The 1,153,433-nt window shown below is 44.2% G+C and overlaps 6 protein-coding genes and 2 pseudogenes across 11 annotated transcripts; 2 read left to right on the top strand and 6 right to left on the bottom strand.

Moving 5' to 3' along the window:
- Nucleotides 1–235,222: 235,222 nt before the first annotated feature.
- TMSB4X (thymosin beta 4 X-linked) lies at nucleotides 235,223–237,187 on the bottom strand. Its single transcript, XM_036016442.1, has 3 exons — nucleotides 237,135–237,187; nucleotides 235,988–236,101; nucleotides 235,223–235,580 (listed from the first exon to the last, which is right to left on the bottom strand). The coding sequence occupies exons 2-3, from the start codon at nucleotides 236,085–236,087 to the stop codon at nucleotides 235,546–235,548; spliced, it is 135 nt and encodes a 44-aa protein (XP_035872335.1). The 5' UTR covers nucleotides 236,088–236,101; nucleotides 237,135–237,187; the 3' UTR covers nucleotides 235,223–235,545.
- A 28,580-nt stretch (nucleotides 237,188–265,767) lies between these two features.
- Nucleotides 265,768–282,166, bottom strand: TLR8 (toll like receptor 8). 2 transcript variants are annotated; one of them, XM_028523489.2, is made up of 2 exons: nucleotides 282,027–282,166; nucleotides 265,768–271,186 (listed from the first exon to the last, which is right to left on the bottom strand). In XM_028523489.2, the coding sequence occupies exon 2, from the start codon at nucleotides 271,178–271,180 to the stop codon at nucleotides 268,058–268,060; it is 3,123 nt and encodes a 1,040-aa protein (XP_028379290.1). In that variant the 5' UTR covers nucleotides 271,181–271,186; nucleotides 282,027–282,166; the 3' UTR covers nucleotides 265,768–268,057. The 2 variants fall into 2 exon arrangements, with proteins under 2 accessions (XP_028379290.1, XP_035872353.1); XM_036016460.1 differs by lacking the exon at nucleotides 282,027–282,166 and adding an exon at nucleotides 276,121–276,172.
- A 21,918-nt stretch (nucleotides 282,167–304,084) lies between these two features.
- Nucleotides 304,085–334,842, bottom strand: TLR7 (toll like receptor 7). Of its 2 annotated transcripts, none has more exons than XM_036016978.1 (3): nucleotides 334,823–334,842; nucleotides 329,443–329,543; nucleotides 304,085–308,281 (listed from the first exon to the last, which is right to left on the bottom strand). In XM_036016978.1, the coding sequence occupies exons 2-3, from the start codon at nucleotides 329,443–329,445 to the stop codon at nucleotides 305,135–305,137; spliced, it is 3,150 nt and encodes a 1,049-aa protein (XP_035872871.1). In that variant the 5' UTR covers nucleotides 329,446–329,543; nucleotides 334,823–334,842; the 3' UTR covers nucleotides 304,085–305,134. The 2 variants fall into 2 exon arrangements, with proteins under 2 accessions (XP_035872871.1, XP_028378935.1); XM_028523134.2 differs by lacking the exon at nucleotides 334,823–334,842 and adding an exon at nucleotides 330,126–331,005 and having other exon boundaries at nucleotides 304,089–308,281.
- A 6,120-nt stretch (nucleotides 334,843–340,962) lies between these two features.
- On the bottom strand, nucleotides 340,963–371,824 carry PRPS2 (phosphoribosyl pyrophosphate synthetase 2). The gene is made up of 7 exons (XM_028523315.2): nucleotides 371,573–371,824; nucleotides 364,695–364,878; nucleotides 355,191–355,289; nucleotides 354,664–354,788; nucleotides 345,559–345,732; nucleotides 344,645–344,804; nucleotides 340,963–343,509 (listed from the first exon to the last, which is right to left on the bottom strand). The coding sequence occupies exons 1-7, from the start codon at nucleotides 371,692–371,694 to the stop codon at nucleotides 343,417–343,419; spliced, it is 957 nt and encodes a 318-aa protein (XP_028379116.1). The 5' UTR covers nucleotides 371,695–371,824; the 3' UTR covers nucleotides 340,963–343,416.
- Nucleotides 371,825–375,078: 3,254 nt separating this feature from the next.
- On the top strand, nucleotides 375,079–376,041 carry LOC114505565 (annotated as a pseudogene).
- Nucleotides 376,042–417,792: 41,751 nt separating this feature from the next.
- Nucleotides 417,793–1,064,526, bottom strand: FRMPD4 (FERM and PDZ domain containing 4). 2 transcript variants are annotated; one of them, XM_028523079.2, is made up of 18 exons: nucleotides 1,064,389–1,064,526; nucleotides 1,047,191–1,047,301; nucleotides 585,200–585,316; nucleotides 502,231–502,391; nucleotides 497,338–497,440; nucleotides 462,930–462,975; nucleotides 454,154–454,258; nucleotides 451,031–451,138; nucleotides 446,135–446,266; nucleotides 444,120–444,239; nucleotides 439,496–439,632; nucleotides 436,348–436,474; nucleotides 433,861–433,950; nucleotides 433,143–433,325; nucleotides 430,164–430,302; nucleotides 425,297–426,361; nucleotides 423,643–424,932; nucleotides 417,793–421,772 (listed from the first exon to the last, which is right to left on the bottom strand). In XM_028523079.2, the coding sequence occupies exons 2-18, from the start codon at nucleotides 1,047,280–1,047,282 to the stop codon at nucleotides 421,768–421,770; spliced, it is 4,020 nt and encodes a 1,339-aa protein (XP_028378880.1). In that variant the 5' UTR covers nucleotides 1,047,283–1,047,301; nucleotides 1,064,389–1,064,526; the 3' UTR covers nucleotides 417,793–421,767. The 2 variants fall into 2 exon arrangements, with proteins under 2 accessions (XP_028378880.1, XP_035872621.1); XM_036016728.1 differs by having other exon boundaries at nucleotides 417,793–421,767; nucleotides 1,064,389–1,064,510.
- On the top strand, nucleotides 814,492–815,023 carry LOC114504820 (annotated as a pseudogene).
- A 51,751-nt stretch (nucleotides 1,064,527–1,116,277) lies between the features above and the next one.
- MSL3 (MSL complex subunit 3) lies at nucleotides 1,116,278–1,131,477 on the bottom strand. Of its 3 annotated transcripts, none has more exons than XM_028522890.2 (13): nucleotides 1,131,289–1,131,477; nucleotides 1,129,911–1,129,993; nucleotides 1,129,208–1,129,303; nucleotides 1,128,782–1,128,879; nucleotides 1,128,119–1,128,204; nucleotides 1,126,930–1,127,052; nucleotides 1,126,169–1,126,329; nucleotides 1,125,263–1,125,421; nucleotides 1,123,781–1,124,043; nucleotides 1,123,072–1,123,181; nucleotides 1,120,757–1,120,856; nucleotides 1,120,297–1,120,381; nucleotides 1,116,278–1,117,071 (listed from the first exon to the last, which is right to left on the bottom strand). In XM_028522890.2, the coding sequence occupies exons 1-13, from the start codon at nucleotides 1,131,388–1,131,390 to the stop codon at nucleotides 1,116,972–1,116,974; spliced, it is 1,566 nt and encodes a 521-aa protein (XP_028378691.1). In that variant the 5' UTR covers nucleotides 1,131,391–1,131,477; the 3' UTR covers nucleotides 1,116,278–1,116,971. The 3 variants fall into 3 exon arrangements, with proteins under 3 accessions (XP_028378691.1, XP_035873096.1, XP_028378692.1); XM_036017203.1 differs by having other exon boundaries at nucleotides 1,128,782–1,128,876; nucleotides 1,131,289–1,131,473; XM_028522891.2 differs by lacking the exon at nucleotides 1,131,289–1,131,477 and adding an exon at nucleotides 1,130,877–1,131,030.
- Between the last annotated feature and the right edge of the window lie 21,956 nt (nucleotides 1,131,478–1,153,433).

Genomic DNA, 1,153,433 nt, shown 5'->3' with positions numbered 1-1,153,433 from the left:
TCTCCAGCTTTTCTGGTCGCCATCGTGGGTCTGGGCAGGTGTGACCCCATGTCATGGAGCCAATCTTCTCCCAGCTCCCACGCAGGCGCTGTAACTCAGGGGACCTGCCTCCCAGTCCCATCTTGGGGGGGAGGTCCCTTTCCATCCCCCTGGCCTAGAGCATGGCCACAGCTATTTAGCATATCTAAGTGACCAGCCAAAGGCTATAGGTATGCTAAATGACCATGCCATGGATTAGCTGCAAAGCTGCCCTGCATGTTCTTGCTCTGTGTGCCCCTTCCCCCAACTCACACCTGTGGGGGAAGGGGTGAAGACACCTTAAAATCTCCTGGACACCTTGAGTTCTGGACCCCATTTCAAATGCCCATTTGGGGTCTCCCCTCTTGGCTGCACTCTGTAACAGTATGTACATGCACAGTCCCCCCCTTAATGGTGAATGGCGTTTGCCTCAGGTGATAGGATTGGTGGGAAATTGGGATCTTGCATATTTTATTTTATAACAAGTAAATATTCCTGTGTAGAATCTTTCTCAGTCTGCCACATGGAGCCCAGCTGATGCAACTGCCGTAACGTCCATTTGTTCCTGATCAATGACAGGCAGCAGCAAGTGAGGAAAACCTCAGTGTCTGCTCAGGGCCGGAGCCGAGACTGCAGGCTTCTGGGAGAGGAGAAGTGTCTGGACACGTGGCCACATCCAGAGAGAAGCAATGCCCATGTGTTAGGGCCTCCCCAGAATCCAGCGTAAGACGGATTCTTTCTGGCCCTGGCCAGATTCCCTGCTCCGTGCCAAGGGGTGTGGAGACCAGACCCAGGGAGTCAGAAGTGTTTGCACAGGACGGGTTGTCTTCACAGGGAGCGCCCCAGCTGCCTAGAGAATCCAGACACAACACAAATGAAGTCCTCTAATCAGCTCCATGCTTTGCTGAACGAAGAACCCAAATAGGAGGCAGGATCGCTTTCAAATGGGAAAGAAAACCAGGCTCTCTCCACCACTCCGTTCGAGGAACACTGTTATTCAGCATGAGGGAACAAAAAGTATTAGTTGGAGATAATGTCATTGTTTATTGAGAAACTCCAAAATAACTGAAAAGGGGTTATCTTTATGGAAGTTTAATAAAATAACTGGTTAGCCCTGGTTGGCATAGCTCAGTGGATGGAGCGCAGGCTGCAAACCAAAGCATCACAGGTTCGACTCCCAGTCAGGGCACATGCCTGGGTTGCAGGCCACGGCCCCCAGCAACTGCACATGGATGTTTCTCTCTCTCTCTTTCTCCCTCCCTTCCCTGTCTAAAAATAAATAAAATCTTAAATAAAATAAAATAAAATAAAATGACTGGTTAAAGATAAGTGTACAAAAGTAACCTACTATCCTGACCTCCCCAAAGTAATGAACAAAAAATATATAAGGAGTTGAGGGAACAGCATTCCACCTTAAAATATCGAGATATAACCTGAATTCAAAAAATGAACCAATGTGAGGAAAGTTATAAAATTTACTGAAAGGGTTCAAAGAAAATACGAATACATAAAATGCAATGAGAAGACTGACTATTACAGAACTATCTTTTTCCAAATTAGCATATTCATTACAACTACAAGAGTAACTAATTGGTCTGCTCTTCTAGGTATTAAATCATAATATAAATTTTAAACACTCATGTCAGTGGATGCTGGTTTAACACTTACCCTAGAAAGAGAGGCATTATTTCAATGTTCTACTTTTTGTGTGTATGTGTACACAGACACATTTTAAAAACTACAAAATGGGGACATCAGAATTAAAAGGAATAAGCTCATCCGTCAATTTGGCATTGGAGGTCCTAGATAAGTCAAAGAAATAAAAGGTCTAAGAATTTTTTTTTAAAGATTTTATTTGCCTTGGCTGGCATAGTTCAGTGGATTGAGCGCGGGCTGCGAACCAAAGCATCGCAGGTTCAATTCCCAGTCAGGGCACATGCCTAGGTTGCAGGCCATGGCCCCTAGCAACTGCACATTAATGTTTCTCTCTCTCTTTCTCTCTCCCTTCCCTCTCTAAAAATAAAGTCTTGAAAAAAATTATAAAAAAGATTTTATCTATTTACTTTTAGAGAGGGGAAGGGAGAGAGAAAGAGAGAAACATCCATGTGTGGTTGCCTCTCACATGACCACCACTGAGGACCTGGCCTGCAACCCAGGCATGTGCCCTGACTGGGAATTGAACCTGCAATGCTTTGGTTCACAGCCTGTGCTCAATCCACTGAGCTACACCAGCCAGGGCAGGTCTAAGAATTTTTTTAAAGGAGATAAAACAGTTCTTACTTATAAACAAAATTTTTATCTCCATAGAAAATTCAAGAGAATCGAAAACAAATTTTAGAGTGATAAGAAAGTTTGGCAATGTGCTGATACAAAACCAACACACTAACATTTTTTGCATTCCTACTCAGAGTATAACTAATTAGAAAATCTTTTCGAATAAAGTTCTTATTTATCATAGCCACAAAAACTACAAAATTCCTAAGAATAAACTTACATAAGATGTCAAAAACCTTTCTTGGGGAAAATTACAAAATAGCACTGAAGGAGGTAAAAAAAACAAAACAAAACGATCTGATTGTATGCGGAGATGTAGCAGTTTCATGGAGAAAATAGACAAGATAGAGACCATGACACTTGTCCCCAAATTATCTATAAATGCAATGGAACTGAAATACAAATTCCCACAGGGACTCCATGGCATGTGATAAGCTGACTTTAACCTTTGTATAGGACAAAAAAGAGACCACAATGTTACAGAACACACAAGGGGGGCCTGGGACGATATACTATTATTAAAAGAAGGCCCCAGTCCGTCATGTCCGCCGCCATAGGAAAGACGTCTCTCAATGCCAGAGATTCATGAAAAGGAAAGAAAATGTTTATTTAATGCTATAATAACTTAAAGTAGTGACCTAATGTCTTTATCAAAAAAATCCTAAAGTCCCTAAAAACACCCACAAACACACAGTCCTTCCTTCCTTCCCCCTTTGCCCAGTCCAAAGTACCGTATCTCAGGAAAGGAAATAGAAGTCCATGGCTCAGGCAGTCCTCTGGTTCTTCCCAGTTAGAACTCTATCTCGACTGGGAGGCCTCCCTGGATTCCCGGCATCCTCGGCTGAGTCACCAGGATCTCTGCTAAAACCAAGTGGTGGTTCCCCCTTCTAAAGCTGTGGGGGTCCCCACTCTGCCAAAACTGCATGGTTCTCTCCTCCAGGGCTGCCGCGTGGTTCTCCCTCTCTCAGGGCTGCAGGAGTCTCCACTCCGTCAAGACCGCGTGGTTTCTCCCTCAATGGCTGCCGTGTCCCTGTTTAAATCCCCCGCGCCAATCTTCTTCTGCAGCCCCATTTCCGACTCCTCCTACAGTTGGGCACACTTGCCCTCAATCTGCTGTCTTCTCCAGCTTTTCTGGTCGCCATTGTGGGTCTGGGCAAGTGTCACCCCATGTCATGGAGCCAATCTTCTCCCAGCTCCCACGCAGGCGCTGTAACTCAGGGGACCTGCCTCCCAGGTCCCATCCTGGGGGGGAGGTCCCTTTCCGTCCCCCTGGCCTTGAGCATGGCCATAGCTATTTAGCATATCTAAGTGACCAGCCAAAGGCTATAGGTATGCTAAATGACCATGCCATGGATTAGCTGCAAAGCTGCCCTGCATGTTCTTGCTCTGTGTGCCCCTTCCCCCAACTCACACCTGTGGGGGAAGGGGTGAAGACACTTTAAAATCTCCTGGACACCTTGAGTTCTGGACCCCATTTCAAATGCCTATTTGGGGTCCCCCCTCTTGGCTGCACCCTGTAACAACAATAGTCAGGATTCTCTAGAGAAATAGAACCAATGGGATAGAAAAGATGATTTATTATGAGGAATTGGGAATTGGCTCACATGTTTATAGAAGCAGAGGGTCCCGTGGCCTGCCGTCTGCAAGCTGGAGACCCAGGAAAACTAGCGCTGTAATCCCAGTCCTCAGAACCAGGGGAGTTGATGGCAGAAACGCAAGTCCAAGAGCAGAAGCCTGAACAAATCCTCACTTCCTCTGCTTTTTGTTCTAGTGAGGCCCTCCGTGGATTAGGTGATACCCACACACAATGGGGAGGGCAATTTACCGCAACAAATTTGTCCATTCAAATGCTAATCACATCCAGAAACAACACCTCACAGACATGTTTCGAAATACTGTACTGTTTAATCTGGGCACCTTGCAGCCTAGTCAGGTTGACACATGAACTTAACTAGCACAGTAGCTAAGACAGCCAGAGAGATTGCTCTACCAGATATCAAGATTAAAAAGCTGTACAAATGCTGATGGCACAGTCTTTGGGTTGGACAAAACAGACCCAAGCATGTATAAATACTTGATGCAGGACAAATAATGCCCGCAAAAATCAGTGCAGAAATGATACACTAGCCCAACAAATGAGTCTGGGGAAAATTAGTTACCCTTTTGGAAAGAAAATTAAGTCACTATCTTGCACTTCCAAAAAATAAATTCAAAATAGACTAAATATCTCCATGTCGATAGAAACCATGAGCCCGGGCTGAGTACCTCAGCTGCTTGCAGTGTTGTGTAATACCCCAAGGTTGCATGTTCAATCCCCCGGTCAGGAAACATACAAGAATCAACCAATGAACACATCAATAAGTGGAACAACAAATTGATGTTTCTCTTTCTCTCTTTCTCAAATCAACACATTTTTTTAAAAAAAGGAAACCATGACAACTTCTGGAGAAAAATCTTTTATAATCTTGAATCTTCGGAGGATTCCATACACAAGCACAAGAAAACAAAACCCTTCATTAAGGAAAGAGTAGACAAATGTTACTAGACTAAAATTATAAACCTAAATGGAACAGCAAAACTCCTTAAAATTGGAAAGACAAGTCACAGACAGGAAGAAGATATTTGCAATGCATGCAATCAACATGTTAGTATCTAAAAATATGTAAAACTTTTATAATTCAGCAAAAAAAGACAAATACCACAAAATGGGCAAAATACGTCAAGAAACAAATTCACGGAAGAGGAAACCTGAATGCCAAATACATGAAAAGTTGCTCTATTTCCCTAGTTGTCAGGAAAATGCCACCTCAGAGCCATCAGATTAGCAAAATGAAGAGAAAATCACCTACGTGCATTGTTGGTGTAGATGTTACTTGGTAAATAATGATGGAATGGAATTTCTCACTCTACCTTTGTGGATCTATAAGCTAGAGAAATTCTCTGATGTGGACCCAGGGAGTAGCACACCAGATTATTCTCTGCAGTGTTGGAATGGGGGGAAATGGAAATAGCTTAACTATTTATCAGCAGAAGAACAGCTAAGTAGATTGTATTACACTCAGTAATGGGATATTATAGAGCAGTTCAACAGAGAGAGAGCTAGACAAACAAGGGTAAAAACGCATCAACACTAACAAAAAGGTAAGTTGCTGAATGACACTTAGCATGACATCATTTTCAAAACTACAGTCTTATCATGGATACACGCACATATGGTGGCAGTATGAAGTATACAGAAGACTGACACACCAGATAGCAGTAATCTCTACAGCGAGAGAAAAGCATTACATCAGAAAGAGAAGATGGAGAACGTCAAAATGTTAACATTGGAGTTTTGAGCATGTAGATGCCTGTTACATCACGCTCTGTGTTAATACATGTTTGAACCACTTTATAATAAAAATGGGAACAATGTCCCCCGGACTTCCTAAAGTTCCTTTAGCTGGTGGAACGTTGATGGCGGAAATATTCCTCCTAGGACATTTTTCCATTACCTTTGCTTCAAAGCGACAGCTATTCCTTTACTTCCCATTCAATGATACGAGCAAATGGTATTTTCTCAATCTTATGTACAGTAAAAAATAAAAACATCTTTAGAAAAGTATACTATTCTTTTTTTTTCGGCCTTCGTTATCATTCTTACTATCCAGAAGTCTGAGATATACATTCATTTGAATATTTAGCTTAAGTCATTCCATTAACCAGTACCACTAATAGTGAGAACGTATTTTTTCTTTTCTTTTCTTTTTTTAAATTTTTTAAATTTTATTTTAATCATTGTTCAAATACAGTTTTCTCCTTTTTACTCCCAATCCAGCCCCCCCTCCCACCCTCCCCACTTCCCTCCCATTACCACCCTCCCATTAGTTTATGACCATGTGTCCTTTAAGTTTGTTCCCGTGAACCCTTCCCACTGTCCCCTGAAATTCCCTCTACTCAGCAAAATATAACCAAAGACACTGAAATACAGGTCAGGCTGACAGTGCCCACAGAAGAGAGTAGAGGAAAAGTATACTATTCTTATTTACCGTAATATAAATTCTAAGCTAAATACTGTGAACTGGCCTCGCAAACACAGTTTCAATATGTATGCCTTCCTCTTCCCGGCCCCCAGCTCTAAACAAACTATAGCTTCTAGGTCTGTCCCGGATAGAAATTTGGGGCTGCCAGTGGGTGTAGCTTTCCAACCACCAAGGGAACGTAAGTGATTAGGCAACTCTGGGGTCGTCCTTCTCCATCAATGGCTAGAATTGTAACTGGATAAGTATGAGCTCCACAGTGTATGAAACAAAGCGATTTCTTTTATTCTGTGTATGTTGATGCATAAAACATCTTGGACATGGTTAATGTGTAGATTCCATCTGGCATTTTTCATATTATGTAAAATTGTTATGTCAGCAACAGATGGTAGAGCTAAGTGTTAGGAGATTTTACTTCTGCCCAAGTATCAGGTTTACAAATCTGAACATTAAACAGTTCACAGGTCTAGAGAAATGCATGAGGTGCTAGATTTTCTCCTGTTGAGCTGCCTTGCAAAGCATTAGTTTGTTGTCTGCTTCTCCTTCCCTTCTTCCTAACGAATCTTGATTTTATTCTCTTATTCCCACCTGAGCTCCGAGCTGACTCATTCACCATCAGTTTTTGGCACATGTTCTCAGTACATTGAAGGACTCACAATGCTGGTGCAAGTGAAGTGTTTATATCTTCTCTCTCTTGCTTGATGTGACCAAAGAAGGTGCTAGACGTGATTTTTTCCAGCAGCCACTTAGTGACCAAAAGGAAACCTCAGCTTTAGGAGGAAACAGGTGCTGAGGATAGTGACAAGGAGAGTCATAGAGAAGCTGAGTCTTTACCTATCAACTACCTGACCTCTGGACGTGGCGTTTCATCAGATGAAAGATACCCTTATTGTTCAAGCCTGTACAGCCGGGGTTTCTTTTACTTAGAGCCCAAAGCACCCTGACAAGAAATAGAGAAACTTTAATATTCATTAATTTAGAAGTCTCAGCCCTGGCTGGTGTAGCTCAGTGGATGGAGCGTGGGCTATGAACCAAAGTGTCGCAGGTTCGATTCCCAGCCAGGGTACATGCCTGGGTTGCAGGCCAACAGCCCCCAGCAACCGCACATTGATGTTTCTATCTCTCTCTCTATCTCCCTCCCTTCCCTCTCTAAACATAAAAGTGAATAAAATCTTAAAAAAAGAAGTCTCATATAAAATTCATAAAATACAATGGAAAGGAACCATAGATGTGGGTCAAGAGCATTTCTGCTTCCCCGCCTGGAGGTCACTCCATCCATTGTTATCCATCGATGAGTTGGGAGCTCTGAAATACAGCCTAGGATAGCACATTGATTTATCGGCCTCACCTTTGGTCAGCACCTTACAGTTTTTAAAATACTTCTATATCCACGATTGTCTCATCACATGTGTAAGATGAGCTGTGTAGAAAGTAGAGTTCAGTGACATTGACAAGGGCAAATAAACTACAAACAGGAACGCTGAATTTTCTACTGAGTCCTAATGGCTCTTTAAATATTGCATATAAATAAGTGTTTGCAGAAGAAATACCACATCAATACTTCATTATGTGACATGTGTTTTGTAAATTATAATGGTCAGGACATGATAGGTTATGCTGCAATAATAAATACCCCCACATCTTAGTAGATTACAACAGCCAAAGATTACTTCTCATCATTGGGAATGGTTTGGTTGGCAACACCTCTGCTCCACGTTGTCCTCACTCCAGGCCCCAGGCTGATGGAGCTCCCTATTGGCTGGTCATCAAGACAGAGGGAAATGCGCATTGAATGCCAGACACCGGCTCTAAAACCTCTGTGTAGAAGTCACATGAGTTGGATCTACTCTCATTTCATTGGCCAAAGCAAGTTATGTGGTAAAGCCTGACATTAATAAGGTGGAGAATGACCCTTCCCTAGAGAGTGCTAGTGACTATGAGTACAGAAGAATCCTCGTATTTCAGATGAACTTCTGTCCTAATTCTGCATCCCCGGACAGCCTTGACAATGAACAGTGCATGGGGCTGTGATATCACCCGTGACTGGATATAACCCATGACGGATGTAGGACGATGTTTCTCAAAGCCCACCCTCAAGAACACTAGTTGTGTGAACCGTCCCTGAAGAATGGCCTACGCAGTCTTAGTTAGGATTTGGGAAAATGCTGCATAGCAAATTCTGCCTTGTAATGTGGCAACAGACGGTAATACGTTCAAGTCTCTGAGAGGTCCTGCAAAATTCTGAGCTTTGCAAGGTTCAAAACTTTCCCAATCTGTTTTATCGTGGAGCTTTGACTTTTTTTCATAACTTTGTTTTATATGACAACAACTGGCATCCCGCAGCATTACTCTTCCCTGACCAGGTTGCTGCAGCGAAACTGGGCTTGGGGTCGGGTCTCCAGGGTTTTACCTCTGTGTCTTTCACCAAATGAACTTGGCCCATCATTCATAACGGTTTTAATTTCCACATTTTTTAAATGGAAATCATATTAGCTGTGAGCCCCTAATGAGATCATTAATATGAGGACACCTTGAGTGATACAGTGTTTTATGCATGCCAGGAAGTAGGCTCATGCAAACATTTCACGATGATCTGTCTTTACCAGAGTCCTGACTCTTCTCTTCGCACTGCACATAAGCCCATGCCTTCAGGCCTGTGTCAGAATTGAGATAAACAATTGTACTTGAACACCAATTTAAAAAATGTGAAAAAAAAAGATTTGGGATAAACCAGCAATGTGCTTATGTGAACTGCAGCTCATCTTTGTGGCTCGGCTGTAAGCATCGAGCCCTCCTTTCCTGAATGGTTCACAGACATGCAATATAGATGAGGGAATACATGGGAAATGACTTTGTAAACTGTGAAGGGGCATATAGACTCCTAATTAATGAATGATACATTCTCCCCCCTTATTATACATTAGCTCTTTTCAAGATTTTGTTAAACAGTAAGGTGCCTTTCAAAGGCCATATTTTTTATTTTTTTTTAATTTTATTTATTTATTTATTTTTACAGAGGGGAGGGAGGGAGAAAGAGAGAGAGAGAGAGAAACATCAATGTGCGGTTGCTGGGGGCCATGGACTGCAACCGAGGCATGTACCCTGACTGGGAATCGAACCTGCAATGCCTGGTTCACAGCCCGCGCTCAATCCACTGAGCTACGCCAGCCAGGGCCATATCTTTTAATTCAATAAGGAATTCTCTTTGATCGTTTTGAGAATACACATGCCCACACAACCCTGCACGTGTTCATTCATTCATTGTCACAGCAAAATGTATTGGTCAATTTCAATATATATATAACCTGGATTTATCTCGTCCTAAATTTGAAGTGAATTATAAATATCCACAAGATACAATAAAAGATAATGAAAAGGGGGAGAGAAAAGTTAGGAGTGGAAGAAATGAAACAAGTCCAGAAGCAATTCAGCTCCCCCAATAGATTCCATAAGGTCCTGCCCTGCTTATCCAGCTGCTGGACACAAACTTGACTTCAGGCTCTTAGGGTCAATGCAAAGACTAAAATACAGTCCATTACAGACTTTTTTCCAGGAAAAACTGAGAATGCAAATGATGATTTCCTATATTCTGAGTTTTAAGTGTTGATAACTAATTTAAATTTATTTTTAAGGGGTTTTTTTAGAGAGGGAAGGGAGGGAGAAAGAAAGAGAAACATCAATGTGCGGTTGCTGGGGGTCGTGGCCTGCAACCCAGGCATGTGCCCTGGCTGGGAATCGAACCTGTGATACTTTGGTTCGCAGCCCGCGCTCAATCCACTGAGCTATGCCAGCCAGGGCAAATATAAATTTATTTTTAAACTGTAGGCTAAATGATATCTACGTGAAAGCTGAATGTAGTCTATGGATGTCAAGTTTACAGTCTCAAATGCATGGGTTGGGGGAAGGTGGTTTTGTACTGTGAGTGGCATGGATGCTGGTGTCTATGCTATAAAATGAACACAACACAGAATCTGAAGGAGAGAGAACACTATGGACTAAATTGCGCTTCTCATAAATTCATATACTGAAGCCCTAATTCCCAACGTGGCTGTATTTGCAAATGGGGTTTTTAGGAGGTAATTAAGGTTAAATATGGTCACAAAGTACAGTCCTAATTCTAGGATTGGTGGTCTTATAAGGGGAAGAGCTCTCTCTGTGTGCATGCACTGAAGAAAGGCCACGTGCGGACAGAAAGAAGGAAGCATCTTGACTGCGGACAGAAAGAAGGAAGCATCTTGACTACAAGCCAGGAAGTGTGCTCTCACCAGAACCCGACCGTCCTGGTCCCCTGACCCAGGACTACCAGCTTTCAGAACTGTGAGAAAATCAATTTCTAGTGTTTGGGCCAGCCTATTGCATTTTGTTATGGCAGCTAGAGCAGATTAATGCAGGAAGCTTAGTAAAATTTTCAGGCCTCTGTTGGGAGGATGGCTTGCTAGGCTCCTCAAGACAACCATGCTCATGGCACGTTCACCTCTTCAGCATTCTGAAAATAGGTTTGGCAGGAAATGAAAATAAGGCAAAAAGGCTCAGGAGGAATCTTCTATTTGAAAGCTAGGATCTCAGATGAAGTGACACAAGGCTCCTCAAGAAGAGCAGCACTGAGTTACTGGATTCAAGAAGACACATGCGAGGGACTTCTGGTCAAGATGGAGGCATAGGTAAACATGCTTCGCCTCCGTGCACAACTACAGAAAAAAATGACAACTAGACTTCAAAACAAATATCACCCAGAACCGTTAGAAAATTGAGCTGTGTAGCAGTCCGACAACCAAGGACTTAAAGAAGCCACAATCATCCAGATGGGTAGGAGGGGCAGAGATATGGAGTCAGGCGGAGAGGCGGAGAGACACAGTGTGGCATGGAGAGGTGGTGGAACAGGTGGTCCCACATTTACGTATGGTAGATAAAATTGGGAGGCATACCTCAGGAACAAGGGATTCCAGCCCCAGGCCAGACCACACAGCCCAGGGTTCCAGCTCCAGGAAGATAAATCCCCATAACTTCTGGCTGTAAAAACCCATGGAGGTTGGGGCGGTGGAGGAAACAGCTGATTTTCAGGAGACTCCTCTTAAAGGACCCACACAGACCTAGGACATAGCAGACCCACCCTCTTTGGGATTCAGCACCAGGGCAAGAGCTGGAAAGGCACCAGTCTCATACAGGGAGAAAGTGAAGTGACTGGAAACAAGGTGAGTCCTGGGCAGACATCCAGAAGCCAGGCAGCAGCATTGTCTGCTCTCTGAGCCCTCCCCACAAACACAGTGCCACAAAGCAGTGAAGCAGGTTGCCCTGCCCTGGTGATTACCGAAGGCTCCACCCCCACACAATTTACAGGTGCCTTTTCTACAATAGGCCATGCTACTAAGACAGGGTGTCAAAGCAGCTCTACCTAATACATGGAAACAAACACAGGGAGGCTTCCAAATGGGGGAGACAAAGAAATACAGCCTGAATGAAAGAAAAGAACAAAACCCCAGAAAAAGAACTAAATGAAATGGAGATACCCAACCAATCAGATGCAGAGTTCAAAACACTGGTTATCAGGATGCTCAAAGAACTCATTGAGCCCTGGCTGGCATAGCTCAGTGGACTGAGCGTGGACTACAAACCAAAAGGTTGCCGGTTCGATTCCCAGTCAGGGTACATGCCAGGTTCCCAGTGGGGGCCATGTGAGAGGCAACCACACATTGATTCTCTCTCTTTCTCCCTCCCTTTCCCTCTCTAAAAATAAAATCTTAAAAAAAAACCAATTCACTGAGTACAGCAACAGCATAAAAAAGACCCAGGTATAAATGAAGCTTACATTAAGTGAAATAAAGAAAAATCTACAGGGAATCAACAGTGGAGGGGATGAAGCCAAGATTTAAATCAATAATTTGGAACGTAAGGAAAAAATAAGCATTCAATCAGAATAGCAAGAAGAAAAAAAAGAATTTAAACAGAAACCCTGAGGATAGTATAAGGAGTCTCTGGGACATCTCCAAACATACCAACATCTGAATCATGGGGATGCCAGAAGGAGAAGAGGAAGAGCAAGAAATTGAAAATGTATTTGAAAAAATAATGAAAGAAAACTTCCATAATGTGGTAAAGGAAATAGACATGCTGGTCTAGGAAGCACAGAGAGTCCCAAGGAAGTTGGACCCAAAGAGGACCACACCAAAACACATCATAATTAAAACGCCCAAGGTTAAAGATAAAGAGAGGATCTTAAAAGCAGCAAGAGAAATCAGAGAGTTACCTACAAAGGAGTTCCCATAAGATTATCAGCTGATTTCTCAAAGAAATTTGTTGGCCAGAAGGGACTGGCAAGAAGTATTCAAAGTGATAAAAAACAAGGACCTACAACCTAGATTACTCAATCCAGTAAAGTTATCATTTAGAATATACAGGCAGATAAAGTGCTTCCCAAACAAGGTAAAGCTAAAGGAGTTCATCACCATCCCTTAGTATATGAAATGTGAAAGGGACTTATTTAAGAATAAGAAGATCAAAACTATGAACATTAAAATGGCAACAAACTCACACCTGCCAACAACTCAATCTAAAACACAAACGAAGAAAACAAGCAGAATAGGACCAGAATCACAGAAATGGAGATCACATGGAGGGTTATCAGCAGGGAGAGGGCAGGGGAAGAGAGGGGGAAAAGTTGCAGGGAATAAGAAGCACAAATTGGTAGGTACAAAATAGACAGGGGGAGGTTAAGAACAGTATAGGAAATGGAGAAGCCAAAGAACTTATATGCATGACCCATGGACAGGAACTAAGGGGGGTATTGCTGAAGGGAATGGGGGTACCAGGTGGAGGGGGCAAAGGGGGAAAATGGGGACAACTGTAATAACATAATCAATAAAATACTTTTTTAAAAAAGAAGACACGTGACATTGAGGCTCTTTCCCCCAACACATGTGCTGCTAAAGGTGTACTTTGGAGTTGTATAAACTTTAAGAACCTTGGCAGCCTGCTGTTCTGGTTAATAGCCTTTCACAGCTCCATTTCCAGCCACATTGTCCTCAGGATTTTAGGCAAGCAAAGGCGATTTTGCAAGTGGTGTGTGTTAAAGCCAGACGAAAGCAGCAGCTCTGGCACTGCTTTGTGCTCCTGCCTTTCTCCTATTTGCATCCCCCAAGTGGGTATAAGGACAAGTGAACGCTTACGGCTGCTCTGCGAGGGAAACTGACTCCTTTTGTGAGGAACGCCACCTGATTCTTCAGCTACTTGGGGAACAGAATAGACTATCTGATCAGTTTGTGCATCGGGGACTAGGTCCTTTATAAGGCTGCTGAAAAATTGCTTTCAGATGAGTTCCACTGAGGAAATCATTAGTCTTTGATAAGGCATGAAAATTAGTCCCGCAAAATAAAGATACCACTCGGAAGGCTTCTAATGGATCTTCATGTTAGATGACTGGACTTTTTATACTGAAGTGAACTTACCCCAACCGACATTTGCACGTGACTCTCCTTCCTCTCTTCTCCCTTCAGTTTTGGCTATGGTCACGTGGCTCTTCAAATATAGCTGTAAAGATGACCAAATATGTTCTTAGTGGAGGCAGCATGTTATCATATTGTGGATTCAAAGCTCAGTTATGACAATTACTCATCACTTTGGGCAAGTTGCTCAATATCTTTGTGCTTTTATATCTCTTTACCTACAAGGTGGGGATGACATTAATAGTACTTACCTCATAGGGATGCTATGAAGTTAGAATGAAATAATATTTGTAAAACTTTTGGAACATTGCCTAGTACTACATGGGAAGCCCCGTGTGCTTATTGAATAAATGCCTCTATGTCTTTGTGCTTTTCTTCTCTCAGATGCTTATCTTCCATTTCGTCAGCCCCACTCCACTCCTATAACAGCCCTGGCTGGTGTGGCTCAATGGATTGAATGCCGGCCTGCAAACCAAGGGGTCGCCGGTTCGATTCCCAGTCAGGTCTCCGGTAGGGGGTATGGGAAAGGCAACCACACATTGATGTTTCTCCCCTTCTTTCTCCCTCCCTTCCTCTTTGTCTAAAAATAAAATAAATAAAATCTTTTTAAAAATTGTAAGAACACAGACTGCTGATGATAATGTTAGATAAAAAGGCAATGCCCTATAATCATATAGGCATAACATACAAGGAGAAGGATTCTAATATAAAAACGTTTCTCCAAAGAAGACATACAGATCATCACTATCATCAGGGAAATGCAAATCAAAATCACAATGACATACTACCTCACACCAGTCAGAATGGCTATTATCAAAAAATCGACAAATACCATGTATTGGTAAGGGTATGGAAAGAAGGGAACCCCTGTGCACTGTTGGCAAGACTGCAAATTGGTATACTCCCAAAGGAAAACAGTATGGAGAGTCCTCGAAAAAATAAAAATAGATATATTATACAACCCAGCAATTCCACTTCATGATATTTATCCAAAGAAAATGAGAACGCTAATTCAAAAACATAGACGCACCCCTATGTTCATTCAGCATTACTTACAATAGCCAAGATATGGAAGTGACCTGGGTGCCCATTGGCAGACGAATAAAGAAGATGTGGTCCATATAGCCAATGGGTTATTGTGCAGCAATAAAAAAACTAATAAAATCTTGTCATTTGCGACAACATGGATGGACCTAGAAAGCATTCTGCTAAGTAAGTCACCAGAAAAAGACAAATATGGTATGGTTTTATCTATATGTAGAGTCTAAAAACAAAACAAAAATAGACTCATACAAACGGAGACCAAAGGGATAGCCACCAGAAGGAAGAGGGTAGAGGGATGGGTGAAAAGTAGAAGGGAAATATATTCAATAATATTGTGATAACTTTACATGGTGACAGATGATGACTAGAATTAGTGGGATGATCACATTGTAAGACATAATAATGTCGAACATGGTACACCTGAAACTAATACATTCAATATAAGACTGTATACCATCTATATTTAAATTAAAAAATTAATTAATTCATTAATAGATGTAATCCCTTTGGCTTTCTTTTTAATGCTTTCATTATTTTCCAAATTTTTGACAATGAAAAGAGATAAAGCATTTATTTCCAAAATGTAATTAAGAATTATTTTAGTATTTTAAAGAATACTTTGTTTAAATATTACTTCGTGCACGAAGGCTTTGCCCTCTCCTCCAGGCAGAATCAATTACTTTACAGAAGGCAACATGGAATATATCGATGATTCTTGCCAAGGCAATGTTGCATAACGAATCAGTGCAAACCTCAACAGCTTATAAAGATAAGCCTTTGTGTTGTACTCTCCGGCCTGCAGGCTGGCTGGGTGCAGGGTATGGCGTCCTGCTGCAGACTGGGATTGACTGAGCTGTTCTCTTCATCCTTGGTTCACAATCTTCTCCCGACACGGCCTTCACCAGGAAGAGATGAGTACACTCATATGACACCTCTCAAAGCTGCGACTCGGAACTTGGCCCACAGTCTTTTATACCCACATTCCATGGCCAAGACGAGATGCACACCAAGGTCATGTCAACAGTCAGAGAACGATCCCTGCCATGTAGATTGGGGCGGCGGGAAACTAATTACTTACTGAACACTAAGTTAATCGACCGCGTTAGTGGAGACAAGGCACTGGCGTTGGGGTCTTTCGAATCTGACTTTGGAAGCTGGCTTGACCACTGAAGAGTCATGTGCTTTGGGGCAGTTTATGCAAGCCCAGTTTTCCCTTTAGTTAACTAGACATAATAAAAATCTTAGAAGAGGGGTTATGAGCTTTAGATGTGATAGGTACACTGTGAGCACAGAAGTGCACCAGTCAGAGCTCCCTCCGGAAACCTGCTGCCCGGAACATAAGTGGTTCCCAGCGTGGGCTCTGGCCCTCAGGATCCATTCCCCACCAGGTTTGAGCTGAGGTCACGCTTCCCTTATGCTGCAGGTGGCCAACCATGAAGCACAACAAACAAACTCATTCAGGCCTGTTACTGGTGGACGAGAGACTCCTCTAACAGGAGACAGGACCTAAGACTTCCCATGGATCGGGCCAAAACATTCTTAGAATGGCTCCACAGCCATCACCATTATCCATGGTTTCCAAAATGTCTTCATCACCCCAAACAGAGACTCGGTAATCATGAAGCGGTATCTTCCTGCTTCCCCTCCCCCAATTCCTGACCTCTCTTCTACCTCCTGTCTCAGACAGCTATTTTATTACTTACCTCCCCGCTTAACTGAACTCAAAGGCCAGAATTTTGGTCTAGCAGCCTTTGCATTTTAGATAGCATGTAAATGTTGACTGTAATGAAACAAGAAATCCAAACAGGGGTGGTTCCCCAGGTCTTTTTTAACTTGAATGTCATTTTGGTCGGCATTACCATCTATTTTTTCTTCAAAGCAAAATGTGTGAATGAGAAGAGATGTTCTGTGCTCATGTAGTTTATCTCTTTTATCTTTGCCTCTTACGCCCACTTTCTGCATTGTCTTTAGACTCTGACATGACTATTAAAGCAGAATGCCGGAAGTAGGTCGACAGAGGATTCTGTGACAGTGGGGCAGAGGAAGAACGCGAAGCCTCCCCTTTCTCAACCATCTCAGTACAGACAAGTTCACGTGAGCTGCTGCAGGGGTTTCGGCAGAGGGCTCTTCCCTTGATCTGGCACTTGACTTTGACCCTACTCAAATGAAATGCACTGGGCAATATATTTGGGTAGAAATGTGTGTGTGTCTCCCTAATGAAAAGGAGCCCGGATCATTCCAAAATAAAGGGATGGCTGTTTCCTTCTGAGAAAATCAACAGTGTAGCAGTTAGGAACATAACGTTGGACTGTGTACAGATTCGGTTCTCAGGCCCTAATAAAGGTATCCTAGAGCAAGCAGTAGGAAAGGCTACCATGCTGAACCTGGTTGGGGTTGTGGGTGGGGTGGCTTTGGGGTCAACCACATCAGTGGCATATCACTAAGTCCAACTGGATTTGGAAACACCTCTCTGACAAGGTAATGCTTTAGAGCAAGGTCCCCCCACCTTGTCACTGTGGGTATTCTGTAGATGGACCAGTCTTTTCGAGAGCGGCTGCCATGTGCATTTTAGGGTATTTCATAGCAGCATCCTTGACCTCCATAAACCAGATGCCAATATCACTCCACCTGCCCCACCCCCAGCTGTGACAACCAAAAATATCTCACCCCCAGATATTGTCAAATGTTCTCTGGGGCAGGGTTGGGTGTAAAAATTTCCCTTGACTGAGCCTCATTAATTTAGATGAAAATGGCCATGAATGAAGGTTGCCATCACATTATGCCTGTGTTTCTGCGTTTTGCCGTGGAAATATTGTTTTTCCAGGTGTTTCTTCTAAAGCTTTTGTTTGGATTTCTGCATCAGAATGAGGAAATGGAAAGAATGCTTTTGGGGATCTCCTGTTCTCTCATATCCTTCCTCCTTAATCACACCTGCTAGGGTCCCCCCCTCCGACTTCCTATTGAGAACTAAGTATTGTCTTAATGAATTGGTGTAGGTGTGCAGTTTATTCTATTTTCCCTTTGCACCACCTCAGTAGATACATCCTCTCATAACAATGAACAGAAAATACTTTTTGGCAGGTGGTCATTTCATAAAGCATTCTAAGGGGTTCCATTTTATGAAGCTTCACAAAAGACTTCATTTTCGGAGCATCACAGAAGTTCTAAAGGGACCTTAAGCTCTCCTTCCAGAAAAGAACTTAGGGGGAAGCCTGCAGGCTTTCAGTTTCCTTGACTTTCTGTGGCTTGAGGTAAAAACAGCAACTTTCTGCGTGAGCATTCTCTTGGTCTAAGCCCACCAGGGAGCTAGCAGCTTAATTAATGTTTGTAAAACATTTTTTTGAGATGCAAAACACCATTAGCTCAAACCACTGCTATGAAAAGTGTTATTTTCAGATCCTCACTGACACCTTAGCATCTGTCTTAACTAGTCCTGAGGCAAAGAAACGACGAGAAGCACCAAAGGGTGACAGAGGAGATGATGAAGGTCCTAACAGGATTCCTGGCGCCAGGGAAGGCAGCACTTGAGATAATGACAGATTAGGTGGCTGGCGCGCTGTGTATAGTCCTGCAGCCTCAAGCAACTAATTATTTCTGTGGGTGAATAATAGAAATGCTTCTATTTGTTTTATGCCCCGGATGTTGCTGAAAAAAAAAAGATCAACACAATCTCAAATCCACAGTGAAAACCAGGAGACACAACATGTGAGCTGGTAAGGGTGCATCTGCTAAGCGATTCAGACAGTAAGGGGACTCACTGGTATGACAAATGTCATTAAGGTCCCAAGAGGTTCTACCAGAACACGTGCTAATCAACAGATTCTCGACAAAGACACATATGCGACCTTCATACTTGAATCAATTCAACTCGATCTCTTTGTCGACAGACACCAGCCACCCTCACCTGTACTTGTGAAAAACCGTGAGTTGCAACTCACGTGGGAAATGTCTGACAATTCATAAGCGGACTATAAGACCCACACACAATGGCAAGCATTCCACGTGAGGTCCATCTGAAATACAAAAGTGAAAACTCATGGTTATTGCCTGAAACACTGCAACAAATTATGGCCACAGAATGTGTTAGGTGTCCCAGTAACGCGCACCTGTGTACATGAAGGTCAAGGGGTCAGTGCTGTGCTTAGGCCCACAGCAGCCCTTACCTGAGTTCAAGCAGTGTCCTCCAGTATGAAGGTGGCAAGAGAAGTGACAGGAGCATCACTGTCTCCTGACCTTGATTACCAGGACGTGTCCACTCTGGCCAGACCCACATTACCACATTCCCCGATTAGGTTCTTGTTCCCATAACCACCATTGTTCAGTCACTGTGATCTTAACAAGACCCTGAAAAAGCACATGGGACAAATGCCCTAAGGTCACAACTTGTTCTCCCAGGTAACCGGCTCATCATGCTTTTCAATAAAATCCTACATTCCCACCTTGATACTTGCATTGATTCAGTCAGCATTCCTCAGGGGACACAATCCCATTTTATCCATGCGCCTGAATCAACGTGATGCATACTACTAGAGGGAAGTCCCGGAGAACACCACGATATATGATGCTCAAATAAGCCTAAGTATGAAACATGATTCTCAGTAAAATGTTCCAAGTAAAACCTCGAGGTTATTTCTTAAACCCATGCAACAACATTATGGCAACTGAAAGTGTTCAGTGCTCACCTCTACCTCTGAAGGTCATTGGTTCTGGGCTGTGTCTCGATGCACGGCAGACCTTACCTTTGTAGCCCTAGTATCGTGCGCTAAAAACTTGGCAATAGAAGTGACATGCATCCCACGGTTACTAGCATGGATAAGCTCACTGCGATCTCGACGGGAATCTGAAAAACACATCTGAAAATTTTGTTTGGTGCCCGTCTTATTTTACGTCAAGCCTGCGAATTCCCTTGGTCCCTTCGATCATTTCATGGCCCCACAACTCGACCTGAATACTCGCAGACCGAAAAGAAATCTTGATCAGAAACAGTTTCCTCTTGTGAAGGAATACCTGCAAAATGTCATGGTCAATGTGATCAACCATCTGGATATCTGCATATCCATGTATTACTTTGAATATTAAATATACAATATCTCTAAATAAGACTACCGTCAAATCTCATGCTTATTACTAGTATTGTTAGAAACGAACTAATTCCTCAGTTGCATGCATGTCAAGAACAAAATTAATAAAAGATTCTTCCCTGGCTGGCAAAACTCAGTGGATTGAGCGCGGGCTGCGAACCAAAGTGTCGCAAGTTCGATTCCCAGCCAGGGCACATGCCTGGGTTGCAGGCCATGGCCGCCAGCAACCGCACATTGATGTTTCTCTCTCTCTCTCTTTCTCCCTCCCTTCCCTCTCTAAAAATAAATAAATAAATCTTCTTAAAAAAAGATTCTTGATGACATTATTAATTATCTAGATATCTGAAAATAAGGGGGTCTCTAATGAGTCAATATCATAAATATCATGTCATCTCATAGGTGCATACTAGCAAAGACCTACGTGGAATATCTATTTTTTAAAAAACATGATAACACTGTCTTAAGGACACCATCTTCAACTACCTAGACCAGCCATTGTCAACCACAGCACCACAAGAATTTTTAAAACATGTAATACCTGACTATTTAGTCAGGGGCACTGACCTCTTTTCTCTTAGGCTGTCAAAGAAAAAAAATGACAACAGCCAGCACAACAATAGCTGTCCAGTCCAGTGTGAATGAATCACAGTTATACCTATTTTTTGTCAGACCCTCAAAAATATATTTTTGGTTTACTGCAGAATTTTCACAACTTGTTTTTATGTGCCCGTGAGAGGAAAAAGGTTGAAAACTGGTGACCCAGACAACGGACATCAGATAGTCTATATTGTAGTAAGCCCACATTATCACTTACTTGGTTATTAGCAAGGTCCTTTTAATAACCATTGTTAGGTTTACTGTGATGTCTTGAGTAGAACCTGAAAAAACTCATGCAACAAACGTGTTGAAGAACACAACTTGGTCTATCAGAACACCTGCAAATAACCCTGATCAGTTCTATCACTGAGGTAACAATCAGCACTATCTTGATCTTGGCAGAACTTCAAGGTTAACAGTGTTGTTAACGATGTCATTATCTCTTGACTGAGCACCTGTGAAAAGTTCATGGTCAATACTGTGGTGTGGAATAAAAGCACAATTCACTTTGCATATCCCTCAGTCACTGTTTAGGTTAAACACACATTATATCTCAACTCTAAATTAACGAGGGCTAATGCTTACTAGCATTTGGTGGGAACATCATTTCTTTTTTTTTTTTCTTAAGATTTTATTTACTTATTTTTAGAGAGGGAAGGGAGGGAGAAAGAGAGAGAGAAACATCAATGTGTGGTTGCTGGGGGTCATGGCCTGCAACCCAGGCATGTGCCCTGACTGGGAATCGAACCTGCCATGCTTTGGTTCGCAGCCCGCGCTCAATCCATTGAGCTACGCCAGCCAGGGCGGAACATCATTTCTTATGTGAATACCTGAAAAAAAAAACGCAGGGTAATACAATTGTGAAGGCCGCCATCATCACTTACCTAGGTATTTGAAGATGGCATGATCTGTGATCTACTTAAGGCACACATCATTGTTACAGATCAAACAAGGGGGGCCTGGGACGATACACTATTACCAAAAGGAACCCCCAGGTCTGTTATGTCTGCCGTCTATAGGAAAGATGTCTCTCAATGCCAGAGATTCGTGAAAAGGAAAGGAAATGTTTATTTAATTCTATACAGACTTAAAGTAGTGACCTAATGTCTTCATCAAAATCCTCAAGTCCCTTAAAACACCCACAAACAGACACAGTCCCTCTTTCCCCCTTTGCCCAGTCTGGGGTACCATATCTCAGGAAAGGAAATAGAGGTCCGTGGCTCAGGCAGCCCCCAGTTCTTTCCAGTAATCCATCTCGGCTGGCAGGCCTCCCTCGGTTCCTGGCACCATCAGCTGTGTCGCCGGGATCTCTGCTAAAGCCGGGTGGTGGTTCCCCCTTCTAAAGCTGCGGGGGTCCCCACTCTGGCAAAGGCACGTGGTCCTCTCTCCCAGGATCACGGGAGTCCCCACTCAGCCAAAGCTGCATGCTTGTCCCCCCTCAGTGACTGCAAGGAGTGGGGATCGCCACTCTGCCAAAGCCAAGTGGCGGTTCTCTGCTTAAATCTCATGGTGATTCTCTTTCGCAGGGCTGCGGGAGTCTCCACTCTGCCAAAGCTGCGTGGTTTTCCCCCCAATGGCTGCCACGTCTGGGTTTAAATCCCCACGCCAGTCTTTTTCTGCAGTCCCATTTCTGACTCCTCCCACACTCGGCCTCACAGGCCAGAACTCACATCCTTCCAGCTTTACCGGGCTGCCATCATGAGTCTGGGCAGGTGTGATCCCATGTCATGGAGCCAATCTTCTCCAAGCTCCCACGCAGGCACTGTAACTTGGGGGACCTGCCCCCCAGTTACATCTTGGTGGGGAAGTTACTTCCATTCCCCTAGCTCAGAGCATGGCCACAGCCATTTAACATATCTGTGCAACCAGGTAAAGGTTATAGATGTGTTAAATGACCACGCCAGAGGTGAGCTGCAAAGCTGTTGCTATGCGAAACAGCTCTCAATGGCCCTGCTCCATGTGTCCCTTCCCGCAACCCATACTTGTGGGGGGGGGGGGCAGTGAGGACATCCAAAAATCTCCTGGACACCTTGAGTTCTGGACCCCATTTCAAATGCCCATTTGGGGTCCCCCCTCTTGGCTGCATCCTGTAACATCATCACCTACCTGGATACAAGCAACATCCCTGCTAATGATCATTACGAAGTCATCGTGTTCTCCTGAATGCAACCTCAAAAACACAATGTGACAAATACGTCTGTGAACATGCCCTTTCCACCTGGCACCTGCATATAACCTCCTTCACTGCCATCACCGAAGAACCCATCAACTCCACGTGGATACGTGCTGTACTCCAAGGTCTGCAGCATTGTAAGAGACACTGTCACATCTCGACAGCACAACTGCAAAAATCCCTCGGTTACTATTCTGCCATAGGACTCCGTGATAATAACCTACATATCTGAAAACTGCTCAACATTCTAAGTGTTAAAATTACATTTTTTTCTAAAATATAAAACAGTAGACATGCCTGGGTTGCAGGCCACGTGAGAGGCAACCACACATTGATGTTTCTCTCACTCTCTTTCTCCCATGTTTCTCTCCCTCTCTTTCTCCCACCCTTCTCCTCTTTCTAAAAATAAATAAATATTTATTTAAATTAATAGAAAGAGGAGAAGGGTAGGAGAAAGAGAGGGAGAGAAACATCAATGTGTCGTTGCCTCTCATGCATCCCCTACTGGGGACCTGGCCTGCAACCCAGGCACGTGCCCTGACTGGGAACTGAACCAGTGCTTCTTTGGTTCATAGACCAGTGCACAATCCACTGAGCCACACCAGCCAGGGCAATAAATAAAATCTTAAAAAAAATAAAATATAAAACATTAGGATAACATGGTTAGTAGAATTGATAAACTACTATCATTTCTTACCTGAACACCTGCAAGAAAAACCACATGGCAAAGCAAGCATACACAAACCAGCATCACCCACCTAGACAGGAGAATCCGATGGTCTGCAGTGCGGCTAAGGTGTACATGAACACTCACCTGGACGCATGGGAACACAAGCGTTGGAGTCTCAATCCTGATTTCCTGATAGCTGAATATTAGTTGGTCTGTAGTGTTGTACAACCTATATTATCACTTACTTGCGTACCTGGTGGAGGGATCAATATTCTGGTACCCTGAAGCTGCTTTGGGGATATTGATTTTAAGCTGTTTATTAAGAAACAAGACTCAGAAAGAACATTTCACCACCCTGCTTTCCTGCCCAAGAGATTTTGGACAGAGAAACCTGTTTCAGGAAGGAGACCTTAGGATGTGACCTCAACCTCATGTGAATTAAGGATGGTAAACAAGAGGGCTTCAGGCAGGTGCCTGTGACCTAGATACCCGCTGTGTCCCATTGTTTCTCAGTTGCCAACAAGGATTTGCCTGCCATGGGTGTTCTGAGCTTTCTCAACCGTCTATAAAATGCCCATGCTCGCTTACAAAATCTATACGCCCTTGCCCCCTTTGTCCCTTTGTCCGACATGTCATATAGATCCAACATTGCCTCATGCTCTTTGGAATTTCCACGGAATATCATGACTATGTGAATTCCCAATGCACATGTATTAAACTTTGACTTTCTCCTGTTAATCTGTCTCTGTTGATTTGGTTATTAGCACAGCCTAGAAGAATTTAGAAGGTGAGAAGAAAAGTATTCGTGTTTTTTTAGCCCCCACATTGGAAAGCTCCATTAATAAACACTCCTACATACGCCACAGTCTTCAGACTGGTATCTCAAGAAACACACATGGGAAGCGTGTTTAAGGATACAACTTGTTCTATCGGAATACTGGCAAATAATCTTGATCAGCTCCATCCTTAGGGAACCATCAGCACTAATTGGTTCCTGGCAGAATCACAAGGTCAACTGCATTCTTAGAGACACCATCATCACTCAACTGAGCCCCTCTAAAATTGTCATGGTTAATGTTGTGGTGAGAAAAAGTCGACTATCTTACCTAGATATATGCATATCCTTCAGTCATTGCTAAGGTTAACGAGACCTCATATCTAAATTCTAACATAATAAGAACTAATGCTTACTAGCATTGGTTGGGACGACATGATTCTTAACCGAATACCTACAAAACACATAGGAATACTAATGTTAGAAACACCATTGACACTTACCTAGATATCTGAAGATCAGATGGTCTACACTATGTTTAAGGTTCACATCAAGCCCTGGCTGGCATAGTTCAGTGGATTGAGCATGGGCTGCGAACCAAAGCATCGAAGGTTCGATTCCCAGTCAGGGCACATGCCTGGGTTGCAGGCCACGGCCCCCAGCAACCACACATTGATGTTTCTCTCTCTCTCTCTCTTTCTCCCTCCCTTCCCTCTCTAAAAATAAATAAATGAAATCTTTAATATATTTTTAAAAAGTTTCATATCATCACTTACCTGAATTCCATCATCTTCATTAGTACCTCTAAATTGGAGCCTGCAAAAACACAGAATGGCAGCTATGATTAGGAATGCATCTTTTTTTTGGACCTCAAAAAGTCCCACGATCACTAATATTGTTAGGGGAACCATGAACTCTACCTGGATCCTTCCGTTCTAAGGTGAACATTGTAGGTAGAGACGCCATCTGAGACCTGAAAAAACACATGGTGGCAACATGTTCTTCCACGAAGAATACATGTTCTTCCATGTAGATCCCTGCTAATTCCATCTGTCCATTCATTCCACTGGGGCAACCACTAACTCCACCTGAACACTTGGAGAACTCTAAGATCAACACTGTGGTTTCAGACACCATCACCTATCCACTGGACAGCCATAATTAGAGGCACACTATCTCTTACCAGGACACCGGATAAGCTCATTACCAAGGTCTAAGTCACCATTATTACTTAATGGATACTAAAGGGTAGCAGCATACGCCACCCTAAAATACGCTTAGTCTTTGGCTTGTGGATTATTTGGAGCTAGCTATTTTGAGGAACAGGAGAAGCTCTGAAAGCAGAGTAGAAACTGCCTTTTTGTAAGGGCCATTTACATTAGAATGGAGGGGTTGTACCAGGAAGACAGCCATTGCCAGAGACCCCTGTTTCCCCTGAGGGACTTTTCTGCCTATGAAGGCAAACTTTGTGTGCCACACATGTCCTCCTTACCTTCCTGAGAACTTCCTTCCTCCCCTTTGAAGTCTCAGACCTCTCTCCCTTTCTTTAGCTTGGGATGGTCCATCAGCCTCAATTGCCAGCCTGCCTTTTTGAGTCTCACATGTTTGTGGGGTTCCCTTATATACACAGGGTTGTGCTAATCAACACAATTAAAATGTCACAGAATTAAAATTTAATGTATTGACAATTGCTTCTTTTCCTCTTGTTAATCAGTCTTTTTTTTTCCCCCAAGGGTCTCAGCCAAGAGGCCACAATACCCCCACAATTCCATGTGCACTTCGGGTTCACCATCAGTGTTTCATTAGATACCTGCAAAGTACCTTGGTCACCGCAGTGGTTCATGGCACATCATCTTTACCTGGATATCTCCAGAAGCCTGTGGCCTCTACTAAGTTTAGTAAACATTATCCAGAGAAATGCCATGGTTAGGGACACATCATCTCTAACCTGAGTAACTATAAAACATGTTGCTACTACCATTGTTAGTTACACATCATTTCTTACCTAGTTACCTTCAAACTCCCTCTTGACCACTGTGGTTAGAATCACCATCATCTCTTGACCGTGTACCTGCAAGATCCCAACATCACTTTCATGGTTAAGAACAACCCTGTCTCTCTATCGGACCCCTGAAAAATCCCATGGTTGTTTTTGTGGTTAGGTTCACCGTCATTCCTAGAATACCCCAAAATGCCATGGTCACTAGTGTGGTAAGGGACACCATCAGCTTCTAACCTGCCGACCTGGGAAATCCCAATTTCAGTTCTGTAGTTAAGGCCACCATCACCTCTTAACTGGATATCAACAAAAATACCATGGTTAGACTGATCATCATTTCTTACCTGCATAACTTCAATATTCTATGTTTACTATCTAAGTATAAACATCCTCATTTCTCACCTGGATACCAAATCCCATGGAAAGAATCATGGTTAGGGTCTCTGTCATCTTTTCACTCTATATCTGCAAAATGCCATGGTCACTACCACAGTCTCTTAGGGACACCATCATCTCTTTTTTGGATTCCTCCAAAATTCCATGGTCACCACAATGGTGGGAGGCACTAGTCTCTCTTACCTGAACATGTGTCAAAATCTATGGTCACTCAACCTCTTGAATAGACATTCAGGGCTCTTCATGCTCTGACTCCTGCCTGTCTCAACAGCCTCAGTCCCTGCTGGCTCCTTTATAATGTGAACATTCTAAGCAGTTGGACTTCCCCGGACATTCTCTTGTCTCCTACTTACCGGCAGCAGAATGCTTTAGAATGCTCAATCCAGTCCTTGCCATCCACATGATAGGTGCTTATTGGTATCTCTTTGCAAGTCAATGTTTAGTGTCATTGAGATTGGCCATGATAGGAGTATTTGCACTATAGATATTGGCAAATGTTACACATCAGGGTTTTTCCTGTAGGCATTTACCAGAATGTGCTGATGAATAAAGTAATAAATGCACAGGGAGAGGCACTATTGAATAATGATACTCAGTCTGGCTTTTTTATGAATTCGATATGACTTTTGAGGATGAAGGAATGTGTCCGTTTGTTCTACATATGCCTTGAAATAGAATATGTTTTCAAATGTTTATACTTGATGAAAAAAATAAATACTTTGATTACAAATTACTTAATATAATATGAATACTGACCAGAGATTTACATAATTTTAATGTGTCCCAAGTTTCTGAATTTGCTTTTTAAAATTCTAATAATTAAATATTACTAGACCTAGCAAATATATATACACATGTTTATTGTATAAAAGAAAATCTTTTTAAAAAGGGAAAAAACAAATACTGTTATTCATCTCAGTACTAAAATGTAGCCTGATATATATTGAGGGACGAGTAAAGATAGTTTACACAGAACCTCCCCTTTTTTTATTCGTTTAATCCTCAGCAGCCTTCTAAGGTATGTCTGACAACCCAAGCTGTGCAGATAAAGAAAGTTAAAAGACTCAGCCCAATCACTCAGCTGGAGAGCCTCAGCGCTGCCCTAATCCGGTGAGAAAAGAGGGAGGACAAGGAATGTATACAATGCAGTCACTTTAACCAGGCTGCTAAAATGATGAACACGATGAAGGTTGAGGCATGAGGAGAGACTCCATTCTCACTCTAGCTGGCCTGGGGGCGCACACTGTGAACCTCCCGGCTCTGCATCAATGCCCGGATGTACACCTGCACCTGCAGGCGGCCCTCTGATGACCACTGATGACCTCACTACCCCGGCCACCTGGGAGCCCCCAAGGACTCACGCGCTCACCCACCTGACCTGCACTAGCCAGCCCACAGGACTGACCAGACCCCCTGGCGCCCGACACCTGACTGATGACCCTCCTGGACCAGTCCCAGGGCTAAGAGTGCAGGGCCCAGCCTTCCCAAAAACGCACTGTGCACAATACGATCTCTTAACTCCCCTTTCTTCTTGGGAACACTTCTGGGTTTGGGCCTAGCCGTGGTGCCAGTTTGCAAACTCCACGATCCTTGCCTAAGTCTCTCATTTATTCCTAGCAGAGCCTCCAGACTCTGTGAGTTTATTCGACAATATTAAAAGAAAGAAAATCTGTATCTTGATATTGAGGCAATACAAAAATTCAAAGGGAGAAAAATCCATACATATGAAGACATTTACAGCAGTTATTCATTTTTTTTCAGAAATAGCATTTGCATCCAATAGTAAGGAAATGAATAAGTAAGCATATAACGTATAAATACAGTGGGATGTAACAGTTAGTAAAAGTTTGCGATAAAAATGTAAAATATATACTTTAATGAACTTAGAAATAATATGTCCATATGGAGAAAAGTTTGAAAGAACACCAGCCAAATGAAAACCATTATGTTGTTGAGATACCGGAATGGTGCGTGCATTTTAAATGTCCTTCTCACATTTTAAGAGCATTTTAGTCACAAATAAAAGTTCCTGTAAACACTGTTTTTTAAAAATATATTTTATTGATTTATTTTTAGAGAGGGAGAGAAACATCCATGTGTGCTTGCCTCTCACACTCCCCCAACTGTGGATCTGACCCTCGGCCCAGGCACGTGTCCTGACTGGGGATCGAACCGGCAACTTTTCAGTCCACAGGCCAGTGCTCAATCCACTGAGCCACACCAGCCAGGGTTAAACACTGTCATCTTGGTAGCCAATCTCTTCCCTGTTTTTCCTGGGGTCCAGTTTCCCCCCCCCCCCTTGGCAGAGTAGGTAATCTAGATACTTAGCTGGGCAGTCCGCAAGAAGCTGTATTTGTAATAAGGACTTTTGGTAATGACATGTAATGTGTTTACACAGTCGCTCCCATTCTGTTTCGTGAATAAAAAGTACAATCATGTAACCACTGAGGGCTAGAGCCAATAAAGCAATCTTCCCGTCCTGTGCACAAGAATCTTGCTCTGACTTGCAGGAACCGGATACTTTCCAGGGAGCGCAGGGAAGGGTAAGAATGCAGCATCCTGGTCACTGGTAGCAAACCTCAGCATCTTTGGGAGGCTAGTACTTCTCTTGGCTCACCTGGTGCTACAGCTCTGCCAGAGTTCTAATTCCAGTCTGGGAATTAACTGGAATTTCCTGTTTAAAGCATGGGCAGCCCCGAAGAATGTGTGTCTTATTACATTATAGCATGGAAGAAATAGATCTGGGCACATTGATCACTGAATTTACATAGGTGATCTGCCTACGGAAACTCCAGCTATGAAAACCCAATACTCCAGCAGGCAAAACATGCATTTCAGGGCCAAGGGCTAACTCCCGCTTTCCCCACTTTTGCATCTCTCCCTCCATAAACCCACTCACACTGGCTTCGGCCCCAAGCACTGAATGGAAATGGCTCTGACAATGATGTTTTTCTCCCCACCACTTCTCTCCTCCCTTCCTCTTTCTCTAAAATCAATAAGCATATCCTTGTGGGAGAATTTCAATAAATAGTATCCTATTCACGGAGTGGCTACAAATCAAATATTTTCCTTTGCCTGTAGTCACATGGTCTTTACCACCTTTATCTAAAATCATTTCCTTCTGAATTAAGATCTCAAGGGGCAACCACTAAGCTACGTTATGAGACAATGGCCCTAGAATGGGCCATATGCTGATATTCTGAATTATATTATAAACTTATATATTATATGCCAGCTTGGGCCTCCTAGTGCTTCTCTCATCCTCTTGAGTATCCTTCAGAACATTCTGGCACTCTCTCAGGGGACTGGAATGTCCCCATGTGCCTGTTGACATGGCCCTTTTCCATTGCAGGGGTCAAGACAGCTCCGCCCCAGCCTCTGCTAGAGCCAGCCTTCCAAAATTCACTCTCTTATCATCAAGCATTTTTTGCAACATCAAACATTCTTTGTCTCTTAAAGTATTGTAATCCTGGCTCTATCCTTTTTAAGGATGCAGGAAATATTTCAGTACCTTTTGATTAAAGTATAACATGTCACAGGGAGAAAGAAAAATGTGCACAGTATGCGCAGACGCTTGATGAATCTTTACAAAGTGAGCATACCTGCGTCAACGGCACCCGGATGGAGAAAGTGAGTATTATCTACATTCCGGAAGCTCCCTACCCCCATAGGGAGCCCTTCCCATCACTATGTGCCCTGCCCCACCAAGGGTAGCCATGAAGCTGACTTCTGACAGCACAGATTCGCTTTGCCAGGGTTTTCACACTGTACAGAAATGAAAGCATCAAATACCGCGTTTGCATCTGGCTTCTTTCACTCAACACTGTGTGTGTGAGATTTGGGTTACTGGAAAGTTGTATACTCAAAGGTTCAATTCTTGTTTATCCTTTCTGAGAGTTGGTGTATGGTATAGAGAGAACAAAAATATTTCTTTTAGAAAAGTGAACTCTCAGGGGACCTAAGAATCCAGCCCTCCGAGTTTAGATAGCAACATTTTTTTTACTTGTTCTGTGTTTTCTTTTTCTTAGAAATTGGGCTCTGGTTACAATTCTGTTTCCTGTCAAGAGTTAGAGCTGAATTCAATAAAGCTGTGGGCTCGGGTATGCTGGATGCCTTGCAGAGAAATTGTATCTGAGCTCTTGAAAGCAATTATGCTTAGAAGTGAGACTTCAGCACTATTTAAAGCCACCCAGAACATCCTATCTGCACGTTTCAAGTAAACGCAGTTGTGTTAAATATATTGCTTGTTTACAATCTTTTGTTGCTGCTTTTTTGTGCTACATGCTTTGAAATGTAGCCAAGGAGAGTCAAGGTGGTACAGTGGGAAGAGGGCGGAATAAGGGGAAAAAGACTTTTTTTTAATAATGTGGGTCATATCTTTCATATCTTTACAGTTATTTATTTATTTATTTATTTTTAAAGATTTATTTATGTATTGTTAGAGAGGGAAGGGAGGGAGAAAGAGAGAGAGAGAGAAACATCAATGTGCGGTTGCTGGGGACCATGGCCTGCAACCCAGGCATGTACCCTGACTGGGAATCAAACCTGCGATGCTTTGGTTCGCAGCCCGAGCTCAATCCACTGAGCTACGCCAGCCAGGGCCAAGACTTTTTTTTGTTTGTCCCAAACACAGGCCCATAGAGCTGTGTTGCACAGATTCTCTGGGCCTCAGCTGTCCTCGGGGCTGGGTTTGAAGATCAAGGTGGGGTGACGGATGAGAAAGGTGTCACACGGTTGCAATTTCTCCCCACATCAGGCCTCTCTCGCATTCATGCTTATTCAGTCTGACTACTGCTTTTCTTTTTTTAAAAGACTTTATTTATTCATGTATGTTTAGAGAGGGCAAGGGAGGGAGATAGGGAGGGAGAGGAGAATCATTTGCAAGAGAAACATCCATGTGTGGTTGCATCTCGCACACCCCCATCTGGGGACCCAGCCCACAACCCAGGCATGTGCCCTGACTGGGAATTGAACCAGCGACCTTTCATTTCACAGGCTGGAGCTCAAGCCACTGAGCCACACCAGTCAGGCCTAAGAAGTCCTTTTTAAATAAACATTATAATCTTCCTCAGTCATATGAAAATCTGATATTTGATTGGGTGAAATTCATCCTGTTACTTCCTAATCACCAAAAAGAAGGTTGATAAGAAAATTTTTCAAGACATAGATTTATATGGACAGATGCTAGGAGCCGATGCCTAATTTCTCAGAAGCATCTTGCTCTGTCTGTTAAGTCTAGCAAACACCATAAAGTGATTCATTCATCTGTATCATGTGTGACTTAATGTCACCTTAGTTTAAAATGTTACTGTTCTAACCACGGAGCTGTGCTGCAATTTTAATGTTAATATACAAAAACGGCCCCACAGTGGATAATGTATTCTCAACCTGTTCAGTCAGTGAGATGCATGAGCATGGTCCCGAAGTTGTAGCAAACTGGCGGGAGCTCCAGGGTGTCAAGGCAGAGAGGTCAGGGCACCAGGCAGAATTCCTAAAGAGAAAGGTACCGCAAAGCAACCCAAGACCCTATGTAGTCCTTGCATGTTTTGAGACATTATGTACTCAAGTCTCAACAATATGCTTAAAGTCTTGCAGTAATTATATCGCTGGCAGAAAAATACATTCTTTTAAATAACCATATGAAGTTCATTTTTAAATAATCCATGTCTGTATAGAGAAAGCAAGCTGGTTTAGTGAAGTCAGAATAAGTTTCTCAAAAGCCTCAAGCAAGATTTAACCAAGATAGAATAAATTTGAACTTTTTACCTAGCCTCAAGCCAGATCTTTGGGGATTCATTATCTCGAGGTCACAAGGAAGGAGTGAGGTGAAGTGCACACGAGCATCTCTGCGGAGGTCGTATTAAGGATCATTGAACTATGCAAGTTCTAGCCGGGCCCTGATCCTTTGTTTTCTAACCAAGACAGAACTGGGAGCTGACCTACATACTGATCATTTATTTTCTTGATTTTCTTGAATTAAAAATAAACTCACTGTACAAAACGGGGGTCAAGGAAATGATACAAATGGTTTGCATTCAAGGGACCTCTGTAAACAATAAAAAGCCATTTTCTGGAACTGTAGAACTCAAAATAAATAAAGTATGTGGGGACTTTTGGTGGAAATCACAGGGGATTGAGATATCGAAGTCTGAACTCACAGTCCGTCAAAATGGGACATTATTTGGAAATGGGATCATTGCAGACATAATTAGTTTAAGATGAGGTCATGCTCAAAAACCTTTAACAAATACTAGCAGACTTAATTCAACAGAACATTAAAAGCATTATATACCATGACCAATGGGGATTTATTTCTGGAATGTGAGGGTGGTTCAACATGAAATGTAATCAATGTAATATAACACATTAACAGAATGCAAGACAGAAATCACATGATCATCTCAACTGATTCAGAAAAGCATTTCACAAGATTTAACACCTTTCTGATAAAAACAATCAACACACGAGGAAGAGAAGCAAACTATCTCCACATAATAAAAGCCATATAAAAAATCCCGCAGATAACATCATACTCCATAGTGAAAGACTTAAAGATTTTTCTGTAAGATCATGAATAAGTGTACCTGCTCTTACCACTTTCATTAAACATAGTATTAAAAGTCCTAGCCAGAGCAATTAGGTAAGAAAAAGAATGAAAGGCATCTGAATTATAAAGGAATAAGTTAAATTATCTCTATTTGCAGATGATATGATCTTATATGAAAAAACTCTAAAGATTCCACACACAATAATGTAGAACTATTTAAATAATTCAACAAAGTTGCAGGATATACAATCAACACACTAAAATCAATTGTGTTTCAATATATTGACAATGATCAATCTGAAAAGGAAATTAAGGGAAAAATTCTATTTACAATAGCATCAAAACTAATAAAATATGTAGGAATACACTTAACAATGGAGAAGGACATACAAGAAAACTTTAACAAATGCTGAAAGAAATTAAAGACACAAATAAATGGAAAGATGTTCTGTGTGCATGGATTAGAACAATTAATATAATTAATATATCAATACTGTCCAAAGTGATCTACAAATTCAATACAAGCCCCGCCAAAATCTCAATGGTACTTTTTTTTAAAAGATTTTTTATTTATTTACTTTTTAGAGAGAGAAGGGAGGGAGAAAGAGGGAGAGAGAGAGAGAAACATGAATGTGCGGTTGCTGGGGGCTGTGGCCTGCAACCCAGGCATGTGCCCTGGCTGGGAATCGAACCTGCAACATTTTGGTTCGCAGCTCACACTCAATCCACTGAGCTACGCCAGCCACGGGTGCAAGTGCTTTTTAAATGGTCGTAAGCACGGTTGTTTTATAGAGGTGAGACTATCACCACCATAAATAATCATCAAATATCAATAATCAAATATCAAAATTAGAACATGCAGAGGATTCGAGGAGATCACATCTGCCTGTGACCATTGAGGCTTGAGGGACCAAAACATTGTAAGCAATTGTGAATAATTGGCCAAGGTTGGCCTCCCATGCCCTAGCAGTATTTTCATTTTATGTTTGAGATATTCAGATTATACACTGCATTGCTCACTGGCATGGCATGCCCCAGATCACAGAACGTTGCTTCCCGTCATCACGATTTGGGAACATTGTATTTTACTGCAATTACAGTTTTCAAGAATGACAGCTGCTGAATAATTATAGAAAATTGCTTTAGTGCTCTTCCATAAAATTCACATGTTCTCCAACCTGGCATCTGTTGAGACTGCAAAGCCATGGCTTAAAGATATATAGGCCCATGTTAAAGATCAAAATAAATATGTTTTGTAGGATTTCCTTTGAATATTAGTCTTCTGTGAATTCTTTGCTTTACCAATTATTTTTAATTTGCCCATAATTGTCATTTAAAAATATATAGAATGTATAGATCCTCCCTAAATGAAAGGTTGGAATAGACGATAGAAAAAATTTAAGATGCATTTTATCTTTCAGGATAGAAGTGTCTCTAAGAAGTGATTCATGGCTCTCTGGGAAGGAGCCAACGCTCTCCTAAATCACGACAATGGAAAGCAGACTGACCCCAAGTAAGAAACAGGTCATCCTGACAGGACAGAATCAGACAGGTGGATTTTTCTCAGCAAAGATCAAAGGGGACCCTTGGGTAGAACCCTTGGTGTGCAGCCAATTCATGCAGGGGTCACAAAGGTACAATAGGAATGTGGGGTGGGGAGGGCTGGCAAAGGCAGGATACCAAAAGGGGGAGCCCCCTTTGGGGAACCACTTGAAACAAGCACAGAGATCCCACTGAGGGGGACAGTAACCTCTAGATAAGGTAGAAGGGGTCTTTCCAGGCTCCCTGCTATTGATACGTAGCACGTTTGAGGAATCAGAAGCTTAGCAGCTTACAGAGAAGGGTCTCTGTCAAGATGCAGTTGAAAAGGAAGGAAATGCATCAGTTATTTTAAGAGAGATTTCATACCCTCAGATACATAGGTATCAGATGACCGGAAGACGAAGAGAGAGACTGAGGTAGCCAGAAGGCGTCATTGCTACTAGAAGTAATGGCCAGTCCTACACCTGAGGAAAAAAACGGAAGAAGCTAGGGCTGTCATAACCTAGAAGCTATGAGCCAGACGCCTGCAGAGCTGGGCCCATACCCCTGAGGAGGCAGCTACTAGTTGTCTGGAGCTGGTACTTTTAAGGGGCTGTGCAATAATGCTGGAAATTGGAACCAGCTGTTACTGGAAGCAACTAGAAGCAAAAGGCAAGGAGACCTATCCTCCATCCTTCATGCCTCGACCTGCATCTAATACCCCTTACTGGTAGAGCCACACAAGGAGATGGATGGCAAAGGGCCAATGAGGTTTGCGGAGTTCCGGCCCAGCATCAGAGGGCAGAGTGCAGAAACCAGGGCTTGAACACAGACACTGTGGTTTAATCACTAGTCTAACGAGGCGATAAAAACAAGAGGGGGCTGTGGTCCTGAGTGAACCTAGGAGCAAAGGGCAGCAGGAAACTGTGGAATAGACTCTCACGTGAAAAATATTTCAGCCAGGGATCAGACGCATGAGGGCAGTGGAAGGTACAGGGGACCATGGACAGTAGGGCAAATGGCTCAGGCCTCAAGGCTGCGTTTGGATGGGGCTCAGTTTTAGCCATGGTTCAGTGGAAAGCTTTATAAGGGAGCAAGGTGGCCCTCATCTATGTACATGGGCCATTAAGAAAAAGAAGTTCCTGCATTTATATTTAGCTCAGAAAATAGCATAGAAACATGTAACTTGCAGACATCCAGTGGTGTTGACATTTTAGGGACTAAAACACAATGAAAAATAATGAAGAATTTCCTGACGTGTCCCTAGGTGAAACAGGAAGTTGATGGCCGCTGGTCATCTGGGCTTGAGCGAGTGGGGCCGGGCGAGTAGGAACAAACAGAACTTTTTTTTTAAATTTTTAAAACAGATTTTATTCATTTATTTTTAGAGAGGGAAGGGAGGGAGAAAGAGAGAGAAACATCAATGTGCGGTTGCTGGAGGCTGTGGCCTGCAACCCAGGCATGTGCCCTGGCTGGGAATCGAACCTGTGACACTTTGGTTTGCAGCCCATGCTCAATCCACTAAGCTATGCCAGCCAGGGCCACAAACAGAACTTTTGGCACAAATATTACACTTGTACTTGTATGGTAATGCACATTTACATACATTGGAAGAGAGTTGGTGAAGCAGTACTTCAATACTTCCTTCAAATTCCACCGCTTGGACCCTCCGTGGCCATGTCCAGTACACCCAAGTCCTTTTCCTCGTCTCTGATCGCTTGAAGCATTCTGAACCTTCCTAGTATGAGGTCCTAACACCCCACCCCACTCCCCTTACAGAAATAGCAAATTTGTTTCCACTCAGGGAAGGACATTCATCGCTGGGTTTCTAGTACAACCAAGACATCAAGCGACTCCCTGAATGGGTCTTCCCTCTTTCCCCTTGATTTTAAACCCTGGGAGGGGAAGGAAGATGCATTCAGAGAAATGTATGATTATTTTTCAGTATCATCGATTCTGCTGAAAGGTTTCAAAAGAAAACTACCCAGGTCCCTAACTAGTGTGGCTCAGTTGGTTGGGCGTCATCCCACAAAGAGAAGTTTGCCGGTTCAATTCCTGGTCAGGGCACATGCCTAGGTTGCGGGCTTGTCCCCATTTTGTGCGCATACAAGAGGAAACTGATCAATGTTTGTCTCTCACATTGTTTCTCTCCCTCTTTTTCCCTCCCTTCCTTCTCTTTAAAAATAAGTAAATAAAATCTTTTAGAGAAAGACAGAACTACCCAGAGCCACAGCTTCTGAGGAAGCAAGAGCTCTTGATGTCAAGCTGACCCAAAGCTGAGAAAAGAAGAAGCTGTTATGACCCACATAGGATGCGTCAGAAAGATACAACCACAGTTCCAAACATCGGATCAGAACTGGGATAAACTAATAACAATGAAATAATATTACAAAAGGTTCTCAATTGTGTCCTTGATTTTGTTTTGCTCAGCGGTGTCTTCTTCCAAGCTATCTGATCTGTTTATTCACATTTATGTTTTACAAAGTGTTCCTGTTTTTATGAAGTACTCACAGAAAACGATGTGGTCCTAGCAAAGCTCTCCTGGTGGCGGTGTACCTAATGTCAAGGCAAGTTCCTAAGAGAAAACAGCCTTTGAGCTTTGAGCTTGCAGGTGGAAAGTTGCAAAGCAATTACAGAAATGCACATAATAAGAGCATGTTGAGAAAATTGTTCCCTCTTTTACTCCTGGCTGTTTCCAAAGCAAGCCCTACTAGTAACCGTTCTACCCATAGTGAGGTTCACAGCTAGTTTCGTGCCACGTGTCCTCCTCAGACAAACCCAGGAAGTAATTATAAACTCTGTCACTTCTGAGTAATAAGGCTGGGCTCTGCTTCACCATAAAATCCAGCATTTATCATGTCCAGCGGATGTATAAACGTGCACTACAAAACAACTGTCACACCTGTGAATAAGCGTTTTCTTCCGCAACCTGTTGGATCGGGGCTGTTAACGGGAAGGCAGGATTAAGCTCGTTCGAATCGAATCCAAAAAAAAAAGACTGCAAACTATTTTCTAACAAGTTTTCCAGCTGGGGACTTGCCCTTTTGTTTAGATGTTCAAGTTCCTGAAAGCATTTCCATTTCAAGCTTTTTTACTTTTCCATTTGACCCTAGGTTTCTCCTGTGGGAAACCTGGCCAAGAGTCTTAGATGGATGGTGAGCAGCCATCACGGGTTCCTGGGACCCGGGACTTCAGTGCTAAAAGCAAACAAGTTCAGGCACAGCGGGACAAGTGGGTCACTTGACAGCCACATGGTTGCCTGGTAAAAAACTCTTCTGCAGGCTTCTTGGTTGCCCAGATTCAATGGCAGTGTAACAACGTGTGACAAACAACAGCTTTTAGCAGACCTGCTGTTGTGAGATAGAAGCGAGCAATTTTACCTCTGTGCAAATATACATTTTAGTTGTTTAAGACAGAGGTCAGCAAATCCTGACCATGACCAGTTTTTCCCATTTGTCAACGAGAGTTTGAAAAAGATTACGCAACACGGATTTCCTGTAGCCCATTCCCGAAAGCCGAAAAGATTTACTGTCTGCTCCTTTTCAGAAAAATTTGCTGATCTCCAGTCTGAGATATATTAAGCTATAGAAATATCTTACAGCCAAAACACCGAGCTCGTTTGTCTGATATGACGCAATGTAAGTCTTGATTACAAACTGCCAAAAGTTCCCTTATAATTTCGATATTATTTTACCACGCGGAGCTTTATAAGCTGCTGATTGAGAAACAAGGCTCGGAAAGAACCTTTGACCCTCCCCCCTTTCCTGTCCAAGATTCAGCCTGAGAAACCTGCCTCAGGAAGGAGTCCTCAGGATGTCGCAAAGTGGGTAAACAGGCCGGCTTCAGACAGGGGCCTGTTGCCTAGATACCCGCTGTGCCCCATTGTTTCGGAGTCACCTAGCGAGGATTTACCTGCTTGGTGCACCCCCTCTTCCTCTACTACCTATAAATCGCCCTTCTCCCTTCTGAAATCTAACACCCCCTTTCTCCTTTGTCCAAAATGTCATGCAGACCCAAAGTTGCGCCTCTGTCTTTGGAATTACGCTTATATGAATTCCCTATGCACACGTATTGACGTTTCCATTTTTCTCCTGCTACTCTGTCTCAGCTGGAAGAATTTAGAAAGTGAGAGGAAAAGGGTTTTTTTAGCCCCCCACAACCACGGAGGCACTGTAGAATCACCTGATGGGTGTTTGTGTGTGCGTGTGTGTTGTTTTGCCTTAATAAATATCATCCTCAGACATTCTGACCGGAGCCTAAGAAATGAGTTTGTGTTTAAGGCTCAATGGATTGTAACTGTGTTAGAATACAGGACGCTGTGTTTGACAAAAAGTAAAACTAGTTTTACAAATGGTGAAATATCTCCCCAGAAAACGGGCGGCGTCTGGGGTCTGACTGATTTCTAAACAATAGACAAATTTTCAGTGGGAACTTTAAAGGAAAAAAAACACTGTATATTTTGCAGACTATGTCATAAAACCATTGAGGCTGGATTAAGGCCATTCGATTTGGTCTCCATTTGATGCTGCTCTTTATTAACTTCATTTTAATCCTTGGCAATTTTCTTTCTGGCAGCTAACATCTACTTTGCCCTGCGAAGATGGCAGGTATTGTATACCAATGGCCATAAGAACCAATGATTAATAGTCTTTAGTATTTGGGATTTGGAGCGATTAGGTCAACATTTATCTACTGGCATAGAACAAGCATCTAAGGAAAACAATACATGTTTTTCTATATATCTATATCTATATGTGCAAATGTATATGTGTATTTATAGAATTATAAATATTCTGAGTTGTAAGTATTAAATTGAAAAAACCTTGATCCCGAAAAACATGTTCAATAACACAAACCTACTATAATATGTAATTTTAAATGCAAATTTGATTATGTATAAAACATATATATGTATGTTTGAATAATGTATGTTGTAACCCCATGTGTCATTTTCTAAGAGGTTATATATATTTCCCAGTGAGGAGGAAGAATTCTTCAATCAAATTTTGTGCCATTTGGAGTATACTTAAGACCCAGCTGAGCGTGAAGGAAAAGACATGTGGTTGGCCATAAGAAAGTCAAATTACTGCACGTAGGAAAATGTTCACTACTCCGTGCTCAAGAGAAAATTTCCTGAAATTTTACACCCGCTGCTTCCATCAAATCTTTCAATGATGCAGCCAAAGATGAAAATATCCTTCAGGCCTTGTTTCTTTGTCGCAGACTGTTCACTGCTCTAAATGAATATAGTGAGCACGGGGATGGATGACTCCCAACCCGTCCACCACTTTTCAATAGCAATTTGTCCTGGTAAGAACTTGTACATTATAATCACAATGAAGGCTGTGGAGCAGTTCCCCCGGCCTCAGCCTCGAGGCGCTATGGATACTTTCAGCCAAATGAGTCTCTGTGGCGAGAGAGGCCATGGGCCTTGTAGGATGTTCAGCAACCTCCCCGGCCTCGACCCACTGATGCCAGCAGCACATAATACCACTGAGTTGTGACAACCCAAAACTGCCTCTAGACATGGCCAATGTCCCTGGAGAGCGGCGGTGGGGAGGGAGCGGAATCACCCACAATTGAGAATCACTGCTATAAAGCATAGGAGTCTCAGAGAAGGGAAATCATTTAGGGCAGTGAGAAACTGAAGGAGAAACTGAAGTTCCTTCACTAAACTCTTCCCCCACTTTCTGCATAAAACAATAAGATGGCCGATGCCTCCGAAAAGGTGTTGTTGACCTAAACAGTAACTGGCAACTGACCCTACTATTTGTGATCAAATGATGTTTCCAGTAAAGGTTCCAAGTATAAAAAAAAAAAGGTAAATCCCTTCCGGTCGCCGTTAAAGTGAAAGCTGCCTCGGTCTTCATTCTAGCTGGACAGATGTTTTTGATTGGGACAGAACTCTTCCAGGAACTGTGCCTTTGGGGTGGGGGGCAGGGGGGAGCCGGGGTAGTGGGGGGGGGGCAGTCTTGAGTGCAGATCGAGTGGTTGGGGAGGGGGGGAGGAAGACATTGGTTACCCAAGAAAATATGTCAACATCTGTCCATCACTGCAGCGCTGGCCAGATTATCGGTTTTTTTCTGCTTCTGTAAGCACCAACCCGACAATGGAACTGAGCCGCGGCCTTTGTTAGCTGCGGCATTTCCCACCAGCGCACCACCTCTGATATGCTAATGAAGAACCTCAGGGTTTTGTGTGGCTGAAAAGGCTTTCAACAATCCCCACTTCTGCAGGGCGACTCGGCCTGGGGTGAGCAGCTCCTCTTTCCAGGGTCCTTCCTTGCACTTGTTGGGTGAGTGTGCACGCGCTTCAGAAAGGGCAATTAACCATCTGGCTGCTGGACAAATGGACAGAGGGTAACGCAGGATGAACCTGTACCTTGAAAACGGCTGAGTGGCCCACGATTGCCCCGTGCACTCTGGGGAGAAGCCATAAACATTAGGACCTGCATCTGAAAATGACCCCATAGCACTGGTTTGGAGTAAAACTTGGATGAAAGAAACCCGAGTGAGTTCTGATGCCACACTGCCTGGTTCTTCGTGTAAATCTCAGTGTGACCTCCAAGGCTTAAAAATACCTCATGTAGGGGCTCCGAACCATAAGGTCCTAGAGTCATGAAATGTTAACCGGCAGAATTATTTCTGTTTTCTCTTTCGGCACAGTTATTTGCTTATGTTAAGTCTGCAGTATTTATTCATTGCATTTAAATCAATAGGTTTAAATGCAATCTTGCATTTAAAAAGGAATCTTGCAAAGACCCTTTTTCTAGAATTGTCTCTACTTTCCGGAATTATCTAATGATCAGTGAATCTTGATTCAGGCCCAAACACCAATGTTATTTTTTTTTGCATCCAATGTAATTCATACACATGCATTTTCCCCCACTTTTCACTGCAAACCTTAAAAGTTTCTGCTGATACTATGAACCATGGGTAAGAAATACTGGTGTTCTCCAGTGAAATTTGGACTGCCTGCTGCCCACATTTTATTTATGTAACAAAGATTTACTGTGGTCCCAGACACGCTAAGAGGCTCCTCATATCGGAATACCCAAGACTGAAAAGTTATCCTGGTGATAACATGAAAGGAGGGGAGGAGGCTGCCTACCAGGAAGAAAAAAAAAAGACTCCATTACAGAGAGAATAATTCATCTGCTTTCTCTTTCAGAGACAGATCTTGGCCATGGGTTTGTGTATTCAGACATAGGCTATAAATAATATAAGGCCAATTTAGTCTGGAGAAACCCTGCCTAGGGGTGGTGGTTCTCAAAGTTGAATGCCCATTAGAATCACTTGGGAAACTTTGTAAAAAGTCTCTCTGCCCTGGGCCTTCCCCAGACCAACTAAATCAGAAACTGAAGGCGGGGCCCTGTCTGGGCATTGGAGCCTTTAGTCTCCCTGAAGGCTCTCCAAGGAAGTCTAGTGTGCTGCCAGAGTGGAGAACGAGCTGCTAGCAGAAGGACAGGATGCTGTCTTCCATCCACATCCTCCACTCTGCGAGTATCTGACTCCTGTGCGTGTGCCTTTGGCATCTCTCACCAAGTCTCCCACCAAAACTGCATCCCCATCCTCTCCCTGTGCCCCGCCTTTTTACTTAGTCCATTTCCCACTGAGGGATGGGTGGGGAGGCTCCTGAAACCTGTTGGCCAAAGATAGGTTTGGGCTTTTCCCATCCAGTCTCGGGGGATGACAGAGGGCTTCTCTGGTAAACCTCCGTACAGTGTTCCCCACCCATCAGGGGAAACTGGAGTTAAAAATGGTTAACAGGAAAGCTAGTTGAGGGAGATAATTAGCAACTATTAGCTCTTTGGCAGCTGTATTCATATTACATAGCATTACTCAGTAGCAGGAAAGGCCAGCTTTATATCAAGTCTGTTTAGTTCAACGAAGCGGAAAGGAACAGTTGTTTTTGCATATTTTTTTTAAGGAGGAAAAAACACATATTCTGAAGCTGCCCTTGTTAATTTGTGAAAATGTCATTGGAAAAGATGTTGCAACAGCAGAAAGAAACTTTCATCGTTTTGGTAAGAGATCAAAACACATTGCCTACATCATCCTTTAATGGCCAAGAGACAGCAAAGGGAACTTTCTTACCCTGGTTTCACTGAAAGCTAACAGCTTGGGGGGAAAAGAATCTCAGAGGCCTTTGTTCTCTGCAAATTCTCGGGGCAGACGCGTGTAGTCCAGTGGTTCACAGCTTTCATCGGGGCTCCCCTGGGATCTTTGGACAGACAAGCCTTCCGTGCACGCAGCTTCGGTTTTTAGTTGTTTTCTCCTTTACAAGGGATGAGATTTCCCCGGGGTTATGCAAACTCCAAGCACCCTAGTTATGCTTACTTGCTTGGGAGCAGCACACAAGGCTCTGGGCACAGCTTCTCTTTGCTGCATCTGTCTGTGCGAGGCGGCAGCTGGTCCTCCCTCGGGGCTGCTGAGTGAGGGCGTTCATTAAGGTGGAGGGGCGGCTGTTCAGCACAAGAACTTTCCAGCTTGAGCTGGGGGGCCCTGTCTCTGACTCATCTTCAACACTGTACGACTACTTACTTTTTAGCTCAGGGCCTCTCGGCCTATGTATGCATGGTTGCCATTTGGGGCTGCATGTTGCTAGGTTTTCGGCGGGCTGTCCTGTGCATCGCAAGGTATTTTAGCAGCCTCCCTGGGCTTGACCCACTAGATGCCAGGATTGCCTCCCTAGGGGTGACAACCTAAAATTCTCCAAACATCGCCCATGTCCTGTGGGGGGGCAAAATGACTTCCAGTTCAGAACCTCTGTTGCAGACTTATGAGCTTCTAGCCAGTAGTTCCAGCAGGGAACTGCTAGAGGGCTTTGACTATGTGAACATATAGGGGAAGAGGTGAGTGACGCGATCGGACTGTGGCTGTGAAGATGTCCTTCTGTCACTGTGTGGGGAGTGGGGAGAAAGAGCCAAGAGAAGATTCTAGACCAGCGAAGTCCAGCACAGTAGCCTAGGCAAGAGGGGGTGACGGTCAAGACAGGGATTCCAGCAGTTGGGAGGAAGAGAGGAGGATGGATTGGAGAAATGTTTAGCGAGACAGCCACAGGACCAGTGGATGGACGGGAAAGCAGGTGCGGGGGAGAAATCAGCACCCAAAACGGCTCTTAGGCTGTCAGCCCGCAGTGCCATGCACTGGGATGCAGGATGCTGGAGGAGAAACTGATGGAATTAAGGGAAGGTCAAAGGAAGGGAGTAGGTCAGGAGACCTGCTTTGCACAGTCAATTTGAGGTCCAGATAGACAGTCCAGTAGCAATGGTGAGAAAGCAACTGGGTCTCAGACTCTTAGAACTTGGGGGGGAGAGAAAGTGGGGGAATAAATTTGGTCGGAACAGACATGGGGACGCAGATATGGATGGAAAAGAATCAAGGACTCCTTACTCTTGGCAGCTCTGCAGTCTCAAGTTCTGTTTTCAATCCCCTCTCTCCCAACAGATCAGAGGCAGCAAATGAGAAGTGGGCAAAGGCTAACTTGGCCTTAGAGTATCCAGATGTAGCCAGAAGGTCAGTTCTATTTGAATTTCAGGTTAACGATGAATAGTTTTCACCAAAGTATATTTGGGCATATGTATTTCATCTGGCAACCCTAAATGGAGGCTGCCACACCAGAGAAAGAGGCCAAGGTTTGATGGCCATGATGTTTGCCTTGAGACAGAGCACGTGGCACAACGCTTGATACCTCCTTTATAGAAGAAGCTGCAGAATCATCTGGGAGGCTGAAAACACAGAATCTCAGGCCCCACGAAATCCACCGGGTCAGGATCTGCATTTTAATAGGAGCCGTAGGTGATTGGCACACACATCGAAGTTTGAGAAACCATACTATACGATCCTACCCAGAAAAGGGTCTCAGAAAACCCCAACATCTAGCAGTGTTCAAGATGGATAAGAATGTTGTATGCATGAAAACACAGGAGGCTATTACGGTAAGCGCCTCTTCCTTTGCAAAACGCTTTAGTGGTGAAAGTGTTTCTACATATACCAGCTCCACCGTAAGCAGGAAGGTTCTGCGCCATCATGTCATAATTATATTGGAACCTTTCATATACAAATGGGTCCAGGCTGCTGCTTAGCCCAAGGGTGTGTATCCCTCTCCGGGGTCTGGCAGAGCCATGCCAGAATGCGACAGATGACAAAGGGGCAGTTTCTGTAAGTTTGCTCCATGGAACACTTCTTCAGCAGCGCCCCTGGGAGGTCGTTAGCTAATGTGCCCTGTAGCACCACCACAAAGACAGTAGCTACTGACCCCTGAGTGCCCGCCACATAAAATGGGGACCATTCTTTTTATTTTTAGGATGATAAAACTCAAACTTAGACAGGTTTATCATTCATTTCCCCTTTAAATGCACACAGGAAATGACAGAGAGGCAAGTCACAAAGAGAAGCCTGCAGTTCGCTCTGTGCGTCAGAGGAGGGAAGTCGGGGCAATTCTCAGGCGGCTTATTGGGCAAATGAGCTGGATTAATCTGGTGGGCATTTTCTCAGCCCGACTAGTAAGTGGCAAAAAGTGGAACCCTGCCATAGCTGTGGGGCCTGCAAAGGTCCTGCCATCTCTCTTCATCAGTGACGCCCACCTGGGCTGCACAATGCATCATGGGGAAGCTTTTAACCCATCGCCAGGCCACGCCCCAGCCCAATGAGCAGAAGCTCTGGAGGACAACTCCAGAATTGAGAAGCGCCGCTGTACATTTTACCACCAGTCTGGTCCCCTAACCTAGGGCCACGGACATGGCTTTCTCCGCACAAATCTGCACTCGATATAAATGAACCAGCCAGGCTGGAGGAGGGCAACACTACAACTATTTTAAGTTTACGTCATAACCTTGCAATTTCACACGGAACAAAGAGACCAGCTTTTCCCCCGAACAGGCAAATCACACCCCTTTTTCAAGAGGCGAGAGAGGAATTTCGGCGTCTCTTTCTCGAGGGATCTCTGACCAGAACCCGCTGTTCCCGTGCGGCTGTCAGAATCCCATGTGTGCACTTCTATTTAAAAGTCGTCTCTCTCCAAATGCTCGAGGCAGCAGACAATCTGGTTTCTCCTTCGCCTGTAGTCAGTTTGCGCTGGAAATACATTTCCATATTTTATCTGACAAGTGGAGACGAGACCTTGCAGAAAGGCAGACTGGGAGAAGGAGACCCCTGGGAACACAGTCAATGCTGAGCTCACGTGCCCAAGTGCGTCTGACCGGATGGTTAAATATGCAGGTACAGAACTTCAGTGCCAGTTAGGGAATAAACACTGACCTGAGCAATCCCAGGGGCCCCGCCCTCCCTGTGTCACTGTGCCAGCCTCCCGTGACCCGGCTGGCATGGCCGAGCAGGGGCTGCAGGCCGGCTCAGCTCAAGGGCCGTCGTGTTGATCGCTGTCGCCTTGTGCAGCACAGTTGTTAAATCTCCTGCATATCATCCCTGGGTAAAGTTGACGCTTAGGAGTCAAATGACCTGGGTTCCACCTGGGTCAACTATTTATACACCTTGTCATGAGGTCTTCGTGTCCTCACCCACAAAACATGAAGTCTAAAGAAACTGTAAAGTGTTTTGCACCACGACCAACCAGTGGTCCTCTTGTTTTCGAGTTTTTGGCCCAGTTACGAATGACAGACTGCCACACCCCCGACTATCTCCCCCTCTTCCGTCAGCTACGGCTCTTTCGTGCCCATCAGACCTAGGAAGTTGTTCAGAAAAGCCAGCGACAGACAGTCTAGTCACCTCAGAGGGCTGGGAGGCCGAAGCTGCTGCTTTTGGAGTTATTGTGGTTGTGGTTGTTGTCAGGGATGTTCCACTTTCTCTCACACTTCACATTTTGGACATGCATCGTTAAACACGCTTCCTGTTTCCCCTGAGACCACAGTTGCCATTGTGTCCCATGAGTCCTTGGTGCTGCTCGAACCCGGATCTCTTTCTTCCCAGGGCCCTTTCCCCACCGTGCGACGGAGACGTCGCCTAATGCTCACATCTCCACTCTGGTTTTCTGCTTGCTTCTGCCCGCCCCTATTGGGCAGATTATTAATATTTGGGGACTTTTAGTTTTGTGGCCAGAAATGATGCACTTCCTGGGTCGATGTCACGAGGAGATTCTCTTTCATTTCTCAGCAGCCTTAAATTCTGCGTGTCGTGGTCAGTCAACTGTCTTCCTACCTCAGGGCCCTCGCTACCCATTAGGAGCTGGAGTTCAAGTTGAACTGTCTTGTCTTCCTAGCTGTGAGTTGCCACAGTTGATGACACAATATTATGGCATGGGGTAGAATGCTATCCCGTCACTTCTGCCACATTCGATTTGCCAACAGCAAGTCACTAGGTCCAGCCCTCACTGGAGGGGAAGGGACCACGCAGGGTGGAACGACCACAAAGCAGGGATCCTAAGTGCCATTTTGGAAGCTGCCAACCACAGTGCAATGGTGCAGCATGGCATGAAATTTGAAGTCACGTGGCTTTAGCAGCAAACTGTTTAGAGAGTATTGTTCTCTGCCATGTTATTCCCAAACATCAACATCACACAGAAAAATCAAAGAAATCTAGGGTAGAACCATAGGTAAGAGGTAACAAGTTCACCAAAATGCTTCAAGTGACCACTGTTTTCTGCAATAAGAAAGCTTTACCCCATACCTTGTAGGACTCCACTGAAAAATAAAAACAGAGTGAAAAGGGGATTATGCAATGAAGTATCATCATGTCCTACATTGGACACAGGCACTTTCACGCTAGGAAGGCTTTCATGGTGTGAGAACACAAAGAAAATGTTTGTTTTGGCTTTGGGTACCAAACATTGTTTTAAGTATAACTCACTTTCTTTTATTTTTTTTAAAGATTTTATTTTTTTTATTTATTTTTAGAGAGGGAAGGGAGGGAGAGAGGGAGAGAAACATCAATGTACAGTTGCTGGGGGCCGTGGCCTGCAACCCAGGCATGTGCCCTGACTGGGAATCGAACCTGCGACGCTTTGGTTCGCAGCCTGCGCTCAATCCACTGAGCTACACCAGCCAGGGCTAAGTGTAACTCACTTTCGTTTGACCTCCTAAATCACTGACCACACACCCACTTCTGCCATCTATAGTGTTTACATGGAGCAAGGCAACTTAGGGTCCCAGGTCCCTCCATTGAAGAGGAGGGATCCCTCACAGCTGCCCATTCATTGGCTCCTTACAAAGGAAGGATTGAGTCCGAGTTGCCTTACTAAGAACACCATTTCCCTTGATTTCCTTTCTGGGATGTAACACCTGGCTTGCGTTCCTTTCCCCTAGACATTTTTTTTTTCTACTTAAACTGAAGCATTTACATGCCTTCTGTGGGGTCTGTCTCATTTAGAGCAGTGACTCTCCACTGCGGTGATCTTGTCCCGTGGGATGTTTGGCCATATTTGGAGACATTTTTGATTTTCACAACTTGGCGGGGGAGGCGGTAAGGTGGAAGGTGCTATTGGCATTTAGTAGGTCAAGGCTAGAGACGCTGCTAAATAGTCCGCAGTGTCACAAGACAGCCCCCCACATTGAAGAACGATTCAATCCCAAATCTTATCGGTGCCAAGGTGGAGAGGCTCTGAGTTAGGGTCAGTAATGACTTCTGCTCCTCTTCAGGGGTAATTGGGCATCTTTGGTTTGGCAGGGAAGTACGTTCAATCTCAAGTAAACCTGGGTTCTTTCTTACCTTGCTCTTAACTCGCCCTGATTCTAATCACTGGAGTTCCTGTACTCGGGTCTCCACCTTGGTGTCCCAAGTATCTCGCACTCGCAACCCAGGTAGCTATCTTGCCCCTAGGTGGTTCTGGCTTGCCCAAGCCCTGCCAGAACTACCAACTCAGACGCTAAGCTCCGAGAGCTTGGACAAGGACCCCACCCCCTGATTTGCAAGCAGCTCGAGCCCAGGCTTATGTCTTTTTCTAGAAAACCTCTTCCTCATCTTCTGCTGACTCCTGCACATCACTTAACCCTTTCTGGCCGTCCTCACGCCCACCGTTCCCGACCCACCTCCATGCCATTTGCTCTGCTTTCTGATGCCACATGTCCGGTGTCTTCAGAAGTTCTACAGCCTAGCTCTATACACCGTCTAGCTCTCTGAACTTCCCTTCATACAGTTAAACCTGGTCTGAGTCCTGGCTGGCATAGCTCAGTGGATTGAGCGCGGGCTGCGAACCAAAGTGTCGCAGGTTCGATTCCCAGTCAGGGCACATGCCTGGGTTGGAGGCCACGGCCCCCAGCAACCGCACATTGATGTTTCTCTCTCTCTCTCTCTTTCTCCCTCCCTTCCATCTCTAAAAAATAAATAAAATCTTAAAAAAATATATGGTCTGGTTCAAACTTCAGTTCCTCCTCCGTCCGGAAGTGTAGTTTGTAAGAACTTGCTTCTCCTACTCTCATCATTCCTTTTGCTCAATGACCTCCTGTCCTGACCCGTGAGACAGATGCAGCTATATACTAAGTTATATCAGAAGCCAGTAAAATCACAGAACATAAATTCAGGAAAAGGATGATGACTGCTTTTCCCGTAGGTAAAAATCACAAGCAGGAGAGCCTTTTGGCTGAAGTTTTCAATTTTCCAAAGATTGTTGTTGTTGGGGTTTTTTGTTTCGTTTTTTTGTTTACTTGTTTTTTAAGCTATAGTGTCAGGGAAGAGAATGTGCCACCTCAAAATATGCCATTTTGGCATATGGATGATTCTGAGCTGAGGAAAATTGAGAAACAGCAGATGCTAAAACTAACTTTCTACTCTCCCTCCACCCATTTTCCTAAAAGCAGAACATAAAATTTCATTTGTAACCATGTCTCCCTCTTTCATACCAGGAAGAGGAGGATAATTCTTAAACTCTCAATCACTGAGGACAACCCTAAACCCTTCCCAGCCCAGAGATAGCACTAAGAGGGAACTAGATAACAAACTTTCCCAAATAACCATTATCTTCCATTCGTTTCCTCCCCTAGATTTACTTTCCCACAGCTTGACACCCCTTAAAGCCTTAACCCCCTTTCCTGTGCCTTGTTACTTCACTACAAATGTATTGTTCTTTGTTAAAATGCTCTATAAACTGCAACTTCTCGCCACGCTTCGAGTTTGTCAAGTTCCTCCTGCATATATGTGCTCTGCTTGTGTTAATAAACTCTGTTTTTCTCTTGTCAGCCTATCTTTTGACAGTTTAATTTCCAGGGCCCCAACTTCAAAACCTAGGAGAGCAGAAGAAAAGGGTTTTTTTTTCCTCCTCTACAATAGACACTATTGAAAAGTTGGCTCTAGGATGTTTAGGAAGGCTTATTAAGATTTCATTTTGAAGCTTATTGTCTCAGTCAATAAGGAGAGAGGTTCATTAAAAGCCAAGAAGGAAGACTAGGAGAAATGATTACTGGATGCAATGTGGTGTCCTGGATGGGATCCTGGAATAGAAAGAGGACATTAGTGGAGAAACTAATGAAATCCAAATAAAGTCTGCAGTTTGGTTAATTATAATGCACCGATACCAGTGTCTTTACTTTGACAAATATGCTACAGTAATGGAAGGTGTTAACTAGCCCTGGCTGGTGTGGCTTAGTGGATTAAGCACTGGCTTGTGAACCAAAGGGTCTCTGATTCGATTCCCGGTCCAGGCACGTGCCTCAGTTGTAGACCAGGTCCCCAGTAGGGGGTATGCAAGAGGCAACCACACATTGATGTTTCCCTCCCTCTCTCTCTCCCTCCCTTAATTATTTATTAAAAATAAATAAATAAAATCTTTTTTAAAAAAGAATTTCAAAAGAAAAAAAAGAAAGATGTTCAGTGAACCAGGGGCAAGCAGTGGCAGGGGTTAAAAAAGTGAACGCAAAGGGGAAATCTGGGGAATTTTTATGCTGGGAAGAAACCCTTTAAAAACGATAATGACGTGGGTTTTGTTTTCTTTTGTTTTTAAGGGGATGTGACTCCGAGGCCACTTCTGTTTTCTCTTCTGTCCAGACGCCATCTCTCAGGTCGAGACTGGGAGACGAGAGCGTTTTCCAAGAGAACAGTATGGTGGGGCCCCGTCTCCTTCTTAGTTCAGGATGGTTCGAAACGAATGTTTCCACGTGAAATCTCTTCCCATGCCGAGAAACTCACACCCGGCCTCGTGTGTATTTGTTCACATGTCCCATGTATATCTACCTTTCTAGGGTAACAACAGGGTTCAAAGGACAAGCAGAGGAAGTCCCAGCCTCAGTGGCCTCACAGAAGCATGCACTGTTATCAGCAAGGGTCGCCAGACCGCTCCAGGAAGAAAAGAGGCGAGTCTCACTTCACAATATTCCCACCCGAGGAGAGGTCAAGCATCGTTTCTCAGGGAGTAGACCTTCCAGGCAGTACACGATTCCGGAAGGTGTCACCCGAGGTGTTTCCTAGGGTAGCATGAGTATGCACCGTTCAGGGCGTTCTGAACATGTCATCCCTCTTGCAGGATAATGAGACTATTTCAGGATCTGCTTGCTGTTTTATGCAGCACGCGCACGCTGTCTTCGAGGAAGACTGTGACAGGCTTTTAAAATGGAAGATCTCATTTTTATTCAAGAGCACGCCTGTTGTAAATGCGCTTGTTTAACCAATATTAAAATATTATTAAGGAAAACGAAGCCAATCCATATAGCCCGTGTCTCTCTTGCAAGATAAAAGCACCAACCTTCTATAAAGAGATCAATAATAATCGATAAATGAACCTGGGTTCAGAAGGAAGTCACTGATGATACAACTATTGGTCCAAATAATTTGAAAGGATAAGTAAACATGATAAGAATAAGGTGCTTATTTCCTTCCTTTGTACATCATGTTGTTTTGATGTTGTTGATAGCTTCGTAGTTCTTTACCTGCTTGTCTCTGCCAGGCACAGCGGCGTGCGTGTGCCACAGCGCCGGACATGGGAGGGTTAACTTCCCTGTTACAGCTTCGTGATGTGTACACGCCCCAGGGCCTTATGGAATATAGTCTTGGTGGGATCAATAAGTTACAAGCTGAGCTCCTTGATTTCCCTACGGAGTTCCAGAACCCTTTCCTTGGGGCTGTTGCAGCATCGACATCACAAGCTACGGAGATCAAGAGAATGGCAACTGTCTCCATGAGAATGCCCACCAGAACTAGTTATTGGCATTTTCAATGATGTGATATCAATGGTGCCGTGTCATCCTGGCGTTCTCAGCCTTAGCACTATTGACATTTGGGGCTAGCTGAGCCTTTGTTATAGGAGCTGTCCCGTGTATTCTGGGATGTTTAACAGCATCCCCGTCTTCTGCCTGCTTTGATGCCATTAATACATCCCCAAGTCGTGACAACCAAGCTGTCCCCAGACACTGCTGAATGCCCTCTGGGAGTCACAACAACATCCCTCCCTTCTCCTCCCCCACCTTTGAGAACCACTGCTCGTAGTCAACAAGGCAGAAATAGTTGGCCCAGAGCCACCAGGGAAGAGGCTAAAAAGATACAATACAAAGAAGTGCTTCAGATTTAAAGGCTTTAAAAAGCCCAGATGTTACTGGCTTTCTAATACAAACAAGATGCTGAAAACGCAGGGAGCAGGGCAAGCCCATGGGATCTCTGCATAGAAACGGCCACACACGGAGCGTGAGTCTCGGCAGTGGCACCAAAGGGTACTCACAGTGATTGTGCACTTCACCACTACGCATGTGCAGGAAAAACAAATGCCAGAAAAACTGTTACTTTTAGTACATTTCAACCCTGGACCACAGCTCTTCTTAATTCTGTGTGACGAAATGAGAAGAGACTCTAAATCATTTCTGCTGCACACCAGTGTTCATCTAGTGTCTCAAGGAAAAGTACTCAGCGACCATCGAGGTACCAGTATTTGAGTCACCAGCTAAAATAGCTGCTGTTTCCGTGTAATACCATTTTAACTTGAAAGGGAAACTGACGACCACTGATTTCTTTCAGGCTTGGAGATTACACAGACAGTTTCTTGCAATGAACAAAGCGAGCCTGTCACTTTAAGGAAAACAGTTGGCATTATTTGTTGCCAAGAATAAAATTTGAAGTGGCAATTAAATTTTTAGAAAACTTGGATCTGCCCCCACGGGCCTCATAGCTTCCCCACACTTAAAGACATCTCTGATGAGATCAGTGGTATTATTCATGACTGTGGTTTTTTATATTGTATAAGAAAGATCTGAGTATCTCAATGAACAAATATCTCCCAAATGACCAACCCATGATGTTACAAAATCGTGCGTGAGTAAAATAGTCATGCAAAATGTAAAATAAACCAATAAATATTAATGTAGAGTATGAAAAGCTCATTATTATGTTTTCAAATCTCATACTATATCTTTTCACTAAGAAACTTGTCTCAATTTGACACAGCACCAAACAAGAATAATCACAACTATCTGGAAAAGCTGTTAATGACTCCTTCCATTTCCAACTACATGGCTGTCTCAGGCTGGGTTTTCTCAATATTTTTCAACCACAACAGTGTTTCACAATACATTGAATACAGGAGCAAATATGAAAATCCAGCTGTTTCTGTTCAGGCAGACATTGGAGATTGTAAAAACATATGCTAATGCCATTCTTCTCAATAAACTGATTTTTTTTATTTTAGAAAATATTTATTTTCATAACAATGGGTTATATTAACATGCAAAGTGTTCATTATTGGTATTTTTAATGAATAAATTAAATATTTAAATTGTTTTCACAGTTTTTATTTCTAATACAGTAGACCCGGATTGATAAGATCCACATAAACACAAGCTCTTTGAAGACCTCAATGATGCTTAAGATTCTAAATGTCTTCCAAGACCAAAATGTTTGAGGACTACTTACTTGCATTGTAAATAAAGATTTCTGTTTCAAAATTTGAAATTGCTGATAGTGCTATGAAGAATCTGAGGTTAATATCAAAAATATATAAGCAATTCGTTCAACTCAAGAGCAAAAAAAAAAAGATTATTCAATGGACAGAGGACCTGAATACATATTTTTCTAAATGAGACATACTAATGGCCAATAGGTACATGAGAAGATGCTCAACAGCCAATCAACAGGGAAATGTAAATCAAAACCACAATGAGATGTTGCCTCACACCAATTAGAATGAGTGTTATCAAAAGACAAGAAATAGCCCTGGCTGGTGTAGCTGAATGGATTGAGAGCGGGCCTGTGAACCAAAGGGTCACCAGTTCAGTTCCCAGTCATGGCACATGCCTGGGTTGCAGGCCATGTCCCCAGTAGGAGGCACATGAGGAGCAACCATACACTGATGTTTCTCTACCTCTATTTCTCCTTCCCTTCCCCTCTCTCTCTAAAAAATAAATAAAATATTTTTTAAAAAAAGACAAGAAATAACCAACACTGGAGAGGATGTGAGGAAAAGGGAGCCCTGGCTGGCATAGCTCAGTGGACTGAGCACGGGCTGCGAACCAAAGCATTACAGGTTCGATTCCCAGTCAGGGCACATGCCTGGGTTGCAGGCCATGACCCCCAGCAACCGCACATGGATGTTTCTCTCTCTCTCTCTCTTTCTCCCTCCCTTCCCTCTCTAAAAAATAAATAAATAAAATCTTTAAAAAATATATTTAAAAAAAAAGAAAAGGGAACATTTCTTCACTGTTGGTGGGAATGCAAATGGGCACAGCCACTATGGAAAACAGTATGGAGGTTCCACAACAAAATTAAAAATTGATCTACTATATGATCCAGCAACCCCACTTCCGGCAACCCCACTTCCGGCAACCCCACTTCCAGGTACATATCCAAAGGAAATGAAATCAGGATCTCAAAGAAGCATCTATACCCCATGTTCACTGCAGCCTGATTCACAATAGCCAAGACATAGAAACAACCCGTGTCCCTGGCTGTATGCAGGAATAAACAAGATGCATACACACCCAAAGGACTATGATTCAACCATGAGACAGAAGAAAATCCTGCAACTCTCTGCAACAACATGGATGGACCCTGAGGGTGTTATGCTAAGTGAGATAAGTCAGAGAGAAAAACAAATACCGTATGATGTCACTTATATGTGGAATCTAAAAAAGCCAAAGTCAGAAACAGAAAGTAGAATAGTGGACGCAAAAGGGTGGGGGAAATGGAGAGTTATCAGTCAACGTGTACAAACTTCCAGTTGTAAGATGAGTAAGTTCTGGGAATGCAATGTACAGCCTGGTGACCATAGATAACAATACTGTGTTGTATACTTGAAAGTTGCTAAGAGAGTAGATCTTAAATATTCTCATTGCAGCCACAGAAGGTAAGTATGCAAGCAGATGAAGGTGTTAACTAACCTTACTGTGCTAATCATTATGCAATACATTCATGTATCAAACCTTCATGTTGTATATCTTTTTTTTAAGATTTTATTTATTTATTTTCAGAGAGGGAAGGGAGGGAGAAAGAGAGAGAGAGAGAAACATCAATGTGCGGTTGCTGGGGGTTATAGCCTGCAACCCAGGCATGTACCCTGGCTGGGAATCGAACCTGCGACACTTTGGTTCGCAGCCGGCGCTCAATCCACTGAGCTACGCCAGCCAGGGTGTCATGTTGTATATCTTAAATTGACTCAATGCTTCATGTCAGTTGTAGCCCAATAAAGTTGAAATAATATAATTATAAAGAAGCCAGACTATAGACTCTATACAGATGGGAAGGCCGATATACCTCAATTATTTAAATAATAACTCTATTAAGTAAACAATGACTATATAAATTATAAACCACAAAAGCTGAGAGCAGTCACTCAGAGAAATATATACACCTGTTTAGGAAAATAGGGAGTAAAATCCAATTATCAATGTCATGTCCGAATGCCTATTTCCAAATACACATAACATAAAGGTGAGGGAAAAATCAAACAGGTAAGTACTAGTAGAAAGACAACTCTGATTCATTTGAACTATTTAGCGCTAATAATTTAACTACTAATCACAAAATTAAAACATTTTCAATCTTGAAAAAGAGGTAATCTGACAAGACTGAATCACGAAGGCACTGTTCTTTGTTATAGTATTCTCCATATTTTCTGTGCTTGAAATATTGGATGATAATAAAATGAAAAGAGCAAACAAGGTTGGTAAATTGGGGAACGAGAGTGCCATTCAAAGCGAAAACAGAAGGGTAAAGACTCCCAAACAGCCCTGGCTGGCGTAGCTCAGTAGATTGAGCACAGGCTGCAAACCAAAGCGTCGCAGGTTCGATTCCCAGTCAGGGCACATGCCTGGGTTGCAGGCCACGGCCCCCAGCAACTGCACATTGATGTTTCTCTCTCTTTCTCCCTCCCTTCCCTCTCTAAAAGTAAATAAAATCTTTTTAAAAAGATTTAAAAAAAAGACCCCCAAACAATACAGGTCTAATAAAATTCCATCCTTCTTGACCCACACGTTTTTATTCCTCTCCCCAAACCCATAATGTAATGGAATGAATGTATCTCGAACCAGGGCCTCTTCTCCTTCCTGAGTTTTTGGGCCCATTTCTATATTTACTTATGGGAAGACACCAGAGAGTCTGAGATGTGCAACTTCCACTTCCCTGCCCGGGGTCTCCAGGGAATTCCCCACAGCGCTCCTGCAAGGCCCCTGCTGCGCCACACTGCACACACTCACAACCCTAGCGACTATTTTTACATAAGGATTGGCTGCCAAAGGAAGCCTGCTCCGTTCAGGGGCAAAGATCTGGTTTCCTGGCAAACAAAGACAATTCCCCCAGAAAATACACCCTCTATTTTAGATACACGGGTTAGCTTCCGAGAACTTCTGCCTGCTCCCCTCTACAGAAGTAGGGAAAGACGTTTGTTATTTTGGTGGTTGGTCGGAGATGCTGACAGAGCTGATAAAATGCAACTTGAATACTTTTAGCCCTTTAACCCTGTTATTGTTCCAAATCTTTTTTTTTTTTTCAGGGAGTTTGTTTTATTCCACAGGGTTTTGTTTTAGGTAAGATTAACACAGAATGAAACAAATTTTTTTAAAGATTTTTATTTATTTATTTTTAGAGAGGGAAGGGAAGGAGAAAGAGAGAGAGAGAGAGAGAAACATCAATGTGTGGTTGCTGGGGGCCGTGGCCTGCAACCCAGGCATGTGCCCTGACTAGGAATCGAACCTGCGATGCTTTGGTTCACAGCCCGTGCTCAATCCACTGAGCTACGCCAGCCAGAGCGAATGAAACAAATTTCCATGCAGCATTCCATGAGTTCTGACAAATGCTTGTCGCACCAGCTACCCCCAATCCCTATGCAAACGAATCATTACTTGCACTCCAGAAAGTCCCCCTTGCCCCTTCCTCACCACACAAAATACCCTCTCCTCCTTATGCGCAATCACTGTTTGATTTCCCCGTCTTGTTGAATTTTGAAGTGTACCTGGGAATTGGGGAGGAAAGAGGCCAGTTTCGGAGAGTCCTTACTCATTAAATAAGTTGAGCTGTGGATTTATCCAAATGGGGCTCTGCCCAGTCTTGAACTGCAGACCAAAAGTCTCCCAAGGGGGCTTATGTGATGAAGGCTTACCTGAAATCCATTCACCTCCCAACCCCCCGAGGTTGCCACTGATTTCATGGACATAACCTCGGCGCTACAAGTGGGAGGCGTCAGTGTTCAAGGGCAGGGAGGAAGAAAATACAGTTAAGTAAGGAAATCAAGACTCAAAGTTGAAAATCTAGCTCTTAGTTGGCACTTATCATCTTTATGTCTATGTTGTATATCAAAAGGCTGCAGACTCGGGGTCTACGCTTCGAGCCTACCGCCAGCCTGGACTGTCTGTGACCTTGAATACATTACTTCCCACCCTTGAATGTCTTCCGGCTGTAAAGTGCACATCCCCGTATTGATTCCTACTGTAATGGGCAGTATAAATCTCACAGCCACAGTTTTGGGGAGGAGAGTTTATTTATGTGTGTCCTGTCTTCTTCAGCCTCAAGGAAATAACAAGTGGTTCTGGCCCGGGATGTCTCACGAAATGAAAGCGAACTCCTTCACAGCGTAAGAGGCTCTGAACAGCAAGTTCCATGACACAATGAGCCTTAAACGTATGGGCGCCTTCATGGGAGATGACAGGGCTGCCACAATTTGGTGCATGATCGAATACATCTAGCTGTTTTCTATTTCCCCTTAGATTATTGTTTCAGATGACAGTGTTCATAAATATGCAAAAAAAAAAAAAAAAAAAAAAAGCAATGCCGCCTTCCTGACTCTGCTGAAAAGTCACTTCTGTATTGTTTTGTTCATTAGAATTTGTTTGGGAAGGATTCATTTGCATTTGGTTCGTACAATAACATAGCTGCGAATGGTAATGACTCCCAAACAGCACTTTGTTCCCAGAGAATCACACACCAGAACATTGAGGGGGCTGACTTTGGTGGTGGGGACTCAGCTGTGCTGTTTGTTCGAACAGAAACCAGTTTTCCCAGGGAGCAAGTCTTTCTCCCAGGCAGCCGAGGTCTCTTTCTTTCCCTGTCGGAATCTCTATCCCCTACCCGGCCTTTCTTCCATCCTTTCTCTTTCCTGCCCCTCTGCTGCTCACGAGGATTCCAGTAGAACCTCAACGTGACTATCCAAAAAAGCAATCAAAAAGTCAAATAAGCAAATCCTAAGATTTAGAAACCTTTCTCTTCTCTCAGGCTGCATCCGTTTCTTGGTGAATCTGTGTTAGGAGGCAAGAGAATGCAGGGTTTGTGCATTTCCTGCCTCCTAGTACTCTCCAAGCCTGCAGAAGGGTTGTGGGGAGGGTCCAGACCCAAAATGAGGAATTGCACCCCGTGTGTGTGGCTAGAATTTGAGAGCGTGAGAACACTGATGAGTGATTTAGGAGCTCAAGTTTCCAGGGCCTGATCTGGGGCTAGAAAGCCCCCATGTCCGGAGCCTCGGTATCCTTGGCTGGACCTGGGAAACCAGGACCCACGTGCTTATAGAACTTCTCCTAGGCTTTCACATGCATAATTCTTATCTGAGGGTCTTGTGAAAATGCAGGTTCTGATCCCACAGGTCTTGGGGTGGGGGTGCCTAGAGAAGGCACTTCTCATAGCTCCCAGGGGCTTCTGATGGGGCTGACCTGAGGACCACAATTTAAAGAGCACATTCTGAGGCCAGACGGGGAGGAGGTGTTTGACTTTCAGAAATCTTTTTAAGTTCTGCCCTGACCCATGTGGCTCAGTTGGTTGGGCATCGTCCTGCAAAGCAAAAGGTCACATGGGTTGTGGGTTCATTCCCCAGGTGGGATGTATTCAGGAAGCAACGCATCGATCTTTCGCCCCCTCCCCTCTCTTTAAAAATAACTAAATAAAATCTCTCTAGAAAATCTCTTTCAATTCTCACAAAGTTCGATGAAGTTGCTATTGCTCCACGTACTATGGAAAGAAACTTGGGCTCAGAGATGTCAAGAGCGTGTCCTGTGTCACACAGCTCATGAGGGTCAGGGTTGTCATCCGAACACAGGAGCCTCTGGTCCCCTGCTGAGTGAGGGCAGCGAATTAAAGCAGCGCTTCTCCGAGTGCGGCTCCCAATCTAGCAGCATGAGCATCCCCTGGGAAAATGTTAGGAAAGCGTATTCTTGGGCCCCATCTCAGACCTACCCAGTCAGAAAGCCTGGGGGTGCGCCCTGCCGTCTAGTCTAACAGGTCATCCTGTCGGGTAATTCGGCTGCAGGTTCAATGTTGAGAGCCCCTGAATTAGATCATTGCTTCTCAGACGGTACTGGGCACACGAGTCCCCTGGGATCCTGTTAAAATGCAGATTGTGATTGTGCAAGCCCCTCTTCCACACTAAAATGGCTACACAGAAATTCACCAGTTTTCCTAAGTGTTTTTAAAAATGCACGCTGATATGACAGCTGTCACAGTACAGTCCAACAAAATTGTTTCCAATGAAGTTCAAGACAACTAAGTGCTACTCCACCTGTCATCTGGAAAAAAACAAAATGAACTTTTTGGCCAATCCAATAATATTCATATTCATATTAAAAAACGCTTAAGTTTGCATCTAAGAAATGATTGCAGAAATTTGCACCAGATCAGCAATTCACTTACCAACAGGGTTTTCCTATGTTCTACTTCCATTTGTGGTGATATTTTCAGTTATATAATCTGTCCCTAGAGAAAAGGGAATACTGTTGTGAATTAAATGCGTCAGATAAATAAAGGGATGGAGATCCTTCTCTTGATGTGAACACTTAATGTACATTTTTTTTTTCCAGGAGTCACCCTTGGTAGTTCCCGAATTAGGTTCTTGAAAGTTTTTTGTTTTAATCAGTTTTAGTGCTCCGTATTTAACTGTAACCTCAGCCTTATCTCCATTTTCTGAACGCCAGCAATTCTGATAATGAGAACGGTTCGTCTCATTCAAGTGTCAAAGCCTAGTGGCTGCTGTAAGAAGACAACAGAGGAACATCCAGTCTTCAGCTCAAGAAGGCCCCCTCCCCCACTCTCCTGTATGAATTAAACAGAGCGCTGCATGCATTTCCACATGTATCTGTGCCTTGCGGAATGGAAGCAAAATGTCACACCTCATTGGAAATCTGCCCACATTGTCTCACTGCAGTTTGACATCTGAAGGCTCATTCTGCTTCTAGCAGGGAGTAGTATATAGATCAGCTCCACAGAAGACCACCAAGGGCAAGCCCTCCTCCTTTTTTTTTCTTTGCAAGAAAGTCTAATTGCGTGAAACGCATGCAATCCATTTGATGGCGAATTGCTATTTCAGTCACAGAGGCTAGTTGGAAATCGCAAAGTAAGAAAATGTATATTTACGATTTTTGAAGCTCCGATAACTGTTTCATGTTGAATTTGCTGCATGAACTCGGAAAAAATATAAAAAATGTATGCTTTTTGCTCCTAGTACATTTCAATACCAGATTTTAGTGTGATAGCAAGTGATGGTTGCCATAGCAACAGGGCAATCCAGGGGCTGTGACTTCGCCTATCAGGAAGCTGGCAGGAAGAGCAAGCCGCGCTGGTCACGAATGACTGTCTTGTTCATTGGCACCTCGTTATTTCACCTTGTACATCTGTTATCTAGAGTTGGGCTCTTAAAATTGCTGATCAGCTATCTAAACGATAGGTTCCACGCTTTTCTCTTGGCAATTCCCAGAATCATCAAGTAGAAGATAACCAAAGAGCGTATGTGTCAGGTATCTCGGGTCTGAATGCCTTAAGGAATCAACATCATTGATGACATGGGGGAGCTGAAGTAAACCATATCATGAGCAAAAGGGGACCCCATGTACTTTTGAATTAAATCATATGATGATAGATAGTTATTTTTCCAAATGATAAGAGGATTGCTTTGGATTCAAACATCATACACATGGCCCAGTGTAAGAACTATTACCCTACCTTTCAACAAAATGGCTGACGGCATTCAATACATTGGCACATCAGTGTGGAAACTTGTCTTATTCTCTTAAATTATTAGCACATAATTCTGTAACATAACAATATCACACTCAAGCACACCATGTGACATTTTAGGTGAAATGTTCAAAGTAAAACTATCAATTATTACACCTATATTATTACCCAACCAACCACACTCAAGCAAACATTACTTCTGCTGGACCCTGTACTTTTATAAATTTGTGAAAGTAATATATCTCACCCACGATTAGTTAAGACTTCTGTCTTTTCCCATTATGACTTCCCTTCCTTGTATTGGGTAGCACTGGAGATAGCCATGACACTTAAAAAAAAATCTGACTAAAGTGAAGTTGAATTAGGGAAAAAAATGGGTTTAGCAGGATATATTTATATTTTATAGTTAAGTTATTACTAGACATCTTTTTTAAAGATTTTATTTATTTTTAGAGAGAGGGGAAGGGAGGGAGAAAGAGAGAGAGAGAGAGAAACATCCATGTGTGGTTGCCTCTCACGTGGCCCCCACTGGGGACCTGACCTGCAACCCAGGCACATGCCCTGACTGGGAATCAAACTGGTGACCCTTTGTTTTGCAGCCCGCGCTCAATCCACTTTACTAGACATCTTGATGTAGAGATGGCTTTCAGGAATACTTCTGCCATCTACTGGGATGGCTCGTGTGCAATCACGACAGTTAGGGCCAGAGGTGAAAAATATTAATATGCGCTGTCATACCAAGAAGCGCCAGCAGTGTGAGGTCTTGGGAAAGAAAGAAATACAGAAAGCCAGGATCTCATCTGTGCAAAATCTTCCAATCAAGAGATAAGTGCAATTGTAAGCAGAGGATTTCTTTTTCAATAATCTCAACTCAAAATGGAAGTTCTCTTTCATCAGGAATAGACTATGATATCCCAGTATATACAATTATAAACTCACTATAAAGCCAAATGATATATAAGTGAAATATATTTCATGACATTTTTTGAAAAATATGAAATATATTTTCATATGATATGTATTTCATTGCATATACTCCATGTATATCATTTTACTATAGGGGTGAAACATATATGCAATATATAATATACATGAATCAATAAAAATATGTATCATACTTATATATTTGAAATCAATAGAAGTAACACTGATATAGAGAAATGAATTATAATGGAAAGATTATTTTAGATCATAACAAATCAATAATACATGTAGAGAAAGAAATAAATTTTGGATACAAGTAATGAATAAGCTCTTGGATTGTTTGCTAGTGCAGTTAATGAAAAGGAGTGAATTATATAAACACATTTGAAGAAAATTACATCTCTTGACAATTTGACAAGAAATACTTTTTAAAAAAGATTTTATTTATTTTTAGGGAGAGGGAAAGAGAAGGAGAAAGAGAGAGAAACATCAATGTGTGGTTGCCTCTTGCACATCCCCTACTGGGGACCTGGCCTGCAACCCAGGCATGTGCCCTGACTGGGAACTGAACCAGCGATCCTCTGGTTCACAGGCCAGTGCTCAATCCACTGAGCCACACCAGCCAGGGCTTGGTAAGAAATACTAAGGCTAACAATTATTAACACAAAAATCATAACATGCCACTAAACAAAGACATCAAAGACAAATTGTTTAATGAGGGTCATCAGTTCAAAGACTGTTTATGATTAGTCACTGTATAAGGAAACTTGAAATGCCCAGAAATCTGAAAGCTCACACGTGCAAGAAATTTGATAGTTTTTCCAAACTTGACAACAGATTCTACAAATTCACATGACATTTTTGGCAATGAATGCCATTTCAATTTGAAAAAGAATTGAGGAGCTAAAAATCAATTTGTAACTTATCAATAATTTTTTTTTCAATTTCATCAATCATGCTAGAGGAAAGACTTTCAACTCCTGATACAGAAAACATTACAAAAGCATTAACATTTAAAGAGTTGATCAAAGAAAATGCAGCAAAAAAATGTAGGAAAAATCTTACTGAGGTGTATCAGAGAGTTCATTAATGAAGATATGTTGTTTCTCTAGATTTTGTGATGACTTTGCTATTTGCTACCTTTTTTATATTTGTAATTAATCATAAACTTTTTTCTCATTCTAAATACGTATTTCAACGTTTGTACCTAATTTTGAATTTATAATAGAGTGTGCTTTTTTCTTTAAAAGTACCCTCAAAATCATATAAATTTCAGGCTCCCAAAATCTGGACTCACCGCTGCCTGCCCACTAGGCACAAGTAGGCACAATTGCACACACGTGTGTTCACACGAATACATACTCTCTGACATCACCATGACTACTCCCCCACGTTTTTGGTGACAAGTTTTGTCACCCACTACCGATATTAGACCTCTGGGATGTCACCTGACCCCGAGGGAGCTCTGGTTCTTGGAGCCTTCAAAACAGGACTGGGGAAAACAGAAGAAGCTATTGCCACCCAGGAGAGACGCCTGTGAACACAGCTGGATTTGGCCCAAAGAATCTCTAGGGAAGCCTCCTTGTTTTCAATCATAGGCATCTCAGGAGTTCTGAGCCGTTGCTGTAGTGTCTCGGGTTAAGTTCGTTCAGCTCGAAAGGGCACCCTGGAGGATTCAGAATCCCCAGTGGCTCCTCTAACAAACTTCCCCTCCCAGCATCTTCGGGGCCTTTGAAGACAGCTCAAGTGCCCCGACTCCTCTGAATACCTGCAGGCCCCTGGCTCTGAAACCATCTCACACTGCAGAACAAGTAGCTGCTCAGTCCCTGAGGAACGCCCCTGGGGAGGAGCCCTCTACAGGTTCTCAGGGGATCAGGTTAGTGGTTGCCTTGCAACCGGCTGGCACAAATCTCAGGTAATCCAAGGCCCGGCTTCTAAGGTCGTCTTGTGTATGAAGTACAACTCGGGATAGTGAAATAGCTCTGTAAATACTTGCTATTCTGCAATGCACCCTGCAGTACATGAGGCCCAGGAGGTACCGCCGAAAGGGGAGATGGTGAGCAGTGTCGTAAATACACAGCTCAGTGGTGCTGGAGACTGAGCAAAGTTGAAGGCACATGGTAGGCACACTGCCCATGCAGACTAACCCTATTTTTTTCATTGATCTTTAGAGATCCAGAGAGGGAGAGAGATTTGTTTTTCCACTCATTGATGCATTTCATTCATTGGTTGCTTCTTGTATGTGCCCCAACTGGGAATTGAACCCACAACCATGGCTTATCAGGACGATGCTCTAACTCACTGAGCTAACAGGCCAGGGCATACTGACCGTATTTTGAAGGGGCGTGTGATTCAGATCTCAGCTCTCTCTTCCCAGCTACACAGGCTAGCCCAGTTTCAACTCCAAGTCAACTTTGACACAGATCTGGTCCCCATCGAATCCAGTCAAACATGGATAAGTTACAGTTTAGCCGAAGGTTGGGGAACCATTTCAGGAACCATTTCATCTATGGCACACTGAATGCCTTTGCAAACGGACTATAGATGTGTGTTTTCCTTCAGATGTCTTCTTCCAACCCCACCCTCTCCTTGCTCCCTCCCCCCGCAGCCTCAGACTGCTTGCTCCTCCCTCTTGGCCTCTAATAGGAAATCTGAGCACTGGCTCAACACACTCAGACCTGAGCACTTCCTGTTCTCCATAGAACCTTGTAAAGCTTTTTTCAATGTCTCAGCCAAGGTGGGTCTCTCCGCAGAGGAATTCTGGTACAGCTGCTAAAACGATAAGTATTTCTCCACATGACTACATAGATAAAATCGGAAAGAATGCTGCTATTTTACCACAGACATCATAATTGATGGTATCCTGCACGGGCAACATATATCATTATGATACTCTGAATGGGACCTTTATGTTTACAAAGCCACTTAAAACTTCATTTCAGTCTTTTCTCCACACAGGTCCCATTGAAGGAAATTTTGGAAACGGCATAACAGTTGACAGAAAAGGAAACTGAATCAGCATCCCTCCACCACTCACATTACTCATTATTCACATTTCGGTGAATTTCCTCCCAGATTTTATATCATTGAAGTGTTTTCCTTTCTTTGTTTCGCAGGCACAGTTTGACCCACCCTATATATACATGTTTCTATACTGCTTTTAAAATGTAGGTCCTAAAGACTTTCCAAGTTATCATCACACAGACTTCACACATGTCCCTTGAATGTCCGTATGACAGACACGGTTCATGTGGACTTCTACCTTAGTTTCCTTTTGCAGCTAGAACAAAGTGCTTCGAATTTAGCAGCTTAAAACAACACAGACTTATCTGACAGCTCTGGAGGTCAGAAGTCCAACGTGGGTCTCACGGGTCTGAAACCCAGGTGTGGGCAGAGCTGTGTTCTCTCTGGAGTCATTGAACTCACCTGCGTTCCTTGACTTGCGGCCCCTTCCTCCATTGTCAAAGTCAGCAACATTGTATCTCTCTGTGCCTTCCTTTTCTACTTATAAGGTCCTACGCGATTACAGCGGGCACACTCAAATAATCGGATTAGCAGTCTTCATTCTCTCTGCATCCTTACTCTCTCCCTTTGACATGTAAGATGACATGTTCCCAGCTTCCTGGAATTAGCATGGAGGCATCTTGGGGAGGCCATTATTCTGCCTACCGCACTCACCCATTTTTTATTCTTGGACTTTCAGGTTGTTTCTTATTTTTCACGGTGATGTATAACATTGTAATAAATGTCATTGTTCAATTGATGTGTCCCTTATTAGGTAAATCAATCTTCCCGAGCTGTAAATCTTTTCTCTTAAAAGGATAAATTATAGAGAAGCGATATTCTGGGTAGGTATCCTGGATGCTGCTGGCATTCAAGTAGTGTGATTTAGCAAAAATATTACCGACACGCTAGACCGTTCCCCACCAGCATTTGCTAGCTGAGCAATTTTAGGCAAGTCACATAATGCATCTGAAAGACTCCCCAATCTGCACAATGGGAAAATGACACTTACCCGGGCATTACAACAGGGTCGAATGAGATGATGTAAACTATGGAGCTGCTTTGTGATTAACGGTCCTGGAGGTGATTATCAGGATTATGATAAGAATCACTGTAATAATTGAAAGTAGATCAGATAGCATGGCCTTTTGTGTCCAATATTTCTAGCGATAACCTCCGGCACCTCAAATCACATATTTGTCTAGATGCAGAATGAGACACCAGGAATGTAATACGGGTAAGAATCAGGTTGGGGAAGAGTGCTGTTTTTTGACATTGGAATTATTATTCAAACTATGCTTTGTCGCCTCCCTTACTCCCTGTAGCCCTCCTGGCCTCCGTGTGGCTCTGCCATTGCACCAGACAGGCTGTCACTCATCTTCCAGGAATGCTCTCCTCCTAACATCCACTTGGCTCCCGTCTTCCCCTTCAGTTCTTTGCTCAAAATATCTCTGCACACACAACCTCTGTGGACCCACCTCAATAAAATTGCACTACCACCATGCCCCCTGGCATTCTCTACCTGTTTCCCTTGTTTCATTTTTTTCCTATCACCAGTAGAGTGTAAGTTTTATGACGGTGGATGTTTCTGTCTATTTTATTTGTGCCCAGTGCCTGGAATGGTATCTAGTATATATTATGGACTCAATAATTTTCTTAAATTGTTCAGTGCAGTCTGAGCACTTTCTCCACAGAATCATAAAAAAGAATTAACCAAGGGACTCTCTTTAGTAGGACTTTTCCCGGTAAGGCAGACTCTTCACACATACCGTACTTTGCTGTGTATAATGTGCACTTTTTTGCCCAAATTTTTGAGGGGAAAATAAGGATGCACATCATACATGGGTAGTACCTGCAATACCTTGTATCTGTTCTTGTGTTTTGTACTTATTTGTTCCATAAAATGTCTTGTACTATAATATGTTCAAAAAGAAATGCTAAAATTCCTTTGTAATACAAAAAAACAAGTATCTAAATATAAAAGAATAAAAAATTGAATTAAAAAATTAAAATGAAAGATTTTGCCCTGGCTGGCATAGCTCAGTGGATTGAGCACGGGCTGCGAACCAAAGCATCACAGGTTCGATTCCCAGTCAGAGCACATGCCTGGGTTGCAGGCCACGGCCCCCAGCAACTGCACATTGATGTTTCTCTCTCTCTCTTTCTCCCTCCCTTCCCTCTCTAAAAATAAATAAATAAAATCTTTAAAAAAAAAGACTGGAAAATGGGTCTAGTCTAAAAGACTTTTAAAAAAATGAAAGATACTTTTCCTGAAAGTTTGAGCCCAAAATATGGGTGCACATTATACACGGCAAAATACGGTAATTCAGACAGCAACAGTCCTGGGGCGGGGGAGCAAGCAAACACAAAGGAATATACACATTTATGAAGTCTACATTACAAAAACAAATGTCTGAGTGGACTGTTTCTTCTACTTGAATTTTAAATATTTAAGTATAAAGAGAGAGCCATGTTGCATAGTTGCCAGTGGCTGGGTGTGGATAAAGAGCCAAAGAAAGAAGGTGTAACTGAAGATCCGCATGCGGATGAATCCAGGCGGGTGCACCCCTCAGGCCTGCGGTCCTCAATCAGGAGCCGTCATCAGTAAGCATGCCTTGGTTCAGTGTTGAAAAACAAACAAAACAAATTGGCTTGTGGTCTGTCAGTGTAGTGAAAGTCCGTGGGGATGGAGAACTGGAGAACTGGTTAATTCAGCACGCTCTTCACACATGGTAGCAGGAAAAGCCTGCGTTCGAGATCAAAGCCATGCGCAGCGCATTAACTTTATTTATCCTTATGAACTTTTCCTGAACTGATTTGAATTGTCCTTTCCACACGGCACCATGGACCCACCATGGCCCCTGCCGCCCAGATCTGCTTTTGTTGCACGTTCGTGCGTTTGTAACTTGTCTACTTTTGTTCCCTCCCCGCTCAGAAAACTAGAACAGTTTGTCATCCCAGCTTCCTGGCTCTGCTCTCAGCCTCCCCTTCCTTCCTGTCCATCCACTTCAGGCACATGTCATTTCTCCGAAAGCAAGTTTTCAAAGCATCCAGATAGACCAAGTTCTGAGGACCATAACTCTTGTACACTCCCTAAGGAGAATTTTTTTTTTTTGGTCTTGGATCCTGTATTCCTAACAATGAAACTGTGCCAAGAATGTATTTCAGAAGGAAAGCCAAGATATATCCCTGTGTGGCTGGGAGCAGATAAACAGCTTTCAGTTGAATCCTAACAAGAATGAGCAAATGGACACCGATGCTTGGTTTACTATTTCACTACTGTCATCCCTTTCCCATGCAGTGACACTCTTTTGTGACTGAGTCTGTGACTGTGTCTGCGTGTGTCTGTGTTTGCGTCTGTGTGAGTATGTCTGCCTGTGAGTTTCTGTGCATTTATTCTCCTGGGACACAAGGCTCCAGTTCTGGCGATATTGAAGAACGATTAGAAAATCCATGTGAATGTTCAAGGGAAAGAAATCGCATGCTTATCTCGGGTGACAGCACATGAGCTCGGGATGATTTCCACGCACGAAGATCACCCCCTTCAACCAAAGTGGTACGACAACCGCCAGGACGATGTGGGAAGAATGGTTTTTTGAACGCTTTCAATGCAGTTTCACTGCACTCCCGTCCTGCGCACCGGCTCGGTCGTGGTTAAGCCTCTGTACCGGGGGTTAAGATGACAGTAGATCCAAAAGTCAACTGAAGTTCATTGGCAGCTCAGGACGTCCAGTTTGGGCCTGGGTTACTGGCTGGTGAGGATCAGTTGGCATTCTCAGAGAGTTCTAGGATTAACCATGGATCTGTATGTCAGACAGTTTATGTGCAGACCAGAATATGAAACTGGGAATCCTAGATGCGAGACTCCAGCAGATCGAATCCAAGGCTGGTGGACCAGGGACAATCCACGGGACGATTAGCTAATATTTCAGTTAGAGGATAAAATGCAAAAGGCTCATGACTCCAGGTATTTGGAAAATGGGTTTGATTTCTCTTCTCTCTGGATGATAAATTTAGCTTGAAGGGAAAATGAGTGAAAGTGAATGGTTCAAATAAATAGCAACAGTTTGCCAGCAAAGGGGACTTTGGGAAATGAGAGCCACAAATTACTGATGAATTACAGGAAATACTACAAAATTTATTTTATGTTGACAACCAAGGGAAAAACGTTTCTCAATTCAGGGCCTCCATCTCTTCCTGGGTTTCTGGTATGTGGGCAAAGCCGCGTGGTAGAAAACGGTTGGTTTTGGCAGGCAAGGATTCCCAGGAGGTAAAACTCGTCCCCACACATTCTGAGTGGAAGAACCGAGTTGGGAATCTTTCCAGTCAGCGAGGGCCACAGGGAGACCCAGGAATCTTGAAAGCTATGAAGAATGAGATACCATGAATCAGGAACATAAAGCAGATGAAGAATTGCTTTTCTCTTTCCAACTTTAGCCTGACTCCTGTTGGCCTCTCATTAGGCTGCAGCAAATCTTAGTAGTGTTTTCTGGAAGATGAACATTTAATTCATTAAATTCTTTTATGGTATCTAAAAGCCCCCGGGAAAGAAAAATGCCATACATTCATGAGCTGTATAATTAAGGATTTTCAGAAAGTCTGGGGAAAATATGTTCAGATCTCAGAGCTTCTGATAACAGTCCACTTTGATCTCAGACCGGCAGGGCTAGCACTGGTATGTACAGCAAAAAATGACAAGAGTTGTCTAATGGATGGGAATTTTGGAGAGATGGCATTCACCCAGCTTCTATTATTCTGAGCAAGCGTGGGTTGGATTGACTGCGAGGCGGTGCATAGGATGGTGCTAGAACAAAAATGCTGTCAGGAGACAGAATCTCTAAGGATGTGCCTCAGCCCTGCAAAGGGACAGGCCCATCGGTGGGAGAAATTGCTAGCAAAACAGAGTCTCTGCTGATCCAGATGGGTAGCCCTGGCCTAGGGCTTCAGACATCTTGTTGGCGCAAACACCATGTGCAATGATTAGCATGAGAGCTGTTGACTGGGTTTCCTCCAGCTGGTCTTTCTGGCTCCCAAACCAAGGGCTTCCTCCAACAGTTCAAACCCATCCAGTTTCATTTCTGGCTGGAAGGACCCTGATACAATGGAAGGTTCTTTTCATATTCCCCCTTTGTGCTTACCCCATGGCTTGGCATAGCACCTCAGTAAAAATAATTTTTTAAAAGATTTTTATTTATTTATTTTTAGAGAGGAAAAGGAGAGAGACAGAGAGAGAGAGGGAGAGAGAGAGAGAGAGAAACATCCATGTGCGGTTGCTGGGGGCCATGCCCTGCAACCCAAGCATGTGCCCTGACTGGGAATTGAACCCGTGGTGCCTGGTTCGCAGCCCATGCTCAATCCACTGAGCTATGCCAGCCAGGGCAGTAAAAATAATTTTTAAAAAATCTTTATTTATTCTTTTAAAAAATATTTTATGTATTTATTTTTAGAGAGGGAAGGGAGGGAGAAAGAGAGAGAGAGAAACATCAATGTGCGGTTGCTGGGGACCACGGCCTGCAACCCAGGTATGTGCCCTGACTGGGAATCGAACCTGTGACACTTTGGTTCGCAGCCCGCACTCAATCCACTGAGCTACGCCAGCCAGGGCAGTAAAAATAATTTTTTAAAAAACTAACTGAAAAAAAAACAAACAAACAAGCGAATTCTGACCTACGTCCTGCTGCATCTGCCCCAGGTAAGCAAGGGCTTGTGTCCCATCTCTTCCTGCAGGATGTCTGTCTGTCCTTCCATTTGAGGTTAGCCGTTTGCCCTGTGCCCTCTGCTGTCTGAGGGAGGCAAGGAAAATCTAGACTTGCAGTTGGACTGCCTGTTTGATACTGTCAGGATGGGAGCGACACTCTCTCTAGCCCCATGCATCTTCAAGAAGAAAGCGGAGACCCCTCCACGGGATCTAACAAAATGTCATGGTCTGTCTATGGGTAGACAAACCCAAGTAATGCAGGCCCAGAGCTGTGGCTCCTCCCTGGGATCCCCTGGTCTGGCCTGGTGCCAGGCACACAGTAGGTGCTCAGTGAAAGCCGCCTGCTACTTCCGCTGTGTTTGCATTTTAAGTACTTCTCTTCTCCCTTGCCTTCTGAAGAACCGCATCAGCAGTGTGACCTGGGAGCTTGTTAGAAACGCGCATTTTCTGGTCCCACTCCATGTACTGAACCGGAAGTCCTGGGGGCGGGATGGAGAGAAATAGGAGAAATACCATCGCTTCTTCCTGGCCTTTTGGAGACAATTGTGGGAGCTTCCACTGAGCAATAATGACACGGAGTCAGTGAGGAGGCTGCCCGGAGAGAGTTTTTGGGCAGACCTCGTACTTTCTCAGCTGCCTTGCCCTTGCCCATGTGCTTTCCCAAATCTTGCATCAGTAACCCCAAGTCTGCCTCCTTTCCCTTTAAGCAGAAAATTCAGTGCCGAGTCAACTTAAAAAAAAAAAAAAAAGGATAGACTTTTAAAATCGAACCCAGTGGTTTTCAACTTTGGCTGCAGCTTGGGATCACTGGAGAAGCTAAACAAATAAAAAATAAAAATAAAAAAGCAGCCGAAGAATTCAGACCAATTAAATCAGCATGTCCGGCACTGCTGTACTTTGTCATTTTTTGTTTGTATGTTTTTGTTTTAAGTTTTCCATGGAATCCCATGAGCCAAAAATCTAGTCGAGAATCAACACCCTTGGCCTTGGCCTGGTAAAAAGATTCTGCCCTCATTTTTTTTTTCATGAAATAAGCTTAACCCCAGTGATGTTTTGGGAGCAAGACATTTGTCCTCTGAGCACCCTCCTCCCGAAACCATGTGTGTGTGCCCTCTCCACGTGTGACAAGGAAGGCCAACCAGGGCCATGTGTCCGATCTGGACACAGAGACACGGAGTTGCCTGGGTGTACTGGGCAAAGGTCCGAAACAGCCCTAAAGTGGAGAGGGTCATCCAGCATTTTGTCTTTGGATTTCAAGAGCAAAGAAAACACACGTGCTCGGTAACTGCCGATGACCTTGAATTCCCTGTCATGGGAGGCGGTGAGAAAGTCTGACAAGTAAGGCGTTGTTGACTGGAGAATGACTTTTCACTTTGAATGAACATCTAGCCTTTTGTTTTGGCGTGCCAGCCAGCATGGGGGTAAAGTGAACGAGGTCGTTTATTCTGCTAAACGTTGCTTACCAAAGCAGCTCTCCTGTCAAAGGGCAGACTTGCGAACCTTTGCAGAAGCTGGGACCCATTAGCAAGGTGTCCACTCTTTCTGCCTGACAGCGCCCAGTGGGTGCACACAGAGAGAAACGTGGGACCAGGGTCAGCTCCGATGCAGCACAGGCACTGAAACTGCTAAGCATTCCACCCCACTTGCACAACAGCCTCTGTGCACGGCTCCGCTCAAGCATCGCCACCCAAACTTGCCCTTCCCGCCTCTATAGTTGAAGGCTGCAGCCTTATCTGCCACAGCCCCATACAGCTCCACCATCCGTGCATCCGCATCTACCCCCATCCTCTGGTGCCTTGCAACTTGATTACCTGGAGCCTCAGCCAGACCCATCACGGGGTCCCACCACACCTCTGCAGTCTGACCTCCCATGATTTCAGGTAGCTCTATCATCCGGTCCTAAAAGGCACTTTCCGTATCTACCTCCCATGGACTCCCCCACCACGCCCCACGCTCAGTGTTGCTGTTGAGCATCACAGGCAGAATCAACTGCATTCCTATTGGTTCCAGTAGGGCTTTACATATACATACATATAGATACTGGAACTTTTCTTATTTTATCTTCATTGCTTATGTATAATCCCTTCTCCTTCAAGAGACAATATATTCTTTGCAAACAATTTCTTATTCTTTGAAAATATATAGATTCTTGCAGGTTCGATTCCCAGTCAGAGCACATGCCTGGGTTGTGGGTCAGGTCCCCAGTCAGGTGGAGGGGGGTGCGAGAGGCAACCACACATTGATGTGTCTCTCCCTCTCTTTCTCCCTCCCTTCCCCTCTCTCTAAAAATAAATAAAATCTTTTATGTTATACACACACACACACACACACATACACACACACATTCTGTGCCTCAGAGTACCTGACACCAGTCACTGCCTAATGAACATTTAGTGGCTTCACCTAGACCCATGTCAAAATTGTCTTGCTTGGTCGTTTGACACTGGATGGAGAAGAGTGGTACCCCAACCGAGAGCATGACTAAGGCACGGCTGGGGGTACATTGCAGTTGGAAAGAGGCCATCGCGCGGAGTGGTGTGGCTTCCAAAGGCAGAGGGATATTGAGTAAAGGTGGCAGACACTGCCCAACAGGAACAGAATGCGAGCCACAAATGCAATTTTAAATGTCTGGTGGCCATGCTAAAAAAAAAAATTCTAAAAAGCCGAAAGAAACGGGCGAGGTTCATTTCAGTAACACATTTTATTGCACTCCCTATCTGCAAAATATTGTCATTCCAATGCACAAGCGATATAAGATTATTAAGGCATTTGATATTCTTTTGCTTATTTATTTGGCATCGGGTCTTTCCAATTTGGTATGAATTGCAGAAATACGGCACATCTCACTTCGGACTGGCCACGTTCCAAGGGCTCAATAACCTCAGTGTGGCTCCTGGCTGCCAGATGGGACGCACAGTCTAGAAGCTCAAGTAATGCAGCGGAAGGAGAAGGCTCACCCCTTCTCCCAGGCCTCCGGGCAGGGGGAGAGGGAGCCGGTCTCCCCTGACTGCCAGTCGGAAGGAACCTGGGGAGTGGGAGGCAGCTGTGGACCGGGGCAGGGGTGCCTCGGCAATCCCAGTTTCAAGACAGACGCAACAAAGAGAGCTATCCTAATGTGATTAGATGTTATTTCATCCCACTCGCTTTCATTACCTGTGTTATGGGGTCAGAACTTCCAGGTATCGCGGAGAAATGAACAGACCAGCAATTTATGAGAGGACATTAATCTTAGCCCCATGGCAGGGCTGAAGGGGAAAACAGACACGTTTCTCCTCTTCAATAAGTACACCCTTTACAAATCCAATTAGAAGCCGTAAATGGAGGTCTTCATGCGGTAGAACAAGTAATTTGAATGTCAGAAGCAGCTAGAAAGCCAGGGGAGAAAAGGCAGACCCCGAAGCTTTTATGTAGAAAAGAGTGTTCAGCTCCTTGAAGATGGAATTTTCTGGAAAATGCGAGAGAAAAGCCTGACCTAATACCTCCAAAAGGAAGCAGCAATTTTTTCAGGGAGATTTGCTCGATCCATTTCGTTGCAAAACAACAAGCATTACAGCCATTTAAGGAAACCGCTGTATATTTGGGTTCTCTGTTCCCTGACAAAGAGCATGCTACGTGGGAGGAGGGGAGGCCAGAGGAAGCTGGGAGAAAGCAGACTGTTTCGCCTGTCACCAGTTCAATTCTTAGACTGAGGCAACACGAAACATACACAAATTGGCCATTTAAGCTGTTTTGAATGTTTAAGAAAATTCATCCAACAATTATAAGGGCACTGCTCTGGGCCCCGGCTAATCCTTTTACAATTCTGCTAATAACTGCGAAGCAGCTTTGTTAACGAGTTCTCAAAATAGAGAATGAGTGGGTATTTTTTTAGCAAAGATTTTTCCAAAGAAAATAAGATTTTCATTTAATTTGTCACCTTAGTATTTAAAACCAAAACAAAATGAAAAAAAAAAAACCTCCATAATATTGGAAGTCTGCGTGATTTGAGTACCGGTCTTTACCTACCTAAGAGCCATTTTCTTGGTAGACAACAATACTTCATAGACAGCTAAGTATAAACCAGTGCATAAAATAGTGGCCCACTGTACAAATAGTAGCCCAAATGAAGAGACCAGCATGCCTCATAATAGCTTCAAAGAAGAAAATGCCTTTGAAATGAAAAAAAAAAGTGACTTCAATACATGCTAGGTGACTGGGCACACACGGTGAATGACAAAGACTTTTTTTGCCTATTAAGGAGCCAGACACAAGCAGACCAATTGACCCAGTAGGACTAATGACGACTTTTTAAATAAAAACATGAGAAGATCTTCGCCCTTGTTGAGTGAGGAAACACAAAAAGATTCCTTTGTATAAAACAGCCCGTGACAGGACTGTACCCAAGGCCCCAGCTGCTCAAATGCTTTATTGCCAATATATTTCATAAGCAAGTGTTCTCCCCTCCATGGAGGCTAAGGTTTCTCCTGGGTTTGCTGTTAGAACTCGCTGGATGTCTGGGCACGTCAGTGCCAGTTGACTTGCTTTATTGCTTGCTCTCTTAGCATTTTGCAAAAGCCGGTGACCTTTCCTACTGGGAACCCTGGGGAATGGTGGCCGGTGACACAGACACCCACTGAGTTCCAGGGCTGCTGGCGCTGGGTGCCACTTTATGTCTTGATCCCCAATTTCTTCCTCCCACCAGTACTTTCGCAGGTGGGAGGAGTCCACAGATATTATTTATATTTTCAGATTCCTCTTTTAATTAACGTTGTGGAAAAGCTTTTCCGGGTCTAGGGTTCCTGGAGGGAAGTTAATAACATACGTTGAAAACAGCTCCTCCAGGGAGAGTGGGGAGAGTGAAGGGAAGGAAAGACTGACGGACCCAAAGCTCTTCACTCACCACACCCGCCGTGGTGGGCTCCTACGCCGGCTCTTCCCACTCTTTTCAAAGCACGGTTTCCAAAAAGTGAAAACACGGCTCGTGTCGAAGGTTGTATCCAGTTCATTAATGATGGGATCAATGAGACCTTAAAGGGATTCCAAGGAGCATTGGAGGAACTGCGTGTTTGTAGGCATTGAAGAAGAAGAATGTTTGAATGAGATTTCCAGCTGCTAGATATGAAACTGCTTGGTATCGTACAGAACAATAAAACTGTAACCTTGGGGGTTATCTTTTCCACCCGTCAAGAAGTGATTTGTAGCCTTGGCTGGCGTAGCTCAGTGGATTGAGCGCGGGCTGGGAACCAAAGTATCACAGGTTCGATTCCCAGTCAGGGCACATGCCTGGGTTGCAGGCCACGGCCCCCAGCAACCGCACATGGATGTTTCTCTCTCTCTCTTTCTCCCTCCCTTCCCTCTCTAAAAATAAATAAATAAATAAAATCTTAAAAAAAAGAGAGAAGTGATTTGTGTTTCACCGAGACAAAAACTCAGAGCCTGGAATCTTATTTAATAAATAGTAAATAGCCAGTCAAACATAAGTAACTTTCTATAGCCCATTGGGGGGGGGGGGTGATGGGATCAGCCCGCCCTTGCCAGCAAGAGTATTATATCCATGAAATTAGTTACAATTGCTGGGGTATGGCGATAACAACAAGCAGGCCAACTCTTGGTGTCATTATTGTGTGGCAATAATTGGAGACCACGCAAAGAGAACAGGCGCAGTTTCTTTATTCAGAGCCGGGGACTCAGCCTCAGTCCTTTAGGTGGGCCTGTAGAGAATGTTCTAGGATGGCATCGAAAGGGCACACTGGGATCTCTCTGTGCTCCACGTGTTGGAAGTGTTTTCTTAACAGAAGCGGATTCAGTTGTGAAATAAGTTTTCAAATAACGACAACAATCACGTGGCTGATATTAACGGCCGGCTCCTTTCCAGGCGCTCTGCCGAGATCTCCAAGCCCTTTCCCCCTTTCCCCCCTCACCGCAGTGCTCCGGGATGATGACCTCCACTTTGGATGAGAAAATTAAGCCTCACATAGAATAAGTAGGTCCCCCAAGGTCACGCATCCAGCAAGAAGTATAGATGGGATTTGAACTTGTGGTTTCTTCCTTGGAAAGCTTCTGTATTTCATAGAGGGGGTTTCTAAAATGTCTTTGTGCCCACATTAGTGCCTTCTTAGATGTTACAGAGATGTGTTTCTGGTGAGTTGATGGAAAATTCAACCCATACAAGCAAAAAAAAAAAAAAAGAAGAAGAAAAGGGAAGTAATAATTTTAGAAGATCGTTTCTCTTGTGCTTCTGTACCGTTCCCTCTCTTCACCCAGACTCCTCGCCTCCCTTACATAAAGGTACACAAAGTCACACAATGATAGCGCGTCACAGACTGATACTCTGCGAATCAGGACCGAGCACAGATATAAATCATCACTATCACCAAGTACTGGCAGTGGAAACATACCGGCCCTTGTCACAGGGGTTAATTTTTAAATTCCACCATCGATTTAGACGAAAAGAACTGCATGTACAGCTATCGCTCCCTAGATCAATTGAGGAAGTTGAGTGAGCATGAACTTGAAAATTCTTTTTTGCACAGATGGAAGACCAGATAGCCTAAGCAAACACAAGGTCACCGAGCCAACCCTTAGAAGAATGCAGAAAAGAGAGCCAATTTTTTTTTTCACTTGAAACTTAGAACTTGAACTGTTGGACAATCTCTCCCAAAGTTGTTTTCTTCCATTTCAAGGCCTCATTTCTTAGGGAAAAAATGATGCCAAAAAGAGAGATGATTTTAAATGGGGGAGAGAAATTACTTCAGTAAAAAACATGTTGGGGCGGGACAAGTTTCTTGCTTTAAACAGTGAATGATTTTTGTATTTCTATGTGAGTGACCGCATTCGGCAAGACATATGGGCCAAATACCTGACATGTATCATATACTCCTAGCTAAAAACAAAGCCATGGAAATCCAGAGCCCATTTACATTCAGGTGCTAAAGATTTGTACATAGTAATCAAAATGATCCTGTCTAGATGTCCTTTCCCAAACACTATTCCCTTGGAGGGCTCCTTCTGGTTACACAGCGTGAGTGCGTGCAGGTGTTCCGTGTGAGCCAAATTGCCATTGTTGTCAAATTCGATCTTATCTTCAGGAGCACCGCGGTCATGAGCCAAAGGAACAATCTGAACCTTCCACGTCCTGGCTCCCGTCACTGGAACACCTGGGGTACGTCCCCACAGACAGCTTAGATTTATGACCCAGGACGGGCAATGACAAGCGTGAGGCTACTGCCACTTGTCCTTTATGTACAGAATCACAGGGCGTGTCTGCATTTGGAAAAAAAGCGTTGATACATAAGCATGAGCAAGAAAAAGGGAGGACAAAGGGTGAAGAGGATAAAGGAGTGCTGCAACAGTACCTTCTCCGTGGATCAGAGGGGATGGCTTTGTGGGTTGTGACGTCTGCCCCAACTCCCCAACTCCGCCCGTGTGTGCGAAACGCAGCCATAGATAATATATAAGTACATGGGCGTGGCTGGGCCCCAGCACCCCTTCATTTACAAAAAGATGCAGGCTGCACTCTGCCTGCGGGCTATCACTGGCTACTCCTAAATTAGAAGGATGGGCACCCCAAATGTGACTTTCTCTTGCGCTGGGACATTAGAATTGCAGATGTCACGTTCTGAACTGGGATCTTGCTTTCTCAATAGATCACAGAACGTGGGTGCTTTCAAAACCTTCTTGAGAGTCAGGCAGATTTCTGCAAACTGAACACATCCATGCCACAAGCACCGAGATGACAAAATAAAAGCGGACCACCCTCAACCCCCAGAAGCTCAGCATTGTCTGAGACAGATCTTTGTTGCTGGTGTAGTTGCAACTCATTCGATTCTATTATTGTGTAGGGCCCCATGGTGGGACAACGGCACCCCACAGCTCGGAGAGACCACCCCACAGGGGTTCCCTGCCTGGGCCCCCCCGCCCCCTGCAGCTCTCCTGGCCGGGAGGCCTGAGTGAGCCCCAGTCTCTGCCAGGCATCCCATCCTTTGGAAGCTCCTCCAGCCTCTACCCATTAAGCAGTCTGAAAGCCGCATTCACACTTTTAAGTATGTACTGCAGCAGTACCCCTACTTCTTGGCACTCACTTCTGTCTTAGTTCATGCTGCTATAATTGCATACCATACATTGGGAGGCCTCTAAACAACAGACATGCATTTTTCACAGTCTTAGAGGCCGGACAGTCTAAGATCAGGCACTGGTAGATTTGGTGTCTGGTGAAGAGGACCCCTTTACTGGTTCATAGACGGCTGTCTCCTCCCGATGTCCTCATACAGCAGAACGGGCCCTAGCGCTCTGTGGGGTCTCTTTTATAAGAGCACTAATCTCACTCATGAGGGCTTTATCCTCCAGACTTCACTTCCCAAGGGCCCCACCTCCAAATACTACCACACTGGACAATAGGTTTCAACACGTGAATTGGGTGGAGACGCAAACCTTCAATCTATAGTAACACGATTACTGGCCATTTCGATATTCTTTTTTGAGAAATGTCTCTTCGAGTTTTTTGTCCATTTTTCTGTGTGTCGTGTGTCCTTTTCGTATTGCTTTAAGGAGACCCCCCATGAATTCTAGTTGTATTGTTGTGTATCATGTTACTTAAAACTTACTACCTGCCCTGGCTGGCGTAGCTCAGTGGATTGAGCGCGGGCTGCGAACCAAAGCATCGCAGGTTCGATTCCCAGTCAGGGCACATGCCTGGGTTGCAGGCCATGACCCCCAGCAACCGCACATTGATGTTTCTCTCTCTCTCTTTCTCTCTCCCTTCCCTCTCTAAAAATAAATAAATAAAATCTTAAAAGAACTTATTACCTTAAAAGAATAATAAACATTTATTATCTCACATTTTCTATGGGGCAGGACTGGGACAGTTGACTAGACCATTTCTGCTTCAAGAACTCTTAGGGGACTGCCATTGGATGTCAGCTCTAGCTGCCATCAGCCAAAGCAGCGATTTTCAAATTTCTTCATTTCGCGGTACCCATACACGAATCACTAAAATTCCGTGGCATACCAAAAATATATTCTATGTTTTTGCCAGTCAGACAAGAAGCAGGTATCATTTTGATTCATTCACCCTGGACTGCTATTGTTGCGTTGGCTGTTGTCATTTTTTTTTATTTGACCATCTAAGGAAAAAGAGGTCAGTGCCCCTGACTAAATACTACTGCACGCTTTAACCATTCTTGCAGCACACGGGTGATCTAAAGGCTTGACTGGGGTTGAGAATCCACGTCCAACATGGTACACCCACACAGTTTGTAAGTTGGTGCTTGCTGCCCGTTGGGAGGAGGCCTCCATTTCTTTCCCACGTGGTCCTCTGCACAGGGCTGCCTGAGCATCCTCATGACCTGGCAGTCGGCTTCCCTAAGAATGAGCAGTCTGAGAGAGCGCACAGTGGTGGGCAGACTGCCCTTTGTGTGCTAGCCTGGGAAGTCACACACTTTCACCTCCATCACATGCCATGGTCAGCCAGAGCGGCTTTAATTCAATGTGGGGAACCGGGACTCACTACACATGAGCATGCATACCAGAAGAGGAGAATCTTTGGGGGCCAATCTTGGAGGCTGGCTACCACCTGAGTCCTTTGTCATATCGTCATTTTTGGAGAATTAAAAAAAAAAGGAACGAGGAATAGATCCTTTGGGGTGTGCCTTTCTTTGGTCGTGCTAGCATGCCTTCCCTTCTCATCTGACTACTTCGCCATTCTTTAAAGTGCAGCCGAAGTCTCCGGTGTATCAGTCTCTCTCTGGCTACCCGTTTCTGTGCTTGGACCTGCAGGGAGACATCAGCCACTGCCTGCCAACTGACAAAGGCACACCTAAGATCCCGTCTTCTTACATTAAGATTTTTATTCCCTTGAAGCGAGCATTTTTGGGAGGGTATAAAGTTATGATTTGCCATGAGTCATCGGTCCCTGAGGTATTCAAGTTATTAAAGGGTCATCCAAGAGGTGGTTTTCAGGTTAGCAAGAGGCACCAGGCACCTGTCCCGATAAGGAGATGAGGAATGTCTCTGCTAGATAAGGGGAACCCAGCAACAGAGCAGGGGCTAGGGAGAGAGTCCAGAGAGGTGCCTCAGAAGGAAAACTTAAGGAAGCACTTGCTCTCAGCGTCATGCTAGTACAGGGTCTGCACCTGAGAGTGAGTGCCTCCTTAAATGGTGCCTTACTAGCTTCACCATAGTCCTGCCTCTGGTGGAAGCTCCAGGTGACACGCAGTGCTGCGGCCATGGAACCTAGGCCTGGCCCACGTAGAAGCAATAATGGTAACCATTGCAGCAATGGCAACTTCAGGTGAAATGACATGTCACTGCCATTTTTCTCCCAGCATTCCACGTGGTTCGACCCAGTATCATGTACTCATTTGCTCACTGTCGGGCACTTTGCTCACATACTTATTAATCCTTATAACAACCTCTGCAAGATAGGCACCCTTCCCATTTGAGGGCTAAGGAAATTGAGGTTTATCCAATCTACAAAACTAGCCCAACTTCATCCAACGGGTAAGAGGTAGTGCCGGAATTCTAAAGTAGGTTGGCCTAAGGCACCCACCTCAGCTCATTTCCTCTGTCATGCTGGATGTTTTTACAGGAAGATAGAAATTGACAGCTCTGGGTGTGGTGTAACTTGAGGCCATTTGCGCAGCAGTTCACTCTATTATATTAGCAATGACCTGTAATGACCCGCATTATGCAAACCTATTAGTGCCATTTCTTAAGTGAAGCATAGACATTTAAGTGTTTGCAGAAGACGGCAGGGGAAGAGGGAGCTAAGAAAACATCCTCACAAATGACTAACTGCACTTGAGAGAGGTCTTATCGGTGGGGCAAGATGGACCTGTGTGTACAGAGAGCTGCAAAATCTTTTACTAGAAAATTCTGTCTCAAAGCCAATAGGGGCAATCTAGTCTTTGTTCATTTTCTGGGGAAAAGAAGGATGATGGTAGGAAAGAAAGTGATTTTTCTTGATAAACAGGGCCACTGTGAAATTCTGTTTTGAGCCCTGAAAGTCACGACAAGTTTTGGCCTACAAGAAAAAAAAATCCCATTTTCAGTGGAATCATTATCTCTTGCTTTTTAGAATGAACCATATGAATGTGTAGGTCAAAACCGCCCAATGTTGGCAATTGCATATGGTACAACCTAATACATAATTAAGAGCAGGTTCGGCAAACTTTTCCTGCAAAGGGCCAGACAATAAATATTTTAGGCTTTGCCAGCATAAGGTTTTCATCCCATTTTCAAATCTGCCACTGTTGAGAGCACGAAAACAGCCCCAGAAAACATGTATATGAATGGATGTGACCATGTTCTAATAAAACTTTATTTATAACAACAGATATCAGGCTGGATCTTGCACACAGGCCACAGTTTGCCAACCCCTGATCCAGAGGCAGAATTCACGCAATTTAGTACCTTTCTTTGCTCTTTAGTATTTTGAATTTTCTGTTTTGTGGTTCTGTTATTGTTCCTCGTTTCCATTTTTGTTTTGCACAATTCTTTTAATCCTAACATTAGGATGACCAAAAAGAAAAACCCAAAAAACAAAAAAACACAAAAAAATTCTAGCTAGTGCAAAACTTCTTTGAAAGGGAGAGAAACAGTTTGGCCATAGCGCCTGCATTTTAGGAGGCTGTTTTCACTCCGCATTGATCAATGGAAGAGCCATCTAGTCACACAAACTGTAAGCTTCAACTTGGTATTTCAAAAATAGAACTTGCTGCTGGAACATGTCTATCTATAAATATTTGGAGGGGATGCTAAATAAATGTCTGGGCCGAATACGTCACGGGTTCAAGGCTGCTATGAAGTGATAGATGAGAACCTTTGATTTATGTCTTTTAGTATTTAATCACGTGTGTGCAGATAAGAACACTGTGTGTAGGGAACAAGTGCTGAAGGAATAAATGAATGAATGGTACAGTTTTAACTGAATGTACTAGAGGGTATTGGTGTGTATACATTAATTCACATCTGCATTGTGATCACAGTCACAGGCCTGGACTCCAGACCCGGTTCCCCCATTGAACCTTGGGAGAACTGTTTGGCCAATCTCCTTCCTCTTCCCGCATGTATGCAATAGAGAGGTTGGATGAGATCTGAGAGTTGCAAACTGACATGACCCCAGGGGCCAGGCCTCCTCATAAGGAGGTAAGCACAATGTAGAATCACGGGTATTAAGGTAATTATACTCGAACCTTGCCGTTCCCCCACGCAAAGAGGTGACCGCCTTTCGGAAAGAAGGTTGCGGAAGTGACGCTGCCTATCTTCCAAGGCAAGGGAGAAAAAGGCAATAATAGCTTTTAAGATTCATTCTTATCGTGGGATATGCCTCCTTGGTACTCAGCCACCAGGTGGAGAGGCCAGGAGGAGGCGTTCTGACCACAGCCCCAGCTGATTTTGTCTTCCCATGTAACCGCCGGCGTTCACGTCCACACGTAGGAGTGCGCAACCCTTCAGATGTTTCCAGCCTCTAGGTGATTGGGTGGGATGTATGTGTGAGTGCAATAAGCATTCGCTGAAGAAAATTGGAGAAATCCGGAAGGGAAAAGAAAGAAAATGGAACTGATTCATAACCCTACTAATCAAAAATAAGCGTGATTAACATTTTTTGTCTCTTCAATTCTCTTGTCCTCCATATAGAAGTTTTAAAGTCCCATACCCTGCAACCGTGCGAATCTTTAAATGCGCCAGGACATACCTATTAGACATGTAGCGTTGTGCTCAGCTCTTTACAAAATAACCTGATGGTACCTGTTTTATGATCTCTGGAGTTTGAAGGTCATACTATCCTGTCCCAACTAGTCAACTCTTGTTACTATAATGGGGAAGTGGCCACAGACAATATATAAATCAATGAGTGTGGCTGCGTCCCTACGAGACTTTATTGACAAAAACAGGCACACTGGCGGATTTGCCGGCCCCTAATCTAAACAAAAGAAGCAGGTCCACATTCTAATGCCAACCAATCAGAGAAGTCTCCTACATGACTCTACCATCATTTTACTTGGTAAGGACTGAAGCGGAATAGTGGATTACCCTATAGAGACAGCATGAAAAGAGAACAGGAACAAATGTTGCTTGGAATCAAATCACATCCTCAAATGTTCTCACATCCACAGGAATATTTCCATATGTGCTAGGAAATGATGCCAGGACAATAAGCCAAGTAGGATGGTCTTAACGCTCACATTCATAGCTAGAACTAGAACTTGACTCAGGCATCCGCTAGTGAGGCCAGTGGAAGCTGTGTTGGGACGTATCTATGAGAGGAAGCCTCGCTTGACTAACATATTTCTTTCTGTGAAAGCTCAGAAAGGAGGACATCACTGAGGGCTGATGTGGCTGAAACTCCCTGATGTGACCTTGGTCACACAAAGTGGTCGCAGCCCTGGTTCTAGGGTGGTGAAGGCAAGTGGGAACTGCTTTGTGCATGCAATCAGTTCTGGAACTCCCTGGATGTTTGGCTTTTACTTGGAAGTAGGTCAGGGGAAGAGTGCTCTGGGACACTGCTATGCTCGTTACTGGACAACCGCTAACTGCAGGCACTGGGGTGGGGGCAGGTGGTCGCTGCACCTCCCTTCAAAGGGAAGAGGTGATTGCCACACGGCCTGATGTGTTGGTGAGCCTTCCTCTCCCCCAACAGGGTTGACTCTTGGGATATATTGCAGCCAAGGCATCCTAAGAGCTAGCTCAGTGCAACAAAAGAAGGTTGTGATAATGACTCGCCAGCGGTGGCACAAGCGTGACCGAGAATTTAGCCTGGGGCGCTCTAGGAGTGGAAGCTGAGGGGAGGCAAACTGCTGAGGCTTCTAGGAAGGGCACCCAGGAGAAGGTCTAGAATGAGCACCACCCAGGGCGAGACTAGCAACAGAGCTTGGAACTCATTCAAAAATGGCAGGCTGCGGAAACCAAGCAAGGCCTGAAGCTTAGAAAACCAGGATTGAGGGTTTGAAAATGAGCGGGAAAATCCAGATGGTCCATGAGTTTGTCCACACCCCTGAGGTGGAGGTAGCAGACGGGTTCTCAAAACTTCAAGGTGCGTAAGAATTATTTGAAGAGATCGAAATGCAAATGACTGTCCGTTTCTTTCAGGAATCCCAATTCAGGTAAAGCTAAAGCAGGGCTCAGTGCTTCACATTCAAGAAAAACCTTCCAGGTGACTGGACACACTGGTCCTTGACCTATGCTTTAGGAAGACTGGATATATAAAGAAAAAATGATGTCTTCCTTGCCGTCATACTTGCTGGTGCCACAGTGGTGGCTACGCACTGCACCACGATGTATATCCAGATCTTCTGAGCATAGAGTCAGTGCTTTTGCCCCATTACATCAGATGATTGTGCAAAAAAAAAAAAAAAAAAAGGGAAACTTATAGAACCTAGAAATCCTACGCACATCTCCTGGGTTTTTGAGGACCAGAATGACCCGGGACCAGATAGACTCCTCCCTGTTGTATACAGCAGCACAACCCTGGGCAGAGATGAAATCCTGAAAGGCAGGGTCCGTGCGGCTTGAGGAGAAAGTAAAAGGGACAAGAAGGCTCTACCGAAACGACCTGTGTTTGCAGAGAGCTGCAGGTCCAACTCATGGTCTAGGGTCAGAAAAGCTAGAGTCAGCAAGATTTGCACCCACAGGGAAGATCCAAGAAGGACCTGTAGCCAGCTTCAAGGGCAGCTTCAAGCAACCTGACAGGTGGTTTTCTTGTCCCTCTCCATCACCTAGGCCTGGGTTCTTCAGGTCTAAGTAGGAGGCTTTGGTATCAGCAGAAAAGGCTAGAACCTGATCTTCTGGGTAGATTTAAGGTAGAATCTGCCATCTCCTATGGGCCACTGTTTGGTTTGCCCTCCGAAGTTAGGAAGGGATTGACCTCAGTCTTCTAAATAGTTCCTCCTTCCTGGTTATCTTCCATGGAGAGGCAGAGGTCCTGGCAAATAAGATTCCCATAGCCACACATCTTACAGATACGTCAATGTAATGCCTTGATATTCAAAGCACGGTCCACAGTCCAGCAGCACTGGCAACACCAGGGAGCTTGTTAGCAATGCGGAGTCTCAGGCTCTGCCCTGGAACTACTGAATCTGAATCTGCATTTAACAAGACCCCTCCCCGCCCCCCTCCCCCCCGCCATGATCCATATGTGCATTACATCTGAGACTCTGAAGCAGACACTCTGGTTCCTAATTTGCATTCAAAATAATACATTGGGGAGATCAGCCTCCAGTATCAGGAGTGAGAGATCAATTTCCAGCAGTCTTAACTATTTCCAGACTATTTGCTTTGGTAGAGAGCAAGATGTACAAAAGGCTTAGGAACAAAGACTGCTAAAAGCTATTTCTTTCTAATAAATATTCTTTAACTCATAAAGCATGAATGTATACCCCCGCTCGCTTCCAAAACAATTTAAAATAGCGTCCCAATATGAGCAGTGGTGGCAAATTTTATTTCCCAAACACAGCCACGGCAATCTTTCTCATCCGTCCCAGAATCGGGCCATTCCCTCCTTCCCAGATGGAATCTATTTTTCTCCTTCAAGAAGGCCGATGCGACCACCCTTTCGGAAACATGAGGCAGAAGTGTTGCTGCCTGACTTCCAAGGCAAGGTCGGAAAAAGCAATAACAGCTTTTGAGATTCATCCTTATCTTGGGATGCATCCTATCTTGGTACTCGGCCACCACGTTGGCCATATGGAGAGGCGTTGCGAAGGTGTTCTGGCCATAGTCCCAGCTGTTTCTGCCTTCGCATCCAACAGCGGGCAATAACTTCCACACACGGGAGGGAGCAAACCTTCCGATGTTTCCAGCTGCCGGCCTTTGTGCAGCCTCAGCTGATGCCAAGCGGAACGGCGAGCAGCTGGCCCGTCGAACCCTGCCCAAAGTGGTCTCCGGGAGCAGAACAAATGTGGATGTGGTGTTAAGCCACTAAGTTTGGGGATGGTTTGGTGGTACACAGCACGACATAACCGAAACACTACTATCAACGCATGCCACACTCGTAACCGTGAGGTAAAATGAAAACAAGATTAGAAAAATAATAAGCTGAAGAGTAAGGAGAGTTGGGAGGGAACCAAGCTTTATTAGATTCTGAAATATGAATGTTTTGTTATTGTTTTTCCCTAAGCTTTCCGGCTAAAAGGAGTGTAGCTTAAGGCAGTGCTTCTCAAACGTTCAAGTGCATAAATCACCTGGGAATCTTGTTAAAATGCGGATTCTGATTCAATACTTCTGATTCTTCTTTTTTTTTTGGTATATTTTGGAGAGAGGGGAAGGGAGGGAGGAAGAGAGGGAAAGAAACATCTGTGTGAGAGAGAAACATTGACCAGTTGCTTCTCATGTGTGCCCCAACTGCGGACCAGGCCAGGCAACCCAGGCATGTGCCCTGACTGGGAATCGAACCGGTGACCTTTGACTTTGCAGGACGATGCTCAGTCCATTGAGTCACGCCAGCCAGGGCCTGATTCTCTATTTTTAACAAATTCTCAGGCAATGTCAAGACCACTGTTCATGGGACTACACTTTGAAACGTATGCGAAGCATCTTTGACAATATTTGTGCAACACATAAAAATGAATTTCATAAGACTGTTTCTTAGATGGGACTTTTGCTGTAGAATAAATCCCTAAGGCAGAAGGAAATTCACTGCGTGATTGACTCAGGGTCTAAGCAATGAAGGTCATGTATAAGGCCTGCTAACAGATTGGCTTGATCCAAGGGAAATTTTAGAGTACCTGAGGATGGACTTCATTTCTTTTAAGCAGTCCTCCAATAACACTATTTCTTTTTTTTTAAGATTTATTTATTTATTTTTAGAGAGGAAAGGGAGGGAGAAAGAGAGAGAGAGACAAACATCAATGTGCAGTTGCTAGGGGCCGTGGCCTGCAACCCAGGCATGTGCCCTGGCTAGGAATCGAACCTGCGACACTTTGGTTCGCAGCCCGCGCTCCATCCACTGAGCTACGCCAGCCAGGGCACACTATTTCTTGTCAATGTGCTTTCGGTGAGGTTTGCAGAGCAGATTGTTCTCGAATCTTAACTTCGCTGATGTGAACACGCTGCCAGACATTTTCAGATGCTAATTAAGGAACTATCTATATGTTTCAACCGTCACAAAAGAGGACAGAGTTTAGGTCATTTGGGGACACTTAAAATGCCAACTCAAGACAGATGTTTGGATGAATGTCCACTCAGCCATCATGTGGGGAAGACAAATGAAGAGCATGTCTGTGGAAAGGATCAATAGCTCCCTCAGCAAATGGCTCTGAACTATTCTATCCCACAGATCAATGGATGGCCAAACCCTCAGTTATGGACCACTTAGTGCTCAGAGCAACCCCACAAAGTCAGCGTTATCTGCTCTGTTCGGGGACAGTTTAGGCTGGGCTTGACCTTCAAAGTTAAATATGTGTATATATATATATATATATATGTTTTGCATGAGCAGTCAGTATACCTTAGCCCTTAATCGATTTCCATTCACAGAGGCAATGGCTGAGAAATAACCAAAAGAAGCTACAAACAACCTAGTATTCGTCTTTGCACATTTCTCTAAAAGTGTCAGGGTTACAACAACGGTCAGTTGCACACAGAAACTTCTAAAGCCTGCCTGTTCCTCCTGGAGAAGATTGAACTGAGAAGTCCATGCTTCCCACCCAAAGGAGGAAATAGGCAAAGGATGAAAAAGGGTTACGCAGTGAATCCACTGCGAATCTGGGGAGAAAAGAGAATTTCACTTTCTAAAATGAGAATGGACTATGGTCTTGGCCTAGGCACATGGCAATGTACTGAGAGCATAGACTGGATATAGTACTCTCAATGAAATTTACGTGAAAGTAATTCTAAATCCACAACTAGCTTCTAGATAACTCAAACACTGACAAGGATAGGGGTGACCGGGAGATAAAGAAAGTGGCAAAAGAGAGAGGACACCCAAAGAAGGGAGCAGACCGTGACCAGCTTTGTTTGTACAGATAGAATTTGTTTCTTAGCATTGAAAAGATTTTTTTACCTGTCATTATTTTATTTATTTTTTTTAAGATTGTATTTATTTCTTTTTAGAGAGAGGGGTAGGGAGAGAAACATCAATATGTGGTTGTCTCTTCTCATGCCCCCAACGGAGGACCGGCCCGCAACCCAGGCATGTGCCCTGACTGGGAATCGAACCGGTGACCTTCCAGTTCACAGGCCAGCACTCAATCTATTGAAGCACAACAGCCAGGGCATATCTGTCATTCTCTTAAACTCAGTGCTTCAGAAAACCTTGAAAATTCTTTAGAATAATGAAATGTGGTGTTCATTATCCAAAATGAGAGAGTGCCCATGTTTAGGCAATTAAAGAAAAACACAGTTTATCATTTTAATATAAGGATCAAAGCGATCAGTAAAGGAGTGGGCAGCTTTACTAAACAGCGAGATAACCATTGCGGGAAAAATTCAAGTCCGGATAGACATGCACTGCAGGGAAGAGTCCTGCACTGGGGAGGAATATGAAGTACATGACTAAGTGTCTCCGATTCTCTGGCATCTTCTGTGTGCCATCTGGCATCTGTTTATGTCCCTAAAGGAGAATTTTTATACTGAGGCAACTATGTGAGAAAGAACTCTCCACAGTTATGAAGCTTCAAGCAGAAAAGGTCCCAAAGACCCTTTCATTCATTCTCCTCCTTTTATGCTGAGGATACCAGGTCCAGTTTTACGCATGACGCCCCGCGACATATTGTAGTGGTGGGCAAAGCTGAGGTTAAGAGCTCACATTTCCCTGGCTGGCATAGCTCAGTGGATTGAGCACGGGCTGGGAACCAAAGCGTCGCAGGTTCGATTCCCAGTCAGGGTACATGCCTGGGTTGCAGGCCGTGACCCCCAGCAACCACACATTGATGTTTCTCTCTCTCTCTCTCTCTCTCCCCCGCTTCCCTCTCTAAAAATAAATAAATAAAATCTTAAAAAAAAAGAGCTCACATTTCAGTATTTCTAGTCCGTGTGTGTGTGTGTGTGTGTGCGCGCGCGTGCGCGCGCGGTTTTAGGCAATAAACATCTAATAACATTCTAGTTCCATATCATAGCCACTCCTTGCAAATCGAAACTTGACTGGTGAGCTTTTGTTAAATGTGGTTCTATTGAAACCCCAGCAAGAGACACAACTTTAATTAGGGGACATCTCAAAGACGTGCAAAAGTCGAGAGAACTGAACTTTCATGGAGGCTTCATCCAGATTCAACAATTATCAAATTTTGCCACACTTGCTTTTTCTGTCCCTTTTTGTCTTTGCTGAAGTGTTTTAAACAAATCCCAAATGTTGTATTACCTCGAAATAGTTCCACGTGCATCTGTAAAAAACACATTCTCTTATATATAACCACAGTGTCATTCAGGCCGAAGAAAATTAATACCCACTACATACTGAGTTTACAATCAAATTTTCCCCAATTGTCTTAAAAATCTCAAATCTCTCAATCTCTCTTGCAAAAATTAAAACCAAACAAATAAAAGAAGGTAATTAGTAACTCTAGAAAAATGATTATAGAAAGGAGATGCAATTATATCTATGAATAATATTTACATACGCATAAAAATATAAACGCTGAATACAGATGACTAAAAATTATCATGTAGTCATATTAGCAGGATGGGGGAGGAGTAAAGAATTTCCTTATTAAGAAATATACAGATATATGTGGAATCAGATGAATAAATTAAGGGAAAAAAACCCACATATATGTGTAACACATAGACACAGACAACAGTGTGGCAATAGCCAGAGGGAAAGGGGGTGGGGTAGGTGAGGATGGGCAAGGGGGGAGAATGGAGGCAAAAAGGGACTTTGTTTAGGGTGACGGGCACACGATAGTGTGTAGATGATGTTTTGTTGACTTGTACATTTGAACCCTATATACCCTATACGCTTTTGTGAACCAATGTCACACCAATGAAATCAGTTTAAAAATAAAAATAAGTTAACATTTTATAAAAGAACAAAATAAATGAACAAACCAAATTAAAACACACGCATAGGTACAGACAACAGATGGATGGCTATTAGAGGGGAAGGGGATTGGTGGTCTTGGTGGAAAAGTTGAAGGGATTAAGAAGTACAAATTGGGCCCTGGCTGGTGTGGCTCAGTGCATTGAGTGCCAGCCCGCAAACCAAAGGGTCACTGGTTCGATTCCCAGTCAGGGCACGTGCCTGGGTTGCAGGCCAGGTCCCCAGTAGGGGGCACGCAAGAGGCAAGCACACACTGATGTTTCTCTTCCTCTCTTTCTCCCTCCCTTCTCCTCTCTAAAAATAAATAAATAAATAAAAATGTTTTTAAAAAGAAGTACAAATTGGTAGTTAGAAAATAGTCATGCGGAGGTAAAGTACAGCACAGGGAATACAGTCAATAATATTGTAATAACTATGTACAGTGCCATGTGGGGACCGGAAACATCCAGGGGACACTGTGTCAGGTGTGTGATTGTCTAACCGCTCTGCTGTGCACCTAAAGCTAATACAAAATGATATTGAATGCAAGCTGTGATTGACAATCAAGTGGAAAAAAGAAACAAACAGATAACTAAAACTGAATAATTAAGAAACAGGAAAATAACCAGGGTTTTGCTTCTGTTTTGTTATTCTTGTTTTGTTCGCAGTGAAGACTTCGGTACAAGAAGAATCAGCTGAAAGATATGCAAATCTCTGGGAAGACCGAATCCGTAGGATGGGTGAGGACAGAGGCGTGATGTTTTTCATTAAACAGTGACATGGAGCTTTGTGCATATGTAACTTTGATAAAACCAAAAAGTAATTTTTTTTCTTATTTTGAAAAAAAAGTCAGTACAGCAGGGACATTTATTCCCTCTGCCTACTCAACAAAACAAAACATTTGAAAAGGAAAAAGAATACAGGTAGAACAATGAAGGGGAATTTTGGGAAGTGTCAGCATTGGAATTTAAAGCGGCACGGAACAAAAGATGGTAGTTTCTTGTGGGAGTATTTTATGCATTTTATTAAACTAGATTCTGAAAAAAATATAGTGTCTATTAACTCATTAATGATTCATTGACATTTGATGAAGAGCCCGGCACCAAGCAATGTCGTGGCATCACAAAGCCATGGAAACCCAGCCCCGCGGATGAGAGCCATATAGATCAACATTAAAGATGCATGAGCACCATTGTGCAGACCCGAACAAAGCTTTGCTGACACAGAGACACGAAATATTAGTTTTTCTGGGGCAGGAGTGGGTGGGGATGGCTTCAGAAAGTCTTCAGAAAATGACATTTGAAGTGAATCTTTTTACCAAAATCCCCTTGCCTTCTAGTGCTGCCTGTGAATGCACTGGAAATTAAAAAAAAAAAAAAACAGATTTGTTTGTTTTTCTTTTTCCTGGGTTTCGTTTTCTCTTACATTTTTTCACTTAGAAAAAAATGGAAATATATGAATTTTTTAAACATACTTCCAGACAGAGTAATGAGAGTTTAGGGAAAGATTTATTTCTTCACTCTGACTTGAAAATCTGCTGCTTACCCACAAGGAATTCAAAGTCTATCAATAGCAAAGAAGAGAGACTTGCGACAATAAATGAAACACTTTCATTTCACCTACCAGGCAAGTGGACTCGGATGACAAAAGGAAAGCTATTACAATTTTGGGAAGAGAGCCAATTTAATTTGCTAGGTTAGCCATAACAATATTGAAAAGTTATGTTAATTCTTCTAAGGTTTAGCATTGCTAGACTTTCCTGGTAAATTTAACTTTCTGAGGAAGAAATACGTTTGCTTGGTACAAGAACAAGAATGTGTGGGGTTTTTTTAATTCTTTATTTCTTAATATTTTTTCTTGCAATATTCTTTTTTTATTTACCCTTACACTCTAGTCCTCCCCCATAAGAATGTATAGTGCGCCCTGGCTGGCGTAGCTCAGTGGATTGAGCGGGGGCTGCGAACCAAAGTGTGGCAGGTTTGATTCCCAGTCAGGGCACATGCCTGGGTTGCAGGCCACGGCCCCCAGCAACCACACATTGATGTTTCTCTCTCTCTCGCTTTCTCCCTCCCTTCCCTCTCTAAAAAAATAAATAAAGTCTTTTTTAAAAAAAAAGACTTGGAAAATTTAAAAAAATGTATAGTTTTTACGTGACAGAAAGTTCCCGGCATTCCTGTTGGCCACCCCACACCCAGGTCCTACCTGGCATGGCCACCCCCAGGTAAATGCTGTTCTTTGTTTTATATGTGGTTTCCCCCCAGAATTTTAAGCGAACAAATATAAATGTTGATCCTTATTTCTCCTGTACTTAGAACTACTTCTCTGCCCCGTGTACTTTGGGCACAGCCATTTGCTTGACTTGCCTTGGTCAATGCAAGCAAGCAAATAATACGTAAGACACGTCTGAGCAAAAGCTTTCGTGAACTTCCGTGGCTCAGTTCTCTTCACTGTGCTTCAGTCCTTCACCCAGGAGAACGAAATTCCCCAGATGGTGTCTGCTTTTAAGCCTGCGGCCCAGACTTCAAAACCACATGGGGCCAAGCTCGGCAGAACCTAGCAGCACAACAGTCCTCATGGAACTTAGACCAAAACAAGCACTGTTGTGAGTATTTGAAATTCAGAGAGTGTTTGCGGCTGTAGCAATAGCTCACTAAGGCGAATACCAACATTTTTTGTAAGTTGGATAACAAATTGTGAAGTGGTAACGACACAAAGTGAATGTCTTATAGATCCATAGATGCAAATATCTAGAGATACTTACCTGTCAATGCTAAATCTATAGATGCGAATATCCAGAGATCCACCAACATGAAATTTAACTCAGCAGAAAATCACTCTGTATCCCATGGCTATCATGAAGCCCCGCCTCTTCTCACAAAACTCCTCATTTTTTTAAGACCTATTTATTTCTATTTATTTTTAGAGAGGGAAGGGAGGGAGAAAGAGAGAGAGAGAAACATCAATGTGCGGTTGCTGGGGGCCGTGGCCTGCAACCCAGGCATGTGCCCCAGCTGAGAATCGAACCTGCGATACTTTGGTTCTCAGCCAGCGCTCAATCCATTGAGCTATACCAGCCAGGGCTAAAATTCCTCATTAAAAAAAATATATTTTATTTATTTATTTTTAGAGAGAGGGAAAGGGAAAAAGAGAAGGAGAGAAACATTAATGTGTGGTTGCCTCTCGCGCACCCCCTACTGGGGACCTGGCCCGCAACCTAGGTATGTGCCCTGACTGGGAATCGAACTAGCACCCTTCGGTTTGCAGGCCTGTGTTCAATCCACTGGATCACACCAGCCAGGGCCAAAACTCCTAATTTTATATTGCATTGTCTAGCCCTAAATCTGAACCTACAACCAAGGAAGGCCTGCAACATGAAAAACAGAAACCAAAACACACACAAATAAAAGAACTTGTAGGAGACAAAAATATATTGGGAAGAAGAAAACAATTGTAATTAAAATTAATTTTTTCAGAACCTAAGGGGCAGTAAACATGAAATGAGATGATACATAAAACAACTTAGGATGACATGTTAAAGGGAACAGAAAAATGTTTTTATAGCCCAAATGAAAAAATTTGGTACAGGGTTTAGACAATAAAGTCAAGGTCATCTGTCTCGTTGAACAACCTCATGGAAAACCACTGATATTATCTAGTGCTCCATGAAGTTGTATAACTAAGTGCACCAACGGAAAACAAAATAGAAACAAATGAAAAATGTGAGAGAAAGGATAAGAAAAATCTGTCCAGCGGGTCCACTATCTAATAAATAGAAGTTCCAGAAATAGAGAACAGAGAAAGCAAAGGAGGAAAATCATAAAGTAATGTATGAATACATCCTAAAACAGAACAGTCTCCACATTAAAACTAACTTCCAGCAAAATCAATCAATCAATCAGTACAGCAAAAATGAATGAGAATCATGAGCAACATCTAGGCTTTGTGAAATTTCATATCACCAGGAATTTTTTGTAAACATAAAAGTATCTTGGTGGGAGGTCTGGATGTGGGCAAATAACACAGAGGATCAGAAATTGCTTGGACCTTAGTGTTCTTATTAGGGACATAGAGTCCTGGCTGGTGTGGTTCAGTGGATGGAGCACCAGTCTGTGAACTGTAAGGTCACCAGTTAGATTCCCAGTCACGGTACATGCCTGGGTTGTGGGCCAGGTCCCCATTTGGGGGCATGCAAGAGGCAACGCATTGATGTTTCTCTCCTTCCTTTCCCCTCTCTCTAAAAAGAAATAAATAAGCAAATAAATAAATGAAGTATTTTTTTTAAATAGGGACATTAGAATGCTAGAAGTTGAAGGAGCAATGTCTTAAAAGGTTAAATAAAAATCCTACACACAGCCCTGGCTGGTGTGGCTCAGTGGATTGAGTGCCCACCTGTGAACCAAAGGGTCACTGGTTCAATTCCCAGTCAGGGCACATGCCTGGGTTGCAGGCCAGGTCCCCAGTAGGGGGCACATGAGAGGCAACTGCACATTGATGTTTCTCTCCCTCTCTTTCTCCCTCCCTTCCCCTCTCTAAAACTAAATAAATAAAATCTTTTTAAAAAATCCTACACACAGCCAAAGTATCAATCAAATGAGTGGTTAAAATAGCATGAAAATTTACCTCCCGTATATTCTTTCTCAGAAAAACAATAACAGATATGCTACATCAAAACAAGAGAAGAAATAAGCAAGCAAATGTGATGAGTGGATGGATGGAAGGAAGGAAGCAAGCAAGCAAGGAAAGAAAAAGTGGTATGCTGGTTATATTTGTCTGTGAAACAAACCACCCAAATATGTAGTGGCATAAAACAATTATTACATGGTCTGCCATTGAAAAAGGGCATGGCAAGGAAGGCTCTCTTCTCCTCCGTGACATCTGAAGTCTCAGCTGGGATGCCTGGGAGTAAGTCAAACGGCTAAAGGCTGGAATCGTGGGAGCTATAGAGGCTCTCCTCCCAAGCTGGTCTCTTCATTCCCACGCCTGGCTCCTGGGCTGGAATGATTGGAGAGGCTCAGGTGGGAGCGTCTGCTGCAGCATCTATATGGATCCCTCCAGCAGTGGTCTCAGGGTGGTCAGACTCACTACACAGTGGCTCGGGACTCTCAGAGCACGTGTTCCCAGTGAGTGGCGCAGAGCCTGAAGGCTTTTTATGATCTAGCCTTAGAATCATAAGGCATCACTTCTGCCATTCTCTGTTGTATAAAGCTGTCATGAACCCACCTAGATTCAAGGGGAGGGGACACAGACACTAGCACTGACAGGAAGAGTGTCCAGCAACTTGCAGCCATGTTTTAAAACCACTACATATGGGATCAGGGAATCAGGCGATCCAACACAGAAGAGTAAGGAGGAAGACATTCTAGAAGGCAAGTCTAGAAAGCAACCAGTTCAGATTGAAGCGGGAAGACAAAAGATGCTAGGAAGCATGTCACCAAGGGGCAAAAATCAATGATAAACAAATAAATACATAAATCGGATATCTTGTATTATATTTTGACCATATGTATGTTAAAATGTGTAAAAAAAATGAGCAATAGCTACATAAAAACTAAGCAAATTAAAAATGCTATGATTTTGACCCTAGGGGGAAAATGCATAATTATTATATACTACTTAATTCAGTAGTGAATAATATACATAATATATTAATAATAAAGTACTGTTTTCATGAAAAACTGTGATACAGCTCTTGAGAGAATTGGGGCAGATATAATGAGAGATACAATGTAATTTTTAGACATATTATCCTGATTTTCTATTATGATAGATAAGGATTGAGCATTTGATGAAAGGTAGGCACAAGAGAAGAAATTGCCAAAGGAGTTGATTTGGGTAATTCTGGGGAATGGGGCTCAGAGCGCGGAAGTTATGAGAATAACATAAATTAGTCTTATAAGTTTTATAGTATTTGATTTTAAAATATGTTCACTTGATTTTTTTGTTTTCCAAATTCTGAGCTATAGATTCTGAGCTATTCCATTTAGATAAAAATGTGTAGCTATATCTGATCAACACACATAGAAAAAAACAGCCATCATTCGTTGTTTAATAGATAAAATTCAACATGGTCCTCAACAGCCAACCTTCTATATACATTGTGCTGAGGCCATTTCCAATCCTAGGCTTCCCTCTAAAATAGTCTGTTCTTCACAGTTCTGTTCCCTCGCATATGCTGTTCCCTCTGCAGCGAACTTTCTCACTCGTTTCCCTTCTGGCAAATCCTACTCATCCGCTATGTAGCCCAAATGCTTCCGCTGACTGCCCTGCGGAGTCATGGAAACAATCATGTCTTTCTCTATCCCCCTATACCGTGTAGTGCACATGCATAGAATATTTTACCTCATTTGCAAATACCGTATTTTGCCGTGTATAACACACATCCACATTTGGGCCCAAACTTTCAGGGAAAAAAATCTTGTTTTAATTTTTAATTCAATTTTTATTTATTTATACTTAAATACTTGGGTGTTTTTTGTATGATAAAGGAATTTCAGCACTTATTTTTGAACATATTATGGTACAAGAAGTTTTATGTAACAAATAATTACAAAACACGAGAACAGATGCAAGGTATTTCAGGTAGCACCCGTGTGTAATGTGCATCCTTACTTTTCCCTCAAAATCTTGGGCTAAAAAAGCATGCGTTATACACGGCAAAATATGGTACATGCCAAGAACAGTACACAGGGCTGGCTTAAAACCTTTCACTATAGAAGTATAGGCCTGGGACATGTAACTGCCCACCCTGAATGTCCAGTTAGGGATTTCTGATCAGATCTCCCTGTGAGGTTACTTTCCACAGAACTCCTTATTTTGGTCCACACAATCTTTATGGGAATAAGACCAGATTTCAGTCACTCGTTCATTGAATAATTACTGATTATTTCTCTATAATGTGCCAAACACTGTGTCTCATTCAACTTCAATTCCCTTATCATAAGAACAAAGTTCCTAGTGCATATTAGAGATAAAAACATGTCGAAAAATTTAAATATCTACCATTCCAATCTCCGAAACAAACAAAATGAAACACAATGCCATAAAATTTGCAGAAGTTCAAAAATGAAACGACCGTACATGCTTCTCAGAGATTCCTACAGCCCCCTTAAATGTTTCCAGAGCCCTAACATGAATTTTCCAGAACATGCTGGACAACGTATATTTTTCCTGGTAGAAGTAGCCTTCTTTGATCAGGGTTTAAAAATGAACTAGAGCCAAATGTCACTAACACCTTCATTTTCCTGTTTCCACAGAGTCTAGAGACAAAGCTTATGATTTCCTGAAGTTTTTAGCAGCTGAATATGTATCATATATTTTAGCCTGAAAAGTCTTACAGAGTTCAAACTCCTAAGAAAGTACTGTAAAGGAATTTTGCTAAGCGGTTGGTCAATAAGAGGTCAAACAGCGCCTATAGACACAGCTATTTTCTCAGGGCTAAGAGATTAAGATTTGGGTTTGGGCCAGCAGCTCTTTGCGATTCAAATTAGGTTTCTCGAGCGGTTTCAGTCTTCAGTCAGGGCCCTGACGTTAACCTGGAGGCTCTGTGTGAAGCTGGTAATCTTAAAGATGTTTTCACACTGGGTGAACTGAAGCTGTATCAAACCACAGAAGCGGGCCTCGCCTTGCGGAACCCGAAGGAAAATGAAACCGTGGGTTGGTCCTCACTCTAGCTCCAGTGAGTAGAAGCAGACAAAAGGATGAGGGGAAGGCTTAAGTCCAGGGACTTGGATGTTGGACTGTGCTCTGCGCTGCAGTAGGGGGCGGTTTCTTGAAACCTCCCTGAGGGCGAGGAAGGGGGGAATAGCGCCCCAGTGAAGGTAGAATTGCTGGGAAGCGCGGCTGGAAATTCCCAGGGGCTGGTGCTCGTCATGTCCATCAACCTTTTTACCAAATTGCATGTGTTCTTAGAGTTGCTGCTGTTGTTGTTTACTGATTATAAAGAAGTAAAATACAGAGAAGCAAAAGTCAGAAAATTCAAATGGCCTGCCACCCGGAGATCAAGTATAACACATCTTGTGGCTTATTTTCTTCTTTCTGCCTTCTTTCTCATCCACCCATGTATCCACCTATTCTTCCATCTAGTAGTCACCCACACAGGTCTTCTCATCTAGCTATTCGCCTATCCTTGTGTAGTTAAATGGCTCTGCTGCTTGTTACGTAAAGTTTGCCTTGTCACTGATGATCAGGTATCTTGACTCTTATCCCCTAAATGACCACACTGAATCCAGGGGCTCTCCTCTGACTTTGCTAGGCAGGGTGGCTCATGGGAATTTATGGCCTTTGAAAGTAGTCCCCACCCCTCATCTGTGGTTTCGTTTTCCACAGCTTTAGTCACCCACAGTCTGAAAATATTAAATGGGAATTTCCAGAAACAAACAGTTCATAAATGTTACATTGTGTGTCGTTCTGAGGGGCCTGATAGAATCTCACGCTGCCCTGCCCTTTGTCCAGCTTCTCCAAACTGTAGATACTCCTCCCCCATCAGTTACTCAGGAGCCACCGCGGTTATCAGAATGACTGACTATCCAGGTATAGTAGTTACTTGTGTTCAAGTCGCCCTTATTTTACTTAATAATGCCACATTCATATAACTTTTACTGCAGGATATTGTAATAGTTATTATGTTTTATTATTAGCTGTTAATGTCTCACTGTGCCTACTGCTGTTAATGTCTCACTGTGCCTAGTTTCTAAATTAGACTTTATTGTAGGTGTGTACAGGAAGAAACAGTATATATTAGCGTCCAGCCCTTCCTATGGTTTAAGGCATCCCCTGGGGTTCTTGGAATGTATCTCCTATGGATGAGGGGGTCCATTTTATTCTCTGTTAAAAAAAATTCCTTGCAATCAGGAATTTGGTGTTTTTCTTAGTTTAACCAAAAAAAAACCCCCCACCAAACTCAGAACTAGAGGGGTTTGCACTAGAGAGGTAAAACATTTTCAGCCTGCAAAATGATACCCCACAGCTTGCCCTTTGCTCACTGCCTCATGCCCCTGCAGATGGGGGCCGCTGCTGGCTCCTTGGGCCTCTGAGAGATGGTTTCTTTTCTTTTTTTTTAACGATGTTATTTATTTATTTTTAGAGAGAGAAGGGAGGGAGAAAGAGAGAGAGAAACATCAATGTGCAGTTGCTGGGGGCCGTGGCCTGCAACCCAGGCATGTGCCCTGACTGGGAATCGAACCTGTGACACTTTGGTTCACAGCCCGCAGTCAACCCACTGAGCTACGCCAACCAGGGCAAGAAAGATGGTTTCTTAGGGAAGGGTTAGACATGTCTCTGCCAAGGTCCCCATAGTGGCCTCTTGAAGGACAGGTCAGATATAATTGGTGACAATAAATAATGGTGGTTAACATCTTGATAGGTGTTACCGTTTTTTTCTATGAAGTTTTTCACATTTATAAACTCAGCTGGGACTGGTAGACACATGGTTGGGATTGTGAGTCAAGGTGCCTTGAATGTTATTCCAAGTTTTGTCTCAATAATCGACACCACTTCTCTGGGCTTAGTGGACCAGGTGCTTGCTAAGATGATTCCCACATCATCAGGTACAGGTATTATGAAGGTTTTGATGGCCCTATATTGGATGGACAATGAGGCATTATCTCCCCAACTCCCAGTCAACCACAACCTTGCCCCGGGCACACACTCAGAAGGAAGCGGGGTATCTACTAACATGGGTGGGGAGGGCGAATCCAGGGTGTGATTTCCCCTAGCAAAGTTATAAAGTCCACTAGTGTTCCTCTGTACCTCTCCTAGTCCCTCAGGGGAGACTAGCCTAGGGAGTAGGGGTGTGTGTGTGCAAAAAGATATGAAGGGTGATTTATTACGTACGGACTGCATGGAGCAACTGGCACCAGCCAGTACTTCCTGCATAGCTCCAGGAACAAATACAAGAGGGAGTGAGATTGGAGAGAGCAGACGCTGTGCTGAACCGGGGCCCACCAGGGCCTTCTGCAAGAGCTGTGGTGTTTGTTCCCGACGAGCAGAGTCTATGAGGACAATGTGTTTCCTGCTTTCCAGGGCCCAGGTTAGTGCTTGTGGCTCCAGGCCTGGGCACTCGGCCACAGCCTCAGGAGTGGGCGAGCCGGGCCATCATCCTGGGGCTGACTTCCTGATCCCCACTCCCGTCCTGAGTCTAAGAAAAGGAAAAAACAGTTTCGCCTACGACTCTCATGGAGGTGTTTTCCTGTAAGTTTCATTGTTATTGACAAGAGCCCCGGCTGCGGTGATGACTTAAGCAAATACTAGAGACTCAGGCGCTTTTGTGCTTCTAAAAGCAACTTCGAATCTACTCTCTATTTCCACATGCGTTATGGAAACAGAAGGCTGAAGTGATTTATCCAAGGCCCCTTGGCAAGCAAGCGGGTTCAGTCCATACGTCCCAAGCACACACAACTGGCCTGGCTGGATGCACAGTGCCGCGGTCCCTCTTCCCCCATTCTTACACAACTCCCCGTCTGCCCTCTGCAAGTGCCTGACATTTCCAGAGTGGAGAGTCATTTCTTACACAGTCTTAAAAGTCCCCCCTATTAAGATCCAAATCTTGGGGCAGAGAGAACATTTTGAACTTCCGTCAAACGTTTATCTTGGTAGAATATTCTTCCTCATTCCTCCTTCTGAAAGAGTTAGCTAGAAGCCAGGCCGCCCTGCAATAAAGGAGGAGTGAGACTCCTCACCGTGTTTGGGAGAAGGAAGGTGAAGACCGGAGGTGGGGACTTGTCAAAGACACACTTCTAGCAGTGGCTTGGTCCTTTGGTCCTGCAACCCAGTTGCTGCCCCGGGTTGCCACTTTATTAATTAATCTTCCTCTTGGGAGTGTGTTAAAATGCCAAGCAATAAACTAGTCTGGGAGGTAACCAGTTTAATTAAGTGGAGGTTGACGTCAACTTATCAACCTACCGTCCTCACTGAGTCTTCTCCCACCCTCTGCTCTCTAAACAGAAGCTACCCACGGACTGGCCCCAGCTCGCTTTTTTTCCTCTACCGTCTCTCAATTTAGATCACTCTCACTTTTTCGGTTTTCAGTACCAAATGTTTTTTTTCTGCAGAGGGCCAGAGAGTAAATATGTTAGATTTTACGGAACGTACAGTCTCTGTTGCAACTACTCAACTTTGTCTTCCCAGCGTTAAAAATAGCTACGGACAATATGGAAATGAATGGGTGGGGCCGTGTGCCGCTAAAACTTTACTTAGGCACCCTGTAATTTTCATTTGTAACACTTGTCACAAAATGTTATTCTTTACATTCCCCCCCCCCACACACACACACCATTTAAAAATGTAAAAACTATTCTTCTTGGGCCTTACAAAAGCAGACTGTGATCCAGATTTGGCCTGTGGGTCCAAGTTTGTCAATCCCTACTCTAACCAATACCTCTCTCAGGGCTCCAGTCCTTTCATTGCTCAAAACACTCTCAGACTTGACATTTATCATACAGAAATCACCCTGCTCTTTATCCACCCCACAAAATAAGAAATAGCTGCTTCTTCTTCTTCTTCTTCTTCTTCTTCTTCTTCTTCTTCTTCTTCTTCGACCAGAATTTCCCTGAGGACCCAGGCTGGAATTCTGGGGGTCATCTTGGTTCCCATTTTTCATCCCTTATGCAAAATGGGCATCCCGATTTCATTGCTGGCCCACATGCAACACGTCTGGCAGCTGTCCCTCTCTCCTGTGCAAGTGCTTTATGTCCAAAGTAATCATTCTCGCAGAGCAAGACTTTCAGCATAGAACTCATGTCTCTCCTGTCTCCTGCACACATTGACCCAGCCTGCGGGACCCTCCGCTAGTCTAGATGTACTTTCCCCTCTGATGGACTTGTCTAGTTTCATCCGTCTCCAGATCTTCGGTGCAGGCGTTCAGCGGGTGAACTCAACGTGCTGGGGGAGGGGGGTTCCTACCTCTTCGCCTTTGTTCCTGATCTCCCTCCCCTCCCCAATCGCGAAACCCTTTCGCGAGAGTTTAGGGAAACTCCTTTCCCTAAACCCATGGACCTGTCAAAAGGCTCATGGCCAACCACAATAAGATACCACTTCACACGCACTGAGGTGACTATCACAGAAACACTGATAATAACTAGTATCGGTGAGAACGTGGAGGAATTAGAACCCTCCGAGGGTGCTACTGGGAATGTAAAATGGGCAGACACTTTGGGAAGCCGTCTGAAAGTTCCTCAAAAGTTAAACATCGAGTTACCATGTGACCCACCAATTCCGTTCTTAGGTTTGTACCCAAGAGAAATGAAAACGTATGTCCACACAAAAGCCTGTACACAAATGTTCATAGCAGCCTTGTTCATAATAGCCAAGGCAGGGAAGCACACATGTCCACCAACCCATGAATGGATAAACACACAAGGTCACATATTGTATGATTCCACTTACATGAGATGTCCAGAATAGGCAAATCTATAGAGACAGGAAGTAGACGAGTGGTTGCCGGAAGCTGGGGTGAGATTGAAGGAATGAGGGGTCATGAGGGTGACTGCTCATGGGAACAAAGTTTCTTTCAGGATGATGAAAATGTTCCAAATTTGATTGTGGTGATTGTGGCACAATCCTGTGAATACACTCAAAACCAATGAACTGTATACTTTTAAATGGGTAAACTATATGGCATGTGAATTTTATCTCAGTAAAGCTGTTTTTTCTCGGCCAAATCAGATCATTACAATTTGGTTTTGCTTATGATGTGCCTTCCCCGTTCATAAAGCCAAAGTACATACTCTCTAAATTTCTGAATTCATAACCATTATGAACCTATTACATGTATAATGTTAGACTCAAAGACTATTTAAGCAAATTCAGTAAGTAATGAGTGACCATGCTGGTACAGCTGTCAGCTTTCTACATACTAAGCACATGGTACGCTACATTCCATTTGCTAACAATTTGGTTTTTTCTAAAAGTTTATACTTGCAGCTTGGTTTCTTAACAGATATCAGTTAATAGAATGTTCAGGTGTATGTCGTAGGTCAGCAAGTAATTAAGAATAGGGAAACAAATAGAATCCCACTCGTGTTTAGCATTCTCTGCGGAGGAACCACGATCCATTCCATAAATTATATCCAAGTAAATGCTCCCAACACAAGAGTGAAGGAACCTTAAGAGTATTCTGGGGTTCCAAAACAACTTCCTACCCTAGAATGCTATCCGTGAGATATTAAATTATTATAAGTTTTGATGTCAGGGACATGTCTTTTCAGGGAAGGTCAGAAGTCATTTGCCTCTCAAGCATGTCCATTTGAATGACTTAATTCTCAGCAATTGAAAATGCAAAGTGAACACTGTAGGCAAAGCAGGGTTCTTGAAAGGCCAACTTTCCACAGATTGCGCCTGGCAGTCTCATTTTCAAGATTACTCAGCCCCTTGGGGGCCACCTAGGACCTGGGCAACATTTCCAAAACCAGAGTTCCCACCCCGAGGTTTGGGGCCTTGGTCGCAGTTAATAAAAGCTTCATGTACTTGCTTGGAACATTCTCTGTATATTTCCTTGTAATGGTAGCACCCAAGGACTCAGGAGTTGGAATCCTAGCTAATCACACTTGCTTTAGCCTTAGAGACTATATTAGTTTCCTGTGGCTGCTATGACAAATTGCCACCAAATTAATGGCTTAAAGCAGCACAGATGTGATATTTTCTAGTTCTACATATTGAAAGTGTGACATGGCTTTTAGTGGGCTAAAATGAAGACATAAGCAAGCTTGGTTCTTTCTGGAGTGTCTAGGGAAAAATATATTCCTTGCCTTTTCCACTATGTAGAGATTACTGGCATTTGTCGGTTTGTGATCCTCTTTTTCTTCTTCAGAGTTTCACATCTTCTAATATCTCTCTACCTCCCTTGTGTAGGGACCCTTAGTATTCCATTGTGACCATCAGATTAATGCAGAATAATTTTCTAATCTTAAGATCCTTAACCAAGGTACACAATCCTTTTTGACACATAAGGTAACATACTTACAGGTCTCAGGGTTTAAGACATAGACATATTTGGGGGCCTTTCTTCTCCCACAGAAATGCTGCGAAGAGTAGACCTTGTTGAAATATCATCATCATCATCATCATCATCATCACTGCCCTTAAACACATGCAATAGCCCTGCCCAGGTAGCTCAGTTGGTTGGAAGGCCATCCTGTACACCAAAAGGTTGTGGGTTCAATTCCCTGTGAGGGCACATAGCTAGGTCACATGTTCAGTCCTGTTTGGGGCACATATGGGAGGCAATCGATTGATGTTTGTGTCACCTCTCTCTCTCTCTCTCTCTCTCTTCCTGCCCCGCTTGCCGTTCTTCCTGTCTCTCTCAAAAGAATTTGAAAAAACAAAACCCTAAAATTGTCTGGGTATGAGCAGTGAATACTCCATATGAATACTCTATATCCATCATTTCATGTCATTTTCAAACAACACTGGCATGTAGTATCGTTACACACGTTCCACCCGTGACAACACTGAAGCTCTGGGAGCCTTCACGACTTGTCAAGAGTTCCATGCGCCAGGCCCGGGGACCAAACCCGAAACCCAAGCATGTGCCCTGACCACCAATTGAACCAGCAATGCTTCACTCTGCGAGACAATGCCCAGCCAACGGAGCCACACTAGTCAGGGCAACAAATTGTACATTTTAAATGGATGCCAATTTATGGTATAGAAGTTATACTTCAATAAAGCTGATTTATAAGGAAACACACAGAGAGGACCCTTGGGGCCCTGTGGACTAGAGAAAGAAACCCTCGTCCATGGTGAAAGTGTGGAAGGAGACCAAGGAAGAGATGGTTTTACACCCATTCACAGATGAGGAGGGGAGGGCGGAGAGAAGCCATCATTTGCTTGAATGCTTCTCCAAAGCTCCCTGCTTCCGTGTCCTGGCCAAAGAGGCTACTTTGAATCTCCGCATTCACACAGATCACCACGAAGTCAAGTCACATCTGAAGTCTGGAGACTCCCACTGGCCTATCTTAACCCACAACAGGTGCTGCCCAGGTCAGATATTTGCAAAGTCTAACCTCCGCCTCACGTCTCTCAATTCAGCCCACCTTCAGCTTGGCGTTCCCGTCCCATAGAGCTCCCGCAAGCCTCAACGGGGAACCGGCTGTGAACCGAGTGGCGTTTTCTTTGATTTCTTCCAGGGCCACTTTAAGCTCTGGCAACTACAGAAGCCATAAGAGGGTGGGAGTGAAGGCTTAGTCAGAAAGCAGCAGGCTGGGAGGAGAGTCTGAAAGATAGGAACCCGCAATCACCTCCGCGGTTATCAGCTCCCTCACTGAACTACCACCGGAGTCTATCAGACAATATTTTTGCAATAATGAAGACAGAGCCATAGCAACCAGACTACAAAGAGATATTAGCGTTTCAGAGCTTCAATTTCTTTCTGTGTTTGTTTCCTTTCGGTAGCTACTGGAGATGCAGTGTTTTCTTTACACACCATCGAACTAGGGAAAGTTTGATTTCGCACAGCTGGGCGCGTGGGCCTCAGCCTGGAATTCTTTAGTTAAGTAGGAATATTCGTTTCAAACTGTTTTTCTCAGTCATTAAAAATATCCTCCTCAGAACTTGTTTGCTTAGCTGCTATCTCATGTCTGGTATGCTTTTATATTAAATAAGCTTTTTATTTTTCTGAAAAAACAGGAAGTTGTGATTAAGTAGAGAAACCAAAAAAAAAAAAAAAACCCTTCCCCTTGACACCACGCTCGCTAACTGAAAGTCGTGTAAGTTAAAAGCCAGCCAGGGTCCCACCCTTGGGTTACAAAAGATGAGTTGGGTAATACACCTTCTTCATTGTAGCCATTTGAGCTTTTGCAAAAGGATAATGATGTGGGGCCCAAGAGAGGACAAAGCAATGTGACCGTGCCTGTGAAGGTGAGCAGGGTACAAAGGGACCCAAGTGGGGCTCGCCTCTCTGGTGAAACAGGAGCCTGTAGTCCCCGATCACCTGCCAACACACCTATCCGCTCCACAGCTTAAAAATGGACAGACGACCAAGACAACAGAAAAGAGATGCTCAGATGCTTGTGCACGAGTGTTCGCACAGCACTCTTCACAATAGCTAAAAGGTGGAACCAACCCACGTGTCCATCAAGGAAGGAAAGGGTAAACGAAATGTGGTCTCTTCATTCAATAGAATACTATTCAGCCATAAGAAACAGTGTAGGACCAATACACGCTATGGCATAGATGAGCCTCCAAAAATTATGCTACATAAGAGAAGTCGGACACAAATGATTCCTTACTATAAGATTCATTTTCATATGAAAGGTCCAGAACAACCCTGGCTGGTGTAGTTCAGTGGATTGAGCGTGGGCTGCGAACCAAAGTGTCGCAGGTTCAATTCCCAGTCAGGGCACTTGCCTGGGTTGCAGGCCACGGCTCCCAACAACCGCACATGGATGTCTCTCTCTCTCTCTCTTTCTCCCTCCCTTCCCTTTCTAAAAATAAATAAATAAAATCTTAAAAAAGAAAAAGAAAGAAAGGCCCAGAATAGGCAAATCCATAGGGATAGCAAGGATGCTTACAGTTGTCAGAAGCAGGAGGTAAATGGAAATTGGGAGCGCCTGCTTTTTTCGTGCATAGTTTCCTTTTGGGGTGATGAAAGCATTCTGGAACTAGACTGAGGTGGTGGTTGCACAACAGGGAGACTGTACTAAGTGCCACTGGAAACACCCACTTTGAAGTGGTTCATTTTATGTCATACGAATTTTACTGCAAATTTCCAATTTTCAAATTGCAAGCTAGATTGTCATGACGTCCCATTAAAACCGTTTCAATACCAGTAACGCACTCAACAAGCAAATCCTAAAGAAAAAGAGACTGCTCCAAAGGCAGACTGGTGGGCAGATGTAAAGGAACTCCCCCATGCTGTGGCGAAGACAGCCGCGGGGGTGGCGGAAGTAGGGCGAGCTGGGAAAGCTATCTTTGCCCAAGGGGCCACCGTCCTGGTAGAAGACAAATATTGACGGCGTGCCTTGCACTGGGACGCCACACCCTGCCTCACTCAGCCTGAATCTCGCTGCGAAGTTTATTAGGAAGGTGAGGCAAAAGTTAGCCAGGAGCTCAAAAGTGATAAAGAGCATAGTCAATGTTTGCAGAGATTACGGAAGGCAAAGGTCTCTTAGGCGGGACTCCTCTCAGGATGACAGAGGGCAATGGAGGAAGCACACATTCTAAAAACCAGAAGTCAGGGCTTGAAGTTTCCAGCGGGGTCACTGAATGACCGTGAACGTGATCAAGCCGTGGAACTTGCTGGGTCTTGGTTTTCTTTGCTAAGGGCTTCCCAGACGAAGCTGACATCACAGGTGTCCATGGAACATTTATAACATGAAAGCTCCTTCAGGGCTGGAGAAAAGGCCCCTTAGAGATCAAACAGTGGTTCTCAGCCCTGAATCTCCCGGGGCTTGTTAATGTTCAGATTGCTGCTCCTAATTCCCCAGGGTCTCGCATCAAGCAGGTCTGGGGTGCAGACCAGAGATGTCCGCATCTCTAACAAGTGCTGCTGATACCTTGCAACATTTTGAGAACCAGCGATATAAACGGATCTAGTCGTTTCCAACCCTGGCTGGTCATCAGAATCACCCAGAAAATCTTTTTTTTATTTACTTATTTTTAGAGGGAGAGAAAGGGAGGGAGAAAGAGAGGGAGAAAAGCATCCATATGTGGTTGCCTCTCATGCACCCCCAACTGAGGACCTGGCCCGCAACCCAGGCATGTGCCCTGACTGGGAATCGAACCAGCAACCCTTTGGTTCACAGGCTGGCACTCAGTCCACTGAGCCACACCAGCCAGGGCACCCAGAACACCTTTTCATAAAAAAAAATACCAGGGCCTCATTCATAGGTATCATCTGCAATGTCAACCCTTCTGTCCAGCTCTAGATCTGGTGGTGCTTCTGAGAGGTAGCCTGGGCAGGGCTCTTTCAGTGGGTGGGACTGGGAATGGGAGAGAGAAGGACAAGGATTCGCACGAGCCACAGGCAGCAGTAATGAGCTCCAGGTCGGGCATCTGCAGCCTAGGATGGGAACCATATGCTAGCTCAGCTTAGACAAAATGTATTGACCACTCACACCATTTATTTAGCACCTAAAGAAGGGAGGAAGGGAGGGAGATGCAATCGAAAAAGAAGAGTGGCTTTTGCACGGAGACACTGGCATTCTTTTTCTTTTTCTCAGAATTAAGTCTAAATAATAAGAAGAGGTTTTCAAATAAAAATTGTAGCATACATTCTTAGGGAATGAAATCCAAGATAAGGACACCTCAGCGTAAGCTGTTCTGAGATACGCCATTTCATGGCGGACCTAGGAGATGATTTCTCATTGAACACTGAATTGGTGGAATGCAGGGAAGAAGCAGTCCTCTCCCCACAGTTTGCCCTTCCCAGCCCAGGCACCATACAAGACAGACAGGGACCTCCACGGCTAGTCTTACTTAGAGCGACTCTTGCCAACTATACACGACGTTTGACTCTGAGTTGCCTGTTGGGTCTTAAATTATCTGCTCGAACAAAACACCAGGTAGGAAGGTCCTCTTGCTTCCGAAGAAAACAGGATGCATTCCCAGACAGGCACATACAACATGGGTATAATGTGGTAAGCTTCTATGATGTATAATTTATAAATTCTTGACCCTCCTTGCCCTAACCTTGCAGTAAGATGAAACCTCCTAGCCCTGGCTGGCGTAGCTCAGTGGATTGAGCACGGGCTGCGAACCAAAGTGTCGCAGGTTTGATTCCCAGTCAGGGCACATGCCTGGGTTGCAGGCCATGGCCCCTAGCAACCGCACATGGATGTTTCTCTCTCTGTCTTTCTCTCTTTCTTCCTCCCTTCCCTCGCTAAAAATTAATAAATAAACTCTTAACAAAAAAGATGAAACCTCCCAAACTGTCTTCTCTACTGGTGTGACTGGTGTGATCATGCAGCTGGTGGCCTGGCTATTTGAGCAATCCTCCTCAAAAACTGCCATTATTTTATAAAACTTCTTTTTGAGAATAATTGCACGTCATGGCCTATTTGGGCAATTCTCCCTGATAACTACCCTTCTCTTATAAATCATCTCTTTTGAAGAACAATGTAAGCCTGGCTGGCATAGCTCAGTGGATTGAGCGTGGGCTGCGAACCAAAGTGTCACAGGTTCAATTCCCAGCCAGGGTACCATGCCTGGGTTGCAGGCCATAACCCCCAGCAACCGCACATTGATGTTTCTCTCTCTCTCTCTCCCTCCCTCCCTTCCATCTCTAAAAATAAATAAATAAAATCTTTAAAAAAAGAAGATTGTAAATTCCTCGAGGTCACAGAGTTACATGCTTTCGCCCCCAAAGCACTTAGCACAATGCCTTCATAATTTTCTTTGTGTTTCTTTTTTCCTCAAAGAAGTGCACTGCAGAACCCCTGGACGGTAGAACAGCTTCACTCACTAACCAGAAAATGCAGCCTTGAAGACACACCTGCACTGGTTCCCAGGCAGCTACAGTGTAAGTCCCCACCGCGGCATCGCTGGATAGTGCTCGGGACTCCAGTTCTTTTCAATCCACTTCATTGTACAGCCTCAGAATACAGCCATTCTATGTCTCCCTCGGGAATGTAGGCAACTGGGGGCGCTAGGAAGGCTGACCAGCAATCAGTTCTAGTTTGAGTCTCGCCTCAGTGTTGGGTAGCCATGCAACGCCAGGTGTTATCAGTTCAACTCTTGCAGCCTCCGTTTCTTTACTGGAAAGCATGCATAATCATTCCCAGCCTAGCCAGCATCTTCTCTCTCCAACTTGACTGTTAGCAACCTAAAAGCAAATGCAGGGTTTCCTCTCCCTCTGATCTGCACTCCATGTTGCCTGCTGAGCACCCCAACGAGCTAAGGAAACCCTTGCAGACCTGGTATTGGGAGAAGTAAAGGGACAAAAGGAGAAATGACTCCAGGGTTCAGGAAAAATGGAAAAGTCTTCATGATTTTCCCCCTATTTTCTTCTATTCATATGTATATTCTTGGCCCTAAGGACGAGGGATTGCAGCAATGTTTCTGAATGTCAGCAGGGAGGGTAATGTTTGTGCAAGCTGGTGAAACTCAGGAGAAGCTCAGAGAGAGATTTGGAAACCCGTTTGCCCGATAACCAGCAAGGGAAGCCTCTAGCTCCACAGCCTACACTGGCCATCTTTGAATACAGAAACACTTGCAGGTGAATTTTGTTTGCTGGGTATTAACACATCCTCAGAGGAATGATGCGACGTGCTAATGTGTCCGTTATGATCGTTGTGTTTATCCCAGGCCCCTGGAAGGTAATCATGGGAAGACGTCTATTAAATGCCACAGACTAGACCATTTTTCTGCCTGCCCCTGTCAACAGGTCCCATGTGATGGTTACTATGGGAAACACTCCCTATTGAAAAAATGGTCATGCCTGTAGCCGGGACGCTCCAGCAGCAACGCTATTATGCTCTGGGACAAGGTCCTCTGGGATTTCATCCAAACTGTAGAAAGACAGCCTGGTAGGGGGGAAAGAGCATTTAATAAAACAAAACCAAGAGAACAGGAAATTTGTTCATTGATGCTTTTGGCAAAAGAACCAATAAGGCCATGACTTAATTGGATCAGCAAAACCCACTAACTTTGAAGCTCCAATTTGCTCGGGAATACTTGTGTGTCATCTGTACAGAGTTTATTTTCGAGTCCTTCTTGGGGACTTTCAAGTCCTTCCTTTTGCATGAAAATCAGGCTGCAGTCAAGGTTCGGGTAACACAAGAAGTGCCAAGGGCACTGTGAAGAGCACCATTTTGTATAAAAATGAGTGTTTAACCGGGAGACTGATGACATACGGTTTTGGTACAGGAATCACAGAGCGCCTCGGAGACGAGAAGTGTCCTCTAACTCTTTGGGCTGAGATATCACTCTTGGACACATCTAAAGCGTCACATGGAAGAAAGATAAGAAGGCATAATGTCTTCAGTGGACTATCTAGAAGCGGACTGGCATTCAGGTGCATGGGAATTACTGAGGTTCTGCTTTCGGGACAAAAAGGGCAAAGGGAGCACAGTAGAGATGAGGAAGGAGCAAAGCAAGGACTCTACCTCAGCAAGGCTCCAGCCCGATCCCACTGGGAGCCCGGGAGCACGAAAAGCACCAAAGAGCAGCACCTTGAGACAACAGAGTCCGCCTTTGGAGTCCTCTTAGCGGTGGCCTGCAGGGGGCGGCTAAGGAGGTGCGTAACCTCCTAGGCAAGGTGACTCCCTTTGACCAGGCACAATTCTCTGGAGAGGGGGACAGCTGTGAGCATCGAGCAGCTGAAGGAGGGTGTATCAGCCCAAGGGCTGATACACGTGAGTGGGGCGCCACCAGTATCTACTCTAGTCGCTCACCCAAAGCTATGTACTAGTTAGTGGCACAGTCAGGACTGAAACTCATCTCTCAGCCTTGCCACTAGCTAGCTCATGAAGGCCACTTTTTAATGATGGCAATACCTACCACGATGACATTCTCTTTTTTTAAGATTTTATTTATTTATTTTTAGAGAGGGAAGGGAGGGGGAGAGAGAGAGAGAGAGAAACATCAATGTGCAGTTGCTGGGGGTTATGGCCTGCAACCCAGGCATGTGCCCTGACTGGGAATCGAACCTGCGATGCTTTGGTTCGCAGCCCACGCTCAATCCACTGAGCTACGCCAGCCAGGGCTGACATTCTTTAGAAAGCATTTTCAGGGCAATTATCTCCTTTCATGAGCACCATAATCCTAGGAGATTTACAAGGGCAGATGCGCATCTGCGTGCCCTCGACGTGAAGATTAAGAGAGTGAGCTGGCCCAAAGTTGTATGCATGGAAGTGACGTTTGAGACTAGAACCTTGTTCCATGGGGAGCCGCCACTTGTATAGGTCAAACGAAGTATCTCATAGGGAGTCACCATTGAGCCCTTTATGTGTGATGTTTACTGACCACAAGCTCATTGCCATTGCTTTGTTTTCGTCCTATGTCCCTCACGTGCTTGTCAGCCGTGCCCCTCAAACAAGGACCCCCCTTTGAGGAAGGCCTTGTCGTTCAAAGGAGTATTTATGTCCCCTGGCATGCATTGGCGGTTCTGGTGTGGGGTTTCTGTTTTCTATTTCTAATTTTTGATACCAACTCTCAGTAATAGAAAAATAGTCTATTTTTATAAAGTGACTCAGATGTCTCTGGAAACATTTACAATGCTTGGAATGTTTTGTTTTAATAATTTCCTGATCTGTATGCAGTAAGGCATTTTAATGTAATAACCAATATGAAATTCCTCACCAGTGTGGAATTTAAAGTTTGCTTTTATACTTTCCCCGCAGTTGAATTTAATCACAGGCCATTGTCATGTGAGCTGAATTTCTGATACCTTCCTCCGCCGTCTGCTTATTTATGGGGACCGATCTCTGCTTTTCATCTTACTTTCCTCCTCCATTTCCTTAAGCCTCAGAACCTTTTTTTTCATGATCTAATCGTTTCCTGCACTGGCGTCTGGATATTCCGAGCCTGCTCCAAAGTCTGCCATGGAATGTTCCTATCTTTGATGAAGTCACCTGCACAAGGACATTTGTTCCAGACCACAGACCACCTTGTGCTGACCTTGTGATCTTGCAGCAAAAAAAAAAAAAAAAAGAGCTCATGTACTTACCATTGTTCATATCCTTTGACCTAACAATTGCACTTCTTCTATCAGTTCTAGAGAAATAATTGTAGATATGCCCCAAGGTTGCATCCTAAGGCTGTTTATCACTGCAATTTTTACAAGAGAAAACATCGTTCAGGGAATGCTCAGCCTCCAAAAAAAGAGGAGCGGTAATTTAAAATATACCTTATATGATAAAATGAGGCACATCTCACACTTGAATGTATATCAGAATCCTCCAGAAAGCTTGTTAAATAAAACACGGTTTGCTATGCATCACCCTCAGAGTTTCCGTTTAAGTAAATCTAGGATGGGGTGTGGGGATTCGCATTTCTACCAGGTTTCGAGGTGATACTGCTGGTCCGCAGGCCGCACTTTGGGAACCATTGCTATCCAAGAATATGGAATGACATAGTAGTCTGAAGAGGCCATGTATGTGACAAAAAGTATTTTAAACCTAGTTTTGTAAATCACCACCAATATTTTAAAAATTGAATGGTGGTTAGCTTTGGCTTATCTTTGAGTGATCACACTGCAGTGGGGGGGAGGGGTGTTGGGATCTTGCCCCAACTCCTCGTGTTTTGCATTGACTCAGAACAGATAGGACTGGGTGTCAGCCCATCTCCAGCTGTCATCTGCTGTGTGATCTTGAGCAAATTAGCTGGGCCGCAACTTCCTCGCCTGTGAGCAGATGAAGACGCTTTAAAGACCTCAAGGAGATAGTTTGACTATGAAGGAAAATAACGCATGTGTACATACATTCATTAAACAAGGATCTGTGGGATTCCTGCTGTGTCCTGGGCACTGTGCTGGGCACAGAAGGTGAAATAGTGATGAAGGCTAAGTACCCTGACTTCACACTTTAAAAAGTGCATTGAAGGAAAAAACATTCAACACCCTCGTCTTTTCCCCTGTACAGATATCCTTCGGTAAAAGCATATCTTAAATTCAACTCGATGTTCCAAATGGCTGGTGTATGAGGCTCTGATGTTTTCCTTTTCAGAGGAATATACTTCTGGAGTCCTCTGATGACCCACACCCTCAAATATGACTTGATTTGAACAGATCTTTTCCGATGGAGCCTGCCCCGCGACGTGGGTCACTAAGCCTGCCGTGTGCTGGGCGTGTGAGGAGTGCCCCGCCTCCGCCGGCTTTACCGAGGGCTGGAGAGAACTGAAATGTCCTGACAGCGAGTCCCCAACCCCCCTCACGCAAAGTGGATCTGGGTCCTTACTGAACTCGCCGTGCACAGACCCAAAAGAGAGAAAAGTGCCCCCTCTCCCGCTCCGAGGACCTGGAAATAAACACTTCTTATTCCACCGGTGAAGTCACGTGAGGCAAACACCTCGCTCTGACCCCCTGTAAAGGGGTGTTTGCGATCCCGGAGGCACGCTGCCTGAAACCTGCACAGCACAGCGCGTGCGCAGACCTCCCATGACAGGTTTCACCCCAGAGATATTCTGCTGACAGTCACTGGAGCCGTGCTTGTGGAGAAACGGGGCCGCGTGCACAGTGGGAGAGGCCCCCCGGGAAGTGGTTCATGGCCGACAGAGCCTGGCCTTGCTCTCTTGGCCTCCGTCTTGGCCAAACCTCCAACTTTATCTCTTGATAATGCGACTTGTTTACTCAACCTGCCCTGTACCCGGGAGGGGATGTGTCTTACTGCCCTTAGTTCAGTCTTTGGGCCTCTCCCTATAGAAGAAAGAAAAAAGGAAGATGGGGAGGAAGCTGGGTCAAACCTTTCAAAGAACAAACCCCATCGAATTCCAAGAGTTAAGACCAACAAAGAAAAAAACAAGAAATAATTACTATATTTTAGGAAATATCACCATGAAAGGAAGGAAACACAACTCATGAGACAGGGGCGAATAAAAACCGGGGTTGTTTTAGAAATTCTATGGCATTTCCATTTAAAGGACTATTATTAATACCTAAGTGAAAGGTGTGGTAGAAAGGAACCCACGCCATGCAATTTTATAAAAGATAGAGTCGACTTTCTAAGTCCTCTAGCAAATCATTAAAAAGAGAACTAACCCAAGAATCCTTTCTTTTAAAAAATATTGACATGTAATTCACATGCCACAAAATTCACTCTTTATTTGGCAGTGATACATCAGACAAGGGCTTAATCTTCAAAATATATAAACAACTTAAACAACTCAATACCAGGAAGACAAACCATCCAATTAAAAAGTGGGCAAAGGACCTGAATAGACAGTTCTCCAAGGAGGACATACAGAGGGCCCAGAGACATATGAACAGATGCTCAGCATCACTAGCCATCAGAGAGATGCATAACTAAAACCACAATGAGATACCACCTCACACCGGTCAGAATGGCCATCATTAATAAATCAACAAACAAGTGCTAGCATGGCTGTGGAAAAACCCTAGTGCACTGTTGGTGGGAATGCAGACTGGGGCAGCCACTGTGGAAAACAGTATGGCATTTCCTCAAAAAATTAAAAATGGGACTGCCTTTGGACCCAGCAATTCCACTGCTGGGAATATACTCTAAGAATTTTGAAACACCAATTCAAAAGAACTTATGCACCTCAATGTCCATAGCAGCGCTACTTACAATAGCCAACTGCTGGAAACAGCGCAAGTGCCCATCAGTAGATGAGTGGATCAAAAAACTGTGGTACATTTACACAATGGAATACTACGCAGCAGAAAGAAAGAAGGGGCTCTTACCTTTTCCAACAGCACAGGTGGACCTGGAGATCACTACACTACATGAAATAAGCCACTCAGTGAAAAACAAATACCATAGGATCTCACCTGTAAGAGGAATCTAATGAACAAAATAAACGAACAAGCAAAATGGAAACAGGGGCGTAGAAACATGGAAGAGACTGAAAGTGACCAGAGGGGAGGGGGGAGGGGGATAAGGAGGAAAGGAAGGGGAAGGGACTAGTCAAACAACATGTATGAATGAACCACAGACATTGACAACAATGTGGAGATTGCCCGTGGGAGCGGGGGTGGGGGTGGTTAGAGGAGGGCAAAGGGGGAAAAATTGGGACAACTGTCATAGAACAACAATAAAAAATGAAGTCTACAATTCAGTGGTTTGTAGTATGTTTACAAAGTTGTGCAACTATCACCACTTTCTAATTACAGAACATTTCTATCACCCAAAAAAGAAACCTTGAACCCACTAACACTCACTTCCCATTCCCCTCCCCCTGAGCCCATAGCAATGACTAATCTGTCTTCTGTCTCTATGGGTTTGCCATTTGGGGTATGCAACCCTTCTGTGTCTCTGGGCACACTGGAAGGAGAAGAGTTGTCTTTGACCACATATGAAATACACAAACACTAACGAAAATTGATGAGCAAAAAAAAAAAGGGTTTTAAGTAAACAGATGATTTTGTGTCGGGTCGCATTCATAGCCATCCTGGGCTGCGTGCAGCCCACAGGCTGCAGGTTGTACACACCTGAGTGGGATCATACAATATGCATTCTTTGGTGTCTGGCTTCTTTCACTGAGCATGCAGTTTGCGAGGTTCACCCACATTATAATATGTATCAGTACTTCGTTGTTTTTTATGGCTGATAATATTCCATTGTATGGACAAACTACATTTTGTTTATCCAAGATGGGATAAGCCAGAAGTGGTTAATGATTCATTTGCCAGGTGATCGATGATATTTAACACTTAGTATAAAAAAGACTATATTGAGCTATATTTAAACAATATAGCCTGCTTTGGGCCAGACCTCCAGACACCCACCTCATCACTTAGTAAGTGCCCATTTGATCATTACAGTTGAAAGAATGTCCCTGATGGGAAAGTGTGTGATGCCCTGTATCCATGAAGCTCTGTGCTTTCAAATTAAGCAAATTGCTAAGCTACGAGGTCAACACAGCCAATTTTCAAGTGTCAAATGTCACTCAAGTATATGCAGATCTTGAGATAATCAGGGAATTGAATGGTAAATATTCCAGTACAACCGAAGAAGATTTACAGATGGCAAATGAGCGTATAAAAAGGTGCTCTACATCACGTCATTAGGAAATGCAAATTAAAACAACAAGAAGATACCGCTACACACCTATGAGGACGGCCAAAATCTGAAACACTGACAACACCAAATGCTGGCAAGGGTGTGGAGCAACGGAAACGCTCATCAATTTGCGGGGGGAATGCAAAAGGGTACAGCCAGGTTGCAAGACAGTCTACAGGTTCCTCACAAAAGTAAACATACTTTCACCAGATGATCCAGCAATTTGCACTCCTTGGCACTTGCCTAAAAGGGTTGAAAACTGATGCCCAAACAAAAACCCTGGACACAGATGTCTAAAGAAGCTTCATTCATAATTTCCAAAACTTAGAAGCACCCAGATGCCCTTCAATAGATAAATGGATACATTGTGGGACATCCAGACCATGGGATATTCTTCAACACTAAAAAGAAATAAACTATCGAGTCATGAAAAGACACAGAAGAACTTGAAATACCTATTGTTAAAATACATGAGCCGATCTGAAAAGGCTACAAAGTGTGAGATTTCAGCTATATGATATTCTGAAAAAGGCAAAGGTATGGGGATGGTGAAAAGATCAGCAGTGGACAGGGTTTTTGAGGGAGTGGGTAGGAAATGATTAACCAGGGGAACACAGAGGACGTTTAGGGCAGTGAAACTATACCACATGATTCCATAATGGTGGATAGATGTCACCATACCTTTGTCCAAATCCATAGAATGGTCAACGCCAAGAGTGAACCCCGATGTAAACCACGGACTCTGGATTTTAATGGTGAACCATACAGGTTCATCATTTGTGATAAACTCTGATGGGGGGTGTGACAGCAGGGGAGTCTGGGGAGGCGGGCAAGGGTGTACATGGGAAATAGCTCTACCTTCCCCTCCGTGTTGTGCTGAACCTAAAGCTGCTCCCAACATAAAGTCTATTTTTTAAAAAAATCTGCTACAATCTTCGCAGTAAGAATGTGCTTATCAATATCGGCTGATAACCAGGCCACTTTTCCCTCCAAGTGCTTGGTCTCCTCTCAGTAAGACTTTTCTTTCTTTCTTTTTTTTTTTAAATGCTGGGTCCACGTGTGAAGACTCTAATTGACAGTTTCGGGACCACTAGTTTTAACCCAGTGCCGTGGAATCAAGTTCTCATCTGCCCTTCAATCTCCTCATCAGAGAAGCAGGGCGTTGTCTTAGGTCCTCTCTGAGGTTCCTTGCTGTTCTACCAGTCTGTGAGCTGGTTGGGGGTGGAGGGGGGGTGTCTGACAAAAGGCACTATATAAGCTTGGCTCCAAAAATGTGACTCCTGCTTATCTTTTTCCACCCCAGGGGATATGTCAAAACCAGGAAGCATATTTTTTCAAAGAAACACGCAGGGCTTATTATCTAACAAAGGACTTCTTTATGTTTGAAGAGTTATCTAGGTTCCCCACTAGCACATATGCTCGAAATAGCAAATTGGGAAAGTTTAGAAATACATTTTTAAAAAATGCTTGTGGCTGCCCATTCAGGAAAACCACAAAGATATTTGGGTGGTTTTCCTTCCAATCTTTTTGAAATTGTTTGTTTCCAAGTCTATCTTCATCCCTAGACTGTGAAGGCTAGGGCTTTTTTTTTTTTCTTACTTATCTTCCCAAAGCCTGGAACTTAGTAGGTATTCATTAATATGTTTATTTAATGAATCAATTAAGTTTGCATGGTGAAATAGTTTTCATTCCATATTTCTATCATGTATGGGACTAACGGGGCAAAGGAATTGAAAACAGTTGTTCCCCATCAAGAATCAACCTTAGTCTGGGGTACTTATCACATGCTTATTTTCAAAGAGTTGTCTATTGAAGGTAATTTTTTAAAGATTTTATTTATTTATTTTTAGAGAGGGAAGGGAGAGAGAGACATCAATGTGTGGTTGCTGGGGGTCATGGCCTGCAACCCAGGCATGTGCCCTGGCTGGGAATCAAACCTGCGACGCTTTGGTTCGCAGCCCGTGCTCAATCCACTGAACTACACCAGCCAGGGCTACTGAAGGTAATTTTTAAAGATGGGAGCGGGCTGGAGAGTATTATAGAGGCCATTGTACTTTCGTAAGGAAAGCCATGCCTCAGAATTCACAGAGAAGGTGGCATTAGTTGAACGATCCAAGTCCTACAAACACAGCTTTTGTTTCCTTCTTTTTGACAGCTTTGATACTTTCAAACAGTTCTAGTTTCCATGACAAAATTGAGAGGAAGGTACAGAGATTTCCACTTACAACCTGCCCCTCACACAAGCATAGCCTCCCCCATCATCAACATCAGTCCTCAGAGTCACGTGTTATGACCAAGAATGAGCCGACGCTGACACATCATAATCACCCAAAGTCAAGTTTACCTTAGGAGACTCGGCTCTTGTGTCCTTTCATGTATATTGCATCCCTGAGTAGTAAGTATTCAGCTGCAACTGATGGAAAACCCTTATTTTCTCACAGAACAGGAAGTTTGAAGCTAGGCATTTTCAATGTTCAGATCCAAGAGCTCCACCCTGTCATGGCTGTGCCCGGGCCACCGGGGTTTGCTTGGTCTTTCCCTTACTTGCCACGTTCCCAGCGTCACTTCTGCATCCGACACAGGAATAAGATAGGAAAAGGGAAAGGCCACCCCAGCTGGCTCAGTCTCCTTTTAACAAGGGAACAAAAACTTCCCAGAGTTCATCCGAGTCCCGAGAAGACTTCTGCTTAAGGTCTTGCTGCCCAGAATCAGGTGACGTGATCAGCGACAGGAAGCAAGGTCTGGAGTCAGAGCTGTGTATACCGCTACTGCAAACAAATGGAGGTTATGTCCGCATGGTGAAGGGACAGACGGATCTTGGTATGCGAGTCTGCTCAGCCCCCACTGCGCAGATGAGAAAACCGGGACTCGGAGAAGCAGGCACAGGGGCATGGGTGTGGCGGACGCAGAATTTGAAACTCACTCTTGGGCCCCAAAGCCTGTGGCAAGAACCGTAATTCTCTTTCTCCCTGCTCAGTCAGCACTGGACATTGAACCTTTCTGAGGGTCACAGGACTTAACAATGGAGAAACGAACAGGGTCAACTCGAGTTGGGACCTTGTGGAAGATAGCAAGTCTGTGTGTGGTTTCCTCTGCCTGAGACGGCCTGTGGGCTTCTGCTTTTTGTCATTGTGGGTTGCTTTTTTAAATTTTATTTGTTGATTTGAGAGAGAGAGAGAGGTCCATTGGTTGCCTACTTGTTGATGCATTCATGGTTGACTCTTGCGTGTGCCCTGTCCAACCCACAATCCTGGCGCATCGGGAGGACACTCTAAACAATGGAGCTACCCAGCCAGGGTCGCTTCCAGTTTTCTTTGTTGCAATGCTCTAAAGGACTTTCTGGGGACAAGCTCCAGCGGAGGAGGTGTGGCCAGCTGTGGGCAGTCACACCTCTCAAACCTCAGATGACAGTAGAACGTCGACAACCAGTCCCACTGCAGACTGCTGGCCTAAAATGTGAGCTGCTGAGCAGAGAGGGGTGCATGGCAAACGCTCACTTTTAGAAGAAAAGTCCCTCAAGATCTCTTTTGTGAAACATCAGGGGTTTCCTTTGGTTGCTGTAACTTTTCAGGAAAGAGCTTTTTGGGGAGTTATAAGGGAATTGCAGCACTCAACACCCATAAGACCCCCTTTCACTGAACAGTAGACAGAACGCCTTGCGTGTGGCCCTGTGAAGAAAAGTTAAACAATGCTTGGACCTTTAAAAACATGGTGACCGCACGTCCTTTCAAAGTGACACTGAGCACTGTCTACTAAGCCAAGGGCACTGAATTCTCAATGGAAGTGTGCCTTTGATTTCCTGGTCACCATCAATTAGGGCCTGGGTTCTACCAAGTCAGATGCTCACACTCAGCTCGATACGTTACAAAGGATTTTTTTGTCTGCCAGCGGAGTTGCAAATGATATGTTTGGTCTATAAGAACAAAGGACAACCTCAAAGGTTATAGTTTTGTTGCCTTGTAGGACATTGAATGGATTTGTATTGACCTTGACCTTTCTTTAACACACTGAACATTCTTTTTTTTAATTATATTTATTTATTTTTAGAGAGGGAAGGGAGGGAGATAGAAAGGGGGAGAGAGAGAGAGAGAGAGACATCAATGCGCGGTTGCTGGGGGCCATGGCCTGCAACCCAGGCATGTACCCTGACTGGGAATCGAACCTGCGACACTTTGGTTCACAGCCTGCGCTCAATCCACTGAGCTATGCCAGCCAGGGCCTGAACATTCTTTTTAACCATATATATATATATGTCAGTCTCTCCTATATGCTTGTTTCCTCATTAAGGAATTAAATGTCTTTGATACATGCTCACCATATATTTGTATAAAGGTCGTATTTCTAACTTTCTGAAGCTTGGCTTGCCAGGGCCATGGTAGCAGTGTGACGATGATAAAGGGCAAAGACAAAAGCCGCTCCGGGAGCATCTGTGCTATTGAACCCGATCCTCGCCTTCAGCTCTTCATAAACACTGTCTGCAAGCTGCGCCTCCCAGGGTGTTGGGATTGGATTCCAAAACAAAATCAAAATAAACAAAACCATATAAAATGAGAAAGCCCGAGGCCAACAAACGCATGAACAGAGAAATGACGGTTTTAGAAATGAATTGAAATCTGGTGGTGGTGGTGCTTCCCAGATACCATGCTTTTGCTTCTCAAGTCTGTCTTTCTGCACTTACTTGCTTTCTGTCTAAGCCCAAGGCCTGTTTTCAAGGGCACGTGCATCGGATGGGATTTCTCATGCAAAGAGAAACAAGCCCCATCACGGCTATTTTTTCCGAATCTCCGCAGCCCTCTTTTGCTTCTCCAGGGGAGAGGGCACACACTGTGAGGCCCCAGAAGCCAGTGCCGTCTCGAATGGACACCAACTTCAAACAATCTTGTCCCAAACCCTGGCTGGTGTAGCTCAGTGGATTGACCGCGGGCTGCGAACCAAAGCATTACAGGTCAGGGCATATGCCTGGGTTGCAGGCCACAGCCCTCAGCAACCGCACATTGATGTTTCTCCCTCTCTCTCCCTCTCTCTCTCTCCCTCCCTTCCCTCTCTAAAAATAAATAAATAAAATCTTTAAAAAAAAACAATCTTGTCACATTTGACATTTGACGCCTCCAGTCTACTAATAGGGACTGGGTTCTAGGTTCTAGAAATCATCGCTTGGGATCTAATGATAAAGAATTGCAACTGTATTTATTTATTTTCATCATCTTGGTAGTAGAACCAACAGAGTCTGTGTATGGACAGAGAGGAGTATTTGAGAAATAGACAAATTATGTCCTGCTAATTCTCATCTATGTGCCTACAAAAGAGGGTACTTGTTTGAGGTGACCCTCTTAGTTCAGGCACTTCTCCTGACACTTTGTTGCAACAGAGCTAATTGAAGATGCCATCTGCTGTGTTGGTAAGTTTGTTATATAAATAGTAATCCCCTAAACCACATCATCACATGAGTTCCTGCAGTCCCTGACCGCGTGTCCCCACTGCTCGCACAGTTGCATGTGGGCAGGTTGGAAGGGGCAGAACAATTGGAGTAACTCCAGTAGCGATATTCCTCCCAGAAAAACACCTAACCCTGAGAATTCCACGGTGATTTCCACCAAATGCGCCACAGGAAAGAGCTCCAGGATAAGCCATAGCAGAGTTCTGTTATGTGTGCTTACATGCCATTTACAAATGCCTATAAATAGTAAACGCACATAACAATGTGGTCATTTATGTCTGCAGTCCATTTGTTGTCTCTGTCACATTGTAGGTCTTCAAACAATTCAGCTTTCACTCAAAGAAAAACAATATGAGCTATATACATAACAAGACATTTTTAGCATTGGTACTGCTTAATATAAATAAAATAATACTTTAGGGATTATGTTATATTCTTAGGTGCCAACTGGTAGGAAGTCACATACATATCAGAAAGTCTTTGAGCCCTGGCTGGGGTACCTTAGTGGACTGAGTGCCAGCCTGCAAACCAAAAAGTCTCTGGTTCGATTCTCAGTCAGGGCACATGCCTGGATCATGGGCCAGGTCCCCAGTTGGGGGTGTATGAGAGGCAGCCAATTGATGACTCTCTTGCACATTGATGTTTCTCTCCTTCTCTTTCACCCTCGGCTCCCCTCTCTCTCTACAAATAAGTAAGTAAAATCATAAACAAAGAAAGTGAATTATGTTTCTCTGAAGGCAAAGGATGAGTTGTCTTTTCCCTGATATTCTCCTATTGCTGTCCCACCAATGTAATAATTTTATTTTAAATAGATATTAGGAGCTCTGAAATCAAGCCTTCAGTATTCAGTTAGACTCTTTCTTAAAAATATATTTTATTTATTTATTTTTAGAGAGGGAAGGGAGGGAGAAAGAGGGGGGGGGGACATCAATGTGCGGTTGCTGGGGGCCGTGGCCTGCAACCCAGGCATGTGCCCTGACTGGGAATCGAACCTGCGACGCTTTGGTTTGCAGCCCACACTCAATCCATGGAGCTACGCCAGCCAGGGCCTTCAGTTAGACTCTTATTCATTAGTCAATGGTATTCAGAATTCAAATTCTGACCCTTAGTCTTTGGTGCTCCCTCCATTCTCCCCCTTAAAGGTGGGTTAGAGGGCTCAGGTTAAGTTTTCTCAGTGCCTTAAAATATCTCTTATCCTGCCCTCACTGGCATAGCTCAGTGGATTGAGCGCGGGCTGTGAACCAAAGCATCGCAGGTTTGATTCCCAGTCAGGGCACATGCCTGAGTTGCAGGCCATGACCCCCAGCAACCGCACATGGATGTTTCTCTCTCTCTCTCTCTTTCTCCCTCCCTTCCCTCTCTAAAAATAAATAAATAAAATCTTTAAAAATATCTCTTATCCCAATAAAGAGACTAAAAATATTTACAAATATTATCTTTCATATATTTGGGAAATATTTGGACCATTAAGCCACTTGCAAGGGTGTCAAATCATTCTCACAAAAACGTAAACTCTCACCTACCAGTTAAGGTAATGTTCCCATATATCTGTGGGACGCTTCCTCCTTTATCTAGAGACATAAAGTTTTCCAGTTTCTTAGGCTTCTTCATTGAAATGAGTACATTAGTTCTTTTGTTTGCTTTACTGATGTAGAATGTAATCATTGTTCCCAATATTTTTTTTTACAGTATTCTCTTTAACCGTTGATGGGTTAAGATAAGATAGTGTTGTGGTTTGTTACATATCCCCTGAGGTATAGCATTCTGCAAAATAAAAGTCTAGTTTCAAGAACAGCTTTTGGCTGTGTTTTTCTTTAAGTGGGAGAATTAATTACATAATAATCTTTGGCACAACCTGCGACTCCTTTTGCAATGTCATTCATTCTGTGACTCAATCAAGAAAAAGAATGGTCTGCATCCTTTTCCCATAGCCACCTCCCATGCAGAATAAAGTCACCAAGAACTATGAGATCAAAATGATCCAGGAAGCAGGCTTTGCAGAGACCTTCCCACTCGCCAGAATCTCCTAGCAGCCTTTCTCTCCTTGGGCTGCAAGGTGAAAAGGTACAAACAAAACACTTCATGTTACGATTGAAGACTTCTCTGCTCTAACTGAATGTGTACGGCAATAAATTCAAGTCTCCTTTATTCTAAAGATGCGTTAGAGCTTGGCATTGAACTTGGAAACCTGGAACAGGAGTCCTTTGTAAGTCTTCTCCCACATGAAAGGTTCCCTTGCCTTTCTGTCCATTTGGTTCCTCGGACTCCATACTCCTTAGGTGATTTGCTTTCATCCCCTAATGCTTTGGATCTATACAGATCCACGAATGGATTCTTTTACTGTGAAACTTCCACACAGTATCTGAGGTCTGTCCAGAAAGTCTTCAGCCATGTGCTATGACAAGTAGAGGCATCTATTTAAAAAGATACAAGAAACATGGTCCATGGGACAAGGACGCCTCAGTCCCCTTCAAAGCAGGCACCTTGGGACCTTACACAGTTCTCCCAGTCACCATCAGCTGTTCTGTCATATTTTCCTGAATCTCATGGATGGTCTGAAATCTCTTCCCTTTCAAAGGTGACTTTACTTTGGGGAAACATCAGAAGTCCCAGGATGCCAAATCTGGGCTGTACAGGGGCTGAGTCACCTGGGTGATTGGATGTTTTGCCAAAAAAAACTCTGCACCAGACATGATGCACGAGCAGGCGTGTTGTGGTGATGAAGCTGCCAATCACCAATTGCCCACAGCTGCGGCCTTCTGAGTCATCCAATAGTTTCCCCAGAGGAATGTTCAAGCTTAACACAGAATTCAAGGTAGATTCATTGCTCTACTTGCTCAGTCATTTTGAGTGCGACGGCCACACAGTGCACACGCTCACTCAACGGCGTCTACCACCCCCACCGACTAGTGTAATGAAGTTATCATTATTCATGTATGTGCATTCTAGTCCAAGCTCCTTGGTTGCCAGGTTACATTCATATCGGGCCAAGCATTCTCATTATGTTAACAATGGCTGGACTTTTTCTGGACAGACCTCGTATGTTTTGTTTTCTGTTTTCTCAAATGATCAAAGACACCGGCTACATTCAGAGTTGTATACTGGACCTACTTCTCTATGAGTTAGCTCCTCTCGTATTGTAACCTCCGAGAGGGCAGGGACTGCTTCTGTCTTGCTCCTGCTGTGTCCCTAATACATCGCGCAGTCCCTGGTATACACTAGTGCTCAATAAGCATTTGTTCAGATAATAACATCAATCCCTTTCCCTAAAGACGATGTATAAAGTATGAGCCACTCATCTGTTTAAAGCATGTCAAAGCGCAGCTCAACTTAGCTGGGCCAGGGTCCGTAGGCACAGGCTGGAGAATTTTTTGTGCCCTACATTCCCGCGGATACGCGCTGAGCGCCGGGTGCCTTCTGCTTGGGAAGGGCTTAAATGCTCACGTAAAAAGGGTCAGGGGACAATTCAGAGATCGGCTGATTCCCCCAAATCCCATCCATGAGATTTACATGAAGAGCCTCCTTTCTTAAAGGTCCACGAAGGATTATCTGTGAAGACGCATGCCAGGACTGAGGGCCAGCCCAGATCGGGGGCTGCCTGAGGGGTGGGAATGCGGGCACCCAAAGCACAGATCGGAAGGTCGCTGATGGCAGACTCCCAGCGAGCGCCGTGGGCAGACTGTGAAGAGCTGGGGTCGGAAAGTTGAAGACACTCTATGCAAGAAGAAAAAGTGGGGAGGTAAAGCTTATCTCAGCACAGAGACGTTCTTTCAAGCACGTACTGAGAGCAAGATTCTGGGGGTGGGCGGGCCCCGGAGTTAGGGGTGGTGTTTAAGAAGAGGAAACGGACCTGGCTGCCGTAGCTCAGTGGATTGAGCTCGGGCTGCGAACCAAAGTGTCTCAGGTTCGATTCCCAGTCAGGGCACATGCCTGGGTTGCAGGCCATGGCCCCCAGCAACCGCACATTGATGTTTCTCTCTCTCTCTTTCTCCTCTCTCTCTATCTCCCTCCCTTCCCTCTCTAAAAATAAATAAATAAAATCTTAAAAAAAAAAAAAAAGAGGAAAAGGAGAGCTGAAACTGAGCCAGGACTGAGGGGTCCCAAACCAAAGTGTCTGTTTTCCGGTTACCAAGGACAGTGAGTCCACAGCCCTAGACTTTAACTGCAGAGTAGATGGGAAAGAGAATTAGCAAGAAAAAAAGGAAATACAGTGGAACTCCTCACACCCTTATCGAACATCGACTTTGTTTGGCCCAGGCTAGGACCTAGGGGTATAGTAGTGACACGTCCCTTGTCGAACTTGTTCTAAACTTCCAAATCTGGGAAAAGAATAATGGGTGCTTCCAACTGAGACAAGCTAAAAGGCGTATTAGCTGTCTTGTCTAGCCCTCGATTCTCACACGAGCTACGGTGCTCAATCGGGAGCCATTTTGCCCATATCGGAAGACAATTTAAGCTGTCATAACTCGGGGGTAGGTGTTCCCCCTAGTGGGTAGAGACTAGGGACATTGCTAAGCATCCTATGTTGAACAAGACAGTCCCCCCACCCCCCATCAAAGAACGGTCCACCAAAAGGTCAATAATGCCGAGGCTGCTGTAAAGGGCTTGTGCACTGTCAACAGCTGACCACCCTTGTCTACCGCTTCCTGTTTGGATTGACACATCATGGGAATGTGTCGCTACCACAAGGAAAGCAAATGAGGAAAAGAAAAAGCCTGATTCCCCGGGCACAGTGTTTAGAGGAGGAATTCCACGCACTCCCCCATGCCCTGGTCATGGAAACTTACCCAGGTTGCAATGAATCAGATCGGAGATCTTTGGTGTTTGGGGTACATTTCATCAGAAGGTGTACTCAGGGGACACCAGCCCATTTCAAAGGAGTGTAAGCCAGGCACGATCAGACGATCAGAAGGGCCGATCTGGTACAACAGACATCATGTAACTCATCCTGAGGTCAACAGAACTGGCGGTCTCGTTGTGTCTGAGCCTACCTCCCCCTAGAAGCGCGGCGAAATGAGTAATCAGGGGCTCTCCGTGTTACCTCTGCCCAGGGGGACATTGAAGGGCAAAGCGAAAGGGCCTACAGTTCTGAACTGCAGTTCCTTACAGGCCAAACCTTCTCGTCTGTATTTGAAGACACAGTGTTTCTCTTTCAGTCAACTTTCTTCAAAGCCCTAAGTCGCTGAAAACAAGTCAAGATGTGCCAACGGTATGTACCTCCTTTGTTTCTTTGCAGGTTTATGAACTGGCCATTGAACAGACATTGAACAGTTTGGCCCTTATAACCTTGCAGATTTGCTCACTTAGAGCTCGTCTCGTCCCCCTTTTTTATTCTTTCGTCCAGGACACTGTGCTTTTATTGTTAGGCCACCCACGGACACCCTTGATCCTGCCGGGTGTTGTGACAGGAACTTGAATTCTTGGGAGCGCTACCCCACTTTCAGAGAAGGGCCGGGAAAAGGTCAGGGCCGAGGAGGAGGTGCAGATATCGGAGATCTGAACGCTGGTGGGAGCGCCTCAGCTGGGCCACAGCTGCTGCCGCCTTCACCCTCCCCGCCCCCTCCCGCCTTCTGACAAAGCCTTTGTGTCCCAAGGCCCTTTAAAGGCACCACAGAGCTAACCACACTCCTTCCTTCTATCAGGTGTGCAGGCGGAGTCTGCCGAGTTTCTTGCCAGGGGTGTGGACATCCTTCCGAATTCCGCGGCGTGCCACCCCGGTCCGGTTTCCCACCTCTGATCGGCACCGGGGATGGTTATGAGTCAGTGGTACTTCTGTGCAGTTCAAGGGCTGTTTCAGGAGAGATGGTGATTGAGATGTTTCTTACCGACCCATTCCCCAGATAAAAATCTTTTGGCAGAAATAGATGAAATGAATTGTATGGGGTCACAAGAAGATATGCCGGTTAATAAACACATCCTGTGTCTCCAGTCTGTCAGGCGGACAAGCAGGTCATGGTTTGCTGAAGCCACACAAGAATAAACCCAAGACAAAATCCTATGCATCTTGTTTTGAGTGCTACTAAGGGGAAGAATAAACAAATCAGGTGTTTGGAGAACATTCATTGTGTAACTTTAGAGAAACTCCTACAGCTGCGGCCATCGGGTTAATGGGCAGGTACGTATGTGGGGACAGTGGCAGGGAATCGATGCCGATGTGCCTGATGTGAACAGAAATATGCAACAGAAAAGTAAGCTTAGAATATCTACTGAAAAGAAGAATTATGCAGGACCAGAAAGTGTACATGCATTTTACATGTTACAAAGATACAGTCTACATTTAAAACAGCTTGTGGGGCTATGCACAGAATTCCTCCATGGGGAAAAAAAATCTAACTTGTAGCTATAATATATACAAACCAAAGGGCTAAAGATCCTTGCCACGAGCCTATATTACCGTCATTATTACTAGAATCAAAGCACATGCTTTAGGAGCGTTCAGTGAAATGAACCGGTCAGAATACATTCCTCTGAGAAAACAACTACTTGTGCTTCCAAACTCTTGCTATGAGTATGGTCAAGCTTCGGAGCTAAAATAAACAAATGCAAGATGAGGGGCCACTAAAGGATTTCAAATAAATAGGAAACTTAGCTACTTGAAATTGACACAGGAAGCTGATGGTTTCACATTCACAAACTAAACAACCTTAGGAAATGAGAATGAATTATAGACCGAAAGCTAACGTAAGAAAACATTTGGAGAACACTCAGAACAGTTCCCAGCGTGCAGCTTTGGTTTCCTTTAAAGCTGCCATCATAAACGCAGGAAATCTGGAAGTCTATTCTACATCTAAGTTTTAACATTACAATATATGAGAATGTTGCCTTTGGCTGGGGCTCCCATGACTTTAACACAGAGGTCAGCTAGCTCTGGCCGCTGACAGAAGTTCTGTCTGCCGCCTGGTTTTGTACAGAGATCTGAGAATGGGTTTTACTTTTTTTTTTAACGGTGAAAAGAGAAATCACAAGGAAAATATTTTGTGACCCGTGAACGTTCATTGAAATTCTAATTTCAGTGTCTGGAAACAAAGCCTGTTTGGAACGCAGCTCCACCCAGCTTTACAAACCGTCTGTGTCTGCCTTGGAGCTACAAGGGCAGAGCTGAGCCCTTTCCACAGAGACCCTATGGTCTGCAGAGTTGACAATATTTACCATCTAGCTCTTGACAGGAAACATTTGCCAACGCTTCGTCTACTCTGCAAAGATCAGCTTACTCTGAAAGTAAAAATACCAAAAAAAAAAAAAAAACCAAAAAACACCCCACTATGGAGGAAAAAAATGCCGCGTTCATGAGCTGATTTTTTTATGCTAGACTTGAACCTGTCCTGCATGCCCATCCCCATTTTCGTGACAACGCAGATGAAAGAGGGCCACCCTCCCCGCAAAAGCCTTGCCATTCTTTCCGCCCCGTAATCTGTGGAAAAGCTCAGGTGTGGTTTGAAATGCTATGGAAAAGTTGAAAGTGGTTCTTATTTTAGCTGGTTTGGGTTACCTAGGTTATGCAAGGCCTGCATTGTTGAAATATCTGTGCGAATGAAAAACAAATGTACATGGAAAGGGAGCCATCAGTTTTCAGGAGAAAGAGGAATGTTCTTTTCCGTAGAGCTCCCCTTTGGGGATGAGCTCCCTGGTGTTAGGTGGAGGGAACAAAATGGAGGGACTTTGGTGCTTCCTCCCAGTGGGACCTCCAATCGTGCAACAGAGTCAGAGCTGTGATTGATTGTGGGCTTTGGCAAGATTTAGGGCTGCGTGTGTGTGCTGCTACTGAGAAGATCAATGGGCATTTGGGTAATTGACTGCCATGTAACGGCACAGTGCTGAGAGAATGATAACTTCGAGGATTATCCCCATGATATGTTGTTCTGTGATTCTTCTGCGCACTAGTTTTTTTCTTGAATTCTGAGGAAAATGAGCACCAAAGGCATCAGAACTGCCAGAAGTTGATACAACCGGTCATCAAGCCTTGCTATTCCAAGCGGGAGCTCTATGGGCCAGCAGCATCGCAATCATCTGGGTACCCGTTAGCAATGCACACTCTCAGCCCGACCCCTCCCAGATCTGCTGAGTCAGAATCTGCATTTTCGCAGCATCCCCAGGTCGTCAGAATAGGCTTCAGTTCTGCAGAAGCACTAGCCCGGACATTGCCCAAGACCGAGGGTCTTAAAGACCCCGTTTCAGGTTCACCTGGTGCTAATTCACTGGAGACCTGGGGCAAACGCCTCACCATCCTTTTGCCTCGGTCATCTTCTCTCGAAATTGGGGCTAACCTCACTTTGCCGCGCTGTTTGAACAAAACTGTCACTGTCACACGAGATCATGCACATGAACGTGCTGGAAAGAGTATTAGACTCTTGTTTTCTTCTGAGACATTGTGAAGGGTAACCGCTGACATCTATTGAACCTTGACCATGTGCCCCGGTCTGGGCTGGCTTCTGAAGGCGAAGCTTTCGGTTCAGTCCCACAAAAACTGTCTGATGAGAGTAGAGATACCAGTCTTCCCTAAAAAAGAAGAAATAGACGCAGAAACCGAGCCATAGAGAAATCAAGGGCCTCGCACCACGTGGTGTTAGTCCCGGAAGTGGAATTTGAGCCTCTGGACTATATTTTTCCCCCCTGAACGATGCTGCCCCTAAAATACGATATTGAAAGTGGGAACGGATGAAATGATCACAGGCGACACTCTAAAAACCACTGCAACGTGAGAACAAAAGCATAACATCTCTCAAACTGTTTTTTTAACATACAAAAAGGGAAGAAAACTTTCAAAAGAGAAGTCCCCGGGAGATTAATGGCTTGAAGCCCCAGAGCACACAAACCAACTTAAGTGTATTCGCACAAATTAGGGGCCACCCGGCTCGGCCTGTCCTTCTGCTTCTAGTGGGTCACTGCGAACCTAATGGCTGGCCCACGCAGGACTGCCGTGAGATTTCCCAGGTTCCTATCTATCCAGACTCATCGCATCTCTTCCTTGCGCAAAGAAGTCGGCGGAGTCCCAAGGAAGGTCAAGTGTGAAGAGGACAAGTTTACACAGCTGACCCTCCCGCGACCACTGATTTCTAAAATGTTGGAGGCATACACATGGTTTGTACATTCTGATCCCTTTGGCAGCAGACACGAAAAGCTTTCAAATAGTTCTAAGCCCATGCGCTGTAATTCAGAGACCTCTTGAAAATTCCCCACCTCCTTGGCTTTGAGCTAATGGTTATAGCTTGCTTACTTTGTGTGGGAAACTATTCTGAGAGCTTTTCAAATGTGAACTCAGATACTAAGCCCCTCCCTAACCATTCTTGTCGGGTGTTATTATTATTCTAGATTATGAGCTAGAGTCATTCTATTCTTATTTCACTGAGGAGGCCCAGACAGGCTGATGCTCTTAAGATCACACAGACAGCATTGCGTAGAACTGGATACATCGAAGCAGTGGGTCCCTTAAAGAGGCTACAAGGAAACCTGCCTCCCGGGGTTCTCTTTTCTTTTTCCAACTTCGACTTGAGTGTGATTTAAAAATGTATTTTTTACCTGGCTGGCGTAGCTCACTGGATTGAGTGCGGGCTGCGAACCAAAGTGTCGCAGGTTCAATTCCCAGTCAGGGCACATGCCTGGGTTGCAGGCCATAACCCCCAGCAACCGCACATTGATGTTTCTCTCCCTCCCTCCCTCTCTCTCTCTCTCCCTCCCTTCCCTCTCTAAAAATAAATAAATAAAATCTTAAAATATATATATATTATATATAAAAATATTTATATATATTATATATATATAAATATATATATATTTTTTTTTTCACATAGAATGTGGAGGCTGCACTGGTAAAGCACCGGTCTTTCATCTAAAAAAACTAAAGAGCATTTTCATAGCTGTGGAGAATTCACGTGCTTAAAGGGCATGCGGACTGAAGTGTTGCACCCACATTTTTAGTCCTATTCTCTAGAGACATGCGCGATGCCCAGGGCAGCTCCGCCCCCCAAAATCATCTGGTTCCAAATGTCAGAAGAGCTGAGGTTGAGAAAGCCTGTTCTATGGCAATAACAGTCGATAGCATTTATTGAGTACTGGTTAAGAATATACACAACAGCCCTGGCTGGCGTAGCTCAGTGGATTGAGGGCGGGCTGCAAACCAAAACATCGCAGGTTCGATTCCCAGTCAGGGCACATGCCTGGGTTGCAGGCCACGGCCCCCAGCAACCACACATTGATGTTTCTCTCTCTCTCTCTTTCTCCCTCCCTTTCCTCTCTAAAAATAAATAAATAAAATCTTTAAAAAAAAAAAGAATATACACAACAAATCACAGACCAGAGGAGAGGGTGCTAGATGTTAGATGTGACAGACAAGAGGACAAATAGTCACAAAACCGTGAGGAACATGCTGGAATGAAGATTGTACAGGTGCTTAAAGATACATGGGAGGGACGAGTGCCAACACCTTCACAGTGACACCAGGGCTGAGGGCTTGGGTTTTGTTCTACTTTGCTGCTGGCTTCTAGGTACCTTTTTTTTTTTTTAACTCTGGCATGCCTTATGACCTGCCTTCTGCCACAACCTCTAAGGGATTCTCTTTCTCATCCTTAAGGAGACCCATGGAAACTTCTGGAAAACCCAATTGCAAGCTGCAGTGGAACTGTGAACTTGTCAACTGCCGAAAAGCTCCGTGCAAGGTAAAAGCCTCAGCAGGATGTGATCAAAAGCAAATGCACTGTCAGACTGTCGGATTCTAGATTAGGGAAGAGTGTTCTGACTCCATAAAGTGGCGGTTGATGTCAAAGCTCTGATTTATCTGGGGCCATTAAAAGCTTTGAGGGAGCAACACAGAGCGCGGAGGTGCAGCACTAAATGGTAATAACGGGAGAAGCATCTCCATTCTTCCAGTTAGTTTGAAGAGCAAATGGATGAAAAGATTATTGAATCCTCTGATGCTAACCGTTCTCCATTATTCAATTTGGTTTGCACCCTCCGAAGGGAAGAGGTGAAGCCGAAGGGGTTGAAAGGCCAAGCTGCAAATGGAACGCGGACAAGCACGTGGCTGACCCACCTGAGTGCTGCCGCTATGACCCGCTTTATTCACGGTTGCCAATACAGCATTCTCTTCGGCCCAAGTTTACATTTTCAAGCGGAAGTCTTGGGGTTCCAAGGTTCCTCACTGCGTGCAGAAACAGAGGAGAGGTCATTTGCCACATGGGTCTCCCTCAAACCGACATGATCTTTTGGAACCTGCCTTCCCGAAGTTTCCTTTCCAAGCTGGAACCGTGAAGGAGTGTGTCTCTCCGGGGCAAGGGGGGGGTGCCTGTTTGAGTCAAATTGAATTTGTCATTTTCATGAAACCCAGGCCCCCCCACACCCTGGGTTGAGTGCTCTTTTGAAGGTTGTGATGCAGGGGGTTGGTGAAGAGGCTGGGAGAGAGAAAGGCATCACCACCCGTTCTCCACATTGCCCCCACTGCCGGGAATTCGGGTCAATGTAGCTTATTTTCAGTTTGCACAAACCCAGCAGCTTGTGCAGATGGATTGCTGATGAATCGGTTTCACATTTAAGCAGCATTTCTGCATGGAAGACAGTTTCTTCTTTTGTGGGCAGGGAATGCATCGACCACATGCTTGAAAGCCCTTCTGCCTTCTCCTGGGATTAGTTCCGCATCTCTCCGAGAAAAAGTGGTGGGCTCCCGAGACCCACGGGACCGCTGCAAATAACGTGTCTTGAAAGCAGTGTCACAGGGCAACAGAAACCAGTTCAGGACATTACGTTATGTAAACTCATATTTAGAGCCTGTCTACTTTTAATTAAGGGGAATTTTGCTTCCAAGCATGAGGGAATGGCTTTAAAAGGAGACCTTTTATTACCAGAGATCTTTGCAAGTTCTTGGATTTGCTGGCAGTGAGGCAACGTGAAGGAAGACCAACCAAATAAACACGCTGGGACTCCTCTAAAGCGCTGCCAACGATCCGCTGTCCCAGGCTGGGAAAGACAGCGGCGAGCACAGAATAATCTGGACTCCCCGAGCACCCAGGCCCCAGGCCCCAGGTTTTCCTTGAACGTCTAAATAGAATAGCTCAGGGCTCAATCCCATGCCCCACAGGAAGCCTTGCACACGTTCTAAAATTTCTGAGAACTCCCAGTGAGTGACTACCCTTCGCTCCTGGCTCCCAGCTCTAGCCCCAGGCTCAGGTCCTGGTGGGGGGGGGGGGAGATCTTCCTCATCTGAGGTCATTTTTAGGCTTCTTGAAACCTGTGACAGGGCCAGCCACCATTCCCTTCACACAGAGACCTTTGTCCTAGCTCCTCGTTTTCTCGGAGTCCTAGAGTTCCCACATGCTTGCCTTTGCAACCAGGAGGGAAAAAACAGGAAATGACCTAAAGCTGTTAAGACCCAGGCAAGCTACTTCCTCGTCTCACCCCCTCCACCTGAGACCGTGCACGGGGCACCGTTTCCTCTATCTGGGGCCACACCTTTAGCCGCATGAAGTCTGGGTTACAATTCTGAAAGGACAGGTTTTCTTGAAGCACTTTATTTGTGCTCTGATCTTGATCACAGCCTTAAAGAAAGGAAAGACCGCCACACACACACACAAAAATAAATCCTTCCACCTCTTTTCAGATGAACCCCCAGGGATCAGCAATTAGACACTCAAAGAAATGAAAGGTTCGCTCAGTAATCAGTCAAACCCAATAGAATGGAAGTTTCCAAAAGATGGGAATGTCAGTCTGATCTGTTTAATGTTGTGTCCCCAGCACCTTGAAACATGACTGGTGTATCGTTGGGCTCAAAAAATATGTTAAGGGACTGACTGGATGAATAAATGACCGAAGAGTAGATTTCTAATTAATTTGTTTGAGGATAATCAATGGAGCTACTACTCTGTGCCAGGAACTGAGATGGAGACTTTACAAAAATGAAACAGACCTGACAACACTTGCCCCGGATGAGCTGTGGTTGAACAGAGAAGACACACACACACAAATTTCTTTAGTCAAAGAGACCTTGCAGGTTGCACGGCAGAAGCCTGGGCAAACCCTGGCCAATCTGGGTAGAACAGGTGAGGATGGAGGCTCTTAGGTTAGAACAGAAATCTATGGAATAGCCCTGGCTGGCGTGGCTCAGGGGATTGAGCACGGGCTGTGAACCAAAAGCATTGCAGGTTCGATTCCCAGTCAGGGCACATGCCTGGGCTGCAGGCCACGGCCCCCAGCAACCGCACATTGATGTTTCTCTCTCTCTTTCTCCCTCCCTTCCCTCTCTAAAAAATAAATAAATAAAATCTTTTAAAAAAATCTATGGAATAATCAGAATCCCTCTTACGACACAGGGATTTCTTCCACGTTATAAAGAAAACACTAATAATCCCTTTAGAGCCACATTTTCTAAGTCATTACTTAGCATTTGTACGAATGCTATATCCTTTAAAAGGTTCAGTGGATATTCGATGGCTGTCGATATTTTAACTATTGCTTTCCACATGAGAGCTTCAAAGATAAGCTGTGCTGTAGGAGTCCACCACATAAATAGTTTTCCCCAAAGCAAAAGGCAAACAGAAGAGTTCATAAGAAACGGAAAACGTCTTTAACAAATCTAACTTTCCACCCACACAGACGTAGCTTCTATAAGATCATAACCTTCCTTTTCTTGAGGTAAGGAGATTGTTCTGGTTCATCAGGTGAGGAAATGGATACTCCTCCTTATTGACTTGCTGAGCTGAGTTTAAGCAGCAAAGCACAATTCAGACAAGGGAGGCAGTAACCTCTGCTGCTAGACACTTGGGGGTCAGTAAAAGCCTCTGATCCCGCAGGCCTCTGGGAATCATTCATGGAACAGCTTCCTTCCTGTCGCAGTTGAGCTGCGATTGCAATTGGTCTTCATCTCTTTTTTTTTCCCAAGATTTTATTTTATTTATTTTTTTAAAGATTTTATTTATTTATTTTTAGAGAGAGAAGGGAGGGAGAAAGAGAGAGAGAGAGAGAGAAACATCAATGTGCGGTTGCTGGGGGCCATGGCCTGCAACCCAGGCATGTGCCCTGACTGGGAATCGAACCTGCGATGCTTTGGTTCGCAGCCCGCGCTCCATCCACTGAGCTACACCAGCCAGGGCTTCTTCATCTCTTAAAGGGGGTGAAAGGAGAGAGCTAGGGTTGCGTTGTAAGCAAACTACCAGCAAAAAGGGGGCAGTGCTCTTAAGAGTGGAGTCTGAGGTAAGGACTTCCGGTAAGTCCTTGTGAGTAAGCCCAGCTGAGAGGAGGCCATGTTTTCTCGACCATCAGATATTGCCTCGGACCAGTGGCTGCAAACTGGCTTTAAGCAAGACGAGCCAGTCCCCATCACATGGAAAGTTGTCCAAATGTACCTTCATTCCTTTTCTTTTTTCTTTTTTAGATTTTATTTATTTATTTATTTTTAGAGAGGGAAGGGAGGGAGAAAGAGAGAGAGAGAAACATCCATGTGCGGTTGCTGGGGCTCATGGCCTACAACCCAGGCATGTGCCCTGACTGGGAATCGAACCTGCGATGCTTTGGGTCGAAGCCCGTGCTCAATCCACTGAGCTACGCCAGCCAGGGCTACCCTTCATTCTTTTTCATATGGTTACAGCAGCTTAAGTTTCCATAGGCATTTTCAGAACATACAGATACACATGCAGGAGAAGAGAAAAATCCACTATAAATTCAACCCCATTGTAACCTGCACTGACTTTTAGGGTCTTTTCTTCCACTTTTCCTTCTGTGTGTGATTTTTTTTTCTTTTTACACAACCCAGACCATTTGGTACATATTGCTACTTAGTCTTTTCTTCCTTCAGTGGGTAACGCCACGAGCTGCAGCCTGAGGAGCCTGATGACGTATGAAGAAAAGGAAGAGAGCCGATGCGGGGGAAGAGAGCTCGGGGTGACCGTTGCCTGGCATCTCGGAGCCCCCCAGGAGAGCCCAACCTCAGGGGACACAAATAGATGGATCTGTGTCAGAGAAGTTTCAGCCACAAACACCCACCAGCCACGCCCCAGGCTCTCCTGCAACTGGCCTCCTGATTCGGGTTGCTTCCATGGAAGTCAGATCACGGCCAGGTCCTTCTCCCCTGAATGTCACGTGTAATTCACAGTCAGACCTTCTCAGAACCGTAAGAGGTATTCCTGGAAGAACCGCCCGAGTCACACTTGACATATTTATAACCTTTTCCGTAAGGACACACAGAGACATTTTCTGAAGTGGTGGAAATATCAGAAAGTTTATTTTTAAAGAACTAGAACTCACTGTTCTTGGGTCCCCGTCTTATCATTTAGAATTAATGGGAAATATGGGCTATCAACCAAATCTACTCAAACAAAGCCATGCACAAGCACACCCTTTTAATGTTTAATAACAGAATATGATTAATCAAAATATATTAAATGTTATGAATGCTGAAGTCCCTAAAAGCTTCAAAGGCCTCCAAAAGTCCACCCTCCCCTCCTTTTTTTTTTGCCAGTTGGTTATTTATTAAGCGTCACCTTACTGAGTATAGATTTGGAGACATTTTTCTTATGGTTTTTTTTTGCCCTATATAATGCAATAATATAGTTATTATATGGGGTGGGCAAAAGTAGGCTTACAGTTGTGAGTATACAAAACAGTTTATTCTTGTATTATTATTTGTTTATCACTGTACTATTTATGTTATTTGTCTTATTATTATTATTGCTATTATTTCACATCCTCACTTAGGATTTATCTTTCAGGTAATGGTGGCTAATAATTTAACATACTTCTGGCCACCCCTGCATGATAATTATGAGAAAGTATTTTATCCAAGTGCAACTGTTGGGAAGCAGAGAGGATGAAACAGAGCTGCAAGCACACGGAACTGAGCCGTCCTCAGTACATTTTTGTAAATAAGAAAGAGAGTTCCCCTGGCTGGCGCAGCTCAGTGGATTGAGCACGGGCTGCGAACCAAAGTGTCGCAGATTCCATTCCCAGTCAGGGCACATGCCTGGGTTGCAGGCCATGACCCCCCAGCAACCGCACATGGATGTTTCTCTCTCTATCTCTCTCCCTTCCCTCTCTAAAAATAAATAAATAAAAGCTTAAAAAAAGAGAGAGTTCAAGCAGTTGAATGCCTATCGTTCCCCAGGCAGTGTTCAAAGTTTTAACTCATTTAAGCCGTACAACATTATAAGATAGATCATATTGACATACCCAATTTAAAGATGGTAAGACCGAGGCACAGAAAGGTTAAGTAACTTACCCATCTTCACAAGTAGAAGGAGACAGAGCCGGGACCAAGACCCAGTACCCCAGTTCTATACCATCTGCTCCTAACCGCTCTGCTTTCCTTGCTGGGCTGCAAAAGACCTTGACAGGGTCCCTGCCTGCCCTATTCATCCAGCAAATACTCAGGTAACATTTATTAAACATGCATTGTGTGCCAAGAATTGTTGCTGGATCCTGGGGTCACGATGGTTAGTAAAATGAGATTCCTGCCCTCAAGTAGTACATTCTAGTGGAGGAGACAGAGAAGCTTCTCTCTCTTTTTTTAAGATTTTATTTATTTTTAGAGAGGGAAGGGAGGGAGGGAGAGAGAGAGAGAGAGAGAGAGAGAGAGAGATCAATATGTGGTTGCTGGGGACGTGGCCTGCAACCCAGGCATGTGCCCTGACTGGGAATCGAACCTGTAATGCTTTGGTTCACAGCCCGCGCTCAATCCACTGAGCTACGCCAGCCAGGGCTCTCTTCTTTTTTTTTTTTTTTTTTTTTTTTTTTTAAGATTTTATTTATTTTTAGAGACAGGGGAGGGAGGGAGAAAGAGAAGGAGAGAACCATCAATGTGCAGTTGTCTCCTGCTCGCTTCCAACTTGGGACCTGTCCTGCAACTCAGCCCAGTACTGACTGGGAAATGAACCGGCCGCTCTTTGGTTCGCAGGCTGGCACTCAATCCGCTGAGCCACACTAGCCAGGGAATTTTTCAAGAAGCAATTATAATATCACTTCATCTTTTTCAACAGAATCAAGTTCAAACAATTCCAGGTGTATCAGAATCACTACTATTTTTAAAACTTGAGGAATTACATATGCAAAGATATAGATGGTCCTCCATGAGGTCTAGCTGACTATGTGCCCATCATGAATTAATGAGCCCAGAACACAAGCCAAGTAAGTGCTCTAGGCCTTTACTGCTATAGGAAGGCTTGTGTGAAAACCACCTAGGATTTGGACCCTGGGGGTTAAGAGAGTGGAGAACCAAGGTGTCATAGAATTTCCACCCTGCAAAACTCAACTAAATCATGGACTGCGGGTGAGCCTGCCCTGTTATTTGTACCTTAAGCCTAAAACACACACACACACACACACACACACACACACACACACACACACCAATAACAACAACAACAACAACAATACACACATAACCCCCTCCCCACAAAAAAAAAATGGAAATCAGGGATGTGAACAGAAAACTATAAATCTTTTTCTCACCATCACTGAACACCTCCCTCCACTCTTCTTGCCCTACAAGAATCCTTCTACTGGCTGGCGTAGCTCAGTGGATTGAGCACGGGCTGCGAACCAAAGCATCGCAGGTTCGATTCCCAGTCAGGGTACATGCCTGGGTTGCAGGCCACGGCCCCCAGCAACCGCACATTCATGTTTCTCTCTCTTTCTCCCTTCCCTTCACTTTCTAAAAATTAATAAATGAAATCTTAAAAAAAAAAGAATCCTTCTGGTTTTGGTATCTAAGTTGGCTCCTCCTCATGTAGGTTACACGAGAAATTGCTGCCTGATGCCCAATTGTCCATTGCCATTTATGAGGTCTCTTTGAAACAGGCCCTGTAATGATACGATCTCATCACAGTGAGTCTGGTTGATTGGAAGGCCTCCGGGCATGACTGGCTGATCCCTCTCCTGGAGGATTCGTGTCCTAGGAGACTTACTCAATACCTACTTGTGGTAAACACAGCGGGGGGGGGGGGGGTAGCCAGCTCCTCTCCCCTGCCTCCTGTAGATTGTTTTCACTAAGGAAAGTTTTGGCAAAGGGTGTGCTCCGCAGCACCGCTTTCAAGACGTCACAGCTGAACCTGGGCCAGCGCCAGCGGATGGAGCAGATAAGGAGGCCCCGTGGGCTATTTGGCCAGTTCTGATTCCATCCTGAACTGAAAGCCTTTTTTGACCCTTATCTTAGGAAAAATCCAGATCCTCCTCTCCTTGCTTATGCTAGAAAGGGCAGGGCAGGGGTGAGGCTTATCAGTAACACATTTTTTGATTTTTCCTTGAGCCCACGAAGCCCAATCTGTCCTGTAAGCAAAAGATAACGAAAAGGCTTAGCAGCCCCTGCACAAGTATTCTGTGTTGTTTCAAGTTCATCTCCTGACACTGCATTCTGCTCTTGACTTTACCAGGCACCAGGCCCTTCCAACCGCAGAGAACATTGCTCAGATCTACTCCAAACCATAAGAACGAAAGCTTCCCCACTTTTTCTTGGACAGCCGAGGGAATGTGTTTGCTGTTTGTCGTTATTTGGGCTCTATTTCCTGCGATGGCTTTTTTGGAGTTCATTTCTCAGGCCAGCGATAGTAGACACAACAAAGTCATGTGTGGAATCTCTGTCTGGTTTGGGGCTCTTGTCTGTGTTTTTTAATACAATAGAGTTACTCCGTTACCAGTCTGTTTAGTAGCCAGCCAGCATTTTGGAGTTCTTCCACCTTGAGGGACAGACATATCTTTTTACATTCTCACTTTAGAATGTGACGTTTTGGGGACAGGATAGGTACAAGATAAAAATTATCAATGCTTCATAGAGACATCTATCTAGTTGACAAGCCCCAGTGCAAAACAAAATGTGGGGCCCCTTCATGAAAAATTATTAAGATTTTCATTCTGGCTGCTGTGGCTCAGTGTGGATTGAGGGCTGGACTGTGAAGCAAAGGGTTGCCAGTTCGATTCCCAGTCAGGGCACATGCCTGGGTTGCAGGCCAGGTCCCCAGTTTGGGGGTACCTAAGAAGCAGCCACGCATGGATGTTTCTCTCCCTTTCTTTCTCCTTCCCTTTCCTTCTCTCTAAAAATACATAAAATCTTTGAAAAATTCTTAAGATGTTCAAGACAAAGACAGAAGACCTTCCAACTAAGCATGTGGTCCTTCTGAGTGTGCGACCATGTGTGACTCAACAGGTCACACACCCAAGAGGCCAATCCCAGTTCTGCATTATTCATAGATCACTTGGAGGTTATCTGACTTCTGTATTTTCTATCATCCCCTTTCCTGCTTGCTGGCTTAGCGCAAATCTTTGGCCCTTCAGAAACCGCGGCATTAAGCTGTGGCCTGGGAAAATAAGTAACACAAAATCACCTTAACCGCTTTGGCTAAAGGCATGTGATGCAGAACAGGTGGAGATACTAAATAGGGACATACTTCTCCACTGCCTGCTTATTTCATTTCTCCATATCGCGGCATAGTGCGATACAACAGAGGAAGAGGAAAAGCACGAAAATGAAATTCAAATTCTCAAAAACTTAAACAAAGAATTGCCACGTGACCCAGCAATTTCACACCTAGGCATTATACGCAGAAGATCTGAAAATGGGCTCAAACCGATACACAACCACGCTCACGGCAGCACTGTTCACAATAGCCAAAGGGTGAAAGGAACCCGAGTGCCCGTCGATGGAAGAATGAATCAACTAACGGTGGCATGTGCATACAATGGAATACTACTCAGACATAAAAAGGAACGATGCACCGATACAGAGTACGACATGGATGAACCTCAGAACCATTATGCCAAGCAAAAAAGCCGAGCGCAAAAGGTCACAAATTGTATGATCCTATTTACATGAAATCTCCAGCATTGGAAAATGCAGAGACACAAAAGGCAGATTGGTGGCTGCCAGGGTCTGGGGGTGCGAAGCGATGAGGAATAAATGTTGACATGCACAGGGTTTCCCTTTGGGGTGATAAAATGTTTGCAGCTAGATCGATGTGATGTTTGCACAACACTGAGAATGTACTAAATGCCACTGAATTGTTCATTTAAAAAATGTTACATAGCCCTGGCAGGCGTAGCTCAGTGGATGGAGCGCGGGCTGCGAACCAAAGTGTCGCAGGTTCGATTCCCAGTCAGGGTACATGCCTGGGTTGCAGGCCAGGACCCCCAGCAACCACACATTGATGTTTCTCGCTCTCTCTATCTCCCTTCCTTCCCTGTCTAAAAATAAATAAATAAAATCTTTTTTAAAAAGTTACATTATGTGAAATTTAACTCAATTTCTCATCCTAACCTAGTAAACCAAAGGAATGCTCCTTCTCACCAGGGCCACGGATTGGATACCCCTGGATACATCTGGAGACATTACCTCACTACACCCACCAACAGGTCACCGGTTGGATTCCCAGTCAGGGCACATGCCTGGGTTGCGGGGCCAGGTCCCCAGTGGGGTCCACGTGAAAAACAACCACACATTGATGTTTCTCTCCCTCTCTTTCTCCTTCCCTTCCCCTCTCTCTAACAATAAATGAATAATTTTTTTTTAAATGTAAAAACCATTCTCAGCTCACACGCCATAGAAACACAGGCAGTGGGCTGGAGCTGGGCCATGGGCAGGACTTTGCTGACCCCCAGTCTACAAGGAAGGAAGGCAGTCAGCCCGGGGAGAATTTATAAGGAAAAGAGGTACAGCGTATATCCTACTCCAATCTGGAGTGGACGATGAGGGCGAGAGGAGCATGGACTTGCTGTATTAAGCTCCTCTTTGGGGTCTTGGACTTTGATGGGGGAACACTGTAGATTACCCTCTCCTGTGGGCTGATTACTAATACAGCAAAGGAGAACTCATCACCCAGCGGCAGTGCGGAATGCTTTGGAAGGTCCACACCCAGAGACGCTAAAGGGTTCGTGTAAACAAGCAAGATAATAGAAGTGAGCAATAGCATAAATGCCAGGGCAACAAGCAAGATTATCGAAGTGAGCAACAGTGTAAATACCCTGAATTTTTTTTCTCCCGAAGACACGATATAACTTGAACGAATCTAAAGGAGACTTGGTATTTCATCATCTATTAAAATGATGTGCCAAACAGCTCAACCACAAGGCGCTCAGTGATACTGTAGCTGCCAAACCACTCACTGCAAGGACTTCTAAGTCCTATTGACACGAACTGCAAGCCCACACTGCCGCGATGCTATATTTCCTCCATTGCCTTCTTGCTTTGCACCTCATGACAACCTGATGATAACTTCACGAGCTCATAAATGTTTCAGTAACCTTAATCTCTTTGTGTTTGTTTAAAAGATCTCCAGAACACTCTTCATTTGCCACTGCCATTTAAAAAACAAAAAAGCTAAGGCAGCTTGTTATTGGGGCTATTTCCGGTATAGGACATCCACAGAAATCTGAAGAGATACCACCGTCTCTGAAATCCTCCATCAAGAAAAGGAGTCCAGCCCTGGCTGGTGTAGCTCAGTGGATGGAGCGCGGGCTGTGAACCAAAGGGTCGCTGGTTTGATTCCCAGTCAGGGCACATATCTGGGTTGCAGGCCAGGTCCCCAGTTGGGGGTGCATGAGAGGCAATCACACGTTCATGTTTCTCTGCCTTTCTTTCTCCCTCCCTTCCCCCTCTCTAAAAAAATCATTAAAAACATATTTAGTAAGTAAACTATTTCAGTTTCTGAGGTGACTCCTTGAGGTACTAAAATATGAATGTAAATTTTCAAAATTATCAGATTGGAAACTCACATGTTCAGATATTTAAAAATCAGAAAAGATAACTTAAAATAAAATGACAGAATTAAGACCAAACATAGGTAAATGTATAATAATACAGGTAAGTGAAATAAATATTTTTTTTTTTCAAAAACCCCTCTCAGACTGAATTTAAAAATCAACATCCAGCTCTGTGTAAAAAATCAAAGTGACTCTGAAAGCAAAGATAAGCAAATAAACTTAGCACATGAAGAAAGAAGAGAGAGGAAGAGAACTGGAGACAATAAGCGGTAGGAAGGAAGGAAGAAAAGGAGGAAGAGAGGGAGGGAATGAGGGAGGGAGGAAGGAAGGAAAGAAGGGAGGGAGGAAGGAAGGAAGGGGGGAGGGAGGGAGAAAAGGAGGAAGAGAGGAAGGAAGGAGGAAGGGAGGGAGGGAGGGAGGAAGGGAGAAAAGGAGGAAGAGAGGAAGGAAGGAAGGGGGGAGGGAGGGAGAAAAGGAGGAAGAGAGGAAGGAAGGAGGAAGGGAGGGAGGGAGGAAGGGAAGACTCTTGGCGTTAAATATGTTCACAGTGTTGTGTAACCACCACTATTATCCATTCCAGAGCTTTTTCACCATCCACACAGACGGCCCGAGCCCAGAGTCAATGTTCTGTGACGTGCAGACACCCTTCAGCTGTCTTGTCTTCCCACACAGCTATGATCCTTGTTGGCCTAAGATATTCCCTCGCCCTCCCTCAGGCTGGGGAAACCCATCTCTTCTCATTCGGGAGCATCAGTTCCCATAACTCCTTCACAGTTTCAACCAGGAGGCCAAAACAATTCCTGGTAAACTGCTGAGATGCAATCAATGATCTGACATAACACGCAGGCAGGCTTTGGCCCACCCCGTCACAACCTCTGTTAGACTTGCGTCCACTTGCTCTGTCTCTTTAATGATTGAACCTGAGTCTGTGTGTGATATAAATATGCTATTGGACATTGATAAAAGAGCTTCATTCTCCCCGTGTGCCCTAGAGTTGTTTATTCCTAGCAGCAACAGAATATGTACAGTTAAAAAGTCAAAAGCTTACGTTATTACCGACACGATGGGCACTGCCATAGGGGCTATCACAGTAATCTCCTTCTGCCCTAACGATTCAAGAACAGAGAGCTATTTAAAATACAAGATGAGTCCTGGCTGGTGTAGCTCAGTGGATTGAGTGCGGGCCTGCAAAGCAAAGGGTCGCAGGTTCGATTCCCAGCCAGGGCACATGCCTTGGTTGCAGGCTGGATTCCCCCCAATGAGGGGGGCCCAAGAGGCAACCACACATTGATGTTTCCATCCTTCTCTTTCTCCCTCCCTGTCTGTCTAAAAATAAATAAAACCTTTAAAAATAATCATAATACAATATAATACAAGATGAACTATGTCACCATTGGGTTTTGTAGCCTTCAAAGACTTTCCATTGTCCTTGGAACGTAATAATCCCAAAGTGCCTATACTCACCCATTTCATCTGCGAGACCTCCCACGTGAAACTCTCGGAGATCCCCTCCCCGTCCCTAGCATACCTGGCCTTTCGTGCCTCAGGGTCTGTGTCTCTGTTCCCTCAACACACTTCCTCACTTTGCAGTTTCATTAACATATCATGGACATACACCACTGTGTGAGTCGGAGATGTACAGCGTGATCTGATACACACACATATTGCACAATGGTTAGCACAATGGTTATCATATCCATGACTTCACAGTTGCCTTTCCTTTTTGGGGGGGCGGTGAGAACACACTTCAGATCTACTCTCGTCACAAATCTGCAGCATGCAACACAATGTTACTCACTAGACGGACCATGCTGTACATTACATTCCCAGGACTCGTTCATCTCATAAGTGGAAGTCGGTATATTTTGACCAACAGTTCCCCACTTCTCCCCTCCCTTCAGCCCCCACTTTTCTGTTCTCCATTTCTATGACTTTGGCTTTTTTTAAGATTCCACGTAGAAGTCCGATCATACAGTATTTGTCTTTCTCTGGTTTATTTTACTCAGCACCGGCCATCGATTAAGATCTAATTCACAGACCATACAATTGACTCAGCCTTTTAAAGTGTGCAATTCAGTGGCTGTTAATATATTCACAGCAATGTAAAACTATCGTGACAGTCCATTTTAGGACATTTTCCTTACTCCAAAAAGAAACCTTATACCAATTAGTAGTCACCCCTCCTTCCCCCATACGCCAGCCTCTGACGACCACTCATCTACTCTTTGCCTCTGTGAATACGCCTATTCTAAACATCGTATGTAAATGGAATCATACAGTACATGGCCTTTTGTGACTGGCTTCTTTCACTCCACATTATGTGTTCGAGGTACATACATGTTCAGACATATAGCACGCATCAGAACATCATTCCTTTTGATGGCTGCTTAATCTATTGTGTGGGTAGACGACCTTTTGCTTATCTGTGCATTCATTGATAGATATTTGGGCTGTTTCCATCTCTTGGCTGTCCTCCATGACACTTCTATTGATATTTGTTTATAAGTTTTAGCGTAGACATATCTTTTCATTTAACTCTACGTTTAACATTGTGAGGACCCACCAAACTGATTTCCAGTGTGGCCGCGCCATCTCTCATTCCCACCAGCAGTGTATGAGGATTCCATTTTCTCCATGTTCCCACCAACACTTGTTATTGTCTGTCTTTTTTAGTATCACCACCCTCATGGGTGTGAAGTGGTATCTCACTGCGGTTTTGATTTGCATGCCCCTAATCCCTAATGATTTTGAGCATCTTTCCATTTGCATAGTCACATTTGAATAGCTTCTTTGGAGACAGGTCTGTTCAGACTCTCATCACTTTTTTTTTTAGATTTTTATTTATTTATTTTTAGAGAGGGAAGGGAGGGAGATAGAGAGAGACAGAGAAACATCCATGTGTGGTTGCTGGGGGCCGTGGCCTGCAACCCAGGCATGTGCCCTGACTGGGAATCGAACCTGCGACGCTTTGGTTGGCAGCCCGCGCTCAATCCACTGAGCCACGCCAGCCAGGGCCAGACTCTCATCACTCTTTACAACGTATTTGTTATCTACCTATGCAGAACAACTACCCTCCCTTTTATACCCCCTCCCCCCGCGTCAGTTGTGTAATTTCATATGCAGACATAAGAAAACCCTGTGGCCACGGTAAGCCATCAGTGCCGTGACCCCAGCAGAGAGGGGCAAGCCTACTCTGGTGCAGGGCTCCGCCCTTGTCCTGTGGTGTGTCCCTCCCCCCTTTGCTCCCCCGCCCCCGAGCCTGTCATCTACTGATCTGCTTGTGAGTAATCCTTTGCCCCGCTTCCCACCACACCCAATCCCAAATGAACATTCACTTCCTTGTCTTAGAGCTAATACTCTAATTACTAAGAACTGCTCTCTCCCTTTGCAGTAGGTCGAAGTTCATCCTGCAGAATATGAGTTCTGTATTTTGACCACCAGAGCTACATTTTTGTAAACTGTTCTACACCATAAATCACGCAGTTGGTGGAGTCCCCCTCTCCTGCCGCACAGCAAATGTGCCTGTTGCACGGGTCTGAAAACACCCTCTCCCCTAGGTAACTCAGCTGACTTTATGGACTTCCCTAGTTGTTACCATGAGAAAAGCAACTTGTAATCGCATTTTACCCAACAGAATCCTCCTCTAGGACTCTCCACCCTCCACCATCAGTCTTGTGAGGAAGTAAAGGTTTGAATTGATCTTCCCCGTTTAGAAGAGTGGACTATTAGCCCTGGCTGGCGTAGCTCAGTGGATTGAGCACGGGCTGCGAACCAAAGTGTCGCGGGTTTGACTCCCAGTCAGGGTACATGCCTGGGTTGCAGGCCACAGCTCCCAGCAACCGCACATTGATGTTTGTCTCTCTCTCTCTTTCTCCCTCCCTTCCCTCTCTAAAAATAAATAAATAAAATCTTGGACTATTAGAAGTAACCAAAGGGGGTGAGGCCAGAAGTTAAGAACTTGGACTCTGAAGCCAGACTATCTGGAGTTGAATCCCAGATAACAAGTTAATTAACCTCTCCTTAACTCAGTTCCTCATCTGTGAAACAAGAGTAGTCATACTACCTACTTCATGGGGATAGTGTTACAGTGTCTGAAACAGTACTGGGCACACAGCAAGTACTATATGCATTAGTTGTTAATATTGACAACTCTGCAGTGGAATAGAACACAGTATGGCTACTGAAATGGGTCGTGAAGAGGCATGTATCTTGGGATGCAAGGATCTTCACAACACAGCGCTAAAAAGTGTCAGGACAGCAGCCATTTGAAACATACATCAGTCATGAATATGTATGGCCCCATAGAACAATATACACTGATAGGCTAGCAGTAGTTTTTATTGAGTAGTCAGATTGTAATTGATTTTACTTATTGGTCATTTTCTTATTTTCTATTTTTTCCACATTAAGTATACATGACTTGAATAAAGGTTTTAGAATACAGAAAAGAAATGTCTGCTTCCTTGCGGAATCCTGTGGCCTCCTGGTTTCAGGTCCCTTTTGTGTTGGAAATGCATCCACATTCCTGTTGTTGGCACTGGCTTGCTTGCTTGCTTGCTTTGGGGGTGTGGCTTATATTCAGAGAGAGTGGTTAACTCCTTTGGTTTTAGTCTTTTTACAAAGTTATGTTTCCTTAAGTATCTACTCTTATGAAAGCTTTAGAAGGCACAGTTCAGCTCAAGCAAGCAGTAGGATCCGCATCTCTGGCATCCCCCCCTCCCCCCAATCCCTGCCTTCTTCCTACTTTACCGTCTTTGCTTAACAACTAGTGATCACTTATGTTTGCTAGGGCCTAAGGCGCCCTACTTAGGCTACAAGATGCATTAACTAGTTGTCATTTAGAGAAACAGTCCATCATAGAATTAAAACAACAGGCCTTTTAAATTATTTCACTGAGCCCTGGCTGGCGTAGCTTAGTGGACTGAGCGCAGGCTGCGAACCAAAGTGTCGAGGGTTCGATTCCCAGTCAGGGTACATGCCTGGGTTGCAGGCCATGGCCCCCAGCAACTGCACATTGATGTTTCTCTCTCTCTTTCTCCCTCCCTTCCCTCTCTAAAAAATAAATAAATAAAATCTAAAAAAATTTTATTTCACTGAGAGGTACCGACAAGTTTGAATGATAACATTTGATAATTAACACAGAGAATCAGGTCAGTCCCCATTGGTTTCTGTCTATAGATAAAACTGAACTCATGCTGGTTGTAATTATGCAATGTCCGAATAGTTTGTAGAATTCAGGGGAAACCTCAGATCGAATGGTTGTTCAGTATTACACTACCCAAACATCCAGGTGCCTGGGCGTTTTGTTGCTACTGCTTGTATTTCCTTTTTTGTTAAAAAAATAAAGGAGGGGGGAATTTATACTCCAATACTTCTCATACATTTGCTTGAAAATATGCAGTTTAGCCCTGGCTGGCGTAGCTCAGTGGATTGAGTGCAGGCTGCAAACCAAAGCATTGCAGGTTTGATTCCCAGCCAGGGCACATGCCTGGGTTGCAGGCCACGGCCCCCAGCAACTGCACATGGATGTTTCTCTCTCTCTCTTTCTCCCTCCCTTCCCTCTCTAAAATAAATAAATAAAATCTTTAAAAAAAAAAAGAAATAACAGTTATCTATGAGGTAGTGTGGCCAGAAATCAGGTCAATGAAACAAACGATCAGGACTGAAAAAGAAACATTATGTTGAAATTGTAAAATAAATATTTGAAAACTACAAAAAAAAAGGCAAACTAGATCAAGTAACAGGTGAGTCATTTTGTCCCGAAAATGACTATGTACACAGCAGGAGAGTGATGGAAAAATAAATGTTAAAAAAAAAAGAAGGACAATAAGAAAAGAAAAAAAAAAGATCTTGAATCACCCCATTGTTTTCGTTTCATGGTGTCAAATACGCAACCTGGTTGATTGACATCTCTTATTTGCTGACTCAGTCTGACCGTTTGGTGCCACACAGCATGGCCAGTTTCTTTCAAGGATGAGAAGAAAGGGACAAAGGCCCGTATGAGGATTTCAGGGCAACCAAGTAAATCATGAAACAATCAACTGATGCCAGTAGTGTCAGCTCAGATTTTGTAAGAAAGAACCAAGGAATGGATAGTTGCACTAAGCTGCCCTTCGGTGAACCATAAGCGCACCTCATGGGTAAAGACTCACTTTAACTAGCAAAAGAGGTGGGATGTTAGTTAATTTGAAAATGAACCTTGTGCATCAATAGAAAACTCAGGTGAAACACCTATTCGGGTGAAAGGAATTTGACTTATAATGAGTCATGGCTGTTTTAAAATCACCCGTGAGAAAGACACGCCTGTGCATCTTTGTTCTCTCCTTTGGCATCCACGTCTTAAATCTAAAGGGTTAGATTTGACCATACTACGGGGTCTGAAAATAGTTTCCCTGTGTCTAGCCACTTCTGCAAAGCTGTTGAGGATTTCTAGAATTCAGTGGCACTCAAGGAGGGAGCAGCTGGGCCTCAGGAATTCACTTCTGCAGGCAACTGGCAGCAGGGCCAGTGGGCAGGGCCCTGCGTGCCCAGGCCTCGGGAGGGACGAGCATTTGGCAGGGGAATCAGACTTCTTCAAATACCGAGAGCGGACTCCCCCGAAGGATCCAGTTGCCCCTGTTCTACATACTCCACATACTTCTTGCTGCCTGCAGTTGTCATTCAATCTGGGCCTCACTACAGAGCAAATATTCCCCTGAAAATATTTTCTTTCGCTGTGATCCTGTCGGTGTGAGCCCTGTGTTCAATCCCAATGCCAGAAAAACCAGCTTTGCCGATACAGGTTGGTGTGGACGTGTAGAAAATGATATGAGAACACGTTTATGTGGATGTGTCTGCCTTCTATCCCCAGAACGCACGGCCCTTCCACTTTCTCCACTGATGATTCAATTATCCATGTGTGAAGCACTCCATTTCCTTAAGAAATGACTATAATGGATCAGTTTGGGAAAAATAAGTGTGAAAAGGTAGTTGCTCCTTCATTTTTCTCTAAAATCTGTTTACTTGTATCTAAATCAAGAATCGTGGCCCTGGCTGGCGTAGCTCAGTGGACTGAGGGCGGGCTGAGAACCAAAGCATCGCAGGTTCGATTCCCAGCCAGGGTACATGCCTGGGTTGCAGGCCACGGCCCCCAGCAACCACACATTAATGTTTCTCTCTCTCCCTTCCCTCTTTAAAAATAAATAAAATCTTAAAAAAAAAGAATCGTGATAGTGATTTCTATAAAGGTAAGCACACACCTTCCCTATGGCCCAGCTATTTTATTCCTCAGTATGCAACCATGATGAATGGAAGCATGGGGCCGTGACACACGACACGGCTCGGAGCAGCTTTATTCACAATAGGGTCCAAAATGGAAACCATCCAAATGCTCATCAGTGGAAGAATGGGTAAACAAATTGTGGCATATCTTTACATTGCAATGATACACGGCAACAGTATTTTTTTTAGAGACTTTATGTATTTATTTTAGAGAGAGGGGAAAGGAAGAAGAGAGGGAGAGAAACATGTGCAAGAGAAACAGATCGGTTGCCTTTCGCATGCCCCCCAATCTGGAGACCTGGCCCACAACCCAGGCATGTGCCCTGACCAAGAATCGAACTGGTGACCTTTCAGTCTGCAAGCCAGAGCTCAATCCACTGAGCCACACCAGCTAGAGCCACAGTTTTCTTTGTTTTTTTTTGTTGTTGTTGTTCTTTTTTAAAGGTTTTATTTATTAATTTATTTTTTTAGAGAGGGAAGGGAGGGAGAAGGAGAAAGAGAGAGAAACATCCATGTGTGGTTGCTGGGGGCCTTGGCCTGCAACCCAGGCATATGCCCTGACTGGGAATCAAACCGGCGATGCTTTGGTTTGCAGCCCACACTCAATCCACTGAGCTACGCCAGCCAGGGCTGTTTCCTGCCTTTTATAGCTGCTGGTAGCTGCCCACATTCCTGGGCTTGTGGCCCCAATGCTCCAATCTCTACCTCCTTCATCTCATCACCTTCTTCGCTTTGCCTGTGTCACACATACTTCTATCCGCCTCCTTCTTATAACGATGCTTGGGACTGCGTTTCGGTTCCACCCAGATCATGCAGGACCATCTCCCCATCTCAAGATTTTCAGCCCAATCACACCTGCACAGACCATTCTTTTCTTCATGAAGGTAACATTTACGGGCTCCAGGGATTAGGGCCTGATATTTTCGGGGGCCATTATTCAGTTTTACTACAGAGGGCCAGGCTCTACCTTGGTCCCGAGGCCTGCAAACGGAGACAAACACTGACCCCTCTCTGCCAGCAGGAAAGATGCAGAAATTCACAGCCAAGCACAGAGTCCCACCTCCTCTCTGTACCCCGCTCTGCCGAGCTGTATGCGCTGTTGGCTTCCTGGTTCCAGAATGACTCTTTGAAGAAGTCCCAGACAGATCTTCCTCAGAGCTGCGGTGGAATGCACCCAAGCAAGACTCCAGAGCAGTTTCTCACTGTAGAACTAGTGACATTTGGGGCCACATCATTCTTGGTCGGGGGTGGAGGCGCGGGGGCAGGGGGGAGTGGCTGTCCCCGGCACTGTAGGATGTTGTGTAACGTCCCGGGTCTCTACGCACCAGATGCCGGTAGCACACTTCCCCCCAGCTGTGCCAACCAAAAATGGCTCCAAACATTGCCAAACAGCCCCTGGGGGGCCGAGTTGCCCCCAGCTGAGCACCGGCGCTCTGCAGGGCGGAGGTGGAGCGGCTCTGTAAGTCCCACCGGAGGCTGGGCTGCCTTGCCACTTCCCTCCTCTTCCTCTGTGCCTCCCCAGTGGGTTTTTTTAGGCCTCCCCGGTTCTGAGAACACGGAGCACGACGTGTTCTCAGTCCCATGGAGGAGGGCCCTGTGCAGCTCCATTTCCCGAGACTGGGGATCGCGGAGGCCCTGCGTGAGGGGCTCCGCTGGTGGGTCGTGGGCTCTTCTCAGACCCGACAGCTCTAGACATGGTTTCCTAGGGGGTCACTGCGAACTTGCCTGACCTCAGGCCCAAGGCAAGCTGAACGGCCTCTCAACTTTCTTCCTCTAGGGTCATGAGAGTCAGAAGAAGCTGATGTGTTAGAGATTGGGCTCCCTGAGTCATTCTGTGCGACTTCAGGGCTCTGTTCTTGCCCGTGAACACAGGAGAGCATCTGAGTGGACCAGAGTGACGCATGGTTGAGAGTGACGGGCTTTGGCATCTGACTGGGGTGGATTCCTAGCTAGCTCCACTCCTTAGAACAACCAATTTAAGCAAGTTATGGAACTTCTCTGCCTCAGTTTCTTCATCTGCAAAATGTGGGTAACAATAGGATCTCCTTGGTGGGATCATGGTGAGAACAAGAGAAATGGCACATGTAAAGAGGTCAATAAAGAGTCACTCAAAAAAGGAAGAATGAGGCTTATCATATATGCGTCCTCTCTTTCCACAAGACTTAATCATCCTAGCCCTGGCTGGCGTAGCTCAGTGGATTGAGCGCGGGCTGTAAATGAAAGTGTCGCAGGTTCGATTCCCAGTCAGGGCACATGCCTGGGTTGCAGGCCATGGCCCCCAGCAACCGCACATGGATGTTTCTCTCTCTCTCTCTTTCTCCCTCCCTTCCCTCTCTAAAAATAAATAAATAAAATCTTTAAAAAAAAAAAAAACTTAATCATCCTTTTCAAGCAATCCTTATGAAACTTCAATGGCTGCATCTATTTCCTGGAATCTGCACGTTGAATCTCCTGCACAGCACGCAGAAAATACGATACAACAATACACGTGTTATTCTTTCTTCGCTACCCCCATCATCTCGTAAACCACTTCTGGTTCTTCTTGTACAGCACAACACTAGTGGATTGTTTTCTATGCATCTTCATGCAAACAGTATAAAGCCAGAAGGTACAGTTCAAGCTCATTTTGTGTGTGTGTAAAAAATACATTTTCTATACCGGCTCCTTTCTTTGCTTGGAAGCTGTTCTATAAGCTCACAGGCAGGCCCCTATGCATAAAGATAAGACTTCTTTTTACCACGGGGAGAGAGAAACCCTTTCCAAAGCCTCGCTTTTCAAGCGCACATATTATAAATTTAGTTGAATGAAGCAAGAGCACAGCCAAATATGGGCAGAACATGCTGAGAAAACTGGATTGTGATTGGCTGTCCACTCCGCCTCAAAAAGAGAACATTGTGGTTTCAGTGTTGTCCCCAGGAAGTCTCGAAATCAACTGAGTGGTTTTTCAAACTCCTTCATCATTTAAACCAGAGCCCAGGTCCGCAGCTATTGGCTGCGGGTGGAGCCAAGCATTAAGTCTGGGCTGACATTTTCAACCCTTGTTTGACAGAACATAATTAGTGGAGAAGCCACACCCCGGTGTCCATGACATTTGAGTCTCAAGAGCTCTCAATCTGGGTGTTGAATTTCAGCGTTCTTGCTTGCCACGCTGCCAATTGGTACTGCCGTGAGCCGACCAGCTGAAACACTGAAAAGCCAGCTACAGTGCAGCTGGTTTGCAGAGCCCCATTGAAAGCCCAGCGCTTGTCGAAGGACGTGCATGGGGTGGCTTCAGCTGGGCCCTCTCAGCGATGGCCTGAGATGATAAAATGCTTTGAAGCTTCCATTCCCACCAAGTGTTTTCAAACACTGGTGTTTGTTGCCAGTCCTGTGTCATTCTGAGTTATCCACAACACAGGTGCTTCTTGCTCTTGCAACCAGGTCATGAGTCTCTCGCACAGCCACCCCAGGAACTCTGTAACGATGAAGACTTGTTAACGCAAGACCTCTGTCACTGTCCATCCAGCAGTCCAGGCCCCGACTACACTTCCCTCCCTGTCATTGTCACACACTGTCAGGTCCTGTCTTCCAAACCTTCGATAAACCACAATTCTGCCCCAAATATCCCTTGGGAAAGCCAATGTATGTTATTACCCCGGTGGAAGAGCAAACAGTGACGCAGTCAGTTCTGGGCAAAAGCAGAAGGGGAGCAGGATTGGTTCACCTCGAGTTGCCCATCGCCCAGTGTGCACCGAATGACCTCAAAGGTCAACTTACACATTCAATTTCTTTTTTGCAAGAGCTGATTACACAGGCATGCACCCTTGCTTACTGCAACCTCGAACCCTTATGGGCTACCTGTCATGAACCTTGACTTGGATAGAAGAGTGTGGGTTTGGGGGACATAAGGGAAATCTTAGATGAAGTAGATGCTTTTTTCATGTTTTAGTGGAGGACACCTTGAGCTAGCCTGTTTGGTAAGGGTCAATATCTGTACCAAAATGGTCCTCAAGAGATCATTTCCTTCTAGAATCACCCTGGAAAGCACCCTTACTTAGCTCCTCATCTGATCAGTTTTCCTCTGGGATCTTTAAATTGCAGGTACGGAGCTGGTCTATGCCTTTCACTCTCACTTAAGACAGTGCACAGCCAGTATCGATTCTCAGTCCCAAGGATCCTTGATAATAAAGAAAACTTGAGCGTGGGCTGCGAACCAAAGCGTCGCAGGTTCGATTCCCAGTCAGGGCACATGCCTGGGTTGCAGGCCACGGCCCCCAGCAACTACACATGGATGTTTCTCTCTCTCTCTCTCTCTTTCTCCCTCCCTTCCCTCTCTAAAAAACAAAAATAAATAAAATCTTTTAAGAAAAGAAAAGAAAACTTTATGTGACTATAAATTGGGATAGCAATTTTTGAAGGGCAGTTTGACAATGTGCATTAACAGCATTAAATGTATTTAGACCTCTTGATCATGAAGTTTTTACTTAAAGGATCCTACACTTGGTCAGTATTCAGAGACACAGTCAAATTTATGGGCAGAGATGTTTATTACAGTGTTATTTACATGAAGAAAAATTGTAGACCTCTCAAATGTCCTTCAACAGTAAATTTTAAATATGTAAGGTCTATCTGGGAAAAGGTGCAGCCATTGTTAATATAACAAGAACAGTTTGTGTGACAGCGATGTAACCTGACAGCCAAGGAGAGTGGACTGGAATGCGCATGCGTGAACAATAATGATTTCACTGTTCTAGTCAGTGGGGGTGGTAGACGCTGTTGAGTGAGCACATGTATTTTGTGGCTGTCACACTCAAAATGACTGAGCAAGTAGAGTAATGAATCTGCAACAAATTTTACGTTAAACTTGGACATGCCTCCACAGAAACTATTCATATGATTCAGAAGGCTGCAGCTATGGGCAACTGGTGATTGGCAGCTTCATCACAACAGCATACCCGCTCATGCATCACGTCTCATGCAGAGTTTTTTTGTGAAACATCAAATCACCCAGGCGACTCAGCCCCCCTACAGCCCAGATTTGGTGCCCTGCGACTTCTGGCTTTTCCCAAAACTGAAATCACCTATGAAAGGGAAGAGATTTCAGACCATGGATGAGATTCAGGACAATATGACGGGGCAGCTGATGGCGATTGGGAGAACTGTGTGAGGTCCCAAGGTGCCTCCTTTGAAGGGGACTGAGGCATCATTGCCCTGTGGACAATCTTTCTTGTATCTTGTGTCTTCTTCAGGAAATGCCTCTATTTTTCATTGTGCATGGCTGAATATTTTCTCATATATGGCAAGTTCTTACAAGGAACACAGCTATTAATAACCACGTTGTAGGCAAATGAGGATAATATGTCTAAAATACCACATGGTGTAAAAAAAGGATAGGAAACAAAACTGGCCCTCCAGAATGACCTAGGTTTGTAAAAGGAGGGACAAGTGTTCATGAAAATCCATATAGGTGGGCAAAGATAAAGCTAGAAGGAAATATATCAAAATATTAATAGCAACTTTGGCTAGCTCAGGATGGTGTCCATAAGGGTTTTTTTTTTTTTTTAAATCACTGTGCTTTTCTATATTGTTCAAATTCCCTACAGGTAGTAAGTATGGGGTTCACAATTAAAAATAAGAAAATGGCCCTGGCTGGTGTAGCTCAGTGGATTGAGTGCGGGCTGGGAACCAAAGTGTCCCAGGTTCGATTTCCAGCCGGGGTACATTCTTGGGTTGCAGGCCATGACCCCCGGCGACCGCACATTGATGTTTCTCTCTCTCTCTCTATCTCCCTCCCTTCCCTCTCTAAAGAATGGATAAATAAAATATTTAAAAAAAAATAAGAAAATGATATCCTTAATGAATTAATTAATAGCATGAAAATGGGAGCAAAGCGATTGTCCAGGCGACACGATGGAGGCTCTTCATTGTCACTCCTGATTCCAACCCCACTGTTCATCAAAGGGGCATTGTGGTGACACCCAGCATGCACTAAGAGAGGGTGAATACAGGCTCGTCCCCCCAGGCACGTGGAGGAGGAGGTGGCTGCTCTTGCGTGCTCATTTAGGGGCGATGTGCTGGGACCACTCTCCCCACTGAGGGAGAGACGGCAGGTATTCCGGAGCTGAGCGCCGGGGAGGGGCAGAGACAGGCTGAGACACACTTCTGCCTTCCTGAAGGAACAAAGGAAATGAGACTGCCTTTGTGGACCTTGGCCTTCTCAGAGTGTACTGACACACGTTCTGTTTAGAGTGCAAGGGCAGGGGGTCGCCTAGAGGACTCAGGGCATAGCCACGGAGCTCTCTTATCTTCAGGAAATCGCTCACCTTCTGATAAGAACTTAGAGCCCACTGGTCATTGGGTCCCCGGTGCTTGTCCTTAACGGCACTGTGTATGTGTGTCCCATGTGGTATGCAGGAAGAGAAGCCTAAGCCGTTCCTTAGGGGACATGCTAAGCTGACTTGTGACATCTGATTGGACCTTACCCAAGACCCCGTTTTCCTCTGAGCTCTCCTATGAGCCTTTGCGGGGCACTGGACTCAGACGGAGAGGCTGCGAGCCTTCTAGCCTCACAAACCAGCCGGCCCATGCACGTCATCTGCTCCGTCTTCAAGAACCATCCTGCCATCCGGCAGTCGAGTTCCTCTGTCTCAGCTTGATGCCTCCCCGGAAGTGCCCCTGCCAAGCTACACTGCCCTTGCCCTTAGCCTAGAGACAGCCCAGCTCCCCGCTGAGGCCCAGGTAAAGTGGCTAAGCCAGATTTGCACGGCCACCTCTCTGCTGTCTTGTACGATCTGCGTCCTCATGGACAGATGTATACATGTAAAGTATTCCTAAACACCTGAAAATGCAAAGTATAAAGTCTTCTCTCCCTAGCTTGGAAATAGCACAAGGGTGAAGAAAAGCTGTACCGCGTTGTGCAATCCTCCTCATGAGCTTCACGAAACAGGAAGCTTCTGGAGGGGGGGGGGTTCTTGCAAGCATGTGATATAGTTGTGGTTTCAGTGTGACAGTTAGGTAGATTTTGCAGGCAGGAACGTTCGCATAAGACACCCTTTACGCCTCCTGTACAACCCTAGAGACAGTTAGATGCGCTCCCTTTCACGCTTTGACAAAAGCCATTCCGTTTCTCACACTGCATTAATTTTTCTCATCGCCACGTCTGAAAGGACCACGCAAAGGACGCACACCGGCTCCAGCTGAGGAAAGGCCGGGGTGAACAGCCCTTTCGCAGCTGCTCTTAAATAAGGACCCAGATTGAGCCATTCGCCCTTGAGCAACAATCCGTCAAACTTCTAAAGAGGCCACTTAGAGAAAGAAGACCCTGCTCTACTAATGCAGCTGAGTGAGCCCTTGGGGGGAAAAGACTGCTACAAGAGAATAACTTTTAGCAGCCTTCTGTTATTGCTCCGATCTCAATGCCAATCAATGTTATTTACCACTACCCAACAAGCCTTAAGGGAGGGCCTGAGAGAGCCCTAAAATCCCTTCTAAGATGCTCAGGAACCACATCCCAGGGGCACCGGGTCCCGTTTTCTCCCTCCCCTGGTGGATGCAATCCACAATTTAGGACGTAGGCTCACAGGCTTTGCAAGCCGATTACACATGTGTTAGGAAGAAACAAAGAACACCGCTTACACCATTTATTTCGAATATAACCACACTGCAAGGCTGCAAGATGATGCATCTTGCACAAGGGCACTGCAGATAGAGGGGAAGGCTTTGTAAATATTTATATATTTCCCCATTGAGGGTTTTACTTTCTTTTTTTTTGTTTTGTTTTTAACTTTAGACAGAGTTAGCAAAGGAAAGGGAGCAGGTTCTCAAGATCTCAAATGGAAAATCGTTTGTCTTACCCTCTTTCCGTTTTTCTCCATTCCTCACTCTCAAAGCCCCACATCTTGATAAACAACCCAAGAGACATTTCTAAAGAGATAGTACTCAATTTTTAAGTTTCCCACTACAGCCAGGTCGAGGTACAGCCGCCGGCGTGGCCTGCCTTCTTAAAACTCACGAATGGCTTCCTAAGCCCACCTTCTTGTCTTCCTATGGACCTTTCTTGCTAAACTGTGGCTGAGATGACAATGAATACGCAAACGAATGAATAAAATGGTTTGGGATTCAACGCCCTTTGCTCTTCTGTCTCGTCTAAATTCAAGCTCAGGAAGAGAGAAAAAAGCAAGACGAGGCTGTGGGTGAAGCAAAGACTAGGACCATTCCCAAAATAACAGAAAGCAGCTGCGGAAGGAATAACCCAAAGAGACCAGGACCCTGGGTGGCAGGGTGTGGGCAGGGCAATAAAACTGGCTGAGAAACAAGCAAGCCCTGCCTTCCCCAGGGTCCTCTGGGTCCCCTGCGGGTAGCATCCTTCTCTGCAGGCTGTCTGTATGCTCTGTGGCATGGCTTCCGGCGAGAGACTTCCTGTGGAGGAAAAAATGTGTAGTGATTTCTGCACTGTGGCCCTGTGTATTCCCCTGTTTTGGGCTCTCAACAGCCTGTCAGAAAAGACACTAGACGCTAAAACACCACGCTGCTGGGCGATCTAGTTTGCATGCAGATTGACTTGGAAAATTCTAAATTAATGCACATGAACATTCAGGCTGATACTAAGATAGAGGTGCTATTGTGTGAGGGGGGTCTGCAAGGCACATTGGACACAGAAACAGTCTACAATCCTATAAATGCCCAATCCCAACGCTGCAGAGTAACAAATAGATTTGCATGCTGGAGAAATAATCAAGTCTCCATCATCGATTTCCTGGTTTCATTTATCCCATGAAGGAAGGAGGGTCTTAATTCATTACAATCCTTCTGCAGCAGATAGTTATGCTTTTGTCTATTGTACGAAGGAGCAAATCCACAGCTTCACGAGCTACCACTCGGCTACTTCCAAATTGGTAAAAAATGACTAAAGGGAGATAGTTTGTCAGCATAGCGGAAATCTCAAGGTCAGCCGGTACTATTCTTGTGCTGTTGTTTCTTGAGTTGAAAATGACCTTGGTGGTTATATATAACCCAGGGCCTTTGTCTTACAGAATGAGAACGCTGAAGAGGAAGGTCACGCAGGTAGGTGGTATTACCGATTGTCTTCAAAGCTCTAGCCTCCCAATTACCCCATGAAAGCTCTTTGCATAAAACTCTCCCAGCCGTGGGAAGGACTTGTCTGTATTAACATTCTCAAAGGATCTTGGGCTTCCTATTTCAATAACAATCAGTCAAGTTTCCTAACTAGGAAGCGCCAGTGAAGCTCCGCTTTCTCTTCTGATCAACGAATTCAAGGGCTGGCCCACTGAAGCAAGCAATGCTTTATTGGGGCTTATATATTTCTCTGTGTCACCTATTGTCCTGCATCTAAAGACAGTTTCAGGATAAATCCCAGTCTTTCTTTTTAAACTGCAGCCACAATCAAACAAGCTAGATTTTTTTTTAAAAAGTCTTTTATATTTCCCTCTGGCTTGTCATTTCAACGAGTTTAGACAAGAGATGCTAATCCAGTTAAGAAGTTTTACTACTACAGTGATTTCAATGATTTTCTTGGGAATATAATAGCCTCGGGCGAATGGCAGAAATTGCAGTGAAACATATTTAAGAAGATTGCTATCAGAGGGTTTTTTTTAAAGCTTGCTTACATGCATTGATTTTTCTGTGGGGCATGTATGAGAAAGGAGAAGCTACAGTATTACTAACTGGGTTTTGCTGGACTTTTTTTTTATGTTAACCAGCCTGGTTAATTCCACCAATTGAGGGATATTTCAAATGGGTTCATATTTAGGACACATGTTAGGATGAGGATTTCTCAGTCTTGGCACTAGTGACATTTTGGGTGCGGTTAGTATTCATTCTGGGGGCTGTCCTATTTGAGAGCACCCTGTCCTCTATTGCTTTGATGACAGTAGCAGTGTCTATTGCCCTGAATCATGAAAACCAAAAATGTTTCCAGATATTGCCAAATATGCCCCTGCGAATTTGGTCCTGGTTTAGACATCGGGTTGGGCAATGTTTGGAGTCCCTTAGGCAGGTTTCAGTATACATTCTAAGTGCTCTACGGAGAGTTGACTTCTTTGGACCTTTTTGGTTGGTTTATGCTCCAAGGACATATGAAAAATCCTAAATGACGAACTCTGGCCTCCCGCCATCACAGACTCTCCATTTAACTCTCTCTCTCTCTCTGTGAAAACATTAACATGTGCTATTATTTGAGGAGGGTGAAGTTAATCAAGGAAAGCTTTCTTATCACCTTGCCTTCCATCAACTAAGAAAAGTGATTCTTTTTTTCACCCTCAGACAAAATTCTGTTCTGGTTTCCAAGATGTGGTTAGTCTTTGCTGGTTCCCGAACGGGCCAGTTGTCCCTCAGAAATGCAGCATGTCTGACGTGGCTCTATGAACAGAGAGAGCACGCTGCAGCATGAGGCCATGCTATTTTTGCATTCTCTGAAATGGCAACACTTACCAAAAAAAAAAAAATCCCACCTTCCCTCTGCTTCTTGAGTTATTTCTTTCCTAAATTGAATCCATATGAATGGGGTGTCCATGTAGATGTCAGGACAATGGAATGTGGACTCTTTCATCGTTTCCCTAAGTCATGGGAGAATGGTAGCTGACGCGGAGAAATCCTCTCCGTGTCCAAAGCTGAAACCGTGCTCAGAGCTCTCCCGCCAGAATTCTGCATTCAGTCTTAGACACCTGAGAACTTCTGCTACTATGAGACTCAATTGCCTTATGCTGACTTTAACAAATGCCTCTCGAAAACATGTTGCAGCTTTCATGCCAACACTGAGGGAAGGCGGGTAGCGTTTCTCCTTCGCTTTTGCATCAGATCGCAATGAGATCCAAAGTAATGGAGACGCCCATCTGCAAAATGTCAGGGCTTCCAGCTCGCGATGCTATTTTCTAATCATAGATCTCCTCATGCAGGGTTTTTGTGTGCAAGAGTCTGCGGCCAGGCTTTCTGAGAGCAACTTCCTGCCCGTGTACAAAAATATTACAGCCTGAACTCTATTTCTACATCCTTGTCCTTTTTTCTGTTCCTTTTTCCCCCCTCTTTTCTTTCTCAGACTTTCACTCCCCTTGTGATTAAGTCCAGTTGTCTTCCTTTAAATCCTAATCTGTCTGTTCCTTAACCCTCCCACCATCACCATCAAGCACAGATGTGATAAATAATTGCAAGTGCAGAAGAGGTTTTTATGTCTCCCCTGTGCCCCCCGTAAAAGCTGTGACAACCCAAATCAACCCTGATAAGAGGGTAACAGTATCTGTTACAAAATAAAAAGGGGACGTCACCTTCACCCAGTAGAAAATGTTTTACAGGCGGCACCTTCTATCATGAATCACTTTCAACCCAAAGTATCTCCTTCAATGTCAAAACTCAAGTGACTTGTGATAAAGGAGAGAGGAGAATGGAGCAAGGGAGGAGTTTCTGAACTGAAAGTTCTGACTTCAGCCTAAATGCTTTTCTGCCTCCGTGAAGTATGATTATTGGCAGAGAGTGAAGAACTGTCGTGGTAGTTGACTATTAGATTTGATACTTCATTTGCTGTGGCTATTTCCTTCAGAATCCACTTCATCGAATCGGCTTAAATGTCTACTTCCTTATTATTTGATTCTGTGGACATGTTAAAAAAAACCAATGCTGATGGAGCCCGGCATGCAGAAACATACTAAAACTCTTTTCTTAGCAGAGCTATATTCTGCTGGTGGGGAGAAAGAGAACAGGCAATAGACAGGATACATCAGTAAAAGAACATCGTTTGTTCGACGGTACTAAGTACAGCAAAATAAACGGACTGACATTTGGGGCTGGTGTCATGGGAAACAGGGCGGTCAGGAGAGGCCTCCTTGAGAGGTGACATTAGAGCAAAGACATAAAGGAGGCGAGGGAGGGAGCCACATGGGTACCGGGGAGAAGTGTCTCCCAGGCAGAGGGACCAGCCAGGGCCACGGGGGGTGCGGGGTGGCGGCAGCATGTCTTGCATGTAAGAGACACAGCGCGCAGGGAGACCAGCGTGCCCAGGAAGGCAGTGGGGGAAGTAGGAGGGGACAAGGCCAGGAGGTAACAGGGCCAGATTCTATGGGGCTGGGCGGGCCTCTCCAAGGGTGTGGCTTCCCCAGGCACTGAGTACTTGCCTCTGGGCTCTGTTTGGTTTTCCTAGCTGCTTTGTGCCAGAGAAGAAAATGTCATTGTTATTTGCTCTCTGCCACCTAGCAAGGTCTGGCAGGTCATGGGCACTTGAATTATTTGGTGGAGGAGGGGATGTGAGCCTGAGTGATGAAAACTCTCTCTGAGTCTGAGTCAGGCACTGCCCTGCCCGCAGAGGCTCCGGGACACAGACGCTGTCCCTTTTCTATTTTGGGGACCCAGTCCAGGACTCCACGCTGCGTTAATCCACCTTAATGTTTAAGCAAAAATGATTTCCCGGGTTTGAAAGGAGCTTCCGGCCCCCTGCCACCCCATCCGCCAACCTGTTCTGAGTCACAGAAGTCGTTCTGCTTAGGAAAAGGAGAGGTGTTCCGGTGACGCCATCTCCCCCCTGTTATGCGCCTGGTCTGGGTGGAAAGGCAGCGGCAGGGGCCCCGCTGATCTCCAGACTAAAGGCCCAAACTGGAAGCACTTCCCTTCTCTGCAGGGAGCCTCTCAGATTTCCTCCCCAGGAAGCGCTGGAAAGCAGCACAGACTCTGTAATTGTCTGTGCCAGCAGTCTCTCCGCAAGTTCCAGAGGAGCAGCGTGTGTCTTTGTGATTCCTGGAACCGGCCGGGCAAGGGGAAGGAGGGACAGTGGAGGCAGAGAGAGAGCTTCCCCGGCATCTGTCCCCACTCGCAGCTGGGTTCAGATCTGCCAGGCCTGAGAAGAAAGTACACCGCTAAACGGCTTTGTGCCCTCTTGGCTGGCTGGAGGAAGGAGGGCGGGGTGAGGGATGAGACCACTGGCTAATGTAGACTTTAGGGCGTCGGAGTCTGCCATTCTGAGCACCCCATACCTGCCTTTCTCAGAAACTTTCTCATGCTGTATTCTAATATTACATCTCGACCACTAACATGGTACCTGGCAAGAAGAAAACTGGTATTCGGCAAGTGTCTTTTTGAAGAAATGAAGGAAGGGAGGAACGGATGGATAAATTAAGTTATAAGGCTCAAGTATCTTAACAGTTGGCAAAGTACATATTCCCTTACAGAATAGAGGTGGTAGATAATAGACACCTGATTAGGGTACATGATCACCCTCACAACAAATCATTTTATAACCATTTCACTGGGGTAAAAGCAGCTTCCCACCCATAAGTGACTTGCTCAAATCACAAACGATAAAGTCAAGTTCTAGTTCCTGCAGATATTACTATGTGTACGTTATGGTGTGGAGGAGCCCAGCTGGACGGTGTGCATTCAGCAGGTTTGTGTTATAGTTAAAGAACCCTGACCATAAGGAACCCAGATCTTTTCACATAGGCAGGGAGTGTGCCCTGACCTTTGCCCTGCAGAGAAACATTGTTTCTGTTACATTGTACTAGCTGTATTATACTGTATTGGTCTTGCTCTAGAGGAAGACCCTTGTTTGCTCTACAAACACCCTTGAGAAGAGAGGTCGGAATGAATGAAATTGGTGTCTGTAGTTCCAAGACTTGCAAAAAAAGGGAGAGACTTGTGGAGAATGATCACCCAACAATAGTACGTACGTTATTCTGACGTATGTCCTACTTCGACAAAAAGTTTTTTAAAAATGGCACCTGAAAACAAATGTTCTATGGGCAGGTACGTTTGGGAGAATCTGGGATAAAGGCTTTCCTTTGCCATCGGACATGCCAGAATCCTTCATATACGCTGTTGTGTATCGTTCGTCTTCCCAAGGGGGAAACAATTTGCAGTTGCTTCTCAACATTCGGTGCTTGTCCAACTCTTCCTACACTTACATAGGAATCACCTGGGGTCTAGTTAAATGCAGATTCTGACTCTGCATTTAGATCCGGGGTGGAGCCCCAGCCTCGGTGTTCCTAACAGCACAGCAGCTTCTGCATCACCACACTGAGTAGCAAGAGGCTGGGAAATTCTTTTCAAGGAACTTCTCACAAGACTGGATTCCACCAGAGACACAGTGAGAGCATAGTCTCGACCCTAGCTCTGCGATTGTATCCAATCTATTGATCATATGGCGGGGCGGGGGCGGGGGGACCACATAACATTCTTAAAAGCAAAATTGCAATGATTTATAATTCTAGTCACTCAAAGCTGGAGAAGAGTAAAATGCAAAAATACTAAAATGCTTAGGAGAGTTCTAAAATGACAGAGGCATTTGCCCTGGCTGGCGTAGCTCAGTGGATTGAGCGTGGGCTGCGAACCAAAGCATCGCAGGTTCGATTCCCAGTCAGGGCACATACCTGGGTTGCAGGCCATGGCCCCTAGCAACCGTACATTGATGTTTCTCTCTCTTTCTCTCTCTCTCCCTTTCTCTCTCTCTCTCCCTTCCCTCTCTAAAATAAAAATAAATAAAATCTTTAAAAAAAATAAATAAAATGACAGAAGCATTTCCTATGTTGCTAAAAACCACCAATGAGAATGAATGTAAATTGTAATTGAAAAATAAAATTCCAAAAAACTAATTTTGCCATAAATGATCATGTCAAACGCTACAATCAAGTTAATATACGATTTTGCACAATAGATGAGACCTAAGCTAATGAAGGCCTGAACTGACAGGGGTTGGAGACTGTTGACGTTGCCGGTGGAACTTTTCCTGAGCTTCCAATAAGATGGGTATGTGAGCCACCTTAATCCTGATTGGATATTCCCCATAGATGGGCGCCGTAGACAGAAAGCTGTTTCTATTGTGGTTTCCACACAGCCGTGGGCAACAGGACATCAGAAGTGAAGCAGAGCTCTGGCTGGTGTGGCTCAGTGGACTGAGCGCCGGCCTGCAAACCAAAGGGTGACCAGTTCGATTCCCGGTCAGGGCCCATGCCTGGGTTGCAGGCCACGTGTCCAGTAGGGGCATGCGAGAGGCAACTGTACAGTGATGTTTCTCTCCCTCTCTTTCTCCCTCCATCCCCCTCTCTCTAAAAATAAATAAATAAAATTGAAATAAATAAAGTACTTGAAGGCCAAGATATGTTTTCCTTAAAAAAAAAAAAAAGTGAAGCAGAAATGACTCAGCTGCACTTGGTCTCACGCTTATCTTAAAAAAACAAAACAAAACAAAAAACAGTCCTCTACTGTCGCTACGCATTAAAATCACCAGAAAAAACTTTGGAAACACGCCTGATTCTGGGCTGTTCCAGACAAGTAAACTAAGAATCCCCCAGGACAGGGCCACGCATCAGAAGCTGTAAAAAAAGTCCCCCCAGTGATTCTGATGGGAACGGTTACTGTTCAGCTTCTGACAAACTTCAGTGAAGGAAGTGAAAGCCGTAACAGAGTATAAACAAAGCATAAATCACCTCAGTACACCTGCCTTCCTCTCTTCCGCATCTCTGATTCTGCTACAGAGAACCACTGCATTTTGAGAAGAGAGATCAAAAAGGGCATGGTTCATTTCCTTCTAGAAATCACCACGGATCTCATCACCCTGTAGCTCAAGTCTGACACAAGTGATGGGTCTCATTTTGAGGGACTGTGAGCACAGAAAACTCCCTGTGTAGGCCTTGGTAGGTTTGTGGACCGGAGGGGAATTAACGAGAGCTCATATTCGTGTTTTCTGGACTTTACCCGCTCTGTGACCAAGGGGGTGATTTGTAGAGTTCATAGAGTTTTTCTTTTAAATGTATTTTTTAAAGATTTTATTTATTTATTTTTAGAGAGAGTAGGGAGGGAGACAGAGAGAGAGAGAGAAACCTCAATGTGCGGTTGCTGGGGGTCATGGCCTGCAACCCAGGCATGTACCCTGGCTGGGAATCGAACCTGCGACACTGTGGTTCGCAGCCCGTGCTCAATCCACTGAGCTATGCCAGCCAGGAAGTTCATAGAGTTGTGAGGGACTAGAATAGAAGGTCGTTCATGAAAAGGACTGTATACAATGTCCAGGGCATATATACCAGCTAGTTCTATTAGTTGATTATAAAACTGTTTATTACCCATCTCAATGAGATATATAAATTGAGAGTAAATGTTTAGAAAACTTGTCTACTAAGTTGACACAGAAATTATAAGTCTATCAAATCTAATAATCAACCTCTTGGGCTTACATTTCGTATATCTTTTATTTACTTTTTCTAACTCATTTTTATTTCCCTTTATAAAAAAGACTGGTCCACAGGCTTGTATTTTGCACCTTTCTTTTTTTATAATTTTTTAGATTAAATTTATTTATTTTTAGAGAAGGAAGGGAGGGAGATATATACAGAGAGAGAGAGAGAGAAACATCAATGTGCGGTTGCTGGGGGTCATGGCCTGCAACCCAGGCATGTGCCCTGACTGGGAATCGAACCTGCGACACTTGGGTTCACAGCCCGCGCTCAATCCACTGAGCTACGCCAGCCAGGGCTGTATTTTGCACCTTTCTATTTAATTTCTCTCATAAGTGTTGTTTTATTTGATGAAAGTACTTTTTCATGATAAATTGAATATTAGAGTCTCCACAGAAAGAGTTTGAGGATACCTGCGTTAAAGATAAATTGATGAATGCTGTGTCCCAGAAAGTAATGGGAAACCCATTGTATTTGTTTTCTATGCTATATAACAAACTACCCTAGGTTAAATGGCTCAAAGTAACACCTACTCATGTTTTCAATTTCCACGGGTCAGGAGTCTGACCATGGCATGGCTGGGTTCTCTGACGAGGTCTCCCAAGGCTGCAGTCAAGGTGTCAGCAGGGCTTTGATCTCTGTGACCTCTTAGAGCAAAGAAACCTCTTCCTGGAAGAAGTTTCTTGAAGCTATAGCACTGGGGTCCCTGTTCCCATACTAGCTGTCAGGCAGGGGCCACTCCCTCAGCTCCTAGAGGCCGCCCACAGTTCCTTACCACATGTCGCTCTCACAGGGCCTCTCTGTGTATAGCAGTATGCTTCTGCAAGGGCAGCAAGGGAGAGTGTCTCATTTCGGTCCATTAAGACAAAGTCTTATATGATGGAATCAAAGGAGAGCCATCCCATCACATTTGCCATATTCCGTTGGCTGAAATCACGACACTGGGTTGCCCTGGTGTTTAAAGGGAGAGGATTATATAAGAATGTGACTCACTGGGGGTCACTTTAGGGTGTATCCACCACACCCATCCACAGATAATCCTATTTTAATGGGTTGAGTCTTCCAATACACAGTAAGCAACCGTCACCATATCAACTAAACTTGGCAGCCAGAAGCATGCATCCGATTATGAAGAACAGATTAAAAGAATCATAGAGAAGTTGGATAATTTGACGCTCATATAACGCCAGATACAAATAAGCCAATCTATGGATCAGTCCTGCCAAACCACCATGGTATAATATTAAAATACACACAAGAAGCCCTGGCTGGTGTAGCTCAGGGGATTGAGCGCAGGCTGTGAACCAAAGTGTCATAGGTTCGATTCCCAGTCAGGGCACATGCCTGGGTTGTAGGCCACGGCCCCCAGCAACCACACATTGATGTTTCTCTCTCTCTCTCTCTCTCTCTCTCTCTATCTCTTTCTCTCTCTCTTCCCTCTCTAAAAATAAATAAATAAAATCTTTAAAAAAATACACACAAGAGAAATGTTACTTTCGATTTCCACCTTTTGTATTGCTGCTGCCTGTGAAAAACTGGTGTGTCTGACACATTTTGGGGCAATTATTTTCTGATGACTATAGAGTTTGACTTCACTGTGCCCTTGAAATGAGATATTTAATGATGTGAAAGCCAATGGCCATATTAATGGTGATTCCTAATAAAGATCTACTTATCCCCATAAACCCCCTGAAATGTAATGCTGTAGCTATGGAGATTGTTTACTAAACCTCTTTTAGCCTCAGAGGATTTTTGTATACTATGGGTTAATCTATAGAAACTTTTTTTAAAAGCCCAGCTCTCTACCTGAGTCTACTTGAAAAATTCCCAACTGTTGGGAATGCATCCCTTTGCTGGGACACGTGGCCAGAAATTATCCCATGGGAGAGCCTTACCATCTCGCTTCCTTTTTTTTTAAGATTTTATTTATTTATTTTTAGAGAGGGAAGGGAGAGAGAAAGAGAGAGAAACATCAATGTGTGGTTGCTGGGGGCCATGGCCTGCAACATAGGCATGTACCCTGACTGGGAATCGAACCTGTGATGCCTGGTTCCCAGCCCGCGCTCAATCCACTGAGCTATGCCAGCCAGGCCACCATCTCACTTCTAACAGGCTCATAGAGAGTTTGCCTTTTACTCTCCTGTGGGAAAGTTTTTAGAGCTCACATTCCATATAACTATGTGATGTCCCTAGGCTGAAGGGTTGTTAGCTTGGGGGACATTAAAAAAAAAAGAACAAGCATGAGCCACTTTAAGGCTCAGAGAGGTGTCTTGGGAAGGGCATGCTGGGTAGATTTTCTTTCATAGACACCTAGGTAGCAGCAAGCAGTGCCCAGGACTTGAGAAAGGCACAAGAAAAGGAGGTACCAAAGGCAAACGCACCCTGATTCTTCTATGCTTGCTCTGGTTCTTCGAGTCTCTAAGAAGAAATATTCTAGGGCTTCAAGGTTACCAGTCTATGGATCGGGGGCCCTGACAAGCTCATGAAAGGCTGGATTCAACTCTATAGAGAAGTGCTCTCCATGGACAATACAATGCGCGCCGCGAAAGTCAACCACATATGTAATTTTTAAATTTCCCATAACTACATGTTTAAAAAGTATAATGAAATAGGAGAATTAATAGATTCTGTTTAACTCAATATATCTCAAAGATTATAATTTCAACATGTAATCAACACAGAAATTACTGGGCAGTTTATATTCTTTTGTAGTAAATCTGCAAAATTGAGTATGTATATTACACTTGCAGAACTGTGAACTTGGATTTCATATTTCAGTTGCACAGTCGTCACATGTATATACTGTACAGAAAAGGGTAGCTATAGAGAGCAGCGTTCTAACAGATCCCCGGCTGGATGTAGAACATTCAAGACCACATGTGGCAAGGTTGCTGTCCCTGTAAAACACTGGAGAATAAATCTGGAACATTCCTCATAATCTTTTATGGGAAAACACAGGCATCAAGTAATGTATTCAAGAAGAAAACTGCCTAAAAGGAAATTAAATATATCATCAAAATATGAAGGTACATTTGTACATTCCTACATGGAATAATTTCTGGGCTCTTGGCCTAGAAATACCATATTAATTACAGCTATATGTATATGCACACACACACACACGCAATATTCAGATGTCCTTCATTTCACAAGCAATAATTAACATTAGAAAACTGAAGCAATACTCTTCATCATAGCCTCTGTGTAGTAACATGACAGTTACTAATGCTCTCGTTTTATAAGTGAAGAATTCGGCACTGTTTTCTCAGGGGCACATATGGTTTTAGCCTTTGCAGTGGACTGGATTTTGTCCAAAGTTCATAGGTTGAAGACGTAACCACAATGTGACTGTGTTTGGAGATAAGACTTTGGAAGTCAAGGTTAAATGAGGTCATAAGAATGGGGCCCTCATCTGATAGCATTGGTGGACTTATGAGGAGAGGAAGAGCTCTTGCTCTCTCTGTCCCCTCCCCTTCCCCTCCCCTCCTGTGAGGATAAAGCAAGAAGGTGGTCTTTGCTTTGGCAAGCCAAGACGAGCCCTCTCTCCAGGAACCAAATCAATTGGCATCTTGGTTTTGGACTTCCCAGACTCCTAATGTTTGAGAAAATAATTTTCTCCTGTTTAAGCCACTCAGCCTGCGGTATTTGTTATAGCAGCCCACACAGACTAATACTGCCTCTAATCTTTTTGGAATCAGAATTCAGCATCAGAAGTGGATTTTTTTTTAAAGATTTTATTTATTTTTCAGAGAGAAAAGAGGGAGAAAGAGAGAGAGAGAGAGAAACACCAATGTGCAATTGCTGGGGGTCATGGCCTGCAACCCAGGCATGTACTCTGACTGGGAATCGAACCTGTGACACTTTGGTTTGCAGCCCATGCTCAATCCAGTGAGCCATGCTCAATCCAGTGGCTCAATCTGAGCCAGCCAGGGCTCAGAAGTGGATTTTTTTAATCCTCACCTGAGGATATGTTTATTGATTTGAGAGAGGGAGAGAAACGTCGATGTGAGAAATATTGATTGGTTGCCTCCCATGTGCACCCGACCAGGGATTGAACCTGCAAACTATGTATATGCCCCGACCAGGAACCAAACCTGCAACATTTTGGTGCACAGGACTATGATCCAACCCACGGAGCCACCTGGCCAGGGCCACAACTGGATCTTAATGATGACTCTTTATAGATAAACTGAACACGCATCCCTAGAATTATTCTCTACAAACTTAATTGCTCAATCCCAAGTCATAGAGCTGAGTCATCATCAGGAAACTGAAGTCTACAAAGGCAACTTCATTCTCCAAAAAAGAAGTCTCCCTACCCCTCCCAGGTGATATTCCTTCCTGCTCTTCTTTTTAAAACCATTGACCATATTCAAGAGTCCTTCGGTGGAAAAGAACCAAAGTCTCTCAGAACGGTTTAAGAATAAATGAAGAACGAGTTGGAAACACCCATTCAAGCATTTCATGGACCACAGCGGGTTGCACACAAGGACCAGAACTAGAATCCCAACAGACTCCCGGGAGATACCTTGTATGCCACGGTTTCTCCACGTTCCCCCTCTCTGTGCCTGCTTCTTTCTTCTTTCCCTCTATAACCAATTATCTCTTTCCTTTTGCCCAGTACACAAAGGTGGCCACCCAAGTCACAAAGACTGACCAGGCCACTTTGTCCCCAAATGTACCTTCCTGGGAGGGGGGTATCAGATTGGCCTGCATGATAACACCTTCCTACAACAGAACAGTGTGTGATAATTAAACATATTCATAGCACTTTTGAAAAGGGGAGAAAATTCACGCCCTAACAGGGAGAAATGAAAAGTGCTAAAAATCAATTGTATTTCTGGTATGAAATGCTCTGAAAAAAAAAAGACACTAAGAAAATATTCTAAAGTATAATAGAGTGTTTTAGTTATTGCGTACTGCCTAATAACAAACTCTGTGACATTTACTCTCTTTTTTAAGATTGTATTTATTTATTTTTAGAGAGGGAAGGCAAAGAAAAAGAGAGAGAGACATCAATGTGCGGTTGCTGGGGGCCGTGGCCTGCAACCCAGGCATGTGCCCTGACTGGGAATCGAACCTGTGATGCTTTGGTTTGCAGCCCGTGCTCAATCCACTGAGCTACTCCAGCTAGGGCACATTTACTCTGATAAAACAATCATTATTTCTTATTTCTCATGATTCCGTGCTTAGGCTGGTCTTAGCTTGGTAGTTTTCTGCTCTGTGTGACATGGGCTGAGGTCACTAGTTCAAGAGTACTGAACCGGTGGCTAGACTAGTCTGCAAGCTCCAGGAAAGCTTTCCTCGGATGTCAGACCCCTTGGTTGTCCTCTGTGTGGCCTCTCCACATCAGCAGCTTGGGCTTCCTCCCAACAGAGAGTTGCTCCATAGACAGCCTTTCTTACATGGCAGCTGCTTTCCAGAGGGAAAGGGGAAGTCACCCAGCCCGTTGAAGTCCAGGCCGGGAGTTGGCATCATATCACTTCTGCAGACTTCTTGTGGTCGGAGCAGTTCAGGGCATCAGCGCAGATTCTAGTCCTCTGGGCTCCACCTCTAGAGCGGTGAAAGGCACCTATGCGTACAGACAGAGAAGGAACTCACGACAGACATCTTAGAAGACTATGGCTTCAGACAAAGCATCTCCGTGATTGGAATTTAGAGAAGGGAAATTTTTCCCTGCACCTTTCCATTCTTCCGGACTTCCAAATTTGTCAATGAACACCGTTTTAACAATAAGAATAATTTTCGAGTGGTGCTAAGTGTGTGACAATAATTGACGAAGCGGTGCCAAGTTGAAGGTCTGGAATAAGTAAATCAAAGAAAGATGTTTTATGCATTTTAAAATACGACACATGCTGGGAAATCATGTCAACAAGAACTTCTTGGCTTTGCCTCCCTCCAGGGTAATAAAACTTGCTACAATGGCAGCTCAAGTGCAAGGGGAAAATATATTTCATGCCGTTGACTAAAAATAACCTTCTGCCTCCTTAAGCACTCTGCTGCTTTGTTATTTGTCTGAGCACTACGGGGCCCGTCCTTGAGAATAGACTTGCCAGCCCACTGGCTGTGAGCTTTCTTCTACATGAGACCTGGCTTCTACACCATCCGTCTAGCAGCCAGTGAGGGACCAGGAGGCTCCCGAATGTTCTGTCTGTTGCTGCTGCTCAGGAGAAGCGCTGCCATCTCACCTGAAAGGCCTGAGAATTCACTCCCCGCACTGAGCCAGGCCTCAGTGTCCCCAACGGTCCTGCTGTTCGGAAACTCACAAGGGCAAGATCAGGGGAGTTCCTGTCCTCCGAGCGACTTCTGGGTGCAGGGGACATTGTGCCTTCACTCACATCCCCAGCTCCGTCTTCCACCAGCCACTGTGCCATGGACCCTCCGATCACATCCATCGTCTCTCTGTTCCTCCAGGGGATGCCCCTGCTTTGGCTCAAGCTGCTGCCCACAAGAGGATTACCCTTCCATCCCACCTGCCTCCCACCAGAACTGGTCTTGACCCCCTTTCTCTCAAAAGTTTCCCTTGATCTTCGGGGTCAAACTGATCTTCCCCACCCCTACTCCCCTGGGCTTTGCTCCACAGCTCTGCCCTCAGCACTCCCTGAAAATGGAAGGAGGATGAAATTCTAAATCCCTGCTCCTGGAGAGTGCTCAGCCCGGGGTAGACATGTGATACAATACAGGGATGGCTTCCACGGAGCTGTGTTTGGGGGCGTATCACTTCTAAGAATGGGGGGTTAAGTCCAGGACAGCATAGCAGCAAGAGGGCCCAGCAAAAGTGCCGGCACAAACTCAGGAAAGCATGTGGGACGTGAGGGGACAGCGCATGAATTTGTTTTTAGAGGCCACAGTCCCACCACTGGAGGTACCAGGTTAGAGGAGGGTGCATCAGTCATCCGTGCAGCGCTAGGGCCTCTGGGAGGCAGAGTGTCACCTTTGTGACCCCCGATCCACCCCAGGGCTAATGCTGAGAGGGAGTGATGTATGGTCCAAATGACAGCCAGAGTGAGCCCTGAGGGTTGCTGAAACCAAAGGGGTCATGTGCCTTGTTCTCTCTCATTCTCTTGCAAGCTACAGCGGAGTTTCCCAGAGGCTACAGGACAGATGTCACCAGATGCCACAGGGAACGTGAGTGAGCCCAGCTGTGTTCTGTTACATCAGTCATTAAAGACATTTGCAGCAATACAAACACATTGTCACTCTTCTGGTGACATGTTTTGGGTTTAGGAAAATACAGTATTTTTTAATAAAAAATAGATCATGTTAACACACAGTGATCTTATTGTTACATTGAAAGAAATTAAGAAGGACATATTTTCACATTTCTCAGGCTTCATTGCTACTCCAGTAAATTCTGAGAGATTCGGTCCACATAAAGAAAAGTCCTTTGAGCCCTGGCTGGCGTAGCTCAATGGATTGAGTGTGGGCTGTGAACCAAAGTGTCGCAGGTTCGATTCCCAGTCAGGGCATATGCCTGGGTTGCAGGCCATGGCCCCCAGCAACCGCACATTGATGTTTCCCTCTCTCTCTCTCTCTCTCTCTTTTTCTCCCTCCCTTCCCTCTCTAAAAATAAATAAATAAAATCTAAAAAAAAGAAAAGCCCTTTGAGTCCTTGATAAATTCTAAGAGCGCAAAGGGGACCTGAGACCAAAACTTGGGGAATTTCTAGAATGGGCATCCCTGGGGCCCGTTTCCCTTGGTTCAAATCCCGAATCCTCTAATGACTGGCTGTGTGGCCTCAGGTTAGGTTTCAAACTTCTCTGTACCTGTTTCCCCATCTGTAAAACCAGGTCACAGTAATAAGGGCCACCATGAGGATTAGCGAGTGGTCAACAAGCATCACATCACGTGACATGAACTCACATCCACAGAAGCACTCACGTGCACCAGACACTGTGCTAGCCTCCAGTGACGGAGGTGACCAGTTCCAAGTCACAGCCCTCAAGGGAGCCACAGCAGGGAACAAGAGCCCCAACGATACCAGTCATCTGTGTGCAGGCTTGGCCAGGTTCAGTGGGACTGTGGGGGTCAGGGCTTTCAGAAGAGGAATTTCAACAGTTCACTCCAGCCCGAAGCAGCTGAGACAAATCCCTTAGTGAGTGCACAATGTTCCCAACTGACATATTTGTGCAGAACGTTTATAGAGCTGCGACTTAATGAAAGCAAGGCTGGCTGGGAGTCCAGTGACCAGGGTCACTCCCTTTCTGCCGTTGTAGCTTTGCTTCAGCAACCTATTCAATAAACAGCAAACATCTGCTGTGTTCCTGGCGCTCTGCTAGGATAGGGCTTCACCGAGATGATTAAGATACAGCCGCTGCCTTGAATGGACGTTCCGGGACCAGGAGGAACACAATGTGACCATTATCATGCACCATGGAAAATACACGAAATGATGAGGTGAAGCCACTTAACCTCTCAGACCCATGCCCTCAAATGCTGACGGCACTGCGCAACCGGGGAAGTTTCTCGCTGATCTAAGACCCTAATACTTGATTCAGAAGTTGTCAGTCCTCGCAGAAATTGTATTTGAACGTTTGGGGTCACGTGTCATCATCATTAACCTTGGCGAGATGCTGTGCTATGGTGAGCAATAATATTCTCAGTTTAGCAAATGGACAATCTGCCATGTTGGGAAGGTTCGAATCTTGCCCATGGGGAGTACTGGCTCAAGAAATAGACCAACTCAAAGGTACAGACGTTTAGGGGCCTCTTCAGAGTTCGTCGATGTGAGATGAATCTTTCAACGTCCTACGGAGAATTTAAAATGTAAACTCACCTGGCTGGTTACTGCTAATAATTTCCCCAGCCCTTATACCACGTTTTTCTCCTTTGCATATTTTCCCTCGAGACTGAAATCACATAGATGCACTACACTATCTAACACAACGTTATTGCCTGAAGTATTTAGCTCATTTCCTTGGGTACCCACAAGCACTAAGTTTATTCTTTTAGCATAACCTCAAATATAAGGGTTACACAATTAAGTACAATAGCATTCAATTTCATTTAAGAATCTGGACTTTTCCATCATGCATCTTGTGATGGCATTGTTGCAATTGTTTGAAATCAGCTAACATTTACGGAACTATGGCAGAACTTGATTTCCTTTCTTCCCTACATGCAGAGAAACACCTGAGCTATCACTTCTACTTGTATAAAAAAAACATTGATTCTAATTACTTGAGTATCATATTTCCAGCTTCAATGCCCATACACTAGCAGGAAGCATTTTGCTAATGTAATGCTTTGGTCATTGGCCAACACTATAAGAAATTTAGGGCAATTGAAGTGAAAGAGAGAGGTGCATTGTAGGTTTCTGAGGCTGTCATTTTCCTTTTATGAAATAAAATCTATAAAATCAGGGAGACCACTTGGGGATCTTGTCCCAGCCCCCATATCATTACCGACTCTATTCTATGCCCTGTGTGAGGCCGTTTTACAATTCATCATCCCTACTTCTCCATCCCTAATACTCAACATTACACTTGATCACTAATGGCCTGCATTTTTTAATTACTAAAAGATTTTTAAGCCTTGGATGGCGTAGCTCAGTGGATTGAGCGCAGGCTGAGAACCAAGGCATCACAGGTTCGATTCCCAGTCAGGACACATGCCTGGGTTGCAGGCCATGACCCCCAGCAACCGCACATTGATGTTTCTCTCTCTCTCTCTCTATCTCCTTCCCTTCCCTCTCTAAAAAACTAAAATAAATAAAATCTTTAAAAAAAAGATTCTTAAAATCTTTAACTTGGGAGTACTCGATTTTTACAGGGGTTATTACGTTCCCACCTAAATTATATATATCATCATCCTGGAATAATGAGTTCTATATAATCCAATTTTCCAGAATTCTCAATTCTGTCTCTTTTTTATGTTGGCCTCTGTCACAGTGCCTGTGTCTGCATATTCCTGTTGTTCTTACAAATTGCTTCTAATCAGCTGCTTCTCATTTTCACTGGCCCAAGCAATCAGATAACACATCTTTTTGGAATTATGCATAAAACAAGAACGACCGAAGCCTGAGTCAGGCCTGAGCGGCCGTCAGCGTGAATGGAGGGCACACAGGCTGTGCTGTTCTCAGGGCTGATCCCTGCACACAGGTACATCATCAAAGGGACCAACATCACCGTGTTCCCATCAATAACTCATCTGTCTTATTCTGCAAATACTTACTGAACCAAGAGCGTGGGTCCGTCTAGCCAGACCCACAAGGTTGCTCAGGCCAGCAGAACTTTTCACGTTTTCCTTGCATGACTCATGCCACATTTTCTGTGTGAGGCTCAACATATACCCCTTGAACTTCACACACAAGTCATACAATCAGGCTTCCTAGAAGAGCAAACTGGATGACACCCTGCAGGGAGCCAGTCTGGGAAGGGAGCTGTGGTTGAGGTTGAAGATAAGGATGCTGGAGAATCTGCTGTGGGGGAGGGGCAGACTCTGGGTTTACAGTTGTGAGGCCACAGCTCCCCAACTTCAGTAGCCATCAAAACCCCTTGGGTGATCCCTGCCTGGTGTAGCTCAGTGGATTGAGCGTGGGCTGCGAACCAAAGCATCTCTGGTTCGATTCCCAGTCAGGGCACATGCCCAGGTTGCAGGCCACGGCCCCCAGCAACCGCACATGGATGCTTCTCTCTCTCTCTCTCTTTATCTCCCTCCCTTTAAAAATAAATAAATAAAATCTTTAAAAAAATAAAAAAAGAATGCCCCCCCAAATGCTGAGGTAGTAAGTCCTGTTTTAAAAGATAAAGACTTTTTAAAAACACAAATAAACATAATGCCATTATCATACCTGAAAATAATAATGACTATTACATTTTAATAAAGATTGAGGTGCCTAGAACAAGACTTGGGCCTGTCATGCTTAGGGTTTTTATTGTCCAAAGATCTCCAGGAGATTTGTATAAAGGTCTTAAAGTAGCTTATAACAATTAATTCACCAGGTGCCGGTGAACTCATCTATCCTCAGCTACTCCAACAAGATCAATTACGATTCTCATTTTCATATGAAGCCAGTGAGACAGGGAGTTTCATTTTGTAATGTTACCATGAGTCTCCTCCTCTGTCACTTCCCTCTTCTGTGTGTGGAATTTTTTAAATACATACAAGATGACTATCGAAGAAGGAATCAGAGATCATCTGGTCCAACAATTAGCTTTTCAGGTAAGGCCCAGAGATCTTCTCTACTTTTCCAAAAAGCACTGAGCTAGATGAATGTAAGTTTTTATAGAATTCACTAAAGTATTTTTATTCCATTTCAGGTTTTTCCACAAAAGACATGTGCAGCCCTGGCTAGTGTGGCTCAGTGGATTGAGTGTCAGCCTGCGAAACAGAAGGTGGCCAGTTCGATTCCCACTCAGGGCACATGCCTGGGTTGTGAGCCAGGTCCCCAGTGGGGAGCAAGCAAGATGCAACCCATTGATGTATCTCTTGCACATTGATGTTTCCAATGGTTCTCTCCCTGTCTTTCTCTCTCCCTTCCCTTCTCTCTTAAAAAAAAAAAAAAAAGTGCAAACTATAAAACTACAGAAAATAATCTGCTACTTGCACATTTCTGGAATACTAAGAAAATTAATACAAATATAGGTCTATTTTTTTCACTGAAAATTCAGGGCCTTATTTCCACGGAGGGCAATGAGTGATGGGTGCATGAAGACCCAGGGTTGAGCAGGAGGGACCCTGCTGGCCTGAGGAGTGATCTGCGGTGCTGGCAGCGACTTGATGGGCAGCAACCTCAAGGGGAAAAAAGCTCAGCCTTCATTCCAGTGATTAATATGGAACTCTTGAATGTTGCTGAGGAAGCAAGGGGGAATGGCGGGGTTACTATTTGGACAGGAAGGGGGTTAACAAAAAGATATGTCCAAAAAGGAAAACACGATGGGAGGAATCATTCCTACTACACAGAGATTCTTTTTTAAAAATTTTTTTTAAAGATTTTTTTATTTATTTGTAGAGCGGGAAGGGAGGGAGAAAGAGAGAGAGAAACATCAATGTGCAGTTGCTGGGGGTCATGGTCTGCAACCCAGGCATGTGCCCTGACTGGGAATCGAACCTGCGACACTTTGGTTCGCAGCCCGCACTCCATCCACTGAGCTACACCAGCCAGGTTGAGATTCTTTAATGAAATGCTACCCTATACGTGAAAGCATTCTGAAAGCCACAAGCACTAGGTGACTATGAAGCATCATTGCTGTTGCGGAGAATCATTAAAAACAGTAACAACAGCCAAGGAATGGGGGATAGATGAGATCAGATGGGATTACAAGGAGCTAACATGTTACTTTTAAGAAGGCATAATAATGATAACCATACATAAATTATAGTGTCATTCCAGAAACAGAAGTGGAAACTTCACAATTGTGATCAGTTCTCATTTCTCTCTCCCTCCCTCTCTCTCTCTCTCTTTCTCCCTCCCTTCCCTCTCTAAAAATAAATAAATAAATAAATAAAATCTTAAAAAATATATTTTATTTATTTAGCCCTGGCTGGTGTAGCTCAGTGGATTGAGCGCAGGCTGCAAACCAAAGCATCACAGGTTTGATTCCCAGCCAGGGCACATGCCTGGGTTGCAGGCCATGATCCCCAGCAACCGCACATTGATGTTTCTCTCCCTCTCTTTCTCCCTCCCTTCTCCTCTCTCTAAAAGTAAATAAATAAAATCTTTTAAATAAATACATAAAGAGAGTGTGGGAGATGTAGGAGGATGAGCAGGAAGGAGAGGGGAGGGGAAGCAGATTCCAGAACTGATGAGAAACACATTTTCATGTCCAAATGGAGCGAATGGGAGGAATTTGGATGCCAAGAAATCAAATCAGTACAAATATTTGTCCTTTCTCGAAACTATTGTTCCCCAATTTGTGCGGCCAATTGCAAACTCAAAAGATATCCCAGTGTTGCAAATTGCCTCTAATTTCTCTATAATTAGTTGCTGGGATCCACAAAGAGGAAATTGTGAATTTTAACTGAATTTGCGGCAGGAATCTTAATAGCCTAACAACAGCGACAACAAAAGAACAGGAGTGGGGAGTGGAGAGAGGAACACAATGGAGAGCGCGCTTTGACCCCCTCCGCGTCAAACAATACGGCGCACCGTGGCACCTTCTTGGAGCTGGTCTGGTTCTGGCAAACAGCCAGTTTCGTCTTTGAAGGGCTCGGTGACATTGTTGAAATACACCGTCAAAAACAGGAAACGGTGTGATTTTGATGGTCTGGCAACCTCCCCCTTTCTTGTGAACTGCCAACCTGACCGTAGGCTATTAACTTTGATTCTGATTCCCTCCACAGAATAGAGGCAGAAACAAAACGGTCTTCTTTTCACTGAAATCGCCACGCTTTCAGGGGTAGCTGTGAAGCGGAGTCCCTTCTGCTCATAAATGGATCCAATGAACCTTCCTGAAATGAGGCCCGTACAGGGGACAGAGGGACAGTCAGCTGGGTTAGGCTTGTAGCTTGGATGGGAGGCAGAGTCCACCCTGACGAGAGTAGAAATTCAGTGGGTGATGAAGGCTATCCCAGATCATTAGCCATGGCAGAAGGCTAATCACAGTTACCACAGCCCAGCACGACGGACATGAAGCCCGAGAATCTTCGAGGTGGCGTCTGTCCCGTGCACTGTAGAAGGATTAACATCCTCTGTGGTCTCCACACAGACGCCCCCATTCCCAGATGGGACAACCAAACCAGCCTGTAGACACGGCCAACTGTCCCCCGAAGGGCAAGATCAGCCCCCGTTGAGAACCATTGCCTTAGATAATACAGCTTCTGCCCTGGAGACCACCTGGTCACCTCTAATGTCCCAGTCCAGGTGTTCTCAGTGCTGCCTGCACATGTCTAGCGCCGGGGAGAGATTTCCGTGTCCCGAGGCCCTGGCCACCCACCTGCCAGCGCAGTCCAGCAGCCGCTCCGTGGGTAGGGCAGAGGCAGTGGAGTGCTTCGGGATTCCCCAGTGACTCCAGGGGATGGACGCCAGCCCTAGGGACCTGTGCTCTAGGCAGATGTACGAGCCTCAGGCCCAGGCAGGTTGACTTTGCTCTTTGAGGAGAAGGCCATAGCCTAGGTCTTAGTGTGTACACACAGCATTCATTCTCATGCAGACGAAGGCAGCATTTGTGGGCGGCAGCTGCAGCAGCAAGCGCTACAGAAACAAAACTGGCCCAGACTCTGTTTTGCCCTGCAGGGGATTATAATCTAGTTGTTGCCCTGCAGGGGATTATCATCTAGTTCTTGCCCTGCAGGGGATTATAATCTAGCTCTTCCCTTGCAGGGGATTATCATCTAGTTAGAGAGACTCCTGGAAACCCCACTGAGAAGGCCCCCCAATAGCATTTGCACAGAGAGCATCAAAGAAGGGCATGAGTGGGGGAGGGGGAGTAAAAGAGAGAGTGCTTTCTGAAAGCCATGAATGCTTGCATTTGTTCTTAAACAGCCAGAGCCGGAAATTTACTGCTGCCTTCGAGTGAAAACTTTGGCCAACGGTCTAAGAATTGGAGACAATTCTGAAATGTACATTAACATGAAGCACACAATGGTCTAGAGGAGCACTGGTAGGGAAACGTCCATTTCCTGCACTAGCGGCCCCCTCTGATAAATGAGCAAAGTTTGATTGGCCATCGGAACTGAACTCACTGATTTATTTAGGCGAGAGAGTGTGGATGGATATTCCCAGTCGTGTCAGCCCAATAGTCAATCTTAGGTTTCTAGACATTTTCAAAATGAGTGGTAGATTCTTCCTAGCGTTTTACTCTTAAAACATGCAGACATAATGCAAAGTGAAAAGAATGTTAGAAAATCACTCACGTTCCCACCGCTTAGATTTCACCATTGACATTTTGCTGTACTTGCTTATCCATCCTTTTGTCCCTCTGTTTGTTTCCTCATCCACGTGGTACATTTCTTTGAGGCAGTTCTCAGTGAGAGCAATGCAAGACCGAACGTGTAAAAAGCCATGCCAATATTTGTTAGGAAGCCTTAGCATTACTTGTGGGCCAGTTCACACAACGGGAGGGTGGCGTGCAGTGTGGGGGGTGGGAGGGGTCAGGCCTTCAGTCGTTAGAAACCAAGTATCTACATTTTTATATCTATTCTATGAACTCTTGAGACATAGCCTTTAAATTTACATAAACATTTCCTGTGGTCTTTGAAGATAACATCTCGTTGGAAAAAAAAAACTGAAGTGACCATATTCACCCTGAACGCTTTGGTTAGTTCACAAAACCTATGTGAAAAAATGCATTTTCAAGTCTTTCTGCTTCCTCCACACAGACTTGCCTCAAATAGACTTCCTCCCGTTACAAAGGCTTCAAGATTTGCATATGGAGTTGTTTCTTTCCGAGACAGCTCACAAATGCTCCAGCTGGGAAAAGAGATAAATGGCCCCATCTGAGAGTGGAGAAGCAGCCTTTCTTTAGAGTTTTGTAACGTGGACCGTTCGTGTTCATAAAAGAACGCCTCATACCTCTTTAGCCCTGCAAGCATCCTCCTTGGATTGTTTCTAGGTGGCTTTGCCCAAGTAGTTCTGCAATTCTCATTTGTCTCCACCTGACATCTCCTCCTGCTTGGGGACGGAGAATGATTCCTGGATGTGACATTCTTTTAAAGAGCAATGAGACAGCAGTGCATTTTTAGCCGAACGCTGCTACTCGGTGTGTGTGTGTGTTTTTCCGATTACAGAGCAGGCTTGGAACAGCACTGTCGGCTGAAACTCCTTGATGAGGCATTTATAAATTGCATTTATCCAGATGGGATACGAAGTAGTAAGGCTGGTTGCACAAAGCGCTCGAGATTTGTCTTCTTTCCTAACTGTTAACACAGTCGGAGCTTGAAATAGAGGGAAACCTGAGGCAATTATGGCTCAGAATCGTCCAAGATGTCTCATCTGCTAATTTGGGCACTGAGTGGATGGTGGGGAGATGGTGAAGAGATGGGGGCAGCTGGGGGTGTTCGGTGTCAGGAATTAGTGGTTCCCTTCCGGTTACTGAGGGCTCCCGAATATAAAGATGGGCTGATTCCTGCCTGACCGGTTCGGCTCAGTGTGTCGGGCATCGTCACGCAAAGCAGAAGGCCACCGGTTTGATTCCCACTCAGGGCACATGCCTGGGTTGTGGGTTCAGTCCCCAGGGAAGCAACACATCAACGTTTCTCTCTCCCATCAACATTTCTGTCCCTCTCTTCCTGCCTCCCTTCTCCACTCTCTAAAAATAAAGAAATAAAAGATGTTCAAAAATAACATAAAAATAAAGCCGGGCCGGCTTTGTTGAAAGAAGAGGGCTTCCAACCTGGCAAAGGAAATAAGTGGTCCTTTCAACATGGATCTTGACATACAGGTGTGGCCACTGAGCTTGAGGCTGGAGCAGCGCCTTGCAGGGAGCGCCTGTGTGTGTGCCTGAGGCTGGAGCCCACGGCGGAGTGGCGGGGCTTGTCCGAGAGGAGCAAGGGAGTGAAGAGCAGGAGGTGCCTGGAGCAAACCACAAGGAAGGAGGCCCAGGGGCCACCCTGGGTGCCCATGGGGAGCTGGAGACAGGGCTGCAGACGCGATCCTTCCTGATCTCCGAGGGATCTCTGCGCCCTCACGTTGGTGAGCCCACCATCTTGGACAGAGCCAGCCCTTTGCCCAGGTTGTTGAGTTTCCTAGCAAAGGAAATGGGCCTGTGGCTGTAGCTAAGGGACCTCGGGTTGTCTGCTTCCTGCATGATGCAAGACTTGGGGCAAGGGCAGCTGCCGGAGCCGCTTGGCTGTGCGCCCTGGGCTCCAGTGAACGGTGGACAAGGGGCCAGCACCCCTGTGGGGAGGAGCCTGCACAGTGGAAAAGCCAGAAAAAGAGCTAGGCGAAAGGAGACAGGCCACAAAGAGGGCGTGCTTTGGCTGCCCTCGGTCGTGGTTTCTCCTTTGTTTCTTCTGCAAGCAGTTGCGGTTCCTAGGACGGCGAACTCAGTCAGGGTGAAGCAAGCCCGAGTTGCAGGAAGACATAGGGCAGGTCTTCCGGAATATTCTACCTGCCTTAAGACCCTTCAAGCCATTTGTTAGACAAGCCTTCGAACTTTGTAGTTTCACTAGAGCCCCCTCCCTGGTATTCGAGCCCAACAAAATCTGGTCAATCGTTCCAAAAAGTAGACAGATTGCTAAAATGGAGAACTAATGTATCCTTCAAGATATCTTAAAGCAACCAGTCCCTGAGCCGGGTGATTATTTTCACTCATTCTACTGTCACTGTGAATACCCTTGGTCTTCGCAATATTTGGACTCCGATTTTGATGAATCTGAAAGTCTAGGAATTGTTGCCTGTGACATAGCTTAATCATGTGTCAAGAAAGCCACCTAACATGCAAAAACACCCCACAGAGAAACCTGGAGAAGAGAAAGGGTGAAGAAGGCGAAAGGGGAGAAAACAAATGAACGATGCTTGACAGAAACTGGGGAACTATTGAATAAGCATAATAGAATAACGGTCATCTCAAGAAGGGAAGTTCAAAAGTTGCTGAATTCATTCATTCCACAGGCTCTGTGCAGACTGTCAGGCACAGTTCTAAGAGTGGGCAAATAAAAAGATCCAGTGTCCAGGATGCCCACAATTGTAGTTGATGGAAACTAAAACTGTAGGAAGGATCTAAATACATCGGTCCTGACTGGCAAGTGTAAGCTCACCGAGGGAAAATTTGAAATCTTCACTTTAATATCACTTTTCACCGCAAGACCAAACTTCATCACGAATAGATTCATGAGGGACAAAACGAAATAGTATGTTGATCTTCTCAAGGAATACTATCAAAGAACATTTTCTGTCACCATCAAAGTTAAACAACTGCCCTGGCTGGCGTAGCTCAGTGGATTGAGCGTGGGCTGCGAACCAAAGTGTCCCAGGTTCGATTCCCAGTCAGGGCACATGCCTGGGTTGCAGGCCATGACCCCCAGCAACCGCACATTTATGTTTCTCTCTCTATCTCTATCTCTCTTCCTTCCCTCTCTAAAAAAATAAATAAAATCTTAAAAAAAATTTTTTTTAAAAGTTAAACAGCTGCATTGTCTCAATCTGTTGTCTTCCCGTATCCTAACTCCTCTCACGCACAGCATTTATATTTCGTGTTTATATGTTTACTCTGGACTTTAAGAAGGACAGCACCATTTATTGTGTCAGCTTATTGTTTAAGGAATGCTTGACAATAACCAATCCTTGGGCCCTGGAACCCAGCTATGAATCACTTAGGAGGTCGGGGTCCCACCTGATTTCATCCTGGGCGGATTTTCCAACTTGCTGGGATGTCTATTTCCTCTGTAAATCATTGGCGTGGGTTTTGCCCTGCATTTTCCTGGAGGATCTTGTCTTTTCTTTGGCTCACCTTCGGTTGCCCCTAAACATGGGGAGGTGGGGGAGTTTCCTCTGAATGTCATTAACACTTTGTAATTAGCCAAGAATACCAAATGTCCCTTTCCCGTAGGCCTGCCAGCCCTGCTTTGTTTTTGATCCTGAAGCCCGAGCAGGAACTGGTGTCCGCATTGAGGCCCCTCCGCTGAAGAGTGATTCATTTCACTGGGAAGTGAAATTTACACGGCACTACCAGAGGCTCTTGACCCTGGGGCTCCCAACTCCCCGAGCTTTTGTTTCCAGTCGCCTGGGTGAGTGGCCTGCGCCTCTCCAGGCCTCAGCTTCCTCCTCAAACACAAACCACAAGAGGACCACACCTTCACGGCAGTGACAATAATGCTACTAAGAGGCAAAGGACAGGAATGTCCACAGTCTGGAGTCAGACAGACTCGGGTTCAAGGGGAGGCTTGGGTCACAGACCCTGGGGTTTTTTGTTATTATTTGTTGTTTTAATCAGGTTACGAGGTATCACTTACATATAGTACAACTCACCGAGGTCTGGTATTTGGAATCCGACTTGTCTACATAATCTGGGGAAGAAATTATGCTACACAGAGTCAGGAAACCTGGACCCTGTTCCCATTCCCCTCCATCCCCCAGTCACTTAATAGCTCTGAACTCCTCCTGGCCTCTTCTGTAAAATATGAGTCAAGGTTATGGGTAAAGCCCCCTCTGGAATTGCAGAAGTTGATAGTTTTATGATTTCAATGACTCTGAGACTAGACAAAACACATTGTGTTCGCATAAGATTTTTGAAGAATCTCAGGGGTGAAGTTCGCCCCAGTTCTCAGGCAGCATAGGCAGTGGGACAGGAAATCGAGTTTCTCAGAAGTTCAGACTGCCTTGGACGGGTGCCAGACGGCCCTGCAGTACAAGTGCTGAAGGCAGGCCAAGCGGGTCCCCTTCCTCTCGTTACAGAAATTCTCCTTACGTTCCTCTCTAAACCCACCGAAGCTTAAATGCAAAAACATTTCTGAAGCTGGGGAAAGCGTCCAACATTCTTTGGCTGTGGACTCGGGACCCCATTTCATCCGTTTGTGAGCAAGGCATTTTAGCTTGGCCCCCAACTTTCAGTTTGCTCTGTCTGCATGGTTGTCTCTCCCCCACCCCACCCCTGCCCCCACCACCCCCAACACCCAATAAATGACTGCTTGGAATTAGCAACACACACGTTCCTCCATCCCGGTTTCAATCTGGAAATGAAATGCGACATTTAGCACCATCATGGGATGAGATTTGAGTTTTTGGAGAGTGTTCTCCCCATTTTAAAACTGGCTAACTTGATTCCTGACGTCGGGGGAGGAGACTGGGGTGGAAGGCTATGTGAATACAAAAGCTGCATACCAGAGGGGGAGGCCGGGCCAATGGAGACTGCACCTTGTTCTCTAACCCCTGGTATTTGTGGCAGCCCGCTTTTCTTAAGTCCTGTTGGAAGGTGACTTCAGTGAAATCTTGTTGGACTTAGAAAACCACCCCAAAGTTTACATTCAGTCCGATGTATGGGCATCTGTCTGAATATACGCTGCATCTTTAGGATGAAAGCTAATGGCCCTCTCCCCTGTACTATTATTTCCAAATAGCACATGTTAACTTCTAATATGCTATAAAATGTTTGCTTTTAATTGTAGTTATTGTCCAGTTTTTCCATGAGAGCTAGGATTGACGTCTTTTGTGTGTGTGTGTGTGTGTGTGTGTGTGTGACTGTATCCTCAGCACCTAGAAAGAACACTACCTGGGATCTAGTGTTTCATGAAACGAGAAGGCCATCCGATTGAGGTGGCTCTGACCGGAACTACAGTTTTGCCACCCCCAAAACTGCGCTTTTTGAGATCCTTGATTTTAAGCTGGTTATTCGGAAACAAAAGACTCCAAAAGAACCTTGGACCCTCCCCCTCTCTTGCCTCAGAGGTTCAGGGGGAGAGGCCTGCTCCTGGAAGGAGACCTTAGCGTGCTCACCTAATCTGAATTGCGCTTGGTGGATGGGAGGGCTCCAGGCAGGGAACTGGCGGCCGGCTCACCCGCTGTGCCCCATTGTGCCCCATTGTGTCCCATTGTGTTTCATTGTGTCAGGGTTGTCTGGCAGGAATTCGCCTGCCGAGTGCGTTCTGCTCTTCCTCAGTTACCTGCAAATCATCCATTCTCACGTTTGAAATCTAAAATCTCATTCTCCCCTTTTCTCCTTTGTCTAAATGACATACGTACCCAGGTTTGCCTCGCTGTGTCTGGGATTTTCTGGCGTGTGTGAATTCCCTCTACGCATGCATTCAACTTTCATTTTCTCCTGTTAATCTGTCTCTGTTAATTTGATTAGCAGCCCAGCTAGAAGAGTTTAGAAGGTGGCAGGAAATGTATTCTTTTGCAGCCCCCACAGCTCTAATGCGGCGGCAGCCTACATACGCAAACCATAATCTAAACCTGTAAATGCCTGTAGGTTGTGAAACAGATACCCGAGAACACCGAATCACAAACAGCCAGCCAGGCTTCAAGCTACAGCCAATCAATCATTACTGTCATTGCTCCCACCTTTTCTCGGTAGAAGTCCGGCCCCAGCTTTTGTCAGTGGAGTGCTCCCAACCACTCTGACTCACAGCTGCCCAGTTCCAATCAAGTTTTGCTCAGATAAACTCTTCATATTTTTGATATGCCTGAGTCTATCATTTAACACTAGCAAAGGCTCGATCAATCTTTGCTGAATGGTTGGAGGAATGAATGAATGAGTGAGCACTCATAGAATCCTCTTGAAGAGAAGTTTTTAAGCACATCCTTAAAGAAATTATTTATTGAGTCTATGACATGAGTCAAGCAACAACAACAGACTGAAATATAAGAAAGACAGTGACAATGTGTCCGCTGACTATCCAGGGAAGTAATAACTAAGCTTTACAAATGAAACTGTATGGAATACTACTTAGGAATAAAAAGAAATGAAATAGTAACACTTGAAACATGATGGTTTTCAAAGTCATTGCGCTGAATGAAACCAGGTAGCCTAAAACAAAGAGCATCTACTGCATGATTTCATTTATATAAAATTAGTCTATAAAATACAATTAACGGTAACAGAAAACAGTGGTTGCCTGGGTACTGAGATTGGACGGAGAGGGGCTACAAAGGGGCAGGGGGAGCTGTGTACAGATAGTGGTTATGTTCATTATCTTGATTGCGGAGATGGTTCCATAGGAGTGTGTAAATCAAAACGCATTGTACTGAGCATTTAAAACACATGCAATTTACTTTATGTCAATTACTCCCCAATAAAGCTGCGAAATGCAAAGAGTACATTTTACTGCACCATTCAAGAACTACCCTCTCAGCGCCCATAAGGTAGTTGACCTGCTCATTCCGGTTCTCATTTTCCTTTTCTCTGGCTCATCAGCATCTCAACAGAATGAATCAAATAGGCTCTCAATGAACTGGTGTCAGGCAATACATTTCTGCTTGTCATGATATCTTAGGCTTCTAGTTCAGAAGCAAAGGTAGCATAGTTATGATCCATAAACCTTTTGCTTTATAATCTGCTTCTCCATCTTTATCTTCCTTAGAACTACCGTGCATTTTTATTACTCCTCAAGTATTCATTGTACTGTTTTGCTTATAAATCCTTTTTCAACTTCATCTGATCTCTTTTGAATTCTCATGCTATCTTCCAAGCTGCAGGTAACTTACCTTCCTCTTCCCATCCTCCACTCTATAAGCTTATCTTAAAATCTAACGAACAGGATTTCTCTTCCAACCATTGATAAAATGAGGAAGACCCTGAGGACTGTGAAAGAAGGGGAGGAAGAATTTTTAAAGTTGTTTACGAAGACAGTAATCTTTGACTTGATTGCTAACGGTGGGGGGGGGGGGGTGGATACTGTGGCGGGAACACAAAAGCTGAATACCTGAGGGCGGAACCAATGGAAAGGAAACAGCACCTCATTCTCTAATTCCTGGTATCTTATTGAAACCCTGGAGATTTGTTCCAAGTTAGGGTCTCCTCGGGAGAGGCTCAATCTCAAGAGAATGTCCGTTCCCAACCGGCTTGCCTCCTGTTTTGCATTCAACCAGTAAAGTCAAGCCAACGCAGGGCAAAGGGATATGACATAAGTAGGAAAACTACTTCAAGGGAAAACGAACGTGAGATATTGATCCTTGCTTGACATAAAGCCGTGTCACTTTTCTGCTCGGCATTCCTTCTTGGTAGGCGCTCCCATTTTTCCAGATGGTGCCGCATTTCACATCCTGGTCTCATTTCATGACCTGGCGTGCCAATGAGCTGTCTGCCTTTTTAGATCCTCTTGGGCCACACTTCTACCCTCCCCCAGCCCCGTTCACTTTTTTAAAATGACACGTGAAATCATCTTTTTCTACGGAGGCTGCTTAAGCTGTAACTGGGAAGCAGACAACACATAGTCTCGGCTGTAGAGTCCCAGGTCCTGGGTGAGTGCTGGCGTTGCCATGTTTGAAACTTCAGGATTGCAGGTGACTTGCAGAGCCTCAGTGGCTGTATCAGTAAAACGGGGCTGATACTACTTAACTGGATTTCGTTGCAATACAAGGATTTGATGGCTACCAACCCATGTTTTCTTAAAGCATCAAGAATCAGTTGTGCCTGACATTGAGTGAACCCTGAGTACCGCATTTCTTTCGGTCTCGCTGGTAATGTGAAGTTCAGCTGTCTGCCTTCCGGAAACATCCTAGGTTCTTAATGGCATCAGCAGTTTAGTTGGTTTGTTTTTTGTTTGTGTTCTGGGGGTTTTCCCCTTTCCTTGCAACCTGGATATGCTGCTAAGCGAAGGGACCTTTGTGGGAGAGCAATCGAAATCTTAGTTGCTGCTGCTGCTGTCGGTCTCACACAAATGACCTCTGAGGCCTGTAGGGTATTTCATGAATTGTGTCAAATCTAAGACAGTAGGGAACTTGGGTGCTTTCCTTGGAAATACCCAAATTCAGAGATTTAGGTCATGGATATTTTGTACCTTTCGTACAGGGATCAAACATGTGTCAAAGCGGCTGAGGTGCTTGCGTTCAAGTCAGTACCTGCTTCTCTCTGATCACTTACCAGTAACCTAACGAGCACTTTCTGGCTGGGGTCCAGATGCAATGGCTTTGTAGATAAAATGGTTTTCTGTATTTATTCTCCTATCGGAGTCAATCTCTCTGTCTTACTGTCTCGTTTTTATGAAATGGTCTACATTCATCCTCTGTGGGAGGTGGTGAGGGTGATTTTCAGGACCTGCCATACAATGATCTCTGCATCTGTTTATTGTTCATTTAAAAAAGAAGAAGAAGAAGAAGATTTTTGAAGAGGCCATAGTGAGAAGGTGGAGCCAACTTCCTTACCTGCCAACCCCAGGTCTCTCTTAAATGTGGCAAATCAAGGGACAGAAGAAACTATCCTATTTTTCTGGTTCCCAGAGCCACTCCCAGCACCACGCTTTCATGTTAATAAAGTTTTCTTTTGAGAGAGAGAGAAAGAGAGAGAGAGAGAGGGAGAGGGAGAGAGGGATGGAGGGAGAGAGAGGGAGAGAGAGAGGGGGAGGGAGGGAGGGAGAGAGAGACGGGGAGGGAGAGAGAGGGAGAGAGAGAGAGAGATCTAAATTATTTTCAAAACCTAACGAAACCTTCATAAATGACCATCCACTTGTGAGTTCAGAAAGTCTCCTTTCACAGTGAAAGGAAGCATACTGACTACTTTCTATTTGCAAACACTCACCAGTGGACACAACAGCAGGCCCCCCGAGCTGAAGGGATGGAAAACTCATTAGTCGCCTATTGAATTCAAAGGAAAACCCGCACTTCCCTGACACGTGCAGGTCTGGGAGCTGGGTTCCTTTTCACGTGGCAGCACCAAACGGCCACGCTCATTGTAAGGCTGAAAACAGGCAGGGGGCATCCTCCTAGTCTCCCAAGGGGTGGAGGCAGGAGGAGCACAATTGGGATGAACCAGGAAGGAATGGAAAGGGAAGACCCTTACAGTGCACCAGAAGGGACCCCGTGCATCCCTGGAAGGTAACGCCCTACTTTGAGGATGTCGGCATGAAGCAGGGAACCTGCTGGCTTGGTAAGCTGTTGGGCAGTGCCCCTGAACTGGGTAGATTGGAGATTGGCTTTTGTCTAGGTACCCAGCACTGTTCAGTAAATCAGCGAGACCCACCGGGTATGGTGAGTCACTTGCTCATGGCGCTCACACCTTCCTTTTAGAGGGGACCCACAGGCCCTTCAGCGATGAGGTGAGGAAGCAGTTAGTTTGACAGACACACGCCAGACTCCCCTATCCTCCGATTGTCCGCAGTTCTAATATTTCAGACAGACTGTGGCTTGCAAGCAGCAAAACAGCAGTAACGAGTCCACAGAGCCACTGGAAGGAAAATAGGGGTTGTTGCAAAGACGAAAACGCTACCTTGGTGGGTTGACGCTCCGTGTATACAACAAAACAACTGGCCAGAAAGGGGAAACTTGCTTGCTCAATGAAAAGCATGCTAGTGTGTTTACTTGACACCAACCCCCTCCTTGAACTGGCTTCCCTGCCCTTCTAGTGAGCGATTATTTGACTGAATCGATCCGCCGTGGCTTTGTTGTAGAAACAGCTTCATAGCAGAATTGGTGTCATGGAAATCCGATGCAAAAACTCTCACGGAACCATGAGATGAGCGAGGGCTACAAGGGTTTGTAGAAGTTCTAAAGCAAAACTGCAAAGAATCGACGGAGAAGAGGAGTCGTCACTCCAGGCCAGCGCCTGAGTTCCAGTTTAGTGAATCCTGCTCTTACCCAAGTGAAAATGCAGATGGACCTCACAACGTTGAAATCCTTGGGAGCTGGCAAATCCTGTTTCAAGGAATTTTCCATTTCAGGTAAACAAGCTGTTATTCTCTGGGGGGGAAGGGGAGTGTTTCCTTTCAAGGTGCTCTCATTTTTTTTCCGTGGCCAAAGGGCAGAACAGGGGTGACCCCGAGAAAGCAAAGCAAACACGAGAGCTGAAATCCGCACGTGGCCCACCCTGTGGCCCTGGCCTACGGCCCCGCCCCTCTGGCTGCCCAATCGCTGCCCTCCCTGGCGAGTGCAACATCCCCACCTGCTCCTGGGTTGAGACTCCCGATCCATAGCTCCAGCCCAAGGCCTCTTTCCTAAACTCATTAGAAAGAGGATCTCTCAAACGCGATCATCATAGTTGTACTATAACTATGTTACATGATGACCATGTTATAACTCTGTTTTTATTACAGATGATCAGATCCCTTTACTTTCCTGCTTCAGACCTTTCGGCCGCTGCTCACTGCTGAAGGAGATCACAGCCACAAAAGGCCTGGGAGTTTTTTTCCCCATCCCTCGCACCCTGGGGCTACCTGGCAGCAGTCGGCTTGGTGGGTCTTCTCTCCCTCCCCACAGCGAGCGATTGCCCTGCACCCCCCGCCAGGGCCTTGGCACATAATTAAACATTTCCAACGAGCACCTCCACTCTGAGAAATATTATCACACAGAATTTCTTGTATAAGCACACACGATCTGGTACAAGGATGTTCACTGTAGCGTTATAAACTCTCCACAGTATTAAAATACCCTTCAGATACCTCATTTTAAGCCAACATTTGCCCTGGTTGGCGTAGCTCAGTGGATTGAGCGTGGGCTGTGAACCAAAGCATCGCAGGTTCAATTCTCAGCCAGGGCACATGCCTGGGTTGCAGGCCATGATCCCCAGCAACCACACATTGATGTTTCTCTCTCTCTCTCTCTCTTTCTCCCTCCCTTCCCTCTCTAAAAATAAATAAAGAAAATCTTTAAAAAAAGAATATATTAAAAAACCCCCAACACTTAATATCCCACTTTGTTATACTACCATGTATTGATTAATGTCCCTTCCTTGGCCATTCAGGTTATTTCAAATGTTCTTTTAGAACAGTCGGATACTGTGAAAATCCTCGTGGGGAATCTTTGTGTGGAATAGCCCCTCTGCTATTCCGAGAGAAGACTAGTGAGGAGTTGTACGTCTTGTGACAGAAGAAACACAACATCCTACAGAGTGAAGGGTCGGCAAACATCTAGTGAGCTCATTAAAACCCACGGCACGCTGCTGCAGATAACAGAGGGTAGCCCGGAGCAGTGAAAATCACTCAGGAAGAAAGGGACCGTCCTCAGATTGGCTGGGAGTCATTCCAGCCTCTGATCTGTCAGGGGCTGATTCTGTGGTGATTTATGGAGAGAAACATGGGCCCCCTAGCTCTGATTTTTAAACTACTCCGGGGATAAGCACATATGGAGAATTGACTGGGCAGAAAACCTCCTATGTTCTTTGTCCGGGGTACAGAAAAGGAAAGTGTAATTGGCGGGCGGGCGGGGAGAGGGAGGGAGGCTGCAGGAGCAGTTTGTCACACAATATCCCGACTTAAAGATTCTCGCGAGGCACATGGAAGGGAGCGTGGCAACATTAAACTGCCCTTTTCTTTCACAGAGTTCTGCACATTCTTGTGTGCCTCGGAATTAAATCCATGAGCAGACCTCAGTAATGGTGTTGCTGGGAACAGAACCACGTGCAGCAAAATACATGTGAAATTCACTTGAGAGCAGACTCATCCGTTGTAATTAGGGATGTTAAACTGTGAGTTACTTTCGGCGAGGGGGGACACGGGAAATGGGTCAATCATTCTGGCCTGTACTGTATCAATTGCTCCCTCACCATGCCACAGAGAACACGCTGACAGCACAGACTAGTTCAGTCAAATTGGCCAAGTCCGTTTATCAACTCATGCACTGGGTAGATATTTTATACCAATATCTCCGTACCAGTGTAGAGGTCAAGGGGAGCAGCAGAAAAGACTTTGAAACTCGGGGTCATTCTGCACGTCAAGCATAAAAATAACAAAAGCTCACACAGAATCTATATTGTACTGCCATTTGGGGCAGAAAGGAATTATAGCGGGTGGCTGGAAGAGAATCAGTTTCTCCTTTCTTTTCTCTTTTTGTTTGGTTGCCATGGGAGTCTGTGTTTGTAGGGAAATTCCTAGTGTTTTCGCTGCAAGGAGCTGCCCTGATTTCTTAGACCGATGCTATTCCAAGCAGCAATCGGTGGGAGGGGGTGGGCTTATTGGATGAGAGTTCAGCGAAAGCACGTTTCTTCAAATTTGATTCAATCAGGAAGATATTTATTGGAGGCGGGCTGAAAGCACTACGTAAGCACATCATGTGGGTTATTCCAATTCAGTTCCAGTGAGCCTCACCACTGCAAAGGCCAACTCAAGGCCCTGGCTGGTGTAGCTCAGTCGATTGAGCTCGGGCTGCCAACCAAAGTATCGCAGGTTCGATTCCCAGTCAGGGCACATGCCAGGGTGGCAGGCCACAGCCCCCAGCAACCACACATTCATGTTTCTCTCTCTCTTTCTCCCTCCCTTCCCTCTTTAAAAATAAATAAATAAATCTTTAAAAAAAAAAAAAAGAGAAGGCCAACTCAAGCCCTCTCATTTTGGAAAGTATGCAATGAATGACTTCCTGGTACACCCAGGGAGCTTAGAGGGAGATGAAAATAGTGTGGAAACTGTCATCAAAGGGCCCGAGATGTCTCAGAGAATTAAGTTATCCAGTCAACTGAGCGTCATATCTGAGCAGGGGCAAGATAAGCAATCTCTTTCACATTGTTGATCAGTCCAGATGGCGTGGCAAAAAGAAAAGAGCGTGGCTATTGAGTCAAAAGGCCTGGCTGGCCTCTCCTAACGTTATTTCATCTGTCTGAATCTCAGTTGCTTCATTACAATGAGAGACAAAAATGTCTGCCTTAAGGATGGCTGGAGGGGTTATGAGAAAGAGTGTGTGGCCAGTGCCAGCTCCATGGTAGCTGCTCAGTTACAGAGATCATCTCCTTTCTTTTTTTCTTTTTTTTCTTTTTTTAAAGATTTTATTTATTTATTTTTAGAGAGGGAAGGGAGGGAGAAAGAGAGAGAGAGAGAGAGAGGGAGAGAGAGAGAGAAACATTCATGTGCAGTTGCTGGGGTCCGTGGCCTGCAACCCAGGCATGTGCCCTGACTTGTGTCAGAATCGAACCTGCGATGCCTGGTTCGCAGCCCGTGCTCAATCCACTGAGCTACCCCAGCCAGGGCATCTTCATGTTTTAACATATCATCGTAAGGACATTCAACTCAATGGCCCTTGGAGACTGCCATTATCGTTCCACTTTTAGAGATGAGGAAACTGCGACTTGGCCGAGTGAACTCACTTCACTCCACATAGCCAGGAAGCAGGACTTTGGCGGCTGGAACCCCAAGCTGACACCAAATCCGACTTTCTTTCCCGTCTATGACACCACCCCCAAAGAAAGGCAATGCTGAGCACGTTCATGGATCCTGAGACTTGTTTGCCATCCGGCCCAACCTTCTCTTTCTCTAAGGTTATGGAAGGAAATAATACTTCTGGGCTAAGCCGGACAGTGGGACCTCATTTCATCGGTGGAAGGCCATGAATGATGGGGGAGAAGCATTCCAAGAAGGCCTAGCTACGGCTTTCCTCTTGGAAATGCTGAGAACTGCAGAGCAACAGTTCCAAGGGATCTGGACTGCGTTGCAGACTATTCAACATGAATGATCTGACCATGAGGCTGTGTTGGAGAGAAGGCCCCCAGAGGTGTAAATTCTAGGCTGTGAGGCCCGGCTGGGTGACTCAACTGGTTGGAGCGTCGTCCCGTGCACCAAAAGGTTGCAGGTTTGTTTCTCAATCAGGGCACATACCTAGGTTGAGGGTTCGATCCCTGGTTGGGTGTGTACAGGAGGCAACTGATTGAAGTTTCTCTCTCCCCGCTCCTCTCTCTCTCTAAAATCAATAAACATATATACTCGGGTGAGGATTAAAAAAAAATCCTAGGCTGTGAAAGGCCAGGATAATGTGCAATTGAGGCAATAGTGGGACCTTCAACAGAAGGATTACCTAAGTCTTCAGCAAGAACTTCGTCCAGGAGAAATGACGATGCAAGCAAATACCATGCCAATTGCCAGCACAAGTCCCTGAATCGCCCTTGCCAGGGCCCCGCACTCATCATAACAGGGGAGAATCCTGTCCTCTTCACATTTCCCAGGCAAGGTGCTCCAGGTTGAAAGTTTGAAACTGGCCTACCTTCCTCAGTAGGGGAACTTGGTCTCCAGGTTCCCTGGCAACTACAAAGGAGGCAATGTGGTATAATTGGTGGCCTCCCAGCCCTGCTCCAAACTCTGAAACCCACCAAACCTGAGAGTAAAGGGAACAAAGTAGGTCTGTTCTCTTTTTTTTTGGCCTTTTTTTACTTCCTTATACACTGTGTCCCAGCGTGAAAAACTAGCCTAAGGTTTCACTTCCAGTGCAGTCGATGACAAAATGCTAAGGACGGGGCTTTGTGATGGAACCGAAGTGTGTAGGAAAAACCCCAAAATGTCACCTGCTGGGATGACAACAGCCAGAATCCACTCTAGTCAGGGGCCACTCTTGCGATGGCTGCACCTGTCCACAGAGCCCGCTGTGAGGGAACACACCTGCCTTTTATAGATGCTCGCATTGGAAGGCAATGAGCCACATAATCACTGAGTCAATGCACATGTCAAATACTTGTAGTCAAGATTCTCAGCATGCCAACAGTTTGAGATTTGCATTTGAGACACAACCTTACGAGTGCAAGTTTTACATCAGATCCCTGCCGAACAGAGAGATAAGAAACCAACCCCTGTAGGTTAGAGGGGGAAAGAATACGGCAGCGCTAGAAGAGTAGTACCCCAAGAGTTAGTGTTGCCCAGCGGCTAGCAATTTCAAACCCTGGGATTTAGTCCACAGGCCACTTTTCCCAAATGCGGAGTTGAATTGAGATGGTCAAACCATACAACGTTTCTGGTCCAGCTTTGAAAATTGATAACATAAGCAAGATAGCTAACATTCCTGCCAATAATTAGATTTTTAGAATCCTTGTGACTTTTAGTAGTTTGGGCTTAAAGGAGGAAGATTTCAAGAAGAAACTGTTAGTAGAATGAATGGGCAGAGGTAAGGATGTGAGGGGAGAAAAAAATGCATGAGTCCAGGGAAGGAGATGGGCAAGGTCTAGAGACCCGTGTGGCTGCTGAAGAAGCTTCCTGAAGGATTATCGAGGGGAAGCAGGCTGGAAAAGAAGCTAGGCAGATGTGGTGGAGAGGCCTGAATGCTGGGTGCAAACAATACCACGAGTCGCTGGGTGGCATGCCCTGGGCCGCGAACTTTCCCTCTGTGTGCTGACTCGCCTGTTTGTGCACGTTGAGTCCTCTATTATGCCAGCACACTCATCCTGTCTACTCAACGTAGCGACACCGACGTAGCATTTTGTAGCACCAGACCTGCTCTGTGGGCTTCATATACTGCCTTCCTTAGTTCCCACAGCAACCATATGGCATGAGGTTTATTACTTGTCCCGTTAATACTGAGGCACAGAGATGTTAATTAACTTAGTGAAGGTGACACAGTTACTTAGTAAATGGTCCAACCGGAATTCAAACTCACGCAATGTGATGACAGAGCTGCACTTCTGTCCTCTAACCTGCATAATCCTTCTGCTGGCCTGGCTGGAGTAGCTCAGTGGATTGAGCACGGGCTGCGAACCAAAGCATCGCAGGTTCGATTCCCAGTCAGGGCACATGCCTGGGTTGCAGGCCATGGCCCCCAGCAACCGCACATTGATGTTTCTCTCTCTCTCTCTTTCTCCCTCCCTTCCCTCTCTAAAACTAACTAAATAAATAAACAATCTTTTAAAAAAATAAAAATAAAATGAAAATGTTAAAAAAAGATCCTTCTGCTGAAAAACCTACACTTTTGAGCTATCCAAGAAGTCTCTGTAGTTTTTCACTATATTTTTTATGTGTTAGCCAGCCCTGGTATAGGCAGGTTATAATGGTTCCCATCAGCTTCAAATCTTGTTTCCCAATTCCTTGGCTGAACTTCCACTCGGATCTGCTGCAAAACTGTTTGTACGGTGTTTGGAGCAAAGTTATGTGATAAGAAGGGCACGAATCTCATTTCTTTTCTCGCGGACCCAGCTGGCTTTTGCAAACCCTGACTGTGCAACTGACAACGAACACACGCCGTGGACCACCCTGGTGGGTGCTTATTTCGTTCAGCTCTTCTACATAGGAAAAGATACTCCTGCAGTTGGTGCAGGGAGAGCGGCATGCCGCCTGCAAGAGCAAGTACCAGCATCCCATTCTTCCTACGCTGATTTCACTGGGTGATCGAGGTCATTAACTTGTGTAATATGGAGGAACCAAGAGCGCTGCTTCCTCATTATGGCACCAGACGCTGCAGCCCCCAGCTGTTATGAAACAGCCTCCGGCTTCACAACAGGAAGTACAATCCATGGCCGGTAAATAAAGCCCTTCCTTCCCTTTTAGCAAGCCTTGGGACTTCCTTCTCCTCAGTTCCAAATCCTTTTGCAGATGTTTATTTAGAAGTTCGGATTTTCCTCTCCCTCTCTGAGATCATCTAAGGGGTCTGTGCGACCTGGATTTCTGTTGCGTCTCTCACATTTCACGTTGAAAGGAAGCGAAGGGAAAGCTGTGCCATGTGCATTGTTCCCAGGGCAACCTTGAAATCACAGGCCAAAAAGGGCACTTGGCCCTACCCGTCTTTCTTCTGTAAATATTTTCAATTGGAATGTATCAACACCGTTCTGCCCTTGAGTAGGAATTTCCTTTACCACCGACACACCCTGTTCAAAGTCAAACCAGGGGCCTGGATCAGGCAGGGCTAATTTTGTATATAAATCTTCGCACACATAATAGAAAGCATAGAAAGAGCTCTGTAAATAGCCGCTAGAGCTCAGCCACTGCGATTCATTCCAGACAAATGGGGAACAAGTACTAATTCACCTGTAATTGTACAGGAGAAGAATGAAGGATGTTCCTGAAAACTCTACAGCTAATAAGCATTTCATTCCTGTAGCCAAGAATGTGCCATTACTCTAGAAATTCGATTGACCGGTGCATTCGTTTTCTATTGCTGCTGTAACAAATCACCACAAACCCAGTGGCTTAAGACAACACAATTTTTTAATCTTACAGTTTTATAGATCAGAAGTCTGATGTGGATCTCACTGGGCTAAGATCGAGGTGTTGGAAAGGCTGTGTCCCTTTCTGGCAGCTCTTGGTGAGAATCTACTTCCTTGCATCTTTCAGCTTCTAGAACCTGCCCACATTCCTTGGCTCGTGGCCCCTCCAAGCTCACAATGCCTGGCTATGTCCTTCTCATACTGCCATCTCTCTGTTTTTCTCTTCCATAGTTATATCTTTTTTTTTCCCTTTTAAAGTTGCTGCGATTGCATTGGGCCCACCCAAATGCTCCAGGATAGTTTTCCCACCTTAAGGTCGTCTACTTAGCAGCCTTAATTCCACCTGCAACCCCAATTCCCCTTTGCCTCATAACAAAACATGTTCGCAGGTCCCAAAGTTTAGGACAGAGTAATGGTCCTTTGCAGAGCTATTATTCTCTCCACCACAACAGGCAAATACCTGTGGCAGGAAAAGAAACTGCTTTCTGTAACACTTGCAAGTTTTGTCGGGACAAAAGCTGAGTGAAAGTTATTTTTAGGTGAGGAGCCGGCGAGCAGAGTTGCTAAGTAACATTATCTCAAGGTCACTAACCTTGTCCCTGCTTCTGAATGCTTGCTTTCAGCACCTGGTCCCCCTCCCTTTCTGCCTGTGTAACTGGTATATAAAAAGGACCCCTAACCCAGCCTTTTTGGGTTCAGGGTTTGGAATTAACCCCTGAAGCCCCCCCGGGTAATAAAGTTTGTGCTTCGTTATCTCCCCGAGCGTGGATGGATTTTCCACAACACACCTATATATTTTTCTTACTAATATAAAGTATGGTCCCTTTTTATTGCAGTGAGATCCTCGTGTTCACTAGGAATTCAAATTCAGAAAAGTGCTCTTTTACAATACATACAATAATATGAACAATAGCCATCTTTTTCTGAGCACTGTTATACCAGGTGATGTATCACCTGTTTTTTGAATTCTTACTCGAGTCCTGCAAAATAGGACAGATGATGACAAAAATCTAATGTTCAGAAAGACTAAGGTCCCTTCAGCTATTGAAGTCATCCTGGCTTCAATTCAGCTGTGAAAGACACATTGGTTTCTGCCTTCTCTACCTCTGGGCCTTCACCCATGGAGGGCTATCTCTATGAGGTCTCACCCTCTTCTCTTGCTGTTAAATTTAAACCCACCCAACTGGTGAGTCCTTGAGCTAATCAGCTGGAATCATAACAGCCCCAGCCCCACCTCGACTCCTACATGCATTACCAAATTCTGGGTTTGCCGGTGAGCATCTGCATATTGGAATTTCACGAAGGACCAAAGTACAAGTGCATTGATGCTCCATCTTGGCTTTCTTTACATCAAGAAAGCAAATGTAGCCCTGGCTGGTGTAGCTCAGTGGATTGAGCATGGGCTGCGAACCAAAGTGTCGCAGGTTTGATTCCCAGTCAGGGTACATGCCTGGGTTGCAGGCCATGACCCCCAGCAACTGCACATTGATGTTTCTCTCTCTCTCTCTCTCTCTCTCTCCCTCCATTCCCTCTCTAAAAATAAATAAATAAAATCTTTTAAAAAAAGCAAACAAAAAAAAAAAGAAAGCGAATATTTGTGGAAGAACGGAAGTTAAGCTTTGCTATCGAAAGCCAAGTTGGAAACACTTTTGTTGAACCCTATCTGAAACCCTACAGGTCCACGTTGCCCGTTCCTTCTGACACAAATGGACACCCTGCTTTTGTTGAGCACTGATTTCAACAATATATTCAGTCTCCCTCCCCAGGACACCCCAGGATCTTCTCTGGGGACCTGGCTGAAGCTGTGTGTCAGTCAGGCGACCCCATTTCCCTGAAGCCAGTTGGTTTCAGTGGGGGAAATGGATATTCACTCCACTTCTGATGCCTCTGCTATGGTGAGAGTCAGCACCACTAGGGAGAACATAGAGCAGAGACGATCACCGCCACTGAAATAAAAAACCAACAGATTAAATGGATGATGTTCTATCTGGCCACTGGCCTGCGACAGGATTCGGAGGGTTTTCTTATGCTTTTAGCCTGGGAACAAAGGCACTCTTTTGTGAGTTCTCGGCTGCAAAATCAAATAGTTCAACCAGCTACAATATAGGTGGGGGGAAGATTGGTGGGATTTCTTCATAACGAGCCCCAATTGAAAATCATCCCCATACACACATGCACATGCACAGTTTTTCCAGTATTAGGGTACTGCCCTTCATTGCTTTTGGGGACCAGGATGTTTGCCGGTTCATAGTGTCTACATCTTGAATGATGGGCTCAGAGGCCCACAGTGTATTCCCTTTCCTATTGAAGTCAGATTGGGTATACAGCCCTGATTATCACCTCTCCAGACTTAAACTCCCAGCCCACCCTCTACCTGGGAACAACTTTGGATTCTCCCAGGCTCCTAGCAAATGTGTCCTCAGTAGGACACTGGCGTATTCATTCCCAGGCTCCATGATTCCGAGGCCCTGGTTGCAAACCCTTTGGCTGTGAGCCTCTTCGGGTGGTAGCTCTGCATCAGCTTCAACAACCAGACAGCAAACTGATTGAGGACCATTCATCTGTGTCTCCTAGAGTCAGTCTAGCCAAGGCCCTCCTCAGCTGAAGAGATCAGCTAGATGGGTCCAAGTGGAGGTTTGTTAGAAAAGAACGTATGACTACATACAACATTGTACCCTGCATTGGCTCCTGGAGCAGAGAAAGCACATTCATGGAAAAACATGGAGGACACCCAAATACAGTCTGGAGTTTGGTTCATAGTACTGCCCCAGTGTCGACTTCTTAGATTTGACACATGAACGGTGGAAATGTATGGTGTCAACATTAGGGGAGCTGGATGAGCAGTATGTGGGAGCTCTCTGTACTGTCCTTGCAACTTTTCTGAGAATTTAAGACTATTCTGAAGTAAAGCATTTATTTTAAAAAGAAAGCATGCTGTTTTGCTTTAAAGAAATTTAAATGTTTAAAGATTATCAGTGCATTAAAAAATGAATTGAACTTTTCTCTGCTCCACCTCCTTCCTGGGGCCTGGTTCACTCTGTAGAGCTATGGAGTGGCCTGATCAGTGGGTGTCCCCTTAAGTACCCCACATCTAAAAGTGTGGCCAATTAAAAGTACAAATGACTTAGCCATTCCAAGTGACAGTGAGAAGAGCCATTTGATATAAAAGGTGTTTTGTTCTGTTTTCCCCAAATCCCCCTTTAGGAACAGTTGGCAGTCGTCAAGGCAAGATCATAGTGTCACACAGAAACCCCAGGCCTGCCATAGCTGGGTTGTCCCAGAGCCTTCTCCTTGAGACACTGTGATGGATTGAGATTTGGTGGACAAGAAGGAGATGTTTGCCTGAGCCGTTCCCTTCCCCAAGGCTAGGAGGCTGTTATTGGCCGGGGAACTAGTCTTTGTTTCTCTGGACAGCTTACCTGGGTCATGGGAAAGCATTCTAGTAACCCATAAGAGAGGTCTACTTGCCCTGGCTGGTATAGCTCAGTGGATTGAGTGTGGGCTTGCAAACCAAAGGGTTGCCAGTTCGATTCGCAGTTAGGGCACATGCCTGAGTTGCAGGCCAGGTCCCCAGAAAGCAACCACACACTGATGTTTCTTTCCCTCTCTTTCTCCTTCCCTTCCCCTCTCTCTAAAAATAAATACATAAAGCCTTTAAAAAAGAGAGAGAGAGAGAGGTCTACTTCTCCTTGCCACCTCTCCAGTTCGACTTTGAACAAAGAGACCAGCAAAAACTCCCAGAGTGAAGTTCAACCTTCTAGGTCATTGGTTGGTAGTCCAGAGCGTTCTATTTGTCTTGCTGAGAACATTAAGGGACAGTCAACTGTTCCAAGGTAAATAACCATTTTCCTTAGTGGTGACGACCTTGATTATAGAAGGAGTCAGTCTAAAAGATTTTGGCAAGTGCCTAGATATTCAAGCCAGATATCTACCACATACTCACCACCCTATCCTCCCATTTCCGACTAGGTCTTAACTGAATACAGACCAAATGGTCCAGAGTCTTAAAATGAAATGAAGCCCCACAGAGCTGTGATAGCCTAGGCCCACCCGAACTGGTTTTGCCTCCATGAGAGCAATGGGAACTGTTCAGCCTCTATCCACTTAGAGATATCAATTCAATTGTTTCTTACTATCATTGCCACCATTTTCCCCTGAAAAAGAACTGAGTTTGCAGAAAGACTTAAGAAGCTCAGTTCTCCCAAGCTCAACCAGATCACAAGGAAGTTGGGGGGGCGGGGGGGCTGGCATTTCCTTCTTGAGCTGGCGGCTGAGTCCGCTGGACATGCGTTCACCCACACAGGGTCAGCCAAGGTTGCTGACAGAGACATTTCTGCAAGCAAGCAGATATATTCCAATGTAAAGAGCAATAAAATGCACATCACGCACGAAGCCTGCCTCGATAGACTGGTTCTGCAACCTGACCCAAACTAGGTCCTCACTTACGCCTCTTCCTCAAAGCCAAGGGCCAGCAGAGAAAAAAAAAGTCCCATCATGGCGCCACTCTGCTATTTATATTTCACAGCCAAGGAGGAAAGCTTTCATTCAGACACAGATTGAGTCACCCGTGCAGCCAAGATTACATGCAGGGATCTCAGCTTGCAATCAGGTGGGAAGGGGAAGCTTCCAACATTAGTTACGCAACGGAGACCCTTGTACATGTCTCACATCCCCGAGTTTCAGCTACATGGGCCCCCTTTGTCTCTTGCATAGGCCGTGTGGCCTCTTCAATCTAGTAACTTGATCATGTGGCCCCGGCGACAGGCTGAGCTAAGTCCTAGGCTGAGACATCTGTTTTTGGCCCAGATAATTACATGCCTAACATTATATTTCAGGCTTGGCACTGGTGTTTCGTAACATTTTCTTTTTTTAAGCTCGATTCTTCAAGGGTGGGGAGGAGGGCAATGGGGAGAGGAGGAAAGAAAAATACAAGCTTGAACTCTGAGGTTTCTTTCTCAGTTGTGCTGAGCAAACCCAGACCCTGGCCAATCAAAGCATGGTCTGCTGACTGGTAGCATCAGCGTCCCCTGGCAGCTGGCTGGACATGCCGAGTCTCAGACCCTGCCCCAAACCTAGTGCATCGGATTCTGCATTTTTGCTCAATTCCCAACTAGCTCCTGTGCATGTTAAAGTTGGAGAAGCAGTGCTCCACTCCTGAACGTGTCGTCATGGTGAAGAGTGCTGGGTGGTACCATGAGTGCTTATGAACACACAGTTGATCGGCTCAACTCTACACAAGTCCCAAGTCACCATTAGCATATTGGATCACCTAAATCTTAGGCCCTGCTACCGCTGGCATATGTTGGTATGGGAATAGTGTTAAGCAATTCATTCTGTACTCATAAGAGAATCGATATAAATAGATTGCAAAGGGAAGAAATACTAGACTTCAAAATCTGATAGCAGCCGCCCTGACCGGTGTGGCTTAGTTGGTTGGGCATTGTCCTGCAAAGTTAAAAGTCGCTGGTTTGATTCCCGGTTAGAGCGTATACCTGGGCGCTGGGTTCCACCTTGGTAGGGAACCAGGGGGTGGGACGTGAATGAGAGGCAACTGATTGATGTTTCTCTCACATCGATGTTTCTCTCCCTCTTTTTCTCTCTCCCTTCTCCTCTCTCTAAATATTAATAAATAAAATCTTCAATAAAAAAAATCTGATGACAGCCCTGGCTGGTGCGGCTCAGTGGATTGAGTGCGGGCTGCGAACCAAAGGGTCTCCAGTTGGATTCCCTGTCAGGGCACATGCCTGGGCCCTGGTCCCCAGTGGGAGGGTGCATGAGAGGCGACCACACATCGATATTTCTCCCTCTTCCTCCTTCCTTTCTCCTCTCTCTAAAAATAAATCAATAAAATCTTTAAAAAAATCTGACGGCAGCTGCTCATTTCCAACCATGAGCAAGTCTAGGATGGTGGTAAGAGGAAAGACTACGGTCTTGAACTTTATTCCCAATGGGCTACAACCCAGATGGGGCCTGCGGGTCATCTTTCGGTACTTCAGTTTCTTCATCTGTGCGGAGGAAGAATGGTGACTAGACTTAATGAACTTTATAATCATAATCTATGTAAAATAGTGTGGATCCCCACCCTCCCATGCTCTCTTCATCTCCTTTAACCTAGTTTACTTTCGGCCAGAGCATTCATTCATCAACATGCCTTGCTTATTACATGTTTGTTTCTTTGTCAGTGATCCCTCACTAGAATACAAGCTCCTTAGGGGCAGGCACTCAGTACATTTTAGACACTGTGTTCCTCTAAGACTTGGCACAGCCCCAGGAATGCAGAGGGCTGTCGCGGAGGAATCTGTCTTCCCCATCTCTAAGACTCCTTGGGAGAACCGTTAAGTATTTATTTTCAAATGCTTCCCCAACATTTCTGAGCCCAAGAGAAAACCCAGCATTACTTTCAATCCTGATGTATTTTATGATTCTCCAGCTACATCTCGTCAATCATCTCCATGCACGGCCTCGTTGTTATTTTCTCCATAAGGTCTGACTGCCCTTGAAATCTCCCCCACAAATCTTATGTCGTGTTTTCTTTAGGTACCTTCACAGAACGGATGAGATTTTGTAAATGTGTTGTATGCATACCTCCTTTCCTTATTTGTCACTCTCTGAGAAACAGATGTTCTCCAGGAGGCCCAGTATTTAAACAAAATACCTAATTTTCCCTCTTCCCTTCCCCCCCCCCCCCCCCCCCCCGCGAAAATTCAAGGAAATCTTGGAAAGGCACTCATGGGCAGATAAGTAATCACGACTTACTAAGAAAGCCAGTTACAAATGCTCTAGGCCCATAAGATGTTGTCTTTCATAAACTCTTCCTTTTTTTAAGACGTAAAAATACCAGAGGAATAGCTTGAGATGAATGGTTATCACTATGGAAATGGAGGAATGGCCAAAAAAGGAAAAATTCCAGTGTAGTGGTGTCAGATGTTTTTCCTCACTAATTCTTCCGACTTCAGTCCTTAGCGTCTCTCTGTCCTTTTTCCTCTCGACACTGCCAAGTAACCTTTTAGACCTCCGCTACTCTGATTGGTTCTTGTGTTTCCTTTAAGGGCTAGTATAGCAAAATTCAATGAAACATCATACAGATAAACATCTGTCTGGAACTCGTTGTCAGTCAGGACTCAAGTGAACTTAAGAGCAGTAAACATATCATTTGCAGGCAGTATGTTCAGACCCCTTCATAACCGGGATCTTCGCCTGAAGCAATGGTGATACAATGGTAGGTAGGATAGACAGCCATTATCTGGGAAAGAAAGCCTTTGGAAATGTGCTTTCATCCCAAGGCCTGAAAGGCTGAAAAGGGCACACAAGTGCCTAAAGGAAGAAGCCCATGAAAACTTTAGGATGTTCATGCCCCCCATCCTGGAAAGCTAGCACCACCTTTACCTGTCAATCAATATGTAACTTCTTTCCCCCTCACCCCTCCTCCTGCCAACTATATAAGTCCTCAGGACAAAGAATTCTGGGGTTTGGCATTCTTGCTCCTGCCATCCCCCTGCCCTTGCCTTTCTCCCCCACCTTAACTAGGCCCTTCTCTTCCATGAGAACCAATCACCAATAAACCCTGCTTGCACACTACTAGACTTGCTGATCTCTACTTCTTGATTGCACTGGCGAAAAGGACCAAGTTCTGGGAGCTTCTCCCGTAACAGCACCATCGTGCACCATTCTTGGTCCCAGCGTTATCGCACATCGCAACTCGAGTGTTATTCATTCCGTAGAGCTATGTGGAAGATGCTACAGCACATAGCATAAGTCTGAACAGTTCTCCCGCTCAGCACTGCCTTTTGTTTTTATTCCGTATAAAAGTCTTGAGACTGGGAGTAAAGTCCTCTGCCTTCAAAGGCTCAGTAAAAACCTCCATCCCAGAAACCATTCTGATACACGCAGGTGTGGCAGCATGAGAAGGACGCGGGTTAGCCACATGCCACCGCCATGTTCTTTCTCTCTCTGTTCAACAGCACCTCTCACGTGGTGTGGAGGGTTCTCTGTTTCCTTTTGCTCATTCTTCTTTTTTTTCCTTTTTTGGCTTCAAGAAGTGATATCTTTTGTTCCGAAAGCAAATTATCAATAGAAAGGGGTCGTGCCTTGCTCATCCAACCTCAGGACTCTCTTTTTGTAGGATTCTTCTGCCCACTCACTGCTTCGTATGCAAACGCATTTAAATTCCAAACTCACTAAGTCAGAACTGAAACTACATGGGTTTCAGGTCTCCTTTTCATTTGCCCTTTTGGAAAAACCAGGGAGCCCTATATGAACGTGTGTGTGTGCACACGTGCGCGCTCCAGGAATGCACCAGGCATTAGGGTGTTATGCTAGAACTCATGACCACATGGCTCACCTATTATTCATCATAGCCCTTTAGAGATGGAAAGGACCAGAAAGAGGCCTGGAAAGAACCCGATCCAATGATATCATTTTACCAGTGAAAAAAGCAAAAGCCAGAGAGAGTGACTTGCCGAAAGTCACGCGGCTAATTAGAAGCCAAAAGCAGACCCACACATCTTGGCTGCCGTTACCATTGTACGCCTCAACTTGAATCCCCAACAACATCAGAGAACCCTACAATTAAAAAAACCTAGAGCCACGCCCTGGCTGGCGTAGCTTAGTGGATTGAGCTCCGGCTATGAACCAAAGCATCACAGGTTCGATTCCCAGTCAGGGTACATGCCTAGGTTGCAGGCCACGGCCCCCAGCAACCACACATTGATGTTTCTCTCCCTCTCCCTCTCCCTCTCCCTCTCCCTCTCTCTCTCTCTCTCTCTCCCTCCTTTCCCTCTCTAAAAATAAATAAAATCTTAAAAAAAAACCTAGAGCCAATGACAAGTCCCTACACATTATTTACAATGAAAAAGCATTTCACTTATTTGCAGAGAAGTCAGCGTGTACCAGCTTCCAGACCCAATGAAGAGTTCTTAGTAGTTCTTAGGCAGAGAGACTCATGGGATTCCAAACCAGTTCTATGCAACCATGGTTAAGGTGATTTATGTTCCACATCCAGGAACCTAGAGAATTAAAAATGCGATAAGGTTTGGGAGTGAGTAAACTGGGAAATTTTTGTGGTGGAGTTAAGGATCTCAGGCCATTGCCAATGAGATAGAGAAGGCCCTTAAAACCAGCCAGAAGGAAGGTGACAGTGACTTTACTGGGTGAAGGTGTGTCCAGTGTCAGGAGTTTTAAAACAAGTTCATATGAATCATATGTTAAGAGCAAAGCCATAATTACAAAGGAATTCAAAGGTTATATCTCAGCCCTGGCTGGTGTAGCTCAGTGGATTGAGCGCGGGCTGCGAACCAAAGCATCGCAGGTTCGATTCCCAGTCAGGGCACATGCCTGGGTTGCAGGCCATGGCCTCCAGCAACCGCACATGGATGTTTCTCTCTCTCTCTCTCTCTCTACCTCCTTCTCTTCCCTCTCTAAAAATAAATAAATAAAATCTTTAAAAAAAGTTTATATCTTTGTGCAACTATTAATGGAGCTTTTTCAACAACTTTTAGGATAACTTGTTAACAAGATTATTGTAAAGACTATGATGAAAAGACATTAGAAACAAACCAAGACTAGCATATAGGTAGAAAACATGATTAATGGGCCATTTTTTTTCCACTGGACTATTCTAGCAGCCAACAGATCAGGCCTGGAACCTTTATCCATCCAGCTATGTGGCCCTGAGGTTCCTTTCCAGGGGGACTAGGTATTTGGGACCTTTATTCTCATCAGAAAACTTCTGAAAGGCCCTGCAATAAGCAAGAAGAGAAAGCAAAATGTCCTTTGTCCTTTGTCAAAGGACAAAGTCTGCAAAGATGGAAATGGTTAATGCATGGATATTTGGTCAGATTCTTACCAGATGGAGGTCAGAGGCCCTTCGCTTTACACTAAAATATAAAACGAGTTGCAGCAAGCAAAGATTTGTTTGAAAGGTCAGTACAGTGTCTCTTCCTAGGCAAAAGGAGAATCAGGAGAATGGACCAGGCCATGCATTAACCACTGGTCTCTGAAACAGTCCTATGTGGTCAGCCTGTGAGAGATAAAAAGATGGCCTAATTTCCATCCTCGAAAACTGAATGCGAAGAAGCAACGGGAAGACAAGGGAAGGAAGCACCAAAATGGCCCTGTGAAAATAACCAGAGATTCTTCACTGTGCATCTCAGACTCCTTCAGGCTTAGAATCATGGAGAAACTTCATTTCTTCAGTATGCCCTTTTCTTTTCTTTTTTTATTTAAAGATTTTATTTATTTATTTTTAGAGAGGGAAGGGAGGGAGAGAGAGAGAGAGAGAGATAGAGAGAGAGAGAGAGAGACATCAATGTGTGGTTGCTGGGGGTCATGGCCTGCAACCCAGGCATGTGGCCTGACTGGGAATCGAACCTGCGACACTTTGGTTCACAGCCCGTGCTCAATCCACTGAACTGTGCCAGCCAGGGCTCAGTATGCCCTTTTCTCCTTTCTTTCCTTTTGATCCAAACTGGACCCACCTGCCTCCTTCTCCCTTGCATGTACACTCCGTCCATCATTAAGCCCTCAGGACAATGAGGTTCTGATCAGCCTCACATAATCTTGGGAACAAAGCCCCAGGCCTGTTGACCACAGAGACAGGGTTTCAGTCCAACTGTAGATAACATCTAGGCCTCAGGTGTGTTTCAGCTCCAGGCCCAGAAAAGCTACCAGAGTTAATGCCCTGGCTGACATCAGGGCCCGATGCACTGATCAGCTACCCCTAGCACTGACCAGTCAGTAGAGACCATGACCCTGACTTTGACCCCGAGTCCCCTACACCATGATCAAGGATGTTTCTCCCAAATAACTCATCTTCTGCAAGCCCTCTGGAGGAGCCAGGTCTTGGAGCATGAGCTCACCTGTGACTCTGGGCGTGGGCCACTTCCTGAAAAGAAACCCTTAGTTTCTTTGCTGCGAGTTCCTGTTCCTGTCTCATTGGGCTCTGATGCACGCAGGCTAATGGATTCCTCCCATCCAGTGACAGGTCCACAGAGTTATAGAAGGGACGATAGATTCCATACCAAACCAGTCTTTTCCCAATCAAATGAGTGCAGTTCCTTAGCTAGAAGATTCTTCTCTTCCTAATCAATTTCAAAATTCTAAAAAATAACTATGGTAGCTCGGAGAAGGCCACAAAGAATTTAGGGTGTGAAAAGCAGCCGCTCTTTCTAAAAGTTCCGAATCGTTGATACAGCCATGTAAATGGAAAATTCAGACAAAGGGAGATGGAGTGATTTTCATAGAGAAGAAAGATCATGAAAGTCCTTGAAAAGAAGGATTTTCATTCTTTAGCTAATTTCTTTATGGTCTGCCCTGCTCACAAAGTTCGATGGTTCTATTGCTTTTATAACAGCAGTTTAGTTAGCAGAATTTGTGAATAAAGCTAAGGGTTGGAGAAAGAACCCTCAAAATCTCTGAAAAGGGGTTTTGTTTCCAACCCAAAGGGAAAAAAAATCTGATTTTTTTTTCTTTTTACTGTACTGAATGATTGATTCACGTACCACATACATATGCAGAATTCAGAACGAGAAATACCTTGGCAACTTCTGAGCTTTAATCTTCCAGTTCTGAAATGAGCAAAATATCGTCACATTCATCCCAGGGACAGAGAAATATAGTTTAATTAAATTAATCCTCACATGTTGTGAGGTTCTTTGAAACGCTTAGCTATAATAGGCCATAGAAATGCAAATGATGAACAGGAACTAAGAGAGAGGTAAGCCTGCCAAGCCCCCACAATAGCTGAAGGCTGATTTTTCTCAATAAATCTCCTGATGCATGGAAAACGGGGGTGGGGTGGGGATTTTACAGATATACGATGGACTAAACTTCTTTCTAATGTGACCCCAGCAAAAGCGATACTGACCCAGGAGCTTGTGATTTGAATGTATTATCCTAAACAGAAGAATTGGAAAAGGGTAAGGAGGCTGGAGGTTCTCGGATTCAACAAATGCTAATTGTTTCTGCTTGTCTGGGGCACAAAGGGAAGGAAAGTGCAGCTTCCTGCCCCTCAGAGCTCACACCTGACGTAAATGTTAACATCTTTAAGATTGCTCAGTAAAGGGAAAGGGAAAAAATACAGCTTCAAAATCAGGGAAAGGAAATCCAAAAGCAATTATATATTCTCATTTAATGCTAGATTCCCACCCCATCCCCCAGCCTTACTGAGATATAAATGCTAGATTTTTAACAATCATTCTATGTTGTGTTTTTTTAAAAAAATCACATGCCAGTATTAGTACAGAGAGAATTCTAATGATGGAACTTTGTGTAGTTAACCTCATATTCTACTAAAAAGCTAGAACAAACGGGTTTAAGTCAGCAATACTTGAGCTGAAGACTTGAAGTTCATTATCAATATGTCTGGAAACGATCTGGTTGCTCTCTGGGGTTCTTGATTTTTATTTGCATGTGTTTCTGCCCAGCTCGCTGCTGTAAAGGTCGGGAAGAGGAAACTACCGCCTGGCCCTAGTCCTTTCATTCTTGAGAAATGGCTGAGCTGGCTCAGGGGATGGGGCTCCTGCTCCTAGAATACTGCGGGCCTGTCAGGAGGAGTCAGCACACACGCGCTGTCTGCCCAGAGACAACGGCACTGCATTTCCAAACACCAAATTCTACATTGTCTCTTTGTTTTCATTTCCTAGCCAAAGAGCAGGCAGCAAAACAGAAACACTTGTCTGCTATTTTCAACCCTTTCTTTAGCAAACCCCGAGCAGAAGGCACGGGCAGGCGTTCCTGCTCTGTCTGCACAAACGGTGGTGCAGAAGGGGGTGACAGGGTTCACTTCCTTTTTAACCTTGATTGGAGCAGAAAAGAACAATTTGAACACGCTGTTGCTGGAGCCCGACAGTCACTTCCTGGCAGCCTTTGTCAAGAGAGACCCTGCCACAGGACACATCTCCAAATAGTGTAGAGAGCCACGGTTTACTATGCTTTTCATGGGAACACACATGTAATGAATGTGCAGCTTTGATTTTTCATCCTAGGCACACTTGTGGCCCAAAAGCCAGTACAGCTTTCGTTAAGATGTATCTCCCCGTAAGGTATTCAAAGGGTCCACCCGTGGGCCAGCTGCCTAAATGGCTCCAACAGTTCAGAAATAAAAGACTAACTGTGCCAGCGCCCACATGGATTATTCTTCTTAGCAATAATGCTGCCTGCTGGGGGTACGAATAATATATATATATTGTTTGTTGTTACTTTAAGAAAAAGGCCACAGACATGGGGAAGGAAAAGAAAAGGCACTCATAACATAGTAGTAGTCCAATTTGAGAAGATAGGAACAACATCTTTGCTTTCAGATTTTGTGAGTGTAACTTGCAATACCCACGGGTAATATGAACCCTGAGCACACCCACCAGCTCTTTCCTTTTGATACATGCACGGGCTGCCTCCGTTTTTGAAAAGAGAAATCTTAATGCTGAGCCTCACATCATCATAAAGGTGTTGTATCCTGCTGAAAAGTGGCAAAAGAGAAAGAAAGGGAGGTGAGTTCAGTGGGCCCGGGGGTGGGGGCGGGGGCGGGGATGGGGGGTGTACAGACAGCTGTGGAGCACGGATCAAGCAGAGCGCCCTGGAGGAAGTGTGTCTGCGACACCAAACCCTTGGCTCAGGGCAAACGCTGCACCTCCAGTCAGCTAGTGCTGGTTGCAATTTCCTGACAGCAGTTGGACCGGTTGGTTTTTCCTCCAGAAGACCCAGAAAAAGAGTGATACAGGCCCGAGGGCTGCCTTAGTCCTAGCAGCCTCCGGCTTGGCTGCTGGTACACCGCACATGGACTTCAGCACATTTGTTGAAAAGACCCGTCAATTCAGTCTCGCTCTTGCCCTTGCTTAGAATTGGGCAACCCGTTGAATGTTTTTGACCAGCTTTTCCGGAGGATGACCGAGGTGTACGGGTGTCAGTACAGCTCTGAACAGTGTTTATGCCAAGCCGTAGTGCCCGGGAGAGGACCGCAACACTCTTAAGGCCACAGTTCCTTTGTGATTCATCTGTGGCTTTCACAGGCTCCCCCTGGCAGGAAAGCTGCTTCCCAAGTGTGTGCTGAGTGAACGTCTGCTCACGGCTCACCTGCCCCACCCACCTCCTCCACGTTAATACATATAAGCAAACAAACAAATTCAAAGGACAGATAATGAGCCCACGTGAAGCTTTGACCACTTGTGTCTCTCTATTTCCACCGCGCCAGGCACCTGATGTCTGCAAACTTTTGGACATCCCTTTCCACTACTCTATTTTCCTCCAATTATTTAATGATAACAAAAAAATAGACCAATGATATCCAGAGATTCTGCAGTCATGTCGAAAATTATTTACCATGGCTAGAGTCGGTTTGTTCCTACTGCCCTCTAAAAAAAAATGCTTGCTTATGAGAAATTTAGCAGTATCCGAATCTGCCACTTAGGAGAGTTTGACAATGAGACTCAGAATGTTGTCGTTCTAGCTCATATATATTCATTCTCTCCCCCTCCCCTCCCCCCTCTCCTTTTCCATTAAAACTTCAGAATCCTTAGCGCTCTGATTCGCCCGCAAAGGAACTGGGAGCACCCAAAGCCCCAGCCATATCAGGAATCCCAGGCCGGCGGAGATACTGCGGCTACCAGCCCCTGCCCCCAGGAATTTTCCTCTCCAAGTCTCCCCAGAGCTGCCACCCACAGCCGCACCAGTCACTCTGGAGAGGGCTCCTCAGCAAGCAGCCCTCTCCCTGTCACCAGACCCGCAGCCATTCTGGGGAACAAGATGACAATATCATGAGAAGACAAAAGGCTGCACTGTGTTCGTTTCTGTCTGCCCATTGTTGTGAGCGCGAGGTCACTGCGGTCGTGTACTTTCTGCACACCAGGAAGTCTGTTAGCAAGGGAAACGGTTTCTTTTCATTTCCAAGGCCATGAGCGAATGTAGAGTGAGTGCTGTGTTTTGGGGAGCTTTCTCGTTTTGGGGGGGGGTGGTTATTTTTGTTCTTTTTCTCCTCCCCTTCAGAGAGGAAGCCCTTATAGTACAGGCTTTGAACTTGAGACTAGGAGGTAGATAAGAATGATTTCTCAACACAGAAACTATAGGCCCCGGGCTTGCTATTTGTATTTCTTGATTTCCACACACACTTTATCAAGATCTTTGACAAGTGTTCTTACACTTCGACTTTCTCTATTGGTTTCATATTAACAGACCTTACCTTAGATCTGGGAAGGAGGAGGAGCCATCTGGCAAATTAAATGTTTGGCGTGTTCAAATAGTTCTGTGGCTGACAGGAAAGGGAAAGAAACCAGTTGGTTACTCGAGTGATCTGACTTTCAGAAGAAGAGAATCACGTCCATTAATCCACTAGCAAGGATTAAGCATGTACTTCTGTCCCGATGTAAATTCAACTAGTACTTATTGGGCACAGGCCCTTTCACATGCAGTATCGTACTTTGTGCTACAGCACCATTTACTGAACTAGATTGTTCTTACCACCACCAGACAAAGCCCTTTCTATTGTAAACCAGGATTGATTGACATTCCTAAATTCCCTCCTCTTGTCTTGCTTTCTTAGGGATCCAATGAGGCACATTCTGTCAATGTCAGTATTATTTCATTACGTAAGTAATACATCTGGGTGGCTGAAAAGGAATATCTAAGGAAACACTCTGACACGTCACAACTTGCTGTTTACCACTCACTCTGCTAGAACCTTCCTAAGTATAATCTTACTTCACTCTGGCACCATCCCAAAGTAGTAGGTGCTGGAAATCTAAAATGAGGCCAGAATGATCTCCAGTTTACAGCTGAAAGCACTGAGGCAGGGAGAAGTGGAATTATTTGTGCAGTCGCACAGCTGGCCGGTGGGAGAGCTAAGGTTCTATGTTGGCTCCCTCTGCCTCTTGGAGCCACGCCTTTCTACCCTACAGCAGGCCGCCAAAAGTCTAACACGGTACCTATAATCTCAGCCCGCTGGTGTTATGCCACCCTTAGGTTACATTCCACGACAAAGGTGACGATGTCACTCCCTTGATGACGTTCTGTCACAGTGCAAGGTAGGAGGAATTTTGCAAAAGTAACTAAGCTCCCAAATGAGTTGACTTTAAGTAATCAAAAGAGGGATTGTTCTGGGTGGGCCTGCCTTAATCAGCTGGGCATCCTCTGAAAGGGAGCTTCGGCCTTCCCTGGGTCATAGAGACTCTCTCAGAAGCAAACCTCCAGGTACCATTAAGCCACCAAATGTGCAGGCTGTTTGATAACACAAATAAAACTATCAAGACAATACTAGAGCACAGAGATATAGTTAAAATGCATTATGTACTTATAAATTATATATCTGAACTACTGTGCCCAGAGATTATCCCCAAATACACGAGATACACACACATACACCGGAAGTTACAAAGGATCACCATTGTTCCCATGCATGTCCCCCTTCCACAGGGAGGCTGACAGCTGTCCTCCCTGTTGTTGCAGAAATTATAACAAGTGTTGAAGCCCTGGCTGGCGTAACTCAGTGGATTGAGCGCGGGCTGCGAACCAAAGCGTCGTAGGTTCGATTCCCAGTCAGGCTACATGCCTGGGTTGCAGGCCATGACCTCCAGCAACCGCACATTGATGTTTCTCTCTCTCTCTCTCCCCCTCCCTTCTCTCTCTAAAAATAAATAAATATTTTTTTTAAATTTAAAAAAAGAAATTATAACAAGTGTTGAAATGTTAGTCTTAGTTACTCCCTCCCAAATGCACTAGAATATGTCCAAAATGAGAGAGAGAGGCAGGCTTTCAGAGAACCTGACCACAGCATGTCTAGGAGGCAGCAATGGAAGGGTACATACTCAGCCTTTCCATGGGACCTCCAAACTATGTGTGCTTGGAGACCCTAGACATTCAAAGGTCACTGTCACCCTACCTACTCAGTCCAGAATCAAAGCTGGGTGTCCCCCATTCATGAGCCAATCAGCGAGGGTTAGTGATTGCCCAGGGCTGCACAGCTCTGCCTATAGGCAGGGTCCAAAAAGGACACATTTGAGCAACAGGTTAAAAATGCCTTCAATCCAAGCCCTGGCTGGCGTAGCTCAGTGGATTGAGCACGGGCTGGGAACCAAAGTGTCGCAGGTTCGATTCCCAGTCAGGGCACATGCCTGGATTGCAGGCCATGGCCCCCAGCAACCTCACATTGATGCCTCTCTCTCTCTCTCTCTCTCTCCCTCTCTCCCCCCCCCTCTAAAAAATAAATAAATAAATAAAATCTTTTAAAAAATATGCCTTCAATACTGTGCTCTAGCCTTTAACTTTCCTACCACACACACTTCAGGGTTTGGATTTTGACTTTTTCCTTTTATTTTTTTTATTGGATTATGTTATTATTTTTAAAGATTTTATTTATTATTTATTTTTAGAGAGGGAAGGGAGGGAGAAAGAGAGAGAGAGAGAGAAACATCAATGTGCAGTTGCTGGTGGGCTGTGGCCTGCAACCCAGGCATGTGCCCTGACTGGGAATCAAACCTGCGACCCTTTGGTTCGCAGCCCGTGCTCAATCCACTGAGCTACACCAGCCAGGGTGACTTTTTCCTTTTACCTGCTGTTTTTCTTTTCCCTGCTTGTGTGAGATGCTGCGCTAGAGATGATATCACATGAGAAGTTCGGTTTACATTCCATGCCAGTTTACTGTGGTCATGTTCATGGATCTGTCTACACATTTCACGCTGTGCCTCAGTTCACTCTCCGAAAATAGCTTTGTCTATATACAAAGCAAACTTTGTCTCAAAAAAGCAACCTTTTTCTTAAATGGGCTGCACAGTAAGTATTTTATGCTTTGCATAAAATATAGTCTCCATCATCACTACCCTACCCTGGCATTGAACGTGGAAGGGGCCATAGACAAGCCACAATGAATGAGTGTGCTGAACTTTATTTACAAACACCGAAATTTGAATTTCATATATTTCTTACATGCCAAGAAATGGCATTCTTCCTTTCATTTGTTTTTCATTTACAAATACAAATACCATTCTTGGTTCTCAGGCTGAGAAAAACGGGTAGCTGGTTATAATTGGCCCTCGGGCTGGAGTTCACTGACTCCCGTTAGTAGAGAGACATTAGCAGAGTTAATAAATTAATCACTGGAAAAGATTTTTCTCTCTTTTTTAACACTTTATTTATTTATTTTTAGAGAGGGAAGGGAGGGTGAAAGAGAGAGAGAGAGAGAAACATCAATGTGTGGTTGCTGGGGGCCGTGGCCTGCAACCTAGGCATGTGCCCCAACTGGGAATCGAACCTGCGACGCTTTGGTTCACAGCCCGTGCTCAATCCACTGAGCTACGCCAGCCAGGGCAGATTTTTCTCTTTTTTGAAATGAAAAATGTAGGGATAAGAAGAGTCATAAGTATATAGAAATATATTAAATTAGCAAAGATGTCTTTAGAGTGATCACACCAGATCTTCAAAGAAGGGGCTGATCTTACTTTTGCTACTGAGACTGATGTTGTATGTGCATTTCCTTCTACACAATAAACTCAGTAATCTGGGATCCACCTTGTAGTTTTTCCAGCTGAAGACCTCGGCCCACAGGTTAAAGTGACCATAGAAGCCTTTACCCTGTTTGACATACACACATCAGTATGTGTGAAAACCGGGCCGTGTGATGGCAGAATCCGTAGATGTGACTGGTGGCAACCCGCCAAGATCATCAAACCAGAAGTGACCCGGCCATATCCAGATCTCTGCCAACTTAAGATAATCATGGGTAAACTGCAATGTCTAGTTTTTTCCATAGCCTCATTCATCGCTTCGAACACGAAATATGCAGTGTTAGATTAAGATACAGCTGACTATAGCATCCTGCTGGCCTTCTGTTATAAAACAAATATCAACTTAAAAAGCATAAAAGACTGGATGATACTGTTTGCAGATTCTTAGGAAAGGCATCTTTTTAGCCAGTGGGAAACATGACAAGGGGCCATCTCATTTTCCAGAGTCCAAATTCTTTTTTAAGATTTTATTTATTTATTTTTAGAGAGGGAAGGGAGAGAGAGAGAGAGAGAGAGAGAGAGAGAAACATCAATGTACTGTTGCTGGGGGCTCATGGCCTGCAACCCAGGCATGTACCCTGACTGGGAATCGAACCTACGACACTTTTGTTTGCAGCCCCACACTCAATCCACTGAGCTACACCAGCCAGGGCCAGAGTCCAAATTCTTAAGCCCCAAATGACTATACCTGTAATTTTGCTTTTTACAAATGTCAGAAGGAGGAAGAAAGGAAGGAAGGAAGGAAGGAAGGAAGGGAGGGAGGGAGGGAGGGAGGGAGGCAAAGTGTAAATTAGTTGTCTAGAACTACATAGAAAACTATTCTTATGGTTTTGTGTTGTCCATTTGGGCTGTCAGAGATTGGCTTGGTGACACCATTTCTATGCTGGTATATCCACTACAGTGCAATATGTTGATAGGTAATGAAAGATCAGGGGTATCCACTTGGGCGGTCTGGCAAGAACTCAGTTCGAAGTAAATATAAGCTCTCTGGAGATGTCTACCATGAGGAATGTTCTTTTTAAAGCTCGCTGTTTGTTTTAATCCAATGGAAAAAGAAGAGATAAAAACTGAGGAGTAAGATCTGTAAAGAGAAAGTACAAATATTAAGACGGGCAAATGGAAAAACGGCAGGCAGGGAGTTGACTGGAGGCCAAGTTCAACTTTGAGACTGTCCTGGCAAAATTCTCATTGAAGTGAAGAATTCAGGCCCACCTGAGCACAATGCTTTAGTTTAATTCAGCAAATCTTAATGAAAAAGCTATAAGTGTATATCCTTACTGTGTTTTCAAATACAGCTTTTCTATTTAAATGACTATACACACACACACACACACACTCAGAAAACATAGACCAGTGCAAAGAAGATTACCCAAACAATTAAAAAACAAACCCACCACCTATTTAATTAACGCCTTCAGTGTTTAAGGAGAGCTTGCATGAGGAGGTTTATTACAATAAAACCTCCAAGCTTTTTGAACTAGAACAGTCAAGGTTAATAACCCAAAATCTAACTATAGAGCTAAGGCAACTCTCATCTAGAAAGGTCATGACCAAGACCACCCACATTCTCACATGTCCAATCAGGATAAGAAATCCGTCTTTTAACTCGCAGTTTAGTTCATACAGGGCAAGATATTTCAGGCAATCACTCTAGGCAAGAAGCAAAATGTGTCCTCAGCCCTGGAAGAGCTGTGATTTACAAAATACCAGCTTCCGCACACAATGAGACCTTGACGCCGAAAAGAATTCGTGTTCCTTAAGGTTCGGAGCACTCTAATTACAGAGAGGATCTTTAGACTTACCCCCAGAGGTTTTAATATTGTTACCTTAATTTATAGCTGTTCTTTAATTTTAATAGTCAAATGAAAGTTTTAATTAGCAGCAAGCAGGGCTTCGTATGGAAAGAGAGCACAGCTGGCTGGCTCACCTTTGAGAAAACGTACTTTCAGTTATTTTCTGGGGGGGGCGTGCAGGGCAGGGGGAACCGCAGTGAGTATTAATGCTCCTTGATTCAAACGGCCTATATTTGCACAAGATCTCTCTAGACAAAGCCGAGCCTGAGACTACCGCTACGGAATCCACAGAATTAACAACTCCACCTCAAATTGACAGTCTAACCCACCCCCCATTTGTAACATTTTATTTGGGCTTGTACATATCAATAAATTAACATTGAACTTTGGATATAGAAAAGTGTTTTGAAAACATAAACAGAAAAAAATTTAAAATGCAACATAGATATTGCCAGAAAAGTGTTAAACCTCAGTGAAATACATAAAAGACTTCTCTTTTGTCTATCGGAATGATAGGCACACGTTTGCGCGCATGTGCACACACATTGCTCAGTGCTGGTAAGAGTTCAGAGGAGCAGGCCCTCCCACCTACAGCTGGTGGGATGGAGAATTAGTGCACTCTCTTCCTTTGCTTATTTCATTTCTTTGTGTCTTTGTCCTGATGATTCTGGAGTTTAAGTATGAAGAGCAAGTAGAATCTCACTCAACTCTTTTACCACTAACCTTCCACTTGTAATTGTACTTTGTTCTAAATATTTATTTTGTTCCAAATTGATAGTCTTGATTTTAACCGCTTTATACACTGAACAGTCTGCCATGTACTAGTATAAATAGAAGACATGTCCTTATTATGTTAATAGTTGGTATGTTCAATCATCGGAAATGAGGAATATTGATTACAACACATCTATGTTGAATACCTGCTATCCAGTTAAAAGATGTTATCTTGTATTCTTTTGGTTTACTTTCTTTAAATAAGATTTGTATTGGAATATTTTATATTTGTAGAAATTTGCCAAAAATAGGACAAAATTCCCATCTACCCCTCACCCATTTTCTTCTAATGGTAACATCTTACATCAGCATGGGACAATTGTCACAACTAAGAAAGTTGCCCTGGCTGGTGTGGCTCAGTGGATTGAGCACAGGTCTGCAACCCAAAAGCTTTCAGGTTCAATTCCCAGTCAGGGCACATGCCTGAGTTGTGGGCCAGGTCCCCAGTGCAGGGCTCACAAGAGGCAACCACACATGGATGTTTCTCTCCCTCTCTTTCTCTTTCCCTTCCCCTCTCTCTAAAAATAAAATCTTTTAAATAAAGAAAAAGAAAGTAACGATGGTATTTCACAATGAACTAAACTCAAGACTTTATTCTACTTCCACCCATTTTTTTTCCTTTAAATGCCCCCTTTATGTCCCAAAATTCAGTCTAAAATACCACACTGCAGGCGGCCATCATGCGTGGCTACTCTGCTCTGGGCTCTACCAGCTCCTTCGTCTTCCCATAATTTGTCGTGACCTTGACAACTTTCAATAGTGCCAGCCAGGAATCTTACAGAGTGCCCCTCCATTTGGGGTTGCCTGACGTTTTTCTCATTAGACCTAGGTTATCTATACTTCTTTATTTTGTGGATAACAGGAAAAGCACCCTCGTCACAACATACTGGAGGTTACGTGAGAGTTGCGTAACATCCCTGGCGATGTTACCCTTCATTTCTTAGCTAAGGCATCTCTTAGTTAAAGCTCTTTAACATTACTGTTTTCCCCTTCCCGGCCTATACTCTGGTCTTTGGAAGGGAGGGACTAAATCTCACACACCTTCAAGTATCTCTATGGGTAAGGGGGAGCATTCATCTCCCTGATCTGGAGGAAAGCATCGTTTGGAATTATCCGTAAGGGTTTAAGGAAGATGTGCCTCTTCCCCTCAAGGTGTTACCTCTCAACGCCCAAAGCATGGTGACCGGGCAACTTTGCTTTCAGAGAAAACTTCTCTTGAAATTCAGCAATCCGTTAGGAACATTTTAACAGAAGTCAATTATTGCCAGGCACTGCGTGCTTTTAGGAAAATCTCACCTAGCCTTCTCGGTAAAGGCAGACATTTCGCTGTCTGATGAACAGTGAACTTGTCATAGAAAAAAATGGAAAAGAGTCAAGGCAAAGAGAAGTGAGGAGGATGAAAAGGAAAAGAAAAAAGAGGCCACATAAAGTGCCTACCTGCTGGTATAATTGGTTATCACCTGCCAAGAGACATTATGTCCACTCAGCAGGAAGGAACTACTCCCCCTCCACCCCGCAGTAGCTCGACAGGTCAACTACCTAGAGACGAGCTTTTAACTGGTTACTCGTCTACTAATCAATGGTCATTACGCTTTATGCATCTAAGTTCTCAGTTTTTAAAAACAGATTGTATTTATTTGTTCTTAGATAGAGGAGAAGGGAGGGAAAAGGAGAGGGACAGAAACGCTGATGCATAAGAAAAACATCAGTTGTTTGCCTTTCACATGCCCCCAGCTGGGGACCTGGCCTGCAACCCAGGCGTGTGTCCTGACTGGGAATCGAATGGGTGACCCCTCAGGTTGTAGGACGACACCCAACCTACTGAGCCACACCAGCCAGGGCTCATTTTCAGGTGTTGAGATTAGAATGGGGCCCAGTAGGGTTCCTGGGGTAGGTGGCAAAGTTCTTTCTTTTTCCTTTTTTTTAATTCTTACCAGAGAATGCTTATTGATTTTTTTTAGGTGACAGTGAGAGAGAAAGAAACATCCATGTGAGAGAGAAACATCCATCAGCTGCCCCCACAACGAAATAATTCAGTCAGAAAAAGACAAATACCATATGATCTCACTTATAGGTAGAACCTAATGAACCAAATAAACTGACAAAACAGAAACCGAGGTACGGACACACCAAACACACCGACAGCTGTCAGAGGGGAGGGTGGTTGGGGGCCCGGATGAAAAAGGCGAAGAGATTAATGGAAAAACAAACAGACACCAGTATGCTGACTACGGAAGAGACAGTGGGGTGGGGGAAAGTGGAACGGGGCAAAGGGGGGATACATGGGGACAGAAAGAGACTCGACTTTGGGTGGTGAGCGTACAGCGCAGTGGCAGATGACGTTTTCTTGAGTTGTACCCTTGAAACCTGTATAGTTTTATTCACCAATGTCGCCACAATAAATTCAATTAAAAAAGATAACTCAAAAAAAAGTTGAGGAACACTATATTAGAAAGATGACTTCGTCCTGGCTGGCGTAGCTCAGTGGATTGAGCGTGGGCTGCGAACCAAAGCATTGCAGGTTTGATTCCCAGCCAGTGCACATGCCTGGGTTGCAGGCCACGGCCCCCAGCAACCGCACATGGATGTTTCTCTCTCTCTCTTTCTCCCTCCCTTTCCCTCTCTAAAAATAAATAAATAAATAAATAAAATCTTAAAAAAAAAGGAAAGAAAGAAAGATGACTTAAATACCAGTTGTGTGACAAGAGGGAAGATAAATATATGTGCTTGTACATATATAGTGGAGGCAAACATGAATTAATAAAAGTGTCACCAAAGGGTACAAGGGAAACCAGTTGAATGAGAATATGCTTCTCATATTGTTTTACTATTTGACCCATATCAATGTATTGTGTGTTCAAAAAACTGAATAATTAAAAACACTTTTGCCCTGGCTGGCATAGCTCAGTGGATTGAGCGCAGGCTGCGAACCAAAGCATCGCAGGTTTGATTCTCAGTCAGGGCACATGCCTGGGTTACAGGCCATGGCCCCCAGTGACTGCACATTGATGTTTCTCTCTCTCTCTCTCTCTCTTTCTCCCTCCCTTCCCTCTTTAAAAATAAATAAATAACATCGTAAAAAAAGAAAGATATTTATCTTAAAAAAACCCCCAAAAAACAAAAAACACTTTTCCCTCTAATCTTGGCATGTCAGGACAACTCTCTAACCAACTGAGCTATGCAGCCAGGTTCAATTTGGTCAGGGCACATACAAGAATCAATGAATAATGCATAAATAAATGGAACAACAAATCTCTCTCTAGAAAAAAATCAATAAATAAAATTTTAAAAATTAAAAAAAATATATTTTTTTAAGATTTATTTATTTATTTATTTATTTTTAGAGAGGGAAGACAGGGGGAGAGAGAGAGAGAGAGAGAAACATCAATGTGCAGTTGCTGGGGGTTCTGGCCTGCAATCCTGGCTGCAGAGCTCAGTTGGTTAGAGGAATTTACCCTGGCTGGGAATCGAACCTGGGACACTTTGGTTCCCAGCCCACGCTCAATCCACTGAGCTACGCCAGCCAGGGCTTATAAAAATTAAAAAAAAAAATGTTAAAGGTCAACTGCTACATACTAGAGACTCTACCTCCTTTGAGGATATACACCCCCCATACCCCCCCATTGAAATCAGGCTTTTCCCTGGTTTCCACACAAATAGGGAGCCAGGGTATCTTTAAAGCGACTCCGGGGGTGAGTCATGGCTCAGGCATGCAGCTGCTTGCCTAAGCACTTGTCTCAAGCCTCAGATAGAATAGGGTACAGTGATGATAAGCAAACAGCAGTATTTGGATAAAGACATTTTTTCCACATAGAAAATGCGACAGAGCCAGACATCCTTGAAAGCTCTACCTTTTATCCCTCCCGTGTGCCGGTGCTGGGAAGCAGTGTTTGCCCAGTACAGCAGGTGATGTTTGTTCAAGTCTCGCTGAAACGCAGGCACCTGACTGCAGTCCAACTCGCAATTCTAAAGCCACTTCGTGGTTGTCAGAGAAAGGGCAGAAGCCTTCTTCCCGTTTTACAGTTACAGCGGTGCTGGTGCTAAAAGGCTCGCCCTGTCGTCCCAGTTCTGTCTGGTTGCCCTTTCCAAGGCAAACATCCTTTGTCCATCAGGGACCCGGCAAGGCTCTGCCTCTGCCCTCCCATCCCCTGCTGTAGCCACGCAGCAGTAATTATGAGCCATGTCTCTGTCAGATCCCAATAGTTGATCAAAATCGGTGTTCAAGTTCTAGTTGGAACTGAATGGGATGGACACATATGCATCAGTATTATTCTTGAAAATCACAGCCATAACAGGTGCCGATGTTCGGTGCTGCAAACAAGCCCTAAGCTGCTTCTCAAAGAGGAGATGACAGCAGAGGACTCTTATCGGCCACATCTTGAAAGGGCCTTTGAGAATATTTCTTGTAGCACGGCCTCTCCATAAGGGCGACTCAAGTCTAGCAGAACAAGCCCATGGGCCTACGTATATGCCTTTATTTTTTTTTAAAGATTTTATTTATTTTTTTAGAGAGGGAAGGGAGGGAGAAAGAGAGAGAGAAACATCAATGTGCGGTTGCTGGGGGCCGTGGCCTGCAACCCAGGCATGTGACCTGCCTGGGAATCGAACCTGCGATGCTTTGGTTCGCAGCCCACGCTCAATCCACTGAGCTACGCCAGCCAGGGCTAGATGCCTTTATTTTTAATACTGTCAGCATACAAATTCGGAAACTGCATTCATTGGCTTCTACGTATAAGGTGGAAGACAAAAACAAGTTACCTTAGAAGAAATGATAGAGTTAGAAGTTCACTTTTTTTATTTAAAGATGCTATTTATTTTTAGACAGGGAGAAAGAGAGAGAGACATCAATTGATCGGTTGTCTCTTGCACACCCCCAACCGGGGACCTGGTCCATAACCCAGGCATGTGCCCTGACTGGGAATTGAACTGGCAACCTTCTGGTTTATGGGATGGTGCCCAACCCACTGAGCCACACCAGCCAGGGCAGAAATTCACCTTTTTGCTGACATGACAGAAATAATCGATTCGGGCAAGAATCATCAACAAATGCCAAAACCATTTGGTGAAAGTATGGTGAGAAACAGGACACTTGAATCTCAAACTATCTCCCCACAGGTTCCTTATTAATTACACAGGGGAAAGCAATCGTTTTTTTAAGACTTTATTTATTTATTTTTAGAGAGGGAAAGGAGAGAGAAAGAGAAAGAGAGAGAGAAACATCCATGTGTGGTTGCTGGGGGCCATGGCCTGCAACCCAGGCATGTGCCCTGACTGGGAATGGAACCTGCAATGCTTTGGTTCACAGCCCGTGCTCAATGCACTGAGCTATGCCAGCCAGGGCCAAGTAATCGTTTTGCAGCACACATACCTGGTGGCAACCATGGAAACAAGGGATCAAAATCATCGTCGATGAATGGCACAAACTGACAGGAGGGGCCTCTTCCTATGGGGGGCCCCAGTAAGGGCTCACATCCCTTATGGGGTGTCCCTACAAGGAATTATCTGATTCTAATCACAAAATACCATCCGGCAAGCCCAGACTGAGAATTTCTACAAAGTACCCTTCAGAAAATATGAATGTCTTGCAAGTCGAAGAACAGTGGAGGGACTGTTTCAAATTAAAGAGACAGGGCAAGAAAATGCAGTTGTGTGATCTTGGAGTGCATCCCCGTGAGGAGGAAGAAAGCTGCCGTCAAAGACACTAATGGAACTGGTTACATTTAAATACAGAATTTATAGTAGATAATAGTAGTATTGTATCCATGCAAAGTTTCCTGAATGTGATCATTGTACAAGGGTTATGTAAGAGAATGTCATTGTAAAAGCTACCATCTATTGAGCGTGTAGAATGTTCCAGGTGTCCATACCCCTTCAGCCCTCACAAGACCCTGCGTTAGGACCACTCCCTCCCCACACTTTGCAGATGAGAAAAGTCAAACTCAGAGAAGTCATGAAGTGTATGCAAGGCTGCACAGCTACTAGGTTGCTGACCAGGAACAGGTGACAAGTTTAGTGGGTACAGCATGGAGGTATGTCATTCCATCTGTTAGCACGTGGGAGCCTGAATGAAGAAATGGAAACCAGGCTCTCGGAGTGGACTCGGGCCTGGGGCGTGCAAGACGCCATCAGCAGAGCACGAGGGGGAGGAGAGTGAGGGTCAATGCGAAGGGGTTAAGCATGGAAACCAGCCTGAGAAAAGAAAGGAAATGAGGTCATGGGCAGGCCAGAGGTGGGGAAATGGATGTCTTGACAATGTGACTGTGACTCACGCTGAGAAAAACAGTTTACCTCACGGGCCAGTCAACACATACACGCTCCCAAACAAATAACTGAAACAGAGGTTTGATTTAAACAATACTTACCCTAACCATGCAGGTGAGAGTCCGGTCATTCCTGTTCTGGTGCTCTTCAGGGATTTGTTTTGGCTTGTTCGGTTTTATTGTTTGGGTTTTTTTAAAGTTTTGTTTTGAATTCTGGCAAGAATCCACCAAATGGACCTCCTGTAACCCTGTGGTGGGGGGGGGGGGCACAGCCCGCAGTTTGAAAACCCCGCTCCGGGCTGCGGCACCCCAGCACGGTGCTTCCGAGGTAGAGAAGGAAAGGGCAGAATGGCATTCGGTTGACTGGTATGGAGCCTTCTCCCTTAGCCTGCCTTCCTTAGCTAAGCCTGCACCCCCCACAATTCTATTCGCCAGGTCCCAAGACCCAATGCCCTAACCACCCTCGCACCGTAATAAGATCCTAATGAGAATCACCTGTGTGCAAAGAGCGGCGTCGGGGACCCATCACACCTGACCTCTGCCAAGCCAAATGCCACCAAAATTCTGAACATACATAGACGTCAACATACATACGCGTTGTCTTCCAGGAGAGAAGAGAAAAATTGTAGCCGTTTCAAAAAAATATGGTCAGAAGTGCAGAGCAGCCTTCCTTGGGGCTGATGATCCTTAATGTCTGAGTTAGATGCAATTAACCTCACCTCTTTCTTATCCAAAGCATTAATTCTCTGCAACTCGGGGGGAACACCTAAATAGCTTTACTTTTTGGTATTCCTCTCTCCTGCTGGGAGACTTCATGACCTGTTTCAGAAAAGCAGCCCCGATTGGATGAAGGTTCGAGACCTTAGTGGCTACTATGTTTGTTCTTGGTACACATGTGTATTCATGCATCCCTGTTATAACATGGGGCTTTTACAGAGAAGGTTGTTGGAACTGAGGAACACCGTAGGCATTTACATGTAGGCATTTGCATGAACGTAGGTTCGCCCATATGAACTCATGGTGTTCTCATCGTCCCAGCTCCTGTGAACGGTAATTTTTGAAATGCCAAGTTCAAGGTTGTATACTGGAATCCTTTTCTTCCAATAATCCAGTTTCTCTTTCTTTTCTACTTTATATTCACTTTTTAATTTTCAGGCCAGGCCTCTCCAGCTACTTAGAATAGTATATATACTTACATTCCCAGATGGTATTTTTCACTCGCCTTGAGGACATTTCAAATTGCTACACCGGCATCATTCTTCTCTTCTGTGACCACCCGTGCTAGTCTTCTCTGTAATCACAGTAAACATATGACCGATCCCAAACCTTTGATGTTCCTTTCAGTCCATGCCCCTTTGTCTCTGCTTACTCACGGTTCCATGTTAATCTTTTTATCATGGAGTCACTTTCTGATTAGTTAAAAAAAAAGCAAACTGTAATCCCCTTTTCTCCCACAAACCCAGTAAGATATCCCCGCCTGCAGTACTGATTCTAGGGTCACCACTTCGACCACCACGGTGCAATGCCTCCACTAGAAGGCCTATCGGCCACCGTTCCTAGTAGGTCCAATCGTGGCCCCCCAGAAACGCTATCCATGTCAAATCCCTGTGTTACAGTACAAAAAGGGGGGGCCAAGGGCAGCCGAGGCAATATACTATTACCCAAAAGGAACCCCCCCAGGTCCTTCATGTTCGCTGCCAGAGGAAAGACATCTCTCAACGCCCGAAATTCGTGAAAAGCAAAGGGATTTATTATTCATTTGAAATAACACAAACTAAAGTTCCCCACCAATGCACACAGTCCTCCCAGCACCCTCCACGTGGCAAAAGGGAGCACTTCCAAAGCCTCGTGGTCCTGACTCTCACCCAAGCCACATGGTCCCGACTCTCACCCAAGCCACATGGTCCCAACCAAGACACCAACGCCATGTGCTCCTAAACAGACGTGTGGTCCCAAAAAGACAGACACCCGATGGCTACCGTGTCTCCGTTTAAATCCCAGCACCAGTCTTCCTCTGCAGCCCCATTTTCAGCTCCTCTCACAATTGGCCACAGCTGCCAGCATTCTGGGCCGGTGTGGCCCTGCAGTGTGGAGCCAATTATCCCCAAGCTCTTCTGGACCCTGTTACAAATCCCTATGTGGGGCTCCCCTCTTGGCTGCACCCTGTTACACTTGGAATGCGTGAATGCTAACTTATTTGGAAAAGTTTTCATGATGTTGTTAAGGATCACGAGATGAGATCATCCTGGACTACCCAGGTGGACCCTACAGCCGATGACCAGTGTCCTTAGACGAGAAAGAAGCGTAGAGGACACAGAGACGGGGAAGGGCACCCACAGACAAAGGTGGACATTGGGATTATGCAGGCACAAGCCAAGTAACTCCTGGGGCCACCAGCAGCTGGGAGAGGCAGGAAGGATCCTCTCCAGTGCCTTTGGAGGGAACACCGTTTGCCAATACCTTTTGCAGGGGGTAGGGAGTGGCTTTTTATTTTTATTTCTTAAAACATGTTTTGTTGCCCTGGCAGGTGTAGTTCAGTGGATTGAGCACGGGCTGAGAACCAAAGTGTCGCAGGTTCGATTCCCAGTCGGGGCACATGCCTGGGTTGCAAGCCATGGACCCTAGCAAGCACACATTGATGTTTCTCTCTCTCTCTCTTTCTCCCTCCCTTCCCTCTCTAAAAATAAATAAATAAAATCTTTAAAAAATGTTTTGTTGAATGTATTGGGGTGGCACTGGTTAATAAAATTATACAGGCTTCAGGTGCACAATTCTACAACACATCAACTGTAGATTGCATTGTGTGTTCACCACCCTTGGTCAAGTCTCTTTCCATCTCCATTTGTCGCCCTTTACCCTCCGCTACCTCCCTCCACCCCCCTTTCCATCTGGTAACCACCGACACCTTGACGCTGGACTTCCGGCCTCTGAAAATGTGAAAGAATGAACTTTTGTTGTTAACAGCAGCCTCCAGAAACTATACAGGATAGACAATTACTGTTTAATGAGCAAACTCTAGTGTAAGGCATTGTAAACCTCAGAGACCCCACCAAGACTTGTCATTTTAACTATTTCAAATATTTTAACCCCCGGTGCACACCATCATAAAAACCAGTAGCAAATGAACATGAGACGTGTTTACAATATGGAGGTGTCACAGCCTGTTGTACTGAAATGCACACTAGGCAATATAAAGAAATAAAAGTATGATTTATCATCATCTCTACTAGATTCATGTAACACTGATATTCTGCTTTTTCAATAACAAGTATGAACAGCTTCTTCTTTGCCCTTCCCCCAGTATAGGTATATTCTGCACAGCGAGCATCTACAAGCTGTCTCATGTGGGCTACATGATTTCACTTCTGATATCTCCAAATGGCCTAAAGGTGATTCTCAAATTCCTTAGCCGGGCATAGGGGCCCTTCACAGTCTGTGTTCACTTTCTCTTCCAACCCAAGGTAGAGCTCAGTGAATAGTTGTTGGGTAAAGGAATGGCAGGTCTACGGCTCACGGACTCACGCTGCCTACCACTAGGCACTTGCACAGGTCTGCCTCTCCCGTTGGGCCCTGGCTGACTCATCTTCCTTAGTCCCAGCAAATAGGAAAGAGCTGGGCACACAGGAGGTGCTCAGTAAAAGTTTATTGAGGAAATAAGAAATAATTCTTTACACCCTCCACGCAAGCCATTACTTCAAGTTGAAATAACCGGAGGGCACCCGATATACTGATCGTATAATACCCATTGCATCTTATGAAATCGTTTTGTTTCTAGACGGGGAAAACACTATCACGAAGTTATCTGTGTAGCCAAAGGGTATCGGCCACTTACAAGAGCTCAGTGTGGTAATGAGGAAAAACAGAATTTCCTGTGGTTTGACAATAAACGCGACAGGAATAGCTCCAACAGCTTTGAATAGATCATGAATGTCACTTGTCCCTCTCCATTGAAGCTCAAAGCTGTGGAATCCTACCAAACAAATGGCACCCAGCTGTCAGTCGGAGAGGCGCTATGCTTTATGGGTGTCCTCATGCGATCGTCATTCTGCTACATTTTGAGAAAATTTCAAAATTTGAGTGACCGCTTCTGCTCCCGACAATCTTAGAGTTGAATTGGAGAAAGGAGGCCGACAGGGGGAAGGTTAAAAATTGGCAATAAGAAATGTTTCTCTGGGAAGTCAGCATCGACATCATAAAACTCTAGAGAAAGATTTTAAAACAAGGCCCATCCAGTCCATTCCGAAATCTTGGGCCTGCCTCGTAACGGGTCATCAAAAGCAAACAGGCAAGGGTTATTAGGCCCCATCTTCCTGTGCTTTTATAATATTTCATTGTGCTGCAAAGAATCATTTGGTTTCCATCAAATTTCACTCTGCACTGAACTTTTGGAGGAATTTTAATGTGATCATTATAGATACCTTCGGAAAAAAAGTTCACACTGATGCAAAGAATACATCTTAACACTCACTTAAAACTTCAAAGCCAGCCCTGGCTGGCGTAGCTCAGTGGATTGAGCGCAGGCTGTGAACCAAAGTGTTGCAGGTTCGATTCCCAGTCAGGGCACATGCCTGGGTTGCAGGCCACGGCCCCCAGCAACCGCACATTGATGTTTCTCTCTCTCTCTTTCTCCCTCCCTTCCCTATCTAAAAATAAAGAAATAAAATCTTTAAAAAAAACTTCAAAGCCCTTAGCTTCAGCATTCACCCTAGAAATGCAAAATAATAATTTTTTAGCATTTCCCACTCAGATTCAGATGAAAAAAGGCATCTTTAACCAAGGGAAGACACACAAGGACAGGGACTGCGTCTTCTTATTTACGACTGTATCTCTGTGGCAAATCAAATCCCAGGCAGGTGCTGGGCAGTCCATAAATACTGGAGTAAAGCGGTGTCTTGGTGCCCTAACTCAATAATATGTAGCTGGCTATAAGCATTGATTCCAAATAAGCACAACCACGGACAGTGGCAGATTAGCATTCAAAACTCTTTACATGTTTGTAAAAATATGCGTGTTTAAAATGGTGCTGTCTCACATGCCATTCATGCAGTCAGTGGTGCCCCAAGACAAGCACGTCAAGTGAAGTCTCCACCAATGAAGAGGAGGAGAGTGTGTATCGAAGCCCTAAAGCGTGTCCATGACTATTGGGCCTAAGAGGCACTATTGAGCTTAAGAGAATATGCGAATGTGAGCATCGAGCGCACAGACCCTGCCCACGAAAGTCTCAGAAGCCAAGAGCAGGGATGGCCGCAGCAGCACAATGTGGCTAGAGAGAGAAAAGGGAAAAAATAAGCCAGGTTATAAATGCAGGTCTTAGAAACGTCTTCTCTCCGTTGCTTACTTCATGGCACATCTGTGTCTTAAATTTGTAAGTGAGCTTCTTCTCCTTACGTGCAAATACAGTCCAGTGGAACTTCAAATGGGTGTGTTTAGTTTGCTTAGATTGCAGTGCAAGCCACTCTTAGAAGTGAGAAACTTGGGGGTGAGGGACAGCGTAAGTTTTACATTTTCTTGCTAGGTGGGTGAAGGTGTTACTAGGATAAATCAAGCTTTGAGTGCTTTTGACGTTGTGCTTTCAATTTACATTCTTGAACTAAGAAAGGCTGAAGAGGTTTTTTTTGTTTTGGGGGTTCTTAAACTAAGAAATGCTAAAGAGGGTTTTTTTTGTTTGTTGGTTTGTTTTTTGGTTTGTTTGTGTATGTGTGTGGCCATAGTATTGGTTCCAAAATTCACTGTTATTTCTAGCAAGCGGAAAATGGGCCCCATCATTGAGAAAACATAGAAAATTCTTTTATTTTTGTGCCTTGTAGAGTTAGATGCGTGTTTAGGGACGTAAACAGATCATCCTGGTGCATTTAAAGGAGACCATAGCTAAGTCCCAGGGTGTGGGGTGGATGCCTGATGACCAGGGATTGAAGCAACCCTGGTCAGGGCAGAGGCTCCGAATTTACGGGGACTTCGCATGCCCTCTCCCCCCACACACTCAGTATTCCCCCCACCCCACACACTCGAGCCTTGCACACGTAGCCCAAGAGATGTGTTGCTCTTCGGGAAGAATAGATGTAAAATTCCACCCTTCAGAAGGCTGAAAACGTGGCTGCGGTGGGTGAGGAACCTGTGCGATTTAGAAATGAATGCGTCCGCCCCAAGAGCCTTTGGTGTGCCTCTTTTGACTTCCTCTATTTCGCTTCCTTCGGTCTGATCAACTCAAAATTTGCACAAGTCCCAGACAGGACCCTACGGCCTTTGGCTTTTAAGCTCCCCTGGCCTGTTTCCTCCTGGGGGGCGGGGAGGAAGTCAAGGAAGCGGGGGGGGGGGGGGGGGGTGCAGTGGCCCGATCCCCCATTCTAATGGTGAACCTCAGGTCCCCATCGTGTCTGCGAAAAAGACCGTCTTCTCCAAGCTCTATCTCCTAAATAGCAGCGTAAATTCCCAGACTGACTCAGAAATACCCCCAGCGCTTCTGGGAAGATTCTCCCCTGGGAAGAAAAAAGAACTCTTCCCCAAATCAAAAAAAAAAAAATGTAGTCTCTCCCACCCCCCATTCCCATGTGCAGTTTAGTGCGGTATGTGCGGAAGCTTCTGAATTTGCCCATCCCACACGCACCAAGCCGCCAACATTCAATTATTACCAGATTTTTCATTTCACTTTTTTTTTTTTTGGCTACGTTTTAGTTTTAACCTCCCAGGAGAGAAAGGCCTTCTCTTCCATAAGTTGATTTCATGAATCATCTTATTCCCCTTAAAGCTCATTTTTCTCTTTTAAACTGAGGAATCCTGGAGTTGTGCCGATTTAAAATCCTACTCTATCTTTGCATTATTTGAAAAATGCACACAGGAGAAACCTATAGAGCCTGGTCTGTGTGTGCCTTGGTCATTTTCATCCCCCCACACCCTTCCTTGCAGCAGGAAAAAAAAAAAAAGTGCAGGGCTGGAGGGCCCGCTCCCAGCCCGTGTGTTCACGTTTCTCCCGCCCGCGCTGGGGCAGGCGGGGGGCCCTTCAGGTTTTGTAGCCCAGGTACACTCCCTTCTCTTGCAACGCAGATGGTTTTTAGCTGCTGGTGCAGTTGACTAGCTAAACCACAGGTAAATGGTTTCCTGTGCATTTCTCAAAATAAGTGTTGAGCAAAGGAAATGAAATCGGCCATTTTAATAATGATCAACCATTTGTGCTCCCCATCTCTCCCTTCAGAGAGGATGTTTTCGCAAGTCAGTTTTGGGGTGGGGGGCGAGTTTCCCTTGGACACTTGTCTTGTGAACCTTCGAGATATTGGGTTATCTGTTCTTAAATGTTCCCCTTTAATAACTGACCCCCTAGAGCCATCTTTCTGCACATTAATGCCCTCAAATAGCCTGGCTTTTACCCAGTCACCCGTTAAAATAGGTGCTTCCAAGTGATAGAGAATGACTGAAAGCAAGCCCCCCAAAGAGCCAGTGAAACCCTAGTCCCGCTAGTATCCAAAGGCTATTATCCAAAGGATTTAATTGTTCAATTCTATTAATTACAAAAGCACTTATTTTATGGAAACAAATTTCCAATGTTGAATTCTAATTAGAGAACCAGCCCCTAAGAGGAAAATGTGTAGAATTTTCATAAAGCAGCTATTAAAAATATACCTTTCCTTATGTGCTATTACAAAGTTGGCAACTGGCTAAATAGCCCAGTCCAATTTGACACCGAAACACTTTTCTTGATCAGACACAATTCAGCATTGGGTGTGTCAAACTGCAAAATGCATGTTTTATCAATGTTTTCATGCAACTCAGGCTAGGCATTCATTCCACCAGCCTGAAGAAATGACCTCCCAATTACCCAGCTCGGAGAAGGTATTTCACATACCTGGGTGAAGCCCACTTTACCCGATGTTTATCCCTTCCCCACTCCCCAGTGAGACCACAAGTGGGGCCCTTTTCCAAAGGTTTCATCTGAGAATAAGCCGCTCTTTCCAGACACCAAACAGTCACACCAGCCAGGTTTTAAAACTTTTTATTTGCATATTAAAAAAATTGTGCATTCCAATAATTAAAATCATTTTAACAAAAAAAAAATGGCACTCTGATTAAACTGCATCTTACAGCCTGCAGGACACCTTGGACCAGCTTGGTTTTACTCTAGATTTCACTGTCGTCCCACCCAGCTTCTTCCTTCACCAACATGCAAGTTCTTTTCCTTCCCCGCCAGCTAGAGAGGCAGATGGGAGAGGCAGGTGCGGCCTTCATTGTCAGTAGTTCTGATGTGAAAAGGGGCAGCACAGTCATTTAAACTGATCCAACCTCTTTGCAGCTTACAAAGTTAAACAGCTAAAAGAAGTAAAATAAGAAGGCAATGCTTGTGGAATGTACAGTGCATATTGGCGGTGCGGGCCTCATTACGATTCGCCTGCTTGCTTCTCCTGTTCAATCGCTGTTGTCAGAAAAAAAAAAAGATGGAGGGGATCGGTTACACGGATTCAGTGTGGCCTAGTGTAAGATCATAGTATTCATTTAAAACACCTTTCCTAACTGTAAAAATCCTATGAGTATCAATAGCCATTTCATCACGAAGGCTTATATTAACTAGGAACAAATAGACAAAAGCATATACATATTTATACAGCATACTAATCATTGCACCAATTATTAAAGCCATGTTTGTTGGCTGCAGAAGCATTTTAAATTAAACTTTCCAGGCCACATTCATCAGGAACCGCGGGCTCTTCCCCCGCCCTCCCCCCACTCTTCTCCCGGCCCCTCCCATCCTCCGTCTCCCCACGCCCCCGACTCCCGCCCAGCCTTTTCCGGGGGGGGGGGGGGGCGGGGGCTTGAGCTTACTTTCTTTGGAAGGCAGTGGATTTTTCTCTTGCGTTTCTGTCTTCTTCAATTTCGACTTATCGAATTTCTCAATCTCGGCCATATCGGGTTTATCAGACATGGTTGCTGAGGAAGCTGCAATACAAAGCCAAGGAGGGAGTGTTGAGGGCTGAGCCACCCAGTCTCGTTTCTCCTGGCTTAGTGCGCTTTGGCCCTCGCATTCCCATCCTGAAACCCCACCTCCGCCTCCTTCCACCGTCATTCACGACTAAAATCCCCGTCTTTCTACAAAAGAAGTCCCCCAATCCCGTTGCAGTATTTCGAAACGTGGGGACCAGCCTGGGAAAATGGCTCTCGTATTCGGAGGCCAATTGAGTGCTGCGGTTAACTGCAACGTTTTACCATGAGAATCTGGCTAGGAGGAGAGAGCAGTGAGTTTGCGGGGGATAAAACCGAGTAAAAATTCTTAAAACAAAGGTAAGGTTGCACAAAAAAAGTGTTTCCATTTCCTGCTGGTGCTCTCTCCCTGCAAATGTGCGGCCAGTGCCGCTTTCCTTTGTGACAAAGGCGGCGCCTCCGACCACCGCCCTACGCGCTTCCTCCGCGGCGCGCAACAATGCAGCCAGCCGCACAAAGCTGCCCCCCGCCCCCAAATCATCCTCCTCCGCATCCAGGGTCAGTACGGAAGCCTCTGCACCCCGTCTCCTGCAAGGGCTTTTTATTCCCTTCCACCTCATTGGCCAGGAAGCGACCCGAGGCTTGAGAAATGTAATTCTTGCACCTCCGGGCTAGGATGGGTGTGAGTCGGAACAAAGAATCTTTCTGTTCCTGATTTATTGCCGCCCAGGAGGTAATGGAGAATGCCCTCCGAGGGGCGGGATGGAAAAAACGTTCCCTGAAAGCTGCTCAGCAAAACACCAGGTTATTTTTTTTTCCTCGTTTCTGTGGCTTTTTTCTTTAAATTTAATTACCCCGCTCCCGGCCCCTTAACCGGTATCTGCAAAGAATTCGGCATTCCCCAACTCCCCTAGGCAGCCCGTGTAGGGAGGGCCACGTGCGGTCCGCTTTAGCAGTGCCGCAATGGGGATGCGGGCGCCGCAGGGGGAGAGCGGGCGCCGAGAGGGAAGGAAGCTGGCTGTAGTCTAATGCAGGGGCCCCAGGGCTCACCCGACGGAGGCGCACAAACGAGAGAAGAGTCCAATCTGCTCCGAGATCGCCGCCGAGTGCCGGTCGGGGGCGGCGGGCACCACTATATGCGCGCCGCTATGTAAATGAGGTGATGTCACCGCCCGACCGCTTAACTCCTTCGCGCCGGGTCCCGGGCGGCGTCCCGGGTCAAGGGGGAAGGGGCGGCTACCTGGCGTTTGAGGCACCCTCCCGCGTCCACCAATGCACCCTAACTGCAAAAAAATAAAATGAAATAGGCATAAGCAAAATCCCAGTCTCCAACACGTCCTTCATCATGTCCTTTCCCCTATTTTGTCTGTTTTATCATAATGGATTTTTGCAACAGCCTCGCAAATCTGCTCGTGGGGAACGGAGCACGATATCTAAGGGCCTGAGTGATACGTAGAGGGACCGGCATTCCTTTACAGCAAATCTGGCTTTGTCTGATACAGCCATCTACAAGCTAGGGTGCGGTGTAACCTCGTAGGAGGGCCTCGGCCACGGCCACGGCCACTGCAGGGGTGCGATTCGTGTGACTCAGCTTTCAGGCCAGTGGAGGGCCTTCGCTCCACCCGGCCCTCTTTGTCTGGTCCTTAGTCTTCTTCCTGACTTGTGTGGGAGATAAGTCACCCTACGGTGCTTTTTAAAAATGCACTGTGACATGCATTTTTTTCATCGCTGTAATTTTGTGAAGAAATCCCAGATGAAATAACTGGAATATTTGCTTGTTTGAGGTTAATTTACCTGGCGTCTATAAAGTTCAACGCCTCTCTCTTAGGGAAATAAGTCAAGTTCAAGCTCTGGTATTGACTTACATCTTGACAGTGAGGAAGTTCTACTTTCCTGTTCCTTATTTTCCTAAATTATAAAAGTGATTGCTAAGGAGGGCTGCGGTGAATGCCAAGTACAAGCAATCCCTTTAGTTCTAAAATGTGAAGATGAAATTTAAAAATCGAATTCTATCTCGAAGGGAGACTTTTTCAGCACAAGACGTTTGCGAAGTACGCTTGTAAATTACCTCCGGAAATACGGAAAATTTAGGTAGCGAGAAGCAATTTTCAAAATGGCACCTGACTCTGTGTCAGTGACCCCCCCCCCTTGCTGCTGAAACTAGTTACAAATGCCACGCCCTGCCCCTGCAAATAAGCAAAGGGAAGGAAAAAGGCTTGCAGGTTGAAAAGGGCCTCCTTGAGATAGTTTTGAGATGCAAAACAGTACGGACAATACTTCTTTCCCTTTTCCGCGCCCCGAAGGAACGTTTCCACAAACCCCTTGCTAATCACGTTTCTAGCGGATGCTTTGTCTGAGGGGGATTAGAGTCGACTGTTTATAGACCCTTAAAATCCTGTGCCTGGGCAGCGCGGACTTCCCCATTTCTTTATGCACTTGACTTCTTCTTGGGGCACAAGGGAGGAGCAGACTCGATTGTCTGGTTCCCCAGTTCGCGCTCTGGTGGGTGACTGCCATTCTGCTCTGGACCTTCCCGTGCGGACACGGGATGCCACTTCTCTGGATACAGGACCCCCAACTCTCCCCTAATTGGCTGGCCCGAAGAGAGCCCACCTCGTTGTGACAACTCCGAAAAGATCACGCAAGGGTGCATTTCTGGCCCAGGTCAGCTGCCGGCTGCGGCATACCGACACCATTTCTGTAGTAGCTTCCGCGATTCCATTCCCCTTCACTCCGCGTCTGTCCAGAACCACTCCTTTCCTCCCCGTGCCTCCCATGACAAAGGAACCACTACCAGCTTGTTTCTTCTCCTCCAAGCTTTTGCCTTAGAAAGGCTCAGGCCTTGCCAAAGCAGTGTCTGGACAGGAGCTGGAGGCGTGGAAATGTGTAAACGTCTGGAGACTTTTTCTGGTTTGCTAGCAAGCAACCTTCCACTGCGTTGGGATACTGATAGGAACCGGGCAGGTGGGAAGAAAGAGGAAGGGCAAGGGAGGGAGGTGTCCTATACTGGGTTTGTCTCACCAACTTATCAGGAACCTAGAGACATGGAAAAGGAGACAAGGAGGCCGATGAAAGGAAATGCAAACTGAAAGGCGATTCTTAAGAGTTGTGGGACCCTGCCCGTGTTCATCAATATTTCTGCCCCTGATATTTCTCATTGGTCAAGGGGGATAATGTTAGTACCTCACAGGATTTTTTGGAGACCTAAATGCTTAGGACTTGTGCATGACAATAAATCATTGGTATTATTAGCAGACTAAAAAGGTTGAGAAAAGCCAAAATATTTTAGCGTCGGGCATTAAGGAAACCTTTAAGATGTTTTTGTATTAGCTAGTTCTCCTAAACTACTATTGAACATGAGATATTTTGCTAGCTTTTTTTAGCAACTAAAAAATTACTCCTGCACTGGCTGGTGTGGCTCCGTTGGTTGGGCATCGTTCCGCAAAGCGAAGGGTCACCGATTCCATTCCTTGTCAGGGCACCAGCCTGGGTTGCAGGTTTAGTCCCAAGAGTCAGGGCGTATGTGAAAGGCAATAGATACGTTTCTCTCCCTCTCCCTCTCCCTCCCCTCCTCCCTCTCTAAAACTACAAAACAAAACAAAAATTCCCATTGATTGATGTGCTTTGCATTTGTTTTGGCCTTTCCTGTGTTTACCACTCCAGAGGAGAGGTTTACAGATGGGGAAACTGATGCTTAGAGAACCATTGTTGTGATAACGTGACCCGTAGCTATTCTGTTATTTATGCTAAGGGGCTTCGCCTGCGCCTGCGTGCCCCTGAGAGAGGTTGTGTCTGAGAATCACCGGGAACAGTGATGCAGGCGGCTTTGTCTCTCACAGGGCCTGGTAGATAGTACAGAAGTTGCTTACTAAACAGTTAAGGTATTATATTTAACTGATTTGTTTAAACCAGGAAGTTGCTTGAGATCAGCTTCGCCCGACTCCGAACCTGTGGCCCTCGCCACCTTGTTTTCCTCTCCAGATAATTAAACCCTTTCAGTACTAATGTTTCAGATGACAGGGACAATTCCTGCTTCATGGAAGCTACCATTGAGAAGTGTTGAGCTTGTGCTGGACGCAGGCACCGTGGGGTGGGGCTTTCAGATCCCAATGGAAAAGACAGGCTCAGAGACTCAAAAGGACCTCGGGGTGCCAGGGCTCCCCGATGAGACATGAGTGAAGAGCCCACCCAACACCTGCCCTGCCTTCCTCTTGTGGGTGCCGGCACCCTGTGAAAAAACGTGCCTAGTGAGCCGCCTTGGAGGGTGGCCCCCCTGTAAACCTGTAGCCGGTGGAACCAGGAAACGGTATCAGGGCACGGAGCAGTTTATTTTGCTTCTAGTGTGCTCCTGGGACTGATTTGTAGCCATTTGCAATCCTGGGGCAACAACCACCAAAGTCTGAGTTCATGAATATTAGTCCTATTATTTTTAACCTATGACATTTTGTGCAGAGCACTGCCCAGGAGAGGAGGAACAGAGGGACAGTGACAGTAGGAAGGCTCCGACCTCTTTGCTTTCTCAAGCCCAGGTCCCTTTGTCTGCATTTCAAGGCCTCTTACCATCTGCCCCCACCTGCCTGTAACCCGCTTTCCCCTGTGGCCCCGCAATCTCCACCTGTTTATCTAAATCCCCTTAAAGACACAGGCTGAGTCCCCCCCCCTTCCCACTCCCCTAACAACAGGGAGAAGAAAGGGCAGGGGGCAGGAAAAGGCTATTTGTTTGGACAATCTGTATACAACATCTAATTCACTTCTCACCCCATTGTGTGTGGGGACTAAATCCTCCCTTGACTGCCGGAGAAACAGCTCTGGGAATTGAAGCATCTTGTCAGCGGTCAAGGCCCCGGGAGGATCTACCAATTGTGTGAATGCCCTGGTATTGCAGCCTAGCTCTGGGTTACATTCAGCCGAAATGTCTTCTCCAGGATTCCCCACCTGTGACGGCTCCACACTGGGCTGAGCGTGATGAAGAGGAGATCCCCTCAGCCAGTGTGCTGAAAATGAGTGCGGGGCTACAGGCAAGCAGAATCCAAAAACACCCTCGAGAGTCGAGAGTCGAGGGCTGTGCCCCTAAACGTCCTGTCGGCTTTGCAGATCGGCCGGAATCGTAGAGCCGAAAGGAACTTGCGAGGGGCTCTCGTTCAACCCAGTTCCCTTCTGTGGCTTCAGTTCGCCGTTCCAACATCCCCTCCAAGTGGTTACTCAGCTTATGCACAGCAAAGGCAACAGTGAGAAAGCAGAGAAACTCCGAGTACAGGCAGTAGCTTAGTTTGCCTGGGGCCCTGCACAGAATGAAAGGGACAGAAAGTAACGTTGAGAGGCCGGCAGGGGCAGAATTGTAGAAAAAAAGAAGAAGAACACCACCCGCCCGATCTTGACTCGAATAATGGCATTAATAGTGCTAAACACTTTTTGAATGCTTAATCTAGGCCAGGGAGCTGTCTTATATCCTGACATGATCCTAGGAGAGAGGCACTGTTTCTTTTCTCCGTGGCAGATGTGGGAATCCCGGGACCATAAAACAAATGAGGCAAAACCGCACAGCGAAAGCCAGAGGCAGGGTTTGAACTCAGACTGGCTGGCTCAGAGGCTGCCTCGTTTGAATACTGCACTTTTCTGGAATCCTCGGAGAAGAACTGTAGACTTTGTTCTAGAAATCACCCAATTTTTCCAACATTAAAATTTTTAAACGCATAGCTCAGTGGATGGAGCGCAGGCTGCGAACCAAAGCATCGCAGGTTCCATTCCCAGTCAGGGCACATGCCTGGGTTGCAGGCCACGGCCCCCAGCAACCGCACATTGATGTTTCTCTCCCTCTCTCTCTCTCTCTCTCTCTTTCTCTCTCTCTCTCTCTTTCTCCCTCCCTTCCCTCTCTAAAAATAAATAAATAAAATCTTTAAAAAATCTTTTAAACGTAGCTATTGTAGTCACAGATCGTCAAATTAAAAATATGCCTGCTCCCATTTTCAAATTATTTCACTACAGAATGCAATCCACTCTTTTTGCTTCCTCCTACATAGCCCAATGCACTCGCCATAAAGGGAACTCTTTATCTAGAACATTGCTAGTTTCACACAGCTATTCACTACTTTAATATTTTCCCCAGCAGTCATTCATATTACAGTGGTTTCTAAAATATTAGTAGGTCAAAAACATATTGAAAGGGGGGTATCACTACTCCCAGTAGCCTTCTGTGTGAAAAATGATACATTTTTATTCCATCCTGAAGTAGAAATATCACGGGCAAGCAATATGTGTTCATACATTTTAATGTGCTGCTTCTATGGATGTCCAAGCTTTTTTCTTTTTTTTTAAAGATTTTATTTATTTATTTTTAGAGAGGGAAGGGAGGGAGATAGAGATAGAGATAGAGAGAGAGAGAGAGAGAGAGAGAGAAACATCAATGTGTGGTTGCTGGGGGTCATGGCCTGCAACCCAGGCATGTGCCCTGGCTGGGAATCGAACCTGCGACACTTTGGTTTGCAGCCCGAGCAACCTTTTTTCTTAAAACAACAGAGTTCTCCTACCATCAGCAGAAGGTGGTCAGTGACTCAATGGGGAGGAAAATGAAGTGCAGGTGGGCAATAGACAAAAATCTCAAATTTGAGGGGATACATCCCATAAGCCAAAGTCCACCTTCATGACTAACCCCGATGGTCCCTCCTCTCCAAGTCTGGTTTCCTGGGCATGCGACCCGCAGAGCCGCTCGAGGCCCCACCCGCCCACAGGCCCCATGTGAGCCGTGGCCATCTTGGAATTCTTGAGTTGGAACAAAGAGCCCTGTGTTTTCATTTTACACTGTGTCCCCAAGTTATGAAGCCAGTTCTCCCCTCTTGCTTGCATTCCCTGTGTTCTGCCAATGCGCCCGGCTTTTCCTAGGACCCAGGAACGAGCCCACCTACTCAGGTGGCCCTGCATCTGCCTAGCTCTCTGATCATTCCCACGCACGCTGCCCAAGTGTGGCAAGGTGTGAGCGTGCGCACTGGATACTGCCACTTCTTCACTTTCTGCTAAACGTCAATCTGAGCCTCGTTGGCCTCGGAGCTGGTGACCTGGGGCAGTCACCACCTTTTCCTGGGGCCTGTGCCAGATGCACCCACCAGTTCTCTCTTTCCTACTTTTCTGTCAAATTACTTTTCCCCATTAGAAGGGGGTCTGCAGCTCTCAGCCTACTTGCACATCAGAACTAACTGGCAGGGACCAAGGCCAGTGAAGGAGCAAGCCCTTGCCAGCACCTCAGCCGACTCCCCCGGTTCTTTCTGATGCACGCACTCACAGGAGCCTTCCCAGGGGAAGAATTCCATAGACAGCATCTCCACAGAAAGCAAGAAGAGGGGGGGTGTCATCTTCTAACACGCAGGCCAAACACGGGGCAAATGAAAGCACCAGGAAGAGGATACTAGAGTTCCAGTTTCGTACTGTGCAGTATACAGCCAGGACCCTGTTGTCTGGGTCAGATGATGGACAGTTGCGATCCATAGACGCTACAATGACCAAATGTCACTTCAGTTAAATAGAGTCAACTGAAGATTTAGAAGTTCATCATATTCTTCAAAAAGTTAAACATTCAATTACCATATGACCCAGTAATTTCACTGCTGGGAATATATACCTGAAAGAACGGAAAGCAGCTATTCAAGCAGCCACTTGTCCTCTTCCTTCTTCGTAACAGCACTATTCCAGTAGCCCACATGTGGGAACAGCCCAAATGTCTACTAATGGCTGAACGGACAGATGAAGTGTGGTGCATCCATGGGATGGAAAAGTATTGAGCCATACAAAGGAAGGAAGTCCTGCTGCATGCTGGGACGTGAGAGGGCCTTCAAAACATGCTCAGGAAAGGAAGCCGGACCCAGAGGACCACCTATTGTATGATTCCATTTATAGGCAAAGTGCAGAGTGGACAAATCCATAGAGACAGAAGGTAGATAAGAGGTTTGTAGGGGCTGATGAGAGAGAGGAAAGGGGAGGATGAAAATGTTTGGGATCTAGGGAGAGGTGGTGGTTGTACAGCATTAAACAGAATTGTTTACTTTAAAATGGTTAATTTTCCCTGGCTGGCGTAGCTCAGTGGATTGAGCACGGGCTGTGAACCAAAGCGTCGCAGGTTCGATTCCCAGTCAGGGTACATGCCTGGGTTGCAGGCCATGGCCCCCAGCAACCACACATTGATGTTTCTCTCTCTCTCTCTTTCTCCCTCCCTTCCCTCTCCAGAAGTAAATAAATAAAATCTTAAAAAAAGTAAAATGGTTAATTTTGATATTATGCCAATTTTGCCTCATTAAAAATTGCAAAAAAAAAAAAAAAGAAAGTAAAGCAAGTCATGGTCCCATTTCCTGACACCTCAGGGTCTGTTTATGAGAAGGGAGGGGAGTGAGATCCCAGATTCTGAACTCCTTTTGGGCCGTGGCCATTGGATGAATCCTGTTGACCCTTTCTTGGAATTATGTAACTGCGTAAAATAAAAAACCCGCGATCACGAATGGAAGGAATGCTATTTCCATACAGTTCCCAAAAGGGTTTCGAACACTGAGATGTAGCAATATATCTGCTTCTCTGTGCAGTAAATAACACAATCTAGTGTCAGGTCTCATACCTGGTGATCAGTCTGTAGATGCCCGCAAAATGTTAACAGGTACAAACATATCTGTGACTTCTGGCGTTGATACAATTATAGGAAGTGTTAATATTACAGAGACTCCTTGTTGTCATGGACTGGACATTTGTCTAAATGAAGGAGGCTGTCTATACGTCGGAAAGGGGGTTCTCACCAGGGACACAATCTGCCAGCACCTTGAACTTGGACTTTCCAGCTTCCAGAACTGTGGGAAATAAATGTCTGTTGTTTAAGCCACCCCATGCATGGTATTTTGTTATAGCAGCCACAGCTGACTAAGACGCTTGCCTACATGCACAGCTGGAGAAAATGCTAATGATCACTGGAGGTGAATGAAAATAAAGATATCGTTTTTTTCCTTTCTAAGTTCATGGACTTTATGAATTTTCTCCAAAGATCTCTGGGATGTCTGTGGACCCAGTGTGTCTAAGAGAGGGGTTCTCAAACCACAGCAAGTCACCATCAGGGTTTCTGAGTGACAACGGAAGAGATGAATGGCGTGGCTGTCAGTGAACTGGATAAACTCCTAAATAACTCTGCTTTGGAAATTTCGTTTCCCATTTTCCCCTGCGTGTTCTCTACATAGCTTACATTCCACAGTTTCTGCCAGCAGATTACCTAAAAGGGTGGAGGCACCAGCTCCGAGGAACCAGTAAATTGGACAACAGGAGAGAGAGAGAGAGAGAGAGAGAGAGAGAGAGAGAGAGAGAACAAAGAAGTTAGTAAGTCCTTCTGTAATACAACTCTGGTGTTTGTCAATTTTGTCAATGCATTTTCTCATCTTTTGTGTCTTTTGACTCTTAAAGCACCCTTAAGCAGATAAGGGGCCAGGTATGGGTATCCATATTTCGCAGAGGATGACTCAGCACAGAGAGGTTAAGCGATCTACCCAAGGGTATTCAGCTGCTTAGCAGAGCCGAGACCACAAACTAAAACTCTTTCCTTTCCACTATGGGCCCAGAAGGTGACCAGCTTTGGTTTCTGGCTCACGGGAGGTAGCCTCTGAGCCGGTGGAATTTGCCAAGTGGTTGCAGTGTGGAGGTGTCTTTGTTATTTCTGGTGGACCCCTTAGATAACACCTGATTGCCTGTGGCTTAAAGGTGGCTTACAGAAAAACTGCAGCGCTGGCTGGCATGGCTCAGTGGGTTGAGCGCAGGTTGCAAACCAAAGCACCGCAGGTTCGATTCCCAGTCAGGGTAGATGCCTGGGTTGCAGGCCATAACCCCCAGCAACCACATATTGATGTTTCTCTCTCTCTCTCTTTCTCCCTTCCTTCTCTCTCTAAAAATAAATAAATAAAATCTTTAAAAAAAAAAGAAAAGCTGCAAAAATACATGAAGAATTCCTATATGCCCTTGACTGAGATTCCTACACGCCCTTCACTGAGATTCATCGGCTATGACTCTCTTGCCACATTTGCTTTATCATGATCTATCTTCTGTTTTCCTTTTCTAAAATTTCTATTTAAAGGTATTGGGGTGACACTGGTTAGCAAGATTATATAGGTTTCAAGTGCAGATTTCTATGATACATGATGCATCGCGTGCCCGCCACGCAAAGTCACATCTTCCGTCACCATCTGTTTGATGCGCTTTGCCCTCTCTACCACCCCCACTCCCTTCCCTCTGGTAACCACCACACTGTTGTTTGTGTATGTGAGTTTTTGTTTTGCTTGTGTGTTCATTTGTGGCTTTCAGTTTTATATGCCACCTATGAGTGAAACCATACGGTCCTTAACTTTTTCTGTCTAACTTATTTCACTTTGAGTGACATTCTCAAAATCCACCGACATTGTTACAAATGGCAGTATTTCATCTTTTCTTATAGCCGAGTAGTATTCCATTATATATACGTATCATATCTTCAATTTATATATCTTCTAAACCCTTTGAGCCCTGGCTGGTGTAGCTTAGTGGATTGAGTGCAGGCTGCGAACCAAAGCATCGCAGGTTCGATTCCCAGTCAGGGCACATTCCTGGGTTGTAGGCCATGGCCCCCCAGCAACCGCACATTGATGTCTCTCTCTCTCTCTATCTCTATCTCTCTTTCTCCCTCCCTTCCCTTTCTAAAAATAAATAAATAAAATCTTAAAAAATTAAATAAACCCTTTGAGAGTTAGTTGTGGCTATGACATCTTTTCACCCCCAAATGCTTGGTGTGCATTTACAAAGGACAAAGACATTCTCCAGCACAGCCACGGTATAATTATCAGTACCAGGAAATGTCACATTGCTACACTACTGTTATCTTATCTACACCCCTTATTGAAATGCTGCCTATTAGCCCAATAATGTCCTTATAGCACTGTTTCACTGACCTAGGTTCCAATCCAGGTTCATGCATCATATTTATTTGTCATGTCCCATCAGTGCCTTCTAATTTAGAACTTCCTCAGCCTCTCTTGTTCCTCAGTGACGCTGATATATTTTTTTAACACAGCAGGCCAGTTGTTCTGTGGAATTTCCCTTGATTTAGGTTTGACCGTTTCCTCATGATTAGATTTGGGCTTTGTCCTTTTGGCAGGAATACTGCACATGGGATGCTACCAACTCCTGGCTGCCTTGCATCAGGAGGTCCGAGATGTTGGTTTGTCCCGTTAGTGGGGGGATTGTTTGATCACCTGATTAAAATATTATCTGCCAGGTTTCTCCACTGTGAAGCTGTTATTATTTTTTTTTAATTCTTTCTTTTTAGAGAGAACGGAAGGGAAGGAGAAAAAGGGGGAGAGAAACAGCAATGTGTGGTTGCCTCTTACGTGCCCCCTACTGGGGACCTGGCCCACAATCCAGGCATGTGCCCTGACGGGGAATTGAACCAGTGACCCTTTGAATCTCAGGCCAGCACTCAATCCACTGAGTCACACCAGCCAGGGCTTGAAGCTGTTATTTTTGAGATGTGCTCTTCAATGTATCTGTATTCACTACATGATATGGATAGTTCAGCCATTGTCACAAAGAGCTCTTAGCTCAGTGATACCATAGACTGGAGGGCTTACAAACAGCTGAAATTTATTTCTCACAGTTCTGGAGGCTGGATGTCTGAGAGCAGGGTGCCGGCAGGGTCCGAAGAGGGCCCTCCTCCAGGTCATGTGGTGGAGGGGCAAGGGAGCTCTATGGGGTCTCTTATACAGGGGCACTAATCCCACTCAGGAAGGCTCTGCCCTCATGAACTATCCACTTCTCAAAGACCCCACCTCCTCATCCCATCACACCGGGGGTAGGATTTCAACATATGAATTTTGGGGGGGATACAAACATTCAGACCATAGCACTCAGTAGTGGTGGGAGTTTTTTTGAAAGTCCCTAAACAGCTGTATTAGCTTTTTAAGCAGCATAACAAAAATTAAAACTATACACAATTATTATCTCTCAGTTGCCATAATATAGGAGTTTGGGCACAGCACAATTGGGTCACCCAATTCTCTTCTGATGGTCTGACTGGGGAAGGACCCACTTCCGTAATACACCCGTTGAGGTTGTTGGAAGAATTTCCTTGTAGCTCTATTACTTATGGCATCTTGCTTCTTCAAAGCTAGCAGTGGAGAGAAAGAGAGAGAAAGGGAGGGAGAGAGAGGGAGAAAGAGAGGAAGAAGAAGAGAAAGAAAAACTAGTAAGAATTTCGAATAAGACAGAATTTTATAACATAAAATATAATCAAGAATGTCACATCCCCTCATATTTTCTAAGTTCTGTTGGGTTGACCAAAAAGTGCATTTGCTCTAATAAACCTTAGTTGTCTTTAACATCATGTGAAACAATTCTGTTAGACTGTACCGTGACAGCTGTCATATCAGCGTGCATTTAAACAAATTTATCACAATGGGTGAATTTTTGTGTCACCATTTTAATAGCGAAGATTGAAGAAAATAAGCAACATTTTCGGCCTATTATGCTTTATTATTTCAAGAAAGGTAAAAATGCAACTGGAACACAAAAAAAAGATTTGTGCAGTGTGTGGAGAAGGTGCTGCGACTGATCGAATGTGTCAAGAGTGGTTTGTGAGGTTTTGTGCTGGAGGTTTCTTAGAAGGAAGCTACAGGTCTCACTCACATTCCAACAGAGAGAAAAATACAAAGAATAGATAAAATCAACAAAATACAATTTGCATAGTGGCAAATTTAACTTCAATCATTTTTTTTAAAGATTTTATTTATTTACTTTTAGAGAGGGAAGGGAGGGAGGGGGAGAGAGAGAGAGAGAGAGATCAATGTGCAGTTGCTGGGGGTTATGGCCTGCAACCTAGGAATGTACCCTGGCTGGGAATCGAACCTGGGACACTTTGGTTCCCAGCCCACGCTCAATCCACTGAGCTACGCCAGCCAGGGCATCTTCAATCATTTCAATAAAATCTTAATAAATGTAAAGGATCTAATTAGTCCAATTAAAAGCCAAAATTGTCATCTTGGATTTAAAAAAATAATATGCAGGGGTAGGGGGCTGGGGGGAAAAGGGGCAAAGGGGAAAAAGTGGGACAACTGTAATAGCATAAACAATAAAATATAATAAAAATTAAAACATTAAAAACTGACACGCACTGCTTACAAGAAATTTACATTAAATACGAGCACATAATGGTTCGCAATAAAATGTGGGAGGGAGACAATTATATCATGCAAATACCAAAACAAAGCTGGACCAGCTATACAGATGTCAGAAAATGTGCACTTCAGCCCTGGCTGCTGTGGCTCAGCGGATTGAGTGCCAGCCTGCAAATCAAAGCATCGCTGGTTTGATTCCCAGTCAGGGCACATGCCTGGGCTGCAGGCCAGGTCCCCAGTGGAGGGGTGTGCAAAAGTCAACCACGCATTGATGCTTCTCTCCTTCTCTTTCTCCCTCCTTTCCCCTTTCTCTGAAAAAAAAAAAGTATACTTCAGAGGTAGAAATAATACCAGGGATAAAGAAGGATATTATATAATAATAAAAGAATCAATTCACAAAAGGTATAAAAACCCTTAATTTTTTTAAAGATTTTATTTATTAATTTATTTTTAGAGAGGGAAGGGAGGGAAAAAGAGAGAGAGAGAGAAACATCAATGTGCGCTTGCTGGGGGCCATGGCCTGCAACCCAGGCATGTGCCCTAACTGGGAATCGAACCTGCAATGCTTTGGTTTTCAGCCCGTGCTCAATCCACTGAGCTATGCCAGCCAGGATCAAAACCCTTAATTTTTTTATGCCACCACCAACTGGACTTCAAATGCATGAAAGAAAATCTGACAGACTGCAAAAAAGAAATAAACAAATCCAAAATTATAATTTGAGTTCTTAATACCCTCAGCAGCAGTGGGATTCAATGTGCCCTCAGTGGAGGTGAACTACTCTCCCTACCAGGTACAGACCCAAGTAAGTGACATCCTTGTGGCATCGAAGGACACACGGAGAAACAATGTGAGCATCATTCCCACTCGCAAGCAACACTATAGTACTCAGAATGCACCCTGCTTCCAAAGGAATACATTTAAAAAGAGAGAACGTGACAAGTATATTTTCACAAAGTAGACCCACGAGGGTCTTTTTGTAGTAAATGCTAGAGAGTGGGGGTAAAGGGGACTGTCTGTTCAGTCTGCGTGCTGAGCCATGCAGGATATGATTCTGTCTCAACAGGCAGATCGGAAAGTTGGAGGGCATCCTTCTGCCAGTACCCTATCAACATTGCAGTGTCCATGGTGTCAAAGCAGTTTTGACTAGCCTGGCACTTAGTAGGTATCTGAGAATCATCGGTTAGTTTAGAGGACTCTACTCCCCACCTGTCCTGCTGGGGGTGTGGGCTGAGCAGTTGGGGGGGATCCATGGCTAAAAACAACAGCAAGCATCATCCATGGAGTGTGTGTGAGAGGCAGGCACTGCTCTGCGTGCGTTTTAATTCCCCTAACGACCTGCTTGGGTAGACATACTGAATACCCCACCTTACGGAGGAGGAAACCGGGACTTGCTCAGCTAGTAAGATGACCATTTAATGTGACAGTTTAAGTTTTCGTTTCCAGCCTTTTATTTGCACTTTTGTCTCTCAAGTAGGGGCAGCAAGAAAGGAAAGGGGGAAATCTCAGATACTGTTAAGCCACCTTTGACTAGGTCAGTCAAAATTAGTATATATATATATATTTTTCTTTCTTGGGAAACATATGAACATTTGTAGCGCTAGCCACTTTGTACTGCTTTGTTGGATTCTCAGTAACCCCATGAACTCTGTCTCAGGATGCTCATTGTACAGAAGGAAAAACTGAGGCTCCAGAGACTACAATTGGCAAGTGGCTGAGTTGGGGGTGCATCCAGCTCTGTCTGGTCCCAATGTCTGGCCTCTAAGCTCCTCCCCCCTGACTCTGGACTCAGGCAGGGAGACATCCCGGACAGCAGGCTTTCACGTGCAAGCCGCACAAGGAGGCCCTCTGTGCCCCTTTCGGACTGACACAATGGGAAGGTTGAGTAATGTCTGAGGTTGGCCAGAATGCACGGAAAGAAGAATGAAGGCAGCTCTCACGTGCCCTTGTGGGAAGTGTACATTGGTACAGACTTTTCAGCGGTACCAGTGGTTCTCACAATTAAAACAGCATTTCCAGTTTGATCCAGTGGTTGTTCTGCTAGAATTTTTCTCTATGGCAATATTGGGCACTGTGGGGGAGGAAGAAACTTTCCTCCACCCTCCTAGGTTCTTTTCCACCGGCCCAATAATTAAATCTACACGAGACAGATTAACGAGAGAAAATAATCAAATTCAATTACATACACACACAGGGGAACCCTACGTACATGAGAGTCTGAGACCCCACCCACATGAGAAGTTCAGAGACAGACAGGGCAAACCAAGGTGTATATGGTGTTTTGAGCTAAGGCACCTGGGACTTCAAAGGTCATTGCGGAATGATAAGAAGAGCAGATGTTCAGTAACTAGACGTTTGTCCTGTCCTGTAGCTAGGTCATAAAACGTTATTTTTCAGCGATAACTGCTGTTACGGGCAAGGCCCCTAATTCACACTCTTTAAGGGAGAAGTAAACGTTTTCCATGAGCCCCCAAGGGCTCTGTTGCCTTCAGCTCAAAATAATTCACGTGCCAAGGTGGCAGATCAACACTTCCACAAAGATATGTGTCTACATTTACACTCACGTACATATATAGCTGTGTCCCCATAGCACTGGAAGTAAGAGGAAAAGTTAGAATCAACCAAACTGTATATTAAATGAGGAGATTCATTAAGAACATGATAGGATACCCAAACAATGGAAAATCATGCAGCTGTTAGAAAAAGATCAAGATCAAGGCAGATTTGTTAATGATGCCACGGGAGGATGTCCAAAGTATACTCTTAAGTGGGGAAAGGAGAACGTCATGAATATCAGATGATGCCCTCTGTGTAGTAGAAGGGTGGGGCGTATAGAGACCACTTCCAGGAGGGAATTTTAAGAACCGTTAATGGAGGTTTCCTCTGGGGAAAGAGGAATGGAGGATCTTCTACCATTTCCATTTAACCAGAAGCATGCATACCTTTGTATTTTAAATATCATTTTGTTTTGCTTTTATCCTTTATATATTTAGCAAAGATTGTATGTTGATAACGGGGGAGGCTGCGCATGTGTAGAGGAAGGGGGTATGTGGGAGATCTCTGCATCTTCCCCTCGATTTTGCCGTGAGCCTAAAACTACTTTAAAATGTAAAGCCTATTAAAAACTAAAATATGCATATATGATTTGTATATTTTCCTGCCCAAGTCATTTCATTAAACTAACACAAACACAGTTGAGTATGCCTTTAAAAAGAAATAGAAATAGGACTTGGGGTTTCTTTAGTAAGAATACACCTTTGAAAGGAAGTGAAACATACAGCCAAACAGTGGCACTTCCTGCTTGCCTGCAATTGAAGGAGCTTGCGTTCTTAAAGGGGCAGAGGAGGACCGTTATCGTCAAGACTACGCTTTTATAATTGTGAATCAGACTGATTATAGACAGGGCCACAGTAGGTCTCCTTTCTAAAATGCAACTGAAGCACACAGAATTTAGTCAGCCGGCCCACTGCAGGTCCAGTTAGGAGCCATTCTTAATGAGAGCAGCTATTCCTTGGGGGATTTTCCGTAAAATGTGAGCGCATTACATTTTGATAAATGGAATCGTATTTTCAGTGACACAGGGAAATGGCTTTTGGAATCATATCACGATGTGTGTATGGTTCTGAATATTCATATATTGGATTTCTTTAAGTAGAAGCACCTGTAGCAGGTTGAAGCACCATAAAAGTGTGCATTTGTACGGATGCTTCATTTGGAAATGTTGCCATTGTTTTGCATCTGCTCACTCATTCCTGCCTCCTGACAGCCCCATCAGGATGTGATAGGGCAGCTGGCGTCCCATCTGTAAGTCAAGAAATGAGACACATGGTAAAGGGCCTGCCCCTGGTCTCCGGGCAGGTAGGGAGGCCCAAAACAGGTCCCAAGCCTAGCAGGTTGGCTTCTGGCCTGGGGCCTCAGCAGGGGAGGAGCTGCGGTTTCCTGGGGTTTCATCAGCCTCCCATCCGTTTATTTGAAAGTAACTTTCCACTGACTTCTCCTCCGCCTACCTCGAGAACGAAGTAGCAGTGGAGCCCTGGGGTGGGGGTTCTGACAAGGGAGGGATGCAAGTGGGTAATGAGGGTCCCAGATGGGAAAAGCCTGGACAAACAGGTGAGGCTGGGGGTGGGGCGGGGCATGGCAGGAGGGGCATCTTGCCCCCCTCTCAGCCTATCTTGGCCACACCCTTGATCTCTGGTTACTCTCGGCTGGCTACCTGGTGCAGCCTCATAGCACCGGAGATGAGAAGGTGTCACCCAGAGGATGTGGGAGTGGGAGAAGGCGTGCCGCATAGGTTCACAGGCCCTGTTACCTTTTTCTGTCTGCTGACCGCTGGTTTCCTCTCGAGGACTGGCTAATCACACCTCCCTGGAAGCAGAGCGGAGGAGCCTCACATGCCCACCCTATAATCGCCATCGTTGCTGCCATTCCTGGCATCGATTCTGGTGTCCCTGGTGAAGTCTGGAGTAGCCCTAGCCATGCCTGTCCCCTGACAGTGCCATGCACCAGCTCACAGGGACACTGCGTCTCCTCCCCTCTCCCAGCGTTCCCCATCACACCCCAGTCAAAATGCACGGTGCCCAGTGACACTGGGATTTCAGGTAAAGAACAAATAGATTGCAGTATTAAGTTATCCCATGCAATATTTGAGACATGCTCATATTTTATAATTATCCACTATTTATCTGAAATTTCTATTCAACAGGGTGTCTTGTATTTTATCTACCTTGAAGGGGGAATCTTAGACCTTTCACACATCAATCAGTGCTTCAGCTGTCTGTCCAACCAGATCCACCCAAACACACACACACACACACACACACACACACACACACGCAGGCGTTCACAAGTCTCAGGTCTCTCATTTCTCCCCCTAGGGGCTCCTGCCAGCCGGCCCAGCTGGGCCCCCAGGCCCAGGAGACAGAGGGAGGGGGAAAGGGGAGGGGAACGGAGGAGGGGGAGCAGTTCAGTGTCAGGGGAGGTGGCTGACAGCTTGGCTTAGCAGAGACTGTAGACCACAAGTCCAAGAGAGGCGGGAGCCACCGACCTGATAAACAGGCCCGAGAAGCTGGGAGCCCATCAAGCCTGCGTTCAGAGCAGGAGAGCATGGGTCAAGACAAGTGAGCAAAAAGACTCCCCTGGACTCTGGAAACTCCCTCAGGCTCTCTTGGGCCCTTGAGGCTCCTTATGGTCACACAAAGGCAGGATGAAGAGCCAGGAGCTACGCAGGCTCCTGGGGACACATAAAGCATCTGCGTTCTCACCCCGCTGTACCCTCACGGTTTCGGTTTCCTTCAGCGGAGAATTACTGAGAGTCCGCTTAGTGCCACGGCAGTCTGCTACCCTGAAAACATGGCGCCCGCCCTGGTGCACGCTCTTTGCAATCACCGCGATTGATGTTTAATGTACATAAAATAAAATGCATTCATTTTAACTTACATTCCATGACTGTTGACAACCATGTACGCCAGGGTGACCACCATCCCAGTTGAGATACAGGATATTTCCATCACTCCGGAAAGTTCCTTGTCTCTCGGCTATTTTACAGATTGTACTTAAATGGTGGCCTATTGTGGGACGCTTTTGTTGACCTCCTCAGGCAGCATCCGGGCCTCACAGCCCCACGCCACAGAAAGCTTTTCTGTCTGTGACATGTGTCCCCGTAGTTCCCATATGTTTGTTCCCTGTCTTCTCTCCCAGACGGGGTCTCCTCAGTGTGGGCCTAGGCCTGACTTCTCTCTGTGTCTCCACTGCAGACCACGGGGGCCTTACATCAGCGATGCTGGCTGAGTTACTCACCCAAGGGCTATATACTGGGGCAGAAGGGTGCCAGCCCTGAGTTATGAAAAGTAAGGACACTCTTATTATTTTGGGGACTTCGTCTTCCAAAACAGGTGCATATGTGGCTCTGTGTCTCCTCTTTCCTCAGGCTTTGCTCAACTCAGCTTTCCCATCAGACAGACACTCTGCGTACCAGTGGGTCACGTGGAAGGAAGAGCCCGCAAGTCCTTCTTTCTAGACCTCCAGAACAGCAGTGAGGCTTAACCAACCTCGCCACCCTGGTGTCAGCAGATTCTATTCCAGGCGATCAGGCTGGAGGGGCCCCTTTCCTCGGGGCCCTTAGCAAGTTTGTGAGAAGAATCTGGGCGAGATATGGGAGATTCTTTTTCCTTTTCTCCTTTTGTTTCATTTTCAGCGCATAGTTGGTTTTCTCTGAAATTTTGCAATTATTATTATATGAGAGTAATGCAAGGACTATAGTCAAAGGACTCATTATAACTCTAAAAATTGGAAGTGAACATTTGGGGTGGGGGAAGACACAAACTGAGAAGTGACTGCGTTTAGAGCCAGTAACAGCTGGGGTTTTTTTTTTTTTTTTTTTTTTTTGAGATTAAATCATGTTTTTCTCTCAGAGAATTTCTACTTCCTGAAGACATGCATCCTGTTTGCTGCGGGCCCAAATGCACACTTTGTGATAACAACACAAGACAGGCCAGATGTCCCCCAAACAAAAGGCCAGGCCTCCGGGCATCAGAGGTCTTTCCTTTTCCTCCCTCCCCTACATCCAGGTTGTAACTCCGCCTCCTTTGGACTGACTTCGCAGTTGTCCACTTCTCCCCCTTTCCCCTGCCTCTGCTCCAGGAGCCCCTCATCGCTGCGCCCCTGTAGTGCCCCCTCTTCTAGCTGGTGGGCTTGCCCTCATCTGCCCTGCTCCACGCTGCCCCTGAGAGTCAGTTCCCTGGCCTGTTTCCTCATCACCTCGTGCTTCTAAACCTTCCCACTCTCCCTACCGGCAGCAGCAGAAAGTACAAGGGCCTCTGGGTGGCCTGCCCAGCACCACGGTTTGGAACCAGGTCTATCTAGCAGTGCACTTCTTCCTCCGAGTAACCAAAGCTGCAGCCACAAGGCTTAATCATTCTTTATGCATATTCCTCTCCATGCCTCTGCTTCCAGATCATTCCAGCTGTTCCCTCTGCTAAGAATGCAGTGGCCTCACTTGCAACCTCACGGCGATCTTAGGAGACAGACATCCTAGCACAGATCTTAAGATAGAAGGCTCTGGCGTCAGACTGCCCAGGACTGGCCTCAGGGATATGTAGCCTGTGTAGTTGCATAGGGGGCCAAGTTCAGGGGGGCCCAGTGTGTGTTTAATGCTCTGCTGCCACCACCTCGGAGTTCTAGTCTTTTTGCATTTTTTTAAAAAAGATTGTATTTATTTATTTTTAGAGAGAGGGGAAGGGAAGGAAAAAGAGAGGGTCAGAAACATCAATGTGTGGCTGCTTCTCACGTGCCCCCTACTGGGGACTTGGCCTGCAACCCAGGCATGTGCCCTGACTGGGAATCGAACTGGTAGCCCTTGGGTGGAATTCTAGTCTTTTTTTGAAGGAGAGCCCTGGGGTTGCAAATGCTGCAGCCAGTCCCAATTCTGACACTGACAAACTGTCTACCTGTAAAATGAGAATAACGGCGTAGGGCTTGCAAGGGGCCAGCCACGCTGGAAGTGATCAGTAAGTAGGAGGATTATTGTCCCTATCTCACACAGAGGAAACAGAGCCTCGGTAATTTTCTCAGGGCCCCACGGCTGTCACATGATAGAAAGTGACGCGGTTCACTTTCACTTCCCATGAGAATGTGAACTTTCTTCCTACGTAGCCCTTGCTCTTCTTACCACGTGGTCACATCTGCTCTCACTGTGTTAGCTACGTGACTGGAGTCCAGGCTCGTGCGTGCATCTTTTCTGCCTTTTTTTTCAGAAGCGTTGAAAGTAAGCAGAGCACAGAGCTAGGATTCCTTCCATTTGATAAATGAGGACAGAGTAACTAAGTGACTGGCCTAAAGGCCCAAATCCAATTATGAGCTTTGCTGAGACAAAGATGGCCGCGTCGGAGTCTGGGGCTCCTGCAACCCATTCATCACGCCTGTTTCTCTTCCGTCTGGAGCCAGAACTCTCCTTCCTCTGTGAAAGGGGCTGGTCTGGGGGAGAGGCTACTTCTGGGGGCTGGTGGTATGAAAGGCAGACTGCACTGCAGGAAGGGGGGCTGGGTAGCTCCAGCCTTCCAAGGCACGCTTTTCATCGTCCTGCAGCACTGACGGATTGCTCCTGTGGCTCAGCAGCACGGGTTCAGGCGGTGATGAGGGGCGGTGCTGTTGCTAATGTCAGAGGTCCAGCACTCGTTCCCTGGTTTATTCGTGCATCCTCAATCTAGTTATGATGCTTTGGTCTTGGGGAAGGACCCATGCTGGCAGAAAATGATGCAAAGGTGACGAAACACTACCTCGCCCTTAGGAAGGAGGGAGAAAAGTGGGCAGGAACGCCAAGAATGACAAGCATTAATAAGTAAAACCTGAAAGCCAGGTTTTATGGCAACTCAGGGCAGAAAGCAAAGGCCTAGAGAAAGGGCAAGAAAAAAAAAAAAGGCTCCCCCAGGAGGTGGAATTTGAGCTGAGACTTGAGGAATGAGGAGGCCCAACCTTGTAATTACTTTCCTATCCCTGCTGTAGCAATTACACAAATGTAGCAAATTAAGGGACATCAATATGATATCTTACAGTTTTGAGGGTCAGAAGTCTCGCACAGGTCTCACAGGGCCAAAATCAAAGTGGGGGAGGGCTGTGTTCCCTTCCGGTGGCTCTAGGGAAGGGTAGGCTTTCTTGCCTTTTGCTGTTTCTAGAAGCCTCTTGCGTTCCTCGCCTTGTCACTGCATCCGTAAAGCCAACAATGCTGCGTACATACATTTCCCTGTGGTTCTCCACTCTGCCTCTTTGACTTGTAAGGACCCTTGGGATTACATTGGTCCCACCTGAATGATTCAGTGCTCTACCTCTCATTGAGGTCATCTGACCAGCAGCCTTCATTCCCACTCTTCTGCTGTGTCAGCTACATACCTGCAGGTTTCAGGGGTAAGGATGTGGACATCTTTTTGGGGGCGGATTTTTCTGCTGATTACACCCATTTTATAGATCGCTCACTGCATGGCCTTGAGTAATTTGTTCCAGTCTCTCTGAGCCTTCGGCTTCTCACCTGTTAAACAGAAATAATACCCACCTGCCCATTTCAGTGTTGCCCCAGAAATGCAATGAGATCGTGTAGGTTAAATGCTTTAAAAATGGTAACCCCCCCACCCCCTGCCGTCAACATAAATGTTCCTACAGGGGGAAGGGACCATGTGAGTGTAATGTTTTGTGAGTATCTGCTACATTGTAGGGAGGGACTATCACTAGAAGATGTTGTTTCCCCAGGTGGTGCACATCTCTTCTCAGTGCCACAGTCAGTGACGCCATATTGGGATCAGCCATGGTGGGAGTATTTACACCACGGGAATTGGCAAACATTACAAATGGAGGCGTTCCCTCCCCCCAAAAAATCACACCCCAGTTGTTAAACATGTACCAGCACATCACACTTTTATCCTATTTACTTCAGAGAAAACACCTGAAATGGCAGTCACTCCTTTATAGTAGAGCTGAGCAACCTGAAGCCCAGAGACGGTGCTCAACATATCTAAGATGACACTACTGTGAGGGAGTGGTGAGGCCATCCTGTCACATAGGTTCCCAGGCTTGGGTCCTCCCACCACACCGTCACGACCATGCTCTGCCCCTGCAACTCTGCCTACCCTGAGAGCTGGGTCGTCTAACCGACTGTCCACAGGAACGATGGGACTTCTGGCATGTTCAAAACTGGAACCATCATCCTAAAGTGGTAGATGGCCATGTTTTGGCTGTGGAAATGAGGTTTCCTAGGGCTCCCTGAAGTCACTGCCTACGTTGGTGGCCCCGTTGTTTAGCCTTTCAACACACTTGACCTAAATTGTGTTGGAAGCCTTCCAGTCCAGAGGTTAGGCAGCGTAAGAAAACAGTCGATTCTCCACGGCCAACTACAGAGTAGTAAAGGGACCTGATGCCATAAGATTGCCAGGTCACTCAAAGTCAAAGTCCCACTCAGCTTCATTTTACACAACCCGGAAGTAGTTGGAGGTCAGCAAATCAGAATTGGCTTCATTCAGAAATGGGGAAAGTCAATAGCAGGCTGGGATTCTTTGGGAAAACGGAATGGTAGCAATTCAAAAGAGTGAGGAAAAACCCCTGTATTTGCTCTTTTAAAAAAGATTATATTTATTTATTTTTAGAGAGAGGGGAAGGGAGTGAGAGAGGGAGACAAACATTCGTGTGCAAAAGAAACAGCATTCTTTTGCCTCTCGTGTGCCTCCAATGCAGCCCCGGCTCACAACCTTGGGCCCTTTCTGCAAATCGAGCCAGCGACCTTTGTGTCTACAGGGCGACACCCCACCAACTGAGCCACACCAGCCAGAGCCTGACTTTGCTTTACGTTCCATTTTAATTAGGTTCCTAATCTTCTGACCCTGTGCTAAGGTTTTCTTACTGTTGGGTTTTGTTTTAAATTTGCTGAAGGCATAAGGAATCTAAACCTGAGGGTGGGTTCGGTTGTAGACAACTGGAATAAAGCAAGTATCGCAATAAAAGAAGCCGTAATGTTTTTGCTGGTGGGGAGAGTCGTGCCTTCAGTTTTTTTTTTTTTGGGGGGGGGGGGGAGCGGGGACCGCAATACCTGTGCAGTACAACATAGCGAGGTGCAATAAAACGAGGCGAGCCTGTACTTAGTGGGCGTGAGAATTGACTTAACACAGGGGCAAAGGCTGCGTTTCTAACAATGGTCCCCAGTCTTGGCAGCACGTTGGAATCGCGTGGGGATCTTTCAAAATCTCCAGCTGCCCCGGATGCCGTCCAAACCAGTGAATCAGAATCTCTGGGGTGGGGTCTGGCGTCTGTGTGTGTGTGCAGGTTGAAACTCTCAGGTGATTTCCGCCTGCAGCCAAGGTGAGAACCGCTGCTGCAGAGTTTATTGTCCTTGCGCCCACTTGGTGCTTCTCCTTGTTGGGGTGAGGGGTGGTTGTTTATAAAGAGTCTGTTTGGGAAAGGCTTAGTATCCGGTTACAGCCGGAGGCCCTGGCTCGGCCGGCCGGGGTGAAAGGCCCCAGGGCTTGTTTTCTAGAAGATGTTTCAGGGAATAAAGAAGCCCCACACAGCGAAAACCAGTTCTCCCAGCCTCGCGTGACATCACCAGGAGCCAATAAAAAACTTCCACTGGAGTTTACAGGTTCGTGTCTAAATGGATTAAACCTAGAAATGGCTGGACAAATCGCCTAGGGTTAGGTTCCCCTGCCCAAACTGCTTTTTTTTGTGTGTATGAGACAGAGCCCACTCTCTGATTTGCACTGGATTCGGCTTTTCATCAACTTGTAGTTTCCACACGTTTGCTCCGAGGCTGCTGCAGTGTCGGTGGGAGGAGGCTTTCAGTCCACTGGCCGGAGAGGCGCCAGGTTTCACAGCAAACAAAGGGGAAGCCTTCCCCCTCACCCCCGCCCTTCTGGTGGTTAAAACCAAAGCCTTAGGTAGACTGTTGCTGCCATCTACCTGCAGTAATTGGTGTTGACTCTTGAGAACGCGTTGTAAGCCCCCCCTGGTGGTGGTAAACCGCACCTGGACCCACCTCCTGCTGTTGCTCCCTATTACCCTAACAGTACTGGAGGCAGGAAGAATTTTCCCCTTAACATGATCAGATTGGGTAATGACAATAGGACGAGGTGCGCATCTAGTACTTTATCTTTGGACGAGTTCATGTGAGTCTTTAATGAGCCTTCCTTTTGCAATATTTCATATTCTGTGATCACAGAATGATGATCGTGTGTTCCGATGAGTCCAACTTTACACTTCTGGCCCCTGGCAGCCAGGAGGGTATGAGCAAAGCTGTCCCTAGGAGTTGGAGGAATGGCAAGTGGCCCAAGAGGCCAACCTGGTGCGGTTTAAGTGCCATTCAGCATATGTTTGTCCAGATGATATCCGCTCAACATTACTCCAACGGATGTCGTTAAGAAGACATTCATTTGGTCTTAACGTATTGCCATCAGTGAACAAACCATAGAAATCTCTAGAAAGGTTAATATGTGTGCTACTTACATAGCGAACATATTTCTTAGATCACTTTCTAGAATTTTATTGCACAAACATTTCCTAAGATGCACTGTGTTTGGCACTGTGAGGACTAGAGGCCAGAATGAATTGTGGCCCCTGCCATCAAGAAACTTACAATCTTGTTGGAGAGGGAGCTAAACCTACTAGGATCAAGACAGAGCAAAGAGCTCTGGCTGGTGTGACACAGTGGGTTGAGTGCTGGCCTGGGAACCGAAAGGTCACCCACTCAATTCCCAGCTAGGGTACAAACCTCCAAATGGCTCTCAACCAGCAACATCAGCATCACCTGGGAACTCATTAGCGATGCAAATTCTCAGGATTGTCCCCAGCTGTGTTTTAGTAAGCCCTTCAGGTGATGCACGCCAAAGTTGGAGAACCACTCACAGCCTAGAAATGTAGGCGTTTTATCATTGAAGGATTGGGGAAGGGCATTTATTCTACTCATCCCTTCCACTGGCATTGTGATTGATACCCTAATATCTGATTTGAACTTGACAACAGCAGGACATGAGACAGAGATGGGAGTGGAAAAGCAACTGCGAGTTGGGTACAGATCCTCACTATGACGCACAGCTCTGTCAGCAGGGGTGAGCACTTTAACCTTTCGGAACCCGCCCTCTCACCTGTAAATGGCCAAGTTCCCTCACTCAACGGCCTCCAAACTGTGGCTCTCTGCACTCCCCCAGCCTCGTTTCTTCTCTCGCCTGCACACTCGCCTGCTCGTTCTTCTCCGCTCTTTCCCACCACCCTACACAGCTCAAACCTGCTCACCTTTAGCAACTTTTTTAGCATATGTGCTGAATCAGGAGGAGATATGCCTCTTGGGGGATATTTAGGGTTTTGTCTTTTGCGTGTGTATTTTTTTTTATGATGAGGTGATGCTTTTTGGTGACTCTGCAATTATAAAATGGAGGGCAGAGAAATACTGAAACAAAAATAGAGAAATGGCTGCATCATGCTCTCATTTTCCTCCTTTTATTTTAAATTTTATCCACTGAGCTCTGGCTGGCGTAGCTCAGTGGATTGAGTGCAGGCTGTGAACCAGGCATCGCAGGTTTGATCCCCAGTCAGGGCACATGCATGGGTTGCAGACCACAGCCCCCAGCAACTGCACATTGATGTTTCTCTCCCTCCCTCCCTCTCTCTCTCTCTCTCTCTCTTTCTTTCTCCCTCCCTTCCCTCTCTAAAAATAAATAAAATCTTAAAAAAATAAATTTTATCCACTGAATTTATTAACGTCTATTCATTCAGTAATCGCCGTCTTTAACTATATATAGGTTCTTTGCCATGTATATGTGTACTTTAACCCTGCATACACACAGTTCATATTGGTTTCCAATGTAAACAGTATCTCAATAGTATACAACCTGGAATGGATCTGGTTTGCTGATTCAAAAGTGGAAATTCTTTTAAGATCAGAGACTAATTGCTTTAGTCAATTCCGCTGGATTTAACATCTTTGAAAGCACAGAAGGATGCTAGAGAGTTTATTCAGCCACAGCAAACGATAGCCCAATCAGCGGAAGTATGATGTCTGTTTCCAGTTTATGTCAAGTACTAAACATTTCCTTTACATGGATAACGATGCTTTAGAAATGAATATTAACCTCTTCACCCTATACCAAAGAAGCATCTATCATCTTTACAGTTTCATTATTTACTTCTTCTGGATTATAATCTGCTGTGTTGTCACTTCTCTCTTTAGAAGCAATAACGTGTCCTCTGGAGACCTAGGAGGACCCATTCAAGAAGCTAATCAGCTGGTTATAAAGGTCTCAGGGCACAAGGCCTGGATTATTTTTCTTTTCCGCTTTTAAAATAGAACAGTGCATATCAGAATAGTGACTGGCACCATGCACCTAAAAACATTTCCAGGGATTCGCCAGGCTGGGGGAATCTCTATCCAGCCTTCAAATCAGCATTCCCAAAGAGAAAGAGAAGGTGTCTTCCAAACAAAAAAAATCTGTGGTCAAATAAGTTTGGGCCACAGTGTAATATAGCTCCCTTTTGGAGATCACAATGCATATTAGAAACACTGCAATAACCAAGCAGTTCCTAAAGCTATTTGACCTCAGGAGCATGTTGGGTGGAGTACGTACTAACATGACATGGAAATTTTGCTTTGAGTGGTGCCATAGAACGCAGGGGTGTGCAACCTTTTGGTGTCTTTGCGCCACACTGGAAGAAGAGTTGTTTTGGGCCACATGCTAAATACATTGTGACACGTCATCACGAACAAATCTCATCATGTTTTAAGTAAATTTCCGATATTGTGTTGGGCCGAATTCACAGCCGTCCTGGGACACATGTGGTCCACGGGTCGCAGGTTGAACACCCATGCAAAAGTATCCAGTGCTAACCCAGCCAGGGACCGCATTCTGTGAGCCTGGATTCAGACTCCTGGCTATTATGTATTTGTTTCTGGACCATCCCATGATCTCTACACAGTAGTTCTCAACTGACTTCTATTTCATGACATCTTCTCTTCCCTTCTTCTTCGTTTGTGCCGCACTGGCTCAGAGACACAGGCCAACACTCAGATAAGAATGCGAATCATTCTTGCCCAGGCTTTGAATGGAATCCTCATGGAATCAGCACTGTGGCATCCAAGGTTATTGGTGTCGTACAGTATCCAAGAGACAATCGCATGCTTGCTACTAGGGGTGGAAAAGGGGACATTGTTTTTTCCAATGTACTAAGAAGAAAAAGACCCAGAAAAACGAACAATGTTGGGCAGAATTCTTAGTGTTTTGAATAGAAGTAAAACTCACATTTTATGTGGACCCTGGGATATATTTTGATACTCCTCCAATAATGGGTTTGGCATTGAACAGGAAATGGAACATATGAACAAGGCCAATCCAATCCATTTCAAAGCCATCAGATCCTTGAGGACAGGAAGTGTGTCTTCCATAAGTACTTCTTGCCATCGATGGAGGACAGGTGATAGAAAAAGTCCTGCCCCTATGCACAGGTGCTGCAGTGTGACATGTCGCAGTGTGCCCTCCTGTGTACACGGCATCTGTCTCAGCATGCAGCCGGAGTTGACCTGAACCTTCCTTCATTCACTTGAAAAGCATTTTTCAGAACGTTCATTGTGTACCTGGCATGGTAAAGAATATTGGGGACAGAGTGATGGACAAAAAAGTCACCTTCCCTCATTTCTGGAGCCTATAGTCTAATGGAAGACCCACGTGTTAATACCCCTCTGTCCATTTCTCTATCGCTTACCCAACGAAACTTGTGATGAATACTGAGATGACAAGGGAGCATCTAAGTAAGAGTTAGCAGTTAGGGGGAAGCCTCTCTAAATGACATTTAACCTCTCCCTGAAGGGTGAGCAGCAATTGACTAAGTCTGGAGGAAGAGGTGCCCTAGGGCAGAACCATGCATGTAGGCACCAAGGTTGAGTGTTTGGTAAGTTCTCAGCATGGACTAAAGGCTCTTACTGGGGGTGCTTAGAGTGGAGGCAAACAGGCAGGCAAATGGGAGGCTACCGAGGGCCTCAAGAGCCTAGTTCATGAGTTAAGATTTTAAACTGAATTCAGAAGGCACATCTTTTATAAGAATCACTCTGGCTGCTAGAACGGAATTGCGAAGGGACTGGAATGGATGCCAGGAAGCCAATGACAGATGCTGGTAGTTTGGGCAAGAGGTTCTGATCATGGAGATGGGGGATGGACGTGAGAGAAATGTAGAAGTCAAATCAAAAGTGCTTGCTGAGCCCTGGCCTGGCTGGTGGGGCTCAGTAGATTGACCTCCAGCCTGTGAACCAGAGGGTTACTGGTTCGATTCCCAGTCAGGGCAAATGCCTGGGTTGCAGGCCAGGTCCCCAGTGGGGGGGCGTGCAAGAGGCAACCATCCCTTCACCTCTCTGTAAAAATAAAAAATCTTTAAAAAAAAAGAGTGGTTGCTGAGTGGTTAGGAAGGAGATGGAAACATCAACAGCGAACCTGAGGATTCTGGAGCTTCTTGACAGCCCAGACATTACTGTCATCTCTGAGCTTCTGGTGTCGTCATTGCTGATAACTACAAAGTTATCCCTACAATAGTGCAGGTATAATGCCAAAGGGGAAGAAGACTGGGAAGAGAAAACAGAGGGGTCTTTTCTCCCTACTCCTAGAAATGTGTTTTTTCACCAGAAAATAAGACTCTGATAATCCACGGTGTCCCGATGGCAATGTTCTGCTATTCTAAGTGGGATTTTGTTTTTGTTCATATCTTAAGAATTTTACATCTAGTCTCCTCCCTTTGCACACTGGAGGGACATTTATAAAGATCATTTTCCATTTTGGGTGGCTGGCACAGGAAGTCCTGCGATGTCCCCTTCAGCTTTAAAACACAGCGATCCCTTGCCTTGTTCCTGCAAAACAACAGTGTGATTGCGGACACACAGGGCTCTACCAACTCCCCCGTGCCCTGAAACCACTCAAGGGCAGAAAGGAAGAGAACACAATTGTGTGATCTTCTTCTGTACTCACTGGAAATGATGGATATTATTATGGCTTTCAGTTCAAGGATAATGACAGCGGAAACCTGGCCACATGACTAGAACAGCTTTATTAATAGCTGAGAGGGAAATTGCCTTTATTTGTACAACAATCATAAGTGACTTTCCCATTCTCAAGGGCATTTTCAAGTTTCATGGAATTCTGAGTCATTTCTAAAGAAAAGCCATGGTTGTTGTCATGGGTTGAACTGCATGCTACCCTTGCCCCTGCTCCACCAAATTTTATGTGGAAGTTCTAACCTCCCGGTGTGATCTCATTTGCAAATAAGGCCGTTGCAGATGTACTTGGTTAAGATGAAGTCAGACTGGAGTTGGATGGACCCTGAACCCAATATGACTGGTGTCATTATAAGAAGGAGAGACACAGAGGCAGATGTTGCAGTGACGCGGCTACAGGCCCAAGCACACCAAGGATCGCCAGCGAACACCAGAAATCAGGAGAGGCAAGGAAGGATCCTCCTACAAGTTTCCGAGGGCTAGGAGCGCGGCAGACACTGTGATTTCAGACTTCCGACTTCCGGCCTCTAGAACTAGGACCATACACTTCTGTTGTTTTCAGCCACTGAGTTTGTGGTACTTTCTCATGGCAGCCCTAGGAAACTAATAGTTGTAATATTTGAAAATACCTTGGGAATCATTTAGTGCATTCTCCAAATGGGGAAGTATGCTCAGATAGGTGCAATGACTTGCCCAGAGTCACCCAGTTCCTTTGCCATGGCTGTAACTAGGCATTCTAATACCTGTAGTTTGGGGGAGGGGTTATTTTATTATTATTTTTAACAAGGGCCAACAGACAGAGACCAGCGCCAAACAGGGATTTGACAAATCTTGAACAGCTGCAGGAGAAAAGCAGAGGAGCAAAGTGAGCTGATAGAGAGCAGACTTCAAGAGCCTATGTACTTAAGGAAGGATGGTGCATTGGAGATTTGTTGTTCTTTTCATTCTGAAGGGACTTTAGTTTTCTTAAGCCTGGGTAATTTCCAGCTATTCTCAGGTAAATTTTATAAGGCGTCTCTCCAGATTCATACCTACGCTAGGGAGGATGCTGTGGACAGGAACCATGGGGATGGCGGAGACAGTAGGGAGTGCTGCAGTTGTTTCATTTGGGAGAAAAACCCAAAAGGGGCCAACAGACAGGCATTTCAGCTTTATGTCTTCTGAGTAGGGAGGGGGTCAAGTGAGAATTAATTTTTCTGTTAATAATGATCAGAAGGTACAAATTTCATGAACACTGTTCCCCCTTTGATTTCTACCAAAGATTGTTTAAGTGTTCTCACAAACCCCGGCATAGATGGCAATTTCTTTTAGATTCTAGAACTATTTCCCTATTGTATGTTTATCACATGCTCATCACGCAGAAGGAAGCATTTTTCATTTTTCAAGGGTCACGGTAATGATGATGAACAGATATTCCCAATGCTTCTCATTCAACTGCATGCTCTAAAAAAAAATGGTTAAGAAATAAAAAATAATAAACCACTTAAAAATGATCCACTTCAGCCTTTAAATGGCATCTAAACCTTAGAACTCAAATATTACAGTCGATATTTGTAAAAGTAACTCTAAAAGACTAAGATAATCACAGCATAATGAAATCGTGTAGCCATGGATGTATGATAAATCTAAACAGCAATTTAACATCAGAAAGAGTTGTGAGCTTCAAGAGTTCTTAGGTATGGAAAAGAAGGTGGAGTAGGCCGCTGCTTAGATGGCTCATAGGGATCCCACCTCCTGGTAGTCACAGTCTGTGACTGAGGCCATCATAGCCCCACCCATCCTGGTCACAGACTACTCTCCCTGGATAGAGGTGATCATTCCCACTGAACTGGTAGGACCTGCGACTTACTTCTAACAAACAGAATGTGGCCAAAGGCATGGGATATCACTCCCTGGATCAGATTACAGAAGCTCGTGACTTCTGTCTTGCCAGCAAACTCTTTCTTTGATGAGCAGACTGCCAGGTGTGAGAGGTCCCTGTGACGATAACTGAGAGCAGCCTTTAGCCAACAGTCCAGAATGAACCCAGTCTTGAAAATAACAACGTGAATGTGAGCTTGGGGTCTCTTAAAGACTGTGATCCTAACCCAAGAGATGCCTGTGGCCCTGGCTAATGCCTGGATTGCAGCCTTTGAGAGACCCCAAGCAGAGGACCTAGCTCAGCCATACTGGGCTCCCGGCCCACAGAGACTATGAGATAACCGATTGTGCCATTCAAAGCCACTAAGTTTTGGGGTAATGTGCTATATAGTAATAGATTACTAAAGCAGAAGGGTCATCACTTTGCCTTCGTATTATGTTGGGAAGCCGTGACTCAACATGAGCTAGTATTGCTTAATGGAATCAACATACAGATTGTTATACCGTGAATCATTTTCAGTTAAGACCACATTTTTCAGGCTTTGCCAAAACAAGCCTTCTGCCTTGGGGTTGTCGGGCCACTGGAGGATGGAACTCTTGCAGATTCTCTGCCGCAGCCTCAAATACTGAGAATGCTGTAACACTGGCTCTAGCAGAATAAACACGATCACATCCATGTTTTCATCCATTAGCCTCTGCAAGGCCAAGTAGAATGCGGTTTTAAAGCTCCAGCTTTTTGCATACTTTTTCGTTAAAACGAAGATTGTTTTCTTGCTCTGGTTGATGCTCTGCATGAGGTTATCGATGATGGCTAAGCCCGGGTCCCAATCCCGCTCCTCTAAACAGAGGAGCACGTTTTTGTCTTCACTCTCTTCAAGGTGGAAGCGCAGCTCATTGATCACCCAGTCGGTGACCAAGGTATCTTTGGTGTCATAAGAAACATAAGCGTCATAGAACGTTTGGGATGTGGAAAGAGACCGGTAGCCTTTTATCTTAGCTAAACACACTTGATAGATAAACCAGACATCCCAGTAAAACCAGTGATGAGCCAGGGCGGCCAATATAACTGCGATGGTGATGAAGGATGTGAAGACACACAGTATGGCTGCAGTGGTGTCTGAAACACACGTGGTTAGCTCTAGAGTCATAATACTCTTCCCTCTTTGATCCCCGGGACTGGCACAAATGACATCGGTCAGTCTAGGAATTGTGACATTCACATTGTTATCCAGCCACCTTCGAAAATCTCCCAGGTCACAGGTACAGTCAAAAGGGTTTCCATCTAGCTTCAAAAGGGTTAACGAGGTGTTCTTGTCCCTCCTTTCAAGTGTAGACCTGTTGACCATTTTCAGCAGGTTGGAACTTAAATCAAGGTGTACCAGACTGCTGTTTTCTGAAAGAAAGCCAGGGGGCAGGTAGGAAATCCTGTTTCCACTCAGTAGCAGCGTCGTAAGAGATTTTGCAAATTTCAATAGGTTATCATCTAAAAAATGTAGACGGTTTCTACTTAAGTCAAGTAGCTGGAGACAAGAAAAGTTCCGGAGTAATGTCCAGTTAAAGAAAGTTAACTTATTATCATTTATATATAGTTTAGTGAGACTCCTGGGCAAGTTAATAAATGCTTTATTTGGGATATGTACAAGGTTGTTAAAGGATAAATCAAGCTGTGTCAGATTCTTGAGATTTTTAAAAATGTACGTGTACCTCTTATCTTCACCATTCCACAAAACGTTAAGGCGGTTTCCACTGAAAACTAATTCTTTCAGGGACTCACTACTTAGGCTGTACTCTGTTAAGGTATAAATGTCATTGTGGCTCATATTTAAAATTTGCAGCTTTGTTAAATTTTTAATAAATCCTAGACGGTGCGTTACCCCTGCTATTCGGAAATAGTGTGCATTGTAGCTGAGATCTAGAACTTCTAACTCAGGCAATTCATTGAAAGCACTATCATAATCGAAGTCCAGTTTATTATTTGTAAAATCCAAATATTTGACATGAGGCAGAGCTGAAAATTCACTTCCGTTTAATGCTTGACCATTGCCATTTGAAGACAGATTTAAGCAGGAAATGTTAGGAAAAGCTTCAAATTGCTTTTTCCCAATGAAGAAAATATTGTTCAAGCTTAAATCTATGGCTGTGCCATAATGTGTACATTGCCGCTTCATTAAACGATGGGTGCTGTGATAAAAATTCGCGTGTGGGTCAAACTCACCATCTGCTGAGCGTCGTTTAAGGACATGACTTCGGACAGTGGAGAAACTTGCAGAACTTGACCTAATATCATCCACCAAGGGCGATATTCTGTTTGCTGACAAGTAAATGACTTTCACGTTGGGAGTATGCTGGAAGATGCTAAAATTAATTTGCTTAATGAAGTTAACGCCCAAGTCGATAGTTGTTAAATTTGGGAGGTTCATCAGGGGCCGGAAGTCTTCATAGACAAGTTCCTGGAACACATAACCTTTTAAGTGCAATGCCCGGAGAGATGTAAGATTAGAGAAGTTTGGGGAAAGATTAACTCGTTGTGGATACGCTGTCTTGACATAGTTGTAAGACAAGTCAAGTATTTCTAAGTTGGGCAGTTTCGTTAAAAACTCCCCAGAGGCTATTTCTTGGACCAAGTAGTTGAATTCAAGGTGCAGCTCCTTCAGATAAGGCATCCTGTCAAACCAGCTTGCAGGAACCTTCCGGAGGGAAGTACTAGAGAGGTTGAGGTATCTGAGTTTGGTCAAACTATCAAAAGCATTAGGAGGTATGTACATGGACGCATCTCCTGCACAAGGTGTGCAGGGAAATGGGGCGTTGAAACACCTTGGACAGTTCCCACTTAAATCTAGTACTGTTAAGTTTTCCAGTTTCTTGAAGTCTTCCTTGCTGATATTTTTGATATTCGTGTTGCTAAGATACAGTTCTGTTAAGGAGCTCGGCAGGTGGAGGGGCACCCGGGAAAGGTTACTAAAAGATAGTATTAACACCTTCAAATTTGTCATCTCTTCGAATGCTCCTTTTTCTATTTCAAAAGTTTTATTACAAACATTGTCATAATAGCAGTTCCAGCCCAAATTGAGATTTTCCAAATTCTTCAGTCCAGAAGTGTTGTTTTTTGTTACAGAGATGATGTTGTTTTCTATTAGACTAAGTCTTCTCAAAGACCCCGGCAAATCGGACGGTATTTTGTATAATTGGTTGTTTTCAAGTAGTAACACCACTAGGTTTCGCAAGCTGAGGAATGCCCCGTCTGTAATATTCATGCCTTTTTTATTTCTATAATAATTTTCCCAGTAGGGCTGTAGCATGGCGTTGCGGTTCAGATTGAGCTGAGTAAGCTTTTGCAGCCCTTGAAATGATTCATTTGTTATGTGTGTGATGGAATTGTCAGACAGGTCTAGCTCGGTGACATCTTGGCCCACAGTTTGGGGAACTTCTTGCAGTTGACGATTATTGCACTCTGCAATGACAGAGACACCTTGGGTTTTCTCATCACAAGGATAGCTTCTTCTGTAATAATCTGCTTCAGTGAGGAACTCCCAGGAATCAAGGATTAGCAGGAAAAGGCAGGTCAGAAGCAAAGCCTGAAGGGTCATATCTTCCTAAGGAAAATCAAACGGGTAGGCACAATATTAGAGTAGCAATATCTGCCAGGTAGTTCATGATGAAATCAACAGTGCTTCACTGTACTTTGTATGAGTTTAAGAGTGGGAGTTCACTTAAAAATTAAATACATTACACTGAATTACATTCCAAATGAATTTAAGTTTTCACTGTGTTCAGCTTCCTGGTGCTAAAAGAAGTTGAAGATGGAGCTTTGTAAGATTATGATGATGAGAAAACCCTGGAAGCTTTCACAGAAGCATTAATCGAGACGCCCCCACAATCATAATGTCTGGCTGCTGCTGCTGGACCATGATATGTTTCATAGATCTGTAGCACACAAGCTATAGTTTCAACCTATTAATATGACTTTTATTTTTCCTCTTTAGTCCTCACCAGAGAATATCTTTATTGATTTAGAAACAGAGGGGGAGAGGAGGAGAGGGGGAGAGGGAAGAGAGGGAGAGAGGGAGGGAGAGAGGGAGGGAGGGAGGGAGGGAGGGAGGGGGGGAGAGAGAGAGAGAGAGAGAGAGAGAGAGAGAGAGAGAGAGAGAGAGAGAGAGAGGACATCAGCTGTCTCCCACACAGTATCAAACCCATAACCTAGGTATGTGCCCTGAATGGGGATTGAACCTGCAACCTGTTTGGTGTATGGGACAATGCTCCAACCAACTGAACCACCTGGCCAGGGCAATAGAACTCTTGATGAAACTTTGGCTAGTCCCAAGGAGAGGTGAGATCCAGCTTCTATTACAGTATTATTCATGATCTCCAGGCAAGAGTTATCTCTACCTTATCTACACAGCCATATCTGCTTATTGGCATTTTTTCCCACAATTTTTCTACACCATCATGGTGGTACTATCAAGTTCTCTTACCTCCTTGTATGACAGGAAAATGGATACCTTCGGTTGATAATAGTAATAACAAAGTACCAGTTATTGCGCCAAACATTTTCTCACCCACACCAATGTTCACAATAACACAGCAAGATAGGTTCTATTATTATCTGCATCTTGTGAGTGAGGAAAGAAACAAACTCTGAGATTTAAGGAACTTTCAGAAGGGTGACACATTGTAGGGCTGGGACTTGAGCCAATCTGATTGTAACATCCTTTTTAAAAAAAAATTAAATTGATTGAAGTGACATTGGTTAATAAGATTATATAGGTTTCAGGTGTACAGTTCTATAACACATCATCTGCATATTGTATTGTGTTCACCACCCCAAGTCAAGTCTCCCTCCATCACCATTTATCCCCCCTCTACCCTCTCCTACCTACCCCTCCTCCCTTCCCTCTGGCCATCGCCATACTGTTATCTGTGTCTACCAGGGCTTTTTTTTTTTTCTTTTTTCCTCAATGTTTAATCCCTTCACCTGTTTCACCCAGCCCCCAACCCCTTTCCCCTCTGACAACTGTCAGTCTGTTCTCTGTTTCTATGAGTCTGTCTGTATTTTGTTTGTTCATTTATTTTGTTCATTGGGTTCCGATACAAATGAGATCATATGGTACTTGTCTTTCTCTCACTGCCTTATTTCACTTAGCATAATACTCTCCAGGTATATCCATGCTGTTTACAAAAGATAAGATTTCCTTCTCGTTTTTACAGCCAAGTACTATTCCATTGTGTAAATGTACCACAGCTTTTTAATTCACAGATCTTGGCTATTATAAATAATGCTTTGATGAACATAGGGGTGCACATATTCTTTCAAATTAGTGTTTTGGGTTTCTTTGGATATATTCCCAGCAGTGGAATCACTGTGTCATAAGGCAGTTCCAGTTTTAATTTTTTGAGGACAGTCCATACTGCTTTCCACAGTCACTGCACCAGTCTGCATTCCCACCAATAATGTATGAGGGTTCCTTTTGCTCCCCATGCTATACAATATCATTTTCAAATCTTCCTGCCAGCGCAATGCCTTATATGTAGATAGCACTTAAAAATTTTTTGTGGAACCTGACCAGTGTGGCTCAGTTGTTTGGGTGTCATCCCATAAAGCAAAAAGTTACATGTTCAAGCCCTGGCTGGCGTAGCTCAGTGGATTGAGCGCGGGCTGGGAACCAAAGTGTCCCAGGTTCGATTCCCAGCCAGGGTACATTCCTGGGTTGCAGGCCATAACCCCCAGCAACCGCACATTGATGTTTCTCTCTCTCTCTATCTCCCTCCCTTCCCTCTCTAAAAATAAATAAATAAAAAAAATATATAATAAAAAGTTACATGTTCAATTCCCGGCCAGGGTACATGCCTGGGTTGCAGGTTTGGTCCCCGGTTGGGGTGCATGCGAGAGGCAACTAATTGATCTTTCTGTCCCTCTCTTTCTCCCTTCCCCTCTTTCTAAAATTAAATCAAGCCCTAGCTGTGTAGCTCAGTAGATTGAGCATGGGCTGCGAACCAAAGGGTCACCAGTTCGATTCCTAGGCAGCACATGTCTGGGTTGTGGGCCAGGTCCCCAGTGGGGGCCACAGTGAGAGGCAACCACACATTGATGTTTCTCCCCCTCTCTTTTTCCCTCCCTTCCTCTCTCTCTAAAAAGAAATAAATGGTGACTTCCAGGTTCCTGGTCTGTGCAGCTGGATGGATAAGAGTGCCATTCACTGAGAACAAAAGATAGTTTGGGGCTGGGGAGAGGGGGAAGTGAATATTAATCATTAAATTTGACGTGATTGGGCCCTGGCTGGCGTAGCTCAGTGGATTGAGCGTGGGCTGTGAACCAAAGCATTGCAGGTTCGATTCCCAGTCAGGGCACATGCCTGAGTTGCAGGCCATGGACCCCAGCATCCGCACATTGATGTTTCTCTCTCTCTCTCTTTCTCCCTCCCTTCCCTCTCTAAAAGTAAATAAAATCTTTAAATTTGATGTGATCGGGAACTGTTTTCAAGAAGGGAATCCAGCCATGAACAGAACAGATTAGAATACCTGCCCCTCTGGAGCTCACATTGCTAGATGGTGTGTTAGAGGGTGGAAAGCACTATGGAGAAAAATAAAGATGACAAGGGGGATGATTATGTAGACTGTCCCTCAACTGGAATTGGTCTGATGCTTTCATCCTGATTAGTCTGGGGTGATGGGTTTCAGGGAGGAAGTCCACCCAGGTAAATTGTCATTGTAGTCACAGCACACTAAGGGCACATACTAGCAATGTGACTTCCACTGTTGATGGGCACACCTTGATCGCCTGGCCAAGGTAGTGCTTGTTAGGTGCCTATTTTAATTTCTAACTACAGATTAATCACACATTAAAAATTAATTTATAAAAAGGCCCATGGGGGAATAGATGGCAGCGTGAGGCCAGGCTGCAGACCCTTTGAATGGTAAACAGAGCACTGTCGTTAGATGAAACATGTTTAGGTTGTCACTCCGTCAAGTCCAGAGGACAGGGTGATCCTGTGTGGCCTCACTAGCCTCAAGTTAAGGTCTCAGTATCTAATTTCACATGGAACCGTCTCCAATACAGTGCTGAGCAATTGAGAACAGCCTCTAGGGGGCGCTAGAGACCAGGAGGGTAGCCTTTTGAAATTTGCTGTATTTCAGGATGACCGTGGCCTCCTGGGAAGTATGTGGCAATTTGTAGTAAATATTATGGTCCTGGCCGGGCAACTCAGTTGGTTAGAGCTTCATTCACATACACCAAGGTTGTGCGTTCCATCCCTAGTCAGGGCGCATACAAGAATCAACCAATGAATGCAGAAATAAGGGGAACAACCAATCGATGTTTCTTTCTCTCTTTCTCTCTCATCAGTAAATAAAAAAATTAAAGTAAATCTCGTGCCATGGAAGTGAGCAGAATATTCTGGAGGGGAGTTCTGAATGAAGAGTTTGAAATTCCCAACTCTACCCTCTGGAAAGCGTCCTGAGGTAAGAACTTGAGTGGACAAGTTCCAAATCATCTCACTTTGAAAAGAAATACATGGGTGGGAGGAATAGGAAGTGGCAAACAGGCAGCTATCAAAGACGTTGAGGAGAAAACCCTTACTGTTCAAGCCTCTTCATCCACATCAGGGTCTCGCAACAGTGGAACGGATGGCAAAGGCTCCTCACTCAGAGAGTGAGCCCTAACTCATATCATCCGGCTGGATCTGAGGACAGACGGAGAGAGAGAGCACAAAGCTCAAGGCCCCAGCAAGAACTGCATCTCCTCAGCCAAGTTCTTCCTGTTGGCCACACCCACGCCCCTGGGCTACCAAAAGTGATGGCTGCAAAATGACTTCAGAGGAAACCAGATCTCATAGCGAGAAGGGATCCAGGGAGAATTTACTCTCATTAAGATGTAAGCATCCAGCCTGGCACAAGAGAAATAGCAACTCTGCAAATAAATGAGAGAAATAACCGTGATGCAAAGGAGAGAGAGAGAGAGAGAGAGAGAGAGAGAGGGAGGGAGGGAGGGAACTGGCAACTCTACAAACAAAAATAGAGGGGAAAGGGTAATTATGCAAATAAGATAGAAAGTGGAACTAAGCAAATAAAACAGAACCTGACAAGGGGAGGAGGGAGAGAGAGGGAGAGAGAGGGAGAGAGAGGGAGAGAGAGGGGGAGAGGGAGAGAGAGAGAGAGAGAGAGAGAGAGAGAGAGAGAGAATATGCTTCTATTGTTTGAGCCTGACAGTTGAAGTTGCCCGATAAAGTGACAGGAAAGAACTAGGATCCTAACAAGAGCAGAGAAGGCCTAAGAGGAGACCTCAGCAGACAAAGAATGCAGAGAAAGTTGACGAAGATGCGCGTGTAGGTGGCTGAACATTAGGTGACACAGCAGAGATGCCTTAGGGTCAACCAGAGCCAAGTTCATTCCCATCAGGGAAGCCTGAAATACTCCGGAAGTGGAGGCAGCAGTCCTGGCAGGTGGCGTGCCCGGTGGGACCGCACACTGGACGGACTGAGTGAGAGTCTCTGGGAGAAGTCAGACTCCTCTCAGTGCCCTCCCTGAGACTTACTATCTTGAAGGTCAAATGGTTGAATCCAGAGCCTCGGGTTCAGGCCTCCAGGTGCAAGTGAAGGCCCAGGCAACTGCCAAAGAGAAAACACGAGGGTTAAAGAACAGCCTGTATCTGGTGCTCAGAACTCTAATCTCCGCCTGGCCCTGGCTCTGGGACCTCTGGCAGATGCGGGCTTATGAACAGCCCACTCCAGCACCCCGGCCGAGACACTGGAGGATCTCGCTGAGAAAACAGACAGGCACAGTAGCAGTGCTACAAGCACAAAATTTTTTTTCTAATATAATATTCCCTTTTCCACATTCTTTTTTAAAAAGATTTTATTTATTTATTTTAGAGAGGGAAGGCAGGGAGATAGAGAGAGAGAGAGACAGAGAGAGAGAGAGAGAGAGAAACATCAATGTGCGGTTGCTGGGGGTCGTGGCCTGCAACCCAGGCATGTGCCCTGGCTGGGAATCGAACCTGCGACACTTTGGTTTGCAGCCCACGCTCAATCCACTGAGCTACGCCAGCCAGGGCCACAGTACAAAATTTGAGGACACACCCAAAAACTTAGTCATCGAGATAAATACTGTTTAAAAAGATTTAAATCCCCGATGGACAAAAGATCCACATTTGAAACAAAGACAGACTCTGACCCTGGATTTGTCAGGCTTTGCTCCACTGGCCTTACTCCGCTCTGACTCAAAAAAAAAAAAAGTCAATTTACTAAAACAGGCAACCAGCCATCGATCCGATTTTGGCAGTTTGATTTTTTTAAAATATAACATTAACATATTCTTGATCTCGAATCCTGAGATGTTTGGCATCCACCCTCTCTTAAATTTTGCACCCGCAGCGGGTGGCTCACTTGCCCAACCCTACTCCTGGTCCGGCATCACAGAAGAGATCTTGGGGGACACCAGCAAACCCTAGCCAAGAGCCGACCATAGCCACTCAGCCTGTCCTTGCCATTGGAGCTTCTGATCAGCTCTTTGGTGCCCCTCTCAATAACGGCCAGCACCCGTCACCTGGAAAGTCACCCAGGATGACAGGGAAGTTACCTCGAGAAAACACCAAAAATCAGAGACGCAGCAGTTAGCAGCATCGGGGCCTCTGGCAGCCAGGATAGGGCTTTACGGTTTCCTTTATTCATTATTCATGCAGGCTCTGCCTTGCACAGGTTCATGACCCCCTCTCTGCATGAAATCCCCAAAGATCCGAGCCCCAGATTGTGTTTCATTTTTCACAACATCTTTGGCGATCTGAACGGACCCAAGGCTACTCTCGTCTCTAGTTGCCCACTTAGTGTGAACATCCCGGTTTCAGAGCAGAAACAGCCAGGAGCGTGACCTAGGACATTGGAAGTGTTTTGTAACATGGTCTATGGGGAATATATCATCTTGTTAAAATAGGAATTCTGAACTTGGACACAATTCTGGCCTGTGGGTCCCAGATAAGTGATTGTGGATCACTACTTAAATCCACTTCACTGGGGACATATGAGGCCACGCCTGAATCTTCCTTGGCATGTGTTGAATTGGGAAATAGAATGTGGTTGTCAATGAGGCCAAGTTGTGATATTCATGGGCCCAAGTCCCTTTGGCCTCCATGGGTCTCTTCCTCCATTAAAAAAAAAAAAAAAAAAAAAGGGACCTGGCTGGCGTAGCTCAGTGGATTGAGCGTGGGCTGAGAACCAAAGTGTCACAGGTTCGATTCCCAGTCAGGCCACATGCCTGGGTTGCAGGCCACGGCCCCCAGCAACCGCACATTGATGTTTCTTTCTCTCTCCCCCTCACTTCCCTCTCTAAAAAAAAAAAAAAAAAGGTAAAAATTGCCCTAGCCAAGTGGCTCAGTTGGTTGGAGCATCGTCCCGTACACAAAGGGTTGTGGGTTCAATCCCTGGTCAGGATACCACCTAGATTGCGGGTTTGATTTCTGGTCGGGATGCTTACAGGAGGCATCCAATCAATGTTTCTCTCTCTCTCTCTCTCTCTCACACACACACACACACACACACACACACACAAATCAATAAACATGTCCTTGGGTGAGGATTTTGAAAAAACAGTAAAAATTATATTTTATAATTCCATTGGTATTCAATATAAAAATGAATATAATATAGACTGGAATATATTCATTATTTTGCTGATTTCTTTTTAAGATTTTATTAATTTATTTTTAGAGAGAAGGGAAGGGAGGGAGAAAGAGAGGGAAAGAAACATCAATGTGTAGTTGCCTCTTATGTGTCCCCTACTGGGGACCTGGCCTGCAACCCAGGCATGTGCCCTGACTGGTGACCCTTTGGTTCGCAGGCCCGTGCTGCATCCACGGAGCCACACCAGCCAGGGCAGATGTCTGCTGTTCTGAGTCACCAAGTTTCTGGCGCTCTGTTATGGCAGCTGCAGGAAACAGAGAGTGAGAGCAGAGAGAGAGAGAGAGAGAGAGCAGGTCAGTAGGAGTTGTTCCATGGAAACTGCTTGTCAAGACAAGTCCAAGCTGCCAAATCGAAGCCCTTGGCCAGGACAGGCTGGTGAGCTTAGCGTGCAGAACACCCTGATGAGGAAGACCGCCGTCTGGGTGGTCTGGATGTTTCCCTGCACGTTGCCTCAGAACACACAGAGAAACTGATGACCCATTTCTTTTGAGAAAGCGTATGAATCACACACAGAAATCTGCCCAGCTTCCCCCTCCCTGCCAAAGACAGCTCTCCCTAGCTATTGAGGAAGTGATTTCACAAGTGTTTTCCTCTTTTCCACGCACAGTCAGTTCTTCAGCAGGATCAATGGCACACAGAAAGCCAGTCCTCCACTTTAGGTTCGGCAGGAGCTGAACAGTACAACGAATATGACCTGTCTCAGTCCTCGCCCAAACCTCCCTTCTCAACGTACACCCCAATGCGCACCAAAAACACAATTTTAAAGCACCAGTGCAAGTGCTCTGACTGAGGCGGCTCAGTGGGTTGGGCATTGTACCCCAAAGCAAAAGGTCACCGGTTCAATTCCCAGTCAGGGCATGTGCCTGGGTTGTGAGTTCAGTCCCCGGTTGGGACGCGTACAAGAGGCAACCGACGTTCCCATGTTTTTCTCCCTCTCTCCTTCCCCTCCCCTCTCTCTAAAAATAAATAAATAAAATCTAAGAGAAGAAAGAAAGAACACCAGTGCAGTCTGAAGAGCAGTCTGCCTTACCTGTGGAACCCTGAGAGTAAGAGTGAGCCAAGGGGCCCCCTGCAGGACCCAGCCCCAGTGGGCGGGGGGTGAAGGCTGCAGGCAGGGAAGAGTCTGGGTTCAAAAAGACTGATCCTGCCAGGCGAGGCTGAAATAAATCCTGCAGGTTTTCCCACACAGTCTAAGGCGAAGGTGGGGTGCCATGTGCCTAAAGCTGCCTTCCTGGACTAAAGGGCTTTATATCTTTTCACACCCATTTCCTAGCTTACAAACGGCCATTTTGCAACACTGCTTCCTTCCTTCTCTCTTTTCCAAGGTTTCCTTTACCAAGATGTGCTTTGCCTTAGCTCATCTCCCCCCCATTCTCAGGATGGGTCCCGCTCACGTCCCCTGACACTGCAGTGTCGCGAGAACCTATTGGTCAGAAGGTGTAATTCATTCCCCCTCAACTGAATTACTGAGCTGTTTGCACATGATGAGAAATTCAACTGGAACTGAATTTTTGCCAAACTGGATTTATTTCTCATTTTTCATGGGTGCTGATTCATTTGTAGTTGACTCTGTTGACCACTGACATATTATGAAAATAGATGAATGAAGAAATGGTTGTACAGATAGGATCTGTCACCTTAGCTGAAACTGACAATAATATTTGATTTTATCCAACAATAGATACCATGTTTTAGCCAAATTCCATGGACTCATGAACAGCTTGGGAGGTGAAAGAAACCACTACCACATTAAATGCACAAATCAATGAGCAGACGGAACTTGCTTTTCTATGAAAAGTTATGTTATTTGAATTTTGAGAAATATGGTGGGGAGCATTTGGTGAGACGGTAGGTGGCAGAGCTGAAACTGAGTCAACGTCTACCCGAGTAGTGAACCAATCGGTAGGGCAAGAATCAAGAGGGTAGTTAACACTGATCTGCCCTGGCTGGCGTGGCTCAGTGGATTGGGCTCGGGCTGCAAACCAAAGCATTGCAGGTTCGATTCCCAGCCAGGGCACATGCCTGGGTTGTAGGCCACAGCCCCCAGCAGCCGCACATAGATGTTTCTCTCTCTCTCTCTCTTCCCTCTCTAAAAATAAATAAATAAAATCTTAAAAATATATATTTTTAAGATTTTATTTATTTGTTAGAGAGAGGGAAACAGAGGGAGAAGGAAAGGGAGAGAAACATTGATTGCTGCCTCTTGCCTGCACCCCAACTGGGAACCAGCCCACAACCCAGGCATGTGCCCCTACCAGGAATCGAACCAGCAACCCTTTGGTTTTGCAGGCTGGTGTTCAACCCACTGAGCCACACCAGCCAGGGCAGCAATGATCTGGTTTTGATTCTCAGCAGAGATACCATAGCTATACCTGGCACTTTCAGGATTCAAATGCTGGGGTGGATTACCCACCTTGCCTTTCTGCACTGATCGGTTCATGATAGAGCACTCTGTAATCCCATAAAACAACTGGAAATGCACTGATTTCAGACATGCACACCAGCTAGCAGCTCTAACCATCCGAAAAGTCAACAGAGCCTCTTTGCGCATGCTGATCCAGAACCATGGGTTATGCATTTAAATATACTATGTCCTTGTAGCCCAATAGTCATAAATTGGCGATAATAGTTTAAAAATAACAAAATCCCCCAACTCCATGTAAAAACTCAGTTGAACTCAAATATATTCCATTGGGCTGATGTTCCCCTCAATAGAATGTTTTATGTTTTATTTTTAATCTTCACCTAAGGATATGGTTACTGATGCTAAAGCAAGAAGAAAGGAGAGAGAGAGAAAGAGCGTGAGAAGCATTGATGTGAGAGAGAAACATTGATTGGTTGGCTCTCATACACGCCCTCACCGGGGATCAAACCTGCCACCTAGGTATGTGCCCTGACTGGGGATGGAACCTGCAACTGTTTGGTATACAAAACGATGCTCTAGCCAACTGAGTCAGCCGGCCAGCACGTCCCTTCAATAGGTTCTGGAGGTAGCACTAAGACACACTTACAACTAACATCCAATAATGACATCCTCCCCCTTGAGACACAACCCAACACTCCCTAAGTCTGGCGTTCCCATGAGGTAGCCTCCTGTCTCATAAACCCACACTGTTTGGAGGTTATTACGTGAAAGGGGGAGCAGCAGTGATTGTAAGAGAGAATGAGCTTCAACTGCCCTCTCCGTGATCCGCAGCCTCAGCCGTTCAGCCAAGGCATACCCAGAGCTTTCATTGTATTTGCAGAAATCAAACCCAAAGGCTAATGAATAAGCTCCAGGTCTTCCCAGAGCTTTGGAATTGGCTTCCCCTTCTGTCCATACTATAAGACCAGTGCATATGATTTTTAGAATTTTCTGTATAGCAGGCCACTTGGCCTATATTTAGAGGTGTTTCAACGCTAAACCTTTTTCAGAAATTATTTATGTTAGAGAGAGTGCAGGGGAGGGAGAAAGAGAGGGAGACAGAAACATTGACGTGAGAGAGAAACACTGATCAGTTGGCTCCTGTCCATGCCCTGACTGGGACCAAAGCTGCAACCCAGGCATGCTTCCTGAACAGGAATAGAACCCATAACCTTTTGCTTTGTGGGAAGACACCCAACCCACTGAGCCACACCGGTCAGGGCTCCATCCTAAACCCTTTAATGCCTATTTGCTCATTCATCACTTTCTCTGTTCATACTCTTTGGCCACCAAACCATACTTCAGGGTCAGCAATCACATATCCTGTTGGAAAGCTTTGTTGAAGGAGTCGAAGGAGCTTACCGTTTTCCCGTTGTCAGCCCTGGTGAGTTCTCACTCCATGGCCAGCACGCGGCACTGCAGAGGGGTACCCTCTGTGCGGCAGGTACACGCGGAGAAGAGAAACTGACGGACTTCCTGAAAGTGTTGGCTTTAGCCTCAGTGAAACCCAGCATGTGGTTTGCAGAAGTTTATGTGCGAGGAAGGGAACTTGTGATTTCTTAACTGTTGCCAAATCATTTATGGACTGTGCTTTAAAATTTCAAAACTGAAAATTGGGGGGAGAGGGGAGTCATTTATAAAATGATTTAAATATAGCCCGAGCCAGACACATCCAGTGTATTTTTGTGAGTTTCTGTGTCTCTGTGTGGGGGTGGGGGAGGGGTAGTGGGGAGGGTTCTTGCCAAACTGTTAACACCGTTTAGTTCTGGAGGGCATGACTCGGGGGAAATGAGGAAGAGAGATGGAAAAAATTTTTCCTTTTACTTAGAAAACTCTAAGGTGTTTTTAAAAAGTTTGCCATAAATCCGTTATATGCCATCCTTCGTTATATGATTTACAGATGTAAATAACATTTGCCATTGCTTCATCTTCGTTGCACACATTTCCAGGACAGCACGAGCGAGGTGGGTGTGGTTCCCCACCAGGCTGTGGCCACAGAGAGGCCATCTTTCTTGTGGGTGTCCCTGCACTCAGCCAGCACGAGGCACATAGCATAATATGAGCTCCATAACTGTTCATTGAATGAATGAGTGAGTGCATGGATGAGCATGAGAATTCATTCATGAGGCCGGAAAATTTAATTTCCTGATTTGGCCCTGCTAAGTGCATTGGATTGTAAGCTCCGTCTCAGAGGCTGAACCTAGAACAGAGGTCAGCAAACTACAGCTTGTGAGCCAAGCCTGGCCCAGGGGTGAAGAACTTTCACACAGGAACATTTTCTATCGATCTGATGGTAAGCAACACTCACTTCAATGGTGAGAAAATGTTTCAAGGGAAACCAGGAGCCTGGGTGGTGGCAGCCAGATGAGGTCTTCGAGCTTATTGGTGAGCTGATGAAGCCACAGGCTATGTGACAGTATGGATGGACCTGGAAAGCATTATGCTCAGCGCAATAAGCCCATCAGAGAAAGGCAAATACCATATGATCTGATTCATATGTGGAATCTAATGAACAAACTGAACTAATGAGGAAAATAGAGACAGACTCATAGATACAGAACAGGCTGGCCAGTTGAGGGGAGTGAGGGGGTGGAGGGATTGAGGAAAAAGGACTCATGGACACGGACAACAGTGTGGGGATTGTGGATGGGGGTGGGGGGGGAGAGAAGTATAAAGGGACTAAATGGTAATGGGAAAATACAATAAAAATCAGAAAGTAAGTACAAATGATTGGCAGTCTGTGCTGAGGAAAACCCGTTCAGCTTGGAGCATTTGTCAGCCTTTCTAGAGAAGCCGGATACGCATGCCCTAGCTTCCGGGACACAATGTGCCATCCAAGTATAGGCCACTTAATTGGGATTTCATAAAACGTGGCACACAGTAGGGTTATACTTACAAACAGTCTACTGCCTATGCCTGGCATGCTCATCAAAATTAACTCGAGAGTCAAATCAAATGAGCCTTCCCAGGTTTTCCCACACAACCAGGAACCATAAAAGATGAAAATGAGCCCTGGCTGGTGTAGCTCAGTGGATTGAGTGTGGGCTGTGAACCAAAGCATCGCAGGTTCGATTCCCAGCCAGGGCACATGCCTGGGTTGCAGGCCACGACCCCCAGCAACCACACATGGATGTTTCTCTCTCTCTCTCTCTTTCTCCCTCCCTTCCCTCTCTAAAAATAAATAAATAAAATCTTTAAAAAAAAAGATGAAAATGAAAATGGAATGAACAGCAGGGCAGGGCAGGACAGTCACGGCAAACCAGGCGTTTAGTCCCCCAAGGAAAGTGACCAGGGCATCCAGCCCTCTGCCTGAGCCCAGAGCCCACGTCTGCTCTGCGAGTCCTGCCCCATGAGGGCACAAAGCTCCTGGGAGTCTCCTCTGTGTTCTTCCCCTTCCCATGCACACTGACACAGACCTTTATTTCACAATGCAGATGATCTGTCATTCAGTGCCCCTGCCAGGCAGGCCTACAGGGCCATGTGGATGGCACAGAGACACAGTCACCAGCTGCAGCAGATGAGCTTCTCTGAGTCCCAGTTGCCTCGTCTCCAATGGGAGACGATCCTCCTATGGTAGCTTTGAGGATCGCGTGTGCTCATGCGTGTGGAAGCCTCAGAACAGTCGCGGGCACAGAGTGAGCACTCCACAAGTAGGCCTAGGGTTATCGTTACTAGCAATATTGTTGCTGTGAGATTCATTCGTCTACTGGATGTCACCCATGGGAGGCCAGGAGAAGCACTCTCAGGACGCTGGCCACCACCCTTTGCTGTAGTGTTGATGGCACCAGAGCACTGAGGGGGCAGCAGATGGTCCTCCCCATCAAGGCTGTGAGTAAGTGCCACGTATGGAAATACCATGGAGCCCTGGAGATGCCTCAAGACCTAGGACAATACCGGATGCCAGGAACCAGTTGTTTATCCAAAAAAAAAAAAAAAAAAAGAACATTAAATATGGAAAAGGCTAAAGTAGAAGGAGTCCTGTAAAAGAAACATTTTTTGAAGATTTTACCTATTAATTTTTAGACAGAGAGGAAGAAGGGAGAGAGGAAGAGAGGGAAAGAAACATCAGTGTGTGGTTGCCTCTCAAGTGTCCCCTACTGGGGACCTGGCCCACAACCCAGGCTTGTGCCCTGACTGGGAATCGAACCAGTGACCCTTTGGTTTGCAGGCCAGCGCTCAATCCACTGAGCCACACCAGCCAGGGCAAAAAGAAACATTTTTTAAGCAAAGGATTTGGATGAACACTGGATGAAGAAATACATAAGAGGATTCCTTGCCACAAGGCTGGATCGGATGGGAGCTCACCTTGGTTTTTCAGTTGTGGTACAGAGCTCTTGAGGGGCCAGCCAACTGCCCTTCCCTGGTCAGCACAGACACAGGTGAGATGGGCTGCAGGATTCAGCCGCAGGTAGCAGGGATGGCCAGTCTCACGGTCCTCCTTCCCACCTGTCCCTTCCTCCGTCACTACTGGGCACCTTAACCCAGCCTTCCCCAACCCTCTCTGCCTTAGCGTTCACCCTGCCTCCCACCTACCCCATTGTGCTCATCGCCAGCTGCAACCGGTTCTTCTGCACTTGTCCTATTGTTTCTCATTTCACACAAAAGCTTCGAGTGCCCGCCTGCACGCACCACCTCAGTAGCTGTTGGAAGAATGGTGGCCCTCTGGTTGAACAAGTTCATTACAGGCACTCTTCCTGTGGGCTAAGTAGCCCCAAATCAGAGCACGAAGCTAGGTAAGAGAAGGGAGGGAGTGATGACAGCCTCCCTTGGCCATATGGCCAACTAACCTTCAGATGTAACCAGCCTGTGCAACTGTGCGTAGGGGCCCAGCTAAACCAAACAGGAGGCCATTTCTTTGTGATGGACGGGACAATTTCCTTCCATTGGCATGTCTAAGCACACAGATACAGGGAGAAGGCACATTTCCTGCAGTCCTCTGCAAATTCCCTTTTTGAGTCAGTCTCAAGTTGCAAGCAATTATGTCAAAACTTGGGTCTTTCCATCCGTTACAACCCATTCCTGTTTCCTGAAGTTGGTGTCTCCTACGTAATTAGCCAAGATACTACCCCTCCCCCCAAAAGACAGAAAAGCAGAGTACCGTAGAATGGGAAGTGCCCCGTAATTTCCTGGTTGAGGGAACTGAAGCCAGAGGTCAAGAGTGCAATGGTGGTAGAAGTAGTGGATGAGAGTACCAGAACTCTCACTGCTGCACTTCCGCTCTTGTGTTCTCTCAGCTTCTCCCTTCACCAATGCCCTAGGTGAAAAGCCAAATAGTATGGAGTATTTGATCAGCATTTTTTAAAAAGATTTTATTTATTTATTTTTAGAGAGGGAAGGGAGGGAGAAAAAGAGAGAGAGAGAAACATGAATGTGCGGTTGCTGGGGGCCATGGCCTGCAACCCAGGCATGTGCCCTGACTGGGAATCGAACCTGCGATGCTTTGGTTTGCAGCCCACGCTCAATCCACTGAGCTACGCCAGCCAAGGCAGGAATTCCCTTTGTCTGCAGGCTCCTTCCTCTTGGTCTGCTTGCATCTCTGGTCAGTGAGAGTTGCCTGTCAAGCAGTGCGTTCCAACCCCTGACTTCGCTTTGTTTGACCTTAGTTCATTTGTATCGTTCTCATGCCCCTCTCCTATATGAGAACTTTCAGGCAAAGAGGGCCAGAGACAGCAGCCCCGCTTTGCTCGGAGCCCCAGCATATGAGGGAGGGAAATGCTGCAGAGAAGACAGTGGAAACCGGCTATGACACACAGAGGGTTTCAGAGTCAGGTGGAGGGGACAGCGGATGGCAGTGTGAATTAACAGTCCACGGTTGAAGGAGTTGGTTGATAAAGCAAGACCATCCTGTGTGATTGTTCCATTGCGCCTACAGTCAGCTGGAAATGTTTTTTATAGTAGGTAAAGACCTGCGGGGAAGAGGAAGTCTTTATACAAGCACACAAGGGCTTGGTCAAACCTCAAGCTTATTCAAGGGGGAAGGCTAGAACAAACCATGTGACACTGTGTTGGAGTTGGAGATATCAGTATAAACCCGTATTTAGCTTCATGCAGATACCGATGGACAAATATAAAGCAATGTTGCTGCTAATAAGCACCCCTGATATGATGTGTCAAGAATGACATTCCACCTCTGTGGGTCTTGCTCTCACAACTCATAACCTCAGTCTCAGGATAATGAAATTATTTAAAAAAAACAAAACCAATAACCTCAAATGGAGAGGCATACTACAAGAGAGCTGACCAGCGCCCCTCAAACTGGCCAGGTCCTCAAAGGCAAGGACAATCTGAGCCACTGTCACAGCTATATTAGAACCTAAGGAGACGTGACAACTAAATGTAATGTGGTATTTGGAACAGTAATGGAAAACTAATGAAAATCGAATAAAGCATGGAGTTTAATAATAGTGCAGCTTTGTTGGTTTATCAGTTGTGACAAATGTATCACAGTAATATAAAGGGTTAATAGTAGGGGACACTGGGTGTGGGCTGTACAGGAACTCTGTTCTGTCGTGGCAACTTTTCTGCAACTCTAAAATGATTCTCAAATAAAAAAATTATTGAAAAATTAAAAATAAGCCCTGGATGGTGTACCGCAGTGGATGGAGCGCAGGCTGCGAACCAAAGCATCGCAGGTTTGATTCCCAGCCAGGGCACATGCCTGGGTTGCAGGCCACAGCCCCCAGCAACCGCACATTGATGTTTTTCTCTCTCTTTTTCCCACCCTTCCCTCTCTAAAAAGAAAATCTTTAAAAAATAAAAATTAAAAATAAAATAGATGAGTGTGTAAACCAAGAAAGGTTAAGACTCTCCCTATTTGCATCTCTTTGCATCTCTTTGCAAATGTATGTAAAATAACATGTGAATGATCTTCCTTAAAATAAAGAGAGATGAACGAAGCTCTCTCCTGGGAGGAGCAAAGGCAGAGGGCAGGAACATTTCTCAAGTGTTCTTGTAGCCAAGCCCCTCGTGATGTTAATGCCCTAGTGTTTTGGTGACTAGAATTAAGTCATTTAGTTCTTGACAAGGACATAGGGATAGGCTTTCACTGAATGTTTCCATTGCTGCGGCTGTCACATAGCTTACAGTCAAAGATTAAGGGAGTAGGTTCCTCGGGTTCTGTAAAGCGAGTTCCAGGAGACATGTTGAACAGTAAACTCTGCCTGACATGATAGAAAAATATAGCCAGTGAAGCACAAAAGAAGGATAGCTTAGTGATGATAGTCACAAAACTTCTAGTTTCTGTTTTGTGCTTTAAAAATAACATCATTGGTGCACAATTATGAGGTATTTTGCAGAATATTAGTCCTTCCGCCCAGCGCCCCTTGATCCCACAATAGAATTCTGCGTTGCTGATGGGCTGTTTCTTTGCCAGGCAGGAGATGACTCCAGGGCCACCAGGAGTCCCATTCAAAAAAGCCTTGGCTGTGACGAAAGAAACACAGCTGTCTGTCTCAGCTCCCTAGAACTCCCCCTCCTGACCCTGCAGCCACAAAAATTCCCTACGGTTGCTTTTTGAGAGACACAAATTGGAGAGTCTCACGCTCCCATCCCAATCAAATAAACCTTTCTCTGTCTCCAGGCACTGGTGTTTCAACGTTTTGGCCTCCTAGTGCATTACGTACATGAAGCTGAATTTTGCAAGGTGATTCCTTGCCCAGGGCCTGACCTATATAGTAGGGGCTCTGTGAAAATTCACTGTTGAATGACGATGATGGAAATGGAGCCGACAAAGGAGCCAGAGGTAGAGTAATCCGAGGAAGGGGCACATTGGGACTGAACAGTACATATGGCAAAGATTAGGGGGGAAAGCTGGTTTTTGTAGAATGTAGCTCTTAACACCTCACCACTGCCCCTCCCCCACCCCACACAACCCTTCACAAAAGTTCTTCAGAAGATTTTCCATGGCCTTCACAATAAAGTGTAACTTTCTTGGGATTACAAATAAGACACTTTCTCATGAGCTCTGTGTCCCTTCGCAGCTCTTCAACAACCAAGTCCCCTTTCTGACCCAACACTCCAGTCTTTCTTTTAAAGATTTTATTTATTTATTTTTAGAGAGGGAAGGGAGGGAGAAAGAGAGAGAGAGAGAGAGAAACATGAATGTGCGGTTGCTGGGGACTTGGCCTGCAACCCAGGCATATGCCCCAACTAGGAACTGAACCTGCGATGCTTTGGTTCGCAGCCCGCACTCCATCCACTGAGTTACGCCAGCTCAGGGCCACTCCAGTCTTTAAAAGCCGCTTGAATTTACCCTTCCATGTCCCACTCACATTGCCCCCATCTTTCCCCTCCACCAAAATGGGGCCGCCTTCTGCGATGCCTGCAGGCCTCAGTCTGGACGCCGTGAACTCTGAAATGCTGGGCCTGAACCAGCTTCCTCCCCTGGCTCAACTGGGCCCTGTGTTCGGCACTCTTAAAGGGCCAAGCCATCGTCTGGGTCCCTTTTTCAGAACTTGTTGTGACTACCCTGGGGTCCACTCTGGATTGCGTGCTCCCTGAGGGCCGGCATTCTATCATTTGATCTCCATGCTCCCAGCCCAGTGGCTGTGTGCTGGGGGAAGGTTGGTAAATGTTTCTGGAGTAAAGGGAAGGAGAGGTAGACAGAGGAGGAAGGAGAGCAGGAGAAGAACGGAAGCATTGCATGGCCACAGCTGATCCTTAAAACAGAACTAACTTACTCTGCCCCAGGTGTTTTCCTATATTAACTTATTTACCTCCCCCAGGAACCCTACGATGGAGGGACTAGGATAATTCCCATGTTTTTCAGGGAGCAAACTAAAGCACAAAGAAGTGAAAAGAAGCAGGTTACCCTGGCCCCAGAGCTGTATACTCTTTACCACTGTCCAGCATCCCAGCAACCAAAGGTCACAAGGACTGACCAAAAGTCCCTTCATTTGGCAAAGACGAGGTGACTGGTGACAATCAAGAGGGTCGTTTTGACAGTGTGACAGAACCAAAAGCTAGGTCATAAGAAGTTACATGGAAGTGGGGGATGAGCCTTGGCTGGTGTGGCTCAGTGGATTCAGTGCTGGCCTGCGAACCAAAGGGTGGCCAGTTCGATTCCCAGTCAGGGCACATGACTGGGTTGCAGGCCAGGTCCCTGGTGGGGGGCACATGAGAGGCAACCACACACTGATGTTTCTCTCCCTCTCTTTCTCCTTTTCCCTCTCTAAAAATAAATAAATAAAATCTTCTTAAAAAAAAATATATATATATATAAAAACCCTGTTTTGCTGTTGAGAGGAGGGGGATGATCTGAAACTGTGCCCGATTTCTTTATAGTGTAGCCGGTGAGGTTATGTATGGGCCAGGGTTGGGGGAGAACATCTGGTGGAGGGTGGGGTTGTCAATACCAGAGGCTGAAAATGTGCAGGAAGATTTGGGGGACACCCACTTAATTCAAGGACATGAGGGCACGCTGAAAGCATGAGGACACCCTCAGAGGGCTAGCACCCCAGGCTGGTCGCAGACTCTGTGAGGTCTTCATTTGATTCCCCACAATCCCAGGTGTCCCTCTGCCCTCCCCCGACCTCAACACACGATTCTTCTTTCCTTCTAAACCTCTCTTCCCCATCTCAGTTTCTCTCAGAATGGTGCTTTTAGAGTTGGAGAAAACCATGTTTGTCTCTTCCTTTCTGTGCCCGCACCACAAAGGACTTCACAAACGCCTTCTGACAAACTCCTTATGACCCTGGCTGAGTACCTCGGTTGTTTAGAGCGTCGTCCCGACATGCCGAGGTTGTCGGTTGCATGATCGGTTGGGCACATACAAGAATCAACCAAGGAATGCATAAATATGTGGAACAACAGATTGATGTTTCTCTGTCTCTCTAAAATCAATAATTTTTTTAAAAATGCCTTTAGGGTCACAAATTCCTTCTGGAAGATCCAGCCAACGGCAAAGGAGTCAATAACCATTCCACCACCTGGTGGCGCTCCCTATCCAGTATATGGGACTTTCTGAACAGGCAGACTGGTAATTGTGTGATAATGTAAAGGATAAAAATGAGCATAATATTTTAAATTGCTGTAAAAGTTCATAAGCTATACGCATGTATAAAAGTTTTGTTCCTGGTTTGCGGTCAGTTTCAATCAAGGCAACCCAAGTTTCCAAATAAAAACAGTTTTTCTCATTATTTGCCCCTATGGATCTCAAAGTATTTAGGATTTAAGGAAAGCATACCTCTTAAAACAATAGGGTTTTACTCCCCCATTTGCGAATAGATAATGTTAACTAAATAATGAGCTAGAGAAGGGCCAGTTTCATCAAATTATAAATAATATGAAATAAAGCTCAGACTTCCCAATGCATCTTCTAGATCCACGTACCAAGTTAGATTTTGAGAAAACAAAACAAAATCAGATGACATAAGAAATACAGCCAGGTGGGAAATGTTCAAATAACTGAACATGTATCTAATGTCCTTGGCATGGCCCTCAGTCTACCAACTGCAATGCCTTTGAGGTTTTCTCTTACCTGACTCTCCAGAAGCCTCACTCAGACCTTCAGGGAACGGGGGTCCTTGCCCACCATGGGCTGCGCGCAGGTTCCGGGTTTGATGTGCTGACCCACTGGGGCATTGCGCGCACACGCACGCATGCGCCATCGATTGCTTAATCATTTTCCACTTCCACTTGGTTGCTCCGTCTTTGCTCAGAACCAACAGGCCTCCCCAATCCTCCTATTAACCTTTCCTCCCTTCCCTCCTTGCTTTTCTCTCCAAAAGGGGTGGAGGAGTAGCTTTCTCCTTTCAGCTTTCTTGGAGATCCAGGTGACCTTCAGTAGCTTTAGCCCCATGCAGCCACACCCTGATCCCATTAAGGCTTTAGAAGACAGAATCCAGACAATTTACCCTGCACGTGTCCGCCGAAGCAACGTGTGCAGAGCTTGAGGTCAGTTTAAATGGGAGCAAAGGAAAAGGCAAAGAGATGCCATTCTCAAAGATTACTCTGCCTGCCAGCGTCAACTCAGCACCTAACATTGTTAACATTATAAACATACATTGTGTCTAGGGCAGGGTTTTGCAAAGGGTTTCCTTTAGATCACGTGCATGGGGATCATCTGGTCCACATTTAAAATGCAGCTGTCAGGCCTCAAATATATTGACCCCGGAGCTCAGGGCAGGGCCAATGCACCAATGAAGTCTGAGGACCACTCAGTGGAGCTCGAGTTCTCAACTTCGCCGGCACATTGGAAGTACCTGTGAGCTTTAAAATCCAAAAGCCCAGGTTACATATATCCTAGGCCAATCACGTTAGAATCTGCACAAGTGCGGCCCAGGCATGGGGATTTTTTAAAGCTCATCAGGTAATGACAAGGTGCAGCTAAGGTTAAGAAGCATGGTAACAGGTGTGGGAGTTGGTCTCTGAACCTCGGGGGCTCTCTCACAATAACTATATTCTCCCTTCTGGGATATCCTGGTATTAGCCACAGCCCGAGAACCTCTGTGGTTGCAACCCTTGGTATCGATGGGACAGGGGTTTCTCCCACTTGTGTGTTTGCATGGACTGAAGACTTAAATGTAGGACCTGAAACCATAGAACTCCCTGAAGAAAACAGGGGAACAGTTCCTTCATATTGGTCCTGGCAATGATTTTTTGGGGGGGTGGGGGGAATGATACCAAAAGCAAAAGCAACAAAAGCAAAAATAAACAAGTGGGACTACATCACACTAAAGAACCTTCTGCAGAGCAAAGGAAACCATCCACAAAATGTAAAGGTAACCCAGAGAGTGGGAAAAATTTTGCAAATCTTGTCTCTGATTAAGGGTTCATATCCAAAATATATAAGGAACTCACACAGCTCAATAGACCCCCCCCAAAAAGAAAGAAATTAAAAATGGGCATAAGGACTAAATAGACATTTTTCCAAAGAAGACATACCAATGGCCAACACATAGATGAAAAGGCACTAAACATTGCTAATCGTCAGAGAAATGCAACTCAAAACCACAATGAGACATTACTCATACCCATTAGGATGGCCATTATTAAAACGACAAGAGTGGCCCTGGCTGGTGTAGCTCAGTGCATTGAGCGCGGGCTGAGAACCAAAGTGTCGCAGGTTCGATTCCCAGCCAGGGTACATGCCTGGGTTGCAGGCCATGACCCCCAGCAACCGCACATTGATGTTTCTCTCTCTCTCTATCTCCCTCCCTTCCCTCTCTAAAAATGAATGAATGAATGAATGAATGAATGAATGAATAGCATTTAAAAAAGACAAGAGGTAACAAGTATAGGTGAGGGTGTGGAGCAGGAGGAATTCTCCTGCCTTGTTGGTGGGAATGTAAATTGGTACAGACATTAGGGAAGACAGTGCGGAGAGTTCTCAAAGAATTAAACATAGAACTACCATATGATCCAGCATTCTCACTACGAGTTATTTATCTAAAGAAATGAAATCAGTATCTCGTAGAGAGATCTGCACTCCTGGTTTACTGTACATTATTCACAATAGCCAAGGTATGTGAAAACGACCTAAGTGTTTATGAATGGATGAATGAATAAAGAAAATGTAGTATATATACAGTGGAATATTATCCAACCATAAAAAGGAAATCTTGCCATTTGCAACAGTATGGAGGAACTTGGAAGACATTACGTCTTGGAAGTGAGTGAAATAAGCCAGACCGAGAAAAGGAAATACTGTATGATGTCATTTACATGTGGAATCTAACAAAGTCAAACTCAGAGAAGCAGAGAGCAGAGTGGTGGTTACTAGGTACCGGGGAGAGGGGCTTGGGAAAATGGAGAGCTGTCAGTCAAAGGGTACAAACTTTCAGTTATAAGTGAGTAAATTCTGAGGATCTCATGTACAACTAAAACATGGTGATTATAGTTCATAATACTGTATTGTATACTTGAAATCTGCTAAGACAGTTCTTGCCACACCAAAAAATGTATGGTAACTGTGTTAGATGATGGATGTGTTAATGAACTTGACTGTGGTAATCATTTCACAATGTATACATATTGTATATCAAACCATCATGTTGTACGCCATAAATACATAACTTTTCTCAGTTATGCATCAACAAAGCTGCTGCGGTGATGAAAATCAGTAGCTGGGTAATATATGTCCACTGGCATAAAAACAATGAATATAAACAGTAAGATTCTGTTTTTCTGTTTACACTAAACTATACTAAATATTCTTTGTCTATGAAAGCCAATTAGTGGTAACACATTTTCATTTGCTCATGGGCACTAACTGCCTGGATAAAAGTATAAAGTAGCAGTTGTGTTTGAGACTTTAATAAAATTGTGAAATTTTGAATGTCCCAAGTGTCTTGAAAATAGGAGTGCAACCGAGTTCTGATTTTTGAGTTTATAAATTGCATGTTTTCCTGTTTAAGTATGCACAGTGTTCAACGATATGTGATTCTTTTAAATCTATTTATAGAAGGTAAATGTATTTAAGGCACTCGTGTGTAGCAAATCAGTTGTATATACAATTACACAATGTAAGTCCACTTCTCCACTACCAAACTGGTTTAAAGACTTACCTTCTAGCAATGTTTCTCAGATCTTAAAGTATGTAGAACTCACCTGGGAACGCAGGGCTCTTACATCAATGTAGATTGGAAGTCAGCAGATCTGGGGTAGGATTGAGATTCTGCTCTTTTATTTTCTTTAAAGAAAGACACTTTTAAGATTTTATTTATCAATTTTTAGAGAAGGGAAGGGAAGGAGAGAAACATCAACGTATGGTTGTCTCTCGAGCACCTCCCACTGGGGACCCAGGCTGCAACCCAGGCATGCGCCCTGACTGGCAATGGAACCCGTGACCCTTTGGTTCACAGGCTGGTGCTCAATTCATGGAGCCCCATCTCTAACAAGCTCCCAGAGCATGCCGATGCTGCTGATCTGTGGGCCACACAGAGTAACAAGAACTCTACACACTGTCTGGCTTTCTGCACGTCCCAATCTTCTCCAATCTGAATTGAGCCTTTCCCCTCTGCCAACAGACCTTATTCTCAGCTCACCAGTAACTTCCATGTTTAAAGCAAACAGGTACTTTGCAATCCTCATCTTCCTCTTCATCTCAGCAGCATGTGAGATGAAGGGTCCTCATCACCCTTGCTTCCTGGGTCTCTTAGACACTGCTCTCCAGGGTTTGCTTCCCTCCCTCTTTCTCCCTGTCATTTCCCTTTTCAGGCTCCTCTTCTACCAGCTCTAAAAGGTTGGAAGGATTCAAAGCTTAATTCCCATCATCTTTCCTTTCTATCCAGATCCTGCCCACAGGTCAATGGTTCTCATCTAGGAGGCCATGTATTTTGTCCACCAAGGGACATGTAGGATGTATTTTGGTTGTCACACTTTAGAGGGGAGGTTGCTCCTGGCATTTAGTGGTTAGAGGCCAGGGATGCAGCTAAACATCCTTGGATATACAGGACAGCTCTCTCCCCCGCCTTCCCACTCCCAGATCTGACAGAGAATTTTCTGCCCTCAAAAGTCAATAGCGCTGAGGTTGGGAAATTCTATTGTAGGGCAGTGCTTCTCAAATTGTAACATGCCTGGGAAACACCTGGGTCTCTTTCTAAATTTAGATTTTGATTTAGCAGGTATGAAGTGGGGCCCGAGATTGCCCATTTCTAATGAACTCCCAGGAGATGCCGATGTTACTGGTCCAGGGACAGCAGTTTGAGTAGGAAAGCCCTAGACTACATCATTTCTGCCTGAGGTGTCCATTATTGTCATTGCCACAGGAGGCTTAACTATGTCTCTCCCCAGCTTAGCTCTTTTCCTGGAGCTCCATAGACTAGGGCCAATTAGTCAGCATCTCCAATGTAGGTAGTGGAAACCTGCCAAATTGAATATGACTAAGCCACAGTCATGACCTCTCACCCATGAATATGGTCCTCTTTCACTGCCGTCTTATTCAGCTAACTCATTTTTCCCATATCAGCTCCAGTGGCCTTCCTTAGGCAGCCTACCTCTCCCCCTCCTCCATCGGACTCAGCTCCCTGAGTTGTAATGAGAGTTAGATAATCTTATAGGACGCTCTTCCTTTCTTCCTCAATGTGGTTATTTGAGTAATAGGTTTCTGAATAAGCTCTGGGAAGGACAACAGGAAAAATTTCTGTTTTCTTGACCAGTATCTTCTCAGCCCCTAGCACTGTGCCTGGTCCATGGTGGGCATTCAATAAATATGTACTGACTGACTGAATAAAGTGAATGAATGAATGAATGAATGAACGAAAGAAATTGATACCTTCTAAATACTATATCTACATAATGCAGAATACAAATTTTGTAACTACATTCTATACTATCTTACAAATTCTTCAAGAAGATTATGTAAACTAATCAATAATGATGAGTGTTAGAAATGATGTCTCTAGTGCCCTTAAAAATAAGGACCCTCTATCTTCTGTAAGGTAGATACATGAGGGTGGGAAATCTATAAGTTTTGTTTCTTAGGCTCGAAAAGGCAGAGTCACCCTCATATCAGGAACCCAAGCATGGCATGATGTTTTGCAGATGAATGTATCAGTATTTTAACTGAGATTGTATTCATTTATTGCTGATTCAGAATGGTAGTTTAGAGGGAGATTTCTCTTCTCCTTACAGTGTGACATCAACTCCTGAAATGGAGAAGAATAGGGACTTGTTCTTCTTTCCTTAAGGAAAGAAACCCTGCCCATCACATTCTCCGAAGAAAGCACTTTATACTCTTACATATAAACCTTGATGTGGTCTTTCTAAACAGAGCTTTTTAAATGAAGTTTTTATGAAAACAGGCTCTATTGAGAAAAGTGTAAACTCATGTGTGACCATGGAGACCAATTATACCCAGAGAAGTGGAAATATCAGGATAAAAGGAAAGAGATAAGCACAGGAAGAGCTGAATTCTGATTCTTACAGGCTAAGAACCATTACACAGTTTCATGAACACCAGCATTTGAAAATGTGACAGGACATAGCTGAGAAATACCTATTCTTAGGTAGGAGCTGACCAGCAGCCGTTCCCAGACAGCAGCCGTTCCCAGATAAGCAGTTATCTCAGGGTCGTACACTAACCCCCGTTTTAACAGCTGCACTCCTTCCCCTCCTCCTTCTGCCTGGGTAACAAGCATATAAGGAAGCCCCAGCTTAAGCTCAATGCCCAGAACTTGGATTTTTTTATCTCCTTTGGGTCCGCATGTGTGAATAAACCCCACTTCGCAAACTCCCAGGCCGTCTGAGTTGTCTTTTCCATAACAAAAATACTTCATACTTTTGGATTATCTTCTTCTTGCAGGATCATAGGAAAAAGCAGAACTGGGGATGCATGGGAACTTGGACCAACAAGAAGGGACTTCCCTCAGAAGTTTTAAGCAGGAAGTGGTCAGCATTGTCATGGTAGCAAGACGATGATTGAAAATAAAAAATGGTATTTTTTTTAAAAGCCTACAGAAATGAGCTCTGGGTATCTGAGACATTTCTGGAAGGTTTGATGGACTTAAATCCAAAGAAAACAAGAGTAGACCAAGCAGTGATTGAGACTGAATGGAAAAGCTAGCAAATTGAGTATGACCCTTTAAATAATTATTTTAGATATAATATATAAATATACCACACGAATGTTGAGCAAAAACTTTATACAAAGCAGAAATGCTTGGTAGAAGAAAATTTCCGCATACTATATACTAAAAGAAAAAGATGAAAAATATTCATTGTATGTGCACCGTTGTATATATACTTCCATATATAAAACAGCAATTAAGCGCTCCATCATCTGTGACTTGGTTAACTCTGTGGGAAGGGACCAGGAAACATGAAAGCATCATATGCACCAAACAACAGTTTTCATGAACTCACAGTGAGGTAGGATGAAAAAGACTGCTAACCCTCAAACTACCAAGTTACAGCAGGCTTTAAAGAGGCCATTTAAGGGCTGGAGTGGGAGAAGGGTGGTGGGAGAGAATGGTTATTGGTTAGATTATTCATAAATATGATAGAGACAGAGATGTGTGAGAGAGAGAGAGAGAGCGAGAGAGAGAGCGAGAGAGAGAGCGAGAGAGAGAGAGAGAGAGAGAGAGAGACTAAGAGAGATTCCATTGCTGCTTAAACCCATTTACTATTGGGGGCCATGTTGTATGAAAAGAGGAAACGTGTCATTACATCATGGGGGAAAAGGGGCTGCTCACTCGGTTAACTCAGGTTTTTCATCTACACCTGCCAGGCCAGCTCCCTCCAGAGACACCAAGCAAAAGCAATGGAAATGAGTGGTCGAAACAGGTTTGATAGTGTATGGTCTTCAACCTCTTTTTTTATATCGCCCTCTCATCAGTAAACAACATTTAACACACACCCCTATACATATCTGTATTAATCTATTGGGTGCATGGCAAAAGAGCCAAAATCACTCTTTTTAAAAGATGCGTATATCTGTTATATTTTCTTCTCACATCCCTCTTTGGTAGAGCCCCAGCCAAAGGTCTTGGTACCTGACCATCAACATCCATAACATTCCACTAGGTGGCACTATCCCCCCCACATAGAACAACAATCAGTGTCTAATTAAGTCAGACACTAGGAAAATGACACTCGAGACATCCTTTAAACCATAACTGTAAGGAGGCCTTATGGGGCTGTGAATCAGTTGGCCACCTGCCCCTGTCTCTACCTAAATCCGCCCAGTGTATTTGTCCAAGCTGTCTTTACCTCTCAGCCCTGAACAAAACTGCCAACTCTGTGTCATTAATTATATTCCTCCGAAACAAGTGCCAAGTGGGAAGCAATTTGAGTTGAAGTGCAGCTCCAATCCCTTGCAGTGAGTTGAGAGCACTGAGAGTCTAACACAGGAGAACAAGTTGAGCACCCCTGGGGGGCCCAGGCGTTCCGTGCTGGAGTGATCCCTGTATTGGCAGTCTCTGGTATCCCCAAGGAAGACGTGGTGCTGCCCAAACTGGGGTTGGTAGACCATCTGTTTCAGAAGCACCTAGGTTAGTTCCAGAAATGCAGATTCCAGGGCCCCCGAGACCCGGATGTCTTATGTGTGGTGCTGGAATCTGCATGGTTTCCAAGCACCCTAGGTGATTCTGGCTTCCAGTCAAATTGGAGAAGCAATTAGACTGGTTGGACAGAACAGGGGAGTTTTGGGTAGGGCTGTTTACTTCCTCTGTGACTTTGGGCATTTGACTTAACCCCTCTGATCCCACATTCAACTTTGTGTTGACCCATCATCTTTACAATGGCGCTCCTAATACCAGCCTCCTCACAGAGGTAACGTGAAGATTTAATGAAGTAAGTGAATTTAATTTGCATTCGCTGCTTAATAAATATGACTTCCTTACCTCCTTTTTCTCCACTATACACCGCTCTGTAACCTTGTCCAGGTACCAGTGACTTCATCTTACACCCTTCTTCCTAAGATCCTCCTCATTCTCCCCTTGCCCTGTCATTCCCTTTGGTGGCCTGCCCCCACGAGTAGGAGCCAAACACGTGATTATTTTAAAATCCACCCTCCCCATTCAGAACATGCTTCCTGGGTTCTGTCTACGTAGGGGGCTTGTTCTGCAGAGTTGATCATCCCACAGATTAATCCATCACGATGTGTTCATGGAAAAGACTAATGTGTTGAAACAATCCCCGGCAGGTCATAAATTAACTGAGTATTTCAATTATGATGCTTCAATCAAAAGGCAACACATCATGGGACGTGCAGACTTAGGGGAGAGAGAGAGAGGCCCTGTAAACTGTCTTTATTTAATGGCTAGCACCTGGTTACAAAGTCCTGCTGGGCCTCCATGTGGACCTGGCCCTGGAGTGTTACTCACTGTTCCAGGGTGACTGCAGGGCAGCACACTGGTTCTAACTTCCGAATCAACGGGCCTCACCTATGAGTCCACGGAGATGTCACTACAAAGTTCCGTTGCCCAAGATATCAACTCACACAATTCACTGTTAAGAAAGGCCCTGGAATCAATGATGCACTGCATCTCCTTGGCCCGTGAGGAATGAAGCAGTGACGTGGACCACACAAGACAAGTGTGGCATCCCAGTTGGCTGTTGCTGTCTGGCCTTAGGGGTTGCCGCAGACCAGGATAACACTGAGAGCCATTTACTGTGTATGGAAGCAACTGCTCATTGTCCCCTGCCCACTGGTGGGCTCTAGTGGTGTCTGAAAACTTCCACAAGGCCACTGTGACTTCCTTCTGCCCTCCAGATCCTACCAGACTATTTCTGAAGGGTGCTCATTGTGAGACACTGCAAATCCAACCTCTTTGGTTAGTTTCATTCTGGGCTCTTCCAAAAGATTTAATAATATAAATCACTAAGAGGGAGAAGGCAGGTACATGTAGATATAGCTATAGATTAGATATAGATATATACTTGTATGTAAAGAAATACCACCACCAAAATGTCATGGCAAACATATTAGAAATTAATTGCAACCTGAGATTAGGGTAATCTTTTTAAATATTTTATTGATTATGCTATTACAGTTGTCCCATTTCTCCCCTTTATTCCCCTCCACCTGCACACCCCCTCCCACCCACATTCCAACCCCCTTTAGTTCATGTCCATGGGTCATACATATGAGTTCTTTGGCTTCTACATTTCCTGTACTATTCTTACCCTCCCCCTGTCTATTTTCTACCTACCATCTATGCTACTGGTTCTCTGTACCTTTTCCCCCTCTCTCCTTCTCCCACTCCCCTGTTGCTAACCCTCCATGTGATCTCCATTTCTGTGATTCTGTTCCTGATCTAGTTGTTTTCTTAGTTTGTTTTCATTTTTGTTTTAGGTGTAGTTGTTAATAACTGTGAGTTTGTTGTCATTTTATGGTTCATATTTTTTTATCTTCTTTTTCTTAGATAAATCCCTTTAACATTTCATATAATAAGGACTTGGTGGTGATGAACTCCTTTCACTTGACCTTATCTGAGAAACACTTTATCTGCCCTTCCATTCTAAATGAAAGCTTTGCTGGACAGAGCAATCTGGGATGTAGGTCCTTGCTTTTCATGACTTGGAATACTTCTTTACAGCCCCTTCTTGCCTGCAAGGTCACTTTTGAGAAATCGGCTGACAGTCTTATGGACACCACTTTGTAGGTAACTGTCTCCTTTTCTCTTGCTGCTTTTAAGATTCTCTCCTTATCTTTAATCTTAGGTAATGTAAATATGATGTGCCTTGGTGTGTTCCTCCTTGGGTCCAAGTTCTTTGGGACTCTCTGAGCTTCCTGGACGTCCTGGAAGTCTATTTCCTTTGCCAGACTGGGAAAGTTCTCCTTCATTATTTGTTCAAATAAGCTTTCGATTTCTTGCTCTTGCTCTTCTCCTTCTGACACCCCTATGATTCAGATGTTGGAACATTTCAAGATGTTCTGGAGATTCCTAAGCCTGTCCTTGTTTTTTAAATTCTTGTTTCTTCATTCTGTTCTGGTTGAATGTTTCTTCCTTCCTTCTGGTCCAAACTGTTGATTGGAGTCCCAGTTTCCTTCCCTTCACTGTTGGTTCCCTGTACATTTTCCTTGATTTCCCTCAGCATAGCCTTCATTTTTTCATCTAATTTGCAACCGTATTCAACCAATTCTGTGAGCAACCTGATTACCAGTGTTTTGAACTGTGCATTAGGTAGGTTGGCTATCTCTTCATCACTTAGTTGTATTTTTTTCTGGAGCTTTGATCTGTTCTTTCATTTGGGCCATTTTTTTTTTTTTGTCTTGGAGTGCCTGAGCCATGAAAGGCGGATTCTGCTGGAAGGACTGATGTGCCCAACTGACTTGGAATGTGTAGGTAAAAATGCTGGAGTAACTCACCCCAGTGTAAAAAGTCTACCCACATCCACGCAACTACTGTTCCTTAGAGGAAAGTACATTCGATGGAAGGGATCACAGCTCTTTTCTTTCCAAATTTTCCCTAGAGTAATCTTAAAGGCAGCCCACCAAGTCTTATCCAGTTTCTTGACTCACCTGCTTAAAAGTTGAGATAAGTAGAAAGAGTATGAGTTTGAATGTGGTAGAGTCTGGCTGGAGCTACCCAGGGAAGTTTTCACTGGGCCAATTATAGAAGGTCATGCTCTTTGAAGCAGGTGGGGATTTACTCTGTGAGTGTGGGAAAGAGATCAGTTTTAAACCAAAATACATAGAAAACCACTGCTTCCAGACAGAAGAATCCACCTGCAATGACAGCTTTCTCTTCATTCTTGGGCATTAGAGGAGACTCATCATTGGTGCCTAAAGCGAAAAAGGAAACTGAGAAGGAGGGGGAGGCAAACCAAGATGGAAAAGATAAAAAACCTAAAACAATGTGAAACTGCCCCATTGTGATTTCATTGTCACCAGCACGGATGGCCTCTATGTCACCAGGCCTTTTTCCACATAGTCCCATCATGAGTTAGAGACCTTTCCCTCTCTTTTTAACCCTTCCCCTGTGTTAGTTGGTTGGCTGGTTGGCCTCACGTTTTCCTTCATTACATTAACTCAGTGAAATGGACTAATGGACTAACTTTTGGTCCAAAGCGCATGCCCTTCTGAGTTTCCTTCAGTCATGTCCATTGGTCATTTCCCTCCCACACTGGTATTTGTATTCAGAGGATATAGGTAGTTCTCAGTGTTCCTTAGGGCCCAGGGCTCAGTCTTCCAGTAGATACAACTGGCAGCGTGCCCCATTACTAACTATTCCTGAGGCCTGGCACCCCAAAGCTCCAAGGAGGGATGACCTCCCACAGTAAATCTACCCCATAGCCAGTGTTCTCAGCATGTGCAGAAGAGGTGGGGGACAAATGGAACCTTATCCCCATCCCCATTTAAAAATTCGGTCATAAATACCTTGCAGGATATGCAACCTGGTTTTAGGGTGAGAAGGAGGAGGTGAATAAGGAGCCTGTCTTATAGGGACTGGGGGAGAAGCCTCACAAAAATGAAAAGTGTGTATACTTGCTATCCCCATTAGAGTTTCTTTGGAGACTGGGGAACAAGATACCCAAGTTCTCAAGTCATGTACTCTATGTTCCCTGACTACATTTAAGAGATCATTCTACACCTAAGAGTGTTCAGACAGATAGAGCTGAAAGTAGATGTGAGGGTGGGGTCAAAGGAAACTGACTCAGCAACAGGGCTATGATCAGGTTCTTTTTCCCTCTCCTCTACAGACGGCAGACACGGGCTTTGCCACTTTACCAGCCATAACATTTGCCCTGCCCAATGCCTCTCTTGTCTTGGATCCTGAAAATGCCCACTTCTTGCTGAGGCACAGCATCTGTCTGTAAAAGGACACATCCTGGCCAGGTTCAGGGTTGAAAGGGGCTAGGGGCCAAGCCTTGATGGTGGTATGGGATTTATGGAGAATCAGGAGCCCCTTCCAGAGCACAGGCAACCAGAAGTGAGTCCATGGAGAAACAGGATATTCAGAGCTTTGCAGGCAACTTGCAGTCACACTGTCCCGGTAGCCTGTGTTGGTGGCTTTTGATTTGAGCCACTCTCTGAGTGCCTCCTGTCATACAGAGCTCCACAGAGTGCCCTCAGAAGGTGAAAAGAGTGACTTTTCAAGATTACAAAGGAATTAAAACTAAAACCATCTGTTCATGTGCTTTTGGTTGTTTCTTACAACAAACCACTGTACTTATAATCTCATGTCAAAATACACTGTGGCTTCTAAGTCATGTTATTTTCAGTTGCTCTTCCTCTTGATGCATTTCAGAAGACATTTAAGTTGTCTTCAAGTCCTTATGGTTTATAAGTTGCTAAAATAGTTAAACTTCATGTATTTATGTGTTTTAAAGGAAGAAGATTTATGATGGCCAAAAGCCAATTTTCTATGTCATTATCTTTGTTTTTGCTGAAGAAAGAAGGCATCTATAACTACAGAAATTGTCAAATGGTTGGCTCTGGCAACTTAACCATCTCTCTATTCATTCCAGAGATTAATTTGGAAATTCGTGACCCTTAGTAATTGATTGCACGTCCTTTGGAAATAATTCATACAGTATGTATTTACAGCCATACTTAAAGTTAAACCTTTGGCATTTCCATCTATGAGCAAAATACAGTATCTCCCACCTAATGAACTCATATGAATTTCAACCCAGTTGAAAGTATGTGTGCTTTTGAAATATCTTGGTCCTTTCTGTTGTTTTTGAGATGGAAAGCTGAAGTTCAAGACTGAAGCTTTCTCAGTATAAAGGTCTTTAAACATCAGTTTCCCTCCCCAACCCCCAATTTAAAGAAAGCCATATTGTTGTCATCCCTGCCTGATAACTATAAATAAAAACATACTCTTGGGTCCTCTTTTAAAGCTTACCACCAAAACCATCTAATGTTGATGGCTCAAGGTTGCAGTATTACTTATAAATATATAGCATTAGTTAACAAAGCAGTTTGAAAGATCACTGGATGAGGCAATTTTACTTTGGACAAAGTACTTTGCAATACAGATAAAGATATTTGTCTCAGTCAGCTCAGGCTGCTATAATAATACACCACAGACTGGGTGGCTTAAACAACAAACATTTATTTCTCACAGTTCTCGGGGGTGGAAGTCTGGGATCAGAGTGCCTTTGTGGTCTGGTTCTGGTGAAGACCATCTTCTGGATTGCAGACTCTGTTGAGTTCTGTTTGTATCTGCACATGGTAGGAAGATAGCGAGCTAGCTCTTTGGCTTCTTCTTATAACGGCACTCATCCCATCATGAAGACTCTACTTTCAGGACCTCATCAACTTCCAAAGGCCCTGACTCCAAACACCATCCTCTTGAAGGTTAGGGCCTCAACATATAAATTTTGAGGGGGAGCAAACAAAAAAGTCCATATAATATTTAAGCAGGTAAATTATTATCAACAGTGAATAGCATCACCCTGTATGAAAGCAGATGACTTTAATTTTTCCCCATGTGTAAATAGACTATGCTGAGCAATGGTAAAGATCTTTTTTACTATTTCCCCATAGAACCCAGTAACAGACCCAAGGGAGAAGAGTAAGTGGTATTTGAACAGGCAGCAACCTCCCGCTGTGTACCAACACTCGGTCTGCACAGAGCGGGAGCTAGATGACACTGAAGTCATCAGATGAAGAGTTCACTGGGTTTTTATTTCACGAAACTCACTCTGGTACATTTTGATGTCATGTAGACAGACCCTGAGCATTTCTAACCCTATTTATATACATACTAGTACTTCTCAAGGGTGGAAGTGTAGTTCTTAAGTTTCTGACTGTGTGAATATTTAATAATCACAATTACAAGGGAATCAGAGCCCTAACTCCTCTCCTTGCCCCACTTCTCACAATAGGATTTCCTAGAGGAGCAGAAGGGAGAGACTTAAGTGCCAAAGAAAGCACAGAGAGATAGGAAAGACAACTGAATGCATTATATAAATCCCATTTTTCCAATTCCTTTGTCATATATTGGGAAGCCTTTCTGATGCTGGCAATCCTAAGTACTGGACAACTTAAAACCACTCTTGGAGAGACATCTTTGAAAAAATCTAGGCGGCCAAGCTTCTCCTACATTAGTTAGGCAGTCCCATTTTTCGAAGAAGAGCTAGACTGTCTCTTTGAACACCTGGCTGTAGGTCACGTGATTGTCTGTAGCCAGAGCATTTCTTAGACACTGCCAGAAGTATGGATGAGCCTGTGGGTTTTTTGGCCACTCAAGGACAGAACTCCCACAGAGCCTCTTTCGGAGCTGGAGGAACTTGGACTTCTGAAGGGGCTTCTCAAGGAATATCAAGATAATTACATCCACTTTTTCATCCATGAGCCTCTGATGGGATAAGTAAAAGGCTATCTTAAAATTCTCAGTCTTTGCATACTTGTCTGTCATCACAAATACTGTCTTTTTGCTAAGCTGTATGCTTTGGGACAGGTTTTCCAGAACTGGCTGCCCTGGTAACCAGTCCCTTTCCTCGAGACATAAATTAAAATGTTTCTCTCTTGGGTCTTCCAATTTGGCCACCAGCTCATCCAAAACCCACTCTGTCACTGCGGGGTCTTTAGTGTCATACACAATAAAAGCATCATAGCAAGAGTCGGGGGATATCAGACGTTGATACCCCTTTATTCTGGCCTTGCAGAAATGGTAACTATACCACACATCCCAGAAATAGAGGTGGCTTGCTGTCATGACCACCATTAGAAAGAGAGCTGCTGACATGGAGAGAGAGAACAGAACCAAGTTAGTCAGATCTAACTCACAGGTGTACAGATCCAGAGAGACCACGCTTTGGCCCTTGTGTGCCCCTGGCCCCACACAAGTCACATCTGTGGCCAAGTTAGGAATAGTCACCTCTGTATTGTTAACCCACCAGACAAACCACACGGCATCACATGTGCACAAAAACCGATTATGATGCAAAAGCAACATCTCCAGATTGTTGAGGACGTTTTCGGGAAAGCTAGTCTTTTGGATAACCTGGATCTTATTTGAGCTGAGGTCCAGATATCGCAGCTGGAAAGCACCTTGTAGAAAATACTTTGGCAGATACCTAATTTGATTATTGTGAAGAATGAGTTTCTTGAGGCTGCTGGAAGAGTTGGATAATCTATCCGGGAGAAGATTCAGCTGGTTGTGGCTGAGGTCCAAAGTTTCTAGATGCTTCAGAGATGGGAGTTTCTCCCAATGGAAACACTTGAGCCCATTTTTGACCAAAACAAGAGTCTTTAGATATGGAGGCATACCATCAAAAACTCCAGGAGGCAAGAAACTAAGTGAATTTTCAGAGATGTCCAATTTCTGTAAGTTGGTCAGATTCTTGAAGAAATTGAAGTATCTGTCATCACCATCTCTCCATAAAATATCCAAATGATTTCCTCTGAATTCCAGAGTTATAAGAGATTTGCTCTCCATGGTCCTGCTAGTGGAGGTAGCGATATCATTGTTGTTCATCATCAGTTTCCTGAGAAACTTGAGGTTTTTGGTAAAGTTTAGCATGTGAGTAATTCCTTCTGATTGAAAATAATGGCCGTTACTACTTATATCTAGAACTTCCAGCTTGTGTAGCCCCTCAAATGCTGTTGAGTACAGTAAATCAAGCCGGTTGTTAGAGAAGTCCAGATACCTCAACTCCTTTAAAGGCTGAAGTTCACTGCCATTAAGAGCTTGGCCGACACTATTTCCTGACAAGTTTAGGCATTTAAGGAAAGAAAGGTGCTGAAAATCAGAGGACCTGATAAAAAATATACTATTTCTACTTAGGTCCAAGGTCTCCCCATAACGGTAACACTCTTCATTAAGATCCAAGACAGAAGGAGTTTCTTCATTTTTGAGTCTGCAACTCCTTGCATACTCATCATATCTGAAATAATGTAATGCTTCAAAGACCTGGAACCCATGAGCTCCTACAGAAGTTCTGGTGTTAGAACAGGAGCCAACTTCACTTGAATCTCCTGAAGGTGATATTTTATTCACTGAAAGATCTATCACTTTCAGTGTTTTAAATTTTTCAAATATGCTGAGGTTAGCAACTTTAATAAAGTTAGTGCCGAGATCAAGAACTTCAAGATTGGGAAGAAAAAGTAATGGGGAGAGGTTCAAGAATTCCAGCTCCTTAAAGACATATCCTTTGATCCGTAAAACTTTCAGGTTTTTCAGTGAAGAAAATGCATTTGATAGTTTCATCTGTGCACGATAGACCTGAAGTTCATAATTGAAAGACAGATCCAATTGAACAAGGTTGTGAAGATGATGCAAAAACGTGGCATTCTCAATTTCTCTAGCCAAGAAGTTTTGGGAAAGATCGAGTTCCTTAAGTTTGTTCAGGTTTTTAAACAATCTTTCGGGCACAGACTGAAGAGAGTTACTGTGTAGACGTAAAACTTGTAATTCTGTCAATGCATCAAAAGCATTTATATGGATCTGTAGGGGGGAATTGTTTTCACAGGGTGTACAAGGAAATGGGGCATTATAACAACGAGGGCAGTTTCCACTTAGGTCAAGAGTTTGCAGTTGATTGAGGTTATTAAAATCATCTTTTTGGATTTCTGCAATCATGTTGTTGTGAAGATAGAGTTCTGTTAAAGTAGGTGGCAAAACAGTGGGAACAGCTGTAATATTGTTATCTTTTAGGGAGAGCAGTTTTAAATTCAGCAGTTTTCGGAAAGCATCTTTTTCGATATAAAATGAAACATTACAGGGATTACGATAATAACAGTTTTGGCCCAGGTAGAGCTTTTCTATATTGGTCAGTTTTGTTAGATTATTTGTGTTGATGGAGAAGATACTGTTCGCTTCAAGGCTCAGCAGCTGCAAGCTAGAAGGAAGATCCTGTGGTATTTCTACAAGCTGATTTCCATCCAGGTAAAGGGATTTTAAATAAGCCAGTCTATGAAAGCTTCCGGGTTTAATCTGCAGGCTTTTGTTGCAAATTCTGTCTTTTGGCCCCAGTCGAATAGGTATACAGTTGCATCTGAAATCAATCTCTACCAGCTGGTCTAGCTGGTGGAACGAGGCTGGAGAGATGTCTGGTATGTGGTTGATGGTGAGAGTGAGGTTGGTGGTGTTGGTGGGAATACCTGCAGGAATCTCCGTCAAACGCTTGTCTGTGCAGTCTACGATCACTTGGTCATTTGTGTCATTCCGACTGACATCACAGGGCAGAGTTTTAGGAAACCATCTAGCACCAAGTTTGGAAATTAGGATCATGTTAAAAAGGAGAAGGAATGGTCTCTTTGATGTCCACATTGGAAACACCTAAAAGTTTAAGGAAGAACAAATCACCGTTCTAAAATAATAACAAGAATCAGAATTGAAAATCCCCTTTTGCTACCTCTCTTTTGCTACACTTTAAAATAAAAAAAAACTCAGCTACTTTCTCAATTGTTTACCCAGCACCCTCCACCCATGACTGTACTTGTCAATCTCTGAGGTTAATTATAATTTAGTTACATACTTAGCTTTTAGATTCTTAGCTTTTCAGTTACATAGCTTTTAAGGTGGTAGGAGGAGCATTTTCCTATTCATCATTATCTAAACGCTGTCAAAGTCTGACATCTGAAAGGTGAAGGAATGTTAAAATACAAATACAGCTGGGAAGAAAAACACGTGAAGACTTTAGTGCAACTAATGTTTGCTTGCTAAACCTGCTGTGATACACATTACGAGAGTCTTTCACAATATTCAAGTCTCCTAATATTTTAAGTAGAGAAACAAAGGAGATCCATTAGCCTCATTTTTTACAGATTAAGACACACATAGCTCAGTGACATTAGCTGCTTTGCCCAAGGCCACCCAACTCCCGCCATTTTGGCACTGCCATTCTGTATGCTGGCTTTCCTCTTGGATTTTTTTTGGGAATCATCTCCAAGGTGATTCTGGGATGAACATTTTCCTCACATACTGAGTTTACATTACATAAATTTGGAAAGTAGTAGAGAGTCAGGGCATTGCCTAGGTGATCCCTAACTGATTAAACAGGATGGATACTTATGTGAGTGAAAGCAGGGGGACCTGTTAATAATTATGCCAGCCCTAACTTGCATGGCTTAGTGGGTTGAGAGTAGTCTCACAAAGTGAAACGTTACTGGTTCGAATCCTGGTCAGGGCACATACTTGGTTTGCAGGCTTGGTCCACTATTGGGGAGCATACAAGAGGCAACCAATCAGTGTTTCTCTCACATCAATGTTTTGTTCCCTCTCTCCCTCCCTCCCTTCCCCTGTCTCTAAAAATAAATAAATAAATTCTTTTAAAAAATAATTATGCCAAAACTATAGGCATAAACTAAGACTTTCTCAGGAAAACTGGCATATATGGGAACCTACTAGCCTCAATGGTGTTTCTTGGGCATTCAGGTTTAACACGAGAGAACTTGGACCCTGGGGAGAAAGGCCTTAAAAAGGAATATGGGAGGCACAGCAGAACTTTACTAATCACCACAGTACCTTGAAGTTGCCCTGACTTAGAGAATGGTCGAACCATGGACTTGATCTGAAGTTTTAGGATTTCTATCAATATTTTACTCCAGAATATTGGTTTTAGTTTAACTGGTGCTTATTCATGGAGTGATCCAGTCTGTGTCTGCAACAGGGTTCTTGTTCAACAAATGTTTAGTTCCCCCAACAGAATGAATCAACCAATCATGTTGATGTCTAATAAACTGAACGCCTACTTCCCTTAATTCCTCTAATAAGAGGTAAATCAGTGAAATTTCCCTCAGCTTTCTTTTTCTCTAATGTAAGATGGTTTGAAAGGATCTCAAAGAACTTCTTCATATATCCATACATCCCTAAAGTTTGTTGGAATTAGAGATAAAATGTTCTGTGTTTTTTGTCTTTTACCACCCTCTTTCTCCCTGTCATTAAAACAATTAACTGAGTCCAATTGACCTTCACTTGCACTCTTTTTTAAGTATATTTCACTGATCATGTTATTACAGTTGTCCCAAATTTCCCCCCTTTTCCCCCTTCTGCCTGGCACTCCCCTTCCCTCCAGCAGTACCCCCCACCTTAGTTCCTGTCCATGGGTTGTACGTGTAAGTTGGTTGGTGTCTCAATTTCCTATACTATCCTTAACCTTCCCCTGTCTATTTTGTTCCTACCAATTATGCTTCTTAATCCCTGCACCCTTTCCCCCATTCTCCCCCTTTCCCCTCCCCACTAGTAACCTTCCATGTGATCTCCATTTCTGTGATTCTGTTCCTGTTCTAGTCATTTGCTTAGTTTGTTTTTATTTTTTAGATTCAGTTGTTGATAGTTGTGAGTTTGTTGTCATTTTACTGTTCATAGTTCTGATCTTCTTTTTCTGAGGTAAGCCCCTTTAATATTTCATGTAATAATGGCTTGGTGATGATGAACTCCTTTAACTTGACCATATCTGGGAAGCACTTTATCTGCCCTTTCATTCTAAATGAAAGCTTTGCTGGATAGAGCAATCTTGGATGTAGGTCCTTGTTTTTCATAACTTTGAATAATTCTTGCCAGTCCCTTCTTGCCTGCAAAGTTTCTTTTGAGAAATCAGCTGATAGTCTTATTGGAATGCTTTTGTAGGTAACACTGCATTTCTCTTGCTGCTTTTAAGATTCTCTGTTTATGGTCCTGGCTGGTGTGGCTCAGTGGATTGAGCACCAGACTGCAAAGCAAAGGGTCGCTGGTTCAATTCCCAGTCAGGGCACATGCCTGGGTTGTGGGCCAGGTCCCCAGTAGGGGGTGCACGATAGGCAACCACACATTGATGTTTCTCTCCCTCCTCTCTCTCCCTTCCCCTCTCTCTAAAAATAAATAAATAAAATCTTAAAAAAAGATTCTCCCTTTATCTTTAATCTTTGGCATTTTAATTATTATGTGCCTTGGTGTGCTCCTCTTTGGGTCCAACTTGTTTGGGACTCTCTGTGCTTCCTGGACTTGTATGTCTATTTCCTTCACCGAATTAGGGAAGTTTTCTTTCATTATCATTCAAATAAATTTTCAATTTCTTGCCCTTCGTCTTCTCCTGTTGGCACCCCTATGATTTAGATGTAGGTATATTTGAAGTTGTCCCAGAGGTTCCTAAACCTCTCCTTGTTTTTTTGAATTCTTGTTTTTTCTTTCTGTCCTGGTTAAATATTTATTTCTTACTTTTGTTCCAAATTATTGATTTGAATCCTGGCTTTCTTCCCTTCACTGTTAGTTCCCTGTATATTTTTCTTTATTTCACTTTGTGTATCCTTCATTTCTTCCTTTATTTTTTTGCCACACTCAATTAGTTCTCTGAGTATCCTTATCACCAGTGTTTTGAACTCTGCATCTGACAGGTTGGCCATCTCCACTTCATTTAGTTCTTTTTCTGGAGTTTTGGTCTGTTCTTTCATATTTGGGCTATATTTCTTTGTCTCCTCAATTTGGCAGCCTTCCTGTGGTTTGTTTCTGTGTGTTAGGTAGAGCTGCTTTTACTCCCTGTCTTAGTAGTGTGGCCTATGTAGCAAAGGCACCTGTCTGGATGAATGTGGCTTCTTTATATCCTTGGTTGTCAGATTCCAATAGAGCTCAATTTTTAGATGATTCTGGGTATTATTTGTTTTTGAGATCTGGTTCTAATTCTTACTATGGTTGCACAAGGAGGCAAAGTGTGTCTACCTATGTCTCTATCTTGACTGGAAGTCCTCACTGTCATCCTTGACGTCCTCCTTGCTTTGTTTTGCCATTTTAACTGCCACAATTTCAGCTGAGATGATTACAACCTTGGTCCACTCCAAAGCCTCATCCTTGTCTGCAGGCTCTTGCTCTTCTAATCTACCCCATTCATTGAGCTTCCCAAACATTAATCAGATTGCATTGCTTTCAAATCTTTAGTTTTTTGTGTGTGGTTTGTTTTTTTTTTTTTTTTTTTTTTTTTTTTACAAAATCAACCCTACTTTTTTATCATGGCATCCAAAGTCTTTCATAAGTTTCTCCCTATCAGTTTGTCTAGTCTTTCCTGATATAACTCCCCTACCAGCTCCTCTAATCACTATATCCAAACCCAGCCTGGTGTCCCTGGACTCACAGTATGGTGTCCCTGGACCCCTCCACTGGCAATACTGTTCTCTACCACTTATACCCACTCAAATTCTAGTTATCTTTTAAGACTATACTTCTCAATCTGGAGCTCTCAGGTCCCTGGGAAGATATGGCAATTGGCCAGAGGGTACAAGAAGCCCTTAGAAAATATGGCATATATTCCTTGAGCTTCAATCTTACTCAAAGATTTAGGAAACGTGTTCACCACTGAGGGAGGAAGGGTTAAGTCAAGAAAGGGGAAGGGTCGTGGCTGGTGTAGCTCAGTAGATTGAGCACCGGACTCAATCCCTTGAGCACCAATCCTTTGAACAAAGCAAAGGGTCGCTGGTTTGATTCCCAGTCAGGGCATGTGCCTGGGATGCAGGCCAGGTCTCCAGTGGGGGGCACTTGAGAGGCGACAACACTTTGATGTTTCTCTTTCTCCTTTCTTTCTCCTCTCTAAAAATAAATAAATATAATCTTTATAAAAAAGAAGGGGGGAGGGCTTTAGAAGAGGGAAAGGCTTTAGAAGAAAGAAAGGAGAGAAGTAGAGTAAGTTATTTGTATGGTCCCTGATGATAAGACCCCACACCAGCTATGCTTCTGTAAGAAGACAAAATGAGTTCATGAACTCCACCATCAGAAGGCAATAAGTAATGCTGCTAAGAGTGATATTCAGGATCAGGGGTGTGAGGTATTTACAGAGAGGACCAGATGGGTTAAAAAAAAAAAAGATGGACCAGATGCCTCTTCTGATCCCATCCTCATGAACCTTGATGACAGCCTGGGAAGAAGTGGGAAGATCCCTGAATTAACTGGATTACAAATGTGAAGTGATTGAGACAATGGTCATCAAACTGAGTTTTTCAAGATATGTCTAGTTCAAGTTTTTTTTGTGTGTGTGATTGGTGGAAAGAGAGACTCTAAGATGAAGAAAGTTGAGAGTTATAGAAAACAATAACAGTGGTGTGCTGGGAAGTGATTAACAAGCAGCTTTCTTCCTGCCCAACACCCAGTCTTTGATTTGTTAAGTTCTGATGTGTGGCACTTGCCAATTCCCATATTGTAAATACTCCCGCCATGGCCATTGCAAGCTCCCTGTGTGATGGTACTGAAAACAGAGTTGGGAAGAGATGTCCAGAATTGTTCTGGAAAGCCTGTGTGCCCTGGGGCCAGCAAATCACTGACAGTAACATATCTGAGACAAAGAATCTGGCATTTTTAGCCTCTACACATGGACACATTATAAATTAGAATGAAAATTAATTAGAGAGTGCTTTTTCTCCCTAGTTTCTACACTTTTAATTGCACCTGTCCAATTTTCTCCCTGTCTACTACCACCTCCCTATTCCAATTAGCCATTAGCTCTCACCTGGACTACCACACTAGACTCCAGACTGATCTGTTTCCCTGATTCCCCTTCTTCTCTATAATTCATTCATCAAACAGCATCAGAGCACTCTTTTTTTAAAAAAAAATATGTTGTTTTATTTTATTTTTAGAGGGGAAGGCAGGGAGCAAGAGAGGGAGAGAAACATCAATGTGTGGTTGCCTTTTGTGCACCCCCTACTGGGGACTTGGCCTGCAACCCAGGCATGTACTCTGACTGGGAATCAAACCAGTGACCCTTTGGCTCTCAGGCCAGGGATCAATCCACTGAGCCACACCAGCCAGGGCAGAACATTCTTTATAAACATGAATCAGATCAACTAAAGAGAATTCCTATTATACAGGGAATGAAATTCAGAGTCTCTACTGTAGCTTAAATTGTGAATGTCCTGACTCCAGCCTACCTCTGTGACTGTGAACTATCATTCTCCTTCTCTGACCATACACCAGACATCTGACCTGTTTTCTGTTCTGCATTTACGCCAGTCTTGGTACTTGCTGTTCTCCCTTCCTGAAATTATTATTCTCTTCCTCTTCCCACAGCCAGGTCATTCTCATCTTTTAGGTGTCTGCTTCAGTGACACATCCTCAGAGAGGCTTTCTTTGGCCAACTTATTGAAATCCTGCCTTCCCATGTAACAACAGTGATAATGACAGTAACAGTTGTTAACTTAGGGAGCACTTACTATATGCTGGGCACCATTTTTAGTGCTTTACATATGTAAACTAATTTAATCATCATGATAACCACAGGAGGTGGTACTAAAGGTCCTCAATCTGTATCCTGAAACTTCGGGGTTGGGAGTGTTATGGAATTCTGAAATTTTCAGATTTTAAGTAATATGATGTGTGTACCCCATATTATGTAATGGTCATGGGGCCTGGGGCAGCATTCCCTAATCAAACATACAACAATTGGTTCAGTGAAGCACAGGATTGCCACTTTAAGTGAGATTAAAGAAAACAAAGAAACACCTAGCTCATTCAGTTCAGGTGAAGATTCACCTTTAAATACATTCAGATCACGTCATGTTTGCATCAACTGAGTCAGGACACAGCTTTCAGTGTGAGGATTTTGGAACTGCAGACCTCCATCAACATCTCCGTTTTATAGACAAGACAACTGTACTTGACTTCCCTGCTTGATTTCCTGCATAGCCCTTAGCACAACCAGAAATGAACTTGTTGATAACTTGTGTGCTTATGATTTATGTGCTTATTTGTTTAATGTTCATTCTGCTTGAGAACAAAAATGTTGAAAAGAGCAGGGCCGGGCCTATCCTTGTGTGAAACAACACTTGGCAATTAATTAGTACTCCATTTTGTGTACTAAGGCCATGAATAAATAAATAGTGAAATAAAGCAACATACTTAAAAGAAAGTTCTCCTTGAAGTAGGTTCCTTTAGGCTATATACCCAGACTCCCTGGGGTCATGTTCTGCTTCTTCTATTTGCCCCAGGGATTCCTTGGAGGAAAGATTTAAGAAGATTTGCTTTCATATTGCCTAATTTAAACCTGTCTTCTTCAAGAAGCTTTCTGGGATCAGCCTAGACAGAGGTAATTGCACACTCCCCATCTTTTATTGCACTGATCATGCATGGGCTTGGGAAAAGAACTCTGGATTGAGGGTTGGAAAAAGAATTAGATCACTACCTTCACAGCCTTCTGAGGCAGGTCCTGTGCGCAGGAGAACAGTACTCCCGCAACACACACAAGAAAATGACTGACACAGAAACAACAATATGACATACACCAAGGACACAGACAACCCTTCTGGACCAGGACAATGGACCTGGACCAGAAAGTTCCCCAACAATTGTACCAAGTATTTGTGAGAAAGAATTTATTTTAAAAAATCAGAATTCTTATTTTTTCACTTGACAAACACTTATTAAATGCATGCTAGAGTCAGCAGACATAGTCTCTGCTCTTAAAGAGCTCAAAATCTAGTGGAGGAGAGAAAATACATACTGATTTAAAATACAATGTGGAAAGCCTGTTAATTCTTTCCAGACAGGATGCCAATACTTAAATGCATATAGCTTAACTGCATGTTGTTCTTATTCCATGGGGTATTTTCTGATACTTCCAATTAATTATTTTTATTATCCTCATAGAGTTCAGAGATTGTTATATATCTCCCAATATCTTTTACCCCTTTCTCTCTTCTCCTAGAGATAGTCACCATTTGTAGCTGGGACATGCCACTCTGAAAAAAAGATTATATTTCCTAGACTCCTTTGTAGCTAAGTGTGGCCATAAGACTAAGTTATAGCCAATGTGTAATGAGAGTAAGTGTAATTTCTGTCAATGTGTAATGAGAGAAATATGTCATTTCTGAGACACGTCCTTAAATAGTGGGTCTGTTCCTCTTGCTCCAGTCTATTTCCATCTAGCTTCTTATAATATGGATGTTGTAGCCAGTCACAAACAAATGAGGAAAACGTACTAGGGATGATAGGGTGACAAGGTAGATGGTTCAGAGTATCTGGATCCTTGCATGACCTCATAGAGCAAAGCAGAAGCAATGGCTGTGAACTGCTGACTTCCAGGAGATTACAAGAAATCACAAAATTGTTATGCTAAGCCTATGTTTATTGGATTTTCTATGTCATTTTCTGTTTCTATTTTTATTAGAAATTCTATTTCTATTGGATTTCAATGCAAACCCAATTCTAGCCAGTGTAGAATTTAGACCTGGGAAATAAATTGTTGCCATGAAAGAACCTAAAATATGTGACATTGAAGTCGCCAGTCTATGGGCAAGAAAGACTCAGATACTGCAGACTGCAGAAAGCTGGGGACCCCTGTTATACCATCCCAAAACCCTTGACACAAGTATCACCTATACCATCTTGGGAGGCAGAACACCTGCCAACTGTGACTTTTGTTTTTCCAGCTACCTTTAAGTAGAATTGACATCTAACATGGTGTTAGTTTGAGGCATACGACATGACTTGAGTGATGATTACCATAGTAAGTCTATTTAACATTGATCACATCAGGTAGTTACAATTTTTTTCTGGTGATGAGAACTTTTGAGATCGGCTCTCTTAGCAACTATAGTCACCACGCTATATGTGGCATCCCTAGAATACCAACTGTGACTTTACTCTTAGGGAAAATGGTTTGGCAACATGGTTGACCCTTAATAACATGAATTTGAAATGCAAGGTTGCATTTACATGTGGATTTTTTTAAATAACTATAGAGTTGGCCCTCCATACCCTCCAGTTTCACATCTGAGGATTCAACCAACCACAGATTGAAAACAGAATTTTCAGTCTGCTGCTAGGAAACCAGGTATACAGAGGGTAAACTATAGCTGTACATGGATTTTCAGCTGGACACATGGTCGGTGCACGTAAGCCCGCATTATTCTAGCGTCAACTCTATTCTTTATGATGATGCACGTTCACAGCTTCTCACTGTGTTTAGCAGTCTCATGAGAGAAATGAACTAAGGCTGCAGTTAGCCAGTCTGCAAGGAGGAATGGAAAAAAATACAGCTTTGCTAAGTGAGGTTTTCTCTGCCTGTAGCCTGAACTGTATAAAGTTGATTCAACTCCTTAATTTGGGGCCTTGCAGGGTTGAAAAAGGCAACTGCTTTACCCCAAACTAAAGCAGATGTAATGGATAGAGTCAAAGTCGCAGCCTTAAGATGGCATAAGCATATGCTCATATGTCCTTTTCAAGCTCTTTTTCTTTTTAGTATTTTTTTATTTTTAAACATTTTAAAAAAGATTTCATTTATTCTTAGAGAGAGGAGGAGGGAGAAAGACAGGGAGAGAAACATCCATGTGTGGTTGCCTCTCACACGCCCCCCCCCCCCATGGGGGACCTGGCCTGCAACCCAGGCATGTACCCTGACTGGGAATCAAACCGCCGACCCTTTGCTTTGCAGTCTGGTGCTCAATCCACTGAGCCACACCAGCCAGGGCTCAAGCACTTTCCATTAAGCATTTTTCTAGCAGACAATGGGAGCCAGTTTAGGACAGAGAATCTGATGAACTGTGCTGCCTTCACCTTGATTCATGCAACCTCTGAGGGGGTTGATTAAATTGAGAGATAGGAACATTGATAGAATACAGAATCTTTGGACTTAAAGTTGTCTATTGTTGCTCTGTCTCATATGAGCCAGAGCACACGGCTATTTGAATTAATTAAAATTAAATGCAATTTTAACATACACTGTCTTAGTTACACTAACCAAATTGTAAGTGGCCAAAAGCCACCCACATGAGGCTGGAGGCTGCAGTATTCAAACATGCAGATATGGAACATTTTTTACCATTCCAGAAAGTTCTAGTAGAGAGTGTTGGCCTAGACTGGGGGTTAGCAAACTTTTTCTGTCAAGGGCTGCATAGTTAACATTTTAGGCAAAATTGAGGATATTGTGTGAGTACTTAAATAACTTGTAGAATGTAACTAATTAAAGTTATAAAAAGAACCCAACTCCTAGCTCACCAGCCGTACAAAAGCAGGTGGCCAGACAAATTTTGCCAAATTTGGCCTCAAATTTAGACAAAATTGAGGATATTGTGTGAGTACTTAAATAACTTTTAGAATGTAACTAATTAAAGTTATTATATAAAAAAAAACAACAACTCCTAGCTCACAAGCCAGACAAAAGCAGGTGGCCGGACAAATTGGGCCCACCGGCTATAGTGTGAAGACCCCTAGCATGGACAAAAATCTCAGACTGTGTGAAACTTATCCATGGAATGAACTCTAAGCAAATTCAGTCCAAGGCTGCCAGATATTAGAAGAAATTCTATTACTTGCAAAGCCTGTAAGCCACGTTACATGCCACTAACTTCGACCAATAGCATTGGCCAAAGTATTTCATCCTCATCCCAGTTGTAAGGGGTAGGTTTATTTACAGTGAGGAAATGAACACAGAGGCCAAAGGTGAGACCCAGGTGGTTCAGAGACAGAGTTGCAGTCTCAGCCACGCTACTATACTATCTTTCCAGAAGTCTCCATGTCAAGCCTCCCATTTCTCCCTCTAGGTGGTGAACACTCCTAGATCCAGAACCCTGCTTGTCTTTACATGTACCCTATCATAATGTCTGCCACATAGCGAGCACAAGATGAATGTTTGCTGAATAAATCAAAACTTTGAACTCCCTTAAAGGCCCTGGAAGACTCACATTGAATGATCACAAATAGTCAAGTTCTTCCAATGATCAGCTTCTTGACCAAGGGACGAGGAGAAAGCAGCAGGGCTTGGGGCCTCTCAAAGAAGAGTCGACTTTGGAAAAGTGCCGCAGAAGGAAAGCAGGGATGTCAGAGGAAGGCCATGGGAAGTGGTGCTGCAGAAAGACTGCTATGTGATCAGCTTTCGCGGAAGAACTGTCCCCTTGAACCTGAAACCCCAATGAGAGTGTGGAGCGTAGAGCTCATTTGTCTCTCCTGAGAAACAGGCACAGCCAGAACGGGGACTGTCCCTCCCTGTCCTGTGCTCCCTAGTTGAGCCCCAGCCCAATTGGCCCTTGGAATGCTACATACCAGGCCAGATGTCTCCTGGCTTTCTGCCAGCTGCACCGGGGCAGCCTGGGCCTCGGAGACAAGAGCAAGTTTGCATTCCAATATCTGTGGCAAGAGGAAATTAACTATGGTGAGAGATGGCCAGGTTCTGATTAGGCAGGTGAGGGAAGAAAACTGACTCAACGAACGGAGCTTCTCTGAATGTGTTTAAAGAGAAACAATACTTTTGAGGCTTCCTAACTTAAAAGATGATGGAAAATTGAGAAATATTTCTTTATTCCAGTGGAAATTTTCTTAAGTGTGGAAATGTTCCCTTTCAAACCACTGGGAACTGCCTAAGTGTCAACCAATGCTATTGTTAAATGTAGGCATTCATTCAGCATTGAGCCAGGTCTAGTTTGTCATTGGATACAAATAGTCCATGTTATTTCATTTTTCTTGTTGTTTGGGGACAATGATTGCCTAAAGACATCCATCGTTCAAGACTGTGATGCATAAAATAGCATAATACACCATGACATAGGCCCAGCATTGGTAATGAATCATAGCTAATTACACATGCAAATCCACTGGGTAAATCTGGATGCTCAATTAGTCAGCTAATTATGGTAAAAGTGGGACGTTTTATTTTGTATGCACAGGTGTTCTATTCTTTCAGTAAATTATCTCGTTTTGTTCAAATGGAAAACGTTGCATTCACACTGAACACTCATCAGGCATTTATGTTTTGGGTTCTTTTATCAGAGCTGCCTTTTATCATGTACTTACTGTGTGCCAGGGGCTGAGGTAGACATGCTGTTTATATTCCATCACTGAGCCCTGGCAGTGAAATTACAGAACATATAAATATTTCCACTTTACTGATGAGGAAGCAGAGATTGGAGGGGCAATTTCAAACCAAGACTCAAACTCCTTTTGGACCAATCATCTTCAAGTTGTCTCAGTTACAGCCAATGTACTTGGTACAATGTATGTCTACGTCTTGGTTCATTTCCTTTGCAGCGAAAGGATTGTCGGCACTGTAATGTTTTGATATTGTGTTAGAGGTTTTTTTTTTTTTAATCTGGCTTTTTTAAAAAGATTTTATTTATTTATTTTTAGAGAGGGAAGGGAAGGAGATAGAGATAGAGAAAGAGAGAGAGAGAGAGAGAGAGAAACATCAATGTGCGGTTGCTGGGGGTCATGGACTGCAACCCAGGCATGTACCCTGAGTGGGAATCGAACCTTTGACACTTTGGTTCGCAGCCCGTGCTCAATCCACTGAGCTACACCAGCCAGGGTTGTGTTAGAGTTTTTATAAGAAAAGTTTCCAAATATTCAAAAATATATTTATGATTTGAGTGAGGAAAAGAGAAAGAGACTTTTTGGATGATATATATTTTTTTATAAATCACATCTGATGTCCAGCAATGCTATCTTAGGATAGTCTATGAATTTGCAAATTTAAAGGCATGCTGATCTTTACCTTCATAATAAAGAATCACATGCTCACACAGTCATTCAACAAACATTAGCTGGAACATACTCTACGCAAGGCACTGTGCTAGACAAACCAGGAGAACCATGAGGAGTCAGACACCAATCCTGCTCAGTTAGGCACGAAATGCCTCTGTGGCTACATCTCAGAAGCTGTGAGTATCTCCTGCACATGGGGCTCTCTGCTGTCAGGGAAATCCATGGCGGGTGGGGGAGAGGGGACCAAGAAGTTGCAGGACAAGGGCTACTCAGGCCTAAAGGTAATGTGCCTGCCTACCCTTGAAATAACCGCTTGAATACATACCCCTTCAAAACGGCCAAACGCGTCCCCTTGGCTGCATCCCTTTTGGGGCAGGACTTGAGCCTGTCTTCTGAAACGAACTGTCCTGATTTGAGATCCCGATTCGATTTCTACCAGAACATCTGTGGTTGTGGAGCCAGGATGACTAACAGGACATCGCATTCGGCAGAAAGTTGCTAACTTTGGGCTTTACAGATAGTATTTTTATCTTCGAGACTTGGCAAGTCTGTGCCAGATGCACAGATGCAATCTGAGGGCTCAGAAGGACAGATGGCAAGAGTGAGGAAGTGAGCTTAAGTGGGTTGCATCTTGCAGTGAGTTAGAGGAAGCCCAAGATTAGTCTGACTTCTCGTGTTTATTTTTTTCTGGGTGTCAGCAACCTGTGAACTGAAAGTCAGATCCTCTGTCTGATGCAGGGCCGCTGGCTGAATTCTCCTAAACCTTGGCTTTTTCATCCACAAACGGTGCAGGTTGAGGCAACTGACCTCAGTGCCCCTTCTCTATTGTGGTTTATTCTGTGTATGATTCTGAGGCTTGCCCTGGCATCCCTTGAAACTTATCTGCCAGGATCTGATCCCAGCTGGGGTTCTCCCAAGCTACCCAGAACCTGTCTGTGAATGTTTCAAAGTGCTCCAAGCAAAACCTCTCACCACCGCAAACCTTCTAAGGGTGTCACAGAGAGGGGAAACAAGAAAAACCTAGTGTTATCTTTTTATAATAGTAAACATGATATGTCTTCGGATAAAACTATTTTACTAGTTTTATTCAGCTCTCTGAGATAGTAAGAATGGAAAGAGCTGGATGATGATCCCTGAATTTGGGGAAGTGGTTAAAAATGAGAAACCACCAAGAGTGGAACATACCTTCAGAAAAGATGGTAGAGCTATAGACATTGACATGAAAAGCTATGCAAGGTACACTATGAGGTCGTAAAAAATTAAAATAATTTTTTAAAGGAGCATCACAAAATAACACATAGCACACTCCCTTTATGATTAATATAGACATATATTTGATTTGTATTAGCTGAGAAAAGTATGGAAGAACACATTAGAAACTTTTAACAGTGATTTCTATATCTGTCTCAATCTACTCTGAGTTTTTTTTTTTTTACAAAGACTATGTATGTTTTTTTAAAAAAAATTCTAGAAATTCTAGAGAAAGTACTAAAACCATCATAATAAATTGGAAATTGTGAAAAATGAAAAATGAAAAATTCAACAAATATTTATTAATAGTTACTATGTGCCGGGTATCTGCTTCTAAGTGCTGGGTCACGTTGGTAGACCAAACAGACAAGATTCCTCCTCTTCTGGAGCTGATGTTCTCCAAATAATAAACTCAAATATATATTACTGTAATAAATTCTACCAGATGTTAGTTGATAAGTGTTAAGGAAAGAGAAAAAGCAGGGCAAAGTCAAGGGGGTCAGGAACGTGAGACGGGCTGTGACTATAAACAGGGTGGTCTGGGTGGGCATCATGGAGAAATGGACATCTGAGCAAAGATCTCAAGGGAAGGAGGGCCTTGGCCATGCAGATCTATCCAGTGGAGAAGCATTTGAGGCAGAGCGACGAGCCTAATGCAAAGGCTCCAGGGTGAAGACATGCTGGAACATGCGTGAGCATGGCAACAAGGCCGGTGTGCCTTGAGCAGGGGAGAGAGAACAATGATAGGAGATGAAGCCAGAGAGGAAGGGCTGCCACACCCCTGCTGAGGATGTAGGGCCACGTGAGCCATCTCAAGGATGGTGGCTTTCCCTCGGAGTGGCATGAGGATCCATTGTAGGTTTTTGAGCTCAAGAGTGATGTGGCCTGACTTAGATTTTAGGAGGATTGTGCTGGTTGCTGTGTTGAGAAAAAAAAAAAACAATGAGAGGCAAGGGTGGAAGCCGGGAGACCATTTAAGAGACGATTGCAGTAGTTCCAGCAAAAGACCCAGCTGGAAGGGGCGGAGGTGGTGAGAACTTGCCAGATCCTGAATATATTTTAAGGTGAAGCCAAATAAAATATGACTTCAAAGTTCTTGAAAGAATGCGAGGAGAGGGATTAGGGACAGCAAACATTTCTGGGAAGTTTCCTTCAAAGGGGAACAAAGACACTGGCAGTCGTTTGCAGGGCCAGGAAGGTCAAGTAAATTTATTTTAGGATGGGACAAATAACAGCATGTCGTAATACTGGTAAGAATGACACACTTTGGGACATGCGAGCAAAATAATAATTATATGGACAGTAATAACGGTGATGCCGATGCTGTACAAAAGAAGGGGAAGAAGGCTGAGGCATGGACCCTAAGTAGGTGAGCAGGGAGGAGCCCCAGTGCACCAGCAGGAAGGTTGGCCATTGCCAGGGGCATACATATTTCACGCTTAGCTTAAGAGTCCATAGATTTGGTGACCATCGCCACCTTCCTTTGAATGTAAGCAGGTTTCTGTGAGTGTTTGATGAAGAGCAGAAGCAGCAGTAATGCTACAGGACTTCTAAGAAAGAAAAGGTGAGTGACATTCCATCTCATCTACCATTTTTCCTCTCTCTCTCTCTTTCTCTCTCGATCTCTATCTCTCTCTCTCTCCCCCCTTCCTCTCCCTCCCCCACCCCCATTGCTTTGGAGGCTGAGTCACCAGCCTTTTAAGAAATCTGGTTACACCATAGCCACCACATTGGACAGGCCCCACGCAGACACCTGAGCAGCCCCGGCCGCTCCAGCCCACAGCTGTTGAGGCTCCCAGTCCAGGCAGCAGACCTCAGAGAGTGAGTCTTCAGGCGAGTCCAGCCCAGGCACAGACTGCTTGAGGGACCCAGGGCCAGAGCCACCTAATTGAGCCCAGTCAACCCCTGGACCCACAACACGTAACAGTATATGGTGGTTGTTTTAAATCAATGAGTTTTGGGGCGGTCTGTTATGCAGTGATAGTTAACTGCCTAGGAAGCTGGCCAGGACGTACGGGTGAAGAAGTTGTAGGTAGGTGTACAAGAAGAGTGAAACAGGTGGGGAGCTCTTTCCAATTGTCGCAATGCTCCTGGTGAAGTAGGAAGCAAGGTTAGCAGCTAAGAGTGAGGAGACAGCAGGAGGTGCTGGGTGTTCAAAGAGAGGAGAAGGTGGAGAGAGTCCTCCTGCAGGGCCAGGGTGCTACTGGATGAGGAAGTTGAGGGTGATTACTTGGTTGCAGTAAGAAACTCCCCTCAAACCCCCACACCTTTCTACATTTAATTTGCATTCCCTTGAGCCAGTATCACCCCAATAAATTTAATACATTTAAATAATGATGATGATGATGATGATGATGATGATAATTTGCAGTCCCAGTCTTTATCATATACTCTTTGCATAGCCATTATCTGGTTCGATTTAATTCCTTTCTGCACAATTCTTTACGAGTGAAAATTCATCTTGAGATGTTATATTCAGTTAAGAGAGAAGTTGTTCTTCTCCTTCCTCCACGCATTCACCCAAACTACCATTCAGAAGGCCACTGGACATGCCTGTGAGCTACTCGGTGTCAGGCTTCAGGGGACAACAGCTCCTTGCACTCAGCTGCTTCTCTGGTTTATTTTCAAGATTGCAGAGAAAATAAAAACCAAGTTGCCTGAGTTGAAAAGGAAGTATTGGAATACCCATTTCTGGTGGAGAAAGTCACTTGAGCCAAACTGTGGAAGCAAGGATTTACGTCATGGTGAGGAGCCTGCAGATGGGTGGGTTGGAGTGAACTAGAGGCGATGGCTGGCTGGAGAATGAGACAGGGACAGGGAAGAGACAAGGAATAGGGGAACAATTCTTAGAAACCCTTCAACTTGAATGCACTATCCTTTAACCATATTGCTCTGGCCCTGAACAACTTGATGACTAGATGTGTGTTGTGGGTTTCCCCCTGGGGGATAAGTGAGCATTGTGAATAAGGGAAGTTACTTAAGTGCTATTTATTTTATAGACCAGACCTCCACTGGAAAATTTCCTAATAGATTTATGACTAAATATCTTATATCCTCTTTTTGCAAAATTTTGCAAATTTTGAAATGTTTCTAATTATAGGCTAATTTCTGTAAAGTGTAATGACCACAAATATCAATGTGTCTTTATATTAAAAAAAATTAAAGTACAAGAATAGTACCCACTTACTTTGAAAGCAAGAGGCTTTTTGTTATTTACTTCCTATCACTTTAGTCTAACAGACTTAATTTTCAAAATAAAAGTATAAAATGCAGTCTTACATAAATCAGGTACTCAACACTTATTATGCAACACAACAGGCATCAAAGACTAAGATTTTAAAACTTATTTGACCTTACACTTTATCCACTTGTTTTCCATAAACCATCAGTGGCACATACTTTTTCCTGTAAGGCCCAGTTAGTAAATATTTAACATTTCACAGGCAATTGCTCTCTGTCCCAACTACTCAACCCTTCTAGAATTTTACTGTTGTAGTACAAAAGCAGCTATAGACAATATATGAACCAATACGCAAATAATAAAACCATCTGTGGACACTAAAATTTGATTTTAATATAATTTTTACACTTCAAGAAATAGTATTCTTCCCTTAACATTTTCAATCATTTAAAAACATTAAAAAATATTTTTAGCTTGTGGGCTATAAGAAAACTGGTGGTAGGCTGGATGTGGCCCACAACCACCATATGCCAACCCCAGCCCTATACTTTCGAGGGATTCTAAGATATAAATTATCTCTTTGGGGGGTCCTAAGTGTTAAAAAGAAAACCACAGGCTCAAAACAGTGTCACTCATGCTAAAAGCCCATACTGAAGCTAGATTTCACACCTGATGTAATTATGGTTTCAATGTACCCCATAAACATCATCTTAATTAACCAGTATGGAATTTTCTGGTCAAGCACCAGTAAAGTAATCTGTCCTGTGGGCCCTCTCCATCCCTCATAGGAAGAAGAGGCAATCTGCATGATAAAAACCCTTCTGGTTCTCTTCCCCCAAACAAAGGATGTCTGGACACAAGAATAATCCTTTCTTTTCTTTTGTAAACTATATTTTATTGATTATGCTATTATAGTTGTTTCAATTTTCCTCCCTTTGTCCCCTTCCACCCAGCACCCCTCACTCCCTCAGGCTATCCCCACACCATTGTTCATATCCATGGGTCATGTGTATAAGTTCTTTGGCTACTCCATTTCCTATACTGTAATTTGCATGCCCATGGCTATTTTGTAACTACCTATTTGTACTTCTTAATCCTCTCCCCTCTTCACCCATTCCCCTACACCCTCTCCCATCTGGCAACCATCAAAACACTCTCCATATCCATGGTTCTGTCTCTGTTCTTCTTGTTTGCTTTGTTTGTTTTTTTAGATTCAATTGTCAGTAGATATGTATTTATTGCCCTTTTATTGTTCATTAAAATAACAAAGGTTAAAGATAAAGAGAGAATCTTGAAAGCAACAAGAGAAAAGCAGTTAGTCATCACAGGGGAGTTCCTATAAAACTATCAGCTGATTTCTCAAAAGAAACTTTGCAGGCTAGAAGGGACTGGAAAGAAATATCCAAAGTCATAAAAAAGCAGGGACCTACAGCCAAGATCACTACACAGCAAAGATATAATCTAGAATCGAAGGGCAGATAAAGAGATTTCCAGACAAAAAAAAACTAAAGGAGTTCATCATCATCAACCCATTATTATATGAAATGTTAAAGGGACATATATAAGAAAAAGAAGACCAAACTGTGAACATTTTGTTAATAGCTCCCTTGCCCCACCCTTGTTTCTATAAAACTTGCCATTTTGTACAACTCCTTGGAGTACCCTTCTAGTTGTTAGATAGGATGCTACTGATTCATGAATTGCTTAATAAAGCCAATTAGAGCTTCAAATTTACTCAGTTGAATTTTGTTTTTTAACCAAAGACACTGGTTGGTTAATCTGTAATGATCATTTGTAATTTCAGCAACATCTTACAATTTTTTAAAATAATCACATTTGATTAATTTGGTAAATGGATTCCTTAGTATTCCTTTGTTTAGCCATGAAGAAATTTGCTATAGTTAAGAGCAGAATAATGTTTTTATTTTGAAAATTGCTTAAGTACTATTACATTTTGGCATATTTCCTTCTGATACTAATCTCCCCGTTCCTATATTTCACACAGTAAGAAGCATTTTAGTACTAGCTGGGTCTTCATGAGTGGGAAGGTTTGATTTCAACATCAAATCGTATCAATTTCTTGCTTGATTTTTTTCATTTACCATTATATCATGCATATTTCCTTATATCATTCAATATTATTTTAAAAAATGATTTGATGGTTACATAAAATTCCATTTAACAGTGAAGCACAATGAATGAACCCCTGCCCAACATTGGACATGAGAGATTCTCTTTGCCATGCTGCACAGGCTATCTTTGTAAACAGTTTGCCACATTCCTGATCATTTGTTTAAGAAGAGTTTCTAGAAGTAGATTTTCCATATCAAAAGATGGGGCCTTTAATTAATAATAAGGTTGACTAATTTCCCTGCATTTTTGTCCTTTGTGTTTTTGCTCTGGAAAATTTTGTCCATGTCTTTTCTTATATGAGATATACCAACTCTTCTTCTTTTAAGTAGTAACATATCATTGAAGCCCACATACACTGTCTCCTGGGTAACAGTGTGTGCTGGCCTTGGTTTACACAGAGCAGAGGGGTCTCCAGCATGGCTTGTAGAGTCAGGTGCCCAGCCCCAGCTTCCTCATCAGTGCCTCAAAAGGCCACTTTGAAGTCAACATAGAATCATAGTCATCAAGCCCTCAGCATGATGCTTGATTTGTAGCAAATGGTCAACAAATGTGAGATCTCTTTACTATCAGTCCTATGTGCCACCCGTCAAGGGGTACAGACCAATGTGGGCATGGGTTTGCATAAAAATAGACATCTGAGTTTCTAGGAAATGAAACTATAAGCAGTTGTTTCCTCTGTAACATAATACACCCATGGTTAACTCTTCAGTAGACCTGAGACACAAAATGAGCCCTGGCACCAACATTCAGATCTAGCAGTCTGAAAGGGATCCTGGTACATGTGATCTATCGTGTCTATTTTGGGTGACAGAATAATTTCAGAAAAAGGCCACTGATGTACTTTTTGGATAATGTTTGGCATACCTAATAACTCATACTGCTTGCAAAAGGCTTAAACATATATTCTGTTATTTGAGGCTCACAATGGCCAAAAAAGGCAACTGGAGAGGTATTATAATGCTCATTTCATGGACAGAGGAACTGAGGTTCAGAGGGCTTGGGGGATAGTCCCAAGGTCCCCCAGGTAGTGACTGAGACAGCCAGCACTGACAAAGACTTGCTGCTTAACTAAACTTGAGTCAGGCTCCTCTGAGCCACTAGACCTTGACTTTGGGGCATCTGTATCCATCTGCCTAGTTTTCACAAGATTCCTGCCAAATCTGTTAGCAAGAATTCCTCATCCTGATACCTGATCACCCTTGATACCTGGTTCTATACCTCATCCCCTGCCACCTCCAGGCAACATCTGGCCTCCCTGTCCTGTTTTCAGCAATAAGTTTATCCCAAATTCCCCCAGCCCTGATGTTCCCTCCTGATAAGTTCCGCTCACTGACTCTCACTCTGCCCCATGCGTGTAAATCTCCACTTGTGCTTGCTGTATTAGGAAGTGAGCCCAATTCTATGCCCACTTCATTTTCCCCCTATTGCCACAGTTCTTGTAAAATGTTTCTACAGCTTTACTGCCCAGCTCTGGTTTTCTTTCTTTCTCTTTTTTTTTGTAATTTTTCAAATCCACTTTTATTTTCTGTTTTTCCTCTTGTCATACAGAACTTCTCTGCACACCATATTTTTTTTGCAGCTAAAACGTCACTTCATGTTGATCATATACCTTTTATCCCTAAAACTTTGCTGATATCAAAATAGTACAATTAAGCAGTGTTAAATCTATAAATTATTTCTACAGCACAGCACATTAAGCTTTCATACTTGGCAATTAAACCACATACCATTAGGACAAGACTTCCATTCTCCATGTTCAGAATCAGGGGTTCCCAGTCCCTATCTGATCACTGTACAGAAGACAGCAGTGGTGACAACAGGCAGTTAGTTCAGAGAAATCTGAACACTGTGACCTGGAAGGCCATTATGATGTTACCCCAGTGGCCTGTGTCACCCCACCTTTTTCTCTAAGTTGCTTTCATAATTCCAGAATGTCAGGTCTAGCTGATACCAAATGAACACAGACAACTCATCCTAAAAACTCATCAGGATCATCATGGTTTTTCAGGCTGGGTGATCCAACAGTCTCACACTTGACTGTTACTTCTTTTGGGGGTACTACCCAAGCCACAGCTCTGGTATTCTTACCACGCCAGCCCAGGTTTCCTACAGTCCTAGTCCTATGTGTTCCCCTGTCATATGCTCATTTGGATGACACTGTATCTGGAAAAGCACACAGTAACTTCAGTGATCTGTATGGCTTCAAAGCCAAAAACATAGGATGAAAAAAATTGAACCCATAGAAGCTATTTCCACAACTCAAACATCTGCTCCTCCTCACTATAGCACACATTGACTCTTGTATAAAACTGGACAGGACAAGTGTTGATTAATCTGAAATTATGAGATACCCCCATGATTAATATTGATTCTGAAATACCAAGAACTTTCCTATAGCAAATAAGCAAGTATAGATTCTTAAATGTTGCTCTTGCCAGCTGGTTTTGGTTCTTCCCCAAAAGAGTACAGCCCAAATTTTTAGGGATCTCTTAGCTGTCCTTACCATTTTTAGTCTTCTTCCAAAATGAAGTACAGAGGTCTGGTTGAAGAGCGTAGAGCGAGAGACGTGTCAAGGTCAGCCTGAGATGGGCCCCATGGTATCAACTAAGAGAAAGAGAACACACCAAACTGTACATTTTAAAAACAACAGTGCCCTGGCTGGTGCCGCTCAGTAGACTGAGTGCTGGCCTGTGAACCAAATGGTTGTTGGTTCAATTCCCAGTCAGGACACATGCCTGGGTTGTGGGCCAGGTCCCCAGTTGAGGATGTGCAAGAGGAAACCACACATGGATGTTTCTCTTCCTCTCTTTCTCCCTCCCTTCCCCTCTGTCTAAAAATAAATGAAATCTTAAAAAAAGAAGAAAGTTTTTAAAAATAATGGAAAATTACTGTCACTTCATAACATGCCAGGAACATTGCTTTCAAATGTGCTGTTGAGAACACCTATTAATGGTATTTACTTCCTCAGAGTTATATAGATTAGAGACATACTCCAGAAAACCATTTCTAATAGTATGAGAAGTCTGATTTTGTCTTTGAAGAATCAATATTTTAGACTACCAAAATTTTTCTTTAAGGTCTAAAAATAATCTTTTTTTTGCATATGATTTGGGTTCCCTCTCCTCCCTGCTCCCTCAGAGCAGCTCATCTATCTAGTTACTTAAATGATCCCAATGTTTACAATACCTTTCTTGGTTGCATGGAGTGATGCTATGTCTAGAGTCTTCTGAGATGAAGAGATGCAGGAGGTATGAACTCCAGCGCTGGACTTTCCAAGTGCAAAGACAAGGTTGGTGGGTAGGGGGAGGAGCATGCCTATTCAAGCCACCCCAGACATGAGGTTTGCAGAAATGCCAGGTTCCTCTTCTTTGTACCATCATAACTGGGGCAAGAAGTCTTGTCTAGATCCAACTGACCTGGTGGACTGATCTGTCTTCTCTCTTTGTCACAGGCGAGTTTCTCAACCTCAGCACTACTGGCATTTTCTGTGGGAGAATTCTTTGCTGCATTGTAAGATATCTAGCAGCATCCCTGACCCGTACCCACTAGATACCAGTAGCATAACCCCCTTCTAGTTGCAATAACCACAGATGTCCCCAAACATCACAAAATATCCCCTGGAGGGCAAAAGCACTCCAGGTTGAAAAACACTGTTCTATAAATATCTTAGAGCTAGGTTCAAACTGACCTTGTTCTGTCTTAGACCCATCTGAAAGGGAACTCTGGGTTTTCAGCAGTGGCCAGGCTTCTAGTTGGTTCACTCACCAATGAAAAAAGGTCAGCTGCACTTGCAATCTAGTGTGATAGAAAGCCTTGCTTCTCAAAGTGGGGTCCCCAAGAGAATTGTTCCCTTCCTAACTGATTTTCTGCGCCTTTTGTGGGGAGAGTCAAAATATCCAGTTATGTTTAAAAGTCTTCACCTAGTCGACCTGGAGAGAATTTGAGAATTTGGCATGGGAAATCAGCTGATAATGATCAGGTTTGATAAAGGGAATTAAAAAGCCAATGATGCCCCAGGTCAGCTGAAAAACTATTAGATACAGTAATAATAGGTGATCTTTCCTGTGGGTTTGTTATGAGCCAGGCAATGTTTTTAAATATCTATCTATCTATCTATCTATCTATCATCTATTTATTTTTAGAGACAGAAGAAGGGAAGGAGAAAGAGAGGGAGAGAAACATGGATATGAGAGAGAAACATCAATCGGTTGCCTCTCATGAGTGCCCTGTCCAGGGATTGAACCCTGTATCCCAGGAATGTGCCCTGACCAGGAATTGAACTGGTGACCTTTCAGTTTATGGGATGATGCCCAACCAACTAAGCCACACTAGTCAGGGCCAGACTAGTTTGAACTGCTTTATATGTATTGTTTCATTAAATACTGAAAAAAAAGTAAATATCTTATTATCCCCCCTTTTTTTCTTTTTGAAAACTAATGGAGTTGATGCAGAAAAAATAATTGACTTTGTCTAGGTCACATACTATGTAATATTCACACAGGCAGTAAAAAATCAAATGCCTTCTTACCGAACCACCTTGCTATGCTATGCAGACAATTTGTAAAAATCAATAGCTTTCTTATATATAAACAGAATTTGATCCAGATTGGTGATAGCAGGAAAGATCCCATTCAAAATACTAACAAAGCTATGAAATACTTGGGAAGAAAATTGACATGAAATGCTTGGGAACCAAGGAGGTGGTAGCAGGGCGGGAAGCTAGAATGAATGCTTTACCTTGCAGGCTCGTACTTGCCATTTCCCCTCCAGGTCCACTGTGCACACCTTCCCACCCCGCTCTGTGCCCCGACAGGCTGACCTGTAACAACTTCATCGACAGTTGCCAGGCTTTGGTTTGGGGTTGGCCAATGGAGAGAGGTCAGAGTACTTAATTCCTCGGCTCCCTCCCAGCTGCGCGAGGCTGTGGGCTGGCTGCAACCCTCTAATGAAACTCTCAGCAGGTGATACTCTCCTAATGACTGCTCGTCCCAAATTCCACGAATCGTTCCCTCCCCTCCTCGTCTCAGGTCCGGGGTTGTAAAAACTCCCCCCGTGAACTGCTGTACCACCCTTTCTGACATCCCTAAATCCTGTCCAAACTGTCATTAATAACCACTTTGCTAAACTTAACAATTTCTTACTTGCTTGTGCCACCTGTTTCCTGCCGGGGCCCTGGAGGATTCGAAGAAGATGTAGAGAAATGAAGAGAAATATATCATTATTAGGGCTACAGGGCACAACACTGTACAAGATGGAAATTCTGCTTAAACTGATTTGTAAATGCTGTGCAATCTCTATCAAAACCCAAACTATTTGTTATAAAAATGGGTCTGATTGGGTTAAGACCACATGTGAGAATAGTCAGGAAATTTCTGAAGAAAAAAATAACAAAGGCAGGATTTCTCCCCCACACCTCTAAAGGCGTTATAATGCTGCATTGACTACAATGGCAGAGTACCAGCACATCAGTGAAAGAGAGGAGCTATCACCCTGGCCAGGTGGCTCAGCTGGATGGAGTATTGTCCCCAAAACAGAAAGGTTGTGGGTTCGATCCCCAGTCCAGGCACGTATGGGAGTGAGGCTATCAGTCGATGTTTCTCTCTCTTCCTTCCTCTCTCTCTAAAAGCAATGAAAAAAATGTCCTCACATAAGGATAAAAAAGCCTTGTTTTTTAATAAACTCTTTTAAAAAGAGAGTGAGAGAAGATATCAAGTGAAAACATGCATGGCACATTAGTTTAAAGTCACATCAATGACAAAAGGAATTAAAATAATGTTGGGCAACTGGCTTAAAGTCCTACCTTATTTCAGACAGCAAAAATAATTTCATGTAATTCAAACATTTAAATGGAAGAGACCCAACATTAAAAGTACCAGAAGAAGCCATAGATGAATATTTTTATAACCTGAAGTAGGAAAGTCGTTCTAATTATGATAACAAGAAACCAACAGTGACAACCCAGAGTGTGAAAGAAAGCATTAAAATATGACTACATAAAGATAAATCTGTTACTAGACTTATTGTGGAGATCACTTCGTAAGGTATATAAATGTCTCGCCACTATGTTGTACATGTGAAACCAATATAATATCATATATGAGCTATACTTTAAACAATTTTTTAAATCTGCTTTCTCATCTGTAGAGTGAGGGATGAGGTTACGTGATCAGTAGAGACACAACCAGGTTTTCTATGGAGGTTACAAGAGTGTGCATTTAGCTTACTGATTATTCTTTCTTGTCATGTTATTTATCTTTGATTCATATCTTTTAGCTTTCCAATGATATTACAGGTCGCTTGAGTTATGAATACATTGTCCCCAGAATCTTGTCCATAGTAGGTGCTTAAAAAATCATTCTTTATGATGACAAAAATGAAAGTGACCAAGAAAATAAGAACAATTCAATCAATGAGGTCAAGTTTGAGAAGAAGGCATTATACAGGTTAATCATTATTAAAGTAACCAGTCATCTGGCTAGTTTCACCAGCTGTTTGAATTAACCAGGAATTTAGTCAAGCACAACATGTCTAGTCATCGAGCATAAATAAAGCCTTTTGTTTTCTTAATTCAAAAAGATTCTAAGTCCTTAAATCAATGTGGCAAATTCAATAGCAGAGTGGTTATTGATTTTCTAATAACTGATATTATATGTCATTCTTTTCTCCATTTACAAAAGCAAATATTTCTTTTTTCTTTTTTTAAATTTTATTTTAATCATTGTTCAAGTACATTTTTCTGTCCTTTACTCCCATTCCAGCCCACCCACCCACCCCTCCCCACCTCCCTCCCATTTCCACCCCCCCCCCACAGTTTTTGTCCATGTGTCCTTTAAATTTGTTCCTGTAAACCCTTCCCATTCTCCCCTGAAATTCCCTCCCCTCTCTCCTCTGGTCACTGTCATTCTATTTTAAGTTCAATTATACTAACAGCTTGTTTGTTTAAAAAATTCTTTTTTCTTAGCAACTTTATTTTGAAAAATTTCAGATATGTAGAAAACTTAAAAGAATTTTACAGTGCAACCTGTATGCCTGCTGCCTGAATGCAACGATTGTTTATAGCACATCGCGTCGCTTTTACCTCTTTGTATGTGGATATACACATGTATATGTTTTTCTAAGTCATTTGGAAATTGCAGACATGTTGCCCCAAGTTCTGAAGCTTATATATCCTCAAATAAGGATGACACTTAAGAGAATTAATAATACCACAGTATCACCTCATATCTATTTTATATTCCAATTTTCCCAATTTGTCCCCAAACCATCTTTTGCAGCCTTTTTCTCTGGTTCAGCAGTGCTCAGTGTCTCTGTAATCTCTTTACAATCTTTCTTTATGTAAAACCTGCTTTAATGTGTGACATCCACCCCTGCAAAGGTGACTTTAAGCTCTGTGACAAAAATGTTCTCCTAAATGGCAGACCTACATTTCCAGTTATGTGCTGGACTGTTCTATATGTACAAAGAGGGACATATTCTTCTAGAACAAAGCCCTAAGATTTTGAAAGATTCATGTGTAAAAGCTGAAAGATGTTTGAAGAAATTTAAAAAACTAACACTGCTATTTAAAAGCTATAAGAATTGTGTCTCCTTATAGATCAAGGCAGTGAAATTTGTTGCATTCTTGGTTCCTTTCATTTTTCTTCGCTCTCTCTGTTTCTATTTCGCTCTCTGAAAACACTTTGCATGGGGCTTTTAGTTAGGCAAATACAAGGCAAGGCAATGACCTTCTCACTTTTTCTTTAGTTTTAATAGAAAGTACCTAGTCATAAGTTAAGAACGTTTATGTATAGCAAATAGAAAAACAAGAACAAAAAAGAAATGAAGGCAGGGAGATAGATTGAAGGGGGTTTTACCTAGACATATAAAAAATAAAGGACTTTCACCTTGGCTGGATAGCTTAGTTGGTTGGAGCATCGTCCTGATGGGCCAAGGATGCAGATTTGATCCCTGGTCAGGGCACATCCAAGAAGCAACCGATGAGTATACAAATAAGTAGAACGATAAATTGATGTTTCTCTCTCTCTCTTTCTCTCCCTTCTTCTCTCTCCAAAGTCAACTTGAAAAGTAAAGGACTTTCATCTTGATTTTATTTTCATAGATGATGTATAATATATATTCATGTGGTACAGAAACATATATAATACATATGGAGAGAGAGAGAGGTGTGTGAGGGGTACCCAAAAGCATCCCTAGTTTAGTGACTCGCTAGGGGGACTTGCAAGACTCGGCCTAGTTTGCTCACAGCTGTGATCGATCATGACACAGAAAGGGTACAAACCAAAACCAGTACAGGGGAAGGTACAGGGCAATGACCGGAGGAAGCCAGGCACAAGCTCTGGACATGCTTACCCCCCCAGCAACCACTTGAGAAAACACATATGAAATGTTACCTGCCAGGGAAGCTCATCACAGACTCAGCACTCAGGGTTTTTAGTCGAGGCCTGTTACGTAGGCACCCTCTCCCTAGCACATACCAAAATTCCAGGAGGGAAGCAGGTGTTCAGTATAATGTATATTGTTCACAAACACAGTTTAGCCACAGGGAGCCACTCTTCCCAGTTCTGGGAATGGTGGGGACCCACTAGAAATTCAAGCTCCCAGCTGCCAGTCAAAGGCCAACCTTGAAAGCAGCCCCTTTCGAAGGACAGCAGCCCCACGCCTGCTCTGAACACTTGTCTGCTCAGATACACACATACACACATGCGCAGATGGACACACAGTAAACAAATCTCGTCATGTGCCATTTTTCCAATTTCACCCCTGCCCCACATAGACAAGAAACCATTGTTATCAGTTCCTTATTTCTCTTTCCAGAACTTCTTTTTTTATTTTATAAATTCTTTTTTAAAAAATTTTATTTCTTTATTTTTAGAGAGGGAAGGGAGGGGGAGAGGGAGAAGGAGAGAGAGAGAGAGAAACATCAATGTGGGGTTGCTGGGGGCCATGGCCTGCAACCCAGGCATGTACCCTGACTGGGAATCGAACCTGTGACACTTTGGTTCGCAGCTCACACTCTATCCACTGAGCTATGCCAGCCAGGATCTTTCCAGAATTTCTTTATCTCCTTATTCCCCTCCTATGTACCCTCTAGGTATATTTCGTTAGCATACACTTCGTTCCACACTTGCCTTTTTATGTGGAGTTCCTTCTATACTACAGCTTCGTAGAGGGGCATCCTCACTCTTTTCACGCAGCTAGAAAGCCTTCCTTGTCTGGATACTCCACAGTTTACTTAACTGTCCCTCTAATGATGGGCAGCTGGGTTGTTTCGGGACTTCGGTATTACAAGTAAATAGTGCAATGACTCACCTTGAACCTGTGGAAGACCTTCTGCTGAAGAGTTAGTTGTGGCCCCAGGGACAACCCAGTCAGAGTGATGACCCGGAAGATGGCCACATGGTCGGCCCAGTCTCCTGCAGGCTAGTATGCTCAAGAGCAATTATTGGATGAAGAAGTAGGAGGTGGGTTGCCTCATACTGGGTTTTCTAAGTTTCACTACATTTTGTCTTTTTCCTTTTGGCGGATCAGGAACCACCCTTGGTGGGGAGATAAGCTTTACTGTAGGGCTGCTAAATTTGGCAAATTGGACCATGCTTATACTAAAAAAAATATTGGCTGTTTATCTAAAATTCAAATTTACTTGGGTATCCCATATTTTATCTTGGTGGCCCTATTTCCTGTCATGTTAATCTACAGATTTAAACATTGAAGGATTCTTGGGATTTAACCTCTGAAATGAAAAGGAAGGCCAGACCGGAGCCAACATCCACAGCGGTGGTTGAACAAGTGCACAGCTGGGGACGGATGCCCAGGTTTGAGTCCCAGCTCTGCCATTTGACTCCAGCATAGACATCGGACAGGTTTGGTAGGCACATAGCATCATACATAGTCTCCTACAGCTGACAGGCACCTAAATAAATCCCTTGAGCAAATTGCTCCAGTCTACCCAATGCCACGTTCCCAGCATGGGGAAAAATAGGCCTTACTGTGTCTCTACGCAAGTTGCTTGGTTTGGGTGAACATGCGGTGAGTGAGAGGTAGGCATTAACCCCACTGCTTCCCCGATTCCTGCTGCCCGTTTCCACTCTTGGGCTCGGAAAGTCAGGGTTTGCTTGATGAAAAGGAGAGAGGACTTTCAGGGTATTTTTATCACAAGGCTGAACCCTTTCAGTTAGACACAACAATGAATCCTTTTGAAATCATATTCTGTACTAGAAATGTGCCGATACCACGAGCCTGCTCTTTGTCAGTGACACATGGAGACAGAACACAGGCCACACGGTTCCTTTGTATATGACATGTTTTCAGCATCACAAAGCCTCATGCCACCGTCACCCTTGTCTTTTGTGCCTCACCCCCGCTTTATGCTAAACTGTGAAGCACCTGTCTGCTCAGTCCTGTGAGTTTCATTTTACCTTGAAGTGAAAGTGTTCTGAAGAGGTCCTTGACAGGAAATGCACAGTCATGTGACAACACCCTTCTTTCCTGTTCGGGACGCGTCCTACCAGAAGAGTCCAAAGGGTCAGATGGTTTGAAAAAAGCCCCCGATGCAAATAACGAAGTAGATGACTTGGTTAAAAAGAGGAAAGGCTATTTATGGCTGTCATGGTCTCCAAGCGGGCTGCCTGCTGCCTTGAAGTATCAGAAGCACTTTTGAAATATCAGAAGCAGGTGGGCATTACAGAGAATCCATCTTGCCATCTGGTTTTTGTAGACCGGCTAAGTCAGTCCATTGGTAGTAAGGTAGAGTGGAAAGAATAGTCTCTTGTGTTCCAGAGACACGACTGCCTAATAAAAATGTTCCTCACACCTGTACATCCATTCCTTCACCTGACTAATGATTCCATTGCATTAGAACACAGGTGGCAAACACAAGGCCTGCAGCCCTTCCACCTTGTTTTATCTGGCCCAGCACCTTGTTTCTACCTGGTGGCAGCACCAAGCTCTCGCTTAATTGTTAAGGAGTAGTTACATTTATACAGCCCTAAAATGACATTCGGCCCTTTGAAGGCAACTTTGAGGCTGATGTGGCCCCTGGTGCAAATGAGTTTGACACTGTTATGTTAGAAGCACCGTCACTCACGAAGCCTAAAAATAAAACACCTGTGAGGTAGCTGGTGCTAAAGCCTGATCTGCCCACGTGGAAGCCGATACTCTAAGAAGTCATGTATCTAGTAATATGCAAAACTGGGTTACAGTTCATGTTGTTTTGACTCCACGGCCCATGCTCATCTCATCAGCCGGGTCCTCAGCCATTTAACCAGATTATAAGCCAAAAGGCCTGCTTGAGTTTATGATTCTAAAGATCTACTTTCTCTATTTGATGCGACTATGCACATTTGATGCTGTGGTGTTTCAATTTTACGTATTGGTGTGTGACAAACCATGCTGAAACTTCTTAGCTTAAAACAGCTACAATTTTATGTGTTCACTGCCCTGTGCATTGGTGGGACTTTGCTGGGCTGTCCTTCTGTTGGTCGCAGTTGGGGTCTCTCATGCGCTTGCAGTCAAAGGGCTTTGTTCACATGTCCGGTACCCCAGTGGGGAAGGTTGGGAGGCTGTGACCTCTTGCTTTTTTGCTTTCCATGTGGCTAGCTTGGGCTTCTTTTCACAGTGATTAGATACTAAGAGTGAGTATTCCAGTAGAGACAAGCCCGATGAGCAAGCACTAAGCCCTTGCTTGCATTATCCTTGCGAATGGCCTATGTATTGGCCAAGCCAAGAGTCAGTAAGGGAGGGCACTACGCATGAGCATGAAAATTGGGAGCCGTGGTTCGCTGGGAACCACCAAAGTAATAGTGTACCACTTGTGACATATAGAAGAGAAAGAAAGGTAAGGGGATTAGTATTTAAGCCAAGATCTGTTGCTTCCCATTTTTTCAAGGGTACTGGATTCAAAACCTATTACTTTAGATTACTACGCTGCCTCTGGAAGTCATGTATTAGAATATCGAATGACATGGAAAATGATAACTGTAAGAAATTTTTTTTTAAATTTTTAAACAAATTCTTGTTTGGTCATATGCTACACTTTTAGCCATTATTATTGCCAAGTAATTGGGAACAATTTTTTTAAAATTTCTTGCCCTTATATTTACCAAAATTTCTTCAATAGATATATATTATTTTATAATCAGTAATAAAGTGTTTATACAATTGAAGAAAAAGGAAAATATGACTGCAGTAATCAGTGATAGATGACATCTGCCCAAGGCCACACAGCTTGGCAGTAGCATACCAGGGACCAGCCTCTAGATCACCACACTCCCAGTTTAGGGCACTTTCCAACGCATTGCATTGTTTGCTTTGCCATTTTTATTGCTTTTCAAATGTGAAATTATTTTGGCTGGTTTTTCTTTTGATCACAGGACTCAGCCTTGAGGAGAGTGAGAGCTGCTCTTATCATTATACAGGGCATGGCTTTGGGTTCCATTTATACTGGGATGGTCACGCAAATCAGGTTGGTGTGAAGGGTTTCAATTGATCACCATCTGTATTATTGCACGGCATTCATTCCTGTCATTTCTACAGCCCGTTGGAAGTATGTTCAACGTGTATCTGTTTGTCACTACCTAACGCTACCCTTGATGGAGAGGGTCAGGACAATGAGCCTCTGGGTGAGGGGATTGAGTTGGGCCCTTTCAAGAACACAAAACAGAGCTTGGAGACTACAGTGAAGCCAACCAACCCAGAAGGTGGTCTTGGGAAGCAAGGGCAGGGAAATGACGGAGGGATGTGTTTCTAGGGTACAGGAGGTCAAGCAATAAGGTGAAGCTCTGTAGGGAAAAGGACCAATTCAACATGTTGACGTCTGCAGGCAACACACATGAAGGATATATGCTAGTATGTTTCAGTCCCTCATTTCCGTCTTCATTGGCTATCCTCGCTCAAACATACTACACACCAAACATCTTGGGCTGATCCTGCTTGAGCCCTTGCTGGAATACAGCCATCTGGTTCTGGAAAATTCTGCCATGAAGTACCACCAATAAGCCGTCCCTTCACAAAGCCCATTCGGATCACCCTAGCCTTACTCATCCTCTGAACCTCTATTTCATCTTTCCCTGACACGTAGCCTGTCTATCCTGTAGCTCAGCTGGATTTGGTAAGATCTGCCACATGAAATGAAGCGCCCCCACCCAGAGGTGTGACAGCATCATTAGATGGAATTGAAGTGTTCCCACCACTGCTTCATTACCCCCTCCCTTTGAGTACATTCCATCCCATTCTCTCATACAGATCATCTACAGTGGAGCTGAGTTTGGTTCTTTATATTCCATTGGGACTTCAAGACAAAAGGTTGCCACTCTGGGTTACCCACACTTGAAACCAGGGCATTACTGGGAGAGCATGAATATTATATAAATTTATCTTGTCCCTACGAGAGTAACTTAAAGCATCACTGAATAGAAGTTGTTTTGTGGGAACAGGAAATGCTTCTTGGCACTTCTGAAATCAAAGTACAAGAGAAACTTCTATGGGGCGTACATTTAAGTTTGGTCTGCCCAAACCTATGGCTACTGAACATTACTACTTTGCTGTGTAAACACTGTGCAATCTTCAGTTTTACAGGAAACATCTAGAATTATCAACTTGGATACCTTATATGGCACCACTATTACACTTTGGGATAAGGAGACTGCTAATCAGTCCTTCAGAAATACCTTCAAAATGGAGGACAGAGCCCTGGCCAGTGTGGCTCAGTTGGTCAGAGTGTCATTCTATAAACTGAAAGGTTGTGGGTTCAATTCCCAGTCAGGGCACATACACAGGTTGCAGGTTTGGTCCCCAGTCAGGACGTGTGCAAGAAGTCAATCAACAAACATCCCTGTCTCGCTATAAAAGCAATGAAAAAATGTCCTCGGGTGAGAGAATAAAAAAAGAAAAGAGCTGACCTCAAAAAACTGGCTTTTCTGTAATTTTATATGGTGGGCTATAGTCAGGGAAGTTGCGCGCATTTTCAGGTACCCCATAAAACATCGCTCAGGCAAAACACACAGCTCCACAATGATGATGCACGCTATGAAAGAAGTAGGACTTTATTGAAATGTTTTAGTACAGTGTTGAAAGATCTGAAAATGTTACAGTAAACCAATACAAGCACTGCAAACGATATATTCCTGAATCTAGTTGACATCTAACAAAACACAGTTACCCTAGGAATATCTGTAAGTTGGTTAATGTAAGTTAGAGGCTGAGCGATTTCGGTTATGTTCCCATTTCTCTGGCTCCCCTTTTTGGCTAGATACACAGCAAGTCAGCCTCCATCTGGCAGAGCTGACAGGACCAACATGTTTGGTGGTTTCACGGACATGCTTCCACACTGGCCGTGGGAAGAGTGCGAGTTCTGGGAGCTGTGGGAGGAAGCTGCTCGGAGGTCACCTTCCTCATCTTTGCTGAACGGAAACCAAATAGCTCAGGCCCACACTGCCACTCTGTATAGCTGAGTCTGGTCTAACTAGTTAGTTCATGTATTAGAAGTACTTTCCAAAAACACACTTGGTACTAAATCATGTAAGAAACAATCAGGTCTTAATTCAGAGGATTACAGTAGATTTTGTATCATTTTCCCCCCTTCGGATCTTATTTGAAAATCAACTCCCTATTCTACTACCAATTATAAATGTTAGAGGAAACGATGACCTTGAAAGCAACTGGGTTTAGTCATGTCATGTCAACAGGCTCACACTTATATGCCAAGCTGTCTACTTATGCATATTCATAACTACATTTGCATTTCTCTACGCATAGAAATTCCAAGAAATACAGATATCACTCGTTTATCCAAAAATTAAGATTACATAGCATCTAAATAAACTCTTTCCATATCTCAAGTCAACTCTTTCTAGACATTGTCACTCTGTATTGCATAGCTGGCTGTACCAGGCTACACCATTTCATCTCAAAAACCGTACCTCAAAATGCTCGTTTCTGCGGTGACAAAAATGACACTTTTTAACTTCGATTCCACCTCTGCTGTAGGGAAGTTGGAAAGCTTAACGACCTATTTGTGAGGGTTTCTAACAAACTTGTTAATGACTTCAGTAGATTTTCCTTTTCCACCTGCAGATTTTAAAGGATTTATTCTCTTCAAGTTTTAAGATTCAGCAGGAGGGAGGGACTGTTGTTTATTATTCTATGCAGGCAAACTGTCTTCTTTTGGTGACAAAGTATTCAGTTGGGTGCGCACCAATGTGCACATAATGAAACTCACAAGGAGGCAGGGCATCAGGCAGGCACCTGACACAGGAGGGGGTTATCAAGGGCCACCTCGGGGAGGAAGCAATCTTTCCCTCCACAATCACTCTTGGGCCCCTATTTGAATCTTATTTTAATGGAGGAACTAATGTTTACTTATTTGTACTTTTCTTGTAGGCCTTTCTTACCTACATTTTTCATGTAGTGGCTTTGGTTCCAATAATCAGTTGCCTAGACTTGCTACTTCTCATTACAAAAAGCTGATGAACATGAAAAGTCAAAACTAATGACACTTAAATATGCATTAAGTATAAAGCACAAAAAAATCCACCTTTTTATTTATGTGAAAGGCCAAATTATGATCAGATTAGTCAATCCGAGGGGACTTAGGAGTCTTTATTTAGTCTTTATTTAACAACATGAAATTATTGGAAAAAGGCTAACTCAAAGCTACAGCTGGAAACGTGCCCCTAAACGAGATGATGGGACAAATGGCGCCCAAAAAACAGTCTGTCTGGGGCAGACAGAGGCGGGCAGGAATGTGACAGTACAGAGACTATCTCAAAAACGGGTTCCAAAGCAGATCTATCACCGAACTCATTTTGGAATTTGAGAACACGACATTTCACGCAGGTGAGCGTTATAACACGTGTTTCAGAAGTGGTAATGAAAACAATTTGGAGCTAAATGGCCTCTGATAAGTCTAATATTTACTCAAAAATGTATCAGTGGCCATCTTCAAGTACAAAAAATTTGGTCCAAATCAAACACAATAACTAAAATGGTTTATTTGAAACCTGGCTACTAAAAAAAAAAATTCAAGGTAGTATATATTTTCTAAGGTTTTCTTAGAAGGGCTCATTCTATACAGGGTTTTACTCAAATGTCCACAGGCATTATGATTTTATATATACATAGAAGTCTTTATCCTAAAGTCACCTTGGGCAACCCTGAAATATATAAATTATGAATTTCCACTATGCAATTACATATGTAGAAGTTGCGGCCTCAAAACGGGGCAAAGGAAAAAGTCACCTATCAGAGCAAGTCAAGATGACAAAAATGCTTTTGATTTATGATAGTTCACAGATCAAATAACCACTGCCCTCCCTGCAAACCGGAAGTAAATGGTCTTGAGCTATAGAAGGGGACACAACGGGTCTTGGTGGATACAAAGATCTGGTTTAGTGGTCTAACTGCTGAGCCCTAAAGCTAACAAATTGGATGAAAACACACTTGTCAGAAACTGGCAGGTTTGCTCCGCGCCCCCGTCCCGGATTTACAGCGGGACGTGGCTGAACAGGTAAGACACGGATTCACCATTGTGGGTCCGGCGGATCGCCTCGGCCAAGATCATGGAGATGTCGATGACCTAGATGGCAACACACAGAAACAGGACAAGGGAAGTGAGGCATCTTAGTCACGTAGAATTAAAAACAGAAAAGCCAGAAAACCTACAATTTCTTTACCTGCGAGATATGCTATTGTCAAGACCTGTACCCATTTTCTTTTGGGAGGACAGACAGCTTTGGGTCAATCTTCAAATGACAGCCTGTTAAACCAAACCCCTAAGGCACAGGTGGCAAACACAAGGCCCGTGGGCCGAATCCGGCCCTCCACTTTGTTTTATCCGGCCCGGCACCTAGTTTCTACCCAGCGGTAGCACCAAGCTCTTGCTTAACTGTTAAGGAGCAGTTACATTTACATAGTCCTAAAATTACACTTGGCCCTTTGAAGGCAACCACAAGGCTGATGTGGCCCCTGGTGAAAATGAGTTGGACACCCCTGCCCTATGGGATCCTGGCAGGGAGATTTTCAGTGCAGATGCTCAAAGGCTTTTCAGGGTTGCTATTAACCAGAGACATCTTTGCCTTGGGCGTTTGTTGTTTTAAAATTAATTGTATTCAATTACATGGAAGGTTTCTTTCTCTCAGTTTCAGATAAATGTAGTGACTATATCATTTAAAAGTGCAACCATGATCGTTCTAACTCGGGGTTCAGCAAACTACTTTTTCTGTAAAGGGCTTGAGAACGAATAGTTTCTGCTTTGTAGGCCACACCTAACCCAGTTGTTGTTGTGTGAGAACAGGCATTGGCGATACACAAATTAATGGGCATGGCTGTGTTCTAATAAAACTTTATTTACAAAAGCACACGAAGGGCCGGACTGAGGCTGGATTGAGCCCGTGGGCCACAGCTCGCAGACTCTCACCTGCGGCTGATCAGGTGCACCTATTGGGTTGTAGGTTCATTCTGTTGAGTTTCAGCACAGCCTGTCTCTTCCTCTCTTTCTATCTACAGTAAGTGGTGTCATTCACTTACTATTTCTAACTTTGACCTCTGCTGGACAGACCCTTTCTCAGAGCTTGAACTGAGTCAGACCCCTACACGTGGGAAGCTGCACCCTCTGCTGACATTTGCCTTAGTAAGCAGTCACACACAGACGCTATTTTTCGGGATCCAAGGTAGGTGCCTCGCTTGGCTCTGCCTGCAGTAATGGACAGTACCTGGATCTTGGGGCAATGAATCATTTTGTCCTCTTGCGGAATTGTGTTTGTGACAACAACAGCCTCAAAGGAGGCGCTGTTTATTCTGGAGATAGCTGGTCCAGAGAAGATCCCATGGGTAAGGATGGCATAAACTTTGGTAGCTCCGGCCAAGACCAGCCTATAAAACAGAAGACCAAAAAAAAAAAAAAAAGTCTCCCCTTAGTGTGAATTTAAAAGGAAAGTGTTCCATAACGCAAACCACGAAACCAATTTCATTCACATTCAGTAGCCAGAAACAGGTTCTTAAAAGGTAATGTGCTGGCAACATGCTTTGTTATGCCATTAAATCTGGGACTATTGGCCTTGGCCTTGGGCCCAGAGAATCCTTTGCTGTGCTGAGCCCCTGGATTGCACTGTAGCCATTTCTCCCTCCCCTGGGCTGTAACAACCAAAAATGTCTCCAGACATTGTCAAGTGTCCCCCAGGAAACAAAACTGCCCTTGGTTGAGAGCCACTGGTTTAAACCCAAATAGCCTGAATACTATCCTTCTGACATATCAATATAAAATATCATTGGGAGATTTTATGTTCTTTGCTTTGCCCTGTCTTCGAGGGCTGGAGGGAGGGCCAGACCAAAGACAGTGAGAGCCCGAGGAAGCCTACAAGGGGTCTCTTTCTTTCTGAGCTCAGGTGCAGGGGGCACGCTCCTCGGACCCTTCCTAACCGCCCCCTTGAAAGTGGAAAGCAGGCCTTAAAGGACTGCGGTTTCCTTCCTACCAAGGGAAATACATGCGCCTAGAACCTCCCCTGGTTTGAAACGCCACTGCTAAGCAGGCGGCCGTGATTAGGAAAAGCAGGCCTAATTTTTCAAAGCTGACATCTTCCCCTTCTTCATGAGATAGCTTAACACGTCCCCAAGCTGTCCCCCGTACTTGTCCGCAGCGTGGCAGATTGTGCCACAAGTGTCAGCCATGTCATCCACGAGGATGGCCACTCGGTCCTTCACGTCGCCCACCAGGACCATCCCGTCCACCTCGTTCGCCTTCTTCCTCTCTTTGTGAATCAGCGCGAAGTCCACATTCAGCCTGTCCGCGATGGATGTGACCCTGTGCAGATGAAAAGGGCAGGTGAGAAACGGTCAATAAAACAATCTCGTGCTTTCAAGCTGTCTGTTAGGAATGTAGTCACTGGCCACACTCTAGACAATGGAACAATCAGGTCTCACTTGCAAGGCCAGTGATGTGGTTCTCATTTGTGGCAGCTGGGCATAAATGACAGGGCACGCTGCCCACTGGCTAAAGCTACTGGATAATAACTGATAGTTAATTTGGTAGTGCTGTGTGGTAGTTTTTGAAATCCCAGGCACAAACTCAAGCAAGTTACTCGGAAACTGCCATTTGCGCAGTGAGTGGTGCGGCCGTGGGGGACCAAGCCCTGGTGAAATGCAGCCACGGAACAGGCAGGCTTATGGAAACAGGCTCCAGGCCACTTGAGGCCTTGGGAGACTAAATCGTGAGTCCGGCTCCTCCACCTGTCAACTGTGAGTGCTCAAAAGCCATCAGCTCAGAAAGCGCTGAGCTGGCCCCAGAAAGAGGAGGTGACAGGCCTGGCATTTTTCCCACGAAAACTGGGCTTCAACGATGAAAAGTGACCACAAAAGAATGCCACAGACGCAACGCAACGTGCCCTGAAATGAGATTTCAGTCGTTACGATGACAATCAACCGCTATGCAATTCAGCTGAAGAAGTGACACTGAGGGTCCAATACACACACCGTCGCACACCGCGGTTTTGTGAGCAGTGAACGGAAAGTGTGACTTCCGTGCCTTTTCAGGATTCTGCTCCTGCTCACTGCATCATCCTCAGATGGCAGCCGGGAATGGCACTCGTGGGTGTTCCGACCAGAGAGAGAGCAGGCAGGCCTCCGCACCCCAGGTGTCCCTCACCCCCTTCTGAGAATGTTCAATGGCCGTATTTTTTAATTGTGGTAACGTGCATATAAAACAGAATTTATCGTTTCAACCAGTTTAAAGTACTCAATTCGGTGGCATTAAGTGCACGCACATCGTGTTGTACAAGCACCACCTCTAATTTCCAGAACATTTTCATCATGCCAAAGGGAAACCCAGTCACTCCCCATTGCCCCCAGGCCACGACGGCCATGAGCCTCTTCATGGAACCTCTTCTATGGATTTACCTCTTCTGACCTTTTCACATGAATGGAATCATACAATGTGTGGTCCTTTGTAGCTGGCTTCTTTCTCTTAGCATGTTTACCAGTTTTTTCAAAAAGATTTTATTTTGAGAGAGAGGGGAAGGGAGGGAGAAAGGGAGAGAAACACTGATGAGAGAGAGAAAAATCTATCGGTCACCTCTCCTATGCGCCCCCACTGGGGACCTGGCCCGCAACCCAGGCGGGTGCCCTGACCGGGAATCGAACAGGAGACCTTTTGGTCTACGGGATGACACCCAAGCCACTCTGCCACACCAGTCAGAACTGATGTTTACTTGGCTTGTCCATGCTATAGCACAGATCAGTATTTTATTCCTTGTTTTGGATAAATAAGTTGCATCATAAGGATACACAACAGCTCCTTCTGCTTATCATGTGCTGATGGACACGTGGGTTGTTTCAACGTTTTGGCTATTGTGCATTCTGCTGCTATAAACATTGGCGCAGAAGTATGTTTGTGTCCCTGCTTCCAAGTCCTTTAGGGACATACATGTGGGCAGAATGACTGTGTCCTATGGTAGCTCTGTGTATATAACTTCTTTGGCCAGTATTTTACCAGCTTCCAACTTGCTCAAAGACCACAGCCACCTTTCTCAGATCTTAATGGTTTCATTGAAATTAGCAGGGACATGTGTTACTCAGGCAAGGGCCATACATGAGAAGGAGGCCTAAGGCGAGGCTGCCTTGACGCCATGTAGGAAGATCTCCATTTCCAAATGACACTTTAGGGTTGCACTGTGGCACAGTAGGCCCCCGGGCACCCTTTCTGATGGAGACAGCTACAGTGCTAGATTGCGGAGGGAACTATCTTTACGAATGCATCGCTGAGCTGGAACGGTAGTAGGCGTCTTCAGAAGCAGAGGATGTAAAAGTAGTTATCCTAAGGAGCAGGCAGGCAGCTAAGTTCTTGCCCCCAGGGTTTCTAAGGAGGCTTCGATGGTCGTGAGCCTAATAGGAGACCCCGGAAAACACAGGGATGCTGGAGGCTATCCCTTCAGCATACTAAGTAAAAATTAACCTGCCGCCCAGGTGGGGACAGGAAGGACGTGTGGCTGTCTCAAACTCCATGCTAAGCGGAGGGCATTAGTTCTCTCTCGAGAGTGGCAAACTGCACGTAGGCACTCCGCGAGTGTCATTCATCCAAATTCCCACGTTGTGTATGTTAAAACCCACGAGTGGAGAATTTAACTCAAAATGACCCTTTGGGGTAACACTCCAAGGTAAAGAAAAGTGATAACAGATACACTGGGATATGGTGGCAGGGAGGGAGGGGTAAGCAAAGACATGAGTCAACATGTAGACAAATCTAAAGAAATGTTTTTTATCTAAAACTGCAATAATAATGTCTCATTTGTGGGAAGGAAAAGAACTACAATGGACACTAGCTTTAAAGTACAAAAGATGGTGGTCACGAATGAAAATGTCAGTAATTTCGGAAGAGAAAGGACCAGGCCCTGCTGGGTAGCTCACTGGTTACAGCAATGCCTGGATCCCCAGTCAGAGAACAATCAGCCAGTGAGTGCATAACTAAGTGGAAAAACCGGTTGATGTCTCATTCTCTCCCGTCAATCAACAAAACAGGGACCACACTTTCCACTTAAAGACAAAGGCTGTTAGATCAGCTAAGGGAAGACACCAGTTTCAGATCTCCAAAGTCCCTGAAGCAAAGGGAAGTGTAACTGTAATAAGGTCCATATTCTTCCCGCTATCCAACATGCATCCTTCCGTCTCAGACCGAAACCACATTGCTCTAGCTCACACCCTTCATTTCTGAATCTATTTACCACTGGTTTCCTAACACAAGGACTTCATTGGCAAACAAAATAATTACAATGCTGACAAAAATTGTGCCCCACAATCACCTTAAAACACTTACTACTACCTATACGCCAATTTCATAAAAGATAAGCCACAGAAACTCTAATTCAGGAAAGCTAGTTTCTCAGGAAACAAGACAGATTTTCCCAAGAAGAGACTCGTGAACACCTTATATGCGATGTGTGTGTCTACATTAGAGCGTTGGTTTATTTGTAAGGACCAGGAAGAACTCAGTAAGGCAGGGCCCTGGCCCACAGCCCACCACTGTTGTGGCCTAAGTTCTAAGCCTGTGGAGCTGTGAAGTCCAAGTACAACCTGCATGCACACCTCTGCCAGGTGATCCCACTCTGCTGCCCCACGGGCAAGCAGACCAGGGGGGCACCTGGCAGCAGGGTGAGAAACAAGCTGAGTTATGTGGCTTTAGGGGAGCGAGGGGTGAGCATGGAATGTGAGTGGGGAGACCCAGCCACTTAATATCCCTACTCCTGAATAGGCTACAACTCTTCGTTTGCAGGTGGACAACTGAGACTTAACACATAACCCTAACAAACAGTGTTGAGACAATACGTCACACAGAAATCCTAAGTAGGAAAAGCTAGAAGAAAAGTAATGCACAGTTTACTTTCCATTTCTTCTGCACACATGTTTACATTCTTTCCAAAACAGAAACAATCAAAATTAAACCTGAATACCTTAGTTTCACCAACTCCCTGTACCAGTTTTAGTTAATATCGATTATCACAGCCATGGCAGGTGTGTGTCCTTTTAAGGTTTATTTGCTCTTAGCTGTCAGCCCAATCAAGCGTCAAAAACTACCCGAGAGACCTCTGGTGGCGACATTAATTTTTTTTTTTTTTTTTTGACCAGGAGCGAGTCAAGCCACAAAGCTTTTTCTAAGGCAGAAAGTTCCAATTTCTGAGATAGGGATTTATTTTCTTTGGTGAAATAGGACTTTTTGTATCAAGCAAAGAAGTCATAGATAATGTAAACTGCAGGTATCACGTGTTAACCTGCGAGGCTGTTCTGTTGGCTGGGAAACAGCTGAGTTAGGAATGTGAGGCTGATAATGTATAGCAGAAACCGGGGAAGGGGGAAAGGAGGTGGCAAAAAAATAGGGGAACCTATCATAAAAGGCCATGTTTCAGCCCTGGCTAGCATAGCTCAGTGGACTGAGCAGGGGCTGCGAACCAAAGTGTCGTAGGTTCGATTCCCAGCCAGGGCACATGCCTGGGTTGCAGGCCATAACCCCCAGCAACCGCACATTGATGTTTCTCTCTCTATCTCCCTCCCTTCCATCTCTAAAAATAAATAAAATCTTTAAAAAAAGGCCATGTTTCTTGTATAAGGGAGAAATGGGTTATTTAATAAGCAGTTTTGGAACAAGTACATGGCTGGGAGGTGGGGGAAGAACTGGAATCTCATTTCACTCTTTATTCCAACACAATTTGCAGGTTAAAAAAATGGGGACATTAAAAAAGAAGAGAACAACCCTTAAACAAAATCATGGGAGAAGAAAAAGGTTGAGAGGGTGAACCCCTTATAAACCCAGACACCAAAAGCTGAAGAGGCAGATAGGACTACGTAAGAATGTTTGCAAAATCCTGCAGAGAATAAAAATACACAAAGAGAAGTAATGAAAAAAACTGGGGGGGGGGTGTATCTGAACACCCCCCCCACCCCTGCAAACACAAGAACCCAAAGTGTGACCTCTTGCCTGTGGGCATTCTTCAGAACAAAGGAAAAGGCCTCGGGCTGACAGAATAGGCCAAAGGTAAGAACAGACCTTCATGGAACATAAACATGCCTGGAAGGGTGCCTGACCTTACCCTCAGCAACCCAGCATGGAAAGGTTTTCATGAACAGAGAGGCCTCAAACATGTCTCCGAAAAAAGTGACACCTCCTCAAGAAGAGCCTCAGGCAGGTCCTTCGGGAGGTGTTCCTGAAGAAGGTACTGTTGTCATAGGAGACGAAGACCCTCTAGTGGGACAAGATGGGGAGGCAGAAGACAGTGAGTGACACTAGTGATCCTGACCCTGTGCCGGCCTAGGCTAATGTGTGTTTGTGTCTTAGTCTTTTTTTTTTTAAGATTTTATTTATTTATTTTTAGAGAGGGAAGGGAGGGAGATAGAGAGAGAGAAACATCAATGTGCAGTTGGTTGCTGGGGGCCATGGCCTGCAACCCAGGCATGTGCCCTGACTGGGAATCGAACCTGCGACGCTTTGGTTCGCAGCCCGCGCTCAATCCACTGAGCTATGCCAGCCAGGGCTGTGTGTCTTAGTCTTTAACAAGAGAATTTCAAAAGTAAAAAATCAATTTAAACATAGTAAAATCCACCCTGGCTGGTGTGGCTCAGTGGATTGAGTGTCAGCCTGTGAATCAAAGGGTCGCTGGTTCGATTCCCAGTCAGGGCACATGCCTGGATTGTGGGCCAGGTCCCTGGGTGGGGGGCACTCGAGAGGCAACCACACATTGATGTTTCTCTCCCTTTCTTTGCCTCTGGCTAAAAATAAATAAAATCTTTAAAAAAATAAAAATAGTAAAATCCCTATAGAATAAGGATATAAAATATTTTTGTACGCCTGTATAATGTGTCTGTTTTATGCTAAGTGTCATTACAAAGGAGTCAGGAAGCTAAAAAGAACTGTCAAGTTTATAAAGTAAAAAGCATCCCAGTACACTATGTTTAATTTACTACTGAAGACATTTTTAAAATAAATGTAAGTGGACAGTGGACTACAGTAGTGCACACGGGTGTCCTCAGCCTTCTTGGCACTAACCTCCCTCGCTGCCCCACCTGGAGCAGCTTCCGGTCCTGCAGGCCCCGTTCTTGCTAAGTACCTGTACAGGTGTATGGTTTTGTGTCTTTCATCCTGTATTCTTCCTGTACCTTTTCGATGTTTAAATACACACAGACTGACCGTTGTGTTACCACTGCCTGCAGCGTTCAGTGTAGTAACAAGCTGTGTAGGTTTGTAGCCTGGGAGCAACAGGCTATACCGGACAGCCCGGTGTGTAGGAGGCTGTACCGTCTAGGCGTGCATAAGCGCACTCTATTGTGTTCACACAATGATGCATCGCCTAATGATGCAACTCTCAGAACACGTTCCCGTCGTGAAGTGGCGCGTGACAGTACAAACAGTCTATGAATGAGGAATGGGAAAGTGGTTCAAAGAATCGTAACGTACAAATACAATGGAATATGACCCAGCTATAAAAAAAACAGTGGAGTAAAGTAAGTTTATATACATAAGGAGTATGTACAGCATATCACCACTTGTATGAAATAAAAAGGAGACAGATGTTTGAATATCGTAATTTGGACACTGGAAAGAATAGAGGTCATTAAGAAGGAAATGGGGGATGCTATCCTATTTGAAGGTTTGCTAAGAGCACTATATTTCCACACTATATATTAAAATATATGATTGGGATAGGAAAAGGCAACAAAAGTTTGTGGAATCTATTTTTTTTTTTTGGCTTATTACCTGCCAAAGTAATTTTTTTGTTTTTATTTTTTTAATTTTTTATATTTTTAAAAGATTTTATTTATTTTTAGAGAGGGGAAGGGAGGGAGAAAGAGAGGGAAGGAAACATCAGTGTGTGGTTGCCTCTCATGTGGCCCCCACTGAGGACCTGGCCTGCAACCCAGGCAGGTGCCCTGACTGGGAATCGAACCTGCGACCCTTTGGTTCGCAGCCCGCGCTCAATCCAGTGAGCTATGCCAGCCAGGGCTTTCTCTCTCTCTCTCTCTCTCTCTCTCTCTTTCTTTTTTTTTAAAAAGAACGAATACAACTGACACAAAGGCACATAATATTGTCTGATTACATTTATGTCAAATTTCCAGGCAGGCAACTCCACAGAGACAGAAAGCTGATGAGTGACCGTCAGGGGCTAGGAGGGAATGGGGAGCGAATGCTAATGGGTATGGCATTTCCTCTTGTGGGGGAGGGGTGATAAAAAATGTTCTAGAATTAGATGGATACACAAATTGTGACTAGACTGCAAACCACTGAACTGCGCACTTGAACTGTGCAAACTGAGGTATGTGAATTATTTGCCAATAAAGCGCTTATTAATCACAAGTTGCATGGCATGCTCATGTGCCTCTTGGCCCACTTGTTCACCTCTAACCTTCCATCAGGCCCGCGGACTTACCATATGGGATACGGATTCCACCGTGCGACCTAAGTAAGTTCCCATGCAAATGGCAAGCACTGCCACAAGGAATTACTCCAAAATGTTGGCCATAGTCCCGTCTGCTTAAGCAGACAACACTCACGCGGTGTCTTGCACCTGGAGGGCCTGGCTGCGGCACGTTTGCGAGCACCACACTCAGCGCTGGGCTCTGATATGGTACTTCTCCCCACCCTATCGCTGCCCAGCTGGGGTCTTTGCAAATGAACTCTCTGCTTCTGTCTCATAGATATTTGTGAGCTCCTTCAGTGGCCACTCCCTGCTGCTGTTAGAGACCCATCTCCAGCTGAGCCCTGTTATTCCTCCTCTTCTGTGCTGGGACCCTAAGCGCTAGCAACAGCAGCTTAGTGCACTAAGGGGCTCTTGTAAGATTCAGGACCTTCACTTTCTGGGCTATTCTGCAGCTTTTAAGTTTAATTCTAGGTCCCTAGCTGGGCCATAGGTGGATGAGGGAGCCAAAGGAGGGGTGGGCATTTACATTTTAAAGACGCCCTAAAGCCTGATGGTCACTGGTCTCTCACGGCACATTTAGCTCTTTGCTTTCTTACAGCGCGATTGGACAGAAAGATCTCTTTCACCTCTCCTATGAGCCATCTACCCAGGTGTTAAAACTCCATTCCACTTTTTCTTCCTTCCCAGAGGGCAGGCGCATAGTTCGACAAGGTCACTTTGAGTGAGTCACCATGCTTCACCTGCAGTACAGCGCTCTGTAGCTACTGCTCCTTAATCCCTCGAGTCTCTGCAAAGCGCCCCCGATTTGCTGCTCCTACAGTTTTCCTATGCCATTCAGTGTGCTCGCACTCTGATGCTATCAGCGCCACGTCAGTCTCTCTGTCTAACTTACGTTACGGCTAGTAACTGCTCTGTCACCCCGTGGTGCTGGCTCTCTGTGGCCCAGTGACCTGGATCAGCAGGCATGATTAGGTGGACTTCAGCAGGGAGTACCTCCTGAGCAGCTGGGCCTGTGGAAGTGTCCCTCTGCAGTGGCTTTGCAGCCTGGGACCGATTTTAATGGGAATCTTTTCAGCATAGGGGTTCCCGCCGCACGGGGACAGAGGCTAACCCACCGCACAGTGACACATGGCACAGGCCTTGCTCTGATGTCTCACAGGTGCCTGTGTTCTCCCCCCCCCCACCCCGCCCATTCAAAGACGCTGGTGAAACCTGGCTTTCCTTCTGTCTGCAGGGGAGAAGTTATTCTTTCACCCCCGTTCTCTCTGGAAGCACCTATGTGGGTACTAACACACCTGTCACCTTACTCTTTCTGGATTTGACACCTGACCCTCAGGCCACCCAAGTACAGCTTTCAGCCCTTCTTCATTTCTTAGACCTAGACAGCTCCCTTTCTCTCTTGAAGAAAGAGGAGCTATACTGGTGTTCTATGAATGTATATTTCTGTTTCTCAGATTCTATTTTGGCTATCATTTCCAAGTGCTTGTAGTAGGAAAGACCAGCTTAGTTGATCATGTTGCTAATTAAAAGCCTCATCTTCCAATTAGGCTTTTGCTTTTATAATCAGGAACAAAAATTACTTAAAAAACCTCAAAATATCCTCTTTGCTAAAAACAGATACTTGTGTGTGTATGAATTTTTTCTCTCTCTCGTGACTGATGAAATGTTGACAAAGACGACAGCACTCCGTTCTGGAGGCAAAGCCTGTCGGCTCCTTATTGGCTCATTTGCAAAATCAAGTATTAAGGAATTTCAAACATGTTTCCTTATCCAATACACGAGAAAGGGCCAAAGCGATCAGCAAATGCAGAAGTATGCCCGGTGTGGCCAGTGCCTACCTTTTGGCTCCACCCGCGTCCGGGGAAACAATGATACAGTTCCTCCAGTCGGTGATGTTCTCACGAATCCACTGCAGGACTGCGGGCTCCGCGTACAAATTATCCACAGGGATGTCAAAGAACCCCTGCAGGGAGAAATGAGTGTCACATGGCAGGGCTTTGGAAAAGATGATCTTTCGTTACATAAAATTTGAGGGGTTTTTTTTATTCAAAGGAAGCCTTTTCAACAGATTCCCTTTCCTTAATTTTAAAAGAATTTAATCAAAATATTTTAGTCCCATTTCTTATTGGTGGGGACTGCCCAGATGATATTCCCACCCCTCCAAAACTGACTGGAGATGAGGGGGTGGCAGAGACAGGCGATATCAACGTGAAATTGCATTTCCAAGTTCAGTCAAGGGGAAGAACCAACCCCAAGTCACATTACCTCCTCCTTCGAAAAATATGTCACTTCACAATGAACAGGATTTAAGCACCTGCACGGAGCCCCCAATCACAACCGAGGGCAAGAAAGAAAGTGCCAGAACCTGGATCTGAGAGGCATGCAGGTCCATGGTGATGATGTGATCCGCCCCGGCAACCGAGAGCATATTGGCCACGAGTTTCGCGGAAATCGGAGCACGACTCTGAAATATAAAGACATGGCTTTTATGACAGGGAAAGAGCTGGGAAGAGACAGGTACCTTCGGATTCCTCCCACCGAGGTTGACATGAAAAAGATAAATCACAGCTGATCTATAACATGTGAATAAAGAAAATGAACAATGACTCTACATTATTTAATTGGCAATAGTAAATTACATGTTTTTTTAAAAGATTTTATTTATTTTTAGAGAGGGAAGGAAGGGAGGGGGGGGAGAGAGAGAGAGAGAGAGAGAGAGAGAGAGAGAGAGAGAGAGAGGGAGAGAAACATCAATGTGCGGTTGCTGGGGGTCATGGCCTGCAACCCAGGCATGTGCCCTGACTGGGAATCGAACCTGAGACACTTTGGTTCACAGCCTGCGCTCAATCCACTGAGCTACGCTAGCCAGGGTGTAAATTACATGTTTTAACAACAATAAGTATTTGTTTCATTTTGTTCACCAAATATTTCCTATTTACATATACTATCGCAAGGCTCAGCACTGGGTATGGAGAACAAATGTCAAAGCAGCCAACAAACGGTTTACGTGTAATATCATGATCAGACTAATTCAAATCAGGACAAGCGTGTAGAAGAAGAGGTACTGAGAGAGACACTAGCATGGAGGACACGAAGTTTAAAGGGGCTTGTGGGCAGAGGCCATCTGAAGAAACCGCTGTGCAGGCTGGCAGAGGCAGGGAGACCAGTGCTCCAGAAAGAGCGGCACGTGTGACGTGGCCCGGGCTGAGATCACACCCAGGAACTGCACGAACGAAGTCCAGTTTGGTCACAGGTGGTGTTGCGGGGGAGAGTGTGAACACCGGACAGGGAGGCAGGGCCACCTCCTGCACAGCCCCGCCAGCCAAGGCCGGCTGTTTAAACAGGAGGCTGCATCCTGCAACTGGGAGCCAATGCTCAGTGTTAGAAATCACACAAAAACCAGATCGAAGAAAGAACACCTTACAGGGATGGAGAATTTCCTATTTACAAAAGTGGGTGCACTGTGATTTGCTGCCTTCGAGTGACCTAACTTCTCCACAGCTGCAGCTTCCGCATCATAAATTATGCACAATACCTCTGTCTGCATCAAAAAGAAAAACATCCAAGAGACTACACAGACATGATTAGACTTAGGAAAGAAGTTCAGCAATTTGCTGTGAACAATAGCATTCCTATATGCCAGCCACAAAGAAAAGAAAATATAAAATGTTTTTTATATTTTTCTTTTTATAAAATATAAAAAGAAAATGTTAAAACATTTCACTCAAACTTCCACAGCGTTATATGCTATTTATAGCTCAATAAAGGTGAAAAGAGAGTTCATTTGCAATAGTTAAAATCAATGATTCCTGTTAAATACACACACACACACACACAGAGTATATTCAGGTAAAAACACACAGAAAGGAATTACATTACGATGTTAACAGATAATTTGTATGCTAATATACCATTCTTTTTTTAAAAAAGGAAACATTACTTTAAGATAATATATATACATATGCAAATACACACACACACACACACACACACACACACACAAATTTCTTTTCAACACGCAAAGAATTAGAGGGAATGCCCCAAAATGTTAATAGGCAATGTTTCTAGATAGTGAGATTATGGGAAAATATTTCTCTCATTTTTTTAAAGATTTTATTTTAGTTCTTTTTAGAGAGGGAAGGGAGGGAGAAAGAGAGAGAGAAACATCAAGGTGTGGTTGCTGGAGATCATAGCCTGCAACCCAGGCATGTACCCTGACTGGGAATCGAACCTGCGACACTTTGGTTTGCAGCCTGTGCTCAATCCACTGAACTACGCCAGCCAGGGCTAATATTTCTCTCGTTTTTAAAAAAATTTTCAACCTTCTCAACTAACTACCTATGATCATGCACGTTTTCACCACTCACTCCCCTGTTCTGTTCCATGCTACCTTTGGGATAAAAAGCCCGCGGGCCAGTCTAGCTCTCGCTACTGAGAGCTGGCCCTCCTGCACATGTCCCTCTGCCACAAGGGTCCTCCCTGCAGTCTGTCCTGGGCTGCTCTGCCTCTTCTGGGGGACACTTCAAGTGCTGTCACAGCCATACACCTGCCGCCCCTGCATTTCACCCCGTCTCTGCTCAGCCAACTCGTTTGATCCTCCATAGCTGGTTCAGGTCTCCAAACTTGAAGGCACTCTGAGAACTCGAGAAAGAAAGGATCTGTCCCTTCTGAAGGGACATGGCACTGGCTCAGCATTGGGCCTCCCCACCATTTGGGACCATCTGCTGAAAGACTGATGTGAGGACATCATCTATATATATGGATGTCGGGGTTCACAACTAGACCCTCAGGGACAGAGAACTGGGTTTGGAGACTTTCCAGGTCATCTATAGCACACAGCTCTGTACCTTGCATGCGATGCTTATCTTTGATAATTATCTCCTAATAGAATCTCTGTTAACAGCAAGTTTCCAAGGCTTCATCATTAGCCTCACGGACTGTGAGACTTCCTTAGTTTACCAAAATTGCAGAATAGCTAAAAGAATCAATTGATTACTGGGACTTCTTTGTAATACAGTCTGACTCGCAACACTAGTCAACTCGGGACTCTCCCTACAAGTTTCTAGCCGGCAGGAAGATTCCTCTGGTTGGTCCTCGCTCTTACTACATCGAGCACGTTGTCCTTCTGAGATCCAAACCACAGGACCTTCTTCACATATTTGGTTTTAGCACTGTTTCATCCTTTGGCTCAAGGCCCAGCTGAATCTTGCATGAAAAATGATTTACAAGTTAGCTGACTTCACAGCCAATAAAAAGGAAAATGAACCTGACATTTCAACAAAGGTAGAGTCAAAGTACAGTAATCAAAAATAAAACGTTAGACTACCCTAATGAGACATGGATAAAGGTCAAAAGGTTTCGTGGGCCAGCCCAACTGTGACAAAGGCTCTCGGGCTATTTCAAGCCTCAAGCAGTGTATCAGATGCCACCCTGCTGAAAGTATACATTTGACAACCTTGAGAAATAGACAAGATTGGAGAAATTCGAATCAAAACAATGGTCCCCAATTTTCTTTCTTCAGTTAAGAAGTAAAAAAGAGTCCCTGGCTGGCATAGCTCAGTGGATTGAGCGCGGGCTGTGAACCCAAGTGTCGCCGGTTCGATTCCCAGTCAGGGTACATGCCTGGGTTGCAGGCCATGACCCCCAGCAACCGCATATTGATGTTTCTCTCTCTCTCTATCTCCCTCCCTTCCCTCTCTAAAAATAAATAAATAAAATCTTTAAAAAAAAGAAGTAAAAAGAAACAATTTCATTGAAAAGAGAACGGAACCTTGAAAATAGTTTGCGAAAAAGCTACAAGTCCTCTATCACCTCCGAAGTAATTCTTTGCAGTCTTGCCCCCATGTCCTATTACTTTTTAAATTTATTTATTTTTAAATTTTTGATTTTAGAGAGAGGGGAAGGGAGGAAGAGAGAGAGGGAGAGAAACATCAATGTGAGAGAGAAACATCTGATCAGCTGCCTCTCGCACGCACCCCAACCAGGGACCAAACCTGCAACCTAGGCACGTGCCCTGACCACAAATCAAAACGGTGACCTTTCACTTTGCCAGAAGATGCCCAACCAACTGAACCACACTGGCTGGGACATGTCATACTGCTTTTACTGGGAACAGAAACTAGCAATTACTGAGTGCCCCCTGGAGTGGGTATCAGCAAACAGAGCTCTGTGGGCCAGGCCTGGCCTGTGGTGTGGTTTCGTACAACCTGTGAGTTAAGAACGGAATTTATATTTTTAAGGGGCTGAGAAACAATCCAAAGAAGAAGAGTATATTGTGACATTTGAAGAGTACATGAAATTCATATTGCTATGCCCATAAAGGTTTAGTGGAACACAGCCACGCCCCTTCACTGACATGTGATATATGGCTGCTTTCATGTGAAAATGGTGGAGCCGAGCCATTTGTCTCTGCCCAGTGGTCTACAAAGCCTAAAAAACTTGACACCTGGCCCTGGCCAGTGTGGTTCAGTTGGTTGGAGCATCGTCTCCTGGACCGAGAGGTTGCAGGTTTGATTCCCAGTTGGAGCACATGGCCAGGTTGTAGATTTGGTCCCCAGTTGGGAGCATACAAGAGCATCAACATCCTGACTGATGTTTCTTTCTCACATCCATGTTTCTCTCCCTCTCTCTCCCCGCCCCCACTTCCCCTGACTCTGGAATCAATGAGCATGTTCTCAGGTGAGGCTAAAAAAAAAATGACACCTTTGTGTGTGTGGGGGGGGGGGGGATTCTGCTAAGTACTTTATAAATAGTAGCAAATATTATTCTGAATCTACGGATGAGGAAACTAAAGGCACAAGGAATTTAAGCTACTTTTATGAAGGATGAACCCAGAAAATAATGGCACTGAAATTCAGGCCCGAGTCCGCCCAATTCTGAAGGTGGCACCCCGGAGCTCAGACCACGCTGCACCACGAATTCTACAGTGAATACTGCAGTGTGACCGTTCTCTGTGGTAGTGTTGCATCGTGCTGAAGCATCCAATTTATGAGACCCTTCCTTCACTGTCGGAACTTGTCCCTGGTCTCTTGCACATATAAGCAAAACCAAAAATAAAATTTGCAGACATACAGGGCTTGCTTAAAAGGGACCAGTGAGGTCTGAGATGATGAAACAAGCTTTGGATATGGTTCAAAGGCTCCAGCTTTTTTGGGGCTCCGAAGCAGATCAATTACCTGTTACCCCACTTCAATACAGTTTCCCAATACAAAGGCAATCCACTGGACCTAGGAAATGGGTAGAACAATTATTAACAGCTATTAGCAGCCACTTCAAAAACAAAATACAATGGCACACCATACCTGAAATGCCAGCCAAAATGAGGGATTTCCCTTTTGACCAGTTTGGTGAAAGAATGGAACTGTCTCTGCAATTGTTTTAATACGAGGCGCACTGACTATACAGACTTGGCAGAAATAATAGTGCCAGAACAATCTATACGTCATGGCCAGCCCCAAGGGCAGTCCCAAAGCCAGACACCTGTAAAAGGGTGGCCATATGTCAGACACACCTGGGACGGCCAGGGTGGACACTTGTTTCCTGGCGTAATTACTCACGGAGCTCCTTTCCAGCTCTCAAATGCGCTGGCTTAGATGATAAATGATATAATAATGCCACTACCTCAAGCTTGAACTATCTTTAAAATGGCCATTTATCAACACGTTAATGACTTCCTTGAATGGGCCCTGCAGTGAGCTGAACGGTGGCCCCAGAGACATCAGGTCGTCATCCCTGGAACCTGGGTAACTGTTCCCTTACTTGGAAAGAAGGTCTCTGCAGGTGTGATGACGGGAAGAGTTCTGAGATCGGGCAATTATCCTGGAGGGCCAGGAGGCTACCACGTGTACCCTTCAAGAGAGAGATCTAGCCCTGGCTGGCGTAGCTCAGTGGATGGAGCGCGGGCTGCGAACCAAAGTGTCGCAGGTTCAATTCCCAGTCAGGGCACATGCCTGGGTTGCAGGCCATGGCCCCCAGCAACCACACATTGATGTTTCTCTCTCTCTCTTTCTCCCTCCTTTCCCTCTCTAAAAATAAATAAATAAATCTTAAAAAGACAGAGAGAGAGAGAGGTCTGACAGAGACAAGAGAAGGCCATGTGAACACGGAAGCAGAGGGTGGAGTGATGAGGCCTCAAGCCGGAGAAGCTGGAACAGGCCAGGAAGGAGCGCCCCCCAGAGCCCGTGGAGGGAGCGCCACCCCAGCCTGATTTCCCGCTTTTGGCCTCAGAAGTGTGAGGGAATATACTTCTGTTGTTTTAAGCTGCCCAGTTTGTGGCAATGCACTGTGGTGGCAACAGGCAATTCATACGGCCCCCCCACGATTCCTTCCTCAGTTTCTCTAATGTGAAACACACATGAGTACAGCACAGTGGTGAAGAAAGGGTCGGGGGGAGGGAAAGGAACACATGCTTGCAATGGCCCCAAATGGCAAACCTGTCTACACGTCCTGCGATGGGAAAACGAATAGAGCGCCAGTTAGATGACACAGATGCACGGAACAGCTAAACCCACTGGAGTTTTCAGAATTCTGTGGGGCTCTTTTTGACAATCCAGGGGCAAGGGGCACTGCTGGCCGTTGGAGGTCAGAGATCAGGAGCATGTCGCATCCCCTGTGCGGCAGGAGACCAGCCAGTGCTGGCTCCCCTATATAACCAAGAGTGCACTACGAATGCATAAGAAACAAAGCTTGAAAACGCAAGACCTTGGAAACAGTGGCAAATCAGATAGTTGCAAACCAAGAATGTGGGAGTCTCAGTGTTTTTATCAGTTACAGGGGATGTTAGTTTACAAATCTCAGTGGGAAAGGGCCCTGTAATGATAAAGGAATCTACGGAAGAAGTTATGATGATCAAATACCTTCGCCCCCAATACAAAAGCTACTAGAAGTGAAAGGAGAACCTGACTGCAAATTACAGAATAAACAGAATATACATTTCCCTAACCCTGTTGCTACCTGGCGAAGACAGAGCAGCAGAATATTAGTTCCTTTAGGACAGGGACAAGGACGAGATGCTACCCCATGCCATGGAAACAGACGAGAGGAACAGCTGAAACAACAGTTCACACGGCTGGGACAAAGTAAAAGACTGAAATTTAGCAGCTAAAAATGCACATAAAACTTGCAAATCAAGTTTAAATAAAAGAAGCTCCATAAATAACATGTGGGTGGTCATATGCTTCACAGCAGCAGATGTGACCTAACGTTTTGGTGGCCCTGAGCTAAAGCTAAGTCACGACATGATGGATGCGCACGCAAGCAACGGGTGCTATAATGCGGGGCGGGTCCGCACACTACGGCCCGCGGGCCAGATCAGGCCAGCCACTTGTCTTTGTATTGCTTGTGAGCTAATAATGGCTTTTACATGACCATGCAGCTGGAATAAAATCAAAAGAACACTTCAATGGCATGTGACCATTATACGAAATTCATATTGCAGTGTCCGTAAATACAAGTTTTGTTGGAATTCAGCCACGCCAGTCATTTACTTATTGTCTCTGTCTGATACACAGCCAGAGCTAGGTAGTTGCCACAGACACCACACAGCCTTTTACAGAAAAAGGTTGCTGACCCCTTCTAATCTGTATATTGTAAACCGTATGTCAAGTGCAGAACGGTGTCCCTGAGATCAAGATTTCAGGAACATAGCCCTGGCTGGCGTAGCTCAATGGATTGAGCGTGGCCTGTGAACCAAAGCGTCGCAGGTTCGATTCCCAGTCAGGGTACATGTCTGGGTTGCAGGCCATGACCCCGATGTTTCTATCTCTCTCTCTTTCTCCCTCCCTTCCCTCTCTAAAAATAAATAAATAAAATCTTAAAAAAACAAGATTTCAGGAACCAATGAACTAAGCTGTGTTCGGCACGGGCTCTGGAAACCACACCACCTTGGTATACGACTTCAAACTTATAAAGGCAATGTTTTCACACATGAGGGGATCTTGTGGCTGTTTTACAAACTTACGCTGTTTCAAAAAATGAACTATGAAGATAAAAGGAGGTGTGCCAGGGAAAAGCTTTCTCACAATCAGTCACCACATGACAGAATAGCAGGGTGTCTTATGAACTGGGAGGGTTCATGTGGAACCTGACGGAACGGCCATTCCTAAGATGTAGAGCAGAAAACAGCTTAAGAGTGGATCCCTGCGGTGGGCTGAATGGTACCTCGCACAGCTCATGTCCGCCCAGAACCTCAAAATGTGACCTCATTTGGAAACGGGGTCTTTGCAGATGATAACGAAGGGAAAGAGCAAGATGAGATCATTCTGGATTAGGGTGGGCCGTACATCCAATGACTGTCCATTTCTAAGACAGGCGAAGAGACACAGGGGAGAAGGCCACTCGGAGACAGAGGCAGAGATGGGAGTGATGCTTCCAGAAGCCAAGGATTGCCAGGAGCCATTGGAAACCACAAGAGGCAAGAAAGGCTCCCCGCTAACATCCTCAGAGCAGGCTCTGCCCACTGACATCTGGCCTCCAGAATGGGAAAACACAATACATTTCTGTTCTTTTATTTAAGCCACCCAGTTTGTGTTAATTCATTACGCCACCCTAGGAAACTAATACAATTCCCTTTAAAGTACCCCTCCACTCCAACTTGTCTGGGTTTTCCCCAAGGCCACTCCTATTGAACTAGTGTTACTAAAAGAATCATTCATAGACATTAGCTTCATTCTCTTGAAAGATTAAAAAGAGATAATGATAAGAAATGATGCATGTGTCCTTCAGCCAGTTTTTCCTCATGGTATACAGCATTTTGAAAAACTATAGTCCAGTATCCCAGCCAGGATACTGGCGCTGATACAGCCCAGTGACCTGCTTCTCACTCGCCCCCACCCTGGTTTTTGTGCTCACTGGGTGGGCGTGAGTGTGCGAGTGGGTACTTAGTTCTATCCACCAGCACAAAGATACGCAACCATTTCATCAGTATGGAACAGCGACTTTTAACCGGCATGCCGCAGAATTTGTACAACATGCAGTACCTGACTATTCAGTCAGGGGGCGCTGGCCGCTTTTCCCTTAGACTGTCAAATAAGAAAAAAAATGACAAGGGCCAACACAACAGCAGCCACCACTGTGAATGAACCAAAATTATACCTTTCTTTTGGCAAAAATGTATTTTTTGGTGTGCTGCAGCAAGTTTACAATTTGTTTAAGTGTACCATGAGGTGGAAAAGGTGGAAAATTGCTGCTGTCAGATGGAATGGTATTTTTTTAACGTTTTTTTTTTAAGATTTTATTTATTTATTTTTAGGGAGGGAAGGGGGGGAGAGAGAGAAAGAGAGAGAGAGAGAGGGAGAAAGAGAAGAGAAACATCAATGTGCGGTTGCTGGGGGTTATGGCCTGCAACCCAGGAATGTACCCTAGCTGGGAATCGAACCTGGGACACTTTGGTCCCAGCCCGTGCTCAATCCACTGAGCTATGCCAGCCAGGGCTTTTTTAACGTTTTTTAAAAAGATTTTATTTACTTATTTTTAGAGAGGGAAGGGAGGGAGAAAGAGAGAGAGAGAAACATCAATGTGCAGTTGCTGGGGGCTGTGGCCTGAAACCCAGGCATGTGCCCTGACTAGGAATTGAACCTGTGATGCTTTGGTTCACTGCCCGCACTCAATCCACTGAGCTATGCCAGCCAGGGCGGCAATGGTATTTTAAGACCTGCAAAAATATTATGCTTTCACTGGTCCTCTATCTGTCCATATTAACATGATGGCTGGCTCAAGACAACCCTTTGAAAAAGCCAAGGTGAAAAGGCATGGTTACTTGATCATTCAAATAGAAGGCAAACACTTTCTAGATATCCTAAGGTACCGTGAGAAAAAGAAGAGGTGACGGGAACCCAGAGCAGGGCCCTCCCACAGGACACGGCTCTCCTACCTTATCCTTCTTATCCTGGCGCGCGTACGGGAAACACGGGATCACGGCGGTCACCCTGGAGGACGACGCGATCTTGCAGGCATTGATCATGATCAGCAGCTCCATCAGGTTGTCGTTGATCTCGCCGCAGCCGCTCTGGATGATGTAGACATCTTCCCCTCTCACGCTCTCACCAATCTCCACACTTAGGGAAGAAAAAAACAGCAGCCGTGAATCCTCAAGCATATTTCTATTGTGTGGGGGCCCCTGGACCCCCCCAGGTTTGATGCCTGGCCAGGACGGAGCAGACAGGTGTATTCACGGGTGTGGTGTATTACAGCGAGAGGGTACAGAGCACAATGAGCCGGGGGCAAAGGCGCCCAGGGCAGATCCAGGTGCAAGCTCCTGAGGGTCGTCCCCAGTGGAGTCACACAGGTGGAGCTTAGGTCCCCCATAGCAATGAGCTGTGACGACGCATGTGAAGTGCTCGCTGTGTACCAAGGACGCTCACTAAGAGACTCGGGATTTGACTGGGGGGCTGGTCACGCAGGCACCATCTGCCTGGCACATACCAAAGTCCCAGATTCCCAGGCATTCAGCATTAACCACGCCGTTCACGCAGTGAACCCTTCCTATCAGGGAATGAATGGAGGCAACCCCAGCTGAAGCTAAGTTCCTAGAGGCCAGGCAAGGGCCACCTTCCAAGCAGGCCTTTCTCATGTGTGAGGCGACCTTATGTGCTTCTTAGAAATCTGTCTTGGTCCTGCTGTGTTAACTCTTTCCTGCGAAATATATTTAATTATTTATGTTTATGAAAGGCACATATGCACATTGCTTTAAAAATTCAAATCATTCTGTAAGGCTTAGAACCAACAGCCCAGAGGCGACCAATTTCGACACTTGGTAAAGTTTTTTTGACATTTATCTTCAAGTCTCCAGCTAATGTTTGTATGGCTTCCTCTTGATTTCCTACTCTAGCCACCATATAAGACTCCATACCATGAAAATAAGGATTTTTCTATTTCTCTATTTCCTCCCTGTCTCATCACCCACTTGGTACGCAGCCCCCCTGCCCCACCTCATCTGGCTATCACCCCAATATCGATCAATATTCTACCCAAATATGAGTGCTACATTTTTACTATAGAAATGCTGAGCAGAGCTGAGCCCGTCTAGTAAGCTTAAAGCAAAGTTTATACTATTTCCCTTTTATGCACAATGTTTTGGGGGGTTGTTTTCCCTAGAGGAAATTAATCTTCTCATCTGCTAAGTTTTTTAAGTGCTGAATCCCTAGAGGAAATTAATCTTCTCATCTGCAAAGTTTTTTAAGTGCTGAATACGAAATCCAGCCTAAACACGGGGCTAACAGAATCCCACAAGGTCAGAGACCTCAAGTGCTATCTCCACTTCATTATCCTGCCTCAACTTGCCCAGAGCCGTCTGACCTGGGCCCTTTTGGCGCCGTCTGCTGCCCCCAGGGATTCCCTCTGCCCCAAACCATTTCCCACTTTCTGTGCTCTTTCTTGGTGTACTTCCTTGTTTTGCTGACTGGCACCTTCCAGTAGCTTCTTGAGAAGAGTAAATAGGAGCTTTGAAAGTCTCTCAACATTGCATGCTGGGAAATTGCTGAATTTGGGGGACGGAAGCCTGCATGTTCAACCTGAGAGCCAACCTGCCCATGGCTGGCACGTCCGTTCCACGTGCTCAGGCTGGTCCTTCCGGGTGTTGCTGAGAATCGAGGACAGTGTCAGCTCTGCTTAAACGTTTGTTTTCAAAAAGGCCAAATTTTCCCTGGTCATTGATATATTAGAAACAATTTGAGCATAACAGGAATTCTGCATTTGCTTTCCCACGAGAACCCAGAAGATGAAGTGGAGACGCTAAGAAATAGTCCGCAGACACAGCCCCCTCTGGAGCACAACAGCCACACCCACCCACATCTGCTGTCACAACTTTGCCCAGCATTTTTCTTTTCTTTTTTTACATTTTACTTATTTTTAGAGAGAGAGGGGAAGGGAGGGAGAGAGGGAGAGAAACAGCAATGTGTGGTTGCCTCTCACGTGCCCCCTACTGGGGACCTGGCTGGCAACCCAGGTGTGTGCCCTGACTGGGAATTGAGCAGGTGACCTTTCAGTTTGCAGGTGGTGCTCAATCCACTGAGCCACACCTGCCAGGGCTCCCCAGCCTTTCTGGTCACCCCCGCTTTGAACTCCTCACAACTCAAGCTCCAACCCCTCCAAGAACCACTTTAGCAAGCAACCTGCAGGTCCTTTTCACCAGAAAGTACCATGTTTACTGTAGCATTTATGTATTTTTTGAACATGTAATACGTGTAAAAAGTGTTTTACCATTTTTATTATATTTCCATCTTTTTTAAAAAAATATGTCACAAAGGAAGTTTTTTAGTGTTGTGTCCCTAACTCCATTCTTCTCATAAGCCCTGTGGTTTTTACTGTACCATTTTGCATAGTGTGATGATTTTTAGAAATGCACTTGCCACCTTGCAGAAGTGACTGTAAATAAAAGGCACATCCCAAAAGCAAAGCCATTGAATCTTATTTTAAAATCGCAAGTAAGGCATGTATTTACTTTTATCCCGCCTCCTGCTACCAGAAGCCATGTATACTCAATGTTATTATTTTTTTAATATTTTTTATTTATTTATTTTTAGAGCAGGAAGGGAGGGAGGGAGGGAGAGAGAGAAACATCAATGTGGGGTTGCTGGGAGTTATGGCCTGCAATCCAGGCATATACCCTGACTGGGAATCGAACCTGCGACACTTTGGTTCGCAGCCCGAGCTCAATCCACTGAGCTACACCAGCCAGGGCTTCAATGTTATTATTAAAAGAGCCCATTTCTAAAGAAAATGTAAACACAAGGGACATTCGAGAGACCATATAGGAGCCTATCTGAATCAAGAGAAGCTTCTCCCCAACCTCAAGTAGATGAGAAGACAAACGTGAAGTTTTCCAAGTTGACACGACCTGGAAGTGAGTTTTGGTAAGAGCACGTTGGTCCTGTTCTTGCAGGTGCTCAACTAGGGATAAAAACAGTTCAGTGCCAACCTGTCAGGATGAGAGGGACAGACGGAATTCTATGCACTGCCTCCTGTCTTCGAGGGCGAAGGAGCTAAATGGGATTCCCTTGTGAACATCACGTCACCCCTGGGATGAAGTCCATTTGGAAGTCACGGCGCTACATAGCTTCATGGGCCAGCCATCTGCAGCCCCCGGGCTGAGAATGATGGGGTAGGCAGAACGATGGCCTCTTTAGCAACATTTTTGTCATCTGCTAAACCTTTGAAATCTGTTGGTTTGCATGGCAAGGTAGCAGCTGGAATGAAGGGCAGCTGGAATCAGCTGACCTTAAAATACGGAGACTATTCTGGATTGTTCTAGCCGACCAATGTCATCACGGGGTCTGTACAAATGGAAGAGGGAGACAGGAGAGGTCACAGAAAGATGTGAAGACTGAAGGGGGGGTCAGAGAGACACTTCACTGCTGGCTTTAAAGATGGAAGAAGGGGCTGAGAGTGAAGGACTGTGAGCAGCTTCTAAAACCTGGGAATGGCCGGGGAATGGACTCCCCCCACCCCCAGTGCCTCCAGAAAGAACGCAGTGACCCATGCTGCACTTCCAGCCTACAGAACGGTACGGTGCTAGAGAGACGACAGGGCCAGCAAACCCTAACCTATTCACTATCTGGACATAAAGTTTGCCAATTCCTGGTGTGATAACTGTTTATCACCGAACTTCAGCCTCTTTGGCCTAGTTTTCCCAAGGAACCCCAATCCTCATATGCCTAGAAGTCCAGGGGAGGACAGAAAATCCTATTACCATGGCAACTTTTTCCCAAAGCTATTCCTGCTTCTCCTCAAAAAAAAAAAAAAAAAGGATCACGGCTGATCTTTATTCTAGGACTTTGAAAAAACTGTGGCCAGAAGGCAGCATCCATGTGGCTCTTTAGCACAAAGGATCTTGACTGATCCCTAAATAAGAAGGCTGGTGAGTTTATCTGAGTCAACAATGAATGGATGTGGTCATTCAAAGATGGCCTCGGCCTCTTGAACACTTTCTCCATCAAGAAGATTCCTCTCAGCCCTGGCTGGCGTAGCTCCGTGGATTGAGTGCTGGCTGCTGCGAACCAGAGCATCGCAGGTTCGATTCCCAGTCGGGGCACATGCCTGGGTTGCAGGCCACGGCCCCCAGCAAGCGCACATTGATGTTTCTCTCTCTCTTTCTCTTTCTCTTTCTCCCTCCCTTCCCTCTCTAAAAATAAATAAATAAAATCTTAAAAAAAAAAGATTCCTCTCAGATCTGGGAGGACTCTGCCTGACAGTAGAATGTGACAGAAGTGATGATGCCCAGGCCTTAACACACTGGTAGCTCCCGCATCCTGTCTATTGGAATACTCATGCTTGGCACCTGGCTTCCAGGTGAGGAGGAGGCTCAAGCAGCCCAGGGGAGAGGTACTGAGGTTGCTAACCAACCTCCCAGGCATGCGCTCGTACCAACTTAACCAGCCACGTGAGTAAGCCATCTTAGAAGAGGGTCCTCTGGTGCCAGTTTATTGTCCTAGATGCCACCAGATGGGGCAGAAACAAGCCTTCCTTCCTGCACCGTGCCCAAACTGCAGATCTGAGAGTCAAATAAACAATTATTGTCTTAAGCCATGAAGTTCTGGGGGTGATATGTTACCCAACAAATGATAATCAGAACTTTGGGTTTTACAACACAGCTAAGAACTCCATGGGCAGGTTAACTGACCGGGATAAAACGTCACAATAGACATTCAGACACCATCCTCAGTGTTGTCCTAGGGTGTCATCATGGCATTTTGGTGGCTACAGTCAACGCTGGGGCAGGCACCTGCCTCAAATGTGAAATGCTTTAGAGATGGGAAGGTAAAATCAGGAGACTGGGGTCCAGTTCTGTAGTGTTTGAAAACTTGGGACTGGGAGCAGCGATGACCAGGAGACAGCAAACAAGATTTCCAGTCCTGGCTCCGTAAGAGATTCACGGAGGGACCCCTTACAGGAACTGAATCCGTACTCTCTTCCTTTCACCCTTCTGTTTCTGGTCTTAGGGGCACACAGTATAAAGTGGATGGCTAGCACAGTCCCTGGTACACAGAGGATTATTGATAAAAATCAGCCTCTGGACCTACACAGTTCATAGCCAAGTAAAGAAGTTAACCTTTTAGATATTCAAAACAAAGAATACAACTATATAAGCAATTCCAAGACTTTATATGGAATGGTTTTTGAGACCTTATGATTTCTAATTCAGCAAGTGGTAGTTATTAAACACTCAAAACCAAATGAAATTGCGTCTACTTTCCTACTTCATTGTCTGAGTGAGTTTGACCCAGCAGACATGAAACTCTGACTTCACAATGGACCTCTCATCTACATTAACCACATTCTTTAGCAGCCGAGGGATGGGCTACACGAGATAACACTGAAGAGTGACATAGTTGCTTTCAAAATGCACTTTATCCAGAAATTTCTCCTTCACGTCTATGATACCACCCCCTGAAGAACAACTATTATCCCATTCTCCTCGTGATCTGAACACGACTGAAACTTCTGTAGGGCTGGCAAAATATTGCAGCGTTCAAACGTAGCTATACTCTCTTTTTCCTGAGCCCTTGCCACCCCCCAGGTCTTTTGGATAAAACTATACAAAGAGGCCTTCTTTAGTCGAAGGACTCCGAGCATTAATACCACCTTCTACTCAGTCACAAATGTTTCTTCACCTATATTATCATCAGGGCCCTGTAATTATGATTTCCCACGGGGAAGAAGGCATTGACCTCTCCTAAAAAGCTGAAAATGACCACCACCTTCCCCATTAGGAGTACTATAACACCTCAGAATCTAACAAATGTTTTGCCTAACCCAAGGTCACCAAGCTTTTCCCTTTATGTTTTTTTCATCTAGAAATGTTCGGTTCTGGCTTTATATTGAGGTCTACATGATCTATTTCAAGCCTAATTTTTCCAATGGAGGGAATTACAGACGGAGGATTTCGTTTGTTTGTTTTGCAGGTGGCACCCATTGTTCCAGCACCACTTGTTGCAAGGGTTGAAGTGGGTCTTGGCCGGAGAGAAAAAAAATGATCAGCAACCGTGTGCAGCGCTAGATTTGTAAAGGGAGAGCGGGGAGAAACGACACCAACTTGAAACTGACACCAACGTGAAATGACCGCAGTTAAAAAGCTTTGAAGATTCAGGCAGGTGGAGAAAGGGGCCGCCACCTGCCTTCAATGAGCAGAGGCGGGCGCTCGTTGTGGACCTGAGACACGCGTGGCGCTTACACTCTAGCCACGACCTGGCTCCTGGACCCCGCCAAGTCCCAGAACTGCGAAGGAGCTGCAAGTGTATCCTTTTCTGAGGCAGAAAAATTAGAGGAAGCGTAAGGCAGCCCGACACGTGCGCCCCCGGAGTTCCCACGGTCTTTAAACCCTGGGCACCACCACACCCGCTGGTGAACGCAAAGGGTTGTGCCCCGGCTGCTCCGAACAGTCACCTGGTGGCTGTTACCACGCTGCTCCCCACACCGAGGGGTGGCGGCGGCGTGGGCGGAACCTTCCCGAGCACGCGGGGTTTGGGATCGGCCCGGTAGGGATACGAAACCGGGGCGAGCGCACCCAGGGCAGCCATGCCCGCCCGTCCCGCACCCCGGCGGTTCCCGCCCGCTGTGCCCCCCGCGCTCCAAGGCGCTGTGACCGCCCCCAGGTTGCCCTTCCGGGCTGGGGCCGCCCTCCTAGGCTTTCCGGGGCGCCGCGACGGTGGCGCGGAGGCCGCGTCGTGGCTGGCCCGCCCCGGAAGGGGGAGCGCCCTGCCCGGCCTCGCAGCCCAGCTCCCGGCGCCCTCCCCGGCCCGGCGGGGTCCCCACCTGGTCTCCTGGTTGCTGAACTTCTTGGTGATCACCTTGCCCAGCTCCAGGCCGAGGCGGTCGGCCACACGCTGGGACAGGTCCTGGTGCGAGCTGCCGCTGAAGAGCACGATGTTGGTCATCTTGAGGCTCGACGGGTGCGCGACCGAGGCGGAGGCGGCGGTGACACTAGTAGCGGCTGCACGAGCGGGAAAGCGCGGCTGCCGGGCGGACTGAGGAACCGGCGAAGAGTAGATATGGGAGGCGGAGCTGCGGGGGGCGGGGCTTCGGGGGGCGGGGCCGGGGGAGGAACTAGAAAGCGCAGCGGCTGGACCCGCTGGTGGAGCTCCAGTGGTGGGGAGGAGCTGCCTGTGAAGGGGGAGGAGCAGCCTGCGAAGGGGGAGGAGCAACCTGCGAATGGGGAGGAGCAACCTGCGAATGTGGAGGAGAAGCCCTAGGAGGGGGTGGAGGAGAAGCGCCCTAGGAGGGGGTGGGGGAGCAGCGCCCTAGGAGGGGGTGGGGGAGTAGCGCCCTAGGAGGGGGTGAAGGAGAAGCGCCCTAGGAGGGGGTGGGGGAGTAGCGCCCTAGGAGGGGGTGGGGGAGTAGCGCCCTAGGAGGGGGTGGGGGAGAAGCGCCCTAGGAGGGGGTGGGGGAGTAGCGCCCTTGGAGGGGGTGGGGGAGGAGCGCCCTAGGAGGGGGTGGGGGAGGAGCGCCCTTGGAGTGGGTGGGTGAGCAGCAGCGGAGGGAGATCCGGAGGGTGCTGGGAGGAAGTGGCTGACCACAGCCCCAGGGCTCTAGGTTTGGAATCTCTGGGTAGTCCTGAAACATTAAGGTGCCTCCTCCCTCGGACCCCTCCAGGCCACAAATCTTGCTTCTGGGGGGAAAGCTAATGAACCAGATGAACTGGGCACTTAGGGAGAGTGCTGCAAGAGGCGATGCACAAGTCTCGCAACCAGGAGTGACTCCCTCAACCCGCAATCCCCCCAAACTCTTTGCACACGACTGGTGTCCAACTACAAGGGTCTGCACACGGTGGCCCAAGGCCACATGCACAGCACTGCCTCTTCATCCCTGAGAGCTGTTGTTTTCACACGGGATCTTTTGCAATCCATATGATAATAGCTACACTACCTTTGCACTCCAATTAAGAGAAATATCCCCCTGTAGAAAGAACTCGTTTCTTCTCATAGGTGCGCACTGCAAAAAAAACAAACAAAAAAACTGTACTCAATTATTACTATTTTGGGTTTCGTCAATAAAAACATTGTGAACATTTGTTTTTTGTCATTATATAAGTACCAATATATTTCCCTCTCCCTTTTGCCTCTTGGCCCACAAAGCCTAAATTATTTACCATCCAGTCCCAAATCAAAACTTGCCAATGTATACTTTACACCTCCAGCACATCTCAATTTGGACTCCCCGTATTTCAAGTGCTCAACAGCCACCTGTCCCTAGGAGTTCCCATATTACAGGGAGAAGCTCTAGAACACTGGTCCCTAAGAGCAGTGCCAAGACACCTTGATTCATCCATTCTGTCTTGTGTTTTTATTAGCAATGTGACAACTAATTTACACCAAATTATAAAATGCGAAAGTTTAGCCCAGGCTGGGTAGCTCAGTTGGTTGGGTGTAGTCCCATACATCAAGAAGTCCTGGATTCCATCCTTGGTCAGGGCACATACCTGGGTTGTGGGTTCCATCCCTGGTGGCAGTGCCTATGAGAGGCAACTGATCAATGTTTCTCTCTCTCTGTCTCTCAAATCAATAAACATATCCTTGGGTGAGGATTAAATAAATAAATAGCCCTGGCTGGCGTAGCTCAGTGGATTGAGCGTGGGCTGCGAACCAAAGCATCACAGGTTTGCAGACTTATCAGAAAACATGACTTTTCTCTGCTGATTTGTTTTGTGCAGTTGGTTCATTAATAAATGTGAGGCCATTTCAACTGCTGTTGTATTCTGATCTGTGAGTATTCAATGATACAAATGTTCTCTAGCTGTGAAGTACTTCATTATGGCTAGTGTAAGGAACTGACTTTTTCAAAATTGTATTTAATTGTAATTATATAGTTCCACACAGCTAGTGGCTTTTATACCTCCTCTTCTGGGAAATGCTTTGTGTCATCCTCATGCCTGAGGGTAACACATTCTTCTGAAAATAAATAACATCTTTATGGGCTCTTCCTCAATATGAGTAGGAATCATCTGAACCAGAGGTGGACAAACTGGTCTGCTGCCTGTTTTTGTACAGCCTGTGAACTAAATTTCTGCATTTTTAAATGGTTGGAAAAAGCAAATGGATATTTTGATATTTAAATTAACGTTTACTGGATATTTTAAAAAATAGAGAGTGTAAAGAGCAACAACCATAAACCCATCACCTTCGACTCAGCAGCTGTCAAACTTTTGCCATATTTGATTCATCTATTTTTTCCTGAAGTATTTTAAATTATAGTCCACATATAGTCACACCTAAATTCTTTAGTCTGCATCTATAAAAATGATGTTATCACACCATATGCAAAAATTAATTCAAAGTGGACCAAAGACCTTAATGTAAGAGCTAAAACAAAAAACTCTCAAAAGAAAATATAGGTATAAATCTTCATGGCCTTGAATTAGACAATGATTTCTTTAATATGGCACCAAAAGCACAAGCAGCGACAACAAAAATCCACTGAACGTCAAAATTAAAAACTTATGTGTTTCAAAAGATACCAATGACAATGCAAAGCATGGGAGAAAATCTTTGCAATTCATATACTGATGAGGGACCTGTATTTAGAATGTATAAGAGTGACCACAACTCAAGAACGAGGGAGAGAGAGAATTTTTTTAAAGGTTGCCAGTTTTTTTAAAGATTTTATTTATTTATTTTTAGAGAGGGATGGGAGGGAGAAAGAGAGAGAGAGAGAGGGAGAAACATCCTTGTGTGGTTGCTGGGGGCCGTGGCCTGCAACCCAGGGATGTGCCCTGACTGCGAATCAAACCTGCAATGCTTTGGTTCACAGCCCGCACTTGGTCCACTGAGCTATGCCAGCCAGGGCAGCAGAGAGAGAATTTTTAAATGGGCAAGGTGCATGTAGATGTTTATGGCACCTTTCTTCATAATTGCCAAAATTGGAAGCAACCAAGATGTCTTTCAGTAGGTGAATGGATAAATAAACTGTGGTCCATCCAGACAATGGACTAGTTTTCAGTGCTAAAAAGAAATGAACTATAGAGCCATGAAAATGCACACAGGCACCTCAAATGCACCTTACGAAATGAAATACACCAATCTGAAAAGGCTACATAGTGTATGACTCCAGCCCTCTGACTTCTGGAAAAGGCAGAACTACTGAGACAGTAAAAAGATGAACGGTTACCAGGGGTTGTGAGAAAGGAGGGGTGAAGAGAGGAGCGCAGAGGATTTGTCTTGGATGATGCCATAATGGTGGATACATGTCGTTATACATTTGTCCAAACCCATGGAATGTACAACAGCAAGAATGAATCCTGATGTAAACTATGCACTTAGATCAATATGATGTGCCAGTTTTGGTTCATCAGTGGTAACAAATGTATCCTCGCTGGTACAGGATGTTGATAGTGGGGAAGGCTGTGTGGAGGCAGGGGGTCTGTGAGAACACTCTGTACATTCTACTCAACTTTGCTGAGAACCCAAAACAGCTCTAGAAAAATAAATTCTATTAAAAATGAAAAAAAATGGGCAAAGAACCTGAATAGAGATTTCTCCAAAGAAGATACCCAAATGGCTAATAAACACATGATGAGATGATCAGTATCGTTAGTCATCAGGGAAAGGCAAATGAAAACCACAAGGAGATACCACTTCACACTCACTTGGATAGCTAAAATTAAAGAGACATACCAACAAACGTTGGTGAGAATGTAGAGAAATTGGAACCTTCATAGACTGCCAGTGGGGATGTAAAATGGTGCAGCTGCTTTGGAAGACAGTCTGGAAGTTCCTCAAAGAGTTAAACAGCACAGAAATGGCATCAAGAAGCCCCAATCCCAAAGATATGAATCTCTCAAGGGGGTAGACCCCAGGTTCCTGAGGAACGTATGCGTTGCCAAGAAGCACAACAAGAAGGGCCCGAAGAAGATGCAGGCCAACAAACGCCAAGGCCATGTGAGCATGTGCTGAGGTTATCAAGGCCCTGGTCAAGTCCAAGGAGGTCAAGCCCAAGATCCCAAAGGGTGGCAGCCGCAAGCTTAGTCGACTTGCTTATATTGCTCACCCCAAGCTGGGGAAACAAGCTTGCTCATGCCTGCATCACCAAGGGTCTCCAGCTCTGCCAGCCAAAGGCCAAGGCCATGGCCCAAACCAAGTCCCAGGCTGCAAATGCGGCTGCGGCTCAGGGTCAGTTTCAGGCTCCCAAAGGTGCCCAGGCCCCTGTGAAGGCTCTGTAGTAGGGGCCTCTGTCTGCTGATGTGAGGACAGAAGGGTGGTGTGCCCCTGGGGCCGGGGCCTTCCTATGGTGTTTGTGCAAATAAACCTCAGGCAGGGTCAAACAAACAAACAAACAAACAGTTAAACATAGAATTAGCATATGACCCAGCAATTGCACTCCTAGGTGTAGAGAGGAAAGAACTGACAACAGGTACTCATATGAATAGTTTGCATAAATGTTCACAGTGGCACTCTGTGCACAACAGCGAAAAGACGTAAACAACCCTGATGTCCAACAACTGGTGGACGGATAAATAAAATGGGGTCTATCCATACATACAACAGAATATATTATAATTCATGTGGATGAACCCTGAGAACAGTATGCTAAGTGAAAGGAGCCAGTCACAAAGGACCGAGTATTGCATGATTCCAATATGCTCAGAAGGGGCAAATCTATAGACAGAAAGTAAGTTAGTGGTTGCCTGGGGCTGGGGGATGGGAGGATGGAGGGACGAGTGGGCGAAGGCTAAAGGATATGGGGTTTCTTTGGGGGTTAATGAAAATGTTCCAAAACTGATTGTGGAGGCAGGCGCACAGCTCTGGATATAGTAAAAGCCGTTGAATTTTACACTGTAAATGGCTGAATTGAATGGTATGTGAATTATATCCCCCAAAAGAGCTGTTTTAACAAAAAGTGAGGACATTTTTCTTTATGGATCCAATATCATGATCACATCTAAGATATTAACATGTCAGGGTCTCCTGCTGTTCGTGATATTGAGAGCACTCATTGATCTAAGGTGGTGATGGTCTGGTTCCTCTATTCTAAGAATGTCTCCTGCCCTTGCAAATGCTAATTTTCTAGTTCTATCATCCTTCCTGTCAACAAATAGTAGCCGAATTATCCAGTAAAGAACATCCCTTCATCTTCTGCAACTACTTGGTTACTCTAAAATACAGTTTGTACTGGGAATCAGAAGAAAAGTTTCATTTCCTTTCTTTTAATCGCTGGTGTGCCGAGGAAAGAGTTTGTTGTGTGAACGCCACCTCCCACTGAAAGTATCCTGGGCTCCTTGGCTGTGTGGGAGATTCAAGGTCTGGGGTGGGAAGGAGCAAGCAGAGCAAGGACATCTAGCACCTTGGCTGTATCTAAGGAAGGGCGGAGTGCGTAGGGAGGATACAGCAGCCAGCTTAAAGCGGCCACTACTTATCAAAAAAGTAGGACAGCGTGAACATCAACAATTCATGGAGTGATAATTGCCTGAAAGAGTGTAGCAAATGTATAAAAATCCGTGAATCCATAACGATACTCACTAAAAGGAAAAGCAGAACAAAAACAGGAACAAAAGTAAACTTCCTTGGACTCCAGGGAAGATGGATATTAAACTAACTCCTTTCCATGCAAATTGGTCATTAAAGAGCCAATTTCCTCGCAAGGCAAGGTGAAGGGGGAATTAACTGATTTCTTGGGTAATCAATCACCTAGATTCTGATACTGCCCAGGTCAATGTGCAATGCATAAGTCAGTCCTGGAAATCCGATCAAACATAGACTCTGGGGCACTCCGTGAGCTTAAGAGTTGGACACGTAATCCAAGCTGAGGAGTCAAGGCAAGACAAGTGGCCCAGGAATTCTCAACCAGGGTATAGATCGGAGCTTGAGGGAATTTTATAATGATGGACCCAGACGGTTCTTAAAAGGGACAGAGGGTCCGCATGGTTGTGAGAAGGAGCGGTAATGCTCTGACAAAAGGAGTCAGTGAAGTTGAACAGTTTCATTTTACCGTGAACCAAGCTTGAGAAGTGTAGGGTCTACATTAAGTCAGAGCCGGTAAGAGAGTTGCTTCCAATCCCTTCTAGAATAAGGTAGCCGTTGAGGGAAGGTATAATCATATTGCACATGCGTATAGCCCTTACCAACAATGCAATGAGGTCAGTCTTGTTACTCACATCGCCACTTCACAGGTGGAGAAACTGAGGAACAGAGAGGTTAGGAAACCTTCCCAAGGTTATGCAGCTGAATAGGGGAGCCAGGCAGGTTTTCCTACTGCATCTGCTGCCTCTGGCTTCACTCCACCATGTAAGTGGAGGAAGTTGAAGAAGGCTTTCCGTTTCACATTGATGTGGTGTATTACAAGATTTTCTTCTTCCTTATGATAGTGTTTCTCACTTCTAAATAATCCTTCAATTCTGATAAGGATTATCCTGCTCACCCAACATGTTGCTTGGAAGCCTCCAAGCCTCTTCGTGGGCTTTCTCGTCTTCTTTGTTCTTTTTACAAGCTCTTCCTTGCTGTCACCCAGGCCCGTGACCGAATCCTGATGACTTACCTGTGTATGTCTCCAGCTCAGACCTCTCTCCCACGGGCCAGTCGTGAAGATCAACTCTACGACAGAGGTTGGCAAACTAAACTAAGGCCAAATTCTGTTCACAGCATTTTGTAAATCAAGTTCTGCACAGTCACACACCCATTCATTTACACACCGTCTACAGCTGCTCGGGGTCACAGAGTTGAGGAGTTATGGCAGATAGCATGTGGCTTCAACGCCTAAATATTTAGTATTTGGTCATTTATGGAAAAAGCTGGGCCTCTCCATTAAACAGTCTGTCTTTTCTCCAGCTTTATTGAGATATAATTGACATATAACATTGTGTAAGTGTAAGGTGTGTAGAACGCATTAAATGGAATCACGCATATTGCGATACGATTTCCACCATAGCACGTTAGCTAGCACTCCATTACGTCATTTTTGCAGTAAGAACAATTAAGATCTACTCTCTGAGCAGCCTTCAAGTGTATAAGACAGTATTGTTAACTATAATCACGATGCTGTGTATTAGATCCCGAGAACTTGCTAATCTCATAACTGAAACTTTGTGCCCTCTGACTGACATCTCCCCATGCACCACCACTCCCCCCAGCCCCTGGCAACCTCCACTCTACTCTGTTTCTATGAGTTCGGCATTTTTAGATTCTGCACATGCGTGATCGTACAGTATTTGTCTTTCTCTGTCTGACTTATTTCACTTAGCATAATGCCCTCAAAGTTCATTCAAGTTATGGCAAACAACAGCATTTTCTTCTTTCTCATAGCTGAATAGTATCCTTGTGTGTGTGTGTGTGTGTGTGTGTGTGTGTGAGATTGTGTGTGTGTCTTTTTGTTTTCCCACAAACAGGGAGGCTGGTGAGATTTGGCCCATAGGCCATCAGTAGCTTGCCAGTCCCTCATTTAGCACACTGCTTGGCAGATTCCCACATTTTTTTCTTTCCTTTCCTTTTCATTTTAAATAAAGAAGACATGCAGGAAAGAATTTAAAAATGAGAAATGTTCTCCAGCCAATATTCTTTAAATTTGCATGCAGAGAGGGCACAACACGTGGTTAAATGCAAATACGATTATTTTGCAATTGACGTGGTCAGTGTAGACAGCAGCCCTAAGTCCCTTCATCATTGGGCATCTTTCTTAAGATCCGTTTCTCTTTATGCTGTGCAGACACAGCCACTCTGCTAAATACTCGGGTAACAACATAAGAACTAATATCAAATGACCACTAGAAACTTCATGGAGTGATGAGGAATAACTAACAAAGCCTGTCTTTCTGACCATTGTGTAGTAAGACACCCCTCACGGACCTTCCAGTTGGCTTTTTGTCCCTCTGGATTCTGAATTAGACCATCCTTTTCTTCTCTTTCTCCAGAATATTGACACACTTTTCCTTGGAGGAACTGGTCATGAACCTGAGACTAGCATCCAACTTAGTGGTGCATGTGCTTTTGGTTGTGGTCATTTTATTCTTTTTTTAATCTTTATTATATTATTTTCCCGTTCTCCTTCAGTCCCCTTACACTCTGTTCCCCCCAGCAATCACCACACTGTTGACTTAGTTCTGTAGGCCACCACTCTCTTTTCCTCCCACTATTCAGGGCCGTGGGCTGCAATGTTAACGTAACGTCTATTGATTCTCCCACGCTAAAGACCTTTTGTTCTTGACTCAGAGGTGCCAGTTAAAAGAATACAAATTCTTTATGCTGCCTCATTTAGCAAAGGTAGCAGGGAAATGATGCAATCAATATTTTCTGAGTATTTTTTTAAATTTTATTTTTTAAAATAACATATTTTAAAAAGATAAAATGAATATTTTTTTAAACTCTCTCCAACATAGAACTCCAAAGGAGGTAAAAAGAGCTCAGCATGTATTTTCAGAAGGTCTATCGTAAAGAAGAATCTGATTTACAAGCACAGCTTTGTAACAAAAAAAAGTTCATTTCTTTGAACGCCAGCTTATGATAACCACTATCTACATATCAGTTCTCTGAGTGTGATGTCATTTTCTTGATCTTTATAATAAGAATGTGACCTTATTCTGATTTGAAAAAGCCTCGGCTCAAGCGTCTTTGGGGAGGAAGCTGCACTTTGTAAATTATTAACTCCCTTGGCACTCTTTCAAGGTTACACTATCACAGGTAAGAGAAGAGCTGTAACAAGCCGCAATCAGGAATTTGAGCTCAAAACACTCTCCAGAGGACTATTGAGACCCTTGCATTCCCAATGCTTTAAATCAACACAATCAGATACATTTAATAAACATCTCTAATATGTGAAATACAACGCATTAAGCACAAATCATATCATTTTCGTATAGAAAAAGGTTTCTCGTGCATTCATTCATTCATGGGAAATGCAGAAGGGAATATGAGTCTCTCCCACGTGCCACAGTCTGCTTCATAGAGCCATGTTCAGTTTTCAAAGTGGCCACAGTGGCTCTGGCTCCAATAGCACAGATGAGAAAACTGAGGCTCTGAGAGAGTTTGTAAGGCATCCAAGTTAGTGCTGGGCAAGGATTTCAATTCTCTTCTCTGTTCTGTTTATACCTTTAAAAAAAATGTTGAAACAGAGAAAATAATTGCTCACTCTTCAATACTGGGTAGGGTGAGTTCTGATGATAGACCACCAGTGAAATAAATATATTTTACAACTACAATGGGAACATTATATATATATATATATGTGTGTGTGTGTGTGTGTGTGTGTGTGTAATTAAATATATAATTGTATACACACATTATATATATTATATATAATATAATATATATAATTATGCCCTAGCTGGTGTGGCTCAATGGATTGAGTTCCGGCCTGCAAACCACAGGCTCACTGGTTCGATTCCCAGTCAGGGCACATGCCTGGGTTTTTGACCAGGTCCTCAGTAGGGGGTGCATGAGAGGCAACCACACATTGCTGTTTCCTTGTCTTCTTTCCCCTCTCTCTAAAAATAAATAAATGAAATCTTTGAAAACAAGAAAAAGAAAGATATCTCTATATAATTATAAATGTGCTCCCCTTTATTCTCTAAATAAACTAAGCTACATCAATCCAAAACTGCTTACCAAGTAATCTAAGTGGTCGTATATTGCTCATTAAACATTCTGATAGTTTATAAAGCATTTTTGATTTTTAGAGACTGTTGGTGCGACCTTTTCTTTGACACAGCTATGACCAGCTCAGTGATGCCCCTGTCTGAGCCACGATCTCGCACAAGGAACCACGTCCGACTCAGCCAATGATTATGCTCCTTTTAATGGATGTCATTAGGCCCCTGTGTCAGCTCTCAGATTTGTTGTATCCTAGGGGCACCCAGGCTGGGTGCCCTGGATCCCAGCTGGCTGAGCCTGTGGAAACCACAGACTTGTGTATGCTGTGGACCAAGGGGCCAATGACACCCCCGCTCCAGCCTGCTGGGCAGCCCCTCCCTTCCAATGCCATTGCTAGATACCTAATACCAGCACTGTCCCCCACATCCCATGGCCTGTTTTGGGGGCTGCCAGAGGGCCATATTGTTGGGTGACTTCTTTTTTTAAAGATTTTATTTATTTATTTTTAGAGAGGGAAGGGAGAGAGAAAGAGAGAGAGAGAAACATCAATGTGTGGTTGCTGGGAGTCACGGCCTGCAACCCAGGCATGTATCCTGACTGGGAATCAAACCTTCAACACTTTGGTTCACAGCCCGCGCTCAGTCTACTGAGCTACGCCAGCCAGGTGTTGGGTGACTTCTTAACTAATCAGCAGAGAATATATGTTAAGAGCAATGATATTGTACTCAGCCCTGAAGTCACTTTTAGCTTCTGATAAACCCACACGCAATTAATGAAAACGTTTCCCAGCCACCATTTCTAGCTGGGATGTTAATATACTTCATATCTTATAATTTACTAAGTCACACGGCCATCATGGTCATTGGTTATCATGACATTTTATGACATGGCAATTACCTTGTACTGACAAGTTTATATGAGAATGCAAGTTATTCATTATTTTTACCACTAATAGCAGTTGTTGTTTTGCTCTTTACCAATTAGCACGGAGGTACAGCAATTTCAGGTTGAAACACATGAAATTGCTGATAGTGAATCGTTTTTGACTTATAAAACCAGCACTTTTGTATGGTTCCACCTGATACTTCTAACAACCTGAAGGGCAGTATAGGGGTGTACCTATGGAACATACCCCCTGATTTAGATACACATGCTTTTCTCTTGGCCAGTAGTTCTCAGGGCAGTTTTGCATCCCAGGTGACATGTGACAATGTCTGGACATACTTCTTTCTTTATTTTATTTTATTTTATTTTTTAAAGATTTTATTTATCCATTTTTAGAGAGGGAAGGGAGGGAGAAAGAGAGAGAGAGAGAGAGAGAGAAACATCAATGTGTGGTTGCTGGGGGCCATGGCCTGCAACCCAGGCATGTGCCCTGACTGGGAATCAAACCTGCGACACTTTGGTTCGCAGCCTGTGCTCAATCCACTGAGCTACGCCAGCCAGGAGAACTTCTTTCTTTTTTAAAAAAAAAAAAGATTTTATTTAGTTATTTTTAGAGACAGGGGAGCAGAGGGAGAAACAGAGGGAGAGAAACATTGATGTGCAAGAGAAGAAAACATGGATTGCTTGCCTCTCACACACCCCAGCTAAGGACCTGGCCTGTAACCCAGGCTTGAGTTCTGACTGGGAATGGAAGCAATAACCTTTCAGTTCTCAGGCCAGTGCCAGATCCTCTGAGCCACACCAGCCAGGGCTGGAGATATTTTTGTGTGTCACAACTTAGCAGCTACTACTGGCATCTAGTAAGAAAAGACCAGGGATGCTGCTAAACTTCTTGAAATGCACAGGGCAGCCCCACCATAAAGAGTGATCAAGACCAAAATGCCAATAGCACTGAGTCTGAGAAACCCTGCTATCAGTGAATTCATAGACTACAAGGCCATCTGTGTGCACGTGGTGCTGTGGCTTAGATTGCTATCTCTTTCCTCTCCTTCTGGACCTTTGTTTGTGCTTAATCTTCACTAGTGTACCTTGTATTTCATTAACGTGGTGAAGAAAAAAACAACTGAAAATCAGAAGCTAGGAAATCAGTAGACCTCCAGGTGAATAAAGAAGCCTTTACCGTGTTTAAAAAAATATGTAAGTAAAGAGAAAACACATGGATAACACCATTGTCTCCTGTGTCTAGAAGGAATTCAGGATAATAAGACTTTGCCCTCATTTTTTCACTGAACACCTCCCCGAACAGACCCTGGGACCCACCCACGTTGGTTTACCCAACTGACTTAAGGTATCTTGTTCTTTCTGGCATTTTTACTTTTGCCTCCACCCCATACCTGAACTCAGTTGTGGATTTGTCCTTATTTCCTCCTCACATGCTACACTGACCACGGTGATATTCTTGGACAACTTGCTTGTTCAATATGTGTTTGATGAATTTATTGACCAGGCACATTTATTTTTTAATGAAGTCTGTATTGCAGAACAACTTGAGATCCACCAAAAAGTTGCCAAGCTCCTACAGAAAGTTCCCACGCACCCTTCATTCAGTCTCCCCTCACATTCAGATCTTACAGAACCACCGTCCATTTGTCAACACGAAGAAACGAACATTGGTCCACTGCTATGAACTAAACTCTAGACTTGATTTGATCGTACTACTTTACCACTATGGATTTTGTGTGTGTGTGTGTGTGTGTGTGTGTGTGTGTGTGTGTATGGGGGGGGGGGGGGTGTTTGTTTGTTTGTGGTCCAGGCTGCAAGCCAGAATACCACATTGCATCTAGTGTGGGTTTTTTTTTCTTTAATGTTTCTTCTAGAGGAAAGTTTTGGCAAGAATAGCATTTGTCTCCATTTATATTTCAAGGGGAAATGCAGCCTATGAAAACTTCATATTCTAGGCTAGTGTTTGGAATCCAGTATCTTGCTTTCTGTTTCCTTTGGTCATTGTCGTGAGGTTGTTGGGTTGCTGCCTTTCGCTTACATGAGTTGCTAACTTTTAAAATACAGAAGACTTTTGCCCTGGCTGGGGTAGCTCAGTGGATTGAGCACAGGCTGTGAACCAAGGGGTTGCTAGTTCGATACCCAGTCAGGGCACATGCCTGGGTTGCAAGCCAGGTCCCCAGTGGGGGGGCCACAAGGGAGGCAACCACACACTGATCTTTTCTTCCCTCTTTCCCCATCCCTTCTCTTCTCTCAAAAAAAGAAATAAATAGAATCTTTAAAAAATTAAGAGGAAATTGTTTTAAAAAATAAAATAAAATATAGAAGATTCATATAAAAGCCAGATCTCTGACTTTTCTAGAAAAAAACCAGAAGATCTAGCGGCACTGGTCCTGCTCCTGTACACACACAATTGTTTGTCCCCCGAGTCAAGGCTGTTTCCTTTTGTGGGGGGGTGGGGGCAATGATCTCCCCTCTGCCATCTGCCCCAGTATTTTCTATTTTATTCCCAGAGGAGCCACATGTTGACTGTCATTTTTCATCATGATTGGGCTTCTGCTTGCTCTTATGCCACGTCCTAGTAACACATTTCCACTGCTGTCTCAGCTCTTGCAGGTGGCTGAGTGTGCTTGTCTACCTCTACGTCTTAGGGCCCATTTCCATTAGAGGGCAAATAGCTGTCTGCATCCAGTCATAAAAGCCAGGATGTGCATGCGCCTAGAAACATTTAATTACTCTCCTAGAGAGGAAGTGTGCTTTTACTGTTGAAGAAAAAAAAAAAAAAACGCCACCCAGCAACAACCAAGAGCATAGTGAACAGGTTCGTGTCAATGCTGCCTTAATATGGAGATGGCTCTTCAACACGTGAGTCTGCCCTCGCCTCACAGAGCCCCGCAGGCAGAGGTTATGGGCTGCTCATGGCGAAGGATCTGCACCCTGTCTCGCACTTTTCGAGAATTAAAAAAAAAGAGTTAATTTTCAAGTGACTAATGCATCCCTAAGACAACAGGTAACAGTGGACGTGTCTAAATTTAGATTTCTGTTTCAGATCCAAGTTAGCACTTTTGCTTTTCATTGGAATCGTATGCCTCTGTAGTGTCACATTTGCAGGTTTGGCTTAATTCCCCCACTAGGGCTTATTTTAGACATATGTGTCTATTTTAGTTCTCTTCCTGAGAAGGGCTTTTATTGCATCGTCCTTGTTTTGGTAATACTTTTAATTTTTATTGTGTGTTTTATATGCAATTTGAAAAAATTAGAATAGAAATGATATAGGTCTAATACTGAAGCTGGTATAAAGGAAGGAACTAGAATTCACTATTTGCAACTTTCGGCGAACTCGTTTTTCTACCAGTGAAGGGCATTTAAAACTTTTACTTTTTGGTTATTTTATTGACTTGTGCTGAGATCATTGTACCTGTTAATTTTTAAATTTGGGGGAAGACTCCAAAGGAATCGCATTTTCTTGTCTTGAATTCAAGATTACTGTGTGCAAATCAAACCTTTAACTGTCTTAATAAACTGATGTTGAGAACAGGTACCTTACAAAGGTATACAAATTTGGAGAAAACACGGGGGAAACTTCTGAAGACCGAAATAGTGTTTCTCCCAGAGGTTTTGTTCCCCGTATCTCCCACACCTTTTCATAAAGGAGGACCGTTTGAATTGTGCCTGTTATTTAGAACGGTGAGTAATAAATCAGTCAGCCACGCACTACGTATAATCCAGCTGTCTATGGGAAACAAAATGATAAAACTATACTTTTTGTCTTTGGCTGTGATACATATGAAGGCTATATGATGTAGTCTGTGCTAAGCACTGTGCTAAGTACTATGCTAAGCATTTGCATGTGTGATTGTAATTACTCCTCACGTAAGCTGAAGGGATATGAATGACTCTCCCAGTTTTCTAGATGAGTCAACTGAAGGGCAGAGAGAATAAGTGATGCGATGGATGCTGCATGGTGGAGCTGGGGTTTGAACTCATGGGGTATGTGATCTCCAGGGCCAGTCACCTCAACTACTGCACACACTGTCCCTGCTTACGGCTATGGCTGTATCTCCCATGATTCCTAGGTATTCAAAAGAGAGGGGAGCACACAAAGATTCTTGTCCCCAGCCACTCCAGCCATTACCATGAACAGGAACTGGGAGTTCAAGGGTCTTCTGGCCTCTGGTTTCCCAAGCACCTGCTTCCTGGCCACATCTCAAGGGCTCAGAGTTGGAAATGCATATGTCCAATTCATGTGTGTGTTTACTCTGTTCCCCTTTCCAAAGGGACTGGGGGCAGTTTGAAGAGGAAAAGCACAGAAATAATAAAACCAAACATATGAACCCAAGATTCCAAAGACCTAATGGATTCGGGAGAAACTCATTAGTAAGCCAAACTGAAAGAGGACATGTGAAACTCTCAAGAGCTCTGAGCTTCCAGGCTGCCAAGGGAGGCAAAGAAGGCAAAGTAGTGTATGAGATTCCTAGAGGAACACTGGATGCAGGAGGGGAGAGCCGCGGAGTCAGGACTTTGGGAGACAGCTTTTGGCATTTACTGAAGATCTGGATGCAGGAAGAAATGAAAGGACCGCTGGCCAGAGCCCAGGGAACTCGGCCCTAACACACCAATGGCAGGAGCTATTATACTGGAGCCCAGGTGACCCATGCCTGCCACAAAGGCCCCCCGTGTTTCCTCCCTGGACCTGTTTTGTGATGCCCAGCCGGGGGAGGCTGACACTCACCAGTAACGACATTTGGAGGGCCATTTGAAACACAAAACTGAAAAGAGGTCAGATGTGTATCTGAATGCAAAGGGAATCAGTATTTGCTCAGAAGAAGAAAGGGAAAATGACACTAAAGGTCAATAAGGGGGTCATGGTATATGATCTGTGGGGCAAACAAGACCCTTCTATTAGCTGAATTCTTTATGTGTAGAGCACAAGGCATAAAGTTCTCTTAAATACGGATGAGCTGGAACATACTTTTTTAAAAAAAAAAGGTGAAGGGATTGGGAAGTACAGATGGGCTGTTACAAAATAGTCACAGGATGTAAAATACAGCACAGGGAATAGAGTCAATAATATTGTGATAACTATGTATGGGGCCAGGTGGGTACTAGATTTATTGGGGTGATCACTTAATAAGTTATATGATGTCTAATCACTGGGGTATATCCCTAAAACCAATATAATATTGGATATCAGCTGTAATTTAAAAACAAAAAATATTTTATTTTATTTTTTAAGATTTTATTTATTTATTTTTAGAGAGGGAAGGGAGGAAGAGAGAGAGAGAAAGAGAGAGAGAGAAACATCAATGTGCGGTTGCTGGGGGCGGTGGCCTGCAACCCAGGCATGTGCCCTGACTGGGAATCGAACCTGCAATGCCTGGTTCGCAGCCCGCGCTCAGTCCACTGAGCTATGCCAGCCAGGGCAAAAAACAAAAAATATTTTAAACAAATAAGCAAAGCATAGAAAAGGAGTCAGTTATCTTAAGAACTCCTGGGGGTAATTTTTTTTTTCACAAAGAGAGGGTTTCACAAAGTAAATAATCATCTCATATGGTTAGAAACATTCGGATTGCCCACACTTCATTTGCTTAGGACGAAGGACTCTGAATGCACGCGCGTGCCCTGTGAGCCGAACGAAAGCGCACATGGCGCTTGCTGGTCGTTCCGACACTGCCACCCCCATGTCCTCCTCTACAGAAGCTCAAGAGCAGCCAAGGGGATGATTGTGCTGATTGCAGGTGGATTAGATGAGATAATCTATGCCCAAGTGCTCTCATAAATTGTGCGGTGCTTTGTGTGAGCCAATGCTGTACTGAAGTAAATACTCAATACCCACGGGCGAGTGGTTTCCATGTGCGTCTGCGCAGTAGAATCCTACCGGAGAGTGCAAAATTCCTAGAGGGTGAACAGTTCATCAGTCTGGGATGCCACCCCGGCTTTGGCATTTTTAAACACTCCCCAAGTGATGCTAATGTGCAGGCAAGTGACTTGGTCGGTGGCCCATTGTCCCACAAGCCAAAAGGTCACCATTTCCATTCCTGGTCAGTGCACATACCTGGGTTGCAGGTTTAGTCCCCAGCTGGAGCACGTATGAGAGGCGACAGAGCCATATTTCTCAGTCACATTGATGTGTCTCCCCCTCTCTTTCTCCCTCCCTTCCTCATTCTCTAAAAATGAATACATAAAATCTAAACCCCCCCCAAACCCCAAAACCCACTGCTGTAGTCCATGCCATCCCTCGCTTCAAACACACCTGTCCTTTGTCCCTTCCACATAGATGATGGTAACAATGGCAACGGTGCATAGATAATGCATGGTACTTGCCCTCCCAGGGCCTCTTAGGAGAGAGCCTGACCGGGTGGGAACACACGGACAGCAGAGCTCAGCATCCCTTTTGTCTCAGGTCTGTTTTCTTCCCTTCCCTCATGTGCGTCATATACCAGCTCTTGAAACTTTTAACTTCAAAACTACATTTTGCTTTCCCATCAACTGTTTTCAAACATATGCAGAAGGCATTTTCAAACAACTCACAGCTGAAGGATCAGATCACTGGATCTTGGGCAAGTATGGGCACGCTTAAAAGAAAAGGTGCGTTCTTAATTGTGCCACTAGATGGCAGGGATTGGTACACCGAAATGAACGGACACCTAATGCTCCCACTAAATCAAAGCATTCTGATGGCACAAATAAATGGCCCAGAGGTGATGACTGCATTGGCCTAGGTAGTCTTTTAAGGAAAGTGTAACTTATTTTTAGTGCTCCTAGAGCTTCTCTTTCTTCTCCCCACTAAACGTGTGCACTGGGCCCCCTCAAATCCTATGCCTTCCCCGAAATGTTGGGGTGGCCCTGTTCCCATCAGGTATGGCCGGCCCCCACCTTGGTGCATGCCTCCTTGTTCTGCTGCTCCCACTGCGAGCCCCTTCTCTGCGAGTGATCAGGAAGGGCTGGGAGAGAGTACTAAATGGCAGAGCATGTTTATGACACCAGTCCCAGACCAGTCTACGCAAGACCTAAATGGTGAGGTTTTTTTTAAATATTTTTTTTTTATTTTTAGAGAGAGAAGGGAGAGAGAGAGAGAGAGAGAGAGAGAGAGGGAGGGAGGGAGGGAGGGAGAGAGAGAGAGAGAAACATCGATGTGCGGTTGCTGGGGGCCATGGCCTGCAACCTAGGCATGTGCCCTGACTGGGAATCGAACCTGCGATGCCTGGTTCACAGCCCGCACTCCATCCACTGAGCTATGCCAGCCAGGGCTAAATGGTGAGTTTTTATCTTTTCCCAGTCTGTAGTTTCTTCCGGGCAGCAACACCCCTGGTAGAATGAGGGAGGAAACGTGGGTGCACTGCCACAGGATTTAGGACCCATGTTGGTCTGATGAGTGGAGGAAGCCACAGGCCTGTGGGACCCTCGTCTTGCGGTGCGCAGACTGGGGGGCCTTAGCCGGGCTTGTGGATTGCCTGTCTCTAGGTTGAAACTATGACAGGTATATAAGCTAAAGATATTTCGATCCATTCTACATTATTACTTGTTAGTGCTTGCAGGTGAATATGGCTTTTTCTGCTTCAGTGTTGTTCAGCCTCAGGTCAGGTAGGCCCTCCCCTGAAATCTGAGTCCTGGGGGGGGTCTCAACTAAAATCCCCACCCCTTAATTTTCAGCCATCAAATTATAGGCTGAAACTGATCTTCTGTAGCAATGTTTTTGATAGTCAGATGGGACAAAAGTCTGGAAGATACCTATGTGACTCATCCCACTTTCCAATGGAGAAAAGATGTAAGGGATAACAATGGGATGTTGCTTTATAAACATTTTTGGCTCCAAACCTCCTCTTTAGAGACAGGAATGCTGGAGGCCACCAACATCCACCTACCCTTTCCCGGGTCCATGGGCACACACATAGAAAGGCATTTGGAAGTTGGAAAACAGTTTGAGCATGTTCACTGAAAATGCATGGAAAGTATTGCTTTAAAATAAATTCACTGCATGTTTCCTGATTTTTCAGGTACCTGTAAGTTTCCCAGTTGCTTCTGCACTTAGATAGGGGCATGTGGCTGAGTTCCAGCCTGTGGAAAGCGACAGGAAACCTCACATACTCCTCCATGACCTTCTTCCCTCCCTGCCAGCTAGAAGGGCAGTGATAGAATGTGCCTGAAAGCCATGTTGAAAGATGGCAGAGCCGCCATTAGCCTGGGTCCCTGATTAGCATCCCCAATCGGCAAATACACATGGGCCGATGAAATAACTGACAAGCTAGAGTAACACTGTTAAATACAAAGCAATTGAAAATCACACCCAAGGCAACATTGTGGACTGAAATTCTTCTTGAAAAGTTTGGGCGTTTCGGCTCTGTGTGAGCTGTATAGTTCACGGGCTTCATTATAGAATGCTGAATTGGAAGTCTTTTTTTAAAAGAGAAGAGTATTGATCAGTTGCCTCTTACATGCCCCCCACCTGGGGACCTGGCCCACAACCCAGGCATGTGTCTTGTCGGAGAATTGAACCTGCAACCTTCTGGTTCTTAGTCGGGTCCTCAATCCACTGAGCCACACCAGTCAGGGCTGAATTGGAACACTTGGTGAGCCCTAGGAACATGCTGATTTAATTTGTGAATACCGTACTTTAGTGACTTTTGATGACTCACCTAATGGAAACTGTTGAAATACAGCACTAATTAGAGGGCTCTGGCAGCATGGCAGTGGGCACGGATCTGAGAGGGGAATCAATGGCTTGGAGAATATCCCCAATTTCCCATGACCTCTGGCCCTTGGACAAGCTAGTTCTCCCTGAACCTGTCTTCTCACCTGTAAATCAATGCAACTGCCAGTGATCTCTTCCAGCACTCACATCTTATGATTCTATAGTCACTAATGTGGGGGGTTTTACCTTTTTCATTTCTGTTTTTTGTTTATCAGTTAAACACTGATGGTTTAAAATAGGGGTTGACCAGCTGTTTCTGTAAAGGGCCAGCTAGTACATATTTAAGCCTTTTGTGGGCCACAGGGATTCTGTCCCAACTGCTTAACTCTGCCCTTGTTGTGGGAAAGTAGCCAGAAAACATGCCAATAAAACCTCCTTTACAAGAATAGGCAGCTGGCTCTGCTAACTCCTGCTTTAAAGGGCCACGGCTTTTCCTGCGAGGGCCTGCAATGGTTAGTCACAACAGTGTCCTGCACTGCACGCCCCTGCCCACAAATCCCTACCTCCTACGGCCCTAGTTCTTCCTCCCTAGGTACACCTTTCAACGCTTCCCCTTTTTCTTAATGAATCTCCACATCTCTCAATAACGTGATACAAACCAGCTTCTGTCCAGGAAGCTTGCACTGATTCAACACGCCCTTTCAGTGATTCACATATTCAAGTTTGAGACCTTGGCCCTGGCCAGTGTGACTCAGTGGGTTGGAATGTTGTCCTGTAACTGAGAGGTTGTGAGTTTGACCCCCAGTCTGGGCAGGTACGATCCCCAATCGGGATGCGTACAGGAGGCAACCAATCCATGCTTCTCTCTCGCTTCAATGTTTCCCTGTCGCCTGGATGTTTTGTCTCTCCCTTCCTCGCTCTCTAAAAAGCAATGAAAAATGTCCTCGTGTATGGATAAAAAATAATAAAGTTCAAGACCCTGGGTTCAGAGGATTTTCTCTGTTATTTAAAATATAAGAAGAATATGATTTAAAAATACATTTGCTTTGTCTAAAGCTCCATATTCCTGTTCCCAGCCTCACCTTTATCACTAGTTCAGAATTTTCCCGGAACCACATCTCTTTCTTTTCTTTTCTCTTTTTGGACTCACTCCCCTCATTGGTGGTGATGGGGGCAGGGCAGGGGGAGCTGTCTTCCAGTAGCTTCCTGAAAAATGGGGCATGTGACGTACATCTGTGTGGTTCCTCAAGTCTATAAATATCTTTCGCACACATTTACACTTAACTTCAACTTGGCTGGCTGGAGAATTCTGGATTGGAAATCGTTTTGTCTCAACGTTTGAAAGGCTTTGTTCTATATACGTCTAGCTTTTATTGTTCTGTTGAGACAGTCAAAGTATTTCGGTCCCTGCTCTTTTTGTATGAGCTTGTTTCTTCTCTGCTTTCCCTCTCTGGAAGTTTCTAGGGACTTCTCTTTGACCCTAGTAGGACAATTTCACATGCTTCAGATGGCATTTTTGCACTTAATTCAATCTGGCAAATCCATCAAAATGGTAGTCTTCATAAAGCTAGAATAGTCTTAGAAGCAACGCTGGGGTTCTTGTGTGGACTAAGCTATGAGAAGGAAACAGAGGTTTCAAATGATTTTTGGCCCAAATGGCATCTCTTCCATTCTGTTTGGAAGTAATGTCAGGGCCTTACATATTTTTAAAGATTCCAAGATCTTGGCCAAGAAAATTGCCACACCTCCTATGATGTGCCTCACACTATTTCCCATGAATTTTGTAAAGTGAATTAATATTCCTTGTAGCTGGAAATAAAGTGTGACTCTTTTTCTTTAATCCTCACCAAAGGACTTTTTTTTCATTGCTTTTAGATAGAGGAGAAGGGAAGGAGAATTAGTGATCGGTTGCCTTTTGTAGGCTCCCCAACCGGGGATCAAACCTGCAACCTGGGTATACGTGCCTTGACTGGGAATTGAACCTGTGATGTTTTGGTTTATGGGACCATGCTCCAACCAACTGAGCCACACCAGGTTGGGCAAAACCTGAGTCTTTTTTTTTTTTTAAGATTTTATTGATTTATTTTTAGAGAGAGGAAGGGAGGGAGAAAGAGAGAGAAACATCAGTGTGTGGTTGCCTCCCGTGCACCTCCCACTGGGGACCTGGCCTGCAACCCAGTCATGTGCCGGACTGGGGGGAATCAAACCTGTAACCCTTTGGTTCACAGGCCGGCGCTCAATCCACTGAGCCACAACCAGTCAGGGCTAAAACCTGAGTCTTAGCCTTCCTCAGATACATGTGCATTCTACTACTCCTTCCCCCTCAAATCTCACATCCAAAGCATGTAACAAACTGAAAACCATTTTACAATGCCTATCTATACAGTGACTCAGAGTAATGCCTCTCAAAGCGTGGGCCCTGGGCCAGCAGCAGCTTCCCTGGGGAAAGTATTAGAAATGCAAATTCCTGTGGCCCACCCAGACCCAGGGAATCAGAAACCCCGGGTATAGAGCCCAGAGTTTTAACAAGCTCTGCAGGACGTGGTGTTGCACACTCAAGTTTGAGAAGTACTGTCTGCAAGGACTCCAGAATAAATTGCTATTTTAGCAGCTGGTGCAGGTTCTGCCATATGGAAGATAATCCATTTTTCAGAGAAGGAACCTACGAAAGACTCATTTAAGACACATCATATTGGGAGAGACAGCCTAATGGTCATGGTCTATCTTTAATGTTTACAAAGGATCAATAGAAGAATCCATCATGCAGACAGCCAGCGACTCTTGCATAACTGTAGTTAAAGGTGTCACGTGGACTTTGTAACCAAGTGTCCTCTATTCATTACCCTGTTGTGATAAATGAACTTGCTTTCGGAAAAAGTGTGTGCCTGAAGAGAAGTGAACAAAAAAATACAGAAGCCAAGATTTGTGTATTTGGCTTCACTATCAGGAAGCTTAGAGCTATCATTTTCTTCTCCCTTTGTCCCCTGCCCACAGGCGTCTTTGTTCTCTAATGACCTCATTGTACCCTTTGTTCTGGTCAACGAAGCAGCCTCAGAGCTTTAGAAACAGGCAGGTATAGATTTTAGATAAGAAGGTGCTAGGAGGGCCGCACGTAGTAGCCCCATGTCAGGGGTCAGGGCCGGCTAGCCGAAGCCAGGCTAGAGAAGTGACCTTTGATCACTCAGCCTTGCAATAAACACAGACAAAAATGCAATGTGCAGGCTTCTTTTCAGTGGCTTGCACCTCAGAGCCGGACGGCTTGGGTAGGAGTCCAGAACATAGGGTAAGATAGGGGTGCAAACTAGAGAGTGTGAAAAACCCCCAGGGAATGGCGATCCTGAACTTCTGGGACATGTGATCAGCTGTGTGACTTGGGGGACTTTACAGGCTGGTGCAGCGCATCCGCCCCATTGGAAATGTGCCCGGGCTCCTTCCGTGGGTAGATTCCCCATGGATCTTTCATATCCTGTAGCTACATTGCAGAAACTTGTATCGTTGGCCTGGGATCTTTCCAGCCATTGTATCCTTGTCCTGTTGTGACGAGCAAGCAGGAGTTGAAAACAAAAGTGACTGAGATATGGCTTTAAAACATGCCTGGGAATTCTTTGCCTTGGCTCCCATCAAGAGCCATGGAGTAGAGGCGGACCTCTATCACTGGCTTCTCGTGAGAATGCAACAGGAGGTGACGCCTCATGATTTCCACAAGGCTAGGTCATAAAAGGTGGCACGACTTCTACCTGGCTCTCTGTCCTTGGATCTTGCACTTTTGGAAGGTGTCCCTGGTCAAGCTGCTATGAAGCAGCCACAGGGAGGAGACATTGTAGAAAGACCGCAGAAATAGAGAGGGATGCTTCCTCAGCTGCTGCAGGCTCCAGCATCCGCCTCTTCCCAGCGCCAGCGGCAGACAGGGGAGTGAGGAAGACTTTGAGGCAACTCCAGCTTCAGCCACTGGCTGACTGCAGTCACACAGGAAATCCTAAGCTAGGACCCCCCAGCGGAGCCCCGGCAGTCCCCCAAACCATGAGAGATTGTAATAATAAGTACGGGCTGACTGAGGGCACAAAGGTTGGGTGGTCCGTTATACAGAGCAAGTGTGACGTGAGTGGGACACTTTGTACCTTGGCTCCTGTGAGATCGGACTCCCCAGGTTCTCCTAGTCTGTGGCTCCTCTTCCAGACCCCTCCATGGGTGCTTCCTTCTCTGCCAGTCTCCCCACAGCTTGCCTCCTCACACTCCAGTCCCCTTCACTTTCTACTCTTTGCCTTTTCCTCCGGATAATTCCCATGACTCACATGACCTCCATTAGGGTACAGGGTGGTGTCAGGCTCTGCTAGATGCAACCCACCAGCCATCAGTGCTGCTGATACAACAGCGACCTGTTTGGGTTGCTGGGGGCAACCCTTGCTGTCCAGGAGGTGGGGCTCCTACCCCAGAACCAGGGGCTGAAAGTGATTAGTCTAAATCACATGGAGATCTTATTCCCTTGGCTTTGGCGGTACGCTTTTCTTCCAGTTCTGGCTAACGAGCGGAAAGGGGGAGTCTCCCTTTCCATATAAATAAATTACAAAAGCCTAAAAGCCTTAGTAGGGAACACCTTTTCAAAGGTCGTCACCCTTTCCCACTTCTTCCTGCTTGAAACCTGCCCATGGCGTCTGCAGGCTGAGTGGCATCTCAACCCCAAAAGCAAACAGCCAACATGCTAAGTATGGGGAAAGCCACCAAGTCCAGCAAGCCCTTTGTTTCTTGCTACCATTTATCACCCCTTGATCTCACTCTTGACACCGCTTCCCTGTCCTTTTTTTGCTGTGGGAGAAAAATAGACAACCTATGGATGCTTCCGGGCTGCCTAAATTTCCTTGGATACACTTGCCTGGTTCCAAGGGCTACTTCTCCCGTTTTGGTGCATGTGGCCTCTGACTCTTCACACCCCTGACCTCTTCTGGAGGTCTATGGTTCAGGCTACTGGAACCACAGCAGCTTCACCAAAAGAGACGTCCCAGCATATACACACCTCTCGGGCAGTCACAGCCAATGACCGACAGAAGCCGGAGTCTGAGGGCCCAGCTGCTATCCCTTAAAGTGGAACGAACTCCAAGGCGAAGTTCCTGCCCTGGAGCTCCCCCGAGATCACACAGCAGCTAAGTGACTAGAATGAGAGTTGGAGTTCAGGCAGCCTGCCTACCAAGTCGGCACTCTGTTCTCTCTGAACTCTTGATTACAGACAACATATTGAAATAACGGACGCCCAAGAATAAAATGACCTGTAGACTGGTCAAGACCAAATCCAGCCCTGGCTGGCGTAGCTCAGTGGATTGAGCGCGGGCTGCGAACCAAACTGTCGCAGGTTCGATTCCCAGTCAAGGTACATGCCTGGGTTGCAGACCACAACCCCCAGCAACTGCACATTGATGTTTCTCTCTCTCTCTCTATCTCCCTCCCTTCCCTCTCTGAAAATAAATAAATAAAATCTTTTAAAAAAGTGAAAAAAAGCCCTGGCTGGCGTAGCTCAGTGAATTGAGCGCAGGCTGGGAACCAAAGTGTCCCAGGTTTGATTCCCAGTAAGGGTACATGCCTGGGTTGCAGGCCATGACCCCCAGCAACTGCACATTGATGTTTCTCTCTCTCTCTCTTTCTCCCTCCCTTCCCTCTCAAAAAATAAATAAATAAAATCTTTAAAAAAAGTGAAAAAAAGAGACCAAATCCATGTGTTCATATGCCTTATCACCTTCTAGTTCTTCTCAATACGTACATGCAATTTTTATATATTTGCAATAAAATGCCTTATAGCGTTTTATGTTTCCTATACATCGTGTGCATTACAACATGCACGTTCTCCCATCTACTGGTCTTCTCCCACAATCCCCGACTCTGCAAAGCTTCCTTTTCCTGCCTTTCCTCTGCCTCTCACAGAGTTGACTCATTTTAGGAATGCTGGAATGCTGTGAGCCTGCGAACACCGGAATTTTAAGTTTGGCTCTGCTACTTCTGGGCTGTGTAATCTCAAGCAATTTACCTCATTCCTTTGTGCCTCAGTTTCCTCATCTGTAATAGTGGGGTCATCATAAAAGTGTTTACCTCATAGGGCTGTTGTGAGGCTGAAATGAGTGTTATCTGTACTGTTTATGCAAGAGGACCTGGAACGTAGGAAGTGCTCTGTACGCTTGCTATTTACATGTTATCTATGGCTGTGTGTATTTCACAGATATGTCAGTATCTGGGCTATTGGGTTCTTCAACTGTAGTTCTTTTCTTTTCTTTTTTTTTCCCACTTTCTTTATTTACTTGTAGAGAGAGGGGGAGGGAGGTGGAAAGAGAGGGAGAGAAACATCAATGTGTGCTTGCCTCTCACACGCCCCCTACTGGGGGCCTGGCCTGCAACCCAGGCATTTGCCCTGACTGGGAGTCAAACTGGTGATCTTTCTGTTCACAGGCCAGTGCTCAATCCACTGAGCCACACCAGCCAGGGCTCTTTTTTCTTTTCTTTCTTTTTCTTTTTTGTTGTTCTTTTCTATTACTGGTTTATGGATATTATTTCACTTCCTTCTAATTTTTAATGTTGTTTATGATAACTTTGATGCTTGTCTGATTCTTTGCCTTTGGAAGTAATGTGTTATTTCATGCTGTACAATGTTTATACAGTTTTCTCTATACCTCTGGAACTTAGAACGTCATCAATGTGTTGCTAAGCAAGGGCCTTTGATTTCTTATTAATCCTATCTGGACCCCAAGGGCCCTTTCAGTCTGCAGACTCGTCTTTCTTCAGACCAGGAAAATCATTCTTCTATTGTTTCTTTAATTATTCACCTTGCTTTTGTTCTTTTCCCCTTCTAGAACTCCTCTGATTTACAGATGAGGTTTCCCCAGTCTCTTGTCTTCATGTATCTTATCTTATTCCTCATAAGTTCTGCTTTGATATCTTTTTCCCAGAATGCTTTCATCATCCCAAAACTGAAACTCTATGCCCATTAAACAATCCGCTCCACTTCCCACCCCATTCTCCTTTCTGTCTCTATGGATTTGACTCCTCCTGCTACTTCTTCACATTAAGTGGAATCATAGAGCATTTGTCCTTTTGTGTCTGGCTTATTTCACTTAGTGTAATATCCTTAAGGTTCATCTGTGTTATAGCATCTGTCATATTTCCCTCCTTGTTTAGGCAGAACACTCCATCGTGTGGATAGAATGCACACACATTGCCCTTCCTAATATGGGTGGGCCCCATTCAATCAGATAACACCAGGTTGTCCATTCATTTGTCAATGAACAGCTGCATTGTTCCCACCATTGGGCTATTGTGAATAGCACTGCTTTGAACATTGGTGTACATATATGTTTGAGTCTCTGCCTTCATTTATTTTGACTACATACCCAGAGGTGCAATTGCTGGATCCTATGGTAGCTCTATGTTTAATTTTTTTGAGTATTGGGATTAGTGAATTAATCCTGATACTGTTTTCCACAGTAGCTGTACCAATTTATGTTCTCATCATCAATGCAGAATGATTCCAATTTCTCCTCATCCTCATCAATGCTTGATACCTTCTATTTTGCTTCATTTTTAATAATAGCCGTCATCCTCATGGGTGTGAAGTGGTATCTCATTGTGGTTTTGACTTTGGTTTCCTTAATTGCTTTAGTCCACTTTGAGGCCATTGAATTTTATTTATTCATTGGCTATTTGGGTAAATGTGTAATGAGCAGTGAACAGAACCTACACATTCTTTTAAAACTTGGAAGTCATTTGCTTTGTTTGATTTTCGTTTCAGAAAGGCTTTTCCTAATGCTGAAATGGAATTCCCTTAGGTCTTTTTCCATTGTCTTTTCCATTAGAGGTGGTATGTCGCTTCCACCTATTATGGTTCCCTAGAAGCTGCCTGTTTTAAGGCTTCTGTGTGGTTTCCCCCTCCCTGGTTACTGAGCTACATTCGCTGAGGGTTCCCCTTATGCAGTCAGGTCTCCACTCCCATGGGGTGAGGTTGACCCCTCAGGTAAGCTATGTGGGGAGAGAAAGCCATTGTGCTCTCAGTTCTCCGCAGTTGCAGCTGTTTGGTCTTTTTACTCATTGTTTCTTTGTTTCCCTCATCTCAGGCATAGGGCTAGCAGGCTCAGATGCACAGCTAGCACTGGTTGTGCCTTTGGGAGAAGAGCCAGAGGGCCTGCAAGGTTAATACACAGAAGCAGATTCATGTCCCAGCAACTTTGGAAGGTTTAGTTAGATTTACTGCCTCTGCATTCTTTGTTAGAACAGGTTGTCTGCATTCTGGTCCTGATAAAGAAAAGTTGCATGAAATATGGCCAAAAGCTTGCTCTAAAGTGAGCCAAAACCTTTAGGTGTTTCAAAACTTTAATCCGTTATTTATAGGTAAGTTCTCTTTAGTCTCACTTTTTAGTGAGAGGCAGCAGGACTTGAACTGTAGCCATTTGTGGGACCAAGAAAGGAGTAAAACTAACACTGGCAGGAGAAGCCATTAAAAATGGTGGTCACAGGAGTTTAAAGTGGGCACCTGGGAATGGAAGTGGTGTCACTGGAAGCAACTCTACTGGAAGGGCTCAGTACATACCTGTAGCATCGTATGATGGTTAATTTTATGTGTCAACCTGACTGGGACATGCGGTGCCCAGACGTTTGGTCAGACACTATTTTGGGTGTCTCTGTGCAGGTGTTTTGGGGGTGGCATTAACATTTAAGTGGGTGGATTGAGGAAAACAGATTTCTCTCCCTCGTGTGGGTGGGACTCAGTCAATCAGTTGAAAGCCTGAATAGAACAAAAGGCTGACCCGTCCCCAAGTCAAGAGAGAATTCTCCTTCCTGATGGTCTTCAAACTATTACATGGACTCTTTCTGCCTGCTGGCCTTTGAATTCGGACATTGGCTCTTCCTGATTCTACAGCATTAAAAATGTCATTTCAAATATAAATACAGAGAGGAAATGGAATGGGTGGAAACAGAGAGGAAACAGAGGACTCAAGGTCTCTGGTTGACAACATTGTCTTATCTCTTCATTAGACAATGGGTCTGAAATCTACCTGAAGCGAGAAGCTTGGGCTTGTGTTGTAGGTTTTTTTAAAAAATAGTTTTATAGGTGGTTCTGATGTTGAGTGACTTTGGAAAACTACTGGATCAGACTAGGCTGCTTTCTGTTGTCTTTTATGAATGATCACAGCTTCATAGGAATGAAAACGAAAGTGCACTATTTTCAGGAAGGTTAAAAATAAAACCAGGAACAAATGCTGGTCCGGGCCCAAAATGGTTCAAGCAAAAATAATTTCATGAAAAATACAGTTTTTCTTACATTGATTTTTCTTTTTCTTTGTTCTGGATTTAGTATCAAATAGCTCTTAAATTTTAGTGAGATCGAGCTTTTCATATGTTCCCAGCTGCTCAGGGAAGAGCTGACAATGAGTTCAATTTCACTGTTGCTCTTGAGCATGGCGGTGTGTGTGTGTGTATTCCAACTTTGAATATCTAGTCATTGCCACAAAAAAGCACCATTTCTATCCATAATTCATAAGGTAGATATAATTAATTTATATATTTATTGTGACAATTTCCTAGCAGACAATAATAGATTGTCTTGGCCTAAAAATAATTCCATACATTTCAGCAAATTTCCAACATATAAAGTATGTCCGGGAACAGGTAGCTTTTTCTAACTTGCACAGAGATGTCACATGGACTAATGGCCACCTTAGTGGCGACTGGGTTAATTAAGTGGTTGTGCTCCAGAGACTTCTGCTATCAGCCTCCTAGCTCTTGCCTCTTGATCATACCCCAAATACAGCACTCCCTCTAAGGAACGTAGAATGTGGTGACAAGTCCCATTCATTCATTTGACAACCACGTATTGAGGTTCTCCCAAGGAGCCAGCCCGCTGTTCTTCTGGGTTGGGCGTGCAGTCCATGGGAAGGCTGAGCTGAAACCCCCATCCCATGCCTTCCTTCCCCACAGTCATTGATTTCAAGGGAATAAAGCCAGCAGCCCCAATAACAAGGGTCCCAGGCTTACACGTGATTCCCTCATTCATTCGTCATGACAGTCCGGTCACATAGTCTTTATTATCTCCATTTTAAACCTCAGAATGGTTGAGGCTTAGAGTGGTAAAGCGGCTTCTTGAAAAATGGCATCACTGGTCCCTGGCTGGTGTGGTTCAGTGGGTTGAGTGCCAGGCTGAGAACCAAAGGTCGTCGGTTTGATTTCCGGTCAGGGCACGTGCCTGGGTTATGGGCCAGATCCCCAGTTGGGGCACATGCAAGAGGCAACTGATTGATGTTTCTCTCCCTTTCCTTCTCCCTCCCTTCCCCTCTCTCTAAAAATAAATAAGTAAAATCTTTAAAAAAGAAAGAAAAGAGAAAGAAAAATGGCATCGCTGGGATTTGAACCCAGGTCTCTCTGGCTCCCAGGACCACTGTTTCAAGGCCCTGACAAGGAACAACCAGCCCTTTACTAGCTTTGTCAAGTGAGGTATTCGGCTTCTTCTCGCAGTTGTAAAATGAGAAGAACTGGTGGTTTTAGCCTGGAATGACCATGCCCCCACAGCCTGTGAAAGCCTTGGAGGACTGAGGAAAACTTACTGACCCCTACATGGGAAAACAAAACTGCGAAGTCAAAATTAGTTCATTCGTAAATGTCCTAATGGATAGCTGTAAGATTTACTATGCCAGCTTTATACATTATTAAGTTTGGTAAACAAATTTGGCACTTCAAAATTCATAAAAATTCATGTATTTTGTAGAAATTCCTGTATATTTTGAAATAATTTATAAGTTATTTATAAGTTGAATTTTATAATTCACAAAGTTCCTGAGTGCTTATGTTCTAGCCAAAAGCTAGTTTAATGATTACTCATAGCTAAATAATTTCTAAAGAAAAATATTAAAAACATCATTTTAAATATAAATATATGTTTACTGTGGGATAGGGGTAATTTTTTAAAAATTTATTTTCCAACGTTTTAGTATGAAATTTTCAAATATAAAGGAAAGTTGAAAGTGCAATGACCACCATATACTTGTCATCTAGATTCAACAACTGAAAACAATTTATATTTGCTTTACCTATGTATTAAGCTACTTATCTATATTTTGTTGAATCTTTGGAAAGTTGCAGATGTTATAACACATCACTCCTATAACTTCTCAAAATAAGGACACATTTACATGTACATTTATACGTAGTCACAAGAACATGTATCACACTTCAGAAAATTCATAACTGCCTTGATATCATATATCTAGTCCATATGTGAATGACCATAATTGTTCCCTGTCTAAGTTATCCACTGCCCCCATAACAAACACTTGGAACCTTTATACAGCAGCTGTTTACTAGCTTGTGATTCCTTTTTTCTTTAATATGTTTCTTGATTTTAGAGAGAGAGGAAGGGGAAGAGAGAGAGAAAAACATGGATGTGAGAGAGAAACATTAATCAGTTGTCTCCCGTATGTGCCCTGACCAGGGGTCAAACACATAACCCCTTGGTGTACAGGGCGATGTTCCAATCAGCTGAGCCACCTGGCTGGGGCAGCTCCTGATTCCTTGGTCTGGCTCTCTAGGCTGAGCTTGGCTGGCCAGTTTTGCCTTCAGCTGGGTTCTCACGCAGCTTCGGTCAGAGACACGTTAGCTAGGGCTTTCTGTTTGTCCAGGCTGCCTGGTTATCAGCTGGGCTGTTAGGGGTGGCAGCTGAGTCCCGCGAGTCTCCTCACCTAGCAATGGCTTATCTGCAACGTCCCACATCCTAACAATTTAGCCTGCGGTCTCCTGGGCCTTCACGTCTGGTTTTCCATTAGCTTCCTTTCTTCTCCATTACCTCAATTACCCACCATGGCAACCCCTTACATCTGAAAAAGAGATCTGACTTGCTGGATAGAGCATTTTCAGGCAATCTGAGCTTCTGGCTGTTTTTTTTTTTTTTTTTTTTTTGTCTGCCTGTGCACTGTTGGCAACTGTGCCTGGCCTCAAGCCATGCAGCCACAGGGGGCAGTGTTCATATGACAGAGGCCAAGCCCAGCTAGGCTATAGCTTTGGCCAATGCCCCACCCTGCAGGCTATCAAGGCTGCCTACTTTCCTTTTTTTGTAGGGCTCAGACTGACTATTAGGGTAACTGAGACCCCCCCTTTAGTCCTTAGTTCCATTCTGCTCAGCCTAGCCCACTGACCTTCCCCTCCCCTCTCCTGATTTGCCTCTACCACGCAGCGAGCGAAGAGAACCACAGAGGAATATTCGGTGGATTCACATGATGGATACTTGGCAATATGTGAATTTGGACGTTGGAAAACAGATGTTTACATCCTTCCTATACTCTCCCGTTGTGACTTGTAGTGTAACGTGGGGTAGTTTGAGGATTTGAGCTTGCGACTCCGAGTCGAAGACCAGAGCCACGTTCTGCCTCCCACACTTTTTCAGAGGCCCCTGAGTAGGTCCTCCCACCAGACTTGTCAGAGGCCGTTTCCTCAGTGGGAATTGGGGAGAACAACAGAATTGTTTGGGGGGCGGATTCAAGGAGGACAATTGAGAATGCCCTTTGTGAATGAAGACACTTGTAGAAGTCTACGGAATCCTGTTTAAAAATTGTGGTAGGAGCCCTGGCTGCCGTAGCTCAGTGGATTGAGCGCGGGCTGTGAACCAAAGTGTCTGTCATAGGTTCGATTCCCAGTCAGGGTACATGCCTAGGTTGCAGGCCATGGCCCCCAGCAACCGCACATGGATGTTTCTCTCTCTCTCTCTCTTTCTCCCTCCCTTCCCTCTCTAAAAATAAATAAATAAAAAATTTAAAAATTTTTAAAAAATTGTGGTAGGAACACTTAACATGAGATGTATCCTCAACAAATTTTCCAGTGTCCTACAGTGCAGAGTTGTTAACTATAGGCGCAGCGTCGTGCAGCAGAGCTATAGACCTTACTCATCTAGCTCGACTGAAACTTCACACTTCTTGAACAACTTCCCCTTTCTCCCTCCCCTGAGCCTCTGGCAACCGCCAGTCCACGCTCTGCTTCTATGACTTTGACTATTTTAGACTCCTCGTACAAGTGGAGTCATATAATATTTGTCCTTCTGTGACTGGCTTATGTTACTTAGCCTAATGTTGTTCAGGCTCATTCATGTTGCTGCAAGTGGCAGGATTTCCTTCTTTTTATGACTGAATAATATTCTGTTATGTATGTATCTATATATTATTATATATCCACATATATGTATACACATTTTAGATCCACATCTAATACATCTATATATTATAGGTCCACATATATCTACCTGTATTATACTATATACTACATATCTATCATGTTTTCTCTTTTTAAAAGATTTTATTTATTTATTTTTTAGAGAGGGAAGGGAGGGAGAAAGAGAGAGAGAAACATTAATGTGCGGTTGCTGGGAGTCATGGCCTGCAACCCAGGCATGTACCCTGTCTGGGAATTGAACCTGCGACACGTTGGTTCGCAGCCCGCGCTCAATCCACTGAGCTACGCCAGCCAGGTCTATCATGTTTTCTTTATCCACTCATCCACTGATGGCTGTTTCCATATCTTGGCTACTGTGACCAGTGCTGTTATGAACAGGGAAGTCAGATGTAATGAATCATTAAGGCATGCAGAATTGGGAAAAAGAAGACCTGGAGAAGCACTCTGTTCTCTCTGCAGACATGAACAAAATGAGAGATTCCACTCACTGAATTATGCAGGGAACCCGTCTTTGTGTGTGCTCACGAGAGCTACCCAAAGCAGCCCCTTGTCTGGCCCGTGACCTGGGCAGGGGCCAACATCACCTCAGCCTATGGTTGGAAAGCTGGCACCTTCCTGCACACGCATTCATTTTACTCAGACTTCAAATAGTATTTGCTAATATTTATTAGGGCTGATTATATGTTCGATACTCTTCTAACACATCTATGAACTCACGTATTTCTTATGGAGACAGTAAGATGGGAACTGTTTTAACCCTATCTTACAGATGAGAAAACTGGGGTATGTAAACATTAGACACCTCACCTAAAGCCACTCACCAAAGTCACGGCCGGAATGTGGTCGAGCTGGACAAGGACGAAATCCTGAGACGTCCTAAATGACACCAGGTGGGAGGGTAGAAGAAGAGACAACCGTGGGGTAAAACCAACCAAAGACTGCTTGTGTTTCTGAAGGAGTCGAAACTTTGAATTAACCTCCGGGTGGCTATTTCCACAATTAGCTAAAGAAAAGAAGTGAGAAGCTGACCACCCGGCACCACTGACCACTGGCCATCACGGCTTCTTGCTTATGCTTGAACTTTCTGGACTCTTGCCCACACCAATGCTAAAGAGCAAACATTTCTTCCGTAGAGACTCCCAACCTATCCCAGAGCTAGCTCTGCTGCACCTCCTCCCACCCCCTTTGTCGATAGCCAATGTGAAGTCCATCAGCCGCCGGAAGGCGGCAGCCTCGTGCCTTCCCCACCTAATCCTGATGCTGGTGGCGGAGAAGGCAAGCCCACCACCTGGTCCCTTTCTGGATCGCATGGCTCAATAAAACCTTGTTTAGAAACGCTTTCAGCTGTGAAAGTTTTTTTTTGTTTAACAAGCTGAAAAAAAAGGAGAAATATGCATTTATGATTCTATTAACCAGGAAAGTGTGTCTAACCAAAATATAACTTTTAAGATCTAAAAAACACCAAAGCACAAGATTTCTTTTTTTAATGAACACTTTCACAGTAATAAAAGACCCAGTTTATTTATAAAAAGCAAGGCCCAATGGGAAAACTTGCCTTAGTATAGCTTGTGAAAATGAGTAGCAGTGAAAATACTTCCTACAAAAATAATTCTATGTATCATTAAGTCTGAAAATTAAAAAAAACACACACACATTTCTAGCTCAGCAGCCTCACCATGGATTTGTCTCTGGAGAGTTGTGTTAAGCAGTAAATTGTGTCTCTCATTCCCAGCACTACTTGCTGGGGAGTCCTCTCTAATACTTTAAAGCAGCTAGAATTAGAGAATTAGCATAAAGCCAGGTCCTAAAAAGCTATTTGGAGCCCAGGGCTTAGTATTTGTATTCATTCAATAATAAACATTTAGTGAGTACCTGCTCTTTGCCAGGGCTACCTCTTAGTTGCTTGAGAATACATGTGCATAAAATTCACCTTTGTTCTCGAGGAACTTGAGAACAGCTAAAGACATACCATTGTATTGCTCAAGAGCCAAGGGCAGATGTCCAGGGATATTGGCCTGGAGGAGCTGAGTCCAGAAGTCCGATGTGATGTTTCTGTGGATCAAAAACATTGCTGTCACCGGGGAACTTGTTCAAAATGCAGAGTCTCAGGCTTGCCCCAGACCTCCTAAACCGGGATCTATTCTACAGTTCTGTAATTTTAGGACTCTCTAAATGTAACTACTCCTTAACTGTTGCGGTGTTGAAATTACACTTGCCCCTTTGAAGGCAACCGCGAGGTTGATGCACACCCCTCCAACCCCGTGACAATGATTTTGAGACCTCTGCTCTAGTGTAACAAAAGCCCAGGTGATTCCTATGCAAATTAAAGTTGGAGAGGAGCTGAGCTAGAGAACATGCAGCGCAACATTCAAGTTGTATGATTCTGTGTTTGAATGTGGCCACAGATCAGATTGTATTCAAGTTGTAAAAAACACACCTCTTCCCCTCCCCACAACTGTTTTATCACTAGGTCAATGCATAAAGAAAGCCCTTCCCATTTCAGTTCCATTTAAAAAAAAAACCATGACATTTGTTTGCTGCTTGCTGTGTGCCAGGTATTGTTCTAGGCAAGGAGAACGTAAATATAAGAGGCAGGTACTTCCCTGAGCAGAATAGAGCTAAACACACAACCCCAAAATGAATACTATGTGAGAAATGCGGTAATGGAATTATTAACAAGACACAGGGGGGGCTGAGAAGAGGAAGTGTCGCTTTGGAGTGGGCTGGGAGGGGTGATAGTGGGCTGGCAGGCCGCCTGGTGTGGGGTGACCTGTGAGGTGCGATTTGAAAAATGACTAGACCTTCACTAGTTGGACAAAGCAGAGGAAGGGCTTCAAGATGGAGAGCTGTTTTCCTTCAAACAAGTCACCAGAAACTGTAATTCCAAATTCAAGTATTTATCAAAATCAGTTATTATACTCTTAATTTGTTCTATAGTCTTCGAGAGAGATAAAAGTGTCTCCCCGGACTGAGTTATTTTATTATGTATTTCTTAAAGATATGCTCAAGTGTGATTTAGTGATATTTTCACATGATTAGATGTTATAATGTCTTATTTCACAGCCATGCGCCTTTAACAGTATGATGGTGTGTAATAGAAAAATAATTCTAAAATATAGAGTAATCCTTCACTCATAACATGAATGGGTGATCTATACAGGCTTGGTTTCAAAAATAATTTTCTCTTTTCAACTGCAATTTACTCCCAGGAATGTAATTCTTATGTAATGAGCCTGGAAATAAAATGGTAGTTTTGAGACAGCCCAGCAGGCCAGGACGAGTGGAATAGGGAAACTGAGACAGGCAGCTGAACAAACTAGGTGAGCAATTTACAGCCAGGTGCAGAAGGTCATCTCCTGGGAGATAACATCCAGGCCTCCGTCGTATTTATGTTCTGGGCCTAGAAAAGCAGCAAAACCAGGGCCAACTGCAATGACTAAAGACCACCCCCACCCCCCGGCCCCCGCAGCCCCTCCACCCCACCCACGCACCACCCTGAGCTGTCCTGGCACTGACCAATCAGTGGAGACCATGACTCCGAAAGGGCACACCTGAAGGGCTGACGAAAATTCTGGTGCGATCCTCCCCTGACTCCTCCCCCAAGATTCCTGCCTGCAAGAGAAAGATAAAAGCCTTGAGACAAAAGCACTCTCTCACTGGGGAGCAGCCCTCAGTGTTCCCTTTCCCCTCTTCTTTCCTCACTCCCTCCCCCTCAGGCACACATCTCCTAAACTCACAGGGTCCCCCCAAAACTCGCAACCAGGGGAGCAATGTGCAGTGGCATCTCGTCCTGGGAAGACCCCCTGAGCCTGTCCCCAGGGCCCCATTTCTCTGACGTCCCAGTGAGCCAAAGCAGTCCAGCCTGGGCTCTCCTGTTGTTTCTTCTATGCTAAGCCCTTCCCTGTTTCCCTGTCCCCAGCTTTAATAAACGTACCCTCCCAGTCACCTGGACTTGTGTTGTGACATCTTTCCTGCACAAAGAACCCATACACTACAGCTGGCCCTAAGCAGCCCCGCTCAGGGCTGAGTCCTCTGTCCGGTAACAGTTTCACCCCATCACACAGAAGAGAATAAAATTTACATGCATGGGGTGGGCAAAAGGAAGCTTACAGTTGTTTGCATAGAAAATAATATGGTTAACTACTAAATAACAATACAAGAATAAACTCTGTTTCATATACTCACAGCCAGAAGCTGACTTTTGCCCCGCCTGTATTGTTCTATTTCCTCTGGCCTGTCAGCTGTGTAATTATAGAAGGGATCAGTTAGTAGAAATTTACCGTGGCTTGGCTGTTCTTGTGCCACCTAGTAATGTAGTACTTTTCTTTCCTGTCAATGTCTCACCAAGTGTTTCCTGCCACTTCTCCTTTTTTTTTAAAAAATGTTTTATTTATTTATCTTTTAGAGAGAGGGGGAGGGAGGGAGGAAGAGGGAGAAAAACATGCTTCTTGCATGCCCCCAACCAGGGACCTGGTTTCCAACCCATGCAAGTGCCCTGACTGGGAATCAAACTGGCGACTTTCCAGTTCTTGGGATAACGCCCAACCCACTGAGCCACAGCTGTCAGGGCCTGGGAGTTTGCAGGCATCCCCAAACCCCAGGCTGTGGACCGGCTGCAAGTAAAGCTTACTGCTGCTTATGGTATCTCACATGAGGTCACCAGTGGTTCTGCCCCAAACTCGGACATCCACCGTGTTTTTCTGTCTCAGTTCCTCCTTCCGGTGACCTACTCCTTCTAAACCGGTGGAGGGTACCTCAGCCTTTTCCCAGGCCACAGCACCACAGTGGACTCTGTGTCCCAGCCCAGGGCGTTCCCTCCCAAGAGTCCCAAGTGAATCAGAGGCAGACTGTGTGTAACATACAGGTGATACAAGTCACCCTCCCCAATCTCTCTACCCTTTGCCATCTACATCTCAATGTGCTGCTTGTCCCATAGGAGCTAATCAGACATTTGATGCGGAGGAAATTGTGTGCATCATGGAGGTAAAAAAAAGTGGATTCCTACCTGACTTCATATTTAAAAAAAGTGGATTTCAGATGTACTAAAGTCCTAAATATGAATGGTAACAGTATAAAGGCAATAGAAGAGAATGTGGGGAAATACATTTCTGTTGGGGACTGCCCTGCCTGGTCTCAGGAAGCTGTAACCCCCTGTGACTTAGGCTGAGTGAAAGACCTCCAGAGCAGGAGCCACTAAGGAGACAAAAACTTATTTCCCTGGCAGGAACACTGCCTTTTCTGTGCCGAAACCTCCTTGCTTAATCAGTTAGCCAATGACGGGTAAGATTTCCCATGGAGGGAATCGCCTAAGACAGGCATGATCATGTGGAGGCCTCTGGGAAGAGACTCGGGGCTGTGGAAATGAAGGGGTGATAGACATCAACCCCTGCCCCCTCGGCTTTGTCAAAGCCTGAGTCTTTGTTCTTAGATGTGAGAAATGCAAGTCTCCTGGCTGCCTCTGTCTCCTGCCCTTCTCAGGCCTGCGGGGGCGGTGCAGGCCAGACCAGAAATGGTGTGCCCTCAGGGTGATCAGGCCTGGGACATGGAATATGCAAGATCCTGTGAGATCTGTTTGCTGGAGGATGTTATTATCTTGGAATTTAAAAGCACAGGCAGGACACTTTTGGAACCTGTAGCTCTTTCATATGTTAAAGACCACAAACCTTCCCCAGAATCATAGCGGGAGTGCTGTCCCCACCTTTGCAAGTTGCCTACATCTTTTGATCTTTTCTGCCAGACTGTGAATCCACAAACTAAGTCTGTTTTCTCAATACAAATCTGCTTGGGTATGGACACAAGGCAGTCTCTTCACTTGAGAGAGGGTGGCCATTCTGTCCCTATTCCCCCACAGGACCTGGTTGTCTCTGTGTATGTTTTTCTTGTGTTTCGACGAACCATCCACAGCGCTCCGTGCTCACTGTAGGCAGGTGGGCACGAGTCACATTTCCCATAAAGAATAGACTACTGCAATTGAGGACATTTAAACCAAACCCTGAAGGCACAGTGCTGGAAAATGCACATTGTTGGTGGGACACAGGGACCAATGCCCTGCAGGTGGGTAGACGGGTGCTTCCTTCCATCTTGGCCACACCAGGTACACATGTGCCCTGTGATCTTGTACGTGTGTGTGTGTGTTGTTTTTGTTGTTACACAGGGGTGTGTGTGGGGACATTCATCTCAGCTTTGTCTGTAGAAGGAAGTTGAAGGTCATCTAGGCATCCATCCCTGGGGAAATGGATAAGTACATGCGGTGGATGTGCACGATGCAATATCGTATAGTGATGAGAAAGCAGGGTGTGACCAGAAAGCACAGAGAGCAACAGGGGAAAATCAAGACAAATATGATCATTAGAATGAGATGGGTAGTACAGTATCATTTATATTAAGCCATGATACATTTTTCTTTGATTTCTCCAGAAGACATGTTATTCAGGTGATGGGCCTCCTGAACTGGTCATTTCATTTCTTCCATTCCCTTTCCTTTCCCCACATTTGTCCCCCCTTCCTTCTCTCATCGCTTTGTCTGATTTATCCAGGTTTTGTCTATGAACAGACATTTACTACCAACATTTTCTACACTGTAGTCTTGTTGTGGAAGAGGAGCTGACGCTGTGGAAAGAAAATTCAGAGCAGCTTAGCCTGGACTGCTTTCCCTGCTCTTGCCATCAGCACAGATTGTTGGGCCTGCCCCAGGGAGGGGAGTCGCCACCCAGTAAAGCTGAAGAATGCCTAGTTCTCAGATGCCACACGTGGGCATACGTCCTAGAGAAAAATCACAACGGCTATGCACAAAAAGACAGGTACAAGAATGTTCATTGCAGCAGTGTTTTTAATAGCAAAAAAATTGTAAACAACCTAAATGTCCATTAACAGCAGAATCTAAATTCCAATATGCAATAGACTACTGCAAAGCAATGAAGGTAAATGAATGTAAACTATATCTATGAAAAGGTATAGTTCTTATAAAACTTATAGTAAATAACAAAATCGAAGTGTGGATGGATATGTACAGTAGGATAGCATTTACATCAAGTTCCAAAACATGCCAAACAATATCACACATGGTTAAGGACGTGTAATTATGTGGTCAGTATATGAAGAACTGCACGGGAATGATACAAAAGCAAAGGCAGGCCAATGATATCTGAGGAGGATGAGAGACGCATGGGACTGGGGAAGGTTATTCAGAGTATTCCGACCCTGTCTCTGATATTTATTTCCTTAAAACAAAGATCCAAACCAATATGGTAAGTTGCTAGGATCTGACACATCTAGGTGGTAGGTACATAGGAATTGACTTCATAAAATTACTGAGAATAAAGTTTGCTTTGAGTATACAACAATCACAATGTAAGTCAATTGGTGCTAAAGTAGCAGTCTAAACCAGGCTACCTGCACAGCTACTTACTCACACACAGATCGCGGCTGTGGCGGGAACACTACCATTCCTCCATGACCTCCACATACTCCATTTGCCCACATTGTAACTCAAATCATAAAAATGCCAAACCAGGGCTCTGTAGTGAACTAAAAAGGATTTTTATGAAAGCAATATACCTCTTGTCTCTGGACAAATATCTGTAACTGGTTTCCTCTTTTCACTGGACATTAGATAAAGGCCACAGAGAAAACAGAGGAAAAAATCAAGAATAGTAGGAAAATAACCTAGAATCGAAGAAAGGCATGAGCTCTCAGAAGGAGAAGATGCACGAAATTCCAGGCAGAAGGAATGAAATTCCAGGCAGGATGAGAAAAAAAAATTCTAGACGTAGACACACCCTGGTGAAATTCACAGCACAAGGAAATGAGGAAGCGGAAGAAACAGGTCTTTAGGTGAAATGGTGGGGAGGACCTTTAAAGGAACAAGAATAACATTTAGGAAACAGATGCAAAAAGATGACAGAGCAAGGACCTCCATGTTCTCAAGGAATGTCATTTGGAACCTGGGATCCCATATGCAGCCAAATAATCGATTGGGCACAAGGGCAAAATGAAGGCATTTTCAGACGCGCTCAGTTCAAACAGGTCACATTGCATGTCATCTTTATGCGAAGAATTTCTCTAGGCAATATAGGATACAAGAAACCGTGGAGTCCTTTCTAGGAATGCTGGGAAAGGGAAGTCCTAAGGTGGTGTTTACTAAGATAACGAACAGGTTTATACTAGAGAATGAGTCGAAAGGCTCTTAGGTCATCAGAATCACAGCATCTGCCTGCTTCTCTGAGAACACGTGCCTTTGAGATGCTCCGTTTTGGAGGCCAGCCCGATGTAAGAGGTGCTGCTATCCTGAGAATGTTATGTTATGAGAAGGCCAAGCCTGGTGGCGAGGTCCCATGTAAGACTGCTCCACAGCCTCAAGCCAGCCCCCCGGCCAAGTGCTAGCCACATGAGAAGTCATCTCGAAACCCTGCCAAGCCTCCTCTGTCGTCACCACCACCTCACTGCAACTGTGCAAGACCCTGCACGTGGGGACCACCCAGTGGAGCCCATTCCTAGAACCACGAGAGATAATAATAAATTGTTTAAGCTTCTACGCTTTGGCGTGATTTTGAATGCAGCAATAGATATTCAGAAGAACACATGTGCATTTTGTCAGTGAGAAAAAAGGAAAGCCTGTAGGAACTCCAGGAGAAAAAAAAATGTAAACCTAGAAAGTAAATACAAAGGGACCTAAATATGACATGATTTTGAAATACAAAGAGATCTAAGTATGGCAGGATTTTGAGAAATTGTGTTCGTCATTTAACACAATGATTCTCAAATTCGAGCTTGTGTTAGAATGACCGGAAAGGCTTGTTAAATCCCGGGTGTCTGAGCAGGTCTGGGGCAGAACACAGGAGTGTGCATGTCCAGCACCTTCCCGGATGATGTGATACTGCTGGTTCAGGGGTCACACTTTGAGAACCCCCGGTTTAAGATACAATGAAGTCACAGGGAAACTTTCTTCTCTCCTTCCACGTTTGTTTTAGCCTCTACAAGAGCTCTGGATAAGTTTGTTTTTTGAGAGAGCAATTGGCTGTTTTTTCCAGGCTGTGGGTACTTACAACATTTTCATCCCTAAACACTAGAAAATGCTGCTTTTAATAACAATGTAAATGATGGAACTAGGAAGGTGCTGATGACCTATGGTCAGAGAGAGAAGTAATGAAGTGGTGAGAAGAAGGAAAAACAGGCTGGGGGGAACACACAGCTTCATTCCACATGGATGAGGAGTCAAGAGAGATGGTCTAAAGATGATCGAACAAGAAGCAGAGTTGCAATGATACTATTCCAAGTTAAATACGTTACCAAGAATAGAACATAAGAGTCTCCCTATCAAACATCGGTTAGGGAGGTAGAGTGAAAGGTAAAGGGTAATATAAGAAAGTGAATTCCTTATTTTTAAAGAGGTAGTTGGTAGAAATCATCCAAAGTTGGTAAGTGAAAAAATGATATTATTTAGAATTAAGGGGAGAAACACCAGGAAAACTAAAAGCAGAAACTGGTGAAAGAGGTTGTCCCTTGGAATTGTAGGACAGGAGATGGTGGCTTTATGTTCTAAGTTCTTTGATGGAATTTACATTTTTTTAAAAAAAAAATGCTGGTATTTGTTAGATTAAAAGCAATGAAGCTATGAACTTGGCCCCAAACTGATAAACAAAATTGGAATGACTGAGTTCCAATTTTAATTCTGACTAGCATCTGTGATTTTGGGCAAGCTATTTGGAGTCCGTAAACTCAACTTCCTTTCTTAAAAAAGGGATGATGATAACAACAGTAAAATCTCATAGGTTGTTTTGGGAAATAGATGTGATAATTAGGCATAAAAATCATTTAGCATAGTACCTGGCATATTTGTGTGAATAAATGTTAGGCATCATAATGCCATTACAATCATACAGACTCGAGACCAAATTCTAGATGAACAACTTAGGAGCAACCGGCCTGAGTTGACTCATTCCCCTGCCCATAAATACTTGAGAACGGCATGGTCACACTGGTTAAAGTCCGGCATCTTTACTAATTCATCTCTCAGGCAAATTATTCAGTCTAACCTGATCTCGAAGTCATAACTTAACTTTATAATGAGTGCAATGAATAAAGTCATACTGCCCCTGAAAACTTACCTGTGCACTGAGCACTGATAAAATCATGGCCGGGACAGGCCAGTACATCATAATTATTGGTTTCCAGCTCCAGAGCAACTTGGCATAGCAACACAAAAATATATCTATAGAGTGAGCCTGGGCAAGGGCAGAGAGAACCAGAAGCTGCCCATGTGGACTTTGACGGTGTATGTCAGGGCTGAGGTCGGGGAAGTGTTTCAAGTCTGTGTTGCAAGTGTCATAGCAGGCAGACCCTTAGGTGGTCCCCACAGTTCCTGGCTCCTGGTGGTCATGCCCTGAACAGCCTTGTCCCCATGAGTGTGGGCAGGACCTGTGACATGGTTCTAACCAACAGAATATGGCCCCGGGGAAGGAATTTGGAAGATGTCTTTAAGGTCCCAAATCAGTGAATTTTGAGTTCATCAAAAGGGAGATTATCCTGGGTAGGCCTGGCTGGATCACATGAAATCCCATAAGAGGGGGAGGGACTGGGCCCTCTCTGAGGTTTAATAACAATGCAAACGGTGTACATGTGAAGGTGCCTGATAACACAGCAGCCCTGTGGGAGATGGCCCTGTGGCAGGATCTGTGGTCAGCCCTGATGACGTGAGGGCAGTCACATAACGTTTCATAGGAACAGAAGACCGGAAGAGGGAACTGGCCAGCCAGGATGAAAGTGGGGCAGAGAAACAAAGAGCAATAATACTGGAAGTGAAATGAAAATCCAACGGGAATGGAGTCCTAGCAAAAAGCTGACTGTGGACCTGCGGACACGGTCCTCCTCTGAGACGTGCCAGAGGGCAGGGAAGGCGAATGTAGTGACTTCAGTCAAGATGGTGGCTGTGAGGAAAAGGGTGAAGCTGTCCCAGAGGAGGTGACACTGATGTGGAAGGAACTCTGGGAGAGATTTCATGACATTGAAAGCACTCATGATAAAATGTTGGAGGCTTATCCAAATTTAGACAAGACTATGACAATTCGCCAAAACACAGACAAGATGCTCACTCCATGTTGTAAGTTATATGATGAATCAAAGAAGGTGAGCACTGTTCAAACGACTCTTTCCAAGGTTGCATTGTACAAAGAAGACCCACTTTAACTCTCTAAATTTCTGATGTGTTGAATTACTGTATCTTCAATAAACATTTGACTGTATTTTGTCATGTCCCTCTATGTTTGTAACTGAAGAGCAATGTTTTGAAATGTAGATCATGGCATAATTGTCATTTGTGTTCACTGATTATTAAGATTGCATGCAGTGTTGGCTGGCACAGTCATCTGTAGAGTCGTGTGCCACCACGCACAGGGAACTCAGCCCGTAAAGCCAACTCACTCCGAGCCCCTTCCTTGCTTCAATGACGCAGATCACCCATTCCAGAACGGGAGTGCCATGTTTAGCAGGACTGCGTCAGTTACATTTTCTATGGTACCCGGCCTCCAGCACCTAGCACAACGTTTGCCCGGATTAGGGAGTTGTTAATAGCTATTTGAATGAATGAAGAGACATATCCGTCCTCTTTAAGTGGAGGACGGAAAAGGATCATTTAGTGAAAGGGCAACATGTACAAAGGGTTTACTCATCAAACTGAAAACAGCAGAAACATGACTTGGTTGGATGTTACCAAGAAGGCTGGGCTTCCTGAATCCCAAAGCTAATTCTGCTAATTCATTCCTAACGTTGTGGATGACAAGGCCACAAATGGTGCAGAAGTGTGGTCCAAACCACAGAGTAGAAAATGAGAATTAACAGGTACAATGGGGAAAAAAAAACAACCCTCAATGCTTTGGAATGAGTGTGTAACAGAAAATTGAGATGCAATGATAAACGTGGAGGGAAGATTCGAACCAGTTCAGCTGAAGGCGGCAGGTTAATTTCAAGTTGAATGGTGAAATAAGCTACTTGGGAGAAGCTACTGGGGTATCTACTTCTCTCAGAGATGCGGGATTGAACTCATCCCATTATTCTGTGCGGCAGAAGTATTTGACAAAGACACGAATTGTTCTTCCATGGCTTTTCTATGTATAGAGTTTGAACGTAAAGACTGAGAGTGGTAGGCCAGGAAATAGGTGAAATAACTAAAAAGTATCCAACATCTGTGGTTCAGGCTGTTATGAAGGGGAATTCAGTTTAAAAGGGAAGATTTTGACTCTGATCTTTCCAAGCTGAGAAACTATTTCTGCAATCTGACTTTAAAGGAAGATTTGGAATTGTTATAAAGAGAAAGTTTTATCATCACTTTTGGACTGCCAGAGGGGTAAACTAGCCTGAAATTCCTAAAGCCAAACTGAAAACTAGTCTCACAGACAGACACACACAACTATCTATTCAAACACCTCCCCTACATGTCTCTGTACCCACACCTCTATACACCCAAACACACACACACACACACACACTCCTGCAAACCTGACCACTTTCCAGGCAGACACAAAATCAGGGCAGAGAGAAACAATGTGATATCCTTGCATTTGATCCCTGTGCAGATTTCTAAATGTTTGCAACTTCTAGGAATCACCTAAACATAGTTGACCATAGCTGATTTTGCTTTTTTTCCATTTTAAAGACAATTAATACAATGATAAATGGTGGTAACCAATGACAGACAGCAAACTTCTCCCAAATCCAGAATAATCCAGGTGGAATAGAGTGACATCCTGAGTGGTTCAGAATTGACATTGAGAAAAATAACTGGCATTTAGAAATGTATGTAACAGGCCCATAAACAAATGAAGAGTGTCTTTCCTAAGATAAGTCATAATGAAAGAGGAAATTCAGAGCAAAAGGAATTGATCCACTGTAGTGCTGCTGTAGCTGGGCATTTCGTTATTGTGTCTTTCTTTTCTGGAAAAATAATTTATTTTGTGATTAGACTAATTCCAGCTCTGCCTAGGAGTCTGCGTTTGTGTTAGTGTCTGAGGCAATTTCATTAGTTGTTGGAACGACTATAAGCCTAATGCTGTGGCGGCCGTTCATCTGAGCATTGTTTTTCTGCATGTCAATCATATTCCTTCTAGCCAATTCTCTTACATAAAATCTGGTGCAGCTGAGACTCCAACAGAAGGGCAAATGTGGTCAGAGCAACGTGCTAAGCCAAAAGTTCAAGTCATGAACACATACAATAGCTACATTAGTATAGATACAGTTGAAAGCAGACGCCCTAAATTGTTGATAACGACTATCTTTGGCCTTGGGTTTGTAGGAATTTCCACCTTGTTCATGATTTATTTCTGTATTATTTACTTGATAATATTAGGGAATTACGAAGTTTTAAAAGCGTGAAAACGGCATTGTGATTATGTTGAAAAGTTCTTGTCTCTAGGAAGTTCTTCCTGAAATACTCATGGCTTAGATGCTATGAGGTCTGAGGTTTGCTAATACACACAGTGTGGAAGGAGATGTGTAGAAAGAGAGAAAATGCTAGACATGAATTGGTATGTGATGAGTACATGTTGATTCAGTTCTATCATAGTGTCCATTTTTGTGCACACTTTTAAGTTTTATGATAGAAATAAAATAATTGAATAAAAATGTTAGGTGAGACGCTTGGAAAATTAGGTTGGGGAGTAAAGGTAAAGGACCTAGAGTACAAGGCATTTTTATTTTCTAGTTCAGTGGTCTCCAAACTTTAGTAAATAAAACCCTGCCTGCGACACTCTTTTTGCATACACGCACCAGGCATATGCTTGTTAATTAATTTATTTATTTAAAATGATGTACATATAGCACTGTACTATTATGCCATTATAAAACATACGCAAACATAAAAAAGGTCAGATAAAAATAAACACAAGTATCATTCTAATGTTCTTCCTAGACTCCAGTGGATGTGGGCCCCACTGAGGAACCCCACGTTTAGTGAATAGGCGGCCCTTCAGGTTTTCTAAGTAGCAAAGAGTTTGTTTATAAGAAACAGAAACTTATTGGAGCACCCATAATGGGACATTGATTAGAAAGACCCAGAAGTATTTCACTGAGGCCTCTTGAACTGAAATGGACAAAGAAGCTGTTCCAACCGGATGTGTGATTTGAACAAGGATCATCACTTCCTTGTACGTTTCTCTTATACATATGCAATACACATAATGTATTCTGCACATAGAGTCAGGATACAATATGCATATAAAACAAACATCCCCACATATTATCTTGGGCAATATAGTTAACACAATGATTAGGATGATAATAATATCTAACATTAATTACTTAATCTGCCAGGTGTTATAGTAAGAACTTTACATACATCATTTGACTTAGAACTCATGACAACCCTATGAGACACAGAAAAAAATCCACTGGCTTTCCCAAGACAAAAGCACTAGAAAATGGCAGAGTCCAAACTGAAATCAAGAGGTTTCTGACCTCGACCCCCATGTCCTCAATGACTAAACCATATTGCCTCCATAGGGAATTAACGGCAGTGTCCAAACCATAAGATTGTTGTGATGACTGAATGAGATCATAGATGAGATATGTTTTTAGCACATTGGCTGACATAGAACACACATCCTGTTAATGTTAGTATTTTAGTACAGAGAATATTTACCAAAAATGTCCACAGTAAACAGCATTAATAGTTCTCAATATCAAACACCAATATTTATCATTGTAATAAAATAATGTTTTATCATTTAAACATTATTTTTAATAACACATGTCTAAACGCCTTTTGTATGCTACCATCTACAACTACATGTGACTTTTGTTACGGAGTCTCTGTGGAATGACTGATGAGACATCGTGATTGTAGACTGCGTTATTCCTCCTGCCCAGCAGGCTACAAACATGGAAATATTTGTACTTGGCACACGGCTGTCATATTTTAAGGAGCCACGTACATTAATAGGAGTGCGTGTAGCCTGAGCACTAAATGACCCATGAAGTATATATGTACATGTCAATTTTATTTTACAATTGCAGAGTTCGAATTCTTTTTGCTTTGACACAAAGATACATTTTGAGAGAGACGACAGTTCTGAAAACTTCTTTGCATTCCATCAGTTTTACCTACAGTGGTCCCACTGACCACTTCCCTTTGTCCTCTTTTGGTTGTTGTTGTTTAGCTTTGCTATTTCTAGAAGCCAATTCAGATTAGATCATTTAAGAAACACTTAATTGTTTATTTAATCATGGCCTCTATATTAGAGGAGCCATCTCTCCCTGATTTTGCGAACATTGCAGATTTGAAAGTCTGTCCCAGCATTAGGCTGGAATTCCTAGTGGGGTTGGAAGCATTGGCCCCGGTAGAGAAGGTGCGGCATGAAGCTGTGTGACACTAAAGTGCTACGATCTGAGATGTGGCTCAGGCTGCTGTGCAGTCCGGTTGATGGGACTGGATCTGCACTTACTTTCAATGATCATCAAATGTTGTTGTTTTTTATAATTTTGCAATACTTTATTAAATGTTCTGTCACTCTTAAGAGAATTCTAAGTTTCATGGTCGAGTTGGGCGGGGGTGGATGATGTCTTTGGTTTACATATTTTGACATTGAGTCAAAGCAGATCTCTCTTGTCATTAAAAAATTTAATTTTGGTATGAATTCTTTCATTTTCTGTAATTAGATAATCTATAGCTAGGTATTACCCAGGGACCTGCCCATCCTTCCTTCTATCCTTCTACTTGGGAAGTATTCTAACTCTAGGAACATCATGAAGAGCATTTGCGCTGACACAATAGAATCCACCTCCACCCATTTTAACCCACATGGAATAAGCCAAAATGAAACATATGGGATTCTTGGAAGAAAGCATCAGATAACCAAACACTATGAGCAAAAAATTAATTTATTATATATATTCTCTAATAATTCATAGTAGGTTCTTGAATTTTAAATGTCTTTTTGCTAGTTCCAATACTTAAAAATCATAATTTTAAAACATAAGTATTATTTTATATACATTGTGATCTTTCTTTCTTTCTTTCTTTCTTTCTTTCTTTCTTTCTTTCTTTCTTTCTTTCTCCTCCTATATATGAATGATATGGTCTCCAAGTATCTGCTTGGGAGGATAGGGAATAGGATTCATTGTTTTGGTCTAACACGGTAAAATTTAAAATCTCACATCATATACCCCAAGTTTCGACTATATGAAAAATAGCCAAATGTCATCCCTTTCTTGTATATTTCTTTTACATGTATATACGTATAATATAAACAGAGTACATCTGATTAGTACATTTCAACATTTCACCAATGTGACTTTTATCTCCTATTTTATACAAAATAACAAAATATACAGGGAGAAGAAAGGAGACATCTGTTCATCGTACACAGAAAGTAAATAAAAGTTCATGTATGGCTTTGCAAAGGTAGATTATGACGTGACTTTCAGACTTTATTTATTTAAAAGCATCTTGAGAGAACGTGTTAGTGTGCTTACGAGAGCGGCCATGGTAGTTGACTGTCGCGTGGAGAGTCCAACACTGGGATCCCCAGTGGTCTTTCCAGTGGCTGCCTCGGCAGCTTTCAGGAGACAAATGTAGTTTATGACCACTTCATCAATCTTCGCTACAATCTCCTGCCGCTGTGTTTCTGAGTTCACGACTTTAACTAATCGCATGCAAGCTTCTGTTAGGCAACAGAGCACTTGAAAGCTAGAAGTCATAGCTAGGAGCATCTCCTCTGGGCTCTTCTCGGCCATCGCCATTTTCCTACAGGCACTTCCCAATTGTCTGGAGTCAATGGATAACAGTTGCTTGTACTGAGAGAGTGTAAGGTCATACGCTTCAGGGCGTGACTCCTCTCTCTTCCCCTTGGTTGCCCTGACGAGGCAGAGCAGCTCATTGGCATCATTTTGGGCTGCGAGGAACCCATCGGGCATTGCATACGTACTCTGCTTTAGGGCATTGATTCTTGCGATCCGGGCATCAAAAGCCAGGTTGCTGAAGTCCATGTCATCTGGACTACTCAGGTCTTCTGCCCAGACCTTCAGCACTGAAACTCTGGACAGTGCCACTCCTTGCCTCTGGATCCCAACAGTCAGGGGCAGGCTGGTTGGCTCAGGCATGGCTTCAGTCACCTTTGGTGGGAAGAGGCAAGAGATCCGACGAGTGGGCTCTCCTTCCTCTTCATCTTCCTCCTCATCTTCATCCTGCCCTCGGTTCAGAAAGCAGTAGCTGAAAGGTCCCCGGCATCTCCAATTGCTGCCCTCCAGCTTCCGCAAGGGTAATGTCTTATATAGCTTCGAGTCTTTGTGAGCCACCGGGGACCTTTTGTGGAACTTCCCGTCAGAGCTAAAGTGCATCGAGCTTTGGGAAAAACTTTTGGTGAGCTTCTTCCCCAGTGGGAGTTCTGCCCGCCTTTCTGAACTGGCCTCCTGTGCATCTGTGATACCCGGACACTTGAAGCTGACTGCAACCTTGCTTCTCTCTCGGAAGGTCTCCAAACCTACACATTCTGAGAGGATACTGCTGCTACGTCTCAGAGCCCTCTGGCTGGGGGCTGTCCCATGGCTCTCCCCTCTCAGATCCGGTGGCTGCCGGCTCACAGCCTCTCCGTAGGCCTGGTATGCTTGGGAGAAATCAGTGGGGTCTTGATTTGGAATTGGCACCTTTGATTCCGAGTGAATGTTTGATGGTAGCAGGATGGGATCAGCTTCAGGATATTGAGACCAAACTGAAGGCATGCTTCCTCGTCTCTCCTTCCCAGACTCTGTCAAAGCTACACTAGGGGTAGTAGAAAAACAGAGAGAACCATTAAACATCTCAGGGATGGGCAATTTCACTATATTTCTCTGTGATGTCTGTTGTTTCCCAAGGATGCATTCCAGAAGGGCTGCCATGTGTCAGGGTCACCCCACATTTGGAGGCACGGTCACCCTGTCTCCAAAGACTGCCTTCCTGAGATCACATGACAGATTTGTACTTCAGTACATCTCAAAAAATACTGTCATCTGTTATTTCTTAAACTGCTGATTCATTTGGAATTGTCTAGAAGTCCCCAATGTTGTCAGGGAGACAATGGAATTATGTGAATTGCCTTGCTCCCAAGCATTGGTCTGTCAAAGCTTAGACATATCAGTAGAAAACACACATCCTACATGTGGATTATTCAAACATATTTGTGACATTGAAGTTCTATTGCAAGGGAGTTAGGTTAATCCTGGTATCAGTTAATCTTTTTGTAAACAAGCAGCCTAATTTAATGAATGCTAAGCTACCTTGCCTTTAAAGAGGGCCCATAAAGTTTTCCAGGTATAGGGTGTGAGGTGGAGACACTGGACAAATGACTGAACTTTCCTCAGAAAAGCTGTCCTGTGAAGAAAATCTCCATTTCACAGAATTCTTCTGAGAAGCAAGAGGTAAATTAGGTGAAAGCTCCCTGTCAGCTGGGGAGGATCAAACAGTGTGCTGTAATTCGTTTAGAGGCAAAGATGCTTGGTGGGCTGATGAGTTATGTAGCATGTATAGGTGGGTTTCCCACAGCAGGTTAAGCCAGTGGTAGGTTTTGAGAAGGTAGACAATCTTAAAAGAATAGGAATAGGACCCTGGCTGGCATAGCTCAGTGGATTGAGTGCGGGCTGCGAACAAAAATGTCGCAGGTTCGATTCCCAGTCAGGGCACATACCTGGGTTGCAGGCCATGACCCCCAGCAACTGCATATTGATGTTTCTCTCTCTCTATCTCTATCTCCCTCCCTTCCCTCTCTAAAAATAAATGAATAAAATCTTAAAAAAAGAATAGGAATAGGAATTAACCAATGTAAGATCTCACTAACATCTATTTGTCTCTATGGAAAACACGGTACTGATGATATACTTTTAAACTGGAAAGTATGAGTGGAACATCAGCTGTTGTCACATGATGGCTGGCCAAGTGGATTGGTGAGACGAATAAGTGCCCACTGCGGGGCAGAATGGTGAAGCGGGCATGGAAGGTGGCTGCGTTCTTCTTTCTACATATGTCTATGTGTTACTATTTGGGGGAAAATATAGCAGCTCATCATGCACACCCCCAAAACTTTCCTGATGCTGAGGTATGCCAGACTCTTGCGAAGACTCCTCTAGCAGAGCCTTACAGAGTCAAGATGCATCTGTAAGTATTGCTGAAAGGCAAAGGATCTTCCCTAGCCCCTGCAATCTCCCTGAAACCCTGCTCTATGATCCTTCCCTGCCTCCCAAAAATGAAATGGCAAAATTAGAAATTTAATGCCTTAAAAAAGAAACCAAACCATTTTGTGACTCTAAGCAATACTATTTTGTAACTAAAAGTCACACTGGGTACTGCTAAAAGTCTACATTTAGAATTAAAAAGAAAACATTGCTCCATCAGATTCTAAAAGTAACAGGAGAGCAAGATTGTAAAGAGTAAACAACGTACATCTTCAGCATTGTCTGAGATCTGCAAACTTTGGTATGTTTTTAAACACTGAGGGATCAATGGTTGATACTTAGCCTGGCCACAGCCCTGCAGCATTTTTAAAGATTCTAAAACTTTTACTTTCCTTCCAGATTTTATATTTGTTTAGGTTTCCTGTGAATTTGCTTTACATGCTCCCGGTGTATAAGGCAAAGCACTAAATCCCTCATTGCTGTACCTGTGGTTTCCTTAATCTTGGGGAGTCGATGACATCCATCTCTCAAAGTGCCAAACAGGGGTTCGGCATTAATGGCTGTGTGCAGAGCAGGCACTGTCATCCGCGGACACACCCCTTCTGTCTGTGGATGTGATTCCTTGAAGGGGGCCCCGTGGTTGGGCAGCCCAGTGGCCCTCTCCTCTGAAGGAACGTAAGTCACGCCTTTTCCTGACGTCTCAGGAATCAGGTGCTTCCCCATGGAGGGACAGAGTGGGGACTCCACGGGCGTGACGCAGGTGCTGCTGCTGCTGCCTGTGCCACAGCCTGCGTCCACTGAAGAGCCCTGAGAGCTCTGCAGAGAAAAATGGCCCTCACTCTGTAATGATGACATCCGCTTGGCCAAGTGGTAGTCACAAAGATGGGCCACACTCTCTTCCGCCCCAGGAAGCTTGGAAGGATGGTCACAGGTAGATGGGTCAGCATCCTCTGGGTTATCTAAGTCTTTGGCTGAAGAGACACAGGTCACGTCAGTTAAGAAGTGGTCCCGTTGGCCAAGTCCTGAAACCTCATTGGCTTCCCCGCTGGGGGCCCCTTCATCCTTCCCTTCGGCCTCCCTTGTCCCCAGACCAGAAGCTCTTGGAAAGAGTATCCCTGTGGCTGCTTCCAATCCACTTTTTTCAGCCACCCCGCCCTCGGTGGCCACATACCATCTTTGGCTGTCCTTGCGAAAGGCAGTTCTCTCCAGGTTAAAAGTGCTTAGGTGTTGACTGTCCCTTGAAGACACGGTACCAAATTTACCTTTGGCATCCTCCTCTGCCTCAGCTGTTTTGGTTCCCTGCTGCTTTTTCCCTGGCACGTTCCCCACAGGGGGCGCTTTGCCCTCCCCATCGGCCAGCTTGCTTTTCCTTTTGCTGGTGCAGGAATACGCCACCGACCCCATGTGCAGTTTGCTAAAGTAGTCAGTGACCGACTTGGTCTCCATGGTTTCAGGCTCCATCTCCATGTGGTCTGAGTGAAGTATCTGCTTGGAAGGCACAACTTTGGGCGGGAGGTCAGTCACTGGACGGGTGGCCAGAGTGTGGGAGGACTTGGGGGGCAAGCCCCCAGCAGGGGTTTTGGAGGTGGAGAACTCTGTCTGCTCTTCTGCCAGGGGGTGGTAGCCTTCATGAGTGGCCAAGAACATGCGGGAGAGGTTTTCTGACTGCTTCTGTGCTGTGGCCAGTTCAGAACTCTCAGTCATTTCGGAAGAGTTAGTTTCATTGCCTGAGTCTGAGGAAGACTCGGGACTATAAGCCCTCAAGATGGCTACACCTGCGTGCCGTAAAAAACAAGAACTGATTAATGGATGCATCAGAGGCACTAAGGAGACACGTACGAAAATGGGACTCATTATTATTACTAACAACAGAGCAAAGCAAGGTTTTCCCTTTTCAGTAAGGACTCTGAGTTTATTGCATAGTTGCTCCAGAAATGAGGGGAAGACGTGCCACATGTTTAAAAAAAAACAAAGGAAACCACAGACACAAAAAAAGCCACGATGGTAGTTGCTGCACATTTATGAAATGGGACATGCGTGAAATGAGAGAACACAACATGATAGGACTCCAAGGGCAAATGGCTTGATGGGATGAGTGATATGGTTATCAGTGAATAAACGTAACAATGGTGAAAGAACCTGAATTGTTACTGGTCTGCTGTTCTTCTGACACGGACAGAGCTTCTAGAGCTTCCAGCGGGGAAACGACGGTGTTATCCAGCCCCTTGTCACACGTCCCCTCAGTGCTGGTGGGCACAGCGTCAATGAGGGACACGGGGATCTCGTCATTTTGCAGGTTGCCGCCTGGCTCCTTGTCCTCCAGGAAGGATGCTGCCTGGCTCTGAGAGTCCTCCTCATCTGAACTATCTCTGAAGCCAGGTGGGGGTGCGGCAATAGCCATGTTCAAGGAGCGCAGCAGGAAGTCATCCTCATTGTCGTCTCCTTCAGGAGGGGGCAGGGACGTGAGGTCAATGATGTCATCACTTGACCCGGAGAGGTTGAGGAGGGCTGGCTGGTTCATGTCTCCCACCATGAGGTCCTCCTCGCAGCTCACCTCATCCTCATCTTCTGCATCGTCGGTGTTTTCTGCGTAGCAAATATCACGCAGCAGGGGCTCCTCTATCCCCTGGGTGGCCTCGAAGGTCTTCACGTCACCTATGTTTGCATAAACAGAATGTTCCACAAATTGGATGTTGTCCGCATCTGGCGTGAGTTCCAGGCTCTTCATGTCATTGGCACTGCTCATGTAGACATGTGACTGCTTCTCCAGGAGCTCCGGACTCTCGTCCAGTAGCCTCTCATAGCTGAGAGTCGGGGGATTGATCCCATCATCCATGGCAAGATCTCCAAAAATAAAGGACACTTTAGCTCCTCTCGGAGACTCCTGTGCTTTCTTTAGAGTTTCTGGTCCCGAGAAGGTCAACAGGGACCGCTGAGCTAGACTTCTGTAGTCGGCCTCACATGCAGCATCTCCTGGCTGAGCCAGCGGTTGGTTGAGTTCATCCGAATTATAGGTGTTGGCCATGTACAAGTGCCGGTGGTCTTTTGGACACGAGGTGCCATCTGAAATCTCCACCGTCTTCTGTTTGGAGTCTATGTATGTTATCTGGGCTTCTTGTTCCCCTTCGCCAATAAAGGTGGTCATCTGGGGTACACAGTTCCAATCAGGGCCAAGGACATTGTGCTTTCCTTTATTTTCAGTCCCTAAAGAGAAAGAATCATGCAAAGACACATTACAGTGCTGTCTGGTTTTAGGGGGCACATCTCTGGTTCTTAATTTAATGGCCTGTAGCACCATGTTGGTCATAACGGGGTTATTCAGCTTTCCAAATGTGGTAGTGGTCAATTTAGGCTTCAGGTGTAAGGACTTCTTGGTCGGAAGAACTGACATTAACTGAATTACTATGGCAGAAAATGTAATTGCTATTTGATAAAATAGACGGTAATGCCATCTGAGAGCAGGGAACTGTAGCTTAACTCCATGTGACCCTTGATTCTATTATTAAAAGATTTCACATCTATGAATGTGAATATGAAACATGTCTTTTAAAATCCTTAAAGGTGGTAGTTCAACAGGCTCTTATTCCAGGATATAGATTGCCCTTTACTTTGTAAAGTGACATGTAACAATGCCCACTTTGTAGAGGAAGATGTGGGACTTTTTCTTCATTGAGTTAAGAGAAAGTCAAGGATCTACATATTTCTACGTTATTTTAGAAGATATTGTAATGATCATGTAGTAATGTAATAATGAAATATATCAATAAAATAGAATAATAAACATTGGGATGATAGCATGAATACCTTTATCTTCAGCTCTTTTATATCCTAGTGGATGTTCATATACACCCTTAGAGCCTTTGGAGGAAGCGTGGCCCTCCCAACACCTAGGTTTTGAACCTATAGCTTCCAAAACTGTGCGCGAATAAGTTTCTGTTATGTTAAGCCCCCAAGTTCATAGTAGTTTGTCACAGAGCCCTAAGAAACTAATACAATGTACATGGCTGAGTTCCAATCAAACTTTATTTACAAGAGTGAGATTTGGCCCATGGGCCATAGTTTGCCAACTCCAGGATTAAACCGACACAAAAACTGAATAGGTCAGCAGGCTACAAGCAAGTTAAGAGATACTCACTGAGACCCTCGTAAGACCCAGAGATGCATAAATATATGGATTTGGGGATTCTGAAAGTACTTTAGGTTAATTTTCAAGATATAGAAGAACAAATGTGGGCTTACTGTTCTTTGTTAGAAATCTTGACTAAGGTCTTTGATCGATTTGAGACAAGAAGAAAATACGCACTCAGTCTTGGCTTCCTTCCCCAAAGTGGACTGATTTGGCTTCTGGAATGATTTTGGAGACATGGCAGGATGTGGACTGGGAATTGGGATCTATACTATGATCCAGTCTCTTACAGAGCAGGAGGAGAAAATGCAGTAGGGATCAGCTGACCTAAACGGAACTCACTGTCTACAGTTCTTGAGTCTCAGGAGGTCTTTGGGGAGTTTCTACAGAGAAAAGAAGACTCTCCACCATGAGAGGATGCTAAGCCTTGGGTTGCTGCTCAGCTTGGGTCGACCAGTTGCTCATTGGAGTTCGCCATCTCTTTCCCTTGTCCCCCCTTCTTACACACACATGTACACACATGCTTGCTCTCTCTCACTCATTCTCGCTGTAGCCTGCTCTCTCCCACTCATTCTCGCTGTAGAACTGGGAGAAATTCATGAAAGGTTCAAGTTACATTCTTTCCCCATGGTGCTAATGCTCTTCAGAACTACGTTTTTGCCTCTTGAACTTTTATTAAATGTTATGTTGTGGGTCATTATAAAGAGGACAGAATCAGCCCTGGCTGGCATAGCTCAGTGGATTGAGTGCGGGCTGAGAACCAAAGTGTCGCAGGTTCGATTCCCAGTCAGGGTACATGCCTGGGTTGCAGGCCATAACCCCCAGCAACTGCACATTGACGTTTCTCTTGCTCTCTCTCTTTCTCCATCCCTTCCCTCTCTAAGAAATAAATAAAGAAAATCTTAAAAAAAAAGAGGACAGAATCTAGGCCCTTATCATGGTAACCATTTTTAGAGTGGTAGGTTTGGATGTCTTTATGCATCTACACCATCTCAACAGTCCATGGGGAAAAGGTTTTATGTACTAGATAAACTTTAAGGCTTGAAAATATAAAGCCAAAAACTGGTCTTCCAATGTTAAAGGAGTGTGTTAAATTGCTGAACTGGTGTTTGAAATTTCAGAGGTCAGCGTTAAATTGCTCCAAACCTCCTAGCTCAGTGAAAACGTGGTCATAAAAATGCTCACCACCCAGCCCAGCACATACTCACCAGGTTCTTTTCGTTTCTTCCCCTTTATTTGCCATCATTTGTGTCTTTCAGGGCCTTTCTTTGCCTTGTGTCTGTCTTCCACTCTTTTCTGTGTTTCTGTTACTTTCACTCTGAAGTGTTCCTATTTTTGTTTTCTTTTCCTACTACCAATTATGAGTAGAACTACTGGGCCTCATTTGAGGTGTGGTCCATCTATATTTTTTTCTAATTCTTACCTTGTAAGCTTGGTTTTTAATCATAATTCTATAGATAAAAAGCCCCACATTGAGAGAAATTTTTTTTCAAAAACAGGCATTTCCAGGTGGGGTTGGATTGAATACAGCTGAGGTTGCCTTCTGGCATACCTTGTCCATCTCTCCTTTTCTCTCTGGTTTCCCTTTATCCTATGACTATAATGGCTGCCATTTAACCAGCCATTACCATAAACGGTGTGTGAGTCTTTCTCTGTGTGTCTGTCCACACATCACAATATATCTCGGGAATAATTATTTATGTTTTTTTGCTAAGTTTAAAAGCAAGATTTCCCTCCCCTTCCTTTTCCTCACCCTCTTTTCTATCAGGAACAGCAACAGTGGAATTTGTTCATAAGATTTTCCCTTTCTTCTAAAAGAAACCCTTATTACGAAAGCCGTGATTAGACTTTTTCACGGGTCAGTAGCTTTGACTTCGGGAGCTGCGTCTGTCTCTCAGCCACATTTACAGAGTGTCCACTGTAGACAGAGACAATGCCAACATGAAGATGAAAGGTCTAAACAAATGGGAACCACCCACCCTGAGAGAAACTATCAACGCAGCCTTTGCAGCCCTCCTTGCCCTCACTTCCGGGCTATTTCATCCTGTCAAGTGGCTGGATCAAATTATTTGAAATCTAGCCCCGGCTGGTGTAGCTCAGTGGATTGAGCGCGGGCTGTGAACCAAAGCATTGCAGGTTCAATTCCCAGTCAGGCCACATGCTTGGGTTGCAGACCACAGCCCTCAGCAACTGCACATTGATATTTCTCTCTCTCTCTCTTTCCCCCTCCCTTCCCTCTCTAAAAATAAATAAAATCTTTTTCAAAAGAAAGAAAAAATCACATTAAAAAATCTAACTTTAAAAAAAAATTATTTGAAATCTTTTTTATCGCAAAGCTCCCCATACAGAGCTAAGATAGCTGCCACAGTCCCTTCTAAAGCCCCAAATCCGAGTGCTGGGCGCTACCCAAGTTGTCCTGTTGGGAGAGTTTCCAGATTGTGGAGGTAAGTCTGATGCAGGAGGAGGGCCCCAGGCAGCTGGACCTACGGCACCCTAAGGAGGGACCAGGCCTACAGCTTGGGGTTCACACTTCCTACGGAGCATTCCATTGTTCGCACTCTGCGTCCTGGCTGCTTTGTGGCGGGGACATTAAAACCCCGCCACAAAGACTGCTGCTCACTCCCGCACAGTCATTAAATCACTGCCTTTGAAGCACATACTCACTCCAGCATTTCCAAGTGAGGTATAACATGTGATGAAAAAAACCAGCATTTTCCTAGAACAAGTTAGACCACATCGGATATCTCTGAAGGCTTTTGTGTGAAATTGGAACAGTAGATTTTCCATGCATATCATTGTAACTTTTCAAGAAAGAGCCTTACTATTTTTTTCAGGTGAGGTTGGGGGAGGCAATGCTTCATGAATTTAGGAAGAGAGTACCTGTTTCCTGTGTCCCTGCATTTTTCTTGTTGGCCATGTTGAATATCGACCTCCTAGAGTCCACCAGGAGCCTGTAGTATCCAGCTGTTAGACAGGCCAGGTTCATGGCATCAGATGACTCCATAAGGAGCGTGATAGGCTACAGAAAACAGAACGTTTGGGTTAAAACCATCTCTCCTTAATACTGCGTTGGCCAAAGAGTCCATGTAGTTTTTTTTTCCACAAAATAAAAAAGATGTTTTACATTTTCACCAATAACTTCATCGACTTGGACATTTTGAGGATGTTGGCTATCTCCTATGTGGTAGAACATTGGCTGTTCTCAGTTAATGTCTTGATTTCATCGCTATCAACTTCCACTAGTCTACCTGACCGGGGAGCATTATCCAGTGAGAAATTACCGGCATGAAAGTTTGTAAACCGTGCTTGACACATTTGATCTGTCACAGCACCTTCTCCATACACTGCACAAATCTTTGTGTTTCAGTTGTGTTTTTACATTTCTTGAAATAAGAAAGCATAATATGCTGGAAATGTTGCATATTTTCTTCCATGTTATTATTCCATCTTTTGTGTGTGGCCATTTGATATTAAAATGGTGACATGAAAATTCACCCCTTTTCATAAGTTTTTTTTTAATGTGCGCTGATATGACAGCTGTCACAATGCAACCTAACAAAATTATTTTGAACGAAGTAGCGCTCTAAGCGCTACTAGAGCCATTGTATGGAAAAAAATCAAACAAACTTTTTGGCCAACTGAATGACTTCATTTGGGTGACAATGACTGTCTTTGTGCTTATGAAATGTAAACAATAGAAGTTATGGAGCAACCATTTCATCGGAGAGACATAAATGCAGAGAAGAGGTCAGGCATTTGGAATCTTTCCCAAGTCATAGAGGAATAAAAAGAAAGTCACATGGGTTTGGTTCCCAAATGGTTACCATTTTAAACAGTGATAGCTAGGGAGTTTGTTACCAGATATGAACCCATAGTTTGGAAGACCATGGGAAGATTAAGTTTGGGTTCATGACGAAAATTAGTGTTGAAGAGCAGTAAGAATTAAGTGGAAATGACTGCTAAGACTGAAAGAAAAGTGTCAAAGAAACCCAGGAATAGGAGGCTTCCAAGAAAAATTGTAAATTAACAGGAGGTCCCAGGCTGGCGTAGCTCAGTGGATTGAGCACGGGCTGCGAACCAAAGTGTCGCAGGTTTGATTCCCAGTCAGGGTATATGCCTGGGTTGCAGACCATGACCCCCAGCAACCCCACATGGATGTGTGTGTGTCTTTCTCTCTCTCTCTCCCCCCTCCCTCCCTTCCCTCTCTAAAAATAAATAAATAAAATATTTAAAAAAAATTAACAGGAGGTCAGAAGAGACATGGGGGTTGAGAAAAGACTTTCCTAAAACTTTCTGGGTTTCGGGCCAGGTCCCCAGTAGGGGGCGTGCGAGAGGCAACCACACATTGATGTTTCTCTCCCTCTCTCCCTCCTTTCCCCTCTCTCTAAAAAAATCAAATAGATAAAACCTTTTTAAAAACCTTTCTGGAAGCAATGAGGTTATTGTTTCATTAGACATGGATCTGGGCATATAGGGAAGGAAGTATTCAGTGTAAACAATTATTCTCATTGAGTTAGGAAGGGGGGCATGGCCAGTGGGCTCTTATTGAAAGAGAGATAAAGTGAGAGGGAAATAATGGAACAACGAAAAAGCAGACACCCAGAGAGAAACACAGAAACAGCGATAGGCATCTTGCTCTCCCTTTCGGGTGTGGGACACTGGCCAGGGTGGATGACCCCACTGGTGGAATCCAACTTCCCATCCAAAGCCTCTGTACTTCTTAATGAACTGCCTTTGCCTTCTATTTCAATTGAGATCTCCCCTCAAGCCGTCCCATAATTCCCTGATACAGGCAGGGTACCATGAATAGGGCCTTGCCATGCACTTCTGTTTGAGACAGATTACCCCTGGTTCGAAGGTCTGTGATGCCTGTATCCAGCTCATCCTTTTTCCATGACGGAGCTATTGTTTTCCACATCTTTGGTCACAGACTAGGGCAGGCATTCCAAGTCTCTTCTTGTGCCTGAAGTCAACCAGAGACCCCCTGGGTTTAGCCCATGGAATCCCACGGGCCACAGCCCACCTGGAGGAGCGCCACATTCTCATGGGCATCTCTTCCTGCCGCAGAGCACACCAGTGCTGTACGATTTGCTGTGTAGAAGCCCTTTCCCATCATCTGCTCCTCCCACACCACCCTAGTGGGAGGGGGTCCTCCTGCCTGTTCTCAGAGCACTTCCTATGGATCCCGGATACATCAACACTGCCCAGATCCAATGGCTCATCTATTACTGCAACAAGAAGGTGAAGGCAGGGAATCTGGGTTATTTCCTGACAAATTCTGTTTGGGGAGTCAAGTTTTCCCATTTGAGGATGATCTCAGATTGTTGTTTTAAATGGAATGGCCATGACGTTCACCGGAGCCAGATGTTCAGTCAGTACTAATTGCAACTGTCTGCAAAGACAGATTGACTGAAATACTCAGCTTTTCCAAAAGAATAAACACACCAGACCTGAGCTAACAAAACGTTAGTGGGAGTTCTACACAAAGCTGGTAAAAATCTCCCTGACTACAGGAGAGCCGTATATTCTAAAATGGTAAGTAGGGAAAAAATCTCTCCCACTGTATCTATGATTCATGTATTCCGGAGCCAAAGGGACCTTAGCAATGAACACCCTTGCTTTCTTATTATGGAGGATGAAATTGAGCCCAGAGAAGAGTAGTGACTTGTCCCCACATCCCACAGTTAGTGAGCGAGGACGGGAGTACTCAGGCCTGAGTTGGGTGGATGTTTTTCTGTGCCGCATCGTCCTTCGGATGCCCCGCACACACTGAAGTTTTGCCTGCTGTGGAAATCTCAGCAGTGTGTCACAAAGGAGCTGTTCCAATTGAGGCCATGGGGCCACATCCAGGAGACGTACCTTCACATCCAGCACATGCAACTCCACCCTCACCAGGTTTTCCTCCTCGGTAAACATCTCGATCCTGTTGACATGGCTGAAGTCGGCTAAAAGAGCCACCAGATTGGTTTTGGTGTTTATGACGTGGCTTATGCCGTATCGGGGCCCGACCAGGAGAGTCACTTCTGAGCGCTTTTCTGCCTGCTGAGAAAGGGACATTGACAAAATATAAAAAGACTAGACTTCTGAAGACCTCATGAAATGTTTTTGATAAAGTTGCATTTTCTTTAGAAAGTATTTCTGGGCTCTATGGTACTAAGTCACCCGTTAGAAGAACCAGAGAAGTGAGTGTCGAGGCTCTGATAAATCAAACACACGGTAGAAAGTAAATGTTATCCTAGTATGTAAGTTCATACTCACAAGAGACTTTTAGGAATGAGACATAAACATCTTTTTAATGTGAAAGCGACTTCTGGCCCCATGACTTACAGGGAGGCCATGGTCAGAATGTACCAGTTTCCCTTGGTTTTTCCCACTCCGTTTCTGAGGGCATTCTACATTGCCGTTTGCTAGTGGAACATTTCTTCAGACTGGGGTGCAGTCGCTGAGAAATGAGGGCTGCAAACTATTCACAGCAGATTGGTTTTTGTCATTGAAAGAAGCTCATTCAAGACAAGGGATGCAGTGACAGTTTGCAGGCCTCCATGACTTCCCGGAGAAAGCAAGCAAAACAAATTACCACTAATGTTGCCTTGAACACACGACCACCGTACAAACGAAGGTCGCTGAGGAACTTGAGATAATGGACCTTGGCTTGCAGCGCAGAGAGCTGTGGAGAGAGAAGAAACCTCGGGTGTGAACTCCATTGACAAGGGTGTGACTCTGTTCCATGTGGAGACCAGCTGCAAACAAGGGCAGACTGGAGGATGGCTCTACCTCCAACGGGCGGGTGTGACAAGGACTCTTTATGAGGAATGAAAAAAAACCCGCTCTGCCTTTGATTTGCTGATGAAGGGCCGCAACAGGATATTTGCATGCAAATCGTTTTATTTTGGGGGAACATATGAGGAGTTCATAAGCGTGGATACACCTGGCCAGTGAGGGCAAGATATTACATTTTTCCACTGAAACAAACTGCTGCCTGGGGAGATTTTGAGAGGCCAGAGGCACTCTCCAAGGGCAGTTAGAGACCAGGGCAGGCTGTGCACATTCTCCCATCACACAGGAGACTTAACCTGCGTGCAGAGCTTGCGGGAGCTGGCTTGAAAACACACCTGCAGCCTATACAAAGCCATTAAGCAGGCTCTACACGCCCAGCTCACGTTCCTTACATTCTTTGCAAGTTTTTAGGGAAAATGAACTTTCTGAGCTCCAATCACTGTGGGAATGTTACAACTTGCTCTATTCATTCAACTCCGAGAATCTATTGAGGCTCATGAATGATTGACAAAGGACATTTTAGCTAGATAAAATTTATCTTCATAAAGACTTAAATATATAGATTCCTACATCATTAAAAAGTCCTTGATTTTGCCCTGGCTGGCGTAGCTCAGTGGATTGAGTGCGGGCTGCGAACCAAAGCATCGCAGGTTTGATTCCCAGTCAGGGCACATGCCTGGGTTGCAGGCCACGGCCCCCAGCAACCACACATGGATGTTTCTCTCTCTCTCTCTTTCTCCCTCCCTTCTTCCCTCTCTAAAAATAAATAAATAAAAATCTTAAAAAAAAGTCCACAGTTCATTCTGAATGTGCCAGGGATGTTCGTTGGGGCTGATAATTTCCAACGAGGCATAGGCTCCAAGCAGCAATGACTGGAAATCTCTGTGTGCAATGGCAGATGACTTGGCAACTCATTTGTTTACTACACTTAAGTACCCTACCCCTTCGGTAACTGGTACGTGGGACTATTCATCCATCCAACTTCTTAAAAAAACCCAAAGCACTTCGCAAATCGATTTGAAAGCAAACCACTCCCCATCAGCTAGAAAGAATGACCTTTACAGACAGTGATAGATGGGTAGATCGATCTTAGAACAGGTATCCAAGTTATAAAACCAGTGGGCCAGGCTTAAAAAAAACTCCTACCAAGCCGATTGGAAAAAAATTAGCTTTGGGCAAATCAGAACTGAAATTTTAAAAAATCTTGATCCACGGCATCCTGCTATATATCTGTGAGCTGAATATTTACAGAAACTGGGAGAGAGCCCAAGGTGTTGATAGCGTTTGGAGCCCGATCATTTGTTTTGAAAAAGCCATGCAGTGAGGAGGGAATAGAAATAAGCATGCCTTAGCCTGTAAAAATGACTTAAAATCAGATCCGAAGACCAAAGAATTACCCACATAAACAGTGATTTGTGTTCCGGTCACACAAGTTTCTATGGCTAATATCCACTGGAAAATGTTCTTGCGTTTTTGGACTGCATCCAGTTTTATAGGACCAGTGTTTTAAAGTGCCTTCTGATTCCTGAAACCCTTTGCTTTATATTACCTATGAACACAGTCCTTTATTTTGACCAATAGTATATTTTAAAATAGGCTTTGTGTTTCTTCTACTTGATAGGAAAAAAAAGAGGCAGAGAGAGATTTTAACACTAATGATGGCGAATGACAGAAGGAATTTTATCTTCCCTCCAAAAGTAAGATTGAATTCAGTGGTTGTCAACCATGGTTGATTTCATTCCCCAGGGCACGTGTCTGGAGCCATTTCTGGTTGGGTAGAGGCCAGGGAAGCTGCTAAACCTCATACAATGCACAGGACAACCCCTCCCCCCACAACAAAGAATGATCTGGTCCCAAAGGTCAGTGGCACTGAGGTAGAGAATTCTGGTTTAATGAATGCAGTATCTGGTCTGCAGGGACCCTTACTGGCAGCTGCGGTTGAGCTGGTCTGAGTGGAAAGCAAGAGCCTGACAGAAATATAAAATGATCTTACAAGTCTGCCCTCTAATCAGAGGTCATGCCATGTTCTCCTGCATGCCCATGTGAACCCCCCATACAATAAACAGTCTACAGTTTGCAAGAAATAAATAGCTTTCCATAAGAATCCTTATTTTTCTTTGGTCTTAGAAACATGTTAATAGTTGTTTTTTTTAAAGGTTAGCATGTTACTGCTTCTGAAAATGTAGTGCTAAGTATTTTATCCATGGGCTAATTTTAAACATTACAAAAAGTGCATGCAAGCCTCTCTCTTTAAAATCCATTGTCTATTAAGATGCAAATGTGATACCTTTTTACCGGGTGGTACCAAGTTTTGATTTGCTTTGACAAGGTGTGAAAGTGCTTTCTTTATGTTCTTCTCCTTCATGCTTTGCAGCACAGCAGAGGGAAGAAAAGTCTCTAATCCCCACTCTTTTCTGCAATAAAGAGCATATTTTTAATTTCACATTCCTGTGATGATGAGTTATCTAAGACAAAATAGTGCCCTGATGTTTGGTGGAACAAATGAAATCTTGGCAAGGTAGAGAAAATAAGTTCCCAGTTAGGGAAGCAACTTTTCATTTGTGCTCAGGAAACACTATTGGCTCTTGAATCCATAAGTTTGCCTTTTAAAAGAAACACACTTGTTCACTCTCCAGAGAGAATGCAAACAGACATCTGGGAATCAGTGGAAATGGATGAGATCTCATCCAACCCACCTTGAGTCTCTTAGAATTCTGTCGCATATCTGAGTTTGCATTCCCAACACCAATTTCTCTCTGTCCCTTTGGTCATTCCCTTTGTCACTTATCCCTGTCTGTGCATATACTCTGTCTCTCTTCTCTGAGAAGGACAGATGCCACTCCTTCATGCCCCAAACCATTCTTCTCTCCCCCTCTCCCTCGTCAATGGCTACTTGCTTAGAAACACACAATTCTCCTTTTTCCCAGCCAGTTAGACTATCTCACTCCTTCCATCAACATTTCTTGCTTGCGGGGAGGGGGGTGGTGGTGCTGCTGCTGTGAAGTTGGAGTGGGATCTATGACCCTTAAATATGTCTGGTACTGATGAAAAGGTACAAACACCTCATAGGTGTGGAGATAAAAGAAAAACAAACAAATAAACAAATGGGACTGGGAAAATATATTTTTGCCAAGAAGCCATTTCCCTATGACTACAACCCTGCTCTAAGAAGGTTCCATATTTTGAGTTTTAGGAACTCCGTCCTGATGGATCATGTGCCTAAGCAGTGTCTTCTGAATTCTGGGAAGGACTCTGGGAAGGTCCTGGTTATTCCTCCTGCTCCAGATCCTCTCCAAAGAAGGGTAGGAAGATGGCCTGCTTCCACTTGACCATTTATGCTCTTCTTCACTAGTTCAGATGGTGCGGTTTTTCTAATCACCATTTTCCTCCTCCTCCTCCAGCTGTACTTATTATTTTTATCCATCACTTGGCATTCCTTAGGGGCTACCTTATCATTTTACTTTTCTTATTTGAAATCATTATTTTTCATATCTTCATGTCTTGTTTTTATAAGCAGATCACAAATGATGGATGGTTACGATGATAATTTGTACGTTAGACTTTCTACTGTTCCAGTATGAATACCATATAAAATGCTCCCTGAACATTTGTTGGGTGTGTGAATTAAATTAATGAGAGCATGATTGTACACGATGCAAGGTTCTTAGTCAAGCTAGTTCTCTCTGGAAGTTTTTGACTGCACCATGTTCAATCTGGTAAAGTGTGGGTCCTGAGAGTAGCAAGAGACATGCATTTAGGGTGTCTGAAAATCACCTCGATTTTTGCAGACCACCTTATCAAAGGGAAGCCATTTTCATCTGTGCCCAAGCACTTCCCAAAGGGGAGTGGATGAGGGTATGAACGTGTCCATCTGAATGTAAGACCTCTTTGTGGGCCAACTCTCTCAGGCTGCAGTCAGAGCATGCGTGGCAAGAGGGAGAGATAAATCATCTGTGAAAAGCAGTGGGCTGGGACCTGGCACTCTGGAATTGAGAATGGCTTTACAGGCAGCACATGGGATTGGAAGGTGGGATTTCAATGAGCTTGTATGCCTCTTGGAGGTAGCGATGGGGAGGACCCTAAAGCTTGTAGTGTTAGGTGGAGACATGCCTTCAGCCCTGCCATGAGCTTTGAAATATGTGTGTTCCTTTGTCTTAGCATTAGAGCTGCCGGGATTAAGAAGGTATGGCTGTTTTAGGGTATTGAATCACCTGCCAACAGGGGGCATACAGACTGGGCAACAGAGGTGCTCTTTTCAAAGATGACCCTTAAATAGACTCGCCAACTGACAGCAACACAAACTGCTATTTTTCTAAGAAGAGGGGATCTTCTCCAAAGAGGTAGCATACTGATGCTATAACTGAGTACTCAGCAAGATGAGACATTTGGTGCCCTGGCTGGCGGCTGGCATAGCTCAGTGGATTGAGCACGGGCTGCGAACCAAAGTGTCACAGGTTCAATTCCCAGTCAGGGTACATGCCTGGGTTGCAGGCCATGACCCTCAGCAACCGCCCATTGATGTTTCTCTCTCTCTCTCTTTCTCCCTCCCTTCCCTCTCTAAAAATAAATAAAATCTTTAACAAAAAAAGATGAGACATATGCATTCGCCAAACAACAGTTCTTTGCTACAAATACCATCCTTCCCAGTTGTGACTTAGAGCATTGCTTTTCATGTCGCATTTTCATCATCTAAAAGGAATCTCGGGCTATACAGACTGCTTTCTAAATACAGGGGCTTCCAGTGATCACACAAACTATAGTTCAACTCCCTGCCTGGGTTCGAATCCTGCCCCCTCTGATAAATAGCCAGTGTGACTTGGGTAAATTACTTACCCATTCTGTGCGTTGGTTGGCTCTTCTATAAAATGGAGTTAAAATCCTACTGCTCTCATAGGGATATTGTGAAAATTAAACAGTTTAACGTCTAAGCCCTGGCTAGCGTAGCTCAGTGGATTGAGCACGGGGTGCGAACCAAAGTGTCCCAGGTTCGATTCCCAGTCAGGGTACATGCCTGGGTTGCAGGCTATAACCCCCAGCAATCTCACATTGATATTTCTCTCTCTCTCTCTCTCTCTCTCTATCTCCCTCCCTTCCCACTCTAAAAATAAATAAATAAAATCTTTAAAAAACAGTTTAATGTTTAAAAAGCACTGAAACCAAAGCTTGGCTTGGAACCAGGTTGTTTAGGAGTTTAAAAATGTGTGTTTCATTTTAAACATGACCCTCATTTTAACCACAATTCTCTAACTGTGAATTGTATAAGAAATGGATCTCTTCCACCAAAAATGAACATGCTGTCCATATATTTTCCCTATGTGTAACAAACGGTCTGCCACAAAGATCAACTTTGGAAATCAAGATATAGATAAAAAATACAGTTGGTCGTTCCGGGGACAGCAACTTCGTCTCTGAAGTGGCTCCCAGCAAACACTTACTCGATGTACTTGAGGGAGATTTTCTGCGTTTGCTTGGTGGTAACGGTTGCAATGTACATTTGCAAGGCCGCCAGCCGCAGGGCTATGTCGTATTTCAGCTCCGGCCCAAATCGCTCCTGGACGACGTCGTTACAACTCTACGAAGAGACCAGCAGAGGGCGCAGCTAGTCAAAGAACGGGCCACACGGCGTTGCTTGGCGGAGCAGGTGACAGCACCGCCAACCGCCCCCACCCCGCCCCCTGCAAAGGCAAGGAGGCTAAATGCGGAAACAGTTGCACCGCGCTGCTTGGAACTGAGTCAATATTTAATTGCGCTCACCAACATAGAGACCACACAAAACATTTAACATCAATCGACAAGCAAGCTGCTATTTCAATATTTAGCTTTTTGTAAAAATAATTAAGAGTTAAGGTATGGAATTCCAAAACACAGGTGGTACGATGGAACACGTAGACCTGAGAGCAAGGTGGCTTCCAGAGTTAGGCTGCTGGGGTTGGAATCCTGGGTTCAAATCCTCTTCCTCCACTCCACAGGGGTGTGAGCTTGGACACGTCGCTTAATTGCCCTGTACCTCAGTTTCCCCTTCTGTAAAACAGGGTTAGTTCTGCTCCCTATTCACAGGGCTGTTGTCAGGGGGAAATGAGCTAGACGTGCAAAGCCCTTAGAACTCTACCTGTAAACTGAAAGCACCCATGCGTGCTAACAGTCATCGTCCTCTTCCTCTCTGCGTTATCATTTAGGGCAGCTTCCGGGAGGCAGAGCGGTTGGCAAGGTGACAGACTGCAGCCGCGCTGGACTTAGCCCACTTGCTTCAGGGTCCTAGCTCTGCCCCCGACTATCTGGGTACGCAACTCGGACCAGTTTATTTTCTCCCGCAGCCCCAGGCAGCTCATCTGTGTGATGGGGATGCACACTGTGCACCCGACAGTAGTGATAGTGGTTGAGCTGAGATGCCCAGCCCAGGCCTGCTCACAGTGCCCTGGTGCGCTCAGGAAAGGGGGCTATTGAAATCCTTAGTCCATCCTAGCAGTGACGGCCCCCGCTGTCACAGTGGCGGAGTCATCCAGTCTCTCGGTCTCAGTGTGTTCATTTGTAAAAGGGAGCCACCTACAAGGACTCCTGGGGATGTTCCGTCGCCAGGTTTGGAAGAGCATCATATTGAAGAGCGTCTGAGAGCGTATGGTCAAGTGCAACATCCTACATGACGGCATGAGATGGGTTGGAGGATGGCGTCCTCCTCGCTCGTTAGGAGCAAAGGCTGAGCCAAATGTCCACAGGAAGTGCAGCGCTGCCTAAACACATTCCGCAGGGGTGTTTATTCAGCTTTGTTCTTCGAAGCCAGACTTGGGGGCTGGAAGATATGACATGTAGCCTCTCTCTCCCTTTCTTATTCTTTACCTGGTCCCAAGATGATTTCAAGTGGAAAACTCCATCAGGATGTGTTTGCCTCCTTTCCAAATGTATTGACTTGACTAAATGGGAGCCCGTATCCCAGTATGGTTTTTGCACACAATGTTTACCCTTTAAATACTCATGCCCGATGCACCGGCGCTGAGCGATGCACTTCCTGTCCATATGCTCTGGGTGTGTGCCTGTCAGCCCATCTCTTCACCCCTAGGAGTGAGGTCATTCTTTCCCCCTTGCACCTCTCTGGTCTTCCAACTCTGCTTCCCTTTAAAACCTTCCATCTTTCATCTGTTTGCGCAGCACTGCCTGTTGGAGGTGGGTCTGACACGAGGTGGGAGGCAGGTCCTTCTGTGTGAGCACAGCCCCTGAGAGCAATTGCAGGCTGCCATTTGGTTTTGCTCGTCTTGGGTTTCACAGTTATTTCCAAGTGCCCAGGGTTGTCCATCATGGAGCACCACGGGGTTTAGGGCCCACCTAGGGTCATTTTGTCGAGTCTCATGGGGTTTGAGGGTGAGGGAGCCACTTAGCACAAGGCCAGACCGTAATAACAGGTCCTGGAGTCAGTTTTTTTTCATAAGTCACTCTCTTGTATGGCTCCTATTGCATAATGGATTTGAAACAGGACTTTAGCACAGTGTTTAGGGATAAAAGCTCGAGGTCTGATCCTTAGGATCTGTCAACCACTAATCAAATGGCCTTGGGCATGGCATTTTGTCTGTCTTTAGTCTCCTTTTTCTTATATGAAAAACGGGCTCAAATCAGTTAACTCATGGTTGCTGGGATACTTGGAAGGATGCGTCGTAAAATGTAATGTGGTGTATACAGGTGAGTTATCACTCTTATTTCTCCTAAGAGTTGCAACTACAACTGTTTTTTTCCCATCCCAATTATATCCCGTCTGTGTGTGTGTATGCGCATGTGTGTGTTCTATATTTTAACCAGACTGCTGGGTGAATTCTTTTCAAGGTCATTAGCCACTTAATTACATTATATATAATGGGACTGCACATAATCAGTTCACACTGCTCCTCGAGAATTAGTGTGAAGTCTGACTTACATATTTTGGTACTCATCATGCTTTTATTACCCCCAGGTACATTACTTACAATGTAGTTGCACAAACAAATGGTAATCATTGTTCTGCTTACTAAAGGTTCACAACAGACTCCACTTTAGTCCTGCAAAAAGTTCATTCATAAGGAATATCATTTTTTTCGGACTATAAGACGCCCCCCCCGGGATGAATAATGGTTAATGCTGCTGTTGAGTTCTGTTTACATTTACATTGGTGAAATGTTATGTTATTTATGTTATTCAATATTTTACCACATTCTTTGCTTCAAAAATTTTTTTCCCATTTTCCTCTAAAACCTAAGTGCATTTTATGGTTGGAAAAATACAGTATGTTAGATGTTAAAAAGGAAACTAACACTGCTAAAGTGTTTCAAAACATTCTGTGGTCCGAGGTATTGCCCTGTTTACTTCTGTGCTTTGCCGTGTATAATGCACACTTTTTTGTCCAAATATTTGAGGGGAAAGAAGGATACGCAGTATACACGGCCATAATAATCCTGTGTATAATGCGCACAAAAACGTGGTGTGCATTATACGTGACAGAAGACGGTAATTGGTGTAACAATCTTTTTCTTAATGGATACTGGACAGGTAAATGTCTGCATGGCTCATTATAATTATGAATTACAACAGTCTGGATTATTAGGGTTTATCATTATGGCACATGCCGAAATCTGGAAAATTCCTCAAAGTCCAGTAATGACTAGGAGACGGATAGATATTCTCACTGTTGAAACCTGTTTACCTTGTCACGGCCCATGTAGCCAATGGCTACCGTTCTCATGAGATGCCCAGTAGGTTGAATCGATTTTTGTCTTTGTAATGTGGTATATGTTGCTTCTGCTTACTCTTTTGTTTTCTAGGCTCATTTTATGGCATCTTTTTAGTACTTTGAAATCAACATGGGCCCATGGCACCATCTGCAGACTCACTGACTTCTGTTAGACAGATGCTACTTTAGACATACTGCACATTCTCTGCGATACGAGGCATTTGGAAGCAGAGGGTCTGAATGCAAGCCATTCTCATTTCCCATTCTCAGTGAGAGATGTATAAGATGATGGTAGCTTAATTTTAGTTTCTCTTACGGACCGCACATGGCTTTCCACTGCTCCTCTTCCCCCGCTACCCATTGAAGAGGTGGCTACTTTGCCACTCACGCAACACCCAAGCCTGCTTTTGGGGCTCGAACCCTGGGACAGGTTTTACTGTTCTCAGGATAATTCCAGGGTAGAGAAGATGTGTCTTTTATGTCAAGAATGAACTGTGTTACATTTGTGCAAACATACCTTCTCCTGAACCATGCTTAGCAATCCTCCTTAAGTAGTATGAGCAATACTACTTAAGAGGTCTCCCCTCTCCAAGACAACCATGAAAGGGACAAACTGACCTTATGGGCCTCCTGATATGATGCACTAAGGAGCGTACAAAGTCCCTCATGCTGCTCAGCTCAAAAGGCAGGAGAACCTCAATCTCATCAGGAAGAAACATCCGAGAAACCCAAATCGGACAAAGTAACTGATCAGTACTCTTCATAACATGTCACTTTCAGGAGACTAAAGTGATGTGACCATTAAGTGCAAAATGGGATCCTGGAGTGGATCCTGTTCTAGAAAAAAGACTGACGTCACAGACACTTCGGGAGACAAGTGGCAACATGTCCATATGGACTGCAGATCAGAGCATTGAAATGAACCAGTGTTGAATTTCCTGAGTTTGTTCATTGCACAATGATTACAAGAAAATGTCCTTGATCCTAGAAGATACAGACGGAAGCACTTAGGGCTAAATGAACCTGATTTTGGTCACTGACATTCATATGGTTCAGAAACAGTGTGTGTGTCAGGGAGAGGACACACACACAGACACTAAAGATAAAGTAAATGTGGTCAAATGCGAATAACGGGTGAATCGGGTTGCAGGGTATCAAAGAGCTCTTTTACTACGCTTGCAACTTTTTTATAACTATGAAATTATTTCAAAATCCAAAGTAAAACAAAAAAAACACACCATGGAATTATTTTAGAAAGCGTTGCCATTGGGGTGGGGGGACAGAGATCTCAAAATTAAACAGTTCAAGGAAAGAACCCTGCATTTAATTTACCCCAAACATTCTTATAACGTGGCCCCATTCTCACGTACCTGGACGTAGAGATACTCAAAAGCCACTGGATCTCTCCTTAACAGGTCGATGGGATCCTTGGGGACAAAGCTAATTCGGAAAAGACACCTCATCTTATGGGAGCTGGGCCGCTGTGTGACCTGGAAGAGCAGACCAATGATAAGAGTCCTCAGTGGTGACTGCAAGACGGTTGAGGCACGCAGAAGCCAAGGCAACCAACCTTCTTTGGGCATTGAGGAAAGAAATGGTTGAAGCTCTTTTAATATTTGCCATGCATACTCATCCCCTGAAAACCGCTCAGACCTGGTGGCTTAGGCTGAGTTCCCCGGAAGCAGACCCTGACAGCAGGGACTAAGGAACCGCTCCCAGGAGAAGCCAGCACGCAGGCGGGGCGAGCGGGGCTGGCAGGGGAGGATGCTGAGCATGTGCGTGGTACCCAGAGGGGCTTGGCCCACAGTCCATCCCTCCGGGGACTCTGCAGGGTAACCTACACCACAGAGCTGCGGGACCTGAGCCAAAGAAGCACAGACAGGTCCTTGGCTTCCAGCTGTCTCAGGGGGATGTGACTTTCCAGGACAGACAGAATGTGCACTCAGCGTCTGAGAGTGCTTCTGAGGGTGCTGGGCGTTGTTCAGCACACCAAAGCTGGGTGGGGGTGGGAGCTACACAAGGGGACAAAGTCTTGATACCATGACACTGCTCAAATCCGATGAAGTTGTGAAGAATACAATACAGATTGCTCAGGTTAAGTTAAGGGCCATGGTGCCAGCACAGCATGTGCTAATGACTAGGTGTTAGCTTCTTAACTCCTTTTGTAACAAAAGGTAATTAATCAATGAATAGTAGGTGCTTAGTACACAGTTGAATGAATGAAAACACACCAGACTCAGATAGTAGGTAAAACCTCTCTGATATCCCCAAAGAGGCCAACGCGATGAAATGCAGGCCACTGTAGCATGAGCCAGCGTGGCTGTCCTGCTTGTAGTTTTTGCATTTGTACGTACTTTTCAAGGCACAAATATGCAGTCTCGTGGACTTGTAACTGCTTTTATGCAGGGGACACATCTTGAAAAACAAAAATGCTTGTGAATTGCAATTGCGAAATTCAAAACAATTATAGCCCTAGTTTATCGCGCTCCATGGTGCGTGCATGTGCGTGCGTGTCTATGTGCTTGTAGTTTACATGGCTAACTTCATTGAGTAGAAGAATTTCAATGGGAGGACATACCCTGCTTTGAAAGGTACACTGGGCAGGGTTGCAAAGCAGCGAGCGTGGACCCATGAGACTGAGGGCTGTAGACTGCTCCACCACGGGCGATGGTGAAGGAAAGTGGGAAGGAGGACACAGGAACCCAATGGCCTTTTAAAGTCCTCTTGTCACTGACCTCTCCTACGTGAGAGGAACTGGTTGAGGTCCCTTAGACAGCCAACAAAGACTCTGCCATGTGGAATTACAAGGAAAGTCAGGGTGCAGTGCTGAATTCAACCGCCAAGTAGCCTGCTTGTCTCCCCAGAGAACGGATGGGGGTGGCATCTTGACCATCAGGACCTGGGACACATTGGTGGGTCCCATATTTCCAGGAGGCAGGATTGGGCCAGGGAGTTCAGGCTTCTGAAAGTGTCTGAGGTATATACCCAGAACTTCCCATGACTAATGTGATTTTCCCTTCATGTAAATAATCCTGGAAACCATTGCCTCTTAATGGTTTCCAGGGATCGATTATGAAAACAGGTGAACAACTCATTAGCATGACATAAAATATCCCTCTACAGAGCCACATTCTCGAGGAGTGGCTGCTGAGCCTTTGAATGATAAATCTGTTTCTGAGACCAACTGACAGTCTGTGAAAAATGGACAAAAAGGGAAACATCACCTTGAGGTGTAAAATCCATTATTAATGCCAGCGCTCCCTTTAGCAGGGCTACCCAGTGAGGCGGCGAGCACATTTAAAGAGTTTCAGGCTGGGGGGCATTCCAGGGCCGGGCGGCCTCTGCTCACGGCAGCAGCGCGAGCAATCAGGGTCATCTCACTCACCTGAGTCAGGGTCTCCTGTTCGTGCAGCAGCAGCAGCTTGGTTCCGGCCCCTTCTGTCCTCTGCTCCAGCATGAGGGAGAAGTGTTCGATGCCTTTGATGGAGAGCTTCTCTTGAAGAGTTAAGATGACATCCTTGGAGAGGAAACATTGTCAAGGTGGAATCAAAACCGAAGGAGCTCCCCTGGGGCGTCTACCATGACTGAGGAGTGTTGCCCACATAGACTTCAGATCTGTAGGTGTTACACTTTGATTGGTTCTGAAGCTCGATGCTCCAAAGATCCAAACAGATATAGGAACGAGGTCTTCTCTTTTACCCTTTTCCTGGCCTACCCAGGAAATCTCTTTGGGGTTCAGAAAGAGGCAACAAGGTGAATAATGGGGGGAGGTGCTTACCTATCAGCTAAGGTTTTAATGCAGAAAAGTTATTTTTTAAAAGATTTTACTTATTTATTTTTAGAGAGAGGGAAAGGGAGGGAGAAAGAGAGAGGGAGAGAAACATCAGTGTGTGGTTGCTTCTCAGGTGCCCCCAACCAGGGACCTGGCCCGCAACCCAGGTATGTGCCCTGACTGGGAATCGAACTAGCAATCCCTCGGTTCGCAGGCTGGCATTCAATCCACTGAGCCACACCAGCCAGGGTGCAGAAAGGTTATTAATAGATTGTGCAGTGTGGCCCATTCAGCTCTCCTATTTTCTACATAGGATGGTAATTAAACCACGTCTGGAAGTGGTCTACCCCAGGGGTCGGCAAAATGATGCCTGTGTGCCAAATCTGGCCCACCATCTGTTTGTGTGAATAAAGTTTTATTGGCACACAGTCACACGTATCCATTTATGTGTCATCTCTGGCTGCTTCCCCACTTTGGATCAGCTGAGTTGAGTAGTTACAAGAGACAGAGTGGCCTTTGAAATGTACGATTCTTGCTCTCTTCCCTTTACAGAAAAAGCTTGCCAACCCCTAGCCTACCACTTTGTAATGTGGTAATAAGGCATGTGTGGGCTCTGAAAACAGCCTGATTTCTAACCCCTGCTGTATCGCATATTAGCTGTGCAGCTTAGAGCAAGTTGTTTAACCTCTAAGTATCTTAGTGTCTCTATCTGTAGATTGGGGATAGTAATAATACTTGGCTCAGAATACATATAAGGACTCAACAAGTTCACACACAGAAAGTGTCTGTTTACAGCATAGTCCGGCACAGAGTTAGGGCACTCTAACAATATGCATACATTAGCTGTTCATTTAAATCTCTGGGGAAGATAGAATGAGCAAGCTTCATCAGCAAGCCTTGAAAGGACTAAACATCTGGGATCAGAAAGGCATTCCAGACACAAACATGTGTTCCCCAGAATGCAAAGCCGTAATGTCTTCTGCCATTACTTTTCTCATGTGCTTGAAAAGCGTCAATGATCTCTCTTCAAAATAATTTATACTCAAGTGGTAAACATCCCATAGAATGCTGAGTGATATTCAATCGGGGCAATTCCCCCCCCCCCGCCCCCCCCGCCGCCACAGCAACACTTGGCAACCTCTGGGGATAGTTTTGGTCGTCACAATGGCATTGAGGAGGCTGGGCATGGAGGGACGCTACTCAGTGTCTTGCCATGTACAAGACAACCCTGGCAACACAGAATTATCTGGTCCGAAGTATCAACAATGCCAAGATACAGAAACACTGCCGCACATTGAATTGTTTGTTCATTTTCTGATCTTTCCAAGGTTTTGACTGTTCACTGTGGACTTTTTTTCAATGCCTTCAGGCCCCTTTAAAACAAAGATCCCCACCCCTATCTACCCTCCAAATAATCATTCGCCAGAAATGCCTTGACTATATTGACTTTCATAAGCAGACTTTCTGTTGCATAATTTTTCGCTCAGGGCCCAGAAAAGAGAAAACAAGACTAATTTTTGTGTAAGAACACACACTTTCTAAAACCTCTTGAATCACCGGGCAAGACACTGGGCAATCCATAGCAACGCTTTGTTCCTATTGCGACTCTGTAGCGAGGTTTCTGGCAATTTTTATTAGACAGCGTCACATCCCTCTCATAACTATACCATTTCCACGTTATGCCTACCAGCCTGTGTCTGGTGTGATAATAAGGCTGTTAGGTACAAGATCACTGCAATTCCACGGGAACTTTTTGCATTGCTACCTGTCTTGTCATTGTCGTCTGCCATCTTCAGGGAAATGAAACCCAGTCTCGGGTGGGTTCCTGCCATAAAGAGGGCAGAGGGAATTGTACAACAGGAATCAGTGTCTGCGAAATTCAGATTTATTTCTGTTAAAAAAAAGCATCCAAGTCTTTACCGAGATCTTTGGGTGGGGGTGGGGTGCAATGACAAGAAGCTTTTCTGACCAGCTGATGTCACGGAATAAGGCCGTTGCATCTGAGAGATCTGGAATAATGCAGCTCTGTAGGCTACGTCAGGTGTCCACAAACCATGGCCTGTGGGTCAAATGTGGCCATGCCCATTCATTTATATAGTGTCTGTGCAGTAAACAAATCCATTCACCTACAGAAAGGTTTGTCTCGTTACTCTTGGCTCTTGGGAGGTAACTCCTATAACCGTGGGATGTTTTGCTTATTAGGAGCAGCTTGGTTTACTTGGGGAGCTGGGGCCATGCCAGAGAGTCCATGCTAACACTGTGGCTTATGCTGGGGATCTTGGGCTGTGTGGGGATCAGCTGCAGCTCCGGAGGGGCTGGATGCTGAGGTCAGCCACACAGGTGGTCAGCTGTGTCTGTGGAGCCAATGAGCAATGGAAACTGCAAGCCAAGGCTCGAGTGAGCTTCCCTGGGTTGGAGAGGGGGCCCTGTGCATGTTGTCACACATCAGAGCCGGGAGAAAACCCCGTATAACTCCACCGGGAGAGGATGCGTGCAAGCTCTATGCCCAATCTCTGCTGCCCTATACATGTTTTCCTATTGTTGATTTCAATGTGTATCCTTTTGCTGTAATAGACTGGAACTGTGAGCGTAACAATGCGCTGAGTTCTGCGAGGCCTCCAAGTGCACTATTGAACTTGAGAGTGGTGTTAAGGAGTCCCTGAACCCACCTTTCTGGGGCTACTGTCCCGGTACAGTAGGACAGATGGGTCGTGGCAACAGAGATCAAATGTCCCACAAAGGCCTAAAATATTTACTCTTGAGGCCTTTCCAGAGAAGGTTCGCCAACCCCTAGGTTAGGTGATCAATCATTGGAGTAACATCTCGTTCTCCATTGATTTTGAGTAGGAATAAAGGAAAAGGATGTTTTAAGTCATCGCCCTTTAAACTCAGCAATCTTGCCTGAGGGAAGTTCATATTTCATCTGGAACGATTTGAGGATGAGTTAAATGCTCTATCATCAATTTACTCTTATGGTCTGCTCTATTACCTGCTAAATCACGACCTATTTAAAGCAATGCAAAACAAGCTGCTTGCCGGCATCATGATAATAAGAACGCAGTGAGTAGACCTTGCACAAGCACTTCCACTCATAAGATTTATGCTGATTAATTAAAAAAACCTGAGAATTAGGGTTTGACTATTAATAGACATTTTAAACACACAGCTGATATTCTCCTGATACATTACTGTACAGAGCGTCACTGGGTACTTTTTTATTTTACCTCAATAAAATGGCATTTGAAGAAAGCCTCTTTTACGCTGATGGAGCGTTAGGGAGCAATCAATTTCTGAACGCGATTTTGTTCAATTAAAAAAAAAGAGTATAGTTTTTTTTTCCATAGGAAGGAAGTATGGCGAGAAAAACCGACATGTTTTGTTTTAATCCCCATTATGCAAACTCACCTGTGACTTTGAAATACAGTAGTTCCCCCTTATCTGCAGTTTTGCTTTCCGCGGTTTCAATTACCCGTGGTCAACTGCAGTCCAAACGTATTGAATGGAAAATTGCACAAATACGGAATTTATAAGTATTAAGCTGCATGCTGCTCTGAGTAGTGTGATGAAATCTCGCTCCATCCCACTCGGGATGTGACTCATCCCTTTGTCCGGGGTCTCTACACCGTACACACTCCAACTGTTAGTCACTTAGCAGCCGTCTCAGTTATCACATGGACTGAGGAGGTGTCGCAGTGCTTGTGTTCTGGCCACCCTTATTTGACTTCATAATGGCCGCAGAGCACAAGACTAGTGATCCTGGCACTGCAGAGAGGCCAAAGGGAAATCATGAAACGCTTCTTTTCAGTGCAAAGGTGTGCAAGTATAGGAAAAGACAGAGTACCTATTGGGTCTGTTACCATCTGCAGTTTCGGCATCCACTGGGGAGTCTTTGAAGGTATCCCCCATGGATAAGGGGAGGACTACTGTAATTGAATTGTTTTGTGACTCTTTGTTTTCACCTCTTCTCCTGACATGCGCGCCTCATTTCTGCCTGTTATGCATCACATCATTTCCATGAAAGTGGTTACAGGGATTGAAAGTAAATGTTATTTTTACATTACCCTACCCCTCGTTTTTGCTGGACACCACAGTAGCAGACATTCAATTAACAGCTAACATATTAATCTTCTGGGTGGCTAACATTGCTGAGACATCACGCTGGCTTTGGGCAGGGTGCCAAGTCTTCCTGGTGACGGTCAGGCTATTTTAATTAATCTGAAGTTGCATTAAAATGACACGCTCTAGTGCTTCTTCACTGATAGCATATTATATAGTTTTGTAACACACACACACACACACACACACACACACACACAGCAGAACCTTCTTAGTTTACCCTTTTTGTCTGGGTTTGCTTTTAAGTACTCGAACACTACCTATTGGGAAGCAACCGAAAACGATCTCAGAAATCAAGAGTTCTGAAAGGAGATCCTGTCCCACGAGATTCACAGTGCAGCGTTCCCTTCCACTCTGACAGGGTCAGGGACAGGGTTCACTGGGCCCTCTTACCTTTATGGAGGTGCTGGAGTCAAAGCGAAATGACTTGGTCTGCCCATTTTCCAGATAGACTTTCAAAACATTTGGCATAAAAAGAAGTGAGTTATCCTTAACAGTTTCCTGTTTGACAACAACAACAACAAAAAGAGGGAAGGGTTTTACGTCAGTAGGACTACAATTCTGCTCTTTGCAGTCGCCACACATATCTATAAGGTATTCTAACGCAACATCGAAAACAGAATTGAACTCTCTGAGGCCAGCCAAGGTGTCCCTTTGGTGAGATCCGAGTTCAGCTATTCACAGAGAAATTCTTCTTTTCCAGCTATAGATAAATCAGTTGATTCAAATCAAAGACCGACCTTTTCCCATCAGAAAGTCAATCAGATGAGTTTTTTAAAATTTATTTTTAGAGAGGGAAGGGAGGGAGAAAGAGAGAGAGAGAGAGAGAAACATCAATGTGCGGTTGCTGGGGGCCGTGGCCTGCAACCCAGGCAGGTGCCCTGACTGGGAATCGAACCTGCGACACTTTGGTTCACAGCCCGCGCTCAATCCACTGAACTACGCCAGCCAGGGCTGTGTTTTTTTTTTTAAATCAAGGTTTCCCATTGGAAAACACAGTTATGGAAGTGACCCCTTTGTGAAGAAGCCGCAGTGTTTGGGACCACACGCCTGCCCAGACCATAGCAGAGCAGAACAAGCACTGGCTATGGAGATGTTTGATGGGACGCCTGCCAGAGGTAATGACAGGGAATCACAAGTGTTACTCAGCTGCAAGAGTAAAATTATTTTGTGAAACGGTCCTTAGCTCATTAAGGAACATTCCCTAAACTTAAATAAAGGGGATGACATTTAAGGAATGGGTTCATGTACAGATGGAGTGAACACCAAATCCCTAGCGGACAGATCGTAATTTAAAAATAACTCAGAAAGAGGTGTCTGAAACACAACCCAAAATAAACAAAAGAAACCTACTTCTTGGAGTGTTTTCTCTAACTGGAAGTAGGGAGAGATAAAGGGGGAGAAAGAAGGCATGTGGGCCGAGTTCCACAATCCTTGCAATGCACTGCGTTGCTCACATGTACTTGGCCATGAAGTCATAGGCATCCAGGAGAACTCAGCCATCGTGTGACCGTAGTTCCTTGTTTCACAGACAAGGAAACTGAAGATGAGATGTTCAGAGACTTGCTAATGTCCTACAGGTAGTCCATGAGGATTCAATCCCTAACTATTTCTTTTTTAAAAATATTTTAAAAAAGATTTTATTTATTTATTCTTAGAGAGGGAAGGGAGGGAGGGAGGGGGAGAGAGAGAGAGAGAGAGAGAGAGAGGGGGGGGGGGGGAGAGAGGGAGAGAAACACCAATGTGCAGTTGCTGGGGGCCGTGGCCTGCAACCCAGGCATGTGCCCTACTGGGAATCGAACCTGCGACACTTTGGTTCGCAGCCCGCGCTCAATCCACTGAGCTACGCCAGCCAGGGCCAATCCCTAACTATTTCTGGAACAGGCTCTGCGCCTTTCATTTCCTATTTCTTTCTCTGAGATTCCTTCCTCTCCTTTCTATACTTCACACCTGACTTCTCGGCTACCTAATCCTGTGAGTTCATTTGGCTTCAAGTTGGGAAGACATAACACACAATGACCTGGAAGAGCAGACAGGAAATGAAGAGGGTCACAAAGCCTGAGGAGCAGACTTGTGACTTAATGTCCCTGCCACACACAGGGCCATTGTGAGGCCGCAGAGGCTGCACAAGATGATCCGCCCCCCCAGACCGCACCAGCTCCCTTACACACCAGCTGCCCAGAATGAGCCCTGTCCTATTCAGGAGCATGCTACAACTGCCATAGCAGCCTCTAGTGCCACAGTCTCTCTAGAGATGCATAAACTGATCGCCCAGTCTCATGCCTGGAAGCTTGACCAAAGATGAGGGAAGTTTCACATGGCCTGTGATACTGTGATTCCCTCTTGGCTGGAACCTTCCAGCCTTAAGCTGAATGACCTTGTTCTGAAATGATCGCGTACCGGCAACTCTGCATCCAGAGTGATGGGAACCCGCGGACTGAGCAGAACACACCATAGAGTGAAGCAAGGCAGAGGAGATGGGGAGATAGATGGGTGATTGGTAGGACAAGGCCACAGCTCAATGCTCACAGGGCAGCACGGTGACAGCCTTATGCCTCCTCTTCCCATGAGCATCCCAATAGTCTGAGAGATTGGCCAGCCAAGCCCCTGGGGTTCCAAGCAGGGCAGACCGAGGTCAGCAAGCTTAAACCAGAAGGTACTTGGACAATGAACGCCTTCCCAAATACATCAGGGCTTACATCTCCAAACTCAGATCCAGGACCACGCTCAGGAGAGAGCGCGCAAGCCATATCAAGCATGATGCACTGAGATTTCCCCCTTGTGAGCTTATTTAAACGGTACCAACAGCGCCCATAAAACCTCAACCAAAAGAAGCTGGCATTTCAACGGTCCAAAAAGTAATCGTGCCCTAGATGCCAGCTTTCTAAAAACTAAAAACATTCTGCTATATTTTTTTTGGAGAAAGTTGAACATAAAGTATCATATTAATGTTTGCACTATTGAAGTTGGAGATCGGTGATGTGTCTGAGCAATCATGATGTCCATCAAGACCTATTGGTGGAAATCCTGGCAGTAGTTTTTCACTTCTGGTTGGATATACGAAGGTTTTCCATCATTTGAACTTCCTCCCGTTTTGATTAGTTGAAAGGATAAAGACATTTTATTTTGGATAAGGAAAGACATTAGTGAAAACACAATACCTTTTTCAAAATACACAAGGGGCTGTCATGGAAGGATGCTTAGTTAGCAAAACAGGAAAAAAAAATAGGTGGGAGTTTCAAAGAGGCATATTTTATTCCAAATGGGGCAAAGATAGTGACCTCTGATCAAATGAACCCCTTGGCATAATAGTGAGGTCTATGACAGTGGGGGCATTCAGGGACATACTGGACTATTCCGGATTCTGCAACCATTAGAGGGAACATATCAGGCACGACCTGGTGACCGCTGAAGCCCTTTACAATCCCGAGGTTTGATGCCCCGCTGAAATCCACCACCGATTTCACATTGATCGGTTGACTCGCTCCGAGTCCCAAGCAGACGACTGTCACTCACCGACACCTGGCCGTTGATGATGACCTCCTCGGAGAAGCGCACTTTGACAGGATTGGACTTTAATCTGGCCTTTTTTGCAGCACTAATAAATGCTGATTTGGGCGACTAAAAAAAAAAGAAAGAAAACATGTGATCTGATTATGGGTCACACAACGCAAACCTTGTAACAGTTGTTTTCCGTCTTTATCCTTGCAGCTATATGATATTTTTGAGCGTTTGGTACATGGCCAAATCAAGGAGGAAATACGAACTATAGATGCGATCAAAACCCTGTCACGCACATACAGCGATAAGTTGGATTCAGTCACCAGACCGGAACTACAAACAGCATGTTCCACGTTCGTTTATTTATTTATTTATTTATTTATTTATTTATTTATTTCTAGAGAAGGAAGGAAGGGAGATAGAGAGAGAGAGAAACATCAATGTATGGTTGCTGGGGGTCATGGCCTCCAACCCAGGCATGTACCCTCACTGGGAATCGAACCTGTGACACTAACGTTCTTACTGAGCACATCTCCAAGGACCTTTTTGCACGACGGCTGTCTGAGTACTTAAATCCCAATTTTAATAGAGACTTGATGAGTACGTAGGAGGCGAAGTGGTGGCCAAATGTAATGCTGGGTTTATGATGAGTGGGTCACTAATTACCTTTTTGAATAAGGCAGAGAAGAGCCATGGATAGTTCTAAAATGATTGATCATCTCATTGTTATTCACATTAAGGGCACATGGCTATGTGAGCAGGCAAGGACACACACACACACCGGCCCATGCTTCATTGCGCCCAAAACTTGAATTTCAGCCTCTTGTTGGTAACCTGTGATCCCATGGTCATCCTGGGCAGGGTAGAGAGAATCCCTTGACTTAGAATTGCAAGTTGATCTCATATTCTGCCTTTTCGTACAGGCTTTTGGATTGTACTATCTTGTGTTGGAAAGAGGGCTGAGACTCAGTTCTTCTTCCTCGGAAAATGAAAAGGGAACTGCAATGGGAAATCTTGCTCAGAAGGGTGTTGTGATTCGGGGAGATCCCTCGCTGCGTGATCTTGATACATTTACTTCATCTGAGAATCATCCCTGTTGTAGAATTTTAATGAAGCCCGAGGGGAAGGAAATTCACCTCGAGTAGGTATCTGCACCACTTGTTTACTTTTGAAAAGAGCTGCATTCTCTATTGAACCTAATGGAGAGGTAAATATTTCGTTTGAATCATGCAATTGCTGTTTTAATAGATTAAAATGGTCAAATATTGGAAACTGCTTATGGTTCAATATAATGGTTTTCATACTGTGTTGTTGTAAAACATTGAGGATGTGGTGTGAAGAATTCCAGTGATTGACTCCAGAATCAACATAGAGGCTTGACCTTCTGTGTATTGCATTAATCTGAAGGCCAATTAGGGTGTCCCATACTTTGAATTGCAAGTAAAGTGGGGGGAAAAGGATTCTCATCTTTGCCAGTATTATATGACTTCATTCCATTTGTATGAAATATACAGAATAGGCAAATCCATAGAGAAAGAAGTATATCAGTGGTTGCCAGAGGCTACAGGAGGGGAGAATGAGGAGTGAATATTTAATGGGTCTGGGCTTTCCTTTTGGGGTGACGAAAATTTCTGCAGCCAGATAGTGGCAATGGTTACACAAGATTTTGCATGTACTTACATAATGCCACAGAATTGCACACTTTAAAATGCTTAAAATGGTGTATTTATGTTATGTGTATATACTAAATAATAAAATATTTTTACTATAATATAAACCACTATAATGAAGTAAAATTGTGGTGAAAACACAATAAAATATGTGTGGGTAGATTCCTGGGGGGAGTTTTGCTTTAATACCAGGGGAATCCTGTTATTTTTATCAAAGTTCTCCTCCACACCCATCTACCCTTCACTCTGAGCCATGTCAGAGAACTGGATGGATGGATGGTTTGACCTCCACAGCTTTAATTCCTCCACGTTTGCCAGATGTTTTAAGAGAATAACTTCCCTTCAAACAAAACAAAACAAGTACTCTGAATGGCTATTCCTCAAAAATAACAGCTTTGAACAAGCTCAACGTGACTTTCAAACTCCTACTTGCAGAGCTGAAGCGTTGCCATTGGTGTCCTCATCGGCATCTTGGTAATTATAGGCCAAGTCCAGGAACGATGAACAAACAAATCCTATAGTGGTGAGTTCATTTGCTTATGATGTACAATTTCTTAGCTGAAGGGGAAACATTATTCTCCCTTAATGGTTTTGAGCGGGTGATATTTACACTGGCACAATGAGTTTAGCACGAGTGAAGTGGCTATAATAAAGCTACCCCGAACAGACAGTGCTAATTAGTTGAGATGTCAGGATATGCACCGACACTCTACTTGTCTGGCATCGTTCGGGAACAAAGGATTGCATACGTGCTCAACGTGCCAGAGACTGGGGCTTATTACTCTATGTCTCTGAATTTTTGTAATGTAATGTCTTACCATATTTTTCTATTTTTAAAGATTTTATTTATTTATGTTTAGAGAGGGAAGGGAGGGAGAAAGAGAGAGAGAGAGAGAGAGAGAAACATCCATGTGTGGTTGCTTGGGGCTGTGGCCTGCAACCCAGGCATGTGCCTTGACTGGGAATCGAACCTGTGATACTTTGGTTCGCAGCCCACGCTCAATCCACTGAGCTACACCAGCCAAGGCAACCATATTTTTCTAAAATGTTCCACATCATTCCTTGCCTCCATAAAAACGTATATTTAATAGAGCTTAAATTTTTAGGCATATCATTTGATATGTAATCTTACAATGCAGTGATATTCCCATGGGAGTAGATAGGGTTATTTGCCTCTGGGTAAGTGGCCCCATGTAGCAGAACTTGTCAAGATGGGATGCCTCTGTCTTCTCTGTGTAGCCAGAGCATGCCCACTGCTTGTAGCCTCATCCTCACATTCATTCACCACGCCCTAAGCAGAAACCTGGTAATGTAGGAAAACCAGAAAGCAAACTAGATAGCTAAGGTCGTTAAGCAAATGTTATTACATATGAATTTTGAAGTCTAACTAAGAATCTATACTAGCGCCTTTTTCTTGTTCTGGATTTGGGACTATTTCGTATCATGGATGTGCATTTTAAAAATTATGTTCTCATAATGAAAACATCAGCTCTTCACGTCCAAAGGTTACTGAATTAGAAGCAACACAGTCGTGGCTTATCCCAGCAGCTGGAGCTACTTGCGGTCCATGGGAGATGTAAACAAGTCATACCTGCAGTTTTTACCTGCATCTCTCTTCGTGGCTCAAGAACTACACACCATGCCTACCACCAAAAGACCTGCTGAGGTCATTCTTAGCAATCTGCAGACCTGATCATAAGCACTTCATCACCTATGGTACAAAGGACAACTAACTACCATTTAGAATAATCAGATTCTCCTGCTGTTCATTAGTTTTAAGATAAGAAGGCCTCTAATCAACTCCTGAACCCCTTTCCAAATTTGCTTTTGCTAAGGTGGCCATGTTAAATGCGTGGCAAGCTCCCGATGATTTTAGGTGCTCTTAGAAGTCCCTAGAACATAGCTTGAAAACATTACATTAATAAAGATCACTTTCTGCCCTGGCTGGCGTAGCTCAGTGGATTGAGCACGGGCTGCGAACCAAAGCATCACAGGTTCAATTCCCAGTCAAGGCACATGCCTGGGTTGCAGGCCACAGCCCCAAGCAACCGCACATGGATGTTTCTCTCTCTCTCTCTTTCTCCGTCCCTTCCCTCTCTAAAAATAAATATAAATAAAATCTTTTAAAAAAACACAAAAAAATAAAGATCACTTTCTGAAAGTGAAGTGTAAGATCTTGAACTTGCAATCCCTGTAGCTTTACAGTGCTGCTTATATAGGAGGCATTGAGAAAATGCTCATTGATGAGTTAAGTAGCCCATAGTTACCCCTGGATAACTTAGTTTGGAGTCCCCCTAAAACAGCCCCTAACTCGAGGATTCACAAGCACGTAGCTGATTTGGGAGGTGCTAGCAGGAAGCACAGGTAGGTAAGTGGGGGAAAGGAGAAAGGTAAGTGGGGTAAGCAATACAGCCTTTATTGTTAAGTCAGGTGCCACTGTTAATGACTGAAACTCAACCCTCCTGGGAACCTTGGGAAACAAGGCAGACCACATGCCCCAGAGTTATATTGCCCGAGAAGAGGGGAAGCTGGGGCATTTATGCATCAGACCCTGGCAAGCAGTGATGGAATGGCTGCTCCCCTGGGAGGGGTCATTCTTCAAGAGCACTTCCAGTATGCCCCACGAGCATGCCCCTGTGGCCACAAGAAGCCCACAGGCAATGTATCACTGGTTCTCTCAGTTGGAAACTGGGCTGGCATGCTTGACGTGACACATGCGAAGGGAGTACGGTCCCAGTTCTCATAGCATCTGCTACACTGGGGCTTCCATGAGGAAGTCTGTAGCATCCCTCAGGTGCGTAGAACACACTGGAAGACAGGCAGGAAGTGAGAGGCAGGTAGACAGATCCCCTGGCTCTCTGGCCTAGAAGAAACCTGAAGGAATGTGACTCACGGTAGCTCAGGGACACCAGAACTGAACGCGACTTAGCCCAAGTCCCAGAGTTGGGGTTGTGTGAAGGTAGGTTACAGAGACTCTTTAAACACTCTCTGTCTCAGGTAGGGTTGAACTGGGAAGTTCTGGACTTGGGAACTGGGGAAAGGAAAGAAGAAAGAAACTGCACAAGAAAGATCTGTCATGAAACATAGCAACAGTACAAGGAAAGAAGAAATTACATCAGAACCAAAGAAATAAAATTCATGAGTAACTCGGAGATTCGCCTTCTAAAATTTCATCCTGAGGAAGTAGTACTAAATGCAGATTAGGATGTATACACAAAGATGTTCTTTGCAGAATTATTTATAATAGCAAAATGTTAAAGACATTATGAAGGGCTCAATGATAGGGAGTAGGTTAAGTGAATCTTGGCTCAATGTAATGTTTTACAGACATGTAGATGATGCTTATAAGCAGAATAAAATTGTACATATACTATGATTGCAGGTGTTGACAAGGCCTAGAGCAAAAGACTGAAGGAAATAGGCTAAAATGTTTACACTGGTGTCTCTGAGGAAAAGGTGTGCTGACACATATTTTTTGCTTCTGTATTTCCTTCTAGACGTACACAATTTTTTTTCTAAGAAATAAACATGGTGGAGAGAGCGAGCATGAACCCTCCATATTACTGAAAAGAGAGGGTAGCAACCTATTAAGAATTATTTCTCCTGGCTGGTTTAGCTCAGTGGATTGAGCACGGGCTGAGAACCAAAGTAGCGCAGATTCGATTCCCAGTCAGGGTACATGCCTGGGTTGCAGGCCACGGCCCCCAGCAACCGCACATTGATGTTTCTCTCTCTCTCTTTCTCCCTCCCTTCCTTCTCTAAAAATAAATAAATAAAATCTTTAAAAAAAGAATTATTTCTTCTCAAAGAATTTCAGGGATCCTAAGATCATCTTCCAGGTCCCCTTGACCTGGGCCTCATTGGAAATGGATTTTTGTGACTGGGTCATGTTGGAGTGCCCTGAGCCCAGGCAGAATACGGCAAGAGAGTGTAACTGTTGGCTCTCTCTCTTAACTGGACCTTATTATGCAGAGGGAATACAACATAAAAATGCTGTCCAGCAAATTGCAAAGAAATTAAAATGCTAATTTCTATTGTCCATCATAAAAATAAAATTTATGGATTTTCTTTCGGTTTAGTGCATCCTTTGTTTCTCTATGTCAATCCTGATTGCCAAGAGAATGTTTGGAAAATAAATAAAAATCAATTTAAAAAAGTAGCCCTGGCTGGTGTGGCTCAGTGGATTGAGTGCTGGCCCGAGAACCAAAGGGTCACTGGTTCGATTCCCAGTCAGGGCACATGACTGGGTTGTGGGCCAGGTCCCCAGGTGGGGGCATGCAAGAGGCAACCACACTGAAACATTGATGTTTCCCTCCCTGTCTTTCTCCCTCCCTTATACTCTCTAAAAACAATAAATACATAAATAAAATCTTAAAAAGAAACAATTTGCTTGTAGGAAAATCCAAACACAAAAATGGAATAAAAATTTGCAATTTGTTCTTCTCTCATCTGCTCTCCTCTCTACATGTAATGTATCTTTTAAATAACTCTGGGGTTTTAACTCCTTTACTTCAACTCCTACCATTCAGAGGAGAAAAGAGCCACCTTAGGCTAGGTCAGTGAGGGAAAACTTTAGGTGGGACAGTGGTTCCCAAGTGATGAAGATTTTGCATCCCAGGGGACATCTGGCAATGTCTGGAGACCTTTTTGGTTGTCACAACTAGGGGAGAGTTACTACTGCCATCTAGTGGGTGGAGGCCAGGGATGCTGCACAGCATCTTACAAAGCACAAGAGAGGCCCCACCACAGAGAATTCTCCAGCCCAAATGGGAACGGTGCCAACACGGAAAGACTCTAAGGTAGCATTTAGAATTTGTGCTGAGACTTGAAGGGTGAGGATTCAACTAGGCCGAGGAGGTTGTGGGGTTGAATATGTCATGGGCATTTCAGGAAGGAGGGCTGCTCAAAGGAAGTCAAAGCCGAGAATACTTCTAAATAGGTGGGAGGGGCCAGTGACTCTGAAGAGCAGAGGTACTGCTGTTGGCCGTGAGAACATGCAATACTGGCTCCTAAATGTTGTGGCTAAATGTTGACTTTCAATATAGCACAATAGCAAGCACCACCTGAAGTCTTAGAAAATTCCAGATCACCTGTTAAAAGGAAGTTCCATGACTCACCGAAGGTGATGGTGTTCATATGAATAACAAGTCAAACAGATTCAAATTGCAAACAGAGCAAGCAAAACAACAAGTCACAACCCTTAACTTAAATGCAAAACGTGCCTCTCTTTCTCTAAGTTGACTGCATGGACCAAAATGTTACCAAACACTGCCTAAATAACCTGGTTTGCAGTCCAATGGTTCTGATCTTGCATTGCCAATAGGTTAAAGTGGGGGGAGAGAACTCAAGCAAGGCAATGTAAACATGAAGTCCCCCCAGGAATTTATAACTGCTCAACCCCTTGCTTATTATCGACGTTTACATTGGCATAGCCAAAATGGATTTGTCCACGGCAAAGAAAAGCTGTCTGGATAGATTTGCAGTAAGTGTGAGTGAGATGTTGGTTAACTGAGACAATCTAAGAACAGACCACCTCTGCTCTCCAGGGAAGGCATCGTGGAAGCAGGACACGGTGGAGCAGGCAGAGAACTTACCCATCATATTGTTGGGAACTAGATCTCAAATCCTGGTTCTCATACCTCCTGTTGTCTCCTTAGTTTTCAAATCAAAAGGGGTGTGTATGTGCATGTGTGTGTAGTTTAATGAGAGAAATGGGACTAAAAGTAACACTCAATATTAAGCTGTTTTTTTTCTCCTCCGCGGTGTAATTTGTTGTCTTGGTTAATTCTATTCGTGCTCTGATCAGAATGCTGAGTACATGTCATTTCCTGCCTAAAATGCCTAGCCCATAAGTGCTTAGGGGGAAAAGTCTGAAGTGAGGAGATGAAGAATTTGGTTCGAAGATGGAGACCAGCAGACAGCAGAACATTTCATTGATGTGGCAACACTCCAACTCTACGGGGAAGACAACGGAGGCATAACCAGGTAGGAAGCTCTGCACTGAGTGTGGAGGCCCCACAGGTACCGACAGTCCACGTTTCAGGAAAAATATGAAGGAATTTGCTTCGGCGTTTTTTTCATCCAACTGACAAGGGATGAAATTCACAAGCGATGGCACATCTATAGACAGTAAACGAGCGGTGTCCTGGGTCTGAGGGTGGGAGGGCTTTCATTGTAAGTGGGAATGGGGCATCTCATTGGGGTGGCTGATGTGCTTTCAAACTGGATTGGGGTGAAGGCTGCGTACTTCAGCAAATTTTACAAAGGTCATTGAGTTGCACATTTTTCTCTTTTATTGAATTTATTGGGGTGATGTTGGTGAATACCATTATACAGGTTTCAGGTGTACAGTTCTATGACACATCATCTGTACACTGTATTGTGTGTTCACCACCCCAAGTCAAGTCTCCTTAGTGTATTTTTTAAAGGATTTATTAATTTATTTTTAGAGAGGGGAGGGAGAAAGAGAGAGAGAGAAACATCAATGTGCGGTTGCTGGGAGCCGTGGCCTGCAACCCAGGCATGTGCCCTGGCTGGGAATCGAATCTGCGCTACTTTGGTTCTCAGCCCGTGCTCAATCCACTGAGCTACACCAGCCAGGGAAAATTGTATTTTTTTTTAAATCACAGGAACTGAAGGTAGTATGATTTTAATTATTCCCCACCCTCGTGACCAAGGCAGCTGCATGAACTTTTCATACCATATTACCTCTAATATCCACCTTTTAAAGCACGTCTCACTGAAATATCTAGTTCTCTACCAAATTATTTAGATGAGAGTGAGAAAAACAATCATGCTTCAGCCTTCTAGAATTACACGTTCCCGTTAGACTAGCAATTCTTAAGCTGGAAACTTCAAGAAAGTCTTGAGCTTTGTGTGATTTCCAGGTGTCGGAGTTGCCCAGGGCTGAGGAGCTGATTTTTAGGATATTTAGGGAACGCGCTACTTTGTCTTCTCTCCAATGACTGGGTGTGCTGTCATGGAGTAGATACAAAATACAAAGAATCGGGATTTTTCCGTTGTGATGGCATGCTATGTTTTTCTCATGATGTCACTGGCCCAGGAGGAGGAGACAGGAGCCCGAGATCATATAATGGCACGTTTACTCACAAGACACTTACAGGGTAAGGCTGAATGACAGTCAGGAGTATCGACTCTTTGCAGCTTCTGTGAAAGAGAAGAACACAAACAGTTATGAAAAGCACAGGGCCAGAATTCCAACAGGGACAGCTGGAAACTGTCGGAAACGTTTCTTATGAAAACGAAATGTGTGAGCTGTTGAATGTCACTCGGGCTCAAAGGGCAAGGAATCCAGCAGCTCTGAAGGCGGCTTTCAGGGAAAACCAAAGTCAAGGTTGCAGCCCATGTAATGAACCGCCCGGCGAAAGCTTCCCGTGCGGTTTGCGCCGGGCTATATGCTATCTGCGATGTGGAACAGCAGGGTCCTAATGTAAAATTCGCCGAGGGGAGATGGGTTTCAGAAGCATCCACGCAGTCTTTTTATACTTTTCACTGCTCTCACAATTGTCTGCTTCGGATTTTCCTTCAGGTACTGAAACCTTTCAGCGTCATTTTCTGTAAGGGGGATAGGGTTTTGAAATCAATTCATTGAACACCATGTTCTCGGGGTCAGCAGCATGCAAGAAAATGTCACTGCAGGTTTTTATGTAAAAACAGCACAGCAGGAAATGACTTCCCACACTGTGTGGCTTACAGCGTGCGCGGGAACGACGCCGAGAACCTTGGGCTGATAAATATTTCAGACAGGCACTCACTGGGAAATATTTTTCACAATAGGGAACACTTTGTAGCTAAAAGCAGAACAGTGTAATATAATGGTTTATTTAATTTCCTCCGAGTAACCCAAACCTTTCAAATAACTCAAACCCTAGGGGGAAAATCATATTATGGGTTATAATAGTTTTTCTTCCTTCCTTCCTTCGTTCCTTTTTTATCATCAGCAGGAGAAAGGTCACTTGCCACTCGGTTGAGGAGGAGCTGATTTTTCCTGCTTTAGGTTGTAATGAATTCCCTGCTTTGGGGATTTATTGTCCAAAGAAATAAAGTGACAGGGATCTGCCACAGGGCTGTTCCCAGGCAGAGGCCACAAGGACGAATCACACTTCCAGCAGCAGCCGCCCCCTGGTTTGGCCCGCTCCCTGCCGGCAGGATTGGATCGCATTGCACTGTCTTCTGCAGCGGCGGTGGGAGTGGGCCCTGACGGTGGGAATGGGGAGCAGGAGGAGAGAAACCTGTGGACCAGGAACAGCAGGGCTACAGCTCAAGGGACTTCAGAAACTCCTAGAACACTCAGGGTGATGGTGATGGTAGGGAGGGAAGGTCACTCACTGGTGAGTGGCCCACCTGCTCCCATTGAGTTCCCTGTTGCCAAGCATTGGCAGAGAACCGCAGCAAATGGGATAGACAGCCAGTGGTCCTGTGGGATGGGGTCACAAAGGAGAAATATCAGTGGGTAAGATGCATTACCATGCGTTGCCGGCGAGTGTGTCAACACGTGTGTAGCTGCACATGAAACAGTAGGAAGTACATAACATAATGCCATTGACATGGGCTCAAAATGCCCGCACAAAACAGCAGCAATGTATTTGGAATAATGCAATAGAAATGACAGGATACACACTACACATGTCAGAATGGTTTCTTCTTAGGGCAGATGGCAGTGAGTGTGAGCATAAATAAAACCAGGGAGGGGCCTTGCACAGGTCCGCAATAATTGTTTATCCCATGAATTTATGAGTTTGATGAATTCAACTCTCTGTACCTGTGATTTCAAAAATACCATAACTTGAACAAAGATGAAATCGGGGGTAGTCACATGTCCGCAAACATATGAACGGTTTAAGGGGAGGTGGCTCTTGGGAGACCTCTAAGGTAATTCCTAATTGTTCACCGAGACAACGGGGAAGTAGCCTCCCAACTCTTCGGGGGCACCCCCTCACTGAACTACCTCTTTCTTGGTTGGTTGAACACAGCCCCTGGGCTCCCACCGCTTCCCAGGCAATTGGGAGGAACGAATGTGCAGAAAGCAACACGAACAGAAGCAAAATACTGCTTCAGAGCCTCCCTGAAGTTTACCATACTTGTGGGAAGCAAGAAACACCCAGCAGATAAGAAATGGTACCCAGCTCCACGGACTGGAGACTGCAGCAGCCGCGGTCGTGAGCCCATTCACCCCGCCTGCTCTCCTCCGCCTAAGGCTGTTCCCATAGCCCTCAGCGGCAGGCTGAAATGAAGAAATGCTGTATTTTTCCCCAAACATGATGATTTATAAACATTTCAGCTAATATTGTTTTAAGACTCCCCCAAGTGTATTCCCCTGTGCCCAAGTACACATCAAACCAGAAACACGTTGATCAGCAACACCTGCCAAGCAGGAAGTAGCTGAGGAGCTATTATGTTCTCAGTGATGACCACGTGCCGAACATCGTGCTGCATATGTTACTGGGGTCGCACAATTCAAGCCTCCGATAACCCAGTACAGAGGGCACTGTCGTGGCCACTTCAGAGATCAGGTCACTGAGGTTCAGAGAGATCAGTTACATGGCCCCAGTTCACATTCAGTAGCTGGCAGAAGCAGAACACGGACCTGTGCTTTCTGACTCCAAAGCCTGTGTCTGCGTCCTTAAGTTGTCCTGTAGAAATTCCAATATGGGTCTAAAAAGCACAGAATTTGCAAGACACTAGAGTGGCATTGTGGCAGCCCTGGTAACACTTCCAAGTGTAGTGAGCATTCTCAGTGCTTAAAAGGAGCTTCCAAAATAAAAAAAATAAAAATAAAAGGAGCTTCCGTTTCTCATTTACATTTGGGGCAAATGACATCACCCCACCGGGGTTCACCGTTCTCATCTAGAAGAAGGGGCTTGGACTCGATTAGTGGCTTTCAAACTGTGCTCCGCGCAACCCTCGTCAACCCTCTTGAGAGGGTGCCATGTGTCGCTGGGCTAGCCTGTGTCTTCTCAACCAGAAACCCTCCACTACTTTATGCACTGGGATTGTGGGTTAGGCTCCTACTGAAGAAAGAGATCTGTTGCTAACAGCCAATAGAAAAACCAATGGACAAAATCATTGTTGCTGGTTCATCAAATCCCAATAGGTCTCTGCCTGCGATTCTAAATCGCATTCTGAATTCCCACGAAGGTGGTCCAACAGTCTCTTCTAACCTAAACTTTTTCTCAGTGAAAAGCAAAGATAACAAAGTTTTATTGGATTTTGGTTGCTTTTTCATTCTTTATAAGAATGACAATAATATCACCTGCTATTTTATGTTGCAAACGTAGAGCATTTCTGTAACAATCACAACACCCTAGAGGTAGGTAATGCTATTGTATTATCCCACTTTTACAGATAAAGGAATAAGGCTCAGCTAGGTTACAGCACTTCTAATAAAGCTGCATGACTAGAAAGTGGCAGTTGTGACTTGCCTGACTGTGGACTTTGGCCTTGGCCAAGGACTTGCTTTGGCCAATGGAAGAGGTAGAGATCAGAGCCTCCTCTTCAAGAGGCTTTGCATGGTCTTGCTTGCCCACGCCTGCTCTGTACATGCATGTGCATATCATACCCTAGCTAGCACCCTCATCCAGAGAGGATGAGAGACCTGCACAGTGGATGTGGCCCTAACCTGCAGCTCTCGCGCTAGCCCAGCCAAGATCATCCCAGCCATCCCAACCAGTTCTCCGACACATGAGGAAGAAATGCTTATTTCCAGAGAAAAAGGGATCACTATTATATGATTTCACTTACATAAAATATCTGGAAAAGGCAGACTCATAGACACAGAAAGTAGATTAGAGGTTCCCAGAGACAGAGGGGACGATGGAACAGAGTTTTGTCTCTGGGGGGAGCTGGGTACAGAGGTGCTATTTGGGATGATGAAAAAGTTTTGGAAACAGGTAGTGGTAATGGTAGCACAACCCTGTGATTGTAACTAATGCCGTGAACCATACACTTAAAAGTGGATAAAATGGCAAATTGTATGTTATATATAGTTTACCGCCATAATGAAAAAAAGAAATGCTGGTTGTTATAAGCCACTGACACCTTATGGTTATTTGTTCTGAAGCAACAGCCGACTGATCCAGCCTCCGTCTAATCCAGGGAAGGTATTATACGGAGAGAAGAATGGGGATTTGATGGAACACCGGATGTGAGCGAGAGAAGAAGAAAGAGGGGACAATGTCACATTCAACACCTGGTCCGGTGAATAAAATCTTTCCAGGTGAAAAATAAATTAGGTAGCAGGTCAAGGAAGCGATTGTTGCAGCAATTAAAAGGGATCGTTTGCAAGTGGCTTATGCCATTTCAGGGTCATCGCCACCAAGGCACTGCTGTCAGGGGGCATGGGAGATGACTAGAGGAATTCAGTGAGCTGGAACCGTCTTTCAAACATGAAAACATCTGAAGCCGACACAAATATGGAGCCTGAAATACTGGAAGAGATTAGAAAGAGACAGGTAGTGTCATCTGCCAAGTTGAAGCTTTTAGAAAGAAGAGTTCATATGCCGAGTCAATTCTTTAAAAAAAAATCACATGCTTATGCAATTCAAATCAATTTGCCTTGACAGTTGCTTCCATCCCTTTCTTAGTTCAGAAGGTATTTATGTGGGATTCTGCTCCCTTTCAGCTCTTGCCTCAGCCCCTCTCACCGGTCCTGCAGTGCTCACAGTATAGGGATTGAATAGATTTTTTAAAAAGATTTTATTTTATTTATTTTTAGAGAGGGAAGGGAGGGAGAAAGAGAGAGAGAGAAAGAAACATCAATGTTCGGTTGCTGGGGGTCATGGCCTGCAACCCAGTCATGTACCCTGACTGGGAATCGAACCTGTGACACTTTGGTTCGCAGCCCACACTCAATCCACTGAGCTACGGCAGCCAGGTGAATAGATTTTTAAACAACAATATTCCACAGAGGGCCAGAGACTGTGGTGAAGCATGGGGCACATTCACACAGGAGAGCTGTTAGTTGAAGCCTTTTAAAACGTATTCTTAGGGGCTGACATTGTGCAAGAAACGAGATGTTTCAAAATCAGTTCCCGACAAAAATCAACTTGGTGTTTTCATATTTAGCATAGTTTTCCAGGCCCGAGGAGCCTTTCAACAAGGACTTGCCTATGTTCTGGTGATACCTGAGTAGGTACCTTAATTTTGGTTAGTTACAAATCCACTGGCCACACAGAAACATTTTGAATGACTTTCCTTTCCAAGTACAATTGTGGTAGAAAGATCTTGACCTTTGGAGTCAAAGAGGTGCTGAATTCTGTTTCTACCTCTCACTAAGACATGAGGTGAGTTATTAAACCTTCCTCATTTAACAGTAATTCAACGGATTACGGTGGCTACTGATACTTGGGATGCGTTAAAATGTTCTATATAAAGCCCTGGCTGGCGTAACTCAATGGATTGAGCGCGGGCTTGGAACCAAAGTGTTGCAGGTTCGATTCCCAGCCAGGGTACATGCCTGGGTTGCAGGCCCAGCAACCACACATTGATGTTTCTCTCTCTCTCTCTCTCTCTCCCTCTCTCTCTCCCTCCCTTCCCTCTCTAAAATAAAAGAATAAAATCTTTAAAAAAGATGCTTTCCCACTGTTTAAAACACTTAAAAAATGTTCTACATAATCACAGGGGCCTTAGAACCCAGCAATCTGGTTTCAAATTCCTGCTATGTGCTCACTCATTTTGGGAATTGGGGCAAGATACACAACCTTTCTAAGTTCCAGTTTCTTTGTCTGTAACAAGGAATTCATAGCAGTATTTCCGTTAAGTGAAATAATGTTTGTAAAAATGCTTCGTAGGATTCGTAAGATATAACAAGTGCCTAATACATGTTACTAATCTACAGGCAAATATCTTGGCATTCATAATCACATCACCAACAAAAATTAATAAAGCTTCTTTCGACACCCAAGGGGGAAAGAAAAGAAATGAGATGTTAGCTAAAGGTCTCAGCAGCAAGCGATGTGACTGCAAAATGGATATGATAATAGTGATAATAACAGCCCTGTTCAGAGAATTGTTGTGCGAACAAATTATAGATGGGTGAACTGCTTTTAGTATCTTGGAAGACAGATATTATGTAAACTCCAGTTCTTTTTCTTTTCATTATTTTTCCTTGAAGACTGCCAAAAAAAAAAAAAAAGAAAAGAAAAAAGATCCTAGTGGGTGGATGAAAACTAGGGGTTGACAGAGGAAAGGGAGAGGAAAGAATTCAAAGAGGCAAAAGATAGAGAGAAGGACTTTCTGGCCACCGCATTTGCTTGAATAAACATCCTCTACCTAGCTGCTCCGCCACGTGGGAGATGGAGTGAATGAGTGCTTTCCCCAGCCTCTCGGTCTCAGCCAGGAAATATCTCCATTTTACATCCCTTGTGCTCAGAGCATGCCACCTGCCTTGTGGACATAGCTGCTGCCTCCACCACCATAGCTTTGCTCTGCGTTTGCAGTCCCCACCAAGAATGTTCTCCTTGGGCAACTCTAATGCCCCGGCCCAAGGGCAGACAGACACTGATGTCACCGGCTCTGGGAACGTTAACATGCAAAGGCCAGTCCCTGCAACTGCGGGTGCTTTCTTCTTCATTTAGTTTACTGGGGTGACGTCGGTTAATAAAATTATACAGGTTTCAGGGATACAGTTCTATATCATCTGTATATATTGCACTGTGTGTTCACCACCCGAAGTCAAGCCTCCTTCCATCACCATTTATCCCCCTTTACCTTCTTCTACCTCCCAGCAGCACCACCCCCCCTCCCCCCGCTGGTAATCACCAGACTGCAACTGTTGTTTTAAACCGAGCAGTTCAGAAGGCGAGGCTGATAGGCATTTCATTGTTGCAATTTATAGTGAGAGAAGTTCAATTCCTGTCTCGGACTCCATGGACAAGCTCGACATTGTCAGCTGCAATGAGAAGGGGAAGTTATGGCTTTCAAGACAAGCAGTGCACTGCTTTTCAAATGAAGTCATCCAGTAACATAATTGGGGAAAATCACTTTGTAGCAGGAACTGGATTGCCTCCTGTCTCCTTTCTCTCCCGCCTGTTTGGAAGCAATTTGAAACATCTTTCTAAGGTATTCTGCCGAGCACGCTGAGTCCCTTCTCGAGATGCCCGTGATTTCTAACAGTGACGCAGATGGCAAGATTGTTCCTCGTCTCTCTCTCCCAATAGAGGACACTCTCAGTGGCTTCCCTGAGGTCTCCACTCACCCTTCAACTTTACAGACCACGAGAATTCACTCCACACAAGTTGGACGACCCCTACTATGCATTAAAGGCTGTTCTAGGTTATAAGGATACAGCAGTGAACACAACAGAACACGAGCCCTGGCCATCAGGGGCTGCCACTCTGCAGAATCATCTGGGCATTCAAGCAGAGGACGCCTTTGCCGGCTGGGAGGGGGCCTGAGCAGCCCCTTTGTCCATCCGCCACCCGCAATCTCATCCAGAAGATGCAGACACTAGGCAAGAACTCAGATGACAGGGTTCCCTCCTAGTGTTGATGAGTCCCCAACACGAATCAAGCTGGTTTGGTCAACATCGTTCCCCTCAAACTTCCTGCGACCTTTGTTTCAACAACCCTCCTTCTTCCCAACACCCTCCAGGAGTCACTCCTCTGAAGTGTTCCCACAGGACCCCCTCTGCCTCCAGGGCCACTGGTTTCCATGGCAACCTTTCCCCTGCAGGGACAGCTCCGCAGGGGCAGGTGGAGGGACCCTGCCACTCAAGGAAAAGAGGGAACAAATTAGGAAAAGTGAGGAGAAAACAGGCTGCTTGCCTACCTGGTGTCACACTTTAAAAAAAAAATCAGAAGGCTACTTTGCACAAGGTGTTAGTTAATACAAACAGGAGAGAGGGATCTGTGTGGGGCCGGCCAGCAGCATTCTCAGGGGAAATGCTGGTGGGACTGGTTACTCATTTCCCATCTGTACGCTGGGGACTGTGCAACGCCCTTCACACCCAATATTTTTCATGCACTCCTTCAAGTATGCTAGTAATTAGAGATGAAGATGCAGAGGTTCCGGAAATTAAAATATTTGAGACCAAGGGCCAGAAGTAGAAAAACACAATCCTCTTTCACCAAAGCAATCCCCTTCCTCGGGAGGAGAGTCCTTGCTACAGGCCCTGTTGCAGGCTCAACCCTGGGGCAGAATCCAGGTCCCAGTGGCAGGATTAAGCAGGATAAACATATGAGAGATGCATTGCATGCTGCTCTGACCCATAAAGCTTCATAAATTGGGGTGCCTGCTGTTATTGTCATTAAGCCACGGTTGTTTTTATTATTATGAATTCCTGTCTCTAGAGCCTTGAGGGAAGGCATTCCAGAACATACAGAAGAGAGTGGAGCCCAGTGATGGGAGCGGCTCATTTCCCTGCCGCAGAAAGGATGGCTGTCCCCTGACCACGCATGCTGCACATTCTAGGAGCTTCTGTCTCAGCTCACCGTCCCTGAAGTTCTGAGAAAAAACTCCTGCAGGAGCTAGTATGACGCTCTAGGAGGCTCTCAGGTGTGACTTCACAAACCCCGGGGGTGTGCTGGTTTGCAAAGCAGGATTCTAAACCAGGATCTCCACACTTGTTCAGGTGGGCAGCCTTCCAGAGTGGAATTCAGTCTCACTGGTCAGACAGCCATTCTCGCTCAGGCTGTCTCAAGTCACGAAACACTGTCTGTTGCCCCGGGGGCCTGTCCTGACCAGGACAGTCCACATGGGAGAGGAGACGAACACATCAGAAGCCGTTTGGGTTCCAGTCATCCGAGCTATGTCGGCTTCCGTTCCTATCCGTCACTGCCTGCACCGGCCCTGACCTGGCCTGTTTGATCCTAGTCACCTGTCGTCTTTCAAAGAACGCATGCCCGCTTTGCATGTGAGCAAACAGGCTCTCTTCAGAAGGTTAAGCATCTTGTCCAAGGCCACGGGGCTCATTCGAGGTGGAGCCAGGAATCCCACCCAGGCCACGTGCACCGACGGTCTCTCCTTCCGTCCTTGATAATAAAGCCATTGTCAGCATTCCGAGTGCTTGCACCCCAAAGTTTTGCCTCCCTCTGTTGGTTCACTAGGGCTGCCCAATAAAGATCCATTTTCACAGGCTCCAAAGCATGTTCCCATCTTGTTTCTTTCAATCTCCATAATGCTACTGACAGGCAAGTATCACCTTCTCCACTGGGTAGTTGACTAAACTGCGGTGCCAAGAGGCCCGGCAATTTGTCCACTTCAGCAGCGGGGCAGGAGGGTGCAGCAGCGGCAAAGCAGAGCTACTGCGGATGTCTTGGAACCACAGAATGGGAAAAGAGCAGCTCCCCCTGGTGGGAGATAGGAGGACGGTTGATGGAGAACCACCGAGAAGGCAGCTTTTGAGCTTGATCTTGACGGATGGGTAAGAGCTTCTTGACAAGGAAAAGTGGTTTCCAGGAGCAATGAGGTGAAAACAGTTCCCCAGGCAAGAATGGTTTGGACCTGGTTAGGGAGGAGTGCGTTTCCCGCCATAACTAAGTCGCAAGATCAGTGGGTGGCTCTTAAGAGAGGGAAGACTGGAAAGGAAGACGGGGTTGGGGGGAGCTGGGGAAGACCCCGTTGATGGAAAGAATCCTGGTGAGAACTCCACTTCAGTAGTGGACTCATGCCAGAGGACCAGGACGCCGTCAGTACATAACAGCCAGCAGGAATTCTCCTGTGCATTGAAAACCAACTGGAGTTACAGGCGAAACCTTACGTGTGTGAGTGCTGTTTGTGTTTCTCATGGGTGTCACACAGCCAGGCAACCTCTAGAATCCCTATGGTCACCATCAGCATGTAGAAGAAACTCATTATTTTTTCCAGAAGGAATAAAGGTTTTCAAAACCAGCCAGCTAAATCTGGATCTCATTGATTCATACATTCATTCAGTCATCTGTTTTTCATTCAACAAACACTTAGGTAGCTGAGACCATGCTAGGCTATAGGAATACTAAGAACATAGCAGGTTTTTTGTCCCCAAGAAGGCCACACTCTAGAGCGACAGACAAATATAACTATAATGCAGGGGCCATGTAGAAGCCTCTTTGGGTACATGGTCACGTGAAGGGGGGATGGGTCAACTTTTCCCACAGCACGTGTGAGGGAAGTTACATGCAGGGATGCCTTTGTAAAGTAGGAGATGCTCCGAATGGTCTGGAAGGATGGAGGGGGAGTTTACCAGGTGGGAAGAAAATGAAGGAGATTTCAGACAGTGGGAATAAGTCCAAAGAAAACAAGATGGAAGAGGAGGGACGGGGTCTGAGGCTGACCAGGAGCATGGCAATCACAGGGTCTTCACCTTGTGTAGGTGCACTGTGAACAGTATCTCGGATGACAGTGACCCCGAGTGGATCCTTTGAGCTGGGACGGATGCCATCAGTTTTATTCTTCAAAGTTCACCCAACCAACAGTGCAGACAAAGGTCTGGGGCCCGGGGTGCGGGGGGGAGATGACTCAGTGATGAGGCTATTGCCATATGCTAGGTGAAGATGGCTTAAACTAAGGTTGTAAAAATGGTGATGAAGAGAGCCCTGGCTTGTGTAGCTCAGTGGATTGAGCTCGGGCTGCGAACCAAAGCATCGCAGGTTCAATTCCCAGTCAGGGCACATGCCTGGGTTGCACGCCACGGCCCCCAGCAACCACACATTGATGTTTCTCTCTCTCTCTCTTTCTCCCTCCCTTCCCTCTCTCTAAAATTTTTTTTTAAAAAAGTTAAAAAACTGGTGATGAAGAGAAGGGAGCTATAAGAATGGTTCCAAGGCCTCACATCCTGAGGAGTGTCCAAAAATAAAAAAGCAAAAGGCACAGACGGAATTAGTGCAACAAAACCTACATATAATGTTGTTCTGGTGCCAAACTAGCGGGGGCTCCCAGATGTTGCTAGGGGTTCATGACCATAGCCACTGCCTCCCAATCTACATGTTTCAGAACCAGAACTGTGCAGAGCTCTGCTGGGACTGAACTTGTACTTGAATATTAATGATAAGGCAATGTTCAAGTCTTGGAGCTCTTGTTTCAGCTGAGAACTTTCACATGCACGTTAGGGGAGAGAGGCCAAATGTAAAATAGAAAAAGACTAGTTTTAATGTTGGCAAGCAGTAGCGATGCCATTGAAGAAGCCAGCTACAGCATACAATATACCCTCTTGCCAGGAAGAAAAAAGCAGGTTAAGAAAGACTAGGTACATGGCCCAAATACAGCTATCCTGAAACAACACCTCAAATCACGCAAAGCGTAGCAATGCCCTAATCCTCTTTGAAAGCTGACAGATTTTCAGTCAACCATAATAATATTTTCATGGATGGAAAGAGGCTGTGAGATTTCTATGAAATGCTTGAGGTGTGTTTTCCATGTTTGAATTGAGCTTCGACATAGGAAAACGACAAACCCATCAATGGTTATCATTTATCCGTGGCAAGGCAGAGAGGAATCCCATCCTCCCATCTATTGGAAATACCGCTTTGAACATGATCTTGAACTACACTCACCTTACAACTGAATGCTGAGACCTTTCTCCTTTGTATTCGCTGGCTTTACAGTCTGCCCTTGGGCTGACTATGAGTGTTTCACTCACAAAAGCTATTCAGTTGCTACATGCGGAGTCACATAAAGATTAGTTTTCAAAAGCAGATATCCATCGGGGTTAAAAAACAAAGGAAACCAAGCAAACAAGTGGAAGTAGTGAAATAACTTGCTTCCTACACAGCTGCGGAGTACAGCTCAGATCCTTTCCCTGTATGTCCCCTTACATAATAACAGATCTGAGGTTCAGCAGTGCCGCTGCCTTTGCTTCTTTCTACTCTCAAGGCTAGGAAAGCAAGGGAAAGTGGATGCTGGTGATTGCCATTTTAAATCACCGGATGTTTTTCACTCCAGCCACCAAATGGATGCTTAACCTCACGTCCAGAACCAGAGTGCGTTAAAAAGGATGCAAACCAAAATATAGGCAACAATCTTTACAAAAATGAATAAATGTGTGTCTCTTATACGAAGCATTTTTTTCTTGAGTTACAGTAATGTCCAAGGAGGACCAATATTCAACTGGGTGAGTCGAAAAGGGTCCTGATGGGTGGTGAGGGGCTAAGACGAGGAGAATCGAGAGCCTGAGTTAAAGCGAGTTTTTAGAATTGGCCAATGTGTAACATACAAAATACAATACACAGAAAAACAGTATGAACTAAAATATAATAAGGTCTGAATGGACCATTATGTGTTGGAAACAATAATTAGGAATGAAGAGAAAATATACAATAGGTAGGAGACTATTACTGTGTGAATATTATCTTGATAAGATGGTAAAGTCTTATGTTTCATGTTTGATGAACACTAGCAACACTAAAAATACCACAAGACATGATTACGCAAACATACATTAGGGATTCTTTTAAAAAATGCATTTTGTTTGGCCAAATGAGACAGTAATGGCTCCTTTGAAACTCACGTAATGTAGCATAGGAAGAATATTAAACATATATCCCATAAAACTGTTAGGAAAGTCTGACCAGAACAGGTGAAGTGGTCAATTTACATAGTTAATAACTCTTTTTACCGGCTTTGCTTTTATTTACATACAGTTCCTCCATGTAGATGAAGTGCTATTCATTTAAAGAAGTGGAAATAAAAGCCTTCTACAGAGATCCCCAGAAAACGATCAAATACAAGTGGCACTTTGATCATGAACTTGAAATGTGGCGAGTGGAGTCACCTTTCAATTTCCAAGTTGTGCCGGATTCCAACCTGGGCCAGTCCTGAGGCTTCTGAAAACTTGGGTGGGGGTGACCTGGGGCTTAAGATTCCATTCCGCCTGAGTGGAGCAGTGAGGCCACCACCAGGAGAAGCCCCTTGCTACTCCCTCAGCTACCTCAATGGGAAGCTGAACCAGATGTAGGGGTCCCGTTCAAGCTGGGGTCCCTACATGCCATGCCTGTCCAGCCTATGGCTAGGCACAGTTCTGGAACCTAATGAGTTTAAACCAGGACCTGAGAAATGTTGGTGGGGGAGTCCCCCAGAGTTGCCTGAGAAAAAAATAAATATTATGGTGACCACAGAGCCCCACAACTATTTTGAACCCTATACTGTATGTCCTCAAAGATGCTCCGTGCATAGCGCATATGGGTACATATCTAATTCACATCCGAAACATTTTAATCAACAGTGTGCAATTTTTGTTAAGTCTGAAGCTTGCAATGAGCTCATGCTTATGCATAATACTGATTATATATTAATTTGTCCAACGTAACAACAGGGCTACGCAATCACACACATATCTGCCTCAAAGATATCACGTTGACCATTTCTTGGCGGCCTGACTACGCAAGTGCTCCAAAAATTGGCAGTGAAAAGTTACGAATGGTGGTTGTGTGTCAAAGGCAATACTTCCATTGAGAGTTAAACCTCCGTGATGATTCCTATGGGAGGGTACACTGTCTGCTGACACATCATGATGTGGCCTCCGATGTAGACTCCGAGAGTCAGTACCAGAGAACTCTGAGCAACTTAAACTCACTACTCACCTACATGACTTCTGCCAACTTGTCTTGGCTCATCTCACTGACGCCATCATCCACCCAGAGCTCGAGGTAGATATTTGATGGAGTCTCTCAATCTCTGCATCCAATACACCACCGAGTTCTACTTATTCTTCATCTATGACACCCTTTTCTCTCTCCCCAGGACTTCATGGGTCCAGTCTTCCAGCTGTCATTTCTCATTGGGACTCTTTCAAGGACTTCTAATGGCTTCTCTGTTTCTGCATTTGCCTCTGCGATTCCATTCTCCATGTCGTGTAGCCAGAGTCATGTTTTTAACATGCAAGTCAGATTATTTTACTGTACTGCTTAAAACCCTCCGATGGTTCCTTCTCTTTCCTAGAATAAAATCCTGACTTCTTTCAGGGTCTTGACCAGGGGTCAGCATATTTTTTTCTGTTAATGGCCAGAAAGCAAACATTTTAGGCTTTGTGGACCAGATAGTCTCTTGCTAGTACTCTGTAACTCTGCAGCTGGAGCACAAAAGTAGCGATTGATAATATGTAAATGATTAGGCGTGGCTACGTCCCAATAAAATTTGATTTACAAAAACAGGTTGAGGGACAGATTGGGCCAGCGAGCCAGTTTCCCAGCTCCCTGCGACCCTAGGTGGCCCTGCATGCCCTAATTCCTGTTTGTTTCTCTAGTCTTTTCACATCACTTTCTCCTCTGCTGGCCAAGGATGGACAGACAGACACACAGCTTTTATTTCTCTCCCTCAAATACTATAAGCTTTTTGTCCAGTTGACATTTCCCATCCTCTCAGTCACCACTCAAATGTCACCTCCTCATCGAGAACTTCCCCGGGTCTCCCACTTCTATGCTGCCACTCTCCGTTATGGTGCCCTGTTCTCTTCCTTTGTGGCACTTAGCATAATTTGTCATTACCTATGTATTTGCTTGTCTCACCTCTTCCTGCCCAGCTTCTTCACTAGGTGAGATGCCCGAGGAGAGAAGGCACCAGGTCTGTGCTGTTCACTACTCTGTACCCAGCACCTACCACCACGCTGAGCATACGGCGGGTACCTGATACATATTTATTTTAGTTTTCATTCATTTCTTTAACAAGAGTTTGAGGGGGATCCAATTTTCATTTCATTTTTTAGTGAGCGGGGAAGACGGGGAGAAAGAGAGAGAAACACTGATCGGTTGTCTCTCAGAAGCCAGAACTGGGGACCGAACCCGCACCCAGGCATGTGCCCCGACTGGAATCTGAACTGGCAACTTTTGGTGGAACGATGCCGATCCCGCTGAGCCATGATGGCCAGGGCATACATGTTTATTGAATAAATACTTTTCATCTCCTTGGGCCTTTGTTTTCTCACCTGTACAATGGCCAGTGACAACACCTGCCTTAGAGGATTGCTGTGTTAAATACATCAGGCACCCAGGGAAGTGGGTATACTCAGACAATTTCCTTACATTTCGTTCTTACCTGAATAGATACAGTCTTTTTATTTTAAGGATTTTAAAAATGATTTTATTTATTTATTTTTAGAGAGGGAAGGGAGGGAGAAAGAGAGAAACATCAATGTGCAGTTGCTGGGGCCGTGGCCTGCAATCCAGGCATGTGCCCTGATTGGGAATCGAACCTGTGACACTTTGGTTCACAGCCTACACTCAATCCACTGAGCTACGCCAGCCAGGGCTAATAGATACAGTCTTAATGCATAGGAACACTTCTTTAAAAAGCTATGCAGTCTTTCAAATAGCATGCAAGTGATTTGTGATCTATCACCCCAGTCAGAACATTCAGACTGCTTTAGCTGCATATTTATAATCGGAGTTAAAGATTAGAAAAGCATGGTTTTCTTTGGAAAGCAGATACTTTCCCCCCGCTAAATTAATTCACCCTCAAGTCCTTATATAGAGATCATTGTCAGTGAATGTGGAACGTTAGGCTAGAAACAAATGTCGGATTAGGGACAGGTGGTCTCTGACAGTTGATGTGACGTGTTTCTAGAAATGCAACAGAACTTGAATGTCTTATGCACCTTCATCTGCTTAAGATGTCCTTGGTAGTTGTAAGATGTGTTGAGGGGAGCAGCAGGAATAAAGCAAGTGCAAGGAGCTGAGTGAAGGAACCGGAGTAAGCAGGTTACAGGGCCTATGCTCACCGCAGTGGCTTTCACTCACACCCAGTACTAGGCTGCTGAGTTGATCCCAGCCTGAAGGCACGGAGGGGGCCCAGTGAGCTAAAAGTCCATGGGAATTGACATTCCCTGGGGAGCAGTCCTTAGCCAGTGAGTGTCCTGTAATGGAGGACGAGTACTAATGCCCCATGTCCCTGCCTCCTATGGGACCAGCATCAGGTGTGACCCAGAAGATACCCAGAAGTCCCTCGTGGACTGCACTGAAGTTACCCACGTGGCACTTTGCTCGACGTGGCATTTTGTTTGGCCTTCTTTTCTTGCAGGCCCCACCTTCCCGCACTCCTAGTCAATTTTTCCTGGGAACTCTTTCTGTTAAGCCACTTGTACATGGATCTTCATCTCATGGTCAGGTTCTTGGAGCCCAACCTAAGTCAGCGAGCAAGTACCTAAGGAGGAAGTTTGGTATTCTCTCTATAATTTGTCATTTCAGGCACTGGTCATAGTCTGGATAGACTTTCGTGGAAGGTATACATAGGCAAGTCCAGCTTACTTGAAAACTTGAAGTAAATGCCATTCAACAATTTCTGAGCTTGCCCTGGCTGGCATAGCTCAGTGGATTGAGCACGGGCTGCGAACCAAAGTGTCGCAGGTTCAATTCCCAGCCAGGGTGCATGCTTGGGTTGCAGGCCATGACCCCCAGCAACTGCACACTGATGTTTCTCTCTGTCTCTCTATCTCCCTCCCTTCCCTCTCTAAAAATAAATAAATAAGATCTAAAAAAAAAGATCTTATAAAAAAGACAAAAAACAATTTCTGAGCTCGAAAGAGTAGGAGGCAAAAACCTGAAGTACTCGGAACTCACAAGTAAATAAGAAACAGACCAGATTAAAAGGAAAACCTGCTGCCCTAGCTGGTGTGGCTCAGTGGATTCAGTGCCGGCCTGTGAAGCAAATAGTTGCCGGTTCGATTCCCAGTTGAGGTACATGCCTGGGATGCAGGCCATGGCCCCAGCAGGGGGCATGTGAGAGGAAACCACACATTCATGTTTCTCTTTCTCCTCTCTCTAAAAATAAATAAATACAATTATTAAAAAAGAAATACAAGTCAACCCTTCAATGCCAAGACCACATTGGGAACATTTTTCCTTTATCAAAACATATTGAAACAACCATCATTAATAAGTCTCATTCTTTTAAAAAAGATGACTGGAAATGTTCTTGTAAAATGAAGAAATGCCAATCTGCATTAGTCTTACATAAAGATTCCTGCAAGCAAAGAGGTAATTACAGCCTGACAGATGCCTAAAATAACCTTGATTCTATGTTTCTTTTTCAATCCAGAGGTGGGCAGATACCACCCTGGTGCCTCTCTGAATTATAGCTTATAAAACGTGGAGAAAAAAAAAAGAGCTTTCGAACCATAATGTTTAGACTATATAAGCCCAGCAAGATTCTCCTTTCCCCCTCCTCTTTCCACTATCCTTGAAGCAAATGAAAAGTCAAAGTTTTTGTTTCCAGGGGGAACGGTAAGAGCCCCTTCTTGTGCTGACGCGCTGCTGCCTGGGTTCACCATGGTCCGCTACAGTGGTTCTCAGCCGCTGTTTCACCTGGCATTTAGGTTCTGCTCTGGGCTCTGCTATATCCTGGCTGCGAGACTCTGTGAAAATACTACAGTTTTTTGAGCTTCTATAACCTCATTTATAGAATCAAGAAAACTTTCCTGTCCGTCCACTAGTTTGTGAAGGTGATCGGGACCCTTTATTCACTATGGATTAATCATGGAGGAGCATATAGCATGAAAATAACAGTGACAGAGGCAATGCCTACAGTGGATCAGATATTCCTCACCCTGCATTATAAATACATACTCTGCTTTGCAGGAAGTCAACTTTTTAAATCTAGGCTTTGCTTGATGTCCACAAATGTAAAATTCTCAACATTTAAACTTCATAAAGCAGATGACATGCATCATAAAAGGTAGTCTACTATTCTCTTCCAAGGGAAAAGGGGAATGCTTTGTTTTGAACAGAATGGCTATGTTTTATTTGTCCATAATCTATGACTGTTTCTTCTTTATTAAAAAGAAGCAGGATTTCACCTGAGCCTGTCAGAATTATCATTTGTTGGTATTTGTCTGCTACAACTGCCTGAGAATTACTCAAATGAAAGCACTACATGACCATGAGAGATAAATGAACATTTATAAATAATTCTGCAAAATGAAACTTTTTGATAAACTCGGTGGCTACTAAGGGTTATGTAATTTAGGTAAAACAGTTGTTGAACAGCCTTGAGTTCTCCCATAACAAGAGAGAAACCAACTAGGACGGCAAAGTCAAAAACCCATGGACAACACCCTCAGCCAAACTAGGTGGTGACATATTCCCATGACTGCTTATGTAGGAGCTAGTAGAGACCAACCACCAGCAGCGTCTGTGTGGGAGGGAACGGAGGGGAGCGAAAGGGCATCTGATGACTCGGAGACCATTGTTACTAGGTCCACATCAAGAGGACTCAATACTTCCCTAGAATAGGCTCCCACTTAACAAAGATTAGACAGATTGAGCTTCAACAAGAACCATAATAACAATGGATTTACATCACCAAATATACTTAAACCGAGTTCATAAAGATACTTAGAAAAAGCTCTGAGTCTTGGGAATGCCAGTGAAACAACTCCTTATTTTGAAAACTGATTTTGAGAAGTAGTAAATAAAGGGTCAGAATCAAATATTTGTCCCGCTTCTTGTATGAACTGTTCCTCCGGGTAACCATATAGTTTCTCTTTGTATAGCCATTTAGCTAATAACTCAAGAAGAAATGATGGAATTAGAGTAAGACCTGTGTGTTATTGTTAAGGAACTGGTAGGTCTTGGCCAAGATGATCAACGGCTGCTCACACAACAGGTCTCAGGCACTTCTGGAAGATGAAAGCGCGTAGCATCGTCCACAGCAGAGCGGATGAGACTCTTATAGGAAATGCAGGAGGACAGATCATGTGACATGACATCCAGGGATGCAGGTCGCAAAATTTAGGCTCTGGGAATCCCTACAGGACAAATAACTTATTTCTTTAAATGCAGATAAGTTGCGTGAAAGACTGAAAAAAGATGGAAGGAGAAAATATAGATTAGAAGATTCTGACACGAATCACAGTATTTGGACTTTATAGGGATCTTTTTAAAAAAATAATTAATTAATTTTTTTAGAGAGGTAAGGGAGGGAGAAAAAGAGAGAGAGAGAGAAACATCAATGTGTGGTTGCTGGGGGTCGTGGCCTGCAACCCATGCATGTACCCTGACTGGGAATCGAACCTGCAACATTTTGGTTTGCAGCCCGCACTCAATCCACTGAGCTATGCCAGCCAGGTGGACTTTATAGGGATCTTGATTCAAATATACTGCAACAAGAAATGATAAGATCATGGAAGATATTTGAATACTGACTTAATATTTGATAATATTCAGAAAATATCCTTAATTTGTAAGGTGCTATAATGCTCTTGTGGAATTGTACTTTTTATACAGCTTGCTTATTCCTTAGAGATCTATACTGAATTATTATAGATGAAATGATGCAATGTCTGAGGTTTGCTTCAATGTCATCGAAGGCTGGGGAACTATCTTGGGGATGACTGGCCATGAGCTGATGAGTATTGAAGCTGGGTGATGGGAATGCAGGTTGACTATACTGTTCTCTCCATTCACGATCCTGTTCAAAATTTCCCATAGTGACATGGTTCCAAAACAACTTGTAGCCATGAACAAACAGTATAATAGTGGGCGTCTTCTTGGGTTGACCAATGGTTTAGTAATGGCCACCAGATTTCCTTTGCAGAATGAACTACCCCACTGTTCGATGCTGAAAATCCAGGTGGGGCTGATCCCATTTTTGTCACATGACCTATAACCTGGCATCCCACCCCAGTCCGCCCCCTGGGTGGCAGTGATTCATTTAGGAATGGACAGTCACTATACTGAGATCCACTGAAAGCCCCATCTGGGAAGTCTGGTTGGATTAAGTGGGAAATGGTGGTCTTTCACCCGCTTGGGTTGTTAAGCTAATTAGCATGCAAGTTCTGGTTTAGTGTCACAGGACTTGGAGAGAGCTCTCCTGAGGATGAAGTCCACACAGGAAAGTGGGCGGAGTCAAGGGGTGGAGGGCCAAGTATTCCTGGTACTGTCTGGTCTCAACACCCAACTCCCCTCCTGGGAAACAAGCTCCACCCACCTCCTTTTCAGTTCCGCCAACCACTACACTCATTTTGCTTAAGTCTGTTTGAATTATGGTTCACTTCTGCCTGAAAGGCTCTCACTAATCACAGCTATGTTACTTTTAACATATACTGTATATTTAAGGGCCCAGGGGAGGAACTCACTTTATGGAGAAAAGAGGCAAATTACAGTGGAAGGCTAATTTTACGGGCCTCCCACATATTGTATTACTTTGTCAAATAATGGAAACCAGTACCTCACTGTGCTTAGGACACATAATACACGCAGGAAATTAAAGGCTGAGAAATGTGCATGGATTTTTTTTTTTTGAAATCTTTGCACTTTTAGACATTTTCTCCAAACTTGGTATTTTTTATTATAAATCCCAAGAGAAGCTTCCTTTGCTATTTTGTTTGGCTATTCAATTTTGAAATGACCAAGCTTCAGGTTACCCAGACACCCTGAAGTGCTCTAGCAGAAAAAAACATTCCAAACGTTATTTCCAGAATTCACAGTGAGCTGATACTCTTGATTGGGTTCAATGAATAACAGTCTGTTCCACCTCTAATACCCTTGATTTAACATTACATATAAACGACAATACCCTGGGGTAGAGTTTCAGAGCGTATGATGAAAATTCAGCTCTGACACCCTTCTTGTAAGAATCCAAGAAAGCTCAACCCACAAAGCAATCCCATTTATTAGACAGAGATGTAGACTATTTTGTGCATAAAAATATAAATGGAACAGCAGCAAGGAGCTAAAAGGGAGAGAAGGATGTTTCACAGTGATAAGTACTCACATGGGGGAAAATAACAAATCTTTTATTTTCTGGGCCCTTTACTATTTGACCTAGAATCGGTAATGAATTTTGAAAATACTCAGAATACAAAAAAACCAGAGTTGAAATAAAAGTGAAATCATATTTTGAATAACAGTACATTACAATTGCTTCTGTCTGAATGACAAGAGCTGTAATTTTTTTTGTACTTTTCTGTCTAAACATGTGTACCACATGGAGGAACTGAATCTGTGTTTAATCTTTGAAGTTGTTATCAAATGACTTATTAACTGATTTTTAATATCTACCTTGTGGTGATATACAACTTGGCACACTTAATAAAGACATATAAAATGTGCTGAATATTAATCAGCAAAGATGTGGAAATAAAAGTGTAATTTTAGTTGGACCAAGACCATATTTGATAGCTATGCGCTCATATGTTTGCATGCGGAAGCAAAAGCTGAGAGTGGAGAAACGACACTAAAGAAAGTCCCCCTTTTCCTTGCTTCTGCATTTTGTGAATTTTAAAAAATAAGACCATGTTGTGTGTTCAAAATTTTTACTCCATAACACTAGTTCTAAGAAATAACTCATTTCTTTGTATTTCTAAAATGTATCTCTAGCCCTGGCTGGTGTTGTGGCCCAGTGGATTGAGCACCGGACTGAGAACCAAAGGATCGCCAGTTCGATTCCAAGTCAGGGCACATGCCTGGGTTGTGGGCCAGGTCCGCAGTAGGGGTGGTGCAAGAGGCAACTACACACTGATGTTTCTCTCCCTCTCTTTCTCTGAAAATAAGTAAAATCTTGAAAACAAAACCACGTATCTCTACTCGGAACTCTTGCCCAGTTGACTGGTGAGAAACACAGTCTCAGGTGTGTCTTGAGAGGTCTCCCCTTTTACGTAGGTCATGCAAAAGTTCTGAGGATGTTAGGCTGGCCCCCTCAGTGTCTAAGGGTCCCTTAGACATCAAGCGACAGCATGGTGTAAGAGAAAGTACATACCACAAGATGCACATCGGGTTGACTTCCTGGCTTCATCAAGTATTGTTCAACTGACCATGGCCATATTATGGAACTCACTATTTTAGTACAGAGCCATGAAATCTGTAATCCTGTTTGTTAACTATAAATGGGTGCAATTAACCCCAGTCACAGAGATGAGCTAGGATTTGATGTATGTGGCCCAAAGGAGAGCTTAGACAATGGTAGCTGCCTCCCTTTTCCTTTTTTCCTTTTGTTGAAATTAAATTGATCGAGAGTTCAAGGGCCTCTTCCAGAAGTTTCTGTTTGTATAAAAAACCCAGCAAAACAGTAGCGAGGAAGTACAAAATCTCTCTCTGCATCTTACTTGTTCAAAGAAACCCTTTCCGTCTCATTCTGCGAGATTTATAAGCCAATTTACTTTTATACATTCTATTTATAACTCAAATCCACTGTCTTATCATTTAGTTTATGCACACAGGGGTCTCTGCTACCACGCCATCTGGGTTCCCAGCAGGGAGAGGGCGGCTCTTGATAATTGCTACCTCCCTGCTCCCTGCTCTGTTGCTTGGGAACAGGGACAGAACTTGCTTCATTACCTCCCCCCTGTCTTCTCAACATCTCATGGATATTCTGCCATCTTCGAACATTCCCACCCACCGGGGAGCCATTCATCTGCAGATTTTAAAAATTGCACCCTCTTGAGAAAAAGGTGAGATGCACCTACTGCTTATCATAGTATGCTTAACCTGGACAGATTTTGTAACAATCATCTCCAGTGGGCGGCAATGGCCAGGGGGCATCCCGGATGATTAGGGGGTACCGCCAGGATTCAGTGGATGGGGTTCCAGGTGCTTAATGCCCTTCCATTCAAAGACAGACCTGAAAAATGAAGAATGGTCTCACACGGAATGCCTCTATCCCCGCATCCCAGCCTTTTGGGGGATGAGGACCCTACGGAGGGCCCATGTCCAACCTGACAAAGACACTTGGGAGATGCCATGTGGCTCCATGATCCTCTCTGCCCCAGATTCAGGTCTGTCACACTGTATGCCCCTCACCAACAAGAAGGGAACACAGGGAGAGGACAAAGCCCGGGTGCTGATCCGGTTAGCCAAGGGGGACGATGTTTTTTTTTGCAAGTTCACATGTCACCGATGTACTCGGGGCATACATACAGCCCCTAACCCACACAAAAGGGCAGTAAATACTGCCTTTATCCAGCGGAAAGACAGGTTATTGAATCTGATGTCAAAATAGACGTCCCCTTCAGTGTGGGCTTGAATGTAACCCTGGTTACGGTGGGTATACGATCTGACACTGCACGAAGGCGCAGGGGCAGGTTCATTCCAGAATACTGATGGCAACCACACGCCAAACACCGCATCGTAAATCTGTGAGTGGGTCGAAAGTGATGTGAAGAGGCTGGGAACTGTGAAGTCAGTAGAAGTGAAGCAGAGAGATAATACAGTGAATGATGCTGATGGAGTGATGGAGGTGCTTGGAAAGTCGGATGTGTCAAGGTTAAAATCAACCCATATGCAAATACAGGAGACAGGCAATGGACCTGCTTCTGGCACAATTGCCTGCAAAGGTTATCAACTCGTTTAGATTTGATTGAAAGAAGAAAATATGTTGTATGTCATCTTTTTAAGGGAAGGTAACATTACATTCACTTTTAGCGTTCTTTCTGCAAGCACTGATTTCCTTACAATTTCATGCTCAGCACGGCATCGGGCAGGAAGGCTGGCGAGATGAATAAAATAGGATCTGTGAGGAGACGGGCTGCGTGCTCTGCACACCTGCTCCCTCCACTGTCCAGGCACCCAGCTGGACTACATTCAGCTTCCTGTATAAGTGCATGCATTTATGCGGCCTGCTTCCTGCTAAAGGAAGGGGAGTGAAAGTGCCGTCTACGCCTTTGGGCCTGGCCTAGAAACCTTCTTCGTGCCTTTCCATCCTCTTCCCCTTCTGCAGTTGGACAGGGACAAACAGGAAGCTACGCGTTTAAATTGGCAGAGCTACAAAACAGGGAGGGTCTGGGGCGGGGGGTCCCTGGATCAGAGAGCTGGTCACCAAACAGGAGCAGCTATCATGACCTTGACATGATTGACAAACTCCTATTGTGACCGAACCTTTGTATAGCTTTGAGTTCATTACTGGAGCTGGTATGATCCTAATCCTGGTCCCTGTCATATGCAGACTTGTGACAAAGACAGACGAATTCACAAATAATGGTAACGTTATATGGTATAAATTACAATACAGACATATATACATTTCAGTGGGTCAAGATACGGGACTTACTCACGTTGGAGGTATATGGGGGGCGAGTCAGGGAAGGCAGCCACAAACATTTGTGCTGTTTATTGCATTGCCTTTTTTAACTCTCCACTTTTACGAAAGGATTTCAGGTGCTCAGAGTTCATAATATTTGCTTTATCTTTACTATTATGGCTAGCAAAAACGAACTCAGTGCCCTCTGCGTTGTTGCTCTGCCTCTATGTCCTATTGTGTTCAGGTCTCTAAGTTTCATCTGTTACGTCACAGGTGGCCGATGATAACCTGCAGGCTAGATCAAGTCCGTCCCCTCTCTCCGTAAATAACATTTGATTGGAACACAGCCAAGCCCGCTTACTGACATATTTTCTATGGCCATTTATATGCTTACAACGGCAGCACTGAGTTGTGCCAGAGGGCACACACAGGGCCTGCAAAACCTAGAATATCCACTATCTGGTCCTTTGTACAAAAAGGTTTCTGACCCTCGATTCGGGTCATTCCTCGCCCAAACTCAATGCCAGCAGGGCCACGCCCCCTTCACCCATGTGACAACACTGAAATCACTTTTGTTCCAGCCACCACTTTATCGTGCTGCTGCACGCCTGTGTGGGGCCCCACGTCAAGTTCACTGAGCAGCACTGCTGGGTCCTAGCACCCCCAGAGAGAGTCCTTTACAAATCCTGGCTTTTTAATCATTTCCCAAGTTATCTTGATCTTAAAATACTAGGTTTCTACCCAGCTTCCTCTCTGGGTTATTTTTTAATGAAATTTTATTTCTTTATTTTTAAAGATTTTATTTGCTTATTTTTAGCGAGAGGAAAAGGGAGGTAGAAAGAGAGGGAGAGAAACATCAACGTGTGGTTGTCTCTCACATGCCCCCCACTGGGGACCTGGCCTGCAACCCAGGCATGTGCCCTGGCTGGGAATCGAACCAGTGACCCTTTGGTTCGCAGGCCAGCACTCAATCCACTGAGCCACACCAGCCAGAGCCTTTCTCTCTGGTTTTGATGGAGTATCAAGGTTTGTGTTCCAGACCCTTACTCTGCAACTTTAAGAGGAATCATTGACGAAACAATGTAACTGATTAACAGTCATGTGCTCTCACACACATGATCTCATTTGAGCCTTAGACAATGGCTTAGAAGTGCAAATTCCTAGTTACAGTTATACACGAGGAGATCAAGACCCTGAGATTGAGGCAACTTGCTTGGCATGGTTCTATGGTGGTGATGATGTGAAGATGACCTCGATAAAGACGACATTAACTCACATTTATTAACAGCTTATCCTGGGCTCTTCCTCTGCTATGAGCTTTACTCACTGTGGTTTATCTCATTCTTGAAACAACTGTATGCGGTAGGTCTTCCCTGTAGAGGTCACGAAACTGAGATTATATAAATGAAGTCCTTGCCTAAGGTGACACACAGCTGACCACTGCAGAGGTTGGATGTGAATTCTGCCTTCGTTCCTCATTTCTATGCCATGCCTTTTCCTGGAGTAGCAGCATCCTATTTCGAAATATTCACTGATGTCCCCCCCAACCCCCCGTACCTCAATTTCCTTGCTCTGATTGAGCAGGTCTATTTTTCCCCCCATTTGTTCAGCCAGACCGCACAACATTCATCGCCGCAGGACAGGGTTGTTATAAAGGAGAGTAACAGCTAGGTTCCAGGAACAAAGGATAAAGAGTATAGGCTAGGAAGGATAGTCAATATATCAGGGCAAAGCTGCCTCCTCTCCAGAACAGGGACTTGTCAAGAGGATGGAGAGGTGCGATAAATCCCAGGGCAAGCAAAGAGCACCGACTAGTGCGAGCCTGGGAAAGAGCAGGCACGCCTCCCCGCTCTCTTTGCAAAAAGCGGATCCTCCACAAAGAGCCAACCGGGGACGGCTGAACATCTTTGTGGAATTCAAGAGCACAGCAAACCGGGCCTTCTTTCTGACTCAACATCCAGTGAAGGTGACAAGTTCCCGGGGGGAATCAGCCCTAGAAATGATCTCACATCCCAGTATGGCTCACAAAGGGCAAGGGCTCCCAAGATGCCAGAGGCTGACAGTGGTGAAGGAGGAATGGCACAAAGACCTCTCGGTGAATTCCAGAGAAATGCAAGATAGGGCCAGTGAGTAGGTACACCTCACCAGTGCCAATACTTCCTTCCACTGAACCAACAGCCCTAAATCTAGACTCAGCACTGCAGAAAGTGGGATGAAGCGACCCCACACTAGGATGGGCATTTGAAATGAGATAGGGACTATTGTATTTAACAGATAAATAATGACACAGTTCATGCACATGACTGTGTCACCTGAGATTCTTGCCCACCACACCTACCCACTGTGTCCTGTATAAAAGTTTGAGCTCCTGACTCCTTTCTACTGAGATCCCGAGGAAATAAGGCTTATACTTTAGACCTGGGCATGTTCTGAGCATGGGCTGAAAAAGATTTGGGTGGTTGGGGGGGTCTTGTCAGCTACTTATAGAAGGGGCATGGAATAACTTATAAATATGTAGTTCTAAAAAATTAATAGAATATGCAACAAGGGCAATAATTATCATCTTCCATTTTTTTTCTTAATACAAGTAAGATGTTAAGACATGCAGTAATGTCAATCATATGAGATCACTGAAAACTTGCCCTAGTTTAAAAATGTTCTTATGGTTCTTCAATTTTCAACATCCGTTTCCCGTACATGAGTTGCACACAGGCATCTCCAGGAACGGAGAGATGTGACGAGTGGGAGACGGTCAGTAACAACATCTAAGGGACACTGAATCATCTGGGGGAAGCCATCTTTCTTATTCATTTTCATCAATATGCAGGGTCCCGCGGAAGGAACGCCTGCCTGCTTGAGTGTGGTTTGTAGGGAGATAATATGGGTGTCATAATTTGAACATTTCACCTCAAATGTCATATGGTGTGCTTGAGTGTGATATCATTACATCACAGAATTACATACTTACGATTTTGTAATAAAAGAATTTGTAATACTAAGCTCTGGCTGGTGTAGCTCAGTGGATTGAGCGTGGGCTGCAAACCAAAGTGTCACAGGTTCGATTCCCAGCCAGGGCACATGCCAGGGTTGCAGGCCATGACCCCCAGCAACCACACATTGATGTTTCTCTCTCTCTCTTTCTCCCTCTCTTCCCTCTCTAAAACTAAATAAATAAATCTCTAAAAAATTATTTTGTAATAAAAAAGGGCGTTATTTGCGCTGGACCCTGTATGTCATTGTAGCCTTTATGAACAATGGACTCAAGTCCCTTTTTTCTAGTTTTTTCCCGGATTAGAATGATTTCCCACACATTCTATTTTGTGGAATGGCTGCCCCCTTTCTCCCTCAGCTCTGTCATGTGCAATTGTCAGGAAGTGTGCACAGCGCAAGTGTGCATCGGGTGACACAACAATGTGTAGCGTCGGCACACCAAGGGGCTGTTCTTTTGTGTTTGCACTGAAATTGCCTGCTGGTCCTACCATCCTAAGGCCTTATTATATCATATATCATCATGCATATTTCATGTGCCGAATGCTCAGTAGATGTTCTTTGCTTTGTTATTTTACTAAGCAGTCCCATCATGCATCTAAGCCTGCCTGCAAGTAGACAGAAAGGTGACCTTCCTAATTCTTCCACAGACACAGTAGCCCTGGAACACGATCTGAGCTGTCCTTCCATTATAATTCTGATAAGGAGGGGCTGATAAAAAGGCACACAGTGATCTAATTTTTAGATGGCCCCTCTACGTGGTTTATGTTGCTCCTGTTAAACTTGCCAATCTCCCCCCAACTGCAACAGGCAGGTAGTCCTGGGCACTTCCTACTAAAACCAAGGCAAGTGCTTGGTGAACCTGGGAGAGGAGACGGACTGTTGGTGTATAATCAAAACAGGGAATTATGGGGGTGTGGGTGCTGAAACCCAGGTTCTGTTGTTTGCTTGGCCCACCGAGTAAGGTCTTGATATGCCAAGTAGCGAGGCTTCTTGTCCCCTTTGGCCCAGCAGGTTTGGGTAATTTGGACCGGCTTCGTTCCACCACACACTGCATGGAAGCGCTCGGGTTGAACACATGTTTCAACCTCTCTCAACCTCAGTGTCCGCTCCACAATTTGTGTACAATGAAGAGTACTTGCTCCCGGGACTGGTGTGAGGAATACAGGTAATAAGCAGGTTGGGAGCGTTCACTCAGGAGCCTGACTGGGTTTCACTCCACCACGTCCTCGCTGTGCGATCTCAGGCATGTCCTTTTCTATTTCTGTAGCTCAGTTTCCCCATCTATAAATTAGAGGGCACCATCATACCCACTCACCACTGTGAGGATTGAAAGAGTTAACATACAGAAAGAATTCAGGACAGGCCAGAGTAAGCACCATGTAAGTGTTAACTTGTCCTAATACTAAGGAATGGAAGTGTTTAGCAGAAGGTTAGTGTATAATAAAGAGTTAATAGGCCTGGCTGGCATATCTCAGTGGATTGAGTGCAGCCTGCGAACCAAAGTGTCGCAGGTTCGATTCCCAGTCAGTGTACATGCCTGGGTTGCAGGCCACGGCCCCCAGCAACCGCACATTGATGTTCCTCTCTCTCTCTCTCTCCCTCCCTTCCCTCTCTAAAAATAAAATAAATAAAATCTTTAAAAAAAGAGTTAATACATGTTAATTCTCATCATCAGTATCAGTTGGGATATCATCAATAATAGTCGTTTTGTTTCTGAGTTATCAAAAAAGTGACCCTTAAAAGTTATACACAAAGCTTTGACCTTGACTGTGCCCGTGAGTTGGCTCATTTCCTTTGTAGGAGTTCTTGTGAGAATGGTTGGAATAATCTTTCTGGGTTTAAAGTAGAATTTGCATATTGCTTGGCATGGGATTATATGTAGTAGTTACTTAGGTAAAAGGAATGTTACTAACCATTAGTGGCTTTGTCCTTTGTGAATTAAAGGAATGATCAGCCATTCATCACCTATTCTTGTTATGGTTACTTTCTTATGAGAAGAACCCTACTGCTCCCCAGAGATGCTCTCCAATCCCGGTGAATAGGTAGAGAAGAGCTGGCGGATGTGGGCAGCCTCCTATAAATGTGGCCATAGCTATAGCACTGCTCATTAATTAGATCAGGAGGAATAATCGAGTTCGGTAATGAGAGAAGACAGCTGGGGTGGCAATTCGCTGCCCTAGTGCAGAGGAAGGAGTACTGGTTTCCAGTTCGAGCCTTGTGCTTTCTTACTGATGGGCGGGCTGGCCTCAGCGTCCACTGCCGTGATGGGCAGAATCACTCACATGGTTGGCTCTTCAGCGCTCCCTTCCGATGAGGACAAAGGGAGAGGAAGGGTGCCAGCGTTTTCAGAGTCAGCTGCCAGGGCTCTAAAACTGAGATTGGCATGGTGAGTGAGGGGTTCGTGAAGCATTCTGATATTCTATGCAAAACCGTGCCTTCGTGTGCATTTTTCTGGGTGGAGGAACAAGCCCATGGTATTTATCGGATTCTCAACTGGCTCTCTAACCCCTAAAGACAAATGCCTCCTGTCTAATGTGAGCCCGGAGATTTCTGTTGCCACCTTGAACAGGCCACTGAGGAAAAGCAAAAGGAAATGTTGAGGTTGTGGCTGGGGACAGACATCTGGGCGATGGATAAGATATCTGTATATCTGCAGGTTGGAAAGTGAGCATCCATTAGGAGAACCTGGGGTTTCCGGGGAAATGGGAGGATCTATTCCCCAAGCCTCTCTCCCTGCATAAACCTGCCCTTCCACTCAGGTTCAGCGGCTGCCCTCCACCACCACCTGTGCACCCCTTCACATCCGCTCCATCCCCAGCGAACATGGCTGCCGAACAATATCCCCCTGAGCCTTGCACAGTCATAAATATAGTGCAATTAATTAGAAGTCTCCTCCTTGAGTGCAGGATCCACGTTTTAGGTATTTATACGTCCCCCAGCGCCTTACATAACATTTCTTACCTAGTTACTGCTCAATAATTGCTGAAGTCAAATAAATTTAATTGGCTTGGCTAGCCTTGGGGAATGGGGCATGATTCAAAATGGCTATGAGCTAGACGGTGAGCTGCATGACAATTTGTTGGGGGAAGTTGAGGGGTGGAAGGACTGATAAAAAAGGAAAAGGGACTCATGGGCATGGACAACAGTGTGGTGAATGCAGGCGGAGGTCGGTATAAGGGGGATAAATGGTAATGAAAAAAATACAATACAAATTAAATTAAAAAAAAAGGAAAAAATGGCTACCAGCAATTATACCCCCTAGTTTTGAAAAATAAAATTTTGGAGACTGTCTTCAGTGAATTTGTCTCATTGTGCAAAGCCAAGGGAAATTACCCTTGGATACTTCTAAAGAAGAAGTCTACAGAAATTTGAAAAGGCCTAAACTCTTCAAAGATTCTGCTCCTCAACCATTGTAAAGTATGAGTGACAGTTAACTTACAAAATTAGGAGATGAACAGAACTTGTCTAATTTCAGTGTGGCAATTATAGAACTTTTTGAGGACACATGCAGAAACCCGAATGTGGTTACTATAGCAGTAAATTGGTCTTCAAGAAACTCTTTCATTTTCTCAAGAAAAAATTTCTATACGAGAGCACCCACATAAGAAAACGAATCCACAAAGAAACACAAATGTATCTGGAAACAAAAAAAAATGATCCACGAGCAAAGGAAAGGGGAGGAAAAAAAAAAGAACAAAACAAGATTAACCCACTTAGGCAAGTAAATGGAAATGCCAACTTTTACAGAGAGAATTTTACAGTGTTAGTCAAATGATGAGCTTTTTTTTTTTTTCAAATGTCCTTAGTCGCTGAGAAAATGGGATATTTTATTAAACAGAAAGAGAATTTATCTTGTGTAAGATATAGACATGAAAAACATATCGGCTGAGAAGCCCAATAAAAAAGAGATTAGTTTCTAACAGCAACGTTTCCAGGTTAGCACACATATGGCTGACTAATGGGAAGGCACACGGACTTTTTCTACTGCGTGAACGTTGCCATTAGTGAGAAATACATTCTTTCCAAAATCCAGGTTTAACGAGTTTGAAGGGGTCGGTGACAAGAAGAACTCCACAACCAGCCGCATTTCATCTCTGTGAAGTGTACCCTGTTTTTAGATTTATTTGCTTCAAATAAAGTGCCTTGTTGTTTTTATAAAGATACATTGGCTACCCTGAGATTAAAAGGGAGCATGTTTTGGAATTACACATTCACCACCCCAACAGCACCCAGGGTCTGTGTGTTTCTGTCACTGCTAAAACTCCTTTAAATCTGACAGTTCCCCCAAGTGTCCGGTATGAGGACCTGCCGGTCTTAAGGAGGTCCCACATGAATAGACATCACTATTCATAGTAACATAGACTGGAAGTCCCTGAAAGCTGGGCTTTGTCGCCCCCATCTCTGTGTATTGGGTGCCTAGCTGTGTGTCCTGTGTGCAGTAGGTGCCTAAGGCACGTACTCTGAGGCATGGATTCATGAGGTGACGTTCAAACTCGCAGAATTGAGAGCTAAAGGAGGGCTGGGGGAAACCACCTAAATCTATAGTTGTGGAAGACGGCTCTTCTGAGCCCACTCGCTCACTCAACACGTTGTCATTGAGTACCTCCTATGAGCCGGGCATTGGGGTCATAGGTCATGGGGACACGACAGGTGACAACACGCACAAGGTCTCTTTTCTCATGGAACTTAGAATCCAGGTCACCTGATTCTACAACAAGCTCCATTCCAGATTTAAATTGTGTCTTTGTCACCTGTCAGAGAGACACTGGCAAAGGGATGCTGAGACCCCATTCTAAAGTGGGCTGCAAACAACTGGGATCCCTGAGAACTTTCTAGAAGGAGGCACAATGTGATCAGCTGCTGCCAGCCACCACCTCCTCCTCGTTCCCTCTCCTCCCCCAGTCTATACAAGGCCAAAAAGGGTGGGAGAGAGAGACTGTGGCATTGTCAGAAGTGCTGTGATCTGGTGACAGCTTAGTTCCTCCCCTCTGTAATGAGGTCCTATGGACATCTTGAAGAGTAGCTGGTCTTACTGGCGCCTTACCCAAGAGGTGTGGTCAAGAACACCAGCAGCAAGAGGGCTAAGCCTGAGCCAGATCCCCCAAGGACGTCACTGTTCAGTGGGGTGGCTCCTCAGGGGGCCCTCCTCTCCTGCCACCAAAGAACTCACACATGAGCTTATAGGACAGCTAGCATGGAGGTACCGCTGACACAAAAGGGAGTTGACAGCTAGTGCTACTCAGAGGAGCAGCCATAGTTCACCAAGACAGTGGGGCGGTGGGGCGGGGGCACGGACTCTAAGTGCAGGGAGTGACTCAAGGAGCCCTTAGCCCTCTGCCCTCAAGACCTCCAGCCCACAGGGGCCAGGCCGTGAGAAGGGGAAGACAGTTGTATGTATGTTGTGCATGTTTTCCTTTTCAATCCATTTTGAACACCGAGGTCTCTTTATCAACTATGTGGAAATCCTGCCCTACATAAGCCTAGTGTGAGAGAACTCGTCTGTGCATATTATATGGGGTTTTAGACTCAATTAGGCTTTAATGAAAGAAAATGCAATTGGTTACCGTAATATCTCCTAAAGCAGGGCTTGGCGAACATTTGCTTGTAAAAGGGCTAGATATAACTAGTTCACGTTGCGCGGGCCACAGGTCTCTGCCATAGCTACTCACATCAGCTATCATAGAGGAAGCATTCTTAGACAAGATGTAAGTAAATTACTGGGTGTGGCTCTTTTCACACAAAACTTTATTTATGGACTCTGAAATCTGAATTTCATAGGATTTTCATGTGTCACGAAATAGCCTTCTTTCATTGCTTCCAACCGTTCAAAAATGGTGAAAACCATTCTTAGCTCGCGGGCTGTGCAAAAGCAGGTGGCAGGCTGGACGGACCGCGTGCAAGCTGTCGCTTGCCGCCTCTCTCCTAATTGGTTCATTTCCTCGACAAATATTCATTGAGCTCCAGTACACAGAAAGTCCTACGGAGACTTCTGTTGCCAGAGATGTCACTGGCTTCCCTAAAGCAGCAAAGCAGAAGGAAAAAACTGGTTTTTGGACAAAAGTCTTTCTAAAGGCTCCTGGCAGGATTCCTAGGAAATGATCACAGTGTAGATAGCTTTCACTCCATCTCTGTCCTGCAGCATGCAATTCAGTCGCAGCACACACAAACACAGATATGTTATTTCTTCTATCGTCCCCCAGGCTCAGAAATCAATAGAACGGATCACCGAGGAGGCGCGTGCCCGAGGGAAGACAAAATGACTATGTGACCTGTCATCAGCCCCAAACATGGCACTCCGTGATGCCAGCCCACCAGGCTGAGGGCCTGCTGGATGAGGTATATTCCCACTGATGACCACCCATAGCTCAAGAGGAAAGTCGTTCCAAACACTAATGGCGTGGCTCCCTGCCAGGGCTCGAAAGCATGAAGTCACTCCAGATTCCTATATCCCCTATCCGCAGGAAGGTTGGAGGCACTCCTAGGTCTGGCTCCCGATGCAGGACGCATCTGACATGAGCCTTGGGGACCACTCCAGGGCAGGAACACACTTAGAGACTTGGATGCCCCATCAGGACAGGGATGACCCTGCAGCTAGCTGTAAAGGTTTCCTTGTTAGGCCTGGGCTACAGTAGGGTGACTGACTTTGTGAGACCCAGAGGTTTCTAGGATGGGGCCCTTTCCTTGCTGAACCTGGGATGGTTGGTCGCCCTACAAGACAGCTTCCTCTATTGCTATGCATCTTCTTGCAAGCATACAGGACCACCCAATGCTTCTGTGTGAAACAGAAGCTGAATGAGGCTTGGGAAAGAAACCAGCTCTGGAAAAGCCCAGATACACTCCCCTTTATGCCTGTCCCAAAGCACAGATAGGCCTGTGGTTATAAGACAGCAGAAATGGTAGGAGATTCCTTTCTCAGTTTAAAGCATTTTGATGAGTACATCCCTAATGTAACAGGCACAGATTTGTTTGGAAAACGTCAAAAGGCCCCCTTTGCCCTAAATGCACTGAATAAGTGTAACTCCAGTAGGCTTTTAAGAAACTTCTTGACCAACATTTGAACATCGCATTAAATATATTTTCTAGTGCCCACTGACAATATCACATAACAAATTATTTACATCTCCAATAAAATGAAACCAATCAACCAAGCACATTTTTAAACTGTCCTAGCTTTGACCTAATTACCGTTTTGCCTAGGTTGATGACCTCAAAATTCAGTAATGAATTGCTTGGTCGAATATGAAAAATTGGTGAACTCTATGTTTTGGTCCCCACGGGATTATGTATATAAAATTAGCCTTCGTTTACCCTGAATGCAGGCATCGCACTTTGATCTCCTTGATTATGAAATAGCAGCGTGTTAGTCATTTGGAAGGAAAAAAAAACACACAACCTTTGGATATAGTGACAGGCATCGGACTCAAAACCCATGTTCGATGCAGTATATGCATTCGGAACGTTAACACGAAGTGAGCGATCTGTTGCCTTGTTTCTGTGGCGCATGTGTCTCAAGCTCGAGGTCAGCACTGTCAAGGCGAATGTGTAGGTCTGTGTTTCTGCCCTAAGCTGGCCCCCCAAGCAGCCCTCCCTTTGCTGGAGGAGGCCTCACAGCTGCGCGGCAGGCTCTTGGGCTGGGCTGGGCATGGCGATCAGAGTACCCACCTGACCAGATCGATGACCCGCTCCCTTGGTGCTGCGCTCACGGGCTCGTCATTGATCATTACTATCTGATCTCCCGGGATCAGCTTGCCTTCCGAGGGGCCGCCTGCAGACAAATGAGAGTGAAGTGCGGTGAGAAGATCATTGCTAATCAAGCCATCCAGAGTCTCCTCTTCCGATCGAGAATCACCGTGAGCAAATGATGCTATCAGCAGAAAGGGAAACCCAACCCCACCCAGGTGTCCTCTGCACCTGTCCTTCTCGACCGTGGCAGCGCAGTGGGAAGAACTGGGGCTCTCTGGATAAGCCCGAGGCCAGGCTGCACTCTGGCCAATTAAATCAGAATCTTTGCAGGTGGGACTCCAGCATCAACATTTCTCTAAAACATTCCAGGCGAGGTTGAGACTCCATGGCCCAGCGGCACTTCTGACACTTTAATGGGCCTAGAGTCACCTGGGGACCTTGTTAAGCCTGCAGACTGATTTAGCACACTGGGAGGCATGCGGGGGCCAGATCATGCATTTCTCACAAGCTCCCAGGTACTGCTCATGCTACTGGTCCACTGACCAAACGTTGAGTTTCAAGGCCCCTAGAAGACAGTACCCCCCAACAGGTAGCCAATCCGTTGTGTTGATGCCCTGCAGTCAAAGCTGCACCCCCCTGGGCACACTTGGAGTGGAACAGCATTGCATTTATTTACCCATTCCAACTAGGGGGCCCACACGCTGCAGGCAGTTGGAAGGCAGCCCAGTGAGAGGGTGGTAGGAAGGACTCTGCTCTAAGGATATTGGGGGATAATTCTATCTGAGCATCTTAAGAATTTTTTAAAAGATTTTATTTATTTACTTTTAGAGAGGGAAGGGAGGGAGGGAGGGAGAGAGAGAGAGAGAGAGAGAGAAACATCCATGTGCAGTTGCTGGGGGTCATGGCCTGCAACCCAGGCATGTGCCCTGACTAGGAATCGAACCTGCGACACTGGTTCGCAGCCTGCACTCAATCCACTGAGCTATGGCAGTCAGGGCTAAGAATTCTTGTCTGAAAGCTGGGAGGAAGGAGGCAGGCCTGAACCTGGGACTGGTTACAGGAGCAGCAGCCACTCATATCAGCTGGACGATGAGGCTGCTTGGTCGTTTTTTGTGGTGGGGACTGTGCTTGCATGCTTGTGCCTGTGCTCACGTGTGATGACGGGGGACTCTTATGTTAGTCCTGATCCATCCCAGTCACAGAGCGGCCTTGCCTGATGTTGATGTTAGCTGGCATCGTTCATGGTCAACAGGAGACCACCCAGGCTCGGCTGCAGGGGTCTGCAAGCTCTTGAGTCCAGGGGAAGCTTTTGAAAGGGGGAGGTAGGGAACTAGCATTCATTGAACACTTCTTATGCACCAGGCAATGGCCAAAATGCTGGGCCTGGTAACCTCACTGAATACTGGAATCCCTTCGGTATAATGAGATCATTAAGGCTAATGCAGTTAAAGCGCTGGCTGCTAGGACAGGCCTGGATCTCAGCTAAGGTCTGTGGGCTCTTTTCCAAGTTCGGAGTGGCCAACATCTCTTTTGAACTCGCTCCTACAATTCAAAAGTTGGCCGCCGCCAGGTCTCTTGACACATCAAGTTAAAACCATAGCTGCACGAAACACACATCCATATGAAATAAACCCTATACACAAATACTCCACTTAGTGGGCATATTCTCACACGTATAATGCAATTACATTCCACAGAATGATATGGTGCTAAAACGCTAGCTTTCTTCCCAGAGGTCCGTCCCTGGGTAACAGGAGCAGCAGAAGCATTACGCTTCCAATGCTGTCACTGCTACTTCGCGATTGAAGTGAACTTCACGCCCAGAACACGGGACTCAAAGCGGTGCAGCTGTTCTCCACCCACCCGGATGCTTGACTTATGTGTCACTCAAGCTGGAGCATAAACTTGATCTTCTCTCTGGGGAAGAAGCGGCGGGGAACTGTAACATGTCCCCACACGAGTGATGGAAAATATTCATTTCAAGACGTGGGAACTGAAAGTCCGTGTTTGTGTACACAGACAATTCTGGAAATCACTTGGGAGGCTTCTTCTAACTGTCGGAAAATGTGCTACGGGTCCCTCCAGTTCAGTCAAGCAAATGGTTAGAAATCAAATGCTAGTCAGATACAGAACACAGTCCAGAATAATTGTATGAACGACAGACTACCTAGTCTGATGCGAAAAGCACTTGCGGATGAATAGGACATACTTTTACATCGGACCTCTGTTTTTTTTTTTAAGATTTTATTCACTCATTTTTAGAGAGGGAAGGGAGGGAGAGAGAGAGAGAGAAACATCAATGTGCGGTTGCTAGGGGGTCATAGTCTGCAACCCAGGCATGTATCCTGACTGGGAATCGAACCTGCGACACTTTGGTTCGCAGCCCGCGCTCAATCCACTGAGCTACGCTAGCCAGGGCTTGGACCTCTGTTTTTGATTCAAATGAAATATTCTGTTTAATTAAGTGACTTGAATAAAAAATCCAGGAGCCAGCAACATATAGTTCCCTCAAAAAAATATGAAGGAGTGACCCGCATCAAAGAATCGTCGCCGGCCCACTAGCCTGAAGGCTGGGCTGCCTGGAATCGAAAATACGGTCACGTTCCGGAAATCACTTGGGACTTCAGGACAGTCATTCTGATGATAGACACAGTAGATTGGAGCAGCATTGACACTCGTAAAAATGACTGCAAACAAGACTCTTTGACCTCTGTTTTCACCCTTTTCTACTCTTCTCCAAATTATCTAACAGCAGGTGTTAGTGTCTGAAGCTAAAGCGAGATGAGGACGAGGAAGGGCTGAAGGAGCAGCCGGGCAATGCGAGAAACTGAAAAAGGAGACCTCAAATCTCCAGTCAGCTCTTGGGAGGATGCACGCCAGACAGAACCTTATAACCGGAGATGTTAGAATATCCCTCCATTATGAAACGGCATGCCACATGGAATCCCAGGTAGGAAAACGTGTGGCTATCTACACACATATAATATCACACGTATGTATATAATAGAAAATACATGTGTATGTGTGCACAGAACTGCGTACTGGACATATGTTCTCTGCATGCACATTAATGACGTCCGACTCTTGGCAGCAAGAGCTTAGGTGATTTCTTTTTCCATTTTCTCCTCTATACTACCTAGCACATTGTATTTTTTTAGAAACCCTGCGTGTGATTTCATCATAAAAAGTAACAGATCTTTTTTATTTTGAGGATAAAATTCTCAATTGGGTTAAGCGCAACAACCCCACACAGAGAATTGAAGTATGATCCACAGCTAATAAAATGAAAAGCTGGGCAGGCAGAGTAAGAAGGGATGAGGCCATGGTTGGAGTGAAAAAAAAAAAAACTGTATTCTCTGCACGAGCTGAAAGCGGTTCACTGTTCTGTGGTGCTTGTCCTGGGTTAGATCATGTCAAATTACAAACTATGAAAAATTAAATTCAACTTATAAAAAAATCTGTGCTAGCTCACTAGTTGGATTTCATTTCCCTTCACTGACAGACTCAGCTGGCCAAATATTCTACAGTACAGGAGTAGTAATCACTATGGAAAAAGTGGAAAAACTGGCCTTTCTCTAACATAGGTTCTCTCCCCAGCCCTGTAAGGGAGATGCTATGACAATCCTCATTATGCAGATGAGCTAGAGAACTTGCAGCAAACCGAAATGCTGGGGAGTGAACATGGGAGCCAAAGTAGCTCATGAGGGGCAGAGGCAGGATTCTCATCCATCACACCCAGACATTTTGACACCTGTGTCTGTGCTCTGTACGGAACTCCGTCACTTACTGGCAAAATCCCAGAAGCAGCATAGAAGATGGTTTCCACCAGTGGAAGTCCATTAACATAAATACATAAATAAGCATAACAAAGAAACACTTAAAGAGAGCACTGTCTCTAAAAGGGCAAAGGCAGCCCACCCCAGGCAACTGTATCATTATATTCAACTGAGTTGCTGGTGGAACATCTGTATACTCCAAGGAGAATGACTGAGGGAAGCACGTTAATGATCGGATCAGACCGTAGAATTTCAGAAATTTGCCATGCACACAGGATCAGCTGGTGTTTACTGTACGACAAACCACTCTACAGCTTAGCTGGATGTCCAATAATCATATCTTCTCATGCCTAGGGGTCTTGAGGATGGCCACAGTTACACTGATCCAATCCACAGTAGGCTGGGCACGTCTGTGTTGCACTGCAGGTTACGGTGTACTTCGTTCTAGGTGGCAGGCTGCCTGCCCGAGTGCTCGTTTTCGGGCTTAGGCAGAAGAGGTAGTAGCATCCACTTGAGCAAAATTCTTATGGTCAGGGCAGAAGCCAAAGAAAGAAGCTCAAGCATCTTTCAAGCCTTCGCCTATGTCATCTTTGCTTTCAGATGCTGTTGGCCACAGTCAGTCACCCGGTCTAGCTTACCAGCAATGGGGTAAGCAACTATCTTCTGCCCCTAGTGGGAAGGGAGGGTAGTGCATCTTTGTCAAATAAACCACCACCAATGACTGAATCCTACAGTCATTTAAATAAATACCACTTCTTGCCCCTTTTTTCACTGAGGAGTGCATCAAGAGCTTACTGAAACACAGTAAAGTACCTGCCTCTTATTATTTCTATTGACACATTAGGAAGTCGGTCGTTTCCAGGGTTACAAATTATGAATCAGTGTTTTCATAAAGAAAGCGATGTAATGGTTTTCTCCGTCTAAACCGTGTTTTCAGGACCATTTCTGTCCCTCTGGTGGTCGGCCTCTAGGCAGCTGGCTAGCCTTCACAGCCTTTAATGAAACATTATGAAACTTAGGAAAACGAACAGTGGTCCTTCCAGCAGACAAGTGATAGAAGTTCCCATGAGCCTGAGGCGTGGGCTGGAGTGCTTACCTGGCGTCACTGAGCGAACAACCACCGGCTTTTCACTCCCTGCCACGAAACCGAATCCCAGCACAGGGTCCCTCCTCATCTCCACCTTCCGAGGGGCCGGAGGGATGATTTGGCAGCTCTCGAACCGAGGGTCATCAAACGGGACTGCCTGAGTCATGTGACTGTGGGAAAAACACACACAAGACAAGCGAGGCATCAGTGGATGTTAGGCAATGGCCCGGTAATCTCATATCCCCCCATTTCAGAACCTTCTATTCTGTTTGGGAGAGAGTGTGAGTGATGTAGGGAGATCCATGGTCAGGTTTCTTGCAGCCTCCTTGGGCTTTGAAAACTCTATGCCCGCCTTTGCTTTAGGCCTCTGCACAGACTGTTCCCACAACCTGAAATGCTTGTCCTGCAGAGACCTGTATAGCTCCCCCTCACCTTTCCCAAATCTCTGCTCAGATGAGACCTCTTTAAAGAGATCTGTTCTGAGCCCTGGCTGGCATAGCTCAGTGGATTGAGCGTGATCTGCGAACCAAAGTGTCGCAGGTTCGATTCCCAGTCAGGCCACATACCTGGGTTGCAGGCCATGGCCCCCAGCAACCACACATGGATGTTTCTCTCTCTCTTTCTCCCACCCTTCCCTCTCTAAAAGTAAATAAATACAATCTTAAAAAAATAAAATAAATAAAATTGCAACCTTGTTCCTAACACCCAGCTCCCCTTACCCTCTTCTACTTTTTTCCCCATAGGACTAATCACTTGCTAATATGCTGGGCAATATACTCCTTTTCATTGTTTTGCTCTCCAGACGAGATTGTAAGCTCCATGATGGCAAGGAGCTTGGTTTTATTCATTGAGTTATCCCAGGCGCCAAGAACGGTGGCTGACATTAGTGGATTCTCAATACATAATGGAATGATAAAGTAGAAAGGTATGGTTTTTTTTTTTGTAGAAAATGACCCAGTTATAACTGACGTCTTGAGAAAGAACCTCAGTGACAAATGTGGTTCGGAATGGAAACGGAAGTGAAATGGTGAAACAGAAGTGATGGGGTTCATTTTGGTGGCACTAGGTTACCCTGGTGTCAGATACAGTCCTCCTTTCCAAAGAAGGTGAGAAAGGAATTCCTAGCATTTCTACACTGGAGAGATTTTTAAATGATTTCAATGAATGTTTTTGTCAACACCTAAACTTCTCAAGTCCTGTCAATAATCAAAATGTGCAATGTGTCTGGCATTCAAAAAGTTTCAAAATGCTTCCACAAATATCTCATTTGATGCACAAAACCACCATGAGAATGAGGGAGTGGAGAGGATAGTATTATCTGCATTTCCCAGCAGGGAAACTGAGACAAAAATAGTGGCTCGTAGTCACTCAGAGCTCATGGCTGGTATGTGAGAGTGTCAGGTCACGAACCTGCTCCCGTGACTCTTAATGAAGTCTTCACTCAAGCACATTACCCAAGGCAGACTTCTTTTCATGGTAGAGTTGTTACTTTGCATTCTAAAAATCTTCAAGTAAAGCAAACCACCATCATTTCAATGACGTGGACTTAATTCAATATTTTTTCTCTCTAATCTTCAACAACTAAAAGCAGATCATGTACAAATACCTTGAAAGATGCTACTTTGTATGGCATCTGAACAACATATTGTTCAAACGTAATCAAGACCAAGAAGGCTTCCCATTGTCCTTCTGTGTAATTAATATGAGTTAACAAAAATCAATGAAAACCCTCCCGGATTGGTCCTTTAGGCATATATCGCTGACTAGGAAAAATAGAGTTTAAAATCCCCTTGAAACTGAAATGTCTTTTGGATCCAGCAGCTTGTGATCTGGAACGCAAGGGAAAAGAGAAATGTTTGCTGAGAACTAACAAGTCGTGTCACGTGCCGACCCTCATCTGTTATCTTACTTCACTTTCAGAACTCCCCTTCCATGGAGCCAGTTGATTTGCCCTCCCCCCCCCCCTCTCTGCAAATGATGAGAGAGGAAGAATAACTCGGCCAAGGTCACACTCTGCTCAGGTGTAAGCCAGGTGCCATTCACACCATGTCTTCTGACTCCTCGTGCTCTGTGCTCAACCAGCTACATAATTTGCAATAACGGTGCAAAACGAAAACGCGGGGCCCCCCGTTAAAATACACTTAAGGATCTTAAAGAGCAGATCGGGAAACCCAGCCCAGGGTCCTGTGTGATGGCACTGGTCACACGCCCATGAGGGGGGCCCTGGTAGTGTGCTATCTTGAACGCCCCAAACGCCATTCTGGAAATTGCAGGGCTCAGAATGGTGGCATCACAGGATCAAAAGGGGAAGGGCTGTGTTATGTGAAATGGCAGGTGTTTGTCTGGCCTCGGAGATTAGACATGGTTACCATGGTGGCATACATGCTTGGGACGAAGGGAGGTGGGGGGACCTCAGGTGGGCAGGTCACATGGTGAAGTATGGCAGTCCGAAGGACAGAATTAGAGACCCTGATTAAACCAGCAAAACTAATGCTAAGTGAACCCTGGTGTCCAGCACAGGGGCCTCTGACAAGGCCCTGGGCAGGGAGGGACTGAGATACAGGGAACGGGTAGAGTAGTCAGGGCTGGGGAGCAGGACGCTGGGAGGACCTCTGATGTCCCTACAGCAGCCCCTCGGCGGGAGCTTGATCCCCTGACATCTATCCATCACAGGTCTGCAACAGGCATGGCTGTATGTGCCTAGGTGAGAATGGGGCCGCCCTGGGGGTGGTGGCCAATGATCCGACCTCATCCTTGTCTGCTCTGTAAGAAGGCTCCAGCTTAGAGCGACATTGGCAAATGAGTCTCCCCTTTTATCCCTGGAAGGAACGAAGGACAAAGGGGAGGGGAAACCCTGTTTTTACAGCCTGGCCCCCAAGCTCTGAGTTTGTGTCATAATCCACGGAAGACATACTCTGAATGGGGGTATAAGGGAAGGGATTCGCTAATGATCACATGTTGAAGAGCAGAGAAGTTTCATTGCAGACCAATCATATCAGAATAGCTGAGGATGGGAGGCAGGATCAATGTTTTAAAAAGATGCCTGCCCTGGCTGGTGTGGCTCAGTAGATTGAGTGCCGGCCTGTGAACCAAAGGCTCGCTGGTTCAATTCCCAGTCAGGACACATGCCTGGGTTGTGGGCCAGGTCCCCAGTAGGGGGCATGCAAGAGGCAACCACACATCAATTTTTCTCTCCCTCCCTTCCTCTCTCTCTAAAAATAAATAAATAAAATATTTAAAAATAACAAATGAAAAGATTCCCCAGGTGATTGCAAAGCTCAGCCAGGTTTGGGCACTATTCACCTGCCCAGGGCAGGGTGGGGTGTAGCACGTCTTCTAGATAAAAAAAAAAGGAGGGCATGGATGATGTCCAGATTACTTCCTCTAGCATGCATTATGTGTGTAAGTTAAAACATTGAAAGTATCTGTAGCTTGCTTATCCTCTTGCCAGTACACGATAAAGTAATAGTCTCCAATTTTTTAATACTTCCTTCATTTAATCACTATTATGTTATTTTATTAACACCTGGCATTTATTAAACACTCATTTCATGCTAACCATTTTTCGAACGCTTTCCATATGATAGTTCACTCGATTCTCCCAAACGGCTTCATAATGCATTCATTTCGTTAACAAATATTTATTGAATGCCCACTGGATGCTCAGTTCTGGGGATACAATAGGAACAAAAGCAGAATAATAAAATGAATTGTTCGCTTTAGTTTTCAAAGCCACAGAATAAACTAACAAATGAGTAAAATGTATGGCACATCAGCTCATTAAGAGCACAACAGAGAAGAATAATGCTGGGCGGGAGAAAAGCGAACTGCTGGAAGAGGGGACCACGGTGAGACACCAAGGAAGACGGAAATGCCCGGGAGAGACCACCAAGGACAAAGGTCCCGAGGCTTGCTGCACTGGCTGAGAGCATGTCTAAGGGACAGCCCAGATGCCAGTGCTGAGGGGAGGTTGAAGGCAGTGAGGGGAGCGGTAAAGAAGTACTAGGGGGACATGGAAGACCGCAGAAGCTCTTGGAAGGACTCTGTGTATTGTCCTGGCTGAAACAGAAGCCACGGCGAGGCTCCGAGTGGAGAAGTAAGGTGATAGCCCCTTGCACCAGACAGAAAGGGGCGCTGGTTGGAGCAGAGAGAGACCGCTTCTGGACCTGTTGCATGAATCCTAACAAATTACCACGGTGCTTTGCACCAGGGTGAGAATGGCAGAGACAAGAAACTGTTGGGTTTTTCACGTACTTAAAGGCCACTTTGCCCTGGCTGGTGTGGCTCAGTGGATTGAGTGCCAGCCTGTGAACCAAAGGGTCGCTGGCTGATTTCCAGTCAGGGCACATGCCTGGGTTGTGGGCCAGGTCCCCAGTGGGGGCCACGTGACAGGCAACCACACATGGATGTTTCTCTCCCTCTCTTTCTCCTTCCTTTCCCCTCTCTTTGAAAATAAATAAATAAAATCTTTAAAAAAGGCCACTCTGACAGAGCAGGGGTGCAGTTCCTACTCTGGAACCTTCTTCCTGTGCACACAGGGCGATCCAGTGAGGAGCGATCTACGAGCATGTTGTCTAATGCAAATCCTGTGTCCTGTTATAGCCAACTTTTGGGAGATGTTTTCTCTGCAAGGAGCTAATGCTTTTAGTTTGTGCAAGAAACACACACATGCCCACGTACAAGTGAACCTGAAGACTGAGATGGTGGTTCAGCCAGACTTTGGAGCCAGACTCCCTGGGTTCGAATCTTGGCCCCACCACTTTCTAGCATGCGATGTGTACACATTACTTCATCACTCTGTGCCTCAATTTCCTCATCTGGAAAATGGTGATAATAATTATAATAATCTCAGAAGAAAATTGTGGGAATTAGATGAATGAATAAGTGTAAAGCACTTAGCAAAATGTCCGGCACATAGTAAGCAGTCAAAAAGCAATGGTGGTTATTTTCATCTCTTGACATTAATGAATTAAAAGGAATAGGTTTTAGACATCATAAACTCTTTCAATCTTATTAAAATATGAACACAAACTCAATAATGTTTCAAACACCTACAGCCTGATTCTCTGTGAAATGACTCTCACATGCAATATAAACGCTGAGGACTTCAATTTGAAAAATCATATCAAACGCATTGACACAGTAAACACAAATTCAGATCGATATACATGAAGCAATATGTACCAGAATAAAGGAGAAAAGAAAGAAGAATAAATCCTTGGCTCTCGAGAGACTGAATCAGCTAGTTACATTTTCCTCAACCAGAGGAAAATGGTCAGTAAGTGAACGTTGGGTCACTAAGTGAATGTTGGTTGCATCCAGGGCTGGGGACTGAGCCTGGGTGACAGGGAAAATGAGACACAGGACTGATGTTGTCAGGGGTGGGACACAGGGTCAGGACCTTTCGCCCCAGACATTGCCATCCTCCGTGTCAACAGAGAATCTGACGGTCCCGATCATTTCATTGTCATTTCCCTACCGAAATAAGGTTTCAAAGTCCCAACTAAATGTTTATTCTGTGGTTGCTGCCTGTTCGATCATTTTCATTTTTTGTTTTTGTTTTTTTGGCTCTTTTTTTTTTTTGGTTTTGCTTGCACTTTGAAGGCAACCTTTTGATGGCAGCGTCATTTTCTCGCCCAACAGGTCACATTTCAGAATACATTATCTAAAAATAATCAGCCTCTGTCTCTTTTTCAGTAACAATGAATCCACAGAAAAATGTTTCCCCATGAAACATCATTTTGTTGTTTTGAGACAAGTACTTTTTGCAATGGTTTTTATAAAGATGCTCGAGCCCTTTTATAATGAGCTGAAAAAGCCACATTTTGTTTTTTTACCTGCTGAACACGCTTCAGTGCATTCAGCCGCTGGACAGAAGAACGTAACTGATGAGCTACGCACGCCTCTGGCCCCAGCCCCCCGCCTTCTCCTGCAAACACACAGAGAGGCCGGGAATCTATGACCTGAAAACACATTAATTGTGATGGAAAGTGTGTCCAGAAATGGAATGAGCAACCTTCCTGTTTCTGACAGGCTCGCTTGAAAAGGAATGATGGTCACCCTGCTGCCTAGCTTCCCCTCACAGGACAAAAGGGATTTCCTTGAACTCTTGCAGCCCTTCCTACTCAGCAGAAATAAAAGTGTGTGCATCCACTGTATCACCAAGAATCACTTTGACTAGTAGGCAGCACCCTGTAAGAAAGCCTAATTCTGCCCTGGCTGGTGTAGCTCAGTGGATTAAGCGTGGGCTGCGAACCAAAGCATCGCAGGTTCGATTCCCAGTCAGGGCACATGTCTGGGTTGCAGGCCACGTCCCCAATGGGGGCCACGTGAGAGGCAACCACACATTGATTCTCTCTCTCTTTCTCCCTCCCTTCCCCTCTCTAAAAATAAATAAATAAAATCTTAAAAAAAAGAAAACCTAATTCCAGTTTCCCTTGTCCTCATCAGAGCCCCGAGGGCCTTGTTGGGAGCATGTGCTGAGTGGAAAGGTTCTGGAAGGAAGGATATCACATTTAAGATATTGCCTTTGGAGTGGAGTTAAAGAATCTAGGAAGATGGTGGCCCGTGGGACCCCTTGGTAGTTAAGACTGGGATGAAAAAGAGTATACATGAACCTATACTTATGAGTGCCCGAGTCCCGCTTGAGGAAGTCACGGTTGGTGTTACCTTTCATGGAGGGCCCCTTCACTACCATGAGCGAGTCAAGTGACTGTATATCATATTCCCACCTTGAATGCCCCCTTATTTGTGCCCCAGGACATGCTTCGTCACTGCATGCCACATTGCTTTTCAGTGCCTTCCCACTGCCCATGGCACATATTTCTCCACCCTTTCACTCTGCTGACATCTCCCTGCCCAAAGTGTATTACACAGCTCACCCCAGACACGGGAAGCAAAGAACACTCGTGTAGTCGGACCTGTGCTCCTGCTTCTCCATCACCACACGGGGAAGCCCTTCTTAAGGCAGGTGCCGCCCCTTCACTGTGGGCTCCGGACTGGACGCATGTGGAACAGACCAGAACAGGTACCTTGGGGAGGCACCAAGGGGAGCCGAGCTGCCACGCCCTCCCCCAGCCTCAGCCAGCCAGCTGGATGAGGAGTAATGAATGACGATTGCATTTTGGGAATGTTTGTTACGCACACCATGCTCACTTAGACAATCTGTAAATAGTGCTTCAGATATTATTTGAAAACCCTCAAATTCCCCATCCCAAAAGGATTTGCTCTAACAACCACATTCCTGAGACCATTTGTGACTGAATATGTTATAATGGACAAATACTGGACACTTCCAAAAGAAACAACTCCCGTTATTGTCCCTGTTACCATGGCAGCCATGGGAACTCCACAGTCATTCCTAATGACATTCTCACATCCCTGACTGGACTTGGGTGGTGGCAGCTCCCAGCACAAGGGTCGACAATTTGTAAGCCTTACTGTGCCATGTGAGAGAGCCTATTGAAAAAAAACTCGGGCCCTGACCGGTGTGCCTTGTGGACTGGGCATCATTCCAGAAAGCAAAGGGTCACATATTGTATTCCCAGTCAGGGCAGATGCCTAGGTTGCAGGCCAGGTCCCTGTTTGGGGGTGAGCGAGAGGCAACTGATGGATGTTTCTCTACCTCTCTTTCTCCCTCCCTTCCCCTCTCTATAAAAATAAATTTAAAAAATATATTTTAAACAAAGTTAAAAAGAAAAGCTCTGAGCAAATCTGCTGAGTTAGGCAAACCATAGTTCCCTGGAACAAGAATGTAAGTAGGAAGGAAAAAGAAAGCCGAAGCAAGGATTGTTAAGGTCGCCAGGTTACAAGAGACAGGTCATGAGGTAGGTGAGACCTCATGACAGGTTTCCAGCAAGTCAACATTATGATGATGTGTTTTCCTCTCCCAGGTCTAATAAGGCAGACAGGCCACTGCAGTCCCTTGCTGCAGGGAGATGTACAATGTGCACTATTTTGTCCAAAATTTTCAGGGAAAAATATGGATGTGCACTATACACGGGTATAATGATTACACACCATGGGTATATTAATCCCATATATAATTCGCACAAAAACCACGGGTGCACATTATACACAGCAAAATACGGTACTGTGGCCCAGAGCAAAAGCGGATTACAGATAACTCTCTTTCCTGACTTTTGTTTCCTGAAAGCCTGAGCAACCTGCTGAGGAGGCAAGGGCAGGGACCCCTGTGAGGTGGCAGAAACTTCAGGAAAGAGAGCTTGGTGGTTCGTGCAGCAAGGCTCCAAGACCCGAAGGTTAAGCCTAAAGAAATGGCAGAGTCAGCGAACTTCAGGGGCTTGGACTAGGGCATCTTAGGAGCAGGTACCGTGGACTGAAGGCCATAAAGGGCCGCTCGAATTTCTGCTCCGCATAGATTTCTTCAGTATTCAGCAAGACTGTGTTTGAATGGACAATCTGCAAAAGTGTAACAGGATGACGCTCCCACACAAGTTGAGGGATAAGATTTATTTGTGCTGTGTTAGAAAACAGAGACTATGAGTGAACAAAACCTTCGAGGGAAAGGAAGAAGGGGACTGGGAAGAGAAGTGACAGAACGAGGAGAGAAACCATGTACTGTAGAGTGATGTCACACTAGGAGACCCAGGAACTCCTGCTAATAAGGACGCTAAAGGCCCTGCATGTGGAACTATCTCCCATTCCCAGGAGGCTCGGCGGCTCAGCCACTCTACATGCCCATTCTCCTATGTCCATGCAAGTCCATCTCTCTTAGGATATAGGCATTTTTTGGATGCTATAGGAAATGTTCTTTAAAAGATTTTCCTTATTTTTAGTTTTAGAAAATGGCAGGGAGAAAGAGAGGGAGAGAAACATCCATGTGTGGTTGCCTCTCCCGTGCCCCCTTCTACTGGGGACCTGGCCCGCAACCCAGGCATGTGCCCTGACTGGGAATCGAACCAGTGATCCCTTTGGTTTGCAGGCTGGCACTCAATCCACTGAGCCACACCAACCAAGGCAGTATGGGAATTTTCATACGAACTCCCATTTTGACTTGAGCAGATTTGGGTAAGCCTTGGTCCTTTGGAATCCAAAGAGTCTAACTACATCTTGACACTGGACATCAGTTAAATTTAATATAAACATAAATAACTGCACATAATATGCTTCTAGCTCACATAACAGGGAGGCTCATGCTTTTTTGCCTTCATGAATAGGCATATTGTGGGTTCAGCAGAACTTGACCTTGAGGAATCTTTTCCATAGGTCACGGTCAGTCCATTCTCAAAACACATCAGGAACATTTAAAGATTTAGTACTGTTTTAGTTAAGCTTGCAAACAGCCATAGTACTTGAAAAGCCAAAAGAATCCAGAATGCTTAAGCTTAGAAATCACAAAACGGAAAATTTTAGTAGTGTTTTAAATAAATGGAGCTTCTTCTTGATGGGTAGCCTAAATATGAAAATTTCAGGTCCCTTCAAATTAATTTATAGACTTAATGCCATCCAACAAAGATACATCAACAGTCCTTTATAAAGAATTCAATAATGAGAACTCTCAATTTCATATAATAACATAAAAACACTCTGAAGAAGAAAAATGCTCTGCTTGTCTAGCCCACCAAGATACCAGAACCTATTATAAAATAACAATTCCTAGGGTACTGTGAGAACGGTACAAATACAGCAAAGTACAAAACAATTGTGTATCCGCTTTGACTGGAACAAAACAAGGGTTTCAGGGTAAATTTAGAGACGGCTGCCCAAGAATTCAATGCAAGCTCTGGCACCAAAGAAACTGAAGTGCTTTAGAATGTCAACCAGATGGTTGTTTTGGAAGAGAAAAACCACTAAATTACAGTAGAGTGGCTATGAGCATCTTTTGTCCTACACAGGGGTTGTTGGCGACCTGGGGACAATGAACTAAAAGAGCTGTCTCTTTAGAGCAAAGGCAATATTATAATAATAAATGAGAAAGTACCTCATGTTTTAGATGCAACTTGGACAGTGGCCGGGATACAGGGAAAGAAATGCCGGGAAATGGTCCTGCCATTATGTGTTTGTTTTATCGAAGATTATGCAAATCTGTATCTGTGCAAACGGCAGCTTTTGAAAACTTGGGAATGGATTTGCCTAACCTGTTTTCTAATCTTCCTAACGAAGCATTTTAGTGAACTGCAAACTCATTTGTTCTGTATAATACATGCAACAACAGCTTCCATTCGGTTTGTGAGAACAATGGAGGCACATCAAGGAACACGGAACTTTTCCAGCTGGATTTCAACAAAATCCCTTGTGTACATGGGATTGAAAAAGCGTATTTCATGATCTACTGGACAAGCCGGTAAAACACTTCATCCATTTATTTCTTCATGTTCCTCTGGTTCCTTTTTTTCTCCCATGACAATGATTAAATGCAAGTAGAGAAATAAGGTAAATGTGCAAGCTTTTATGCAATAAAGTGGAAAACCAAGATGCTTGTCTCGTGTGCACGTATTAAATTATTTTTTCTCCTGTTAATCTAGTCCTCTGTCAGTTTTATGATTTCACTTCTAGACCAGCTGTGGGAATACAGGAGGTGGTAAGGGCTCAATTTGATGACTAAGGAAGTCTGATAGAAATGAAAAGGGGCTGGTAAGAAAGCCACAGCGTAGCGGTGTGAACCGACAGTTCCATTTTTATGAAGACCTTGTGATCTCTGAATCTTCTCTGCATTAAAAGAATTATTCTTAGCCCCTACCTAAAGCATTTAGTCTCCTTAGACATACAACTACATGACTGCCCAAAGATCACGCATTTTCTCTGTTTTGGTTTGGTTTGTGTGCTTGTGTTTCCCCTGCTTTAACCCCAGTACATGTGAACAGAACCTCACTACCCCAACCCCGTGCCTGGCTGCTTTCTGCCTGTTCCAAGGTCTGCAGATTGGCTCCTACGAGTGGCTTCCACTGAGTTCAACCAATGGGAGGTGCTGGCAGGACAAAGTGGGGTAAGGTAAGGAGGAGAGGGATCAGAGTATTTATTCCTACTGCCCCTCCTTACTTTGCTGAAGTTCCGGAGTGACTCCATCCACTGGGATTACCTTCCCTGTCATGGCAGTCCTCTTTCAGTGGGTCCAGAGCTCACGAGGCACTGTGCCAGGCCCCTCAAGGTTTAGCCTTGCACACAGGTCCCAGCTGCTGCAACACCGCTGGCTCCTCAACGGGACCCGTGGGCTTCCCCATGTGTGCCCACATGTGTCCATTTCGTACCAGGGCCTCGGAACCGCGCACCATGCCTCCCTCTTCCGGGAGGCCACCTTGGATGTCTCATGACACAAACCCTGCCTGCGGGTGGCCCTGATGGGGAGGCCACTTGTCGTGGCTTCCAGGGAAGAGCGCAATTCCAGCTTCTTGTTTGAGCCTCGGCTGACAGTGGGGAACATTTCTGCACTGAGAGCTACACTGAGATCAATTATTCAGCTAATATTTATTTATATCAACCATACTCATGTTTACACCCACAGTTCTCAAAAACAAGCAACGACAAAAAGCCCAAAATAAATGCCAAGGAAACAAACATTTCTTTCGGAATGAAACACATTTTCCACGCGTAAACCTTCAAATACAATGAAGACCTTGGGTTCATATGATGACCACTGTGGAATCCATTTTTGCTCGCCCACTTTAATTGAAATGCTATCGCTTTCTTTCTCAACCGAGGCATTCTCTCTCTGTTTCTCTCTCTGTCAAAGTGTTCATCATAAACTTACACATTTGGTCAACATTACCCACACAGCGAAACTTACAGACATAGAATAAAACCTATGAGAGAGGACACGTCATTGAATTGGATAGCTACACGAGACCTTGGATAATGCTTCCATGTTTTAGAAGAGTAGATTGCTCATTGGAAGATTTTACTTACCATGTTCTTTCCAGTTGGCAGAAATTAACTTGTCAAATTCAGTCAAAATCAGCCTCTTTTGTTCTTTATGGTGGATCGAATTTATCCACCGTTTATTCAACAGCTGATTAATAGGAATGTTCTCCGTGCCCAGAGCCCAGGATGTGGGCTGTGATTCAGACTGCCAAGCTTCTGTTCTGCTGCAGCCACCAGCAGACTATACCCCTAGGCCACATATGACCTCCACCTGCTTTTGTAAATAAAGTTTTATTGGAACACAGCCACACCCACTCATGCATTGTAGTTGCTTTCACACTACGGTGGCAGAGTTCCGTAGTTGTGACAGAGACTGAGCCACAGAGCCTGAAACACCTGGTCCTTTATAGAACAAGAAAACTATCCTTTTTTAAAAAATATATTTTATTGATTATGCTATTACAGTTGTCCCATTTCCCCCCTTCACTCCCCTCCACCCTGCACACCCTCTCCCACCTACATTGCCCCCCTTCAGTTCATGTCCATGTGTCATAAGTTCTTTAGCTTCTACATTTCTCATACTATTCTCACCTTCCCCTGTCTATTTTCTACCTACTATCTATGCTACTTATTCTCCGTACCTTTTCCCCCTCTCTCCGCCTCCCACTCCCCTGTTGCTAACCCTCCATGTGATCTCCATTTCTGTGGTTCTGTTCCTGTTCTAATTGTTTGCTTAGTTTCTTTTGGTTTTGTTTTAGCTGTGGTTGTTAATAATTGTGAGTCGGCTGTCATTTTACTATACATGTTTTTATTTATCTTCTTTTCTTAGATAAGTCCCTTTGACATTTTGTAAATCCTAGAAGCAGCAAGAGATAAGGAGACAGTCACCTACAAAGGAGTTCCCATCAGACTGTCAGCTGATTTCTCAAAAGAGACCTTACAGGCAAGAAAGGGCTGGAAAGAAGTATTCCAAGTCATGAAAGGCAAGGACTTACATCCAAGATTGCTCTATCCAGCAAAGCTTCCATTTAGAATGGAAGGGCAGATAAAGTGCTTCTCAGATAAGGTCAAGTTCAAGGAGTTCATCATCACCAAGCCCTTATTTAAGAAAACTATCCTTTACAGAACAAAAAAAAATTGCCATACCCTCCTGTAGTGGAAGAACTGAGACAATAAAAATCAAATAAACATAAACCTTATCACATATTATGAGAGGCTGATAGTTTTTATAAAGAAAAAGAGAGCAGGATGGAGAAGAGAAGAGGGGTGGATTGTGTTAACAAGATGGGCGTAGAGGCCTCTCTGAAGAGGTTACCCACGAGATCTGAATGAAGTGAGGGGTTGAGCTGGGAGGGCATCCATGAGAAAAAAAATCCAAGTGAGGGGTACAGATGTAAAAAAGGCCTGGAGAGAACAGTCTGAGGCCGTTTTTCACACCTGCATTCGTTTCTTTATTTAAGAACGTATTAGTGAGTGTCCATTTACGGTGGAGTTTTCCTGGGTTCCATGCCCTCAGAGAAATTCCCTGCCCTCAAGGAAATTCCAACCCTGTGGGAGCAGCCAGAGATATAAACGTCTACATATGAGGGACTGCTAGAGGCAAGTGTGATGGAAAAACCCACCCCATGCTGTGGGGCTGCAATCCAGGGGGGTGGGCAATGCAACCTGAGAGTCCTGAATGGGGACCAGGGAAGACTTCACAGAGTAGGCAAGCAGGAGATGAGTCTAGAGATGCAAGTTGGCAACTACCGTGTGGATCAGGAAGCAAGTTACATTCCAGTCCCAGAGAACAGCAAGTGAAGCGACAGAGGCATAGAAGGAACTGGTGTTTGGGACAACTGTAAGCACTGCTTGTTGGGGGAAGGGGAGAGAGCAGCACGGAGAAGAAATGAAATGAGAGGGGAAAAGCACAAGCCACGTTAGAATGCTATGCAGTGTCAACCAGATGCCCCTTCCTGGAAAGCTCACAGGCGCTGAGACCTATCACGTGATCAGGATCCCATAAGCAGCGGGTAGAGAAAATAAAATCCATGAATTTCTCTTTATATTCTAGGATACTAAAGTAGACTATTTTAGAAAATAAGGTTAACATGGATAAGTGTTAACTTGAATGCACACATTATTACATTTTTCAAAAAAGATTTTATTCATTTATTTTCAGAGAGAGGGGAAGGGAAGGAGAAAGAGAGGAAGAGAAATATCAGTGTGTGATTGCCCCTTGTGTATCCCCTATTGGGACCTGGTCCCAAACCCAGGCATATGCCCTGACTGGGAATTGAACCTGTGACTCTTTGATTCACAGGCTGGTGCTCAATCCATTGAGTCACACCAGCCATGGCTACATTTCTTTATGAATCAGAATATGCCCTGGTTGGTGTGCCTCAGTGGATTGAGCACAGGCCTACAAATCAAAGGGTCACTGGTTTGATTCCCAATCAGGGCACATGCCTGGGTTGTGGGCCAGGTTCTCAGTGGGGGGCACGTGAGAGGCAACCACACATTGATGTTTCTCTCCCTCTCTTTCTCCCTCCCTTCTCCTCTCTAAAAAGAAATAAATAAAATCTTTAAAAAAAGAAGATGTATTAAAAACCAGAATGTTACTCATTTTGAGGATTATAGTTCAAAGGAAGACAGAGCTTACACAGAAGCGAGACTGACACATTTTTCCAGTCATGCTTTCCACTTCAGCAAATGAGACACAATAAATCAAGGATCTATTAGGGCTTGTATAAATTAATGTCCAAAATAGGTTCCATTAATTCATGATCAAATTTATCCTTCAAGGATTCAGTTCTAGTTGTCAATACCACTACGGAAAACCATTTGAACAATTAGTCTATGATCAACAGCAAGTTCATCTACCCAGAGATTTTTGTCATCATGAAAGACGATGAATTCAGTACCCACAAAATGCTTATTGACTGTGTCTTGTGAATCTAATGGTAGGATTGAAAAGGGCAAAATGTTTGTCAGTTTCCCTAAAGCTGCAAAATCCCTACAGCTAGGCTGCTAATCAATTACAATAATTGAGTTCAGTTCAATGTGTTTAAGAGATGGCTTTTCTGCTAATGGCACTCTAATGTGTCAGAGGCAATAATAATCAAGGCACATTCTTGGATTGATTGAGATGTTGAGCAGAGCTGGTAACTCTCTAGTTGACCTTATACCATCAACCCCAGATATACATTACTCCTAAGGATCAAAATTTAAAAGACTGGGCCCTGGCTGGTGTGGCTCGGTGGATTGAGCGCCGGCCTGTGATCCAAAGGGTCACTGGTTTGATTCCCAGTCAGGGCACATGCCTAGGTTGGGGGCCAGGTCCCCAGTTGGGGAGCATGCGAGAGGCAACTACACACTGATGTTTCTCTCCCTCTCTTTCTCCTTCCCTTCCCCTCATTCTAGAATTACATAAATAAAATCTTTTAAAAATTTTAAAGACTGGTAATATAGGCAGGTAGCCACACAACAAATGCTCGGAATCACATGCTCTGTTTGGCTGTCACCAGTGTAAACAGTGTGGCATGTGGATGAGTGTACGTTAATGTGAACTGAAGTGGAGAAGAGGCCATAGAACACTTCAAACACCACTAGGAAAATCTACTCCTGCAGAACATACTGGCGTAATCACATTAGAAAACAATTGAGTAGTAAGCCCAAGCTTCTGTTCACACCCCTGACTTCTAAGCCATTGGGTAGGAGCCGGGGTGCAGGGATCTTTGGATCACGTCAGTGGTCCTTCCGGGATGCTTGGTGGGCAGTCCTGTGCTTTCAAGCATGCACTCCAGCTAGAAGTTAGGGGTGATGAGCAAGGTCAAGCTCAGGAAGGGGGGCTGGGAGGAAACCAGAGATTGGGTGTCCTGCGCCACTCAGGCAAGGCCTTCAATCTCAGGCGGGTGGAGAGACTAGTCACGGTGAGAACAGTGGTCACTATCTTCTTGCAAGATTAGGAATTTCCGATCACCTATCTATCTCCTTTTCAAAGTAGACACATTTAACTGCAAATAATTGAAGGAAGTGCCATGATGTTCTGATACGTTCCATGAGATCGACTTGGAGCTATTTGCTTAAATATATTTCATTTTTGAGACCCACCGTAGCAGACAACCTAAATCACACTTCCATTCTCCCCATTAACTCATTCAACGTTACCCAGGGCTCTGTGTTTAAAAGGCAGTCTGGGTGATTCTGGTGCAGGACCACACTTTGAAAAGCACTGGCTCAGTGGGAGACAGCCATGGAGAGAGCTCAAGGTATGAAAGAGCCAGCTTCCCCATATCTTGTACTTTGTAGTCACTCTCCCTGCACAGCCGCCTAGACTGCTGGCCTCTATTAGATCTTCTTACTTCCCCATGATTGGCTTGAGAATCTCAGTTGCCGGATGGAGAAGCATGGAGGGGAGGCAATAGCAATTCTTGATGATAAATGACTTTATGCCTTGAATTAACAATGGCCATTATATTAGCATGATTCCAGACCACTGTCAATGATTGAACAGCATGCATATTAGAGGCATGGCTTACTTTAATTTATTTTCCTGTGGCTACTGCAATGCAGACTGGAGCTGCTGAGAACTGCGAAGATTCCTACCTGAACATCTGAAGTCCAAATCCATTATTTTCTGCAATCATTAACATGTGTCAGCAGTATCCATTTTACTACATGCGGATTTTTTATGATCCAAATTGATGTTTCACAAAATATGAAATATAGGTCTTATATTTAGCAATTTCATGGATGTCTAATTAACTTGTCATAATAGTTTTCCTTTCATTCAATTTAAGGGCTGAAAACTACTTTCAACTTTCATTAGTGTGACACATTTTCTGGGCACACAAGCCATGAGGAAAACAAATTGAAGACGCGGGATAAAATGCTGGGACAGTTCACCCCAACACATGTACACTTTGAAAAAACAGCATGAAAACTTTAGGCCCTTTTCTCTTCCTTACGAGGGGTTTCCATTTCCTTTAATAATTTACATTCATGCATTGAAAACTTGTCATATATATTTTTAAATCAGGCACCGTGCTAAATGCTGAACAAACAAACCATTACCATAACAGCAGCAGGTGCTGCTAATTTCACTAAGCTTGCCAAGGACCATTCTTTTTATTTTTTAAGATTTTATTTATTTATTTTTAGAGAGACAAACATCAATGTGAGGTTGCTGGGGGTCATGGCCTGCAACCCAGGCATGTACCCTGGCTGGGAATCGAACCTGTGACACTTTGGTTCGCAGCCCGCGCTCAATCCACTGAGCTACACCAGCCAGGGCTTAAGCTGGTTATTTTTAAGGGAAAAAAAAAAACTCAGGAAGAACCTTTGAGCTTCCTCCTAACTGCCTACCAGAATTTAGATAGAAGACCTCCTGTAGAAAGGAAAATACTGTCATAGGTAACTATAGTTTAATATGAACTCAGTGTGATAGACAGGGACAAGCCGAGCACAGTGTATTTGTTCAAACTGCTCTCTGTGTCCCATTGTTAAAGGTGCTCCGGCAAACATCTATTTACCAAATATTTGCTTTCCTGTCTCCATGGGAATCGCCTTCTTGTCCTATGAAATCTCAAGCCAGAATTCCCCGTTCTCTTTAGTTCAACATGGCATATAAGCCTGAACTGCTAGACCTGTCCTGCAGTCACATATTCCTGTGGAAGCCCCGTATGTACATACGTCATCCATTTGGTCATTTTCTCTTGTTAATTTATCTCATGTTAAAATGATTATTAGCCCACCAAGAAGAATTTAGAAAGGTGGAGGAAAAATTGTTTTTACCCCACACCTGCAAACTCTAAAATATTTAACATCTGGCCCTTTGCAAAAAAATCTACCCAGCTCTGGCCAGGAAGCTCAGTTAGTTACAGCATAGGCCTGATGCACCAAGGTTGTGGGTTCAATCCCCCAACACGGCACACACAAGAATCAACCAATGAATGCATAAATAAATGGAACAACAAATCAGTGTTCCTCTCTGTCTCCGTATCACTTCCTCTTTCTCTCTAAAATCAATCAATAAAAAAACACTTCATAAAAGTATCTGCCACTCCTGATCTAAGTAATACACTTCAACTGGTATTTCTGGGACTACCAGTTTTGAACTTCTAATTAATGGATTGTTTACTCTGCCAGATGTAGCCTAGATGGTTGCACCTTTCCCCGCTTCCTTCTTGGACTCCTTTTCCAGTGTCGTTGTCAAACTCTAGAGCTATAAAACTGGTTGTGATTTTAAATAACAGGTTATACTTTTATTTCTGTTTCCTTCTCCTGCAAACAGTTTGTACTGATTCTAGTCATTTTCACTTACTAAGATGAAAATGTATAATAATTCATGCACCTTTCTTGCTCACTTCTTCTAACCCTTTCCTTTCCCACCTTTTGTCTTCCATATTTTGTCTTTACTGCTGCAAAAGCTGAAAGCATTTGTAATTGCTCTGTATCCATTACTGAGTCTTTTGTGCCTCAGCTATAAGCTGATTCTAAAATTTAAAACTGAATGGCTTATATTGAACAATTTTTATTTTTATTGCTACAAAAGTATTATTCAAAGCCCTGGCTGGCCTAGCTCAGTGGATTGAGCGCGGGCTGCGAACCAAAGTGTCGCAGGTTCAATTCCCAGTCAGGGTACATGCCTGGGTTGCAGGCCATGACCCCCAGCAACCACACATTGATATTCCTCTCTCTCTCTCTCTCTCCCTCCCTCTCTTCCCTCTCTAAAAATAAATAAAATCTTTAAAAACAGTATTATTCATAGTATAACTGATTATCACTGGTTATACTGGCACTATTTTAAACATTTTTGTTATTCTAGCAGTCTCTGTTTCTTAATTCCCCCCTTGCAAGTTCTGTCTTAAGAGCTCTGCTCTTCTCAAGAGTAGTGTCAAATCTGTGGAACCACCGTCTTTACCGGGCACCTCCCTTCTCAATTCTTCCTTTTGCTTTACGCTGAATGGATGACCTCCTTGGCTACTCCAAAACTGTCATCCTATGACTTTCCACCTCTCTTATCCCATGTTGGATCCATGGTTTCTTTGATCTCGTGCCTTTGTCTTGATATTTTTGGAGTACATCTTCAGATAACTTGCTTAGAAAATGTGTGTGGGAAGTACACTTTCTAATATTTGCATGACTCAATATGTCATCATTCTTCCCTCTCGCTTGACATAGAAATGTAGCTTGAAAATTATTTTTTCACAGAAAGTTTTAAGTCCAGCTACATTGCCTTCAGGCCTCCAGTTCCACAGTTAGATGATCTTTTTTTTTTTTTTTTTTACTTTTATCTTTAATGTATCTCTTCTCGCTATGGCTTTAAAGATCATTTCCGTATCTTTGGTGTATTCAAATCTCATTGTGATGCATTCAGGTGTGAAGGTGCTTTTCCTGTCAAGCTAAAGGCTCGGAGGCTAAATTTTCAGCTCATTCCATTCAGGGACTATTCAGATTCATTTATTTGATCATTCCTTTCTTCCTATTTTCTCTTTTCTATTTTAGAATTTCTTTTTTTTAAAGATTTTATTTATTTATTTTTAGAGAGGGAAATGAGGGAGAGAGAGAGAGAGAAACATCAATGTGCGGTTGCTGGGGACCATAGCCTGCAACCCAGGCATGTACCCTGACTGGGCATCAAACCTGCGACACTTTGGTTTGCAGCCTGCGCTCAATCCACTGAGCTAGGCCAGCCAGGGCAATATGCATCTTTATGTGTAGTCTCAGCCACAGTGTGTGCCACAGGGTGGCTGGGCAAGCAACGCTTGGAGAATAGAGATATAATATAGCTAACCTTATCTATTCAGTTTTTGAAGTTTAATTTAATAATATTCCATGAAGCTTCACAAAGAATCGCAGCAATGTTATCCCCCACTTGAAATTTTCAAACCCTTGTTTTAGTTTTAAACTTCATATAGTCAACTTTGCTTTCTCTAATTATAGAATAGAAAGACTATTAGTCAAGATTAGGAACTTTTGCAAGGCTCGTTTCAGGCTTTTGAAATACACGATGAATAACAGGCCTTTTGCACAGGTATTTGAAAAGCTAACATAAAAGCTTTTCACGATAGTTTAAAGGCAAAACTAGAAAAGTAATGTTGATAATTATCACTCATTAAAATCTGTGAGCAATATCTACTAACATTGAAGAGGCAATCTTATGAAAGCGTCCTGTTATTTTTCAATGGAGGGAATTGTCTTCTCTCCTGAAATGAAAACAACAACAACAACAACAACAGATTCCCGGAGGAACTTCAAGTCTGTTGGAAGTACACAGCTTGTTTGAATTCCCCCCACAAACAGCAGATGAAAGGTAAAGCACAGAAACCATTGTGGTTTCAGTTCACAGAAAGCCGAGTCTACACACTGCAGCATAAACTACATTTCATCGTTTCATTAGAGATAGTCTCATATGATGATTATGCAAAGTAGGCTTTCATGATGTCTCAAATTGAACCCTGAAAAGTGAATCTGGTAGGTGGAAGGAATCAGCTGAGGAGACTTTGCCAGGGAGCTCTGCACTGTTAATCACAACCATGAAATCGGAGCATAGGCTGAGGGAAAGGAAACGTTTGGTGGAAACATCTGGAAATAAATCTAACTCTCCTGCTATGAAAAGTGCTGCCTTTGAAATGTTATGCCTATAAGGGTTATTTTATGGGCATTATAAAACCATGCACAATTAAGAGGCAAATTAAGCCTAGAAAGGCCACAATTCACTTTTCACAGGCGGGTCTCATAAGTGTTTTAATATGGTGAAAGCATACAAAAATGAAGGTTGGGTAAACAAACAGTTTACACACATGTCCTCTGCTCCTCCTAAATTTAGGGATTATAGATATATTATTATATTATATTATGAATTATGTTATTAATTGCTAAGACTTTTTATCTAACTACTACATGAAAAGACTGTGTGTGTGTGTGACTGTTAATGCAAAACAGAGTCTAACACTTTATTCAATTTTTGATATGTTGTGACCAGAGACTTTTCACAGCTGTGAGCCTGGGTTCTCTCCTCCACAGGGTGTTCCCTGAATTCTGAGAATTTGTCAAGGAGCAGCTGAATGAACAGTGGTTTGATCCTCGGAAAATACAAGTGCATTGCTGCTTTCATAAATGTTATCATCGGAGAACAGAAATTTCAAATTAGACACCTGGTTTTGGCCTAAGGGGGGGAAAATCACATGACGCATTAGCTTAATTGAAAACACAGTGGATGAAATTTTTTCAAAGCTTTTAACATTCAAACCTATCAGGTATTAGTGAACCCAAACTGTCCATGTCTACATGATGAAATAATCTTTAAGTATGGGCCTGCAAACCAAAGTTGTACCGGTTCGATTTCCAGTCAGGGCACATGCCCAGATCCCCAGTAGGGGGCACGAGAGAGGCAACCACACACTGATGTTTCACTCCCCCTCTTTCTCCTTCCCTTCCCTTTTCTCTAAAAATAAATAAATAAAATCTTTAAAACAAGAAAATAATCTGACACGCTCAGAAAATAATCTATATTATTTCAATACGTCTTCAGTGAAATATGTGGATAATACTGACATGGGGAAAGTCTTTATGCTAGAAAAGCTGAAGATGAAGAATGATTCCCCAAACTGCACATACACACACACACACATATTCACAGACACACTTACAATATTGCTAAGGCATAAAAATGAATGACGAACTGATTCATGTGACAACAGAGATGAATGTCTAAAACACTATGTGAAATAAAAGAACCCAATCACAAAAGGCCACATATTGTGTACTTCAATTTATATGAAACATCCAGAACAGGCAATTCCATAAAAACAGAAAGTCGATTTGTGGCTGCTAGGGGTAGAGGGTGGTCCCTAAGCAACCAGCACCCTATTTTGGGGTGCTTCCCCAAGTCACCTCATTAACATAATAAAAGACCAACGGTTGGTGATTAGAGTTAGAATATTCAGTCCCAGCCTCTGGCCTTTGGGGACAGCAGAAGGACTGGAGTTTATTTGAATCAACCACCAATAACCAATGACTTAATCATTCATGCCTATGTAACCAAGTCCCCATAAAACCCCCAAAGGATGAGGTTTGGAGCACTTTTGGGGTACCGAACACGTGTAGATTTGGGGGGAGTGGCTTAGCTGTGCACTCTTTCCTCATCTCCTTTCCCTAAGCATCTCTTCAGTCTTGGCTGTTCCTGAGTTATATACTTTCTTTTTTTAAATTATTTATTTATTTTTAGAGAGGGAAGGGAGGGGGAGAGAGAGAGAGAGAGAGAGAGAGACATCAATGTGCAGTTGCTGGGGGTTGTGGCCTGCAACCCAGGCATGTACCTTGACTGGGAATCGAACCTGCGACACTTTGGTTTGCAGCCCACGCTCAATCCACTGAGCTATGCCAGACAGGGCTAAGTTATATACTTTCTAATAAACTGGTCCTCTAGTAATTCCAATGATTCTCTAGGAGTTCTGCGGGCTGCTGTAGTCAACCACTCAAATCCAAGGAGGGGTGTGTTGGAACCTCCGATCTATAGCCAGTGGGTCAGAAGTGTAGGAAACAACCTCGGGTTGGGACACACACATGTGAACTGTGCTTGGGGAGTGGCAGGCAGCAGTCTTGTAGGACCTTTGAGAACTGTGCTCTCTGCAGGTAGAAGGAATTGAGTTGAACTGTAGGACACCCAGCTGGTGTCAGAGAATTGCTTAATGGCGGGGGGGTGGGTAGGTGGGAAACTCCCACACCAGGGAAGCCGGCACAGAACCATAGCTGTAAACACTATTAAAGCACTCAATGTCACTAACGGTCTATTTTAGGTTCTGTGTATTGCACCACACTAAAAAATGCGTTAAAGTATTTTCTTTTGAAGGGCTAATTTTCTCCTTGAAAATCCCTCATTCCCTTCTATACCTCTATGGGGCACTGCCTGGGAGTAAGGGTAATATTAAAAAGAAATGCAAGCTCCCTTGTAGAGTATAAGTATTCAATTTCCTTAACCATTATTCATATGATCTTTTCCAAGGAAGTGAGTGTGGTGAAGGGGGAGGAAGGGCATCCATGAAGGAAGAACCTGAAACAAAGATAAAACGAATCCTCCCTGGTAGTGTTTGGAAGTGTTCTTGGACTGATACATCAAGTCTGTGCTTCTGAACAGGAGACTCATTGCTGCAGAATTAGCTGCCGGTCCCCATACTTCTGTGTATCCATGAGCAAACAAACGACAGCTAATGATTATGCCTGCATGGTCTGGTTAATAATTTCAAAAGGTAAATTAAACAAAGATAAGCCACTGATCCGAATCAAAGCTTTCAGTCAGCTACCAGCGATGATGAATGTTTACCTCTGCAATAAATAATAACTGCAGAGCAACCAAGACGCAAACATACGATACTCAAGATGTCGCTTTCTTTTTTCAAGAACTACAGGGTACGATGCTGGCACTGGATCAATACTTTCTGTGTTTCAGGATCGCAAAGAAGAAGCTTCCAGAGTGGATGAGACTGGAAGTTGACTGTCTTGGAACCAGCTGGTTGGCAGAGGTACTAAGTGCCTGGGCATAGCTTCCACGTGCATTTGCAGCTCTTTTCATATCTGGCCAAAGTGAGTTCTCCAGTATTTAATCATCTCTTGGCTCCGGCAACATGGAAGACTAGGAAGGTTACAGCATGCCGCGTAAGGGGAATTGGCTTTGTCACTAACTGGCAGCTGGTGTTCAGTTTCTCCTTCCATAATGCAGCAAGCATTTCTCGAATGCCTCTATTGTGTAAGGCACTGTAATAGGCTCTTCTGGAAGTACAAAGATATGCCAATATATCGACCGTCTATTTTGAGAGTCTTATATGGACCGTGCACTATACATATATTATTCCTAATCTTCCAACCTGGGTTTAGATAGTCTATCATTCCCAATTCACAGACTGTAGGGTATCTATTGAAATTTTACCCACTTGCCATGGGGCCGACTGTGACATTTGCAGCTATAAAAACTGGTAAACTTATCGCTTGCCATTCCAAGTGTCAAATCCCCTAGAAAATCTGCCTACTGTTTATTCATTCTTCAATGTCTTGTGACACGTTTTTAAATTTTACAAAATTTTGTCCAGACTTTACCATACTGAAGAGGATCAGTCTGGTAGGAGTTTCTTTGGACATACTGGAAGTAGAAACCCTTTTTTATTTTTTTTAAAGATTTCATTTATTTATTTTTAGAGAGGGAAGGGAGGGAGAAAGAGAGAGAGAAACATCAATGTGCGGTTGCTGGGGGTCATGGCCTGCAACCCAGGCATGTACCCTGACTGGGAATCGAACCTGCGACACTTTGGTTCGCAGCCCACGCTCAATCCACTGAGCTATGCCAGCCAGGGCTTAGAAACCCTTTTTCATTTTTAAACAAACCTATACATTGAACTTTTAACCTACCCACAAAGCTTTCATTCGAATGAAGTTTTAGTTTATCTTCCAAAGACATTTTCTCTCTTAGTTTCAACATCTTCCTTCTTTTCATCATTATGTATTTCTGAAACCTATAACAAGACAGCCTTTTGAGCTTTCTTCTGTTTACTGGAAATATTTTTTAACTGTAATGAAGCAATCATGAAGGAAACTGGATTCAACTTCTCTGTCCAATAAGAATTTGGAGCCCCGAGGGGTGTGGCTCAGTGGATTGAGTGCCAGCCTGCAAACTAAAGGGTCACCAGTTCAATTCGCAGTTGGGGCACATGACTAAGTTGCTGGCCCGGTCCTCAGTTGGGGGCATGCGAGAGGCAAGCACACGTTGATGTTTCTCTCCCTCCCTTTCTCCCTCTCTCAGAAAATAAATAAAATCTAAAAAAAAAAAAGAATTTGGAGAAGGCACTAACTCATTAGTCAGCTCTTGATAGATTCAAATGGATTTTTGTCTACAAAATCCACAATCTATTACCTATCTATCTATCTATCTCAAAAACATTATATAATGATGAAGATGCAGAGCTAACCATCAGCTGCCAGGTTGAACAGAGTATGCACAGTCCATGACTCATGATCACTGCAGGTGGGCTCCACGCGGCAGGGGGGGGACCACAAGGATTTGGCTACAATGTCAGAAAGAGGTTGCCCTACAGCAGAAATGACTCAAAACAACACATAATGAATCTACTGAAGTAACTGTCCTTGGTAAATGCCTGCGAAATATGTCCCCAATGAGACTAGATGCTTCACTCTAATCCAATTAAGAAAACGAAGATGGTTCCCAAGGACTATCAACCACTCAATGGCACTGTAACAAGTATGAGACAATTGCTGGCTTATTGCGCAATGGGAAGGGTGATCTGAAGGGTGCCCCCCGAAATATCCGGATGAAAAAATTGTATTTCGAGACTTCATTCAGCATCGTCAAAGAGAAATATTTCATCTATTATAGCGTTAGATATATTACTTCACTAAAATAAGGTTTTATGTTTTAGAGTGAGGAATAGTTCATCAGGTATTTCTACTTTGATTGAAATATGTCCACGACTCTCCAATGTATTTTCTTTTGACTCAATACTCTTGAAGCAGTTTTTCCCTCCTACTTAGTACTTTCAGTGTTCCTGGTAGTTGGATGAAAGATGGTAATATTTATGCACTCACAGTGGAAAGAGTAATTTTCCCAAGAAATGACTACATAACATCGGATTTGGGATTCTAACTCTTTTTTTGCAGTAATGTCATATATATATCATGATATCTATACATAATGTATTCTCCAATGGAGTGACATTACTTCCAGGAGGGTAAAAGTTGGTTCTGCGGGTGAGCAAAAATCTTACTCTTTTCAAATATAAAGCCTAGACATACATATAGTATATAACCTTACATGCAGTATAAGATTCTGTGGAATAGAAATTTTATGGAGGGGTAAGTAGAAAAAAAAACATCTAAAAAGGCTCCTTGTTTGAGGGGGTCAATAAAAGATCAAGCAGTGATATACACACACTGTATCTATCTATTTGAATAGACACGTATATTAGGTACCGACCCACAATTATACAGTAGATACAGATTTTATAACTATATACGTACATCAGTTTGGGGTTTTGTGCGTGTCTGTCGATTCGATAGGATGCTAATCCCCAAAAGTTGTGCCTTAACTTAGATCTGAGACTCACTGGCTTCACACAGCAGACAGAACCCACAGACGACTCGTCATGAAGGCACAGCCTGCGCAGACCTCAGTGCCGCCTCATCTCACTAGCAACACCGGACTCGGGTAGTCCACACTCGCATCACAGCAGCTCTTGTATGCTATGTCTGGTTTAAATAACTCCCTCTTCCTCGCCCAGTGTGGGACCTCTTCCGTGGCCAAATCTGTGGGTTTCGGGCTCCCCACACTCTCATCTCTGTCCACAAAGCCCTCTTGGGGTGGGATACCTCTCCCACCATCATCTGAAACAACTCCTGACCACCAACACTAAACGCAGAAAGGAGCCTCTTCCTCACAGCCTTCCTAAGCCTCACCGGGGAAAAAGCCCCACCTCTCTGCAAACCCCTTCACTTTCTCTCCAGTTTTGGTATCTCCCCTAACAGACTGTGCTCACCTGACAGTTGTCTGCGTAAGGCTCTTCCCTCTTCTCCCTAAGTGTAGCCATCTCCAGGAAACAGGTTGCTTTTTGGTATTTATTTTAGAAATCCAGAACATCTAACACAATGCCTGGGATGAATAAACAGCAGTGGATTAAATGGAAGTATCATCTCGCCCCAATAAACATTTGCTGAGCGCCCACTAGGCACAAGGGCTTTGCTTCTGGGACCGAAGGATGATGAGTACGCACGCTTCTTTTCTTCAAGGGGTTTAGAATTCACTAGCTGTCTTTAGCCAGATTCGTGGATTTACAATTGAACACGAATCAGAGGCTTAAAGTGAGAGCTATCATGACATTCTGGCCTCCCTGGCCCCTCTAAGACCCATGGCCAGTCCAGGTGACAGACACAGCTCATTAAACTGGTCTTAGAGTGAATGCCCCTCCTACTCATTTTCTTACTCCAGACCGGAAAGTGGTAAAACATTTAAGGTAAGTGATCCTAGTTTCCTTTTGGTTTCTAAACAATGTGCTAAAGATCATTTCAAAGCTTTTAGACCTGCCCCCTGTAGAGGTGGATTGCCAACTGGTAAGAAAGACCCAGCCCACCATTCCCTTCCATTTGTCCTGACGCTCAGCCCACCTCCTTGCAACAGGGACTAAGGATTTGTTTTTCATGCTTGAATTCCCACAGAGTGATTGGATGGCACTGTTGGGAAGTTAGGGGATGATAGCTTTCCAGTGTCACAAATTTAGCCTACAGCCCTTCAGCTCATGGTAAAGACAAATATCCCTGGACACACGGACTGCTTCCTATGTCCTCAGAGACCCAACGTGCCTCTGTATCTGCAATGACATGAGCTCTGTTCTGAGCGAGAGTCGTTTATTTCCCCTCCCCAATGTCAGCATGATGTCACGAGTCTGGACCGAACCTTTTCCTTATTTTGCTTTCATGAAAACAACACCCATCCAACAGGAACTCAAGACGCGTATTTTTATAGGACGCGACTATGACTGTAGCCCATTTTAACTCTGAACTTGGCTGTGAGAGAGACAGTGTTCTGGTGTTACAAAGAGCATCGGGGACTACAACTCAAGAGTTTGCGTTCTGCTGCCACCCATACTATGAGGTTTGGTCACATTATCATGGGGTCCTTCCCCTGGGGCCAGTCCTCCCTAGAATTGTGCATGGACTTGGGTATGTATGCATACATGTGCACTATTCACTCTGCTACTGCTGCTGCGACAGATTGCCATAAGCTTGGTAGCTTACAGCAACCGAGATTTATTATATGACAGCTCTGGAGGTCCGAAGTCTGAAATGGGTCTCTCTGGACTGAAATCAAGGAGTCCTCAGGGCTGGCTCTCTTCCAGAGGCTTAGCAGGGCATCTTTTTCCTTGTCTTCTCCAGCTTCTTGAGGCGCCTGCAGTCCTTGGCTCATAGCCTCCTTCCAGCTCCAATGCCAGCAACAAGCAGTCAAGTCTCTTCCATTCCATATCATGATGACGCTGCCCTCTTGTACATTTTAAGAGGGTCTTCTCATTACATCGGCTCCACTTGGATGATCCGGATTAATCCATCTCCCTATTTTAAGGTCAGCCGCTCAGTCACCCTGATTCCATCTGCTGCCTGAATTTCCCTTTGCCATTTTATGTAACATTTACAGGTTCCAGGGGGATGAGATAGGGCCGCAGTTGAGCTTTCCAAATGCATCTTCCTGGGGAGAATCGTTACTAGCTACCAACACATTCTCAAAGGGGAATTTACGAACCACCGGAGTCAATGCTAAAAGGTTTCTTGAAGCATTAACACAGCTTGATTCTACCAGGGTTTATTGACCTGCTGTGGGCTCCAGAGGAAAAGATTGAAGTTCATCCACCTGAGCCCCACTTTATCAGGGCGGAGAAATAGAGAAGGTCCCGGGAGAGACTAAGATATGGTCCAGAAAAAAAAAGGTCTTTCCTTGTAAACATTCACTGCTTTTAAAAAAAAAAGCCCACCAAGGAAGAGAGTTTCTTGGACAGGTGTTACAGCCTACTCAACAAATGAGGAAAAGGAGAGGATAGTTGACCTGCCAAATTCATACAATGACTGATGGTAAATTCTAATGAACCAGACTCTAAGGACGTTTCCGAATTCTGTTAGCGTTCACATACACATGCACAGGAATGAGCTCTTTACGAATAGCGTGACTGAGGGACCTCCTTGATCTGTCATTTCCAGTGGGGGAATAATGGATCTGGTGGGGAGGCCAGCCAGACAGCCGAGGGACCTGCAGTCCCTGTGGTGAAATCAGAGCCAGTCTTGATGAGTTAGCAGAAGGTGAGGACTGATACAGGAGCTGTCGGGAAGGGAGACACATCTTCATAGATTTTCCTGTTTAATGAGTCCCCTCAGGAGAGAGGAGAGGGCCAGGGGGCAGCCTCGTTTGTAATGTGGCTTTTTATTGGGTGGAAGATGTTAACGAATCGCAGCCTTGAGACTTCTCTCTCCCTTTCAATGTGTATTTCAAATGCTCCTCCGTGCTTCCGGAGCCGAGTGGAGCCTGCTCTTTACCTGCCCACAAACACCAAATAGAATGTTCTCAGGGTATAAGATGGTACTTCTTAAACTGTTGGTCTCCGAAGCCCGCTACCTGCTTAAAACTGTTGGGGACCTCACAGAGCTCTTGTTTATGCAGATTGTATTTGTTGATATTTACCATGTTGGAAATTAAAAAAAAAACTGAGACATTTAAAATACTCATTAAAATAATAAATGCTTCCCTGGCTGGCATAGCTCAGTGGATTGAGCATGAGCTGTGAACCAAAGTGTTGCAGGTTCGATTCCCAGTCAGGGCACGTGCCTGGGTTGCAGGTCATGACCCTCAGCAACCACACATTGATGTTTCTCTCTCTCTGTTTCTCCCTCTCTTCCCTCTCTAAAAATAAATAAAGAAAATCTTTAACAACAATAATAACAAATGCTTCCTATTGTAATATAAGCAACATATTTATGTTTTCTCAAATAAGAAAAATGAGAGAGAACTGGAGTGTTTTCCATTTCTGCAAATCTCTTTAATGCCTGGCTTACAAGAACAGGGAGGGGGGACCGTCATTTCTGCTTCTGCGTGAAATGTCTGGAGCTCACACACCCAGAAAATGCTGCTGTATACTGTGACACAGTGAGAGGGAAAAGGACAACGGACATCTTAGTTTCACTCTGCAAATAGTTTTGACATTGTGGACCCTGTGATGGGCCTTCTGTTCCCCCGGGCTCCCTAGATCGCAATTTGACAAGCGTGGCTCTAGTATGATTTTCATCATGGAGATAGTACTCCATGGATCCCTGATAAAAATGACACATAAACGTATGGGCTCCACAGAATGTGTGCTGCAGTGGAACTCAGGGAAAAAGTGTCATAAAAAGTGCACTTTGGTTCCACGACCTCCTGTGAGGACTGTACGTGAACTGAGCCTTTATAACTGGGAGATGCAGGAGGCGCTTGCAGGGACCTGCTCTCTCTGCTGGTCTCTGGTCGGCTGTGCTGCCCTCTTTTCCCTAAGATTCCTACTACGAACTCCTGGCTTCCTTTATTTTTTTTTTATTTAAAGATTTTATTTATTTATTTTTAGAGAGGAAGGGAGGGAGACAGAGAGAGAGAGAGAAACATCAGTGTGCAGTTGCTGGGGGTCATGGTCTGCAACCCAGGTATGTACCCTGACCGGGAATCGAACCTGCAACACTTTGGTTTGCAGCCCGCTCTCAATCCACTGAGCTATGCCAGCCAGGGCTTTCCTGGCTTCCTTTAGATCCTCCTTTTTCTTCTGAGAGCTTTCAAACGAGAAGCGTTGGGAAGCAGCGATTAACCAAGCAATTTCAAACCTTTCATTGGGTACCACTTTAAACACTAGACACTGCTGGGAGCGAGTCAAATTTTGAAGAACTTTTAATATTTCAAGTAGAAAATGAATTGTCCACAAGCTCTTAAGCAGGGGTCCTCAAAGGGGATGATGTTCTGGAGACGTTTTCAGTCCTCACAACTTGGAACAGGGGTGGCTTCTGGCACCTGTGAGTAGACACCGGGGACGCTGTGACACATCCCACAGTGCACAGGACAGGGACCCTGCGACAAAAGAAACTTCTGGCCTCAGATATACCCTAGTGCCAGAGCTGAGAAGCCGTGCTATAAAGAAAGGCTTGATTTTTAATTTCTTCTTAAGAACTCGGATATATCTCTTTCCAAAGGCAGCATTAATTCTGCTTGCTTAACTGGGACGTCAATCACCTCTCCTTCAACGATATTTTTAAGGTTTGCAGAACCCTAACATAATTACCTTAATATGTTTAGAATAAGATTTGAAAATGGTTGAATGCATTATAAGCTCAGTTTCACCTGTGTCATTTGACAACTGGGTCTCTTAGTCACCCAGGAGACAGTCGGTTAATTTAACATTGAAAAAAAGTAACAGTAAATCCAGCAGGGTTTCTGTTGTTGTTGCAAGCATCACCAGAAGGGTGAAAGGCCTGGAACACAGTGCAGGCCCCCCAGAGGGGTTTCTAATGACGGCCACTTGGGGGCATTTGGGATCAGGGAGCCGGCTCTGCAGGGTGCCTTCTGGCAGGAGTAGCTGAGGAACACACTTGGAGAAACTGTTTAACACGTTGTTTGCGGGTAGTTTTTGTCGTGCGCTCTACTACCAGTCAGCGTAAAATGTATACATACGTTTCCCGCATACAATGTGTTTTAAGACAAGGCAAGCCAGTTCCGAGTTTTCTATGTGTGATATGAGAACCCAATGCATCTGCCCTGGCTGGCGTAGCTCAGTGGATTGAGCTTGGGCTGAGAACCAAAGCGTCGTAGGTTCGATTCCCAGTCAGGGCACAGGCCTGGGTTGCAGGCCACGGCCCCCAGCAACCGCACATGGATGTTTCTCTCTCTCTCTTTCTTTCTCCCTCCCTTCCCTCTCTAAAAAATAAATAAAATCTTAAAAAAAAAAGAGAACCCAATGCATCTTACCAACTTTTTCTTGCTGTTTACTTCACTTTCGGAAATAACCCTTTGTTGAAAAGAAACAGAAATAAAATCACTATTATTTTATACCAACGGTCACTGTTGACCCCACACACAAAAAAGAACGCTTTCTGAAGCAAATTAAAGCTTCTGTGACCTCATGATGAACAGAGCAGAGGTTTACAGCTGGGCAATTTGCAATCAAGGGAACAACAGTAATTAGGCAACTCCTTGGCAAAGCCGTCCCAATCTGTGGCTCCGTATCACATTGTTTAACTATGGACACAGTCGTTCAGACGGAGATGAGTCAGGAATAGGTGCTTCGGTAGAAGCACAAGAAAGAGACGGCCAGGGTTCCTCTGATGGAACACTCCAGAAAAGCCAGAAGATGGCCAGATTATTGGCAATTACAGAGTGAATTAAAATTTATCATCTGCAATTACAGGACAGAATGACTGTTTGGAGCTGTTCTCTCCAATACTAAGAAACAGTTCATCAAGATCGAAAGCCCGAAATGGCTCCTATGCAGAAGTACAAACAGGCATGGACGGGGAGGGTGAAACCTCCCCTTGTTTAGTTCTCATGAAGCCACTGTCATGTTCAACGTCATCTAAATGCACACTTCCATAAACAAATTATACACAGCCTAGACTTCACTCTGTGTGCCAAATGTTTAAATTCTTAAAAACATTGCTGCCATAGCAATATCTATGAGCAAATAGCATGACAGTATTTTATATGTAAGGTAATAAGGGCTTTCTTACAATCCATTTGTGTCGTTTTCATTTAATTGTTTCGCAGGCATTCCTGGCTAAGGAGTGAATGATTCATTGTGGGAGAAGTGAGCCGAACAGTTCAATAAATTAAGGTCAGGCTTACGAGGTTTGGGTGCAGATGGTTGAGAGCAGGGGTGTCAAACTCATTTTCCCCGGGAACCCTATCAGCCTCGTGGTTGCCTTCAAAGGGACAAAATAACTTTAGGACTGTATAACCGTAACTACTCCTTAACTGTTAAGGAGTTGAAATTACATTCAGCCCTTTGAAAGCAAGCACGAGGCTGATGTGGCCCCGGGGGAAAATGGGTTTGACACCCCTGCTCTAGAGGGAAGGGCAGAGTATTCACTGGAGCAGCCCCCGCCCCCCCCCCCCCCCCCCCCCCCGCCCCAACTAAAGTCAAAGCCTTGCCTCAGGCCAGCAGCTTCGCTGCAGGCAACTCTTGGGAAATTTACATGTACCCAAATCAGAAAAAAATATAAAAGTCCTCGGCCAACTACAAATGCTACTGGATTTGAAAAACAGGGAGGATAAGTCCCCATTAGGTAATAGAAGCAATGGAAAAGTACTCGGTGCATCTTTGGTTGCACGTGTGAGTTCTTAAGGAAAAGGTTCACATCTCAGGCAGCTCGGAGAGGGAGCAATCGCACAGAACTACACAGGAGTGCTGGACTTCGATGAGGAAAAGAAAGGGTAGCAGGAAGGGAGATTATTTTAGTATTATTTTCTGCCTCAGCACAGGGAAAGGACCTTGGTGCATGCCCTCGGGGTCCTTTGCATCGGAGACAGGGGAGAGTCAGCTGCAAAGAGCAGTTCCAGGGAGGACCAGAGAGGTACTGGAGTCTCTGGCTGGATGAGAGCGCTGGGCAAGAGAGAGAGAGAGTGCTTCCGATGGGCCCTGCAAACAGTTCGAGGAGGCTTGCCAGGCCCAGGCCAGATGAGGAAAAAAATGTGCCAGGGGGACAGAGTTGGGAGGATTCAGAAACGCCACTGTACAAGCTGTGGAGAACTCTTAGGCATTCGGGGAGGTGGGATGGTACTACAGATGGGGTGGGAAGGAGACTCCTGCAGGGAAAAGCAGAGGCATCAAAATCACCCAAACCTGGATTGCCATCCCCACCACTGGCCATGCAAAGTTCCTTAACATGTCAGTAGCTCGGCTTCTCATCTGTACAATGAGGATAATACCGACCTCCCGGTGCTGTGATGAGGATACAGCTCGGGTAAATCAATGGGAAGCTCTGGAGACTAGCCCTAACACACAGAAGGCGCTCAGTAAATTGCACTGACTCCAGTTTGCGCAGTACTGCTGTGACAGGACATAGCTGAGCAATAGCCGTTCTTAGGTAGGAGCTGACCAGCAGCCGTTCCCAGATGGCAGCCGTTCTCAGATAAGCAGTTATCTCCAGGCCGTACACTAACCCCGTTCTAGCAGCTGCACTCCTTCCCCTCCTCCTTCTGCCTGTGTAACAAGCATATAAGGAAGCCCCAGCTTAAGCTCATTGCCCAGAACTTGGATTTTTTTTTATCTCCTCTGGGTCCGCATGCGTGAATAAACCCCATTTCACAAACTCCGAGGCCGCCTGAGTCGTCTTTTCCATAACACTGCTAATACAATACAATTTGGCAAGTCTTACCTCATTTTGTCCTTCCCCAAACATTGTCTTTCCACCATTAAAAATGGAACTATTTGCATTTGTCTTTCCCCAAATTTATTCAGCAACACGAGGATTGCAGTACGCTGGTAAGGTGGGGCAGCAGGGGCCTGGGGGTCGGGCTGTCACTTTCCCTGCATTACGGACTTGGATGGTCACTGGACGTCACTTAGGTGTCTTTGTTTTCTCAGCTGAGGTCCTCAGTGAGCTTGGAATGAGTGTAAGGACAATAAAATGCCAAATAGGTAGGCTCTTGGCACAGAGTAGTCCGTTAGGAAATGTTTTTCACCTCGTGCATTTCCAGGGAGTACATCATAGGTGGCTGTCCCCTGAACTGCCCTCTGATCCTTAATCAACCGACGGCAAACACAAAAGCCCAGCAGCAAGGGCAGACCCTGCTCAGACGTGTCAGGGAGTTTCTCCTTGGTTCCTCTGGGCAGCCTGGCTGCAGCCCCCTTTGGTCTGGCTTGTGTCTAAGCAGCCACTTTCTACCTTCTCATCTCATGGCAAACCAACTAATGACAAAAATTCGGTGGCACACCAAAAACATAATTGTTTTCCAATCTGACAAAAAAATAGGTATAAGTTTGTTTCCTTCACCGTGGACAGCCATTGTTGTGTTGACTGTGGTCACTTTTTTATTTAACGGTCTAAGGGAAAAGAGGTCAGGGCCCCTGACTAAAATAGTTAGCTACTGCACGTTGTAAAAATGCTCACGGTGCGTGGGTTGAAACGACTGTTCTAGATCAGTGAGAGTCAGGCTAGGGATGCAGGTGGGAAAATGCTTCCGTACAACTGCGCATTGCCCAGGGTTACCTCATCCTGACTCGGAGGGCTATCTTTGGCAACTCTGTAATTTGCACGTAACAGACAGCAATGAAAAATCAGTTTTCTCCATAAGCAGATGGGTGAAATGCATGCTGTTCTCTGATGGAGATTCTGTGATTTCTCGGCCCCACTAGGAAAGCAAACTGTCTCTTTTGCATGATCATTTCAGTATTTCTAGGGTGGGGGGAGGATTCCAAAATCCTATTTTTGGATTCTTCTCTAGAGTGGTTGTAACAAAGCAGTTTCCTCGTTAATGAGTTGCATAAAATCTGCTGTGGGTTGATGATTTTACCTTGTCCTGAAAGTTATTTTTAACAGGTATTCATTAAGGAACTACTGTATGCCTAGTGCTGTATAAGATATGGCTGCAGATACGTGAATATGTTTAGATTTCTTCTTGAACTTAAGGTATATAACTCCAGAAAGAACCATCCAAATTTTAGTGTCTAAAATCTCTCTGGTTTAAGTATATTCACTAGTGCTCAATTCGTTCTATTGACGCCTCTTTTAATTTAAAACCAAAATCCTATGCCACTAGATTACGAGAAAAAAACTAAAGTAAATGTTATTCTACAAACATAAACTATGAGTAACAGCTAACATAGCAAACAGAAACATAAGAATTAAAATTTTTTTTCAAGATTCCAGCTGAATATAGACTTTCTTATAGACTTTGAATAGTGGGCAAAAAATATTGCTTCCCCACTGATATGCTTGAATAGAATCGTTACCATTCTGCTGATTGATAAATTGAGCCACGGAGAAGAAACTATTTTAATGCCAAGAATCAAGAAATTTAAAACTCTGGGTCTCCTGCCCTGGCTGGGGTGGCTGAGTGGATTGAGTGTCTGCCCATGAACCAAAAGGTCACTGGTTCCAATCCAAGTCAGGGCACATGCCTGGGTTGCAGGCCAGGTCCACAGCAGGGGGCACATGAGAGGCAACCACACATTGATGTTTCTCTCCCTCTCTCCCTCCCTTCCTTTCTCTCTACTGAATCTAAAAATAAAATTAAAAAAAAACTTTGGGTCTCTTGACTTCCAGCTTAAAGGAATTTTAATACAATCCTGCATTAGCAAAACTAGTTTTCTTTTGCGTGATTCGCTTAAATTCTCCCTTGAAATCTTTTAAAATTTCAGTCACGAGTAACATCTTTGGTGTCTGAAATGTAGGTGAGATTTTGTAGACTGTGTCACTTTAAAAATGTCCATCATCCTTGCAGCCAAGCCCTTTTCAACAGTCCGTGTCTCAGACTAGGAATCAAGTGATTCTGTGCTTGTTACTGCTAATTTATAACCCTGGACCAGCTTTCTAAAAAGGATGGAAGTAAAACAGGTTTTAAGAGAAAAATTCAAATACTGCAGAAGACTGTTAAATGGAAAGTATGGATCTTGCCCAAGTTCTGCAAATCCCAGGCCTACTGCCCAAAACATATATTAACCATTTCTAGTGTATTCTTAAAGAAATCATCTAATGATATACAAAAATATATATTTAGGTATCATTTTAAAATCATTTAAAATTGCACACCACTGAAATTTTGCAGCATTTAAGAAGAATGAGAGAGGGACATGGAAAACATCAAGACGTATTAATGTAATAAAGAAAAGAAATTAGTAAAGTCTTTTTATCAATCATAATATATTGCAAACATTTTCCCAGTTGGCCTTTTAAATATGTTTTGGTATTGGAGCCTTAATCTATTTAAACTCGGGAATAATTGTTGTTAATTGCTGTAGTTAGTGCCAGCTAACGGTTTACAAAGCATGACAAGTCTTTCAGATAAATAAAGCGTGCTGGAAAACTATTTGAATTATGGAACTAAAAGTAAAAAAGGCTTTGAAATGCAAGGAATGACCAATACAATATAGTACCTTTCTGTGGTCTTTTGTCACCCTAGGTGCTACTGATGTGATTATCTTAAACATTTCCTATTGCTAAAATTTTCTTGCTAAACAACAAGGAAGTTATGCCTGCAGATTCACGGGTATTTTCTCAAAAGCACTGAGTCCTGGTAGCCTCTGGAGGGCAGCAAAGGGGCCTCTCCATTACATGGCTGTCTTTTTTTGTTTTTTTAGACAGTCTTCCCAGAAATGCTTCTCACTCTTTAAGTACACCAAAAAATTGGGTCATTTGTAAAACAGCCAAGGATGTGCAGATATTATTATAAACTGAGACGGTCTGTGAGACATTGCTCGTTAAAAATCTACGTTGGTTAACATGCCCTAGAGGAACATGGCCAGTGGCTTCTGTGTAGCAATGCAGGCTCTTCAGGACCTTCTTGGAACAATCCCGTCACTAGGATCCCAGGACACCAATCCCGGGGAATGCCAGTGGCTGTCCCAGGCCTGACCATCCAAGGCGATCCTTCTTCCCCCAAAGTCTATGTTTAACTACAGGGAGTAAACTCGTGCACAGCAGGTGTGTGTCATCCCACGTATTCAACCTTCTCCATGCTGCTCATCTCTCTAGGCCAACACCGGCCACATGTATTGCGATGACCCTCCATGTATTGCTTCCCTTTTGGAGAGCGTAACGACCTCAGTGTAGGACCCACAAGTTTGCTCATTTTTAAAAGTCCCACCAGTTAGCACATAGTACCCCCTAAGTGTTTAAGGAACAGAAGAGTGCATGCATGTGTGCATGAATGGTTAAAGAGAGCATGCGGGTTTAGGTTTTAGTTCCTTAGGGAAAAAAATCAATCTTGTGTCACAGAATCATTACAAAGGGACATAGATGTTTCACTGCAAATCAAATGCTTATCTCAAATCCGAATGGCTCTAGGACACACAGCAGTGGAAGGCTTCTGGGAAATGAATGGGATGCAAATCTCTCGCCCCTGAAGCCTGAGGTACTGGAAGTCCACCTCCCACAGGAACCCAGGGCAGGGAGAATACAGTTGCCATCGACTAGAGTAACTCTGACAACGGCCATCAGCGGCACTTCAGAACGCGGCTGTGCATGACAGCAACGAGCTGAGAGAATGTCGTGGAGGGGAAAAGACGTACTTGCTTTTAAAAATAGGACCAAGAGGAAAATGTCTAACGGCGTAGGTACCTTTGCAAGTAGAATCTAATGAAATGGAATGAAGCAAGTCAGCATTAATTCCTATATTTGCATATTTTCCCAGGGTTTTCAGAATCAGTGCAAATGACTTGTATGGAAGAGTCCTAGAGCAGCGATGTTCAACTGGTGTTCCATGGGAAGTTTTTTTTTTAACTGATTTTTTTAAAGATTTTATTTCTTTATTTTTAGAGAGGGAAGGGAGAGAGAAAGAGAGAGAGAGGAACATCAATGCGTGGTTGCTGGGGGTCATGGCCCGCAACCCAGGCATGTGGCCTGACTGGGAATCGAACCTGCGACACTTTGGTTCGCAGCCCGCACTCAATCCACTGAGCTACGCCAGCCTGGGCCCATGGGAAGTTTTAAGACATGCAACACTTCACTGTTCGGTCAGGGGAAGTGACCTCTTTCCCCTTAGACTGTCAAATAAAACCCGACAACAGCCAACACAACAAGAGCCGCCTGGTGTGAGGGAATCAAAATGATACCTACTGAGTTTGGTCAGGCTGGCAAAAACTATGTTTTTTTTTTTGGTGTACTGCAGAATTTTAATTATTACGTTTGTTTATGCTGTGAAATGAAACAATGCGAAAACACAGATGTGGAGAGTCTATTTTAATATGTGTATGTAATGTTTACATTAGGTGGCTGGTTGCCATGACTTCGACGCTCAAATCTCCCAGCTTTGGCCATTGGGTGTCCTTCCATGTTGGCTTCTGTGTCCATCTGCTATGTCCTCTGGTTTTTCTTTTTTTGTTTTTTTTTTTTTTTTTTAAAAACCATTTCCTTAATTTCTACCACTAGAATATGCTGTAGCCTACCCTTGTATTTTCCTTGATCTGGCCTCCAAGCCAGCCCTTTCTCCAAGGGGTGTTGGTTCCTTTTAATGGAGAATGTTATCGCTCTCTTAAGGGGCCTTCATAGAAGTCATGCGCCTTGACCTGAAAATTGATCTTTCTTAATGATTCCAAGTACGATTACTTACTGAGTATTAAATTAAGTATTATACTCCATAAGTACCTGCTTGGTAAAATTCGACTTTAAATTAGGAAAATGTAGGTTCTGCCCTGGCTGGCGTAGCTCAGTGGATTGAGCGCGGGATATGAACCAAAGCATCGCAGGTTCGATTCCCAGTAGGGGCACATGCCTGGGTTGCAGGCCATGGCCCCCAGCAACTGCACATTGATGTTTCTCTCTCTCTCTCTCTCTTTCTCCCTCGTCTCCCTCTCTAAAAATAAATAAAATCTAAAAAAAAGTTACTTAAAAAAAAGAAACTTTAGGTTCTAAGACTTATTATCTCTTGGGGAAAAACATTGCACATTCATACCATCAATACTTAGAACTCAATAGTGTCCCTACATAAACACATGGCTGAAGAATTCCTTTTGGCCAGACAGAATAAACTCTACCAGTCCACATTATATCAAGTCATTATTTTACAATAGAATATCAATTTGAGCCACTTAGATTTCAGGACACTATTATTCAATAAATCTCCAGTTCTGGCAAGGTTGACAGCAGTACACTTATTCCAACCAGGGAAGTCCATTCTGCGTAGGCCGAGTGTGATACTCCCACAACACAGTCTCATCGTCCAACGATCGTCTTGAAGATATGCTCTTATTACCCAACTGCCATGATGTGATGGGATCAGAAAGACTTGGGAAGCATCCAGACCAATCAGAATTTACAGGAAACATCACGTTCCTCAGGATTTCTGTGGGGCAGCCCCAGCTGGGTGTCAAGAAATACCGCTCCGTAAATATGTTCCTGTTTCTGCGTGGTCAGGGCTGCCTAAGAAAACAGCATGGAGTCCTGGCTGGTGTAGCTCAGTGGATTGAGTGCGGGCTGCGAACCAAAGCATCGCAGGTTCGATTCCCAGTCAGGGCACATGCCTGGGTTGCAGGCCATGACCCCCAGCAACCCCACATTGATGTTTCTCTCTCTCTTTCTCTCTCCCTTCCCTCTCTAAAAATAAAGAAATAAAATCTTTAAAAAAAAAAAAAAAAAAAAGAAAACAGCATGGGACCTGGGCTAGGGGGTGACTGAGTAGTAGAGACCGCAAAGACGGAGGCCTCCATCGTGACACACAGTCCTGCATCTCCCTGGAGTGCTGTGTTCTCATTCCACGGATGTGCAGTACAGACCTCGCTCACTATTACTGCAGAAGACCTGTTTACCTTTCATACCAATGGGGCTGCCGCTGTCCCTCTGCAAGGGAGGATGGGTGAATGTGCTAGCACTTGGCTATATAAGTCCTGGCTTTCATCATTCTAGACCACCTCATCTGAGGAGCAAAACCTGCAAACATAGGCAGATACACTTCACTCTTGCAGAATTTCCTGGGAAGGAATTGGGGTTTTGGAAAAAGCCCCTCTGTGGGCATACACACTGTCTCTGATCCAGAGGCCTGTGTGTGCACGTACAGACACTTCTGCATGTACAGCTACGACAGGCTGATTTGTTAGCCAGAAACCATGTTAGGTACTTTATAGTTTCAGAGTCAACATTGAGAGCCAATACTGCCAGGAAAACAGGGCTCTGTTTCCACAGGCACCCACTGGCTTGGTGATACCTGTGGTTCTGGCAGGAGTCCCTCCTCGTTTGTCTCTGCCCACACTGTGGGGAATGTTTCATCTGGGAAACCGTATCTTTCCCTTAGTGCATGCAACAGAAAATAGACCCAGGCTGACTTCTGCCTAGATAAACCTGTTGACAGATTTTAGCCAAGTTTGGGCTTTCGATGGTGTTTCACTCTGGGTCTCAGCATGCCACGCGCTTCACGGACCATCTGTTTATGTGAATTTTAAACTCCACTTCCTGTCTGTCAATTTCCTTTCCGCCTTCAACTAACACCATCTGAAAAGAATGAAGGACTTAATTGAATCAAATACTTCGCACTTCTTTTGCACAAGGTTTCATTCCAAGGAGATAAAGTGACTTCACACGGAGTTCCTCAAAGATGGAGAAAGAAGTGTCCAAGGCTGGCAGGCTGCAACTATTTTCACAAGTGTCCATATGAAGGAAAAGGGGCCACAGATACGTTGGCCATTGGCCAGTATGAGAAAGCAGAAGTCTGGGTCAATTTCCTGGATCGCACAACGGAGAACATTCAAGAGGGTTGACTACATCATTTCAGTTAAGCACTGCCCTTCTCTGTAAAACAGCAAGAGGAAATCTTCCCTAGAGGACAAAACCTTAGGAAAACACCATTTTCACGTTACGGGAAGAATGTGTTTTTAAAGCTCTCTGGGGAATGAATACTCAGCCCCCCGAACCCCCTATTCAAGTTCACGTAGGGCTAGTTTTTCAGCCTAAATCATGGCTATGAAATGAATGGACTATAACATGAAGTGGAATCCCCTGCACCAATTTCTGTGGCTTACAAAAAGAGGTGACTATTTGACCTACAGTTTGCATAGAAAGGACTGCAGGGAGAGAGAGGCACACTTGCTTTCAGCCCCAAAACTTGCCAGATATAGGCCCGAAGTTCCTGAGTCCTTAGGACAAGGCGGGAGGCCCTGGGTCTGCTCTACTCCTGAACATGCACCGCCAAGGCCACCTTGGTTCTCACACCAGTTGGAGTTGCAGTTTCTGTCACTTGCAAGCAGAAGAGTTGAGACTAATGAAACTATGTTTCAGGGTTGCTGGGAGGATGGAATTAACATGATGCCTTGAACAGATAAATATTAATTATTATAATGAATGATCCTTTCTTCAGACTCCTACACTTGGCCCATTTTCTGTACTTGGTAGGAGTCACATTGTCTAAGATTAATTTATGTTGATGATAAGTAGATGTTAAGCTTTTGGAGAACAAAGGTTATTTCAGATGATTTTATGGGACCTAGACGAGTGGCTTGCATAGGATGGATATATTCATAAATGTCAATATGATTGAGTTAAAAGGATCATGTGAATTGATTGCTCATTCACCAGCCTGCAGAAACATTTAATACAGATAATTGTGCTCACAATATATAATAGCACTTGACAGAGGCAGAAAGTCTCTATGGAATATACATCTAAGGGGAATATGGAATTCAGTGAGAAGCTATTTTAACCTATTTATATATTTATTAAGAGCTGTTTTGATCATGAATGATATATTGAATTCTTTCAGTCTTCCATTGATTGAAAAAGTAGAAATGTCCAGAGACTTTTCGACTTGGGCTTACTGATTTTCTCAAAGCCCAGGAAAAGGAAAAGTAGGTACATAATATACGCAAATTCCATTGAACTGAGAGTTAGGGTTAGAACCATCAAACCAGATCAGGAGGAATGAAAACACTAGAGAGAACTGCTCTCAGATGCTGAAAAGTGGCAAAAATATATGCACAGAGCCATTATTGTCGAGACACGTCATGCCAGGCACATAAAGATGCATCGAGACATGTTTGAGGATTCTTGGACGTGACAAACATATGCAGCTAAGGAAACAATGTCTTTTGCTCCAAAATTTTATTTTATGTCCCAATTTCGCTAGTAGTATTTTCCAAAAGGTCCACGGCTGTTTGAAAGATATCAAGCACTGTTGAGGTTTTTTTCTTAAAATCCATTCATTTGCCATGAAGTCAGATTACTGTGAAGTCTACTCAGAGTTTCCTCCTGTCAGTTTCCTGTCAGTTTCCCCAGGTGACTATGGGTTTTTGCAGTCCCTTCGGCATTTGCTCTGGACTACTCCCTTTTTTCTCCATCGGTCCAGGCTGGCCTTTTTGCATGTTGCTGGGTTCTCAAACTGTTGTACGTGATTTTGGAAACTCGAAGATGCATGAACATCACAAAAGAAAAGAGAAGTATATATTTGAATACAGGTTTTGCCAATGGAAAATATTATGGAATCTCACAACTTTATATTCAAAGGGAAATGATTCCTAGCTAGATGTATAATGCCTGATATTTCACTGTGAAAATTCAATCAATGGATTTTCGAAAATGTAGCATGGATTATTAATATATTAATCCTGTCAAAGCTATAATTGCAAAGTATTTGTAAAAGAAAACTCTTATATCCTGGACTGAATGCACCGAGGGCATACTGAAAGTAGAGTACATTTTTTAAAAAAGATTTTATTTATTTATTTTTAGAGAGGGAAAGGAGGGAGAAAGAGAGAGAAACATCAATGTGCGGTTGCTAGGGGCCGTGGACTGCAACCCAGGCATGTGCCCTGACTGGGAATCGAACCTGCGATGCTTTGGTTCACAGCCCACGCTCAATCCACTGAGCTACACCAGCCAGGACCTAAAGTAGAGTACATATTTTTATACATTAGAGCACAAAATCTACTTTGAAGGCACCATCTTTTCCTGTCCAAAATTTGTGTTAAATAATTGTCTGACCAAGCAAGTAACAAGTCCCTATAGAACACATGCATCTGTAACTAAATGTTTATTTGGGGGAAGTAGATTCTCTGTCAAGTAAGAGTTATATGAAGACTCCACCATAGTGTACAATCATGGCCTACATAGAAACTTCATTTGCCTCATTTCTAAGCCTCCCACGTGCGTGTTAACCCTTTCCTTTTTACCTAATCCTCTCCATACATAATTCCTTCCACTCCTCCAATATGTCTCTTTGGCATTTGTTTTCTTGAAGCCACTACTGATTTGCTCGAAGATATGGTTATTATTCAGTCAATTACCTAATAAAACATTTCTTGATTTCAATCTGTCAGCACATGGCTTGTGCAGATCAAAGGATGATTTTCTGCTTAAAAATCACCCTGGGTAATGATTAGGCAAATTCTGGCAGTTTCACAGTTGAAAATTCTGACATCTCAGTGATTCCTCCTGGTTCCTATTTGGATGTCAGTATCAGACTCAAGCCTAACACCAACACAATAGTAAATGCCCCGAAACTTACCGTTTACATTCTCTGAGGGTATTTGAATGTTTTCTTTATTTGAACAAGCCCATTGAGTATAACCACGGCTGCTGTTTCTAGAAGGACATTGCTTTTGCTTGGACTCCCATGTATAAGGAAAAAAATAATTCTGTCTTTTTTCTCTGCAATCACCTATTTACAACGAAATGACTTTTGAAACAGGTTGTCATCTAGGATGCTATAACGGAAATCATTTAGCAAAGACAGTTCATATTTTAACCGCAGGTTCCCTCCCTGAGGATATCGTAAGTTAAAAACGCAGAATGTCTGGTTTTCATTGTATCCTTCCAGTTGCAGACATAGATAATAAGCATTGCTATTGCTTCAGTGACAAAAGAACAACTCTGGACATCTAATGTCTGTAGGTCATATATTTTTTTATTGTTCTTATCAATGATCCAATTCTTTTTCACTTCTGAATAATGTACCTGTGAACTTTTGTGAGGAGAAAGCACGCGACAGTTTTGCATGAGCAATCAACCTTGTGCAGATCAAACAAAACCCACACAGGTTCACTGTGGCCCATAAAGGGACGGAGAAATGGTAGCTGTTAGTATCGCGCATGAATGACTTGGTCCCTTTGGGAAAGAATGTGTCCAGTCTGACAGGTTCTTCAATTCTGATGGCACATGATATGGTGGCAGCAAGACACAGGCTTGTTGGAATCTTCCACACAGCAGCAAATCTCGTTTGAACCATGGATGAACTATCTGACTTCAGCTGACTTCACATCTGTGTGTTGACATCTGTTGTCTCATTTCTACAAAAAGGGCCGGTGATGCTTAACCAGAAGAGGCTGATAAAATGAAGTGAGCTCACTATAGATGCCAGAACGAGATCCATAGAAGGCTAAGAGAATGTATTGTCTACTATTATTGGTCCAGCCCCCTTCTGAAAACACAAAACCCCGGGCTTGAGAGATTGAAGGCGTCAAATGAACTAAACAAGGGGGCAAGTAAACTGTGATGGCTCTAAGACCAAGGAGGCCTACATGAACAAACCCAAATGTAAGCCTGCAAAGGTCTCAAGGTAATGAGAGCCAAATGTTAAGGACGATCCATCACAGAGAGCCAACTGGGCTTGAACCTATAGCCAATGAACAATTTGAGCAAAATAAGTGAACAAACAAAATTGAAACAGACTCAGACACTGAGAACAGACTGATGGTTGCCAGGGGGAAAGGAGGTTGGAGAAGTGGGTAAAAAAGGCAAAGGGATTAAGAAGTGCAAATGGTAGTTACAGGATTGTCACAGATATGTAAATTACGGCATAGCCAGTATAGGCAGTAATACTGTAATAACTATGCCTGGGGCCAGGTGGGTAGTTGAAATACCGGGGGAACACTTTGTAGCTATATGAGTGTCTAACCACTATGTAAGACACCTGAAACTAATAGAAAACAACATAGACCAGAAACTATTATTGATGTATAAAATTAAGAAAAGACAATATAAAATATAATATATAATATATAAATAATATAAAAATATGAAATGAAGCCCTGGCTGGCGTAGCTCAGTGGATTGAGCACGGGCTGGGAACCAAAGTGTCCCAAGTTTGATTCCCAGCCAGGGTACATTCCTGGGTTGCAGGCCATAACCCCCAGCAACCGCACATTGATGTCCCTCTCCCTCTCCCTCCCTCCCTTCCCTCTCTAAAAATAAATAAAATCTTTAAAAAAATATGAAATGAAGAGTGGTCTACATGGAAAGCTCTGAAATCTTTTACTATACCTCTTAATATGTCTTTTGATTTACAAATATACAAATGCAAACATACACTGTAAACACAACACCCAAAGATAACTCCTGTTTTTTCCCCCTAAGACTTACACTATCAGGCAGGGATCGGCCTCCCATAAGGCCTATTTCCCTCTATAAACGGGCTGAACTCACTGTGTCTTGGGTCAGGGCACTCATTTCAAGAATCCCCTCAAAATGTCATCACTATAGAGAAATGCGCCTTACAAAATGCTGGAAAGCTGTAGTTAGAATCAGTTTTCAAGGGCACTGACGTTTATAAACATCCTCTAAAATGGAGTAACTCGGCGTATTTGCATATGTCCTTCCAAAATGCTGACAAAGCCTGGATACAAAACAGATGAAATGCCACAAGACTTAAGCTTCCCAAAGCTAGAATGATGTTATCTCTTAAAAAAACTATGTCCCCCATAATGTTAATGTAAAAATTAGTTGTAGAAGACAAGGAAAAAAACACAGCCATGTAGTTTTATGTACCTCTATTGAGTGGGTCATAAATTTGATACTAAACTTTCTAGAAGCAAATGCCAAGGGAAATCTAGCCATGCAACACAACTCATATTGCCTATAAGACAAACGCCGATCACTTATGAGAAGCACAGTTACATTTACTACTTCAATTACATAGAAGTGGCTCCTGAAATGCACCTTGCATGGAGAAGATAGGTGAGAAAATGGGCACAGCTAAAATGCCAGCTGTAAGGACAGCATGGCCTACATCTTTGTGGGGGACGAGAGGGGCCTGGCGACCAGGGTAAGAGGAAGCGGGGTGAAGGCTGTAGTGAAGAAAGGATGGAAGGAGGGGCAAAATGTGGTGGCCATACTACATGGAGTACATTGTACAGTTGAAAGCAGTGGTCTGGATGTCCATTTTAGAGTATGGATGGATCTCATGAAGTTAGTGTTTTATGGCATTATTTGTAGTAACACAAGGCAAGAATCAACACAAATGCCCACCAGTGTTCCCTGCAGCTGGAAGATGGAGGGAGCATTGCTCCTATACAGCCCTGGGAGCATTGCCAGAACACACTGTGAGTCAAACCACACGATAGAGCAAAGCATATTTCTTAGGCCATTGTTTACCACCCAACTGGGACGTATACACAGACAATGAATATGTATGCCTGTGTTTAAAACAAAGGGAGGGTAGAATAGAAACTAGAGAAAATATAATAGCTTTTATTACCTATAAGAACTTTCTCTACCTATGAGGGAGACTGAACAACATTCAAAGGACAGGGGTAAAATTTTGATGGGGTTGAATACATCTTATGTTGTAGATACCACTTTGGAATCAGGTAGTTATTTAAAATAGTTATTGAAGAAGATTAAATTTCAAAGCGATCTTTTAATTTAAAAACGCAAAATGAAAGAAAGGAACCTAAAGTGTGAATTGAATTGGTGATGCAAGTCTAAATGAAGAAAATATTTCATGACTTCCGGCCAAGATGGAGGCACAGTGTGTCTACACTGTGCCTCCTTGCACAACCAAGATAGGGACAACAACAATTTAGGAACAGAATAACAACCAGAACTGACAGAAAATTGAACTGTATGGAAGTCAGACAACCAAGAAGTTAAAATAGACCCATTCATCCAGACCGGTAGGAGGGGCGGAGCTGGGCAACTGGGTGCAGAGAGCAGAGAGCGTTGGGACCGGGTGCATTAGGCATCCGGGGCGTGCAAGACCACAGTGGGTGGACCCTAAGCACGCAAGCAGCAGCTGGCTGAGGGGTAGCAACCGGCAGACCCAGTGAGGCGGCAATTGTGAAGCAAGCCACTGCGAGCAACCCAGGATCCCAGTGTTGGGAAATAGAGCCTTGAGGCACTGATTGAAAACACCTGTGGGGGTTGAGGCTCAGGGAGAGACTCCCAGCCTCACAGGAGAGGACGTTGGAAAGTCCCATGGGGTGCACAAGCCCACTCACACAGGAATTGGCACCAGAGGGGTCCAGTTTGCTTGGGGCAAGCGGCGGAAGGGACTGAGGTCCGATGGAGAGCGGAGCTAGCGCAATTGTTCCTTCTCAGACCCCGCCCCCACAACTAGCGTCACAACCCAGCGACTGGGGTGCCCCGCCCTGGTGAACACCTAAGGCTCCGCCCCTAATACGTAACAGGCGCGACCGGACCAAAGCGGGGGAGGGATATGGCTCCAACCGAATTGTAAGCCCAAGAATCAGTACTTTTAAGCGACCAAGAGATTGCTTAGCCAACCTATCAGATGCACAGTTCAAAGCACTGGTGATCGGGATGCTCACAGAATTGGTTGATTTTGGTTGCAAATTAGATATAAAAAAATGAAGGTTACAATAAGTGAAATGAAGAAAAATGTACAGGGAACCAATAGTGATGGAATGAAAGCTGGGTCTCACACCAATGCAGTGGACCAGAAGGAAGAAAAAAACATACAACCAGAAAAGACTACAGAAATAAGAATTCAAAAAAATGAAGAGAGGCTTGGGAACCTCCAAGACATCTTTAAACGATCCAAAATCTGAATTATAGGGGTACCAGAAGGAGAAGAGGAAGAGCAACAAGTGGAAAACTTATCTGAACAAATAATAAAGGAGAACTTCCCCTTTCTGGCAAAGAAAATAGACTTCCAGGAAGTCCAGGAAGCTCAGAGAGTCCCAAAAAAGTTGGACCCATGAAGAAACACATCAAAGCACATCATAATTACATTAGCCGAGGTAAAAATGAAGGAGAGAATCCTAGAAGCAGCAAGAGATAAGGAGACAGTCACCTACAAAGGAGTTCCCATCAGACTGTCAGCTGATTTCTCAAAAGAGACCTTACAGGCAAGAAGGGGCTGGAAAGAAGTATTCCAAGTCAAGAAAGGCAAGGACCTACATCCAAGATTGCTCTATCCAGCAAAGCTTTCATTTAGAATGGAAGGGCAGATAAAGTGCTTCTCAGATAAGGTCAAGTTAAAGGAGTTCATTATCACCAAGTCCTTATTATATGAAATGTTAAAGGGACTTATCTAAGAAAAAGAAGATAAAAAACATGTATAGTAAAAGGACAGCCAACTCACAATTATTAACAACCACACCTAAAACAAAAACAAAAAGAAACTAAGCAAACAGCTAGAAGAGGAACAGAACCACAGAAATGGAGATCACATGGAGGGTTAGCAACAGGGGAGTGGGAGGAGGAGAGAGGGGGAAAAGGTATGGAGAATAAGTACCATAGATAGTAGGTAGAAAATAGACAGGGGGAGGGTGAGAATAGTATGGGAAATGTAGAAGCTAAAGAACTTATGACACATGGAGATGGACTAAAAAGGGGGGGAATGTGGGTGGGAGAGGGTGTGCAGGGTGGAGGGGAATGAAGGGGGGAAATGGGACAACTGTAATAGCATAATCAATAAAATATATTTTTTAAAAAAGAAAATGCTTCTGTATATTTGAACAAAAATTTGACTGAAAATCCCTATTGTTTCTCTAGGAGAAAGTGAATCCAAACATATGCATATATGCATAAAAGCATATGTATATAACATATATACACACAATATGTATTCTCTATATATTCATATATATTTATACTATTATGAAAGGCAACATATTACAATATTGAATCTATTGCAATATACATACCCCATTCATAAATATGTATATAAACTCTAAAGGAGAGAACATAGATGTACACACATGTATATGCGTGTATGTGTGTCAGAAGAGAGACTTATGTGGATCAAAAATGGTTAATGTTCTATGAATAGAAGAGCACATATTATTAAATCCATCTTCTGCACCCAAGGCCTCAAAGAAAAACAAGGGCTGTGTATACATAGAGAAGAAATTTTTTTTTTTTGCTACATCATTTGGCTCAGAAGATGAATACTTTTAAACAAATGGGTTGGAAAACTGCTTTCAGGGTAGAAGCTGCAAACACAGTACTTTGGTCCTTACACTTGGCATGCTATTCTGAAATATTCAATAGTATACCTCAGTGAATCCAAAATAAATCATTCCACCCCTGCTGGGGGAAAACCATCAGATATCATGCCTTGTTTGTTTTTTAAATATTCATAAGAGCTTTTTCTTCAAAGATGTTCACATTTGTAAGGCCATTATGAACCAGTTTAGTACAGGAAATTTTTTTAACACCTTTGCTTGGTTATTTTTCACACCTAACATAGAACTCTAGAGTCTTAATAGAACACACTGACCATCAATAGTATAGATTTTAATTATGGTTTGAAAGAGCCACAAATCTGAAGCTTCTGCTATATCCCTGCTACTTTCTAATTACTGCCCTGCTCCAAAAACATTTCCTAAAGTACCAAAGTGCTCTATTTAAGAAACACATGAATGCCATTTCTTTTCTTTTTAACTGAAATGGACCCTGCCACACATGTAAATAATTAAGCTAGGGTAACAAAATGATGGTTTCTCTGGTTAAGAGATATAAATCTCACTAATGTTATGCATTAGATGTATTAGTCCCCTCCATGATAACCCAACATTTTACAGTAAATAGCAGACCAGGGAGATAATAATGGTTACTAGTGATTTAAAAACAACAACGACGAAGAGTCCTAGAGTTCAAAGTATTTGGAAAATGCTAAGCTGGAGAGCGCTAATATGCTTCCTTCACTCAGAACGTATGATGCAAATGAGGATTGTGATTCTCAAAAAAAAAAAAAAAAAAAAGCAGAAAGTAAGGCAGAATTTTCCAAACTTCTGTTTCTCGGAACCATTTGCCTTCACAGAGTTGTTTGTTGGACTAGTGTTCAGTACAACACATTTTGGGAAATGCTGGTCTGTTGGTGTCTGGATACTGCCAACAATAGGTAATTAGAACCAGCAGCATGGAGCTCATTCAATTGTTTTGTAGCTCTGATTGAGAACTTCTATTTTCTGAACCAGATGCACATGCTCGCAAATTTAGAGAAAAAATGAAGTCCATCTACTTACATTCTGAGCTTCTGTATTACAGACACCTAATACAAAATGAGAAACTCATTTTCACAAGAAAAGGTACATTAATTTCAATGGTAGAATATAAATGAAAAGGACCTACAATTTGAGTAATCTCATTTTATAGGAAATTAGGCAGTCAATACTGATATAATAAATAGGGAGGTTTAAATCATGCACATTGTAGGAATAATCAGATCTGTGAAATAAATGACATTTTTATTTCCTCTCAAAAACGTAAACAGAACAAGAGGCAGCTTTGTAAGTACTTTGGAGCTGAACCAAGGGAGGAAGGCTCAAAAGTACATATGACCCCCACACCCACCCAAACTGATGGAATCCTTAGTCATACTGGTTAGAAATGATGGCTATTCTATCTAATAATCTGGGAAATCTTATGTGTGTGGTCTCTTCAGAAAAAAGTTTATTTTGCTAGTTGTAGCTCCATTCTCCCAATGCTTCATGTGAGACCCCTGAGGCCATGGGAGAGAACAGGATGTTTTTCAAATAGAATTTTGGGGGTAAAAACAACAAAAACACATTTACACTCACGGGAACTGTCCGTGGTGCTGAGACACCTCCAGGGGAAGCCTATGCCGAAGGGTCAAGCTTCTTAGCTGTGTGGCCCTTATTGGACTTTCTGCACCAGTCTAATTTTTGCCTCCCATTGTAGCCTTAGCAACATGTACCCTCTTCTCCAACCTATGCCTGGCCTGGCATGATTAAAGCCATCAACTTCTGCCTGACACAACCAGGCAAGACCTAAGCATGTCTACTTCCTCTTCAACTGTTGAAAGTCTGCCATGACCTAGACTACTGCCCAGTTGCCTATAATCTCGCAGTAAATTACTTATCATTCAAGCAGTCCAAGAATATTTTCAAGAAGGGGATGGCACTATTTAATGACATTCTTTATTGACAAGCAAGGTACAATAGAATGTAGAATTCTGTCTGGCCTACTGGACTTATATGGTATGGAATCATGTTGGAACGCTGCCCAACAATTGAGAAGCATATTGTCATAGAACAAGATACGATGCAAGATTTGCATTTCGCAGCTTCATGACTTGTGGAAACTAAAATTATCTAAGCTACAGATTTAAAAAGTGATTAAACCAACACATTGCAATAATTGAATGGCATAGGTTATGAAAGCTTAAAGTAGAGAACTGGATTTGTACAGTGGAATGAGAAAGCACTCTTTATAAGCCTTATGAGGGTTATACAATTTTTTCCATTTAATTTCTCCCCACCCTCCCACCTGCCATCCTACAATGCCAAAATTATCAATGAGATGTCTTCATTACTTACAATTTAGCAAAGCAATACCTTTAAGACATCTTGCATTTCATTAACAATGATGTAGACGGGCAGTATAACCCACAGGGCTGAATTTCATTTCATGATATCCACATTAAGAAACTAATTGAAGATGTGACAAACAGCATCTTAAGGCCTATGTTTCACTTATTTTAGAATTAATAAGAATATATGGAAAATAAAGAGGTAAAGAAATATATGAAATCATAATTATGATCATACCTTTTAAAATTCTTATAATGTCCCTTGACAATTTTTAAGCACTCAACAGTGATTTATATACAAGTCATTAAAGTGGACACAGTGTAGTCAGAAACTCTGATCCCAGAACCTTTCATTAAAGCTCCATTTATTCTTGTCATTTAGAATCCCCTCGATTCTTTGAAACATTCACCTATCTGGTTGCAACTTAATTTTTAAAATTGAATGTGTTATTGCAAATGTGATACCTGGTCAATGCAGAGAAAGAAGAAAATACAGATCTATTTCTCTGTTCAAACATTTTGTATTAATCATACTTGCTCCATACTTTTTTTTAATCCCTTACCATTATGGCATGAACATTGTCATAATCTTTAACATTCCTTTGAAGAATAACTTCAATGGTTGAAAAACAGCGAGCAATATTTATTATACAATATATTTAATGTTTATACTAAGATTGGAAATTAAGTTTGCTTTCAATTTCCTTTATTATTAAGAATATGCCAATAATTATTTTTATACATAAATTATTTTTACATTCCTGGTTGTATCCCAAGGATATGCTTTGAGGTACTACTACTACTGGGCCAAATGGGAGAGATTATTTTCTTTTTCTTTTATTTGAAGCACTTTATACATATTTTATTCATATCATATTAAAGCAGTAAATTTAGGCCACAAAATTTTGAAAACTCTTGATAATTGGCTTATAAATAAAAACTCTGTGTAAGTTCATTCATCCATTTACTTTGATTTTCATTTTTAAAAAAGTTTCTCTTTAGGCAGTTAGGGTAATTGCACTGACAGGTTTTTGGTTGAGAAAGGGCAGTCACCATTGGGCATGAAATTGTATTGTGCTGAAATTTAGTGGGAGCAAGCTTACATGTAGAAGTTGGGACCTAGGGAAATCCATCCGTGTGTGGGTCAGACCAGAGGCCCTGTGGATCTGAGCTAGCTCGCCATCACAGATGAACAGAGGAGAAGGGAAATGTCATCCCAAGCTCCAGCAGGAAGGTAGCAACTGCAGTTGACGGTCTAGCCAAGGTCCCTGGGCCTTCACGTTAAAAGACTAAGGTTTTCTGCCCGAATGTTTATGCTGGCAACAGGAGCAGCACAGCCTGAGTGCTGCACAGAGTGGTGTCCAAGTGTCAACGCTTCCGAGGACTTTTCCTTCCAATAATAATAAAAAACGGACTGGACCTCAGTCCCTCAGTTGTAACGACTGCAGGGCTCGTTCTACACTGGTGCCAGAGGGTGCCAGGGAGATGGAGCCTACCCCATAGGAGTCATGCAATGCACATTTGGCTGGCTCCCTTTCCTTCCCTATGCACACACGAGAGGGAGAGAGAGAGAGAGAGAGAGAAAGAGAGGGAGAGGGAGGGAGGGAGATCTCTTTAATAATGTATCAATTGACTAACTATTTGAAGAAGATAATGAAATGAGCCACATTTATGTATTTATTCTACTGTCCATCAACACTTTGGTTGTGCCCAGGTTTTTCCCATGGAAATGCTACTCTAAATAATTGTGTGCAATCTCCTACCTGACACGTGCAAAGCAGTTTTATCCGTTCATACCGTTTCTGCTACATGTTAAGTCCCTCAATTCTAGATACCTGATTCCTACAGCCACGGAGGGACCATCTGGTTAAGAATGTTAAGGTCCCCACCCTGGTTGGTGTAGCTCAGTGGATTGAGCACGGGCTGTGAACCAGTGTCGCAGGTTTGATTCCCAGTACATGCCTGGGTTGCAGGCCATGACCCCCCAGCAACCGTACATTGATGTTTCTCTCTCTCTCTCTTTCTCCCTTCCTTCCCTCTCTAAAAATAAATAAATAAAATCTTTCAAAAAAAAAGAATGTTAAGGTCCCCAAGTGTCCCTTGCTTCAGCAACTCCAAGACAGCTGGAATTACAGTGGGTACAGGGCCTGTCCCACCCGTTGCTTCCCACCAGAAGCGTCCACAAGATTTGGATGGACTACCAGGAGGTCCCACTCCCGATGTGCCGCTAGTGGATGCCTGGCAAACTGCTGCCACTCTGGCCTCCACATGCACAAGCGAAGCCTTCAGGCCAAAATCTTTGATAGAACCCTAACCTGAAAGTAGTATGTGTGCGCGTGGGGGGGGTGTCCTTACAAGCAGGTGATGTCACAGGGATCCTAGAATTGGGGGCTGGGCTGTCTCCAATCTTCTCAGTGAAAGGACCTTGACATTGAAGCAGAAACTCTGGACTCATAGCACCAGCTGCAGGTGAGGGGGAGATGAGTGTGTTTTTCCAAATGCCAACTCATTTGAGGATTTACAATAAGATTGACATTGAGCCCGAGATCCTTTTATGCACTGTAACAGATATTGGCAGATTTCCTGAAAAGGGCAAGACAGTGGTTTATACTTTATGAGTCTTAGGGTCACAACTACTCCGCCATTCTGCCCGAAAGAAATTATAGAGAATATGCAGAAGAATAGGTGTGTCTCTGTTCCCATCAACTTTATTCATGGATACTGGAATTTCAATTTCCTATTGTTTTTATATGTTGTAAACTATTGTTCTTCACCCACTCCTAACCATTGAAAGGTGGCAACACCATTCCTAGTTTGCACATCACGTAGTAACAGGAAGCAGGGTGTGGTTTGGTGACTTTCTGCATGATACAGACCAGGAACATGGCTCTTGATTCTGCCATTTGCAGGTTGTGTGATCGTGGCCAGGCAAGCTACTTGACATCTCCATGCTTAGGTTCCTCACACGAGAAAGGGGGCGTCAGCCACCCCCTGCCAGATGGGTACAGGGCTGATATAGTCAGTGAAGGACACATAACAAACATTTCATGGACATTCCATGTTTTTATTCTTGCTCTTGTTCCATTTCCATGGAAATTCCACCATGGTCAGACAAGTCAGGTGCAAGTGTTTTAGTAGAGGATGTTATTGGTGGCAGGGCATGGCTCAGCTGGACCTAGCTCCGGGGTGCCCGCTAGGGGGACTCATGGGCCACCTGTGCCTCTGGGGCAGCAGCATGAAAACTAATGGGTCATAATATATCGGTGCATTGGAACACGTGAAAAAAAGATCTCTATTCCCAGCTGAAGCTCAATTACATGTCAGCGAAGTATCTGTTGTAAGTTAGCCTGGAATTCTGCCACCACTCTTAACATTATGTCTATGGAAAAGCGCATTCTGTGTTCCAATTTCTGCCTTACAAACTAATAATCAGAAAACATTCCGGTGGTGAGCACAGACCGCAGCAGAGCTGCCTGTGGGCTGCAGAGAGAGCAGGAGTAAAGGCAGTTGGCAAGCAATCCAACTCTCGAAATTTGGAATACAATAGAGCTCACGGAGTGATGGCTGCCACACAACCACAATTCATTGGAAAATGATATGCCAAAATGGGGACAATTCTCTCAGTGACATATTGAAACAGGAGCTCATAGTGATAGCTTTAAATGATGCCTTTCTCTAGTCACCTTTTTTTTCCCCCCTTCCAGCTGTTACCAGCAGTGGTTTCCAGCACAACAGCTAACTGTTGCACAATTAAGATAAGACAAGCAGCTAACTGATCATTAAGGAGTTTTCTTCGCTTTCAAGATGTGCCTGTTTTTCAAATTTCCCTTAAACTATGGGGTTCTAAATTGGAAAGAATGCTTTACTACAGAGCTGGCCCACAGGCAGAAAGATTACTCTGAGCCCACCTCCCCTCCCCCTCCCGCCTGTCTCCTGCAGTTCACCATGAGAGGCAGATACCTTGTTCTTCCCAAAGTAAGCCACAGTGAGGGGGCCAATAGCATCCTCCACGGTCTTGTGGGCTCAGTAGAGAGACACAGAGCCCGTTGCTTCCGTGTCCCGCAACGCAAGCTACACCGTTTCCCAGGGAGGCCGGCCCATTCGCATTAATTTTGGAAATCTCAGGGGACCTCCTTTTCTGTATGTTGCTCACTGTGAGGCCCTAGGGCCCACATTTGGATTATCTGGTGACAGGAGACATAAATGAGAAAAGCGCTTACTGGGCAGCTGCTCCTTGGGCAATGGCTGCGTTTGGAGGCGCCCAGGACAACTCTGGAATCAACAAGATTCTGGGCTGCAGTGTGCTATATTACAAGGTATGGTGACAGTCTAGACAGCCAGGTAAAGGATCCAACAGGGTCAGATTGAAATATCCAAGGCCATGGTGGGTACCGAGAATATGAAAGAAGCGATATTTTGCCACGGGCAACAATCTTAAAATTACACAAATGGGACACTTAGACTGATATCGAAGCAGAACTATGCAAAATGTAATCGCGTGATTCACGTGGGTGGGGTTTATAGTATTTTCAGAGACGGAACATTAGGTATTCTAGATATATTTCAACTCTGGGAAGCTGGGCTGCCAATCCACACTCTGTAAAGCTGTGGGCTTCCCAACACCAGCTAGGCACATAGGCTTAGGACACGCCACTTAGGTTCCAGAGAAGGATACAGCGAGTTCCTGGCTGGAATGTCTAGTGGCAAAAATTCTGCAGCGCGATGGCAATACAACTCCCAGATTTGTTGAGATACAATGACAGCTGGGATGGGAACCATCCCTGCGGAAGACTACTCAAAGTTCCGACGCCAGTTGTAACTTCCGATCCAGTCATTTCTGTGACTGAGGCTGTGTTTGACTTCCCGAATGCAAGAGCGTCTCCCAACCCTATGAACTTTTAGGATGAAAAGGGGAATAACTAGCCCTGGCTGGCGTAGCTCAGTGGATTGAGGGCGGGCTCGAAACAAAGTGTTGCAGGTTTGATTCCCAGTCAGGGCACATGCCTGGGTTGCAGGCCACGGATCCCAGCAACCGCACATTGATGTTTCTCTCTCTCTCTCTCTCTCTCTCTCTCTCTCTCTCTCTCTCTCCCTCCCTTCCCTCTCTAAAAATAAATAAATAAATTTTTTTTTAAAAAGACAAAGGGAATAATTAAGAGACTCAAAAGCACCAAATAACTATTTCTTCGTTAATCTCTCTGCACAAATTTGCTGGGGTATGGTCAATAAGAGTAAAGGCAACTTGGCTCATTGAGATGGTAGTTGTAGCAACCAGATAAAGTACATAATTGAGTGGTTCATTTGCTCTTTTCATTTTTAGTTCAAACCTAAATAAATTTATTTGCGTATCAGAAATTTAAAAAACACATTTGTTTTATCATATTCATAATTTTGGTACTTTTAGCTTTCTAAGAGTTAGAACATGGGAAGGTTTTGCTAATTAATTCTGACAATGGATCTACTCAAAGAGTAAAGAATATGTCTATAACTAAAAATCTTGAAAGTTTTGAAGGTGTTTCAATGATAAAATGTACAAATTGGAACAAGAATGTTTAATGGCCACTGAAAACTGGTTGCTCATGTACTCAGTGCTCTACTTACAAAATGAACTTAAAAACCAGAAAAATTACTGCAGAATTTAAAGTTTAAAGCACTCAGTGATAATTATTTAAACAAAAACAATCCCCTGAAGAGGCTACTCTGTGAATAAAGCTGCCCTTAGAGGCACAAAGACGTCACATCAGCGACTGAAAGTTGAAAACAGACCTACTGGGGAACTCAGCCTGGACCATGAAATCCACTACATCTTTTTTTTAAAGATTTTATTCACTTGTTTTTAGAGAGGGAAGGGAGGGAGAAAGAGAGAGAGAGAAACATCAATGTGCGGTTACTGGGGGCCGTGGCCCGCAACCCAGGCATGTGCCCTGGCTGGGAATTGAACCTGAGACGCTTTGGTTCGCAGCCTGCGCTCAATCCACAGGGCTACGCCAGCCAGGGCTCTCTTCTGCTTTTGACATAAAATGAAGATATGAGGCTGCTTCAGCCTCTACATAATTAATTTTAATAGACCATAGAGATCATTCGAATTTAATGTACTATTTTACAGCTGACAGAGCTTTGGCCCGGGCGGGGTAAGGGTTGAGACTCGAGCTGCCTTGTTTCCAGCTAAGCCACCATCCCCTGGTGACCCATGACGACGGGGTTTCTCATTGGCTTTTGTTACACACATCACTGACCTCCCAAACACGGCAAAAATGATCAGCCCCGACATTTCCACTCGAAAAATGGACGTGACCTCTGACGTTTGAACCCTAATTGCTTGTGGGTGTTTAAAGACTTCAGGGAACAAGACAGAAAAGAATAAATCTAAGGACTGCAAAGCAAACATTAAGCCAAGAGGCGGTGAGGGACACCAGAGGGGAGTGACGAACGGGTCAGCTTTGACAGCTTCATTAGGGATCTGGAGGCGGGAAAAGACAACACTGGAGCTACCCTTCCATATGCTTATTCACTCGGAGGAACTGCAAGCAGCAGGGGAGAGATAGGTAATAAAAAACATTACCCAAAGAGACTATGAACACGGATGGGAGGCAAATGAAATTTTGGATGGACAGGTAGCTGACAACCTGACTGTGTCAACAACAATAGTCATGTCATCCGAGTCACTAATATTGAATGCCTTACCAGCCGCTCCTCTCAAAGTGCACACCATGGATGGGTGGCATCGGACTTACCTGCAAGTGGATTAGAAATGGAAACTTTGCAACCCGACCTCAGACTCCAAAATCAGAATTCGCATTTTAACTAGATCACCAGACAGTGCACTTTAAAGTTAGAGAAGCGCTGGTTCAAGAATTCTGATGTCCGAGAAACTTCAGAATTGCTCAGGAGTATGATGGTGGCATTGACAGAAAGTGAAAGGTAAGGTTAGTGTAGGACATAAAAGGAAGGAATTCTTCATGTGGGTGTTTGGAAAAATATTGCAATATTCCTAGGTCCCTCACTAGAACTGAAGACAAATTAAATGGATTCAGTGGCCAGACTCGTACTTGCTCTGCATAATAATGTTTTAAGTGCTGAGAAATGTAATAGGTTTCCAACAAGGTGATATGATTTGCACCAAGACTTCTGGTCTCTAGAGAAACTACTCTTTCATGAAATGTGTTGAAGCAGATGGAATGACAAATTACTGATAAAAACGAACAAAGCCATGGGTTACCATAAGGAACGAACATGGCTTAATTTGTTAGTTGCTCGCCTTTCGACTTTCACTTCAGCCATAGAAGGGTCTTTGAACCGTCTCCTACCCATTCTCTCCTCTGTCCTCAGAATGGGTTTCTCTCTTGCATTCTCTTGAATGTTACACGATGCAATCCACAGAGACACCCACCCATCCAGCCACTGTCTTTCCATCCCTCCACTCACCAGTCTACACATTGAGTGCCCACTGGCAAGTGCCAGGATCCCATAAAATACTGAGCTGCTGAAGTCAAAATAGATATGGTCCCTCTATTAAGGGACTTTTTTTTTCTATTCAAATAAAATTCCCAGAGAAATACTTGGCTCTTCCATAAGCCTCCCTCATTTCAAATAAGCCTTGTTTTTATTTTTTAAATTTATTGTTATATTTTCATTTAACTAAAGTGGAATACTATATTAGTTTTGGGTGTACAGCATAGTGAGTAGGCAACCACATACTTTATAAAGTGTTCCCCTGATATTTCCAGTCCCCACCTGGCACCGTACATAGTTACATTATTATTGACTGTAATCCCTATACTGTACTTTACAGAGACTATTTAGTAAGTGCCAATTTGTACTTCTTTTTTTTAAAAAAGATTTCACCCATTTATTTCTAGAGAGGGAAGGGAGGGACATAGAGAGAGAGAGAAACATCAATGTGCGGTTGCTGGGGGCCGTGGCCTGCAACCCAGGCATGTGCCCTGACTGGGAATCGAACCTGCGACACTGGTTCGCAGCCCACGCTCAATCCACTGAGCTATGCCAGCCAGCCAATTTGTACTTCTTAATCCCTTCACATTCTTCACCGAGCTCCACCCAAGCCCCTCCCCTCTGGCAACCATCACTTTGCTCTTTGTATCTATGAGTCTGTTTCTATTTGTTTGTTCATTTATTTTGTTGTCTAGATTTCACATGTAAGTAGCATCATATGATATTTGGCTCTATCTTATTTCACTGAGAATAATACCCTCCAGGTTGATTCATGAATTTGATAATCCTGTCAATTCCAGGTCTAAAACATCTTCTGAGTTTGAAGTTTACATCTTCATTTTCCCTTCTCTTATTTTACCTGATTATCAACACACCCTTGGGATATTATCTCCATCTTCTAGCTATTATCTTCAGATTCTCTATCCTGCTTCCATAGTTCCTTTCGCTGCATTATTTTACTGATTAGAACTGTTCAGGGACCCTCTGCTTCCACTATAGGAAGGACCGAGCTCCATAGTAGTTTTCAAGTTCCTTTTCCTAATGTGACCCCAATCCATCTTTCTAGACTCATTACTGGCCATAATGGTTCCCCATCTCTGATGCCATCTCCAACATCCTAGCTCTACTGTAGTTCCGTTGCTCCTGGAATGTGTCACACTGTATCATAGCTCTAGGCCTCTCGTTAAGCTGTCTTTTACCTGTACAAAGCCATTCCTCCCTACATTGCCTAAGAACTGTCTCAGATGTCACCTTTTTGGGAATATCATTGAGGAGAAACAGCAGTGTCAGGGGAAGGTCCACAGGAGAAGTGGCATTCTATTTCTTTGTAACTGTGAGAGAAAGCAACATCCATGTTTCCCATATCCTCATTGGATTTTTAAGGACACTCTCTGGGAAGATGTTCCATGTTGGAGTTCAAGGTAGATGTGCTCAGGTCCAGAAGACAACTGTCAGCACCTTGAGGACAAGAGCCACTTATGATCACAGTTGCACCCTAGTGACATGTGGGATGAGCGATAAAAGTTTGTGGAATAAAATAAATATTTATGCATCCAACTTCTAAGATGGTCCCCAATGATCCTTGCCTCCTGGTACCTCACTACCAGGATACCTTTTTCCCTTTGAGCAGTTCGCTTCCGATAGAATACATTAATGTTGAGCAGAGACCGGTTTTCTGATTAGGTGGGGAAAACTGTGATTTCCATCCCGCTTGCTGACTGTATCTATGCCCTTGTTGGATTGATGATTTGATGAAGTGAGCCGGTCTGCAAGGATCAGAGGGCAGCCTCGGGCCAACGGCGTGAGATGCAGTTCATCAAATCTGGAGGAAACGAATCCTTCCCCAGTCTATTTTCAAATGCAACAGCAACCCCGGCCAACCCACTGTCTGCACCTTTGTGAGAGATTCCGGGGCAGGGGACACACCTTAGTCATACCCAAATTTCTGACCCACAGATACTGTGATATAACATGTGCCACTAAGTTCTGGGGTAATTTGTTATTGCAGAAATAGAAAACTAATTAATACAACAAGAGGACCAACTTGGGTGGGTTGACAAATAATGACTTAAGAATAAATATGGATGATCTTGGATGTTACGTTCAAAATGAATATGAAAAAGACACTTTTTAAAGTGAGATTTATTTGCCTGGCTGGCGTAGCTCAGTGGATTGAGCGCGGGCTGAGAACCAAAGTGTCGCAGGTTCGATTCCCAGTCAGGGCACATGCCTGGGTTGCAGGCCATGACCCCCAGCAACCGCACATGGATGTTTCTCTTTCTATCTCCCTCCCTTCCCTCTCTAAAAATAAATGAATAAAAATTTTAAAAAGTGAGTTTTATTTAAGAACTCCTGGTGCTGGATTTCTATGCACAGTACATCTATGCTGTACAGAAAGCTCCCTTGGAAGAAAAGTTCAGACACTACACAGAGGACCATATCCCTTAGCGATGCCACCATCTTTCTTCTCACACTGACTGGTGTTGCAATATAAGGAAAGCAGTGCTGGGTGAGTCTGGTCATTGCAGACTGTGCAATCACATTAGGAGTGAAGGCAGCCACCAGGAGCCTGACTTTCTGTGAAGGAGACGTGTTACCTTAGCTGTGCCAGCTACTTCCTACTATAGATTTTGTCCTATCATTTCCAACTGGACAGCTCTTAGAGGTACTTGTTATGTTTATTTTGCCGCAAGTAGATGATGTGTCTGGCATACACTGATGTTTAGAAAGCATTAGTTGAATGAATGAATAAATAAGTGAATACATAAACTAATTTAAGCTCCTTGAAACTACCTCCACATTGTGCATTTTTCCAATTTCTCAAGGTACCTAATGCATCATTTGGCACGTGGCAATGGCCCAGTAAATTCCCATGGACTGATAGGTTGATGAGTGATAACACAAAGTTTTAGAACGCCAGAAAATAGAACATGAGAAAACATTCAGCCCTGGCTCCTATGACTCAGTGGTTGAGTGCCAGCCTGTGAACCAAAGGGTTGCTGGCTCGATTCCTAGTCAGGGCACATGCCTGGGTTGCAGGCCAGGCCCCCAGTAGGGGCCAGGCAAGAGGCAACAACACACTGATGTTTCTCTCCGTTACTTTCTCCCTCCCTTCCCCACTCTCTAAAAGTAAATCAATAAAAATCTTTTAAAAAAAGAAAGCATTCAATTTGCACACTAAGCTGAAGAGATTTCTTAATCTTTAAATTGTCATTGCAATGTACATTCGAGAAATGCCATCTAACACCTTAGAAAAAATTCCAATCATGTCATCCCAATTCCTTAACGAAAATTTTAATAGAATGAGTGAATATATCCCATGCATTGTGATGGTTGAGTTCCAGACAGCTAGAAACTAACCTTGAATTAGTCTTTTGCCTACCTCTGATTGGCATACAGGACATGGCTAAATGGCAGAAGCTCTCAGAAATGCAAAGCAAAATCAACCAGTCTAAGAACAACCAATAAAACACTCAGATTCCAAGACCATGGTGATTTCTTTGTGCTTCACACAGAAGGAAGACCAAAAACAAAAACAAAAACAAAAACAAAAACCCAAACAAGGAAACAAACAAAAAACCCCACTTATGTCAGAGATCTCTGCGTCTCTGAGATTGGGTAGGACCAATGAACATTTCAAGCCCTAAGCCCAAAGGATGAACAAGGATCATTGACAGTAAGGGAAGCAGTACCAATAAAATAAACAGAAATGCAAGTTAACAGAGGAAGAAATGAGGCTAAACACCCGGCAACATAAAGATACCACCAGCATGTCATTTTCCAGCAAGTGAAAAATCAGCAACAACTTTAATTAAGCACCAGGAGGTACGTGGGACCATCTTAGTTACTAAACCAATATTTATCCCTTAAGAAATACACTGATTATGTGTTTATAATTTAAAAGACAACATGATCAACTAAGAACATTATTTTCTTTCTCTCTCTCTCTCTTTCATTTTTAAGAGAGGGGAAAAAAGGAAGAAAGGGAAACATCCATGTGTGGTTGCCTTTCACACACCCACCACTGGGGACCTGGCCCGCAACCCAGACATGTGCCCTGACTGGGAACAGAACCAGTGAACCTTCGATTCACAGGCCAGCGCTGAATCCACTGAGCCACACCAGCCAGGCCTGTACATTATTTTCCTGAAGGATTGTTTGATTATTTTTTTCCAGGTTTCTAACATTTGATCTTGGTTATATGATAACGCATGAAGTTGAGTGGCTGTAGCAGATAAAGGCAGACTGTAGATAAGAGAAAACATTCGTCCTTACTTTTTGAAGTCTAGTTCTAGGAGTGACATTCCTGGGAATCTTAGGAGCAGCATTTACAACCAAACTGCCTGTGAAAGATGCAAACCTTACTAAGTGCCACCTGTGACTACTTCCTCTTGATGACACCCAAGCTGATCTACAAGACAACAATATTTATCAAAGCCTAAGAACTCTCTTTGCCTTAGTGGAACATCAGACGGTTCTAGCATATGAAAACTTTTGGAACTTTAAATCTTTCCCATTGTCACTCACAATCGACTCTCTCGAAAACACCAGGCGCATCATGATTACAATTTCCACAAGGGTGACAAAGACACCTTTAATGATCCTTTGAGCACCAAATCACTGTGGTTGATGCAAGAGGAAGATTTAGAAGATGTGTTATGCAGGTTGGCACTGGAAGGCGAAGGGAAGGCGACCTAGGGGAAGCTTCTGATGAGTGAACCTGATATTAAGATTGCTCTTGCCCTGGCTGGCGTAGCTCAGTGGATTGAGCGTGGGCTGTGAACCAAAGTGTCCCAGGTTCGATTCCCAGTCAGGGCACATGCCTGGGTTGCAGGCCATGACCCCCAGCAACCGCACATTGATGTTTCTCTCTCTCTCTATCTCCCTCCCTTCCCTCTCTAAAAATAAATAAATAAAATCTTTAAAAAAAAGAATAATACACCAAAAAAGGATCTCATTATAGGTTCCTGTCACTCGCTCCGGCTGCTCTAGATTTCATGCGCAAACATCAGGAACAAAGGTGTTTAAAATGAAAATTCAGGTCAGATGACAGCTAGGGCCAACCCGGGTCTCGCTGTGCACCCAGCTCTTGGTCTTGGCAGACGACACAAAGTGCCCTTTGATGGATTGGACATGCCAGGGGAATTAACCCACCAGGGGAGCCTGCAGAGGGCCGTGTGCTGCTGGGAATTGATCGTTGGTGCTGCTTCACTAGGGAGGCACTTGAAAGCCCTCAAACTTGAAATTACCTGCCCTGTAGCACTCTCAGGCTGAGGGAAAAAAGAATTATTACAAAATATTTCGGGAAATGAAATGATGTTTGGTCCAGAATACAAAAAGAACGCTTATTAATGAGAAGATAAAAGACCCCATTTAAACATGGGCAAACAATTTAAGAGGTATTTATCCAGAGAAAACATACAGATGGTTGAAAAGCATATGGAAAGACCTTGAATATCACTTGCCATTAGGGAAATTGAAATCTAAATCACAATGAGATAACACTTCATGCTCACTAGGATGGCTATAATCTACACGCGGATAATCACCAGTGTAGTGACGATGTAGAGAAATTGCTGGTGGGAATGTAACATAGGAAACGGTGTTTTTAAGAGTTAAAAAAACAGTCACCATATGAACCAACAATTCCACACCTTTTGATGCTATTGAAAAACGGAATTGTATTCATACTCCCATTGTAAAACAGTTCATTGTTAATATACAGAAATGCAACTGCTTTTTTGTATATTGATTTTGTGTCCCAGCATTATATTGAATTCATTTATTCTAACAGTTCTTTTGTGGGATCTTTAGGGTTTTCTATACATAAGATCTTGTCATCTAGCCCTGGCTGGCGTAGCTCAGTGGATTGAGTGCGGGCTGCAAACCACAGTGTCGCAGGTTCGATTCCCAGTCAGGGCACATGCCTGGGTTGCAGGCCACAGCTCCCAGCAACTGCACATGGATGTTTCTCCCTCTCTCTCTTTCTCCCTCCCTTTGCTCTCTAAAAATAAATAAATAAAATCTTTTAAAAAAGATCTTGTCATCTATAAACAGAGACAAATGAACTTCTTTCTTTCCCATTTGAATACTTATTTCTTTTTATTGCCTGCTTGATCTGCTCAGACTTTCCAGGACTCTGTGGGGTGGGAGTGGTGAGAGTGGGCACCCTGGTCTTGTTGTGGATCATCCGAGACAACTGTTAGCTTTCATCAGTGAATATGAGGTTAGCTACGGGTTTGTCACGTAAGCTTTTTATATCGAGATAGTTTTCATACTTAATTTCTTGAGTGTGTTTATCAGAAAGGCTGTTGAAAATGTCAAATCTTTTTCTCCATCTGTTGAGATGATATGATTTTTATTGTTCGTTGTGTCAATGTGGGATATCACATTTACTGACTTTTATATATTGAACTATTCTTACACCCAGGGATAAATGTCACTTAATCACCATGTGTGAGCTTTTTAATTTGCTTAACTAGGACTGTTTTGAAATTTTTTCAGATCGTTCAGTCTTAGTGGACAGAAATGCTACTGAGCATTCGCATCGATTTTGTTGCCTGATGTAATGTTGAATAAGATTTACCAGCTTTTGTTAAAGATTTGTGCATCTATGTTCTTCGGGGATATTGTCCTATAATTTTCTTTGCTTGTAGTGTCCCTGTGGTAAAATAAGTTTAAAAGTGTTCCCTCCATTACAATTTGGGGAAGAATTTAAGAAGTATTAGCGTTACTTCTTGAAACGTTTGGTAGAATTTACCCAAGAAGCCATCCGGTCCAGGGCTTTTCTCCTCATTACTGGTCTTTTCTTCATGATTTCCTCAACAGGAATCCATGTATCTCTTCCCCGTCATCCAAGATTTTGCCATATAAATGTTGATGGTAGACTTTTGTATCTCTGAGACATCACCCGCAATTTCCCATCTTCCACTTATAATTTAATTCATTCTTTTGTATCTGCTAGCCTAGTTGAAGGTACGCCCATTCTAGCTATCATTTTAAAACACCAGCTTCAAGCTTCATCAATCTTCTCTATTGTCTCTCTAGTCTGTTTCATTTCTCTCTGCTGTAACTTTATTATTTCCCTTCCTCTGCCAGCTTTGCTCCAGAACATTGTTCTTCTTCTAGTTCGTCATGGTACAAAGTTGGGTTGTCCGCTTCAAACCTATCATTCACTTAATCATTAAAGTTTTACTTAACATACAGGCACTGCCCTCTTAGAACTGCCCTTACTGCATCACACAGGTTCTGGCGTATTGTGTTTCCATGCCTGCCTGTCTCAAGATATTCTCCAATCTCTGTTGATTTGCTTGGAGCCAACACTTTATAATAAATCTCTACATCTGTCTTATATTCTACTAGACTTGTTGCTCCATTGGACCCTGTGATGGACCTGATCACCGCACTGCCGTACATAAAACCCTGTATCTTGAAAAGCAGCAGGTATCAGGAAAGGGAAGTACACATCTAACCACCCCGAGCACTAAATCTCAGGGTTGTTTATTTCATGAGAGCCCATGAGGCCTGACAGTGTGTTTCATGGTTATCAGCAGCCTTTAAACCTCATATTAAAAGAAGCCCTAGCTGGTGTGGCTCAGTGGGTGGAGTGCTGGCCTGTGAACGAAAAGGTTGCTGGTTCGATTCCCAATGAGGACACATGCCTGGGTTGTGGGCCAGGTCCCTAGTAGGGGGGCGTGTAAGAGGCAACCAATGGATATACCTCTCAAACATCAATGTTTTTCTCCCTATCTTCTCCCCCTCTTTCTAAAAAATGAATAAATAAAATCTTAAAAACATAAATATAAAAGTGATCAGGCAATAAGCTATTTTGGGAAGGGGCTGCTATTCGAAGGTTTGTTTAAAGCCCAAAGCTTTGTTAGCAGTTTTTCACAAAGTAGTTCACCAACTTATAAGATAAAAGAGACAAAAAGAAAAAACAGCGAAGTCCTTACAGAAAACAAAGAGGAAAAGGCTCAGCGAGCCACTCAGACAGAGGACCAATGTAACCCTCCTCTGCGTGAGTCTCATGGTGGCGCCGCAAGCGCACATAAAAAGGAGGCAATTACACACTAATAATTGGGAAATACTACCATGAAAGCAAGTTCTACAAAATCATACACTTTACAATTGTAATCGGTCAATATGAGGACAATTTAGTCTTGGGAAGAGCTAGACAAATGAGTTTATTTTGATCCATGTATTGGTGTCAACGCCGATGAATTTGGCCAGGTCCTACATATCCTTGTCCCCTAGATGGCCTTTTGACCCTCTCTGAGATGTTATCTGGGGCACAGCTATTCAAGGGCATTGCCACCTAATCAGTTGTCTTTGACCATGAACCACCTCAGAGATAGGCCACTGCCAGCGGTTGTGCAGGGGCCTTGTCTAAGAGCCCTGTCACACAGCTCTGAAATACTTGAAACACAGCGCAAAGATGCCACAGGGTGGGGCACAGTCACCCAAAGCGAGTGTCTGATGTATTTTGCTTTACCGTCCTGACACTCACCATCCATGCGAATACGCTGTGGCCCCGGCATTCTCAGAATCAGCCCCTGAGTTCTCGCTGATAGGATGGCGGGGGCCACACCCCCAGACTTGCAGAAATCACAGGTTACTTCAGGCTCAGACTCTTTTATTTCGAAGTAGGCAGTCATAAACAAACAGTGAACAAAAAAGTATTACACGTGCTAAATGTATTTGGACTACAATTCAAGAAGGCTGCCAAAATCCACTTGTCCAAATCACGCCACAGTTGCCCATTTTAGTTGGAAAACAGATCATTCTCCTCCTACAGAAGCATGCTATTCCAATGATCTTCACTTTCTCTCAAGCCTGTTTTCTTTTTCTAGCTTCTTCTTGAGAACCAGCCAAACGCTCTTTAAAAGGAATTTAATTTTCCTCCACTTGTTCCGTCTTCTGCTCCTCATTGTCCAACTCCACTTCCCATCCCTCTTTTCAGGTTTGCCCTCCGATCCTGAAGATCATTGAACCCACGTTGTGAAAACTTACTACTATCATATACATAATGGCACTCTGAGCAATGGCTGCAAAATAAAGCCTTTAAGAAACAGATCAGCCCTGGCTGGTGTGACTCAGTGGACTGAGCGCTGGACTGAGAACCAAAGGGTCACCGGTTCGATTCCCAGTCAGGGCACATGCCTGGGTTGCGGGCGAGATCCCCCGTAGAGGGTATTCGAGAGGCAACCACACACTGATGTTTCTCTTCCCCTCTTTCTCCCTCCCTTCTCCTCTCTAAAAATAAAAGAAATAAAATCTTTAAAAAAAAGATGTGGATCACTCGGAAGATGGTTCTACTCAACAAAATATTGACTGTGGAAAAAAAGGCACTGCTAAAAGTGAGCAAACAATAGGAGAGCATTCTCCTATGAGCAATCTCATTAAGAGATTCTAGGACCTATCATACCTTTCCCAATGTCTTCTCTGGGCTTGTGCATGTGCTTTTAGTCCTTTGAAATCCACTAAGCAGCTCAGACTCCTGCGACTCAGTTGTTTGTGCACAGATCCGAAAGGGGAAAGGTCGCCAGTTCAATTCCCGGTTAGGGCACATGCCTGGGTCGTGGCCCTAGTCCCAGGTCAGTGGGGGCACATGTAAGGGACAACCGACCAGTGTTTCTCTCACACATCAATGTGTCTCTCCCTCTCCTTTTTCTTTCCTTCCTCTCTAAGAATCAATAAATACAATTAAAAACTGTAGTTTAAAATCAACACATTAATTCACTGAGCAGCTTGTTCCTTCTGTTCACAAACCCACAATCTCTCGTCCTCCCTGGAATCCAACGGGGGAGCTACAGCTCTCACGTGCCACGGCAACCCCGTCTGTTTTTAGCAGGTGTGAATAAGGCCATCAGCTCTGTCACAGCTCCGATTCTGACAAAACAGACACACGCAGCAGCCCTGGCTGGCATAGCTCAGTGGATTGAGTGTGGGCTGCGAGCCAAAGTGTCGCAGGTTCGATTCCCAGTCAGGGTACATGCCTGGGTTGCAGGCCATGACCCCCAGCAACTGCACATGGATGTTTCTCTCTCTCTTTCTCCCTCCCTTCCCTCTCTAAACATAAATAAATAAAATCTAAAAAAAAAAAGAAAGAAAAGAAATCGGCTGACAGTCTTATGGGAACTCTTTAAAAAGAAAAAAACAAAAACAGACACACGCTCCTCAGACTAGCCAGAACACTGGATCCGTGACCCACTGTTTTGTTTCCGACTTGAGGAAACGTCCCCAGTGCAGAAGGTTCCCTTCTGGTTGTGCCGTGCTCGGTTACATAACGGAGGTGCATGAACAGACACAAAACAATGAGAATTTTCCTGCCCCTTTTGCGGGAATTTCTTCTTGGGTTTACATTGGTCTGGGTGCTGCAGCCAACTGATCCGGCGCTAGAATTTTCATAAAGGTACATTGGTCCAGGTATTAGTTTCTTTGTGGGAGAGTGAGGGTCTAAGGTGTCCTAGATCATGATCTTGCTGATGTCAATTTGCTTACTGTATCTTTTATTTGAAATACTTACTTGAGGCCACTTTTAGAATTACAAAAAATTATAAAGAGCACAGAGAGTTCCTCTACCCCCTACTGTTAACATTTCACATTAGCATGGTATATCTGTCATAATTAATGAACCACTTTTGATACTTACTAGGAGCTAAAGTCCAGTTCTTACCCAAATATCCTGAGATGTTACCTGATGTCCTGTATTTGTCCCAGAAAGTCATCTAGGATATCCTATCATATTTAGTTATCACTTACCCTTAGGCCCCTTTTACTTAGAACAGTTTTAACGATTATTTTTATGCATAAAAGGAAAGAAAACTTTTTTATTGCTTAAACTAAATTGGTTAACAATTTTCTGTTGCTTGTAAGCCACAAAACTAGCCAACTGATACATTTTTCTAGTGGAAACACATTATTTTATAAAGATTTTTTAAAGATTTTATTTATTTATTTTTAGAGAGGGAAGGGAGGGAGAAAGAGAGAGAGAGAGAGAAACATCCATGTGCGGTTGCTGGGGGTCGTGGCCTGCAACCCAGGCATGTGCCCTGACTGGGAATCGAACCTGCAACACTTTGGCTCGCAGCCCACTCTCAATCCACTGAGCTACGCCAGACAGGGCTCAGAAACACATTACTTTACAATGAGGTGAATGAGGACCATGGTGTCCAGATGGTTACCCACCATTCCACAACTGGTGCTTGCGGAGCCGAGAGCCTAGCTCAAGTATTCCGACTCACTACTTTTTGTGCATGAGGATCCCATGGCACTTGTTGGTGGGATATACTGCAATCATATTAGCTGGGAAAGATATCTTCATTATATGCTGAATTTTGGAGATATTATCAACAACCACACAGTACATAAATGAGTGATAAGGCATTAATGCAGTTTCAAAGTCTTATTAGAAGATACAGGCTTTATCTACGTAGTGAGACTCTTATAGTGAAATTTCTACATAAGCAAACAAAGGAGAGAGAATTTTCACTTACTGACTTGTGTACCAGCATTTATACTAAAAAATCTACTGAATATGGTGCTTCAGAAAAAGTCTATTCATCCATCCATTCATCCTCCCATCCACCTACTCATATACACATAACAACTACATTTTTACTGAGAAAATATATACTAATAGCCTGCTATTGCCCCAACAATATCCTGCACAGCACAAACCAACTCACGTTGAGGTCCTTCATTCCCTGTATTAGAACAGTCCCCAGGTGCCAGCAATGTTTGCATCTGAACTGAATGGTATCACCATGTTTCAATTCTTGAGCCCTGTTTCTTTGTTGAGGATTCTAAACAGAAATATATGCTTCCTTATGTGGGAAACTGAAGTTTAAATGCTGAGCTAAAAGAGAGGAACCAGCTGAGAAGACATAAGAAGGCAATGCCCGTGTGTTTGAAGCAAAGTGAGGAGGACGGTCGTCTGGTATAACAGCCTAATAGAGAACATCGCCGCACATGAATTGGGGACTTTTATCCGCAAGCCTGATAAATTTCCACAACGGTAATGAGCACAATTTCTTCCAAACACTATGGACAATTAACTTTTTGAAAGTACAATGAGGCTGTTTCTCTGTAGACCATTAGTAACAACATGTTGCTATGTAATTTTCACCTCTGTAATAATTATTTGCTTAATGCATTAGGCATCCCATTGTGACTGGGCTTTATGAAGCTATCATTTCCTGTCCCTTCACCCCTCCCATGCAGGGGCCGGTAAGAGGTAGGGAGCAGCTACGCATCCTGTCATCAGCAGCCACATCAGAAGGAAGAGGGGGGCGGTCATGACACTCTCGCATCACAAGTTCCACTTCTCAGGTGGATTTTGACGATGCTATTTCTAGAATTCCCTTTATTTTTTAATTTTTTAAAGATTTTATTTATTTATTTTTAGAGAGGGAAGGGAGGGAGAAAGAGAGAGAGAGAAACATCAATGTGCGGTTGCTGGGGGTCATGGCCTGCAACCCAGGCATGTGCCCTGGCTAGGAATCGAACCTTCGATGCTTTGGTTCACAGCCCACACTCAATCCACTGAGCTACACCAGCCAGGGCTAGAATTCCCTTTAGAGGTAGGTCACGGATGCCCAAGCTGTATAAGAACTGCTTCCTGACTGTAGATACAGCATAGAGCTTTCTGACAACAAGTGGGAAGCAATAGGGTTTGGGGGTCCATGTTCTGCTCTCTGCATGGCTCCTAATGGGAGCCCCGAAACATCACTTCACTGATGTGGGCCCAGGCTTCTTTCATATGCACAAGAAATGGCAGCTTCTCATTCAAGAGTGGGTTTAGAAAATTTATTTACTTTAAGAGAGAGAGAGGGGAAGGATGCCTGGGTTGTGGGCCAGGTCCCCGGTAGGGAGCATGCAAGAGAGGCAACCACACAGTGATGTTTCCCTTCCTCTTTCTCTCTCCCTTCTCCTCTCTAAAAATAAATGCAAAAAATAAAGAGAAGTATTCTTTTTCCTAACTTAGAATGGCATCAATCAGCAGAAAGGGATGTGAACCCTGAGAAAGAAGACTCCAAGTATGAAGGGGTGTTCCAGACTAACGGGGCTGAAATTTAAAAACACACTGAGCCCAGTGGCCATGTCTGCACAGAGACCTCTCACACGCACCATGCTTCAGGGACACACCTGCACTGATCTGCCTGCCTGCGTGGTGTTCCTACCATCTGAGCTGGTCCTCGTAAAGGAGTTCCTAGGATCTTACTTCAACTGTGGCAGGAAAAAAAAAAACCATGAAAAAAGTTTCTATGCTCTGTAGATAAGCAGTACTCTCTGTAACACTTGCAATATCACAGTGCCTTTGTTTTTGTATTACGAGGAGCTGACTAGGAGCCATCACCAAGGTAACAGTTATCTCAAGGCCACTGACCTTTGCTTCTGCTTCTGTATGCCTGCTTCTGCAGATGACTCACCCCCCTCCCTTTCTGCCTGTGTAACCAGCATATAAAGAAAACCCCAGTCCAGCCTTTTGGGGGCTCAGAATTTGGGATTCCCCTCTGAGCCCCCTGGGTAATAAAGTTTGTGCTTCGTCATCTCTCCGTGAGTGAGTGATTTTCCGCAACACAATGACTAGCACTGGTGATTCCCTATCCAATCAGTGCTATGCCAGTTCTGTTCTTACCAATCAGAACAGAGCCTCTCGGACCACCAATCAAACTTCAAGGATATAGAGTCCTCATTTACATGAGGATGCACCAATCAGGGACCAGGGACAGGGACTCCAGTGCATCTAAGCTAGCTCCCCTCGGACTCCGAGAGCACACTTCCCCTTTCCACCAAAGACTGAACACGGTGTCTCCCTGGCCGAGCTGAATCATGGAAGATGTCTCATCAGAGAGGAGTGGAGCAGAACTCTATAGCCACACAGGCGATGAGGCTTAAGGAACGACTCCCAGCTGTGCCATTTTCTCAGGCATGGTATAACACAACCGAGCTGTTTTGCACAGGATAAAATGTCCTTCTCCGCTACACCCCAGATTAGGGATTCCCGTTCGCATTGAATTGGAAGCAATGAACATAGGCAGACACTGCCTTTGAGTAACTTCATCAATACCTTTATCTGGCTTTAGAACAGGGGGCCTGCATTTTCCCTGTGCAGTGGGGCCTGCCAATCACGTAGGCAGCCCTGCAGACTTGGCAGCGTCCTTTAAGATCAAACCAGCCTGCTCTGAGTGCAGCCCGTGGCCTTTCCAATTTGAACTGCTATCTCCAAACCGCTGCTCCTGCAGCAGCTGAGTGGCACACTTCATGGAATAACTGCGTTACATGGCTTCGCTGAAATCAGGATGATCAGTGTCCGCTGGCACAGAAAGCACCGCGATCTCTCATCATCCTAGCAATTGAAGAGGCTCTTGCCCAGAAATTGGCTAACAAGGTTTGACTGAAGCTCCGAGAGGAGCTAGAGGACAAGGGCTTGGCAGGAAACTGCTATTTCCCACCCCCTGGTGGCCCACAGTAAAGCGCTCTATCACCGACCCTCCTCTGCTCTTAGGCAGCAGCGCGGGCAATAATGAAAAGACACCTGCCACAAAGGTGACTGTGTGTCCTCTTAAGTTCAGCCAATTTACTTGGCAGCAACGCCCCTGCCCCCCCACGTGGCATTTGGCACAGACCAGAATTTCCCGCCTGTGCCCCAGCTTTGGGCGATGACATCAAAATTGCTCTCCGCGAGGGTTGGCTCCATCCGGAAAGAAGAGATCCAAGGGCCGCTCCAGAGAAGCAAGGGGTGGTAAGCAGCCCCAAGCTAGCATTTCAATTACAGTCTGTGATGGAAACCTGGTCATCCAGGTGCCACTCCCTGGCACAGGTTGGCTGTCCCTGTGGGTCCGAATGGCCTCTCTGACCCACTTCATGGCCATCCCTAGGGGCTACATAAAAGCTTAGGAGCAGAAAGAGCCACTCTGTGTGCCAGCCAACCTGCTGTCCCCAGTTCCTCCCGAATGTGCATGTCCCAACCCTGCTGTCAAGTGGCCCAAGGAACCAAAGATAATCACCATGCCTTCAGAGACTTGGGTCTTAAAGACAAAAATAAGCCAAGCATACCAGGGACTTGTCCTCGGGTGTTGGGCAGATGAAGGAAAACAGCAAAGTTTCAAGAACAAGGACAATGAAAGAGCTGGGATATGTGACAATCTGGCCAGCACACAGCTCTGTGAGTCACATACTTAGTTGAATGTGAAGTGACACTGTCATTTCAAAGCCTTCCTGTTAGAAGTCCTTCCATCAACTCTGCACACTTACCTCTCAGCTAGGAACAGGGATGACTAACTTGGCAGATAGCGGCTTTGTTACATTCAAAGGAAAACCAATCTGCTTCAGTGAAGGAGATACACAGACACTAACATTCAGCTTGGGAGCCTTCGCACTGACACGACCTAATTACCTTTCATTTCATGTAATGATGCTATCACACTTAGTTTGTTCCTCCACTTCCAAAATGATAATAAACCTTCCTCCCTTTGACGGGATGCGCAGATCTTAAGGAACGCATTTAAGCAAATGGCATTTGCTCTTGCCATTAGGCAATTATTTGCACTTTATGGAGAATGTGAGGTGTACATTTGGAAGTGATATATTTAAGAATTCTTTCTAAAACCACAAAAGTGAGGTAAACTGCCTCTTCTCTAATATAATGCCGCTTCTAATAGATATAGACGTAGACATAGACATTGACATTGACATAGACATACATAGACATAGCCATAGCCAGTTGTTTGGTCTGGATATTTAGAACTGCATAAAATAAAAGAGCCACCCACCTCAAATAGATCTCTCTTATTTCCTTTATTGGCAAAACTGTTAATTTACACAAAGCTCTTCTGCATTTCATTACTGCAAACAAAGGGTAACAGCTTGCGAGATGTCTCCAATTCATTTGTGCCTTGTTCAATGTGTATTAAAAATGTAGGCTTGAGCCCTGGTTGGTGGGCTCAGTGGATTGAGCACAGGCCTTTAATGAAAGGGTCACTGGTTTGATTCCCAGTCAGGGTACATACATGTCTGGGTTGCCAGCCAGGTCCCCAGTAGCTGGTGCACAAAAGGTAACCACAGAGTGATGTTTTTCTCCCTCTCTTTCTCCCATCCTTCCCCTCTGAATAAAAGTAAATAAATTTTTTAAAAATGCAGGCTTGATAAATTAGGAAATTGTATCGTTTCAAATATGAAAATATTACAGAGTAGTGGGTAATAGTAGTAACCACCACAGAGTAACACATTCAGGAAATCTTCCACAGAATACCATTAAGATTTCTTATGACATTAATTTTGGGGCAAAAATCAAGGAAAATAGCCCTAGGAATGCCAAATAATGTTGAAAGATAATCAACATTCTTGCCTCTTTGGGACACTTGAATGAGACTAGGTAGAGTCGCCAGGGAATACTCGGAGGCTCACGAGTAATGATGACATAAGGCATTGCCATTTCTAATTTCTACAATGACAAAATCCGGTCACATTGACTTGACTTTCTTCTGCGGTGAATAATACAAGGGGAAGAGGGGCACACGAGCTGCTGGGATCTTTCTGGATAATTCTTTTCTGGAGATAGATGAGCCAAGAATACATTTCACACTAAGCACAGACTTGACTAGCAGGGCGGACTGGCTGATTTCTCCCAAGTTGGGCCAAATCCATACTGGAGAAGACAGTGGAAGTGCCCGTATCTCATGACTAATCGCCACTCTTCAGTTTCCAGAACTGAATTCCTCTGCATGACAAAGTAGCAACCCTGTTGAATTGCGCGCCATGGGAACTGCTGGTAGACCAATAGAATAGTGTGTCTTGTCCAATATGTTCGCACAGCTACTTTTGTTGACTGACAGAGGGAAGGTGGTCAGAGAAACAGCACAATGGAACAAATTAAAGTATATATGCCTCTAAAACTTTTAACTTGGAAAATCAGGGCATATAGTTTGGAAATGACCCTCCAGTCTCCCCCTACACCATTCCTATCCCCACACTCCACACTGCCTCTTAATAATCAATCTTACCAGCTAGTGTTTTAATATTTATTTTTCTTCTTTAAAGCTTTCCTTCACCCTGGCTGGCGTAGCTCAGTGGATTGAGCGTGGGCTGCGAACCAGGCATCGCAGGTTTGATTCCCAGTCAGGGCACATGCCTGGGTTGCAGGCCATGGCCCCCAGCAACCGCATATTGATGTTTCTCTCTCTCTCTCTTTCTCCCTCCTTTCCCTCTATAAAAATAAATAATAAATTAAAAAATCTTAAAAAAAGTTTTCCTTCAATCTACAAAAACCAAACCCCCAAATTTATGGAGTATATTTTTGCGTGCACTCTTCCTACCCCCATGAACAAACAAGCATGTTCTTATTCGATTTAACTCAAAACTGTAAAATGCTGTATTTTATTGTGTATAATGCATGCTTTTTTCCCCCACATTTTTGAGAGAAAAACAAGGGTGTGCATTATACATTGGTAGTACTAATTCAGTATCTATATAAATGTTTTTAATTCTTTTTAAAATTTCTTTTACCTTGTATGTATTCTTGTATTTGTAATTAATTGCTATGTAAAATTTCTTGTACCATAAGATAATCAAAATATACTATTTTGTGCTTTAAATAAAATATAATTTAAAAATGCTTCCATTCCTTTACCATAAAAACATCTAAATATAAATAAATAAATAAATAACTGAATTAAAAGAATAAAATGAAACATTTTTTTCCTGAAAGTGTGAGCCAGAAACATGGGCATGAATTACACACGGAAATATATGGTAAATAATAACACACGATGCCCCCTATTCACTGATTCTTACACATGTTCTGCATTGCTAAGGAGGGTAAGACCGACATTGCTTAGTCAAGAATGACAGTTGCTCTCTCAGTAGCAAGGCCCATGGCTACAGCCTGCATCTTCACCCAGCCATCACCCCGACTCCTGAGAGATTTCATTCATTCATTCCTCTGTGGGGGCTTCCATTGTATTTAAAGCATACGCTAGCATCTTACTTGTTACTTCCTCCACACTCTAAGATCCTTGAAGGGAAGCACTCATCTGACTCATAAATGGATATTGAGTATTTAGGGTACTCCATAAATGTTGTGTGAGACCAAGGAGAACCTTTGAAAGAAGTGCAGGAGCAGACAACCAGGTGGATCAGGCCCTTGCTAAGGACGCCACATGGGGAGGCTGTGGCAGGGACAGGTGGAGGGGAGCTGAGCCGAACACACGTGGAGAGGGCTGGCTAAGCCTACTGGTGGGGAGCCCCATAAAACAAGAGGGGGCTTAGTATGGACTAAACTCCACCTCAGTGTCTGAAGATGGGGTATAAGTACTGGGCTGACTAGCCTAAGGATGTGGAGAATCTGACCCTTCTGAATCTCAGCTCTTTCTGCAAAAAGGAGATTCCTCAATATACCTTAACTACCTTAAAAGACAGTTATCAAGATTAAATAAAATCGGCCATCTTGTGAGAATTCTCCAGTCTTTGGTAGGGTGATATTTAGTTACGTCATCTTGTATTATCCAAAGCAGAGCACTGTGATAGTAAATGGAGGTACCACCCATCGTCATGTCAGAAAAATACCCATCAACCAACACCTTCCTGGGCACACCCAGTTGTATGGTCTCACATGTGTACCTATGTCTATGTCATCCATATCTATAATCTATACCCATTTATACCTGCCTACAACTGTATCTGTGTATCTATAAACATTTCCATCAATTCCATCAATATCTTTCTTTATATCGACAACCACATATTCAAAAGCATTCACACCTTTACCCACGACCCACTATTTATTGATGCTGTTATTTTAACAACCATCTCAGAGAACTTTTGATGTTTCTGTTCATTCCTCTTTACATCCATGCCCTTCTTTTATCCATTTCTAACTAGGATGCTCTTTTTTCCTATGACTCTTTCATTACCTTGCACTTTCTTCTCTCATTACATGGGTCTCTGTCCCTTCCCTTCCTCTGCTTCTTCTCCTAAAAAATAAAGTGCCTACTTCTTATTTTGCATCTGTCATGTTTTCGAAGCAATGCTCTCTGTTCCTCCGAATACCAACAAAAGATGTTCTTTTTTTTTTGTAGATTTTATTTATTTATTTTTAGAGAGGGAAGGGAGGGAGAAAGAGAGAGAGAGAGAGAAACATCCATGTGTGGTTGCTGGGGGCCGTGGCCTGCAACCCAGGCATGTACCCTGACTGAGAATCAAACCTGCAACGCTTTGGTTTGCAGCCCGCACTCAATCCACTGAGCTACGCCAGCCAGGGCTAGATGCTCTTTCTTAATGGGGGATCTAGTATACTTGAAGAATCAATGGGTTGGGACTTGGTCCATGTGTATCACATTGGGAAGGCCATTTTATTAGTTTACACAGTTTTATCTTCTTGAAATTGTGATAATTATTCTGTATTATATTAAACGAGGTCTGGTAGAGAAAAGTGCATTACAACAGCAGCCATAGTTGTTCATCAGAATCACCTTGGAAGATTCTGAACCTCTCCGTTCCTAGGATCTCCCCCAGATCCAGTGCTATGGAATGACTTTGTGTTCTAAATCACTAATGCCCTGTGCAATGCTGTTGGTAGTCCGGGCCTTCTGGAGATGATTAGGTCATGCGGGTGGAGCCCAAACTATGGGATAAGCCTTCTCTATGCTCTCTCTATAAGAGAATACAGCAGGAAGACAGCTATCACCAAGCCAGAAAGAGTCCTTACAAAGAAGGCAACCAAGTTGGCACCCTGATTTGGACTTCCCAGTCTCCAGAACTGTGAGAAACAATTTTCTATATTTTAATCTCCCCAGTCTAGGCTGTTTTTGCATAGCAGTCCAATCCAACAAAACCACCCCCGAATGAAGATCTTTTACTGCACCTCAGGCTATTGCAATGTGCAGCCAAGGTTGACAACTACTAATGTGCAAACTGTTCAAGATTATAAAAATGTACATTAACACATGTGTGATGGCATTACAATGTTGTTAACTCTGTGGATTAGTAACTCTTTACAGAAAACATGTTATCCAGCCCTACTCTAAAGAGTTTGGAATGGGCCCTGGCTGGTATGACTCAGTGGACTGAGTGCTGGCCTGTGAACCAAAAGGTGGCCAGTTGGACTCCCAGTCTAGGGCACATGCCTGGGTTGTGGGCCAGGTCCCCAGTAGGGGGCGTGCAAGAGGCAACCACACACGGATGTTTCTCTCCCTCTCTCTCTCCTTCCCTTCTCCTCTCTAAAAAGAAATAAAATCTTTAAAAAATGTTGGGAATGGGAGAGGGAGGAAGAAATTGGAATCCATTTTGAACTATCCCGAACCACATTCTAAAAGACTCGCAATGATAAAATTACCCCCTTACTTAGCTCTGACGCTCTTTGAACACGTGAAGCCTGGTTCCTCTCTTCGCTTTGGCTAACACTTGCAAGCAGCTATACCTCCTTCAAAAATGGCACCCTGGTGGGGCTTATCATTTAGAACCTACTACAATATCAAAAGAGAAGACATCTAATCTCTTTCAAAGAGAAATTATGAAAGAGAGAGAACTGGAAAGGTGCTAATTGCTAACCGTGGCTTCATTTGCTAATTGTTCATTTAACTTCTAAAACTAATGATTAGGGATAGACTCCATTCTGCAAACGGGGACTCCCCAGAAACTCTGCTAATTAGGGAATCTTTTCATAATGGCCATTACTCAGTAGGTAAGGAAAAAATCGGAATGACTCTCGTTATTTGTAAAAGGCATTAGTGACAGGGACAGTGCAAACACTTTCCAAAGCAGTCCAGTTCCTCACATCTTTTTTTATAAGATTTTATTTATTTAGTTTTAGAGAGGGAAGGGAGGGAGAAAGAAAGAGAAAGAGAGAGAGAGAGAGAGAAACATCCATGTGCGGTTGCTGGGGTCATGGCCTGCAACCCAGGCATGTACCCTGGCTGGGAATCGAACCTGCGATGCTTTGGTTCGCAGCCCGTACTCAATCCACTGAGCTACGCCAGCCAGGGCTCCTCCCATCTTAAAAGAGAGTCTCTGAGGACTGTGGACAGACACCCCGGAGATTTGGAAAAGTGGCACTGTTCATTTGCTAATTTCCTCTTACACATGTCAACAACTGGCCTTAGGCCCTTGTAAATGTGAAGATGCCACCAAGGGTCACCCTCGCTCCTATCTATTGACCAAATAGCTTGGAAGGTACAGGGACCCAAACCTACCCAGGGAAGAAGGGAAACCCTTTGTACCTGGAGCAATCGGAGATGCACCTTCATGCATTCATAATGTACGCTTTTCTTGAACATTTCCATTTTGGGGCAGAGATGTTCCCTTTAAAATTGATTGATTGATTTAGAGAGGGGAAGTGAGGGAGGCGGAAATAGATGGAGACCAACATCGAAGTGAAAGAGAAGCATGAACAGATTGCCTCTACTCAGCGCCCCAACTGGGGACTGAACTTATAACCCAGGCATGCGCCCTGACTGGAAATCAAACCAGCGACCCATCACTATAGAATGAAAACAGATCACCTGAGCCACATCAGTCAGGGCAGTTTTTTTCTGTTTTGACGCAAAGCATCTATGATACCATAACTGGGTCAATGACATAAATTCATGACCATGTTCCCAAATACAGGGCACAATATAATATAGAAATATCTTTCTAGCAATGTGAGGGATCTAGGGAAATTAAATGAAATTAACTATTCAGAATGTGGGGTGTAAGCAAAAACAATTAATTAGCCTTTCTCGAAGACTTCAAGCTTTCTGAAAGATTCATCAATAAGTGCCACTTCTATGATAGTTTCTCTATGAACATGTCCTCAGGAAAGCCTTGGAGAGCCATAGGGCCACTTCTCATTGGCTCCCTGCACTGGGTGGACTTAAAGGGTAACTTGAATTTCCCAACAGGAACCCAGTAGGCAAGCCCCTGGGCCACTGCATGTACTCGGAAGCTGGGATTTCATTGTTTCCAGAGCAATTCTAGGAAGGGAAGAGATTTGAGCTACTGAGACTGTGAAACTGGCCACAATACTCATGGACTTGTTCCCCTATACTTTCAACAATCTTAAAATGGAGGTGCTAGGATATCCCCAATTTTGGCAGATATATTTTTTTAAATTATTTATTTATTTATTTGAGAGAGACAGAGAGAGAGATAGGGAGGCGGAGAGAGAGAAATTGATTTGTTGTTCCACTTATATATGCATCATTGGTTTATACCTGGATGTGCCCTTACCAGGGATCAAACCCACAACCTTGGAGTATCAGGATGATGCTCTGACCCACCGAGAAACCAGCCAGGTCTTCTTGGCAGATGTTTTAATTATAAAAATGATCCCCTACCTCATGGGGAGCCTATCTTTGCTGATCAGTACATAAAAGAATGCAGTCTGTGCAAAAGATATCTTTTCCTTTGGCCACCAATCTCTGCTCAATTATATTAGACTAGAGCAAATTGTCACTCTGAATTTCAAATCTATGTCACTCATTTCTCATAATCAAGAATTTCAGCCCTGGCTGGCGTAGCTCAGTGGATTGAGGGTGGGCTGCGAACCAAAGTGTCGCAGGTTCGATTCCCAGTCAGGGCACATGCCTGGGTTGCAGGCCACGGTCCCCAACAACCGCACATTGATGTTTCTCTCTCTCTCTTTCTCCCTCCCTTCCCTCTCTAAAAATAAATAAATTTTTAAAAATCTTAAAAATAAAAGAATTTCACTTAGGGTGGAGAAGAAAGCAGGGCTGACCCTTACTCTTTTGAGAGGTGTCATGTAAACATTCTTCTCATACAACTGCACAGCACCAGAGCACGGGGGAAAAGTTTGGTGGGTACTCAGAAACGTAAGCCCAGAAGTACCCTATGATCCAGCAAGTCCACTCCCAATTAGATGCCCAAGACAGTAGAAAACAAGGACACACACAGATGCTTGCACACCAATATTTACACAAGCACCATTCATAAAGCCCAAAGGTACAGGTAACCTCACTATCCATTGGCAGATGCATGGATAAATATATGTGGTATGCATCCACACAATGGAGTATTATCCAATTTGAAAAGGAATGAGATTTGGGTATGTGCTACACATGGATGAACCTTGAGGACATTATACTAAGTGAAACAAGTCCCATAGAAAAGGAAAATACTGCATGATTGAACTTCGGTGAGGTGCCTAGAATAGGTAGATTCATAATGCCAGAAAGTCGAACAGAGCTTACCAGCGAGCTGTGAACAGGGGGAAGAGGAAGTTCCTGTTGGGGGTGATGAAAAAGTTCTGGGAATGGGTAGTGGTGATGACTGTACCACACTGTGAAAATACTTAATGTCACTAAATTGTACAACTGAGAAGGAGTTAAAATGGGACATTTTCTGTTATATATATATCCACATTTTTTTAAAAAGCACCACTGCCCTGGCTGGTGTGGCTCAGTGGATTGAGTGCCAGCCTGTGAATCAAAGGGTCACTGGTTTGATTCTAGTCAGGGCACATGCCTGGGGTGCGGGCAAGGCCCCTGGTGGAGGGGCTCATGAGAGGCAACCACACATTGATGTTTCTCTCCCTCTCTTTCTCTCTCCCTGTCCTGCTCTGTCAAAAATAAGTAAAACACATCTTTAAAAAAAGCACCAGCAAAATCAAAACCTTAGTCAATGTCAGCGTGACAAATTTATGACACAATCCATAATGCACATTATCCCTTGAGCTGGTTTTTCTAGTTATAGGTGAGTTAGTAACATTTCTGTTTGGAGTATTTCTAGAAAGCATTGTGAGTGGTACTCCTCATGCCAAACTTTCATGTGAGCATCAGACAATGAGCACCCAGGGCTGCCTTGGGAACTGTCACTCTAAGAACATACCTGTCCAAGAACGAAGCGACCCCATGCCACAAGATTCAGTAAATACAGGAAATCAGTTTCATGGTGCCATGGCCTCCAGATGGTCATAGGTACACAATATACATATGTTAGTCCTCCTGGGTAGAGGGTCAACACAGAAACATCCCAAAACCCAAAGATTTGATGGTTCTGTCAGGCTCAACCTACCTGATGAAGCAGTCGCGGCCATCCCGGTTCGACGTCATCTCCCATCCATAGGGCGCAACCTGGTTCAAGCCCCAGGTTCCAGAGGGAGGTGGCCAGCCTGAAGACTTGGTCCTGTGGCTAGAAAAAAAATGAAACAAAAGCATCATTACACCAGACTCCCGAACATTTCTTCTGAGACGCACCAGAAGGGGCCCAGCACTTGCTCCTCTCCACGGTGGGCTGTATGTATCCTGAGCTGATGAAATGAATCGTTTGTGACAGGTGTAAGCTTGGAATTTTCCTTCGTAGTATTTGGCTTAGTGTTTACCAGATGCCCTATGAGGGAAATGTACTGACTCCATTTTGCGGATGAGGAAACAACGAATGCCCCAGAAAGATCTAGTTTCTTGAGGACACACAAGCCAGTTCTGAACAAAAGTTTTGCACACTTTCCATTAAGTACACATTCCTGAGACCAGACACTGAGATATCACACCACAATAGCAATACACATGTAAAAATAAACGACCTCATTGGGCCTTTGGGTCCAATACCCTGAACTATTCAGACCAAAGACAAAATTTCCACACGTACTAGCCATACTTCAACTCAAGGTAAGCCATAAAACCTTAGACAAACTTCCAGATGAATTTGGAACAAAAATGCACACCTTATCTGACTTGTCAGCAAAATGAAAGGATAGGTTATAGAGAAGTTTCTAGAAGAGTGCTTTCCCAAGATGAACAGGAAAGGGGAAGTGACTCCACATGACAAAATATTATGATGGACAGCGCTGCCCAGCCACAACCCCTAACCGTGGCTCCAGCCCAGTTTCAGCAACACTGCCAAGTACCAGTCAGTCCACTTCTCCCCGGGGCCTGTAGAATTTCCACTAGTCTGTGAATATCCAAGACTCCTTCCGAGATGAACAGTGGAAAAGAAACAAGCAATACCATGTATGATTCACCAACATTCCTCATTATTTCGCCTTCTGCTCCAGGTGAAGTTACTCACTAGAGAGTCTAGTCTGCAGGAGCCTGCGGACAATTCCCAACTGCAGTGTGGCACCAGAGAGTGTGGGCAATAGCAGGGATGGTATTTCAAGCACCTCACCATCAGCATCTCAGTAGTGCACGGACCCTGCCTCCTACAACAGGCACAGCATTCACAGCTTACACAGATATGCCTTGTAGATCTCATGTAGCCAACACCCAAACCAGGAGTGTCGACCTGGTTCTAAGGAGGGGAGACCTAATTCTCCATGGGGCAGGGGAACTCACTCCAAACCCCGCATCCAACTCATACATCTGCCAAGGACCCAAAACGTCCTCAGGAGACATAAGCCCATTTCCTGTAAGTTTTCCAGAGGGACTATTTGGCATAAATTTAACCACCTCCCACTCTGTTCTTCAACTTCCTTCCGGTTTTCACATGTCCGTCCTAAAGTACAGTGAACAAGTGTTCACACACTTAGTACAAGTCTGGCAAATTTTGAATGCTACCATAGGATTATTTCTTGTCTTTTGACGGTTCCAAAAACAAAGACGTGGCAAGAGTTTTTTTTTGTTCCTCTCCTTCCTGCAAAACTCGGTGGTAGCAATTTCCTCGGGTGGTTTTTTTAACAAAATGTGCTGCTTCCCCACAGGGAGAGAACACACGAGTTTCCACGCTGAGCTACCACCCCAAACCACCAATTTTGCGACACTCGCTGAGAGCCCACTGGGAACGCTTTCGAAGGTGGGACCAAAAAACCCCAGCCCTTAGAGATATGAATACAGTATATTCTGTTATTACAGCTTTGTGACACCATTAGTACAGTATGGGGTGACACGAAGAATACTCTTGAAAGAGAAAGGAGGCCTAGGTAGAGAACGCAACCACTGATTCCGCATTTACTAAATTACATGCTATATCAGAATATTAACCTTTTCCAGAGGGGGTAACTTCTTAAAAGCAAATACAGTACACTGCCTTTTCTCTTTTCTTTCCCTTTCTTCCATTGTTTCCCCCCGCCTGTGAAATCTAAAAATCACTGAAGGAAAGACACAGGCTTCCTTGTGTAATTGATGGGTAAAATACTGTAATTGTAATAATGAGCTCGAGGAAACCTGAATTTTATTGCGAATGACATTCTGTCCTGTACGGTATGTTCAGGAAGGAGGAAACAACAGTCCAGAACGTTGTTTTCTAATAAATCTTTTTTTAAATCCTCACTGGATGATATGTTTATTAATTTAGAGAGAGAGAGAGAGACAGGCAGAGAAACATCAATGTAAGACAGAAACATTGATCTGTTTCCTCCTGTGTGCACCTTGACCGGGGATCGAACTCAGAATTTAGACATGTGCCCTCACCAGGGATGGAACCTGCGAATGTTCCGTGGATGGGCCAACGCTCCAAGCAACTGAGCCAGCAGGCCAGGCTCCCATAAATTCTCTTGTCATAAAACACCAAGTGAAGAACTACACCTGGAAAAATCCTCAAACACTAATTGAGTTAATTTAGGTCAAAGGACATCACTAATTAAACTAAGACATGACTATGTATCTGTCTGTTCCTATGTTGACATAAAATGCACAGGTCACAAAGGCATGAGTAAAGAGTAGGGAATTAAAAGCGCAAGATGAAAGGTAAGTCTTTGCATACATCTATCCATAACAGTCTGGAGGAAAGTCAAGGATGCGGGTCATAATTGTGGAGGGATTTGGCTGCTGCCTCTGTGCCGTGTGGTTACTGGAAGTCCACCCCAACGATATCCAGCCTTGGGCACTGGTTGTTTATTCTCAACTGGGAAGATGTTTCAGGAGAACTGCTTTTCCGACTCCCACCTCTATGGCTGCACCAAACTCCCCACCACTCCCAAATACCTCCCATCCCGTCACTACTGAAACGGTTTTCTACCTGAAGGCAAACAAGTGTCCACTGTAAGAGCAGCCAAAGGGCCAGTGCATATAAAGGCAGACTCCCTGGCTGTTTGCCTTTAGAAGCCCCTCTAGTACAGAAGAGATGGCAGCAGCAGGGTGAGGCGGTACAGCACCACCTGGCTTCTGGAGCAGCAACTGCAGTCTCAGGACAACAACACACAGGAAGTTCTTAGAAATGCACATTACTAGGCAGCACCTAAGACTACTGAACCCTAAGCTCCAAAGTGAAGGGGCAACCAAGACACCGTGCCCCACGCGGGTGTCCACGCAACTCCTAGAAACACCGGCTTGCTGGGTTGGAATCCAACTCTCTTGGATCCAGGCTCTGCCGGTTCTTTTTCATCAGTTTGAGCAAGTTACTGAACCTCTCTAATCCACTCAGGCCCCAAACTCTTCTGTAAGATTGTGATCATAGGACCATGTCCTTGGGAGAATCTTACATGTGTTTTCAAAGTACTTAGTACGCTGCTGCCTGGCCCAGTGTAGCATGTGCTACCAAATCTCTGCTACACACATCTCTGCCTCCCCCTCGAGAGGACATGGGACTTTGGGTAGGAAAACGAGCCTAAATGGCTTTACCTGGGCTCAAACTAGAAAAGGGTGGAAGGATCAGGCATCTGTGTTTCCCCACTCTGGTAAGACAAGGGCCAGAAGGCGTTGCAGTGAGCCCCAGTTACACCAGAAGTTGAAGAGTTTCAGCTGGTCTCAAACAGAATAAAATATTAGATAGTTTTTCCCAGGAGCCGGGACTACCAGCTGTGCGTGTGCTCCCCGGTAGGCAGGGTCAACTTCTCCTCATCTCAGGCTGGGCCCTGAGATTCCTTGCGACTCTGATTGTTCCGTGACTTCAACCTGAGATCATGGCTGTGTGAACCGCATTCAAACACTTAGCTCAGCTTTAAAAATAGCGACCTACATTGGCAGCAGGACTATTTCAGTCCGTCCAGAAACTCCCCAGGATTCACTGAACTGATTTGTGACTTTGCGCTTCACCCATCTATTCTCTGCAACAGATGGAAACAGCCCTGGACATCAAATATCTTCCTAATGTGCAGGAAGTGGTAACAGCGGTGACTGGGACAGGCAAGGTTGCAGAGCTCTTTGTGCTGGGCCCACGGGCGGAAGTGACCCACGGTTTTTCTTTCCGTCGGTACACCGCAGGAACCTGAATACGATCTTCACAGAGAACCTGACCTAGGAACAGGTGGGCTCTTAGGAAACGAGCTGCAGGCTCTCTGGTGACCGGAGTTTCCTAGGATTCCGGATCACAAAAAGGGATACCGTGTGAGAAAGGGAAAACAAGGCCTGGTTCCGAAGTCCCAGGTCAGATTCAAACACTGTGAGCTTTGTGGCCCTGGACTCTGAACTCTTTCTGCCTTATTTTCATCATCTGTGAACTGGAATTAGTCTCACTCATTGATTCTCAGGCTGGGCTGGTTTTGCCCCAGGGCACCCTTGCCAATGACAATGTCTAGAGACATTGTTGGCTAACAACGGGGGACAGGAATTCTGTCATCTACTGGGTGGAGGAGGCCAGGGTTGCTGCTCACCAACCTTCAAGGCACACAACAGCCTGCAGAACACAGAGTCATCCAGAAAAACTGACAGTGGTGTCCCTCCTTAGCTCCTACAGTAATAAATGTATAGAATTCATAGCTCAGGGCTTAACCTATAGTTGGTGCTGAGTACACTTTAAAAAAAAAGCATTCTTGATGTTTCCACTTGAAGCCTAATTATGATAAGTAGATATCTTTACATCAGAAAGAATGACTTTAAATCCCAGGTTGGCCACTTAACAGATGCACGGCTTTGGGTGAAATCCTTAGTCTTCCCGGGTTTTAGCTTTTGCGTCAAATGGAAACCACACCCAGCTCACAGCAATGTTACGCCGATCAGTGAGATCTATAAAGCCAGGAGAACAGTGCTGGACTCCCACAGAATCATCCACAGACGGTATGCTGCACTACAAGTGGTTCTAATAGTATAACGTCTACTTTTCCATTTGACCTAACACTTGAAAGATCACGTCCACATGCAAGATTTCCTGGGTACTCACAAGTCTACCTCACCACACAACAGAATGCCGGTGAGGCATTAGTGAATGTATCGGAAAGATAAAGACACGGAGGCTCCACGTCCGATGGAGGCACCGGATTTCCTTCACTTGAGGGAAATAGGTCCAGCGATGTCGTTGGGAGCGAGATTCATGTTGCGGTGAGTACTATTTTATGTAGATCGTACTGGGGGGGTGGAAATGGGGGATGAGGAAGGTAGAGCCCACTCAGAGTCACCCTACGCAAAGCTCCTGCTGGCGGTTTGCACCTACTTAGAAGAGTGTCCAGGACAAAAGCACGCTATGTGCTACTCCAAATTACATGCCACGAACACTGCACCATAATGAAGTCTGACTTCAGCTTCTGAGCTTCCTTAAACACCCAGCAGTATTTACCACCAGGGGCCAGGATGAAGCTGTACCTCCGACACTGGTACTGAGAAGCTGATTATCATGTCCATTTCAGTTAAGCCACATCTATTCAGTTACTCATCCATGACACAGACGGACACCACAAAAATCCAACAGAATAAAATATGACCCCGAGTTCAATCATCCTTACTTCTTTGAACTCACAAAGACTGTTTTCAGAATAACCCAAGGCTGTATAGTGTTACAGATAGTGTTATAAAATGTAAAGTATTTTCTCATTTATTTTGCTCGAAATGGTGGCCGGATTATAGTACCCACAAGCTAGCAACACTCCTAATTTCAAACAATCTGCAAACAGATGACCCGGAAGGCCGACATGCAAGCGGATTAAGGCAACAGAAACAGAGAGGAAGTGAGGAAAAAAACCCAAAATGGTTCTGCATGAATTTAAAAAGCTCCAAGTTTGGTGGCAGCCTTTTTTTCTGTTACTGACCAACTTCGTGTGGTCATTAAGGATTGAGGGGTTCTCTCCTGCAAAGTTTCTTGTTCTAATGAGTCACTGACTAACCAACCTAGTCTTTTACTATATATGTATTAGTGGAAGAGAGAGACAGGGAAGGGAGAGGGAGGGAGAAAGGGAGAGACAGAGGAAGAGAAAGAGGAACACTGGGGTGAGAGAAACATCTCTTGTCTGCCTCCTGAACACGCCACAACCAGGGATCAAACCTAATACCTAGGGCCCTGGCTGGCGTAGCTCAGTGGATTGTGCACGGGCTGCGAACCAAAGCATTGCAGGTTCGATTCCCAGTCAGGGCACATGCTTGGGTTGCAGGCCATGGCCCCCAGCAACCGCATATTGATGTTTCTCTCTCTCTCTCTCTCCCTCCCTTCCCTCTCTAAAAATAAATAAATAAAATCTTTAAAAAAAGAATATATTAAAAAAATCAAAACAAAACCTAATACCTAGGTATGTGCCCTGACCGAGAATCGCACACACAACCTTTTGGTGTATGGGACAACTCTCCAACCAACTGAGCCACACTGGCCAGGGCCCAATGTAATCTTACGGTTCCAGTTAATCATGCCGTTGTTACCTAGACATGTTCTGAATTAGGTTGCATTCTGTTCTATCTTAGAATGTAACTCTGGTCATCCATTAAGGCTTTAGTAGAGCGGCCACAGTATTTCAGCCTAGTCAAACAGGTAAGTGTTCCATCCCATGGTCCCTTAGTAGCAGCTTTCAGCACAGGTGGCATGAGAAGAAAGCTACATTAATAGGAAGAAAATAACCTCAAAGCCATCCACCGAGAAGAAGCATCCTACCAACAATTTCTGAGATTTCACTTCTATTATGACAAGGATGACAGGACAACCTAGTCGAGGAAGAAAAGTAGGCAGTCAAGAACTGGTTTGAATATTAATGCCAAACCTCTTAAAAGCAGGCACTAAAAAATATATGCATAGCCAATTCATTTTAGTGGAGCTTAAATGAAGGATAAATCAAGAGTTTAACGATGGCGAAGGACATTTGGATGTATGTTATAATAACCAAAGTCAACCATTTTTTCTAATTATATTCAGCATCTTCACTGTGTGGTTCAGCAACCCACACAATAAAACTCATTGTGTGATTATACGTTCCGGAGTCTCAATACCAACTTCTTACCAGCCTACTGAATTCCTTGTTTCCTAACTGGTCATCTGGGAGAATCACTAGGAGAATTGACTCCAGGTTAAGTGGGTTTCTTTCATAAATGTGGACATAGCAACTTTAGCCTCCCTCTGTAAACAATCTTCAGACATCCTGCAAGATGGACAACATGTATCTAGTCGAGTCCCCAAACACTGCACACAGGGGTGTCCGTGCAAGTCCGATGCAGCTCTGCTTTGATTTAGACATTTGCTTTTTTGCAAAGTGCACTTGAATCCATTAGCACACTGGATTCTCCAACACAGTGGATCCGGAAGGACAATTATAATTAGCCCTGCATTGTACTGGAGGAAACAGATGTAGAAGGGCCAGGCTGGCCAAGGATGCCGTGAGAGGCACTCCAGGGCCAAAAGGGGGAACAGTCGGCCCCTCAATAATCGAGCCCCTTTCACTAGAATGCTGTTGTCGGCGCACACGATGCCAAGGCTGGCGTGCACTCTGTGAGGGCAAGGACCTTCATCACCTTTCTCTTCTTGCTCAGACTAGTGTCCAACGTGTAATAGAAGCTCAATATGAATGGAATTAATATAACAGTCCAAGGTACATGACGGCACTGGCGCTGAACCTTAGGCATTGCAATGGTAGCTCCCAGCCTTCTAGCCAGTAAGCGCGTGGGTCCGGGGAGGAGACAGGTAATACGTGTTCAGTCACTGCTATTAGGCAAGCCCCCTTCTAGGGATTTTCACAGGTTCTTCCATTTTAAATGTCACAACCCCTTCGCAAGAGAGGCTGGTTATCACCAGGACGACTGAGACAATGGATATAAAACAAATGAACAAAATTGGCTGCAGAAAGAGTGCACCCAGTATGATGTAGTTTTTACAATTTTCTGCATCCATAGGCATATGAAAACTTTCTGTTCCTGGTCAGGTAGCTCAGGTGGGTAGAGCATCACCCTGACACATCGAAGTTGTGGGTTCACTCCCCAGTCAGGACTAAGATGAGTGCCTTACTCTCCTGTATTTATAGGAAGCCACTGAGTACACCACTGAGGTAGCCTCTACCTTCTACAATTACCGTGTCAATCCATGTCTTCCTAGATTATAAGCTCCTGAGAGTTTATAACTTGAAAAAAACTCCACATTCCTCACATAGCTTATGCTCAATAAACACTGACTTGTTAATAATTTCCTGCCACTTGAACCTTTCTCATTTGCACTGTGACATTGAACTGGAATTATCTCTTTTTGTCTGTAATATCCCTCAGCCAATTACAATTTTTATAAGGACACCAGTGTCTTTCATCTTACATACCTAGAGTTCCCAGTACCTGGCAATAGTAGGTGTGCAATGCACCCTGTTTGTTCACTCAGCGGACACAGACGTGGTCCTGTGGTGCTCGCTTTTCCTAGCTACACAAAATTGCACCAAATAGAAATAGGATTACTTGCTTCTGGATGGGAGACCTAAATACATAGAAGCAATAACATAAGTCTTCCTATTACCTTCCACTGTTGAACAGCTGCCAGGTCTGTTCTTTCTGCATGATAAGAATGCATACATAGATGTGGCCATCACGGGACCCCTGAGTTCACCCACGGCCGATAAGCCTGTATCCTGCATTATTAGAACCTAAACTGCAACCACTTTTTCCATCAGCATTCAGTACAGCATCTGGCACGGAGGAACTGTTTTATAATACCATTTGTTTCAACAAACAAATGCATGAATAGCATTCACATGTGGCACATCCTTCCAAAGGAACCATATGACAAGGAGCAGGCGAGTGAAGGATTTCAAGAGAAGGATGCTATAGCCCACAATGTACTCCTATCTGCAACAGGAACTGGCTCCCGCAGCGGTCCTGGAAGCCTCCTGTTTTTCTAAAGACAAAATGAAACTCAAAGGCCTCATATTGAAATCAAAGGATTTACCTGGCTGGCGTAGCTTAGTGGATTGAGCGCGGGCTGCGAACCGAAGTGTCGCAGGTTCGATTCCCAGCCAGGGTACATTCCTGGGTTGCAGGCCATAACCCCCAGCAACCACACATTGATGTTTCTCTCTCTCTGTCTCTCTGTCTCTCTCTCTCTCTCTCCCTCCCTTCTCTCTCTAAAAATAAATAAATAAAAATCTTTTTAAAAAAACCAAAGGATTTAACTCTAAATCTTACTGATATGCTAACTTAAGCCTTGATCAGTATCCTTGATATAAAGTCATTTTCATTTCCCAGATGGAGGTTCGCTTACACGGCAAGGGCGGCTCCCCTCTGCTGGCAAGATTACCCCGCCCACCAAGATTGCTAGTTGCCCCAACTTCTCATTTTAAGGAATCTCCATTGTACAGAAAACTTGAAAGGAGTATATACAAACTAACCGTCCTTGCCCTGTTCACCTAGAGCAGCAGCTTTCAACATTTGACAAGGTCTGGGGACAGCTGGGGCTGGTGGAGTGCTCCTGGCTTCTAGGGGGTCGAGACCAGGGATGCTGCAACACGTTATACAGTGCGCTGCAGCCCCTGGACACAGAGACTGGCCCAAATGTTACAGTGTGGAGGTTGAAAAACAATGACCTAGGTTTCCCTATTGTTCCTATTTTGCAACATTTGTTTGTCCCGTCTCCCTATTCTCCTTCATCATCTCCCTCCCTCTGTATAAAACTTTTACTTGAATCATTTTGCAGTAACACACCAGGGCACTTCAGCCCAACATTCTTCAGCATCTGTCTCTTAAGAAAAACCAAATTATCTTTACAAACTACAAAACTGTATCACACTTAAAGTTTAATATCGGTACAGTATTATCGAATATATAGTCTGTATTCACATTTCTGCAATGCTTCCAGGAATATTCTTCTAGAGGTTTGTTGTTTCATTCAGTGACCAACCGAGCTTTATAACTTGTAGTCACTTCTCTTTATTCAATCATGTACAAAGGACGCAAAGTTGTCATACATTTAAGATTTGAGAAAGATGCCACCTTTTCCTTCCAAACCCAGCAATCATAGCCGACACTTGTAAATCACACCATAGAGTCCACTCAGCCACGACTTCCCTTCCGGAGCTCCCACAAGGCCTGGTCGGTAATGGTAGTTGTGGAACAGATACTGTTTGTTAACTGACCTCACACACAAGTCCTTAAAGCCTTTTACACAAGAGCGGTGGTAACTGTGGGCAGTTGGGACATAGCAGTAAAGGTCTCCAAAGAGTCCTTGGCTTTGCAGAAGAGAACACTTCAAAATGGGAACATAAATGAATAAATGTATCAGCAAAAACAGAAACAAAAAAAACAGAACAAAAAGTGTTTTATGGAAAAAAAAGTGTTTTATGATGAGGAACCGGTGAGTCCCGACTAAGAGTCGCCCAGGCCAGACAGGCGACAGTGCCACCTCACAACAGGCACCGGAACAAGGGTCTCTACGGGAAAGAACGTTTTGTCCCCCGGGAGAAAGCCCCCCCGCCAGATGGCTGGATGAGCCAGGACCCCCGAGCACAGCCACACAGACCATTCATTCGCATTTGCTGGGGAATGTCAGGCCTCTAGCCATCCCTTTTGTCCTTCCTCTTCCCAGAGAGGATCTGAGGTGGCAGACGAATCTCTTGAAAAGACACTAAAGAGTTCGGCTTAGCTGATGATGGGAGAAGATGGCCCAGTCTGGACTGAGAGAGGAAACGGAGTGAACACAGGACCTGCCTAGCCCCTACAGGGAGGCCTTCAATCACTGGGCACTGACTCCTTTGTGCAAGGTTCTATGGTCAGTGCTATGTATGACACAGAGACCCTATAATAGACAGTTCTGACTGTTGGCTATAATGCCGCCTAAGATCTATTTCTCTCTTCCTAGTACCTACTGGCCTCACGACAATACATTCATTCATTCAATCAAAACATTTTATCGAGGACTTTTGTGCCAGTCATTGTGCGGGACTAGGGCTTTGATGAGCAGATGGGTATGTTCCCTCGGGGAGTTGATACGATCACGGAGGAAGGCAAGCATCATAGTCTTCGGAGAGTAAGGCTATCCCCTGAAATATCATATACGCTCTGGCTGGTTCTCGGAACCCTGAGATCTCATTGAAACTCCTCAGGTACAAGTGCCCTGCTGGGCAATTCGGGCGGTACTCCTCTCCCATGATCCCACAGAGAGGACAGTCTCACCCACAGAGACCATTAAAGTGCTTTTTCCTACTTGATCTATGGCCCAGTCTTCCGCTCTTAGCTGTAATATGCAATGTGAATATACTCACAGGACCCACCAAATGTATCATGTCATTGAACTTGACAGCGATTATAGGATTAATGAAACCCAGAATTGGCTGAATCTACCAAATGGTCTAATCTCATTTTCGAAAGCCTTCTTAAAACATTTCTGCAAACACTCATCACCCTGCGAGGCAGCACTGAAGTTCACAGTTGTCTTTTGTTCAGAGGACTCATAGTATTTCTACTCAACAACTGAAGACAAATCCAATTGGCTTCCCATTCATTGAGCACTGTCATTAACTACACGTGAAAAATTTGAACATTTTCTGAGTTAGCTATCGATTGTAAAAGTTCTATTTTCACAGCTTGTTTGGGGCCACACACATATACATTCACCATTACTGATTCCCAAATGAAGTATTTGTTTGCCTGGACTATAATTTTTTAAATCTTCTTAGCCTTGCTTAATGACTTTTAGAATCTTATGTTTTAAAAGTCTATGTAACCCCTGGCTGGCACAGCCCAGTGGATTGAGCGTGGGCTGCGAACCAAAGTGTCGCAGGTTTGATTCCCAGTCAGGGCACATGCCTGGGTTGCAGGCCATGACCCCCAGCAACCGCACATTGATGTTTCTCCCTCTCTCTCTCCCTCCCTCTCTCTCTCTCCCTCCCTCCCTCCCTTCCCTCTCTAAAAAATAAATAAATAAAATCTTTTTTTTTTAAATAAACACTTTCAGCCTCAAGGTTCAAAGGGCCTCTGTTGCTTCTCCTCAACTCTACTGCTTGTATTTCTAGTAGACACAGACGATATGTAAACTGAAGGCTGTGGCAATGTTCCAATAAAATCAATTTGGTCATCTGGCCATAGTGTACTGACCGAGACGCATAGTGGCACCTTGCTGAAGTGATTTCTACTCCTGCCCCTCCGTTTTCTTATTCACAGAATGAAGGCGCTGGGCTACATGATATCTGAGGTCCCCTGAAACTCGAACATGTCACCTTAGTCAACTCAACAAATCCCATGCTCGAAGGCCATATTCTCTAACAGGATTCGAAGAGACCCGGATACACAGATTTCATAAAACTGCTTTTCTACCAAGATAACAGTGTACCTCTCAAGGAAAGTGAACAAGAGTCCTGGTTTCACAGCCGTTGACCCAAAGATAGAACATTATAGTTCACTCCCTCGCGTGCATGAATATTTATGGAAAGTTTTAAATCTCTAAACCATCGATAAGGTCTTGAATATGCAATACATACGCAGTCTATAACCAAAAGGGAAAACCTCTAGTGGTTGCTGCCCAATATTCAAATACAAATTTCTAGTTTGTACACACAGCATGTGAGATTATTTTAATATCAAGAAAGGTCATGCTTCATATTAATAACAGCCACCATTATTTTAGCCATGTTCACATTTTCTTAAATATCAAAGGCCATTAATGTCCCAAGCTAAAATGGTTCTATTGTCAACCAAAAGCATAGCAGAGTTGTATTAGCTGTGTCAGTGACTGCCCGAGACTTCTTTCTTTACTGCTGCCGTTAGGGTCCCTGAGAACAGCGTGTGTAGGCACCTGCCAACATCCTTAACAAGATGAGACAGAGAAGCATCACTCATTTTGGCCCGCCTAAACACACCGCCACACTAAAATGTACCAACTAGACTATATTTGTTTAATCTTTAACAGATTATTTATAATATAAAGAGAACACATCCAACTAGTATACCTTATTTTTATCTAATTGGAGAAAGATTTCTGGGGGCTTTTAATTTACAGCCATTTCATACGGATTCATGACCTTGTTCACCTGTTCTTTGACTAGAAGTTTCTTTCAATTCGTCATCACAACCCGGAATTGGTGGTACATATCTATAGCTTCTGTCTATTTCCCTGAAGTATTAATAGGAAAGCAGAAAATATGTGCATGAGGCTATGCGCAGAAATCAAGATTATTTTTAAGACGCCCTGCCAGAGTATCAAAAGGGAAAACATTATTTTACTAGATTGCTCGGTATGTGTACATCTTCAAGGGCATCCAAAATGTGTGGCTAGAAGGGTCCAGATAGCCTCATGGAAGATACAAACAGAGACACGAAAATAGGTATCTATCACCCACGGTCTTTCCACCACTTTTGATTGACCGATTGATTTGTCCTTGAAATAACTGGAAATCATAAGGAGAAAAGACACTCTAAGGATAATGTGGGAACTTTGTGGTGGTACTGGAAGTTAACTTACAGATGTTCCCCACCCAGTATTTTCCTCCAATGAATTATTTTTACTTTGTTCATTCAAAAACGCTTTTATTGTGTACCGTGTTATGGGTAGAATTGTGGCAGGGAAAGAAAGATGATAAGTCTCTAACTTCAAAGAACGATCAGTATAATCAGGAACAGAGAGGGGAGGGGAGGAGGCGATGTGGAGCCTGAATTCACAACCTCTTTGCTCCACACGGGAAAACAGACCGTGGTTCCTCTCTTCACAAAATCTCTAAGAGCTGGAGTCCTGCTCAAATTCTGCGGGTGAAAGAGAAAGCCTCCCTTCTTTGCTGATCTTCAGTTCCCCATTCTGGCCTCACATTTCCCTAACAATTTGGAGAACAATTACATTCACCATGAACAGCTGGATGAATACAAACTAGAGCAAAAGAAATGGTGGCACTAGCAACAACATTGGGGTTGCTCAGTGTTTGATCATCTTCCCCAGCTTCCACTGAGAGTTCATCAGGATTTCTCATTCGGTCTGCTCCCACAATAGGCCTGTTATCACTGAACACAGAGAAAGATCCAGAAATTAGTTGTCCTGGCTCCAGCAGGGCACCCAAGGAATCTCTGCTACCTTTGGATGTCCAAGCGTGATCATGTGCTAAATAGGACCACAAGCTACCACGTATTTCCACAAAACGGGTCACAGACGAGAAATGAGCTGAAAGGAGGAGGAAGACAGCAAGCTCAAGATATTTCTAAATGGTGCAGTAACGATTTCCACAGCAAGGAAGATGTTTACGAACGACGTGAGCTGACTTACAAATTGTGGGGAGGCGTTTTATTGAAAGCGTGTGTGACAAGCTAAGTTTTTCTTAAACAAGCTCTAAGCATCTTCTTCTCTAAATGACAATAATACGATATCCTATACACCCGTGAATATTTCCAGGAAAGAGGTTTTTATCAACTAGAGGATACATTCATTAGAAAGTGTGGAAGAGCCTTTCAAAGTGAAAAGTGCTCCTTACAAGCAAGGCTTTCTCCAATGTTAACACACTTTTACATCACGATTAGTTGAACGTCTGCTGAAAAGTGGGGTCTAGCTAAGGTGGAGCCACCTTTCTTTCTAATGAGTCCCCCATGCCGTGAGGATGCTGGTGACCAAAAGCGCGCACTTGGATCACCAGGCTGTCGCAAGGGGCGGCGAGAGGGTTTAATGGTTGCCTATGGGGCCACTGACACGGGCCTGGCAGGGATCTGCCAAGAGGGATGGCAGCACGCACGCTGCACCTGACCCTGACCTTGGGAGTCCCAGGCCAAGGCTAGAGAGTCCTTCAGAACTCATGTGAACACGGAAAACAACACAAAGTCTGTCTGCTGAACGATAGAGGCACTTCACATTCACGGTCATCTCAGGTTGCTAACCCACGAGCAGGGTAACCGCCCACTAAATGGAGCTGTAACTCATTTCCCTGCAACATTACCGGATAACCACCCTTATGGTGGGGAGTCAAAGGGCTCACTTGTCTGAGCAGGGTTCGGGGGTTCAGCCCCTATCTCAGGCTATCCCATTCACAAGCCAGAGAAGGTACACAAGACGCATAGTCCAATCTTTGGCTGTGGTTTTGGTTCTTTAGCAGAGCAGAGCTCAGAAGCTCTGGGACACTTTCTGGAAGCCCCAACCCTGCTCCTTTGCCACAGGACCTGTTGAGGGCATAGAGCCTCTTAGGAACTCATTTAAATTCTGTAACAACACAAAATGACCAATTGGCCCCATTCACACGGCACATGTACCAAAGCTGATGACGGGAAACTATCACAGATAAAATAATTTGAGAATAAACAGGTATTCCTACGGATGTATTACACACCCTGTGAGAACCATTTCTTGGGCTACCTCCTTTACAAGGGCCTGCCTCACACCTCCAGTAATGGTGTTTCCTCTCTAAAGGAAGAGGAAAGGGGGAAAGAAAAAGGGAGGAAGGCAGAGAAGGGAAGAGAGAGAGGGAGAGAGTGCGCGCAAGAGAGAGCGTGCGCGTGCTCGCTCTCCAGGGGCCACACAGTTGCACAACTCTAGGGGGCTCCATTTATAAGTGCCCCTCTATCCTTGTTCTTTTTTTAACCTTTTTAAAAAATATTTTATTTATTTATTTTTAGAGAGGGAAGGGAGGGAGAAAGAGAGAGAGAAAGAGAGAGAGAAACATCAATGTGCGGTTGCTGGGGGTCATGGCCTGCAACCCAGGCATGTGCCCTGACTGAGAATCGAACCTGCGACACTTATCCTTATTCTTTTATAAGTTCCAAGCACTATTATATCCAAGCCGTGGACCACCAGCATCGGGATGTGCCTGAGGATTGAGTTGAATGAATGCACTTGAAAAAAAAATGAACTCCAGAATGTTTCATCCACACAACTGAAGCCATGATATTGAGAGTGAAATTACCAACAGCAATAAGCAAGCATCTGATTATACCTGTAGCTAAATTAGCAGAGATGAAAAGATCCTTTTGGCATTGAAACAAATGAGGCTCTTACGCTCATTTTGCTTGACAGAGATTTGACAACAGGTTCCCTAATGAATTACAGCCATAAAGTACTTGGTTCAGTACTAGGATCCTGGGTGAGTGTTGACTTCCAAGCCCTAGCAGGGATCACAAGCACCCGTCTCGGCTCGTTCCAAAGCAAACGACCAGGAGGCGCGGAGACCATCTTGCTGGTGGAAGGGCTGGGTAATTCTCCTTCTGCTTGGCAGCCCCACGCATCTGGTATTTTACAGCCTTAGCTGGACTCCAAGGACAACGCAGCAGGGACAAGGCGCAGTAATTGCATTTTGTAAGCAATTAACTTTTTTCTTTCTTTTCAAATTTCCTCCTCCACGTTCATCAAATGTTAAGAACTCAATACAAATGTGCACCTCTGTCATTGCCTCTGGAAAAGAGACCAAGTCAAATGCTTCCCAAGTGAGCGGATTTATCCAGCCGTATGCTCGCAGGCTCAGCATTTCATTTGTTTCCTGTCATTGGAGCAGCCGGACGGAGTCCATACTTCTGCAGTTGTGAGCCCTGGAAGCCCACACCACTCCTACTGATCCCTAAGATGACAGAAGCAAGGAGTTCCCAAGATGTTGGTGAGCCTGGGGCTCTTTAAAATAAATTTAATCTTTATGAATATAGTATGGTATTTTGTTTTCAACTACTTAAAAAAACCCAAAATTGCCCTGGCTGGCGTAGCTCAGTGGATTGAGCGCGGGCTGCGAACCAAAGCGTCACAGGTTCGATTCCCAGTCAGGGCACATGCCTGGGTTGCAGGCCATGACCCCCAGCAACCGCACATTGATGTTTCTCCCTCTCTCTTTCTCCCTCCCTTCCCTCTCTAAAAATAAATAAATAAAATCTTTAAAAAACCCAAAACCTTAAACCTTACCCATAACCAAATTATGTATCAGACGTTTATACATGAATTTAGAGGATGAAAAAAACTTTGAAACAATTTAGATAAAAAGATTAATAACTATGATGCGTAGAATTAATTTACTCGGTTTAGGCATGGAGCAAAAATGCCACATCCAAAAATCATGCATTTCAGTGAAGGGTCTGCCCTAATAACAACTTAAAATGTATAAATTTCCCTCAACCCCACAGAATGGATCTTCATTTGATAAAGGATTAGAATATAAATATTCCAATTAAAGGTTTGTCCTCCTGGCTGGCATGGCTAAGTGGATTGAGCGCAGGCTGCGAACCAAAGTGTCCAAGGTTCGATTCCCAGTTAGGGCACATGCCTGGGTTGCAGGCCAGGGCCCCCAGCAACCGAACATTGATGTTTCTCTCTGCCTCTTTCTCCCTCCCTTCCCTCTCTAAAAATAAATAAAGAAAATCTTAAAAAAAAGGTTTGTCCTGCATTATCCAAATGACATTCTACCATAACGAGAAACCCTACCTTGTTTAAAGATAATGTTATATGAACACTACCTACAGGCTACATCGGTGGACATTAACTTTTGATTCCAACGATGCATTTGCCTGTGTCTGTTCCTCCATGTCAAATGGCAAAAACTGAGAACTGCCACCCAATGTGACCTCCACCTCCTGTAGGACACATGGCGTTGGCTATATCCATCTTGCAAAGGGCTGGTTTTCTCCTGCCTCCTAAATCCTCTGTACCCTAAGGTAGTCCATCCACACAGAGGCCCCTGAATTCCTGTAGTTCTTACCATCTCCCCCCTCCACAGGGTCCCATACAGGAAATTCAAACATCACACATCCAACACGGAACTCACTTCCGCTGCTTCCAACCAGCTCCTCTCCCTACTTTCCCCATCCCCATAAACGGCAGCCCCTGAACTACCAGAGGCTGCAATGAATTACATATATTTCGTGGGCACACCTGCCTGCACTGCCTTTGACAGCTTCAACTTGGTGGCCCAGCCTAGAAGCCTTCTCTATCTCCCCCATTCTCCATCCTGTTGACTGACTTCACCTTCTGGCTTCATGGTTCATCTTTCCAGGGACTTTTTCGCCACCCGCCGTGTCCAATATGGTAACTACTCAGAACACGTGGCTACTGAGTGATGGCAACGTGGCCACTCTGAACTGAGATGTGCTTGAAGTGTGAAACGCATGCCAAATTTTGAAGACATGATAGGAAAAAATAAAAAAGGTTTTGTTAATAAGTTTTTAGACATTGACTATGTTGACATGATATTATTTTAGGGAACTTATATATTTAAAGGATACTATTTTGGATATACTGAGTTGAGCAAAATATACTATTGAGGTTAATTTCAGCAATTTCTTTTTATTTTTTCTTTGTTCTTCGAATACAGTTGTTTCCATTTTCCTGCCGCCACTTTCCTTTGCCCGACCCACCCCCACCTCCTTCCCCTCTATGGCTTTGTCCAAGATTTCTTTTTATTTTTAAAATATATCTATCAGAAACATTGACACAACCCATTTTACTGACATTGTAATTTTACTGGATCACGCTGCCCTCGACCCTTCACAGAAGGTGGGGTTTCACCCAGATGTCTCCATATCCCCCATTCTGGTCATTTGCTTGGTGACTGGATAATCTGTTCTTGATCTGTTAGCGTCTTTAAGCAGGGCACTAGCAGTCTTGGTTCGGGAGTACCCCCGTAACAGACGCGGAGGAGGCGCTCACATAAGTTTGCCAAAGGAAAACAAGCACTATTTTCACAATTAAGACACAAGTGTTGTGGCCACCTTCTCTCCAGGGGCCACTGTTATTCCAGAGTGTAAATTCACTTTTCTCCACCAGTCCTTCAAGTTTCATTGACCGCAAATAACTAACATTGATGTTTAAATGAGTCTCTTCCTCCTCATTAGATTTTTACTTTAAAAAAAATGTCTAGCCCTGGCTGGCATAGCTCGGTGGATTAAGCGTGGGCTGTGAACCAAAGCATTGCAGGTTCAATTCCCAGTGAGGGAACATGCCTGGGTTGCAGGCCACGGCCCCCAACAACCGCACGTTGATGTTTCTCTCTCTCTCTCTCCTCCTCCCTTCCCTCTCTAAAAATAAACAAATAAAATCTTTTAAAAAATGTCCTAGTCTTTCCTTGTTATCTTTCATAGGACACAGTGAACACTATTACCTTAAAAGTCTTCATGAAATCAACAAGTAGCAAGCTCAAAATACATACTTGCTTACGCATTTTGACAAAGCAAGGCTGATATGGGAGAAGAAATATTCAACTATGTTGGAATCTTCTTAAATCATGTACAAATATGGAACCACCTTGTTAGGAGGGGACAGGCTGAGGGCAGGGGTTGGGGTACAGGCAGACCAGTGGGGACAGAAGGACAGCTGGCTACAGCAGGGTTGGTGACCTCCTTTAAAGGTAAATCCTCCAACTTGCCACACCACCAAGAAGCTCCCATAGAAACCAGTGCCCAAGAATGGCTGTTTCCAGGAAACACGCTCTCTCCTCTTCACGAGTCCAGACAGTAAGAAGCAAGCAAGGGGGACTGGCCCAAGGGTGTTGGGTATTACCCGAGGTGACCATCTCCCTCTGTAATAATGTCTCCAGACCCCAAATCACCTGTTCTCTGCATCAAGGCACTTCTCGGACAAAACCCGATCGTACTTTACTTGGATACTGCAGGAAGTGAGTGCACAACTAATCAACGCCTAAGTTTATTGAATGAAAGCCTCCACTCCAAAACATGTTTGTTCCTAGGCTTTTTAAAAAACTTAAACGGAAGCCCACTTGTCCAATTCATCATCATTTGCAGGCTGACTCTGTTAGCTCCACCACTGTGATGAATATTTCCGATGCACAAGCCTGAAACCATGAAGACCATTTGCTCTATGCACCGGAAAGGTGCCACCCGTCACTCATGATGCACAGGACTACCCAGTACAGGTCATTCTCCTTCTAGTGAAAAGAGGGAGCCAGCTGAACGGAGCTTTGTCTAGACCACAGCTAGATGACATGAAAAGAAAGAAGCTGCCCTGGCTGGCGTAGCTGAGTGGATTGAGTGCGGGCTGCGAACCGAAGTGTCTCAGGTTCGATTCCCAGTCAGGGCACATGCCTGGGTTGCAGGCCATGACCCCCAGCAACCGCACATGGATGTTTCTCTCTCTCTCTCCCTCCCTTCCCTCTCTAAAAATAAATAAATCTTAAAAAAAAAGAAAAGAAAAAGAAAGAAGCCGTGCCTATACTCCCCTCCCCCCAAAAACCCCGTAATAAAATTCTGTAATAGGCTATAAACCCCATAATTACTCTTTATAGCCCATTATATTGTGTATGCATTTCTCATATGGATAGCTAGTATCGTCCGCCTGAAAAATATTTTCTGGGCAATGGAGAAGTCAAAACGACAAAGGCTTGCGGAAAATGTCCGTTGCCCCGTTTCATTTCTTTTTTAGTATGGCCTACCTGAAGCTTCAGTCCTGGGAGCTCTGTGATCACCCCTGGAGCATTTGACATTCTACCTCTCAAAGGTTTGGATGTGTTTTTGTTCTTTCCCGCTGCCAGCCACACTGGCTTATGGGATCTTGGCCATGTGTCCTTGGGGCCAGTCTCTGTTTATATAATTGTTCTCATTTCTTTCTTGCAATTACTTTTTTTTTTTTATTTTGCCTATTTTTAAAGAGCTCAACCTTCCTTCCATCTCTTTTTCATCTCCTGCCCTAGGACGTTTCGCTCTGGCAGGCGTCCTCTTGTTGCGTTTGGCAGGGTTTCACAGACCTCCAGTCTCGAAGATCAGAATGTGCACTGGCAGAGGGAGCCTTGCCCAAGGAGATGAAGCCGCTCGGCGCAGACATTACCTCATCCATCTCTCCCAGGCGCTGCAAAGCAGGGACCCATTTCCCAGGAGAAAGGATGCAGATAGCTGTGTTTTCAGTGGGAAAAGAGTGAGCGGACTGTCATCATTTACATCACCATAGGTCCACTCTCTTACTTCTCCCATTCTTTCCTTGAGCCTCATCCTTGATTCTTACCCAGTACAACAGGGCCAATCACCACCTCCAGCTTCCTTTCTCTTCTCTCGTTGTACAGGCACCAAGAAGAAGAATCGCATTTCCTTAATGTTTCATTTCGATTTCCTCCTCTGTCTTATGGACCTGGTTTGGGTTCTTGGAGAGCTTCCCATCTGTTTCATTTTTTTCCCACTCTTATACTATTAATGACTTAGATTTCTTGTACAGATTTTGCTAACTTTGATTCTTAGACACTTGTTTATTTTTTGAGAGAGAGAGGAAGGGAAGGAGAAAGAGAGGGAGACAAATATTGATGTGCAACAGAAACATTGACGTGTTGTCTCTCGCACGTCCACAACTGAGGACCTGGCAGGCACACCCAGTGACCTGAAGGTTGACTGGAAGACTCCTGACCCACGGAATGACACCAGTCAGGACTGGATTTTTGGTAACTTTTTAAAAAAAGATTTTATTTATTTATTTTTAGAGAGGGAAGGGCGGGGGGGGAGAGAGAGAGAGAGAGAGAGAGAGAGAGAGAGAGAGAGAGAGAGAGAGAGAGAGAGAGAGAGAGAGAGGCATCAATGTGCAGTTGCTGGGGGCCGTGGCCTGCAACCCAGGCATGTGCCCTGACTGGGAATCAAACCTACGACACTTTGGTTCACAGCCCACACTCAATCCAATGAGCTATACCAGCCAGGGCTTGATTTTTGGTAATTTTTTATCTGAAAGGGCTACCAGCCACAGCAACTCTTCTCCCCCGCACCATTGTGATTCAACGGTGCAAATGATACGGAAAAAGTTACCTATGTGACTAAACCAGTTGAGTTTTCAAATTAGCTTTTGATCTTCACACTTCATTTTCCTTAAACACTTCATAACAATGTTTACATTTAATGATCTCAACAACCCTATACAGTCATTATTACTATGCCCATTTCACAGATAAGGAAACTGCTAGTATGTGGAGCCCACATTTCCACTTAGTCTTGTCTAAACCAAATCCTGAGTCTATGCGTTTTTTCTTAAACACCTTCTTTCTCAACACGCTCATAGAAAGGACTGCCACCCGCCCCGCCCCCCATGCCTCCTTCAGCCATGTTTCCAGGGCTTGAGGACCTTCACAAGCAACTGACCTTGGAATGCTCCCTTCCCTGCAAACAATCCCTGGGTTTCCTAAAGACTTTCTTTTTTCCTTTGAGCAGGAAATGTCAGCGCAGGGACATCCCACTCATATGATTTTGTTTTAAACTTTAAATACATGTCACCAGGAGGCAAGACACTGTTGCCAGCCCTGTGTCTCCTGGCCAAGTGTTGCCAAAGGCACTGGGAGGCCAACACCCAGGGGAGACGTTCCCACGCCCCCTGTCCCTATTTTGCCAAGGGCCGCTGGGCATTGCAAATGCATCGCTCTTGCATATCACGGAGCCCCGGGGGGAAAAAACAAAACAAACACTCCAAGTCCCTCAAGATCCTTTTGGTGCTTTTAATCTATAAACAAAATGCCCCCTTATGCACCCACATCAGTTCCTAGAACGATTATTCATTGTGCTGCTATAAATAATAGATGGGCAATAATTCTTAACCACAGTAAACAGGGAAAAGTGTAAATATGGAAAGTTTTCACATCACTTTTAACAGACAGTAAGAAAGAAGAAATCTTGCTTGCCACCCCTGGGATTCTCCGTGAGGGCCACAGTCCCTAAAAAATGCAATAGGTGTATAATTAGATATGGGCAGGTTCTTTACTACATGAAATTACGCGTCCCCCATCCCCCCACCCCGCTTTTTAAAGATTTTGTTTATTTTCTTGAGAGGGTAAGGGAGGGAGAGAGGGAGAGAAACATCAAATGTGTGGTTGCTTCTTGCATGCCCCCTACTGGGGACCTGGCCAGCAACCCAGGCATATGTCCTGCACTGGGAATCCAACTGGCGACCCTTTGGTTCGCAGGCCAGCGCTCAACCCACTGAGTGACACCAGCCAGGGTGAAATTAGGCCCTTTTAAAATGCATGTCATCTGCCAGCCCTCTGTGTGGTTATGATACTGTCAAAGGGAGCCGCAGCCCAAAGCTTTTGTGAATGTTATAACAAAGTAGATGAAACTGACACTAACACACATAGCATTGTTTTCCATTTGGCTCTGAGATGCGGCACATAGCAGATTCAGCCCTCGGAGACAGAAGTCCCATTACCCAGGCCTATGTTCTGAAGAAGAGGAATGGTCGTGTTCTATTTACCCCATGCTGATGCGAGGAAACACACTCAAGTGACAAGTTTAAGGAGATATTTACATATTAAAAATGTGCTTCTAACAACTGACAACCTTTATGGTGCACACCACATACTGAGTCGGCTGCCAGGGCCGCACCCGTCACTGGCGTGTGTGATTTGGGTGTGACCAGAATCACTGTACCAGACGTGTTGATTTCATTTCACTTCTGTCATCGTATCTGGCAAATCCTACGTAGCAGGAGTTGGGTTAGATTCCACTGGTGTGACTTTCTACAGTTGGGTCAACTACTATCCTTGTTATTTTGTTTCCATCTTTAAATATTTCACAAATAACCCTGGCTGGCGAAGCTCAGTGGATTGAGCGTGGGCTGTGAACCAAGGCATCGCAGTTTCGATTCCCAGTCAGGGCACATGCCTGGGTTACAGGCCACGGCCCCCAGCAACTGCACATTGATATCTCTCTCTCTCTCTCTCTCTCTCTCTAAAAATAAATAAATAAAATCTTTAAATAAAACAAATATTTCACAAGCTGATTTTTCAATTACCGCAAAAAATGCCATCAAAACCTCTACCGGACAATTACGTACCCATAATGATAAATAGGTATATACACCCAATGTGATCCGATGCTTCTACGTAACAAGTACTGCATAAATATTTGTCAACAAATGACGGCCTTACCAATTCATTTACTGCTGATGATGAGTTATGCTTCTTCACAGCCCCACTGTGCCTGACACATGGTCCCTATTCACAAGGAGCATTCCATATTCAGAATTTGTCTTCGCATTGAAAGAGACAGCTGGAAATGGCCCAGCTGCACAGACTGATGTGTGCCCAGTGGTTCTCCTCACACTCCCAGCATGAAGAGACTTTCACACAATTTATGGGTGGAGCTGCAGCATCTTAAATTGGATGTAGGACCTCAGGAGAGGCGTGCGCACGGATCTCTTCCACAACGCAAATTCTCAGGCTGTATGCTCACCTCACACAAGACATTTTGCCTGCAACTTGCAACAAGCCTTCCAAGTTGCAATCTTAGCTTACAGCCAAAAAGTAGGTGATTGTCCTACAACTTCAGAATTGCACAAACTGAGCTTTAACTCCCATTCCCACTATTTTCCAGGTTCTCTTTTGCACTTTGCAGCGTGGCTAAAAGTGGAAGAGAAGAAGGATCTACAAGGTAATCTTCAAAAACGCTTATAGTATTCTAGAGCAGTAATTTTCCACTAACGGTGGTTTGTCTTGTTCCTACACCCACTCTGACTCGGGGGCACTTGGCAAATCCTGGAGACATTCTTGGTTGTCAGAAACGGGCGAGTTCCAAGTGGCATCTAGTGAGCAGAGGCCAGAGCTGCTATGCTGCTAAACCTCTTACGGTGCACAGGACAGCAGCTGCCACCAAGAAAGATCCAGCCACCAATGCCGAGAACCCTGCCCTAGAGAGAGGGGATAGTTCTCTATGGAGAACTGTGGACAGAGGGGACTAGGAAGCCAGGAAGATGTGTGGTTGAGTCTGAGCTGTGCCTTTGAGGAGAAATTAAGGTTCAGTTTCTTTCTACATAATGAAAAATTCCTAGTTCTTTGGTTGTCGGTGAATTCAAAAAGATAATAAATGCCCACTATGGAGATTGGTGGTCTTCCCCCAACCTACTGGGCCAACCACATTGGAAGGCAAGAAGCAGAGCAGTGAGCAGTCTTCAACTGTGCACACTGCCATCTACAACCTGATATGTTTCTGGTGATTACAAACAAAGGATCATGGCTACTGTAATGATGATGTGCCTTGGTGTGTTCCTCCCTGGGTCCAACTTCTTTGGGACTCTCTGAGCTTCCTAGACTTCCTGGAAGTCTATTTTCTCTTCCAGATTGGGGAAGTTCTCCTTTATTATTTGTTCAAATAACTTTTCCAATATTAAAAGGAAGGAGAGAATCCTAGAAGCAGCAAGAGATAAGGAGACAGTCACCTACAAAGGAGTTCCCATCAGGCTGTCAGCTGATTTCTCAAAAGAGTCCTTGCAGACAAAAGGGGCTGGAAAGAAGTATTCCAAGTCATGAAAGGCAAGGACCTACATCCCAGATTGCTCTATCCAGCAAAGCTTTCATTTAGAATGGAAAGGCAGATAAGGTGCTTCTCAGATAAGGTCAAGTTCAAGGAGTTCATCATCACCAAGCCCTTATTTTATGAAATGTTAAAAGGACTTATCTAAGAAAAAGAAGATAAAAAACATGTACAGTAAAATGACAACAAACTCACAATGATTAAAAACCATACCTAAAACAAAAAGTAACTAAGCAAACAACTAGAACAGGAACAGAACCACAGAAATGGAGATCACATGGAGGGTTAGCAACAGGAGAGTGGGAGGGGGAGAGAAGGGAAAAGGTACGGAGAATAAGCAGTGTAGATGGTAGGTAGAAAATAGACAGGGGAAGGAAAGAATAGTATGGGAAATGTAGAAGCTAAAGAACTTACGATATATGGACATGAACTAAAGGGGGACAATGTGGGTGGGAGAGGGTGTGCAGGGTAGAGAGGAATGAAGGGGGAAAATGGGACAACTGTAATAGCATAATGAATAAAATATATTAAAAAATAAAAAAATTTAAAAAAAGAAACAAAGGATCAGTACTGTTCTTTTTGATGAAATTACAGTACCCAGAGGTGCAAACTCACCTTCCTAGAATCTCCTCGCTCCCTCGCCTGAGTACTTGCTTAGCAAACCCGCTGATCCTTTGTGCTTCGGACTTTGCTTACATTTTCATCTGTGCTGTAGGAAGTGCCAAGATCCAATAGGCCTTCTCCAGGATGACTCCAAACCCTACCTGGCTTAGCCCTCCCTGCAGAGCTTTCTGATGCGTCTCAACATCCAGTAACCCAACCTCACCACAGAACCCAGCCCGTGTGCTTTACTGCAGTTCTTTAAAACCCTATTAGTTTTACTTCAGATGTCTCTTGTGACTGTAATTTTGAGTTTCTCTTTGTATTTACCCTTGATCCATTAGTTATAAGCTCCTTAAACGCAGGCTTCTGTTTCTTCATTCTTGAGGAGCTTTCCTTAGGGGGAATGTGGTTTATTACAGACACTGGTTTCGAGTCAGGCATTGACAAGGCCACGGCTGCCAAGCTCCTGCCCTCATCGCCAGGAAGGTCAGGTTCACGTGGCTCCTGGAGTACCTAGTGGCCCACGGGAACGAGGGAAGGTACTATGAGAATGCTTGTGAGGGGCCATGTGCTATATTCAGAGAAGAACAGCTTCTTTAATGGTATGCACGTGAGAAAAGTGTTCGGATGTATTTCGCAGAAGACATTAGATGCCCCCCCAAAAAATATTGGTTGCTTTAATGAATAGACAGGTGGAAGAACACACATAGGAAAGGAGTAACCAATGAAGAGCTTAGAAGCCTAAAATTAGGTTTCTGACTTTGTTTACAGATACTGAAGAGTGAGATGAGGAAAAAGACCTATCCAGTGTATTAGATGTACAAGACACATTCAACATCTTCACACAGGGACATCTGAAAGGGAGACTCTATTAACGCAGCTTCTCCTTCTCCTACCAGGTCTCAGAAAAATCACCAATGATTACAACAATAAGAGCATTAAAATGGCCCTGGCTGGCGTAGCTCAGTGGATTGAGCGCAGGCTGCGAACTAAAGCATCGGAGGTTCGATTCCCAGTCAGGGCACATGCCTGAATTGCAGGCCATGGCCCCCAGCAACCACGCATTGATGTTTCTCTCTCTCTCTTTCTCTTTCTCCCTCCCTTCCCTCTCTAAAAATAAATAAATAAAATCTTGAAAAAGAAACTACAATATCATTCTTTAAAAAATAAAAAATATATTTAAAAAAAGAGAATTAAAATGACATCTTGATGATCATTCACTAGCATGATTAATTCATGTTTAGTATGTGTGAGCCGATCCACAAAGACTTCAGGCCATTCTATCTGTTTTGCTGGAAAAGACTCAACATTGTTATTATAGATAATCAACGATGTTAATGGATAATTCATGCTTTGCTATCCAAATGGAATTTAACAGATGGGATGATACAGAGGTAAAAACTGAATCTTAGGTACTCCAGAATGAGGGCTCATCATAAATTCAACAATTTTTTATGAAAAAAACCCCACAAACAAACAGCATATTGCTCATTAGTTAGTTGGTTATTACATCAAAAAGAAATAAAAAAAATATACATGTTACCATAATTTGAAATTGTGTTTAAACAGAAAGGCAACCTAAGAATCCTACCTGCTTAGAGATAATAACTTTTATTAGTCATTAATTGATTCTGGAGAGAGGGCTTTTTTTTTAAAACTGACACACTGGTTTTAATTGTGGTTCTATTGTGATGGGCTCTTAATCGGATTTTCCAACAAGGTTATCTTTGTATAAAGTACAACGATAGCATCCAGTATTTGTAAGACGGGCATCTTGCATCACAGGTTCCCTATAAAAGTGATTGAAACTTGCCATTTCATCTGATACTAACCATCAGCACAACAAGGGGAAATTATTAGCATTTCTGTTTCAGCGACGATGGACTGGCTGGTCCCAGGTAAAACGGCTGATAGTTTCTGTCCAAGTGCACAGTGCTCGTGATAGTCCCTATCAACTAAGAGAATACACTCCCAATGAGAGGTGAGACATTGGGGACAGTTTTACCTAATAGAGGACTTTCTATTTCTCTGCATAGGGTATTCAGTAATAAGACAACTGTGGATAATTTACTTGAAATCACTTCGAAGATTTTCTATTCCTCTTAATTATCCTCATTTTAAGGTTTCCTTTCAAATACTAGTCACCTTGAGTATTTACCTCTGCTTACCTTCCGAAAGGTAATTACAAAAGCCAGTCCACCTTACCCTGAAAAATCACGACTTCCGGGAAGAACACTTTTTGCTGGAGAGATATACTGCACAAAATGATTTTTAAAAAAGATTTTATGTATTTATTTTTAGAGAGGGAAGGGAGGGAGAGAGAGAGAGAAACATTAATGTGTGGTTGCTGGGGGCCATGGCCTGCAACCCAGGCATGTGCCCTGACTGGGAATCGAACCTGTGACACTTTGGTTCACAGCCCGTGCTCAATCCACTGACCAACAGCAGTCAGGGCTTACAAAATGATTTTTTAAAAAAAGAAAAGGAAGGAAGGAAGGAAGGAAGGAAGGAAGGAAGGAAGGAAGGAAGGAAGGAAGGAAGGAAGGAAGGAAGGAAGGAAAAGGAAAGAAAGAGAGAAAGAAAAAAAGAAAAGGAACAAAAACAAAATCTATGCTACTTCCAAATGTTCAAACTCTCCTTTCTCATTTCTGTCATGTGACTGAGATTTTAGGTCTGAAAAACTGTACTGAATGTCCAGGTCATTGCAAGCAAAAGACATGACTCAATTTAATTTTAACATAGAAACGAACCGTACTTTCAGAAAATCACTGGGAGAACTGACATTTTATTAAGGAATCAAGGCACACTGTCGCCCTCGCCACATCTCGGCTGCACTTTTTCCTCAGCACGCATCAGACAGAGGACTGAGATTCCATCAGGCCCACACCCAGTGTGCCCTAGTTAGACGGTGTGCAATGAGCAGAATCAAACACATTTATGTTGGCCCTTTCTTGGTAAGATCAGGGAGTGCATTCAAGACATTTCATCCTGTGTAAACGTCCCTCCAGAAATTTCTGGAAGACTGTCAGCGAAATAGAAAAGCAGATACCTGCCAGGTCCAGGGTGTCAAGGCGACTCAAGCTTGAGATCCCATAGTCAGAGGGTGACGGTGTGGGTAGAACATTCTCTGAGCACCCTTTGGGGCTCAACTGTCACTTGTAAACCTCAAGTCACATACACACCATGAGGAGGTAGTTCTGAAAGTTAAATAACTTCACCCAATGGGCCGTTTCCTTTCTGCAGGAACTTCCGTCGGCCTGATTCTACATCCGGCCTACGGGACCACACACAGACACACACACACACACACACACACACACAATAAGCTTTAGGCCTCGGGAGACTCAATTCTTACTTGAGGGCAGTCCAAATGATGGTAACATGCACTTGGGCTGTGACATCCCCTACACGTTCCTTTGTTAACTATCCATGCCATGCACTTAACTCTGCATTTCATGCACTGCCGCTGCTAGTTTTCACTGCATGCCTGCCCGACACCTTTTTGGATATTCAGTTCAAATATACTTCCTTTACAAAAGCATAGTTGTTTCTAGCATTTTCACAACATCTGAACTAGATACAGCTGGATGCCCTTTTTTTCACTGCTGTCAAAAAATGTACACGTTTGCTGAAAAGAAAGTGAGTCAAATGTTCTTTCCGTTCAGTCAACCCGCTGAGGTGAAATTCATACATATCTCAAAGGCAAACATGGTGTGTGTGTTGGGGGGGGGGTGTGGAGTGGTGGATAGTTCTAGCAGATGGAATTTCTGACTAATTCACCAAAATTCACTAATTCCACTCATTTTATTCTGGACTTTATTTTTTTAAAGACTTATTTTCTCTTTTTTCAAGATTTTATTTATTTACTTTTAGAGAGGGAAGAGAGGGAGAAAGAGAGAGAGAGAGAAACATCAATGTGCGGTTGCTGGGGGCTGTGGCTTGCGACCCAGGCATGTACCCTGACTGGGAATCGAACCTATGACACTTTGGTTCGCAGTCCATGCACAATCCACTGAGCTACGCCAGCCAGGGCTTCATCTTGGCCTTTAAATGAATGGGTCCAATTTGTCATTTGCTAACTCCACCCTCTACACAAAACGAACCTAGTCATGAAGAAATGGGAAAAACACAACAGCACTTTTTAATACATTAGCACCAAAGCAAATCCAAAATTGGTAACATGTGACTGTGATGCAAACTGGGGACTCATCTGTCCTATTTTTGATCTCATCTTTATGGTCATTCTGATTTACTGTCAATTTCAACCCTTCGCTCACCACAAAATCAAATCCCTCCACGAGACATTACCCACAGACAGGATCGTATGTGGAGGAGCAGGCGCGCTTTCCTTCCCCCTTGTTTTCATTACATTGGAACAGATTAACTTAATGTTGCATGAAAATAAGTGAAGTGTCATCTTAATTAAAAGATACTAGTGCCATATCTTTTGGCTAACTCTCAACAAGCACTTTGCATTACAGTTAAACAGATCATTTTTCCTGATGGCTCATGAATGAGAATTTTATCTTAATTCATTTTGATATGTCAGACCGGGCACGGCTATGCTGTGGATCACCGACATGACGGGAGAATGAAGGGATCACATTCTTGCAATTTCCTAGCACAGAGGTTTGTCCAACAGGGATGGGCAGGTAAAATGTCAATCACAACGGTCTTCTACTAAAAAGTGAAGGAACGACTGTCAGGACACGACCGCTGATTTAGCAGACACTACAAAAGGACTGTACTTTATCAAAAGGCTGTGAGTACCATTCTTTGAGCCTTTCAGCCCGAGGTAAAATGCAGTCTTCAGCCATAACAGAAACCACACTGGAAATTGATTAACAGGCACGGCTGCACAGAATATGTTGACCTGGTACAATGGAGCGGGTGTTGCAGGCAAAGCTGTCTTATACATCCTTCAATTGGCCAAGGTCTAGTGATGCAAACTGCCTTTAAAAAAAAAAGAAAGAAAAGAAAACAGAGCAGACCCATGCAAAGCCTAGGAGTCTGCCCACTGATATTTCCAACAACTGCCTTAGGGCTGGCTGCATAATTGGTATTTCTGAGCAAGCAATCGCGCATGTGCCTGTAGCAGGCACACGTAAAAGTTTCCATAGCCCTGGCTGGCGTAGCTCAGTGGATTGAGCACGGGCTGCAAACCAAAGTATCGCAGGTTCGATTCCCAGTCAGGGTACATGCCTGGGTTGCAGGCCATGACCCCCAGCAACCACACATTGATGTTTCTCTCTCTCTCTCTTTCTCCCCACCTGCCTTCTCTAAAAATAAATAAATAAAATCTTAAAAAAAAGGTTTCTATACCACTACTCATATTATGCACATGTATAATTCTCCCCATTTTTGGAGACAAATACAAGTGTAAGTGCAGGAACAGAGACAGAGAGAGGGTTCAAACATATCAACACAGAAAGACAATGCAATGTTCTTTAAATGTATCGTACCTTTCCCGACATGCACACCAGGTTACTGCGCATTCACCTCCAGCCATTCCTTTCCTGGAAATTTCTTTGGGAGGAAGCAAACAGCTCTGGCACTCGCTGCACACTCCCTTAAGCATGCCGTTCAGCTGGCTACAAATCTGTTTTCTCTGTGCTCCTGATGCACAAAAGACTGTAGGCGTATGTGCTAACAAAATCAATTTGTCTTTAGAGATCACAGGAAAGAAGAGCAACAACGAATAATAAGCAACATAAACTTCGGGGAGGGATGGAAATCCAAAAGGAAAATAGGAAAGCGTAGCCTAGTCCTGCTGTGTGAAGAGCACAGGTACGTTTATAGAAACAAGAGGGTCCCTTCATCACATGGGGTAAAAGTATGGTTCTTACCACTTTTTGTTTTTCACCGCAGGCACTTCGAAGGGGAACAAACAGCACTGAGAAATAGATTAGTTCTATTGGTTCCTGGCAAGACATCTTGTTGGCCTGTTTCATCTCTAAAGGCATTTCTGAGAATGCAAACCAAAAAGGCTAATTCTCAGAAAAAAAGGGTTCTAGTCCCACTTGTAATGCTTCACTTGTATTAATGAGATATATATCAATAAATTCAAAAATACTAAGGCTGGAAATATACTTTCACAGTTCTTCCTTCCCTTCCTGTCCCAGCTCTTCCAACGGGGGCCTCCTCCTCTTCCAGAAATAAAAGATCAAAAAGTCTCAAGTAGAATCAAATTTCGCAGTGTTCTCTAGGTGCCTCCAACTTTTGAGGAAAAAGCCCCAACTATATAGAGGGTCGTTCCCCCAGAGAAAGGCAGGTAGGTGTAGGGCGCGGGAGTCGATGGCTAAACCCAGGATTGAAACCTGTCTCCCAGGAAAAGACAGCCATACTTTCCGTCCTTCCTGTATTTCCAAATAGACATGCAAAGTATGACACTACTGTCAGAAGTTATTGTTTACACCAGATACGACTCTCACCCCCTTGGCTTGCTTGCAACAATGACAACCTGCAGTAACCCTGCATGTCAGGCTGTGCTGCGTTGATTACTCGGCCTTTCCCCTCATTTAGTCTTAAAGCTCATGGCTCCCCCAAGGCAATGGATATTTTCAACCCAGGTCTTCAAATATCAAAAGAACAGCATCAAAAATGATTCTCTTTAACTCGCAAAAACCTAACCTAAAAATCCCACAAAGCATTTGTTCGGAGGGACAAAGCTCAGTGAAGAGGCAGGGTTTTTCTAAGCTATGGCCTGGCCCATTTCGTTTCAGGGATTGGGAGGGCTTTCGCTGTAGACTGTTTCATAATAAAGTGCAGCCTCACCTCGTGTGGCACCCAGGCCTTCAGTCTTGGTGCTGCTGAGCTGGGAGCCGAAGGGCCACCAGGACACTCACCCATCAAGCAAAATATAATCAGGGACCATGATATTCACCAGATTCTTCCCTTCAATCATCGATTTTTTTAAATCCTTTTTAAAAAAAATTTAAAGATTTTATTTATTTATTTTTAGAGAGGGAAGTGAGGGGGAGAGAGAGAGAGAGAGAGAGAGAAACATCAATGTGTGGTTGCTGGGGGCCGTGGCCTGCAACCCAAGCATGTACCCTGACTGGGAATCGAACCTACAATGCTTTGGTTCGCAGCCCACGCTCAATCCACTGAGCTACACCAGCCAGGGCCAATCATCGATGTTAAGAATGCAAACACTTCCTCTTTTAGGATTATATCATTTCCCCCAAATCAATGGCGTGGTGTAACTCCCACGCAGGAGACCATGGGAACATGAGCAAAAAAAAAATCAGCACCTATTCCTCGTGGGCCTCACTCACTCATCACAGGAGGGGTGTGGACAGGCTTCTGGTCATAAAAGGCAAGTGAAATTGTGGGACACAGTCCTTCTACCCTTAGACTCTTCAGGATCTCTCTTCTCTTTTTCAGAAGCCATCGCATCAAGGAAGTGCTATCCATACGGACTGAAAATACTGTCCAGTACTGTGTGATTACCTACTGGGGAATGCAGTGCACAGGTGAGCGGCAGTAAACTTTGACGAGGCGGAACCGAAAGGAGGGAGGTTCATGTTCAGAATTTCACATCTCTCTTTTTTAAAAATTTTATTTATGTATTTTTAGAGAGGGAAGGGAGGGAGAAAGAGAGAGAGAGAGAGAGAAACATCCATGTGCGGTTGCTGGGGGCCGTGGCCCACAACCCAGGCATGTACCCTGACTGGGACTTGAACCTGCGACACTTTGGTTTGCAGCCCGCCCTCAATCCACTGAGCTACGCCAGCCAGGGCCAGAATTTCACGTCTCTTTTCATTTTGGCTCCATCGCTTCGCCTACTGGAAATGACGACCTTTATCTATTTCCAGTCCCAGTGAGGTACTTACTGCAGTACAAACCTTACCCGTCCATGTCATATAATGCAATGAGAAAATGATCTCTTAGTTAGATTATGGAAATCGTTACGATTGTGTACCTGCTTGCTGAAAATGAACATTTTGACAAAATGGCAAGTTTGCTTTCAGATGACATTCACCTCGGAGGATCTTGCCCTTGCCATCAAGTACATGATTTAGAAAGTGTGTGTGTGGGGGGGGGGGAGGTGCGTCCCTTCTGTCCTTCCCTCTGCAGCTATGAGTAGAGGTTCCACTTGGGTAAAATAGTTTACCTTATTTTGTAACAGGGCCTTCAAAGAAAACTTCCCAGGGCATACATACTGACATGTGTGCACACTCGTGGGCAACCCCTTCCAAATACTCAACACTGGGATATCTGGAGTAAAGAGCACTGTTGGAATTATGGCAAAGGAATAACGACAAAACCCTCTTCTTGATAAAAAAAAAAACCCATATCAGGGATGAAAAGAAGCTACCCCTTACAGGAAACGAGTATTATATAAGCTGCTTTTGCTGTCTCCTTATTGGCCAATGTGTGCTTGTCACGTACCTCCGGTGGACGGGTCCACGTGCACTGGCAGTCTAACACCGAGGGTCCTAGTTGCGTGGTCTCCTTGCACTTCTGTCTCAGTTTTATTTTTTAAAGATTGTATTTATTTATTTTTAGAGACAGAAGGGAGGGAAATAGAGAGAGAGAGAGAAACCTCAATGTGCGGTTGCCGGGGGTCGTGGCCTACAACACAGGCATGTGCCCTGACTGGGAATCGAACCTGCGATGCTTTGGTTCATAGCCCGCGCTCAATCCACTGAGCTACGCCAGCCAGTTTTCTTTTCAGTGGCTTAGATGCCGGCCAGGTGCTCCTGAGTTCAACACTAGCACTCTGGGAAGGAGTCAGTGAATTCTAAAATCAGTTCTACACCAGGGGTCAGGAAACTTTTTGAGGGATGAGCCATGCATTTGGGGGCACTGTTAGGTATTTTAGGCCATACGGTGTCTGTCACAAAGACACAGCTCGGCCGTTGTTGTAGCACAACAGGAGAGGCAATCCACGAAGAAATGGGCTGCGTGTCAATACGGTTCTATCTGGCCCGCAGGACACGGTGTGTTGACCTGTGTTCCACATCCTTTCTTAGAAACTCCCCGGTGGGGTCGAACTTGAGAAGCCCAGGTGTCTCATCTATACAATGTTGTTTTATTTTGTTTTGCTTGTCTTCCTTCACTCTCTCATTTTCCCCGCTTCCTCAGTCCTGCTTCCTGGAATCAGCCCCGAAATGAACTACCTGCCCTCACATCCTTATCAACTGTAGCAGCCACGCACGATCTGTTGACAGAAATGACAAAGGAAGCAGGACCCCAGTAAAATGTGATGAGTGAAGAGTGGCTTTGTTGCCTGGTACCAATGGATGGCTACTGGAAGATGATGATGAAGATAACACCACAACGTGAGGATCTGGGTTTCCTCGGGTTGTAAGAATACATTTCATCACCACTCTATATGTCTAAGAACTATTATTTATTTCGGGAAAATACGTATTGCACAGGAACACTTGTGCCTCATGCAGGGCTGCAAACCAGGAAAGACGGTGCTAGTAGGAAAATCAGTGTTGGTGAAATGGTGCCCGGGCTGACAGCGAGCCCCGTGGTTTTGAAGCTATCCTTCTGGAAGATTCTGCTAAGAGACGGTCTACACGCACTCTCAGGACTTAGTGACCAGTGACAAGATGAGGCATCCCTGCGGAAAACAAGAGAACCAGGAGATGGAAACTTCCCAGGCAGCCTCTTAATGCCTTCTCCGATCTTTTCCTCAGTTCATCATATTCTTTTTTTAAATTTTTAAAAAGATTTTATTTATTTATTTTTAGAGACAGAAGGGAAGGAAATAGAGAGAGAGAGAGAGAGAAACCTCAATGTGCGGTTGCCGGGGGCCGTGGCCTGTAACCCAGGCATGTGCCCTGGCTGGGAATCGAACCTGTGACACTTTGGTTTGCAGCCCGCGCTCCATCCACTGAGCTACGCCAGCCAGGGCTTAGAAGCATCTTATTTTCCATACATGCAGCCCATAATCCTTCTCTATTTAGGAAGGCAACAGCAATTCTTATTAGTCTTTCTCAAATGAGAAACAAGCGAACCCATTTGCCAGGATAATTTAATATTTCTTAGGCATATGCTAGTAATATTTTTTTGTTCCAGCCTAAGATTTCTTAACTCAATCAATGACAGAAACAATAACATTCGCAAGGACTAAAACTGCACTTAGTGGTTGAATTTGCCCAGTCCACATTGCACAGTTCAGCAATGTTTATTTAAAGGAAAAGGTGCTCATTAATTATATTGACGGTAGTGTTTCTGGCACAAGAATGAGGCAGTTTCTATGTTAATTCATTCCAATCCTGTGATCTTCTTAGTGGCCAGTAACATGAGTTGTAAGGAAGACATGTCTATTCTTCTCATCTCTAAATCCAGTTATGCTTGAAAGAAAGGACAAAGTTCTCATAAATGCATAGGTCATTTCATTTCTCAAAAACAGTGACTCTCAATTACTAAATTTGAAGAGAAGCTTCTTCTGTTTGGATATAACAGGAATCAGACATTGCATTCATCCCTAGCCGTACACAGCGAATGGAATCTCAAAAAGGTTTAAGCAAAATCTGTGTTGTGCAATTAGCTACCTTAGTCAAACAAGGCCAGTTACTGCCCACAACACCTAAATCCAAATTATGTTTGTGAGAAAATGTGGCGGTGCAGTTCTTGAGAGCATAGCTATATACTGTGAAAGCAGATATTTAATGGCGATAATACGACATTTAGTCTGATGAACTAAAAGAGAAAGGAAAAAGAGTGAAAATTCGGGAAATTTAGCAGAGGGAGGCTGCTTCTTCTTGTGTGTTTTGATAATAATTGCAAATGTGCAAGAGCCCCACGTGTCATGAATTGGCTCTGCTCCTCCAAAAAGGACTTTAGGAGGAACCTACGCAGGATGCAATTTCCATATTCATTCTATACGGAGGGCAGGAGAGCAGGGCCCTTGATCCATGAGGGAGTTCGGCTGTGAAATGATTACCGAACCACTGAAGACGCAGAGAAGCATGAGAAAAGTCGGAGAAGCATTACCCCACCACGCCATAAAATCCCATAAGATACTGATGCACTGGCGCCCCCCTGCCCGAACTCCATTTCCTCTTAGAGCAGAGATGGATTTGACTTTCATCCCCTTTTATACGTCCTGTTAAATTTTGTTGACGAAAGCAGTTCCCCACAGAAAGTGTAGAAAATGTGATTCAAGGGGAAAGAGACTAAGTTTTGCACAGGTCATACTTCATCGTGGTGATGCCTTCGGTGAGTCAGCCAAGGTGCAGGAGAGGACAGGCTGGTCCTGAGCACGCTGCCTGCTAATTTACGATTCTTACTTGAAATTCATTTAAAAAAAAGATTTTTTATAATCCTACCCGAGGACATTTCTTCATTGCTTTTGGATGGAACGAGAGGAAGGGAGAGAGAGGAATCATTGATGCAAGAGAGAAGCATGCATTGGTTGCCTATTTATACACCCAGGCCAGAGATCTGAGCTGGGGCAAGGGACCTCATGCAACTAGACAAGGGGCTCAAACCTGCAACCTAGGTATGTGTCCCCACCGGGAATTGAACCCACAACCCTTCAGTTACCAGACCATGCTCCGACAACTGAGTCACAAAAGCCAGGGCTTCTATTCATTTTGAAGTTGGCTGAGGACACTCTTCAGTACCTTATACCACTGGTTCTCAACCAGGGTGACTTTGCCCCAAGGGACACTGGTCATATCTGGAAAAGCATTTTCTAGTTGTCACAGCTAGAGAGTGGAGGGCAGTGCTACTGACATCTAGATTCAAGGCCATGGAGTCTGGAAAACATCCTACAACGCACAGGGCAGCTCCCCAGAACAAAAAATGATCTTGCCTGCCAATGTCAAGAGCACCAAGGCTGAGACATTCTGCCTTTCTCACCCATGCTGCTCCTCTCTTGGAATTCCTCTGTCATCGCTGATTTGTACCCCAGTTGTGAATTTAGTAATTTTAAACAACAGCAGCCTAGCCCAGGGAATCCTTCAGATCTAGTCTTTGGCCGTTTTCCCAGTTCCCGTGCCCCGAGGGATCAGGCCGTCTTGGTGGCCAAGAGCGACCCACCACACTTCTCCGCTGGAGCACTCTGCACTCACTGAGCAGGAGAAGCTCGGCAGTGACAGACGGCCCCATGCTCCTCCACGCAGATAGTGTCCCTGTCCTCCAACCACCGACACACCAGGAGTGCTCCCTGTCGTGGTGCCACCACATTAACCCTGCAGGCATCTGCAAATTCCCTGGAAAGGAGCAGAACTGCCCCTGGTGAGGAACCACCTGAACAACTGTTTTCCTACCAACCATGCTGAGGTGGAAAAGCTCCAACTAAGGGCTTTGGGAGGCAGAACTAACTCTTCCTTGTGAGTTTCAGCTTTGTTGACTTTTTATGCCTTATCCTGGGCACTCAAAGCACATCGCATCCCCTCAAAATGTGTCCTGTTGGCAATGTTTTGCAACATTTCCATAATGTCACCATTCATATATGTCCTGATATGTGTTGTACACGGTATGTCTAACTGTGGGTCTTGATCTAAAAACACTATAGCCACTGCCTAGGTCGGCCGTCTCCATCCTACACCTGAGAGTAACGGAGCTTATGATTTCTCTCTCACCCTTCAGGTCAAAGACCCAGGACATACTAATAGTAAAAAGCCCATTCACCTGGCTGGTGTAGCTCAGTGGATTGAGCGCGGGCTGCGAACCAAAGTGTCACAGGCTCGATTCCCAGTCGGGGCACATGCCTGGGTTGCAGGCCACGGCCCCAAGCAACCGCACATTGATGTTTCTCTCTTTCTCTCTCTCTTCCTCCCTCCCTTCCCTCTCTAAAAATAAATAAATAAAATCTTTTTTAAAAAAGCTCACTCTGTCGAAGAACTTGTAATAAGTCATTGTATTTCCAAAAAAAAAAAAGAGATGCCATTTAACACTGGAACATGTGTGATCTGACCATACTTGGCTCTCTGCGCTACAGTTTAAAATTGCTGAGGCGAACCCAACATATACCGCAGGAAGGGAGAGGAGGAAATGCAGTGCCAGACATCCCAACACTTCTCCTGAAAAAACAACAGATGCCAGTAACACTAATCACCGCTCTTTCAGCAAAAGCTCAATACCCACACCTCTCTGCTCCTCTAAGCTTTCTAAGCAAACAGACCTGACCTGACCGCCATTGTAATGCTGCCTCTTATCTGCTATTGATAAGGGACTCGCTTTGGAATAACAATTTCTTGGGCTCTAAAACAGAGATACAAATGCCTGTATGCAGCCAAGCTTGCCGATTTGTTAGGACGAGAGACAATGCATGTAAAAGGTATGGGAACAGCATCTGACATACCCAAGGCTTCCAAAACTGATTTCAAATTCCCACATTCACATTTCCATATCCTTTCTCTACTTCTGCTACTGGAACTTTGTTCAAGTGGAGATTTCCATTCTTCTCATTCCCATTTATTCTTCTTTTTATCGTCGTTCAAGTAAGGTTGTCTCCATTTTCCTTCCACCACTTTCTGCCACCCCAAGCACCACCCCCTCCCCCACCTTCCATCGTTCCTAGCTATTCTTAAAGTCCCTCAAATGCAGTAGCAAATATTTCCATCGTATCCAATGTGCTACACCAGCATTCTCAAATGCTGGCATGCATTCCAAACACCTGGAAGCCTCATTAAACCCTATTTTCTATCTCAATAGACCTGTGGAGGGGCTGCAAATTTGTCATTCCTACAAAGTTCCAGGTGATGCTGAGGATGCCCACCAAGGATCACTCGATGAGAACCACTGATCTACTTATTTTTTAACCAAAGGCAGCGGCCATAACAAGACCAACCAGCCAGCCCCACCTCGTCCACCATGAAGAGCTGGAACCAGCTGACCCCAATTCCGAGACAAGGATAAACAGAGGCCCCTGAAGGAGAGAAGACAGGAATCCTATTGTCATCACTTGCTTGAGTCTCGCATAGGTCTGGACAGTTGCTCCTAGAATGGGTGATACTGCTAGGAGAAAGAGCAACAGAATGAACCCCCTGTCCTCAAATCCAAAGAACTTCCCTGTCTAGTAGGTAAACAACAACAACAACAACAACAACCCCAAGCGTGGTGACTCTATTTTTGGTGTCAGTAGCAAAGTTTGGTCTTTCTTCATCTGCATACCGAAACGTCCTCACAGCTGTCGTCTACAGTCCTGTCTGTGTGACATTTGCCACCCCTTTGTTCCCAGCTGTCAACACAAATGCACACTCACCAAAACGAATGAGAGGCATACGTCTGCTTTGGGTCAGGCAATTTCCTTTCATAGGATCTTATTCTTCCTGTGCACAGATAAACCTCGGCATTAGGAAAGAGAGGAGCATATTCCCCACAGGTGAAGTTTTCTCCCTTTCTCTGCTGCACAAATAAACCCCAAGTTCACCCACAGGCTAAAGTAAATTCTATGTGCCTGAACTTAGGTGATCGGCAGGATGATCTACAAGGAGTTCAGGTGTAGCCTATCCATGCTGTTGAGATAGGAGGGCACCAAACCCGCCGGGTGGACAGTGAACTAGAACTTGAAAAATTGTGAGTTCTCCGTCAAGTTACAAGTGCCAAGATGAATATTAGGTTGAGTTTTAGAACATGGGGAGATGATGCAAATGCTAGCTAAGGTCAAGCTCAGGGAAAGCTAACCCGCTATATGGCTACAACACACGGACCTAGGAGACCGAAATCAGAATGGCGCAGGAGTTCAGTTAGTACCTACGGGTTTGCTCTGTTTCCTCCCAAAGCAAACACATGTGTGTCTCTCATTAATAGTTTAGAGAAAAATCTGATAACGCGAGATGGTTGAAACAAGCTGGCCCTAAGGATTATTAAAAGCCAACTAAATCATGCTGTCATGTGCTTCCATTTGTCTGAACCAATAGCCAGACTCACCCTTGCCCAAAATGGTAGCCACTGGTCCCAGGAAGCACGAGGCTTTGGGATGTGACGAGTCTGTACTGCCATGTTCTGTGAGTGCAAAATACACGGGGTTTCTAAGACCTTCATCCAGTAAGCAGAATGTAAAGCATTCATTTCAAAAATGTCGATGATGTAAAGATGATATTTTAGGTATATACAAGGTTAAAAGAATGTGATTAAAATTCTTGACATTTGCTTCTATTCAGCTATCTTCACGTGTGTGAGGAAACTTATAATTATTGAATATATATATATAGTTTGCAATATATATGCATTTAAGTTAAAAAAATACTGAAACACCACTGACACACCTTAAGGTTCCCCTGTTAAACTGTGTGACTCAGTGGTTCTCTCTACAGTAAGGGGGTTGTGTAACCACCATCCCTTTCTAGTTTTATAACATCATAATCACCACCAAATTGACACTGTACCTACTAGCTTCAACATTGTTATAAGCCTTCACCAGTACTTTGTTCTTTTCTAAAGCTAAATAGTACGCCTGGCTGGCATAGTTTAGTGGATTGAGCGCAGGCTGTGAACCAAAGTGTCGCAGGTTCGATTCCCAGTCAGGGCACATGCCTGGGTTGCAGGCCACGGCCCCCAGCAACTGCACATTGATGTTTCTCTCTCTCTCTCTCCTCCCTCCCACCCTTCCCTCTCTAAAAATAAATAAAATCTTTAAAAATAAATAAATACATCTCCCAAAATCTGTTTTCCTCTTCCTCCAGCGTCTCCATCTGCTCCTTTTCTCCTATGAATAATGCACGAGGCAGTTGCACAAAGCCCCGCCCCTCAGCCTATCAGTTTGCATCCTGGGAGTCTCCAGCGTGAGTGAGGGGGAGTGAGCGTGATCCAGAAGGCTCCTTTTATCGCTGAGTTATCACGTGAAGGAGAGAGAAGGGAGAAGAAACAAACTAAATACATAAAGGATGATTTCAATAGTTACTTTTCAGTTGTGTACGCAGCTATTTTTAATGTTCATGTTGAGAGTTTTCTTAGCCAAGCAGGGCCTACAGCGTCCTGGGGAGACTTGCTCTAAATTGCAGGGTTTGTCAGAGTACAATGTGGGCATCAGTTTAAGACCGTTCGCCTTCTCTCCAAGGCTTTCCTCCAGACAAAGGCCTGGAGCACTTCGCACCCACCCTGTAGCTCCCAGAAGAGACGCGGTGCAAGGATCTTGTATGTGTATCGTTCCCTCCAGCTGGGCTTTCAACAGCCCAGTAAGGAGAACACTGTCCCATAGGGGCTGTGTTCTCTCTGGGTCAGAGAGCCCACTTATCTCACAGATACATGCAGATGAAATGGAGGGAATACGACCCAATGTTCTAAACACATAGCAGGATCTAGGAAAGGACTGTTAGAAGAAATGACACGTCTTTTAGGGGAACGGGGCCTTCAATCTCTGTGGTTTCAGTTATGAACGGAATGTTTGGGCCACAGCCCCCATTCACTTGTGGAAATCCTACCTCCTAAAGTGATGGAATTAGGCCTTTGGGAGGTGCAGCCTCATAAATGGAATTAATGCTGTTATAAAAGAGTCCCCAGAGACCTTCTTTCTACCACATGAAGACACAGGGAGCGGAACGCTGCCTGTGCATCTGATAAGGGACTCAACAGTTGGAAAATTTTCAGTTTAAGGTGATATGCCTAATAGGTAATGCCTGTGTTAAAGCTATCGTTACAGGAACTACAGGTATGGCCCACCACTGCCAGGAGACACAGAGCACCTCCTGGGGCACAGCTGGAGACACACGAGCCATTGTGTTCCAGGGACAGACACATGCTCACTGACCGCCCCAGACAGCTAAGCGCCCAGGGCTAGAATACTGCAGGTTTTTAACCTAATTTCCCCTGAATTTCAAAACCCCTGACAGCACTTTGTTCTGCGTTATAAAAAGGCTGGCTGGAAACGAAATGTAAGATGGTCTTGTTAGGCTACGAACCCACACCCTTCTCAGGTCACCGGCCCCCTGAATAAAGCGCCCATAAAGATTCAATCCATCTCTCCGCTTACTGGGTTCTGCACGTGACAGGCGGCGGGAATGCTGGTCTTTGCCGGTTTCAGATCCAGACACCAAGTCTGCTGGAGTCTTGATCTTTAACTTACAGCCTCCAGAGCGAGGAGAAATTAATTTTTTGATGGTTTACACTCTTCCGTTCTATGCTTTTCTATTTCTGGAGCCTGAAGAAACTAAGAAAGTTTCTTAACTTCAAGTCTGGTCTCAATGGACTACTCATAGTATTCTACACGTTGGCACTCTTCCCAGGGTTCCTTAGGACTCCCCCCTCCTCCACCATTTGTTTCTCTCGCAATGATCTGCAGCTACAAATCTTTGGAGGGCTACCCTAGGGCCCTTGAAACGTCGTTGAAAATTACTACAGAAAGCCCTAAGTACCCCTTAGCCAAAGCTGAGAACTACAGGAATTTCAAAGCCTAGACTCCCAACACTACTTGAGACACATCTGCAGTGTTTCTCAATTTCCAGAGTGAATTTCAGCCACACAACAGTTTGGTAGGTCACCTGCTCACGGCATCCCCCTGAGATATTATTTATTTCCATTTTACAGAAGACCTAATTAACATGTGGATAAGTCTTGTGACTTTTCAAAGGTTACAGACCAGTTCTCAAGTTTTTCAACTCGCCTTTTTATTGTTTTTGTTTTGTATTGCCTTGTCTCATCTCTGCAGGACTCTGAACTTTGCAACAACATCCCTGTCAGGAAAGCAAAGTTAGGAAACTAATTCAAACTAAGGTTCCAAGAACCAAGTGTGTTGCACCATTCGGAATGCGGCGTATTGACAAAACAATGCCCGGGCAGGAAAATATGAGATTGTGCCCCGAGGAAATATCGCATCTGCCGACAGGTGACCTTCTCCTGACCATCCTGCAGTGGAAGTGACCTGCTTCCTTTGCTTTTAAATAAGGTTGGATATAATTTCAAGGGTTATAATAGAGAAGAAAATTAAATGAGCTCTGCACCTCATGAGTTCCGAATGTAATAATAACACAGTTCTAGTTATACTGCGGGCTCCTGCCAAGGTTAATTATGACCATCTCCATGGGAAAGAGTAGAGAGTGGAGGTTGCACGTTCTGGGTATGAAGCCCAGCGTGTGTGAGATGGCAGCCCAGTCTTCCCTGGCTAGATGGTGCCAGGCCTCGCTAAGCTTCATGAACACTGAAAGGTCTGACATTGCACCGTGTATGCGAGCTACCAGGTTGGTCTGTGATGTTTGCTTGCAGAAGACAGAGGAAAATAGAACTGATTAGTTACATCAATAACGACAGCGCTGGTACCAGTTCCAGAGGCCACATTCCCACATTCAAAGAGAGTCAACGGACACCTAAACACTACTAACAGGATGGACACCCCTAACTTAGGGAGCCCAGGTATTTCACAATGGACAGTGAACTTGTATGACCTTTGTCCTGGAGAGAGATTATTATCTTTAGAATGCGGGGCAACACACGAACGCACCTTTCTTGTGGATGGTGTCACCATCACTGTCTGTCACCCAAGTGGGTTCACTATACAAACATTCTTGTAAAGGCAGTTCTGGCCCTGGCTGGTGTGGCTCAGTGGATTGAGTGCAGGCTGCAAACCATAGGGTCGCCAGTTCGATTCCCAGTCAGGGCACATGCCTGGGCTGTGGGCCAGGTCCCCAGTGGGGGGGGTTGCAACAGGCAACCACACATTGATGTTTCTCTCCCTCCTTTCCCCTCTACAAAGATAAATAAAATCTTTAAAAAAAAGTTCGGAAAAAAGGTGGTATTTCCGCTCATCAAATACGTAGAAATGTGACAGGCCCGCAGAGAAATGTCTTGGTTTCCTCATACATAAAATAGCAAAAATAGTTCCTCCCTCACAAGAGTTTCTGTTTACCTCCAGTTTAGAAAAAAAAAATCCCGTGTTCTCAACAGTCCTGCTTCTTGCTCTCTGTACCATGCAGTACAAGTCTGAGTGACTAAAAGCAGTGGAAGTAGAAAGTGCTTTGCTTGTAGCACCAGAATCCGAACTTTTGCCATCTACTCACGAAGCAGATATGTACTGAGCTCCTACCACCCACATGGCTCTGTTCCGTGAGCCGGTGGGTTAGGCCCAAAATGTCTGCCACAATCTAACTTCTCTTCCTTGAAGGATCCTGAATCTCTGAGAGTTCCTTTCTCCAAAATTAAAAAAAAAACCCTGTATATTCTGCATATCATTATTAAGAATCATAAGCATATAACCCAATGGATCCAGTATTGCCCAAATTGTATTAACGGACTAGCACACTTTAATGACCAAGGAGGCAGAACATTTCATATGCAATCCCAAGCAGCATAAAGGGTGACAGGAAGAAGTAAGGTCACATCATTGATATACAGCTCTTACATTCCTAATTTCACAGAGTCTTTCTGTGCTGTGTCTGCTTAAATGGACTCTTTATTACTTTATACTAAGACAGTTGGAATGTTTCCCTAACAAGGTCATCTGAAAATGTTTTGTGGATTGGCTTGCTGATACCCTCAGTTATTAAATAATATCGCCGGATATAATCCAAAAAGCTTTTAATTCTTTTTAGGGATGGCAAATCATGAAAGAACAAATCTCGAAAGGCCATCCGCATCATCGACTTATCTGTTTCTCTTCATTTTCTCGATGAAGGTGAAAGATGGAAGTCCCCACGCGTTGTTTTTTTCACCAATAAATTTTGCTCCCTGATCTTGAACAGAACTCACAAAACACCATTTTATTCTATTTTTTAAAAAGGTTTAGCCCTGGCTTGCGTAGCTCAGTGGATTGAGTGCAGGCTGCGAACCAAAGCATCGCAGGTTTGATTCCCAGTCAGGGCACATGCCTGGGTTGCAGGCCACGGTCCCCAGCAACTGCACATTGATGTTTCTCTCTCTCTCTCCCTCTCTCTCCCCCTTCGTTCCCTCTCTAAAAAGTAAATAAATAAAATCTTTTTAATTATTTACTTTTAGAGAGAGGGGAGGGGAAAGAGGAAAAGAGAAACATCAGTGTGCTAGAGAAACCCATGGATTGCCTCCCAAATGCACCCAACTGGGAACCGGGCCCACAACCCAGGCAGGCACCCACACTGAGAATCAAACTGGTGACCTTTCAGTTTGTAAGACAACGCTCAGCCCACTGAGCAACACCAGCCAGGGCCATTCTACTTTATTCTGAAATTACAAGTAACCAAGGGAATTTGAATGTATAATATGACTGGTTTGTCAGTGAACCCTTGGAAAAAACTGAAGCAGATAAACTCACAGGAAAGATTCACTTCAGCCTCAGGTACTCCATAAGAAAAGTCCAGCGAACCTAGTATAATGGCAACATCACGAAAAGAAGAGTAGCAGCTGACAACCCTAGTCTCTAAGGTGTGCATGCTGGTTCCACACACAGTTCTAGGCAGGGGCAGGGGAAGATTCTGGAAGCACTGCCGTGGTGGACCATCTTCTCCAAGGGCAGTGAGGATCAACATAATTCAAAAGCAGTTACCTTGATTCTATAATGTGTTCCTCCCAAGACAAAAAACTTCACTTCCTAATCCCCTGAGAAATGGGGAACTTGGTCTTTTTTGAGACCTAGTTCTTGCCAAAATATGTGTCTAAGCACATGCATGTGCCTGAATGAGAACATCAAATGAAAAAGAACTCACTAAAGTTTTAAATGTCCTATTATAGTCAGTAAATCACAAACCCTTTAGAACATAAAAGTGACTCGTCACATAAAAGATCAAGTCCTCCCAAAGAATTCAATATCATTGCCAAAGAGAATATACACAATTATCCTTACTCTAATGGGAATTACATAGTTAATGTGCTTACACATCAAAATCATATAAAAGTCCAGTGAAATTTAAGGTTAAGGAGAGAGTAAAATAACCACGTGACCCAGGAAGAGTAGGCCCGGATTTCACAAGCATCACACTCCTGACATTTGGGATGGGGTAGTTCTTTATTGCAAGCAGCTGTGCTATGAGTTACAGAAAGTGCAGCAACATCCCTGACCTTGACCCACAGCATGCCAGGAGACCCCCTTGGCTCTGCCCCGCCATCCTGCAGCCATAGTTATGCAAACCAAAATGTCTCCAGGCATTGCCAAGTGTCCCGTTGGGGGCAAAACGGCCCCTCCTCCACTGAGAACTGTTTTAGGAGACAAAAGCACGTGTCCATTATTAATTTATGAGGACATTCCTAAGTTCCAGTTGAAAGTTTTAGAGAAGAAATTGACTTGGTATTTATAATGCGATGATGACAGATTCATTCAGTGGGGAACAAGGGAAAGGGATTACCAGGTCCAGAGCTCTAAGAAAACTAAAGAGTGTGTACCGTTTTACCTGTGGTTTTTATTCATTTTGTTTTCACTGATGATGAAGAGAGGAGAAAATACAACTTTGACTGACGGTCAATTTCTTATAATTTTGAAAATTGCTCTGACGAGTAGAGAGTAGAACACAATGGAATACAAATCAAAAGCCTACATAGATGGAAAGTGGCATTTCTGTGAAGAATGCATTCTCCCTAACGAAATAAAGGCATAGGAAAAAAACCAAGGATGAATAAAAGCTCAGTGGATGTGTCTGTCTAGCAAATGAATTAAGACTCTAGTTAACTTGTCTTCCCGAATGATAGCAGACCCGGTGACCGAGTGCCCAATTAGCCACAAAGGGAGGAACTCATTGTTAAAAAGAGGAACGTCACATATTCAACTTTAAAGAATAACCCTTTCTTGTCTTAACACAGCCTACTCTAAGGAACCACTGGGCACCTGAAACAACACACATTAATTCCTTACACCTGTGGGGGCTATCAGGTTCAAGATCAAGGTGTTGGGAGATTCACAACCTGGTGTGGAACCTCTTTCATGCTCTCAGATGGCTACCTTCCCATTGTGTCATCACATTTGGGGGTGGGGGAGGAGGGAGGAGAGAGAGGGAGGGAGGGACAGACAGACAGACAGACAGAGAAGGGGACCCTGGCCTCTCTAAATCTTCCAGAACACGAATCCCATTTCCAGGACTACTCTTTCAGGACCTACTTAGCTCCTGCTGGCTTGGAACCCAGTGCCATCACACGGGGGGGGGGGGGGGTACGTTTTCAAGCTATAAATTTGGGAGGGACACATTCAGTCAATAACACTTGGGGAGTGGTAATGGAGTTAGTGAGGAATTTGTTTTCAGACGACAGCCTGTCTTTGAGAAAGCGAAAGCGTTGTATAAGTAGCACTGGGTTTTTTGCTCCACTACCGAGGAATCTGAAATTATACTCTTCAGCTGTAATCAAGTCCCATTTGTAATCAGAGATGTTCAGAAAACATTCAGTGAATTGCCAAGCTGTGGAAAACATGCATACGTTATCATGGTATGACAAATTACATAATTATTTCCCAGATGGATACGCGGGGCACCCGGGGGCTGCGTACTCAGTTCCTGTGTAAGTAGTACTTCTGTCTGGGACTCTGAGTTTCCTGAAAAGCCTTGGGCCTTCTTGCTCAGAGTGTGGACCATGCATCGGAAGCATGAGCATCACCAGTGAGCTTGTGAGAAATGCAAATGCCCAGGCCCTGCCCCACTCCCATTTAATGAGAATCTGCATCTTAACGAGATCCCCAAGCAATAATTATGCTCATTAAAGTTTGAGAAGCACTACTCTGGAATGTCCAATTCTATCACTTAAGATTATATTGCATAGAATGTTTCGTGCTTACCCACCAGAAAGATTTTTTGACAATACTCTTTTTAGTACTTCTTAGAAAATAGTTTACACATCTTTAAAAACAAACCTCTGATATTCCCAGAATAGCATCTTATAGATAAAAAGTAACAAAAGAAAACAAAATAAGTAGAACTAGTATAAGAGTGATTGGGTTAAGCCTTTATTGTAGATGTCCTTCAGAGGAAAGGGATGTCTGGTTTGGTATTTAACATGGGGGCGGAGAAATCGACCTGAAAAGAAATGACAAGGGCCATGTGGCAAGCTCAAGGTCAAACCACTCCCTGACCATCACAGGACTCAAAGTGGCCTGCCTGTCATTTCCTTATGACGACATTTTTCCGTCCTTTCACAAGAACATACAAAACTTTATGGTAGCATTAACAAGTAATTCGCAAGCAATCAAATCCCTAAGATGGCTCCTTCAAACAAGAGGGCTTGATACATTTTATTATGAGAGTTTCTCTTCCTTCCTTAATTCCCCTCTTCCACTCTGACTCCTCTTGTTTGTCTCCTTACGCTTTCCTTTTTGCTGAAAACCTTGAGACTGGTAACACTTGTCAGCAAGTACTGACAAGCCTATGTGGTCTGGACTTCATGATTTGAGACTATGGAGACACAAAGTCTTGTAATCCCCTGACATCAACCCCATTGGTTAAAACTCCCCATCTTTTCCAATGGGGAGAAAAGTCCAGTGTGTGGGTTAAAGAGCATCAATAATTAGTAGGCGATGAGCTCTGTAAATAAGGGAAAACCATGTCCTGTTAAAAGGCAATTGTAAAACATCTTAAAAATATAATCAAAACAAAGCCAGTCACTAACTCTCAGAGAAAGACATTTCCGTTACATGGATGGAGTTATTTTGCCTCCGCAGCCTTTTTTCCCCTATACTCAGGCTAACAAAAACAGAGTACAGGAAAAAATATCAAAAAGGTGGGAGATTAGCAGCTTAAAGCCCACAATCCCCATGGCAGCGGCCAAAAATATAATTAAGGAAAAACACTCATTTAAGTTTTCCCTTCCCTTCAAACCTAATCTCACACTTTTTACAAAACCGTGGGGAGGAATAATAATTTGGGGTCAACCTTTGAAAAATGTTAGATTACTTCTGAATGGAAACCACGACCTTATTCCAAATGAAATCATGCACTAACAGATTTCAGGAGTCGAAAAAAAATATTTTTGAAAGGTGGTCTGCTCTCTCAAAGCCAGAAAAAAAATAATCCTTTCATATAAGGACGCTAAGGAACATTAGGTTATTGCCTCTAGACGTTCCTGTTGGACACCTACTGAGTTTCCACAGGCGGGATATGAAACCCCAGCTGTCAAGAAAACCCTTTCGCCTCAAAAGATCAGGTTGGTTGGAACAAACACAATGTACATACGTCCACCATCCAACCTCCCACCAGTAAACACGGAGGAGACCATCTTTCCCATTTCTGGATCAATGGTGCCTTTTGAAAGGTGCAAGCATTAAAAGAAAAGAAAAATCACCCCCCCCCGGCCCCCCGGCAAAATAACAAAGCCATTCAAAGATGTTGTTCAAGTCTCTGGGCAGCTGATCACCTTCACCAATCATCAATCAAAGCAATTAGCAAGAGTGCTACTTTGAAGCTGAAATTGGCCCAACTATATCCCACTTTTATAAAAATGTATGTCCTCCTGTGTTTCCCAGTATTGTAGATATTTTTCTTCTTACAAAAATGCAAGACGTCTGTCCAGCTCAGTCTGGAACCAGGGGCGGCGTCTTTCTCATCTTCTCTTATCTTGCTCATTCCTTCGGAAAGCTGTTATTTCTTTGGGCTCCTCTGGATTACCTGGCCCGAGCTACACACCGTATTTTGCATCATCTCAATGAATTCTCAAAACAGCTCTGAATGGGGCTATTGTTTGTTCCATTTTTCAACGGCAGAAACTGGGATTGAAGGCAGTAACAGTAACTAGAAGAAAAGGCCTCCGAATCGGGGACGACACCCCAAATGGCAAAGCCTGGAGTCCACCCCCGGCGTCCTCCCCACAGTCTTCCTGGAGACAGCCAGTAAGCATCTGTTGAATGGAAAGGACTTGCAGCCCAGAGTCTTCCTTGGCCATAAAGTGCACTGTGTCCTGTGAGGAAACTCACATGAGAGATACACGAGCTGGAAGTCCTGAGCGGCTTTCATTTCATAAGAAGCAAATCCCAGCCCTGGCTGGCGTAGCTCAGTGGATGGAGCACGGGCTGCGAACCAAAGCGTTGCAGGTTCAATTCCCAGTCAGGGCACATGCCTGGGTTGCAGGCCATAACCCCCAGCAACCACACATGGATGTTTCTCTCTCTCTCTCTATCTCCCTCCCTTCCCTCTCTAAAAAATAAATAAAATCTTTTAAAAAAAGATGCACTTCTTATGCAGAAAAAGGGAAGTCAGAGATTCTGGTGACAGAGCTAACAGATGCTTTGAAGAATCCAGGCCCATTTCAAGGCCAAGCCAAGCAAGCAGTTACATGCGTGGATGGACAAACGTCATCACAGGGCACAAACGGGGTGTTATACAGGCTCAGAAATGGGGCAAGAGCTGGGTGAGGTGGGACCTGGCGCGTAGGGAAGGCTACCCTTGGGGAAAAGACTAATCCAGAACAGAAACACCTCGAAGGAGTTACCAGCACAGCACCTGTTATAGATGGGGAAGGGTCAGGAATGGCGACCCGTGTCTGCATGGAAGACAACATTAATTCCATTAAATAAGTAATATCATTTTATAAGACGTAACCATATTTTTTTAAAACAAAAGCATTTGATGAGAAGAATAGCTCCTTTTTAAAAAGATTTTATTTATTTATTTTTAGAGAGAAAAGGGAGGGAGATGGAGAGAGAGAAAGAAACATCAATGTGCGGTTGCTGGGGGTCATGGCCCACAACCCAGGCATGTACCCTGACTGGGAATCGAACCTGCAACACTTTGGTTCACAGCCTGCGCTCAATCCACTGAGCTACGCCAGCCAGGGCAGAATAGCACCTTTTTACACATCTGAAGATAGATCTCTTCCATGTACAGCTTCACAGATGTCAATGAGACTCTCCTATCTGCTCCTGGATGAAATCTGTTGCAATATTATAGGAGTCAGGATGCAATCCAGAATGTGCCTTCACTGACGCAGGGAAGGGACTTGTCTTCCATTGGAGCAAAAGCAAGGCGGCAATGAGTACATTTGGGGACAGAAGGTGGAGGGACTTTTTCATCCAGGAGATTCTACATTTCCTGAATGATAGGATGACGATGCAGGAGGATGGAGGGGTCAAAAATGTTAAAAGCATAGAGACTATTTGAGCAGAAATAATCATCACCCTCTCTATTAAGAAATACAAGAAATGAAGTCTCCACTGAAAAACACACATGAAATATCAAGGAAAGTATCTGTGGTGTTAGGCATTGCAAGGTGTTCTGGGAAAGGGAAATTCACTCTTAAAAGGTCTAGAGGAAACAACAAATCAATGCAACATCTTTGGCCATCCCAGGCCAAAGTCACAGACTGGGGGCTATTTTCAGCTTTTGTAACCTAGCACTAATGGGATTATCATAGGATTCGGCAGTGGAATAACGCGATTATGTCTGATTCAACAGCAGTGTTGTTCTCCGAATATCTCAAAGTTGTCCCATAGAAACAAATACTATTTACAAATAGAAACAGGGATGGATGTGTGAATCCGTCAGTCATCAGCTGGACCTTGAACAGCCCACAACCTCCCAGTGTCTGTTCTTCCCTGCACCAGCCGGAAGTACACGAGCTGTTTCCATGCTGAGGACGATGAGAGGGTCAGTCCGGGACAAAGAAAGCTACTGAGGCAAAGGGGGTATGAACCCACCCTCTCGAATCTCTTTCCTGTGTCCTGGAACTGGGAAACGCGATACTCCAGCAGAGGCCTGTAATGCTTTCCATGCCATGAGCTGCTCTGACAGCCTGCTGAAATCCACCAACTCCATCTCAGAACAATGATTTTTTAAAAATATTTTATTTATTTATTTTTAGAGAGGGACGGGAGGGAGAAAGAGAGAGAGAGAAAGAAACATCAATGTGCAGTTACTGGGGGCCGAGGCCTGCAACCCAGGCATGTGCCCTGACTGGGAATCGAACCTGCGATGCTTTGGTTTGCAGCCCTCGCTCAATCCACTGAGCTACGCCAGACAGGGCTAATAGGCTTCTTAGTTAATACATTACATAGAAAGATCTAGTACTATTTTAAAATCTGCTATATCACTACATATGTCCAGTGCGCTGGTGACAGCTAGCAATATAAAAAAAATCCATAGCCTAATGAAAAGCAGACCAATAGAGAGATAAATGAATGAAACGGAAGAAATATTAGAGAATGCACTCATCGTACGGGATTCAGAAGAGAGTCTATTAGCATCAAAACAGGAGATCCTATCTGAGGGAAGGTTTCAAGTTGTGGAGATATTATCCTTGTTCATAAATTAAGCCAAAAGGTTACAATTAATTGGAGACACTTTGGGGATGATGAAGGAATGTGATGATGCAACAGGAGGGGGAAGTTTTCCGAAAATAAATTTCTGATGTTCCGAAATCAAAAGAGTTTTGAAGATAGATGAAACAGATGGTATTAGTGAAGTCCTTTGTAAAGCAGCTAAAGGAAAACTCCAACCCAGGAAGAACATACAGCATGTATATTTCCTTTCAAACATTTATCTTGACAGAACATCAACAACATGAAGGTAACAAGATCTTCAGTGAATCTAAGCTCAGGATCAATGCCACAAATTAGACAACGGTGCGGCTGAGACTGAGAAGTAGCACCCTGCGTCCAAAGGCTGCATCATGCAAGTTGTCTGCGTGCGTGTCACTGGCAACCGCGGTACAAGTGGTATGCGCAGGCCCCGAGGGGCGGCTGGGGCAGGATAGGCACTGTAACCCCAGCCGAGAACAAAACTTTCCCCCAAGGAGTTGACAGCGGACAGTCGTGCTGGCCTCACTCAGTCACATTTATATCCAGAAAAGGAAGAAAAAAATGAGGGAGAGAGGAAGGGGAGAGTGAAGGAGGGAGAGGCAAAAGGGAAGAAAGACAGACAGAATAAAAGAGAAAGAAAAAAGAAAACATTCACTTAAGTCCTGGCTGGTGTGGCTAAGTGGATTGAGCATCGGCCTGCGAATCAAGGACTTCCGGTTTGATTCCCAGTCACGGCACAAACCTGGGTTGTGGACAAGGTCCCCAGTACAGGGGCATGTGACAGGCAACCACACATGGATGTTTCTCTCCCTCTCTATTTCCCTCTGTTCCTCTGTGTCTAACAATAAATAAATGAAATCTTTGAAAAAAAAGAAGAAGAGTGCTCAGTAACTGTCATCATTTCCTAATAGCCTGCTTTTAGCACTGGAACATTTTAAAGCACACAGACTATTTCTTGTCTTTAAAAATTATACATGCTGCCAAAAGGTCTGTACCTTCTCTCATTTTTTATGAAGAATTCTAGATAATCAGCACATTTCCTTAAGGCTCAGCTTTTGTGGACAATTTCAAATAATGGCAATTCACCACCACCTTCAAACGATTGGAATCATGGGTAAATAGCAATTTTACAAATACTTCTCTCTCTTTAAAAATTATACATGCTGCCCAAAGGTCTGTGCACTTTCTCACATTTTCTATGAGGAATTCTAGATAACCAGCACATTTCCATAAAGCTCAGTTTCTGTGGACAATAATGCTATTATACTATGACCTTCAAATGACTGGAATCATAGGTAACCAGCAATGTTACAGAACACACTTCAAACTGAAGGACCAAAATATTTCCAGGAGATAATGACCTACATCAGGTTTTGCTAGTGAGCAATAAACCAGGAACACTTCGAATATACCAACATAAAATGCTAGGTGTTATACTCAAGCATGACATGGGAAAGATTGAATACCAAATATGTAATAATATATAATCATAATATATGAAAGGCAATTGGATGCGAGAAGCACGAGTTTTAGTAACGGCAGGAGCCTCAGCAATCAATCTTATTCCACTGCAATTGCAGTCAAAACTCAAATCAGGAAACAGTAAAGCCTAAAGTCACATTTCACCTATTTCATAATTTTGCTCGAATAGCCCAGCTAGTTTGATTTCATGTCAATTCCCAAGGGGAAAATGTGCAGCTATTATTGTCTGGTAGCCAATTATTCCCTCTGAGGGCACTGCTTATAAGCCGCTTTGTGCTGAACTCTCAGCGTTGATGGTCTATGCCAAGTGGAGAAGATTAAGTGCCAAATCCTCTTGTTAAAAACATCACCTGAAAATATCATTCAGGCCAAATAGAAAAATTGACCTGGTAAGGGTCAAAAGGGGTGTTAGGACAGGAATTCTGGTACCAAATCTTTTAATCAGATTTTCTCCAAACACATTGATTTAATGAGATTGTTTTGTTCGCACTAAGAAGTAAAGAAATGAGCGCTTTCCACTGGAGAGGAAAATAGAAGTCTGTATCCCACAGATCTCCACGCTGACACAAAATATTTTCAGAAGAAGATTATGACACGGAGAGAGATCAAATAACACAGCACAATGAATCAGCTGAGGCTAAGAAACAGCTTTTTCACTCCATGAAAGACTTTTAAAACAAGTCAAAGTAAGTCTTTGTCTCATATAACATCAAATTTCAAGCTGAATCAATGACAGAACTTTTGAACTATAGTCTGTCAGAAAGTAGACAACCGAAAGTTGAAAACAGACAGATAAAACTTACATCAGTAGGAATCTGTTAATTACGGCGCGTTGCTCAGGCAGCATTGCTGAGCGCCTATCTGATTCACCAGATGGGGATATTAAGATGGAAGGTAGAAGCCATGCATATTGAATTATCACTAAATGTTTTTGAAAGAAATCTTTATAGTAACATGTAATTCCTCTTCACTTAGCCAAGATATGTAAAATGACTGAAACTCTTATTGGGAATCACAAGGGGCAATGTTGGGTGGATAGGAAAAGCCGCCACGGCATAAACAGTAAGTCCATAGCAATATAGACTTGAATGGAAACACATTTGTCATTTGGACGCGAAATGAGTTTGAAGGGAAGAGAAGGCAAAAATACCAGCTTTTAGATGGCTGATGGTACTTGAGACTTAGGGACTGGAAGGGCCGAACATCCCCAAGGAGCACCACGGGCAAAAACCACCCAAAAGGTTTAACTGGTGAACGCAGCGGGTCCTCAAAGATGAGAGTGCCTGTTTTTTTTTTACGCTGCCACGAAATGTTGCAGGGACAAAATGGTGCGTGCGATATAGTCTGCGTAACACACTTCCCACATTTGCCCAGCCATTTTTGTTTTGGAAAAGTAATTAGATCTACAGACCACGAGGCAATTTTCTCTCTTCTTTCCTTAGCTCATGTGGAACTGATCTGGTGTAGCTACGCAGTGAGGGCTCTGGACCCAGACTCACTCTGCAGGTTTGAACCCCACCTCTCCTGGTTCCTTCACACCATTGTTTCAATTTCCTTGTCTGTGAAGTAAATGTGGTGATAGTCTAGAAGTCACAGAACTGATATTAGTATTCGTCTTAGTTTGGGATTCCCCAGACGCAGACCCCAGGACAAAGATTGAAGTACTACAGTGGGAAATCCACGTGGGAAAAGAAATCCCTCAGCCTGGCTGACATAGCTCAGTGGATGGAGCGCGGGCTGCGAACCAAAGTGTCACAGGTTCGATTCCCAGTCAGGACACATGCCTGGGTTGCAGGCCATGACCCCCAGCAACCGCACATTGATGTTTCTCTCTCTCTCTCTCTACCTCCCTCCCTTCTCTCTCTAAAAATAAATAAATAAAATTAAAAAAAAAAAAAGAAATCCCTCCATAAAGAATGGATCATCCAGCCCACACAGGTGTGGCTCCATTGGGAGCTGGCCTGCAAACCAAAAGGTCACAGATTCAGTCCCTGGTCAGGGCATGTATCAGAGGCAACCGATCCATGTTTCTCTCTCGCATCAGCATGCCTCTCCCTCTTTCTCCCTCCCGCCCTCTCTAAGACATGAATAAATACAATCTTTAAAAAAAGTGAAAGAAAGAATATGTTTTCCAGCTTTGTACCACGGTGGGTGTATGGAGTGTCATGCTGCCAGGAAGCTTTGAGGGTGGTGTAAAACTCACATTTCTGCACCGCCTCTTACAAGGGGCAAGGGACCTGGGGAATATACACATGAACACCTGTCAGTCATTTTTACATGGCTCCCAGACAAAGGTATAGCAGCACCAACTCTTCCAGAAATAGCTGTCGGCCACAGAGATGCCCATACTGGTCACCAGGAGTCTTCAAGTGCCCGATGGTGGGGTAGGATCCAAGGGGCAGGGACAAGCCTGAATGAATTAAAGTGTATCAAGTGAAATGTTGTTTACTCTATCAGTATTATTACTGTTACTCCCTATTGAGGCAGCGGCTGCTGCTACCAGGTATTTATGTCTATGTCCTGCTACAAGGACCTGTGTTGAGGCTACAAAGAGTAGCTATTCCGTGACATTTCATGATCAGCGTTAGTATGATTCAGACTCAATCACAAATGTTCAGCCAGAAAAATCGGAGATAATTGCCTTGGTACACTGAGTGGCTATGCGATAAAGTGCGAACTACCCCGAACACCAAACACAAATTCCTCTTCCGGGAACCCCTGGGTCTTTACTGTCCTAAAATCCACTGCCTCTCCCTTTATTAGGCCATTATTAGGTGTGATCGCGAGACTCTCATAACAGGTTGCAGCTATGGAAATGCCTGACCCAGACCTGATGCCCGCCCCCCAGAACATGGATTAAAAGTTTCCCAAAGGAGATTAGCAAACTAAACATTTCTTCTACCACCGTTGCTACATTTACAAAATTCCTTGTGAACACAGAGAGAGAACCTCAGACACCCAATCAGATGGAAGCAGCAATCACTTATCAAGAGCACAGAAGCACAGTGATATCAAATGCACACAGGGAGCGTGCGTAAGCTAACTCAGACGGTGGGCAGTGGGGTGGGTGGGGGGCTGGAGATGTGACTAAGATGAAAAGACATGGGTATGCCTCAAGGAATCTGCAGACGTCTTATGGAGAAGTAGCTTAGCCACATCAAATGCCAGCAATTACTTTTGACTCACGCATGTATAATGATAACAAAATGTTAAGATTTGTAACAAAGCAGTTACACATCAACTTGTCACAGGGTTAGGATTAGGCTGAAGTGGGCGGGGACTCAGGTAGCGAGAGAACTGAACCTTTCAAAAGGATGTGGTGAAGCGACCCCTATTTGATTACTCAGCATTCATTCTCTGCTCTCCTACCTACACCCAAATTTGTTCCCAGGGGACAAAGGCACCTGTGAAAAAGAGTGAAAGACTGTAAGCCCAGACAGCCCTCCTTCAAATTAGGAGTGTCTGGTGACTCGTAGCTACTTTGCCTTTCTGTGGATTTCACTTCCTCCCATCATGTCTGGACAGGATGGCTGGAGCTGCCTAGGTCACCTCGGACCCTGCAGTGACTTCCCCAATGAAATTTAGAGCTGAAGAGGCAAGAGCATAGAAAAGAAGGAACTCCAGACTCTGATGAATTATAAAGCCACCATATTAAATCTGGAGTAGCTAATTTTGAACTCATTCAAGATGCACATTTCCCACCTTTAAAATCCAGAGAAATGGCCCTGGCTGGTGGGGCTCAGTGGTTGAGTGCCGGCCTGTGAAGCAAAGGGTCAGCAGTTCAATTCCCAGTCAGGGGCCATGCCTGGGTTGCTGGCCAGGTTCCCCATGCGGGGCATGCTGGATACAACCACACATTAATGTTTCTCTCCCTGTCTTTCCCTCTCCCTTCCCCTCTCTACAAAATAAATAAAATCTTTAGAACCAAAAAATCCAGAGAAAGGCAAGTAACGTGCAATTTCAAACCTATGTGGAATCTAGTGAACAATATATCCTAACAAACAAAATAGAAACAGACATGTAGATACAGAGAACAAATTGACAACTTTCAGAAAGGGAAGGAAGGGGGTTGGGGGACTGAGTGAAAAAGGGGAAGGATTTAAGCAAAAAACAAACAAACAAACACACAAAAACCTCATAGACACAGACAACAGTATGGTGGGGGAGTCGGAAACGAATTAGGAAGGTTGACAAGGGTAATGGGATAAGTGGTGATGGATGGAAACTTGACTTGTGATGGTGAACACACAATACTATATTCAGATGATGTGTTATAGGATTGTACTCCTGAAACCTATATAATTTTATTAACCAGCATCACCCCAATACACTCAATGGAAAAAGACCTGAAGGTTGATAAAAGAGTTTTTTCTTCCCCTGGGATTAAAAAGAAGAGCAGTTTATGGGTTAGCAGGCAGGATCCATTCTGAGAGACCTGAAATGGACATTTTAGCTGCTACTCACAGCGAGTAACTTTTTCATTCATTATGCTTTTCGGACTCCATCATAAAGGGGGGAAAGGCAGAACTTCAAGGTACTGGTGGACAGTGGTTTTATCTCCAAAACCAAGTTTCCTGTACACCAAGGAGCATAAAGCAGCAGTCAGAAAAAATATATTCATAGCATCCAGAACAACCTGGATGGGTCTTAACATCTCGGGACTGCGAAAAACACACAAGGATACATATCACACAATCATATTGATGCCAATTGCAAAGAATGTATGCAAAACAGTAACACTCACTTGTAGAAACCACATAAATACAAAAGATTCACACTGAGCTCAGTAGAATACTTGGGTACGTAAATAGGAATGGCACAAGGTATAAAAGGAAATGAATGAATTCTTCATTCAAGCACAAGGAGACTAATTATCAGTGATGATCATGAATCAGAAACTTAAAAATATAATTAACTCAATCTCATGCTTCCCCCAACCAAGGGAAAAAGTTGCAGCTTAAACTGGATGTTCAAATTGCTACTGACATAAAGCTTCAACAAAATATTTTAAAGCCCGTTTTTCTAAAACTCGGGAGAGAAAAAAGAGAGGTGCTATTCCCATATCATGGAAATGTTACATAAAAAAAAGGGAGATAAAATATTTATGGCATACCAATGAGTTAATAACCACATTTTAGAATTCATGAAAATTTACCACTATTCAAAAGTGATACTACTCAGCACCTCCTCTCCAAAAAAATATAACCGAAGCATTATTTTAAGTGATTTTTACTAAATATGTTTTTTATTCGTGAAACTATTTCTTCAGGAAAAAATTGAAACTATAAAGCCAATGAGTTTTAATTGAATTTATTATCAAGTATTTTCCATTTGACCATTCATAATAGAGTGGATTTCATTGGCACGTGTTTAGAAGATTTTAATTTCTTCTGCTAATTTAATTTTCGCAAGTTAAATTCTGGGTCGCCTCATAAAGGTGACTTTTGCAAAGGATCCCTCATTCCCACTCTGAAAATGCCACCCTGTTCTAAGGTGAACTTCAGAACCCCCTCCAAGCTCCGCCTTCAGGAAATGGAAACATTCCAATACCCCGCATTTCCCAACAGGCTCAATTTCTAAAGCAGAGGGTTAGGGTCCACAAAGAGGAATCATGTAGCAACTGAAAAAAAAAAAAAGCACATTCACCTTCCACGGGAAAAAAAGGCTACACCAACGCTCCCTCACCTGTTTCACATTACACCTGAGTGTTTCCGCCTCAGCCCTACTGACATTATGGCTTGGATGAGACTTTGCTCAGGCTGCTGCGCTCTGCACGATGGGATGCTTAGCAGCATCCTTGGCCCCAACCCACCAAAGGCCAAAGCTGATCCCACAACGTGTAAAGCAGAGATGGCAAGGTCACCAGGTGGAGACATATTGACTGGTTTTACCAGCACTCAATAAAGGTTCATGGACCATAACTGGATTCACCATGTGCTGTGTCGCTTGTAACACAGGGAGTGCATACTTTTTTATGTGCATGAGAACATGTGTAGTAAGGATAATCATAACAAAAACAGCAATGCCAGCTGTGGATACCTTATTGCATTGCCTCATAGCCTCTTCACCTCCCTCACAGTAAGAGACTTCTAATGGTTTGCCCTGAACAGTCACAGTGAGGGTGTGGCTTGCCCGAGGACGTGCCTCACTGTCTCCTAGCCCAGGGGTGGATAGTCTGCCCCTAAGCAAAAGACACACAGAAAGGAAGGTAGAGGCCATTCATCCTCCTCAAGGACCCCTGGAAACCCTCCAGGTCCTGCTTCTAACACCCTGTAAGTTGCCTTCCTCCTTGTCCTTTGTTAAGTTATCTGCTCTGAATTATTTCAGCACTTCCAAATCTTTCCCAGCAGGCCCTGTGTTACCTAAATGAGTCTGGTTAGGCTTTGGCTGTCGGCAGTCAAAGGCTCCCTAGAAATTTGGACACCAGTGGACCGAGGTGGAGACCCAGAACCACCACCATGGTTTCTACCAGAGAAAGCTAGTGAACTCTTAGTGCGAACAAGGCCGCATCCTTGGGCACAGAACCTGAAATCAGAAGTGCCAAAATAAGGGGACTTAGGTTTTTAATGAAAAGAAAACTGAAAATCAGATGTCGTACCATGATCACTTCTTATTTTTTAAATACATTTTATTGATTATGCTATTACAGTTGTCTCGTTCCCCCCCTTCAGTCCCCTCCACCCTGCACACCCCCTCCCACCCACATTCCCCCCTTTAGTTCATGTCCTTGTGTCACACTTGTAAGTTCTTTAGCTTCTACATTTCCCATACTATTCTTGCCCTCCCCCTATCTATTTTCTCCCTACCATCTATGCTACTTATTCTCCGTACCTTTTCCCCCTCTCTCCTCCTCCCACTCCCCTGTTGCTAACCCTCCATGTGATCTCCATTTCTGTGGTTCTGTTCCTGTTCTAGTTGTTTGCTTAGTTTCTTTTGGTTTTGCTTTAGGTGTGGTTGTTAATAATTGTGACTTTGCTGTCCTTTTACTATACATGTTTTTTTATCTTCTTTTCTTAGATAAGTCCCTTTAACATTTCATAAAATAAGGGCTTGGTGGTGATGAAGTCCTTGAACTTGACCTTGTCTGAGAAGCACTTTATCTGCCCTTCCATGCTAAATGAAAGCTTTGCTGGATAGAGCAATCTTGGATGTAGGTCCTTGTCTTTCATGACTTGGAATACTTCCTTCCAGCTCCTTCTTGCCTGCAAGGTCTCTTTTGAGAAATCAGCTGACAGTCTGATGGGAACTCCTTTGTAGGTGACTGTCTCCTTATCTCTTGCTTTTTAAAAGTGGTGCACGGGAAGTCAGTATATGGCCAGGGCTGCGTCCCACTGTTCCAGAGTAAGGACTGGCCAAGTGGGACTCGGGCATACCAAACGCACTCCTTAGAAACACCAGAGGCACTCCCAACTGCCTTTAGAAATCAAGTTGTACTGGAAGGCAGCCACATCCATTCATTTACAGATTGTCTAGAGCTACTTCTGTTCCCCAGCAGAAGTCTAGTCGTTGTGACAGAGGTGGTCCGGTCAGCAAGGCACACATATTTGCTACGTAGATCTTTACAGAAAGCCTGCTGACCACTGAACACCGTGTCCAGTCCTCATGACAGCCGCAGCAGTGACAGCAGTAAGAGCTACTGCATACCCAGCAGCCATGACATGCCGGGTGCCCAGGTCACTGCCATAAGTACATTATTTCAGTCACTGCCCCCAACGATCACCCACCCAACCAAGGAGCGATGACTGGAATGCCCATTCTAGAGACAGGAAAAGAAGAAGTAACTTTCCCGTATCTGTGCAACTGATAGTTAGTGACGATAGTACCGAATACAGGTCCTTTGCCAGTGGAGCTCAAGGCCCATTGCCAGATGAATGTCCCCAGAGAGGTCCCCGCCCTAATCTTACAGATTGCAAATATGTTTCATTTCTTCCCGACAAAAGGGACATGGCAGGCGTAATGGACTGAGAGGCTAATGAGGTGGGGAGATATTCCTAGATCATCCCGGTGGGTCGGTCCAATGGCATCACGACAGACTGGGAATTGAAAGAGGAAGGGAGGAAAGAGAGCAGAGGAGGAAGTGCAGTGATGGGGGCAGAGGGGAGAGTGATTGGGGACTGCAGGCCCAGGAACGCAAGCAGCCGGAGGTTGGGGACAAAGTAAGAACAGAATGCTGGTGTGGAACCCACAGATGGCACCAGCCAGGACAGCACGGGCTTCTGAGGTCCAGAACTGTAAGATAATAAATGTATCTATTTTTAAGCCAGTGTAAGGCTGGGGTAATCATGTATTACAGCAGCGATAAGAAACTCATTCTGAGGCCCTATTTTACTCACTTGGGCCACATATTCATGCCTACAAAATGTCAGCAACACAGGGACTTATTCAAAGTCCAGTTCGTAGCGGAAGCTTCCCAGAGCACAAGAGTGAACAGCGAGGTAGGGGTTGAGCGAAGACAGAGGCTCTGAGCTAAGGAACTACCTGGAAACGTGAGAGGAGGAATTGGAAGACTGATCGCCGATATGGATAGCACTGGGTTCAGCGTAGACCATCCCTGAAGGCAGATAATAACCTCCACAGCTTGGAAAGGGAGAGGGAGAGAGAGGGAGGGTGCCTGGGAGATAGGGACAGATGAGAAGGGAGAGAGTGACAGAGGGAAAGCCAGAATGGGCTTCCACGCCACAGCTATATCGCCCCCAGGGCCAGACACTGTAATAAGTATTTTCTTTTTTTATCTGAGTAGGCCTCCCTCTAATCTGATTTCTCTCTCTGTGGCATCCCAAAGCTAATTTGGAGATTTGCAAAGTTTGTTAATGCCCTCGCCCTCTCCTTTGTTAAGACCCATCATCGGCTTCCATAGTATTAAACATGGGACCTATGGGAATAATTATGTAAGTACACCTTGAAATACCAGACGGAAGTTTTCCTGAAAAGCTGAGTGTGTCTAAATACATCAGCATCATCAGGGGATTCTCAGTCTCAGCTCTTGACATTTGCCGCCAGATAATTCCTTGGGGTGGGGGGGCGGTGCTGTGGATTATATGACATTTAAGAGCATCGCTGGACCCCAACCCACTGGTTGCCAGTATCACCCTGTCCCACAGCTGTGATTTTAAAAATGTCCCCATGCATTGCCAAATGTCCTCTGCCAGGCCAAATGGCCCCTGGATGAGAAGTGGTAGCGGGCTCAAAGAGAAACCTTATGTTTCAGTTTTAGTTCCATCACGCTGTTCTTCACGACCACTCGTCCTCACTGGCCAGAATGCCCCGCGCCCATCAACATGAAGAGAGTGAAAGAGCCAGGGGCACTGGGGAAACCAGGTGGAGACAAGGCATTCGGGGCGAGCACACAGACCCCGCGCCACCGCCTCTGCCTTGTTCCCTACATCTCAGCATTTCATTTTCTGCTCCTTCAAAAACACTGCGACTTCAGTAAATATCATTTTTCATTTGCCTTGAGTCCCTGATATATTAATTCCAGAAGTGTAAGATAATGACAACATGCAAATGAACAAAGACTGCTGAGTACAAGGTTTAATTCTTCATTACACTCCTGACTTCACAGTAATGAGGGAGACAGGACTTTGCAGAAATGTGGCCACAGATGGCTAGTGCCTCTGCACACATCAAAGGCTGTTCAGAATTCAAGGGCAGTGGCGCGCTCTAAACAAAGTTGTCTGACGCCCCCCTTCCTTTCTGTGGGCTCCCATTTTTTCTTGCCGAAGTCAGTTTCCCGTGTCTTTATTAGATTTCGTTGTTCACATGCCTACCGACTTCGCCTCGCAATCACGAGGCAGCAAAAGTGATCCAGGCAAGCTCTAGTGGTGGACCTTCGTTAGTAAGGGTATCGATCAAATTAAAGGCACTGCTTCTACTCTCCCGGTTAATGGATAGGATTCGGGGGCGGCACGTCAAAGGGAGAAACCAAGGAAGACTCCTTGAGGTTTGGCCTGAGTGTCTAGAGTGTGGCAGTTCACTGAGATGAGAAAATCCTCCTACGCTGAAAAAGCTGGCTGTTTTGCCCTGGCTGGGTGGTTCAGTTGCTTCAAATGATGTCTAGTGCACCAAAGGCTGGGAGTTCGATTCCTGGTCAGGGCACATGTCCAGGTTGCTGTTTCTGCCCCAGGTATGAGCAAGGAAAAGCCCTGGGCCAGGTGTGCACAGGAGGCAACTTATCAAAGCTTTTCTCTCACATCTATGTTTGTCTTTCTTCCTTCCCCTCTCTCGAAAAAAGCAATAAAAAAAATGTCCTCAGATGAGGATTAAAACAAGGTGGGCATTTTCTTTCTGGAACACACGAAGCCTTTGTTTGGACACAGGGTCTTTGAATGTCTTTGACCCCACTGGGGAAGATTTCTTCCTTCACAGCCGATTAGTCGGGTCCCATCTGAAATACCACGTTCCCAGAGAATTTTGTCCTGACCACACGCTGTATCCACTTTCTTGAGATGGGACTGCAGGCGAGGAGGCAGTAATACCACCTTTGTTAGAGAAAGCCGGGATTATTAAGACCTTGAGAGGTGGCATTGGCAAAAGGCTGGTTGTACTTGGCCCAGCCATCTTATACCTCCCCCTCTTCCCATTCTCGTTCCTCTTCTTCCACTGAGCCACCTTGGGAGTCTGACCTTGAACTTCCCCCGGAAGGGCCACAGAAGCATGGGCTTTCCCTCACACAGGCAGCTGGCAGAGCTGTTCTGGCCTTCAGCCCACACTGGCCTAGGGTAGCCTGGTCCTCATCCTCCAGGGCCCTGCCTACTGGAAGCGTGACTTGACCTTCTGGTACACACTGTGCATTCGAGGTCACCTACACACTTCCTCTTAAGCACTATGAGACGAACAGCCCTGGCTGACTCAGATTTCTCTCGAACCGTATCCAGTGCACCGCTTTGTAACTAAGGAAACAAACACTACTTTGCAAACGGACTGCTTATGGAGTATATGAATCTCTCAAAGATTTATTATGGCATCACAGACTACATTATTATACCTCGGAAATATTCATATGATAATGTATCTGAAGGCCAATTGACTGACAGTATTAAAAGCAATATTCTTTAACCATCTTCTGATGCAGGTTAACTAACATATCCAGTTTACGCTGGGAGTGGTCACTCCCCTTTGTTTGTTTCACATTTATGTCTGGCTTATTTCTTACGCCCAAAGGCAGGAGGAGACTGCTGGGGACAAGAATAACCAGGAAAATCTGGGGCATGACAAATGCCACAAATGGGGAGCAACATAAGGCAGAAACTTCTAGAAACAACTGTCCTCACACTGTCCTCACTCACCCTTCTGTGAGCTGTTGAAATAAGCCAACACCTGCCTGAACAAGTTTGTTGGCACAGATGAAGCTATATTCTCTAGGCTGGAGGGGCCGGGGCTGGGGCGCAGAGGGGGAGGAGGGGACAGAGAGAGAACAAAAAACAGAGAGAGAGAGAGAGGGAGGGAGGGAGAGAGAGAGATTTTAACTTGCTTTTCAAGTAGTATCTAAAATAAAGGAGATAAGATCAGCTCATGAATGGCCCATTGTGTCTAGAAAAAAATTCAATCTACCTATAACTTGGACACGAGACATTCTTCTAAATACAAATTTTATTCAGCTACCACGGCTTAAGCTAATGGACATGCAATTTAATTTAATTATATTCTTTTTTAATTTTTTTAAATTTTATTTACTTATTTTTAGAGAGGGAAGGGAGGGAGAAAGAGAGAGAGAGAGAAACATCAATGTGCGGTTGCTGGGGGCCATGGCCTGCAACCCAGGCATGTGCCCTGACTGGGAATCGAACCTGCGACACTGTGGTACGCAGCCCGCACTCAATCCACTGAGCTACGCCAACCAGGGCTTAATTTAATTATATTCCTATCATTACATACTTTTAACAAAATATGAGAGTGAATGCTTTCTATGGATCTCGCAAAAATTTGATTTATGAGATTTTTTGTTTTAGAAAGATGTGTGTGGGTGTTCTGACATTACTGGTCACAACATTAGTACCAAGCATTCACTTCAAAGCCGCTTCATCACCAAATCTCATATGACTGCAAAGTATCAAAACAGAAACAGTAATAACCCTAATGCTAATTAAACAAAACAAACCACTTTTGTGATCTTGATATTTGGCCTCAACTTCTTTGAAAGCCAAACTGCAAGTCAAACTGAAAGAGCAGAAAAGTCCTATACATTAAAATGGCAGGTTGGCATCCGCCCAGGGTCCAAAGGGTACTAATACTGTCAAGAGTAGAAACAGAAAATGCCGGAAAGTAATGCCCTCAAAATCATATTTTGTAGTTGGCAAATGACAGTTGTGAATGTCACTTTCCTTTAATCCAAATGCACTCGATGCACATATGTCACAAGGCTTGCTCCATTCGAACGTGCAGTGCCATCCAGGGGGAGACCCATTCCAATTCCTCCTCCTCCAATAATTGTGGGCTTCGTGCTCCACCACTGGGCCCTTCTCTCTGCTTTAGGCAGATTTCCCAAAAGGATACAGCGCTTGGCCGTTTTCTAATCGAAAACCCAGCCGAGTAAATTAAATACGACAAATAGGGAGAAGCAGATATTCAACGTGGTTGCTAAAAATACCACCGAACGTGAATGTTACTAATTATTGTACATGAACTTCATTTCACCTCGATATAAGGGCAGGGCACTGCTGAGGAGCCCTCTAAGGAGATGGGTCTGTTAACTCACAGAGTGCTGGCAGCAAACACACATGTCTGCACTGAGTTCCTGCTAAACCTATTCGTTTGTTTGTTTGTCTGTATTGGCCACAGAACATCTTCCAGATGAGGACTTTGAGACACCGATGTGGGGCATTAAGGCAGCTGAGAAATACCCAAGGACAACAGGAGGTCAAACACAGCTGATTAGCCAAGGTAGAAGGCTGCAGCATAAATATTTGGTATGCAACATCCTGCTTTCATAGTCTGTGTCTTGAGGAACCTATAAGGATGCTTTTATGTAAAAAAATCTACACAATGAAAACCTACAACTGTATCTACCTCCCTACCACCCACCCACACCCCCGCCTTCATTTACATATATGCCTACATCCATGCAGAACCTACTAAGGGGCTACCTATCTTTCTCCAAGGAGCTTTCAGTATGAATGGCGATACAGGCATAGAATTTAATGAGCGCTCCAATGAAGGACAGAACAGGACACTGGAGACTCACAGAGGAGAAGTGACCAGCCCAGGCTGAGGGGCCAAAGGAAAGACAAGGTTGTGGTGAGAATGGTCTCTGTGCTGAGATGCAGAGGCTGAACAGCAGGTAGCCAGGCGAAGGAAGATAGGGGGAATGGGCTGGTATGGGAGCCCAGGCCAGTGGGGTGACAGGACGCACGGACTTTACTGCTACACCTTTGAAGTAGGTTCACAGATAGACAGGAATGGACGGTCTCTCACACAAAGGACCAAAACACGCAGAACACACACATCACGAAAGATGAAAAGAGTATCAAGAGTTTTCCCAAGTGAAATAGGGACAGCCCAGGTGAAGAGATATTTTTGTACTGAATTTCATGTTTCTTCTTGCTTTGAAATAGTGGCCCCCTCCATGTTAATTTCTTATCAACAAAATAATCTCCTGGCTGGCGTAGCTCAGTGGATTGAGCGCGGGCTGCGAACCAAAGCATCACAGGTTCGATTCCCAGTCAGGGTACATGCCTGGGTTGCAGGCCATGACCCCCAGCAACCACACATTGACGTTTCTCTTTCTCTCTCTCTCTCTCTCTCTCCCCCGCTTCCCTCTCTAAAAGTAAATAAATAAAATCTTAAAAACAAAACAAAACAAAATAATCTTTCTGAACCTCATCAGGCATTAGCAAAAATGCAGGAGATGGTGTTTTGGGGCTGTACAACTTAATGAGCACATGTCCCTGTCACTTCAATGTTCAGCACATCCTGCCAACTAACTGTGGCTATTGGAATACGTCTCTAAGGCCAGGAAGCACAAAATAACGAAAAACAACGAAGCTTATTTATTAAGTTGGGAAACTCTTGGGCCAGAGCCTAGCACAAGGCAGTCTACACAAGGCAATGATCATCATGGCTGCTTACCCCACACCAACCTCCACCTGTCAGCCCCGCCCTTGGATCTCAGGGAGGGGAGCAGGCGATGCCTTCCTGTGCTCACAAGGAATACTTCCAGGGTAGCCTTTTACGCAACATTAGCTCAGACTGTGTGTGGGAACTGTCAGTGCTTCAGGAATCAGTTCTACATTAATTTTGGCACACAAAATAATTAAAGGTCTCATGTTCGCCCCCTGTCCTTGGTTCCTATACCACGTCGCAGGTAAATGTACAATGTATTTTCTCTCAGGTTTTAATTTCGACAAAAGGTCACTTCAGAAAACTGATGCACACAATTCTAGCCACTTCATAATTAACCGTTGAATAGTTTTCTTTTTTCTTTTTTTAAGATTTTATTTATTTTTAGGGAGGGAAGGGAGGGAGATAGAGAGAGAGAAAGAGAAACATCCATGTGTGGTTGCTGGGGGTTATGGCCTGCAACCCAGGAATGTACCCTGGCTGGGAATCGAACCTGGGACACTTTGGTTCCCAGCCCGCGCTCAATCCACTGAACTATGCCAGCCAGGGTTTACGTTGAATAGTTTTCAAAATGGGTCAAATGAAGGGTATGACAGCCAAGGTTCTTTAACGTGTGGAGACAAAGGAACCCCGAAGACTGGACAATTGTCAGTGAATGATGCCATTAGCCAGAAGATACTGACAAAACCATATGCCAGCATTGAAGTACTACCATACAAGCATAAATACCAGCATTAGCAGGATTTGCAAACTCTTTCTGTTAGACAGCTGTTCACCAAACATCCATGCCCCCCTTCAGTAATGTAAGGTTGTGTTGACACAGAGCTGGTCAGTCGGGAACCTTATTTCCCAGTCTCCCTTGCATCTTGGGAAGACATGTGACTGAATTCAAGGCAACGGGATGGGGGTGAGATCACATCTGCCCATAAAACCACGCAAGTCTCTGTGCTTTCTCTGTTTGCATCTGCCTGCTGAATACCAAGGCCTAGGGCAAGTTCAGAAAGCACATGTTTTGAAGACAGCAGGGCCTCTCTCAACCTTGGTACTTGAATGACTGAGTAGAGCAAATATTGGACTGTATGTCTGTGACATATACACTTCTCTTGTATTAAACCACTAAGACTTTGGAGTACATCTGTCACAGCTGCCAACATTACTCTAAATAATATATTAATTCACACAGGAAGCTTTGATCAGTTCTGGTGCTTAGATAGGATGTTATACTAGGAAAAGGAAAGGGATTAATATTAATGTGTGAAAGTGTCGGCACACATGAAATAGACAAAAACTTGAAAGCAACGCTTCTTAACTTAAAGAGCTCTCAACCTCCCCACCTTAGTCTTAGGATCGTATCTCTGTTTCCGTGTTCTCGCCAAAGCATAGTCATCGGTGCTCCCCGTGTAGTCCAACATTAAGTTGTCTGTAGACATTTCACGAAACCCGCAGCCACAACCACCACCAAAGCAAAGCAAAGCTGTGAAGCCTCAATCTCTCGGGGGAAATTATGCCAAAAGAGCAGATCGATGAAAATTTGATAGTTTCCAGCCAGTGTGAGTGAATCACCTATTACTAACATCCATATAATCACTCTGAAATTACCAAGTTTGTGCTTTATTGCATGAACAACCAGAAACAAATTTGCACATTAATTTCACAAAAACGTTGCTAGTTTGTAATTAAACCAGAGCTCCTTATCAACATCTTTGTGGGAGGAAAAGAAAACCCCGAACATATAGGATGCCAATTTAATGGCCTTTCTTTTTTTTTTTTTAAAGATTTTATTTATTTATTTTTAGAGAGGGAAAGGAGGGAGAAAGAGAGAGAGAGAAACATCAATGTGCAGTTGCTGGGGGTCATGGCCTGCAACCCAGGCATGTGCCCTGGCTGGGAATGGAACCTGTGACACTTTGGTTCACAGCCCACGCTCAACCCACTGAGCTACGCCAGCCAGGGCTAATTTAATGGCTTTTCCATCACCAAAGGGAATTCCGTTCATTCTCCAAGTCAGGCCAGTTGTATGGAAAGGTGAGGTTGGAGGCCTACCTGTCTTTCCGTGCAGAGTCCTCCAGTTCCCCAGAGAAGCACGCTGGGACAAATTAGCCTATTGGTATGCTCGTCAACACAGCAGAACTAATTCTACACCATGCCTCGCACTGGCAGTTGGAGGCTACACTTGTTATTGGTCAGTGCCCAACACCTACACCAACAGATGTCTGTTAAATTTGTCAACACAGCCAGAGAAGTAGGAAATTTCATGCTTCAGATGTGGCAAGCTGGATGCAGGCTTCGCTGCTGCTGCAACTGCCAAGTGACAATATGCTGGGAACAGAGGACCTGCCCAAACACCCCAGTCACCGCTGCCTCAGAGCTTGGGAATCACACGCAAAAGCTGAGGACGACATTACCTTCCCTAGCAACCCCAGCCTTCATAATGGGCTATTCTGCACTGCACATCAGCGTGAGGGATCCAACACAAACAGAGCCACACGTGGGGATGAAAACAGCAAAAGCACTACAACTCTTCCCGGCTTTTCCATGATAGACTTGAGCGGTAAAACTGACAACTTTTTGAGCGCCACGCCCCAGAGAGGGAGGAGGAATGAGAATGACAGGATTCCTCCTGACACCCGGGGTTTGTCACAGGACAACTTCGGGTTTTTTTTAAAGATTTTATTTATTTATTTTTAGAGAGGGAAGGGAGACAGAGAAACATCGATGTGTGGTTACTGGAGGTCATGGCCTGCAACCCAGGCATGTGCCCTGACTGGGAATTGAACCTGCAATGCTTTGGTTTGCAGCCCGTACTCAATCCACTGAGCTATGCCAGCCAGGGACAACTTCGGTTTTTACTAGGGAACAAAAAGCAAAATCATCTCAAATAGGTCAGGAAACAACTAACATCATTTGAATACATTGATCAGGAACGGTATCTTTTATTTTGCTTGAAATGCAATTAAAATATCTGAATGAGAAGGGGGAAATAGGTCATGAGGGTTACTGGGTTAAGGCCAAAACAAATGTCCTTTGTCATGTGACCTGGAAAAGGAGCCAGCATTCTCTTTCAGCGTGCTAAATACTCCTTTTAAATTCCTGCATTTCCCCAGCTTCCAGATTCAGCATGGAGATACAGGGTCTGTTCTCACCCTGAAATTCTACGGAAGTCCTCTTGAATCACTTGTTACTTAGAGTTGTGACATCCATCGCTCAGGGACAACAAAAGGAAGAAGACATGATATTTCCACATTGACGCCAACACTATGGCCTCGTCTAATCACCATGCACATACAGCAATTTCAACTAACGTCTTTCTGAATGGCTGCAGGGTCCTATCTTTCACAGGTAATGTCTCAAGTATTATTTAAAGTTCTGACTTTTAAAAATGCAGCAGGTAGATGTGTAGGAAAATATTTTATTACCTTATACTCCCTCAGGGGTGAAAGTGTTGTCTTAAGAAATGGATAACTTGAGAAAAAAATGTGCAAACATCCAATCTTCTTGGAGACAGGCATTAGTCAAAAGGAAATGTCATCCTCTATCATTTTTTCTGAAAAGCTAGGTATATTTGCACTAAAAACAGCACAAACAAAAACAAAAAAAAATGCTCTTGCTTGAAAAAGAAAAGTAAACCAATGTTTTGGTTATTTAACAACAGGGCCTGTGTACACATAGAGTACCCATCTAGAGTGGACATTAATGGAATATAATGACTCTTTAGAAATTCACAGTTCTTTACACTTCAGCTCAATATCTATGTAATTGTTTTCCAGCCCACAGGGCAAGACAGGCGTAGCCTATCGTAATCTAGATAAATCACATGATTTTTTGAAAAAATTATCACTGTAGCCCAGAAAATCCTATTAGGGAAATATAAATTGGAAAAGAAAAAGACATTGAACACTTCATTTTTTCCCATTTCCCCACCTTGTCTTGCTCCTTAGAGACACAGAAAAAAAAATGGATGTTTTATTTTTTATTTTTAAAAATATTTTATTTATTTATTTTTAGAGAGGGAAAGGAGGGAGGGGGAGAGAGAGAGAGAGAGAGAGAGAGAGAGAGAGAGAGGGAGGGAGAGAAACATCAATGTGTGGTTGCTGGGGGTTATGGCCTGCAACCCAGGCATGTGCCCTGACTGGGAATTGAACCTGCGACACTTTGGTTCGCAGTCCCAGCTCAATCCACTGAGCTACGCCAAGCCAGGGCTAAAAATGGATGTATTAGAAACACAGATTAAATATGGTTTTCAGATAAAACACCACATCTGGTCATTCTTCGAGTGATCTTTATTTCTCCTTAAGAACTAGAGAAATCAGGGCACAGACCGGAAGATGTGGAAGACACAGACAAGCTAGTTCCCAAGCTTCCAAAATCAATTTGCAGTCAGTCCCATCCAGGCCCCTGATACCACCCGTTCGCATCTGATCTACGATCTCTCCAGTGTGTTACCCTCAAAAATGAAGGCCACGTGCGTGTAGATGGAAGCAAAAAATATTTTAAAATCTTTCATATTGTCATTCACTTTACTCTACGAGATCCATCTTAATAATAGGAACAGATATAATATCTTCATGTAACATTGTAACTTATTACTTATAAAATCATTCAGTACTATAATTGAGTTCCTCAGTTGAACAGCTGTATTGATTTCAAGCACTCAATAGCCCCGTGTGGCTATCAGCAGAGATTCCCAGCGCCGCACGGAGTTTCACTAAGACGGGGTTGGCCTCCAGAATATTAAGACTCTACTTGGCACCGAGGCGTGCAATTATATGCAAGTGGAACAGCCACAGAAGAAACAAGTGTTGAGAACTCGCCAAGCCTCCTACTCCTCTTAGCCAGAATTTGTGGTTGTTGCATTTCTATAGCAGCTAGGGCCTCTGTGCATCCCAACTCTATCCAGGTGATCTTTGTCCCCAAGGAGCTCACCTAGGTGGCTACAACTAGAGAGCACTTAGCACTTGGCAAGGTGCTATCGGCGAGGACAAGCAGGGCGCCTTGGTGCGGAAATCAGAGAAACCGGCTCCTGCAAAACTCTCTGCCGGCTAGCAGGTGCCTTCGCTGCTTTGTACCTCAGTTTCCTCTTCTCTAAAGTGAATAGCAGATGATTTCGAAAGGCCCTTCTAGCTCTCCAATGCTAGGACTCTGCGAGAGAGCAGCGCTGAGAGACTGCAATTGCAGGGAATGAGAGCGAATCCAGTTAAGCAGAAAATGCTCCTTACCTGACATGCTTCCGGTCATCACAGGCACCCCGTGAGTCCGGAAGGGCCAGTGCATCATCCCCTTGTGGACTCGTTATTCCCAGATGTGCACAGGTAGCCATCACTTCCGTCCAGGACATCAGCCCTGGAGCTACTGTTCGTTCATGAAAACACACAGACTTACGTGGGAGGAGTCTGATCTGTGACATGCTCTTCCCCATTTCCGTCATGTGAGTGACGATGGGGTTAAGAATGGAAGGGATGACAGTGAGGATACCACTTTCACCTGAGAATTTTGATTAACAGAATTTAAAACTTTTTTTAGATTTTATTTATTTATTTTTAGAGAGGGAAGGGAGGGAGAAAGAGAGAGAGAGAAACATCAACGTGTGGTTGCTGGGGGCCGTGGCCTGCAACCCAGGCATGTACCCTGGCTGGGAATCGAACCTGCGACACTTTGGTTCACATCCCGCGCTCAATCCACTAAGCTACGCCAGCCAGGGCCGAATTTAAAACTTTTAATAACTGGTCTATGAGAAGGGTCTGATTCTCAGCATCACAGGGTCTCCAGGTCAGATAGGGGTTTGGACGAAGTGACTCTCACGGTCCCGTTTCACTGGACAGATGCAATAAGGTGCCCATCCGTCTTTCCATGCTGATCTGGAAACCTCAGTGATTACCGAATGCCAGGGAAGTCTGGGAGACGCAAGGGGGATTGAATGTAATAGATGATTTCCATCAATGCTCTCTTGATTACATTTTAAAGTACCTCTTGAGCCATTACGTTAAAATCAGAAATGTGTGAGAGGAAAGCAAATAGCAGAGGATTTCTGAACAATACATAACATTTAGCTATTGGCCGCTGGAAGTTCACCGTATACGTTAAAGGGATTCACCGCAGATGCAGAAACAGTATAAGGTAATTCGTTTCAGACTTAGCTCCATCACCCCTGAGCAATAGATCTGTGGGCCAAGTCCCGAACCTTCAGGGAACACCCATTTCCAGTCTTTTCTGAAATGAAGACATTCCAAATGTCATTGCCAAGGACCCAGGCCCATTCTAGGGTGATAGACTAAATGACTATAAAAAGGAAGCTGACATGTTTTGCTGCATTAGCTAGGTATATAATCCATTCTAGAGAGCACAAGTAATGCAGATTAAATCCCGAGCGAAAACACACATTTTGTTACTGGTCAGCGAACTAACAGCAACCACCCTTGTGACCATCATGGGAAGCTTCTTTGTAAACTGGAGCTTTGGAGAAACCCACACAAAGGTCAAATGGGGGTCATAAGCCAATAATGAGGGAAACTTCATCGCTTGCATAGTTACAAATTATGTCACTTATATTTCTGTGTTTTTTCTCATCTCCTTGCCAGGTTCGCAGGGAAAAAAGGCACTGCTGAGGCTCTGAGTTTTGGTAGCCTCCCTCTGCCTCCCTGCAAAACGATATTCCTCCATCACAAAGTTCAAGTTCAATACCATAGCCTGGTACTTATGTTGACTACATTAGAAATACTCTAGAAAGAATAGAGACTACAACAATCAAAGCTAGTAATTTCTAAGGCCCAATTTTTAATTCGACTTCTACTGCAGTCACCCTTTCAATAATTTCTCCAATGACAGTCTGCAGTTAAATTTCAGCACAGCCATGCACAGTAGTTATGAGGAATCAGCTGCAAAGTACTTAGCAACAGTCTCTGCTACCATTAGTAATCACATAAACTATGTGTGTATTTATAAATCAAAAATCCTTTCTTGCTTGAAAAGTAAACTATTCTACACATTCACTCGACTATACACTGTATCTACATGTGAGTGTTTTTGAAAGTTTTTTCATTGAGGTCTAACTTATACAATAAAGTACATGGATATGAACTACATAGCTCAGTGAATGTTCACATATGTATACACCCATGTAGCTAACAGTCATGTGAAGATGCAGACGTCTCTAGCACCCAGACTGTTACCGCGCCCACCTTCCCCAGCCAATATCCATGTGGTTCCCAGAAGTAACCAGTATTCTGACTGCATCTCCCAAGACTAAATTGAGCCTGTTCTTCTTCATAAAAATGAAGTCATGCAGTATGCATTCTTTCACCTTCCTTCTTCCACTGGAACACTGTGTCTGTATAAACAGCGCTTTCTTCTTGGCATTACTATCCAGTATTCCAATGTATAATCACACTACCTTTTTTATACTACAGATGTCATGTAAAGCTAGCATAAGAATTGCCACAGTGGCAACCGAGGTGGTCAGGAGATCGATTCACCACCAATGGACACAAGCTACAGCCCGGACTGGTCTACCACATGCTTGAGGAAGGGAAGGGGAAACAAGGGCTCGCTCGGCAATACTTGACCAGCTCAGAATTTGTTTTCTATCACACCACACGGCTCACCTAATCCTCAGATGCATGTACTGCAAGAAAACACCGAAGTGCTTAAAATGATACAAGTACATCAAATTAGGAACAGTAACATTATTAATATAACTTTTATTACAACTCACAAACAAGAGGGAATTCCAGCAAGATGGTGATCTATGATGAATTCATCTCAGTGATGTTTTTCCTATGTACTTCACTTAAAGTACTCCCTTCCATCGTGACACCTTATTAAAAAGCTTTGTTCGGAGATATAACTTTTTTTTCTGCACTCTTCCTGCCTCGGAGTGAGATTCATTTCACTTTATAATCAATATGCCTCGTGTTCCTTTGTGCATCTTTCAGCCTGCTGCTTCCACATTATTTAATTTGTCTTAGAATTTCCTAGAGGCTTAGATTTAATGCCGTCAAACAGAAGTGAAGAGCCTTTAATCACCAGGTTTGCCTGGAATGGTGTTAACCCAAGTTTCATGTACCTGAGCCCCCAGGGATGTTTGTGGGAACCGAAACAGTGAAAAAAAATATGTGTTGAGGTTTCATTTGCAATGTTTGTGACTCAAATGCTCGCTGATAGCATTAGACTCTCATCTCAGACTGAGACAAAGAAAGGATGGCTTCCCCATTGTTTTATGATGCTCTTAACCTGGTAATTAAAGAAAAGCGCAACTCCATTAACACAGTTAAAACTAAATACAACACAGGAAAAAAAATACCCTTCAATAAAATAAAAACAGCTTTTCTTTCTGCGTTGTTTACCAATAATTGCATGTTTTGGTTTCTTTCTAGTATAACTGCAAAATGTTCACCAAATGTTCTCCTGATAAGGATCATTTGAACAAAACACAAATTGTCCATAGTGAGTCTGTAATGGTGAACGTCCCTCCCCTGTGAGATTAGCTACACCTCTTTATCACAACTTCCTCTCTTTATGATAAATTTCTTGCCCTTTCATTTATTTACCGCCATCTCCATTTACAACCCCTGATGAAAAAAGCCTTCTCCTGTGAGCTGCATCACTTCAATTCCCAATTCTCCCAGCCCCTTCGTAGCCTGAGGCATCCTAGGTAAAAAAATCCAAGAAATGTTGAGGGATTTTCAGGCGGAGATGATAAATTGGCTACAGTAAAACAAGCTAAGAAGAAGATAATCCACTCAGGTTACTTTTCTTTCCTCAAAGCAAACTGAACAGCGAAAGGGCGCACCTACCGAACAAGCAATCAGCAAAACCACACAAGGTTAGGTAGACCCCGGTAAGCTTTGAGGAGCCCATGTCTCAAGCCGCAGGCTGAGCCGTGAGAATTACAAGTCCCTGCCGACCAATCCATCCACACATTCTTAATCCCGCTGCTCATACATTTCCCTACATCGCCCACTGCGAAATCCATTCCGTCCATATATGGATTCCAATTCTCCCAAGCTTTTCTCCCTTACAGAAGTTTCCACGAAAATGGGTTTCTGCTTTGTACTTCCCATCCGAAAGGGTATTCCCTTCAGTGGACATTTCAGCGATACTGAGCCCCTTCCAGAAGATTTAGGGCTAAAAACGGAGTTTCCCTTCAAAAGGGCTAGGGTTTCTTGCCAATCACAAGTCACATACCCGTGTTCTTCCTGTGATATCCTAAGGGAGGTGTTGGTCTCAGCGAACTTGAAAGTCATCAAGTTCAAGGAAGAAAAGCAAAAGGGCAGTCAACTCGAAGCTCACCTTAAAGCAAAGTGTCTTCGTGCTTTGCGTTGTTCTGTGTGCATTTCCAATTTATGAGAGAACTTTCTGTCATGGAGGTGTCCCTAAAAGCCTTGGCTTTCAATGACAAGGAAATGTATCGTGAGGAAAACAAGGCATGATTCAAAACCCTTAGGAACAGCTGTTTTGGATAATCCTGCCCTTTCTCTCCGGACTGCTGTTCTGGTAGGTTAAGACGCGGATTTTCATCCATCACTTGGCTCAATGCCAATCTGGATCGTTCTCAGAAGGCCCTTCTTTCCCCTTCATTTTCTTTGTTGTTAAACATAAGCTCACAAACTTTCCTTCACATTCACCAAAAGCTCCTGCAAGTAAATATATTTGTGAAACGTCCACTTTTTAAAAAATATTTTATTTATTTATTTTTTTAGAGAGGGAAGGGAGGGAGAAAGAGAGAAAGAGAGAAAAACATCAATGTGAAGTTGCTGGGGGTCATGGCCTGCAACCCAGGCACGCGTCCTGACTGGGAATTGAACCTGCGATGCTTTGGTTCGCAGCCCGAGCTCAATCCACTGAGCTACGCCAGCCAGGGAAACGTCCACTTTTTGATATAACCCAGTAACTGCTCTGAAACTCAGTATGTAAAGGGCAATATTTTGTTGGTGTGCCTTTCCCATTACGGATTACTTTTATCAGCACTTCAAGTCCACTTCCACATCCATCCGGTGACTCGCATCGACAGCTATGGGAGGATGACCTCGACCCTCGGAATCACAGAATACGCTCTGTATTCCTAGCAGCATGGGATGAGCAGGCAGCAGGCCTGTGCACCAAACCACTCCAAATTTTATTGGACACACAGGATGCAACACAGAATTTCTCAGTCCATTCTTTAAATTCCCTAGCCCTCTGGTCCCCATGATCACGCCAGAAAGCTTCAGGGAAGGCCACTCAAGCCACATCTGACGTCACTGATAGCCAACGGACGTTAGCTGGCTCACCAAGGGGAGACCTCGTCTTGGAGTCCAGCGACTTTCTGCTTTATGAAGTTAAAATACCTGTTTCTACAAGTCTGGCCAAAGGAACGTCTCTCCCTGCAATCTTCATTTGTGACCGGGAACCTTAGAAAGATAAATAGACTATGTCAATGCAAACGCTTTGGACAGCTTTTTCAAAAAGACACAAAGAAGGTAGTAGGGGTGTGAGTGGGGGGAACAGAGACAGCATGGACCACCAAAAAGTCCACCTGAAAAAGCCCCTGTGGAGCCTAAGCAATCCGGCCTCTTTTGTATCAGTTAGGTGGACTGCAGGAAGTAGAGATTTCTCCAGACTGTTCTGAGGAGCAGAGCTGAGCAGCATAAAGGATGTCCTAATTAAGACGATTCCGAAGAGCCGGGTACAGAGCTCCCTGTCGGACACGTGTGTCGTAGAGTAGAAAGAACTCTGAATGTCCTCTGGCAAACACGCCCGCTTTGTTTTGTTTACCCTGGCATTTTCTAAATTTACCTGACCGTGTCACCCCATTTTCCTGTAATAGCCTATGCAACGAAGATTCCATTTTGGAAAGCACTCCTGCGGGGAAGAAGTGCACAGCATGGTGAGCCTAGCCCCCGTCCGGGACTACAGATACAGCTCTGGGTGTCTGCACCCCCACTTCACTCAGAAACCCTCCAGCTGGATATTCCATGATAATCAACTCTGCATTAATGATGACAATGCCTACAGATTAATTTCAGGTCAAATTCTACGCTGCCTTAAGGATACATTTTAATGTGTTATATTCAGTACTATATTGAGATGGTGCCTCCTCTAATATCATTATGAGCAATCTGCTGTGTCCATGTCTGTTGGGCTAATAGAATGGAGATAACTTCCTGTAAGGAAAACACGTCCAGACTAAGAGTTAGAAACAATGCTACTCTGGGATTTGCCATTTACCAGTGAGGCCTTAGGTAAGTCATTTTACCTCCCGGAGTTTCTGTTGCTTCACTTGTCCCTTCAGAGGACTGAGGTGAATGACTTTGTGGGTCCCCCTCAGTGCTAACATTCCCTGAGGTGAGGCTCAGTAAACCTTTTAAATAAAGACAAGAATGTGTGACTGTTTGGTGTCTGCTTGCAAAACCTGCCATTGACCTTATGGATGATTTGGTGTTGAGGCCTTGCTTAGAAATGCAGTTTGAAATTACAATATCCTGCCATGCTGGTGTAGCTCAGTGGACTGAGCACTGGCCTGAGAACCAAGGGGTTTACAGTTTGCTTCCCAGTGATGGCACATGCCTGGGTTGCAGGCCAGGTACCAGTAGGGGCCGTGCTAGAGGCAACCACATACTGATGTTTCTCTCCCTCTCTTTCTCCTTCCCTTCTCCTCTCACTAAAAATAAATAAATAAAATGTTAACGAAAAGGGAGAATGTGATTAAAAAAAGAAATTACAACATTCCAAAGAGGATACTGGAGCTCCTTTTTTTTTTGGTACCATTAACACTCACTCACTCACTCCCTCACTCACTCATTCATTCATTCATCAATTCATCCATCATTTAGTAAAAGGTTTGTATACACCAGGTGTTATGCTGAACCTGGGAACGCAGAAAATATGACTAAGACAAACCACTGGCACCCAGAACACACAGAGTTCAATGGAAGATACAGACAAATAATAACAACTGTTCTAAAGTAATGCGTTAAGAGTTTGATTATAAATCAGGTTTTTCAACGTCGGCACTACCGACATGTGCAGATGGGCGAGTCTCCGTTTGGGGCTGCCCTGTGCACTGTAGGGTGTTCAACAGCGACCTGGCTTTTCCCCACTAGTTGCTAGCAGCACACAGCACACACAGTGGGTGTTACCACAAAAATGTCTGCAGGCATTTCCAGCTATCCCACAGAGAGGGGGAGGGGGAGGGAAAATCACCCTTGTTTGAGAACCGCTGATCAAAATGGATTCTTTCAGGGTTAGAGATTTTCCTACCTATGAGCTATGTCCTCAATGAGCATCACAATAAAATTTTCACGAGAGCCACTACATCCTATTTGGGCATGTGTTAATGTAATTTTATCGATATTTATTAAATACCTCCAGAAAATTAAGGTGCTATGCTATTCACTGAGACTTCAATACATTAGTATGACATAATTGGCTGCTTTGAAAGGTTTAGAATCTCAGTGGGGGGAAGGGCAGAGCATAGAATACAGGTAACACAGGTTAGGTGGGAAGTTCCAGAAGGTTCTATAAATGAGTTAGCAGCACGTCATTCATTCAACAATCATTTCCTGGTAAGTGAAAGGCACTGTTTTGGGCTCTGGGGAGAAGGCAGTTAAAAAGATCACTGCGCCCTGGCTGGTGTAGCTCAGTGGATTGAGCGCGGGCTGTGAACCAAAGTGTCGCAGGCTCGATTCCCAGTCAGGGCACATGCCTGGGTTGCAGGCCATGACCCCCAGCAACCCCACACTGGTGTTTCTCCCTCTCTCTTTCTCCCTCCCTTCCCTCTCTAAAAATTTAAATAAATAAAATCTTTAAAAAAAAAGATCATCGCTACCCAGACAAAAAACATACAGTGTATCAGAAGGTGGAGCATGCTTAGGATCTGGACAAAGTAAGAGGGAGGCACAGGGAGGGCAGGGCTGGGCTGAGGAGCAGAGGCCATCATCTTCTGGAAGCAGCATGGAACCCCAAATTGGCTTTTGTTCAGAGAACAATGATTACAGGCTACCCTATGGGAGAAAAGCCCCCTGCTTGCCTGGATCGCAGCTTCTTCGAGTGCATAATGCATGATAGGAATTTGAGATGTCAGACTTCCCCAAACCCCTCTGGGCCCTCCCCACCTCCCCACTTGCTGAGTCAGGACTCCGGCTGGGCTGGTCCCTCCAATCTCTGTCCTCCACTCTGAGCTCCTTAAGTCGGTACCCACAGACACGATCCAATGGAGTTCTCTCACTACTCCCCATCTGCCCTCTTGTAGCTTTTCTGGCAGCCTACACACCCAGACTTCTTAGGGACTTTGATGTTCTCCTGTTAGAAATCCTGACGCATCACACCAGCCTTTGCACTTGGGGTGCAAAGAGACAGCTCCCCTGCCAGGCTTCGAGCTCCCGTCCCTAACTTTCGGCACCCAAGTCCGTCTGGAGTCTTTGAGCTCCTTCCATCTCCCACAGATCTTGTTGTTCCCCACTTGTCTGGTCTCTCCTCCTTGTCAGGAAGCTTCCAACCCTGGTCCACCCCACCCACAGAGGGGCGTGGCTCTGTTTCTAGCCTGCGGCCCTCTCAGCTTGATTCTCCCTCACCCAAGATGCACAGCGTGTGAGGGTGCCATTAGGTGCCAGGCCATGGGCTAAGACCTTGTGATGGCTTATCGTGTCTAATCCGCTCGGACAGTAACGCCACGTGGCAGACTTTCCCCCTCTAGAATGCACCTGCCCAGACTGTGTCTCTAGATTACTGTTTCATAGCACATTTTCAACCTGGCTGAAGCCAGCCAGTCGCAATTTATAACGCTTTTCTAGAAAATCCTTGATTTGCCACCCAACTACTTTTGAATCGAAATACTAAGCTAAGCCTGTTTCAAAAGCTTTGCTGTCTATTTCACAATTGAAATCATGCACAAAAATACGGGACATACGTTAACACCCATGTAAGTGAAACCATTTTCTTACCCTGTAGCTTGAACTCAGTGTCTTCCAAAATAAGCACTTAATAAAGAGAGGCCGTCCTCATGAGTGTAGGAGAATCCTTTGTCAAATTCCTCAATAATTGTAATTGGACTTTGAACAAGCAAGCTTAGCCCGTGTGGATGCGTAAAAGCTGAAATGCTAAAGGACTCGAGTTTGCTGACTGACAGTGTTATGGTTCGTGTATCACGGGAGAGAAAGCATCCCGCCGCCTCCCTTGCCAGTTGATGTGCTTCTGGGGAGGAAGTGGGTGATTCTCCCGAGGAAACACAGGCAATTCGTGTGTCCTAGCACTTTCTTCATGAGTTGTAAACAGTCTCGTTGACACCTGCCGAATCTGCGACTCCGGGTTTGCAACCTGAAGGCATGGTCCTTCCTGCTTTCCCTCCAGCTGGTCATCAGAGATATACGACAGGTCACTGGAATCACACCACCATAAATTGTTGGGCTGGGGTCCATGAAGTTCCATTAGAACATGTTCCCCTTGGGCAGAGAACCCCACAGCCACGCTGAGAGCCAACCAGATAGCAGTTAAGAGGGTCCGAAATCACAAAGCCCAGACGCAGCCACTGAGCTCACCTAGAGCTGTGCATCAGTGGTCTTCTGAATCATCCTGGATAAATTGCTTTACCCTGGGTCCCTCTGTCATCTCAGCTGAGAGTGGAGCCAGTGCGAGCTCTCTATTTCCCTGTGGCATTCTGATAATTAGATAACGCCTAATAACACTCGGGGCTCTGCACAAAAACAGGGCTGTGTCAATGTAAAATCACAGTTGCTTCGGTGACTCAGTCTAGGAAATAACTCAAGCACAGACAATGCCGACTTCCACTGTCACAAAACTCTTCCTGGCTCTTTCAACAGGGCAGGCTAGGCTGGACCCTCAAAGAAATGTTCATTGGAGCCAATTCACAGCCCATGGGATTTTGGATACCTTTCACTAATGGATCAGATATTTTTTAGATTAAGCAAACTAGCCTACACCATAGAAACTCGATTGCTCATCCAAATTAGCTAAGGCATTCTGGAATAGAGACCCAGCTTCTTTTCCCTACTTTCAAATGTTACACAGCCATACACACGCTAATTAATGTGTGTAAGATAATAAAATTACAATTACAGTTGAGAAGGAGGGAAAACTAGTTGGAATCCTCTGAGTTGTGTCCTTTTATAAACTCTGTGCTCACTACTCCAAACTGCATTTCTAAAAATTCGGTAACTTATCTTTTATACCATATTTGCTATTTTCTTTGATATGTCACTGTGAAATAATCAATGAAACTTTATGTTCATGCCTTTAAACCTTCCTTAAAAAAGTATTGCTGGGGAAAATCTAACCAGTACCTCGGTAAAAAATTAAATGCATAAACCAAAGAGATTGGTAAACATAGCTTTATTGGCTCAACATGCTGAAAAATTGGCCATCAACCAATGAAAATCGTCCTTCCCATCAAATTCCCGTGGCGTTCATCCCTGAGCCAGCGCTCACTCCATTAGAAGCTCTGCTTCTGATATCAATTTCCCCCAAAGACTTCGCATTTCATCATTGAAATCTTTGTCCTGTTCCCATCCTGTCACCCTCAGATCAGATGCAGTTTCTGGCACAGGAAAAATGATGTACACGTCGAGCTGGGATGAATCCCTGAGTAATCAACCAGCATTGTTTCTCGAGAGAAACACCATTGGGTGATGCACCCTTCGGCACCTCTCTTCATTTTGCGAACGTATATGTGGATGCCAAGAATGCTTAACTCTATTCTAAGTCTCGTTCACTCGGCTGCTGATGAATGGCATTGCTCTGTACCAAAGCTTTGAAACAAAATCTCCTGGAAAATATGCATATACATGTGTCTATCTCAGTATATATCAATATATGATGTGGATATGTATATAATGGGTAAACATATATAACACAACACAAATCATTAGTATGTGCTTATTTAATTTTAGCGTTCAATGACACAGATAGGCAATGGACTTGGTTGTATGGGATGCTAAAAGCAAACACCCTCACCAGCAGGATTATGTTAAAATTGCAAGTTATATGAAGAGTCTGTAAAAAGCCACGGACTCACACTGCCCACATGCACCCATGACTGCATTTCAGCTCCTACAGGGCAAATACGATACTTAATTTAATTAAAAATCTATCTTTCTATTTTGAACGCAGCTTATAAAAGAGCTCAGATCTGGACGGGAGATTTACTAGGCGCGAGCTGAGCACACTCACATAATGCATCAATAACTTGCAAACAGCACTGCCAGCAGCCACTGCTTCCTTCAGAGAGTCACAATACAAAGGCAGCCAATGTGGCAGTGCCCGATTTCAATAAGCAGATGACATGCTTTCACTTAGAACTTCACCTTCCTGTCAACATTCTCCCCAAAAGGAAGAGAGAGGCAACTGTATAGACTTCGCGAAAGGACCCTGAGAGACATGTCACATTTCTCACTCTTTCTGCATCTCTGAACAGCTGTTTCCTAGTACATTTCAGGGGGGGAATACAAACAAAAACAGAACCACAACAAAACACCCAGTGCATTTCCAATATGAGATTTCACCTGAAAGCAAACGGAGATGGTTACAGAGTGCGCTCATTCACTGCAGGGGGTCAAACCTTCCTTTATCCCAGGACCCCCAGTGAGACCAGCGCTGCTTTATTCAGAGACACGAGTCCCATACATTCCGAGTACTTGTGGACAAGAAGAGTCACCATCAATATGTGGAAAAGTTACTTCTGGAATCCACTAAAAGTCAGCAGCAAGTCAAAAAAAAAAATCTTTCCCCGTCTTCCTCTGATCCACTGGGCAAGAAAATCTAGCAAACATATCATTCACATAAAATAAAGCATAACCCCCTCTCCCGCCTGCAGCCCTCCCCCCCCCCCCAGTCCACATGTCCCCACACTCGGCACACACACTTCATGGTTTACCTTTTAATTACTGGATTCTGTCAAGGGTCCTTCCTACTATATCCAGGAGGAATGCAAGACGATGCGTGCTCTTCACCCCCAAGTGGCATTTGACTCCACTCCATGCAATCACTCAATGCAGTATGGATGAACGGGCCAAGTTCAGGTTCACTGCCCTACGGAGTCTTTATTCCTCACAGCACATGACTACAGAGCGAGCGAGCCCTGCTGCTGGAGACGATCGGCTCCCGTTGAAACTAATGGAAAAATCACGTTGCAAAAAGCTCCCGGCAGGCTCCCTCTCCCCGCACTTGCTGTGACAAAGTTAAAGCTGCAGCATTGATAAAGGAGAACAAAAGCAAAATACAATACAAACTGCCTCTTGGGAGGAGCTTTCTCCCAGCAAACCATTATCGGCACCAGGCTTTGGGACAACAGGTGAAGCCACATCTGAAGCCTTGAACTTGAGTGCCCAGAGAAGCCCAGGCCACACCGCCCGGGTGCCTGTGCTGGGCAGGCGTCACTCGGCCCACCGGCATCTCTGTGCAACGTGCTGTGGGTGAGCACGAGGCCAGCAAACGAACATCCAATACACAAAAGAGAACATGGGTGACAGCTTCACCTCTCTCCTGCCTTCGGAGATGCCAGACTGCTCCGTGCACTCAGGACTCTCCTTTTACCAGCATTCAATTTGAATGAGCCGGTGCAAATGCACTGCTCATCCGCTCCGGAGAACAGGATGCATTTATGTGAAACACGAGGAGAATGCCTAATGGGGAGGGATCTTCTGCATTCCCAGAGCTTCTATTACAGGGCTAGCTTACATTTCCCTGCCTGAACGGCTGCCAGCACCCCCTGCACTCCCGCGAGCATTGTGACTCGCAGCCAACGTCCTGTCCACACACTCACACACGCGTGAAACATGGGGATGTCTTGTGCTGAGAGAGGCACCTTTTGCAAGCTTGCATCTGCACCCAGATAACGCCGGGTGACGGTGATGTGCGGGGAGCTGACTCTGCCACGCTTCTCTGTTCTCTTTCACTCAGCAACTTTGAAGACTTGGGAAAAAGACCACCAGATGCACTGTGGTGTGTCAGCTTTATGCCGAGAAGTCACTGCTCCAAGAGCCTTTGTTAGCAATACATTCCTGAATGATCAGGAATTCGGGCTGCCATAGCTTTAATTCTTCTTTGATATATAACATGAAATCCAAGCTCTACAACAGCCCACTGTGGAGAAAGTGTGTGATGTTACGTAACATAATAATGAGTGGTTACCAGGACACATGCCATCTCATTAAAATGACCTGCTAGCAGCAGTGAGGGAAAGCAGGGTTCTTGATACAATGAATTTCACATTTCCCCCCTCCTCACATGCAGCTCCCAGCTGACTGTGTTGCAAAGATGATACTGTAACAGTGCTTCTTTTTCTTCCTTAGATCTGCCCCAGCTGCCTAGCATGCTTTGGAAATTACCTTTGCATGGTTAAGTTTGGCTATGCACCTTTGTTCAGGAATTCAGGACATAATCTCAGTGTGACCCGGCAGGGACTTTTGGCCACTGTATCCAGGTCTTACGCAGATCTCTGGAAAGTCTCGCTACCACACTCACAGGCTAAAGATAGTTTATAAATTTTAATTCACCAAGCAACTGAAGGTATTACAAAGGATGTCTCTCAAGTAACCAGAAATTGCACATCTCAAAACTGACACGGACACAACTCTCTACCTTTTCCCTGGATTCAGGCACCAAGGGGGTGGCACACTAGGATCACTGTTTTGGATTAGAGGTGCACAGCATGACATTTGGAGAAAAGGAAATCTAGTGCAAAACCGAGCATAACATTGCTGAGGAACATTACCTACCATACGCTAGCCTTGCAATCTTAGCCAATTAGCCCTTCGTGGGCTTTATGCAAGAAGAGAGAGAGAGAGAGAAGAGAGAAAAAGAAGAGAGAGAGAGAGAGAGAGAATATGATTTGATAGCATGGGGAAAAACAGCCGGTTATGTAACTCTTATCCTATAAGTCAATGGGAAATTTGGAAACATGGTTAAGAGATATTGCAAATAGTAGATAAATCAATTGATTTAAAATACAATATAGTCTATTCTAAGATTAACAACAGCCCTGGGCACACAAATTCAATTTCTACTACTAGCTCAGACATTGGAAGCCACTAAGTGTAAGACTGGGAAGCATGACTGGTGATGAGAAAGAGAAACAGATGCGTGTATTGGCATCGATGATTAGGAAAGAGATTTTTTAGGCAACCATTTCATCCAGCTCTCTCCCAAGCTATTTATGATAAGAATTGCTTACAGATATATAGCCTGGAAACTGGAAGGTGCCTTCCACCATTTGGAGAAATACGAAAACAGCCAGTAGGATGCGGTGATTATAAATACCAGTTGCAAAATTCTTAAGAGATGGTCAGGATGGATTGATTCATTTCTCCAAATAAGCATTTGTGGGCTGCCTTCCATGGGCCCAGCTCAGTGCTGCCCATCAAGGGGCACAGAAATGAAGGACACATCATGACCAGACAGGCAGGGTACACGGTCTTGGGACTGAGGATGCCTTTCCTCAAATCCCAAAGCAATGCCTATGCTGCTGTCACATAAAATGATATTGCAGGCTTCCACAGCAGTGCTTTCTAAACAAATGAGCCTGATCTACCAAAATACCTTACAGAACGATGCTTCCAAGACAGCAAGGATGGTTAATCCTTGAAGTACCAGCAGGAGCAACAAATTATAGGATGTTTGCCATGGCTTCATCATGGTGAAACAGGCTGTGGTTTTGTTACATGGCAAAGGTGACTCTACAGATGTAACTAAGGTTATTCACAGCTGACCTTAAAAAGGAAAGATTAGACTCCTGCTCAAGAGGGAGGGGCATGGGCACACAACCACCAAAATATTACAACTACATCTCAAAACAAGTAGCACCGAGAACTGTCAGAACATGGAACTGCATGGAAGTCAGACAACCAAGGACTTAAGGAAGCCGTAATCATCCAGATGGGTAGAGGGGCGAAGTCGAGGAGACCTGGGAAACAGGGCTGAGAGGCGAGCAGACGCAGTGTGGCACCTAGAAGCAGCAGCAGTGGCAGAATGGTCACAGGCAGTCCCGCATTCAAATGCTGTAGATAAAAATCAGAAGGGCTATCTTAGGAGCTATGGATCCCAGCCCTAGCCCAGAGTGCACAGTCCAAGTTTCTTGACCTGGGAAGATAAATTCCTGTATCTTCTGGCTGTAAAAAACCAGTGGGAGCCCTGGCTGGCATAGCTCAGTGGATTGAGCGCAGGCTGCGAACCAAAGTGTGGCAGGTTCAATTCCCAGTCAGGGTTCATGCCTGGGTTGTAGGCCATGGCCCCCGGCAACCGCACACTGATGTTTCTCTCCCTCTCTCTATCTCCCTCCCTTCCCTCTCTAAAAATAAATAAATAAAATCTTAAGAAAGAAAAGATTAGCCCAGGCCGAGTGGCTCAGATTCCTGGAATGCCGTCCCATACACAAGGTCGTGGGTTCAATCCCTAGTCAGGGCATGTACAGGGAACAACCGATCCATGTTTCTCTTTTTCTCTCTCCGCCTCTCCTTCTGCCTCTCTAAAATCAATACATATATCCTCGGGCAAAGATTTAAAAAAAACACAGAAGATTATCTTGGATTACCTGAGTACGGACCACAGAATCACATGAGCCCTTAAAAGAAGAAAAGGAAGGTGTCAGATGAAGTCAGAGAGCCTTGAAGCCTGAGGATTCCATGTGCCATTATGGGCTTAAAAATGGCCCGGCACATGCCGGCAAAATGGAGAGCTCAAGCCTACAAACTGCAAGGAACGGAGTTCTGCCAACAGACAGAAGCACCCACGCTCGGGAAGCTCGTGCCACAGCCCCGACAGATAATGAGAAAGACCCTACACAGAGAATCCAGCCCTGACACGCTGGTCTATTGACTTACAAATACTATGAGATAATAAATGCAGGTTGTTTATCACAGTTAGTGGTAGTTTATCACATAGTGGGAGATAACTCACGAGCCAGCTTTGCCTAAACCAGGGGTGTCGAATTCCTTTTCACCAGGGGCCACATCAGCCTCGCGGTTGCCTTCAAAGGGCCGAATATAATTTCAACTCTAACTGTTAAGCAGTTGTTACATTGATACAGTCCTAACATTATTTCGGTCCTTTGAAGGCAACTCTGAGGCTGACGTGGCCCCTGGTGAAAATGAGTTTGATACCTCCTAGCCTATACTCAAAGTGAGTGCTCTGCACCTTTGTTGAAAACTGCCATTTATTTGTCTTGCCCACGGCGAGGGTAACCCTTACCAATGCCACAGATGTCACTGGATGGACAAGCCAAGCCTTGAAAGACATTAAGTCAACACAGGGAAACCCAGAGGCGGGGAAGATGACTTTAAGACCGATGGACTGAGGCGGAAGGATATTACAAATAAGCCCTAGACTCCATGCTAGGATTGGGGGGTTCAGAGGCAAGGACAGCAAGATCCCTGTCTTCAGTGGGGTTGTACTCGAGGGGAGGAGATGGGGCCTCTAGCTAGAAGGCAAAGCAGAACTAAGTGAGATGCCAGAAACAGGGATAGAGGCTCTCTTCTCATTTGTAGGCATGAGGATGGGGTGTAGAGGGAAGGGGAGATCGAGTGCCACGTGGTGTGAATACCTAAGCTGCCAGCTGCTTGTGTAGCAAGCCCCCCAAATAACTATAAATTACCAACTGTTGCCTTCCCCAGATCAACATCTTATACAAAGACGGGCTCTGCCCTGGCTGGCGTAGCTCAGTGGATTGAGTGCGGGCTGCGAACCAAAGCATCTCAGGTTCGATTCCCAGTCAGGGCACATGCCTGGGTTGGAGGCCACGGCCCCCAGCAACCACACATTGATGTTTCTCTCTCTCTCTCTCCCTCTCTAAAAATAAATAGATAAAATCTTGGTGGAAAAAAAGGGAAAAAAAAGACGGGCTCTGTTCTGCAGTAACATAACCCGATCTCACTCACCTTGTCCTAGGGTCACCCACGTTGTTTTCTGTTTTTATTTAAAATGTTGACGACCGGTCCATCTGGATTTTGCTGTAGTCGTTTTGATTTTTTTAAATTTTATATTATGATATTATTTATCTTGATGACAGCACTTTGTGGCACCCCTTGACGTTCTGCTCCCCAGGTGAGTGCCGCGCTTGCCTTGCCCCAGCGACGAACAAGCAGAGCAGACCGGGCAGTGAGCTGCCAGGCCAGGGCTGGCATGGGCCCAAGTGCAACTTGGACCATTCTGGCGCGGCTCATCCGTCCAAGTGTCTGCCACTGTCACATAGGCGTTCTAATGCGGGGACCAGACGGAAGTCTCTCTCACTTGTTTCTCTTCCTCGGGTTCTATACAGGAAATGTTGCATCTTTATGCAATGGCAGCCTCACTCCACAAGGTATCAACTAATGGTTCTAAGTTGCATAAAGATGTATAAAGACTCAGCTGTATTTTCTTTAAATCTATTCCTAGTATTCATTTACTTTACTGTCAAATTTGAATAATGTCACTCTAGAAAATGCACAGAACCCCCATCGTGGCCATCCAACACATCCATACAGAAATTTGAACTAGACCAGGGCCAGGTGGCTCAGGTGGTTGGAGTGTCGCCCCCTAATGGAAAGGTTGTGGGTTCGACTCCTGATCAGGCCACATACCGAGGATTGCAGATTCAGTTCCTGATTTGGGAATATATGGGAGGCAACCAATCAATGTTCTTCTCTTTCTCTCACTGTTTCTCTAAAAGCTATGGGAAAAAATGTCCTCCAGTGAGAACTGAGAGAGAGAGAGAGAGAGAGAGATATGGAGGGAGCGAGAGAGGGAGGGAGGGGAAGGAGGAAGGAAGGAAGGAAGGAAGGAAGGAAAGAACAGAATGGAATTTCAGACTTTGATGAGACTTAGGTCTTAGATTTTCTGTATAGACCTTAGTATAGCCAGGTCAAATAACTTCTGTAACTTCATGTACTTGGAATGCAGCTGGTCTGAACTGCCAGCTGGCCTGGTACATGCAGGTGGCCCTGCCATCACAGAACCCTCCTTCGTTCTCTGAAAACTACCCCTTGTGGCCACCTTTTTGTTCTCCACTGAAGGGAACACTGGTGTCCAAAACAATGCTCGAAGGAACCTCTGATTTTCCCAGTGGCCAACCTCGTATTTAATTAGACCATGTTTACAATAAAGAGGATTCTTGTCTCCTCCAGTGCTAAGAAATAGCAGGACACCACACAGAATTGGTTTGCCACTGGTGACGGAACAATTTACCCATTGCCTTTTTGTCTTTGTTTAGTTAGGAGATGATAATATTCTATTGTCAGGTTAATGCTGGTTCCTTCCAGCTGGGAGTGGGCTTAACACAAAAGCTGTTCTCAGGGCCAAATGAAAGCACTAGGTAGAAACTTTTACATATCGGAATCAAAACAGAGAGGAAAAGTATATGCCACTCGGTTAGATAAACTGCTACTACTTATTATGTGGGACCCAGGTTCTTCAAAGAAGCAATTTGTAGGGTTTCAGCAATCAACATCTCATTACACGTAATGCGTGAACTCTCTTAAGGCGAGACAATGGCATACGGAAACCTGAATTTTTAAACACCTAGGTTAAAGGACCGGAAATGGCATACTGTCTCTGCGAAATGATTTCCTTTGCACTGAGCAATCAGCTAGCACTCCGATAATTGAACAAAACATACTGATCCGCCCTGGCTGGCGTAGCTCAGTGGATTGAGCGAAAGCTGCGAACCAAAGTGTCCCAGATCCGATTCCCAGTCAGGGCACATGCCTGGGTTGCAGGCCATGACCCCCAGCAACCGCACATTGATGTTTTTCTCTCTCTCTCTCTACCTCCCTTCCTTCCCTCTCTAAAAATAAATAAATAAAATCTTTAAAAAAAAAACACTGATCCGAGTGGGTGAATCAACCTACCCTGTGACAATATCCAGTCATGCACATTGCGATTATGCACTTGACTTTACAAAACCAGAGGTAAGTGATGCTCACTGTTACATCTCATACCTGAGGAAGGCCCATATGTATCGAAACTGTCCTGCAACCTTGGAATTACCCGGTGAGACAGCAGAAAGAGAGACCTCAGCAGCGCTGTTTCCCAAAGCCCTAAAGGACCCCTCTACCACATCAAGGCACTGTGAGGCCAGGGATCAGTCCCTCGCCTCCCTGTGTTTAATGGGGACCATCCCTGATGCCACCTGGCATATGGTGCGTGAGGGCCAAGGTCGTCAATCAGACACAAAGATTGACATCATTCAGAGCCCACTGTCTTCCCTGAGCAACTGCTTCAAACCCAATTGAATGGGAGGCCGGCTCTTTCAGGACATTGACGAAAGGGGAAAGGCCATGGAATATTTTAGGAGTCTTTTTGGGGTTCAATAGCCACTTCCAGGACCAAGTTATAGAACCAACAAGAAAAAAGAATGTGCCTAGACACATTTCTGAGAACCCAGCATACCTGGCATTTGCAGCTCTATCAAGAATTCAATTCAGCCCTGGCTGGCGTAGCTCAGTGTTTGAGTGCAGGCTGTGGACCAAAGCATCGCAGGTTCGATTCCCAGTCAGGGCACATGCCTGGGTTGCAGGCCACGGCCCCCAGCAACTGCATATTGATGTTTCTCTCTCTCTCTCTCTCTTTCTCCCTCCCTTCCCTCTCTAAAAATAAATAAATAAAATCTTTTAAAAACCAGGAAGATTACAAGGACTAAAAGAGCATTTGTTTAAGGTTAGAAAACCATTTCACATGCAAAAGTTCAGGCCAACAAGAAAATAGAGCCATTAACTATTACAAAGAGGGGGAAATTATATACACCAACACACACACACATATGCCATATGTAAAATATACAGTACTCTGAATTCATGACTTAGTTATGGACTTTGACTAGGAATGACTAAGCCAACACAACAACCAAACCCTAACTGGTTAGCCTACAGTTATCTGCTTCAATTTCGCCTCACTCTCCGTCACTGATCTTCAGTGAAACTACATCAAAGGAAGTTCCTTGAACCATTGTACATTTGATATGTCAGCTCTCTTGTTTATAACACAGGTTTCCACGGGCTATGAGACTCACTATTTCTCTCCAACCCCTGTACTGAATGAACTCTTACATACCTTTTAAGACCTAGATGAAAACGCCACCTTCTCCATGAAGCCTGCCCAGAATACCGCAGGCATGGTAATTAGTCACCTTGGCATTTCATGCAGATCTTCGACACCTCTCACATTGCATTTGGCATTTGAAACTGTTTAAAATTCGAGAATATACAACTCCCATTCTGATGTATTCATCTTTTCGACTCCAGCGTTGAGACAATATCTAGCATGAGTAATTATATAACAAATTTCAAATCAATTCAGACCCAAAGAAAGCTTTGCTTCATTCAACAATATATCCAGTGCCCTAAGAGTATTTCTTAAACCTGGTTTGGAGGCAGATCAGTAGGACTGCAAATACTTGCTTGGTTTCAGAAATTAGTCAAGAATTCTCAAAGTGAATATAAGTTGCAGTTAAACTTTAAGAGGTTCTCACATAGGGGAAGACTGCCCCTTGTAAAGGGGCAGCGTGCTGAATGTCAGGGCTGGGACACCAAAGTCAAATGCCAGCAGGTGCCCCTGAGTGCATTTGGTTGGCACAGTGGCTGCGAGCCTGAGCAGCTGACCTGGCTGCGGAGCCGCTGGGACTCACGCAGTCCGAGGTGTGGTCACAGCTGACTTCTATGACATTGGAGCCTGCATGTCCCAGGACTCAAGAATGCTACCGTTGAGCTAACGCTTCGCGCATTGCCTGTGGAAACTGCATCATTCAGACGAGGCAAGTATTTTGAAAGAATAACATAGTCTCCTGGCAGGGATGTCAGTTACCACAGGGTAGCACAAAGACCATTATTGGATAATGGCCTTTCACTCCTAATATTTTCAGAGACGCAAAGAAGATTAAGATTTCCTACAGGAGCTGGAGAAGAAAAGAAGTGGAGAGACTTCTATTCAGTGCTAATTTCACGGCATCTCCTTTGCTGTCTACAGTGTGTAGAAGGGTGGCTCCCGATGACACATGTCCATGTGACGATATTTGGGAAAGGGGGTCTTTGCAGACGTCATTAAGGATTTCATGATGAGATCGACCTGGATTAACTGGCTGGGCCCCAAATTCAACGCCAACACAGACAGCATAAAACACAGAGGGGACATCCAGGTAAGAACAGAGGCAGAGACTGAAGTCACACTGTGATAAGTGGGGAAATGCCTGGACTGCCCCCCCGCCCCTCGAAGTTGGTCGCGCCTTCTCAGGGAGCGAGATCCAGCCCCACCCCTTGATGTTGGACTTCTTGATCTCCGCTCCTGTGAAAGAATTCCCTTCCTGTGGTTTTCAGCCTCCCAGTTTGCTACAGGAACCCTAGGAAACGACCATCCTGCCCTAGGCACATTCACAAGAGCATACTCTTACCTCAAAGTACGTGAAAATCACTGCTTTCGACTCCTACATCCAGAGCTTTGTCCTGCAAGCAGAAAAAGCTGAACGATGCAAATGGAAAGATAGTATGGGCGTGCCCAGCAAAGCGGGGGTGCTGCCTCTGCTCCTGGCTCCTGCATTAAGGCGGCCTGCTCCGGTGATTTCTAAATTATCACAGAGAGCCAATGTCAAGATCAAACTGGAATCATTCCTGACTTAGCAAACGCATTATTCCCCCTGACAATTGTATTTTATTGCCTAAGCATTCTACAGAGATTTCCTCGTTACTCTAGCTGAACTTTCATTGCTCTGGCTACTGGCAAAAGTCATCTTTTAAGCCATACATAAATACTCTTCAAAATGTACATCCCATGTTAGATTAGGAACCCTGCACTGTCAGGATTGTAGCGTCGGTCAGAGCTCAAGAAAGGGCTGATTTGCATTGCTTCGAACCATAAGGCCATTCACTCAATTCAACTATTCCATTGCTCCTATTCCGTATTTTTTTCCCAGAGAAACTCCATCTTTCTTTCATCACTCCGGATTGACTAAAAACGAGTCATCAGTTGGGTACCTATCTAAAATAACCAATTCCTTTAAAAATCAAGAGCTAGTGGTGTGGTAGATACTTGGACAGCTATTTTTACACCACTCAACAGTATCAGTCTGCCAGAAAAAAAATCAAAAATCAAACAACCAAACTCCATGACTGAAATGAACAAAAGTAGCATTAGGAGTGAACTTGAATCTGAGAAAGGGGTGGCATCACTGGGCTGTATGAAGACCCAGGCATCATTCCTAATGCTACTGCAGGGTTTACCAGATGAAGTGGATGCAGGCTTCGATGCCATGGGAGGGACTCTGAGGTCTCCAGCCTCGCCCCACAGCACATGCGCTATAAGCACCCTCACAAACCCAAACAAGGGAAAGACGAAAATGCCCTCTGCTTCCTGCGCTCCACCAGCATGGAGGCGCTTTGTCCAGAACACAGCACTGTGAGTTTGTAAACAAATAAACAAACTGGTACAAATAGGAGGGTAATCAGCTCTCTGAGATGCCCTATTTCCAATCAGATTACCTTGAAAGTACTATTTCCATTCTCAAATGGTTTACAGGAAAAAAAATACTAATTACTTGTATATGCCTGTACCCCGCTTCACACACAATATACTAAATATTCATTAAAATATTAAGCGGGGAATATGCCCTGGTTTCCTTCAGTTCCTTTGATTCATCTATTTTTATAGCTGCTTTGATTTCTCAAATCCAAGGTCAAAAATCAACTCTGAGCTATTCATAGATCTACCAGCAATCACATTTGCGGCATCATGGAAACAGACATCACAGTCTCTCCACCGCGCATTGATGATCGCTTCCAGCATTCTGTACCCTTTTAAAAAAAACAGCAATTGTTCCCTTCAGGGCAAGCTTTGCAGCATACTTTACAACACTGTAGAAGTTAGAAAAGTGATGTCAGTCTGGAAATCCAGTTAAAAGGCATTAGGGATGACACATGACGTGAGGCAAAACTCAAATCCTAAAACACAGAGCAAGAAAAGGATTTCTGAACCAGGTTAGCAGACAGCCCCCGCTGTTTGTTCACAAGACACCCTGCATTGACTTTGTAAAGCTTCCTTTGCCTTCGCTCTGTGGACTGGACCTTTGATGGGTTTGGATGACTATTTAGTGGCATATGAGGTCCGTCCACAAAGTATCCAGCCACACGATAAAAAAAATGGAGGCATTTACTGAAGAAGATCCAAGAGACGTGGTACATAGGACAATGGCGCCTCAGTCCCCTTCAAAATTATGACCTTCTTGAGGAACTCTGGTTCATAGGGAGCAGTTTGAGTCAAGTTGTTAGCAACGGCAGCATGGTGTTCCTTCTGCTCTGGTAGCAAAAGCTACGGAACAAATTTTGCCACACAGTTTCATGTCAAGATCCTCCTTCAAAATCTCGGACACGGCAGTTTTTGGAATCCCCAGATGAGCCTCTAGTTCTCGCAGTGTCAGTGTCCAGTCTTTGTTGATGGCAGCCCGCACACGTTCAACATCCTCGGGTGTTCTGCTTGTCGCAGGCCTTCCAGAACGCAGGTCACTTTCAACATGTTCTCAACCATCTTTGAAGCATTTGTGCCACTTTTATTTGTGCTGTACTCATTGCATCGTCTCCGAAAGCCTTCTGAATCATCTGAAGAGTTTCAGTGGAGGAATGTTCAAGCTTACCACAAAATTGGGTACAGATTCGTTGCTCTCCTTGATGAGATGTTTTGAATGCAACGACCACACAGTACACACGGTCACCGAACAGCGACTACCACCCCCACTGTCTAGTACAGTGAACTCGGCACTGTCAACATGCATTCCACTCCACTCTCCTTGGCTGCCACATGACATCGATGTCACACAAACTGTTCTTGTTATATTAGCAATGGGTTGGACTTTGCCCTAGCCGACCTATTCGTATATCTGCCATTATAATGTTACAGAACAGTTTCACTACCCCGAAAATAGCCTGTGTTCTACCTATTCATCTCTCGCTCCCCCAACACCACTGGCAGTCACTGCTCTTTCTACTCTGTCCACAGTTGTGTCTTTGCCACGATACTATGTTGCTGGAAGCACACAGTAGGTGGCTTTTGCAGGGTGGCTTCTGCCACTCAGCAACACGCATGTAAGGTTCCTCCATGTCTTGCTGTAGTAGCTAAGAGTGAGTTTTGAAAAGCATGTTAACAATATTTCTTGGTAACAGAGTTATGTATTAAATTCGTTTCTTAAAGACATTAAAATTTTGTGTATCTTCAAAAGTCAATAGCTACCAAGGAAAAAGTCGATATTAGCTTAGAGATATTTCTACTCAGTGAAGTGCTGCCACCTAAAAAGGCAGTGACGCAGTGTTCTCTTGACGCCTCCAGAGCTGGCGGGGTCAGCACCCCAACCTCATTTTCACACAAGAGGCTGCATGCTGGCCGAGGCTTGAAAGACCCCTGTGGTGGCCCAAGCCTCAGAAGCCGCCACATAAGCCTACCTTTGAACAAAAGGCACCAGACATTCAAATCAATACAATGTCCATTTGTCAGATTTATGCATGTGGCATTAATGGGACAAAATAACTCGCCTCCAACATCAATACCTTGAGTGTGAAATACCTTTCCCCCAGAGATTTCTGGAAACAGCCATTTCAACAAATCTATACGCTGGGCAGGGAGGTCAAGAAGGGATCAGTGGACAGAGGAGGGGATGGCATTCCGGTGACCTATTGTCTGAGACACAGAGACTCCTCCTCCCCCCGAGCACTGCTGTCCAACAGAATCTACTAGAAGAAAGAAACATGCTTTATCTCAGCTACCACTAGCCACAGGAGGTTATGACTGGTTTTTAAATAAGTATCACAATGGTAGCATGTAAAGGAAAAGGACATTTGCACACAAAATAACAACATGCTTTACAAAGTTACGTGTCTATTTGTAATAATGGCTTCATTGAGATATAACTCACGTACCATGAAGTTCAAGGTGTATAATCCAGTAAAGTTTGTTACATATGATTGTGAAACAATCACCACTAACTCCTAGACAGCTCATCAGCCCAAAAGAAGCCCCTTAGCTATTAATAGGGACTCTCCCCTCTCCCTTCCCCAAGCCCCAGGCAAACTAGTCAAATCCTGTCTACGTGATTTGCCTAACTCGGACATTTCATATAAATGGAATCCCCAAATCTGTGCCATTTTGGGTCTGGCTTCTTCCATTTGGCACAATGCTTCCAGAATTCACCATTCATTTACATATCGGTACTTCCTTCCTCTTTTTACCTGAATAATATTCCATCACATTAATAAAACACGTGTATTCATTCATCAGCTCATGGGACACCTAATGATCCCTTGAACTGTGCCGAGTGCACCTAAATAACTGACTTGGTCATTTCATTTCATTTCATTACAGTTAATTTAAATAGCCCAAAAAGCTGATAGGGCGACCACTTTGGACAATGCTATTTCAGAGCATCCAAGTGGCTTCCAAATCTGTCTTGATCGCTGGGGCACAGAGGCACCCTGGGATGGCACGAAATCTCCCCATACCATTTGCTCTTTCTCTAGAATCTACAGCCCTTCATAGTACATTCCCCGGGATTGCCCAGGATTGCGCAGGAGCAAACTCTTCCCCGGCAAAGCGAGAACCACACAGCCGCTGCCGACCAGCCCCGGCTTCTGGGATCACAGCCGGAGTTGAAATCTTGGCGTGGTTTCTTTGAATCCTCCCCAGGCAAAGCAGCTAGGAATGAATATTAATCTGAACACATCAGTCTCTCATTTTCTATATTGTTGTAAAATGTATCATGTAAAATGTAGTAATTTAACCATTTGTCAGCGCACAGTTCTGTGGCATCAAGGACATTCACGTGGTTGTGCAACAATCATCACCATTCATTTCCAGAATAGTTTAATCTTCCCACATTGCAGTTCTGAACCCATTAAAGCAGTAACTGCTCATTGCTCCCTCCTCCCTGCCCCCAGCAACCATGATTCTATTTTTGTCCCTAGGAACTGGACGATTCTAGGGTCCTCATATTGTGACTGATTTCACGTAGCATGTCTTCAATGACACTGATGTTCTATCACGTGTCAGATTTTCCTTCATTTTTAAGCCTGAGTAATACTCCACTGTACATATACAATCCACATTTGTTTACCCATTCATCGATCAATGGACATGTGGGTTGCTTCTACCTTTTGGCTATTGCGACCCACACTACTATAAGCACGAGTGTATAAATATCCACTCAATTCCCTGCTCTCATTTCTTTTAGGGACATAACCAGAAACTGAATTGCTGGCTCATACTGCATTCCTATGTTCGACTTTTGAGGAATCAACACAGCATTTCAGACAGCAGTCGCCATCACTTTATAACCTTACCAGCAAGCAATAAGGGTCCCAATTCCTTCCAACCCTCACCAACAGTTATTATTGATATTCTCTGGGTGGGCTGGTGTTAATAATACCTGTCCCGGTGCGTGTAAAGTGCTTATCCCACTGTGGTTTTGATTCCTGTCGCCCCGATGGTCCATATGTTGAACATCTTTTCATATGTGTATTGGCAACTTGTAACCTTCTCCAATCCTGAGCTCATATTTTAATCAGGTTGCTTGGGGGAGTTTTCAATGATAGTTCTTTTTTAAAAAATTTTATTTATTTACTTTTAGAGAGGGAAGGGAGGGAGATAGACAGAGAGAGAGAGACACATCAATGTGCGGTTGCTGGGGGTCATGGCCTGCAACCCAGGCATGTACCCTGTCTGGGAATCGAACCTGTGACACTTTGGTTCACACCCCGCACTCAATCCACTTAGCTACACCAGCCAGGGCTGATAGTTCTTTACATATTCTAGATATATACTTGAAGGCAGAATGAAGACATACAACTATTTTCTCCCATTCTATGGGCGGGCTGCCTTTTCACCCTGGCCATAGTAGGTTTTGATGCAAAAGTTTTTCATTCTCCTGGAAGTTCAACTTATTCTTTTTTCCCCTTCTGTTGCCTGTCAATCCCTCTTTTAGCAGTCCAGAGTTTACAAAGGGCTAAGACTTTTCAGATTGCAAAGATATTCCTAGCTTCCTTTTGCCTGAGAATGTGCAAAAGGAGAGAGTGACTGACTCAACACCACACAACACATACGTAGCTCGTACTCCAATGCCATTCATTCTTAAGATTCTTTTTGCCGTGCCTCATTTTTAGAAAAGCAGCCTTTTAAAAAATCCTTTTGTACCACTTTTCTTCTTTTTCTTTTAAGATTTTACTCATTTATTTTTAGAGAGGGAAGGGAGGGAGATAGAGAGAGAGAAACATCAATGTGCGGTTGCTGGGGGTCATGGTCTGCAACCCAGGCATGTACCCTGACTGGGAATCAAACCTGCAACACTTTGGTTCGCAGCCTGCACTCAATCCACTGAGCTACACCAGCCAGGGCTACAAAAGCAGCTTTGATTTTGCTACCTAATATATTGAACACACAGACCAATGTGTGAGTTAAACATTCCATCCTATCGGAGGGAGACCACAGTCCTATTTCAAAAAAAAAATCTGCAGAGGAAGGCCAAGGTAGTTCACCTTCCCACATTCATCTTGGAAATATGTCTCAATCTGGAGAAAGAAAATTCACTCCTTTTCCCCACTTTACCAATTTTCCCAATATATTAAAGTTTGCCATTTAACACACTTTTATTAAACCTTTGCAGCCCCTTCGAGAGCTGTAAAATATGCTTTCAACATATATTGAAGTTCTTGCAGGTATATTTACAGTAGTGTGGCACCAGTATTAGAAGGTGGCAGATACAAAGCTCAGTGCAGAAAGACATATCCATGATGTACCAAGTACACACTGAACTACCAGAAAGCAAGAACAATTCTATTGCGCCCTGGCTGGCGTGGCCCAGTGGATTGAGCACGGGCTGCGAACCAGCGAGTTGCAGGTTCGATCCCCAGTCAGGGCACATGCCTGGGTTGCAGGCCATGGCCCCCAGCAACTGCACACTGACGTCTGTCTGTCTGTCTGTCTGTCTGTCTCTCTCCCTCCCTCCCTCCCTTCCCCGTCTAAAAATAAATAAATAAAATCTTAAAAAAAAACAAAAAAATTTCTATTACTTCTCCTTTAAAGAAAAAGATACCATTCTATCCAGACTGTAAGTTTTACAAATGGCTTCTTCATTCATCTACATTAAAACCAGGTGCCTTGTCTCAAGGAAAAGCCAAACTTCAAAGCCTGTTATATGTACACATTGCACAGTAAAGTGAGATTTGGTACTGTTCTCTCTCGCCAATCATCTTTAATCTTACTTCAGTTCAATCCCTGACCCTTCAGTAGGCAGAAAAAAAAAAAATGCAATGGCATCTGACTCTGTTACCTGACAGCACTGGATAGATTTTTTTTTTTAGTGAATTAGAGAATGTTTTTGCACCACTTAATGTGGTATTTGGAACAAAGATTTATGGTAGTGAGCATACACCTACTTGATAAAAAAAAATTACAGTGCATACAATTTTCTAAAGGCCTAATTTATTGGGAGATGTTTTGGATTTAGGTCTAAAAAGCCAAGGAAGTTTTTCATGAAGAAGCAAAGAAATAACATCTGGACCCAAAGATGAAGGTTAACTCCCGAGTGCCCGAGAATATAACAACTTTACCAGGACTGAATCGAGTGGGAAAAATGATTGAAACCATAGAAGTAACTTTAATTTGGTTCAGGTTTTCACATGGCGATTTTTCCCCACTTGTCATTTGGATGTTGCCCCTGAGGACAGGTGAGCTCCATGTAGAGAATGGAAGCCAACCTCCCGCTCCTGGGGGGTGGGGGGGCACGTCTATCCCCGTTCTGAAACCAAGGCAGGCAGGTATTCCAACTCACTGTTTTAGGTTTTGTCCTCTGCAAAAGGCTGATGCCCACAGGGACACACACTGCCTTTATTAAAGGGCTTATCGGAAAGCGCGTTCGGGACGATGTGAACTTGGGCTAGACAACAAGTGTTGTGCACCATCAAATGCACAAGTGAGGCCCTGGCTGGTGTAGCTCAGTGGACAGAGCACGGACTGCGAACCAAAGCATCGCAGGTTCGATTCCCAGTCAGGGTACATGCCTGGGTTGCAGGCCACGGCCCCCAGCAACCACACATGGATGTTTCTCTCTCTCTCTTTCTCCCTCCCTTCCCTCTCTAAGAAATAAATAAAGAAAATCTTAAAAAAATGCACAAGTGAGGCAAGTTGAAAGAATATCGCAGATAGTTTTGAATGTATTGAAAATAATCTGAGATATGAAATCATTGACACATTTTGGTAATTGAGAATTAGAAAAACAAGGCCTGACTGGTGAGGCTCGGCGGGTTGGGTGTCGTCCCGCAAACCGAAAGGTCGCCGGTTTCATTGCAGGTCAGGGCGCAGGCCTGGGTCTAGGGCCAGGCTCCTGAGTGGGGGCGTGCCAGAGGCCACTGACCAGTGTTTTCTCTCCTTCTCTTCGTCCCTTCCTTCCTCTATCTAAAAATAAATGTTAAAACATCGTTTTTAAAAAAATCAACAGCAAAAGCAAAATCCCGTGGCAATACCACTTTGTAGCCACATGACCTCAGCAAGCTACTTGAGCCCATCTGCAGGTCAGGTCAGTCCTGTGAAAAGGGAGGGTAATAACAGCGCGTCTGCACTAGGGTTGTTGTCCGTGGTGAATGAAACCCTGCGGAGACCAGTACCCAGCAGCAGACAAGGCCTTCCCGGTACCACAACGCCAGACCGCCACCGACGGCAGCACGCGTTTTCTAAAACCTATTATCCCGATTCTTTTGGAAAGGCAAACAAATTCATCACTTAATGAATTAAATAAGTAGAAAAAAAATCTGCCCTGGCTGGCGTAGCTCAGTGGATTGAGCTCGGGCTGCGAACCAGGCATCGCAGGTTCAATTCCCAGTCAGGGCACATGCCTGGGTTGCAGGCCACGGCCCCCAGCAACCGCACATGGATGTTTCTCTCTCTCTCTCTATCTCCCTCCCTTCCCTCTCTAACAATAAATGAATAAAATCTTTAAAAAAAAAAGAAAAATCTTTCAAGATACTGAACATGGTTCCTAGGAAGGTGTGGTGGGATCTTAACTTCCTACAATTTGGAGTGGAACTGCTTGAAAGGCAATCATACAGAACCACAACTATGAAATCACATACAGGGCCTGACAAGGGTCTTATGCAAGTAAACTTGATGGAAAATGTGTCTCTACAGAACAATTTGATGAGCAATTAAAACAGTGTGAGCGGCAGCGGGAGAGCCGGCATGGCTGGTTTCTAGGTTCCCTCGAGGTACCAGTTACCCTGCTGCAAGGGTATCTATCTAGTGGACGCCTAAAAACGGGCCACCATGGCAGTTGGTAGCTAGGTGATGAGCTAAAATGGAATGAGCATCCGGCGCAGAGGGAGGAAGGTCCGTGTGTCATGTAGAATCAGATTGAGCAGTTGTTTCTAAAACCCAGTCCGTGGACTTGTGCTGGTCAATGGCAGGCACTTCACTGGTGGCGAAATCCACTTGGGACCCATTTCTGTCTACACTGGGTGTGTTCAGGTTGGGACAGCACGTTCTCGCTGGGCCCACACAGAGAGCTGCAGGCCCAGGGAAGGTCTGCTCTCTGGTCCTGACGAGCCAGCCAACCTACTTTCTCCTGGCCCAGCAGACAGCCCCAGCTGCATGGGTGGTTTTCTCTAGTTCCTCTCAGTATGGCCAGAATGTTCTAGATTTAGAGAACCAGGATATAGAGATTCATGCCATGTATAATTATGAATGTTATACCAATGAACACACCAGAACAAATTAAGGCCATACTACCTGGGCTTATGTTGAAATACCTAATAAAAAATCCATGATTTGCCCTGGCTGGCATAGCTCAGTGGATTGAGCGCAGGCTGAGAACCAAAGCATCGCAGGTTGGATTCCCAGTCAGGGCACATACCTGGGTTGCAAGCCATGACCCCCAGCATCCGCACGGTGATGTTTCTCCCTCTCTCCCTCTCCCTCTCCCTCTCTCTCTCTCCTTCCCTTCCCTCTCTAAAAATAAATAAATAAAATCTTTAAAAAAAAGAACTACGTTGCATGTTCCCTTCTACCAAAGAAGGCACCATGCCAGTAGATCAATGAAATGAGTCACCAGTAATGGTGTGAGAACCATATGTAAGCAGTCACATCTACAAATTTCTGAGCAGTCTCCATCCATACGCAGTGCTCGCTGGGAAGAACGGTACCGTGATCACACATCACAGGCAACTAAGTCTCATCCAAATGTTCTTCCACACTTCTTACCATCTTCTACTTTGGGTATTATCTTCCTCCGTCATGATGGACCCCTCTTTCAAAACATTGACTAAGAGCCTGAAGAACACTCATTCCAGAAGAACTTTCTATGACATTGATTCACCCACTCTGAGATGTTGCTTGCGCGCCGCCAGTTTTCATTTCCTGTCTCTTGACCTCTTTTGAACTTACTACAAAGGTGATTTCAAATGTCTAACCTTTTCCCCACATATAGTTCTTATCAAGGTATTTTTTAATCAAACGCAGTTTGAAAATTTAATTAAATATGAGCCAGCGTATCTCTGACCACCATTGTAGTCCCCACCGAACTTTCCTGTTCAATAAGGACGAGGTTGCGACGGCTGAGGCAGCCGATGAGCTCTACGAGCAGTTCTGAAAAATGAATCTGCTGGTCCATCTGCTGAAATCCGGCCAAAGGACTAGGCCACTAGATTGGGACCAAATGAACACAACCATGAATGCAAATCTGGAATTTGAAGATTGAAAAAAAAATGATGCACTTCATGTTTTATAATGATAAAACTAAGACACACAAAGGAATAAAGTGAAAAGTTAAATACTATCAAGCAAAGGGAATAAGGAACAAAATGAAAACAGTCTCCTTTCCTCTAATCGTGTAGCTCATTGGTATAGGCTCAACTGAGACTTGCTCTATATAATGTATCTGACTTGTAGTTTGCTACTGACAATTTGGAAGTAGTATGATTAACTTGTGAGATGTCCTAGTGTGTTAAATATCTAAATATCTGTTCCATCCAATACACTAGCAGCCCCTTGTTAGCTGCAGGGATATGATGCAGTCCAAGACCCCAGGGGGTGACTGTACCCGCAGATAGTGCTAAACCCTGTACAGACAATGTAGTTCCCAACCCATACATATCTATTGTAAGGTGTAGTTCATAATGTAGGCACAGTGAGAGATAAAGCACAATAGCTAATAAGAAGAATTGTAACCCTAAAGTAGGGGTTGCTTGAACGCAGGCACTACATTGCTGAAACAGTGCATCGGATAACTGAGGCTGAGTGATGAACAGGCGGGGGGCTGATGGAGGGAGGACACCGAGATGCTTCTCAGCCAGTGGGGGACGGGGCCCAGGGTGTGCGATCTCATCCAGCTGCTCTCGAGGGCAGCCATTTACAACGTATGAATTGTTTACTTCTGGGCTTTTTTATTGAATGTTTTCAGGCCATGGTTGCCCGCGCATCACTGAAACCACAGAAAGGGACACCAGGATTCCGTGCAGACCACTGAACTCATTTCTGAGAGGGAAACTGGTTCCTCTCCAAAATGAGGTCTAAGGGCTCTAAGAAACTGAATCCAGGTACGCTTATTCCTGCCTTCTCTCCTTGCTCCACTTGGAAAATTGGTATTCGGGGTATAGTGTTTTAGATTCCTTTACCAGTTATGTTTCTACTTTTATAAATTCATTAATAGCCCTGGCTAGTATAGCTCAGTGGATTGAGCGTGGGCTGCGAACCAAAGCATCGCAGGTTCAATTCCCAGTCAGGGCACATGCCTGGGTTGCAGGCCACGGCCCCCAGCAACCGCACGTTGATGTTTCTCTCTCTCTCTCTCTTTCTCCCTCCCTTCCCTCTCTAAAAATAAATAAATAAAATCTTTAAAAATTCCATTTATAATCTAATTTCTAAAGCCTTCATTGCTTGATGTATTCATTTGAGGCAGTCCATTTTCATTTCTTGCTGTGAAACCTGAGGAGATCCGTATGCCCAAACTTCTCCCACGTCGTCTCCCATCAGAAATTTCTGTTAATTATGTTCCATTGATTATATTAGTAATGATAAATTAGGAACACATAAATATTTGCATGCTCTCCTGGAACGCCAATTCCCAAAATCAGTTAAGACTTTTATAATGAAGTGAACACAATACTAATTGCCACTTCTCTATTATTTCCTGGTGAAAGAAATCTCACGATTGAGTCTTTTGTTGCACAAAGACCGCAGAGATATAAAGCTCGCCGAATGTTCAAAAATGTCTCCTCTGTAAACATGAAGGATATCTTGGCAGCGCATAAGGTTCTTGGCTTTCGCTACTGTTTTTCCAAAGCCCTGTAGATAGATATGAGGCTACTTCAGGACGGAACTCTGCTATGGAGAATTCTGGACGCAGCCTCCTTTGCCGACCCTGCGCCTGACCCCTCCCCGCAGGTGCCCCTGCTTTTGATGGCAAGAGCACTTACAGGTTTCTTATTTTTGGTGCAGACAGAAGGTCCACATATGGCTTGCGGGGAAGCCTTGTAGTCCCATGGCTTCCATGTGTTTGTGGAATGTTCATGTTTTCAAAATGACGTATTTATCTCAGGTGGAGATCGGCTGCGACATTAGCTCACTGCCACCCACTGTCCTTCCATGAGCCACTCCGGCAGTTGGCCTGCCTTCAAGCCCGCCACCCTGTTTGCTTGCTGGTAGAATTAGGAGGGACCCATGCCTGGGTCCTGCTCTTCAGGGAACCCTCGCTGCCCCTGTCACATCTGCACCCCCCCCCCCATTTACCGAGACAGCCCCCTCCCTTGAAATGAATGTCTTCTCTCCAGGAGCTCAGTTGAGGCTAAACTTCACTGATTGTGGCAATTCCCTGTGGTGGATGGTCGAGTTCAGGGTTTGTCTGTTTGCCAGATTTTCATGGGTTTCCTACCTTGGTTACAAAGATAGTTTTCTTCTCAGTTTTGATTTTTTGTCCTTGCTTTCCCCTGTCGTTTAAGAGAGGAGAATGGAGTCAGAACATGCCAACTCAGGCATCTTTCAGCAAATTTCTCCATTATTCTATTTAGGAAAGTGTTGGACTCAGTAATGTCGGACCCAGCCTTAGCCTAAGGACTACTGACTCTTTTTTTAACATTTTTAAAGATTTGATTCACGTACTTTTTAGAGAGGGAAGGGAGGGAGATAGAGAGAGAGAGAGAGAGAAGCATCAATGTGTGGTTGCTGGGGGTTACGGTCTGCAACCCAGGCATGTACCCTGGCTGGGAATCGAACCTGCAACACTGGACTTCTGACTCTTTAGTGTCTGGTTAATGTTTGTTCATTAGATGCTTTGGGGGTGGGGGTGGGAGGGTCTTCAGGACAACAAGCACTTGTTCAAGGTTCACTTATTTTTCTGGAAGAATTTCCTGCGGCATCTGCGTTCTGGAAAAGGGTCACCCTGGACACTGGATTTGTCTCATCCTTGAAGCTACCTCTGCAGATGGTCTGGATTTCCCGGGGACCTTCCATTCCTCTATCCCTCCCAGCTTGAGATAGAGAATAAGAAAGAATCTCTTTCTCCACTTCCCCCTCGCACACGTATACTGTCCCTTCCTTGCGGCCTATGGAAACTCAGAGGCAACGTCACGGGATGGAGAGTCCTGACCATCCAAACACAGCCATCAGCAGATGGACAGCAACACTTCAACAGTGTACAACCCACAGTGTCCTCTTCAACCTGGACTCCTTGTGAAAAAGAAGTTGCTGCCCACACACACCACAAAGGTTTGGAAATGTTTCTAAATGGTTATCATTGAAAAACTGATAGTACCAATCCTTTTGCATGTAATGTATCAAAACCTATCCTGAATACTTGAAGAGTGTTCCCTTGAAAGCAGCGGTCCCCAGCCTTTTTGGTACCACGGAAGGGTTTTGTGGAACACAATGTTTCCATGGACTGGTGCTCCTCCAAAGATGCCCGAGACTCTGTTGAAAGGGATCCATGTTCTGGAAGGCCTGCAACCAGCAAATCACCTGAGACGTTTGAACGTGGACGGGCTACAATCAACAGACCAGTGACCGACGGTGCAAGAACTAGAGGCTGGTCTGGGGATTCCACAAGCTACTGTGTCCCAGCTTGTGACTAAGGAAGGACCTTGGCATGAAACGTGTGGTGGCGCAATTCATTCCACGGCTTCCGCTACCAGAGCAGAAGGAACATGGCGCTGCCGCTGCTTGTGACTTGATTCAAATAGCTCCCAATGAACCAGAGTTCCTCAAGAAGGTCATAACTTTGAAGGGGACTGAGGCTTCATCATCCCATGCACAATATTTCTTGTGTCTTCTATCTTCTTCAGTAAACGTCTCTCTTTTTCATAGTGCCTAGTTGGATACTTTCTGGACAGGCTAGGATCATAACACATTTAAAAAAGTAAAAATCCAAAATGTGTCATATTCCAATATTTTAAAACAACTCTTTCTACTTCCATGAGAAAATCATGTGTATCAATTGATACCACATTCGATTAAACTAAGATATTCAAAATTTTGATATTTGGTATTAATGAAATGAAGCTTTCATAATATTATTTTTGTATTCAAGATTTTCAAAAATTGATAAAATACTGGCAGAATCCTTATAACAGATGGTCATGAAAAAGATTAAGTAAATAATATATTAAAAAGCTTTGCAAGAGAGAGAACATCCGATTTACCCGCTCCTGCGGGCCTCACTCCACCCAAACCCTGACCAATTCACCTCTCGCATGCCTGGAGGTGACTCCTCTAAGTCCATTTATAGCCCTCACCCCTTCCTTTCCTGAGCTCCAGACCCAGATTTCAAACTGACCTGCTGGGCGCAGCCAGATGGATGGCCTGCTATACCTCGAAATCAGCAGGGCCAAAATAGAATCTATTTCGCCTGGCTCTGCTGGGCTTCCCCACTTTCTGAACAAAGAAATCACAGCTCGGCCTCATCCACCAGTGCAAGGTCACAGAGCAACCAATGAAGGACAGGGTCGCAATTTGAACCCAGAGCTCCGACTTAACATACCTCAAGCCTGTCTCATTAATCTCCCACCTCACTTCTGCCCACTGCTACCACCATACCCCTGGCACTATGTCTAAAGTGGAATGCCATGATAACCTCAGCGCCCATGCGCATACGCACATGCACACACACAGACCGCATCACTCCGTCTCCAAATGTCGACAGCATCACAGATGTTACAATCACGGCTTCTAGAACCTAATTTCCTCAGTTCAAATCACACCTCTACCTCCTACTAGCCCCCTAAAGCTGGGCAGTTAAATCTGCGTCCTTCGTTTTCCCGTCTGTGAAATGGAAATGGTTATGATGACACAAAACCTCACTGGGAGGAATGAATGAATGAAGGTGCAAGTGGACACAGGATTAGTTCAGTGTCAAGTACGCAAAAGAACTGTAAGGCAGTTTGCCCCCATTGTCCTTTGCGGGCCTCTGCAAGCTGACCCTCCCCCGTCTTTCAGCTGCACCCCTTCTCATACAAGGTATTTCTGAGGACACTCCACTCCTCCATGAACATTTGTGTCCTTTCCTACCACTGTTATTTTCCCAAGTATTCACTCGCCTTGGGGGGCCTTCCCAGGCCCACTTCCAGGGTGTAATTGGCAAAGGCGAACGTGTCAATCAGAACCAACCTCTAGTGTCCTCTCCTCCATAAGGAGACTCAGCTGAAGGGGACCACGCCCGGCGATGACACCACTATGGGTGACAGATCTGAGTCTCAATGCCTGCAATTGAATTTTCTTGTCTTCCAATAGCTGTATGACCCTGATCATGTCGTTGGACCTTCCCATTCCTTCTTCAAATATGAAACGGGGATTAAAGCCATACCATTCTTTTTCACAGGGGCTAAGGCACCAAATGAAACAGTGTATGTTCAGACTATAATCTGTCAAAGACAAATGCTACTTTTGTTCCTTTTGCAGTGTCTCGCACTGCATCCACCTCCAAGGAGACACTACCAGAAACCAACTATTTGCTGAAAGAATGATTATCAGTCCCCCCACGTGTGTCAGTAGTTAGAACACAGCAAGTGCGTGGCTCATGTTCAAACAGAATTCCATGGTGTTCTGTTGAATATCGGTTCTAAAAGATACAGTAGATTTTGAAAAATCAAGACGCCATAGCCAGTATTTTGCTGATGAATTATCTTCTTTTCAATTGCCCATTTTAAGTTTTCCCTACAGTTCTGATGATTCAGAAGGCTTTAGAGGACCATGCAGTAAGTGCAGCTCAAATAAATGTGTGGGAGAAACACCTCCAAATGGTCCAGAATCTGTTGAAAGGGATCCATGTTCTGGAAGGCCTGCAACAAGCAGAACAACTGAGGATGTTGCACATGCAGTGGCTGCAAATCAACAAAGACTGGCAACTGACAGTGTGATTACTAGCGGCTGATCCTGGGATTCCAAAAACTACTGTGTCCGAGATTTTCAAAGGTTCTTGGCACGAAATGTGTTGTGGCACAGTTCGTTCCATGCCTTCTGCTTCTAGACCAGAAGGAACATCGTGGGGCTGTTGCTAAAGACTTGATTCAAACTGTTCCCAGTTTACCAGATGTCTTCAAGAAGGTCATAACTTTGAAGGGGACTGAGGTGTCATTGTCCTATGAACAACGTTTTTTGTGTCTTCTTATCTTCTTCAGTAAGTGTGTCTATTTTTGGTGTTGCATGGCTGGATGTTTTCTGCACAGACCTCGTATATGCTGCATGGATTCAGCGTTAATTTTTGGTTGTGTTTGAATTGCTATAATGGCTTCCTTGTTAGAAGGAAGGGAAAGTGGGAAGGAAGGGAGGAAGGGAAGGAGGGAGGGAGGAAGGGAAGGAGGGAGGGAGGAAAGGAGGGAGGGAGGGAGGAAGGAGGGAAGAAAGGAAGTGTTGGAAGCATTTCAATTTGCATGCAAATTCAATAACTAGGTTGACACTAGCTAATTCATACATTTAAACCAATTTAAGGGAGAATTTATCCTCTCCCGGAAATAAGAAAAGACAAAGGGTACAGGATAAAGCTCACTGTCAAACTTCCTTTCCAGTGAAAGGCAGATACAAAGAATAAGACAGGGATATTCTGTGATTGGAGGAAAAGTAAAGGCTGTTTCCGTATCTACTGGTAAAAGCATAGGACTGCACCAGTGTACACAGGGGCTCTTTTAAAGGGAAAGGCTAATGGAGAAGCACAGATATTTGTTGTTTCTTTTAACGCACACCAGAAAAGTCTACCCATTATGCAAGGACCCATGGAAGACTATCACCATCTACACCTGGTGCACATAATGTTCCTGAAAGTGCACGTCCCCGTTTTTTTTTTGCCGCAAAAGAAATGAATAAAAACATACATACCTGAATGTTTCTTTTTTCAATTTAAACTATTTTATTGTTGTTCAATTACAGTTGTCTGCATTTTCTCCTCACCCCCTCCAAACCCACCTCCCTCCCTTGCTTCTACCCTCCCCCTGGGTTTTGTCCATGTGTCCTTTGTAGTAGTTCCTGAAAACCTTTCTCCCCACTGCCCCTCTCCCCTCTGGCTATTGTTAGATTGTTCTTAATTTCAATGACTCTGGTTATATTTTGTTTGCTTTTTTCTTGTTATATTCCAGTTAAAGGTGAGATCATATGGTATTTGTCCCTCACCGCCTGGCTTATTTCACTTAGCACAATGCTCTCCAGCTCCATCCATGCTGTTGCAAAGGGTATAAGCTCCTTCTTTCTCTCTGCTGCGTAGAATTCCATTGCATAAATGTACCATAGTTTTTTGATCCATTAATTTGCTGATGGGTGAAAATGTTTCTTTTAGCCAGGTACATACATGCCTTCTATTTAAATTATGCGAGACCTCAGAAAGACCCCTCAATTTTCATTAAATCTTATCCCCAAAAAACTTGTGTCGGTTGGATGGATAAAACAGAAAAAAAGGAAGGATCAGGTTTCTAACCTTCGTTGAAAAAGTTACATTTACATGTTTACTGCATTTGACATGAGAGACCCCACAGGGTCATAAAAGTAAATCGAAATGTTGCAGAGATTAGAATGTGTAACTGTACTCATGTGTAGCCCAGGTTTTAATTTGCACCAGGGAAAATACACCGAGGTCATACAGCATACACAAACAACCCTCCTCAGACACAGCTTTTTACAGTTAAACTAAAGGAATTAAGGACTCATTTGCTTCGCACGATTACATCTCAAGCTAACTTTGCTGAGGATCATAATTCCTTTTTCATAAACATTGGCTAATTTCAATTACCTTTTATCTTGGACACACCTCTGGAACTATGAGTGCAAAACAGAATACGCCCCGGTGATGGCCATCTTACAAATAAACATTGTAAATGCAAAAAAAAAAAAAAAAAGAAGCTCATTGTGGCTTAGGTGGTGAATTATGTGCTTGGAAAACCTCACGCCCATAATTGCCTGTCCACAATAACTTTTGCAGATTAGTCTACTTCTAGAGTTTATGCCTATGGCTCATAGATTGTGTCCCTTTTTCTAGGATTTCATGTACTGGATTCCATTTTAAGGCAGACATGTGTTTATCTTTAAATGAGGGAGAACAATATAATGCTTTTAAAACTGTTGGTATAGTATGATTCAAAATGGCAAACATCTGTAGTTAGGAAAAATATACCACGCTGCCTTGGCCCTGTGGGAAACCACAAAGGAAGGGTTGGCAAGTTGCAGGTATTTAAACTGTCTGGCTGTATTGCCATCCCATATGCAACAGGGAGATTCATTGGGATCGTCTTTACTCTGTCCATACGGTTCCTTCAGACTGCTAGGGGTCCTTTCCTACTGGGACAGCATCTAAGTGTGAACTTCTCAAGAGGAAAGAACAAACAAAATAGTGGACTTTGGAGTGAATTTCCTTTTTAATATATCAATGTTCAATTAGGTTACTATGCAATTGAAGAATTCCATTTTTTAAACATACCTTGGTAGGGGAGGGCTACTTTTGGGATTCTCCCATGAACCCAAGCTCCTAAGTTTTAATATTAGTTCCAATTCACGTTTGGGTGAAAATAAGGACATTACAATTTAACTAGCTGTCTCCTCAATGAAAAGTAATGGCAGTATAAATAGTAAAGTGACCTGGAAACACGAATGTACTTAATCATACTGATGCTTTAGCAAGTATTTGCATTTCATCTATTCATGCTTTTCCCAGGGAGCCCACTTGATCAACTTATTTCCTTAGATCCAGATTTAATGAGGCTACTGTGTTATGTATTGGCTGCTTTGAAAACCAGGAAAAGGCAATTTAGCATAAAGCATTTAAACTTTTTTCCCCCAAAGTTTCATTTTAAATACCAAAATGCCTCCTTTTCAAGGTCTTTTCAGGGCTTTATTTTGTTTTAAAGAAACATATTGGGTTGGCCAAAAAGTCAGTTTAGTGTTTTCCATAAAATAAAAGACACGTATTTCATTTTCACCAATAACTTTTTTGATGTGGATAGTTGAGTATGTCGGCTATCTCCAGCTATTGGCTTCCAGTGGGTAGAGGCCAGGGGTGCTGCTAAACATCTTCCAATGCACGAGACAGCCCCGCAGCAGAGAATTATTTGGAGAAAATGTCAGTAGCACCAAGAAACTTCGCAAACCCCTTTTGACGTGTTCGATCCGTCACAGCACCTTCTCCATACACTGCACAAACCTCTTTTTGCATTTCAGTTGCATTTTTACCTTTCCTCAAATAAGAAAGCATCATATGCCCAAAATGCTATGTATCTCCTTCTATCTTTAATGTTTAAAATGGCTGCACAAAAACTCACCAATTTTGATAAGTATTTTCTAAACTCGCGCTGACATGACAGCTGTCACAGTATCATCTAACAAAATTGTTCAGAATGAAGTTGGAGACAATCAAGTGCTGCTAGGGCCATTGTAGGAAAAAAAAACACACAAAAAGAACTTTTTGGCCAACCCCATATAAAAATGGAATTATATTAGTATGTGGGTGATTCCATGCCTTCTCTCTATGTATAAAATACTTGTTTGAGATCAAATCAAGTGTTAGTTAAGAAGGGCACGGTGGCAAACAAAACTTTTCACTCGCCCATTCATTCTCCTCTCAGACACCCACGGGTCACGGGTGTTTAGAATGTTGCAGCCACGCTTCACTTCTCCATCAGTCCACGGACCAACTGATGAAACTCACTGATCACCAATACGTCATGGACCGCAACAGAGCCCCAATGCCAAAATAACCTTACGAAATTATTCTCTGTGATGCCCGGACCTTCAATGCCAAAAGTTGCTCAACCCTGTTCTCAATAGATTTTTCTAAACCTCACAGCTTCTTTAGTTTTAGCTAGAAACTCCTCCTAATTATGCACTCTTCCCTCAGAAGTAGGAATAAGTAAAAGTGACTGCTCCAGCTTTTCTGTTGAGAAGACGCTAAGCTGCATGGCCTATTGATAATGAAAGTGCTTTCTCACTTGGGTTTTGGGGCATCGGTTCGATTAAGTGCTTATGATGTAATCGATGGATAGGACCAACCAGATCGTTACTTCCCTGATTTCATAGGAGGAAACTGAGGCTCAGGAGGATGAGCGGTTGTGCCCAAGGTCACCCTGCTTGAAATTGGTAACTGAGGCCCAGCATGAGTGTTCTTCATTCACCTAACACTGGAACAGTACTGAGTGGTTGCCAAGTTCCAGGCCCTTGAAATGGATAGTCTGTATGAATCACAACAGGGCATGCTCATAGCAATCCTATGATGAGGCTTATCATTGACTCCATTTTACAGGTAAGGAAACTGAGGATGGGAACTGAGGCTGTACAGGCGATTTACTAGATGGAGAAAAGCTCTATCTTTCCCCTCTAATGATGCCGAATGGCTGGTTTTTAACTCCTGGACAAGACAAGGTCAGTGGGATTTATGGTGTATGTTTTATATGGTTGGCAATACCCATGGATACTTTCTTTGGTGATGGTTTACAACTGCCCTAACTGGTGTGACAACAACCCCGTGTTATGACATGAGTACTTAGGGATGCCCTACACTGAGAGGTACTTTAAACTCTCCCCAGGCCAAGACCCCTCACACAGATTTCGACATTCAAATCAATGACTAAGTCCAGCCCAACGTGCGTGAAGAAAAGGACCCTGGAGTTGGGGTTTTTGAAATATCTCTCGGACCCCAATGCTTGGCCACATTTGCTTTCTTTTGCTGCACCCTATCCTTTGCCTTTCAATGAAAGCCTCATGGGGGTATACTTCCTGTGGGCAGGCCACGAGTATGTTCAACTATCTAAACTTGAGAAAACTGCCACAGGCTGTTTAGAACTGAAGTTGCCTCCTGCAGATCATCACACAGTTTGTATGTGGCTGGGCTAGCAGTGGAAGGCGGCAGCCTCCATCTCCCGGCTACTGCTTCCAACTGTGAAGGGTGCAGCCTTGAGTAAGGGAACCCAAGGAAGGGGATAACGATGCGCACTCTGTGAAGGTCTGAACCGAAACAATGGCAGCATTATCTAACTCAGCCACCCAAACAGGTGCCTTTCTCCAGGTCTCCTTGTAGAAGCTAGAATTTGTTGTGTGACAATCATAAGCAAAATTTAGTGGCTTAAAACAATAACTGTATTACATTACTTAGCTCGTGGCTCTGCAGGTGGCAGTTCAACTGGGCTCAGCCAGGTGGTCCATCTAGGCGGTGCTCAGTTAAGGATCTGCTGTCAGATGTTTGGTTGGCTAGGGCTGGTGGTTTAATGTGGCCTCATCTGGGACAGCTCGTCTGTCCCCTGTGGTCTATCACCATCCAGCCGCCTAGCCCCGGTTTGTTCTCGTGGGAGCTGGGCAGCGCTCCAAGACCCAGAGAGCTGAAGTGTGTAGGGCGTCTTGAGGTCTAGGCTTAGAATAGGGCTTCAGCATCGCACCTGCATTCCATTCGCCAAATCAAGGCACAAGGCCGCACTTTTGGGCGGGGGCCAGGAGAAACAGACGCGATCTATTGGTGGGAGGAACTGAAGAGGCACCTTCCATCAAACACGATCAAAGGCAAAAATGGAGAAATGGAACCAATTTTTTAAATCAATCTATGATAGCCACAAAGGCGTGATGTGCAGACACGCTGAGCTATACTCTTCTTGTTCTCTTTGGACAATGAGGGAATCTCCAAACGAGACTATCCATCACATTGGCTATGTGGTCCCTTCCATCTCGGGAGATGGATTACGGAGTCTATTCTCTGGCTGACCCAGACTTACTCCCTCGGGCAACCGCTATTACGCTCAATTGAATCAACTGCCAATTTGCATACCGCAAGTTCAAGAAATCAGCAAATGGAGAAGTAAAATATTTGAAAACTTCCTATCTTCATCACTAAACAATGCGAAGTGATTTCTTGAAAGGAGTACATGCATTAGAGTTGATCCAATTGGGAACATTTCTGAGGCCTGTGATTACTCATAGAAAACTGAGCGAATGCCAGCTCTTTCGCACAGGACAGTCATTACCAGCCTCGGTGGCGATGAGCGACTCTGGGTGCTCAGCTACACAAATGAAATTGTTTGGCGATGATTTCTTAAAATAGACCACGGACCACATAATGAAAACTAAATCATAGCAAAACTCTAATTTGAGAAAAGACTGTTCAGCTATAAAAGTCCATTTGTTCCCCAGCCCCGATATATTACTCCAGAGGACATCATGATGGAGATTTGAGTTCAAAATGCCCGACATGATACATATTCAGTTGCTCATTCACTTGGGATTATTTCAAGTGGCTATAAAGATGAAAAGGAAATCGGAAGTGATACTGAACAAGAAAGAGGATGGACCAGCAGCTGAGAGAGAGCACAAGGTTTAGGAGGGTAAAGGGCGGATGGAGGGCCTGCGCACACTGCATGGGCACGACAGCTTCTACTGCGCTTCCGCCAACTTTCTACCTCATGACTTACATGGACATTATCATGCATTGCTGGGTGAAACAAAGAGGATGCTCCAGGCTGGAGGACTGTGTCATAGGCCTCTAGTTACCCAGAGATAAACCAGGAATGCATGCACTTCTCAGCATCCCTGGGACTTAGTTAGTGGTCCTCTCAGCCCAGGGCAAATTATCCCCTGAAGCACATTTAGCAAAGTCTGGAGACATTGTTGGCCATTCCAACATGTAGGGGTGAGGACAGAAATAAAGGATTTATTGGCATTGAATAAGGAAAGGCCAGGGATGCTGCTAAACACCTTACAATCCATAGGACAGCCCCCAAAACAAAGAGAGAAACTCTATCGTGCTCCAGCTGCGGCCCGCATCAGAGGCTGGGAAGCTCGCGGACAGTCAGGTGAATGGATCTACAATGGAGGGGAAATGGATCTCACTGGAAAAATGACAGAAAGGTTGGGACTGAGATATGCCACAGATAAAATTGGGTGGCACACCCTTAGACAGAAAATAGAAGGAAAGTTAAGACCTTTGATTAGCATATGGTTGACCCCGTCCAAAACGTCCTGGGAGACATTTGGTCCATGAGCAAAACCTATGATCTCGGGCCCTTTCCCAAAACATCCAGGAAGATATCTGGGTCCCACTGAAAGGTCTTAGAAGTGTGAAAAGACTAGCAACAAAATCATGAAGAAGCAAGCTATCGCCCAGGTTCTCTGTGGTCATACTCAGATGCTGCCGGCAACCTCAAGGTGATAATACTGCAGGATTCACATTGGTATTAGTGCAACCATTCACATAGAATGAGTAGCTATCAAGGCAATACTCAGGTCGATGTATACTCAATAGCAATTACTCATTAACTTCAGAGTTACACTGATGAACTTCATGGCTCAGAAGAACAAGAACCAACATGAAATTCGATCTTACTCATGACTTCCAAGAATATCAAGTCCGTACAATTTGAACAAGGTTCAATGCTTGTAGTCTATAATGAATCATAAACAAAATGTCTCCATAAACATTTTGAGACGGGACTCAATATCAGGGACCTTGTAGTATGGAACGAATGTCTCTGTGGATGTTTTGGACAGGATCAACTGTCCTGCAAGGTGAATATATGTATATATACATTTCATTACTATATATATATGACATCATTCACCCCACCCATTCCCTCACACACAAGTGCCCATACCCAGTATTTTTGAGGGAAAGAAATTGGGAGATTCTTCCCTAAAGAAACAGAATAAAGCATTTAACCAGATCTAAGGCAGAGCCCTAGCTGGTGTGGCTCAGTAGCTTGAGCACTGGCCTGCACACCACAGGGTCACTGGTTCGATTCCCAGTCAGGGCACAAGGGTGGGTTCTGGGCCAGGTCTTTGATGCGGGGTGCGTGAGAGGCAACCACAATGGATGGTTTTCTCCCTCGCCTTCCCCTCTCTCTAAAAACAAATAAAATATTTTTTAAAATGTTTGAAAAATAAAAAATAAAGCAGAAAGTGGGGTGATGGTGACCCAGCTAAAGATCCCCATGTTTAAGCATATAGAAGTCCACAGTGAAACAGCTGCTTCCCTATACACTGTGTGCAGCGTTAAGTCAGTCAAAATATGACACAAATTCATTTCACAGCCTTTCCTTGGGAGCTACTTGTTATTTCTCTTCGAACAGCAGTTTAGACTAGTGTTCCTCCAATTTCAAGGAGCTTATGAATCTCCCAGGAATCTTGTTAAAATGTAGATTCTGGTTTAGTGGGTCAGAGGTGGGAGCCTATTAGGCTGTACTTCTAATGAGTCCAGGAGATGAGGATGTGCCTCCCCTGTAGGCTTTTCTTGGACTAATAAGGGATTGAAGAACTTGGCAAACAACTGGTGGACTGACGCCAACGGAAGCCTGTTTTTGTAAATGAAGTTTTATTAGAACACAGCCACATCCTTGTGTTTCCGTATTACCTATGGCTGGTTCTGTACCACCAGGCAGAATGTGGTAGTCACGACACAGGCCTTGACAAGGCTGGAAGGGTGAGTGCTGCAATGCCGGCGCATCCCTGCCAACCCTTCAGTCCTAAGGAGGACCTCCCACAAACCCAATCAACACCCGAAGAATTCTAATGACGCATCTGGATTACAATTCCTGTAAAACTGCGCGCCGAGTCGCGTGGTTTCTGTTTGCCTTCCCCTTGAAGGTCAAAACTGCCACTGATGGAAAGTGAGTTAATCAAGCCCTAGGCTGGCATAGCTCAGTGGATTGAGCTCGGGCTGCGAACCAAAGTGTTGCAGGTTCGATTCCCAGTCAGGGCACATGCCTGGGTTGCAGGCCATGGCCCCCAGCAACCACACATTGATGTTTTTCTCTCTCTCTTTCTCCCTCCCTTCCCTCTCCAAAAATAAATAAATAAAATCTTTAAAAAATAAAAAAAATAAAGTGAGTTAATCAATGTAGCTTTCAATCCCCGAGAATTACAATATTTAGAGTACAGTGTAGGTCTTTAGTTTTTATTCTATGACACTGTTTCCCAAAAGATGTCTTACGTGAGGTGCAGTCCGATATAATAAAATACAAAATAGCACGTGAAGCAGTTCCACGATACTTTACAGCAAATAATGTTTTTTTTCTAGAATATAAAAAAGAAAACAGATTGCACTCATGTAAAATACTCTCCTCCTCTGGATTATTTTTATTTGGGTTTTGGGTGGGGATGACGTCCTAGAGATAAAGACAAATCAAACGGATAGCACAGAGCTTTGCAGCGTTCACAAAGCAGCCAACAAGATTGTTTTCCTGTTCTTGCTAAATTCTATTGAATCTGTAGAATTTTTCCTGTCATTCAAATATGAAAAGACCATAAAACACCAGCTTGTGTTTGGGAAGTCTATTGTGAACACACACAAAAAATCCACACCCATTATCTTAATTAGAAAATCTGTTAGTAACAGCAACTGCTTACTAAATATATTGACTGAGAAGAAGGTGATTAATTTGTATGCCCCAAGATATCCATTTCTAAATATAGTCTCATATCAGTAACGAAATAAGTGAAATAATCTGGGGACTTCACATTTGAGAGCGCACTTTGTCATAGAGAAGCCAAAATAACAAGAAAATGGGGAAAATTTCACTGTAATGTTTACTTTCGAAGTGCTTTTTGGTTAACTACCAGATTTTACTTCATAATGCATTAAAATGACAGTTTCTCTTCATGATGCACGAAAAGTAGGTTTCAAAAGCCTAATTGTTATACTTGAGAAAAATGAACAAACACAGCAAAAACTGTCACTTTGCCAAGCTCAACAAATGCCTCTGCACGTTACGTACACAGCCCACATACAAGGGAAGAAGCGACGGTGTGAACAATGAATTAGGTGAGGAACAAATTGTTACTCCCTAATTTACTGGTCCAGGGCCTCCTTCCATGATCTGACAACCAGTAAAGGTCGTATTCCAGAGTACTTGGCAGAAACACGATATGACTAAATTCACTTCCTTGGAAAAGGTTACACACCACCGGAACTAAACATAAACAGGTTCTAAAAGACGAAGCTAGCCTCATACTAACAAAAAGATGGTTCTGAATCCCACTTCGTATCTGCGCTGCAGCAATGAAGACGGGGAGGGACAGAAGCACGGGGCTATGCTTCTAATGCATGAAGAGCAGGTTCTTATGTCTTCCTTCCGTTTGTTGTCTCAGCCCACCTGTGCTCATTTTTGCGCACCCGTCACGTATGTCCATCCTCTCAAGAGATAACGACGTGGAAGTCACGCCAGGATTCCCACCAAGGCATCCACCCATTCTTGTCCCTAAAGCAACGGATTTCCCCTAGAGGCTCAGGCTTAAATTCATTTAAGAGCCTCTTAAATGAATTTAACTCGTGTGCAGATGGGTTTCCATAAGCCCAAGCTAACATTGTGGGATGCCAGTTGAACTTGGGGCTACAAGGGTCTTGGTCGGGCTGCCATTGAGTCCCAGAGGCCCAGCCCCCAAACCTTCGACTCCCAAAGTGGAGAGTCAGGTGGGGTCTCTCCCTGAGCATATTCCCCATAAGTAACCCCTCTGCAGAGGCAACTGAGACATATAAAGAGTGAACAAACCATATGTCGGGACTGGTTGAGAAGTGGTCAAAGACGAGAACCCACGAGAGAGCTGCCTCCTCCTCCTCCTGGGGTTGGCTGGCTCCCCAGTCTCCCGGCCTGGCTGCCCCATACTTTGAAAGGGGGTGTGGCCTGGTTCTTTCTTCCACAAGTCTTGTCCAGGCAACCACCTTAGGCTGAATCTTGACTCCCTCTGGTTTCCCTGACAAAGCACAGTGTTATTAAGAGCCCTAAGCCTGGTTCAGCTCAAGAGCTCACCCTGTGCACGGGGCCCCGCCCCATCCTGTTACAGCTGCTTGACCCTACTCCCGTGATGCACTTGGGTTCCCTGACCCAAGGAACAACTCTGTTTGCTTCCGGAGCCCAGAGCTACTTCTATCTCTTCCAAATCACCCAACTCAGAATGGAGGAGTTTTCTTTTTTTTTTTTTAAGTATATGTTATTGATTATGCTATTATTACAGTTTTCCCATTTTTTCCCACTTTATCCCCCCTCTGCCCTATACCCCCCAAACCTCCAGCAAGAATGGGGGGATTATTTTCTACAGAGTACTCTCTACCCACCTCCTCCAGCCTGACTCACACATGCTACTGTGAAGTAGGGCTCTAGACATGAAACACTGCCTGTGACCCACTGGCAGCAATACACACTGCAAACCAACCCACACCACACATGCTTATGTGAAAACCTTACACAGTGTGTCGTCACATCGTAGATGCCATTGACTGTGAGTCCCACCTTTATTCCAAGAGATGTCAAAACAGGAACAACAGGCCCCGGCCGGGTATCTCATTGGATAGAGCATCTCCCCGAGACACCAAAACCGCAGGTTGGTTCCCCTGCTCAGGGCACGTACGAGTCAACAAATGAATGCATACATAAGTGAAACCGCGAATCGATGTTTCTCTCTGTCTCTAAAAGTCAGTGAATAAAAAAATTTTAAATAAAAGAGTTTTAGCCCTGGCTGGTGTAGCTCAGTGGATGGAGCGCGGGCTGCGAACCAAAGTGTCCCAGGTTCGATTCCCAGTCAGGGCACATGCCTGGGTTGCAGGCCACGGCCCCCAGCAACTGCACATTGATGTTTCTCTCTCCATCTCTTTCTCCCTCCCTTCCCTCTCTAAAAATAAATAAATAAAATATTTTTTAAAAAAGATTTTTTAAAAGAAAAAAGGCAACTTATTCAAATTTTGAAAACCAAAGATGACTCACGAAACACTGCTCTACTACATATAACGCTCTCCGATGTTTTCTTTATTTTAAAATGCTGCTTGCAACCAACTAAATTGATACATTTGCCCATTCCCTGGGTTGCAGCTATAATGTAAAAATATGGAAGGTCCCGTATGGTAAGACACAGGCCCCGTGGACACTTCTGATGGATTCACAACTTCAAGCACAGCCCAGGAGCCTCGCCTGGAATGAGCTGGCTCTCACCTTTCCCCAGCTGGCTGCCCACCCTCCTACCTGCCCATGTCACTCCTGCCAGTCTGCTCTTCTTGAAGTCCCGTGGACACACCAAGCACATGGCACGCCTCATGCTATAATTTGTAATAAACTTCTCATAAGCCACCATCCTGGAGTTCTGCATATAAGTCGCTATCTTCACGTGTCTCATATCTCAGGTCAGCTCCCATACCTCTGACACCAGGCGGTCATGTCCCATGACATCGTACCATTTTGGTGTTAGGAAAGATAATACAGGTTTTTCTGTAGACTTCTGAGTCAAGGGCATTGAGAGCTCTGTCTAAGGATGTTTGGATAGCAAACAGCCTCAAGCTAAGGATATTACAGCTCTGGGTCACAGATTTATTTCCTCACCTGGAGAGTACAGAAACACTTTGCATCCCCTACACTGCGATCCACTGAATTATGGGAAAGGTTCCCTCCCTCCGCGGTGAAGATTTGCTCACATTCACTGCAGGCTGATAGAGGGACTCTATCTCACTAGGAGGATGGGCAGGTTTGCAAGCGGTTTCCTTACAACACTGGGCATCTCCTCAGCTCCATGACGCCCTGGTGACTGAGACACTAACCCCTCTGTGGCCAGCAGCCACCCAGACCACCTCCACATCACCCTGGGCAACCCAGGGCCCCAGGGAACCAACACAAACACGCCGTGTGCCACTAGTGATCACTGTGTCAATCCATGTTGGCTCATTTGTTCCTTATCCATTGAACTGATGCGAGCGTGGAAAGTTGGCCGAGCAGGTATAGGTCCGCGGAGGGGCTGCTCAGAGCCTGTGTGCAGCATGAACCACATCTAGACTCATGGGATTCTCTGCTTCTGATCATACCCCACCCCTGAGCTGGATGATAAACCTCATGAGAACAGACATCAGGCAATAACAAATCCAAATTAATACCCATGGATGCTTCTGTCCACTCAGTTTAAAATGACCAAACTGTACAATTCGCTTCTTTTCCCACGTACGCTTCTGCTCTATCTATGGAGACCCTTCCTCATCTTTTAAGTCTCGCCTTACAAAACTGTGTTCTCCCAAAGATATGTTTCTGAACACGTGTATTAGCTCAAGCAAAGTCCCTATACATTTTTAAAGCATCAAGGCAATAAACTCAATCAACAGGAGTTCTTGGCAGATAAACATGGCTCAGCCATAAATGTGAACTCTTTTCTACAATCTAAAACATTTATTCTGCTGCCCCAGAAAGTGTACAGAGAGAAGTGGATTTTGTTTGATAACTGAGCGCCTTGCTTCCCCTCAGGGGCACTGTCATGGATGTTAACATGATTACATTGCACAGAAAAAGGTTCTCCGTCGGTACTTAGTCTAGAAATTAAAATTTTTAATAAACTTCTAACAAGGATTGTTTCAACACTTTCTCTTTCGAGGTATCGTTAAGTCGGGTACATTTCTCTTTTTCCTTAGATTCTGCCTTGTTAAGGGTCCGCAGTACCTCTTTTAAAAGCCTTCCAAATGAAATGAGCAGCATACCCACGTGCTAAACCATCCCATTCAGAAAGCATCCTGTGGTTATCGCCTTCCCTCTAGAACATGCCTGGAATTACTTCCTGACTTCTGTGTGCCTGATGCTGCCTACCCAGAGTCTCGGTTTAGTTTAAAAAAGCGAAACATCTGTTTCTCAATGGATCTATCGGCATTTATGCCTTTGCGAGCAAAATATAATAATCAAGTTCAAAGACGTGTTGCTCGCGACTGGAACAGACTTGGTCTGGTGTTGTACTACAAGCAGCCGCTAGGGGTGCTCTGCAGTCAGGGAAAATGAACACCAACAAGGTGTTCTCCCTGCCTAGCATGGGGGAAGCAGGGAAGGGGTTGAAGGGGGAAAGTTCAGCCTGGAGAGCCAAGATCTTGGCGTTCCAGGCCCCAAGGCCCCTGCCTTGCTGCATGGCTTCAAAGAAGGTCTCTGTCCTCGTTTTGCCTAATTTCCCTCATTTGTAAAATGAGAACAGTACTTGGCAGTGGAAATGGACTAATCAATCATTTTAAATGGCTCAGCTAGACGTGCCTTAGACTCTCCAGCCATGTTACAGGATGTGAACTGCTATCTCCTGAATATTCCATATGTGTGACTCAATTAAGCTAAAACAAACAAACACACACACACTCAAACAAACCGCCAGTGGTTTCCCAGCAAATTACACGAAGTGATTTATAAATTCCAGAGGCAAGTGCTGCTAAAGACTCTTTAAACAGTGTTTATCAGGACAGCCATGCAAAGAGCTACAAAATAACACTATGTGGCAGGCATTCCAAAACAGCATTGTCACTGAAACAATCCAAGCGGGAAAAGGATTGCACCATGGCCAAACTTCTAGAACTTCAGATCACCATCCGTTGCCATTTAAATGAAAGACCACCAGCAGGAGCACTGCCAATAAATATGCCCCATGAGTTGGTAAACGCAGGCACCTGAGAGCCAAGGACAGCCCCGAAAACACACACGGTGGAAGCCCTTGGGTTTTACATTTTTACCCCAAGCCCAGAGTACCAATGTGTTTTGCACAGCGAAGATCTCAGGTCTTCTTGCCACCGTCCCAAGGAAGTGTCGAGAAGTTGAAGGTTTGCCAAAGGACTACAATTCCCAAGCCCTTACTCTTTCCACTAAACGTGGGGGTCGCTTGCCTCGAGCACTATTCCATGGAACACGCAGGCAAGAACAGATCCTGTCATGTGACTTGGGGACAGCTCCAGCCAGCAGAAGTGCACATCTTGTCAGGAGTGCCCGGCACTGTAAGGTCGAGCTTTTCAAACATGGCTGCACGTGAGATCTCCCGGGTGAGCTGTGATACATCCCGGTCCCTGGGACCTACCTGCTACCACTTACCATTGGAACAACCAGGGCTGGACAAGAAATCAGTATTTTTTTCTTTTCTTTTTTTTTTAAAAAGATTTTATTTATTTATTTTTAGAGAGGGAAGGGAGGGAGATAGAGAGAGAGAGACAGAGACATCAATGTGCGGTTGCTGGGGGTTCTGGCCTGCAACCCAGGAATGTACCCTGGCTGGGAATCAAACCTGGGACACTTTGGTTCCCAGCCCGCACTCAATCCACTGAGCTATGCCAGCCAGGGCTAGTATTGTTTTTTCAAACTCTCAAGACTATGGCAATGCGCAGCTCGACCCATGAGAAAGACTACTATGAGGCATGCTAAAAATATATTATGTAAAGGAAAGACAGGGCAGGACATCTGTTTTACATCCTTGCCTTCTTAGCCTGCCTAGCCCAAGGGGTCAAGCAAATTGTGTCTGTAAAAGGCCAGATAGGAAGTATCTTTGGCTCCGCTGGTCACACAGTGTCTGATGTAACTACTCGAGTCCGCCTTTACCACACCACACAGCGGCAGGCAAACATGTACATGAGGGCACAGCACCCAATCTGCCCTGGAGCCCTGCTTTGCGGACCCCTGACCCAGACTACGCTCAATGATTTACCCGTCACGCACATGCTCAAATGAAACATTGAAATGGAGAGAATAAATGTATCTTTAACTGTGTGTTCTATTACTAATGGCACAGAACGCGCTCCAGTGGAACCATTCCTTTTAGTATCTGGAACGAAGAGCACTTTGTTTCATATGCTTCATTCATTCTGAAAATCTTGCCATTGTAACTCTATGATCCAGCACTCTGCAAGTCTGGCGGGAAGTTTGTTGCAAAACCTCAATTCAGTGGTTCTCAAACTGAAAGAAAATCTTGACAGCTATGTTGACCCCGATGATGACTCACTGAGTTGTCCAACTCGTGGATGGCATTTTTCAACCCACGTCCGTCAACCAGGCAATCGTTTTAGTTGAACCTCTGACGGTCCCGGTCTACTTTGCTGAGCAATAATCAGCAGTCCTGGCAACAAATCAGAGTGTGCTGATTTTCCTATTCTTAAAACACGAGGCCAGAAGCAGCTGGAACCTTACATCTGGAAGCTTTTGAAACAGGTTAGAAAAGCCGCTTTGCAAGGATTGAAGCACACGGCTATGACTGTTGATTGCTAACACTCATCATTTTCAGCAGCGATCTACTCATTTCTGAATCTGCAACAGCGGCGGCACTGACGTACGTCCATTTGCACAATGGTCCAAAATGTTTAAACCTGCATCACTTGAAAGCAGGTACTTAACTTGGGTCTTATTTAAAATTTTATCTTCAAGGAACAGACAAAAGAGGCTCATGTCTCACGACGATGTTCTAGAGAGATTATTGGTACCCTCATCCTATCTGAAAAGAGTTTTTTGTAAAAATAAAAAAGAAACGCTACATTTTCAGGACACTTTTGGAAGTATACGCGTAAGGAGCAAGCCTCCACATAAATGAGATGTTCATTGCCGTGTCCCATCCCATTACACTCCAGCTAAGAATCTACTATTTAAAGGTATGCTTTCAGTCCTGGTGTGCTCAGTTGGTTGAGGTCCCCCAAAGTGAAAGGTTGCCGGTTCAATTCTGGGTTAGGGCACGTTCCCAGGTTGCAGGTTTAGTACCCAGTCACGGCACAAATGAGAGGCAACTCGTCGATGTCTCTCTCCCTTTCTCCCTCCGCCTAAAAATAAATGCATAAAATCTTTTTTTTAATTTTTTAAAAGATTTTATTTATTTATTTTCAGAGTGGGAAGGGAAGGACATAGAGAAAGAGAAACATCAGTGTGCGGTTACTGGGGGTTATAGCCTGCAACCCAGGCAGTTGACAGCCACTTCATGTTATAGAACTTTCTACCATTCCCTCTATCAGGAATATCCAACCCACAGCTCACGGGCCCTATGTGTCTCAGGATGGCTACGAATACAGCCCAACACAAAATCCTAAATTTACGTAAAACAGGATGAGATTTTTGTGTGTGTGATTACGTGTCGCCGTATATTTGATGTGTAGCCCAAGACAACTCTTCTTCTTCCAGTGTGGCCCAGAGATGCCCAAAGGTTGGGCGCTCCTGCCAAGATACACGATCAAACATGCACCATAAACACCTGAAAGGCCACGACAAGCATTCCAACATCAATCCAGATATTGTTTGTTACCGAAGTTTAACTTTTATCCTTCGCTGGATGCCAGCAGCCGACATTGAAGACCAATGAGGATGCGTCACACCCACTGCCAATGGTCAGGCAGGACAATAGAAGGAAATCCACTTCTCATGTTGCCTCTGCTCTAACTAGGTGCCGCTCATGCTTTGGGGAAACTTACACTGATATTTGGTAAGCTGACTAAACATACAGAGCCACCCGATTATCGTCCCAAACAACGGAAGACTTTTCCAGAAAAGAGAACCCCCAAATGACCACGCGTTCTAGTAGTCCGTCACTTCACATAAATATTGTTGCCCTGGCTGGCGTAGCTCAGTGGATTGAGCGTGGGCTGCGAACCAAAGCGTCGCAGGTTCGATTCCCAGTCAGGGCACATGCCTGGGTTGCAGGCCACGTCCCCCAGCAACCGCACATTGGTGTTTCTCTCTTTCTCCCTCCATTCCCTCTCTAAAAAGTGGATAAATAAAATCTTTTTAAAAAAAGACGTTTAAAAAATATTCTTAATACTTTCCCCTACATTCTTATTACAAGACAGAATAAAGGAAACGTTGCCTATTAGTAACGAGACAGAACCCAAGCCTTTGCCATCGGAGGGGAGCAAATTTCACCGCCAAAATATGTCTCTTTGGCATAACGATTATCTTAGGCCCATTACTTTCAGTCATCAGAAGACTCAGGAAGAAACTTTCACTTTCCTCTAACTGCTGAAAAGAGTTTAGACAGAGAATCTGCTCCAGGAAGGGAGATACCATGGTACATAACTACGGTACAGTAGGCACTAGCAGGTGTGACAGACAGAGAACTTAACACGGCCTTTGGACAAAAGTCCTCTCTGGGACCCATTCATTCACTCTTGTGTGGCCCTGCAAACATTAGATTACCAAACAGTAACTTTTCATTTCCTCTGAAGTGCCTTACTTCCCCTTCAAGTTTCGGATTTCTTCCTCCTCCTCCTCCTTAGGCTAGAAGAACACCTAGATTTCACTTTCCCTCTCTTTGCAACCTATTGAGTGTGTGTGTATTCTCTGTAAGTGCATATTGTTTTCGCCTGTGAATCTGTCTCATGTGATTTTAATTATTCACAGAGCCAAAAGAACCAAAGGAGAGAAGAAGGATATTCCCCTCACCCCCACAACATTTGCTTGAAATCCAATTTCTGCCGTCATCAAAGACCTTAAAATGCAAATGGCTTCCACATTCAGAACTTGAAATGGCAATAGGAAGTTCATTAAATCAGAACTAAACACTCTTCAGTGCATATACATTTTAACATTTTTCATAACATTAAGAGATGCTAAACTGTGCACGCCATGTTCAATGATGATTCCCACTGTAATGATAAAAGATTTTTACTCCCAAACAAGATGGTGTGATCAGTGCATCCTGATATTTGTACACCTGGGTTTACATCCAACTCTGTAATGTCAAAGAGAAGGACTCAGAACCCTGGAAGATTTTTGTGGCATTCTCTGTAATGTTGAAAGCAAGAACACAGCAGAGAGGATTTACCTGAATACCCTTGTGGAGGAATGCATTTCAGAAGTGGGTCTAAAATAGTGAGAAAAGGGAAATGTGAAAAGCATCAACGAAACTCCTTATCCTTGATAAAACAATAATGTAGTCAAGTTTTCAGTTGACTTTAATAAAAAAATGTTATGGTCATATCATCTTCAAACACACAATGGTTGAGAATATTTTGAATTTTCTCATTCTTTTCAGAAATTAGACCATGCAATTACCACCTAAGATGTTGTTCTTTAAGAAATCTGAAAGTAAGTGCAAAGTGGAATAATTCACCTAGTTTACTAAGCCTAACGAGTCCTTTGAGATTAGTGTTTCTCGGCAATACCACTTTCTTCTGCTTGCTGAAGTGATTTCTCACCCTTGGCGTAATTGATATACAATAGGTATTTTGGGCCAGGCTATTCTTGGTGGTGGGGGCGGCCCTGTGCATTATGGGATATTCAGCAGCATCACTGGGCTCTCCCCACTGGACACCCATTGCGTCTCCCCCTCCTCCAGATTTATTGACTACCAAAAGTGTCTCCAGACATTAACAAATGTCCCATGAGAGCCAGAAGTCCCCTGGTTGAGACCCAGTCCACAAGCACAAATCTTTGGCTGGGTCTAGAATCAGTATCAAGCTGACAAGTCAGCATTTTGTTTGCTGATGCCCACTTCCCATTCTAATCTGCCCATCGTGAATTCTGCCTTTTGCGTTGCTCGCACCTCCCGTAAGGATGCCATTGACGTGTCTTGCTTACTTCACCCTTGAGAATCTCCGCATATTTTGAATTCCAGTCTTGCCCATCTTCTTCCCAGGTGGCTAGATATCCCGTTACAGATGATTTTCCCAGGCTGGTCCCTCCCTCTTTGCGTGTGCTACGTGTTCCCACCCACAAACTGAACGGTTTCTCTGGGTCCTTCCTTTCCTTATGAAGGCTCTCCTAGTATGTACAACTTACATAAATCTGTACACTGTCCTCTAGTTCATCCATCTGTTGTCAGTCCTATTCGAAGGCCCCAGTCAGAGAACCCAGGAGGGTAGAAAGAGAAAAGAACTCCCTACCACCAGACCGTCACAGGAATGCTGTCATTTTAGTCACAATTTGGAGACACACCAGCACAAGTGTGTCAATGAATAATCATCGTATGCACATCTGAATACAGCAACCTGGAAGATTAATGCCAGAAACTTTCCCTGCCTTCCCCAAATCCCTTCCTTTCAATACGAACGTGAAATGGCTTTTCCAGATTTCTGCTTGAAAAATAAAATGAAATTCATTTTAATAATCTTTAGCCAAATTTCCTGGCAAGCCACCTCAAAACTTAATCACACCAGACATTAAAGATTATATTAGTCACTCGGCAGAAGTTAAATTAAAATAACTATTAAGCTGAGAAAGCTATAATCAGAGAAAGCACGGAACACCTCAAGTATAAGTAGTAACACTGTCTAATAAATATGACATGCAAAATGTTAGCTATAGAAATCGCTGATCCGTGCTCTTTACTCAAATGCCTGCGCGTTAAAGATAAAGCCTTTTTTCTTCCTTGAAGAATGCACTAATGGTGGTACATTTGTGCTCTTGAGGCAGCCCAGCAGCTGTGGTTCCAAACAGGAGGCTCTGAGAAATACACTGAAATGAATATTTATAAACTTTTCTCTAGCAATTATATTTAGCAACTGTGGCAGATGCCTCCACTTTTGCGCTGTTAGCTGTGTCACTAATTAAAGTCCCTCTTTAATCACGCTATCCCCAGTCCCTTGTCTCTTAAGTGGCCTACCACCACATTCAGGAGACGGAGAAACACAGGTCTAACAAATCTATTACTAAGGGTTTTTTTTAAGCCATAAAAACATGCATAAACCATAAGCACTCAATGTTCATAACCTCAGATTTTCCCAAAGCAACTATAGGCTCATTTGAAATGGAGATGTTTATGTTCTGGCCATCTCCATGGGATGTTATCTCAAACACCACTGGATAATTTCTAGGCATCCATCGCTACCCAGTAGTTCAGTGTAGGGTCCACAGACCACCAAGGCCACGACACTGACTCCTCAGCCTCACTCCTGAAACTGATTTAGAAGCTCCGGGAAGAGGAGTCTGGAGACGCATATTTTTGACAAGATCTCCCTCCAGGTTATGCTTAGGTGGCCTAAACTTTGGCAAACACAGCTTTAAGGCAATTTAGGCCCACCTGCTACAGGAAGCCTGCTTACTACTTAGAGCTGGCTGACACAACCATCTTTTATATTTCCCAGGAACCAAGAGTCATCTTATATCTCAGCCCTTTCCTATCTAGCGGGATTGATTCTGTTATTGCCACGTTCTTCAATCTAAGCTACTTAAAGAGAGTGTCTAAGATTACACAATTCTCCATGCCTAGTTGGAGAAGGAATTCATTAATTATTCCATCGAATGTACACAACTTTCTAAAACTGACAGTCACGATACAGTCTTCGGTTTTACCGTGAATGCCAGAAATGTCCACCACATTTGAACCCTAGAGCAGGTTTAACACCACTCACAGATACAATAATTTTATAGACACTTTTCACTCCTCAGTCCTGATTTGCACTTGTAGTTTAAGACATTGACATCACATGCATTCCATTATAATCCACACATCACATTATATTTTGGAGAAACTCCACTTTAATACCTAAAGGCTTAGCAATTTTCAAACATCCATGCAGGATGAGGGGATCGGATCCACTGAGAATAAAAAAAAATGGAAATTAAAAGTAGTCCATGATTCAAGTCAGGAACTAGATTTCAACAATAAGAGGAAACTATTCATTCCTCAGGAAATTAAACGGACTTGGTTATAATGATGAAAAAATGGTAAAAAAAACTCACAAAGCCTTCGTCTCTCAAAGCATTAGGGTTTATCAACTTCCTGGGTATTACAAAGCAAAAAATAGCTCTGAAACTTTCTTTGGTCATACGCTCTCTCAAAGTTGCTTTTCTAGTTCCAAGTTCTGGTAAATACATGTGCTGTCTCTTCTCTCTTGCATGTACGGTGACTCAGAGCAAGCCAACACCCTGAAAAATGATCTTTCTGCCATCCCTGGGGTCCCCCTCTTTGAGAACCATCGACCATCAATTAGCCCCTCTCTGTCAGCCTCTCCCCTCTCCTCATCCCTTTTAACTGGTTTAAAATAGTCTCCTCTGTCTAACTAAAAAGAAAACAAAACTTTTCTGACCTGTGTAATTCAGGGTTTAGCAAATATTTTGCATCAACGGCCAAATAGTGTCTCCAGCTTAGTGTGTAACAGTCTCTGTCACAATTACTCAAACTTTTCTGTAGACAATAGGCTTTAAAAATTGAGTGTGCACCCTGGCTGGTGTGGCTGAGTGGGTTGAACACCAGCCTACAAACCAAAGGGTTGCTGGGTCGATTCCCAGTCAGGGCACATGCCTGGGTTGCAGTCCAGGTCCCCACGAGGGGGGCGTGTGAGAGGCAACCACACATTGATGTTTCTCCCTCCATTCCCTTCTCTAAAAATAAATAAATAAAATATTTTTAGAAAGAAAAAGAATTAGTGGGCCTGTTGAAGAAAGGGAACAGAGTTGCCTTCAAATTAAAGATGACCCCCTGACCTCAGCTGGGTTTCGGCCCCAGGTCCTGGAAAACACAGCAACCCACCAACTACACCCTCAGGAAACCAGCCAGAGCCATGCTGTAGCTGAACATCACGGTCTGACTCAAGGATCGACCACACCCTACCCTGGCCCCAACCAATCAGCAGAGCCCATGACCCCTATTCCCCCAGGATTAATCATTCTTCCCTATGTGTCATCTGTTCCCATGCAGATCATGCTGCTTTCTCACGAAGTAAAATGAAAGACTACGGGAGATAGGTAAAGGGCAAACAGAACACAAGGAAATCGAGAGAGGAACATCCATCTACCAGCAGAAATAGAGCGGAACATGTAAAGGCATTATTCTCTTCTTCCCTGCTGGGCACATAAAGATTTGTGGTTATATTAGGGTATACTACTACTGAAGTTGAAAATAGTTACCTGTTATGTCCAGCTTCTCGAAATTAAGTCAACCTAGCTGCGCTGGCTTGGGGATAATATAAATTTACAAGCAGTCCCTCCTTTGCTCCATGTGAATGCTACTTTATGCTGGATATGCCCCCAAGAAAAACTCTTGATTTTATTTAATGATGATAATATTTATTCACTGGAGGATACGCAGGCGGACACCGGACAAGAGGTGGTTTCTGAATTTCATTTAGACATTGTCACTCCATTTTTCCTGAGGGCACCGACTAGGACTATGAGCAGCCATGAGTTACGTGACATTGCTCAGCTCATTAGGCCACAAGGGCAGTGCTCGGAACACAGAGGAGAAGGAGCCAAATTGCGGGGACCAGTTAGCTTTGCTCCTTTCACAAGCAGAGATGTCCTTTCCGATCCAAACAGCACCTCTTACGCCAAGGGGACTGGCCAGACTGGCAACAGAACAGGGTGAATCTGCATCCCCGGGACACAACACAACACAAGCACACCCTGCCTGACGTGTGCGTCGATGCATCCTGTAAGAAGGATGGCGTGTTTTCAGCACTGGTACTATGCTATATTATTTTGCTTTCAAAATACTGTCAGATAACAAACAATTATGACTGCATGCCCCATTCCTTAGTTCACTTGAAAAATATTAATTGTTGCACCTATGACTGGGAGCTCAGTATACAATGGGTAGCCAAGATGATGGTCTCTACCATCACGGTGTACACAGGTTAGTAAGTGATCAAATTAACTCATGTTTGTATACCAGTTTCTCACTTCAAACACAAATTTAAGAGTATCAAGGAGGGCAAAGAAAAGTTCAATAGTTTTGGTGTTTGCAGTAACGCTTCTGAGACAAAATATTAGGCCTCCAGAATTTCATTTCTTAGTTTTTGAGACTTTTCACTTCACTGTTTAACTGTTAACTTTTCAACAGCGAGAGGGACTCTATGGGTGTCACTCAGGGAGAACTCCGTGGAGATGAACATTCCAGATTCCTGAGGCAGCGCACAGGGGCACAGAGAAGTTCCACGCCAACACAGCTCTGAGCAAGCAGGAATCCCTAGAGCAGAGATGTCAAACTCATTTTCAGCGGGGACCGCATCAGCCTCACGGTTGCCTTCAAAGGGCCGAATGTAACTTTAGGACTGTATACATGTAACTACTCCTTAACCAGGAGCAAGGAGGTCGGCGCTGCTGCCGGGTAGAAGCAAGGTGCTGGCCGGATAAAACAAGGTGGAGGGCCAGATTCGGCCCGTGGGCCTTGTGTTTGCCACCTGTGCCCTAGAGCAAGGATGGCAAGCCACAGCCCACAGGCAACATCTCACAGCCAGCTGCTTTTGCAGGTAAAGTTGTATTGGGACCTAGCCACGCCCGCTCACATGTGCAGTCTGTGGCATATGCCCCGCTAGAATGGCAGAGTGGAGTAGCTGCAGCCTGGATCATAAGGCCCAGGAAGCCAAGTTTCTTCACAGGAAAATTCGCTCCAATGCCCTGCCTGGAGTAGCTCAGTGGATGGAGCGCGGGCTGCGAACCAAAGTGTTGCAGGTTCGATTCCCAGGCACATGCCTGGGTTGCAGGCCACGGCCCCCAGCAACCGCATATGGATGTTTCTCTCTCTTTCTCCTCCCCTTCCCTCTCTAAAAAGAAAAATAAATAAATAAAAAAGGAAAAAGAAAATTCACTCCAGAGGGAATGCAGGGAGGGAACTCCCAGCCATAGGGAAAATGGTTTAGCCCCCAAGCACAGACCAGTGGTGAACAGCCCCTCGGAGGGAAAGGTGCTTTCAAGCAGCTGGTGAGCGTGAAACTACCTCCCCGGAGCTGCCCAGGCGGTGATTTAGTGAAAATCCTTTATTAAAATACATCATTTATTGTCACAGAATTCAACATTCCTCACCTTTCTTCCTTGTTAAATGCCAACACGGCTGCCAGGCCACCACCACCACTTCGGGGAGCCAGGCTAAGGCAGCTAGGAAGACGGCACTTTGCTCCCCAGTGTTTGCTGGACTCGGCCTTCCTGGGACAGCCTGGCTTCGTGGTCATCTAGTCCCCTACGGCGCCTGTCATGACACTCACTGGGCATTCATCGGGAAGCTCCAAAGAACTGCCGAGGCAGTGGCTCTTTCCAGAACGTACTATTATATTCACATGCACAGGCTCGCTGCTCAGCAAACAGACCACGTGTGAAGCCCCAAATCCACCTGTGCAGGGCCAAGATGTACACATGGAAATGGAAAGACAGCCCGGCTGGTGTGGCTCAGTGGAACCACTGCCGGCGTGCAACCCAAGGGGTACCGATTTGATTCTTTGTTGGTGTACATGCCTGGGTTGGGGCCCAGGTCCCAGGTCCCAGGTTGGGGGTGCGCCATAAGCAGCCATGCATTGATGTTTCTCTTCCTCTTTCTCCCTCTCTTCCCCTCTCTCTAGAAATGAATAAGAAAGAAAAGAAAGAAGATACATTCAGGATCTCTTTCTGTGCTCATAGGAACAAAATCGAAGTAACCCTTGCAAGTTAGTTACGAAGCATCAAAACCTAAAGGAATAATGACCCTGGAAAGACAAAGCTTCCTACAGCTGCAGACGGCAGAGGCCTCTGGATACAGGAGGGATGCGGCATCAGCTCGGCAATGACCTTACTTCACTTCCTCGGCGTGACGAGTGGATCTGTCCAGAATACAAGGCGGACGTTAAGGAGATGCAGAGCATCTCAGAATGCGAAGTACCACGGTGGAGCCCTTGTGGCTTATAGGTGTAAACAAAGGAAGCCAAAGCATGCCAGAGAATTCTGAGACCTCAGCCCCGGTGAATTCTGCCAAGGCTTGTGATGTCGTTCACCATCCAACGGTCATCGAACCACAGGGTCCCCGGCACACGGTGATCATGATCCACTTTAGTTACAAGAGGCAGGCATACGTGCATGCACACGCACACAGCCTCACAGGTACTTGAACTTGAAACCTTCAGAGCCCCTCTGAGAACTCAGCCCATCCTGTGCCAAGCTCCAGGCTCAGTCTACTTCATAAAGTGCGGTCACATTTAGCCCTTGCTTAGCCACATGGCCTTGAGGGCAGGCCCCCTGGCTTTGCCTAAAAGTGACAATGGCTTTCTTTAGTTTCTCCCGTTGTTTTTCCACTGCTGATGGTATACATGAGTTTTGCCTGTTACTGAACTTCATATGAATAGAATGATTGATTTGGGACTTCTTTTGCTCAACATTGGTCTATGAGATTCATCCAACTTGTTTCATGCACTGAGGGTGCCTTCTCTTTGCATTATACCCTGACTGGGAATCGAACTGGCAACCTTTCGGTTCCAAGTCTCGTGCTTCATCCCCTGAGCAACACCGGCCAGGTCTCATATTCCCATCTGGAAAGCCCATTCCATTTGAAGATTCTGCTACAATTTCCTGTGTCATGATAGTGTTGACCACCGTAATTCCTTCATGAGAATCACGCACAGATCTGAATGGGTCAGCTACTATTTTCAACCAAACTTTTAATGCTACTTGTACCATGTCCTGAAGGATATTCCTTTTTGGGGTCACCGGAATTACATTTGTCAACTACACACTCACTTAGATTAATGGCTTAAAGTAAGCAGTGGGAGAATTTGGCAAATCAACAAATTGGATGATGTTCCAGTTTTGGTTAATTTCTATTGTCAAGATTTTATTTACTTATTTTTAGAGAGAAGAAGGGAGAGAGAAAGACAGGGAGAGAAACATCAATGTGTGGTTGCCTCTTGTGTGCCCCAACAAGGGACCTGGCCCTCAACCCAGGCATGTGCCCTGACTGGGAACCGAACCGGCAACCCTTTGGTTCCCAGGCAGGCCCCTCAATCCACTGACCCATACCAGCCAGGGTAAGTTTTGGTTAATTTTAATAAAAGACAGAATTAAAAGATTTGTAATGGTAAGAGACATTTTGATTCTTGTGGACACAATAAAGGGAAAGAAATCAATTAGCAGGAAAGGGGCACAGGTTACACCGAGCCTGTGTCCTCCTAATCAGTATTCATTCCTTTCTCTTCTGCTATATACTGATCATGGGAAAGCCGTGCGCTGGGAGCTGGGTGGGGAGCAGGGACCAGAGGCTGCAGACCTTCCCTCAAGGATCTCACAGTCTGTTAGAGGACAGAAAAAAATATGACTGAGTAAAGCCCTGGCTGGCGTAGCTCAGTGGATTGAGCACAGGCTGCGAACCAAAGTGTCGCAGGTTCAATTCCCAGTCAGGGCACATGCCTGGGTTGCAGGCCACGACCCCCAGCAACCGCACATGAATGTTTCTCTCTTTCTCCCTCCCTTCCCGCTCTAAAAAATAAATAAATAAAATCTTTAAAAAATATATGACTGAGTAGTGGAAATATAGCCTTCACAAAAATCTTGGATGACAAAGAAAGTCCATAAAGAAAGCTCTTGGAGACAAACAACTGCTATTAGTATTTCTTGCTGTGGAAAGAATTTCTGTCAAGATCATCAGTATCAACTGAGCACCCCTTATTTAGAACCCCTTATTAGCTCATTTCTGTCGGGTCAAGCTATGGGGGGTATTTTTTCTGAAGCACAGGATAAATAAGCTTGTGAAACTGATGACCAAAATCTCCTGCAAAAAGCATCATCCTGTGGAGATCTAGCTGAGGGGGCCATTACCATCTTAAGTTTGTATCTAGCCACCCTCGGAACAACTCGATTGCCCCTGACCGCTCTGTACGGTAACTCTATGCAGGAATTTGCATACATTAATCTAAAAAGACATATGGAGAGGTTTCAATCTTTAAATCATGTACGTATTTTGCTGCTGAGGACACTTCAGCCCGTTTTTGAAGATCCCAACATGGGATTTTGGGGCTGTTATCACCATCGTCCCCTGGGGACAAATTTAGCAACCCCTGGAAGTCTTCCCTGGTCAGTATGTCTCTAGGGCCACTTGCCTGTTCACTGACAAAGTATTTCGCTTCTCTGTCAACCACGAGGGAGCCTTGAATGCCATTTAAATATTCTTTTTAGAGGCTTTGCCAACTCGCGGTCATGTTTCAAGTTTGCCAGCCTGTCTGCCTGTGGGCACAGGCTAATTGTGAGGCAGGATCCCTGGGACTATGTAAATCCTTAGCCATCTCCACCTCCTCTGTCTACCCAAACTCCCACTAACAGAGCTGAATACGAATAAGTTAAATGCAACGATGATGCATGAAGTTGAGGAAAATCCTAGTAAAAATGGTGTTCCCATTAAGGAGTTATATTTAAGTCAGAGTGCACAAAAGATTCTAGCCCATCAATCATGCCTCCTAATTTCTAGTTTCTAATCATCCCTTCCCATATTTCTGCAGTGGGCCGGAACCAGCTGGTAAAAATGGCGGAGTCAAATCTGACCTGCAAGTTCCTATTTCACTGACAGTCACCCAATTAATAAGGTGCTCGATGAAATACTGTTCTACAATAGACTGTATCATGTCTTCGTCATGAATAATTCATTTCCTGTGACATGCATCAAGTTAAAATTTAAAACCAGGCACCAGGTATCTATATTTTCCATGTGATTATAAAATAAAAACTTTCCCAGGGTGGCTGCTACCTCGGGTGAGTGAAGGGATGATGGGAGACACTGCCGGGAATGGGTCCCCTCACAGCGGCAGGCAACGGGGTTACGCAGAGTGTCCTGCCAATGAACAGTGTCTGCAAAGACACACCACCGTGAACCATCAGCAATTTATTTCCTTTCCTACACCATCTTGGGGACAAGAGGAGGATTTGGGTTGTAGCATTTCAGACTTACTACAACACAGTAGTTCTCCGCTAAGGATAACTTCACTCCTGAAGGTTTCCCTTCAATGTCTGTAGACCTTTTTGGTTGCCACAACTTGGGAGATGGCGTGAGGCTACTGGCATCTCATCGGAAGAGGTCAGAGAGGATGCCCGTTCCTGTCACAAAGACCTACACTCTCCCACAATTACCTGGTTCTGTGGGAAAATTCCCCCGTCTTCCGGAATTCTGCACCTTTCACGCCATTCCACAGGTATCCTGCCAGTGTTCCAAAACTCCATGTGTAGACCATTTCTCTGTTGTTTCCTACAGCCTTCTACGTCTTCTGCGATTCCTGGCACTGCCCCGTAATTCCACCTTTCCCAGATTCCCTGTACTGTTCACAAGCCCATGTATTTCCCATAATTCCATGCGGTGATCCACAAGTCTTTATGATTTCCCACGATCCTGTTATCTCCCTCAAACCTACACGCTGTCCAAAAATTCTGTGTTTCCTCCCACAAGCCCCTTTCCCCTTTACAATCCTCTGTCTCCAGCCATTCCCTACATTGGACCCACAATTCCCCGTACTATTCCCCCAGATGCTGTATTTCCTATAACTCCAATCACTGTCCCGTCGTTGCCTGCTTTTAAACAAGTCTCCATTGTCTGACATAATCCCATTCTTCCACCTAGTTCACTGCTTCTCCCATAATCTCATTAGTTCCCACAGTTCTCTGCTGCTCCCATAATCCAATTTTCCCCGCACAATTCTCTACACACCTGGCATCTTACATCCAGAGAAGCCAGTGCGTACAGCTCAGTCCCCACCACCAAGAAGGATGCAGCCACAAATTCTACCCCACACCTCAATTGGGCCTGCTCTCAAGGAAAGGGTTTTAAAGGCTGTGATTAATTTAAACAATGGTTACTGAGTGTCCAACATATGCCAGGCTACACACCAGGCATTCATCATGACCAGCCCTCCCCATGAAACAATGAAAATTGCTGTTCATGCAGATGCGAAACCCAAGTTCCCCACAATTCTCAAAAATGCGGAAATGAGAAATGTTGATTATTTGAGAACTAAAAGTTCAAATATATAAATAATAAATGACAGCAGAGACATGGAAACACTCCTTAATGTGGCAAAAAGGTGCCTATCCTAGACCGAAGAGAGGAGTTAGAAGACCAACTCCTAAAGAGAAAGGTTGACCATCAGAAGAAGGGTTAGTCGTCCAAAGCGGAGATGAGAGTGAGATGAACAAAGACAAAGAGAGGAAAGTAAAAAGAAGGGATAATGAATTTGTATTACTTAAAAGTATTTATTAACTAGCCACTAAGTACCTTACAGAGGGTATGTCTGGTGATCCTCACAAAAATTCTACGAGGTTGTTATTATTACAGAGAGATTTCTTTCACCCTGGCTGTTGGGGCTCAGTGGATTGAACACTACTGCCTTGCAAATCAAAGGGTCACAGGTTCAATTCCCAGTCAGGGGCACATGGCTGAGTTGCAAGTCAGGTCCCCAGTAGGGGACACGTAAGAGGCAACCCCACATTGATGCTTCTCTCCTTCTTTCTCCCACTCTTCCACTCTGTGCAAAAAAATAAATAAATAAAATCTTGAAAAATAAAAAGGACCTCTTTCTTGAAAGCAGCCCATAGCAGAGCACCCATGTGTACTGGCTAGAAGACACAGGCTTTCTTCACACACAAAAATACCCCTGGCTTGATGTATAGAATCAGAAATACGAAAAACTGATGCAATTGTATAGTCATCCAATATCAGTAAAGCCCAATTCTGATGCTGTATTCAGCAACATAGCTTTTTGATCACCTGATTGCCCCTGTAAGTTCTCTAGAAGGAACCACCGAGCACAACAAGCTGATGTGAACTTTCAGAACATTCATGAGTTTTTATTATGCTCTCATAAACTGAAAGTCTGATTGTAAGTTAACTTACCACATAGCTCACCTACTGGGAAGGAACGCATTGCTTTCAGATAGTGAATAGTCTAGTCTGTTTGAGAACTGTAATTATTTCTTTTTTTAAAGATTTTATTTATTTATTTTTTAGAGAGGGAAGGGAGAGAGAAAGAGAGAGAGAGAGAAACATCAATGTGCAGTTGCTGGGGGCCGTGGCCTGCAACCCAGGCCTGTACCCTGACTGGGAATCGAACCTGTGATGCTTTGGTTCACAGCCCGCGCTCAATCCACTGAGCTATGCCAGCCAGGGCTAGTTTTGAAATATCTTGTTTAAATAGCAGATTCTGGGGACTAAAGGAAAGAAAAAGAGGAAAGGGATTTACAAAACAAAACACTGATGAAAGTATAACCTTCCAGTTCAAAGTACACTGTCTTAGGCTCTGTTTCAGCACATAATCACCACCATGGACCAGGGAGTACCCAATAAATACTTCATGACCAATGAACCTATTCTTCCTATATGCATAATACACTGCTATAAGGGCTCCCCTACTATTCACAGTCAAAGAAACCTGTCCTGAAAATGATATTTATTGATAAATACATAAAATATTTCATCAAATCCCATTTTTAAAAATAGTCCTATGTTTACTAATGGATAATGAAATAGCACGCAGCTGGCAAACAAAAGTAGACATATGTAACTGATGCACAGTCAGCAGTGGCCACCCACGACGAGAAAAATTATTTAAGGAAAGGCCATGCATAAATTACATGTAGAAAAAAAATCCAGTGTTTCTGTGAGCAGGAAATGGGCTGTGATACTACAAATGAATTAAGGTATAATTTGGGGTTTTTTGCTATTTCAGAGAATGAAACAATTTGCATATTTATTCTGTGAGGTTGGATTTCTTCTTGTTCCCCTTTCTCCGGGCATTGATGTACGGTACCACTTGCAAATGGTCTTCCCTAAAGTAAATCTACTTATCAGAGCCAGTCTGTTTCTCCTCCAGAGGTCTCAGTATTTTGTTCCCCATCTCTGCTTTCTACACCCGTGTATTCTTATTGTAAGCTGCCAGCTTAGACTGCTAGGTGCAGAGTTCTGGACGTGCCCATATTTGAATCAGCCAAAACTATGGTTGACATTTTTTCATAATGACAGAACACAGCTACTAAGCATAAACAACCTTCTAGGTGATGGATAGAACGAGAATGCCGTCCCAGTTACTTCTGAACTCTACTTGTAAAAAAACCAATATTCTGTAGTCCACAAAACAATATGAAGATGTATAGGTGTGCCAGTGTGTATGGGCACATACACCAAAATCCTTTATGCTTGGTTGTTGGATTTAGTGGCGAGTCAAACTTCATCGCTTTTTCAATTAGACTCCAATATACTAAAATGACAGACCACTCAATATTTCCCCGCAGGTATGTCAAGAGACTCCGCAACCTAGAAAGCATGGTTGGAATATAATAATGTATAAGAAAAATGTGTCACGTCAATTGTCATATTCAGTTCGAAAAAGGCAGACTTATATCTGAGAAGACCCTGGTTCAAGTCTCAGACCTTGGTTGCTTTCAGTGTGCTCATGAGCCAGCCAGCTAACGACTCCACACTGCTTTCCTCAATTACGCACTGGATACGACAAGAATTACCTTACATTGCTGTCCTAACCCTAAGTCCAATGTGGATCACACAAGTGTTCTACACCGAAAAGAAATACACAAAAACCTTCTGCCCTGGCTGGTGTAGCTCAGTGGGTTGAGCACCAGCCTGCAAACCGAAGGGTCACTGGTTCAACTCCCAGTCAGGGCACATGCCTGGGTTGTGGGCCAGGTCCCCAGGGGTGGGTGTGTGCGAGACAACCACACACTGATGTTTCTCTTCCTCTCTTTCTCCTTCCCTTCCCCTCTCTCTAGAAATAAATAAATAACATCGTTTAAAAAAATTTAAAAATAAGTCCTGGCTGGCGTAGCTCCGTGGATTAAGTGTGGGCTGCGAACCAAAGCGTTGCAGGTTCAATTCCCAGTCAGGGCACATACCTGGGTTGCAGGCCGCGGCCCCCAGCAACCGCACATAGATGTTTCTCTCTCTCTCTTTCTCCTTCCCTTCCCTCTCCAAAAATAAATAAATAAAATCTTAAAAAAATTTTTAAATATATATACAAATTTTTCATTCCACCCCTATTTTGGGGGCTAGGCACTGAATTCATTGTTGAAACTGCAGAAATAAAGCAGTAATAATAGGGCACACTCTCCTAAGGCACCAACACCACCAATAATCCACCAATATAATAATAATAATAATAATAATAATAATAACAGTAATAGTAAGTGGTTCTTATTTTCTATTTACTATGGCTCAGACAATGTTCTAAGCATTTAGTATATATTAAGCCCCCAATACTTTTGCGTTGGTATTACTGTTATTCTCACGTTCCAAATAAACAAGCTGAGAACAGTCAAGGTTATGCAACTGGCTCCAAGTTGTGCGGCTGCTAAGTTATTCACTGGGGAAGGTCACAATGCAGCAAGGAAAAGAAATACACCACATTGCAAGATAGAAAGTACCATCATGTAACTCTGCTGTGAAGGAGATACTTGATGATTTTGCATTTTCCAGCCAAAAATGCAGAAATATGAATGAGGGTCCGTTTTCCGAAAAAGCCAAACGCAGAAAAGGAAGAAATGGCGTGGCATGGGGAAGAAAACTACGGACTTTCAGCGAGGCAAAAATACGGGATGCAAACCAGGGAAAACAGTGGAAGTGAGCGGGAGAGAGGCATCCCATGGAGACAGGGCAGACATTGTGACAAGAGGAAGGTGGCCCTTCCATGCGGCAGCTGCTAGATACTCACGGCCGGGCCTGGGCGCTCTCCTGTGGGAAAGGAACAGTTGCACAGAACAGCCACCAACCACTGACAAGATCGCCCTGTGGCCACAGTGGATGAAGAAAAACCAAAGAGAAAAAAAATAAGAACACTATGTCTTCATACACACAAAACAAGACCTATGGCCAAACATCTCTCTAACTTGGCTAATGTGACTGCTGTTTATCTACTAACTTGAGCCTAAACTCATTCTTCCTCTGTAAGAAGATTTATAAATAGAGTCCATTCGTTTATTCTATTTGCAGTCGTAGAAGTGTCCCTAATTCTGCAGCATTGAATCCACAGGTACGGCCGGATTCCTTGAACTCTTTCTTCACCAAATCAATACCCCCAAGCTCACCCTGACCAGTGTGGGTCACTTGATTGGACGGTGTTCCGTAGAGCAGAGGGTCACAGGTTCCATTCCCAGTCAGGGCACATGCCTGCGTTGTGGGTTCAGTCCCTGGTTGGGGCATGTGTGAGAGGCAACATGTTGATTGATGATTCTCTCCCTCTCTTCCTCCCTCCCTTCCTCTCTTTCTAAAAATAAATAAATAACATCTTTTTTTATTTGGGCCAGGCACTGACCCAATAAAATCTTTTAAAGATGTTTATTTATCTATTTTTAAAGAGAGAGAGGAAGGGAAGGAGAAAGACGGAGAGAAACATCAATGTGTGGCTGCTTCTCATGCGCCGCCCCCACCAGAGACCCGGCCCACAACCTGGTCATGTGCCCTGACCTGGAATCAAACCTGCAACCCTTTGGTTTGCAGGCTGGCACTCAATCCACTGATTCACAGCAGCCAGAGCTAACTAAAATCTTTTAAAAGAAAAAAAGAAAAACACTAGCTCAACTCCTAGAATAAGTCCTTTCCAATACTCCTTCACTGAGACACCCAATGCTGCTCCATGGTGTGCGTTCTCCCTTGTTACCAGGGGCAAAAAAAAAACTCAACTTGTGCAACTCTAGGTCTCTTCCTGGTGGTCACTGTCTTGGAAGCCTGTTTGCCACACACAGACTTACGAACTTGTGTTTCCTAGACAACAGAGAGCAAAACAGAGGTTTTCAGGCAGAGATGTAAAAGAACAAATGTTGTTTATGAAAGTAGCTCTTAGAGTAATGGCTCAGTGAACTCTTTGGGAAGGCGCTGGTGCTGTTAAGACTGATTAGGCCTGGCTGGCGTAGCTCAGTGGACTGAGCACGGGCTGCGAACCAAAATGTCGCAGGTTTGGTTCCCAGTCAGGGCACATGCCTGGGTTACAGGCCACGGCCCCAGCAACCGCACATTGATGTCTCTCCCTCTCTCTCTCTCTCTCTCTCTCTCTCTCTCTCTCTCCCTCCCTTCCCTCTATAAAAATAAAATAAATTAAAATCTTAAAAAAAAGACTGACTAGGAAGCAAGCACTCCTAGGAGAGAGGATGAAGGTAAGACTAGGGCCACGGGTGCATGATGAGGAAAGGAGATGAGACTCAGACACACGCATGAGGTAGAATGAAAAAGTCACCAGTGGCTGAGGGGAGGAGGGAGAGGCTTGGCAATGAGAATTGTGTCATGTACTTTGGGAAACTGAGTGAACATGGATACCCGTGAATGCAACTTGAGAATGCAAGAGGCAGAATAGGTGAGGGAGGAAAGATCAACAATACAGTTCACGATTCTGAAGCTGATCTTGCTGTAGGGCACCCATGTAGAAAATGTGCTGCACTTGGAAGTACAGACCTAGAGAATGGGAGGGGATCCAGCGCCAAAGATTTGAGAGTAATTAGCACATAAATGACAGTTGAAGCCTTGAGCGTGGACCAGATCAGCCTGGAACAGACTGTACTGTGAGGCCCTGAACGGAGCCAAGAACAATTCTTGCAGCTTTGTAACATTTGATGGACACGAAACAGCCCGCAAAGAATGATAGGCAGTCAGGGAAGTATAAGGGAAATTATGACAAAGCAAACAACTAGAAATCAAAGAGAGACAAAGGTTCAAGGAGTACACTAGTATGACGAACGTTACAAAGGGTTCAAGATAAATGAAGATCAGAAAGTGGCCTTGGGACTTGACAATGACCCCTCCTAAGGAACAAGTAAATAACAGGGTATAAAGGGAGATAGGGGGATGGGAAGGCACGTTTATTTGTATCTTATTACTCAAGGAGGATTTGGCTATGCTTGTTGACCATGGCGATGCAGCCAGGGACCTCGAAAGAGTGAATGTTTTAGAAGAGAAGTAATAATTCAAGTCCCAAGGTAAAGGGGAGGGAATCATCAATCCAGGGCTTTGAGAGAGACGGCACCATAACAAAGAGGATCTTTCTGCTTCCAAAATAAGGCAGAACAAAGTAAGGAGTCCAACTTTGATGTGTTTAAAGAACATATTACCTATCACGGCTCTTTAAAACATATGGTTATCTATTTGTAAGTTTGTTTGTAGGCGTGTTAGAGATTGGAATGGGAGTTATCAAGAAAAGCTCACAATTTTTTAAAAAAAGCAATATATGGCCCTGACCAGTGTGGCTCAATTGGTTGGGCATTGTCCCCAAAAGTGAAAGGTCACCAGTTTGGTTCCAGCTCAGGGCACATGCCTGGGTTGTGGGTTTCGTCTCTATGTGAGCACTTAGGAGAGGGAAATGGTGGATGTTTCTCCCATAAATGCTTCTCTCCCGCTCTTTCTCCCTCCCTGTCCCTCTCTCTAAATATAAATTTAAAAAATATTAGCCCTGGCTGGCGTAGCTCAGTGGATTGAGCTCGGGCTGCTAACCAAAGCGTCGCAGGTTCGGTTCCCAGTCAGGGCACATGCCTGGGTTGCAGGCTATGACCCCCAGCAACCGCACATTGATGTTTCTCTCTCCCTCTCTTTCTCCTTCCCTTGCCCTCTCTTTAAATATAAATTGTAAAAAAAATTAAAGAAAAAAGAAAAGCAATGATAAAAGGATAAACAACATCAGTGCTGTACTAAGCGATTTGTATACAGGGTTCGGCAGAAGTTAAGACCTGCTTGAGTGTGGTAGGTAGGGTCATAATATGGGCGTCATGATTTATAGTTTGAATTTGAACATTTCACCGAAAATGCCATATGGTATGCTTGGGTGTGATACTGTTATGTTACAGAATGACATGATTTTGTAATAAAAGAGTCTATAATAAAAAAGGGGTGTTATTTGTGCCTGCCCCTGTATTTAGCCAACTTTTTTTAAAGACTTTATTTATTTATTTTTAGAGAGGGAAGGGAGGGAGAAAGAGAGGGAGAAAGAGAGAGAGAGAGAAACATCAATGTGCGGTTGCTGGGGGCCGTGGCCTGCAACCCAGGCATGTGCCCTGACTGGGAATCAAACCTGCGACGCTTTGGTTCGCAGCCCGCTCTCAATCCACTGAGCTACACCAGCCAGGGGTATTTAGCCACCTTTAAGAGCTTCAAGTCTCATTTCCAGATTCTAGAGGAGAAAACGGAGGCTTGGTGAGTTTAACCAATAATAATACTGGTGCAGAGACGAAGCCAGAAAGTGAGCACATGGCTCTCGATTTCAAAACCTGTTCTCTTCTTTCTATTGTTGGGCACCATAAACAAAATTAAGCCCTGCCATCAATGGAGTCCTTTTTGTAGTGAGTATCTAAATCCATTAAGAAATGCTTCACCACTTCTGCTCCTAAACAACATTAAGCAAATAATTTTGATAGTTGTCCTGCTGATGCGGACAGAAAAATCCTCTCGATTTCTCTGAGGGGACAGCAGCTGTGTGGTGATTGCCCAAGGCAACCTCCTGTGTTAGACATTTCCCAGGATGCTCTGGGAGAGGAACCCTAACGTTGCTCCTTGAAATGCATTTAAAGTCCTTCATGGTCTGGTCCTCGATGGCCTCCTGTCATACTTCCACTATAGTCAAACTCTGCATTCTGGCAAGGTATCCAAATGTGCCATGGTCACCCATGTCACCAATTCTTGGCATACGATCTTCATCTGAGAGGTTGAGCCTTCCCCACCCGCACTGAGCCAAAACCCTCCTTCATCAATTGTCCCATGAGGGACATGGCCTTCTCCACTCGCCAGAACCTGCTTTCTAGCTGCCCCTCCCTGAGGACTCCTACCTCCCATGATTCTTCTTTTAACTCGACAACTGCCTATTCACTTTTTCCCACCCCTCAAACCCCAATACAGTCATCTCTGTAAGGGCAAACATTTGAGTTTGCTTTGTTCATCACTGTATCTCCAGCACCTAGACAAACCCAAGAACAGAACAGACATTGAATAGATATTGAATGAACACATGAAACGATGGACCTTTTTTTTTTTACACCCTGCCTTCACAGAAAATCAGAAAGCATATGGACTGAATCATTCCTCCAAGTATTCTTGATTCGGGCCACATAAAAACTGGTACCTCCACACAGGAATTTCCACCACGAAGACTCCAAGTTCCTGCAGGCCAGGTATATTACAGCTGTGAGAGTCATTCCTACATTTATTTGCTGCCATTAAAAAAAATCAGTGGACATTTTTTCATTCCTTAGAGCACATCAAAGTATCACGCAGTAGACTTTGTTTAGCTCTCTAATCAACTCACTATTGTGTGCAAAGTGACAAAGAGGCCCTCGACATCTATCATAAGACATAATTCTTCAGTCTGTGACCAACATCATTAAAGCTGTAACACAATGAAAGAGCTCATGAGGCACAAAAAAATAGAGGTGCCCCTGTGTATATACCAACATTCTCTTAATCACAAAATTGTGAGATTAAGTAGGTGAGCCTCACTCAAAGGGAATAAATATGTTCCACAAATGTCATTAAAGAGTCCTTGAAATCACAGAGATCAAAGCAACCTTTCAAGTAGTCTAATTCAGTGCCTCATTTTCAGGTCCTGTTACACTGTTCCATACCATTCACATAGTAGGTACATCCCATTCCATTCACACAGTAGGGCTCCTGCTCCAATTATAGGTGGGAAATCAGTCTGCACTGACAATGCATATTTCTATATACACTGGGAGGAAGTATGATGAAGAGGAAAATGATGGCAAGGTTTTTTTCATAGAAACCAAAAGCCGACTAGAATGCAAATAATCACCCCCAAATTAAGCTGTCAAGTGCAGTTAGATACCGGAATGTAGGCGGTTTGTAGAGCCCTACCCTTTAGAACACATTAAACTTTTTGCTTTCGCTCCTTTGTCTTCTTCAGTAGACACTTGTATGTATAGAAAATGCATTTTGCTCACTAAGTGAAAAGAACAGTCGCTGGCGAAGTGGGCTATTGTTCTTCATGGATGCTGGGTGTAGCAAAATAGGGATGTGTCACAAAGTCCTTGGTTAACAGCGAAATTTCATGTGTGCGCATCTATTTATACCGCCACTGGGTATAAAGCCCAAACCAGAATATTTCCTGTGCACGCGGCGGCTTCTGTGAGGATTAGCCTTTGATAAGAGCCATCCATACGCATTTGGACCTCACATATACCTGGCATTTCAGCCTCTCGGTGCTGAATTCCTATAAAAAGGGTGCCAGAGAAAGTCTTCTCAGGAGAAAAATAAAAAGCAAGTGAGTTTTCAAATGCTCTCCCATAATCTTTCACCAGAGTTTGAAGGGAGGAGTCCCGGCTGGAAATAACTCGGGTCACCAACAGCCTGAAGAACAAACGTATCTGCCCTCCAGAGCTGCCCATCATGGCCAGGCTCACCTCACTGTGCTCTGTGCAGGTGGCCCACCCGTTCTCTCCTGTCCTCACCGATATGGGACACCTAACTGTGTACACACACACACACACACACACATACACACACACACGAAATTACCTGTCTGAGTTTCCCCAACGTATCACGAACATCACTAAACTACTCTATTTGCTCATCTCAGTCTAACTCCTCCTCTCCATTCCAAACATAAAATGGTGAAAGGGTCCTGGCTGGCGTAGCTCAGTGGATTGAACTTGGGCTGCAAACCAAAGCATTGCAGGTTCGATTCCCAGTCAGGGCACATGCCTGGGTTGCAGGCCACGGCCCCCAGCAACCGAACATTGATGTTTCTCTCTCTCTTTCTCTTTCTCCCTCCCTTTCCTCTTTAAAAATAAATAAATAAAAATAAAAAAGACACTGATTCCTTAATAAAATTTTTTAAAAAAGAAAAGAGTAGTTTTTATAAAACAAAGATTCCCAAATGGGGGCTCCTACTTCAGAGGGAGCTGGTGGGTAGAAGAAGTTCAGTCGTTTATATTGAGGGCCACACTTTATTTCCAAAAAGTTTCAAGAAATAACACTAATATGCTGTTCAATGACTTCAAAATAGGGTATTCTATATCCAAATACATGTGGCAAATGCTTACTAAGAGCAGCTTCAGTATTATTATTCACTGAAATATTTATCACAAACTTCACTGGATTCACATGTAATGTGAAATATTCCACAAGGAGTTTCCCACACTCCTTGTCCATGGGTTGGTTAAAATTTTTTTTTCTGCCCTGGCTGGGTGGCTCAGTGGATTGAGTGCGGATTGCGAACCAAGGCATCGCAGGTTCGATTCCCAGCCAGGGCACATGCCTGGGTTGCAGGCCGCGGCCCCCAGCAACCACACATTGATGTTTCTCTCTCTCTCTCTTTCTCCCTCCCTTCCTTCTCTAAAAATAAATAAATAAAATCTTTAAAAAAATAAATTTTTTTTTCCCTGAAACCATGTTATCCTAGTTCATGGAACAGCTGGATAGCTCAAGACACAGTTTTGGAAAATTTCGGATGATATAATAAAATGCAAGAGCTACTTCCTGAGGTATGTTAAGGAAATAACAAAAAGAACCCTAAAAGAACAAATAATACACATGAGTTTATAGGCCTGCCTAGTGTATTATTCCTCGTTTCTTTGTGCCAGTCTGGTACATGAACGGGAGAATAAATATGAGGAGAGGAAAGAAAGAACATCACTCACGTCGCTGAAGAGGAAGCCAACATCTATGTTAATAAGTCACTTGGGCGACTCAGGCTCTGAAAGCGGACCTGAAATGAAATGTTTACTAGAGAAACTGATAGTTCTACTAAAGCCTCACTAATTAAGAGCCCACAAATTTAGCCTGTGTCATCCGTTGACCCTGTGGAAGCTTAAATGTATCTCTTCACTACAAAGAGTGTAGTGTACTCATCAGTTTAATGGCACAACAAGATTTTGGAAGACATGCTTCATTTGCCTGAGAACAAACTGATCTCAAGCGCTTGCAAAAAACACTTAGGGAGAAATTATGATGGAGTTGGCTGCAAATCGTTCATATCTTTTCACTGAAGCAGGGTCAAGACCTGGTTCTGCACTTGGCCCCCTCCCTAAACACTGGGTCCTCACAACAGCAGACGGAACTTCGTGAAGGCAGTGTAGACACTAGTAGAAATCAGATTTGGTAGCCTAAAAACTCTTCTCCACATGATACAGCACGTAAGATTTTGCTAGTAGGAAAGCACAGAGCCACTAATCCCAAAGGAGCTTTTGATACCCTATGGGCCAGCGCTGTGCACTGGAACTTTCTGCCATGATGGAAAGGTTCTATACCCGCACTACCCAACAGGGGGGGGCTCCTGGCCATATGTGACTGCTCCAATGTGGCTGGGCTAAACTAGTGGAGGAACTGAGTTTTTCATTGTTGTCAGCTGGTTTGAAAATGTAATTCACGACGAATATGGCCGATTCTCCATGCTTTTGTACAGTCGCTTGGTTTGAAAACAAGTAAGATTTCAGAAAAAAAGAATGGGAAGTCAGCTTCCCACCACCCAAAGTTCCCTGTCACCACTGATAACAAGGAGACGAAGCTGCTGGGCTTGGGTTTATTTGTTTCCTTTCTCCCTAATAACACTTGGAGCTTCCCTCTCTCTCACGCGCGCTCTCTCTCTCTACCTCCTTCCCACTCCCCAAATAACATAAGACAGAAGCATAGAAAGACATTGGCACAAGCTGAGAGAGAGGATCCTCAGGGAGCGGTAGAAATGGGCCAAAGAGAGAGGCGGACAGCACTGACAGCAACTATGCTGAAGATGCTGCCCGCAGCCCGCTACCTTGGGTACCTCTCTCTGCATTTTGCTGGGGGCTAGACTGCAACGTAGAGATGATGTGGAGCTGGCCTGAAGGCAGGGGCATTTCAATGGAGAAGCTAGGGCCCAAGGAAGGAAAGGCCCAAGGTGAGTGAGCCAAGGCCCCCTCAGATGGCAGGATGGGACGATCTCCTCCTCTCAGTGGTCTGGAGGGACTGTCCCCCAAAGATATCAGAGACAAACATTTCAGCGAAAACAGTTGGTCTGGGAGACGATTTCAGGATGCTCTCTAATAGAGTGAGGAAGCGAGACAGGGAAGGGAAGGCGACAGAGGGAATGTGAACAACAGGCAAGCGACGGCTGTGGGCAAGCGGAGTTCAGTCCCACTGGGACCCGGGGACACTCTGCAGAATGTGCCTCGGAGTTGTGCCGCCTGCGGAGAGAGGGACTGGGGCATTCGTACGCCAACTTCCATCTGTCATCAGTTGCTCCCAGAAATGTCAAACGCCCAACCCCATGGAACAGCAGAAGGGAGAACTCCATACCGAAATCCCCAGGAGCTGGTAACCGGGAGCCCTCAACATGGCCACATATGGTGCGTGTCCAGGGATTGTTCCAATTCGAGGGGAATATCTTTCTTGCTGCCACATCTTCCCTTTAGGGGGTTAAGCTGCTGGCTAGCCACTGATGAGCTTTTAGAAGCAGATTTGAGAAGGATGGCTGTGACTTTGCCGTCTTCCTGACTGTGTGTGGACAAAGCTTTTCAGATTGAATGGGCTTAATAAATGAGTGACGGCTGGAATCTGCTTTGCCCAATATCAAGACAAATGGGGAAGGCAGTTGGGAAGAGAATATATATGCAGAGAACAGGTGGCCAGGAGCATCTGTGAACAGAAGTAGCAGCTAAAATGGGTGAAAATCAGAGGGGGGCTAGGAAAGGGAAAAAAAATCCCTGGTGTTTCCTGTCTAAAAACAGGCTCGGTCCTTTTTTGCACTTTTTGGTAATATTAAATGTTGAATTTTAGATAGAGAAAAAAATTACGAAAGCGTACTCACTACTCTCTTGAAAGAATGGACCCTTTTGAGACCCGTGAGCAAAGGGAAAGAACGGTCATGGACTTGAGATCCACACACAGAGCCCTTGCCTGGATTTCTCGTGACACACGGAAAAGGGAGACGCCACGTTTCACACCAAGGTCTGCCCTGAGGGGCGTCTGTTCAGTTATTTCTTGCTGTTCGTCCTAGCTCTATTTCAGACATGGAACCAATTAGAATATGAGTGGACGAGTGGAGAGGGGAGAATGAAGACAACTGCACTCGAAGAACAATCAATCAATCAATCAATCAATATTGAGAGACCAACAAAAAAAGACTATGAAATGCCTTACTAGATCTACAGAATTGCCCTCTTTGAATCCTTAGTCTTGACCTTTGTTCTGCTGCAGTTCCGTATGGTAGCCCCGGCCCCAGATGGCCACGGAGCTCATGTAATGAGGTGATTCTATCATGGAAATTCATGTAATTCTGTTGCAAAGAACTAGTATAAACAAAATGTAAAACTTCTTTTTTTAAATATTCTTTTTTAAAGATTTTATTTATATTTAGAGAAGGGAGGGAGAAAGAGAGAGAGAGAGAGAGAGAGAAAAAAAAACATCAATGTGCGGTTGCTGGGGGCCGTGGCCTGCAACCCAGGCATGTGCCCTGACTGGGAATCGAACCTTCGACCCTTTGGTTCACAGCCTGCGCTCAATCCACTGAGCTACACCAGCCAGGGCCAAAATGTAAAACTTCTTAATGATCTAATTTTATATGTTGATGCTTTATTACACATTGAAATGATAAAGCTTGGGATGTACTGGCTTAAGTACATTGTTTTTAAAATTGTTTTTCACCAGTGTCACAGGTTCGATTCCCAGTCAGGGCACATGCCTGGGTTGCAGGCCATGACCCCCAGCAACCGCACATTGATGTCTCTCTTTCTCTCTCTCCCCCTCCCTTCCCTCTCTAAAAACAAATAAATAAAATCTTTTAAAAAATTATTTTTCACCGTTTTAGAACTTTCCTCAATATGGCTACTAGAAACTGTCATTTCGTATGTCTCGTTTCTATTGGACACTGCTGCCTTATATGAAAAAGGACTGGAAAACTGATGTTTGTGTTCAAATCAGTATCTGATATTTTTGCTCACCGTCAGCTCCCTGGTTTTGGTGAACCAGGTTATGGGACTGGAGAGTGATGCAGAATCACGTGGTCCTGGTAGCACAAAGGAAGTATTATCCCTGTGGATACGTGTGTTGGCTCCCTAACTCACACTGTGCTCTTGACAAGCCACTGTCCCCTTTGGGTCCCGGTTTATTCATCTACACAGTTAGAGGTTCAAGTAAACTGATCTTCGAATCGCCCTGATACTATCAGTCAGTCTTCCCAAGGCCCACGCCACTCCCAACTGATCAGTCTTCACGGACTTGCCAGTACCCACATAACAAAAAAGAAAAGTCCACCTGGCCCCGCTGGCTGTCCACCACAGGGCCTCCTTTCCCACTTCTTCCCTCGGTTTGGTGCAGTTTCTGCCACAGAGAGCTGGCCTCCTGCCTCCCCTCCTCTATGGATTGTATCAAGTCCTCTGCTTGAAATCCTGTTTAGCTGCATCCCCGCACCTTCAAATGTCACCGATCAATCCGTCACGCTGAAATGTTACCTTTCTGTGAGAGCTCCCATTTCCCCAGCTGGCAGTAATCTTAACTCTTTCCGGTTTCCCTCACGCCACATCTCGCTGCCTTCTAAAAATGACATGCATCCTATGTTGAGCCATGGTCATTTCTGTGTGTCTGCTCACCGGAAATCACTCCCGAAAAGCAGGGCTTATCTTTGAATCCCAAGTGGAAGCAGCACCGGGCCCAACGCTGCAGGCGGGAGCGCCGTGCACCGGCCGTTCCCCTCCTTGCTTCTGTCTGCTAACCTCTTTCCAGAAAACAAATGCGGGCCGCACTCAATGGATTCCTTGGCTGCTGATATCATAAGCTACAAAAGTCAATCGGGTTGTCTCTTTGCCTTATTGTTCTATTGCTGCTATCTCTTTTTTCCAGAAGCTTAGCATGAACATGCACTTGTTCAGAGCAATGCGGTCTGTATTTATTCCCACGCGGATTCATTCTGAGACTAATGGTGTCTCAGTTTAAGGGCCCTATTTGCAAGGCTCCTTCCGAGGCTCAGGGCGGGGTTCTGACAATTGGTTTTCATCCGTTTTGTCTTCTTCTGCCCCAAAGAGGGTTCCTGTTAACGTAACCATTTCTGGCTCCATAGAACGAGGATGTATGTGTGATTTTAGTTCCGTTTTAAGTTTTCATTGGGAAGAGCAGATACCTAAGCCTATTTTTTCATCTTAAAAAATGTATTCTAGAGGCCGTTTAGGGGGGCCCAAACTCTTGACCATGTGTTGACTAAACATTTACAGGTAGCATGCCCCTTTCCACACAGGAAAGGCCCGTAACAATGAATGAATAAATGAATGAATGAATGGACCAATGATTAAATCACTACACGGATGAAATTTTATGATGTCATGTTTCCACAATGAGGAAGTAGTCCCATTGTAAAAAATGGCCTAGCGGCATGGAAGAAATACTGTCACCTCTGCGGAGGCAAACCAAGTGATAATGACAATCCAGTAAAGAAACATTTCAGTCAAGGAGGCGAATTAAATCACATAGACTTTTCATAGCAGATATGCAAATGCAGGACAAACAGGAAACTGTTCCCAAAGTAATTCTCTGGGCGTGAGGCATAACAGAGCCATAGGCCACCTGACTTTCATGCTTTTAACAGGGCACAGACACTTAAAGAGCAAAACCACGAAAAGCCTCCTAATAACTGACACTGTATTCTAGACAGGGCTTTTACAGTAGTTACCACGCCCCTTAATGAGACTGGCACAGCAAGGGACCAGAAGCTTCTATAAGCTAAGAGAGTGCTATCCCTTTAGCATATCATATGATTAAACAGTGCATTTACATAATCTATTATTTAGGTCATTTTCCATTTTTTTTAATTCATGAAACAGTCTGTATTTGGGAAATACATCTATGTCAACTCTTATGCTTCCAAAGTTTCTAGTGTCTCCAAATGTGTCTGATTTGAAAGTCAAATTATGGTAAGTGCTAAAAAAAAAAAAAAGAAAGAAAAAGAAAGCCATGCTATCTTTTGGCTGAAAATATAAAATACAAGCAACTTGAGTAAAATGGACAGCAATCTAGTTCTTGAACAATTTTAGACACTTGCTTGTTAACACTTTCAAAGTTTCCCAATCTTTGGCACTTGCTGAATGTACTTTAACATTTTAACATTCTGACAAAGTTCATTTTGCAAAACAAAATACTACTATTTCATAAAGTCATTTTTATTTTAAAAAAACAAGAGTACAATTTGGTAGGGGGCTTTATTCCCTAAAAGACTAACTGGCTACATCAGGAGCGCTGGCAGCGAACGTGACAATCATTTTCTTTTGCTAACTTTTGGTGTCACACAAGAAGCGTACTTTTTTTCAATACGTCTTGGGTGTGGTATTTTTTGTCCACCCTGACTTATTTCCATACACGCTAGCTAATCATCACTAGCCAACAATTGTTATAGATTTCACAGAGGTCAAGAGTCACCCTTTAAACTTTGAGATGAGACGATCTAAAGAGAAGATGGGTTTTTTAAAAACCTTGAAACTGCTCGATCTAAGGTAATCTCAGACCCAACCACCATAGTCATTTACTTCACCAAGTGCGGCTCAGGGACTGCTGAAATGGTCCCCATCACCCTGGTCATTTACGTGACGCCAGGTTCTGCAACACTGCTGATGTCTTCGTGATGCTAAGAACTAAAGTCTATACTCAACACTTCTCCCAGAAATAAATGCATACTTAGTTAGAAGGCCAAATGGCTCTAAGTTCAATGTCAGCAACTGGCAGAGAAGACCCCAAATGCCCCATCAACTGAAGAATGATGACATTTATTGAGGGCTTAGTATGTGTCAGGCACTGCTCGAAGCACTGTACATGTAAGATATCATTTAATCCTCAGCAAACCCTAGTATTATATTCCCCACCTGACAGTTGTATAAACTGAGGCAGAGAAGGATCAGGAAAGTTATCTCAACTCTCAGGTATATCCAGAACAAGGATTCGCATCTGGGTGATCTGGCCCCAGGGCCCCTGTTGGCAACCACCACACAGAGCTGCCCCTGGCGGTGTAAGAAAGTGTCTCCATCAGCAGGATCCTTACATCCCTGGGGTCAGTATCAGAGGGAGGCTGGTAGATATTCGGAATCTGCCCCTGTTGGTGTGGCTCAGTGGATTGAGTGCTGGCCTGTGAACCAAAGGGTCACCGGTTTGATTCCCAGTCAGGGCACATGCCTGGGCTGTGTGCCACGTCCCTAGCTGGGGGTTGTGCAAGAGGCAACCACGCATTGATGTTTCTCTCCCTTTCTTTCTCCCTACCTTCCCATGTCTCTCAGAATAAATAAATGAAATCTCTTTTTAAAAAAAAGAAATGCAGAATCCTTGACTCAACCACAGACCGACTGCATGAGAAGCTGCACTTAAATCCTCAGGGGAATCTGACGTTCACAAAGTCTGCCACGCAGTTGCCTAGGTAACTTTTTAATGGCAAAAGATAAAGCACTAACTTTCTGATCATCATGCAAGAGCCCTCACTGTCATGTGAATAAAAAGCTCTTCAAATGACAGAGCCAAAGCTGCAAAATGCAGTTAGAAAATTTTTTAACATCTAGGGTACCCAGTCCTGCTTACTTAATCTCACCTGGCACAGGTGAGCGGCAAAGACAGGAGTGTAATGGCACCTCTTCCCACGTGATGCGGGATGGCCAACACGGTGGCAGGGGTGGGGCTTACGCCTTTCTCCTGGAAGAAAATGTGAGGCCCTTGAACTTTTCCCTAGAAAGCCACAGTAAAAGCTCATCTCTATCCATGGTTCCCGAGGACAGGGCTTTGTTAGCCTCGGAAGTGGTGGGGTCCAGGTAGAGATTAGCAGGGAGGGAGGGATGACGGCGGCTGGTCTGGGTGCTTCTTAGTTGTATTTCAGGTCCTGATCCTGGGACTGGTTGCATGAAGTGTATTCTGTTTGTGAAAACCCAATAGCTGCACACTTGGGATTTCTGCACACGTTACACGTCCATAAAAGAAATTATTGTTTCTATCTAATAGTCTCACTAACAGATGTGCAACCTAATAGTTTTTATAACCGAGTGGTGGGAATTACATAGTATATATGGGAATGTTATTACATTTTCTAACAAAAAAGCAGGGTGTGCTCACTTTTCAAGAAAATTAAACTTTTAAAGCAGGAAAACAATCCTAATTGTTTGTATTTTTGAGACATGTTCTTTTAGGCTCACGAGAAATTGCAAAAATAATATAGAATTACATCGTATGCTTCTCCCAGCTTCTTCTCAAGTAGGCTAACTCAGGATTTGGTAACCACAGTATTTTGTTGAAACCAGGAAGCTGACCCTGGCATTAACACCATTCACTAAACTACGGAGTCTGCTGAGATTTCAACAGTAAGAATATTCTGTTTCAGCTGCCAATGCCATACCTTGTGGCCCTCCTTCTTCAAAGACTTAAAAAAGAAACAAGGGCCCTAGCTGGCATAGCTCAGTGGATTGGGTGTGGACTGCGAACCAAGCGTCGCAGGTTCGATTCCCAGCCAGGGCACATGCCTGGGTTGCAGGCCACGGCCCCCAGCAACCGCACATTGATATTTTTCTCTCTCTCTCTATCTCCCTCCCTTCCCTCTCTAAAAATAAATAAATAAAATCTTAAAAAAAAGAAACAAGGATGCATGAGTAAATATCATAAAAATAAATGGCTCCATTTTATTCCTTCTATACATACTACATATAAATATGTATGGCTATATCAATATATACATATAAATCTATACATAGAGATGTACACGTCCATAGATATGTATTTCTGAAATTGAAAACTAAAGCAATCATTAGGTGAATTTTCCAACTGCCTCTTCCTATTTGTGACATTGTCACATCAATTGTTCATGATCATTCAGTCTGACCAGCTATCCAACTGCAGTATTAAGACTGCTCCGGACCTTCCCCTCCCAATGCATTCTCTAAGTGCAGGGAAACTAATTTCAGCTTTGATGAGTTATAAATCAACCAGATGGTCACAGAGCCTTAAGAGAATAGAAAATTATCTGACACATGGCTCATTTCAGCAGTTCAGCCAAGACAAACCAAAGACGGTATTTTTTTTTCAAAGCATGTTTTTGGAAAAGACGAGGACATTTGGCATGCTCACTAATATTCTCCATCAGAGGGACCGTGGAAAGAACTGCCCAGGAAAAAAAGCATCTACTGATCAAGTAAACAAAGAAATTCTACCCGGGCACCACAGCCAGTAAATAATAATATTAGGGATAATGAGCACGTGGGCATTTTTGCTTCCGAAGCTTGTCCTGGTCCAGGAAATCAGTCATTTTACCAGGAAGAACATTCTACTAGTCCATCAGAACTCTGGGAATTAAATGTTAACCAAATGTTACATGAATTTGGGGGCCCACGCTCTCATAATCCTTCATGTTTTTCTCTGTCCTCATCTCTCTCTCTATGCCCAAGTCGAGGTCACACATGGTTCAAATACCCATTTCCTCTGGCAGATGCGTTCCTCGTCCCAATGGCATGAGCGGGAGAAGTTGAGTGCCCACGTTCTGCGTCTCATTCAGTGGCTCAAGCCTCAGCAGAATGGGCATCTGGAGTCTGAGAACACTGCTCAGCGGTGGGGGAGGGGTGGGGGGCTGTCTTGCCCAGCGTTGAGTATTTAGCAGCGTCCCCAGCCTGCACAACACGGGTACCTAGAGCACACCACCCCCTGCCCCCCACAATTGTGACCATCAAATACATCTCCAGACATTGCAGATGTCTGCTGAAGGGGACGGGCAAAATCACCCCTGCTAGAACGGTACTACTCAGACGTGCTTTCAAACAAAATCTCAGTCCTTCGAACAATCAACGAGGAGTACTGTGAAGTGGCAAAATGGCACCTATCAACGTGAGTGGAAACCAAATGTCATCAGTTTTCCATTGGAGCCTTGAGAAAATGTTCCCTAGCTCTGCTGGTCAATTGATACTGAGAATAAGCCCTATGGTTTACAAGTTTTTAAAAAACTTTTAGAGCAGATTCCTTTTTTATTTTATTAATGAAAAAAATGTGGTCCTCCTGGCTGGCGTAGCTCAGTGGATTGAGCATGGGCTGCGAACCAAAGTGTCGCAGGTTCGATTCCCAGTCAGGGCACATGCCTGGGTTGCAGGCCATGACCCCCAGCAACCGCACATCGATGTTTCTCTCTCTCTCTTTGTCCCTCCCTTCCCCTCTCTCTAAAAATAAATAAATAAAATCTTTTTTAAAAAATGCGGTCCTTTGAAGAGGTAAACATTTTTCCATGATCACTGAAGAAGCCAAGTTGTATGGCTGCTAGTCCAGTGACCCTGGGTGGCATCCTGGCTTCTCCCAAAGTCTCGGTCACATCATTTGATGGGTACCATTTTATTGATGGGCTGCAGATTCCCTAGTTATGACACATAAAGCCACAAGCTCAGTCTTCCACGCTGGTGAGGAATAGCAGAAAAAAAAAAAAGACGGAAACAGCAAGAGAACCAGAAAAAACAGTAACATTTTACCCTAGGGCTTACCCTAGGTTAAGGCCAAATTGCCAGTGAAGGGAAAGAACTGCAGTTATTTGTTTTTAAAAATATTTTTATTTATTTATTTTTAGAGAGAGGGGAAGGGAAGGAGAAAGGACAGAAACATCAATGTGTGGTTGCCTCTCATGCACCCCCTACTGCGGGCACAACATGGCTCGCAACCCAGGAGTGTGCCCTGACTGGGAATCGAACCTGCGACCCTTTGATTCACAGGCCAGTGCTTAATCCACTAAGCCACACCAGCCAGGGCTGCAGTTATTTTTTTCAACTGAAAAGCCCTGGCTGGGTAGCTCAATGGGTTAGAGTGCGTCCCATAACACCAAGCTTGTGGCTTTGATCCCTGCCCAGGGCACCTACAGAAGTGAGCAAAGAATGCATAAATAACTGGAACAACAAAACCTGATGTTTCTCTTTCTCTTCTCTGTCTGTCTGATTTTCTCTCCTCCACCCCTCTTCCTTGCTCTCTAAAATTTAATGAATAAAAATTTTAAAAAGAAAAATGCCTGGCTGGTGTAGCTCAGTAGATTGAGTGCAGGCTGCGAACCAAAGCGTCGCAGGTTCGATTCCTAGTCAGGGTACATGCCTGGGTTGCAGGCCACAGCCCCAGCAACTGCACATTGATGTTTCTCTCTCTCTCTCTTTCTCCCTCCCTTCCCTCTCTAAAAATAAATAAATAGAATCTTTAAAAAAAAAGCCAGATGCTGAATGTTGTAATTAAAAAAAAAAAAAAAAAGAAGAAGAAGAGCCCTGGCTGGCATAGCTCAGTGGATTGAGCTCGGGCTGCGAACCAAAGCGTCGCAGGTTCGATTCCCAGTCAGGGTACATGCCTGGGTTGCAGGCCATGACCCCCAACAACCGCACATTGATGTATGTTTCTTTCTCTCTCTCTCTCTCTCTCTCTCTCTCTCTCTCTCTCTTTCTCTCTTTCTCTCTCTCTCTCTCTCTCTCCCCCCCCTTCCCTCTCTAAAGACAAATAAATAAAATCTTTAAAAAAAAATTAAAAAGAAAAGTGAAGAATCCTTAGGACTATTCTTAGTGAGAAAGTCAATCTTAAAGTGATATTGATATCACACCTCCTTGGGTAAATGGTGTTAGGGGCCCCCAACCTGGAAACAACCCCTTGCAGAGAAGGCTGTGTACCCTAAGGAACTGTTGTCAATGAAAAGGAAAACTTCCATTTGCAAAAAAAGAGTCACAGAAAAGTAGTGCTAGGTCTGAACAATCAAAAGATGGCACTGCCACGGTAATTTCCCAAATATAGCACATTTGACCTTCCAAAGCATCCCAAGAGGTTGAGGCCCTTGCATCTGTAGCTGAGGAAATGCCCAGAAGACACTGGAACCCAGATTCCCTGCCGTGAAACCTGCTGCCCTTGGCTGTGTACACCAGCTGAGTGTAGAGGGACAGAGCAGGAGGCTCCTGTCCTCTGGGTATTTGCAATTATCAGACTCCCAGCAGTTCTCTGGTCCATGGCTATGGCCCAGCCCGCAACTACTCATGGGTATTCCTGTTCTCCTCTTCTTCCCTGGCAAACAGGAAGGCCGTGGATGTGCGATGACCTCGCCAATGCGATGTGAGAAGTCCAAGTGCTACTTCCATGCCCAGTGGATTGAAATTGTCCCAGTTGAGGTCCTCCTTCTTTTGCCAATTTGCTAACACATGGAGATGACTCTATACGTCTAGAGAAAGGCTGGTCCACCAATGGGATGAGCCTGGATTCCTGAAGGACCATGTGGAGCTGGGTCATCTGATCCAAAGGGCATTTGCCAGGGACATGGGTGCCAAATACATTTTTATTATAGTAAAGCCCTGAGATTTGTGGTATCATTACCTTGACTACTACCACTGACTGTCAAAAACGACGAAGACAGCAACACATTTGGGATGGGGAAGGCCTAGCAGGCTGTTAGGGGATTACCTGGGGTTTACCATATAGAAGGGCATTACAGCTCCTGGTTAGTGTTGCTCAGTGGATTGCGCACCAGCCTGTGAACCAAACGGTCACCAGTTCGATTCCCAGTCAGGGCACATGCCTGGGTTGCCAGTCTGATTCCCAGTGGGGGGTATGCAAGAGGCAACCACACATTGATGTTTCTGTCCCTCTTTCTCCGTCTCTTCCCCTGTCTCTAAACATATATAAATAAAATCTTTTTTTAAAGGGCATCACAGACCGTCTCCAAAGACCCCCAAGTCTAGCCCGCAGCTTGTGTGAGGGGAGACAGGGTATGCCTCATTTGCAAAGCCCTTGCCACCTCTGCTCAAGGATTATCCCTTGCCAAGGACTGTCCTACTGACCCCATTTGAGCGCCCTTCTAGAAAGATCTGGCTTTGAGGAAAGGAGCCCCAGCTTCTCCTCACTGAACCATAGGAGATCCCAAAATAGCCCAGCGTAACCCTCCTGCTAAACATCTTCTACACAAAATACATGGAAACAAACAAGACAAATAACAGCCAGTAACCCAAGAGTGAACCAATAATTTGTGACTGAATTTATCAAGACTTAAATTACTAACCATGCTTCAAGATTTCACTTCCAAGCATCCCATCTGTCTTGGTCGGGGAGGCGGAGGGGAAGGAGCTATTTGGAGCACTCCACATTTTTTAAAAATATTATCCAAAGGTGAAAAGGGGCTGTCAGAAAAATCAAGCATAGTAATACTACCAGTACTTACTAATGTAGTGGAAATTTGGGGAAATTACAAGCTACTTCAAGTCATGCTTAAAATATATATATTTTTCATTCAATGGATAGACCTCCAGTACACAGAAAGATGGCAAGTGGTTGGTTATATAGGCACCTAAATCAGTCTTGCAAGCCTGCTGGAGGCCACTCGGAACACACAATCATAGGAGATACAGCTCCCAGTTTCCTCAGGAAAGAATAAAACATGAAAACTGGCCTAGACCAGGACTACCATATCTGAAAGGTTTAAAAACATGCACAGACTTGTCTAAACAAATAGAGCCCATGCAAACACAGAAGACTCTTATTACACTCACCAGACTTCTTTTTCCTTCGAAGTTGACTTCATTCACTATAAAAATATTCCCTATTCACTGAACTACCAAATCACTGGATCAGAGTATGTTCTATACCAGATCTTCTTGAATTTGGCTGCACATCAAAATCGTCCTGGGAGATTTTTTTTTAAAATCCTGATGTCCAGATCACATGCCAGACCAATGACATCACAGCCTTTGGAAGTGGGACCCAGGTACTTTTAAAGCCCAGTACAGCCCAGGTTCAGAACTACTTCGTATTTGGTTACTTCCACAGGCTGAAAGCAGAATACAGGCAAGCCCTTGCACAGCAAGGCAACTTTTTCTTTTATTGCAATGTATCAGCATGGTAGTGTACAGCAACAGGCCTTCATTTTGCCCCACTAAAAACTGGTTTACTGCCCTGGCTGGCGTAGCTCAGTGGATTGAGTGTGGGCTGCGAACCAAAGCATCGCAGGTTCGATTCCCAGTCAGGGCACATGCCTGGGTTGCAGGCCACAGCCCCTAGCAACCGCACATTGATGTTTTTCTCTCTCTCTCTTTCTCCCTCCCTTCCCTCTCCAAAAATAAATAAATAAATTATTGAAAAAAAAAACTGGTTTACTGCCCTGGCTGGTGTGGCGCAGTGGACTGACTGCTGGCCTGCGAACCAAAGGGTCACCAGTTCAATTCCTAGTCAGGGTGCATGCCTAGGTTGTAAGCCAGGTCCCCAGGAGGGGGCGCATGATGGGCAACCACACATGGATGTTTCTCACCCTCTCTTCCTCCCTCCAGTCCCCTCTCTCTAAAAATAAATAAATCAATCTCCAAAAATAAAAACTGGTTGACTTTGCATGGCAGTACTTCACCCTGAGCCTAGTTAAGAGGTGGACGGAGAACAGCTCATTTTGCTAGTAGAGTCCCTGGTAGATTCTGCAGTAGTTACTAGGCTCACTACAACCCAACTGCGTGTGAATTTCCCCCATTCAGAACCATTTAAAAATAACTGTGTCCTTGAAAACTAGTAGAAGAATGCCTTGAAATCAACCACACAGTAGCTTTAGGCATTCTTCACGAACATACTATGACATAATCAACTGTCTCCCGGTATTCAAAATTTGTTAAACTAAACTAACTGACAAACTCATTAAAGTCTTGTGGGAAAACAAACATACGGTACCCTACACTTCCATCTTGCCTAATTCCATGGAACACCTGTTCTGAAGAGACAAATTTATAATCGCATTGTATTTTGAGACGTATTAACATAGGACAGAACTGTAATAAAATGTCTGCAGAAAACAGCTGTAACGTGAAGCGCCAGCCCCCACCATGAGCAGAGGGCGGGGAGGACGCCGAGCGCCCCTGTGAAAACACCCAACCCTCTCCTCCCCTCTGAACCTGAGTTCTCCACCCAACCACCTACGTAACATTCTCACTTATATATCTACCAGCTATTTCAAATGTAATTCCCAGTTTCCCCCCCTTTAAAAGCCCATTCTTCTCAGTCTCAGAAAATAGCAATTTTCTCCTTGGAGGATAAGAGCTCAAAGAGTCACCTGACTCCATCCTGTCACCGCACACTCAAACTGACCGGGACGTGTTGGCCCCGCCTGCAGCAGCCGCCCGGAATCCTGGCACTCCTCCCTTCCACCGCCACGTGGTCTTTGCCCAAGCCACCATCCTCTTGCTTCTGGGTCACTAAGGGAACTTCTCTCAGCTCTTTCAAGCTTTGCTCCCTCCAAGCTTCCGTCACCTGGAGCCCAGATCATTGTGGGAGCTTTCCAAGACTTCCACCCACTGCTGCCCTTGCTAGTCCCCAAACAGAAGGCATCCCAGGCTTCGGGAAGAGGCATTTGATCAACCCATGCCACTCTGCTGTCAAGCAAACCCAGTCCTTTACATGCCCGACCAGGTCCTCTGCGTCTGATGCCTTCACCTCACTTCTGATCTCATCATTTGCCACTTCTCCTGACACTAGCCTCTCTGCTTAGGTGTTCCCACAAACGCCAGGCACTCTCTCATCAAACCGAGGATCGCCAACCATCCTGGTTCACCAGGAACTGAGCCGTTCCCTGAGATGCAGGCCCTTCCATGCTAAACTGTTAAATAAGGCCTGGGCACACCAAGAGGTAGGTCCCCCTAGCTCTCTCTCTCCCAGACTCCTTTGCTGCTATTCTCCTCTCAGGAGGGGTCGTACCTCCATACCCTTATGTACTAAAGTGACTCCTTTCCCCTCCCAACCCTCCCTATCCCATCTGCTTGTCCCCTTTTTATCATAGCCCTTTATCATCATCTAACATGCTCCACATGGTTATTTATTTGGGTTCACTTCCTACTCAGTCCACTCAAAGGTAAGCCCAAAACAGCTGTTTCATTTCCTGCTGTGTTTCCGGAACAACGCCTGGCACATAGAAGATGCTCAGTTAATACTTGCTGAATGAAACTGGCAACACGTTTCTTGATGACAGTGCTCAATCAACACTCTCTTTCTTTTTTTAAGATTTTTTAAATTTTTACAGAGAGGGAAGGGAGGGAGGGAGAGAAACATCCACGTGTGGTTGCCTATTGCACAGCCCTTACTGGGGACCTGGTCTGCAACCCAGGTATGTGCCCTGACTGGGAATCGAACCCTTTGGTTTGCAGGCTGGCACTCAATCCACTGAGCCACACCAGCCAGGGCAATGCTACTTATTCATGATCTTGAGAAGTCTAATCTGTAAGATGATTAGAAAACTCCATGGCACATATATAACTTAGTGACGGGGGGGGGGGGGTAAACGTAAAATTTGAGCAAAAGTCTACCTAGAAAAGACAGGTTGACATTGGGCAGTTAGCCCTGGCTGGTGTGGCTCAGTGGATTGAGCGCCGGCCTGCAAACCAAAGGGTCACAGGTTCGATTCCCAGTCATGGCACTTGCCTGGGTTGCGGGCCAGGTCCCCAACAAGGGGCACATGAGAGGCATCTGCACATCGATGTTTCTTTCCCTCTCTAAAATACAGAAATAAAATCTTTTTTTAGAAAAAAAAAAGAAATAAAATGGGCAGTTAGTGTGACATAAAATGAATTTTGGTGTTTTTTTTCTGGCAACCATATGCATTACAATTGATTTATAATTCTGAAGAGTGCATTGGTATCTTTCTAAGCATAATATAAATTAATTATTATAATGTACCTACTAACAACATCCTAATGACGTAAACAACCCACCCAAGCAGGAGGAAGATGTTTAATACATTTAGCCCTGGCTGGCGTAGCTCTGTGGATGGAGCGCAGGCTGTGAACCAAAGTGTCGCAGGTTCGATTCCCAGCCAGGGTACATGCCTGGGTTGCAGGCCACGGCCCCCAGCAACCGCACATTGATGTTTCTCTCTCTCTCTATCTCCCTCCCTTCCCTCTCTAAAAATAAATGAATAAAATCTTTAAAAGAAAAGAAAAAGATGTTTAACACATTGTCATGGAGAACCGGTAATGGATCAGGTGCCATGCACAGCAAAAACTACAATCACCTCAACTTCACCCACAACTGCTCTCAGAAACAAATTGACATCCGTGCAAGAGTGTGCCGCAGACGTCTCTGTTTTTCTCCCAAGCAAGTGTCTCATTTTAAGAGGGAAATGTTTGCTTCATGAAGATAAATGGTAAAATGCCTACCAGCTTTCTTTATTCCCCCGCTTAATGAGGATTGGCTTTGAAATCACTTTCTGGATACATGTTGCGATCCAGAGTTTGAGGCTTGGAAAATTCAGGGCACATGATGCTGTCCGCCAGTAAACCGGACCCAGCATCAGATATCAAAGGCCCCCTGCATGAGTGCATGAGTAATTGCTACCCAGAGCCACGTGGTTCCCCTCCCCTGGGTGTTCCTAGACTTGCCCACAGTTCTGCAGAATGGAGCCCGACCTGAGTCACTTGATGTAGAAACCCCCTTTCTCCTTTGTCCAAAGGAGATTAAGGGACCCCTCTGAGGCCACAGGGATGTTAAGAGGGAGCCCATCCTGTGAGCCAGAAGTTGGCAAACTTTATCTGGGAAGCACCAGAGAGGAAACGCTTTAGGTTGTGCGGGCCACACAGTCCACACGGACTCAACTCTGTCAACGCAGCTCAACAGCAGACACAGAAATCACACATACGGATGGCCGCGGCTATGTCCCAGAAAACTTCATTTTCAAACACAGGCAGGGGGCTGAATGCGGTCTGTGGGTTGGAGTGGACTGGCTCCTAGTTTAAACCACTGTACTAACGTGATTCCAGAAACAATGTAGAAGCAGAAATACTGTCCTTCACAAAGGCAGTGATTGATTATTGTGGGTTTTTTGCCATGTTACATCAAGTGAACTAGACAAAAAATAACTTACCATTGCTTCAACTTAAAGCAACAAAATACCTAGTATTTTATATTTGTAGTATTAATTGCATGATGAAAACATTTTTGACATAGGTATATTGGCCTTGTGCCTTTAAATATAGGAAATGAAAGGCTCCATTCTACCTAAAAAATGTAAGAGCTAGCTAGGAATGGAGACCGTCTGGGTGTGTATATATATATATATATATATATATATATATATATATATGATTTTGGAAATGGCAGGATGTTAATAATTGTTGAAGCTGGATATTGAGAGGGCTTGTTCTATGCATCGGTTTATATATTTTCGAAATCGTTATAACAGAGTTTAAACCCTGAAAGCCTTACTTTTCGTTGAATGCAATGTGATTGTACCATCATTTCTGGGGTTCAGGAGCTCTAAACATTTCTCTAGCTCTCTTGCTAGGCTAAGCTTTTTTAGTTTTTTCCCAATATTATAATGCCTCCTTGTCCTTTACCTTCCAATTGCCTCTTATCTAAATGTCAAGTCCTACTGGTAGGCACTTGGACAGGGAAGTGCCTAATGGTATTTGAAGAGAATACATGCACATCACCAGCTTTTGAAGTCAGAGTTTCCAGGAAACAGAATCTTGTTCCTTTTCCCCCCCTTAAGTCATTCAAACCCAAGGAATCAGAACTTAGAGCTTTGTATGTCTTCCATTCCATTCATGTCAGATTCCATGACTTGGAAATACAATTATGATGGACTTTTACTAAGCAAGGCATCGTTTTTTCTCCTTTGGGGTGAACAGCAGTGATGAGGCATCATCTGTGGTCATGTGCAGGCTCAGTATCTCTGTGCTGGTGATTGTGGAATGTTCAAGAGGCCAAGCTCTGTTCAGGAAATGTTTCTTCATCATCTACTATGCTCTAGAAACTACTGTGGAGGGTCCTGGGACATGCTTATCCTGCCATCAGGAAACCTGCTCTAGGGAGGACACTGTTTATATATATATGTGTGTGTGTATATATATATATTAGGACTGTATAAATGTAACTACTCCTTACCCATTAAGGAGTCAAAATTACATTTGGTCCTTTGAAGGCAACTGCAAGACTAATGTGGCCCCTGGTGAAAATGAGTTCTGACACCGCAGACTCTAAAGAGTTTGCAAGGAAAGGTTATAAAGCCAAATGTTGGTGAAACCAGGGACTAGTGAGCAGCAAACAATTAATAGCATAAAGAAAATGTAAAGGGCCCTGACCAGTGTGGCTCGGTATGTTGGGTGTCCTCCTGCAAACTGAACAGTGTCTGGTTAGATTCCCAGTCAGGGCACCTGCCTGGGTTGCAGGCCAGGTCCCTGGTCAGGGGGTATACTAGACTGGTGTTTGTCTCTCACATTGATGTTTCTACTCTCCTTTCTCCCTCCCTTACCTTCACTCTAAAAATAAAAAATCATTTTTGAAAGAGACAGAGAGAGAAGGAAGGAAGGAGAGAGGGGAGGAAGGAAGGAAGGGAGGGAGGAGGGAAGGAAGGAAGGAAGGAAGGAAGGAAGGAAGGAAGGAGGGAGGGAGGGAAGGAGGGAGGGAGGGAGGGAGGAAGGAAGGAAGGAAGGAAGGAAGGAAGGATTAAAACTTAAATGAGAAACCGAATGGTATTTTTAATGCTTACAGGTGACACCTTTTTCTGGAAAAATATTTGTACAGTTACATCACCTCAATCATGAAATAACTGAGAACACTGAGACAATAATTCGATTTCATGAACAGTAATAGAACAAACGTTTAGGGGATTAAGAAGAATGGTGGGCATTTATATAATTTACTAAGGGCTATGTTGTATACCCGAAACTACAATAAAATATATTGAATGTCAACTGTAATTGAAAAGATAAAAAGAGTTGCAGGTCAGATTAGTATCACTAACTTTTCATTGAAGTTATCCAAGAGCACTTTTATTAGTCAGAGCAAATAAAACTTTCTTTAACAAACCGGTTTTCAATAAATTCACATTCTGGAAACTAAAAAAAAAAATTATGGCGTAATATACAATACCGAAGCACACCCGTGTGCCACGAGTGAGTTATAAGTATGCAGTGACACCTAACTAGAGATTCTAAATATGTTACCAGAGGAAGTAGTCAAGGACAGTGGCAGCCTCTGGGTTTGTACCCAGGGCCACAATAGCCTCACCCCCTTACTGGATTCCGCCTTTTCAGGATGATGAAAAGGTTGGCAAGTACAGACACGAGCAGAGGTGCCACCATTGTAAATAGGACTTTATGAATAAGTCAACTGTATGTGGCCTGCCGATGAGCAGAAAGCAGTTCGCATGACCACCTCCCTACCACCCGCGCCGCCATCAAGAATCCCAGGGGTTGGCCCTGGCTGGTGTGGCTCAGTGGACTGAGCGTGGGCTGAGAACCAAAGTGTTGCAGGTTCGCAGATTCGATTCCCAGTCAGGGCACATGCCTGGGTTGCAGGCCACGGCCCCCAGCAACTGCACATTGATGTTTCTCTCTCTCTCTTTCTCCCTCCCTTCCCTCTCTAAAAATAAATAAATAAAATCTTAAAAAAAAAAAAGAATCCCAGGGCTTGGAAGGGCTGTGAGCCACACACTGTGTGTTGATGAGGGTCCCACATAATTTCATTTCAACACCCAAACTGGCTCAGCTGCCTGCCAGGTTATCCCAATATAGTCCACTGCCCACTAGATAGATTATCTTCCCTTGATGTCTCACAGATGTCATAAACAGTCTCAGAACTCAACTAGTGATCTTGTTCCCAAACCTGTCCACTTCCTGTCTTACTAAAGGCACCAAGTCCAGGCACCCATCCTGACCTCCTGGCAAGCCCTTATCCTCACTGCTTATTAGTCATCAGGGTCTGTAGATTCTCACCCATTGTTTCTGGACCTTCTCTATCCGACTTCCTTCACAGTCCAATTCACTGTACTAGCTTACAACCTGGCTTTCTACGGGCACTTTCGCCTTTACCCCACCTAGCTCCCCCCACCCTCCAGGGAATATGACACCACCATATTTTCTATTTTAAAAAATGGTATTCTAAGCCCTGGCTGGCGTAGCTCAGTGGATTGAGCGCAGGCTACAAACCAAAGTGTGGCAGGTTCGATTCTCAGTCAGGGTACACCCCTGGGTTGCAGGCCATGACCCCCAGCAACCGCATATTGATGTTTCTCTCTCTCGCTCCCTTTCTCCCTTCCTTCCCTCTCTAAAAAAATAAATAAATAACATCTTTCTTTAAAAATTGTCTTCTTCCCTGGCTGGCGTAGCTCAGGGGCTTGAGCACAGGCCTGCGGACCAAAGGGTCGAGATCCAGGTCCCCAGCGGGAGGCCACGAGAGGCAACCACACATGGATGTTTCTTTCTCCCTCTTTCTCCCTCTCTTCCCTTCTCTCTAAAAATAAATTGTTTTTAAAAAACCTTTCACAAAAAAGAAAAAAAAATTCTGAATCGGAGCTCCATACCACTGGACTCATGGGAAAGCTGGACTTTATATATCCCTGCAAGGTGACTTGGCCTTTCGGGAGGAAGGGAAAAAGAAGAAAGAAAAGTCATTTACATGTTCTCCCAGCAATACTCCCTCATTCCTAGAACACACTCTATAGTTGTCATCTCTATGTAGAAAACCTCTCGTGTTTCATTTACTGGAATATATCTTTGATTTCAACCCATACTTAAGAAAGCGTTGTTCCAGATATGTAATCATTGGTGTGGAGCGCCTTCCTGTTCATTCCCTCCCTCTGTCTGTACCTCCCACCCCTCTTCCTCCCCCCAGCACTAGGAAGATATTATTACGCCACACACGCATTTTTCAATTACTTTAAATATGCTTGGAATAATTCTGTCCATTTGAAAAAATACAATCTTCATTTTCTATGAGTAGCATCAATAATTAACATCCATTGCTTTGAGTTGAGGGTAATGACATTATCTGGGGTCTATCTGACTCCAAGACACAGCCAGCTCCTTAACTAGATTCACGGAAATCACAAGGGCATAGAACTCGTGACCCTTTCAAAATCTTATTAAGGACATTAACTTTCAATTATATGGACTGCAAATGATTATGAAAATTTAAATGAATATTCATAGGAGCCGGGGAGGGTCAAATGCCACCCGAAGCATTCTGCAATGTCTTTGATAAGTGGAAACACGTCTAGAGATGGTCGACGCCCTCGCTGTTAACTCACTGAAGCAAACCCCTCCAGTGTTGGCTCTCCCTTCCAGAAACCCCAGTGAGAAGCCCACACCTTCATCCAGATCCCAGCCCTCCTAGTAATCAAAGAACTCATCTTACTTTTATGTCTACGGCGCTACCTCAAACCCTCAAAACACAGAGCTGCCTGCCTTACTTACATGACATTCCTCTGGCTTTCTCACTGCAACTGTTCTGTCCTCTGGAAATAGCTGAAGTCTCTCAGACCTGGCACTCCCAGACCCTCCGGGGAAACTCAAATATCATTTGAAACCCGTTTACATATCATTCAAAGTCCTTCTAAATAGATTCCCTATCCCTGACCTTCCCACGTACACTACCGAAATACATGGCTTCCACTCTGTTCCATAGTAACGGCCCGACTGACGTGTGCCCTTCATTCAACATCTGTCTGACCAGGTGAGAGTGCTGTGCTTTCACTCAGCACACCTGAGCTGTCTTTCTTCTCGGCACATATGGTTTCCCATATGTCTGACTCTGATTTCTTTGGGAGTCATTAACACATACATGAATGTAATCATGTAGATTTATGCACGTGACCTTCACATTTTTCGTGTGACATTTTCAAATTCGCAGATTTAAGAGCTTCTGGGAACGCCACCATCGGAACTTTTTCATTTCCTCTCGTTAAGGTACAAGAATCAATAACCAGAGGCTGGAATCATTTCAAATGAAGAATCTCATGAAATGAAATATGATTATCTGAGGCTTTCCAACAATGGTTAGAGGACATGTTCTTACTGTGCTCTTCCTTCATCCTTTATACGTCTTTTTTGCTAAATAATAGAGTATTTCTGATCTTTAAAAATGTCACAGCCATTTGTATATTTGGAATGAAATGTTCCTTCTGCTTCAAGCAAACCTACTACGCAAATGTCAGATCACTCACTAGATGCCTGGGGGCTGTGTGGAGCCCAGGTAAGGCAGCCCTCCGCAGTCCGGCGCTCTGGGTCCTGGTCTCGGACCACAGCAAACCATACAAGTTACTACACCGTCACTTGACTTTTCTTATGCCCATCTCCTCCCATGCAACACGGGGACCTGTGTAGCTATGCTGTGTCATGAGTCTTCTTTGAGTTGGACTCTAGAGAATGATCTAAACACAAGTCCTCCTGATAGGGGCTTAAGACTTGGGAAAATGTAGCTTAAGGTAAAAAGTTATAAGTCTAGCAAGTCATGTGTATGTTAAGTTTTTGTTTCAGAAACTACAGATAAGGCCCATCTGGCGCCTGAGAAAAAGCAGCTGACCTTCTGGGGTGCTGGCTAGAGATTACCGCCTGGAGACATCCGTACCAGGCAACTACCCCTCCCCCTGGGAGACAACTGTTGAATTTCAAGGCTTTCGCTGACACCTTGTTTGCCCTCCTTATAAAAGATCTGGCTGGGAAAGAAAGAGCAAGATGGTTTGTTAGGGTATGAACCCGCCATCTTCTCGGATCACCGGCCATCTGAATAAGGCGCCCATAAAAGATTCAATCACTGTCATTGCTTATTGGGTTTGGTAGTGACAGGTAGCCGAACGCCGGTGTCTTTTCCAGTTACACTCCCTTGAACCTTAGGAGCAGAGTCACCTGCAGAGCTAGTATCGACTGAGGGTTCATTATGGGACATGAACACGTGTTGTAGAGCCCGTACGCAATCGACGTCCTCAGGTGTTCCACTTGTTGCAGGCCGTTCAGAACGGGGGTCACTTTCAACAGATTCTCGACCATTAATGGATGCTGACCTTGTCCCGAGGGCTTCCTGTAAGGGAGTGGGCAGGCAAGGGAGGAGGCAGAGGCACCAGAGGGCTGGACGAGGCCAGTCTGATCAGCTACCTGTCTTCGTTGCCCGATTCCACTTGCCAAGGAATTGTCCTAGCTTCTTCCTATACCGCCTCACAAGGACTATGATAATACCTCTTGTGAAAATTGCTAATTCAAGAGCATATCTGAAAATATCATCATCATCCATAAAAGGAGTGTGAAGAGCCTTACTCTTGCTTTTGTTTGTAATAAAGGAGGCTTGGAACCGGCAAAGAGATGCCTATATAGAAAATTACCCAGTCTCCGCAGGTAAAATGATACTTTGTCTAATACCACCTGCCCCCAAACTCAAACAAACATGTCATTTGGTTGGAATTTCACTACTTCACTGTTTTCCTGACACATGAGAAACAGTATTTGAGATAAAAGAAGATGGTTTTCTATGCCAGGTGGGAGGTAAGAATATTACTGGTCACCTGGGACAATTGAGAAGCATGCAGAGAGACCCTCTGAACATCTCAAAATACCTTGAGCACCTTGCTAAGATCTGAGAGAAGTGAAGGACTGTCCATTTTTAGACTAAGTGACCTGGTTCACATTACATCGTGTCCCTAAGGTTAAATTTTCTCTTCCAGAGTCTTACCTAGCTGATAAAACTGCTGTTAAGTCTCAAAAAAGAGCATGTGACAAATAGCAAAGCTGCAGATGGCTTCTTATTTTTTTACTGACTAAACCTTAATGGAACAAGTCCTTTTAAAATGCGGCTATTCTGGTCTGAGTTCCGCTGTGAGACATTCACACACTAGTCTGAACGATTTGAAAAGACAGCCACACCCTTCCTTCCTGAGGATCATGCCTTAGGGGAGAGAGCAAGGATTTTGAGGGCACTGGGGGATGGGGTACTGATATGCTGAGTTCAAAATTTCAGAAGATACCGTGGAGCAGAGACTGACGGAAAGAAGCCGCTATGTCGTAAGTTCTCAGCCAGAGGGATTTTGCTCCTCCCGGACAGTGGGCATTTGACAATGTCCAGAGGCATCTTGGTTTATAGTAACTGGGGAGGGTGCGTTACTGACATCTAGTAGATAGAAGCCAGGGCACTGCCGCTGAACACCCTACACTGCATCCGATGCTCCGGGCTCCCGCCCGCAACCAAGAGCGATCCCGCCCTAAAGGCCAATAGTGCTGAGTTGGGAATACCTGCTCTACGGTTGGGGAAAAACAAAGACTGAAGGAAGAAAACTGAAGACAAGTTTCACCTACTCTGAATCCCCTTAAGACGACAGTTGGCACTAACTGCTGGCCCATGAGACCAAAAGAAATCCCCTAGACTTATTAGTTGCCAACTCCTGTCGTTTAAAACCATGGATTTAAGCTGATGGAAATCTGGTTTCTGAATTTTTCATCTTCCTTTTAAATGAAAAGAACCCCATCTGCCTGGCAGATGTAATGATACTCTGTGGCCATCCCATTAATGAAAAGTGAGACCTTAATTTGAAGGGGTCCAAGAAAGAGTATGTTCCAATATGCTAAACTGGCTCGCAAATCGCATGCAATATGGAGGCTCCTTTTGTCCGCACTATTTGTCACCAGTAGAAAATAAAAGGCCCCCAATTACCTTAAGAATCATGCAAAGAAAAAAATAGGGCTTTTTCCCCCCTATGACTCTAAGTGGTTTAACAGCATTACCAGAGAATGCGAAAACTATATCCTTTAAAAATAGCCGCAGGTACTCCATTTTCAAGGAATGAATACCCAAAAGCCCAACCACCTCACCTTTGGACTCAGTCGCTCCAGAGCAGGTCACCGTACCCTGGACCATCAACGAAGAAATGCTGCTAAGGGCGGAAAGATCCTGCAAGTGTCTTTCTACTATCTTAGCGGCTTGTCTGCTAAGGAAGAGCACAGAAATGTAATGTATTTCTTTAAAGATTTAATTATTTATTTTTAGAGAGAGGGGAAGGGAGGGAGAGAAACATCAATGTGTGAGAGAGACATTGATCAGTTGCCTCTTCCATGCGCCCAGCTGGGGACCTGGCCTGCAACCTAGGCATGTGCCCTGACTGGAAATAGAACCAGTGATCCTTTGGCATTCAATCCACTGAGCCACACCAGCCAAGGCCAGGAATGTAATCTTTAAAAATCAGAAGATGGTGGGAAATCAAAGCTCTGTATTTCAGTCAAGTGAATGCACAGACGTAGTGAATGCATTTTGGTGCCATGTCAACCATGACTTTGGGGTTTTTTAAAAGATTTTATTTATTCCTGGCTGGCGTGGCTCAGTGGATTGAGCGTGGGCTGCAAACCAAAGTGTCGCAGGTTTGATTCCCTGTCAGGGCACATGCCTGGGGTTGCAGGCCATAGCCCCCAGCAACCGCACATTGATGTTTCTCACTCTTTCTCCCTTCCTTCCCTCTTTAAAAATAAATAAATAAAATATTTTTTAAAAGGTTTTATTTATTTACTTCTAGAGAGAGCGGAATGGAGGGAGAAAGAGAGGGAGAGAAACATGACTTCAACTTTAACACAGCAGCAATCAGACTGTGTGATGCCTTCTATTCAGAGCCCCCATGGGACCCATGGTGCAGTAATTGCGAGGAAATGAATCACAAGAAGCAGTGGTGAGCTGTCATAACATCTGTTTGCAAAGCCCAAGGGGGAAAGAACACTACGGGCTTCCCTGGCTGGTACAGAAGGCACAGGGACCCGATTTCAGAGCAGGCACCTGGGTGGCAGCCCACCCCTGTGATTGTACTTGGACGTGCTCTACGGGCTGAGCCAAGGACCTGGGGAAAGGAAAGGTTGACTGAGTCAGAGCGGAGATCCAAGGGGTCATGTCCGTTATTCTGACGGCTCCAGGGCAGGACACAGTAAATATCTGCCAGCTGGTCAAGGACTTGCTAGCCCTTCTCAACCATTGGCATATCCTTCTCTTGGTCAGTTTGTGAGTTCAATTACCCCTCAGGAAAGGCTACAGACCAGAGTTTGTTTTTTTCTCGAGGAACAAAAAATGTCAGGGCCGAATTAAAGGGTGGTTCAACCAGGCACCTCTCTCCCTCTGCCCACAGTGACTTCGTGGCACCAAGGCACACCCCTTCCCTGCGGACCCGGCCTCCACATTTGTGGCTGTAGGCAAGAACACCGAAGCAGGCCCACACGGGATGCATCTAGATACACAAAACCTGCAAATTCAGCGGTCTGTTAAATCAAATAATTTTCCAATGAGAATCAAACAAATTCCAAGTGTAAAAATTTTAGACTCTTCTGAGTCCTACCCCATGATGTGGCGTTGAGGGTACAGCACCCAGGGGTGCCACAGCCCACCCCACAGCTCATGCACCTCAGCTCTGCCTGCCTTCCCTTTGCCAACAGGCCCCGCCTGGCCATCCTCAGGGAGCCTACCCTTAGGAACCTGGAATCCTGCCTTGGACTGTTGGGGACACAGTTCTAGAGTGCTAGGTACCCAGCACCTGTTCTAGAATAGGAGCTGGTTACTTCTTCTTACAGAGATCATTTTTGAGTGAATATTTTAGCTTAAGCAGGCCTTCCTATCTCTGCCACAGATAATCAGCTCTGTCACGATGGCACAGAAACAGAGATAATATATAAGTTCACGAAGGAGTGTGCTTGTGTCCCAAACAAAGCCTGCATTTGCTCACAGAAGCCACAGACCAGACGCCATTCTTTCTGCTTGGAGGGAATGGGTTCAAGAAGACACATCTCCTGTCATCCTGCAAATCCCGGTAACCATGGGAACAGCTGTGCGGGGAAGAGAACCAAGGTGGGCCCTCTAGAACTGTCCCACACCACACAGGAGCCACCAGCCACTCGTGACAGAGTGCTGGAAATATGGTGGCTGGTCCAAATAGGGATGCGTTCTATGTGCCAAACTCTCACCAGAGGTCAAAGATGTAATACAAACACAATGCAAACAATCTATTAATTTTCTATTGATTAGGTATTAAAATATTTGAGATATATGCACTAAAATAAAATGTTATGAAAAGTAGTGCTACCTGGTTTTTTCCTGAACTTTGTAAATGTTCCTACAAGAAAATTTCAATTTGCAAATACGTCTCCATCGATGTCTCGTATGTGTGGATGGCAACGCATTGCCGTGGGTGGGAGGCCCCTGGCTCACTGCAGGGCGAACGACTTCACTACTGACGGGTGCAGAGCGAGAAGGCAGAGTGAGACTGGATGTCAGCCCCACGCTCATGTCACCCGCGTGGCCCTGTCTCACAACCAAACTGTGCAGCAATACACAGGAGCTCCAACTGAACATCCCCCCAGTAAATCAGAACTAAAGCGCCAGTTAACTTAGCTGTCCACAGTACACTCCTTCCTCAACTGGGAAGATGATCATTTCATCCACTGCCCAAAGAGAAGAGAGACCTCGAGTGGAAAACAGTAAAAGCTCCTAGCAGCCAGCAAATAGAACCCAGCCCCTCCCCCAGCCGGGTGGAAATGGAATACGCAGGGATACCAGATTCTGACTGACAGCCAGCTCACCCAATCACAGGCAGCAACTGGGCCCGCTTCCTTTCTTTGAAAGAATGAGTGAAACATTAAAAGAAAAAGGCCCCCGAGGACATGGACAATTGTTTCTGTGTGCTGCTCACTCTGGGATGAAGACCTGATGGCCTCAAAGCTACTGGAATAAATGCTTATCTTACTCCTTCCTTCCCCTTCCCTTCCCCTTCCCACAGTCTTAGAGAAAAGCTTTTATGAATAACATACCTAGGTGTTTTTCCTGCAGTGGAAGAATCTTTAGAATACTATGTAGCGAAAAGGAAATCTCCCACTTTGGGAATAAAAACAGCCGTATAAGTATCCCTGTTTCTTTCTTCCAAGTATCTTTTTTAAAAGATTTTATTTATTTATTTTTAGAGAGGGAAGGGAGAAAGAGAGAGAGAAACATCAATGTGCGGTTGCTGGGGGCCATGGCCTGCAACCCAGGCATGTGCCCGGACTGGGAATCGAACCTGCGACACTTTGGTTCACAGCCCATGCTCAATCAAAGAGCTACGCCAGCCAGGGCCCAAGTATCTTCTCTAACTACCGACAAGATGTTTGTCCCGCAGATTTGCTGACCAAACTGAAAACCTGCCATAATTAGTTTGCACACGAATACACGACACCCAACAATGCATTCGTCTAATAGTAAGAAATTTGATCATTTGTGTTGTATATGCTTTATGTTATGTAGAAATGCATGGTGGATTGTTATAGACTTTTTTTAGTGATATTTGAGGAAACTGGAGTTTTTGGATGAGTGGGGGATGCATTTTCTTTTTTCAAAGCGATCACAGAGTCCTTGTATCTCAACTCATCGTCCACACGTTTTTTGGAACAAGCCAGTCTGGAAAATGTGCAATGAATAAGAGTACAAATGGTCTGGTGAGCAAGATTACCATTAATTTCATCAGAACTGAGATAATCCCTTATTTTATTAGAAACATACAATTAAATGAAGAATAGTGGGTTATCCATGTGGATGAGCATATTTCATCTTTTTTTTTCATCTTCTTAAATCCAACCTGGAAAGTAGTTACTTCCTTAACATGTAGCTATGTTCACACTGAACCCCAGTCACAATCCCTGGAGAGGTTTACACAGCCTTAAAATGGACACAATAACTACTGAAAAGTTAGACCAGCGATTTTCAACCTTTTTCATCTCGTGGAACACATAAACCAAATACTAAAATTCTATGCTACTCCAAAAAATATAATTTTTGCCGAGCTGACAAAAAATAGGTAAAATTTTGATTCATTCACACTGAACAGCCATTGTTGTGTTGGCTGTTGTCATTATTTTATTGTACAATCTAAGGAAAAAGAGGTCAGTGCCCCTGACTATTTATACTCTAAATATTGGATATTTCAAAAATGCCTGTGGCAGGCCTGGCTGGTGTGGCTCACTGGATTGAGCGCTGGCCTGTGAACCAAAGGGTCGCTGGTTCAATTCCCAGTCAGGGCACATGCCTGGGTTGCAGGCCAGGTCCCCAGTAGGGGGCGCGTGAGAGGCAACCACACATTGATGTTTCTCTCCCTCCCTCCCCCCTCTCTAAAAATAAATCAATTCTTGAACAATAAAACAAGAGCCTTTCCTATTAAAAAAAAATGCTCATGGCACAGCGGCTGGAAATCGCTGGGTTAGAGAGTAAATGAAGTCTGCGAGAGGCCATGGAGTGCCAGAAAATTCCTTCTGTCTGTTGGCCCTGGTGAGCAACTCTGAGTCACCCTTCAGTAGCCTTCCACTCAGCAGGGCAGCAGCCCCAGCCAGGGGTCGAGTTCCCTCTGATGGCAGCAGGGAGCTAGAGAATGACTTCTATACAAAATTTGGAGGGATGGTTTCACTGCAGAATCCCAAATATCGGGCTCTGGCAGCAGCACTTCCGTATGTGCAGGTTACCAAGCTGTAACGTACAAGGGACATTCACTGTTTGCGTGCGGGACAGAGGTGCCCTGGCACCTCCACGGTGGTGATTTTTTTGGGGGGGGTGGTCATGCCAAAAATAAAAATGACAGAACCCTGCTGGGCAGTGGCATGGATGGGCCAGAGCTGTGGTTCTCCATGCTGGCTTTCCCCCCTGGATTCACCTGAGGAGTTTTAAAAAATATCCAGCCCGGGACCCATGCTAAGAGACCCCAGTGTCTGGGGTACAGCTGGGGCACTGGAATTATTTTAAAAGCTCCCAGTTGATTCCAATCTGAGGCAGTGCAGGGAAAGCAGAAGAGTCAATAAATCATGAGTATCCTGAGAAGCTCTTGATGCACGGCCACACCCCTACGGGACACGGGTGTGCCCCAAGGGAAGGAGCTTGGAACCCAGGCACTCAGGTCAGATACCTAGGGACTTCCCTTTTGCCTAAAACTAGAACATCGGGAGTGGTCCTGGGTCGCTCAGCTTAGAAGAATCATGTAAGGATTGGCCAAAAAGTCCGTGTGTGTTTTTTTTCCCCATAAAATGGCTCTCGCAGTGCTTATTTGTCTTGAACTTCTCTTGAAACAATTTTGTGACAGCTGTCATATCAGCGTGCATTTGAAAAGAATCAAAATTGGTGAAATTGTTGTGGAGCCATTGTAATATTAAAGACAGAAGAAAATAAGTGACATTTTCCGCATATTATGCATTCTTATTTCAAGAAAGGTAAAAACTCAAAAAAAGATTTGTGCAGTGTGGGGAGAAGGTGCTGTGACGGATCGAACCTGTCAAAAGGGATTTGCGAAGTTGCCTGCTGGAGATTTCTCGCTGGACAATGCTCCACAGTGGGTAGACCAGTTGAAGTGGATAGCAATCAAATGGAGACATTAATGGACAACAATCAACGTTATACCACCTGGGAGACAGCCGACATACGCAAAATACCCAAAAATCAATACAAGTGATTGGTGAAAATGAAAAACATCAGTCCTTTATTTTATGGAAAAAAACGAAACGGACTTTTTGGGCAACCCAGTAACTCAGGGTTTCTCATCCGTGGCACTACGAGATTTTGCAGTTTTAGGCTGGGTTATTCTTTGTGGTGGGGGCCGTCCCGTTCACTGTAGCGTGTCTAGCCGCATCCCTGGCTTCCGCCCACTAGATAAGTAGTTTCACCCCACCCCCTAGTCATAATCCCCAAAACGTCTCTGAGGGCAAAATCACCCCCAGTTAAGAACCACTGACCTTGGTGGAATCTAAACACAGCGTAAGATCCCTTTTTTCGGCCACCAGAGGTGTCACAGAAGCCATCGCTGAGAGAGCAGTCGTGAACGAACAAGGGAGACCCTACCCAGAGCTTTCAGAATACTTAGATGAAGTGCTCTGAAGAACCTGGGCCCTGTTGGGGAGACTTGGCCCCAAGTTTACCGGAAGCGGAAAGACCCAGAGTAGCAGGTAGCCTGAAGGAAGTCTGGCTTGAAACGATATACATTACTCAAAGGAACCGAAGGTCAAAGAAGTCACGTGACACCCTCCAAGGCCTCTATGTAGGCAGTATTGAGTTGCTAAGTCTAAGCGCACCACCCTTCACCTCCCACTGTCCAAGCAATTGTAAGGATTCCAGGGCCCTCCAAGATGCGTCATAGGTGGCAAAAAAAAAAAAGTAACCCATTTGGACAAGGTCTGAGTCCGTCTTGTTCCAATATGAGACCTAAACACATGAATGTCCTCAACATAGTAAGTCATATATCAATTTGGTAAACTGCCTTTGGTGTACTAGTAAATGTTTGTAATTTCTCTTATTGCCAGGTTTTTAAAAGTTATTCACGATGTCAGAAAATCCCCAGGAACCCCCACAAAAATCAAAGCTCCCCTTGGGTTTTATTTTGCAAGTGCTACCTGTAGAAATATAAAACTCTGATCGCTGGATTCTTATTGTCTCTTCTGCATTAAGAGAGAAATCTGGCTGGTCAAAAGCTTTGCATTTATAGGAGATTGTACTTTTATATGAAATTATACTCCAATGAAACATTACCTTTTGGGAAGGGGCCCAATGGATATTAACTCACAAATAGCAGCTGGTCTAATCAGACCAAAAAGAAAGGTGACAGGATCCAGAAAAATAAAACAGTGCTTTTTTAAAAGATTTTTTGAACCTTTTATTTATTTATTTTTAGATAGGGAAGGGAGGAAGAAAGAGAGAGAGAGAGAGAGAGAAACATCAATGTGTGGTTGCTGGGGGCCGTGGCCTGCAACCCAAGCATGTGCCCTGACTGGGAATCGAACCTGTAATGCTTTGGTTTGCAGCCCGCACTTAATCCACTGAGCTACGCCAGCCAAGGCAAAACAGTGCTTTAATCAATATTTCAAACACCTACTGCAATGCCTAGTTCAGTCAATACACAAATGAGCCTGTCAAACCCAGCTCAATTATTGGATACCCCCTCCTGCTGTTTGCATCACATTGCTCATCTTGAACTTTAAAAAAAAAATCTAAAAGCAAATAACAAACCAGCTGTCTCCCATTTTGCGACTCTGCGCACTGAGGACCCCGAGTGTGGTGAGCTGAAATAATGACAGCGTGGGGAGTGGACTGAAAGAGCTCATGCATTTCTAGAACTTAGAATCACAAGAGGTCATTGCTGAGGCCACAACTCAAGGGTGAGTCTACACAACTAAATATTCCGGACAAAATGGCAGGCTTTGACTCGCATCTGTGTGCTCTCATCCACTGCGCTTTGCTAGACCGCACTGACCAGCTCCCGCCTCCAAGGATGGGGGATACTTGTTTCAAGGCCTTCTGGCCAACTATGTAAGCAGTGCCGTGTGTTAATCCTTGCCCTGGAACCTGCGAGACCCACCGGGTTCACCCTCTCTTCCCCTCCCCAGTGGGTGCTACGACACCCTACAAGATGGTCCAGCCCCTCAACCAGGGGTTGCCAAACTTCCTTCTCTAAAGAGCAGGTAGAGAATATTCCTCCTTTGTAGCTCCCAGAGTCTGCGCCAGCAGTACTCAGCCTTGCCCTTGCCGCACACACAAGTGAACCCATGAGCGCGGCTGTGTTGCAGCACAAATGTTACCGGGGAGACCCGCGTCAGGGGGCTCCTTGTCCTCTCTTCGGCTCTTGTTTTGCTGGCAAGACGAGAATTCAAGCGAGAGACAACATGTATAGTGAAAATGAGACAGCCAGTTTATTTATGAGACACACACAAGCACAAACCTGCAAGCGGGCACCCAGCTAGTCGGAGCGCCCCGCGTCTAGAGGAAATCAAGCTGTGAGTTGAGTTTGTTAGTGAGTTTGTTCTAAAAATGAATAAAATCTTTAAAAAACAAAACAAAATTGCATTCTTTTTATTTTTTAAAGACTTTACTTATTTCTTTTTAGAGAGGGGGAAGGGAAGGAGAAAGAGGGAGAAAAACAATCAACGTGTGCTTGCCTCTCACATGCCCCCATACTGGGCACCTGGCCGGCAACCCAGGTATGTGCCCTGACTGGGAATCGAACCAGTGACCCCTTGGTTTGTAGCCCGCATTCAATCCACTGAGCTACACCAGCCAGGGCTGCATTCTTTTTATTATTAAGCCATGAAAACATTGGAAAAATGTAAAAACCGTCCTCCACCCCCGCCACAGGCCATAGTTTCCCCCTCGACTAAAAGATGTCATACCCGCGTATGACATGACATGACATGCCCACACAGTGACATGAGTAAGAAATAAGTCTGATTGTGCTCAGGCTCTGCGTCCTACAGCAGTTGCATAACTGTAATTCGTGTAATTCGAAAGCAATCAAAGAACCTTGAACACCATGAAAAGAAGAGATCGTACAAACTGTTTCGGAACGGAATCAAGGGTTTCCGGTCTGGGTCATTGTGACAAGCTTCAGCACCCACACTTCCCTGAACCCAAAGACTTACGCAAACAGTGTTTTTTTCCTTCCTTCCCCTGCCTCCTTCCCTCGCCCTTTTAAACATGTGTCAAGGCTAATGTGATGGGCTGACTCTCCAAGTATTTTTGAGACAAATCCTGCCAGTCCCCAATTTCTCAATGATGGACACCTGAGAACAGAAGTGGCACTTGCCTTTTTGAAAATGTTTCATTTCGCCCTGGCTGGCATAGCTCAGTGGACTGAGTGTGGGCTGCAAACCACAGTGTTGCAGGTTCGATTCCCAGCCAGGGTATATGCCTGGGTTGCAGGCTATAACCCCCAGCAACCGCACATTGATGCTTCTCTCTCTCTCTGTCTCCCTCCCTTCCCACTCTGAAAATAAATACAATCTTTAAAATTTTTTTTTAATTTCTTCATTTATATTTTAGAGTCAGGGAAAGGGAAGAAGAAGAGAGAGAAACATCGATGTGTGCGAGAAACATGTATCAGTTGCATCTTGCACACCCTCAAAACTAGGGACCTGGCCCACATCCCAGGCAGGTGGACTGACTGGGAATTGAACCTGCAACCCATTGGTTTGCAGGCCAGTGCTCAACCCACTGAGCCACACCAGTCAGGGCAGAAACTACTTTCCAATTATTATCTTATCTTTCATTCCTACTTGTTTCTGACTTTTTAAAAAACTTTGTTTTTTCCACCTGGCTGGCATAGCTCAGTGGATTGAGCGCTGGCTGCGAACAGAAGCATCGCAGGTTCGATTCCCAGTCAGGGTACATGCCTGGGTTGCAGGCCATGACCCCTAGCAACTGCACATTGATGTTTCTCTCTCTCTCTCTCTCTCTCCCTCCCTTCCCTCTCTAAAAATAAATAAACAAAACTTAAAAAAAAACTTTGTTTTTTCCTTAAGTTCATTAAAAATTTTTGTATGATTATTATAAAAGTATATATACCCATCTGGGTTGTGCTTTATCATCATTTATGGTTGTATTTTACCATTCTTTGTACTAACAATATTTTTAAAATATATACTGAATAGCCCTGGCTGGTGTGGCTCAGTGGATTGCCCACTGGCCTGTGAACCAATGGGTTGCCAGTTTGATTCCCAGTCAGGGCACTTGCCTGGCCGGGTCCCCAGTAGGGGGCTCATGAGAGGCAACCACACACTGATGTTTCTCTCCCTCTTTCCCTCCTTCCCCCTTCCCCCTGCCTAAAGATAAATAACATCTTTAAAAATATATACATACTGAATATGTAAATTATTTGACAAATATATATGCAACTTACACTCAGTGCTTTTCCAATGCCATTAATTTTGCTTGTTCTCTTTTTTATAAAAAACCATGTTCTATGGCCCTACTCTAAATTTCAAATATGTGTTGAGAAATTGCTTTCTATAAAATACAGTACCAGATAAAAGTAGCAATACTGAATATTAGATATAAAACACTACCCTGAAACCTAAGCACCACCCTTTTAATCTTCTAAAGCAGCTAAGTGGTGCTTATTTCATCATTAGTTACGCATGCCAAAAAACGTCATTTTTTTTCATTTTTCTGCTATTGAAAAAGCATGGGTTTTGATATCTTCAACATTTTCTTTACTTATCTGACAGTCGAACAAAGATCAAGTTGCACTGCAAGAAGGAACCCTAGCCCCTCTATTGCTGTGATCACACACAAAATTTGGAAGGCCTCTCTTCCCACAGGGACGGCACAGTGAAAGGCAGCTACTGTTAACCACAATTACATTTAGGATTGTAAAAGAAGGGAACATTTCATCCTCTCTCCTCTCATTGCTTTACTCCTATTTGTCCTTGAGCTGAGCACATAGAATTTCATGCTCAAAGCCATTACCATCCCAACCTTCCCCAGAAGGGACATGCGGGGCCCTGCCCATGTGGGCTTGCAGTGATTACCATTGCAAGAGCTCACTAAAGTCAACCCCCTGGTGCCCATCCCCTTCCCCACTACCAGCGAAGGCCAGACAGCATTTGTAGCTGGGGTGGCAATATGAGGGTGTTCACTGAACACAGAAAAAACCCATCCTAGTTCCGGCTGGTGTGGCTCAGTGGATTGAGTGCCAGCCTGTCAACCCAAGGGTCACCAGTTCAATTCCCAGTCAGGGCACATGCCTGGGTTGTGGGGCAGGTCCCCAGTAGGAGGTGCGCAAGAGGCAACCACACATTGATGTTTCTCTCCCTCTCTTTCTCCCTCCCTTCCCTCATCTCTAAAAATAAATAGGTAAATTCTTAAAAAAAAAAAAAAAAAGCCATCCTATGCATCCTATGTGTTAATAAGCCTGGTATTTAGCAGGGTTAGCACAAAACATGAATACTGAATGAATGAATGAAATGAAATGGATCATAAATAAAGATTAAAGATTAAAATTAGATCCCACCAGGGCAAGTCTTTCCATTGAAGACTGTTCACGGAAAAGAGATGAATTCCCAGGAGTCTGATTAAAATGAAATTTAGAGGCCACTTTCACTCTGGTTTCTATCTGCCCCCTCTCTCCTCCCCCCCCTACCCCCCCCGCAGTGTTCATTCCCTTAACGAGACATTAGCATGCTTCCTTTTGTCCAGCTTTGCAGTCCCTGCCACTGCTGCTCCATTGCTTTGTTTGCTTTTCCAACACACCATCCCACTGCTCCTCAATTATATATTTATATATAGCCATATATAATTGCATTTTAAATGAAAAGTGAATTTATTTTAACTTTGTTTTGGATATTTCTTTGCCACCCACGGAGTTGGCTGGCAACATTTCAGGAGGCTGCAAATCAGAGGTGCCAGAAAGCGCAGCAGCAGAAAAGCAGGACTACAGCTCCTTGCGAGGATCTCAGTGGTCTTGGGGGGAGGGTGTGTGTGTGTCTCCGCTCAAGCCAGAACAAATGCTCAACGACCTTGCCTTCGACACTAGGTCATTTCCTGCCTTCAGGAGTGACTTTGACTCGCTTTGTAATTAATCTGTACTTCGCAGGTTCTAATGAAAGTTTTATATTGTGAAACGCCAACACAGCAATCTATACTTAGCCTAATGCTCACACTCCATCACTCTTAACACACACACACACACACACACACACACACACACACACACACACCCTCACACTCAGCCCTAACGTTAAAAGGAAGCCCTCTGCCCACCTAGCTGACCACAGTCTCCCAGTGCATTCATTCTTGCTCACACCAATGCTTTTGCTTAACCCCTCGGGGCCACGTACACACTTCAAGTAGGGAAGCGAGTCGTGCACAGCAGCTAACTAAGAAATAAATTAGTCGAGGCTTTCATTCCCCGGTGGATAGCGCAGAAAGAAAAGGCAGAGGGTATCTCCTTGGATGAGGTAATTTAATTCACCAAATTATCTCAACAGTTGCTATGTGCAGAGACTGTTTAAGCCATGTGACAATATGAACTGAATAAAAGCACGAGTCCTGCCTCCAGGAAGTGTCCCTGCCTTGTCTCTGAGCCCACAGTTGTCTGCCTCTGCTCCCGACCCCCCCGCCCCCAACCCAGTGACTCGCCTCATGCGGAAGCTTCCGTGGGATCACCCGCTTCCAGCTATAAGCCATCAGCTGCTTGCACTTGACCTGGACTTCCAACCAGCAACTGCATGGTGCACTCTGGACTCGTGGCAGTGACCTTTGTACCTCTTGAGTCCTGAACCACAGTAGGGTTACTTAATGGTTTTTGAAAGAATGAAAAATAACCATCTCATGGTGGCACATGGTTGGAGCTAAGGTTATAGAAATGAAGATTAAATGTAAGAGATCTTGGAACTTCTGGATTCAAATTTAGCCCCCCAAATATGCAGGGTTGCCAGATAAGATACAGGACACACCCAGTTTAATTTGCATTGCAGATAAACAATGAAAATTCTTAATATAAGTATATCCTAAATACCGAATGACACATACTGTATTTTGCCTTGTATAATGAGCACTTTTTGCCCAAATGTTTGAGGGAGAAGTAAGGATGTGTATTATACATGGGTAGTACTAATTCTGTATCTATCTATATAAATATTTTTAATTCTTTTTTTAAAGATTTTATTTATTTATTTTCAGAGAGGGAAGGGAGGGAGAAAGAGAAACATCAATGTGCGGTTGATGGGGGTCATGGCCTGCAACCCAGGCATGTATCCTGACTGGGAATTGAACTTGCAACACTTTGGTTCGCAGCCCGAGCTCAATCCACTGAGCTACACCAGCCAGGTATATAAATGTTTTTAATTCTTTTATTTGTGCTTGTGTGTTAAAAGTGTAACTGTAGAAAGCACTAATGATATCCATATGCAAAATTCCTTGGTTATTGGTTAATTGGTTTTATTTCTTAATATAAATAAATACAAAATTAAAATGGAAATTATTTTCCCCTGAAAGTTTAGGCCAAAAACGGGTGCACATTATACATGGCAAAATATGGTATTTCTACTTAAAAAAAAAAAGGAATTCACTGTTTATCTGAAATTCAAATTTAACTGGGTACCTTGTTTTTTTATTTGTTAAATCTGGCAACCCTACAGATGTACAATTTTGAGATTCCTTTGTTAAAACACCTAACCTTTGCATTAAAAATAATCTCTAGGAGGGCCATATCCTCCTGCCAAGTATTTGAAACAGCCTTCACTCAGCACTGATGGCCTCGGAAAATTAGATTTGTGAACAGAGAAGATTGTTTTGTTGGAAATTTTAGGGATTAAAAGCATTTATATCTTTAGTACGGGGTAAGGCTACATAAAATTTAGCATTATGAGACACATACAAAAAGTCAAAATGGCCAACCAAAAGTTAACAAAAACAAAAGACCGGGAAGCAATGGGGGAAATTTTGATGCAGATCACGTTGCTGGCTGGGATATGGTTCAGTATTATTTCTCGGCTTGCTTTGCATTACTTCCTTCTCAACAAAACAATTTGAGTGGTGTATGCGCTTGCCTATACTTTCTAATATCCCATTAGCTCCGTGAAGACAAGGAATCTCATTCATTCTTGTGTTCCAGAACCCAGCTCTTCCCCGATTGCACGGAAGGTAAGCATAAATATTTGCTCCCTCTTGTGGTTGACTGTGTTGTTCTGTCTGCATCTAATGGACAGGCTGCACAACTCAGCAACGTGAAGTTCACAGATGTTTCCAACATGGATCCATCCCTCCATCCCGGCTGCAGTCCCACCGGGCACTGGTGTTTGCCAATCTAACCGCTCGTCACGTGTCCCATTGGGAACCAAATAAAGCCATCAGGGAAGAGAAGCAGAAAGAAGGCACAACATGGCAGATGCTCTGCTCCCACATGACCTTTCCCCATGGGTTCTCCTCCCCTCACTTTTGACTTATGTCAGGTTCTTATGGGCAACCATACATCCCTATTCGTTTGGGACAACTCCGGTTTATGTTGGTTGTTCCAGAATAACGATCAACATCTCCATCCCCCGCTTCACATTCGGAAATGATGATGGTCATCCCACTCACAGGGCTTTCAAGAACTCAATTTAAGTACAGAGATGGTAGGCAAATACGCAACAAAGCTGTCTGTCTTCAGATAAAACATTCACCGCAGTCAACCAGCGCTTCTCTTCTGCTCCACTCAAGAACTAGAAACTTGAGCCCTGGCTGGCGTAGCTCAGTGGATTGAGCTCGGGCTGTAAACCAAAGCATCGCAGGTTCAGTTCCCAGTCAGGGCACATGCCTGGGTTGCAGGCCATGGCTCCCAGCAACCACACATTGGTGTTTCTCTCTCTCTCTTTCTCCCTCCCTTCCCTCTCTAAAAATAAAATAAATAAAATCTTAAAAAAAAGAACTAGAAACTAGAACGGACTCATATAGTGGGAAGTACTGTCTTTTATTCTCATCTGTTCGCAATCATAGTGAAAGAACTAAGTGCACACTGGGACCACTTAAGTGCCAGAAGCTTTCAAAAATACACAAAATCACAGTACTCCCCCCTCCCTCCAAAATTCTTATGTAGCAAATCTGTGCAGGGCCAAGAAATCTGTATTTTTTCAAAGTTCACTCCAGTGAGTCTTCTGGGCAAGTAGCTGGCAACTACCGATCTGATGTAATCGCGTCCCTTCTGGTTGGAAGAAGTTGGATATTTGGGAGCAAGATCTCTTAACAAGGCCACATGGGGCCTTGGCAGGCTGGTCACCAGTACTCACCAATGCTTCGTGGGAGCGCAGGGACAAAATACTGCTAAGCCATGAGGAGATTCTTGGGGGAATAGCCAAGCCACGTGCTCCCGGCTTTACAAGCACTGCATCGTTATTCAGTGCTTCACAATGAGGAGGATGACACTCGATTTATCAAGTTGTTCAAAGTTATACATCACATGGAGGCTCTCAGATCTAGTCCAAGCTGACTTTGGAGCCTGAACGTACCTACTACTCTCTATATAGACAAAACATTTATTTTAGTTAGAAGTAATTTTAATGGTGCTTTGCAGTTAAGCCTAGGGGAAAAAAAACAGAGGGGGGAGTAAAGGGTTGGGAAATTTTGTGGATCCAGTAGTTTTAAGCAGAGTAGACGTGACTAGACATTGGAATGAAGTAACAGGATGCAAATAGGAAAGAAAAACTCCTTGACGCAGTCCTGAGTTCATCCACTCAGCAAGCAGGACTTCGCCTGGGGGCAGGACAACCCCTTTGAAACCATAACCTCCTCCCAGCCAACCTCACCATCCTCGTGAGTCTACCTTCCCATGACTCGGAGCCCTTCCATACCTTGATTTTAAAGGGTTCAAAGTTGCTGTGCAGTGGATGGATGAGGGTTTGGCTAGGTCTGACTTCCCAAGACTTGTTGATCTGGCTCAAAAACAAGATGGAGACCCTGCGGCGTGACACACTGATGCGCCTCCTGCTCTTGTGACCCACGGTAGGCTGAATCCTCCAGGTCTCAATTTGCCCGTGTTCAGCCGCATGCGCTCTCTGTACAGGATGGCCGGCAGTCGGTTTTGGAGCCTTGAATGTCAGGAGGGTAATGGCGGTGCCAAAAGTTTACTCACAGCCAGTCCAATTGGAAAGAATCACTTCCCCCACGGGCCAATTCTCAAGTGATAACTGTGTGAATATGAGAGGCAACAGCTGGTCAGATTCATCTGCGCACATAATTTCACCCTACTGAACTGCAGTGCATGGGCCAGAGCCAGCGGGCCTGTTTACCTTTGCGTAAACAGGCAGCGGCAGAGGAGGAGGCAGGGAAGAACTCAGTAGAACAACAGTAATGGGAATGGGAGAAAGAGGGCCTGGCTCATCAATTTTCAGTGAAAGGCAAAGGAAACACTTAACAGAGTCAAGAGAACTGAATGCAGCAGAAAGGTCTAGAAAAATGAAGGATGCTACTGAATTCTGCAAAAATGGTTTATTTGTGACCTTCAAGAGAGGAGCTACAGTCAAACAGCAGAATATAGGGCAAGTGCTGAGAATTAAGGATTAACGAGTACAGAAGTGGAAGCAGCTGGTATACATAACAAGCCCCAGCATTACGGTGAAGGAGTGAAGGGGAGGACAACGTTGGTAGCAAAGAAAAACACAGAGTAAAAACCAAGACCTTTTTCAAACAGGGGAGATCAGTGTGTGATTGATGCCTAGAGGAAAGACCAATACGGAGGCAGAGACCAAAGGTAAAGCTCAGGAACAGGGCATTAGAAACAACAACAGCCCTGGCTGGTGTGGCTCAGAGGAGTGCAGGTCTGTGAACCAAGGGTTCACTGGTTTGGTTCCCAGTCAGGGCACATGCTTGGGTTGCAGGCCAGAGCTCCCCAGTAGGGGCCGTGCGTGAGGGGACCACACATAGATGTTTCTCTCCCTCTCTTCCCCTCTCTATTAAAAATAAGTAAAATCTTTAAAGAAAAACTGAAAGAATAATAAGACCATTCAATTTACAATGGGGGTAAGAAATGTAAATGGATAGGGAATTGCAGGAAACCAACGTGAAGCTGAGGCAAGGGAGAGAATAGGAAGAACTTGAAACGTGCAGAAGACAAAGAATGAAGGACAAGAAATGAACACATAGCCCTGGCTGGCGTAGCTCAGTGGATTGAGCGGGGACTGCGAACCAAAGTGTCCCAGGTTCGATTCCCAGTCAGGGTACATGCCTGGGTTGCAGGCCATTGCCCCCAGCAACCACACATTGATGTTTCTCTCCCTCTCTCTCTTTCTCCCTCCCTTCCCTCTCTAAAAATAAATAAATAAAATCTTAAAAAAAAAAGAAATGAACACATAAAGAGCATGTTATATGCCAGAAACTATACTGGGTCTTTCATAGTTTGGCATTTCACTTACTACACCGAACATCCAATGGCATCAGTATATTGCTCTTTGCAAAAGAGAAAAACTAAGGCTCATTGATATTAAGCAAACTTCTGCGACAGACAGAGCCAGGGTTAGAATACAGACCTCACTGTTACCCCTGACCTGAACACAGGATGAAACAGAGACAGCAAAGAGATGTTACTGGGTAAGGGGAATGTTGTTCACATGACACTTTCAACCGCTGTGAAATGTATCCCAAGGTGCAGTGTGATGAACTGATAATTCCTCCCAGAATACCCCCCACCAAGTCCACCAGCTTCATCTTATCTACTTGTTTCGCAAGAGATAACCTACGAAAGGAGCACCTGTTGTGTATAAAATTAAGTTGTATGCAAACGAGATAAAAAACTAATTTAGGCTTCACTTAACATTGTGGAAAAACAGCCAATATATCTTCCAAATGACGCTGCCTTCTAAAGATAAGAACCAAGGCTGCTCTGCAATTCTTAATTGCATCCATAATATTTTACCTGGCAACAAAGGCGAAGGAATAAAAAACCCACCGGGGCCCAAAAACAAGACATTCCTGTTCAATGGTCACCGACCGTGTGTCCTATACTGTCAAGGAATTCAGGCATTTGTGTGTGTGTGTGCTGAAACAAATTTTAATATCTGATAAATCTGTTGAAAATTGGAACTCTACCCTCAACAAAGCTGCCCAAGCTCTCTGAAATGCCACGCATGTTTGCCTTTCCCCAGAACCATATCAACTCTATGAGGTAACTATGGCATATTAAAAGCTTGGATCAACTACTAATGTCAACATCAGAAATTCTAGATCATGCCCGATGCACTAGATTTTTGTTTTTAGAAAATATTATAGATTTTATTTGTTTGCTTTTTTAGAGAGAGGGGAAGGGAGGGAGAGAAAGAGGGAAACATTGATGTGTGAGATACGTGGTCACCTCTCACATGCCCAATGGGGGACCTGGCCTCCAACCCAGGCACGTGCCCTGTTTGGGAATCGAACCAGTGACCCTTCGATTCTTATGCCAGCGCTCAATCCCCTGAGCCGCACCAGCCAGGGCTGATGCACTACTACTAGACCTTCTTACTAGTGATGAATAATAGAATGCCAGACAGAATTGAAAGATTTCAAGTTTCTAACTGACCTTTAGTACACACAAAAGTGAAACAGTAGTATCACGGAAGAGCTCTCAAAGAATCTGCAAGGTTCCTTTACTATTTATTAACACATCCACTGTGACATTACTGATGTCACAACATTGCCACAAAACATTGTCCACACTGCACTTTCCCAAACATTAGTTCCATTAGGTTTCCATTAATGTTATGCAAATATAGGATATTCTGTAATCAACTAGTTTAGCAAACATTGGTTTACGCCAAGTTCAAAAGCATCCTAAAGAGGACAACTAAGAGTCTTTAATATGTCATTGTGAGGTATAATCTCCAAAGGGGTGGTATGATAGTCGGCATTTTCCAACTGTATTTGCCCAAGCCCAGAGCTTTCCCTTTTGTAGAATATCTGAAGAGACACCCAGGGGTTCCCCAATGCATACATTAGGAGCAATGAAATGGACCATTAATAATTACATATCACTGAGAAAATCTAGGTGAGAAACAGAAAATTAGCAGACATTGGAAATTCAATTTGATTGTCTCTCACCACCACTTCATCACTATTTCTTTGTGCTTACCAAATTTCCATTTCTATACACAAACACCTACACACCACAGAAATTTTGAATCAGGCGTAGTGAGGCCATTCTTAAATAGAACCACTGTTTTGTTGGCTCGCACTCTCCTCAACTATTGGGGAGCCAGCCCACAGTGCCTTATAGCAGCAATCCCCAAAAAGCTTTTTGGTACCAGGGACCGGGTTCGTGGAAGACAGTTTTTCCACGGAGGAGGGGAGACGGTGTGGGGATGATTCAAGCCGATTACATGCAAGCTGGAATTACATGCAAGCTCATCTCCCGCTGTGCGACTGGCAGCCCGGAGGCTAGGGACCCCTGCCTTATAGACCTGCCCCCACTGACTTCTAGGAGCCCAATAAGTATCTAGATGAGCTTGAATAATCCTGTTTGCCTCTATGACGAATCCACCACGTCATACCCTTCCTGCCTCCACATCCGCATGCGGTTCCTCCGCAGCACCTCCAGGGGGCGCTGAGCAGTGGCTGCTTCCCATAAGGTAATACTTGACCTGAAATTCCCTGTCTTCTTTATTCCTTTCTAAATTCTATTCATTTAAAATTACCCAAGTTACGTTCCACTTTTGCCACATACCTTTGAGCCTTATTTATTTTGCACTCCATAACCACTCCCTAACCAGCAGTTGTCATCTAGGGGCACTATTGTCCCCCAAGCTACATTTGGCAATATCTGGGCACATTTTTTTAAAAGATTTTATTTATTTATTTTTAGAGAGGAAAAGGGAGGGAGAAAGAGAGAGAGAGAAAAACATCAATGTGCAGTTGCTGGGGGCCATGGCCCACAACCCAGGCATGTGCCCTGACTGGGAATTGAACGGGCGAACCTTTGCTTCACAAGCCCATGCTTAATCCACTGAGCCACACCAGCCAGGACTCTGGGCACATTTCTGAATGTCATGGCAGAGGGTATGCTACTGGTATCTACTAGATAGAAGTGAGAGATGCTACTGAGTGTCCTACAATACACAGCATAGCACCCCACGCCCGGCCGCCCCCCCCCCCCCCCCCCCCCGGCTCCAGCCAAGAATGATCCAAAAGGGCAAGAGTGCCAAGCTGGATAAAACATACAATTATAAAACAAACAGGCTGCATGAAAACATACAATTATGTCATATTTTAAAATTTTTTGCAAAAGAAATGAGTTCTCGAAAATTTTGACACACTTAACCAAAGGAGATACATTAATGGCAAATAAGCACATGGAAAGATGTTCAGCATCATTAGTCATCAGGGAATTGGAAGTCACAGCACCACGAGAAACCACCACTTACCCTCCAGAATGACTGTAAGCAAAGACAGATCATGACGATTGTCGTCAAGGATGCTGGGACACTGGAACTCTCACACACAACTGGTAGAAGTGTAAAATGACAGTCACTTTGGAAAGGGTTGTCAGTTTCTTAAAACATTATTTACCCAAGAGAAACAAAAACACATTCCTAAGGCCTGGCTGGTGTAGCTCAGTGGATTGAGCACGGGCTGTGAACCAAAGCGTTGCAGGTTCGATTCCCAGTCAGGGCACATGCCTGGGTTGCAGGCCACGGCCCCCAGTAGCCACACATTGATGTTTCTCTCTCTGTATCTCCCTCCCTTCTGTCTCTAAAAATAAAATAAATAAAATCTTAAAAAAAAAACTTCATATTTAAAAAATAAATAAAATCTTTAAAAAAACTACTTAAAAAAAACATATGCCTATATAAAGACCTGTACAAACAGGTATATAGCAACTTCATTCATAACAGTGAATCAGTGAAAACAATCCAAATGTCCAATGTCTGGTGAATGGATAAACCAAACTAGGTGCACCCCCACAACAGAATAGCAAACACTAAAAAGGTAGCCCTGGCTGGCATAGCTCAGTGGATTGAGTGCGGACTGGGAACCAAAGGGTCCCAGGTTCGATTCCCAGCCAGGGTATATTCCTGGGTTGCAGGCCACGGCCCCCAGCAACCACACATTAATGTTTCTCTCTCTCCCTTCCCTCTCTAAAAATAAATAAAATCTTTAAAAGAAAACAAACACTAAAAAGGAACAAACCACTTATACGTGAGACAACATACCTGCCAGTCAAGTGTCTAATAAAACTTAAGTTTTGCACAAAAATCAGCAAGCCAGCTACCGATGTCCAATGTGACAGAGAGGGAGCTATACTGCACCACTCCCTCGGCCTGACTCCGGGGACCCCCGAGGGCACCCGCACCAGCCCACGGAACCACGGACCCCGGGCGGAGTTCAGCAATGCTGGTCCAGCGCACTTCCCAGCTTCCTGGTACCTTCCTGAAACTTGAACAGTCAATGATTACCATCCTCCAGAGCCTTTCATTGAAGTCACCGACCAGTTTGTTATTTTTGGAGCTGACTTATTTCCTGGTCTCAATGTAGGGAAGAGGGTGGGTTATGGGAGAAGTAAAAAAAAAAAAAAAAAAAATTCAACAGACACCCATGAACCCTGATTTTGGATCCTGTAAACTACCATTATCTAAATCCTCTGAGGAGACAGATGTCTACCATTCTTTAATAAGAGTTCACCTCACTTATGCAGCTTACAGGTGAGAGCCGCCGGTTCACACGGCCCCAGGACTGCCGGGACGTGCCTATCACCTGTCCGGGAGCAACCAGTTTGGCAAGTTGTTGACAATAATTACAGAAATGTCTTTTAACCAAATATTATTATAGCATGTTATCAACCTTAATTGCTTTGACTCAAGAGCCCATCTCAGAGATTCCTGAATTCTCGACTTTTTTTCTCATTAATTCTTTCTCAGATGTTTTAAGAAAATGCAAGGATGTTCATGTACCTATCATTAAAATCCTTTTCTAGAGAGTTTATTTCTCAGGTTCAATCAGACCAGGACCAAAATGAAGAGGTGTCTTTGTTTCTCCTGACACCTTTATATTGGCTGAAGACATAATTCTGTGTTTCTCTACCAGAACTGGCCGTGGAACTGGTTGATTCCCTGTATTATCTGACATCTAAAGGAAAAAAGAAATCTAAAACTTAGTTTAAGTGACAACACACACTTGGTTTGGATGGGCAAACTTTTTCTGTGAAACTCCAGACTCAGTATTTCACTTTACAGACAACGCCTCGACCCTGTCCCTTGTGGTGCAAAAGCAACCAGAGACAACAGGTAAATGAATGGGCATGAATGAGTTCCAATAAAACTTTATTTACAACATAGGTGGAGGTCTGCATTTGGCCTATGGGCCATAGTTTGCTAAATGCTAACTTAGGTGAAAACTTAAGCACTTTTAAGGTGTGGAAAAAAAATTAGCCAAAGTATTTCCTGACATAAACATTAATGACTATCCACTTTGTCATTTAGAATATCAAGTTTAGCCCTGGCTGGTGTGGCTCAGTGGACTGAGCGCGGCCTGCGAACCCAAATATCGCAGGTTCGATTCCCAGTCAGGGTACACATGCCTGGGTTGCAGGCCACGGCCCCCAGCAACCGCACACTCATGTTTCTCTTTCTCCCTCACTTCCCTCTTTAGAAATAAATAAATAAATCTTTTTAAAAAAAAGAGTATCAAGTTTAGCCCTGGCTGGTGTGGCTCAGTAGACTGAGTGCTGGCCTGCAAATCAAAGGGTTCGATTCCCAGGCAGGGCACACGCCTGAGTTGCAGGCCAGTTCCCCAACAAGGGGTGCATGAGGCCACCGCACATGGATGGTTCTCTCCCTCTTCACCCCCCCTTCCCCTCTCTAAAATAAATAAATAAAGGCCTTTTAAAAATATCAAGTTTAGCCCTGACCAGCGTGGCTGAGTTGGTTGAGAGTCTTCCCGCAAAGCTAAGGGTCACAGGTTCCTTTCCCAATCAGGGCTCATGCCTGGGTTGCAGGCCTGGTTGGTTGGGGCGTATGCGAGGCGGCCGATTGATGGATGTTTTGCTCAAGCATGGATAGGTCTCTCCCTCTTTCTCCCTCCCTTCTCCTCTCTCTAAAAATAAATAAAATCTTTACAGGGGAAAAAAATATCAAGCTTATTACCCCAAGAACATATGGGGTGGAACATCAAAAAAGTTACTTCCTACTTTTATACTGTTCATTAGACATGAACTCATTTCCATACCAAAGGCAAGTTTCCTTTCCTATTACCCAGGATTATTGACAGGCTTTGCTTGAAGAACAATCAGAGGTGCTTATAATCTACCTCTCTTTGTTTTTCACCCTTCCCTTTCTTTGGGGGAAGCTCAAAGCAACCCTGCAGATGCTTAGTTTCCAAAGGCAATGAAAAATGATACCTGGCAGCCCTGGCTGGTGCGGCTGAATGGATTGAGTGCCAGCCTGCCAAGGGTCGCCGGTTCGATTCCCAGTCAGGGCACATACCTGGGTTGCAGGCCAGCTCCCCAGGTAGGGGGGTGCGTGAGAGGCAACGACACATTGATGTTTCTCTCCTCCTTTCTCCTTCCCTTCTCCTCTCTATAAAAATAAAATCTTTAAAAAAAAAAGTAGTCCAAAACTAAGGCTGCCAGCGGCCAAACCGAGGGATGACATAAAGACATCAACCCCACCACCCGAAGTTTTTAAACTGATGTCCACTGACTTTTCTTTTTATATTATTTATTTATTTATTTTTAAGACTTTATTTATTTATGTATTTTTAGAGAGGGAAGGGAAGGAGATAGAGAGAGAGAGAGAAACATCCATGTGCGGTTGCTGAGGGTCATGGCCTGCAACCCAGGCATGTACCCTGACTGGGAATCGAACCTGCGACACTTTGGTTCGCAGCCCGTGCTCAATCCACTGAGCTACACCAGCCAGGCACTGACTTTTCTTGGTCGTGTGCGAGCTGCTGGCATACAGTCCACTTCAAGACAACTCTCCTGCTCCCCTGCTATCACATGTATAGCTCAAATTGTCCAAGCCTGCCACGTGCACCATTTGTATACAGAATTTCTGTGGACCCCTGAAAAGGATAATGAACATTTTAAACCTAGGGCAGAGGAGAGAGGCCTTGCTTCGGCACAGGAAGGAAAGGCAGGCGCTTCCAGATTTTAAGGGTTGATGCAACTGAGAAAAACAGACAAAAACATTCATTATAACGCACATAAGTGATAAAAGAAGCGGAGTTAGTGGCTAGAAGTAATCCTCAGGTATTATATTAAGAATTTGGGCCCCGGCTGGCGTAGCTCAGTGGACTGAGCGTGGGCTGCGAGCCAAAGTGTCGTAGGTTCGATTCCCACTCAGGGCACATGCCTGGGTTGCAGGCCACGGCCCCCAGCAACCGCACATGGATGTTTCTCTCTCTCTCTCTTTCTCCCTCCCTTCCCTCTCTAAAAGTAAATAAATAAAACCTTTTAAAAAAAGAATTTGATGTTATTTGGGTTCTGGGACCCAATCTCAATGTGTGGGGAGGGGCGTTCCCCACACCAACAAGCACTTCTCAGGCACAACGTGTTCGCCCTACAATCCATCTCCATTCTGCCACTACCAACCTGCAGACAGCATCAGACCCCGCGGGTGAAGGACAGTCCCGCGACTTACCCGCACCATCTGCACTTCAGACGCCAGTCGCAAGCCTACGTCATCGCCTGTGCTGGGAAACAACTTTACTTACAAGATTACTGGCTCTTTATAAAAGGACCTAAGTCAGGAACCGCCAAACGGAAAGACGCCGAGGGCAACGGATGGGGCTGGGGTGTGGAACTTCTAGGGCCCCTTCAGGTGAGCCACAGGCAATAACACCCCAACCTGTTCCCCTGGCCGGAAGCTCTCCACTCCAGGGCCTTCAGAGTTTTTATAGAGCCTTCCTTACACAGACGGGGTTGGTTAAATCGTCGGCCACTGGTGACTGGTCCCACCTCCAGCACCCCCACCTCCCCTCCCAGGAAATTAGGGGGTGGTATTGCAAGTTTCAAATCTCTAGCCAAAGTCGGTGGCCCCCACAAACAGCCCCCCCTCCCTCGGTGCTTTCCAAGTCCCTCCATTAACATAAACCCACCTGGGCTGGAAAGGAGCTGATGGTGAATAACAATAAAGCCATTTGAGCTTAATCGCTGTGGGGGGATTTCAAGCACGTGAACCCAAAGGGTAAATATTATAACAAAGGATGCTCTGATTGCTCTTCTAACTCAGGAAATTCCAAGGGTTTGGGGAGCTGTGAGCCAGGAACCACGGACAAAGACCAAATTGGTGGAAAATATATTTTGGTCCCCTGCATGACCAACTCTGTATGTGTTCTACATCACCATGTCGGAAATGTTTTCTAATGACAGAGGATGGGGAAACTGGTGAAATAAATGTGACTTCCTGCTACGAAGATCAGTGAGGTTTCCCCGAGATGAGTTAGAATGTTTGTTAGCTTGAAACCCTGAGTTCCCAGCTGGGGTCCTGAGAGATGGTAAGATGTCTGGAGTTAAAGGCAGGTGCGTGAGTGGGGGTGGCAGATGTTATATTCCAGACATAGTGATACTAATATACATTCCACCCTACAATGCTGATTACAGTTTGACATGGACACCCTCCCACTGAGAGGTGAGGCTTATGTTTCCAGTGCTGCAACCTGGGCAGCTCTTTGTGGCTGTTTTGACCAACACAAGCAACGCCGTAACATCAGAGGCGCATCGGAAAAGGTGCCAGAGCTTCTGTCCCGCTCGCTGTCTCTGTCTCTCGGTACACACACTAGGAAGCTTCGGGTGACATGTTCGCAGTCTGGGTGCCTGAAGCTGCCACACTATGGAGACCCCGTGGGGAGAGCACGCAGACCTGTGGGGCTCCGCTGCCCACCCCCCTCCACCTCTTTGAATCTTCTCAGTCCAGGTACCGGGCATGACAGAAAAGAAACGCTGCCCTAGCTGGTGCAGCTTAGTGGACTGAGTCCCGGCCTGGGCACCGAAAAGGTCGCCAGTTCAATTCCCAGTCAGGGCGGAAGACCGGGCCGGGGGCCAGGTCCCCGGATGGGGGCTTGCAGGAGGCAGCTGATTGATGTTTCTCTTGCACGTCAGCACATCCATATTTCTCTCCCTCTTTTTGTCACGCCTTTACCCTCTCTCTAAAAATAAATTAAATCTTGTTTTAAAATGCTGCACCCCTTAGCCCTGGCTGGCGTAGCTCAGTGGATTGAGCGCGGGCTGTGAACCAAAGTGTCGTAGGTTCGATTCCCAGTCAGGGCACATGCCTGGGTTGCAGGCCACAGCCCCCAGCAACCGCACATTCATGTTTCTCTCTCTCTCTCTCTGTCTCTCTCTTTCTCCCTCCCTTCCCTCTCTAAAAATAAATACATTCTTAAAATAAAAGGAAAAAATGTTTTAAAAAGTTGACCCTTAAAAATTTTTTATTATTCAACTTAACAGTATTATACTATTTCCCTTCTGATTTATACATATATACACACGCACGTATACATATATACACTTATATCCACATGTGCATAAATAAATATAGACACACACATACACACATATATATCAAGAGGAAAACTATTTTAACTGCAAATATTAATTTTATATTATTACAAATAAATATATTTTATAATACTCTTATTTTATGATCACTATTTATAAAGGAATGGTAAATATAAATTCTATAAAACAAAGTCATGTCACAGATTTGTATGTTTATCCAGTTTTTCTTACTGAAACATGATCTCTCGAGCATTTTCTCATACAATTAAGGTTGCTTTTGTAAGCAAGATGTCCATCTCCCACAGAGACTAGTAGATGGAAAGTAAGCATCCTTTAAATGTTCATAGGAAACCCTAAGCGTTTAGGAGGGGCATCTAGCATGACAGGCTCTACTTTAAAGGTGGAAAAAGAGTTCTGTGAAATTTGTATTCTAGAATCCTTTGTTTTCCAAAATACTCCTCCCCAAGATCGCTTTTGGCTCTTTACTTGCATTTCTCACCAACAAACAATACATTTTATATTGTGTCTTGAACAATGATTCATTTGTCAGTAGTACATTGATCTATAACAGGGTATAAATCATAGCAGGTAAATAAATGAGCATAAATCAAGTTCCGTTATTAAGGTCCAACTTGTCCCTAATCTGGAACTTGGAATCTTGTAAAGCGATGCAGAATTTTTAAAGGAAAATACGCTTGCTCAAATGCAAGTTGATTGTCTTACTGCATTAGGCTTGCAGTTCTTAGGCAAATTTATTTGTTCTTTTTCTAAAGACTTTATTTCTTTATTTTTAGAGAGAGGGGAAGGGAGGGAGAAAGAGAGGGAGAGAAGTGTGGATGTGCCAGAGAAACACGGATACACTGTCTCTCACAAGCCCCCAACTGAAAACCTGGCCAGCCACCCAGGCCTGTGCCCTGAACAGGAATCAAACTGGTGGTGACCTTTCGCTTTGTGGGACGATGCCCAGCCAACTGAGCCACTCCAGCCAGGACATATTTGGTATTTTCAAAGGCCAATAATCGGGGGTAAGCTGCTTCAAAAATGCCAGTTGCCAAGGAAAAAAATGTATACAGAGAAAAACAACCCTTCATACTGCTAAAGAGCTTTTATTTTTAATTAACTTCCAACTTGGTGATAAAGCACTTATTCATTATTCGTTAATATAACATAACAGCATAGGAAAATTTAAATAGGTGTTATATTATTCACTTCAATGTCAATATTCTAAAAAAAAGCTATGGACTCTCAATAAAATATGTCTGATTCCACTTTTGACTAAACTTGAAAAAGATGTGGCCCCAAGAGAAGTCAAATAAATGTACGAAGAGAAAGACACTCTTCAATATACACCAGAGGAAGACAGAGGTTTTCAGGAAAATAGATGAAACACACCTGAGGACCAACACTTAAGTCATTTCCAGCTTCGTGAATCATATGAGGAGTCACCTTAGCAGAATCTGGTTAAGCAACACATTTTACACTTTCTCACTTTACAGGAAAAGTAAAGCATCCTAAAAATTGCCGGTAAGAAGCAATACGTGAAGGCTTCTCTAAATATGTAAAGTCCACACTCTTCAAATTGAGATGCAAGCCGTTCTCTGAGGTATTCAGTAGGTCAATACTCACCCAACAACCACCTCAACTGAAAAATATTTCTCAGACAAAAATCATTAAATTCCCCTCCGGCATTTAGCACTTGCAGCAAAAACGAAATCACTCAATAAAGGACTCGCAGGAGGTCCACACCTCTCTTTGAGGAAAATATGTTTCCAGCTTATTCATGACAAAATGTTTCCCATAAATTCTAGATGTGTTCCAACCATCCATCAAATTTTAAGAGACCAATTAATTCAGGTGAAATGCATTCGTACTATACACTTTCATTTCTAAGGCCAGCAATGAGAAGTGTGTGATCAGAAAGTTATGGCTTTCTTCTAGTTGTCGAAAACATTAGGAATGAGATAATTAACTTTGACTAAGTCTCCACAATGGGCCGAGTACTTCATGCAGAAGGGGAACTTCTGCCAGAACGAAGAAGACTTTGGGTGGATTCCACTTTGGAAGGAGACGGGCGGCCATAGTAAGCCAGAGCCCTAACATCGGAGAAGGCAGAGCCAGTTATCAAAACTGAGGCTCCGAAACATGGGACCCGGGAAGAAATGCAGCTGTTGCGGTGGCTTATCAGTCAGGCACTCGATGTCAGGAAGGTGGTAATCAGTGAGACCGGATCCACAGCCTTAGGAATTGCACTCTCCTTCATGCCTCAGATCACAATTTGCATTAGGGGGCTCAAGGGTCCTAGCTCCTTAAAGATAAACAGACCTACATTCTTAGGAGACACCAGCCCAACAACCACACACACAAACAAGGCTCCAAAACTTCCTTGGCTTTCTAACAAACCATGAAGAGAATTTAAAAATCCAATGGAATGGGGCCCTGGCTGGCATAGCTCAGTGGATTGAGCAGGGGCTGCGAACCAACACATCGCAGGTTCGGTTCCCAGTCAGGGCACATGCCTGGGTTGTGGGCCCGGTCCCCAGTGGGGGCCACATGAGAAGCAACCACACATTGATGTTTCTCTCTCTCTCTCTCCCTCCCTTCCCCTCTCTAAAATAAATAAATAAAATCTAAAAAAAAAAATCCAATGGAATGGCATTAGAATTTCTGTAGACCTGGGGGTCAGGTGCAGGAATGTAGCCTGACAATGAAGAAAAGATGAAAGCAATTAGCAGTTCCTAAAGCCTCAGTTCATTTTAATGACAACAATAACATAGTTATGAATTTTTGAATCACTAACCTGAGATTCCCTGAGTTATGAAATCATTCCTCTTAGAAAGTGGATTAGTTCACAAACAGATTCGCCTTCAGGTTAACAGTGACTTCATCGAGCCTTTTCTCTCATGGCAACGTCTAGACTGGGTTGTCAACACTGCTCCCTGCAATAGTCTAAATGTCACGGGGACCCGCGGAGTCATGGAGTCCGGCCCCATTCTGCCTAGATACTCTGCAAACCCCACTGTGCTGTGCTTTCTTTCTTTCTTAAAGATTTTATTTATTTTTAGAGAGACAGGAAGGGAAGGAGAAAGAGAGGGGGAGAAACATCCATGTGTGGTTGCCTCTCACAGCCCCCTACTAGGGACCTGGCCCACAACCCAGGCACATGCCCCAAATGGGAATCGAACCGGTGACCCTTTGGTTTGCAGGCCCGCGCTCATTCCACTGAGCCACACCAGCCAGGGTCCCACAGTGCTGTTCTAGACCATAGGTTCAAGACTGTGCCCCAGTAGGCCTGTATTCCACCCTAAGGGAAAGAGGACACAAATTAATCTTACAGCTGCCTAGCTACAAGAAATCTGGGAAATGTGCCTCGCTAAGAAATAAACACATTACAATGAAATGAAATAATTTTTTAAACTATAGAACACAGGTCAACACACTGTAACTCACAGACCAAGTTCAGCCCACTGACCTCCATCTCAAACCAAACTCCCTCCCCTCTGGCGACCCTCGGCCTGTTTTCCGTGCAGATGAGCCCGTTTGACTTTTGTTTGTTCATTTGTCGTGTTATGAGGGCACTGCTGAATGCTTGGGGAGGTTTTGATTGTTTGTATGTGCAGTTGTCCTGCCAGTCACTGGAAGCACTTCAGAGGGAAATGTATTCAATGCATAATTGCTGTGTAAACTATTTAAGAGAATTTAATTAACTACTGTCAAAAATGGGTCGGATTATTTAAATAAGCATCATCTGTTTGACATGCATTAATTAAATGCTAGGCAAAGGAAATGTAAAGCTGGTTGGCCTTATTCTACGAGACTTACAAACAAACTAATAAGCTGTATTCACTGAACTTCAAAACACGCACAAAGGGGAAGGAGGTGGGGAGGGCTGGGGGGTGGGGAGGGGGAGGGGGAGAGGCAGAAAACTGTACTTGAACAACAATAAAAAATTTTTTTCAAGATTTTATTTATTTTTTATTTTTAGAGAGGGAAGGGAGGGAGATAGAGAGAAACATCAACGTGCGGTTGCTGGGGGTCATGGCCTGCAACCCAGGTATGTGCCCTTGCTGGGAATCGAACCTGTGACACTTTTGGTTGGCAGCCCGCGCTCAATCCACTGAGCTACGCCAGCCAGGGCAATAAAACAATTTTTAAACACACAAAAAACTAGGAGTTTTGCAAGTGTAACTTTAATGAACTAAATATGAAGTTAAAAGCAAAGTTACTGTACACAATCCTTTCAATAAGCAGAGGTTTCCCTCCAACGTCAAGGAGCTCACCGGCTGGTTAGCAGATCTATGAGCCATGAGAATCCCGAGGCAGAGGAGGACTCGGACCTGGAGCAGGGGGGACAGGAGACCCCCGCCAAGTCTAGAGAAGCTACCCCTGCTTTGCCCCGGCTCACAGCCCACCTTTTCTCGCCAGAGCTCCTCATAGAGTTGCTTCTGAAAGAAAATTCCGTTACAGATAGAGGGTCAGTCAACAGCATGACTGTCCTGGTGGATTCGATCACGTTAATGGGAACTACAGAACTGCCAGGCACTCTGAGCCGGGCTTATTCCGTGGAGTTCTTCTCTCCTAGGTCCCTGGGAGAGTGGAAAATAAATGCCAGAGCAAGAGCCAATCACCCACTGAAATCAAATGCTTTTAATTTTAACAGAAATACCTTTCAGGGAGAGATTCTATTTCATTTTGCCACTTTGAAATCAGATCTGCGGAATTTCTGCAAATGCCTCGTTTTGACATTTTCAAAGCTTCCTATTTCCGAAAGTCTAAAATTGCAGTGTTTGATATTTTGAAATGCAGCTTACCATTGAGTGTTGTCTCTTTAAATTCGGCAACTGTTAAGGCTGTCACTGTCTCGCATACATCTAAATTCAACTGCAGGTTGCCTGGTTCTATTTTCCCCATTTTGGAGTGAGTGTGTGTGCACACGTGTGCGTGTTTGTCAGAGTGTGTGTTCGGGAGGGCAGAGTTCCGGCAGTGACACGTGAAGACAGCCTCCGGAGTCCCCAGAACTTCAGATTTCGCTCACTTGCAGCACAGGCAAGCTTTTCGTAAATGTGTGAAGAAGCCACAGCCCCTTATTTTTTGGGAAAAATGAGGACACGTTTATCCACCATTTCTGCCTGGCCATGCAGGCTTGTGCTCAATTAAGCTAGCCTCGGCTGCTTCAAGCTGGGTTCCTGACCTGCATTTTTTTTAATTAATTTATTTTTAGAGAGGGAAGGGAGGGAGAAAGAGAAAGAGAGAGAGAGAAACATCCATGTGCGGTTGCTGGGGGCCGTGGCCTGCAACCCAGGCATGTGCCCTGACTGGGAATCGAACCTACGACACTTTGGTTCGCAGCCCGCGCTCAATCCACTGAGCTATGCCAGCCAGGGCCTGGCCTGCATTCTTTCCCTCTCTAACTCATTTCCCCTCTCCCCCGACTACTAGGAAGATTGGTTGAGCTTGGAACTGCGTGTTTAGCAAGAGTGAAGTAAACGGAGGCACACATTTCATGCACCAAAACTTGGCTTCCTAGCTTTCGTTTTGCGCTGCATTTTTTGTTCATTTGCTTTTCTCAGTTTACGTCTTGTCCCATTCTTGTGTGCGTGTATTTAGGAAGAGCTTTCGATCTTTAAGGAATACAGTGGGGCGTCCATACATTGATAGGCTCCAAGTCGCAGGTGCAATAACTATTCACAAGGGCACTAACCACAGAAAGAAAATGAAACAATAGTTGCTTCAATGGAACCTATGAGAACATGGTACGGGCTTTCGTATATTGCAATAGCAACATCTGAAGTGGAACAGATTCATCTCACTTCTTTTAAGTCAAGTGATTCTTAGAAATGACAAAATGAATATCCCTTTCAGCTGAGTTTTTTTTGTATATTATGAAAAGTTAGGAGCAATGAGGACATAGAAAAACTTCATGACTGTCAATGACTAAAAAATACTACAGGTAGGGATTCCTAGCCTTTTCTTTTTGGAATCAAGGACACAATTGATAATCATCTGAGAGTTAGGAACCCTCTTCCCAGAAAACAACCGATGTGTATAAAAAGATACATTTCTGCAAACACGTTCAAAGGACTCAGAGACCCACCCACTCTTCCCCACCCACAGGCAGCCCTACACTGAGGCTGTCACACTGCAGCTGGGGTTTGCAAATTGAAATCTAAAGATTTGTGTTAAGTGAGAAAGTGTCAAGAAAGAAAAATGAGGTATATGTAAATAGCACATTATTCGATGTGTTTATAAATAGGTGTAAGTATGGAATGTAAAGGATTTCAATTTCTCAATATTATGGTTTCGTAAATTAATTTTTGGTTCTGCGAAGTTATTACTTCTGTGAATTAAAGTTAGTATGTGGTATTGATTTTTGATTTACTCTTTCAAATTTTCAACATGAAAACTGGCAAAAAAAATTAGAGTTCATCTCAAAATGTATACTTTTTAAAACATTGTTACTCTGTAAAATAAAATTTAAAAATGCATGGGGATGTATGCTCAGTTCTTTTTTTAAAGATTTTATTTATTTTTAGAGAGAGGGGAAGGGAAGGAGAAAGAGAGGGAGAGAAACATCAATGTGCAGCCGCATGTCGCACGCTCCCTACTGGGGAGGACCTGGTCTACAACCCAGTCATGTGCTCTGACTGGGAATTGAACCAACAACGTTTTGGTTCGCAGGCTGGTGCTCAACCCACTGACTCACACCACCAGGGCTGTACTTAGTTATATGAATTCCAAATTGTAATCCCCTATACCACATTACAGATATTTAAGGAAATATTTTATGACTGAAAATAATTTCATATGTGGGTTCAAGATACACTAGACAGATTTGTACAAGTGCTGAAATAAGATACTTTACCAACTACATCAATTTAAAAAGTCAAAAGTCAATTAGAGTTCAATTATATTAAATCTTGCCGTCCTTAATTTCATAAATAGTTTTTTAAATTATTTTTTTAAATTGTGTCTTCAGTTCCTGGCAAAGATGGCTATTTTTTTAAAGATTATATTTATTTATTTTTAGAGAGAGGGGAAGGGAGGGAGAAGAGAGGGAGGGAAACATCGATGTGTTGTTGCCTCTCATGGGTCCCCAACTGGGGACCTGGCCTGCAACCCAGGCATGTGCCCTGACTGGGAATCAAATCAGTGACCCTTTGGTTCGCAGGCCAGCACTCAATACACTGAGCCACACCAGCCAGGGCTCACAAATAGTTTTTAAATTTAATAATTAAAATATACAAATTAAACAACTACAGGAAGCCAAATTATTTCAGTTAGCTGACACTAAATAGGTCAAACCACCTACCAGAATGATTCAAAATCATTATTGTAGTTTCTTGCAGTTATTTTCTAATTCATCCAAACAACTCCCAAATAGCACTTTTTCATAGTTTTACTATTTACATTTTAAATGTAGGTAATAGATACAATAGATAATTTTATTTAATTGGGTAGAGTGGTTTCATTGAGATAATTTTTTTAACTGTATTCAAAAATTACTTAAACACATTAATTTAATTTACTGCACTCTTTTATCATGATATTGGAGGGAATTATCTGTTGATTTTTATCTGATTTAACGAAGAAAGTCCAAATCTATGGATTTAAACAATTTTCTATGAAAAATTACTCATCATCAGCTATACCAAAAAATTCTATTTCTCATAAAGGAAGAGGAAAAGGATCCCAAAATGAATATGATAACAAAGATATAATTTTGATTTTCCTCTTGAAGGATTTCTATTTGTTTTTTTTTCTTTAGAGTTAGCTTCACTCTCCTGAAATTCCTCGTCTTTTTTCATTACAGCCATCTTTTTTTTTACAAACATTTAAACACCTTATAGTAATTATTTTACAGCCCTTGTCTGCTAATTCCACCATCGGGGTGACATGTGGATCTTAAGCTATTGACTGTTTTCTCTCTCGCTTATGGGTTACATATTCCTGCCTCTTGCACGTCTATTAATTGTAAGTATACACTGGAGATTACTGCTGATAGGTTGTATACATTCTGGATTTGGTTATCCTCCTATGAAAAGTGTCTATAGTTGCTGTAACAACCAATTATATTACTAGAGGATCCCGTTAACTCTGCGGAGGCTTGCTGTTTAGATCTTCTTAGATTGGGTCTATTTTGATTCTGTCTTTATTTCAAGGGTGTAGTCCTCATTCCTGGGACACTATTCCTGGGACTCGGATGAACACTTTGAAGTGTTTACCATTTCACAGCACTTGGCATGCCTGGTGCTCCGATCTGTTTTTTCGGCTCCAGGCCAAGGGCAAAATCTCTCCTTGGGTCTTTAACTTTCCAGCTACAGCTTTCGGACCTGCCTATGCCATTTAGGAGTTAACCAGGGATTTCTGCATGTAGATTGTGGGGTCCCCCTGTTCCAGAATTCTCTCTCTCAATTTCCAGGGTTTATAGCAGCCCAGAATCGTAACCTCCGACTCTCTCCCACAAAATGAGAATGCCACTCGCAGCTTGAGCTCTGTCCCTGTGACAGGTGAACTGGGAAACATCAGGAGTACAAAAGCCAGGTACATGTGGCTCTCACCTAACACTGTGCTTTCTGATTGCTTTTGTTGTTCTCCAAAGAGCTTCCAAACAATTGTTTTAAAAGTTTATAATTTTTTAAAATTACTGATCCTTTAGACTAAGACTTTTTTTATAAGATTTTACTTATTTTTAGAGAGGGAAGGGAGGGAGAAAGAGAGAGAGAAGCATCAATGTGCAGTTGCTGGGGGTCATGGCCTGCAGCCCAGACATGTACCCTGACTGGGAATCGAACCTGCGACACTTCTGTTTGCAGCCTGCGCTCAATCTACCGAGCTACGCCAGCCAGGGCTAAAAGTTTATAATTTTGAGTTTATAATTGTTATCAGCAAGCGGTTTACTCCAGTAATGGTTAGTACAATACAAGGTACAGTGCCAATGCTGTAACAAGAACATGGGAGATATGTTTTTGATTAATTCATTGATTGATTGTTATTGATTTTTTTTTCATTAAAGAGCTACTCCCCTTTTCTCTTTCACAGCCTTGGTTAAAATATTGGTAAGTCTCTATCAATAGCAAAGAGCCTTGAGGCTTAACAGTCAGGTTTTATAATAGAATGTTAATAAAGAATAGCGAGGCATTCCTATGCCAGAAACAGAAAGTCAGAACTGTTTCTCTGCATATGGCATTATAAGTGTTGGCATTTCTACAAGGTATGTCTCCTGTCGTGTAGATCAAACATCAAAAGAATGGAAACTGCGGGACGCTATTATTGTTTCTAATTAGAAATGACATGTAGCCCTGGCAGGTGTGGCTCAGAGGATTGAGCAATGGCCTGTGAACCAAAGGGTCACCAGTCTGATTCCCAGTCAGGTCACATGCCTGGGTTGCATGCCAGGTCCCCAGCCAGCGGTGTGCGAGAGGCAACCAGTCAATGTATCTCTCACACACTGATGTTTCTCTCCCTCTCTTTCTCCCTCCCTTCCCCTCTCTCTAAAAGTAAATAAATAAAATCTTCAAAAAATTAAAACAAAAAAGGAAATGGCATGCAACAATAAAGGGAGAAGCAAAACTAATTGAAAAGGGACCACTGTAAGGGTCTGTTTAATGTACAAGGGAACTGTCTCGCCTCCTTTGATAACTTATTAAGACATCATTATAGTAAAACCAAACTCATTATACTATTGTAACAATATTTTTATCAGGCAAAAATTTGAGCTCTGAGCAACAGAAACAGAATGCAAATTATACAAGCTCAAAAAAGTTAATTAAAGGAAATGAGGTTGTCTGTGAAGGCTGTTCATGAACGTCATGTCAAAAAATAATAAATGGAACCCCTTTAAAGGTAGCCAGAGCTGCCTTACCAGAAGAGCTGCATCAAATCTCTGAATGTTAAAGCAGAGCGACCCCTGGCTGGTGTGGCTCAGCGGACTGAGTGCCGGACTGTGAACCAAAGGGTTGCCAGTTCGATTCCCAGTCAGGGCACATGCCTGGGTTGTGGGCCAGGTCCCCAGTAGGGGGCGCATGAGAGGCAACCACACATGGATGTTTCTCTCCCTGTCTTTCTCCTTCCCTTCCCCTGTCTCTAAAAATGAATAAATAAATTTTTTTAAAAAAACAGAGTGAAATAACCTTTGGACTGGGCGTAAAGTAATGCTGTGCCCCATAGTACTGTTACAAGGATAACATGAGAGTGGAAACGATGACTACGGGACTGATGAGGACCAGACTGCAAACCACAAACATCACTTAGAATTAACATCACTAAGTCATGTTGTCTGCACCAATAGAAATGGCTTCCTTCTACTGATGTGACCGCTCCCCTTTTCCTTCCTCAGAAATACCCTTTGTCTTTGTCTCCTAATCGCAATATTACTTGAGCTTCTGCCTGAATCAGTGCTTCCTAAATAGCTATTGTTTGATCTGAAGTGTTTGTCGCCTCTCACTTTGAAAGACCCTTTTTTTTTTAGGTTAACAGTCATGAGAACCAGGGTTGGAGGCCATGTCCCCAGAGCCAGCATTACAAGTCCCATCTTAAGACACTGAAGATACCACAGCTGCCGTCACGGAGGACTGGCGCCAAAATTTGCATAGTGGGCACCATCAGCGTGGACTTGAGCTAGAACTGCCGCAGCTGCAACTTCTGAAACCCAACACAATGTGCCGTTAGAATGGATTCTGGGTGGCCCCTCCTTCTCCAAACCAGGAGCCGCTAATTCAAGGCCGGGTGATGACGTGTTTATTTGGCCACACGCCCTGCGGCTGGCTGCAAGGAAAGGTGGAAAGACGGGTTTGTGGCACTCTCAGATTCTACCATAGGGTTGGCTCAGCCTCGAGGCTTGAGACAGTCCCCATATGCAGGAAGGTAATGTTGGTACTGGGAGGGAATGCTCACTCCCCTAAAAAAAAAAAAAAAGAAAAGTTCCATATATAATACTATAATACTATCCTTGAAGCATCAACGAAGACAGAAACATTTCTTAAGTACCTACCCAATAATAGGCCCTTTGCTTAGCACTTTATTTTTTTTTAAGATTTTCTTTATTTTTAGAGAGGGTGGAAGGGAGGGAGAAAGAGAGGGAGAGAAACATCAATGTGCAAGAGAAACTTCAATGGGTTGCTTCTAACACCCCCCCCCCCCAACTGGGGACCTGGCCCATAACCCAGGCATGTGCCCTGACTGGGAATCCAACCAGCGACCCTTTGGTTCGCAGACCGGCACTCAGTCCACTGAGCCACACCAGCCAGGGCTGCTTAGCACGTTCAAACCACATCATCTGATTTAATTTGACTGGATTCAATCACTGCAATGATCTTTAAGGCAGGTATGCTTTCCACTGGCAAGGGCACATTCTGAGGCTCAGAGAGATCACACAGTGATAGGGACCAGATTTGCCACCAAGCTTATCTTGATGCAAAGCCATATGTACCCCAAAGAATGCAGAAAGGCATGCTTTTTAGAAAGTTAATGGGCCAAATGGTTCCCATCACATCTGACACGTGTTGCTATAGGGAAGGCCACGGCCGTTCCAGAACGGCCTTATTTACATGTCGAAGTTCCCAGTTCGACTCTACAGCCCTTTGCAGGTTAAAACAGCATCTTCTTCCCTGAATCTATAATCACCTGACATCGTGCCTGAGCATACAAGAGACGCTCCATCCTTGTTGGTTCAATAAATGGCACAAATCTGGAAAATTCATTTCTGGGATGAAAGCGGTCATGATGACGTAGACAAAAGGGCCCTGTAAAGTTGCATAATTTCACAGCTGCCCTGTGGGAAGGTGGAAGGAAACACACTACAATACACCATTTTAATACAGAAGGAGGGGGTGGTACCTGTAAAGACATGAGCTACAGCAACATGAATCGTCTTCGAAGAGCCACCACCATTCTAAGTCAGCTGCGTGGTGACACCCTGAGAGTGTGCACAGAGAATTAAACCATTTCCCTTCCCTCATGTAGAGCCGATCGTCTTTTGCAGCTACTCCTTTCTCCTGAATGCCAGTCCCCTTGCCAAAAGCCCTAGCTTAGCAATTTTTCAGATAAAAATAAAAATCCTGTTCACTGGAAGGGAAATCATAGTATATGAATTTCGTATGTATAAAGCCAATCTTAAATCATCTTTCAAAATGTATTACTGCATATTTTTACACAGCGTTGATTCCTTAAGCGGGAGGAGATTGAGGTTAGCTAGAGGAAAGCATTTCGTAAGTGGGTAGTTAAAAGCTGGAACAGGTTGGAAAATGCTCCTCTCGGGCAGTGTTTGAACAGTGGACAGATGCTCATTTATCTTGGATGACGCAGGGCACCTGGGTGCCTTGGGAACAGGCCTTGTTGGTTTCCAAAGTGCCTTCCAGCCTGGGTTATCATCACCTTCATCACCACAAAGCCTTTCTTTAGCATTTAATTAGCTCTGAGGTTGTGTCCACGTTGACCAAAGAGCTCCATGGGGACCCTGTTTGGGCCCTCGAAGAATTTACATACAGCCTTTAGTAACTGTCAGGAGTGACTCACTCAGCATCAAGCAAACAAAGACATACAAGGAGCCCAATTCACAAATAGGCCAATGAACAGCCTGTGCAAATTCAGAATAAGTGCCCTGGGCATGGGGAGCAAGTAAGTGGATGGAAATGAGCAGGGTGGGATTTGGGGAGAAGAGATTTCTATGCCGTCAGCTTCCCTCCAGCTGATGCAGGGGAGAAAAGAACATTTAAAATGTCAAGACACATGGCACTTGGCAAAGGGCAGGGGTACAGAGGAGACTGATAAAGGGAAGGGAGCAGGCCTCCATCAACATGTGACGAGACCCTGAGGTCCCTCAGAGGACTGGGGACAAACTGACAGAAGGGTTGTGTCCAGACAGTGAGACAAAGAAGGCTCTGAAAGACAGGGGATCTCGGAATCAAACGAGCGATGAAAAGGGAAGAGACGCACGGCCAGCGCCTCGGTTCTGAATTGGGTGGCCCGGGGGAAGAACACTGGCCACACCTTTCAGCAAGGACGTCGGAGGACAGGGGAGGGGTTAAGGCAGTGGACAAGCGGAAACTGCCAGTGGTGGCAGCACTGAAGATTACCTGAGGTTACAAAAGGGTCACAATAACGAAGATCTACTTCACCTTTTTCTCTTCAACCGTACAGGAACAGGATCTCTCAACGGCGGCACTTTTGAACTTGGGGGTGGGCAATTGTCTGTGGGGGGAGGGCCGCCCTGTGCACTGGAGGATGTTTAGCGGCCTCCCTGACCTCAACCCACTTGATGCCTATGGCATCCCCACCACTCCAATTCTGAAGACGAAAAAATGTCTCCAGACATTGTGTAATGTTTCCTGGAGAGATGGCTGGGGGAGGGAAATCTGCCCCATTAAAAAACCAGCCACAGAAAATTGAAAGTAATTGAACCCAAATGATCTGCCTCTCATTTGTGTATCTGTGTAAAAACAAAAGAAATCAACAAAACCAAATGTCATTGCGTGTACAAAGAGAAAGCCGAACTGGATTAAAATCCTCAATTCCAAAGATTGGCACCTAAAATTTCGTTGTATTTCTGAGGACCCATGAGAAAACAGTGTTGGAAGTGAGTCCCTGTTTCAACTAAGAGTCAAATGAATGGATTCACTTCTTTCAATTAAATCTCTGATGATAGTACTGAGGAAAAACATTTTAAGGTATTATTGGTCCTTCATACCTTGCTGTAAATGAACATAGATCATCAGAATCTTTCAGGGAAGCAAGTACTTTTGTTCTTGTTTGATAGGAAAGTAATTTGGATGAGTAAGCAGGACCTCATCTCTTCTACTTTGTTCTGCCCTTGCCTTTCATCACTAGGTCCAGCGCCACTGGGGCTGAAAGCCTGAAAACTACATTTCCCACAATCCTTTAGCAGCAAGGCTTTTAGTTCCATTCTGCCAATGAAAGTCATTCACAGAGACCTGCTATGGGTAGAGAGAGGACATAAGTCACTGGCAGGAACAGGAGTCAGATGTGGGGATCAACAGATGATACATGCAGATTTGGTTGGGATTTTCCAAGCAGCTTCCTGGTAGTTACCCTATTAAGTGCTGAAGGCTGCTAAGATATTGGGTAGTGGTTTCTAGCCTTGCCTATACTTCCTAAGTTCTTGATAACTAGCAAGGTTTCCTTAACCTTCACGACTTAATTCATCTAACAGTGTGAGAGCAGATAATTCTCCATATTCAATCACTTTCTGCTTACTACACCTAGAGTGGTTTCTGCTTACCTTACTCAACCTTGATGAATACACGGACAAAGCCGTGGGACAAGGGCATAGGATACCAGGAGAGTGAGACACTAAACAAGGCACTAAGCTACTTCATCATTATGAAGTAAGGGACATTGTATTGCTTTCCTACTGTTGTAACAAAGAACCAAAAACTGGGTGGCTTAGAACAACAGAAATGGATTCTCTCGCAGTGTGGAAGCCGGAAGTCTAAAATCAAGATGGCTGGAGGGCACTGCTTCCCCCGAAGGCTCTGGGAAAGATTCCTAGGTTAATCATCCTCGCTTGCTTCCTCCTGTCTTCTGGTGGTTGCTGGCAATCCTTGACACTCCCTAGCTTCTACTTGTATTACTTCAATCTCTGTTTCCATTGTTACTTGGCATTCCTCCCTTTGTGGCTATGTCTTCGCATGTCCTTGTTACCCAAGTCACATTGGGCTAGAGCCCACATAGTGTAGTATGATTTCGTGTGCAAAGACCCTATTTCCAAATAAGGCCACCTTCACAGGTACCAGGACCTGAAATTTAGGGGGACACTATTGGTATCTAAGACCAAATTTGCCTCTTGCTTCCTTTTTCCCAAAGCCAGTCCTCCCTAACTGCTTGTATGCTGAGCATCATGGGAAATTTGCCCGGAATTGTAGGAGACAGAGCGTTCTTAGAACTAAATCTCCAAGTTAAATGGGAACACAGCTCCCTCCCTCCTCACCCACGTTTCTTATAGGTGCAACTGTTCCTTATGAGGTCAGGATATTCCATAGCCGCATACAGCTCTACTCCGGAAAGGTGATACATAGGTTGATATAAATAACCATTGTTCATTCATTCGGCAGAAACATTTTGACAGCAACATGCACACTGCTCTGAGCTAAACCAAAGAAGACCAAGAGACTCTTGTTTAATTATTGATGTGATCTTAATCATGTTCATACAATGGGAAATGAATATAACAGTCCCAGGGCACTAAAAATATTACATGTGCACTGTCAATAGGATACATACTGTATTGTATCTGCAGGCCAACTTCTCAGCAAATCTCTCATCAGGATGAGGATTATAAGAAAAACTTGGCACTCAAAAGGAGCTGCAGTTTGGCAAGCTGTAAGGAAATGAGGACGATAGCCAGAAACACCATGGTGTGAGGAGGGTAGGGGGGAGAAAAAAACACTCGGAACAGAGTACGACAACGGATCTCAAGGCAATAATCAATACGCAGGCAAATACTTATGGAATAATGGAAGCCATGAGCATGTTTATTATCTCTTTACCACTGTAAAATTGAGGAAGGATAAAGCTCTTATTTAACTTTCAAATCAGTTCTATAAATAAGCACATTAATCGGGGGGTGGCATAAATTTGGAAACATCTATTCGTTAATAACTGTCATCGCAGGCAGTAATGGGAAGCGTCTTGCCTTCTGGGGCGGCATGCAGACTACTGGCCCTCTCCCTCTCCCACCCAGTTTTCCTGACTCAACTTAAAAAGGCACAGAAAACATTCGCAACTTCTTGGCACCTCATTTGTTGAGGGCTGCAGCTAAAAGCACCGCCAACATGCCAAAGCACCTTGGCTTCATCATCATCTCTTGTACATGGGATATTTTAGGCCTGAACACAAAACCATCAATGGAAGGACCAACCAGAAATAGCCACTTCACAAGGGGAACTGCCAACCACCCTGCGCATTCTCTGGCCCGTGCTCATCTCCTGTTATCTTCATCCCAGTATCCTTCAGGCAGCTGGGAGGTACCTGGGCCACGACTTTCATTGTTGTTGTTGAAGGATTTACTAAAAATATGAAAAGAGGATGGGGAATAGACTTCCGGCCAAGATGGAAGTGTAGGTGGATACACTTTGCCTCTTTCCACAACCAAAAGAAGGGCAACAACAAATTTAAAAACAAACAAACAAAATAACCAGAACTGCCAGAAAATTCAACTGTATGGAAGTTCGACAACCAAGGAGTTAAAGAAGAAGCATTCCTTCAGACTGGTAGGAGGCACGGAGATGGGCAGCGGGAGCAGAGAGGACGCACAGCAAGGTGGCGGCTAGAGGACTGGGCGGTCCCACATCTGCGTGCCGATAAACTGAGAGGAATAAATGGGGAGCGGGACAGACCGCGACACCCTGGGTTCCAGCATGGGAAAAGAACACCTCAAAACCTCTGGCTGTAAAGACCTGTTGGGGTTGCAGTGGCAGGAGAAACTCCCAGCCTCACAGGAGAGATCGTTGGAGAGACCCATGGGGTCCTAGAACGTACACAAGCCCACCCACCCGGGAATCAGCAGCAGAAGGGCCCAATTTGCTTGTGGGTAGCGGGGGAAGTGACTGAAAGGCAGCTGAGAGCCGAGCAAGTGGCACTGTTCCCTCTCTGAGCCATCCCCCATATACAGCGCCACAACACAGCGACATAGGTTGCCCCACCCTGGCGAATACCTAAGGTTCCACCCTTTACAATCTAACAGCTCCACTGATACAAAGAAATATGGCCCAAATGAAAGAACAGATCAAAACTCCAAAAATAGAATTAAGCAATGAAGAGATAGCCAACCTATCAGATATAGAGTTCAAAGCACTGGTACTCACGATAGTAAAGGAATGATTGAGTAAGTCACAAAATACAGGAAAAGTGAAGGCTATGCAAAGTGAAATAAAGAAAAATATACAGTCCAGGCTGGTGTGGCTCAGTGGTTGAGTGCTGGAGTGCTGGCCTGTGAATCAAAGGGTTGGCGGTTTGATTCCCAGTCTAGGGCACATGCCTGGGTTGCGGGCCAGGTCCCCAGTTGGGGGCGTGTGAGAGGCAACCACACATTGATGTTTCTCTCCCTCTCTTTTTTCCTCCCTTTCCCTCTCTAAAAAATAAATAAACTCTCTCTCTCTCTCTCTCTCTCTCTCTCTCTCTCTATATATATATATATATATATATACACATATATATATATACCCACATGCATATAACTGTTGCTCTCAGATCAATGAATCAATGATTTGGAGCAGGAGGAAGAAAAAAACATTCAACCAGAACTGAATGAAGAAACAAGAATTCAAAAAAATGAGGAAAGGCTTAGGAACCTCTGGGACAACTTTTAAACGTTCCAACATCCAAATCATAGGGGTGCCAGAAGGATAAGAAGAAGAGCAAGAAATTGAAAACTTACTTGAACAAATAATGAAGGTGAACTTCCCCAATCTGGCAAAGGAAATAGACTTTCAGGAAGTCCAGGAAGCTCAGAGAGTCCCAGAGAAGCTGGGTCCAAGGAAGCACACACTAAGGCACATCATAATTACATTACCCAAGATTAAAGATAAGGAGAGAATCTTAGAAGCAGTAAGAGAAAAGGAAAGTGTCACCAACAAAGGAGTTCCCATAAGACTATTAGCTGATTTCTCAAAAGAAATCTTTCAGTCAAGACATGGGGCTGGAAAGAAGTATTGAGAGTCATGAAAGGCAAGGACCTACATCCAAGATTGCTCTATCCAGCAAAGCTTTCATTCAGAATGGAAGGGCAGATAAAGTGCTTCCCAGATAAGGTCAAGTTCAAGGAGTTCATCATCACCAAGCCCTTATTATATGAAATGTTAAAGGGACTTATCTAAGAAAAAGAAGATCAAGACTACAAATAGTAAAATGACAACAAACTCACAATTATCAATAACTGAACCTGAAAAACAAAAAAAAACCAAACAAACTACGGAAACAGAACAGAAACAGAATCACAGAAATGGAGATCTCATGGAGGGTTTCAGCTGGGAGGGGGAGAATGGGGGAAAAGGTACAGAGACTAAGAAGCATGAATGGTAGATACAAAATAGACAGGGAGAGGTTAAGAATAGAATAGGAAATGAAGAAGCCAAAGAACCATATGTAATGACCAATGGACATGAATTACCATATTTTTAGGACTATAAGACACACCAGACCATAAGACGCACAGAGGTTTCAGAGGAAGAAAATAGGAAAATGATTTTGAAGCAAAAAGTGTGGTAAAATATTTAATAACCTATTACCCTGCTCCACCATGCCCCCCTCAGTGAGCCAGGTGTGCTACATTCGGAATATAAGACGCTACCCCCATTTTCCTCCCAAATTTGGGGGGAATGTGTCTTATACTCCAAAAAATACGGTAAGTGGGGCTGGTGGAGTGGGGGGGCAAATACTGGAGGGTGGGGCGTGTAGAGCAGAGGGGAATAACGGGGAGAAAAAAGTGGGACAACTGTAATAGCATAATCCATAAAATATACTTTTAAATAAAGAGGACTGGTTATTGTTTTTCAATATAGAAATAGGGTTTTTATCTGATTAAAAATATTACACATTCTGTTAGAAATACTGTCTAAATGCAGACAAAAATACAAAAATAATAACATAAAATCTTACCATCCATAGATAACTAATCACTTTTTGGTTTTCATTCTAGACTGTAATAGGTACATATATGTAGAGAAAGTTTGTGTTTTTTAAGGGAAAATGATACATTGCTTCGGCTCTAAGCTTCGGAACACAGCTTTCCAAAGGCACCTGCTTCTGATGGTGTGGCGCCTCTGCACCTTTCATTGCCTGTGGACTGTTTTGCAACGCTGGAATTCATAGACAGGTGAGAGCAATGCAAAATAATTCTTGTCTCCAGAGGGCAAATCCATTCAGTAATGTGGGGGTGGCAGGGACGCCCTTTCCCACTATTGAAAAAGCCACCTTGTACCCATTCGCACATTCATGTCAATGGTCCTGATCCATGAATGAACCCTTCTTTGGCTCACTTTTGAACTGTTCTAATATCTTACCAGTTCCCTCACTAATACATAATGAGTTACATAAAATCGTTAACGTGTGCTCAGTTTTTTCTGTGTGTGAGAGCCATAATTTCACTTGGTTGTTTTCTTTTTGCAATAATGCCATCCCACTATAACTAGTTCTTTGAAGTCTGCTTTGCCCTTTTAACAATACGTCACAGCTCTTTTCCGTGATGATTAATACTGATTTCTTTTTTTTAATTTCAAAGATTGTATTTATTTATTTTTAGAGAGGGAATGGAAGGAGAGAGAGAGAGAGAGAAACATCAATGTGCGGTTGCTGGCGGTCCTGGCCTGCAACCCAGGCATGTACCCTGACTGGGAATCGAACCTGCAACACTTTGGTTCGCAGCCCGCACTCAATCCACTGAGCTATGCCAGCCAGGGAATACGGATTTCTAATGAACACATATAATTCCAGCTGCATGTCTGTTTCATACTAATGGATTTTTAGGTCGTTTCTGATATGTAGCTCTGGTGAACAAGACCACAACGAACAGCCTTGAACAAAGCTGCACACCTGTCCGATTAATTCTTTGTGCAGAGTTTTAGAAGTAGAATTGCTGGGTCAAAATACCTGTAAATCAGCCCTGGCTGGCGTAGCTCAGTGGATTGAGCTCGGGCTGCGAACCAAAGTGTCGCAGGTTCGATTCCCAGTCAGGGCACATGCCTGGGTTGCAGGCCACGGCCCCCAGCAACCACACATGGATGTTTCTCTCTCTCTCTTTCTCCCTCCCTTCCCTCTCTAAAAATAAATAAATAAAATCTTTAAAAAATGAATAGAAATAAATAAATAAGTAAATAAAAAAAAAAAAAAGAAGCTGTAACCTCCCCATGGCTAAGGCTGAGGGAGCGACCTTGGACCGTAAGCCGCTAAGGAGACAAAGCTTATGAAAAAAAAAAAAAAAATACCTGTAAATCAAATACAGAAACCTGTTGCTGGCAGTCTGCACAAAAGTATGCTCCTATAAATACTATACGAGAAGATGCGTTTCCAGCAAGGGAGTAAACTGAAGTGCGGATGCGGCCAGGCAGGTGACAGAGATGCGTCCCTCGGGCCATCTGTAAGACCACACAGAGAAGGACCTGGGATGGGAACGGAAGAGGGCTCCCTGCTCACTGCCTGCTGCCGAGAGGCATTCCAAAAAGAAACACGCACACACGTTTTCCTGCAGTTTAAGGTGTCTGCTTTATTAAGAGAATGTTAGTGAGAAATATGGCCTGGCATTAGCTAGTTGCAGTGAAAAGCTCACTCAATGAGATGCATTGCTTCCCGGTTCAATGCCAGAAAAAAATCATCCTATTCCCTGATGATCCAATAAGGACTTATGAGGCGGGGAGAGGAGGAGCCTGCGTTACCATACAACGAAATCAAACAAAAAACCAACAAGCCTGCATCTGTGCACATACCTTCGATCAAAACAGATTATCAGCCCCGGCTGGCGTAGCTCAGTGGATTGAGCGCGGGCTGCGAACCAAAGTGTCGCCGGTTCGATTCCCAGTCAGGGTACATGCTTGGGTTGCAGGCCATGACCCCCAGCAACCACACATTGATGTTTCTCTCTCTCTCTTTCTCCCTCCCTTCCCTCTCTAAAAATAAATAAATAAAGTCTTTAAAAAAATATATATTAAAAAAAACAAATTATCTAGAAACATCTAAAAATCATCTAGGCCCCGGCTGGTGTGGCTCAGTAGACTGAGCACCAGCCTGTGAACAGAAAGGTCACTGGTTCCATTCCCAGTCAGGGCACATGCCTGGGTTGCGGACCACATCCCCCGTTGGGGGGTGTGCGTGAGAGGCAACAGATCGATGTTTCCCTCTCTTTCTCCCTCCCTTGCCCTCTTTCTAAAAAATGAAATAAATAAAATCTTCAAAAAAACATCACATAGACACAGGAAGCAACTTTTTAAAAATTCTGGACCTCATATTTATGAAACTCAAGAGAGTTCAATTTATCCATCTGGCAACCTTATTCTGTCCCTTCCAGATTTTTTTTTCTAGGAGGTGGGATGGTGAAATATTTCTGCGCATATATTTCAGAACAATCATTTTCCCCTTTAAGTGAGTCACAGTCACTTCAATCTTCAAGGATTCTTTCAACGTGGTGACCACAGCGCCACAAAGCTTGGAGAAGTCTGCGGAGTCTAATGGGGATGACATTTGAATATCACAGAGAGTCAAAGAAATGCAAAACCAATCAAACTGTGGAAGGAGCCACAGTGCTCCTTGGGGGAGGCAGTCGTCCTGGCAGAGATGGAAGAATTATGCAAAACGCCACTTGAATCAAAGACTTCACTATTCAACAGTGACCTTCTTCTAAAGCAGTTCAGGCACCACCTGAGGGCTGGCGAGAAAAGCAGGCCCCCCACTCAGGCTTCCTGAACTAAAATCTTCATTTCAGGGGGACCCCCAGGGATTCCCATGTATGTTAACGATTAACAACCACTGGTTAAGGAATAGGGATCATACCAGAGATCGGGACATCACATTCGTGTCATGAGTATAAATGAAGGCCAGGGCCATGCAGCTGGGTTGAATAAAAGCCTGGGAAAGACCCTGGCTGGTGTAGCCCAGTGGATTGAGCGCGGGCTGCGAACCAAAGTGTCGCAGGTTCGATTCCCAGTCAGGGTACATGCCTGGGTTGCAGGCCATGACCCCCAGCAACCGCACATTGATGTTTCTCTGTCTCTCTCTCTCTCTCTCTCTCTCCCTCCCCTCTCTAAAAATAAATAAGAAAAATTAAAAAAAGAACTGTGCACCTGAAACCTACATAATTTTGCTAACCAATGTCACCCTAATAAACTCAATAAGTAAACAAATAAATAAAATGTGCAGTCAAGTAACTGCTTTAAATTTGGGTTTCTACATTAAGAATTTGTAAGTGGTGCTGGAGCATTTAAGAGCACAGAAGATACATCTGTAAGTTGAAAACCTCAGCTTTATAAAGAAGAGTTAATTGAAATACTTGGAAAGGTCGGAGAAACAATGGAAGGACTTTAAAACAAACGTCGAAATGCCATTTCATACATTGAAAGACATTTAAATATATCGTCCTAAAAGTGATTTTGAAGTATGTTAGCTTTAAAAACATCTTTAAGAATAAGAAACAGGATTTTGACGATGTAACTTGTATATATTGGATATCAAGTTAGTCCCAAAGGCCCTGGCTGGTGTGGCTTAATGGATTGGGTGTGAGCCTGTGAACCAAAGCGTCACCGGTTCGATTCCTAGTCAGGGCACATGCCTGGGTTTGGGGCCTAGTGCCCGGTGGGTGATGTGCAAGAGGCAACCACACACAGATGTTTCTCTCCCTCTCTTTCTCCTTCCCTTCCCCTCTAAAAAAAAATTTAGTCCAAAAGCTTGCCCTTAAATCTCTTCAGTGTCCAAAAGTCACTGTCAACACACACACAAGAAAATCACAGTGGCAGCCAGCTGTGGGGAGAGAAGAGGACAGGCAGCAAGGGGCACCTCCCTTTGGTGTCGGCATTGTTTTCACTAATGAAATGCAGGGCTTGCTATCAGCACTACCCAAGTGCGGTGCCAGGAATAGAAGAGTGTGAAGGAAACATTACATTCCCTCCGAAAAATCCATCCTGCTTTTCCCTCATTAGCTTTTTTGCATCTGAGAGTCTAAAATCCTAGGACTTCAGGATGGAAATCGAAAATGCTACAATTCTTTTCACGATACTTTCTTATATACGAACCTTAATCATACGCCCAGTTTCCAAATTTCACATCTCAGCACTCCGGTCAACACTAACAGTCCCCAAACTTCTTGTTTTACCTCTGGTACCTGTGACATGTGCATTTGATTTATGGGGAAGCTACCCCAATTATTTAAGTGCCTCTGTGATTCACCTGTAGAACTTTATACCTGACCTCCCCCAGCTTCTTATTATAAATGGAACAAAACAGGGATATGTGTATGGTTACATATGTTCATTTGAACCCTTATCCTAAAGACAATGAGGTCCTATGTAAAGGCGCCTAATAGGGAATCCACATTTCAGAAGCAGCCAAGGCAATCCCTTCAAAAGTGTTGTCTAAATCTGCACCAGATGCCCTGGCAGCAGTGGCTCAGTTGGTTGGAACATCCTCACATAACTGAAGGGTTGTGGGTTCGATTCCTGGTCAGGGCCCATACCAGGGGTGCCAGTTCGGTCACCGTCACCAGTTACAGGAGGCAACTACTACATGTTTCTCTCTCTCCCGTCCTGTCTCCTTTCCTCCCTCTCTCTCAAAGCAATGAATAAATGTCCTCGAGTGAGGAAAGAAGGAAAGAAAGGAAGAAAGAGAGAGAGAGAGAGAAAGAAAAAAGAAAGAAAGAAAGAAAGAAAGAAAGAAAGAAAGAAAGAAAGAAAGAAAGAAAAGAAAGAAGAGAAAGAGACAAGAAGGAAGGAAGGAAGGAAGGAAGGAAGAAATATAAAAATAAATCCGTGCTAGAGTGCTTGTTAATTAGCATAAGGGGTGTCAGAAATCATTTTTCGTTAAAGGAGTAAGTGGCATTACAAAACTGGGGAGCTAGGGAGACTGTACAGGTTGTATCACATGAGAAAAGAAGAACTTGGGCAAAACCAGCAGCGATATAACCAAGGAGAATATTCTGAATTCCGCCAAACCATCTGGTCTTGTGCCAAAACCCTTGCCCTTACCCACCATGCACTTGACAGAGGCCTCCATGTCTGGTCCAGCTAGACACCTGATGCCATGTCTGCTTCCAAGTCTTCAGACACGTTCTGCTCAGGAGCCTCCCTAACTTCACAAGGAGTAGATAGATAGTAGATATGTTCCATTTCTGTTTCCATTTTTCATTCTTTCCTTTGGCCAGGAAACGAATTCACATGTACATAAACTGTGATCTGAGACTTCCGTTAGACCACTGCACCATACCACCCACTGGGCAGGTCATGGAAAAGAGAGAACTAGATCCCCCTACCTCTATTTTTCAGACTTTTAGCAAAGAAGCCATATTTAAATTCTCCAGTTAGCATAAACGCCTCTTTCACCTGTTCTTGCACACTGACCTAGGGCCCTATTTACTAGAAAGGCAGATATTTACAGAAATTTACTATAGATATTTACTATTTACAGAAAGGCAGATATTTCTGTTTCAATCACCAAACGTGCGGCATCCAGATATTTTTGACCTTAGAGGAATGTTTGATAAGATTTTGGAGGGAAAAACAATAGGAGTTAGTTACCAACAATTCAAAAATGTCCTCAAGCAATATTCCAAACAATGACAAAGCTTTCAAAGTCAATAGATTGATTTTTAAAGCTTATTACGTGTTGCATATAAGCCAGGCAGTTACGCAACTGAGAAAACCATCCAGCAGTCAGTCCTGAGATGGACAAATGGGAATAAAAACACAAGGACTGATCTGGAACCAGGCAGCAAAAGTTCCCATTTTTTAAAAGATTTTATTTATTTATTTTTAGAGAGGGAAGAGAGGGAGAAAGAAAAAGAGAGAAACATCCATGTGCGGTTGCTGGGGGCCATGGCTTGCAACCCAGGCATGTGCCCTGACTGGGAATTGAACCTGCTATGCTTTGGTTCGCAGTTTGCGCTCAGTCCACTGAGCTATGCCAGCCAGGGTTCCTTCGGTTTTGATATTAGGATAACACTAGCCTCAAAGACTGAGTTAGGAAGTATTCCCTCTGCTCCTGTCTTCTGAAAGCGATTGTACAGATTTGGTAGCATTTCTTCCCTAAATGTTTGGCAGAATTCACCAGTGACCGCATCTGGACCTGGAGCTTCCTGTTTTGGAAGGCTGTTAATGATTGATTCAATGTCTAGCAGTTATAGGCCTATTCAGATGTGTATTTCCTCTTGTGTGAGGTTTGACAGATTGTGCTCTTCAAGGGACTGGTTATTTCGCAGTATTTCTTTATTCTCTTTTCTACGTCCACTGGATCTGTAATAATGGGCCCACTCTCAGTGCTGACATTAGTAATCTGAGTCCTTTTCTTTTGTTTTCTCAGTTACCGTATTGAGTTTATGGGCCTTCTCGAAGAACCAGCCTCTGAGTTTGTTGTGGGAACAAAATCAACTTAATCCAGTTCTGCTGGAAAGAAACTGCACACGTGTTTAGCAAAGACTGACTGGAAACAACTAAACGAAAGTGTGATGTGGTTTATCATGGGTCACGTTTATGAAGACTGCTGTAAAGTAGGGAGGAGCAGGGCACGGCCAGCGTCAAAAACAAAGTGACGCTGGCATCCACCTGAGAAGGACCAATAGGGACAGCTCAGATGGGCCAGTGCATGCGAGGCATAAGGGCCCGCGTCTACCTCTAGGTTCGTATACATGGGCAGTGACCTACAAAGCAGCGCCTCCGAAAATCATCTTTACTTAAATGATTACCACCCTTCCCCCTCCAATAATTTCTTTCAACAATTGGAGGAAAGACATGTAGGCTGCATTTTTATACCCAGGCAGAGCTCAGTTTTACGGTACGACACTTTATTGCACTTCACAGATTTTTTCTTTTCTTTTTTTTTTTTTTTACACAAATTGAAGGCAAGACCTTCCACCGGGAAAAGATTACAACTCGCTTTCTTGTGACATTCGCTTTAATGCGATGGTCCAAAACGGAACCTGCAGTGACTCCGGGGTATGCCTGCACAGGCAAGATAGACTCGGGTTTTCCGGATGCCCTCCCTGAGAGACCTCAATTGAGCTCCCTGTACTCTCCACCGTGCACGAACTGCGCTGAGATATCAGGGAACGTTTACAGGGAAAACGTGAAATGTACTGATGCATTTGTGGATACGCTTTTCTCCCAAAAGTTGGAGAAAAAAAGATAGTGCATCATGCTGCAGGGGGAGGGAGACGGGTCGTCTACATTTAAAAAGTTATAACACACATTTATTTCCTTTCCAGAAGTGACAGCGCAGTTTTCCCTCTGTGAATGGATACATTATTATTTACTTTGCTCATAATGAAATTCTTTTTTTTTATCATCATGCCACATGCTGAAGAAGACACATTGAGCCTCACCTTTATTTAACATTTTGTTCTTAGAAAGTCGCTATTACTGCCCTGGCTGGCATAGCTCAGTGGATTGAGCGCGGGCTGCGAACCAAAGTGTCACAGGTTCGATTCCCAGTCAGGGCACATTCCTGGGGTGCAGGTCACGGCCCCCAGAAATCGCACATTGATGTTTCTCTCTCTCTCTATCTCCCTCCCTTCCCTCTCTGAAAATAAATAAAATCTTTAAAATTTTTTTAAAAAAGAAAGTTGCTATTACCAATTTTGACTAGCCAAGGTATCAAATTATATTAATGTTATCATATGTTACCAAAAATAACTTAAAGTTAAATAACTTTACTGTGTTTGGGATATTATTGCATTATTACATGCTATATAGTAAGTAAAATAAAACACAGTCTCAACAAGCACTTTTAGAGATTCCATAAAAAATAATTATAGCCCTGGCCGGTGTGGCTCAGTGGATTGAGTGCTGTCCTGCAAACCAAAGGGTTGTTGGTTCGATTCCCAGTCAGGGTGCATGCCTGAGCTTTGGGCCAGATGCCCAGTAGGGGGCACACAAGAGGCAACCACACATTGATGTTTCTCTCTTTCTCCCTCCCATCCGCTCTCTCTAAAAATAAATAAATAAAATCTTTAAAGTAACAGGTTAAAAAAATAATTATAGAGAGACATTTAAAAAATATCCCAAATATTTTTAAGTACTGTGAAAGTAAGACAGTAGAAAGGAGGAATAAATAACATCCCTGCTTTCCTGTTGGATACATATGCTATGCTTCATGATATACAGCCTTCTAGCTTATTAGAACGCAAAGGAATCCAACTCATAAGTTTTATTTTTTATTTTTTTATAATTATTTATTTGAACGATTCTTCTTTTTTTAAATTTTTTTTAGAGATGGAAGGGAGAGAGAGAGAGAGAGAGAAACATCAGTGTGCGGTTGCTGAGGGGTATGGCCTGCAACCCAGGCATGTGCCCTGGCTGGGAATCGAATCTGTGACACTTTGGTTTGCAGCCCACGTTCAATCCACTGAGCTACACCAGCCAGGGCAAGTTTTATGGTCATGGCATTGCGTATGGCCCGTGAGATTTCTAAAAGGCGTTTTACATGAAATAGGGAATTTAAAAGCCTTGGGGTTGAGGCCATTCAGTGAACCGTATGCAAACAATACAAGACACGGAAAGCTCCGATAATGCTCTTTTAACATTATTTATGGTGTGGGCCACTGTCATTGTACCTATGGATTTCCTTTAATAATTATTTAATCACCTTTGCTATGTGGAGTAATGGGCAGCCCACAACATCATCTCCAAGATCATCTGTCATTCTCGTGCATCAGACTGTGCTGGACAGCCGTGATTTCTTGTTAGGGGGAATTTTATGACCCTCGGTAATAGGATTCCCAACACTAGCAAATGTAATAACTTCTGGTGAATATGCAATAAAGTTATAGTGATATTTGATGAATGGAGCCCCTGGGAATAAACTGCGTTCCTGAAACTCGATCATTAATACTCCATTTCTTTCCTTTGTTATTCATGGGAGGCCGGAGCTGCTTACATTTGCAATGACATCTTACACATGACTCATTAAGCCCTGGCTGGTGTGGCTCAGTGGACTGAGTGCCCGCCTGCAAACTGAGGGGTTGCCGGTTCGATTCCCAGTCAGGACACATGCCTGGGTTGCAAGCCAGGCTCCCAGTGGGGGGTCACACAGAAGGCAAGTGATTGATGTATCTCTTGCATTGATGTTTCTCTCCCTCTCTTTTCCCCCTCCCTTCTCCTCTCTCTAAAATTAGCTAAATAAAATCCTATTAAAAAATGGCTCAGCTTTTCAGCTCTCGGTTGAGAGGAGGCACAGATGCAACTTTCTTCAGTTGCCTGGAATCCAGGTTCATCTGCCACCAGCTGCCTCCATCATGCCAGCGAAGTTTGACCCCAATAAGATGGAAGTCATATACCTGAGGGATGCTGGGGAGGATGTCAGTGCCATGTCTGCCCTGGCCCCCAAGACTGGCGCCCTGCGTCTGTCTCCAAAAAAGGTTGGTGATGACATCACCAAAACAACTGGTGATTGGGAGGGTCTGAGGATTACAGTGAAAACAACCCTCAGAACAGACAGGCCCAGACTGAGGTAGTGCTTTCTGCCTCTGTCTGCCCTTATGGTCAAAGCCCTCAAAGAACCGCCATGAGACAAAAAGAAGTAAAAAAAACAAACCAACCATTAAGCACAGTGGAAATAACACTTTTGATGAGATCATCAACATTGCCCAACAGATGCGGCACTGATCTTTAGCTAAAGAACTCTCTGGAACCATTAAAGAGATCCTGGGGACTGCCCTGTCTGTGGGCTGCAATGTCAATGGCCACCACCCTTAAGACATCATAGATGACATCAACAGTGGCGCAGTGGAATGCCAGCCAGTTAAGAACTAGAACTCCCTGGCTGATGAGGCTCAGTGGATTGAGTGCTGGCCTGCGAACCAAAGGGTCCCTGGTTCAATTCCCAATCAGGGCACATGCCTGGGTTGCGGGCCAGGTCCCCAGTGGGGGGCACGTGGGAGGCAACCACACACTGATGTTTCTCTCCCTCTCTTTCTCCCTCCCTTCCCCCTCTCTCTAAAAATAAATAAATAAAAATCTTTTAAAAAAAGAACTACAAAGGAAAAGGTTTCAATTCAAATCATTTGACAACCAAGAAAAAAAAGACTCCGTGAACAATTCGCTCCTTGCAGGTGTTTTCCCATCCAGGAACGGTGAGAATGAGTAAGCCAAGGGGAAATAAGGGGGGTGGTGGGGCAGGATGGTACTTAGGGTGTAGAATAACGATTGGAAGAGTCCTCTGACGTTAAATCTGCTGGTGGAAGACAAGGTTCCCGGTTTCATTTGCCTCTCGTAATTCTTCATGAGATTGAGCTGTAGGGCATTAACCTTGTCTCAGGACAGACAACCAGCCCTAAATTCTGGTGTGGCGGGTGTGGCGTGAGGCCTGGGCACCACTACGCTATAAAATTGCCACACAGGAGTCCTTCGCTCAGCCGTGATCCATAACCCCTCCCATTAGGAATATACACACCCTTTATCTAAGACATGAATGAACCATATTAAGTAGGAGCTGAGGAGATGCCTGTTGCCTCGCCTGTTTCACCTTGAAATGTTCTTACGTAGCGTGGACCTTCGATTTGCCGTGAGTGCTTACTGGGGTAAATGTGCAACGCCGGTGCATGTTCCGGCTCGTGGAAGGGACATGCACTGGCAGAAAACTTGCTGTAATATGTTATAGCTATGGGTGGTCGCTTTCATTGCAATTTGTATCAGATTTCGTGGGGGTGACTATTCCTTTCAGTATGCACAGGCCACTGGAGGCAATGACTTGAACTTTGAAAACAAGATCAGCGATTGTCTACCACGCAATGTGGGCCTGTCCAGGGGTTCCCAGGAAGCTGGGTGCTAGGCAGCAGATATTTCTCCAAAGGCTCCGTCCAAATGTGCCTTCATTTATGTTCAGGGTTTCTATTCCTTGTTCCCCAAAGCTGTGGTAAGTTTTAAATCAGGGTAGTTCTGATAGCAAAGACGGGAAAGTAGATTGGGACTTTTGAATAATTCAGCTATGCCACTGACTACTTCGGAAGTGAATACAAACATAAATATATTTCGTATCTTCCATTTCTTTTCAACGACTTCCTTTATCTACCAGAGGACATGCTCCATTTGCAACAGGCAGTCCTGGTAAAGAATCATTTTAAAGTATTGGAAAGTTTTGCCCTTCTGATTTTCAGGGAATTTAAAGAGGATATTTTTCTTGATGTGTCTCAGGAGACGTGCCATTTCAGACGAAACACGGCAAGACTTAATGAGCCAAAGACAGGCACCTCGGCCCAACTTTAATTTCCAACTCAGTTCAGGGAAGTCAATTTAGAAAGCTCCAAGAGTATTTCCGATGCTTCTATTTATATTCTGGAAAACACCAGACCATCTCAAAAAGCCACGAACTGTGAGCCCATCGGTGGGAAGACATGTTTGAGCTACGTCTCGATCATAGCAGGAGGGGAACACAGCAGGAGGGGATCAAGCCCTTAGACTCGACTACTTATATTAAAAGTGTTCAACCCAGTCAAAGTTAAGCACGATCCCGTAGACTGGAAATGTCCAGATATTGGAGGAGAAAATTATTTGATGCAACGATTTGATCAGATTTCAGTCTTTAGGTGGAAGATGAAATAGCTCTTCTTTTTCCAAAAGCCCCGGGACTTCTTTGTTGCAGGGCAGACCTTTGTTTGAGACAGGAACAAAAGAAGCAAAAAAAAAAAAAATGACAGGCAGGGCTGGGACTCACCCACAGCGGCAGTACCCCAGAGCTGGGCTTAAACAGCATTTAAATTGAACACTGCTGCTTCCACAACTCCACCAACTGAAGACCCCCAAATTGGAGCTTTCTTCCCCACAGGGACGGGGGATCACTCTAAAATATCCTCATCGTCTGCCAAATCCTCCTGTGATCAGTCGCCCATCTTGCTTCCTCTCTTTGGAGTTGGGGCCTGGCCAGATGGGCTATGTAGTGGGCAGGAAGCCGGAGAGGGGGTTATCCTGGCAGACAAATGGAGTCAGGCTATGCGGCCACAGAGAGTGACCGGGGGGCAGCCATGGCTGGAGCCAGCTCCTGACAGCTCACGGGAGTCGAGTGTTTAAGAAAAAAAAAGGAAATGAAGAAAGAAGAAAAGGAAAAGGCAACAGAGGCAGAAGGACCATCACCTTGGACTTTCTTCTAGTGGATGTGAATGTATGCCCCACAGATCTGTGGAGGACGAGGCGTGGTAGGTAAGGACTGGTGCTGGGTGGATGTCAACCAATGGAAACGTGTCCCAATGCATGCTTAGCCAAACACACTACTAATCGATAATTTGTTCATAGTAAAAGGAAGTCAAGGCATTCCCATCTCATTTTTTCCTCTAGCGCCCAAGTTGACTGACCCAGGAAAAGGTACCATGTGAATCTCAGCTGGTGTCTAGGGAGCTGGAGAAGCAGCCGCTTTTTTTTAATTGTGTATTTATTCTTACATGTTTTGTTTTGTTTTTTAAGATTTGAAGGAATTGAAAAACCAGTAGAGGCTCCACCATTTGAAACATTGCTAGCCAATAATAAATGGGTTCATTTATGTAATAAAAAAGATTTTACTTATTTTTTTTTAGAGAGAGGGGAAGGGAGGGGGAAAAGAGAGGGAGAGAAATATCCATGTGCGGTTGCTTCCCGTGTGCCCCATGCTGGGGACCTGACCCACAACTCAGGCATGTGCCCTGACTGGGAATCGAACCTGGACCCTTTGGATCGCCGGCCTGCGCTCAATCCACTGAACTACAGCAGCCAGGGCTTCATTCCTCCCTCCTTAAGGTAGCTCCACACTGTTCTGCATTTTGCAACTATATCTTTCCCTCTTGGTCCTTATGGTTTGAGTAGACATATCGCTCAGGCCTGGCCGAAGGGAGTGCCCCCATGTATTTCCATTCAGATGAGAAAACATGTTTGGAAATGTTCTGGTCTGATTTGCCGGTGTCAACAGGGCAGAGGCACAGTCTTCTGCAGCTATAAAAATACCAGCCTAGAGCTGCCAACAAAAAAAAAAATGCTTCCAGAAAATATAACTGCCCCGGAGAAAAATAGAGCTGACCAGCAGAGATAGACAATAACCTGAAGACAGGCCTGGCTTCATGGGCATACAGCCTGCGGTTTCGTAGGGACTGCACTCGGAAAAGCGCCAGCTTTTAATTCTACGCTCTCTATCACCATTTCGAAAGCTTTAGCAGTTTCAGACTAAGAAACCCTGCATTTTCCTTTTGCACTACGCCCCACCGTTATTTCGTCGGCCTCACCTAAGACTTTGGTAAGGCCTCTGCATCCAGCCATGTCTGAAATCAGACCTATCCTGAGACCTTTTAGGGATGGAGCCGACAGATGCTCGTTCTTGTGTAAGCTAGTTTGGGCTGAGATCTGTACATGAAACTGATAGGGGTTTAAGACTTGGGAAAATTTAGCTTAAGGTAAACAGTCATCAATCTAGCAAGTCATGTGTATGTTAAGTTTTTGTTTCAGTAACTACAGATAAGGCCCATCCTGGTGCCTGGGATTCAGCAGTTGACCTCCTGGGGCACTGGCTGGAGATTACCTTGTTTGGAGACGACTGTACCAGGAAGAAGCAAGCGACTACCCCTCCCCCTGGGAGACAACTGTTGAATTTCAAAGGCTTTCGCTGACACCTTGTTTGCCCTCCCCCAACCCCCTTATAAAAGATCTGGCCAGGAAAGAAAGAGGAAGATGGTCTGTTAGGATATGAACCCGCCATCTTCTCGGATCGCTGGCCATCTGAATAAAGCGCCTATAAAAGATTCAATCGCTGTCATTGCTTATTGGATCTGGTAGTGACAGGCAGCCCGAACACCGGTGTCTTTTCCGGTTACACAACTTTGCTCTCATCTAGTACTCTAACTACAAAATGGATCATTATTTTTCCAACCTTACACCCACTTCTACAACACATTTGTCAACCAACTCCTAGGTAATTACCCCTCCTTTTTCAAAAGCCATTCATTTGTGGAAACGGTATACTTTGTAAAGTAGCCCATTTTGAAACAATTATAATATTCTCAAGTTTTCCTTTGATAAGCTTGTGCCTATTAAGCCTATTGAAAAATCTCTAGAATTATTCAGATAAATCACATTTCCTGCTTACCTGCCAGGATTTCAAACACTTACAAGGAGCTAAACTCACACCCTCCCATAAGGCACCATTATGAAGTCAGACCCTGGGGCATTATTCCATTCTCCTTTTCCCTAGTTTCCAAAGCCTGGAGCATCCCATGCAATACCTAGATTGTCAGCATCCGGATGGAATGCCAATTCTTCCTATGAACTACAATGGAATTCTTCCTTGCCTGACTTCCAATGCAGAATATCTATCCAAATGTCTAAGCCAAGCCCCCAGCCAACTAAAGACCCCACAGGACAGCATCCGGTGAACAGCGGGCCGGCCGGCCCTCCTCATTTTGCACTTGGACAACTGACCAGGTGCAGGAGTGGACACACCGCAGCCAGCACACCAAATCCAGCCTACCACCGTTTCTCTGTAAATAAAGATTTATTGGAACACGGCCACATACGACTTTTGAAATACTGTCTATGGCTGCTTTCATGCTACAGTGTTGGAGTTGGGCAGTTATAATAGAAGCTGGCTGGCATGCAAAGTCAAAAATATTATCTGGCTCTTTATAGAAAGTGTGTGAACCCCCGATTTTAACCAAGATAAGCATTCATATGTATGCTTGTTAGATGGTATTATGTGATTTTGGGCCTTTCATGTCAGCATGTTAAATATTCTTTAATTCTATCAATATGTGACCTACATCTGGACTTTTAACTCCCAGTCTCAAATACGACTGGACTGTATTCCCCTATACATACTTTACTCCTAGAATCTATTTTAAATGCAATGTGTACTCTAGATCATATAGGAAAGTGCCCTCCATCCTTAATTTTTTAAAAAGATTGTATTTATTTATTTTTAGAGAGATGGGAAGGAAGGGAGAACAGGAGGGAGGGAAGGAAACATCGGTGTGTGGTTGTTTCTTGAGCCCTCACTACTGGGGACCTTGGCCCACAACCCAGGCATGTGCCCTGACTGGGAATCGAACCAGCGGTCCTTTGGTTCACAGGCTGGGACTCAATCTATTGAGCCACACCAGCCAGGGCCCCTTCGCCCTTAATTTTAATCCACATCAAGTGGATCTAATGGCAGCATTACCAATTTTATTCTGTCTCAAAAAGATTTTATTTATTTATTTTTAGAGAGACGGAGAGGGAGGGAGAAAGGGAGAGAAACTTCCATGTGTGAGAGAAACATCTGTGTGATATGCCCCCAATCAGGGACCCAGCCTGCAACCCAGGCATGTACCCTGACCAGGATTTAAACTGGCGACCTTCTGATTCGCAAGTCAGTGCTCAATCTACTGAGCCACACCAGCCAGGATGGCAATTTTATTCTTAATAGGACAAAAACTGTCAGTGGTGGTGTCCAGTAGAACTTTCCATGCTGACAGAGATGTTCTATAGCTGAATGACCCATGACGGTAGCCACGGGTCACATGTAGCTATTGGGCATCTGCAATATAACTTGCTCAACAGAGGAACTCCCCTTTTAATTTTGTGTAACCAATGACTTCACAGTAACTGTAAATACACACGTGTGGCTAGTGGCTACTGTGTTGGGAAGGACAGCATTAGAGAGTTAAGAACACTAAGACACTGAAAAGTTCCATTGTCACTAAGCAACATTCTCTTCTCCAAGGCTTTTCCAGGGTTCTGCTCTAAGAACCTCAAGAGCATTCTTTCAGTTCTCTGGTATCCAATAGCAACAGAAGACGGGCAGGCTGAAGTCTCTCTTGTCCCTGATGAGGGCTTTGAACCCAGCTCATGTGTGAAAGGATTCTGGGACAGAAACAAACATACAAGTAGCCAAAAGGCTAGGTTAGCAAGATGGCATGTGAACTAGGACACTACACCAACCATGTGGGAGTGCATTAAGTTCTAATGTTATTACAAATTATGCATTGAACACAATAAATCCCTGTGTGGGCACTGCACTTGGTGGTTAGGACTAGGATGAAAATCCATTTGTTCACCCAGTTTCCATGGAATCACTGTAGGGAATAAGGGTGGGGGTCTTCACTTCTGGGTGTCCAGGAAGTTTCGTTTCTCAACAAAGCCCTGAGGTGGGCTTACACAGTGTTTTAGGGCCTCTCTTTCATGCAGAAAAACAATCATTACTGCCTGTGGAGTGTATTGAAAACCGCCCCTGTGACCCGGAGGGAAACTGATGAGCAGCCAAAACTTAGAAGCCTCTAATCTATATACTGCTAATTTTGCAATCTCTATCTTCCATCCAAGTTAGTCTCTTGAAATCCAAGGCCATCTATGCAACTGTGGCAGATTACGTACTATGGCCCTGGTTTCTTCTCACCCTGTGTGCCAAGACCCTTTGCAGGATGCCTACGCAGCCCCTCCCTTTCAGAGGAGTATGCTATTCCCCAATCCCTCAGACCTGAGCTGGTCTTGTAAGTGGCGTGGTCCGAAGATTGTAGCTGAAATGACACCCTGAGAGGCCTTGCTGCTTCTGCTTCCGCAGCCTTGGAATGCTGCCCAGAGACTACGAAAGGAAGGAAGCCAAGCAACCTAGGGTCCTACAGGATCAGTGACCCCGTGGAGAAGAACCGAGGGGGCTCAGTCAATAGCCAACAGCCGCTGCCAAACCAGCGTGTGAGGCTCTCTCGGACCTGCCAACCTGGATGAATGAGTGAGCTCAAGCAAAACCAGCAGTAGAGCTCTCCAGAAAACCCAGTGAGTTGTGAGAAATAATATATTGTTACGTTCAGCCATTAAGCTGTAGGGTGGTTTGTCATGAAACAATAGACAGAAATTTCAACTCTCTCTAGGATGCCTCTCTCCACTTGCACGTCTCAAAGCACATCGACCTTTACAAGCCTACAGTTATATGCGCCTGTATCCCCTTCAGGTTTCTACACCTTTCCTCGACTCCCCACACCCAGCCTGCTGAGGCGCCCTCGCAAACGTTTCTCCATCCAGCACACAGTATGACAAACTCTTGTACCTTGTCCCCACTCCGAGGGCATGTGCTGTATTTATGTTTTTTAAAAGATTTTATTTATTTATGTTTTAGAGAGGGCAACGGAAGGAGAAAGAGAGGGAGAGGGACATTCATGTGCAGTTGCCACTCATGCACCCCCCACTGGGGACCCAGCCCACAACCCAGGCATGTGCCCTGACTGGGAATCGAACCAGTGACCCTTTGATTAGAAGGCCGGTACCCAATCCACTAAGCCACACCAGTCAGGGCTCTATTTATGTTTTATGCCATGTATCCTCAGCTCCTAGACTATTACTTGGCACATAGTATATGCTTAACAGCTATTTGTCAAATGCCAAAGAAATGAATCATGCATCTAGAGATCTCAGCTATCTAGTAACACAGACACACAAAAATAATGGTGTAGGGGGTGGGGGAGGGGGACAGCAAGGCAAGAGCCACCCAACCACAACTCAGAAATGTATTCATTTAATACACATTTATAACAAATCTAGTGATCATATTATGCAAATGACAGTGGTAATGATCTGAAGGCTGGACAAGAAAGCCTAAATCAATTAATTGTTGTTTAATCACTGGCAGTAGGCAAACTGAGCGGGAACCAAAGAGACAGCTCAGAAAGAGACGGGGGATGAATGAAACCAAGAGCAGGGCGATCCCTGGCTGGCGTAGCTCAGTGGATGGAGCGCGGGCTGCGAACCAAAGTGCCACAGGTTCGATTCCCAGTCAGTCCACATACCTGGGTTGCAGGCCACGGGCCCCAGCAACCACACATTGATGTTTCTCTCTCTCTCTCCTTCTTCCTCCCTTCCCTCTCTAAAAATAAATAAATAAAATCTTTAAAAAAAAAAGAGCAGGGGGATGAACAAAGAGCAGACAGGAGAACTGGTAGAAGTACAGCTACTTGATGTCTCTTCTCCAAGTCCTCACCTAAGTCACCCCAAATATCTCAACGGCCAGTAAGAGGCTCTTCTATTCTACCAAGAAGCACACTTCATTACACTAAGTTTAAGGACACAGGGTAGGAGATAACATTTTGGAGAGAAGCCTGCTGAAATTGCTTTACAAAGTTTGGATACATAGGGGTCATCTTCATTCATGTGCAAAATGTATATATAAATACAGACTGCCAGGTAAGTGACTTAGAATGCGTCTTTTTCCTTGCATCCTGAGACCCAGGACTACCTCTTGCATTTTTTGGATATTTTCCACTCTGTCCAGCACACCAGGTAAAAGCAGTGACACTGTAATGGATATTTTAAACCTTAATTATGGAAAATTTCAAACATACATTAAGGTAGAGAGTAACTTAATGAGTCTTCGTGCGACTATCACTCTGCTTCAGTACTCATCATCTCTTGGTCAACCTCGTTTTACGCAAACCACATCTGCTTGCTTTCCCTCCCGCAATTCTCCGTGAATACTTTGGAGCGAATAACTGGTTTGAGATTCAGTTCCTCCTGATCACCTAGAATCCAGTAGGTGACGTTTCCAGATTTATTTGTACTTAATGGACACTAATTAACAGCATCTTTTTATTACTGCTGATGGTATCTAAGTGTATGAAGAATAACCCACTTATAATGCCTTGATATTTTTATTCATCCATAGAAGACCAAATGTCACAGTAGAATAAATTATTCATTTTGTTAAATCAATTTTATATTTGTTGCTCTTATGAAGCCATTTTTCTTCCTGGGAATCTGTGAAATACATTTTCGAACGGGACCGTGGCAGGCACATAACAGTAAATCATCTATGCTTTATCTTTTTCCCTAGTACCAAAGTTTTCAAAATGCCACATGTCTTTATATTTTCTGTGCCCTTTTAGTCAAATTATATATCCCAATTGTTTCTAATTTTCAAAATACAACAAATTCCCAAGTTGCTTGCGTTTAGCTATATTAGTTAAATGTTTAGAATATTTCCAACTGATTTTAAAACAGATACATCACTCACTGTCTTGAAACACATTTGTATAGTGCAGAGCAATTAGCTCGTCTCAAATATATTTTATGACCTGAAACTATGATTTAAATTATTAAATGTAAACTACATTTGATTGTAATTACACAGTGGCCTCTCTTATCAGAAAAGTATGTGTTCCAAGATCCCTAGGGGGTGCCTGAAACCATGGATAGTAATGAACCCTATATACTTGTACACTCTGGTTTTTCCTATCCCATACATTTCTGGGATAAAGCTTGATTTACAAATGAACCGTAGTAAGAGAGTAACCAACTTAACTGATAATAAAATAGAACAATTAGAAAAATATACTGTAATAAAAGTTATGAGTATGTGATCTCTCCCTTCTTCCTTCCTTCCTTCCTTCCTTCCTTCCTTCCTGCCTTCCTTCCTTTCTTCCTGCCTTCCTTCCTTCCTTCTCTCCCCCTCTCCCACCTTCGCTCCCACCTTTTTTCCATTTCCAAGCCCAAATCAGCACATCGCTAGAGTAGGGGGTGGGGTTTCAGGCATCAGTATTTTTTAATGCTCCCTAGTTGGTTTCAATGTGTAGCCAACTTTGAGAACCAGTGGTGTAGACACGGCGGTCTTTAAACGTGAAGGCTCATCAGAATCACTTGGAGGAAGGTTTAAAACATTGGCTGGCTTCCTGACTCAGTAGATCTGTGCTAGAGCTACAGAAGTTGCATTTCTAACAGGTGAGGCTGATAAAACTGGTCCAGAAACCACATTTTAAGAAAAACCAGTCCAGGGCATTCAGTATGAACTAACACATGTACTGCTTAGTTCTTGAGACAGAGAAGAGGCAACATAAGTCAAAAGAAATAACTGCTAGCAACAAAAGTGGGGGAACGACGAGACCTAAATACTAGATGTCTCCATTTCCCCACGCCCTTCATGGCCTGCCCATGCCTCATCATGTATCATTCATTTTCTGGGTGTATTCATTCATTCACTCCTATCACCATCTTTTAGTGAGTCTCTACTACATGTCTGGAATGATACTGGATTAGAAATAAAAGATCTCCGAAGGGTCACCAGTTGGATTCCCAGTCAGGGCACATGCCTGGGTTGAGGGCCAGGTCCCCAGGAGGCGGCGGTCAAGAGGAAACCACACATTGATGTTTGTCTCCCTCTCTTTCTCCCTCCCTTCCTCTCTATCTCAACATCAATAAATAAAATCTTTTTTTAAAGAATTTATTTATTTATTTTTAGCCACTGAGCTACGCCAGCCAGGCCAGTAAAATCTTTTTTAAAAAATAACTGGGAGCGAATTGCTGGTTAAAGGATACAATGGCATATCGCAAACCACATATTGACGCGAGTCTTTCTTAAAATCGAGTGGGTGTTGGAATGACTTGCAGAACTTGGTGACAATGCAAAGGCTCAGGCCTCTCCAGGGGCCTCCGTGCTCTGTCTGACTCTCCAGGTGTTTCTGAGACCCACCACCAAGGATGGAATACCACTGCCTCCCAGAAACACCATCAGAAGTGATGGGCTACGGGAGCACCAAGGGGCCCCAGAGGAAGGAGAAGCTGATTTTGACAGTAGGCCAGGGCTGGCCAGCAAAGAGTAATTTGAACTTATGTTTTTTTAAAGATTTTATTTACTTATTTTTAGAAAGGAAAGGGAGGGAGAAAGAGAGAGAGAGAGAGAGAGAGAGAGAGAGAAACATCAATGTGCGGTTGCTGGGGGCTGTGGCCTGCAACCCAGGCATATGCCCTGACTGGGAATCGAACCTGTGATGCTTTGGTTCGCAGCCCACGCTCCATCCACTGAGCTACGCCAGCCAGGGCTTGAACTTATGTTTTTAAAAGAAAAAGAAACCTGACAAATTGTTCATATCTCCTTCTGGCCATCTGGGCATGCCCTGCCCCCGGGGAGACTCAAAGAGCGTTGGGTTTCTAAAGCAGGGGTCAGAAAACCGCAGTCTGCTGGTCCAGTCGGGCTCACCACCCGCTTTGGTACCATGCAGGAGAATGGTTATTACACTTTCGAATGGTTGCAAAAAAAGAAAAGAATCATGTTCTGGACACGTGAAAGTTATATGCAATTCAAATTGCAGTTTCCATAAAAAAGTTTCATGGGAACAGAGTCCAACTCATTTGTTTACAAACCGTCTTCGGCTACTTTCACGTGACAAGGGCGGAGTGCAGCGGCTGCAACAGAGGTTGTACAGCCTGCAAAGCTGACCGTTTACAGAAAGGCTGGCCGACCCCCAGTCTGGAGAAGACTCTGAAGGTGGAGGGAGAAGGGAAGTGACCTGGAGCCAGGAAGAGGCCCAGTCTCCCAACCTGGGCCAGCTGACCAGTGCCTTCCACCTGGAGATTGGGAGGCATAGTGTCAGTCCCAGCCTGTGCCTCAGCGGGGGCAGCAGGTGTCTTCTGGGACCATCTGGCCAGAGGCTTAGAGAAAGGCCACCAAGATCTGTGGCCCGCTGCGCTGCAGAGGCGGTGTAGAGGCCAAGTTTATCAGGAGAGAGAGAGAGAGAGCGGGCCATCAGCAAAGGTGCCCATCTTCAAATGCCATCTTGGGCCCTGAGCATCACACCTGCAGCCAAGTTGAAACGGAGAGCAGAGGCCCCACTTTAATGGCCTTGGCCTGATTAATCCCTACTTGAGCCTAAATGTAAGAGCAGGGATCCCCTCCCCACATAATCTGCCTGTTGAGCAGGTGGGGGCTAAGCCAGGTGGAATGGGATTGAGCAACAAAGAGAAATGGGGCATTTCCCGATACACCGCTGTTTCCCAAGACTCTGCTCACAGTTCAGATGCCCTTCTCTCCCACCGGCTCTCCTTGAATTTGAGCGTTAAAGCCATTTTTCTTTCTGGCCACAGTGACATACAGCCAGAGGGAAACGCTGGAGATCCCTGGAACAAGATGGATCCGCACACCTGTGGCCTCCTTCTCAGCGCCGCACCCTGCTGTGGTTGGCTGCGAGGAGGCGATGCCTTCCTCCAAATATATCTGCTGGAGAACAGCCCGGATTTAATTTACTACTACACTCTGGTGCAGAATCTGTTAATATCTTCCAATTACCTGCCTCACACAACCATAGCTATTTTAAGCAGAAGTCACTTAAGGCTTCCTCCTTACAGAAAAGCTTCCCACTCCCAGAAACTTCAGATCAAAGAAAAAGTCATGGAGACCTTGAGCCTCAGCTCAGCCCAAAGCGTGGATTTTGTAGCTTTGTAAGCAGGAGCTGCAGCAGTTCGAGGTTCTCCTGGGTGGAAAGTACACATGCGTTTTTGGACAGAGGATTACTTCATTTGGCAAGAGCTGCTTGGATGGACCATTTAGTGATGCAAATATAAAGCAGAGACTGTCATCAGCAAAGGAGAGGTTTGCAATGGTAAAACTGAAGGACTGGCAACTGAGGAAGTGGTTGTAGGCAGTGTTGCACCTTGGTAGATAATGCTTGCCTTAAGGAAAGGTTTCTGATCTAGGATGGATTTGGCTGGTCTTTGGCCACAACTTCTAAGATTCAGCCTCTAGAGGTTATCTGTATTCCCTGGCTCACAGACCTTTCAAATCCAGCCACGGTGGGTCTCTTTCCCTCACCTTCAGATCTTGGATTTACGTTTTTTTAATTAAGATTTTATTTATTTATTTTTGCAGAGGGGAAGGGAGGGAGAAAGAGAGGGAGAGAAACATCAATGAGTGGTTGCCTCTCCCGAGCCTGTTACTGGCGACCCGGCCTGCAACCCAGGCATGTGCCCCCACTGGGAATCGAACCAGCGACCCCTTGGTTTGCAGGCCTGCACTCAATCCACTGAGCCACACCAGCCAGGGGACGTCTCTTTCCAACTCCTTGTTCTTCACTTCCTGTTCTTGGTTCTCAAAGTGTGGTCCTTGAAATAGTGGCACCAGTGTTTCCTGGAAACTTGTTAGATAGGACAAATTCCCAGCTCCAACCCCAGACCTACCGAGTCAGACCCCTCCCTCCACAACCACGAGCCCCCAGCCAGGGACCTGTCCTGCAACCCAGGCATGTGTCCTGACTGGGAATTGAACCTGCAACACTTTAATGTGTAGGCTGGCACTCAATCCACTCAGTCACACCAGCCAGGGCTATATTCCACCTTTTTACATGCACAAAAGTATTATGAAATAAAAATCCATGTCAAAGTTTAAAAGTTACCTCAAAAAGTATCAAACTATAAGGGTTTAAGAAACTTTTCCTGTAAAAGACCAGACAGTAAATAAATAGTTTAGACTTTGTATGCCGTACAATGGCTGTAGCAACTACTCTCTGCCAATGTAGCAGAAAGGCCTCCGTAGACAATATGCAAATGAATGGGTGTGGCTGCGGGTACGGGTGGCCTACAGGCCAATTTGCAAACCTCCTGTCAAAGAGCTAAAACAATTTTTTTTCCCTCCTACATTTAGAATCCTTCCCGAAGGCCCCCGTATGTAAAGCACTTCAGTGCTAACCAGAGTGTGGGCGTGTAGGGGGGTTCAAAAAGAAACACACAAAGGAATACATTTCACCGTTCTGCCTCACTTCTTTATTTCCTCCATCCTCTTCTTACACCAGGAAGGGAACCCGGTGTCACGGGAGGGCGCTGGAGGACGGATCATACGCGGAGGAGCCAAACCCGGAGGCCTAGTGGGAACCACGGCTGGACGTGGAAGTCCAGGAACCTCAGGGGTTGGAGAGAAGCGGCCAACGCAAGGAGGAAAGGTGATAGGCCTTGGGCGGTTCTCCATGGGGTACCTGGGGCCTCCCACTGGGAGAGGAACATAAGCCCGCCCTTCATTATAGGCCATTCTCCATTCGAGAGGCTGCTGCACCATCATTCCCGATCCATAAGGGGGATGATATGGAGGAGCTCTGATTGGCGGACCTCTGGGTACGAAGAACCCTGGGCCCGGTGGCAGAGGCACGTAAGGCCTGGCGTTATTGCCACCGATCCGAGTATCCCCACCGGTGAACCTTATCCCCCCTACTATCAGTGAGGAAGGGCCGCCAGGAAATTCTTGGGGCACATTGGTGGAACTGTGTCCCATTCCCATCCAGCCCCCAAGTCCCTCAAAGGTCTTTACTTCAGCCGTTGCTAGGGAGTCTTCCGCCGTTGCTAGGGAGTCTTCGGCAACGGCAAGTACGGGCCCATCCGAGGAGTTTGGAGCTCTCGAACTGTCCATAGGATCGTCAGGTGTTGTCTTCGTGGTAGACTCCGCTTCCTCCGTGGTCAGATGGTTCCGGAAACTGAAGGGACGTCTCAGCGGAGCGCGAGGTTGACCCCAGGACAGCACATCATACTTGCATGCGGAATTCGCGCTCTGCGGGGGCACGGCGGAGCCGGGCTGCTGGTTTCCGTCGTCATCGGCAGCTGCGTCTAGGAGTGAAGGGCCCTGCCCATCAAGGACATTGTCCGCGTTAGCCATAGAGAAAGTTCATCAGGAACGTCTTCTGCCGCGATGGAGAAACCCAGCGATGGAGAAAACCGGCTCACCACCCACACAGGCCGACCCGGTCTGGAGCGGGAACTCCGGCTTCCGCCTCCCTCCGAGCAGCTTGAAGACTGAATGAAGCCAGGGACCAACTGCTGCGTTCTAGATTTGGAACGCTCTCGCCGGGTAACCAGTTGCTAGGAGACGGGATGACAAAACAATCGGGGATGGGGTGGGGATAAATCTGTGACACTCCCTTAAAGCTAAATGTAGGATTTCTATTTGTATGGTAGCAGATGGATGGCAAAGATATTCAGCCCAGTCCTGAATATAAGTACATATATTCACATATGTATAAAACACATATAAGTACAATTAGGTGTTCTTAAAGAAACAATAGCCCTGGCTGGTGTGGCTCAGTAGACTGAGTGACGGCCTTCGGACCCAAGTATCGCGGTTCGATTCCCAGTCCCGCACATGCCTGGATTGTGGGTGGGTCCCCAGCAGGGGGTGCACGAGAGGCAACCATACATTGATGGTTCTCTCCCTCCCTTCCCCTCTCTGTAAAAATAAATAAATAAAATATTCAAAAAGAAGACATTCAGTCCATTAACCTGGTTGCAGGCCAGTTGGAAAGGCAGATCATTTGAATATTTTAAAAGAATAATGAAGGCAAGAGTTACTTCTGAAGTTTTAGCTAGGACAGGTAGTTATCAATTCTTTACTTGGAGTTTGGAAATACAAACAATGATCACAGTTCCGTGACTAATTGCATTTAAACTTCCAATTTGGGGAAAGCACATTGGTGGGGAAGAGAGATTTGGAGGGTTAACGTTCTCTGTGATCTCAGTGTCTCTTGTGAAAATGAAACAAAATAGCACCAAATAAATCTATCTAAGAATCATGTTGCCTTTTATTTTTTTAGCCCCTTGATTTGCAATTTATTCCTTCATGCCACCTTCTAGTGTTCCAGCTATGTGTGTATACATACATAAATATGTAACTTCTATAAGTATACATATATTTATATAAATATACAGATATATATCTTTGCTGTAACAGAGCGCCAAAAACTTCTCTGTGAGTGGAAGGACAGAATAAAAAGCATAATGGGTATCAAAACTTACAAATGTTACCTTAGATTTTTAAAAAGATTTATTTAATTATTTTTAGAGAGGGGAAAGGAGGGAGAAAGAGGGAGAGCAAACAATCTGTGGTTGCCTCTCATGCACCCCCTGGGGTGCATACTGGGGACCTGGCCCACAACCCAGGCATGTGACCTGACTGGGAACCGAACTGGCAACCCTTTGGTTCACAGCCTGGCACTCAATCCTCTGAGTCACATCAGCCAGGGCTATTAGCTCAGATTTTCCCTTGTAAATTTTTTGCAAAAGCCACTTTCTGTTTTCCTAATCTAAATTTCATCCCCTCTGACACCCTGAGTCCACCCAGACCTCTTTAAAAGCCCTCCAAGAAAGTCTGAACCACCAGCCCGGGTTGCTAGTGGTCAGCACACTCCTCCATAGGGCATGACCTAGGAAGGGCAGGGCTACAGGGCCCTGGGGCTAGTGCATTTCCTTAGGCTGATGTCGTATGGAAGGGAGTGTTGGACCACGGACAGATGGCATCTGGAAGCAGTGTGACTGAAGGACTCAGCACAGCGATCTCTAGTGGCTGTCCCTTTAGCCTTCTCCCAGAAGGCATACAACTGTCCAACCTGTCTTCCTTCCATGGGCGCCCGGGGAGAGTGAACTCAAATGGGATTTTGTGCGTTGACCTTTTAAGAGGGTGCCTGGGTTTCTAGCTGACTCCTATCTTTCTCCAAATGACAGAATCTCTGCTAATTTTCACAGCCAGAGGTCGTGTGGGGCCTTCTTCCTGGCTTTGGTGTCCCGGGCTGGGGAGCCTGCCATGTGATTCAGACCCCATACTCCTCAGGGGGAACCTCTGCAGTTGAGATATCTTTCCAAATTCTCAGCCGCCACAGGAAGGGGCGGGGCTAGCCCTTTTTGAGGCTCCGCCCCTTCCTATCAGTCTCCATGTGGCTTCCTCTGTACATACTTAGTTATAAGGCTTCTGTTTGGCTAGTCTTCAGTTGGTTATTCAAGTTCCTTGCTCTATATTTTAACAGTACTTCTGGTTTTGTCCTGAGAGGAGGTGACTGCGACTTCCACTTCCCCCACTGCCATCTTGGATCCTTAAAACATGATGTCTACACTTCCTAGTGCTACACATAAAAAAAGAGGTTTAGCAGCTGATGAACTTTTTCCAGATACCAATTGTTGCCAAGCTGAGGGAAAACCCCAACATCTTTGTTTCCCACTGCCTCCTTTCTTACTGTTCAGAGGAGTTGTACATACAAAGTGTCTCCCCTTCCTTAGAGATTTCGCTAATCACTACTTATTGAGCAATCTTCTTCTGACACATCTAGCCTCTTTGTTACTCTCTCCTGTAATGTTCCGGTCTAGCAGCAATACAAAGCTATCTCCACATGAGTCAAAATGCGAGGCTCATCATGAATAACAAATTTAATGGTTGTATTAGGGATATGCTTTGTCAAAGAAGATGAAAGAAACGCTTTGAAGTCAAGTAAGGTAATAAAGAATCAATGTCTTTATCTTCTCAAATTGTCAAAAGGTTGCAAAATAACTTTCAAAAAGTTACATTTCCTTATTCTCAAAAAAAAAATCTCTTTACTCTGTTCCATGACTTTTAAAAATCTTTCGAAAGTTGAGCCTTGACAAGTGTGGCTCTGTGGATTGAGTGCAGGCCTGGGAACCAAAGAGTCACTGGTTCCATTCCCAGTCAGGGCACATGCCTGGGTTGCAGGCCAGGTCCTCAGTAGGGGGCGTGGGAGAGGCAATCACACTTGTTGATGTTTCTCTCCCTCTCTTTCTCCCTCCTTTCCCTTCTCTCTAAAAATAAATAAATAAAATCTTTTAAAAGATAAAAAGCTTTCTGAATTTTAATCTCTTACTGCTTTGCTTTGATGGCATCACAACAAGGTTGTATATCATCCACGTTGCATGTATATGGCATTCTGTCCACAGTTCAGGTTTAAAACATATTTTTTTTCAATTGGGCTTTGAATGTCTATTAGCAGGAGAGGCTATTTGTGACAACAAAACAACACCAAAGTAGCAGTGGTTTCATTTAGTCAAGATTAGTTTTCACAATCCCAGTTCAGTGAAATTACAAAGGAGTGGGGGAGGTGTGTGGGTGTGTTTCGCTCTACACACTTGTGCAGGGTTCCAGGCATCTGAATCTGAGGGCTCTGCCTCCTCTAAACCTTTAGAACAGTGTTTCTTAACCAGCAGTGCTAGTATTTGGGCCAGATCACTCCTTGCTGTAGGGAGCTGTCCCAGGCATTACAGAACACTTAACAGCATCCCTGGTCTTTATCCACTTGATACTAGAAGTGCACCCGCTATACTCTCATTGTGACCAACAAAAAACGATGCCTGCAGATACTGCTGAAGGTCGCCCTCAGGCACAATAGCCCTCCCTCCTTACATCAAGAACCACTGACCTACTCAGAAAACATTATCACTCATCGGAGATCATGGGTTCTATTTATTCCCGGGAAACCCACTTGTTCGCTTTAAAAGATTTTTGAAAAGATTAAATAAAGTTACCTTTGCTGATCCAGTACACACTGATCACAGTGGCTGTTGGACAAAAGTGTTTTAGCTAAAAAGTCCATTAGGATTTAGCTTCCCATAAAAAGCGAGTGCCCCAGCCCCCACCTTGAAACACTTCACAAGCATTTTCCAAGCCATTCCATTGGCCACAGGAACAATTGGCCACCCATGAATTGCCTACGAAGTGTTTAAACGTCTGGGAGTTCTTCCAGACCTCAGTAGGTAGCACTTGATACTCATTCCCTCTCCCTTTAGGAATCCACCATCCTATCAGCTTCTCTGCAACAGAGGGCAACACTCTATGCCCAAAACCACTTCTGCAAGGGAGAACAGAGCACGTGAGATTGTAAAAATGGCTCTTAGGAGCCAAACGTTGAGACCCCTGATAATTCGTTACATTATTATTGTAATTACCTTGAAGTACCACCTTGCATTCTCAGTGCTGTAAAGCTGCTAAAAATTCATGAAAGGCAGGCCTCTGTCTTCTGTATGTGCCCATCGACAATTATTGGTTGCTTAGGAGATAGGAGTATGATACAAGTGATAATGTTTTTCGAACAAGTGTTTTGTTTGCCTAAGTAAAAAATTATGTGTATATATATATATATATATATATACACACACACATATATATATATATATAATTTAGGGCCTGGCTGGGTAGCTTAGTTGGTCAGAGCATCGATTCGATGTGCCAAGGTTGCAGGCTAGATTCCCCAGTCAGGGCACACACAAAAACCAACCAATGAATGTATAAATAATTGGACAACAAATTGATATTTCTCTCTCTCTCTCTCTCTCTCTCTCTGTCTTTCTCCCTAAAACCAATGAATATAAAATTTTTTTCTAAATGCCAGTGGAAACAATCAATCCAATTGTGGAACATTACAACAAAGAATGATCAAATAATAATGAGCATATAAGCAAAAATAATAATAGTAATAGTGTTACGGTTAACATGTAGGAAACAAGGGAAGAAACACCACTTCGAAGAAGGAGAAGGAATAATTATAATAGTTTATCTTGCCCAAAGTCCTGGGGAAATCTCACCAACACATATTAGATCCTGGATATCTCTCTTGCCGGCCACCCATGTACTTGGTAGCTTCGAGTCCGTAATTAGAACCTAATGGCTCCATTTATCATTGGAAACAATTTTCTAACCACCAGGTACTTCATTTTTTTAAGATTTTATTTATTTATTTTCAGAGAGGGAAGAGAGGGAGAAAGAGAGAGAGAGAGAGAAACATCAATGTGTGGTTGCTGGGGGTCATGGACTGCAACCCAGGCATGTACCCTGACTGGGAATCGAACCTGCGACACCCTGGTTCTCAGCCTGCGCTCAGTCCACTGAGCTATGCCAGCCAGGGCTCAGGTACTTCATTTTTACCTGCACACAAAAAACTGTGCCCTCTCTTCCCTCCTTCCTCTACCTTTCATGATGTGATCGAAGGAGGAGGCATCAAAAGATGTTACCACTGAAAAAAATCACAGTAAGATGAAGGAAACTTTTTACTTAAACAATGAATCTGGACATGTCAATAGTGGAGACATTCACAAAGGTGAAGGCTGTAGCCAGATAAGATCCACAGCTCATCATAACATTGACAATTGGAGGGGAGAGAAGCGTATCAAATGTTACTGTTTTATGACATAAGCAGATCCTGTGTTGGGTCAAGAAGGAATCGCCCTGACCTAACAAGGCCATGTTCGTCACAGGGAAGGGGCCATTGCTAGGGGTGGAAGCGAAGCAGTCTTCACTGGTTTGCCTGGGGCTGACTCCTAGATCAGCTGTCAGGGTGCCTGTAGCAGGCAGTGAATCCCCAAACACAATATCACCACCGTGATTCACTGTTACACACAGCACCCTTCCCTGGCACTCGTGGCCCTTAGTCAAAATGGCACTCAGTGTAAATGTCATTGAAAATGATCTACGGGAAGCAAGTCATCCACAAAAAAAATGAATCTGCTTATAGGACAGTCTAGATTCAATTTACTATCGCGTTCCGAGTGGGCAATCTGGTCTCCCTCACACGCCGTGCAAAACCATACCTGCTCCAGTACACACTACATTCACTTCAGTGTCTGTTCCCGCGAGGATCTTTATCTCGTTCTTAGAAACCACCGCCAATTTTCTTGGTCTTGAGACAGAGGCGCCCCAAATCGACCACACAACACCACAAAATTAATTCTGAGTTCTACATTGTTCCCAACCAGATAAACATTGTTAATATGAGAAACCTGTCCCCCCCACCGCTAGAGTTAATTAGATGTACGCCCCTGGGAATTCATAATCAGGCCCTCCAACAATTGTTTCAGGAGGAAAATCACTAGTCTCACCTGTAATTTCCACAATGTAGACTTCTTTATACTCTCTGACATCGCATGACCACTATTGTTCTTTTGGGTAGATTGTATTCATTTAATTCAGAAGCAAAATGTACAAAAGCAGTGTAGACTCAAAAGAAAGACGGGAATACCTAATGGGATGGTTATCTGGAAAGAAGGTTACTCACAATTTTTGGAAAACCTAATTGCTCTATTTCCTTTGGGAGTAATGATAAAAATCATTCTTTCAACAAGAGGGGAGAAACCACTGTCATTAATACAAACATTGTTGAAAATGAAATCATTAGTGTTAGATTCTATAGTTCTGGAAATATGTAAAATACATCAAAGAATATAGAAATTCTCGCCCTGGCTGGTGTGGCTCATTGGATTAAGTGCTGCCTGAGAAACGAGGGGTCACCGGTTCGATTCTCAGCTAGGGCACATGCCTGGGTTGCGGGGGCCCGGTCCCCAGGTGGGGCCGTATGAGAGACAACGACACACTAATGTTTCTCTCCCTCCCTTTCCCTCTCTCTAAAGTAAAAAACAAATTTAAGATTTTATTTATTTATTTTTAGAGAGGGAAGGGAGGGAGAAAGAGAGAGAGAGAGAAACATCCATGTGCGGTTGCTGGGGGCCGTGGCCTGCAACCCAGGCATGTGCCCTGACTGGGAATCGAACCTGCGACGCTTTGGTTCGCAGCCCACGCTCAATCCACTGAGGTACGCCTGCCAAGGCCTAAAGTAAAATTTTTTTAAAAGTAAAAAGTAAACAAAATCTTACAAAAAGAAAGAAAAATCTCTTTGCACTAAGATAGTGGTATTGTTTTAAAAGGCAGCTCCACTTGATCCTAGCAAAGAAATGACGACGGCACAGCAAAGCGGCAGGCAGTCATTTCTGCAGTGCACACGGTGCTCACAAGTAGGGTCTGTGGAGCCGAGGTCAGCTCCCAGCTTTGCTCGGGTCAGCTTGTTCCTTGTCCTCTCTGACCCCCAGTGTCCTCCTCAGCAGGATGGGACTGACAATAGATCCTACCTTGCCTAGGTTTTTGTGAAGCTGCTGAGACGTTCTGGAACATAGTAAAAACCTCCCATCCAGTTTAGGTGGTTGTGGTAGCAGAAGCAGCAGAGGCGACAGCAACAGCAGGAGGAGGAGGAGGAAGATGAGGAGGAAGAAACAGTTTGGAGCAAGTCAACGATTAGGTTAGGTTGGAAGTAGTAAAATAACTACTAAATAAAAAGTAGTATGAGGCCCTGGCTGGTATGGCTCAGTGGATTGAGTCCAGCCTGTGAACCAAAGGGCCGCCAGTTTGATTCCCAGTCAGGGCACATACCTGGGTTGTGGGCCAGGTCCCCAGTAGGGGGTACATGAGAGGCAACCACACATTGATGTTTCTCTCCCTCTCCTTCTCCCTCCCTTCCCCTCTGTAAAAATAAATAAATAAATAAAATCCTAAAAAAAGTAGTATGAGTAATTTTTAAATTTCAGAGCTAAGTAACACTATTAATACTAATATTAGTAACAATGTTAGCAATACTGCTATGAAAACTAATATTAACATTTCTAATAACCTCACTGGTGATTAGCAACGTAAAGTGCCCTGCTATTAGTGGTACTCTTCATTATACTCTAGACCCTGAAAATCATTGCACGGTCAATAAAAATAATGCAATATAGAACGGACCTATTTTGTACTAGAAATTATCATTTATTTTGGACATGGGTATTCTAAAGAGTGTGACACCCTTCTGCCTTCCTTTCAAAGAAGCTAATTGTATCTTGAAGCACTGCTAGTAAAAATGAGAGAAGTCTCCATGTAGATCAAAGGGAATAAAAGCCACAGAGGTAGCATTAAAGTTAGGATTGTTTCAGTTGTGCTGATTACCAATGGGAAGAAATCATCCCTCTGAAAAGAATACAGAGGAACACACCTGAAGCAGAAAGAAATGAGCATAACAGTCTAGCGACAATAGCTTCCAAACTACAATCAATTTTTGATGACCTAGAAGCAAGCTATCTGGTTTAAGAACAGTGGTGGTCAAAAACATTCTGCAAAATCATGCACGTATAAGCAGGTACGTACTAATCAGAACTTGGTTGCAATGAATAGAGACCACTTTGTGGGGACCTGCACCATCCTGGTGTGGTCAGCCCGGCTCTGGCACTTGTTTTGTCAGTGTGAATTTCTTTGGACGTGATGGATACGTTAGCCAACAATTTAAATACAATGCCAATTTATTGTATGCTGATGCAAATTTCACCTAGAAGTACTGTGAACTCAGAAACTGCACAGGAATACACAAAACATACGTACACACATACACACACACACCCTCCACATTTATAGCTCCCTCAGTCTTACAGCATGTGTTAGAAAGCACCCCTCTTATTTTATTTTATTTATTTTTAGAGCGTGGAAGCAGGGAGAAAGAGAGAGAAACATCAATCAGTGTGCGGTTGCCTCTTGCAAGTCCCCTGCTGGGGACCTGGCCCGCATCCCAGGCACGTGCCCTGACTGGGAATTGAACCCACAACCCTTTAATTCGCAGGCCAGTGCTCAATCCACTGAGCTGCACCAGCCGGGGTGAACCCCCCCCCCCCCCCTTATTTTAGGTCATCCTCCTCCCTTTGCTGTAACATACAAGCTACAGCCTTGCCTAGGCCCCTTCCCCAAGCCCCCTTCAGGTTTTTCAAGGCAAAGCGGCAGGCACGTTGTACTATTTATATACACCCTGACCGCTGCACCTGTGTACAACTGTGCTAACAGTTTTACCAGGCTCTTCTCTTTCTCCTTATTGGGTCACTTACAACGTTTTTTCGTATTTTAAGTGCAACGCCCTTCACCCATTTTCCTCACCAACCTGGTATTTTTAAAACGAAACTTTGAAATCATGCCATAGTTTCAAGACCGCATATGTTGCATTACAGCAGAACTGGCTGTGTCTATCTTCGAAATCTTCCCCAGCATAAGACAAAGGTGTCAGTGCCAAGCTCCTCTATGGGAATAGAGAGCAGAGAGACAGACTGGGGTGACCCGGTAAAGCTGTCTGGAGGAGCTGTGACAATGTCTACGAGCAAGACTCGCTCACCCCTCAGAGCTGGATGGCAGACTGAACAGGTAGGGAGCTCCGTGATGAGGGTGAAGGGGAAAGTTCTGGGAGCTCCAGAGAGGACACTGTGCCGCCGGCTGGCCAGCTGGTCACCAGACTAGTTCCTCTCATTCATGAAACCCATAGACGACAGCGTCTCGTGTCTTTAGGCCCGCCTCAGAATGAGTTTCCACTGATGGGTGACAGCGGAGGTGATCCTTGTGCCTTCTGGTCTGCTCTGTGCTCCTTTCACAGTCGGCCTGCTTCACACAGACAAGCACGATGCCTCGGAGATGCAAATTAAAGATGATGGATCCCCGACACAGAAGGAACTTAGGCCCCCAACCATCCCTTGGAGGGCATCTTACAAGAATAAGACAAGTGATTTTGGTTCTCGAGACACTACACGTTTTGCATTATTTCGATGCTGCAACCTCACCTTCACTTAATCAATCCAGATGGGCTGGACACCAGAGCCTGCCTGGCCACCAGTGTTTTGCTCCAGCTGAAAGGTTCACGGGCCGACGCAGGGGCATTTGCAGGGCAGTGCAGGGGCAGTGCAAGAAGTCTGTGCACTTTCTGTGCAAATACAAGGGTTAGATAACGGTGAGTAAGACAGTCTCTGTTTCCAAGGAGATTCCAGGCTAACAAGGAGAAGGAGAAACCCAAGTGGCTACAAAAGACAGTTACAGAACCAGTAGTTCCGCTCCTAGGAATGTACACAATAGGAATAGGTCTACACGACCAAAAGAAAGCACAAGAATGATCAGGATGGCTCTGTTCAATGTTAACACAGGAAACTCACCAAACAGCTAGCAACAGCAGAACAGATAAATAAACACACTGGAAATCTTCCTCTACTGAAATACTATACAGCAATGAGAACAGCCGAACTACACGTGAACAAAAACATAGATAAGTCTTGTGAACTTACTGAATGACAAAAGCCAGATACATCCATATGATTCCATTCTTTCTTAATTTTGATTTATTTATTAAGATTTTATTTATTTATTTTTAGAAAGGGGAAGGGAGGGAGAAAGAAAGAAACATCCATGTGTGGTTGCGTCTCATGCACCCACTACTGGGGACCTGGCCCGCAACCCAGGCATGTGCCCTGACTGGGGATTGAACCTGGGGCCCTTTGGTTCACAGGCTGTCACTCAATCCACTGGGCCCCACCAGCCAGGGCTGCTTCCATTCTTAAAGGCTGTTACCAGAGAGGAACGAAGCTTTCCTTTGCTGGCTGTACTTTAAAATAAATTCTGAGCAAGACTTCTCTTTGGCTCCGTCTGCCTCAGAGGGCTGACGATCAGCAGCCACACAGGTGTATTAAAGTTAGCACGGGGAAGGAGAAGTACCCAGAGGGAGAAAAGCTATGTACCAAGAAGAGGAAAGGGTTCCCAGGAGGAGGGAGTGGAAATCACACATTCATGACCCTCATGTTTTTCTAACATTGGCTGCAATGTATTTGGCTGGGGCGGGAAGTGTCATGAAACTGCTTCAGAGGGCTGCCATTGGCAGGGATAAAAAATGGACAAGAATAAAATAGAACAGAACCTGTTTGTATCCAAGTCAATATTATTTTGTGAAACTTCTGTCTTAATTATGTGTATGTGTGTCGTATATGTGTGTACTGAGTGACAACGGAAAACAAATTTCTTTTATAAAAAATTTTAGCCCTGGCTGGTGTAGCTCAGTGGATTGAGCGTGGGCTGTGAACCAAAGCATCGCAGGTTTGATTCCCAGTCAGGGCACATGCCTGGGTTGCAGGCCATGGCCCCCAGCAACCGCACATGGATGTTTCTCTCTCTCTCTCTTTCTCCCTCCCTTCCCTCTCTAAAAATAAATACATAAAATCTTTTTAAAAATGTAAAAGATATTATTTATTTATTTTTAGAGACAGGGGAAGAGATGAAGAGAGGGAGAGAAACATAAGTGTGTGGTTGGCTCTTGTGCGCCCCCTACTGGGGACCTGGCCCGCAACCCAGGCATGTGCCCTGACTGGGAAATGAACCAGCGACCCGTTAGTTTGCAGGCCAGCACTCAATCCACTGAGCCACACCAGCCAGGGTGAACAACAAATTTCTTACTGGGGGTTTGGGGTTTAAAAAAAAATCAGAGTACTGAAATACTCTAGGGAATCATCAAACATTAGATGTGTTTAACATGTAAGCATGTACACCTACCCATTCATGGGGATATTTAATAATATTTCACATCTATTCCCATGTTTTTACTTAATGTGATTATGACTATAGATATTTTCAAAAAGTACAGCAGACATTTGTATTATAAATTATCACAGCATATTCAACCAATGAAAAAATGGTTAGAAATCAGAAATGCACATTAGTAAACTTTTCCGTGACAACCAAAGTGCCTCATAAATTAATTGGTCTTATCATAGACACCAAGAAAATCAATTTTAAGTTACTTGATTGTTTAAAATTATTATTTTTTAGAAGATTTTATGTATTTATTTTTAGAGAGGGAAGGGAGGGAGAAAGAGAGAGAGAGAGACATCAATGTGCGGTTGCTGGGGGCTGTGGCCTGCAACCCAGGCATGTGCCCTGACTGGGAATCGAACCTGCCACACTTTGGTTCGCAGCCCGCGCTCAATCCACTGAGCTACACCAGCCAGGGGCCTAAAATTATTTTTTTACCACTTACTGTCAATCACATGATTAATGGGTTCTGGTTAGAAATCATGTTCTCATTACAGATCAGCATGAGAGAAAAGACCTTTTCAGTGCGCATGACTCTCATTGGGCCGCATGTGGAGCATGAAGAAGCACATTTCCCACGCGTGAAAACCTGGCCCGATGAGCTGCTCCCCACCAGGGCAACCACTGCCACCAGCTGATGATGCACCAGTCCCTAATTATCAGGTAGCCATGTAACCATCGTTTTCTGGAGATCGAATTAGCAACTCCTCTCTGCTCTCCAGAGCACGCTCTCTGGGTTTCCTAACCAACAGTTATTTCCTCTCCCTCTCCTCTCCTCCCAGTCCCGGGTTAGCAGAGATATCCGATGGGCTGGGATGAGAAAGGGGTAGCAGGAGCCGAGGCCCTCTCCCGCACTAGAAACTGAGTCCGAATGAATACCATAAGCCAGGGTTTGCCACTGCGCGCATACCGCTGCTATTTTGAGGGGGACAAGTTTTCATTACGCAGAACAATTCTGCTCACATTAGGATGCTTCATATCCCTGATGTCTTTCCACTATATACCCCTAGGACTCCTGCCCCCGACATTAGAAACAACTAGAACACTAAGGCGCATATTGCCTGGCACCTGCCCCAGGGTTGAGAACCACTGGTCCCCCAGACCTGGAATCGGCAAGCTTTTTCTATAAAGGGACAGAGAGTTAAGCATTTTAAGCTTTGTGGGGCCACCTGACCTCTGTTGCAACTACTCATCTCAGTGGTTATGGTGGTTGCGATGCAACAGTGGCCATAAATCATATGCAAATGACTGGGCGTGGTTCTGGTCTCATAAAACTTTATTTACAAAAATAGGTGGTGGGCTATACTCGATCATGTGCCTGTATCTGCGAGTCAAAAGCAGCCAGGACTCCCCTCACCGGGTAGATTTAAGAAAGACATGAGGCAGCAGGAGAATTCTGGACAGTGCGAGGTCAAGGGGCTCTGCTGGAAGGTTTCTGGAAAAGTTGTCCACGCTCCCAAAAAGGGAGACGGAGAAGGAACATATCCTGCTCCCCTCTCCTCGTCTTTGGCCTTTGCTAAAGGCAGGACAGTTGGACCTACTGCAGTCACTCCGTGTCCACAAGAGGCGGGGTCTACGGGCCAAGAGGGCACGTGAAAAAGATGATAAAACCCAGAGCTCCTCGATCCAGTTAACTTGACCTAAAGTGGCCCTACTCTGTATTTCTTAGGTGAAAGCGTAACTTGCCCTCCTCTTGAAGCTGTTTGTTGCTGTGCTTTCTACTTCTTGCTGCTGATAGGATCCCCTAAAATAGACTTTCATGTTGATCACAACGCTAAGGGTTATGTATTTCAGCCAGCATAAGGGCATGGTGCTAAGATGGGCACTTGATAGCCACCACCAAATTTCAAGTGTTTGTTCTCCAAACGACGGCCTTGCTGCTATTCTCTAAGTACAGCTTTCAATAACACTAGAGAAAATATTGAAGAAGGACAGCATGTTCATTGCTTTCTCAACTGCTTTTCCCTTCTCCCTCCATGCTCTGAGAACCTTGGGTCTGAGCGTTAGGGTCTCTGGGTCGGTGAGTCAGAATTGCACATCTCCTTGCCTTTTGCCAGTGTGACCACGTGACTGACCCAGTCTAGCCAAGGAGACTCTAAGGGAAGATTCTCAGCTTCTGCAAAAGATGTTCCTCCATGAGTCAAAAAAATAAAAAGAGTCACCCAAGAAAAATGCCCACGGTAGTCTGCCAACCCATTTTCTGCCTCTGAATCCAACCATATGATGACGTGATGCCCACAGCTGCGGAGCTGTGGCAACCAGTTTACACCCATGAGGTAACGAGCAACAAGCTCGTGGAGGAGAAAGAAGGAAAAAGTCTGAGTCAATGCAGCCTCCTCGGGAAGACCCTACCTCGAGGACTGCATGGATCAACCTGTTGTTAGCCAAGTACTCCTTTGCCTGCGGCAAAAATATGCGGACACACGCATAATCAGAAAGCATAAAAAGGATAACATTTTCGTCCTAAGCATACACGCTATTTAGGTTACCGTGAGCTAATCTAAGGTGTATAGGTGTCCCTAAATAAACCGTCCCTTCTGTAGTGGAGTTCGGATATCCTCTTCCTAGGAATAGATGATAACCTTGGAGGAGGAGCCTGAGGACCACATCCTGTGCTGTGCCTTCCACACTGTTGAGCAAGCCTACTTTCCCAGTACAGTTTCTACACTTCCCTTCAAAGCGTCCACCGCCCAGCCACGCAGCGAGCGGACAAAGGGGAAACGGGTTCTCGGCCTTTCGCTCTGAATGCTTCACTCCATAGCAAGGAGGGGTTATTCCATCTTCTTTATGGGCAAGAAAGCAAGCACGGCAGGAGAATATAAACATTTACAACCTAATTCCTATTCATGTTGCTTAAAATCTATTTGAGAAGAGAAAGAATTACTCACAGTAGGCACATTTAGAGGGAAGAGAATCCTCTCTGAGTGCAAAGTGTCCATTTATGCGGAATTTCAAAAAGCCGGAAAGATACAAATATTGATATATCTGTATCCACACATCCATTTGAAGAACCACTTGATGACGTTTGATGACACAGCACAGGGGTTAGGAAACCTTCTGGGGTCAGACATTTTAGCCTTTGTGGGTCACCTGGTCTCCGTAGCAACCACTTAACTGTCCCATTGTATAGAGGAAGCCCTAGACAATACGGAATGGGTGTGGCCATGCCAATAAAACTTTATTTATAGACACTTACATTTGAATTTCACATAATTTTCATGTGTCATGAAATATTATTCTTTGATTTTGAGGAATTATATAAAAATGGAAAAACCAGCCCTAGCTGGTGTGGCTCACTGGATTGAGTACCAGCCTGTGAACGGAAAGGTCACCAGTTCGATTCCCACTCAGGGTACATGCCTGGGTTGCGGGCCACGTTCCCAGGTGGGGGCCTGTGGGAGGCAACCGATCACTGTATCTCTCACACACTGATGTTTGTCTCCGCTCTTTCTCCCTCCCTTCACCTCTCTCTAAAAGTAAATAAATAAAATATTGAAAAACATGGAAAACCCATTTTTAGTTTTATAGAAACCCAGGCAACAGGTTGGAATTGGTCCACAGGCTGCAGTTTGCCAACCCCTGATTCCTGACTTAGGACACAGGACAAACTTTGAAATAATCTCTAGGTCAGCATTAAAATTCGGAATGAGGCCCAGTATAGTTTCATGCATGTATGTTCTTGTGTTCAGATGATGTTTAAAAAATGTTAACGTATACCTGTAAGAGCTAGACTGCGTGCGTCATTCAATACATCACTCTAGTCTGGATAAATGGAAGTTTGAGTCACATGGGACCACAGCGGCACTACAGCAAGACAAACTCAAGGATTGACCAGTAGAGAAGGATTAGATACTTTATTGCTTCCTATGTGCATTTCATCGGCTTAGTTAAATAGCACTCTATTCTTCAGCCTGTGGACTCGAGCCCAACAGCAAAGCCAAACTAGGAACTGATGGCATTAGAATCAAATTACAGTCCGAAAGGAAACATCCATCCATATACCCCCAGAATGTGGTTCTCAAAAGAACACAAAATCGTTCCCTTTAATGAATGGAAAACTATCAAAGGACGAGAGTTTTAAAATTGCTGCAAAACCTGATAACATTTAACTTTCAATACCTATATGCATTCCTTTTTGAGGGAGGGGACAAAAAGAAAAAGATTTTTTTCCTATTTATGTTCCTATTCGAGAAAGCCTGATCTAGATATAAAAACTGAAGGAATTTTGCTTCCGAGTACCCAGTTCTATACAAAAGGTAAGAGACCATTTTTATAATAATACGCTCTCCCAGCTTTATCTTAATTTGCTCATAAAAATTACCATTAAAATTTTATAGATCTGAAATTTCTATTATACTTTTTGATAATATCCTTAATATATGAACTATCTCTTGTGTTTCATTTTAATTTTTAAAATTTTACTTTTTAATTAAATTTGGCATTCCATATAATGCCGTACCTGTTTCAGGCGCACAGCCTAGTGATTAGACAATCACACACTTTCCACAGTGTCCCCCTGACGTTTCCGGTGCCCGCCTGGCGCATGCTCAGTTACTGACATATTACTGACTGTGTTCCCTGTGCTGTACTCCACATCCCCGTGACTGTTCTGTACCTCCCAATTGGAACTTCTCTGTCCCTTCACCTCTTAGTCTGTTCTCTGTACCTATAAATCCATTTCTATTGTGTTTGTTTGGTCATTTAGATTCATTCATTTCCAATAGAGAAAACTCAGAAATGATAGAACTATCTAAGTAAGCAATTGGTATTTTCACTCAGGGCAGACGTTTCCAACATCCTATCACATTTTTAGGGAATCAGATTACCAAATGCTCATTCTTTTGTAGACGTCAACTTTCTTCTCTCCCTACCTCCCCTGGGTCTAATAACACTTTTATTAGTTTCTTACATATCTCTTCAGTATCTTGAATGCAATGTGAGCATGGTTACTGTTGTGCACTTTATTATTTTCATTTAATAAATGAATCCCAGAGATTGTTCTGTATCACTGCATAGCGTCCCCCGTTCTTTACTTTTTTACAGATGCATAGTGTTTCATGTTCATCTAAATTTTCACCGATGCACTCTTGAAGACTGGCTTGTTCTATGGTAAAATGATGAAAGTTTAGAAATAGAATTACATTGAGAGAGAACATCACATCATTTTCCCATAATAGAAACATGGGAAACAAAGGTTTGACTTGATAAAAATCCTGAAGTTTCCACCACCCTCACTCAAGCTTTCCCATGACCAGCTGCTGTGTGTCTTGTCCTGAGATTCACTTCTATGAAAATGCTGCTTGTCAACTGCAATACCTTTGAGGAACCAGAATGCCCACCATTTTGCCATAAAATTTGAATACCATTTTAACAGCATCTCCAACTACCTTCTGGCTTATGAGTTTGGAAATACTCAGTATGCTATTATTAAGGTCATTTAAAAATACGCCCATAAAACCAAAAGACTTCCTTTGTACAGAGATTCATCACATTATCATTCAATGCAAAACAATGGAAACGATCTAAATGTTAATTAAGAAGGAAGCCATTCAGTAATCTGTGGCATATGTAGTTGTTTATTTTAAATTTATAAAGGTTTTTTTAAAAGATTGTACTTATTTCTTTTTAGAGAGGGGGAGGGAGGAAGAAAGAAAGGGAAACATTAATGGGTGGGTGCCTCTTGAGCGCCCCCTAGTGGCGCAATACCTAGCCTGCAACCCAGGCATGTGCCCTAGTCTGGGAATTGAACTGGAGACCCTTTGGTTCACAGTCTGGTGCTCAATCCACTGAGCCATGCCAGCCAGGGCTATATTTATAAAGATTCTTTAATGACTGATGTAACTCAGTAGGTTGGATGTTGCCCCACAATCAGAAGAGTAGCCGGTTTGATTCCTGGTCAGGGCACATGCCTGGGTTGCGGGCCAGGTGCCTGGGTTGGGGGAGTGCGAGAGGCAACTGATTGATGTTTCTCTCACACATCACTGTTTCACTCCCTTTCTTTCCCACTTCCCTTCTCTCTAAAAAGAAATAAGTAAAATCTTTTTTAAAAAAAGGAACTTATTATTTTTGTTAAGATTTTATTTATTTAGTATTAGAGAGAGAGGAAGGGAGGGAGAAAGAGGAGAGAAAGATCGGTGTGCGACAGATACATTGATCATTTGCCTCTCACATGCCCCCCACTAGGGATTCAGCCCACAGCCCAAGCTTGCGCCCTGACTGGGAATCGAACCGGAGGCCCTTTGGTTCACAGGCCAGCACTCAATCCACTGAGCCACACTAGCCAGGGCTCATGTTAGTTTTTAAGCAAATTTTTCACAGAGCCATTTCTTCAAGTTTGGTCATTCTGTGTGCTATTTTAGAAGAGCAATGGAAAGACTAACTGTACCTCAAGTGTGCTCTTTAGCAAGACAATATCTTTCATTTAGTATAGTGAGTATTCCACTTTCTGGTTATTTATTTCCTTTTCCCAGTACACTGCACGTCAGGTACCGTGATCGTGGCTTCTTTTGTTGTTGTTGTTGTTGTTAAGATTTTTGTTAAAACAGAGTACACAGCTACGCTGAATGTCTCAGCCTCACCCGCAGTGAGATGTGGCCAGGGTTCTGGTTACTGGAGCATGGGTAGAATGATGTACTTCAGTTTCAGGCAGGGCCCTTCCGCTTCGCTCATCTGTCCACTGAAGGTGATAGGCGGCACGGCCTCGCATCTCGCGTGGAAGATGAGAGCCCTCATCTTCCAGGGTCTCAACCACAGCTCCCTCCCTCGCTCTATCAGGAACTCCTGTCCCAGGCTCCAAGCGACCAAGAAGTAAGCCGCTACAAATGAAGGGGTTAATCTGCTAAAGCATCGATCTTATCTTAATGAACAAAAGATGGCAGTTGAGCCAATTAACCCAGCACTGAGGAGTCAGAGGAGGCTACATGGAACAGGCTTAGATTCTATGCTGAAACGTGAAAGACAAACAGTATTTTTCTTTGTTTCTTTCTTTTTTAAAAAGATTTTATTTATTTATTTTTAGAGAGGGAAGGGAGGGAGAAAGAGAGAGAGAGAAACATCCATGTGCGGTTGCTGGGGGTCATGGCCTGCAACCCAGGCATGTACCCTGACTGGGAATCGAACCTGCGACACTTTGGTTTGCAGCCCGCGCTCAATCCACTGAGCTACGCCAGCCAGGGCTCAAACAGTATTTTTCTAGGTAAAAAAGGAGCAAGGTAAACATTGTTCCAGGCTCCATGAAGAGTGTAGGTAGAAAGACTCAGAGCTGTGACACTGTTTAGGGATTCCGACAAGTTCAACATAGTTACAGGTGTGCATGTGTGCACGTGCACAGCTGTGTACACATATGTGATTTGGGGGCTGAATAGGAAGTTAAGGCTGGGAAGCAGATCTAATAAGCGTGCACAGATAAGATATCGAATGGACTCAGGGGCCAACCCCAAGAAGGTGGAGATAAAGAATGTAGATTTTTCAGGCTGAACACGTTGTAAAGTATACGATTGTCTGACCACTGTGCTGTACATCGGAGACTAACACAAAGTAACATTGAATGTAAACTGCAATTGAAAAATTGAATTACCTGGCTGGCGTAGCTCAGTGGATTGAGCGCGGGCTGTGAACCAAAGTGTCGCAGGTTCGATTCCCAGTCAGGGCACATGCCTGGGTTGCAGGCCATGACCCCCAGCAACCGCACATTGATGTTTCTCTCTCTCTCTCTCTCCCTCCCTCCCCTCTCTAAAAAATAAATAAATAAAGTCTTAAAAAAAGAAAAATTGAATTAAAAATAAAAAAGGGAAGAAAGAATGAAGCTGTTTTCCCTATGGGCATGAAGGAGTAAAGAGATAAAGAAGATAGAGAGGATGGAATTTGCACTTCAGTAAAGCTTCACAATGAACCTCCAAGTGGTCTAGGAAGTGCTAACAGGAAAGACCCCACCAAGGGGCTGGCAGGGCTGGCTGTGGGCTGGGGGGCCCCCAACCACATCTGCCCTCCCCCTGCCCCCCAGCAAAGCATGCAGGCACCCAGGGCACAGCTCTAGTGGCCTAGGGGAATTGGAGTCGTGGTCCTGGGCAGAGAGTTCTAGAAGAACAGTAAGGTCCCTCTGCCAAGGGAAGAGTAAGCTCTTAGGCCTTGCAAGCCATGTGGTCGGTCTCAGTGATAACCACCAGTGTTCAGCTCTGCCAAAAGTGGCCACAGGCAACATGTAAACAAACAAGCATGGCTGTGTTCCAATAAAGCTTTATTTACAAAAACTAGTAGTAGAGCTAGTATAAAATAAGTGCATTTAAAAAAAAAGTAATAGCAGCCCTGGGTGGTGTAGCTTAGTGGATTAAGCACGGGCCTGGGGACCAAAGGGTTGCCGGTTCGATTCCCAGTCAGGGCACATGCCTGGGTTGCAGGCCAAGGTCCCCAGGTGGGGGCATGTGAGGGGCAACCACACATAGATGGCTTCTCTCCCTCTCTTTCTCCTCCCCTTCCCCTCTCTCTAAAAAACAATAACATCTTTAAGGAAAATAGTACAAGAGGGTACAGGGCGCTAATCTGGGCCCGAGGCCGTGACAAAATGAATCCCAGACTTCAGCCACTGTGTACCTGACACAGCTAATTGCCCCTGACACAGGATCAAGGCTGGTGACTCGGACTGTGAACTTCCTAAGAGACAAGCCCCCTAGATTCCAATTAGAGGGTCCACTGTGAAATCGCCATGGTTAGATGTCTGACCCAGTGCAGAACAGCCTCAAATTAGCCAGATGGCTCCGTGCTCCCCAGTTAAATAATCACACCACTTAAATGCATAAATACCCTCCTTTCCCCATTCATTGGGCAAGTTTCACATTGATTTCATACATATTGGCCTCCTGTTTTCTTTAAAGCTCATCTTTGGCAGATAATGATCATGTTCTTATCGTCAAATTAAGCAAATCTCACAGAATTTATGAACTCTATGAGAAACAACCAAGATAAAAATTAAAACCCTGTAGTAAATTATAATTGTAGGGAAATTGCGTTTCCTTTCCAAACTAGAGAAACGCTTCTTTCATAAGAAATGCCAGTATTTCCCTATCATTCATAATGGACTTCCTAAAATAAAAATGCACTGACATCTATAAAAACCCATTAGAGCATAATCATCACTTTGCTTGTTGAGCTTACAGCACTAAAACACAGATTTCTTAGAAGTCGAAGTTGATTACTTTTAACCATCAATTACAGAAAAAAAACATGCTTCAAATGTCAAAACAGAAATAAAAGTTTATTCTCGGAGACCTAGCCCAACAGCCGCCCATTTGCTTTGAACCTGTGCGGTCCCTTCCATCTCTGAGTCACTGATCCTGCGGATTGATCAGATAAACAAATACTGATCATTCACCAGCAAGAAGCATTAGAATGGGTTGTTTACAACTTGACTCGCTCATTGTTTAGTATAGAGCATTTATGGTATGCCCAATGCTGTAAACCATACTTGCAAATATGTTTCTAAAAGGAGAGTGAGTTCAGGCAGGAAAACCTTCTCTTTTCTTTGCCAGGAAAAAAAAAATGGGAATGTTAACTTTGTTATCTAAAACGAGGGCTTAGATTTCTTCCAGATAATTTTCACCGCTTAAGTACATAACCAGCTAACTTGCTCAGAAGCCAGGTAGCATTCCTTCGCTAGGTGTTTGCTATGAAAAACCACAGGCAATCTATGAGTTCTCATTACAATGCTCTCAATCATATGAAAGTTGGGTTAAACTTCACTGCAAATGAACACAGCGTCCCTGCAGGCCTCTGCCCACAGCTGAGTCCACTTATCTGGTTTTCTTTCCATTTGGAAAACAATTAATGAAGGTCATCGGCCGTTAGGACCAGAAGGCTCAAATGTACTGTAAGGAAATACCAGGCATTCTCTCCTATGGACTTATCAGTTCCCCAGCACGCGTTGGTTGAGGCTGTACAAGTATTATTGCCAATTCTTTTTCCAGCCATATTAAACCAGGAGTTGAAAGGCTTATGGGAGGCCAGCATCACTCTAACAAGTGACTCTTTAGCCCGAGGAAAACAGGCCAACTTACGGACCAAACAATAAGCCTGCAAAACGGCTCCCAGTGCAACCAATATGGGAGGGTGATTACGTTCACTTCTAGTGATCAGTGTCCCAAAGTGGGATACATAGTTTGAGGCTGGAAGTGTGAATAAAGACAAGGTCTACACGAATGGTGAATGTACACTGGTGGATTCGTGTACTTAACAGGCGAAGGTTGACATATGTGGACCAGGTTTCTCTCCTTCACTCAACTCTACCCAGACTCCTCTGAGCCCTTCCTTGCCCCATGAAGACCTGATCAATCACTTCATTTCTAACAGTTCAAAGCCACATCCCTGGGATGACTCTAGCGCCTAAACGTGCCTGCCTGAGAAAATTCAAGGCTGCCGAAAGAATGAACTGTTTGTTCCAGCCAACACCTGAAGATAGGGCCCTTGACTCCCAGCTTCTGTGGGAGGGGAGGAGCCTGGCTTGGGTAAGCGCCAGCTAGCAAACCCAGATGGGTTTCCCAGGCACCTAATGCCCCCTCTCACTTTTAATATTTAGGTGCTACCCTGCCTCTCCCGCGAGGCCAGCTCACCCCGCTCCCTATTTCCTCATTTGCTCTCCAAAATGCCTAGTCACCAGCGTACAAACAGAAGTTGTTTTTATTTCGCACTGGCCTCTTTTTTCCTATCCCGGTAGGATATTACTAGCTTAAACCACCCTTACCACTTTAACTAGTGTCTGCCTTTGTTGATCTTCCACAGTGTGTATTTCATTAGACTTGTGCCCCCACACACGGGCTGATGATGTAAAGAAGGGAAAATAGGAAAAGGCACTGTTTAACCTACGGGTCAGCACACCATCTCTGTAATTACAGGCTATACATAAGGTGTCTGTAGCATCTATTCGGCTTTGCTCTGATGGACCCAATGCAGCCACAGACAATACTCACCTTGCATGAGCATAGCGATGTTCTAGTAAAACTTTATTTATGGACACTGACCTTTGCATTCCACATTATTCTTCTTTTAATTGTCTGAGCCATTTAAACATCTACAAAAAAATATTTAAACCATTCTTAGCTCACGGGCTATACCAAAACGGTCAGTAAGCCACATTTGGCCGACAGGCTGTAGTTTGCCAACCCCCGGTTTAACCTATTTATATCAGTAAATTTCTTCCCTTGCTATGATTAGCTTTCAAAGTTCAAGATCATTCGATGGTAAGATTGGTAGATTTCAGGACTGCAGTTCTCAACAACTCAAAAAATGCTCTCAATGCTCTCATCGAGCCGAGTATGAAATCAATGATTTTAAAGTCCATTCCTTAAACGTATATTTCTATTTCACCAATAATGTATATTCCCTGACAGCTAAACTTCCCCAGCAAGCTGCAAATGGAATAATAAAGTAATCAAGCTGAACTGTGTGTGCGTGTGCGTGCGTGCAGGCAGAATGACTCGCCGGCAGGTCCATAAACAGAAAGTGAGCATTTCCAGGTTTGGCTTTTAAAGTACAAGTAAGTTTCGCTGCAGCTGACAATCTATTATATCAAATTCTGATGGCAAGAAGGTGAAATTTATGAGACAGACAGAGACAGACAGAGAGAGAGAGATGGAACATCGCCTGAACTAGAAATCTTCCCCCTGAAACTGCTAGCGACGAGACTTTCACAGCTGCAAACTAGCAACCCCTGGGAAACTGGAGTTAAATATTCCTAAAACAGGAATCTAGTTCTGTTATGAAACTGTTCATCATTTCACCTCCTGACAGCCAGGAAAATCAGCAGAACTCAGAAAGGACCCAGACGATGAGCAAGTAGCATTGTTAGTAAAATGCAAATGCAGAGTCTTGGGGAGTTTTCCTTTGCTGGGAGCCAGAGCTCACTGTTATAAACAACATCAAGGCAATTACTCGGGTAAGGAGAGAGATGGGAAAATCTGACCTTTTGCATGGCTCCTTCTTTTTTTAATTTATTGACTTAGAGAGAGAGGACGGAAGGGAGAGAGAAACATCAACTTGTTTTCTACTTATTGATGCATTCGTTGGTTGATTCTTGTATGTGCCCTGACCAGGGACAGAACCCGCAACCTAGGTGAATCACGATGAAGTTCTAATCGGCTGAGCTACCTGGCCAGGACCTGTGTTGCTTCTTTAACTTCCCCTTTTCCCCTAGAAAATATTGAATTCAGAATAAGGTAGAGGTAAAAAAATAATAGAAGTTTAGTAGTCTCTAAATATATTTAATATAAAAATCTGAGGAAATGATTTTATATATATATATATATTCTTCCTCAAATGTGTGATACTTGTAACTAAACTAGCACTTCATTATTACAGATATTAGTAACTGCTACACACTGCAGAATAGCCCATACGACTACAAGACAGTGTAATAGAAAGCAGCTCCCAAATTTACCTACTACTACAAGAAACACTCTCCACAATAATTGGGACACGGTCATCTCAAAGTGCTTGCCATTTCGCTTAAAGAGATAAAGTCCTGCTTCTCCATCCATGAACACGTTGTTCAGTTTAATAACAGCCCTATGAGTTTTGGGTTTCAAATCACTTCCCTTAGGCAAAGGGGCATAATCATATGTTTTTCTACTGAACTAGAGTCTTCTATAAACACTTTGAAGAGTGCAAACAAAACAGTTGATACGAAGACCAGTAACAAACACAATATAGGCCTATTTTTATACTATTACGGGCTTATACGGCAATTGTCTGTGATGTTCTCATCTACAAGAATGGAAAGGACACGTAACGGTTACCAAAGAAACAATAAAGTAAAACTGCAAGTAAACTACCAAGCACTTGAGTGAGAAAATGAAAAGAACAAGAAAACACATGTCCTGATAGATTCATGACACACTGCGCCACCCACGATGGATATCATCAAGGGTCACAGCTTGAAAACATGACATAAAGGGTCACGACTTGCCACCTATTCCAACGCTCAGCAACATTGTTTTAAAAAAATGAGGATTGTAAGTGGCAATTTGAGTTCGAATTTTTCATATGATGAAAAAGGCATAGATTCCGGGACTAAGTAGTTACATGTAGGCACTTTTAGAAGGTAAAGTATGCTGCTTGTTAATTCCAGTGTGGATTAATATTTTCCTGCAATTCTCTGTAATTCCCACTCTCTTTACTCATATAGGCACGACATTTAGCCAATATCAGGTATGCCTTCTACACCCAACGCTTGCCGAATTACCATTCTGAAACGTAAGTTCTTGGGAACCAAAGGGAAGGCTAGGGCCTGGGATTACTACGTGTGTCCACCTCTAAACCAAGAGAATTTTAAGCACTCAAGTAACTACGTTGATCAAAGCTAAATCCTTTAGGAAGATTATCCATTCCGAAGCCAGGAAAATCCTGCAGCGTAAGTACTTTTCCACTTCACCTTTGAGAAAAGAACTTCATTTCTGTACCAGTGTTTAAATCACAGACAAGACGATTCCTTCAAGGGCTGAAGCAAGCAGCTGCAAACATGTGTTTCTGCATGCTGATGACCGTCTATGTCAGCTTGGGGACCATTGCTGAGCTCACACGGAGAACAAAAGGAATTCTTATGGACGGAAGGTTCCTCAATCGGCACGTAAGTTCAGAACATGTGCAGCTTCTTGCTGCAGAATAAACACTCCATCCGGATCACATTGAGGACAGACAGTGACATTCACACTCCTTTACTAAATGTTACCCTCTCTTTAAAATAAGATACGAATCCCCCACAGCCTGGCTTGGGTTTTGCAAAAACTCAGATTTGTCAACATCATGAAGTCATCCTACAATTCAGTAAAACGAGTATGAAACCTCTTCTCGTGACACACAGCACTGTCGTCTCCCGGGCTCCAGAGTTTAAGGACTACATCGAGGCTCTAGACGTCTTATTAACCTTATCGTTTGTATCAGCTGAGGCCACCGAAACCCAACTTTGTACTATACTAGTTGAACTCCTCCTTCGACAGTATCTCTGGCCATCACATAGATGGCACCAGGCAACCACTAAACTGTTGCTCACAGCTGTTCCCCATCTCTGGTTCACCATGTGACAGCTGTTTCGAAATCAGCCATAGGCAGACGCATGCACAAAGTTAACAGGGGTGCATGAAGCCATGACCTTCTATGATACTGCTGTGAGACCAACCGGCCACACTACAATCAGCCTCGCCTTGGCATTTTCGTCCCCTGATGTACAGGGCAATGCCTCTTCGTGGGCTGCTCCAAGACCGTCATATTTCCCCATCAACTGTATACCTCCCATCTACCCAGCCTAACTCGTGCTGGCGCCCTTTCCCTGGGAAACCTGCTTGTGACAGCAAGACTGACGTGTGTGAGTAGAGAGTGAAGGCGGACACGGGCAAAAACAACAAAGACCTGTGGGTGTAGGAAAAGGGGCACAGCTGAACGGCTACCTCCAAACTGAGCATTTCTGAAATGGCCCAAGGATCATTTAGCAAAGCAGAGTCAACATGCATTTCCGACTCAGGCTTTCTGAAGCTGCTCCTTCCTGCCTGATGCAATCAACACGTCCCGCCCTGACACTAAGGAATGAAGACCTAGAATTATTCTGTCCATATTGCAAGCGAGTCTAAACTGTTTTCCTAGAAAACCCTGACTCTCTACCTCCTAAGGTTGTGGTGGTAACTGCTAGCAAGAGTCCCAGGGGCAGAAGGCCAGTCCTTGTAAGACTCCTGGGCAGAGAAGGTGGGGCAGGGTCTTCTAAGAGTTCTGGGGCTAGGTTCTTCCCAGTTAATGGCACACTACAGCAAGCCCGGACCTACTTCCTGGGTTTCAATGAAGGCTTTGGGGGCATAAGTAGGGCAGAAGAATGCTCCGGCCATGCGATACCTTGGTGGCCAAAGAGTGGACATGTTGTGCCTGTATCACCACTGCCCGAGAAATCTGCCTCAAGTGCTGATTTTCTTTTCGTTTCAAAAACATGGCCACTTGGAAGCAAATTTCTAAATCTTTTGAGGCTTCGGACCACGTAGTTACCCAAAGAAAGGCTAAAGGTCTTTCTCTTCCGTCTCCTTGAATTCAGCATCTAGGTCACTGCTGGGAACACCTGGTCAGCCTACCAGCCGAGTTTTACGGGGAGCTCGAATTTCGCGGTGGGGAGGGGGCCACTTTTGGTCACCACTGCTTGGAAAGACATACCCAAGCCCTCAGACTTCTGGTTTTCCCTGGGCAGTAGCGATGATAACCCTCTTCTCTTAACCCTGAATCATACTCGTAACCCCAAGCACCACTGGGTCTTTTCCTACGGGAAAACAAACTGTCGTGAATACTGCTGTGTGCGTGAGGGCGTGCGAATTGCTGTGTGTGGTCTACACCGGTGGACACACAAGCCCCACCAGCCAGTGAGAAATAAGTTGAACGCGGCAGCCCCTTGGCCACCTGGTCTCGGTCCTGTCATAAGCCCCGCTGCTCTCTCCAGCTTTTGCTTCTCCCCCAGCCTCCTGAAAAATAAAGCACCAAGTTGCCCGCGGAAGCGGCCCTGGGTGCAAAAGAACCGGCGCAGCCCCTACCTCGATAGCTTTGCAATCTTCACAAAGCTGAAGACATCCATGCAGGCAGCCGGGAACCCCGAGCGTCGCGGCTCCCTCGCCCCTTTTCACGGCAGCAGCGGCAGCCTCTGCAGCCCCATGGCCGGCCAGGACCTCAGCGCGCCCCAGGGCTTGAGTGGCGGCGGCAGCGGGTGGCGGTAGCGGCCCGTGAGAGCCTGCACCTGGAGGCGGCGGCCGCTACCCCACTCCGGCCGCGAGCTGCGTGTGCACCCCCGAGCAGGACCATTGATGGGCGCCGGTGCAGGGAAAACTCAATTGAAAGAGGGGCGGGCAGGCTGCGAGGGGCGGGGAGAGTGGGCCGGGTTGTGCGCTTAGCCCAGAGTGCCCCGGCCGGTGGGCGCTGCTACTGCTCCCCCGCCCGCAGGTCCCGGCAGCCCCGCGCGCCCGGGAGCGCAGACCGAGCCCGGAGCCGGTCGGCCAGCCTGGCACACACACACGCACCCCTCCCGGCACTGCAGCTGCCTCCCTGCCTCCTTCCTCAGGCAATGTCCCTTCTCCTCTCCCCACCCCCACCCGCGGTGGTGGCGGGGGTGAGGGGGGTTGTTGCTCTCCCGTCACCCGCTGTGTGTGCCTACAGATCGGAAAGATCTAACAGTGTCAGGCACACCCGGGACCGTGAACGCTACTCCCACCCTCCCCAAACCCAAGAAGAACCCAGCAACCGCAGGTTGCCCAAAGCCTTGGCTTATCTCATAAACAAAACTAGCGGGCAGGAAGGGGCAGGGATGACCGAGGCTGGATCGAGTGGTCAAGGGGAAGCTGAGGGAGATGCCTTAGGGCAGTGGGCTCAAATTGGAGAGCGGAGAGTTCCCACTGTTCCCCCCACCCCCAACCGCTGGAGCGAGACATGACAGCTGGGCTGGCGGGGAATGTGTGTCTTTGGACCGCAGCACCAGAGAGACGTCGGAGAAATAAGAAAACGAGAACAGGGGCATGAGGCGGTGGGGGGTACACACGGCTGCTTCTTACTAGAGGGCATAGGGATGAGGGTCCTGGGAGCCAGGGGCGCGGAGACTCATCTGAATGGGGCTCAGAACGTAGAGGAAGAGAAGGGAATGAAATGGGGATCTGGCTGGCAGCGCTAGCGGCTTTCTCAAATTGATCAGTGGGCGCAGACGGGGGGAATAAAAATACAAACACACACACACACATAAACACTCACCTTAGGCAGAGTAAACTCCAAGTTGCAGCCATTTAGAACTCCTAGCCTTCTCTTTTACGTAATTATCTGGGATAATCACCCCTCTTCATGAACTCAGTTCTGTCTCCCGGGGTTTCAGGCTTCTTTCGGCTCCCTTTTTCTTGTTCTTTCTCTTGGACTCTCAAGGCCTCTTCTCCCAAATCCTTTCAAATCTCTCCCCACACTCTCTGAAGGTCAGATGGCTTCAGAAAGTGTGTGTTCTCCCACTCAGAAGCGTCCACCTGATGGCAGGGCCACCGCAAAGAAAAGATGCCACCCCCGAATTGTTGGAGGATCTGGCCAGTGCGCTTCTAGCTCTCCAAGGGGATTAGGAAGAAGGAAATAGGTTTAAAGTTCCCAGACTAGTAGTGCTCTATGCTGGTCCGTTGCTGTATTTAAAGCTTTCAGTATGCCAGCCTACCACTTCCACTTTTTTTTTTTAGGGCATCTCTTTCAAAAATTAAAACCAAAGCCAGTAGCAATCTGAAAAAATCGAAATGATTTGAAAGGCAGGCATAAAATGACGTTCTTTAAAAAAAAAATAGAATCAATTTGCCTTCTGCTTCTTATGGACAAACTAGTTTAATTTCATGAACAGGGCTCCTGCCCTTGACCGGAAGAGACAGAGGGGGACCTTGGCTTTTGAAACCCTATCATTTGTGGAAAACCATTCTAGGTTGTGCCTGCGCTGTGTTTTATCATTTCAAAGCGCTTTTGCATTTGAGTCTCATAGCAACCCTGTCACATAAGTGAGGCAACATGTTTAAAAAAGAAAATTTTTATTTTTATGCCACCATCTATTCTTAATGTACTAGATCAAGAGATGCATTTTCAACGTGGATCAGATAACGTTACCTGTCCCGTCCAAAACTCTGTGAAAGCTCTCTATTCTCTTTCCAGCTCAAGGTGCACTCCTCCAATGGCCAACGGGGCCCTAGGTGCCTGGCCCTCGATCGCCCTGACCTCATCTATTACTCTCCACCTCTGTCCCACCACCACATTTTCGAAGCACCAGCAACACCTGACTCCTCGCTGTTCTTCAAACTCCACAAGTGTCTTCCCCCTGGTTTCTTTGCAATGGTTATTCCCTCATCCTTGGAATCGTCTTCTCTCAGATCTTTGCGTGGCAAGCTCCTTCACCCAAAAGTCTTTGTGTAAGTATCATGTCCAAAAAGTCACCCCTGAAAGGCCTACTTACAACCACAAGGCCCCCACACTCTAGACTCCAAGGCCCCATTAACTCTTTTTTCTCTTGCTTCATAGCACTTATCACCCACTAGCGCATTACATCATTTATTTTCATGTCTATTGTTTCTTGTATCCTGTCTGATTCTTTGGCTGGAATAAAAGTTCCACAAGCGCAGGATTTTTTGAAAATGTTTTATTTATTGATTTTTAGAGAGAAAGGAAGAAAGACAGAGAGAGAAACATCAATTCGTTGTTCCACTCATCCATGCATTTACTGCTTGATTCTTGTATGTGCCCTGACTGGGGATCGAATCCACACCCTTGTCATATTGGGATGAAGCTCCAACCAGTTGGGCTACCTGGCCAGGGTGCTTCTATTTTGTTTTTCACTGGTTGATACCAAATGCCTATAACAGTTCTGTGGATGTAGAAGTAACTAACTGATATTTGTTGAATGAATGAAGGTTCTGCTCATTAGATTCACAGCCAAACCAACACTGGCCAAGCGTCCCCAGTGGGTACTGCTCCCTCTGTGATCTCATTGTTCATGTTTGTCCATTGCCCTACCACCCCCACGTCCCAGCATACTTCATCCTCCTTGGATTGCTAATGATGGCAATGAAGGACCCCTCATACTCTCCAGTTATTATTCTCCTTTGCCCTTTCTACGTTTCCCCAAGAGAGTGGTCACCAACACATTCCTTCATCTCTTTGTCAACATCTGGCAGCACAAGACCAGCTCTTGGTCAGGAAAGGGAGTAAAGCAATGCCTTTGCAAAATGTGTGTTGAGAAAAAGCGTGCTTCCTTCCAAGAACAGAAGAGTTGAGACGCCCTTTTTTTAAAAAAAATAACCCTATTATTAACAATTATTCCAGACACCAATAGACATCATATTTACTTGTAGAGAGAGACAGCTTCCCTTAAAGACATCTGGTCTACCTCGAAGCGTTTGCTGTTGGGCTTCAGTCTGTGCCAATGTGGGCACTACAGTTATAAATAGTGAAGATGCCAACTCCCCACAGCCTCAGTGCCATCAGGGAAAACAACTGGCTTCTCCAGGTCTTCATACTTCTCTGGTATATTGATTATTCAGTGTGTTTTCTAACGGATTGATCTTTTTCTAAAGCGGAGATTCTCCCTCTCCTCCTTTATATTTTATTAACATAAAAGTGAAAGAATCTATTCCCTTGAAAGAGGCTAACATATCCAGTTTATACCTTCAAGCCCTCCTGGCAGAAAGGCAAAGAGCTGAGTAGCAGGTCTCTCAGCCCTGTCCCTCTCTGTAGCAGGTGTGTGCAGCAGAGGTTGGGACAGGTTTCTTTGTATAGCATGGAACAGATTTGCCTAAAACAAATAAAAGCCAGTGAGTGGCATTTGAGTACATACATCATTTTCTGCAGTTTCATCTTCTACCTAGATAATTTCTAAGGCCCCTTCTAGATCTCACAGAGATTTATTCATTGGAACCTGTATTACCCAGTCTTGAGAATCTATTTAATTTGCTTTACTTGAATCCAAGTGACATTTGGTCATTTCTAAAAGGCAAACATACTTTTCAAACACTGTTGGGTATATTTGTGAATGAGAAACTCAAGGGCATCAGCTCCAGAGCAAGTCATTTAACTTATCCGAGACTCAGTTTCCCCACCTGTAAAATGGCAATGGTAATACACCCATAGTTCATCTAGAATGGGCCCTTGAAAGTGGAAACCAGTTCAGAGCACTGTGCACGTACATGGAGGCATATGGATATGAACTCCGGAAGGATTTCCACAACTGCCTGGAGTCTTGGCAGTACTGTTAGGAAAAGTTGAAGCCCCTAAGGTCACTACTTTGAAGGTGAAAGCATTTGCTTTGATTGATCAGAGGTGGAGGTTTTGCCTAAAAACCAATCTCACTGTTGCCCGATTAGTCCCCAAAGCCCTAAGTGGTAGTATCCTCTATGCTCTGTGGACTTCTCAGGGGAAAGAGGGAGGGATGTCTCCATCATTGGTAAGGCTTTATCTCCAGCTGCTGTCAGGAATCTGCTATTGGGCCAGGTATTCCATACAGGGTGGCAGATGAGGGTTCTTCTATTACAAATGACAGTAGATAAAGCCCCTGGCATTTCTCAGATGGACTGAAGCCCTTGACCAAAGGGTCACAGCTTTAAAAACACAGAAGGGAGCAAAATCTGATTTACATTTTGAATGGCCATGCTTGAGGAAAGTGAACAAAAGGACAGGAAGGCAATTTAGAAGCTTGGGATATGTTTTAAACAGCATTTGCGAGAGGTAAGAGAAGAGAGGAATCGAGGACAACTCTTGGATTAATGGTATTTAAAAAATACCCTGATTCCCTTCACTGGGTGTTGGACACAGAAAATCCAGAGGGTTTTCCCTGACGCTGTGCTCATGTACTCTGCTTTCCTTCCCACTCCTCTCAAAGAACTCTCAAGCTCTGGAGGCTGACCCTCCTGAGGTGTGATCTTCGCCTTTCTTCCTCACTCAAGGCCTCACTCCAGCACTTACTCTCCCTTGTTCCTACATCAGCATTTTTTCCCTGAATGACTGGACCATTCCCACAGGCATTAAAAAGAAAATTTCTCAACCACAACCCCATCTCCCTTCAACTAAGTCTCATTCTTCTGTTTGTTCTTCATGGCACAACTTCTCCCAAAACTTCTCTCTTTGCTATCTATTGTATCTTGAATCCACTCCATCTGTGATTTCTCAACACTCTCACAATCGCCACTCCATTGAAAGAAATCTCGTCAATGTAACCAGGGACATTTATGTAGCTAAATACTGTGGCCAATGGCTCACTACTGATTATACTTGATTCAGGTGACGATGCCCTCTTCCTTGAATCATTTTCTTCACTTGGCTTTGGGGCCACCACACCCAATTTTCTTCCTTCCTTGCTGCTCACTCCTTCCCTATATCTTTTGTTGTTACCTTTCTGTCACTGTGCTTCATCTTACCAAACTCTAAACACTGCAATGTTCCAGGACTCAGTTCTAGATCTTCTTTATTTTGTGCTTACTTCCCAGGTGACCGCGTTGAGCTTTATGATGTTTCACACTCTCTGTAGGCTGACAATGCGCACAGTTACATCTCTGGCCTGGCTCCCTCAACTCCAGACAGCCTACTTAACATCCTCATGTGTGGCTAACGGGCACCTTGAACCTAACAGGTCCTACAACTAATTCCCATGGAAGACTCCTCCCTACAGTCTTTTCCATCTCAATGTCAACTGCACCTTTCTAGTCACTTAGTCCCAAAATCTAGGTACCGCCTTTGACTCTTTCTCTTAAATGACGTCCTAACCCAGGCATCAATGCTTTCAGTTCTACCATCAAAACAGATCCACACTGTTTACACATCTCATCAACTCCACCACCACCACCTATGTTCAAGCCACCATCTGTCTCCCGGATAACTGCAACGGCCTATGAACTGGTCTCCTTGCTTTCTCCATCACTACTACACTCAACACCTGGCAGGCTCTTTTTCAAACTCCAGGCAGATCATGCCTTTTCTCTGCTCGCAACCTTCAATTGTTTTCCTTTCATTCACAAACACATATGATAGGCTTCCTTCTCCTTCCTGACTCCATCTGCTGTCCCTCTCCCCCAAATCAGACTGACCACTGGGTTATTCCATTGGTTGACCCTGGGGCCTTTGCATTTGTTCTCTTTCTGGCAGGAAAGTTCTTCTCCCAGATATCGGAGAGGCCTTTGTTTTATAACACGCCATTTCCAAGTGAGCTATCCCACCCTCCTGACTCCTTACTCATCTTTGTCTTCCTTTTACCCATAGCATTTCATGACACAGGATAATTTAAATTTGTTTTTCGCCTCCTATTGCCCCTACCTGAATGTTAATTCCATAAAAGGAGAAGGAGATCAATACATATTGTTGAATGAACGAATGAATGATTAAATAAACCACATTCTATAAAGGTGAAGCGAATGGCTTAGAGTCATACACACACATAGTAGCAGAGCAAGGATCAGAATGCAGTTTCTTGGTACCACACCACCTAATGCCTCTCCCATCTGAATTAGCATGTAATGCAGAGGTGTCAAACTCATTTTCAATGGGGGGCCACATCAGCCTCGCGGTTGCCTTCAAAGGGCTGAATGTAATTTTAGGACTGTATCCATGTAACTACTCCTTAACTTTAAGGAACTGAATTACATTCTGCCCTTTGAAGGCAACTGCGAGGCTGATGTGGCCCCCCAGTGAAAATGAATTTGACATCCCTGAAATGGATTATAGATGGTCACGGATGGAATGGGCAACTGGCGGCGAGTGGGGGCAGGGATGAGGAATGATTCCTGAAGGTGGTAATACCGAGTCTTGAAATGTATTTGAAATGTAGCTATCCTCATGGTAGGGATGGACGTGCAGAGGGCTTTCCTTGTGGAGGGCACGGTACACTAAAGCACTCAAGGGCATCAAACAGTGCTGTCTATGCAGGAAACGTGTGCAGTTTGGTGTTGCTTGATTCTACAGTGAGAAGAAGGGAGAGGAACGAGATGAAGCTTCAGAGGCAGGCAGAAGCCAGGTCATGAAGTATTCCTTATGATCATCAATGGGGTTCCCATTTTAACAACATGATGTTTTTGACCGACAGCAATTATTTACAAGAAACTCGATACAGAAAGCACATACAGAGTTCCATTTCCCTGTTCGAGGTGAGAATGTAGACTCCAGCCCAAATAGCATCCCCTTGCCTTCCTCGCCTTCAAGCAAGGCACCCCCAAGGACTCCGTATGAAGCCAGCTTGAGAACCGTGGCATGCATGATGGAAAGCCATGGACTGGCTTAAAGCAGAAGATGATCTGGTCGGATGGATATTTTAAATAGATCCTTCTTAAGGCTATGAGGAGAAGAGCGGACATGAGAAGGCGGGTCAGGAGAATATAGAGGGAGCCTATGGCAGAAGTTTAAGGGATAGAGAATTGTATTTGGAATAAAGTCACCAGGACTACATACTTGGTTATACATAGGAGTATGAAGGGGTGGGTGTCAAGGAAGTCTCTCAGATGTCTAACTTGGATGACTGGGCCATCTGAGATGTCCCTGGTACAAGGGGTGGAGGGGGGCACTGAAAAGCAGTTTTGGAAAGATGATTCCCCCTCTGACATGTTGTAAAAGACCCAGGTGACGTGCATCGGATGTTAGATGTACATGCCTGAATCCAAAGGGCAGTTGTGATATGTCAATCAGCCATCAACTAGGATGAACTTAGCGCAAATATTCATTCCCCTTCTGCAGAGGCCTTGGGTATAAATAATGGAACAGTATTCTCAGAGATGGACTAAAGACAAGGGGATTCTTGAGAAATGAAGTAAAAAAACTAATAAGAATGTTAAAGAAAGAATTATTTTTATTTCCTTCCTTTTTTCTTCTTTCTTTTTTTATTTGTATTTTTTTAAGATTTTATTTATTTATTTTTTAGAGAGGGAAGGGGGGGAGAGAGAGAGAGAGAGAGAAACATCAATGTGTGGTTGCTGGGGGCCGTGGCCTGCAACCCAGGCATATGCCCTGACTGGGAATCGAACCTGCAACACTTTGGTTCGCAGCCCGTGCTCAACAGGGCTTCTTCTTTCTTTCCTTCCTTTCTTTAGTTTTTTACTTTCACCTCATATGAGTGTCTTAGTATTTTACAGGGGCGGAGGGTGGGACCAGGGCTTAGAAGGCTAGAGAGGCTGGTTTTAAAGATAATATTTTTGTTAAATTGAGATACAGCATGCTACACATTGGTAACTTTTCATTTTTATAAATGCTTTTATTTCATTAGTCCTTGAAATCACTCTGTAAATTAGGCAAGAAAGTCATTATTATTCCATTTCAGTGATGACAAAAGGTGAGACCAGAAATGTACCAAATGATGACAGTAAGTCCTACAAAGTAGGAGAATGGTTATATCATGGGGCGCATGGGTTCCTGGAGGTAAGTCTAGTATCAGAAGGGGAATTTTGAATAGAGATTTGTGGAATAAAAGTCTCTCAGGTTCTACCGATATAATTCATTTTCTTTCTCTCATATTTGATTATCTTAAAGGAGACTCGAAAATTAAAGATGCCCTGGCTGGCGTAGCTCAGTGGATTGAGCGTGGGCTGCGAACCAAAGCATCTCAGGTTCGATTCCCAGTCAGGGCACATGCCTGGGTAGCAGGCCACAGTCCCCAGCAACTGCACATTGATGTTTCTCTCTCTCTCTTTCTCCCTCCCTTCCCTCTCTAAAAAAATAAATAAATAAAATCTTAAAAAAAAATTAAAGATGCTACAGGGCGCATTAGAAAGAACAAGAGGCAAGGTATTACCAGGATTTCTCAATTCCATTCCCAGATCTGGAAACAGAAGAAACCCTTGAGATATCACTGAACTTTTCTTTTTTTTTAAAGATAAAAAACTAATAAAACACATAAAAACTAATATACTGTTATGTCAATTATACCTCAATTTAAAAAATAAAGAAATTTTGAAAAAGAAGACTAGGGTCTATAGAAACAAATTCAAGAGCAGGGACTTTTACCAGTCAAGTGTATGTCCATAAAATAGAAAATTATAGTGAAGGTTAAGAATCATATTTGCTACATGTATTTTTCACCATGCTGTATTGTCACCCATTTCCTTTGTTGCTTTACCTCTGCTCTCTCTCTCTCACCTATTTTGCTCCGGCGTATACCAAAAGTCAGTCAATGTAAGAAGGATATATTTACTGCTTTCCTCCCCCTGACTCTCCTCTTGCCTGATAAAGTAAGGGAAGAAAAGGGGGAAGAGGTCATTTAAAAGATTCTGCTGGTGTCTAGTTTTCAGCATATGAATGCATACTTTGATACACCCTGTAACAATATTTTGAATTCTTATACAACACTGTATTAAAAGAACCCATAAAGACGCCTATTTGTCCAAGACATATTTTAATATTTCAGACTCATTTTAAACCTCTGAGATCTGGATTGACTCTTACTCTGTCTATCTAACATACCGTACCTGCATGTTAGCCCCTGACAACACAAAACCTAATCAAATCACTTTGAATAACAGCACTCCTGCTTGATGAATAAATTGCTCTAGTTGTGAAGGGTGTTAGGAGGGTGAACTTTAAGGAGGATGCATGTACAACAATGGCTAAGATGAGTAATTTCAGGTGTCTTAACTCTTATTTGTGTATTAATTTATTAATATTTTATTTATTAATCCACTCCATTGCTATTTCTTAAACATCAGCCATGTGCCATCTACTATATACTAGGCACTGTAGACAGGATATCAAGAAGAAGAATACTTGGTTGCTGTCATGAAGGGTGTAGAAGACTTTACTCTACCCAGCAGGCATGCTCTCCCTTTTCCTGGCCTTTTCGAAGCCACCTGGGGCCCCGCCCCCATTCCAGTCCCACCCCCTCACTTGCTTCCTGCTTCCAAATGAAGCCATCCAATCTTGAACTGTGGCTATCGTCTTGCGACTTTTAGACACCAAGCATGAAAACAGAAGAATCAAGGTATTGAAGAGAGCGGGGTGGATGTTGGAAGAAGCTTGGCCCTGGAAGGTGCTGTTAAATTGTGAAACTGGCCTCCATTGCTGACCTTCACATTTTCTGTTTCATGAAATGATCACATTTCTTTTTGGCTTAAGCTTGCGATAATCATGTGCTTCATTAATTGCAGCTGAGTGCATGCCTAATTGCTACAAGGGTTTAACGCTGGTTGCGGGAGGTCAGGGTAAAAGAATTCCTCAAACAACCACAGTATGCAACACGCACTGAGGGAACTATGTAAATAACCAGAGTGTAAGATCGATGATCATTATGATATCCCACATTGGTGTAATGCTTTCCCATTTAGAAAAGGTCTCTGCACATACGGTTTCAGCCTTACAACCATCCTGTGAGGCAGGGATTATTACCTTCAATTTGTAAATAAGAGTGCTTGGACTCCAGGAGGGTAAGTGGTCTGCCAGAGATCACAAGCAAGCTAACTAGAAGCAGCAGCCCTCAAGAAAATATGCTCAACTTCCAGGACACGGTGCTGAGCTTTCTACTACACCTCCATCAGCACAGTGGCCATTGGCCTGAGGAAACCCCGTAAGAGAGTCAGTCAAAGAGGGTGGACAGGCGTGGACAGTGTTCAGAGGAGGGAAATATCTCACCGGGGAAACAAGAGAACCCTTAAGGGATGGGTGGGAATTCAGAAGAAGGTCAGAGAAAAGACCACTCTGTACAAATAGGATACGGGTAAAATGAAAATAGAAAGATGCAGGGTATTCCAAACAGTTCTTTCAATGGGAATACAAGCTCGGAGTTAAAGAGACACTACTGATATAAGGGATGGAGTAAGATATCTGCAACCAGATATTAAATTTCATCTTGATAACTCCATTTTAGTAGGCAATGGGGTGCCTTTAGCCAGCTGAACAGAGACTGGGGCGGGGGCAGTTATTGGACAGTAGGAAATTGAGCTCTTTCAGTAGAGCTCTAGGTGCCGAAGGAGAAGGGAGTCCAGAATGTGGAAACCAGTAAGTGGGTATTTGTGCCGGTTGGTCCAGATAAGAGTGAGTATTGGTGGCCTAAACCAGGACTGAGACATCCAAAATGGAAGGGGCAGGGCAAAGGCGGGATGGTGGCAGGACTTGCATCCTAGACGTGGGAGATGGTATGGAAGGGAGGAACTGAGTAAGACTTGAAGGAATTCAGGAGAAGCAGACTTAAGGGAATGAACGAGATCATCATTCCACTCATTCCTTGCCATCCTAAGAAGAAGCTTATAAGCCCTGGCTGGTGTAGCTCAGTGGATTGAGGGCAGGCTTCAAACCAAAGCATTGCAGGTTCGATTCCCAGTCAGGGCACATGCCTGGGTTGCAGGCCACGGCCCCCAGCAACCGCACATGGATGTTTCTCTCTCTCTCTTTCTCCCTCCCTTCCCTCTCTAAAAATAAATAAATAAAATCTTTAAAAAAGAAGCTTTTAGTAATTTAATCAACTCGAACTTTACCCCTAGGACTACTCAGAGGGCTTGTTTTTGAGCCGTGGATCCACTCTGCAGGTGAGGTTGCCTCTCCCACTCTTCCTGGATTTACCACCAAAATTTCCAGTCTATGCTTAGCTGGGTGCCCAACTTTATAAGATGCTAGAATCAACCTCTCACACGTTATGTCCTACAAAACAGCGACATGGAAGCAGATCCACTGAACCATTGCTTCTTGAAGCACAAGTTTTGTCTCCGATCAGGAAATGTGATCGCCTCTCTATCGGTTTGTGACGTTATTGTTGTTACTATTATTATTATTACGCTATTCATTCTGGCTTTTCTCGGGATGCCCGCCATCAATCAGCAGGCAGATGTCCTTCTCTATGGTTCTTCCTGTGTCCTGTTGTGCCACTGGCTAGTAGCAAGCTGTGGCTAAATTGTCAGCCCCCTAATTACAGGACACTCTAATTACAGCCGTGTTACGCTTGCAAGGTGTTATTACGAGGCCCCGTCTGCCATCCTCCCGAAGTAATCTAACAAAATGTCATCACAATTGGCAGGGGGCTGGTATATGGGATGACTAAACTCTCCCATGCATCCTTGTCTTGGGAATGCCCTTGGCCTTGGGGGCGGGCTCAGCTGAAAGGATCTTGCTGAGGAGGCCAAAGCAAAGCAGTTGGTGGGAGGGGAGACCCAGAGGGGACAGGAGCACGGGGGATGGAAAGAGGCCACTATGGATTCCTCAAGTCCATTCCGTGTGGCAGGGCAGAGATTTCTCTGCTCCTCGCCCTATTCAGTCCTTGCTCTCCTCACCCTGGGAGGACTTCTGTGTTTGTTTGCTTAAGCGCCATAAAATCAGAGCTCTTGTTATGACGGGCTATCAATCTTAGCCTGTGAAAAGTTCGTCTTATGATTGTTCCACTCTGCAGAGGCCGAAAGATGTAAATCTCTTCCTGCGGAGAACTGCGCCCTGTCTAGAGGGGTGTATTGCACCCCTTCCGGAATGGAGCAGGGCAAGACAGCCTGCGCCCACCTGACCCCAGTGTGCTTGTCAGGAAGGCTCCAGAAAGAGAACAAAAGTAGAAAAATTAAGAGAGCGGACGCCAGGAAGTCCCAGCTTTCCCATCAGAGGCTAACTGTCAGGATGGAAAATCACTGAATTAGAAAAGTCATGTTGCACGGGACTCTGGGCTTCCTGTGTATTGGAGATTAGCCAATAATAAGAGTACTTTCTTTCCTGCGAACCCTCCACATACAGTCTGCTTCCTGTGCTATAAAACCTAAGGGTTATCCTTCCAACTCCAGATGCCTGATATCTCAGGATGCCTCGGCTCCAAGAGAACCATCTAGAAAATGAATACGACCTACACTGGTTCGCAGATGAATTCTATGGCCATATCAGAGGGTGTTAACACGGTGGAAGAGACCATTGAAACCTCAGCATGGACTTCCTAGAGGAGGTCACATGGCTTTTCAAAGGGTCTGGGGCCCCAAGTATGCGCTCAGGATCACTGGCAGTTCATCTGCACGATGATTTAAGAACCAGTCCAGGCTTTGGCATGACCTCTGAGGTCACTCTGTTTCAAGGGAAATGTGGGTGAAAAGGGGCCAGCTGATTTGCAGCCTGGAAAAAGTCGTAAGCAAAGCAGAAATTAATTGGGCACTGGGTCTCGGTAGAAGAGAACACTCCCTGATTCATTGATTCACTCGTTCTTTCATCCGGGACCCATTTATTGAGCATTTACTGCATGGAAGGCATTGTGTAATAGATGTGGCTATAACTGTGAGCTAAACACCTTTATGCTACAGGGGGCGCTCTGCTCTGGAGCTCCACCACCTGATATTATGTATCGACTGTATTAAAATGCACACTCATCATGCACAAATAGACGTTACTATACAATTTTTGAAAGAATTTTCAAAATATATATAAATCGGAATTTTGTTCTTTTCTGTTAAATCTATTAATATGTAAATAACTCTATAAGAATTGAGTTTCAGTCAACTGGTTACTATATCGTAATACCGTTCATTTTTATAGACATTTAATAATACATTTATGACTTTTAATTTCACACCTTTCTTTTTTAAAAGAGATTTTATTTATTTATTTTTAGAGAGGGAAGGGAGGGAAATAGAGAGAGAGAGAGAGAAACATCAACATGTGGTTGCTGGGGGTCATGGCCTGCAACCCAGACATGTACCCTGACTGGGAATCCAACCTGTGACACTTTGGTTCGCAGCCCGCACTCAATCCACTGAGCTACACCAGCCAGGGCTTACTTTCTTTTTTAAAAGAGACTTTATTTATTTGGCCCTGGCTGGTGTGGTTCAGTGGGTGGAGCACCAGCCTGCGAACCAAAGGGTCGCTGGTTGACTCCCAGTCCGGGCACATGCCTGGGCTGCAGGCCAGGTCCCCAGTAGGGGGAAATAGTGACTCCATGTCCACTCCTCTGAATTGCAGGGGTAGGTGGTCAGGGTGGGAGGGTAGAGAAGGAAGAGAGGTACAAAGCAAGAATGGACTCCACTGCTCTAACCCTAGTGGCACAAGCACAACAGCCCTTTTGATGAGTGTTTTAACCCAACGAACCTAAGAGGTAATCACTACACTCCAGGCCACTCCCTGCCTCCACTGATTCTCAAGTGGGGACAGTGCTGCCCCATAGCAGACATCCAGCAATGTCTGGAACTTTTTTTTTTTTTCAGTGCAACAACTGGGAAGAGGGGTTGCTACTGGATTCTAGAGAGTGAAGACCGGGAGTGCTGCTCAGTATCCTACAATGTCCAGGACACGCCCCACAACAAAGATTTGCCCACCCCAACTGCTGTCAATAGTGTCAAGGTTTGGGAACCCTGCTACAGAACAATTTTATACACTAAATAACCATGTGTGCTGAGAAACCCTGTCGGACCCAGAAGTTGGGAATCCAGGACTAGGTGTCCGTGACTTGAGGAAGAGCCCATCGGTCTTTTTATTTATTTTTTATTCATTTATTTTTTATTTTTTATTTTTTACTTATTTATTTCTAGTTTATTTTTTTATTACAGTTGACATACAATATCATATTAGTTTCAAGTACACAACATAGTTATTAGACATTTATGTAACTCATGAAGTGACCATCCCAACGGTGTAGTACCCACCTGACACCGTACATAATTATCACAATGTTATTGACTACGCTCCCGATGATGTGATTTGCATCCCTGTGACTATTTAGTAACTGCCTGTCTGTACTTCCCAATCCCTTCACCTCTTTCGCCCAGCCCTCCACCCCCCTCCCACATGGTAACCATCAGTTTGTCCTCTGTATCGATGACTTTGTTTCTGTTTTCTTTGTTCATGTTGTTGTTTAGATTCCACATATAAGTGAAATCACATGGTATGTTTCCTTCCTCTGTCTGACTTGTTCCACTTAGCACAGTACCCTCTAGGTTCACATTGCCAAAAGTGGCAAGCGTTCTATTCCTTTTATGACTGAGAGATATTTCATTGCACCACACAATCTTCACCTGCTTATCTGTAGGTGGACATTTCCAGCTGCTCAACATCGCCAATCGGTCTTTTTAAAAAATATTTATTTAATTTTTAAGAGAGATATAAGAAGGGAGGGAGAAAGAGAGACAAACATCAGTGTGAGAGATGAACATTGATAGGTTGCCTTTCATAGGTGCCCTGACCAGGGACCAAACCCACAACCCGGGCATGGGTCCTCAGCGGGGATCGAACCGGTGACCCCTCGCTTTGTGGGCTGATGCTCCTGACCAACTGAGCCACACCATTCAGGGCCAACTGGTGTTTTTTTCTACTAAGGTCAGGCAATGATGAGAGTTGCTACAGTCCATCAGACAAATGGTAGGAACCAGGAAGAGGAACATTGAGAGAAAATTGAGCTATGACTCAGTTAAGCTCTCCAGGTGCATTTGAGTAACACTGCTGGAAACCTGAGCTGAATTGTAAGGACTGCAGGGCCGGAGGTCCTTCATCAGCACAAAGGCAGGCAGGCCATCCTTGTGCACCTGGGCCGGAAGTACACTGCACCATTTCAGAGGGCACATTCACATCATTGAAAATTATATAGATTTGTATATTTGCTCGGGAAATTTCCTGGAACCTAGCATAGCACTGAGATGTCCTAGCACAATAAGATCATTTTCTAATTTTCACTAGGATGTTACATGGCCTTCTTAGCATCAACTATTATATAATGTTGATAGTTAACCCAAGGCCCATAGATACTTATATTTGAGGACCTATGTCCTGGAGGCCTTAAAGAAAAGAACCTCCCATATTGGGGATATAGAATTATCGGTAGACCTTCCGAAGTATCAGTTGACCTGTGAACTCAGGGCCTGGCAATATTCCCATAACCTCCGCATTATTTCTTTTTCTTTTTTTGTAAGATTTTATTTATTTATTTTTAGAGAGGGAAGGGAGGGAGAAAGAGAGAGAGAGAGAAACATCAATGTGCAGTTGCTGGGGGCCGTGGCCTGCAACCCAGGCATGTGCCCTGAGTGGGAATCGAACCTGCGATGTTTTGGTTCGCAGCCCGCGCTCAACCCACTGAGCTACGCCAGCCAGGGCTCCTCCGCATTATTTCTTAACAGAACAACTCTTTCTGAGTGCTCATGGAATCGTTTGCTCAGCTCTTACCCTTTTCCTTCCGGGCAGTTAGACTTTATTTCCAAGCATCCCTTGCCATTGGGTGTAGCCATATGGGTGATTTAGGCCAGGACATATTGGTGGAGTTGCTGGTTTGGTTTATAATACCCTATGCGAATCTTCACTGTCTCTTTCTCCATCAATTGGCTGAAGAGAACTCCAAAGGCCTACACAGGATGAGCCACAAGATGGAAACACCCTCTCGGAATGACCCCACAGAGGCCTCGGCAACCCATTTTGCACTAGAACTCGAAAGGAACAGCATTTCTATTACTCTTTTGTAGAGTTTAGGTTGGTTGTTACAGCAGTGAGCCTACCCTTCAGAATACATCGCTGAGGGTGAAATTATAGTCATCAAGTCTGTAGAGAGAGTAATAAAATACAGTGTTTAATGTCACAGAATGTGGAGCCAGAGTACCTGTGTTTGAATGGAATCCCTGCTACTGCTTAGATGGGAGAGCTTGGACAAATTTACTTACACGTGTGCCTCAATTTCCTCATACGGAAACGTGGGCTAATAATCATAACTAAGTCCTAAGCGTGTTGTGAGATTTAACCCATGTAAATTGCCTTGACCAATGTCTCACATGTCATGGGCGTCAATAGCAGCTATTCTGAGGCTGATATTTGAATACTGTGAAAACGCACACGCTGGGAGACTTACAGAGAAGGCTACTAATATTACTAGACCAGGCTTTGTCATCAAGTCCAAATCTTCATCGGGACCCTTCCTTAAGCCTAAAATGCCATCAACTTCCGACCTAGAGAGGAGTCGCCTTAGACAATCTACACGGGACAGGAATGGGATATGCTGTGAGACTTGGCTATGATGGCATTGCCTAGGGAACCAAGCGCACAGTTTAACTCCATCTTGTGTCTGTCTGAGAGGGATCCCAAACACTTACACTCTCTGAGGGATTGTCTGGAGGGGGTCCCACCGGCTGCCATAAGATCATGACCGGAGGAAGGAAAGATAGAATGTGCATGCATCAGTTTATGCAAAGCCCCTGCCGAGGTAAAGTAGTGGGGCAGTAGTTCGCCAACAATTTCCAACTTCATTTCCGGTTCCCCATTATACACTTAACAATGATGGAAAACCTCAAAATTTTTTTGTCGGTGTGAGAAATATCTATTAATATTACTATGTTAGAAATTAAAATGGAAAATGTTTAAATATTAAATCTTTTTTTAAGAGACTACCCACAAACTTATTTTTTAAAGACTCTTTTTTAAATTTAGTTTTTAGAGAGGAAAGGGAGGGAGAAAGAGAGAGAGAGAGAGAAATATCAATGTGCGGTTGCTGGAGGCCATAGCTTGCAACCCAGGCATGTGCTCTGACTGGGAATCGAATCTGTGACACTTTGGTTCGCAGCCTGGGCTCAATCCACTGAGCTATGCCAGCCAGGGCTTAAATATTACATCTTTTAAAATAAAAACAATAAACCCATTACATGCTAACATATGATTTTGAATGGGAAAATAATATGTAACTCCTAAAGAGAAAATTAATAGGAGCGGCCTCATTCTATAGTTTTGTAAATTGCTTTAAGATCTAGCTCAGAGAAGACAGCTGGATCCTCATGTGTGCTTCTACACTCAATCTGTTGTGCCATCACACGCCATGTGACCTCCAGAAATCTCCACCAGGTGTTTATCAGAGAATGGAATTGAAAAAAAAAAAGCAAATAAAGTCATATGGTTATAAAAGTAATTTTTACCTTGTGGCCCCCCTACATGAGTTTTGGGGACACCCAGGATCCCAGAGCACATTTCAAGTGGACAAGGTAGACCATGCCACAGTCTGCACTGCCTGCTCAGTTCTCAGTGGTCCTCAGTATCAAATGGCAGGACTTGAGATAGTGCATGCCTGTGTTTTCTTTTGAGTGATCATACATTATTATATCCTGATGCAGGGGAGGTACGTACACTGTGCTCATCTGAAGAAGAAATTGTGGCACAAGAGGTTTATTTACTTCACCCAAGATCATGTACTAAATGACTTTGGAAACTCAATCTTGGGTTTTCTTCTCCCCAATCCAAATTCTTCCTTGGTGCAGACACTGCATTGAAATGTCTACTTAGTCTACTGTTGGGTAGGTAAATACAGATAATCTGAGTATAGTTTGCTTTCCGCAGGTGACCTCAGCTCTTTCCAATCCCACCTTGAGGCTATACTTAGCATTTCCCATGCACCCTAACAGACACCCGACTCCATGACTCAAGAACCAGAGACAGATATGTTGTGGCAATCTGATGAGAAATCTCCAAGGAGAGGGGTGGAGAAAAGTGACTCACACTGGCACAATCCTTACAAGAAAGTCTGTTCATTTCTCCAGCAGAAATCTCCTCCATCCTTTCCCCATTTCTCGTCACTCCCTCTCTTTCTCCCTTCTCTCGCAGAGGCACCCAGAATCCGGCTTTAATATTGAGAGAAATATAGCTTTTACCCTTCATTCCTAATTCCCGCTATACAAAAGAAAACTCAAAGGTTGATAACTATCGCTACTCTTTTGCATGCCCCTTAGAGAGCACAATTCATGTGGTCACCCCTGGGTGAATTCATTAAGAAAAACATGCTTTGAAAATTTCTTGACTTCTGTCTCTCATTTCTACTGAGTATCATAGAACTGACCTCAGCCTCGTAGAGCTTGAGGCGATCTCAACCAAGTCCTCTAATTTACACTCCTGTGACATGATACCACATTCTGCTCCTGCAGATGCACTTATTACACACACACACACACACACACACAGTGAATTTCTCAACACACAGCAGTGCCGTCTGAAAGGCTGAGTTAACGCTGTCATTAAAATCCATCTTCTGCTGCATATTACATCAAGGCGATAGAGAGGAACTCAGTGTAATATATTCCTGTTTAAACTTCACATGTTCGGGAAAATCCTCACATTACTCCTCTGTCTTCTCTCTTTCAGGCTAATCAAGCCTATCATCTTCTTTCATTTGAAACTCACATTTTACCTCCTTTGCCTTCTATAATTTCCTTAGCGTTTCATAGACCCCCTCCCATGTCTCCATATGCTCTTTTAAATTTGCAGGTCCAAAGTGCACCCAGACTCTAATACGGTTGATTTTTAACCGTATTACATTTGCTATATGTGATTATAGGAATTGATTCATAATTTTTCCTCATTTCATATTGATGACATTGATCATCAGTAACATGTGAATTTTAAGATGAAACTGGTAATTCCTCTTGTATATCATAGTGAACTAGCTACTAAAATTGGAAGAAGGCAGAGGCGCGGCCCTAGGGTGCTAAACAAAGTATTCTTCTCTTATATTATCAAATGTGAATCTCAAATACATATACCATACAGAATTTTTTAAAGTGAAAGGGTTGGGGCCAATGTTTACTTTTTTAAGATTTTATTTATTTATTCTTAGAGAGGGAAGGGAGGGAGATAGAGAGATAGAGAGAGAGAGAGAGAGAAACATCAATGTGCAGTTGCTGGGGGTCATGGCCTGCAACCCAGGCATGTACCCTGACTGGGAATCGAACCTGCGACACTTTGGTTCGCAGCCCGCGCTCAATCCACTGAGCTATACCAGCCAGGGCCCCAATGTTTACTTTTATAATATGTGGCCCGCAACCCCAGACCCAGTGCTGCAGGCCAAGGAGGACGACTTGGCCTAAGGCCAACCACTATTGTTGAACCAAAGATTAGCCCAATCCTTTTACTTGAGAATTTGAACTCAGAGTCACAGAAAATGCAGTCTGTTGACGATGGTGGCTGATGAAGCTGTAAGGCCAGATATCTGGGACTGGCCCTTTAAGGCCCTGTAGAGGTCAGCACTGTTGCAAGCAGAAATGGCAGAGGCCCCGTGGTTGCTAACAAAGAGTTGAAGAGGGATGACGAGGGAGCTCTTCGGGCTCAGTGTCTTCTCTGTTCCCATTCTTAGGAAGCTAGGCCACTCCTTGATTCCCGTGTCATAGCAATGGCATAGTGTACATGTATTACAGCTCCCCTCTCTCCATGAGCTAGTTTGTGCAGACTAATAGCTCTTGCCAGAAAATGACCGGCCGAGACCATTTTTACCACTGGACGAGTTAGGATTTGGAACATAATGACACAGGCCTGGACATCCAAGACAAGCCTGCTGCCACCTCCACTCCTCAGTGGCAACGATGTTCTCATCAAGTCCCCCAGACACACGCAGGGGGCCTTTCTGCTTCCGCTGACAATGCCAACGCCCCAGTGGTGACTTGGAACCGGTTTTTGCTCATTACTAAGTGTGTTAATAGCCAACAGTGACCTGCTGTAGACTTTCTTTCTTTTTTTTTTTTTTTAGAAAAAGTATTTAGCAATTCAGTATAAAAAAAGAAAAGAAACTGGGGTAAAAACACTTTTTATAAAAGCCTGTCTTCTTTGCTGGTCACTTAAGTGCATACTTAACAGGTTAATTAATGGTTCTTGACGAAGAGAGTTCCAGTGGATAATTCCACTTACTAGTCTGTAGACAAGGCAATAATGGAGTATAAGGATGAAAATGAGGAAAAGGGAAGTATTTAGGTCAAAGAGAGTTAGGCAGGCTTTTGGAAGGAGATACATTTTGATGTGTCACTAAGGGGGTTAAGAAGACAGTAATAATGTGAACACTCTGTAATTTACCCTTTGCTTATTTTTTTCTAGCTGTTTTATGCATATTTTATTAAATGTACTTAAACACTGGGGAAAAGAAGCATTCCCCGGATTTTGATTACATGTCTGGTTTCATTAATGCCCCTGATTCTCCCAATCCCAATTATTAATATGACTCCTAAAAATTGACCTATGTTATATTGACAAATGAATTTGGCAACTCAATAAGAAGGATGATTATTACAGTAATAACACATGGAAACAATTGTAAAATGCATGGTCTGAGTGGCATTGTTTCAATCCAAAGGGGTTTGGGGTGGTGGGGTATCAGAATTCCAAAGATTTGCCCTGGCTGGCATAGCTCAGTAGATTGAGCGCAGGCTGCGAACCAGGCATCGCAGGTTCAATTCCCAGTCAGGGCACATGCCTAGGTTGCAGGCCATGACCCCCAGCAATTGCACATGGATGTTTCTCTCTCTCTCTCCCCCTTCCCTCTCTAAAAATAAATAAATAAAATCTTAAAAAAAAAAAAGAATTCCAAAGATTTGATGGCGGTGCAATCACATGGCATAGTGGGTCTCCTCCTCCTTTGAGTGATGTGTTGTCACCCCATCCTCCCTTACTGCTCTGAAGAGCCTGATCGTGCCCAAGGAAAAGTGGCGTTGGCGGTGGTGGCGGCGGCGGCGGCGGCAGCGGTGGTGGTGTTGAAGGCTTCGTAGAAGATGGTGGAATCCCAGAAGCTGGCCATGGCCCTCAAGGCGCAGCTCTCAGAGAAGGGTCTTCTAAAACAATGAAAACGTGTTCGTTCTTTTGAAGGCGACTCAGAAAATCTCTGGTGAATGAAACCAACTCCCATGCAAATATAACAGCGGGAAAAGATACTAGTGTACTTCAGAGACTGAGGAGGTAGCATGAAAGTTGAACTATTATCTCAAGTGCCCTCACCTTGATCATCCTACTACAGCACACGTGGCAAACACCAGGCCCACGGGCCGAATCTGGTCCCCCACCTTGTTTTATCCGGCCTGGCACCTGGTTTCTGCCCGGCGGCAGCACCGAGCTCTTGCTTCACTGTTAGGGAGTAGTTTACATGTATACAGTCCTGAAATCACATTCGGCCCTTTGAAGACAACCGCGAGGCTGATGTGGCCTCTGGTGGAAGTGAGTTTGACAGCCGTTACAGGTCCTAGCACTTAGGAGGAGCTCACTAACTATAAACGGAATGAATGGACTGGCTCTGAGTGTTGCCTTCCTCACCTGCTGAATGCAAATTTAACTTTAAGGCTATAGCAAAGGGTAAAACTATTCTTTTTCATTCCGGTTCTGTATTTTTAGTATTACCCACGTGCATTTACGTTGCTTCTTTCCGATATGATATCCATGTTATGAGTGTGAAAGTGTGAAGTCAGGGGTTAAGTGAGAGATTGAGGCAGGTATACACAGCAATGATTTTCGTGTTCCTAAAACCACAAACATACGCACACGCAGAGGGGATGCGAGTTAATGCAAATTCGAAATGTCTAAGATAATGCAGATTGGAAGGCAGCCAGCAAAAATGTCATTTTCTGGCTTAATGGAGAGATTAATAAATCAAAACCATGAATTATATATGAAGTCTCACCCAGGATCTCGGGTATTTTTAGCACAGGAAAGTAACATGATGCCGCAGGTAGGGCTTGAGCCAACGCCATAGCAGGAGGGGCAAGGACCAAGGAAATCAGGGCCCGGATGTCTCAATCAACAAAAGCAGAGACAAAAACTCAGCATCCTCCAGAAGACGGAGAGAGCTTTTCTCAGGCACGAAAAGCCAATGGCAAACGTGATAGAAAGAAACACAAGTGTGTGGAGGGGGACTTTGCCAGCATACTGATAACTATGCAAATAAGTGAACTCTGTCTTGAAGAGCAGCTCGGCTTGTCAAGTGACAAGGTAATTGACAGCTGGGATTTTAACTTCCCCTGCGCTAAACAAGGCCATCCTTGGAAACAAAAATAAAGAGCAATCCTTAGCACCAGATCAAGCCACAGCATGTCTGCAGGCTAAGGAGGGGTCCACAGACCTGAGTTCAAGTCCCAGGCCAGCCACTTACTCTCTGTGTTGTCTTGGACAAGTAATTCAACCTCTAGAAGCCTTAGTTTATTTGTCTGAAAGTGAGAACAGTGTGTAGGTATTTAGCATGGCATCTGGTGTATAGCAAGTGCTCAATAAAATGATTTTGAGCACTTAATGATTTATGATGTTCAGATATTTAAATATGACAATTGAAGTGCATGTGTGTGTCCTCACCTTTAAAATCATTAAGAGATATAACTCTTTATGTGTGCATGTATAAAGCTCATCAGATACTGCCCTGGCTGGTGTGGCTCAGTGGACTGAGTGCTGGACTGTGAAGCAAAGGGTCATCAGTTCGATGCCAGGTCGGGGCACATGACTGGGTTTTGGGCCAGGTCCCCTGTAGGGGGTGCACATGAGGCAACAACACATTGACATTTCTCTCCCTTTCTTCCTCCCTCCCTTCCTCTCTCTCTAAAATAAATAGATAAAAACTCAAAAAAAAAAAACTCATCAGATACTGATTAAAAGTTTTTAGCAAATAACTTATATGATACAAGTCTGGGCTACCCAATAGATAATAGTTTGTGGGTTTTTTAAAGATTTATTTATTTATTTTTAGAGAGGGGAGGGAGGGAGAAAGAGAGAGAGAGAGAAACATCAATGTGTGATTGCTGGGGGCCGTGGCCTGCAACCCAGGCATGTACCCTGACTGGGAATCGAACCTGCGATGCTTTGGTTCGCAGCCCACACTCAATCCACTGAGCTACGCCAGCCAGGGCCAATAGATAATACTTTTGAAATAATCATATTAGGAACTATTCAATGAAGAGAGAAGACACGACTGGAAAGAATAAATATATAATAAATATATAATATATTCTTGTAACACCTCTCCCCCGGCCTTTAGTGCCATAGGTGCCAGATACAAACAGCACCCCTGCCCACTAATTAACATAATTAACCTGTAATGTTAAGAAGCAAATCACCAATAATAATCCAACTTCCCAGAGACCTGCAAAGGAAAGAGATTCAGAATATCTTTCTACCGAAAGAATATTCATGAACTATTCACGAACATGTAAATTCTATTTCTCTCTGGGTGGTAGAATATGGGTGATTTTTATTTTTCAACTTTTTTTTGGTTTATACATAATTCATCATTTTTCTAATTCATATATTGATTTTTGCATTAAGAAACAGAGGATACTTAAGTAGTATCTTCTCATGCAAGGAGGCAGGAGAGGCAGGGGTCTGCAAACTAGTCTTGACTGTCCCCTGCTTTTATAAATAAAGTTTTTTAAAAATTTTATTTTAATCATTGTTCAAGTACAGTTTTCTGCCTTTTACTCCCATTCCAGCCCGCCCATCTGTCCCTACTTCCCTCCCATTACCACCCCCCCTAGTTTTTGTCCATGTGTCCTTTACATTTGTTCCCGTAAACCCTTCCCATTCTCCCCTGAAATTCCCTCTTCTCTCCCCTGTGGTCACTGTCAGCCTGTCCTCTATTTCAGTGTCTTTGGTTACATTTTGCTTGTTTCTTTGTTTTGTTGTTTAGGTTCCTGTTAAAGGTGAGATCATATGGTATTTGTCTCTCACCGCCTGGCTTGTTTCGCTTAGCACAATGCTGTCCAGCTCCATCCATGCTGTTGCAAAGGGTATGAGCTCCTTTCTTTCTGCTGCATAGAATTCCATTGTGTAAATGTACCACAGTTTTTTGAGGGGACAACTCATTGAACTCCTGAGCTGCCTTCTTTGCAGGCATGAATAAATAAATAAATACTTTCATTGAGTGTTTACTATCTGCCAAGCACTCTTCTAAAGGGCCTTACCTATATTAACTAATGATGGCTTTATCCCATTTCTGAAGCGTAGGTTCTATTCTTGTTGCACGTTCTAGATGAGGAAACTGAGAATGGGTAACTTGGCTAATGTCACTTGCAGGAGTTGACGGAAATGGAACCCGGGAAATCGGAGCTCTAGACCTGTGCTCTTAACCTTCAAGCGGGACTGTCGGAGAAAAAGGCTCCCCACTACCTCACATCTAGGACACGGACCTCTTCTAACATTTAGGATTGCATGTTGTGGTCCTCTATCTTCAAAAATATTGCAAGCCCTGGCCAGGTAGCTCAGGTGGTTGGAGCGCTGTCCTGGACAGCAAAAGGTCGTGGTTTCGATTCCTGGCCAGGGCATGTGCCTGGGTTGCAGGCTGGACCCCCAGTCAGGTGTATTAACAGATGGATGTTTCTCACATCAAAGTTTCTCTGCCTCTCTTTCTCTGGAATCAATTTAAAAATTCTTCGGGTGAGGATTAAAAAAATGCAAGCGCTTTAAAGAAATATGCTAAACTTTGTTTTTCCTTAGGACACAGGGCGCCTGCTAATGGCCTCCTTGGGATGTCTTCGCATAGCTATGAGTTTGGGCCGCATGGTACTTGAGAACAAGCAGAAGTGAAATCCCCGTGACTGGGCACACCTGCCTCACCCTGACACAGACGGCTCCTCTCTGTGACACCACGGCCAGCTGCCACTCACCTTGACCTCTCCGCTAGGCCAGGGAAGGCCTGGGAGATTCCCCTAAGGCTTTGGCAGAGGAAGGCTAGTTGGTGAGGACTTGGGTTGTATGCTGTTATTGTGGCGGGGGTCCCAGCTGGAGCAAAGCTGGGGCCATGCTTTGACTGTAAAGGAGGTGAGTGTGGGAGAAGAGCAAATGTTAGTGTGAAAGTTTGGTTCTCTGGGCAAGCACAGAGACTCCTGGGGGGAGGGAGGGGGGGGGAGCAAAAGGCGAGGCAGGGGTGGTGCTGGGAGGGGAGGGCTGCAAGAGGAGGAGGAGGGTAAAGAGGATGGGGCAAGGAAGGGGAAAGAGCAGTGGGGTGGGAGAGGAGGAAAAGCTGGGTGGGGAGGCAGTTGGAAGAGGTGGGGAGGCCAGGGCGGGAGGCAGCCGGGAAGGAAAGGGAGTGGCAGGGAGAGGCAGGGAGAGATGGAGGCGGGGGAGGGGGGAGACAGCCGGGGAAGATAAGAAAGAAAGGGGAAGAGCAATAGAGCCAGTGGGACAAAGGTGGAGTTTCCACTTTTGCCGAAAGGGCTTCACCGCAGCAGGGAGTAAAGAGGGGAGGGGGAGAAGCATCACACACACTCCTGAAGCGAACACAAAGCAGCTTTTGGGGCTCCAGCTCTATGGACTCAGGGTGGCGGGAAGTGAGAGGCACGCCCAGAGGGTCATTTACCACGGGCACCAGAAGGTATGTGCGGGCCCATGACATTCCAGCTTTTCAAGGCCCAGGTTGTCTAACTCAGGGAAAGACAGAAAGGGGAGGAACACACGGCGGGTGCCATGTGGTGCCTCGGAAGGGAATACCTCAACACTTTCAACACAGCTCATGGGGGGGTCTCAGAAACAAATCGCAGACAGTGTCACTGGATGCGGAAAGCACATTCGCATGTATAAACTGTTACCCGATACGGCATGAGTCACTTCATTGTAAGGAAAAGGCCATCACCTTGAAAGTATCACGCAACCTCAGATCGCACCCGTGTCGGAGCCTCGGTTTCACCAGGATGACAGCGAATGCTGAACGCGCCAACTGAGCCCTGCGGGAAGGTCTTACTCAAGTCACTCAAAAGGAAGTCTGGTAATGGCTCTGTTTCCGGGGGGGAAATGCTCAATTTCTGTGCGTTCCAAACCACCGTCCCTGAAAATACCCATTGACACTGAGGCATCCATGAACCCTAGGGCAGGAACTCTGGCTGTGCCGCATTCACACGCATGCACACGCACGCACATGCACACGCGCACAGAGCTCCTACTTCTAAGGAGCACGTGGAACCCCTAGGAGTGTGCAAGGTGCAGGGGAGCGGCAGGGAAACCGTGCTACTACTGAGTGTTCCACAGGGCTCGCGTTTACATGCACGAAGGAGAAAAGGCCGACGTCTAAACACAGTTCGCCGCCTTGCAGGGAAAAGATACTGAAGTGGACCGGAACACGGAATGACTGAAAATGGGGTGGTAAGACGCATTTGGAATGACTTTTTATTACCTGTACAAGGACGCATACACATAAGCATGGGGCAATGTGAATCAAAGCAGTGACGGCTTTCATTTTCAATGATTTTATTCTGTGTCTGGTATGTTTTGTGGCGTACACACACACACACACACACACACACACGCACAGAGGCATATCTCATCATATATATTTTCTAATATTGGTAGATGTCCCCCCTCTCTACAGACAGGTTAAATGCGCTCAGATGCTAAGGAAAAGTTCGACTTGAGAACTAGGAAAATTCAGTTAGTTTCAAGACCCGCAGATCGATGCTCATGTATCCATTCAACAAAGTGAATGTAGTCATTAAGAACAATGCTCAGGAACACTACAGTAAACATTGCACTAGCTCCTCACGCACAAAGGCGAAATAAAGGACTGCTATGTTTATCTGAGTACTTGGAGAACGGGCGATTTTCTTCCCTTGTCCCTTCCTTCTTTCTTGTCTACCTTTCTTTTTTTTTTCTGTTGGAGCGAAATGTTGTCCGATTTTTTTTTTTAATATAGTGAATCGCCATTACCTTTGAAATCAGAAATGATAACGCTTGGAAAAGAAAAGCATCGATGTACTAGAATGGATCAATATAAGCAACCACCGGATAATAAGGGGTTGGACTCTTGTCTTATGAGAACCATTTGAAGGACCGTGCAATTTCTATCATGGGAAAAATGAAGGCTTTGGAGGATGAAATAGGGCTCATCAAATGCTCTGAAGGGCAGCCATGCAGAGGAGGGGTGCAACTTCATTCTGGGAGGCTTCAGAGAACAGAACCGGGACCGACAGAGAGAAAAGTAAAGGGAGGGAGGCTCGTTGAAGTGCAATAGAGGTGGAAATACTTTCCCACTCTGCAACCGTGCTGAAGTTCGATAGGACTCCCTCCCTGTGGAGGCACACCCTCAAACGACCGTCTACATAGGGGCTGGATGACCATCTGTAGGAACGCCAGTTGGTGAATGACCGTACCTGGAAATATACATGCAACGCACATACAACTGTAATGGTGAACGTCTTTCCTGCTCACAACCCATCACAAGAAGTGACCATCCAGTTGGCTTTCCTTCCTTAAACATGTTCCTCAGAGCTGTGAGCTATGTCCTAAAACACAGGTGGCAAACACAAGGCCCGTGGGCCGAATCTGGCCCTCCACCTTGTTTTTACCTGGCGACAGTGCTGAGCTCCTTGCCCCTACTTACATGTATATAGTCCTAAAGTTACATTCGGCTTTGAAGGCAACCGCAAGGCTGATGTGGCCCCCGGTGAAAACGAGTTGGACACCCCTGTAAGAAGAAGCCACAAAGCCAGCAAACAGCCTGTCTTTAGGGACAGCAGTGTTTCACGACTATGAAGGACGCCTTCCGATCAACAGCACTGGCACCCGTGAGCCTCAGCAGAGGTGCATGGCAGCCTCGGCCTCTCCTTTCAACCACCTGCCTTGCATTTCCGCGGATGCCGGGGATACACATTACCCGCCCGTAACAAAATGCTCTCGACTGAGAAAGACAGGGGATCCTCCCAAGGGGAAGAAAGGAACTTGAAGATTAAGGCAAAGAGGAAAAAGGAAGGATGATAAAGAATGGAGGACAAGGAGGACAACAATATAAAAGCTTTTAGAAAACAATGGATTGCAAACATTCAGAAGAAATTTACACTCTGGCCTTTGAGGTTTATTTGCCTGCTTAAACACTCAGCTACTTTTTTTAGATGCTGCAAACACTGTCCTGCAAAATGTCTTACATAGTATAAAAGGGATGTTTAAATTTAAGGAAAAAGACCGAGCCCGCTGTCATATTTATATTTTTATCATCCATTTTCCTAATTAGCTGTATGACCTGGAGGAAGTTACTTAATGTAGCTGAAACTCCACTTTTTCATATACAAAACGAGAATCATAGCGACCTAGGCTGTTGTAAGAATTAAATTATCCTCTTATATATAGGTGCACATGCATCAGATGTTGAATGAATCTAAGCTTTAGTATTATTGCTGTTAAAAGCAGTTTATTGGGTCTAGAAAGGAATAGGCACTTTCAAGATTTGATTTCAGATGAGATTTACATATATTAAGTCTCTTTAGGTCCATCAAATCTTCAAGGTCGAGTTGAGGTTGACAACATTTTTCTGTAAAGGACTGAAGAGTAACAAACTTCAGGCTTCACAGACATACAGCCTCTGTTGCAACTGCTCAGCTGAGCCTCAGTATTGCAAAAACAAGGGCAGGCAATATGTAAACGACTGGGCCTGGCTGTGTCCCAATAAAACTTCATTTAAAAAGCAAGCTAGAGCCGTGGCTGATGTAGCTCAGTGGATTGAGTGCGAGCTGCGAACCAAAGTGTAGTGTTGCAGGTTCGATTCCCAGTCAGGCCACATGCCTGGGTTGCAGGCCACAGCCCCCAGCAACCGCACATTGATGTTTCTCTCTCTCTCCCTTTCTCCCTCCCTTCCCTCTCTAAAAAATAAATAAATAAAGTCTTTAAAAAAAAAAGCAAGCTAGATTTTATTTGTGTGCAATATCTCATCTACTTTTCAGCTAGACAGTATTTGTATCTGAATTATCAAATACAAATGAAGGAACTACTACTCCAAGTGCACAAGCAACTTGCCCTGGTTTCTCAGACCATGAGTGACAGGCCTGTGATTTGAACCCAGGCCCAGCCATCCCAGAGTGTATGTTTCTTCCTCCACGCTGAGTCATGTTCACCAGCGTTGCACCTTTTACAGTCATTTAAAAGCAGGATTTATGGTTCCAAGGAGAAATTTGGCTCAATTAAATACATAACTCAAATGGAACATATCAAGCTTCCAGGGCCTATGCCTGTTGCAAACTTTATACTCCCAAAAGGGTTTGCTGGTTGTTTTTTCAGTGAGAAGGTGGTCTGGTCAAAATCGAGTAAAGAATTGCCCTGACTGGTGTGACTCAGTGAATTGAGCACCGGCCTGAGAACCAATGGTCACAGGTTTAATTCCCAATAAGGGCACATGCTTGGGTTGTGGGCCAGGTCCCCAGTAGGGGGCACGCGAGAGGCAACCACACATTGATGTTTCTCTCCCTCTCTTTCTCCTCCCTCCCTCCCTCTAAAAATAAATAAATTAAATCTTTTTAAAAATCCAGTAAAGAATTATTATATGACTGTCAAAAAGAATTTTGGCTCGAGTGCTCTCTCTCTCACTTGAGCACACCCATTCCATTCCTCATCCCCTTATTTTCTCAGCTCAGACACTCTCTCTCTCTCTGTCTCTGTCTCTGTCTCTCTCTCTCTCTCATGTTTGCACATTTCCCCATCTCCGTCTCCCAGGTGCATCCTCTCCACCTTTCTTTTTCTTAAGCTCCAAGGGCCCTTCTTTTGAAAAAAGGAAAGAAAAACAATTTTAAGCTGAATTTCCTGGACAACACTAGTAACCATCATCTCATTGGGGCTTCAAAAACTCATAGATTTGCCCTGAGTATCTAGTGCATCGCCATAGAGAAGGGAACTGATTGATTCTTTGCAGAACCAGGAATGGGCATAAGAAAATACTCCTCCTTCCAGTTATGTATGCCAAACATTAATGTTCTTTGAAGATAGGCCACAGATATTTACAAAATACTTAGAGTCACAGTTTTCATTTGGCTGAAAAGACAAGGAATGGAGGGGGAAAAGGAGGAACAGAACCAACTGGAGATCTTGATCACAAATGTACAGCCCCCACCACTCCGAGATCTAAGCCCCCTGGGTAGGACCAGGAAATGACGTAGTATCTGCTCTTAGAGAGCAGAATCTTGGGAAATCGACGCTTCAGGTGATTTAGTTATTCTGCCTTCAGAAACATCGGTTGAAGGAGGGATTTTCTACTTCAGCATCACTGACATGTGGAGCTGAATCCATGTTTGTGGAGGGGAGCTGCCCTGTGCTCTGAAGGGTGAGGAGCAGCAGCCCTGGCCTCTGCCCACCGGATGTCACTAACACCCCACTCCTAACTGTGACAATAAAAAATGTCCCAGGCATTGCCAACTGTCCCCCTGGTGGGGAAAGTCATCTTCATTGTAAAGCACTGCGTTAGATCAGTAACCGTCAGATACTGGCTTTATCTTAACATTCAGTCCAAAAAAAAAGTGAAGAAGATAAGGCCACGTGGGATGTAGTCAGAGCATTTTCTTAGGCTTTATTTCAAAACCTGGAGCCCACTCGTAGCCCCAACTATTTATTGAAGTGTAGCCATTATTTTGCAGGATGCACTACTGACATGCTTTGCTGATACATTTTTTATTATATTAAATATCATGTGTCATGTGCTGTAATAGGTTTTCTGTCAATATCAATGCTGCATGCATCAACAATTTCCCCTGACTTTTTCTTTTTCATTCTCTCTTAACAAATTTTAAATGATCTTGGAATTTGCAAACAGTCTTCAAACTTACATAAATGTCACCTCCAGTGTTCTCTAACTAAAATTCAATTGCCTGTACTATGTAATAAAAAGTAACCAGTCAACTCAAGGTTCTAAATGTTATCTAGTGTCAATTAAAATATCACCGACATCTAGGCAATAACCAGTGTTGCCCAAGATGTAGAGAAACTGGAACTGGCAAACGTGGCTGGGGGCATGGGAAATGGTGAAGGTACTTTGGAAAACAAGTCGCTAGTTTCTTTTCTTCTTTTTTAAAGGTTTTATTTATATATTTTTTAGAGAGGGGAGAGAAAAAGAGACGGAGAGAAACATCAATGTGTGGTTGCCTCTCGTGCACCCCCCACCGGGGACCTGGCCCACAACCCAGGCATGGGCCCTGACTGGGAACCGAACTGGCAACCCTTTGGTTCACAGGCCAGCCCTCAATCCAATGAGCCACACCAGCCAGGGCAAGTTGGCAGTTTCTCCAAAAGTTAAACATAATTTATTAGAAGCCCCAGCAATTCTTCTCTTATGCATTTGCCCAAGACTAATGTTCATACAAAGACTTGTATCCAAATTTTTGTCATAGCATTGTTCAGAGTAATCAGAAAGTGAACACAAACAAAATGTCATCACCTGGTAAATGGATAAATAAAATATGGTATATTCATACAATGGAATACTATTCAGCAATAGAAAGGAATGAAGGACTGATACATGCTATGATGTTGATAAACCCTGAACACATTATACTACATAAAAGAAGCCAGACACAATGACCACCTATTGCATGATTCCACTGATATACAATGTCCAGAAGAGGTGTATCTATAGACATAGGAAGTACCTTAGCAAGGGATGGATAGTAACTGCCAATATGCAGTGAGTTTCCCATGAGGGCTACGAAGATGTCCTAATATCAAATCATGGTGATAGCTGCACGATTCTGTCAATAAACTAAAAGCCACTGAATTGTATACTGTAACTAAATACATTTCATGATCTATAATTTATATCTCATTAAAGATGTTAAAAATAGATCTATAGTTTAGGTCTAGCTACAGCCTTTTCTGGATGAACATTGACCTTTACCTACCAGGCTGTAAACTGAGTATGTAAGCTGCAACTGTCATTCCATTCATCAGGCCTGAATGCGAGTCTGAACAATGAGAGATTTGTCTGTATCTCTGTCGGTCCCCTTCCATCCTAACGTCCTCCAAGTGAATGAGACTGGGATATGATACCAAGTTCTGTAACTTCTGATTCCACTGTCGCTGTGACATATAATGGAATTTCAGGTCAATTTCCTTACTTATCCATGCATATGTCAATTAGAAGGCCATTCTTCATTTTAGTAGAGAAATGGTAGCTACTCTCTGGAGGATTCCGGGTATTTACAGTTCTCACACCCCAAAGAATTCCCGCTCTTGTTCTGGCCCCAACTCCCGTCACTTGTTTTGGCACAGACATTGATTGCAACAGTTCCTGTCAAATGCATGCTAAACAGAGTGTTCTGATGACTGGGTTTTGATTAATCTGCAGGGAAGATTCCAGTGGCTTCGCCACAGGCCCAAGTTGGTTATCAATATCACTGAGGACAGAGAGTCCTTGCTCAGTCTGTTAGTTACTCAAGGGACACACAACATATTAGATAATAGAGATAAGATTGGAGTCTCTCAGAAAGCTGGAACGGAGTCTCTCAGTGCTGAAAGCGCTGAAATGAACAAAATAAAATTAAATAGGAATATATATATGAAAGTTCAACAAATCCATTTTCCATGAACACAATGAAGAGACCTAGCTTCCCAATCACTCATTTAAAAGAAATGTATGTGACCCCAGCTGGCGTGGCTCAGTGGACTGAGTGCCGGCCTGTGAAACAAGAGGTTGCTGGTTCGATTCCCAGTCAGGGCACATGCCTGGGTTGCAGGACAGGTCCCCGGTTGGGGCGTGTGAGAGGCAACTGATTGATGTGTCTCTCGCATATGGATGTTCCTCCCCCTATCGTTTTCCTTCCCTTCCCCTCTCTCTAAACATAAAATAAATAAAATCTTTAAAAAACAATAAAAGAAATCTGTATGTTTCCCATTACAAAAATTTCCATGTGAATTGGCTGTGCGATTTAGTTATAAAAATAACATGATGGTCATGGGTAGCAATAATAGAAGTGCAGAATTTGGGTACAGTTTGGAGCATGATATCCAGTTTTGAATGTAATATATTAAGAGTTATATTACAGATTAGTCCCTACACAACCTGAAGCCAATAACTGAGCCATCAGTGTGAGACGCCAAGCTTGGTATTGGAGACACAGGAAAAGAGGTCCTTGTCTTTGTGGAGCTTCTAAGCTATCAGGGAATTCCAGCCTCCAGTCGGTCGTTACCAGCATAGTGAGTGTTACAGAGAGAGAAGGTGGAGCTCCTGAGAGCAGGTAAGGGTGGACTTGGCCTAGGTGTGCCGTCACAAGAAGGTGACCTGGGTGCTGAGCAGTCTGGAACCCGTGAGGCAGAGCTGAGCGGTCTACGGATGACAGACCTGGATGGGAAAACCCATCCAGTGGGGCACGGTTAACGTGCTGGTTAGTGGAGGGAGAATCAGCCTGCTGGTCGCTACTCCAAATGAAGGAAGTGGGACCAATGGGGAGGGAGTGCGTCCTTGGGCTTCTCTGTGGGTGAGCTGCGAGAACTTCCTCAGCCTGGAGAGCAGGTGGCTTTGCAAAGTAGTAGCTTGCCAATGCAAACAGCATTCACACAGACGATCTTTTTATTGGACTAGGGCAAGGATGGGCAAATCCTTGTTTTCTGTAAAGGGTCAGAGAACAAACACTTCAGGATTTGTGACTCTTCGTCTCCATGGCAACTACTCACATCCGCCATGGTATCAAGAAAAGGCGCGGATAGTAGGTAAATAAATAAAGGAACATGCCTGTGTTCCAAGAAAACTGCATTGATGGGCCAGGAAATTTGAATTTCATGTAATCCTCACATCATGAAATCATCTTCCGATTTCCCCGCCCAACAGATCTTAGCTTGTAGGCTATGAGGACACAGGCAGATTTAGCCCATGAGTTGAAGTTTGCCATCCTTGGACTAGATGACGTTGCAGTTTGCTTCTAGTCCTGCGACTCAGAGTCGGAGTAAAACCTCAGACACATAGCACAGCCTTTGAAACTCATCATCCCTTTGCCAATAATCACACCTATAGAAAAACCTCATTGAGGCAGGAACACAGAGAATATTTCATGGCAACAAAGTGGCGAGCTGGGATTTGAACCCATGCATTGTGGCTCCAGAATCATGTGTGTGTATACATATATACTTTCAGCTAATCAATACAACAAACCCAGAAGGCAGGCACCCTGGTCCTAAGTGCCTTACAATTGAGAAAGCTGAGACATAGAGGTCGCAAGTACCTATCCACAGTCACAAGAGTGTCGGTGCTGTGAGCAGAGTTCAATTTGAGCCGGAGGACATACTCTGAAGCACCCACACTTCCCGCCGAGTGTTAATGGGCAGTGGGCACGGTCACACAGTCGGGGTAAAGACTGGCAGCTCATTGACTGGTAAGTCTGGGAAATGGTTGCGAGCACAGCAGTGAGCCTGCAGAACCAGTGATATGAGCTGACCGTGGACATGCAGGAAGATGGAATAAAAAGGAGATCTAGCAAAGTGAAGAAAATCAACTGTGCTCGTCCCAAAGTTTGGGCTAGGAGACAACCCTGCTTCGATTTCTCTTCTGCACGGTAAAGGGTAATATTACTATTTACCAGCCTCATCCAAGGATGCTGAGTAAATCAATGAATGTCTTCATCTGAGAACAAGGACATCGTGAACAAGTACACGGGGGTAGTTGATTTGTATTTACTGTTTCATTGATTAAATCGTCACTCTCCTGCTCTTTGGGAAGCTTTATGAATAAGCAGTGTATTACATCTTCTCAGAACTATCCACGTCACCCTGATACAACCAAGTCTAAATGCCAGGAGACCATGGCCACTATGACTGGGAAAGTTTAAAGAGCCAAGGAATTACAATCTTTGAGGTCTCTTGACTATGTCTGTCAATCTATAATTCTGTCACAAATTCAGCCTCTGTGTTACATTTAAATGCATGAGTACCACTCCGTGCCTTTAGGTGTTCTTTTCATATGAAGGCCATCTGCCTCCTAGAAGGTACCATGTTGTAGAAGGAAGAGGGCTGAGCCTATGAGGCAGGAGAGCTGGTTGGGCTGAGGCCACTGGCCAGGACTGAAGTAGGAAACTGATGTTTGGTCTTCTCATCCAGGAAGCCTTTTCCAATTCCCGGGCTGAGTTGGAGGTCTCTCCTCTATACCTTGGTAGCACCAGCCACATGTCTACCATCCTGCATATACCCTTTGGACATTGTTGACGTGCTCACCTGGCTGTTCCTCGAGGCCAAGACTGTTTTGTCATGGTCTTGCCTGAAACTACTGCAAAGCTGGGCAAAGACTGTGAACTCTCAATAAATGTGCAGTAACGATAAACCATACACCCCTTGGGTTGCTCATCAGGAAAACAAGAGAGCAGGATCAGATCATCATTCATGTCTCTTCTGGTCTTAAGATTTGGGTAAAGACCACTCTTCAAACTCCCAAACAGACCCTCATACATGTGGTTATTCTTTGGCTTGGGGGAGGAAAGGGAGGAGAGAGTCTCAAGGGAGAAAGAAATGTATATGCCTAGGTCCTTCTCTTCCTGTAGAATGGACATTCTCTTCTCAACTCAACATCAAGAAGGATCAAATCATGCAGCTCTTATGGATCCCCTGCTCATAACCCTCCAAATGATTCCCCATCCTGTCCCAAGGAAAAGCCACAACCCTCCCCAAGACCTACAGACACTGTGCTAGCTGGCCTTTCCCCCACTCACCTGTCTGACCTCTGTCCACGGCTCACCCCTGTCCAGCTACACAAGTCTCCTTAACCATGTATCTTGCCTCCTCGGTGTCCGCACCCCGCTGGCTTGCCCTCACCTCCCTCAAATCCGCCAAGTCACCTTCACTAGCAGATCTATTCTACACGCCTCATTGACGACGTGCAACCTCCCGTCCAGCACTCCCCATCCTCTGCTGGGTCATTGCTCTGCACAGTGCCGGCTCCCTTTCATTGCACTGTAACAGTGCTCTTATTTTCTAGGTTCTTTGAGTCCGAGGTCTTGTCTTTCTTGATCACTGCTGTGTCCTGGCACCTAGAAGACCACCGGGCACACGGCACAGGGCTTGATGAATCTTTGTTGGGTGAATGCATGCTGCTAAGGCAACACAATGAAATGGGGGTGCAGCTTGGCTCGTGAACCACAAGCCCCAGTGATTTTCCTGGTCGGCCGTGGGGCTGTTGCTCTAATCTCAGGTTCATAGCCTCCTCCAGACTCCATTTTTGCTCTGCTCTTGGCACCTCTCTTTCCTTTTTCAACCTCTGTCCACAGGTTACGCCGTTCCAGAACAGCGGGAGCTCCTTCCCGAGGCAAATTAAGCAGGAGGTGAAATGACAGAAAGGGAAAATACCTACATGTGCTAATGGAAGGCAGAAGCTATTATTAACAGGAAAGGCATGGGGCTGGCCATTGACCTTATTTCCTGATGTGGAAAAAGGAGGCAAACATCAATTTTTCAATCCCAGACTCTCACAAAAGCTAGTGTTGAGCTAATGATGGTTAGAAAAGCAACTTTCCAAATAAAGCTTGAATACAGAAATCTAGCACTGTTTTCTAGGCATAGTTTGTGCTCATGGAGGCCATCTAACCCCTGAAGTCCTTATGTCTAACAATACAATTTATTTTAAGAAGCAAAAGGTAGTGGAATGCCTTTTTCCCCTTAAAGGAAAGGACCAGGCTTTGGATGTAGACACTTGTATTTATTCATGAAGAAACAAAATCAGCCCTGGCTGGTGTGACTCAGTGGATGGAGCACTGCCCTGTGAACTGAAAGGTCACTGGTTCAATTCCCAGTCAGAGTATATGCCTGGGATGTGGACCAGCTCCCCTGGTTGGGGGTGTGCGAGAAATGTCAACTGACTGACATTTCTCTTCCTCTCTCTCCCCCTCCCTTTCTCTCTCTAAACATAAATAAATAAAATCAATAAAAAATTATAATGCCTACTTAATGAATTTATTTTAGAATGACACAGGATATTTTAAGAGCGAGAGATTGTATGTACAATTATCCAATCCACAATGGGTATTCAATAGATATCAGCCATGAACACCACCGGCACCGATATCATCATCATCACTGCTATTTAGAAAGGTTGATCTGCTTAGAAGGCAGTGAGAGAGAAGACTAAATCATGCTGAGAGAAATAGACAAGGGGGGACATTCTGTAGAATGACAGATGAATCTGATTCAACTAGTGGGGGGTTCCCCAAACTTAGCATGGGTGACATTTGGAGCCATATAAGTCTTTGCTCTATGGGAATGAATACCTTGAACACTGTAGGATGTTAAACATTATCCATGGACTATATAGATTAGATGCAGTACCAACCCCCAAGTTGGGATAAACACGAATGTCTCTAGACACTGTGAAATGCCCCCTGGGAGATACACACACCCCAGGTTGAGAACCACTGTGGCCTGGCCAGGAAACAGGAAATAAAAGGCAGTAAAACCCAGATTTGACTTAAGACTTTTATCTTTGTGGTTTATAGCAGAAGACGGCAAGCCATGGTCCACGTGTCAAATCCATGCCATCCCTTGTTTTCGTAAAGTTTTATTGAAACATGGACACACTTATCATTTACATTATGGTCTGTGGCTGCTTTCACACAACCAAGGCACAGTTGAATAGCTGTGGCAGAGAGAGTATGACCCACCAAGGCTAAAACGTTTACTATCTGGCCCTTTCCAGACAAAGTTGTTGATCTTTGGTTTATATGACAGACTATGGAGGGAGGCTTGGTTCTTTTTAGATTTTATTTATTTATTTATTTATTTATTTTAGAGAGGGAAGGGAGGGAGATAGAGAGAGAGAGAGCAACATCAATGTGCGGTTGCTGGGGGTCATGACCTGCAACCCAGGCATGTACCCTGGCTGGGAATCGAACCTGCAACACTTTGGTTCACAGCCTGCGCTCAATCCACTGAGCTACGCCAGCCAGGGAGAGGCTTGTTTTTAAATGCTAGTGCAGCTAATTACCACCAATACATTCTGCAGCAAGGCCTTTGAACCTCCTGGTGTTTCAGCTTCCTAATCTGTCAATGGGATTGATGATAATGGGGCCAAACTCTTAGGGTTGTTGCAAGGATTAAATGAATAAAGACATGTGATGTGCTTAGAACAGTCCTGGAAATGTCGTAGGCACTCAGTATGTGTTTGCCGTTATACTGCTCTTCAAGGGAAAACAAAGGAAGACATGGTGATCTAATCTCTTAAGAGACTGATTTATATATTTATAAAGTCTGCCCAGAAAAGAAGAGCCTATCTCCTGTGCAATAAACTCATTAGTATCTCTCCTTCAATTGTCTCTCTCCCTAATATTTGATGTGCTAATTACAAAGAAAGAGGGGGGAGAATCAAATGCCTTTGAAAAGTGGGAATGTAAAGTGTTTGATGGAAAACCCAAGAGGAAAAATACAAATCTGTAGTGAAGCTAACATGGGAATTTATGGCCACTTCGGATTAAAAAAAAAAAAAGCTTTGCTCTCTGTGTTTATGGTCTCCTTCTTTGTCTGACTTCTAAACTCCTAAAAAGGGCTTTCAGGTGATACCATACATTTATGTGGGCATGGATGTGTCTGTATCTCCATCATAAATCTTCACCCTGACCGGATCCAGAGCCTCACTGTATAGGAGCAAAGTACAATAAATTCCCGTCTGGCTTCTAACATTTGCTTGCGTTGTTTCTACTCCTTCAATTCCTATTTATGTTCCAGGTGTCACTATATATACTTCTTCCTTCCTTCCCTGTGGCCCTGGACATGTTCTCTAGGCCACTTCTTCCAATTCCAGAAGTATTCAGCGGTCTTCGCCTCGCAACTAGGCGCTTTGTCCCACACTGACGGCAGCTGTTGCTCAACTGCTGCTCATGTGGCTGCCTCATGTGTTTACCAACCAAGTTTAAATGACTTGTGGCAAGGACTTGAACTTGTGCTGCTTCTCATTTGTGTCTACTGTAGCACATGCCTAGAGTGGGAGCTCTTAGTATGCACCACATACACTAACTAATTGAAAATTATACTGGTTGACACAATGCATATGAGATGCGTCGGTTTGGAAAAATTCCAAGCATTATTAATATAACAAGAATGGTGTGTGTGACATTGACGTAAACAGGCAGCCAAGGAGAGTGGACTGGAATGCTCATGCACAAACAGTGACAACTTCACTGTACTAGTCAATGGGGGGATGGTCATTGCAGTTGAGTGCGCATGTGTGCTGTGTGGCCGTTGCATTCAAAATGACAGAACCAGTGGAGCCACACATCTGCATCAAATTTTGTGTTAAGCTTGAGCATTCTTCTGTTGAAACTATTCAGAGGATTCAGAAGGCCGCAGCTGTGGGCAACTGGTGATTGGCAGCTTCATCACAACAATGCACCTGCTCGTACATCACGTCTCATGCGGACTTTGGACAAAATATCAAATCACCCAGATGACTCAGCCCCACTACAGCCCAGATTTGGCGCCCTGTGACCGCTGGCTTTTCCTAAAACTAAAATCACCTTTGAAAGGGGAGAGATTTCAGACCATCGATGAGATTTGGGGAAATATGATGGGGCAGCTGATGGCAATTGGGAGAACTGTGTGAGGTCCCCAAGGTGCCTCCTTTGACGGGGACTGAGGCGTCATTTTCTATGTACAATGTTTCTTGTGTCTTGCATGTTCTTCAATAAATGTCTCCATTTTTCATATTACAGGGCTCGACAGCTTCTGGACAGACCTTGTATATTCAATAAAGATATAGATATATAGGTACAGATATAGACATGGATATAGATATACTCATAGGTTTAGAGATATAGTTATACAGTTGACTCTTGAACAATGCAGGGGTTAGGAACACCAGTTACCTGACCCACAGCCAAAAAATCACTTATGACTTTTGACTCACTGAAAAATCCATGCCCTGGCTGGTGTAGCTCAGTGGATTGAGCGCGGGCTATGAACCAAAGTGTCGCAGGTCCGATTCCCAGTCAGGGCACATGCCTGGGTTGCAGGCCACGGCCCCCAGCAACCGCACATGGATGTTTCTCTCTCTCTGTCTCTCTTTCTCCCTCCCTTCCCTCTCTAAAAATAAATAAGTAAAATCTTAAAAAAAAAAAGAAAACTCCAGTTGTTCCTTGGAATCATAAGGGGTTTTGTTCCAGGAATCCCAGCCTCTACACACCATGGATGCCCAAATCTGCAGATGCCCAAGTCCTTTATACAAAATGATGTAGAACAATACATATAGTCAGCCCCCTGCACCCACAGATTCCCAACTGTGGGTTGAAAATACTGTTTTTGATCCACAAAGGGAGGAATCCATGGATGTAAAGCCCATGCGTGCAAAGGGCTAATTGTGATTTACTGAAAAAAGTCCACAAATAAGTGGACAAACAGAGTTCAAGCCCAAGTTGTTGCGGGATCAATTGTGTGTATATGTGTGTGTGTGTGTGTGTGTGTTTATAAATATATAACTATATACCAATGAATGAAAAAGCAAACATAATTAAATGGGTAAAAGGCTGGAATAGACACTCCGCCAAAAGAGTTTATAGAAATGGTTGACAAACATATGAAGATACTCGACTACATTAGTTATGAAGGACATGCAAATTGAAATCTTTGTTGCTATTAGCGCACACCCAGGAGAATGTCTACAATGACAAAGATGCAGAGCAAGTGGAACGCTCACACACAGCTGACAGGACCACGGACCCATACAACTCTTTTGGAAAACTGTTTGACAGCATCTACAAAATCGCAACATGAGCCTGTCCCCTGACTCAGCAATTCCACTCCTTGGATTATTCCCCACGGAAATACATACCTATATTCACTAAAAGGTAGATACTAGAATATTCATGGTAACACTGCTCAGAAGTCAAAAGTTGAAAACCACCTAAATGCTGATTAGCAGTAGGATGAATAAAGAACCATCTATATTCTTCTAATGGAATATGACAAAAGAAAGGGACAATACATAATACCCTCATCAATATGGATGAATTTCACAAACGTAATGTTGAGTGAAAAGAGGCCAGAGACACAAGGCCAGAGACATAGTGTACGATCCAATCATATTACAAAACCTAGTGCAACAAACCAGTGTTGCCAGAAGTTAAGAAAATGCTTATTCTTGCAGAGTGGAGTATGAGGGGTCTTCTCAGAGAAGACTGCTAATATTCTAATTCTTTGATTTGAGTGTTGGTTATATGGACATGTTCATTTTAGGAAAGCTCCTTGAGCTGTGCAATGAAAAGATGTACCCTCTTCAAGCCCCGGCCAGGCAGCTCAGTTCATTAGAGCATCATCCCGATATGCCAAGGTCATGGTTTGCTCCCCAGTCAGGGCACACACAAGAATCAACCAATAAATGCATCAATAAGTGGGACAGCAAACTGATGTCTCTCTCTCTCTCTATCTCTATCTCTCTCTCTCTATCCTTCCCTCCTTTCCTCCTTCTCTCTCTCAAGTCAATAAAAAAATTTTTAACTCCACTCCAGGAAGACAAAAACCCAATTAAAAAATGGGCAAAAGCCTTGAACAGACACTTATGCAAGGAGGACATACAGAGGGCCCAGAGACATATGAAAAGATGCTCAGCATTACTAGCCATCAGAGAGATGCAAATTAACACCACAATGAGATACCACCTCACACCAGTCAGAATGGCCATCATAAACAAAGCAACAAACAAGTGTTGGAGAGAATGCGGAGAAAAGGGAACCCTGGTGCACTGTTGGTGGGAATGCAGATTGGTGCAGCCACTGTGGAAAACAGTATGGAATTTCCTCAGAAAACTAAAAATGGAACTGCCTTTTGACCCAGCAATTCCACTGCTGGGATTATATACCCTAAGAGCCCTGAAACACCAATCCAAAATTACCTATGCACCCCAATGTTCACAGCAGCACAATTTACAACAGCCAAGTGCTGGAAGCAACCTAAGTGCCCATCAGCAAATGAGTGGATCAAAAAACTATGGTACATTTACACAATGGAATTCTACACAGCAGAGAGAAAGAAGGAGCTTGTACCCTTTGCAACAGCATGAATGGAACTGGAGAGCATTGTGCTAAGTGAAATAAGCCAGGCAGTAGGGAACAAGTACCATGTGATCTCACCTTTAACTGAAACATAACCAACAAAACAAAAAAGCAAACAAAACATAACCAGAGTCATTGAAATTAAGAACAATCTAACAATAGCCAGAGGGGAGGGGGGAGGGGACAGTGGGGAAAAGGGTTTTCAGGAACTGCTATAAAGGACACATGGACAAAATCCAGGGGGAGGGTGGAAGCAAGGGAGGGAGGTGGGTTTGGCCAGGGGATGGGGGTGGGAGTGGGATGGGGAGAAAATGCAGACAACAGTAATTGAACAACTACAAAGTAATTTAAAAAAAATAAAAAATATGGGGAGGGTTGGGTGGGTGGGCTGGAATGGGAGTAAAAGGGAGAAAACTGTACTTGAACAATGATTTAAATAAATAAATAAATAAATAAATAAATAAATAATAATAAAAATGAAACAAAGAATGTATCCCCCAAAAAATTTTTAAGAGAAAAAAAGGTGTACCATTTTCTATATGTAGACTATCCTTCAATATAAAGTAAAAATTATTTTGGCTCATTGAAATAGGAGTACATCAGCAATACCCTCCTCTATTTCCAGATAGTGCCTTCTGTTTTGTACCTAGTAGGTGTCTAACGAAACTCACTCTTCCCTGAAGAGAGCAGCCAGCAATCACAGAACAGTTGTTCTGCTCACACTGTCACCAAAAGCCTTCCATCCGCCACCTGCAGTCTTTTGCGGAACACACTGGAATGTGTCATTCTTTACACAGAGCTGAGCACTTGAGAATTGGAAAGAACTTCCCTTGACAGGCAACAAAACAGACTCGGAACGTCAAGTGGCTGGCCTGGGACCACACGGTTGAGGTGGGCACGTGGTCCCAGGAGCGCTCCCCCCAGCTGTAGGCTTGCTGCCTCTGTTCGCTGGGAATGGCGCAGATGCACAGTTCATGCCCTCCCGGGGCAGCGGACCACCCTGCAGCACAACAAAGGGTGTCCATCTACAGCGCAGGCGCCAGGAGGTCCCCCTTTACACACTCCTCCATGCAAACGTGACAGGCATCTAATTGAAAAGGACACATTTACCAACATTCTTTGGGGCCGTCTGTTTCTTTTAGACGTTATGTATGGGCTAATTTCTGTAGCTGCACAACAGAATCAGAACCTTGTACTTGGCTAATGATACGGTGCATTGTGTTGTAGGGCTCTTACGTGCTTTGGGGAGAAAAATCTCACAAGTAGCAATTCTTTGCCTTGTCATTTTGAAGGCTACAGAAACAATCTGTATTTTGTGTTCAAGGAAAACATGTTTAAATGAACAGCGTACATATTTTTTTGTTTCTCCACGAACAGGGCTTTTGTGCTTCTTTTCTGCTTAGCACATGCCGAAGCCAGGAAGAGGTGAAGCTACAAGACGCCAAAGTATTATATAACCCAGCCTGGGTAAACAAACCCGGCTACCCGGGAGGCCTCCCGAGTCTGACCCTGGGAGATAGCAACTGTGGGCAAGGAGTTCTGAGAGGAGCGCCCGGAGTGCAGGAACATGTACATCAAACAGACGCTGTGGGGCAAGACGGACCTGAGCCCAATTACGCAACAGGGGAAGTTGGCTTGGAAAGTCTGTTGCGGCCGTAATCTGAATTTCTCACCTCTCTTTCCTTTTCTGCTAGCCTCTTAGCTCCTCCAACACCCCCACAGCCTCTGTGCCCATCCTTAGACCCTAGGTGCTTTTGGTGGACGTCCCCCAAAGTGACCTCCAAGGGTTCACCCTCCTTAAATAATCCAGTCCTCTTGAATATAAGTAGGATTTGAGACTTGCTTCTGACCAATAGAATACGGCAAAACTGGTGGGATGTCACGCCCTTGATTAAGTTGCACGGCAAAGGTGCTAAGATGTAATATAAGACTCCACCTTAGTAGGCTAGAGTGAGAGACCCTGCCTTGCCTTGAAAAAGTAAACTGCTGTCCTGGCTGGTGTGGCTCAGTGGATTGAATGTCGGGCCTGCAAACCAGGGAGTCACTGGTTCGATTCCCAGTCAGGGCACATGCCTTGGTTGCGGGCCAAGTCCCCAGTAAGGGGCACAGTAGAGCCAGCCACGTATTGATGTTTCTCTCCCTCTCTTTCTCCCACCTTTCCCCTCTCTCTAAAAATAAATAAATAAAATCTTGGGAAAAAAATTAAGCTGCCTGTGACACGGCCTCAGAGCAACACATGCAGGCAGCCTTGAGGAGTAAGAGTGGCCCCAGCTGACAGCCAGCAGGACATTTTTGGACCTCAGCACTAGAGTGCCAAGAAACCCTTCTGCCACCAATCAGGTGAGTTTGGAAGAGGATCGCAGAAACGTAAGGCAGCCCAGCTGACACTTGATTGCAGCCTTGTGAGACGAGGACAGCCCCGACATCCCTGTGCTCCTGACCACAAAAAAGTGGGAGTTAATAAATGGCTGCTGTTTTAAGCCACAGAGTCTGTGGTAAATTGTTACCACGGAGTCTGGTAAATTGCAAGAGAAAACAAATACACAACAACAGAAGGAAAGCTAGAAAACCCACAAATAGGAGAGGTTCAAACTCCATGCACTTGAACAACAAATGGGTAAAAGAAGACATCAAAAGGGAAATCAAGAAATACTTAGAAAGAACTGAAGATGAAAACATTATTAAAACCTATGGGATGCTGCGAAAGCAGTTGTAAGAGGGAAGTCCATAGTGGGCAATACCGGCATTTAGGAAAAAAAAATCTCAAATAAACAACCTAACTAACATCAGGGAACTAGAAAAAGGAGAACAAACTAAATCCAAAGGTGCACAAGGAAATAACAAACATCAGAGCAGACATAAATGAACCGGAGACCAGGAAAACAGTAGAAAAGATCAATTAAACTAACACTTGAAATATCGGAGGAACCCCTCTGTAAAGGACATGAGTTTGTAACCACTGTGCTGTACATTAGAAACTAATGCAGAATAATATTGAATGTAAACTGTAATTGAAAGACAATTTTAAAAGCCCCGGCTGGTGTAGCTCAGTGGATTGAGCTTGGGCTGTGAACCAAAGTGTCGCAGGTTCGATTCCCAGTCAGGGTACATGCCTGGGTTGCAGGCCATGACCCCCAGCAACCGCACATTGATGTTTCTCTCTCTCTCTGTCTCTCTCTGTCTCTCTCTGTCTCTCTCTCTCTTTCTCCCTCCCTTCCCTCTCTAAAAATAAATAAATAAAATCTTTTTAAAAAGAAAGACAATTTTAAAGAAAAAACTAAACTAAGAGGTTTTTTTTTGAAAAGATAAACAAAATTGAAAAACCTTTAGCCAGACAAAGTTAGGGGGAAAAAAGAGAGAGGACTCAAATACATGAAATAAAAACTGGAAAGGGAGACGTTACAACTGATACCACAGAAATACAAAGGATCATGAGACACTGCTGTGAACAATTATATGCCAACAAAAAGGATAACAGAAGACATGGATAAATTCCTAGAAACACACAGATTATCAAGACTGAAACATGAAGAAATAAAAAATCTGACGAGACCAGTACTGAGTAAGGTCATTGAATCAGTAAGTAAAACCTCCCAACACAGAGCCGGGCTGGTGTAGCTCAGTGGATTGTGTGCGGGCTGTGAACCAAGGTATCATGGGTTCGATTCCCAGTCAGGGCACATGCCTGGGTTGCAGGCCATGACCCCCAGCAACCGCACATTGATGTTTCTCTCTCTCTCTCTTTCTCCCTCCCTTCCCTCTCTAAAAATGAACACATAAAATCTTAAAAAAAAAAAAAAAACACCTCCCAACACAGAAAAGCCCAGAACCAGAGAGTGTTCACTGGTAAATTGTACCCAATATTTAAAGAATTAAGGTCAATTCTTCTCAAATTCTACCAAAAAATTGAAGAGAAGGGAACACTCTTGAATTCTTTTATGAGGCTAATGTTTATGTAGGTACCAAAGCCACATAAGGACACTACAAGAAAAGAAGACTACAGCCCTGGTTGGTGTGGCTGGATTGAGCATGGGCCTGCAAAGCAAAGGGTTGCTGGTTCAACTCCCAGTCAGGGCACATGCCTGGGTTGCAGGCCAGGTCCCCAGTAGGGGGCACGCAAGAGGCAACCACACATGGATGTTTCTCTCCCTCTCATTCTCCGTCCCTTCCCCTCTGTCTAAAAATAAATAAAATCTTTTTTTTAAAAAGAAACAATAAATAAGTAGTTAACTACATCTCATTATCATTCCATTTGGTTAAAATTTCATTTTGTTTCAACAATGAATTAGTGTCCTATAGAAAATGGTTTATGCTTGATTCCTGGAAGAAACAAACTAAAAATATTGTGAATCAGGCTACATCAGGGAACTTCAAGAGTATATCTCATCGACTGAATAATGTCACGGCGAGAAGGAAGAACATTTATGGTGGCTCCTTCCTTAAATCATAAATTTCATAGAAACGAGGAAATTTGTTTCATCCCACAGCGGAGAATACTGATGAAATTTTCGAAGGTAGGAGCTGTCAATTCTGGTGACATTAGGGGATTTCAAATGTAATAAAAAAAGAAAAGCACAGCTCTTAGAACAGTTCATGGTCACACATGTCTCCCTCCCCATTAGAATCTAAAATTATACTGAAAGAATTATATGCAGGATCCAACAGAAGGAAGGGCTGCTTGAGTGCGGTTGGTAGGTTAATAATATGAGTGTAATAACTTATACTTTTAATTTGAACATTCCACCTAAAATGTCATACGGTGTGCTTGAGTGTGATATTATGTTACAGAATTACATGCTTATGATTTTATAATTAAAAATGTTGTAATAAAAAGGGGTGTTATTTGTGCCAGACCCCTCGGGCAGAAACTGGTATTCAAAAAGCAACAATCCAAGTGTCTTCAGGTGTGGGAAAGGTTTGGGGCAGCTTTGCTAGTCCTCCTCAGCCTGTGATTACATCTATGAGGCTTCCTGCGTCTCTGCTAAGTACTTTGAGGACAGAGGACAATGGTCCAATACCTGGCTGAGAAAGCTGTCACAGAGAAGTCAGAAGTAATGATAAGTTCACCACTCATAAAAACATGACTGCTCAAAGAAGACTACTCTGCTCATATTAAATTTTTTTAAATATTTTATTTATTTATTTCTAGAGAGGGAAGAGAGGGAGGGAGGGAGAGAGAGAGAGAAAGAGAGAGAGAGAAACATCAATGTGTGGTTGCTGGGGGTTATGGTCTGCAACCCAGGAATGTACCCTGGCTGGGAATCGAACCTGCGACGCTTTGGTTCGCAGACCATGCTCAATCCACTGCGCTATGCCAGCCGGGGCAGCTCATATTAAATTTTAAGTAAATATATTTGCAATCCTCCTCCAGTGGAGCTTCTGGGAAAATCTTGGTTGAAAAAAGAAAAATATATCATTATCCCAGAGGAAAAGAAAATGTCGTCAGCATTAACCTCCACTGAGTTACAAGACACAGGCCGCATCTACAAGCAAGAGAAAAATTAATGCAGCAAAGGAGAGTTTATGCTCATTCTCTGTGGTCTCAGTGTGGGAAGGGTCCAGCGTTTTGCGCTAGGCAGCAGGCTGTGGTAGACCAGAACAATGTAACCCTTTGGTTATGGGCAAGTCCGCTCTGTGTAAGGTGACTTAGTTCACGGGGGGGAAAAAAAAAAACAATGTGAGAAGCCAGGAAAGATTTGCCACGATGAAATTTCCTGTGGGGTACTTTGAAATAAGCAGCCATTGAAATGGTAGGAAAGGCAAGCAAATAGATAAATCATTCACAGGAGTTGAGTGTGACACACTTTCAGAAGGTAATAAAATGCAACACCGATGCCTTTATAAAGAAAGAGTTCAGCTCTACCTTGTTTAGCTTGGCTGCTCAGGAACTCTGAGATGGCGTTGTGCTGACCTCCCACAGTCACCGGGAGACGCAGCTGCCATCACTGCTGAAAGAGACGCGCTCATAAACTCTCTCTGAATTATAATTTCCACATAATCACCCCATGAATAATTTCTAGAATTCTAGATGCTTCCTCTTACTTGATTGTTTCTCAGCATCAACTCCTCTATTCCTTCCTTGGACCCTGATATTTGCAGGTGTTTGCATTTAGATTGTGTTTTTATTTATTTTTTATTTTTTGCTTCCAAGTTTTTAGAAGTTCTACTGAGAGCTTCATGCCCAACTAACGTCTTCTCACCGATAGCCATGGGGAGCTTCTCTTCTTAAAAATCTGCCAGGAGAAAAAACCTTCTCTAGCTAAGAGACATAAAGCCAGAGACAAGAGCACTCCCTGGTGGGCATCTGGGGCTATGCCACCTGAATAGACCGGGACCACTTTTTCTCCACACTCCCTTAAGAAGCGATGGTTAGGGGGAGGGGGACCGAATGTGTTACCATCAAAAGCAGAATGCTTTGGAGTACGTGAAGGTTTTGCAAATAGTAACTCCCAGAAAACAGGTGTGAATCAGGCCAGTTGCAGGCAAACAGAGAAGTGTGGCCATTCTAGCGTTCAAGTTTGACAAGAGTGATTTTGTTCCGGGGTAATTGGAATGAAGCAAGGAACAGGATTTGCTAGGTTGTGGAAGGGAGAGCAGAGACATAGGCTTAGAGTTGGTACCTAGTATCACCACTATGTCCCCATCGGGAAGGCTGTCCTTCTACCTGCCTTCACAGTAAAAAAAAAAAAAAAAAAAAGAGAACACTTCTCACTGAAAGGATATGATGTGTGGATTGAGCACAGGCTGCGAACCAAAGCATCACAGGTTCGATTCCCAGTCAGGGCACATGCCTGGGTTGCAGGCCACGGCCCCCAGCAACCACACATTGATGTTTCTCTCTCTCTCTCTCTCCCTCCCTTCCCTCTCTAAAAATAAATAAATAAAATATTTTAAAAAAGACAAAAAAGAGGATATGATGCCTGATCGCCAAGTGTTCCCCAAAATAATTAGTTCAGCAATATATTTGAAGATGTAAGAACTTCACTTCTATACAAATGTGTTAGCGATCGAAATGACACATTACAGTATAATACATCTTTGATTTTACTTTGTAGTTAAACTCTGGACTGTAAAGAGATACTCGTTTCCAGCCCATTTATATTGTACCAATAGATTATTAACAGGCCTCTCTTTTAAGAGCTTGGTTGCAGAACGTATTTCAATTCATACTGCCAATATCAGAATGACCTGAAGGGGCAGGCCCAAGACTGCAGATACGTACGATATAAATGGAATGATCAGCTTATGATGGTAGGACTTATTACTGCCTCAGCTAGAGTGAAAAATATTGCATAAAAAACACAAAAGAAGTGGAAATAACATCTCATGAGTGCCAAAAACTTAGGTTTATGGGGTCACCTGTACAAATTGCAATTTCTAATGCATTGCCAAATGTGTGTTTGAGAACTTTCGTTTCCAGTTGTGAGTGTTTTATTATCACTTGAAGATCTAGCAAACTGGGGTCAAATTACAGTGGAAAAATGGGGACATACACAAACATTGGGCAAACAAATCATGTATAGAGCAATTTAAGTGGCGAACTCTCTTTCACAAGAATTTTCATCACTGTTTAATTATGTGAGTTGCGAAATTGTGTTCTTTCTTCAGTGAAAAGAAATGACCTGAGACTGTAAATGGTAAGTACAGATTTTTGCAACTGCCGGGCATATTGTTGGTGGGGCGGGGGGCTGGATTTCAATGAATACATAGCAGCACTTTTCAAACAAAAGTACCGTTTTTCTGTGAACACAAGCCCCTTATTTTGCACACGTGTGCATCATGCACTTTGTTTTACAGATGATGTAACCTGGGCCTAGAGAAGCTCTAGTCCAAAGTAGGACTGGAACCCTTCCAGTCCTACTGTAAAAAAGGGGTGTCCAACCTTTTGTCATCTCTGGGCCACACTGGAAAAAGAAGAGTTGTCTCGGGCCACACATTAAATACACTGTGACACATCATCACAAAAAAAAAGTCTCATCATGTTTTGAGTAAATTTACAATTTTGTGTTGGGCCATATTCACGGCCATGCTGGGCTGCACGCGGCTTGTAAGCCATGGGTTGGACCCCTCTGCAACCTACCAGGCTGCCTGACACGTGACTTTACATTTCCCACTGCTTTATCATCAGCTGGGATGCTTCTGGAGAGACTCGCAGCTGCATCCATACCAATTTCAACCTAATTATGTTGCCATGAAATCACAGTGCATGGATTTTATTGCAATCAAGAGATGCCCGCTGTCTCCTTAATGGAAACCTGGGAGAAGACCCTAGCTTCGTGGAGCTCACGTCGGGTTGATTATGCCCACCGCCCCACCGACACACACAGACACGGCGATGCCTGGAGACATTTTAGTTGCCATCATTCATGGGGAAGAGGCCAAGGATGCTGCTAAACATCCTACAGCACATAGGGCAGCCTCCAACGATAAAGAATTATCCAGCCTCAAATGGCAATAGTGTTATGGTTGAGAAATCCTGTCCTAGACATTCGCATTGTATTTCCAAGTGATTTCTTACGATAGAGATCACCATATGATAACTCTTGTGCCCCCATTTCTACTGATGTCTACGGGCTGTAAAATGAGCCACCTTTACTATCAGTGTTCTGATTGTGGGACTCTCCTATATCTGGAAGTTCGTGTTCTCTAGTCAAAGGGTTGCAGGATCTTTGGAAGGGGTTTTCCAGGGCAGGAAGGCCCTGTGGAGGAGAAATGGCCTGCCCCTCATTCTTCATTCTGTAGGGTGACCTCCAGCAAGTCACACCCTTGTAGAATCCCCTCCTCTTGAGTGTGGCTGGGACCTGCGACTTGCTTCTAATGGACAGAATATGGAAAAGTTGATGGGACGTTATGCTCATGATTGTACTATATTATATAAGACTGTTGCCCTGGGTGGGTTCGGCAGCATTCCCCACACTGATAGGTCACCGGTTTGATTCCCAGTCAGGGTACATGCCTGGGTTGTGGGTTTGGTTCCCAGTTGGGGGCCTGTGAGAGGCAACCTACTGATGTTCCTCTCCTACATCCATGTTTCTCTCCCTCTTTCTGTCTCCCTTTCTCTCTAACAATAAATAAATATTAAAATATTAAAACAAAAGGCTGTCTTAGAAGATTGGGGTGAGGAATTCTGCTGCCCTTGAGGAATAGGCCTGCCTTGTAATAGATGGCCTATGGAGTGGGCCACAGAGCCAGGAAGTGCAGGAGGCTCCTGGCCCCTGATGGGCAGCCCCCAACTGACAGCCAGCGAGAAGGCATGGACCTCAGTCCTTCCACCTCAAGGACACAGCCTGCCCACAACCTGAGGGCACTTGAGAAAGGGCCGTTGCCCAGCAGCGCTTCCGATGACAGTGCAGCCCTGGCGGACGGCCCCACTGCGGGCCTGTGGAGCCCTGCGCAGGGGTCCTACCAAGGCTGTCCTCGAACGGGGTCCATAGGAACTGTGAGGTCATGAGGGGGGAGGCTTTTGGCTGCTAACACTGCGGTAGTTTGTGATGCAGCAATAGGACACACGCCCCACAAATGAGCAGTGTCTCTGGGGCTGCGGAAAAAGTGTGGAGCCAGGGGCTACTCTTCTTTATTTCTCTTTTCGTTTTATGTTTTTAAGTCTTTGTTTTTTAAAAAGATTTTATTTATTTATTTTTAGAGAGAGCGGAAGGGAGGGAGAAAGAGAATTCGAAAAACATCCATGTGTGGTTGCCTCTCACGTGACCCCTCCACTGGGGACCTGGCCCGCAACCCAGGCATGTGCCCTGACTGGGAATTGAACCGGCGACCCTTTGGTTCACAGCCCAAGCTCAGTCCACTGAGCCACACCAGCCAGGGTCCTCTTCCTTATTGATCTGAGTTCCCAAAGCAGAGAGAGGAGGGCAGGTGGTGATACCTGGGGTTAGACCACTCCAAAATGGCAGGCAGAGGCCAACTGGCAGCAGTGGATAGAAAGTCACCAAATACAGAAAATTCCACACCGTTTCAACCAACAGCATTATGAGACACCTCCACATCTCACCCTTACCATTTTTCTCTCCGAGGTGCCCACATCACCCCTAAGTGGGTAGCAACATGAAGTGCTTTTCTGTGAGAAACAACCATACTGACACAGGAACCCCTGGGGGAGGGGATTCGCCGGTCGGGCAGGGAAGCTTCAAGAAGATGGAATTCAAGCCCTGGCTGGCGTAGCTCAGTGGATTGAGCGCAGGCTGTGAACCAAAGTGTCGCAGGTTCGATTCCCAGTCAGGGCACATGCCTGGGTTGCAGGCCACAGCCCCCAGCAACTGCACATGGATGTTTCTCTCTCTCTATCTCCCTCTCTTCCCTCTCTAAAATAAATAAATAAAATCTTTTTTAAAAAAGAAGATGGAATTCTCCATTTCCAGCTCCACACACCCCTCCTTGTGCCCTTAGGAAACCGAGGGACTGGACTCACAGGAATCAGCGGCAAGGCCCAGTCCTCCCCCTAGGGTTCCGGGAGGAAGGTTCAAGTCGAGTGCAGGTGAAGCAAGACGTGATCAAGGAAGCCGGCAGTGCTGCTTATTGGGGGGAAAGGGGGTGATGTGCGCAGGGCTTTACCGATTCAAAGGCACACACGAAACGCACATCTGAGATCTGAACTGCAGGGCTTGTATAAATGCCGGGGAAACCCAGTGATGGGATCGGGAGAAGGTAGGGACGTGCTCCATCAGGGGAAGAGTTAGTCAAGTAAACAGAGCTTCTTAAGTGACACAAACTCTGATAGAAGTAGAAGGGCACACAGACTCTGTCAAACCATGAGAAAAAAGTGCACTAATAGAAAACAGTGGGAAGAAAGGGTGCTGGCAGGGCTCAGGAAATACATTAAGGAGAAAAATGATACCGTGTGTGATTAAAAGAGAAAACTACAGGCGGCGATAGTATTTGCAAAGTTCACTGAGATAGCATACACCTGAGGCGATAGGAACTTACTTCAGGCTGCAGTCAGTGGGGATGGGAAAGCAGGAGTGCAGATTCAGGGGAGGGAGAAAGGATGCAAGAAAAAGATCTATTCACAGAAGCACAGAGGAAACGGATATAAAGCCATTTTGTGGAATTGGAGCAATACGTTTCCAGAAGCGCAGGCAATCGGGGTCAAGTGCGAAAGAAAGGTCATGAATGAGCAGGGGAAAGCTTCTCCGGACGGAGATCAGAGGGCCTGAAATTGCGGTCCCTGGAAGGTCCTTGATCTCTATGGGCTGCCAAGGGGACATCTGCACTTGCCAGATCAAAAGGCGCCTAGCAGGTGTCTAGTGGATCGTCTCTAGTTTTCAGCTAGGGTTCTTAAGCTACTGAGAGGAGTTCTTTCAAAGCCACCCTTGCTCCTGACAAATGGACTTTGATTTGAAAGTAATTCTTAGCGTCTTTTAGATAACGTTTCTATCTCAAGACAGATTACTGTCTTATGGATCCTGGCAACAAGTCAAAATACAAATTCTCTCTCTCTCTCTCTCTCTCTCTCTCTCTCTCCCCCCGCCCCTCAGGTTTAATCTACAGTTATTGTTTTCCCAGTATTATCCCACCTAAGAACTACATACTAACTTGCCAATGGCAACACTAGTAGCTGCTACTCTGTAAAGGGTAAGAGTCAGTGAGGAGGTGTCAGGTGCTTTATTCATGCATTTTTTAAAGATTTTATTTATTTATTTATTTTTTTAGTGAGGGAAGGGAGGGAGAAAGAGAGAGAGAGAGAGAAACGTCAATGTGCGGTTGCTGGGGGTCATGGCCTGCAACCCAGGCATGTGCCCTGACTGGGAATCGAACCTGCGACACTTTGGTTCACAGCCTGCGTTCAATCCACTGAGCTACGCCAGTCAGGGCTATTCGTGCATTTTGATAGGTTTTTGCTGACCTCCTATAGAACTGAGAAATGTTCTTAATTCTCAACCCACATATCTATTCCTAATACAGTGCAGGGAAGAAAACAATGACAAACATTCCTTTCGGTTATATCCCGCCCCCCCAAAAAAGCAAGTGAGTTTCAAAACGAACTCAGAATAATTTTCTGAAATATGTACTATGAAGCAGAGGCCAGAATTGAAAATTATGGGTTAAAGCACTACTAAGAATGGGGTAGGGGCACTGCCTGGCATGGCTCCGTGGATTTGGCGTCATACTGCAAAGCGAAAGGTCACTTGGTTTGATTTCCGGCCAGGGCACGTGCCTGGCGTGTGGGATCGACCCCCCAGTGGCGCTGTGGGAAAGGAAACCGACCACTGTTTCTCTCAGACACATCCATGTTTCTCTGCCTCTCTTTTCTCCTTCCCTTCCCCTCTCTCTAAAAATAAATAAATAAAATCTTTTTTTTTTAAAGAATGGGGTAGGGAAAGGAGAAAACTTGCTGAGTGGGAAATGTCTCACTTCACAGTTCGAGTCACTCCCCCAGTGCTCTCTGCAATCAAGGCCCACGGAACGCTCGTCCAGGCCGGCCAAACGAACTCAGCAAGCACTGCAGTCATTGGCTGCGTTGCTGATAATTTGCTACTTGAAGTGAAGTCTGGAAAGTGACTTGCCAGTCTGTTGTTATCATTTAGTGCTAGCCAAGAAAGCTAACTTTCCCTCCAGGCTGGCCCGCGGGCAGTGGGGAGAGCCCGGGCAGCTGTGGCGGCTGTGGTCGGGACAGAAGTGCCGCAGACCGGGCTCCTGTCCCCACCCACACCTGTTGAGGAGGCCCCACGAATTTGTTTTAAGACTCCAAAACACATCACAGGCATTTTCCAATTTCAGTGCATTTAGACAAGAGCTCGGCTCTTGAACACGGCCTGGACCAATGCAAGGCTCCGACCATGACTAGCCACGTTTCCTTTGGCAAGTCTTTCAAAGTGACTGTGCCTCCTTTCCTCCACCTTCCTTGCCCAAACCAAGAGGGTAAAATGAACAAAGCACAAGGTGAAGAAGCAGCATTGCACCTGCTTTCAAACACCGTTGAGGACTACATGAAGCACTTTAAGTACAGTACTGAACACGGTATTTGGCAGATTATAAGTACTCCAGTATATTAGCAAATGTTATTTCCTTATGGATTACATTTCTGATGTTGACAACAAGATTGAGTTTTTATTTTTCATTTATTTTTTATAAATGTCTTTTACAAAGGGGTAACTTTTTAAAAAGATTTTATTTATTTATTTTTAGAGAGGGAAGGGAGGGAGGGAGAGAGAGAGAGAAACATCAATGTGCGGTTGCTGGGGGCCGTGGCCTGCAACCCAGGCATGTGCCCTGACTTGGAATCGAACCTGCGACACTTTGGTTCACAGCCCATGCTCAATCCACTGAGCTATGCCAGCCAGGGCGAGATTGAGTTTTTAAAAAGAAGACGATGGAGCTTTCGATCTACCTGACAGACCTGGCTATGTTGTCCAATGGTCTGGTCTACGAGGAAAGAACCACTTCACATTTGGGTGTAGATGGCGGGGTGGGGAGTGGTTTGGAAGAGAGGGCAGGGGAATTTGAGAAGTAAAGCCCATCAGCAAGCTCCTGTCTCAACCCCTGTCCACCAGACTGTGACTATGTATTTCTGCATCCCTCTTCTCTTGTAGACCGTGAGCTCATGGAAGCAGGTACTCTGTCTTCCTCTTCTAGTTTCTTAAAAATCAATAGTTCTATGGACCGAATGGGAAGAAAGCATCATTTTGGTGAAGGAGGGTTGGGTCTCCATTGCAAAACCACACCTAATAATAACAGGAGGCAGTGGACTTGGAGGTCACTCATTTCGTGAAACCCCGAGGTCCATTTCGTGAAACCCTGAGGTCACTCATACGGGTCATATCTTTCCACAGTTGTGCTTCATCCCAGACTCAGCACTAGATTCTCTGCATGGCCGTGAGGTCTTAATGGGAGTCATCATCCACCATCACCAGCACCATCAACATCACCAGCACCACCCCTAGGAAACCCAGACACACAGGAAATCTAGAGGAGGCTGAAGCTTCCACTTCCATCTTTCTAGCTTGTAACATCCGCTGCAAGGAGGAATCTCCTTCCTCCCTGGGTCCTCCTGTAGCGGCTTAACTGTGAGCACTCATTTTTGTCCACATCCTTCCATCCGGGCTGCTGGGCTGACCGTGCTACTCTTCTCTCGTCCTAGGCTGAAGAGTTCTGGCACGCTCATTCCCTGGCACACCGAACATCACATCCTTGACCCGAAAGAAGGTGCTTAGATCTGTTTTTCTTTTTTCAGACCTTTTTCTTCTCTCCACTTGGTGGTCCCGAGTTGCATCATTGTTTCCTCCTTATGGGTAGGAAGAAAATGACGTCCAGAGTTCTCTGAAAGGTGCCTCTGGTTTCTTCCCTTATCTCACCATCACCATTTCTGCTGTCTTTTTAGAAAGCCCCAGACAGTAGCCTGAGATGTTCCCCAGCAGCTCCTGACCTCTCAAACTCCAGTAGCATTGACAGTAGAGTTGGCCCAACATTCCTATTCTCCAGAATTCCCTGTGTTTGATCGTTGGTTGCCTCTCATATACTCAATATATACAGGCATATAAAAATAATAATTTCACCCTGGCTGGCGTAGCTCAGTGGATTGAGTGCGGGCTGCAAACCAAGTGTCGCAAGTTCGATTCCCAGTCAGGGCACATGCCTGGGTTGCAGGCCATGACCCCCAGCAACCGCACATTGATGTTTCTCTCTCTCTCTCTCTTTTTCTCCTTCCCTTCCATCTCTAAAAATAAATAAATAAAATCTTTGAAAAAAAAAGAAAATAATAATTTCTGCCCTGGCGTGGCTCAGTTAGTTGGGTCTTGTCCTGCAAACCAAAAGGTCACTGGCTCAATTCTTGGTCAGGGCCTATGCCTGGGTTGTGGGTTCGCTCCCAGATCAGGGAGTGTGCAAGCATCAACTGATTGATACTCCTTCTCACGTCGATGTTTCTCTCCCTCTCTACCTCTCTCTCTAGAATCCATAGAAGAAATAAAATTCCTTCAAAAATACTAATTTCTGACCTAGAACATGACAGAACGAAGTGAGGCATCCTCTGGCCTATTCTCTGCCTAGGAGAAGCCATGGACTGCCTCCAGGTTGCAGCCATTTGCACTCACTGGGCTTGACGGTGGACTTGAATTGCAGCCCGCAGAAGCATCAGATCCACTCACGCCATGGTGTCTGACACGATCTGGCCAAGTCCACTGCCTTCTGCTGCTGCACGCTTATTACTCTTTGGCTTCTCTCTCACTGTGTACCACCCTCTTCCCGCACAGGCTGCAAGATCCTTCTCTGCTTTACAAACACCGCACTTGTCTTTTAAAAAGAACATAATTTAAAGCCTTTCTGTTAGAATATCTCTGAACACAGCTATAAGAATTACGGGATAAAAGAGATTATCTTAATTATGTCACTCCACAGGATGCGAGACCCATGCAGAGCAAATGTAGTTTCCAGCTCTTGTCACGGGAGAAAAGCTAGCAAAATAGGCGATGCATTTTTGGAACACTTACCCATTCTTATTATTTCAAATTTCATTAATAGAATGTAAGGATCATATGTTGAATCGATAATATGCTGCACTAGAGGAATCATTTCATTTATCTGGCAATAGTAAGGCACGGCTATTGCCATCTAACTGGCTTGATTTCAGGGAGTCAAGAGAATCCTTTCTTTTTTTGTTTTAACTGATGGATGCTTGAAATTGGACATCAGTCAGTTATCCTTTTAGATTAAGACATCGATCTCTTTATCTAGAAAAATCTCTAAGCAAGTACCCGGCATTTGTATGTGAGTGGGACTCGGGAGCAGGATTTAACAGGACGAATGTGAGAAGGGGCGCGGGAGCATGAGAGGAAGGGGCAGTTCCAGGAGAGGCGGCTGGAGGGAGGACGTGGGTGAAAACCAGGAGGGTGGGCGGGCCTAGCACAAATGGCAGCTGCTACTCAGTTGTGCTGCACCAGGGTCTTTTACACAGATATCGGTGATTTTAGAGCATGTAATCTGGACATTTGGTTTGCAAAAAGCAAAACCCATCAATAAATTACTGAGGAATTTTACACTTAACTATTCTAGTACAACTAAGACATGCCACTTACCTAAGAGATTTGCAATGCAGAGCTTTATCTGTCAAAAGATTAGTAACCAGAATATGTAGGGAATGCCACACATTAGCAAGAAAAAAAAAGACAAACAACCAAATAAAAAACTTAAAAAGAAAACAGGAAATCAACAGAAAAGGGAAACCAAGCAGCTAATGAACATAAAATATTATCTACCAGCCCTGAATGAATGAAGAGATGAAAATGCCTATTAAAACAATAATGAGCCCTGGCTGGCGTAGTTCAGTGGATTGAGCTCAGGCGGTGAACCAAAGTATCGCAGGTTCGATTCCCAGTCAGGGCACATGCCTGGATTGCAGGCCACGGCCCCCAGCAACCGCACATTGATGTTTCTCTCTCTCCCTCTCTATCTCCCTCCCTTCCCTCTCTAAAAATAAATAAATAAAATCTTTCAAAAAACCAAAAACCAAAAATGAGATAGTGTGGGAAACACTTTGTCAAGTATATGATTGCCTAACCACATGCTGCACACCTAACACCAAATAATAGTGTGCCGTAAACCCTCAATGTTAACACATAAGCGGTCATTTTTAAAATATAAATAAAAATTTTTTTTTAATTAGATACCATTTTACCCATCAGATTAGCAACACATAAGTCTGACAAACTGGGTATAAATGAAGCTATTGGAAAATGTGTGTAGGAAGATAAAGGTACATTAATACACCAATTTTGGAATAGAATGTGGCCCTACCAAGTACAGATGAAGTTGCACATCTCATTTGGTTTAGTGATGCCTCTTCTAGGTAGGATTCCTAGAGAAAGGGTCAGCATATCATCATCTGGGCCACACTGGGCCCGATGCCTGTTTTTGTATGGCCCAGGAGTTCAGAATATTTCTTACCATTTATAAATGGCTGAGGAAAAAAGTCAAAGGAATAATAATGACATGTGAAAATGACGTGAAATTCACAGCAGCATCTATAATTACAGTCTCTCAGGCACACAGCCATGCCCGCTTGTTTACGAACTGTCTATGGCTGCTTTCGCGCTGCCACAGCAGAGTTCAGGAGTTGCGACAGAGGCCATCTGGCCTGCAAAGCTGAAAATATTTACTATCTGGTCCTTAATACAAAAAAAAATCTGCAGGCCCTGGCCCTACCGAAACTCTCATATGTGTGTGCAAGGAGGATGTGCAAAAGTGTGCACTGGAATATTGTTTTTACTACAAAGAAACGGAAAGCAATGTGACCCTCCATTGAGAAGTGACTGCATAAAGAAATCTTCACATATTTATACAATGAACTCTATAGTTTTGTTTAAAAACAGACCTATAGGTATCAACTTGGATAAACCTCACCTACCACAATGATGACTGATAAAAAAAAAGTTGCAAAAGAATACAGGATAAAACCACTTATATAGATAGCCCTGGCTGGTGTGGCTCAGTGGATTGAATGCTGGCCTACGAACCAAAGGGTTGCTGGTTCGATCCCCAGTCAGGGCACATGCCTGGGTTGTGGGCCAGGTGTCCAGTAGGGGGGCATGTGAGAGGCAACCACAACTGATGTTTCTCTCCCTCTTTCCCTCTCTTCCCCTCTCTCTGGAAAATAATAAAACCTTTAAAATATATATTTTTTAAAAAACATATACACTGAAAAATAGCCTAAGTGATATAATATATGGTGTGTGGATATATGATGTCTGTCCGAAAAAAGTCCAGCCATTGTTAACATAATGAGAACGGTTTGTGTGACATCGATCTAACCTGGCAGCCAGGGAGAGTGGACTGGAATGCGCATGTGTGAACAATGATGACTTCACTGTACTAGTCACTGAAGGGTGGTAGACGCTGTTGAGTGAGCATGTGTACTGTGTGGCCGTCACATTCAAAATGACTGAGCGAGTAGAGCAACAAATCTGCATCAATTTTTGTGTTAAGCTTGAACATTCTCCATGGAAACTATTCAGATGATTCAGAAGGCTGCAGCTATGGGCAACTGGTGATCAGCAGCTTCATCACAACAGCGCACCCACTCATGCATCACGTCCTATCCAGAGTTTTTCGGTGAAACATCAAATCACCCAGGTGACTCAGCCCCCCTAAAGTCTGGATTTGGCGCCCTGTGACTTCTGGCCTTTCCCCAAACTAAAATCACCTTTGAAAGGGAAGAGATTTCAGATAGTCAATGAGATTCAGGAAAATATGATGGGGCAGCTGATGGCCATTGGGAGAACTGTGTGAGGTCCCAAGGTGCCTCCTTTGAAGGGGACTGAGGTTTCTTTTATCTTGTATCTTCTTCAGTAAATGTCTCTATTTTTCATATTACATGGAGGGATACTTTGTGGACAGACCTCAGATTTAAAGAGAATAAAAGTATAAAAATACGGAGAGGAAAATACACACCCTCAGGATGCCAATCATTTCTGCAGAGGAGAAGAAAATGGGATGGAGACCTTCATCTGCATCTATAACATTCTATTGCTTTAAAAAGAAATATCAGTAGCAAATTAAAAAAAAAAACCTCTGTATTTACTATGAAAATGTGTTCATTGCAATGTGTTCGCTACCTTTGGGAAATGTATGAGATAGTTTCATAACTTCAAATAGTATGTCAGAATTACAAAACTGCTCCAGTAGCTCTTATTTCTACTGTCCATATTTTCAGCTGACCACAGGCTTTTCTGTAAGTGCCCTTCAAATTACACACACTTGGGGCAGGAGGTCAGGCAGGACATTTGGTGAGCGTCAGTCCCGCCCTGTTGGATGCTGGGAAATACACACCGGGGTGTATGATGAATTGCACGGTCCAGAAACGCATGCTCTTTGATTATACACCTAATTACCGTGACATTATAGGATCTGGGTGACAGAATAATTGCTGTGACACCCAACAAATGCTTTATGAATATTGATTGGAACAGAGATGGACATGGAAAAGAATTCTGTGGCAATCTATTGCATGAGTGAGCCCCTTCTCAATAGCCCCTCTGTGAACGAGTGTGCATTTCCCAGACACACTGGATGGAAACAGGTTTGTTTCCAACAGCAGAATCAGGAAAAGAAGTAGAAATGTGCTGTTCCTGCCTATAAGTTGAGAAGGCTGCTGCTAAGATGATGATTAAATGCTAATGAGAGTGTCAGATGCGGTAGGAAACTCACACCATCAATCTTAACAATGGGGAGCTTGAGGTTTGCCGGGGCCAGAGACTGTCATGGAAACTCGTGTCCTCGGATAATCATGGCTGGCTCTATTGCCCGCCTGATGGGTGCTTCCTTTTGCTGCTAAGGTTGGAGGTGGGGCACTGGAAATGTTTTCACCACCCTGTGAGGAGAAATGTATGGAGGAAGGGAAGGCAGCGGGCACGGGTGTTTTGTCAGCCGACATCAGTCTCACAGTCATGCCTGTTCGCCTTCTCTAACAGGAGGCGAGGCGTGGAGATTAGGCGGCATTAGGGCAAGAGTCTCACAGCCATGCAACCTGGATTTCCTTATCAGCATTGCCACTTGCTGTCTGTGCCACCCTGGGTAAGCATCTCCTCCTCTTCAGGGTCAAAGGAATGAAATTGTATGCTAATAAGCCTAAACATTTATCTCACAGGATTATGGAACATCTGAAAGAAAAATTTCCACCCCAAAATGCTTTATAAAGGGTTAATGCTGTCAAGATATTAGCTGTTCTGCCATAGGCTTTGATTTGTGTAGTATGCAACTTTAGTGAGGCCATTTCCACGGATCTGTGTGGTATATGCCATGGTTGAGGGGTTTACAAAGGGGCTGGATGGAGCAAGAGAGGGAGGCAGGAAAGGTGAAGGAGGAAGGCGATAGAAGGAAGGGAGAAAAAGGGAGAGGGAGGTAAAGACAGCGGCAAGATAAAAGAAGGAAGGTGGGAAGGAAGGGGGAAGGAGGTCCAAGAGCGATGGAGAAACAAGGCAGGGACCTGCAGAGCCCGTCCACTGGCCCCAAGGGAAAATCTGCATGAGGGTTCAGTAGTCAGAGACCCCATTCTATCAGCACTATTTATGGGCTCTAGGCAGGTAACTCAACCATCGGATTATTGTCACCTGCAAAATGTAGATAATTTAACCAGTCTCTCAAAAAATACTGCAGAGTGATCTCATAAAAAAAAAAAAGGATTCTCCAAAATAAATCCAGAGCACACACTCTCCTGAAAGGCCATAATGACAAAGATCGCCCTGAGCATGGTGAGGGGACAACAGAGTGGTTTGCGACTCACATGTCCACGAAGCTCTGGGGCCGCCGTAAAACGATTTAGCTGTACTGTATTTCATCTCTGAAAAGACTGTTTCATTACACCCACAGCATCGCTTCCACAATAAATATCTACGTATTTTGGGGCCCAAAGGGCCATCTTTTAGAGGAGATAATGATGTGGACACAGACACTGGAGCTAGGTTTTTTCCACTAGAAAGGAAGATCCTGCAAATGAATCAGCCCCACGCGCAGGCTCTCCACCCTTTGTTTATTACAGCTTGCTTTAGTGGTGCAATCCACCGCTGCAGAACAATCATTTATGCTTAAAGCCAGCAGAAGTAGATTGGGTTGGAGCCTTGAACCATGGCCTTGACTTAACATTTGAAGAAAATGAATTAAAGCCCTGGCTGGCGTAGCTCAGTGGATTGAGCGCGGGCTGCAAACCAAAGTGTCACAGGTTCGATTCCCAGTCAGGGCACATGCCTGGGTTGCAGGCTATAACCCCCAGCAACTGCACATTGATGTTTCTCTCTCTCTCTCTATCTCCCTCCCTTCCCTCTCTAAAAATAAATAAATAAAATCTTAAAAAAAAAAGAGAAAGAAAACGAGTTAAACAAACCAGATATAGCAACTAAAACTGACAGTAGTCTGCATGCATGGGTTTTCTGTGAAAAGCCCAGTATCAAAAAAAAAAAAGTTCTGTCCTGTTGTGCCCTCTAAACCATAACTTCCAGGAATTTGTTTTCCTCTTTTTTTCATCAAAACAACGTATTTTGAAATGTCCCTCACACTCAAAAGGAGCATAACAATCCTTTATACAATGTGAAGTACACATGTCCATCAAGCAGTCACAAAATATTAGGTCTGTCCATTCACCACTTTAAAGGACAAACTTTTCCCAGGCACCCCGGACCCCATCCTTCCTTTTGATCATTCAAGTGCCCCGTATCAGCAACCCTCTTCCATCACTCTTGCATCTTTACACCCCCTCTCCATTTGACCACTGCTGTCTGCATTCAAACATCCTGTAATATCTCCAACATTAAAAATTTAAAAAGCTGCTCTGGCTGGCATAGCTCAGTGGATGGAGCTCGGGCTGTGAACCAAAGCATCGCAGGTTCAATTCCCAGTCAGGGCACATGCCTGGGTTGCAGGCCACGGCCCCCAGCAACCACACATTGATGTTTCTCTCTTTCTCCATCCCTTCCCTCTCTAGAAATAAATAAATAAAATCTTTTTAAAAATTTAAAAAATATTTTTAAAGCCTTCCCATGCTCCCACACCATCCTCCAGCTTCTGCCTAAATCCGTCAATTGCATTTACAGCTAAATTCCCAGAAATATTTGCCTACAGTCACTGTCTCCACTCCTTTTCTACTCATTCTCTTCGAACTCACTGCAGTCAGGTCTTTGTCGCCATCATTCTACCTGAAATCCTCACCCGAGGTCACCGATGACGTCCTTGAGGTCAATTCCCATGATCAACACTCACCTCCCATTTTGGTCATCTTATCCGCAGGTTCCTCAAAAGTCTTTCTTAAGTGATCTTGGTCCTCTTCTCCCCCACCCCACTGGCAAATCCCTCTCAGTGTCAAATCCCTCTGCCTCCAATCCCATCGGGGTACTCTGCATCCAGACTCCTTAGGCCCTCACATCCAGCCCCCTGGATTGACAGCTCGTCTGTCCACTGATCTTTTCAAAATTTGTCCTCAGCTGGATTTCTTCTCAGAACTCTAGATTCATATCCCATGTGTCACATCCAATCCATGAAAACATCCCATTGGCACTTCCTTAGAAATGTATCGACAATATGGTGACTTCTCACCACCTTTGCCATGGCACCTAAGAGCTCACCTATCACTACCATATATCCTTGCCTAGATTCCTATTCTCTCTGCTTCCATCCTTGCCAGCTACAGTCTAATTTCCGTATGGCAACTACAGTGATACTTTTAAACTGTCAGACCACAAGGCCTCCTGAGGCTTCCGATCGCACTCAGAATGAAAGTCAAAGTCCTAACTAACCATGGTCCTCAGGACAGGCCTCATTTGCCTCGGTAATCTCACTGCCAGCAGGCATCTCTTTGTAGCTCCTCAAATATGCCAAGTATCCTTCTGGCTCAAGGCCATTCCTCTTAGCTCGAGATGGTGACATTGCTCAATTCCTCATTTTCTCCATGTTTTACTCAAATGTCACTTGATTGGAGTGGCCCTCCCTGCTTCTCTATATAATTAGCACCAACCCAACAATCTACATTCCACGTGCCATTTATTTTTTTCCTCAAAGCACCGATCACTGCTGGAAGTACTCTATGTTCATTTTGTTTCTTTCTTTCCTATTTCTGTATCCCCTCTGGATATAAGCACCTCAGGAGCAGGGACTTGTCTTTGATACAATGGCTAGGATTGAGTCTGACGTTCAATAGTTATTCAACGAATGTCTCATTTGATGGCTAGTGAATAGAGTATCATATTATAGAGTATGATATTTTAATAGCATTCTATCAGTCAGTCAACTGGTTGACGAGTTCAGCAACTGTTGATAGTGGACCTATTGTGTATTGAGAAGGTTTCTAAAAGCTAGTCATTCAACGAAAGAAAACTAAATTTCATGAGCCTGTAGTTTTAAGGGTAAAGTTTGAAAAAATAATCTAGTTCCATAGTTTAACTAAAATGCATTATGGCATAATGCGTTCATCAAACCTTGACATTAAGAAAATGGGTGGGGGGACCTTGAACTTAGAAGATCTCAACACAGATCAGTCTTCAGAGACAGGACTGCTGTGTTTTCCAAGGGATGGCTTCCTTCCTCTCTTTATAATCTTCTGAAGAGTATTTTTGAAAAATCTGAGCTTAGTATAATCAGAAAAACACGTAGTGTATTTTGAAAACCAAAGAGTTAACACTGTAGTAGTTTCCTATTTCTGCTGTAAAAAAATTTACCACATACTTAGTGGCTTAAAGCAACACAGATTTATTATCTTACAGTTCCGGAGGCCAGAAGTCTAAAATCAGTCTCACTGGGCTAAAATCAAAAGTCAGCAGCACTGTGTTTCTTTGTGAACTGTGAGGGAGAATCTGTTTCCCTGCCTCTTCCAGCTTCTAGAGGCTTTGGGCATCCCTTGGCTCGTGGCCACTTCCTCCATCTTCAAAGCCTGCAGAGTGCTATCTTCAAATCTATCTGTCTCCCCCTCTCCCGCTTTTATCATCACATTTCCTCTGACTCTGATCCTTCTGCCTGACCTCTGCTAAGAAACCTTGTGATTCCATTGGGCCTATCCAGATAATCCAGCATAACCTTCCCATCTCAAGACCTTTAATCTGCAGAGTCCCTTTGGCACGTGAGATAACGCCGTCAGAATTAGGGCATGGACATCTATGGAGGGAGGGCATTATACTGCTTATAATAAACAGTCAGTATGAGAATGTACTATTTGAGTCACCAGATCAGTAACTTTGGCATGTCAAAATTGCAGAACTCAAGAATATCCAAATTATTCACAAAAAAATATATTCTTGGTGCTTGGTTTTGGGTGGCCAAGACCAGAAGGGGGTGGGCACTGGCAGCCCTGACTGGCCATGGGCGTTCCTGCCACCTGGACACCATGGCGGCAGGGGAGGTCAAGGCTGTGGGGTCATCTCTTCATGTGGGAGGAGTTCACTATGCAAGAAACTTGCCATGGAATTCATGACATGTTGAAAATCTTGGGGCTGCTTCTACATTTGTGTTTTATTTTGTTTTTCTCTGTTTTTAAGGTACCTGGGGTTAGAAACTATAAGATCTGTCATTTGAGCTTTATAATAGTGTTTTCCTCCCAACATAATGCTTATTTTAAAATGTTTCTGTGAAAAAACCATCTAGAATTTTTAAACATTTTTCATTATAATAAAACAGTATTCCAGGAACTTAGGCGGTGTCTAATGTATTAATTCCATACCTGTTATTGCTTTTCAAGTGTCTCAAATATGCAAAACTCAAAATGTTTCATAATTAATTTTTTTCTTTCCCCAGGAATTAAGTCCAAAGTAGTTATATTGGTTAAAGGTCAAACAGAATTCAAGTTGTTTAAAGGGCAAAAAGTGGAATAGAAATGCTGAATATGTCATCAAATATATTTGCTTAATTGATCCTTTGAATTGTATCTATGCACACCAGGCTCACAAAAAGACACATTCCTGGGAAGTTAAATTTCAGGGGATTATCTCCAATCATGGACGATTATAGAAAACACAGTCTCAGAATTTGATTTGTTTCCTAGGTAACACCCCTTCAAATCTGTTATCTGTGCCTCATCATCTTGCTCCTACACATGGGTAGAGATCCTGAAACTGCATAGTGTGATTTTCAGGGACAGAAGATGTCTTGAGCAGACATCCTAAAAGAAGGATCTGGGGTGGATGCTATTCTCTGGAAGGAAATTTAATTTATTGAAGTTAATAAAAAAAAAAGCAGGAAGAAGAAACAAAATTGAAAACTTGTTGAAACTTAATTCACTGCAAGATATTGTTATCCAGCAAATTTGTCTTGGGCCCCTAAAAGGTTTAAGTTTCTGAAACACATGAAATATCTCACAGTTTAACCCAAAGACTGTGACATAATATAGGTCCCAGGGGAGGAATACAGTTAGATGTATACATTTAAACAACTGTGGCTGATTTATGACATGCAACAATGGGTAAGACTAGAAATGTAGCATAAATTAGATTTCTATATACTAAAAAAATGAATAATCTCCCATATATTCCCAAGGTACAAATTTAGATTACTAAACATTAATATTACTTGGATACAAAGACAGTCATCCCTCAATGTATCTGTATCTGAGGGCAAACCATAAGTCGTGTCTATGTCCCCATTTCCTGCTGAATTTCCTGTATTCAGGGAATATTTTGTTTAAAATAATCATCAAGGGTATCTTTGAACCACAAAGCAAAAAACAAAAACAATAGCAGCCACAGTAGGTAGAGTGTTGCAGCAACACGCATACAAAGCAAGAAGAGATACATTCATTCAATACGCAGGCTCAAGGGTTGGTGTGGAAGTGGAGAGGGAGTAAGGAGAAATGGTATAATACCCATCAGGCAGCCAGGCCGGATTCCTCTAGCTTGCTTTTGTATGGAACTGTCCTAGGTGCTGAAACAGGCATCTGAGTAAGCTGTGGTTCCTCTGATGACAATATGAAATTGTCACTAGTCACTGGCATTGGCTGAAGACACACTCCTTTTCTTGCCTTCTGCCACCATGAGTCACTATGCTTTTCCGCTATCAGCCTCTCACAATGGCTCAGTGCGAGCTCCCAGTCTGAGACAACTCTCTTTGAAAGGGACAAATGAGAATACCTGAAGCTTATACAGAAAACTGTTTAAAGGTTTAATGACTTATTTCACTCTAGTATTCACTGGCTCCTTAAAAGTTCCAACACCCACTCCATTTGCCAATGAGAATGATTTCAAATTCAATAGTATTTGCAAATAGGAATCTTTATGTCCTTCTGCAAACCACAGAAGCCTGAGTACTCTATTTTCATGTTAACTGCCTCCCCTTCATTTAGTAGATGGAGATTATTAATTATGCACGCTGACATTTAAAAACCACATGCATTCTGTGTACTTATTACTAACCTGAAGGGTTCAAATCATATAACTTCCTCCACAAATTAGCTCATTTTTGTTAAACCAGACAGAAAAAAATTAGTAATCTTTTAAAAATAGTTACAATAATCCACTGAAATGAACTTTTTTTTCAATTTTTATAGGGCTCAACTGATTACTATATCAAACCCCTGAATAAATTTTCTTCCAGCATATATCATCAGGGATTCCTGTTATCTATTATCATTGTTTTTAAAGCACCGGAGAAATCACCTAATTAAGTATATGATGCATCTCTTATTGCTGTGTAGATTAACCTCAGTGTTCCTCACTTCTGTACCTAACTTTGATCATTAACACTCCCAAACCTCCCAGTCGGGATATTTTTTCAGTGATAGACTCAAACTATCTTTTCATTCACTTCTAGAAAAAGATGCCTGACCAGTAATTAACACAGCAGACACATCTCTTGGCTAGGTCTAGGTCAGGATTCAAATAGGTCCAGGAAGCATATTCTGAATATGCTGATTTATCTAGATCCCTAAAACTTTCTGTCACAATTCAAGTCTGCATCAGGGACATAACACCAAGGGGGACTGGATTAAGCCACCCCAAAATATACCTCTTTGATATAAGGATTATTTTGAAATAAAAGCCACTGAGATGAGCCAAAGCTCTAAAAGCAGGATGTAAGTTTTTCTTTTGTAAAGGAAATTTCCACTTGTAGAGATATCTTCCCTAATCAGGAAGAGGAAGACTCTTAACAACCATCAAGGGAGACGGCTCTGACTTAAAGATGTCTACCAGTAATCTACAGTAAACTTCTTTCTTGGTGATGAAATACTAGATGCATTACTATAAAGCCACAAATAAGGCAATACTCTCAACTTTCTCATCTCAACTAATCAACATTAGATTGGAAGTCCTATCTAATATGACATATAAATATAAGAAACATGATATTAGGAAATGACAGAAAAAGCTCTCATGAATATTTTTGTCATGATTTTCTGACACAATTTTCTATCAAGAAAATTCTACTGGCCCAATAGAAAAACCAGTGAAACTAACATCAAAAATCAGTAACACAGTGAGACTGAAAGTCTTACAAAACCGAAGTGTTCCTGTATACCACCAATAACTGATTCAAAAATTATAATTCAGAAACATAGGCAGGGCTTTCCCACAATAGCACAAACAACCCCTGCTTCACCCACCCATCCATCTACTCACCAACCACCTCCATGAAGAAAAAGAAGAAACAGATACTAGTGAACTAGGAAGAAACTTAAGAAACAGGAAAGACCTATATAAACAAAAGTATAAAATATCACTAAGGTGTTTTTTAAAACCCTGTAAGTAAAGGAGAGAGACTGATCATATTCATAGATGATTTACTGTTGAAAAGAAAAGTTATTTACTACCAAAATAATCTATATTAATGGATAAATTTGTTACATACATACTTTGAAATATCATAAAGCTACAAAAGTCAATATACATGTACTGACAAATACAAATAACCATAATAAACTGTCAAGTGAAATAACATACATTTTGCAGAATGATTCCATTAACGGTAAAAAGGGGACAAATGGTGTGTGTATGTTGGTGCGCAGACCAGAGGTTATAAACAATAATGCCATGGGGTAGGGGTAGGAGGAGGGCAGGGAAGAACTGTATTTTACCCCCATGACTGCACCCTTCCAACTTTTATAACACACTTTATTCGTCTACTTAAAAATTGTAAGGGTATTAAAGATTCCATAGGAACTTGTTTATCAGCTTCTTCAAAATGCTTTCAAATATAAATCATGTTTCTTGCCTTTCAGAGTATAAGAACGTCCATGTCCTTAAATTCACTCAAAACAGATTTTCATGAAATCTCCCTAATTCTCTAACCATGTAGAAAGTTCATTTCTTTAGTATGCCCTTTTCTCCTTTCTTTCCTTTTGCTTCAAATTGGACCCACCTGCCTCCTTCTCCCTTGCATGCCCACTCCCTTTATCATTTAGCCGTCAGGACAATGAGGTTCTGATCAACATCACATAATCTTGGGAACAAAGCCCCGGGCCTGTTGACCACAGAGACAGGGTTTCAGTCCAACTGTAGATAACATCTAGGCCTCAGGTGTGTTTCAGCTCCAGGCCCAGAAAAGCTACCAGAGTTAATGCCCTGGCTGACATCAGGGCCCGATGCACTGATCAGCTACCCCTAGCACTGACCAGTCAGTAGAGACCATGACCCTGACCTCGACCCCGAGGCCCTACACCATGATCAAGGATGTTTCTCCTATATAACCCATCCCCTGCAAGCCCCCTGGGGGACCCAGGTCTTGGAGCATGAGCTCACCTGTGACTCTGGGCGTGGGCCACTTCCTGAAAATAAACCCTTAGTTTCTTTGCTGCGAGTTCCTGTTCGTGTCTCATTGGGCTCTGATGCATGCAGGCAAACAGACCCCTTTAGTCTGAAAGCAATCTGTCAGCTCAGCACACCTTGATTTATAATAAATACTTGTTAGGCTTCAAGCTTTTGGGGAAAGAAAAATGTGCCCCAGTGCAAAGGAACAGAGAAGCATGTGAAAAGAAGTATTTTTAAATGAAATTTTAAAAGTAAACATGCTGTCATCACATTTACTGTTTTTATAAAAGTATGAGAGCTTCAAAGCCCTTGCTGGCGTAGCTCAGTGGATTGAGTGCAGTCTGCGAACCAAAGCATCGCAGGTTCGATTCCCAGTCAGGGCACATGCCTGGGTTGCAGGCCATGACCCCCAGCAACCGCACATTGATGTTTTTCTCTCTCTCTCTCTCTCTCTTTCTCCCTCCCTTCCCTCTCTAAAGATAAATAAATAAAATCTTTTTTAAAACTATGAGAGCTTCATTTTCAAGTTGTACAAAATTCTTTGGGGGTTAGCTGATGATTTTTTTTATCATGATAAACTAAAAGATTTCAAAAGACCTTTCTTACCAGCCCCAGAACAAGAATTTCTTACTTATCTAGTAAACTTGGGCCTCAGGAAACCAACCCTAAGGCAGAGATAAAAGAATAGAGGCCATAGAACCCTCTGTCACCATAACTCAAACACTGATAATATTTTAAGCCATTGTTGGTGGGCTCAGAATAGGCAACTAATCCTGTAGGAGGTGACTAATACTGGTTTAGAATGACTTCCATTACAATGGTTGACCTGTTAGAGCCCTTGAAAAAGTAAACTTCAATGATTATATCTGGAAATTCATTCTCTTTGAGTAACTCAGGTGCCACCAAGGCTTGGTGAGGAGAGGGTAGTTTTCTGTGTTTCACCACCTCTTAAAATATGTACAACAGGGCCCTGGGTGGTGTAGCTCAGTGGATTGAGCACGGGCTGCAAACCAAAGCATCTCAGGTTCGATTCCCAGTCAAAGCATTTGCCTGGGTTGCAGGCCATGACCCCCAGCAACCACACATTGATGTTTCTCTCTCTCTCTTTTTCTCCCTCCCTTCCCTCTCTAAAAATAAATAAAATCTTTAAAAATATATATACACAACATAGGACAGTATATCAAAATGAAAGTCCATGATCTAAATATTTAAATATATTCCATTTATAACAGATAAATGACACAAGAGAAACAACTAGAAATAGTAATACCGATCTTGATTCTTTTCAGTGATGCAGATGAGACTACATTATGCTCTGTTCAAAAACACCATCATCAGTAACGTAACAAATTGACAAATGAAAGCAGAAGGGACATCTGCCAAATTTGGGGTAATTAACATAAATGCCTGTCTTCATTATGTACACACTAAATTTACCATACAATTTACTGTATAGTGTTTCTATTTTTGCTTCAAAAAATGTTATAGTATCGAAATATTTTTTCTAAAAATAAGTACTTGAAATTAAATGTACACTGCCCAAAAACCCAATTTACTTTCAATTAAGTTTTCTTTTTACTATTTTAAACCATCATTTGTAGGAGTCATTTCAATAGACAATTACATCATTGCTAAACTATATAATGATCATCACAACAATATTTGTTATAATAAAATATAGGCACATCTCACATGCTCATCAATGGGAGGATTGCTAAATCGATCTTGGTATATTCCTATTATGGAATGTTATATAGGCATTTAAAAAATTGGGAAATTTCTCTTTTCTTTTATTCAATATAACCCCTATGGACCATCAACCCACAAAATCCAAACAGAGTAATAACTATTTAAAATGACTCATTTTTCACCTAATTTCTAAACTGTCTAATTACACATCCTGCAAACACCAAATCAGATTCAAGTGCTAATGCCCAGAAACATGAATCATTCTCCCCTTCCCCTCTCTCCAAGTCCACTACCCTTCTTACTGCTCTGTAGACAATTTCAAGAAAATTTTGGTCCATGGAGGCACTTTATTTGCACCTTATCTATGTTCCTAGGAAAAGACGCCCAGGATTCTTCCTCCTGTGTGTTTTTGGCTTGCTCCTTCATGGTCCATGCTGCCCGCTGAGGTTGTCAGTACAATGAAACCAAACTGAAGGGAGCAGAATCTTCGGCCACGTTTCTAGATCATTGAGCTGCACGTCTGATCTGGAGCTCATCACTGCACACTTGTTTAACTGGCCCGGGAGGTTCACAACAATTTCCTGGCTCTGTGGTCACCCGTGACTTCAAAAGCACCAGGGTAACAATGCTTCATCATCACAGTTAGAAACCAGATGTTGACTTTGGAGCACGGCCTAATAAGAACCTGGCGCTTGCCTCTGTTTTCGGCATCGCCGATGCTCTCTTCAGAGCACCAGCCAGGACGGTCGTGTGCACCATCGTGGTGGCACAGAAAGATGGCAGAAAAGTCTGTGGCCTTTTATGAACCAAGGTAATAGGCTGAGATAGATGTTGGTTGTTCTACCACGTCTCTCCCTGCCCTCATGCCTGAAGTCCTGAGTCCTCAACATCTTCTATTTTTTTTATTTTATTTAAATTGTTGTTGCAGTACAATTTTCTATCTTTTACTCCCATCCCAACCCACCCACCCAGCTCTCCCCTCCTCCCTCCCATTTCCACCTGCCCCTAGTTTTTGTCCATGTGTCCTTTATACTCGTTCCTGTAAACCCTTCCCCTTCTCCCCTGAAATTCCCTCTCCTCTCCCCTCTGAACTCTGTCAGTCTGTTCTTCATTTCAGTGTCTTTGGTTATATTTTGCTTGTTTCTTTGTTTTGTTGTTTAGGTTCCTGTTAAAGGTGAGATCCTATGGTATCTGTCTTTCACTGCCTGGCTTGTTTCGCTTAGCATAATGCTCTCCAGTTCCATCCATGCTGTCACAAAGGGTAGGAGCTCCTTCTTTCTTTCTGCTGCATAGAATTCCATTGTGTAAATGCACCATAGTTTTTTGACCCACCCATTCACTGATGGGCACCTAGGCTGCTTCCAACACTTGGCTGTTGTAAATTGTGCTGCTATGAACATTGGAGTGCATAGGTTCTTTTGAATTGGTGTTTCAGGGTTCTTAGGATATAATCCTGGCAGTGGCATTGCTGGGTCAAAAGGCAGATCCATTTTTAGTTTTCTGAGAAAATTCCATAGTGTTTTCCATAGTGGTTGTACCAGTCTGCAATCCCACCAACAGTGCACTAGGGTCCCCTTTTCACCACAACCTCTCTAACACTTGTTGTTTCTTCTACCTATTCTTTAGTTCAATCCCACACCCCCTAAGATACTCTTTGACAAGGGAGGCAAACTCCTTTATTCTTTGAGGAAGCTGGGGCAGACAAATGGGAAACATCTATGCATTAACAAATTATGACTTGTCACATCATACCTTTACAGTTTGTTTTTTATTATTTTTTAATTTGTTTCAAGTTTTTTATAGGTTTTATCTATTTTTAGAGAAAGGGGAAGGGAGGGACAAAGACTGTGAGAGAAACATCAATGTTTTTTTGCCTCTCACTCGCCACCTACTGGGGACCTGGCCTGTAACCCAGGCATGGGCCCTGGCTGGGAATCGAACCAGTGACCTTTCTGTTCAGAAGGCTGCACTCAATCCACTGAGCCACACCAACCAGGGCTATAGATTTTTTCATTATCAAGCATGTTTTATTAGGTTAACTTTTTTCTGATATGTACTTTCTTTCTGCCTATTTGTTTCTTGAAAGACCTATTCCAGTTAAAACCTTCCCATTTTCATCATATCAGATTTAATTAACTTCAATTCAACAAATATTTCCTGGCCAGATGGTGACCAAAATGAAGATGGCGTCTGGATGAAAACAGATACCTTCACGGTGATGACATTCTAGGCAGAAGAGGCAAACACTTAAAAAATAAACATAATAAATCAGCACATTATACAGAGAGGGGAATATGAAGAGAAGAGCAGGGTAATGAGAATGGATGGGGAGTGCATGTGTCAATTAGAATTTTTTTAAGATTTTACTTATTTATTTTTAGAGAGGGAAGGGAGGGAGAAAGAGAGAGAGAGAGAGAAACATCAATGTGCAGTTGCTGGGGGCTCATAACCCAGGCATGTGCCCTGACTGGGAATCGAACCTGCGATGCTTTGGTTTGCAGCCCGTGCTCAATCCACTGAGCTATGCCAGCCAGGGGGATCAATTAGAATTGTAAGAAACTCATCAAAGTTGTGAGGAAACAGGACAAAGCAACCATAATACTAAGGACAGGTCCGCAGCAGAGGAAAAGTGCTGGCCTGTGGGGAAGGCCATCTGTGTGTTGCTTCCCGTCACACCTTGGCCTTTAAACCACTGTCTAGAGCTCCGCAAGTGCACTGAAGCCCTTCACCTTGGAGCCCGTAATTGGAACTGAGGGGCAACGCATCGGTTCCCTAAATGGCACTGACAAGACTTTAAAGAGGCTTACAATTAAGAACTGGTCACCGTTAGGTTGTTCGCCTAAAGGTTTTCTCCTCGTCTTTTTCATCTGTGACGTGTAAGACCTGACTGAGTTTGCTCCCACAGGAAATGCTGCTTAGGTTTAACTCTTAGCGGGGGATCGTATCAGACTCCTGAATCTTGGCATGTGTCATAGATGTAGCCGGAGAAAATATGGTCTGAGTTTAGAGTAACTTTCTTTACATTGACTTCTACAACTAACCGTTTTATTTCCCTTAAACACTTCTCTACCTCCCTTATTACCTCAGTTCTTGGCCCTAAATACCGCCACTTTAGGGACTTATTAATATTACGGAATTATTTGTAATATATCCTAGGTACCACTTTGTTGGTGATTGTTTAAAATACAGTAATTGAGACGACACCTTGGAATGAGAGATTCAAAAGGGACCCAAGATTTGGGGAGGGAGCCCTGCCTGCCTAGAAATTGGATGGCTCTGGGATAAGGACCCCTGGATGTGCAGTGATTGCTTTCAAATGACTGATTGATTTGCCCAGGGTCACAGAGGGCCAGAACAAGACAACAGATTTCATGCCTCTTGGTTTTCAATTCGGGGCTTTTTCTACTACATCCACTTTGCTGTGGGAGTCAAGCATAGATTCCCTCACTCACCCAGACCATCACCGAGCGGGTTATTTGTGGAAATAGCGTCAAGACGTCATTTTACTCAGATGCCTCCCCTCCCTGCTCCCCTGTGATTCTCTGAGTGAGATCAAAGCCGCAGCCCTGTAAGTTTCTTTGATGTCTTGGTTAGACCATCCGTGTCGCAAGCTCTAGGGAAAAGACAAAGGGCATTTAATGTCCACAAGAAATACTTTTATAAGCTTCCCTACGCTATAAATCTGACACAGCAATATATAAATGACTCATTTGAATCAACCTCCAACTGGAAGAAATAAGCTCAAGAATATGGATCCTGGCAAAATTTGGGCATACTCACTTAGCACAAGACATCTAAATGGCATGGCGGAAAGCCACTGGACTTTACTGCCATGTTTATTCAACGTATCTATCTTTTTAAAAGATTTTCCCCTTAAATCTTTGCCTGAGGATACATTTGTTGATTTTTAGAGAGAGGAAGAAAGAGAGTAAAACATCAATGTGGGAGAGAAACATCGGTTGCCTCCCATATGCTCCCCAACTGGGGACCAAATCCACAAGCTAGGTATGTGTCCTGACTAGGAATTGAACCCGTGACCTTTCGGTGCACAGGATGACACTCCAGCCAACTGAGTCACACCAGCTAGGGCTATTCAAGATATCTTATACAATTCAAAAAATTAAAAATAATTTGAGGTGCACCACAAAATAGGTCTAAGTGATTAATGAACAAAATTGTTGGTTCTATTTCATGAAAAAGTTGTTTTATATTCTCACATTCAAGCTGAAAATTGCCTCTTCTGACCAAGTTATTACTTCCTTCTGTGCTCTGGAGCATTTGAAATATATCTCTACTCACATGGTGATATAACTGTTTACGTTCCTCTATTCCTTTCCACAGGACTTAGAGGAAAGGGAACGTGATTGATTTCTTTTTCGTCACTCTAACAATTGCAGTGATTGGTACAATATTGGGCATTTATTGAGTTCATGGGTAGTTCAAGGACAGGTGGTGGGTGGGTGGGTGGATGGATGGATGAGTGGCTGGTTATATACTTGTGATACCTATAACATCTCACCACCACCACACTCATATAAGGTTCTGTATAACAGTTTTCTTTCTAAATTAGCATACAACTTCTGTGGTAAGGTTTTGTTCATTACCCAGTCTACCTCCCCAGAGTATGACATTTATTATAAAAAATACTTGTGTACTCATCACCCACCTGAATATTACAAATATATGGTGTGTTAATTGCCCTCATGTAGGTTGGTTGGTTTCTCCTTCTAATTCTATAAATAGTTGCTTTTTTAAAGATTTTATTTATTCATTTTTAGAGAGGGAAGGGAGGGAGAAAGAGAGAGAAACATCAATATGCGGTTGCTGGGGGCCATGTCCTGCAACCCAGGCATGTGCCCTGACTGGGAATCAAATCTGCAATGCTTTGGTTCACAGCCCATGCTCAATCCACTGAGCTACGCCAGCCAGGGCAAATAGTTGCTTTTTATATATTTAAGATTATGTACTTACTTTATCATAAAAGTTTAGAATGTGTGTATCTTTTGCTTGACAAGTACCTTTTCCCATTATGGCATGACCCTCTTTATACCTCGTAGCAATTTTTGACTGGAAGTGCATTTTGTCCTAAGTTAATCAACACGTGCCTCTCTTCCCAAGGCAATTTAACCTTAGTGCAATTTAACCCTGAAAATACCCTCCATCCGTGTGATGTGTCACTGTCGCCCATCAGTTTACTTCTCCCTTTTTTGCCCTAAAATTTAGACTTTTACATTGTCTCTTATGGTCTTAATATTTGGCTTTACCCAACTGTTTAGTAATAGTTCCTCATTTTTCCTTCTTAAGCCTCAATTCTGAGTTTAATTTCCTCCTTGCCAAGGATGCTTGCAGGGCTATAGACCTGAGCAAAAGAATAGACTAGAAAAAAATCCCCACATTGGCCAAGGGAAGCAGGGTACTGTGCCCATCTCGACATGGGCTCCTATAGGAGAAGCAGAAGTCTTCCTCTGGAATTTGAAATTACAGACCAGCCCTCACATGAGTCTGGGATACAGATGTTCCGTGTTGATGTGATCTAGGACGCTGCAAGCCAAAGGAAGGCTTGATAATTGAAAACGGTTCCATGTTTATAATGTCCCCAGAGCTAAAGAAAGAACATCCTTGGAACCCACGCCCAAAAAGGAAATGATAAAAGGTGGTGTCTGAATGGTAGTAATCCTGGGAGTAAACACCAAACATATTTGCAGAGAACCATCCTCAACCTAGGCCATGAGAAGATTCCCTAGGCAAAATGTGTGTCTGAAGAACCAGGCGTTAAACACCACAGTTTTGCAGACAAAGGTGGTCTCCACTGGAACCGCTCAGTTCCACTGCTTCAGCATGAAAGCAGCACAGGCTCACTCACAAATGAATGAGTGTGCTTGTACTCCAAGAACAGTTTATTATGGACACTGACATCCAAATTTTGCACAATTTGGAAATATCAAGAAATAGTCTTATTTCTTTTTTAGCATGTAAAGATAATTTAAAAAAAAAAACCATTTTTAGCTCTCAGGCTGTCTGAAAAGAGGCAGTGAGCCAGATTCGGTCCACAGATTGAAATTGGCCAACCCCGGGCTTAGAACATTTTCTAATACACAGAAAGTGGTGTCTGTGTTTGTTATTATTATTCAGCTATGCAGCATTAATATTCACTAATTTGTTTCCATAGCAATTTTCCCAGCAGACAAACCGGTCAAGAGAAGCTTTTTTTTTTGTACCACTTCACGGCAATGTCAGAGAGCTCCTAAGTAAATGAGACCACAGCCTCCAAACTATTGATTTAGTAAAATGGGTGGGCCCTGGCTGGTGTGGCTCAGTGGACTGAGCACTGACCTCTGAACCAAGGGTTGCTAGTTTGATTTCCGGTCAGCGCACATGCCTGGGTTGCAGGTCAGGTCCCCAGTTGGGTGCATGGAAGAGGCAACTGATCAGTGTATCTCTCACACATTGATGTTTCTGTGCCTCTCTTCCTCCCTCCCTTCCCCTCTCTCTAAAAATAAGTAAATAAAAATCTTTAAAAAAAATAATAAAATGGCTGGGTCTGCACTGATCCAAAAGCTGAACTTTCGAACTAGGACTTAGACCATTGAAAACGGAAACACTTACGTGACCTCATCAGTCTGACACTAGCAGTGTGGAATAGAAAACCCTACTCATTCAAAATCCAGCTCAAATTGGTCACCTCCCCACACACCCCTTCCCAGGGAGTGTCCAGTGGCAATGCTTCCATCATCGGAATGCCCTTTGCCCTTTGCCCATAGTCCCTGGGCTATGCTTCCCAGTGCAGGGCAAACTCCTTTCCTCTCTCACTTGAGTATTCCTTATCCACTCACTCATAACTAGACCAATAAGGCCAACCCCTGGAAATGTTCAATGATATGTTATTAAGTGAATGAATGTGGTCCTCACTGAGTAAAGCGCAAGTCCTTCCAGGAGACAGGACCAACTGACAGAGTAAGAAGGAGAGGGTGGTTATCATATGACACAACAAGAATATGATACATAAGGGCCTTGCGAAGCCATGCAAAGCTCAGGGCCTTTGGAGTACAGGGTTTGCGATAAGAGCAGAACAAAATTACATGAGTACGACTCTGAATTGTCTATTATGAAGTCGCCTAATCATTGCTAACATGATTTTCGAAAGAAAGATTTAAAAACTATGGGCGAATATTTTCCCAAGCCCAAATAAGATTCTATCATTCCGAAAATGGATAAAAATGAACTCAAACAGGTAAATTACACAGTAATTCCTTTCTCCTGTCAGCTACATTTTAAAAGCCTTTCTTATGAAGACAAACTGTATTATCATATCACAGGATATTTTCTTTTCTTAAAAAAAAAAACTCACTGAGTGAAATTGAGAAAAGCATTTGACTTTTCGGGACCTGTGGTACATTTTCAAAATGCTACAGAATGACATGCACTGTAAACATTTTCATCCTGCTAAATAAGGACATGATATATGGATACATTCCTCTCTGACCTCCACTGCAGAGAGGAGAAAGAACATTTTAACACAAAAATGTAGGAAAACAATATTATATTGTTTGGCTCTTTAAATTAATTATGTTTAGCTTCATGGAAAGAATGTTAAATTGCCCTGGCTGGCGTAGCTCAGTGGACTGAGCACGGGCTGCGAACCAAAGTGTCACAGGTTCGATTCCCAGTCAGGGCACATGCCTGGGTTGCAGGCCATGACCCCCAGCAACCGCACATGGATGTCTCTCTCTCTCTCTATCTCCCTCCCTTCCCTCTCTAAAAAAATAAACAAACAAAATCTTTTAAAAAATGTTAAATTGTTACCATTTTTAAAATTGTGCTATGGACTACAGGAAAAATTTCACAGGTCCCAACGGCCTTAATAATCTAGAGCCCAGCGTTTGGGGATTACTAGAGTACAATATCTGAGGTCTCTTTTAACTCTGATATTTTAACATAATTAAATTCTTTTTTCCACATCATTATACTATATTAAATGCCTCTCCTTTTACAGCCGCACTCGGAACAGATCAGCAAAGACAGTTCTTTTAGAAGCTTTTAGCTTTTCTTTTGCTTAAACTTGATATTGAATTTACTTGCTAATTTGCATCTTTATCAATCTCCATTATCTCCTTATTTGATTTACAAGCTTTTATCTTGAGCTCCCTAAATTAGCCATATATCATTCCTTTCTCCACTCCAAGAGTCATGCATTTTTCTTTTAAAATCCTTACACTTGGCGATACCTCATTTGTAGCAGAGTGAATGAAGGCAAATGCTCTCCGCAACAGACATTTATGAAGGTGGACAAAGTGCTTACTAACATTTCAGAGATCCAAAAATTGACCAAAGGCCGCAGCAAAGAGAGAAGCATTGATGCATGAAGAGCTCCCGGAACTCCAGGCAACAACTGCCTGTGCGGGCTGCCCCGGCCCCGCTGCCTGCTTCGGTGCACAGGGACGGTACTTGCACAGGTATGGGGCGAGACCGAAAACCAGCTGCTTTGCTGCTGAAGGGGGTTGGTTCACTGGCTTTGGAGCAGAGCTGAAAAGCCATTCCCACAATGCGGTCAGAAAAGGTAACAATTTAGTGGGAAGCAAAAGGGGAAAGCCCACAGCGCTTCTGGCCTCAGCTCCAGGGTGAAAGGGAGGCCGGGCAGAAATTAAACAATGTCCTGGGAAGGAGATCACCCTACAAGGGCAAGGAAAGCTCTCCCTGCGTCTCTGACTGGCTGGGAAAATTGCATGTAGGGGCACAGAGAGCCAAAAGGGCCCAGTGGAAAGCAAAAGCCGAGCCAGACTTTCAAATCGCGCGAACTCAGAATGTTCTTCCAACCCACACGCAAATTCATCGGCGTGCTGTGGCAGCCAGACAGCTTCAAGTGTTTGAGCACGACCTCTGCCCGATCATTGCCTGAGCGTTAAGTTATACAGACAGGGCAGTGGCATCTGCATATCCAAGATGCAAATTAAAATGAGGACACAAAAAATAAACAGAGAGCAGTCACCACACACACCTGTTTAACGTGTATAAAGTGCGTCACTCAAAAGAGCATAATACACATTTTTCTTCCAGTATACATGAAACATTCCTCAGAATAGACCATATCCTATTCCACAAAAGAAGTCCCAATAAATCTAAAAGTACTGCATGATTTAAAGTATGTTCTTCAACAACAATGGAATAAGTTAGGAAACAAAAACAGAAAATAATTTAGAAAAATGCCAAATATTTGGAAATGAAACAATATTTTCTCAATACTGTGTAGGTAAAGAAGAAATCACAAAGGAAATTAGAAAGTATTTGAACTGGATTGTGACAAAATTACATATATTAAAAATTGTAGAGTCCTGACTGGTGTGGTTCAGTGGTTTGAGCATCGGCCTGAGAACCAAAATGTCACCAGTTCAATTCCCTAGGGCATGTAGCCTGGGTTGTGGGCTAGGTCCCCAGTCGGGGGTGCAAGAGAGGCAACTGGTTGATTTTTCTCTCCCTCTCTTCCTCCCTTCTTCCCCTCTCTGTAGAACTAAATAAAACATTAAAAAACCTTTAGATGTATCTAAGGTAGTACTTAGGGATAATTTATAGCTCTAAAGACTCATAATTCAAAAAGTATGGCGATCACCTGAGAGAAAGAGGGGTGGAGGGAGGTAGAAAGGGGTCAAGGGGGGTCAATGGTGATGCAAGGAGACTGGACTCAGGGCAGTGAACACACAATACGATACAGAAATGATGTGTTACAGAACTCTACAGCTGAATCTTATATGATTTTATTCACCAATGTCACCCCAATCAATTTCATAAAAATAAATAAAAGCGAAAAGTTCTCGCCCCTGCTGGCATAGCTCAGTGGATTGAGCACAGGCTGCGAACCAAAGTGTCACAGGTTCGATTCCCAGCCAGGGTACATGCCTGGGTTGCAGGCCATAACCCCCAGCAACCGCACATTGATGTCTCACTGTCTCCCTCTTTCTCCCTCCCTTCCATCTCTGAAAATAAATAAATAAAATCTTTTAAAAAAATAAAAAAGTTCTCAAACCAATAATCTGTTCACCTTAAAAAATGAGAAAGATAGGAGAAAGTAGATCCAAAGCGAACAGGAAAGAAATCATCAAGACAATAGGGGAAATCAATCAAGCAGAAAATAGAAACATAAAGAAAATCAGTCACTAAAGTTGGTAAATTTCTAGTCAGCTTGACTAAAACAAGAAGAAACAAACTGCCACAATCAGGAGTGAAAGACTGGATATCACCACTGACTCTAGGAAAGTTAAATGGATGATAAGAAAATATGATGCAAAAGTTGATACCAACGTATTAGGCAAATTAGTTGAAATAGACAAATTCTGAATAAGACTTTTTTAAAAAAAGATTTTATTTCTTTTTAGAGAGAGGGGAAGGAAGAGAGAGAGGGAGTGAAACATCAGTGTGTGGTTGCACTGAGGACCCGGCTCACAACCCAGGCATGTGCCCCAACTGGGAATCGAACCAGCAACCCTTTGGTTCACAGGCTGGTGTTGAATCCACTGAGCCACACCAGCCAGGGCTGAAGAAGACATTTTGATGATAGACTTAAAAGTAAGAGCTGAAACTAAATCTTCTAGGAAACAGAAAAATACCTTTGAAAAGTTAAGTTAGCAATGATTTATTAGATATTGATATAAAAAGCATGCACTGTGACAAAAATTGGACTTCATCAAATTTCTGCTCTACAAAAGATCCTGTTAAGAAAATGAACAAGCACTCCATAGACCTGGGAGAAAATGCTTTCAAAACACATATCTATCAAAGGGTTTGTATCTGGAATACAGAAAGAACTATTACAACTCAAATAAATGAGCTGACAAAAGAACACTGGAAAGGAAAATTAAGATCATGAAGTTACACCATTACATATCTCCTAGAATAACTAAAGTAAAAAGACAAAAAATATCAAGTCCTGGGCTGGATATAGAATAACTGGAAACCTCACGCTTTGTTAGTGGGAATCAAGGTGGTACAGCCATCTTAGAAAACAATTTAACATGTATTAAAAACTTAAACATACATTTAATATACACCCCAGAAATCCTACTCCTAGATAATTACCCGAGAGGTGAAATCACATGTCCAAAAACACTGGCACGGCTTTTTTACCCACTCATCTGCTGATGGGCTGCTTCCAAATCTTGGCTGTTGTAATTAATGCTGCAGTGAGCATAGGGGTGCATATATTCTTTCCAATTAATGTTTCAGGTTTCTTCAGATAGACCCAGAAGTGGAATTGCTGCGTCATAAGGCAGTTTCATTTTTAATTTTTTGGAGACATCTCCATACTATTTTCCACAGTGGCTGCACCAATCTGCATTCCTATCAACAGTGCAAAAAAAGGTTCCCCTCCTCACCAGCACTTATTGTTTGTTGATTTATCGATAGGAGCCATTCTGACAGGTGTAAGGTGCTATCTAATTGTGGTTTTAGTTTCCATCTCTCTGAAGATTAGTGACATTGAGCACTTTTTCATATATCTATGGGCCATCTGTATGTTCTCTTTGGAGAAGTGTCTATTCAGGTCCTTTGCCCATTTTTTAATTGGATTGTTTGTCTCCCTGGTGTTGAGTTGTATGAGTTCTTTATAAATTTTAGATGTTAATCCCTCACTGGATGTATCATTGATGAATGTGTTCCCCCATTCAGTAGGTTGTCTTTTCATTTTGTGGGTGGTTTTCTTTGCTGTGCGAAAACTTAGTTTGATGTAGTCCCATTTGTTTATTTTTTTCTTTTGTTTCCCTTAGCTAAGGTGACATATCAGAAAAAATATTGCTACAAGAAACCTATGGTACATTTACACAATGGAATTCTACTTGGCCATAGAAAGAAGGAAACCTTACCCATTTCAATGGCGTGCATGGACCTGGAGGGCATTATGCTAAGTGAAATACATCAGTCAGCGAAAGACAAATACGGTATGATTTTACTCGTGTGTGGAACGTAAGGAACCACATGAACAACCAAGGTAGAAACAGATTCATAACACAGAAAACAGACAGACAGCTGCCACTGGGGCAGGAGGTTGGGTGACAAAGGTGAAGAGACTAAGCAAAGGAAAAAAAAACTCAGACACAGAAAACAGTATGGTGATTAGCAGAGGGAAAGGGGGGCGGGGCAGTGAGGGGTGGTAGGGAGGGTAAAGGGGGAAGAATGGTGGTGGAAGGAAACTTGACTTTGGGTGGTCAACACACAATATAATATACAGATGATATATTATACAATTGTACACCAGAAACCTATATACTTTTATTAACCAGTGTTACCCAATAAACTCAATAAAATAAAGACTCATATATGAATGTTTATAATACATTTATTCATAATCTGTCAAAAGCTGTAAATGCAAATATACCATCAATTGGTGAAGGGATAAATAAACTGTAGTACTTCCATACAATGAAGATGAACTACATTTCACATCCATACACACTTTTTTTTAAGATTTATTTATTTATTTTTAGAGAGGGAAGGGAGGGAGAAAGAGAGAGAGACATCAATGTACGGTTGCTGGGGGCCGTGGCCTGCAACCCAGGCATGTGCCCTGGCTGGGAATCAAACCTGCGATGCTTTGGTTCGCAGCCCGCACTCAATCCACTGAGCTACGCCAGCCAGGGGCATACACACATTTTATTCAGCAGTAAAAAGGAGGAAACTACTGGTACAAACAAAAACATGGATGAATCCCAAAAGCCCTCTGCTAAGTGAAGCAAGCCACCCACAAAATGTCACACACTGTAGAATTCCACTGAAACCACACACTGGAAAATGCAAAATAATGAGGACAGAGATCAGCTCTGGGGCCAGAGTAAGGTGGAGAGGAGCCAGGTGTAAAAGAACATGAGGGAACCTTCTGGCTTGATGGTAATGTTCTATATCTTGATTGTGACGGTGGTTCCATGACTACATACATTTGTTGAAATTCACCTTAAATAAGTACAAAAGGGGCAAAGATTATTTATTAAAGATTTTATTTATTTATTTTTAGAGAGGGAAGGGAGGGAGAAAGAGAGAGAGAGAGAAACATCAATGTGTGGTTGCTGGGGGCCGTGGCCTGCAACCCGGGCATGTGCCCTGACTGGGAATCGAACCTGCGACAGTTTTGTTCGCAGCCCGCGCTCCATCCACTGAGCTACGCCAGCCAGGACTGGGTGAAGATTATTGACAAATATAATCCTCACGAGAAAACACAGGTTTAGAAGTAGGTCTCCTCATCCTCTCACAGTAAAAACTCTAAATATTTGCCTGTAATTCAGCTGAGAACATTGGAGAACTCCTAGGAAGTTCCATAAGTCAGTGCATTGCCTTTGTGAGGACAGACATGGTGTGATTTATCTGTATAGTCCCAGTACCTAGCACAGGGTCACAATCTCATAGCTGGTTGACAAATAGTTGCATTACATATAGACAGATAGATGATTTCTAACAGAGAAAGTTAGCCAAACTCATACACTTCACAGGTGTAGAGGTGGACTATTAAATGGTGAACCATGAAAACTAAGGTGGCCATAAATTAATCGACTTCCCCACACTAGTTTCAATAGTGCCTGGATGGTCATTTTAGAATATTGGTACATAATTGTACTGTCAAATCAGTAAACTGATAAACACTTTTTTAAAAGATTTTATTTTATTTATTCTTAGAGAGGGAAGGGAGGGAGAAAGAGAGAGAGAGAGAGAAACATCATTGTGCAGTTGCTGGGGGTCATGGCCTACAACCTAGGCATGTACCCTGGCTGAGAATCGAACCTGGGACACTTTGGTTCGCAGCCCATGCCCAATCCACTGAGCTACGCCAGCCAGGGCTGATAAACACTTTTAAAAAAGGGATCATGTAGCCCTGACTGGTGTGGCTCAGTTGGTTGGACACTGGCCTACAAACTGAAAGGTTGACAGGTTGAATTCCTGGTTGGGTCACATGCCTCAGCTGTGGGCCAGTCCGGGGTTGGGGCATGTGAGAAGCAACCAATTGATGTTTGTTACATCAATGTTTGTCTCCTTCTCTTTTTCTCTCTAAAAATAAATAATAAATAAAATCTTTTTAAATAGGGACCATGTATAAAGAACAAAGTGTTTTTCAAATTACGCACTGAAAAATTAAAACAGGTAAACAAATCAAAATACAGAAACTCTACCCAAATCCTAAAATTCTATGCAAGTAAAATCCATCTATGCAAGTTAGATAATGCCTCAGCTGAAATGAGGTTCTGTAATAAATTTGTTTCACCTGAAATAGGCAGAATGTCTTGTTTTTGTTGCATTTGGAGATAATGAAGCAAATTCAAAGGCTTCTCTGCAAGCTGTTCACTTCTGAGCTCTAGATTGTTTTCAAAATATCACTCAAATCAATTCATATTGTTTCTAAAGAAATGTCAAAACGTTCTCAATTATTTGTAAAGATATCATTTGTTTTTCTCGCTCAACATTTTATTTTGCAAATCTCCCTAATAACATCCTTTAGAACAATTTTGTTTTTCTGATCCAGGTGTAACTCTTTGGATCTCGTTAGCACATCTCTTCAGACGCCTTCAATCGGAAACAGCTCCTCTGACTTTGTCTTCTGTGATATTTTCGCTTTGAAGAGTGTGGGCCAGTTTCACTCCTCTCAATCAGGGGTTTTCTGGTGTTTCTTATGATTAGATGGTGGTTAAGCAGTTTAGGCAGGTACCCACAAATGTGGCATTGTGTCCTTTGTGCCACATCGCATCAGGATGTACATGACCTTCATTTGTCCTAGGGTTATACTAACTTGGATCATCTGTTCATCAGACTTCTCTGTGGGAAAGGGATTTTTTTTAAAGTTTATTTACATCTTTACTTTTAGAGAAAGGGGAAGGGAGGGAGAAAGAGAGGGAGAGAAGCATCCATGTGTGGTTGCCTCTTGCGCGCACCCAACTGGGGACCTGGCCCGCAACCCAGGCATATGTCCTGACTGGGTATTGAACCGGGGACCCTTTGGTTTGCAGGCTGGCACTCAATCCACTGAGTCACGCCAGCCAGGGCAGGGTCATTTACCATCTGTAATTAATCCTTATAGACATGCTTTGATAGTTAATTATTTAGTTCCATTACATACATTTTAATATTAAATATTATGACATTGTAGACTATACCTTTGCAAATAAACACGCTTAACCACTAATAATCTCATTGCATATAGTTTTGGAATAGAAAGACATGTTTACTTACTATGCAGATTTTCAGAGGCTATCATATAGTCCTATCATTGCTAAGTTATAGCTTTAAGTAGGTGCTGACAGGCCCTGTAGAAATTGCCTACTTCCTTCCTGTACCAACACGGACCTTGTTGTTTATGCTTTGTGCCCATCAGCTCTATCGGACGTCATTTCTTCTGTTTAAAATTCAAGAGAAGTGCTCTTCATTCTGGAAGAAATGAAATGCTTCTCCAACGTACTGACAAATGCACTGTCTCACCAAATACCAAGAAACCCAAGAGGCCAGGCTGGATCAATAAATAAGCTACCAGCCCCTAGCCTAAGCTCCAATGAGTTAGTTCCATGTATCAAGTGTTAATCTTGAAATACAGGAGAGCAAGTCGAAGACACTATTACAATACAAATCAGTACCACACTAGAAACCCTACTTGCTCCAAGTTAAGACCACCAGTGTTTTCATCTTAACCCCTGCACTAAAATCCAGCCTTTGGTCATTCAGTTTGCCTTGCTGAAAAGTCATTTCCTCATCCTTAAACTGGGGTCACAGTACCAGCTCTGAGCGGCTGTATAAGCAATAATACACATTGTGCATTAAAGACCTTTGCAAGCCATAGCACCCACAGCTGTTAGTCAAAGGGGAAAAATGCCCTCCAAAATCTGACCATATTGTTACCCACATAAAAAAAAATCTTTCACTTGGATTTGATGCCAAATAAAAATCTATTTATTAAAGAATTTCCAATGCCTTGAATGTCTGAAGACAGAGCATCCTGTTTGTACAAATGAAGCAACCCCAAAGAGAGTGGAATTTTAAGGATGACAAGAACCAGGCTCAAAGTGCTCAAGACTGCCTGCTTTCCATGCTGCCTGCATGGAGCAGAGTCCAGTTTCAGGGGAGCAGCTCGGGGTGCCAGCCCACTGCGTAGCTTTCCCAGTGCTGCCAGAACTGCCTACACACAGGGCTATAGGAAACGCTCAAATATGAAGAAAAACCAAGCCACACATGCCGCGTATATGCGCGTGTGCATGTACACACACTGGTTCTCATAAAGAAACAAATCAGTTAGCCAAAGTATAACTCCCTTCGAGTAATGGAGTAAATGCTGTTGAATGAGTCCATCTAATCCAAGTCGTGACTAATCTAAGTACCAAGAGGCTGGCTTGAGTGCGCATTCCCTGTGAAAAACCGGGCGGGGTGGGAACACATTGTCCTTGATCAGCGCTCTGTTCACAAGTGTTAAATTAAGCATTGGTGCCCTGGCTGGCGTAGCTCAGTGGACTGAGTGCGGGCTGCGAACCAAAGCGTTGCAGGTTCAATTCCCAGCCAGGGCACATGCCTGGGTTGCAGGCCACGGCCCCCAGCAACCGTACATTGATGTTTCTCTCTCTCTCTCTTTCTCTCTCTCTCTCTCTTTCTCTCTCCCTTCCTTCCCTCTCAAAAATAAATAAATAAAATCTTTAAAAAAGAATGATTAGAAACTTTATTATGCAAGAAAGGTTCTTTCCATCTGGTTATGAGAATCATAAATATTATTATATTAATTATATTATATTATATTATTTATATATTATATAATTTATATTCCTATATATGAATAGTAATTCAATGGAAATATAAGAAGACAATCACAACCAAAGTAAAGAAAGATACAAACTGCCCTGGCTGGTGTGGCTCACTGGATCGAGCACCGGCCAGCAAACCAAAGGGTTGCCGGTTCGATTCCCAGGCAGGGCTCATGCCTGGGTTGCAGGCCAGGTTCCCAGTGGAGTGTGCTGAGAGGGAACCACACATTGTTTCTTTCCCTCTCTTTCTCACCCCTCCCTGTCTCTCTAAAAATAAGTAAATACGATCCTTTTAAAAAAGAAAGATACACACTATTCTTGCCATTGTGTTCAAATGCTCAAAAATCACAACTGAGCTTCAAACTTTGTCCTGAACTTCCTGGCTACTGAAGCAAAGTAGGATAGAAGATTTATTACATGGATCTGCTCGAACAGGAAATGCATGAAATTTCCTCAGCAGAAGGCATTTTGTACTAGCGATGAAATGAACATTAAATGTCTCATGTAATGCAGGAGCATGTGTGGCATGAACAGTATCTTCTTTAAAATCATAAACGTGATGTTACATTTTCTATGTTTCCTTGTAGTGGTGGCTTTTGTAAAAGTTAAAAGGCAACTCTGTGATTCCGTCGGGGTGCAGACAAACATGTTCCGTGGATGTAACATTTCCTGGCTGTACTTGATCCAGTCATAGAATTAAAATGCCTAGAGCACAGTTTCACACCATGGCACTGTTGCCCTTTAGGGCAGGATAATTCTTTGTCGTGAGTGCTGTTCTGTGTGTTGTAGGATGTTTAGCAGCATCCCTGGCCCCACCCCCCACCCACCGGATGCGGTAGCTGCCTTACCCCGGTCGGGACAATCAGTGTCTCCGGACCTTGGTAAATGCTGCCTGTGGAGCAAATTCACCCTCTGTGGAAAACCAGTGACCTAGCGTAACTGAAATGATTCCTCAGCCTTCACCCTCCCAGTTCACTGTCTACACTGATCATTATTTCTGCCTTCCCACTGGCCCTTAGGAAATTCAGCATCATGGACATTAGCTCCTTCAACATTTTGAGCTTTTGTTCTTGATATGGCTCTATCCCCCCCCCATATTTCTCCTCAAACTGCCAAACATACTTTGCAGGTTTAACTTCAAAAGATTTTCATGAATAATTCTTTGCTCGGAATGGCATGCATCACCTAGAGAGATGACACATGCTTCTCCAAGTCCCTAGTTTCCACCCGAAGACTGACATCCTGAGAAAATGCGCAACCGCTCCCGTTCCTGAAAACTGCCCAAGCGTGTTGCGACATGCTTCTCTGCATCCAATCCTCCTCCCCTCAGGCCTTCCCCTAAATTCCTGTGAGCATCGGTGGTACGCCTGTACAGTTTTCCCCTAGGGAGATTGCACTGTAGGCTGCCCGTACTATTTCTCCTACAAATGCTGCTGATTAGGATTTGTCGTGCGCATTCATTCTCTGCCAGGCATCATGGTAGGTATTTTACAAACATTATCAGCGTTCCTCGCCCAAACTCAACAGAGGCGTTTGGGCATCTGTTAGGGCATCTCAGGAAAGGAGATGCCCAGTTAGACTTGGGGTGGCTAACACTAGTAATACTTGGCGTTTCCCTTAAGAGGAAAATGCCTACTGTCAAAACAAGGCCTTCATTTCTTGCCCTTTTGCTTTGTTTCAAATAACATTCCGTGCTTCCTTATCTCTAGCAAGTCAATGGCTAGCTCTGACGTGGTTTTTGTTTTCATTTTTCTCCTCTCGTGTGCTGATGGAGAGAGCCTTCTCTAACCACTTTTAAGCCAAGTTATCTTAATCTTATCTTAAGAGTGGTCTGGATCCCTTGGGTGACTAAGGGATGGTTAGATGCCTGTGGTTTATCATTCCCAGATCTGCCTTAGGGAGGACCGTATATGCCATGTTAATTGTTTGTCTCAGCGATTAATACTGGATTTGTAGAGACTTCAACCATCAAGAAATAAGGCCGCACTGAGTAGCTCAAGCTGAGACCTTCCATATTGATGGTCACGATCAAGAGACTCCCAAACCATTAGAAAGAACTTCAAACCAACAGACCTACCTGTGGGGAAAGTTCCCATTGGGAGGTTCACTCCATCATCCTGTGTATGGGTGTCCCTTCTATTTATTTGGGGGTACTGTGTTTAATGCAAGTGGCACTGGCACTAAACTCGAAGTGGACTGTGAAAGACACTACCATGGAGGTAGGTAACAAATAACTTTTCGGGAAGGCCTATTCCTTGGACAGAATCTAGAAAACATAAGATTTTTTCTTTTTTTTTAAATTTTATTTAACTTGTTGTAGTACAATTTTCTATCTTTTACTCCCATCCCAACCCACCCACCCAGCTCTCCCCTCCCCCGTCCCATTTCCACCCGCCCCTAGTTTTTGTCCATGTGTCCTTTATACTCGTTCCTGTAAACCCTTCCCCTTTTCCCCTGAAATTCCCCTGAAATCCCCACTCCTCTCCCCTCTGAACTCTGTCAGTCTGTTCTCTATTTCAGTGTCTTTGGTTATATTTCACTTGGAAAACATAACATTTTTCCTTACAGGATGCCTGTGTGACTCACGAAGCCTGGGAAATGTATGATTCTCTATGCCAGGGTGGTTTCAAACATCTTTTCCACAATAGCATAAAGAGAAAGTCAGGGTTGCTGCTACCAGTGGGGTCCTGATACGTGTAACAATTCTGTCTGATCTATAAGAATTCTCATTTGCAAGTGAGGCTCACAGATGTTAGGACCAGACATTTGCAAGTGGCATGTAGCGGGCTACATTCTAAGATGGTCCCCAAGATTCCCCCTGCCCTGGTGTGCATGTCCTATCTAATCACCTCCCTAAGTTGTGGACATGACCTGTAGATACAATGGGACAGTCACTCCCCTGTCAACATGTCAGTAGGTTACATTACACGTCAAGTGTAAAGTGGTTCTGCAGATGCAACGAAAGTCCCTAATCAGTTGACATGAAATTCACCCCAGGAGAGGTAGTCCCAGGGGACCCTGACCTAAAGTGGTGAGCCGTTTCAAAGAAGGTCTAGAGATCAGGGAGACGCTCCCGCTGGCTTTGAAGAATTAAGCTGACATGCTGTGAGAAAGGCAACTGGCGAGGAACTGCGGGAGTCCCTAGGAGCTGAGTGCTGCCCTCGGCAGACAGCCAAGAAGAAAGTGGGGTCAGCATCTGCAAGGAATGGTTCTGTCAACAATCACATGAGCTTGGAAGTGAACCCTGAGATCCAGAAAGGAATGCAGCCCAGTCAACATCTTGCTCTCAGCTCTGTGAGACACTGAGCGCAGACGCCAGCTAAGCTGTGTGTGCATGGACCCCTGACTCAGAAACTGTATGTCTTCTAAGCCGTGAAGTTCGTGGCAATTGAAAACTCAGTGCATCCTTAATGCTGACATATAACATTCACGGGTTGGTAACAGAAGGAGACCAGTGACCTACTTAATAAACTCGCTTCTTCCATCTTTCATGGAAACATCAAAAAGATGTGGGAGATATTTAAACACCAAAAACAGAAAAAGACTATCTAGTGTATAAGCCAAGGATTCCTATGCATTCAAAAGTACACTATTTAGTGGGAATAATTTTATCTGTGCAAGTAAAATATCCCAGATATCACCTCTACTAATATTTATCTCGACTAGAAAAAGGCACAACTGAGTTCAAAATATTACATTAGATATCTATAAATACATCACAAAATCCAATTTACTAGAAGCGAGGGCTGAGATGTTTCTATTTGACTTTTTTTTAAAAATTTTAGGGGCATTGGGATTATCTTGCTTATTTATTTACCGCTTATCTTATTTATAGCCTAGCAAATTTGTTTTCAGAAAAACAAGGACTGAGGAATGAGAGCTGACTTCTGTGAACAGTTTTGCTGAGCATTCTATCACACTCCATGTAACAGGAAGGAATTGTTTCAGGTTGATTCTGGTTTTCCTCACATACGTTGCTCACTCACATCAGATGATTGCATCGAATGTCTCTGTGATTGAGGAAATTACGTTTTCTCACAATTCAAGATCTGAAGATTGTCTCTTGCTGTAAAAATCCATTGGGCTGATGGGAGAACAAATTGAGTTAACTTTAAGAACCTCAGTAATAAGCCATCTACAAAGCCTTACTCGTGCAGGCTCTAAGACTTTTGATATGAATTTGCAGAATAGCCACGGACCCTAGGTTACAATTATTCAGTTTTGCTAGAAGTAAACAGGCCCAAGGGACATAAATCAAAAGGGAGCAGAATTACAATCAACAGGAGAGGTTATAAACAATTTCCTCTTTGTAACATTCAAATGAGCTGCCTCGGAGGATAATGAGGTGCCAATTACTACAAGTGATGACTCAGAGGTTGAAGATCACTGTTTAGGAAGGTGAAAGGCAAACTCCTCTGCTACATGGGAGAGTGAACCCAACGACCAGGAAAAGTCCACATTTCGATCTAAGAGATTTTATGATTCTCAAGAAAAAAAATGATATGATAATTTAAAGAGATACCTTACAATGTTACATGGTTGTATTGGAAGACAATTTCTGAATATATATATATATATATATATATATATCACTCATTATATATTACAGGAACAAATTCATGCCCTTTTCCTTTTCCTTAGGTATAATGCAATCTTGACAACTTGCCCAAACTCTTTGATGGTGAAGGGAAGAAGAACAAATACCCAGTCATAGCTTCTGCTATTTAAGGGCCTGTCCCTAGAGATTCATATATGGGGAGGGTAATTAAGGGAGGAAAACGCATAATTAGTCAGATGCTGGAATATAATGGCCCATACAGAACATTGTCACATCACTCTCTGCACCGAGCTGGAGAATTCTGCTTCAAACCAACAATTTGGAAAGCACCTCTGAACAAGAAAGTTCCTTAACGTAAAGCACTTTAGAAATCATTAGTCCACTGGGCGACAGGATGATGTTACTCTCATAGAACTCATAGCATTTGCAGAGAATCTTCACATTTCTCGGTTAATTTGATTAATATTTCCCCCGTATTTTATTGCAAACTCCATGACTCAGGGACCACATTAAATTACTTTTAAAGAAGACCTCAGTGATAAAAATGTGTTATACAGGCAATTAAATAAATTAATAAGAAAAAAGGCGCAAGGCTAAGATGACCTTCACACCTCCTTAGGGGCCCAACGACCTCTTCTTTCTCCGTCAAGACAAGAGATGATGGCAGCTTGGTCTACTGTATGTCAGCGGGGAGAGAAGTAGAGATATGTGTTATATTTAGAATACAGAGAAAAATCAGGACAACTGCAATAGAATGAACAAGAATTGTTAGAAAAGAAATAGGGAAAGGGTCATCAACGAACATGTACAAAAGACATGCGGACAAAGCCAAAGGAGGTAGGTTGGAGCGCGGGAGGTAGGGATGGGTGGGGCGGGGGCATGGCGGTGGGGAAAATGGAAATAACTGTACTTGAGCAACAAGAAAAACATTATAAAAAATATCTTAAAATGTTCCGTTGAAGTGGTAAAAAGAAAAGAATATAAAAGCTACGGGATTAACAAATGGGTTGCTACAGAGGATAAGGAAGAGGAATGAGTCAAGGATTATTCTAGTCTCTAACCTGAGTTACCAAGTTGATGGTTTATTGATATGGAGACCACTTGGCAGTGAACAGGATTTGTATTATATATGTGACACTGTCTAAGAAATTACTCCAAGCCTGGGTCCTACGGGAGAAGACCAAGGAGACATATAGATCTGGGCTTTCTGAGACATAATCATGCTGATAATGCCTTGAGCATGACTGAGAAGACCTCACGGGTCGTGCGCCAGTGCAGCCCCGTGTGGATTTAACAACACAGGATAACCCAGGAGTTAGCCGCTCCCAGTAAGCAAGAAGAAAAGGTACTGAATGAATCCATATATATTTCATCTTCAGATCCAGTTTTGCGAGAAATCCCAGTGGTGAAAAATTTGGATGTGTCTTTTATCAAGGAATGAGTGTGGCTTACCTACCAATGAAGGTATAACGTAGCCACACCCTTGTGCTACCGAATAAGCTCACAGCGTGTGTGCTGCCACAATTCTCACAAATGCCTATGAACTTGTAGTTAAAATAATGGCAGACAATCGCAGAGTGTTTATATGGCAGCAGATACTGTCAAAAATGCTTTCCATGTATTGCTACATTGCTTTCTTTTTTCATTTGAATATCTGGGAGATAGCCCTGGCTGGTATGGCTGAGAGGATTGAGCACTGGCCTGAGAACTAAAAAGTTGCTGGTTCGATTCCCAGTCAGGGCACACGCCTGGGTTGTGGGCCAGGTCCCCAGTAGGGGGCGTGCAAGGGGCAGCCAATGGATGTGTCTGTCCTCTCCCATGTTGATGGCTCTCCCCCTCTCACTCTCTCTCTATCCTTCCTCTAAGGATAAATACATAATCTTTTTTTTTAAATACATGATCTTTAAAAAATAAACAAATATCTGGGAGATGTCCAGGACCTGCACATTTGAATTTGAAGAAGTAATAAACACTTGCCATTTTGTCTCTATTCCTCTGGTACAATAAAGGCATTGTCAATAGGAAATAAATTGCAAACAAAACAAAAAAAAAACATATAGAACACTACATACTTCTGAGACTAGCCCAAATAGTAACAAAACTAAATTCTACCAAAGATGTGAAGCAACAGGAATTCTCCTTCATTGTTGGTGAGAATGCAAAACGGTACAGCCACTTTGGAAGACAGTTTGGTGATTTCTCAGAAGATGAAATATACTTTTACCGTACAATAATCACGTTCCTGGGTATTTACCCAAAGGAGTTAAAAACTTATGTCCACACAAAAACTGTACACAGATGTTTATAGTGACTTGATTCATAACTGCCCAAACTGGGAAGAAACCAAGATGTCCTTCAGTAGGTGAGTGGATAAATGAACCGTGGTCCATGCACACATTGGAATAGTATTCCGTGCTAAGAAATGAGCTGTCAAGCCATGAGAAGACATGGAGGAACCTTAAATACATATCACCGAAAGATGCCAACTTAAAAAGGTACACACCGTGTGAGAGATTGCAACTAGATGACGTTCTGGAAAAAACTCCAGAGACAGTGAAGAGATCAGTGGTTGCCAGGGGCAATGAGGGGAGGAATGAACAGGCAGAACACAGAGGATTTTTAGAGTAATGAAAATACTCTCTATATTACTATGATGATGAATGCATGTCATTATACTTTTGTCCAAATCCATAGAAGCTACAACATCAAGAGTGAGTCCTCACGTAAACTCAGGACCTTGAGGGATCATGGAGGATCAGTGCAGGCTCATTGTTGTAGCAAATGTACCACTCTGTGGGGAGAGTGTTGATAAAGGGGAGGTCATGCACGTGTGGGGCAGGGAGTACACAGGACATCTCTCTCCTTTCCCTTCGATTTTGCTGTGAACCTAAAATTGCCCTAACACATAAAGTATGAATAAAAATATTTTTTTAAAAAACCATATAGGAGAAAGTAATAGTGTAGTACCATAAATCTCTTCCTTATTTTTGGACAACAGGCCCTTGACCCTTTATGGATTATTGATTTGGCCTGAATGAGCTCTTCCATGATGGACTGACTTGGATGTTCCTTTGAGATAAAGGTGTAAGAAAGAACAGAAAAGTGCCTTTGCCAGTTGTCTCAGTTGGTTGGAGCATCGTCCTGTACACCAAAAGGTTGCAGGTTTGAGCCCTGGTCACGGCGCAAACAGGAGGCAACCCAGTGATGTTCCTCTCTCACATCGATGCTTCTCTCTATCTCTCTCTCTCTCTCCCCCCCGCCTCCTTTCTCTCTCAGATCAATCAATATATCCTTGGGTGAGGATTTAAAAAAAGAAGTAAAGCAAAAGGCATTGATTGACATTTGAACATGTGCAGTGAAGCCTGCTTACAAAATGAGACTCCAGGGATTAGCTCGTGTTTAACTGGCTGAGACGGGGATGCTGTAAACACAGTCAGAGGCAGGAAGTCTGGCTTCTGCCAGATAGCTGAGATATGCACAGGTTACGTGCTCCTAACACGTTCCCGCCAAACCTTCCATCTTTCTGCTTTTCTGCATGTAGCCCTCTAAAAGTCCTCAAGGAGTTGCAAGGGCCAAGCCGAGAACCAAGGAAGGACAGGCAGAGTATGAGTTATTGACAGAGGGAGTACTGGACATCAGAGCAGCACGTGGATCAGAAGCCACCAGGCAAGCCAGCGAGGAAGTGTGCACTACTATCCAAGATCAGGGCAAGTAAGGATTCCAAAGCTAGGTCAATCAGCAAGAAGCAGGAGGATATAAATAGTGCTGATATATGGGGCAAGCACTATTCTAAGGTGAACAATAGCCTGGTGAATGGAGAAAATAGAGGAACAAGGTAAAACTCAGGAGGTCAGATGCAAGCTCTGGAGAAGCGAGATCAGATTTTTGCCTCCAGTGAGCAGCTTTGGCCTGCTTGCTGGGAAGGCTGGGCCTTTCCCTCGTGTGGCCAGTTCGGGGGACCTAAATAGCTGATTTTGTAAGGATAGCGCTCGAGGTCAGAAGCAGTTTTCAAGGTCAAATAAACACACTGAGTAATACATAACAGATGAAAGGGATTAGGTAAAATAAATCTCTCTTCCCCAAAAGCTCTTCCGGAGAAACACATTTGCAGGATCGCATTAGTTATGACTTTTCGAAAAAGATGGCAGAGGGTAGTTGTGTAAAATCAATTTACTCTACTTTTAATGCACTACAGTCTGCTTAATGCACATAAGTGTACTAACCACATTGAGCCTCTCTCCCGGACTCAACCACACTTAACAACAGGAACATTAGATATCCCACAGACCCTCCTAATTGCCCTTCCATTTCCTTTGACTTAACTCATTCATAATGGGCACTTTTCCCATTTCTGTCTAGTGGTGTCTTGATGTCGCCCTCTGTTTTCTTCTCTTCTACTGGCTTCTTCAGTTATGAGTTCCTAGGAAGCCGTATAATTTTCCCTCACGCCACTCCCCAGTCTATGAAAACTCAGTTCTCTTCTCTAGGCCAAATAGTCAATATCATTTCTTCTTTGCTTATACTCTGTACCACTGCAAGAGAAACTGGAAGAAAAAAAGAAAGAAAGAAAGAAATGACCCGGCTGGTATAGCTCAGTGCATTGAGCATGAGCCTGTGAACCATAGGGTCTCTGGTTCCATTCCCAGTCAGGGCACATGCCTGGGTTGCGGGCCAGGTTCCCTGGTAGGGGGCATGTGAGAGGCAACCACACACTGATGTTTCTCTCCCTCTCTTGCTCCTTCCCTTCCCTCTCTCTAAAAATAAATACATAAAATATTTTTTAAATGAATGAAAGTCAACAAAGTGGTTATTTTTCTCCTGTGATAATAAACTCCCAAGGAGTATGGTGACTCTGTGATGCCATTGGGGAATCCATCCATCCTCTATCATTTAAATCAGTCTCAGCAGAGTATGTGGCTTTCCTCTAGTGCTTGTTGCCTCATGGTTGCAAAGTGGCTGCTTATGTTCCAATATTGTGACTTCCCTAAGTAGGAAAAGAGAAAGTATGATAGGCAAAAGCTACCCAAGTCAGCTGTATCTGTTGCCATTTTAAAGAGCACTCCCTATAATTTTACCAACATCTTGGTGGTTCTGAAGTATGTCATATGCCCAGTTGTAAATGCACAGGAGCCTAAGAAATGTAGATTTTAGATAGGATAATGCCCACCTGAAACAAAATTCATTTTCTGATCGAATAAAGGGGCAAGAACGCAAGCAACAAAACAAAAATAAACAAGTGGGACTACATCAAACTAAGACGCTCTGCTCAGCAAAGGAAACAACCACCAAAATGAAAAGGCAACCTACAGATTGGGAGAAAACATTCATAAGCCATATAGCCGATAAGTGGTTAATATCCAAAATACATAAAGAACTTAACTTAATGACACAAACAATCCAATTTAATAATGGCCAAAGGAGCTGAATAGACATTTTTCCAAAGACATCCAGATGGCCAACAGGTCCATGAAAAGATGCTCAACATCACTGATCATATAGGAAATGCACATCAACACCACAAGGAGATATCACCTCACACATATTAGAACGGCTACCATCGAAAAGACAAAAGGTAATAAGTGTTGGTGAGGGTGTGGAGAAAAGGGAACCCTTGTGCATTGTCCCTGAGGATACAAATTAGTGCAGCTACCATAGATTATAGTAAGGAGGTTCCTGCAAAAACTTAAAACAGAAACTACCAGCAATCCCACTTGTGGATATATATCCAAAGGAAATGAAAACAAGATCTCAGAGAGACACGGGCACTCTCATGTGTATTCCAGCATTATGCACAGTAGCCAAGATACAGAAACAACCTAAGTGTCCATCAAAGGATGAATGGATTCAGCCCTAAGAAAGAAATCCTGCCATTTGTGATAACGTGCGTGGACCTTGTGGACATTAGGCTAAGTAAGATAAGTTACACAAAGGCAAGTACTGCAGGGTCCCACTTACGTGTGGAATCCAAAAAAGCTGAATTTATAGAAACAAGGATAGAAGAATGGTTACTGGGGAGTGGAGGAATTGGGAAGATTCTGGTCAAAGGCTGTAAACTTGCAATTGTAAGATGAAAAAAGTTCTAGAGGTTTAATTTGTGATTATCATTAATAATACTGTTTCTATATACTTCAAAGTTGTTAAGAGATCAGATGTTAAATGTTCTGAGCACAAAAAAGAGATGACAATTGTGTCACATGATGGAGGTGACAGCTAAGGCTCCGGTACTAACCATATTCAATATACAAGTGTATACAATCAATACATTATATACCTTAAACAATGGTACGTGAGGTCTGTCAGAAAAAAGTGCAGCCATTGTTAATATAACAAGAACAGTTTGCGTGACATCGATGTAACCTGGCAACCAAGGAGAGTAGGCTGGAATGTATATGTGTGAACAATGACAACTTCACTGTACTAGTCAATGGGGGAGGTAGACGCCATTGAGTAAGCATGTGTACTGTGTGGCCATTGCATTCAAACTGACTGAGCCAGTAGAGCAATGAATCTGCATCACATTTTGCATTAAGCTTGAACATTCCTCCACAGAAACTATTCATATGATTCAGAAGGCTGCAGCCATGGGCAACTGGAGATTGGCAGCTTCATCACGGCAACACACCTGCTCACGCATCATGTCTTCTGCAGAGTTTTTTGGTGAAACATCAAATCACCCAGGTGACTCAGCCCCCATACAGCCCAGATTTGGTGCCCTGTGACTTCTGGCTTTTCCCAAAACTAAAATCACCTTTGAGAGGGAAGAGATTTCAGACCCTTGATGAGATTCAGGGAAATATGATGGGGCAGCTGATGGCCATTGGGAGAACTGTGTGAGGTCCCAAGGTGCCAACTTTGAAAGGGACTGAGGCGTCATTGTCCTATGTCCAATGTTTCTTGTATCTGTATCTTCTTCAATAAATGTCTCCATTTTTCATATTACAGGGAGGGATACCTTCTGGACAGATCTTGTATGTCAATTATATCTCAATTAAAAGGGGGGACAAATAGCAGCTATTTGGTGGTAATGTAAATAAAATAATCACAAAAATGTGCAATGCCAAGGCTTGTGAAATGCTAAAATAAAAAGAACAGGTCGATACGAGAGCATACAATGAGGCAATGTGATCTAGCCTGGGGAAGATGAGATGATCACAAAAAAAACATCTAAATAAGTGAAACCTGAGCAATAAATAGCAATTAACTAGGTGAGGCGGCACTGTGTTCTCTCCTTGCTGCCAAGACTGGAAACTTAAGCTTTTATAATTTACTATGAAATCAACTGTAACATGGGGGGAGCCATATTTTTAAATTTCCGAACTTGGGGGTAACAACATCACCAAAGCTGGTCTACATGAAGATCAATCCCTGTGCCTGGCCACACTCTTGGCATTGTCTTTTAAAGCAAGAATTTTCTTCAGAATTCAGCATAGTGCTGCCAGTCACGGACATTTAGCAAAGAAAACACACCCATTATTGCTCTTCTTTATATATCTTTGGACCCAACCATGGAGTCCTCACTGAGCTAACTTATTTGTCCTTGTCCCATCTGGAACATTCTTTTAGAGTGTTATCTTTTGGGAAATGGAGGGAGATGTGCAGTTGAATCCTCACAGCTACGCCTCTACATCTTTCTATATCGCTCTTCTGTCAACATGCAGCACTCGGAGTCATTGCTTTCACTCAAAATCACAGAGTACTTGACGCTGTGTATTTTCAGCAGCTATTCAGCTCTCTCGAATTTCTTAACCGTACACACACACACACCCACACCCACTGCACACACATGATCAAGTGCGAATATATTTCTATTTTTTGTAACCATAGACTTTTTTTAAATTCTGCTTTCTCCTCTTCAGAGCACTCACTGAAAACTCAGATGCAAGGATACTATCTTTCGCTTTCTCGATTACTTCCCACAGTACCTGGCTTCTCTGCACAACAGGCTCTGAGCAGACGGGGATGCCTGCACCCTTTCACATATGTCAGACCTAGTCAAACATGTGAGCTTGCAGGCCGACTGCAATGTAGCACTGGAAATACAGCATGCAACAATTAGGCCTGGCAGCCGTTCATTTGGCTTTACATAAGGAATGTTTTCCTAATGACTACAGCTTCGTACTCATTCAGGGGCCAGGGTGCGGTCAGAAATAATATAGGTTATGTTTGAATGACTATATACGTTTTTCCTCTCTTACGCCCACTCCAGTGACTTCTTGCTTGGAACTATAACCTACAGATTTACCAAATTGCTTGCTCTTATTTAAATATCTCCTCATGCATGTCTTTTCTGCTGGTGTTGTCTTCCTCCACCTCCACAAATCCCAACATGACCACATCATTCAAGGCCTAACTCAAATCTACAATGTCCTGGAAGACTCTCTTGCCCCAACTGGATGTCATTAATTCTTGTCCATTTTCTTGTTAACATTCAGCACTCTGACCACATCCTATAGTTTTATGTGCACATCAGCTCCCTGATTGGACCCAGGATCAGCAAACTAGAGCTCATGGACTAAATGTGGCCCACTACATGTTTTTATAAATAAAGTTTTATTGGAACACAGCCAAGCTCATTTTTTTTTCTTTTTACATATGGTCTACGGCTGCCTTTGCTGTACGACGGCAGAGTTGAGCGATTGTGACAGAGTCAACCTGGTCCACAGAGCCTAACGTATTTCCTGTCCTGCTCTTCACAGACTGTTGTTGATCTTGCATTACCGTAAGCTTCTGGAACAGACTATAAGAATGACCTAATTTATTCCTCTTTTAAATCTGCACAAAAACCCAGAGTGTTATTCCACATATAGCAGTAAACTAATAAATATTTAAAATAAATTTGTGGTTCATAAGGAACTAAGAGCGTCTGCTTACGTACATCAAATTTCTATTGGCAAACATTATCCCACCCAATTTGTCATTGACTCATCAAGATAACTTCTCACCCTGGCTGGCGTAGCTCAGTGGATGGAGCGGGGGCTGCGAACCAAAGTGTCGCAGGTTCGATTCCCAGTCAGGGTACACGCCTGGGTTGCAGGCCACGGCCCCCAGCAACCGCACATTGATGTTTCTCTCTCTCTCTATCTCCCTCCCTTCCCTCTCTGAAAATAAATAAAATCTTTAAAAAAAAGATAACTTCTCGACAAAGAGAAAGTAGGTCTCAATATCTACATCTTCCACTGTGAGAAATGAAGGCACGGAGAGAGACTTGCCTATGGACGCATAGCAACATGGGTCATAAAGGCAGACCTCCGGATTTCTGGCTCCACACGGCTGCATTGCCTCTCAGTGCTTACCTGCTTTCTCTTATTCAACTCAGATGCAAAGAAACCCCCACAAAGATGCATATGCATCTAGTTAGTAAATGAATAACCATGGCCCAGGTATGCCATGCTTATCTTTAATAGAAATGCAACCATTTTCATGAGAACGAGTCATTCAAAACAATTCCTGTTTCCAAATTTAAAAAGTAATTTTAATATCAAATTCAAAAACTGAAGATGCAAAAAGCCTCGCCAAACAAATAATCTCCCGCCCACACATGGAGGGGATTTTTTTTTAAAACTTCAAAAGATACAGAAAATGTATATTTCCCACGCTAGTGACACGGATTCCCCCTGTTCTGTCCTCCTTACAAAGGCCGTTGCTCTTTTCTTTTTCATTTGACATCTTAAAGCTATTGACTTCACGTTAGGAGCTATCAGATTAAACCATAAGTAAGAATAATACGCCCCAACGGTACGTTCTGTCTGCCAAGGCCAAGTTTATCTAATTCCAGTCCATTATCTGCTCAGCAACACCTCTTTACTATTCAGTATCGATTGTTTACACAGCTGATATGAAACACTGGGAAAAAGCAGAGTGGCCAGTATATAGGACATTTGTTTTATGTCTTCCTGTAAAAACCCTTTTTTATTCCGAATATATTAAGCAGTACACTCATGAATTTTTAAACAATATTTAGTAATGCCCTTACATTTGTATTAGAGAACCATGTTGTTTTTTATACACATTTAGGATTTTTTAAAAAAAATACCCCTTTCTCTGAAATGGGTCACATTCTTTACAGTTATGGAGCGTCTATTAATTTCTGCCCAGTGAGGAGAAAAATGGATTCGTTTTTTGAGCCTCTTTAAGGTGTTACAGTCGGTTTAAATTATGCATGCAAGCTAATGCAAATATACGGGTTTCAATACAAGCAGGTGGTCCTCTGAGCTGGAGGCCAACCCACTGGTGAAATACATTTCATGAAGGATACAGTCAACCCTCTGTGGGCAACTGATACATGTTTGTAGACTAAAAAAAAACCTGCATCTATTTTTTAAAGCAAAAATGTTTATTTTTAAAGGCCACTGTAATGAGGCTTATGGGGCTAACCTGTGACCTCAGGAACACGTGCCTAAAACAGGTGTGGCCTCGTTTCCCGGACCATCACAGCAAAGGCCATTGGTCCCCTACTCTTCATTCTTACCACACGGCGTTACTCTGTTATCTCTTACATTTGCTTTTGTAAATGTTTATTTGTACATGTAATATGTATGCCTGAAGTTAAAATGTGTTTAAAATCAGAAGAAAGAAGCATGTCTTAGTCCATGTGATATGACACGTGACATGAGCCAAAGATTAAATGTGGATTGTGAATTCCAGCTGGTCTCCTCACAGCCTCTGCGCCTGGAGTTCAGATGTCATCCAAAGCCAGTGGCAGACGATGGAGCCGGATGCCCTGGCAGTGAACCCTGATTCTCACGTGCCATGTGACCTTGGCCAGGTGTCTTCTCCTCTTGACTCCTCAGTTTCCTCAGGCGTAAATCAGGGATGCTAATAGCACCCACCTGAATTCATAGGGGATGTCGCAACACGACCAGCCGCAAAGAAAGCCCTACTATGTCAGCCGGTAGAAGTATCAGTATTAATCGTGGTAATGACTCGGGAGTACGAGTACAATCTCCCATTTCCTGTTTCCTTTTCAAGGGATCTCTCCCTGTTCTTCTTAATGATGAGTGTCCTCAACCTCCTAGCACTATTCAGAGGGAGGGTTGTTTGAAGGTCCAGACCCGGAAACCGACACAGCAACATTCCATGATACATTATTACTCAAGCCATCAGAGAACCCACTCAAGTTCAAGTGAAGGGGCCCAGAATCTTCCTCCCACGAGAGGCATGTCAGACAACTTGCAGCCATCCTCATTCGCCGCACGCAACTGTCGTGTGTTGAAAAGGGGAAGACTGACACTCCTCTAGCTCTGTCTCCTCCTTTGTCACCTCAGCCAAGCAGAGGAGCTGCCACTGGCTACCTCATAATGACGGGGCCCTTCTTTCAGCCTCAAGACCTCAGAAACCCTTCCGACGTTGGGTTGTCATATTTTAGAATCCTTTCCAGGAGTGTCCAACCTTTTGGTGTCTCTGCGCCACACTGGAAGAAGAGGAGTTGTCTTCAGCCACACATTAAATAGAGAAGCACTAACGAAAACTGATGAGCAAAAAAGAGGTTTTAAGTAAAGGTACGATTTTGTGTTAGGCCACATTCATAGCCATCCGGGGCCTTGGTTGGACAACCCCTCCTACGTTTGGTTTCTGGTACCCCCTTTGCAGAAATCTCTCTCTTGCTTTCCTAAAATGGATGGTCCTTGTCTCACTGAGGTTAAGTTATAAAACTAAAACGGTAGAGCTGTGGGCAGGGAGGAAGGGAAGGCTTCGAGGCAATGTGCTGTCCCTCCCAGGGGACGGCTGAGCCTTATCAGCCACCAGATGATTATGAATTTTTGATATGATTCAAAACGATGACATACCCAGCTACTCCTATACAAATACAACTTAAAAACAGAAGTGGGCTAGTAATTGGCTATTTTGGTGGCTTCTCTGGCAGCGAAACCATTAACATGACATTTACTAAGCCCCAGGCAATGGAAACATGTTAAAAGTTCTTCTAATTTAACCCTGAATTTAAAGATAGGAGAAATCTTCTTTTCTGCTCCAGTATAGATGATACCTATTCACTCCTCCTGTGCTGAAGTGAAAATTTGTACATACCTAAGCCACAGGGCTATTTTGCTAAGAATCAGCTTCCATTATGAGATTTTTATAACGGGTTTAACAAGTAAGTTTTCAGTGTATGATAACATTTATTTCTGAAATCTTAGGATTGGGGGGCCGGGAAATCAAGAGGCAGAGGATTCCGTCACGTGAAAGCCAAAGTCAGATGTAGGGACAGAGCAGTGAGTCCTGGGGGAAGGGGTAAACGGGTTCATCGTACCAATGTTCTAATCATTTTATCATTTCTTTAGCAGCCTGGAAATTTTCTTATAAAGATCAGATTCTTAAATGTACCCAAAGGGGGAAAAAAGAAGCTTCGGAGAGCCTAATGACTAATGATTTCTTTTCTCTAAAAATAAGCCCCACGTTCGAATGCGGCAGCCTGGGCAGACACACCTGCTCACACGAGCGCGGGGTAGGAGGCTTGAGTAACACAATCGCACGGCACCCTTTCCCACTCGGCCCGACCCACAGGGTTTGCTGGCACACTTCTAGGAACCCTCCCAAACCGGAGTCGCTGCATGATGGCCGTGCTGAAGCCATCGGATGCAAAGGCATATCAATTCTCTCTGCAGAGCTCAGAAGGATGACATCATGCGTTTGGTGAAGTCTCACATGTCTCGAAAAGATGATTCATCGGGGTAAAAACTAGGACAGTAAAATTCGACGCAATGCTTGTGCATCTCCAGGTATTTAGGGATTAAAAGAAACACCGGACGTGAAATGGACTCTGTGTAGATTGGAAAAAATATATATAATGGTGAAATAAAAGGGAAGCAAGCAAGTGATTATCTTGTCACAAGTTCTTCATGCCGGGGTTTCTCAGTAATGGTCAGGCTGACATGCAAATGCAGGCTGCCAGCCCAGGCTGGGATATCTGAGGTGGAAGCCGGTGCTGCTCTGAGTGTGGTCCATGGAACAGCAGCATCGGCATCACCTGGAATGTAAGAAATGCAAATCCTTGGACCCCATCCCAGACCTACTAAATCAGAATCTCTGGGGGTGGATCCAGCAATCTGTGTTTCACCAGCCCTCCAGATGATGCTTACGCAGCCTGTAGTGTGACAAGCCCCGAATCACGCTGCGAATAGAGGGAAAATAATAATAAACATTTGGTCTACTCGGGCTTAAACCTCCAGAATGCATAATAAAATGAAGCATAAAATTCATGTGTCTTCAGGTGTTTAGGTCTTTAGGGAGTTGTCCCAAGTTTGGCAGGAGCTGGATAAAATGCTAATCAATGCAACTGGACAAGTTCACAAGTGAGTCACCAAATCCTTTGTCCCCTCATTACTGACGGTGTACTCCACATTTCAGCAAATGGTGATTCAAGTTTCATGTGGGGTGTTAAGGAACTAAACAACGTGAGGAAGACATAGGGCAGAGTGCTGAACCAGCAGAACCTGGTCCTGTACGGTGGCCAAGAGGCGCACTGGACCCGACAGACCATGTCCACGTGGCATTGAGAAGCAGCAGAGCACACACTACATACAGATGCAAGGAGACAATTATAGATCACGGACAGACAGCCAGCGGAATCACAGCATCTAATCTGTTCCAACTTGTCCCCATTTTTTAAGTGGCTCAGCCAAGGGGTTAAACAATATAAGGGTTTCATACTGGCTCAGGGTGGGGTGGGCAGGCCAGTGCTCATGGTGAGCAGAACCAGACAAGTACTACGTGGGCTGCGTGGAGATTAAATATGGCGATGCAAAGCAGACGCCATGTTCAAAATCGTTAAGTATGCTTTTGGTGTGTCCACAGCAAGGAAGCTCACGCATTCCACAATGATGACGGAGCAAGTGACAGGTGCCAGCTGAATCAGACGGCCAGACCTTGGCCCAGGTAGACGCCCTCCATCCTACCCAAACCTAAACGAAGGTCTGCTTTAGAGCAGTGGTTCCCGATCTCTGAAACTTTTAACATGGTGATGTCCAGCCTCAGATGAATTGTAGAGGTGAAGGTGGGACCCAGGAGTAGTTTTACAAAGCCTGCCAAGTCATTCTATTAGGCAGCCAGCATTGAGAACGGAGGGGAGGGGAGGGGAGGGAGAAAAAGCCATCCCTGGCCCAGCCTGCCTTCCGATAGGTGGGGGAGCGGATGGAGGGGCACAGTCATGACGGGAACCTCAGCTGAGCTAATTATGTTAGCAGCCAATGTGCCTGAAATACCCACACTCGATCAGCTGTGTGCAACCCGATGTAAAGTGTGATGAAAAAAAATTGTGCATTTTATAATGTTAATAATGATGACGGGTCAACATAAAAGGCACGGTGGGAAGAACCAGTGAAAGGAGCCAGGTGACAGACAGAACCAGGGATGAATAGTTCCTCGGGCTCCAGATAAGGTGCAGTAGGTCACTCTCCTCAGTTCTGTGACGGTCCCTATTAATGCTATTATATCCCCATTTTACAGATTAAGAAGTCAAGGCTTACACAAGGCAAAGCAAGCTGCAGAACTGGCATTCCAAACCCATCCTCCCAGATCTCCACCCTGTTCGGCTTCCTGTGCTGCAGCAGGTAGCAATGCCGGGGAGCAACCCAGCGCAATGCTGCCACTGCTCCTGGGCCAATACACTTGGTGCTTTGAGTTCCTACAATGGGTGGCGGTTTGATAAGAGTAACTTCATGCCAAAGCAGCTTCTAGAATAGTTGGTGGACACCTGCTTATGTTACTAAAACTCTACCATATAGTGCCTGAGGGCCCGGGACTTTGGGAAAGAAACCCCCGGTCCCTTCCTCTGTTAGTGAGACTAAAGAAACGTATGTGTACCATAAAAACTTTAGTAAATATGTTATGTTGACGTGTCCACATGTTCCAAATCCTACCTCTCTAGGCTTGATAAACTCAATCACACCAAATTCAGCCTTGTGCCCCCTGTGAAATACAGAGTAACTTCTTTTTTTAAAGATTTTATTTATTTTTAGAGAGGGAATGGAGGGAGAAAGAGAGAGAGAAACATCAATGTGCGGTTGCTGGGGGTCATGGCCTGCAACCCAGGCATGTACCCTGACTGGGAATCAAACTTGCGACAGCCCGCGCTCAATCCACTGAGCTACGCCAGCCAGGGCCAGAGTAACTTCTTAATAATGGTTGAATGAATGAATGAATGAATGAATATAGAGCTGATCCTTCAGGGGATTCCTTCTCCAGTTTCCAAGGGATTTTTTTCATTCAGTCAACAAACATCGATTGAGCGCCTAGTATGTAGCACGCACAATTCCAGGACGTGGGGATGTAGCAATGGAGGCTAACAAAGGCTCTCAGTTGTCAACACTGTTGCACTCAGATCCAGGGCTTAACAACTGGGCATAGGGCAGAGAGAGTAAGAGCATAGCATCAATTGCTGTTGACTTCTAGCATTGCCTAAGTTCACTTGGCTTTTCTGTTACACGCTTGCTTTAAATCAGTCTGTGGCACTGTCCTGTGATTAGAAATACAATTCTAGGAGTAACGCTATCGAGTTTCTCGGAACTGCTGACCTGACGCGCGATCAAAGCTGCTGGCCTATGAACAAGCTGAGGAAAAGAAAGGATCCCCATGCCCATGTGGGCAGAAGGAGGGAGGCGATTGCTCTTGTATATCATTCGAGCCGCATAAAAGGGAGTGAGGGGTCCGAGTACTCGCTGCAGAGACAGAAAGTTAATTAAAACACATCCTTCATTGTCCAGCATTTGGGTAAGAAATGCTCTACAGGATGCACTGTGAGGGCGGTCCAATGCCCAGCAGTCACATTCTGGTATTATGAGAACGGCACTCCAAGGGGCCACCTAATCCTGGGTTTAAGGCAGAGCTTGGTATGTTGATGGATGCTCTATGGCCTCGGGAAGAGAGCGAGCCACACTTATTATTATTTACGTCCTAGGTTCTGGTTACACACAGACATTACATTCACGACGCACTCTTAGATGATATTTTCTGAAAGCCCAGGCATTGGTTCTAGTCTGTTGATGATGGCAAGTCGATCTTTATTTAAAACCAGTAATCTTTGGGCAAAGATGGGAGATGATGAATTCAATGAGCATTCTGAAGAGAACTACAGAGAAGAATTGCAAGAGTAGCGTTTAATTACAAAGATGAAAACATCAATTTGGCAGGTTCACTCATTCTAGCTAGCCTCAAATGCACAGGAAAAATTAAAAATTGGTGTTCTGGCCCTGACTGGTGTGGCTCAGTTCGCTGGGCATCGTCCCACAAAGAGAAAGGTCCCAGTTTCGATTCCTGACCAGGGTGCATGCCTGGGTTGTGGGTTTGGTACCTGGTCGGGGTGTATACGGGAGGTAACCTATGTTTCTCCCTCACAGCGATGTTTCTCTCCCTCCCTCCTCCTCTCTCTAAAAATATCAAATGAAATCTTTTTTTAAAGATTTTATTTATTTATTTTTAGAGAGGGAAGGGAAGGAGAAAGAGAGAGAGAGAGAGAAACATCAATGTGCGGTTGCTGGGGGCCGTGGCCTGCAACCCAGGCATGTGCCCCAGCTGAGAATTGAACCTGCGACACTTTGGTTCACAGCCCGCGCTCAATCCACTGAGCTATGCCAGCCAGGGCCAAATGAAATCTTTAAAAATTTAAAACAATAAAAATTGGTGTTCTGAGGATACCGGATAGGATGACTTTCCCACCTCCTTTTATTTATTTCTTTTAATTAAAAAAAGATTTTATTTCTTATTTTCAGACAGGGGAAGAGAGGGAGAAAGAGAGGGAGAGAAACATCCATGTGTGGTTGCCTCTTGTGCACCCCCAACTGGGGACCTGGCTCACAACCCAGGCATGTGCTCTGGCTGGGAATCAAACCAGTGACCCTTTGGTTCACAGGCTGGCGTTCAGTCCACTGAGCCACACCAGCCAGGACCCATCTCCTTTTAAAAAGCTTGATTGTTTTCTTTGTTATTTAACAATGTTGGTTTCCTTATGTTTCAGGCACTCTGGGCTAGAGGAGATGGTGTGGCATCATCACTATCTTAAATCAATATTTTTCCATACTCATATCTGAGAAGCAGATAGGTATTTGTATAAGTCCTTTCTTTCTCTGGGTTGCCTTCTTTCTTAACATAAACTATCACCTATCACCTCCCTATATTTTCAATGACGCTGCTGTGTGATTATCAAATCATCAAAACAGGCAACTTAACAGAAACTCGGGCATTTCTGCTCAGAGCAATTTCATGGTCCACCTTAAAGGAATATCAGGAATCCTAATGGGCGTGGTTGCCTCTCTGTCTTCATTATAGCAGCTAGCACAACCAACCTTAACTAATGCAAATGTTTGCTCATTAAACATAGGTACTGTGCCAGGGAGAGAGACCCACCAGCACTCATGGGAAACTCTTCGGATCATATGGATACTGAAAGCTATCCTTTTCTTTCTGATTTTAGAAAGGTGAGCAATGCATATACCACTGATTACATAACCTAAGAGTAGAGTCCAGAATGGCACCTCATTATCGAGCACATTTATATTTCTGCAGCTAAATGCATGATTATTCACACTGGGTGAGATCAAGACTATAAATAGATTCATGTCAGTTTTCAAAATGCATTCAATAAGTTATAAATTCTATCAAGTAGAAAAGGAAGATTTACAGATAAAAGAACCATTCATCCAACGCACTTTCATGGAGCTAGGGGTTCAAGAAATAGAAGACAATTTTAGAAGGAAGGAGCTCTTGAAAGCGTAAAGTAGGGCACTTGAGCGTGTGATCAAGGAGCTAGGCTGGGGGTGCTGAGGTCACGGAGAGACAAGACACCAAATCTAGTGTGGAGGTTCGGGAAGACTGGGGGACAGCGACGCCCGAGCTCCATCTTGAAAAGTGCGGACATAACCTGAAGAAGGGAAGAAAGAGGGAAGAACATATGGGAAAGGAAAATATATTCCCAGGCAGCTACCATGATCCAGAAGGAACGAGCAGAAGATACGCAGCACACGCTGAACTCAGCATCATGTGTGACAGCTTCTCTACAAGCAAATCATCTATTTTTGGTCTATTATGATATTGAACTTTTTTCCTCCTGTTTAATGCTGCTGCACACTTATCTCAAAGTTGCCTTTTATTAGACTCATGCTGAACGATATCTTTATTTTCCTTGCACAATCCCAATCACTCTTCCGGGAATATTTTTAAATAAGAGTTGAAACCCAAAGATGCTTCTTTGGCTTATGCAGCACCTTACCTCCTGTGACTCAAATCTTCACAGATATTTTCACAACGCTACTCTATTCCAAGTTAATTGGGAAAAAAATAATCCAAATGTGTATCAAAACCTGCAGAAAAGATTTCATGCGCTAGGAGCACAGAGAGGGCAGAGCAGAGATGGAAAAACCAAACGAAGTCAGTAAGATACAGTACAATGGGTTTTTTTAATTCTTATTTGGCCTTGATCAGCGTGGCTCAATTGGTTGGGTGTCGTCCACAAAGCAAAAGGTTAGGGGTTCAATTCCCAGTCAGGGCACATGCCTGGGTTGTGGGCCCAGTCCCGATGTTTCTCTCCCTCTCTTTCTCCCTCCCTCCCTCTCTCTCCAAAAATAAATAAATAAAATCACTTTTTAAACCTCTCATATTTACATATTGGAATACGTAAATTGGTGTCATCCAAAATAATACATCTGAGAAGGCATATCATTTCATCACTTCGAGCTTAATTCTCAAACATGGGCCTTTCGACTGTCAGTAAGTTTAGCTCTTTTTCTCAAAGAGTAGAAGAGAATTTAAAGCATAGAACCGCTTTGCAGGATGTGCTTGGTGTGTTGACAAGGAAAGGCTGGCTCACCTTGACCACTTTTTGAGTCTCTCTGATGGCTTTCAAAGACAGACGTAGCCGTCAACCGCATGAACAGATGCTGAGAGTCATTTCAGAGGTTTGTAGTCGGGGGAGCTGGGGTGCTCCCTTTGCTAATTGCTGCCTCTGCCTGTTCCTCTGTTATCTCCTCTTCGGACCTGCTCTCTGCCTTTGGAGACTCGGATATGATCAGCAGCTGGGGGTGCAGACCCGCTTCCCGCGTGACTGTGACAGGTGCTGAGTCATCTTGCACGTGCCAATTCATCTCCCAGAGGTGTATTTGCCAGTACCTCCCACGAGTTCCCCCATCCACGTTCAGACATGCCTTCATGACATAGTAAGGAAAGAGCTGCAATGCACCCAATTGTTATTTGTTTGGGGGTATATCCTTTTGTCAGAGCTGCTGAAAGAAAACATTTACTCAACTTGAAAGTTTTGCGATTCAGTTGTTAATGTTAGTGTTTCATCACTAAAACTGTATGTTAATGTATGGCGTTGGGCCATTCTGGACCCTCTTTCTTCCTTTAGCTTCTTTTTTTTAAAGATTTTAAAAAAGATTTTATTTATTTTTAGAGAGGGAAGGGAGGGAGAAAGAGAGAGAGAAACATCAATAGGCAGTTGCTGGGGGCTGTGGCCCGCAACCCAGGTATGTGCCCTGACTGGGAATCGAACCTGTGATGCTTTGGTTCGCAGCCTGTGCTCAATCCACTGAGCTATGCCAGCCAGGGCCTTAGTTTCTTTCGAATCCTTATAGAGAAGTTGTAAGCGAAACTACTCAGTTTGGGGTGGGCAGAGCTAGCAATGTCTTTATTGCTTTTGGACAGAGTGGCAGGTCATGGGCAAATATGGCAGCTCTCAGGGGATGGAGAGCTGGCCGTTGGCACCCAGGATAAAGCGCTGTGGGAGGCGGGGCATTTCCACAGGTGGCCATCTCCCAAGGCGTCTCCAGGAAGCAGCTTTCTAGATGAGATCCTTATACACCAGCAATCAGATGATCAACTGCTATTTACTGTGTGTCCCATAGACGTGTGAAATTATGCAAAGACTAATAGCCCACTTAGATAGGGATACTGAGCTGTCCTTGCTTTAAAAATCAAAGCAGATTTTTTCAATTACGCAGAGGAAAAACATTCTCCCATACAAACTGAAAAGCACTTCCTAGTCAACCAGTTCTTTTAAGTGCCACTGCAGCTGTTCCTGACGCAAGCTGCTTGGGAAGACAAGTTGTTTCTTAAAGAAGTAAAGTTTGCATAACTTCTCATCAACACTAAGAAGTAAGAGTTTTGGAGGTAGGATGTGTCAAGTTGATGAAACAGTCATTCCTCCTTAGAGTGTGCCCAGACACGCATTTCCTATTATTTAGATATGACTTAAGGGTTGACTACAAAAACGCTTTTTTAAAAACCCTCTTTTATGGGACCACTTTGAAGAGCAGGATTTTATATGACAATTAGGCAGAAAAGGCTGTATCGCCATAGTCAAGATTTCAGTACAAGCCCTGACTGGTGTTGCTCAGTTGGTTGGGCGTTGCCCTGCAAAGTGAGAAGTCACTGTTTTGATTCCCCATCAGGGCACATGCCTGGGTTGTGGGTTTGGTCCCCAGAAGGCAACTGATTGATGCTTTTCTCTCGCATCAATGTTTCTCTCCCTCTCTTTCTCCTTCCTTTCTCTTCTGTCTAAAAATAAATAAAATCTTTGAAAGATTTCCGTACCAGTTTAATGCAGATGGTTGGAGAATTGGATTTTCTAACCTAGACCTCTGTCACCTCTGCTTAAGTCTCAGGACTTTCAACTACGGAGGGCCATTTGGATGGGCCACCCTCACCTCAAACCTTAAAAGGCCCAAAAGGAAAACTTCTCATTTGTTGTTCCTCATCTATCCACACAATAATGACAACAAAAACAAAACAAAGAAAAGCTTTGGTTCTGCTTCCCAAGATCCTAACTCTTTCCAAAGGTATCACCATTATTCTACCCTCATTCAATTGACACATGCAAGGGAGATACAGATGGATAGGCCACATGTCCAACCTCCAGGGCACATCATTAAAATGTGTGTGGTAGGTATTGTGACAGTTACGTATGACGTATCAGGTAATAAAGGTAAGTGGCATCCATCACAGCCTTGCAAGGGGTTGGAAAATCCTTTGAGAGGAGACAGCACTTAGATTGATTCTTGAAGGATTGAAAGGAGAGGAGCATTCAAGGAAGAAAAGAACAATTTATGAAAAGAAGGCATAAGATTTCACGGTGAATTCCAAATAGGTCAATGTAATCAGGGGGAGAGATTGATGGCTGTGGAAACAGAGTAGGACTGGGCTGGGAGTGTGAACAGATCATGAAGAACTGAATTTACTGAGGAGTTTGACCTTTACACAAGTAAGGAGACACATGAATGATTTGTTCGGAAGCATTTAAAAAATACCAGTTTTGAACGTTTGGATTATTGCTCAGAACATCCTCCCTGAGCCTCCCTCATATAAACACTCCTGCCCCACGGACATGGGCTTTGTCACGTGACTTACTCTGACCAAAGGAATATGAATCTCACAAAAGCTTTCAGGATAGTGGGCCCTCCTATTGTGGCCATGATCAGAGCGCCCTCTAAGTAGCCTCTGTCACTTCACTGTGGGCCTCATAATGAGACCCACACTGCAGATGAGAAGCCTGGAGTTCAAAAGTGGCCCACAGATTCCAAAACCTGGAACCAAGCCCCACCACTTCAACCAGCCCAAAGAGCCACCATAGCCAACCCCAAAACTTAGGAGCTTATGCTTATTGTTATAAATGACTCCACTTGGGGATGGCTTGTTACGCAGCTTTACTGCAGCAATAGCTAACTGATCATTGCGTGTGAGGAAATGTGACAACAATTTTTGCCTCCCAGTTAACCCTGTATCCCTTCCTCTTCCAAATCCAAAATACCAAGAACAGTTGGCGTTGGTGGTATAGTGGTGAGCATAGCTGCCTTCCAAAATACCAAGAACGTACCCTTTCTTTTTTAAGATTTTTAAAAAATTTTTTTAGAGAGGGAAGGGAGGGAGATAGAGAGAGAGAAAGAAACATCAATGTGTGGTTGCTGGGGGTTATGGTCTGCAACCCAGGCATGTACCCTGACTGGGAATCAAACCTGCGACACTTTGGTTCAAAGTCCATGCTCAATCCACTGAGCTACGCCAGCCAGGGCCCAGAACACACCCTTTCCATCCTTCCTTAGAATTGGATTCCTGGAACCGCCTCCTAACCAATATCCCTGAGTCTGGTCTCGCTCAGTGACCGTCCATCCTGAAGTCTACGTCTAGACTGTTCTTAAACACAGTCTTCACATAATCTCATCTCATCTCACCATCCGCTGGGCTTCCCGTTACAGAGCATTTCAGATTTCAAATTCTGCCTCATTTCCAAACACCACCAAACAGTTACATCTCTTCAGTGTTGGCACCCCAGACTCATTCTTTATGCCATATCTTTGTTCAGGCAAGAGAACCTTCTTCCCATTTAGAATATTCACTTCTTTTTACCCCATCAACAAAGCTTCATATCAATACATGAAGCCACCTTCCGTGTAGTAACCGCACTACCCAGACTTCGCAGAGCTGCAAGAGCTGTCCATGGTCCTATGACACTGGTAGTCTACCCAGCATCTAGTTAAGCACTGACTTGGCGTTTATGCATACCTATCTACCTTCTCTTATCAACTACCTTGAAATCAGCTTGAAAGTCAGAAGAACTACGACACATTTTACTATATTCTCTTGCCCCTTTGTGGCTGGACACAATAGGCAATAGTTACTTGTTCAATATCCCCAAATAAGCTTTCATTTGTTCAATATATATTGATTAAGCCCTTCCTATGTGCCAGGCACTGTGATATGTAATGGCAAATAAACCACTGCCTATGGCCGCGAGAGCTTTCCACTTTATAGCAACGACAAATAAATACGTGAAAGGAAGCGTTACTATTTTCCTTGGAAGGGATTTCATTGTATTTGCTGTACATATTTTCAGTGTTATATCTACTGCCGGACTGAAAACATGGAAGAGGACCGTGATAGATGCATTTCCTGAAGTCACAATCATGTCTTACCCAGAGAATTTTCTTAACCTAATTGCCACCACTCTGGGAACATGATTGTCAATCTTCTTTATTTTCTTTGCAGAGGCTCTGAGGAAGGGCCCAAAGGGCATCTGGGGAGGGAATCTTCTGCTAAAACACACTATTTATAGTTTCTCAGTTTACCAGAAACAAATATTTAAATGTGTTTTCTCAATTTTCCCCTTGTCATCTGACAGGAACGTAGCAAGTTCCATAATCTATCAAAGAGGCAGCACATTGTGTTACAAAATCAATGCACTAAGTAATGGAATTACATTTTCTAGGTACACTGTCTGCTCTTTTTTTTTCTTTTTATAAATGGACAGCCCATCTAAATAACTGAATCTTTATACCTGGCACATTTTCAGGAAAATTTAAAGTCCTATTGTAATTCTGAAACAGAACTCAGCAGCAGAATTTTAACGTGACACTGCCCAAGATTCTGAAAAAATAGCTTTGATGAATTTATTACGTTACATTTCACTGAAGGCCACTTCCAGCCTCCAATATTTCAATCACGTCATAATGAAGATAAGAGTTGGCATGCTGGCTATTTCCAATGCAACTGGACACTCATCATGGGAGTGGACATTTAACCACATAAGTGAATGATTTACCCAACTTCTCATTCAAGCCCGGGACGGTCCCCAGGTATGACGGACGCCAAATAAGAAGAGGAGGCAATAACTGTATTGGTAAAAGCCTTCAAATGGTGGGGGAGGGAGAGTGGAAGAGGGGGAAGGGTTGCCAGGAACATGTATAAAGGACCCATGGACAAAGCCAAAGAGGGCTAGGATCAAGGGTGGGAGGTGGGGATGGTTGGAGTAGGGGGGCGTGGTTGGGGGAAAATGGAGCCAACTGCACTTGAACAACAATAAAAAAAAAACAATTATGGCGACAGACGCAGTGAGCTTTTAACATTTTAAATGTTTCTCTTCATACTTTAAAGAACTGCATGTTTAAAATCTCCCTGGTAAAAGAGCATCCAAAGATTCACTATCTTCAATTCTCAATCTTTCAATTTCCAGGAGTGTTTTCCAAGGAAAGTAGAGTCTTCCCTTGCACTTACTGGTGGGGGAAAGAAGTCTGAGACATTATTAACTCTCTTTATAGCTCATTGGCAATTAAAATAGGAACCCTAAGAAACCAAAGATAGCAGAATCCAAGCAAGGGTGGGAAAGACTGAGATGACAAAATTATATTTCTCTGGGACTTCTTCCAGGCTGATCTGTGACTAAAAATAATAAATAATAATAATAAAGTGCTACAGTATGCCACTATGAAGAAATAGATGTCAGAAAACCCAAATTTAGGGGAAATTGTGTCTCAAAGTATCACACTATGGTGTGACAGTTTTGGGTAATTGTCTTTGATCTTCATTCTTTTAATTATGTATTTATTTCTTTTAGAGAGAGTGGGGAAGGGAGGGAGAAAGAGAGGGAGAGACACTGATCTGCTGCCTCTCTCCTGCCCCCTACTGGGGACCTGGCCTGCAACCCAGGCATGCACCCTGACAGGGAATCAAACTGGGGACCTTTTGCTTTGCAGGACAACGCCCAGTCCACTGAGCCACACCCATCAGGGCAGTCTTTGATCTTTGAATCACCTTTGAAAGTTTCTGTGAAACTTGTCACTAAACCCAACTTTCCTTGTCAAGAACTACAGTTTAGCAAGGAGAAACATTTCAGTACACAGACAAAATACATAATCTGGGGAGAGACACAAAGGTCCAGAGTCCATATAGCCAAGCTGTTCTTGGAGAAAAAAAAAATAAGAGAGAGCTGTTGTATGTATTTCAGAGTCTTAAGTGGAAAGTGACTGGGGGGAAAAAGAATTTTTTTGAAGTGATACCAGTATTTCAAATTATTCTGGGCCTACTTCAGAGCAGACATATGGCATTAAATATGCAACAATGAAAGAAGGAACGTGGAAACAGCTGCAACGAAGGACTAAGCACAGAGCTTCCAACAGAGTTGATGAATAGAAGCCTATGAACTAAATGTAGATGCCAAGGTGCTTGATTTATTGGGGTGAATGGGTCCCATTATCTCTCATTATCTGTCCAACTAGCAAGCATGGAAATCACATTGTATAGGAATTACCTTTTAGATTTAATCTAAAATACAACCACACACACATATGCCCCTGAACACAAGCTGCCATTTTGTGCTCATAAATCAAAGAATGCTCTCGAAAACAACCGATCATCAGAAAATGAAGCAATAATGCAGTTTAACCTTACAAACTCCAGAGATTGTTCCAGCAGCTTCTCCCTCATGGGAAACACTTCTCCCACTGCCAAGTGCACTCCCCAAACAAAGCCGTGGTACTCGCTCTATCCCCCAAACCTCTTTCCACAAGAGCAGCCCATCTGGAGTGTTCTTACTACATTTTAGCAACTTCAAACCTTACCTCTCCCAAGACAATCTGCCTTTTAAAAGAAAAGAATGAAAAAAGTCTATGCTAGACTCAAAGGAATCAACTCCCATTGGCCAATAAGGGAGGAATTTGGGGGACAAAATAACCCCTTAGACCCTTGAGTCACTTCATGTGATAAAGCCTTCCTTTCTCATCATGTCTATACCAGGGTTTCTCTGTGACAGGACATAGCTGAGCAGTAGCTATTCTTAGGTAGGAGCTGACCAGCAGCCGTTCCTAGACACCAGCCATTTCCAGATAAGCAGTTATCTCAAGGTCGTAGGCTAATCCTCGTTCTAGCAGCTGCACTCCTTCCCCCCCTCCTTCTACCTGTGTAACAAGCATATAATGGAAACTCCAGCTTGAGCTCATGGCTCAGAATTTGGGGTTTCTCCTCTGAGCCCGCGCGCGTAATAAAGGATCGTGCTCCGCCATCTCTCCCGCGTGTGAGTTATTTTCAGCAACATCTCAACCTAGGTATTACCAAAGTTTGGGGCTGTAGACTTTGTTGTCATGGATGACTGTCCTGTGCACTGGAGGATATTTAGCAGCGTTCCTGACCTCTATGCACTAGATTCCAATACCCGCCCTTCCCTGGGGTGTGAAAACCAGCCATCCCTATGCAGTGCCACATGGGGGAAGGGTAGGGGGCATGGATCACCCAGTTGGAAACTGCTGGGCTCCGTCTTACTTTCAAACACCAGCAATCTTAAATTCAGTGCCTCAGCTTTTATTTTTTATTGTTGTGCAGCTGTGTTACTAGTACATAAATTACTCTTTGGAAATCAAAGGACAAAACAAAACAGGAAACCTGTTCATCACAAAATAATTAACAGAATTGGACGCCAGTCAAGAGCTGCTGTTGTTACTTCACAGAAGAAACATTTACACATGAATAATATTCTCAAGCAAGGACTCAATACATTGTCACATTCTTTGCCCTTAAACTTATTTACAAATACCTACTTGAAAATGTATTTAAAGGGCAAACAACTTGACTATATTCCTTTGGACTCACTGCAGCCCTTGAATTTTACTGCATCACAAAAACTATTGAAATGAAAAATAACTTTTATAAACAAATAAAGAGGCACAGCCTTGCTTTGACAAAAATGTGAATATTAAAACCCTAACTTGTTATATACTTGTCTGTAGCTCGATTTAGACATAATAATCTGTAGAACACACATATACAACATATTGATTCTAAAATTACTATCTATTTTCGCTTATATTTTATATGCCTCATCTCCATTCTCTGTGGTTTCCTGAGAACGGTGGTTTTCAAATACAGACAAATTTGTGCCCCCAGGGGGGATTTTCAATGTTCTGGGCTATTTTTGGTTGTCACACCTGAGGGAGAGGAGGGAAAATGTGACAGATACCTAATGCATGGAGAGCAGAGATGTTGCTAAACATCCCACCATGTGCAGGACGCCCCCCACCACAGGAGAATTATCCAGTCTCCAAAGTCCATAGTGCTAAGGCTCACAAAACCTGGTCTAGATACATAATGAGAACCCCCCACTCACAACCCCTGATTCGGTTACAACTTATGGGAAAGGGATGGTACCCAAAACTTCTCTATTTGTTTGATGACTACGATGCTTGGTATAGCATCATATCTTCTGCAGGTCCCCCATGTGATGTTACCTAGAAATTCGGATGTTTTGGAAAGAGAGGACAAAGAAATGACTTTATTATTTTCAGTTATAACACTCTTGGTCACCCAAAACATTCAAGTATGGTTGGAATACAATCCTATTTTTCTAAAAGATTTTATTTATTTTATTTTTAGAGAGGAAAGTGGGGGAGAAAGAGAGAGAGAGAGAGAGAAAGAAACATCCATGTGCGGTTGCTGGGGGCCGTGGCCTGCAACCCAGGCATGTGCCCTGGCTGGGAATCGAACCTGCAATGCTTTGGTTCGCAGCCCGTGCTCAATCCATTGAGCCACACCAGCCAGGGCACAATCCTATTTTTAAATGGATGAATTGTAACATTTGCAAAAAAACAGGGACCATCAAAGTCATAAATCATTGATTCTGTGGGAAGAAAGTATTTGTCGGTTACACATTTCAAAGGCTCCTTTCCTCACCCTCAATCCCTCCCCCTACCCCCTATAGTCCTCCACCAAGAGGAGGCAGCTTTCTGATGCGCAACAATGCTAAGGGACTTTATTTTCTTCAAGATTTTATTTACTTGTTTTGAGAGAGAGAAGAAGGGAAGGAGAAAGAGAGGGGGAGAAACACTGATGGGTGAGAGAAACATGGATCGGTTGCCTCTTGCACTCCCCCAACCTGGGACCTGGCCCACTACCTCAGTGTGTGCCCTGACCAGGAATTGAACCAGCAACCCTTCAGCTGAGCCACACCAGTCAGGACCTAAGGGACTCTCAGAGGGCACAAGGAACCCCCATGCTAGAGAACAGGGACAAACAGTAGTCAATAAAGACAACTCCAGTGGGGCTTGAATCTTTCTCCCCCTTTAAGCACATCTTTTCACCATCTATCTCTATTCTCTTTGTATCTCTTGTCTGAAGTTCCAGCTAAATTTTTTGAATGAGAATTCTGATCGCACTTTAATTTTTTTTGAAGATGTATGTAATCATATCCCATTGCTCCAAGTTCTCCCAAGGGAGTGGAATTCAAACAACAAAGAAAGCATTCAAAATATTAAGGTGCAAAACATGGGTAGTGGTGAAACAGCCCCTGAAATGCAGGCATCTCGCCCTTGGGATTCTGGGTAAGCCACACTGGAGTCCTGTCCTGAGAGGCTACACACATGGCCACAGCATTATGTGTTGGTCTTTATACTAATCCTTGCAAGTATGTAAATAACCCAAATGGCTGCAAAGAGAAGTCCTGTGAGCTCTTGCGATTAAGAATTTAAAGCCTCCGTCTTCACCTGGGCTTGGAGACTTCTAGAAGAAAAACTCTAAGTGAAACTGAAACACGGTTAAACCTCGCCGATGCACCCATATTGCTCATGTAATATTTATGAGCCATGGAATGATCATTCTGATTATTCCCAGCTGATTTTAACAAGGGATTTTTTCCCCCTCTCTTAATTAGGTGCTGGCGTGCAAACAAAAGCCTATTCTAGAACGCAGAAAGAACACACTGAATAAAATTAGAGCAGATCTATCTTTTAAATCGTTGGATAGTAGTCTGGATATAAAAATACGACAGTTCCCTGAGGTCTGAATGTGAGTGCACTTGCAACACAGCTTCAATATGATTTCAATTGCCACTCTGCAACTAGAGCAAGCAAACCTAAAATCAACTCGACTCCTCTCTCTGAGTTCTTATGATGCGTCTCAGCTGAAACGCGAGCTTTATTGCTTTCAAAGGTAGTGTCGTCTCCTAGTCTGTTTGGAGGAAGAAATTTCTAAATGTTTTCAACTGACTAGGAGGCAAATGACAAATTGAAAAGAATCCTTCTTCCTATTGCTCAAAGCACAGAAGAAATATTCCAGATTCAAGGGGATGTGAGGAGAGTGTAGGGCTTTAAAAACAATCACTATCCTTAAGCTTGACTCGAAAAGTCTATTCAACTACAATTAGTGTCTCCATTTAAATCCCTGTCTGTTGTTAGAATGGAGACACAAAGTTAGAAATTCTGGTGCGGTGTGCACCTACGTGGTCTTTTATTGAGGCATCTTATTTATTTCCTGTTTCTAAGTAAAGAAGAAAATAGACTCCGAGGCACGGGGTCTTTACAGGCAACAATAAAAGGCTGGCTCCTTGTTCCACATGGTAATTAGTTTATGGAATCATAACTTGGGAGTATTTATGCCTGAATCATTGGACCTCAGTTTGAAATGTTGTTAAGGATTAGACGCTGCAGCAGGCAGACCCTAAGGTGACCCCAAAGGAGTCCCATTGCGTGGTGTTGACATATTTCACCATAACTAACGTTTGAAGGTAGTAATACTGGCAAGAGAGCTTAGTGCCACCGAGAATCAAGTACTGTGGGTGTAAGAGTAAATTACTGCTGCAGGGTGAGCTGTTGGAGAGGCAGTGGTATGTAGAGAGCGGGAGAAGACAGGGAACACTGCAGCTCTGTAAACCACCCCGAGGTTCCAGAGAAGTCCTGACCCAATGTGAAGTAAGCTCTTCAAGAAGCCACCACATGAAAGCAACCTGCGTGCCAGTCAGCAGGTGAGCGCACAAAGAAAATGGAACACACGCACACACACACACACACACACACACACACTGGAATCGTATTCAGCCTGTAAAAAAGACAGAAATCCTGTCACTTTTGACAGCACAGATGAACCTGCAAGTCATTAGGCTGGGTGAAATAAGCCAGACGGAAAGACGAGTACTACCTGATGGCACTTATATGTGGAATCTAGAAAAGGTGAACTCGAGCGGGGAGTGGAAAGGTGGTTGCCTGGGCGGCGATGACAGCGCAGAGATGTCGGCGCAAGGACACAGTGTTTCCGGGACGCAGGAAGAGTAAGTTCTGGAGATCCAGGGCACAGCACGCCGAGTACCGTCAGCAATGCTGTATTGTATACTTGAATTTGCTAAGAGAGTAACTACCACGCACACACAGCGGTAAATATGCGATGAATATATTCATTAACTTGATTGTGGCGATAATTTTACAATGCATACCTATATTAAAACATTAGGTGGTTGATCTTAAGGATATACATTTTGTATTTGTCAGTTACACCCCCATAAAGCTGGAAAAAAAATTAAAACGATAAAATCCTAATGATTTTTTTCCCGATGCCCCATAATGTTCTAATGGCTTCAAAATAAAATTTTGGTTTTGTGGGGTGTGATTTATTTTCTACAGACACTCTACTCATTAAGATTCCATTTTTTCCCAGCAGCCCTGACTTCCAGAGCTCATAATAACCAATTAATTACTTCAGTGATTCGGTTTAGATTTCTCCTGCAGTAATTACCAGAAGGATTTTTCCCCTTTAAGATGGACAGCATATATCCTTTGAATCTGTTGTCAATTCTAAATGTATTTGTTTTGTTTTTATTTAATAGGCAGAATGTCCCGGATACTTCTTTTTTTTAAAGATTTATTTATTTGTTTTTAGAGAGGGAAGGGAGGGAGAGAGAAAGAGAGAGAGAGAAACATCAATGTGCGGTTGCTGGGGGCCGTGGCCTGCAACCCAGGCATGTGCCCTGGCTGGGAATCGAACCTGCGATGCTTTGGTTCGCAGCCCGCGCTCAATCCACTGAGCTACGCCAGCCAGGGCTGGATATTTCAATCTTGCTCCAGCAGGTCAGCTGCAGAATCTGGGCTAGGCTTCTTACAGATCCAGGTAACACCACTGAGGACAGTCTCCCCTCCTGAAAGTTAGCCACCCCCTTCCAAATCACAGGGAAGGACAGCAGCCTTGCAGAGGTTTCCCAGGAGGAGAAACCGGTGTGAGGCCCCGATGACATCAAGGTTGTTCTGAGCACCTGCCCGAGCACCCGAGAATAAAAACATGTGGGCGGGCAGATGTCCTTGCGTCTGCTCTGTCCAGAAATCGCATTGCTGAGACCCAGGACAGCTCTGGACTGCTCTGCAATGAACTCGTTCTAAAAAGCAAAATTGACACAAATGCAGCCATTTGCTCCAAATTTGTTTTTCCACTCTTTCAGCTGCTTTTCAATAAGCAGCAGCCATGAAACGTATTGACCTAAACTCCGTCTTAACATTTCTTTTTCATTATACACGAGAAAAACACTCTTGGCTTCATAGTCAAGTACATAGTTTGCCACTGTTTCCATGACACAGAATTTATATCTTTGTTTGTTTGTTTGTTTGCTTGCTTGTTTGTTTTTACAGAAAAAGGGCCCTACTGCAATCACCATGATCCCATGCAATGGGAAATTAAAGATCCGGTGCACTTTAAAAGAAAGGAGGAAATAAAGTGAAAATGACCATAGAACGGGCCCATTCAAGGCCCATGGGTCACGGTAAATAAGGAGGAAAATAACCAGGTCTAATGAAGACTGCTGAATCCCAGCCATTCGCAGGCTCGTTCTGAGCAAGTTTCATCTCTTCAATTGGCTAGTCATTGGTAATTTGTTTGGCCTGAATTCTCAGAAGGCAACAACTTGAATAGCGACGGGCCTGTTTGATACAAAACATAAGCGTGTGATCTGAGGAATCACATTATAATTGATCAAGTGATCTAATTTCTGAAGCTGTGTCTTCCAATTCCTTGGGCAATTGTCATGAACACGTTCAAAGGGTCAAGCAGATGGATGCATTTGCCGGAGAAGTAGGCTTCCCTTCCCATTGAAATAAAAATCCATGTATTGACCAAGGCCACAGCTTACCTGAAAATAGATGTGTAGTCAAGAGTGTTACATTTTAAAGGGTTTTGTGAAAAGGAAGATAGCACCGGAACATCAAAGCTGCGTGAGTTTTTCAAGGAGAAAAAATAGCTTCTACAGGAAATGCTTTCATCTTCTACGGTCGTCACTATCAAAAGGCCAATGGGTCCTTCTTCTGTGCCCCTTAGTTTTTCCAAGGAGAATTTGTCTTCAATTTGTGTGTGTGTGTGACAAGCTACAGATTATTCAGGTGCCTCTGATGCAGAACGTAAACTCTCAGGCCAGGAAACAGCTTAAGAACCTACTCCCCGCCTCCACGTCAGGGAAGGTTCCTCTGGCACAGGAGAGACGCATGCTGAGAGGGGTCATTCAGGGGCACCCATGACAGGACTATCATAAAGCCTCCCCGTCCCCACACTGCTCTCCCATGGATGGATCTGCCACAGACCCCCAAATTCCCCGTGTGAGAGTCATTGCTTTGAATGGTGGCATTTTTCTCTGAGGATTCCCTGTTAAAAATGCAAATCCATTTTCTGGAAAGGGTAAGGGACTAATCCATTACCCACCCACTAACTTCAATAGCTGCTGGCCTTACACATAATTCACCCAATAGCAGCTCTTCAACTGGCTGAAGCTGAGATGTTGGCCCTCACTGCACAGACACGGCTGCTCCACTAGCAGGGAAGGGGGCAGAAATGAGAGTTCTTCCTAGAGATGTGCTGTGTGCGGCTTCTAAGTGGAGTTCAATATTCCTTTCATCAATTATACTTTTAATAAAGAATTATAGGCCCTGGCTGGCGTAGCTCAGTGGATTGAGCGTGGGCTGTGAACCAAAGCGTCGCAGGTTCGATTCCCAGTCAGGGCACAGGCCTGGGTTGCAGGCCATGACCCCCAGCAACCGCACATTGATGTTTCTCTCTCTCTCTTTCTCCCTCCCTTCCCTCTCTAAAAATAAATAAATAAAATCTTAAAAAAAGAATTATATTTGTTCTCATCCATTTCCCACCAGAAATGGAATCATCATCATCTTCGTGCAGTAAATGCCAAAAAAACCTAGTCCCCCCAAATGCAAATGAATGATGAAATATCCATAATGAGGTCGTCGTAGGCAGGTGGCTGGGGAGCAAGTACGAATGCCTTCTTCTGAGTTACTGGGTTAGGTGGTCTACACGTTTTAAACCTCTCCAACAACCCTGCAAAGACAGCATTTTCTCACCTTCATGGAAACAGAACTGAAGCTCAAAGAGACGTTTCCAAAGCCCCCGTGTGTCTGATTGCAATGCCTGCAAAAGTCCTGGGTAGCATGCTTCGTCCTCTATTTAAAATGGCATCCTCTCCCTTGGATTAAGACAAACTGAACATACTAGAAGGAGGCTCGGGCTTCACTGATGTCATTACCTTGCTCTCGCCCCCCTGCGAGCCTCTGCCCTTCTCTGAGACGTGAGGTATGCTCGCAGTCACCCCTGCCCAGCGTCGGGCTCTATGAAAGAGCCCGGGGATCCAACAGGCAAATCTCAGCATCCCAGGCCGACAGCTTTGTTTGCCCGACTCCTCTCGCCATTCGACCTGAGCTGACCTCCTTCCGTTGCTTTCCCTGCCCCCACCCCCAACAATGCTTTGGGGACTCTGCTGCGGGGCCTGGCGCAGTGGGGAGCCAGGGCTCCTCCCTTAGCCTATCTCACGCAGCTTCTCGGACCTTGTGGACTTCATCTTTCCTGCCCAGTCTCGTCCCGCTGCCATCCACACTACGGCGCTACGTCTGGCGCAGCAGCTCCTGCTCAGTAGCAGCCTCTCCGTGACCCTCTCTCCTCATCCCAACCAGAGCTCCCTTTAATATTAACCTTAGACTCCTGGCGAAGCACAAGCAAGGCTCGCTGTTCTGCACCGAACAACAGCGCTTTGCTGGCGGAGAGGGATTCTCATTAGCAAAGATGCTCTTGGCCTGAAGCCCCAAATCTGCTTTACTGTCTTCCCATCTCCTCAGCTCCAGTGGTTTTTTTGATTTTTGATTTGGACTTTGAACCTTTTTCTTTGTTCTTTCCTACGCTGCTTGCATATCTCTGTCTCTTGACTTTGACCTTTTCCCTCTGAAAATTCTTCAACTCCACTGCTGACCAGAGTTCCACTCCACAGATTCTCGGGTTCAGCCTGGCTCCCAGCTCCCACTGCCTCCTGGGACTGACTCTGTGCCCACTCTTTGAGCTGTGCCCCCTTTGAGCTTGTCCGAGGTCTGTTAGCTCAAGCCCTTTGCATCCCAGGGCGCAGAGGAAATGGCAATCATTGCCAGTTGCTGCTGCAGAGAATGCTGATTCCCCTCGGACTTGAGCCGAATTCATTAACTGTCATTCTTACATCCTTTGAGCTTTCTTGGGCAGAAGCCACTTTTTACTCCCTATTCCCTAATGTTATATGGTATTCCTTATCACCAGCACGCTCTTTTGTTTTAGTTTCTTAGTGAGTGGCGAGCAGAGGAAACAAAGAATGAGCACTTATCAGCATAGAATCACACAAAGGGCCTCTTCAAATCAGAAGATGGACTTTCTATTCAGTTCGTCACACGTGTCCAGATAACAGAGCTTGGCTCCTCCAACTTCCATAGTCTTTCCAGGTACCCATTAAAATGCAGATTCTGGTTCAGTGGGTGGGGGGGCATGGAGGGGTATATTGCTAACAGGCTCCCGGGTGATGCCCTGGCTACATTGTGGCCCACACTTTTCGCAGCAAAGCCCTAGATCTACCAATACCTGGAGGTGGATTCACGCCTGGCCTCCTCTTTAAGCAGTGCATAGAAGATCCCACAGCCCCGGTCTCCGATTCAAACCCTAGCCCTTTGCTTTGAAATAGCATGTTTTTATAAGACGCGTGAGCAAAATGAAATGTTTTCAAACATAACGATGATTTCTTTATTCATCGCTCCAGATGGGAGCCTGAATTAATAGACCCAGAGGTTGTGTCTTTCAACAAAAGGAGGAGAAAGGACAGAGACGGTGTGAATGGGGATGAGGCGTTGAAGACGACGTTACTGGGCAACGTGGCAAAATGCAAGTCACTGAATTCTGCTGCTGAAAGAACACAAAACCCTCAGAGATATGAGGGGGGGGGGGCAAAGTCAAGCCATTTCAGAGAATGTTTCAGAATGTTTCAGAATGTTGCAATTGGCCAGCTCCAGAGAGGACTTGACTGAATTTAGACAGATAAGGATGCTACTTGTCTATTATCTAACTTGAGGTTTAGCAGCTTCTACTGGCTGAAGTTTCCCCCTTTTTTCGCAACCTAAATCTTTGAGCTTTAATAGAAACTAATGTATTCCTACATACACATGAAGCAAAGGCTACCTAATTGCTATCTCTTTTGGAGATAGCATACAACTGAAAATGATTTCTTAATGTTTATGATCTCAATGACGAACGTTTGTTATATGCTTTACATGAATCAATCTCCCTTAATTCTTTTAATGATGCAAAAGACGGGCAACTCGATTAGGTCCCTTTGGCAGAGGAGGAAAGAAGAGAGGAGAAGCAAGCAATGTGCCTGAGGTTTCAGGAGGGAGCAGGAGAGGCAAGATTTGAACTCTCGTATGTGACTCTAGCCTTAAGCTTTCAACCGTTACACCACCCTGCCTCTCTGTTAGTATTCGTGGGGTTTTCCCCCTCCCAAACTGGACAATTCCAATTTATTTTCTTACCAACTTTCTCCGGAAGACTCCTCTGGAATTCTAAAGAAAAGCCCTCCAAGTGGACTCAAGTGGGCAGGAACTAGTTCTGACCTGAGCATTTAGCTAGGGTGAACTCAGAGAAGGACTGTTTTACTGCTACTCTACGCTGCATGGTGGCTTTCTTTCCCTATAATTCTAATAGCTGATTGGGGTATGGCCAGTCCTCTCTGAGCCCAGTATCCTTTATGAAAAGTCATACTGGATTTAAGATGCTTTAGGTATCAAATCTGAAGAACTAGAATGGCCTTAAATGATAAAGGGAATGTATGAATGCACATACCTGAAGAACTGGGGAGACAGGGTAATGTTAAGAACCCAGTTTCTCCCCTGCTGATGCAGAGCACGGCGGCTCGTGGGGTCTCCGGCACTGTGGATGGGGCAGACACATTCACACGGACTACTGAGTCCGGTGGACGAAAAGGGCGAGCGGCTTTGCTCTCAAGGGGAGCCAAAAGCTGCGGCCTCCGCCATGACAGGCCTTTCTTTCTTTCTTTCTTTTTTTTTTTTTTGTACATCACAGGATGGTCCTTATTTACTAAGCACTGGTTTGCTTTAGGTGGTTACCTTTTACAGAAAACAAAAGAGCCAATGCCACGAATCACACCACAGAAGAGGGATATTTGCAAGTGAAGAGGCAAAAGTAGTTGAACCGGTTATACTCCTTACTGGGGAGTTTTAGCAGGGATTTTAGGAAGTTGCTGTAAAGCACTTGCTGTCTCAATTCAGGGTGAGGGAGTTTTAGCAAAAGCAAGTCTCAGAGTGGCCTAGGTACATGGCAAGCCTGATTCCCCACGGGAGAACCTATCCGTGGGCGTGGGTCCTGTGCGTCTCCGAGCGGGAGCTGGGCCCATGCCACGCAGAACGGTCCCCTACAGCCTGCATTCCACATTGCTCTTGCCACTATTGGCCATGTCTGGGGCCAGCCCGCTCCCCCCACCTTACCCCTCACAGTCTAGGATGTTGGTAGCCAGGGACTCTCAGAGCTGCTGGCTTCCTCCTCTGCACTTGAGAAGAAGGGCACCTCTTCAAAACTATCACACAAAAGTCCTGAACGTCAATGATGGAACCAACTCACCCTATTGCATCCACTGTCCGACACACACTTTTCATACTGTAACAGCTCTGAGGTAAAACACATTATGTCAGGATTTTTTTTCTCATTATGTTCCTTAAGGGTACCTAAAGCAGTGTGTCCTTTTTGGTATCTAGCACTGCGACAACAGGCCTAGACCAGTCAGGAGTTATCCCTGGAGCTAGGGTTGGTGGGGGGGGCAGGCAGCGGGGAGGTAATGCATTACTGCCATTGCCCATTGGGGAGGGTGGAATGAAATGTTCTTGAAGCTACTAGGCCTATGCTACTGTGGAAACACCCAACAGGGTAAAATCATTCATTCTTTTATTCATTCACTTATTCATGAAAAGGAATGTATTTAGTGAATTCCAGCTAGGAGCTGGTAGTCTTCACGGTGCTAGGATAGAAATCATGAATGAGATACAGATCTTGCCATTGACCAGCGCACACCCTACGCTGGTATTTACACTGTTACGTATTACATTCCTATGCCTACATAATCATTGAGACTGTAATATTGTAATGATTCCTGTGTCATGTTCTATGAAGAATAACCAAGTAATCAGCTATGGGAAGTGGCAAAAAAAAATGTATCGCATGGAATGCTGGACGTACAAAGCCTTGCTGGAAGTGAAGGGAAACACGTTTCTCTGGCCCTACCAGAAGCTGGCGTATGTAAGGCGGCAACTCGGATTCCAACTCTGAACTAAGAATGGCAGGCCAGCCCATGGTTAAGACACATTCAGTGACGCATCAATTCCGGAAAGGCAGCAAAAGAAGAAACCCTGAGGATCAGAGCATGACCTGCAGAAATCTAGGGAGCCCAGCGGAAAAAGCTCTGACGCCTTCAGCCATCCTAAGCCGTGTGAGACACACAAGCAATCAGGAAGAATGGAAGAATAATTGCCACTTAACATACAGACCAGCAGATCAACACTATATTTGCTTGTAGGCGAGGCTTGAACCAGGACACGATCAAATGGAACTGGACAGAACCAAAGGGTGACTATGCAACTTCTGTGAGGCTCCTGGATGGCAATAGATTCTCTGCCTCAGCTGTGTGTCTACGCGATGAAGGACAGACATCTGTGACGAGAGCCCCAGTGAGGTCAAACCCCATTATCAAAACTAGGGAGTGCTTCAGGCAATCAGTGAAACCTTCCGGGGCGGGGGGATTGGGGTGGGGAGAATCCTTCCACCCAGCCGAAGTGGCAGAGATTTGCAGTCAGCAGAAAATGTACTCCTGATTTGGCTTAAACACCTACTCTTCCTGTTCCCCAGTGGTTCCTGTATAGCTCGTAAATGTGAAGAGGGGTGACATCCTGCAGCCCGTTTGCTCAGAACATTATCAGTTAATGTTTGTGATTGGAACATCGTTGGTTCGCGCTGGGGCCAAGCCCCTCCCCTTCTCTAGGCAGAGTCAGTGTGACCCTGGACGAAGGAGAGACGAGAGTGACCAAAAAACTCGCACACGATGTGGCGGCCTCATTTGCCAGGTGCAATAGCCATCATCACGTATTGCAAAGTGCAAAAGGCCTGCTCGAAGATCAGCTCACCAGATGGGCCCCGGGAAGAGAGGCCAAAACAACATGAAAACCTTTCCTCTTCAGTCTCTCTCGATAGTCGCTGCTCATTATGTGATGAAAGTTGTTAGGGGGACAGGAGGGGTGAAGGTTGCTGCCTTGAAAGGAAAAGGGAGAAGAACACTAATAATATACACCTTTGGAAAAAGCATCTCTTTGATCTGGGCAGGAGACCCAAACAGCCCACTCTCTTGGTGCCAACAGGCATCAAAAAAATTGGTGAAGTTTCCCAGAATAGAGCAACCTATATCTGTCTCTGGTTTTGCTACAGTATCCTAGAAACCCCTCAAGTACCATAGCTACTGGATCTGAGGGTAGAGAAGGAATGTACTCATCACAGTTTATTACTGTAACTCAATAACTAGCTGTGTTTTGAACACTTAAAAGCACAGAAATGAGGAACAGACTAGACTATTTTTTATTTATTGATTGATCTAAGACAGACAGACAGACAGACAGAGACAGAGAGAGACAGAGAGAGAAACATCAATTTGTTGTTCCACTTATTTACCCATTCAATGTTTGATTCTTGTGTGTGCCCTGACTGGGGATTGAACCCTCAACCTCGGCATATTGGCACAACACCCTAATCAACTGAACCACCCAGCCAGGGCCAAGAGCTGTATTTTGGGTACTCCAAGGACGGTTGATGGGAATAGTGGGGGTTGGGGAGGGATGGAAGCCTTTCAGTCTATCAAGCTAGTTACTTTGAGACATCTAAGACCACAGGTGGCGAACACAAGGCCCATGGGCTAAATCCTGCCCTCCACCTTGTTTTATCCCGCCCGGCACCTTGTTTTTACCTGGCAGCAGCGCCGAGCTCCTTGCCCCTAGTTAAGGAGGAGTTACATGTATACAGTCCTAAAGTTACACTCGGCCCTTTGAAGGCAACCGCAAGGCTGATGTGGCCCCCGGTGAAAATAAATTTGACAGCCCCGTGTGAGACTGAATTGATGTGTTTGCTACATACTTTAAATAACAAAGACAATTATATTTTATCAAATCATATCGATTCCAGGCTTTCTACATCTCCCTAATCCCAAACGTAGCCAGCCGTTCACAAAGCACAGAATTTCACACATGAATTCACTGGTGGAGCTGTATCGAGATGGCCACGGGCTTCTGTTTGATCCTGATAATCACTGCCATTGATCAAGGCAACTTTAGACTTGTACCTGATTTCCAAGGTGCAGGACAACCCCTTACAATGGTTTTTAAGGCCAATTGGAATCTTAATACCCGTGATTCCCTTATGCCATTGTCCAAGCCATTGATGAAAGGCTCCCATTTTCAGGTCTAAGGTGTAAGCCCGTGGAAATCCTCTGGCACTTTCACACTTAGGATGGCGGTGCCTCATCAGGAACAGTCTGGGGGTGGGGGAGACATGCTGCTCCACAGCTGAGTTCATCAACATTGAGGAGAAGGTTCAACAGCTGGGCCCGGTCTCAGTAAGTACATTAGGGGCTCTGCCAGAAGTGTCACCCAAGAAGACTTTCAGGGCACTTGGGCATATTGAGAGGGCTGAGAAGGGGTCCCTCTTTGCGGTTCTGTTGCAGAGAGAAAATGGGGTTGAGAAATAGACTCTGTTTTCGCCCTGGCTGGCGTAGCTCAGTGGATTGAGCGCAGGCTGCGAACCAAAGCGTCGCAGGTTCGATTCCCAGTCAGAGCACATGCCTGGGTTGCAGGGCACAGTGTCCAGCAACCACACATGGATGTTTTCTCCCTCTCTCTCTCTCTCTCTCTTTCTCCCTCCCTTCCCTCTCTAAAAATAAATAAAGAAAATCTTAAAAAAAAAAGAAATAGACTCTGTTTTCAGTCCATACTCCACTCACACCATACAGCTGGAGGTAAGAAGCAATCATCCAGATTGTTCAGGCCACAGTGTATTGCGTTTGCACCTATTCATGGCCGGCCTGGCAGTGTGATTTGCTCTGGTAACAGGCTTGCCCAGAATGGTCTCATACATTGTCTTCCCACCCCAGCATCCTCTTATGAGTTTCTTTTTTACAACCCAAGGCCACTAACTGTCCCAAACTGTGATCCGACCTCTGTGAGACTCTTGGTTGGGGATGTATTTCTCAGTGTCAATAGTACGAGATAAATGATAGGCATTTTTTTCAGCAAAGCACAGGGAGCTCAAAACTAGCAGGTGATTTAGATAATCACCAACACTGCCATGGAAAAACATTTTCACAATCCTAGATTTCTACACGGAACGATAGACGGGCTCCCTCTACCCCAGAGGCACCCTTCTCCTTCCTGCCAACAAACTCATGGTCGCCTTGTCCTCCTCGGGACTCTCAGTCTCTAAAAATACTTCCCTGTCACTACTAAACAATAGCTAATAGCACCTCCGTGAAACTCTCGTTTATAGTACCATTTACGACGGTAGCGTCCATCCGTTTAAAGACTAGCTGGATTGGAAGGAACACCATATAAATAGGAATGAAAACTAAAATTCTACTCAGCCTAAATCTTGGAAAGTAAACCCCCTACTAGGTCCTTGTTTTCTCTGACCAGAGGGTAAGCAGGGGAGTGAAATAAAGCAAATGGGATTTTGGTTTGTCTATTTGTCAGGCGTCACATGATTGCAAGTTGCAGAAATAGCTTGCTTGCCTCCCATACCTGGGAAGGATGGGGCAGCGATGGCCTGTAGCATAACTCAATGTCAGTGCAGCTTATTGGCTGAGAACACAGGTGCTGACATCGAGGGGCCAAGGTTTGAATTGTCTCTGCCTCCTGTTCCCTGTGTACCTTTGGAAAAGTTACTTAACCTCTCTGTGCCTCTGTTGTAGTATCTTGGAAAACAGAGGGGACAGGAGAAAATACTAGCATCTCCTCATGGGACTGTTGCAAATGTTAGCACAGTGCCTGGTATAAAACAGTAACCTTTACCATGAACTAGACCCAAGGCTCAAACAATGGGGATGAAGGGAGATGAAGGGCCCACAGGAAAAGGGAATGCAAGAGCAAGGGGAACTGGAATGGAGAAAAATTGGCGGACATATATGGTCAAACAGAGAAAAAAGGCAACACAGAATTCTAGATGATGCCCTGATTGGTGTGGCTTAGTGGGTTGGGCATTGCCCCGCAGTTGAAAAGGTTGTAAGTTCGATTCCCAGTCAGGGCACAAGCCTGGGTTGAGCACAGGTCTCCGGTTGGGTATGTAAGAGTCAATCCATCAATGTTTCTCTCCCTTTCTCCCTCCCTTCCCCTTTCTATAAAAATAAAATCTTTAAAAAATGAATTCTAGATATCAGCCAGCTCCTTCTGATAGGGGACTCAAGACTTGGAAAATTTTAGCTTAAGGTGAAAAGTTATAAGTCTAGCAAGTCATGTGTATGTTAAGCTTTCGTTTCAGAAACTACAGATAAGGCCCATCCTGGCTCCTGGGAAATGCAGCCAACCTCTTGGGGCACTGGCCAGAGATTACCCCTGGGGACATGTTGGAAGCATCCGGGCCTTTTGTGTGCCCTCCCCCCCGCCACTTCACCTAATCCTCCCTGAATTTCAAAGCCCTCACTTCACCTTGTGTGTCCTCCCCCAGCCCCTTATAGAAGATCTGGCCAGGAAAGAGAAGGGAAGATGGTTTGTTAGGGTATGAACCCACCATCTTCTCAGATCTCGGGCCATCTGAATATTGAATAAAGCGCCCATAAAAGATTCAATCGCTGTCATTGCTCATTGGATTTGGTAGTGACAGGCAGCCTGAATGCCAGTGTCTTTTCTGGTTTCACTTTCATAAAGAGTTCTGCCAACCTTCTATTTCTCCTTTTCAGAAAAAAAAAATCGAGAGGACAGTAACAATAACATCTGCAATGAACAAACCCACTTCAGCTCTGTCTGGTCAGCTTCCTTAAAGAAATCACCACAATTTCCAAGGTGCCATCAACCTCTTCACTGTATCCCAGGCTCCTGTCAGCCCCCGCCTATTCTGAAGGAAGCTGGTGGACCTCCCCTCCATCCCTGAGTCTGTAAGAGCAGGTGCTCACGCTCAAAATGCAAATGATTATGTTGGGCAGTAAGAGCTCAGGCATTGGAAAGTTACAAATTCAAAAGCGTTTTGCTATGAATGCATAGTGCAAATAAGTCATTCAGGGTCTCTAGAAGCACGGTTCTAATTGGAGCAATAAATTGTGACTCTAAAGATAAACTTAACAACGCATCTGCCAGAATCTCACCACGCACCATCATATAACAGCGCTGTCCATGCAAACCAGTTCATTAGTTTGTACGTTTTCAGTAGGGGTCTGGGGCTGAGGATGACTTGCAGGGGGGTGGGGTGGGGTGGGGTAGGGTGGGGTGGGGCGGGGCGGGGAGGGGCGGGGAGGGGTGCGGGTAGGCAGCAGTGTCTCCAACTCCTGAAGACAATGAAATGGGAAGAAACCTCAACACGGAGAAAATACTTTTACATCCAAAGTCTTCATACAGTTCAAACTCCAGGGCAACAACAGCATTCTTTAAAAAAAAAAAGGAATATTTTTGTTACTTCTTGAAAAGCATGAAAGAAACCCAGATAAGTGATTAAAAGTTACCCACTTGCTTACGGTTGAGGTTGTGGCAGCTGAAATGAACATAATTAGGAGAGAATCCTCCAGTGCAACCCAAATAAGTGTGGTCACCCGGGATGTTGACTGTATCCTCCTTGAAAAATATCACCTGCATTCATAAAGTGTGTCCCTTAAAAATAAACGAAACTGGAGATTTAAGGGATGAAGCATGCAAGGGGATTTGGGATCACAGCAAGAATGTGTGACTCACAGGAACTGTCACTTGGTATTACTGAAAAGGTTAAATGAGAGAAAGGAAATTCAACTTCGTTTGCTTTTACATACTGATTTTACTTCAGAAAAAGACAAGATTTGTGAGAAAATTGAGTCTTACTGATGGGGGACTCAAGAGTTGGAAAACTTTCGTTCAAGGTAATGGTTAGTAAGCCTAGTGGTGAATGCCTGTGGAAAGCTATTGTTTCAGGAACTGCAGGTCCAGCCCACCCTGACTCCAGGAGACCACGGGCGACTGACCTTTGCACTCCAGAAGAGACCAGAAGCAATCAAGGTGGTATCCCAGCCACTGTGTTCCGGGGAGGGAGTCTGCCACCCAGGACACAGGACACAGATGAAGAAAAATCCCTGGTCAGCGGATGAAGGGATGCGAGGGAAAACGCTGGACTGCAGTTTTTATCTGATTAACCTCCTTCCTGAATTCCAAATCCCTTACCTACACTTTTTTTTACCTACACTTTTGCCCTCTTATAAAAAAAGGCTGACTTGAGGGGGAAGGGGAGACGGTCTGTTAGGGTACAAACCCGCCACCTCCTCAGATCGCCACCTTCTCACATGGTCAGGCGTCTGCATAAAGCACCCATAAAGATTCAATCCCTGCCTCTGCTTATTGGGTCTGGTAGGTCACAGGCAGCATGAAACACCGGCTTTTCCGGTTTCATTAGTTAAAAGATTTTGAGATCACAGATGACTTTTACATACCCACGTTATCTTTTCACCCCATTGCCGCGGCACACAGAGGCAAATTCAGGCTGAAATAATTTTATTATGATTATTAGATGCAAATGTGTCCATGGCATAGAAAAATTTACATTAATCCTACTCTTTGTTATTTGTATGGAAAACAATAATTCATAAATGAGAGTTTATTTCCCAGATAAACTCTGTGTTTCCCTTACTCAACTGTAAACCTACTTTTGCCCACCCCTGTGTATATTTTCACCAGATCTTGAAGCTTCTTTTAGGTGAAGTTTGTGTCTTGGATGTCTTTTATCAAGCACAGCGCTTGAGAAAATACTGCCCGAGTGATTTACTAAATATTAAAAACAGAGAATTCAGAAAGTATGACAATATTGTGAGAGATAAAAGATAACTATCATTCCCTCCTTGTTAGAGAACAAAGGATGTCTTGCCCTGCAAGACTAAGGAACGTAGGGAGGCTGCTTCTAAATCACAATCGAATCAGGGCACTATTCAGACACTATTCAAATCCCACAGTGGAGAGAAAATAGGTAATATTTTCTTTTGTGCCCATGCATTTTGTAAAATTGAAGATGCTGAGAGAGTAGAAAGCCGCATACAGGAGCCACGTCGTGTTGACAAAAGAATACTGATTTTTCGTTTCGACAACAACGATTAAACAGGAGGATGATTTCGCGCCACTCATCCTGGCAACCCAGGGACTCCTGAAGAACGAAAACATTTACTAAAACATTTCTCATGAAATAATGAGAAAAACCACAGTCCTGAAGCACTGACTACAGCGCGGGTTGCCCGTGTATGGCTCCAAGTAAGCACACCTGATACCTTTCCAGCAGAGAGAAGTTATAGTGAATCGATGGGTCTTAGTCCTGATTAAATGTACTTCAAATTATTCTGGAGTGTGAACTAAAGTGGCACAAAGGAATCATTTTTCAGAGCGATGGGCCACCTCCCCGGTGACAGACTGAATATACTGCCACCCGAAGGAAGCAGCTGGGAGCTGGTCAACCCGAGGTGAGAAAGAACTTGTCTTACTTTTGTGGCCAAAAAGGAGGTCAAGTACTGAACCCGACAAGCCTAGGGGAGGCCCACCCATGGCAGCCTGACAAACTCAGAAACCGAGTAACCACAAAGGACGGCCTGAAATGAAACCTTTTCCTGTCGGGTCGTCGTGCCCTAGGGCGGTATTTTTCCCTACCAAAGGTCAGTCTTGACCTTAACTGAGCCTGTCTCCTTTCCGCATCTAAGATCTGATAACATGTCTTGGGATAAAAAGTAATTTCCTCTTTTCAGAACCCCTCTCAAAGCATAACCAGTGGAGACCACAAATCCCCTCACAGTTATTGCTCTCCTGTTCTTTGCTGTTAACTATCCTGTACCCACCTGTGTAAAAGAAGTGTGTGTCTATTTGTTTTACTTGTTATCCAATCTCAAAGGCTTCCCTTCCGTGCTTTCTCTCACCTCCCGCATCTATCACCAACGCATTTCATGTAACCCCTTACGTTTTCCCCTTGATTCTGATGTATAAAATAAGTGCTAAAACGACCATTTTCCAAGCATTTTCCCACTCCGTTGAGACTTTGCTTCCCGGCAATTCTCATCACTTTGGCACTAGAGCTGGAGAGGAGAGCTGGAGGGAGGCGAGGGGAGCGGAAATACAGGAAATCCTAAATGCTCCATAAGGAGGCAGCTTGGTATTGACATATTATCCCCCAACACTTGTAATAACCAGTCCTGCAACGATCAGGGCTGGGCGGGTTCTGGGATGCGCAACCCATCTGTTAGAAAGCTAACACCTGCTGCTTTCCTGGCGTGCGGTTCCTTTTCAACGCTGATGGATGAGGGTTTCTTGGATTTGTTTAGTGATGTCCCATCACTTGAGACACTGGAACCTCCAGCAGAGCTCTCCCTGGCATCATCGATTACTGTTTGCTGAAGTGATTTCCCCCCCTATGAGACCGAGCATTTGTCAATTCGGGAGTTGTGTTGGGAACAAGGCATGTCTGCTTCACTTATGGAAATTGTTTAAAGAAGTACGGTGAAGAAAAGCACTCCCGTGTCTGCCTGCACTCTCACTATTCTACCACACTGCTTCACTTTGCACACCAGGGGTGTGTGCTTCCCACAGGTCAAGCAATTCTGTGATACCAGCCGGGTGTCCTGCAATGTAACTCAACTTTAACACCATCGACCTGGAGGTAGCATCGGACCCCAGGTTATGGGCCTCAGTCCCCATACCCCACGAAAACACACACACACACACACACACACACACACACACTTTAGAAGTCAACAGTAAGTCCAGGTTTCTACCTGTGCTTCGGATTGCCTGGAGGTCTCCGCCACTCCCTCCTAGACTTCGATGAATTCGCTTGAGCAGCTCACAGATCAGGAAATCAGTTTCACTAGACTACTGGCCTATTACAAATGCTATTCAAGCGCACAAATGCCAGCCACCGAATAGATACATACATCCAGAAGGGTCCTGGGCAGAGCAGCTTCTGTCCTCTGGAGTTTGGAGTGTGTCCCCATCCTGGCACATGGGTGCTTCTTGTTCACCCACCTGGAAGCTCTCTGAACTCAGTCCTTTTGTAACCAGAAAAGACACCGGCGTTCGGGCTGCCTGTCACTACCAAATCCAATAAGCAATGACAGCAATTGAATCTTTTATAGGCGCTTTATTCAGATGGCCCGTGATCCGAGAAGATGGCGGGTTCATACCCTAACAAACCATCTTGCTTTTTCTTTCCCAGCCAGATCTTTCATAAGGGGATTGGGGGAGGGCAAACAAGGTGTCAGCGAAAGCCTTTGAAATTCAACAGTTGCCTCCAGGAGGGAAGGGTAGTCACTTGCTCCTTCCTGATACAGACGTCTCCAGATGAGGTAATCTCCAGCCAATGCCCCAGGAGGTCAACTGCTTATTCTCAGGTGCCAGGATGGGCCTTATCTGTAGTTACTGAAACAAAAACTTAACATACACATGACTTGCTAGATTGATGACTATTTACCTTAAGCTACATTTTCCCAAGTCTTAAACCCCTATCACTTTCAGGGTTCTTTATGGAGGCTCCGTTACAGAGGCATGGCTGATGAGGTCACCGGGGCTTTCCAAAAGCCACCTCATTAACGTCAACTCCAGTGAGCTTGAACAAAACATTTTATAGCTCTCAGGAAATTACAAAAACTTAGGAGCTCCATGCCAGGAACAGGGACAAAGACCAAATGTATATTTGTTCTTATAAATGACTGATGGGGATCAGGACATGCTACCCCCAAACCGGGCACTTCGGCATAGTGAATCTCAGGGAGTGTGAGAAAACAAAACAGCAGGAAAGTCACTCTGCCCCTGCCCGCTTCTCCCTAAAACAGGTCAAAAAACCCTCAAGTGAGAAGGCCCTACCTATATTAGGGTGGGGTTTTGTGGGGGGTGGGAGAGCATCCTTTCGTCTGAAGACTAAAGGAGAGGAATGTGAACAGACAGGTCTTGCTAAGCACACTCCCCGACCCCTGCGTTTAATATTGGGTTGACCAGAAAGTCCATTCAGTTCTGTCTGTAAAATAAAAGGCACATTTTTCATTTTCACCAATAACTTGATGGATTTGGATGTTTTGAGTATGGCAGCTATCTCCCGCATGGTATAACATTAATTGTTCTCAATTAGTGTCTCTATTTGATCGTTATCAACTTTAACTGGTCTACCTGACCACGGAGCACCGTCCAGTGAGAAATCTCCAGCATGAAACTTTGCAAACCACTTTTGACACGTTCCATCAGTCACAGCACCTTCTCCACACACTGCACAAATCTTTTTTTTTTAAATTTCAGTTGCGTTTTTACCTTTCTTGAAATAATAAAGCATAATATGCCAAAATTGTTGCATATTTTCTTCCATCTCCAATATTAAAATGCCATACAAAAATTCACCAACTTTAATGTTTTTTTTTAAAAAAATGCATGCTGATATGACAGCTGTCACAATACAATGTAACAAAATTGTTTCAAATGAAGTTAAAGACAACTAAGTGCTACTAGAGAAAAAACCAAATGACCTTTTTGGGCAACCCAATACTTAGGTTGAATAATTTCCTCTGGTCTTCCTTTCCTCATTAGGGCTCCAAATCCCCATAAAGCTTATAATAAATCAATTTGGTTATGCTTTTCTCCTGATATTCTCTTTGTCTGTTTAATTTTCAGACCCAGCCAGGGGCCCTAAGAAGGTGGAGAAAAACTTTCTCCTCCCCAGAACCACAGCTTTGCAAAAACAACCTATGATAATATAGAGTATGGGCTTTTCATTTAGAATTCTTTTCAGGACACAAACACATTCTGATTTTTTTTTTTTTGCATTTAATGCCTATTTAATTCGACTTACTAGAGTCTAAAATTAGCAAACATCCTCTATTTGCATACTGGTTTTTGGTATAAAATACTATATTGGCAATATAAAGAATGCTTTCTACCACAAAATGCATCTTTGTAAACTGATGGTAAATGCAGGAATTAATTCCAGATTTGTGGTGGAAGGAAAGGTACAGTAATGTGCCTTGATGTTTTGTTTTTTTTTAAGATTTTATTTATTTATTTTTAGAGAGGGAAGGGAGGGAGAAGGAGAGAGAGAGAGAGAGAGAGGGAGGGAGAGAAACATCCATGTGCGGTTGCTGGGGGCCATGACCTGCAACCCAGGCATGTACCCTGACTGGGAATCGAACCTGTGACACTTCGGTTCGCAGCCCACGCTCAATCCACTGAGCTACACCAGCCAGGTGATGTTTTAAATATGGTAAAGAAGATAATTGGCCTTATCACCAGTCAACAAGTTGCTCAATGACCTGAAATCACTGTGAAAACTTCCCCTCCCCACCATCCATTACAATATTCGATTTGACACTAGGTCTGGTGAATTTCACCTCAAATATTCCTCTGGCCCAACCATCCTCTTCATCAATGCTGAGATCTCCTCTTTTCAGGCTCCTTTGCCTGGGTGTCTATTTCTGAACATCTGACTTGATGATGCTGATTGACCAGGTGTGGGAGAAGGGAGGAGAAAAAGTGTCCCAAGGTCAGGAGAAATCAGTCCTACAAATGACCTTCAAAATAACGATTGTCAATCAAAAGAAGATATAGACAAGTTTCTAAGAATTTGGACTATTCTTTGTGTAGAGTGCAACTTTCTGGTTCATCTGATTTATTTTCTTTGAGCTACTTTACAGCTCTATACGTTGGAGATAAATAATAGCAATGTAAAATAATTCTTGCCTATAGACATGCAAATAAATTGTCTGCTGGCAGTTCAATCAACTCCCTGCAACACCTCCCTAAGGAAAACGCCAGTTTTATGTCCATTTGTAAGTTCATTTCAACCTTTCTTTTCTCCATACAGATCAGTGGTTCATTAATTCTACTTTGTGCTCGTTGTAATATTTTGTTGGGGCTTTCATTTAATTAGTGAGTTACATAAAATATTGTGTGTGTTCACTTTATATTGCATGAGTCATGATTTTGCCTTTTGTTAAAAATGATCTTTTTGCAGATTGTATTCAGAAAGTTGTTAATATTCAAGGGATCTAGGGGGAGATGACACCAGCCAGTGAGTTCATCTAGCTCTTTCTTGTTCAATTTCTCGGGATTCCAAAAAACAATAGCTTTTGTATGAGAGAAAAGAGGACACCCGGATACAACCATAGTCTAGTCTTCTGGCAAACTGGATTCCCCGGTGTAAACAAATAAGTGGTAAGCCCTGGCTGGCATAGCTCAGTGGATTGAGCGCAGGCTGCGAACCAAAGTGTCGCAGGTTCGATTCCCAGTCAGGGCACATGCCTGGGTTGCAGACCATGACCCCCAGCAACCACACATTGATGTTTCTATCTCCCTCCCTTCTCTAAAAATAAATAAATAAAATCTTTAAAAAAAACAAATAAGGAGTAACTCTGATGATAAACCAGCATCTATAAGAATAGGTTGCACTTAAGGCCGGTGGACTCAGAGCACCACACGATTCCCTTTTCTGAAACCTCTGAACCCATGGACCAGATGCTGGAACATACATTAGTGCCAGCCTGCCCTCTTTGGTAACAATTCTATCTCAGAGCTCTAACTTCAACATGGGGCGCGGGGGCAGATTCTAATGCCCTTGAAATGTTCTAAGTTTGTTTCTGAAAGGTCAAGGACGAAAAAAAGAAAGAACAAGGATGCTATTTAACACTGGTACAGAAGGATGTTTCAAAGAATTGTTATGCAAAAGAAAGCATATTGATTAAAGAGCAATTGTCCATAAGCAAGGAAGAACCAGGTTACAACAGAGGGTGATTTTTAAAGTGCATGCATTTATCATGGGACCATAGCACCAATGAATCCCATTAAGGGTTAATCCAACCATGTATTAACAGGAAAGTGAGCTCCCACTGTTACTATATTCAGTGTCTTCTAATGTAATGGTTTTGCATTATCTTTGAGAAGCTCAGGTAATCTAAAGCAGTCCTCCTCTCTCCAAACCTCACATGCATTTTTAATAGAATTTATTATAATGCCACCTTTTGGAAAGCAAAAAAAAATACAATACAGAGTCAGGGTAGCTGCCAGTCCCAGTGGAGAAAATGGCATTCTAATGAGACTGAGTAGCACGGGGCGAGGAGTTCTCCGTGCAAGGAGAGCTGGGTGGGGCTGGGGAAGGCTCTGTCTTGGGAGACATGTCAGCAACCAAGCACATGGCAGACAGTCAAGAACTACAGTCATCTTCCAAAGGGTGCCAGCCACTGCAGGGCACAGAAAATATCTTTTCTTTGTACCCTTCTAGGTTGCTCAGCTGGGTTATAACAAAAGACAGATTAACAATAGAAAAGAATCCAAATCTATTTTATATAACTTTTCTTTAAATGTTTTATTTATTCATTTTTAGAGAGGGAAGGGAGGGAGAGAAAGAGAGAGAGAGAGAGAAACATCCAGGTGCAGTTGCTGGGGGTCGTGGCCTGCAACCCAGGCCTGTGCCCTGGCTGGGAATCGAACCTGCGATGCTTTGGTTCACAGCCCGCACTCAATTCACTGAGCTATGCCAGCCAGGTATTTTATATAAGTTTTGTGTGACACGGGAGCCTTCATAAGAGTGAGAAGACCTGAAGAAGCGATTAAACCTGCGTGTGTTTGTGCTAGCCGTGACTGAGAGTGCAAAGGAGTGAAATGTCATGGGAAAATGTGGTAAGACAAAAGGGTATGATGTAAGGGCAGTAAACTGGAGAAAACATAACGAAGTCTCATTGTTTAGAATCCTCGCAGTGTCTCCATCTTTAGAGATAAGGATGCTCCTTTCTTCTGGGTGGAGGGAGGGCCCCTGTCATATGAGGGTCTTGTGCCCCATTTCACGGGAAGGTCTGAGAATCTTTCTTGCACCTCTGGTATCTCAGATTCCTTCAGCTTAACAAATTCCATATTCCAGTGTGTTGTATTTTGGGGTAGCAAGGTGTGTTGGATCACAGCCCTCTCTGTATCCCATTGTCAAAGATGGCACAGTATTTATTTACCGCATCTTTGTTTTTCCGTCTGTACGTGAATTGCCCCCCTGCCCTAACCCTACCGTACCTCCTTCTCCTTAGCTCTAGATGGCAGATGAGCCTTAAATGCCAGATTTGTCCGCCGTCTCATAGTCTTAGGAAGCCCTCATATGCGCATACGCAATAAATTTGGTCAATTTCTCCTGGTAACCTATCTCATTCATTTGATTATAAGTCCAGCCAGAAGAATTTAGAAGGACAGAAGGAAAATTACTTGTTCCAGCCCCACACGGGCAAGAGCAAGTTCTATGGAACGTTGGAAGTGGCAACTCGGAAACGGACTAAATTAGCTATGAAGTCTGGGATTTCCTGATGAGGCTAGCAGGTCCCATTTTCTGGGGCATGAGGAGTTGGCTAAAGCTGAGTTGGAGGACTGTGGTTGGTGTTAGGTCTCCCTGGTGATGAGGCATTTCCTGTAAGTGCGAACAGACGGAGGTTTAGATTTGTTACGTGTACTGGCCCAGTGGGGGGGCATCCGTTTTGTGGGTCCCAATACAGAAATTAACTGCATCACTACCTAAGACAATGTCCCACTGATTCTTAATAAATGGTTTTCTTGTTATTGTCATGGTGGTGGTTTTGGAGGAGTTTTAAACTCATCTCTGGTGATAAAGCCTTCTTACTTTGCAAAAAAAAAAAAAAAAAAAAGCCCTCAAAGACACCTATGAGGTCAAGAACAAAGCCTCAGCAAAGAATGAGCAGTTCCTACAATCAATTTATGCTCCTCTAATAAAAGATAAAATGATAGAGAACAATAGCACAAAACTGTACAACACTATGGCAATATTCCAGGATGATATTAAGAAGGGATCTGCATTGTTTTATAGAAGTTGAGGTCCGCTGATGGTCAGAGTGGATCGCAGCCCTGGAAAACATGTTTAAAATGTTAACCTGTTTTCTTCCCTCGCCTCTACTGAAAGACTCCCTTGCTCTTGGTTGTTTTGTTTTCATTATTAAGCTCTCCACATGAGAAAGAAAACACTGTAGGCATGATGATTATTTGTGGGAGGTGCCAATGGGATAACCTGGGAAAAACCTTCTTTGCCACACTGTTCTCTCATGACTGTAATTAATGCGTGTCTTGGTCACCAAAGTCCCATATTGTGTACACCAGATTTACTGGCAAGAGAAAAAAATATGTCGTATCTTCTTCAGTTGCAACAGTTGTATCTAACTTTAAACAGTTTACTGAATTGTATCTTCAAATTACTTTCCAAAAATCTATGCTGTGTATTTTATTTGCATTTGTTTTTTAAAATTTATTTTTAGAGAGAGGGGAAAGGAAAGGGAGAGAGGGAGAGAAACACCAATGTGTGGTTGCCTCCCACATGCCCCCCACTGGGGACCTGGCCCGAAATTGAGGCACGTGCCCTGACTGGGAATCAAACCAGCGACCCTTTGGTTCACAGGCTGGTACTCAATCTTCTGAGCCACACCAGCCAGGGCTATTTGCATTTGTTTCATGCTAAGTTTGGTTCCTGGTTCCCCTCCTGAAAGTGAGGTTTAGCAGCTTTCTGGCACAGCAAATTCTCTGTAATAGGTTAACCAAATTAAATTGAACAATTGTATTTTATATCGAAGAGAATTGTTTTATTATACAAATGCTAAGAGGTCTGTGTTTTAAAATATTTCAGTGCTATACAGTGACAATGTTAAACTTTTCCTGAGCCCTGGGGGCCTGGAAAACAGCACAGGTTAAGCAGCCTCCGCATCCTTTTGTGTCCTGGGGAAACGGCTCACTTACTCCACAGAAGCACCTTCCCCACGTGACTCCTGGAAGAGCTGTGAATTTACACAGGATAAAATTGGACACAGACCCCCCACTTTTCCATTCCTTGCCACGAATGACTAGCTGATCCAGTTGTATCCACGGACCAGTCTGGATAAAATATCTAACAGCATTAAAATGCCGACCAAGCGACCCCTGTTCATTGGCGCCTTAGGAGAAACAGTTGAGCATAAGCACAGGAAGACCAGCTGTTGGATCCTACCATTTGCTCATCCCGTTCCCCCATACCTGGTCCTCTCTAGCTTTGTTTCCTCCTCCTTATGAGAGAGTTCCTTTCTGCGTGGCATTTGAGAGGCTTGTGGATCTTATGGTCCAACTGTTCTTCCGATGGCCAAGTTCTCTGTCCTTACTGCAAAAGCCCCTCACTTAAGGAATAAGACACTCCTGACCTAAGTCTTTATTGGGTTTTTATTTGACAATGGAAATCTGGGTAAAAGTCTTAAATAGCACTGGAGTTAGGAATCTTAGACTCCTAAATCCCAGGATCAGGAAAAATATATTCCCTTCTTCTCACTCCCTCTCCACTATGTTTTTTTCTTATTGTTACTGTCTTCATTTAATCCACTTGCAGAAGTTAACAACAAAGAGCTTCTTGAAGGAGGAAGGATGTGACTAGATGAGAAAACAACAGATGCAGGTAGGAGAGGGGAAGTCCCATTGATTGTGAGTCTATCTAAAATTGGCGCAATATGTGGCCATGCACAAGCTGCAGAGGTTTCAAGAGTTAGTCACCTGATCTTTTTTTGTTGGTTTTTTGCACTTGCTTTCACGGCCGTCTGGTTGTGTCTCGCACTCCGAGCCCTCCCTGATCAGGAATGTCATCAGTGCATTTTAAATTTGAACATGCAGCCCTGGCTGGTATGAGTCAGTAGATTGAGCACCAGCCTGTGAACCAAAGGGTCGGTGGTTCGATTCCCAGTCAGGGCACATGTGTGGGTTGTGGGCCAGGTCCCCAGTTGGGGGCACATGAGACACCACCACACATGGATGTTTCTCTCCCTCTTTTTCTCCCTCCCTTCCCCTCTAAAAAGAAATAACATCATTTAAAAAATAAATTAGTTTTAATGTGCAAAACAATCTCCTGGAGGGCTTGTTAAGGCTCAATGCTGGATATCACCCTCAGCTTCTGATTTTGGTGGAGGCTGAAAATTTGCATTTCTAAGAAGCTTCAGGGCAATGCTGAAGCTGCCAGTGGTCCCCACCTTGTGTAGCACTGGCCTAGTCACTATTCCTCCGCCCTGAGCCAAGGAGTCCAAGCCCGCTTTCGAGCACAGCCATCCCCAAGGGAAGTACTGGTCTCAGGGGAGGTGATAGGATGTACATGGTGTGATACATATATGTTCCTAGAACTAGCTTTTCTCCTCCCGGAGTCTGTAGGACGAGAGGAAATGCAAAAACTCAGGGCCCTTAAAATTCACTCTTTTTAGCTTTGAGGAACTAACTGCTTCCATTTCAAGCGCCCACCTTGTGAGATGGGAGAAGAAGGAAGGTGCGGGCTGGACAGCTGCCAGTTCCCGCGCCTTTCAAAGATTACAATTGGGCTCTGGGGAAGGCAGATTAGGTTCTGCTCCCCTGGGATGCAAACTGCAGCATCTGAGATAAACCTACGAAGGAAGCTACCCTGATAAATATTACTTCCCTTGCACAGCTCCAGCTGTGATTTAACACTCCTATTCTGATGTCTCAAGAAATGTCGATTTTGCAGCTTCAAGAAAATAGACGCAGCAAGCTTAGTCTGACTGGGAAGAAGTGTGCATCCTGTTATTCTCTTAAAGCTCCCCATAGCGGGGAAAAGACTCCCAGGGGCCCCCAGTCCACCTGTGCAACTGACCAGTGGCTGCAGTATTCATAAAAGCAGGGCCAACTCACCCACTAGGCACGGGAGGCTTAGCGCCGAGGGCCCAATCTTGTGGATATCCTAAGCACCACTGACCTAGATCATTCAAAAGGGTGAATTTTCTCATATGTCCATTATATCTCAAGTTTTAAAAACAAAATTGCCTTCTAATAGTTACACACCTAAAAAAAAATCAAGACCGAAAGCAACTGATCACCTTCTAGAAGTCTAAAAATTCAATGTGATAGTCTCTCAGCCACCACACAAATCACAGGCAAGTGCAAAATCCCCAGAATCTGCCTAGCCACCGCCCACCCACCGCACTTGGACTTCTGGGTCATTGTGCATATGATGTAGTCCCTTCAAGTAAGGGGTCTCCAGCCACTTAGCAACAGCCCAACGGGGAGCTATATCTGTGTCTTAAAAGATACTTTACATCCCTTCCATCAGATGGAAGCCTCTTAAAAGCCTGCTTTTCAAAAACAAACAAAAATCCTACTTCTCTTAGCAAAGTAAATCCTAGGGTGGGATAATAAATAAAACTCAAACTAGAGATAGTAGCCAAAGACGGTGTGCCAAAACCAGTCAAGCCTGTGAAAAGTCTGCTAGATTTTATTAGGCCTACGCTCACGATTTCAGTGTTATCAGGTACTGGTGCACACATCACAGCAGAATTAATATCATTGCATAGGGAATGTTTTCAGTTGTGTACGAGACATATGGATGATTTTTCCGTAAGCGACAGAAAAATGGCATAATTTGGCATTAGACATTTTGAGTGTAAAGTTCAGTTTTGTTGCCCTGGCTGGTGTGGCTCAGTGGATTGAGCACCAGCCTGCGAACCCAAAGGTCACTGGTTTGATTCCCAGTCGGGTCATATGCCTGGGTTGTGGGCCAGGTCCCTAGCAGGGGGCGTGTGAGAGGCAACTGATTAATCTAGCTCTTACGTATTGATGTTTTCTCCCTCTCTTCCTCCCTCCATTCCTCTCTTAAAAATAAATAAATAAAATCTTTTTAAAAAGTAAACTTGTAGCTCTGGCTGGTGTAGTTCAGTGGATTGAGTATGAGGTGTAAATCAAAGAGTTGCCTGTTGGATTCCCAGTCAAAGCTCATGCCTGGGTTGCAGGCCAGGTCCCCAGTGGGGGCCACGTGAGAGGCAACCACACATGGATATTTCTCCCCCTCTCTCCCTCCCTTCCCCTCTCTCTAAAAATAAATATTTTTTTAAAAAAAGCAAACGTGACTTTTGTTATTTAGACTCTTCAACTATTAAATGGCAATACTAATCATCACCATCAAGGAGACTTATACTAGATGAGATGTGAAAATTCCTATCACTGACTCCTTTTGGCACGGACCTCAGTGCTTGTTCTGAAAGCCCCACTATAAACCAGTTTGGGCCCAGGTTGCACTTTTCCCTATTATGTGATAATGTGGTTGCTCAGGGCCATCATGGTCCTAGGCCAAGTGTAACCCTACTTGACCTCAAGTAGACTTCTAATAATAGCAGTCTTACTTGAGAATCCTGGAAATCAGAGACGTTCTGGAGAGGAGAAAAAAAAAAAGGAAGAAGGAAAAATTCTACCTGCCCTCTAGCTGTTCCTCACCAACACACACACATACACCCTTTCCGGGTTCGCACCAGACACAATGTCAAAATAATCAACCACACCTGTCTTTGGAAGCTTGCCCCACCCCCCCCTCAACATCTCTAACTTGGATCAGGTGTCCTAAGCAGTGCCCCCTCCCTCATCCACGTCTGCACAGACAAGTACTCTGAACGTTTCATTTTTGCTTTCTTCACAAGGGCTTTCAGAACAGGAATTCTGGAAGTACCAACAAGGAGGAAGGGCGAATAGTAAAAACATCTTCCATTTTTAAAAAAGATTTTATTTATTTATTTTTAGAGAGGGAAAGGAAGGAGATAGAGAGAGAGAGAGAGAGAGAAACATCCATGTGCAGTTGCTGGGGGCCGTGACCTGCAACCCAGGCATGTGCCCTGGCTGGGAATTGAACCTGCCACACTTTGGTTCGCAGCCCGCGCTCAATCACGCCAGCCAGGGCTAGCATCTTCCATCTTAAAAAAAGATTTTATTTATTTCTTTTTAGAGAGAGGAGAAGGGAGGGAGGAAGAGGGGAGAGAAACAGCGATGTGAGAGAGAAACAGATGGATTGCCTCTCTCATGCTCCCAACTAGGGACCTGGCCTGCAACCCAGGCATGTGCCCTAGCTGGGAATCAAACTGGTGATCCTTTGGTTCGCAGGCCAGTGCTCAGTCCACTGAGCCACTCCAGCCAGGGCTAAAAGCATCTTCTTGTGAGACCTCCGGGGTCAGTCAGCTCACGAGGGGATTGCTATCCTGTATGTACATACCCCCGACATCCCGCACAATTCAACAGTCAGACTGAGCTGACGTTACTCGGTGACATTACATGTATCACATTAATGTGACCTCAAAAACGGAATCCACACAACAGCCTTTCCTTGAAGTATCTTATTTTACCTTAAATCACAACACTAATGGCGTGCCCTTCAGAGCCACTAATTCATGAGGCGGGAGGGGAGTCTAGGAGGTTTAAGTAATATTTCACTAAATTCCAGTTTAGCAAAGATTTCGTGTGATTAAACTACAAATTTCCAAATCCATCCTTTGGTTTTTGAAGAGGTAGGGGAAATGTTGTGAGGATCCACATACGTTCATGATGCCTAGACTCTTAAATGTTTTTTAAAATCTTATGTCAGGATGCTACATTAAAACCATAATTAACCAAACCCTGGCTGGCGTAGCTCAGTGGATTGAGCGCGGGCTGCGAACCAAAGCATCAAAGGTTCGATTCCCAGTCAGGGCACATGCCCGGGTTGCAGGCCATGACCCCCAGCAACCGCACACTGATGTTTCTCTTTCTTTCTCTCTCCCTTCCCTCTCTAAAAATAAATAAATAAAATCTTTAAAATAAAAAAAATGAAATTTATCAAAAAGGCTAAGTCTTCCATCCTTCTTTCCGAAGGTCTTTCTAGGTTGTTTTTACACACAAGACCCTTTGCTCCCACAGAATCCTATGCGGACACTAACATCTGATGGCTACAGCACAGAGCTATTGAGGTTGGAGCAGGCCTTCCCCAGGGCCCGGAGATGCCCCACCCGAGGGGTACTGAAGAGATGCATCACCATGCGTAGAATACAGGAAAGCACAGTTTGAAGATCATAGTATTAGCAAATTTCTCCTCTCTTACACAGTTGCATGGCGATTGCTACCTGTGTTTAAATTAATCGCAGTAGCTAAAATTATTACAGGTGAACTATAAACCAGTTCTGTGCAAAGAGCCTTACTTTGTCAAATTACCACGTTGATTTTGACTTCCGCCCATGAGCGCTCACTTAGAGCCATTGTACTGTCCCTTCAAACAGGATTTGCTCTGCCTCCCGCTCCTTATTTGAACAAGGCAAAATTGTGAACCAGATGAAGTAGATAAGTTTCGCCTTCACCTCTTATATCTCCTTTTTCTCTTTCCCCTGAAGCATAAGCTCCAGGTATTAAACTGTGTGCCATCCATTTATTTCAGTGCCTATTTACCAAGTATTCACTCCACATCAGGCATTAAGGCTACCAAGAAAAATTGAGACAATTCCTGACTTCCAAGAGCTCAGTCCCTAGGACTGCTCAGATGCCAGTTGACATTTTTTCAGGAAATGGCTGCGCTCCGAGCAATGACAGCATTCAGGTTTTCTTGGGAAGTATCCTGATGCAAAATATTCAAATACAGATCCCACAATCTCTTATCTGAAACCCTAGGTGCCAGATCTGTTTCAGAATTCAGAGTCTTTCTGATGTCAGAAAGCTAAGGTAGAATGTATGCCAATATATCTGTCAAGACAGGCTAGATTATGCTACAGTGACGAATATCCCCCAAATCCAGGTTGGTGGGAGCTGCGCTCTGCATCTCCACCAGGTCCCAAGCTGTCAGAGCAAGTGCTGGGAAGAGCGTTGCTGCTCCGAGTCCCCGAGGTTAAGAGAGCTATAGCTAATTTCAGATTGCCCCCTAAAACTTCTTGCTCAGAAGTGACATATCACTTCTGCTCACATTCTATTGGCCAAATCAAGCACATGGCCATACATAACTTCAAAGGGGCAGGGAAATGCAACCTTACAACGTGCCCAGAGAGTAAAGAGCTGGAAACATTTGATACACACGGGCCATTGGACTCCATATGGAATCCACAGCCATATATTATGTAACAACCTCGGCAGAGTCTACCTTAGCAAAGAATAGTAAAACCCAACGACTGACCCCCGACAACAACAAAAATAATGTTTATATGTTGGGGGGTAAAAAAAAAAAAGATCATGGCTGACCTTACACTGGTTCAGCTCCAGTCTTAAAGACAAACAATGTTTGGGGCCAAACTTACAAACTCTGTCTTTCAAGCTTTGCACCTTTCAGATTTAAGGTAAGGGCTTGTGGACATGTGTTGTGCTCAGAGATTTATCTTTTTTTGCTCAGTTTTATATTTATTATAATTTCATTCTGTCCCATAAAGATATCATCTGTTTGCAAAATGAAATGTAGAGGCAGTGTAACCATGACCTTGAATCCTGGAAATAGCTTTCTTTCCATTTATTTCCTGTATGTGACTTTGGACAAGTAACTTACCTTCCTTGTCCCTTCATCTCGTTTTTGGTAAAAATATGAAAATGATAATACTTCCCACACAGAGTTGTTATGAGGATTAAGTGAGACAATATGTGGAAAGTGCTAAACTACCGCATACATTTGAGCTATTATTCATTAAATGCGATATAATCCTCACATTCCTATATGTTAAAAATATGATGTTCTACAACTGAGGTTACACCCCAAAGTTTTCTTACTTCTTCTCCCACGTCAAAACATCCTTTTAGGCCCTGGCTGGCGTAGCTCAGTGGATTGAGCGTGGGCTGCGAACCAAAGTGTCGCAGGTTCGACTCCCAGTCAGGGCACATGCCTGGGCTGCAGGCCATGACCCCCAGCAACCGCACATTGATGTTTCTCTCTCTCTCTATCTCCCTCTCCCCCCCTCCCTAAAACTAAATAAATAAAATCTTTAAAAAAAACTAAAACAAAAACAAAATCCTTTTACTTTTTGTCCTGCATAAGTGAAATCATTTTTTAAAATTTTTTAAAAGATTTTATTTATTCATTTTTTAGAGAGGGAAGGGAGGGAGAAAGAGACAGACAGACAGACAGACAGACAGACATCAATGTGTGGTTGCTGGGGACCGTGGCCTGCAACCCAGGCATGTGCCCTGACTGGGAATCGAATCTGCGACACTTTGGTTCTCAGCCCGAGCTCAATCCACTGAGCTACGCCAGCCAGGCACATAAGTGAAATCTTATACCCATTGAACGTCTCCCCATTTCCCCTACTCCGAACCCCTGGAAACCACTGCTCTACTCTCTGCTTCTATGAGTTTGGGCTTATTCTAGATTCTTCACATAAGTAGAATCACGCAGTATCTGTGCTTCTGACTATACTGTCCTGGTTCTTGCATGTGGTTGTTTAGACATGTTTGTTCATCTCTGCCGGAGAGGACCCCACAGGCGCAGGAACTGACAGTATGGAGTACCTCCGGGAACTGGGGGAAAGGGGAAGGTATAAAAGGGGTATGTGGGTGGCTAAAAGTATGTTTCAAAAGCAATTCGATTTCTATTTTCCAGATGCAATACAAAAGAACACCCAGGGATTCAATTCAAAAGGAAGGGTGGGTCATAGAAATTAAAAATAAATAGCTCAATGAATGGATGGGTTAAAACAGGGGTGTCAAACTCATTTTCACCGGGGGCCACATCAGCCTCACGGTTGCCCTCAAAGGGCTGGATGTAACTTTAGGGCTGTATAAATGTAACTACTCCTTAGCAGTTAAGCGAAAGCTCGGCGCTGCCACTGGGTAGAAACAAGGTGCCAGGCCGGATAAAACAAAGTGGAGGGCCGGATTTGGCCCTTCAGTTTGAAGAGCTGCTCACTTCAATTATTCTCTCTCATAAGATGGTGTGTTCTCTTTCTTCACAACACCTACAGAACAGTGTAGCTACTTATTTTTATTCTCTGTCTCCACACAAGTGTAGACCCGGTGAGGGCAGACTTCCCATAGTGTTGACCATTCCACACGCTCACTAAAGCTGGTTTAAAAAAGAAAGGAAGGAAGGAAGGGTAGGAGAGATGGAGCGCATTGAATTCTCGCAGCTCACCATGGGTCATTTCAAGTTCCAGACTTAGGTCGCTATGACAATCTGAGATTCCGCTATGGGATTTTGCCCAGATACCTGTTTTAGGACACAGCAATTCACCTGCAACTCTGGGTGTTCACCTGTGGGACCTAAGTATTCCGGCATCGGCTCCTGCTCGATTCTCAAGGTTCTCCAGCTTGTCCTTCACGTCTGGTGCAGCCAGCTGGGAAAGGAGTGGGTCCCTCCCCGTGAATCCAACCATTTGCTTTCACGCCGCTTATGGACTCACGGCTAGTGTTGGTTCGGATTTCTCCCTTTTAAAAAATGGGTCCCATTGACATGAAATGTTCAGAATGGGTAAATCCAAAGTGACAGGAAGCAGACTCTACGTGGCCTGGCTGCAGGGACTGGAAGAAGGGGGAAACAGGAAGTGACTATTTAATGGGTTTCCTTTTGGGGTGATGAAAATGTCCTGGAAAAGGCTAGTTCTGATGGCTGCACAGCATTGTGAATGTAGTCAGTGCCCCTGAATCATACACTTTCAAATGTTAAGATGGTGAGTTTTACGTGCATTTTACCACAATAAAAAAAATAGATCCCATGTGCTTTCCTTTTATTTAGTTTAAAAGTTAAGAGAATAAGCACCCTGGCTGGCATAGCTCAGTGGATTGAGCGCGGGCTGCGAACCGAAGTGTCGCAGGTTCGATTCCCAGTCAGGGCACATGCTTGGGTTGCAGGCCATGATCCCCAGCAACCGCACATTGCTCGCTCTCGCTCTCTCTCTCTCTCTCTCTCTCTCTCTCTCCTCCCCCCTTCCCTCTCTAAAAATAAATAAACAAAATTTTTTTTAAAAAGTTAAGAGAACAATATTATGGAAGACAAGTTCATCTTTAACTTCACCAGACACAAAATCTAGTCCTAAATGCATAATAACAAATGTCACTATGTTTGGGGAACCTTCTGATTTCTCATCTGCAGTTGATTTCATGAGGAGGGAGCATACTAGTCCCTTAATTCTACCATAGCCAGAATTCTACTTGTGCTTCCTCTCTGCCTTTTTATTTAATGCTTTTTAAACACTCTTACTTAATAATAAATTTTTAAAAAATGCATCCTGCAATTAGTATCATAATCAGCATAATCATCCAGTACATTTCCATAGGCTAAGGGCTTGAAGCGAAATGACTGTGAAAATGCAAAATCTAGCATCAACTTCCACTAAAACACAACTCTCTCAAGCAGTGCTTGACACTGCTTGAGCAGCAATGGGCAGCATTAAGTAGAGGCCTTTCCCTTGCTGTTTTATATGCATCAAAAGCAGAAGCCAACTTGCAGTCATGTTTTGCCCTTGTCTACCTCCAAAGCTTTGGCGTTCGTATGCATCTGGGTAGCGTGTTTCCCTCACTTCTCCACTGCGCGTGTCCGTCCTGGAAACCCCTGGTCACGACTGAGGAATAATGGCTGACGATTAACAGGGCTCCTAATAGCCTCACACGTATTACCTTAGGAAGGAATAAGAAGACCCGCTGTGTTTCCGCACAGCAGAAAAGACTTCTCAACTTGCAGAGCAATAAAGGTGTCCCTGCGCAGTCTCAACAGTCCTAAAAATAACTTCCACGCCTTCACTCTCCCTTGCCTAAGTCGTTTAAACCCGGGGATAAACCTACAAGCTTGCTTTGAAGCCGACTGGATTTCCTCAAACTTTGAACACTGGATTTATTCCAACAAAAGTACTGCTAGCTTTAAGCTTTAAATAGTTGTGGCTGAAGTATTTCTTAAACAAACTAAACACTATCCACGCTTCTCGTTTTGGAATGAGCCTTTGTATATGGAAACTGTTTTTCCTTCCCAAAAGGGAGTGATAGGTAAGGGTTCCCCATGGCTATGAAGTGGCATATGGCTAACTGTGGAGGCGGAAGGGGCACAAAGCCTCTATATTTCACTAAGACCTGGGAGCCTGGGGAATGCTCTTGCTAGCAAATACCAGAATGGCCTACAGGTAAACATATGGCATTTCTCATAATAATCATCTCTTAAAGCTCCTGAAAGCACTGCAAAAAAAAAATTCAGCAATAGTTCATTTAACGGCTAGAAATCCAGTGTCGCAAAAGGCCAAAGTGTACTGACAAACTGGTATATATGAAAGAACTTGACCTTCAACATTCACAAGGAAAGACCAGTTGCATATAATTTGTCTTGCCCATGTTTTGTTGTTCATTTCATACAGTGTAAGTTCCTTTTCCTCTGCAAACAAGTTAAACAACAAAATAACCTTGGGTAGTAAATTGCCATGGACTTCAAGGATATCTTTAATCCCTTCATCATTCAATCAAGAAATAACTGGTGACTCTCTGGCATGTGTTGGACCCTGTCCTAGGTTGGGGATATATCGGTGGCAGAGATAGACATTGTTTATAATTTCAAACATTTCATAATCTCATGGGGACACATATAGGCAAGTCATTATAAACAAGTAATTGTTTTTACAAAAGACAAAGTTTTCCTTTATCAGGTTATGTTCTCAAAATACTAAAGACTACCCAAGTACAATATATTTGTCAAGAACACGTGACTTCTTAATGTAGGAACGGAAAATGTTTCCCTGACTGCATTCCTTATATTTATGATGAAGGTCGGCCTCTCTCACAAGTTAAATAAACCACCCTTACTATGGAGACTTCTTTGGGAAACCACTGTCGAAAGCATTCAGAGGGATGTTCTCCATTTCTCAACAACCTTTGATTTATTGTGCTTGGGGAATTTGGGAGTCAAGATATTTCTTCCAGCCCTGGCTGGTGTGACTCAGTGGACTGAGTGCCGGCCTGCAAACCAAAGGATCACCAGTTCGATTCCCAGTCAGGGCACATGCCTGGGTTGTGGGCCAGGTCCCCAGTCGGGGGTGCGCAAGAGGCAACCACATCAATGTTTCTCTCCCTCCCGTTCTCCCTCCATTCTCCTCTCTCTAGAAATAAATAAATAAAAATCTTTAAAAAAGAGATATTCCTTCCAGCCTTTCTATATAGACAACTGCCCTGCAGGTTGGCGAAAACACGGTTATGTGAGAACTCAAGCACATGTTCATTTTCTTGATAAAAGTTAGGGAGACCCATGTAAGGCAAGCAAACAAAAATACCAAAAACTTCAAGTCTTAATACCCGATACAGTGACGCAGGAAGCATACAGTGGTCTTCCCACTTACCGAGCACTGGAGACTAAGTCAATACTTCTTGCTTGAACTTCTTTGTAATGGTTTTTTAAAATGTATTGCTTTGAGTGGGGGGAGGAGAGAAAGAGATAGACAGACATTGATTTGTCGTTCCACTTATTTATGCGTTCATTGGTCAATTATCGTATGTGACCTGATGAGGGATTGAACTCACAACCTTGGCATATTGGGCCAACGCTCTAACCAACTGAGTTACCTGGCCAGGGCTTGAGACTGTCAGGTAATAGACTAGTTCCTATCTTGATAAGCTCCTCAGCCCCTTCAGTGTGACTAGCAATGGGCCAAGAGAACAAGGCATATGCCACAAATGAGCTAGGACTATTTAACTGAAATAAAAATTCCACACATTAAGCTCTCCTCTGAAGAGTTTAATTTAAAAAGAAAATTAGTACAGAGACAAACATAAATGAAGAGGCAAGGTTATTGCATGCTTAGCACCAGATTTATCAACAGAATCATAATTAGAAGCCTGCCACTGAAATAATGCAATTTGGCTACATTTATTCTACCGAGATATTGATCGTCCCCTAAGATGCAAAACTAATGTCAGTGACATCACCAAATATTTTGGAAACTCAGTTTCAGTCCGACAAATGCATACAATTATTCTCCCCAAATGAGAGTGGGTGGGTACAATTGGTTCCTGAAATAGAATTGATGGTGGAGGCACTGAAAAGTAATGATGTTTTTGATCCTTTGGAATTTCTGGGCACTGATTTGAGTGTAAGAAGAATTGAAAATCATTTTGCAGCAATAACATGTTTGATTTTTCCACTCTTTCCTGGGATACTGGAAAACTGTCAATGAGCCAAATGGAAGGTATTTTCAACTAATCATTTGAGGCTGCTGAGATAGTTCATACCTTCAATACAAAAAAGGGCAGCCCGTGGGGGTGAGGGGGAATGTCAAACAAGGTACGAAGCTTATCATCAGAAAAAGCACTACAAGGGCATGGTTAGTGCAAAGGGATAAATACTGATGATGAACCATCTTCTAAGAGGAACAAACGATTGTTTTTGATGATCCATGAATAATGGGGACAATCTGGACCTGGCAGCCTTTTCCACAAATGGTGCAGATGTCTCTACGTTAGAATGTGGGGCTGGGACTTCTATCCAGATTCTGGAAAACTGTATTTCTAAGCCTCCTCTGCATTCAGGTTTGGACCATGAGATTAATTCTCAGCAAAGAAACAAAGACAGAGGGACATACTCCATCCCTAGGTCTGTACGCTCAAATCTCCCGAGAGATCCTTGGCATTCTCTTATTTCCACGTCTGTGGCTGGAAATGAGCACTTCAAGATGACAGCAGCCTATGATGCAAGGAGCTCAGATTCCTGAGTCACTATTTGAAAAGAGAAACATAAAGGAAAGCTATCCAACCCGTATCAGACTGGAACTGAGCAAGAAATACATTTGTGTATACTGTTTCACAGATCAGTCAGTGTTTGTTAGGTTATGCTATAGTAACAAACGGCCCCAAAATCTCAGCAGCAACAAAGATTTATTTTTAGTTCACATTGCATGATAACTGCTGTTCGGCTATGGCTAGGCTCCTTGTATTTCCTTTATTCCAGGACCCAGGCTGAAGAATCAGCCCTTATTGTGGACACATTGGTTTCACGGCACAGGGGAAAACAAACCAACAACAGAGCCACTACGCAAGGTTCTCCAAACTTCTGCACAGATGCGGCATTCAACACATTTGCTCACATTCCAATGGCCAAACCTCAGCAGGGTGGCAACTCGACTTACTCCCTGTTATGAACTGAATGATCCCCCACCGCCCCCACAACAATTCACAGATTTTTATTTATTTATTTATTTTTAGAGAGGGAAGGGAGGGAGAAAGAGAGAGAGAGAGAAACATCCATGTGCGGTTGCTGGGGGCCGTGGCCCGCAACCCAGGCATGTGCCCTGACTGGGAATCGAACCTGCGATGCTTTGGTTCACAGCCCACGCGCAATCCACTGAGCCACACCAGCCAGGGCACAATTCACAGATTTAAGCTCTAATCACCAATGAGACTAGTTTTGGAGATAGGGCCTTTACAGAGGGAATTAAGGATAAATGAGGTCATACGGGTGGAGCCCTAATCCAACAATTCTGGTTTACTTATAAGCAAGAAGATGCCAAGAGTAGGTCATGTGCGCATACAACAAGAAGGCAGCCATCTGCACGCCAAGGAGAGAGGCCTCGGGAGCAACGAAACCTACAAGCACCTTGATCTTGGACTCACAGCCTCCAGACCTGTGAGATAAATTTGTTGTTTCAGCCACCTAGTTTGTAGGACCCCGCACAGACTAACACACCCACACAGACAGGCACTGCAAGTCGCATGGTAACAGACGGGGATGACCCTCTTCTTACACAGCAGGAGATAGCAATCGGGGACAATGGAACCGTCTACCACATTAGGCCACTGAAGCTGGGGGATGTTTGTTAAAGCACGTGGTCAGTATTACCCTGACTTTTCAGAGGTATTGGGTGTGTGTAGCTAGACGCGTGCAGAAAGATAGTTCAGGGGCACGAAAGATAAAATATCGTTCTCTTCGCCTTTGGTCCTGAGCTCACTCTGCTCCTAGACTTCAGGGAATGAGCAGCAGCTGGCATCCGTGGAAGAGAAGGGTGTCACAGCCGCACTACTCTGTCCTTGGAACCTGATTTCATACTTATCAGTGCTGTGGCCTTGGGCAAATTTTGTTAACTCTTTGCATTTTATTTTGTTTGTTTGTCAAATAAGAATCCTGCTAACTGCTTCCCAGGGCTGCTGTGAGCAGAAGATGAGAGCAAAACCCTAGCACACAGTAGGTTTTCCTTAAACAGGATTTTGCTTTCTTTCTGTGTTCTTCTTAAGAACCGAAGAAATTCAGCCTGAGGGGAATTGAGAGCTTAGCATCTATCAGTCTTATCAAAGGAGACATTTTCCTCTGGTCCATAAATCATTATTTGAGATCGGAGTTCATCTTACAGGACTAATTACGGTATAGAAGGGAGTGTGATTAATTGTGTGGGGAGACGGGAAAGGAAGAACGGAGGCCGTGGGAGCCAACCTGCAGGCAAGAAGAAAGGTTCAGTGTGTTTATTTAATAGGTGCAGCTGACTGCAGTTTACTTGTCATAACAATGCTGGCATTTCAATAAAGATGTTAGCATTAATCATCAATTGTGATTAAAGCTCCCAGTTATTGCAAAAGCCGAAAACGTGTTTGACTCCCCACCCCCTTCATTTCCCCCTGGTCTGAGCCGTGCACAACCTCCATGGTCCAAAAGAAAAATTCTCTGTTTTTGTTAGAAACCAAAGTTGGGTGAGGGGGGCTTTGGAAATTATATCAGGAATTGAGATGACGGGAGGGAGAGGTTGGTGTGTCTCTGTAATGTTTCATAAAAGAATGACAGCTGTGTTGCTTTTCATTCAGGAATTGCAAGGCTAAAAAGAGATTTACTCACTAATAAATATCCATTTCCTTATTCCTCGCTGCCATCTCATCCTTCAGTGACTCAGTATTGACTCCGGAGCAGTTTAATAGTCACCCAGCAGATAGCACGCTGTGCTGTCACACATGCTGAGCTCTGCGCCATGTACAAACTGACAATCTCTGAAGAAGAGCTCAAGAAAGCAGGCAGGCCTTTTGAAAAAAGATGCTCTACTCTGTTCAAGCTTTAACGCGTAGAGAATTGCATATAACAAGGCAGCTTTAATGAATAGCCTTGGATTGGAAACATAAACAAGTTTTCATGGTGGTGGAACTCCTGATTTAGGCAGCTTTTTCCCCAGATGTCCATCCCCAAATTCAACTCTTGAAGTTGGCAAGAATTGTCATGGGACCCCTCCAATGATAACTGCCACGTGGGATTTTGAGTTAGCTGCCCTTGACCCTGACTCCCTGAGAGTTCCCTCTCTCTGCGGCCCCCATGATGTTACCCAGTCCCCCTCCCTCCCCCCGACGGCTGTGCACAGCCTCCTGCTCCCCATGAGCCCTGTCCTCCTCAGCATCCAACCAGCTAGGCTGTTTGATGGATTCTGATGGACTCATCAGTGATTTGTAGCAGATATTTGTGCATGCCTATCATTTGCTCTTTAGACTTTGACATATAATCAAAGCATTTCCCTAGAACAATAGTTCTCAACTGGGTCAAGAGTTTGCCTCCCTGGAGACATAAGTAAGAGAACACCTATTTATTTCAAGGTTTTTTTCTTTTAGTAATTCTAGAGAGGGGAAGGGAGGGAGAAAGAGAGGGAGAGAAACATCGATGTGCGAGAGAAATATTAATTAGTTGCCTCTCGTGTGAACACAGACTGGGAACCAAACCCACAACCCAGGCATGTGCCCTGCCCAGGAATCAGACCAGTGATATTTTGCTTTGCAGGACAATGTTCAACCCACTGAGCCACACTGATCAGGGCAAGGGAACACCTGTTTAAAGGGATATAAAGAGTCTGAGGAAGTGTGAGGAGAAAGGCAGTTCCATTTTTGGTCCAGGGCCTCCACAACATCAGGTTCGAGTCATCTTCTATGACCTATTCACATTTGCCTCACTGCAACAATATGGCGGCCACAGCTCTAATTGTTACAGGATCACAGACCAATGCCTTAAAGCAGGAAGGGGAAGAAAGCTTCCCATTTTGCTCCTCTGTCAAGGAAGAAAGGTTTTGCCCAGCCCCAGCGCCAGCCCCAGCACCAGCCCCAATGCCAGCCCCAGACCCAATGTTTGCCCAAATTCACATTGGACCAGGGAGGCTGCGAACTCAGAGCTCTGGGGTTTTAGTGGGAGGGAGTGTCTGCTGGTAAGAAAGGGGATGGAAGAGGTTCCACAAGAAGACACATGACAGGGTAGATAATGTCGAGTCCTCTCCTCGGGGAACTCACAGCCTACTGAAGGGAGAGTCAGAATAGCAGGAGGCAGTGCCGATGGCTGGTAGCTTGCTGCCATCTAGAGCTAAAACGTAAGAGAAAATAGGAGCTGTCAGCACAGTTTGGAGAGGTCAAGGGAGACTTGCTTCATAGGCCATGCCTGCCTGACCCTCCTCCTGAAATCCCGATTCCAGTAAGAGCATCTCCAACCAAGTCGGAAGCCTGAGGAATTATCCTCAAATCACCCTTTACTACTTTCCCCAAGATTTATGAACACGCCTCTCTCCTCTGCCTCCCCATTTCTCAGCCTGACTGACTTCAAGGTCGCAGACTTAGGTCATTTAAGAGCTCATCATCCCCCCTTTTCCTTCCTGATGGCTGGACCCCCACTTTAACCCATCTTTTACAATATTAGCATATAATTATCTTTTTTTAAACTTACGTGTGGTCATGTCAAAATCCCTCACTGACTCTTTCTTCTTTTTTTTTTGTATGAAATTGAATCTGGCCTTCTTGCTGTGGCACACAAGGCCATGCATGACCTAGCTTTCCTGCCATTCTAGCCTCTCCCTCTGCCTTCCCCTTTTGCACAGACAAATCGGGTGATTGGCCGTCGCCCAGATGTGTCATAGAATGTCACGCCTCCGTGGCTTTGCAGAGGCTCAGCACCCCTCCTTCCCACCCACTCCCCTTCTTTGCTTATTAAAATTCATCCTTCTAGGTTCAACGTAAATGTCACCATGCCCATGAAGCTTCCTCAGCCTCTCGGTGTTGGATTTAATCTGCCGCATCGTCTGGGTGTTCGGGATGTTCTGTGGAACCTCTACTGAGGAACGCCGTGCTGTATCTATTATGCACTTCCTCTAGGCCAGGTACTTAGAAAAAGATCTCACGTGATAAACCCATTCAATCATCTCAGCAATCCTCCTGTAAGTATCCTCCCAATTTTGTAGATGGGGGAAGCTGAGGCCCAGTGATCTCAAGAAATTCTTCTTGGTTTCCAACCTAATCGGTCTGACTCTAGAGGTAAGTTCATGATTTCTCCACCGGCACGGTCCAGTGGAACTTCCGGTGATGATGGACATGTTCCACATCTTTGCTATTACATATGGTAGCCAAGAGCCCCATGTGGCTACTGAGTACTTGCAATGTGGCCAGTGTGACTAAGGAACTGGATTTTGAATTTTATTTAATTTTAGTTCATTGAAAGTTTTTTAAAAGATTTTATTTATTTTTTAGAGAGGGAAGGGAGGGAGAAAGAGAGAGAGAGAGAAACATCCATGTACGGTTGCTGGGGGTCATGGCCTGCAACCCAGGCATGTACCCTGACTGGGAATCGAACCTGCGACCCTTTGGTTCACAGCCCGCACTCAATCCACTGAGCTACGCAGCCAGGACTTAGTTCATTGAAATGTAAACAGCCACATGTGACTAATGGCTACTCACACTGCACAACGTGATATTCCGCTCCATATGAGGGCAGACACTATGGCTGGGTTTTTATCAGATGCCCCAGGGCCCAGCTTAGATACCTGTTAGACTGAAATAGTGAGGTCTATTTCCTTCGCTGTCATAAAAATGTAGGGCAGCTTTTCCACCCTTAACAGCTGAGGGGCAAGACTATTTTGCTGAGTCCCCACTCTGCAGCACAGGCTGAACAATCCCTATTAGTGAAACATCTGCTTAACTACTTGAATTGAAAATGCTTCTCAAACATGGTGTTATTACTGCCCCAACAGGTGTGGCTCAGTAGATTGGGCATCGTCCTGCAAAGCACAGTGTGACGGTTTTTATTCCCAGGCAGGGCACATGCCTGGGTTGCAGATTATTCGGTCCCTGGTTAGGGCACGTGCAGGAGGCAACCAATCCATGTCTCTCTCACGTCAGTTTTCCTTCTCTTTCTCCTTCCCTGCCCTGCTCTCTATAAATAAATAAAATCCTTAAAAAATTGTTTTATTACTTTTTGATATGACCAGCTGAAAAAGCAACAGTGTGCAGCTTAAAGGAGAATCTGGCCTCTGTCTTCAGAAATAGAATTCCACTTATTGACAATTCTTATTCATATTTACAAGTCAACATCTAATAACATTTATAAGGTCAGCATACTGTGCCTCAGCATAGGGAATAAAAGTCAACTACGGTAAAAACAAGCGTATCCTAAAAGCTATTTGTTTTCTGTTGCTGGGAAGCTCTTTATTTTCTCCCATCCCTAACAATACATATACCCTATAAAGATATATGCTTCGAAACTATGGTGTGTATCTGTATCAAGAAGATACATTAATTTAAATTTCGGAACACTATTCACAAGTCAGTGTGAAACTAAGTGACAAAGGCAGTGCATGTAGGATCTACACCATGTTATTTCACTTATGCATGAAAAAAAAATTTATTTTCCCCATTCAGCACAATACACAAAGAATAACAACATCCATAGAAACAATGTCCCCATAGGTTTAGCTACCAGCTCCTACAGTTTCAAGAACACATAGGACCGTTAGTGCATTTTGAGTTTTGTTTTCTTTCTCAGGATGGGAAGAGAGCCTGCCAACAAAGTGGCATGTTAAGAGCTATAAAGAGCCCTGGCCAGTGTGACTGTTAGTTGGAGTGTTGGCCCATAGCCAAAGGGTTGTGGGTTTGATTCCGGTCAGGGCACATGTCTAGATGGTAGGTTCAATTCCTGGTCCAGGTACGTATGGGGAGGCAACCAATCGAGTTTCTGTCTCATACTGACGTTTATCTCTCTCCCTTCCCCTCTCCATTCCTCTTTCTAAAGCAATGAAAAAACGTTCTTGGGTGAGGATTAAAAGAAAAAAGTTGTACAGAATTTTCCAGTAATTCAAGGGATTATGCCATAGTGCTTGGTTTTGTTTGGATCAGGGTGAAAAAGTGATGGCCCTTGGACATGTTGTATTCCCCATGCACACTATTTTTTTAAAAAATGTATAGTCAAATGCTTTCAGGTAGGATTTGCATGCTCAAGGGTTCCTTGGCCCCCTCTTGTTTACATGGGCTCAGTACTCCTAGCTAGTTTACCTGCCCAGCCCCCTGCAGGCATCGGCATTTGTAACCCCTGGTTAGACCCTGATCCACTACAGGAACTCAGAGCACTCACATGACTTTTTTTAAAAAGTCATATTCTCACCTAGTTATTATTTTTTTAAGATTTTATTTATTTATTTTTAGAGAGAGAAGGAAGGGAGAAAGAGAGAGAGAGAGAAACATCAATGTGCGGTTGTTGGGGGTCATGGCCTGCAACCCAGGCATGTACCCTGACTGGGGATCGAACCTACGACACTTTGGTTCAAAGCCCATGCTCAATCCACTGAGCTATGCCAGCCAGGGCTTCAGCTAGTTATTATTCAAGGACATCAGAATTAAAGGGCACTGTGCACTGTACTGTTCAAATGTGACACACCATCAGTTCACCATGCTGGATGTAGTAATTCTTTTAAAAAAAAAGAGAACAAATTCACTTTCCATATCTCTGAATATTCTGTAAATCTGGAGAAATTAATTCATCAAGGAAATATTTATGGAATGCAGAGTTATATTTATGGGGCACAGAGTTGTGGACCCGTGTTGTTTCAGTCACAGTGTTCTTCAACTCACAGAATTCTAGGAAAACTCAATTTTAGATGTATTGGCAGCTTTCACTGCCTACCATAGTGGAGAATAACTACAATTACCAAGCCTGAACTGCCATTATCTCTTCTTCCCATGTGTTTTCTCCAGAGCTTTCTGGGAATCCCACTGGAACATGAAACTTGACCTGGGATCACACCCCACCTCCGCTCACTCACTCTACCTATACCATCTTCAGCCCTGGTCCTTCTTTTCCCATTGCATATCACAGCTGTGGGAAAATTCTTGATCTTCATTCTACAGGGAGTGCTGAAACGAAATCATATTTTACCTGCAAATATCGTGTTTTTTCCCTATTTGCCAAGGGAAAAATGATATGTATATTGTTAACTTCAAAAGCAACCATGTATAATATTTTGGATTTTTTTACTGAACAATGAATGCTGCATCCAGTATCAATTAGTTTTCCTCTAAGACCCAGGTATCTGGAAGAGATCTTGAAGGTAGAGTCCGCATGTTAGGGTTCTCCAGAGAAACACAACCAATAAGATATGTAGGGACATATAAGAGGAGATTTATTATGGGAATTAGCTCATGTGCTCATGGAGTCTGAAAATTCCTCCTTCATCTGCCTTTTTGTTCTATTCCGGCCCCTGGTAGGTTGAACGATGCCTGCCCACAGTGATGAGGGCAGATCTTCTGGACTCAGTCTACTGATTCAAATGCTAATCTCTTACAGAAACACACTCACAGATACAACCCCATGGCATCCCTTAGTCTAGGCATCCCTTAGTCAAGTTTACACATAAAACTAACCATCACAGTGCAACACCTTAGAGGAACAAGGACTGTCAGTAATCATGCAGTTAACTCAATGATGAAACTCAGACCAGAAGCAGCTAGACCAGCAATTCACAGCCCTCACTGTCTATCAGAATGACTATGGCCTAGGGTCGTCAGGACTTTACTTTTACATATTGATGTCCGGGCTCCACTCCAGAGAGTCTGGGGCAGGGCACCAAGCATTGGTACTTTGCAGCCAGCATGGAGAACTTTAGGTCTAGCCCAGCACTGTTCCAAGTACTGTCTTCAGACAGTCAACATCATGATCATAGGCCATGCCTAAGGAAAATGGGACTTCCTGACTGCACCCCACAAAAAGCAAGAGAATTAGGGTCTCTGGGGCCAGAGTACGGGAATCTGCATATTGCAAGCACTCTGTGAAATACGTAGGCCCAAGAGAGACTGAACCACAGGCTAGACAGAAGTAGAGAACTATACAAGGACCGCTGGCTTTGGAGGCAGATATGAACATTAATCTCAACTCGGCCACTTAAAAGCTACGGGCCCCATTTCAGGGTCAGTTTCTTAATCTCCTTTGGCATTAGTTTATCTCTAAAATGGGGATGGTAATGATGTCAGAATTCAATGAAATAATATAAAGCCATAAAACCACAGCACTGAGTCCCATAACCGGGCCACAGTTAGTGATCTATAAATTCCCTTCCTCATCTTGCTGTTGTATAGAAGAAGCTTCTGGTTTGGGTAATCTCATTTATTTTGCTATACATAGAAGAAAATATGCAATTTGTTGTCATGTTCTACAGTTGTGATTGGACAACAGAGTACTTTCACATATAAAGGTTTACAAGAATTGATGAAGCGTTTTAAAGTTGTCTGTTTAACCAAAAGGAAATGCATAGGCAGAGCTCTGAATCTTACTTTGTCATCATGTATACATAGGAATTTTTCTCTGTAGGTCATAAAATAAGTTCACTAGATTGCCAGGCCAGTGGACTCATCTGTCAAGTGGCATTTCTGTCCTTAGACGAATCTGAGCTTGTGCCTTTCTTTTACGTGCTATTATCTCAACAAGCCGTTTGCTATCTCACCAACAAGAGCAGTAGTAAATGAAAACTGTCTGTTCATTGTGCCAATCATTTCCATGGAAGACAGGGAGGAAAATCCCTCTCTGGTAAATAATCTCCTTGTTGATTTCTGAGAAGGGAAGACTATAATTTGTCCTGTGTCAACCATGAGTTTCCATTTCCAAAGATAACATTCTAAGGCTGAGCTACATACAGAAATGTGAGGCCAACGAGGTTATAGCAAGAGGCAAAGAATATGAAAAGAGGCTGTGAGTGGCTTACAGAAACTCACTTGCCCCCTAACTGCTAGTTTCTTTGCAGAGGACCAAGGGGCACGTTCTTCCTCTTCTTGGTTGGCTTCTCAGTAGGAGGAGCCAGCCTCTACAACCGGTGAAAGCCTTCCTCTCTTTGCACTGCTGATGTCTTTTTGATAAGCAACCAGTCAGTTATGGCCACAAGTAGAGACAGCGTGCCACCTCCATGCTGCCATCAAAGCACCCTGGGCAAAGGTATATAGGTCTTGCCTGCCCATCTTCTCTTCTCTGGCCAAATCAGGCCGTGGAACCATTTTGGCTCATCCCAGCTCTTTTCTCTTATTGTTTAAATATCTTCTGGCACAAGAACACTCTTTTGTAAAGCAACTGGACTGTTTTCAAAAGGATACACCCATGTATCCATCAAAATGTCTGCAGGCTGCAGTCCATCCGAGATGTCTACCTTGGTCTACTTTCTTGCTTTTGCTAACCATGTCTCCCTCCCCTATCCACTCAGTCTCCAGGAAAAGACTGCCTGCTGCCAGTCCGTACCTCTGTTGTTACACTTGACTCATTGTATCAAAATTATCTAGTTAAAGCTGATCTTTCTCACTTGTTTCGAAGATCCTTTGAGGTTAAGAACACATTATCAATATTAATATTCCCAATATGTAGCACAGAATCTGATGAATAGTATGCATTCAAGTACACATGCTCTAAGACTAGAGTCCAACTCTGCACTAATTCAGGGCTCTTTGTAAGAGACACACCTGGCTTCTACACAGTGAAGTATGTGGATGACTTGCTTCAAGAATATAACAGAAGCTGAATCAGTAAGGAATGTTTCTTACTGATAAATAGAATTGTTAAAAATGTGAAAAATAAATATATTTTATTATCTCAAAATAAAAGCAGATAGGGAGTTCCTAGTTTGATGCCTTAAATCAGTAAAATCACCAGTGTCTCAGGATCATTACCTTTCCACTTCGCCATCCTCAGCATTTTGCCTTAGTTTATAACCTCATGGTTGCAAAATGGATACTGCAAGTCCACACATCACATCTTATAAGCACATTCAAAGCAGAAAGAAGAGGGGAAGTGCAGTGCAGAGGTGGTATCCTTCCAAACTCTCTCTTTTGTCTGACAGTAAAATCTCTCCTGGTTATCCCTCGGCAGTCTTACCCTTATGCCTCATTGGCGAAAAGTCACCAAATTTGCAAGAGGGGCTGAAAAGGGGAGTATTTGTCCAAGGGAAATGGAGTTACCATACACTTACGCAGACCACCGGTTTAGACCACTGGTTTAGACCCATCCCCAACGGCTGTGCACATTGCCACCTAAATAGAGTTTCTGGTGGCAAGAAAAAGGGGAAATGTTATTATGGATACAGCTAATTTTGTCTAGCACAGGAAGCAATGGAAAAAGCAGTCTTACTATTTGAGGAGCTACTTCCATTATCACCTAAAATAGATTTTCCCCCCTCTCCATGTCAATAATACTGTTGTCTCTTTAAAAATAAACATAAAAGCTCAAGAGCTATAAGGATCAGGTCAAGACTTCAGAATCTTCACATTAAAGTGAGAACACCAATCAAAGGATCAATGACTCAGTCCTAGTACGGTCTCTGTTGGTATTCCGAAAAGGTGGATGATGACTATTGACCTCCCAGGGGTCTTGGAGGTCAAGGCAGATGTAGAGTCGATTTTGACTTGTTTCCTGAGAAGGGTGAAAGTGAGGACCAAGACAGGAAATTCGATATTGGTTTCAGCTAATTGTGTAAAACCACTTGACTCGATGTTGGTAGGACAAAATTGAATGTTAAATTTAGAACCCAAATGTTGGCCTCCTTGAAGCCAACATTTTAAGTGCCCCTTGCCCTTCAACCAAAAAGGTCATGGATCAACAGGATTTGATGAAAGAAATGTACACCCTCCTTTACCTAGATCTTAGTGGCAAAGTCTCTCCTTAATTACTGGGGTTCAGGGAGTAAGGCAACACCTGATGAAGTCTACCTTTCATGGTGGAGAGCTCTGTGTGGTTTTTCTCGAAATAGACACTGCAAAAATAAAAATGACACTGATTTAAATGAAATGATAACTGTTTGTACCTGCCCACTTACAAGAGAAAGAGGAGATAAATGTGACCATTTCAAAATAAATCAACAATGCTTCCACAATATCCTGATGTCTCACTTAGTATTCTCAAAATTAGACGCAAAAGAGCAGGACACATTAAAATAGAAATAGCACAGGATTTAAAATAACATTTAAAAAAAGACAAGCTGGAGGGCTACAAAGAGAAATTTCTATAGTGTTTTGGCTGAAGAGCATAGACTCTAAATTTACAACTACGGTTCAAGTATTGGGTTCCTGATACAATTGAATGAATTTTAAATTCGTAATTTAAAAATGTCTTGAGCTCAAACCAGAAAGCATGGAATTTCAAAGATAGAACTTGAACGAAATGGAACTGTGATTTGGGTTTAAATTGGAGAAGAGGAATTAGGGCTGCAATTTCCATGAGGTTTATTAATCAGCTTCATTATTTGAGAGCTACGCTGACTATTTTGATTTTCTGAATCAAGGAATTCAGACTATATAAAAATGTGGTTTGCTTTAATTTGCTCTTCAACCAAAGTTTGATTCAATTTTCTTCAATAAGAGTGTTACATTAGCATAAATATTAAAATTGAAAATATTTCAGTTTAGAAAATGAGGGAAATATATTCCATTTTGGAGTTGAAGTCTATGCTCAATACTGACATATAAACACACACCACTTATCTTTCCCAGCATTTTTCATTTACTAGAAAGCTTTGGAAAATATCCAGTGGTAGATTAGACTGGTAATCACACTCAAAAGACTATAAACAAAATGAAAAATGTCAGCTGTCTCCTGCTCAATGCTATTTTGTTCTTCCAAATCCTGTCTTCCTCAGTTTCCTTTCTACAGCCCTCTAAAGACACCCTGCCTATCAACTACATTCTTACAGTTACTTCAACAAAAATCTGGGAGCTATTCTTGACCCACATCATGTATTTATCCCATCAGCAAATTCTGTTAACCCTGTATTTAAAAGTTATCCAGGATCTTCCCATCTCCCACCAGCTTCACAGCCAGCCCAGAGGTACCAGCCACCCCCCCCCCCCCCCCACTCCCCTGGGTTACTGCAATAACCTGGCAAACCAGTCTCCTGGCCACCCCCTGTGCTCTTTCATCAGTCATTCATTTTCTTGCAGGAAATTCTCCCTCACAATGGGTGTGAGGGAGAGGTAAAAGGCCACCACCATTTGCATCCCTGTTCTAGTCTAAGAGATGATTTCCCACAGCAAGTGGGAGCAGCCACAGAGCAGATCCCTAGTAATTCTGTTTTCCTGAGCTGAGAGTTAAACAACAAATCTCACTGAAAGGCGATTCAATTAATCTGTTAAATTATTATATCCTTCACATATGATTGCTCACAAACGCATGAAAAAGCAAAGGAGAAACAAAGAACTTGGCTCTTAACAGACCTGAAAAAATACTGCTCCAGCCAAAATTGTTCAGAAGCCTGAACCCCTGAATCACTAATAGAATACATTTCCAAAGACTAGGCATTTGAATGGTTCTTGAATACCCATTTTTTTGTATTTTGGTGGGGTTTTGGTAATAGCAGAAAATGATTCAGGGAAGAACGTTGCTATACTGATGGCAAATAAATTGATGAAAAGGAAGGAATACTGTCCATTTGCAATTGTGCTCTCTATTGTTGCTATAGAACGACCCCAGTAGCCAACATAAGAATTATTTTACAGAATAGTCCACTTAAGTGAAAGCATACTTCAGTTCAAAACTCTTCATAAAAATGAAAATACTATTGGGTAACTCAGTGACAATGGCTAAATGAATAATCATTGTTGTCTGTCATTTGAAACTTAATCCTTAGCTCTCGTGAGAAGAAGGGGAAAGATGTCAATGGGGTGACAATAAAAACAAACAGACACATAAAGGGGGACGTAGGCAGCACAAAGTGTCAGCTGCAAAGAGAGTCAACATCACTCCTGAGTCAAAATAAGGGAAAATAAGTGAAAATAAGATTAAGTCTGATGTCAGCGTTTAGTCTACAGTAAAACTCTTTAGCCATTTTCTTCTGTACTAGCAAATTATTCTGCAATATTCCTCTTGTTGCAGTAACCAGCCACATCATAAAAGCAAGCGAACACATCCTCAATCACCGAAGTGCATTTTAGGCATGAAAAATCAGGATGCCACAGAGAAGAGTTGAGAAGCTATTGCCATTAGCTAACATCACACAAAATGTGCTGCGAATTTATAGATCAGACTTCCTGCCTGTCTCAATACCTTTTCAAATTTTCTTGGATGGAAAACCCACCTTGTAATTTTTATGAGGCTATTGCACAAAAATTGGGCAGTCTTTAAGGAAGTTAGATGTTATATTCATTGCAGAGTGGAGGGCTTGTCACACAGCCTTGAAACTCTTACTAAGATGCCCAAAGCAGTTGTCCCATCGCAAAGGCAACTCCATCTTTCCATTTACTTGGGCTCCAAACTTTGGAGACAACCTTCACTCACTCACTCACTGGCATTCACGAAGTCTACATCAAACGGGTGAGGAAATCCTGTTGGCTCCACTTTCACATTATTTCCAGAATCCGGCTTCTTCTTCCTACCTCCAGAGCTTCCGTTTTGCCTGGCTCTCCCATAGTCTCTCACCTGGTCTAGCGATGGGGCCTCTCTGTGGCTCTTCCCAGATGAGTCTGATGCTGCTGGTCCAGGGACCACACTTGGGAAGCAAGGCTCTAGAGCGTTTCAAATTGAAGGATATTTGAGAGGAAAGGAAAGACTCAAAAAGAGGGTGGTATTCTTGGCTGTGAATTACAGGGTATAGAGCCATCTACACACAGCTCATCAGAGAACGCACTGGGGACAGAGCACTTGAGTGGAGACACCTGCCTGTCAGCCTCCTTTAGTTTCAGCCTTGACCCTAACGTCTATTCTCAACACAGCAGCCAGGTCACACCCCTCTCTGTTCAACATTCTCAGGTGGCCTCCGTTTTAGAGTGACCGTCATTACAATGACTGTTCAGGACCCATCACTGCCCCAAGCTCCTCTCTTATGGTCCCCTCCCCTCCCATGTACACAGCACTCAGTCACAAGGGCCTCTTCCTTTTTCGCTTGAGCCTCACATTGCTTCTGCCTCAGACTTTGTCACTGGCTGCTCTTTTTGTAGAATGTCCTGTCCCATTGTCTGCACGGGCTAAATCCGTCACTTCCTTTGGGATTTGATGCAGATGTCATCTTCTCAGGAAGATATCCACTAAGCACCCAACTCCTCAAGTGAGCCCTCACCTGTCCCTCTCACCTTCTCCTCCTGCCACCACTTCTGCTCCCCTTACCCTGGTGCAATTTCCTCACAGAGCTTCTGTCCAGCACACTACAGGATTAATCCACTTATTTGTTATGTTCATCAGTTACTGCCTGTTTTCTGCACTAGAATGCAAATGCAATGACAGTAGGGATTTTTTTCCCATCTTCATCCATTCGTGTATCCTCATTACATGGCACACAGTAGGTGCACAATGAACATATGTTGAATAAATGAAGGAAAGTAGTCTTTGGTGACAAAGTGTCCTATGTTCCTAAAAAGCTTTCATCATGAGAAGAAACATCCTAATAGAAAATCAGTTTTTTTTTAAGTTTGTATTCTATGTGTATGTGTGTGTTGTGTGTGTGTGTGCATATACACACTTAGGTGCAAATACAAAAAATGACTTTTAAAATGGCTACAAAAATCTCCGTGTGCGTACACAGACTCTGTCAGAAACAAACACTGACCCAGCTGCAGGAAGAAATAACCTATACGAGGTAGAGCTCTCTCTCTCTTAACATGGCTCAGAGGTTTCTAGAACAAGAAGGCATACAGGCCCTGGGTGGGCACTAATGCAAGACTGGAAGACAGATGTTTCCATCTTAACAAATAAAATGAGCCCACGCACTGCAACAGTTTACCTGCCCACCCGTTGGTCTCTGCAACATTACCATTAGCAGCAGGACTCTCCCGTTTTGTTCTCGTAAAACTGCCTGATTGTTATTGTTAAGTTCAGAAAAATCTGTGTTGATTTTGAAAAGGTCACGATCGTTACATTGGATGAATCCCAAGGCCCTCTGTCCTAATTTCCTTCTTCCCATTAACCAAGTGCTCCTTGTTCTCCTGGGTGGTGATTGGATCCGTCATTCAGTCTTTCTTCCTTACAGTGTTTGTGAATAATATTCCAAAGATGTGGTGTCACAACCCAGTGCAACAGCCTTGTGCTAACCTTCAGTCCATTCTGTGGACCTCATCCAAGGGTGATACTGCCCCCAGGGCACCTTTGGCAATGTCTGGAGACATTTTTGGTTGACAACAGGTGGGCGCTGGTGGCATTTACTTTACGCTGCTAAACATCTACAATGTGAAGGATAGCCCCACAAAACAGAATCAGCTGGCCCCAATGATCGATTAGTGTTGCTGTGAAGAAGCCCTACAAGAACCATCTTGTCTAAAACAGCCATCTGGGAATGTCTCTGGTCCTTTGAGTTTATGCTTCTTGGACTGTCGCTGAGACTAGCCAAGAGGACACAGTCAAAGCCATCATCACAGAGTTAAATGTCCTACCATACCTAATTCACTGAGGACAGCACCTTGCTTACAGTTAGCACTCAGTACATGGTGATTGTTGTCCTTACCAAAGCTGTAAAAAATTTTTGAGACAAATATTCTCCTATGAAAGTGCTTATGCATGTAATGCATTTTGATATGGTCAAATCTCAATTTCCACTTGACGTTAGCCTATATTGTAGCCAAAACATATTTTTATCTCTAGGCAAAAATAGGTTATTTGTCACCAAAATGTCACAGATAACTTGACAGGCAGTGTGAAATCTTAATAAAACCTTTAAAAACTCAGGAAAAAAATATATATGAAACAAAGCACCTCGAGCACCTATATAGGAAGGAGTTCCTAACAGCGGTGTCCTTCAGAATCTGAATCAACTTGAAACTTTGAAAAAGAAAATCTACTCCAGGCCAAAATTCCTTGAGACTATCAATGTTGCAGAAAACAAGGAAAGATGGAGAAACTGTTGCAGACCAGAAAAGACTAGGGAGAGTAGCGAATGAAATGTGGTGTGGTATCCTGGATGAGATCCTTGAACACAAAAGAACTGGTAGCAAAACTGGTTAAATCTACATGAACTCTGGAGTTTAATGAATAGGAATATACCAATGTATCAAGGAAATCTAAGAGTTAACAATGGGAGGAGTTGGGTGAGGGCTACACGGGAGCTGTCTGGGCTATCTTTGCAACCCTTTTGTAAATCTGAAAATATTCTGAAATGACCGGGGTTATTTAGTAACACAGTAAATAAACAAACCTGGAAGGACCTCCAGGAATTTTGCTCAAAATTCTGAGGTCCGGATGTGTGTATGTTAAGAAAGCTCTCATTGATTCTGATGCAAACCCCATGGTTGAGACCCACCTCCACCTTTGTTTCCAAAACATATTCTATTCCCTATTGTTGCTATAAAATCATCCCTTCCGAAAAACACAGGAGACCTGAGGGACAAGAGACGACCTGTGCCCAGGATCCTGGTTGGGCTCCCCCAGTCCCCGACCAAAAGCAGCAGACCCCTAGGAAGTGCAAGACGGGTCTTCTTTCACTCTTTCTTTAAGTGTGAAAAGTCCCCCCGGTCTCACCATCTCAGAAATTAATTCCTGAACACAGTAACTCCATTCTCTGCACAGCAGATGTTTCTATACCGATTCTTGTGCCTCTGGTTGGATCCTAGTGCATGTGTCTTTTTGCTCAACCTGTCTTCCTTCTAACACATGTGGGAGCCAAGGAGCCGGTCATTGTTAGAGCCAGAAGTCCTCCCACAGGCCAAGGTCAAGTGGAGTCCCACTCCTGCAGGCTGCTCATTCGCCCAAGGATTGTGGAAGGACTGTCCTGCAGCTTGGTTTAAATTACAACAAAAGCAAGGGCATTGTTGAAAGACCCTCTTTAGAGCAGAAAGGCTGTACAATTTCACTTGGCAAAGACCTTGGGCCTCTATCCAGGTTATTCTTTTCTGCTCTACTGTGAGCATGAAAGCAATCTATTTAGATATGCACCGAGGATTTTAACACCAAAGCCAAAATAAGAACAAGAAAGAAAAAGCAAGTAAAAAGAGAGAGAAGGCAGGGAGAGAGGACGGAGGGAGGGGAGGGAGGAAGAAGCTAGCTAACTCCAGGGAAAAAATAAAGCCAGTATCACATCTGACCAACTGAGCAGCATCGGAAAAATCTGTCTATCCCCATATAATACATATATGCACCTCCTATATAGAAATACCCACAGGCATGCATATAATATATATACACACACATACACGCATAAGTGCTCAACCCTCTATGCCTAAAGCCATTGAGACCTATGATCAAGTACAGAAATAACTGTTAGAGAACCATAAATATGTTCATTAACTCATTCATCAAATAATTTATTTATTCATCAAATATTCAGTACCTACTACGTTTTGGGAGTTGGGGATAGAACAGTAGACAACACACAGTTCCTACCATTGTGAAAACTTTAACATTATTAGAGCCCTGGCTGGCATAGCTCAGTGGATTGAGCTTGGGCTGTGAATCAAAGCGTCGCAGGTTCGATTCCCAGTCAGGGTACATGCCTGGGTTGCAGGCCATGACCCCCAGCAACCGCACATTGATGTTTCTCTCTCTCTCTCTCTTTCTCCCTCCCTTCCCTCTCTAAAAAAAAATTAAAAAATCTTTCAAAAAAAACCCTTTAACATTATTAAATAACAATCATCAAATCTGTATCAAATGTCAGTTATTGGACGATGTAATCCTTTTGCATATATTTTACCACATATTCCTCATGACAACCGTATGAGGAGATAACATTATGACTCCCAGTTCCCAGATGAGAACCTGAGGCTTATCAAGATCAATTAATTTACACAAAGAAGGTGATGGCACGGAGATTTTAAGCCAGAGACGGTACTGCAGCACCGAAGCCAGGAAATAACAGTAGCTTCAGCGTTAGATGTCAACTGTTAACCTATCCAGTGCCAACATCAAGCTCTGACGGGACCAAAGAAACATAAATATTGCTCTCTCTATTCCAGTGCGGAAGGACTCTGGAACTTTCTTTCTTGGCCCCCTGCCTTCCCCCAGCTTCTGGGTCTAGGAAGAGGAATGCCCTTGCTTGCACTTGCTCCTCCTCCTTCATTCCTTCCTCTCATTCCTGATAAGGGAACAGCAAGGAGGGAACCGCCTTTCCATCCCACACACAGCTGCGGCAGGGAAGCTACTGGCAGGCGCCACGCTCTCAGGAGCGGGAATCCAGGAGCACCCGCTCCCTGCTCTTTGCCTTGGCTCTTCCCCTATTGGATGAGCTTCATCCACATGCCACCTGTTCTGTGCCCCTCAAGGTCTGGTGTGGGCTCCCAGTCGGAACCCAGAAGATGCTCTCTGCCCCAGCTGGAGACCCAAGGAGCAGAGGAAAGATGTGTCTAAAAGGAAAAAGCAGGGAAACTGCTGGACTGCGTTCTCTGAGCAGCAGCCCTTGGAGACACCTCAAGAGGCAGCTGCCCAACTGGCAAGGCCTATGTCAGGGGCAGCTGTGTGCCCAGGAACAGGGAGGAGCACACATATGGCAGAGCAGGGCCGCGCCATCTGTCACACGCCCATGCCAGCCTCTTTGCTTTAGGCAAGGTGGGAGTGGGAGGCATCGGGAAAGGAGCGACAGCTCCCCAGGCCAACCGCATGCCACGGCGCCCCTCTAACCACTTCTTCTAAACATTTCACCGCCTTCACTGCTGCCACATGGCAGCTGCCTGTGCGCGTGGTCCCGTCATTAAGAGCACGGAGTGTGTAGTCAGGAAACCCTCGGTTTGAATTCTGGTCCAGTTTTAAGTGTACGTTTCTGAGCATCAGTTTCCTGTTTTGTAAAACGGAAATTAGAGTAACTACCCCTCAGTGGAAAAGGTGAAGGTATTAAGAAGTACGAATTGTCAGTTATAAAAATAGCCACAGGGATGTAAAGTACAGCGCAGGGAATGCAGTCAATAATATTGCAATAATTATGTGTGCTGTCGGATGAGTACTGGACACACAGGGGGGATCATTCATACATTATACCAGTGTCCAATCACTGTTTTACACCTGAAACTGATATATTATATGTCAAGTATAATTGAAAAATTAAAAAATAGGTTTAACATTGGAAAACACATTACCCCTCAAGGTTGTTGTGAGGATTACATTCAATTATAACTGCGCGAAGCTAAAGGCAAGTGCTTTAAAAAAAAAAAAGATAATGGATATTGAGTAAACAAAGCCTCTTCTATGCTGAGTCAAGCCTCTGGCTAGAAAGCATTCTTGGGTAGGTGGGTGGTCTTCTGACTCAGTTTTGGAAGTGAAAAGTGCAATGGAGCCTCTCAGACTTTTTCACACGCATTCCGAGTCCCTGGGAATGCTGGGAAGAGGCGGGCTCTGGTTCAGTAAACCTGGGGCAGGGCCAGAGAGGCTGCATTTCTGATGAGCTCCCAGTGGCGTTGACGCCCCTGTTCCAGGGACCACACTTTGTGTAGCCAGCATCTAGGAAAGCAGCGGTGGTACCCTGGACAAACCACATCTCTTCTCTGGGCTTCAGTTTTCTCAAATGCAAAAATTTTGAAGTTTACCTGGACACATTTCGCATTCCTTTTGTGATACCACCTTGTGACACGTTATCTGGAAAATGGCTCCAGCATTTCCTCCCACCCTACTTGCCCTTCTGCAACTTGACTTTGTGGATGCTCCCGTGAAGAGATGCAGTCTCTCCCCCCTGCATCTGGCTCGACTCTTGTTCGGGCTATGAGACCATGGCAGAGGTGAGGCTGTGGGGCTTCCAGGTGTAGGCCTGGGGAAGGTTGGTAGACTTCCTTTCTGCCTTCTAAGGACCCACCTGCCCTGTATAGAAGCTCGGGCTGAACTGCTGAATAAGACGGAGAGGGCACCCTGGCCAGTGTGGCTCAGGTGGTTGGACACCAGCCCACAGAGCAAAAGGTTTACAGTTCGATTCCTGGTCAGGGTACATGCCTGGATTTTGGGTTTGGTCCCTGTTCAGGGCGTCTACGAGAGGCAACCGATTGATATTTCTCTCTCGCATCCTTGTATCTCTCGCTCCCATGTTTCTCTCGCTCTCTTTCTCCCTCCCCTCCCCCTCTCTAAAAAGAAATTAAAATAAAAATTTAAAAAAATATTATGGAAAGGGCAAGCAGCCCCCAGCTCCAAGCACTGCAGCTGAGTGACCACACACGTGAGCACAGCTGTCTGGGACATTTCAGCCCGAGCTGACCTCCTGGCTTTATGCAGCTAAACAAGTGATCCCCGCTGAGATCGCCTGCAACAGATGAACCGCCCGCCGTTCTGAGCCCAATCCACAGAACGAGGGGCAGTCACATCTCTGTTGTTTTAAGCCACTATGCTTCGGGTGCAGTTTGTCCCGTCACAATTGATAGCTGATACAAATTTGTCTTCGCATAGGAGATAACAGAATGTCAGAATGTTTCAAATGTCAGAATGTTCGGAAGAACCATGAAGAAATAGGCCTACCAAAGGGAAGGCAGAATACATGCCAAGGGTTGACTTTACAGTTCAAGAGTTCTTGATGCACATGTCTCTTCTACTTTCAAATCAATTCCAATTCAAGGCTCCTGGGTAATGTGAAAAAAGATGGAGATAGTTCCAAGAAACTGTAACATAGTTGGGGACACTAGTATGTTACAAAAAATAATTAGAAAACACACATCAATGAATAACAAGCACGTATTTGAGAATAAAAATATTTTAATAGCAACAGTAAAACTCCATGGACACTTGGAATTTCAGTCAGCCTATTCTGGAACTTTCAGAGAATGGTTCACCAGAGGAAGTACAGATTAAACCTGGACAAATGATGGAATAAAAAGAGATATATAGCCCTGGCTGGTGTAGCTCAGTGGATTGAGCTTGGGCTGCAAACCAAAGTGTCGCAGGTTTGACTCCCAGCCAGGGTACATGCCTGGGTTGCAGGCCATACCCCCCAGCAACCGCACATTGATGTTTTTCTCTCTCTCTCTTCCTCCCTGCCCTCTCTAAAAATAAATAAATAAAATTAAAAAAAGAGATATATAATAACTGAGTAACAGTGGCCAAATTTGCTATTCAAAAATGAAAAAGTCAGCCCTATTGATAAATACATTCTAGAAAGTTGTCAATATCCTTTATACTGAGAATGACAATTTTAAACAGATCTTTCAAATTCTCAGTTGCTATGGAACATGGCACATATAATTTCACTAAATTAGTAAATTGTAGGGATTTCAGAATATTATAGAATATATGCTACATAAATATAGATTTTCAGAGGTGTAATACAGGTAAAACCTGTAAAGGTATAATGTAAAAGTCAAAAGATGCTGACACAGAATTTTGAAGGTGAAAAGTGTACACAAAATCCAACTGGGAAATAAATATACAGGATTCGATGTATGCAGTGATACATCATCCTGGGCCCTCTCACCCACATCCCCATTATAATGTACTTCATTTTGGAAAATATTTTCCATTAAGTGTTTGCCACTGATAATGTAGACACTTAGATTTGAAAACTTCCAATAATATTCCAATAAGTTCAATGTGTATCAATACAATGTAAAGAAGTAAAATTATGCTTATAAATTATATTTCCACTGTAGTAGATAATAAATAAATAAACCTTTCTTTTAAAAACACAGGAAATGAATCTTGTAAGCACCTTCTCAGAACTCCATTTATCTGTGGTATCATTCTGCTACTTCTTTCCCCATGAAATCACAGGACGAAAGGACACTGCCCTGGCAGTGTGCGACCTTAGAATAAATAGTACCTGCATTAAACAAAAGCTCCAGCCCCAAATCAGGCACACGTCTGAATAATCATGAGGACACGTGACACTAGTTTAGTAACAGCACAATGTTATCCTCCCGCTAATGTACAGATCCCTGCCAGGCACACATACGGCTCCATGGAGCCATTAAATGAACAAAGGTCAATGCATCTGAGCTTTCTCAAGGACAGACTTGGAGACAGGAAGTAAGAGAGCATAGGGCTTTATTCTTCACCTCTTATAGTTAAATCTTCCATTCAAAGCCCTGGCTGGCGTAGCTCAGTGGATTGAGCGAGGGCTGCAAACGAAAGCGTCGCAGGTTCGATTCCCAGTTAGGGCACATGCCTGGGTTGCAGGCAACGGCCCCCAGCAACCACACATTGATGTTTCTCTCTCTCTCTTTCTCCCTCCCTTCCCTCTTTAAAAATAAATAAATAAAATCTTTTAAAAAAGTCTTCCATTCAACATTTCTTCATATATTCATTTGACAATGAATAAATAAAAGACAAATATTGAAAACATTTCAATAACTTAAAATTGGAATAAAGGGATATCTGAGTACCTATGCATTCATGGGGGGAAAAGAGATAATAAATAAACTAGTAAATATAGGAAAATGCTACATGATTGCAAGTAGTCTGAAGAAAATGAAAGCTGTGTCAGGAAGGGGGAGCAGCGAGCAGAAACAATTTGGGGGGAGGGTATTAAGGAAAAGTCTCTCTGCAAAGGAGACATCTGCGCAGACATGTGAGTGATCGAACATCGCAGAGAAAGGATACAAGGAGCACAAAAATCCTGAGTCAAAAAGAAGAGTTGGTATTGAGACGTGATTATCAGATAACAAAAATAATATTAAAACTAGAATAAGCAAAAAAAAAATTAAACAGCAAACTAGAGCTGGTTTTGTGTCTGCGTGTGTGCGTTGCCCGCTTTGGGAGTTTGAGTTCTGCATTGGAAAGGGAAGATGGTATTCCCTAAGCAAATATATTAAAGACAGACAACTTCCAACCCATTAGCTGCAGTCCCCTGGGAAGCTTGTGTTCAACCCCGTCAGCAACGATCTGTAATGCAGGATAACCATCTCGACCTGAGAGCGAGCTTTCAAAGGGCAAAGCACACAGCTTGTCCAGGAAGGGTCCTTCAAGTTCACGTTGAATTGCCTGGGGGCGGGGTGGGGGGGACCTCTAGACATCTCTGTTTGCTTTTCAAAGCACCGAGTTTGTGCTTTGTAACCAGAAGAAAAAAAAAAAAAGCAAAACCTAAATTGATCTCCTCTGTGTAATTCCAACAAGTTTCCCAGCTGTCTCCTTCTGGAAATCTACTTTATTGAGAAAACTCCCGAATTGTCATCTAAAAAAATCTTCAGAAAATAGGAGTGCATCTTGGAGGAAACGTGTGAATTGGGAGCTCAGATGGATGGGGTGTGAAGCACTGATTACTACTGAATGCACCTTCTGGATCCGTGTGGGAAAAGCAGGGAAAAGAGCAGGCGTGATTCCTGGGGGCGTGCAGGACAAAGCGCTCTCCACACTGGGCAGCTCGCAGGGCCAGCTGGGTTTTGTAAGTGTTTGCCCATAAATTCATCCCAGCTACTGAAAGCATAGAAGGAATAATCAATTGCATAAATGAACCTTAATAAGATTTTGCTGTATTTGGGTATATATTCAAAGCTTGGAAAAAATAGCTTTTGTGCCCAGTTAATTTGATAAAGTCTATTGAATAGAGACAATTTACTGGACAGCGCTCCTAAGCCTTTGTTGTTGTTGTTGTTTTTTTTTTTGAGGAGGAAGGAGACACACGCCTCTTTGACAGATGAAAAAGTGATGGGCCCTTTTCCCAAGAAAAATGCTTAAATAGATAAGGATGTGCATTAAGTATGGAGGACTTTATGGAGCCCCTGATCCATTGTTGAAGGCCCCTGCCTTAGCGAAACGGATAGGCAAAGAATCCGACAACAGTAACACCTCAGCTCTGTATGACCCTAGGAGAAGAGTTCTAATTTTATTTTTTCATTTTTATTTATATATCTTTTTTATTTTTATCCTCACCTGAGGGCATGCTTATTGATTTTAGAGAGGGGGGGAAGGGAGGGACAAGGGCAGAAGGGGAGAGAGAGAGAAACATCTACGTAAGAAAGAAACATCTATTGGTTTCCTCCCACACGCTCCCGGACCTGGGATTGAACCTGACAACCCAGGTATGTGCCCTGACCAAGATTCAAACTTGCAAACTTTCAGTCCATGGGACAACGCTCCAACCAACTGAGTCACACCAGCCAGGGCAAGAGTTCTAATTTTATAGGTCATGTGTACACCCAAGCAGACCATCTTAACCATTTTTAAGTGTACAGTTCAGTTCTGTTAAGTATATTCGCCTTTATGGCAGAACCAACCTCCAGAACTCTTTTCTTCTTGCAGAACACCTCTGTACCCATTAAACAACAACTCTCCGCTTCCCCCTCCCCCCAGCCCTTGGCAACGACCATTCTACATTCTATCTTTATGCATTTGACTACCCTAGGTACCTCGTACAAATGTATGTCTCACACAGTGTCTGTCTTTTTGTGACTGGCTTATTTTACTCAGCATAATGATCAGAAGGTTCATCCAGGTGGTAGCATAATGAGAATGTCCTTCCTTTTAAAGGCTAAATAATATTCCATTTGCTTATCCATTCATCCATCAATGGACACTTGGGTTGCTTCCAACTCTTGACTCTATTTACTCTCTATAGTAAATAATTTTGCTATAAACATGGGTACACAGCTGTCTCCTTCAGATCCTGCTTCTGATTCTCTTGCATACACTTCCAGAAGTCCAATGACAGGATGGTTTTGATGCAGCCATTTGATGGACCCTTTGGATGCAAGGAACACAACAACTCAGCAATTCTGAGCCAGGTCCCTCATTTACAGGGCCCCTCCAAAATGTGAAATTGCTCCCTGACTGGTGTAGCTCAGTGGATTGAGCACGGGCTGCGAATCAAAGTGTCGCAGGTTTGATTCCCAGTCAGGGCACATGCCTGGGTTGCAGGCCACGGCCCCCAGCAACCGCACATTGATGTTTCTCTCTCTCTCTCTTTCTCCCTCCCTTCCCTCTCTAGAAATAAATAAATAAAATCTTTTAAAAAGATGTGAACTTGCTGTTTCACTACCAAGTCATGCACATAACAGACCTTCCTGACCCTCATTCTATGTAGAGGGACCCTTATTCTTTGGTCCCTCTTCAATTATGTGGATTTCACTTTCTACTTTACTTATTTCAATATTTTAATTTTTTTCAAGTATTTTATAATTAAAAGACAATAAAGATCTTTAAAAGTCGGTTAGAATTAAGTATCTAAGAATATCTCAACCATCTCTTATGAATGTCAATTAAAAATTATATAATATAAACTTTGCTAAATGAATATATACATAAAAGATCTGTTAGAAATGTATTTAAGACTTTGTTGCAGTATGGACCAGAGAATAAGGAAAGGACACAAATTTCTCCCTTTCTTTCACTTTAGTGTCTAACATAACACTGACCAATGAAACAGGGTATACTAAAGAAACCTTCAAAGATTTATGTATTTATTTATTTTTTTAGAGAGAGGGGAATGAAGGGAGAAAGCCAGGGAGAGAAACATCGAATGGTTGCCTCTCCTCTTACATCCCTCCAACTGGGGACCCTGGCCCATAGCCCAGGCATGTTCCCTGACCAGGAATCAAACCAGAGGCCTTTCATTTCACAGGTTGGTGCTCAATCCACTGAACCACAACAATCAGGGCTAAAGAAGCCTCCAAAATATCACAGGTGTCTATCACCTGAATCACCAAATGGAAAAGGACATAGGTTAAATTTTTAGTTGTGTAAGTGTAATTCTTTGTTGCACATAAACAATTAAAGCCAATGTAATTTTAAGGGTGGAATAAGTCAACATGAAATGTAGACTATTCAAAGCCCTGGCTGATGTAGCTCAGTGGATGGAGCGCGGGCTGCGAACCAGGCATTACAGGTTCAATTCCCAGTCAGGGCACATACCTGGGTTGCAGGCCACAGCCCCCAGCAACCGCACACTGATGTTTCTCTCCCTCTCTCTCTCTCTCTCTTTCTCCCTCCCTTCCCTCTCTAAAATTAAATAAATAAAATCTTAAAAAAAAAGAAATGTAGACCATTCAAGATGTCTATGAGGGCTCCAAGGATGAGCAGTCACTCAGTTTAGAAAACTGAAAAGTCCTTCATGATCCAAGGACGATGGTTAGCACATGATTCCCTGTCATGTGTAGTTTCCCTGCCCAGTCACATCTAAGTCCCACTTCTAACGTCCACCTTGTCCCAAGCCCACCACAGGGCAGATGAGGCCTTACAGTGAAAAAAGGACATCCATGAATGTATTTCCTGGTTCTCAGAATAGCTAGCATATAATAAGTTGGTTTTGGGGCCACATTAACATGGTGGCATCAATAGGTACCCAAGTCACAGTAGCTCTAACAACACAGCTGGGTCAAAATTGTTTCATTAAAATTATCTCTTCGAAACACCATGTGCCCATCCATGGTATCCAAAGTCAAACCCAAGAAATTGGCCTATGTCATTCCAAGCTGCTATAGAGCCAGGTGATGAATAATTGGCTGCAGAACACTCCTTTTGCAAGAGTCTTTGATGACTGGCTTACAACTCTGCCAGTGCATCTGTGCTGGAAGATTCAGTCCCCTTAGCAAACCTAGAATTTCCACTTACTTGGTTATGGCTGTTCTCAAGCACCATGAACATTTACAAAGGGTACAGGGGTTATTTCTCCTTAGACTCTAAGTGGTTTCAGAACAGGGGCCAGATCTACTCTTTCTTATCCATCCCCTTACCCCAGAGCTTGATATAATGCTCTGCATGTCAGAGACACTTGTTAGTGTTAAGACAGTTTCTTCTAGAAATGTCACAGAACCCTTTATCAGAATGTCATAGGAAAGGACTATGGATAGATAAACAAGTAGCACTGAGATAACATAAACCATCACCTTGTCTCACATAAGGGCCAGTCCTAATGGCAAACCATTGAGAACTTTGGCGAAGAAATAGGTTTTTTCAAATTTTATTGAGTTATAAAACTAGACTGAATCAATTTCTAAGGCTCCAATTTCTATCTTTCTGCCAGTGATTCCCAATACGTATTTTCAACCAAGATGGCTCTTTGCAGACCCTGTCTATCAGGAGGTAGTAGCTCAGAGGTTCATTACACTTCAAAAGTGTCCAAAGCTGAGCCCTGACCAGTGTGGCTCCATGGATTGGGCATCCTCTCACAAAGCAAAAGGTCACCAGCTCAATTTCCAGTCAGGGCACATGCCTGGGTTGTGTGCACAGTCCCTGGTCAGGGCATACACAATAGGACGCCAATCCATGTTTCTCTCCCTCTCTTCCCATCTCTCTAAAAAGAAATAAAATGTTTTTTTAAAGAAGTGTCCAAAACCAAGATCATTTAGCCCTTAAAATATCAGCAGCGTAAGACTTCCTGTTCACTGTTGGATCCCTAGGACCTAAAATAATGCCTAGCATTTCTGATGGGTATTCAATAAACATTTGGTGAATGACTTGATGAGAAACAAGTGAACAAGTGAAGAGCTCTTCCTAGGAGGCAGAGTCTTCCATTAATTCAAAACATGTTACAAGAAGTTTCTCCAGCATTTGACAGTTGAGACCAAATCTTATATCTCTGCCCATTATCTCATCCCTCCAGCCTCCTCTTTTATCAAATCACCCTCTCTGCTGCCTCACTGCCATCCGCTGCTAAGTGTGCTCAAAATCTATCATAAAATAAAATGTTGCTGTATTATATAAGGCTATCTATAAATGTGTTCATAGTCTCACTTCTCCAGACCCATCTCACTTTGTATTCCAAGGAATGGTTATTTTTTTCTCACTCCCCTGGAAAGCCCCCTTTTGCCCAACTATCTCCTTCTTATCCTTTACTTCCCACTGCAGGTATTATCTCCCCTAGGAAGACTATGCTGGTACCATCCTTCCTTCTCCCAGGCAATCAGACAAAGCGTTCTTCCTCCGTGCTCTCGTTACACCCCAAGTCAAGACATCCCAAACCTTTTCATGTGTTGGCACACACAGAATATGGTTAAGGGGAAATGGTTATAAGCAACTGGCCAGGTCTCCGGGGACTGCAGTCCTTGTGTAGCAACATCTGAGTACACCTGTAACCCAGGCATGGCACGCCAGTATGGCATGTCACAGTGGTTGGTGGCTCTGCTCTCAGCACGTCGTAATCACTGCATTCATCCCACTGTATTATCATGACTTGTGTTTGTCTCTCATTGTACCTCTGAATTTCTCAAGGGCAGGAACCTTGCAATCTCAATTTTCATGTTTTAAATTATCATAGTAAAATGAGCTTTTTGATGAATAGTTTTACAAATGCCATCATGTGCATGGATTCTTATAACCAGGTCCGCAATTCAGACACAGAATAGTTCCATCATATAAGGTACTAGCATACCCTGCTCCCAACCCTAGCACCCATTGATCTGTTCAGTCACTATACTTTTGTCTTTTTTGAGAATGTCATAAAAATGGAATCATATCATATGTAACCTTTTGAAACTTGCTTCGTTCACTCAGCATAATCCCTTTGACATTTATCCAAAGTGTTATGGATATCAATAGTCTGTTCTGTGTTATTGCTGAGTAGTATTTCACTGTGAAGATTTAACACTGTTTATCTATTAATCCATTAAGGATTATTTGGTCTGTTTCCAGTTTGAGGCAATTTTGAATACAGCTGCTATAAACATTGGTGAAAAGACTTTCTGTGAACATGAGTTTTCACTTCTCTAGGGTAAATACCCAGGGAGGATCATATATGGGTTTGGTGGCAAACGAGAAACTACCAACAGGTCTCCAAAGCGGCTGTAGCACTTTGCTGGTTCATTGCCCTGGCAATGCATGAGAGTCCCAGTTGTTCCCCATCATTGCGAGCACTTGGTGTTGCCAGCATTCTCATTGCCAGGATCTCTCATCTGTGCCATTCTAGTAGGCATGGTGTGGTATTTCACAGTCTCCTTGCCTTTTACCTTTGTACTCCAGCACTTAGCACCTTGGTAGCTTCTCAATAAATAGTTGTTGAACTGAAATAAACTCATCCCATATTTTTATTCCTGTTTTCAAATTCATTAATGTTTCAATTGTGCTTTCCAAATTGTGTTTAAATCCAAAGAAATTGCATGGAAGCATCAAACTCCACCCTACCTTCCCATAAACGAAGCATTCTTTCTGTTAGAAGGTTGATATAGCCATATAGCCTATAACTTCCACTCAAACGTAAACTGAACTGGAAGACTTGTGAACCTGACTGTTGTGAAAGGCTCTACAATCACTGTTACTGGTACCTAACAATAAGAATCACCATCAGCAATTAGTTGATGAATGAGCTAGGCACTATGCCAGGAGCTGTTCCTATAGCAATTCACCCCTCCAACCCCAAGAGGTAGGTATTATTCTTATTTTGCAGACGTGAGGACTGAGATCTAAAGAAGCTGACCAGTTTGCCCAAAGTCATACAGCCAATAAGTGAAGGCGTCAGGTGCACACCCAGGTCAGGCTGGTTCAGAAACCATGGTTCTACCCATCCTGTATGGCTCCTCTACTGGGCCAAGGAACCAGTCAGTTACTCTTTCCTCAACAGCAAAAAACAATCTCAAGTCACTTTAATTTTTCAAGGGTTATACAGCTTCAGGAAAGTGAACATTCTCCTCTTTACATCAGTCTAATGACAGCTCCTTCAGCTCAGCATGAGGCACATGAATGAGGGGTGTGGGACCCTCAGTCTGGGCAGCCTGCACTGTCTCTTGGAAGACAGACTAAGGACTTTAGATTTAATTCATGTGAAGCCAGCAGCATGAGTGGGACTCAGATGAACAAACTGGACCAATATCACTTGTTGCGCTATGACAATTATCCCCAGCCATTAAATCTTGAAGCAAGTTTACATGGTTCTACACTTGAGAGCACACTCTAGTGGAGACATAGGCTGAAGTTATAATAATGGTTGCTTTTTATGTTGAGTCATAAAAGTAAAATGGTATTTTACATATTAAAGAAGGAAGATGAATAATAAAGCACCTGAATCATCTAATGACTAAAGCACATCCAGGGACAACACAGAACTTCAGCCTTTAGAGACCTATTAGGCATTCACTCTAATCAAACAAGACACACCAGACTTTTTGCTGAAATGATGGCCAAGAAACTAGCAAACTGAAATTCAGTGGTTTGGCTTTAGTATTTTGATTTAAAAGACTTCCTCTCTCTTCTATTACATGCTTTCTCCCAGATCCATAAATAATATGCTACCATAAACTTGGAGCTGAATTTATTTCTTTTCATGTTGTTGACCAGGCAAGGAAAAGACACAAATCCCAGTTCCTATGTCGTTAGTGGTCACATTCCTTAGCCCAAATATTCAATCATTTCATCCTTCAAGCATGAAATCGGCAAGGGGGGGGCGGGAATCTATGCCCTAAAAATGAATAAAATTATGTCACAAGCAGTCATTTTGGGGATCATGGTTGCAAGTTCAAAAATGTCAGACTTTTGTGTTCTAGTCCCATACAATGACAACATCCATTTCTCAATTTTCCTTCCAGTGAACTGTATAACAGAAAGAGGTTTCATCTGCACTCAAGCAAACTCTCAAAACTGTTTTAAAACAAATAGTGCCACCAAGTGATTACAGTCATGGAAAATTATTGCAACCCTCAAAAATACTTGGCTCCAAGTCCCAAGCAGTAAAAGTCAAGGTAATGAATTTCATCCATTTGGAGAGCTTCTCTTAACCTGTGGCAGTTGCTCTATTCGTGGGCCTCCACATAATGTTCTTACTGCAATGCTTAAACACTCAATAATCATAGAACCCACTGAAAGAATATCATTTACACAAATTCTTAAGTGGCTTATAACGCAGCACCGATGATTAATGGGGAAGCATTAAACAGCAGAATGACTGGAAACTTTCCAATCAGCCTTCCAAAATGTGTACATTCCTAGCAAATTTCTCATTCTTGAACCTAGAAAAGCCCAAGAAGGAATTATATATTTATCTAAACCATAAGCCGCTCAGTAATGAACTAAACTTTCTACACATGTGTGGGTTTTTTCAAAAGAAAAAAAATTATTTATCAAGACCGTTGAACACAAAGAAGCAATGAAATACAAAGCAATGTGCATAACCAACATAACATTTTCTGTTTAAAAATCCAAACTTTTCATACTTAAAGATATATTTGTCACCCAGAAGAAAACATTTGTAAAAGGAAATAAACACAGCACAAATCAATTTTCCAGGCAAAAAGTGTAGTCAAAACTTTACTGTAAATGATAGTCCATCATAAATACCACATATAAGGACCAGCAGCTAAAACCAGCTTCTCTTTTCCCAAAAGTGCCTCTGGGCATTTTAGTCTTGAGGAAACAAACAACCAAAGTAGCATACGCTTTTGTAATTTTCTTTTACAAGATATTCCTGCCTCACCTTCAATGTTCTTTTTAAATATTAGAACTGCCCGAACGCACCTCAGAAGGATCTCATCGCTTCTCTAGCAAAGGCATCGTCCACGTATCATTCTGAGACGTGGCTTTCTGCCCTTGTCCAGACACATGCATCCCACTGAAAACACGAGCTAATCTCAGAAAACGTGACAAGACCCCCCCCCCCCGCTGTTTTAACTTGGGGTCTATTACTCACTGGCACGCATGTCCTTCATCCTCCAGCGCCTTGCCGAAGCCCCAGGGAATGGAGAAAGTCTGCCAAGTTTCTCCTTCAAGCTCCTCATCCATGGTAGGAAGGCAAAGCAGCCTAAGGTCGGAAAGGAAGAACGCTGTTCTTTATTCTTTGATAAGAACGACAGTATCCTAATAACTGCTAGACAAGAGCTAGAGGGGAAGGAGAGAGGAATCAATGCCGGGAGGCTAATCATATTTCATCACTCAGCTACTTGGAAACCAGATATGCTTAGACAGTCACGTGCTTTGAGAGATTTGGAGATGCAAAAGACGAGTAGCTGTGTCTTTTGTAAATTATTAACAGGGGCTTTTTTTCCCCCTAACCATGAGCAAAGAGGCGCAGGTTACTCATTTCAGGAAAAAAAAAAAAGCGAAAAAGCAATCAGGTTTGGCATGGAGCCCATAGGTTGATGAGCCGAGAAACAAGATTTCTGATATTCTATCACTGACCCCTAGGAATTAGGACAACCCAGTGTAGTTAGAACTGAAGTGACATTACACTGGGAATCAGGTGGCACCTTCTTAGGGGCTGAAGAGGCCATAACTGCAATTCCAGCATCTGCCTCTAATGAAAATGAGTATTTGCTCCTCCCCACCTAAGAACTCACTGTGGGATATTTGGCGCCGTGAGCTGGACGGAAGCCACCTGCACACAATTCTCACAGCTCTCCTGGATTCCAAAGTGCTGTTTCACTTCTCTCGTGGCTTTCTTGTTTCTCATCCAAATTGGAGATTTAACATGTCTACCTTAAAGCTGTTTGAAAGTTGCCAATTTCAATGCTACAGCCTTACCCAGAGATTTCAACTCAGTGAGAAAATGCTGGTCCGGATTACACTCATTTCCCGTGACATAGACAGGGAGCACCGGGGGCACCCTGTGTTGAGGGGTATGGAAAGACTCTTTTGCTCTCCATCACAATTTCTCACGCTGCACATTATTGACATTTCGGGCTGGATACTTTGCGGAGGGGCTACCCTGTACATTGGGGGGTGTTCGGCAGCATCCCTGGCATCCGCTCATTAGACACCAGTAGCATCTCCCTAGTGGTGACAACCAAAAATGTCTCCAGACGTTTTGGGAAAATTTCCTGGGGCTGAGAGAGCAAAGAGAACGCCAACACCAGGATTACAAGTTCATGAAGGGAACTTCCAGACAGACGCAGCACCCCAACGAGCAACAAGATGATACACCTCACACCCAAAGGCAGCGGGGCTGGCTATATATAGCCAAGTGGCCCGTGCTAACACAGGTGGCTGGTTAGCTAAGTGGCACGGGCTTGTTAAGAGCTGCATGACCCAGAGCAGCAAACAACTAAATGGGCCCAGTTAATCTGTGCAAGAATAGCCCATTCGGGTGATACGGGCCTGCCCTTCCTGGGGAAAATGGGTGGTCAGCTTGCTTCTTAAAATCAGTCAGTAAAGTACCCTTTAAGTATCATTCCACCTAACAAGACATTGCCAAATAACACCTGGGAAGGAAGAATTCCCCCCCCCCCCCAACAGTTGAAACCACTGCTCTGGACTCGTTTCTCTAGTGAAACTTGTCAAAACAGGAGAAATGTTGTTTACATTTGAGACAGGATCACGCCCCGAACCGGTGGTGGCTAAATGGTGAAAGCTGTGGGTTGCCCATAGGACTCGTACACAAGTGACCAGTTTGAGTGGTCAGATGGAGATGTATTTAAAGTGGGAAATACCAATTCTCCATGAACATGTGCCAAACTGCTCACTACCTGTGAGGGTTGATTTAAAAAAAAAGATTTTATTGATTTATTTTTACAGAGAGGTGAAGGGAGGGAGAAAAACATCAATCAGTTGCCTCTCATACACTCCCAACTGGGGGGATCCGGCCCACAACCCAGGCACGTGCCCTGACCAGGAATCTAACTGGCAACCTTTTGGTTCACAGGCCGGCACTCAATCCGCTGAGCCGCAGCAGCCAGGGACTGTGCTGGTTGATTTTGTGTCAACTTGACTGGGCCACAGGGTGCCTACATATTTGGTTAAACGTTATTTTGGTGTCCGTCTGAGGGTGCTTCTGGACGAGGTGAACGTTTGAATCAGTAGAATGGATAAAGCAGATTGCCCTCCCTAATGCGGGTGGGCCTCATCCAATCCATGGGCGGTCTGCATGGAACAACACCTGGACTAAAGGAGAATTTGCTCTCTCTGCCTGACTGGTTTTGAGCTGGGACACGGGTCTTCTGCTGCACCCTGACTTGACCTTACACCACTGGCTCCCCTGCCTCTCCTGCTTGCAGGTGGCAGAGCATAGCACTTCTTTTTTTTAAAGGATTATTTTTTTTAATTTCTTTTTTTTAATACTAAAGATTTTATTTATTTATTTTTAGAGAGGGAAGGGAGGGAGAAAGAGAGAGAGAGAGAGAGAGAGAGAGAAACATCCATGTGCAGTTGCTGGGGGCCATGGCCTGCAACCCAGGCATGTGCCCTGACTGGGAATCGAACCTGCGACACTTTGGTTCGCAGCCCGCGCTCAATCCACTGAGCTACGCCAGCCAGGAGATCATAGCACTTCTAAGCTAATTGACTCCATAATCACGTGAGTCAGTTCCTTATACTAAATCTCCATCTCTCTTCCCCCCTATACATATAAATATATATAATATATTTATATCCTATTGGTTCTGTTTTTCTGGAGAATCCTAACAACACTACTACAATGTCCAAGTCTTTAGACCCTGCTGTTTAGAATATGCTAATTTCTCCTTAGTTACATATTCTTTACTTACCTTGCTTTCTGTCATGCCCTGGCAGGTAGGGTTTGGTCTGGCAGACCATCCTGTGCTGATCTTCGACAGCAAAACAAATCAAGGCCGAGATACTGAGGACAGAGGTTCCCTGCCTTGCCGTGTCACCTGAACCCCAGCTGGGACGTCTCCTTCTGTGCCTTAGGGTTAGTGCAGAAAAAGCCTTTTCAATTAAAGAACAATACCACCGGTCTATTTAAATGCAACACTGACAAAATTAGCAGACAGTTGCAGGAGCAGGAGTGCGGCTGGGCAAGCCCACAGGTGATGGTGCACAGCTCGTTAAGAACGGCATGTCTAAGGGAGAAGTCTGGCGGCAATGAAGGTGTCTTGAGAGGAAGAGCAGCCTTCAGAGCCTGAGAATTTCCTGAGTAGGAGTGAGTGTGAATGAGCAAAAGGAACACGAGTTCCTCCTGTGGTTCGGTTTGTCAGTGTGGCTGTCTGTCCACTCCAGGGCGAATTTCTGGACATGGGTGTGGAGGGGTCAGTCTCAGAGGGGCTTCAAGGTGCCCGTGGAAAAGGATGGGCAGGGGAAGGGCTGTGCTTCTCCCAATTTCCTTTGGGATAAGAAGGAATAAAAATAACTTTTTCATAAAGCAGAATGGTCTTTTCTTTTTTAAAAAGAGATTTTATTTATTTATTTTTATAGAGAGGGGAAGGGAGAGAGAGAGAGAGAGAGAGAGAGAAACATTGATGGGCAAGAGATACAATGATCGGTTGCCTTTGGCACGCCCCCAACTAGGGACCAGGCCCACAGTCCAGGCACATGCCCTGACTGGGAATCGAACCAGCAACCTTTTGGTTCGCAGGCTGGCACTCAGCCCACTGAGCCCCATCAGCCAGGGCAGAATGGTGTTCTGAGATGGGCAAACCGTGTCCCCGTCTGTGACTTAAACTGTGGGAGGAGAAAGCTGTCCGCCTTGGGGAATGTCCGGGCCCTCAGTGGAGCCTGGATGCGGAAGGACTCTCCACTTGAGTACTAGTCCTCGGAACACGAGGTACAAGAAGGAAAACCTTGCCCTGGCTGCTGTGGCTCAGGTGGTTGAACATCCTCCCACAAAGCGGAAAGTTGCCGGTTTGATCCCAGTCAGGGTACACGCCCGGCTGATGGGCCAGGTCCCCCACTGATGGATGTTTTTCTCCCTCCCTTCCCCTCACTCTAAAAATAAAATCTGTAAGAAATAAAATCTATTTCTAGTCTATTTCCCATATTTATTCCTGGATTGGGGGCTGTGGACTTTCTTTTCTTTTCTGTTTTTTTTTTTAACTATAAAACACTCATTTCTTAATAATGTTAAAAGCTCCCAACCAGATTACTGCACTTCTTTATCCCAGCTGGATACCACAGATTTATGAAACACTTACTGAACAGACCGTTCGGTGGCAAATGGGAAAGACCTAGATCACATGTTGCTTATATGATCTCAAAGAGCTTCTTCTCTTGGACACAGAGATGATAAACATCCCAGGGCAACAGATTTGAGATTTCATTTCCTGCTTTTTTTTGTAAAATTGGATTATTTTGCCTAGTTAAAAAAACTAGAGGTACTCTCTAATTGAGTAATTTTAAAATTACTTATGAACATCATCATCGTTTTTGCCTGGCCAATAGGACAATAAGATTACCACTTTTTTAAAGATTGGGTTTTACAATTCATGCTTTTTAAAAAATATTTTTATTTATTTATTTTTAGAGAGGGAAGGGAGGGAGAGAGAGAGAGAGAGAGAGAAACATCCATGTGCGGTTGCTGGGGGCCATGGCCTGCAACCCAGGCATGTGCCCTGACTGGGAATCGAACCTGCGACACTTTGGTTTGCAGCCCGCACTCAATCCACTGAGCTACGCCAGCCAGGGCTTAAGATTACCATTTTATAGTTGAGAAAATAATTCCTCCCCCTCTAAGGAAAGTGTGAAAATTATTTACTTGTTCAGATAGAACGAGTAATTCTAGGTCTGACATTCAAGGCCTCTGCCCATTTCTTTCCCCCCTCCTTTTCCAGCCCTCCCTCACTCTGCTTTCTCACACTTTCGGCACCCATTTGGTTAAAGAATGTAATCAGATCCTCGTGATTTTCCACCTCAGACATTTGTTGTATTCTCTTCTCTCCCATTAGAACACCAATTCCCTTCTTCCTGACCAAAATCAGTCCTTCCTCCAAGACCTGATTCACAGCTGCCCTCCTGCGATGCCTTCCACTTTCTGCAAGAGACTAACTCTCCCCACCTCAGTACTCCCCACCTCAGTACTCAGTACTTCAGAAGGCCCTGGTACCTGCATAGAAGCATGTATCTCACTCTGCCTTACCTTGCAGGCAAGTGTATTCAATTTTGCTAACTCACTTATGGCTCTAGGAGGCTTTCTATAGATCCGTCAGGATTTTCTACATAGATGACCGTGTCATCTGCAAGTGGACTCAGTTTTACTTCTTCCCTTCGCCATCCCTCCCCGTGCCCCACCTGAATGTACCGGTGAGGCCCTCTAGGGCAACGCTGAACAGAAGTGGTGAGAATGGAAACCCTCCTATGGGAGTGAAAGGAACTGTAACAGGAAAAGACACCGGCGTTCGGGCTGCCTGTCACTACCAAATCCAATAAGCAATGGCAGCGATGGAATCTTTTATGGGCACTTTATTTGGATGGCCGGCGATCCGAGAAGATGGCGTGTTCATACCCTAACAAGCCATCTTCCCCTTTCTTTCCCAGCTAGATCTTTTATAAGGGGGTGGGAGAGGACAAGCAAGGTGCGGTGAGGGCTTAGAGATTCAGGGAGGACTTAGGTGAGCAAAGCTGCAGCAGTCCTGTTCTCCGCAGTTAGCTGTTACTAAGGTGGGGAGGGAGGGTCACACAAAAGGCCCGGATGCCTCCAATATGCCCCCAGGCGGTCATCTCTAGCCAGTGCCCCAGGAGGTCGGCTGCTTCCCCTCCCCACCCCCAGCCAGGATGGGCCTTATCTGTAGTTTCCGAAACAAAAGCTTAACATACACGTGACTTGCTAGACTTACAGCTTTTGACCTTAAGCTTAAATTTTCCAAGTTTTGAGTCCCCTATCAGAACGAAGTACTAAACCTGACAATCTCGGGGGTGGTCTGCATGGTGGGCCTTACAGACTCAGAGACCAGAATATCCACATAGGATGGTCTGAAATGAAAACTTCTTCACTCAGAGTTTGTCGTGGCTGATAGTCATGTGCAAGGCTGGTATCTTCCTTGACAAAGGTCAGTCTTTACCTTAACCAAGACTGTCTATTGTCTTTTTGCCTCTATGATAACAGGCCTTTGGAATGTCAGAGTAATCTCCTTTCTTCAGACCCCTAATGGTCCAATCTCCCCCCAGAGCAGGAGCCCACAGAACCCCTCGTGGTTATCTCGTTCCCACACACCACCTCCGTGTGCTGTAGATGTTCATGATTAACTATCCTGTGCCCACCAAGGTAAATGAGGTATTATTTGTCTCTCCGGTTTACTCTTTATCCAATCTCAGAGGTTTCCTTAGTTTTTTTTTTTCTCCCACCTCCCTAATCTACCACCAGTGGATTTCATGTAACCCTCCTTACGCCTCCAACTTTGATTGTGACATATAAAATAAACGGCAAAACTGCCATTTTCCCAATCTGTTGACATTTTGCTTCCCAGCAATTGCTGTCAGTTCAGTTCAAATGAACTCATCAAAATCCTCTGTGGGTTTGGACATTTCCGATCTGATGGGGAAAGCATTCTTCAGTCGTACGAGGAGTTGATAAGCTGAACTTTATCAACATTTCTAAAGTGTAGTGTTCAACAGTCTTTGATGCAGGGGAAATATTTTTGTGTTTCTGCGGGGCTGGGTGTTCTTGAACAAGTTTTGCTGACAAAACTTGAGATCCTGAGCTAAGGGGAAGACTTGGAAAGGCAATTTAGAACTGAATAGACATTGAGAACTCCGGAGAGTTTTACCTAACTCTGGTGTTTACGTTTCAAGGGCAAATGAGGAACAGGACCTTGAAAAGATTTCATTATATTCCAAAAGAGTGAGAACCAAGGACCTTTTCATCCCGCCTCAAAGTGATAGGGGTTTAAGACTTGGGAAAATTTAGCTTAAGGTAAATAGTCACAAATCTAGCAAGTCATGTGTATGTTAAGTTTTTGTTTCAGTAACTACAGATAAGGCCCATCCTGGCACCTGGGATTCAGCAGTTGACCTCCTGGGGCACTGGCTGGAGATTACCTTGTTTGGAGACGTCTGTACCAGGAAGAAGCAAGTGACTACCCTTCCCCCTTGGAGGCAACTGTTGAATTTCAAAGGCTTTCGCTGACACCTTGTTTGCCCTCCCCCAACCCCCTTATAAAAGATCTGGCCAGGAAAGAAAGAGCAAGATGGTTTGTTAGGGTATGAACCCGCCATCTTCTCGGATCGCTGGCCATCTGAATAAAACGCCTATAAAAGATTCCATCGCTGTCATTGCTTATTGGATTTGGTAGTGACAGGCAGCCCAAACACTGGTGTCTTTTCCGGTTGCAAAAGGTCCAAAAGTTTTATTCCTTCTTTTTGAGAGAAAAGGGGGGAGGCAGCCCCTTTCTCCTGTACAGAAGCACAGAAACTCCCTTTTCCTCCATGTCTCAGCTATGGATTACCTGGCCCTTCACAGCACAGGGGTTTCCATTTGGCCTTCATTGTGATGCCCCAAGGGTGAGGTCTGGAGCCAGGGGCTCAATGCAGTGATTATTATGTAAATAACCCTAACTGGGAGTCTGTCTCAGATTCAGAAAACCTCCCTGGGCACATCCAGGATATAATTAATGAAGATGAATATGAAAAACCCAACAACAAGACCCTGGGCTTTGATTTCTGCACCTTCCTGGCATGAGGCTATGAAAGAAAGGCCCTGATTTTCTGAGAAATGACAAATGCCCTCAGGTCAAAAGCCACTTCTGCCTGGCTGGTGTATCTCAGGGCCTGCAAACCAAGGGGTTGCCAGTTTGATTCCGCATCAGGGCACTTGTCTGGGTTGCAGGCCAGGTCCCCAGCGGAGGGCTCATGGGAGGCAACCACACACTGATGTTTCTCTCCCTCTCTTTTTCCTTCCCTTCCCCTCTCTCTAAAAATAAATAAAATCCTTTGTTTTAAAAAAAGCAACTTCTGTACACATTTACCTGACATGTTTCTCAGTTTTTCCTTCACATTTTTTCTTTTTCTTCCTTTTGACAAAGATTTTATTTCTCTTTTAGAGAGAGGGGAAGGGAAGGAGAAAGAGAGGGAGAGAACATCAGGGTGTGAGAGAAACATCAATTGGTTGCCTCTCACACACCCTCAACTGGGGACCTGGCCCTGACTGGGAATTGAACTGGCGACCCTTCGGTTTGCAGGCTGGCACTCAATGCACTGAGCCACACCAGTCAGGGAAGCAAATTTTGTTATCTTCCCAAAGCGAAACTTTGTCGGCGTTAACCACTAACTCCGTATCATCCCTTCTGCCAGCTCCTGGTAACCTCTATTCTACTTTTCACCTCTATGAACTTGCCATTTCTAGATTCCTCATAGAAGTGAAATCATGCAGCATTTATTTTTTTGTGTTTGGCTTATTTCACTGACCATAATGTTTTCCAAGTTGATCCATGTCGTAACACCTATGGGAATTTAATTTATTTTTTTAAAGATTTTATTTATTTTTAGAGAGGGAAGGGAGGGAGGGGAAGAGAGAGAGGGAGAGAGAGAGAGAGAGAGAGAGAGAGAGAGAGAGAGAGAGAGAGAGGGAGAGAAACATCAATGTGCGGTTGCTGGGGGTCATGGCCTGCAACCCAAGCATGTGCCCTGACTGGGAATCAAACCTGTGACACTTTGGTTCGCAGCCCGTGCTCAATCCACTGAGCTACGCCAGCCAGGGCTGGAATTTCATTTCTTTTTATAGATGAATAATAATATTCCATGTATGGATGGAATGTATCTGGTTCATCCATTCATCTTCTGGCGGACACTTGGGTTGTTTCCACCTTTTGGATATCATGACGAATGCTGCTAGGAGTTTTGGTGCACAAATATCTGTCTGAGTTCTTGTTTCAATTCTCTGGAGTACGTACCTAGGGGTGCAAATTGCTGGGTCCCGCAGTGACCGGGTGTCGAGCTGTGTGAGGAGCTGCCACACGGGTTCCCACGGCAGCTGCACCAGTTTTTATTCCCACCAGCCATGCTCAAGGGCTTCGACTCATCACATCCCGCCAACACTTGTTATTTTACGTTTTCCTCCCTTTTGTACTTTTGTTAGCCCTTCGGTAATTTTAAGCTTTCTGAAACATATTTTATCTAGAGAATTCGTCTGAAGCACTGACCTTGCCATTCTCAGAGACAGGAGACCTCCTTTTCTTTCTGTTACAAATTTCCGTGACAGAACCATACAGACTTGGTACAATGAGACAATAAGCCCCAAAGACATAGCATTGGTTCTACAGCATCAGGGGAGACTTTGATTTTTGATAGACTGCTAAGAACGAGGGAAACTTTAATTTTATATTGAAACGTATTATTTTGAATGCCTCAGTACAATTTTAGTACTTCTCCATATACAGATCTCTGCCATTCTATTGTGACGGACATACTGTTAACACAGAATGACCACATGAGCTCCAAACAAATGCAGCATCCACAGAGTAGGTGATTTTAAGTTGAAACCACTCTTTGGAGGACAACCTGCTTAGTGTTTTGTAAAAATGGTTTTCCCAGCCCTGGCCGGCGTAGCTCAGTGGATTGAGCGCGGGCTGCGAACCAAAGTGTCGCAGGTTCGATTCCCAGTCAGGGCACATGCCTGGGTTGCAGGCCATGACCCCCAGCAACCGCACGTTGATGTTTCTCTCTCTCTCTCTCTCTCTCTCTGTCTCTCTCTCTCTCTCTCTCTCTCTCTCTCTCTATCTCCCTCCCTTCCGTCTCTATAAGTAAATTAAAAAAATCTTTTTAAAAAATGGTTTTCCCTAGTAAAAATGAAAACGGACTTTAGGGAAAACTGAGGAAGTGTTGGCACTACTTTTCTGTCCCTACATGCTATTGCATATATTTCTATTTCCCTTTATTTTCTGTCAATGAGGAAGGAAATATCACATGGCTCGCTAAGGATAAAACAGATCGTTTCATCTTTGAGTTTACAGTTAGAAATAATAAACATAAAAGGAAATTTTATCCTTCCTATAGAAAGAAAAGGAAATGCTATTGAAAACATAAATTGATAATATTCTTTTAAAATTGAATGGGAAAATTTCCTCCAAACACTTTCGCTCAATCTAAATGCTCCAGTAATATTATTCAAGGTTCAGCTAGGTTGGCTCTTAAGTAAATTAGCTTTGAACACACAAGCCGCATTCCAAAACCTGTCTAGGCATGAACGATTTAAGTTGGATTGTGCCTGTAATAAATAAGGGAAGGATTAGAAAAAGTCATTGACAATTCACAAAGCAATTCCTATTTTCTATGCATCTCTAATCAGACACACCATTGCTTAAAAAGGCCCTGTGCATTTTTCAGGGGCACCATTTTCCATAAAACTCATAATGCCAGCATTTCCTATTTCTATCAGGCTTCCTTCCTTGTCATTCATTCATTCACTGTTTACTGAGAACCGGGAGTGGGCCAGGCACTGTGCTAGGCAGTGGGGCTGGGTAAGTGAATAACGTCTGGCCAAATCCAGTGACTTCAGCGTCTCCCTCCCCACACTGTTTGAGACTGCTGGTTGCAGTGTTGTTGTACCTGGTTTTTGCCTCCCTGCCTGAGCCTTTGTGGCCATTCCTTATCCACAAGCTCACACCCATCTACTATTTGGTTCCCGGCACGGCTTTTTCCCTGGGCACTGGTATTGAGGTCTGCCTCACTGCCTCCACACTCTGCATCTTGTACGCCAGTCCCCATCACCCCACTTCCCTCAGCTCTGAATTGGTCTTGCTGCAATGCCCAGTGCTCCCAGTGAGCACTGGGATTAAGAAAGACAGATAAGCCCTGGCTGGTGTAGCTCAGTGGATTGAGCGTGGGCTGCGAACCAAAGTGTTGCAGGTTCGATTCCCAGTCAGGGTACATACCTGGGTTTCAGGCCATGACCCCCAGCAACCGCACATTGATGTTTCTCTCTCTCTCTCTCTATCTCCCTCCCTTCCCTCTCTAAAACTAAATAAATAAAGTCTTTGAAAAAAAGGACAGATAAAATACAGGGGCCCCATTATAGTGGGACTTTGAATAAACAGTGAAATTTCTAGTACAAGTATATTCCACATATTTAGGATGGGACATACTGATACTAAACTATCATTTGATATTATCTGAACTCTAGATATAAGAGGCAGTCCTGTATTTTGATTTGCCAGATCTGGTAACCCTAGTCAGGGCACATAAAATACATTTCTCAATGTGTGCTTTCTTCAGCTCACATTTGGCATTAGCTGGGGATCGCTCCTTGGGATTTTGACTCCTTCGCATTTCCAGCTAAGCATATCTTGGAAGGCAGATGAAGACCTCTGGCAGGGACAGATGGGTGCTTCCAGCAAAGCCAGCGGAAATGCTCAGTATCAAGGGGATATGACCAGGTACTGCTGTGACAGCATCTGCCACAGCGATCTCTCTGGATCAGAGTTTATTTAGGAGTCAAGTGGGAGCCCCCAAATCCTGGCAAGTAATCATTGGGAAAGACTTCAAAGACAATCTAGTCCAACTCCCTTATATTTCACAGACCAGGACGTCATGACTCAGAGTTTCTCGTCCAAGGGCAAAGAGTGTTACCTACTGGCAGGTCCAAGATTCTGTTTCTCCCATTGTTAGGTTTCCATCAGTGGCGGGTGGTTTGCAAAGAATTTTCACATGCCATAGACCCTGGTCCTACTACTCCACACCCAAGGGAGAAGCAGCGATTTGAGTTTGGCCGTGAGTGGGGCGTTGGGCCAACAGCAGAGTTATCTGGGCATTAGGTAGACACAGAAGGGACCCTCTCGCTGTGAGCTGAAAACCCAGCCTCCCGGTTCAGTCTGGGAGGCAGAGTAGGATGTAAATTAGGAATCAGGTCTCTTGCATGAGACCTGATGGGTTGCCCAGTCCCAGCACCACGCCACTGCCCTTTTTCTGCTCCCCATCCTCAGGCCCACAAGGTGCCTGGCCTCCCCCAATAGGCACTGAGATCCCATATGAAGAAACTCACCCGGGAGAATATGGAGCTTCTCCGGGCTGTGCCAGGCTGGGCTCCCCTCTCCACTCTCCCACTTCAGTCTTTTCCCAGAGGGGCCCCACGCAAACCTTAGAGGCAGACAGAGTCCTTGCTCTGATTCCCTTCCAAATTTGGGGTGAAAACCAACTGGGATTGTGTATGAAAGCTCTAAATGTCTACATACTTGTAATCTATAAAAGAAAACATATAACCCAGATATTACAAACTGCCACACAGTAGGTGCAAACTGCCACACAGTAGGTGCTCTTAATGAGTGAGGGCACAGTCCCTGCAGTGCAACTTTTTGCTTATTATTGAACAGAAAAATTTAATGTATTCTACTTTTTTTGTTCAGTTTGTTAGAAAGTCCTGACTACGTGATTTGATTATAATGTTCATACTCTCTGATCTGTGACATAGGAGGCAGTCAATAGTGATAGGAGTAGCTAAGGAAAAGGATGGCAACTGTGGGAAGAAATAGCCAATGCAAATTGTATGGCTCGAACAAAATTTGTACAAATCTAATGATCTTGAAAAGGTATCCATGAGGCTTTTGTTTGCTTAAGCATTTATAATGTAAACCCAAACAAGAAAACCAATCGAGATAAGTAACTGATTCTAACTTAATAAAGACCAGATTTTCTTCCCAAACCAGAATTCTTTCTCCTGCAAAATGTAGCAACTTATAATTTTCTTATCTGGCCCATAAATGCATTCACAGCGAGTCAAATTCAGCTGGGATTTTAATGTTCTATTTAACACCATTTTTCACTGCTTAACTCAATATACCACACATAAAGCATTATAGATGGTAAGTGAACCCACTTATCAGAGTTACTTTACAAGCTCTTTACGTTTATTTTAGTCGAGTCCTTGGGGAAAGCAGTGGGAAAGTACTAAATAGCTTAATGAGTCGATTGCTCTAGGCACTTAAATACCAAACCACAGAGATGAACTCACCCTGGAATGCTCCACATGGTTTCAAGATATCTGTAGTAAAACCTTTACATCCACTTAAGGAAAACGTAACTTCTCAAAATCATACATTTTCCGAGAAAACAAGGAGTGCAACCTCAAGGCTGTATCACTTGGAGTTTCTCTATGGACATAGCGTCTTGGGTTCCAGAAAATCCAGGTGTGAGCTCTGAAAAGGGTCTCGGACATCACTGAGTTCATTCAACTCACCTTATGAATGGTAAAATCAATGCCTGGAAACATTAAGTGATGTTCTCCAGGGCAGGGGTCAACACACTTTTCCCGTAAAGGGCCAGCTATACACCTACTCGGCTCTGCCACTGTAGCGTGAAAGGCAATACCTCAGCAAGGGAGCATGGCTGTGTCACAATAAAACTTCATTTACAAAACCTGGTGGGGACAGGGACTTGGCGTATGGACCAGAGTTTGTCAGATCTTGATCTAGATTGCACAGCTAAATGATGTCAGGGACAGGCCAGACCCAGCTTCCAGGACTGGCTATGTTTATTTGTCACTTAACTAATACCTGCTAAGAGTCCACTAATACTTGACATGAGGTAGGATGGTAAGGCATTCAGGTCCAGTTGACCGACTCCAAGTTCAGACTGTAATAATGTATCCAAAAAAAAATTGCCAATGGGAGATCAAATGTCTTTCTCTTTTTTAAAGACTGTATTTATTTATTTTTAGAGAGGGGAAGGGAGGGAGAAAGAGAGGGAGAGAAACATCAATGTGTGGTTGCCTCTCATGCACCCCCCTACTGGAGACCTGGCTCAAAACCCAGGCATGTGCCCTGACTGGGAATCGAACCTGTGACCCTCTGGTTTGCAGGCCAGTGCTCAATCCACTAAGTCACACCAGCCAGGGCTGGAGATCAAATTTCTGATCATGGGAATTGTCTATGGATGCAGAAACTTGATCTGCTTTAGAACTAATAGTGTAATCTACCTGCAGTTGTAGGTCTCTGTTCTCAAATGAACAGGTGGCCTGCACATTTCACGATCAGAAATGAGCAGTCAGGATTTCCAGGACCAGAATCCATACCGAACCCCTGAGTCATGAGCATTTCTTCCAAGGAGTTCTCACAGCATTTGGCTCACCCTACAAGTGCCCCATTCTTTCTAGTACAGCATCTCTGCCAAGTGACATCTTGGGGAGGATCTGGTTTCAGACACAGATGAGAAGACTGGATCCAAATGGATTGGCTCAAATGGAGCAGAGGGGCAGGAGAAACGTTGAGTCAGTCTTTGAATCTTTCCACAAAGATTTACCAGCTCGAACAACATTCTGGAGATACAGGGGTGAGCTGTAGAGACAAGATCCCATTCTAGAGGGGCTGAAAGTTGACGGGGAGCACATGAAACACATAGCAATACCTTCTGAGAAAAGAAATAAATGAAAGGAACTCATGAAATAGAGAGTGACTCACAACTGTGGGGAGAGAAGGAGGCTGTATAAAATGCAGTGATTGGAGAAGGCATCTTCAACAGGGTGTCTTTTGAGCCAAGTCCTACGTGGTAACAAAGAGCCATCCTCACAGGGATCACATTAATTAGAACCACCAGTTCGTGTGCCCTGAGGCAGGAACCTGTCTGGCGTGTTCAGCGTGATTAGACTGGAGCAGGTAGAATGGTGTGAGACGAGGTCAAAACGGAAGGCAGGGGTGGCTGCAGTCCCCGGCCACACTGCCTATGAGTCAGTGTCTACAAAGCAGGGAACATGCTCCGTGGGGCATAACCTAAGATGATCCACTGGGAGGCAGGAGAAAAATATCAGCACTTTTACTTAAAAGTGATTTTTGTCTAAAATGATAGGAAGGAAATTAAGCTTTGGTAATAGGTCATATAAAGATTGCCACTGGGGCCCTGACTGGTGTGGCTCAGTGGGTTGGGCATTGTTCCACAGTACCCAGCAAAAGGTCGCTGGTTCGATTCTGGGTTAGGGCACATGCCTGGGTTGTGGGTTCAGTCCTCGGCTGGGGTGCGTAGGGGAGGCAGCCAATTGACGTTTCTCTCCCTTTCTCCCTCCCTTCCCGTCTCTCTAAAAATAGATAAATAAAATCTTTTTTAGAAATGTATAAAGATTGCCACTGTTGCTCTCTTTCCGTCAGGACATCTGAAGGTCCTGAACTAGGTATGTTACCGGAAATTTCTTGAGGGAAAATAGTTGTCAAAGGGTCTGTGAAACACTTGCAACACTCTTGTTCTGTTGCAGCGGATATACGCCTTGCTAAGTGAACGTATGGTTTATATCCCCGAGCTGTGACTAAATGAACCCTCGCACAATACGTGAATGACTTTAAAAGCTCCGCGCCAAAAAACCCCAAGAATTGGAAGTAATTCAAATAATGCAAGTCCAGGAGAGAAGCAAGAAAGTAGTAGTTGATGTTTTTCTGTCTCATAGTTTGACCTCTCAAATAGCGACAAGTCCAGGGTAAAAACAATGATCTATCAGGGGTGTCCAACATTTTGGCGACTCTGGGACACACTGGAAGAAGAAGAAGCATTGTCTTGGGCCACACATTAAATACAGTGTGACATGTCATGAAAAAAATCTCATCATGGTTTAAGTAAATTTATGATTTTGTGTTGGGCTGCATTCACAGCCATCCTGGGCTGCACGTGGCCCGTGGGCCACAGGTGGGGCACCCCTGATAATGCAATACTTTCAAGTGTCTGCCTGCCACATTTCACATTGTCATTCAGTATTTAGATGTGTATATATAGACATGTACATACAGGGTGGGCAAAAGTAGGTTTATTGTTGTACTACAAATAAATAATACAATAAATAGTAATATAAGAATAAACTGTTTTGCATACCCACAGCTGTAAACCTACTTTTGCCCACCACTGTTTATCCAGATACAACAATATAGGCATATAACTGAAATGAGAGTTTCTCAAAACAGTACTTATTAGTAATATACTCCAACATTTTCTCTTCTATTTTATTAAAAATTTATGTTGGTTATTATTAATGTAATCCACTAATAGGTTGTGATATGAAGTTTGAAAGACACTGATATAATCAGTTCTAAGAAGAAATCAGCCACATGAAATAGAAATGAAGAAGACCATCTAAATATGGATTCACATCCATTATTGTTAATCAGCAGTCTCACCACTAAGGTGTATTTTCCCCCTTAGAAATTGGCTCATGGTAACATGAAGTCATCCCAAGTTGTGAGATATTTTAAAACGAAAGTCCAGGCCATGAAAACAAACCACTACCACAGTTTTCAGTAACATGAAAAACCATGAGACAACACTTAGTCCATTACTTCACAAAACTTTACCAAACTTCATGCACACTTAAAAATCTCTTTTAAGAGCTCTTGAAATATTAATTCATAGAGTAGGGTTCGTATGATTAATTCATATCATCTGAAAACATAGGTGCATGCACAGACACATGTGGTCTTACCAGTGTTTGCTAAGGTGATACATGAACAAACAGGCGTGGAGACCACCACTGGAAGGCACAGAATTTGTCTACCCCAGACCACCAGTAGCCATCAGGACCCTAGAACTGAGAGAACTGTGCTCTTCCCCCCTTGTTTCTCCTACTATTGCTTAAACTCAGTGTTCACGGTCCTTTATTACCTGAACTAGTAGCCTGGAAACTGAACTTCCGAGTGAAGTCCTTCTCCCCAAAGCAAGTGATGGATGGACATATGACATCATAAGACCAGGCCACATAGTAGTTATTCCCATGCCAAAGCTTTGCATCAATCAGTATGTTTTGATTCTACTTACTCTACAATCTGAATATCCTTTTAGAAAAATTAAATCTGTAAAGGATCTGGTGTGTCCCAATCACTGATCAATTTACCAGTTACATAATTTGTCCTGGTTAAGAGAATTATCTTTAGAGAGAGATTAAAAAAACCTGGACTAATCACGTTAGATATAGGGACCTCATAAGGATGAGTTAGATAGTCTGTGGAATGCATGTTAGCACAATGCTAGGCATAGAATGAATGCTCCGCACACTGTGGCTGTCACTGTTGCTATGGTCAGAGTTGTCTTTCCTGTGGAGATTTCGTTCTGAGTAGCACCTCTCCATATGATGTACACAACTCATGTAGATAGACTTTGGAAAAAATCAAGTCACATATTTTCACATTCCTGAATAAGAAAGCAGTACCATTCGATTATTATAATAGCAAGCAAATGAAAACAATCTGTGAATCAGATCAGCGCCGCTGTCTTGGTCACTTGGTTTCCATGGCCACTAGGTCAACTCTCAGAATGATTCCAAACACTCACCTGTATTTTTCAAAGGTGAAGATGAGATGGGAGGGTTGGGTATAGAATCTTGTGCTTTATTTTTCAGTCTCCGGGTAGAGTTCGGTCATTAAGTCACTTATTTTTTTCTCTTGGCCTGTTTTCCATCCACCTGTAAGATAAATGAGGGCTGGTTTTGACTCTCTACTTTGTACACATGTGTTACATATTTCTGAAGAACAGTACAATTCACTTGGTTTCACTCATTGCAAGAATTCTTCTCCTGGGAATGTCACAAGTGGATGTCTTCTGACTTGTCTACTTCTACCACCCTCAATTTAAATAGTGATTAGCTACATGAAACTGGTAACAATACATTATAAGGCTTCTGTCCCATTTTTTTGCACAAGACCAAACATTTACTAGAGAAAAACTCATTTTACTATAGAAGGGAGCACTGACATTTTACTAGAAACAGGAGTCAAGAATGCCAACAAAAGCAAAGGGCGATAAGGTCAATGCAAAGTGTCCATTAGACTCCCTTCGATTTTGGAATGCATCTTTGTTCTTAGGGGATTAGCAGATGAGTGGAAATCTTTATGGACAAAGAAGGCAGCAATTCTCTAGAATATTCCCAAGGCAACAAGAGGATGACAGGATAGTTTTGCATGTAAAGACAGGCGGCGTGACTACTTTTGCATTGGCCAAATAATTCTCAGTCACTCGGGAAGCACATGCTTTCCCCGGAGAACACCGAAAGCTCTATTATCCAACTGTGCATGAAAATCCAAACCACTGGCCACTTCCTTCTTGTCTTCCACTTACCCTGTTTCAAGTCTTGGCTCACTGTCCTGGGCTCCAGCATCCGTTTGTCCTTGCCCCTCCAGTGTATCTGACCCTCGATTCAGTGCTGCGACTGAAATGGCATTCAAATGCCCTCAGTCTGCACCCAGGATCCTCTGCGCTTCCTCCTTCACTCTTGTTAACTTCCCGAACAGTCTTTGCTTATTTATGACACATATTCCCAGCAGAAGTTATTTTCACAGACCCATGCGACGTGCGTGCCTTGCCAAGGCCACCACGTGTGTCGGAATCCAGTTCTCCCTCTCTCTGCCTCTGCCTGGCAGCCTATTGTCCCCTCCTGTTAGCACCTGCAGCAAAGTCACAGCCTAAAGTTGTGACAGTCCCATGATATCCAAGGCAACCAACAGCAAGGTCCTAAACATAGCATTTTTTTCAATGCAAGACAAAGCATAACACCAAGCTGAGGAACAGATGAGCAGTGCACCTGCTTCAACATATGTCTTTATTAATATTGCATCGAGCCAAAGTAATTTCTGGCTGTCATAAGAATTCTTGCACAAATCATAGAAGAAGGAGCACTGTAAATGAGGGAATTGTAGGATCATGACCTAAGTCCTGATTACATTATAAAAAGAGGAGGGATACTGAGGGGAAACATAATGGAGAAAAGAATTTCTAAGCCGCCGTTGTCAAACGCTTAAGACAGCAGTTCTTTCTGTCAGAAGCGCTAAACTGGAGACAGAAACTGTATTTTTAGCTTACATTAACTAGGCTTGAAAGAATGTTTTCTTTAGTCAGACCTATGGCTTCACTCATAGCTTATGGCTGCACTATGAAACAATGTCATCATTCTTGTATTAAGTCAAAAACTTTAAGTGACCCCCTGCTAGCGATACCCCGGGTAGCTGAGGGGGTGCTTGTAGACCTCCATCATTTCCACCAGCTCCCGTCAAGCCTCCTCAAGTAGCCATGCAACCTAAATATAAGCAGTGTGCTTACCACACAGACACATCTTCAAGACAAGTTCCTTGGCCATACACCTTTGAACACGTTGCTACCTTTAAACACCTAGAGTCAGCCCTGGCTAGTGTGGCTCAGTGGATTGAGCGCCGGACTGCAAAGCAAAGGGTCACTAGTTCGATTCCCAGTCAGGGCACATGCCTGGGCTGCAGGCCAGGTCCCTGGTGGGGGGCACACGAGAGGCAACCACACATGGATTTTCTCTCCCTCTCTTTCTCCTTCCATTCCCCTTTCTCTAAAAATAAATAAATAAAATCTTAAAATAAATAAGTCAGTACTGGTCCTCTCTGTAAGATGCAGAAGTCAAGACAAAATTAAATGTACGATGATTTTATGAGTGGAAATGCCTGTGCAAAGGAAAATGTGGACGGAGCCAGGCAAGGTTAAGAGAGCTGACCGATCCATCTTCACTTGGGTGGAAGCATCCTAGACTCCTTTAATGTCTAAGGAAGGTTCAGCAACACAGTCTGGGAGGTCTTGAGTCAAGGTCAATGAACAAAAGAGTCTGTATATCTTGGAGCAGCATGTCTTAGTATTCCCACCGTGCTTAGTCGTTGCTGGGGAGTGGCCCATGGTAGGCAAGATCCACATGCATTCTAGCCCTGGCTGGCATGGCTCAGTGGATTGAGCACGGGCTGTGAACCAAAGCATTGCAGGTTCGATTCCCACTCAGGGCACATGCCTGGGTTGCAGGCCACGGCCCCCAGCAACGTCACATTGATGTTTCTCTCTCTCTCTCTCTTTCTGCCTACCTTCCCTCTCTAAAAATAAATAAATAAAATATTTTTTAAAAACTGTTGTCCCCATTGCATGCGCACAACCCCTACCATAGTAGAAAGGTTCTCTCCTGCCTCAGAGCCTCCACAGCACTTCACCTACTTGGAGCTGAGTGCTTATGGTGGTGTCCAAACCACGGTCCTCGGGCCACACGCGGCCCAGGATGGCTACGAATGCGGCTCAACACAACATCATAAATTTACTTAAAACCTTTTGAGATATTTTTGTTATTACATGTCACAATGTATTTAATATGTGGTCCAAGAGAACTCTTCTTCTTCCAGTGTGGCCCAGAGATGCCAAAAGTTGGACACCGCAGCTTAGAATATGAAGCACTTTCTACTTGCTTTAATTGCTGTAAGTTTTATCTCCATAGCAAACCATGGAAGGACTGCACACATTTCAAGTTTTTATTCCTGTAGCATTGTGCAAACAGTAAATTGAATGAGTGCATTAACTAAAGACAAATGCTGGCCTGGTGTTTATTTATCAACCCAGGATTGAAAATAAAAATAAAAGAACTACCTGGCTGGTGTAGCTCAGTGGATTGAGCGCGGGCTGTGAACCAAAGTGTTGCAGTTTCAATTCCCAGCCAGGGCACATGCCTGGGTTGCAGGCCATGACCCCCAGCAACCACACATTGATGTTTCTCTCTCTCTCTCTTTCTCCCTCCCTTCCCTCTCTAAAAATAAATAAATAAAATCTTTAAAAAATTGTTTTAAAAAATAAATAAAAGAACTTTACATTTTTTTCATGTTTGTGCTAAAAAAATTTTAAAGTTCATAAAATAAACAGAAATGACCAAACCAAAATGAATAACAATTCTAACATTCAAGACCAAAAAAAAATCCAGCAGACCTTGCAAAGGACATCGTCACTGCTGAGGTCATGGAAAAATTCACACAGTATAATTAGCTGACATAGGAAACTGACCCAATAAACGACTGTTTGGTGAGAGATTTAAATATAAGTTCCTGTTAAATTAAACAAGGAGGCTATTAGACTGAGGCGGCTCTAATGCCGTGGAGGCCGACGTAAGCAAACCCACATCTAAGCCTGGAAGTGCCTCAAGGTTAGGAAGTCTAAATGCTAAGGACAGTGAATCACAAACAGCCGACTAGGCTCAAAGCTACAGTCAATCAATGACCTCCTTACTTTGCTCCCACCTTTCCACGACACAGTCTTCCCTTGAGCTCCTGCGGGAGTGTTGCTAGTGACTTCCGGCTTGACGCTGCCCCTTGAGCTCCCCGCTTTCTCGCTGCCTCTGGAGATGGTGGGCCAGTCCCCCTCGCATCCTGAATCCTAGGCCCTCAGCTTTTGCATTACAAGCTTTCAGACTCGATTTCAGCATTTCTGTTTCCAGACTCAGTCTTAAACTGCTGGAATTGAATAGGTTCCAACCAGGGGCAGACTGGGTTCTGCTTAGAAACTGGACTGGGGCCAGGGGAGGCCGCAGGTGAATACAATTTTGTTGGAAGGTTGAGCAAGTAGATTAACCTTACCCGAGACCATCTTGAATGACAGTGGAGAACGTTTAACCATCTTAGATAACCTCATCCATTTCCGAGGTGCCCTAGAGAAAAAGGGGTCTCAGCCAGGCGCTCGCTATAAAGGATAGAGGGAAAGTTATCCTTTCCCCAAACATGATCAGACAGAATTGTGGGGTGCACACCATTCGTGGCTACGTCTGGCGGGGCAGGACTGTGGGGCCGTACTCCGTTTGCAGCCAGGGCCCTACTGCTTGTTGCCAGCTCTCAGGAGAATCGTCCAAATCTTTCTTTCCTTGCTTATCTCTGGGAGCAGCTCTGGATCGTCGGAGGGTGATATGTTTGAGATCCCCTCTTGGGTCCCTGGTGTTCAATACCGCTGGAAACATTTACTGCTTGTCCCAGCTGAAACGTGAGAAGATATTCTAAGGAATCTGGTGCTACCCAATTCCAGCTGATTTTTGCTCAAACTCTTAAAAATTGTAATATGCCTCTTTTTAATCCTTTCACAAGCCTGATAATGCTTCTTTGGCTAGCCTATCTCCTTTTCCTCAGCTACCACTTATCTCAGATCTCCGTGCCAACTTTCTGTTGGAGCTTTTGGCTCTCGTTCACCTTGGTACCAAATATATCCACAGTTAATACAATGAAATATAATCATGAAATGCCTTGAACTTGTTTAGGAGTCCCATAGCAGAGATTTCTCTGCTTCTTTATTGTAGAAAATAATTAAATACTTTGTGAAAACACTTCAATTGAATGCAGAGTCTTAGCCTAAAAAGGAAATCTACAAATTGATTCTACTCTTACACAAATAGAGAGCCATGTACATTGTGCAGCAAAATAAAAACCAGTACTAAATGAAGATTAATCGGTCTTTGTCTCCGAGAATAACAGAAATTTGAGCTTTCCAGAAACCCCTTTCCAGAAATCCCACCTCACCTGGAGCAATGAAGGAACCACGGATTAAGAACTCGGTTTAGGAAAAATCCAACTGATGTATAACACTTTTATCTCTTTCATGAGTTCATTTATAATCAGGTTGTAAGAACCTCATAAGATGCTTCCAGAGCAAAAACATTCTCTCCAAGACAATTCTTCTCTTTTAAATATCATGAAAGTGTGACTGGCACGGAGCCCTTTCGAAGCTGACACCGCAGAGGGAGAAGAACACATTACTAATAGCTAGTCAGGTGCCAACTGGCTGTAAGTTCCAACTCCCTTTCCTGGAAAAATCAAGCATACCTAAGCAAAGGGAACTTTGATGATAATCAGGAGACATTCTCTGGCACCCAAATGCTGCCTGGCAAGGGATGAATCAGGGTTGCAAATGCCACCTGAGTCATGGAGTGGCTTCACGCAGACAGTTCAGATACACCCTGGAAGAAGCTGATCTTCAGGCCGAAAGCCCATAGGACACCTTTGGCCAAGGAGTTCTTACCCTTACGCCTCAACTTCAAAAAGGTGATTCATCTGAGAAACGGTAACCGCGAGTAATATGTTTGTTTAGAATAAAATGGACAGCTAGGCACCAACGGAACCCCTTCAAAAGAAAACAATATATCGAGAAACTATTCTTTCCGGAATATGTGCTTATTCTTATAAATTTCCAGTGCTCTGGCAAATATGCGTTCTTAATTTTCTGTTGTCCTGAGAAGTGTCCCTGTTGCGTTCAATGGCTAATTTGGTTCATGTCAGCCAGCGAGCGTCCTTGGATGTTCGTGACACACAAGCAAAAGTTAAGCAAAGTTCATGGACGTGAGGGTCCAAATCCTCAAGTATAATCCTCAAGTATAAAGACCACAACAAGCACCCCCAACAAAAGGGAGAAGGACATAGGCAGAGTGAACATATCAGGAAACAGAAACGAGTATTTCATTTCTAAGTGGCGGCAGGGGCTGGCCGAAAGTCAATGGGAAGCCACTTTAATGTAACAAGGGACAGAGGCAGAGTGGTAGAGAAGATAATCCGAAAAGTAAAACTCTTAATATGTATGGGGAAAATGTCAATAATTCCTCCCTGACCTTGAACCTCACTGGTACACCAAAAAGAGTGAGAAACTGAATAACACAAGCCATCTTCACGGCTATTTAGCTTCTAACACACGAAAAGGCGGGAACTCAAAGTCTTGGCAAGCAATTATAGAGTTCTAACGTGGTTTTTATTTTTGAAGAAACTGTCCTTGAAAATGTCGGCCTCATCTCAGGATTCTGTCTCAAAATGATCAAGTCCAAGTTTGAAAGAACAGAAGTAAAACTATGTTTGCAAAATTGTATCAAGTGAAAACCCGAAACTCCTCTTTAATACTGCATGACAGCCTCAAAACATTGCCTAACGTTGTGCTTTGCCGCTTTGGGCTTCCTGCTTTTAGCTAATATCGAGTTCATATTGCAGAGAATAAAAATTGATATCCTTGATAACGCTGGCCTTGTCTGCAAGTGTAGTTTTCCCATGTGCAGTAAATGAATAATTTTTTAATTAAATAAATGTCAAACAGTTCAGTCCAAGAATAGGAATGGCCTTAATAAACCTATATTATGTGCACAAATGTTGAAAAACATGGTGAGGAAACAAATAATATTTTCACACTTTCAACTGTTTATTAGAACCAGGGATAGGGAAATATACATTATTTTGACAGCTACATTTTTAAGGACTTCTGCAAGTATAATGTTTGCTTCCTTAATAATTTGCATCATAAATATGCATCTTCTTCTTAAATTTACCTTAGGAGAATAGGAAGAACCTTATTTATACAAGGGGGAGCATGAAGTGATTCAAAGGACATTTCGCAGGATACTTTATAGTCAGAATCAACTTCTTTTTTTTTCTCTAAGAGTTTTCACAGTAAGCAGCCTTTAAAAGTACACGTGGAATATTCTATAGGGTAGATGATTAACTGGGCCACAAAGCCAGTCGAAATATATTTGAAAAGGCTGAGATCATACACGGCGTGTTCTCACGGCAGACTCAGAATGTGCAGTGTGGCCTTCTTTACTGATGAAGCTTGGTGCTTCCTACTGACACGTAAGTAATTCCCATGTAGGATTGTGTGGCTCAGATGGCGGGAAATGGCTAACCTGGCCTAGCCTAACCCCCATCCCACCCAATATCCATTTTCGGCCCAATGGACTGAACTCTTCATTTGAAGCTACTATTCAATGAGGAGGGAAGTTTTGCCACTAGACCAAAACAAGTCATACCAGATGAAGAGATTTCATGAACTCCCTTGAGATAAAGAATTAGAAGTTCATAGCAGGACTTCACTGTGTTTCAGTTAGAGCTTTTTGTTTGGATATATTTACACCAAAGTTGCTGTAGGCAAACTGCAGATAATTTGCATTCCAGAGTGTGAGTTTAGCCATTCTTGAATATTTGCATTGTCATCATACCCAAGCTGGAGTCCAGTACTTCCCAAAATTCCAATATTGAACAAAATCCATAAGGAGAGTTGAAAAATTAAAAATTAAGTTTTTAGTTTTTTTGTACCTAGAATACAAAAAGAAATCTGATAGCTAAATAACAAAAAGGCAAATAAGCCAGTTTAAAAATGGGTAAAAAAATGAGTAAATGAGTAAAAAATGTAGATAAACATTTCACCAAATAGACACAGATAAATAATGAGTATATGAAAAGACGCACATCAGTAGTCATGTGGAGAAACGAGAACCGTTCTGTACTGCTGGTAGGGAGGTAAAATGACAAAGCCACTTTGTAAAACAGTCTGTCAGCCTCTTGAAAAATTAAACGTCTTCAACAAACCAGCAATTCTACTCCCAGGAGTCTACCCAGGAGAAATGTGAATGTTCATAGCGGCATTATTCATAATCGTCAAAAAAGGAAAATAATCTAAATGTCAACCAACTGGTGACTTCATAAACATAATGTGATATATGCACACAATAGAATATTGCTCCGCAATAAATAAAAACAAACTATTGCTATATGCTACAACATGAATGAACCTCAAAAATTCTGCGAAATAAATGAAGCCAGATGCAAAAGACTACGTGCTGTTTAATTGCACGCACGTGACATTTGAGAGCCGCACATCTATAGATACAGAAAGTAGATCCGGTGCTGCCTAGGCCTGGAGTGGGCAGCAGCGGAGGCATCGTGCCTGGAATTGACTACAAATGGGATCAAGGGAAATTCTGAAACTAGAATGTGATGATGGTCACACAACTCTATGTATTCACTAAAAATTAGGAAAAGCAAACCATTGGGTCAGTTGAATCCAACATCTTTTTTTTCCAACAAAGAGAATTGCCTTCTTCAGCCCGTAAAAATGCATGAATATCCTTCCGCCACCCTCTGTCTCCGTCTCTTGTGTAAACTCTGATACTGCTTTCTAAGTTTTCATGTTGAGGATCCTGCTTCCCATAGAATAAAGAGCACCTTAGAATATAGGGCCAGAATCTGTGCTAGATTCTTGATGAGTTCCTTTGAACTGAACGTACTTGATTTAAATTCCCAGGAATAAGCTTGGTGAGTCTGAGCCATTCTCCCGGATCATATCCAACACGGTAGCCTTTCTATTCCGTAATTACTCAGCTTGTACTGTTGCAACTTCCCCAAACATACACAAGGATACACATATCCAGGGACCAAGAACCACAAACTGTACTCTCATTGTGAATTAATATTCATTTGTGTGTTTCATCATTAGCAGTATGGAGAGCCCCGTATGTACAGTGAGGGGTGACACACTGGGTGAGTTCTAAGATTCTTTACACTTCTGACACAAATCATGGCCCCCTATCATTTCTGGCTATTATTTATCATACCTACCCACTATCGCCTATTTCTGTAGTAGTTGAGCATGAATAACCTATTTTTGTCACACTGTCTTTTATCACATCTTTAGGAAAGTAAGATTTTTCTTTCAGTTCTTACGAAAGAAGAAACAAAAATCTCAGCTTTTAGAGAAATTGAATTTGGGAACGTTTCAAAATAATTTTCTCAAACCCAACATCAACATACATAGTTAAGATTCTTAACTTAAAAAATTGACCTGTAGGATTTTTTAATGAAGAAAAAAAAAGAGGATTGAAATACAATTTTTCCCCCGGCTGGTGTGGCTCAGCGGATTGAGTGCCAACCTGCAAACCAAAGGGTTGCCAGTTCAATTCCCAGTCACGTCACATGCCTGGGTTGTGGGCCGGGTCCCCAGTAGGGGGCGTGCAAGAGGCAGCCACACAGTGATGTTTCTCTCCCTCTCTTTCTCTGCCCCTTCCCCTCTCTCCAAAAATAAATAAAATCTTTTAAATAATACTTTTTTCAGTTTAAAAATGAACTGAAAGATAAACTGAACTAGTCACTAACACAATTCATAGTGAGAAACACAAATTCAGCCCAACGTGACCATGAACAGTCAGGATGCTTAGACTCTGTCCAGAAAGGCTGTGAGGAGAGTGATTTATTATTGTAAACATTACATGTAGGTGTTGCTGGGCTCATATCTTTTTATTTTATATTCCCCAGTCTTCAAAATGAGAAAATGGAGAAGTGAGTCTCCCTGGGGGACAGAAAGGAGGAAATTGTTGAAAAACGGATATGGATTTTGACTTTTCACTTTACTTTTTTGAAATGTCAGACATTTTTGTCATCGACATAGACCGCTTTTTACATTCCAAACCCTAATAAAAAGTATTCGAGAACAAAATGGAGCTTTTTCATCTCCTCATATGCATTTCCCTTTTCAGAAAGGGGGGCTATCATAATAATGAACTTGACAAAGAAAAGGCCTTAACTTTGCCATCAAACATATTTAGACTCAATTTGCATGGCATCCTAGGCATGTACAGGGTCCGGCAGAAGTCACGGCTGCTCAACTGTGGTTGGTAAGGTAATAATATGGGTGTCATAATTGATAGTTTTAATTTTCACATTCCACCTAAAATGTCCTATGGTGTGCTTGAGTGTGATATTCTTATGTTACAGAATGACATGCTTATGATTTTGTAAAAAAAAAAAATTGTGCCCTGGCTGGTGTAGCTCAGTGGGTTGAGTGCAGGCTGCGAACCAAAGCATCGCAGGTTCGATTCCCAGTCAGGGTATATGCCTGGGTTGCAGGCCATGACCCCCAGCAACCGCACATTGATGTTTCTCTCTCTTTCTCCCTCCCTTCCCTCTCTAAAAATAAATAAATAAAGTACTTTTAAAATTTTGTAATACCAAAGGGACATTATTTGCGTTGGGCCCTGTATTTGTCTTAAGCTTTCACGGGAGCATAACAATTAGGTGTATGTGGCTGCCTCCTTCCTAAATAGTCAGCAGCTCTGTACTTAGTTCTTGGACACATTTAACATTTTCTCTCTTGTGCCCATCACACTGCCTGACATATATCAGTTGTTCAATAAATGTTCATGAAGCGAACTGAACCACGGAAGCCTCCTCCAATTCCCATCTTGGTAAACTTTGGTGAGTCGGCTTCCTACGTTCAAAGTAGGAGTGCTAACGACTTCACGTGTTTGTTGATTCAATGACACCAAGTATGGAAAGCGCTCAGCACAGTGCCTGGTGTGTGGTCGTCTCCATTCACTCCACCCCTTCTTGTAAAATAAGTCTCTTCCTAGTGGGAAACAGTAATTATTTTCACAAGGTAAAGAAAGCAGCAGTCCCTTATCTGCCTTTTATTTTTTATTGTTATTTTAAAATTTTTATTTATTTATTTTTAGAGAGAGGGGAAGGGAAGGAGAAAGAGAGGGAGAGAAACATCAATGTGTGGTTGCCTTTCGCACGCCCCCTACTGGGCACCTGACCCACAACCCAAGCATGTGCCCTGACTGGGAATTGAACCGAGACCCTTTGGTCCACAGGCCAGGGCTCAATCCACTGAGCCACACCAGCCAGGGCTTTCATCTGACATTTAAGTACTACTTTGAAGGCAGCAAAATGGGCCAGGAAAAAAAACATTAGCCTTGGTATGTGTTTCAAGGGTCCAAGACCACCCATACATTCACTGCTTTGCTAGAAGTGTTACAGAACAAAAGGAGTCTGTCCACCCAGCCCTAGCAGAGCCACGCCCTTGACAGTGAGAACTGCAGCAGGGAAATACTGGCTATTTTATTGATGGGTGGTGACATCCAGGAGAACAGGAACCCAATGCGCAAAAGCCCAACTTCCCTGATGGTGTGTAGCTTACAGATTCTATGGGGAGCTGCTTGGTCAGAGGGGATATAAGGGTAATGAATCATTTCTTCAGGTCCTGAGGACAGCTCTGAGGTACGCTCTGCCATCCATCTGTCTGGTGTCATGGGACAGCAGTCAGGGGGCTGTTCCGCCTTAGGGCTCAGGAACTGAAACATAACTTAGGTCAAGATGGTATTTTCCGACCTCCAGACCGTGTGGCCAAGTGTCAGGTCTCAGGTACTGTCTCCTGTTGCCTCAAGGGTTGCTGTTTATCAAGGTCAAAGGCTAGGTCTCTAGCCTTTTCTGCTCAGGATTCATGAACAGTTGTACTCATAGTTATAGTACATTACAGTAACTACCAAGGGGAAAAGACCCATCAGGAGGAGTCTGGAAGGATCCATTCCCAGATTTCCTCTGCTCTCTCCCTCGCACCAGGAAGGAATGTGTTTCTCCCTCTAGCAATGAGATGCAGCAACACACGTGCCGTGTTCTGCCCAGTGAGGCCTGCTGGAGACACGGAGTCCAGCGTTTTTATTGGGGGGTTGTCTGTTAAGCATAATGACCTTGCATAGCTGCCAAAATTCCAGACTTTCAGAAGAAAGCAGGTGGTCAGTGCCCCAGATGGGCAAGACAACCTACCCCTTACAGAATATTTGAAAGGCAATGTTTCCAGCCAAGGGCCAACTGAGTAAGAATGCCTTTGAATGGCAGCCGCCCCAGGTCTGCTATGTCAACTATTTCTGGGACAAGTATGGCGAGTGATAACCTGGGGAAAGAGAGCAACACTCCAAGAGGAGTAATGAGAATGAGAAAAGCAGAGAAAGGACAAGTGATGGAAAGGAAAAGAGAACACGTGAAGTACACGAAGGGCAGGGAAAGAAGGCAGAAAAAAGGAATGGGGAAGGCAGGCTGAACAATCTGGCCCCTCCCTGTGGCCACCTGACCCTCTTGCACCCTTGCTCCACACCATTCCTCCCCACACCCACCTCCACTCCGCTTCCATGCCGCGTGGCACAGCCCTCTTTTTATTTTCTGCTTCTATACGTCTGTTCCCTTGCTCCTGCTGCTTTTATGTAATCTGGCTGCTTTGATAAGGATGGAGAAGGATGAGGGAGGAAAGTCCAATAGTGAGGAGATTAAACAGCAACACGCATTTGAGCTCCATGCAGCAAGAGGACAAGGACAGAAGTCCTCACAACTTTGAAAGAAGATGAACTCTTTCTTGTCAGGAAACACGGGGCAAACATTGTGAAAGAATGGGCTCTTCTGATTGTATTTTTTAATTACAGTGGCCTCCTGGACTTCTGACAGGTCAGTGATTACTTCTTTCAGTTAAATATCTAAAGCAAGTGCTTTTATTTTTTTAAGTTGAAAGGTGCTCCCATTTTACTTTCCCAGCCCTCCTTTTTCTGACTTTCTGAGTTCACAAAAATGAAAAGAAGAAACAGGAGCCATTCTTTGCCTTGGTGGTTTGGTAATTTAAAAAATATGACAGATTCTCTTCTCCTTTTTTTCACATTTTGTATTTTAAAAATTGCTGTCAGACTAAGGCTTTGCCAAGTATCAGCCCCGAGTGAAATCTCACCAAGAAAACTGAAAGATGTATAAAAAGCAGATGGATTATAGGTACAACCATACAGCCTACACATGTGTTATTTTTTTTTCAAAAACAAGTTCATCTCTCTTGAGTTAAATGTATAATATTAGTTACAATTATCTTCATGCACGGAACTATATATCCTTTTATCATTCCATTTTTCAGGGAAGTTTCACTTCTGTAAAAATACATATATATTCACCTGGATAAAACCAGGCACCCTAGGTAAGAGAAGAAATTAGGAGGAACACGGTAGCTTTCCTTTATCAGTTACGTCTATCACATAGAAGGAGAAGATATTTTCACAATTCCACAAAATGGAAGTTGAACGGGTACAAGACATTTTTCACTAGGCAGGTTAAACTCACCTAAGGAAAAACCTGATGTTAGTTAGACCCTTCTAAAAATCGAATGAGCTCCCTTCTTTGATAGTGGTAAAGCAAGGGGCATTGTCACTGAGGGGGCTCATGACTGGAGGTGTGGTATTAGTGAGACTCTGAGCAATCAGTGGAGAGCCAATGGAAGCACTGGTTAGAAGGGTGAACCTAGGTGGCACAAACATTCCTTCTCTCAGCTTTCTCCCTCATGGGGCCTTCCTTGCCCGGCCATTAAATGCATTCTGCATTTCCAACATGGTGACTCATCATTGTTTGAGCATTCATAGAGAAGCCAAGAATGGCCAAAATCCAAAACACTGCCAACACCAAATGCTGGCAAGGATGTGGAGGAACAGGAACTCTCATTCATTGCCGGTGGGAATGCAAAATGGTACATCCAGTTTGGAAAAGAGCTAGACAGTTTCTTAGAAAACCAAACATACTCTTACAAGATGATCCAGCAACCACGCTCCTTGAATTAAAAGCTCCAGATGAATTGCAAACTTGTGCATGCCCCAAAATCTATACACAGATGTTCATAGTAGCTTTGTTTATAACTGCCAAAACTTGAGAGCAACCAGGATGTCCTTCCATAGGACAGATAAATAAACAGTGATACAGCAAGATAATGGAATTCTATTTAGCGCTAAAATGGAATGAACCATCAGCCATGCAAAGCCGTGGAGAAAACTTAAATGCACGTTGCTATGTGAAAGAAACCAATCCGAAAAGGCTGCATATTGTGTGATTCCAATAACATGATGTTCTGGAGAAGGCATAACTGTAGAGACAGTAAAAAGATTATGGTTGCCAGGGGTTGGGAGAAGGAAGGGATGAATGGACAAAGCCCAGATGGTTTTTAGGGCGCTAAAACTACTCTGAAAATACTACAATGGTGAACACATGTCATTGTATATTTATCAAAACCCATGGAGTATGCAACACCAAGACTGAATCCTAATAGAAACTGTGGATTTGGCTGATAATGACGCATCGATGTCGGTTCGTCATTGTATAAAATGTCCTACTCTGGTGGGACGTGTTGACAGTAGGGGAGGCTGTGCATGTGTGGGGGCAGGAGGGATATGAGAAATCTCTGTGCTTTCCACTCAGTTTTGTTGTGAATCTAAACATGCTCTAAAAAATAAAGTTTATTAACTTAAAAAAAACAAAGACCCTGGGGTTGCTCCTCTTCAATAAGGCAACAGGAGGGGTAGGAAGTGAATCAGACGACCTCTTGAAGTTCCTTCCAACTCTGAGGTTCCGCGATTTCTATGCTCTGTTTCGTGTTGGGCTACCGCTGACTCCTTAGGACAGGAAGGGATTTTAAAGGTCATCCAATGGAGGAATTCTTCTCTCCGCAGGATGACAGCTGAAAGGTCATCTAGTCTGCACTAGAGGATCTTCAGAGAACGGATATTTGGTTTCCTCTTTGGTTAACTCTTTCAACACCTCCTGAGTTACTTTGAAAGTTATCCTTGCCTGGACAGAATCTGTCTCCCCATAGTTCCCACCCTTTAGGTATATCATGGAAATCAGAAAGACAGCAGTGGGTGGCTGGAGGCGAATCAGATATCTATTCAGCAGAAACCCCACCGAGAAATTAGAAAGCTGTTGCCACAGAGATGGGCGTCAGAAGAAAGTGAGGCGGAGATCTGGATAGCTAGACAGAAGCAGAACGAACAGCAAGCCAGACACAGAGTAACCGCAAGTTTGTGAGGTTATCGCTGTGCGGGGCTGCAGGCAAATTCAAGCAAAGAGCGCATCCACTTGTTTCTGCCAGTGTCCTCCTCTTCTTGATGAATATTGAGTTTCTTTCAGTTAAATATTCCTAAATATGTTCCCCAATAGGCTCTTCTAAACCTGTTTGCAGACAGCAAGAGCTATCTGCTAAGGAGTTTGAAGCCTTATTTGGAAAATATAAAAGAACTTCTTTAAATCGAGTGGATACTTTCATCCCTTACTTTACTTGGTATTCCCTTGAAATCTAACATTTACTACATAGGCTTCCCTTGACCCTTTCCCCTTCCTGTCTGACCTTCTTTCTCTCCGTCCCGTTTTCTCTCAGCCTCCTTCATTGGATTCCCTCCCCTCCCTACGAACCGTGATGGTTTTCCAAAGCCCAATCCACTGGCCTTCTTATATCAATATTCTATAAACCGCACCTCCTGGGCAATTTAGCGTCTCCCATGGCTGTATCTGCACTCCTGTGTTGATGAATCTCAAATGTGTATGTGTCCAAGGGCCTCTCTCCTGCACTCCTGAATCCTCTCGACTGAGCAAGCCCCAGGTGCAAAGAGTATGTGTGCTCACGATGCATCCAAGTGTCGTTCACTCCCCTGTTCATACCTTTCCATCGTGGCACTATATTTACCCAGTCTCCAAAGCTGGGGAACCAGAAGTCATCCTGCATTCTTACCTATTTTTAAAAAGGTTTTATTTATTTATTTGTGGAGAGAGGGGAAGAGAGGGAGAAAGGAAGAGAAAAAAATGTCAATGTGTGGTTGCTTCTTAGAAGCCCCCAACTGGGGATCTGGCCTGAAACCCAGGCATGTGCCCCAACTGGGAATTGAACCGACAACCCTTTGGTTTGCAGGCCAGTGCTCAATCCACTGAGCTGCACCAGCCAGAGTTTACCTGTCTATTGACTCCCATCATCTAGGCATGAAGTCCCATCAGCTGTACCCCAGATAGCTCTAAAATTGGCCTCTTCCTCCCATCCTTACCACCAATGACATGGTTCATCATGTCACATTTGAAGTACTGTAATATTCTGCTTTAAGTTTTATATTTCTCATTATAATGCATTAATGAAATACATTAATGTAATAGCTTAGGTACTTTTATAATGGATCAGTTTCTTGACTTGGTCTTACCCTGTTCTAGTCTAGTTTCCCACAAGCCACAAATTGAAACTATTACTGGTGTTTGATCATTTAGCAGTTGCCTCAAGATCTCTAGGTAGCATGCTTCATGCCACAATTTCTTGGCTTATCAAAATCAAATTTCTATTCATTTTCTCCTACCGTAGATGAAAAGTTACATTGCTTCCCTCACTCCCAAATTGCCAGTAACCCTTCTTCCCAAAATTCTGAATATACCCAAGTATAAGGCAAGATATTTCCTCAAAATTATCCCATCAAAAATGAAGTCCTTATTAAGACTTTCACATTACAGGCAGTCTCTCAATTACTTGATTTTGAACAACAAAATACTATTTGGGGAAGTCACATTAACCTGAAATGACCTCAATCAAACTCAATTTGGCTGCTTAGAAAGGTCACCTGAAATGATGATGGGAGAAGACAAATAAATGTAATGCAGATTGAGTCATCATTTCTGGAGAGATGACTTCGAACTGCAGCTCTGGGTGCCAATGCGTGCAAGCGTTTTAAAAAAGTCAGTCTGTGACAGTACATTAAATGCTTACGTTCTGGAACTCACTACAATTTAATGGAGCTACGTGAATCATGATAAGATTTCTAATGACGGTATCATGCCCAGATTAAAAGAACACGCTGCAACTGGCCCGCTGGCTGGCAGTGACCATGGCACTGTTTTCAAGTGGCTCCAGGGGAAGGAGACATGAATGTCAGCATGCAAGTGTGGCGTCTGGGGAAAATGGTGTCACAAGATGTGAAAGTGGAAACGAGCGATTCTGTAGAACGGTATATTTTCTATAACACGGGGTTTAAAATATGCATATATAATTAACGTTTAAGTTAAAAATAGGCACAGCCGAGGCCGAAGCAGCCACAGCAGCACACGACCCTCACAAAGCCGAGAGTGGCCACATCACAAGTTCTCCCGTCCAAGATGTGAGACGCAGATGCCGGCCAAACCAGCAGCACCCACATGGATCAGGAGCCCTCAAAAGATCCAAAGAGCCTAACATCTCAGGGCTCTTCTTGGGAGAAAGGCAGGGGGAAACTGAGCATGTTTATATTAGTTTGAACCCTGTTAGTTGCCAATTTTCAACCACTTTGAAACTTGCAAAATAGGGCAATAACATATATCGCAAACTATATGCAAAGTAAGCATACAGCGCATTGATAAAATGACAAAGGACTCCATTTTTAAAATAGACAAACGATTTAAATAGCCACTTCCCTAAAGTAGATATACAAATGAGCAACAAGCATATACAAAGATGCTCAACATAATTAGTCATTAAGGAAATCCAAAGCAAAACTACAGTGAGATGTATCACCAAAAAGACAGGCAATCACAAGAACCGGCAAGGAAGTGGGAAAACCCAAACGCTCGTACGTTGCCAGGGAGAATGTAGAACTGGTGCAGCCACTTTGGAAAACGGTCTGGCAGCTCCTCACAAAGTTATACACAAAGTTCCCCTGTGACCCAGCGTTTTCACTCCTAGGTGTATCCTTAAGAGAAGGGAAAACCTATGTCCACACAGAGTCTCATACTCAAATGTTCATAGCACCCTTGTTCATAACAGCCCCCAAATGGAAACAACCCAAAGGTCCACCAGCTGATGGATAAACACAGTGTGGTCCACCTGTACAATGAAATATTAGTCAGACATCAAACGGAATGAAGTACTGATACATGGTACACATGGATAAACCCTGGGAACCCTAGAAGAACCCAGTCACAGAGACACATACATCATACGACCCCATTTACATGAAATGTCTGCAGCACACGAGTGGCTGCCAGGGGCTGGGAGGAGGGGCGTGACTCCTAATGGTATGGGCTTTCTTTGGGGGCGATAAAATATTCTCGAATCAGTGGCAATTGCTGCCCCACTTTGTGAACATAGGAAAAGCTGTGGAAGTGTAAACTTTCAAAGGTTAAATTGTATTTGAATTCTTCATACATACAATGGACCGTTACTCAGCCTTAAAAAAAGAAAGAACTCCTGCAGTATGGCAACATGAGTGAACCTGGAGGACATCATGGTAAGGGAAATAGCCCAGTCACAGAAGGACAAACACCATAGGACTGCCATTATATTGATATAAAGAACTTAAAGTACCTGGCTGGCGTAGCTCAGTGGATTGAGCGCGGGCTGTGAACCAGGCATCACAGGTTCGATTCCCAGTCAGGGCACATGCCTGGGTTGCAGGCCATGGCCTCCAGCAACCGCACATTGATGTTTCTCTCCCTCTCTCTCTCTCTCTCTCTCTCTCTCTCTCTCTCCCTCCCTCCCTTCCCTCTCTAAAAATAAGTAAATAAAATCTTTAAAAAACATTATGAGATTTTTTTTTGTTAGTGTTAGTGTTTGTGTATTTCATGTGTGGCCCAAGACAAATCTTCTTCTTCCAGTGTGGCCCAGAGATGCCGAAAGTTTGGACACCTCATGCAGGGAGCCCATCAGTAAGACGAATCTGAAATTATGCGTACTTGTAATTTGTATACTACGCAAAGAAAGGTCAAGCATTAAAAACTACTCCAGTCTTTAAGAACTTGACTTTGATGGCCTGCAAAGACCAAGTAGAGTGTTTTGTTCCCCTTGACAGGTATTTTCTACTTAATATGTTTCATCAGAACTCATGGATTTTGTTTACCCTTCCTGTGCAATCAGCACCAAGAGGTGCAATGGTTATGAAAGGTTCCTAATGCCTATGGTGCCCCCTCCGAGCCTCCTATTTTAAGGCAGAGCCATGAGCTCATTTACAGAAAGGCTTGCCAGGCTCTGCATATGGTTCGTAATATAAATAGATCACATCTTAGGCATATCAGCAAGACAGAGGAGGCTTGCCCTCCCCAAAGTCTGCTGAAGTAGAAATTCTCACCTAAAAAAGGAGGCAAGCCACCACTACTTTCGACTTCTCGGGGAATTTAAAGATGTGTTGTGTGAAAATTTGCACGCTTTGGCCAGCTTAGATAGCCCTGGACCATCCAAAAATAAAATATGCCAAAAGTAAAGACTAAATGGGAATCCTATTGAATTTCAGACTTTTACCTATCCTTGGGCTTCGTGACTGCATATTTATGAAAAGCAATTTCAGTCCATGATCTGGATCATAATCTATCGCATCGGTCTACACTACAGTGATTAGAGTCTGTGTTGGCATGTGTAAATAAAACCTAATGATTTGGCTGACTCATGATGTGAGTCACCATGACAATAGAAATGAAGCCACAAAGTAAAGTGGATCACAAAACCCAATGATCCTGCGCTGCACAAAACTCATACACAGGGGGGTCTTGTCCATCTCTTTCAACATCTAATTACTTGTTTCTTTTTAAGTACTTATTTGAAATGCTTTTAAGGCTCACAAGAAGTTGCAAAAACAATATAGAAGTCTGTGGACCCGCCCAGCCAGCCTCTGCAAATGAGAACATCTTCCCTAACTATAGCCCACTGCCAAAGCCTGGAACCCGACATGGATACAACACTCAACTAATAATCTTATTTGTAGTTCACTTTTTGGCTGCACGTTTTGGCGGTGGGGTGCCCTGTCTAGTTCTATGACATTTTATTGCATGTTTAGTAACGTGTTTTCACCACGAGAACCCGGGTACACATTGTTATTCTTTTTAAACATGTATGGGAGCCTGACTGTGCACTAGGCACTGTTAGGCACTTTTGCATCATCACCTCACGAGGTTAACTTATCATCCCCCGCTCCGGCGTGAGAAGACTTAAATCAAAAGGACAAAGTAGACGGTTCCCCTTCTTTCGGTCCTTTAGCATGAAGCACGTGCTAAGAGGCTCTCTTGTGCAATCACATTATGTTCAATAAGAGGGACTGATTTTTTTAACCTTTAAATCAGGCCTTTAATAAGTCATAGCTCTTCAATTTTCAAATGTGTAAAGAGTAAGTTCACGCAGCCTGATCGCTTCTTTTTTTTTTTCCTTTACTGCCATTAGACACGACGTGAGCAAAGAGATGGTAAAACCGAGGGTCCATCCCGCAGCTGAGGATGGCGAAAGCCCCAGGTCCCTTTTGCTTTTCCTCAAAACCATGGCACCTCTATTTCTGCTCTCCTTTGTCTCCTGCACTCACACAATAACATTTTTATCCTCTGGGAATTCTTTCTAAAAATAAAATGAGAGAGAAGGAGAAACATGTCTCTCTCTTGGTTTCTAAATGTTACTTGTAACTTGCTATGTAGTCGAATTCCCTAATAGAAAACACTGTCCACTGCACTCTCTTCAGGCTCCGTGCAGCCAGAAGGTGTACAGCCTTCATACTTCCTGTGCTCCTGTCCCTCCTACCGCCTCTGGGGGTCCCCTAAAGGAAACAAGGTGGAGCTCCCTGGGGCTCAGCCCTGAGCTAGGAGAGTGTTACTTCTAGCCTGACCTCCCCCTCTGCCTTTCATCAAGGATTCCAGCCTAAACAGTTGGGCCCCCTACACGCACACATGAGTTTTTCTCCTCTTTCCCTGGTCATTGCTTCTCAGTCCCTTTTCTCCTCTCCTCTCTTCCTTCTGACGCCCAAAGTTGCATGCAGTCCTTGTGGACCATCCCCAGCCTTTTCCCTAAAATGGTGATTCTGTACCAAAGGTGATTTTCACCCCAGAGGACCTTTGGCACTGACTGGAAACACGTTTGGTTGTCACAGCTGGGGGGTGGGGAGGGGACAGTGTTAGTAACATCTAGTGGGCAGGGGCCAAGGATGCTGCCAAACCCTCTACCATGTGCATTCAAGGACAGGGCAGCCCCCACAACAAAGAATGATCTCAGCCCAAATGTTTGCAGTGCCAACGTTACGAAACCTTGCCCTAAAAGATTGTATTCAGTGCCGTGACACACGCAGATGCAGTCCACGTGCTGATGGCTCCCAGCTTTCAATTTCCAGCCCTGCCTTTTCTCCCAGCTCTAGGTTGTTACATGCAACTGTCTCCACTTCTGTCTATTCGGTGCCTCGAACTTAACTCGTTCACAGGCAAACTTTGCTGGCACCTCGCAACCAGCTTCTCCTCCAGACTTGCCCATATCAATGGTGGCGCCATCCAAGCAATCAATCATCTTAGATGAAGCTTCTGATTATATGGAAATGGCGTTGTGCGGGCACACTCTCATTAGACTCAGAGAACAGCGGCGCTGTTAGTGAGCTTCCTCTGATGGATGAGGAAAGCAAGATCCAGGAGTTTCTGAGTTGCTCCTAAATCTTGCATTGAATGTGAAGGGAGAGTCAGAGTACAAGCTATTGTCCTGTAGCGGATGTGGCTCCCTTAGGTAACATATGTAGCTTGGTTGTGTTCACTTCATTATTTTCAGAAGACATCGCGGGATAGGCACTTTTGTATAGCGCAGGGGTCAGCAAACCATGGCCCGCGGGCCAGGCCTGGCCCTGCCACCTGGTTTCGTACAGCCCGAGAGCCGAATGACTTGACCACCTGTAAACAGTTTGGAAAAATCCAAAGAACAATTCATGGCATATGAAAGATACATTGAAAACCAACTTTCAGGTGTCTAAATAAAGTTTTATTGGAACAGAGCCACACACATTCATGTAGGTGTCATCTCTGGATGCCTACGCACGGCGGCAGCAGAACTGCGCAGTCGCAGCACACACTGTGTGGCCGGCCAACTGAAAATATTCACTATCTGGCCCTTTGCAGAAAAAATGTGCTGACCCCGGTGTCCTGACAAGAGCTCATATTTTAGAGTTAAAAAAATAGCATGGATTTCAGTTTTGTCTCAGCTGCCACTGCGATCTCTGAGTATGAGCCAATGTCTAGGAACCCCAAGTTAAGTGGAGGACAATAAAACTTGCCTTGAAGGATTGATTGGTAGATGTGTTAGAAGTAATGCCTGTAAACATCCGGAGTATGCTAGGTACTCAACGAACATTAGCCATGATGATAATAACCCTTACTAATATTATTATTATCACCAGCTTGACCCCTTAAATTTCCCCTTTGGTATGCTTGGAGGATTCCTGTGTCAAATGCCTTTTGAAATCTAGGCAAATATACAACTGAAAACAACTGTCCTAGTCCCTTTCATCCATTCGTTCGGTGATGGCTGAACAAGTTCCCATCGCACCAGGTTTTGACAGCAAACTGCAGGGAGGTTAATATCTTTCTAATACACATGTCCTTGCACCCAATCACGAATTCCCTGAGTAATTAGTTTCCTGGGAAATTGTCTCCCGCGTGAAAAAGGCGACACTGTCTGAAATAGGAAATCATCACCACCTGCCCAATCCTCTTTCCAACTTTCTTATCCCAAGAATGCCAGAAAACCAGTTTATTTAATAGAAAACAGGCAAGCAACATTCAGTTAGTCAACAGCACACCGAAATAGTCTCCAAGCTACCCGAACCCCATTATGTCGGAGTGCCCGGAGGGCACTTAGGGGGGCCACAGAGGCAGAGACTGGCCTTGAGTTTTGATTGGCATGCCCTCAGGTTCCAGGGATCAGGGATGGGACCACACCCAACACTCACCTTGCCCACGGACTCCAGCGGGGCCTTGACCTCAGCCCCGGCCACCGCCACTCCTTCCGAAGATTCTGCCATCCCTGCTGGCTCCTGGGCCTCAGGAAAAGAGGTCAAGTCGAGTTCTTTTTCTTGGTGTGACCCCAGCCGCTCCCCCTCTCGCATCCCGCCATTTTCCCCTGCTCTCCAGGCAGCTTGGGCTGAGCAGAGTCACGTCCAGCCTCCCCGGACTCCGTCTTCTCGCCCAACTCTCCTTTCTATGGCACTTTCTGGGATGATCCACATTCCTCACGAGTGATAAGACGTCATCTTGCTAATTAACATATGGCCTAATTATGGCAGCGTTACACTTTAGGAGACAGAATTAAGTCTAAAGTGACCTGAGTAATTAGGAGGAGCAGACGGAGATGAATGCAAGCTGCAGCAACAAAGTGGGGGAGGGCAATGGCGTGGCCATGGCCCATGAGGCAACTGGTCTGACAACTGGCCTGACTTGGGTGCGTGGACACCTGGGGACCCGTCCCAAGCAGGCTGCTATTGTTAAAAGGGGGAGAACCGTATGCAGGGCAAAAGGGGATCTCTTCCTTCCTCCTCCCCCTCTCTATCCTCTCCTCCACCATCCCTGGTGCTGAAGTGGCCAGGTGGTGCTGGATAAGATAAAGGAATGAGGAAAATTCACACCCCAGAGTTGAATTTTCACAGGGTGTGCAAAAGAGACAGGATCCTGGGGGTGGGGCCGGTGTGATAGCTTTGGAGGGGGTTTTTGCACTTTTTCATTTTTTTAAATTTCTTTTTATATATAGTTGACGTGCGTGTGATAGCTTACTTCACGGGCTGAGGTTGACATTGCCAATAAGTGGTCCCTCCTCTGCTAGTGAGTGTGGGACATCAAGGACATACAAACAAGGACATCATGTGTGCATTGGTTGGCTTCGCCAGAAGTCAACGTTGGGTCAAGAATGTGAGTACGAGGCATTTATCTGGGAGGAGATCTAGGAAACTCTGGCAGGGAGTGAGAAAATTAGACAGGATAGGCAAAGAAGGCAGCAGAAAGTGTGTTAGCTAAGCAAGTTATCACTGTGGGCCAATGGACCTCAATCCAGCTGGGACACTTGGGGAGGCGGAGTAGAACATGGGTTGGTGGACATTTCCTGTAATGGACCAGAAAGTGAATATTTTCAGCTGAGTGGGTCACATGATCTCTGTCAGAAGTACTCAACTCTGCCTCTGTAACATAATGTGAAAGCAGTCAAAGATGGTGCATCCATCAATGGGTGTGGCTGTGTGCTGATAGAACATTATTTGCAAAACTAGGGCTGTAGTTTGTCAACCCCTTGCTATAGAATACTGTTTCTCAAACTTCTACGGTAACCAATTTTTTAAAAATGCCCAACCCATTGCAAAATAAGACTTTTATAAATACAAAAAAGATGAATCATTGGGGGGAAAAAAGGAATAAGAAACAGATATACAAAATGCAACTTTTAAAAAATTATTAGACTCCAAAGACACCCAATGTATCTGTGCAATGGCTGTAAACGTTTGTAAATGATTACCCTGAAGTTATGCATAAAACTTATCACAGACAGGTTGGGTCCTTGACCTCAGCCATGGCCATTATCCCTGTTCACGGCCCTGTTGACCTCTTCCGGGGTGAGGAGGCTGGGACAGTTTTCTGCTGACACCTGCCCATTATTATCAAGGGGTGCTCCCCAGGATGCTGACTCCTGGTCCTTCTGGCCTGTCTTGCATACAGGCCAAGCACATTTCTGCAGGCCAAGGAGGCAGAGAGGCTCAGGGACTCTTAATAAGAAGCTGTGGTCATGCATGGGAAGAGTGAGAACCAACACTTCAAGGGCAGGGCATTGTGAGTGACCTTGCAATGTGACAGAGCAGAAAGACCATGGGCTTCAGAGACAAAGAGTTGGAATAAAAGTCCCACTTCTGCTACTTAACCTCTCTGTCTCTCCATTTCCTTATCTAAAAACACATGAGTATAATATGGTAAGGGTTGGGGTTGAGTTTTGTTTTGTAACAGTTTCTTTGTTTAGAGCAGTTTAAGATTCACGGCAATATTCAGGGCAAGGTACAGAGATTACCCATATACTCCCCGTGCTCACACATGTACAGCCCCCCCCCACTACCAACATACCTCCCCAGAGTGGGGCATTTTTAAAACTGATGAACTGACATAGACACATCACAATCACCCAGAGTCCATCGTTTACCTGATGGTGAACAGCACCTCTTGGTGCTGTTCATTCTGAAGGTTTTGACAACTATACAATGACACATAGCCTTCATTACCATATCGTACAGAGTAGTTTCACCACCTAAACATCCTCCATGCCCTGCCTATTCATCCTTCCCTCCTCCCTAAGCCCTGGTAAGCACTGATCTTTTTACAGTCGCCATAGTTTTCCTTTGCCAGAATGCCATATAGTTGGAATCATGGTATGTAACCTTTTCAGATTGGCTTCTTTCACTCACTAATATATGTTTCAGGTTCCTCCATGGCTTTCAATGGCTGCTGGGTCATTCCTTATTTAGCTAAATAGTATCCCATTGTCTGGATGGACCACTGTTTATTTATCCATCCACTATGCCTTCCAAGTTTTGGCAATTAAGAATACAACTGTTGCAAATATCCCTGTGCGATTTTTCTGTGGACATATGTTTTTAACTCCCTTGGGTAAATACCAAGGAGCACAATTGGTGGATCCTATGGTAAGAGTTTGTTTAGGTTTGTAAGAAACTACCAAACTTCTTCCAGAGTGACTGTGCCACTTTGCATTCCCAGCATAATGAGTGAGAGTTCCTGTTGCTCCACGTCGTTACCAGCATTTGGTGTTGGCAGTGTTCTGGGTTTTGGCCATTTCGTAGGTAGGCAGTGGTATTTCTCTGGTGATATATGAGGTTGATCATCTTTTCATGTGCTCATTTGCCATCCATATACCTTCTTTTTTTAAAGATTTTATTTATTTAGTTTTAGAGAGGGAAGGGAGGGAGAAAGAGAGAGAGAGAGAGAGAAACATCAATGTGCAGTTGCTGGGGCCGTGGCCTGCAATCCAGGCATGTACCCTGACTGGGAATCGAACCTGCGACACTTTGGTTCGCAGCCTGCACTCAATCCACTGAGCTACGCCAGCCAGGGCCCATATACCTTCTTTAGTGACGTGTCTGTTAAGGTCTTTGGTCTATCTGTTAATCAGGTTATTTTCTTGTTGCGCTTTAAGAATTCTTTGTATATTTTGGATAACAGTCCTTTCTCAGATGTCTTTTGCAAATCTTTTCTTCCAGTCTGTGCCTTGTCTTCTTATTCTGGGTTGAGGTTTAAGTGTCTGATAAGAAGTCCTAGTATACAGGAAACATTTGGGCACATTAACAAGAGCTCAGTAATAACTCCCTTGCCATAAAAAAAGCTAAATTATAGAAATCATCTCCATGAATATACATATAGAAATTAAGCCATGAATCTATGCCTATGATAGACATCATTTATTTTCAAACAAGTAAGAATAAAAATTTTCATCACACAAAGCTATGAACGCATGCAGTCCTCTGTGATAAGGTTTGTGATAAGTTGTATTGCTTCTGAAAAATTGGGCTTTGTAGGTATGATTAACATCTACAGTCCATCCTTTTTCAGTAAAGGAAATGACTGTCCATAATGGGGGTGGGACTTATCCAATCAGTTGAAGGCCTTAAGAGCAAAAACCGAGGTTTCCTGTAGAAGAAGGAATTCTGCTGCAAGACTGCAACACAGAGGTCTTGCCTGAGTCTCTAGCCCGTTGGTCTACCCTGCACATTAAGAACTTAAGACTATACCATCATCTCCTATCTCAGTTTCCCACCTGCCAGCCTACCTTACAGACAGCAGACTTGCCAGGCTTCACAATCGTGTGGGCCAATTCCTTAAATTAAATCTCTTTAATGTATGCACATGTACATATATGTAGGTATAATGTATATATACACACAGGTATATTACTTTTGCCCACCCTGTATGTAAACGCACATACATCCTATTAGTTCTGTGTCTAGAGAAACCTGATATTTATTTATGTATTTCATGTAGGTACAAATTAATAAGTGAATGACATTAGATGATCAAGATGTATCTTTGGCCCTGGCTGGTATAGCTCAGTGGATTGAGCGCAGGCTGCGAAGCAAAGGGTCGCCGGTTTGATTCCCAGTCAGGGTACATGCCTGGGTTGCAGGTCAGGTCCCCGGGGGGGCCGCGTGACAAGCAACCACACATTGATGTTTCTCACCCTCTCTTTCTCCCTCCATTCCCCTCTCTCTAGAAATAAATAAAAAAAATATTTTTTTAAAAAAGAAGTACCTTCAGTGCTCCTCTAATGATGTGGACCACCCCCGGTACACCAGAGGCGCTTCCGATCTTTGACGAATGGGAGCAGGAGAAAGGGATGGACGTGTTTCCATCTGGAAAGTGAATTTCTCTGGCATTTCTTCTCCTTGCAGATCAAGATGGACACAGCCTCCCTGGCTGGCGTAGCTCAGTGGATTGAGCGCGGGCTGCGAACCAAAGCATCGCAGGTTCAATTCCCAGTCAGGGCACATGCCTGGGTTGCAGGCCATGACCCCCAGCAACTGCACATTGATGTTTCTCTCTCTCTGTTTCTCCCTCCCTTCCCTCTCTAAAAATAAATAAATAAAATCTTTAAAAAAAAAGATGGACGTAGCCTGTAACAATTGGCCTTGCTGCTGATAAAGACCACCCTCAGCGCCTCGTGGACGGTTCGCCATGCGCCACTCATGAAAGAAAAGGGCCGGTGACTTGTTCTGCATAGACGCCAAGGGAAGAGATTTGCAAAACGGTAACTATTTCTAGAGACAATATGTCATTGATAAGACATTATTTCAAACTGCGAAATGCATCTGTGTAAAAGAAATGTATGTGAAAGCCTGCGCATTCTTTTGTTAGCAAAACTGAATTCAGCCCGACCATCTTTCCCATATTATTACCAAGTGAGTTAACAACAATTAGCAAGCTCTTCCAACACTGTGAAAGGCAGCTGATTTCTAAATCACTTGCTTACCAATACAAGATCGCAATTGAATAGACCACTCTGAATAACTTATTTTTAGGACATATGTTTGGCATGCCATTATTTTCACAAAGAGGTTTTGTCAAATAGTTGTTCATGTCCCTGACAGATTTCTATATAAGCAGTAAATATAGGCTTAAATGTAAAAGCAGAAACCATAACATTCCTTGAGGAGCTCATAGGAAAATATCTTTTTCGACCTTGTTATAACCAAAGATGTTGTTCAACATGACCCAAAACACATTAGGCATAAAATAAAAAGCGAGACACTGTGCCTCATAATTAAAAACTTCTGTTCACCAGGACCCCGTTATGAAAACGAGAGGGCAAGCCACAGACTCTGATCAGATTTGCAATACGTAATCCATGACGGCGAATCCAGATGATAAAAAAGAACTGCCCAAAACCAATAATAAAAAACCAAACCACTATGATGTTTTTTAAATAGGACTTGAAAAAATGCTTCACACAGGATTATAGATGGCCAATAAACTCATGAAAAGGTACTCGGCATCATTAGCAGGAAATGCAAATTGAACCCACAATGAGATACTACTATAAATCCAAGAAAAGGGGGAAGGGTTTTCAGGAACATGTATAAAAGATACGTGGACAAAACCAAAGGCAGTAGGATCAAGGGTGGGAAGTGGGGATGGCTGGCGTGCAGGGGAGTGGTGGGGGAGAAATGAAGGCAACTGTACTTGAGCAACAATTAAAAAAAGAGAAAAAAGAAAAGAAAAAAGAGAAGAGATTAGCATTAATAGGTGGTGGGTAGAATATGGAGCAACAAGAGTTCCTATACATTCTTGAGGGGGTGTAAAATGGTTTGACATATTTGGAGAAGAGTCTGACACTTTCTTACATAGTTTCCATCCTCTTACTTCTAGCTATTCCACTCCTAGGTAGTTAGTTATCCAGTGGAAATGAAAACACACGTCTACACAAAGACTTGCATATAAGCGTTCATAGGAAGTGTATTCACACCAGCCCAAAACAGGAAACACCCCAGTTTCCACCTACAAGCGAGTGGGTAATCACAGTGTGGTACAGTCCTACAATGTCACATCGCTCAGCAACAGGAAGGCATGCACTACCGATGCATGCAACAGCGTGAATGACTCTGAATCAGTACGTGGGATGAATGAAACCAGATGTGAAAGAACAGATTGTATACTCCTGTTTATATCAACTTCCAGAACAAACAGCCTCCATAGTGAAGAAATCAACTAGAGATGACCTGAGGTTCAGTGGAAGAGTTAGGGGCAGATTCGAGTGGGAAGAGACGTGAGAAAACTTCCTGGGGAGTCAGAAATGTTCCATATCTTGACTCAGGCGATGGCCATGTGCCTGTATTCCTTCGTCAGAACTCACAGAACTGTGCGCTTAAGGTCTTTGCATTTTACTGCCTGTATATGATGCCTGAATAGAAATTTCTTCTTCATGGGTAGCATACATGGTTGCTTCCATGCTTCCCACTCATAATCAAGTTTTCAGAATCATTGTAGGACAGCCAAGGTTTTAGAACGGCAGGGAGATTTCTTTCCAAAGGCTTCAGAGAGAGCAATGTCCTCAGAAACCGCAGCGAGTGTTTTAACACTGTTTTGCTAATGTTCACCTTCTATCAAAGAGACAGCGTGTAATAACCAGAAGTTCCTCTTTCGCGCTGTTTCTCTGGGCTATAACAGCATGAGGAGTCTGCGGGCGCCAGGGCGCGTGAGGAAGAGCAAACAGCGTTTGTTTGCAGCTCGCTTACTGTCATCAAGGTAGCTTCCCTTGTTCCACATGTCATGGCATCTTATGCCTGTTCTATCATGACAACTGTGTGGTCCCGTGTCCACGTGGCTGCGGTCCCCTCCAAAAACATTGTTGGCTCTGTGGTCCCCCTTAGCGCCTCCAGCGAGCCTGCCGGGCAATCCTAACAAGCCTCGAATGTGCAGTCCTTTCTCCCTCGAACTGTGGCTGGCATCCATACGCTGGAATTGGAGGACAAATTGGAGTGTGTGCAAGGAGCGTTTCTTACAATGGTTTCTCCATTCTACCTTGCCTCAAACCCCCAATCTTATCCCTCCTGGGCTCTGAACTGTGAAGTCTTGACCTCTGCCTAGTCCACCTCTAACCCTCTGGCTCTGCTGCTTGAGAGAAAGTTCAAGGCGTTTGGAGCACAGCTGCTTCTCCCTGGGCTGGGACCTCAGTAGACCACGTGGCTCCCAGCATCCCACGGTCCACCGTGCAGATTCCAAACCCCAGTCCAGCCCGGGGCCACTGCTCCATTGTCACTCATCACTCCGGATAGAGGTTGAGAAATGACGTTTAACAAGTAGCAACATGTTGTTGAGAAAGCGTATATATGATAATAGAAAGCTTGTATTGAGAAAGTTTAGAGGACTCCAACATTAGCAGCTATGTGTGAATGTATAAACCAGTTTTTCACATTTTATAATTGTCGTTGAACAAAGTTCCTAGCTGACGTAGAACTGGGGGCAGGGAGCTCATACTGGAATTCTGGTACACTGAAATCCTTTTTTCTCAGTTTGGTGTTTAAGATGTATATCTGTCATTCTACAGAAACATATTCAAACTTCGAAGATAATAATACGTTTTCATAAAAAATTCTTTCTGTTATCTGAGAAAAGTGTTTCCTTTCAGGTACATCTGTTGACCCTGAGTGAAATTATTGTCTAAAAATAGAGAAGTCTTCCTTTGGTCTTTTACCCATCTATCTGAATGTAGGAACTAACTAACCATAACCCAAGCAGCACATATTCATAGCTTGGAATAAAAAAAATCATTCCTGCAAAATTAAGTCTGCAGTACACTTGAAAACACTAATGTCAAACAGAAACTTAGCCTAAAGAAACAGTTTTGGCTCTGGCTGGTGTGGCTGAGTGGATTGAGCACCAGGCTGTGAAGCAAAGGGTCACGAGTTCAATTCCCAGTCAGAGCACATACGTGGGTTGCGGGCCAGGTCCCCAGTAGTGGGTGCATGAGAGGCAACCACACACTGATGTTTCTCTCCCTCTCTTTCTCCCTCCCTTCCCCTCTCTCTAAAAATAAATAAATAAAATCTATTTTAAAAACCGGTTTTATCCTGGGTTGCGATGCAATAGACTGAAGTTCAACTCAGAAAGCTGGACCTAGAATCTATTATGTTCCACCCTAGCCACTACACTGTTAAAACGGATGATGCAGCTAATCAATTATACCAGCTGCGCTGGAATATTGCATAGCTTGTAATCTCTGAAGCTTAAAAGAAAATCCGTTTACAAAAATTCAGAGATACATCAAAATGACAAGGGGAATGAAGTGCTTTCATTTTCAATTAACACCAGCCAGAGTTTTACAAAGCTGCAACATCCTCATTCCCCTGTTTTTTTTTACCTTGTCTACTATCTCCCAGTTTGATCACAAACATGCCTGGAAACAGAACTGATGGGATGTTTACAAAGCAGATGTTTTCAAGGGATGCTAATAATATATTTAAAACTAAGAACGACTTTTCCGCAGGGACATACATTACAAGTGACAAAATGCAAGGGACACGAGAACGCCTTAAGCTATGTACCACAGAGCAGACGAAATCACAGGACGGGGCGTCTGCTTGTCATTTACGGAATAGCCGCTATGTGATGGAATGTTCCCAAATCTCTCCTGAAGAATTAATATTCTTTCACTCTGCCAAATTGTGGACTGTGTAGAAGATAACTCAAAAAAGAAAAGTATAATATTTCACTGTACTTAGAACCAACAGGGGAAGGAATAAGAATATTGAGAACGCTATCTTCTTGTGAATGAGTAACGGAAGAATTTTGTATGTGTGAATGTGTGTGCAAGCACGTGTATCTATCTATCTACACACACACACATTTTATAATGGAGTGCTTTTTCTTTGTTACAAATGAAACATGCTAGTCTTCCAATGGTGAGCGCTCTCCACGGGGAATTCTGTTTTGTTAGTGGTACAGAGGTCTGACTGTTATTGATACTTAGCTCTTCCTTATTTCTTTCTTTGCTTCTGTGCCTGGACATAGCTTTTCCACTCAAAATACAGATTTATGACCTCTAACTTCATGCAGGGCACGACAGGAAGACTTCTCCCGGGAGCCCATCCTCACTTCCCCTATCAGCACTCTGTCAGTGGCTCTCCATCACGAGTGACTCCGCGCCCCTGGGGACATTTGGCAAAGTCAGGAGATATTTTGGATTGGCGTAGCTGGGGAAGGGATGCCACTAGCGTCTAGCTGGCAGAGGCCACGGATGCTGCTGAATTTCCTAGAATGCACACACCTGCTCCTCCCACCATGAGGAAGAGTGATCCAGTCCGAAGTGTCAATCACGCTGAGCCTGAGAAACCCTCCCCTAGACTTACGTAGAACTCGTTAGGTATACCCAGGCCTGGTGTGTCACGGGCTCCCTGCTAAGCAACTGATTTTGGGGTTTCAGGTGCAGAGGGTTCAATGAAATTCCCCAGTTTATGGCACAGGTTCATCACTGGATTTTATCACATGGCTTTATTTTGTTTTATTTATTTTCTATTCCAGTGCCTCCCACCACTGCTCAAATGCATTTGATTTGTATCATTTGTACGTGACCTTGTAGAGAATTTCAGAGTCCATTTGTGTACCTGTATTTTATGTTACACGCATGGCATTGGGGTGTAAACCCACACCATTGTGTTTCTGACTTTTTTTCACATGCATTGTGTTTAGGATCTACCCGTGTTGCTGTGTGCAAATTCACTATGCTCCTCCTCACTGCTAGCAGGTACTTCGGGGTACGCTTTCATCTCGGTTTACTAAGAACCCCCAGCACAGTGGCATTTCCCCCACTGTGCCACTCTAAGCATCAGGATGAACACCTTCAAAACGCTCCTTATGTATCTGTGGGAGAATTTCCCTGAGACACACATCCAGGAGAGAGATTACTCAGTGCCACTTAAACGTTTACCACAACGGACCCTCAAAGCAATGATGTGAACTAGACAGCACTGTTTTCCATTGTTGCGACAGGGAACACGAAGCTTCCAGGGGTTATTACAAATTGCCCAAAGTCACCCAGCGGACCTAGAATTCGAATGTCTGTGTTTTCTGAAACTCACGCCTCACTTTGTCCTTAGGAATGACTACATGCGGATGCAAAAACCAAGGATGAAGCCCAGAGCAGAGCTGATGCTGACGGGAAAGTAACAAGGGTTTGCGTGAGTCCGTCCTCACGTTCTGACTTCCACTCCAGCCCAGATAAGGGACCTTCCTCTCCAGGCTTTCATTGTTCCCCAGGTGCCTCAGGAGCAAATCTGGGTCTGTCACAGGGAGGATGGGGCAGACGTGATGGGCCGAGCCTTGAGGCCAAAGGAGGTCCCACAGAGAAACCCCAAACCTCTCTGGTGTCCAAACACCTTCACCAGTTACTCTTTCATTCATTCCTATAACCACCTATGACGTGTAGCACTCTTGTCGAGCGAAACCTATCATTCAGGGGATTGGGCTCTGACCTGTGACTCCCACGTCACAACCAGATGGGGCCCTTGCCTGGACTGCCGTCTGAGCCGTCCCTCCCTCGACCCTTGGGGAAACTCATCACATGGCCATCACCTACAGCCCGGAGGGGGGAGGGTTGGCGTCAGAGCTGGGGCCAGCTTCTGTCCATGAGACTGCACTGTGCAGGAGCATGAGGGACACCTCTCCCTCCTTCGCTGGTCAGATCTTGCTCACAGCACCCTCCTCATGGCAGGGGCAGCGTGGTGGCTGAGAGTCCTGCACTCAACTGAATACAGCCGCTGGTCCCACACCAACATGCCAAGGGGACAGAGAACTCGTGGTTAAAAAGTCATCCGGAGATGGAGAGAAGGTCGCTGCTCACCTATCATTATTTTCACCGGTCTTCCAGTGGCATTATGGGTAGAGGCCTCAGAACTGGCTTTGACTGTGACTCTTGAGACCCAGCAAGGCATAGTGGGGGAGGAGGCTAGTGGAAACCACTCTGGCCTAAGGGTACAAGTGTTATTATCCACGTGCTGAGCAACCGCGAGCAGCTTAGCTTCTCTGGGTCCCACTGAACCCCCTTGGGAAAGAAGGGAGGTTTCAGATTATGTGCCGATGTATCTTAAGGGTCTGTGCAGGGTCCCCCCAGAACCTCTCAAGGGGGGAGGGTAGCCAGGAATGGGAGCTCCAGCAGCCGCCCACTTCAATTTTATACACTGACACTGCAGATAAGAACCTCCCCTGTTACAACAGAGTTCCAACGCTAAAGGAAGACTTTGAAAGCAACTGATCACAGTGGCGTTAAAACTCTGCTTCGTGCTGCACATTCTCTGCTCCTGTGGCTTCTTCTGCTTCTCTTGACCTCAAAGCTCTGGTTTCCCTCGTCTCTCCCGTTTCTTGTAAGACAAGGCAATTGAAGGAGGAATCATGATGGAGTGGACAGGGCCAGGGCCCATGGCCCGCGCTGTTTAGAGGCCCATGAAAATTATTTCAATTTTTATTTAAGATCAGAAGCCAAACAAGAACCTAATAATAATGTACGTATGATAATGACCCCGGCCTGGATTATGTTTGCCGATGCCAAAATGGCAGTAAAACAGATTTTTCAATATTCTCTGTGGCAGATGGGGGCCCGTGAATGCGTCAGGGGCCCCGCTAGTGGGAAATACGTGGTCTCTGGGAGACGGACAGATCCAGGTTGCGAGCCCTGCTTTTTTCCCTTATCAGCTGCACGTTATTTAGTTCTGTGTCTCTTTGTCAGCTAAGTGGGCCACACAGCCCTCCAGGAGTTGCTGGGAAGCTGGGATCAGTAAATATATGAAAGTGCTCCGGCTCAGCAGGCGCTGAACTGCGCACGTGCCCTTCCTGTCACCTCTTTGCGCAAACCCACAGCCAGATTTTGCAGCGGATATTTTCCGGGCACTTAGCAGATATGTGCTTCTTGCCCTCGCCTCGCAGTTTCTAAAATCTCCTGCCCGGTCATTCAGCCCCGCTTTGTTCTCTCCGTGTGAGGCATTCAACAGACATCATATAATGGTCTTATAATGATCTCCTGCTTCTTTGTGGGAAAATCCCAATTTTGACGGAAATAAACAGGTAAGTGAAGGAGCCACGGCCTGGACTTCACCCTTTCTCATTTTTTATCCCCCAGAGCTGAGAAGTAGCCAGATCTGGCGATAGACACAGACATAGATGGGATGTATGGTTGGGCGGACATGAAAGATCTATCCTGGCAAGGTGCACACAAATCCAGTTTTCATAACCTAAAGATGATTATTTGCTGTTTTAATGTAAAAAGAAGACGATAGCATTAGCAAAACCAAGTCCAAGTTCAGATTACACTCGAAATGAAGCAGAACTGAAAGGTCTCTTTAAGCTGTCGAGGCAGTATGAAGAACTGTGCAAGTAAACTAGAATGCACTTTGAAGACTGTGTAAAATAAGGGTGTGTGTGTGTGTGTGTGTGTGTGTGTAGGGAGATAGTGTAATAGGCCTCGCAAAACATGCAACCAGCTAAGAGGAAGTTAGGGCACAGGGGTGCCTCAAGATCCCACCGCCGACCTCAGCTGCTGTCACCTGGACTAACATGCAGCTGGGACCATGCTTTGTGTCAGAAGGACACTTCCGCCCTTTCCCCCAGTGAGAGGGACCGCACCTGAGCTCAGCTCGCCATCAGTCCCCTTCCTGACCCAGAAGGAGCAATAAGTCCCCATGGACTCCAAAGGCCTTGGGGATATTCAGCATTTCTGGACAAGTCTTGCAGATCGCCGGCAACCAAATTGAGACTTCCCAGTGCCAACCTTCTGATCGTGCCTCCCTTGACATGGCAGCCCTCGTACTCTGCTACAGGAATGAAAACTGAGCAGGGGCAAGCCCGACGTTAACACTCCATTCTGTGAAATACCGCGTGGGTGGGGTGCCTGTGCCTCTCCTTTCCTGCCAGCCCTGGTCTTAGAATCCTACCCTTTCCCTGTAGTGCCCACTATATATTTTTTTTCTTAAGATTTTACTTACTTATTTTTAGAGAAGAGGGAAAAGGAAGAAGAAAGGGAGGGAGAGAAACATCAATATGTGGTTGTCTCTCGAGCACCCCCTACTGGGGACCTGGCCCGTTAGCCCAGGCACGTGCCCTGACTGGGAATCAACCCGCGACCCTTTGGTTCCCAGGCCAGTGCTCAATTCACTGAGCCACACCAGCCAGGGCAATTGATCCAAAATCTTGAGAAATGACCTGTAGTCAGCCAAAGGAGCCACCTGCATGACAGAGTAAGTGGCGATACTGGTGGCAATCATGTCCGGCTGTAGGCAGTGGCTATTTTCTACTTGTCTGACTTGCTAAATTTTCCCCCTTACTTTGAGAATGAAGGATGGGATAGTAATCGTCAACAATGAACTTGAAAGCACCTCAGCAGTAGCCCCTCACGAGAAACAACTCTACTTGGTGATTCGGTCTAGAATTAAGCACTGGGTTCTTTTAAAGATGTAACCTAGGAGATAGCAATCGCAAAGAAAATCTCATCTCCACTCTCAGCTTATCACCCTTAATGTTGCTTAAAAAGAAACTGCTCCATGTCTGTTTCCTTGAGGAAGAAAGTCTCCGTTACAAAAGACGCTTTGTTAGAAAACGTCTTGCCGCGTCTTTACAAGGTTGCGTTCCCTCTAGGACTTTCAGGGAAAGCTATTCTTGTGAGAAATAATAAATCAAGCTCAATAAAATATGGCCTGAAAAGGGATGTACACTTCCATTTACTAGAATGGATAGTGGCAGTGGATGAATCAAAGTCACCTCACTTAATTCATTGTCCTAATGAGGGTGGTTATCTGGCTTCCCAGAGAAACAGGGGCGAGTTGGAGAGAAAAAGTTCTGTAGTCTTCAAGGCTGGTGGCAGGGGGCAGACAGAAGTAGATGCCTGCCTGGCTCAGAGGGAAAAAAAGAGGTATCAAGACATATGTTAAAAGTAGATATAAAAAATGGCAGGGGAGGAGCGAGGGGGAACTAAAGAAGGTGAAGCGATTAGCCAAACAACATCTGTGCATAGCCCAAAGACACAGATAACAGTGTGGAGATGCTCAGTGGATTGGGCGTTGCCCTGCAACCCGAAAGATCACGGGTTCAATTCCTGGTCAGGACACATGCCTGGGTTGCAGGGCAGGTCCCCAGTTTAAGTTGCTCTCCCCTCTTTCTCTCTCCTTTCCCCTCTCTCTAAAATTAAATAAATATATGTTTTTAAAAAGTGTGGTGATGGGCAGAGGGATGAGGGGGTGGGCTCTGTGTGGAGGTGAGCAAAGGAGGGGGGAGAAATGGGGACATCTGGAGTAGTGTTAACAATAAAAATTAAGTTAAAAAATTTTTAAAAATTCAAATGACATTTGTAAGGTTCTATGGGACCAGACAGATAAAGAAAGTTGAGGTTCTGGAGGGTTTGTTTTATGATCAGCATCTGGCACATAGTAGGCACTTTATACATGTTTGTGGTATGAATGCTGAATGGATGAACAACAAACATCCCTGACAGGAAAGCAGTGAAACAGCCACACAGATTTTGCTGTTGCCAGTAGCAATCATATTTTCTTTTTGATAAGTAATTTAGAAAAACGTATAAGGCCTTCAAAATACCCATAACTTTAGATTCAACAATTATATTTTTAGGACCGTGATCTAAAAAAAAAATCACCTTAAAAGCAAGTCAAATTTCCAACAGAGAGGAATGGTTAAATAAACTCAGTAGAATATAACACAAACTGTAACATATGATGCTCAGGACACCCTTAAAAATATAAGAGAATGCTCTAAATTCCTTAAATTTGCCTCTAAATCTATCTTTTTATATACTTGTGTGAATGTATATTTATATATATGTATATAGATATGTGTGTACAAAAGAATGTACACGGTATGATTTTAATTGAGTTAAAAGAATGACTATTATTTCCTACACCACTATACCATAGAGTAACCAAATAGTTGTTGAAGGAAAGTTTCTCTTTTTTTTTTTAGATTTTATTTTTTAATTTATTTTTAGAGAGGGAAGGGAGGGAGACAGAGAGAGAGAGAGAGAGAAACATCAATGTGTGGTTGCTGGAGGTTATAGCCTGCAACCCAGGCATGTACCCTGGCTGGGAATCGAACCTGCGACACTTTGGTCCGCAGCCCGCACTCAATCCACTGAGCTATGCCAGCCAGGAGGAAAGTTTCTCTTTATAGAAGTATTCCACCTAATCCATTAGGATTGAAAGAATTAGAATACGCAGAATCAGTTCTCGTTGCCGAGTAACAGATTACCCCAGAACACGGAAGCTTTAATTTAAAGAACCCACTTTCTCTGGGTCAGGAATTCAGGAGTGGCTAAGCTAGGGGTTCTGGCCCAGGATCTTTCAGGAGGTGCAAGCAAGGTGCCAGCTGGAGCCACAGCCACGTGAAGACTTGACTTCCGAGCACACTCCCGGGCCTGTTGGCAGAAGACCTCGGCTCCTTTCCATGCGGTCCTCATGATGTGGCTGCTGGCTTTGCTCAGGGAGAGTGACCTAAGAGACAGGCGGGCAGAAGCTATACCGCCTTTTATGCCCTCACCTCACAAGTGGCATACCAGCGTTTCTACCGCTTATGCAGAGCGGTCCTGATACCATGCAGAAGGACGTCATGTAAGGGCATGGATGTGAGGAGGCACGAAGCATAGGGGGCTTAGAGGCTGGCTAGTACAGGCACCATTTCTCATACTGCCATTGAGTTCAGAGATGTATGTGCTATAGTCATCAATGGCTGCTGCCATCACAACCAGGGAGACCACCAGACATGAACTGCCGCTTGATGTAAGTAACAAGAATGGCAGTTATCAAAGTTGTCTTGCCAAAGAGTCTGAACTTGAACCTGATAAAGTCTCTGGATCTATCTCCAGTGTAGAGCAGGGGTGTCAAACTCATTTTCACCGGGGGCCACATCAGCCTTGCGGTTGCCTTCAAAGGGCCGAAATAATGTTAGGACTGTGTATAAACGTAACTACTCCTTAACTGTTAAGGAGTTGAAATTACATTCGGCCCTTTGAAGGCAACGGCGAGGCTGATGTGGCCCCCAGTGAAAATGAGTTTGACACCGCTGATGTAGAGAAACCAGAGGGACAAAGGAACATGTTAAACAATTACCACGCAAATGCATTAGCAAAATCCAGACTGTGAGCAATTTCACAAGACAAAGAACTCATTTCTTCAGAAAATAAATCGCAAGGGGATACTCTAAAGGAGACAAACATAAAATACAATGATCTAAAATCATTCATTTTAAGAGGGAAGATAATCCTGTATACCTAATATTTTAAGAAAGCACTATAGCCCTGGCTGGAGTAGCTCAGTGGATTGAGCGCGGGCTGCGAACCAAAGCATCGCAGGTTCGATTCCCAGTCAGGGTACATGCCTGGGTTGCAGGCCATGACCCCCAGCAACTGCACATTGATGTTTCTCTCTCTCTCTCTCCCCACCTCCCTTCCCTCTCTACAAAATAAATAAATAAATAAAATCTTTAAAAAAAAGAAAGCCTTATAGTAAAAATATTCATTTATCTGTGCAGTTAGCAAATGCTTATTGAGTATCTTATGTGACTAAGGCATGCAGTAATTATCCTGGACCAACATTTTTAAAAAGGTAACACTCCAATACCCCCAGCAGACGCCTGGGTCTGCAGATACCAGCAAACCCTACGAGGACTATGTTTTTTCCCTACATATACATACCACGTGGAATGAGCTCCTTGTTACACCGAGGCAAAAGAACATTACAAAACCATGGAGTAATTCCCCAGTTAAGCACTTAATTCAATGCAATGGAGAGCAGACGCCATGTTGACAAATTAGCTACGAAACAGCCAACTGTGAAAAACGGTGCTGCGGTCAGAGGGGCCGACACACGCTTTATTTGTCAGCCTGGGCGTTGTGAAGCTCAGTAGGCGCGATGGGCCACCAAAGACTGTGACTCAAGCTGACTGGCGGCCAAATCATGATTCCAGCAAGTTCCCGGCAAGAAAGACACAATTGCCACTAATGACTAAGTATTATTTGTGCAGTTCTGTCTTAAGTCACTCCATATATTAAAAAGACATGTTCTTAGGTTGACTTGGTCAGAATACAGCATGAAGTCACCAACACTGAAAACAGTTTGCATTAAGCCCTGGCTGGCGAAGCTCAGTGGATTGAGCGCGTGCTGTGAACCAAAGTGTCGCAGGTTCGATTCCCAGTCGGGCCACATGCCTGGGTTGCAGGCCATGGCCCCCAGCAACTGCACATTGATTTCTCTCTCTCTCTCTCTCTCTCTCTCTCTCTCTCTTCCCCTCCCTCCCTCACTTTCCTCTCTAAAAAATAAATAAAATCTTTAAAAAAAATAAAGTTAGAAATTAAACTTCTTAAAAAAAAAAAGAAAACAGTTTGCATCCCATGAGTCTTTTTGCATATCCTGATAGCAAGCTGATGCGCTGGTGCATCAGAGGGAAAGACTGCGTTTGGCTCACTGAGACACGGGAAACCTGGGAAAGAGGAAAATGTCCTTGGGATACTATTGTTTGCAGTGAGACATTAAAGATAAAATAAGTAGTTTACAAGTATTGAGCAGTCTATGGAAATAATCATTTCTTTAAAGTACTCGTATACGCGCCCGTCCGCAGAAAGGAGATAAATGTTTCTAGTAAGGCAGCCAGGCTGCAAGGTGAATGGCACGCGGCTGAGTGTTCATTTCCCACCTGCCGAGGCCCAGGCCCTTGAGACGTAGCAATTTACACACTCATCTAGGAAATTGAAATAAAAGAACTGTCATTTCTAAGTCTTCAAAACACTCATGACTGGCACTTTCAAACTACTCTGTGCCTTTGAGAAAATATAGGAAAATGGGTATAGTCGTTCCCCCTTATCCACACTCCCAGTGGAGGCTTGAAGCTGCGAATAGCACCAAACACTATATACACTGGTTTTTTCCTACCCATACATACCCATGATAAAGCTTAATTTATAAATTAGGCACAGTAAGAGATGAACAACAATAACTAAGATAAAATAGAATTATAACAATGTACTGTTAACAAGCATTGTGTGAACGCGGTCTCTCTCTCTTAAAATATCTTATTGAACTGCACTCACCTTTTCACTTATAGGAAGTCCTTTATGGCTTCTCTTTAGCATACTGAATCGCCACCATCATTACCCTTGTGCTTCGGGGCCATGATTAAGTAAAATAAGGGCGCCTTGAACACAAGGACTGCAATGAGACAGTTGACCTGCCAGCGAAGATTGTTCCTAAGTGGCTGAAGTGCGGGGTTAGCATACAAAACCGTGGAGGCGCCGGGCAGAGGGATGATTCACATCCCGGGCGGAACGGAGCTGGACAGAGTGAGATTTCATCACCGTCCTCAGGACAGCACATCATTTAAAACATGAATGGTGGACTTCTGGACTTTTTTCCATTGAATATTTTCATACCGCAGTTGACCACGGGAACTGAAACCGCGAGAAGGGAAACCGCGGATAAGGGGGTCTACTGTATTCCGCTTCATAGCGGATGCTTGACTGCCTTCTTAAGCCTCGACTCACCAACATCAGCCGACAGCTTCAGACATATGTAATGTCTCAATTTTGGTATCTCTAAAGAAGAGATGTCAACAGATGGTAGAAAAAGGAAATAGGACAAAAATCAAAGGAGATGGTTCTGAAAGGAAGCTCAGAGAAACAAACCGCAATGCGTGGTAACTTCATAGGTCTAAAAAAAGTGCCAGTCAGCTGGCTGGTGGATGCAATTAAAAAAAAAAAAAAAAACAATCTTTGCATCGCTGTGGATTGAGTGTCCTCCAGAAAGCATAAATGAAGACTGGCCCCTCCCAGAGACCGAGGCTCTGTGCTGCATTCTAGAAGCCTGATCCCTTCCTGTCAGGAGAGGAGCCCAGGCCTCATGCGGAGAGCTCGAGAGCTCGGAGTTGAAGGGAAACATCAGAAAAAGACAAGATAATACAAAGGAAGCTTCCATTGGAGAGGGCCTAGGAGGAAGGAAGGCAAAACCCACTTCCAAAAGAAGGTGTTAGCAATGGATTCTGTTTACTTTTATTTCACTCTTGAGAGAGTCCTGGTGGGCACAGGAGCTGAGAGGAGGAACATAGGACTTCAGTGCTCTCCGTGGGAAGCCACTGAACAATGCCCAGCGCTATCTGAACCAAATATGAGCTATCTGGGCAGGATCGCAAGAGAAGCTCAACAATCCCTTCGTACTTAACTAAGCAGGCGCTTGGGAGACGTGACTCCCCGGGGAGCTGTGGGGGTTCTCACCCCCCTCTTTGCATACAGTGGAGCATACTCTCCCAGACCTCCACTGCACTTCCCAGTGCGCATGCACCGGGAACTAGGCCTGAAGCCCCTCCCTCTGTGGCCTGGAGGGTCCCTGGAAATTGTGACCAAGGGACAACAAAAGGTAACATTTTCACCCTGGCTCTGGCAGACTGGCGGTGCCAGTCAGTCAACACCTGAGAAGGCTAGGCCCTGTGGGCAAGGACTTTTCTAACGTGATGTCTCCTTTGCAGGTAGAAAAGAAACTACAATGTGCTAACTGCAGATGAAGCTGCCTTGTCCGCCTAAGAGTCGTAAAGAGCAATGCCATGACGAAAACTTTGGAAAACACTTGTATACAAGATTGCGTCGTGTTGCCTGGTGGGGTAGCTCACTTGGTGACAGCATTGCCCAAGACCACAAAGGTGTGGGTTCCATCCGCGGTCAGGGCACATACAAGAACCAACCAATGAATGCATAAATAAGTGGTACAACAAATCGATGCCTCTCTCTCTCTCTCTCTCTCTCTCTCTCATATTAATACATTTTTTAAAATTTCAGAAGATTGCATAGTTTAGCTTCCTTTTTTCAATTTCAGGAACAAATACTTCTCTTTGGATTTAATGCCAACCATAGTGCAGCAACGAGAAGAATGGCATAATTGATTTATATAATGCACACACCTAAAAATAGATGAAATGAAGTATCTTTGGTGCTGAAGATGGAAATGATTTTCCCTGGGATCTCTTGCACTTTTAAATGGTATGCATACTGATGAAAATCTCTCCACAGTTACCACCCACCTATGGACGTGCGTGAATGTGAAAAAAATCCCAGCAAACTGTCCTTACAAAGCACTAATGTATCACGGTGCACATATGAGATGTAGAGGGTTTACAGAAAAATGCAGAGGTTAGCCCTGGCTGGTGTAGCTCAGTGGATTGAGTGCGGGCTGTGAACCAAAGTGCCGCAGGTTCGATTCCCAGCCAGGGTACATGCCTGGGTGGCAGGCCATAACCCCCAGCAACTGCACATTGATGTCTCTCTCTCTCTATCTCCCTCCCTTCCTTCTCTAAAAATAAATAAATATAATCTTTTAAAAAAAGAAAAATACAGAGGTTAAAAAAAAGTGGTCAAGAGGATGTTGAAATCACGACTTTTCTTCAGCTTCATTATTAAGAAGCCAAGAACTCAAATATTTGGAGTTGTAGGAACATAAAGCTGGTAAATGTATGTTAAAAATAGACACTGGCCCACAGTTCACCTTTTGCTTACCGAGCAGGATTTCACATTGTCAGATATCCTTTCTCTGAGGACGTGAAGCGGGTTTCCAGAACCTGAAAAGCAATGGGAAGCAAGGGAGGAGAAAGCCTGTCTCGCCAGGCATCGCTCTCAGGAAGTAAACAAATTCCGCACGTGACGGCGGATGATGTTAATAGCATGTGGTGATGCTAATGATACAAAAAAAAAACAAGTACAAGCTCATTACTGCTCATTAGTATATTAACTTTAGTTAGTTTCAGATGGTTTACGTGGGGATGTTTAGAATCTGAATCTCCTTCCTATCATTTATTTTAAATCCCTTTAGAATGCAGGAAAAGTACTATTTCTCTAGCTCGAGGGTAGCCAAAGACAGCACACAGGACAAATCCTGCCCACCACCTGTTTTGTTGTTGTTGTTGTTGTTGTTGTTTGTAATGCAAAGAAAGTTGTATTGGTACCCAGTGCTGTCTTGCACAGGACAAATCCTGCCCACCACCTGTTTGTTTGTTTTTGTAATGTAAAGAAAGTTGTATTGGTACCCAGTGCTGTCTCTTCATTTATATATAATGAGCAGTAATGAGCTTGTGCTTGTTATTTTTGTATACATATGTGTATATATGCATGCATATTTGTGTATATATATGTATACATATATTGTCTCTAGCTGCTTCCACCGACAACGGGAAGGTTCAGGGGTTACAACAGAGACTGGACAGCGCACAAAGCCTAAATTAATTATTATGTGGCCCTTACCAGTGGAGGCACTAGACATTTACTTATTTATCCTCACTGTCTCTGTGGCACAATGAATGTCAGATACACACAATTTCAGTATCTAGTGCTATTTTCCTGAATGTAATGAACGGGATTTGCTGTAAGCTGCCGAGAGTCCTCCCCGCGCTGTGCTGCACTCTGCTCTCCCCACCCAGAACGCGGAGTCTGCTTTCTCTCGCCTTGAATCTGGGGTAACCCTGCGACCACTTCGTCAGCAGAATATAGCAGGAGATGCCTGGCAGCTTCTGCTTTGCTCCTGGCACCCTGAGTCACCACGTGGAAAGTGGGTGCCCCCTGGTGGAGAGAGAGGTCCCGCCAGTCCCAGGTGGATGCGGTCAGAGGTGGCCCCAGGCAACACCACTTGGCGAAAGGCTGCTCAGTCTAGGCAACCCGCGGGGCTGCGCAGACAAGTCCTTGTTTGAAACCACACAGCAGGAAACGAACTCAAGGTTTTGATGTTCCTTTTAGTATTTCAAAACGTTAACATGTTTAAAAAATAGCCATGGCTGGTGTGGCTCAGTGCATTGACTGTCGGCCTGAGAACCGAAGGGTCATGGGTTGGATCCTCAGTCAGGGCACATGCCTGGGGTGCGGGCCAGGTCCCCAGGAGGGGGTACACGAGAGGCAACCACACATGGATGTTTCTCTCCCTCTCTTCCTCCCTTCCTTCTCCTAACAATAAATAAAATCTTTTTTAAAAATTATTTTAAAAGATGACTTAAAAAATATCTAAAAAATAGTTCTAAAACAGGCCAACTCCATCATCTTTCATATCTTAAGAGCAAGAAACACCAGTCTGTTTAGAGAGCAGTGAGCAGGAAAAACATCTCCTACACTACAGGGAACACGTGGAGAATCATCTAAGACAGTGAAATCACCTGGCAACAGCAGTAAGCTACCAAACACAAAGCAACCTCTGGAAAGATTTCGTTCTAATCCACCACCTCAGTTTTAGGAATTTCAGAATCTCATCCTTGGAGACAGCATTTGTCCCCCTTCTACTTGTGTTATTACACAGAAAACAGGTCAGGAAAAAGAACGATTTGACAGGAACCAAAAAGATAGTTGTTGAGTTTAAGTAAGTATGCTGATGAAGGCAACTTGCCATTGACTAAGGGCTAGGATCAAAGTTGGTGACAACTGCCGGAAAAAAGAGAAAACTGTTCCGGAGAGGAAAGCAATGAAAGGAGAAACTGATGTGGACATGACAATACGAGTCCCCTTGGGGTCACAGAAGCCTGGAGCAAGGGATTCAGCTTCCTGTAGAGTATGGACATGGCAGCGCAGCAAGCTGCCTGTCCATCTCACAGACTAGAGGGATTTCCACTAACTATGGAAACACAGGTGCCTCAAAGAAGGAACTAGAAGAAAACAACTCCAACATGATTATGGCAACTGAGTATGTTTGTGGGGGAGGGAGTCAATGACTTGTTTTCCTCCTTGTTCATTGTGCTCTGAAGTGTCTGCACCTTCTGCTTTTTAAGTTGGTTTTATTTGGGGGCTGAAAATGTTGGTATCGTGAGATTTTCAGAGAAATGGAGATTGGTTGTTTAATAGTATTATTACTACTACTAGTAGTAATGAATAAGCACCTTCACATTTTTAGAAAGTGGTTTTTTAAGTCTAAGTAGGGTGAAGAAAATAATTAAAGCATACAAATAAACATATTAGAACACAGAAAAATATAGCATTGTTAGAAATACAAGAGCAAATTTCTTGCAAAGAAGAAAGCAATCACCTTTGATAAATATAATTGAAAAAAGGAGAAAAATGCCTCCTAAGTAAATTACGAGTGTTAAGGATCTAACAACAGTTTCTGAAAATTAAAACAATAGGCAGGTACGATTGCAATATATTTGAAAAGGTAGATTGGGTTTGGCCAACTTTACCTGTAAAGGATCGGGTGATAACCTATTTGAAACTTGGTGGGACAGACGGTCTCTGTCGCAACTCCACCCCCACCCCCCCACCCGTCTCCACTATCACTTGGGATACACGGAATTCCAGAGTTAAAGGTAAACATCAGTAAAAGACAATGATGAGTTAATGAACAACAATTGAGTGGGAGAGGGCTTTCTAGAGGCATTTGCATGCAAAACCAGTGAGAGGGTTATTCACAATAATTCGTCTGGACAGCAATTTGGCAAACGTAGGAAGAGCCCCAACAGTGTTGTTGATAGTGCGTGTTGCTATCTGTGGAGGACGGAGCCCTGCCGCCTGGCTGTCGTGGGGCACGGGCTTTAGAGAAGGGACCTTGGGAGCTAAGGCTCCGGCTTCTTTAGAAGGCGCGCCGCCCAGGAGGCCCCTCTGGAAGCAGCGGCTGCCCCCAGGGCGAGAGGCCGTCCCAACAGGGACTGGAAGGGCGAGGTAGTGGGGACAAAGCCCCGCCCGCGCGCGTCCTCCGGGCCCTCTCCAGCGCCCTCTCCTGGCACAGATCGGAAGCACGCCGGCAGAGGACGAACGTGATGCGCAGACTCCCCTTTCCAGAAAAGCAGCACAGCAGAGCGGCGGAGGAAAAACTGGCAACACCCTGGAACTTCTTTATAAAATCTCCCTTGAGGGTGCAAAGTATACTGGACATTCCCCAAAGCAGAGCCTTCATTCTGAAAACCCTAAAGGACAGAACTGAAAAACTAGGACCAGATGTTCCTTTTAGAGTAACTTCCGGGAACAAGCAAGACTTCCATTCATTATTATTATTATTATTATTATTATTATTCTGTTACTCATTTTAATCTTGACTTTGTGATAGATCTGCCTTGGAAGTTTTAAGGACCAGGATGTAGTTTTCCAATAGATTTTTTTTTAAAGATTTTATTTATTTATTTTTAGAGAGGGAAGGGAGGGAGAAAGAGAGAGAGAGACAAACATCCATGTGCAGTTGCTGGGGGCTGTGGCCTGCAACCCAGGCATGTGCCCTGACTGGGAATCGAATCTGTGACGCTTTGGTTCGCAGCCTGCGCTCAATCCACTGAGCTATGCCAGCCAGGGCGTTTTCCAATAGTTTTATTTCTCTACATTTTTCTGTACAAAATGCATGACAGTCTTCTACAAAGCAGCAATTCTTATCACCAGTTGTAAGACTTGTAAACTAAGACCGGCTGCATTACAGAGCATCTGTAATGTAACCTGACAGAAATCGAAAAACCCCAGGCAGCTTTCTAATATGGTTACACACTGACAGCAGCAACGCTGATGCTGACATCGTCTCACTGGATCAGCTGGTCTTGACCGAACGCAAAGGACAAAGGGTGTACACCATTTCTTCAGAAGAATATTTATTATGAGGACAGTCTTCTTGTGGACTAGTTCACTTTTGACAGGAGATGTGTAAACACTAAGGACATTTAGCTACTTACTGCTTAACCAACAAGAGCGACTTTGTCCCGTTTACCGAGAGAATATTGTTTGACCTATCCTGGCTCACACCACGCATGCTATGTTTGCCGTATCATGTCTTAGAATGGTACACACAGGTTTTTCAACTTGACCTCTCAATTGAGAAAACCAAAAGAACTGGTTTGCCTTACTGAGTAATAAACCCGAGATCCCCTGGAAATTATCGAATGTGGTGAGTTCGCCCTATTCAGCACAATAGCTGAAATATTCCTTGGATGACCAATGAACTCCTTTCCATAATGTCCTTAATAGTTGGCCTGGAAATCAATCAGGGAGCCAAGTGGCAGACCATCATCTGTTCCCCTGCTTTTTACTACTGTCAATTTAGCAATTTTGTAATTTTTGTAATTTCCACGGGACCACCAAATAATTCCTAATACTGCATAAAAACACTGGGGTGGGGTGATGTGAAATGAGGTCACGTGGAGTGTTTCAAAATCACTTCAAGGTTTCATCCACTTTTTCTTTTTCTTTTCTTTTAGCTCTGTGTTATAAACCTGTCCCACAAGATGACTTCCCTGAAACTTGACACCCGGGAACTCTTATATAGCCAGGTTCCTGTCTGATGGGGTAACTTTAGACTCTAGAAAACGTGAAAAAGCATGTGTCTGACCATCCAGCAATTCTGAGTGCATGACCTAGAGAGAGGCTGCCATTTGGATACAAGGAACTATGGGCCAGGGCTGTTTCGCAGCACTATCTGTAAAAGAGGAACTTGGAAGCCATCTGAATGTGCAACAATGGTAAAGAAATTAATACAGGATATTACATGCATGTGATAGGCTCTTAGCAGTTTAAAGGATTAAACTAGATGTGTGTATATATAAAAACACAAATTGATGTAGTTATGTATATGTACATAATATAGGTATGTATTATACATATCCTACGTGCATACGTGTATCTCTGTGTGTGTAAATATGCATCTATACACGTGTCAAAAGCATGAGGAAGAGTACAAGATCAAGGCGATGCGTATGTATGATCTGAGTCCACACCTCAAGCTCAGGGTAGTACTTCCTCTGGAAAAGTGCAAGGGGAGAGAGCCAGGTAATGGTGAAGGGAATTTTAGCAAAATCCAAAATGTTTTCTTTTTTAAAACAGTGGCTGGAAACAAATCTGACAAAATAATACTACTTAATTTTATGGTGAAAACATATTTTGTGTTCTTCTTTCTTCTATTCTGCAAACTTTAAGCTTCTTACAAATAAAACTAATGCTAGCCCTGGCTGGTGTAGCTCAGTGGATGGAGCGCGGGCTGTGAACCAAAGCATCACAGGTTCGATTCCCAGTCAGGGCACATGCCTGGGTTGCAAGCCATGGCCCCCAGCAACCGCACATTGATGTTTCTCTCTCTCTGTATTTCTCTCCCCCTTCCCTCTCTAAAAATAAATAAAATCTTAAAAAAAACAAAAACTAATGCTGTGCTAGCTCCAAGATCCCAAAGATGTGTGGCTGTCTCTATCTATTCTCTTCCTTGCTATATGAGCAGTAGCAGGAGCAGGTACATGCCCCTTGGTTAGCAAATGGCTTCTGAACATTCCAGAATTTCAGCAGTTTCAGCCCAGGCAGTGAGGTGTGAGCTGTTCCATCAACAGGTGCAAAACATGCACACCACAAAGGCAGGTTGCTGTTAGCTGTCACTGCCTAACAAACCACTGCACAACACCATGGCTTAAAGTGATACACATTTATTATTGACCAACTATATGTAGGTCACTTGGGCAGTTCTGCTAAACCAAGCTAGACTTGGCAGTTTGGTTGGCTCATCTATGCATCTGTAGTGGGCTGGTAGGTAGGCTGGGGGTTGGCTGGCCTAAGATGGTTTCACTCACCCGCTGGGACAGTCAACTGCTTGTTGGCTGAATGCTGAGAATTAACTAGGCAACCTGTCTCTTATCCGTCAGGTTAGTCTGGACTTGTTCACGTCAAGCAAAATTCACTTCTGCCGTATTTTCTTGGCTAAGGCAAGTCCCAAACCCATTCTAGTCTGGGCTTCGTACATAGCAGAGCAGCTCCCTTGATGGGATCTATTGAAAAGTCAGCCCTCAGCAGAAGGAAAAAAACAGACCAAGTTCGAGGGTAGAGAAAGTAGATCCCTACCTCTTGATAAGAGAAATTGCAAATTCCTATTTCAAGGGTTAGGGACATGGATATGGTGTGTGTTTGGTGTGTGTTTTGTGTGTGTGTGTGTGTGTGAAGATTTAGAAACATTTTTCAATGTCTACCATACCACGGCTTCTTATGGGCCACGGAATTAACAAAGGCTTTGAATGCAATGACTGGTTAAGCTTTACGTGCTCCAATACAGCATTTCTGGTGTTCGCTTTCTTTTCAACACAGCCCACACACATTCCAGCAGTGTTCATCCTGACACTAATAGGTGTGTCTCTATACAACTCACAAATCATTTTCCGGACAATAATGGACAACTAATAGACGCTGACAACCTGAAATTGTCTCGAAAGTCACCTTTACAACAGTGAATATTGAGCAGTAAATAGAACCGCAGGCGGCTGTCATTTACCTTGTGCCAAAGCAGATCTCCAAAATGGCGTATTAAATCATTCCACTGAAGGCTGTAAACCCGGGTGAGAATAGTACAAATCAATATGAAAAGTCGAGTTCTTTATTACCTACGGTTTCTCATGACCTTGCGGGAGGAGGAAGATTGATGTCACAAAATGCTAAACAATGAAGACCTGTCAAGATGAACTATGATTTGCATTCTTCTGAATTCATGTTATTTCTGCTGCCACCAGCCTGTTTATTAACCTTTTATTGCTTATATCATAGAATCAGTATATACTTACTCCTACGCCCTGCCATGCAGAATTTGGAAGTCAAGAAGTTCGAAGACCTGTCCACTCCATGTTTGCGTGTGAAGGAAATTACACGAAGGCACAACACTGGATGTTCTGAAGTTCAGAAGTGTGAACTCAGTGGAGAAAAGGAGGCCTTGGCTGGCCTTGGGCAAGGATGCAGGAAAAAGGACGTGCTCGAATATTGGATCCAACAGCCTCTGAAGTTCTCAAAAATGAGCTTTCGCCCTCATTGGTGTGGCTCCGTTGGTTGGCCACTGTCCCACAGGCGATGGGTCCAATTCGCAGTAGGACACACGCCTGGGTTGCAGGTGCAGCCCCTGGCTGGGGTGTGTACAAGAGGCAACCGAACTACGTTTCTCTCCTTCTTTCTCCCTTCCTTCCCCTCTCTCTAAAAATGTTTTAGGAAAATGGGTTTTCATGGTGTATTTTCTTCAGTTTTAGCCATAGCCAATACCTACATCTGTTTTAACTGAGATAATTCACATACCATAAAGTTCAAGTTTAAAGTGTATAATTCAGTGGTTTTTAGTACAAGATTCTGATGTGCAGGTTACTGAAATATTAATTTCCATATGCCTTTAACATGATTTAAAAGGAAAACATTAATGCAATAAATGTGACACGTAACTGCTGGTTTGGCAGTTCAGGAAAGTAACAATTTAAAAGTTGACCAAAAGGGGATAATGTACGATTTTTACAAGGATAAGGATGGTCTAGGCATTTAAATTATATTTTAATCGATGAGTTATAGCAAAAATTAATATATAATACAGATAATACTTTCAATACTTATTTAAATCAACCTAAGCTGCAAATAATCGGCTTAAGGGAAGTTGTGAATCAGGAATGCCTTCAGGGAAAGGAAGTAGCTTCTCATTATTAGGAAATGAATTAATTGTCAACTCAAGGTACATGAAACTATAGAAATGTCCCAAGAGACAGTCTGTGCTCATTTCACTGGTGACATCTGACAAGCAGATTCTTGTCGGGGAGAGTGTCTCCTTCCCAGGCCACGAATCATTGCCGATTACACTTTTCCAACGATGCGGAGCACACGGCAGGTGCGCCACCTTCAAACAGCCATCGTGGAAAGCAAATGGCGACGAAACCTATCATGAACCCGAATGCAACTCCAGATTGGACACCAAAAACCTACGTCACTCAGCAACTAAGTGCACTATGATAATGTCTAGTCTGATTTAGAAGTTCTGATTCTCACTCGTCAGTAGGAGCAAAGTTTCTTTGATGAGACCATTTACAAAATGTGACAAGTTCCCTGTGGCCCTTGTTGTTCGTGAGAAGTGATCTTTGCAAATTGCGATCCACTGAGTTGAGGTGCAAGGAAGGGCAGGTGCTGTAGTCACGGCCTGTGGCCTGTGTGGTGCTGGCCTCCCTTCGACTGAGTTGGATTTTCTGAAACATCCCGGTGGAGAGGTGAAGGGGAGGCTTGTGAGAGACTAAGATAGGGTTAGAGGGGTGACCTGAGAGATCATCGGCTGGTCAGGATGGGCGGGGCGGGGGGTGGATACATGTGCTGGCGCCGGCCCAGCCCAGGGTGCGGCAACAAGACAGCCAGGAGCTGCACCAACTTCCAGGAACCGCGTACTAGTCTAGCTGTCAAAGGACAGAAAATCAAAGGAAAGGAAAACTAAAGACCTGACCAAAAAAGGCACGAAGATAAAACGAAGTAAAACAAAAAGTTGGGTCAAGATGTTACCTTGCTGTTCTTTTGCGACGAAGAAAGAGGACAAGGCTGCAGTGAAAACTCCCCCTCCTGGTTCTTTGCAACAAGACCGGCTCTGCTTTATTTAGATCATCAAAAATAACATCTTACGGAATGGGAACCATAACATTACACAACAAAGTATAGCTGTAAAAATCTCAAACATGTCAGGCAACGCTTTTTTTAGATCACCAAAAATAAGGGTTTACAGAAAAGGAACTGTAAAAGCAAATGTATAGCTGCAATTTTCCTTTTGCCTTCGATATCAATTCCCTGTAAAATATTTTGGGACCACTTTGCAGTTTTCCAGCAAAACTCCAATTTGTCGGACAGAGTCGCTCAGGATCACCGTTAAGCATGAAGAGTTTTGCAAAACAATTTTGCTTAGTGCTAACAAAGAACTAAAACATGTGGTTATTATTAATAACGCCAGCTTTCGCTGAAACAGCCGAACCTACGCACACGCTCATGAACGCTTCACTGGGAACACAGCCGTTCGCCCCTCCCAGCACAGACGGCGCGTCCAGTGGCCACGGCCGGGTGTGGCAGGCTGTTCAGGCACCACTTGAAGTACTGCTTAACAGAAAGAACTAAGTATGTAACAACTCAAATAACTGGGCCCGCCTCCGCTACAGCCTCCCCACGGTGGGCATCACATCTCCCACCACATCCCCAGTTGTCTCTCTACTGGGGACCCACAACCCAAAGCTAGGCGGTGGAGAGGCTGTTCTCGCAGAGCCAGGGGAACGCTAATAAATCGCCCTGGGATTCTTAGTGCTGTAGTGTGCCTCACAGGCAGCGACATAGGCAGACTCTGGGAAGAAGTCGTCATGGTATTCTGCTAAAAACCTGGAAAAGAAAGGAAAAATGGCCCCAGTGATTACCGCAGTGAGGACTACATACCAGCAAGCAAAATCTTAACTTCCGACCACTCTAACATGTCCCTCCTTTTCGGTATTAGGAAAAACTGAATGTAATCTTGATTTCTGCGTACGGATTACTTTTACTGCACATTTCCAGCTTCTACATGAATTAACTATTTCATCAGAATCCTTTCGCCATCAAGTGTACAAATAGAAATAGAACCTAAACTCCACTAGGTGGCAGTCTTCATTGTATCAACACTTCTGTGTAAAAAAGGCCTCAGGGACTATTTCTACATTTTCCTATTTTATTTATTTTGAAGGTTTATATTCATTTCTAGAGAGACAGGAAGGGAGGGTGGGAGAGAGAGGGACAGAAACATCGATCGGTTGCCTCTTCCACATGCCCTGACTGGGTGACCCCTTGCTCAGCAGGAGGGCGCCCAACCAACTGAGCCACACCAGTCGGGGCTACATTGCCCTGTTTTAAAAACAAACTCTAAAAAATAAATTATAAACTCAGCAACTGGCACTTGAGAAACTCATGTTTGTAAGGTCTCAGTGACACCAAAATTGAATGGTATAGAATATCGTGTCATAATCTGCCATGCCCTGTGTGTCACAGTTCTAGCTCACAGTATGAAAACACAGAAGCAAGAAGACCGACTTATGTCTGACAATGGCTTTTAAAACGTGGCCATTCAAGAGTCTCTAATACACAAAGGCTACCTTCTCGGAAGTATCAAAGACTTCACCATAAAGCACTCAAACATTCTCACACGGGTCATATTAACGAGTAATCTAATTAGCCCCATGTCTGTTTTCCCGGCCTCCTCCTATCTGTCCAAATTCCTAAAAATTTAAGGACGGACCTCTGCAATACCTTCTTCCGTAAAAACTGAGCCAAAATTCATCCAAGGGTGAACTTTTTCTTCCTTGATTGTACCCTTTTTACAACGGTTACTGTGTCCATTGATTCTCTAGTTGAATATTTTGCATACTTTTTTTCAAAACCAAATATACTTATTTGTAAATATTTCTAAGTTACTTCCTAAAATCCTAACTTCTATTTTGTATCGGGCATATTTCAAAATCAGCTGCCTCTGCTAAACTAATCTTGCTAAGCTCTTCATATTTTACTGTCCTTATCTGATTTCAGCTTACAAAACTTTTATGCCAAATAGAGTTGTGGGTTTGTCTGAGGGGAGGCTGGAAGGGAAGAGGGTAATTCTGTGTAGGGAACGTAACCACACGGCACGGCGAATGGAGCCCACCCGGATTCGGAAAACCAGTGGGGAGCAAGTCAGCACATAGGAACCAAGCCCACAGGTAGGTTCTCCCGTGGGGAGTCAGGCCTGCATTGTATGTACCCGGGCTGCCATGAGGCTTGCTTTTTGCTAAAACTCCCTCACCCCGAACTGAGGCAGCAAAATGTTTACTGCATATCTTTCAAGTAACTTCCTAAAGTCTGTGCTAAACCTCCCAAGGATGGCGGGTAACCAGTTCAACCACTTTTCCCCTGGATCTGCAACATACTTCTCTTTGAAGTCATTAGCAACATTCTTGCCTTTGTTATCTGTAAAAGGTCATCAGCTACAGTGACCTTATGCATAGTAAATGAGGACCATCCTTGAGGTAACACACCCAGAAAAGCAATAAAAAAAGCAGTAAAAGCTTATCCAGGCAGGGGCCGGGGCCCTCTGTCTCACTCAGAGAGTGGCCACGCCGTCCCTTTTCCCTCCACAGGACTTCTGCAGGCTGTGTGACTTTGTTCGTCACGGCCACAACACACGGGCTCCTCAGGCCGGGGTCCGCATCAATTCTGAAACTTGTTTCTAATAAAATGTTCTCAAGTCTCATTCCACGCACGGACACTTTATTCCAAATGTCTACAGGAAAGTAGCTTTTACAAACTCCAAGACTGACTGCTCAGGCCGGAGTGCTCCCCACTCTGCATAGATGCTACCTGATTAGCTCCTGCAGGTTGGGGCCTGACTACAAGGAAAAGGCACCTGCTTCAAGACAAGGAAGAAAGTCAGTCAGGCAGATAGGACAAGCTGAGCGCGCCAGGCTGAGGCCAGCCTCGACTGCCAAGGAGAGGAACTAGTCAGCAGGCAGGTGGGTGGGGAAGAGCTGGGCCACAGGCAGACAGGAGGTGGGGCTCACAGCGAGGCGGTGGGAGGGGCGGCAAAGGTGGGGGCCATGATCTTGTGATACGCTAAAATGACTGGCTCTGTCAGGGGAAGGGAATAATACCTTTCTCTGAACTCACAAACTGTCAACAAGTCATTTACCTTAACTTTAAAGTAAACCCAAAAATCCAACCTGTAAATGCTAATATTTAAGTTAGTTTATGTACTTGCAACAAAAAAGAGTCTAATACTTAACGTACTCCTGAATGAAAAACACAAAATTAAGTCATCGACCTTAGTCAATCGCTTCTACTATAGAAAATCAATTTTCTTTTCACAAGGTTATCCAACTGAATTCTTTTGGTGACACAAAAAATTTAACTCTGCCCTGGCTGGTGTGGCTCAGTGGACTGAGCACTGCGCTGCAAACCAAAGGGTTACCAGTTCGATTCCCAGTCAGGGCACAGGCCTGGGTTGCATGCCAGGTCCCCAGCAGGGGGCATAAGTGCCAACCACACATTGATGTTTCTCTCCCTCTATTTCTCCCTCTCTTCCCTCTGTGTCTTAAAAAATAAATAAGTAAAATCTTAAAAAAAAACTATTTCCATACAATGAATGGCCTTGATTCAGGAAGCACATAAATTATGGAAAAAAGAGCCCTGGCTGGCATAGCTCAGCAGATTGAGCGTGGGCTGAGAACCAAAGCATCACAGGTTTGATTCCCAGTCAGGGCACATGCCTGGGTTGCAGGTCACGTCCCTAGTGGGGGCCACACGAGAGGCAACCACACATTGATGTTTCTCTCTCTCTTTCTCCCTCCCTAGACATAAATAAAATCGTAAAAAAAAAATTTACTATAATGAAGTCAGAGGATGCTCTGTTAAAAAAATTTTATGGAAAAAAAAGAAAGAGCCAAACTCCACCCCCCTATATTACAATTACAGTTATAAGCAACCATACTTAAAATATCAGAGCTGGCTTCCACACTTGCTAAAGAGAAATCCAGAAAAGCCATATATAAGGCACTATATAGATATAAAGCAGTAGGGGTTAATTTTTGATAAGAGTGATAAAAATACCTCAGAAAGAGATCAAAGTGCTTCAGTAAAGCCTTCAAATTCTTTTCAGAAAAGGACATCTTTCCAAGGATTTCTGGAAGTTTCACTGTATTAAAAAGAAGGAAAAAACCATGTACAATCAGCAGAATCTGGCAATGCAATGGGTAGGATATACTCAGATATCACCTGGGTCTCTTTGTCCTTATTTGACCTGAAATGAACGTCTACATTATCAAACAAAACTAAAAACTCTAAGCGAACAGGAAGACAGAATGGTAGGACAAACGTTACAAATATAATTTTTATGAAATGTAACATTCATGAAGTACCTATTTTTAAAGAGGTCCCCTTTCAGTAATTTGTCTTAGACCCCAAATTACCACCGGATGTCCCTAAGCTAACAACAGTGTTAAAGCGAAAGCAGAAATAAAGGGGTGGGGGGCGGGGGGCTGGGGAGGAAGCAGGGAGCAGGATGTCTTACCAAACAAGCGCAGCAGATGCTGTGCCCCGTAAATGTAGGAGGGTGGAGGCGGCTGGTCACCTGGAGGGTAACTGTCGGGCACCAGTTTCCAGGAGAGGACCTGGGAGAGGCACACGTGGACACTTCACTATTGTGTCTTAACACTCCACTACCAACAGACCTCGACATCCAGTTCTGGCGGAAACACACGTGCTTGGACACATTTAGACCAGCAGCCCGATGTCACCCATGAAGTGTCACACTGCCACCCCCAAGCTTCCTGTCAGTCCAGCACCCAGGAGCTCCTCTGCAGCTGGGCCAGAACAGGGGAGGAGACAGCGATAACACTCCAATGTGGAAGTTCTGAAGAAGCCCTCCACCGTCCCATGGAGCTCTTGGTGAGCGTGAGTTCAGGATACAGGAGAGTGTAGTGCGTTACACTGAAGGGGATCACCATACAAATTAATTAAGTTCAGTATGACACTTGCAAAAAATTAAAGACACAGTGTAAAATATTGTGTACAATTATTATGTAAATATACAGAAAAAAAAAACCATGAAGTATATACCGAAGTGTTAATGTGCATTTCTTAGTGGTGGAATTATGTAGGGGGCATGAGAATCACTGTATATTTTCCATATAGATTATATATTAGCATATATATTGCAGTTTTCTACTGTAACTTCTGAAAACATTTTTGCCTTTTAAATAAATTCTACGAGGATCCACCTTCCTTGGCAACATGGAGACACTTCTAATCACCTAAAAATTATGATAATAAATTATATGTAGAGGAAAAACCAACCCACTATATTAAAATAAACACAAGCTTATAAAAATAAATAAAAGTGCGGGATGGGGAAGGCTTAAAATTATGGAAATATTTGACTTCCTCATTTTTAACACCTACTACCTATAAATTGGCTGTAACTAATTTGGTCATTTCGCCCCTTTTCCTTTACTGAAAATCCTGCTGTGTAAGAGAATGAAGCAGTGAAAAGTAACCCAAAGACATTTTGAGTAATACTATTATTGTTTCAAAATTTCCCCATTTCTGCCGTTATATTCACTTGGGAAGCTAGTATGACCCACTGAGTCAAGTGAACACAGCTGTCAACCCTGACAACACTTACGATCTGCCTCTCCACAGAAGAACCGTGCTGACCCTGGCATAGTCGCCTTCCTCTCTTCACAGAAGCGAGGACACCCCACCTCCCAGGCGGGGCTCACCAAGTATCCTGCTGCACTAAGAAGACATCTACTGACTCCCGGAAACACGCACTGCCTACACCAGTTAGGTGGCCTTAGAAACAGAATTTTAAAATGAAAAGTTTCCCCATCTGCAAAGTGGAAACCCAGCGGCAAGGTAAGAATTCGAGGTAATTTCGGCCAGGTGCCTGGCACAATGCTGATATACAGCAGGCCCTCCAAGGGGTGGCTATTAGTATCATCGTTAAGGATGGACTTGACATTTTTAAATGGTTGAAAAATAGCAACAACAAAAAAGAACAATGTCTCGTCATACATAAAAATTATGAGATATTCAAATCTCTGTGACCATAATCAAGTTTTGCAGGAACGGAATACATTCATTTACAAAGTATCTATGGCTACTTTTGGAGTTGGGCAGTCTTGTTAGACACTGTGTGGCCTGCAAAGCCTAAAATGTTTACTCTCTGGCCTTTTGCAGAGGAAGTGTTCTGACACCTATTGCATAAACTGACAACACAGTAGGTCCTCAGATCACGTCATTTGGTTACAATGTTGATGAGATGCCGTAGGAATTTAACTCCTTTTTACATCAATTAGCCTATAGTAAAACTGGTTTTATTTTATGGCATTTTGCTTAAAGTGGAAGAACCTGTCTACGGTGTTAAGCGAGGACTTGCTGTACGCATGTAGCAATACTTAGTTACTTAGGATAAAAGATGAATGTACCTGGCTGGCGTAGCTCAGTGGATTGAGCGCGGGCTGGGAACCAAAGTGTCCCAGGTTCGATTCCCAGCCAGGGTACATTCCTGAGTTGCAGGCCATAACCCCCAGTAACTGCACATTGATCTCTCTCTCTCTCTCTCTCTCTCTCTCTCTCTCTCTCTCTCTACCCCTTCCTTCCCTCCCTAAAAATAAATAAAAAAAATAAAATCTTTAAAAAAAAAAAAAAAAAGATGAATGTAAGTGTAGGGCTGGAACCCTAAGAATCTTCTCATTTCAGAAACCGAAAGCGCAATGGCGCATATCACAGAAACAATCCCGGTACTGCCCACAGCACGAGCAACACGATGCTTCTACAGAGCGGAAGGACTCACTGGGGCTGAGGAGAGGACATTAACTCTACCTCATTGATTTCGTTCGTTCTTCTGCCCTCAAAGCTGGCAAACACCGCACTGCCTTCCTTGCTGGGGGTCACAGGAACAGGTGAGGACGATCTGCTGTGCACGGGGGTCTCTGCAAAAGGGAAAGATGTGCATTATTCACCTCGAAAGCACACCGCTGTGAATCACAGACTGCGGGAAGGCAGTGACAAACAGCAGAGAAGTTATTCATTGTTAACAGTAAGCCTCTCCTATTATAAGGCAGTACCTGGAATATCACGTGGGGGGAAAAAAGGGAATCAAGAACTAATAGAAGCTACAACGAAATGAACCTTGAACACGTGACGCCGAGTGAAAAAAGCCACCGACACAAGGCCGCATACTGCAGGGTTCCACTGATAAGAACCCACACAGAGGACAGGCAAATGCAAAGGGGCAGCACGTCATCAGCAGCTGCCCAGCGTGATGGCTGGGGGGAGGGAACGGGAGTGACTGATAACTGACTTGCGGTGACACAGAGCTAAACCGGCAGGCGCCAAGCATCCCACTACAGAGATAAAGCCCAGCAGGCCGCCCCGGGCCAGGGAAAAGGCCTCCTGAGCCTCATCAGGGCTAAGCTTAGTCCAACTCCCACAGGCGAGCGGGCAAAGGTGGGTGTGCCGTGTGCTCCTCCCGCCTCTCCCAGCCCCTCCTGCCGGGGGGACTCGTTTCTGCCCCAGGGAAAGGACCTACTTTTCTCCAGGTGCAGGAAGAGCTTGGGCATGCTGGCGGACGTGTCCTGCTGCCGGCGCTTGGGCTGAGGCGAGGCGCTGCTCTCGGACAGCCTGTCGCTGTTGGCGGAGTGGCGCGTGGAGCGCCTGAGGGACTGCAAGGCTTCCGGTTCGGCTTTGCGCCTTTTGGGGGTGGCCGGCTCGCCCGTGGTCGGCTGACTCTCCGTGGACTGCGGGGTGGATGGATTCAACAGAGGTGGGCTTGGAGAGAGCTCCTCCTGGCTCCTGCGGCAGAAAGGGGAGGATGTCACGTGCCCCTGTCTGCGGGATCTGTGCAAAACCCGCACAGGCTCTTCAGTGTCCTCCCTCAGACCGAACAGAAAACACACCCTCAGCTGCGCTCCAGCGGGGTTACACACATTCGCTTCCAAGCGTGCGAAAGCAAGTGCCTCTCTCAACAGTCAACCATTTTAGCCCTCTCAACCACTGTCCCTTTCATATTGGCCTAAGAGAAGGCTCTCCCTTGGGAGTGTCCGGCTGTCACAACTGGGAGGTGCTGCTGGCATCCAGTGGGTGGAGGCCAGGGAACACCCTACAATGCAGAGCACAGACCACAGCGAAGAACGACAAGGCTGAAGATGGCAGCAGGGCCAAAGCTGAGAAGCCCCGCGCGCAGGGATGAGGATACCGCATCAAAGAAACTACCGAACGCCTCAACTGGGAGAACACACACAGTTCACCAGGGACACCGGGAACCTAGAGGCCTGGAAAACAGCATGGGGACATCGACGCAGGTCCCCAGTGAGCTGTACAGGCCTCTCACCTGGAGTGACACCGACAGGGAAGGGCGACAGGCTGAGAAGAAATCATGAGGCAGGCAGAGAACCAGGAGACAGGAGCCACCAAGGGAGGAGGGGACAGCAGGGAAGGTGGCTTATGCAGAGCACAGCGTGGCGCGCGGCAAGTTGCTAGTGGCCTCCCTCGGGGAGCAGAGTCAGAAGGGGTCGTGGCAGACCAAGGCAGAGGGTGTGGAGGCGAGAGTTAGACGAGGGGAAGTCCCGAGAACCTTCCACTCTCGGGAAGAGGCGCGAGGGAGTACTGCAGCTTAAACCCACGGGCGCAGAGACTTTAGTCTGGGGGGCTTCTGCTTCCCTCACAGAAGGGAGATCTGGTCGGGCGTGGTCACTGACGGAAGTGACGATGCAGCGCAGCAAGAACAAAACGAACCTTGACCCGAAGGCCCCAGGGGGCCGGCCTTCATCAACTCCCTCCCTTAACAACTACCACCCAAGGAGGCCCACGTTCTTCCCACAGCAGAGGCGAGAGAAAGAGGCTCAGAAGTCACGCCCCAAGTCCCACAACCAGTAAGTGAGGGAGCTAATTTCAAACCCGCCCCTCCTGTCTCTCCTACCCTTGTCAGGCCGTGTTCTCTCCACTCCACTGTCTTTGGAAAGAGGGAGAGAGCCGTTCAAAATCCAACCAAGTTCTCTACCCTGGGACTTACCTACTAGTGTTCGTGGCACTTTCCTTAATCGGAAGAAAAAATTTGGACGAGGTCACCTTTTTATACTGAACTTGTTCGTATGGATACAGCAAAACCAACGGGAGAGTGTAATCAAAGGTTATTCTTAAGCCATCCACCATCTCCTTACAAAGGTCAACACTAGGAGGATTAAAAAGAAGAGATTAGAGATGTAAGAACTTTCCAAAATGTCACAATCAGGTCGTAAATTTTTAATAACACAGAATTTTTAACACTACATATCAGACCGGCACACAAAGAACGAAGTGAATTTGTAGATGCCGGCTATAAAGAATTAAACGGCAACACTGGTTTATAAGATAAAGCAGTCAGTACGCTAGCAATGTTAACTGCCAGCACGGAACACAAAGGATTAGGTTCGGCGCCGCACGTGCCACACGAGCAGCAGGTGCCGCAGAGGGTGGACAGGCCGCAATCGCTGGGGGTTGGCGGGGGCAGACCGATGAACGCCCAACACCTACTCAGATTTGAACAAGCCACCTGTCCAATTCTACTCCAGCTGAGCCACGCAGGCCAAGGCAAGACCATGAGGGCAATTGCTCAGACTGGAATAAAGACGCGTTTGTAAACAAGCTCTGATAAAATTCTCATTGCCCATGCCGGTGCTGCTCAAGGACCAGAGTTGTCCCCCTAAATTACATCGCTGAACAAAATGCTCTTGGTCTTGCATCCAGATCAGACACACTTACTGAACATTTCAAAAAAGGGATGCTATTTTAATGCTAAGTTGTATGTTAAGGGATGTATCAAATGGAATCCTAACAACTGAAATGAACACAGGGTAGCCTCTTCTAAAATCAAAGTCAATCCCTAATACACAAAGAGAACCACGAGACGCCAACCTGCCCCCGCCCCGCCGCCACTCACTTCTTTTCCGCTGGGATGTAATGCACATTCATGGTGGTGTGCGCCATAGCGTGATGATGGCGGGGCCTCTCGTTGGCTGAAAAGGCTGCATTGATGGCAAAATGCTTCACGTACGATTCCAAAATGGTGATGATGTTGGTCTGGCACGGAAGCTTCACTAACTGTTAAGACAAATGGACACATCCGATGCACTCACCGCACAGTATATACCACGTACTGCGACAAACAGTGGTCTTGCCCGTGCCACTTTTTAAACACAAAAATAAAGCCCACTGAGTTCAAAGAGAATTTCATTAAAAACTACGCTTTGAAGCTCTTTGGTGTTTTTCGTCTACTCATATCACCAAGTAGATCGCAGTATTAATTTTTTAAATAGACACAAGCAGTGATTCTCATGTTAGGGATCTATTAGAACCACCTGGGGAGCCTCTAAGAATACACCCGCAGCCACCCCCCCACCATAGATCAATTTCATCTTACCCCCCCCGCCCCCCCGCGGGTGGAAGCCCACGCTTCAGGTTTCTGCAAAGCTCCCTGGAGGATTCTAATGGGTTCCCAGGGCTTGGAAAGACTGTGCGCACTTTAATTTAATCAGTGGCAGAGCACTGCTGTCACATCATTTTAAATCCTGACTCAGTACAAAACTTAAAGCAGAAACTTCACGTCCCCTAAGGTGCTCAATTGTTTGAGTCTATGATTACAAGATACTGCTAAATGGACGTTCTCTCACAAATCCACGTTTGATGTGTTCCCCCGCATACCCGTTTCCTCCTGTTGATATAGTAACAATCGTCCTCCAGCTTCTTCTTTAGAACTTCAGGGATGTCTATAGTTATTGCTCTTTCTTCCATCTCCTTTTTTCTGTGCGGCTCCACTTCTTCCTTCTGCAATGTAACAATTCCAGACTTTTACACTTCTTAAAACGGCAGGAGTGTGTATCCAAAGGACTAGCACGTGAGAGCCTACCATTATACAAACCCAGGTAACCTGTGGCATTTACACCAGGAAGGAAGGGCACATGTTGTAAGGAACAGCACATTAAAGGCCAAAAGCTAACTTGTTTTAGGACACTAACCACATTTCAAATGCTCACTTTCTTTCTTCCCCATTTAATTTTACCAGCAGAATTTACATTAACTGTGAAGGCAGGCAGAATATGCCAAACTCTGATACCTAACATTTCAAGAGTCACCATGGCCCGAGATGGTGTGGCTCAGTGAACAGAGCACTGGCCTGCGGACCAAAAGGTCACTGGTTCCATTCCCAATCAGGGCCCATGCCTGGGGCGTGGGCCAAGTCCCCAGGTGGGGGCATGTGGGAAGCAACTGATTACTGTTTCTCTCACACGTCAATATTTCTCTCCCTCTCCTTCCTCTCTCCCTTCCCCTATCTCTATAAATAAATATTTTAAAGAATAGTCATCATTATAAAAATAAAGTTCAAAATTTTATTGAATAGGAAAAGGTAACTATAATTTGTGGAATTACTTTATAATTTGTGGCTATAAAGAGGCACCGAGAGGTTCATACAGTGACAATAAATAAGGGTTATTTTCCCTTAAATATGAAATATAACTTCATAGTATTCTGTTAAAAAATGTTTTCCACCCCAGGCTGGTGTGGCTCAGTGGATTGAGTGCCAGCCTGTGAACCAAAAGGTCACCGGTTCGATTCCCAGTCAGGGCACATGCCTGGGTTGCAGGCCAGGTCCCCACTGGGGGTATGTGAGAGGCAACCACACACTTCTCTTTCCTCCTTCTCTTTCTCTTCTGTTTCTCTCCTCTCTTTCTCCCTCCCTTCCCCTCTGTCTAAAAATACTTAAATATACATCTTAAGAAAAAAGGAAAAAAATGTTTTAAATGTATTTTTACAAAATGCTTCCCCACTGAAGAATTTTACCACTAAAATATATACCAAACGACAAAGAGTTTTCACAACAAAAAGTTTTTACCACTTCAGTCTTTTCTTCAGTATCACTTTGTTCACTTATTGCCTCATCCTTTTCTTCACTGCTGTCATCAGAGGAAGTGCTTATTGCTGGGCAAGACAGAAAATAGGAAGCCATCCTGTATTACATACTTCCCTAACTTACAGTTCTTCAAGGTGAAATGTGTATCCAAATGCTGAAAATAATAAACTGCCGCCCCACATATATTTTAAATGCCAGACAGAAATATTGTACCTTTCAGAATAGAATTTTTATTTTGAAAAATAGAACATCAATATCAATGAATGCAGAACCACACAAGAAAATGACCTGAAAGTGTTCGGTTACCTAGAACCCCGCAGTCACCCGCCGCATTGGAAAGCGAGGCCAAGGCCCAGGAGGTACCGAGAACGGAGAAAATGCGAGAAGGGACCCCCTAAGGACTGAGTATAAAGACACTGGCCAAGAAGGCAGTGATGAGGAGCATGACTGGTGAGGACTAATTACGGACTTACTGACGGCTACCTTAGTTGTCAAAAAAAAAAAAAAAAGAGGCAAATATGATGTATAATGAGCTTAAAACATTTCATTGCCTGTAATTCCAAGGATTCCTCCCCCTCAATCCTGCAGTATGAAAGAGCCAGGTTAAAGTTCTTTTAACCTGAGAAAGTAAGTCAAGCGACTCACAGTTCTCATCATTTTTCTCTTTTCCTTCACCGGGGACGCTTTTTAAGACAGAATCGACACCAGGCAAGCGGCAGCGCTTCTTCTTTCTTCCTGTGCTTCTGGGGAAAAAAAAATGAATGAAGTAAATTTTAACGTTGACTAATATGAGCCTTGAGATAAAAACAAGATACAATAACAAAGGTTCTTAAGCATTTGACAAATGATTAAACTTTAGAACATAAATGGTGATCTCCATTTCAGAATATTATACAATATCTTTGCAGAAAACACAGCAGTTACTTACAACACAACAGGCACACTCTTCGCTACCACATTTTCAATATGTCAAACTGCGTAATAAACCATGCTTGCCATATTTTTACTTTTATATCATACAAATTCTACACACTAAGAGAAAACACATTGTGATGAGTTCTGTATTCTCACAGGCGAGCTACAGCTTTTCTTGCCAATTTACGCTGTAATCTCCGATTTTCATCGGTGTCACGGAGGACATGATCTTCAGCTGCCCACCTATCCCAGCTACAAAAACAAACAAAAAAGGATGTAAAATTCAGTATCTTACTTTGCTATGAAACAAACGCTAAAAGTATCTCACAGCCACTTAAGTGTCCCAGAATTTTAGAAAACTATTTAAATAGTTTATAATCACCAAAAATGCAAATGAACTGAAGGGACTGATTTAAACATAGAAGCAACTGGGGTTTCCAGAATTACCCAGAGAGAACCCAAATATAATCAACTTAAAGAGTACTCATTCCTCTGAAAAGATAAGGTTTGATTAAGAGTGAAAAAAAAGCAACCCTGGCTGGCGTAGTTCAGTGGATTGAGCCCGGGCTGCGAACCAAGTGTCACAGGTTCGATTCCCAGTCAGGGTACATGCCTGGGTTGCAGGCCACAGCCCCCCAGCAACCGCACATGGATGTTTCTCTCTCTTTCTCCCTCTGTCTCCCTCCCTTCCCTCTCTAAAAATAAATGAATAAAATCTTTTTAAAAAAGAGTGAAAAAAAAGCAAAAACAGGACATGAAACTTTTCTACAAGTGTTTCTAAAACCTAACAAGGAAGTTTGCAATGTTCTTGTGCTGCATAAGTGATCAATTTTCAGTCCCGTTCAACAAGTACACTCACCTTCTGTTCCAACCATTAAAATGGATCAGATATTCTGGGATCTTTCTGCCTTTTTCGTCTTTCCCAACAACAACATCCACAATCTGAAACCAAAAAGTATTGTCCACAAATGACTGAACATACAGAACCCTGAAAGCTAGGTCAGGAGAACTAGATCATAGACCTTTTTTTAAAAAAAATGAAAGCATTCGCTCCTGTTTCACAGAGAGAGCTAGACTGAAACATTTTTCCTTTCAATTCCATTTTTTTCCTGAGTGGATGCCTCAAAATAGGAAACGTTCCTCCAATCTCCCCGTGATTGGTCTCTGAGTGTGGGACTGCGTGCAGCTTCCTGAAGCCATTGGCCAGCCAATTTGTCACTAAAGAAGAGCCCCGGCCAGACAGGAGAGTTGCAGCCCTGAGACCTCTGGGAGTTGTAGTCTCCCCAGCGTCACAGCACCCAGGGCTAGGATGGTTAGCAGATTTTGCCATCCCTTCCAGCGATGTCCCCAGAGAGGACATCTGGGGCAAATGATGGGGCGTGTCACACCCGGGACACACTCCAGACGGGGAAAGAGGAAGGAAAGCAAACAGAAAACAGAGATAGGGTTGCGAGGGCGGAGCCCTACAATAGAACTGTCTGAGCTCGGGGGGCCTTGAGAAGTCCCCCAACGGGCAGCGCTACTCAGACGCACCTGGGGCCCAGGGCTAGCCCCTACCCCCCGTACTGCGATGCCCACTCCCTCTCGCCACCCAGACCCGAGTTGTGCAAGTGGCTCAGTCCCCCGCGAGCCCCCGAAACGAAAGTAACGGGATCGGAGCCCAACTGGGAGACTGAAAACGTAAATGCCGCAAGGCCCTAAGGGAAGAAAACACCGGGTCAACCTAGCCCTCGGGGCCTAACGGGAGGGGCCCAAACACAACTGGGGCCCCAAAACAACGACGTCGCGATTCGACAGTTAGCGCTATGGCGCTATGATTTAGGACCTGGGTCGGTTGGTCAGGGTGTCGCACGGGAGCCCACGCGGCGCTCCGCGTAGAATGAGAGTTAACGCGCCATCCGTGAGCGGCCTCCTGGACGCGCGGACCTTGATGACGTCACGAGCGCAACCGACGCGCGGCGACAAGCTCGCGACAGCGCAGCCGCGGCGTTTCCGATGGCGCATGCGCAGCCCCGTGCGCCGGCCGGAAGCGGAAGCGCGTGGGCCCCGACTCCCCAGCGCGGCGCTCGCGAGCGCTCCCTGCTGTCCGCGCGGCGCCGCGCAGGCCCAGCTGTCACGGGCAGGGAGCGCCTGGGCCCGCCGCTTCCCCCGCTCCGCGCCACCATCCGCGCCCGCGCCCGCACCCCGTGCCGGGGCCCCCCGACCCGCTCCTCCTCCCTGTCCCTCCGCGGCGGCACCTTGGCATCGTACAGCACTCGCGCCTTGGTGGGGTCAGGCTCGAAGCACAGCACTTTCTCCCCTGAGTGGAATTTAAATTTCATGCCCTCGCTCGCGCTCATTTGCTCATCGTGGCGGAGGGCGAGGCTCCGGGGCGGGCGGAGCGCGCGCGGTGGGGGACAGGGGTGGGGGCGGGGAGGTGGTGCGCTGCGGCGGGGGTGGGAGGGAGGAAACGGGGAATGGCGGAGGCTGCGGCCGCCCCGCCCTCGGTCCCGCCTCTGCCCGCCCTAAGCCGCTGCTGGACCTCCGAGCCGCCGGGGGCTCGCCCCGCCCCCCACCACCCGAGCGTTCCCCTGCGAGTCCCCCCCGGGCTCGGAAAGCTGCGATCGGAGAGCTCCAGCTGTGGCCAAGGTCTTCCCGCAGAGTGGCCTCTCCCGCCCTCGTGGGAAAGGCGGCTGACGCGGGCTGCTCCCACGGTGTCATCACGCCGGGCGTGCGCTCTCCAGCCTGCGTGTGGGTAGTTCTTAGGAGAGAGGCCGCCAGGGGTGCAACTGGCGGTGCTGAGGCTGGCCGGCGGCTGCCCTCCAGCGGCTGCCTCTGCAGGAGCGCCCTAGCCGCGCCACGCAGCGCTGCAGGTCGCCTCTCTGGGATACTCAAAAGAAGATCTCGGTCTGGGGTCAGGTCTAGACAGGCAGTGGTCTTGGATCAGGGGCGAAGGGGGGTGAGGGAGTGAGTAAAGCACTAAGGCAAACCTGGGCCAGGACAAGCAGGTGGCAGGCCTGGAGTACCCTAGTGACAGCGGGTGAGCAGTGGGCGGTGAGTCCTTAAGCAGGTCGTTAACCTCTTAAGTCTCATTTCCCAGCCCCCAGTTCTCAGAGCTGCTTCCTCGAGGCCTGCCCTCTCTGATACATTACAAACTCTCTAAAGGTGGGAAGTACTGCTAGGCTAGTACTAGAAAGTACCTACTCAGAGAGGGTGCGCAGGAGCTGTTTGATGAACGAAAGACAAATGCTGGAAGACTTCTTGAAGGGCAGACTTCCAGAGACGGAAAAGACCGAAGACCGGGTGCTGTTTCCCCCCCGCCCTTCTTTCCAGGAATGGAAAGTTTTGGGGCAGTGCCGCGGTTACTGGATTAAGACCCAGCTGGTTCTAACTTGGAGGCTCTGAGGTCGTAGTGAACTGCGACTTCTCCACACTCTGGGCTCCGTTTTTGCCTCCGGAAATTTGCTCTTGCCTCCCTTATCACTGGGGTTCTGGTACACTTCCTTCACCTTTCAGGTTGAACATGGCCAAGGGAAAAACCCTTAAGATTCCCTAGTCGAATCATATACACTCTAGTGTTCCCTCCCAACCCTCTACCTAACCTGTTTCTTGCATTTACTGCTTAGCAGTTAGAAAGGACTGTTCCTTTGCAAACCCCACCCCCCTTTTCACGTGCTCAGGTTCTTGAAGCAGGGAGGGTGGAGCTGACGGGAGATCTTCAGTTCATCCTTGCGTACTCATGGCATACAATAAATATTTCATGAATATTAAATAGACTCAGCCACCAGAGCCCTGGCTGGCGTAGCTCAGTGGATTGAGTGCGGGCTGCGGACCAAAGCATTGCAGGTTCGATTCCCAGTCAGGGCATATACCTGGGTTGCAGGCCATGGCCCCTAGCAACCGCACATTGATGTCTCTCTCTTTCTCCCTCCCTTCCTTCTCTAAAAATAAATAAATAAAATCTTTTGAAAAAAAAATAGACTCAGTCACCAATTGGATGTGAAGGGGGAGAGGGAAGGAGGAATCTTGAGAGACTTACAGATTATTTTGACATAATGAGCTGGGTGAGTGAGAGGGTCATTGGCCAGCATAAGGGCCACCTGAGGAGGGATGGGTTGGGAGCAGATGGCCAGATACTAGAGAAGCCAGAACTGGGGCCATGATTCCTCTCAAGCTTGTGGTTAATCAGGGCGGAGATCATGGTGGTGTTCCCCAAGCATAGCAGACGGAGTCCTGGGGCGCAAGGAATTGCACGTGATAGCCAAAGCATAACGGACATGTTAGCCTTTTTCTTTTTCTGACTGGTGAGTGCACATTTCCTCCTTTAAGACTTTAGATGGTTTTTTTTTTCTCTCCATTTCCACTCCTTTGTATGTCCTTGAGCAAAGCCTTTTCCTCTGTCCCCTTCAAAAGTCCAAGAATGCAAAAAGCCTTCAGACTTCCGAAAGCTACAAATCCCACCAATGGCAGCATCTTGTAGCCCGCCTCCAGATTAGGAGCCCCTGGAGAGGTCTCCATCTCTAATGTGGGGGATCCTTTATTCCTGGGGTATAAAGATGAAAACACAGGGTGAGCTCTGGTGTTGAGTCCCACACTTGCCACTTCCTAGTGTTGTCACCAAACTCAAGGGGTTCACTGCGTGGGGTGTTCTGTTCGAGAATAAGACGTGGTTGTCACAAAGTAGTTTTATTTATTTGCAACAAGTAAAGGAGATAGGGGATTCATATCCAAAGTTCTGTTTCCGTAAAGGGAGGCTCAGCCATTGCTTATAAACTGGTACACTACTTGGTCAATTGTATTTTGATTTCTTCTTTTCAGTTGGCTACATTTATCCAGTAGAGTTCCTGTCAAGCTCATCCTGTTTACAAAATACTGTGCTACATTTTAACATGTAGGAAGAATAACATAGTGATGTAATGGGGTGCAGAGCCGAGGTCCCCTGAAAATAACAGTGTATCCCCTCACAGCCCTTGACTGGGGAAAGGGGAAGTGGATGATACAATGTTTAAGATATTTTGTATAACAATGGCAAGCTAATAGCCATCCCTTCCATGAAGGGAAGAGGAGTGCCATCCAGGGCAAGGGTGTAGGTGACTTTAAGGGTGTATAGTGACTCGTGAGGTGGCTGGAGAGGCAGGTGCCCCTGTGCCACAGGGAACTCTTGCCTTGACAAAAGATGGCAGCAGAAAGAAGCTAAAAGATGCGCGGGAACTGGCAAACACGGCGGACGCCAACTCATCATAGCAGGGGCTGGAAATGAGGTCATGCTGGATATGAGGTCATGCGGGATCCGAGGTCATGCAGGAAGTTCCTGGCCCAGCATTTCAGTGAGGGCAGGCCGAAAGGGTGCAGGAGAGAGTCCCTCAGGAACAGAAGAGGTCAGGGGTGAAAGAGAGAGTCCCCCACAAACAGAAGAGGTTGCAGTGAGTGAGAGAGACGCGGGAACGCACCACGAGGTCTGGAGGGGGGCAAGGGAGAAGGTCGGACTAGAGAAGGCAGCGGCAGAGCGGACGGAGCTGCAGGGACCTGCCTAACTGAGCACAGATTCATGGGAGAAGCTTGGAGCTGACCTGTGACCGGGGATGCTGGGTTGCAGGCTTCTGCTTCTCCGAAGGACATGCAGAGAAGCTACTCTCTTGGGACTGTGCCTGCCTGGACCCCACTACGACCCAGTGCAGCATGGCACCTGTTTCCCTGAACCACTGCGTGGAGGCTGAGAACAGCGCACCCCAGGCCCTGAAGGAGAGAGCTGATGGGAGCGGATGGTGACTTGGAGACCCACAAGTGCACCTTCCAGAGGGCGTGGATCTGTTTGCACAGCCCGCGTAAGAACAGATAAGGATATGGGGGACTTCTGGGCACGGTTCTGGCTCACGGCCTTTTGGGGAGCAAAAGAGGCTCCGCGTCTTGTGGGAGAGAGGGGCTCTGAGCAGGGGTGCTCCCAGTCCCACTGAGGTTGGAACCCTGTTAATGAGAACCTGTTTCCTTCAACACTAATCGCTGGGTCATGGGTCATGGTACCATGTGGCCGGGCCCCAGTTTGCTCAGTTCCAGTAGTAACATTTAGAACTGCCCAGACCTTGAGACCCTGTCCCGTGTAACAGTTTGTGACCTTTTACAGACGATTAGTCTCTCCATGAGGCAGTTTTCTTACATTGAAATTGAAGATTAATAGTGGCTCCTCCCTCATAGGGTTGTGTTAGGAATAAGTCACTCTGTTCAAGTGCACATGCTCTTGCATAGTGTCTGGCATAAAACAACGTGCTAGGTAAATGCTTGCTATTAATATTCCTCAACTGTTTCTCCTTGCCCACCACTCACTCATTCATTCAACAAATATTTATTGAGCCTCCGTGTGCCAGATGCTACACACACAAAGTAGAATACAAATATTACCCCTGGCCTCCGAGAGGACACATCTCAAGCAGCCTGGGTGCCGGTGCGAGCCCGCTGCGTGCTCTGATCAAGCCGGGACGGAAGACAGCCTACGCAGGCGCTCACGCCTCTCTAGGAGGAGGGGCCTTGTCGAAAAAGCTCAAAGAGGAAGTTGCTCTTTTTAAACGAAAACCTGAAGCATATTAAACCTTTTAAGAATTCATTTGAGCAAAAATCCACTGGAATCGGGTAGCACCGAACCCGAGGTGGTTAGGAGTGCTTCACTGTCAGAAGCTCAGAAGACTTTTCTAAACGAAAGGCAGAAACGAGGAAATTGACTGACTGTAGGATAAAGACTAGTTGGCTGTTTGTGATTGGTCGTCCCTAGCATTTCGATTTCCTAACGTTCAGGCCCTTCCAGGCTTAGATGTGGGTTTGCTTGCGTCGACTTCCACGGCATTAGAGCCACCTCGGTCTAATGGCTTCTTTTTTTTATTAATTTTTTTAAGATTTTATTTATTTATTTTTAGAGAGGGAAGGGAGGGAGAAAGAGAGAGAGAGAGAGAGAAACATCAATGTGCGGTTGCTGGGGGTCATGGCCTGCAACACAGGCATGTGCCCTGGCTGGGAATCCAACCTGCGACACTTTGGTTCGCAGCCTGCGCTCAATCCACTGAGCTATGCCAGCCAGGGCTAATGGCTTTTAATTAATTTAATAATTCCCCTCCCCTTGGTCATCCTCTCATACATGACTGATTGACTAAAAATTTGGTATTTGTGCTGCTCTCTGTTGCCATCCGAGTTAGGTTGCTCTTGTCTCATTGTGAAACTCATAGGTTATGTCAGATCTGTGGAAGAATTGTTGTTGCTTTTCGTGTCATTATTCAGTTTGGTTTTGTTTCTCCACGCTCGCCAGGATCGTCTGATGTACTGCTGGCTGGTGGCTGTGGACATTCAACAGCCAACCGTCATCTTAAGTTATCTCTTTTGCTGACAACTTCTGTAAGAGATAAAATGAGCTTATCTGACTGTGGGTAAACCTAGGCAAAATAAAGGTTTTATACTTAATGCCTGTTTTAAATAAAACAACAAATGTAAACTGGCTTGTATTTACTGAAGACAGCCCTAGATCATGTGAACTTGAAAACCACTTGGGTTCCACATTTCTGACAGTATGCTTGATTTGTATAAATGCTTGTTGGTCTTGAAGTGTATTAGAGATTTTTACAAATTAATTTTAGTAATACCATCCCAAGGTAGAAAAATAGAACATATCTGTAACATACATACATAGATATACATAAACATGCAGACAGCTTCACAGATCATAGGCTTTCATTTAAAAATTTTAGCCATGAGACAGATATGATCATGCAAAACTCATTAGTTATAAAGGAGTGGTTGGATCCAAATTCTGTTTCCGGTAGATGGAATAAGTTAAGGTTACCTGTTCGGATAGCTAAAGCATTTATTAATTTTTGTGGAAAAAACTTTTAAAGATTTTTCATTAATTTGACTTCCAAATACCTTTTTTCCCCCTGATATGGATGATCTCCCTGAAATTTGCATTTCAAGAGATGGCTTTGGGTTCTTGTGGAAGACCAGGTAGATCCTTTCCATCTCAGAGGTCCAGAGAAGGGATGTTCAGTTTCTCCAAGAAGGGCTGTTATTCCCTAAATCCACATATTTTACAACATCTGCAAGACTTTTGAGATGAGTCGGGGAGGCTGTAGGATTGGTGAAAAGGATAGGTGTGCTCTCAGTTGTTTCTGGAGCTGCATTTCTGTTCCCATACAGACTCAGTCGGTAAGATGTACGCTTGTTTACAATTCCTCAGGAGTTGTGGTTGCAACCTGAATAATATCTAGACACTGACCCGGCCATCCAACTACATCATCCTCAATTTGCGTCTTTACAGCAGGGAGATCTTAGGTGCCCATGTTCTAGATTTACAGCTATGTGTCTTTGGAGTGTTTTAGTAAAATTCTTGCACCATGGCGTCAGAATGTTTTTCTTTGCCTTGGGGTACATAGCTCATTTTAGCAAAGAGAAAGGGCTTTTAAAATATTCCTATCGGGCTCTGAATATCAGCTTCCAACCTGGCCAACTTCCGATCGTAGAGCTACTTTCAAACATCCTTTCAAATATCCTGTCAGGTTTCAGCCAGGGCAAATACTGAATGTCCCCAGGAGTATTGAGCAATGTCATGGACCTGTGAGGGGTCCTCAAAAGAAAGTGCAAGAAATGCTACCCTCCGATGATCCAGAGCTGCTCCCAGAGATAACCAAGGAAAGAAAGATTTGGACGATTCTCCTGAGAGCTGGCAACAGGCAGTAGGGCCCTGGCTGCAAACGGAGTATTGGCCCGCAGTCCTGCCCCACCAGACATAGCCACGAATGGCATGCACCCCACAATTCTGTCTGATCATGTTTGGGGAAAGGATAACTTTCCCTCTGTCCTTTATAGTGAGCACCTGGCTGAGACCCCTTTTTCTCTAGGGCACCTTGGAAATGGATGAGGTTATCTAAGATGGTTAAAAGTTCTCCACTGTCATTCAAGTTGTTTTTCATAAACTTAATCAACTTGTTCAACCTTAACATTGTATTCACCTGAGGCCTAGCACGGGCTCCTGTTCCAGGTTATAAATAGGACCCAGTCCGTCCCGAGGTCCAGCCCAGTTTTCCATTCAGAACCAGTCCACTTCCAACCAGTGTCTTGGCCCAGTCTAGAAAGAGAGATGCTGAAGTCAAGTCCAAAAGCTCACATCCCAAAAGCTGCAGCACTAGGATCAGGGACCCGAGAAGGACGTGCCCACCATCTCCAAGGGCAGGGAGAAAGCAGCGCACCTAATTGGCTTTGCAGGTACCTATGCTGGGTTGCTCGTCGTTCCTGGAGGGTGGTGGGGGCCCCCTTTACTTCCCTGTTCTGACAGCAGAACTGCTAAAAGATAAGCTGAGGCATATTCAAAATGTTTAGAGTTTATTTGAGCAAAATTGGATTCAAATCAGCGCCAGACCCGAAGCGGTGAGGAGCACTGTTCCGATAGGAACCAGCAGAAAGACTTATATAAAGAAAGTGGAAAAACAAAGACAGGAGTTTTTGCTTCAAGCCTAATTGGCTCTTTGTGATTGGTTCTCCTTAGCATTTGGCTTTCGTAATCTTGGGCGTTCACAGGCTTCGATTTGGGCTTGTTCCTGTAGAGCCAGACCAGTCTAATACCCTTCTTTTTTAATTAATTTAAGTCTTGAGCTGAAGTTTGTGTTTTTCCCTCACATTGCCCAGTTTTTGCAGATTAGAGGACGGAGATAGCCATCCAATCTTTTAGAACAAATCTTTTTTTTTATTTCTCATTGTAAGTCGTCACCTAGTGGGTAACCTGCAAAGGTCCCCTCCCTTAGCGGTAGCAAGGTGTCCTTATGGCAGATCGACGTAGTGTCTCACCTGTGGCCTTCTGCTGTTCCCTGCTCCATGGCTGCTGGCGGAGACCTTGTTTTGTTCAGGTGTTTGCCGTCCCAAGTCCTCAGAGCAGACTTCCCACTAGAGCTCGGGGAGGGGTGAAGCTTGGTTAGGCTAATGCAGTAGGGCTGGCTTCTCAGTATGCACTCGTGGAACTATTAGAACCTGTTGCTGAACATTGGAATTTTGTTTCCAAAGCCCCCAGTTGATTCGGGGGGGCAGAAGAAAGGGCACTTCTTCTCTCCCCAAAAAACAGATCGATGTGGTGTAAGCTGTCCTCTTTCTCACTGGGCTTTATTGTCCGGGTAGGAATGTGGGTATGTCCTGCAGCCATGTTGACACCGAGTCAGCCTAGATGCTCTGAGGATGAAGGCAAAGAGTGAGGGCAGGTTCACTCACCTTGATTCGTTTTTGAGCTCCTGATTCACTGAGAAATCAATCCTGCTGCCTGACTCCAGGCTTCTTGCTCTACGGTATAATCTATCCTGATCACACCTCTTTTGCAGTTTAGGAAGTTCAGTGATTGGCACCTAGCATGATCTATACTGCTAACTTTGGTGATATTGCTGCAATGGCTCATTCTTGATGAGGGTGCATGTTTACCTGGACATGAAGACATAAATGATGGTGCATTTGAAATAGTACTTCACACATATTCAGGCTTAAAAAGGCTTTGGGGATGAAAGGCTCACCTAATGGCCATTTATGATGTAGTTTCACTTGGAATCTCTTTTTGTGTTAAAAGCAAACTTTACATGAATTTCTGGAACAACCCATTCACAAATTGGAACCACCTATGGCCTTACACCTTTGACCTTACAACTAGAAACTTTTTTTTTCTTATTTCGGTGTGTGTTAATATGCATACCTACTTTCTAAGAATGTGTTTTGTGGTTAATGAGTATTCTGATAAAAAGTTGTAGTGACCCTTTTTCAAGAATTGCCATGTTTCTTAAGGATTGCCACGAATCCTTAATTCGTGTTGGTGCTTCTCAAATCAAGTGAGAATAACCTTCTCTGCTTTTGGCTCCCACTCCTTACAATTTCAGATGATACAGAGATGTAGTTCCCAGGTGAACTCATTCTCTCTACAGTGTGGTTTCACTATGAAGAAAGGGTTCCAGAGTAGCACCATCGATGCCCACCAGCCAAAGACCGCCAAGAACACAGGTGTTCAGCTTGGGTGGCACAAGTTGGATGATTGCTTGCTGCAGCCAGGGAGCAGGTGCACCATTGGGAGCTGTGGGGCATCTCAGGGAGAGTGGCAGAAAGTATTTATTAGAGACCTTGCACTTATGTCAGGTGATTGGGGGTGGGGTTTTGCTCTGGGTTGGATGCTGTGAGGAAGAGGGGGTTTTATTATTGGGTCTTTGAATACATCTTACTTGGGAGGAGACTAGACTCGCGTGGAAGCTGTTGTTGGCAAAGAAGCAGCTCATTTAGTGGGAGAGGGACTGTTTTGTATTTTGAGGTTTGGACAGTGCTCATGTTTTATCTGTGTAATCATATTCAGATATGATTCCAGTGTGGGTCACTACAGTGGTCTTTCCTTATGTTCTGTGACACTGTGGTCAGTGGATATTCTGCATTTAAGGTCAGTAGGAAAACAGCCAGGCTCAGCTCTGGTGGCCTGGCCAGTTCATAGATGTCAGAGACTGCTTTTTTTCTTCTTTTATTTCCTCAATAGTTAAGGTTTACAAAGTGTTTACACCATTCTAGGTATATTTACATATTGGAATTGAATCATCCCCACAACCTTAGGAGGTAGCATTGTGATCGCTCTTATTGAACAGGTGTAGGAACTGGGACCTGCATTGCTAACCCACTTGCCCAAGGTTTGGGTGTGAGCTCAGGCTGCCACCACAGCCCACAATATGCTCTTAACCACTTCTCTCCACAAAACCAGAAATTACTGCTTCGACAGTAAGACTCCAGTCAAAGTCACTTTATAAACAGCAAGGGGGTTAATATGTGTGATGTCTAGCTTGAACTGGAAGCGAAGCACAGGTTTGAAACGAACCATAGCAGAACATCTATATCACAAAGCCATTTAACAGTATGTTGCAGAAAGATATTTATGGATGCGGAAAACCTGTGAATGAAATAGAAATAACAGAAAAGCATTACAAAACAGAATTTGGATTGCTGCTCACCTGAGGAGCTTTTCAAACATGCCATGTAGACCAAGTGAGACAAAATATTCATGGTGGGGCTCCAGTAGCTATGCACCTGAGAATTAGAACTTGTATGGTACAGGCTAAGCCTCGTGTTTTGAGGGGTCAGCTGAAGCAGGTACTACTCAGGCTTTCCTGCTCTAGGGACAAGTCCCAAAACAACTTTTGGTTTTCAGCCTTCTTACTCACGGTGAAATGTTCAAAGCTAAGGTTGACTTCGTGTAACAGAACCAAATAATAATAGCAGCTATTTATGAAGTAGGTACATGCCAGGCTTTTTATTCATTTTGAGTAATCCCATAAACAATGCTTTGAGGTAGGTATTATTATCTCCACTTAACAACAAGAAAACTAACGCCCGGGGACATTAAGGGACTTGCCCCGGGTGGCACACCAATAAGCATGTCTTCCTCTCTGATTCTAATTCCCATGTCCTGCTACTTTCTCAGTTTACTTGTTAACATCCCAACAGGTTTTACAAGCTTTGAAAAAGGCATGGAAAAGTCTAAAGAGGTTTCAAATGTCCATGTCTTAATGCTGCGGTGTAATCTGCTCTCTGCACCTGTGACGTATCAAATTAGCGCTAGCACAGAGAGTGTCATTTCCATGACAAAAAGCACACTGAATGTACAGTCCTAGAATCACTGCAGTCTCTATGATAATGAGAGTCATTTCAGCTACAATAGTCAGATTCGAAGTCTCCTTACAGCTAGAATGCCAGAAAAAGATATAGAAAATAGTTTTATACCAGGATCCAATATGAAATCATTAAAAAATCGACTTAACTAATGAGGAATGTCTCCAAATGCCAAGGACTCTTTAAAGCTTAATTGAAATGTGGTGTAAGAATTTTAAAGGGAGCATTGACTGTCTTATTACCATCCTATTTGCTTTACTTAAGGGTCAGAAGATGTTTCTGAGTAAGTAACTATATCCTTTGCTAATTTCACATAAACATCACTTTGTATTGTTAACAATGAAGCTACTTTTGTTTATTGTATATTTGAATTATTGGTCAACCTTGACTGGGAAACAAAATTCAAATAAACTGTAAATTTTGCTATGAACCATATTCTGAAATTGATAAGTTTCTAGATCATTTACTTGTTCATATTCCAGTCAGTGGGTCTTAAGAAGTATTCTTTGGTTTTATCATGTTTAAAAGATGATTTTTTTTGGTCCCTGTAATTAGTTTTTTACTTTTTGAAGAAGGAATGATAAAGAGAATTAACCTACAATAAATATGTATTATTAGCTTTCAGTTCTCCCAAGAGTCATGACTATATGTATACTTCCTCTTGACTTAAATCTATAATTCATGGTTGTAAGATTCCATGTTGATGTTTTTAAAACAGAATCTCATGAAGAGAATACTGTGTGAATATGTGATTAGTGGATCATGTAAAAAATTAGCTCAATCACCAAATAAAAAACCATTGGCCTAGATCATCCTTTATGTTTACTTGTATTGCATGTAGTACAGTCTGGACTAAAAAATGGCAAATTTGAGCTCTAAAGTAACTGAAAATGATTTTCATATTCCATTTTTCAGAGGTTATTAATTTACTGTAAATATATATTTAAAACATTCAAAGTTCTCTGAACATACAGTGACACACAGGATTCAACCCCCTGGTCTTATTCTGTCTGTGTACACCATGCTCCCCAGTGGGAACGATCACTTACAATGATGGTTCTGGGTTCTTGTCACATTGGATTCTCAGCATCACAGTTGTGAGGATTGTATGGTAGTGATTATACTGAGTCAGCCTAACAAAATTTGCTATATTCTTTTTTTTAAGATTTTATTTATTTATTTTTAGAGAGGGAAGGGAGGGAGAAAGAGAAAGAGAGAGAGAAACATCAATGTGCAGTTGCTGGGGGCCGTGGCCTGCAACCCAGGCATGTGCCCTGACTGGGAATCGAACCTGCGATGCTTTGGTTCACAGCCCATGCTCAATCCACTGAGCTACGCCAGCCAGGGCTCCTATATTCTTTATTCTGGTGGCAGATCTCTCCTTCTGGTTATGGCTTGGGCACATGGCACATGCCTGGCCACATTAAATATCTCATCTCCCCACCATGGTAATAGGGTAGAAAGGCAGTCATTTCAGTTGGGTACAGGGTCAAACAGAATTATTCCCTGCTCTTGCTACTTGGAAATGGGTGAAAAGCCACTTAAGTGGAAAGGAAGCAGCTAAAGTTAGGCTGGGGTGACATCTTCCCACCTCATGGAAGAGTTACTGTGTTGAAAGGAAAGAAAGGAAACAAGCATGTGCAAAGATTTAGAAGATATGAACAAAGCCTTCTTTGTCTGAAGCCAAGACATCAGAGGCAGTTTCAGGAGTTGCTTAATGCCTGATGTGGCCTCCTTGACCACAGTTGACAATGGAAAAATGTTGTTAAGGGCATCACATCAACTCATCGTGTTTCTTAAATCCTCACACTAGATTGTTACTGATCTAAGTCACCTATCTTATGCACATCTTTGGGTCTTCTCACTAAGACTGATAGATTAAATGTGATATTTTCATAGCTTACTGTATTGAATCTTTTCTACCATTTTTTCCTTGTTTATATCCCAAAGGGAAAAAATACAAATAATGCTGGATTCATTTTATAAACAGAAAGCTCCTAGATTCCCTATAAAGACAGCATCTCTGGCCAAATAGATTTGTGCTATCAAACTTCCCTTTTTTGGAAATCTTTTAAAATTTTCATCCAACCATGTTTAAAAAAACAATTTTTAGGATTATAATAAACTGATGTTGTAAAATAGCACTTGGGACAAGTCATGCATTTTTTACTCATTGTTTAAACTGTGTCATTTCAACTAGTCCTAAATATTAATTCACTTTTATTAGCTTACTAACATTTTCCAAGTGATTTCAAAATGAGAACTGGTTATTTTGCAGATTGGTGTCTTACAGACTTGAGACCATAGGCCTTCTAAATGGGGCATGAAAACAGCAAACTGTAATGCCCTGATTTTTAAGTTCTTAAATAAGTGAGGATGATAAAGCTTATGGGATGATTTTACACACACACACACACACACACACACACACACAATATGTAAATGCGATTTTTTTCAACATATAATTTAAGATTTATGCTGTCGGTATCACTGAATATCCACATCAATGTTGTTTATACTAGATTTTAAGTTCCCAGGGGCAAAAAAATGTGGCTGAGTTATCTAACTATTCAGGAAGGCAAATGAAGATGTTGGGCTTTAACATAAATTTAGTGGAAGACAACAAAACAAAATAAATCTAAAACCCATGACATCACTCCTTCCTACTAATTACTATTTCTTTAGCCTTGCGAACACTTTAATCCTTTCAATCTCATTTTCCATATACAAATTGAAGGTATCCCTGTTACCTTTATTAACTGCAATCATCAACCTCTTAAAGACTTTATAAATATGGTAGTAAAGGACTAGGATTATAACTTGGAGTTAAAAAGGCCAGATCCTACTGGGAACCAAGCTATTTCTTAGGAACTTATGTTAGCAGGTATGTTATACATTTTAGTAAATGACTACCCTGCCTAAATGACAATTTAATTTAGCAAGCGATATGTAGGCATTTTAATCACAGCAGTTTATTGGTAGTATGTCTTTGCAGTATGTAGGAATCTCCAAAATGTTTTGAATCTTTAGAGTCCATCTGAATAACTCTGAGCATTCAAACAAGCAATACAACCTTGGAAAAAAGTATACTTGTGTCTCTTCCTTCAATCCAATAACCTCTTCATATTCTTCAGAGCAATGCATTGTGTCTTCCATTAATTTTTTTTTGTTCAGCAAGACTTCTGATGACCTTGTTGCTATGCCAGGTGACAATTCAATTTTCAGTCTTGCTCTTATTGGCCCTCACACAGCATTTGATTCCGTTGATGACTCCTGTTTCTAAACCACTCCCTTTGCTTCTTCTTTCCCATTCTTTCTCCAAGCTCTCTAGTATTCTTTTCTGTTGCCTTTGTCTTCTCCCTTTCCTTTATCTGTTGATGTTCTTTAGGGTTTATTTACACCTTCTTTTCTTCTTACACTACTCCAGAAATTCTTTTCAATTTCTTTCTTCCATAAACTCTTTTTTGGTACAAATAATATATTATAGTTGGTAAAATACTCCAAAGGCACAAAGAGTGATGAGAGAAGAGTCTACTTGCTTTCTAACCTAGCCACCCAATTTCTCTTTCTAGGGGAACCTCTATTATGAATTTCTTACGTGTCTTTGCAGAGTCATTCTATATACATACAGAGACACACAAGGCACTATATGATATTATATGTGTTATTATTGTGTGTCCTATCTTATCGTTGTTGGAGGTTGAATGTTTGTATTCTTCCACAATTCATATGTTGAAAGCCTAATGTCCAAGGTGATGGTAGTAGGAGGTGGGCCCTTTGTGAGCTGATTAGATCACAAGGGCAGAGCCCTCATGAATGGATTGGTGCCTTTATGTAAAGGACCCCACAGAGATCCCTTGCCCCTTCCACCATGTGAAGATACAATGAGAAGTCTCTGACCCAAAAGAGGGCCCTCACCTGACCATACTGGTGTCCTGCTCTCAGACTTCCAGCTTCAGAACAGTGAGAAACAAATTTGTTGTTTTTAAGCTACTCAGTTTATGGCATTTTGTTATAGCAACTTTAATGGACTAAAGCAATTTTTAATACTATATCATGTATCTTGTGCCATGTATGAACATAGAGAGCTGTATCATATTTTTGGTGGATGTAGACTGTCCCTACATATGGATGCACAATAATTTGTTTAACCAGCCCTCTTGTGTCAGTCAGAACTTAATGCAGAAAGTAGAAATTCACTCTATTTCTGGCATAAAGAGGTTTAATAAAGGGATTTAGATGACAATGAAGTGATTGAAAGGGACCAAGGAGGTCCCTTTCTACATTGAGAGTCCTGAGGTTGCTACTGGACTGTTAATGTCAAAGTCACACAACCTTAGCCATGATCTGGAATTCTAGAAGCTGCTGGCACCGTAGCCACAAAGTGTCACTGCTGTCTCATACCCGTGAAGCTGGAAAGTAGCCTTTGGAAGATGGAGGACAGCAACCATACACACTCATGCCTGTCTGTTTGCAGCCTGTTCAGTATCAGAGAGATGGATGGCCCTTATCTCATTTTCAGCTTGGACACTTCCAGCCTGTACTCACTTTCTTGTCTTATAAAAATAACTAATGTCAGAACCTAAGTAATATAGAAAATGGAGCAGAAATGGATACCAAGGACAGATTGACCAATACCCCTTTGGCTATTCAGCATGAATACCCAGCCTTCCACCAGTCCTTAAATTGCAATACCGTGATCATGCCTTATGTAATGTAATTATACCTTATGCAAGTGAAAAGACATTCACCCTTCCCCCATAAAAGAGACAATCAATTCTGTGAGCTGCAGAATACATCTGTGGGTGATTTTAATATTCTTTGCAATTAGTCACAATTGAATTTTTATGCCCTATAACCCAAGGACTAAATGACAAAAATAACCAGTATACATCGTGGAATAAAATAACAGAGAGAAGGAGGTAGAAAGGGGATTTGGTTAATATAAAAATGGCAAAGAAAAATATATGTAGCTATAATATTCCTCAATTTGACAACTAATCGTGATGCTGTACTTGGTGTTTACAAAGTTCTTTCTTCATTTAGTATGTTCATTTTGCCTTTTAATAGTATTCCAGCTAGTTAGGGTTATTTATATGGTGGGATGATATAAGCCAGTATGGTGATGACATTATCACTGCCATGAAAACTAGACAAGCTAGATATTTAATCCCAGTTCTCCATCTTTGTGCAAAATACTGTTTTATTCACAGTTACATGCAGAAAAAGAAAAAATATTCCAGGTATTTGAAGTAGAAAGGGATTTACTACAGCAAACTAGGTGCTTGAAAACTCTTTGGAAGTAAATCAGGAGCTTAATTCAGGGGACTAGTGTTTTAACATTTTGTTTACTTTTAGAGAGAGGGGACAGGAGAAAGCAAGAAAGGAAGAGAAACACTGATGTCAGGGAGAAACATCGACCAGTTGTCTCTTGTACGTGTCCCGACTGGAGACTGAATCTGCAACCCAGGCATGTGCCCTGACCAGGAATCCAACCAGCAACCTTTTGCTTTGTGGGATGACACCCAACCTACTGCGCAACACCAGTCAGGGTTATGGGGGCTAATGGTTTAAAGGCCACACCAAAATTGCTGTGATTACAAAGTCAGGAAGCTGCTACCACTATTGTCACCACAACTGAGCCTCTTACTGATGTAGCTAGTGGGTAGACTAACTCCAGCAGTCCAGCTGCTGCAAATGCTCATATCTGCCTCGCTTTTCCTTTTCAGACTCCAAAACATCAGGAACATGTCTTATTTTTATTTAAAATTTTATACATATAGCTCATTGATGAAATATAAATCATGTTGCAAAGCCTACAGGGTACTTAAATCCCTCAAATTGCATGTGAAGTTGTATAGGAATTTTCCTTTTTCTGAAGCAAAGATCTATAGGGTCCATTAAATTATCAAAGGAAGATTAAGATCCATTGTTCTATGTAGTACCCATAATTGAATAAGGATTCTGTTGCTTTCTCTATGTCCATTCCTTCCAAATGTCCAGTCAGATCCTTCTCTTGACCCCCAGAGTTAGGCATACTAAATATCAGACTCCCAGCCTAAGACAGACAGAGCCTCAGACTCCTCATCAACACAGGTTCTAGGAAACCACTGCAGATCCATTGGTGTTGGCAAAGGAGTTGAAACCTCTTGGTCTTTTCCAGCCTAGAATACAAGGCAGGATTCTATACCCAGGAGGATGTAAGAGCACCCCAGTGGAGGAAGGTAGTAGGCAGGGGCCTCAGGAAGAGGCTGAGTAGCTGGTCAACCTGGTGTTTTAAAGGGACACAGTCTAGTGACCAACTAGGTGATTATCATTCCATATTCATGGAAGCAAGGAGCAGTCCTTCTCAAAACTTAATGTTCCTAGGAATCAACTGGGGATCTCGTTGAAATGCAGATTCTGGTTCTGTAGGTCAGCAGTGGATGCCCTGATTCTGCATTTCTAACAAGGTTATAAATGTTACTGACAAGATTGGTTCAAGGATCACATTTTGAGTAGTACCAATGGACAGTTGCTTAATGAAAATTAAAACTTGTATCTCGGGCACAGGACACTGTGCTCTTCCTCTGTGTTGTAGAGAGGGAGACGGAAGTAGGGGTCAGAGCATCTGGGTTCACATTTGAGTCTGCCATTTATTTTGTAATCTCAGTCTTTGAGACCCATTTCTCTTATTTGTAAAATAGGAACAAAAACACACACCATATCAGGTGTTCATGAGGATCAAGTACATGTTGCATGTGTGATATTTGATAAGGGCTCAATAAATGTTAGTTAACGCTAAATCCACCACATTTGCTAGTATTCCAAGATGACTCAGAAGCTCTGGCTATACACCACCAAAGGGTCTAGAAGAAAAATTTATCAGCCTTCCAGATGCCTGTCGACATGATGCCAAGCATCCAAATATTTGGATTGCATTCAAAACATTTGACAAGCATCTCTCTCCCTTTCAGATGGGTGTTTTGGCCTCAAGAAGACAGAGTGAAGGGGTTTTATGTAGAAAGATGTTATCTAACTTCACTGGCTCTTTTGTATACTTTGGAGCAGCTTACAGACACATTGGAAACGGTAATGCATGCAACATGGATAATCTCAATTTTCAGAAAGCCTTTGATACTGTTCCATCTAATGGGCTGCTTAAACCCAAGACAGCAGGGATTCTTGAAGGAACCCTGGGAAAAAGGAGAAACTGGCTAGAGAACAAAACAAAACGTTTAGAATGAGACAGGACGGAAAATAGATAGAAGATGGGGTTACATTCAAAGAGCAGGGGAGGAAGTCCAGATGTTGCCATTGTGATTATGACATAGGTTGGTGTGTAACCCTGAGCATACAGGAGAAATGTGATTAGGACTGTAGCTCAGCTGTTTTCAACTGGTGTGCCATGACATGCCAGTGTGCTACAACAAATTTTACAACACGCAATACGTGACTGTTCAGTCAGGGGCACTGACGTCTTTTCCCTCAGAATGTTAAATGAAAAAGTGACAACAGCCAATGCAACAATAGCCATCTGGTGTGAAATTAATCAAAATTGTGCCATTTTTTTGGTGTGCTGCAGAATTTTAGTAATTAGTTTGTATGTGCCATGAGATGAAAAAGGTTGAGCCCTGGCTGGTGTGGCTCAGTGTTTTGAGTGCTGGCCTGAGAACCAAAGGGTCACCGATTCGATTCCCAGTCAGGGCACATGCCTGGGTTGTGGGCCAGGTCCCCAGTTGGGAGCATGTGAGAGGCAACCACACATCGATGTTGCTCTCTGTCTCTTTCCCCTTCCCTCCCCCTCTTTAAGAGTAAATAAATAAAATCTTTTTAAAAGAAGGTTGAAAATAAGTACTGTAGCTCCACTATACATGAGCATCAAGCTTGATGGTGATGTGAATTTTATATGACAATCTTTTAACATTATAAGGGTTACATATTAGTTAGATTAGAAAGGCTGTTAAGGATGTGTGAAATGATATGAAACAGGTTGAGATTTAAGAATAAAAATACCCAGATGTAGCACAAGACTTGCAGTAGAATTTTTTTATTTTTGGTTTATTTTTTAAAGATTTTATTTGTTTATTTTTAGAGAGCGGAAGGGAGGGAGAGAGTGGGAGAAAAACATCACTGTGTGGTTGCTTCTCATGTGCCCCCTGCTGGGGACCTGAACCAGCTGGGAATCGAACCGGCGACCCTTTGGTTTGCAGGCCCACACTCAATCCACTGAGCTACACCAGCCAGGGCGCATTTTTAATTAATTATATTTATTGTTACCCTGGGGAAATGAGAAATACATAGTTCTTTAAATCACTTGGTTCTTAACAGGGGGAAATTAGCTCCCACCTCCCCAGGAGATATTTGACAGTGTCTGGAGACACTTTCGGTTGTCACTTCTTGGGGGAGGTACTAGTATCCAGTGAGAAGAGGCTGGGGATGCAGCTAAACCTCCTGCCGTGCACAGGACAGCCCCCTAACAGAGTTTTGCAGCACCAAGTGTCAACAGTTCCAAGGCTGAGAAACCCTGTTCTACACCACTGTACCCTGAAGTGGGTACAGAAGGGAAAAGTTCATAAGGTAAGACAGGTCTATAGCCCTGACAGGTGTGGCTCAGTTGGTTGGCTATCATCCTGCAAAATGAAAGGTCGCTGGTTGTTCCCTGGTCAGGGCACATGCCTGGGTTGCGCTGGGCACACTTTATTCCTTACCTGTGGATCCCAGCTCATTGAAAAATCCATATCTTTGTTCACAAATGAGAGGGAACAAGAAGACATGCTGAAGAAGTGCCACTACTTATACTCAACTGACTGCTTAGTGACAGGAGTCAGTAAAAACATCTTTGTACACAAGGAGGAGGACATCTTGTATATATTTAATATACCAAAAATGGTTCTCAAAGGAGGTAGATGGTCGATATGAGTTTCTATCAGTTCTTAACACTGAGCAGCCAAGAATCTATCTAGGTGCTAGTCTGTCTTGCAAGTGCTGCATGGAGCTTTATCCAAATGGTGAAAGTGAGCTATTGGCATGTCCTAAGTATAGAGACAGTTGTTCACTGGCTCTCCAAATATTGGTGGTCTGTTCAGAAATCCATTTTGCATATGTACAGGTTTGGGGCCATTTTCAGTCACCACTAAGACCCCACCCCTCTACCCCCCCCCCCACTTCAGAATGCTTAAGAAGGTAATGAGTAACAATGATAATGTGAACACTTCACAAATAGAAGCTTCTGATTATGTGTATATGGATTGTCTTGTTACATTTCAGTATATATCATTACCATCATGAGCCATCCCTTAAGTTTCAGTATATGAAGAGAACTATAAATTTTCCACATGTGAGGAATGAGTCATGACTTTTTTAAGTCAAACCTCAGAAGGCATAAGTAAACTGTTTTACTTATACACTGAGACATTGATGGAGGACATGTCATTGGTGACAAATACAGCCAATACTTTTGTTCTAGGCAGAATAACAGCCGCCAAAGATGTCTGCATCCTTATCCCTGAAACCTGTGAATATGGTACCTTGCATGGCAAATTACACTTGGCAGGCGTGATTAAGTTAATGCTCTTGACATGGAGAGATTATGTTGGATTATCTGCATGGGCCCAATGGTGTTACAAGGCTCTTTCTAAGATGGAGGCAGGAGAATCAGAAGCAGAGGAGATGTGAAGAGGGAAGTCAATCAGAGTAAGGCAGGGTCACAAACTAAGGACATCAGGAAGCTTGGAGAAGGCAAAGAAACAAACTGTCCACTAGAGCCTCCAGAAGAAAGGCAGTTCATTTTGGCCTTCTAACCTCCACAACTGTAACATAATAGGAACAAATATATTGTTTTAAGCCACTGAATTTGTGGCAATTTATTAAAGGAGCCATAGAAAGCTAGTGCACTTGCTATTATAATCATTTCAGGAGACCCCAAAGTCCACAGCTGTCAAAGGGTGGAGGTGAAACTAAATCAATATTTTGTCCTCCCAAATCATACCCTTGACTAATGAGATATCTAAACATGCTGTCTTCAGAGAAGACGGTTGAAGCAGAGGAAAGCAGAAGTGCAGAGGGGAGGAGGTGGGAGGTGTTGCTCAGTTTATCTCTCTGGGCCTCAACTGGTTGATTGACAAAGCAAAGCCCAAACATGGTATGATTTTCCTGGTCTTCTGCAGTTTTAACTCTGTATGAAGTGAAGTACCCAAGAAATGAAGCCAAGGAGAACTGTGGCCCAAGTCTACCAAAGCTGCTAATTGCTAGTTTGATTCTTAACAATGAACACAGTTGTTTTTTTTACTGGTTTTAAACTTATCCACACTGATGTTCCCATTATGAGCTAAAATGGGGGTATTGTGGCATTCTTTTAATTATCAGTCTACAAAATGTTAGGGTTTTTGTTGTTGTTGTTGTTTTGTTTTGTTTTTGCCAAAAGGTAATCTCCATTTATAGAAGACTTCAGAGGTAAGGTGGGAGCGGACATGATGAATCAAAGTAGAGATGCCAATCCAGGGACAATGTCCCAGTGAGGGCAGCCAGTTCTTCCCTGTGAGGCAAGCATTCTTTCCCCTTCAAATTCATGAGAACAAGATGGAGTAGCTTTGGGTTGGCTGAAAAGTCCATTTAGTTTTTTTTCTGTAAAATAAAAGACACATTTTTCATTTTCACCAGTAACTTTATTGATTTGGATATTTTGAGTATGGTCTCTATCTCCCGTGTGGTATAACATTAATTGTTCTCAATTAACGTCTCAATTTGATTGCTGTCAACTTCAAGTGGTCTACCTGATCATGGAGCATCATCCAGTGAGAAATCTCCAGCATGAAACTTCGCAAACCATTTTGATACGTTTGATCAGTCACAGCACCTTCTTCATACATGGCACAAATCTTTTGTGTGTGTGTGTGTGTGTGTGTGTGTGTTTCAGTTGCATTTTTACCTTTCTTGAAATAATATAGTGTAATATGCCAAAAATATTGCTTATTTTCTTCATCTTCAATATTAAAATGGCTATACAAAAATTCACCAATTTTGGTAAGTTTTTTTTAATGCACACTGATATGACAGCTGTCACAATGCAATCTAACAGATTGTTTCAAATGAAGTTAAAGACAACCAAGTGCTACTAGAGCCATCTTATGGAAAAAGCCAAATGAATTTTTTGGCCAACCCAATATTAACCCAAGCTTCATGAAAACAAAAGAAATGAAATAGGAAAGTCACTTAAGAGTGAGAGATCAGTTGATGTTCAAAGAAATCTATTTATTTTTATTTTTAATTGCTGTCCCAGGGATGACTAACTGACATGGACTTCTCATTTCTTAAAGGTCCCGTGAGGCTCTTACCTCAGGACCAGAGGATAACAAATAAAAAGAACCCTATGTACACATGAAACACCAGATATCCAGGTGATATTGAGGGTTCCAAGTGGAATACCTCAATAATTATACAGTGATAGTTTTCACCAGAGAAACTGGCCATGATGGAGGCTCAATGTGAGATGACAAGGAAAGTAAAACAGAAACAAAACATTCCCTCCCCTTCAAAAAGGAAAGACAAATTGAAACAAATAAAATTGATTTATACAGGAACATTGTGGGAGAGAAGATCAACACTTCAGGAACTGAACTGAGGAAATCCAAGGTGCCATCTTAGTTCCAAAATCAGTTTCATCCTCTGAGATTTTTCATGTGCTTCTCAGTTACAGTGATAGTAACTGAAATAGTTGTCACAAGTTGTCTGTGGAAGGATGATTGACAGATGAGAAAAATCAGGACAAGCTATTTGCTCA

This window comes from Phyllostomus discolor, chromosome X, assembly GCF_004126475.2.
Source record: "Phyllostomus discolor isolate MPI-MPIP mPhyDis1 chromosome X, mPhyDis1.pri.v3, whole genome shotgun sequence".
NCBI classification, from domain to species: domain Eukaryota; kingdom Metazoa; phylum Chordata; class Mammalia; order Chiroptera; family Phyllostomidae; genus Phyllostomus; species Phyllostomus discolor.
This window is presented reverse-complemented; position numbering and strand designations above follow the sequence as displayed.

What these genes read in the sequence shown, in the direction of transcription:
- TMSB4X (XM_036016442.1), bottom strand. Translation starts at nt 236,087, where the DNA reads ATGTCTGATAAACCCGATATGGCCGAGATTGAGAAATTCGATAAGTCG. An exon ending in TCCACTGCCTTCCAAAGAAA is followed by an intron (nt 235,581 to 235,987) that starts GTAAGCTCAAGC and finishes TTCTGACAACAG; the next exon opens with CGATTGAACAGGAGAAGCAA.
- TLR8 (XM_028523489.2), bottom strand. Translation starts at nt 271,180, where the DNA reads ATGACCCTTCAGGCTTTGCTTCTGACCTGCCTTTTCCTGCTAATCCTT.
- PRPS2 (XM_028523315.2), bottom strand. Translation starts at nt 371,694, where the DNA reads ATGACCAACATCGTGCTCTTCAGCGGCAGCTCGCACCAGGACCTGTCC. An exon ending in TTCAGCAACCAGGAGACCAG is followed by an intron (nt 364,879 to 371,572) that starts GTGGGGACCCCG and finishes TTCTTCCCTAAG; the next exon opens with TGTGGAGATTGGTGAGAGCG. An exon ending in TTCATTGCCCCAAGATCCAG is followed by an intron (nt 343,510 to 344,644) that starts GTACTGTCCATT and finishes GTTGCCATCTAG; the next exon opens with GTCATCGACATCTCCATGAT.
- FRMPD4 (XM_036016728.1), bottom strand. Translation starts at nt 1,047,282, where the DNA reads ATGGATGAGGAGCTTGAAGGAGAAACTTGGCAGACTTTCTCCATTCCC. An exon ending in TGCAGGGACACAGGAAACAG is followed by an intron (nt 426,362 to 430,163) that starts GTACTCTCTTCC and finishes CTTTCTCTTTAG; the next exon opens with GGACTGAAAATAAAGGAAAG. An exon ending in CAAGATTAAGGAAACCACAG is followed by an intron (nt 421,768 to 423,642) that starts GTACAGCAATGA and finishes CCCCTAGTGTAG; the next exon opens with CTTTGACAGAGTCTGGGAAG.
- MSL3 (XM_028522890.2), bottom strand. Translation starts at nt 1,131,390, where the DNA reads ATGAGCGCGAGCGAGGGCATGAAATTTAAATTCCACTCAGGGGAGAAA. An exon ending in CTTCCTGCACCTGGAGAAAA is followed by an intron (nt 1,123,182 to 1,123,780) that starts GTAGGTCCTTTC and finishes TCCCTTTTGCAG; the next exon opens with AGACCCCCGTGCACAGCAGA. An exon ending in CACTTTGATCTCTTTCTGAG is followed by an intron (nt 1,117,072 to 1,120,296) that starts GTATTTTTATCA and finishes TTTCTTTTCCAG; the next exon opens with GTTTTTAGCAGAATACCATG.